Genomic DNA, 1,123,371 nt, shown 5'->3' on the forward strand with positions numbered 1-1,123,371 from the left:
TCACCTTCTGTACACACCACATAGTCGTGTAAGAGGGCATCCAACAGAGCAGCATAATTTATCACCTAATTTTATGCACAGGTTGAGTGTGTGAAGAATAACTAATACCATGCACACAAGAGAGCCCAAATTTCTCTCCTTTAGTATTATGTTCTTACATGGGCTGCATAGCTGCTCATCTCTGCCTTCACACTTACCCGTAAGTACATCATCACATATCGCTCACTTGAAGCCACGAGATGGAGTACTGCAGAAATCAGTGAGCCTATGAATTCCCCCTGCGCTCAAACCACTTTTAGACTCATGGACAATAAAGTGCCTTTTTCACTCTTAAGACTCTGCTATAATGATGAAGGAGAATATTCTATGAATTTTGACAGACAGAAGGTATATTCTACTTATCAGCCCCAAAATACGCCAGATAGTTCCATCTGGGATAGTTACCAGGTACTAGCTTTTACATTTTTAGGAATCTGGGTCATTTCATGTTAGATGATCAAGGTGCCTAAGCAGTCCTAATCAGATTTTCCTGAAATTGTCCTTGTTCTTGTTGTGGTCTTCAGTCCTGAGACTGGTTTGATGCATCTCTCCATGCTACTCTATCCTGTACAAGCTTCTTCATCTCCCAGTACCTACTGCAACCTACATCCTTCTGAATCTGCTTAGTGTATTCATCTCTTGGTCTCCTTCTATGATTTTTATCCTCCACATTGCCCTCCAATACTAAACTGGTGATCCCTTGATGCCTCAGAACATGTCCTATCAACCGAAAAAAATTAAAAAAAAAAAAACAAATAAAAAAGTTGTTATATTAACTTAATTATGTTGTTAAATTAACTTAATTATGTCATGTATTGGAAAATTTGCTAGTATTAATCTAATCTGTCCTACCAACCAATCCCTTCTTCTAATCAAGGTGTGCCACAAATTTCTCTTCTCCCTAATTCTATTCAATACCTCATCATTAGTTATGTGATCTACCCATTTAATCTTCAGCATTCTTCTGTAGCACCACATTTTGAAAGCTTCTATTCTCTTCTTGTCCAAACTATTTATCATCCACGTTTCACTTCCATACACAGCCACACTCCATACAAATACTTTCAGAAACGACTTCCTGACACTTAAATCTACACTCGATGTTAACAAATTTCTCTTCTTCAGAAACACTTTCCTTGCCATTGCCAGTCTACATTTTATATCCTCTCTACTTCAACCATCATCAGTTATTTTGCTCCCCAAATAGCAAAACTCATTTACTACTTTAAGCGTCTCATTTCCTAATCTAATACCCTCAGCATCACCCGATTTAATTCACCTACATTACATTATCCTTGTTTTGCTTTTGTTGATATTCATCTTGTATCCTCCTTTCAAGTCACTGTCCATTCTGTTCAACTGCTCTTCCAGGTCCTTTGCTGTCTCTGACAGAATTACTATGTCATCGGCGAACCTCAAAATTTTTATTTATTCTCCATGGATTTTAATTCCTACTCCGAAATTTTCTTTTGTTTCCTTTACTGCTTCCTCAATATACAGATTGAATAACATCGGGAATAGGCTACAACCCTGTCTCACTCCCTTCCTAACCACTGCTTCCCTTTCACGTCCCTCAACTCATAACTGCCATCTGGTTTTTGTACAAATTGTAAATAGCCTTTTGCTCCCTGTATTTTACTCCTGCCACTTTCAGAATTTGAAAGAGGGTATTCCAGTCAACATTGTCAAAAGCTTTCTCCAAGTCTACAAATGCTAGAAACATAGGTTTGCCTTTCCTTAATCTATTTTCTAATATAAGTCATAGGGTCAGTATTGCCTCATGTGTACCAACTTTTCTATGGAATCCAAACTGATCTTCCCCGAGGTGGCTTCTACCAGTTTTTCCATTCATCTGTACAGAATTCATGTCAGTATTTTGCAGCATAATTGCCCTTATTTACTCTTATAATCCACTGAAATGAGAGTGTTCATGTTTATTTTCATACTTCTTTTAATGTTTGAACAATGGTAATAAAAATGAATGCATTTTTTCAGTCCTTATCTTATTTAAGGTAAGCTATCTTGTTTACACACATAGAAAGACGAAATTTGATTCTATTGCAGACAAAGGTTTTGAAATATATTAGTTGTCTTGGAATTAAAAAATAAAAAAATCAAATAAAACAAAATAAACAAAATCCAAAAAACCTCAAACAGCAATTGGAATGTACCATAAATTTTGAGATCAGGTTTGGAAAAAGCATAACTTAAATTCAATGATAATTTTCCTTGCATACCAGAGGAACTACCCATCACATTGCATCTCAGGGCCATTATGGGAATACTCAACATAACATTTCCTGGTCCGCAGCTCATGGTCGTGCGGTAGCGTTCTCGCTTCCCACGCCCGGGTTCCTGGGTTCAATTCCCGGCGGGGTCAGGGATTTTCTCTGCCTCGTGATGACTGGGTGTTGTGTGATGTCCTTAGGTTATTTAGGTTTAAGTAGTTCTAAGTTCTAGGGGACTGATGACCATAGATGTTAAGTCCCATAGTGCTCAGAGCCATAACATTTCCTCCTAGCCAAACATTAAGAAACTCTTCAACATCACAGATGTCTGCATGCTGTATTTACTGCTTCAACACAGAATTAAGGCACACAGAAGATAAACATTTCTTAGTAAAGTTGTGGCAGTATGGCACATAATGTGAAAAAATAACATTGAAGAATTCTCAAATTAAAAAAAATTGACATCATAATGAAATAAATGTTATCGCAGAAAACCTGAAAAGACTATGTAATCAATTAATATGATCTGTGATTGTTATTGTAAGCTCTGTTCCTTTTGATAAAATGTAGATCATATTCATGTATGTTAATGCTAATTAGTTTAGAAATAAAAATTGAATTTTAAGGAGTCAGATAGCAAAACAAGAGGGGAAGTAAAAATATCCCAACTTGCTTTGTCACAAGCTCATCAGGAACTACATAGCGTAGTTGTGGTAGAAGAGAAAGAACGTCCCTGGCCCACACTTGCCAAGAAGTTTTAGAGCTGTTGTTCATTAACTTCTGAATGTAAATATGAAAAGCAGAGATATTTAATATGGGTAGCCCATGTTATGACTTTGGCAATAATGTTTCATATTTGTGGCATCAGCACTGAGTTTCCTTTTTCTTATGCAGCAAGTAGTCTGTATGTGCGTGTGTGTGCGTGTGTGTGTGTGTGTGTGTGTGTGTGTGTGTGTGTGTGTGTAGTGCTTTTCAAGTTCTATACTAGTGTTTACCACAGCTAGGCTTCCACGTATTTGACCTGTTCTCTAACAGTCCTCTGGCTTGTTTATTTGCTGGATATATCCCAATCTCTGTCTTCCCTCACAGTTTTCACCCTGTACAGCTCTGTCTAGTACCCTAGAAGTTAACACATGTCGTATCATCCCATCCCTTCTTCTTGTCAGTGTTTTCCGTATGTTCCTTTCCTTGCCAATTCTGTGGAGAACCTCCTGATTTCCTGATTTCTGATCTTATCAGTCCACCTAATATTCAACACCCTGCTATAGCATCACATCTCACACACATTGTTTCTCCTCTTTTCTGCTTTTCCCACAGTCCACGATTCACTTCCATACAGTACTGTGCTCCAGTTGTACAGCATCATAAATTTCTTCCTCAAATTGACACCAATGTTTGATGCTAGCAGGTTTCTCTTGGCCAGGAATGCTCTCTTCACCTGTGCTAACCTGTTTTCATGTCCTCCTTGCTTCATCCACCAAGCATTATTTTGCTACCAAGGTAACAGAATTCCTTTATTCTCCGACCTCATGGTCACCTATTTCCTTCCCTACTGCGGTGTTCCAGTCCCCCATGAGTATTAGCTTTTCATCTCCCTTTCACATACTACATTACCTTTCTAATGTCTTGCATCTTCTGCTTGTGGTGTTGACATATGTACCCAAACTATTGTTGTTGGCTTTGGTTTGCTGTCAGTTTTGGTGAGACTCTTATATCTAAAAGCTGCCATTAACATCACTGCCACTTAGCTCAGTCTGAACAAGCAACCAACTATTAAAGCTTTTTTTAAGCACTATTTCTTTCTGTCTTTGAAGAAACTAGGTATGGCTAGGGACTGTGGTCATTGCAAAATCATAAAGAATAAGATGGTTGCTGATTGGTACTGGAGGCTATATTGGTCACTGTAAACCAGCTTCATATGGCCATTTGAATTGCACTGATGATGGTCTTTCATTGTAAAGACAATGCGGAGGTGGCCAACTGCGCTTGTCACCAAAGTGGTCCACAGACAGTCAACGTCTAGTACCACAAGGTCACCTGATGGTGTCTGATGGGTCATGTCCAGATTTTGGGATGATTCACCAGGAAGGGTGTACGCGACTAATGGCAGAAAAGCAAGCACCGTACTTCTCACAAATAGGTTTGACGCAAGGGAGGCTATACCTGGGGGCAAGGGGGGAGCTATGCACCCTCCCCCTACTTCTCAGGGAAAGGAAAAATATGGTTTTCTCAAGATGTTTTTTCTTCATGAAAACGATTTAAAAGTATAAAAGTACAATGCAAAACCAGACCAAAGTTGCAAATTTCACTTTTTTCATTCACTCAATTACAAGTTTGAAATCATTGTAACATAGTCAAAAATGGTATTTCCAAAAATGCAAAAATATACAAGTGAACAGTTACAGCACAGAATTCTGTTTGCACTGTAACTGTTTGTTTGCACATTTTGGACATGCTTTTGCATTTTCAGAAATAGCATTTTTGACTATGTTACAATGATTTGAAAATGGGTCCCAGTCCAAAACTTGTCATTGAGTGAATAAAAAAAGTGAAAAAAAGTGAATTGGGCTGGTGTTTCATTGTACTGATTAACAGGAGTTGCTGCCTCACAGCTATTGTATTCATTGCTGAAAGTCTGTAAATGATTTAAAGGTCAGTATTATGTAGATTTTTAACAAGCTCAGAACTGGAACTTTTTTATGGCTACTTACAATTCACCATTCATCTTCCAAAATATTAAAAATATTTCATACCCCCCTCTCCCACCCCTCATTTGCCTCCCCCTCTCCTACAGCTTACCATATGGACCATATGGTGCCCTTGGTTTGAGGCATGGCCTTCTGCTGATAATGAGATAGCACCAATGGGCCTTGTCTCTCCTAATCATTCAGTGATCTTCACTTGTTCTCAGTAGGGGACATAATTACAACACTGAAGATGATATTAATCACATTGCTAAGAATGCTTCTCAAAGTAATATGAATATTTCATCACTTTTCAAGTGATCTGATAAACCCTGAATGAAGTGTTCTGTAGAATGTGTTTAGGCTTAGTTTGGGAGAGCGATGTTCAGACATGAGAGTGACTGATGCATCACTCCTCACATGACAAGGTTTTCATCTTACTGTTTTCAGTAATAGGCTATTTGCATGAATAATTCCTAGCAGCACCCAGTCTGATGAAACCAGTATGCAACGAAGGCTAGTGATTTCAAATGTGTTCAATGTGTCTTTTGTAGGGGAAATTCATTTGAAAGGCAAGGCTTCAGCATAAATACAGTTAATCTCCAGGTAGGAATATCAACAATTCAAGAAAAGATAGATTGCTACTTACCATAGAGGTTACATGTTAAGTCATGGACAGGACAATTAAAAGACACTTACACAAAGCCTTTGGCTGCAGTCTTCAACAGCAAATGAGAAGCACATACCATTCATTCGCACAAGCAAGCACACCTCATGCACACAGGACTGGCAGCTTGAGGCCTTGTCAACTTTACTGTAAGTAGCAATCTATCTTTTCCTATATAGTTATAGCTGAAACTGCTATTAGCAAAACAAAATATTGCAGCTTTGACAAAAACACAAATATTAAAGAAAATGCATTTAGTGCCCATCGTAAAATCGGAAGCTTCAATAATAAAAAGTATAAACTTCTCATTTATTTATTTCTCAGTTGTTTGCAAGTTCCTTGGATCATAATATTGAACTATAGTTGTGATATGGAATGAGTCAGTTTTACAATTATAGTACATATGCAGCAGAAAAATACAGCAAGACGCCGCCCATTTCATGATTTTTCAACGATTTTTTTCCATACAAGAAAATAAAAACACATACAAAATGTCAGCAGAAGTGTTGTACACATCAGAACATCACACAGTTATTACCAAGATTTAACAGATTCATCCTGATGGATTTAAGTTAAAAACTAACTACTGCAAGATCATTAATGCGAAAGGAGAGTGGAAATATATCCAAAAAATGGAGTCAAGTGAAAGGTCTATCAAGTTTATGAATTTGAGCAGTTCTATAGTTGCTGTGCCATGATAGTGGATCAGAATACACTTAAGCTTGGGGAACTGACAATTTACTACCAAAAGACACTAGTTTTGAAAATATAATACCCAAGAATTTAAGGAATTCTCAGCTCACTAAAAACAGTAATTCTGTTGGCATTATGGCATTTCTAGCTGAATATTAAAATCTTGTACTGACTTAATACAGTTACACTTAAGCCATCTTTGTATTTAATCAGTCACTAACTCAAGGTTGTAATGGAACACCCTCCTCTAACATTACCTTTTTTTTTATAGAAATAACCGATATCATGTACACTATCGATTCTTGTAAAGGTGAACATTTTCAGATGTTTCACTGAAAGAATTTCATTTGATGTTGTACATGATGTATTATATTTCAGGCTAAATTGTATAAAAAGAAATTAATGTGTTACAATAAATTCAGCTTCAACACTTCCATAAATCTGGATTTGTGAAGAACTGCAGCACAACTGATGTGTTCATCCTGCAAGACACTTAGTTGAGAAACATCATGAGAAAGCCAAGTCACTGCATTTAGCATTCCTGGATCTCAAGAAGGCCTTTGATCGGGTGCCACACAGTCTCATCTGACTAGCACTTTGACAGCATGATGTGCCGGAGCAGCTTATTAACTGGGTGCAGTTACTTTATGCGCAGCCAAGAAGGTATGTCCATACAACCTCAGGATTATCCAAGGACTTCCACAGCACAGTCAGCATCCATCAAGGTTCTGCATTATCACCACTTCTATTCAATCTCACAATGGCCACTGTGATAGCTGATCTGCACCGGCCATTACCATGGACCCTACTTTATGCTGACGATGTGATGCTGGCAGCAGAAAACAAGCTTGATCTGCAGAGCCTAACTCAAGAATGGAGTGACCAGTTGGCACAACATGGTTGGCAGGACAAACACTGAAGGGAAAGAAGAAGAAGAATTTGTTACAATCAATACGTACTAATGGTTAAAAATTATTCTTGTTTTAGACATATTTGAAATTAGAAATTCTGGCATACTTAAAATTCATGTTATTAACCCAGTCTAATGCTAGTTAAAAAATTTAATTCTGGTATCATTTATAAAATAATGACGTGGCTTAGTAATGATTCTTCTTTTGTCAAGAAAGTATGTAGCCGCTGTTGCTTTGTAAACTCTTTGGGATATAGTGAGTGCTGCAGAATGTGTTAGTAGTGTGCATGCCTCTAATGGAGACATAATATTTATATGATCTACACTAACAATGTAATTTGGAATATCAAGTGGAATTTGTAAAAATGGTGTGATATTTAATAATGTGACAAAGAATAAAATTCAAGAAATATAGAGGCAAATCTTCATCAGTTATTTAGCCATCAGGAACCAACAATGTTAAATCAAAATTTCAGCTGCAAGAATGTGCCCCTAGATGCAAGGCTTGGAGCCAACAACAAGAGAAAATGAAAATAAGTAAAAAGTTTTTCTTTTCTATATCTTACACCTCTCATAGCTTTTGAAACTAATGAAGACACTAAGATAAATTTTATGGTGATGTGTGGGAGGGTAAGATTACAAGGTATTCCTGACAGATTTAAATGTGCTGTTTTATCACCAGTCTAAAAAAACTGGTGATAATGAAACCACCTGTATAGGGTGTCCAGATATTAAACATAGATTTTGTAGAGAAAGGTAGTGTAGGGGTAAGATGTATATGCTAGTGAATTACAGATGTTGTTGAAAATGATGGATAATCTTCATGGTACCATTAAATATGTGTTCTGCTGTTATAGGTACCTGAACAAGAATGATGTTAACTGTGCAGGAGAAGATAGTCACTGTGATGTGGAGGTTGCCGAGGTTTTCGAGTGGTGAAATTATTTCAACGAAACTGACACTTAATTGCTGGACATCCTATAATTTACAAACCTGTTTCTTTCCTTCCAATTTTTTTTATTTTTATAGAGAAAGTGCCATATTATAGAATACCATCTCATTTAACTAACAAGGACATGTTAACTGTGTCTCATTCATTTATTGTGTTTGTAAAACCCACCAAGAAGGAGAACCTTCAGGGATGCAGAACAAGTCACTGTACACATTAACAAAAGACAAACAAACTGTAGAAACTTAATCCGTATACAGTACTAATGAACCTGGCAACATTTCTCTACTATTAAATATGTCTGGAAAATGGATAAATGGCCTGACCTGGGGGTGTCCCTGGAAATTGTGTCAGGATGAAAATTTCGGCTCCTATTTGTAAATAATATGGAATACTAATGAAAAAGACTCTTTTTGTTTTTGGTTTTTTATTGTTTTTAAGCCTTTTTGTAAGTTATTTTACTGAATACAGTTACGAAACTTCATAACATGTGACATTTTTTGTATATTTATACTATTTGGTAAGATTATTAACTGGCTTTCTGAACTAACAGTTCATTGAAGGAAAACACAATTGACCATGTAAAAACTAGAGCTGCAGGAGGCATAATACTGAGCTGCTTAAACCACAAATTTCAAATACTTTTTTTGTCTTTAAACAGATGTGTGTACAATTATTGCATTTATATATATTCACTTACTCTCCATTTATATGTGTTCACTTACTTTTACCACACAGTATCTAAAAAAGGGAAACTAGGATATATCAAACAGTATATATCCTGGATTTTCCATTGTTTGATATATCTTAGTTTCACTTTTTTAGATACTGTGTGGTAATATATATATAGTGTCTGTGTATGTGCGGTTGGATATGTGTGTGTGTGCGAGTGTATACCTGTCCTTTTTTCCCCCTAAGGTAAGTCTTTCCGCTCCCGGGATTGGAATGACTCCTTACCCTCTCCCTTAAAACCCACATCCTTTCGTCTTTCCCTTTCCTTCCCTCTTTCCTGATGGAGCAACCATTGGTTGCGAAACCTTGAATTTTGTGTGTATGTTTGTGTTTGTTTGTGTGTCTATCGACCTCCTGCCAGTGCTTTCGTTTGGTAAGTCACATCATCTTTATTTTTATATATATATATTTAAAAACAAAGATGATGTGACTTACCATACGAAAGTGCTGGCAGGTCGATAGAAACACAAACAGACACATACATACACACAAAATTCAAGCTTTCGCAACAAACTGTTGCCTCATCAGAAAAGAGGGAAGGAGAGGGAAAGACGAAAGGAAGTGGGTTTTAAGGGAGAGGGTAAGGAGTCATTCCAATCCCGGGAGCGGAAAGACTTACCTTAGGGGGAAAAAAGGATGGGTATACACTCGCACACACACACATATCCATCCACACATATACAGACACAAGCAGACATATTTAAAGACCCGGGAGTGGAGAGACTTACCTTAGGGGGAAAAAAGGACGGGTATACACTTGCACACACACACATATCCATCCACACATATACAGACACAAGCAGACATATTTAAAGACTCCTTACCCTCTCCCTTAAAACCCACATCCTTTTGTCTTTCCCTCTCCTTCCCTCTTTCCTGATGAGGCAACAGTTTGTTGCAAAAGCTTGAATTTTGTGTGTATGTATGTGTCTGTTTGTGTTTCTATCAACCTGCCAGCGCTTTCGTATGGTAAGTCACATCATCTTTGTTTTTAAATATATTTTTCCCACGTGGAATGTTTCCCTCTATTATATATATAAACACAGATGATGTGACTTACCGAACGAAAGTGCTGGCAGGTCAATAGACACACAAAGAAACACAAACATACACATGAAATTCAAGCTTTCGCAACAAACTGTTGCCTCATCAGGAAAGAGGGAAGGAGAGGGAAAGACGAAAGGATGTGGGTTTTAAGGGAGAGGGTAAGGAGTCATTCCAATCCCAGGAGCGGAAAGACCTACCTTAGGGGGAAAGAAGGGGTATACACTCACACACACACACACACACGTCCATCTGCACATACACAGACACAAGCAGACATTTGTAAAGGCAAAGAGTTTGGGCAGAGATGTCAGTCGAGGCGGAAGTACAGAGGCAAAGATGGTGTTGAAAGACAGGTGAGGTATGAGCGGTGGCAACTTGAAATTAGCGGAGGTTGAGGCCTGGCGTATAACGAGAAGAGAGGATATACTGAAGGGCAAGTTCCCATCTCTGGAGTTCTGACAGGTTGGTGTTAGTGGGAAGTATCCAGATAACCCGGACAGTGTAACACTGTGCCAAGATGTGCTGGCCGTGCACCAAGGCATGTTTAGCCACAGGGTGATCGTCATTACCAACAAACACTGTCTGCCTGTGTCCATTCATGCGAATGGACAGTTTGTTGCTGGTCATTCCCACATAGAAAGCTTCACAGTGTAGGCAGGTCAGTTGGTAAATCACGTGGGTACTTTCACACGTGGTTCTGCCTTTGATCGTGTACACCTTCTGGGTTACAGGACTGGAGTAGGTGGTGGTGGGAGGGTGCATTGGACAGGTTTCACACCGTGGGCGGTTACAAGGGTAGGAGCCAGAGGGTAAGGAAGGTGGTTTGGGGATTTCATAGGGATGAACTAAGAGGTTACGAAGGTTAGGTGGACGGTGGAAAGACACTCTTGGTGGAGTGGGGAGGATTTCATGAAGGATGGCTCTCATTTCAGGGCAGGATTTGAGGAAGTCGTATCCCTGCTGGAGAGCCACATTCAATGTCTGATCCAGTCCTGGAAAGTATCCTGTCACAAGTGGGGCACTTTTGTGGTTCTTCTGTGGGAGATTCTGGGTTTGAGAGGATGAGGAAGTGGCTCTGGTTATTTGCTTCTGTACCAGATCGGGAGGGTAGTTGCGGGATGCGAAAGCTGTTGTCAGGTTGTTGGTGTAATGATTCAGGGATTCCGGACTGGAGCAGATTCGTTTGCCATGAAGACCTAGGCTGTAGGGAAGGGACCGTTTGATGCGGAATGGGTGGCAGCTGTCATAATGGAGGTACTGTTGCTTGTTGGTGGGTTTGACGTGGACGGACGTGTGAAGCTGGCCATTGGACAGGTGGAGGTCAACATCAAGGATATTGGCATGGGATTTAGAGTAGGACCAGATGAATCTGATGGAACCAAAGGAGTTGAGGTTGGAGAGGAAATTCTGGAGCTCTTCTTCACTGTGAGTCCAGATCATGAAGATGTCATCAATATATCTGTACCAAACTTTGGGTTGGCAGGCCTGGGTAACCAAGAAGGCTTCCTCTAAGCAACCCATGAATAGGTTGGCGTACGAGGGGGCCATCCTGGTACCCATGGCTGTTCCCTTTAATTGTTGGTATGTCTGGCATTCGAAAGTGAAGAAGTTGTGGGTCAGGATGAAGTTGGCTAAGGTAATGAGGAAAGAGGTTTTAGGTAGGGTGGCAGGTGATCGGCGTGAAAGGAAGTGCTCCATTGCAGCGAAGTCCTGGACATGCAGAATATTTGTGTATAAGGAAGTGGCATCAATGGCTACAAGGATGGTTTCTGGGGGTAACAGATTGGGTAAGGATTCAAGGCATTCGAGAAAGTGGTTGGTGTCTTTGATGAAGGATGGGAGACTGCATGTAATGGGTTGTAGGTGTTGATCTACGTAAGCAGAGATACGTTCTGTGGGGGCTTGGTAACCAGCTACAATGGGGCAGCCGGGATGATTGGGTTTGTGAATTTTAGGAAGAAGGTAGAAGGTAGGGGTGCGGGGTGTCGGTGGGGTCAGGAGGTTGATGGAGTCAGGTGAAAGGTTTTGTAGGGGGCCTAAGGTTCTGAAGATTCCTTGAAGCTCTACCTGGACATCAGTAATGGGATTACCTTGGCAGACTTTGTATGTGGTGTTGTCCGAAAACCGACGCAGAGATATGTGAACAGACAGAATACAGAGCTGCGACAGCAATGCCTACATAAGACAAGAGTCAGGCACAGTTGTTAAATTGGTTACTGCTGCCACAATGGCAGGTTATCAAGATTTAAGTCAGTTTGAACATGGTCTTATAGTCAGCGCATGAGTGACAGGACACAGCATCTAAGAGGTAGCGATGAAGTGAGGATTTTCCTTTATGACCATTTCACCTGTGAATATCAGGAATCTGGTAAAACATCAAATCTCTGACACCACTGCGGCCAGAAAAATATACTGCAAGAAAGGGGCCAGAGATGACTGAAGAGAATTGTTCAATGTGACAGACATGCAGCCCTTCTTCAAATTGCTGCATATTTCAATGCTGGGCCATCAACAAGTGTCATCGTATTAAGCATTCAATGAAACATCACTGATATGGGGTTTTGGAGCCAAAGGCCCACTCATATACCTTTGATAATTGCATGAAACAAAGCTTTATGCCTCACCTGTGTTTGTCAACTCTGACATTTGACTGTTGATGACTGGAGACATGTTGCCTGGTCAAATGAGTCTCATTTTAAATTGTATCGAGTAGATAGACATGTACAGCTGTGGAGGCAAACTCATGTATCCATGGACAGTGCATGTCAGCACGAACTGTCCTAGCTGGTGGAAGGTGTGTAATGGTGTGGGGAATGTGCAGTTGAAGTCATATGGGACCCATGTGATATGTTTAGATCTGAGTCTGATAAGCATCCTATCTGATCACCTACATCCATTCCTGTCCATTGTGCATTCTGACGGACTTGGGCAATTCCAGCAGGACAATGCAACATTCCACACATCCAGAATTGCTACAGAGTGGCTCCAGGAACACTCTTCTGAGTTTGAACACTTCTGCTGGCCATCAAACTCCCCAGACATGAACATTATTGAGCATATTTGGGATGGCTTGCTTACAACGTACAGGAGCAGAGACCATAAAAGTCAGTTAGACTACTTGTTGTCCAAAAGGAAACACAAAAAGGAAATAAAGAATACCAAGGTTATATACAGTGAAAGTGTGGTGGCGCAACACAAACTCGTAGTGGCCGATTATGAAATGATAGTGAGGAAAAGACATAAATGTATCAAGCGAAGAGAACAAAGAATAAAGTGATGGAAACTGAAAGAAGAGGTGTTGTGAGAATAATTCAAGGAAACAGTATTAAGAGAAGTGAAATTATGAGAGGATGTACAGGAGTGGTGGAGTTATAATAGCTATGTAATTATAAAAGCTGGAAAAGATGTGCTGGGTGTAACAACAGAAGATAAGAAGGCATGGTGGTGGAATGAGAAGGTTCAGAAAGCAATAAAAGAGAAGAAATATGCAAAAAACAATGGGACTTAACAGGAAGACAGGAGGATAGGGAAGCCTACAAGACTGCAAAAAAGATGGCAAAAAGAGCAGTGGCAAAAGCAAAGGCTGAGGCAATAGAAGATGCATATGAAGAGTTGAAAAGAAGACAGGATGGCAGGCAACTCCTATGGATTGCTAAAGCAAGAAATAAGGTGACCAAGGACATGACATCAATGAGGCTGATAAAGGAAGAATCAGGTGTAGTATTACATGACCTTGAGAAAATCCTGAATAGGTGGTGGGAGTACTTTGAAAGGCTGTTGAATAAGGAAAATGTGTGAGAGAAGTATGAGGATGGAGATATAAATGAAGGAATGATCCGAAGTGTAAGTATGGAAGAAGTTGAACACACGATGAAGAAAATGAAAAATGAGAAGGCCCTAGGGGCAGACCAAATCCCTATAGAAGCATGAAAAAGTCTGGGAGAACAGGGAACTGATATTCTCTGGGATGTAATGCACAAAATCTAGAAAGGAGAGAGAATGCCGCATGCATGAAGAAGCAGTACACTGGTACCCATATATAAAGGGAAAGGAGATATCCAAAACTGCAGCAATTATAGAGGGATAAAACTGATGTCCCACACAATGAAGATCTGGGGAAGGATAACTGAGAAGAGGCTCTCTCTCTCGAAACTGAAGTATGTTGTAACGGTACGCCTACTTTGTTCCTTCGTTTGTTGCCCTTGGTGTCAATGTACTGGCTGAAAAAATAGGGGGTGGGCATGCAGTACTGTCTACTGTAAATGATGTATCCAACCGATGCACATTAGCATTTCACAGTCTTTTACATTCACTTTTCACAAACCCCAATAATACATATTTATAAATGGCCAGTGCACTATTGTTATAACTTCCCATAAGCCTCATTAATAGTTTGCAGGCGAAAATCCACATACTGTCACAATAGTTTACCGTTGAACACCTACAAGCAGTAAAAGCCTAACCACAAAGTCCACAGTTCTTGTAGAATAGAAAGGTATGTATGGTGCAGATACTGTCACTGTTTCAACACATGGCCTAATTGTGTACCACTTATTACACTGTTACGTTGATGCATTGTTGTCATTCTAACCAACACAGGTTCCTTGTCTGAAACTTGGCCATGGACTGACTGTCTCACAACCAAAAACTGAGCCCTTATATATCCTTACAATAATAGGTACCAAAACTACACATTGTTCAAAGTTAAATTTACAGAAACTACAATTAAAACTTAACTCATTAAATTAACTGAATGCATCAAAACATTGGTTCTTTTTAACAGTTTCTTCTACTGCAAGAGTTAGGCTGAATTATTTGTTTAAATCATGAAATTAACAAATATCATTACGCAAACAATACTTTTGATGAAACTGTTAATTACTTTGAAATTAATTAAGTGCTGGCTTTACTAACATGTTTTCAAATAGAGCCAAATAGTTACTTTAAGAATGCTATTGTTTCTTCTCTAAAATGTTTATAGTTAGTACAGAATTTACATTTGTTTATTCATCAACAATAGAATTTAAGTTACGAAACAATTACTGATTTCACCCTATAACAAAAGATACTAACTAGTAATAGTCAAAATAAGTTAGAAAAGCAATTACATACATAAAGCTAAGCATAAAATTAGATCTGGTGTTATATTCTTTAAAACTGAGGGTCAGCATTTCTCCTTAATGAAAATGCAGATTGTATTCACATATGTTAATGGTAATTAGTTAAAATTTGAAAAAACAAATTTAAGTAGGCAGATGGCAAAACAAGAGGGGAAGTAAAATTATCCCAGCCTGCTTGGTCACAATGTGAAGAACAGTTTGTATTTATGCCAGGAAGAGGAACAACCAATGCAATATTTGCACTAAGGTAAATAATGGAGAGGCACAGAGAAGTACAAGCCAAACTGCATATCACCTTTATCAATCTTGAGAAGGCATATGACAGGATGCCAAGGCAAGAGATATGGAGATATCTAAGAAGTAAATGCATGCCAGAAAACTATATCAGGGTGGTAGAAGACATGTATGACACAAGTCTGGAGCAGTGCAGGTGCAACAAAGGCATTTCCAGTGAGAGTAGGACTACATCAGGGATCTGCTCTCAGCCCATGTCTCTTTGACCTTGTCATGGATATACTAGTCAAAGATGTGAAAAAAGAAGCACCTTGGAGCATGATGTTTGCCGATGATGTTGTAACTTGTGAACCCACCCAGGAGGCACTTCAAGACAAGCTTGAACAGTGAAGAAAAGCTCTAGAGGAAAGGGGGACAAGAATTAGCAGGGTGAAAACAGTGTATATGTGTACAAAGGATGCCAAAGATCTATGTATTAACCTGCAAGCAGAACAACTGACACTGGTCAAGAAATTTTAATACCCAGGCTCTTACATGTGTGCCAACACTGATGTGGCATAACATCTCTGGTGCGCAAAAACTCTTCGGGCCAAGGTGGCCATTATGTTCTGTCTATGTGATACTTTTGATGTGTAGTGACGTATATCTGAAGTGTGACAATAAATGTGCTCATTGTTTTAACAAGTGGATCAACGTGTTTTTATTTATAACGATAAGGATCCAAACTCCCACATTGGTGACCCCGACGACAGTTTGAGACGCTCTTCCTGTGTTCTACGTGAGTTCAATAGCAATAACAATTGTGTGTGTACGAGTGAACTGCCTGTATCGTCATGTGGCTTGCGCAGTAAGGTGTACCACCATATGATTTCTACAGTCAGAACCGGACCAGGCTACCCACCTGCACTACGCATGGACTCTATACATCGAACATTTTGAGGCCCTCCGACCTTCGAGTGGATTGCAGTACCACAACACCCCCCGGCAGATGCCATATTGACTGCTCCCACACCTGTGGCTTTGACACACCCAGTGGTCAAGGAGTCCAAACCAACTAAGTTACCTAAACTGCCAACTTTTGCAAAAATACAGCCCAACACATGGTTCGCGTTAGTCGACTCTATTTTCACTGCCACAGGCATTGACTCAGAAGAATCATGCATCGTGTGTTTGGTGGGACATTTGCATGACCATTTGGATTTGATTACCGACACTGTGATCAGCCTGCCGTCTTCACCAAAATATACGAGCGTGAAAAGACTCATTTGTGAAAGACTTTCTTGACCTCCGAACGAGATTATTCATCATATCATTCATGACAAACACCTGCACAACCTCACCCCATCAGGACTATGGCGACGACTCCGCACCCTCGCACCTGTGGGTTTGCTACCCGATACAGCATTATGGTTGATGTGGCTCGTCAAAATGCTGGAAGCATTACAACTACAGCTCCTGCTGCTCACCAACAGCACCTTGGAAGAGAAGCTTTCTGTCATGGATCGAGCTTTCAGGATTATTATCAGGCGAGTGCACAGCATGAAGAGTGGGGGTAGCGATCTCAACAGCATGCCACCCCGCCGCCCTTCCCCCCCCCCCCCCCCCTCCCCCGGAATCGGGCGAGCTTGCTTGTTCAGGGCTCATGTGATGACAGTGGTGACATCTGCCCGCCATTGCCGGGAACCAGATACAGCCTCCACAACATCCGCCATGACAACCGACACTGCACTGCAGCGCTCCACAACGGACACAGCTGACACCAGGAGCTCTACATCACCTCCGCCTAACGCCGCCTGGCCGCTGTGATGGTTCCACGCCAACTTCAGCAACATGGCCAGAAAATGTCGCAGCCATTGCGCGGTGGGAAATGCAGTTCGCGAGGCGCCATAGGCGCAGCGTCTTGCGCACAGGAAAAAAGACGCCTTACGGTAGCAACAGCATCTTACACGGTAAGCGCCGACAGTTGTCTATTCGCTCTTGACCTCATCTCAGGAACTAAATTCCTCATTGACAGTGGTGCCGATATGAGTGTAATACCCCCAGCTCTCGCACCTACTGTGTTAACTTCCTCGCCCAGACTGTTACGCATGGCTAATGACTCTCATATCAAAGTGGTAGGTACGGCGCCTTTAACACTCAAACTGTCAAAAGCCTTGACGTTTTCGTGGACTTTTCATGTGGCACAGGTGACTTGTCCGGTCTTAGGCATTGACTTTCTGCGACACCACAAATTTTCACTAGACACTCCGCGAAATACATTAGTCCATCAACCTTCACAAAAGACTATCGCCCTTACGGCCACTGCATCTGTATCACCCATTCGGTCAACAAACATTGACATTTCACTATTGCAGACCAAACGTGCTCTTCTTGTGGCCAAGTTAACTAGTAAAAGTTGTGACGTGCTACAACAATGACAAGAAATCAGTGAACTCAAGCAAATGCAGGCCAAGCTTACCTCCCTTATCGAGCGTACCTTACAGACATTACAGAGCATGAAATCTGAACTTGCCTCACTTTGAGGTATTCGCTCTTCATACAAACCGATGTACACTCAAATCATTGACTCATTGCATGAGTGTTTTAATGTTAACGATGCACCCCGCATGCGTAGCATGTTATCAATCACGAGCGGCACTTGTCACAAACTCAATACGACTGAGGGCCCTCTGGTCAGACACCAACCATGGCGCCTGAATCCACACAAACTCAAAGCGGCGAAAGCAATCATCTCGGGCCTATTAAAAGCAGGCATTGTACGCCCATCCTCCAGTGACTGGTCGTCACTGATTCATCTCACACCGAAGAAGGATGGTTCCTACAGACTCTGTGGCAACTATAGACATCTCAATGACCGCACAATCATGGACAATTATCCAGCACCGAACATTCAGGACTTCACTTCTCAGTTGGCAGGCGCTAAAATTTTCAGTGTGGTAGACTGCGAGAAAGTGTATCACCAAATACCAATGTACGAACAAGATATCCCTAAAATCGCCATCACCACACCCTTTGGCCTCTTTGAATACATTTACATGCCTTACGGATTGAAAAACCCCGCCCGAACCTGACAGAGGTTCTTAGATACAGTGTTATGACCCCTATCTTTCTGCTACGTGTACCTGGACGACATTTTGATCTTTTCTTCCTCTCAGGAGGAACACGAGCTTCACATCCGGGCGCTGTTTGACACATTACAATCCCACGGTGTGATCATCAACAAAGACAAATGCAAACTGAGACAGGATTCTATTGTTTTTCTGGGACATGTACATTCAGCTGATGGTACCCAGCCCACACAAGAGAAAATAGACATTACCAAACAGCTGCCGATACCAGATACATACCATGAACTACGCTTGTTCTTAGGAATGATCAATTTTTTCCGCTGCAACATTCCAAGAGCCGCCAAACTACAGGTCCCCCTCACAGACGCACTGCGTGGGCCACAAACATCAGGCGACAGGCGCGTGCTGTGGACAGAGGTCATGCATGCGTCTTTCAAAAAACTCAAAACCACACTCGCGGGAGCCATCATGCTTGCCCATCCACACCTGGATGCAACACTTTCGCTCACCAAGGACTCTAGCGAAATATCTATTGGTGCAGTACTTCAACAACACAGAGGAGAGGTGGTGCAACCTCTTAAGTTCTTTTCAAAAAAACTTGCTCCCTCTCAGTGCAAATGGTCCGCTTTTGACAGAGAGCTCTTAGCTGTTTACGAAGCCATTAGATATTTCCGTGAAGACGTTGAGGGATGCCCCCTCATGATCTTTACAAACCACAAACCTCTCGCCCAAGCACTCACAAACCCTCCAGCCGAGCCACCTCCCAGGAGGTTCCGTTATTTTAACCTCATTTCACAATTCACAACTAATGTACAATACATTCAAGGATCCAACAACATAGCCGCTGATTATTTTTCCCGGATCTCGGGCATATGCTCTTGCTCGAGTGCAAACAAATGATGACTCCTTGGCGAGCCTTTTATCTGACAATAATCACTCTCTGCACCTGGCGCGCAAGATGATCCCCGGCACATGCTCGGAGTGATAGTGTGACACTTCCACTGGCACCACGCCCCCTCGTCCCCTCCTCTTTGCATCGCTTGGTGTTTGACGCACTGCACAGTCTCGCCCACCCAAGCATCATTGCAGAGCGTTTTGTATGGCCTTCACTTCGCAAAGACTGTCGCGACTGGTGTTGCACTTGTTTTTTGTGCCAGCGGTCCAAAGTCAGATGTCACTGCACGCCCCCTCAGGCATCTTCCGCTCTCCTTCTGGCAGACTCCGCCACATCCACATCGACATCATCGGCCCCCTTCTCCAGGTGGATGGTTACCGATACTTGCTTACTTTTATCGACAGAACAACTAGATGGGTCGAGGCAACCCCTCTAGCTGATATTTCGGCCAAAACAGTCACCCACGCTGTCCTCTCCACATGGGTCACATGTTTCGGCTGCCCCGAAACCATTACTACACACCAAGGCCATCAATTCAAGGCTGTCCTCTTCACAAAAATGTGTGAGCTCTTTGGCGTCGGCCGCATTCACACAACAGCCTACCACCCCCAATCAAACGGCTTAGTGGAACGATAGCACCACATGTTAAAGACAGCGCTAATCTGCCATGAGGAATGGTGGTTACACGTCCTCCCATGGGTACTGCTAGGCCTCCATTCTGTATATAAAGATGACCTGCAGTGCTCGGTGGCCAAACTGCTCTATGGCAAGCTGTTGACCCTACCAACCGAGTTTGTCGAGCCTTCATCACTCCAAGATACCATCGAATACCCCGTGCTAATCGAGAACATACGACAGACGATATGAGCGCAGAGAGCACCTGCTCCAAAAGCACACACTCCACCTAAAACATTCGTGCACCAGTGGTTAGACAAGTGTGAAGCTGTGATGCTTAAGGACGATACACTGCATGCCGCCCTGCAACCCCCATACACAGGCCCTTACAGGGTACTTAGGTGCTCGTTGAATACATTCAACATCTGTATCAAAGGCAAACCCTCAACAGTGTCAGTGTCTCGACTCAAGCGGGCATGGGTCACGGCAGACGACAACACCTTCAGCGACCCGACGCCACCGTCCATGATGTACGACGACCTCCACACTGCCGCCTCCTCAAGGGATGACACGCCGACCACGCCTCCTTCCCCAATGCTGGGAACCCTCACTGGGCAGAGTCCGGGGTCCACGCCCTTCACCCCACCCTCTCCTGCTACACCCGTCACACACTTCTCACCCGACATTCAACAACCCACTGCCGTCTCCATTGACATCTCACACTTTTTACCATCTGACATCTGTGCAACTACCACAAATGATTCTCCCTTAGTCATCCATGCTCCCCCCTGCTCTGCCGACGATGACACCTTCCAACTTTTTGTTCTCCACTCCTCACCGATCCCCAATTCCTTAGATCCTTCCCTCATTCAATCTTTCATTGACGCCACGGGGACACTGTATGTGCTGTACCCCATGTCTCCATTTATTCCCCTCATGAACTGGTCGCCGCATACTCCCACTGGTGTGGCACCGTGATTACATTTTTCCATCCAGAAGGGCTCGAACCCCGGCCCCACCCCACCTGGACGAAGACAGCATGACACCTACACCCTCCCCCAACAACAGCCAGCCTTGTGTTCCGCACTGCAGGAAGGGGGGGGGGGGGGGTCTCTGTGGCAACACTGACATGCTGTAACATCTCTGGTACGCAAAAACTCTTTGGGCCAAGGTGGCCATTATGTTCTGTCTATGTGATACTTTCGATGTGTAATGACATATAACTGAAGTGTGACAATAAATATGCTCATTGTTTTAAGAAGTGAATCAATGGGTTGTTATTTATAACAATAAGGACCCAAACTCCCACACATGCATAATGATGGAGGACTGGAGGCCAAAATACAGTACAGGATAAATAGTGTATGGGTGAACTGGAGCAAACTGAGTGGAGTACTATGTAATAAGAAGGTTAGCTGCAGAATGAAAGGAAAGCTTTACAAGTCAGTGGTGAGGCATGTGATGCTGTATAGTGCAGAAACTTGGCCAATTACAGAACTCCAAGAGAAAAAGATGGAAGTCGCAGAAATGAGAATGTTAAGGTGGATGAGAGGGGTGACACAAAAGGACAGACTAAGGAATGAGTACAGCAGGGGACAGTGAAAGTGAGGCCCACAGGGAAGAAGATCTGAGAAAGTAGGCTAAGATGGTATGGACATGTGCAGAGAAGAGGGGAGTACTATGTGGGGAGAAGAGTTGAAGACCTAGAAATCGAAGGATCAAGGAGAAGAGGAAGACCAAAATTTAGATGGAAATACAAGGCACCAGGGGACCTATGGAAGAAAGGATGGTTCAGAAAAGAAGCACTGGATAAAAGCATTTACGGAAGAGAAGGATCCAGCAAAGCAATGCCAACCCCACATGACATGGGAAAAGGCTGAGATGATGATGATGATGATCTGGGATGGCTTATAACATGCTGTTCGGAAGAGATCTCCACCCCCTCGCGCTCTCATGGATTTATGGAGAGCACTGCAGGATTCACAGTGTCAGTTCCCTCCAGCACCACTTTAGACATTAGTTGAGTCCACGTCACATCATGTCGCAGCACTTCTGCTTGCTTGCGAGAGCCATACACAATATTAGTCAGGTGTACTAGTTTCTTTGGCTCTCTAGTATATATATCCTAGTTTCAGTTTCTTAGATACTGTGTGACAAGAGTAAGTGAAAGGGTACATGGTATCAACATTCTGATGGTAAATGAATTACAATGCATTTGAATGTTCAACCCTGAGCTTTCTTTATTGTTGCTACAAATGAAACAATGATTTGCTTAAATTGAATGGGTAAGTTGGTTGGCATCATTGGTATATAGGGTATCCTAGAGACTAGTCCAGTGGCTGCACCTGTGAGTATAGCAGCTGCAATGACATTATTTTGCATTGCTGCAGATGAGTAGCAATACAAAGTTTCAGATGATTCAGACTGAAAATAATATTTAGTCTCTAATATATAGTCTCTGTCTGTCTGCATTTCTATTAGAGTATTTTTACACAATTGTAGAGTAAATCAGTCAAGAACTTTTCAATATTTTTGATCATAATGTTTTCCATTTATAGAGGGTGGTCCATTGATAGTGACCAGGCCAAATATCTCACGAAATAAGCATCAAATGAAAAAACTACAAAGAAAGAAACTCATCTAGCTTGAAGGGGGAAACCAGATGGCGCTATGGTTGGCCCGCTAGATGGCGCTACCATAGGTCAAATGGATATCAACTGCATTTTTTAAAATAGGAACCCCATTTTTATTACATATTCATGTAGTACGTAAAGAAATATGAATGTTTTAGCTGGACCACTTTTTTCGCTTTGTGATAGATGGCGCTGTAATAGTCACAAAAGTATAAGTACATGGTATCACGTAATATTCCACCAGTGCGGATGGTATTTACTTTGTGATACATTACCCGTGTTAAAATGGACTGTTTACCAATTGCAGAAAAGGTCGATAATATGTTTATGTATGGCTATTGCAATCAAAATGCCCAAGGAGCATGTGCTATGTATGCCGCTTGGTATCCTCGATGACATCATCCAAGTGTCCAGACCGTTCGCCAGATAGTTACATTATTTAAGGAAACAGGAAGTGTTCAGCCACATGTGAAACATCAACCATGACCTGCAACAAATCAATATGCCCAAGTAGGTGTTTTAGCTACTGTTGCGGCTAATCCGCACATCAGTAGGAGACAAATTGCGGAAGAATCAGGAATCTCAAAAACGTCGGTGTTGAGAATGCTACATCAACATTGATTGCACCCGTACCATATTTCTATGCACCAGGAATTGCATGGTGATGACTTTGAATGTCATGTACAGTTCTGCCACTGGGCACAAGAGAAATTATGGGACAATGACAGATTTTTTTGCATGCATTCTATTTAGCGACGAAGCATCATTGACCAACAGTGGTAACATAAACCAGCATAATATGCACTATTGGGTAATGGAAAATCCACAATGGTTGCAACAAATGGAACATCAGTGACCTCGGTGGGTTAATGTATGGTGCGGCATTATGGGAGGAAGCATAATTGGCCCTCATTTTATCGATGGCAATCTAAATGGTGCAATGTATGCTGATTTCCTATGTATCTATCGATGTTACTACAAGATGTTTCACTGCATGACATAATGGCCATGTACTTCCAACATGATGGACGTCCGGCACATAGCTCACATGCAGTTGAAGCGGTATTGAATAGCATATTTCATGACGGGTGATTAGTCATCGAAGCACCATACCATGGCCCACACATTCACCGGATCTGATGTCCCCGGATTTCTTTCTGTGGGGAAAGTTGAAGGATATTTGCTATTGTGATCCACCGACAATGCCTGACAACATGCGTCAGCGCATTGTCAATACATGTGCGAACATTACAGAAGGCGAAATACTTGCTGTTGAGAGGAATGTCGTTACACATATTGCCAAATACATTGAGGTTGATGGACATCATTTTGAGCATTTATTGCAATAATGTGGTATTCACAGATAATCACGCTGTAACAGCATGCATTCTCAGAAATGATAAGTTCACAAAGGCACATGTATCACATTGGAACAACTGAAATAAAATGTTCAAATGTACCTATGTTCTGTATTTTAATTTAAAAAACCTACCTGTTACCATCTGTTCATCTAAAATTGTGAGCCATATGTTTGTGACTACTACAGTGCCATCTATCACAAAGCGAAAAAAGTGGTCCAACTAAAACATTCATATTTCTTTACGTACTACTCAAATATGTAGTAAAAAAAAAGGGGGTTCCTATTTTTTTTAAATGCAGTTGAGATCTGTTTGACGTATGGCATCACCATCTAGGGGCCAACCATAGCGCCATCTGGTTTCCTCCTTCAAGCTAGACAAGTTTCATTCTTTGTAGTTTTTCATGAGATATCTGGCCTGGTCATGATTGATGGACCACCCTGTACGTTAATGTAGATTAGGTACAGAATACAACTATACTGTTTAACACTATTCATGTACATTGCATTACAATTTAATAATCTAAATCATAAAGAAATTTAATGACTCCCAATATGTAGATGCTGTTTTATCTCCAGTTGGTAGCTTAACTTTACCAGGTTACACTGGTATTTAACAGAGATATCAGTTACCTACACCTGTAAATACTGAAATCTGTTTACAGTACATTACTATTTGTCATACAGCTGCAGCAGAATGAACACTGCTACTTGCCGTGTAGCTAACAGAACATTTACAATCCCTGAATATAGATATTCATATAATTTGTACAAATAGTGGCTGATGAGGTACTTTTTCAATTTTCTGCTGAACTGGTTTGGATTCCTAATTTCTTGCTTTATGTTTTATTGGGCTTGTTGTATATCTTCATACCTGAGTAGATAACTCCACTCTGAACTCTCAGTGCCACAAAAGATTTATTCATTTATATATTACATGGTTTTAAGCATGGATGATCTATATAAATAAAAATGTAAATGTTTATTTGTACAAAATCATATACCTCCAAAAGTTCTTGACCAGCTGCTTTGATTTTACCACATCTCTGTCCATACTCTGCAAACCTCTGTGAGGTGCATGGCACAGGGTACTTCCCATTGTACCACTTATTAGTGTTTCTTCCCTTTCATTCACATGTGGAGTGGAGAAGCCTCTGTGCATGCAGTAATTATTCTAATCTTGTCTTCACAATCCATATGTGAGCTGCATATGTTCAATATTGTCTGTCAGTCCTATCTGGCATGGTTCCCACACATTTGAGCAAGATTCTAGAACCAGTCACACAAATGATGTTTAAGGAATTGACTTTGTAGATTGATTGAACTTCCCCAATTTCTATTGATAAATCCAAGTCTACCAACTGCTTTACCTACAACTGATCTTTGGGATCATTCCATTTCATATCTCCATAAAGTGTTACACCCAGTTTTTTTTAGTTGGCTGATTGATATTATAGTCATAGGATACTACATTTTTTCATTTTTTTTGAAACGCAAATTTGTACACTTTTGAACATTTAGAGCAAGTTGTCAATCTCTACACCATGTTGAAACTTTATCGAGTTCTGATTGATTATTTATGCAGATTCTTTCAGAAAGTAGTTCTTTATAGATAACTGCATCGTCTGCAAAAAGCCTGGTTTTACTATTAATGTTGTGTGCGAGGTCAATAATATATAACATGAACAACAAGGGTCCAAACACACTTCCCAGGAGCATACGCGAAGCTACTTCTACATCTGACAATGACACTCCATCCAAGATAACCCAAAATTACTGGGTAAATATCTATCCAGTGCATGGTCATCTATTCTTTTAGACTTGAGCCAGAGTTCTTCTATGTACTCCTGTCCTGTGCTAAAAGTTTCAAGTGCCTCATTGAGATATGACACTACTTATTTTTTGTCTAGTTTACTGACTATACATATCTTTCTGTTTGTTTTAGCTGTCCTTTGTACATTGGTAATCATTGTTGCCATAACCAAACATGGTTGCTACTTATTGCCTTTAGACACAACATATTTTCATCATGAGTGGAGTTCCTAACTATCTGTTCCAGGTAGTTTTCAAAGAAGGCATTTAGTAAAGTTTCACAGGATGTCTTATCATGCCCACCACTAACAAAATCATAATTTTCCCAATATGATTGTTGGATGATTAAAGTCTCCATTGATGAGTACAGTATGGCTGTGGAACTTGCATACAAGAGAACTGAGGTTTTCTCTAAAGTTTTTGGTTACATCAGGAGAGAGTCTGATGGGTGATAGAAGCATCCAACTATCACTTTATGCCTACTCCAGATACCAAGTCTTGCCCAAACAGTCTCACATGCAGCTTCAGTTTCTATCTCAGTCGATCTAAGTTTCTTGTCTACTGTGACAAATACACAACCTCCATTTCACATTTGCCTATCCTTTTGATATGGACTTAAATTTTCCCTGAAAATCTCACTGCTGCAATCAATTTCAGTTTTTACCAGCTCTCTGTACATAGTATTATGTGATAATCACTGCTTTTCATGAGCGCTTCAATCTCTGGCTCTCTTGTGAATACTTCATCAGTTTACCATTAGGATTTTAATACTCTCACTTGTGGGAGGCATTTCTTTTGAACTTACACTGATACTTCTGGGTCTCCTATAGCCATCATTATCTGAACTGGATGGAGAGTTGTGATGTGTAGTGCACACCTGACCAATTTAGGGGGACCCTACAGTTCTCAGCCCTATGACGCAAGTACAGTACTTACAGCCTAACTTGTCACAGAACTTCTGAAATCTCTGGTTCAGTCCTCCCACTCAACTCAGAAGCAAAGAAGAGCCACGATCAGTTCTGCAGACAATGTTGCAAATTGTGAGTTTCATCGAAACTCCATGCACAAGGCTGGTCTTCTCGACCTTCTCCACCATTCACTAGAATGACACCTGTAATCTACTCCTTTCTTCTTAGTTGTTGCTACTGTCTACAAAGGTGAAGTCTTTTCAAAAGATTCAAGAGGACTAAAATTTACAATAAACTTTTTACTTATGTTTTCTCACACAGTTGGTTCCAGTTCTTCATGTCTAGGAGTCTGATTCTTGAAGCTGAAATTCTCACACTTCAGGTTTTATCATTCAATTAATCTAAATAATTATGAAGAATGTCTTGGCAGAATTTTTACAATGTTGATTTTCTGTATCACATTAACAAAGCTGAAATTACATTGTTCATTCAAAATACAAAAATATGTCCAATCACATCAGAGGCATGCTTACTACTACTTCATTCTGTGGTAATAACAATATTCCAAAGGGTACACAGTTTTTCTTGACAAGTAAATTTCTATTAGTTTAGATTATTAGTTTATAAATGACTCCAGAAGTAAACATAATAAACAGTACTAGATTGTGTAATTAATAATAGAAGTTTTAAGTTTGTGAAATATTTTGTAATTTCAAATATTTTTAAAAAAATTTAATTGTACATTTAGAGCTAGTACATACTGATTGTAACAATGAAAATAAAGTAATCCCTTTTCATAAATTTTAGCTTGAAATATAACATATTGAGTACAAAATCATATGAAACTTTTCAGGAAAACATCTGAGATAATACTGACCTGTCCAAAATTCGAAAAATATTTCTGCTATCGACTACTTCTGTTGAGGAAAAGTACTGCTAGAGAAGGATGTCCCTTTACAATCCCCCTGACAAAATTTGGAAACAAGGTGTTTACAATATTTTGTGACCTACTATAAGGTTTGCCAAGTGGTGTACAAAATGATGCCAAAAGACAGAACACAGATGTATAGAAGTATCTGATACATAACTTACTATGGAAAACATAAGAAAAATATCTACTCTATAAGTCGTAATTTATACATATATGAGGACATGGCATTCAGATTTTCAGATCTGTGGAACACTCTGTCACAAGGCAAATGATACAAAATTAACACTACAACATGACAACAATAAACTATAGTTTTAGTGCAGAGACAATGTAAATTACTAGAATTACAAATTGCAGGTTTACATCTATAAAGTCACACCTTCAAAATCTTCAAAAGAGAAGAGAAAAAAAATTTGGAGCCTAACATGGAAGTCACCTGACCAAGAGACTCAGAACCAAATAGACCACATACTTGTGGATGCCAAACACAGAAGTGCTATCCGGAATGTAAAATCTCAAAGAGGTGCAGAAATAGGATCAGACCATTACCTTGTGGTGACAACCATACAGGAGAGGATAGAAAGCCATAACAGTAGGTGTAGAGAAGCAGATGAGAAATTAATGCAGACCTACTGAAAGAGGACCACATTAAGGAAATATATTCACTTGAAACTGGAAACAGGTTTGCTTCCATAGAAGAAGAAGACAAAGATGATATTGAAAAGCTTTGGTCGAAAATCAAGACACGTTTAAAATATGTAGCAAGAGAGGTGCTGAAACCAATGGAGAAAAGGAGGAAGAGCAGAGGATGGTTTAATGATAGGTGTGGAGATGCAGTGACCAAGAGAAAAGCAGCGAAACTGTTTTGGCTGACAAATGAACAGGATGAAAGAACAATGTTGGGCTACATGGAAGCAGCTAGAGAAGCAAGACAAGTCCTTTGAACAGAAAAGCAAGAGTTCATAAACAGTAAAATAAAACTGGCAGAAGAAGACTGGACTGTAGGAAATACAAGAGACTTTTACAGGACAGTGAGGTTCTTCAAGAATGGATACAATCCAAGGACTGACGTGATCAGAGGTCAAGAAGGACAGATAATCACAGATGAAATGAAAGCTATGGAGGAATGGAAAAACTACTTCAGAAACCTCCTGAATGTGCATATAAACACCATGAGTGCTACAACAGAAAATGAAGAAGAAGAAACATACAGGGAAGACAGAGATACTGTACCATTGGGAGAGTATGAACTACCAAGCATGGAAGAAGTAAGAGCAACCATAAAACTGCTGAAGTGGGGGAAGGCACCAGGAACAGATGGCATAGATGCAGAGATGCTGAAGGAAGGAAGAGCTACTCTCCAAGCGAGACTATACTACCTAATCTGCTTAATCTGGAAGAAGGAAAGGATCCCAGAAGAATGGAAGGAGTCTGTCATCTGCCCTATACTAAAGAAAGGAGACCCAATCAGATGTAGCAAGTATAGAGGAATCACATTACTATGTACAGCTTATAAGATCTTGAGCATGTTGTTACTGAAGTGACTAACACCACATGTCGAGAAAGTACTGGGATTCCAACAAGCAGGTTTCAGAAAGGGAAAGGCAACTGTAGACCATAGCAAAGAGCTGGAAATTCTGCAAAAATGTTCACTGCCTTTTTGTGGACTTCCAAAAAGCATATGATAGTGTCAGTAGACAAGCAATATGGCAAGAACTTGAAAGGGCTCAAGTTCCCAGCAAACTCATAAAACTAACACAGATATGCACCCAGGAGACAACTTGCATGGTGAAAGTAAATGCAAACATATCAAAGAAGTTCAAGATGAGGACTGGAGTGCAACAAGAAGACTGCCTCTCCTCTCTTCTGTTTAACCTGGTACTGGAGAGAGCCCTGAGAAAGGTAGCAAGCCTAGAGACAGGAATACAGCTGGGAAGAAGGATCAACACCCTAGCCTATGTGGATAATGTAGTTTTAATAGCAGAGAAAGAGCAAGACCTGGTTGAGTTGACAAGAACATTTATGGAAGAGGCAATGGTAGAAGGCCTGAAGTTGTGAATATGGATAAGACAAAATACCTCTTAGTTAGCAGAGAAAATAGTGACAGACCCCTTAAGGTGGAGGACAAAGACTTTGAAAGGGTATCTTGGGGCTATACTCAATGAAAGGAACGAGACAGATCAGGAAATTACCACACGAATACAAGCAGGAAACAGGTCAAGGTTTGCTCTGGGAAAGCTGTTAAAGTCCCAGCTTCTATCAAGATCCTCAAAGACCAAGATCTACAAACAAAAATAATACAACCTGTAGTCTTATATGGAGCAGAGACCCGGACCATCACCCAAAAGATGGAAAGAAAACTTCTGACATTCAAAAATGCCACCCTCAGACAGATTTTTATGCCAGTAAAGGATGGAGATGCATGGAAGGAAAGAAAGAACTGTGAATTGCAGGAGCTATACAAGTCGATAGACATCATGACAGTGATCGAAGAAAGAAGACTGAAGTGGTATGGACACATAATGCATCAAGAAGGCCATATCATCAGGGAGGTGGTGGAGGAAGATATTAGAGGCAAAAGACCAAGGGAAAGACCACAACTCTGATGGATTGATTAGGTCAGAGAGGATATGAGCACGCTGGGGCTGTCTGAAGAAGAATACAAGGACTAAGGACGCTGGAGGAGGCTGATTGGTGAGGCCAAAGACTGACTGTGATTTGTGTGGCCAACGCAGTAAGTGTATGACAAGTGAGCCAACTCCGAAAACTCACAACAACGGGTGCAGACCAGAAGAATATATTCAATCATGAATAGAGATATAACACAAAATCAATCATTCATATAAACCAGAGAATGTAAGGATATGTTGAATCATGAGAAGAGAAAATAATGAAAAGATGTTAGGGCCTATGCTCATGATGTGGGGACCAACCCATGAATCCAAACCACACCGGGTGCACAGCAGCAAAAAATGTTTCGACACAACAAAATGAATAAAGTTCATAATCATATTTTAATAAGTTCAGTCATATGTAAAGAGTAATTGTAGCAAGCATCTAGCCTCAATCAATAATTGCACACTCTCCTTGAGCACAAACATACAGTCGTGATGATCAGGGGTACCAAAAACAGAGTTAAGCATGCGTTTGCCCAAAACTCAAGCTCCAATGAGATACAATAATGCAATACCCAGGATAAATGCAGGTAATCAGAGTCATAAATAACTTTGAATGATGACATAATTTAATAGCTTGAGGACCAAAATCAGTGTGCGAAATCAGAAATGTATACATCTTGTTATACTGTCTATACCCGTAAATGTCTTCCACGCTATTTGCTAATTGTTCATACAAACTAACCTACACACATGGAAGCCTAGAAGATTCATTTACAATTGATAAAAAAGTAAGCACATAATGGATTGGGAAGTTAATCCCCCTACTTGAAAAAACATACATTTATGTGGAATAACACTGTCCATGACAGTGACAACTTTTCTAAATAAATAGTTCCATGAACTCTTCATATAGTATAATTTCTTGGCTAAAAATTTACAAATTTCAGTCACAACATTGATACAGTTGACAGGTGCTTGAGTACATTACCCGGCACCTATGATCTCCTGTAAGCCAAGTGGACCAACAAGGGTGCAGCGGTTTGTGTTCAGTAAGAATGAAGAAAGGACAGCCCTCGATGTCAGTGTGGAAATGTTTGACAGCCTCGTACACCACCAGAAGCTCTCTATCAAAAGCGGAATATTTCTTCTGTGCTGTAGACAGTTTTTTGCGGAAGAAATGAAATGGTGAAACTGTGTCGCATTTGCTCTGTTGTAATACTGCCCCAACCACGATGTCGCTGGTGTCCATAGTGATGAACAAATTGGAAGACGGATCAGGCTGGGCTAGTACGACGGCATGAGCTAAAGCTGTTTTAAGAGCCCTGATAGCCTCTAGCATGGGTTCAGTCCAACAGACTGGTTTAAGGCCCGAAGATTGTTTACCAGAGAGTGAGTCCATCAGCGGGGCCTGCACGGCAGCAGCAGAAGGTAGATGATGGCGGTAGTAATTTACAGTACCTAGGAAATGTCCGAGTTCTTTCTATGAACCTGGGGGTGGCAATGATGTGATAGCCTGCACGCGGGATTTGGGAGGCTGTATTCCGTCTGCAGAGACAGTGCAACCCAAAAATGTCACAGAAGACTGATGCAATTGAATTATTATTATTATTATTATTAATTTTTTTTTTTTTTTTTTTTTTTTTTTTTTTTTTTTTTTTTTTTTTTGGGGGGGGGGGGGGGTGGGGGGGCTGGGGGGGCGCCTCGACCCCATTGTATGACAAAGCCTGGAGGACCTAGGATAAATTATCTTCATGGTCTTCAGTCGATTTGCTGAAAATGAGTATGTCATCCAGGTATGCGAAGCAGAACTCGAATCGTCATAAGATTGAGTCAATAAAACGTTGCCATGTTTGTGCTGCATTCTTTAAACCAAATGGCATGAAGTTGTACAGGAACAAACCAAGCAGCATGATGATCACAGTCTTTGGAATGTCTTCCGGTGCCACGGGAATCTGGTGATAAGCATGTTTGCAGTCAATCACACTGAAGATTGTGGTGCCCGATAACATATGAATGAAATTGTTTATGTTTGGCATGGGGTAATTTTCCATGAAAGTGCGAGCATTTAAACATCTGTAATCACCACACATTTGAAAAGAACCATCGTGTTTGGTGATGAGGTGAATTGGTGAACACCAATTGCTGTCTGATGGCTGTAGGACGCCTGTCTCCAGAAGTTCGTTAATTTGCTGCCGGGGCACGCGCAGCTTAATGGGGTTGAGGCGTCTAGTCTTGTGTCTAATAGGAGGGCCAGCAGTGGTAATTATCTTGTGTGTCATTCTGTCAGTGACAGAAGAGACTGAGAACTGAACATGATGCTGAGTAGCATTCTGACGTGGAGTTTTGGGACGAGTGGGGCACGATGAGGCATAGCCGTTAGTGTGAGTGGGAAAAGGCAGTACGAAAGTCACATGCCTATTACACGAGCACTATGTGCACTTCTTTGTAGAGGTCAGTTGCATGCGCAGCATGGAGTGGAGTGGGGCACGCAGCGACTGTCTGTTGTTATTTTGCCTTGGGCAACTGGTGCGGGTGAGAGAGGCATTGGCGTCACGTGAGGGACAGCGATGGCCAACGAGTTGCTCGGCTGGCATGCGGGAGAGGGGGAATGTTTATCAACAAGTGGAGTGGCTGCTGTGTAGTGGGTGTGGTCATGCAGCACAAGCGACTGTTATTAGAGACACTGTTTGAAACATGAGGCACTGCGCGTAGTGGGCGCTTGGGCGGTGCAGAGGTCACTGAACACAAATTGTCACACGCAATGAATGTTTTTGAACTAACATGATGAGTGTTTGAACTGATGCTTGGCGATGAAGTTTGATCTGATGAGGGAACTGCAGATTGCAGTTTCAACAGTGAGGTGTGGGCCGCAGTGAGCTCATTGTAAGTGTGAGCAATGCGTTTTTTCAGCTTGTCATTCTCCCAGTGGATGTGCACTGCTGAGCCATATTCTGGAAGTAGGTTAGTGACACATGTCACAATCTCGCCTGTGAGGGTGGAACACTCGCGAACTAAATCCCTTGTTGAGGCAGAAACGGAACGAGGAGAATGGGTGCCATAGCATGGTATCTGAGTGTTAGACAGGTGGTGTAACACTGAACACTGGACTACATTTGGGGTCAGCTTGTAATGGGACAAAAAATCCATACCGAGAATAGGTTCATCGATGTCAGTGACGTAGAAGGTCCACGGGAAATGAAGAGAAGGGGATAGGTGCACCATCACTTTCACAGAGCCAACAGTTTGTAACGTTGATGCGTTGACTGCTCATAGGAGAGACTTCGTCAGTGAAAAGTTGGTAGGAGCCAACAATTGAGGTATGACAGAACCGTCAGCACCATTGTCAATTAGGTAGACAAACTGCGATGAAATGTCTGTCACGTATAAACGACTACTCAGCTGAGGGGATGAGTGGACAGAGTGCAATGTTAGGGGACGCCTGTGAAGTTCCCTGCAGGACTCAGTGTCACTTGGTTCCTGAGGTCGGCATTTGGGTGTTGGCAAGGTAACCTGCACTTCTTGGCCTCAGCCCCAAAAATCTTGCGGTACCAACAGTACGGATGAGCCAGATGTGGTGGTGGCGGTGACTGTGATAGCGGGGGAGGCTTGTTCTTGTTGATCTGTTCTGGGATGTAAACTGGGACGTATGGAGCATGGGCAATTCTTGAGTGCTCAGAAAGACAAGAGAGAAAACAAGTACTGCCTGGCAGCGTAGAAGGTGTGGAAGCAGAACAGGCCCTGCCCCTGTCTGCAGACGGCTGGTAAACAGGAGGTGTAATGTCACACAGCGATGACGGATGAGCTGGGTGTTTCTAGCACAGGAGCGCATACAGCTGATCTGCGATGCTTAGGCAAGAACCAATAGACTGAAAGAGTGTGGCAATAGGTGTATCTGTAGGTCGGTAGGTAACTTGGCAGACCATACCACCCATAGGGTGACGTCTGGCATCGTGTGTTCACTCACGAGTAACCTGAGGTGGCGCCAAAGTTGTGATGGAGTGTGATAGCCCAGGTGCTCCTCGTACAGAATCTTGATTATCAATTCCTGTGGCGAGCTGGCAAATCGGTCCAAAATCGTTTTCTTGGTGAACTTGTACTTTGGTGGTGGTGGAGGTGAAAGTAGGAGATCACAAATTAAATCTGAGTGGTCATGAAGGTGTGTGACCAAACATAGGAACTTGGAGTTGTCATCAGTCACTTGATGCAGCTCAAAGAGATGCTCCACCAGTGTGAACCATGAAACTGGATTGTCCTCATATAGGGGAGGTAGTTTGGGTAGGCGGCCTGGAGGTGGAGACGAAGGTGGCTTTGGCGTGTCTTGGAAGGCCTGCGGTCCTGCTGTACAAGAGTCCATGCTGGGATCTGGTGTCACCGGAGCGGAAATGTTACTAGCACACACGTTCAGAACAACGGATGGTGTTCATGTCTCTGAAGATGCCCAAAAACACGATGCAGCAGGCACGGTCAGTACCGTGGGAGCGAACAGGCGAGCAGCATGTAATGAGGGCCCGTAAACTGGACTGGAAATTGCAGGAATAGCACTGACATTGTCCAACTCGGAAATGACGTGGAAGGCCGGTGCGGCAGATGCAGATGGTACTGCGGAAGGAGCGAGTGGTTGTATGGTTGGAATCAAGGGCCCCCGTGGGTAATAGAGTTAGGGAGTGAGGGGGGGGGGGGGGGGGCTGGAGCTTAAAGTGGCAACAACAAGAGTTTTCTGTGCACACTGGCCATGCACCCTTCATGGTAGGACCATTAAACACTGTTGAAACCTGTTGGTGGTCGCACTGTCGTAGTACAACGTTGCTGGGTGAAGAGGCTATGTTGAGTGCACTTGTACCCATGTGGTCATAAAACTGGGCTGCTGATCTGGTGGTTGGTTCTGGCGAACTGGAGGCATAAAAATGTCCCTTACTGATTTGTGAGGAAGGCGAGGCTAGCGTAGCTTGGTAATAGTTGACTGCATGTGTGTTTTGCACAAATGGCAGCATTGCACATGGCACTACTGTAACCAACATTGTGGCATGCAGAGGATCAAAGCACATGTGCAAATTTCAGTCCCTTTGAACTTTGTACAAGCGAACGATCATCACACTATTAATTAGATCATCCACTTCACTTTTCACTTGTTGTTGTGCATAATCTGGTAAAACAAAACCTGAGTCCATTGTTTGAGGTAACTGTGTAACACTCGGTCATTGTGGAGTTGCTAAAGTAGAGGTTATCCTCATCGAAGATCGTAGATCATTTTCCATTAGCTGCAAAATAACTGACGGTGGAAGGTTGTGTTGGCCTGGTTGTAAGAGCTGGGCCTCCAAATCTTCATAAAGAATGTTCAGTTATGTAGCCATGGCATCATATGCAAAACCTATTGATTCTATACAACCGGCGCAGAAGTCGCGGAAGACGTAGAACTTTTTTTCTGTGTTCATCAATATGGGATTCTGGATACAGATCATAATATACGTAATAAACAGTTCCCAAGTTTTCTGTATACACATGTATTTTACCATAAAGACTGATACACATGAACACTGCATGAAGTACAAAGGCAGACTGAAATAAACATGGTGGCTCATCAGAGCAGTTAATGTTCCATAGATTGTAATTTGTGTGGTCGATATAACCTATCGATGCCACAAGTTCTTATTTCAGTTAAGTGATCCTTAAATGCACTAAATTTGCTATTGTTATCTGTCTTCATTTCCTCTAGTTTTTCCAAAATTAACATCAGTTTTTACTGTTTCTTTGTTGACTACGATTTCACTCGGCTCAGACATATCCTGACTGGATCCTACAGCTTTCATTTCTATTTCACTCCTACCCTTGACCTTGCTCATTTTATTAACAAGAAAACAAGTCCACAAACAAATGTAGCTTCAAAAATAGTTTGTACTTATCTTTCCTTTTTCATGCCCTTGGTTGTAGTTGTGAAGTCCTCTTTCATTTGATCCAGTCCGTCACTATTGGTAGTACATCATTACTGTTGGTACAATTTGCTTTGTTGGGCAGCTTTTGGGCAGCTTTTGGGTTTATGTAAATTGTAAATAAAATAAATCACTTTCTTTTCTACAACAGACAAAACTTCATTATTAGTCAATTAATCCAGGACAACACCCACACTTGTAATCTACCCCTCCCTTCTTAGTTGTCACCCTGAACTCACAGCATTATTTCTGCCAGTACCTCACCTCCTACCGTCCAAACTTTACAGAAGCTCTCCTGCGAACCTTGTAGAACTAGCACTCCTGAAAGAAAGGATATTGCGAAGACATGGCTTAGCCACAGCCTGGGGAATGTTTCCAGAATGAGATTTTCATTCTGCAGCAGAGTGTGCACTGATATGAAACTTCCTGGCAGGTTAAAACTGTGTGCCAGACCGAGACTCAAACTTGTGACATTTGCCTTTCGTGGGCAAGTGCTCTACCATCTGAGCTACCCAAGCACGACTCACACCCCATCCTCACTGCTTGTGTGGAAGGTAGGAGACAAGGTACTGGCAGAAGTAAAGCTGTGAGGATGGGGCATGAGTCGTGCTTGGGTAGCTCAGATGGTAGAGCACTTGCCCACAAAAGGCAAAGGTCCCGAGTTTGAGTCTCAGTCCAGCACACAGTTTTAATCTGCCAGGAAGTTTCTATCCTCTTCTTGTCTAAACTATTTATCATCCATGTTTCACTTCCATACATGACTACACTCCATACAAATATTTTCAGAAATGACTTCCTGGCACTTAAATCTATACTTTATGTTAACAAATTTCTCTTCTTCAGAAACGCTTTCCTTGTCATTGCCGGTATACATTTTATATCCTCTCTACTTTGACCATCATCAGTTATTTTGCTCCCCAAATAGCACAACTCCTTTACTACTTTAAGTGTCCTTTCCTGTCCCTTGCTGCCACTTTGCTACCGGGTACCATCATGCGCCATACATTTGAACTGCAGATGATTAATAACTAATGAGGAAGTATTAAATAGGATTGGGGAGAAGAGAAGTTTGTGGCACAACTTGACCAGAAGAAGGGATCGGTTGGTAGGACATGTTCTGAGGCATCAAGGGATCACCAATTTAGTATTGGAGGGCAGCGTGGAGGGTAAAAATCGTAGAGGGAGACCAAGAGATGAATACACTAAGCAGATTCAGAAGGATGTAGGTTGCAGTAGGTACTGGGAGATGAAAAAGCTTGCACAGGATAGAGTAGCATGGAGAGCTGCATCAAACCAGTCTCAGGACTGAAGACCACAACAACAACAACAACATGATTAATAGTCCCCTATTCTTTTGCATTCTCTCCTCCTGATATCGGACAAAACAGGTTTCCCCAAAACAGATTAACTGAGTCCCACTGGCTCAGTTTCTGTTTCTGTAGTGTCTAGGAAGCTTGCATACTCAGTTCACTAGACAAACAATCAAACAATTCATATTAATGAGTTTTATTACAATAAGAAAAGATACAATACTTAACTTTGGCAATGACACAGATGTGTCGCAAGTGAATGGCAACATACAAAATAATCACTAATCAATCTTCTTCAGTATAGCAAATACACAAAACAAGACTTCTATTAAGACAACACAAAAACCTGTACTAAAAACTACTAGTTTTCTAAAACATTTTGAGGTTAATTATAGTTGCATCCCAATATGGACATGTTTGTGTGTACCTATCTCTCTCTCTCTCTCTCTCTCTCTCTCTCTCTCTCTCTCTCTCTGTCTCTCTCTCTCTTTCTCTTTCTCTCTCTCTAGGGTATTTGGCTTGAGACTGCCCTTGAAATAACCAATCTGTAACAGTTCGTTTTGTCACTATGATGCCGACTGCTGCTTATATTGCTGCTGCAGCTGCTGTATGGTGTGCCAAAGCCATACGCTGAATATGATGGTTTTCTTTCTCAGTATCACCACTTGGCCATCTGAAGTTGGGTCTTCCAGCAACCGTACACTCTTGTGACCATTGCTGCCAGCAGTCATGTACAGTGGCTACATTTCTGCCAAGACTTTCTGCAATATCACAGAAGGGAGTTCCAGATTCAGTGAAACATTGTTGGCAAACAAGAAATCTGTCTTTATTTATGGCTTACTGGTTTATGATTAGACTACTACTACAAAATCTGAATTTGCAATTATTTATTTATTTATTTATTTTATCCATCTTTGAGCATTAACATGCAATCGATGTCATCAGAGGAATTACAGCTATTTATACATTATGTTTTACATAAAAAAATATTACATGGTAAAAATATAGCAGTGTTGTACCCTATTAGCTTATAACTGCCTCTACACACGTATCTATACATAAAATTAAACCTTAATTTTATCAGCAATAACATGCATTCGATGGTGTCAAAAGAACTATAGCTATTTGTACATTGTGTTTCAAATTAAAAAAATATTACATGGTAAAAAAATATAGCAGTGTTGTACCCTATTAGCTTATAGCTGCCTCTACACCCATTATCTACCTATAACAGTAAGCCTTAATTTATCAATAAATTAGGTCATCTTTACAACTATTCTGAAATTCTTCTCTTCTATAGAAAGTATTTTCCTTCATCCAAATTTTGGTTTTAGTTTTGAAAATTTCCAGTGAAACCAACTGAGCCTGTACAGGTAAAGTGTTGAATAATTTTATGCCTATGTATTCATAGCTAGATTGGGTTTTCTTAAGCCTGGTTGTGCGTATATCAATCATATTTGTTTGTCGAGTATTGTGTTGATGAACAGATTTCCTTATAGTGTTTAAGTTTACTTTTATGTTTAATAGACAACAGTAAATGTAAAGAGATTGGACTGTGAGAATTTTTAAGTCTTTAAAATAAGGTCTACATGAGGTCTTGTTGTCAGTGATTCCATAAAGAAGTCTAATTGCTTTTTTCTGCCAAGTGAATTTTTTTTCTCCTGGGGAGGTACCCCATAAAAGAATGCCATACTGTACATGGCAGTGAAAGAAGGTGTAGTATGAATGAAGTAATAAATCTTGTGTAACACATGTGTGTAGTTTGGCTAGTAGGTAGATAACTTGTGATAACTTTCAACATACGTAATCTGTATGTGTGTCAGACATTAATGTTGAGTCAACATGTATTCCTAGTAGTTTAACAGATGATAAGTCAGTCTTACTGCTTGATAGACTGATTATCTTGATAGTCTTTTCATGGTTCATAGTTAATTCATTAGCTTTAAACCAGATATTAGATATTTTGAGACATTCTTCACTTTCCTCCTTCAATATGTTTATATCCTTTCTGGAATTAGCTAATGTTGTGTCATCAGCATATAGGATAGATTTACAGGGTAAGTTCTCAGAAAGTCATTTACAAATAATATAAATAGTAAAGGACCAAGCACTCAGCCCTGAGGAACACCTCGTTTTATACTTAGAGTCTGTGACTTTTAGCCATTATGCTTTACAATTTGTTTTCTATTGCTGAGGTATGATTCAATTAGTGAGAGTTCCAAGTGTTTGATTCCATAGCAACACAGTTCATCTAATAATAATTTGTGGTTAACTGAGTCAAAACCATTACTCAAGTCAATTAGAATCACTTCAGCATATAATTCTGACTCACATGATATTAGTACAAAAGAAATAAGGTTTTCAACTGCTTTGCTTGTTGATAAGTTTGACCTAAATCCATACTGAGAATCATTTAATATATTATTGTCTGATAAGTGTATGCATATTTGCTGCAGTATGCAATATTCTATTATTTTTACATTACATTACATTTTTATTGGTCCTTATGATCATTTGTTGTACAAGGTATACAATATGATATTGGACAAGTCATTGTGATTTACAGTACATGTTTTTAAATCATACTAGAATATTTACATTGATTTAGGCCTAATATTATCACAACTGAAGGTTCAGCTTCCATACACTATATTTAACCTTGGCAATACATTTTTATATTTCGAGATATTCATCTATACTATAATAACATTTTTGCAATAAATATTTATGGACAGCAGTTTTAAATTTTGAAGTGTCTTTTACTGTTTTAATGTTTGTAGGTAGCTTATTGTATAGTCTGTTTCCTGTTTGCAGTGGTCCATTCTGTTTTAGTGTTGTGTGTGCATGTTGAACATTTATGTCCTGCTTTCTCCTTGTGTTATATGAATGGATACTCTGGTTGGTTGACACAAGATTGTTGCTATTTTCTAAGATTTTCCTTACAAATACGATTACTTGTAAAATGTACAGACATGGTAGTGGAAGGATATGTAGTTTCGGAACAAGGGCTTGCATGAGCTTCTTGATGCAGCATTTTCTATTGCTCTTATAATTCTCTTTTGGCATATAAAACAACTTTTGCTAGCAGATGTGTTTCCCCAAAAGATTATGCCGTATCACAGCAAGGATTCAGCCTGGGCGAAGTATACATCTTTTAGTGTCTCTTTCAATGTGCAATCAGAAAGAATTTTGATAGTATAGCAAATGGTATTTAATTTATTTGTAATGTATTTTGTATGTTGGACCCATCTTAGATTTTCTTGTATCCATATCCCAAGAAATTTTGTAGAGCTTACATATCTGAGGGTTCTAGTAAACAGCTATATGTCTGGTGCTAGTGGACATTTATTTTGCACTGTGTGTATATGCATAGTAACTGTTTTTTCTGTGTTTATTACTAACTTGTTACCAGAAAACCAGTCAGTAATGTGGGTGGTACAATTTTTAATCTCATGTAGTAATTCTTCTTTGGTCCTTCCCTTTATTATCGCATTTGTGTCATCCCCAAATTTTATGTAATTATGGCCTGGGCTAGTTGGTTCCAAGTCATTTACAAAGAGTAGAAACAGAACTGGTCCTAGAATGGAGCCTTGTGGTACACCATACTTGATGCTCTGCTTTTCTGAGCAGTAGGACTTTATTTTGTTCCCTTCTTGGATAGTAAGCTCAACTAATTGCTCTCTGTTTTGGAGATATGATTTTATCCATTCATAGGCTGGGCCCCTAATACCTACAGATCAAGTTTCTGAGGCAAGATGTTGTGATTGATGACATTGAATGCTTTAGAGAGATCTAGAAATATGGCTGAGATATGTTCTCTATTGTCTATTGCATTTAAGGCTTCATTTAGGAATGCAAAGGTAGCTGTCTCAGTAGATTTAGATTTTCGGAATCTGTGTTGAGTATTTGAGAAATAATTATTTTTTCTATGAAATTGATTAGTCTTTTATAATAGATTTTTTCAATTATTTTGGAAAAACCAGATAATAGTGAGATTGGCCTGTAGTTTGATACTTCTGTTTTTATCCCTTTCTTGTACAGGGGTTTTACTTTTGCTATCTTCAATTTTTCTGGGAACACCCCTTCTGACAGAAATCAGTTACAGATGTTGACAAGTGGCCTGGCTATGAAGGGAGCACATTTCTTCAAAATATAGTCAGGGATATTGTCAGTACCAAAAGAGAATTTGGGCTTCAGTTCTTTGATTATATTAAGTATTTCCTTTTCATTGGTGGGGTATAGAAAAATAGATTTGTTATTTATAGTACACTTGGATTGATTTATAGAAGTACACTGTAAATTTTGATTTATGAGATGTTGAGCTATCTGTGTAAAGTTGGAATTAAATTTATTTGCAATTTTTGTAGGTTCAGTTATCACAGTTGAGTTCTCCATTAGGCAGTTAATGTTATGGAAGTCTATCTGTTCTGCTGCGGTTTCTTTCCTGACAATATTCCATATGGCTTTCATCTTATTGGTGGAATTTTTTATGTATGTGTCATTTGAATTATTTTTGCTTGTTTGACAACATTTTAGAATATCTTTTTATAGGTTTTGTAATAAGAGTCAAATTCAGGTGAAGTGAGTTGTTTGGCCAATCTGTGCAGTAATCTTTTTTTGTTTGAAAATACTGGAGAGAGAATAGGCACAAGTGAAATTGGTCTATAATTATTGATACAGGACTTTTCACCCTTTTTGTAAAATGGTATGACAACCGTTTTTAAATACAACAGTAAACAAGGCTCAAGATCAGAGAGAAAGGGAAGAGGAGATGGACAGAGGGGTGGGAGGAAATGGACATTGATAATGGGAAGGAGGAGATGGATAGAGAGAGGATGCAGGACAAGTTGGAAAGAGATTTTTTGGGAAGAGGGGGGGGGGGGAGGGAGATGGAGAAGATGGATAGAGAATGAGGAGAGGAGTTGATGGACTCAGAGAGAGGGAGAGAAAATGGGACAGAGGAAGATGGAGAGAGAGGGGGGGGGGGGGGGAGGCGAAGATGGACAGAGAGAGGAGAGGAGGTGATGGACAGAGAGAGGTGAAAGGACAAGGAGGTGGACAAAGAATGGGGAGGGGGAGATGAATAGAGACAGTGGAGAGAAGGAGATTAGGACATATATCTGCTTCCCATACATATTAGAAACCTATGCTTTCTCTTTTCTTTCTTTTCAATTTAAGCAAACTGAACCACAGCGAAGTAAGGCCTGGCACAGCTGGTACTAAACGAAAACACCAACAGTAGTACATGTAAGCAGACATTTAAAATTTTAGTATAATCAATTGTGTCATTCACTGCCATCAGGAAATCATTGCAAGCTTGATAATACACGCTGATGGGATGTTCCATAACAGTGTAGTGAACTATTTATCTACATGCTCTGCATTTGCATTTTCAAGATGAAGCCTTACCCCATCTGTAGAGAGATTTCACACTTCTGCCTTAATTGGTGCATATTATGTTAATTGTTCACCATATTTTGCATGATTAGAGTGAAAAGTACAATTGACTATAAATAAAGAAAAGTATGAGCTCATCCACATGAGTGCTAAAAGAAATCCACAAAAATTTTGGTTACATGATGAATCACACAAATGTGAAGGCCATAAATTCTACTAAACACTTAGGGATTATAATTATGAATAACTTAAACTGGAATTGTCACGTCGATAATGTTGTGGGGAAAGCAAACCAAAGACTGCAGTTTATTGGCCGAACACTTACAAAGTACAACAGGTACAACAGCTTGTCCTCCCTCTTATGAAGTATTGCTATGTGGTGTAGAATGCACACCATATGGGATTGATGGAGGACATCAAAAAAGTTCAAAGAAGGACAGTTTGTTTTGTATTATTGCAAAATAGAGGACAGAGTGTCATGGATGTGAAGTGTGAATTGGGGTGGTGATCATTAAAACAGGGGTGTTTTTTGTTGTGGCAAGATCTTCTCATGAATTTCCTTCACCAACTTTCTCCTCTGCTTCTGAACATATCTTGTTGCACCCACCTGCATAGGGAGAAATGATCATCATAATAAAATAACAGTAGAGAAATAACTTGAAAGTGGTTCATTGAACCCTCTGTCAGGCACTCAGTTGTGAATTGCAGAGTAATCATGTAGATATAGACACAGAAGGAGGCAGGGGGTTTCTTTCTTATGCAGTTAGGGCAAGCTTCTGTTCAGTCTCATTTCCATGAGTCACTTAAGTTGAACTGAGATGTGTTTGGTTCCATGGTTGTTTTCATGGGTGGTTTTGTTGACTTAAGCCGTTTTTTTTTTTTTTTTTTTTCTAGGATCGCCGCATCTTGAGGGATAATGAAATGCAGACTGCCTTGTATGCATTTTCGTAGAGAAGAGCTGCTTTTCTTTGGAGGCCAGGGGGTAGAATGTAGCTCATTATGGGCAGCCATTTGATGGAAGTTGATCATAATGTACCACTGATAATTCTCATTGTTTTTTCAGTTGTGCATCAAGCATTTGTGTGTATGTGCTATTGAGCTATACAGGAGGACTGTATTACGCAGTGCAGTAGACTAGTCCAAGTGCTAAAGGGTACAGAGTTTTACCAGTGGAGCCCCTTATTGTTATGTACAGTTCATGTAGGATGTTGTTCATAGTTTATGTCTTTGCTACAGTGCTCTCCAGATGCTTCTTGTAGGGCAGCATCAGGTCCAATGTAACCCCTAGATAATTCAGGTGCTGATTATGATGAAGTAGTCTGCCACCAAAATAGACTTGGAGCTGTCTGTTCACTGCTCTATTGCACAAATGAAAGCAAACCATCTCTATCTTGGTGGTGTTTAGTTTCAGTCTCCATCTCTGAAAGTATGTTACCATTATTGCCAGGTCAGATGTTGAGATAGCTTCTGCTTCTTCAAAATGTTGGTGTTCCACTGCCAGCATACATTCATCAGTATATTCAGGCTTAAGAGATCCAGTTTCAGGCATATCAGAGATGTACAAATTAAACAACAGTGGGGTGAGCAGATCCCTGAGGTAGTCTGTCATTTGGTGTCTTTGAAGATCTTATCCCACTGCCCAATATGGCCCAAATGACCTGCTGGCAAGCATGTTAGTAATAGGTTGGACTGTTGTCCTGCATGGTATTATTGAAATGAGTTTGTAGAGAAGATCATCTTCCCAGATTATGTTGTAAGCCACTAAGAGTTAATGCAGTTGATGTTTTTATATTTTTATGAAAGCCTGCTTCTGTGAAGGTCATGACTCATCCTGGATAACACTAAAGAGCTGACAACACTGGTTGCCAGACAATCTTTGATTCTCCTGGCTAAGGCACATGAAACCTCCAAAAGATAATTCCATAAGAGACCAAGGACTGAAAATATGCTAAATCTGCTAATACTCTTCTCTTTAGGTTAACACAATGAGAGATGCTTCTGAGGGCAGAAAATGTTGGGCTGAGCTCCTTGATTAGTTTATCCATGTGGTGACTTTATTTTAACTTGTTAGCAAACTGTACTCAAGGGAATTTTAAATAGGGTGTTTCATTTATAGTATGATCATTAATATCTACTTCTGCAGCCAACAGATCAATTTTGTTTATCTGAAATTGCATAATATGAGGTTTCTGGGACTAAGACTTAAACTGTTAGCTGCTTGTACATCTCTTCACCTGTCATCTGAGCTGCATCTGAGAAGGTTGATTTTGGACACTCCATTAGTATGCTTTTCATCAACAAACACTGCAGTGTTTTAACTGCACTTTAAATCTGTGGGGAGACCATTTATATAGATGCTTTCTGATATGGATGTAAATCTCCACCCATGCAAAAAAGATGTGACTGATTCCATAACACTTTAATTGGGTGGGGTCACAAACATGATTGTTGTTATTGCTGCAGAGAAGTTAACAGAAGTACACAAACCTATAATGATGGTTAAGAAAAGACACTTTATTGTTAATAACACTACATCAGCTAAAAGCACATGTTTACAATTCAATAGTCAGAGCCAGACTGCTGGAGGCAAAGAATTTCTATGTTAACCCATCACAGGTGGATGTCAGAGAGGTTAAATTTGTCACAGTTTGTACATTTGTAATGTTTTTGACTGCGTTGTAGTCTGCAGTCCCCGTAGAGTGTGGCCTGGGCTCCCAGTTGGTGCAATCGACAGTGCAGAAAGATACGTATATAGCTTCTTTTCTGTGTTTACTTCATAGATTCTTACTTAAATTGCATGTGAGTTTCGTATAGGTAGTTACTGTAATCATAAATTCAGGCAGGTTGTAGTGCAGTCGTTAGGCATTTGTTTTGTTTTGGTATGTTAGTGGCACTTGTCTGTCTAGTAGGCTCTCAGAGACCAGTGTGGCCTGAGCTCCCAGTTGGTGCACATCGACAGTGCATAAAGATACGTATATAGCTTCTTTTCTGTGTTTACTTTGTAGATTCTTACTTAAATTGCATGTGAGTTTCGTATAGGAGGTGTAATTTCGAGTTTTAGTTACTGTAATCGTAAATTCAGGCAGATTGTAGCGCAGTCGTTAGGCATTTGTACAGGTTAGTTCATACATTCTTTGAGTGTTTCCCTTTCGTTATCTAGGCACGGACTCGTGTTTCAGTAACTGTTGTTCAACATTGATTAGAATGGACAGGGACTGTGATTGCTGTGTTCCGATGAGGGCTGAGTTGGCATCCCTTCGCTCACATCTGCAGGTCGAACTGACTTTTGTCGCGCAGCTTGAGGCTGTTGCCAATGGGCACCACTGTGGGGAGCCGGACTTGGGTATCACGGGTATGTCAACCTCGTCCCATCTGTCCCCAGATCGGTCTGCCACTGTTGTTGCCCCGGTTGCTGCCCGCAGTGGGGCTGAGCCCTTACCTGTGGTTGATTGGGAGGTCGTTCCAAGGTGTGGCAGGCAATGAAAGACGTCCCCGGAGGCTGATCAGAAAGCCTCCCTAGTGCGTCTGACAAACAGCTTTCAGGTACTATCTCTGGCTGAGCCAGATGCAGCTGCCTGCCCTATTTCAGAGGATGATTCTCAGCCTTCAAGGTCCGGGCAATCGCAGAGGGTGGGCTTATTGGTAATTGTGAGCTCCAATGTTAGGCATGTAATGGGGCCCCTTAGGGATATGGTGGCTAAGGAGGGGAAGAAATCCAGTGTGCACTCTGTGTGCATTCTGGGTGGAGTCATTTTTTATGTGGAAAGGGTCCTTCTGGATGCCATGAAGAGCACAGGGTGCAGCCAGCTGCAGGTGGTGGCGCATGTCGGCACTAATGACGTGTGTCACTTTGGATCTGCAGCATCGTTGACAGAACCGACTGTGGACCTTTGGTGCAGAGCCAGGTGGAATCAGAGGCTCAGATGGTTTTGTGACCGTGTTGGCTGCAGATTCCTTGACTTGCGCCATTGGGTGGTGGGGTTTCGGGTTCCGCTGAATAGGTCAGGAGTTCACTACACTCAGCTGGTGGCTATACGGGTAGCAGAGGCTGTGTGGCATGGACTGGGCAGTTTTTTATGTTAGAAGGCCTCAGGAAAGTACGGGGTGGGCTGCAATCTCAAAGGGTGCATGGCAAATACAGGACGTGCTTGGATCAAGGAACAGTCGGAATTGTAGTTTTAAATTGTTGTAGTTGTGCTGGGAAAGTCCCTGAGCTTCAAGCACTGATAGAAAGCACAGAAGCTGAAATCTTTATAGGTACAGAAAGCTGGCTAAAGCCTGAAATAAGTTCTGCAGAAATTTTTACGAAGTCTCAGACGGTGTTCAGGAAAGATAGATAGGCAGAATTGGTGGTGGAGTGTTTGCGTCTGTCAGTAGTGGTTTATCTTGTAGTGAAGTCGAAGTAGATACTCCGTGTGAATTGGTATGGGTGGAGATTATACTTAACAGCTGAACTAAGTTAATAATTGGCTCCTTCTACTGACCCCCAGACTCCGATGATATAGTTGCTGAACAGTTCAGAGAATATTTGAGTCTCGTAACAAATAAATACCGCACTCATATAGTTATAGTTGGTGGGGACTTCAACCTTCCCTTGATATGGCAAAAATGCTTGTTCAAAACTGGTGGTAGGCAGAAAGCATCTTCCGAGATTGTCCTAGATGCTTTCTCTGAAAATTATTTCGAGCAGTTAGTCCACAAACCCACGCGAATTGTTGACCTCTTAGCCACAAACAATCCAGAGCTAATAGGGAGCATCATGACAGATACAGGGGTTAGTGATCACAAGGTCATTGTAGCTAGGCTCAATACCGTTTCTTCCAAATCCACCAGAAACAAACGCAAAGTAATTTTATTTAAAAAAGCGGATAAAGTGTCACTAGAAGCCTTCCTAAGAGACAATCTCCATTCCTTCTGAACTGACTATGCAAATGTAGATGAGATGTTGCTCAAATTCAAAGATATAGTAGCAACAGCAATTGAGAGATTCATACCTCATAAATTGGTAAGAGATGGAACTGATCCCCCATGGTACACAAAACAGGTCCGAACGCTGTTGCAGAGGCAACGGAAAAAGCATGCGAAGTTCAGAAGAACGCGAAATCCCGAAGATTGGCTAAAATTTACTTACGCACAAAATTTGGCATGGACTTCAATGTGAGATGCCTTTAATAGGTTCCACAACAAAACATTGTCTTGAAATTTGGTATAAAATCCAAAGAAATTCTGGTTGTATGTAAAGTACACAAGCGGCAAGACCCAGTCAATACCTTCGCTGCACAGTGCCGATGGTACTGTTACCGACGACTGTGCCGCTAAAGCGGAGTTCTTGAACGCAGTTTTCTGAAATTCCTTCACCAGGGAAGATGAATGGAATATTCCAGAATTTGAAACACGAACAGCTGCTAGCATGAGTTTCTTAGAAGTAGATACCTTATGGGCTGCGAAGCAACTCAAATCGCTTGATACGGGCAAGTCTCCAGGTCCAGATTGTATACCGATTAGGTTCCTTTCAGATTACACTGATACAATAGCTCCCTACTTAGCAATCATATACAACTGCTCGCTCACCAATAGATCTGTACCTACAGATTGGAAAATTGCGCAGGTCGCACCAGTGTTTAAGAAGGATAGTAGGAGTAATCCATCGGTTTGTAGTAGGGTTTTGGAACATATACTGTATTCAAACATTATGAATCACCTCGAAGGGAATGATCTATTGATACATAATCAGCATGGTTTCAGAAAACATCGTTCTTGTGCAACGCAGCTAGCTCTTTATTCGCACGAAGTAATGGCCGCTATCAACAGGAGATCTCAAGTTGATTCCGTATTTCTAGATTTCCGGAAAGCTTTTGACACCGTTCCTCACAAGTGACTTCTAATCAAGCTGCAGGCCTATGGGGTATCCTCTCAGTTGTGCGACTGGATTCGTGATTTCCTGTCAGGAAGGTCGCAGTTCATAGTAATAGACGGCAAATCATCGAATAAAACTGAAGTGATATCAGGTGTTCCCCAGGGAAGCGTCCTGGGGCCTCTGCTGTTCCTGATCTATATAAATGACCTGGGTGACAATCTGAGCAGTTTTCTTAGGTTGTTTACAGATGAAGCTGTAATTTACCGTCTAGTAAGGTCATCCGAAGACTAGTATCAGTTGCAAAGCGATTTAGAAAAGATTGCTGTATGGTGTGGCAGGTGGCAGTTGACGCTAAATAACGAAAAGTGTGAGGTGATCCACATGAGTTCCAAAAGAAATCTGTTGGAATTCGATTACTCGATAAACAGTACAATTCTCAAGGCTGTCAATTCAACTAAGTACCTGGGTGTTAAAATTACAAACAACTTCAGTTGGAAACACCACATAGATAATATTGTGGGGAAGATGAGCCAAAGGTTGCATTTCATTCGCAGGACACTTAGAAGATGCAACAAGTCCACTAAAGAGACAGCTTACACTACACTCCTTCGTCCTCTGTTAGAATATTGCTGCGCGGTGTGGGATCCTTACCAGGTGGGATTGGCGGAGGACATCGAAAGGGTGCAAAAAAAGGGCAGCTCGTTTTGTATTATCACATAATAAGGGAGAGAGTGTGGCAGATATGATACGCGAGTTGGGATGGAAGTCATTAAGGCAAAGACGTTTTTCGGCGCGGTGAGATCTATTTACAAAATTTCAGTCACCAACTTTCTCTTCCGAATGCGAAAATATTTTGTTGAGCCCAACCTACATAGGTAGGAATGATCATCAAAATAAAATAAGAGAAATCAGAGCTCGAACAGAAAGGTTTAGGTGTTCATTTTTCCCGCGTGCTGTTCAGGAGTGGAATGGTAGAGAGATAGTATGAATGGGGTTCGATGAACCCTCTGCCAAGCACTTAAATGTGAATTGCATAGTAATCATGTAGATGTAGATGTAGAGGGGGAAAGCATGTTGCCTTCACTCAGTGTCAAATGTAAACACATAAATCCCATGGTGGACTGCAGGGGCAGCCGAAACAGGAGAGCTGTTTGTTGTCTGGACACATGGGCGTGGGTGGAGCTGGAGGCAATTATTGTTATTTGATGTGGTGTGGTGAGTGGTGCTGGAGCTCCTCCAGCATGTACACTGGAGTGTCTGGCCAGTGTGTGAGTGGCCTTGGGGATTGAAGCTAACTTCAAATGATGAATGGAAACTGTTGTGGGTTTGTCATGTAGTAAAATGATAAATGTGTTATTGCCCTTTTGAAGAACTTTTCATCGCTCCAAATAAGGGGGCTGTAGTGCCGGTCACACTGTGTCATCCCTTAACATTGCATAGTCACAATAAGTGAAGGCCTTATGCATGAAAACTTTTGCTGTGTTGTGTGGTTTTGGCAGTGGTGTGTGGATCTTTGAGATGTGTTTTCATACTTTGCTAATCAGTTCCAGTAACTCCAACACATTCAATGATTCGGCAGGTTCAACAAATTCTGCCAGGAAATGTAAAGGTTCACCATACAAGACATCCACTAGTGATGCCTGCAAGTCCTCTTTCAAGGAAGTGTGCATGCCCAACATTGCCTAAGGAAGGGTGTCGGATCATTGTCCCCCATGGCACACTGAAGCTGCCTTAAGAGTGCAATGCCACAATTCTACCAATTCATTGCAGTGGAGGTGGTAGACAGTGGTGTGAAGGAACCTCATGCCACATAGGCTGCATAGTTCTGTGGACAGGCCGTGATCAATGATGATCACACCCTGGCAACCAGACTAGAAATCCACAACTATTTGAATGCTTTAGCTGTTGATTCTGTGGCACTGTCTGCCACTGGTGCTGCATCCATCCAGTGTGTCACACAATCAATCACTAAGAGAATATATTTATAACCATATATATTTATATATATTTATAACCAAGGAGCCTGACCAAGTCTAAGTGAGCATGTTGTAGTCCCCCTGTAGGGATGTCGAATTGGCGTAAGACCAGGATGGCATCATATCCTGTTCTGCTCCACTGACATGCTTCGCATATTTGTTTCCAATGTTTACAGTTCTTTTTTATGTTTTTCTGGCCACACAAAATGGTCTGTTACCAATTTCATCAAGGGTCATACCCCAATGCAAGACAATCAGTACAAACAGTGAAAGACATATTTTCACATAGTCAAAGGAACCAATGGGCAAGGCATGACCAGCAAAATGTTGCACTAAATCTACTCCTCTGAACCAGGGAGCAAATGACATTTGGACTTGAGGCTTTTCTTGAGCTCTTGAATTTGTGAGTCTTGTTCCTATGGTACTGTGAGCTCCTCATAATCTCTGCTCATGGACAAGTCATTCATTTGCAACAGATAGCCACAACATTTTTGGCTTCTCTGGTGTGCTGTACATAAATTGTGATCTGATTGACATAGTCAAGATGTCAAAATCTGCCTGGTGAACAAATCATTGCCTGTGTTTCTTATTACTTCTGTTAGTGGGCAGTGGTTTGTAAAGATAGTACACTAAATGCATTCCACTTCAGCCTTAAAGTGTTGTACTGCTTCACATACTGTTAAGAACTGATGCTCAAATGGTGACTATTGTCATTGTGAATGTATAAGCTCCTGTGCACCTATGAACTGCTGCAAAACTGCACTGTTGGCTGTATCACTCACTTCAACTGCGATGGAGAAATGAAGGTGAAGTAAGGGGTGTGCTAATGTGAATACCCGTTTAAGCACAGCTTGATGACATCACATGCATGTTGCATTGCTTGGGTCCACTTTAGTGGTTGTTTGCCCTATTTGTTTTTTCCTGTGAGGGCATCAGTGAATGCTACTAATAGTGCTGCTGTTGAGGTAAATGAGGACTTTAGTAATTCACGGCCCCTAAAAATTTCCTCAGTTCCTGGTAATTTGAAAAGATCTGTATGTTCCTGCATGGGGCTGACACCTGCCTAATTTACTAGACGGTCTAGGAAAACAACTTCAGGTTGTTTGAACCAGGCATTTACCTGATTTATTACCATGACATGGTGTTCATCCAGGAAAGCCAAGAAAACTGGGATGTAATTCTAGATAAGAAAACCAAAATGGAAACTGGAGTAATAACTTGTCAATAAAATACTGCCAGGTTTTTGCAGCATCTTTCAATTGTGAAGGTGTTTGTGGGCTAATTTTATTTTCATACAAAACTTTGGGTAGTCATTGTTCCACTGGTTTAGCAAAACACTTTAGCATTTTAGCTGCCTCAAATCCACTGGCAATGTGCAGTGCACTTATGATGTCACAGATCAAATACACGTGCTTGGAGATGCTGCTCAGTAATGTGGAAAATACTGGTGTGTCATTTGTAATTCTGCAGCTCTGTAGCATCACTTTGGCAACTGGAAGCCATATGGTATAAACAAAACTCATAGAGTCAGAATGGGGTGATGACAGCCATTTTGGGAATTTATTCACTTGCCACAGGAATCTGCAAATATGCTTTCTTGCAGTCTAATAAGCTGAAAATGGTGGGACATGCCAACATGTTGGAAAATTCTTGGGTATTCAGCATTGGATACTTGTCAGGTACTGTCCTTGCATTCAGAGCCTGATAGTCTCCACAAAGTCTGTCCTTTTTTGATACTAAATGTATAGGTGAAGCTCCTGAACTGTTGAATGACTGCATTATTTCCACACCATGGCTCATCTACCACAGTTTTTGCTGCATACAATTTATCTGGTGCTAGGTGCCATGCTCTAATATGCACCGGTGGCCAACATGTGGTGTGTGTAGAATGCACAGCACCATATCTGACTCCTCGCTGTAGACTCTTTCTGCATAGCAATTGTTTGATATACGTGCCATATGATGAGGGCACTTGCACACTTTGAATACTGCACTGAGTGACTTAACCATTATGTGAGGTCTGTGGCTGTCATGCTCAGTATGGTATTTTGTAATTTGACAACTGAAGTGGCTGCAGTGATGTATGATGTTGCTGCTGATGCTGAAGTGTGTGCTGCTGTTGCTATTCACAATGTAGTTTTGTGAGCTCTGCTTTTATCTTGTTTAATTCTTCTTCTGCTACCTGTACAAAAGTTTTAAGCACTGCATGCTTCTCTGATAGTTTAATTCTTTCTTGCCTGAATGCTTCATAGCTCATGATCACATCCAACAGTACACAGTTCTGTTTGCCTGTGGAAGGAGACTGGTTCAACACGTCTGCTATTATGAACTGCCACATGCACTTTGATTGCAGCTGCCATTAATGTGACAATTCCTAACTGTTGCACCCATATGTCATTAGTTGCTTCCAGCTGTGTGTGTGAAGATTGTGCTGTCAATGATGGTGCTCTGCCTGGGATGGCAGTCACTGCTGATGCTATATCCACCAAGAACTGCTTCTTTGACATGCAGTGAATGACATGGAGTCAGTTGTCTGGTGTAGCAATAGCCCAACTGGTTTGGCATTTAATCTCATTGTGTAGGGGTCTTGATTTCATTGGGTAGTCCAGTGTGCCTATCATGGGCTACCAGTGGAATTCGACAACATTCAAGGAGCATGTGTGGAACCAGCAAAGATGAGGCCATGTCCAGGCATCAGCTGTCACACTGCTGTTGCTTACAGTGGGAGGGAGGTTGCGTGTGTCTGTGAGTTGGTGTCCTGCAGTCAGTCATTGTCGGTGGTGCTCATGCTGGTTTGGTGCCCTGTGTCAAAGTGCAGTCACGACTGTCACAGCAGGGCGGCTGGTTAGAAATCCATGACTTGTTGTGCTTGAAATTTCTTAGTGTTCTCTCTGCTGGATTGCAAAAAGTTTGTTTGTGAAATTTAGCTTAATATCAATGATGTCCATATGACCACAAGGTCAGGTTGGAAAAGTGAAAGTTTGGGGATTGGTCCATATCTGAACTAACCTGCCCAGTTATTACATCAATGTTGAATGGGCACAAGTCCAGGCTAACAAAAGCTCATGAAGTGTCACAGTATGGTAGGAGTCACAGTTCACATTTTGTGCCCAACCTGTTGCTCTCCATAATTAACAGCAAATGGCTTAGCATATCCAGTGACCAGTAATGCATACAAGTGTATGTCATAAGAAACCATGTTCACTGCAGGAATAAAGCCTTGTTGCTCTTACATAGCGTGCTGCCAAAGCACTTGCAGAAAAGTGCCAGAGTTGGAGGCACTCATAAAAAGCAGTGAAGCTCACATAATACTAGATACAGAAAGCTGGTTGAAACCTGAAACTGATAACAGTGAGATTTTTGGGGAAAATTTAACTGTATATCAAGTGAATAGGAAAATGGAAAATGGAGGTGGTGTGTTGCAGTAGTCAAGAAACTCAAATGTGCTCAGATAGAAACTGAAGCTGCATGTGAGATTGTTTGGGGAAGATTCAGTATCAGGGATGGGTATAAAGTAATAATTGGATCCTTCTGTTGCCCACCAGACACATCTCCTGGTGTAGCCAAAAACTTTAGAGAAAACCTCAGTCATTTGTACGTAAGTTCACCAATCATACTGTAATCATAGGTGGAGACTTAAATCATCCAACAATCAATTGGGAAAATTACAGTTTTGTTGTGGTGGGCCTGATAAGACATCATCTGAAACTTTACTAAATGGCTTCTCTGAAAACTACTTAGAACAGTTAGTTAGAAACCCCACTCATGATGAAAATGTATTGGATATAATGGCAACAAATAGACCTGACCTCTTTGAGGATGTCCATATTGAAACTGGTATCAGTGACCATGACATGGCTGTGGCAACAAGGACAACTAAAAGAAGCAGAAAGATATGAATGTTCAGTAAACTGTATAAAACTAGCAGAATGTTGTCAAATTATCTTTCACAAAACCAAAAGAAATTCTGGTCATATGTAAAGGCTGTTAGTAGCACCAAAATTAGCATCCAGTTTAATGACCTCCTTTGTTATGCACAACTGGATGACTGTTAATTGTAATAAATGTTCATGGAGTAAGAAATATTGGTCGGGTCTAGTGGTAGTTTTAAAGAAAAAGTATTCATCTTGGTTTTTGAGGGTCTCCTTCCAATAACTGAGCACAACAGAAAAACTTTACATCCCTCCTTCCTTCCTTCCTCCCTTCCTTCCTTCCTTCCCACCACAGTCATACTAAAATTGAAACATAGAACATTAAATCAAAAATAATTTTCAGAAAATGAAATTCACTCAACAGCACAATAGAACAATTACAATAATATATATTCACATAAACAAAAAATTTTTTTGTAGTACAGTAATTTTATGAAATTTGTTTTTTATATCACAGTGGTTAATTGTGTTAGCTCAACACATACTATGATACAGTTGGAGTTTAAAACATTTCAAATAAGATAAAAAAGGATAATATCATAAATTTGAGAATATACATGGTCTAGACAGCTTGTTGCATGTTACACCAGTCTCTAGTGAATGAGACAGGAACTGAAATTGATGGTAGCGAAGCAAAAGCTGAAATTCTTAACTCTGTTTCCAAATGTTCCTTTACAAAGGAAAACTCAGGAGAATCAACCAATTTAATCCCCACACCACTGAAAAGATGAATGAAATAAGTATTTGTGTCAGTGGTGTTGAGAAACAGCTGAAGTCTTTAAAACTGAACAAAGCTCCAGGTCACAATGGAATCACTGTCGGACTCTCTAACTATAATCTATCACAGATTGCTTGAATAAAAAACTGTGCCTACTTCTTGGAAAAAGGCACCCGTTTACAAGAAGAGTATAGAAGTGATCCACAGAACTACCCTCCGATATCCTTGACTGATTTGTTATAGAATCTTAGAACATATCCTGAGCTCAAATATAATGAGGTATCTTGAACAGAATGACCTCTTCAATGCCAACCAACATGGATTTCAAAAACACCAATCATGTGAAATCCAGCTTCCACTTTTCTCACAGAACATACTGAAAGCCTTGGATCAAAGCAACCAGGTAGATGCAGTTTTTTCTTGATTCCCAAAAAGAATTTGACTCAGTACCACAGCTATGCTCAAAATAGTGATTATGTGGGGTATTCAGTGAAATTTGTGACTTAATTGTGGACTTTTTGATAGGGAGGACACAGAGTGTTATCTTGGATGGAGAGTCATCATCAGATGTAGAAGTAACTTCGCGTGTGCCCCAGGCAAATGTGTTGGGACCCTTGTAGTTCATGTTGTGTATTTATGACATTGCAGACAATACTAATAGTATAATCAGGCTTTTTGCAGATGATCCATCCATCAACAATGAATTACTACTTGAAAGAAGCTGCATAAATATTCAGTCAGATCTTGATAAAGTTTCAACATGGTGCAGAAATTGGTAACTTGCTCTAAATGTTTAGAAATGTAAAATTTTGCTCTTCAAAAAACAAAAAAATGTAGTATCTTATGACTATAATATCAATGAGTCACTGTTGCAATCAGCCAACTCATACAAATACCTGGGTGTAACACTTTTTAGGGATATGAACTGGAATAATCACATAGGTTCAGTTGTGGGTAAAGCAGATGGTAGACTTCAGTTTATTGGTAACTGGGGAAGTGCAATTAGTCTACAAAGGAGATTGCTTACAAATCACTCATGTGACTGGTTCTAGAACATTGCTTAAGAGTGTGGGACCTGTACCATATAGGGCTAACAGTGAATATTGAACATATACAGAGAAGGATAGCATGAATGCAAAGGTTTATTTAACACATGGGAGAGTGTCACAGAGATACTTAGGGAACTGAACTGAAAGACTCTTGAAGATAGACATAAACTATCCCATGAAAGTCTTTTAATAAAGTTCCAAGAATTGGCTCTAAAGGATTACTCTAGGCATATACTACAATCCCCTATGTATTGCTTACATAGGGATTGTGAGGATAAGATTAGAACAATTACTGCATGCACAGATGCATTCAGACAATCATTCTTCCCAAGCTCCAGAGATGAATGGAACATAAAGAAACCCTAATAACTGGTACAATGGGACATACCCTCTACCATGCACCTCATAGTGGTTTGCAGAGTGTAGATGTAGATGTAGATATAGATTTTATGGCATAAAAATCACTGAGTAACTCTTGTTGTTGTGGGTGTTGTTCCCATCCACTAACATCATTGACATTGTTGGTCACATGCCACATTGGAGTTGTACTTTCACTTTTTAGTCTTGGATCTGAGTCCATGAAAATGTTTTGCAGATTGCACAGAAGATCGCTATTTTACATTATTTGTACAATGTTCTGTTGTCCTTGTGGTTGCTGCATTTAGGGCATAGTGAAGCATTCTTGTATGCACTTCATAGAAGTAAAACTTAACAAACTTTTTTGTACTCCAGGATCACCACTGCAGTTAGTGCCATAGGAAAGTTAATAGAAGTATGTGAATACATAATGATGGTTGACAAAAGATTCGTTTTATCTAATAACACTGCACCAACTAAAAGCACATATTTACAATTCAACAGTAAGAACTAGCCTGCTGGAAGCAAAGAATGTCTGTGGTAACCCACCTCAGGTGGATGTCAGAGATGGTAAATTTGTCACAGCATGTACATTTGTAATGTTTTGACTACTCTGCAGTCTGCAGTCCCCACATGACAAGTTTTCTTGTTTAGCTCCATCGGGACTTCATTTTCAAGGTTTGCTTTTTGTGTGGGGAATGGGGAATTCTTTACAAAATCCAAACAGAGGGGCAGTTAACAAGTCTTCCTCAGTTACTACATTAGTATTCTACAATAGTCCCCTTTCTCAAATACTTTTTAAATGACTGGAAGGAGTGAAATAGGTCTTTAATTACACATTGTCAGGAAATATGCCCTGAATTGTCAACTGATTAGAAAGATAGCTTAAGGGTAATCATATAAAGACAAAACAAGATTTTAATATTCTGCTAGAAATGCCATCATAGTCAATAGACTTACTATTTGTTAATTGATGTTAGCATTTGTAATCTCCTTAGGTGTTGTATTTTTGGAACTAGTATCTGCATAAATAAATCCAACGCATCTGAATTTGGTTACTTATTAGCAGGTTCAGTGTTTTCTGCCACTGTCAAATTTAGCAACCAATGATTTGAAAGTAGAAAATTTCAGGCGGAGCTATTTTCTGGGTACTTACTTTCATTTTCTTTATTTTTTTGGCTGACTCTTGGAACATTTGATGTGTTCTATATCTTGGGAATTGTGCATAAGAGTCCTTTTTTTTATATATAACAGACTAAAGGATTTTATAATAATGATGGTAATGGAGTTTGAACTCTTGACTACATCTTGTCCCCTGAATTAGATAGAGGTTTCTCTTCCTGGCACAAAATACTTTAACCTTGTGAGTTATCCATTCCTCATCCTGTTTGTTTTAAACTGAAAATGCTGTAGTTAAAATTTCCATCTTTAATGCATTATAAATTTCTTTCTAAACAATGTGATCAGGTGATTGTTCATTATCGTCTGACACAATACTTTTCTTCTATGATCTGTACCTAACTAGTCAATATTGTTTATTTTTGACATTTGACCAGCATGGACATATAAACCATTAATTATTGGTTTCACAGCTAAATCACAGGAGGCTGTTGTGTCTAAAAACAGTCAGTGGCTCTTACACTATGTCCTTCAGCCTTCATATGGAATTTTGCTGTTTCAAATTATCTAAAGCTGGATGTTAACAACTCCAGATGTTCTCGATCTGTACAGTATGAAAAAAGTAGACATTACAACTTCCAGAAACAATTATTTTTCATTTAATTCTGCGTAACTTCATGAAAACTGTCCCTGGCTTCTCATGAAGCTTAAGATACTTTTTGCTGGTGGCCTATAAAATGTCAACACTGAAAACTTATGTTTCCTGATCCAAAATTGTGGCACAGCATTCATAAAACTGCTCAACATGATACTCATCATCCTGAAGGGCCTGCTACTTAACCATGTTTTTGTGTGTGTTCCATTACTCTTTCCTCTTAATGGTAACAGAATACTGTCTATAATGCAACTAAACTGAAAAATATTTATTCCACATTAGGAAGGAATAAGAATGTTGTGTAATGTCTACAACTCATTAGCTTGCAAAGTACTTTCACGAGCCTGAGAATTCTTAGACTCATGTACCAATGCATATGTCCTGAATAGTATCTGTGGTTAATAACAACTCTCAACTACAACACAAAGACTAATTTCCATATAGATTATCCATCTCTTCCTAATGTTCAGAATAGAGTTTTATAATCTGTTGCAAATGCTAGCAGGAGTTATATATGGAACTAAAACCCCTGAAATATTAAAAAAGTAAAAAAATATGTTAGCCATTCCTCCTACAATTTATGTGACTCTTTGTGCTGTGGGCTGTAAATTCCACACAGTTATAATGTTTGTGTTAAATAGACCTTTCTATGTCAGTATTTAGACAGCTGATAAGTAGCCTTTGTAAAGTAAATATTTTATTTTAAATATTACATAAAAACAGCAGCTAAAAAGTATAAAAGAAAGAGCAGTGGCTTTTTCTGAAGTTGCCGTTTTCTCCAATTACACATAAATAAAGTAATATGTAAGTGTCTCCCTTATATTTAGTGCGAGTAGATTTACTATACTTGGAATTTGTTGGTAGTATAATTTACAGACACAACCTACAGTTGCTGCTTCTGCGTGTTAATGTGTAATTGACTTGTTCCACATCCATGAATCCTTGTCCTTCATGATGAGATTGACAGAACATGACAGATGAGTGAGTGAGAGAGTGATCCCTGTATGATGTTCTCACATGCACACTACATCTGCTGATATTCTATACCTGCCCCTTCATTTTCTTGTATGACTATTAGAAGTTCTTTCTTAGTGCTGATGAGGCTTCTGATGTTTTGATGGAAGATACTAAACGAATGTTCTTCAGTATCTGTGGCCTTGTCCAAGCAGTAGTATTTTCTATTGCTAGTAGTTGTTTCAAATGCAACTAAATTTAATCTGCAGTTCTATCTTTCTGGTGAATTCCTCTTAAAAAAAGGTCTTGGGGAGACATTAGAAGTCATTGGAATATGATGGATACTGTTTTAGGGAGACTGGAAATCTGTGGTAATTAACAAGTAGCCTGATTTTTCAGAGATGCAAACTGTGTAATTTTTGGTGTGGTTAAGTGAAGGCAATGAGTCAGTCACATCTGTGTGTGAAGCCCCTCTCTTTTCAACTATTTTTGAAGCTCTGAATTACTACTACATACTACTTTCTTTAGGGCTTAGCTTAATACTTAAAGATTAACATGATCTTCAAACACATGCCTAATGTAATTCTCAATGAAATAAATGAGTCTGCAGTCCAAGCTTTACGCTGCACCCAATGCTATTTTCACACGACCTTCTTTTACAAGACCCTTCCTCAATGAGCCTAAATCACCATTCACATCAATGAGGCCTGCATTTAGCTTAAAGATACTTGTTACCTGGTGATCATTACCCAAACAGTTCTGTACCAGTTGAGCTTCTCCTTGTGTGACTACTATCCAGCAATAAGACCTTTACATCTTCTGTACACTTTCCTCTCTGGCCTCAGCTTGCACATTATGCCCTTACAGGCAGACTGCTTCTGAACTTAGTGGGTTGTATATGCTTTTGTCAATAGTACCCAAATTAATGAAGCTATTGGAGGTATCTAGACTGCAGATATAAGACTTGTAGCATTTCCTGGATTGTTAAACTGACTTGGAAACTTGCCTGTAATCCAGTCTTTTGGCATAGCCATAACATAAGCACTGCAAACTGGAGCTCATAACTGTGCTAATTCTTCATCAAAGTTTCAAGATTAACTGCTCTTTTTGTAACACCATGTACCAACAGTAGCAACCACAACATCTTCAGAAATGGTCACTATCATTCCTTCCATTAGTTGTTTTACAAATGAAAATAAAATTGATATTCCTTACACTGATTTCCACTCCTCATGATTCTCTGTCTAAAAACATTTGCTGGAACATTGACCTACAATGATTTTAAGTACTAAGTTTTTCAATTAAATATGTGGGTTTCATTTTACCCGATATACAATAACTTGTAAGTTATTTTAATTTAAACTTTTCTTTTTTGTGTAAAATCTTAATAATAAACTGAGCTGTGGGGCTCAGCTTCCTTCAAATTCCCAGGGTCTGTCTGTTATTTGTTTATTCATTTCTGAGATGTTCTTGTTCTGGTGGAGGTGCTCGCCTCATGGCAGCAGCTCAATTTCAGTGATGGTGGCCATGAGTGGGTGCAATTGGTAGTACAGCTGATGGAGCGATTGATGCAGGGCAGTCAGGTGGAGCGGCTCTGACCAGACGGAAGTGGCAGCAGCAGTTAGGATGTGACCACCAGAACAGACAGGAGACGGCACCATCGATTTTCAGAATGAGAGGTCTATTGGTGTTTGCATCCAGTTGAAGGGGATCATTTCCTGCCCTGGTCATTTTTCCGCTACTTAGTGATCTTCTGGTGGACTGACTGTAGTGTTGTAGCCTGGACACCTAGTTGATCCTAGCTGCAAGCTCTGACTTATGGCTTAGCTGTTTTCTTACCTGAATTCCTGAAAGAATGAGCCTGAATAGTGTCGCCTTGCTGTCAGTTGTATTATATTAATCCAATTAATGTGAAGGCCTACCCAGTGTTATATTCTGGGTTCTTCCAACATCTTTAGGCCAGTGGGTGTGTATCATTAATTCATCCTATGAAAGGTGCAAGTTTGTGCCCCCTCCGAGCTGACCGTAGCTGGGCAACTGTTAGCTTTAATCTTTCCATCTGTCAGCCACCTCTTGTGTTGTTCTGGGTCTCTGTAACATCTCTCTGGTGTTTTGGTTTGGCACAGCAATGTGGTCTTGCAGGCCTTGGTTTCTGCCTGTTGCATTTCGAGTCCCTGTTAGCTCAGCATTTCCATTCTGACTGTGGTTTTACATAGGCACTATGTTATTTCACACTGGACTTACATTTCTCTCCCGTGTGTTTATTGAAACTACTTCTCGACCAGGAGTTAACACACACCTTAGTGTGTTCTGGTGTTGTAGTTTTGCCAGGACGAGGGCCACATCTTGTAGGAGATGATGCCAGTCTGACGAGGTAGAAGGACACTTGGACCTGTGATGACCAAGGGACAGTGGCTCAGCAGATGGCTCACTGAATCAAGAGTTACATACAGCAACTATGCATAACTGAAATCTTGCCTTGAAGGTGTACCTTGGGAACATATTCTCAAATGTTTTTCTTCTCTTTTCTTGAATCACTTTAAGAGTTCTCTTTTTGTTCCCTAACTGAAAGAAATTTTAAGATTTTATTAAGTATGGTGGAATCATGTAGAATTTAGTATTTTAAAGCAACCATACATAATATGTAGCTTGCCTTGAAAGTATGTTGGCAGTGTCTCTTAAATGTTTGTTTTCTTGAATGGTTAAAAGCTTTTTTTAAAAGAAAAGATTGTTGCTTTTAACTGTCAGAAATGTGTAAATTTGGATGGTTAATATTTTTCTTGAGAAATGGGTAATTTTGTACCTTCCTCAAGTGCTTGAGTTCAGCTGTGGGTTATGCTACGTGTTTTTATTTGAATTATATTTCTTAAAGCACTGCTAATTTTTTAGTTGAAGAATCTTGGTTCTTGTTTAAATTACATGTGAAAACTAAAGGGTGAAAGATGTTTCCCCTGAACCTTTCCTAGCCACTCCATATTCCCTTGACCTTCTTTCTAAAACTATTATTATGTTTTGTTTGGCCAACTGGGGGGGGGGGGGGGGGGGGGAGGAGGAGACATGTAGTAGCATCTTTCACCTTGACTGTTTATTTAATGATGTAATAGTGAAGGTAAATTATTGCTCCTTATACATTTGTGATTTTCAGGCCATAGTTCACCATGGAGGTGTAGTGTTACCCAGGGCTCAACTTATTAAAGAAACAGCAGATCACCTACAAAGCTAAGATTCACTCTCAAGTTGGTGAGGAAAGCATTGCTGACCTTATTGCGCAAATGAGGGTGGTGTTGGATAAGCCCCTTGTCATCATCACAGAAACTGTTGGTGAGATATGTGACACACTGCCACATTATACTGCTGTGGAGGCCAGTTTAGGGCAGAACATTGTGATTTTGTTGATGGCACTCCTCCCACTCATAATCAACTTCCTCACCTTCATGCAGAACTATTGCATTGGGGAAATCAGGCTAGTGATCTTGACCATCTTAAGCCTGATGCTGAACAAGTGCAAGTTATTCAACAACTGCAGGGCCATTTTGCTAAATTCCAGGAAATCATATATGAAAGGTAGTATCTGTTCCCGAAAGAACAGATACCATTAATGACCATGCAGCTTTTCAAGAATGAAATGATAATTAAATCAACACCCTAGCTGCAAAAAGGCATTGATATACATCATTGGGGACATGTTGAAAATGTGTGCCCCGACCGTGACTCAAACCCAGGATCTCCTGCTTACATGGCAGATGCTCTATCCATTTGAGCCACCGAGAGCACAGAGGATAGTGCACCCGCAGGGACTTATCCCTTGCACACTCCCTGTGAGACCCACATTCCAAACATGTCCACACCACTACATTCATAGAGTGCCTAATAGATGTTTGCCCATCACACTCATTACTCGTGACAGATTAATCTACCAAGTCCCGTACAAGTTGGGGCATAGCATGTGCATTCGCAGAAGAAGGTCAATGGCCAGGTAGCCATATTTTAACTACATATGAAATGTAGTATCAGTTCCCAAAAGAACAGATACCACTGATGACCATGCAGCTTCTACAGAATGAAACGATAATTAAATTGATTCCTGGTTGGGGCACACATTTTCAGCATGTCCGCAATGATGTATATCAAAGCCTGTTTGCAGCTACAGTGTCGATTTAATTATCATTTCATTCTAGAGAAGCTGCACGGTCATCAATGGTATCTGTTCTTTCAGGAACAGACACTACCTTTCATATATAGTTAACTCGTACGAGACTTGGCAGATTAATCTGCCATGAGTAATGAGTGTGATGGGCAAACATCTATTAGGCGCACTACGAATGTAGTCGTGTGGACATGTTGGGAATGTGGGGCTCATGACGAGCAGGCAAGGGATAAGTCCCTGCAGACGCACTATCCTCTGTGCCCTCAGTGGCTCAAATGGATATAGTCTCTGCCATGTAAGCAGGGGATCCCTGGTTCGAGTCCCGGCCAGGGCACACATTTTCAACAAGTCCCCAGTGATGTATATCAATGCCTGTTTACAGCTAGGGTATCAATTTTATTATCATTCCAGGAAATAAGTTTGCTTTAGAGGCTGTACCAAGTTCAAGTGGGGTCAAGGTTTCTATACTCAAACTGGTTTGAATAATCCTGATCAGGTGCTAACTTTGCCTCAGTGTTTTGCTATGAGTAAGTTCAGCAAACTAGCACATTTTATCAGAATTTTATTGAGGGAAATTGTATAAGTTGTCCATTGAGTCCATGAGCAGGGCAAGGTGGTTTTATGGCTTTCGGTTAAATTTGAGCACCATGCTGATTCATTGAATTTGCCTCATGATCAGGTTCTCCAGTTATTGTATGCATCAACTAGTGGGACATTGAGTCAAATATCTGCTGATATTTTGGCGAGGGAAAGGTGTTGAAGGAGTTACGTCAATGGGTGATCAGTTTCAAACTGTCACCAAATTTGAACAGTGAGTTGTGGTGTAAGCATTACTAACAGGCAGAATCAAGTAATAAGACACTGAGTAAATATATTGAGCATATCCAAAGCACAGTTTTGGCCTTAGAATTGCAAGTTTCTGAGGGTAAAATTGTCGATAACATATTGGAAGGGAGGATCGATCTCACATCACCTTTGCTAGTAAAACTTCCACCTTTGATCAACCCACTTTGGTTTCCAACATTGAGGGGCTTAGTTACACTGAAAATCAGCAGGTTTTTTAAATGTTTGGGAGCTAATGGCTATTTGGTACACCCTGAATTTGATAGTGTCCTGCGCCAATGATCCGAAGACTTGTTTTTGTTGCCAACAGGTGGGTCATATTGTCAGTGTCCAGTTCCAAAAAGGGGAGATAGATAGCTGCTAGCATTGGAAGTCAGGAAAAGAGTTCATGCCTTCCTTTCCTAGGTGTTGTCATTGAATTGGGTGTGTAGTGTATGAGCCTTTACCCTTTATATGTGTTCAGTTGAATTATGAGCCAGTCTGCGCCCTTCTCGATTCTAGGAGCTCAGTATCACTGCTGGACTATCATTGGTACTTGGAGTATCAATCTTAATGTAAGTTTGCTCCCTTGCTAACTTCTTCTCAGAAGAATTGATTTGTCAGTGGCCATCAGCTGCTTTCAGTCGATGAGTTTGTGGTTACATTTAGTATTGCATAGTTTTCCTGACCATTTAAGTTGTTAGTGGTTAAGAATTTGTCTGTTAACTTGATCCCAGGCTGTGATTTTATATACTGTGTGAGATTAATGTTGGATGGCCAGCAATGCACTATTTCTTTTAAATTTTATCTTGGGGAATGAATCAATTTATGTTTGTGTAATATCTCATTTCCAGTGTGTTTCTTTTTTGCCTGCTACTGGGTGTTATGGTTCAAATGGCTCTCAGCACTATGGAACTTAACTGCTGAGGTCATCAGTCCCCTAGAACTTAGAACTACTTAAACCTAACTAAACTAAGGACATCACACACATACATGCCCGAGGCAGGATTCGAACCTGCGACCGTAGCGGTCGCGCGGTCCCAGACTGTAGTGCATAGAACCGCTCGGCCACACTGGCTGGCCCTGGGTGTTATGAACGGAGTCATTTGAGCCACAGTGACTGGATTAATTGACACAAGTGCTCAATAAGTTTCTGGAAGTCCTCGCCAACAGGCTTGGCATGACTAACAAAAAAATCAGGTTGACTGATGATGTTCAGATCACCAATCACCCTACAGGTTATCCAACCCCCCACCCAAGACAAAGAGCCTGCATGCCTTGATGATGGTATGTTGCGTGAAGTGGTCATAAGACCTTCTACTTCCCCCTGCATGTCACCTATGTTCTTGGTTCTTAACGGTAATAACAGGGAGTTCCAACGAGTAGTTCATTACAGGTTGGTGAATGAAAAGGTACCTTGGAGTCTGTGCCTTTACTTGATATTTGTCATCGTTTCACAAGGTTCTCTGGAGTAAAGTATTTCACCATTTTGAATCTGAACCCAGCCTATTCGCAAATTCCACTGTCAGATGATTCCAAGCACATTACCACATTCTGTACTGATTGCGATCTCTTCAAATTTAACAGAGTTCCATTTGGTTTGTTGACAGAAGTGGCTGTTTTATCTAGGTTACTGGATTAGGTGCTCGGCGACTTACAATTTATGTATGTATACAACTATTGGGACAATGTTGTTATCCATATTCCCATCTTTGAGGAATATTTGTGGCATTTGGTAGCAGTGTTAGCAAGGTTTAGGGAGGCAGGATTGACTGTGAACCCTTCTAAGATCACCTAAGCACACCAGCAGATTTCCATTCTAGGTCATTTAATCCTTGTTGAGGTGGTTAGGATAGATAAGGAGCATATGAAAGATCTCCAAAAATTTCTCCCTTATGTAAATAAAAAGGGGATTGCCAGATTCATCGGACGGCCAACTGTTTCCGCAAATATGTGCCTAACTTCAGACAAAATGGCTGCCCCTCTTAATGAATTATCCAGGGAAGAAGTTAATTTCCACTGAGAACAAAAGCACCAGGCATCCTTTGAAGTTGTTAAGCATACTCTTAGTAACCCCTCTGTCTTGACTATACCAAACTTCGAGTTGCCCTTTGTGGCCCAAACCGAAGCCTCTACTTGTGGGGTAGTGGCAGTCCTCCTCCAAGAGCAGGGAGGAGTATGTACACCAGTGGCCTATGCATCTAGAAGGTTACCTTGACGGAGCTTAAGTATTCTGTCTACAAATGAGAGGTTCTAGTGGTGCTTTTTACTTTAGAACAGTGTATGTTTTATCTTGAGCACTGTGAATTCTTGCTTGAAACTCATAATCAAGCCCTCAGTTGAGTGTTGTCGCGCCCACATAAGATGGGTCTATAGCAGCTGGGACGTCCGAACTTCAGCTTTCCAATCCAAGGTGAAGCATGTCTGTGGCACTGACAATCAGGTGGCCAATGCCTTGAGTCGGATGTTTGAGGTTGGAGTTCAGCAGTCAGAGAAGTATTCCGGTCTGGAGGATTGTGTAGGCAGGATACTATCTGAAGTCTCAGAACTTTTTTGGGATCTCAAAGACAGGAGAGTGAACCAGGATTAAGGCCATTAAGTATAAGGTGGTTGGAGGGCATCTAGGTGCCCACAAAACTATACTAACATTAGGCACCATGTGTCTTGGTCTTCCTTATACAAAGATGTTTGGCAGATGGTAAGTAAGTGTGAAGTCTGTGAAAGAGCAAAACCTAATTCTACCCCCAGTAAACATCTTCTGCAATCCACTAGGGAAACTTATCCCATGGATAAGTAGTACATTGATTATATTGATCCTTTGCCATGCACTTGCAATGGTAACTGGTGTGTGTTTGTGGTAATGGTTGCCTTCTCACACTCCTGTTGCTTAATCCCTAGTCACAGAGTTATAGCCCCTACTACTATTTGACATCTCTTAGGGATAATTTCCACCTTTGGACAACTGAGGTGTTTGGTCAGCAATAATGCTCCAGCTTTTAAATATATGGACTTTACGAGATTTTGTTTCGAGCAGGCTATCCACCACATTGCAATTACCCCCTATTATCCTCAACCATCTTTTATGGAACGTGTTAACTGCAACTTGAAAGGGGCTCTTATGGCCTTCCATAGTAATTGCAGACCAAATGGGACCACTCCATTGGGTGACTTAATTTTGCCTTTAATACGGCCCAAAACGAGTCATTGAAGGCTGCCCCTGATTTTCTTGTGTTGGGCTATGAAGTTAACTCACCTCTGGCCAACTTGTGGTCAGTTAATGATTTGCTCCCTGAGCATAGAGCCACTAAGGTAATGCAGCAGAATTGGAGGAAGGTGTGTCAAAATATTCAGCAGGCCCATCAGAGGTTGGCCGATCATTATACTAAGGGGTGTAGAGCATTAAGGGACAACGCAGTTGATGAGTTTTTGTCTACAACCCCAATGTTAACCAGAGAGGGAAAAGGGTTGTTATAGTAAACTAGTAATCCAGTTTTTGGGTCCCTTTGAGATTGTCCGAGTATTGGTTCTGGTCAACTTGCTTCTATGCAATCCTGAATCAGGTAAGCTGTCCAGGGTTCATGTCTCTCAGGTTGAGGAGGACTAGTCTCCTCTCTCAACACTCAACACATCAAAAAAGGGGAGGGCATTTCTGTGGGTTTGGCAGTGGAGGTTAACCCGTGCAGCTTGCTTCCTTAAAATTCCTGGGTTCCACCCGTTCTATGTTTGTTCATTTCTGAGATGTTCTTGTTCTGGCGGAGTCTCTCACCATGCAGCACCAGTTTGGTTTCAGCGACAGTGGCCGTGAGAAGGTGCGATTGGCAGTATGGCAGTTGGAGTGATCGTTGCAGGGAAGTTGAATGGAGACGCACCGGGCAGATGGAAGTGGAAGTAGCAGTTAGGATGCAATTGCCTGAACAGACAGGAGATGGCCCCGTTGTTTTTCAGAATGAGTGATCTGGTGGACGGGTGTAGTGCTGTGAGCCTAAATACGAACTTTGATCCTAGTTATGAACTCTGATTTATGGCTTAGCTGTTTGCTTAGGTGAATTCTGAAAGAATGAGCATGGATAGTGTTGCCTTGCTGGTGGTTGTGTTATATTTATCCAGTTAATCTGGAGGCCTACCCAGTGCTCTATTTGCGATTCTTCCAACATCTTTGGGGTAATGGCTATGTATCATTAACTCAGCCCATGAACTGAGCAAATTGCTGCCACCTCTGAGCTGACCTAAGTTGGGCAGCTGTTTGCTTTAACATTTGCACCTGAAGGCCATCTCTTGACTTGTTCCGGGTATCATAACATCTCTCTGTGGAGTTATGGGCCTTGGTTTCTGCCCATTGGACTTTGAATCCCTGGTAGCTCAGCATTTCCACTTTGACTGTGCTCTTATAAAGGCACTGTGTTATTTCATACCAGACTTACATTTCTCTCCCTTGTCTGTTTACTGAAACTACGTCTCAACTAGTGGAATGGAACTGACCATTAACACATGCCTTAGTGTGTTTTAGTTTTGCCACCTGGTCTGATGAGGTGAAAGGACACCCAGATCTGCGATAACCAAGATACAGCGGCTCACTGAATCAAGAGTTACATAAAGCAACTATACATAATTTACATAATTGAAACCTTGCCGTGAAGGTGTGCCTTGTGTGAGGGGGGGGGGGGGGGGGTCTCAAATGTTTCTCTCTCTTTTCTCAAATCATTGATACTTTAAAGAGTTTTCTTGTTATTTCTTAAATTAAAGAAATTGTAAGATTTTATTAAGTATTGTGGAATCATGTAGAATTTAGTAATTTAAAGCAATCACACATAATTCGGAGCTTGCCTTAAAAGTATGTTGGTTGTGTCCTTTAAATGATTGTTTTCTTAAATGGTCAAAATTTTTTAACCTCACAGAAAAGTGTAAATTTTGATGGTTAACATTTTTCTTAAGGTTTGGTTAACTGAGAACCTTCCTCCAACACTTGAGTTGGGCTGTGGGTTATGCTACGTGTTTTTATTTACATTATATTTCTTAAAACACTGGGAATTTTTTTAATTGAAAAATCTTGGGTCTTGTTTAAATAAAGTGCGTATACAAAAGGGTAAAAGATGTTTTCTCTGAACCTTGCCTAGCCATTCCATGTACCCTTAGGCTTGTTTCTAAAACCGTTGTTACGTTTTGTTTGACCATGTCATAAACAAGGCTTAACTGCACATAGGATCTGATAAATTTTTGTGTAGAAAGAGACATGAATAATAGTGATCCTTGGGTGCTGTAGATACTTTTCATTTCCATGCTTGTTAGGAAAAACTGGAAAGAAATTCCATCTTAGGCAAGGCATTGTTTGGTCAGATGTGTTTTATGCAAATGTGTTTCAGCACTTTCTGTGCTATCTTCATCTTTTGTGATGAAGAAAATAAATAAAAACCACTGAAGACACAGAAAGTGCTAAGACACATTTTGGTAAAACAAACCTAATCAAACAGCATCTTGCATAAGGCACAATGAATTACTCAGAGATCAAGGAAATAAGTGTTAATTATACTATATTAGTTACCATAATTATGTAAATATAAATTGCATGAATTCAGTAAATTGTGACATGTTAGCATAAACACAATTCACTTCAGATTTTATATAGAACCAAGGAACAAGGCAAAGGAGAGTCAAAGATTAGTCATTTGTCGAGTGTAGAAGAAGAAATACAGTATGTAATGCATGTGTTGTGTCTTCAAGAGTTAATAGTATTTGCCACTTAGTGAACTGTAATTTTTGTGGCTTGTGATGTTTCCAGGAAGAACTCTGTAAAAACCACATAGCTGCAGATTAATATTTTTGTGTTAACTATAATTGTTTCACTGTGTTAAGTTTTGGACAATCATCCAGCTAAGTGCATGTCACAATTAATAAATGTTAGCTGTCAATAAAAGGCAAAATTCCTTTGACTGTGGCTTTATTATTCATGAAATCCTTTGTCATGAACAGTACATATGAACAATATTCATATGCCCAGACCATTAAATAAGAAATAGTTTTAGACGTTTACAACTGTTTGAGTGGTGACATCATTGTCTTGGGATGTTCAGTCCCTTGCTGGGAACAATTTTTGCATCACTGAATGAAAACAGCTTCCTCAAATCATTTCATATATGATAACACCTAATTTTATATTAGATGTAATCAAAGACTGCAATCAACCACCACAATATTAGCATCACGACTAATGCACAATTGACACCTTACTTCACTGAACACTGCCTCAGGTCTTCTCCTTATTTAAACTCTCTATCCAGTGTTAGGAAATAGGATGACAGTTTTTGTATCAGACCAAATTACTAGCTTCCATTCATCAGTCATCCAGAGCTGTGCAGACCACTGAACCTCTCCTCTGTACTCCACTCTACATGAAGTTTGGTGACACCTATTCTATACCAAATGTTTTGTTCATTATCTGTTTTCCTTATAATGAGTTCTCAGTACATGAATTGAAATCAGATTTCACTTTCATGGCAGTGGTCTTCTTACAAGAAATAACAATCTTCTTTACTGCATCTCTGACTATCATTGAATTTAGATGTTCCTCCACAACTGAGTTTCGTTCACACAGTTCTCTCATGTACTCTGCTTGCTGTCACTGCATTGGCTGCAGCAACTTTAGGCATCCTAAGTACATTTCCAGCTGTTATCCTAGACAAGCCAAACATAATGACATTCACAGTTTCCCCTTGCTGAAAGCTTATCAGGCCCAACATGACAGCAGTTCAACGCCACATAAGAATAATATGAGCAGTTAAAGAGATCACAACGAATGTTTCAATCTGCAATGGAGGGGATGCTGTTGGAAAACTTCCAGAGTGATATATAGATTGTGCTGGACTGAGATTCAAATTCAGATAATCATCTTTTGCACACAATGTTCTTACTTAAGAAGCTGCCCAGGAATGAGCCAACACTCACCTTAATTTTTGCCAGTACTTCCCTCCTACTCTCCAAATTTCACAGAAACTCTCTTGCATACTTTGTTGGACAAGCAACCCTGGAAGAAAAGATATTGTGGAAGAAAGGCTGTGCTGCATCCTAGGGTGTTGTTTTCAGAATGAATATTTCACTTTCAAGTAGCGTGTGAGCTGTTGTGAAACTTCCTGGCAGATTTAAACTGTTTCCCAGAATGAGACCTCTATGTGGAGCCTTGTCTGAACAGTGGAGTCAGGTTGTGAGTCGTGCTTAGATAACTCAGTAGGTACGCGCATTGTTTATGAAATACAAGGGTCCAGATTTGAGACACAGTCCAACACAAGGGTTTAGTTTGTAAAGATATTACACTTCCAAGTTGTTATAACATGAGGGAGCTCACAAGGAAATGTCTCTCTGATGTTGTTAGCACAGAAGCGTGTTGTTTACACACAACATTCATATTATTTTGTCACAGCCCTCTGATGTTACAGTTGTTTACAGGTCTAGGCTCATATACGGCAGCAAATTCTCTGTCATCTGTTACAACAAAATACATTTAATCCATTCAAAGTAGTGGAATGAACTTGGTAGTGTGTAAATCTTAAGAATAACATGACACAGAGGGACAAAAGACTTTTATTATAACTATATAAATAATTTACATATATACAAATGTGGCAGGTCACATAAAACTGCTCAGTTTGGAACTTTCAGTGATGCTTAATTTAATGGCAACAGTCATAATTGCACTTCTTGTACTGTCAAAAGCATGTCACAAAGAGTATTGCTTGCTGCTCTTATTTATGAAACTATTCTAGTTCCCTCAAAGCAACTGAAAGAGGCTCAATATTTATTTTTTCTATGGACCCATCTGCTGACTGCTTATCATCCACACATATAAAAAGTTTTTGTTTCTTGGGCTTTTGAAAACTGATGCTGACCAAAAAAAAAAGCCACACACACATCACTACGGTGTGTACAGTCCTGGTGTAGAAAGAATGGAGGATTAGATACAAAGTACAAGGTGTGGAAATCACCTGGGACTTCTACAACACTGTAGTACAACTGAAGAAACCACTTGTCTTGCCTTACTTCTCTGGGCATCTTCTTCATGGAAAATGTGTCTTATTGTAAAAATTTTGAAGAATTCTAAAAGATAATTTCAGTTGCTTGAAATGAAATACAAAATATCTCCGGGACCGATGACCTCTGCAGTTTGGTCCCTTTCATCCCTAAACCAACCAACCAACCAACCAACCAAAATATCTCCACATTCCCTTATCATCGTGTCTGTCCTGTATAATTGCGGAAATAAAAGTGCATAGTGTTAAGAGATATTATGGAACCTTAGCAAGCAGCTGTTTAATGGTAGTGAAACGTCATCAGTGTACTCATGCATTAATACTAGACAAACTTGATCACTCGAAAGAAACTAACGCCAGAACATTTTTTTTCTGGCTCATATTCTGTGGACATATACTGCAATTTCAAATGTCCTCTGTGTAGACTGATGATCTAATCAAGGAGGACAGCCAAACAATATTTACTGAAGCATGACATTTTCTTAGATTGTTTTCCATGTAAACTGTTAAAGATATGTGTGATTAAAGCAGATATTAACAATAATAACAAAAAATGCATTTTCATGTGTAGATCGCATTATAAAGCAAGTTCTCAACATGACTTTGAACATTACGGAAGAGTGATAAAATCAGAATGATGTTTTAGTTATACTTTAACGATACATCCATACTCAAGTAGACAGCATTGTAGGAAAATATCCCACCTCTCTCTGCGGTAAAACTCAGGGTCTCAAAGGTCTCAGTGAAAAGGAGCTATATACATGCATAATACATTAACCTTATTACCAACTCCAACACCCAATCCGTTTTGATTCACCCTTGCCTTCCGCCCTCCTCACCAGCGATCTGAGCAACCTGATGATTATCTTCCTGCTCACCACCACCATCACCACCACCACCAATCAACTCATCTTTCCTCCAGGAGGAACAAACTTGTGATTCTGAATGATGGAGGAGGGGGAGGGGGGGGGGGGGGGGGAGCTGTCATTTATTTTTGGGGTTTTTACTGGCTATTGTGGGAGGTGTGCTTGGTGAAGCAAAGTATTTACGAGCATATTTTTATATTTATACACTTAATTAGTAATACATCAGGAAGATGAATTTTTATTGTTATTATTATTATTATTGTTGTTGTTATTGTTGTTGCTGTTGTTGTTGTTGAATAAAACATTCAGTAACCATAAAGCATTACTTGAAAAATTGAACTGTTTCTCTGAATGCAATATGAAACATAACTTGAGTACATAAACAAGAGAAAATATACAATAATCTAGCCAACTGCACATTTCCACACACTAGGTGTACAAAATAATTTTGCTTGGAGCAAGTAAATATGAGTGTAAAATTTGGTATGCATGAAATTAGTTTACATTAAATAATTTTTTTGTTCCTTGACATATCACTTTGGAATTCATATTTACACAACAATTATTTATTTTTGCTAATCATCTAACACATCTGTAATGATAGAACTCCCCCTTTTAACAGCAATATCCAAATTTCAAGGATGTTTGTGTAGAGGTCCCCACAAGAGGGTACCGACCTCTTGTTTGGATAAGATGAGGTCTGCTTCCTTGCTTGAATCTCTGTAGGTTCTCTCTCTTAGCCAAAGGTTCTAGAGATGCAGGGCATTCATCTTTCACCAATTGCACTAATTGCTTGACACAGCGTTGGAGCAAATATCACATTTCCACTATTTTATGTGATTTAAGTTAAAGTGATAACAAACACATAAGTAGCAAACCTAATGTCTAACAAAAGAAATGCGACATGATAGCAAGAACTACCAGGGAGTAATAGTAAAGAATAAGGCTCAACTGAAATACTATAAGGCAGTGCCAATGTTTACACAGTTATCTAGACTACACTCTTGGACACCAAGATAAAAAAAACTGATGAGAATGGGATGGCAGGGAGGAAGGGGGAGGGGGTGGGGGACAGAGTAGAAGAAGAAAATGCTTAGTATAAGAAGAAGTTGCAGTGAAACAAATAAAATTGATAATAAAAACACAACAGACAAAATCAAATGAGAATGCATGTTGCAAATTCCGTAGACAACAGCCACATAGTGCATTCTTCATTACCATTCTTCTGTAAGATCTGTGGGGAGAAAAACAACGGTGTAATGTAACTGCCATACTTAGGCTGTTCCAACTTAAGGCTGGCAAGTCAGAAGTATCGGCAGAAGTAGTAACAGTGACAGTAGTAGAAGTAGTAGTAGATGAACAAGAAAAGCAAGCAGTAAGAGCAAATAAAGTGTCTAGCATAGAAAACTGAGAAAGAACCTTTGTTTCGGTCTGTATGCTTCTGCCTATTTTGGAGTGTTGGTGGTGATCATGAAATCATCTCTCTTTTGTTGAGTGGACATATAGAGAGTAATGTGAAAGAAAGTCAACAAGAAATGGATAAGAATGAAAAATCCTGATAAAACATAACCAAAAATTACTAACAAAGGGCTTTGTTAATCACAAATACAGTAGAAAAATAGAGTTCTGGGCCACTTTTCTGAACACTATCCATTTTTCCTACACCTCACCTGTCCTTTTCCTTCAGTCTCCTTTGTTTCCCTTCATCAGCTCTGCCAGAAGAATGAGCCACTGGCTCAGAAAGCTTGCAAACTCTAATACCTTCGTAAGTGTGTTCTGCTGCCACTGCCTGGCGAGTAGATTTTTTTTTAAATCTATGTAATTACATTACAGTTTCAAAAACTGATGAGTTTCATTGATATATTAGTCCTAGTAATATGATACTGAATATAAATTATATAACATTCTATTGAAATTGTCTTGTGGTGAAATTTCATTGAGGACTACGGCAAATGAAACAAAATGTGTAAACACACGTCGAGAATGTAAGCTCATTTTAAACATTTAGAAAAATGTAGAATGTGAATTTCATAAACAACTGTCATTTGTAAGAATTCATATTGATAATACTTAGATACCACAGAGTTGCACATTGCCTCTTATACCCTACAATGCACAGTATACAATCAGTTGCAATGTAAATGCCGTGTGGCTAGGGCCTCCTGTCGGGCAGACCATTCGCCTGGTGTGAATCTTTCGAGTTGACGCCACGTCGGCGACTTGCATGTTGATGGGGATGAAATAATGATAAGGACAACACAACACCCAGTCCCTGAGCTGAGAAAATCTCCACCCCAACCAGGAGTCGAACCTGGGCCATTTGGTATGACATTCCGTCGTGCTGACCACTCAGCTATCAGGGGCAGACAGTTGTAATTATAAACGCATATGTTGCACAATTTCTGCCTCTAGCAGTTAATAACAGGGTTTTTAATTACCCTTACAAATTTGAATACTAAACAGGAACTACAAAAAATTAACATTTCTAAGGGGATAAAAACAACTGTTTGATTCTGAAGACAGCCTTCAGTGTATATTGCATCCTGTTTCAGTTGCCATGTGACATCTCACTGGACTGTCCCAAGTCAACAGGCAATAAATAGTGAAGACCGCCTTCAGAAACCAACAGTTTCATTGTCCTGAAGTGGACAGTTGGAAACTGGTTACAATGTTGGCTTTCATTTTATAAGTACCATTGTTTTGCATACCATATGGCCTAATGTCCAAATAAGTTTTATTCAGACTGGGCTTAGCTACAGAAGACTTTGCATTTAGGATACTGATATAGTAAATCATTCAAAGTGCAACAAGACAGGCAATGATAAAGGAAGTAAACCTGCTTTCTTTTTGGTATCGCAGGGTAGCAAGAAAAAAGTCTTACACTGATCCCAAGGTAACAGAAAACAAAGTGTCTTACACTGCTGTCATTCCTCACTGATGATGTCAGTTTCTGCTAAGCCTGTATTATATAACAAATAAACCAATGTACAATCAGCTAGGGTTTATCCAGACACTATCCCTCGTGTGCAAATTGTTGAGTAAGTACACATTTTCCAGAGGATCTATCAGCCAATTGGCATGCTAGGTATGGTATTAAGCTGTAGACTAGTCACTCATTACACTTTTTGTAGCTGGGATTCACAGTCAAAAATTTTTTTAAAGGACATCATAAAAAAAGGTCACTCATTCTTCACCATGTAATACATACTTCATACTTATGTAACTCTATGATAAAGCCCTTTCATTTAGAAAGTGTAATTCATTCATTTTCATGGCTGAACCCACCATTTATCACTTAAATAATAATGCACTTGCTTTGTAAATACTACTGACCTCATCAAGATTACACTTCACAAAGGAAAAAATAAGTGTGTTCAAAAAAAAAAAAAAAAAAAAAAAAAAAAAAAAAAAAAAAAAAAAAAAAAAAAAAAAAAAAACTGTATAGGGACATGAAATGGAAATTACAACTAACATCAGATTTTTCTGCAAGTTAGGTGTTCAGATCATAGCTGTGCTGTCTTTGTTACATAATTTAAAGACAACATTAATAAATAACTAACAAAAACGTGAAACACAATAGTGTTCAATACCTAAAGGAAATATCACACATGATTTACTGAATAACACTACCCCTTATGGTGCATTTTGTGTATGACACATTGTTCAGTTACTACAGATATCCAACACATGGCAGATAAAATACTTTAAACTTATGTCCTTTCACCTAACTGAAGTACCTATTTCAGATTTGATCACTTAATGTCTTCCTCTATTATATAATGCAGATTGTGAACAATGGACTTCCTCCCTTCTCTCAAATCGCATCTACACGCACTTTTCTACCTGCCAAAATGGGAGGCATGGAATGAGCCAATGATCTATCTTAGAGTAGACAAGACATCTGAGAGTACTTGGATAATTTTCGAGACATGTGTAGCATGAAACTTTATCTCTAAACAGAAGTATTCATTGAGGTCAAAATTCCTCTTAGACTAAGCTGTGTGTTAAAATGAAACTCAAATCCAGATCTTTTGATTTTGCAGTTAATTTTCAATATCCTGATATGTCTCATGGATAAACTATAAGCTTCAACTGGCAGTAGCTTCAAATTCAACAGCAACCTTCCTCCACATTTTGTGAAGTAGCAGAAAAGATACAAAATTGAGATTTTTATATCCTAATGCTTCTCTACAAAATCAGACTTTCACTCTGTGGTAGGAGGTGCACCAAATGAATGTTGCTCGCACATTGAAATTGTTTGCTCAATTTGCCCAACTCCTATTCTCCAGTTGTGTTATTAATGGTTTAAAGCCCCAAAATTGACCAGTAATAGGTAACCAAATGCACATTTGTCAATAAATACAGCCCAGTTAGATGATGAATATATTTTTCACAAAATTTTTGGTTATGTAACCAAAGATGCAAAAACTTATTCTAAACTACATACTTTCTTCCATGAATGCCATTCCTTCTATACTACGCACTTTCTTCCATGAATACCATTCCGTCAATGTATGCAGGAGAGCATCTCAAGTGTTTGATAACATAGTAGAAGGGTACTGATGGTTCAAATCTGAGTCAGTTAATGATGAAGCAATACTCATCAAAGGAAAATATCTGGGTTTAATATGTCTTTGACACAGCTCAAATATTTCTCAAGGGTTCAAAAATACATTAACAGAAAGGGCTATTTTGTAAAATTTTCAAGATACTGATAATAGAAAACAAAAGGACACATACTTGTTATAACTCAACAAGAACTGACACATAGTATGCAGGCCTAACTAAGCAAATCTCAATAGTTCAGAAATTAAAACAGTAATCTCTTTTGTAACTGTAAGAGACTATACCATACTGTTAGCCACTATTTCTTTTTATCTACTTGTTTCTGCCCTGTTCCCTATCAGTATGTTTTTGTCACGTGATTTCCATCTTAAAAAAGGAAGAAAACTGAAAAGCTTACTTTTCAATCATCAGTTTTAAACAACATATCGATTTATTGGTTTGTACTTTTTGGGTGCTTTCTGGTGACAATATCAGCTGGTTAAAAATGTGTGGAAATCCTGGAATTGGACAGCAGACAGCAGCATGACAGCACCAAGAATGTACCGCACATAGAACTGAACCAACCAACATGGCCCGAGCAATGTATCAAGTAGTTCTACTGACCAAAATCTAGTAAAAATTGATGCACATGTTTGGAAATAAGAGCATTAAAATGCTGTAGTACAAATGACAGTACAAGTTTCTGTGTATTATATCTTTCATTCCAACACCAACACAAAATTGCTCTCACACATTATGTGCACTTACAACAATTCAAAAACAAAAATATTTCAGTCACGCAACCTCTCATTCAACTTACACTTTACACACTTTCTGTCCATTCAGTACATATGTAAATTGCATAAATTATATATATATGGAACAGTTAATAATGTTTTAGGTGGACATCACTCATGAATAATCTAAAATCTTTTACTATAGAACAATTGGTTCCACTTTTGAAATAATGGAATTCATGACTTGGAATTGTTTTCCTGCTTACTATTATGCAAATGATACACAGTTCAAAAACAGTTAAGAACGTATGGTCTGCAATAAAAAATGATATCTTGTAGTATTTGGTCACTCATTTTTTTCCCGACAAACTGTAGCAGGATCCTGTCCTTAAATTCTAAAAGGGGCAGTCTAAAAGATTCCATTTCTTATTAAATTTAAAAACACACACACCTTATTACAACAGTTATGCTGTCCTTTATATTACATCCTAAAGTTCATCTTCAAACAAACAGAAAATTCATATTTGGAATCCAGTTACATAAACATTCACTCCTCACATTTCAGTTGAAGTCAACGACATTACATTCAATGCTGTGCAATGTTTTTCTTCACAGGTGCATTTATAGGATACCAAAAGATAATATAAATGTCACTTTGTACTTTTTACGTTAAAAAGTACCTCTAAGTACCCACAGCATGATATGAGTTCAATGCTTCATTCAGTTTGTATTATGTTGAAAGTGTCACAATACAGGTGGCCAACACATTTCACAATTAAGTACTTTGATCTTCAAGTTTGTGGCAGCAGGTACAGTTTTGCTATTCTTAATCATTTAATATCTGTTTTTTATAACTAACTGCATTTAAATCAAATACAAAATTTTGAAGATGTTCACAAAAGCAACCAAACAATAACTGCAATTTAAAAAAAAGTAGGAATATGATAACAATGCCAACAGCATTTTGTGGAACTTCACAATGTTAAATTACAGCAGGCATATAACGGTCATGCAAATACTCAAGACAGCAATATACTTCAAATTCAAGAATTTACTGTTGCAATCAAAGAAATTAACTTTTTCCACTTTTACACAAAGAGAGAGAGAGAGAGAGAGAGAGAGAGAGAGAGACAACAACAGCTCTTGGGCTAAAATTTTTAAAATGCTTAGTTGGCTTTAGAAAATTTTCACAGCCATGTTTGCTCTTACAAAATTATCTATGACAATAATATTGTACTTGACTACTACCACTATCCTATCAAATTCATATGACTCAAAATGTATGTGTCGCCCTCATCTCTTCCTATCACATCTTTTGTTATATTTAACAATAAATACATTTTTTGTATGCTTCCAAGGAAGAAAATGTTCTGGTAGAACTTATTATTTGCAAAATTAAGCTGCCTGTCAGTATTTAAGTAGTATTTATGAAGTTGCAGTGATGAAATAATTTTTGGGACATCTCACAGCTATTACAGAATCTTTCTGGTGCATTGTACTGAAAGATATTGCACACTATACAATTTTGTGCACAGAAAGAAAACAAAAATAACAAAATTCACAAAAAGCTCACATAAATCTTGCTTAACATTGCTATTTAATACTCCAATCCAGCGAATGCTTGTGAAATATGTAAACATGCCAGGAATCCAGGCAAATTCTAATATTCATTCTAATAAAATATCAAGGGAAACTGCAGTTTACAATATGAAACTGATGGACTGTCCATTTGATTTAAAGACATTAAAAATTCTTTGTCACAGTAAATCAAATGCCAGTTCACTACATTGTTTTGGGAAGAATTTATGTGGCAAACACCAAGACAACTGTAAAATCCATTTTTAAAAATATATACTCAACACAAACCAATTCAAAAAGTTTTTTGAAGAATAATTTTCACAAGTAACAATAAAAATTTGTAACAACTTTTATTGCCCTCCTACCGATATACTACTTGGCCCCTGTAGTTGTATTATATCACAACATTACAGAAAAAACCCAAGCACCAACATCAGTGACAGAAGAGTCCTTCACACTCATATGTAACTGCAGTTAGCTGCATATACGAAATTCATACATGATGGTACTGCCATTTCTAGAAGTAAGAGGGGGAAAAATGAGGTCACAACATGAACAGCAAACACAAAACAAAATTATTCACTTCAGTAAATAGTGTCACTGAAAAATGAATGTATGTCAAAATGCACCCAGATTTACACAGTATGACCAAACTTCATTGACAAAAAATCAATAAATAAAAATTACAAAAACTATGTCTGTCATAAAATGAATAATAAGGAGTGCAAGAGGCATAAAACATGTATAGAGGCAGAAGAGGCAGAAAATATGTATAGAAGAGGCAGAAAACATGCATAGAAACTTCAAAAATAACAGGTAGGCTAAGATCAAAATGAAGGAAAGAAAGACATCGACATGACAACTTTAATAATTGGAAGATTCCTTTACAATGGAGCTTCTTTTGAGATAAATTAAATAAGGGAACTAAATTCACTACCACATTAGGGCAGAAACAATAATGATACACTGTTTTGACAGCTGAATGTGTAGCCACTATTCTCATCACAACAGGACTTCAGAAATGGGAATATTTGTTGAATATACCACAAGCACCAGAAAACTATGTCAGGCATTTCCTACTTGCCACATAGCTGTAAATTACAGATATATGCATCATTCACATAAACTTTCTGAAGTTTTAAAGGACATAAATGCCTGGTCATCAGTAGCAAAATAAAAAATTAGAAGGATGAATCACTGAGTATACAGAACAGAGTATATTGGTGCAGTTCACCATCTCATACACAGTCTCCAGCATTTAAAGTTAAAGACAAACATAAATAGTGAAATTAAAGATTTTTCTCCAGGTCCACTGACTGCTCAACCTGTCATGGAAATGTCATGTGTCTACAAAGAAAAGTAATAATTTGTAATAGTACTGGTAGATTAACATAAGGGCCATCAAGAATTAAATATTCCTTAAGTCAGTTGGGGAGAGGCAACATTTATGAGTAAAACAGAAAGTGAGGAATACTTTGTCAGACAATAAATAATTTCATTACTTATACTCCAAAATACACTGTATCAGAACAAAGTGATAAACTGTCTAGTCTTGTAACAATATTTTTTTTTTTATAAATTGTATTAACTCCCCCCTCCCCTTATCAGCATTGTTTTATGGAATATATTGTTTTAAATAATTTCAATTTAATGCTGCTCACCATGACACTTCTTAGACAAGGCATATAAATTCACATGTTTATTTCTGGATGCCATGCATTACATTTCAGTGCAAAATACCAAGCACAACTGTTTCCGGCATGACGTTTATAAAGCAAAATGTATATAGCCAGTGGCAACCCAAAGAGTGACTTACTTTTAAACTGCAAACTGTTATGCAACGAGACTGTTGCTATGAACAAAAAATGCCAAATTACTCAAGCAAAAAAGTTATATGTAAAATCATTTCCTACTCCCATGAGCACACTTACTCACCTGGTGAGCTGATTCTAATACAAAGTAATATGCAATGAACAGAGGTAATGTCACAATATGTGTAGGTGACAATACATAAATACTAATTTTAGTCAGCAAAGAAAATGTGCAAACACTGCAAACAATTTACTTAAAGCCAAAGCACATACACAGGAAATAACACAGACAGGAACACAATAATACAAGGTTTCATGACTCCTTAAGGAACACACTCCCACATTTCACTTAAAGATTCTTTGAATGCTGTAGGTGAAAAGGAAAGGAAAAAGGGAAATGTCAGCAACTGGATAAAATGTCAAAATATTGACTAAACCTTCTCATCTCATCATAGCTCCTCCCCATGTAATTTATAAAGACTTTCAGAACTCAGTGTAAGTTACCAAGAAAGATATTCAGAGATATTACTTAGAACTTTTTATAAATTATTATTAAATATTTAATAAAGATCATAGCATATGTCCACCAGTGGATGTAATGGATTGGTTTTCATGTAGAACGATGTGTGATAAAATGTTACATAATCAGCATCTGCTAAATTCTGAATATATAGGATTACATATAATGGCAACAGTTTATACAACATTCATAATCTCTGCAAAAAATTGCATTACTCACTTTATATTTACCAAAGCCACTGTGCCTTTCCAAAAGATGGAAGTAGAATCAAAAGAGTAATGATAATACTTTATAATTTAGATGTTACATGCTTTATACCGACAGAAGATGTCAAAAATCTATCACATCTCATCACCCCAACTCCCTTATTTTGCCTTAATTTACAAGAAATACAGTGCTCACCATTTGCAATACTGCATAAAATCAGAAGATGCAACCATACCACCATCACCCAATATTTTATGAAGTTGACAGACACAAAAGTAAATAATAATATCTACTTCTGTGTGGTTGTGTATCCATTCATCTACAACAATTGACACAGGATCTTTTTTATGCCACTGCAACTGAAACACTGACCCAAATTTAAAGGAAATAATCATTATCACGATTACAGAAACAGCACATGGGAGAAAGTAGCCACAATAAAAAGGTATCAAAATTTCTTTTTCTTAGTTTGTGACATACAGTAGGCCTGCAACCATGATGTTAATTGAGTGCACTTGTATACTACTTCTAAATAGCTCACTAGAAATAAAAAGGTCACTTGCTGCCCAAAAAAAATACACTGATGCATTTTGAGCACAGTCCATCTTCAGAATGTCTGCTAAACAAAATACAAAATAATCAGCACAAGCACAGCATACAAAAGCCATTAAGAATAACAATACTGAAGGTTTCACAAAACTAAAGTAATCATTCCAAACAAACTGCCTCCACACAAAGTATGGTATCACACGCATATGTCCTCACCATCAGTGCTTAACTGATGAGGATCACTCTTACAAAATATGCCACCACATGGCATGGTTTTAAGGCTACAATGGCATTACTAGCATACACAGACATAAATGAGCAACATGATAACAAAACATTGGAAAGTTTAACAAGCACTGAAAGAACCAAAATCCATAAATCACAAAATCATCTTAACTACTCGATCAAATATATACCCATCCCAAGCAAGTAGTGGGATAAAGGGAGGTCTTTGCTCAAACTGTGGAAGTTTTGAATAATGTTATGATGGATATAAGTAGTATGTTAAATGCTGGTGATATGGGACCCAAGTGTATGAAATTATTATTATTATTATTTAAGAACCATGGAAAGCATCTTTACCACATTGACTGGCACAAGCCCACCGGTGGTGCAGCAGAGTTGCCTGTAGTGCCGCCAGTGGCCACATGGCAGTCAATGTGTTAAAGCAATCTGCAGGAATATTGATGATGGAGTGATGCAATACTGCTACGGAAAACTTATGGGAAGAAATCCAGCTGTCACCTCCAAACTACATAGCTGTTTTATAAACTAAGTGAAAACAGAATTTAAACAAAAAATTGATGAACTTATAATCGAAGAAACTAAAAATAAAACATTTCTACAACTTTGGATGCTGGAGGAAGGAGTCTCTTCATAAAGGAAAAGTTGAATGGCAGCCATGCAGTAATTGCTTTAGTGACATAACTTACGATGACTGTTTGATACAATCAGCTGAAACAGGAACTAGAGACTCTCAGACAGAAGGAAGAAACAGAGTCACAAAAATGAAGATAAAAGTGGAAGACACATGGAAGCAAAGGGCAACCACATGAAAGTTTCAGGCTTCACTGACAATTCTTACAGCTGGGGCATCAAATATACTAACAGAAAACATAATTTCTGACTTGTGTCACCATATTTATAACTGGCTTCCTGTGTATACCTGTCTGCATCCCAATAACATCATGTTTAATGATTCACATAATCATCCCATAGTTCAGTTTCTATCAAGTATTTAACAGTGGTTAATAATTGTGTGCTTTATTTTTCTTATATATTTATTTTATTTTGTGTTGTAAACTGATAGTTTCACTCTTATTTCTGTAAAATTTTCATATAATATTTTGTTATCAAATTGTTTGTTTATCTCTGTGGATGCAATTAACATCACTGAACCCATACACCCACAATACCTGGTGGCATGTTTTGTAATAGCAACACTCCATCATCACTGATGGTGAGGATGTATGCCTGTGATTCCAAATTTCTATGAAGGCAACTTGTTTGGTATGATTACTTTATTTTGAATTTTTTTAAAACCTTAGCTATCATTACTGTTAATGACTTTTGTACATTATGCTTGTGCTTATGACTTTATATTTGATTTGGCAGACATTCTCAAAATGTGCTGTACCCAAAATGTGTCACTATAGTTTTCTGAACTGCAAGTGACCTATTCACTTCAAGTGATGCATTTAACAGTAGTACAGAAGTGCTCTTAATTCTTGTTCTTAAACTTGGGCACTAGCTATTTTAATGCAAAGAAGGGAGTGAGATGGTAACTGGTATTCTCCTTAGAAATACTCCCAGCATTTGTGCAATCTGGGTCTTGTATCAAGAGCATTGATACGTAATTAATTCTGCTCCTAAATTTCTTTTGTAGGACTTCCAAAAAAATTCCACCATAATATTTCACAACTCCTCTTGAAGTGACAATTTAAAACTGCCAGGGCCTTGAAAAGCCAACAGTTAAGTAGGAAATGAAACTGTTTTACGTGTTGTCATTTAACCTGCACCTAAACAAAAAACAGGATTAGTAATGCCATACTTATCAGGACTGTAGACTATAGGTATACATCTTCAATCAATCTCAAAGATGAAACAAAAAGAAAGGAGTAACTGGGTTCATCAGGTATTTTTTAAGACTGGCACTGATTGCACAATCCAATATTTAGCAAAACAATGTAGCAATCAAAGTACTAATATAAGGAGAAATACTATTCAGAAGACACCAAAACACAATATTTAGAGAATAACTGCTTCAATAAAATTATTCCTCCATACCTACCTTGTTTCAGATAATGGTGTACTTGAAAAGGTCACTCAAAGAGTCACACAGTTTAATGTATTTATACTGTTTCATGGATAGCAATTAAAAGAGAGAGAAGGCTTTCATGGGTTGGATGTGGGAAGCATGTCAAGACATTCAGTTTTCCTCATAGTGGGCTTTAGTGTTAGACCAGTAGTAATAGTGACGCACTGTTTACTTCAGCACTATTTATGCCACCTTCCTATTTTAGTTTCCTCAAGGTTCAAAAACTGTTAATACTTGAATACAGAGTGTGCTGACAAATGCTGGAAAGTGGAAAAGTGAGTCATTCTTGAACCGAAGTTAAATTTATTTTCAGAAATTGTTAATATCTTATAAGATATGAGCTTGTATTAGAGTATTGGTCTGAAACAAGTAGCTACTTCAAATTTCCATGAATATCTATTTTAGAACTACTCACCTGATGATCAGAAATTAGAAGCCTAGTGCAAGTGGCTAATAATAAAAGATCAAAGTAAATTAGATGTGAATACAAGAAATGCCTGACAGACTTTCTGCATCTCCAGCTCACTTAACAGCTGAAGGTTAACCAGGGACAAATGTTTGTAAAACGTAACACATACTTTTGAGTCCAAATCTGGACTACAGTACATTTTGAAGTATGATAAATGTTCATCATATACCTTTACATTTAATCCAAAGATTATCATAATGAACCAGTAATAGAATAAGGCATTTACATGTGTCCCAGTGAAACTATACCAATGTTAATGAAATTAAAGAAACATGTTGAAGTAAAGGAAGACTATGCTAATGTAATAAGATCAGTTGACACACAAATTTCATCAGATTCATGGGGATTATCTGTTGAGTGACATGTATATGTCATTAAGAAAGAAAGAACGAATTACTTGGAAGACTGTGTAGAGTCACGGATTTGCCAGTCAAATTACTTCTAATTGTTCCTTAAATGTCTGTTTTGTTTTTGCTTTTTTGTTTTGTTTTTCAAATTAAGAAGATTCTTGTTACAGTGCAGCTACTTCATCAAATAGTATTTAAAAATTGTAGGCTGTTTCTCAAGATCAAACAAAAAGATATTGAGATCAACTGCATTACTGGTTATGTACTTTGCAAGCAACACACCATTTTTACCTGCATAAATGAGACATCAAAATCAAGTTGTATAAAACGCTATGTGTATAAAATAAGAAATAACACTGTGCTACTTGTATCATTAAGTTGCTGTCTTTATATTTTTTTGCTATCAAAAATTGTACTTCAAAGGCTGTTCTTCTTGTAATGTTGCAGAGTTATCTGCAAGTGGTTGAAGATTTTATAAATACACATTTATAGCACTTCACAAAACAGTCAAGTTTCATTCCATGAATACATTTTTGTACAACACACAAAAATATTAAATTAGGAACTGCAATTATTCCTGAAGTGTCCAATACATAGGTAAACAATATGTATTATTCCAGACAAAAGAAAGTTTCATACTTCATGTGTACAATACAATAAGACAGACAGCTTTGTAAGCATTCTTCTGGCAGAAACCAATGTAGAAGTACTTGCCTCCAAAATATTCAGTGAAGGTAATATCTAATGTCTTACGTTTGTAATTTAAAATACATCAAAAAACATAGAAATTAGATAAGACTATTGTTTCCATTGAATGCACAGCATACATCAAAAAGACATCACGTATTTCTCTTTCACTTTTCCACTTTAGAGCACCAGGAAACAAACAACAACCAACATTGGACAAAAAGAAAAAATTAAAATTGGTTACTGCTGGAACAACAATATCACAGCAGCTGATGCCTCATCCTCAATAATTTTATTTTGGGAAACGGAAATGTATGAACTGTCTGAATCACCCAAGACAGGATCAAACAAATATTTTTTTTTAATTCAGTGATTACAAGCAGCTCAGCAGTCACACTATAACAACATTGCCACTCTCTTATTTGTTACACAAAATAATTGTGATAAGATCAGACACACTAATGTAGTTTTGACTTCCCATTTACAAACAGTTAAGGCTGCTACTACCATCATCAAATCAATGCTTGGGAACACTTTTCTGTATCACTGAATGTGTATACAATAATGTGCTGTACCATGCACTGACAACATGTGGGAAGTAAACCTCACGTTACACAGAAATGAGATGCTACTGAAAAATATCCAACAAATAAGTTTCCTAAATGCTTTTAAATTATGTTTCCAACAGACTGTATAATACTGAAGTTGTTATTAAAAGTATTTTTCATATGCAGCATGGCATTCCACTGACTGCAGCTCCTCAGAAACAAAAGATTGTTAGAACAAACGGCTCAAAATTAAATATACAATTTGAAGCTTGGAGACAATTCTTTCTTACCAGTACAATGAACAACTTCAAAACGATATTATGATTTTGTAAAAGTGAGGTGCACTAACAGATGATAAAATCCATTCCCTGTAGAGATGCAAAACTTTACTTCTTCACAAATATGCTGGTCAAATAATGAATAGATAATCAAAAAGATAAAAAAAAATAGTTTCAGGAAGAGATATCACAAATTCTTTATGCATCTTGCGGATAATAATGGAGAGAACAAAAGCAGTAATTTAAACTAGTGCTGACTGTGAAAGCAATGCAAGATGTGACTGTAACGAAACTAAATTTATGGATTTCAAAAGAGTTTCATCTAACTTTATTCACACACCTTGGCTTTTAGCACAAAACTGAAATATTTGTAACTATCTTTACATTTCATAAAATATTGAGCAAGCACTAATTTAAACTACATAAATAATGTACAATAATTTAAAATAAATTACAATTTTATGTAACAGGTATGAGAAAGCCTACTCTGTTGAGTATTCGTCCTGTGTAATTAAAACACAATTCATTTATAAATGAATAGCATGAAGAGCTTTTTTTTTTACTGAATAAGACAACTACAACTATGTTATTTATTACATATGAAAATCTGAATATCTAAAATCAATGATTTTCAGATTATTCCAATGGTGTTGGAGATCGTGTTCAGAAAACCCTTATCCAATAATGAACACTACCAGAACTGAACACCAACATACCTCTTTCCTTGGAGGAGTCTATTTGCATTGCACAATTTCTCCAAACTAATCTATAATAAAGTAGTGTCAATATTACAATTTCTACATAGTCATGCACAGACTATGAACACCTTGAAATAGAAATTTATCTGAATACTTTATTTTTATGTCCACATTAAAATTTATTTTAAATAATGTGTTGGCCACCTGTCAGAAAGAAACGACACTTCAACAAGAATGGCACACACAGCTTTAGGAGTGCCTCAGTGTCACACGAACACTCTTACTTCGGCTTCGCCTTGCCTCACCTCACAGTGCGCACTATCACTGACTCACAGCTGGAGATTTCTTGTCCGAGTCCTGGCTGGACGGCGTGTTGCCCTGAGGTGGGACACCGGGTCCCCTATCGGCCACAGGTCCGCCCACTCCAGGCCCACCTACTGGCCCTCCTCCCCCCCACGAATTAGGGCCCCCCGTCATAGGCGAGTCCGAGAAGCCATGGTTGTCGTGGTCCAGGGAGTTGGCCGCATCATACTGTGTGTTCTCCAACCGTGTTATGAGCCTCTCGTCCTCATCCCCGAACTCGCCACCCATCAGTGATGGTTCGCCAACAACCATTACATCCTGAAATGAAATACAAAAGCATCTCAGTTGTGAGAAAAGGTAGTAACTGCAGAACAAAGTCATTCCTATTCTCTGTGTTTGTGACAGGTAACCCCTTATCTTTCTTATGCACAACAATTTTTCCATGAACAAGATTCAGGCACAAGCAGAGTTCAACACTAGCAAAGGTGGAATGAGATCCAGACTATGGTACATACACAATACATTATATGCAAAAATGTGTGACACACCCTCCTACCATTCTTGACTCTAGCCTTACTATTAACAAAACCTACTTCATCAGAAAAAAAAGCCACTTGTGAGATGCCCAACATCACAGTTGATATGCATGTTTGCACAATAACCACTACATTGGCATTTAAAACAAATAATTACAAGATGGATTGTGTATGGTGGTCCCACAATATAACACCCACTATCTTGTGATGTGATTCAGTATGGATACTATCTGGATCATTGCCCCAACTTCAGCACCTTGGGCCTTTGTTAGTGAAAACCAGTTATTCACCTGGCATGAATCTATGTTACTTCATCTGATACTGCCTAATACATTTTCTTCCACCAACTCCCTCCTCCACTAGATCCTGCCATTACCTTCCAGTTCTATTATGGTTAGTTAAAAGTTTCCATTTTTGCCTCTTTTGCTACAGTTTCTATCTTCCTTGTATTTTTGTTCCTTTTTTATGCTTTCTGCCCTATTTGCTTCTACTTTCTTTTTTTCTGTCACTGATCCACTCTATCTCGTTTATATTTCTACTCCTATATTATATAGCTTGCTTTCAGCTTCTTCATTTTAGTATAATTTATTTAGTTATTGTTACGAGCTAGGTTCAACCAGTTAGTAGTATGTTTAATTTTTATTCAGAGAAATTGCTGTCACTGGCTTCCTTAAATGATAAAAATTTGAATGGGGCACTTCTTTATCTCATATTGAGTGAAGCAGACATATTTATAACCACAGAGAATATTTTGCAAATAATAATCATAAACAAACATTTATAAAACGAAAATAACTATAAAAACTGCAGAGTTCAAAAAAGTCATCTCGGCTAAATTATTCACTATTCATTCATATCCTTTTGTGTTCATAAGAGAGGGGTAGCAATCACCTAGTATTAGCCACACTACATATTTTTAGAAGAAAGTCAAGTTCCAATAAAAGTATGTTATAGCTTTTAGGATCATAACAAGTCAGTACAGGGCAAATTACATAATAATGGAGGTACTCACGGAACTTAAATGGGAGTCTTTGGGGGAAAGCCAATGTTGTTCTTATGAAACGTTGTTGGTTAAACTTATAGAACTGGCTTTTGATGAACAACTGAAAAATTCTGCTGTATCCATCTCATTTACAAACCACAAGAATAAGATGAGAAAGATTAGAACATACATGGAGAGACACAGTCTGCTATTTTTTACAGAAGTTCGAAATATGGCACGTACTTCAATGTGCGATGCTTTTAAAAATTTCCACAACAAAATTCTGTCTCGAAATCTGGCAGAAATTCCAAAGAGATTCTGGTCATACATAAAGCACACCAGTGCCAAGACGCAATCAATACCTTCACTGGGCAATAACAACAGTGAAGTCACTGATGACAGTGCCACAAAGGCAGAGTTATTAAACATGGTTTTCCGAAACTCCTTCATCAAAGGAGATGAAGTATATATTCCTGAATTTCAGTCAAGAACAACTGCCAAGATGAGAAACATAGAAGTAAATGTCCTCGGAGTAACGAAACAGCTTCAATCACTTAATAAAGGCAAGGCCTCCGGTCCAGATTGTATACCAGTCAGGTTCCTCTCAGAGTATGCTGATAAAATAGCTCCATATTTAGCAATTACATACAACCATTCATTGACAGAAAGATCCATACCTCCATACATGTTGCTGTTGTTGTTGTTGTTGTTGTTGTTGCGGTCTTCAGTCCTGAGACTGTGCAAGCTTCTTCATCTCCCAGTACTTACTGCAACCTACATCCTACTGAATCTGCTTAGAGTATTCATCTCTTGGTCTCCCTCTATGATTTTTAGCCTCCACGCTGCCCTCCAATGCTAAATTTGTGATCCCTTGATGCTTCAAAACATGTCCTACCAACTGGTCCCTTCTTTTTGTCAAGTTGTGCCACAAACTCCTCTTCTCCCCAATTCTATTCAATACCTCCTCATTAGTTATGTGATCTACCCATCTAATCTTCAGCATTCTTCTGTAGCACCACATTTCGAAAGCTTCTATTCTCTTCTTGTCCAAACTATTTATCGTACATCTTTCACTTCCATACATGGCTACACTCCATACAAATACTTTCAGAAACGACTTCCTGACACTTAAATCTATACTCGATGTTAACAAATTTCTCTTCTTCAGAAACGATTTCCTTGCCATTGCCAGTCTACATTTTATATGCTCTCTACTTCGACCATCATCAGTTATTTTACTCCCTAAATAGCAAAACTCCTTTACTACTTTAAGTGTATCATTTCCTAATCTAATTCCCTCAGCATCACCCAATTTAATTTGACTACATTCCGTTGTCCTCGTTTTGCTTTTGTTGATGTTCATCTTATATCCTCCCTTCAAGACACTGTCCATTCCGTTCAACTGCTCTTCCAAGTCCTTTGCTGTCTCTGACAGAATTACAATGTCATCGGTGAACCTCAAAGTTTTTATTTCTTCTCCATGGATTTTAATACCTACTCTGAACTTTTCTTTCATTTCCTTTGCTGCTTGCTCAATATACAGATTGAATAGCATCGGGGAGAGGCTACAACCCTGTCTCACTCCCTTCCCAACCACTGCCTCCCTTTCATGCCCCTCGACTCTTATAACTGCCATCTGGTTTCTGTACAAATTGTAAATAGCCTTTCGCTCCCTGTATTTTACCCCTGCTACCTTTAGAATTTGAAAGAGAGTATTCCAGTCAACATTGTCAAAAGCTTTCTCTAAGTCTACAAATGCTAGAAACGTAGGTTTGCCTTTCCTTAATCTTTCTTCTAAGATAAGTCGTAGGGTCAGTATTGCGTCACGTGTGCCAACATTTCTACGGAATATAAACCGATCTTCCCCGAGGTCGGCTTCTACCAGTTTTTCCATTCGTCTGTAAAGAATCAGAGATAGTATTTTGCAGCTGTGACATATTAATCTAATAGTTCGGTAATTTTCACATCTGTCAACACCTGCTTTCTTTGGGATTGGAATTATTATATTCTTCTTGAAGACACAGGGTATTTTGCCTGTCTCATACATCTTGTTCACCAGATGGTAGAGTTTTGTCAGGAATGGCTCTCCCAAGGTTGTCAGTAGTTCTAATGGAATGTTATCTACTCCCGGGGCCTTGTTTCGACTCAGGTCTTTCAGTGCTCTGTCAAACTCTTTACCCAGTATCGTATCTCCCATTTCGTCTTCATCTACATCCTCTTCCATTTCCATAATAATGTCCTCAAGTACATCGCCCTTGTATAAACCCTCTATATATTCCTTCCACCTTTCTGCCTTCCCTTATTTGCTTAGAACTGGGTTTCCATCTGAGCTCTTGATATTCATACAAGTGGTTCTCTTCTCTCCAAAGGTCTCTTTAATTTTCCTGTAGGCAGTATCTATCTTACCCCTCGTGAGATAAGCCTCTACATCCTTACATTTGTCCTCTAGCCATCCCTGCTTAGCCATTTTGCACTTCCTGTCGATCTCATTTTTGAGACGTTTGTATTCCTTTTTGTCTGCTTCATTTACTGCATTTTTATATTTTCTCCTTTCATAAATTAAATTCAATATTTCTTCTGTTACCCAAGGATTTCTATTAGCCCTCGTCTTTTTACCTACTTGATCGTCTACTGCCTTCACTACTTCATCCCTCAGAGCTACCCATTCTTCTTCTACAGTATTTCTTTCCCCCATTCCTGTCATTGTTCCCTTATGCTCTCCCTGAAACTCTCTATAACCTCTGGTTTAGTTAGTTTATCCAGGTCCCATCTCCTTAAATTAGCACCTTTTTGTAGTTTCTTCAGTTTTAATCTACAGTTCATAACCAATAGATTGTGGTCAGAGTCCACATCTGCCCCTGGAAATGTCTTACAATTTAAGACCTGGTTCCTAAATCTCTGTCTTACCATTATATAATCTATCTGATTCCTTTTAGTATCTCCAGGATTCTTCCATGTATACAACCTTCTTTTATGATTCTTGAACCAAGTGTTAGCTATGATTAAGTTATGCTCTGTGCAAAATTCTACCTGTCGGCTTCCTCTTTCATTTCTTCCCCCCAATCCATATTCACCTACTATGTTTCCTTCTCTCCCTTTTCTTACTGACGAATTCCAGTCACCCATGACTATTAAATTTTCGTCTCCCTTCACTACCTGAATAATTTCCTTTATCTCATCATACATTTCATCAATTTCTTCATCATCTGCAGAGCTAGTTGGCATATAAACTTGTACTACTGTAGTAGGTGTGGGCTTTCCGTCTATCTTGGCCACAATAATGCGTTCACTATGCTGTTTGTAGTAGCTTACCCACACTCCTATTTTTTTTATTCATTATTAAACCTACTCCTGCATTACCCCTATTTGATTTTGTATTTATAACCCTGTATTCACCTGACCAAAAGTCTTGTTCCTCCTGCCACCGAACTTCACTAATTCCCACTATATCTAACTTTAACCTACCCATTTCCCTTTTTAAATTTTCAAACCTACAGGCCCGATTAAGGGATCTGACATTCCACGCTCCGATCCATAGAATGCCAGTTTTCTTTCTCCTGATAACGACGTCCTTTTGAGTAGTCCCCACCCGGAGATCCGAATGGGGGACTACTTTACCTCCGGAATATTTTACCCAAGAGGACGCCATCATCATTTGATCATACAGTATAGCTGCATGCCCTCGGAGAAAATTACGGCTGTAGTTTCCCCTTGCTTTCAGCCGTTCGCAGTACCAGCACAGCAAGGCCGTTTTCGTTAATGTTACAAGGTCAGATCAGTCAATCATCCAGATTGTTTCCCCTGCAACTACTGAAAAGGCTGCTGCCCCTCTTCAGGAACCACACGTTTGTCTGGCCTCTCAACAGATACCCCTCCGTTGTGGTTGCACCTACGGTACGGCCATCTGTATCGCTGAGGCATGCAAGCCTCCTCACCAACGGCAAGGTCCATGGTTAATACCTAAAAACTGGAAAATTGCCCAAGTCACACCAATACCCAAAAAGGGAAGTAGGAGTAATCCACTGAATTACGGGCCTGTATCACTAACTTCGATTTTAAGTAGGGTTTTGGAACATTATGAAGTACCTCAAAGAAAACGATTTATTGACACATAGTCAGCACGGTTTCAGAAAATATCATTCGTGTGAAACACAATTAGCTCTTTACACTCATGAAGTAATATGTGCTATCGACAGGGGATGTCAAATTGATTCCATATTTTGAGATTTCCAGAAGGCTTTCAACACCGTTCCTCACAAGCGTCTTCTGACCAAACTGCATGCCTACGGAGTATCGCCTCAGTTGTGCGACTGGATTCATGATTTCCTGTCAGAAAGGTCACAGTTCATAGTAATAGACAGAAAGTCATCGAGTAAAACAGAAGTAATATCCGGCGATCCCCAAGGAAGTGTTATAGGCCCTCTATTGTTCCTGATCTATGTTAACGACAAAGGTGACAATCTGAGTAGCCGTCTTAGATTGTTTGTTTGCAGATGATGCTGTCATTTACCGTCTTGTAAAGTCATCAGATGATCAAAACTACTTGCAAAATGATTTAGATAAGATACCTGTATGGTGCGAAAAGTGGCAATTGATCCTGAATAAGGAAAAGTGTGAAGTTATTCACATGAGTACTAAAAGAAATCAGCTATCTTTCGATTACGCAAAAGTCACATAAATTTGAAGGCTGTAAATTCAACTAAATACTTAGGGATTACAATTACAAATAACCTAAATTGGAACGATCACATAGATAATATTGTGGGTAGAGCAAATCAAAGACTGCGATTCATTGGAAGAACACTTAGAAAGTGGAACAGGTCTACTAAAGAGATTGCTTACACCATGTTGTCCGCCCTATTCTGGAGTATTGGTGTGCTGTATGGGATCTGCATCAGGTGGGACTGACAGATGTCATCGAGAAAGTACAAAGAAGGGCAGCTCATTTTGTATTATCGCGAAATAGGGAAGACAGTGTCACAGACATGATACGTGAATTGGAGTGGCAATCATTAAAACAAAGGCATTTTTAGTTGCGACGGGATCATCTTCTCATGAAATTTCAATCACCAGTTTTCTCCTCTGATTGCGAAAACATTCTGTTGGCACCCACCTACATAGGTAGATATGGTCATCACGACAAAATAAGAGAAATCAGGGCTCACACAGAAAAATTGAAGTGCTCGTTTTTCCCGCATGCCTTTTGAGAGTGGAACGGTAGAGAGACAGCTTGAAGGTGGTTCACTGAACCCTCTGCCAGGCACTTTATTGTGAATAGCAGAGTAATCACGTAGATGTAGATGTAGATGTAGAGAAATGAAATAAATTATTGCTTGAGCTTCAATACAAATTTCCTTAATACAGCACAGAGACATCATGTGATCTTAAGAATTTGAAAACATATTTTAATGGAGAGTTTTTCAGTCTTTACAAATGACGACTGAATTATGTAACATTGGACACAGTGCAAAAACAGTCAAGAGATGTGGCAGCGAGTAGAAATGAAAAATATTACTTACATTAACATTATTGTTCAGTCTCTAGAAATATAAAAAGTATTTCATCTTCTATTTTATATTTTGCATTTTTGTACCACATTTCCATTTATTGTGAATATTCTCATTTTCTTATAATCAGCAATTAAAAACAAAAGTATGGTATTTTATTAAAATATTATGTAAATAAGTTACACAGAACTGCAACCAGTCACGTTTTTGAATAATTATATTTTATTCCATGAATCGGTTTTCGAACCTTTTCAGGTTCATCTTCAGATGGTTTCAGGAAGTTACATCATTACTGCTAGCATAATGCCGGGTGCTGGCCTGTGACAGCATTACGCTAGCAGTAATGATGTAACTTCCTGAAACCACCTGAAGGTGGACCTGAAAAGGTTCGAAAGCCAGTTCATGGAATAAAACATAATTATTCAAAAAAGTGACTGGTTGCAACTCTGTATAATTTATTTACATTCAATATACAGTCACAGTTCTAAAATTTCCGTAATGGAAAGCATAAAATATTATGATTCATTATATGTTAATTCACATCTGTATTTGTTAACGAATATGGAATACAAATAAAAACGTAACTGTTATTCATAGTGACATTCAAACCATCAACATTACAATTACGCAATTACGAGACTTATTTTATGTAATGAGGTACCAGCAATTATGGTAATCAGTTAGAAATGTTTGTACTTAACAATGCTCAGAAATATTTATCTGCAATGGGGTTTCTCACCTTTTTTTGAGGGGGGGGGGGGGGGGGGGGCTGCATCATACTGCTTTAAGAAACTGATGCCTGAACATTAACCTTCAAATCCCATATGTATGAAGGAAATTGAAGAGGGCAGAGAAGTCCTTAAGATCCCCTTTAAACTAGTTTATGTCTCTATGTCTCTCTCTTGTTCCCATATAATTCCACCAATCTACCTGCATGCAGACTTCACAGTTCCCCTGTTCTACATCTACATACATACTCCGCAATCCACCATACGGTGCATGGCACAGGGTACCTCGTACCACAACTAGCATCTTCTCTCCCTGTTCCACTCCCAAACAGAATGAGGGAAAAATGACTGCCTATACGCCTCTGATGAGCCCTAATCTCTTTATCTTATCTTTGTGGTCTTTCCGTGAAATATAAGTTGGTGGCAGTAAAATTGTACTGCAGTCAGCCTCAAATGCTGGTTCTCTAAATTTTCTCAGTAGCGATTCATGAAAAGAACACATCCTTTCCTCCAGAGACTCCCACCCAAGTTCCTGAAGCATTTCCGTAACACTCGCGTGATGATCAAACCTACCAGTAACAAAAATTGCAGCCCACCTCTGAATTGATTCTATGTCCTTCCTCAATCCAACCTGATAGGGATCCCAAATGCTCAAGCAGTACTCAAGAATAGGTCATATTAGTGTTTTATAAGCGGTCTCCTTTACAGATGAACCACATCGTCCCAAAATTGTACCAATGAACCGAAGATGACTATCCGCCTTCCACACAACTGCCATTACATGCTTGTCCCACTTCATATCGCTCTGCAACGTTATGCCCAAATATTTAATCGACGTGACTGCGTCAAGCGCAACACTACTAATGGAGTATTCAAACATTACGGGATTCTTTTTCCTATTCATCTGCATTAATTTACATTTATCTATATTTAGAGTTAGCTGCCATTCTTTAGACCAATCACAAATCCTGTCCAAGTCATCTTGCATCCTCCTACAGTCACTCAACGACGACACCTTCCCGTACACCACAGCATCATCAGCAAACAGCAGCACATTGCTATCCACTCTATCAAAAAAATAATTTGTTGTTGTTGTTGTTGTGGTCTTCAGTCCTAAGACTGGTTTGATGCAGCTCTCCATGCTACTCTATCCTGTGCAAGCTTCTTCATCTCCCAGTACCTACTGCAACCTACATCCTTCTGAATCTGCTTAGTGTATTCATCTCTTGGTCTCCCTCTACGATTTTTACCCTCCACGCTGCCCTCCAGTACTAAATTGGCGATCCCTCGATGTCTCAGAACATGTCCTACCAACCGATCCCTTCTTCTAGTCAAGTTGTGCCACAAGCTCCTCTTCTCCCCAATTCTATTCAATACCTCCTCATTAGTTATGTGATCTACCCATCTAATCTTCAGCATTCTTCTGTAGCACCACATTTCAAAAGCTTCTATTGTCTTCTTGTCTAAGCTATTTATTGTCCATGTTTCACTTCCATACATGGCTACACTCCATACAAATACTTTGAGAAACGACTCCCTGACACTTAAATAAATACTCGATGTTAACAATTTTCTCTTCTTAAGAAACGCTTCCCTTGCCATTGCCAGTCTACATTTTATATCCTCTCTACTTTGACCATCATTAGTTATTTTGCTCCCCAAATAGCAAAACTCCTTTACTACTTCAAGTGTGTCATTTCCTAATCTAATTCCCTCAGCATCACCCGACTTAATTCGACTACATTCCATTATCCTCGTTTTGCTTTTGTTGATGTTCATCTTATACCATCCTTTCAAGACACTGTCCATTCCGTTCAACTGCTCTTCCAAGTCCTTTACTGTCTCTGACAGAATTACAATGTCATCGGCGAACCTCAAAGTTTTTATTTCTTCTCCATGGATTTTAATACCTACTCCGAACTTTTCTTTTGTTTCCTTTATTGCTTGCTCAATATACAGATTGAATAACATCGGGGATAGACTACAACCCTGTCTCACTCCCTTCCTAACCACTGCTTCCCTTTCATACCCCTCGACTCTTATAACTGCCATCTGGTTTCTGTACAAATTGTAAGTAGCCTTTCAATCTCTGTATTTTACCCCTGCCACCTTCAGAATTTTAAAGAGAGTATTCCAATCAACATTGTCAAAAGCTTTCTCTAAGTATGCAAATGCTAGAAACGTAGGTTTGCCTTTCCTTAATCTTTCTTCTAAGATAAGTCGTAGAAGAAAGAAAAAATCATTTATGTAGATAGAAAACAATAGCGGACCTACCAGCCTTCCCTGGGGCACTCCAGATGATAACCTCACCTCCGATGAACACTCACCGTCGAGGGCAATGTACTGGGTTCTATTACTTAAGAAGTCTTCGACTCACTCACATATTTGGGAACCAATCTCATATGCTCGTACCTTAGTTAGGAGTCTGCAGTGGGGCACCAAGTCAAACGCTTTCCGGAAGTCAAGGAATATGGCATCCGTCTGATACCCCTCATCCATGGTTCACAAAATATCATGTGAAAAAAGGGCGAGTTGCATTTCGCAGGAGCGATGCTTTCTAAAGCAATGCTGATGCATGGACAGCAACTTCTCTGTCTCAAGGAAATTCATTACATTCGAACTGAGAATATGTTCGAGAATCCTGCAACAAACCGATGTTAAGGATATTGGTCTGTAATTTGGAGGATCCATCCTTCTACCCTTCTTATATACAGGCATCCCAGTCACTCGGGACTTTACGTTGGGCAAGAGATTCGCGATAAATGCAAGCTAAGTAAGGAGTCAATGCAGTAGAGTACTCTCTGTAAAACCGAATTGGAATCCCATCAGGACCTGGTGATTTATTTATTTTCAGCCCATTCAGCTGCTTCACAACCCCATGGATGTCTATCACTATGTCCCCCATATGGAAATCTGAACGAGATTCAAACGGCGTTATGTTTGTACGATCCTCCTGCGTGACAGATTTCTCAAATGCTAAATTTAAAATTTCAGCTTTCGTTTTGCTGTCTTCCATTGCCAGGCCAGACTGATCAGTGAGTGACTGGATGGAAGCCTTCGTCCCGCTTACCAATTTTACGTAAGACCAGAATAAACTCACATTTCAACATCAAACCTATGCAACAAAATACAGATAGTTTCAAAAAGAACATACACATTACAGAGTATTATGTTGACAAAACTATCAAACACTGCCCCACGGCTGAGTTATTGGATGAATGAATACACTGCCAAGTTTATATTCATCAACCCTAGATGACAGTTTCTTGACTGTTGTCACATGTTGCAAAATGGCTACTACTCAGCACAAATCATTCTGTGTTCTCAAGTTTTCTCAGGTTGACATACTTGTGGTACCAAACTGATCCTCCAAATGGATGGAACATTCACACATGGTATCAATAGTTTATAGACACAGGATGTGAATGTAAACGAAAGAACCCTTGCTACCCATGTTTACAACAAAAAATTGCACAAATTCAAATGGAGAGTTCTACAAAAACAATTTGGTGCATTTTAAGATGTCAGTTAGTTATAAAGTTGTAAAAATTATAGCTTTTACTCACTCTACATCAAACAACAAACACAAACATATGGCCGACAAGCTTCAGAATGCTACTGACGGTAATAAAACTTTTACTCAATGCATAGTTTTCAGTGATCAAGCACCTTCCCACATTAGAGAGAAAAAAACAAATATAGTGTACAAATCTGGGGCCCACAGAACCCATGTGCACACACTGAACACGTACAAGGTTCACCCGAAGTCAATGTGGTTTGTCCAGTACCCCATTCGCCTGTTTACAGCCCATTCTCCTTTAATGGAAACATGGTTACCATTCACCAGTGTCTTAGTATGTTACAAAATTGGTTGTTAGCAAGGCTGAATGAGGACAATTTCATTTTTCAACAAGATGGGGCACCCCCTCACTGGAGTCACCAACTGTGTGAATATCTGAACGATACTCTACCTAGCAGCTGGATTAGTTGTCAGACAGGCAGTGACTTAGCACTTCTCAGCTGGCCTCCAAGTTCACCAGATTTAATGCCCTCTGACTTCCTTCTTGTGGCACTTCAGTAAGAACAATATTGATGCACCAATACTACCACAAAATCTAGAAAAGCTGAAGAACTGGATCCATACTGCCATAACATCAGTGATAATGGACATTCTTGCCCAAGTATGGGAAGAATTCGAGTATCAATGCTATATTGATCAAGTCACTGTTGGAGGACATATTAACATCACTAATCCAACTTTAGGGACCTGTAAATATGTGTCCCAAGTTTCACAATTGTACGTCTTACAATTTATTAAATATATGCATTCAAAAAATGTATATTCCTTTTGAAACACCCTGTAATATACCATTTTCACATCATCCTAATCTTTTGCTTTTCTAGAATGCTCACCTGTGATGCTAAAGAGAAATTTGGTCCAGGCGAGCGTTTCTTGTTGGGCGCAGGAGGAGCATTGTTGGCAGCACCGCCAGATTGGGAACCTTTCCGTTTCCGCCTCTTGTTTGCTGGTCGCTGTGACTCTGCGTGCAAGGAAAATGTTAATAAGTATTCAAATTTGAAAATACATATGATAATCATGTATTATATTTTACTTGGCAATATGAATGAGGATTGCAATCAGACAGTTCTCATGTAATGGCTGAAGATGGGTTAAACACTGAAAAAACAAATTAACTCAGAACCATGTTCCCTCAAAAATAACAAGAAACTAGTTGGTGTTGAATATGAACTGAAATTTAAATCAAAAGTATTACGAGAATCTCCATTTGTGAACTAAAGGTTGACACAGTTCAGATCAGATTGTTTTGAGGGAAGACTATTTGTAGATGGTGCTACATGCACGGTTGCAGTTCAATGGCTGAAAGACTTCTTTTACTGCTGTGCTTTGATATACTGGAAATGATAAGGTTGCAGTTTAACATAATATTGACAGAGAGCTAGTTGGAGATGGAGCTGGACAAACAGCAATGCAACAATTTCCTCAGCCACTCACTCATTACCTTAGATAATCTACAGACATCACAGGAAAGTTGTTTAGATAACCCTTTTTTTATTAACAGGGGTCACAGATCAGACAAGGAAACAACATTTGTCTTCAGTTCTGTAAAGCCAACTGAACCATTTGAGCACAATGTGACTTAATCTTTGGGGAAACATATCATAACTACAGCATAAACTCTAGGATTATACATCCATGGAGACAGCAGAGTGAAAATATCACAAAATGAAAGAGAAGGTGGAAAGCTTAAGAGGAGCGCAGAGGAAACAGATTGCATAAAGAGGGCGAGAAATAAAGTAAGGTGAAATTTCCCACTGAACTTTTCTGAGAAGTTTTAACCATTAAGTGATGTATTGATAGACCACTGATATCTGGCATTCATAGGTTAGTGGACCATCAACTGAGATACCTGCCTCAAGAATCGAGATTTGACCTACAAGTGCCTCTATACCCATTTCTCAAAACTCCAGTAAGGCTATCATCCTGAATACGAAGAACTAGCACACCTGTGAGCAGCAATATGGCAGTTTCTTACTTTGTAAGTGTGTGCAAGAAAACAAAATACTCTGGCAAATGTAAAATATCTTGCCGGAGTTTGAAAGCCCCAATTTCAGTCTTTCGTAAGTAGTGGTGTAACAAATAACAACAATGATGGAAATTCCTGGAGGGTGCATCATGTTAAATAAGGAAAGGCAATAATTCACCTGTAGCAGACTGACGTGTGGAACACAGAAACACGTAACAGAAAACAGCTTTCACACTAGCTTTCAAGTAACAGCTATCTTTCTAGCCCAAGTACAAACATTCACACTCACAAACATTCACACACACAACCACACAGACACCCAAATCCACATGACTTGAGTCTTGCCGTGCCTAAAGGAATGTTCGTTTGGGTGACTGTGTGGCTGCGTGCGTGAATGAGTGTACTAGGGCTAGAAAAGTAGCTAATGCTAGTGTGAATAGCATAATTACAAAGATACATCATTGTGAAGTAACAGCCTTAGCTCCACTATTGGAAATCAATGAACTGTGCAGATGACAAGTGTGTAAACTAAGTGCAGTGCTGACACATTGATTGGTAATCACTATTTCTTCATGATGCTCCTTATTTATAGCTACTTAGAAATATCACAGTGACAGCAGCATATGTTAATGAGCACAGGCCAAGGAAACGATTACTGATAGTTACAGATTGCTGTTCCCTCCTTCCTCACAAGCAGCTTCTAATCAAATTGCATGCCTAAGGAGTACTGTCTCTGTTCAACAACTCAATTCGTGAATTCCTGCCAGAAAGGTAATAGCTTACAGTAACTGACAAAAAGCCGCTGATTAAGAGAAAACTGACAGAATCTAAAACCACCAAAGAAAGGTGCCACTTTCCCACAAAAGTAGAGAAATGACTGAAAGCCACAAAAATTTTGAAATACATTTTTAAAAAGGACTTGGGACATAAAATGCAACAAACACAAATATGGACAACAAGCAACAACAACTGGAGTTTAACAGATGAGTCTGGACTGGTTGATTTGCTCTTTACTGTCTTTTAGATCTACATTATCTTCTTTTTCAGATCTGGAAAATGAACTGCTGATGCAGAGTGCTCAGTATCATTTTTTTCTACTCCTTACATTATTTTCTAAAGAGAGCTTTGAAGCTAATTTAATGAGGTACGTATATCTTTAAATTTTCTAATTCTTAATACAAGTTGATATAGTAACTACATACTGTCCATTGCAAATCAATTAAAAAGGAAAAAAACAAATGAGAATCTCAGCAGATGAATGTTATCAGATTTGTATCTTCCCACAAATAAAATTCTTTGTGTTTGTTTGTTTGTTTGTTTGTGTGTGTGTGTGTGTGTGTGTGTGTGTGTGTGTGTGTGTGTTAGTTCACAGTCCAGAAACCTGGGTGGTTGATTATAACAGAACCTTTCATTTAACCTTATGAGACTTGTTTACTTTTATGCACGACATTGCTGATGAGACAGTTAGAATACATAACAGGTACAGATGAAAATCACAAGGAAAAACTTACTTTTGACGAAAGTAAGTAATGACAACTAAGTTCAGATTTTACACACAGAGTACCCACTTGAAGAGAAAACTGTGAAATAATCACATAAAACTTTATGCTTACATGTGTCAAGTGCATACAGCACACTTTGAGAAAGTCACAGAGTATGTTGTGAGAGCACAGGCAAGCACTGGAAGTAGGAAATATGAAATATAAAATAATTTTCATTTTTCCCCATATTTCTTTGCTCTGTCTTCATAATATACCATAAACATATCAAGAAATGAAGTACCAATACTTCACTCTACATAATTTGTATCACAACAACTATGGAAAGGATGACACGTTCAGTTGCAGACAGGAAAAAAAAAGAAGAAGAAGATACACACTAAGCTTTTAGCCAAAGCCTTCTTCAGAAAAGAAAACAAACACACACTTTCACACAAGCCTGCATACCTCACCCACACATAACTGCTATCTCTACCCACTATGGCCAGAATGCAGAATGTGTCTGCTTGTGTGAATGTGTTTGTGCTTCCTTTCCTGAGGAAGGCTTTGGCCTACAGTTTAGTGTGTAACAGACTTCTTGTTGTGCCTATCTGCAACTCAACATGAGTAGCAATCTATCCTTTTCATATTCCAGACTGGACTTTCCATTGTTTAATCTGTATCAGAGGTTTATGTTACACACGACTTAAAATAAGTGCCTTGTGACATCCATTGACCAGACACCTCTGTGTTGTTAACTGCACAACACAGCTGATGTTGCACACCCTCAGAGAAACCAGCCAAGATGAATCTACCTCTCTTACCCGGCGGGGCAACCATCCTCTGCCACTTCTGGAAGAGTGTGGTCTTGAGACAGTCTCGCGGACTGAGCGCATAAGCTTTGTGCCGCGACATCAGCTCCTGCATGGGCTCCAAGATCACACATAGCTGCAACACATACAAATTACTGTGTACATGTGCCTATGGGGCTTTAATCCTTGCACAATTCTATCATTATGTGTTACGATACATAAAATATATTACACAGCTGATATCTAACAAAAAAAATGAAGTTCATCATAACAACTGGCCGAGGAACACGTCTTGGGCATACTTTGACATTTCCACAATTAACATACTTTTGCTTGCTGAGCAAAACAAATCAGAAATGAAGCAGTGTGGCAAAATTCTCTTACAAATTAATTATTTTTCACACAGTGTTAAACTAATATGAAAACAAGAAAAAGTAATATTTTTGCCCTTAAGATGCACACAGAGACAGTCTATCCAAAATCTTTTCAACATCTAAGGTTTCAGCAAACTAAACACAGAACAGTACTACAACTACACAGTTATTATCTTTCTGCTCTTGGTTCTTGTTTTCCTTCTTATCCTTCATCTTCTAGAACTTTAAGTAAATGAATTGCAAAACTGTAAGGCAATGTTACCTTCGTTAAATTTTTTGAATTATATTCACTCTTCACAAACCTCAGAAACATGCCTTGTGCTTTGTCCACCTAGTTTTTTCTTCTTTTGAATGAGAATGATGCATTATATTTGGCTATTTCCATGATACCTGCATGTCTCATCTGGCAACATTACTTCAACAGATACATTATCTCCAAGAATGTAAAGCATCTGTTGTTCACTTTAACAGTGCTAAGAGATTATTATTATTATTATTACTACTGCTGTTAAGTAGAGTAAATATTAATCCACAATTTACTTTATTTATAATGCAGCAGTGGAACAAATACAATATGTTATCAGTGTGCCAATGATTACATCAGACTTGCGGATCAGAATAGATCACTGCAGTGTACGTTCATTCTGAATAAAATCACTGTAATTCTGGAGAATAATATGAAGAGGTTACAAATCTTAAGTAGTTACAGTCACACAGAGACAGAAAACCATTTAAATCTATGCAACCAATAGTATTTATATACTTACCCTGAGGTAGTTGAGTGTTGAATTTGTGATGCCCTGCCGTGTGATGTTCTTCGATAGCTGGTCCAGCATTCCCGGGTCCTGCTGGGAGTGCATTCCAACTACAGTTCGAGGCACCAATTCACGATGTGTCCGCACAGCGAAATGCCACGACTTGATGCGCATCAAGTCGTCAAACGTGAACTCCAGGATGAGTCTGCCTTCCGTGCACACCTGTACAGCAACCGGTGCCTACTCAACAATAAATTACCTGCCATCAATGGAATGCTCCACATCATATTGGCAGCAGAAAGCCTTCAACCAATGTGATTCAACCTGGTACAATTATAGAATTCACCTAGATGTAGTGAATGGCTAGTGGTGAAAGGCCAATATGCCCGAGAATCAACTGTCAGGTGAATTCTACAAACAATAACCATGAAAGCCTGCATGATTTAATATGGTGCAGTTTATTTGAATTTAAAAATCCTCATGTACTGTCAATAGTTGTTATGCCCTTGTCTGTAACAAAATACTGTGTGAACTTTAAGATTATCTACAGATATTAGCTCACAGCTTGTTGCAAATGAAGATGTCACATCAAAAAGGTATGTTTCAAGTAAAAAAAAAGTCTGAAGTGCATAAGTGAATACAGATGCTGTTCATTATGGACTGTCTGTTACTGTGACTACAACTGTCTGGTGGCCAACAAAAAAAGCTTAATAGTCAGAAACTAAATGAACTGGACAGAATCTTAGTTACAACACTCACCTATTACTCAGTGTTTAGCACACATTACACCAATGTACTTCTACAACATGAAAAATTGAAATCTACTCCATTTATTTCCTAGAAGCAATATTTATGTGGAGGTGAGAGGGAGGTGTGATGCAGTAAGGCCTTCAGGTTTCTATTTCAGTGTCTACATCATCTAGCATGTAGCATCAACTGAAGAGACTAATCATCTGTCTTTACCATTACAACACTACCATCATTATCACTAATTCTACAACATAATTTGTTCATTTATCTTCCATTCTATGCCTTCACACCATATCCATCGGGTTAGAAATTATGTCTTACAGTATATCAGAGCACATGTGCATGCTTTCTGTTTTCTCTTTATTGATTACCTGCCATGAAGTCTGTAAAACTGAGTGGTCACAGACAGTAAAAACATTCTGGGCAACAAGCAGTTTTCAGCTGGAGACCTTGCTGCACAGAAACTTGCTTCACTGCTGTCCAATAACTGGGAGTTCACAATTCTAAAGGTGGAACTCACCCTTCAATGATTCTCCCCCCCCCCCCCCTGCATACTAAGCCTCTGCCACATCTTCCAATACCTCCCCCCCCCCCCCCTACTTCCTCATACTCTTCACATCTTACAGCTCTTTTTTCCTTGTTTATTTTCATATTTTGGCATGTCTTTTTTTCTATATCTTCTTTTTTAAAATCAATATTCTGCTCTTTTGAATGCATGTAATGATCCCCTGATTCACCGACTATTTTTTCTCCAATGCCACCTCATGCCCTTCACAAAAAATGTCAGTATCGCCTGGTACATTTCAGGGAACAATTGTTAAATGCTTCGCCCGCATCTCATGGTCGTGCGGTAGCGTTCTCGCTTCCCACGCCCGGGTTCCCGGGTTCGATTCCCGGTGGGGTCAGGGATTTTCTCTGCCTCGTGATAGCTGGGTGTTGTGTGCTGTCCTTAGGTTAGTTAGGTTTAAGTAGTTCTAAGTTCTAGGGGACTGATGACCATAGATGTTAAGTCCCATAGTGCTCAGAGCCATTTTTTTTTTTTGTTAAATGCTTCATTTTCCCAAGTTAATTAAGAAAAAAGATTGTGAAACTTCACAAATTATGTGAAAATACTAGCAGTAATTACGGAATTTTTTACCCATCACAGCATATTCATTAACGCTGATGTAGAGGTTGTAGAGTGATGAACTGATACTAAAAGATTATTTTGCAAGTGCAAATAAGGAAGAGCTTCACGATGAGATTACATTTCTTTTGGAGACTGTAGATATGGTGCTGCAATACATAGGGTATGTAGGAGTAGAAATTAAGTGTTAACAAATATTTTTGACACTTCTTAAACCTTCGAGCTCAAAGCAGAAACTGTTGATGGTATACGCAATCAACAAGCAACAATCATCATCATCTTTTAACCATACCCATATGCCTGAGTGTGAACAGTCCCTTCCATCTTTGCTTGTCTAGGGCTCTTATATGGTGCTTGTCTTGGGAGACTAATAAAGGCTAAGGGTACGAAGCCTTACAGAAATGCCTCCGCAGCATTAAGGCTTAGCAAGCCAACAGGAGGGTAATTGCACCTGCTTTTGAAAGTAAAAAGACCCTCACAAATCTTAAATGCTATCAACAAATAATTTCATTAAAATATCAGAGACTGTCTGTCATTACCTAAACCTGAATAACATTTCCATATTTAAAAACAGTTTTCAAAAATTTTCTCATATCATATACTGCTACACTTGAGTTTCAGCAAATGATTCTCTCTAATATTACAGAAAAAACAACATAAAATCTTTATTAGCCAGGCATCAAAATCAGTATATATGTATCACATATCTAATAATGTACCTTTGTGAACATTGGTTTCCCATGGTGCGTCACCATTGTGCACTGATCGCAGTCCAGAGTAATACTTGTATTGTGGAAGGACTCCTTAGGATGTTTCAAATTATAATACAGCTCTGTCACACCACCTTCAAAGATACTCCGAAAGTATCTTGGTATAAGTGTCCTACCTATAGCTGAAACACAAAGTTTACTTTCAGTTAGCTGTAAGTAACTCATAGGCACCCGTGAAAAAAACCTTCAACTCACAGTGTGTAATCTTACTGGCAATGAATAAATACAATGACATCAACAACAATATCTATCAACTTCTTCCTGCATATGAAATCATTAAGAGTCTAACGTAACATGCAGTATTTTTCATAGTCATGAAATGATATATGAGAACATGAACAAGTTCTATGTGCTAGTATATTTTTGTACTTTTTTTTGACATCCCACAAATCCTACTGTAGATATACTTACTGTATCTCTTGGGCCCATCCTCTAAACAAAATGTTAGCGTGAGCGTGGCATCGTCTTCAAAAAACTCAGTGGCAAAGGCATCCCACCAGAGATTATCACTCTCCTGTTGAGAAGAAGAAAAGAAACTACATTAATACCCATAACTTACATCAAACAATGTAAATGTGGCAGTACTGTGCAAATTCCTCTATCAGTTAGATAATAACTACAAATCTACATTTAAGTGTGCCAGCCACAAAGGAAATTATTAGAATGGCCGTGGAGGAAGCAAGATACAAGTCAGGAAAGTTTCATAAATGTTAATATTTCATATACAAAATATATTAGCATTTTACACCTTTGTAAAGATTTCTTATACATTCTTCAGTCTAGTTGTTTTCCAGTCAACAACTGAAAATTTGACTAACATAAAATGTACATGGGACTGGACATCCAACCACATTTAGCACAGTTCCCTCTTGAAGGAACCGTTCTTATATTTGCCGGGAATGATACAAGTGAAAGTAATGTCATTGAGCTTATAACTGATGTTTTGCACTCCACTGGTGCATCATCTTTCACACTGTGGTAAAAACAGTATTTTTTACATCCATGTGAACAGTAATGACATGATCTTTCTGTCTTTTGTTGAAGGAAGAAGATTACAATTGTAAGAGTCAGGTAACAAAGAAACCTCAACAGGAAAATCAGAGTCATCACACTGCAACTGGTATATGTCAAATTTCTGTTGCACTGCATCACACTTATGACGCGTAAATGATGATACATATTATCCTACTGGTACTTGACAAACCTCCCGGCAGCAGGTTTACATGAAATTGTAGTAGCTTCATAATTATATTTTTACATAAAATTAAACAACATGATATATGCAGCATCTGTTGACAGCACTCTTGGGAATAACAGTATCTTAAAAAATATCCACAAATAGGTAAAAATCAATATACTCTTCATGTTGACAGGATGCTAAATCTTAATTTTTCTTCATTTCAAAAATTTTGCATGCTGGTTCTTACGTACACAATGTAACAGCAAGGACAGATTAATAATTTCCTAGGTCCCAATCAATTCTGCAAGGAAGCCACTGTTTCCAATTGAAGAACTTGTGGGTATATATCAAAAATATTCAAACCAGCTACATAACAAGTTAAGAACTGGAAGTACCTTTAACACTGTGCAGTCAGTCGGTGTCAGATATATTTTTGTATGTACAAAAGGCAAAACGATGAGATAGTTATGTAGTTTGCATCCTGCAGAACTGTGTCACTTAGGATCTATTGAAGAAATATTAGCATATCAATTCTTGTGTAAAATTATTACATATTTTAGTTTATCTAATGTGTTTCACATCCCAGTCTCTGGGGAAAAAAACCAGTATAACTTACCTCACTGAACTGAGTGAATAGTCATCATCTCAGTACTACTGTTTCAGTTAGGTCACATATAGGCAATCCTAACACTATGTGAAGGCCTTGCTTTGTTCCAACTTCTATGTAGAAACTAATAGTCTTTAGTCAAACTACGATCTTTTGTCAACTGGTGATCCATCAGTTTGTTAGTTGTCAAGTCTGGTATTACATATCGCCAGCTCCCCAACAACAAAATTCGCCCTGTTGGAAAGGTGAACCTACTAATAGTCTGTAGTCAAACTACGCTCTTCTGTCAATTGGTGATCCATCAGTTTTTTAGTCATCAAGTCCGATGATACATATCTCCAGCTCCCTAACAACAAAATTCACCTTGCTGGAAGGGTGAACCTTATAAAGATGATCACTTTCAGCCAGCAGTGAAAACCACAGGAAACAAGGTGCACAGAGTGCACACAAAGTCGGCACATAACGAATGCAGACCCAGGTTCTGAGATGACCCCATCTGCACTATGTTGAGGCTCTTGGCTTGCGCTACACTCATACTGGAATACTTATGTCAGCAACACAGATTTATCTCCCTGCATCTTGTGAGACACTGTGGGAGATGGTTGGGCATTACCTCTACTGCAAACCTCCAGTCAGTGTGTCACCAACAGTCTTGTGGCACTGTGTAGCTCACAGGCATCACTGTGAATGAATGCTGTGCAGTCTGCCAGAATGATCTGGTCACAGGCCAGAAGGGGTGTCACTGTGTTACAGCATGCATATGTAGGTGTAACTAATATATGCCGAAGTATTGCCTGGCACAGTCTTTAGTCAGCATTGTCACCTCAGCCTCTGTGGCCACTGGGCACTGTTATTTAAAATATATCACATTCTCTTTTGTGATAAAACTATGGTTTACACTTAAAGAACAGCAGTCTCTGTCACCTGAGAAAACAAAAACACTATCACCACTACCTCATGTTCTTCGAACAACAGCTGCAGAACGTTGCCTTTGTGTTGACAATCAGGCACAGTCTTACATCAACAGCATGGGGATCTTTGCTCCTTCATAAAAACAAAATAATAAGGCCATTCTCCTGCTCACAATGCAGCAAAACAAGTCACGAATTTCAACGTTTTGGAAATACAGTCCCCCCCCCCCCCCCCAACCTTTTCCCGAAAGTTGATCTCCTTCTCTACCTTGCAACTCTGATAACTCACTTGTTTTACTTGACAGAGTAGTGAATGAAAGGTATATAGGCAACTCTTCAGTCCTGTCATGGAACAACTTCACCAATATGTGTCACACTGCATCAAGAACATAGTTATAGCAACGTGACTCTACCATTAACTTAATTTTTCGTGCAGCTTGCTCGAATCTATGAGACAGGATACTCCCAGCATTTCATGACAAACAAGAGTAATTCTTGTCTCAGAACAAAATGCCAAGGTGTCAGTTCCAAACATTCATGACAGCTAGTTCTGAAAATGGAACTTGAAAATACTGTTCTTCAAACATGGGTAATAATTGTGAAGAAGTAATTCTGCATGCAGCAAATTCTCTAGTTATTTCCAGAAACATTTGATGGAGTTATGGTCGTGGCTTAAGAGTAAGAGTAATCTTCTCGCACAAGGGCATTCCGACTGCAGCCTCCATCCACCTGACCCTGCCTGCTGTATTCAAGCACTTGTCGCCCACGAGAAAGTTTATACTCACGCATCCCTTTACCGCCAACTTTCATATTCATTGTGTGACGCCTTCCCACTTTATTCGTCACCATTCTCCAGCAGAGCCCGAGCAGAATTCGATCAAACCATGGTTCACATGGCTCTGAGCACTATGGGACTTAAATACTGAGGTCATCAGTCCCCTAGAACTTAGAACTACTTAAACCTAACTAACCTAAGGACATCACACACATCCATGCCCGAGGCAGGATTCAAACCTGCGACCGTAGCGGTCACGCGGTTCCAAACTGAAGCGCTTAGAACCGCACGGCCACACCGGCCGGCCGATCAAACCATGGTCGGCAGGGTTACTCTCTTTGTGAACTCTAACTTTTCAGTTTATAACGTCATTTTCAGCTTCGTGGGATGCACTAAAATATGCACTGAGTTGATGAAACTCAGACGTCCTCTTGCCTGGAGTAGCATAGAAACTCTACATGGCATGGACTCAGCAAATCGCTGGATGTCCCCTATAGACATAGTGAGCCATGCTGCCTCTACAGTCGTCCAGTCCATAATTGCGGCAGTGTTGGCGGTGCAGGATGTCGTGCATCAACTGACCTCTCAATTATGACCAATAAATGTTCGATGGGATTCATGTCAGGCGATACGGTGGCCAAATCATTCGCGCGAAATGTAAAAAATATTCCTGAAACAAATCGTGGACAATTGTAGCCTGGCGACATGGCGCATTGTCATCCATAACATTACGTCCATGAATGACTGCAAATGATCTCCAAATAGCCGAACATAACAACTTCCAGTCAATGGTCGGCTTAGTTGGACCAGAGGACCCTTTCTATTCCAATGTAGACACAGCCCACACAATTAGAGCCACCACCAGCTTGCATAGTATCTTCATGACTAGCTTCAATGGCTTCGTGGAGTCGCGCTACACTCGAACCCTACCATCAGCTTTTTCCAACTGAAATCGAGACTCATCTGCCCAGGCTAAGGTTTTCCAGTCGTCTAGGGTCCAACCGATATGGCCACGCACCCAAGAGTGGCGCTACAGGCGATGTCGTGCAGTTAGCAAAGGCACTCGCGTCGGTCGTTTGTTACCATAGCCCATTAACGCCAAATTTCGCCGCATTGTCTTAATGGATACATTACTCGTATGTCCACACTGACTTCTACGGTTATTTCACGCAGTGCTTCTAGTCTGTTAGCACTGACAATCTACGCAGACGCCCCTGCTCTCGGTCGTTAAGGGAAGGCCGTCAGTGCACTACCCTTTTACACCTTGTCTGCAGGACACTACCGTAATCTGTATACGTTCATATCGCTATCCTATGACTTGTCACCTCATTGTACGCGGCACGATGTGTAAACCTTTGTTGTTACATTAATCATTATTAGACTTTGCAGTGAATTTCAAATTTACCTTCTTTTTCAGCAACGGCACTTCATAAATTTCGCTGTCTGACGATGAATCCACGTGTAAGACTGCTTCTGGCGGCCCCTACAAGGCCAATAGTATTGCACAATAATATTGAGCAGTATTATTAACGTTCTCCCTGGACTGCTGAATAATATTATGCAATAAGCGGAATGTTGGACAATAAACGTGCTGCTGCCGTAATAATTGCTCTACGTTATCGCAAGCACAAAGAAAGGCCGATGAAAAACTGTTTCAAGGAGTGTCCAAGACGGAAACATGTTAGGAGATTTGAGTTTGAAAAAAAAAAACACCAAACTGTCATGACTTCTTATGGGTTGGGGTTGGTAGTCCAACATTTGGTACGTTACTGGAAACAGTTCTCCCATGACGGTGGCGTCCTCATAAACAGGTACTTACCACCACCCCCCCTCCCTCCTCCACGGATAGATATCTGCAGACACCATATGCCAGTCAGCAAAAAACACAATAATACGATAAGAGACGCATCAAGTCAGCGCTTATGTATTGGCTATATCTTGCTACTGGCAATTCTTTCAAAGACTTGAAATTTATAAGCGCAGTTTCACCTAGCAGTATTTGAGATATAGCTGTCGAAATGTGTCATGCAATAATACGTGCACTAAAGGATTATGATCGGTTAAATAATGTACACATAAGGATAAATATCTATGTATCCTTATGTTTGTAACTTTGCATTCATCAATTTTTTAAATTGGTTCTAATGGCTCTGAGCACTATGGGACTCAACTGCTGTGGTCATCAGTCCCCTAGAACTTAGAACTACTTAAACCTAAGGACATCATGCACATCCACGCCCGAGGCAGGATTCGAACCTGCGACCGTAGCAGTCGCGCGGTTCCGGACTGCGCGCCTAGAACCGCGAGACCACCGCGGCCGGCAATTTTTAAAAAAAATATATCTTCCTCCGTGGCCATTCCCTATATTTTCCGAGCAACAAATCATAGGATTCATTATTCTTAACACTTCTGTTTTTGTAATCATCTACCGTAACATCCCACAGTGCTGGCAATGATTTATACATTTCGATGCTTTCTACTCATAATGCTCTATCGTCCTGTTTTGAACTAGTTTTCCGGTAATTTCCAAGAAGCATTGCATGTAGAGGTCGCGGCCTCACTCCGGTCGACTCTCATAGGTGCAAATACGGATATCGTTTTCGGCGTTGACAACGGAACGTCGTATTAACGCTGTTTACGTGTTTATAGCAACCGATGTAGTATCAAGTTCGAATTTTCTTAACGCGGCAAAAGTTAATTCCCTCTACTGCGTAGCGCAGACAATTGTTTGCAGTTTCGTTGGGAGTATGGGTTGATGGCAAACCAGGATCTGAGGAGATGCGTCGACTGTCAATGGAGTGCGACTCTCTAAGAAGACCGCCGATGTGGAGTTCCTCTTTCAGTTGCACCGTACAAAATGCAAGAAAAGAACTTCCATCAAGGAAAACACATAGTTTCGTAGTTCACCAACGAGAGGAGTATCGTTAAAGTGTTGTGCTGGGTAAAAGAACCACTGCGTCAGAAACTGAAGAGTCAGTTTTTCTCGTGAGGTATGCAACGATATTGTCACGAATGGCACGGTCCCTATCGGTAAGAAAATTTTAGTGACCCTTAAAAAACACTTCATTCTGCCGGAAAGTTATAAATTACGGCTGGAAGCCTTAGAAAACTTTGAAAAAGGAAGGCATAGATCAAGAATTTACGAATTATTCCATTGAATATCTCTCTTGCGACAATTCGATGGTCCAAATCAAGAATAGTGAGCCGTTGTAGAACTCTCTGAAATGCTCAGTTAAGAGAGAGGGCCAACCGGGAGACAACACGAACAATGTATCCTCCAGTACCTAAACTTTCACAATTTACGGATGTCTGGCAAAACTGTTCCTTGTGACACTCTGCCGAAATTTCTGAGAGGCATATCAAGAGTGCATCCTGGCCATGGAAATGAAAAGAGGACTGCTCCCAGCTGCCTATACCATCCACGAAATTATCCACACCGAAAATGTGGCTGACGAGTAAAGTAAGTGAAATTAGTAGTTCCTTTCGTAAATAACTTTGTTACGAAACGCTCATCATTTGTAGTTGCTCATGTCAACGCTGTAAACAGAATTCAGATTTGCCGCCTCTAGAGTCGTAGAGTCGCACTTGCGATATATAATACTCGGATGCAGACCGCTACTTCGATATGCAACTCTTCTTGAAATTACCAATTTTCCACATAACAACCACCGCAGTATAATGAGTACAGTCACGACACTCTGGCGTGAAAGTTGTTACCGTTTGACAGCTTGAGCGATACTAGCGCTCCGAGCGGCGAGAAAGCAGTCATATGCACCGTAAGGATAATGTTTGTTTTTAATTAGTTTCTATTTAATTACGGGAATAGATGTTATCTTTGCGTTGCATGCGTTAGTAAATTACCAAGAGACACAGATTACTGTGTAACACATGTAAAAACAACCGATCACACTGATTCAATGAAGTAAGCTACAACTCATTCACGAAGAAATACTTTCGAATATGCCCGCCCGGCTAACCGCGCGGTCTAACGTGCTGCTTCCCGAGCGGGAAGGCGATCGGGTCCTCGGCACGAATCCGTCAGGCGGCCCACTGGGGGCCGAACTGCACAATAACCCTGGGATCGGTGTTGGGCGGCGAAGAAGCCGTTTCTAGGTTCCCGGTTCAATACACACTTTCAAATATGCCTATATTTGCAGCTTATTCCACTGAAAGGAAGAGATTATAAACACATTTCATGCATGAGAAGCATATATTTCTGTTGTTTGTGTCGCTGTCACCAGAGTCACTTTCCTTGACATACATTTTTTTTATGGAGTTCAATGATTCGCCCTTTCTTACACTTTCTAATACACGAATGATTCTTTGAATATAAGTACTTTTGCTTCAAAAGCGAATGTGTTGAAGGTTCTTGCCGGGTGTCTCTCAGATATAGCAACAATTGTGAAACTGGTTTCCGCTGTGTTGGAAAAGTTTTATTGCTTTTGCCGATTTATTATCATCTCTGTGTGGTTTTCTCTTAAGCTACAATTGTGGTCGCTTATTTCATACGTTAAATAATGCATGTCTTACACTCCATGTGGATTTCCTATGTTCCACAGTCACTGGTTTGGCTGAAAGTGTAGCGAACAAAACCCTGTTTTGTTGGATAGCTTTATGACGTCTTTGTGTAAAAGGTCAGGTATTCTGCCGTTTACTAGCAACTTATTGTTAAAAGATAACGACATAATACATGAAATCCTGCACGTTAACCCTAGTTTACACAACGACACTAGGTTGCAGGCAACTGCGCTACCAGCCACAGCGCATGCGCGCCGCGCGTTTGCGCAACTCAACGGTGAAACTAAACACTTTCGGCATGTTCCAACTTTGGCATGAGTTTTGAGGTTATGTGTGTTCGTAGAGTGTAGACAAACTGAAATATGCAGCGAGGAACGGTGAATAATGTTCCCTTTTTGGATATCTATGCTTTGCATAGGTGTTTGTGGGATTTCAGTGATGCTGATTACAAAAATAAGCAATATATTGTTGCTCTGAGACCTTTACGTGCGATCAGAACACAGAAAGTTTGACAATATCTGAGCTCCGGGCAAAATTGATTGAATTAGAAGCACATATACAACTGAATTGAGAAAAATACAAACAAATGTAATTCTAGCTTTGCATATTCACTCGACTACAAGACTAAAATCCCATCGTTCGAGTTGGTACTTTTTTTTTTTAAGGAATATTGTTGACAGGAGGGAAAGTTACGCAAATCAAGCATCTGCATTCTTTATTTAGTATTCATCTATTTAAAACGTTGCAGTAGTGCTCTCCATTCACATGTGTTTGAATTTTGAAGTATTGCCACCGTACAGATCTATCTTCAAGAGAGGAGTTCGCAAACCAGTCTCTTCTTAATGCGACCTTTTCGAATAATTACTGCTGTTAATGTTAATAATTATTGGTGTTAATGAAAAAGTGTCATCACCAACTAAATCCTCATCTTATAGCATGCCGAGTGTTCTCGATTGTAATGCACGCAATGTGATGTGTAATTTCATTTCTGGCGAAGTACTTCATGCATTACAGTATCTTTATCCCTTATCGCAAAATTAGCTCTAAAAGAAACGTGAACAGTTCTGGTGACAATCTAAGATAATTAAAAGAACTTCTTGGGTCTTCCATCACAAATTATTTCAGCAAGAATGCTGAGCAACCGAGCTGACGTCTTTCCTTCATCCAGTCACGAATCGAAACACGTTTCTTATATTTTTCTTATGCAGAGATTCCACGCAAAAAGCTTTAACTCCATCACAACTCGTGTGACGTGCAGCTGCCAAAACTTTCATTTCAGACACGACTCAGGAACCCACAAAACGACGAAACTGAAACTGAAGTGTATACTGGTTTTGCCGTGTCGACAGTCAAATATTAAACCATTTGCGTACAACTCATTCCACGCAACGAGTGGCGCAACCCAATGTCGTGTAAACGAGGCTTTACAAGGGAATCGTATATTAACTGTCCTGTAATGCACCGTTGCATATCTCCCAGGATCTAAAGGAAACTAAATAATCACAAATATAGTGATTGTTATTGTCGATTTTTAAGGCACTTCATACACTCCCCAGTAAAAAAAAAAAAAAATTTGGTTAAAAATCAGAATAAACGTTAGCATTCGCACTCATCCGATATCTTATTCAGAAGTGTCGCTTGCTGTCCGCTTGGGACGCTGCTATCGCTGGGAGTAACAAAAATGAGACGGTGTGACGCGACTGTAACGTTTGACACTGACAACAACAAACCTAACTGAATCTAACATCCTTAGTGCGCGAAACATGCCAGAGACTGCCAAGGATATTCTCAATACTGTCCACAGACGGCACAATATTTACACACAGTGCAATATATTTCCAAAGTTTTTGATGGTCTCAACATTACTGCGCAACCACTCAATCTCACTCCCAGATGCCCAACATTAATGGGCATATGGGGAAACGTTTTCAGTATTATTGACCGTCTAGCCGGCCGAAGTGGCCGTGCGGTTAAAGGCGCTGCAGTCTGGAACCGCAAGACCGCTACGGTCGCAGGTTCGAATCCTGCCTCGGGCATGGATGTTTGTGATGTCCTTAGGTTAGTTAGGTTTAACTAGTTCTAAGTTCTAGGGGACTAATGACCTCAGCAGTTGAGTCCCATCGTGCTCAGAGCCATTTGAACCATTTTTGACCGTTTAGGGCCTGCTTCACAAACTGTAAAATCAACTTATGACTCGCAACTGAATAAGAGTTCGACGTAACGGCTCTTGACTGTGGTTTGTCAACTTAGCTCTCTTCAATCTGAATTTTCAATTTCAGGTATGTTTACAACAGTGTATCTTAATTTAGGCACTAGCACAATGAATAGATTATGAGGAAAATTGACTGTTTTCCACAAGTTTAGTCGGGTGTTGCCTTTTTCACACTAAAAACAAGATAATCCCGTCTAAGTCCGGAAACGTGGCAACCCTGATTGTCGTTGGTACCTTACAATCACAGCGTTGGTGAAGAAACGCTAAACGCCCAGAATGTTCTATAAGCTGAAAAGGCTCTACGATCCCTTAATTATCGTAATTGATTGTTTATTCGCACGAGTACGTGCAGGTTGCGCGTGCAGACTTAGCGGTCAGTACCTAAACAATCGCGTATTCGCAACGATTAGCGAGAAAATATTTTTTATTGTGAGTAGTTTCAAAAGGAGAGTTTTTAGGGTTTTGTGGATATTATGAGTGAACATTACGGCAGTGTTAGGCCCTACCACATTGGGTAACCTCGGACTGCTGTGTATTTTGGACTGCATTGTTCGATATATATGTCATCAGTTATACTATACTGCCCCATTATGTTAAAAAAAGAATACATTTGTCTATGTTAAAATTCAATAGCGACTATGACTAAAACGCAGCCTTAACTCACCTTAACATTGGTGTGCAGCCCTGGAATACCGTTGTCAAGATCTCCCTTTCAGAACCGATCTCCTTCGTCTATTAGCCACGGTCACTAATTGAACTTAGGCCTTTTTTTTTTTTTTTTTTTAATTCGCTAGCGAAGTCGGAAGCCAGTAGGAAGTGTTACACAGACCAGCATTAACGAGCTCTGGAAGTGTGCTGTTGTGCTACCGATGGTAAAGGTTCTCGATGATGCAAGAACGTTTTTAGCGTTCCTTTAATGTGAGGTAAAGCACAGCTCGGAATGGATCGTTATGAGGAATGAAATTAGCGGTGTCATTTTGAAAAGAACCATGCTGCCGCTCGCCTTAACAGCTATAGGTAAACCACGGAAAACTCAAATCTGGATGACTGGTTGGGGCATTCAGCCTCTGTTCGCGAACGAGAGCCCATTGCCTTAACCAATGCACTACTTCTCTCAGTAAATTGACATTATACTCCATGCAACAGAAAGCATAGGCGGCTACACCACTGCCGGCATGTCAGTAATACACTTTCATCAATGTCAGTTGTCTGATAACTCTGGTGAAAAAAAAGCAAGGAGACGTGTTTGTTTCGTAAAAATCTCACCTTACTTCTCGAAATAGTGTTTTCTGAAAGTTAAACACTTAGTCTAGTGATCCTCCAGCATTTTCATCCACTCAGAAAAATACCTCTTGTCAAACTCTGCAAAATATTCGTTGACTTTAACTATTAACTCTCAATATTGCAAGCTGTGAATAGCCAACAAACACTGGCGTTCTGTCTAAGGGGCCCCTTCGAACACAAAAAAATGTTGACGAGCGAGAATGGTATCATCATCACTTGGTTTGTACTCTGCCTGGCTACATAGCAGCGACCTTCTGGAACACTCGTCGCGCGTGACGAAATCTTCTGTCAACAGTTACGACAAGAGCGGCACGAATCAACACTCAGCTACCTGTTTCATCAAGTTCGTACTGTGTTGTGAAGACTGTGACTGCTGATTAAAATGAAAAATATACGTCAGGTTACCTCCCATTAGGAAAGTGGGTGCACTCATCGACTGTGATATGATTTATAAATTATAGAGCGCAGCAATCAGCCGTCCTTTTTTTTTTTTTTTTTTTTTTTTTTGCAGGTTTTACTTGGCAACTCCAGATTTCGGCTAGTGCCTCTTCTAAGCAGAAGTGAACAGTAGCTGATTACTTAGCTGTTTTTAGTAATGTAGCTATGTATGGAAGTGAAACATGGACGCTGGCCGAAGTGGCCGCGCGGTTCTGGCGCTGCAGTCTGGAACCGCGAGACCGCTACGGTCGCAGGTTCGAATACTGCCTCGGGCATGGATGTGTGTGATGTCCTTACGTTAGTTAGGTTTAACTAGTTCTAAGTTCTAGGGGACTAATGACCTCAGCAGTTGAGTCCCATAGTGCTCAGAGCCATTTGAACCATTTTTTTTTGAAACATGGACGATAAATAGTTTGGACAAGAAGAGAATAGAAGCTTTCGAAATGTGGTGCTACAGGACAAGAAGAGAATAGAAGCTTTCGAAATGTGGTGCTACAGAAGACTTCTGAAGATTAAATGGGTAGATCACATAACTAATGGTTGGTTGGTTGGTTGGTTTTGGGGAAGGAGACCAGACAGCGAGGTCATCGGTCTCCTCGGATTAGGGAAGGAAGTCGGCCGTGCCCTTTCAAAGGAACCATCCCGGCATTTGCCTGGAGCGATTTAGGAAAATCACGGAAAACCTAAATCAGTATGGCCGAACGCCATAACTAATGAGGAGGTATTGAATAGAATTGGGGAGAAGAGGAGTTTATGGTACAACTTGACTAGAAGAAGGGATCGGTTGGTAGGACATGTCCTGAGGCATCAAGGGATCACCAATTTAGTATTGGAGGGCAGCGTGGAGGGTAAAAATCGCAGAGGGAGACCAAGAGATGAATACACTAAGCAGATTCAGAAGGATGTAGGTTGCAGTAGGTACTGGGAGAAGAAGAAGATTGCACAGGATAGAGTAGCATGGAGAGCTGCATCTAACGAGTCTCAGGACTTAAGACCACAACAACAACATTTATTCTTGTCGTAAGAACTAGCAAATTTTTCGATCGTTTGTGTTGAGTGAGTTTACTTCATAGTGTAGTTCAGTTTAGTGGTACTTTAGCTTACTTCTGAGTAGACTAGTGTTTATAACTTACTCTAAGTTTGTTGCATGAATGTTAGTGCATATCTTTATATCAGGCGACATTCTCGGGTACCTTCCTGTCACCGGAAGCGCCACGTCACGTGACTCCATTTAAATCTCGTATTAGTACACAGCGTATAGTTTAGATCAGTGCTTTAGAGTTCACGTATTTATTTCCTGCACTAGATTTGGTGTTAACAAAGTGTCTAGTAACTAGTAACTGTTGACACATCCAGTGTCAGTAGGGAAATTTATTTCTGATTTAAGAGCTTGCGGATCTTCCCATCTTAAGCTATAGCGAAAATGCTAAAGAGCAGATTTTAGTAGTTGTTTATTCAGCTGTAATCTTGCGTACATTGCTGCCTCAGTAGCGCCACAGATAGGTTATTTTCTCCTTTGAGGATGTCTATACCTACTTTCTCAATTACTCCTAACAGCTTTGATTGTATTTTTTGAAACTTTATTCACTCTTTTTCCACAGTACGACATAGCTTGGGACTGTGCTTGTTGTAAGCGGACAAGGAGAATTGGTTGCAGTCTGTAAACAGCTGGAAGTTGCGTAGTCAATAGCTGGCAGGCTTCTGCCTACTGCTCAAAGCTGAGTCGAGATCGGGGCGTTCGTGACAAGATCTGTGACGCCTTTGGTGCCACTGGGATCCCCTGGTTACCTGGTCGTTGCTTCGTCTTCAGATACGCAACATCTGGCTGGGCCGTCTCCAATCAAGAGTGAATGGCAGATAGTGGTGGGTTCGCCCATCAATGAAAGGAAACCAGAAGAGGGAATGGGCGACATGCCTGGCGCCTTACGCCCTAGCAACAGGTACAAAGTGTTTATAATACTGAGCCAGCGGTCGATTTTCCCGCCCAGTCTTGACAAGTGCAGAGGTCGGGTATGCTAGTCACTGGGAGCTCCAACGATATTCCGGTAACGGAGCTCCTCCGGGGAACAGCAGGCAGGGCAGGAAACAACACCACTGTACACTTGACATCTTTGCCGGGGAGGGGGATGATGTGGGGGGTGGGGGGGGGGGGGTCTTGTCCGAAACGTCGAGGCGGTCCCTATCGAACGCACTTGGTACAACCGGATGCAAATAGTGGCACATGTTGGAACGAACGAAGCCTCCAGCTTGGGTTCTGTGCTCATCCTCAGTTTCTAACGATGGATGGCTGATTTGGTGAAGGCAACTACCATCGCACGCAGGGTCACTATTTGTAGGATCGATCGCCGTCCTCTGGTTTGGAGCAGAGTGGAGGTTCTAAACGAGAGGCTCAGACGATTCTGCGACGGTGTCGAGTAGGCAGGAAGCGGTAACTAAGGTTGTGGGGTACGAGTAGCACAGACACTTTTTCACATATTTTTTAAATGTTAGAGGCGCCCACGCCCTCTGGATCAGAGACTAATAGACTGCCAAAACCGAATATACATCTACCACAAGATAAGACACAGAAGAGATTAATATGATACTAGTAAACGGCAGGAGCATCCAAATAAACGTCCCAGAATTAGTATCGCTTATTGAAAGTTATAATGCCCAGATAGTATTAAGAAGAGAAAGTTGGTTGAAACCCCAAGTGAACAGCAATGAAATCCTAAGTTCAGATTGGAATATTTATCATAAGGATAGGCTAGTTGCCAATGGTGGTGGCGTATTTATTGCAGTAAAGAATTCGACAATGTCTCGCGAGGTTATCGCGGAATCGGAAGGGAAGTTAATCTGGGTGAAGTTAAGCACCAGAGGTCGATCAAAACAATGGTAATCGGGTGCTTTTATAGACCACTTGGGTCAGGAGCTGTGGTAGTGGAGAGCTTCAACGAGGGCTTGCAGAATATCGTTAATAACTTTTCTGATTATGCCGTTGTAATAGGGCGTGACTTCAACTTGCCCGGCATGGATTGGGAAAGTCATCCCATCAAAAACAACCTCGGAAAGATAAAGTCTTGGACCCCCTAGCAACAAACAGACCTGAACTTATCGAATCAGTTAACATAGAGGAAGGTATCAGTGATCATAATGCTGTGTAGCAGCTATGGCTAACGGTATTACTTGTAATGTTAAGAAAGAAGGGAAATATTTTTGCTTAGCAAAAGTGACAGGATACAAATTACCGAGTACCTCAGTAGTCAACATCAAATATTCAGTACTGGAGACGAAGATGTGAAGCACAGTTTTTAAAAAAATTCAAAAGCAGTTTCAATATGCCTTAGACATGTATGTTCCGAGCAAGGTCTTAAGGGACAGGAAAGACCCACCGTAGTCTAATAGCCGTGTTAGAAAACTGCTATGTAAACAACTAGAGATTCATCACGGATTCGTGAGAAGTCACAACCTAGTAGACAAACAAAAGCTAAACGAAGCGCAAAGGCGGGTAAGGAGAACACTGAGAGAAGCGTTCAATGACTTTGAAAGCAAAATTTTGTAAACCGATCTGACAAAAAACCCTAAGAGGTTCTAGTATTACGTAAAATCATTAAGCGTTTCGAAATCATCGCCTCAGTTACGCAGTGATCATATAGGCACCGAAACGGGAGATAACAGAGAGAAGGCCGAAATACTGAATTCGGTCTTTCGAAATTGTTTCACCGTGGAAGATTGTAACACGGACTCTCCTTTCAATCATCATACGAACGTCGAAATGACAGTTACTGAGATAACCGATTGCGGAATAGGAAAGCAACTAAGTCGCTTAATAGTGGAATGGCATCAGGAAAGATTATGCCAAAGAACTTTTTCCCCTTATAGCAGAAGTTTATCGTAGGTCGGTGAACCAACGAAGGGTACTTAACGACTGGAAAAAAGCGCAAGTCTTTCCTGTTTTCAAGAAGGGTCGTAGGACAGATGCACATAATATCGTTGACGTCAATTTGTTGTAGAATAATAGAACACGTTTCATGTTCAAGAATTATGATGTCTTCGACAACTTAAATCTACTCTGCAAAAATCAACATGATTCCGCAAACAGAGATCTTGCGAACTCAGCTCGCTCTGTACCTCCATGAGATCCATAGCACTGTAGACGACGGCGCTTAGGTTGATGCCGTGTTCCTTGCCTTCAGGAAGCATCGGACACCGTCCCGCACTACCATTTAGCGAAAAAAAAAACACAAAAAAACAATACGAGCTTTGCTAGTATCGGACCAGATTTGCGACTGGATTCAAGTTTTCCTTGCAGACAGAATTCAACTCGTCGCTCTTAACGGAACAAAATCGACACATGTAAATGCAAGTACCATAAGTACCCGAATGAAGTGTTATAGGACCGTTACTGTTTACATTGTATGTAGATTATCTAGTAGATGGCGTCGGAAGCTCTTTAAGGCTGTTCGCAGATGCGGCGGTTGGCTATAAGAAAGTAGCAACGCCAGAAGACAGTATCGATTTTCAGAATGACCTGCAGAGAATTGATGAATGGTGCAGACTCTAGCAGTTGACCCTGAACGTAAATAAATGTAACATATTGCGCATACATAGGAAAAGAATTCCACTACCGTACAACTGCACTGTTGATGACAAATTGCTGGAAACATTATCTATCGCAAAACATCTAGGAGTAACAATCCAGAGCGACCTTAAGTGGTATGAACATATGGAACAAACAGTGGGAAAAGCAGATTTCAGACTGACAAGGGGAAGGCCTCAGACACGGCCAACCGATTCGGCTAAAATTTGGCAGGCCGCTTTTGTACAGCCTAAAACGAAGGAATCTAAGATATTTTGTGTCAACTTCTCCGCAATTTTGAGAAAATCACCCTAAAGTTTATGACGAGCAATCGACTCAAAATTGGCGGGATCTATAGGTAATTGTAAATAGAGCATTTTTCATCATCAGGTATGGGGTCCGAAAACGCATACTTTACTTTTACTTCAAGGGGTATAGCGCCATAGTTCAATCGTTTAGTAACCGCTTTATAATACGCATCGGGAACAGATGAAGCACATATTCCCAGTGACGTGGAGATTTCCAAAGTGTTATGATCATTTTGCGATTCACCAGTCGGGATATCTTCCACTGAATCACCTGCTTCGTCTTCATGGTATAGTACTTCAGTATCTACAAAAGTCATTTCGTTCGTCAGCTCCAAAAATCGCTCGACGATAGCCGCCCCTATAAATCTGTAACGTCAATGCATGTGTCTTGCAACACTTTTACAAACCAAAACACAGCGTTGGTAACTTCCCGCTTGCCATCGTCTGTGACAGTCTCCCAACTATATAATACAGTGCTAGTCGAAGGGTGTACATCCTCCATTATTCAGATTATGCACCTGAAAGATACGACACAACAAACGAAAACTAGTTACTACGGCATAAACAGACAAGTTAATTACTACAAACAACATACAGTACTCGTCATATGTTACTTATGGAAGAACACTGTATTCATTCACAAAACGTATTTCATTCGGCCCATTAACGATGGAAAAGTCACTACATGTATCCGCGAGGTTCGCGGCAGCCTAATGACGGAAAACTACTACTTCCGTTTGACTTCTATAAGGTTCGTCCTGGACACCTTCACTCTTCCAGGTTCACAACTATGATATGACGAAGAGGCAACCGGGACAACTCCCCGCGTGCATTCTGTCCCGTGCCTCGCTGTAAACAAGCGTCGCACGGATGGCTATCTGTGATCCCTCGTGAGGAATTCGCAATACTCTTACTCGGAGTTGTTTTCATGTGACAGGGCTTAAAAGTTTAACACTTTACTAACTCACGGCGTTTAGGAAACTAGTTTGCCTACCTTATTATTATCATTCGTTATTGATTTACTTACTTTATTAACCCTCCTATCCCTATCATTTGAGATATCGAAAAATGCAAACGAAAAGAATAACATCCGCTAGGTTTCTTCGAAACCGCGTTTTCCGGTTCCCAGCCGGTTACCTTGCCCGTTGCGCTATCGGCGCTGTCGGTGAAAAACGTTTACCATGTAGGTACAGAAGCGGCAGTTGTAAACGTTTCTTCCCTCGATTTCTGGAAAAGTTTGCGTTTGCGGACCCCATAATGATGATGAAAAATGCTGCATTTACAATTATCTATCGATCCCTCCAATTTTGAGTCGATTGCTCGTCATAAACTTTAGGGGTGATTCTCTCAAAATTGCGGGGGTGTTGACCCAAAATATCTTAGAGTCCTTCGTTTTAGGTTGTACACAAGCTACCTGCCAAATTTGAGCCGAATCGGTTGGCCGTGTCTGAGGCCTTCCCCTTGCGAGATTCGTAGGAAGAATCTTCATGTAACGTAAGTCATCCACGAAGGAAGTGGCTTACAAGGCGCTTGTTCGAGTATTGTACGTCAATATGGGATCTTTACCAGGTAGGACGAACAGAAGAGATAGATAAGATCCAACGAGGAGCGGCGCGTTTCGTCACAAGATCGTTTAGTTGGCGCTAGAGCGTTACAGAGGTGCCCAACAAACTTCAGAGGCAGACGCTACAATAGAGAGGCGTTGTGTACCACGGAGAGGTTTACTATTGAAATTTTGACAGAGTAGTTTCCGGAAAGTGTCAGACAACATATTACTTCCTTACACATCTCGCGAAATGACGGCGACTAGAAAATCGCAGAAATACAGGCGCTTGCGACGATCACTCTTTCCACGCGCCATTCGCGAGTGGAACAGGGAAGAGGGGATCAGTTCGTGATATCACAAATACCCTTCGACACACACCGTCAGGTGGCTTACGGAGTAATGATATATATGTAGAAAGTGGATTAAGATGTAAGATCGTCATGCCTGTAATTTCCTGAACAGACGACGATGCAGTGGGGACGACGAAGAAAAGTAAGGAATGAGACAAAAGAAGCCGGGGGAAGATGTACTAATGAAATCACCCTAGTTACTAAAAGACAAATATAAGACTTTTGAAAGACAATAATCGTCAAAATTTTTGTAATGAATGAACAAACATAGCTACTGATAACCAACAGACATGACACAAACACTGAGATGAAGGCGCAGGTCGACAGGAAGCGAGTTACGATACGAGATAATAACTTCCACGGCCAAGAGGAAACTGCTGAGGGTACATATTGTAAGAGATGACTGAGACTGGAATGTACACGATACGATATTGACAACGTTGGGTGCAAGTGCTACTGTGTTACGAATATGTTCGCATAGGGCGAGCAGCATTAGACCTGACGGAAGGCTGATGACTCAAAATTACTTTTGGCTTCCTCGAAGACGTTTTGCCGACCGAATTACATGTATCAATCGCTGGCACTACACTTAGCCGACCTAATCTCGCAATTTTCCTGCATTTTGAATGTAGGAAACGGCAGCGCATGTGAGCGCCCTGCAGGACCTGCGCATACTATCATACAGGAGCCTTCAGGGCGTCGCCGAAATTGGACTTTCCAACATCGAATGTGTCCCAATGTAGGGAGCCGAGACTGTCCCTATTGCCTATGAAGGTCCATCACGGCATGACGGCTATTGTCCATCATTATGTCGAGCCTGCGTCGTTAACATATCATCAGACACTCCAAATTTGAGGTCGGGAAAGGTATTGACAAGAGAAGGGCACGGGTGACGGGACAACAGAACTAATCGATAGACTGAAACAGAACCCAGAGGCGTTGCCGGGGTGGCGGACCGTGGGACGGGAAGGGAAGACCAGCGGGCGTAGGCGGAAGCGGACGTGAAGGAGGGCCGAATAACGGAGCCGGCAGAGAGAGAGAGAGAGAGAGAGAGAGAGAGAGAGAGAGAGAGACGAGCGAAGAGCAGGGCGCAGAGGACGCCGCGCCGCGCAAGGAAGAGGATGCGAGGCGCACCAGCCGAGAGCCGGGCGCGCGCCGCGTGCAAAGGGTGTATTGATTACACCTGGCTTACCTCTTTATTCCAAAATGGAAATATACCGCGTATTACACGCGCACTTACCAACCCACACGCCGTCACTTTGGCGCGAGTAATATCTTGCCCGCTCGTTGCGGCTTCAGGAAGCTGAGTTGGGATTCGACGCGCAGAGATCCTCACGGCGACACAGTTCGGACTCGAGAACACCAAAACGTGCGCAGTGGTGAGACACTGAACTTGCATCCGAAAACACTGGTTCTGATCTCCATCCAGATTTAGGTTTCTTGAGGCTTCACAAAACAGCTTCGGGCCAATGCGCAACTGGTTCCCTTCACAAAGACATGGTCTTATCCCTTTGTCCATTTTTCCTCAATCCGAAATTGAGTGATATCTATAATGACCTGCCGAGTAGTGAGCTACTCCACGGAAGTGTTGCACGACCGTTTGCTGTTCGTCGTATATGTCAATGGTCTAGTACATAACGTTGGAGACTCCGTGAGGCTACGCGCGGACGAAGTTGTTGTCTATAATAAGTTTGTGACGCCAGAAGACTGCGGCGAAATGCAGGAAGACGATTGGTGCAGGGATTGCCAGTTGATTCTGAACGTAAATAGTTGAAGAGATCCACCGCTGTTCGGTCACAATGTTGGCGATAAATCAGTGCACGCTAACAAACGTAATACATCTCTCAGTAGCCATATAGAGCGACTTAAAGTGGAATGAACACACAAAACAATAGTAAGAAAGCAGAGGCCATGTTCAGATTTGTTGTTGTTGTGGTCTTCAGTCCAGAGACTGGTTTGATGCAGCTCTTGAGTTTTGTTCATCAGCCTGAGAGCCCATTCAATGAACAGTGAATAGCCGTTTGCAGATACAAATGTAGACAGCGCCAACGGAGTATATAGACACACTGTATTTCTTTTTTTTTTTCCGAGACAAAAACACGATGGCACGCAAACACTTCCTGATTCGGCGACATGCATAAATCGCAATATCCAGTATTATGGTTCAAATGGCTCTGAGCACTATGGGACTTAACTTCTGAGGTCATCAGTTCCCTAGAACTTAGAACTACTTAAACCTAACTAACCTAAGGCCATCACACACATCCATGCGCGAGGCAGGATTCGAACCTGCGACCGCAGCGGTCACGCAGTTCCAGACTGTAGCGCCTAGAACCGCTCGGCCACTCCGGCCGGCCCAGTATTATGCAAGAAGCAATAAGACTAACTGAGAGAGCCCATCGTTCAGATTTATTGGGAGAATTTTGCGGAAATGTAATCAACCAAGAAAAATATGGCTTACAAAACACTTGTTCGACCGATTCTTGAGTTTTGTTCATCAGCCTGAGAGCCTATTCAATGAACAGCGAATAGCCGTTTGCAGATACAAATGTAGACAGCGGCAACGGAGTATATAGACACACTATATTTTTCATTTATTTATTTCGAGACACAAACACGATGGCACGCAAACTCTTTCTGATTCCGCGACATGTATAAATCGCAATATCCCAGTATTATGCAAGAAGCAATAAAACTGAGAGAGCTCAATCGTTTTGATAACGAAAACAAGATGCTCTGGTTCCAATGGTCAAAAAACAGTAATATACTACTTGATATGTTGACATCGCCTGACCTTTTCAACATGCATTTCCAGAAACTGTGTGTACGAGACAAGAGTTATCTGTTTCAACGAGATCTGTTGTGTCAATCATTATCTGTACTCAAAGCCGTATTATAACATGCAATATCTTCTTTCTATTCACAAAGTCAAATATAAATAAAAATCTCTGCAATCGAGTCGACAGGGCTGTCTCCTGTCGTCGCGTTGCTTCGCTTGACAGGTATGGCGTGATCTTTAAACTGGCCGTGGCCGTGAAGGTCGGCTGCAGGTTGAGCGACACGCGCCACTCCAGACACGTGATTGCGCGTGGATCGCGGGAGTCTAGCATACGGGGCACTCCATCTTTTAAAGTCGCGCCAGCACTGGGCATGCTGTGTCGTTTGATGCTGTGTCGTGAGGTCACAGATTCGGAAAAAACCGGAGCTCCTGGAGTACAGCAACAACATGATAACGAAAGGTATCGCAGTCGACCATCGCAGATAAACAGGTAACACTTAAGGAAATAATAGGGCAATTCAATGCTGACAACAAGCAGTCAGCAGCTATAGAAGCACCTTGCTACGGGACTTAACAAGCGCAACATATGTTTCTCTGCTTACCACGCGCCACATGGCACAAAGTCCGCCTGCTTAGCTGATTTGTAACGTGTTTGCCTACCACGCAGCGGGACCGCGTACGATTCCCTGGCGGGTTGGATATTTTCTCCGCTCGTGGGGTCCTCATCATCCTTTCATCATCAGCACCGACGCACAAGTCGACCAATGTGGCGTCGACTGAAATAAGACTCGCAACCCGGCAGCCTACCTTCCCCGGTTGGGACCTTCCGGCCAACAATTCCACCCGATCATTTCATGGCAAAAAGAGTAGCAAGCGCGTGTCAATAACGCCACTGGCCGCTCGAAAGCATAGACAAATTTTCCCAGGCCTGGTGAATCACGGCACACTTATGGCAGGGCGCGAGTACGACGAAACTCACATTAAGCAATGCATATCCTTTGTCAATATGGTACCACCCAGTGACGCATGTGGTGGAGGCATTCTCGCACGGAGGATACGAATAGGACATTATACCATCGTTTCTCACCGGCTAACGATGTCCAATAATGTGCATCCGTTTAATCTCCTAAGGCACAGTGCAGGTGAATCTTTACCTTCATCAAGACAATGCATCATCCTACTGCTTCCGAACTGTCAGAGTGGTCTAAAGCACGTCTTCGAATATGCCGGAAAGGCAATCCAGGCTACCTGTCCTCAGTGCTGTTGACCACATATGGAACGCCATCATTCGCCTTGAATTCAGCTCTGAGAAATGGGAGCTCCGATTAAGCGCTGTGGCTTCTGAACGTTTCCAGTGTCTCGGGCAGTCCGTGACACGACGCGACGCTGAAGTCATCAGGGCAAAACAACTGTCGCGGATTTGGATTTAGCTCCCTCAGAATAAGATACAAATGGCTCTGAGCACTAATGGACTTAACTTCTTAGGTCATCAGTCCTCTAGAACTTAGAACTACTTAAACCTAACTAACCTAAGGACATCACACACATCCATGCCCAAGGCAGGATTCGAACCTGCGAGCGTAGCGGTCGCGCGGCTCCAGACTGAAGCGCATAGAGGCACTGAAGATAATTTGGTTATTTGTGGTAAGGACTATGGGACCAAACAACTGAGGCCATCGGTTCCTAGGCTTACACACTACTTAATCTAACTTAAAATAACTTACGCTAAGGACAACACACACACACCTATGCCCGAGGGAGGACTCGAACCTCCGACTGGGGGAGGCGCCCTAGACCGCGTGGCTACACCGCGTGGCACTGAAGACCACTGTACAACTGTGTGTTACACAGATCAAAACTTCAGAATTACCTCTTCCGCAACGAAGAGCACTGATATTGCGGAACTAAAAACAAGTCTTTGTTGCAGTCTTCGGACAGAAAATTTGGTTGAAGCAGCACTCCACGCTAGTCTACCATGTATAACCCTCAAGTTAAAAATAAACGTTCGCGTGCTATACATTGTACAAAGGACGACACGAATATTGGAGAAATAATTTGAACATTTTAAAAGACAACAAAGACTCAAAGCTAAGGACTCTTTGTCAACAAAATGATTTTTATCACTCGCTTCTGAAAAGACGAAATGTATTACGCTGTTGGTGACCTGATATGAGACTCATTTTCGTCCGCGCGTGAACGGTCAACATGCAAATATTCCAATACTGAGCGTAAAGAAAACCTTCCGAACTTCTTAAGCGCCCGTGCCGTGCTCCCAGGGTAACTGCCATGTATGATACAACTGAATTTGGTGTGCCTAGTCCAAACTTTATCATATAAGTATACGTGGCCGCGGATCGCACTGTTACGTCCCACATAACAACGCCCGCCCAGACCGTATGAAAATGAAAAATTCAAATGGCTCTGACCACTATGGGACTTAACTGCTGTGGTCATCAGTCCCCTAGAACTTAGAACTACTTGAACCTAATTAACCTAAGGACATCACACACATCCATGCCCTAGGCAGGATTCGAACCTGCGACCGCAGTGGTCGCGCGGTTCCAGACTGAAGCGCCTAGAACCGCTCGGCCATAGCGGCCGGCTATGAAAGTGAAGACGATGTCTATGTATACAGTGAGAAGGTGCTACGACGCACACTGTTAAACTTCATTCTCGATACAGGGACAATTGTCTGCATCTATACATAGCGATATCCCACCCAATCACCTCTTCTAACTTCTTGTTTGTGAACACGGCGTCGTCCTGAAGTTAGTATACAGTTAAAGAAAGTAATACGGAAGGGGACGACATCATTCTGCCCGCTTTTACCCATAAAGCTCCAGGAAATTTCCGTGAAATACTCGATCAGTTTGACGTCAGCAATGGTCACCACAAGAGCGAGTCGTTATTTAAAATGACAGAGTACAGCGTTATTTAAAATGGGGGAGTGCCGTGTTTCACGACTAATATCGATCGGGCCACGAAGTCTGATGCCGCATGTCTGAATTTTTTAAAATGCGTTCGGAACCCTCTCCGTTCGTCATCTAGCACACAAAACACACTCTTGGGAAGCACCTTTCTAGATCTGCAATTATTAAAGACTGCGTGACAAGTACAACTGTAAGCTTCCATCCCACTGCGTCTTGTGTTTCATGGTCGCTAGCGGTCGCAAATTTAATAAAGGCAGTCGGAAAATGCTTTAGCTTAGGGTAAGGGAGAGGGGGTTGTCTAGAACTCATATACAAATTAACACGGAAAGGTTAAAATCCGGTATTACTAAGGGTCTCAGTTCGCACCCGCACGCGCCACTACTGTTACAATGTCATTTTCATTACAGTCATTGTCTTTCTTGAATTTTCACCATGACAACCACGAACATTGTGACAATTACTGCTAGTCATTTTAAACTCGAACGATACTTCCTTAGTGACCCCTCATTCCCATGTTTTCCTCTGTATTCGAAGATAATATTTCCCTTTATCACGTTTCCCTAGTTACTTATCCTGTACGTTTGTCTCACAATTTATATTCATTAATATTCTACGTAAAACCGTTGTTTAAAATTCTGACAATCTCCACTACACTCCAGGGACACTCACAATACATGAAAACGCACATGCCCTCGAATGAAAAGCTTAGTCCTGAATAACGACCAATCCTCAGGAGGTGGACAAAAATATTGAAACAGCAAAAACACGACACATTCTCATACCTAATACGGTGTAGGAAAACATTTGGCACTCAAAACATCTACCATTCGTCTCGGAATCAATAAACGCGGGTGCTGTATGGTTTTCAAGATAAACTTTGATCACTGTTCTTGTAAAATAGTGGCAAGCTGAAGTAACGGTGATGCAGTTGGACAGTGATCCTGCACCCTTCTCTCAGGAGCAGAACATAAAGGCTCAATAATTCTGATATCTGGTGACTGTGGTGGCAACGGAGACGCGACAGTTCATCCTGCGCTCTCGATACCAGTGCTAGACGATGCGAGCTGTGTGGACAGCGGCTCTATCGTCTTGGAACGCAGCATCATCACCGAACACTAAGGGACGGATCTGATCAGCCAAAAAGGCCACATAATCCTTGGCAGTAATTCGTTCTTGATCTCCCAGCTAAACCATGTGCTCACAGAAAACCACGATATGGTTCACAAAAGTATCATTCAACCCCCGTCACATTTCACATTTGGCGAAAAGTTGGAAATGGTGTGAAGCAAGACCCATCCGAGAAAATGATTGTCTTCCAATGTTCCACAGTCCATATTTCATGCCTTCGGTATCACGTTTTCCTATTACGGACATTTGCAGTAACGATGAGTGGTTTTGAATTCCAGCTCGCCCAGAAATTCCCCCCTTATGGAGCTCCCTTCGTGTCTTTTTTGGTGCTCACACTGAACACATGCTTTCGTCCAAATCAAATGGTTCAAATGGCTCTGAGCACTATGGGACTTTACATCTGAATTCATCAGTCCCCTAGAACGTAGAACTACTTAAACCCAACTAACCTAAGGACATCACACTCAACCATGCCCGAGACAGGATTCGAACCTGCTACCGTAGCAGTCGCGCAGTTCCGGACTGAAGCGCCTACAACCGCTTGGCCACCGCGGCCGGCTGTTTTCGTCCGTGTTGTGACTTAGCGGATTATGTTTTCCCCCGTTCCTTGTATGCAGTGCAAATCTTGTACATTGTACCTCCTGAAACACCAAAATCTTCGGCTACCTTGGTTACGGTCTCACCCGCCATAGAAGCTACAACAATTTACCCATGTTCAAATTCACTTAGCTCTGACGTAACTACACAGGACACTGTTCTGACCATGGCCGACACTTGCTACGTATTGATGACACTGCATAGGAGCCATTCGTGGCCAAATACAACAGCGCATCCTTTAGGTTCCGCAAGCATACGCATTTATATTCGAGCATATACTTCTCGTTGTGTTTCTATATTTTTGGTCAACCTCTGTATGTCCGTCTGATAAAGAGTTTGGCGCCGGCAGATACGGTACGTTTACACGTTCCACCCCACAGCCGAAGTAGACAGTCCTCAAGAAACACAGAGTGAGTGCTAAGTGCGCAACTGGGGAATTACGAAATCATGCGGCTGTTATCGCGCGCGTTGTATAACTGATAGATGGCGGAAACTCTTGCAACTAAAGCACGCGTACTTTCCCACGGCAGATGTGTTGTTCACTGCGGACAACATGGCAACGTGGCTGCTACAGTTCACGGTCAAAATTAATCACTTGTCAGACCACGTAAACAGCACCCCTCGTTTGTTGCCACATGGCGGGAGGATTATCTGCCTCAAAGGCTTATGTTGTTTGGATTGTGGCTCGAGAGAAAAGAAATTTATGGAACAACTTGAATAAAAGAATTCGCTGGTTGATAGGATACATCGTGAGAGATCAAGGAACAGTCACTCTGGTAGTAGTGTAGTGAGGTTGGTTTGATTGTTTGTGTGTGTATGAGAGAGAGAGAGAGAGAGAGAGAGAGAGAGAGAGAGAGGGGGGGGGGGGGTGAGGGGGAGACAAATTGTAGAAGGAGGCCGAAACGTAACTACCGCTGCAACTGGATAGAGGCCAACAACAACAACACTGACCATTAAGGACTATATTGTTCTCACTGAACCTCAACTGATCGTGAACTATCCTTAAACTTAACACGAAGTCCCTATACCTGCAACAGTAATAAGCTGAATTTACTGACCGGCTGCGCCAGCATATTAATGATCGAGGCGACGGGGAGATGTACAGGCGAGAGACGCAAACATCGCAGCTTTCTCCTCTACCTCCCACCGGGAACCACAGCTGATCTGCTCGAAGAGGCCGGGATAAGAATTTGTACTACCAAAACTAGGTGAAATCCTCGCCAGACGGCGTGTCGATATACTCGTACATAAGCAATATGACAGCAGGATGACAGCTAGCGGCCACGCGGTGGCTTGCTTATTTACGAGAGCAGAGTAGACGCACATCCGACAGCGAGCGGTTTGCAAACAGGTACATTTCTTGGAGAAAGGGTGACTTGCTTCACCCTAAAAGATGGGCTGTCACTGGTTGCGGTGGGAAAAACATTGCCGTTGAAAATGATGCTAACTGTGGCGACCCTCCGACAGACGGTAAGCATGGCGTAGTGGCATTCTGTTACACTGTTCGCATTAGTCGTGGTGTTCCATAAAGGAATAAAGATACTCAGCAGGAGTCACTGGTTATCAGGACTCTCTAATACGACCAGCGTTTCCACAGCTACAGCTAATCTAAAAACTTATTTCGCTACTATACTTAGAAATTACTGGTTATAACATTCATACGTTACTCAGCGAGTCGTCAACAGAAAAAACGCGTTTCAAGAAAAATATTCACTTACGTTACTCACAAGTTTGCTTCGCAGGTGGAGGCCCGTCACCAATTATCATAGAGTACTGGCCATTAAAATTGCTACGCCAAGAAGAAATGCAGATGATAAACGGGTATTCATTGGACAAGTATATTATACTAGAACTGACAAGTGATTACATTTTCAGGCAATTTGGGTGCATAGATCCTGACAAATCAGTACCCAGAACAACCACCTCTTACCGTAATAATGGCCTTTATACGCCTGGGCATTGAGTCAAACAGAGCTTGGATGGCGTGTACAGGTACAGCTGCCCATGCAGCTTCAACACGATACCACAGTTCGCCAGAAATCATACTGCAATCGGTGGTCATACCACTGCTTGGGCATTACAATAATTCAGTGCTATAGGATGAAAATTGAGGTCGTAGAACTCTTTTATGTGTTAATTTGTCCCTTTCCAAGGACTACAAGCAGGTAAGGGCAGCAGATCAGTGACTTTCTATTTTTATTATATACTATGAATAAATTTTTGTTAAGTTTTTATTACTGTTACCATAATTTTCTTACCCTTTTATTATTTCATCCGAATGACAGACAACTATTTAATCTTTTAAAGCAAATGAAGCATTGTACTTTCTTGCTAAGTCACTTGGCACTTTCCAGACTAGGCTTGGTGCTGTTCTGCTATGAAACCGATGTCCGGCGACGACAGCGAGAAACTACCGTGTAGACCAGGTGGGGGCAAATCTCGCATAGTGCACATTCACGTGTACCTTAAACCACGACAAATGGCACCAGGCACATTATTGTCTCAGCAATGCTGTACAGATTATTATGCTACGTGCCTCTTGCTCGTTTCCCTCGGCATTGTTATTACAATAACACTGATCGCTTTCTCATTTTCTACAATAACTCAGTATTTCACACCAATGCAAATTCCACGAATAAAACTACTCTTTTCTTTTTAAAAAAGGTTTGTTTACAAAAAGAAATATTTCAGCACTGTTGCTATGGCTAATATTTCAGTTTCTTTACTCGGTCGTTAGTAGAAATTAAAGAAACACCTCTATAACTGAAAAATGTCGGTTATTTAGAGCTAAAATACCGGTGTCTGTTTTAACCGATCGGTTCTTTCCACCCCCATGCACTCCTCAAATATTGCTCCATCTGAGACGCGCGGGTGCGTGCCTAATAGTGATACTATATGCACGTAGTATGTCGGAAAACAAGTCAGTGGGCTTAAAATTCATATGCCACATTAATAAAATTAACTGTCGCTAGACGAGCTTTTAGCCACAAAACGTTTTCTTCCTGAAAATATTAAAGGAATCACTGGGTCCCTCACCTCATTCAGCTGAAAACCGCCATCAACATTAATAAGATCTTCGGCCAAATGTACTTTTGCAGACTCCTTAACAATTGAATTCCACAGAGATCTCGCATTTCCGGGGCAGAATAATCCATAGAATGTCCTGTGGAGCTACAATGCTCGGCTATAGCTAACTTATAGACAAGCCTGCGAAAGGAGAGAATGATGACCACATTCACCGAAACTTTCACATATTGTGTGCGTAATCCTACAAACGTAGGCTTTACCACAGTGGCAGAAGAGCTCGGGTCTTTGCAGGTGGCAGGAAGATTACTTTCCTCAGGATTCTCCCTACTTTCTAAGAAACATGGCATATGGTATGAATGCTCTGGACTTTAACAGCTCTTGATCTTGTAAGTGGTCACGTTTCTCCCACCTCAAAGGTCTGCTGATCTGATGTGGAGAAATATCCACTACCTTTGAACACAGACTATAGGTGTTCCGACTCCTTTGCACGGCTGTCTATCGGACACAACATGTGCCCGGTACACCAACGTTCGAAGGATGCCTATAGTTCGTGAAGGTTGGTGGCAGCTAGATGCCTGTAAGTGCAGGTCCATATGCGTGGGCTTTCGAAAACGGAAGGTCCCAAAGACCAATCCACCTTTCAACTGATCAAGGCGTCCTGAAACGACAGACAGTCGCCCTTCTCTACTTCCATAGTAAACTGGATATCCTCGTGGACCTAATTCAGATGCTGCAAACATCCTGATAGCTTTTCTTCACTATGGGGTCACAGTGCCAAAGTATCAACAACATACCGCCACAAGACTTCTGGTGTAAGTTCCGCTGAATCGAATCTCTTCTGAGTCTTCCTCAAGAAAGTTTGCTGCCAGAAGGGAGAGAGGACTGCCTCGCGAAGAAGTGGTACACCGACGACCCTTGTTCAAAGATAATGAATACTCTCCACATCAGATCAGTACAGCTTTAAGGAGGAAAAAGTGTGACAACTCAGAAGATCTTCTGGCCGGCTGTTACTGATGAAAATATTGTCGCTGTTTGAACAATACTTCAAGAAAATCTACGCATATCTTACGAAGTTATTCGGGCGACACTGAGCACTGTTAAAATACCGGGAGATAAAAAAGTCAGTATAAATTTGAAAACTGAATAAATCACGGAATAATGTAGATAGAGAGGTACAAATGGACACACATGCTTGGGATGACATAGGGCTTTATTAGAAACAAAAAAATACAAAGTTCAAAAAATGTCCGACAGATGGCGCTTCACCTGATCAGAATAGCAATAATTAGCATAACACTGTAAAGCATGTCCGGAGATATGATGAGGCATTGGCGTCGGATGTTGTCTTTCAGCATCCGTAGAGATGTCGGTCGATGACGATACACTTGCGACTTCAGGTAACCTCAAAGCCAATAATCGCACGGACTGAGGTCTGGAGACCTGGGAGGCCAAGCATGACGAAAGTGGCGGCTGAGCACACGATCATCACCAAACGACGCGCGCAAGAGATCTTTCACGCGTCTAGCAATACTTTTTTTTTGTTTTTTGTTTTTTTTTGTTCTAATAAAATAATAAAATCCAAAGTCATTCCAAGCATGTGTGTCAATTTTTACCTCTCTATCAACATTAATCCGTGGTTTATTAAGTTTTCAAATTTATACCGACTTTTTGATCACCCGGTATTTTACATCAACTGTCACACATGAGAAAACTCTGTTGTTCATTGAGTCCACGTAACGTGACTTCTTATAAAAAACAACAACGTACTGACTACCCCAGAAATACTCTGAACAATTTTCAAGGTGGCACTTCAAATTTGTTTTGGGCTAACGTTACTGGTGATGGACGAATCTTGAATTTATTGTTATGGTCCCCAAAAGAAAGGTCAGTCGGCTCAATAGATCTTTCGGAACGAACCTAGGCATACAAAAGTCCGTCGAATTCACAGTGCTGGTACGAAGATGGTTTTTCCTTAAAAGTGGGTCATCTTACTACTGTAGCATTAGAAGATACACGTACCGTTAAGGCCAGCTGGTACACAAACGACCGTTTGCCGCAAATATCTGAAAAAAATCGTGGAAAACACCGAAAAGGAAAAATGATTTTACACCCGCACGAATCATCGTCGTAGATAAAAAAAATTAACTATCTGGATGCGCAAAAGGTCAGAACCACAACAGATCCCTGGCCTAGCACCTTGCTATTGGAATCACCTTTTTTGTCATCAGCTGAAGTGCCTCAGCAAGAGTGGCGTCGTTGCTGTAAGAGCAGGTTTCAACGCATGCAAAAATGTATTGAATTTAAAGGGGACTATCCTGAAAAGCAATAAAATCATTTGAACTACAAGACACAGAAAGTACATATTAACGTTCCACAAAGAGAGCAACTGCGCTTGATATGTCCATTGTGATATAGCGGGCAAGTTATGGCGCCCTGGAAATATTATAAGTTCGGAATTGGCGTGGTCGCGCTGGGGCCTCTCGGCGGGGCGCGGTTCGTCGGCTGACACGTGGTGCCGAACGGTTGCCGGGGTCCAGGGACCGCGTGGCTGGGAATCCCATGGTGACGCTGTGTCGATGAAGGAGACTTGCCGGGAGCGCCAAAGATGGCGGACTTCGTGAAACCTTAATGGCAGGCATTTCACAGTTCGTATAGATATTAATAGTAGCCAGATGAATCATGATACTCCAAAAAGAAACATGTACGTTACCATTATTTGCACGACGAATCTGATGGTGTAATCAGTTTTTCAATATCTTTATTAGTTTAAAGTTTAGTATCTGACTGTAAATTATGCAAGTAACACCCAGCAACGAATTTCCAAAATCTAAATGGTTCATCTGATTTTGTCAATCGAAGTGTCTTTAGTAAGCTATTAGTGTAAACCTAAATTGGTATAAATTACAGGCACTTAACTTCAATAGTACATGAGTTATTGGAGGTCAAAGTGGCTAATTACTACCGATCGCGTCAGGCCATAAGTACTCCACAGTCACACGAATAAACGGTAGCAGCATGCTTATAAAATTATTTATTCGCCTATGTCTTTATATCTGATATATACTATATAAAAATATAAAAATACATATGTAAAATGTAGGTTGGCAATGGCAAGGAAAGCGTTTCTGAAGAAGAGAAATTTGTTAACATCGAGTATAGATTTAAGTATCAGGAAGTTGTTTCTGAAAGTATTTGCATGCAGTGTAGCCATGTATGGAAGTGAAAGATGGACGATAACTAGTTTGGACAAGAAGAGAATAGAAGCTTTCGAAATGTGGTGCTACAGAAGAATGCTGAAGATTAGATGGGTAGATCACATAACTAATGAGGAGGTACTGAATAGGATTGGGGAAAAGAGAGGTTTGTGGCACAACTTGACTAGAAGAAGGGATCGGTTGGTAGGACATGTCCTCAGGCATCAAGGGATCACCAATTTAGTACTGGACGACAGCGTGGAGGCTAAAAATCGTAGAGGGAGACCAAGAGATGAATACACTAAGCAGATTCAGAAGGATGTAGGCTGCAGTAGGTACTGGGAGAGGAAGAGGCTTGCACAGGATAGAGTAGCATGGAGAGCTGCATCAAACCAGTCTCAGGACTGAAGACCACAACAACAACAACATATACTATTCATGAAGAAATTGGTCAAATATTTACTGTGTTTTAGAAAGCACAGAAACATTAGGCTACTGGCCTACTTTTACTTCCTATTCCTTGATTTGTTTATGTATTTAATAATGAGTGTTAGAGCGTGTTTATGGTCCGGCTGTGGGAATATTTTTTTTTTAATTTCAAGTCATTTAAATGTAAGTCCAGTATTACGAATGTGTTTCAAAATGTTTGTGAGTGTGCGTTGGTTTGGAGAGATGACGGGAGCGCTATCGCCAATCACAGCGCTCGTTACTAAGGGAGGCGACTACGGAAGTGAATGAAGGGGAAGTTGTGAACAGTACGGCACAGGGCACGGAGAGGTGCTCGACGCGACGGCGGGACGGACGCACGGTCGCGAGAGAGACTTGGACAGTGTGGAGCGGTTTGCGCGTGGTCGCGGCAGATAAAAAAAATGGTTCAAATGGCTCTAAGCACTATGGGAATTAACTTCTGAGGTCATCAGTCCACTAGAACGTAGAACTGCTTAAACCTAACTAAACTAAGGACATCACTCACATCCATGCCCGAGGCAGGATTCGAACCTGCGACCGTAGCGGTCGCCCGGTTCCAGACTGTAGCGCCTAGAACCGCTCGACCACCCCGGCCGGCCGCGGCTGATAGAAATACTTCGGAGTGCCGGCTTGTGCACCTGTGAGATTTCCGTGGCTTCTACAGTGAAGACGTAGTGTGCTTTTACAAGTGAATATCTCGCGAGCTATTTTGTTGGTCATAGCTAATTACGTACAGTAGGAATCTATTGTTTCCCTGTTATTCAACTTATATTTTATTTAATTCCTGGACCATCGACGCCAATAAGTGTTTTGCAGAAATATATCGCAGTCTCAAAAGTACTTCCACTATCGTATTCATCATTTAAAGTCGTTAAGATAGTACCTGCAGATCTTATTTAATTGTAGTCTTTCATTTGTGAACTACTATGTTGCATTCAAAATTCGCAATTGCCGAATGATAGGAACCTTCGACCATTCGATTCATGTGTATAGTCATATTGTATACTCAGCAGTATTTGGCTTGTAATGCAGCAACAACGTACCCAGCCCCTAGACCACGAAACCAGCCAAAACTTTTAATACTTCAACTCTGAGTCTGAGGGTACGTAGGTGAGGGCCAACACATTCACTACAATTACATTTTTTAATTTGAAAGCCCACACCATTCTCCACATTTCACGATAATCAACAAGCAAGCAAAATCATTTTCCGGTGGGTATATGCGTGACCTTCCTACAACGCGCATAGAGTTACACGCCAGCTACCAGCTGATTAACAAAAATGAAAATTTTAAATTTTGTCAGATATTCCCTTTCTGCATCTTGCAGTTCGTTTATTTTTTTAACTAATCCTTATTTGGTTTTCTCAAAAATTTCATTCTCAGCCAATGATTACGTGAAAGTGTGTCCTCTTTCTGTGATTCCTGTATCTCAGCCCTCCGTTTTCACTACTAACTCAAATTGTGAGTGCAACAGAGGTTTAAACGAGTCCTAGAAGTTCAGCAAAATTTGTCAAACATCGCAAAGGGATATGACCAACAGATAGAAAATAGTAAAAAGTTGCTAAAGTAAGAGTATGTGCCAGCTTTCCGTCTCACTGCATACACAGGTGTAACTGGGTTACTGAATGCTTTCTCAGCATATATCGACTAACCACAAGAAAACCGTCTTGTACCAGATGCTCAACCTCTGGGTGTATGAGCGTATCGCTTACGCGTGTGTGAACGTCTGTTGAGACACAGTGGAGATACATCGTCCAGTCACATTAATGGGACCACCGCCTATATTCGACGACAACGTCTAATAACGACTCACTGATGGTATGTGGCAGCACTAGCAGAGCAGGGTATAATAAGCGTGTCGGGGGGCGGGGGACACACACACACGCCCATCAGCCAACAGTGCAGTCGTTATGCAGAAACAGAGCGAGCTACGTGACGTAGAAAATGGTATGATCATCGGTTTTCAGGCCAAGGCTAGAAGCACCTCCGAAACGGCTAGGTTTGTGATGAGTTCGCGCGCCGTCGTGGTTAAAGTAAACCACGTATGGCAAAATGTCGCTATCCAAAAGCGACGGCGAGGCAACTGTGGTACACCACGGGCCATATATGACAGGGGTGAACGACGGGTGTGGAGGTGTATACGGGCTAACAGACGTGCAACTGTTGAGCAACTAACTGCTCAGATGAACAGAGGGGTTACGAACAGCGTCTCCTCAATGGCCGTTCAGCGAACGTTAACTCGCAAGGCCCTTTGCAGCAGGTGGCTGATTCATATACCCATGCTGACTGCTGTTCGTCGGCGACCATCACTGGAATTATATACGAAGACAGTAACTTGTTCTCGAAAGAACAGTAACTGTTGATGACCGTGCAGCTTTTCCCTGGAATAAATGATGACTAACTGACAACCTCAGCTGCCGACAGGTGTTGTTGATATACCTCGATCCCGGGTTCGAGTCCCGGTCGGGGCACACATTTTCAGCTGTCCACATCGAGGTATATCAACAACACCTGTCGGCAGCTGAGGTTGTCAGTTAGTCATCATTTATTCCAGGGAAAAGCTGCACGGCCATCAACACTTACTGTTCTTTCGAGAACAAGTTACTGTCTTCGTATATATAGTTACAGGCTACCCAGCCATTGACCTTCGTCTGTGCGAATGCGCACAGGTTGCCTAAACTCTTACGGGAATCGCCAAAGCGTGCGCGAGTAATGAGTGGGTGGGCAAATGTCTATAAGGTACAATACATATGTAGAATTGTGGACAGTTGGGAATGTGAGTCTCACGGGAAGCGTGCAAGGGATAAGTCCCTGCAGTCGCGCTATTCATCTGTGTCCTCGGTGGCTCAGATGGATAGACCGTCTGCCATGTAAGCAGGAGATCCCGGGTTCGAGTCCCGGTCGGGGCACACATTTTCAGCTGTCCACATCGAGGTATATCAACAACACCTGTCGGCAGCTGAGGTTGTCAGTTAGTCATCATTTATCACTGGAATTGCACGCCAATAGACCTGAGTCGAAACAAGGCCCCGGGAGTAGACAACATTCCATTGGAACTACTGACGGCCTTGGGAGAGCCAGTCCTGACAAAACTGTACCATCTGGTGAGCAAGATGTATGAGACAGGCGAAATACCCTCAGACTTCAAGAAGAATATAATAATTCCAATCTCAAAGAAAGCAGGTGTTGACAGATGTGAAAATTACCGAACTATCAGTTTAATAAGTCACAGCTGCAAAATACTAACTCGAATTCTTTACTGACGAATGGAAAAACTGGTAGAAGCTGACCTAGGGGAAGATCAGTTTGGATTTCGTAGAAATATTGGAACATGTGAGGCAATACTGACCCTACGACTTATCTTAGAAGCTAGATTAAGGAAAGGCAAACCTACGTTTCTAGCATTTGTAGACTTAGAGAAAGCTTTTGACAATGCTGACTGGAATACTCTCTTTCAAATTCTGAAGGTGGCAGGGGTAAAATACAGGGAGCGAAAGACTATTTACAATTTGTACAGAAACCAGATGGCAGTTATAAGAGTCGAGGGACATGAAAGGGAAGCAGTGGTTGGGAAGGGAGTGAGACAGAGTTGTAGCCTCTCACCAATGGTATTCAGTCTGTATATTGAGCAAGCAGTAAAGGAAACAAAAGAAAAATTCGGAGTAGGTATTAAAATCCATGGAGAAGAAATAAAAACTTTGAGGTTCGCCGATGACATTGTAATTCTGTCAGAGACAGCAAAGGACTTGGAAGAGCAATTGAACGGAATGGACAGTGTCTTGAAAGGAGGATATAAGATGAACATCAACAAAAGCAAAGCGGCGATAATGGAATGTAGTCGAACTAAGTCGGGTGATGCTGAGGGAATTAGATTAGGAAATGAGACACTTAAAGTAGTAAAGGAGTTTTGCTATTTGGGGAGCAAAATAACTGATGATGGTCGAAGTAGAGAAGATATAAAATGTAGACTGGCAATGGCAAGGAAAGCGTTTCTGAAGAAGAGAAATTTGTTAACATCGAGTATAGATTTAAGTGTCAGGAAGTCGTTTCTGAAAGTATTTGTATGGAGTGTAGCCATGTATGGAAGTGAAACGTGGACGATAAATAGTTTAGACAAGAAGAGAATAGAAGCTTTCGAAATGTGGTGCTACAGAAGAATGCTGAAGATTAGATCACATAACTAATGAGGAGGTACTGAATAGGATTGGGGAAAAGAGAGGTTTGTGGCACAACTTGACTAGAAGAAGGGATCGGTTGGTAGGACATGTCCTGAGGCATCAAGGGATCACCAATTTAGTACCGGAGGGCAGCGTGGAGGGTAAAAATCGTAGAGGGAGACCAAGAGATGAATACACTAAACAGATTCAGAAGGATGTAGGTTGCAAAGAAGCTTGCTCAGGATAGAGTAGCATGGAGAGCTGCATCAAACCAGTCTCAGGACTGAAGACCACAACAACAACACCGCAACCGGATGTCCACTCAGTGTGCGACAGGTGGCCTTTCCAGATGATTCACGTTTCATGCTGCATCGGACAGCTGGTCTCTGGCGCGCACGCCCTGCAGCAATCGTTTGAAGGGCCGAGGCCGAAGGAGGGAACGTTATGGACCCGTTAATGTCTTTGTGGCATCGGGCTGTTCGCGTCGTAGATTCTCAACCGAGAAACCTAGCACAGCTGGACAAGGCACTGGAGTCGGCATGGCTCCCACAACCCTGCCAGTGCCTTCCAGGACCTCACTGACACGTCTGCGCTGCAAAACGTGGTTATTCAGCCCTTTGACGTGGCCACATAAATGGGAATGGGTCGTGCAGAACACAAAGATATTAGGCGCTACAATCTCCCGATTAAGGCTCTTGAGGCCAAATGACACCCTATTTGAACTAACGAGCAATGAAATGGACACGCAAGCCGCAACTGAAATCGGGAGACTTGTTGTACGTTCATATACCCACGATATTCATTTAGATCCTGGCACAGAGCTCGGGAACCGGGTCAGTCCTGATGTGAACGCAACAGCGGCTTGTAAGGGCGGGAGCTATATCACGCTTGGAATTACCGTGTATCCAGCATACACCTACAATGCGTATTGCTGTTCGTAGTACTTTCTGGAATTGGAGAAATGCACTGAATCTCCCGCGTCGGAAGTTCGATTCCTCCCTCGGGCATGGGTGTGTGTGTTGTCCGTGGCGTAAGTTAGTTGAAGTTAGATTAAGTAGTGTGTAAGCTTACGGACCGATGACCTAAGCAGTTTGATCCCATAAGATCTTACCACAAATTTTTTTGCACTGAATCGAATGTCATCAACTACCTTGTGTAGTCCAGATATAGTTATATCTTCTCTTTTCCATCGTTGTTAGAATCACACCATGGACAAAGAACAAGAAACATTCTCATAAATGACATCATTTCAGAAAGGTTGTGCAGATTGTAACGTGGCCGAGCTGTCTTGAGTGGGTACCAAATGTTCTTGTTTGCCTACGTGTCATCTGATTTTAGATTTTAAGCAAATCAGTAAAGAGGTGACACCGCTGGACTATTACATTGCGCTGTGGCGCAGTAAAGGTGCTGGGTTATCAACTGTGAAGCATGCGGCTCGAAACACCGTCCAGCCATCTTGATTAAGGGTTTCTTTGGTTTCCACAAATTACTTGAGGTAAAGGACGGGATAGTTCCACTGATAAGGGCACGGCCAACATACAGAGCTATCCTTGTGCAATCAAGATAAGTGCTGTGTCTAATTTTATCCGGGTTTCTTATGATTTTGAGAACCACCCACCATGTGATATCCAGCTCGCTGTATTTATTCATGAGGCCGTAGATAGTGAAGGTGATGCCGTGTTTCTTGACTGCCGCAAAACCTAGCAAATAAAATACGGAATATCCGGACAGGTATGCGATTCGTTTGAAGACTTTCTAGCGAGCAAAACTCAGCATGTTGTGCTTTAGAGAGAGGCATCGTCAGAAGCGAAGAATTTCTAGTTAGTCTGAGAGAGCCTATCGGCAATCAAATACTTAACTCGGTCACAAACTTCAAGTATTTAGAGTGAATTAAGGGGAACGATCATATAATACAACAAGCCACAGTGACGGCACGTGCCGGATTCGTGTTTATTGGGAGGAGAGAGAGGACGTGTAATTTTCGCACAAAAGAGGTCGCTTCACAAACCATTTCCTGAGTGTTGTTCTTCGGTCTGGGACTCCTATGGAACTCGAAATGGAAAATATTCAAAGAAGGGTTGCACGATTCGTCAGCGATTTGTTTAGTCAGTGTGAGAGTATCACACCTACTTTCCAGAAGGAGTCTTCCTCCCACAAGTACCTCGCGTAGTGACCACGATGCTACAATTAGAGAAATTCAGACTCTAACAGAAGCGTACTGACAATCTTTTTGAAGGACATCATCTTTACGCCAGTGACTGTTATAGGTTTTTTATTACACTATTGCAATTTCGACCTTAGGGCATTATCAAGTCCTGATAGTATGGCTTTAAGCCATGTCAACGTAATGTAATTGAGTAGCCTGCAAACAGTAGTCTGTAGCTGTGGTCTAATGCATGTATAACTAGTGATGTGTTAAGATTATGTGTATTTACAGATTATGTTATGGCTCTGAGCACTGTGGGACTTAACTTCTGAGGTCATCAATCACAGATTATGTTATTTTACGATGTCTGAATACTTGTGCTCGCACTATGTAACAGCGACAAGAATGTATTTAACAGGATTGACGACGACATACAAATGTGTCAGCTTACATTACGTTGACATGGCTTAAAGCCATACTATCAGCAAGCACTTGATAATGGCCTAAGGCCGAAATTGCAATAGTGTAATAAAAAACCTACAACAGTCACTGGGATAAAGATGATGTCCTTCAAAAAGTTTTATATGACTGTGAATCCCAGCTAAAACTTGTACTGGCAATCGTTCTTCCCGAATACCATCAACGAATGTAATAGTAAGGTGTGTGTGTGTGTGGGGGGGGGGGGGGGGGGGCATATGTAGTTCAACTTCAGCTTGACGCAGTCGACCTTTTTCTATCGTCGAAATACGTACCATTTAGTCTTTACATCTATCATTGACAAAAAACTGTAATGGTGATGCAATAATGCAATTTTTATAGAAATTTGAAAGTCTGTGGTCACGCCACTTATCAACGCGTATTTGAGTTTCAGTTTTGTTCTGAATAATGATGTTGATAATATTAATAATAATAATAATAACAATAGTAATAATAACTTTTCGGCAGACTTTTGGACGAAGAATTGTTAAGTGGGAACTTCAGAACATAACTTACACATGTGGTCCCACACTAATACCATTACGCAACACGTATCCCGCAATATCAGAAGAGAGCCTTGCACATACAGAACTGCTACGGTACGGATAACAGGTGTATCATAGTGTGAGAGGTACAAGGCGCGGCAGCTGGAAATGTGCTCCATAGCTAAAGTACGCGAAATAGTACGATTCTTGTGAGCCAAACGTCTAAATTTCATATAGGTTTATTGTGAAAATGTGGTGCTAAATGTCGAGTTCAGCAGTAGTGAAATGGTGCCAACAATTCGACCAAGGCCGCACAGACGTGGGCGATGCTGATTCGCAGTACAGACCAGATCTTGCACCAAGCCAGTTCCACATTTTCGGAAAGCTGAAAGAGCATTTGGGACGAAAGATATTGTCCGACCATGACGACGTTGAGACAATGGTTGTCGAATGGCTCCGTGGCCAAGGAACGGATTTCTACCGTCGAGGAACTGAACGACTGTAGAACAAACAAACTCCTAACTGTTAAGCGTCACGAATTACAGACTGTAGCACACGAAATGTCACTGGTGTTGATTCTGCTATTGTCTGTCGACCGCACGATTCACTTTCAAGTTTCACACCGCTGGATACCACTTTGTTTATTGATACACACACTGTTAGTCCCATGCATGCATCTAATGATGATCGTTACCTCTCCAAAGCTTAAGTCGATGAAGATATCCTCGAGATCCTGTGAGTGAAGAAGGTGTCAACTACGCATGATGGGGCAATGTAGCAGCACAGCTTCGCTTCCTTACTCAAATTCGTGCGGTTTTACAGTGAGTCAATCATGTGGAAATACTCAGCTTTACGCAACATCTGATAAAAGACTGCACAGAAATTACACAATACGAACATTCTCGATAAAGCACGGAAACTCTGCATTCACGTATAAGGGGCGATCAAAAGTTTCCGCGCAAAGACCGTACAGTTCACAACCGTATGCCAATCAGGCAGAATCGTCGTGAGCATTGAGGCAATTATCCCACCGAGGCAGCAGGTTGCAGATATCCAGCTGCGACAGAAGTCCGTAACTGCTTGCTATACATCCTTGCCCGAAAGGAATCGTCGACCTTTTCTTAAGGCACCGAAGGCGTGATAATCGGGTGAGGAGAGGTCAAGAACTATAAGGTGGGTGTTCAAGTGTTTCCCACTCCAGTTGGCGTAACTTCTGCGTTACGACATTTGCGATACGATGCAGTACGTTATCATTAATCACCGGCACCCCCTGTTGCATTCCACAAAGGTGGTTTCGACAGACATGCTGCCCCGCACACATTCTTCATTCTCCGATGGATGTCTATCGGTGCTTCTCCGCCGGCAAGCCAAGGAATGCGCAATGCTCTTTGAATGTATTTGGTAGTACCTCGCCATAGTCCACGATTCCACATTTACCGCACGCACTTCGAAAAGACACGAATGCAACACTAATCCCTTGCCTGCACGTCGGAGCTTAGACGAATCATAGTCGCTCTGCGTTGGATACACGTCACACAGTCAAACTGAGACTTTCTAATCGCCTCTTACATTCTTCTTGTGGCTAATGCTTCTAAACGACACCAATCTGGTCTCCAAAAAAGACTTATCGTTTTTAAAAGGCAACGCTCTGTAATTAGTCATGCGCAAGAAACGGTTTGTTGCGCCCTTATGAGCGCCCATTAACCTTCGGATGAAGTTGGTCCTTTGATAACTTTAGTTGTAATTTCTCTGAACTGTTCGAGAGAACAGTATTGACAATACAATTGTTCGTAACATTGTGCATCGAAAATAAAATGGCCGTGAAACGCAACCACGGTGCTCTCACACCGCGAAGAATCTTTTTCGTTTTTATTTTATTTTTTAAAATTATTTCATGGTCGGTTTCCGACTATGCAATGCCGTGCATTTGGTAACTGCGCTAGAAAAGGCGAGATCAGATTCTGTTACTACAGAATTAAGACTGCAATATTGGATAAGCAGATAACGACCAATCGCGTAGGACTATGGACAGCAATGTCTACTATTTATGAAATGCTCTGTTTCTAAAGTCAGTTTCTCTGTGACGAAAGGAGTCGAAGGCTTTGGAATTTGGAGATATCGTTTTGAGTGAAAGGCTGTGCAATGTTAAAATAATGCCTCGTTTTTAGCATCTGGGAATATTTTCTTCAGGGTCTCAATGCAGTAACCGCAAAGTATCTCATCTCTCTGAAATCCTCCTGAATAGGTCGTCTTCCTGATTATACTCTTTGCAAAATTATACAAACATTCGTTTCATTTATGACGTACCCAGTCAGTCCTAATTGTCTATATCTACATCAACACTCCTCAAGCCACCTGACGGTGTGTGGAGGAAGGTACTTCGAGTATCACTAACTGATTCTCCCCCCTCCCCCCCCCCCCCCTTTTCCCTGCTCCCTTCGTGAACGATGCTTGGGAAAAATGACTGTCGGTAAGCCCCTTCATTAGTTCTAATTTCTTGAATCTTCTCGTTGCGGTCGTTTCGCGTGACGTATGCAGGAGAAAGTAATATGTTGTCCTATCCTTTCCAGAAAGTACTCACTCGAAATTTCAACAGCAAATCTTTCTGTGATTCAAAACGCCTCTCTTGTAGTGTCTGCCGCTGGAGTTTGGTGAGCATCTGGGTAACGCTTTCACTTTGACTGAACGATCTCGTGAAGAAACGCGCCGCTCTTCGTTGGATCTTCTCTATCTCTTCTATCAGTCCTATCTCGTAAGGGTCCCAGTTTGGTGAACGACACTCAAGAATCGGTCGAACATGCGTCTTGTAAGCCACTTCTTGCGTGGATGAAGCTTTCCCCTAACATTCTTCCTATAAATGTCAGTTCCGTATCTACTTTTCGTATTAATTGTTTTATGTAGTCATTCCAGTTAAGGTCGCTAAAGATAAATACTCCTACATATTTTACAGTAGTTACACTTTTCCAGCAATTTTCATCTATTGTGCAGTTGTAAGCCAGTGGATTTCGTTTCCCATGCATGCGGAGGACTTTACATTAATTTACGTTCAGGACTAACTGTCTGTCCCTGAATAAAACGTTCTCGGTTTTCAGGCCGCGTCAATTCAAATAAAATACTCGAGCTTTCGATGACGATGTCTGTCCCTGGCCCAACATCAGTCCCCTGCAGGTCATTCTGGAAATCGTTAATGTCTTCTGGCGTTGCTACCTTCTTACAGACAATTCCATCATCTGCGAACAGCATGAAAGTGCTTCTCACGCTCTCTACTACATTATCTACATGCACTGTAAACAGTAACAGTACTGAAACTTCCTGGCAGATTAAAACTGTGTGCCCGACCGAGACTCCTTTCTTTCAGGAGTGCTAGTTCTGCAAGGTTCGCAGGAGAGCTTCTGTAAAGTTTGGAAGGTAGGAGACGAGGTACTGGCAGAAGTAAAGCTGTGAGTACCGGCCGTGAGTCGTGCTTCGGTAGCTCAGTTGGTAGAGCACTTGCCCGCGAAAGGCAAAGGTCCCGAGTTCGAGTCTCGGTCGGGCACACAGTTTTAATCTGCCAGGAAGTTTCATATCAGCGAACACTCCGCTGCAGAGCAAAAATCTCATTCTAGTAACAGTACTATCACATTTACGTGGGGTTCTCCCGATATTACCTTTACTTCTGTCGATTTTGTTCCGTTAAGAGCGACGAACTGAGAGCTGAGTTTCGCAAGATACCTGTTTGCCAAACCCACGGTCATTTTAATAGACGAGATTTTCGAGCTTCAAAAATGCCATGATATATGAGAACAAAACCTTTCAAATAATTCTACAACAGACTGACGTCACCATATTGGCCGATAATTATGTGCATATGCCCTACGACCCTTCTTGAATGGCCTGCGCTTTTTTCCAGTCGCTTGGAGACTAGTATAATAAAAAAATAAGAGGAAAGTTAAGATGCTAGTTTTAATGCTTACGGTGTTCCACATAGTCTCTCCCCACTTGAGCACAACGCACAGAAAGTCCCTCTTAGACATGCTATTCAACTTGAGCAGCACATTCGTACCTTCTTCGGGCTTGATGAAACATCAGACACCCGTTCTGCATTTTGTCGTTTTGTTGTAGGTTCATACTGAAAGCACCACGTCTCGTCACCCGTGACGATTTTTTTCAGAAAAGAATTGTCTGGGCTTCTCATTTCAAGCACGTTGCGGCAGGCGTTCACGAGGCGTTTCTTTTGAAGTCAAGATGTGCGGGAAAAAGTTTGCACACACTTTTCTCTTCTTCTTCAAAACGTTTTTGAGAGTGCGTTAAACACTTGATTTAGCGATTTTGCTGAACTGCGATTTGTGGCACAACAACGTTGATACACTGTAGGGCCGCACGCCCACTACTTAATACTGCCTGCTCCCACCTGACTGGTCGAATGCACACCTGTTATTTACAGTCGTAACTCAAGCTGCCACCGTAGTTCCTGCGCTGACGTCGCTCATACGCCAGGAATAAAATCAGTCTCGGAACTTTTTGACAGAATACATACGTATATGATAAATCTTTGCCTCTGTGAGGGTGTTGGAAGACTACGCATTTTTACACAGGGATGTGATCAGTAACTACAATATCATCATATCCTTTAAGTATCTATGTTCAGCGCTTTTTTAAGCTAAAACGACGAAATAAATCTAGCTGTGTGGAAGGTTTACCTTATAGAGCTAGATTTATTCGAAGAATTCTAATGAGGTCTAATTCACGAACGAAGTACACTACTTACAGGACCCTCGTACGACTAATTCCTAGAGTTTTGTTCGTCATTCTGGGAGCAGCCTGGAGTAACGAAATAGACTGAAAAAATTGAAAGAAGGCTGCAAAATTAGAAACTGGTTTGTTACGGAAATGCTCAACAAAATGCAGTGGGGAGACCTGATATGAGAGGTGACGTGCGTCGCGGGAAGCCTTAGTGTATTCCTAATATTCTGGGAGTTCACATTCCGAAATGGTTGAAGATACGTGCTACCTCCGTGATGGCAACGATGCTACAATTAGAGGAATTTGGGCCCATACAGAATACCGGCAGTCTATTCTTCGGCTACCATTCTTGAACGGCATCATTTCCATATAACTTCTTACAGCAAAGATGTAAGGCAGCTAACTGATACACAAGTTAAACAATACGAAATTCCTTATTATTCCTCGACTTAGACAGCCGCCTATGAATGAAGCTTTTATTCACCATACGAGGTTAATGACACTGGTAATTGCCCCGTAACCGAATCATTCTAATACATCAACGAAGCCTGAAAAGGAAGCGTGTATCATACCTATTACTTCACAACTATTTCTTTCACTGACAAAACAATGACACTGTTCGACAAGGGTTCTATTTCTGATATTAAAGTGTATGCTTCTACACCAGTTTACCATGGGACATTAAAATACGTAAACAAAATATTGTTGTCAGGGATATATAACACCTATTTGTCTGGTTTTTCTATTGGTGTTTGTGAATGTGATCTGAGAGCGTTTCTTGTTTTTCATGCTATGTTTAATTCTTGTCTCTTCTTATATTTGCTATTCTGTGCGTCGATTTGTGTTTGTAAAGCATACCATTTCTTTTTGTTAGTCATGTCATTAGTGTTTCTGTTCTTTCCCTTATTTTGTCTATGAGATGTATTGTTTTTAATTCTTAGTCTGTAATACTCAGTTTTTTCTGCTACGCACGACTTTATTCAGTTTGTATATCATGTGTTAGTGAGCTGCTGGTTTCTGGGTTTGTGCGTAGTTTGCTGTGACATGTATAATACAGTTTGTTACTGTTGGCTTTCTGTAGAAGTCAAATTTGTCCTTATTGCTGTCTCTCTTTATTGTTATACCCAAGAAGTGTATTTGATTTTATGCTTCCTTTTCTATGGTGACTGGATATTTTTATGTGTACTATTAACGTTCTGCATGAAGTTTATTTATTTTCTCTGTTGGTTCACCTATTACACAAAGGTCCACAAATCTGTACCAGTAAACAATTCGATGTCCTTCTTCATGATTATTGTATCAAAGATTGCACTTCCTGTGTGGTCGATGAGTATCGTGGGATCCCATAGGAAGGCGGTAACATACAATAACACTAGTACACACATAATAAACACACAAACATCAAACTACATACAGACATAATACACACACACGAAATACCAACGAAGAACACACAGCGACAGTTGGCAACACTGTATAAAATAAGCACACAGAACCAACACACAGTGAAAGTGAAGTGTTCAACTGAAATGTCTTCGAAAACGCCGAAAGAGGGACATCTTGCTGTACGCAGGTCAACTAAGTACAACTGCAGGGCGACACATATGGAACAATAAGATCACAAAATCGTAAGGAGAACCGAATAGTAGTTTAATCTTACGAAACTCACGCTGCACAGAGTTGTTCCTTCTATAACAACAAAAGAACAACACAAACCTGCAACTACCTGTAATCTTTATACAGGGCGATTCAAAAGTAACTGTACACACTTAGTGGGTGCAAAGTATTCATCAAAATAAGAATAAAATGTTAAATAAGTTTCGTCTGAAATTGCTTATTTCCGAGTTCCGATGCGTGTCGTTTGTGACAGGCATCACATCAAGGGCCAGTACAGGCTTTTGGTCTCTCGCGTTCGCCTGCATATCGACTGATGTTGCTTTGTGCATCCCTCTACACTGCTCAGTTGACAAGAAATGTCTGTTTACTTGACTTCGGTGTGGTCCGCTGTACTCTATGACGCTGTTGTAGTGTAGAAGCACCAGATGTACTAACGTACGTTCATTTTATTGGTAGTTCATAGACTGCAGTCGTTGTGTACGGCACGATGGCGTGCTCAACCGGTAAATACGCGGATATATACCTATATGGCGCAGTAGAAGGCAATGCACGAGCAGCAAGACGACGATATATGGAAATGTTTCCAAACAGAAGAGTACCAAACCATGTAGATGTAGATGTAAATATCCTCGGATTAGTGAAGCAACTTAAATCACTTAATAAAAGCAAGTCTTCTGGTCCAGACTGTATACCAATTAGGTTCTTTTCGGAGTATGCTGATGCATTAGCTCCATATTTAACAATCATATACAACCGTTCGCTCGACGAAAGATCCGTACCCAAAGACTGGAAAGTTGCACAGGTCATACCAAGAAAGGTAGTAGGAGTAATCCACTGAACTACAGGCCCGTATCGTTAACGTCGATATGCAGCAGAATCTTGGAACATATATTGTGTTCGAACATCATGAATTACCTCGAAGAAAACGGTCTATTGCCGGCCGCGGTGGTCTAGCGGTTCTAGGCACGCAGTCCGGAACCGCGCGACTGCTACGGTCGCAGGTTCGAATCCTGCCTCGGGCATGGATGTGTGTGATGTCCTTAGGTTAGTTAGCTTTAAGTAGTTCTAAGTTCTAGGGGACTGATGACCACAGATGTTAAGTCCCATAGCCGGCCGAAGTGGCCGTGCGGTTAAAGGCGCTGCAGTCTGGCACCGCAAGACCGTTACGGTCGCAGGTTCGAATCCTGCGTCGGGCATGGATGTTTGTGATGTCCTTAGGTTAGTTAGGTTTAACTAGTTCTAAGTTCTAGGGGACTAATGACCTCAGCAGTTGAGTCCCATAGTGCTCAGAGCCATTTGAACCATTTTGTTAAGTCCCATAGTGCTCAGAGCCATTTTTTTGAAAACGGTCTATTGACACACAGTCAACATGGGTTTAGAAAACATCGTTCCTGTGAAACACAACTAGCTCTTTATTCACATGAAGTGTGCTATTGACAAGGGCTTTCAGATCTATTCCGTATTTCTGGATTTCCGGAAGGCTTTTGACACTGTACCACACAAGCGGCTCGTAGTGAAGTAGCGTGCTTACGGAATATCGTCTCAGTTATGTGACTGGATTTGTGATTTCCTGTCAGAGAGATCACAGTTCGTAGTAATTGACGGAAAGTCATCGAGCAAAACAGAAGTGATTTCTGGCCTTCCCCAAGGTAGTGTTATAGGCCCTTTGCTGTTCCTTATCTATATAAACGATTTGGGAGACAATCTGAGCAGTCGACTTAGGTTGCTTACAGATAACGCTGTCGTTTATCGACTAATAAAGTCACCAGAAGATCAAAACAAACTGCAAAACGATTTAGAAAAGATATCTGAATGGCGCGAAAAGTGACAGTTGACCCTAAATAACGAAAAGTGTGAGGTCATCCACATGAGTGCTATAAGGAAGTTAGGAACCCGTTAAACTTCGGTTACACGATAAATCAGTCAAATCTAAAACCCATAAATTCAACTAAATACCTAGGGATTACAATTACGAACAACTTAAATTGGAAGGAACTCATAGAAAATGCTGTGGGGAAGGCTAACCAAAGACTGCGTTTTATTGGCAGGACACTTAGAAAATGTAACAGACCTACTAAGGAGACTGCCTACACTATGCTTATCTGTCCTCTTTTAGAATACTGTTGCGCGGTGTGGGATCCTTATCAGATAGGACTGAGTGAGTACATCGAAAAACTTCAAAGAAGGTCAGCACTTTTGTATTATCGCGAAATATGGGACAGAGTGACACAGAAATGATACAGGATTTGGGCTGGACATCATTAAAAGAAAGGCGTTTTTCGTTGCGACGGAATCATCTCACGAAATTCCAATCACCAACTTTCTCCTCAGAATGCGAAAATATTTTGTTGACACCGACCTACATAAGGAGGAACGACCACCACGAGAAAATATCGGAAATCAGTGCTCGTACGAAAAGATATAGGTGTTCATGGTTTCCGCGCGCTATACGAGATTGGAATAATAGAGAATTGTGAAGGTGGTTCGATGAACCCTCTGCCAGGCACTTAAAAGTGATTTGCAGAGTATCCATGTAGATGTAGATCAGACTTCCACATCTGTGGGCAGACGTTTAAGAGAATATGACATTCCTGGTGCGTCACGGTTAGGTCGGCCTCAACTGGATGGTGTGGGTGTTGAGAACATCCTGGAAATGGTAAATGAGGATTCGAGTGTAAGTACCACCGTAGGGGTACCTTAATCAAGTCTACGGCTCATACTTCAGAGACAGCAGTTCCACACATTTCCCTGGCAGATGGTACAGGGGCTGACACCTGTACACCACCCTAGATGTCAGTGGTTACTCGAGCGCCACGCTGCTGATGCATCTCCGGCACTGGGAGATACCATGGAAATGCCAGTGCCAGTCCCAAATCTGGATAAAGGATAAGGGTTGCGAGAGGGGCAAGCAACCCTACCCCAGAAAAAAAGAGGTTGTTACGGAACCAAAGGACAAAGGAAGCTGGACGGATCTAACGGATAAACGGCCTTGGCAACGGAAACGGCCTATGAATTGGTATTTAGCGAAATGGAATGTGAGAACATTGAACAAGACTGGAGGACTATAGCATCTCAAAAAAGGAAATAAAGAAATATAATGTGATGGTGGCGGCAATACAAGAGGTGAAATAGAAGGGAAGTGGAATATTAGCATCTGAGAAACACACATTGTTCTACAGGTGTGGGGGCAGAGGATACGGAGACACGGATTTTTCTGTTCGCGAATGCTCGTAATGCTGCCATATTGAGTTTTAAGCCTGCTGGCGAAAGAATCTGTGCATTACGAATGAAAGCCCTCTTCTTCAACGTATCCTTCATGTGTACGCATGCTCCAACAGAAGATGGAAAAAGATATATTCTTTGAGCAACTGGAACAGGAAATAGCAAGAGTAGTAAAGCATGATGTTAACGTTGTTATGGAGGAGTTCAATGCTAAAGTAGGAAGAGAAATTGCATACAGGAAAGCAGCTGTCAAGGAAGAGTCTGCATCAATTTTCTAATGATAATGGTCGACTAATTGATTTTGCCATGGGCAATAACATTAGCATTAAAAGCACATGGATGCAAAGGAAGGACATTATGAAAGTTACATGGTGCTCCCCAGATGGGATCACGAAAAATCAGATTGATCACTTACTCACAGATAGATGACATGCTTCAGATATGTTAGAAGCCAATTACAGACAGACCAAGAAAACTACTCTACCAAGGTTTGATGATGCCAAGTCAAGAAATGATGAAAACACAGTACAACAGTATAAAATTATTTTGACAAACAGACTTCATTAAGCTGAAGATCGTGCAGGAGATGGTATTGAAGAAAGATGGGAAACGGTATAAGGTATAATATAGGAGACAGCTGAAACTGTACTGGGTAGAAATAAGCAATCGAGAACGCAGGTCTCGTTTGATGGAGATTGTCGGATGAAGATAGAAGTAACGAATGCGGCAAGAAAAAGAATGTTGCACAGCAGAACAAGAGTTACTATAGAAGAATACCAGGAGAAGAAGAAGGAAGCAGATAAGGAATGTAGGAGGAAAAAGCGAGAATTTAAAAAACGGTGGACTGATGAATCAGAAGAGACAGAGATTGCTCAGGAAACAAGGAAATTCTATATGAGCGTGAAATATATAAAGAAAGGAGTCCAACCCACAGCAGTTTTCTGTAAAGGTAAGGAGAGAAATCTGATTGGAGGAAAGGATCAGATTTTAGACAAAAGGGATGGAATATTTTAGTGAACTATTGAATACACAATCGGAAAACTAAGGTGAAGTTGATGCTCCTATGGTAGAAGAGGTGGAGGAGGAAGTAAACAGAGAAGAAGAGTGCCCCTATCCGTTGAGGAACCTACACCGGAAAACGTTAAATCTACTATCAAGACTTTTAAAGACTATAGTACAACAGGAATGATAAAATATGGCGGAGAAAAACTAATAAGGGGTTTGCATGAGATTATAGTGGAAATATGCCGAAACAGTGCAACACAGCAATACTCTACCCTATACATAAGAAACATGACAAACCTGATTGTGCGAATTATAGAGGAATGCACTACTCTATATAGTATGTAAAGTATTAGGAAAAAATCATGACTGGGCGACTAAGAACATACGTAGAAGAGTATCTAGGAGACTACCAATGTGCTTTCAGGACTAACAATACACTACAGATCCTTGAAAAATGTCATGAGTATTACATCGATGTCAACCTGCTGTTCATTGATTTCAAACAAGCTTATGATAGCATCAAAAGGGATCAACTCTAGAGGGCAACACAAGAGGCAGGAGTACCCAACAAACTGATAAGACTGGTTCAAATGACTTCGAGAAGAACAGTATGCAAAGTAAAGTTTGAGGGCGCTTTATCAAAGGCATTTGAAGTTACCCAAGGATTGCGCCAGCATGATGTGCTCTCCACTATTCTGTTTAATGTCGCCTTGGAGAGAGTAAAGCGAAAGACATAAAGTGACAACGATGGGGGAACACTGTTTAATAGAGTGCCTCAGGACCTTGCATATACAGATGATACTGATATGTTATCCAGTTGGAAAATTGACCAGGAGGAAAAGCTCGAAACATTAGAAAGACATGGAGCGGAGATGGGGCTGACAACTAACCAGTCAAAGACCAAGTAAATGTTAATATCTAGGAAAAGGTATAGTGAAGAAGAAAAAAGCATGACTTTGAATGGGAAACAATATGAACGCAGTGAGAGCTTTGAATGTCTTGGTTCGAATCCTGCCCCGGGCATGGATGTGTGTGATGTCTACATCTACATCTACATCTACATTTATACCCCGCAAGCCACCCAACGGTCTGTGGCGGAGGGCACTTTACGTGCCACTGTCATTACCTCCCTTTCCTGTTCCAGTCGCGTATGGTTCGCGGGAAGAACGACTGTCTGAAAGCCTCCGTGCGCGCTCTAATCTCTCTAATTTTACATTCGTGATCTCCTCGGGAGGTATAAGTAGGGGGAAGCAATATATTCGATACCTCATCCAGAAACGCACCCTCTCGAAACCTGGCGAGCAAGCGACACCGCGATGCAGAGCGCCTCTCTTGCAGAGTCTGCCACTTGAGTTTATTAAACATCTCCGTAACGCTATCACGGTTACCAAATAACCCTGTGACGAAACGCGCCGCTCTTCTTTGGATCTTCTCTATCTCCTCCGTCAAACCGATCTGGTACGGATCCCACACTGATGAACAATACTCAAGTATAGGTCGAACGAGTGTTTTGTAAGCCACCTCCTTTGTTGATGGACTACATTTTCTAAGCACTCTCCCAATGAATCTCAACCTGGTACCCGCCCTACCAACAATTAATTTTATATGATCATTCCACTTCAAATCGTTCCGCACGCATATTCCCAGATATTTTACAGAAGTAACTGCTACCAGTGTTTGTTCCGCTATCATATAATCATACAATAAAGGATCCTTCTTTCTATGTATTCGCAATACATTACATTTGTCTATGTTAAGGGTCAGTTGCCACTCCCTGCACCAAGTGCCTATCCGCTGCAGATCTTCCTGCATTTCGCTACAATTTTCTAATGCTGCAACTTCTCTGTATACTACAGCATCATCCGCGAAAAGCCGCATGAAACTTCCGACACTATCTACTAGATCATTTATATATATTGTGAAAAGCAATGGTCCCATAACACTCCCCTGTGGCACGCCAGAGGTTACTTTAACGTCTGTAGACGTCTCTCCATTGATAACAACATGCTGTGTTCTGTTTGCTAAAAACTCTTCAATCCAGCCACACAGCTGGTCTGATATTCCGTAGGCTCTTACTTTGTTTATCAGGCGACAGTGCGGAACTGTATCGAACGCCTTCCGGAAGTCAAGAAAAATAGCATCTACCTGGGAGCCTGTATATAATATTTTCTGGGTCTCATGAACAAATAAAGCTAGTAGGGTCTCACACTATCGCTGTTTCCGGAATCCATGTTGATTCTGGGTTTCCAAAAACGACATGATACTCGAGCAAAAAACATGTTCTAAAATTCTACAACAGATCGACGTCAGAGATATAGGTCTATAGTTTTGCGCATCTGCTCGACGACCCTTCTTGAAGACTGGGACTATCTGTGCTCTTTTCCAATCATTTGGAACCCTCCGTTCCTCTAGAGACTTGCGGTACACGGCTGTTAGAAGGGGGGCAAGTTCTTTCGCGTACTCTGTGTAGAATCGAATTGGTATCCCGTCAGGTCCAGTGGACTTTCCTCTATTGAGTGATTCCAGTTGCTTTTCTATTCCTTGGACACTTATTTCGATGTCAGCCATTTTTTCGTTTGTGCGAGGATTTAGAGAAGGAACTGCAGTGCGGTCTTCCTCTGTGAAACAGCTTTGGAAAAAGGTGTTTAGTATTTCAGCTTTACGCGTGTCATCCTCTGCTTCAATGCCATCATCATCCCGTAGTGTCTGGATATGCTGTTTCGAGCCACTTACTGATTTAACGTAAGACCAGAACTTCCTAGGATTTCCTGTCAAGTCGGTACATAGAATTTTACTTTCTAATTCACTGAACGCTTCACGCATAGTCCTCCTTACGCTAACTTTGACATCGTTTAGCTTCTGTTTGTCTGAGAGGTTTTGGCTGCGTTTAAACTTGGAGTGAAGCTCTCTTTGCTTTCGCAGTAGTTTCCTAACTTTGTTGTTGTACCACGGTGGGTTTTTCCCGTCCCTCACAGTTTTACTCGGCACGTACCTGTCTAAAACGCATTTTACGATTGCCTTGAACTTTTTCCATAAACACTCAACATTCTCAGTGTCAGAACAGAAATTTTCGTTTGGATCTGTTAGGTAGTCTGAAATCTGCCTTCTATTACTCTTGCTAAACAGATAAACCTTCCTCCCTTTTTTTATATTCCTATTAACTTCCATATTCAGGGATGCTGCAACGGCCTTATGATCACTGATTCCCTGTTCTGTACATACAGAGTCGAAAAGTTCGGGTCTGTTTGTTATCAGTAGGTCCAAGATGTTATCTCCACGAGTCGGTTCTCTGTTTAATTGCTCGAGGTAATTTTCGGATAGTGCACTCAGTATAATGTCCTTAGGTTAGTTAGGTTTAAGTAGTTCTAAGTTCTAGGGGACTGATGACCATAGATGTTAAGTCCCATAGTGCTCAGAGGCATTTGAGCCATTTGAATGTCTTGGGTCACTGGTAACTTAGAATAATGATATGAGTGAAGAAATAAATGCAAGGATTACAGCTGGTAACAGGACTTACTTTGCACTGATTAACGTATTTAAAGCAAGAAGCCTTATAAGTACATGAAGCTGACTGTGAACGTACAGTAGTGAGACCTGTAGTGATGTATAATTCGGAGACTTGGACAGACGCAAAATGATGAGGAGTTGTTGCAGAGAAGGGAAAGGAGGATACCTAGCAAAATCTTCGGGCCAGTGGGTTTTGGCGAATTAGAAAAAATAAGGAGATAAGAGAGTTGTATAACAAACCAGTTAGTATGCCAGGAATAAAAGAGTAATAAATACGTTGGTTGGGACACGTAGAAAGAATATACCAATATAAAGTTGGTATCTGTTCTTTCGGGCATGCATCTCTCGAAGAATGAAATTACAATGAAATCCAGACCTTAAGCTGCTTACAGGCGTTGATAAATATCAACGGGGACAGTTGAAAATGTGTGCCCTGACCGGGACTCGAACCCGGGATGTCCTGCATACATGGCAGACGCTCTATCCGTCTGAGCCGACCGGATTGTGTTAAGTAGTGAATAGCGTCGTTGCAACATTTCTTTTAACCTTAAGACGGCAACGCCCATAGACCACGCCGCCGATAAGAAGCTGTGTGGTGTTGCCACGGTGGTTGATCTGGCTAAGACAGTTACGTTGGTTCCTTAGCTTATTGGTGGTGTTTTCTATCGTGTTAAAGTGCCGGCCACGATCGCGGATTGTTAGCGTTAGTCTACAACTGTGTGCGACGTGTTGATTTCATTGTTTCGTGCTGCGGCCGTTGTCAGTCATTGCACGGTTCAATGGCTCTGAGCACTATGGGACTTAACATCCGAGGTCATCAGTCCCCTAGACCTAGAACTACTTAATCCTAACTAACTTAAGGACATCACACACATCCATGCCCGAGGCTGGATTCGAACCTGCGACCGTAGCAGCCGCGTGGTTCCGGACTGAAGCGCCCAGAACCGCTCGGTCACAGCGGCCGGCTGTCATTGCAAGAACTCGCTCCGACAACAGCTGTGCTTATTGCCAGGAAGAACTACAAAAGCATGTCCACTGAAGTAAAGTGATGGAAAAGAGTAGCTGCTACCATTCTGCAGGTGCTCCATTGGATTCTCCTTGTCTTGTTGTGGTGTGGTGAGGCCGTTGTGAAATGTTGTACGGATTGCCTCGGGCGACAAAGTTGGTGGCAAAAGTTTCATTAGTTGCAACGGAGCGTTAGTACATGGACCCGTCGTAGTAGGCTTACGGAAGGGCTTGTCATTCAGCAATGATACCATTCTTGGCCGTGGCGATTCTGAATCGCCTGTGCCTGGTTGTTGTTATTGATGTAATACAAAGGAGGGAGGTACTCGTGTTCTGTCGCGTGGGTTCTTCGTGTTTTAAAAAACTGAAGCTTCGACTGTGAACAGTTGAAACGTCCCTGTGCTGTGTTGTCACAATGTCCTGGCAGCGCACGGCGTTGTACGGTCAGGCTTTTGTATCGTACTGTTCTTTTGAACTGGCTCAGAAGTTTTTATTATAAAGTATATGTATGGTGCCCTTTGGGGCGGTTGTATTGCGGAGTGTCTTCTTTGACGTAGCACGCTTCGCTTCTGGAGAATAGTGAAGTAGTGCATCACCGCAGTTAGTAAATTTTAAGTAAGTGTGCTTGGCCGCAACTGATAGGCTGGGTACGGTCACACGGGCTTATTTAACATTGCTTTGCGCAGCGCCTTAGTGTCCGCACGGTTACACTCCGTCCAGTGTTCGGCCTCGCTTGCGTGCCTACACCCCGTTTAGTTAGGCTTTGGCATTGCGGTTGTGGCCCTTAGTGATTGTATAGCGCGTCTGGGTGACAGTAGGTTATTGTTCGAATGTAGTGGTCCGTTGAGCCTGGCCACTACGAAGTTTAGTGTTGTAAGTTTTAAACGCCTTGTTGGTAAATCTGGGCCCTGTTAGCTTAATTTAGTAATCATGCTCTTCGCCACTATTATGTTTAAGTTGTAAGAATATTGTTGCTAAAGTTTGAATATGTTTTGCCTGGCATTTATATGTTTGATGGTTAAAACTTTACCCTAGTACTGAAATTACCTACCGCCCTTTCTTGTTTAGTGATATTCATACTTTTTGTGGAGCTAAGTAGCTGAGCTTCGATCACGGGCCATGCCCCTTAGAGCCAAAAGGGTCAATAAACAAAATTTAAATTTTCATTGGAAGTTTAAGCTGTTAATCCCGCTGCTACGTTACTTCTAGGACGAAGGCAGTGATTGTGATTCCACGGACCCTGCCGCAGCATGTTGCACATTTGGCCTGGGTTCAAGTTTCACCACCCGATCTTGCGGCTGGTCTCACTGGGGGGTCGGCCAAAATCCAGTGCCCCTGTCATCATACAGCGGGCGACGGGAGAGCTTGATTTTTAATTGTTGAAACCCATTTAAAGAAATTAAAAATGTTGATTCCATTCCATCCCTCCAGTCCCAGGATATCGGGAGCGGCTGGATGTCTGCACATCCTGTGATCCGGACAGTCAGATATCCGGTGGGCGGATTTTTGGCCGAACATTGCCACGGAGAATATCGGTGTAAAGCGAGCCCGCGGCCAGTCGCGGACTATCGTGTGGATTCGGGTAAATTCGGGCATAGTCGTCCATCAGTGAAGCGAGCGAACAACAGTGACTGATTTACTTCCTTGACCATTTTATTTGTGGTGAATAGCTATTATTTCACTCGTTACTGAGGTTACTACTGTAAATAATTTGTTACTTCCAACATAATTGCGAAAAACATGATTTGGAAATATTTTGATACAAGCAGGGACAAAATAAGTTTGGAAATTGGCTGTTCGGCCGAGTTAAAATTTCGCATGGCGGAGAAAGAAAAAAAGCATTATGTACCAAAAACTTTAATTTTTTGTTTTGAATTGTTTTATTACACTGTGGAACAAGGTGTTTGCCGATAGATATAGTGATTAATGTCATTCAGTAGGTACATAATTGTCGATTACTCCTTTAATTAAACTTGTTTGGTACGCGTGGATGTTTTTGTGAAAAATTTATTTTTCAGTGTCTGTATTATGTACATCTCAAAAACAGTTTTGCACCCCCCCCACCCAGAACTCATAATATAGACGTTGACTGTCGATATTTTATCTTCCTGGGTTCGATTCCCGGCGGGGTCAGGGATTTTCTCTGCCTCGTGATGACTGGGTGTTATGTGATGTCCTTAGGTTAGTTAGGTTTAAGTAGTTCTAAGTTCTAGGGGACTGATGACCTCAGATGTTAAGTCCCATAGTGCTCAGAGCCATTTGAACCATTTGATATTGTATCACAGACATGGTCCCTTTGACTGTTCACAGACGTCACTAAACCCGCCCAAAGCTGTAAACAACCATGCATGAGCAACGCCTATTAGACGGAGGGGGTCCGACAGCCGATCAGTTCCAGTCATTCCACCAGGAAGGAGGTACACGGCTCGTGTTGTCTGTAGTTCAACTACGCCCAGACGGTTCAAACGCGTCCACACTGTCACTTTGTGCTACGGAGGGCTCTCAACAAGGGAAGTGTCCAAGCGTCTCGGAGTGAACCAAAGCGATGTAGTTCAGACATGGAGGAAATACAGATACAGATACACAGGAACTGTAGATGACATGCCTCGCTCAGGCCGCCCAAGGGCTACTACTGCAGAGGATGACCGCTACCTAAGGATTATGGCTCTGAGGAACCCCGACAGCAATGCCACCACGTTGAATAATGCTTTTATCGTACAGCCACAGGACGTCGTGTTACGACTCAAACTGCGCAATAGGCTGCATGACGCGCAACTTCACTCCAGACGTCCATGGCGAAATCCATCTTTGCAACCACGTCACCACGCAGCGCGGTACAGATGGGCCCACCAACATGCCGAATGGAGCGCTCAGGATTGGCATCACGTTCTCTTCACCGCTGAGTGTCGCATATGCCTTCCTCCAGACAATAGTCGGAGACGTGTTTGGAGGCAACCTGCTTAGGCTGGACGCCTTAGACATGCTGTTCAGCGAGTGCAGCAAGGTGGAGGTTCCCTGCTGTTTTGGGGTGGCATTATATGGGGCCGACGTACGCCGCTGGTGGTCGTGGAAGGCGTCATAACGGCTGTACGATACGTGAATGCCATCCTCCGACGGACAGTGCAACCATATCGGCAGCATACTGAGGAGGCATTCGTCTTCATGGACGACAATTCGCGCGCCCGTCGTGGACATCTTGTGAATGACTTCCTTCAGGATAACGACATCACTCGACTAGAGTGGACAGCATGTTCTCCAGACATGAACCCTATCGAACATGCCTGGGATAGATTGAAAAGGGCTGTTTATGGACGACGCGACCCAACAACCACTCAGAGGGATCTACGCCGAATCGCCGTTGACGAGTGGGACAATCTGGACCAACAGTGCCTTGATGAACTTGTGGACGGTACGCCACGAAGCATACAGGCATGCACCCGTGCAAGAGGACGTGCTACTGGGTCTTAGAGGTACCGATGTGTGCAGCAACCTGGACCGCCGCCTCTGAAGGTCTCGCTGTATGGTGGTACAACATGCAATATGTGGTTTTCATGAGCAATAAAAAGGGCGGAAATGATGCTTATGTTGATCTCTACTCCAATTTTCTTTACAGGTTCCGGAACTCTCGGAACCGAAATGATGCAAAACTTTTTTTGATGTGTGTATAATGTCTTTACCTTCAAATACGGGTAAATGTCGAAATGAACAGACACTGCTGACGATTCACAGATGTATTAAATACACTACTGGCCATTAAAATTGCTACACCACGAAGATTACGTGCTACAGATGCGAAATTTAACCGACAGGAAGAAGATGCTGTGATATGCAAATGATCAGTTTTTCAGAGCATTCACACAAGGTTGGCGCTGGTGGCGACACCTAAAACGTGCTGTCATGAGGAAAGTTTCCAACCGATTTCTCATACACAAACAGCAGTTGACCGGCGTTACCTGGTGAAACGTTGTTGTGATGCCTCGTGTAAGGAGGAGAAATGCGTACCATCACGTTTCCGACTTTGATAAAGGTCGGATCGTAGCCTATCGCGATTGCGGTTTATCGTATGGCGACATTGCTGCTCGCGTTGGTCGAGATCCAATGACTGTTAGCAGAATATGGAATCGGTGGGTTCAGGAGGGTAATACGGAACGCCGTGCTGGATCCCAACGGCCTCGTATCACTACCAGTCGAGATGACAGGCATGTTATCCGCATGGCTGTAACGGATCGTGCAGCCACGTCTCGATCCCTGTGTCAACAGATGGGGACGTTTGCAAGACAACAAGCACCTGCACGAACAGTTCGACGACGTTTGTAGCAGCATGGACTATCAGCTCGGAGACCATGGCTGCTGTTATCCTTGACGCTGCATCACAGACAGGAGCGCCTGCGATGGTGTACTCAACGACGAACCTGGGTGCACGGATGGCAAAACGTCATTTCTTCGGATGAATCCAGGTTCTGTTTACAGCATCATGATGGTCACATCCCTGTTTTGTGACATCGCAGTGAATGCACATTGAAGCGTGTATTCGTCATCGCCATACTGGTGTATCACCCGGCGTGGTGGTATGGGGTGCCACTGGTTACACGTTTCGGTAGCCTCTTGTTCGCACTGACGGCACTTTGAACAGTAGACGTTACATTTCAGATGTGTTACGACCCGTGGCTCTACCCTTCATTCGATCCCTGCGAAACCCTACATTTCAGCAGGATAATGCACGACCGTATGTTGCAGGTCCTGTACGGGCCTTTCTGGATACAGAAAATGTTCGACTGCTGCTCTGGCCAGCACATTCTCCAGATCTCTCACCTAATGAAAACGTATGGTCAATGGTGGCCGAGCAACTGACTCGTCCCAATACGCCAGTCACTACTCTTGATGAACTGTGGTATCGTGTTGAAGCTGCATGGGCAGCTGTACCTGTACACGCCATCCAAGCTGTGTTTGACTCAATGCCCAGGCGTATCAAGGCCGCTATTACGGCCAGAGGTGGATGTTCTGGGTACTGCTTTCTCAGGATCTATGCACCCAAATTGCGTGAAAATATAATCACATGTCAGTTCTAGTATAATATATTTGTCCAATGAATACCCGTTTATCATCTGCATTTCTTCTTGGTGTAGCAATTTTAATGGCCAGTAGTGTAATACTAGTATGGAAGTATGGATGAAACACATTGGCGATTGTTTAAGCATTGTATTCAATACGCTGAATCATATTACGCAGACATATCAATGCATAAAAGTGTTTTCTTGAGTACGACGAAGTTCAAAAGTTAAATAGTAAATAGGTGTTTGGGAGAGTAAATATTCTTCCTAATTTAAGTAACTTTCTTCAAATCAGTAAATATTTCTTACTACACATTTTCTAAAGTAGCCAGCGGTTTAGTAGTGAAAGCTTTGCAGACAGAGTTACTTTCGGATTTTCAATTTCACTATGTATTATGAATCACCTCAGTCCTGAGCTTAGATTTTATGAATGAGAACATGTTCAAAGGGAATATTTTATATGCTAGACAATAACTGAATAACGTGCAACATTAAAAAACTCAAGGTCAAATACCTAAAAATTATGAAAAACTAAGCCTGCGTAATGTGAAAGTATAGGTCGTTGCCGATTGTAGACCCACTGCTACACCGAAAATATTAAATCGCTGTGTTGCTGTGGAAAAAAAAAGAAATTATTTGTTCGATAGTTCAGCGTATATTAGCATAATGCAGTATATTCTATACACATTTTAGTCTAAAATTACTAAAAGAAAACTACATTTCTCGAAGACGTGCTGATACAGAGTCAAACAGCTTTCTTGAAGCAAATGCTGTCATATACTGGGAAGGTACAGGAACGGAAACAAGTGATGCACAGAAACCAGATAGTGTAAGTATATGGTACAGGCGGCCACGAGTTTAACTTAATTCTCCGAGGAAAAAAATAAAAGTGGGTGCAGAATATATGCTAAGTAAGGGCTGAGGATGGCAAAGAGCTTCTTATAATTCGATCATTTGGGTGGAGTTCGCATACTAGGAGGGCATACTGAAAGAGAGAAACTTTTCTGCACCTCATACGCAGTGCCAGAATTTATAATTCGGTAAGGGCATTGCTCGGGTTCTAACCCTGGTACGGCACACTACATCGGCATCAATATTTCGTAAAGCACCTTACGATGGGTTGTTGGGGCCCTGCTGGTACGACTATCATTCGGCCATAAGTGGAAGAAAGTAATATATTAACCGAATCTTCTTACAATGTACGCTCTCGAATTTTTAAAAGAAAATTTCACCGTGTTGTACGACAACTATGTTGTAGTTTCCGCCACTGGTGTTTATTGACCATCTCCGTAACACTTCCGAGCTTACTACGAGGTTAGTCCCAAAAGTAAGGTCTCCTATTATTTTTTATAAGTACATAGACCTGTTTATTTCTACAATGGTTTACATCAGTTTCATCAGTTTACAGTTTGAACATTTAGCTATTTTTCGACATAATCACCATTTCTGTAGATGCATTTTTGTAGACGCTGTGGCAGTTTTTGTAAGCCCATGTCATGCCAGCTCGCCGCCATGCTGTTCAGAAGTTTATGAACCTCTTCTTTCACCTCGTCATCGGAGATGAATCGCTTTCCGGCCAAATGTTCCTTTAATCTAGGGAACAGGTGATAATCACTGGGCACCAGGTCAGGACTATAGGGTGGGTGGGTGATTATGTTCCACTGAAACTGTTGCAGGAGAGCAAAGGTTTGCCGAGCGATGTGTAGGCGAGCGTTGTCGTGGAGAATGTGTGCGCCTTTGCTCAACTTTCCTCTTCTCCGTTTCTGAATCGCCCGTTTGAGTTTTTTCAGAGTCTCACAGTACCTGTCAGCGTTAATTGTGGTCCCAATGGGCATAAAGTCGACCCCTTACCGAACCCAAAAAACGGTTGTCATGATTTTACCGGCCGACTGGGTTTGTTTGAATTTCCGAGGCTTTGGCGAAGGAGGATACCGCTACTGGCGTGATTGTTGCTTGGTCTCAGGTGTAAAGTGGTATGCCCAGGTTTCGTCACCCGTGACAATTGAGTCGCCGGCCGCGGTGGTCTAGCGGTTCTAGGCGCGCAGTCCGGAACCGCACGACTGCTACGGTCGCAGGTTCGAATCCTGCCTCGGGCATGGATGTGTGTGATGTCCTTAGGTTAGTTAGGTTTAAGTAGTTCTAAGTTCTAGGGGACTGATGACCACAGTAGTTAAGTCCCATAGTGCTCAGAGCCATTTGAACAATTGAGTCCAGAAAGTTTTCCTGTTCGGCTGCAAGGCGATGAAGAAATGCGCGGGAAGCATCAACTCGTTGCCGCATGTGGTCCTCAGTCAGCATGCGTGGCAGCCATCTTGCGCACACCTTCCGGTAGTTCAATGTTTCCGTTAAATTTATGTAAGTGGTGCTTCGGGAAACCTCGGGAACCAACGTGCAGGGATCATCCAGGGTTATACGCCGATCTTCACGCATGCTTTGCTCAACCTTCAACACTGCCTCCTCAGAAATTGATGATCTTCCGCTCCTTTGTTCATCGTGAATTTCGGTCCGACGAGTTGAAAACTCTGTACACCACTTACGAACATTTTCGACATCCATGCACGACTCTCCACACACTTCAGTAAATTGGCGATAGATCTTAATCGCTGTGCTGTGCTGTGCTGTGCTGTAAGACTGCCGCGGATGACAACCAAAGAGTGCTGGTATGAAATAAAATGACGCCGTAGTCCATCACTCCTGGTTGTCGATCTGTGTGGCATTCAGGCTGGTATCCCACCACCGTCTTCCGCCTTCTGTCTCAATGACTGGATTAGAACTGTCTCCAGGTATGAATCTCGCTTGGAATAGAGGCCAGTGTCTGGACACGCCCAGATGGCAGTGGGATACCAACCTGATTGTCGTTCGCCACAACGCCCGACGACCAGCAGCAATGGCTTGAAATTTTTAGTCTTTATCGGAATGATTTTGATCGTTATTTTTTTTTATTTATATACCCTCGTTACGTCATTTTAATCAGCATATTAACTGTTCCAGTTGTTCTAATGTTTTCTCCCTATCGTTCTTTTTGCACTTGGAATCTTTGTGTATGATAATTACTGTTATTTATTGATACAGATTTAATTTCTTCCCTTTCATCACCTTATATTTTCGTCCATGTTGTTGCATTCGTTGTTTTTATTCCTAATTTTGATGGAATTGCGTTTTACTTATAATCCTTTATTTCGTTCAGATCTTCCTTATTTCGTGCATACTGTAATAAGAATGTATGTTTTAAATGTTTCTAGGACGATTACCACTCAAAAAACTGTACGTCTTGTATCGAATAATACAGTTGTGACACCGCTACACAGTTCATATCAAGAGATTATTTCGTCATTTGTTTTTAACCGATAAACAGGCATTTTCCAATGTTTGAATATTGCGATAGATAAATAAAAATAATGAAATTCACACGCACAAAGGATCCAAATGGAAAGAGAATGATAGGAAGAAAAAAATGAGAGCAACTGGAACAGCTAACACGCTGATGAATATGACATAAGAAAGAAAGAATTACAAATTTAAAAAATTACATTTAAACCAGTTACTCGAATAAATATAAACAAAGACATTGTGATAAAAAATTTTAAAGTAGTTGACGAGATTCAAATCCGCATCCTTTAGAGTGCGACGGCTGCACGATAACCGATACGCAGCGGGAAAAATTACAATGTTTTAAAGTTGTAGAGCATCAGGCGAAATTCCAAATTGTTTTTCGTCAATTACTCGCAAACGAGGGCCCAGCAGGCTGAATGGCTGTAAGGTGCGATACCTTGGACCTTAACCTACGTCACCGTATAAATGGTTTCAAAAAGTCAATCCCACCGCCGGGAACATCTCCTTGTTAAGAGTGTATTTTGTTCAATACAGCCGGCTGGGTGGCCGAGCGGTTCTAGGCGCTACAGTCTAGAACCGCGCGACCGCTACGGTCGCAGGTTCGAATCCTGCCTCGGGCATGGATGTGTGTGATGTCCTTAGGTTAGTTAGGTTTAAGTAGTTCTAAGTTCTAGGGGACTGATGACCTCAGCAGTTAAGTCCCATAGTGCTCAGAGCCATTTGAACCATTTTGTTCAATACATGACAGTGCGGAACTGTATCGCATGTTTAATCTGTCGGAAGTTCGTCAACTAAACCTATACGGTTTCCGGTGAAGGTTCGTAATTTCTGCTTCGGAGACTGGTTCGAGCGCCGCCACGAAGAAAGCACAGTGCGGGTGCGTGCTGCGGCCCTGGCGTGGCTTTCTGGCAGCGCTGGCCGCGCTCTCTGGCAAGGCACTGCGGCCGCGGCAGCGCAGTGCTCGCGGAGGGGGCAGACCACGTCGCCTGGACTGGAGTCGCGCAAGTCCGGCCTACGCCGTCTTCAGCTACACTAGAATCCTCATATAATAGGCTGAATCGTCCGCTACGTTTTCCCAAACTCCGGGGATTCGGCAGTCTTTACCTACGGGGTGGTTAACCTATTCACGCAGCTTTTTGCAATGTTGTTCTTGTTGTGGTCTTCAGTCCTGAGACTGGTTTGATGCAGCTCTCCATGCTACTCTATCCTGTGCAAGCTTCTTCACCTCCCAGTACCTACTGCAACCTACATACTTCTGAATCTGGTTAGTATATTCATCTCTTGGTCTCCCTCTACGATTTTTACCCTCCATGCTGGCCTCCAATGCTAAATTGGTGATCCCTCGATGCCTCAGAACATGTCCTACCAACCGATCCCTTCTTCTAGTCAAGTTGTGCCACAAGCTCCTCTTCTCCCCAATTCTATTCAATACCTCCTCATTAGTTATGTGATCTACCCATCTAATCTTCAGCATTCTTCTGTAGCACCACATTTCAAAAGCTTCTATTGTCTTCTTGTCTAAGCTATTTATTGTCCATGTTTCACTTCCATACATGGCTACACTCCATACAAATACTTTGAGAAACGACTCCCTGACACTTAAATAAATACTCGATGTTAACAATTTTCTCTTCTTAAGAAACGCTTTCCTTGCCATTGCCAGTCTACATTTTATATCTTCTCTACTTCGACCATCATCAGTTATTTTGCTCCCCAAATAGCAAAACTCCTTTACTACTTTAAGTGTCTCATTTCCTAATCAAATTCCCTCAGCATCACCCGACTTAGTTCGACTACATTCCATTATCGCCGTTTTGCTTTTGTTGATGTTCATCTTATATCCTCCTTTCAAGACACTGTCCATTCCATTCAATTGCTCTTCCAAGTCCTTTGCTGTCTCTGACAGAATTACAATGTCATCGGCGAACCTCAAAGTTTTTATTTCTTCTCCATGGATTTTAATACCTACTCCGAATTTTTCATTTGTTTCCTTTACTGCTTGCTCAATATACAGACCGAATACCATTGGTGAGAGGCTACAACTCTGTCTCACTCCCTTCCCAACCACTGCTTCCCTTTCATGTCCCTCGACTCTTATAACTGCCATCTGGTTTCTGTACAAATTGTAAATAGTCTTTCTCTCCCTGTATTTTACCCCTGCCACCTTCAGAATCTGAAAGAGAGTATTCCAGTCAACATTGTCAAAAGCTTTCTCTAAGTCTACAAATGCTAGAAACGTAGATTTGCCTTTCGTTAATCTAGCTTCCAAGATAAGTCATAGGGTCAGCATTGCCTCACGTGTTCCAATATTTCTACGGAATCCAAACTGATCTTCCCCCAGGTCGGCTTCTACTAGTTTTTCCATTCGTCTGTAAAGAATTCGCGTTAGTATTTTGCAGCCGTGACTTATTAAACTGATAGTTCGGTAATGTTCACATCTGTCAACACCTGCTTTCTTTGGGATTGGAATTATTACATTCTTCTTGAAGTCTGAGGGTATTTCGCCTTCTCATACATCTTGCTCACCAGATGGTAGAGTTTTGTCAGCACTGGCTCTTCCAAGGCTGTCAGTAGTTCTAATGGAATGTTATCTACTCCCGGGGCCTTGTTTCGACTCAGGTCTTTCAGTGCTCTGTCAAACTTTTTGCAATCTCTCTTATAAAATATTTGGTATTGCTGTTTATGCAGGGTGAAAAGTATTTAAACCGACAAACTCTGGGAGGTTGTAGGGGACATCAAGACAAATACTTTTCCCTAATGTCATTTTTTCCTATGAGGATTATTAAAACCGGTAGAGGCCGTATTACGCTCTTCAATTGTAGGCAACTGCTGTCCACCAGTATAGTAGTGCATTGTCTCTGTTTACTAATGTAGCGATACACCTGGAGTGACTCCACTGATACGGTTGGTGCGTACTACGTAGCGCACCACAACGGACGAACTGCACAGCGGGTTTATCAACAACAATATCCTAATCGGCGTATGCCGCATGATACGACCTTTGCCGCTGTGTACCAAAGTCTGCGTGAGACCGGGTCATTTTGCAGATTGCCTGGAAAGGGACACCGTCGCACCGTAAGAACGCTGCAATTTGAGGAAGCTGTCTTGCAGCATGTGGAGCGGGATCCTTCAATCAGCACTTGTCCAATCGCACGTATCATGGGGACGAATCAGACGAATGTTAGAACAGTCCTTCGAGAGAAATTGTTCCGTCCATTTCACTTACAGCGCGTCCACAACCTGGAACCACTTCATTATCCACCCAGAGCACAGTTTCCGCAGTGGTACCTGGAAGAGTGTGAAATGCATCCTACATTTCCATCCTCTGTGTTGTTTACCGATGAAGCAACGTTCGGGCGTGATGGAGTCTTCAACATGCACAATTCGCATGTTTGGAGTGACGATAACCCATTTGACACAGCGACTAGCGCTCATCAACTGCGGTTCTTCGTTAATGTGTGGGTCGGTGTTGTTGGGGAGTGTTTAATTGGGCCGTATCTGCTACCTAGACCATTAAATGGCAGGCACTATCACAATTTTCTCGCGAGAGCATTGCCAGAATTGCGGGAAGACGTGCCGCTCCCTACAAGACAACGCATGTGGTTCGAACATGACGGGGTGCCGGCACATTTCAGTCGTCATGTGCGTCGATTCCTGGACCGACGGTTCCCAGAAACGTGGATTGGCAGAGGTGGTTCTGTACCATGGCCTGCTCGATCCCCAGATATGTCCCCTCTGGACTTTTATGTGTGGGGAGAGATGTGCAGCCTTGTTTACGCAACTCCGGTTGCATCAGAAGAGGATCTGGTTGCTCGGATAGTAGTAGCAGCATGAACAATTCAGGATACTCGTGGTGTTTTTTCCTGTGTCAGACAGTACATTATCCGACGGTGTAACCTTTGTTTACGTGTCAATGGAGGAATTTTTGAAAATCTACTGTAATTTAAATTGAGTTGTGTTAATGTGTTGTCTCTTGGCCATAAAAAAAAATGGAAAAGTGTTTGTTGGTTTAATTAATTTGCCGCCAGAGAAATCTTCCTCTAACGTTTTAAATACTCCTCATATGAAAAAATGACATTAGGGAAAAATACTTGTTTTGATGTCCCCTACAACCTCCCAGAGTTTGTCGGTTTAAATATTTTTCACCGTTTAGATATATTTACAATCCCTTTTTATATACACTGCAGCGCCAAAGAAACGGCTACAGGCATGCGTATTCAAATACAGAGCTACGTAAACAGGCAGACTACGGCGCTGCGGTCGGCAACGCCTATATAAGACAGGTGTCTGGCGCAGTTGTTAGATCGGTTACTGCTGCTACATTGCCGGGTTATTCGGATTTAAGTGAGTTTGAACGTGGTGTTATTGTCGGTGCACGTGCTATGGGACACAGCATCTCCGAGGTAGCAACGAAGTAGGAATTTTCCGGTACGACCATTTCACGAGTGGACCGTGAATATCAGGAATCCGGTAGAACAGTAAATCTACAACATCGCTGAGGCCAGAAAAAGATCCTGCAAGAACGGGACCAACGACAACTGAAGAGAATGGTTCAACGTGACAGAAGTGCAACCCTTCCACAAATTACTGCAGAATTCAATGCTGGGCCATCAACAAGTGTCAGCGCGCGAACCATTCGTCGAATCATCATCGGTAAGGGCTTTCGCAACCGAAGGCCCTCTCGTATGGCTCTGAGCACTATGGGACTTAACATCTGAGGTCTTCAGTCCCCTTGAACTTAGAACTACTTAGACCTAACTAACCTAAGGATTCGAACCTGCGACCGTAACGGTCGAGCGGTTCCAGAGTGGCCGGCCGCGGTGGAAGAGCGGTTCTAGGAGCTTCAGTCCGGAACCGCGCGACTGCTACGGTCGCAGGTCCGAATCCTGCCTCTGGCATGGATGTGTGTGATGTCCTCAGGTTAGTTAGGTTTAAGTAGTTCTAAGTTCTAGGGGACTGATGATCTCAGATGTTAAGTCCCATAGTGCTCAGAGCCATTTGAACCATTCTTGTTCCAGACTGAAGCGCCCAGAACCGCTCGGCCACTGCGGCCGGCGGCCCTCTCGTATACCCTTGATGACTGCACGACACAAAGCTTTACCCCTCGCCCCGGGTTCGTCAACACCGACACTGGACTGTTGACGACTGCAAACATGTTGTCTGGTCGGACGAGTCTCGTTTCAAATTGTATCAAGCGGATGGACGTGTACGGGTAAGGAGAAAACCTCGTGAATCCGTGGACCCTGCATGACAACAGACGACTGTTCAAGCTGGTGGAGGCTCTGTAATGGTATGGAGCGTGTGCAGTTGGAGTGATATGGGACCGCCCGCATCTCGTGGTCGTGCGGTAGCGTTCTCGCTTCCCACGCCCGGGTTCCCGGGTTCGATTCCCGGCGGGGTCAGGGATTTTCTCTGCCTCGTGATGGCTGGGTGTTGTGTGCTGTCCTTAGGTTAGTTAGGTTTAAGTAGTTCTAAGTTCTAGGGGACTTATGACCACAGCAGTTGAGTCCCATAGTGCTCAGAGCCATTTGAACCATTTGATATGGGACCCCTGATACGTCTAGATACGAGTCTGACAGGTGGCACGTACGTAAGCATCCTGTCTGATCACCTGCATTCATTCATGTTCGTTGTGCATTCCGACGGACTAGGGCCATTCCAGCAGGACAATGCAACACTTCACTCGTCCAGAATTGCGACAGAGTGGCTCCAGGTCCACTCTTCTGAGTTTAAACACTTCTGCTGCCCACCGAACTCCCCAGATATGAATACTATTAAGCATATCTGAGAAGCCTTGCAACGTACTGTTCAGAAGAGATCTCCACCCCGTCGTACTCTCACGGATTTATGGACAGCCTTGCAGGATTCATGGTGTCAGTTCCCTCCAGCACCACTTAGACATTAGTAGAGTCCATGCCACGTCGTGTTGCGGTACTTGTGCATGCTCGCGGCGGCCCTAGAAGATATTAGGCAGGTGTACCAGTTTCTTTGGCTCTTCACTGTAATAGAAAAACTGAAATGTAATATTAGACGGGCCATAGAAACTTGCGTGGTAATTCGTATGTAATGAGTTAAGAACTCGGGATCAATGTCTTCAAATACAGGTATTAGGCACTAACCTGTCTGTGTCTATCTGTTAGTTTTTGCCTGTATATCGGCAATTGTAAAAGTGGTCTTTTTGTAATCATCAGTAATTACTTTAAGGATTTGGCATTTTTATTGTGCAGAGGAAGGAAACGAACAGTTCAATGTTACAGTGAACCGAATTTTTATTAATGGTTTCATCTATCACTTAACCAGTATTCATTCTGTAGGCCGGCCGGTGTGGCAGTACGGTTCTAGGCACTTCAGTGTGGAACCGCGTGACCGCTACGGTCGCAGGTTCGAATCCTGCCTCGGGCATGGATATGTGTGATGTCCTTAGGTTAGTTAGGTTTAAGTAGTTCTAAGTTCTAGGGGACTGATGACCTCAGCAGTTATTGTCCCATAGTGCTCAGAGCCATTTGAACCATTTTTTGCAACTGGTTTCATGTTTATAACTTCATTTATTAACGTATAGTTACAGTACACAATTCAGCGGCCGGCCGAAGTGGCCGTGCGGTTAGAGGCGCTGCAGTCTAGAACCGCAAGACCGCTACGGTCGCAGGTTCGAATCCTGCCTCGGGCATGGCTGTTTGTGATGTCCTTAGGTTAGTTAGGTTTAACTAGTTCTAAGTTCTAGGGGACTAATGACCTCAGCAGTTGAGTCCCATAGTGCTCAGAGCCATTTATTTTTTACAATTCAGCGCCAATTCCTGCTTCCTAGTTGTGTCTCCGGCACTCTGTGGCCTATCTCTTTCGTCGTTAGGGTCACTCGGAAGCCTAAACAGGCGAAAACCATTTTTGCAATATTTAGAGCAGTTCAAAGCTGAGCGGCCACCCGTATTTAGGACGAATTCTTCAATACATTTAATTAGAAATTTACCCTCGCTTCGTGACTCGCATGTAAACAAGTATGAATATCCTACACCTTGGGGGAAACAAGGCGGACAGCTCAGTTCAGGTTGTAGGAGTCTTAAGCTACACGCTTCTGTCATTTACTGTGTCTCAATGCGTGTTCTGAAATCTAATTTCCAGACAACATTCGAAGCACTTCCTCGGCAAACAAAAATAGACCACATGAAATTTTGTTCGGTACATATTTTCGGCAGAAAACGGGCAAAGAAGAAAGGCAATTTGTCAACAGTGTAATCACATGCGCGGAAAGTGTCTTTATTCAATATAGTTGTGCTACTCCCTGCGCACTTAATGTGTGCTACTCCCTGCGCACTTAATGTAAATAGGTAGACCCTTGTGATAGAATACAAGGGTTAGAAAGTATTTGTTACTTCTTTTATTTATAACTTTGATTTGTCCACTGTTTCTTAAACGACACATACCGTACAACTACAGTTTTTTAACACTGAACATAACAACTATTCAGTTATTGGCCAGGCAGGCCACAAACGTTCGTGAATAGTAATAACCATTTAAAAATAAATTAGCTGTCACAGGACAGAAACAAGTACAAAACTCGTCAATGTGGGGACGTTAAACATACGAGTACATTCTGCATTAAGTAACAGCGGCCAGCTGTAACATTTTGAATACACTTTCAGTGAAAGAATGTCTTTCATGAAACTTACCCAGTCCTCAGATAAGCTGCTCAAAAGCGACCACCCCGCATCTCAAAACATTTAGCAATTCGCTGGATCATATTTTTCTGAACTCTTCGGGGCATAGTTGCACCCATAGTTACAAGAACGACATGGAAGTGCGCAACCAGTTCTTCCTCATTCATCGGCAGGGTACAATACACGCATCAAAGTCCGGTAGTTACCTGTGAAGCGGGTTGGTAGACCTCTGGTGACGTGAGGTCCTAAAAGAATCTAACGAACATAAAACATGACAGTTGGCACTAATCGACTACGTCATGGCACGAGTGTACACCGAGAAATGAATTCGAACGAACTTGATAAAATAGTGTGAAACAGTACAGACGATGTCGCTATGTGACTTGCATGGTTGCAGGGGAACTATCTAGGATAAAAGATCCAGAAACAGACCAAGACGGAGAGGACTGAAGCAGCCTGCTTGATTTTGGGGCAAGGGCTACAACTAAAGAAAAGAGAAGCAATGTTCACAATGGAGTGGAAAGCATGGAGGGGTGTAGTACATGGAACAGAGTAAAGATTTTAAAGGTAAAATACACGTTTAAAAGTGGAATAATGTAGACGACTATACTCTGATTTGTACGTTAGCATTAATTAATTGCGCGTGTTTTACATAACACCTACTGCAATAGTTGTATACGATTAAAAGGCCAGATTAAACGTCACGCAATCTACAATTAGAACATAACCACACAACTTGGTACGGTATCGAACTCTCCGACTCGAGTATTCCAAACTCTCTCAGTTGCACTAATTAGGCAGCAAAGCTGTACAATAGTAAGATACTTCTCGTACATGTTATTAGAGCGTTTCCAAATTGCCTTTCTTTGACATTCATTTTCTGTCCAATACTGGAATGTTAGCATGCAAGGAAACGCATTGTGACGTCTTAGTGCGCGGACTTTTTTCACCCTGTACGTAAATGACCTGCAGGATTAAGTCTGTAGCCCCATGAGGCTATTCGCGGAAGACAAAGTTTTAGCTTTAGCAACTTGTATACGATATGCGGAGAGACTTGCAGATAATCAATGAATGGTACAAAGATTGGAAAAAAAGACCCTAAACATATACAAAGATAACGTAATGCATGCAAATACGCGAAAATATCCGATATCGTTTCAAAACACGACCGGCGATCAATGACTAGAATCGATAACTACATTCACATACAACGTAAAAGTTTCTACCCGGACTGATTTAAGGTGAAACGACCACATAATTTTAGCCAAGGCGAAGGTAGGTGTCAGATTTATTGGTAGAGTCTCTAACAAAATTAATTCGCGCACGAAAGAGATCGCTTACAAAACACATATTCGGACAGTTCCGGAGTATTGTTCATCGGTCTGGGAACCTTACCAAGTTGGATTAGCGGAAGAAACAGAAAAGATTCTAAGAAGGGCTAAGGTCGCGTCATAAAGTTTTTAGGCAGCTTGAGCGTTCTACAGCATCTCTCAACGAACTGGAGTAGGAGACGTCACAAGGGAGAGTATGTCCATCGTCCAGCGCCTTACTTACAAAATTACGTGAGCCATTTCAGGAGATAAGGAATGTATGGCCGTGTTTTAAATATACAGTGCCTGGCAAAATGGCGCTATCCAAAACCACCGCCGAAACAACTGCGGTGCACAACGGGGCACAGATGAAAGGCTGCAGCCGCGGAGGTGTGTACGGGTAAATAGACGTGCAACTGTTGAGCAACTGACCACCCACCCAGATGTACCAAACAGTGTCCCCTCAACGACCGTTCAGCGAACGTTGCGCCGTATGATCCCTCGCAGCAGTCGCCTGTTCATGCACCCATTATGTCTGCAGTACATCGGCTACGAAGGGTGGAATTTGCATGCCAGTACCGCAACTGGACGTCCACTGAGTATCGACAGGTGGCCTTTACAGATGAATCACGTTTTATGGTGCATCGGACAGAAAGCAAACACCCTGCAATAATCGTCGGAAGGGTCTAGGCAGCAGGAGGGAGCGTTACGCTCTGGGGAACGTTTTGGTGGCATTCCCTGAGTGATATCATCGTTCTGGAAGGCCCAATGGACCCAATGGACCAACACAAGTATGAATCAATTCTTGGGGACAATGTCCACTTCTACATGCAGTTCTGATTTCACTCGGTGTGATAGCATCTACCAAGAGGACAATGCAACGTGCCACACAGCTCGCAAAGTACCTGCGTGGTTGGCAGAGCACGCGGATGAGTGTAACGTAATCGCCTAGTCTCCAAACTCCCCGGATTTATAGAAAAGTATTTTTATTTGCCATCAGCAGTGTATATTAAATTTATTCGTGAGCGATAAGACCGAAACCGGTCAACAATAAATTTAATGTATATAGCTGACAGCAAGAAAAATGCTTTTCCATAAATATCTCAGAGCTATAGCTAGTTACCTATACAAATTTCTAACACCCGCATTTGAACCTAAAAGATAATTGTGGGACCAGCTCGAGCGGGGCCACGGCACTGCAGCGGCATGGCTGCGCAGGCCTGCCGGTACCTTCCAGAACATCTCTTCCTGCACGTCTAGCAGCGGGCTTCGTTGTAAAATGTGGTTATTCACGCTTTTTGCAGATGGTCACGTTAATGTGACTGTACAGTGTTCTCGGTATGGATGTCATCAATACTTCTTATATTTAGCTCTGAAAAACTTTTCAGAAACACTAAGCCACTGGCTGACTCATGACTTGCTCTTCTATTCAGATGTGTGGCAAGTTTTCTATAGTGATTTCTTCCAAGATCACTTACACTGAAAAAGCATTTGGAAAGAACTGTTGCACGACATGCAGTTTACAGACGTAAAATGCTCGCAATTTACCTCAGCATCAATACGCGTCGGAATTTGTGTACTACAGTGCTTTCATATCCATTCATTTGCATCTGTGACGGTTCACTTCCGCCATGTCACCGAGCCATCTGAACACTCTCCGAACGCCTCTGGCATGCCCTGCACGTGCCAATGGAGAAGCTACTGAGGGGGAGCTCCGAGCACGATCTTCTCTGTCGAGCGATCGTCTGTCATCACACAGGTGGCCCATGAGCTGAGCGTGCGCCGTGCCTCGACCTGCCGATTACCTGCACTTACCAACAAGATCTGCCGCCTGCACATTACCTTGGGTCGGTATAAACTCAGTTTACCTTACGTGAACTGGAGCTCATATGTATTGTACTTTTGGCTCGCTGGCGACTTAGGTATGGAAGTTCTATAAACTTCCCTACTGACAAGCTTAAAGGTGATTGTGTTCTTTAATTGTACAACTGTTTTCTATTCATTACTCATATTATGACAGTTGCATGTTAACTTACATTGCCATTTGAATGACAGTAGTTGAGATTTTTTTCTAAGCCCATCTGTTATAATTGGTAGCCATCCTTATTCCTAAAGTATTGCATTTAGTATTTTGGGTGGCCTTAGTTTGATTATACTGTACTTCTTAAAATCTCTGCTGATAACTGTTCGAGAAAGATTTTTTTTGGGGGGGGGGGAGGAGAGGAGGGAGGGGAAGACCTAACTGTTTTTGAAATAATAACACTCCTTATGTACATGGCACCATGGCTCTGGGACTTTCTATAGATTTTAATTGTGGCATTGGCAACTGGCTAGTGTGAAAATTCAATCAGTTAGGTTTCCGTATAACTAATTCTGTTCTGTACTTCCTTTTAATGTCCGTGTTTTGAGGTCACTACAACAAGTGTTTTGTATTGTATGGTTAACTGTGAGGGGAGGGGTGGGGGCGAGTCTCTTGATTTTGATTTATCATTTAAGACTTTTTTGATTGATAAAAATGACTCCTGAATATTGTTGCACGCCTCTCAGTTCAGCACCACCACTCCTATCTACCACCATAGTATCAGAATTTTCAATAGATGCAACATGTGTTCCAATTCTAAATGTTGAAACAGTTTATGAAAATTCAGCTGCTGATGTTCTGCGATACCAGTACTGATATTAATGAACCTCTTGTAACTGAACAGAACTGAACCCCCGCTCTCCCCCCCCCCCCCCCCCAGAAAAAAAATATCTAAGCCCCTGACAGGCATCGTCGAGCAGTGCGGAAGGGGTGGTTCTAAAAGATCGCATGACATCAGCGGAAGGAATCACTCGTGAGCTTCAAAGTGCTATCTCAATTCAGCTAGCAGAACGACCGTGCGCAGGGAGTTAAAACGAATGAGGTGCAACAGTCGAACAGCTCCTAATACGCCAATATTTCTGTAGTCGGTGCTAAGCGACGCTTGAGGTGGTGCAAGCAGCGGCGCCACCGGACAGTCTACTACTGGAAACAGGTGATCTGGATCGATCACTCACGCTACACCCTGTGGCAGTCCGGTGGAAGGGTTTGAGTTTGACCAATTCTTGGAAAACAGTACCTGCAGTCATGTGTAATGCCGACAGTAACACACAAAGGAAGTGGTGTTACGGTATGGGGTGTTTTTCGTGGTTATGGTGTGGTCCCCTTATTCCGCTTAAAAAAAAGTTATATGAGGGAAGAAATGATTAAACTTTGTGAACTGCGTACCATAGGGTAACAGTCTGGTGACGGTTATTGCATATGTCAGCATCACAACGCACTCTTTTCAGAAAGCAGAATCTTTAAGGCAATAGTATGTGCCCAGTAACATTACTGAAATGAACTGGTCTGCCTGGAGTCCCGATCTGAATCCAACGGAGCATCTTTGGGATGAGTTAGAACGTATACTACACTCCAGGTCGCTAGGTCCAAAATCTTCTCTGGTTTCAAGTTCTGAGGAACAATGGACTGCCATTCCTCCACAGGCATTCAGACAAATCGTTGAAATTGTCCCCACCAGACACCAAGCCGTCATAAAGGCGAAGACTAGATACACACCACCTTAATGTCCAGTAATACTTGTCTAGATACAGTTCATAAAATGGTGTATTAACAGAAAAACATTGTGCAACCTCTTTTAGACAGTTAAACACGCACCTCTGAAACAAAGTGATTGAGAAATTAATTCAGTTTAGTTCCAGTAGCCTGTCAGACCAGTTACAACTGTTCTCTCTCTCTCTCTCTCTCTCTCTCTCTCTCTGTGTGTGTGTGTGTGTGTGTGTGTGTGTGTGTGTGTGTGTGTGTGTGTGTGTGTGTGTTTTAAAAGTAGTCTTCGAATATGTTTCTTTTAAATGTAAAAAATAGGCAGAAAACCTGTATCTATAATGTCAGTAAGTACTTAAGCGAACAACACTAATACTTTTCAATTTCCAACGTTTTATGTACTTATATGGTGGACGCTCATGTGCGGCGTTGGGCTTTACCCGACAAGATTAAAGCCTTCATGTCCTCTCCTACGTATCACCAGGAGTCCTTCGAGAGAGTGTTTACACTTAACATTGCAATGTGCCTATTACAAGGCTTGGACGAACAACAACAACAATAATAATAATAATAATAATAACAAATGTTACAGTAATGAGTACAGGTTATGGTAATTTCAGTCTTATTAAGTTTTGCTGTCCGCCCTGTAAGCTGAGTGGTCAGCTCGACGGAATGTCATGCTAAGGGAGCCGGTTCGATTCCCGGCTGGGTATGAGATTTTCTCCGCTCAGGGACTGGGTGTTGTATTATCATCTCATCTCCATCGACATGCAAGTCGCCGAAGTGGCATCAGCTCAAAAGACTTGCACCAGGCGAACGGTCTACCCGTCTGCCATTCGCCTGCTGTCATTCGTAAGGACTACAGAAAATCTAAATCAGGATGGTCTAAAGGCAACTTGAACCAGGCTCCTCTCGAATAAAAGTTCACATTCTTAATCACTGCGGAAGCTCTTCTTGTGACTGCAAAGCAACAGAATATTGTTTTGAATTCGTTTGTAGGTTGCAAGTACTGAACATTCAAAGGCTAGTGAAACTTTGTGTCGGCTGAAACCCGATTTTCAGCTTTTCGCGGGTAGTCGCCTTAACCACTATGCTATCTGAGTTCGCTTCCAGGCTTGACTCAGATTTTCATTTTCAGTTATTTTTCCTTCAATTACTTCTGAACTTCACGAAGAGAGATTCTCCCACAGCGTGCGTGGCAAACAACAGGGGCATCGCAGATTCAGAATTTCTGACTTGTTATCTGTGGTATCATTTCATGTTATTGCATCTTCACTGTTTTCTTCTCAACGATCCGTTCATTTCATTTCAGTGAATCTAAAACACGTTACAACATGTAAACATGTACTCACACAACTAATTCCTGTTCTGTTTTCATCTTTCCCCGCGGAAGTAAGTATATATAATACATAGGGGTACCTCGGCGTGAGAACGAACTGGCCACACAACCTTCTTCCCAAACAATACTTCCCATTAATCTGAGGCCTCGGAACTAGAGAATCCCAGCGCATGGGTCAACAGTGCAATGTTGAAAATGTGCTTAGTACTGGCTGCACCTACAAAGACGCCTAATGCCATGACGATGCGTCTAAAGAAAAAAATTCTTAGAGGAAACTTGTCCAAAATACTTTTTTTGGTGTGCCCACAGTGTCAAGGTCAGTCAGGCCCTGGAGCAAAAAATGGTGAATATTCTTAAAGCTCGAGTTTCAGACAGGACACGACGAGAAAATTTTTATAAATTGATGCAGCTGCGAGAATCTCACGTCATGTCAGCCGTTCCCGTTAGTCTATATGAGATGTCCTGTTTACACAAATAAAGCAACAAATAAGGTGGAGGTAGAACTTCAGTGGCACACCTTTACTAATTATACGTTTATAGACAACATTGCATCAATACAGCGGATGCCCGCACACGAACGCCTGGGCAGTCACACACTTTGGCGCAGCGTAAAAAAGCCTTTGTGTACTCACCTCTGTCCTCTGCTGAAGCCTCTTGTTAAGCTCGTAAATACGATAGTCAGGCTGGCCGAAGTACGGCGTATGACGCCTGGGAACAGGAAGAGATCTACCAAATAAGTTGAAAAACACGGAATTAACACAGAGGACGGCACAGGACAACATATATGGCGCTTGCACCAGGGTGCGATCCGTCCGTCACCACGGTACGTAGTTCTCACGTCAATCACCATCGAGCAAAGATAAGACGCACTGAACAGTACGACTCTGTTTATATCTCGAAAAACAATTCCAGAGTGGCGACGTCAGCTACGCACACTGGTGCAAGGCGACATACAAACATATAAATGATATCATAATTTATAAATGCTCAAACTATATTACTCCTTCAGTCGTAAATTATTTGACATAGAGATTACATTTATGATTCTCTGCATCCATCATATACTGCACTATTTTCATATTTGCTGTAGCTAAACTGTTGAGTCAAGCTAACTTTCTGAATGCCTCATGCCAACATATCAAGTATAAGGTGACTGAATTTCTAAGTTCGCATTGCCCTAAGAAAATAATTTGCCTCTGCGGATCCATTAGAGAAACAAGTCTTAATAACTTTAATTATCGATCATTTCCCATTTAGTTTATTGATGATTTTAATGTTTCACAGAACAATAATAATCCCATCAACAGCTCTGAATTAGTACCAGTTTCCTTCTCTTAAAAAGAGGGACAAATGGGGGCGTGAGCAGGCATTCATATTAAAAAAGAAAATAGAAAAACCACAAGCAGAATCGTTCTTTAGAAAACATGCAAAATATAGAGACAATTCGAAAGCAAATACTGCATGTTAAAATGAAGACCAGTATATGATGAGAGCGACAGAGAAAGCACACTTGCATCACACAGAAAATTATGAAGAATATTACACTGAAGGCTTCAATTATTTTCATAAAAAAAGATAACAAAAAAATTAAGTTAACGTACAATAAATATAACTAAACGTTTCTCTACTTACAGAATCCAAAATTTCGTTATGAATTACGTACTAATGAAGATTCGCAACGATGTTTTATCATTCGATCACGGTGTAAGAAACGTAAGAGGTACTTCTAATTGCAGAGATTCTTGGGATATCTGTTTCGTTTAATTCACATGTATGCGAATATCTGCTGGTGACAGTCAGTATTCCGAATACTTGTGCAGAACATACGAGGATTTTTTTTTTGTTTTCATTTTTGATAAGTTTAGCATCACATCCACGCGAGACTCCAGCGTTTTACTCGATACAGTCATCCAAAAATTGAGTCAACATGAAAACCTTCAACATCTAAATAATTCAACGATCAACTATGCTCTGTTTCTGTGGAAATGTGTTTGTACACAAACAACGAGTCAGAAACACTCAGGAAACAAAAACAAACCAACTTTCTCAGTTACTCAAGAATAGAGCACGAACTTTGGTCGCCCCGATTGGGGCTGTCGGTGATGTCACTTGCAATATTTTTGAAATTACGTCGTCCATTTCTTGCAAAGTGACAATACTGCACTGTATTTCTTTTCTATATCTTCATTAGCATCAAATTTATACAGAAATTACGGATTCGTTTGGTAATGACACATCCCGCCACCTAGTGAAAAGATAATTTACAATAGTCACAGTAAACTGAATCACAAGTATGAAGACAAAACAAATTTGCTGTATGAAACCACTGCTTCAAACCAAACATTGCAGCTTGCTTTACCCCAAACATTCATAACAATAAGGCTGAATGTCAGACACAGTCTAATTACAATTCCTGGATTTTTTTATTCAGTAGCTGACACTCGCTAACGTCTCCAAGTCCAAAGTAAACTTTTCGCTTCGAGCTCTTTAATTGCACATGTTCAGCTGTGATTATAACAACACTTAGGAGAGTTAAGATCGTGATTTAACAGTTGTTTTGTCAGTACTTAAATTTGACACCACTGTCTTAATACTACGTTTCAGGATCACGCACTTCTTCACGTGGCAAGCTCTTAGATGCAATAGATCAGGAGCACAACTGTATCCAGGGAGCATAAAACGCCAGGAGGAACGGAGTAGACAAACTTTATGCATCCATGCATCAGACACTATACAGAATCTCATTACATTATCTGTGCTGTCTTTTGATAGTCCCCCGTTCTGAAGTCACCGTGCCCCAATGACGTAGTCAGCAGCACGAAATGTGTGCACATCGAGAAATACAATAGTGTCAAAGTTGTAGGCCTCGGCGTTGACGTGAAGCTACATTGTCCAGCCACATTCATGTGACCACCTCTCAGAAATGTGAACAGCCACCTTTTGCAGCGCCGACTGCTGTGGGAGGTGCAGGAAGCCAGTCAGTGAGGTTCTGGAAGATACCGAGAGGGCTGTGGAGCGTGGCTAGAGCTGCGCTAGGTTTCTCGGTTGAGGACCCGAACCGCGTGAACGGATGGACATGGCCCCCAAAGATACCCGCATACTTGTGTTTTTGATTCTATTAGGGACGGATTTCTAACTTAGATAGATAATGGTATGCAAGAAAATAATGGGACAAAGATATGGCCCCGGCAAGCGTAGTTACTTATACTAACTATGGAGAACTTGAATCTGGATGTGGTAATGGACTTTTGAATTGTCGTTCCTTCTGGACACAAGTTTAGTATTAGCCATTACCAACATGTCGCATATTTTATGTCATGTTAACAATAAAAAACAACTTTCTGACAAACTACCACCCAATCAGAGAATGTGTACGCTACAATTAGAAGAATTGTGTAGTTCGTGCACAATGGAACTCTTCAAATCACTTTGTTCGGGAGCCACAGACTGATATCAATATGACGCATGATTAGATGGGAAATAATTTCTGTGATCTTCACGTTCGCCTAATCTCAGTATTTTAGAGCGTCATCTAAAAGAACGCTATAATGACAACGAATATTCGTAATGTACAGAAGGCTTCACGGACGCATCACGCAAACCCGTGAAGGACAAAATGGCTCTGAGCACTATGGGACTTAACTACTGTGGTCATCAGTCCCCTAGAACTTAGAACTACTTAAACCTAACTAACCTAAAAACATCACACACATCCATGCCCGCGGCAGGATTCGAACCTGCAGCCGTAGCAGTCGCGCGGTTCCGGACTGCGCGCCTAGAACCGCTAGACCACCGCGGCCGGCCGTGAAGGACAGAGAGGCCATTTAGCGGTCTATAAAATGGTGCAAGAGTCCACGATTAAACACGAACATACGTGTAGCTAGGTGCATGTTGCTAATTTTTTTATGAGATTGTATGTGTTGAAGGTATTATTCATAACTTGTTAATAAATGTGTGTGAAATCTTACGGGACTTAACTGCTAAGGTCATCAGTCCCTAAGCTTACACACTACATAACCTAAAGTATCCTAAGGACAAACACACACACCCATGCCCGATGGAGGACTCGAACCTCCGCCGGGACCAGCCGCACAGTCCATGACTGCAGCGCCTCAGACCACTCGGCTAACACGCGCGGCTAACTTGTTACGACATAATATTTGGAGATAGGTAATGTCCCGTACAACAACATGCTTACATTATGGATTCAGAAACTGAATGCTTTCGGACATTTTTACATAACTTTTTTCTCGTTTTGAGATGATAATCAGCTCCCATTGGTACACCAAGCACTTCTGATACGCTTTACGTCAAAAGCGCAGTGTCTCCGTGAATTACATTAACTTCCAGACAAAAGAGACGTGATTAATAATTAAAACTTCAATTGATAATATTTTTCAAATTAAGTAAATGATATAGAAATAAAATTATGTAAATTAAGTAGAAATAACACAGTGCATCAATGACCTGAAACTGGATCACGACTTTAAATAAGCAAAAACCATGAACATGACATCAAGAGTAATTAGATATCAGGCCATAGTACTACTACAAAGTGTTTTACTATTTCGTGAAGAATTTTGAAACCCGTCTACTGCAAAATACGATGTCCCAGCTTACCCGTATCCAAACCGCTTCTTATGGTAAATACTTAGACACACTCCTCGCGCACCTTGTACGGTGGCAACTGATTCGAATATAACCACCGATTACAATCCTCTCGGTGAAAAAAAAAATTTCGTCGCCAGCAAGGGGAGCGTAACGTTCCTAATCCCACATATAACTGGCTGGATAGTCATTTCATACGGGAGGATAAAAGAAAACGCATACCACCTCCAACAGCTCTGTGACTAGTAAAGCACTGCGGTTTTCAAGCCCAGATGAGAACAGTTTTGCTTCAACTACACTCAGCCACGTCACACATATACTTAGGAATAACAGTTTGTACAGTTACGAAGTGCAACGATAATATAAGCAGTTTTGTGTAATCAAATGGCAGGAAGGAAGACTGCTTACAAAACACTTGTAGGGGACATATTTTAATACTTTTTACGTGCCTGGGACCATACTAAATCGGACTAAAGGGAGATAGAAAGTATACAAAATAAATGTGGTGCGAATAGTTAAAGGCTTGTTTGACTGAGGAGAAAATATAACAGATGTTTAAGGATATCTAGTGCCTGTCACTGGCTGTACATTTCGTGAGATCCTTCTTAGAGAACTTTAAGTGCCATCCTTCATTATTCAACTTCCTATGCATCTGTCCCATAGAGATTGTCCGATAAAATTGCCCAGTAACAACTGCGATTTCATATAGGTGATTTCATATTCGTAACAAATTAACGCGTCAATTTTGACGCCGTGTAAGCCTGCCTCAAAATCATTTTAATGTTGAGGGTACCGTACTTGGCGACGAGATTGACACGATATATTGTTATTAATCTGAAACGATGTGAAGACTGGACATCACCTATATGAAATCGCAACTGTGACCGAAACGAATAGTCAGCTACACCTGCGTCAACGCACAGGTATTACGTTTGCCTATACAATAAAATTACACAAATAACAACTGCCGGGCTATCACTTTCTTCCTTGCACTATGCGTGAGTGCTTACGTGGCAAACTCTAATTCAATAAAAAGTGCCTTCCACCACGCACTTACTAGTTATAGCAAACGTTAGATGTGAAATATAGGTTTATTACAGGCCTAAAAGCGCATTGCAATTAATGGGATACATTCGCTACGTTGAGATCGCTGTTTAAAGACGCCTAATGAGGCAGATCGACGACGTGCGATATGTTAGCGAAGTCCCCGGCTACTTCCTGCGGAGTGTGCTACAGAAACAATCTTATGCTCCTTCGCAGTGTGCCGCCACAGTTAGCTGTTAATACTTTAACGTAAATGTGAAACAGCACTTCAGCTGATGTTAAGGAAAGGTTTAATTTCTGCTACGTGTTAAGTTCATTGAACGGTCTCAGGTGACCTAATGTAACAGAGACGTACATTAATAAAAGCTGCTCTCGTAGTAAGATAAGAACGTTTACGAAATCCTTACATTAAAATATTCACAGGTGTAAGCGTCCAGCACCTCGTCGAGTGTTTTGTTGCACATGGCAAGAATTTCTGTAGCATGTGATTTTATGACACGCTTATGTTTGTATCGGCTGATTTCAAATCAAATGTCTCTGAGCACTATGGGACTTAACATCTGACGTCATCAGTCCCCTAGAACTTAGAACTACTTAAACCTAACTAACCTAAGGACATCACGCACAACCATGCCCGAGGCAGGATTCGAACCTGCGACCGTAGCAGCAGCGCGGTTCCGCCTAGAACCGATCGGCCACAACGGCCGGCTCGGCTGATTTGTTTTCATATATTCTGGCACGTATAACGTAGTCCCTTTCAAGCTTGCCAGTAACTTGCTTCATCAACTCTACTTAGTTACCATTAGTATGAAACATCTCGATGTTTCTTAATGCCAACGGCCCTGTCTTTATTCGATTCATTAATTTATTTTTGAATTATCTCCTTACATACTGTTCATAATTTCAGCTGAATCAGGCACATTAGAAGAGCTGGCATATCGATAGGTTGCATTTGACAGTGAAAGATGAGACGAATAATAGACATTTATACTGTTTGTTTTCTTGCTGAATAACACAGAGTGCAATTCAGTCTTCTGCTACGTACACGTCACTTGCCGGTGGAACTACGATGTGTAACTTCCTGGTAGATTAAAACTGTGTGCCGGACCGAGACTCGAACTCGGGACCTTTGCCTTTCTCGGGCGAGTGCTCTACCAACTGAGCTACCCAAGCACGACTCACGCCCCTTCCTCACGGCTCTACTTCCGCCAATACCTCGTCTCCTACTTTCCAAACTTCACAGAAGCTCTCCCAGGCTGTGGCTAAGCCATGTGTCCGCAATATCCTTTCTTCCAGGAGTGCTAGTTCTGCAAGATTCGCAGGAGAGCTCCCGCGAAAGTCAAAGGTCCCGAGTTTGAGTCTCGGTCGGGCACACAGTTTTAATCTGCCAGGAAGTTTCGTATCAGCGCACACTCCGCTGCAGAGTGAAAATCTCATTCTGGCTACGATGTGTAGTTGTAGCTCACTTCGGCTTTTCTCTGCCTCATTACATTACAATGGCATTTGTACCCTTTGGTATGAGGCTTGGTGGCAAAACCGTATGCTACTAAAATTATTGCAGTCGTGTGTACCAAAGCAGTAGGCAAGGTCCTTGACAACTGAGTGTCGTTACGTAAGGAATTTTTTAATGTTCTTATGTTATAGCGATAGCTGCTTACGTACGTCTTTGTTAAGCTACAACGCTATTCATTCCAAAGTGTTCAGCGAAAGTAGCTGGCAAAGGAAATTAAAATTTGTTAACAGCAGCTGAGGTGGTGTTTTGCAGATACGTTAAAGTAACGTGCTACAGAAATGAACTTCCGCTGGGCACAGGAGGCCGCGATACAGCCGAACAGCGTGGCCAGCACGCGTCACCTGCATCGCTGGTGACAGTGAAAGCGCCCAGCCGAGCCGTGTCAGTAGAGCGTCGGCGATAATTCGGGCTGTGCTTACGCACGCCGGGCGCGTATCGGCGAGAGGCGGCTCGGGGCCACGCCGGAGCGCACCTGGCCGGCAGTCTGCAGGAGCCTCGCCTCGGCCGCAAGTTCAAGGCCGCTAGTCAACAACCCGGACGCTACGGCGTGGACACGGCCGCAGGCGCAGCCGCCAGGGCGAACCGCTCCCAGCTGGACACGTACATAAATAACCAGTGGAGTTCTCCGCACCACGACGTAAATGAAATTACAGCTATCATCAGCCCGAACACCTCAGAGCTTTGCTAAGCACGGTCCTATTGGAGGCGCTACACCGTCGCCTTCCTTCGACGCCTTATTTTCGCCACACTGCGCCACATATCTGGTTTCCACGAGTGTGTTTGTCAATGTTAAATTGTATAGAATGGAATGGCAAGAGGCTTGCATCAATATGGCGAGATAAACCACACTTACACATTCAAACGATATACCCGGTAATCGGTAGCTGAAGCTTTAACACAATCTACAGCATTACAGCACGCAAAACGCTATGACTTCTTAAGTAATAAAACCCAGTACGTTGTCCTCGATGGTGAGTGTTCATCGGAGGTGAGGGTATCATCTGGAGTGGACCAGGGAAGTGTGGTAGGTCCGCTGTTGTTTTCTGTCTACATAAATGATCTTTTGGATAGGGTGGATAGCAATGTGCGGCTGTTTGCTGATGGTGCTGTGGTGTACGGGAAGGTGTCGTCGTTGAGTGACCGTAGGAAGATACAAGATGACTTGGACACGATTTGTGATTGGTGTAAAGAATGGCAGCTAACTCTAAATATAGATAAATGTAAATTAATGCAGATGAATAGGAAAAAGAATCCTGTAATGTTTGAATACTCCATTAGTAGTGTAGCGCTTGACACAGTCACGTCGATTAAATATTTGGGAGTAACATTGCAGAGCGATATGAAGTGGGACAAGCATGTAATGGCAGTCGTGGGGAAGGCGGATAGTGGTCTTCCGTTCATTGGTAGAATTTTGGGAAGATGTGGTTCATCTGTAAAGGAGACCGCTTATAAAACACTAGTACGACCTATTCTTGAGTACTGCTCGAGCGTTTGGGATCCCTATCAGGTCGGATTGAGGGAGGACACGTAAGTAATTCAGAGGCGGGCTGCTAGATTTGTTACTGGTAGGTTTGATCATCACGCGAGTGTTACGGAAATGCTTCAGGAACTCGGGTGGGAGTCTCTAGAGGAAAGGAGGCGTTCTTTTCGTGAATCGCTATTGACGAAATTTAGAGAACCAGCATTTGAGGCTGACTGCAGTATAATTTTATTGCCGCCAACTTACATTTCGCGGAAAGATCACAAAGATAAGATAAGAGAGATTAGGGCTCGTACAGAGGCATATAGGCAGTCATTTTTCCTTCATTCTGTTTCGGAGTGGAACGGGGAGAGAAGATGCTAGTTGTGGTACGAGGTACCCCCCGCGACGCACCGTATGGTGGATTGCGGAGTATGTATGTAGATGTAGATGTATTTGACAAAAGACCAAGGCAACTTTCCTAATAAATTATTTAACAACAGATTTAAGGAAACGCAATTTCTGTAAGGCTATGTATTACATATGAGAGCAAATGAAACAGTTTGCCGTGAGGAAGAGTGCGTGTCCGATTAGCTGCAGGCTTGCCGTGAGGAAGAGTGCGTGTCCGATTAGCTGCAGGCTAACTGAATAATTGCTCACACAATTCGATTATAAGGCAACAACGAGGACAGCATAGAAAAAAGTTTTATTTGTTTTGTTTCAGGGAGAGAAAGACGATTTAAGTTTTTCCTGCTTGGATATTCATCACTGGAGGTAGTAGTTCCAAAGACTTGAAAATCTCCGTATAATGTATGGTCTATGTACCACTGTGGTTCTAACATCATCTTCTTGCAGTGAAGTGCTCCCGAGTAGCTAAAAATCTTGACGAAATTCTGTGTTACGTGCATGCATCGCCAAAAACAATACAACCAACGGAAATATATGAGTAACAAATTTAACAAAATTCGTTGTTACATCAGTAACAGATTTAACAAAATTCGTTATTACGTCAAACGAGAGATCTAAGAAACTGCGAAGAGAGATCTGATGAACCATCATTCTGCAACGTAGCATTAATTTTCTACGTGCTGCAGTGGGTTCTGTAGCAAACAAGAAAGGATGTTAGCAATCTGTATGTTACTAATATTTCAGTATCACGAATGTTTGGAAAATTTATTACTTATGTTATTGTTCTGTTACAATTATAAAAATTATACAATGCAACACTAAAAAGTTTAATAACAATACATATTACGAAATATTATTATTTCGGACTGATCAAGAATACTCAATACCCGGTAGAACAAGCGTCATATAAGCCACTTCTTGTGTGGATGAATTGCACTTACTTAAGATTATTCCTATGAATGCCCGTCTGGAATCTCGTTTTCAAAAATAGTTCTGAGCACTATGGGACTTAACATCTGAGGTCATCAGTCCCCTAGAACTTAGAAATACTTAAACCTAACTAACCTAAGGACATCACACACATGCATGCCCGAGGCAGGATTCGAACCTGCGACCGTAGCGGTCACGCGTTTCAAGACTTCATCGCCGGCGCATCTCGTTTTCCTACTATTTATTTTATATGGACATGTCACTTAAGGTCGCTCTGGATAGTTACTCCTAGATATTTTACGGTAGATACTGTTCCCAGCAATTAAAATAGTGTAGTTGTACAACAGTCGGTTTCTTTTCCTATATACATGCAATATGTTACATTTATTTAATTTCGGGGTCAACTGACAGAGCCTGCACCATTCATCACCCCTCTGCATGTCAATCTGCAAGTCGATACTGTCTTCTAGCGTTGCTACTTTCTGATAGACAACCATATCACCTGCGAACAGTCTTGAAGAGCTTCCGACGCACTGTACTAGATCATTGATATACACGGTATACAGCAGCGATCCTATCACTCTTCCCAAGGCACTCCGGAAATTACATCTGTCGTTTTTGTTCCGTTGAGTGCTACACGTAAGAAAGTCTTGTATCCAGTCGGAAATCCGGTCCGATACTCGGTAAGCTTGTATTTTTATAACTTTCCGCGAATCATTGTCTCAATATCTCTCATTTCAACGTTCGTACGATGGTTGAAAGGAGAGGCCGTATCACGATCTTCCACGGTGAAACAATTTCGGAAGACCGAATTTAGTATTTCGGCCTTCTTCCTGTTATCTTCCGTTTCGGTGCCTGAATTATCATTGAGTGACTGAACTGATGATTTAGAACCACTAACTAGTTTTTCTTAAGACCAAAACTTCTTACAGTTTTTGTCAGATCGGCTGACAAAATTTTATTTTCAGTCATTGAACGCTGTTCTTATTGCTCTCCTTAAGCTCACTTTCGCTTCGGTCAGTTTCCGTTTGTCAGCTAGGTTTTGACTTCTCTTGAATCTCTGATGAAGCTCTCTTTGTTTATGTAGCAGTTCTGTAACACGGCTATTAAACTGGGGTGGGTCTTTCCCATTCTTTAAGACATGGCTCGGGACATACTTGTCTAAAGCATATAGAACGATGCTCCCCGTTCGTGCAGGACATCTCCAACCTCAGCGTTATGTATTTGATGCAGACTACTCAGATATCTGCAATTTGTACACTGTCAATCCTGCGAAGCAAAAATATTTTCCTACCTTTCTTAACATTCCTTGTAAAATCCATGGTCGTAATTGGTATCTACCATTGTCCAATGTTTCATACTGTATTTGCTAGAAACACTAGCCTCTTACGGACATTTTCACTTATGTTTTTACAGTTAAAAATGGAAGAACCTTGCATTGTTCACAATTATGTAAGTCTTACCAGTTAATATCACAAAAAACACCTGAAGTCAAAGGTTAACCTACAAGAAAACCTAATCAGCAAATTACCGCCACAGGCACATCTTACTACACGAGTATTTAGCGAGCAAAACATACGATATGCCCATACGGAAACAATATACCACAATAAAGCACGCGCACCACTAGCAGGAGAAATCACAAGACAAGTAAAAGCATGGCGTCCCGAGCTCTCAGCCAATTATTGACGATATCAACATTGGCAACACACTGTCTATACGGTGTCGACGAGAACTCTATCGACAAACTTCCACGGATGGCCCAAAATAAGAAAAAATGTCCAGAAAACATGGGCTCTAAAACGCATACCTTAAGAGATATAAGCATTTTTTCGGTAGAAGGGATGTTTCTTACAGTAGCTAAGATGTAAAAGTGTTCATAAGGCATAATACCTAAGCCCATGTTTATTAGACTTCTTTGTTTTCGAACTTGCCACCACCTCTGATAGCTTGTCGGTGGAGTTCTGGTTCACCTTGTATAGTATCTCTTACAGCACGATGTCAGTCACGGATAGCATCAATGCTTCGCGAGAGCACGGGACACCAGTAATCGTTCTATTCTTCCTAAAGATTAGTATCCAGAGACTGTAAAGTAAAAGCCATAGTAGCATCGCAGCACACACTATACGTCAGCAAGTCGTATTATTATGTCAGTCCAATAAATGTGAGCCGAAAACCGCAAATCTCTGAATGTAATGTGGCGTACACTGACGAGAATGATGTACAGTGTATCTCAAACATTTTGTGTTCGATTTATACAGACACCAGGGGATCCTCAGTTAGGTTGTATGAGGTAAGTAAACAATGGTCCGTAAATAATATAATTTTTCATTCATTTGAACAATACTCTAGAACTTTCCACACTAGCACTATTTCCCTTATAAAAGCACTGAATTTTCCCGGCATTCTTCCAACAAATCTAAATTTTCTTTCGCCTTCTCTAATAATGATTTTACGTTGTCGTCCCACTTGATATAGCTTCTAATAACGCGACCCGGGAGGGTAGTTCAGAGTATTAGAGGATTCATTAGTTTCGAGCATTACGAACTACGCCGAGGATACGAAACGTTACAGCGTAGATATAGTGTGTGGTCTCTTAAGAGTGGTTGAAGGTGAGCAGGCGAGTCGGCCTCGCTTCGCATCGCATCGCATCTAGCGGCGCTGGCGGCAGCCATGCGGCAATTTGCACCGTCTGCTGCGCGTTACGCTCCGACTGCACACCGTCAATGTCTGCGTCTCCGTCTGGCGCACGTGGCTGGCTGTCGTGCTCATATAGGGCACACACAAAACAGAGTACGGCGATACAATCGCCTCAGTTCCGGAGCTAGTTCCGCTCTTACCCATTGCACAGCTACAACACTTGAAAAACATTACGATCTGCTAGTGCCTCTGTGCCACTACTTAAGTCCCTGGAATCGACAGGAAATATGCGAAATCTTCGTTTGGCAGGGAATTCCCGCACCCAACAGTTCTTTTACGTACGGGGAGAACGACAGCTGTCGTATCATACTTCTTTGAGGCTCAAGTGACAAAAGCAGTGCTGGATGGTGTGGCGTTACCTGTCGCTGGATGTCAAATATTAATAACACTCTGAGCCCCCATAAATTAAATAACGCCACGAATTCCATATGAAACGGATTTCATCGATTACAATGATGAATAATGTTAACTGAAGACCATTCCAGGAGATTGGTCCCTGGGTTCACTTGTGCTAAAGGTGCTATGTTCCAAATATTAATAAATAAGTAGAACATTAATTCAGAGTACGTGGTTTAATGGTAAACACTGTTTACAGGAAGTATCATTCACAAAATTCCCAATAATAAAACGTCGGCCATGTATTTTCAAAGTTATCAACTTAATTTTAACAGACAATCTCACAAATACACAAACTGAAACTCACACGAGTTACCGCAGTGACATCTCACTATGAACTGCCTTTGGCGCCTTTCAAAAAGGTACATATAGTCATGCCTCTCCTTACCATATTAGGGGATGTGAGGTCATGAAGACAAAGTATACATATGTACTTCATGGTAGAAGTAAGCTGTCTGGTGACAAGCTATATTTTAATTTATGATACAGGATGGTTACAATTAAACTTTCGTTACTTCAGCCAGTGTAGCCTGAAAACTACGTTCTGTATGGGTACCCAGCTTCAAAGGAATGATGTTCAGTCTGCGCGCTGCATGATCTGGGGTGTTAGTAGTGTCAGTTTCATGACTCGCCGTTGAACGTCATTACCGGTACAGCGAAGCAGGGTTAAAACACAGGCCTCACTGTTCAGACAGGCGACATGGCTCTAGAAAAGGTGAGCATGGCTTTACTCGTAATGCTCTTGCTCTTCGCGGGTATCGATGCATTAAAGGAATTTGGAGAAGTCCTCTTTCCGCACCAGAGTTGAAGAACATGGTTCGGAAGAGCGAATTAACTGGCGATTTGGGAAGTGGTCCTTGGAGAGGCGGACGGCCAATTACGCCACAAACTGTTAGAAGTAGTCATGACTAAGAATACTGGACGCGACGTGCGACCTTTAAGAAGTGCACGGGCTGTGTCACGACAGCTGAACATTCCACGGTCCACCGTTCGAAAAGTGCTGCGAGCACTTGTGAAATGGTCTGTCTGGTGTGATTTCAGACTGTTGTTGATGCAGATGGTCGTCACACTGAGCAACGTTTGTAACCTGGAACGTGAACATGGTACGTAGTAAACAAATGGTACCCTCTCATGTGGAATGTTTCCCCTGCAATGGTTTATTCGTTATTTCTCTTCCGCAAGTCCTTACAAAGGTTTCCGCAAAGTTTAGTTGTCCTACCATCACTTGTTTTTGTGGCGGCCTTCTTATGCGTCAACACAAAAAAAACACTGGCACTTGCAAATTAAATCAGTTAGAAAGTATACAACAATATATGATTCATCTATCCCACACACAAATTGTTCTGTCATCTTAGAGAGATAAAAAACTATAATTCTTACGAAATTTAAAATGACTAAAATACTGTGTAAAATGTTTCATCTTAAAGCATTCGTTGAGATGGTCCCAAAACTGATCTTACATTCGCGTGACAGCAATAATTCCCAAGTTACGGATACCAAAATATTGAGATCAACATGTTAAATATTTTGTAAATATTGATTCGTTTGATATGTCTGAGATCCAGTTGTACGTGTAAACCATTATCTTTTGTCCTCTAACATTAGCTGAATGACCTATACATTTGAAAACATCCTCTGATTTGATTTTGACATTGTACAGTGGAATCCTTTGTCCATACGTGATACAGTTTTGTAATTAACCAAAAAAGTATATCCCCTATGAAACTATTATCTTATCACAATGTTTAGTTGTTGTAGAGCCTCGGTTCATGTTGTAAAATGCTGTGGTTTCAAGACTCAAAATATAGTTTCTCACAAGGCCATGAAAATTTATTTCAGAAGCTTTGTATGGTATCTGTGGAATCAGCAAGCAGTCTGAATTGTTGTGTTGATGCTACAAACGTATCATGTGCATAACAAAAATATAATTTACTTAATATCACGTTAGACTAGAGTCAAAGATTCTGTTGCAAGATATTGCGATCAATTTTGCTCCCATAATCGATAATCGATTACGAAATTATATCACAGTGGCTGATGTCCACCAGAGAATGCTGCAGAAAAGTGTGACTGGATCGGTCCTGCCCCTCCCCCCTCCCATGCACGTAAACGATATTTCAGATATACTAGACAGCAAACTGAGACATTTCGGAGATGACGCTGTTGTGTACCAGGAAATGTCCTCGCTTAGTGACTGATGGGGGCAATCAGAATGACTTGTGCCAATATGGATAAGTGTATGTTAATGCGGATAGGTAGTGGAAACAATCCTGTAATGTTTGAACACAGTATTAATGATACGCTACTTGACCCAGATACGCCGATTAAGTAATTTTGCGAAAGTACATGAAATGGAAAAAGCACTTGTAGGGAAGGGATCGTCTGATTGCAGTTTATTGGGAGAATTCTGGCAGAGTGGGCGCACTTATAAAGAAGGCGACGAACAGAACGGTTGTGCGATTCATTCTTGAGCATTGCTACAGGAGGTGGCGCAGTGGTTAGACACTGGACTCGCATTCGGGAGGACGACGGTTCAATCCCGCGTCCGGCCATCCTGATTTAGGTTTTCCGTGATTTCCCTAAATCACTCCAGGCAAATGCTGGGATGGTTCCTCTGAAAGGACACGGCCGACTTCCTTCCCTGTCCTTCCCTAATCCGATGAGACCGATGACCACGCTGTCTGGTCTCCTTCCCCAAACCAACCAACCAACCATTGCTACAGAGTTTGGAATCCCCATAAGGTCGGTTTAAACTAAGACAACGAAGCAATTCAGTGGCATGTTACTAGACGTTTTGAATCGTAAGTGACTACTAAGAGAAAAGTTGTGTGACGAAGGATAGGAACTCTTGGAGACAAAAATGTGAATTTTTCGCGAAATTCTGTTGAGGAACCAAAGAGAACCAGCATTCGTAGCAAACGAGGCAACAAATTCAATGTCTTTCACGTTCATTTCGCTTAAGGACAAAATGAGGGAGGCTTACAAATAACAATTTTTCCTCGCTTCGAGAGGAAGAAAAGAGATTTTGGCAATATCACAAAGGAACTTTGACAACGGATTCCACAGCAGCGTGTGGAATATGTACGGCCAGTGGACAAAAAAATAGTTACCCTACTAAGAGACATAACGCCAATACCGAGTAAAACTATCCATCTACTTTTGAAAATTTCCTCAGGCCAGCGACTCCAGAAGTTTCTTCGGGTGGCTCAAGATGCGCACTGACGTTTAAATACAGCACAGCTACCAATCTGCGGGGATACTGAGTGATACGTTTCACGCACCGTTGCAAATAGTCCCAGACATTTCCTATGCGACTACGATCGGATGCCGTGGGCCAGTCAAGGTGCGATACGGTGCCCAAGTGTTTGCGTAAAAAAAAATGTTCAAAGGTGCGTGAGTTCTTAAGGGACCAAACTGCAGAGGTCATCGGTCCCTAGACTTACACACTACTTAAACTAACCTATGCTGAGAACAACACACACACCCATGCCCGAGTAGGACTCGAACCTCCGGCGGGAGGGGCCGCGCAGTCAGTGACATGTGTTTGCGTCATAACCAGGAACGTTTACATGCAGCCGTACGAACAAGGTTGTCGTCATCTTGGAAGACGAAATATCCACATCAACCTCACCCTAAAGATGTAGATCACTGGGCAACACAGGGTCACCCAGAATGTCGAAATAAATATCATTTCCCTTCGTCAAATTAGCTGCGAAATTGATTGAGATAGATCGTTCACTGACAGCAGCAATTCCCACCAAGTGTGAAACCGATTGTCATCGAAATGACACGAGACTTGCGTCCGGTTTCTGTCGGTCAGAATCTTTTTAGACCACTGTTCTTACCCAGTGTTCCGTTGCTGAGAGTGGTACACCACACCTTGCAGGCACGTCGGACAGCCCGAGTTGATACATCAACATACTGGCCAACTTCATTCACGGCGTGCCATTCCGTCACATCTGCACATCGACCTACCTTACTGCGCTGGCTCCTTGTAACGGACTGGCGCAGATACACCGCTTCACAACCACGACTTACGTCAGCAGCAGTCACATGACGATCTAGTATTAATATTATACCATCTACAGCGCTGCAAACCGTCCAGTGCGATTTCGGTTGAAAAAATACCGATTTTGTTGTGGGACATCGTGGAGTAGTCCCGCTTCAGCCACTACAGGTTCGCCGGCCGTTGTGGCCGAGCAGCTCTAGGCGCTTCAGTCCGGAACCGCGCTGCTGCTACGGTCGCAGGTTCGAATCCTGCCTCGGGCACGAATGTGTGTGTTGTCCTTAGGTTAGTTAGGTTTAAGTAGTTCTAAATTCTAGGGGACTGATGACCTCAGATGTTAAGTCCCATAGTGCTCAGAGCCATTTGAACCCTACAGGTTCATGAAGTTCTGATACGTGGCGGCGCTACATGCATCCTTCAAAACGGCATCTGCAACAGAGGTGCGTTCCAAGCAGACAGCTGTCACTGAGTTTCTTTTGGCGGAAAACCGGAGCATCACCCAGATACTCGCAGGCCTTCCAGAATGTCTTCGGAGACCTGGCAGCGAACAAAAGCATGGCGAGTTGTTGGGCGACGCGCCTGTGTTCACTGGACTATTCTTCATGATCCACCATACAGGCCGGATCTCCCACCTTCCGACTTCCATCTGTTTTGCCAAATGAAGGGTACACTCCGCGGGAAGCAGTGCGTGGATGATAGGGAAGTTATTGCTGCCCCGAGGTCGACCAGTAGAGTTGTACAACGCGGACATACAGATCCTCTCAACAAGGTGGCGTAAGACGGTCGCAATGAACGCAGATTATGCTGAAAAAATAGGGTTTAGCAGCCAAAAGAGTGGGGAATAATACGGTGTATTGGAATCCCAAATAATAACAACCTGCTTTTAGCAAAAAAGTGTTGCATTACTTATTGAACGCCATTCGTAGCTACGGAAACTCGATAGTTTCCAACGGCTGTAGCTTCCGCGGCACGGCGAACTGCGCGTATCGTGGGGTCGGAACGTTATTGGATGGAGAGGCCATGCCGCGACTGATCAGTTTAGAGGGCCGGCTAGTGGACAGCTGCAGCAGTTGGCAAACAAAAAGCGCTCGCGGCCGCGCTGTGTGTGGCGCTAATCTTATCAGCTGCCGCGGCTCTTCCCAGAAGGCGAGGCTCCAGCAGTACCAGCGACCAACGCCCCTTCGCTGAGGCTCTCAAGTGGGAGTCGAGACAACGGCAGACCATCTCCATCACTACTCCATATTCCGCCGACAGCGACTCCCGAATTACGCTTGCACTATAATTGCCAAGAGGTGTCGTGTAATTCCATACAACTAAACAATTTCGTTTGTTATCGTACTTGTTGTTGGTCAGAGAAAGCAAATGTGTCGATGCTTGAGTAAACGAGAGTATTATGGTCTTTGCTACTAAAATTTAATATACAAAAACGAATATCTGTTTGTTCGTCTTCTATGCGCTCCTACAATGATCAGCCACAACATTGTGACCACTTACCTAATCACCGGTATGCCCACCTTTGGCAGGGATAACAGCGGCGACGCGTCGTGGCATGGAAGCAGTGAGGCCTTGATAGGTCGCTGGAAGGAGCTGGAACCACATCTGCACACACAAGTCACCTAATTCCCGTAAAGTCCGGCCATGGAAGGAATGAGCTCTGACGCCACGTTCAATCACATCCCAGATGTGTTCGATTGGGTTCAGATCTGGCGAATTCGGGGGGAGGGGGGGAACTCGCCAATGTGTTGCTCGAACCATTCCATTACTCTCCTGGCCTTGTGACAAGGAGCATTATCTTGCTCAAAAATGCCACTTCCATCGGGAAACATGATTGTCATGAAGGGGTTTACGTGGTCTGCAACCAGTAAAATTACGATACTATTACGAACGATAATTAACATTATAAAGAAGCAATAATGTTGGCTATGAGGTCTTATTCTAAAAACATACTTTCACAATTGTGCAGCACAGTTAGATTTTATTCTGAAAATTACGTTTTTTAAGCCAGTAAAAATTAACTTTCTTCATCTCCAAAATGAAATTTCGGGAAAAATGCAAAATTAAAATAGTTAATTAGATTTCGCAATATTTCCGAGGCGCTATTACATTTTGTGACAAATAACCTGATATTCAGATGTAACTGAACTAAATACCTCCTAGCAGACAGAACTCAGCACGTCGTCCTTTATGTAAAGGCAAAGTTAGAAGCGATATTAGCATCTGGCGTACCTCAAGTTAGTACCACAGGGCCTGGGGAATAAAATCTGTAGCCCTTGCAGTTATTCGCAAGACGACGCTGTGGGGTGCAGCGAGATAACGTTGTTAGAAAATTGATACGAAATGCAGAGAAACTTGCAGATTATCAGCGTTGTAGTAGAGGTCGCTAACGCACGCCTGTGCGGTAAAGGTCTACTCGGAGGAGAGCTGGTTGGAATCCTGGTCGTGGATCAAATTTTCACTGTCAGTATTTGGCCGGTAATGGGGGGTTCCAGATCACCAATCTCTTGCACCAGTATCATGGATTAAATCCTCTTGAACTGAAGGCAATCTGAGACCGTTGATGGTGATCCATCTGTCAGATGGGGACATTAAGGTCAGCGACTCCGCAAGTTCTCCCCCCGGCGGAAATGACCAGCGAGGGCATTGTGGGTCTGTTTTCCGGTCTACACAGCCCATCGTTTGCTGCTAAAGATGGAGACGAGATAAGGAATCGCCACAGTGCTCTTCGATAGGAGCAGGCTATGAGCTGGCGCCAGGTTTCACGCTTTGCCTTCCCTTCATCCCTCACAATACAAACACGAGGCTACACTGTGCAGGCACTCATCAGAGTCAGTCACAGCCACAGATACACACTTGATATTTCATAACAGGTCGGAGGAAGGCAACGGCAGACCACATCCACTAGGACCTTGCCTAGAATGCAGGATTCCTGCCTCTGCCCCCTTATCGTCATTTCCTGAATATGGGAATACTTTTTGACACGAAAAGATCCGATAGTATTTCACTACACGATCGTTGGTCACTCACAGGACAATCTAGCCAAAGTAAGTTACAGAGGAACGATCACATACATACATACATACATACATACATCTAGTCATGGATCACGCAGATGTTATACTAAAATTTATACGAAGATTGTCCGGCCAGGGTGGTCGAGCGGTTCTAGGCGTTACAGTCTGGAACCGCGCGACCGCTACGGTCGCAGGTTCCAATCCTGACTCGAGCATGGATGTGTGTGATGTCCTTAGGTTAGTTAGGTTTAATTAGTTCTACGTCCTAGGGGACTGATGACCTTAGAAGTTAAGTCCCATAGTGCTCAGAGCCATTTTTTTATACGAAAACTACTGAGGAAGTATATAATTCATGCACAAGAGAAATCGCTTTCATGCCTCTCGGTCGTCTAATTCTTGAGTATTGTTCGTCCGTATGTGACCCGTAGCAAGTTAATCAATAGAAGATATACGAACGTTCAAAGAACTCCTGCCGCGCGGGATTAGCCGAGCGGTCTGGGGCGCTGCAGTAATGTACTGTGCGGCTGGTCCCGGCGGAGGTTCGAGTCCTCCGTCGGGAATGGGTGTGTATGTTTGTCCTTAGGATAATTTAGGTTAAGTAGTGTGTAAGCTTAGAGACTGATGACCTTAGCAGTTAAGTCACATAAGATTTCACACACATTTGAACATTTTGAACAAAGAACTGCTGTAGCATTCAAGACAGATAAAAATGTCGTGGTATGTTCCAAAAACTGTCGTGAGAGATGGAACAAAAGAGACGATGTGCACAAAAATAAGTAGAGAAACACATTACGTCCTCCACCATACATAGCGCACAGTGACCAACGACGCTAAAAATAGAGAAATACGGACGGCAGCACACCTGGCTTCTCGCGTACAATCCGTAGAGGACAGGAAGGGGGAAAACATTGTGCACTCCCGTGCAGAAGTACGTGTAGAGTTACGTTCCTTTCTAACCTATTCTTGTTGCCTCTGTCGCTCGTATCTTGTCGAAGACGTCAAATTTACCAGCCTTATTAAGCACAAAGGACAGCACTACACAACGCGGCTTAGTATAACGACTGGAGTGAGGGAAGCGGCCGGCGATAGGTGGTGTTGGTGGGGCCTAGCCGTGGCCAGTAAACAGACGCCTACTGTTAGGCCGGGGACCCTCGGCGTTAACATAAAACTAAGAATAGAGACGCAAGCGCAGCGCGGCGTGGCTCGGCGCGGCGCCCGGCGCACACCCAACCCGGCGCCGGACATCCAGCCATTCACAGGCGCGACAGTCGCCAGCATCCAGACAGGGCCGTTCTTCCTGGTTCTGCCGCCAGCTAGCTGAGGGGGCGGTAAGACTCACAACGTAATGCAGTAGCAAACCTTATTCCATTTCAAGAAACTGAAAACTTACAATCAATTCTACATTAACAAGGATTCTGAATTTGGTAGATTTCTAACAAGCTAGCTCAACAAGGCCAAAAAACGTGATTACGAGACACTAATACATAGTTTCAAGAGACACATTTTGAATCGACAGAAGCTATTCTTACTATAGTTGTCAGAAAAATCGTAGAACGATACAAAACGCGTTATGTGCATACACCTGGCGTCTCGAGACAATAATTACACTACAGGCCATTAAAATTGCTACACCAACAAGATGACGTGCTACAGACGCAAAAATTTAACCGAAAGGAAGAAGATGCTGTGATATGCAAATGATTAGTTTTTCAGAGCATTCACATAAGCTTGGCGCCGGTGGTGACACCTACAACGTCCTGACATGAGGAACGATTCCAACCGATTTCTCATACACAAACAGCAGTTGACCGCCGTTGCCTGTTTTTGCCACATTGGGGGACTGTACTATATATAAAATGGTGATATTACAGATGTAACAAAGCCGCAGAATTTCTCTCTCAGAGATGTTCGAAAAGTACAATGACGTGACAGCTCGGGAAAGTTTAAAGACATTTCTCAAAAGAGAGGCGACGTCGTTCTTGCAAACACGTTGGATAAATTTAGAGAACAGACTGTTGCCTCCATTGTACCTATATCGCTCGGCGGGAACCAGCTACGCACATCCCTGCTAGCCACTGTACAGTGCTTGCCAGGGAGTATTTTGTACCACTACTGTTCTTTTTTTTTTTTTTTGCCTTTATGCCTCTCACTACCACTAATCTCCCTTATATTTACCCTTACGTGAACCGAACTTTGGAGTTCGGGTAATAGGTCTGCACTCTGTCGCAAATGGTGGTTTCCCAAACTCCCTCAATAGTTTCGTAAAAATACCTCTTTCCAAGTACAATGTTTCCTATCCAACAAGTGAGCTTGCGAAACGTTTCCGTAACTGATCCTACTGATCGGTAACAAATCTAGCAGCAGTTCTCGATGTCTTCGACCTGCTGTAGACAGCAGCATATACTCGTGCAGTGCTCGAGATCGATCTGTGTACGGTCTCCTTTATAAGTGCGCTAGATTTACCCAGAACTCTACAAATAAACCTATGTCGGCCATTCGCTTTCCACAACTCGCCTTATCTGCTCAGTCCATTATAATTTAGTTTCGCAAAGTTACGACTAGATTTTTATTCGACTTGACTCATCAAACATAAAAAATGGCTCTAAGCACTATGGGACTTAACATCTGAGGTCATCAGTCCCCGAGACTTAGAACTACTTAAACCTAACTAACCTAAGAACATCACACACATCCATGCCCGAGGCAGGATTCGAACCTGCGACCGTAGCAGCAGCGCGGTTCCGGACTGAAGCGCCTAGAATCGCTCGTTCACAGCGGCAGGCTCATCAAGAATCGTACCACAAATTTTTGGAATATTACAGCAACATTTCTCCTACCAGTAATCCGTACGTAACAACGTCATAAATGAAGTCTCAGATTGCTACCCATCCAATCCGAAAGATCGTTTGTTTTCATGGAGAACAGAAGCGATCTCATCACACTACTCCTGCTGCGTTCTCCTGGCGTTACCTTGATCTCTGAACGGCGGAACGGAGACAAGCTGGCGGTGGCTCCATTTTGCTCTGGGGAACATTTACATGGTACTTGGCACCATGACTGTCAACGAGTCTCGTACACTGATTGCAGACCACGTACACCCATTCATGACGATCATGTTTCCCGACGGCAGTGGTATTGTTTAACAAGATCATGCGCCATGTCACAAGGTCAGGAGTGCGATGGAGTGGTTCGAGGAACACAGTGGCGAGTTCCAATTGATGTGCTGGCTCCCCAACTCGTGAAATCTAAACCCGATCGAACATACGGGATTTGATTGAACATGGCGTCAAATAGGTGACTTGCGTGTTGCAGTTGCAAGGTCTCATTGCTTCCATGCCAGGAACGTAGCCGCTGTTATACGTGCCAAAGGTGGACGTATCGGCTATTAGGTAGGTGGTCACGATGTTCTGGCTGATCAGTGTATGTCTAATGAATGAGACTGGATGTACCGGGTGATCAAAAAGTTAGTCTAAATTTGAAAACTGAATAAATCACGGAATAATGTAGATAGAGAGGTACAAATTGACACACATGCTTGGAATGATTTGGTGTTTTATTAGAACCAAAAAAAGACAAAAGTTCAAAAAATGTCCGACAGATGGCGCTTCATCTGACCAGAATACCAATAATTAGAATTACAAAGTAAGACAAAGCAAGGATGATGTTCTTTACAGGAAATGCTCAATATGTCCATCATCATTCCTCAACAATAGCTGTATTCGAGGAATAATGTTGTAAACAGCACTGTAAAGCATGTCCGGAGTTATGGTGACGCATTGGCGTCGGATGTTGTCTTTCAGCATCCGTAGAGATGTCGGTCGATCACGATACACTTGCGATTTCAGGTAACCCCAAAGCCAATAATCGCACGGACCGAGGTCTGGAGACCTGGGAGGCCAAGCATGACGAAAGTGGCGGCTGAGCACACGATCATCACCAAACGACGCGCGCAAGAGATCTTTCACGTGTCTAGCAATATGGGGTGGAGTGCCATCCTGCATAAACATCGTACGTTCCAGCAGGTGTTTATCAGCCAGGCTGGGGTTGATGCGATTCTGTAACATATCGGCGTACCTCTCACCCGTAACGGTAGCAGTTACAAAACCAGAATAAGCGTCATCTGTCGGACATTTTGTGAACTTTGTTTTTTTTTTCTAATAAAACCCCATGTCATCCCAAGCATGTGTGTCAATTTTTACCTCTCTATCTATATTATTCCGTGGTTTATTAAGTTTTCAAATTTATGCTGACTTTTTGATCACCTGGTACCTTTTAGATTCTAACATACCACGTATAGGAGGCTCGCTGAGTGGAAAGTGTCCAACGGGGACAATAAAAAAAGTATTAGACCCCATCACATGTATGAGAAACTATTCCGTACATACGGACCTTTGTTAAGTCCACAGTGTGGTACAGTGCATATCGCTTTCCCGAAATGTGCCCGTTGGCCTACATCCGCAGTTCACAAGAAGTCGTGTGAGACAGGAGGGAGCTGTGTGTGGCGCGCACTCTCCGACGCCCATTGTGCAGAGGGCTGTAGACGGCTTCGCGCAACCAGCGCCCGGTTGTCAAGACTGCGACCGCGGCGTGAAAATCGCGCCCGCCAGCCAGCGCTGAGCGGCGCGCATCGATTCCGCGAGACGCCGCGCACTGCAGGCAGGGAGAGAGAGAGACAGAGAGAGAGAGAGAGAGAGAGAGAGAGAGAGAGAGAGAGAGCCGTGCATTATTTGGGCGCCACACCGCGGCGCTGACCTAGGTCGCGCGACGCCCCGCCACGCGCCTGCGGTTTGCCGTCCGTCTGGAAGCGCTCTGTCCGCCGCTGTGCGCGTTCTTAATGGAGTCTGTTGCGTCTGGCGCGGAAGAGCTGCTGCCGCTCGCGATATAAACAACGATAGTGCGGATGAAGCCTACAATCTAATAAGACTCTTCACTGATGCCATTGTGTGCAGAAAGTGACACTATCAGAAACTACACTACTGGCCATTAAAATTGCTACACCACGAAGGTGACGTGCTACAGGCGAGAAATTTAACCGAAAGGAAGAGGATGCTGTGACATGCAAATGATTAGCTTTTCAAAGCATTCACACAAGGTTGGCGCCGGTGGCGACACCTACAACGTGCTGACACGAGGAAAGTTTCCAACCGATTTCTCATACACAAACAGCAGGTGACCGGCGTTGCCTGGTGAAACGTTGTTGTGATGCCTCGTGTAAGGAGGAGAAATGCGTACCATCACGTTTCCAACTTTGATAAAGGTCGGATTGTAGCCTATCGCGATTGCGGTTTATCGTATCGTGAGATTGCTGCTCGCGTAGGTCGAGATCCAATGACTGTAAGCAGGATATGGAATCGGTGGGTTAAGGAGGGTAATACGGATCGTTGTGCTGCATCCCAACGGCCTCGTATCACTAGCAGTCGAGATGACAGGCATCTTATCCGCATGGCTATAACGGATCGTGCAGCCACGTCTCGATCCCTGAGTCAACAGATGGGGACGTTTCAAAGACAACAACCATCTGCACGAACAGTTCGACGACGTTTGCAGCAGCATGGACTATAAGCTCGGAGACCGTGGCTGCGGTTACCCTTGACGCTGCATCACAGACAGCAGCGCCTGCGATGGTGAACTCAACGACGAACCTGGGTGCACGAATGGCAAAACGTCATTTTTTCGAATGAATCCAGGTTCTGTTTACAGCACCATGATGGTCGCATCCGTGTTTGACGAGATCACGGTGAACCCACATTGGAAGTGTGTATTCGTCATCGCCATACTGGCGTATCACCCGGCGTGATGGTATGGGGTGCCATTGGTTACACGTCTTGGTCACCTCTTGTTCGCATTGAAGGCACTTTCAACAGTGGACGTTACATTTCAGATGTATTACGACCCGTGGCTCTACCCTTCACCCGATCCCTGCGAAACCCTACATTTCAGCAGGATAATGCACGACAGCATGTTGCAGGTCCTGTACGGGCCTTTCTGGATACAGAAAATGTTCGACTGCTGCCCTGGACAGCACATTCTCCAGATCTCTCACCAATCGAAAACGTCTGGTCAATGGTGGCCGAGCAACTGGCTCGTCACAATACGCCAGTCACTACTCTTGATGAACTGTGGTATCGTGTTGAAGCTGCACGGGCAGATGTACCTGTACACGCCATCCAAGCTCTGTTTGACTCAATGCCCAGGTGTATCAAGGTCGTTATTACGGCCAGAGGTGGTTGTCCTGGGTACTGACTTCTCAGGATCTATGCACCCAAATTGCCTGAAAATGTAATCACATGTCAGTTCTAGTATAATATATTTGTCCAATGAATACCCGTTTATCATCTGCATTTCTTCTTGGTGTAGAAATTTTAATGGCCAGTAGTGTAGTTACAGGACACAGACATGCAGCGGCCGTGTGCGTTCATAGTGTACAGAATAGGAGGAAGGCGGCAGTATGGCAGACGGCTTGGGAGGCCGTCGCACCGGCGCAGGAAGCGTGCCTGGCTGGTCAGCCGGCGTCTGCGTCACGCGTGCTGGACACGGCGGGCCCCGGATAACGGAGGCGAGCCACGCAGCTCACTGCAAGGTGGAAGCGAACGCCGTCCAATCACGGCTGCTTCCAGCAACGTTCGGATTTGCGATTGGCTAGGACAATGTTGGAATCTTTCATTTAGTCGTCGTTTACTTTTTTAGACCTGTGGACCTGTCACAACATATAAACAAAACGAACATCCAGCGTATGGACACGTAAAATTCCGCTTTAAAAAAGATTTGCCTTGTAACGGAAAACAAACCGACGTTTTCCGTTCCCGGGTTCGATTACCGGCGGGGTCAGGGATTTTCTCTGCCTCGTGATGACAGGGTGTTGTGTGATGTCCTTATGTTCGTTAGGTTTAAGTAGTTTTAAGTTCTAGGGGACTGATGACCAGAGATGTTAAGTCCCATAGTGCTCAGAGCCATTTGAACCACTTTGACGTTTTCCGTGCACGCTGGGAGTCGTATGAAAAACGTGATGAGCAATAATTGCTTCGGTTAACTCCAGCTACACACTGGAAAAACGAAATTGCAGTTATGTACCGAAACACCTGGACAACTCTCAGGAGGGATAAAAAATGGCTCTGAGCTCTATGGGACTTAACATCTGAGGTCATCAGTCCGCTAGAACTACTTAAACCTAACTAACCTAAGGACATCACACACATTCATGCCCAAGGCAGGATTCGAACCTGCGACCGTAGCGGTCGCGCGGTTCCAGACTGAAGTGCCTAGAACTGCTCGGGGAAAGAATAAAATCGGAGTATTTCAAATTTTGTGCTACAGAACGATACTGAAAATTGGATAGACTGATAACATAAGGCATGAGAAAGTTGTGCGAAGAACGACGAGAAAAGGAACATACGGAAAACACTGACAAGAAAAGGTGGCAAGATTATACGACATGTATTAAGACGTCAGCAAATAATGGTACTGGAGGGAGCTGTGGAGGGTAAAAACTGTAGGGCTAGACAGCGATTGGAACACGTCCAACAAATAACTGAGTACATATCAGTCACAAGACCGACGACTAAATAAAAAATTCGTACATACTGATCAGCCAGAACATTTTGACCACCGAACTTCTATCGATATACTCGTAAACCAGTCCAGGAATTGCAGCGTGCCATGGTGAAGAACTGCTAGTCAGACTCACGTACGGTGCATGTAATAACACAGAGCGTGCTGTCCATGTGTAATATGTGGAACCCGCGCGATCTATCTGAGTTCGACCACGGGCATTTCGGAGAGCTGTGGTGAGTGTTTTCAACATGTGGCGAAACCAAGGTGAAACCACGTCCACCAGTCGGAGTTGGGAGGAAAGCCCTCATTACAAATGTCGCAAGTCGTAGGCTCGACACACTGGGAAAACAGGACAGGAGGCGAATTGTGGCGGAATTAACAGCAAACTTTAAGCTGGACAGGGTACAAGTACACGTAACACTCCTAACGATGGGCCTCCGCAGACGACGACACACGCATGTGCCAATGTTAACACTACGAGGTCGGTAACTACGAGTGAAATGGGCACGTGACCATCGGCACTGGACGTTGGAGCAGTGTGAATCCCGAGACCATCTTTATCATGCCTATGGGAGGGTGCGAATCAGCCGTCTTCCAGGGGAACAGCTTCTCGACACCTGTATTGCGGGACGAAGACAAGCTGGCGGCGGCTTCATTACGCTCTGGGGAGATTCTCGTGGGCATCAATGAGTCCAGTGGAGCTCCTGAAGGCACCATGACGGCCAAGGAGTATCTTTCGCTGGTTGCAGACCACGTACACCCCTTCATGACGACCATGTTCCCGATGGCAGTGGCTACTTTCAACACGAGCATGCGCATGTCACAAGCCCCTCGCCGCAATTTACGGAAATTAGGTGACTTGTGTGTGCAGCGACCTACCAAAGCATCACTGCAATTCGTTCCAAAGATGGACGTAGTGGCTGTTAAGAAGGTGGTCATAATGTTCTGCCTGAACAGTGTACCGAATGAGTCAGGAGGAAAGGTACAGGCTTTTAGGGAGTGATAGTAATTCTGAACAAATAGCATCATACGGACATATGCCCTATTTCGATGATTTCCGTGACAGAACACATTTCATGTACATTGTCATTTATTTCCTGTACGATTCAAACATTTTCAGTGTTTACAACGCACACAGTAATGCAGAGGAATTGGAAACGAGCAATTTGGTACAGGACACTTTTAGTCTATGAAGTTGCTAAACTACCTCAAATTGGCCTACAAAAACAACCCAATTCACAGCGCATGCGCATCGAGCGAGATTTTCAATGTTCTCGCGTTATATTCGCGCAAACTATTAGTGCTAGAGAAAAAATGAATAGGACCTTTTTTGTAGGAAATTTAATGTTTGATTTTGTACTGTGATACGTTTACGATGGAGGGTGCGGTTTTATGAGGTTTTCACGAAAAACGTACAAACAATACATTAAATTTTTTCTATGTCGGAAACCATTCAGAATAGGGCATACGTCCATATGACTCACTCTGTTTTCACTAGTCGACAATGTTTAACTGTATGAAGTACCTTGCCGCGCGGGATTAGCCGAGCGGTCTGAGGCGCTGCAGTCATGGACTGTGCGGCTCGTCCCGGTGGAGGTTCGAGTCCTCTCTCGGGCACGGGTGAGTGTGTTTGTCCTTAGGATAATTCAGGTTAAGTAGTGTGTAAGCTTAGGGACTGATGACCTTAGCAGTTAAGTCCCATAAGATTTCACACACATTTGAACATTTTTTATGAAGTACCTTCCAGGAGTCAACTATCTCTATAGTGCATCATGTCTTAAGGACAGACTCTAAGGGTTCGATTCTTCATAAATGGGGTTGGGTGGACACCCCATACTGTGACTGCGCTGACGTTCCACAAACAATGAAGCATATAGCAGTGGACTGCCCCCTCCGTGCCTTCCCTGGAAATCTAGTAGATTCGAACCTGGTTACATCCTAAGTGGTGGACTGGATCCAATGGCTTAGATATAAAGATCTAAACTGTATTTTAATGTGTCTGTGGTGCTGTATTTTATGTGTTATTGTGATTGTTATGTATCATTCGCTAAATAAATAAAATAAAGGGTAGGTATTTTCGAAATTGTTTCGCTTCATTATTTCACCACTAAAAAGGGAACCTTCCCATCACACCCCCCTCAGAATTAGTTATAAGTTGGCACAGTGGATAGGCCTTGAAAAACTGAACACAGATCAATCGAGAAAACAGGAAGAAGTTGTGTGGAACTATGAAAAAAACAAGCAAAATATACAAACTGAGCAGTCCATGCGCAAGATAGGCAACATCAAGGACAGTGTGAACTCAGGAGCACCGTGGTCCCTAGTTTGGCGTGAGCAGCTGCGGAACGAGAGGTCCGTGGTTCAAGTCTTCCCTCGAGTGTAAACATCAATTTTTTATTTTCAGAAAATTACCAAAGTTCAGGCACTCACACATAATCAACTTCCCTCTCCAAAATTCCAGGACATGTTCAGATTTGCTTGGACATATGCAGGATTTGACGGTCTACACACGGAAAAATTTGAAAACGTTAAAAACATATGTTTTGACAGAGCACAGGGAAAACTGAGCGACTGTGAAACTGTTGCATTCATTTGTTGCAGTTTATGTGACAAACACTTATGTTTTCATCACTTTTTTGGGAGTAATTATCACATCGACAAGAAAACCTACATCGGGCAAGGTAGAAGAATCTTTTTACCCATTCGCCAAGTGTACAAGTTAGGTGGGTCGACAACATATTCCTGTCATGTGACGCACATGCCGTCACCAGTGTGTTTTCCTGTGGAGGAATCGGTTGACGTATGACCTTGCGATCAAATGTTTTCGGTTTCCATTGGAGAGGTACGTCCTTTCGTCTACTAATCGCACGGTTTTGCGGTGTGGTCGCAAAACACAAGACACCAAACTTATTACAGTGAACAGAGACGTCAATGAACGATCGGACAGATCATAACTTTGCGAAAATAAACTCTTCACTCGGGGGTAGACTTGAACCTAGGACCTCTCGTTCCGCAGCTGCTCACGCTAACCACGGGACCACGGCGCTCCTTAGAACACATTATCCTTAATGTTGCCTATCTTGCGCATGAACTGCTCAGTTTGTATATTTTGCTTGTTTTTTTCATAGTTCCACACAACTTCTTCCTGTTTTCTCGATTGATCTGTGTTCAATTTTTCAAGGCCTATCCACTGTGCCAACTTATAACTAAATCTGAGGGGGGTGCGATGGGGAGGTTCCCTTGTAAGAAAGTTGTAATGACTATTGTGGGATTAGTTTATTCTAAGAAACGATTCCTCAGCGGAACCACGGGAGGACAAAGGTAGTGCCTGTGAACAAAGACAGGCACTCGACGTTCTAGCATCTACTACAGGCAGGCTGTTGCAGTGCAGTCAGCAGGTAACGTGTGGAACCGTGGGCGTCCCTCCGTGCGTCCGCGATAGCCAGAAAACGAACGACAACGATGAGGAGCGGCGCGGAGGAAAGCGAGGGAGCGAACGAACTGCAGCGCGCCGCGCCGTGCCGTGTGGTGCCGCGTTGTGACGTGACCTTATTTTGAGCGGCAGTAGGCGGGGGCGGAGGGCGCAGCGCGAGCGCTCTGGCGCAGCGAACAGCGGGAGCAAGGCGGACGGCGATAAACGGAGCGAAAGGGGGCGGCGGAGAGCGGCTCTAGCCCCGCTGCCCGGCGCACGCACGGCGCGGGGGCGGCTCCTGTTTTAGCTTAGCGGGGTGGCGGCGTGGGCGGCGGCGGCAGCAGCGGCGGCGGTCGTTTAATAAAGGCGCCGCGACGCCGGTGACGACCGGCGTCTCTGGTCCGGTCCGGCCGCCCACGTTACGCTGCGCGGAGCGACGGGACACGGATCCACACGCAAGGTCGCAGCATCCAACTGGAAGCTGCCGCCGGCATACACGTATGTAGCACGTACAGCTACGACCTGCTACATGAGGCACAGGAACGAAAAGAACACGAAACATATACTGCCTGAACAGTACACCGATGCCAATCATACCAAATATTACACCCCCTTACGATACTAGACAAACAGGATGAGTACAGGTGGGTGTTAAGTCATTCTGAACACTCGGTTCCATTAGTTATATTTTATTGCAGTCAACTTCCACTGTAATATTATCTACATCCTATCTGCTTATCGCGTGGCTTTTTGGTTTCTGATACTTTGTAGCTGATGTTCTAGTCGACCTCTGCTAAAGACTCTACACTGTGGCGCTTAATGATGGTTACGAGTATGCGCCGGAATCGCAGAGAGGCCATGCAAATTTATGTTGTAAGTGATTTTCCTAAACCGCTTGACGCAAATGGTGGGAAGGTCCTTTTGAGAAGTACAGGGCCGAATTCAGTCCCCATCCTTCCTCAATCCGAACAGGCGTCCCGTCTGTAATAACCTCCTTCTCGTCAAATCTTCTTTTCCTCCTTCCTTCTTTCCTCCCATCCTTTTTACAAAAGGCTTATCCCTCCTATCCCCACCTTCCTTAAGGCAGTTTGGATCTTAGCAACCCCAAACTTTACCATTCCTTACTAGTCCTACAACGATATGCAATCCTCCTACAATGTCTACCAGTTGATTGTACTTCTCCCTCACAACAAATTTCTCTAACACGTCCGCAAATCGTACGCATCCAGTAAACTTGAAAAACAGATCTCTGTTGTCCCTACAACCCTCTTCATGCCTGGTCTGCCGCCCCGCTGATATCTACATGTACTACCCCTTTTTCTCCTCCCTCCCTCCCACCACTAGTCATACCTATCTCCAAGGGAACTTCAGCAGGCTCCCTCTTTGCTAACACAGAACTTTGCGCCAAATTTACTCATCCCACCACTTATAGCCCTAGTCTCATATCTTCTTAGATTAAGGCTGCAATGGCCTTTCACTTTCCTGATTACTATAACCTATCTTCGCTCTTCACTTACCACGTCAATAGCTCTTAGACAAAGTGATCCATCCGTATTTAGCACCACACACACCATTATCATCTGTGCGTTTATAATAATACGATCAAGATCAATCGCAGCTTATGATACTTTACCAACTGAGGCATAGTCGCGAATACAAACAGTGATCCAGGTACTGTCATTTATTTTTAAATTCCAGTCTTTGATCACAATATAAAGTCCTTCGACGATAATCGGTTTCAGTCAGTAATGACCATCTTCAAATCTGTTCTACACCATTACGGTTTTATTACATTAGGACATGGTGTAGAACAAATCTGAAGATGGTCATTACTGACTGAAACCGGTAATCGTCGAAGGACTTTATATTGTGGTCAAAGACTGGAATAAAAAAAATTATGGTACTTTAATACTATCGTTTTACCTATTTTTATTGTACAAAATTGCGCACCTATTTTCGTAAGGATCATTTAGACGAAGACCAATAATATCGCTGCACATGAAATATGTGCCTGGATCCTACATCGACATCAACATCAATATCAATATGAACAGGCACTTCCGTATGGTACTATTCTGTATAAAACATGGCAATATATTCAGTACTGATGATTACTTTCTTCTTGAAACTGATGATGGCAGTCTGCGAATCGCGAATTGGAAAAAAAAGTCCTACCTAGACAAGTGGTTCTCATCCTAGGGTAATTAACCCCTGGGGGGTAAAACATAATTTTCTGAGAGATAACAATAAGACGATTCAATAGTGTCTCGATCACGAGACTAAATTTTTAAAAGATTGATACTATTATCACTATTTTGTAAGACAAATTGATTGCATAAGTCACCAATAATTACATTTTTTTCGACGCGTTGTGTTCGAAGTTACTGCGCATGTAACATATGTGCGAACAGCTTCCGCAAATAGTACGCCCACTTTACACAGTGCACCACATCCATCTATAGCAGTGAAAGATGAGACGTACACATCTCATATGCTTAAACATCTCATTAAAATGCTTTCTTCGAGCTGTAGGTAGTTTCCACAATACAGTAAAAATTGCTTCATTATTCACTTTGCAACACTAAACGAACTAATTAAGAGCAGAATACAAAAGTAACGATGTGTTTGTTACTTTAGGGCCTACACAATACTATTATTATTATTATTATTATTATTATTATTGGTAGTGGTCATTTATTTCAGTTTAGAAGTAAGGAGTCCAACGGTAAAGTGATTTTACACGTAGCAGGCCGCTAGGGAGATGAGTCTTGCAGAAAAAGCATGTTTTGTAGCAAGTGTCTTTTAGCCTTCTTTTCTGAGAAGGAGTTGTAGGCAGCACTCGCGATGCACTGAAAATTGCTTCAACTTCCTATAAACAAAAAAAATTTTAGACCCAAGGACTACCACTTATCTCATTAACTCATTATGTCTTGGTTTAATAAAGCACCTGGTGACTCCTCATATCACTGAGAGGCGAAGGCCAGGTTAAAACGCAGACTGAAAAATACACGGTCCGACTGGGTTTCGATCCCGCGATCTCGAGGTTTCGAGTCACGCACTTTACTGCTAGACCACCAGGCCCGACTAGTTATTCCAGAAATGAAACTCTTCGAAGAAAATTATTTTTCATTCTAAAGCTCAGTTTGGCGATAACACTCATGATAGTGGGAGAGGATGGGGTGATATCTAATATCTGACTCTACTCAAGGGGCTTATGGTTCCAGAATGGTCAGGAATCACTGATCACGACCAGCGGGTTCCCAAACTTTACCTCTGACAGGACACTTTGAGAATCCTTATGCTCTGATGGAAAACCTTTTTCTTTATTTTGAAAATTAGTAAAATTTCAAAATATGAAAACATTTCAGTTTAATTAAAAAGTAATTAGTATATCCAGAATATCTAAAAAAAGTCGGCATGTTATTAATAGTTTATTCACACCAGTGTCCGCGAGACACAGTTTGGGAAAGTGTGATCTAGACAGATCACTGATCTTTTTTTCTAGACTTTCTACCTTACGTAATCATATAGAGTGTACTTAGACCTTAGTGAAAGGACGCGAGTAGCGGGTTCTCGGTGGCTGGCAGCCACGGAGGAGAGAGCGATCGATGTGGTCGCTGGCGACCGCCCAGTGGAGAACACGTGCGCCGAAACCTCGTGCGCTAGCCACGTGCCCGTCTGCCTATCCGGGGTTTCCCGTGTAGCTCACAGTCGCTTCAATAGCTGTGCGCTCCGCTCAGAGAACTGGTGTGCCTAAATGAGAAGTCGTGACAAAATGAGTAGTTACGCAATATACGACGAGTTACGCACTTTTTGGCGAAACAAAACATGGTACATCGAGCTCAAAGAGATGGCGACGTCAGATGCGAAATTAGCATTTTCATATCTACACTTGCGTTCCGCAAATCACAATCATTTCCCATCGCCCTTTTTCAGTCAGTCAGCGGGGTTCGTGGAAAAGTAGACTCTCGATACCACATGTATGACACCGAATTTCTCATTTTGATGTTACAATCGTCAAGTGAGATACAGCTAGAAGGAGACAGTGTTGTTCTTTACTCATTTTGGTACGTCGGCTTTCGAAAAGTTGTGACAGATATGCAAATACTTTGACACCTCCGACTCCAGTTCGTTGTACATCTCTGCGACACCCCACATTGATTCAACGAAATATTGACAAATCATGCAGCTCTTGTGAAAATTAAAATTTTACCGGCGAATTAAACGTTCGAAGAGATTTCGGGATTGCAGCCTGTCGTCGTAAACTTCACTCCAAGTTATTTGGACTGGACATCTGCCAGTCATCTTCAGGTGAGCCATCGAAGACTGACGGAGACGTTCTCCGCTCCGCCTTATAAAGCACTTTGAGAGTATTGCCGCGCTTGCGTCAGAGTTATCGCCCGGCGGCAGCGCTCTCGCTGGTGGAACTGCAGAGATCCGCTGTCTTCGGTGTTGCTGCTCTCCGCAGTCATCGGAGTATTCTGACGTCTTCGTCTGGGGCAAATCTCGGAGATGATGGGTTTCCACGCATTATCCAGTTGGTCACGTTCCATTAGATTTTCCGCGATGCGTTTTTCAACGGATTCTTTTATAATGGAGTCCCAAAACGATGTTTTTGTGGCCGAAATCAGTGTTTTGTCACACTCCATTGAAAGTTCGTTGTAGATACGATGTTCCGCAATTCCAGACTTGCTGGGTTGTAGAAGGCGACTGCAACGTTAATGTTCCGTGCCATGTTCTTCCACTGTGGGTGTTGTTTGTCCTGTATAGGTCATATCACACTGGCATGGTATTTTGTTAATTCCCGCCTTCCTCAATAGCATATTATTCTTCACCGATCCTGGAAAGTCCAAATCTTAGATGGTGGGGGAAAATTATAAGAATTCTCGCTATTTTGAACGAAATATTTCCAATAAAGTGAACAAAAGCTAGGGACTTTTCTGGCATGTTCTCCTCTTTATCCACTTCCCGGTTCTTGGTCTTAGCTGAGAATGCCCTGTTTTTCAGGTGAATGTGATTCCCTGTTTGACCCCTCCCTCAAATTAACCAACCAACCAACCACCTAACTTAAGAAATACAAGGCTTCCAGTCTAGTTTTTTGTAGCACTCAGGTTCCTTTCAGAGTACGCTGATACAATAGCTCCATACTTAATATACAACAGCTCGCTCGTGGGAAAATCCGTAACCAAAGACTGGAAAGTTGCACAAGTCACGGCAATACGCAGGAAATGAAATAGAAGTAACCCACTTAATTACACATCCATATCACTAACGTCGATTTGCAATAGGATTTTGGAACATACACTGTGCTCGAACGTAATGAATCACCTCGAAGAAAACAATTTATTGACAAATACTAACACGGCTACAGAAAACATCGTTCTCGTGAAACACAACTAGCTTTTCATTCTCACGAAGTAATGAGTGCTATCGACAGGGTCGTGAAACTGGTTTTTAGATTTCGAGAAGGCTTTTGATACCGTTTTTCACAAGCGAATTTTAATTAAATTGCGTGCCTATGGAGTATCGTCTCAGATGTGTGACTGGATTCGTGATTGTTGTCAGACAAGTCTCAGCATAGACTGAGAACCATTTACTATGATAAAGAGGAGCATTCGAGACGGTGCACAATAATTCTTACTGCTTCTACTCATATGAATTTATGAGAATCACAACCCGATGCCCAAACCATCACACGGAAGCATTATCGAATGACTAGGCTGAATGATATATACGTGTGTGTGTGTGTTTACTTGAGAAAGATCTAAGGATATGAGCGTTGTCTGTCTCTCTGATTCACTGTGTAAGTTAGCAATGATCGACTTTTTTACATGACACTGTTGATGTATACTTCTACGATTTCTGCACTGTTTTTGCTTTTATTTTGTATTCGTGTGTGATATCTAATGATATCAAACGTATATATACAACTTTCAATGTGCTTTTTGCTGAAACACCTTGCAGTTTTAACGTGTCTTTTGCGACAGCAGAAAGACGACGCATTTAGGACATAACGCGTAAAACGAAAAATGCCGATTCACAGCCGATCACTGAATGCAAAACTTGAAGAAACAAAAGGAACTGGAAGAAATACGACGTATTTGCTACTAAACATTTTGCAATGGACGGGACTATAATATACTGATACATGGCATAAGAAACAACGAAGCAAACATAGATTTGTGAATAAGCATTAGATAAATGTTGAATGTTGTACGGCAGAAGTGCTCGAAACGTGCATGTAGTCGCCATAGCAATGGTGTGCATTCTTGGGCGAGCTTTAGCGCCCGAAATTGGATTGTCAGCAGAGCTTAAACGCCGCGAAGAGCAGAGTAAGTAGCGAGACGAGGATGTAACAGGTGCGGCAATAACCACTCTGCGGCGGCGTCCACGCACCGGGATGCTTTGTAATCGCGCCTAATTGACGGGAATAAAGAATTGAAGCCCGCGGGGTTCAATTTCAAATAAACGGCCCGTTTAGGCGGGCACAAAGCGGCGTCGGCCCTCATTGTGACGAGCGCTTAATCACTTCCAACTGCTTCGCTCGCCGCTTCTTTCTCTTTTTTCCGCCGCACGCCTACCTGTTGATCAAAGAACGCAGCTAACACAAACAGAATGCCTGGAAACAGCGCAGCACGCATTCCCGCGGCCCGCGCTAAACGACCGCCTGCGTCCTGGTGTAGTGGCGCCAGTCACTCGCGGAGGCGACCAGGCCGAAAAGACCCATCCGCAGCCACACATCGAAGCGTAACACTTTTCTCAAATTCTGGAACCACTGACTGTGGGCTAACTAAGTCACAACTGGCCCGTACAGAAGGATTCGAAACGAGGCAGTAGTTAAGAAAATAATGTAACGATGTTGTAGCCTATCCCACGGTCGGCCGGAGTGGCCGAGCGGTTCTAGGCTTTACAGTCTGGAACCGCGCGACCGCTACGGTCGCAGGTTCGAATCCTGCCTCGGGCATGGGTGTATGTGATGTGCTTAGGTTAGTTAGGTTTAAGTAGTTCTAATTTCTAGGAGACTGATGACCTCAGAAGTTAAGTCCCATAGTGCTCAGAGCCATTTGAACCTATCCCACGTGTTATTCAACCCGTACACTGAACAAGCAGTAAAGGAAACTAAGGGGAATGTTCGAAAGTGAATTAAATTTCAGAGAGAATAAGTAAAAAATTGGTGGATTACCGATGTCATCATAATTCTATCGGTTATTTCAAAGATCTTGGACGATCAGTTGAACGGAACGGACTGTGTATTGGAAAAAAGTTGTAACATCAGTAAAGATAAAACATGTTATGACGAAGGGATTAAATTAGGAAATGAGACGGTAATAGTAGCTGACAACTTTTGCCATTTTCACAGAAAAATAAGCGACGATGGCAGAAGTAAGAGGAATGTTAGATGTAGACTGGCAATAGAAAAAAGAAGCTTTCGTGGAAAAGAGAATCACGGAAGTCTTCTGTGAAAGTATGTGAATGGAGTGTAGCCTTATATGGACGTGAAACGCGTACGATAAGCAGTACAGACAAGAGCGAAACATGCTTTTTAAATGCGACGTGTGTGTGTGTGTGTGTGTGTGTGTGTGTGTGTGTGTTTTTGGAACTTATGGGCGGTCAACGGCGAGCTCATCAGCGCCCTTACACTCACAAAGACAAACGAAATAAATGTTACATGAAAAAGTCGAAAATTACACGTAGAGATCGGATAACTAATAAACAGGATCGTCTTCAGTGAGGGTACCGCAGCAATACACTTACCTGAATGAAAGCGACACTTTTATCCACTCAGGTTGTGAATATAATTATACTTTTCTTTCGTTTCCCCACTAGTTTCGGCTTTTCAAGTCACTGTCTAGTGATTAACCTAGAAAAGCTGCCAAATGTATGGCAGCATCTTTACATTTTGTGTTTCCATTCGTTTTGGTTTACAAAAATGTAACAGCAGATTGCCAACAAAACATATGTACGGCCTGTATTGCAATACTAACGAACGAAGTGGCGTGGTGGTTACCACAATGGACTCGAATTACGGAGGACAGCAATTCAAGTCCCTGTCCAGGAATCACTAATTACATTTTCCTCGCTTTTCCTAAATCACTTGAGCCGAATGTCTGGATGCTTCCTTTGAAAAGGGCACGGCCAATATGTTAATCCTAGCATGTCCTCTGTCTCTAATGAGAAAGTTAAACCCTAATCTTCCTTCCGCTATCTTGTATAATGGATTACTGCTGAGGTGTACATTGATCAGCCAGAACATTCTCACCACGGACATACTATCAATACAAACCCGTCCTGGCGACAGCAGCGTTCCATGGCTAGGTTGACTGCTAATCATACTCACGGTGAATGTAGTATCAGAGAGCGTGCTGCCCGTGTGTAGAACGGGAAAGGAGCGCGATCTGATCGTGGGCAGATTGTGCTGGTCCGGAGGCTCGGTACGAGCATTTAGGAAACTGCATGACTTGTCGAGTGTCAACAGGAGCTGTGGTGAGTGTCTTCATCGCGTGGCGAAACCAAGGTGAAACCATGTCACACGTCGTGGGACTGGACAGCCACCCCTCATTACAGATGTCGGACGTTATAGGCTGAGCAGACTGGGAAAACAGGACAGGCGGCGAATTGTTGCGGAACTAACATCAAAAATTTATGGTGGGCAGAATACAGGTGTGTCTGAACACGCAGTGCACAGAACACCCCTAACGATGGGCCTTCGCAGACGACGACACATGCATATACCAATGTTAACACCACAACATCGGCAACTACGACTTAAATGGGCACGTGACCATCGGCACTGGATGCTGGCGCAGCGTCTGAGCGTTGCACGGTTTGGTGAATCCCGATACATTCTTCATTATGCCGATGGAAGGATGCGAACCTGTAGCCTTCCACGGGAACAGCTCCTTGACACGTGTACTGCGGGACGGAGACAAGCTGGCAGCTGCTCCATTATGCTCTGGGAAACATTTACGTGGGCATCGATTGGTCCAGTGGAGGTAGTGCAAGGGACCATGACGGCCAACGAGTATCGTACAGCGGTTGCAGACCACGTGCACCCCTTCCTGACTATCATGTTTCCCGACAGCAGTGCCATTTTTCAGCAAGAACATCCGCCATGTCACAAGGCCAGGGGTGCGATGGAGTGGTTTGAGGAACATAGTGGCGGGTTCCAATTGATGTACTGCCCCCCAACTCGACAGATCTGAGCCCGATCGAACACATCTGGGGTGTGAGTGAACGTGGCGTCTCCTCCGCGGAATTTACGGGAATTAGGTGCCTCGTGCGTGTGCAGATGTGGTGCCAATTTTCTCCAGCGACCTACCACTGCTTCCATACCACGACCAAGGCCCCATTGCTTACATGCCACGACGCGTCACCGCTGTTATCCGTGACGAAGGTGAACATACCGACTGTTAGGTAGGTGGTCATAACGTTGTGGCTGATCAGCGTATGCGACGGACACCAGATCTGAGTAGCAAAGGCGAGCATACGCAGTGGGGGGCGGTGAGACGCCCGCAGGTAGTTCCTTTTCAGCGAGAGTTATCACAAACATAACGTAAATTTCGGATGGCAAATACTTGACGAAAGACACCTAATATTCAGTGAGACCTATTTACATAATGCCCCTCACCGCTTTCCGCGAGAGAACCTGCGTATATTTTGTCCCCTAAATATCTTTCCCCAGGAGCAGTATTTTCTCGTCTTGATTTCTCCATCGGTAGGCGTATTTCTAGTCCCACCAACAAAGAACTGCAAGCAAAGATCCCTCTCGTTCCTTCTTATATGGTGTTACTTCTATGGCGTTGGCCTCACAGTGAAAAATGTTTGCCGGAATATGGGTACAAAAGATTATTGAAGATCATTCAGTGCGAAATCCCTGGCATAATAATACTTAACATTCCAACTTCTAACAAGTGTGCTCATGTACGCTGGTCAACATCAGCAACGTAGAGGACAAAACAAATCAGCATTCTGTTGTGAAATGATAAACAAGGTACGAAAAATAACTATTTCTGTCTGTGAAACTCTAACATTTCCTCTTCCGAGTTTTGGGACGAATTTCATTGTGTAAGAGAATTCCGCTAACACACAACTGCTGTTACCGTGGTTTTCTGTGACACTGGCAGTTCCCTAGGGCTCCTTTAGATAATACCGATGATTTCCGCCATACTCTCCGGCGACACGGGGCACGGATAAATAGCGCCTGCACTCCTCAGCGAGATGCTCCGTTTGTAGAGTAGAGCTGCTGCTTTATCTCTAAAATTCCGCATCAAAATTTTATTTCATTCAATTATTCAGCTTATGAAGGTATACAAAATTCAGTTTGTTTAACAAACCAAACACAAAACAACGTCTGAGGTGTCAAATCCAATGCAATCATAACTGGCCGTACCTTATGTCGCTGTTTTCTCATTAAACGGTCATCGTGTTTTTCTCTGAATTACTAAGCGAGCAGTTACAAAGTAGAACGTCAGCTAAATACAATTGTAGTCATTTTCATCATCATCATATTTATCACTATCAGCCAATTGACATCGACTGTTAGATAAGTATATCCTTCGCATTACAGTCTCCAGTTACAGGCATGTATTTCGACGAACACTGTTATGCGTCGGGCTTCATGCAAGGACAGAAGTGTTTTCTGCACCTGCCTCCGCACCTGATAATGCTAACTTGCCCGCCCGGTTGGCCGTGCGGTCTAACGCATGGCTTTCACTGCGGGAAGGAGCGCCTGGTCCCCGGCACGAATCCTCCCGGCGGATTAGTTTCGAGGTCCGGTGAACCGGCCAGTCTGTGGATGGTTTTTAGGCGGTTTCCCATCTGCCTCGGCAAATGCGGGCTGGTTCCCCTTATTCTAGCTACACTATGTCGGCGATTGCTGCGCAAACAAGTTCTCCACGTACGCGTACACCACCATTACTCTACCACGCAAACATAGGGGTTACACTTGTCTGGTGTGAGACGTTCCCTGGGGGACACAACGGAGGCCGAACCGCACAATAACCCTGGCTTCGGTGTGGGGCGGCGGAGGGGTGAAGTGGCCTGCGGTAGTCGTCGTGGGGTTGCGGACCATTGCGGCTGCGCCGGGGACGGAGCCCCTCCGTCGTTTCTAGATCCCCGGTTAACATACAATACAATACAATACAATACAATACTAACTTGCGCTTGTAAGATGACATCTGGCTGTGAAAACGCTTCCATCCCCAGATCCCCAGCAGTTCGCCTGCAAGAGGACGTGAGGTAGCAGTGTGCAGTTCGTTACCAGTAGACTCTGTGCCAACGTCCTGGATATACAGAAACTGCAAGCGATCCTACCGTATTTCACGGAATGAAGACATTGTTATGTGGCCCGCGCCTCACACGCACACGCACGCAGTGCTACTACTACTACTACTACTACTACTACTTCGAAAAGAAAAATGACGCGTTCTGGTTTTTCCATATACAGCCATACACACCAATATAAATAACATTAACAAGCGCTCGATATAGTACAGCTCAGGATGCCCATGATTTGAGTTACACGAATGGCACCATAGAAACAAAAGGAAGGATAGAGAGAGAGAGAGAGAGAGAGAGAGAGAGAGAGAGAGAGAGAGAGGGGGGGGAGGGAGGGAGGGAGAGAGAGAGAGGGGGGGCGAGAGAGACAGAGAGAGGGGGGGGGGGAGAGAGAGAGAGAGAGAGAGATGAGCTACGAGCTGACGCTTGGCACAGACGCGCTGGAACTTCCTAAGGCTGGCAGGTTCGGCCAAGCAACTTCTCGTTGGCGGCGTCCACAGCTCGGCTGCCGCCAAGTAGGCCGCGCCGCACATGCCGACGCCCGTGGCATTGCCCTCTGGCGTAGCCACATCTCCCATTTTACTTTGAATAGGAAAAGATTCAGTAATAGCTACGCATAGCGATGGATCCGGTTCCCACGTTACGACATACCTCCCTGGTGGGTACGGAAGTTGCTGTGTTACTTCAAGCATTTTCTAACGTCATAAGAAGGTTTTCGTATTTGAAAAAGTGCTGTTAATACCGCACACAATTAATCTGGTGGATAACACCTGCGCCGGCCGGAGTCGCCGTGCGGTTATAGACGCTACAGTCTGGAACCGCAAGACCGCTACGGTCGCAGGTTCGAACCCTGCCTCTGGCATGGATGTGTGTGATGTCCTTAGGTTAGTTAGGTTTAAGTAGTTCTAAGTTGTAGGAGACTGATGACCTCAGAAGTTGAGTCCCATAGTGTTCAGAACCATTTGATAACACCTGCAGCCCTATGAGGCTGTTCGTAGACGATGCAGTTATGAAGTGACGTCGTTAGAATCTTAAGAGAGACTTGTAGATGACTTTCCATCAAGATAAATAATGCCCGTAAACAGACGAAAGTGTCCAAATTCGTTTGACTACGCAATCGGCGATCAGTCACAATCTTCTAGTTTCCGTTCGATGATATTTAAGGTGAACGGTCACATAAATGCCGTCGAGAAGAAAGACGCAAGACTCAGATTTATTGGAAAAATCCTACGCAAATGGAATTCACGCGCAATAATTCTTCTTCGACCAGTTTGTTCCTCGGTCTCCGACTCTTGCTACTTTGAATTAAAAGAAACAGATGCAAAAGATTCAAAGACAGCCTTGTCAGCTAACAATCACAGCGGAACAGAAGTCGTGCACCATAGAGAGCCTTGCTCGCAAAATCCAGAGCGGCTGCGTCCCAAATGACTCAGGAAAGGTGCTACTTTACGCGCAGTTTCAACGACTCTTAACGTAGACAGATCGGTCCGTACCAAGAGGCGCCGACTGTTTTTCTTCCTGCGTACCACAGAATGGAATAGAAGAGGAAAAAATTACTACTACTATTTATACCCAAAGCCGCACATCCTTACTTGCGGAGTACAGATGTAGACGCTTTGACAACCGCCGGCAGCGGTGGTCTAGCGGTTCTAGGCGCGCAGTCCGGAACCGCGAGACTGCTACGGTCGCAGGTTCGAATCCTGCCTCGGGCATGGATGTGTGTGATGTCCTTAGGTTAGTTAGGTTTAAGTACTTCTAAGTTCTAGGGGACTGATGACCACAGATGTTAAGTGCCATAGTGCTCAGAGCCATTTTTTTTTTTTTTTTTGACAACCACGGATTAACAGATAATTTCCTTTTTGTCGAGTCAGCTGCCTCTCTCCCACACTTCACTCCGGTTCGCAAAGAATGGATGTAGATTACACATCTTAACGTTCACCGAGCCTTGTTGGCAACGTTTCAATTACAAAATGTGGAGTATACAAGCGGTTCTGAAGTGAGAATAATTTTTATCAGACATAAGCACCCCCGAGTTGTCTTCCGCGATCATTTCATAACGAGCTGAAACTCTCTGACGCCTTTTATGCGCGAGTTAAACCGCGAATAAGACGAAGGATATCGATGAAAGCAGACTGCGATGCCTTTTGTTGCTACTCAGGCTATAACATACAGATAAACTTCAGGCCTCTATTACTACAGTAATAATTATCTTGACTTTCATACAACACTTCCGTGCGTTTGAACACGCTGAAAACTACCCCAGTGAATGTTTCACTCTTAGAACTACCGTATGTAAATGCACGCAGCTTGCGACTGAGAAACAACAAATATATATACCTAAATCTAAATCTGTACTAAGCGTGCCACAGTACGATGCGTCGCGGGATATGTAATTTTCCCCTTTTCCCCTTCCATTTGCGGATGATATGAGGGAATGTGGGTATCTTTGTGTACCAACCTAGGTTTAAAATCTTTGCATCGAAATCTTTACATGTTGATTAGCGACGGCAAGAGTGAAGCGACACAGCAAGAACCTTACACACGCTTGTGAGACATCTAGAAGCACGCACCGTAAGATTACAGGAGCTTGTTACCAACCCAGTCCGTAATGCAATTATTACGATACTATTGTTTCTTTCGAGCTCCACATTGTTGATTTTACTTATATGTGACTTACTCGGTATCAATAAATTTTAATGTACCAAATACAATGGCAAACATTACGAAGTACTGTCGTACCGAACTGTCACAAACAATGTGTAAGACATGCGGGCTTCTGCACATATTTTAAGTGCTGATTTGTCACGTAAGATTTTCCAGAGATTACGACTAACAAGACATTCTAGTGGCCACATGTTGAAGTGCTTCGCGAAAGTAGCCGCAAGACTCAACTCGGTGTGACGTCCCGGCAAGTTACAGCTTCCTGTTTGACGACCACGCTAACAAATAGTTCTAAGCCTGATGCTGCTGAACTATGTACAGATCACACAGCTGCTTGTAATAAGTAAGGCATGTCGCCGGCATCGAGAGCAAATGCGAAACGCAACGCAGTTATGGGTCTATGTAAGATCCACACAGAACCCTCAGAAACTTGTCTCAAAAGTCTGCCTATCAAAAGAGAGCACTTTAGTTCAGTTTGATGCTGTGCATGTTATTGTTAATGTTAGTAAAAAGACAGAACAGGAGACTCCGAAAGGTAAAGAAATAATTAATGAACAGAAAATGCCTCACAGAAAAATATATTAATGGTTCTCCAGTTGGACAGGGAAGGGGTGTGCAACAGACACGTCCTTACCGCAAAAGGAATGAGAAGAACATCCACGGCGCCTATTAGTTCATTGTTATTCAGGAAAGGGGTTGCCAGTTTCGTATTTACGCGAACAGAGGCCATGGAGCAACCAGCGACAGCGACAATGGCAGACAAACTGGGTTAGTATGCGGTAGCCGAACAAGTCGGCTTGTTTACATTCCCAGTGTCCCAGTCGTCCCGGGGGAAATTCTGATCGAGCCACAGTGCGCTACTGGTGACGCCTTAGCGAAGTGGTTGTAACGCTGTAAGAGATCTACGCTACTGCGCAGCTTCTCCTGTCTTTGTTAAGTCAAAAGTTTATAGTTCATGGTTTTACGTTTACACTCTCCTTATTCGTCAACCTTGTACATTGAAACTATGTGTACTGCCACTGATGAATGGCGATGTTTCTTACATAGGCTATGCTTTAAGAGCGAAAAATTCAGTCACATCGCGGTCTTCCTCAAAACTTCACTCTCCAAGAAAGTCTCTCCGTGGAGTGTGGAATAACAGGACCTGTGGTAGCAGACAGAGACCCTGACGCGTGATCCTTAGAGCTTTGTCCGTTTCGGGCGAAGGTGCGGGTTCGAATCCCAACCCCATACAGTTGTGATTGGCCCCAATTGTCATCACTATCGACACTCACTGCGAGACTAGAAATTTCCTTTTTTGTTACTTGGTACACGTTACCTGCGCCGTGGTTGTTTCTTATTCATCTTCTATAAAAGGTTTGATAAGAAACTACGAGATGCAGGCGCTAGCCTAGAACGACGTGGCAACACAAAGTATCACAAAACTGACCAGCCAACTACTCTCCTATTTTCGACGAGCAGTACGTAGCTACAGTGGTTTACGCTGTCACATTGCGGGAATATTCGGTTACCAATCTCCGCCACCTGACGTATGCAAGGCAATGTTCTCCGAGAAAAAACTGTATATACATGCACAATCTTTGAGTCGTTATTAACATGGTATTCCAGTATTCATTTAAAAAAAGCAAGACAGTATGAAATATGGAGGAAACGCGTTAAATACGAGGGTTGGAACTTAAATAGTGGCAACTATTTATTCACAACCGGTACAAAAGAGTTACATGTTTGCACCTGTTGCTGTCCAAATTAGTCGCCAGCAGTGGGTAGAGCCCGTTGCCAGAGATGTGGAAGGCGTAGTATACCGTTAGCAGAGCCCGTTCTGTTGATGGTGCGAATGGAGCGGTCGACTGCCTGTCGAATCTCTGGAACAATTCTGAAGCGAATGCCACGAAGCTGCAGCTTCATCTTTGGTATAAAATCAAAGCCACAAGGACTTAAATCCGGGGAGTATGGTGGATGGTACAGTACTTCCCAGTCCCATCGACCGAACAGAGCAGCCACGTGTGGCGCTGTATGCGCCCGCGCATTGTCGTGCAAACTGATGGGTGGGTTGCGCATAAAGTGTCGCCGCTTCTCTCGCAAAGCTGGTCGCAGGTGATGCTCCAAAAACGAACAGTAATACTGTGCACTGACGGTCTGCCGTGGAGGAACGTAATGCGTTAGGATAACACCGTCACAGTCGTACACGATATTCATCACAACTTTCACCATACTGGGGCCCTGAGGCACTTTCGAGTTTGGCAGCGACCCCGTTTCAGTTTTGGCTTCATGGCATTCGCTTCAGAACTGTTCCAGAGATTCGACACGCAGTAGATCGCTCCATTCGCACCATAAACAGAACAGGCTCTGCAAACGGTATACTACGCCTTCCACATCGCTGGCAACGGGTTCTACACAACGCTGGTGACTACTCTGAAGGACAGTAACAGGTGCAAACATGTAACTCTCTTGTATCGATTGTGAATAAGTAATTGCCACTATTTAAGTTCCAATCCTCGTATAAATTTTAACTACAAATATTTCTACACCGTTCTGTTACAGATTAACACCCACTCTACGACGAATAGTTTAGAGATGCCATGCCGACTCGAATCTAGAGAGAGTTAATGAAGTGGTGTTGGCGTTTGCGCAAACCATCGAAAATCATATGAGAAGCTCCTAAGTAGGTGGTGCAATGATGAAGACAACAGACTGCCATTCGTGAAGAGCAGAAGCAAACTCCTCGACCGCTCACCCAGATTCAGAGTTTCCATGGTTTTGCTAAATCCCTTAAGGCCGGGATGGTTCCTTCGTAAACAATGCTGCTGAGGACAGCCCCATCCTCGACTACTCCGAGCTTGAGCTACGTCCCTGGTCTCGTCCGATGGAAAGCTAACCTCTATAAACTTTCGTTACTACACGAGCGTAGCTGGACGGATAATATAAGCCGCGAGTCCACGGCGGTAACTGAAACTGATAATAGTATCTTTGTTGTGTCCAGCTGACCTGAGCGTCGAAAGGAAGCGCGTTCTCTTGTTTACTGGCACTGAATAGTGGCGTAGCTATAACTCAAGTTGCGAATATGGGCAGTGCTACTGGACCAAACGCAGGTGACCGATATGTATGATAAGGAAACACATTTGCTTTTACATTTTGTAAAGGTGAAGTATTTGATGGAGCATCCTCTTGTTGCCAAGACTGATAAAATAAACGGGCGTGGGACTGGCCAACAGACAACAACGACCAGGTAGAAATGCTGCAGCATTTGTGTATTCAGCAGCTAGCAACTGAGTACTGCGGTACATGCATAATTGAAGGTTCGGCCCCTTTTGATGCCTATGTTAAGCACAAAAGCACAGAAGAGGATAATTTCGAAAATTGGTTCAGATATTTGTCCTTACGACACACGATCTGCGGACCCTTTACACCATACATAAATAGCTTCATCTTGATGCACTTTACGACGAGTACGATTCCTCATATTGCAGTAGAAACGGGAAGTACCAATATCTTGAAACTTCCTGGCAGATTAAAACTGTGTGCAAAGGTCCCGAGTTCGAGTCTCGGTCCGGCACACAGTTTTAATCTGCCAGGAAGTTTCATATCAGCGCACAGTCCACTGCAGAGTGAAAATCTCATTCTAGTACCAACATCTTTATTAAAAACCTCACCAACATTAAAAGTACGTTTGTTGAACCTTTCAATCTGCCCCTGTTGCAACTTGTTAGCTACCAACAATCGATGTGCTCTTATCCAGAGCCGTGCCACTGTTCATGTGTAGGATACCTATCAGATTTACTCCCCTGTTTAAGATGTTCTTTGACATTTGCCGCCGTTTAGGTTCTATACCTTTCAAAACTCTTGTGGAGATTTCGGTTTTCGAAATACCGCATGTATAATCGAAAGTCGTAATCATCGCATCTGTTGTAATCTAATGTTATTAATATCTCGCTTTATGTGATTTGAAACTAGGGATAGTAAAAATTTAACGCCCCACTGATATCAAGGCCACTAGAGACGGAGTGCAATTGGACAATGATGGGGAAGAAATTCGGTCGGGGCATTTTTATTCGTCTTAAATGATTTAGAGGGAAACCATGGAAGACAGATCCCCTGCCTTAAACACGAGTACAATGGTTAAGGCAGGGCTCGAGCCCGCTGGGGTTCTACTGTGCAGCGTCCCGTGCATTGAGTACTGCAGCTACGCACGGCGTAAGCCGCCCGCGGAAGTTGGTAGCCAGTCGAGAACGTCTACCAACCCCACCGAGTCCCGTCTGCTACTGTCCTAGACCAACCCTACTTCCGACGTGAAATCGTGGGCACGGAGTTGGTGAAAGCGGGGGCATCATGTTCGGTGCTTGAGCGGCCAGACACCTCGCAGCATTTCCGCTGGCCTGGGGAAGCCGGCACGGTGTTGGGCGTCCCGTCCGGCGGGCGATCGATGTGGCTGCAGTCCCGCGAGCGCTAATCAATGCTCGAGGTCCGCCTTACTGGATCACAGTTTGTTCCACGGCAAGCACAAGCAGCGGCCTCGCCGCCAATAAATTCTACAACACGCCCACTTTATGAGGAGTCGCGCCGAAGTGACTCGTGGTGGTAGCTGAATCGATTAATACGCTGGCTGGCACTGAATGTTTTCCAGTCGCTAACGTGAGTAAAACATATTTAAAAAATAAAATCATTTCAAACAAAATTTCACTCAACATCTCAGCGATCGTTAACTCCACGTTTCGCTTCTACCACTGCAATCGCAGACGCACCAATCACAATGTTGCCCGCTAACTAATGTTAGCAGTGACCAGAAAGTTATGAGTATCGATCGATGTTGATTTCTGCAGCTGCATCTACAGCGCTGAATACCTTCTAAGAGTGCGTGTACAGCAATTTACGTTGCGGCCAAACACAGGTCGTGCGTGTTGCGCGTGTTGCCTTATTCAGGGAGTTTGCCCTTTCTCTTCTCAAATGGTTCAGATGGCTCTGAGCACTATGCGACTTAACTTGTGCGGTCATCAGTCGCCTAGAACTTAGAACTACTTAAACCTAACTAACCTAAGGACATCACACACATCCATGCCCGAGGCAGGATTCGAATCTGCGACCGTAGCGGTGGCGCGGTCCCAGACTGAAACGCCTAGAACCGCATGTCCACTGCGGCCGGCTCCAACTAAAACCCCCGATATGTCTCTAATGACGTCAACATTAGTGGGACGAAAATTCTTAAAATACCTGCTTCAGTGCAACATAATGTGAGATATTGGTAACAACAGATTAGAAATGATACATTAATGACGACCTTCGCTTATACACCAATAAAGAAGATTCGATAACTTAGGTCTAGAGAGGTTTAGATTGAATTTCCATATGACGTGTGGAAGATAAAGCAGTCTAAATAGAGGTTAACGTAGAAAAAGCCTTAAAGAGGAGAATGAATCCGACAGTCCTCGCTCACATTACCAAATAATATCTCTGCCGGCCGGAGTGGCCGTGCGGTTCTAAGCGCTACAGTCTGGAGCCGAGCGACCGTTACGGTCGCAGGTTCGAATCCTGCCTCGGGCATGAATGTGTGTGATGTCCTTAGGTTAGTTAGGTTTAATTAGTTCTAAGTTCTAGGGGACTGATGACCTCAGAAGTTAAGTCCCATAGTGCTCAGGGCCATTTGAACCAATAACATCTCTTGATTAAAAAAAAAGAAGGAATGTTTGTGTTTTACGTTCAGTCGAGGATGAGAACATTAGAATCTGCATAAACCTGGCTCAGCTATCAAGGGACGATGACCGCCGGCTCGCAAAAAAGGACGCAGGAGGGTAACACCCGGCAGCCGGGCTGCTTCTCTCGTACCCAGCGAAGAGGCAAGGCTTCGCAGAGCGGTAGTGTGCTTTTATCACGGTCCAAAGCACCGATGTCAGCAACGACATGTCTCCGATCCATTAAGATACTCGTAACCTGCACGTCTGCAAGGAAGTATCCAAATGGTCGGCGCGCCGTGGAAAGCAATTACGAGTACGGCTCTGTCATCGCGAGAGAAGCGGCTGCTTGAGCAGCGTGGCGACCTTCATTCGGGGGCAGAGCAGAGCAGAGCAGAGTGTGGGGAAGCCGAATTCCAGCGGGAGGAAGGGGTGGGGTGGAATGGGGTGGAGTAGAGTGGAGTGGGGTGGGTTGGGGTGGGGTGGGAGGAGGAGGGGAGAAGGAGGGAAGAGTGGGGGGAGCAATCGATTGCGAGCGGGCGCGCGATTCCCCGCGGGGCCGGCGTTTATTTATGCGTGCCGCCACGCACTCGCCGAATCTAAGGCTGGCTGGCTCCCTCTTCTACCGCTGAGGAAGCTCACCAATCTATTCTAAATACCCTACATAGGACGCTCATATCTCGACGAGAGTACATTTCCAAATACAAACACTCCCCAACGAGTTTCCCGTGTATTTCACGCAAACGGCAGGGCTGGAGGAGGGACCTGCAAAAAGTTGCAGCAATAAAATCAGCAACATCTTAAGGAAGGTCGTAATTTAATGCCATGTTCAAATCAAAGCCACTGAAGCCAGAGGGTTACGTCAGTTACTTATATTTCTGGTTCCTTATGAGTTAAATAAAAAGATGGCGAATTTAAAAATGTGCAACATGCAAGAGATTTTTACGGTCATTTGTATCTCCACTGAGGTTTGTGAAGATTTCGACACTAAAAACCAAAAACAATATATTCTTATATGATCTCCGAAAATTCGATGTATTATGAAGCCGCCGCAGCCCCCCCCCCCCCCCCCCCCACCACCAAGCCGTGATCAACGCATTTAAACCCCAAAAGACAGACTGGATTAGATACTTGTTTGGGGAATTACACGAGTATACGAAAGTACTGCTTGCTGTGCAAGCCTATCAGGAAAGGCTGCCCACCAGCCGTATCCCAAACATGTAGGATGGGCGGCAAGTAAGGATAAGGAAACAGCGGTACCTGTTCTTCCTATCGTCGGTTTTGCGGATTGGTTTTATGTAGACCGCTCCTATTTCCTCTCATGTGCTACTCTCGAGCTCTGAGCATCACGTGCATCGAACGGCCCAAGCCCTTACTTATTTGTCGTATATATTCTACGCTATGTCTTCTCTACAATTTTGCCATGTAATACTCCCTCTTGTGCCTTAACATAATCATCATCCTGTTCCGTCTTCTCATTACCGATTTCCAAATGGTTCAAATGGCTCTGAGCACTATGCGACTTAACTTCTGAGGTCATCAGTCGCCTAGAACTTAGAACTAATTAAACCTAACTAACCAAAGGACATCACACACATCCATGCCCGAGGCAGGTTTGGAACCTGCGACCGTAGTGGTCGCTCGGCTCCAGACTATAGCGCCTAGAACCGCACGCCCACTCCGGCCGGCACCGATTTCCATTTGCAGAGTATCTTGTTTTGTCAGTAAACTTAATTTTCAACATCTTTGTGTAACACCGCATTTCTAGGGCTTCGAGACCCGTCTTCCCGCATTCCGTGACTCAATTCCATAGAGTGTTTGGAAACTTCTTTCTTAGTCAATACCTACGTTTGATATTAGTAGACTTCTTTTCGCTATACCTACGAAAGAGAGAACATGCGATTTACTGGGAAAAGAGGAACTTAACATTATTGAGTATATCATATACTGGATTAAGTGAATGTACAGGGTGTATCATAATCAATGGCGTAAAAGCATACAACTGAAAGTACGCGACACTAGTACCGGAAGAGTCTAGTAAACATGGGCCCCAAAATGCATACCTCGTGAAATATGAGCACTTTTTTTATTAGAAGAGATGTGTTTCACAGTAGCTAAGACAAACAAGTGCTCATAGCTCTTACGATATGCACTTCACAACCCATGTTTACTACACACTTTTGCTTCTAGTATCACGTACTTTCAGCCTGATACGTTTACACCATTAATGATGATACACCCTGTATGCTGGGATAGCACTGTTACAATTCCTGGTTTATTGAACAGTACCCTACACGGAATGATACCGCAAACAGGCCTGACATTCCTTTCCTACAATAAAAATATCATATGATATCGCCTTTACTCCAGAATGTGATGCCATACGCGTGTCAGGGGCAGTAGATACACACAAAATGTGTCTTGAGCAGAATTCAGTTTCTGCATAAAATGCTGAGCGTCACAGGTTTAAAAAAAATTTAAAAACTTATATATTCTACCTAGAAATTTAAAACGTTCGAAATCACTGATTATGAATAAGTCCTGCCACTGTTGAAGAAAACATCGAGTGAGATGGAGCAGTACTAAGACAATGGACGAACTCGCATTTCGGAAGATTGGGGCACCATTAGCAGTGGAAGTTAAAGTCTTTTGTGGTAAACCTAAATTCCTCGCATCAAATTACCGGATGGTCCCTTTGAAAACAATACGGTCGCTTTCATTCTCTATCGTTCACAACTCGAGTTTGTGCTCCACCTGTAATCAACGTCAACGGAGCGTTAAACCCTCATCCTCCTTTTTTTCTTTTTGTTGAGGATACCATACTGGTATTCGCAAGAGTCAATTAGGGAAAATAAGGGCGACGTAATTTAGATAGCCATACGGAGTTTTGAAACGGCCTTTTTACACTATGAGTCCCGTGTCTGAAGTGCGTCGACAACTTCCTCGGAAAGAAGTATAAAACGCTGCAGAACATGAATTTAGAATCCGACTGCAAATAGACGCGCACGCACGAATAATTTGAGTAGTCCATCAGGACTATCGGCAACCACTAACATTATTTGTCTGTCAGTCTTCATGTACTGTCCTACTGTCGTAATCTCTGGGTTTTTCCACTTCGTCTACCCTTGCTAGGAGGAAAGATAGGACGACATCCGATGTACACAGGATGATTCAGTTGCTCGTACCGTTGTCGCTTTATGCAGCGTCATATTTTCATTTTCTCTCGCTCGCTATGCGCAAACTATAACTCCCACAGAAAAAATGAGAGGAATCGTTTTGTTGGAAATTTAATGTCGTTAAATTTATAACTGCATACGTTTTCGATAGAGGCCACGGTTTTCGAGATATACAAGAAAAACGTAAAAAAGTACCCTTCAAATGGACCTCAACCCCCACAAATCCCTCACGAGTCAGGATTTACAGTATGTTATTTGTGACACTCCCTCGTATCACAACACAAAAATTTCAGACTATACGAACTAATCCCGACATTCGACCTTTTCTGATCTCTACCGAATGGGGTGTTACCCCACCAGCATAGTCGCATACCTCTTTCGTGAAGGTAATGAATGTAAAACGACTTTTCTAAACGTTATGCTAAAAGTAATTACGTTGAAAATTCGATCCAAACTTAACCCACAGTAGTTTCGTAATCAGAAGGCCTAACGAATACAATGACATAATTGCCAATTTTATGTTGCTAAAATTCACGCAATTGTTAGGCAAAATTTACACAAACATCGGTTTTACATTTTTAAGCACTCGACTAACCCTGTGTCGAGAAAGAGTTGTCAACGAAGATAAAAAAGATCTAATGTGCGAAATAATTTGTGCAGTCGCATATGTCTGTACAGTGCTAGGAGGCAGTGCCATGAACGTACTAGAAGTCTGACAGTTGCGGCCTGAATGTGGAGGTGGGGATGCATTTGAAGGTGACTTTTGTACATTTTTCTTGAGTATCTCGACGACAGCGGCCTCTAGCGAAAACGTATCCCAGTATAAATTTAACTAAAATTGATATCCTATAACGTCCCGCTTATTTTTTTTCTGCAGGGTCAATAGTTTGCACGTACCGAGCGAGAGAATATGAAAATATTGCGTTCCGTTTATGAAGGCCAGCTTTAACACATCGCAGACTGAATAAAACGACAATGGTTGGGGCAGTTGCATCACCTTGTATATAATCAGCAAGAAATAAACCAACGGCTGTATTTTCATCTTCGATTTATTCCAGAGGCAACCAGTCTCGAAATTCCATTATGCCATCATCAGGACCTGTTCCCTAACATAGCGGCTGAGCTTAAATAGCCAGACGAAGTATCATGCAAAAACTAACCAGCATCCGAACCAGGGTATGTAACACGGCTATACACTGGTAAACAGTGTGAGCGCTCAGATTGTTTTTTAATGTATAGCCGTGTTACATACGCTGGTGTGGATACTGGTTAGTTTTTGCATATATTGTCTGGCAATATAAGCTCAGCCACTACGTTGTGATGCAAGACCCAAAGATGGCATAATGGAATTCGAAACCAGTTGCCTCTGAAATAAATCACATATGCTGTTGGTTTATTTACTCCTGGTAATGGCTCAAATGGCTCTGAGCGCTATGGAACTTAACTTCTGAGGTCATCAGTCCCCTAGAACTTCGAACTACATAAACCTAACTAGCCTAAGAACATCACACACATCCATCCCCGAGGCAGGATTCGAACCTGCAACCGTAGCGGTCGCGCGGTTCCAGACTGAAGCGCCCGAACCGCCCGGCCACCCCAGCCAGCCCTGCTGGTAATGTCTGCATTTTGGTGGAGTCTGGGAAAGAATAACCAATAGCAAACATGATGCGACCTCACATCGAAAAGTAACACGAGAAGATTTCTTCGACGACATCCCGACTGCGGTAACAAAATGACTCACTTACTACACTACCGGTCATTAAAATTGCTACACCAAGAAGAAATGCAGATGATAAACGGGTATTCATTGGACAAATATATTATACTAGAGCTGACATGTGATTACATTTTCACGCAGTTTGGGTGCATAGATCCTAGGAAATCAGTACCCAGAACAACCACCTCTGGCCCTAATAACGGCCTTGCTACGCCTGGGCATTGAGTCAAACAGAGCTAGGATGGCGTGTACAGGTACAGCTGCCGATGCAGCTGAACACGATACCACAGTTCATCAAGAGTAGTGACTGGCGTATTGTGACGAGCCAGTTGCTCGGCCACCATTCATCAGACGTTTTCAATTGGTGAGCGATCTGGAGGATGTGCTGGCCAGGGCAGCAGTCGAACATTTCCTGTATCCATAAAGGCCCGTACAGGACCTTCAACACGCGGTCGAGCATTATCCTGCTGAAATGTAGGGTATCGCAGGGATCGAATGAAGGGTAGAGCCACGGGTCGTAACACATCTGAAATGTAGCGTCCACTGTTCGAAGTGCCGTCAATGCGAACAAGAGGTGACCGAGACGTGTAACCAATGGCACCCAATACCATCATGCCGGGTGATACGCCAGTATGGCGATGACGAATACACGCTTCCAATGTGCGTTCGCCGCGATGTTGCCAAACACGGATGCGACTGTCATTATGCTGCAGACAGAACCTGGATTCATCCGAAAAAATGACGTTTTGCCATTCGTGCACCCAGGTTCGTCGCTGAGTACACCATCGCAGGCGCTCCTGGCTGTGACGCAGCCATGGTCTCCGAGCTGACCGTTCATGCTACTGCAAACGTCGTCGAACTGTTCGTGCAGGCCGGCCGGAGTGGCCGCGCGGTTAAAGGCGCTACAGTCTGGAACCGCACGACCGCTACGGTCGCAGGTTCGAATCCTGCCTCGGGCATGGATGTGTGTGATGTCCTTAGGTTAGTTAGGTTTAAGTAGTTCTAAGTTCTAGGGGACTTATGACCACAGCAGTTGAGTCCCATAGTTCTCAGAGCCATTTGAACCATTTTTTTTGTTCGTGCAGATGGTTGTCGTCTTGTAAACGTCCCCATCTGTTGACTCAGGGATCGAGACGTGGCTGCACGATCCGTTACAGCCATGCGGATAAGATGCCTGTCATCTCGACTGCTAGTGATACGAGGCCGTTGGGATCCAGCACGGAGTTCCGTATTACCCTCCTGAACCCAACGATTCCATATTCTGCTAACAGTCGTTGGATCTCGACCAACGCGATCATCAATGTCGCGATACGATAAACCGCAATCGCGATAGGCTTCAATCCGATCTTTATCAAAGTCGGAAACGTGATGGCACGCATTTCTCCTCCTTACACGAGGCATCACAACAACGTTTCACCAGGCAACGCCGGTCAACTGCTGTTTGTGTATAAGAAATCGGTTGGAATCTTTCCCCGTGTCAGCACGTTGTATGTGTCGCCACCGGCGCCAACCTTGTGTGAATGCTCTGACAGCATATCACTGAATCCTCTTCCTGTCGGTTAAATTTCGCGTCTGTAGAACGTCATCTTCGTGGTGTAGCAATTTTAATGGCCAGTAGTGTAATTGGCGCTCATTAGTGCATCGTCTGTGGGAGTGGAGTCAGCCAAGCCGCTGGTGTGCAAGACTGCAATGCAGGCGACACCTGCCGGCAGCCGGCAGCTGGACGGGTCTGTCACTGCAGCGCCAAACAGAGAGGGCCACAAGAAGTGGAAGGCCGCACGCGCGGCCGCGACCTTTTTGCCGCCGACATCGTGATGCGGGGCACGGGCAGGCCGACACCCCGTTCTTCTCTGCTCACGCTGCTCCGTAGGTGACAGCTTGCTCGGCGCCTTCATTCTGCGTTGCAGAATGAATACCAACAAAGCCGAGTCGCAGCTGCGTGTATTGGGGACAGCACACGTCTAATGAATTGATTGTTGCGTGGTATTTAGTCCCAGCTTTACACGCTTTTCCAGTCTCTTCATGACTACTGCAACCTACATCCTTCTGCACCTACCTACTGTAGTGAAGTCTTCGTCTCCCACAGTTATTTTGATATCACCTTCTCGCCCCCCCCCCCCCCTCTCCCCACAGACACATATACACAATCACCAGCTGCGACATGGTCGTGGATTAAAACAGTGGTCCAGGAAGTGTACAGTAAATTTCTTTTATTTCTGTTAATGATCGCAGTTTTTTTGTCTCTGGGCTACACTTTTCGATCAGCAGTGGCAATCTTCAGACCAATTTTTTAAATATGTCTTAAAATAATAACCCATAGTGGCATCGTCACCAAATATACACAAAATCAGCTCAGCGCCGTCGCACATAAGTTTGTGTACGTTTTGTACCGATGCCACTGTAGCTTTATTATTTTACGACACTTTATAGAAATAGGTCTGAAACCGGTACTCTAAGGTTCAAATGGCTCTGAGCACTATGGGACTTAACTTCTAAGGTCATCAGTCCCCTAGAACTTAGAACTACTTAAACATAACTAACCTAAGGACATCACACACAACCATGCCCGAGGCAGGATTCGAACCTGCGACCGTAGCGGTTGCGCGGTTCCAGACTGTAGCGGTAGTCTAAGAACCAAAAGTTTTGTCATTATTGACAGAAATACGTAAAAAGAATTATTATCTGTATAATTATGTGTCGTTACAGCCCATCCCTTCTTTTTGTCATTTTCTGCCACAAATTCCTTTCTTCCCCAATGGGATCCAGTAAGTGTTCTGGATAAAATAATTCTGGGTACTGGGCCATGTCTTCGTAACTACTAAACTAGCTAAATTGCCGACGATTCGACCGACTTGCTGTGGTCCTCTTCAGGGTGGTTCACTAAGGTAGACTGGTGAATGTCTTCTTTTGTATACTGTCATTTTCGGTTATCTGGTGGCTACCGATGTCACGTATCTGAGATGTCATTGGACAATTTGAAGAGATTGTTATAGAGAAGTGACTGTACGGTACGCTATTGCCTTTACTACCCTGGTCGCTGATTGGAAGGCAACTCTAGTAGATGATTGTTAGCTGTGTGCTGCCTGTGTCACTCTGGTAAGCGATTGGCAGGCAATAGACAAACTCTCGTTGGTCATTCGAAGGCCATAGCGAATTAGCAGCTTGTATCCAACAACCTCTTTTAACTGTCAAATGGCAGGTATGTCAGTCTATGATCACAAAAAGTTATCGTTGGAGAATGTCGATTTCGGTCCGTAACGATCATCTTCAGTCTTGATTGAAGCGGACGAAGGCTTCTATTATCCAAATATGATCAGTGGCAGACATATTTATGACCTTCATTGTTTTTTGATGAGTAAATGCGCACAACCTCATATCCCACACAACACACACTGCGTTCAAAATTCCACAGTGAAATGGATATTCTCGTAAATGGATTTGAAGCGTTGGAAAAATTGTTTCCTTTGCATTGGACACAGAAGAAAATTATCCTCCCCGTACTTTCAAGAAAATTGTTGTTCTCAACACAACACAATCTAATATGCTCTCCTCGAAGTCTGCCATACACATATCATCAAATCATCAAATAGGTGCAAAAGGAAGCGGACTTAGAATATATCTGGATTGTATTCATCCGATACACCAATATAGAACAAGTAACTACAACGGAAATCGTATCAGTTCATAAACACCCTTGGAAACCTGAAAGTTAACAGCAGAATTTTCGTCGGCTTTAATTGATCAACTGTGTAACATGCAATTTAAAATCTGCAATTTTGACTACGACAGTTGCATTTATGAATGAAATAAAGGAAGGAGAATTAGGGTTTAACGTTAATTCGACAGTGAGACCTTTAGGAAAGGAGCACAACTTCGGACGGACGATGACAGGATAGGTACTAAAATTAATAGTAAGCGGCAATTTGGAATCAATGTTCCGCACCACAGAATGCAAGGAAGAAGCTATGTTTCAGAAACATAGTAATATGGTAATTACGTACATGTAAATTCCATCTTCCTAGAATTCCGAAAGACGTTCGACATTGTTACCATATTACCAACTACTAAACCAACATACGATCATATGGAGCACATTCACAACTGTACGTCTGGCTCGAGGAATATTTGTCCGACAGAACCAAGAACGTTATATTGGACGGCGGATGATTCAGAGAAACGAAAGTAACATTCTGAACCAAGAAAGAGCAGTGCGATATACATAAACGATCTATCAGATAGGACAAACCTCAGTGTAAGATTTTTCCCTTACGATGTTGTCTACCAGAAACTATCGTCGTTTCATCAAAAGGAAATGCAGAAAGACTTGGGAAAAAATTCCACATGGTGTAACGAATAGCAGCTCTCTTTAAATGTGGATATACGTAAGAATACCTATAAACAAGGAAAAGAATCCAATAGTAACTGATTACCGGAAGAGTAGTGAACTCTTCACGACAAATCGTGTAAGTATTGGGTGCAATACTGAGAAGCGATGTGAATGTAAAATTAGTATGAAGAAAGGCGTATGGAAGACTTGAAATTTGTGGAGGGTTTCTAGAAAAATGCGATGGAGCTGTACAGGAATTCTCATAAAAGACGCTAGTGCGGCTTCTAGAGTATACTTCCAGTGATTCAGCCCTTACCAAACAGACGTGATAACAAAGGTTGAACGAATTACAAGATATGTTTGGCATATGTGAAAGCGCAACAGGAATGCTCGGGGAGCTTAATGGGAATTCTTGGTAGAAAGGCGATGATGATGATGGTGATGACGATGTTTGGTTTGGGGGGGGGGGGGGGGGGGGGGGCTCAACTGCGCCGTCATCAGCGCCCGTAAAAAGTCTCAATTTTTACACAATCCAATCTAGCCACAGTCACAAATGATGATGATGAAACGATGAAGACACCACAAACACCCAGTCCCCGCGCAGAGAAAATCATCAACCCGACCGGGAATCGAACCCGGGATCCCGAGATCCAGAGGTAGCGACGCTAGCCACATTTCTTCTTTTTTTTTCTTTCTGCATTCTTGTTCGTTGGTGATCGTTGTGTTTGGTCGTTGCGGACGTCACATAACATCCGTTCAAGTTCGTTGTTGATCCTTTCACTCAGCTTTTCTATTACAGAGACCAACCAGCTCTCTGACCGAACACGCTGAGCTACCGTGCCGCCAGCCACTAGACCACGAGCTGCGAGCAGAAATGCGACGTGGTTCTGGCGAAAACATGTCGGATATATATATGGAGGACCTGGATTCGAAGATGAATGTGCGACCATGTATCTCACGTAGTGGTTTTAAAAATAAGATGAGGGCAACATAGACGGTCATTACCCTTTCAATATAGGAATGGAATAGGAAAAGAAAGTGATAATACTGGTACGAATTATCCTCCGCCATGCATTGGAGTATATATGGGATAGTACAGTGGTAAAAAGCCTACGAAGTTCGTCGGATGGAGGTGGCCGGGTTGTAGAAAAAGGAACACTCGGAAGCTGGACAAGTAAGGAAGAGGCCCCGAGGACGGCTGCGGAGCGGCGACCTACTTGGTATTTCTGGTGTCATTATTTCAACAATCGCAATTAAACGGGGCTGGGGCGCGGCTGGTGTTGACAATGGCGGCAGATCTCCGCCGCTCCACGCCGGCGGCCAAGTTGGCCAGTTAGGAAGTTTGCGCGCGGCGCGGCGCGGCGCAACTTGCGGGCAACTTGGCGCCGCCTCCCACCCCGGCCACCGGCGCACGCACATACAGCGGCGATAGAGATGCAGACGAGCCCCTGCACACTTACAGGCACGCCGAATCAGAGACATGCGCCCCACAGCCGGCTCACGTCCAAAGTAAAGTCACAGTACTCGTGGTAAGCGACGGAACTACAGATTCTGATCTCTAACCCTTCGTGGAAATACGATTGTCAATTAGAAACATCCTCAGCATAAGACTTCTTATATCGTACATTAAACAAAAAAATAAGAATATTAAAGGTTTTATGTAATATTATCTGAGCTGAAAGATTTCTCGAGTTTGACCCGCCGATTAACACGCTGCTCTCTCGTTTCGGACACGCACGCTGACCCCGGATCGAATCCACCCGTCGGGTTGGCGAAGAGCGCCAATATGCCGGCCAGCCTGGGTTTGGTTTCCCACATCCGACTAGGTGAATGCCGGACTGGCACCCATGTCCGTCCTCAGTTACACGAATTGATAACGTTTACAAAACGTTCGCACGCTTTCCCACATATAATACTATACGCAGACAGTTGGGGCACACACATTTCTTCCCAGGTGGTAAAGAGGTGGCGTCAGGAAGAGCACCCGGCCACCCCTTAAATTAACCATACCAAATACAATCGTTACCATGCTGACCCTGCGCAGATGTCGGACAAAGGAAAAGGAGAAGAAAAAGAAGAAGAAGACAGATTTCACATGTTTAACATCGCTAGCCCATATGCTCTTCAATACTCTGTTGCAAGTAATTTGACGATGACAGTTTTTCAGATGTGTGACAGCATACAACTCACCTGACCATTTGTAAAGTAACTATCCTTTATTTTGTACTTGATAATAACCAAGAAGGCCATAGCCGGTTGTGCTTCAGTGAAATGAAGCCCATGGTGTTCTCCTAAAATGTTTTTCACTAAATTCATTAGTCTAAGTCTAGTCCCTAGCGAAGCCATTAATATTTTTCCGTTTACCTTCCCCCCACCAATTCCGATAAAATTTCGCATCGGTTTCATCAAACCTACTGCAAACGTAGCACAGCACCCCTCAGTTCGCTATGCCCGCTTGGCCGGCCGGTGTGGCCGTGTGGTTCTAGGCGCTTCAGTTTGGAACCGCGTGACCGCTACGGTCGCAGGTTCGAATCCTGCCTCGGGCATGGATGTGTGTGATGTCTTCAGGTCAGTTAGGTTTAAGTAGTCCTAAGTCTAGGGGACTGATGACCTCTGATGTTAAGTCCCATAGTGCTCGCAGCCATTTGAACCATTTGAACAGGCCTGGCAATACATAATAAAAATAAAAAGTATTTACATGATTAACAGCCATGCGTACCAGGCACACACCGTAATATATTCTGATCTAGGATTCAACCTGAAATTATACATGTAAGTACATAGTAAGTGCTGGTGATGATCTGAATGTGTCTGGTATCTTTACGAATAAGTGAGGCCAGCAGAGGACACTATAGCTAGGGTATATGAGAAAGCAGTATCGCAAATTTAACAGTTAAAATGCAGCACGCGTAGTCACTAATTAAAATGACTTCACATGGCAAAATAAACGTCTGACAATAAAACATGTACTGACATACAATGCGTGGAATTACATCCCTAATTAAAATCCACTTAAAAGGTGCAGATAGTAATAATGGGAAACTCTTAACCTGGCAAAGTAAAACACACAATTGTGTAAAAGCTAGTATAAAAAGTTTAAAAGTAAAATCACGTCTATAAATCGAAACTTTCCAGCATGATATAACAACTAAACCATAACCGTAAGTGTAAGGTAATAAATGAAACAGCAAATATCAATCACAAAGTCAACAGTCGTCAACACATCCGGAGTGGGATCTTATTTTCGCCGCCTCGTGTCTTCTCAGTATGAAATTGTTGTTTTCCTGTGGAAGAACTTGAGGGAAAAGGCCCGGTCTCCACGCCGGCGCACACTACCGCACTCCAGGCTGATGCGGCGCTCGGCGCTCCTCACACAAGTAGGTCACATCAGTATAAGCATCCAGGTTAAACTCATTCTGTTCATTCAGCAGTAATTCCGGTTGCCGTTTTCTGAGTACATAAATCTCCATTTCCTCGAGCAGGTTCAGAAAATGCCCCTTTGGACCCTATACAACTGTTTCATATTATCTTGTACGTTTCCTGCTGCACGTTCATCTTTATCCAAACGTGTACCGAAAGCGCTCTTGTTTTGGCTATATGTATGTCTCTAAAATTACTCTTAAAATTCCTTCGCGTCTGACAGGCATAAAAGTTGTCACAGTCTTGGCAGCTCATCTTATAGACACCAGATTCTAAATATTTGTTGCCGTTGTTGGAACTTTGAGGCGTAGCCTGGCACCACTTGTACTTTTCGTTTGAAATGCAATCTTCACTTTCGTTTTTCTGAAAGCTTTTGCAATTCTGTTGGACAATGCACCACTGCATGACATAGCAACAAACTTCTTGCACGCTGGATCTATTGTCCCCTTCTTGTGTCACATGGCTGCTTTTCTAATAACATTTAATTGTTCTACATCGTCGTTAACTATTTGAGGAAATGGAGATTCGTGTACACAGAAAATGGCAATCGGAATTACTGCCGAACGAACAGAATCAGCTTGACCTGAATCCTTATTTTGATGTATTAGGAAACCTACTTGTCTAAGGAGCGCCGCAGCAGCTTGGAGTGCGGTCGTGTGCGCCGGACACCAGCGGCATGGAGACTGGGCCTCTTTCCGCAAGTTCTGCCACAGCAAAACAACAACTTCATACTGAGTAGACAAGAGGCGGCGAAAATGAGATCCCAGTCTGGATGTACTGACGACTGTTGAGTTTTTAATTAGCAGTCACTGTTTCAAGTATTATCTTACACTTAAGGTTATGGTTTAATTGTTTTGTCACGCTGGAAGGTTTCGATTTATAGACGTGATTTTATTTTTCATCTTTTTATACCGGCTTTTACACAACAGCGTGTTCTACTTTGTAAGGTTAAGAGCTTCCCATTATTACTATTTGCAGCTTTTAAGTGGATTTTAGCTATGGATCTAATTCCACACATTGTCTGTCGGTACATGTTTTATTGTCAGACGCTTATTTTGTTATGCGAAGTAATTTAATTACTGGCTTTGGATACTGCATTTTAATTAATAAATTTGCGATATTGGTTATTCAGGTACCATAGCTGTAGTGCCCTCTGCTGGTCTGTTATTTATATAAATACCAGACGCATCCAGCACTTACCTTATACCTGCATGTATAATTTGACGTTGATACCCAGATCAGAATAGTTTATGGTATGTACAGCTGGTATGCATGGCTCTTAATCATGTAAATCCTTTTTATTTTTCTTATGTATCGCCAGGCCTGTTATAGATTTAGCTTAAACTAACTGAACTTAATTGGTTACACAACTCTTTTTATTTGCAACAGATGTGAAGGTGGCGGTACCCGGAGCCTATAATACTGAAGTTTGTCTGATCAAGACGGGCGTTCAGAATGAAGTGCCACAGTATGATCACAGACTCTTTTTCACACTTTACGTCTTCAATCGATATGATATATTATAGTTGGAAAAAAAGGCAGGTACGTTCAACTTTTACGAAAGAATGAAGATCAGATTAACGCGGGTAGTGGTTTATTTAGATGAAACTTGGATTCGTACATACAACACTGTGAATTAATGTACTCAACGCTTGCGAGGAGGACTGTCAAACGACAAACGAAAGTGCTACTTACAAGGGCACCTCCTCCCCATTGCAACCCCCCCCCCCTCCTAAGCCACCCCACAGATTTCGTGGTAGGATGGCCAGTGGAACTAACTCACCAGTCGTACAAATTAGGTGCGTCGATAAGAGGTTCGTATCATACGACACGACACAGGTACTGTCGCTAGTGCCGTGTGTCATAACAGACGTGTTTTCCGGTGGAGGTCGGTTGACCAGTCGCCTTCTCAATCAAACGTTTGCGGTTCCTATTCGAGAGGCGCTTCCTTTCGGCTGCTAATAGAGTAGTTGGGCAGAATCAACTGTCATTATAGACTACTGCCCATTACAATTGCTAGCCGCGCGGGATTAGCCGAACGGTCTTAGGCGCTGCAGTCATGGACTGTGCGGCTGGTCCCGGCGGAGATTCGAGTCCTCCCTCGGGCATGGGTGTGTGAGTGTGTGTGTGTGTTTGTCCTTAGGATAATTTAGGTTAAGTAGTGTGTAAGTTTAGGGGCTGATGACCCTAGTATTTAAGTCCCATAAGACTTTAAAAAAATTTTAAAAATTAAAATTGCTACACCAAGAAGAAATGCAGATGATAAACGGGTATTCATTGGACAAATATATTATACTAGAACTGACATGTGATTACATTTTCACGCAATTAGAGTGCATAGATCCTGAGAAATCTGTACCCAGAACAACCACCTCTGGCCGTAATAACGGCCTTCATACGCCTGGACATTGAGTCAAACAGAGATTGGATGGCGTGTACAGGTACAGCTGCCCATGCAGCTTCAACACAGCTTCAAGAGTAGTGACTGGCGTATTGTGACGAGCCAGTTGCTCGGCCACCATTGACCATACGTTTTCAGTTGGTGAGAGATCTGCAGAATGTGCTGGCCAGGGTAGCAGTCGAACATTTTCTGTATCCAGAAAGGCCCGTACAGGACCTGCAACATGCGGTCGTGCATTATCCTGCTGAAATGTAGGGTTTCGCAGGGATCGAATGAAGGGTAGAGCCACTGGTCGTAACACATCTGAAATGTAACATCCACTGTTCGAAGTGCCGTCAATGCGAACAAGTGGTGACCGGGACGTGTAACCAATGGCACCCCTACCATCACGCCGAGTGATACGCCAGTATGGCGATGACGAATACACGCTTCCAATGTGCGTTCACCGCGATGTCGCCAAACACGGATGCGACCATCATGATGCTGTAAACAAAACCTGGATTCATCCGAAAAAATGACGTTTTGCCATTTGTGGACCCAGGTTCGTCGTTGAGTACACCATCGCAGGCGCTCCTGTCTGTGATGCAGCGTCAAGGGTAACCGCAGCCATGGTCTCCGAGCTGATAGTCCACACTGCTGCAGACGTCGTCGAGCTGTTCGTGCAGATGGTTGTTGTCGATGCAGACGTCCCCATCTGTTGACTCAGGAATCGAGACGTGGCTGCACAATCCGTTACCGCCATGCGGATAAGATGCCTGTCATCTCGACTGCTAGTGATACGAGGCCGTTGGGATCCAGCACGGCGTTCCGTATTACCCTCCCGAACCCATCGATTTCATATTCTGCTAACAGTCATTGGATCTCGACCAAAGCGAGCAGCAATGTCGCGATACGATAAACCACAATCGCGATAGGCTACATTCCGACCTTTATCAAAGTCGGAAATGTGATGGTACGGATTTCTCCTCCTTACACGAGGCATCACAACAACGTTTCACCAGGCAACGCCGGTCACCTGCTGTTTGTGTATGAGAAATCGGTTGGAAACTTTCCTCGTGTCAGCATGTTGTAGGTGTCGCCACCGGCGCCAACCTTGTGTGAATGCTCTGAAAAGCTAATCATTTGCATATCACAGCACTTTCTTCCTGTCGGTTAAATTCGCGTCTGTAGCACGTCATCTTCGTGGTGTAGCAATTTTAATGGCCAGTAGTGTAGGTCCCTACCTTACAAGTCACTGTTGCAAAGGTCGTTACTCCACGACACCGACAGAAATTTGAATAAACCGAACAGAGAAAAAAAAAAAGACATAAGTGAGTTTTGCACACTACTCGACCGCTTGGCAGTCCAGCAGCATATCAGTTAACGATGACCCCATTTTTCTTCCCGCCTGCTGTACATTGTACTTCTTGTTCTTGGATCGTTCACAGTTTCTATTTTTTCTTTTTTTTTTCTTTTACACAGTCCAGTACACGTTCTACCTGCTTGATCTGCGTTCAATTTATGACGGGCTGTCCACTGGACCCTCTTACCACAAAATCTGAGGGGGGCGCGATGGGGAGTTTTCCTAATCAGTGGTTTAACTGTTGTGCTCTGCAGTGCATCGGCGAGTAGACGCGTAGGGTGGGACAGCGCCGATCTCCTGATTGCTTTGGCTGGTAATACAGCTCGAATTATTAGACAACCAACCAGGGGCGGATCCAGGATCTCGGTCAGGAGGGGGCAAATTTTTTGGTACCTGCCTTCCAAAAAATTAATTCCAAATAAAAGCATTAATACTCTATATACGCACGCACGCGCACACACACACACACACACACACACACACACACATATATATATATATATGTATGTATATATATATATATATATATATATATATATATATATATGTATATATATTATTCTGCTTTTAGTTTAATTGTGTATCGCTATGTGTTAAGTGTGTTTAATGAAATAACTTACTGCATTACCTAAAAAATATTCTTGAAATACGACACGTGCACTTGAAAAACTCCGTGTTTGTCTGTTAATGTAAAATAATCTATAAAAATGCAAATGTTCGTTTCCATTCTTAAATCTTCGAAATTAGTTCACCAATTGCTTTCATATGACAGAATGTTGCCATCGAATTCGCGCATATGTTTATACGCAGCAATGACGATACGACTGCGAAAAGTTATAATAGGGTATTTGACTGTGTTCAGGAAATCATCTTATATTGTTAATTACGTCAGTATCTGTTTGAATCTGCTGACCGTAACATTTATATTCTTGCTGTGTGAGAGAATGGATTGTGAATGAATCCACAGACGTTACTTTCGTGTACATTATTACATTTGGCTAATTAATGTTTGTTCGCATTCCGCATCAAAAGTGAGAAGAAAGCCAAAATGGGGGAGAAGCGTTCATCCAGATCGAAAACGTGTAATTGCAGAATAAAAGGGACTTCTCACTATTTGCAACTAATGAGAATATTTTCTTGTATTCCTTCGGTGTTCATCGCTTCATTATCAACACTATCTCTTTGCAAATTTCCACTAGAAACAAAATCTTACATACGCACTGCAGGGAAAGTGCTAAAAAAGGGACACAGATCGCTCATGCCTCAGCGAATATTGTCATTTTATTCGTAAAGTATAGTTGTTTCTTCTATAGTTTATTCACTAAATGGAAGAGGCTTCAAGGTCTCTTTTCGAATTGTTACATCAAACTGCGTGCCATTGTTTACATCTTCGACTTCAAGTAAAACATACTAGATAGGCCGACGTAATCAGCCCCTAAAGCAGTCGGAAAAAAAGATCGGTCACGCACCAGGGGGGGGGGGGAGGGCAATTGCCCCCATTGCCCCCCCCCCACCCCTGGATCCACCACTGCAACCAACGCACTGCGGTTACGACCGATACAGACGTCCTCGACCACGGGATTAGCTAGTGCGCTGCTGAGATCCCCGTCTGCTCAGGCTGTGGCGCGGCGCGACGCCGGACAACAGGTGGCGTGGCAGCGGCAGCGCGATGCGCGGCGTGGGCCGGCGCGTCACTCAAACCTGTTCCCGCCGCCAGCGATGCCCGGCGTTACGTAAGCCGACGCCAACACTAGCTGCTCGCTACCGCCGAGGAAACACTTTGCAGCCTACGGCCACAAGGGACGTTACCTGGACAACACCCGAAGCTACTCGCTGTTGCGCCAACAAATGTCACAGCTGTTTTTAAGTCTCCCAAGCGTATGACCACGAATGTCACCGAATAAAAGTTGTTTCACGTCAAAACATTCCACAATGCAATTCAAATGGCGCCGTCCACACGGACCGCGAACCGAACGGAACGAAACGTCAATGTCGAGGATTCTCGGCAACCAAGTTTTGATGTTAGCGTCGGCGGAGGGAGAGGGGCGTTGCCTGCCACCGAACATTAACCTATTATCGCCGCGCTCATTCATGTTACAGCAGTTCATTCTGTGATTTTATGTCTTATTAATCTTTATTTCAGCTGGTCCCGGGGGATGTTCGAGTCCTCCCTCGGGCATGGGTGTGTGTGTGTGTGTGTGTTTGTCCTTAGGATAATTTAGGTTAAGTAGGGTGTAAGCTTAGGGACTGATGACCTTAGCAGTTAAGTCCCATAAGATTTCACACACACAATCTTTATTTCATTGTCTGCTTTGTTTTCGTTACAATCTACGAAGGTTCCCCGAGGACTTGGATATTTTTCCTCTAAATGTTCTTCCACAAAAAAAAAAAAAAAAAAAAAAAAAAAATATTCGAACATATCAAAGTTAAAAAGCCCTATACTATGCGTAAATAAGACTGTAACACTGAGAAAGTGAGCCCAATTGAAGGGGACAATAAGGAACGTTTTGAAGTTGTTTCGTACTTAGAAAACTATTAAAATACATTGGACTAGTCAAAAAGTCTCTTTTTATTGCCTTCTAAATCTCCTTTGATGTCAGTATGTCTAAATTTTGTAGTGTATATGAAGGGATTATTTCAATAGTGGTACAAGTCAATTTTTGTTCATATTGAGATACACAGTCCTAAAGTTAAATGTGTGGTGTCACCGCCAGACACCACACTTGCTAGGTGGTAGTTTTAAATCGGCCGCGGTCCATTAGTACATGTCGGACCCGCGTGTCGCCACTGTGTGATCGCAGACCGAGCGCCACCACAAGGCAGGTCTCGAGATACGGAGTAGCACTCGCCCCAGTTGTACGGACGACGTAGCTAGCGACTTCATGGACGAAGCATTGCTCATTAGCCGAGCCAATAGTTAGCATAGCCTTCAGCTAAGTCAATGGCTACGACCTAGCAAGGCGCCATTAGTAACATTGCATGTATCTACAGAGTCTCACTTGTATCGTCAAGAGCGATGTACCACAAGTATGGATTAAAGTTAAGTATTCCAGAAGCTACGTACTTTTCTTTATAGCATTCATTACGTATCCTGTTTCAGACCTCACGCCCATCTGCGTGAGCTTAGCGCGTGCCTTTCGGCTACTTCCGTGGCGTGGCTGTCTTGCTACGCCACAACAAAATGAGCGCTGAAAAATCTGCAGTTGAGATACCAGAACTATTCAAGCATATGGCTTCTTGCTAGACACGAGCCTTTCTTTCTGTTTGTTTGGCTCATTAATTTCAGAAGCATTATAGACAGAAAAGTGGAGCTAATGGACTTGTACCACTATTGAAATAAGCCCTTCATGTAAATGTCGATCTTTTGTTTGAACGTCATTTCTCCTATTATTTTATTTCTCAGTAATGTTGAAACTTTATCATAGAACATTTGTCAAGAATATACCTCCTGAATTTTGCTCTGCCCATTAAAAAACTCAGTCGTTTCTTAATTGCGATTCTATATTCCAATTTCATTGTAAGACGGACGGTCCTTACTTTCACCGTTCAGTACGTGAGCGACGTGATGTTATTTTTACATTCCGTCCAGTGTCAGCACACATGCATTTGGCGTTGAAGTTGCCGTCAGTTCCGTTCCGCTGATGTTCAGTGTGAATCGTCTTTAGATGCGTTCCTACTAGGAAGTTGTATACACTTTTGGTGAGACGGCCACAAAGTTGCAAGCTTCCTTTTCATTAGGTATTTGGAGTGGTGGGTAGCCACATTGATTTACATGTTTCCCACACCTCATGGAAAATGGTTCGAACACCAGCCAATGAGCACGCGCTCACTGTGCTCAGTACGACTGACGGCGAGGCCCAAAAAGCGTCCCTATTTACAGCGGCAGTCTGACGTAATTCCTTTGCGACTAGGTTGCGAACTGTAATGCTATAAATTTCATTCCATACACACAGTCCGAGATGGACGATACTGACTGCTCTATGGAATATTTACATACGCCAAAGGTTGCTTACATTTTTTCAAAATGGTTCAAATGGCTCTGAGCACTATGGGACTTAACATCTGTGGTCATCAGTCCCCTAGAACTTAGAACTACTTAAACCTAAACTACCCTAAGGACATCACACACATCCATGCCCGAGGCAGGATTCGAACCTGTGACCGTAGCGGTCCCGCGGTTCCGGACTGAGCGCCTAGAACCGCTAGACCACCGCGACCGGCGCTTACATTTTTTGACTCGTGTTTAGCCACGAAATTTTTCACTTGAAAATGGCCCTACACGTTAAACAGCAGTCTCCGCGACTGTCAATCAAGGTGACAGCTGAAAAAGTTACACGACAGCAGAACATGTTTAAGAGTAAAACCAAATAAACAGTTTAGTCAAGAAATTAATACCGCATTAATTACCAAAGTGTTCTAGAGGACACGGTCCCACTTGTGACCTTTGTTGGCTTCCTGCAAATCTGACAGTTACAGGTGACCCCTAACTTTGTCACATCCGAACGATGGTGAGAGACAAATTTTTTACGCTCATGAAAGGTAACAGACAATTAAGACCCAAAGCAAAATCCCAGGGTTCAGCATAAATTAAAAGCCGGTAATTACCCTTAACAACTCGCACAATCAACCTAGCAAAATAAACACAGACGTACTGTGCCGATCAGCACGAAGGGACGATGAAATCTGGGACAGTAATTAACTACTTGTTACGAAAACTTTCTGGTAGTTGTACGAGAGAAACTCACGCTCGCTGGCCAGAGTGGCCGAGCGGTTCTAGGCGCTACAGTCCGGAACCGCGCGACCGCTACCGTCGCAGGTTCGAATCCTGCCTTGGGCATGGATGTGTGTGATGTCCTTAGGTTAGTTAGGTTTAAGTAGTTCTACGTTCTAGGGGACTGATGACCTCAGAAGTTAAGTCCCATAGTGCTCAGAGCCATTTGAACCAAACTTACCATCGTGTCGTACGCGAAGCTCACAGTTGATTAGGCTGCTTTTTTCCCCTCTCTCACGCTTCTCCACCGTCGCAATATACACAAAACACTGGCAAAGGTGCTTCGAAGTTCAGGCTGAAAAAGGAACACTACGAAGGAACGACGGAGATGACAGGCTGGTGACAAATTAGTAAACATTTCTTAGGGTACCGCACACAGAACAACGAATCACAGCGACTGGAAATGATGGAGCGCAAATGCAGATAAGTACCACAAGTGATTCCGTTTTACAGCTGAAAGCGGATAAGTTAGATTTACTTCTAGCAACATCCTGCCCGGCCTTAAATTCATTCAAGGGCACTTCCCTTCCTTGCTCTCCATTTCCTTGCAAAACAAATTAGCGAGCATAAGTTTCCTCGATAGCCGAACTCTTTGCTCTTTCGGAAAGGGACACCAATTAGATTTTCCGCGTAAGACCCCAGACGGTCGAATTCACAACTGCAAACTGAACTCAATCGCCCAATTATAACCGTACACAACGGCTTGTAGCTAGCAAGATTTAAAGCACCATTTACGTGTTTCCGAATTCTCAGCCTTTTCGGTGACGCAAAATACCGTTATCGTTGCCGAATGATGTGGGCATTTAAATACTTAGCTGCTAATAATCGTAAAGATTGTGTGTCTGAAACGTGTGCTAACCAAGCCCTACTACAGATCTGTCTCAGAGCTCCAGTCCTGCCAGTACCTTTCTCCTGTTTAGCGAACTTCACAGAAGTTCCCCTGCATACCTCGTCGGTCAGCACTCCTGTAGTAACGGTTACGGGTTCGAGTTCCGGTCCGGCATACAATTTTAAGTTGTCACTTGGTTTCAAAACAGCACAATAACCGCTGAGAAGTGAAAGTTTTTTTCTGTAATGTGTGTGTTTCCAGCAAACCAAAGCTAAATAAACCACAAAATTAGAATTTATGTCTTCCATATGATGGGTTTCACAGGGAAATTCTTATAAATTCAAAATGGTTCAAATGGCTCTAAGCACTATGGGATTTAACTTCTGAGGTCATCAATCGCCTAGAACTTAGAACTACTTAAACCTAACTAACCTAAGGACATCACACACATCCATGCCCGAGGCAGGATTCGAACCTGCGGCCGTAGCGATCGCGCGGTTCCAGACTGTAGCGCCGAGAACCGCTCAGCCACCCCGGCCGGCTCTTAATAGTTGTTTTACAGAAAAAGTCAAATAAGCGCCTTTCTTATAACATGGTTACATCAACATATTCTATAAGATACGATTTTGCCTTGTGTGTGTTTCTTGCCTTCTATTGCTCACACTTTCCATTTATGGATTTCTTTCCTATCATCATCAAACGCAGAAATTTTGATCTAAAGGTGGCGAATACCGTAACTTGAACGCAAAATAATCGGCAAACTCACAGGATTTTGATTCCTCTTGATCTAAGAACTGCACAACAAATACTTACATTCATGACCGATATAAAACAAAAGTACAAAATCTTGCGCTTCTTAACAACTGTTACTCACATATTTTCAGTTTTCGAAAGTAAAACTTGCGAGGAATAATTTGACGCGAAGATATCCTAAAAAAGAAATATTTTCATTTCACATCCAATCTGAAGATAAACATTTTTTAAAGCTTGGCTGATCCCTACCACGTAATTTTTAACCCGTACGTGACTTTTACATTTCAGCGGTAAAGGATCACTGGCATGGCACTTAATGAAGGCAGTGGAGGACCTGAAGAGCAACGAATCCTTGTTTCCCGCATAGTTGTCGCTAATTGTTACTATAGTGTTTATCAGTATATTTAAAACAGAAACGACTTGAGCATGGAAAGAACGTTAACGTTCGATAAACCTCGCTCATCGGGCAACTGCAGCTGCTAGGTTTGACTTAAGCAAAACAGTTATGCTACAGTTGCAATCTTTGTACTCACTAATGATAACACATGAAGTACAGACACAAGGTTTCTGCTGAAGAGTACTGTAAACACCGTGAACGTTTTCTTGCGTATAGTTCCTTGTAAAGTACATTTTAGAAATACTTCCCTGTCGGACAGTAGGGCCTCACGACACACTGGTACCGCAGATACGGCGGAGGCCTCTACAGTGCGCCTTGCCGGGCAGACTCCAGCCGGCCACGGGCAGAGTCGCCTCCTACTCCGCCAAACCTGTTCCCTCACACACGCCGTACATGCGCAAAAAGAGAACAGCGGCAGCAGGAATTTTTCTTTCCCTCCTTTATTTCGCAAAGAGAAGAAAAGGGCGCCACACTGAGATACAGGTATTAATGAGCCTCCCGTCCCCGCTGTCTGGGCAGACGCCACAAACTCCCCCAAGCACTCCGTTGCTGATTTTTCACTGGAAAGCTCCTTATTCCAACAATAAAAGAATAGGAACATTATTTTTTCTTAAGCATTTATGGTAAGAAAGATACCAGACGCTTTTCGCTTTTATTGACCAAGTATTATCACTGGTGGTTCTGTAAAAATATTGCATTTGTAATATGTTCCTTGAATTTGATTCAAACACATTAAGAACAGTACAATTTATTTACGGCTTTTACTGCTCCATCCTACATATTATGAAGTCAACGCGATTCTCCCTCATTGCTAGAAGAGATTGCAGTAGAAAAAGTTTGTGTTCACTTTCAACATCCGTGTTTTTACAGCTTTAGGAAACTGCTTTTCCTGTTGCTCCTTCTGCTTTCTCTGCACTTCACTTTAAAAAAATCGCACTAGTTGCCTTAAGAGAATTTTGCTGTGCTTCGCTTATTTTGCACTCAGCAAAATCAATGTGTATTCATTTGTCATTCACGTCTGTTTCGAAAACTGCTATTTACACGGACAATTTTTGCTGAATACTTACACAAAAACACAACCACAAAATTACTACAAGAGCACAGACACGGAAACTATAATGATACGTTACAAGAAACATCTTCTCAAGTTATACAAGAAAACAACCCATACACAAAACACTACATGAGACAACGAACAGCTCATAAATGGTAAGATCAACCTGTAAACCAATGGCCCCACGATCCCATAAGTAGCCTACTATGAGCTAAGTAGCCTACTACTTGAAAGCCGCCTCGGCGGCCTTTGTGGGGGTAAACTAACGCGCCTTTGGTTACAACAAATCTTTCTTTGAATTATGTCACCAACATAATGTCCCATTTAAGTTTATGAGCAAACGGCCAGTCACTGTTCACCTTTTTTTTTACGTACTACAAGAAATTTGCCAGAACTGTTTACTGACAACTAAATGCAGCTTATTGCGCTAGTATGAGCGCGAATTGTAGCATTTTGTTGGTTGAAGCTCAAATTTTTGGAAATCAAACGAAATTAGTATTTAGCATCTCGTGGTTTTTCCATTATCTGGTACACTTCATTATTATCGTTTAGGGCCATATGCAGGTGAACCCGGATACCTGGCTGTGTGGTTCTCATTAACATCTGAGCTATTATACAGCGCCAGAAAATGAAAATTTGAAACCCTCACGGCCACCAGTACTGTCAAAAGTAGCAGATGTCTTCAAAAGAAGAATGTAAAGTCAGTGATGAATTCCTTCTGAAATTGTCACTGCTATTACTGAAAGTCTTAATACAAAACAGCTGAACATGTTCCCGTACCTATGAAAGATATTATTGGTTCCTTTTTCCGAATTTATTCGTGCAATTAAACACAGTGCAACTCTTCGCCAGTTTTCTTTATGTACACTGGAACATGTACAGAGTGCAGTCTGTATATACCAGGTGTACCAAAAAACCACCAACAAACTTTGGGGGCTGGTTTATTACGTCAAAACGAGGCAAAAATGTCCAGTAATCATGGGTTCTAAAATGTATTCCTTAAGAGCGATGAACACTTGTTCATATTCGATACAACGAAGCTGGTCTGTTCTACTGCATGGACTTTGCTTTCCACGTTTCGGGAGGAGGTAGTATGGACCAAAGCAAGAAAAAAAATGCCCAGCAAACATGGGATCTAAAGTGTATACTTTAGGAGCTTTGAGCACTTGTCCATCTTCGCTGGTCTACTGAAAAAGTGTTCATACCTCTTAAGGTAACGCGTTTTAGAACCCATGTTTACTGGATTTTTTTTCGTGTTTTGGTCCATAATATCTACCTCCAAAACATGGAAAGCAAAGAGTTTGAATTACGATAGATGTGTTTCAAAGTATCGAAGATGAACCAATTGCTATCCGTTTTAGGGCGCATGTTTACTACACTTTTTTTTTCTTGTTTTAGCGTAAGGATCGTCGGTATTTTTTTGGGACACACTGTATATCAACAATCCATGTCCTTACACGCCACAATACGATTCGACATACAAGACACTTACCCCCTCAACGGCGCCCCGCCAAGGGTTCTAAATAACCGCGCATGCAGCGCCCTACGGAAGTCTAGTTATTTTTGCAATTAATAGAACACACAGTATAACATCAAATATGGACATGTTCCCAAGTATTCCCTCTCACATCCCACCACCCAGGACACGGTTCCCGCTATACAGTTACCCTACAATCATTACTCCGCCTCTTCCAAAATAACAACAAACAAAAAGAACAACAATCTCTACCACTGTAGTGCCCCCCCCCCCCCCCCCGGTCCAATTTTCGAGTTATCCTCGTGTTTATATAGTTAATGGAAAAAAGGACAAAGAGTGTAACATTTTTCTAATACCTTTACTGTTGGGGTTTCTCGCAATTATTCCCGGATAACCACCGTATGTATAAATATTTCTGTTTATGGACTGACGCTTGACTGCAATTATAGTACAATAAATGAACTGACAGCGCCCTTCTATATTACAGAAAATTAGATTTGCGGTTTTAAATTCTTCAGAGATATACGAGTACTTTTCTTTTATTGCAAAATTAAGCAAATCTGACATCTTATCAAGATTAATAATTATAATTATTAATACATAATACTTTGCCGAAAAAGAAGCTGCAGTATAACTTATAAGTTGCCAGATCTCTTCACTCAGGACTCGAGAGAGATTTGTGAAACAAGTGTGACGACGGATATACGGACACGCATTCACACGCCACACGAACCTGTGGTCAACTTCTGAGAGCTATGATTTATTTTCACATAATACATTACAATAATAATCGCATGTACAGGTGCGTCAGCTTCGCTAATACATGAAGCATGGTATCACCACACCACGACGACAGGGACAGTGGCAGGATACACAAATAATCCGTGACGTGTAGAAACCGGGCAGGAACAGGATGGCGATGGATATGCAACTTTCGCCCGTCATTTAATCGGAGATAGTGAACAGTGTGTGTAAGTGGCAGTTAATCTGTATTCCTTTGCCGCGCGAGAGAAAAAGGAAGGAAGGAAGACTGTGTTTAACGCCCCGCGATAGAGGTCATTAGAGACGGAGCACAAGCTCGGATTGTTTCACGGATGGGAAAGGGAGTCGGCCGTGCCCTTTGGAAGCAACCATCCAGGCACCGCGCGATATGTTACGCACACGGTTAACCTCGGAAAGTTAACGTTTGCCACCAGTCCCGGCGTGAAGTGGACAGGCGCACCCTACACCTCGCCAGACAGCCCACTTTCGGTGTACGCGCCTTGCTAATTTACAGTCACCTAATTGAGTTAGCTCTGCCAAACAGCGTGCCATCTCCTTTAAGGCGGAATTAACATATTCTTAATTAAAGCAGTTAGGGAAGAGATTGCCGGTTCCCAGAAGCTATTACCTAACGATCCCGAATTAACTCGCGAATAGCGGCTAATTTTAAAGCTTTCGCTCTCCTCTTTTTAATTGAGCGCTCCTCGCGCCGATCGCCACTGCCCCAGCCACGATGCAATCAATCAGGCGCTGCGCGCGCGCCATGCCACGCGATGCGATGCGACGGGGGAACAAGCCCCGACAAACAGCGCCGGCACTCAATAATTACCCGCCGTCCGCGCTGCCACAAAAAATTGAAATCCAATGATTCACTTCCGCTGGCGCTATTGATACCCAACAGAAAACGAACAGGCAAATCAGAAATTACATGCACTGCAATTCCGACCGGCTCTTCGAACTTTGTGTTTGGTGCCCACGTGGACCAACTTGTGGGCTCTGCCGTCCGACTACACCGTAAGAAAAGAAACACTGTCGGTATACCTCAGTCCCTATTTACCCAAGCGTCAAATTCGATACTATGTCATCAAGAAAAATAATAAGAAAAGGCTCAACGTTATTTCCTCCTAAGCAGTTTCGCAAACAGAAATAAATTATGTATAAGACACTAAGCAAATTGGAACAACTAAATGGTTCAAATGGCTCTGAGCACTATGGGACTTAACATCTGAGGTCATCAGTCCCCTAGAACTTAGAACTGCTTAAACGTAACTAACCTAAGGACATCACACACATCCATGCCCGAGAAAGGATTCGAACCTGCGACCTTAGCCGTCACGCGGTTCCAGACTGAAGCGCCTAGAATAACTGCTGCTGAAGTTAGTCTTTGTAAACGTTTTAGCTTCTGCACAAAGATACTGAAAAAAAGTCAGATTCACGATCTTAATCACCCGATAATATACCAACTATTTGGTTAAAAACTTCGATTCTTTCTCATCTTATAACATTGCATCACAAATAGTTTGTTTCAGCTAAAGGCATGCACAACTGCAATCTGTGAATAGTTCTGTAGCTCTTGTTGATATTAAAGAGCCATCAAAAACTTGAGCAAATCATGGTCTTATGGAGAACGCCTCGTATGTTCAACTGTCCTTGATAAGGCGCCTACAATAACTTCTGGAAAGCAAGACAATATAGACTGGCTACTAAAAAAAATTCTCACACCAGACGATGATATAAGGAGTGAATTACCGTATCTCGGGGCGCAGGATAAACCAACTTTACCTCTATATGTTGTAGATGAACTGGCGCAAAAAAGACGAAAAACTCCTCAGATTGGCATCATATCACTCATATTGTCTCAAGTTACGGCTTAAGTGGCAAGGAACAACAAAAAATGTACGCTGGCAGAAGTGGAAAGACTGGCTGGTTGGCTGATTCGGGAGAGGGGATCAAACAGCGAGGTCATCAGTCCCATCAGATTAGGGAAGGATGGGGAAGGAAGTCCGGGATGCCCTTTCACAGGAACCATCCCGGCAATTACGTGAAGCGGTTTGGAGAAATCACGGAAAACCTAAATCAGGATGATCGGACGCGGATTTAAACGGTCGTCCCCCGAAAGCGAGTCCAGTGTGCTAACTACTGCGCCACCTCATTCGATAACTAAACGATATCACACGAAGGAAGTAATAATGAAAGCACTGGAGGATAAATGTCTAGTGGAAAGTAACATTTCTTTAAATTTTTTCGGAAGTTCTAATGACTAGACAGGTGATATTAAAAGTGACTCAGATACAACTGGCGTGCACCCGTTCGTGGCATAGCGTGTTACCAAAAATTCAGTTTGTGTTCACCCATTACAAATTTCTCCGCTTATTTAGATTATTTATTACCTTGCGGCATGTCTGTGGCTGAATCATCGTCTTACCGCTGTTATTCGCCAATAACGTGTGATTACAGTATCTTACGCATGGCCACACACAGCAACAGCAGCGGCCGCCATCATTGCCCTCCAACTACCTACAAAGACATTAAAAAATGGCTCAAACTGCTCTGAGCACTATGGGACTTAACATCTGAGGTCCTCAGTCCCCTAGAACTTAGAACTACTTAAACCTAACTAACCTAATGACATAACACACATCCACGCCCGAGGCCGGATTCGAACCTGCGACCGTAGCAGTCTCGCGGTTCCGGACTGAAGCGTCTAGAACCGCACGACCACCGCGGCCGGCTACAAAGACATTATAACGGTCCGTAAGAAAATGGCTTGTTTCCTGTTTGTTGCGAGCGAAACTATCGATCGCAAGGGTGGAATGATGTGTACGAGCCGGCAGCTCTGCTCTCCACCATTTCCATCTGTCAATCACGAAACAATTTTAATCGGAGTATAAATTGGACTCCCATTCTGAAGTAGTCAGCGACTACTCCGCCTGAGACTTCTACGTCAGCAGCGCTAATCAAATAGTTCAAATGGCTCTGAGCACAATGGGACTTAACATCTGTGGTCATCAGTCCCCTAGAACTTAGAACTACTTAAATCTAACTAACCTATGGGCATCACACACATCCATGCCAGAGGCAGGATTCGAACCTGCGACCGCAGCGGTCGCGTGGTTCCAGGCTGAAGCGCCTAGAACCGGTCGGCCACTCCGGCCGGCGCAGCGCTAATCGCTAGTCCCTAATAGGCTGACAATGAAGAGAAGCACCAGCTACGTTGCCCGTGGAGTGTGGAGTGTCCAAACAAGCGATTTTCGTCTCCGGAATAACATTAAGTGACGCAGCTTCGAAAACAGTATCGCTGTACAAAAACAACACCCAAATCCTAGCCGGCCGGAGTGGCCGTGCGGTTCTAGGCGTTGCCAGTCTGGAGCCGAGCGACTGCTACGGTCGCAGGTTCGAATCCTGCCTCGGGCATGGATGTGTGTGATGTCCTTAGGTTAGTTAGGTTTAATTAGTTCTAAGTTATAGGCGACTGATGACCCCAGAAGTTAAGTCGCATAGTGCTCAGAGCCAGCCCAAATCCTATTACGAGCCACCTGCTTGAAGGAAGGTTTTAGAATTAGGGCATATCTGAGACGAGACTCCCTGCTCCAAATCTGTCTATAAGTGGCAACTTCGGCGCACGTTGCTGCGATTTAAGTGTTTTCAATAGGCAGAGCGTAGAGTGGGAACAAAATGGGCGCGAGCGCAATGACCCGGTGCTGAGGTAAGGATGGGAGAGGATAGCGAGGCGCTGGACACGTGGGTGGCGGCGCGGAACTAGCCGGCGGCGGCGGCGGCTATCGGCGTGGGAGAAGAAGGGAAGAGGGCACGGGCCGCTGTGGGACAAAGAACATTCCTGGGCCCCGCGGCCCAGCTGCGGCGCTCGCCGGACAAGGCCCGCTCTGTCCCACACCCACACCTCCACCTCCACACGGCGTGGCGCGGGACCACAGTCCACCTCACCTACTATACCAACTCCGTGACTGTTCTTCTTCTCCTTCTTCTTCTGCTTCAAGTACCCTATCCTCCAAGAACACTAGCGAACAGTAGCATAATCCGTTGTGTGTCCAAGACTTTTGTCAACAGCGATTCTGTGCTCAATCCGAACCACTGGCTATGTTCTTTAGCCAGAGTTATCTTCTACGTCCTGCATCACGTCCGCCAACAAACTTCCGTCGCAGTATAACTAGCAGCAGGTTGTATTTGTCGCTGCCATTATATGGCAAATGTATTCGTGTTTTCTTATCTTGATAGTACTGAAAACTTCTAAATGTTTGTTCATACGCAGCAGTACTGCTACATTTGCGACTATGACTCCGACACGGTCGAATTTCGAACGCCTGCAATTTCTTAACGAAAACAACCGTAATTGGCCATGATTCAACACCATAGAGTAGGATAATGAACGCGTAGCATCGAAGTACTCGAGTAGGAAGTGTAATACCTATACCAAGCCTAGTCTGAACTTCCCTCATTTTCTGGAAATAACTTTTGGGATGTTCAATTTTGCAGCGAATATTTTGAGAGAAGTCCCAGTTATCGTTGATTTGACACCCCAAATATTTATATGATGGAACCCTTTCGATCCCATCATTACCGACTACAAGCGTGCTCTGAATTTTATCTCGGTTTCTGCTGACAACCATTCATTTCGTCTTTTTGATGTTTAAGGTAACCCCGTGGCATAGCTCTAGTTTAGAAGTTCTCGCAGATCTTTCACCCTGGTAGCAAGTAATACAGTGATATCAGAATGTCTAATGTTATTGATAATAACTCCATTAACCACCACTCCTTGATACTTTCCATGAAGAGCATCTCGAAAAATCTTTTTAGAACAGGCGTTAAAAAGGAATGAGGACAGAACGTAGAACTGGCGAACACCGTTCAGCCGGCCGGAGTGGCCGAGCGGTTCTAGGCAGGTTCGAATCCTGCCTCGGGCATGGATGTGAGTGATGTCCTTACGTTAGTTAGGTTTAAGTAGTTCTAAGTTCTAGGGGACTGATGACCTCAGAAGTTAAGTCCCATAGTGCTCACAGCCATTTGACCCATTTTTTGAGCCATAACTGTTCACACGTCTATCCCACTGCCCTCACGATTGTAGCCAGGCAGCCAGGCGTGCACGTCTCCGACGGAAGCAAATCGACGGCCACGAATGCCTTTCTTCAGGGCTCCAAAAATACGAAAATCGCAGAGATCGGGACTGTATGGGGGACGCGTAACGGGCTTCCCAGCAGCAACCCTGGTAACACAATGTGCAACAGAATGATGCCATCCTCCAACACCGCTGGCCGTTTTCACTCATGGTATGCTTAATTTTGGCGAGGGTCCATGTAGTGGTGTGCGTCAACTGTGGCGTCGTGTTCCACACAAGCAATGAGCAGCTGCCCTTGAAGTCAAAGAAAAAGGTCGTCATGACATTGCCAGAACCGATGCGCCTTTTCTTGAACTACGCTGCACAAGTTCCACTAGGAAGCCCTCACACATCCTCCATACAGTCCCCATTCGATTTCCATATTGTTGGAGACCTGAAGAAAGGACACTGGTGACTGTCGGTTTGCTTCTGACGTCTGTGTACAATCAATGCTCCGTAGGCATCCGCAAACATTTTCCATGAAGGCACTGACTCTCTTGTCTCACACGTAGATGATGTATTAACAATTATGGCAATTACTTCTCGACTAATAAATGGATTACTTATTTTTCCATTTGTCTCGTTTTCATTCGATTGCACAGAATACTTAATTGGCGTCTATGCTTCCCTTAAGACAACAGTACAAATCCCCCCTCCCCAGGACTGACTACTCCAAACGTGTTTCAGTCCTTACTGTGCAATATGAAGACGTCATATGAGACTTCACTATTTGATTAGACCATCCTTTGTCGTGTCAACCGGGACACAGAGAATATTACGACAGCGTACTCAAACAAACGAGCAATTGAAATTATAGGCTATTACAGTGAAATAGAATTCAGAATGATTCAGCTGCGCTTACCTATTCCCTTCTGCGCAACCCGTAATTTTATATATAGCCTTCAAAAACCACTGGCGAGATTATCATATACTCTCGCTCGTTGCGCTCAAACTATTTGTCCTGCAAAAAAAAAAAATGTGTAGGACCTTTTTTGTAGGAAATTGAATGTAATCGTATTTTATATTGGGACGTGTTTCGCTAGAGACCGTAGTTTTCGAAGTATTCAAGAAAAACGGACAAAAGTTACCTCGAAATGCACCACTACCCCCACACCCAACGTCCACTAGTCAGGATTTCTCATAGTATGTTGTTCAAGGCACTCCTTCCTACCACTCTACAAAAGTTTGCTACTGCGTAAATTATTTTCCACATTCAAATGGTTCAAATGGCTCTGAGCACTATGGGACTTAACATCTGTGGTCATCAGTCCCCTAGAACTTAGAAATACTTAAACGTAACTAACCTAAGGGCATCACACACATCCATGCCCGTGGCAGGATTCGAACCTGCGACCGTAGCGGTCACGCAGTTCCAGACTGAAGCGCCTAGAACCGCAAGGGCCACATCGGCCGGCCCACATTCAAATGCTTATGGTCTTCATTGATCGACTTGCCTTATTATGTCACAGACTCAGTCGAGCACTTACAAACTGTACAACTGACGTTTGTGTAAATTACTAAACAATTTCGTGAATTTTAACAGACTAAAATACACAATGACATCATTGCATTCGTCAGACATTCTGTCTACGAAATTACTGTGGGTTAAGTTTGGATCGAGATGTCAACGTAATTACTTTGAGCGTAATGTTTAGAAAAGTCAGTTTTCTTTCATTAATCTCACGGGTACGTTTAAATGAATATAATGTACACGAAAAAGCCAACTATGGTGGCGGCGTAACAACCCCATCAACAGAGACAAAAAAGAAGGCCGAATATCGGGAATATTCGTCTAACCGACAATTTTCGTACATTGGTAGGAGGGAGCAGGAGTGCCACGAACGACATATTAGAAATTTTGGCTGGTCAGGGACGAGTGTGGGAGTGTAGGTGCATTTGAAGATCGCTTCTGTACGTTTTTCTTCAATAACTCGAAAATCGTGGCCTCCAGCAAAAGCGTAGCCCAGTACAAAATTTAACTACATTAAATTTCCCGCAAAAAGGTTCCGCTCATTTTTTCTGTAGCACTAATAGTTTGTGCGTAGCGATCGAGATAATATGAAAATCTCGCGCTATGGTTTTTGAAATCATGCTATAATACTAGGGGTTGCATAAAACGACATCGGTAGGGGCGGATGAATCCTCCTGTATACGAGAAATCTTCAAAGGAACGTGTACTACACGTATACGATATATAAGTTCGAAATTTACATTTCTTTTGTGTAGTTAAGAGGTGAGTGGCATGTTCCAATAGCCAAGATATTAGCTTTACAGTTCAAAACTATGAAACAACTTACCCAGACTATCGCAGGAACAACATTCCAGCACAGGTTAAGGGTCTTCTACAAACACAATTACAAGTAAAACATTCAGCAGCAGAAACCACAACGAAATTACGGGCAAGTGGCACTGAGAGGAATACCTGGTACAGCACGTACTTACTACTTGCATGCTGCCAGTAACAGTGAACATATCATATCTTCTGTATCACAATAACTGCTACCGATCGCTTGATGTTACTATGCTATAAATATAAAACGTCGCAGGAGTCACCGGCCCAAAATGGTCGACCTCCCTTCCCTGCGTAGCATCGAACGGACCAACCTTTCATTCGGCGCACACCCTGTCCGCGTCAAGGCTACAGGAGAAAAGTAACAAAAATAGCGCCGCTGCAAAACTGACTTAAGCAGTTCTCCTTGCAGCGTCTCGTTAAGACGTGGAAGTGGAAATATAAAATCAGCGCGAGTGAGTCGGTATACAGCCCGCGTCTGAGGCCGGGCGAGCAGTTATTAACGACCGCTTGGGAAAGGCATCAGCAATGGAAGCAGAAAACCAATTCGTTTTACCGTTTGCTAGCCTAAGGTAAGTTCGAACGGTTGACAAGAAAGACAAATAAGCGCTGCGCATGTTGTGACTGGTATGAAAATTTTCAGAAGGAGATTTCGGAAGCAGTGGATTTGTCAACAACCATATGCTCTTATATTCTCACAGACGGCGTCGTACTCAGTGCTGTCTTTCATATTAAGAGCGTGGCATTAACCGAATACAGACTTTAATTTCACAAAAAGTAATAACTTTTTAAGTCTTTATGTAACTGAGTACCACATTGCTCGGACGAAGGCAGACAGTTTCAGTGAATTAATATAAAATGTCACGTCGATCTGCTGCAGGCGTCAGTCAACATTCTCTGAAATTTATCTCGCCCATCAATGCAACGTCGAATCCTAATGAAAGCGCTGCTGCTTTCTTCACAACTGTGCTTCGTGTTGACCACAGAATGGTTCAAATGGCTCTAAGCACTATGGGACCGGCCGGAGTGACCGTGCGGTTCTAGGCGCTGCAGTATGGAACCGAGCGACCGCTACGGTCGCAGGTTCGAATCCTGCCTCGGGCATGGATGTGTGTGATGTCCTTAGGTTAGGTAGGTTTAATTAGTTCTAAGTTCTAGGCTACTGATGACCTCAGAAGTTAAGTCGCATAGTGCTCAGAGCCATTTTTGTGGCGCCTAGAACCTCTCGGCCACACCGGTCTGCGAGACCACACAATGCCGTGGGCGTGCGCTAGGACAGAAGCGTGTACTGTGTGAAGGTACAAAAGCCAACGATGAAAAAAGGAAGAAAATAGTATGTCGATCACAAGTTACGTTTGTTTAAGGTTTAGCTGACATCGAGTGCTAATGCAGGGTGGGAAATTGGGCTGACTTAGCGTAGGAGCAGTCCAGGCATTCTTAAGGGGGAGCGTCGGAAAGGTAGAAACGGGTGACCGCACCAGCATCTTTAAACTAGTTCCTACCGCAAGAAAAAAAGGAAACAGGACGTGATACAACACAGAATTGTTTAGAACAGTCTCCTTCGAGAACAACGTGTACAAATAAGCTTTTTTCTGCGATAGCAGGCTTTCTCGGCGTATTTCAGCTATGAAATCATCACGGGTTATCAGCCGAATGGCGTTGTCTAGTCGGAACGTTTCAATGGATTGCGTATCCATTATCTTCAGGCGAAGTCTTTTTTTTTTTTAATCCCTCACAAAATGTGAGGCAAAAACTTTTTACGCGAGTGAAAATCGTATCTTCTTAAACATAAATTTTTCGTGGCTATCGTCGGGCTTCCAGACAAGCCGAGCGCGAGGTCCATCACCGCGGCCAGGAAGCAGTCTCCAGTTTGGTGTTCCTGCGCTAGAAGCAGTCAGCCGTGACCTTTAGCGAGTAACTGTTTCGCACCGGGGCAGAGAAACATCGCGGAATCTAGACTGCGCTGGCTCCCACGCGTCCTGGCGCTAACACAGCTGACCAAGGCCGGTGAGCGTTCAGCGATCGTAACAAACAGCCCGCGAGACGGCAGAGGCCGGACAAGCTGCCACGTAAACACACTGTGCTATGGGTGCAGTAAACGGCAGCTTGCTGCAAACAGCGCTGTGGCGGGAGGTGACGTGCACGTCAGCTACGATGTGATGGAGACGGCGGCCGGCTTGCCCTCACGGACGAGTCCCTTCACTAGAACGTGTTGCTTGTCCAATAATCAGACGGGTCGCGGAACATTTGTACCAATTAATTTAGTGAACAGGGCTGACGGCTTGTTAATCACGAATAGGTCTGTCTCTTGCAGGCCAAAGGATACTGTGAAAGGCAAAGTTTTGCGCGTACGTTTCATTCTTAAAAAAAGAGTGCGTGCATTATTTCGCACAGGTTACTCCATGTGTCGAAAAATCATGGAAACTCTGTTTGCGCAGGCAGAAGAAACATTAGGATTTTAACGTACCGTCGACGACGAGGTCATTAGGAAACAACTGAACGAGAGTACATATACATACTGGCCATTACAATTGTTACACCAACAGGAAATGCAGATGATAAACGGGTATTCATTGGACAAACATATTATACTAGAACTGACTTGTCATTACATTTTCACGCAATTTGGGTGCATAGATCCTGAGAAATCAGTACCCAGAACAACCACCTCTGGCCCTAATAACGGCCTTGATACGCCTGGGCACTGAGTCAAACAGAGCTTGGATGGCGTGTACAGGTACAGCTGCCCATGTAGCTTCAACACGATACCACAGTTTATCAAGAGTAGTGACTTGGCGTATTGTGATGAGCCAGTTGCTCGGCCACCACTGACCAGACGTTTTCAATTGGTGAGAGATCTGGAGAATGTGCTGGCCAGGGTAGCAGTCGAACATTTTCTGTATCCAGAAAGGCCCGTAAAGGACCTGCAACATGCGGTCGTGCATTATCCTGCTGAAATGTAGGGTTTCGCAGGGATCGAATGAAGGGTAGAGCCACGGGTCGTAACACATCTGAAATGTTACGTCCACTCTTCAAAGTGCCGTCAATGCGAACAAGAGGTGACCGAGACGTGTAAGCAATGGCACCCGACACCATCACGCCGGGTGATACGCCAATGTGCGTTCACCGCGATGTCGCCAAACACGGATGCGACCATCATGATGCTATAAACAGAACCCGGATTTATCCTGTAAAAATGAAATTTCGCCATTCGTGCACCTAGCTTTGTCGTTGAGTACACCATCGCAGGCGCTCCTGTCTGTGATGCAGCGTCAAGGGTAACCGCAGCCATGGTCTCCGAGCTGATAGTCCATGCTGCTGCAAACGTCGTCGAACTGTTCGTGCAGATGGTTGTTGTCTTGCGAACGTCCCCATATGTTGACTCAAGGGTCGAAACGTGACTGCACGATCCGTTACAGCCATGCGGATAAGATGCCTGTCATCTCGACTGTTAGTGATACGAGGCTGTTGCGATCCAGCACGGCGTTCCGTATTACCCTCCTGAACCAACCGATTCCATATTCTGGTAACAGTCATTGGATCTCGACCAACACGAGCAGCAATGTCGCGATAAGATAAACCGCAATCCCGATAGGCTACATTCCGAACTTTATCAAAGTCGGAAACGTGATGGTACGCATTTCTCCTCCATACACGAGGCATTACAACAACGTGTCACCAGGCAACGCCGGTCAACTGCTGTTTGTGTATGAGAAATCGGTTGGAAACTTTCCTCATGTCAGCACGTTGTAGTTGTCGCCACCGGCGCCAACCTTGTGTGAATGCTCTGAAAAGCTAATCATTTGCATATGACAGCATCTTCTTCCTGTCGGTTAAATTTCACGTCTGTAGCCCGTCATCTTCGTGGTGTAGCAATTTTAATGGCCAGTAGGGTAGGTCGGGTCAGGTTAGTATGCTTGGCAACCGTACTTGAATTTAGGTTTGCTGCTTCTTATAAGGGTCTGCCCGCCTAGTGGTCATTTTACACGTCAAGTTAACTATCCTGATGGGGTTCAAATCTTTGATTAGTAGGCCCAGGCACAATTGGACGGTGCTATTAAGGGAACGATCTCTATTTCATAAAAAAAGCCACGCCGGCCGAAGTGGCCGTGAGGTTAAAGGCGCTGCAGTCTGGAACCGCAAGACCGCTACGGTCGCAGGTTCGAATCCTGCCTCGGGCATGGGTGTTTGTGATGTCCTTAGGTTAGTTAGGTTTAACTAGTTCTAAGTTCTAGGGGACTAATGACCTCAGCAGTTGAGTCCCATAGTGCTCAGAGCCATAAAAAAAGCCACGATTTCTCCATGTAGATCTTTATTAATCTTAAGAAGGGAGAAGTTGACGCCGATTCCTAACTAGCAACAAGAAAAAGTGTCTGGCTTGTACTCGCGATGGAGCCAGTGTCACAGAGTCACAAAGACTGTTCCTTATGATACTAAGTTACTACCGGGTGAGGAGGCACTGTGGTTAGCACACTGGACTCGCATTTGGGAGGATGACGGTTCAAATCCCCGTCCGGCTATCCAGTTTTAGCTTTTCCGTAACTTCCCTAAGTCGCTCCAGAGAAATGCAGGGATTGTTCCTTTGGAAAGGGCACCGGCGATTTCCTTCCCCACCCTTTCGTTATCCGATCTTGCGTTCCGTATCTCAAGAGCGCGCTATCTCGTGTTCTTTCCTTTCTACTAAGTTAGTAAGCTATACAATATTAATATAGCTTTTTATAAATGTGTCTAATACGAAAATCCCGAATACCGACGGACTGTGTATTCTTCAAAGTATTCCCGTTGGGGAAAAGGAAATACTTAACAAAAGTTATGAAAATACTTTTGTCGCTAAGTTTCGAGTAGACTTATGGGGTCATATCTCCAGTCCAAGAAGACCACTTGTTTCAACTGGTACTGCGAGCGCAGCAGCAGAATTACAACACTACAACAGCATTCTCTGCAGTAACCCAAAGAGGAGATCAACCTGAGCGGCAGATATCATTTAGGATAAGGACACATCTGACAATTTCAAAATGGCAAATTGACGAAATAGCAAACTGAAGTAACCAGCCCCCCCCCCCCCCCCTCGCTCCCCGCCAAGAAAGCATTGTGTAGTACTGCCTAAAGATGCCTGTGCTAGCCTGAAAAACCTTTCCAAACGACGACTTCTTCTGCAACGTCTCTCGATATGCTCTGACCGTCAGATACAGCAAAGGTGGCAACACGAATCTGGGCTGGTAGATGTGAAGCGCCTGCGGAACCAGGCAGTTTGACTTGTCCAGACGGACAAATTTGCCACTGTACAAGAAATGGCCGGCTGCAGCCAATATTCCGCAATTGCCAGCGGTAGCTTCCGCAGAGAGCGGCATTTCGACGCGGCCGGCGTTAATATTAGCCGACCTCGGCAGTTCGCACGCAAGGTCAGCCCTGGCGACGCCGCGGCGACTGCACCCGCCACTTGCTCAGCTGACCTCGCGTCGCGAGCGCGGTTGTTGCGAGCCTTCAGCAACAAATGTGGCTATAAGACAGTCACCAGCGTAAAAACGTGTACTTTCGGCGCGTCTACCCTGCGAAGACCACAAATGCGACGGATAGCGCTCTCTGCTTGATGCCTGACGTCCAGACGAGTAAGATTTCATTGGGAAGAGTATACGTTCATACCAGACAAGAAAATTTAAAGAAATCGGTCGTGGTTATTTCAAATTAACCGTCCCGGCATTCGCTTTGACCGAGCTCAAAAAATCTGGATGGCCAAACAGCATCTGACACGCGCTCCACGTGAATGAAAGAGTTGTGTTGCGCTAACCACTGTCCGCGCTTCGTGTTTTCTATTTCGGAAGTACACGTTGCAGTACAGCAAAAAATAAATCATGACAATCACTTGTGATTTCTTGTGCAGCCTCTTGGATTCTACAGCCACTGTCCAGGTAAAATGCAAATGTGTTGGAGATATTTGTGCGACTACACGGACCTAGCTTAACGTAAGTTTTACGAATGGTGGGGATACGGATAGGGAAGAGGGGAGAGATCAGGGACAATTCTTCATCTACATACATACTCCACAAACCACAGTACGGCGCGTAGCGGAGGGTACGTTGTCCTCTTCCATTCGCAATCAGATGGAGGGAAAAACGACTATCTATATGCTCTGTATGAGCGCTAAATTCTCTTAGCTTATGTTCGTGCTCCGTACGCAAAATATACCTGGCAGCAGTAGGATCGTTCTGCACTCGACTCCAAATGCCGGTTCTTCATTTGATCAACAGCGTTCATCGAAAAGAACGTCTCCGTCCCTCGCAGGGATTCCCGTTTGAATTCCCGAAGCATCTCCGTAATACTTGCGCGTGGACTGAACATACCTATGAGCAACCTAGCACCCCGCATCTGAACTGAGTTCATGTTTCCCTCTTTAGACCGAGCAGTACTCAAGAATGGGTCGCACTAGTGTTCTACATGCGGTCTCCTTTAAAGATGAACCACACTCTCCTAAAATTCTCCCAGTAAACCGAAGTCGACAATTTGTCTTCCCGTCTACAGCCCTGATACGGTATTTCCATGTCATATTGTTTCCTACTTCACATCAGTTAAAAAAATAGCTCTAAACTACGTTCAGATATATGGGAACAATTACTGTGTTAACATTTTTAACAGTTTCTGTCATCAGCTGATAACACGAGAAAAAAAACCCACCAAGAAGTGAAGGTACAACATTATTGGAAGCTTTAAGTGCTGGAATTATCACATTATCAGTTGCCAGAACAGCGGCGAACGGTGTAGTAGTCTTGAGATTTCACGACTAACAGCTGTGGCTGCTTGAAAAAAAAAAATCACATTTCAGCACCAGCAGAGCTACTGATAAATAAATCTTTATTATCCACCTGATTCGATCATCTTGTGGCATTATAAAATACCGGGTGACCAAAAAGTCTGTATAAATTTGAAAACTTAATAAACCACGGAATAATGTAGATGGAGAGGTAAAAATTCACACACATGCTTGGAATGACATGGGGTTTTACTAGCACTAAAAAAATATTGGTAGACGCGTGAAAGATCTCTTGCGCGCGTCGTTTTGTGAAGATCGTGTGCTCAGTCGCCACTTTCGTCATGCTTGGCCTCCCAGGTCCCCAGACCTCAGTGCGTGCGATTATTGGCTTTGGGGTTACCTGAAGTCGCAAGTGTATCGTGACCGACCGACATCTCTAGGGGTGCTGAAAGACAACATCCGACACCAATGCCTCACCATAACCTCGGACATACTTTACAGTGCTGTTCACAACATTATTCCTCGACTACAGCTATTGTTGAGGAATGATGGTGAACATATTGAGCATTTCCTGCAAAGAACATCATCTTTGCTTTGTCTTACTTTGTTATGCTAATTATTGCTATTCTGATCAGATGAAAAGCCATCTGTCGGACATTCTTTGAACTTTTGTGTATTTTTTTGGTTCTAATAAAACCCCATGTCATTCAAAGCGTGTGTGTCAAATTGTACCTCTCTATCTACATTATTCCGTGATTTATTCAGTTTTCAAATTTATACTGACTTTTTGGTCACCCGGTAGTTTAGAAGAACCGTTGTTACAGTGGAGTCATCAGAGCGTGCAAAGAGTATTCAATACAGAATGATTAAATCTGATGATGACTGTGTTAAGAAGATGAATTATCTGTTACCGTACATTTTCTGTTGACTATATAAGCATTTTATGACTAACGGCAGTGAAGCAGGATCGTTTTTATTTTATTTAATGCCACAGCAAGAATGTAGCCATGTAGGCTGTCGTGAGTAATTTTATAATACTTGAAGATGCGCAGACGATCGAAAGCGGTAGTTCATAAATACTTATTTATCAGTAATCCTTTACGTTTGCCCGCATCTCGTGGTCATGCGGTAGCGTTCTCGCTTCCCACGCCCGGGTTCCCGGGTTCGATTCCCGGCGGGGTCAGGGATTTTCTCTGCCTCGTGATGGCTGGGTGTTGTGTGCTGTCCTTAGGTTAGTTAGGTTTAAGTAGTTCTAAGTTCTAGGGGACTGATGACCATAGATGTTAAGTCCCATAGTGCTCAGAGCCATTTGAATCCTTTACGTTTCTGATACGCAGTTTTTTTTTCTTTCAAAGACTTACGAGCTGCCCAAGATATACTGGCTATGGGTACACTTGCTACTGGTCAATGACCATAACGCGTTCTGGCTTCCTTCAAGCAAATACTGTTTTGAAACGTGAGTACGCACCGCGGGCAGGATTATTGTTCGTTTTCCCCTGCCCCTCGCCGGGTAAACCCTGGCACACAAGCCACCGAGTGGAGCAGCTGTCAACTTCCTGACCACGCGTCATCAGACTGGTTCCTCTGGCCGTAGGTAATTTACATATTATTACGACAAAGTAACTAGGGGGAATGAAGAGTCGCCGTTTTCAGGAACCGCCAGTGGTAGCACAGTGTGAGTACGGCGAACTTCCCGCGTGCTGCTCGTGACGTGTCGGGATCACGCCGCGTCCCAGAGGCCACGCCGTCCGTGTTTATTGATCGCCCTCTTGTTACGTAATAGCTCTCATTAGCATCAAATTCGCGTGCCTGCTCGCTTTTCCAGCTACACTCTCAATATTTAGCGCTCTGACAGCCCCGTAATTTCTTGTTTCAGGAACGACTTCTACCTGTTTTTATTTATGTGCCGTTACTGGGCTCCTGACTGTATTACTCGTAATAACCACGCATATTCCTCGTATCTGACGCACGTCACACCAGGTCTTCACTCAATACATGTTCCGGAGGAGACACGAATAAAGCAACCGCGGCATTAGCGAACTCGTTTTGAGTATTATATTCCGAATGAGTTGTAGGTTTCTCGTGAGTTCCGTATCTACACTTATGTTCGCTACGGTACGGTGTGTGGCAGAGGGTTCATGGTGTTCCAGTAACAAATCTTTCCTAACTTGCACACGATAAGATTCAAAATGGCTCTGAGAACTATGGGACTTAACATCTTAGGTCATCAGTCTCCTAGAACTTAGAACTACTTAAACCTAACTAACCTAAGGACATCACACACACCCATGCCCGAGGCAAGATTCGAACCTGTGACCGTAGCAGTCCCGCGGTTCCGGACTGCAGCGCCAGAACCGCTAGACCACCGCGGCCGGCAGTTTCGTACTAATCCTCCACTCATCTGTGTTTGTTGTTTACTTTATTTCAATGAACCGGATAATCTTACGTTTACAGCACTAGAGAACGCTGTGGTACGGCAGCAAAATATACCTGTGAGTGTATTTCATTTCGGTAAGTACCTAAGATGAAGCCGTGAAGGCCCTGAATTCGACTGCAAATCACTAGAACTGTTCTCAGATTACAGCTGCACACCTCACATGGTATCATCCACAAGATAAAGATAAACAACTGCAAACCAACTTCGTTGGCCGGCCGAAGTGGCCGTGCGGTTCTAGGCGCTGCAGCCTACGATCGCAGGTTCGAATCCTGCCTCGGGCGTGGATGTGTGTGATGTCCTTAGGTTAGTTAGGTTTAAGTAGTTCTAAGTTCTAGGGGACTGATGACCTCATATCTTAAGTTCCACAGTGCTCAGAGCCATTTGAGCCAATCAGAGTGTGCCACTTTTCAGTCCCTCTGTGTTTTCTCCAAGCCACAACAACAGAGAGTGCCGAGTTCGGTCGAGCAAGATATCCATTCGCAGGCGACGGAATGGTATAAACAATGGAAGGCGGCTGTGTCCGTTTACTTCCGTACTGCGAATACCACCACCAACGCGGAACGGCCGCTATCAGCCTTCCTCCAGAGGTTAGTCCGCCAAGCACCGCGTTGGCGGCTTGTGGCGGCACTGTCGCTGTCTTGGTGGCGGATATCCGCTTCATTATTGCGGCGACTGCCCGCATCCGGCGCCGCGTGCGTCCTCTGAGGTCACAGTATTTCGCACAGCCCGGAACTGGCTGGTCTGCAGCGTACCATCAGGAATACACTAGCTGACCACCACTGTCGGGGCGCAACCTGAGAGTATTAACTGTCTGTAGTGGGGTTTTGAAGCATATACTGTATTCAAACATTATGAATCACCTCGAAGGGAACGATCTATTGATACATAATCAGCATGGTTTCAGAAAACATCGTTCTTGTGCAACGCAGCTAACTCTTTATTCGCACGAAGTAATGGCCGCTAACGACAGGGGATCTCAAGTTGATTCCGTATTTCTAGATTTCCGGAAAGCTTTAGACACCGTTCCTCATAATCAAGCTGCGGGCCTATGGGGTATCGTCTCAGTCGTGCGACTGGATTCGTGATTTCCTGTCAGGAAGGTCGCAGTTCGTAGTAATAGACGGCAAATCATCCAGTAAAACTGAAGTGATATCAGGTGTTCCCCAGGGAAGCGTCCTGGGACCTCTGCTGTTCCTGATCTATATAAATGACCTGGGTGACAATCTGAGCAGTTCTCTTAGGTTGTTCGCAGATGATGCTGTAATTTACCGTCTAGTAAGGTCATACGAAGACCAGTATCAGTTGCAAAGCGATTTAGAAAAGATTGCTATATGGTTTGGCAGGTGGCGGTTGACGCTAAATAGCGAAAAGTGTGAGGTGATCCACATGAGTTCCAAAAGAAATCTGTTGGAATTCGATTACTCGATAAATAGTACAATTCTCAAGGCTGTCAATTCAAGTACCTGGGTGTTAAAATTACGAACAACTTCAGTTGGAAAGACCACATAGATAATACTGTGGGGAAGGCGAGCCAAAGGTTGCGTTTCATTGGCAGGACACTTAGAAGATGCAACAAGTCCACCAAAGAGACAGCTTACACTACACTCGTTCGTCCTCTGTTAGAATATTGCTGCGCGGTGTGGGATCCTTACCAGGTGGGATTGACGGAGGACATCGAAAGGGTGCAAAAAAGGGCAGCTCGTCTTGTATTATCACGTAATAGGGGAGAGAGTGTGGCAGATATGATACGCGAGTTGGGATGGAAGTCATTAAAGCAAAGACGTTTTTCGTCGCGGCGAGATCGATTTACGAAATTTCAGTCACCAACTTTCTCTTCCGAATGCGAGAACATTTTGTTGAGCCCAACCTACATAGGTAGGAATGATCATCAAAATAAAATAAGAGAAATCAGAGTTAGAACAGAAAGATTTAGGTGTTCGTTTTTCCCCCGCGCTGTTCGGGAGTGGAATGGTAGAGAGAAAGTATGATTGTGGTTCGGTGAACCCTCTGCCAAGCACTTAAATGTGAATTGCAGAGTAATCATGTAGATGTAGATGTAGAAAGGCGGGGAACGCACCCGCACTAACAGCGACGTCCTCAGGACTTTAAAGATGATTATGTTACCATTTATAACATGTCAGGGCGAAAGCTGTCAGCTCCTGCAAATACATGCTGGTTAAAATTTGTCTACAGCTAACTGAAAATGTAATGTAAAGTCCAGAACAAAAATGTCAATGTCAATATCTGGTCGCTAAAGGCGTTCTAAACGGAAGAAGAGATTCTGAGAAGACAGTATCACCCATCGCCGTTTCACTTCCGTAGCAGAGTTACGTCTACAGGCCTGACTTAACGACAGTAAATATTCCTCAGCACCGTACATAGCCGAAGAGGGATCCTACTGCCCCATGGTGCTTTTGGAAGATACTTTCTCGTAATACGGAATAGCGCATGATGTTTCAGTGGAAGAGGTAAAGGTTGGTAAATGCCTAACGAGCATCATTCGCCAGTGTAATAGGATGCTATCGCAGGGTATCTTCCGTCAACTCAATCATTGTACCTTGTCGTTTCTTTAAGTTGCCGGTCGACAGTAACGCAGCAGATACCCCTACATCCCTGTTGTTCTTCCAACTTTCTCTCTCAGTCTTGTTGCTAAACCGACTGGAAAATGACTGTCCAAGGCCAGTCAACTTGATACGTCTGCAGAGATTCAGTCATAACCACTACTGAGTATGCTGAAGAATGACTACCTCTTAGCCCCAAGAGTTCGTCTTCCATACGGGCATTCAAATCACCATCGTTATACTTTACAACACGCCGACATTATTTTCTTATGAGCTAAATTTTTTCTTGAGCGATTTCAGTGGCTTTCTGTTTCGTTTAGAAGTGATGAAATCATATATAATGATCGGTGATAACACTACAGTCGTTGTGTAGAAATCAGGAACAACTGCAAGCGTAATGAGAAATTCGTTCAAACATTGTAAAATTTTGCTTTCATAAAATGAATAGCGGACTGAATTTAATTATTAAATTATGGAAAGTGCGTCTAATGGCTACCTAATTAAACGATATACGATTCCGGAAGTCTCATCTAACTGTTTTTCTCATCTGGATTTACCATCCAGCAATTAATCACAAAGTTAGTCCATAAATGAGTAGACAGAGTATGAACCAGGCTGTTCTCAGATCAGAGTCAGCTTACAGTCGTCGGAAGCCCCACATTCCTCTAGAGCCCCTACTATCATGAGTCACAGAAGCCGCACTCCGTACACTTGCGACTACAGCCTCTCCATTGTGTATCCTAAATTGTAATCTCAAGTTGTAGCGATAGTTTTCCAAAAAAATTTTACTGTGTACAGCGTCTTTGTAAAACACTCAATTTCCAAGCATTTTATAACAGAACGACACGTCCAACAAGTTTCAGTACGGACTACGCAAACACAACAAGCATATAAGATGTTCTGCCCACGAGTGAAGCCTTTTTCCATACAAATCATAATGTCTTTACTAACATACCTCTCCCGTATTACTCTAAAACTCTGTTCTTTATCACTGTCCTGTGTTGTTAATCGTCTTCAGTGTGACCCATTCAGTAAGTATCACAAACGGAAATTGTGTCACGAAAAGTGTTCAGATCCTGTTTCACTTATTATTTGAGAGGCATCAAGACGTGACTACGACAGAGCAACAAATATTCCTATTATTTGACGAGACAATACAGAGCAAAATGGTCAGTACGAACAAGGATAGATAGTGGATCATGCGGTCTGAACACAATTTTTATCGCAGCAAGTATAGAGTAGCTACAAAGCTCAGATCCCGTCTGTGACACAACGTCAATATATGACAGAACACAAAAAGCAATTTCGTAACCATTAAGTTTTGTGTGAGAACTCTGACACCTCAGCTTTCAAGTGAACAACCTTTAGACTGTCTGTACAGTAGAAATATTTCAACGGTAACATCATAGTCAGAGGGAGGGTAAACAGTATGAAACAGCATTTGAGATGATACACCGTCGACCATAGTCTTTGGCACTTAGGGTCAAATTAGGATTAGTTCTCTGATCTCCTCCTACACTGGACTATGCTAATGCATATAAAAAATATCAAAATAGTGTGGATGTAAACGGTGGCGACGACTAAATAATAATACCCAAATGGATACTTTACTCACTAACATTCAGCTGTAAAACCAACCATCATACCCTTCACCTGATCGATATTCATTTGGGTATTATGTTTGTTACTGCCTATCAGAATTTTATTTATACTGACTATTATGTAGTCAAGAAGCAGATAACATTTGTCTTAGACATTTAAACTAAATAATTCCTCAACGCTGAAGACGATTTTTTCATGTGCTGAACTTACTGTCTAATGCTTCCGCCGTTACACGAGTTTCCGTGGAGGAAAATATTGAGCTGTTCAAGACGGCACACGATTGTTTTTCCTCTATGGTTCTATTTTATTACTTTTCCTGTTATTATAATTCCATTTTGTAATTTGCTTTCTGGTTTACGCATACAGTTGGTTAGAATAATTTTACTTGAGTTCACTAAATGAAGAGTTAGCAGCTCTGAAACTGACTATAAAACAGGCAACTCGCAGGAAATTCCAGTCTCATTGACATAAGAGTGCGTACTTTTGAGATGTTAATACGTTTCCTCGGGGCCGTAAGAGTATGTACTGCAACTATTATTTCAAATGAACGTCCAGTTTAAATTTGCAAGTACAGAACTGAATCGATATCGTTTCTATAATGATGTGGAAGTTCAGCTGATGACTGCGAGGATTCCTGTCTGCGCTAAATTTCGTGGGATTCTTAACATTTATAAGGAGTGAAAATTTTGCGTTTCTCGGTGGCTCAGCAGGTAGTTGTCTGATTACACATTTAGAAGACCAGGGATTCGATGCCCAGAGATCAGAGTTCACATTTAACTGAGAGTTAGACTATCAAATGCTGGATAAATCAGTTCAGTGTCGGAGGAGGGCACTGGCATATTACCTGGAACAGGATCGGGCCCGTAGAATTCAGAGCTACCTCAGGGTTACTTTTCTTCTTCTTTACGGCTTTGCCAACTTTATCAGTTCAGTGCAAAACAGAATAGCGAAACAATGTGATACTGTTTCCGCCACATGTTACATTTTATTATTATTATTTTTTAAGATATGTCGTTCTTAGCTGCTACATTTTCTACATTGGAGTGTAAATCTTAGTCTGAAAGTCTATAAGTTGCTTAAGGTGTTCACGCACATATCACATCTCTGTCATAACCAAGATACGGACGAGAAAGCCCCACCATTGGTAGTGTTTTAACTGAACAAACAGAACGTATATCGTGATGAAAAAGGCATTTCAGTTGTAGCACAACGGTATTAGTATTAATGAACAATTTATATGGCTGCTACTAGTACCATGTAGACACGAACGAAAAATGTTACCGATATTATTCTGGAAGTAGCGGTACTCCGAAGACGTGAGACGATTTAAGAGACAAGGTTTCTCACAACTCCCGTTACAGCCTTCTAGAGACTGTAAAGTAACCTTAGTAGATAAAGTTTTCATAACGAACCAATGTCCAGAAGCGTACCGTTTTAATGTAAAGTTAGTTTCCAGATAGTATCAAGGCACGCACAATGCGGAGACAATAGGCAAGTGTCCATGGCATGGACAGTGTTTCGATTAGTCGTTGAGCTCGATTCTACGCGACAAATGGCGTCCCTTCAAAGCTGAGAGAGCGGCGCGTCCGTGGAACACCGTAGTGAACCCTCCCAGTTTTTTCTCGTAGCCGTTGTTGTAGTCGGATAAATCAACACCGACTCAAAGGAAGGCCTCGGTGCTTGTTGGTGACGTCACGTCAGCTAGGCACGGCGAACGCCAGTTCTGTTGCAGGCGGAAACGCCTGGGCGTGCTTATCACTATAAATCTCTTATTTTTGGACAAAATGTTTGGTATTGTTTTGTATTCTGCAGTTTTATTTAGATGAAAGATTTTCTTACTATCGTAAAGCTACAAATGAAGATCATAGTTCTATATTACTGAATCCTGTCGAAACAAACGTAGATCAATATGAGAAGACGCTTTGCCCCATTGCAAGCTTCGGAAATTTTACGTTCAATTAACCATATTTACTATATCCATGTTGTTATCGAAACTTACCCCAACCCCCTTACAATGAACTCGTTTCTTTTATTTATTTATTTATTTTCGTTTGACATCGTCACTGGAAGTGTGAACTAACTTACATGTGTAAATGTGCAACTGTTGCACATTTAGATTACAGTCGTTTTTCACGAAAGGAATTCTAAACAGGAAACAAAATAGCTTCTTACATCGAAAATACTACTGAGCTTAAACTTTTTGAAACATGCACATTAGAAAAGATAAATATTCCCCTCTTGCAACTGAAAGGAGAAACTTTATAAGATAAAAAAATTTTATTTGGTAAAACAAGTATCTCTCTTTTGCCTCTTCTTCTGTCTCCCACCCCCTCCCCCAACGTGTACAATCACAAGATATTTCATTAAGATTCAGTGCTCCTCGCCCCATAGTCAACCAAGATACCCAGAGAAGAGCACCAGTATGATGACAGTTTCTTGTAAAAGCAACCCAGTACAAAAGTAACTTCCTCAGATTTACAAATAAGGTAAAGAAGGACGAATTCTGTTGTTGCTGGACCATGAAGTTGTTTTTGTATGTCAATCCTTAAAACAGGTGGAAATTTAAAAACGGTTCAAATGGCTCTGAGCACTATGGGACTTAACTTCTGAGGTGATCAGTCGCCTAGAACTTAGAACTACTTAAACCTAACTAACCTAAGGACATCACACACATCCATGCCCGAGGCAGGATTCGAACCTGCGACCGTAGCGGTCGCGCGGTTCCAGACTGTAGCGCCTAGAACCGCTCGGCCACCCGGCCGGCGTGGAAATTTAAGTTCAGGAGTACACTATTTGTTAAGAAGTGTAATGAGTTGCACAATTAATCGATTGCAGAAATCTCTCAGAACAATGTGTGTTGGGTCAACTACCGCCAATAGTTTCACATTTTCCTGTGTCAGGGAGGGAGACACCACCATTATGAGTATGCCTGCAACAGACCTGGCGTTCGCCGTGCCTACCTGACGTGACGTCACCAACAAGCGCCGAGGCCTTCCTTTGAGTCGGTGTTGGATAAATGGCACGTGGCGTCGTAATCACAACAGCGACTGTCTGCGGCGTCCTCTATTAAGTTCGTTCCCGTATTGTCAAGCGGGAGATAAGAGAGTGATACGATCTTCTAATTTATTTTATACCCAAACGGTAAATATCTGTAAATGACTTCCTTGTAAAAAGTTCGTCCGCCCTTGAATCCTGCAATAGGAAGTGTGAGACATCCTTTATTTACGTCTCTTGAACCTCATCAAGTCAGTCACCGGTACAGTGCGGCATTGACGATGTTTTTCGAACGGCACGTCCTGTTGCAGGTAGGGAAGCACACCGGACATGCTGCCGCATTCTTGTCGCTCGCATTCCTCTCAGCGCACTGACGTTGCCCTGAGCCGCAGGGAGGTGCAGTTATCCGGGGCCCGGCAGCGCTGCGAGCAGCAAACAGAGCGTGGACGATGCGGCCGCAGTCGCAGCGCGGGTGATCGCCCTCCGCGGACACTCTCTTCCGGGAGCGCCGCTGCTTCCGGCACTGTCTACATTTACATACATACTCCCCACGCCACCTCATGGTGTATGGCTTAGCATCCCACGTGCAACTACAAGTCCTTTCTTATACGTAAATGGAGCGATGGAAAAACGACTACATGACTCTGTACGAGCGCAGGAGTTCTCTCGTCTTGTCCTCGCGGTCGCGAAATGTACGTCGGCGGCAGTCGAGTCGTTCTGCAGTCAACTGCAAATGCTTCTTCTCTAAACTTTCTCAACAATGTTCGCGAAACGAACGTCGCCTTCGCTCCAGGAATTCTCATTTGAGTTCAGGATGCATCTCTGTAACACTTATGCGTTGTTCGAAACTACCGGGAACAAATCTACCAGCACACTATGAAACGTCCCCTTTCAACAATTATACATGACTGTGCTTAACCTGACACACAATATTTTTAGCGCAACGCAATCTGACTTTCAAAAATCTCTACAAAAGAATGGCCCTGACTAACATTAAACTATACCTTTCACAAATCACTTACCTCACAAAAATCTTCGCTGCTCAAGCTACTGCAATACAGCGAGCGCCACTACTGCCAGCTAAATAAAAGATTCAAACTATGGAAGGCACTAACTACTGATAGGGATAGTTAGCAAATGAAAGATATTAATAGAGAACAAACAATGTATTTACCTTAATATCATCACAAGTCATAATATATATATCAGTTCATGACAAATTGCAAACCTCCGCCATCTCTCTCCCCACATCCACCACTGCTGGCGGCTCACCTCCAACTGCGCAACGCTACGCGCTGTTCACAGCCAGCTGCCTAACACTACAATGGCGAGTATTACAACAATGCAAAGCAGACACAGACTGCCCACAGCACAGCCAGTGATTGTCATACAGAGGTGGCGTTACCAATAAAAAAAACCTAAACAGCCTACTTACATAGCTGTTCACAGCCAGCTGCCTAACACTACAATGGCGAGTATTACAACAATGCAAAGCAGACACAGACTGCCCACAGCACAGCCAGTGATTGTCATACAGAGGTGGCGTTACCAATAAAAAAACCTAAACAGCCTACTTACATAGCCCCCATGCTCCCCACAAAAATTTTTACAAGTTGGATTGGGCAGTGGCCAATACAGATTTGAAAAAAATTTTTCATAATTACAATAACAAAGAAATCAAATGCACACACTTATTGATACAATGTTGGTCAAAAGCTAAAAATTTCTCACAGTCCATAAAGACAGTCCACATTGTTCATCACAGTAAAAATGCAGAGTTTTTCTCAAAGTCCGAGCAGTAAAAGAAAATGCACATAGAAGTAGTGGATTTCCATGCAGTCTTGAAGAAGTAGTGTTGTCCTTCCAACGGAAAGACAGTGCTGACTCTCGACATGCAGACAAGTATTGGTCCACAACAGAGCAAACCCACAGCAGAGTCGGTCGAAGTTTTGATGAATATTGGTAGGTAGGTCATCACAGAGCAGACCCACTGTAGTCCTGGTAGAGATTACGGTATTGGTGGGCCACCAGAGGTGCAGACCCACTGCAGTCCCTGTAGAAATAATGGCGTTGGTGGGTCATCATAGATGCAGACCCACTGTAGTCCTTGCAGAGATAATGGTATTGGTGGGCCACCAGAGGTGCAGACCCACTGTAGTCCTTGTAGAGATGGCCAGCAGCCATCTGTTGCGATTGTGCAGGTGCACATTCACCATCAAAGAGTCTTGCAGAGAATATAGCAAGTCCATAAACCACCACTTGTGCACTCACAACGTTTTTGGAATTGTCCTTAGAACCAGCAATGCTGTTATCCAGTCCCTTGCAGAATTATTAACACACGTGCAATCACTAACAGTCCCTACTTCTCACATATTGTCCATATACTATGACCAACAGAAACGTGTGCAGTGAAATGTAACTTAATTGGAAGAACTGGTAACAATTACAATTTGATAACATAAAAATACAATAACAAAGGTACAAAATACATCATTAAAAACATAATAATACAGATAACATCTGTAGTACAGGCTTTACAAAAGAATCGAACTAACATATACATCAGTGGAATTATGACATGAGTACATACATAAAAGATCACAATAATTTTTGAAACATCAACTTCACACATGAGCATTAAACAGAATAAATAATGTCTAACATCTTTACAGAGTAAATAACATATTATTAATGCCAATTATATTCGAGGATAACAGTATTCCTCATCATAGTGAATGTAGCTTAATATTAAAAGAGAAAAAAATTCTATGAAACTACACAGAGACAGGAAGAAAACAAATACTCAAGGGTACACAAACACATAGTTGGATAACACCAATAGGAAAGGACAGGGTTCGTTTTCAGTGTAACATTTGGTACTGCAGTCCAACCCAAAACTTCATATATCTTTCCTCTTATTTCATCCTTTGTTTCCACCAAAAAAAATTCTAACTAAGCATGCTTTCTGTGTTTATATGTTCACACATCTCTTACCTCATTTTTATTTTCCATTATCTTACCTCATCATTTATTTCCAAGAAAATCCTACCTAAAATACCTTTTTTTTTTTTTTTTTTTTTTTGGCCAAACCATTTTCTTATAGCGTCTAAATGCATTTCTTCCAATTCATCATAGTTAGTTTCTTATATAGTCTACCCCTCTTAAGCTAACTTAAATCTACTGAGCTCAGATGCTAAACTAAGGGACGAGGCAATGCAGCAGCACATAAAACAATTAATATAAACAGCAATGAAAAAAAATGCCAATTTGCAAAGCTAGCAGCATAAATGAGCAAAAGTCAAATTCAATAACACTATGCCTGGCAAACAGCAGCAACTTATACCTAAACATGACATAGCACAAGCAGAAAAAATATTACACTAAACAACAATGCAGATAAGGGAAATGTATATTCACATCTTAATGTCTATGTAATTAAAGTGGTGCACCACAACAACTGATTGTAAAAAGAAATATTACCATGTACTTGAAAAGAAAATTATGTGTTACTGTTACTAGATCCTTCTTATTGTTCTTTCCTTTCCAAGTGCTCTTTTTTTAAAGAATGTGGATCATAAAATAATTATTTAATAGATCTGTTGACAGAAAGTGTTCACATTAGCAAATGCATTTTATTTTATAAAAGCAATGCTGCAACACAGCTGGAAAACAGATGTCAAATGAAATAAGCAACTATGAAAAGCAAAGCATAAAAATATCATTCAGTAGTCATGTGACATTTCATAAGTTAGTAGCTCTCAACTCTCGTAGAAAGACGCTTGTCGTAATCAGGTGTGCAGATGTACGAATATTTCCCATCAATTCATAAGCATTTCAGTAATTAGCACAAAGTGCGAGTAATCATATGTTTTCAAGTAACGAGGGTGTCGCATTAGCGATGAAAGGCACACCCTAATGGCTTGTTCTCCAGGTGTTTGACACGTCCCACGTCCCTTTTTTTTTTCTACCTGTGCCGCTGAAAAGGGCTCGCAATAATGGCTTTTTCTCCAGGCGTCTGACACAGCTGGGTGCCCGCGACGCATTACGTGCAGGTGGTCACTTAACTTTCGTACGGAAATATTTACGACAGCAGTTTCCGCTACAGAGACAGTCGCATATAAAAACATTTCACAGGTCAAGAATTTGCGTTACAAATCTGTAGAAACAAAATGCTATTGATATAACAGTGTCCAAAAAATTTTCGTCTGCATTGTAATACATTCATGCATATACACACGCATTTCATAACTCTTAAAGTACGATTCTTGGTTTCCAACAACCTTTTCATAAATCAGAGTCCCTAACCCCTACTCCTTATTCCTTACCTTATTACACATATACATATTCATATTCATCAACACGTCTTCAATATTTCATCATAATAGCTACATAGCATAATCAGATTCCTCATATAGCATCAGCTTATTTATCATAAACATACCTCAACAGCATAGTACACATCGTCGTTGTAATAATAACATCATAACACTTCAGTCAAATCTCAAAATCGTCGTAACTTCCTCCAATAATTTCAAAACCTAAAAAATTCTCTGCTCATGTTAATAGTGTCATCTGCCTCAAACGTACTTTAAAAATCATGATCCCTTTACCAAATACATCATTCAAAGCTCTCATAGTATCACAATGGTTCCGAAAAAATATGAACAGTTTCACAAAGTACAGACAAAATACAATTTCATAAGTGTGAAGTTAGCCAACTGTGTAATTGCGTAAACATGTGTCACTGATGCAGTAAAATAAATGTTTGTCTCTCTCAGTGAAATAATCAGATAGCTGTGTAATTTGTGTGTTAGAGAAATAAGGTACCGATGTGTAAAGTTGTATAAGCAAATACCATATTAGCTAGGGTTCCTTGTGGTTGCCACACACATGGTACACAAAGTAAGCGTGTACCCCCCTGAGGATTAATGTAATTATACCCTCAGGTGTTACAGATTACACCAATGGAATGAAATATATCACGGAAAACTTTCTTTGTAATTCAAAAATCTTTAAAAATAAATGTTTTAAGTATAAAATTGATCACTGAAATGCGTGTCCTGTAGCGCTAAATGTGCATCTTGTTGTAAGATAATCTCTGTGAACGTGTCGTAGTTATTTTCCTCCAAAAGCTAAGTTCTGCAGAAGCCAATGTACTTACCTCATGATAAACAAAAGTGAAATGCTTTGCGTAGAGATATCTTAGTTATTACGCTTATTGCCGTGATGAAGAAAGTACTGTGCTGTAACGTATTGTTGTGCTACATAAAAGGCTGTCTCCTTGTAGCTATACCATAAAAGTTACTACTAAAACATGTTTTACTTTCCAGAATAATACAGAAAAACTGTGCAGATATAAAACAGAAACACTGCAAAAGCAACATTGTAAATTGTCACTCATTAGTAGCGTCGTGATAAAAATCGTGTAGCTGTCACATAAACTAACCTCTGTGTCATCTGGTATCTCTCAGAAAGCACTTTAAATTCAGAATGTATTTTCAAATAAACCAAAATGTTGCATTAAAATCTCATTAGCAGTACTGGTAAATGTTCTAAGTATGTGAGCCTCATAGTCGTTACGTAATCGTGCAACAAACAAGCAAGAATGTACACACACAATAACACTGTGACGTCTGTTCACTATAACAATGCATTCGTCATTTCTGTTTAAATAAGTTCTCTTGGTTCTTGACTGGATATTTCACTTCAAACATTGTTACATGTTAACAGATTCTAAATCTGACAAAGCATATTAGTAATGTGAAGCGAAAAATTTTATGTCAAAGACTAAGTCTTTCAATAAACGGTTTTACATGTGAAATGTGGTGTAAACCTTTACTCTTCCTAGTACGCAGAGTTGGAACTTGAATGCAATTGTCATGCGGTATACGTCGGTAAGGAATGCTAAATCTTTTCTCAAGGTTCGCGTCTTTGTTATTTTTCTCTGAGCCAGCCGGCGCACGCGGCTGCCTGCGGTGTGAGTCATTGTCTGTTTCTTTGTTGGCGCGCGCCGTTATTGGGATTAGGAGACCGAACTTCTACAAATTCGCCTTGCCGAGAGGGCCCAGCTCTGTTTAAAGCTCGCCAGTTCTGATGGAATTCAGGTCTGTCGTTACGATCACATCGTCTGTCGTCATGTCGGTAGTTCCTGTAGAGTCTTTCTTGTCGGTTAAGTGGTGGAGAATTTCTCCCTGAATCGTAACTGCGCGCTGGTCCATTGCGTCTAAAGTTATTCTGTCTCCCATGATAATAATAGTTCTGATTACCATATTGTCTGTTTCTATGGTTATCTCTGTCATATTCATTACTACGGAAATGCGATCTTTCTCTGTAACTATTACTCTGCCAATGGTTGTCATATGGGTGGTGTCTGTTTTGGTCACGATTTGCGTTGTGAGAATAGCCTTGTCGCGTCCAGTTATTATTTCTTTCATCGCGGAATTGCGACTGATGTGATCTGTAGTGATTGTTTTCCTGTTTTCGCATCCGGCGACTGTCAGTGTCAATTTCTAGTTCTTGTAACAGTCCCTGAAAGGCTTCAATGTCGTCTTTGCAACGTCCTGCTAAAATAATATGCCGTAAATGTTCAGGCAATTTGAGTAAGCAAATGCGGATGAGTTCTGAGGGGCTGTAGGGGTTTGACAGGTACTGATTCTTGTGCAACATGTCTTCAAAATATTTCACAAGACTGGAGAATTCAGATTGTTCGAAATGTTTCATCATTATGATACCATGTTTTACCCGGTCTTGTGTGGCTTGAGACCAATATGCTGAGAGGAAGGCATGGTAAAATTCTCCTTCACTGTGGCAATCGTCAATGACCGATCGCATTCTTACAGCTGGTTCATTCTCTAAGTAGCCACACATAAATTCTAACCTGTGCTCCAATGACCAGTTGGGAGGGAAACAATGAGAGAATTGATGGAGCCACGCTTGTGGATGAATGTCGTTGGCAGAATACTTAAACGTTTTGAATTTACGTGTAGTAATGAACAGCTTATAGTCAAAATCGTCATGTCGGCGAGTCGCATGTCGGTCATTGTTACTTCGTTTCGGCGGTTCCATCTCAAAATTCGGTGCACATTCCCAATTTCTTTCATTACTTCCGAAATGCCCTGTGTTATTTTGTGTCTGTTCCGTATTTGTATGTCCCTCTTCCCGTATTGGGGCGCGAGTGTCCTCTGAAATACGTAATTCTTGTATTACCTGTGTCAGCTGATCTTGTACTTCCCGGATTTCTCTTTTGTACTGTGTATTGATTTGATTTTGATTCTGTTTGAATTTTCTTATTTGTTCATACTCTTCTGTGCCAGTGAAGGCTACGGGTGTTGTGTCATTCAGATCATCATTTACCTTTGTAGATAAGTTAGTGAACTGATCTGAAAGTTCGGCTACTTTATCCGCTAGTGAAATCATTTCCTCTGTATGTTTTTCTGAACCAAGTTTCAGAGTGTCCATTTGTGTTGCAATCGTGTCTACTGTGACCTTTAAGTTTTCCTGAGTTTTTGCAAGTTGCGTAACCGAATCGGTAGATGCAACTGAGTCAATTTTAGCTTGCAAGGTCTCATGATTTTCATGAACAATAGTTTGCAGTTCTTTTATGGCTGCTTCGTGCTTCTGTAATACATTTTCATGACGCGAAAAAATAGGTTGGAAATGCTCACAAATTTGTGTTTTTACGTCATTACAGACTTTTTGACATTTCGATTCAATGTGATGTAACTCAGTAGTTAAATCTTCACGCGTTTGTTCAAGAGTTTGTTCCAATGAGTCTAACTTTTGAAGCTGTTGCTGTGTTTGTCTCTGATTTTGTTCCATTGTGTCTAACTGTTGCTGTGTTTGTCTCTGGTGTTGTTCCATTGTGTCTAACTTTTCAAGCTTTTGCTGTGTTTGTCTCTGATTTTGTTCCATTTGTTGCATTAATTGCAATAATAATGTATTAGTGTCTGGAATCTGTTTCTCTACGCTTTTCGGCAGTGCATTTGCACCGGCAACATTCACATTTTGACAAGCAGAAAATGTGTCTTGACTTATTTGAGAAAACGGTGATGACCCAAAACCTGAATCTACAGTATTTGCGAAATTGTGTCCTGTCATTTCGGATTCCTGAGGCGAGCTGTTGCCGACCGATCGATCGATAATGCTTCCCTGTTCACTACCTGTTTCACTGTCTACACCATTGTTTGCAGCCCGCTCCATTTCCCTATTCACAATTACCAAATTACTACTTTGAACATCAGTTAATTCACTACTCGGTGGCGCTAACACACTGCTTTCGTCTTCACTGTCATTTCTCAGTTTACTTTGGAGCCTAGTATTACGTTTTTCACACGCCATAATTGTCACAATATTTCACACGATAACACAGAAAAACACAATTTGAAGAGCAAAAATAAGAGAACACATTAACATAGCACTGAAAATAATATCTAGTTAATTGCAGCTGCGAAATACTTGGTGCAAATCTACATGCATGCCACAACTGTTTTACTGTACAACAATGAAAAACTACAACTACAAAGGAAATTCTCTCTATAATTACGCGCTAGCAATAAACAAAAGCTACACCAATTACACAAACTACAAGAAAAAAATCAGAAGATTCCAGTGAGGTATCCTCGGCTAAGGGTCGACATATGAAACGTCCCCTTTCAACAATTATACATGACTGTGCTTAACCTGACACACAATATTTTTAGCGCAACGCAATCTGACTTTCAAAAATCTCTACAAAAGAATGGCCCTGACTAACATTAAACTATACCTTTCACAAATCACTTACCTCACAAAAATCTTCGCTGCTCAAGCTACTGCAATACAGCGAGCGCCACTACTGCCAGCTAAATAAAAGATTCAAACTATGGAAGGCACTAACTACTGATAGGGATAGTTAGCAAATGAAAGATATTAATAGAGAACAAACAATGTATTTACCTTAATATCATCACAAGTCATAATATATATATCAGTTCATGACAAATTGCAAACCTCCGCCATCTCTCTCCCCACATCCACCACTGCTGGCGGCTCACCTCCAACTGCGCAACGCTACGCGCTGTTCACAGCCAGCTGCCTAACACTACAATGGCGAGTATTACAACAATGCAAAGCAGACACAGACTGCCCACAGCACAGCCAGTGATTGTCATACAGAGGTGGCGTTACCAATAAAAAAACCTAAACAGCCTACTTACATAGCTGTTCACAGCCAGCTGCCTAACACTACAATGGCGAGTATTACAACAATGCAAAGCAGACACAGACTGCCCACAGCACAGCCAGTGATTGTCATACAGAGGTGGCGTTACCAATAAAAAAACCTAAACAGCCTACTTACAACACCTCTGAATTGCTTGGATGTGTTCCTTTATTCTGACTTGGTGGCGATCCCAAACACTCGAGCGGAACTCAAAAATGGGTCGCACACTCGTTTTCTACGCCGTCTCCTTCGTAGATGAGCTACACTTTCCTAGAATTCTCCCTACAAACCAGAGTCGAACATTAGCCTTCCCTACTACCGATCTTACGTCCTCGACCCATTTCATATCGATCTGAAACGTTACGCTTAGATATTTAATCGACGTGACTGTGCCAAGCACCTGTCCGTTAATACGGTGTTCAAACATTACAGGATTCTTCTTCCTACTCCTCTGCATTAACTAACATTTTTCTACATTTAGAGCAAGCTGTCGTTCATCACATAACTATAAACATTGTCCTCCCGCAGTCACTAAACGACGACACTTTCCAGTACACTACAGCGTCATCAGCTAACAGTTGCAGGTTGCTGTTCACGCTATCCGTCAGGATATTCAAGTATACAAGGAAGAAGAGCAGTCCTATCATACTTCCTTGGGGTTCTACTGACGATGAGCATTCGCCGTCGAGGATAAGGTATTGGTTTCTACCACATACGAAGTCTTAGAGCCACTCTGGGAATCAAAAAATGGTTCAAATGGCTCTGAGCACTATGGGACTCAACTGCTGTGGTCATCAGTCCCCTAGAACTTAGAACTAATTAAACCTAACTAACCAAAGGACACCACACACATCCATGCCCGAGGCAGGATACGAACCTGCGACCGTAGCGGTCGCTCGGTTCCAGACTACAGCGCCTAGAGACGCACGGCCACTCCGGCCGGCTCGCCGCTATCTTCTGGCGTTGCAGCGTTCCTACGTACAACACCATGAACGGCTAACAATTTCACAGAACTTCAAATTTGTCTACCAGATTATTTAATAGTGATCGTATGATACTCCTCTGCGGAACGTCTTAAATTACTTCCTCATCTGACGATATCAAAAATGTTCAAAAATGCGTGAATTCCTAATGGACCAAACTGCTGAGGGCAAAGGTCCCTATTACACACGATACCCATGTCCGAGGGAGGACTCGAACCTCCAGCGGGAGGGGCCGCGCAGTCCGTGACATAGCGCCTCTAACCACGCGGCCACTGCGCGCGGCTGACGACATCGCCCCTCTATCAACGACAGGAGGAAATCCTGAATCTAGTCACAAAACTGAGTATATTTTACGAACCTCTTCCTGTGTTCGCTATGCGCCCGTGCGAAATTGTGTCGACTGCCTGCCGGAACTTACAGAAGACTGCACCGACCTGGGCGTCGCTATCTCCTGCCATATGGATCTCATGGGCAATAGCAGACTGAACAGACTTTCAAAGGGTCGCTGTTCACCGAATCCACGTTGCTTCCTACAACCGACTGAAATTGGCGAACACGTGGAGAGCGTGGTAGCTGCAAGGTGACATTCGGCAGGCGAGCGAGACGGGAGCGTGGCGTGCAGCCCACGTGGGGGTCGCGGCAGGATGCACAAGCTGGGCTGCGGGTGCGCCGTGAAGCACGAGGCGGCCGCAAGGGGAGGGGGGAGACGCGGTTCTGCGCCGCGAGCCGCAACCAACGGAGGAGATGGGCTCGTACTATCCAGCCGCGGATCAAAGCTGGGAACTGATAAGGCCACGTAGCTGACCCTTTGCCACAGAAACATGAATGTACCGGCGACCGTTCACTCGTTATCTGGCTTACACTAACTGCGTTCGCGCTAGAAAGATAGGGTGGGAGGAGACACACAACTGATCTTACAATTAATATAGATGTCACTACAAAGTAAGTCCAAGATGTGAACTAGCAAAGAAGGAGCATGAAGTTGTCCATGACCCGTTCAGGAGAACCATACCAGCATTCGTCTCTAGTCATTCAGGGAAAGGCGGAATGCCAAATCTGGATGGCTAACACACGATTTGAACTCTTTTTCACCCACAACACGAACTGACCATCTTAAACATTAGTCGTTTTACTTGGGCAAGGTTACTAGAAGGAAAGAAGCGATGCCGATTAGAGTTTAATGTCTCATCGACGACGTCATTAAAGACGGAGCACAGGCTCGACGTCAGGAAGGATTGGGAAGGAAATTTCCCTTGTCCTATTCTAGGGAACCATCCCAGCATTTGTCTTAGGTGATTTACTGAAATGATGGACCACCAAAATATGGATTTTCGGACGAGAATTCCAAGCGCCATTCTTCCGAACACGGGTTAACTGTCTTAAACACTGAGTCATCTCGCTCAGTCGGCCTCTGTGACCGAGCTGTTCTAGGCGCTACAGTGTGGAACCGCGCTGCTGCTACGGTCGGAGGTTCGAATCCTGCCTCGGGCATAGATGTGTGTGATGTCCTTAATTTAGTTAGGTTTAAGTTCTAAGTTTAGGGGACTGATGAGCTCAGATGTTGTCCCATATAGCTCAGAGCCATTTGACCGATTTTTGAACCATCTCGCTCAGTACAGATCTTATAGAGTGAGCGAAAGCTCGGATGCAACAGTAGGAGGCTGGCAATTGGTGCTGGTCTTCTCAAGGACCATTCCGACATCCCTAAGAAGTTTTCAATGGCAGGCCGTATGACATCTAAATAGCATCATAAATCGATCAATCTTATTACCTCACGCTCGGACTATGTCATACTTCTCCTTTTGTGTAACACGACCACTTCAGAATGCACACAGAGGTCGAAATCTGCTGATTCTGATACACTGATAAACACGGCCTATTTAAGGAAAAATAACGTCATTTAATAAATCGATCACAATTTTCCGTGTTTCAGGCTGCTTACTGACCAAATTAGCACGACACGACTGGTTCAAATGGCTCTGAGCGCTATGGCACGTAACTTCTGAGGTCATCAGTCCCCTAGAAGTTAGAACTACTTAAACCTAACCAGCCTAAGGACATCACACACATCCATGCCCGAGGCAGGAGTCGAACCTGCGACCGTAGCGATCGCGCGGCTCCAGACTGTAGCGCCTAGAACCGCTCGGCCACATCGGCCGGCAGCACGACACGTTTTAATAGCAGCTTGCCTGTTCTTGGAGCACGCCGATGCTTCACACATTTCGATTATGTTAATGAATCTTTAACTTTTCGCGCCCATCGGAGAGGTGCACAACTGCAGGAAAAGTATTTGTTTACAATCGCTTTCAAAGTACTAAAATTCGAGTTGATGACTACTATCAGCGACATAGTACGTAATTACGCTTAAATCATTGACTCTCACAAGTCGATGTGCATACTACTGAATATCAACAATATTTCATTATATTCGTGATAAATTCAGGAGGAACTCCTGATGGTGAGTGTTCATCGGAGGTGAGCGTATCATCTGGAGTGCCTCAGGGAAGTATGGTAGATCCGCTGTTGTTTTCTATCTACATAAATGATCTTTTGGATATGGCGGATAGCAATGTGCGGCTGTTTGCTGATGGTGCCGTGGTATACGGGAAGGTGTCGTCGTTGAGTGACCGTAGGAGGATACAAGATGACTCGGACACGCTTTGTGATTGGTGTAAAGAATGGCAGCTAACTCTAAATATAGATAAATGTAAATTAATGCAGATGAATAGGAAAAAGAATCCCGTAATGTTTGAATACTCCATCAGTAGTGTAGCGCTTGACACAGTCACGTCGATTAAATATTTGGGCGTAACATTGCAGAGCGATATGAAGTGGGACAAGCATGTAATGGCAGTTGTGGGGAAGGCGGATAGTCGTCTACGGTTCATTGGTAGAATTTTGGGAAGATGTGGTTCATCTGTAAAGGAGACCGCTTATAAAACACTAGTACGACCTATTCCTGAGTACTGCTCGAGCGTTTGGGATCCCTATCAGGTCAGATTGAGGGAGAAGCAATTCAGAGACGGGCTGCTAGATTTGTTACTGGTAGGTTTGATCATCACGCGAGAGTTACGGAAATGCTTCAGGAACTCGGGTGGGAGTCTCTAGAGGAAAGGAGTAGTTCTTTTCGTGAATCGCTACTGAGGAAATTTAGAGAACCAGCATTTGAGGCTGACTGTTGTACAATTTTACTGCCGCCAACTTACATTTCGCGGAAAGACCACAAAGATAAGAGAGATTAGGGCTCGTACAGAGGCATATAGGCAGTCATTTTTCCCTCGTTCTGTTTGGGAGTGGAACAGGGAGAGAAGATGCCAGTTGTGGTACGAGGTACCCTCTGCCACGCACCGTATGGTGGATTGCGGAGTATGTATGTAGATGTAGATGAACTCAAAAGGCTTGGATGCACCTGTTGTCCGGTTATTTTATGGACGCCCTGGAAAATGGATTATAGAAACGTGGTAGCACGGTCCCTAGTCGTTTATTTTCGCGATGCTATGTTTACGGTGGTTGGTGCGCGCCGGCAGCCATGCGGCAGAGTCCGGCCCCGGCCACCTAGGCTGCGGAGTGGCTGGAAATGCAGCGGGCGGACACAAAGGGACGCCGCCGGCTGCCCCGAGCGTGGGCGGGGTGGAGAGCGCGCGCATCGATCGACACGCCGGCTCTGGCCGGGGTTCGAACCGAGTCCCACTTTGTCAGACTGTTCCACACCGCGCACAGCGTGCTGTCTGTCCATCGCGTTAGTGACGGTGCATCTACTTCGTGCAAATCTTCGTTCCGAGATTTCGCCGTCCGCACGGAGGTGACCAGGTTTACGGCGAGGCTGCTCACTACAAAAGTAGCCAATATTCACAACATTATTGTCACGGAGCATTCTGTCTTGTGGAAAGCCACATAGTCACCGAATATAGAGGACGTTTTCAAAAGTTAAACTGTCGATTGTTCGCTTGTCGTTTATTTTGCTACCAGCGCCGAACATATTCAGTGTGGTGTATCACACAGCTTATTGCGCGGTACTAAAGAGAAGAGACGTGAGACCATCTTCTATATCTTAACGCACAGACGCGTTAGCTTTCGAGACAGGGAGGTGAAGCAGGGTTATCAACGTGGCACACAGTGGGCCGACTCCCTTCAAAACGTGGACATAATAGAAAAATGGATATAAAATCCAACTGTGTTGTATTTAGATTTTTCAGACCGTTGATTAGGAATACGATGTCGGAATTACAAAATTCAAAATAGCGGATACAATTTAGCGTATCAAAAATTATAAATTCAGCAAAAAATGGTTCATTGGCTCTGAGCACTATGGGACTTAACTTCTGAGGCCATCAGTCCCCTAGAACTTAGAACTACTTAAACCTAACTAACCTAAGGACATCACACACATCCATGCCCAGGCAGGATTCAAACCGGCGACCGTAGCGGTCGCGCGGTTTCAGACTGGAGCGCCTAGAACCGCATGGCCACTCCGGCCGGCTATAAATTTAGAAGATTCCAGTAAAACTTCGGGCATAGTGTGCTGTGAGGTCGCTAATAACGAATCAAAGTCGAATATCCGTACTGAAATGATTTATTTTGTACTTAAATCGATCGAAATTTCTTCGCTTCTGTCGTTATTGTTGCTTTCAGAAGGATCGCTGTCATGTTGTTCACTGAGAGATGGCTCGAGAAGCGTATCTTTTACCTCACGTAGCATCTGTTTACCTTCTTCAGTTCTCGTTCTATGGACTCTCGACACGGACCGACTCGAAGATGACAGAATTCGATGGAATGCGACGTGCATCGTTATCTCAAAGCAATATTTGCTGTAAAATGTTCTCGGTAACGGCGGGTCTCATTATACTAAGCTCCGAGCGTCCTGCGCATCTTCAGATACCCGACCAATCGGCAACGGGGCAGCTTTGACTATCGGATGTCCGTGCATCAAAACTATTTGGACTTATGTCGGCATCGGGCATTATTGCAGACTACTGAGAGTCCGGCGAAGTTGGCGCCTGACTATCGAGGAATACACATTTTTTTCTAGAGTTTTTGTTAGATATGTTTTAGTCTAGGATTCTCTACATAAAATTTGAATACTTTTGTAGTATTCCACGAAAAGAAATATTCGGGGAAATTTTAATTTTGAAAAAAAAAGAAAACATTATTTGCCAATTAGCGACAAATATTATGGTCACAATTCCAAGTAGCTCCCCAAGAATTCCACAGGAAACACCAATGACATTTTTTGCGCAGACAATAGTTTACAAGCCGGCCGCGGTGGCCGTGCGGTTCTGGCGCTGCAGTCCGGAACCGCGGGACTGCTACGGTCGCAGGTTCGAATCCTGCCTCGGGCATGGGTGTGTGTGATGTCCTTAGGTTAGTTAGGTTTAAGTAGTTCTAAGTTCTAGGGGACTTATGACCTAAGATGTTGAGTCCCATAGTGCTCAGAGCCATTTGAACCATTTGAATAATTTACGAGATGAGTGCAATAATGAGGGACGCATTTTTACCTTGCGGTATTGCCGCACATTGTTAACATGAAAGGGGTGAAAATATGCGCTCGCAAATGCATTTGAACTCGTTAATTGTATTATTACGGTAATAGGAGAGCCATTTAAAAAGGCCAAAGATTTCGGACAATAAATGTAGTAGTTTAAAGTCGACATAGGTCATTACACTGTGAAAATGTCATGAACATACGTTCTGGAGTGCTACCCATGTTATTTTATCCTGAGAACTAGGCAGGATCGCTGTCACATATTAAAGAGGCCACACAAAAAATACAGTACCTAAAACATTCACTGTTCACCGCCAACTGTCACGGCACGTATCAAGACCTGGTGTACGGCACAGGCGATACAAGTCGGCGCTTGGGGCGCGTAGCTAAGAGGGCGCCAAAGACACCAAGACTACAAGATTTCTATACAGGCCGTATGTCACAAGCTGAGCGGGGCGCCGGGAAAGCCCGTGCAATATCTAAATACAGTGCATGTCACAATTAGTATCGAAAACTGACAGGGTGAACGAGTACTAGGGAAAAGGGGTGAAGGTGGGACGCCAAATGATAAGTTGCTTGTGTGGAAAAATATGCTCGAACCGCCCCTGGACCAATCAAATCGACTTGATACTAGAATGAAACAGCAGCATTGGTCAGTATGCACCAATGCGATCTACACAAGATTTCGCGGGACTTACGTCAGAACTCGTAACTTTTTTTCCCAGTTATGTCCGTCTTTTGAAGCGAGTTGACGCACTATGCGACGGATTAATGAACATACACCGGCCAGACAGTGAATTCTATGCGATTTTTCACGCTTGTTTAGGCTGGTCCGTAGCGCCCGCCTTAAAGACTATACATCAACAGTTAAAATACGATAGAACAAGCGACTAAGTTTACTCGACTTACAGACAGACAGCGCGCTCGACTTTCCTCCCTTAGTTTACGAGACAGGCCACGAAGTTAAGAATAAAATAAATATTCCAAATATCATGAAACAGCGGACTCCGTACGGAAGGTTAAACAGAGAGGCAGAGGAGAATAAAGTAACGTAAAATGGGACGAATAAGCAAAATCACTGGTAGAGAACGTGAATAGAATACTCAGATATTTTGGAAGGGTCCTGGTAACGTGCGGTGCATGTGAAAGGTATTCGCGTAAAAGCCGCTAATGTGATCAATTCATTATAACTGTTCCTGCGCTTGGTCCTTACCAAGTAGTTATGCCACCTTACATCGTACGCATTCAGACACACTACAGTGTAACAGAGATGCTCGGGAGGCTTAAAATTGGAATATCTGGGAAAAAACGACGCTCTTCTCGCGAAACCCTAACGGGAAGATTCAGAGGACGAGTGCTATAATTCTGCTGACATCGTCGTATTCCTCACAGATGGGTCATGGGAATGACATAAGAGATATTAGAGCGAATATGAAGGCATATAGGCAGTAGTTTCTCCCTGCGCAATACTCTGATGGAATACGAAAGACAGTCGCTGACAGTGGGTTCAAATGGCTCTGAGCACTATGGGAGTTAACTTCTGAGGTCAACAGTTACCTAGAACTTAGAACTATTTAAACTTAACTAACCTAAGGACATCAGACACATCCATGCCCGAGGCAGGATTGGAACCTGCGACCGTAGCGGTCGCATGGTTACAGACTGAAGCCCCTAGAACCGCTCGGCCACAACGATCGGCCTTACAGTGGGACAAAGTACCCTGCACCATGCACTGCACAGCGGCTTGCAGAGCAGATATGTATATTAATTATTCCTTCTCTCGAGTAGAATGTATGTAATTAACGCTTCTTACATTCTCTTATCAGTTCGTCAAATTTTAACAAACTCGGCTGGCCGTTGTAGTCGAGCGTTTCTAGGCGCTTCAGTCTGGAACCGCGCGACCGCTACGGTAGCAGGTTCGAATCCTGCCTCGGGCATGGATGTGTGTGATGTCCGTAGGTTAGTCAGGTTTAAGTACTTCTAAGTTCTAGGGGACTGATGACCTCAGATGTTAAGTCCCATAGTGCTCAGAGCCATTTGAACCGTTTTAACAAACTAGACTCTTACAAAGGCACCGACTTTTATATTATGATTTATAGTCCCTAATAACTAAAAGAGACGCGATAAATGTGTCCCTTTTCCTGTTTCATAATCTCAGACGCATCATCCGTGACGTCAAAGTAACCGACAATGCATTAGCTCCATACTGGTGGAAAGGAAACATTCGGTTGGCAACTGTATCCAATTAAGACGGTTGTTTTGGTCATTAATCCCAAGGTTGGTTTGACCCAGTAATAAATTTGGGTCACCAACTAACCTCTTTATTCCTGCGTAATCGTAGCATCCTTCATCATCTGCAATCTGGTTTCCTGGGCTCAGTTAGAAGCACCACTGCCTTGCGGGATTAGCCGAACGGTCTAGGGCGCTGTAGTCATGGACTGTGCGGCTGGTTCCGGCGGAGGTTCGAGACCTCCCTCGGGCATGGGTGTGTGTGTGTGTGTGTGTGTGTGTGTGTGTGTGTGTGTTTGTTTGTTTGTCCTTAGGATAATTTAGGTTAAGTAGTGTGTAAGCTTAGGGACTGATGACCTTAGCAGTTAAGTCCCATAAGATTTCACACAGAAGCACCACTCATCAGTGAAGACAACTCTACTCCAGTCAGTCAGATTCTAGGCCAAAGTCCTTGCCTAGAGACGTCCAGGAGGCAGTGGATTACCAACTTGTCGCCTGCCAAAGGGCACGACAACCAGGAGTTTGGGGTGCCATTTCTTCTTATAGCAAGACCCCTTTGGTTGTTATCCACGAGACCCTTAAAACACGGCGATACTTTGACCATATTCTACGGCACGTTTTGCTGTCCTTCACGACAAGCCATCCTGGACTTGTACTGCAGCAAGATAATGCTCGCCCGCACACAGCGAGAGTTTCTACTGCTCGTCTTCGTGCTTGCCAAACCCTGCGTTGGCCAGCAAGGTTGCCGGATTTCTCCCTAGTTGAGAACGTTCGGAGCATTGCGGGCAGGACCCTCCAACCAGTTCCAATTAAACAGAATTCGGCACGATATCCCTCAGGAGGACATCCACCAACTCTTGTCAGTCAGCGCCTAGCCGAGTGCTTGAATAAGGGCCAGAGGTGGACCAACGCTTCATTGACCTGCTCAATTTCTGAAGCTCTTTCTCTTGAATAAATCATCAATTTTTTCTGCAATCGCAATCACTGTACATACATGTTGTTGTTGTTGTTGTTGTTGTGGTCTTCAGTCCTGAGACTGGTTTGATGCAGCTCCCCATGCTACTCTATCCTGTGCAAGCTTCTTCATCTCCCAGTACCTACTGCAACCTACATCCTTCTGAATCTGCTTAGTGTATTCATCTCTTGGTCTCCCTCTACGATTTTTACCCTCCACGCTGCCCTCCAATGCTAAATTTGTGATCCCTTGATGCCTCAACACATGTCCTACCAACCGATCCCTTCTTCTTGTCAAGTTGCGCCACAAACTTATCTTCTCCCCAATCCTGTTCAATACTTCCTCATTAGTTATGTGATATACACATCTAATCTGCAGCATTCTTCTGTAGCACCACATTTCGAAAGCTTCTATTCTCTTCTTGTCCAAACTATTTATCGTCCATGTTTCACTTCCATACATGACTACATACAAATACTTTCAGAAATGACTTCCTGACACTTAAATCTATACTCGATGTTAACAAATTTCTCTTCTTCAGAAACGCTTTCCTTGCCATTGCCAGTCTGCATTTTATATCCTCTCTACTTCGACCATCATCAATTATTTTGCTCCTCAAATAGCAAAATTCATTTACTACTTTAAGTGTCTCATTTCCTAATCTAGTTCCCTCAGCATCACCCGACTTAATTCGACTATATTCCATTATCCTCGTTTTGCTTCTGTTGATGTTCATCTTATAGCCTCCTTTCAAGACACTATCCATTCCATTCAACTGCTCTTTCAAGTCCTTTGCTGTCTCTGACAGAATTACAATGTCATCGCCGAATCTCAAAGTTTTTATTTCTTCTCCATGGATTTTAATACCTACTCCGAATTTTTCTTTTGTTTCCTTCACTGCTTGCTCAATATACAGATTGAATAACATCGGGGAGAGACTACAGCCCTGTCTCACTCCCTTCCCAACCACTGCTTCCCTTTCGTGTCCCTCGACTCTTATAACTGCCATCTGGTTTCTGTACAAATTGTAAATAGCCTTTCGCTCCCTGAATTTTACCCCTGCCACCTTCAGAATTTGTACATACATATCATTTGTACATACATATCATTACTGATTTTCGTTCCATTCAGATACTTTCTACGTGATCCGTCCTTTTTTTGTCTTAAGAGCGAAGGCTCCTTAAGTTTGATGAGTATTTAAATGCGGGTGGTACATGCCACCTCTTTCGCAGACAAGCTACAGTTTCCCAGTATGCTAGCGACTAACTGTAACATGATAGTTGGTTTACTTACAACCGTGGCTAGTCACGACATTGTGCACAAACCAGGTAGGGGTTCGGGTGAGATCTCTGACGCCGTACCCACTCCCGGGCAGGTGGGCGGCTCGGCCGCAGCGCTGGACCGCGGCAGAGCGGAGCCACAACTACTGGTAGCTAGGGCTGGCTGGCTGGCGGCGCCGCTCCGGTCGATCCGCGGCTCGGCACCGTTCCAAGCCGCGCCGCTCCCAGACGCCACCCGCAAACCGACGCCTCGCCTCGCCTGCTCTAACAACGCATGTCCCGTTTACGCACCACTGCGTCGGCCCCACCACTGCCCCACCTACACGGCAATATTGCCAGCTTCCGGAACCGTCTCGCTGGGAGTGTCCTGGAGTAATCTTCACTCACAGTAGCAGGAATCGCCCGTCGATGAAAAATACCACTGCAGGAGGGAGTGCGGCAACTAATCTGACAGATGGCCGCTGCATCCCATTCCAAGTGTCATCACATAATCTGATTTGTCTCGCTGTCTCGGATCGACTTAACGTATTTTATCACAATTTACAGCCTCCGCGCTCTCCACTGTTTCGTTTCTTCATTTTCATGCTCTTTCCGTATAATGCAATTTTGTCATATGATGACATAATGGATCCCGTGGCTGTTGTTTGAAGACAAATGTTGATGGTGTTAGGACAGCAACCAGCCACAAATTTACTTTCAGTTCCTTTATTCAAATGGTACCGTTACCGGTTTCGAATCGTTGTGATTCATCCTCAGACGGTTTACACGCTTTCTTTATGACATGTGGTGTGTTTTTTACAGATTAATTGTCCTAAAATATAAATAATACATAATTATAAACACGCCACACACAGATGGTTGCGTTACAGATTTTCGTTGCATGTGACTTACGTGAAAAGTGGTTTGGAGTGTTTGTTTTCATAACATTCGTCCAACAGATGTAAATACATTCCCACTGCATTCTTATTGCTGCACACGTAAATTTTTCTCACTGAACACTTTAGATTTGTCACAGAAGATTTCTACAACGCACCACATGTTTTGATACATACAAAGAGCTTACAAACATATGAGTATCACAGATGCTATGATATACCATAACATTTGACGATGATGTCCTATGTTTGGAAAAGATCATATATTCATTTACGCAACTGTAATGCCTTTTACACTAGTTCAGAGACACTGAATTTTTGAGTTGATATTGTTAAATTAATTATAAAAAAGGTAAAATAGTATATTATTTAATTACATTTAGCATCATGAGAATTATAGTAACATACAAATTTGCAACTTCATCTGCAGACAGGTGTACTAATATTATTTAATTTGGAGGTTGGAAAGTAATTTTTGGAAATTTTTCAGGAAAGGGGTGTTAGCTAACTCTGTTTGTTCGTTAAGGACATAGTCTGGGGTGCTGTTTTGTGTGTGTGTGTGTGTGTGTGTGTGTGTGTGTGTGTGTGTGTATTTCTAATTCTTCTAATATATTCATAGTGGCTCCTTTTTCCGCTCGATGCAAAGTTTTTAAGTTGTCCTCAATGTTTCCCACTGAATAGTTTTCTTTTTAGTTTCATGTAGCCTATTTCTACGCAGCTGTCCGGAGTACGTTTTGTTCACGAAGTACTGCTGGGCATGATAATGGTAGCACTCTCCTCGTTTTCTTCCGCGGCAGTTAAATTTTAATATTTGTGTCAGGTACGAAGATTCCACAATTTTGCAACGCCAATATGTGACGTAAATTTCTTGCAAGCTTCGACAGAGTTATAACTCTTGACATCACGAACTTCGACAAATGTAACAACTTGTTACTGCTCGGTTTTCTTACGCCGTACAGAAAGTATTCTTTTCGTTTCCACAGTTACAATCTCTTTTGGGAAAATCAGCACCATTTGGGCCACCGTATACCGCTCAACTTATTGACGACAGGTTGTCCTTTTACTTCATATTAATTTTGCATTACTAGCCTGTTTCGGCCAACAGCCACTTTCAGATTCTAATACAGATCGATCCTGTTAGTAGACGAAGTCTGCGTTATCACACTTATACACAAGGAAATTCAATATCTGTGTGAGAAGGAGTTTCCGTTCCCACACAATACTAGTTATTTTTAACATCCGTAAATCGCTGACCGATTGCACTTATCTTGCTGCCAACGCTAGTTAAGGCTTGCGTCTTCACCCCTGGGCTTGAGCGACTAGCCTGCTGGAAAACAAATCACGACTGCACATCTGCATTTGAAAGTATCCTGCACATCTGCATCTGAAAGTATCCACAGGCCGAAAGCGGCTTGTAAAGCAGCCATTATGGCTGAAAATAATATATTGAGGAACTACATTAACCTGTACTAATAGAATAAGCAGCGCATACGGTGGACATAATGGTTCTGACTTTGAGAAAACCCTGCAGGAAACGGTAAATCCCAGCTCCATTGGAAGGCTTGGAATCTTTTAAATGCGGATCTACCGAAATATGCTTCTGAGATGGTGAACCTGAATGGGCCAGAATGTCTTTATGTCTTCAATTGATAAGAATTGAAGTTTCGGAGAAAGAGAATCAGGGCCGCGAAATTTCATCTTTAACTGAATAACAAACAATCGCGTACTCTGTGCTGTGCTTCGTTTAAATTACAAGTAGGCAAATAGCTTAGCAACAACATGAAACAGTGGTGTCTCTCCGACACGTTCAATTTCCCCCACAACCGCTTGACTTTGGTGGCGGAAATCTACGATTCACCTCTAATTTTTCCTACAATCTTTAAACATTCTTCATATTCAATAAATTATTTGTAAGTTTCAAATTTCCAGTAAATATAATTTATATTTTATAGCTGGTTTCAACAGCAAGAGAAAAAGCAGCGTATCTTTCTTTTCATATCCTATTATTCTATTATTTTGTTATAAAATACTAACATTTTTTTATTTAACGTCCTCCGTTTCATTTATGCAATTTAATTTTCTTCCTAACTCATTATTACTGATTTGATTTTTTATTGCTGAAAATAATATTTGTAACAACATGGAACAAATTGTTATTACATGAAAAATAGTAAAATGTAAAACAGTTTTTAAAATGTTAGGCCTTAAATATGCAATATATGAAATCGCAAAAAATGTCCGTTCCTTCTCACAAAGTGTCAGGCTGCAGCTAATACTGAGGGGAATAAACGGTGTCGTACGCAGCAGAAGATAATATAAAATCGTTACATCGCCGACCGAAAATAACTGTTCTTGTACATCTACGTCTACATGATTACTCTGCAATTCACACTTAAGTTCCTGGCAGAGTGTTCATTGAACCATTTTCGTACTACTTCTCTGCCATTCCAATCTTGAATGGTACGAGGGAAAAAGGAACACTTAAATCTTTTCGTTCGAGCTCTCATTTCTCTTATTTTATTATAATGATCATTTCTCCCTACGTAGGTGCGTGTCAACAAAATATTTTCGCATTCGGAAGAGAAAGTTGGTGATTGAAATTTCGTAAATAGATCTCGCCGCAAAGAAAACCGTCTTTGTTTGAGTGACTGCCACCCCAACTCGCGTATCATATCAGTGACACTCTCACCCTTATTACGCGATAACACGAAACGAGCTGCCCTTCTTTGCACTTTTTCGATGTCCTCCGTCAATCTTACCTGGTAAGGATCCCACAAAGCGCAGCAATATTACAGCAGAGGAAGGACAAGTGTACTGTCGGCTGCCTCTTTAGTGGGTCTGTCGCATCTTCTAAGTGTTCTGCCAACAAAGCGCTGTCTTTGTTTCGCCTTGCCCACAATATTGTCTATGCCGTCTTTCCAATATAAGTTGCTCGTAATTGTAATTCCTTGGTATTTAGTCGAATTGACAGCCCTTAAATTTGTGCGATTTATCGTATACCCAAAATTTATTGGATTTCTTTTAGTGCCCGTGTGGATGACCTCGCACATTTCTTTGTTTAGTGCCAATTGCCACTTTTCGCACCATACAAAAAATCTCTCTAGATCATTTTGTAATTGGAATTGATCGTCTGATGATCTTACTAGACGGTAAATCACAGCGTCGTGCGCAATATGGCCACTACCTTGTGGAACGCCAGATATCACTTCTGTTCTACTCGATGATTTACCATCTATCACTACGAACTGTGACCTCTCTGAGAGGAAATCACGAATCCAGCCACACAGCTGAAACGATACTCCATATGCACGCAATTTGATTAATAGTAGCTTGTGAGGAACGGTATCAAAAGCCTTATGGAAATCTAGGAATATGGAATCGATCTGAGATCCCTTGTCGACAGCACTCATTACTTCATGGGAATAAAGAGGTAGCAGTGTTGCACAAGAACGATATTTTCTGAATCCGTGTTGGTTAAGTATCAATAAGTCATTTTCTTCAAGGTCATTCATAATGTTCGAGTACAGTATATGCTCCAAAATCCTACTGCAAATTGAGGTCAGTGATATGGGTTACTCCTATTTGCTTTCTTGAATACTGGTGTGACCTGTGCTATTTTCCAGTCCTTAGGAACAGACCTTTCGTCAAGTAAGCGGTTGTGTATGATTGCTAAGGAAGGCGCTATTGTGTCTGCATACTCTGAAAGGAACCTGACTGGTATACGATCTGGACCGGAAAACTTGCCTTTCTTAAGTGATTTGAGTTGTTTCGCAACACCTAAGATATCTACTTTAATGCCACTCATGCTAACAGCTGTTCTGGTTTCGAATTCTGGAATATTTACTTCGTCTTCTTTCGCGAAGGAATTACGGAAAACTATATTTAGTAACTCCGCTTTAGTGGCACCAAGGATCGCCAATGTTCGGGACGGACTTTTCATGGCACACGGAGAAAAGTACTGCCCAGGTTTCAGATTACCACATAACATATTTTTTAATACGACGTTTTTCGCAAACCTTGCAATCGTGCAGGACAGCGAGACTTCCCTACACAGATACATCGATAGAATGAAAAAGATTTCTAAAGAATATGAAAACACCCATTCCAGAAACAAATCTGATTGCTTTCAAAAGCACAAAGACACTGAGAACTAAGATCACGATAGGAAACAAAAGGACTGAACAAGTTGGTCCAGTTCCCTTGGAAATATTACAAGGTACCAGAATGAACTCGACATTGACAACAAACTGCAGAAACATCAAATTATATGCAAAAAAATCAACGGAACACAAAAAAATGAGGTGCGAAATGACACAAAAATCAAGTTTTATAGGTAAATGTCCACCTCCACATCGCTATTTGGGAGTGAAATTTTGACAACTACTAAAAACCAAGAAAGTAGAATCCAAACGGCAGATACGAAATTTGAAGGAAAAGTTAAGGGGTTGTTCAAGATTAGATAGACGTAGAAACGAAGACATAAGATCAGAGATTAGGATATATGCTATAAATAAGATGATCAAGACTAATCGACAAGAGTGGCTACAACATCTACAAAGAATACCAGATTCAAGACTACCAAAACAAACCTTCGGGTACAAGATTCGTAAGAAGACCAAGATAAAGATGGCTGGATACTTTAAAATGGAACAGGTCTATGATCTAGACCATGATGGAAGAAGAAGAAGAAGTACAAATAGTAGTTAGTATTGGATCGGAGCATCTGCTCAACACTCAACTCTAGAATGATTTTAATGAGTAGTCGTCTACAGTCACTCCACGCTGAACACTGATTGCTAGATGGCAGTACTCAAGAATCGATCACAAAATATTCTTGTACGCAGCTTGTCTGTTATACTTCGTAGACTTCTCCTCCACGTGAAGGTATCTTTAGGACTAACAACATTACCAAATTTGATGGTCAAGATTTTTTTCGAGGCACATTTTTTTTTCAGATGATGTTGTTGTTCTTGTGGTCTTCAGTCCTGAGACTGGTTTGATGCAGCTCTCCATGCTACTCTATCCTGAGCAAGCTTCTTCATCTCCCAGTGCCTACTGCAGCCTACATGCTTCTGAATCTGCTTAGTGTATTCATCTCTTGGTCTACCTCTACGATTTTTACCCTCCACGCTGCCCTCCAATGCTAAATCTGTGATCCCTTGATGCCTCAGAACATGTCCTACCAACCGATCCCTTCTTCTGGTCAAGTTGTGCCACAAACTACTCTTCTCCCCAATTCTATTTAATACCTCCTCATTAGTTATGTGATCTACCCATCTAATCTACAGCATTCTCCTATAGCACCGCTTTTCGAAAGCTTCTATTCTCTTCTTGTCCAAACTATTCATCGTCCATGTTTCACTTCTATACATGGCTACACTCCATACAAATACTTTCAGATACGACTTCCTGACACTTAAATCTATACTCGATGTTAACAAATTTCTCTCCTTCGGAAACGCTTTCCTTGCTATTGCCAGTCTACATTTTATATCCTGTCTACTTCGACCATCATCAGTTATTTTGCTCCCCAAATAGCAAAACTCCTTTAGTACTTTAAGCGTCTCATTTCCTAATCTAATTCCCACAGCATCACCCGACTACATTCCATTATCCTCGTTTTGCTTTTGTTGATGTTCATCTTATACCCTCCTTTCAAGACACTGTCCATTCCGTTCAACTGCTCTTCCAAGTCCTTTGCTGTCTCTGACAGAATTACAATATCATCGGCGAACCTCAAAGTTTTTATTTCTTCTCCACGGATTTTAATACCTACTCTGAATTTTTCTTTTGTTTCCTTTACTGCTTGCTCAATATACAGATTGGATAATTTTAGGCGATAGTCAAAACTTAATAACTATTCCCCGCAGATATCAAGGCCTCGACCGTTTTGCTTTTCTTGCGCGGCATGACCCTTTGAATATCGTGCGCTGAGATGGAGCCTTGCGCAGGATTCCTTCCGAACGCCGGCCGCTAGGACGCGCGCGCGTGTGTGTGTGTGGATGCGGCCAGGTGATGGCGAAGCCGCGCGAGCTGCGTGGCCGTGCGTGGTGCGTGCGGCCGCGGCAGCGCCGGTTTATTTATACGGGAAAGCCGGCCGGCGGAGGGCGGGGGCGGGCCACTTATACGTATTCATAAATGCAAATGGCGGCGCCGGGGTGCATATTTCAGGGGCGGGGGGTGAGAGCGGCGAAGCAGTAATAGCGGCGGCTGGTCTGCCGGCGTAATACCCGGGCTGCAGGCTGGCCCGCGACGCCACCGCGCGGACCGCGCAACCCGGATTTAAATAACTTACACGCGCGCCGCTTCCTGCCAAATTAGTGTCTTCCGTCGTGACAACACCCTCCGAATCGTATCGCATCCGGAAAAACTGATGCGAGAGGGTCCGTACTTCAAGTCTTGTCGAACGGTAACTTTGAGCGTCTCTTAGTCACAAGCAGAAACTGGATGACAACTAGACTTTACAGCTATGAATCTTTGGTTCCTGTACTGTCTTCGACGTGGGTCAGTTGATGGTTGCAAGACGCAGACGTGTGGGATTTCATCCCCAGCGTATCTTGCCATTTTGTTTTTGTCACATTGTTTCCTTCAGCACCGAAAATTATTTGCGCACTTGAATATGCTATTTCCCCAGTAACAGGCACGTACGTCGGTGCGAAGGTCGGAGGAAGGCAATGGCCTACCAACATCAATAGGACCATGCCTATTGAAGCAATGTGACATTCAAACCAAACCACGGATTCCGGACACTTACCTTAGCCGCGCGGGATTAGCCGAGCGATCAGGGGCGCTGCAGTCATGGATTGTGCGGCTGGTCCTGGCGGAGGTCCGAGTCCTCCCTCGGGCGTGGGTGTGTGTGTTTGTCCTTAGGATAATTTAGGTTAAGTAGTGCGTGGAATGTCAGATCACTTAATCGGACAGGTAGGTTAGAAAATTTAAAAAGGGAAATGGATAGGTTAAAGTTAGATATAGTGGGAATTAGTGAAGCTCGGTGGCAGGAGGAACAAGACTTCTGGTCAGGTGACTACAGGGTTATAAACACAAAATAAAATAGGGGTAATGTAGGAGTAGGTTTAACAATGAATAGGAAAATAGGGATGCGGGTAAGCTACTTCAAACAGCTTAGTGAACGCATTATTGTGGCCAAGATAGATACGAAGCCCACACCTACTAGAGTAGTACAAGTTTATATGCCAACTAGCTCGGCAGATGACGAAGAAATTAAAGAAATGTATGATGAAATAAAAGAAATTATTCAGATAGTGAAGGGTGACGAAAATTTAATAGTCATGGGTGACTGGAATTCGGTAGTAGGAAAAGGGAGAGAAGGAAACGTAGTAGGTGAATATGGATTGGGGCTAAGAAATGAAAGCCGCCTGGTAGAATTTTGCACAGAGCACAACTTAATCATAGCTAACACTTGGTTTAAGAATCATGAAAGAAGGTTGTATACATGGAAGAACCCTGGAGATACTAAAAGGAATTAGATAGATTATATAATGGTAAGACAGAGATTTAGGAACCAGGTCTTAAATTGTAAGACATTTCCAGGGGCAGATGTGGACTCTGACCACAATCTATTAGTTATGACCTGTAGATTAAAACTGAAGAAACTGCAAAAAGGTGGGAATTTAAGGAGATGGAACCTGGATAAACTGACTAAACCAGAGGTTGTACAGAGCTTCAGAGAGAGCATAAGGGAACAACTGACAGGAATGGGGGAAAGAAATACAGTAGAAGAAGAATGGGTAGCTTTGAGGGATGAAGTAGTGAAGGCAGCAGAAGATCAAGTAGGTAAAAAGACGAGGGATAGTAGAAATCCTTCGGTAACAGAAGAAATATTGAACTTAATTGATGAAAGGAGAAAATATAAAAATGCAGTAAACGAAGCAGGCAAAAAGGAATACAAACGTCTCAAAAATGAGATCGACAGGAAGTGTAAAATGGCTAAGCAGGGATGGCTAGAGGACAAATGTAAGGATGTAGAGGCTTATCTCACTAGGGGTAAGATAGATACTGCCTACAGGAAAATTAAAGAGACCTAGAAGATAAGAGAACCACTTGTATGAACATCAAGAGCTCAGATGGAAACCCAGTTCTAAGCAAAGAAGGGAAAGCAGAAAGGTGGAGGGAGTATATAGAGGGTCTATACAAGGGCGATGTGCTTGAGGACAATATTATGGAAATGGAAGAGGATGTAGATGAAGATGAAATGGGAGATACGATACTGCGTGAAGAGTTTGACAGAGCACTGAAAGACCTGAGTCGAAACAAGGCCCCCGGAGTAGACAACATTTCATTGGAACTACTGACGGCCTTGGGAGAGCCAGTCCTGACAAAACTCTACCATCTGGTGAGCAAGATGTATGAAACAGGCGAAATACCCTCGGACTTCAAGAAGAATATAATAATTCCAATCCCAAAGAAAGCAGGTGTTGACAGATGTGAAAATTACCGAGCAATCGGTTTAATAAGCCACAGCTGCAAAATACTAACGCGAATTCTTTACAGACGAATGGAAAAACTAATAGAAGCCGACCTCGGGGAAGATCAGTTTGGATTCCGTAGAAATACTGGAACACCTGAGGCAATACTGACCTTACGACTTATCTTAGAAGAAAGATTAAGGAAAGGCAAACCTACGTGTCTAGCATTTGTAGACTTAGAGAAAGCTTTTGACAATGTTGACTGGAATACTCTCTTTCAAATTCTAAAGATGGCAGGGGTAAAATACAGGGAGCGAAAGATTATTTACAATTTGTACAGAAACCAGATGGCAGTTATAAGAGTCGAGGGACATGAAAGGGAAGCAGTGGTTGGGAAGGGAGTAAGACAGGGTTGTAGCCTATCCCCGATGTTATTCAATCTGTATATTGAGCAAACAGTAAAGGAAACAAAAGAAAAATTCGGAGTAGGTATTAAAATCCATGGAGAAGAAATAAAAATTTTGAGGTTCGCCGATGACATTGTAATTCTGTCAGAGACAGCAAAGGACTTGGAAGAGCAGTTGAATGGAATGGACAGTGTCTTGAAAGGAGGATATAAGATGAACATCAACAAAGGCAAAACGAGGATAGTGGAATGTAGTCGGATTAAGTCGGGTGATGCAGAGGGAAATAGATTATGAAATGAGACACTTAAAGTAGTGAATCAGTTTTGCTATTTGGGGAGCAAAATAACTGATGATGGTCGAAGTAGAGAGGATATAAAATGTAGACTGGCAATAGCAAGGAAAGCGTTTCTGAAGAATAGAAATTTGTTAACATCGAGTATACGTTTAAGTGTTAGGAAGTCATTTCTAAAAATATTTGTATGGAGTGTAGCCATGTATGGAAGTGAAACATGGACGATAAATAGTTTGGACAAGAAGAGAATAGAAGCTTTCGAAATGTGGTGCTACAGAAGAATGCTGAAGATTAGATGGGTATATCACATAACTAATGAGGAACTATTGAATAGGATTGGGGAGAAGTGAAGTTTGTGGCACAACTTGACCAGAAGAAGGGATCGGTTGGTAGGACATGTTCTGAGGCATCATGGGATCACCAATTTAGTATTGGAGGGCAGCGTGGAGGGTAAAAATCGTAGAGGGAGACCAAGAGATGAATACACTAAGCAGATTCAGGAGGATGTAGGTTGCAGTAGGTACTGGGAGATGAAGAAGCTTGCACAGGATAGAGCAGCACGGAGAGCTGCATTAAACCAGTCTCAGGACTGAAGACCACAACAGCAACAACAACATAGTGCGTAAGCTTAGGGACTGATGACCTTAGCAGTTAAGTCCCATAAGATTTCACACACATTTGTTTTTGAACTTTTACCTTACACTAACTATCTTAACAATGGGCTGATACCGAAGGCATCATTTACCCCTTTATTGATTCACGTTTAAAGGTTCGAACTTACACCGAAAATCTATGACATGTTTAATATATACAGCTAATATGACTAACGTTCACTTAGGGTGCCTCCTACGAGTTCACCCCAAATCCCATGAAGTACCTTCGAGTAACACATATCTCTGGGTTACCGCTGTCTTTCTCGTCGTCATAAATCCATGCGTACTTCACGACGACTCTCGTAATTTATAGTTATATGATGTTTAGATCAGTGCCTCTACAAACAACAGCTGGACACTGTAGACTACTGGCAAATACTTAAGTAAATAAGCAAGACAAGCAACTGGCGAGACTCGTTCACAGACAGGCAACAGACCTTGAACGAGAATAATGGAAAGTAGAAAGTAAAAGTTTTTACTCTGTATTTTGTTCGTGTCAGATACCCGCCCTTTTTATTTCATTTAATGTGTCTATTATTGTAAATAAAATTAAGTAACGACAGCTAAAATATAACAACTATTCGAATCGAGATGGTTTATAAGGGGGAAAGCAAAATCTCAGATGGACAAAGAAGAAGCGAAAGTGGCATATTCACGGAAACCACGTCGTCATTTTCTGAAGTGATACGACGATATCCTCAAATCGGGAAGCCTGAACCGTTACTTTAATACCACACTGATCAAATGCGGGAACACTGCCACAAACACTGCGTCACCTAGCAGTGTTTAAACAACATTAAAGCTGTAAATGAATCCAAAGCAGCCAACCAATTGCAACAAATGTAATGTATACAATGACGTGCGCTGTTTTTGTTAGTTCTCGGCAAAACGATTTGTGAGCACCGGAAGTTGCCCGTCGAACTGAACATCCAACTGCTACCACATACGGATGTCGGACGCCTCCAACAGCTTTCGAAGTTAATCTGAAGGCTGTACAGTATCGGGAGACAGGATTCTCCAGCTTACTGCCAACACTACGGCCAACATTTCGGCCGTGCGTCCCTCTTTCAATACTGCACGGGCACACCGCATCCTTCTCACACACATAGCCCTTCAAGAGGCAGAAATCAACCGAATGGAATGGGCTGCCGTACCTGCTCGCAACCAGTCGCAATTTGTGGTGTGTCGTCGTAGGAGCCCTTCTCTCACAGTGGATAACATCAGAAGGGTCGCCAGCTTTGAGCACCAACGTCTCGACCAGCTTGTGCACAACAGGCGTGTAACATTGCACGCCGTGGTGCAACACTGGCTTCCTACCGGGCAGCAGGTTCTGCACTCTCTAACACACTACTTTTAATTAGGTCATTGTTTTGTTTTTATTGGACAACTGGCGAACTCGGCAATGTTTCACAACTGCTAAATATGTATGGGAATTGGATATACTTCCTAATCTGGGGTATCACTCAGAACTGTGTCAGTACAAGAATTTCGGTTTCTCGCAGCGACGTCGACCACGTTGAAGGCGAAAAAGTAAAGAAGCGATCCATACGATGACTGTTTTGAACACCACAGAGCTGTACTAGGCATGGTCCTGTTGGAGGTGGTATGCTGTTGTCTTCCATCTATCTTTGGGGACCTACAGCTTAACGTGGGTTCCGAACCATGGCGCAACTCTACATTTTTCATATCAGTAAACATTGCCCAAGGTGAAAGAAGATATAAATAGCAGATAAAAATCTTATCATTGACCAGGGATCGAACCCGAGACCTTTCTGGCACTTTAGCACCAAGCCACATTCTCCAGGTATGGAAATCGAGATTATAGTAAATCTTATACTATATGAATGAAAACGTCTCCTTATCTTTCGTTTTTAGTTTTCATTGTTTCTTTAAAATTTTCTGTAGACATTTACAAAACTTCAGAATATAAAGTTTTCGCTTTTTGGATACTGAGTTGTAGAGTATGAACTCGTTTTCTGAACCAATACACAGTGAAAGAGGAACATGGTAAACACACATTGATCGTAATCAGTTCCATCGTATCTGAATGTCCGACCTTAAGCCTTCCTTATTCTTACTGCAAGCGAAACCTTGATACGCTTGAAATGATCGGATAAACCGGTTGCCGTCACTGGTATACGGGCTATGAGAGAGAGAGAAAGAGAGACCCTTCTAGCTGCTTGCTGTGGAGGCTGTAGCTTTGATGATATTATTACGCGTTGTTTTAATTTACAAATGGGTCTTGTTACAAAGCTTCGGATGAGTAGTAGTAGTAGTAGTAGTAGTAGTCTAATTATAAGCTAATAAGCCATCGGCTTATAAAGATTTTCGGTTAAAACCGACTGCGTGGATGAAAACAAAATAGAACCTTGTTGTGAAAATTAAGTTTTGTTTAAAATTATATACACAGAGAAACAATATAATCATATGGGAAAAACACTCTAGATAGAGGTTTAAATGCTCTACTATCGTAGTTAAAAGTGACTGAGAAAAAGGAGAACGAACGAAATCTCACTTTTCACATCACAGCAAAGCGTGACTTTTTCTTTCTCGCATTCAGTTTTGACAATAAACCTTTACATTGTTGTTTAAAAAAGGTTATTTTTTGTTTCGAGAAACGATTACAAATCTGAAATAAATCGATCATGAACTTTTCGACATTTTGGCTAATAATATTATTACCCCTCTGCTTCTTAGTGTACATGATGGTTTTTGTTTGTTTCATATAGCTTATTTTTTCGTTCCCTGCTCTCCTCGAATGCAAACCCACACACGTCCGCTGATTCGCTAGCGGCACAAAACTTTTTCTGGGCACTGTAGTTATAAAACTTTTTCTGGGCACTGTAGTTATATCGACAAGAAATAGAGCAGCGAGGCAAACAACACGTCGAGCACGGATCGATTCGGCGCGTGGCTGATTCGATTCCGCCGGCCGGCCGCTGGCTCCCGCAGCGGGGGCGGCGGCGGCGATGGCGGCCAGTTAAACAATTGAGGCGTGTCGCGCCGTAATAGGCTCATCAAGCATTGATGAAATAATGGCGCCTTATTATGCCGTCTTCGGCGGAATTAGATTCGTCGGTGAAGACGTCGCAGGGCCGCTAAGTGGCCACGAACTACGCATCCGAAACTTGCTTTTGTCGACTATCCGGACTGAGTACATGCGTAGGATCAGAAGAGGTCGCGAAAATATGAAATATATATTTTGGATAGAATTCTTCAACACTCTTGGCAGCCGGAAACATTCTTGTGCAGTCGGAAACAGTACTGCTCTTCTAAATATCTGTCATTTTATATAACAATTAAGATCACCCAGAGATAGAGAGAATCAACAGACTACCAACAGTTAACAAGGTACAAAATCTGGGTCTGAAATTATCATGATGATTACGATTACGATTATGATGATGATGATGATGATGTTTGGTTTGTGGGGCGTTCAACTGCGCAGTCATCAGCACCCGTACAAAATACCGATATTTTCGCAGTCCAATTTTTTTCAGACTCCAGTCTAGCCACAGTCACGAATGATGATGATGAAATGATGAGGACAACACAAACACCCAGTCCCCGGGCAGAGAAAATCCCTAACCCTGCCGGGAATCGAACCCGGAACCCCATGATCCAGAGGCAGCAACGCTAGCCGCTATACCACGAGCTGCGGACTGAAATTATCGTAATTTGTGAAACGGCAATATGATCCTGGTAAAGGGGAGGGGATACTTAACTGGCTGAAATCACACTTCGATTACATTGACTTTGGGTCTTCCAGACGAATACATGAGTGCAAGATGGTTTCCTTCTCAGGTCTGTACAAAACGCAAGGGCTCGTTCCGGATTTGAACACGGGACTTCCTGCACTCTAAACAGGAATCAGGAATCATAACCCCTAGACCAACGAGCTCGCTGCCAACAGCAAGGCTACAAATTCCAACGCACTCCACCTTTCAAAAACGCCAATTTCACGTACATCAGCAACAAATGCGCTTTCCGCAGGCAGTACTGACCATTGACGGGACGTGTAACGACACGGAAATATTGCCGGCAAACGTCGATGTGAGAATGCGCTGTGGCGTGCGACCGGCGACCTGTCGAGGCTACTGGTATCTCCACGTAGATTTGCCGCTAAGGGGTGAAGGTATTTAACTGGCTGAAAGCACCCTTAGATCACCTTGCCTTCCCGAGGTATACACATTTTCTCTCCTCAGAGCCGTGTTTGTTCGGAGAACTCACACGGCGTAGTACTGAAGACGGAATCGGTCATGATATTCTGCATCAAACCATTTAGGGGCAGAAGAGCCACATAAAGACTAAAAAGATGTGCGCATGGCATTTTAGGCTGGAAGGCCCCTTCTGGAGAGTTTGGACGCCTGTTGAAAATCTTTTCATTTAAAACCATTTCGGTGACTTGCACGTCGATGATGATGGTAACAAAGACAACACACACCGAGCAGAGAAAATTCCCGGCCCGGAAGTGATCGAGAGTCAGCAAATGCTAAAAACAAGACTACGAGTTAAGTAAATCGTGAATCACTATGGTTGGAGGTACACTTCTCCCTAATTCACGTCCAATGCCTAACCCACTGCGCCCTCTCGCTCAATGTAAACTATGATGGGATAGCACATGCAGATCGGTTGCGAACAAGAAATTACAAGGAATTACTCATCTGAATGCCAGCATTAAGACACATACTGGCAGCACGAAAAATCAGATCGCTTAGTGTGACTCAGTGGCTCGTTACTGGCCTCAAAATCAGACCCACATACGGACTACTAGATTGAGGTTTTTCAGTAAACGAACGCTATGATGATCGCTCCAACAAGGTCAAAGAGAGTTAGTTCCGGCCGAGCGGTTCTAAGCGCTTCAGTCCGGAACCGCGCGACTGCTACGGTCGCAGGTTCGAATCCTACCTCGGGCATGGATGTGTGTGATGTCCTTAGGTTAGTTAGGTTTAAGTAGTTCTAAGTTCTAGGGGACTGATGACCTCAGACGTTAAGTCCCATAGTGCTCAGAGCCATTGGAACCTTTTTTTTTTTTTTAGTTAGTTCCCCTCTTTGTTGTCTAACTAAACTAGTGCCCTTTCTGATGACCTCGATGCCGACAGGATAGTTAACAGGAATTTCTTCGTGCCCGATCAGCGTTCGTTCACTTGAGTGAACGTCCGTGAAAAGGTGACGACATGAAGAGTATCCAGATACCCTCTATCACCAAAAGTGCCAAAGTCAGATTAATATGCCGACCCCGTGAAGATACGGGATAAGGCCAAGAGAAAAAATAAGAAGAATGGTGCTGTTGAGGGAAAAAAATAGAGTTGACTAGTCTCGTAGTTAACTTCAAACTGCCACATAAAAAAATTGGTATTATCTTGATTATTTACGCTTATCGTAGCACATCGAGATTGCTTAACCGGATATTGTTATTTACTGGATGAATAATCTGACTACAAAAGGCCTGCCTAAAGTGCTCGGGCGTCAGTCTCAGATCTTTCTTGACGATGGCCTGACTATTCCCGACCACTTAATGACGACGATCCAACTTCAGTCCCGAAAATTGGTCGAATACTCGTTATCTCGTCACACAAGAGCTCGTCAGTCACGTCTCTGAAAAGATCATCATCTTTTTGCCAGAGCATTCAATACTGGCAGTCAGGACACGGGAGAACTAGAATATTTTCTGCACTTTTAGTTGAGGGTATGACCACAGTGTTGTTGGGGCGACGATTGATTCAGACGGGGCACAGAAAATATACAGGGTGTTACAAAAAGGTGCGGCCAAACTTTCAGGAAACATTCCTCACACACAAATAAAGAAAAGATGTTATGTAGACATGTGTCCGGAAACGCTTAATTTCCATGTTAGAGCTCATTTTAGTTTCGTCAGTATGTACTGTACTTCCTCGATTCACAATCAACATGTGTGGGCTGACGAGAATCCGCACGCAATTGTGCAATCACGTCATCAACACAGATTTTCTGTGAACGTTTGGGCAGGCATTGTTGGTGATGTCTTGATTGGGCCCCATGTTCTTCCACCTACGCTCAATGGAGCACGTTATCATGATTTCATATGGGATACTCTACCTGTGCTGCTATAACATGTGCCTTTACAAGTACGACACAACATGTGGTTCATGCACGATGGAGCTCCTGCACATTTCAGTCGAACTGATCCTACGCTTCTCAACAACAGATTCGGTGACCGATGGATTGGAAGAGGCGGACCAATTCCATGGCCTCCACGCTCTCCTTACCTCAACCCTCTTGACTTCTATTTATGGAGGCATTTGAAAGCTCTTGTCTACGCAACCCCGGTACCAAATGTAGAGACTCTTCGTGCTCGTATTGTGGACGGCTGTGATACAATACGCCATTCTCCAGGGCTGCATGAGCGCATCAGGGATTCCATGCGACGGAGGGTGGATGCATATATCCTCGCTAACGGAGCACATTTTGAACATTTCCTGTAACAAAGTGTTTGAAGCCACGCTGGTACGTTCTGTTGCTGTGTGTCTCCATTCCATGATTAATGTGATTTGAAGAGAAGTAATAAAATGAGCTCTAACATGGAAGGTAAGCGTCTTCGGACACATGTCCACATAACATATTTTCTTTCTTTGTGTGTGAGGAATGTTTCCTGAAAGTTTGGCCGTACCTTTTTGTAACACCCTGTATAGCAGGATGGTCAGAGAGGGACGTGAGACCGGCTCTTCCCAGCTTGCTAACAGGTGTGTCGTGTTGCTCAGTAACGGGGACTACAGATGAACTGCTAGCGCGAGCCGTTGCTCTCGATACGGTTTACTAGCGCTCCCTGTTCGCTGGCAGCTGCTCCCTGTTCGCCGCGGCGTCTTCCAGCGTAACTAGGAGAGCACGGTGCCTGTATTTCTTGCGTGGGACGAACCTGACGTCGGGCAGACTGTCGTTGATGCTGCGACCGCCTACGCAGTGCCGCTGCACCGGCAGCGCATGAAGAGGCGCGTGGGAGGGAGGGAGGCCGTGAGAAAGCGGCCTCACGCCGCCCTGGCCACGCTAGCAGCCGCTACTCCCGAGACACGCACTTCCCGTGTAGTACACGTTAGACTACTAATCTCGTACACAGAGGTTAGTTCGATAGCGGTGTCATCCTGTTGGAGGACATGATACGCGAGTTTGAGTGGCAAACATTCAAGCAAAGGCGTTTCTTGTTGCGGCACGATCTATTCGCGAAATTTCAGTCGCCAACTTCCTCCCCCGGATGCACGCCATGCAGTAACAACAATGGGCTTCCTCAAAAGGAAATGGAGAGGAACGCAGTAAACTGGCTAAAAGGTCACACCGTCTATTACGGTTTGCAAATGAAGAAAAGAGTGAACAGGACTTTTGGGCGTAGCTCGCCACAGAGCACCTCATATTTCAACGGATGAGGAGCTCTAAAGAATTTGTCAAATCTTTACTCCATGTCTCAAGGAAAAGTATTAATTGATAAAATGTTAAAGACAAAGATCATTTACATTAAATAATAATTATTTAAGTTATACTCAATAGTAAATAAAACTGTGTAACCTTGGGTATTAATAAACCGCTTCAGCTGTATTTAGTTCTTTATTTATAGATCACTACCGTTTTCATGGCACTAGGAGCCACATCTTCAGGTGAACATATAACTGAAGCATTATAGCTGAGTTCTGAACTTCGTACCCAACGTTCGTCGTCCGTCAAAGCCAAACACCGCTAAAACGCTTAGCTTTAATGTTTTAGTTATATGATGACCTGAAGCTGTGGCTCCTTGAGCCATGAAATAGGTAGTGTACTATAAACAGAGGACTAAATACAGCTGAAGCAGTTTATTAACACCCAAGATGTTTACTAATAGCTGTAGTTATCGTATCTAGCGTTGCTGCCTCTGGATCACGGGTACGGGTTCGATTCCCGACCGGGTTGCGGATTTTCTCTGCCCGGGGTCTGGGTGTTTGTGTTGCCTCATCATTTCATCATCATCTTCGCGACAGTGGCTCGATTGGATTGTGGAAAAAAAATTGGACTATGAAAAAAATGGGACTGTGTACGAGCGCTGATGACCGCGCAGTTGTGCGCCGCACAAACCAATCATCATCATCATCTACAAGGTACTCTGCAAAAACTGTGTTAAAAATGGCGAAAATATTTTGTTGGCTCCCACCTACAGAGAGAGAAATGATCATCGCTACATCTGCAGAGAGAGAAATGATCATCGCTATAAAATAACAGAAATCACAGCTCGCACGGAAACATGTGAGTGCTCGTTTTGCCTGGCACTATTCGAGAGTGGAACGAGAGAGAAAGAGTCTGATGGTGTTTCAAAGAACTTTCTCCCAGCCCTAATTGTGAAATGCAAAGTAATCATGTAGATGTAGACGTTGTGTACTTTAGCCTTCCTTCGATCGGTGAATTCACCTAATGATGTACTTTTATGACTACCTACAGTTTAACGAGAAACTAGAAGACAGTGCTACGCGGCTTTCTCTTCACGCAAAGTGCAAGAAACTATAAACCCTGCAACCGGTTATGAATCGAACCCGAACCTTTGGATGTGCAGTCAGATACTTAGCCACTGAGTAACACTGTAATATACAGTACAATGCCCTTAATGCCATTCCTCGCTGAAGACTATGCAGCGAAAGTCCCTGTAATCCTCATAGCGCACGCTGTGTGCGGCAGTTGGATATTAGGCGATGTAAATGAAGAGAGACACAAAATATCAACGGAGGGAATTGAGGATGTACGAAGTTGGGGTTGTCTAGCATTTGGGTATTGGTGAGAGTTACAACTGATCAGTCACACTGGTCCATGTCATAATAATGTAGAAACACTGCAGGTGAACTAAACATGAGAGGTTTAGAAATGGGCGAACACGGACCGGCGATTGCTACAGCATAATATTGGAACTAACTGTATTTTTGCTCCAAGGCATATTAAACGCATGTGACTGCGGAAACATTACCGGCAATGACATTCTTCTCACACTATGGAAGCGGTTTGGATCTGGCCCTTTTTGTAGAAGCGTGCTTCTGCTCACTAAACAATAACCATTGCGTCGCACTTGGCCCCTCTCCCCCATCCCAGTTAGCCACACTCTAGGAATATCTTGTGGATGCCCTGAAACATCTTTCGTAGAACAGTGGCTAAGAAAAAAGTGACTGATCGTGCTCAAGTGTATCAGAACATTGAACGAGCGGCAATCTTTCTCCTGACACATTTGGCCACAAATTGTGGAGCTCACTTTTGTTCACTTATGACACTTCCAACTCACTTGATATACTACAATTTGTAAACAGGTGAACGGTTTATTTGATAAATTCATTCTTATCGAGCACAATACTGTAAAGTCAATTAGAGCATTAGATCACGCAATTCGTTAAATTAAAAAAAACTATGAGAAACAGACGGTCGTATAATACTTCTGTTCGTTGACTTGCGGTAGCCGTCCGGAGTGGACGTGCGGTTCTAGGCGCTACAGTCTGACCGCTACGGTCGCAGGTTCGAATCCTGCCTCGGGCATGGATGTGTGTGACGTCCTTAGATCAGTTAGGTTTAAGTAGTTTTAAGTTCTAGGGGACTGATGACCTGAGATGTCAAGTCCCATAGTGCTCAGAGCCATTTGAACCATTTTTTTGACTTGCGGTCCTCTTCGCGGAGAAGCAGTGATTCTGTCGTCGTGAAGAGTATTGCTACTAGCAGGTTCAAACGTCACCTTTGGTTATGCATGCTACATAGAATAACACGCCCTGATACGCAAGAGGATTTTATACATGTTGATACTAGACCGCGAAAACCAATGGATTTACTTCACCGTGACTTCGTTCAGCGAATCGCTGCAGCAGAAACGTAACATTATTGTAAAATTTCCGATTTGCTACTTCCCTACAGGATATTTTTGAAGAGAGAAAAAGAAGAAGAAGAAATATTTCTTGATGTGCAAATAATCCATCGGACACCATTTCTACGACTTGTGTGTTAACAAAAACTGTGATGTCAATCATTACATAAATAATTACTCAATCAGAAAATATGACTGTCATTAAATTGTTGTCTGTCCTCATAATATTGCTTACGTATTACAAGAGTCACGTATACATGAACAGGTACAGTATTTAGTACGGAACGGAGATTGTACATTTCTTTCACTCTGAAAGTACGATGTTTGCACGTAACGTCATCATCAGAAGCCAGGCTAAGCACCCTCTTACACACTATTTGGCCTAGCAAATACTGGCAGAGCTTCAATGGAGCTGGCAGTTACGCGCCAATCCAGCAGGCGTTCTGACGATCATGATGTGCGGCCGGCATCATTAAACTGCGTACAAGCACAGTCCTCGCAGCGACGCGATCATCCAGCTCGCATAAACACGCTAACCAGCTGTGACGCGAATGCCGGGATTAGCTGCCGTGTACTCGAGGCACAATGACTGTCAAATCACACGAACGGGTAACGACACTGCACCCAATCTCTTAACTGAACGGCAGAAATTGTCGCAAACGTTTCTCGATTATTAACTGTAATTACTCCCTACTTCAGTTGTAAGGCAATGGATAGCAACGCAATAGGAAATAATCGAAGTCACAACCATACTGGAAACAGAAGGTACAATTGCTCGCTAATAATGAGTAACTGAGGTAGAATCGCAAACGTGCAGAAAATACTAAAACTTCAATTGCATCCCCACTAGAAACGCACTCACAGTTTATCTCCGTCTTACTTTGCATACGAGTATCAAGCTTAAGACAAGAGCCTCATATTCAGGAGGCGCAGGGATCAGAAGCAGTTCCGTATTTGAGTTTCCCTTGATTTTTCTACATAAATTCAGGGGTGTGTTGGTATGCTCTCTTCGACGACGCCGTGGCACATTTCCTCTTTGGCGCTTGTCCGAATGTCCTGGAGATCTCTCTAATGACGCCACTATTGTGAAGAGTCTCAAGGACTAAACTACTTCTCACAAAAAATGTTACAGATTCATTTGGTCGTCATATCCACATATTTTTAGCTTGGAAATATTTTTCCCATACCAAATCGTGTTTTCTTTCTACATTTTCAATAGAAGTTTGAATCAGTGGTTTAAAAATTCAGAATGTAGTGTTTCTGGCGTTTGAAATTCAAAGACTGGTGTAAACCGCAGCGTGCCGCTTGTGAAACCGGGCAGAAATGCATTCCGTCCCTAACGACTTGGGCGTCTGACGCCGTAAAAGCCATAAATCCGCCCCAACCGGTCGGCTCCCACTCCGACCGAAAAACGACAAAAACACACGCGGCCTGTTGCCTGTTGCATGTGTCATGTTCCTCCACGCAGTATAAACAAAAGACGACGCGCCGTCTCCTTCCTGAGTGTTACAGAAAAATCGTTTGTGGTTCGACTGCTTTCCCTCTGCCTGTACGGTTTAGAGGAGAAGAACCACGAACGAACGCTGTATATTTGCTCATTTCGAGTATCTTTTACCGGTAGAGGGGGAACCGAATTTATACGAACATCATACACACGCGACCATTTGCTACCGTTCTCAAGTTTGACATGTCTGCTGTGTAATGGCGTGTTTTACGATAGTAGGCTAATTGGTAAGAAATGCTTCTGTAAGAATAAACATATTTCTTGAAAATATGTTTTGGATGTCCTATAACATCAGTTTGGTTAAAACCAGAATTGACAAACTATTTAAAAGGACTTCTTGTCGCTATATGAAAACAAATCGAAGTATTGGATCCTAAATAGCATAGCGTATGATTTAAATAAAGTCATTTTCTGATTGAAGGCTGTTATACATGCATTGATCTGAACTACTTATTATCCGAAAACGCCCTTGAAAAGACAAAGTCTATACGAAACACACATAAACAAAAACGCAACATTCTGTGTTCTATTTCCCCATTTTCACTTCAGCAATAACTCATGAAAAAAATGGTGCAAATGGCTTTGAGCACTATGATACTTAACTTCTAAGGTCATCAGTCCCCTAGAACTTTGAACTACTTAAACGTAACTAACCTAAGGACTTCACACACATCCATGCCCAAGGCAGGATTCGAACCTGCGACCGTAGCGGCCGCGCGGTTCCAGACTGTAGCACCTAGAACCGCTCGGCCACCTCGGCCGGAAATAAATCATGAAAAACGAATTTTTTAAGACCCATTCACCAAAATGTGGTAACGACGAAAAACAACAGATTTTCACTCATAGTAGCCCTCATTCTTCTAGCAGAAGTTTTGTTACAGAGATGGCAGACATTCGACTGTCAAGCAAGAGCAACGCCCACCGCCACGTTATAATGCCACGACGAATGTGAAACCAATAACTGTCTTTTCTATACAAAGGAGCTGATTAGTCTAACGTTCTGCAACAATATCCAATACATTCATCCTTTCCCATTTTATATTCTGTTGCCAACTATACTTTGTAACACTAAATTTCAAATCATTATTCACGCTACTTAACATTTTACGTTGATTATTGCTATGTGTAAATTTTATGACAAGTTAAAACCGTGTAGGCCAAAAGGGACTCTAATGCCATATCGTTTATTCGTGAGCAGTGTTCTACTAGTATACAGGGTGAACTAGAACACTGACAAACTTTCAGACATTGTTCAGCGTTTCTGAGTATTTTGGTATAAGCGGCCCACGGTCTCCGGCGGCTTCTTACAGGCTTATCGGATTTCGTTTGGTTTCTTGCCCCATTAGCTTTTTATGTGTACTGCACTGAAAATAGTGCGAATTAATGCATATGTCAACGATATACGCTGTGCGTCTTGTTTCCATTCGCTCACGGTATCTGTTCTATATCTACATGGATACTCTGCAAATCACATTTAAGTGCCTGGCAGAAGGTTCATCGAACCACCTTCACAATTCTCTATTATTCCAATGTCGTATAGCGCGCAGAGAGGACGAACAACTATAAATTTCAGTATGAGCTCTGATTTCCCTTATTTTATCACGGTGATCGTTTCTCCCTATGTAGGTCGGTGTCAACAAAATGTTTTCGCAATCTGAGGAGAAAGTTGGTGATTCAAATTTCGTGAGAAGATTCCGTCGCAACGAAAGACGCCTTTATTTTAATGATGCCCAGCCCAAATCCTGTATCATTTCAGTGACACTCCCATATTTCGTGATAATACAAAACGTACTGCCCTTCTTTGAACTTTTTCGATATACTCCGTCAGTCCTATCTGGTAAGGATCCCACTTCGGGCAGCAGTATTATAAAACAGGACGGACAAGCGTAGTGTAGGCAGTCTCCTTAGTAGGTCTGTTACATTTTCTAAGTGTCCTGCCAATAAAACGCAGTCTTTGGATAGCCTTCCCCACAACATTTTCTATGTGTTCCTTCCAATTTAAGTTGTTCGTAATTGTAATTCCTAGGTATTTAGTTGAATTTACGGCCTCTAGATTTGACTGATTTCTCGTGTAACCGAACTTTAACGAATTCCTTTTAGCACTCATGTAGATGACCTCATACTTTTCGTTATTCAGGGTCAACTGCCAATTTTCGCACCATTAAGATGTCTTTTCTAAAGCGTTTTGCAATTGGTTATTATCTTCTGATGACTTTATTAGTCGATAAACGTCAGCGTCATCTGCAAACAACGTAAGACGGCTGTTCATATTGTCTCGCACATCGTTTATATAGATACAGAACAGCAAAGTGCCTATAACACTACCTTGAGGAAGGCCAGATCACTTCTGTTGTTGACAACATTAACGCCCTCTTCAACTAATTGCCCACAAGTTTACATTTAGTATCGCTCGGTTCTGTCTAGCGTCTTTTTTCCCGGTAGTGTTAGTTGTGCGTTAACAACAGTAGTGTATCAGGGTAGGTATGCTGACGTGGATTTGGCCGGTAAGCTCCTCTCCTGTGGTTCACTGAATGCAGTGGAAGGGCGCGACGACGCTATGCTGACTTCTTCCCCCACCGACGCGACGGTAACCACGCATCACTGTATTTTTGCATCTGTCTGAGGGTTGCTGCAGTGCACTGTGTTTTGTGATTTACGTTTTCGTGACTGCATAGTAACAGGGTTCTTTACCGCTGTGAAGGTATTTTCACGCACACAAGGGTGACTGTGGTAACAAACCACATAATCACAATTACAGAATTATTCTGCTACGAGCAGCCAGATCCCTTACACCTAAATACTCAGAAGGTATCCCCGAGCGACCTCTGAAAGTTTATCGGTCAAGTTCTGGTTCACTTTGTATAAGATCAACGTCAATCCGAAATAGATAGTTGCACTTGGAACTTGTGATGAAGTTCATACTATGACGAACCATCGAATAAAATATTTTGTCTGGGCAAAATATAATCACACTGTCAAGTTCATTCAAGGTAGAACTTTCTAGTTATGCCCCCCCAGAGAGTTATTCGATGATATATCCCACAAATGTTTCACCTCACCCGGAATAATCTCATACAGTTCATACTAAGAATTCGTAAGAATAAAAACAAAATTTGTAAGAAACAATTTCAGTGCAGCTAGTTAACATGTAAAAATGTACAAATTTAAATACCGCCAGATACAATTACAGAAAATATTAAGTGAGATGACGTATCGAGTCGTGTAACTTCATTGTTCGAACCTTCGTGGTAGTTAGGAACTGGGTTGAAATTCCCGTCCAGTCATTCATAGTTAGGTTTTCCATTGTTTTTCTGAGTTGCTTATGGTAAATGCCAGGTTGGTTCACTCAAGACATTGCCGATTTCTTTTCCTATCCTTGTCGAGTCAAAGTTTCTGTCCTCAGTCTCCAGTGAGAATGCCGTTCACGGGACGTTAAAGCCTATCTTTCACCGCTCCCTCCTTTCTTCCTTCCTCCCTTCGTGCCGTCTTGTGATTACATGGCCGGGCTCTGTAGCTGGAAGTTATCGTGTCCAACTTCCGGAACTGCTAACGAATATTAATTTTGCTAGAGGAGTGGACCGTGATCCACACTCAAGCTCGTGACTGAGCTGAACTGTCCAACATGTTTCCCCCTAAATAGCAGTATTCGAACCTGCGACCGTAGCGGTCGCGCGGTTCCGGACTGAAGCGCCTACAACCGCTCGGCCACACCGGCCGGCCCCCTAAATACAGGATATTAATACTTATTTATATATGAGTCTATATATAGGTCTCGATTTCTAATCACCTGTATTGAAGAATTCGTCGTAAATATGGATGGCCGCTCAGCTGTGAACTGCAGTAAATATTGCAAAAATGGTTTTCTCATGTTTAGATTTCCAAGTGACTGCAAACGAAGGAAAAGATGGGCCATAAGCTGCCGGAGAGACAACTAGGAAGCAGGACCTGTCGCTGAATTGTGTACTGTAAATATACGCTAACAAAAGTAGTTATAAACGTGAAACCAATTGTATGCAATTGCGTTGCTTCCCCCAGTCGAAAACTGTGCTGAAGCAATTCGTCTCAAAATTGTTCGATTCTCGAGATATTTTCGCAATTGGCGAAGTGGAGAGGAATACTTGTGATGAATTTAAACGTCGTTTTCATAAACACATGTTCACAAATTCTATATAACCCTGTTTCTTATAACAGTACGATAGGATGAATGGTAATTGAGTTATTTTTTAAACTGATTGGTCATTGTGAGAAAAATTGCACAAGTAAGACAACCTTCAAAGAACAAAATTTTTACCGCAACTCAACACGCAAGAAACCTATCATGAAGTACACAGAGTGAGCTCCGGTTAAATGATAGATAAAACTGTAAATAAAAATTCGTTCTGTTGTAGCTTGAGACTCTACCTGCCTCCCCCCCCCCCCCCCCCCCTCCATAAACAATGAAAATACAGAATTTCTTAAAGTACCAACTTATGTTTATAAAATAAACACCACTTTGACAAGTTCTTAACTCATTACATTTAATATTTACGAAGTACCACACAAGTTCTGAGCCTTGATTTCTGTAGCAGTGTTATATTACATTTCAATTTTTCTGTTTCATGAAAGGGGCATTCGAAATCTCTCTTTACACAGTAATCAATGTTCTGTAGACTTTATACACCCAATATCAAATATTTTATAAGAAATACTTAGGTAAGTAGCGTGAATAGGTTAACCACCCACAAGGCAGACATTGCTGAGTCCTCAGAGCCGCGGAAAACATGACGGACGATTCAGCTTATTATATAGGTCTACTTGTGACAACAGAGAAGCGGCATGGCGGGGCACAAACGGGCCTGGTATAAATCTGGTAAAACGACAGGGAGAGCCGAGTGTTGATAACGTGCACTTCCATCCTGAGGGACAACGAGGCCGCATCCGGGAAAATGTTGCAGATCTTCACTCCCGCGGGCTGCGGCTGACTGCGACCGCACGCAGGAATACCTAGAGTGCCGTCTTGCGAGTGACTTCAAAGTCCCGCGTACCTGTAACAGCATCTGACAATGGTGTCCGGGAGCACCAATACTATCTGTCTTAATATCAAATTGAAAAAAACGCAGCAACAGTTAGCATTTTTCTTTATGCCGAAAAAGTGGAGAATGTTAAAAATCTTTTTTTTCTGTACACAACTACACAGCAATTAAGTATGCATGTATGGAGCTCAAGTTGAAGCAGTTACACACTCTGACTAGTTGAGGATTCCATGTGACGAACCCCATTCCACACGAGATGGGAGTAGGAGGAAAATAAGTAACCATCTTATATAAGGTCAGGTCCCGGATGGCAACATTCGTTAAGGGCACTTGCTTAGCGTGAAATCCGACGAACGGTCTCAAAGGCAGAAGAGGAGGATGTCCTGAAACGGGAGATGAAGCGAAGGATGTACGTCTCCCAATGTCACCCGGGGAAAGGCCAGAGACTCAAAAATTAGTAGCACTACGACTCGTCCAATCTACAGTACAAAGCGCAGTTCTTAGAAGAAACCACGTTACTCGTGAATCACAAATGAAGAACAGGTACAGGCGAATTACCTGCTCTGTGGACGAAGAATAGCGCCACTATCCGAAAAACGAATGACGAATGGCTCCAGGTCAGGGCACTACACTGGCATTCCCCTAGTGTTCGATGGGATAACTACGGTAAAGCTACAGGAAGTGGGCAAAAACACGGTAATACCACAATACGATACATTACCATACTCAATAGAATGTAGCAAAGCCGTTGGCATTCAAAACAGTTTCAGGTCGTCTCGAAATGGATAAATACAGGTCTCTGATGGGTTTATCGTATCGCGACATTGCAGCTCGCGTTGGTCGAGATCCAATGACTGTTAGCAGAATATGGAATCGGTGGGTTCAGGAGGGTTATACGGAACGCCGTGCTGGATCCCAACGGCCTCGTATCACTAGCAGTCGGGATGACAGGCATCTTATCCGCATGGCTGTAACGGATCGTGCATCCACATCTCGATCCCTGAGTCAACAGATGGGGACGTTTGCACGACAACAACCATCTGCACGAACAGTTCGACGACGTCTGCAGCAGCATGGACTAACAGCTCGGAGACAGTGACTGCGGTTACTCTTGACGCTGCATCACAGACAGGAGCGCCTGCGATGGTGTACTCAACGACGAACCTGGGTGCACGAATGGCAAAAATTCATTTTTTCGGATGAATCCAGGTTCTGTTTACAGCATCATGATGGTCGCATCCGACTGCTGCCTGGCCAGCACATTCTCCAGATCTCTCACCAATTGAAAACGTCTGGTCAATGGTGTCCGAGCAACTGGCTCGTCACAATACGGCAGTCACTACTCTTGATTAACTGTGGTATCGTGTTGAAGCTGCATAGGCAGCTGTACCTGTACACGCCACCCAAGCTCTCAAATGGTTCAAATGGCTCTGAGCACTATGGGACTCAACTGCTGAGGTCATTAGTCCCCTAGAACTTAGAACTAGTTAAACCTAACTAACCTAAGGACATCACAAACATCCATGCCCGAGGCAGGATTCGAACCTGCGACCGTAGCGGTCTTGCGGTTCCAGACTGCAGCGCCTTTAACCGCACGGCCACTTCAGCCGGCACCCAAGCTCTGTTTGACTCAATGCCCAGGCGTATCCGCGGGTTCCCGGGTTCCATTCCCGGCGGGGTCAGGGATTTTCTCTGCCTCGTGATGACTGGGTGTTGTGTGCTGTCCTTAGGTTAGTTAGGTTTAAGTAGTTCTAAGTTCTAGGGGACTGATGACTATAGATGTTAAGTCCCATAGTGCTCAGAGCCATTTGAACCAGGCGTATCAAGGCCATTATTACGGCCAGAGGTGGTTGTTCTGGGTACTGATTTCTCAGGATCTATGCACCCAAATTGCGTGAAAATGTAATCACATGTCAGTTCTACTATAATAAATTTGTCCAATGAATACCCGTTTATCGTCTGCGTCTCTTCTTGGTGTAGCAATTTTAATGATCAGTAGTATATTTTACCAAAAATACGACGAAATTATTATTACTTAAGGACCTACGTTACAAACAAAGATCAGATCAGTAGCACGAAATATGCAAGGTTACCAAAACAAAAACATTCTGAAAAGTGTGTGCAGTATTTCGTGTCAACTTAATACGAACAGCAATGAGATCATTTTGGCACGAGTACAATGACAAGAAAAGATTGCACAAGTGAAAGATAGCCTGACTGAAATCTCGACAAATCAGCAACATTGGTTAACAGATCAAGTGAGAATTATAGATCGTCGTCTTGGAATATTACCAAAAATGTCTTGTATCTTTACTCACAGTAAAAAATTCTGTTATGAATGAGTTAAAGGCTACCTCTGCAAGTTCGGTTTCGACGTTTTCGTTTTTCTTTTTTTCTTCTTGGATATAGAAGAGATGTGTTATGGGAGCATTCGGAACCTTGGCTTTTCATTTCCTCAGATACGGCTTAATCCCGTACGTGAACTCATATGAACACTCATCATCAGTACGTGAAACAGCCTTTGCATGATGTTAATATTGGTGTCCGTTCGTAATTTCCGTGCCACTTTCATTTTGTGCACGGTATTCTAACCACTGATTGCATTGCTCCGTTTTCAGTTTTATAGTGATGTTTAGCGGTATATAAAGAAAGAATATAGATCTTGGTTACATTTGGCGTTACTTTCTTGCTGTCTGCGTAGTATCGCAACATTTCTTGCCTGGCACAGTTGTCACCAGAAAAGACTACACACGCCACCGAACGCTCTGTGCTCGGTGGCGATGCAACAGAGGTATAGAACGCCGAGAGTGAGGAGGGTATAGGAGAGAGAGAGCACAAGAAAGAGGAGGAGGAGACTAGAGAGAAGAGGAGAGGACGATGAGCAGGGGGGAGGGCAATAACGCCGGCGGCGGGCACAGGGCCGCGCCGGGTAGAGGCGTGGGTAAGAAAACGAAATTAAAGGAGAACTGCCGAGGGCGCGCCTTTTTGTCTCTTCTTTGCTCTCCTCGCCCCGCGACAGCAGAGCCGCTAAATTCCGCGTGCCACACACTCTCCAGTGACTCGTCACGGGCGCAATCACGCGCGCACAGTACAGGTGTGTCTCGAGACGTGGACTCGCTGAAAATCGTTGTCAACGGCGGCCACGCAGCACTGGACGCGTCTCCATGGAAGAATATCGTATGCATCAGTCATTCCATTTGGTTACAAGAAAAATTTTCTGATCCCTTTGTCTGACGGGATGATGGTCCTCCACATCGCAAACTATGTGTGATTGGATTGAAGAGTTCCTAGATAACAGAACGCAGCATGTCATTCTCAATGGAGAGAAGTCTTCCGAAGTAAGAGTGATTTCAGGTGTGCCACAGGGGAGTGTCGTAGGACCGTTGCTATTCACAATACACATAAATGACCTTGTGGACGTTCACTGAGGCTTTTTGCGGATGATGCTGTGGTATATCGAGAGGTTGCAACAATGGAAAATTGTACTGAAATGCAGGAGGATCTGCAGCGAATTGACGCATGGTGCAGAGAATGGCGATTGAATCTCAATGTAGACAAGTGTAATGTGCTGCGAATACACAGAAAGAAAGATCCCTTATCATTTAGCTACAATATAGCAGGTTAGCAACTGGAAGCAGTTAATTCCATAAATTATCTGGGAGTACGCATAAGGAGTGATTTAAAATGGAATGATCATATAAAGTTGATCGTCGGTAAAGCAGATGCCAGACTGAGATTCATTGGAAGAATCCTAAGGAAATGCAATCCGAAAACAAAGGAAGTAGGTTACAGTACCCTTGTTCGCCCACTGCTTGAATACTCTCAGCAGTGTGGGATCCGTACCAGATAGGGTTGATAGAAGAGAGAGAGAAGATCCAACGGAGAGCAGCGCGCTTCGTTACAGGATCATTTAGTAATCGCGAAAGCGTTACGGAGATGATAGATAAACTCCAGTGGAAGACTCTGCAGGAGAGACACTCAGTAGCTCGGTACGGGCTTTTGTCAAAGTTTCGAGAACATACCTTCACCGAAGAGTCAAGCAGTATATTGCTCCCTCCTACGTATATCTCGCAAAGAGACCATGAGGATAAAATCAGAGAGATTAGAGCCCACACAGAGGCATACCGACAATCCTTCTTTCCACGAACAATACGAGAATGGAATAGAAGGGAGAACCGATAGAGGTACTCAAGGTACCCTCCGCCACACACCGTCAGGTGGCTTGCGGAGTATGGATGTAGATGTAGATATATCCTACAAGGTGTGTCAGCCAGTAAATCTCATTCGCTTCTGTTGTCTTTATGAAGTGCAGAGCCGGAGTCTGAAACGTTGATGTTATTTTAGGAAATGAATACCCCGCCAGGATCACACCCCGCGATCTAGTTTGATGTGCTGTTCGCCAATAGATTCTTGTCATTTGGTGCCCCGATCACACATCATTAGTGCATCACGGCCTCTTCATCCAAAACTCATCGTAGGCAGCACATTACGCCTCGCCCGTTGTTAATGTCACTACGCGAGTGATATTGAATCCAATAGTAAATACATGAAACGTGTTACGGCAGTCATTCTTAGCTATCCGCCACAGTTTTCAAAGATCAGCCTGAATGGATGTCAAAAGCTGCGTTGACCAGATGTTGAAAAATGTTTTGCGCATCTATTAAACCACCGACACTGTTTTCGCTAAGAATATGCATTGGTATTTAATTGTCAGCTGTCGATTTTAGCAAAATAGGTAAATCACGGAATACGTAAATACTTATGATCTGAGGGTGATGGTTAGCTGCTGCATCCCTTTCGAATACGGGTCTAGAACCTTGCCACTTACACCCAAACCTCCAGATGTCAATCAGTCAGATCGGTACCAAATGTTGTATATCGGCAGAATATCAACCGGAACTCCGATACAGTTTGTGCTATGAGCCGTCGTCCAGGAGAACGTGCGTAAACGGTAAGTAATAAGTAACACACGACCTACGGAGCACAGGAAAAGCGTAACTGTGAGTGTTTGTCGTGTAGAGTTCCCGTGGGGAAGAGCATGTTGTCCCAAATAACAGTTTAACACGTACTACAGTACGCGAACTAGCACGGCAAGGGGTGGAAATGGGCACCCGTGGTATGACGAACTACCGCTGTAACGACTTCTGCCGGGAGCTCCACACGACAGACGTTCAACAGTTATGCTTTTCATGCCCTCCGTAGGCCACGTGTTACTTATTACTGAACAGTTTACGCACTTTCTTGTGGATGACAGGGCATAGAACAAACTGTATCGGGTTTTGGTTCATATTCTGTCCATATACAACGTTTAGTACATATCTGATGGTCTGACATCTGGAAGTCTGGGTGTTAGCCAACTCGCTCGTCCAAAATGGATTATCACGATAAATACCTTCGCACACTTTCACATCGGATGACACTAGACGCTGGCAGTTGTGATGCACAAATTCCGTCTGGGTGGAAAGGGGAGGAGACATGATGGGCATCCTCTCCTAGTAACATTGCCAAACACAGATTAACATGCCGACAACGTGAAGATACGGGATAAAGGCAATCCAAATGAAAGATATTGACAAAATATTAGCGTGAGGTACAGACTTACACCTCAGACATACGTTATAAAAAGGGCCAGTTTTGGATTTCTGGCTACGTTAAAGCCTAGTATCCTCTTACTACAAGAGTGAAGAATCACAACTAGACTTAGTCACGTCCAACAAATATTTGGGTGTCACAATGCATAGAAACATGAAGTGGGAGTAGCAGAAAGCGAATCACATGTTTCTACTCATCGGTATGATACTGGGAAACTGCAATTGGTGTATAAAAGATACTGCACACAAAACACTAGTGTGCTCCCCGTGTGAACGCTTCTCTAGTGAATGGGACCAGTGTCAGGCATCACTAAGAAAGGATATCGAATGTATACAAAGAGGGGCGGCGCGAATGGTCGCAGGCTTGCTTGACTGGCGGGACACGCTGACAGAATCGTTCAGATATCTTGAAGGTTGCTTCAACAAAGACCCTGTACAAGTCGCGTGAATCTGCTCAGAAAACTTTCCAAATCATTTCCATAGCAGAAACAACGAAAATCCTTCAGCTACCGATGATAAATATATCACGTACAGATCGCACTGATAAAACTAGAAAAAATAACAGCTTGCACAGAGGCGTAGTAGCAGTCATTTTTCCCCCGCCTCGCCACTGGATGGAACCCGAAATAATCTTAATAATAATGCATAAGGCAATAAAAATTACAGGCTTGACAGCGATTGGTAGACACCAGGTACAGACCTAAAAAGTACCGGCGTTGACTTTAATTCAGAAACTTGCTCTACATGGTTACGAAGTTATATACACTGCCGAAAAAAAATTAGTCCGCCCTTTCAAAGGTTTCCAATTCAAACAAGATCTATTGTTGCAACAGTGCATATGGGGTACATGGAATGATTACATTTGCAGATCAATAGCACAAGCGATTCTGAGGTGGTAGGTATCGACATATGCTGAAACACCCATGTTAGTATGCGGTGTAGCCTCCACGGTTGGCAATACAGGCGCTGACATTGGCATCCAGTGGATAGTAAAGATGGCGAATACTGTCCTGGGATGCGTTATACCACGCCTGCTCGACCTGTTCACGTAGAGAGCTGTTGGTTGACGAGTTGGTTCTCGTCAGATCATATCCCACACGTGCTCGATTCGAGACAAGTCGGAGATAATGTTGGCCAGGGAAGTTGCTGCACTTCTTGAAGACCACGTTGAGTTTCACGGGCAGCGCGCGGGCGAGCGTTACTCTGCTGAAACAACACATGACTTTCCTGTCGCAAGTACTGTAAGAGAAAGGGTCTAACGACATTCTGCACATACCGAGCGCTGGTAAGCGTCGTCTCTAGAAACACCAAAGGTAAACGAGAACTGTAGCTTGTCAAACATTAGGTCTGAGGTGGGGCCAAGTGTGTCTTGGACGGATGCACTTTACGAGACAGTGCTCACCTGGTCAATTCGTATGCGCAAAAGACCATCACTTCCTTGCAGACAGAATCTGCTTTCATCGCTGAAGACCAGGGCGTGCCATTCCAATTTTGCAAGTAATACTCTGCTGCCATCAGTCAAGCAGTGCACGTCAATGCCGCAGCGTGAGTAGGAGGAGGACAAGAGGTCAGCGTGCCCGTAGTACCACTACTAATAACCGGTTCGCAACGGTTCGTGTTGACAAGTCTGGCTCACGACCCCTCTTATCTGTGCTGTGTTAGCTTAACGATCTGTCACTGGTGCCCTTACAATACGACGATCTTGGCGAGCGTTTGTGCTGCGTAGACGTCGACAACCTCGTCTACAGGTGTATGTTCACGTGACCACTGATAGCAGCATCGTTGCCAAGCTGACCCAGCATGTCCAACTTGCGTCGCAGTTCTCTGAAAGGCCCGTCCCGCCACTCGGAAAGTCACAATTTGCCCCGTTTTAAACTTGCTCAGCTGACTAGAAAGCACGAGGGCGTCTCCGTGGCATGGTTTCCTGCTTGCTTCACACGTTTGCACCACACTAAACCTTCTGGCTGTGAGTATTCCCCATTAAAGGATAGACACAAATGGCAATCTGGTAGCTATGCCACTATGCTATCTCTTAGCGGACGACTCTGAAACCATCATCTGTAGATCTACTATCCCCCAGGTGGCGTATGCCGTCATCGTATCAAATCGACGTCGTTTTTTTCCTCGGCACTGTATTTGCGGAGGTTTTCGCATATTCTCTCGTCCAATGGAACATGTCACAAGTGCTCCATCATTAGCACGACCACGTGTCTTTACATGACATTATGACAGGACAGTGGGTGCTTCCTGATGACCGTCATAAAGGGATAACACACACACACCCCGAGTAACTGGAAGGCCCAGAACAACTAACTGCCTCGCAGCTATTACCTCTAAATATACGCTCCGCAAGTCACTGTACAGTGCGTGGCGGAGGATACTTCGTACCAAAATTAGCAATTTCCTGTTGTAGTCCAGTCGCGTATCAAGCGTAAAAAACGACTGCTTATATGTCTCCGTACGCACGATAATCGTTATCTTAATCCATGATCTCTACGCGAGACATACGATGGTGCCAGCAGAATTTTCGCACAGTAATCCTAGTGTGTCCGCAGCTCGTGGTCTCGCGGTAGCGTTCTCACTACACGAACGCGGGGTCCCGGGTTCGATTCCCGCTGGGGTCAGGGATTTTCACCTCCAAGTCGAGATGACTAGGTGTTGTTGTGTCGTCTTCATCATCATCATTCATCCCCATTACGGTCGGAGGAAGGCAACGGCAAACCACCTCCACTAGGACTTTGCCTAGTACGGCGGTGCGGGTCTCCCGCATCGTTCCCCTACGCTCTGTCAAGATGCATGGGATGTCATTTCCATTCCAGTCCTAGAGTAACGGTTCTCTAAATTTACTTAAAAGGGTTTCCAGGTTGCGGGAATCCAGGAAAACGATACCATGTTCCGAGAAACAGCAGAATGAATTTCAGTCACGTTTTCCTTGCCAGATTCGTTGCGCTTGCAGGAGTGTTCAGGCTTGCTGTATAAGCAGCGACCCCTCGCGAAGATGTGCTGGAGAGGAAGAACACAGGAAGCCTTCATCAAGCCCGCCCCACGAATGACAGGCGCGGCTGCTGCCCTATGCTGACACACCCAGAGCAAGAGTGTCGAGGCTTTTCTGCTCGAGTACTCTGCACCACACCACTGAACCGCCTATCCCCATTTCGGCACACAATTTACGACACATGTTATCTTATATCGTTCTACTTATTTACAATTACAGTATTGTTACTATTATTAGACTGTCACTAAGAAAACCACCACTGATGACAGTGTACATTTCGCAATGATAAAAGTAGTCACTCCAGATACAGGAGTCGCCAGTTCGCATCTGTCTATTTTTTGTCAGATTTGCGATTCGTATGTATGAGGAAAAATTAAATTCATTAACAAAACCGAAAATTACGTCCTGCATCTGGCTCCAGGAGTTATCAAGACCGTAATGAAACAAATGTAATTTGATATACTAGTTAAACAACTTAACAAATAGCTTTACGGAAGTATTACAATAAAACAGACATCTTAATAAAACAGACGACACTGAACGTAACCTATGCATCGAATGCAGAATTAAATTCCGGTAACTGATTCTAACTCTAATGCTTACGCATCCAAATAAATTCGCATTTCAGACTTTGGTACAACAGTTTTATGCTGTTTCACGTAGGTACAACACAGATTCAAGTTATCATTCTGGGGCGCAGCGACCGAAGTGTTGAAACCAGAGCCCTCCTGTATTGCGAGTTTGTAACATGGACCTCGTAAACAACATCACTTTACCCACAAGGTGATGTTTCAAATACAACCTGCTAAAAGGACAGCCGAGTCCTGGGAGGAAATAAAAATGGCGATTTCGTGATGATGTTACAACCTTTCAGAGATGATGGAGAAGGATAAAAGCATGAATTTCAGGCAAGGGACCCTACTGCGGCAACGAACGAGTCGAAAGTTATAAGAGAAAATCCTGGTATCTGTCGTAGGAATACATGTACCCGTATTGTTGTCGCTAAGATTGCAGAGTAAGCAACGTTCAGAGATGGTAGTATGCACCAAAGCAAGGAAAATTGTCTACGAAACATGGGCTCTAAAACGCATACCTTAAGAACTATGAGCACTTGCTCACCTTCGATACTGTTAAACACGCCTCTTCTGTTGCAAGCTCTTTGGTTTTCATGTTTTTCCAACAGTAGTACGAACATGTATTCCATTGTCAGAGATATCAGAACAATTTTTTCTTACAGCTTTCGCGGCTCGGTCGTTTTCGGACCAGGATCCTTTACTTGAAATTGATAAATTTAGCCTCTCCATCATCCCTGCAAGTTTGTAACATCATCACGGAATCGCGCTGTATAGCGCCTAAGAATTCGAAAATATGCCAACTCGAGTATCAACCGACAGGATTCAATGTGATCTCCTGCAAATAACGCAGCCACATACAAAAACGAAACAGGTCTCCACTTTCGTCTATAGCTCGATCAAGACGATGTATTACCTGGCGATGTTCTGTTTCAGTGGAAACTAGGTGGAACGATTTGTGTCTTGTAGGCATATAAACCAGGAAGCATAATGTATAGCTTTCTTTTCTTCAAGAGTAAGTGTCTAGATCACTAAAAAACAACAACAACCTGGGCATACGGATCCATTGTTCCAAAATGAATCCTTGCCCTTCAGAAAATACTTCGATTGCCTTCCTTACACTTTTGTGGTGCGCGGATATGTGGTATACTGAGTAATGTTAAGGTGTGTCTCGATCCATTTTAACGGAAATCAGTAAATGTTGGTCGTATGATAACAATTCTCACCGGGATCCCTCGAGTATGAAGTTGGAGAGTCACAAACTGGGGAGAAACATACTGAGTCAAAGGCACGTAATGAAGCTTGAATGGTATGATAGTGGCAAAAATTCACAATCTATCGTCTTGATGACAATGTTTCCTTATTTTCATTAAGCTAAGCGAGATATACGATGGTGAGAGCGGAAGTGTCGTACAGCTTTCCTCGAATACCGGTTCTCTTAATTTACCCAAACGTTCTATGCAGGAACAATGTCGCCATTCTTCCAAAGATTGCCATTAAGTTCCCCAAGCACCTCCGTTACACTTCCGTATAGGTTACAGCGATATGTTATCAAACGAATTCAGATACGCGCTGTTAGGACGATGTCTGCTGTGACGTCTACTTGATACAGAGTCCTTCCTTCTCTACGACTCGAACGACAGTCATACCTTCTTATTACCCGCCTCATATTCGGGTCTTACTCATGTTGCCGATCCCTCCAGCCTCGAATTACTCTACAGCATAGTTTCCCTGTTACTCTGAAACTTCGGAAATATTTACACTGAACTCGTATCCCCTGCCACTCGAATCCGTATATATTCTGTGTGTGTCTAACACTCGTCTAGTTAACAACTTTGATTTAGAGAATACACATAAATGGAAAAATTTAGCGATAATGATCATAAGTCAGTTCCCTGCCCTCCCCTCCCCTCCTCCCCCCCCCCCTCTCTCTCTCTCTCTCTCTCTGTGTGTGTGTGTGTGTGTGTGTGTGTGTGTGTGTTTGAACGAACGACAATGCTTATTTTGTGACATCGGCATCAGTATAACAGAAATCTTTGTTTGTGAAAACTTGAGATAATGTCAAGTGGAGACAAAAGGGCGAAAACTAAGTTGTTATTATAATACTTTTTTACTACAGCCTATTGTCACACTTGTCTTTACAATGATAACAGGAGTCGTTCAAATTCTGCACATCTTCAAGTACACTGTAGTTGCAGAGCAGTTCGCCAGTGTTATGGTTCAAATCGCTCTGAGCACTATGGGACTAAACTGTTGAGGTCATCAGTCCCCTAGAACTTAGAACTACTTAAACCTAACTACCTAAGGACATCACAAACATCCATGCCTGAAGCAGGATTCGAACCTGCGACCGTAGCGGTCGCGCGGTTCCAGACTGTAGCGCCTAGAACCGCTCGGCCACTCCGGCCGGCGCCAGTGTTATGTGCTGTGTACAGCCTACGTAAGCCTCTCACAACACATATTGCTGTTATAGAAAGGTGTTGAAATTATGTGATGAGATGAAGAGATGTTAGGGACAACAGACAGAGAAAGAAGTTTATGAACGGTAAATTCGGAACAGAAGGACTGACAAGTCTTTGCAAATATGAAAAACCGTACTAGAATATTTAATCTGACAATGCAGTAAATAAAAAAATGGAGTACGTAAATAGAGATCAAAGGGGCAGTAATTTTAAACTTGTCTAAAGAAAATTCGACCCAAAAATAGCACTGAAAAAAGTTATATAATAAGAAGGAAGCTGAGCCAGTACTGCATTTCTGAGAACTTCCTCTGTTCATAATTTCAACGTCTACCGCAATATTTTGGGCCGGTATCTAGAAAATCGGAAAGCCTAAGCTAATTTCTGGCATCTGGCGACTCACGCCAGCAATCTCAAATCGTTTAGATGGTCAAGGCAGGAACGAGCGTAACATAGAGCGCCTTGACTCGTGAAAGAAGATTACGGTTTTTATGAACCGTCGACGACGCGAAAAAATCTAAACCTGGAGTGCTGATCGGGTATATGAACCGACTGCCCTCGGATTCGAGTCCAGTGTGTTTACCACTGTGGCTCGCTCGTTCCCTGACCTGTGATCTTCAGGCTCCGCCACTAAATAGCGGCGTGATAGCGCGCACGTTCCCAGCGGTCCGCTTTATGAGGCCATTGTTCCCCCTTTACGTCCACCACATTATGTAGCTTCACATGTACAGCATCGCCCATATCGCATCCAGACTACCGGCTCCGACTCAAACATCCAACAACAAACAGTCATTGCTAGCAGTCACCAACAGCGCTAGATCACCAGGCTAAACACGGAACTTCCACAGCATGATGTCAATGTCGTAGTGCCTGTCGGATAAGTATATATGGGTACAAACAACACAGAAAGCATCAATTTACGCAGAAGTAAGATACGCGCGTTCTCGACCTTAACAAATGGTTCAAATGGCTCTGAGCAATATGGGACTTGACATCTGAGCTCATCAGTCCCCTAAACTTAGGACTAATTAAACCTAACTAACCTAAGGACATCACACACATCCATGCCCGAGGCAGGATTGGAACCTGCGACCGTAGTCGCAGCGCGGTTCCCGACTGAAGCGCATAGAAACGCTCGGCCACAACGGCCGACCCGACCTTAACACTCGGTATCGCTAAAACGCAAAAACAATTCAAGTACCTTTTTTAATCGACATAGCCATCCGTAGTGACTGACAAAAATATTAGTACAGTACGGAATGCGTATAGAATTTGTAACTGCATCAAGCGCGCAGAATTTTGACCAGGGTTTCTGCTGGAGAGATTGTTTGATGGAAGATGCAGACTTCGCGAGGTTTAATTAATGTTAATAAGCTGCACTTGTTTCTGTGGAAACAATAAATGTTTTAATTTTGGTGTAACGCAAGAACTATATACAATTATTGAACTAAATTAAATAAAGTCACCATAACTTCTAAACGGTTTGCATTAGGTCGGCTGGCCGCAGGGCATGATAGGAATTAGTATGGGCATTTTTGTTTGGTTTAGCGCCCATTTTCATTTGGATGGGCTCGTCTATAAGCAACTGACACATTTGGGGAACTGAGAATCCGCACTTTGCGATCGAGAAGTCTCTTCACCCTCAACGGGTGACCATGTGGTGTACAATGTCCAGTCACAGAATAATCGCTGCGATATCCCCCTGATGGCACGGTGACTACCGAACGCTACGTTATCCAAAGTGACCCTGTTTTCGACAAGATGTGGTTCATGCAAGATGGAGATCGACCTCATCGAAGCAGGATAGCGTTTGGTGTCCTGAAGGAGCACTTTTGGGGACCGCATTCTGGCCCTGGGGTACCCAGAGGCCACTGGGATGAATCACGACTGGCAGCTATTTTCTCCGGATCTGAATACATGCGACTCCTTTTTGTGGAGCTATATTAAAGACAAGGTATACAGCAATAACCCCAAAACCATTGCTGAGCTGAAAACAGTCACTCAGGAAGTAATCGACAGCATCAATGTTCCGACACTTCAGCGGGTCATGCAGGATTGCGCCACATCATCACCAATCATGGCAGCATATCGCACATGTCATAACCTGAACCCGAATATCTACAGTGACATGTTGAGCAAAGTGTGTGCACGCCGTAGTTTGTAACTAATTTGCTTTTTTCATATACTTCAAAAATTGTCAACCTGTATCACTGAACTGTTGACCTGTTTTGTCACCATGGTGGATCAGTGAAAGCTCCAAGAAACCAGCTGGAAGCGCTTTACATATTGTTAGCGAAGTACGTTCTCTGGTCCAATGGTCGAATGTTGGAACCTTTCTGAATGCATTTATATTGCTACAGGGCATTTATCTTTGGTATTGGATTTGTGACAGTTTAGACACTGTCTCGCCGGTCAAGGCGAGGCTGTCGGCCCATGCTAGGATTGTTTTACAAGCGTAACAGTGCGAGACTAGGTGCGGGTCTGCCGATAGACATTTTCTTCCTAATCGGTGGTGCAGTACGTTCCCTGATTTAGCTCGCGCGAGGCGCTCAGCTACAGGCAGTTGGATTCTGCCGCGGATGTGTGGAAGACTTCCTGGACGCCACATCATCTGCCGGCCGGTGTGGCCATGCGGTTCTAGGCGCTTCAGTCTGGAACCGCGTGACCGCTACGGTCGCAGGTTCGAATCCTGCCTCGGGCATGGATGTGTGTGATGTCCTTAGGTTAGTTAGGTTTAAGTAGTTCTAATTTCTAGGGGACTGATGACCTCAGATGTTAAGTCCCATAGGGCTCAGAGCCATTTGAACCATTTTTTTTTAACCACATCATCTCGGAGGACGAAGCGAAGAAAAGCTTCGTATGTTTACATAATTGCCACATGTTCGTGTTTCACTGATACGACGAGGGCAACAATTCGATGTAGAGCAGAGAAATGTGCATGTTGAGGAAAGATATGTACGGTAGTTTATTATGTCACACGAAAAGTCAACGCTGTGAAATAGATGAATGGAAGAACCAATGATTAAGTGGAATCTTCAAATTTTCTACAGTATTCTGACTCGCTGCTGAACAGAGTGAATTTCCGCAAAATAAACACCCGCTGGATCCGAAGTTCGCTAAACGACCACATAAAGCAGCGAATGTGGGGCTGCATTAACGTTTCTAACACAGCGTATGTGAGAAGAGTGGTGACAATCTGTTTGGGGGCGACACATAGGTTTTGCAAGAGACTTTGGAAACATGTCTGTCGAAGGGATGCAGACGCACGTCTTTGCCTTGTACTACCCAAGCCATACCGATTATTAGCACTCAGTAACTCCTGAATACATTCCGTCACATGAAGTGTATAACTGATTGACCTGATGTCTATCTCCTATAGCAGTGGTCGACAAACCGCGTCTCGCGATTCACATGCGACTCTTCGGCTCTTCCAGAAACTACGACGTTCGTGCGCAATAGTGTGCGATTTAAACTTCGTGCTCCATATGCAGAATCGGTTTTCGGCCTGGCTGAGTCTAATTTGAAGAAGTGGCATTGGACGGGGGTGTAGGTATGATTGCATTCTCTCTCGGAACTCAGACCACGTGCATCCGGTGTTACCCGCACCATTTTTGCTGCTTGACAATGCCTTCGAAAGTAGGGAGCGGATAATGCTTCGAACTCACGCATGTGAGCTAATTTTTAACGTTTCGCTTCTTTATTAACAGAAATTAAAGTTTTTATCCTTGAGAAGGGGTTCGTACACACAGAAATGGTGAACGAAAGGAGATGACGAAACAAGTACCCAAGATGAGTGTAGATGGAAGCGTTGGAAGAGGTATTTACCAAAGGCCAGCTTAGGAGTACCCTAAATGAGTGAACAACTATGTACCTACCTACATCGTTTACGTTTAAAAAATTTGGCTCCCAAAAGAATTTTCAATCGTTGTACTGTTGATATTCTGCTCTGTTGACTGATGAGTTTGTCGAACACTCTCCTACAGTATCCAAAAGATCAAAGAGTGTCGACTCTGCTAAATAGCTGTTACCACTAGGCGTTCATTATAACCGAAATGTACTTCGGAGAAGCAAAATAATGCGTATCATTATGACGACGCCAAAATGCGGTGTGTGTATTTAAATAGGAAGTTGTGTAGCAGTATCAGAAAGGAGAGCAAGAAGAGAGCTCGGCGTGCGGCAGAACTAGCCTACGAATGTAGAGCAGGAGAGAAAGTGCGCGCCTAGGCTGGCTACGGACTACTTGGCCGGTACCGGTTCTCCCAGAAAACGACAGCTGTCCGGCCGGCCTGCGGGTAGCTGCCTACACGCACAGCTGCGGATCACGTCAATCAGTGGCGCTGGCGTCTTACATCGCGAAGACATCGAGGTTACTGTCTCGCATGGAACAACTCGGAAAAGAAACCAGCCGTAGCTGTTAAATCAACCGTTCTGCATCTCACACCTAGTACGGCAGAGGTTACTGCGTAACGAAATTGGTCATTCCCTACGTATACGGCGAGGGACAATTACTGTACTACGAATGTCTCCAAAACCCTGAATTTAACCAACACATTTTCGCGAAAAGAATATGGCTTATACTTAATACTAATAGGCCAATTTAAGTTCTTTTACAGGTACGTTTCCCTTTCATACGGGTTGTGCTGACATGTTACGATTCTAGCAAAGCATCTCTCAATTTCGTCGACATCTGTTGTCTTATCTACCCGATAAGACTAAAATAAAACATTGTCAACACGCGCTTCGTATGCTATTTCCTTTCGACCCACACATTATCAGCCATTCCACAGAAATCTCCTAACAAGTCGAAGTCTTCCAGCCCCTTTCCCTACAACATGATTTCATACGTTCATCACACATCACATCTTTTTGAATGATTAGCCACGATATGACAGACATCAGAAGTTTATCACTAATCTCTATTTATTGAAATTAATTATCTCGATTTCATCCACCATTAAAGCGAACTGTAGCTGTTTAGAACGAGCCGAGATGCTGTTCCGAGTGTTCTGAATTTGTTACAATCATTCAGTGGTAACATTTTCCTACAGACAACATTATCGTCTAACTTTTCCGCATACGTCACTGCGTCTCTCGTGGATCTGATTAATGTGTCTCTCGTCAATCTCATGTGTATGAAGGCCGCCAGCAATAATTGCAGAAACGTTTGTTTTATAAGCAACATGACGACTCGCTCACGTACCCGGAAATGTTTTATTGAAGATCACAGCAGCAGCGAAAGCCTACCCTTGCACAACATTACCATCAGTGGCAAATCTCATTGTGGTGCTGCATACGTCTGTTAATTCGTTAATGTATGTTGTCAGCATTAGCTGCCCTATCACACAGTTATGCTGACACATTGCATATCTACATTTGAGATTCGCCTTCGTAATCGAGGTAGCTAACGCACACCTGTGCGGTGGGGCTCGACTCGGAAGTAAGCTGGTTCGAATCCTGCTGGTGGAAAATATTCACTGTCGGTTTTTGGCCGGGAAAGGTAGGAAACATGGTGGTGTAAGGCTCCTCACCACCAATCGTCGTGCTACTGTCCTGGATTAAATTCCAAACGTCTACGCACTAAATCATGAAATTACAGTGTGACTCTGTTGAAGATGATCCGTCTGGTGGATGTGGACGTTAACCCCCGCGGTTCCCTTGGTTCTGTTAGAGAGGAATGGGCTATGTTCCGGCACCGGGTTTTAATCTCTCCGTTCTCTCGTCATCATCTTCATCATCATCATCGTCGTCGTCGTCGTCATCATCATCATCAACAACAACAACAACAACAAGAATAACAACAACGACATATAACATAATCATAACAGTACAACTGTACATGCAGCCATTACACTCATCTACATTCCACACAAACGCATACGATACATATGAATATGTTATTCACAAGGAAAGGGACTATTCAGCGAATAGGAAGAACACCATTTCCGGGCTGAATCTGCCCAGTGGGATATCCATACCACATTTACCTCAATTTTAATCTGCATTTGAAAGTTGGCAAATAATGCAACCAGCGGATCCGTGCGAAATTTTCGCGCTCTTATAGTTTTAAATAATAACAGTATTTGGAATAAGTTAGTCGTTGGAATAAGTGTACTCGTTAGGATAAGCATTGTTGTGGGAATGAAGACAAAATATCTTTAAAAATGAACTGAACGACGTGAAATAATAATCTCGAATTTATGATACATCATTGTATACACATTTCCACACTCATAATTTTGAACAAAATTCTTCACACAGCATTACAATGGGTCGGTGTAAGAGATATTTGACACAAGAATGTAGTCTTCGTGTACTTTTTCATTTTCTTTAAGGGATACAAAAACGTTAGTTAATTTAGTAACCCTTGAAAAGGCTACATGTAATTGTCCGTGAGTAAAGACGGGATTTGGTAAACATAATCCTGCTCTCCGAAGTGTTTGTCCCTGCGACTGGTTTACTGTGAAAGCACAAAGCAAATACAATTTTAATAGGCAACTGTCTTCTTGTTAACTGAAAGGGCTTGCTCCCGTCAGATGGTATTACAACAGTTTTCCCGGTGTCAGTCAGCTAAGCATCGTATAAGAATCGTAAATTCATTTAGTTTTGGTACAGCCATGCGTGATCCACTTACTAAGGCCTTTTTAGTGTTCCGGTTTCTTGTCAACATGACAATAGTGTTTATATTTAGGTGAAGTTTATGTAGGGTAATCTTGACGGATCTAATCGTTTAAGAAGTACGACAAGCAGAGATAATAGACTACCGCAATGATCCTGACAATGTTGTACACAAACTATCCCTTTAATAAAAGTACTTCAAAACAAATAAAATGGTATTTGTAACAATATGAAAAGGGAGCGATACGTCATTCATCCCTGTACGATTAATGCATGTTGAGGAAAATTGATGTTGACTTGAGAAATAATTAATGATAAATGTTGAAGTAACAGCCCAACTCACTCCTATAAACGGCTTTGAACTTCTGAAAACACATCAAGCGATCATATTATTGTCTGGAACTTATTGTCCCGGGAGTAAATTAAATACAAATGCTGGTATTGCAAACCCTAGCCGGCCGAAGTGGCCGAGCTGTTCTAGGCGCTACAGTGTGGAACCGCGCGACCGCTACGGTCGCAGGTACGAATCCTGCCTCGGGCATGGATGTGTGTGATGTCCTTAGGTTAGTTAGGTTCAAGTAGTTCTAAGTTCTAGGGGACTGATGACCTCAGATGTTAAGTCCCATAGTGCTCAGAGCCATTTGAACCATTTCAAATCCCTTGCTAAATATTTCGTCCTGTGAATCCGTCAGCTGCACTCCCAGCTGGTGGGGATTTTGTCAAGTAGTACCGAGCTCTACGGTGAGGCAGATGTCGCACTTTCAGGAGGAGTGAAAAGAAAAAATTGACGAGAGCGTACCCATAATACATTGTTTGGCGGGGGCCTCATATTGCTCACATTAGTTTCGTAGATGATTGGCAAAACAGTTTTAGATATTTCACGACAGATGGCTCTGGCGTCACTTGATATTAGTCTATGTCCACTACATGTTACGACTCCCTTTAAAGTGATACTGAACTGAAACGTCTGTCTGTGTGTTGGGGCACGATGCGACTTCTGTTTGCGAAGACGTTTTTCCTGCCGTCCGCTGCACCTAGCTGGGCACGCACTCGGAAAGTGACTCGTGGGGTTGCCGAGCTGTAGCGCCGGTTGGTGTCAGTTGTCTCGCCAACAGTCCGTCTCACTTGAGGTCCAGCAACAGCGCTCGCGGCAGGGAAGGCCGGTCTAGTAGCTAGAAAGGCTTTCGCGCTGGCGTCGGCGTCTGCGGCGGGCCGGTCTAAAATTACCGGTCGCAGCTCGGCGCGGCGCGGGGCAGCGTGGCGTCTGGAATGCAGGCAGGTTTTTGTTTACCTGGCAGCGCCCGTGCCGTCCCGGTAAGTTTGGCAACGGAGCCCCGCCTGGGGGACGGGGACGAGGACGATCGCTGCCGCCGCCGCAGCCGTCCGCCTTCCTTTCAACAAACTCTCTCCCCAATTGGCACCGAGCCGCGCCGCCACGCCGCGGACCAGCACGATGCTCTTTCCCCGTCGCCACTAACACGCGCTCGCACTCCGGCAGTTCGTAATATTTCGTTTTTCGGCAATAGCAACAAGTGGACGGTTGCAGATCCTCTATATTCCTCAAATTTTATGAAGGTATCCCGAACCTCTTGGATCAAAATTATACAGATGGGACATGATCTTCAACTAATGGACATCTGAAGCTACGATCGTAAGCAAACATTCAGTCTATCACTGAGGTAAACAACTTACACATTACTGCGCCAACTGAAACTCGTAACAACTGTTCAAGGCGAGTACCTCGAGTCCGAACGCTGCAATATAATACACACTGGCAAAAGTTAATTTTGCGGTGAACACCACTTAGTCTTGAAACTTCCGGGCAGATTAAAACTGTGAGCCGGGCCGAGACTCGAACTCGGGACCTTTGCCTTTCGCGGGCAAAGGTCCCGAGTTCGACTCTCGGTCCGACACACAGGTTTAATCTGCCAGGAAGTTTCGTATCAGCGCACACTCCGCTGCAGAGTGGAAATCTCATTCTGGACCACTTAGCTTTACCGCATGGCGAATTGGTTATCAGAGAGGTGCAGCTGCTACTCTTCACTGTATTACTCTAGGTCAGCATTTCACGAGCAAGTTGACAAGTGATGCATTTCTTACCTACACGATCCAAAACCGGTACCTTAAATTCTGCTGTGCGCACAATTCGTTGTGAAAAAACTTTGTCCAACTTTCTGTGGCTTAAACGATTCCGTTTTTCGTACGTTTCTACTGACGAAGAAAACTGACAACCAGTCATGATGATGCCTGCTGCGAAATTTTTCTCTTTACACTCATTCGACTTTTCGTGCACATCTTGCTTCACAATAAATTAAAAGCACGTTTGCAACATCCTGTAACAGGTCACAGTAGCAAGTTCCACTGTGGTTAAATCACTGAAGGTTGTGTAATGCTTTTCAAGGCAGCATCACCGACGTAGATGCTGCAATACAAACACGTACATGCATCACCCACTTAAAACCTCAGCCGGCCGCGGTGGTCTCGCGGTTCTAGGCGCGCAGTCCGGAACCGTGCGACTGCTACGGTCGCAGGTTCGAATCCCGCCTCGGGCATGGATGTGTGTGCTGTCCTTAGGTTAGTTAGGTTTAAGTAGTTCTAAGTTCTGGGGGACTGATGACCACAGCAGTAGAGTCCCATAGTGCTCAGAGCCATTTGAACCATTTGAACTTAAAACCTCGTATTGCTTGAAATATTAATTTCCAGCGACTATTTTCTTCTCATAATATACAGTTCAGGGTCCTCTGTAAGCTTCCACCATTTTTATCCTACAGCTTTTGGAGACCATGTTTACAAATAAATCTTAATTCGGTGCTTGTTAATCTGATGACTTTCTTGAATAGCCTGACTTAAAATCCGGTTCATCATATAGGCCTGAATAACAAAATACACATAATGGAAACCTAACACTTAATCAAATTTCTATAGCTTGTGTCCGCGCTTATACTTTAGGAACAGTGTAACCAGTCACTAACACTTATGTTTCTTATGACCGTTTCGGAGATTTATCTCGAATTTCAAGTAAAATCCTCGAACTTATTGTCAAATTAGGATCATACTTGGAAACTAAATCTTTTACTGAATTATTATGGTGACAACATTTTATGCTCCACAAGAAAAATTAAATCAACTGAAGTAGCAATGCTTTTACGGAACTACTTTTAATTCATGTAGTTATGTGCTATATGTAGTCAGTTCATAAAACCAAACTTCCAGTTCTTAAATAAGAAAATTTCAGATAGATTTCCGAGCAAAACTTCCTCTCAAACAAATACGCAGAAAAAATAAGACTGCCGTTGGGTAATCAAAGTAGTTATCCGAAATAAATCGTGCTTGTAGAGTAACTAGTTATAGTGAGTTTTGGTTAATATGAAGTTACTGGCACCGCGCACTATATTAACAGTTAAAATCTTGTCGTAAACAACAGTCTCATTATCGGTCTGCAGACAGTTACAACAGTGCCTCCTGTCACAAATGTTACTGGCAGCGCGTTACTAGATTATACACAGTGACGAGAAGAAACAGTATCTGGAATTTTTCGGGTCTCAGCCAACCAGTGAGCAGAGCGGAGCGCATATAATTTCAGTAATGTACACTGTTTACGTCACTTGTCATCGTATTATGTACCAAAGCTGGCGCAAAACACACGCGTCTTGGATTCTTCGAGGGATTTAAGAGTGTCTTCGTTCTCTATCACGGGAAATTTTTGCCATGCCTTGTAACTGCAGTATAATGTGGAACTTCCTTGCAGATAAATGTGTGTGCCGGACCGGGACTCGAACACGGAATCTTGGCCTTTCACTGGCAAACACTCTACCGAATATGGTATCGAGGCGTGAGTTACAGCCCGTCCCCACAGCTTTACTGCTGCCAATATCTCTCCGGGTTCGAGTCTCGGCTCGGCACTGAATTTAATCTGCCAAACTGACACATTCCGCTGCAGAGAGTAGCTTCACTCTGGTTAGTAGTGTTTGTTCAGAACTTGGGAGATGGCCAGTCTCCCATGCCTGTTAATAAGTGGTCTTTTACGATAACCACGTGGGAATTTTTCCGACTGTCGTCGTATAATTGGTGTTAAGTCCTAAAGCCCTACTGAGCCTCATGGCTGCGACTGGCGAAACATATTCCGAGACGAGCTCGCGTGTTTACGTTCGCCCGCCTTGCGCCTAGTTGGTTTGGCTCTGAGCACTATGGGACTTAACAGCTATGGTCATCAGTCCCCTAGAACTTAGAACTACTTAAACCTAACTAACCTAAGGACAGCACACAACACCCAGCCATCACGAGGCAGAGAAAAGCCCTGACCCCGCCGGGAATCGAACCCGGGAACCCGGGCGTGGGAAGCGAGAACGCTACCGCACGACCACGAGATGCGGGCGCGCCTAGTTGACGAGTCAGCGAGTTGTGCTGAGCGAGCTCCTTTCGGGAGCGCCTGCGTTTTTTGCCGGCGTGGCCGCCAAGGTCCCAGGTCGGCGGGGCTCGCTAGGTTTGAGCCTCGGCGCTGCAGCAGAACAGGTCGCCACCCCCCCCCCCCCCCCACCCACACACTACCAATCCCCAGCCAAGCCGACACAAAAAGAACGCCACACCGCACACCATGCTCTGTTCCCACACACGCCTACGCATTCACTCCGCGACGTGCACGGAAGAAAACTCACGCTTCCACCTATACTCACCTGTCTCTCTTAGTTGCAATCTATTTGGAGGTCTTGTTCCGCGGAAAATCTATTTTGCCATATTCTTTGAAACAGTTCTCGAACTGAATTTGTAGATTTAAATGAAAGTGTACTATAACAGAAGTTGTTGGTTGTTGGTTGTTTCGGGGAAGGAAACCAGACAGCGAGGTCATCGGTCTCATCGGATTAGGGAAGGACGAGGAAGGAAGTCGGCCGTGCCCTTTGAAAGGAACCATCCCGGCATTTGCCTGGAGCGATTTAGGGAAATCACGGAAAACCTAAATCAGGATGGCCGGACGCGGGATGGAACCGTCGTCCTCCCGATTGCGAGTCCAGTGTCTAACCACTGCGCCACCTCGCTCGGTATATAACAGAAGTATTACAGGGCAAAAATGTTTACACTTCAAGTTCTGCTGTTATCTTAAATCCGAAAACTGACTTTACGCAGCTCACCACGCTAGTCTTTCCTGAGCAAGTCTCTTCATCTCTGCGCAACTACTGGCACTTACATCCATGTGCACCTGTTTAATGCAGTCACGCCATACTCGCCTATCTCAGTTACAGAATTAACAGTTCCTGTGGGCCTCGGGGTGTTTTATCAATAGATTTCATCTATTAGTCAAGTTGTGCCACTACATTCTCTTCTACTTTGCAACACCAAATTTCGTAAGTTTATATTCTCTTCTTGTCTGTGATAAAGCTGACAGAAGTAACGCCCCTTTTACTTTGTGCTTAGCTCAACTTAGCCAAACCAGATTTCCTACTATTGATAGTATGCGAGGGGGGGAAGGGGAATTAATTCAATTTATTGTTAATATTCGTAGCTCTTGCGTAAACCAAAATACTGAAATAAATTTGGATTTTATTAAATGGAACGGTTTCTTTTCTAACGGCATTCTAGAGGTCTTGGAGAAACGAATACAGCGATACGAAGCTTGTAATGTTGGCTTTTAAACATCTTTGTCACTGCATCTGAGAAATGTGCTAAAACTGAGAAACAAGGTTCAAAAAATGGTTCAAATGGCTCTGAGCACACGGGACTTAACATCTTAGGTCATCAGTCCCTTAGAACTTAGAACTACTTAAACCTAACTAACCTAAGGACATCACACACATCCATGACCGAGGGAGGATTCGAACCTGCGACCGTAGCGGTCGCGCGGTTCCAGACTGTAGCGCCTAGAACCGCTCGGCCACCACGGCCAGCACAGTGGAATCGTTTGACCGAAAATATAGTGAAACGATCTTAAGAAGGTTGCAAAATGAATGCAGGACGAGGAACATCATTCATCTGCGTGTTTCGTGGTCCGGTCTATAGACGGTAGAGGAAATCTATGGAAGGCAGCGCTTATTAATTTGTTGGACGTCATCGACAAAACAGATACACATCCGACTTTGGTGTGACATGTCAGTCCAATTTTCCTGTAGTGTATTCTCACCCGTTGAGTTCACTCGCGTGCCGCGACGAGTTTACGCGAATTTCAGAGATGGTCTTACTTGCACGACGGCTCTGTAAGACGCAGCAAGCTTCGGTCCGCCAAAAAACGCTGACTTGCAACACTTTAGAGATACAACAATTGCCTTTTACTACAGTAAAGCATAAACCCTGGTTACTAAAATTTTGCTACTCTAGTACAATTTGCTATTCCTCCCACTCCTACCTCGCCTTTTTTAAATAGCAGCGACCTAAGATCTTTCTCAGCCTTTAGCATTAACCTGACTGACACCGTTACACGAAGAAAATGTAAGCCGACGTAACGCTCCCTGAGCGGCGCGTAAACAAGGTCACACCTTGCAGGCGTGGGCATTTCTTGGGACTCATCGCCACTCCCTTGCCCGTACTCTATCCTGGGTTAGCGTCAGCGTCAACTGGAGCTTCGTATGAAACACTAGAACAAGCTACTGTAAATTCCAGTTATGTGCGTGCCACTGGCAAAAAAATATGCTCGGTCAGGATTTTTAATGGGGAGCAACGAAGAAAAATGCTGTAGATATCAGTTCATTAGGAAAGCTTAAATCAGCTAGCGGACACCAAAAGCACAAACACATCAGTAATATTTATTTATAAAGACAGTAGGTGTCACACAAAAAAACTGAAGAAAATTCCCAGAAATCGATCGAAATTGTATCATGTGTCCTGCTGTAAACCGCATCAACGCATCCAGTCTTCATGACAAACATTTACATATAAGCGTTTACAGGCTATAAAACAGCAAGCGACGTCGCCATCAATCTACACGAAGCAGGGAATCAAGGAAGGGTGGATAAAGTTCCGCAGAAACCAAGGAATGAAGATTAATGTTTAACGAACCATCGACAATGAGGTCATTAGAGACGTAGCGCAAACTCGGATAAGGTAGGGTTAGCAAAGGAAATCGGCCGTGCCTTTTCAGACGAACCATTCTGGCATTTGCATTAACTGATTTTGGGAAACCACGGAAAATCTAAATCTGGATGGCAGGAGAGGAATTGGAACTGTCGGCCTCCCGGATGAGAGTCCATTGCGACACCTCACTCGATACTTCCCGTCGAAAAGTAGAAGACGGAGTAGAGACTTGAAATAGGCTGGGGTGGGGATAGGAACAGGCTGCTTGCTTACTGGGCCAACAGTCCCGGAATTCGTTCACAGTAATTTAGGGAAATCGCGAAAAATCCAGATCAGGATGGTTGAATAAGATTGGCAGCCCGCGCCTCCATCATCGAAGCCTATCCCTCAGTGCTAAAGTTCTTGAAGAAAGCATGACAGTAGTGTACCTGCTCTACAAGCTTTTGTTTCTACAGAAAACATCCATTATCTTGACCGAGGATTGGCCATAACTCTGATAGAAGGCTATGTATAAAGACAAATGAATAACAATCAGTTTCAAAATACTGTTAAAAAAAATGGTTCAAATGGCTCTGAGCACTATGGGACTTAACATCTATGGTCATCAGTCCCCTAGAACTTAGAACTACTTAAACCTAACTAACCTAAGGACAGCACACAACACCCAGCCATCACGAGGCAGAGAAAATCCCTGACCCCGCCGGGAATCGAACCCGGGAACCCGGGCGTGGGAAGCGAGAACGCTACCGCACGACCACGAGATGCGGGCAATACTGTTAAAATAAGGTTACAAATGTAACCAGCACATGTAGAAGAGCATGTAAATCACGAAACAGGTAGGAAACACATTTTTTAAACGTCAGAATCTTAACTGATCATACTGTCACGAATATTTCTACTAGTGCAAATAATGTCTTACGAAATAATAATGATATGGGACATTTGTGTCATGGCAAAACGCTGGGCACTTACGAAGGCCTCATCTGCGTCGGTAAAGAAATCATTCAGTAATTATGAAGTATTGCATAACTTCAAATTTCTCGTCAAAACTATTACCACGGGCCCAACCGCTATGAGATGAATCTGGTAGCGCTGATGAGGTACGATTGCCGTCGCAGCTTCTTTCGTGATGACGCCCTGTGGAAAATTGGCAGTTGAACCTGTAATACACGACGAGAGTCGTTTGGTACGCCAAAGCACAATGTGATATGTGGGAACTGAGAGATACCTCTGTGGTAAGACATACCTGATTTCCTCTCCGGCAGTGAGGTTCACAACATTCAGCTACCAACACACAAAAGGAAGACTTTGGTTTAACGTCCATTCGAAGTCGAGGTTGGTGAAGGAAGGAAGTGGCCCGTATATTACTCAAAGGAAATATCCTGTTATTTAGCTTAAGTGATTTAGGGAAACAATGGGCAACCTAGATCTGGATGGGTAGACGGTGATTTGAGCCACGATCTTCGCGAATGTGGGCCCAGTATGAGTCAACCAGTTCAGTAACACCGCTTGTTTGCAGTACGATGTGAAAGCTGCGATTAAGTTGGTTGTGTTCAAAGGCGAAGGGGAAGTACCCTCACTGAAATGATCAAGTGGCTTGATATGACTTATGTAAATGAGACGACCTACAGAAGGAAGCTAGGATGTGGATTTAAGAGCACATTTCAGGAGAGGATCAGTGACATGCAGGGCAGCAGTTCAAATGGCGAGGATGCCCTGAGAACATAGGTTATATTTGGTACAACAGACCGGCATTAGCAGGTGTAAGTACGTCTGGTAAGACACAGGGTGGAGCCCCATTTGCGAGAGCGATAAGCGCGGCTTATCTCTCAGGTGACTCGGTTGCGCAACGGTCTGACGATTTCCACTCAGCCACGCACACATGCCACAACTAGAACAACAGATTGCCTCCGAACTGCCAGCAGAACGTAACCCAGCGTATTTTCCAACACCGTCACAGAGGCTGCTAGGAACTTTACAGAAATTTCTCCACGTCTAAACGGCAACCGCTTTTTGTTCTTCCACGTGCCGGCAAAACCGACAGTTGGTGTTACACAGAAGCGCGAAACACGCCGTCCATAACGTAAGAGTACGATGGGTTTGAGAGCTCTTCTGAACAGCATGTTGCAAGGCATCCCAGGTATGCTCAATAATGTTCATATCTTGGGAGTTAGGTGGCCAAGGGAAGTGTTTGAACTCAAGAGGAGTGTTCCTGTAGCCACTCTGCAGCAATTCTGGATGGACGTGTGGGGTGTTGCATTGTCCTGCTGCAATTGACCAAGTATGTCGGAATGGTTCAAATGGCTCTGAGCACTATGGGACTTAACAGCTGAGGTCATCAGTCCCCTAGAACTTAGAACTAATTAAACCCAACTAACCTAAGGACATCACACACATCCATGCCCGAGGCAGGATTCGAACCTAGGACCGTAGCGGCCGCGCGGTTCCAGACTGAAGCGCCTAGAACCGCTCGACCACTCCGGCCGGCCCGTCGGAATGCACAATGGACATGAATGGATGCAGGTGATCAGACAGGATGCTTACGTGCGTGTCACCTGTCAGAGTGTTATCTGGACGTATCAGGGGTCCCGCATCACTCCAACTGCACACGCCCCATACCATTACAGAGCCTCCACCAGCTTGAACAGTCCCCTGCTGACATGCAAGGTTCATGGATTCATGAGGTTGTCTCCATACCCGTACACGTCCATCCGCTCGATACAATTTGAAACGAGACTCGTGCGACCAGAGAACGTGTTTCCAGTCATCAACCGTCCAATTTCGGTGTTGACGGGCCCAGGCGAAACATAAAGCTTTATGTCGCACAGTCATCAAGGGTACACGAGTGCACAGTCATCAAGGGTACACGAGTGGGCCTTCTGCTCCGAAAGCGCATATCGATGACGTTTCGTTGAACCGTTCCCACGCTGACACTTGTTGATGGCCCAGCATTGAAATCTGCTGCAATTTGCGGAAGGATTGCGCTTCGTCACGTTGAACAATTCTCTTCAGTCGTCGTTGGTCCCATTCTTGCAGGATCTTTTTCCAGCCGCCACGATGTCGGAGATTGAATGTTTCACCAGATTCCTGATATTCACGGTACACTCGTGAAACGGTCGTACGGGAAAATCCCAACTTCATCGCTACCTCGGAGATGCTGTGTTCCATCGCTCGTGCGCCGACTATAACACCACTTTCAAACTCACTTAAATCTTTATAACCTGCCATTGTAGCAGCAGTAACCGATCTAACAACTGCGAGAGATACTCGTTGTCTTATGCAGGCGTTGCCGACCGCAGCACCGTATTCTGACTGCTTACGTATCCCTTTACTTGAATACGAATGCCTATACCAGTTTCTTTGGCGCTTCAGGGTATGATCACCTACATCAGCGAACTAACTGGTGGGTAACGAAAATGACTTGGAGTAATCAAAGGGCGACACTACTGCAGTCTGAGAGGAAGAACACTACGAAAGGAAAGGTGTACACTTGAAGTGCGAGAAGGGAAATGTGTGACGTCACTGCTCGCTCACTGAGCCCCATCAGACGCTGCCAAATCTGCACCCACAAAGCACACAGGGTAAGCTGCCTTAAGCGTGTGGTCGTACTTCCACTTGCGGTAGTGACTATCTCGTTCCACGCACTTCATCTGTGTTACATACTTCCTGCTTAACCCCGTTGCAGTGGTCATATCTAGAGTACCTGAATAGCGACTCTTCATTTGTGTTCACAGTGGCTGACTGTCTTCAAGGAAGTAAGCGGGGATTCTTATTCCATACTACTATGTACTGATAAAGCACCTCAACCATCAAATATCAACTTCATTCATTACGTGCAATGTGTCGGTGGACCTAGCGAAGTTAACAGACGAGCGTATAGGCTACCGCTGAACAATAGGTGACTGTCGACTGATCTCATTTCCACAATGTGATATCTTTACGCGCCGCATCACAAATGCGGCCTGCGAAACAGAAAAGCATTTTGAAAAAAAAAAAAAAAAAAGTGGTCGGCGCGACAGAATGTCAATCCTAAGGGCTCGGGGTCTGAGTTTAATTTGTACAGCACTGAAGATGATCACTATGTGATCGAAAATCGATTCTGCTCTCAATAAAACATCAATATTACGGCCAACGCTCACCTTCCTTTTAATTTAACATATATGGTCGTTGTGCACACAGCACTCCATGGAGTCGCTAATCGACAATATTTTCTACTGGACATTGCATAATCGCATTACGCGTACTGTGTACTTCAGGGTCGTAATTTTTACCCATAGAAACAAAGTCAGTCCTTATCTTTTGTAAAAGTGCGATCTTCACAGGGCCGCAGAAATTCTTTGCACTGCGAGTTGCTGGTCCGAGCCTGTATCCGGAAGTTTCAGCAACATAGCCATCTAACCAGGAAATCCTGTCAGCGTATCTATTTTCGGAACGCACATGGAGTGAAAAAACATTCTTCCAGTGTGGCAAGAGGGGGAGGGTGGAGTACACGTAATGATGTCATAACGAATCACAAATAACGACTAGCAAGACGAACGGGCAAAGGTCGAGTGCGCGCTCGATCTACAACTGATATGCAAAACGCGCCGCTCTATGAGTCGCGTTGAGTGACATCACCCCACTGGTTAACAGGTGCTACGCGTTGATAAGACTGAATCGGCTGCCAGTCACTGCAACAGGAATACACTTGAGTAGCATTCGGTTTATATGGCAGATAAGCAACGCGCGCAAGGCGTCAGGCACGTAGGAAGAAACAATCACGTTCCATTAACTGAAACAAAGTCAGTTGAAGCCGTGCCGAATTCACATACACTGAGATGACAAGAGTGATGTGACACCTCCTAATATCGTGTCGGAGCTCCTTTTGACCGGCGTCGTGCAGAAACTCTACGTGGCATGGACATAATAATTCGTTGGAAGTGCACTGTAGTAATACTGAGCCATGCTGCTTTTATAGCTGTCTGTAATTGCGAAATCGTTGCCGGTGCATGATTCCGTGCAAGAACTGACTTCTCGATTATGTCCGATAAATGTTCGGTGGGATTCATGTCAGGCGATCTGGGTGGCCAAAACATTCACTCGCACTGTCTAGAACGTTATTCGAACCAATCGCGAACAATCGTGGCCCACTGACGTGGCGTGTTGTCATTCATAAATATTCCATCGTTGTTTGGGAACATCAAGTTCAAGAACGGCCGTAAATGGTCTCCAAGCAGCAGAAAATAACCGTTTTCGGTCAAGATCGTTTAAGATGGATCGGAGGATACAGTCCATTCCATGTGAACATAGCCCACACCATTACGGAGTAACCAACACTTTGCCCAATGCCTTGTTGACAACTTGGGTCCATGGTTTCGTGCGGTCTGCGCCACAATCGAACCCTAATATCAGGTATATTACCAACTCAAATCGGTAATCATCTGACCAGGTCATGGTCAAGAGTCCAGGAGAGGCGCTGCAGGCGACCTCGTGCCGTTAGCAAAGGCACTCGAGTCGCCTGTCTGCTGCCACAGCCCATTAACGCCAAATTTCGCCGCACTGTCCTAACGGATATGTTCGTCGTTCGTCCTACACTGATTTATTTCAAGCAGTGTCGCTCGTATGTTAGCACTGACAACTTTACGCAAACGTCGCTGCTCTCAGTCGTTACGTGGAAGCCTTCGGCCACTGCGTTGTCAGTGCTGCGAGATAATGGCTGAAATTTGCTATTCTCGGCGCACTCTTTAACACTGTCGATCTCGGAATATTGAATCTCCTCACAATTTCCTAGTGTACCATGCTTCTAGCTCCGCGTTCAGAGCCTGTTAATTGCTGTCGTGCGACCGTAATCACATCGGAAATCTTTTGGCACGAATGTCCGCCATGCCTTTTTATACAATGTGCACGCGATGCTACTGCCACCTGTATATGTGCATATCGCTATCCCATGACTTTTGTCAGTACAGAGGACATCTCATTCTACATCACATTACTCACAAATCTGCTTTCGCCTCTGGGTTTCGTTACGTATTTTGTGAAATTCGGTCCTCTGAATGCTGTCACTGAAAACGTTAATGCTACTGCAGGTGTTCATATATCACATAACAGTAGTAGCCACAAAGAAGCTGTACTAAGTGGAGTAAAATTCTAAGTTTCGCCGATTACATACACACACGTTCGAATGAGAAATACAAGGAATTGTCTTTGTATCCCACATTCATAGCGCCAGCTTGAAATCGTGGTCGACAGCATGTATCAGAGCGCACTGTGGCTTGGGGAGTACGGATAATGAGGTTTACGGAGTTCAGAGGACCGCCCGCCCCTGCTGTTCTGCCCCCAGCGGCAGTTATTTTCCGTCGCGCGCGGTGACACAGCCCCCAGTCAAATCTTCCGCTGTCTCAACAAATACACCTCTCCCGCTATCAAATTTCCTAACCGGCTAGTGACGTCTGCCGTGCTACGTCGTTATCTCTCGTTTTACTATCCAACTAGCACCGTCATGGTCCACAGTTTGATGTCTATTGTAGTACACACCGGAAATTTTTATGCCAACTCCTATGAATAAGAAAACTAAAGACCACTCTGACGTATAAACAGTTATTACTGCGACGTCTTTTATTTATGAATTCCTCTCAAGTTTAAACCTTCTTATCCCCAGCTTAACATCTACAGGCAGTAGCGAATGTGTGACAACAAATGAAACTGAGTTTGCCATCTGACATTGGAAGTGACCTATACGTCGACTACTTGTCACTCTACACTTTTACGGAGCAAGTCTACGGAGAATACGTCTTCTTGGTTCAGTAGAGAAGTATGGGAAGTAACCCCGAATTTGTCACGATATAAAGAACCCTTCAATATTGGAAATTTCCCTGTACGTCGAACGGAACGTACAGAACACAAAATCGCAGAAGTATCGAGTAAAGCAAACTTCACTGTACGGCCGATGCCGCGGCTGTGCCGTCCACACTAAGAATACGAGCGCGCGAAAGATTCACGTCGCCCGGTGCGCCATTCATATTCTTAATTGTCGCGTATGCAAATCGCTCGGAGTGTACTATTTTTGTCTGGTGATATCCACTAAATACTAAAGTTCGGTTAATTTTTTATGACGATAGAAACGATCTTGGCGGTTAATAGTAGAATACCTCCCAACAGACCAAAGAATTGCGACGCAAATTTCTAGTGTGTCATGCTTCTAGTGTATACCTAGTTTGTATACGGTATTATTCGCCGTAGTTTGCACCTGCAAAGGAACGTTATACAGATCCAGTTATTGGTAAAGCGAATGGCATACTTTGTCTCGTTGGTAAGATAATGGTTAACTGATTTTGCTACGAAATAAATTAATTGTAAAAAAAGCAAGAAATACGCCTCTATTGCTGAATACTGTTCAAACATGTGGGGTCTACAATACATAAGGAAGATGTAATCAGGTATTTATAAAAAATAAAGCGTGACTGGCAGTTCTCCTCAGGCACCGTTAGGAGAGAGAGAAGGAATGACAGTGGTACCACAAAGGCCTCCACATCACACCGTAATGCAGCTGCAGAGTATAGGTGCAGATAAATTCGGTAGTCGAAGGCTATCATGGTTTTTCTTTTCATACCGAACAGAACTTTCTTTTTGCACCCGGCCGATATTTTCACGAGACCCAATTGGATCGTACAGAAATTATTAAATTTCCTCCATTATACTTACACTGATGCGCCGAAGAAACTCGTATAGGCATGCGTATTAAAAAACAGAGATACTCAGTTAACAGTCAGAATACGGCGCTGCGGTCGGCAAAGCCTGTATATAACAAGTGTCTGGCGCAGTTGTTAGATCGGTTACGGCTGCTACAATGGCAGGTTGTCAAGATTTGAGTGAGTTTGAACGTGGTGTTATAGTCGGTGCAAATGGGACACAGCATCTCCGAGGTAGCGATGAAGTGTACCGTGACTATCAGGAATCCAGTGAAACATCAAATCTCCGACATCGCTGCGGTCGGAAAAAGATCCCGCAAGAACGGGACCAACGATGACTGAAGAGAATCGTTCAACGTGGCAGAAATGCAACCCTTCCGCAAATTGCGGCAGATTTCAATGCTGAGCCATTAACAAGTGTCAGCGTGCGAACCATTCGACGAAACATCATCGATATGCGCTTTTGGAGCTGAAGGCCCATTCGTGTACCCTTGATGACTGCAGAACTCAAAGCTTTACGCCTTGCCTAGGCCCGTCAACACTGATATTGGTCTGTTCATGGCTAGAAACATGTTGTCTGGTTGGACGAGTCTTGTTTCAAATTGTGTCGAGCGGATGGACGTGTATGGGTATGGAGACAACCTCATAATCCACGGACCCTGCATATAGGGAAGGGGACTGTCAAGCTGGTGGAGCTCAGGTAAGGTGTGGAGCGTGTGCAGTTGGGAGTGATATGGAATCCCTGATAGTCTAAATACGACTCTGACAGGCGACACGTACGTAAGCATCCTGTCTCATCACCTGCATCCATTCGTGTCTAACGTGCATTCAGACGGACTTGGGCAATTCCAGCAGGACAATGCGACACATCAAACGTACGGAATTGCTACAGAGTGGTTCCAGGAATACTCTTCTGAGTTTAAACACCTCTGCTGGCCATCAAACTCCCAATCAGGAACATTATTGAGATATCTGGGATGCCATGCAACGCGCTGTTCAAAAGAGATCGCCACCGCCTCGCACTCTTACGGATTTATGGACAGCCCTCCAGGACTCATGGGGTCAGTTCCCTTCAGCACTACTTCAGACACTAGTCGAGTTCAAGACACGTCGTGTTGCGGCACTTCTGCGTACTCGCGGGGGCCTACACGATATTAGTCAGGCGTACCTTTTTTTTCCTTTTTTTTTCTTCAGTTTACATTTTTACATTTTCTCCGAACAGAGGTATATAGGAAACTATTACTTCCGCTAAGTCACTAATGAACAACTTGAAATGCAACGCCCCTTTGATACTTCCTTGGGGCACACCAGATTTTACTTTTGTGCCTGTAGGTGACTCTCCATCCAGAAGCAAGCAGTACTCAACACTCTGTCTTCACGTGCCTTCCGTATCAGTGATGACGACAACTTAGAATCGGAGTTGAATTTTTTAAAGAGGACATTGAAGGCAAATGGGTATGATAGTTATTCAATCTACAGGCCTTTTTGGCGGAATGTTTATACCGCTATTAAGAATGACGAGAACTGCCTTCTCACTCCGACAGGTTACCGTTCGTTTCTGGGGTCACTGACCGCATAAGCAGAATTTTAAGGAAAAATGGTATTCAGACATCTTTCTTTAGTCAAAACAAAATAAAAGACTTTTTCCGACGGAAAACGGATGCACTTCATTACCTCCACAATGCGGAAAGAACTGTTAAAGAACGCATTAAGGAACACGAACGGCACACGCGGCTAAATCAAAGTGCAAAATCGGCAGTAGCGGAAAATCACGAGAATTGTGGATCTGATATCGATTTTAATAATGTACGTGTACTAGCTAAAGAAACAAACATTTATAGAAGAAAGGTCCGAGAAGAGGTTGAAATTTCTAAGAATTCGTCTAATTTCAATAGAGAGGACGGCTATAGGCTTCCGGCATCGTGGCTCCCCGCCATCAAGTAAGTAAATATGCGGCCGTGGTATGTGAGCGGCATAAACAACGCGCTGCAAGTCACCTCGGCGGACAATAATATTTTGGGTAAACATTCCCCCTCTCTTGCTCTGACCGTTTCGAATCTAGCCACTGATGACGACCAACCAATAGCCGTAGCAGGCATTTGAACCAATAACCCTTCTCCAGCATAAGTGTGGAACAGTGCCTTTCTATCCAATGACGATGACCATCAATAGTATCCACAGGAGATGAGCTACCAACGCCCCTTCTTCTGTATTAGCCTATGACTATGGCCCACCAATGGTAGCCACATGTATTTTAACCAATACTATCACTTCTCCAGCACGAACGCTAGAAAATTCCCCTTTTATAAGTGGACGCGACACTAGTCTCTGACAGTGTTCTAGCAGTAGTGGACACCAAAAGATCCTGAGGAAGATCCCAGCAGAGGGGTTGAAACGTCGAACATTTTAGAAGAAACATGAGGCGGCCTAATAACCCAGAAGATTTTAACTTCAGTTTCCTCCGATATTCAGACTTGCCTTCAGTAGGGGGCAATCAGCTGGTAACGAGCACAGCTTGGCTGGTGTCGGTTTGTGCTGGCTTTGGAGGTGGAGGAGTCGGGCAGGCCGCCGAGTCGTGAGCGATTGCGAGGCTGGTAAACAAAAGGCACGCCGAGGCTAGAGGGGCGGTCCGACCCGTAACGGTGCGCCAAGAGACACCGCTAGTCGGGCGGGCAACGGGAACGCCGACAAGCCGCCAGGCTCCACGGCTCAGTCCCTCATCTCGCCTAGCAGCAGCCGCCCACCACCACCCCAAGTCGTGTCTTTCGAGCAGCAGTATCTTACGGCAGGCTCCTTCTAGCCACGCAGCAAGGTTCATCATAAGTTTGCTCCATGGCGTCCGTAACAGTTCACCAGCAGGCTGCCTGCCGAAGCTGTCACGTAATGGAACCTCGCCGGCAGGATACTTACTGATAAAATATGCAGATTTCTGTTGCAATAACCGCGATTTTACTCAGCAAATAAGCACGAATCTCCTTACGCGCTCCTATTAAAACAATAATACTCTCTTTAATCCTCTGTGAAGGTATCCGCGGTAGTTGCAAGCGTGGCTGCGCTGGAAGCGGAGGTTGTAACGTCACTCGTCCAAAGGACTCTTGATCGGCCAGCACAGGTAGTGTTCAGAGGATCTTACAAGGAAAACAACACCGGAGCTGTCACCCCAAAACATGCCCAGCTCCCTCAAGACAGGCAATCTTAACAGTCAACTGGAGACCCGAAAGAGCTATCGACTAAAGCCAACGGCAAATTTCTCTCCGTGTAACACGGGAGTATGGCTGAGCTAACAGGGTCCCTGCTGCCAGAAGTCTAACGATAAATTCGGCCACTTGCTTCGTCACAAAAATGGTTCAAATGGCTCTGAGCACTATGGGACTTAACATCTATGGTCATCCGTCCCCTAGAACTTAAAACTACTTAAACCTAACTAACCTAAGGACATCACACAACACCCAGCCATCACGAGGCAGAGAAAATCCCTGACCCCGCCGGGAATCGAACCCGGGAACCCGGGCGTGGGAAGCGAGAACGCTACCGCACTACCACGAGATGCGGGCATGCTTCGTCACAGCGCGTCCGATCTCCTTAGTTGGTGGCGAAATGGCTGCCTCAACAGTTCTGTCCCGCACTGCGGATTTCTCTTCCTTTAGTCATTCGAGCAACCGGACAAAATTTACAAATAAGCGAGACGAATGAGAGAACAGATCCACTACTGTTGAACGTAAAACTTAACTGTACCCTTTTTTTAAAGCGTACTTTTATTTTCAGTCGAATAATAAAAGCGACGTGGGAAAAATGCGTTAGAGAAGAAAAAGAGACATTCCATTTCTCATGTCTAACGTAAAGCATTTATAAACTCCAGAAACAAATCTAGCGTACAGTTAAGAATAAAAACAAATTTACACCTAGTGGTTTTTCATATCCCTCCCCCCCCCCCCCCCCCGCCCCCAACCCATAGTAGAATATCGTCCAAACGGGTCGAAGACAAGAAACAGATCTGAATGCCGTTACCATCACTTTACATCGGTTAAGTCGGTCGGTAAAATCGGTCGCACCCGAACTGCAGGAGTGTTACTGAACATGTCTGAAAACATCGGTCCTCTTTGACCGACTTCGGTCGTCGGCTGAATTGTCAGTCAATATTGCAATATGAAAGACGTTTCCTGACATAGTTTGCTAAAGGTGCTCTTGGTACGACTGTCCTTGCCCATGCAACTTTCCAGACAGGTATCAAACAGCTACTTGTGTAGGCAGGTCCTGCGAGGGGAGAAAAGGGAAAAAAGAAGCTACGTGAACAATAGCACAGATTTGTACCGAAATAAACTGTCTGCGGTAACACTACGTATCTTTCTTGTGCACATATTACAATGTCGCGGCGTTCACAGAAAAAGTTAAAGACTAAATGGCAGGTGCCTCAAATTCCGCGAGAGGTTTAACAAGGCGACGCAGCTTGTCCACAGACTGTCCTGTTGTGCAACTGGTTGGCTACCAGTAATAAAAGTTGTAAAGATAAACAAAGCAGACACAAAGGACAATGTAAGGTAACACCAAATGAGCAATAACTGAAAGATTGGAGGCATGACTTCCCAGACTGAAGTTCGTTGATAATCAGGGTGTCAGGATACCCCATCACTCTACAGTAGCAACATAAACAGTCTCTTGAGTGAGACCGCTGGCGTTGCAGATTTCCCGATATAAAGTGCACCCACTCCTTATGGATCTTAATCACACAGACGGCACAGAATGATAAACTTAGTGCTTTAACCTTCTCCCGCAAGATAGGCTTCCAAATTTTACTGGGCTAACTATTTTTTTCCCTCTGTATATTCATTCTGCTTTTCGGACACTACAGTTTGCTACTCTATACAGTGAAGCTGCGTCGGCACTTTCCAGTAATGTGGAATGGTCTTGGTAAACAATCACTTCTGTACCGTGCACACTGGTTAACTGAGCGTGGTCACATCGAACACGACTATGTATTTGTTTTTAAAACATAACCGTCAATATCGATGCGGTAGGCAGTGGTTTGTTAGTAAACATAACTAACAAATACATGCCTCACACACACTGTTCACTCGGTATGTCGTGCCACGTGAAATACTGATCTACGACCATTCTTTCTTCATCTCAACATTCGGTGTAAGATTCTCTCCGTCTGTAGAATTTTCACAGTAAATATTTTTGACTACTTATATAGAAAATCTAGTCGAGGTCGCGATAATTTTTAAACGTGCCCTTGTTCAGTAGAAGAATGATGTGCACGCTTAAAGAAATGATTCGGTATGCGTATCAAATGATTTCGTGAAATCTTCAATCAAGATGAGCAGAAGGGGCGGCGAGGGGGGGGGGGGGGGGGGAGGGGAGGGGAGAGAGAAAGGGGTGCAAATGCGGTTCTGCCGAATAATCGCCCAGTGCATCATTCTGCTCGGTCATACGCTGCATCAGTACTTAAAAGTATAGCACAGTTGTTCGTGAGAACGCTGATAAAAACTCAGTGTGGCATTTCGGCTTCGCTACCTCAAGGCAGGGGCGTCGACCGATTTAACATACGGACGCTGGACTAGTACATGCGGGAGGGGGGGGGGGGGAAGGAGGAGGAGGAAGAGTGGTTCAAATCTTTGGCGGGAGATTCAAGTACTGAAATTCTACACAAATACTGCGTTAGATCCTTTCAGAATATCAAAGCCGTCTCCGTCCGTTTGTCCACGATCTAGTGCTCCGTCTCCAGCTACATCTCTGTCGATAGTCATGAACAACACAGACGGGGCAAACAATAGGTACAACTCTGGTAGAAGTGAACACGCTATGTGGGGAAGCTTTATTTCTCGCGGAATACAACGCGGCCACAGTGACTGCACACTTGGTACGAAGATAAGGAGGTCACGGGGTGAGGTACCCGCTCCGCGAATTATCGCTCCTTTGTCTTCTTACGTCATACGACTGAGCCGGAACGTCTGAGTGTGGACTGTTCCAAGCTCACATTTTTCTGCCCATAAAATCGTTAGCGAAAAAAAAAAGTAGTGTGCTGTCAGCTGCATAAACGTGAACATTGCTTCTGTGGAACGTTAGAAAGGGCCGCAGATGCAATGCTGCGAAGCGCCTCACTAGTGTTGTGAAAGCACCTACGTTGGCGGCTGAGCGGTGGTCTCGCACCGCGCAGGATTTGCATCACCTTACACGGCGGAGAAAGTACGCCCAAGCGCTACGGGTTTAGTTTCACGTCCCTGCATTCCTTACGGCAAATTTAGTTTCTCGTCAAATCACTACCCGTAACACAGCTGTTAACCCACTATTCATTCTATTCTCTCGATAATGAATGACAGACACATATTTATAACCAGATCTCTGCTTCAGTTGAATAAAAATATCGTTGCACAATCACTGCCCATTGTTTGACATCGGGGAGCAACTTGGCGTAATGTTAAGATAATGGACTCGTATTCGCAAGGGCGCCGGTTCAGAGCCCCATCCGGTTATCCAGACTTAAAATTTTCCATGATTAACCTAAACTGCTTGAGGCAGACGCCAGAATGGTTCCTTTTCATTTCCTTCCCCATCCTTCTTTCCTTCGCAGAAGCGCCATGTTTTTCTTCCTCGTTTCTAGCGATCCCGTAGCCAATACAGCGTTGAACCTTGATCTTCCTTTTTACGAATCCAGTCACGACAAGAGGAAGAAAACGTATCATGATTGTGGGGGCTGTCTACAATCCTTAAAAGTCTTTTAGTTTGTTGGCCTGTTTCGGGAAACATCAATGGCTGCTCAACTAACATTCATGTAAGTGAAGATAGATGCATGAATATAGTGTTCAGCAGATTTAGAGACGATTACGGCTGAAACAATACAATAGTCGTCATTTATTTTATTGGAATAATGTATTCTCTCAAGAGCAATCTTTTGAGCCATTGCAGGTGCCACCAGACAGTAGTTGTCCTGAGGAACTATGTTTTGTAAGCCGCGAGCAGTTCGAGGCAGGAGTTGTGGCGCCGACGAAAACAACTGATTTGGCACAGCATTACCAAAAACATCTGCAGATGCGCCGCCTGGAAATTAGCTTACAGTGCCTCGAAGGATAACTCACTGGAGATAAATTTACTAATGAACCAAATAAATTTCTTAAATTAGTCATTCTAACTTTTTCGAAAATATTGTTCAGATAGCTTAATGTATTTTTATAAAATTTATTTATAAATTATTTATACGTTTCAGCCGCTGTCATCATCAGATCTTGTAATCAACGTCAAAAGTAACATCATAATGAGAAGTCTGACATATACATTTCCAGTACACAGCTGTAAAATATCATCCATCATACTCTGAACTTACGGAAGAAAATTTAATGCCTGTTGGAATAAAATTCACGCAGACGCAGCCGCCATATCGACTCGAAAGTTTAGTAGCTCAAGTGCTAGCCGGGAGGTGGCGCCAGTGGGGAAAACGTTGCTTTCAATATTCTCCTCCTGCAAATTATATTTCCCACTTCTCTTCAAACGTTCTCAGTTTGGAGGTTGAAATTTTACTAGTGATCAATCATTTTTATATTACTGTGATATTAATTACAGGATCTGACGATGGAGGCCGAAATATGTCAAAATGCATTAAATAAAAAGTTATTCTGTGATCTAGGCCGTATTAGTCACAAAAGGAGAACAAAATACTCCGACGAATTCTGTTCTGTCCGATTCATCGTCTTTTTAGACATTAACAATTTTTCACCTTCATTCACTTTTATGTTGCAGTATTTATTAGCACGAGGAGTTTCGGCCGCATGCTGCCATCATCAGGTCTCTAAACGTTATTTATTCACCAAGTATTAATTACCAATGCATAGGAGCTGATGGGAAGATTTTTTTACTGGATGTGTCAATTAGGTAACGCTGTGAACGTCTTAGCTTTGCCGGCCGCTGTGACCGAGCGGTTCTAGGCGCTTCAGTCTGGCAACGCACGACCGCTACGGTCGCAGGTTCGAATCCTGCCTCGGGCATGGATGTGTGTGATGTCCTTAGGTTAGTTCGGTTTAAGTAGTTCTAAGTTCTAGGGGACTGATGACCTCGGATGTTGAATTCTATAGTGCTCAGAGCCATTTGAACCATATAATCATACAGTAAAGGATCCTTCTTTCTATGTATTCGAAATACATTACATTTGTCTATGTTAAGGGTGAGTTGCCACTCCCTGCACCAAGTGCCTATCCGCTGCAGATCTTCCTGCATTTCGCTGCAGTTTTCTAATGTTGCAACTTCTCTGTATACTACAGCATCATCCGCGAAAAGCCGCATGTAACTTCCGACACTATCTACTAGGTCATTTATATATATCGTGAAAAGCAATGGTCCCATAACACTCCCCTGTGGCACGCCAGAGGTTACTTTAACGTCTGTAGACGTCTCTACATTTACGCGAGCTGTCGCCTTAACCATTTCGCCTATTCGAGCGCGCCTCCTAAACCGACTTACGCCGCGTTATATCTGAATGGAAAAATATACAGTTCTGCGTAGTCGTGAAAAATTTGTGCTAGGTAGGAAGAGGAGTGGCTTGTTTAGAACACAGACTACAGTATCGCCTCGCGGTGCTTCTCCGCCATCTTGCACCTACTGTGTATTGTCGATGTGGTACAAGAGGGAGCCTTCCGCAGAGCCGGCCGCTGCGTCGGTAAACAGCGGAGAGCAGTCGCGGTGCTCGTAAAGGTCGTGCCTTGTGGGCCGCACAGAGCGCGCACACAGCTCGCTTATCGGCGCCGTGCGTGGGAAGGCGGAGGAAAATATGGAACAGGCCGGGCCCGGCTAGTGATAAAGACGCGCGGCTGCGGCGACCGGCGCTCGCCGCTTTAAAGCGCCCCGATAGCCAGCGTAAACACGCGGCGGCGATCGGCCGTGACAGATAAGCATCTCCCCAACAGCGCCGTGCAGAACACAGCACCGGAATAACGGTAGGAGGGGGGCCAAGATTTGAAGAGGATTTTGAGGCGCCCTGGGATCACTGCGCGCAGAAGTCATGGCAATTCGGTGACGTAGGGTAAACAGGACAACGCAGGAACACAATGACACAAGACACCATACACAACGTAATGTGCAACAGATGCACGGAGCATGCTGAATGCACTAGGTGATACTACCTCTGAAGCACTATGCATTGAATACTTGGGCAGAATACCTTACCGTGGACAACAAAATATGCACCACGAAGACAGGTTTCACAGAGCGGATGAGTACAACGACTGACGATCGAGTAAGAGCAGAAGATGCATTTAACATAAGAGATTTGTTGATTAGCAAGCAACAACTAACAAAATAAGTATATATAAAGTGGGTATACATAGTGACCAGTTATTTTACCTCAAGCGCCAACAAAGGAAATGAAGTTTTTGTATGAGTCCGCTTCACGTCTATCTATGCAATGATCGGTCATGAGAAGTCTAGGGTACGCAACGCTCAGAAGTGGTAGTACAGACCAAAACAAGGAAAACACTTCCAGTAAACATGGGCGCTAAAATGCATGTCTGAGGAACTACGAGCACTACTTCATCTTCCCGCTACTGCGACAGGCATCTCCTCTAGTGAACCAGTGCTCATAGCTCTTAAGGTATGGATTTCAGAGACCATGTTTACTAAACGTTATTTCTTGTATTGATCCTTACTACCACCTCTGAAAGTTGTATATGCTACATTCTTAGCAACAACAATAGCCGTATACGTATTCCACTGTCAGAGATATCAGAAAGATTTTCGATTGTAACTTTACACTCGTTCCTTTCCGAACCAGGACCCTTACCTCAAATAGATACATTTATCCGTCTCCATTATCGTAGACAGTTTCTAACATCATCACGGAACCACACTGTATACATCACATGTACAAGCGCCGGTGCCCGTAACTCGGGCGCTTTGTAGAAGCGTTGGGTCACGTTTCCGGACATGGGTTCTTATTCAAAATATTATTTACTCAGTCCCCTCTACAAGTCCTACAAGCTTGTAATGAAAATTTTACGAACACCCTGTGTAACAGGTATAGTGACCTGTTATTGTAGCAGAGTGTCACCATAAACCTGCATATAGATGTATATATTAGACTCAGATATTGATAATTTAACGTAGTTCACTCAACAGTGTAAATACTAAAACAAAACACACCGCCGGCCGAAGTGGCCGTGCGGTTAAAGGCGCTGCAGTCTGGAACCGCAAGACCGCTACGGTCGCAGGTTCGAATCCTGCCTCGGGCATGGATGTTTGTGATGTCCTTAGGTTAGTTAGGTTTAACTAGTTCTAAGTTCTAGGGGACTAATGACCTCAGCAGTTGAGTCCCATAGTGCTCAGAGCCATTTGAACCATTTTTGAACAAAACACACCAACACATTTAAGTTACAGTCCTTAGAATAGGCAAATTAACGTTTGAAAATGAAAGACTATCGGACGTCAATGGTTCGACCAAACACTCTGAGTGTATCAGCTACGGACGCTGAAGTGGAAGGACAAACTTCTATTATATACTTTGTCCAGTCCTAGCCTCTATTTTTTTTCCTCTTCATAGAAACAATTATTACAATTTCACAAATTACATAATTTTTTTGTCAATCAAAGTATAAATGTTGCAAAGAGAGAACGAGAACGAGAGAGATGATAAAATGTAAAAAAAGTACAAGAAGCGGTAGTAAACAGAAGGATCTTCCGCAGAACGAGATAAAAGATATCAGTAGCCTCCTAACATGAACTTTCGTAAACAAACTTAAAAAATGGAAATCGAGTGCCAGAAACAAGTGTGATAGCAGCAGAGTGCGATCGGTTTTAAGACAGTGGCGGTATTAGTGATGCTCAAGTACGAATGTAAATACGAAACGACATCGCAACACCAGAGCAATTGCACAATTAGTTACCATAAATCTCACCCGATAATAATATTTTACTCCTGTACTTTGCCAAGCTACCTATAATGTGGAAAGTAATACCACAACAAAAATGTATATAGTAAGTTACCCGAAGTTTTAGCGAAATGATTATTATTATTATTATTATTATTTAGTTTCATATGCAAGGCAGTAATTATAAAATTACACATGGCAGTTATAAATATAAAGCAGAGAATTTGAGCAGTCCAAATTCTGCATTGTGCTTTTATTGGCTTTCAGGGATCTGTGTAGCTTCCTCCACACGAACTGCTGTACGTCTGGTACTTCACCACAGACAGACAGTACCTCTACGACTGCGAAAATATGGGTCAGCATGGACGTGCCCCTCCATACAAACGCAAGCGCGAACAGTGCAGCAGGCTTACGACAGGATCGAGCACTCACTTTTTGCCCTTCTCGGACTGGTATGAGTCGCTGCGGCATTTTGCTGGTGATGTTGGAATACCTTAGTGTTAACAGAAACTCAGTATCCCGTTTTTCTTTCCGTTTCTGTCTGCATGCACTGGGACGGTCAGATGACGTACGTCTATCTCGTCCGCTAAATATGGTAAACATATGTGCCCTGATAGAATAGTCTAATCAACAAAATGAGATTACATCGTTCGTACAAAATCCTACACCAATGTGGATCACGGAAGACAATGTTACCTCGTTATGAGCAACTCTTAATTTCATTTATCATCCTCTGCACTTCACGAATGATTCGCAACAGATCACATAAAATGTCCGAAGTGCTCGCCTTCTGTAGAGTTCGGAAAGCGATCAAATACGTCTGGAATGGCGCTTACCGTCTCTCAAACTAACGTGGGCTCGTCCAACACGTAACGCTGTATCATTAACAGTGATTAATAAACCATCGCCTTCCACAACCACATATAAAGACGACCACATATTCAAAAGAGGTGCGTGCGGAGGATAAGGAACCGGCTCCACGTGTATCTATGCAATGATAGGTGTCGTGAGAAGTAAGCTGCGCTCGAGCACCCCAATAAAGAATGTGATGCATGACGACGTAATCCGAAAAAGAAGTCCATAAATTTTATAGAAGAACACGAACTCTCATGAAGTAAATTAAACACACTCGCCAATAAAATAGTACCCGCAGCGAGCGTTTTTCTATATCTATGCAGATGTGACCACGTTTTTTTTTTTTTTTTTTTTTTTTTTCGGAGAGCGGTAGCGAGGAAGATTACGGTTAGCGTCCTGTCGACAACATCGTTAGATACGGAGTACATGCTCGGAATGAGGAAGGATAACAGTCGTGTCCATATCAAAGGAACCATCCCGGAGTTTAGCTTAAGCTATTCAAGGTAGTCGTGGAAAACCCAAATGTCGATGGCTGGATGGGGTTTTCAACTGTCATTCACCCAAAGACATGGACACAAAACTACCACGGCGCTTGCCCGCTCTTTTTTCTGTGAGGAATTCTATACATAAGTACTATTATAAGCTATTTCAGATAAATCCTGTGCAGACTGACTACTCACTGGAGCGACGTATGCGCTGACACCGCATGCCTATTAGACGAGAGACAGGAGGAGGGGTTGAGCGGTCCGAAGTAGATCCCAGTGTTGCACAGTGCCTTCAGTCCCGCCATTGTCCGTCTTGGCAGACACTTGTAGCAGACGCTTCTCACGGGGCAAAGCCGGTTAGTATAGACACACGCCGCAGGAACAGGAACGTCGTTGAAACGAACGCTACTCGCATGTGCGACAAAGTTACACCCACGGTGGCCACAACTGCATGCTTGCATGTTAGGGATAATGAAATCGCAGACCTGCGCAGAAAGGATGGGCACGGGCCGACAGCGAGGTTGAAACAGTCCTACGTGCAGAATCGTACCGTTCTCCGTTCTACATTATAGGAAAAGACCCGCGGTGGAACCAACAGGGAAATGAAGGTAATGAAGCGAATCTACCAGTCCACAAAAAACGTAGTGACAGAAATGGAGGGACGATATCAAAGATACAAAGTAATAGGTTATACTAGAAGATACTCGCATTTGTAACGTATGACGGATCGTCACTGAGAAAAGGAACGCTAGAAATAAAGAAGGTAAATGAGAGACGACCAACAATATGCACGACAATGCAAATGAGCTTCGCGAGGATAGGACTTCAGATGTTAGCAGATACTACCAACGAAACTTCCTTGCACAGAATCCTTGCAAGCACACCCCCCTTAGCCCGCTGGGCACAGCAAATGCGCCTCCTGCCAGTGGAGAGGACGGACGTCACGTGACGCCCAAGGGCCGATAGCGGCCTCGTATCGGTAGCGAGCACTCCACGCCACGTCCGATACAGTGGCTGCTTACTTGTTAGTCGTACTACTTCCGCCAACTGTTGTCCTATGGCCACGAAATCTTTAACGCACTTTTAAATTCTGCACAACACTCTCCACCTGCGTCTGCGAACTTTCCTGGAGTTATCTACCAAGACTTCTGATACTACACAACTGGCCGTTAAAATTGCTATACCACGAAGCTGACGTGCTACAGACACGAAATTTAACCGACAGGAAGAAGATGCTGTGATATGCAAATGATTAGCTTTTCAGAGCACTCACACAAGGTTGGCGCCGGTGGCGACACCTACGACGTGCTGACATGAGGAAAGTTTGCAACCGATTTCTCATACACAAACAGCAGTTGACCGGCGTTGCCTGGTGAAACGTTGTTGTGATGCCTCTTGTAAGGAGGAGAAATGCGTACCATCACGTTTCCGACTTTGATAAAGGTCCGATTGTAGCCTATCGCGATTGCGGTTTAATGTATCGCGACATTGCTGCTCGCGTTGGTCGAGATCCAATGACTTTCAGCAGAATATGGAATCGGTGGGTTCAGGAGGGTAATACGGAACGCCGTGCTGGATCCCAACGGCCTCGTATCACAAGGAAACGAGATGACAGGCATCTTATCCGCATAGCTGTAACGCATCGTGCAGCCACATCTCGATCCCTGAGTCAACAGATGGGGACGTTTGCAAGACAACAACCATCTGCACGAACAGCTCGACGACGTTTGCAGCAGCATTGACCATCAGCTCGGACACCATGACTGCGATTACCCTTGACGCTGCATCACAGACAGGATCGCCTGCGATGGTGTACTCAATGACGAACCTGGGTGCACGAATGGCAAAACGTCATTTTTTCGGATGAATCCAGGTTCTGTTTACAGCATCATGCTGGTCGCATCCGTGTTTGGCGACATCGCGGTGAACGCACATTGGAAGCGTGTTCTGGTCATTGCCATACTAGCGAATCACCCGGCATGATAGTATGGGGTCCCATTGGTTACATGTCTCGGTCACCTCTTGTTGGCATTGACGGCACTTTGAACAGTGGACGTTACATTTCAAATGTGTTACGACCCGTGGCTCTACCCTTCATTCAATCCTTGCGAAACCCCACATTTCAGCAGGATAATGCACGACCGCATGTTGCAGGTCCTGTACGGGCCTTTCTGGATACAGAAAATGTCCGACTGCTGCCCTGGCCAGCACATTCTCCAGATCTCTGACCAACTGAAAACGTCTGCTCAATAGTGACCGAGCAACTGGCTCGTCACAATACGCCAGTCACTACTCTTGATGAATTGTGGTATCGTGTTGAAGCTGCATAGGCAGCTGTACCTGCACACGCATCCAAGCTCTGTTTGACTCAATGTCCAGGCGTAACAAGGACGTTATTACGGCCAGAGGTGGTTGTTCTGGGTACTGATTTCTTAGAATCTATGCACCCAAATTGCGTGAAAATGTAATCACATGTCAGTTCTAGTACAATGTATTTCTCCAATGAATACCCGTTTATCATCTGCATTTCTTCTTGGTGTAGCAATTTTAATGGCCAGTAGTGAACAAATTTTCTACGTCACTTCACTCGTCTAAGACTCCCTCACACCAGCATGCTTACTTGAAAACCTTTGTATACAGGTAATTAATCTGAAATCAAATGCAGCGATAAGTTCCAAAAAATAAATACTTTCACTTTTCTGCAGATAAAAACTACGACAAAAGTATCGGTCCCTGTGGCCTAATGGCAGAGCACGTGCCTGGAAACAGTAAGGTCGCGAGATCGAATCCCTCATTCGGACCACGGAATATTTCAGCGTGCTTTTAATCTACCTTTACCTCTAAACTATGTGAAAATTTGCTAGGAACGACATGGTCTTCGGATTCCACGTTAAACCGTAATTACCCTCTTTCCACAGTAGGTTCTGGAAAGGTAAGTCGCCGAAGTGGTGTCCAGTAGAAAGATTTGCGTCAAGCTGTTGATCAACACGGAAATATTAAGAGAAAAGTAAAGGTAAAGTATACAAGGATTTATAGGCGGTTGTCGAGATTTTATTAAAATCTACGAACTTTGAAATCAAGATTAACACGTTCCGCCTGATACTGGTGTGATGTGAAGCCAAACTGCAGCAACAGTCACTTATATCCGTAGTTTTGTTGATGGCGTTGTAACTCTTCGTACTATTTAATTCCTCAAAGAATGAAATAGTACGAACAGTTACAAGCTTACTATTCAATCACTACTACTAGTATTAAGTTTCTCTGGATTTACCCGGCGGCTTGTTTCAGGAGTATCTCATCCCGCCAAGGCAATGCTGTGTCGCGAAGCGTAGCGGCGTGTACCGCACTCGGCTGGTTAGCACTCGCTAAGGCGCCATCACGATTTCTAATCACGCGGACGAATCAGCGCTACGTGGAATGCTACACATTATGTAACGTCCACGCCCGCAAGAGGTCTCTCGCATGAGCTTCGTCCCGTCCTTATACTTGACGCTGAGAACTTGACCCTTTGAAAATCGGGAAATTACAAACACTTTTTACTATTCTTCGCAAGTCGGTAATTGTCTTCAAGAGACATTATACGTCACTTTAAATCACGCGATGATGAGGGAAATCAGATTCTGTGTATATTCTGCTATTTGCTCTGCAAGACAACTGACTATGGCCGAAGTAGAAAGCATAAAAAAGCACACTGGACACACCAAGAAAAGGGCTTCCGAGACAGAAAGTTTACTGACAATGAATATGAATGTAAGTATCAGGAAGTCTTTTCTGTAAATACTTGTCTGGAGTGTAGCCTTATGAGGAGTGAAACGTAGATGATTAAACATTTGAAATAAGAAAATCTTTAGAAAGGTGGTGCTTCGAAGAATGCAGAAGATTAGATGGGTAGATTGCATAACTAATTAAGAGGTATTAAATGCAATTAGGGAAAAAAGAGCAGCATGACACAACTTGACTAACAGAGGGGATCTGCTGATAGCACACATCTTGAGGTATCGAGGATTTTGTCGATTTAATAATGTAGAGAAAGATGGGTGGAAGGGGAAACAACAACATACAAAATAAACGAAGTTCATAGGTAATATGGGCAACGTAAATAATCTGGGTGAACATTGTCCACGCCAACATTTTCACTCTTTGAAATTAAGCATTTTAAACGCTTAATACGAGAGCGAAATTAAAATGGAATTGGCAGTTTATCATTTCACCTTAACAGTGATTTATCATTAATATTCTAAACCTCGGAAACCCTAGAATTTTTCGAACCGTGGCTAGACAGTATGATTCCACACTGGAAAGATCCAACATCTGTCACATATCTTTGGTATGGAGGAAACACAGACGCGTTCGCAAGCACTGCCACGACCCCTCAACATGCTTAATGTATGCGGTAGCGGTGAAGAAAGAAGGCTGTTGGAATATGTACAAAGGCAGCTTTGACTCGTTGCAAGTGGCTGATGGATTTAAGGGCTGACACGCCCACCTGTCTCTCGTCTTCGCCGACGCTCGATTTACAGCCTCACAGCCGATGCGCCTGCCAGAGAACGCTTATATGGAGTTTCTTGGTGCTTGCAGTGAAATCAGTTACGCAGAGGACAGCACAGAAATGGCACTTTGCAGAAAATAACCAATGCACGTATTTAATGTCACAATGGTGTTGAAACATAAACCTTGCCTTGCTCTATCCGGAGATTTGCGCTCCACTGGCAATGCAGACGCTTCAGGACATTAAAAGTAGATAGGTATTTCATGTTCTTGTTCGGAAGGTTCAATTGCAGCCTCTGAGAATTTCGAGTTGTCTTAGCAAAAGCATCCGTTCGCCATAACAATACCTGCAATGATCTAAGTTGAGTAGTGTTGGGAAATAGCTGGTTGATAACAGTGTATCTGATGGAATAAACGTCGAAACGATAAAGCGAGAATCTTGGCATGTCAGCTCTTTTATTATTATTAAAAAAAACGACTGTGATGGAAAGACACGAAGCGACAGCTGTGCGAACTCGTGCGAATCATGCAAATAAGAAACCTCAATAGTGTGAAACCAAGGAAAGAATAACTACTAACGAAGGGGTCTTCAAAACGCATGCTTCAGCACAAGGCACAGTAAATTGCTACGAGGCAAAAGGGAAAAAAAGAACCAGCATAAGCTGTAGACAGGAGGTGAAGCATCAGTATTTTCACAAGAATGCACGTTCATCAGTTTATGACACATGGCATGGAGTAAGGAAGAAGGCGGTTTCAAACACAGTCTTGTTTTTTCCAGGTCCGCTGGTACATCTACATGTAGACAACAGTTAAGAATTTGCAGCTACGTTCATTTGGCGCAGAATGTTCGACAATCAAGATTAAATGTAGAAATAAATGAGTACTTCATACTCCCCCCCCCCTTCCCCCGGCTACCAGCGTACTAGCTACTTGTTGTGACAATGGGGCAGCGAAGGTGAATTTGCGCGGGTCATTGCGCCCTGCAGTTCTTGTTCGGAATAGGCGCTATCTAAACAGGTCAGAGCGTGTTACAATCGTATCAGCGCAGATAAGAGCCATAGCTTTCCAGCAAGAGGTACTGCTTTCGCATTCTCAGACACACACTGAATAACGGCTTATGTTCTTTCGTTATAAGCCTAATTCCAAGTCCTAAGTACGCACACCGGGACGAAGGAACTGTTATACCCAGAAGAACGCAAGGTAAATTAATTATTGGTTCGTATTCGAGGCGGAACAGTGCGGTGTTAGATTAGTGAATTACGCGTGTGGTTTCGCCAGAGTCACTGTTTAACCTGTGCTGATCCGAATTTTTTCTGCATTTTCTCTGCAATGTGTAAGACTCCTCCACAATAGCTACAGGCAGGTAACACGTAAGTGAAGTAACAGAAGTTGCATAGTCTTGCGATGTAAGTTAAATTAATTGCTTGAAAATTGAATCTGTATGTATTTTTGACTGCATAATAACGACCGCTTATAACGTGCAATGTTAATTTTCAAGGACTAGACACCGAGAATCCTTTCAAATATTTGTCTTGAACGTCATATACATCTACCACGTTTAACTTATTACGCAATTACATTAGCTTCGCAGGTTTTCTCCCGGGAATGTGTAATATTTAACACACACACACACACACACACACACACACACACACATATATATATATATATATATATATATATATATATATATATATATATATATATCTGTCGTTGTTCAGGAATATAAAAAAGGGGAAAAATTGTAACCACGAATTGGGATGAATGAGCAAGAAGATTTTCTATCAATAGTTCGAACTCGATTTTCAGTGTATTTCTTGCGTAAAATTTGGATTTTTTTGGCACATAATGTTTTCTAAACGAAATAGCAAAGAAAAAACGATAAGTGTGACCGACTCTACGGGATGTCACGAGGAAGAAAGCAGACGCCCGCATCACTCAAGCCCCGTCAACACTCTTCTGCTCGCTGACTGCCAGTGAGGAGACCGGTTTTAATCCAAATTGTTACTCCTCGCGATGGGATATATCTCTTTTATTTGTGCCGTGCAATACGTGGAGGCTCAACTGAAGCGATACAACGAATAGGTACTCATAAGTCTAAAGAAAAAGATTATTTACATCGTAGATCGAGAAGGAAGCTACGACACAAAATTCGTAAAGGTACAATAGTTGAACATGTGACTCAGCAAGATGACTCCCGAATGATTACACTCGAGGAGCTGTCAGTGCTACGTAAATTATGCAATTGCTCTTGAGGCTTTCCCGGCGTATCTGTCCAATACGTGGCTCCGCAGCCGTACCTGGTTGTGGAAATTCCGCAACATTTCTTCGAGGCCTCTGCTTTGGGATCTACAAGATTCTCCGTTCTTGACCACCGCTTGCCACTGACAATGTACTGTTGTGTACAACGGTGCCGTATGTGATCAAGACATGCGAAATAAACCATTCAGCGCTGACCTCGTCTAAAGTAAAAAAGTTAACAATCATTTGGACACATGACAAGTGCAGTTGTAGATGTTTCTAGCCTCGAAAAATGTATAAACCTTTATACTCATAATCAGAAAAAGATATAAGAGTCTGGGGGCGAAACAAATGGGCTCTTGTGAATTGTAATGCATTAAAATATTAAAAACTGTGTTAATTCTTCCTCAACTATTTCATTGCCACTTTGGAGTACAACCAACCTCTAAACAAACGAATTTATAATAAAAAGAATATTGCTAGCTGTTTCCAACATTCGTAAGAAGACGTACTGTGGCTTTTTCCTCTGACAGACCCATCACAAGATGGACACACAGGGCACGGAATGCATCTTGTTAGTATAATACTATGTGGGAACAATATGTAAGATGCAGCGGAAAACGTTGTTTAATTTACTGTTACGGGCAGTGATGACGTCTTGCTTAGAATGTTCGCCGAATCAGATTCTTAGCATTTCTGTGACCCACATAATCATACTGCTTTTTTTATATGCTAGTTGTCGCTTGTCGATCCATTATGGTAGGGAATCCATATATAAGTAAAGTAATCCAGCATAGTTCGTACTGACATTGGATGTAGATTCTGTTCTGTGCTGAGACACTGGACTCATATTCAGGAGGATGGGGGTTAAAATTCCGGTCCGGCCTCCTATCGGAGTTTGTTCTCCGGGTTCTAATGATATTAAACCCCTTCCTCCTTTCCTTCTTTATTGTTGTAGCTATTTGCGATAACGCATAAAATGACGCTAACCTTGGCGTCCATACACGATCAAATAAAATGAAACTGCAGTAAATTACTTTAAAAAATACCGAAAGAGAATATTAATCTGTGTCTAGTTAAAATTGTACGAACGGATAGTACAGCAAATGTTACAGAAAAAGAAAAAAGAAGTCGTACTTGGCTGGTAAAAATCGTAAGGTAGTGGCTGCTAGTTACTGCTGTTAAGTAGCAAATACTGGTGACCACACCTGACAATGCCGAGCAAATGCTCGACGAAATACTGAAGGAGCCGGACAGCGCGACACGGCGGCGATACAAAATCTTCGTCTCGGAGACCGAGACGGTTCGTGACAAGTGGCAGTATATAACTAACCTGTAGTAGGGGCTGCCGAAGGGCGAGCAGTAGAAGGGGTCGCCGTGCATGTGCGGCAGCATGGGGCAGAGCGCGGGCCCCCCCGGCGCTGGCCCGGGCCCGGGCCCGGCGCCGGCCATGTGCACGTGCGGGGGCGGCGGCGCGGGCCCGCCGTGCTCCGCCCCCGGGCCGGGGCCAGGCCCCTGCGGCCGGCTGCGCACCGGCATGGCGCCCGCCGCCCCCGGGGGCAGCGCCGCGGCGCCCTTCCAGGGGCCGAGCGCCGGCCCGCCGGGCCCCGGCCCCGCGCCCAGCACCGCCGTCGGATCGGCGCCCGCCTCCAGGGCGTCAGGGCCCGCCTCCGCGCCGCCGCCGCACCATGCCCCGCCGACGCCGCCCCCCGCTGCCGCCGCTGCCGCCGCCGCAGCAGCCGCCGCCGCCGCCGCCCCCGCGCCGCGCCGCCCCCGCCGGCACCCCGCGGCCGCCGCGTACTCCGGCGTCAACGCAGCCGCCGCCGCCGCCGGGCGGAACGTCGCCGCAGCTGCCGACGCCGCCGGCCGCCCCCGCCGCCGCCGCAGCGGAGCTCCTCCGCCCACGTGGGTGCCTCCGCCCCCGCGCTAACGACGCCCTCTCGGCGACCGTTCCGGCTAGTCGCTAATGTCGTACTTTGCGTGTCCAGCTTCGCCGACTAATTTCTTCCGTAACAAACTGTCGCGAAATATCGCCTCTTCCAAATAGCGAAAACAAAGTTTCTGTATTCAGAAGTCAAAACAGTTCTTCAGACGCAATATAACATCAACCGGAGACAACAGCAGGGCGAATGAACTATAATGGACTTTCAAACGGAGGTACACGCGCACACACGCACTGCACTATTTCGAAGCGTGGCCTGATACTCACAGGTAACTCAACACAGTAGATGCATTACTTTTGGTCCAGCAATGCACTATTTGAAAATAGAGAACACAGCACTCGAGAGAAAAAAACAAGAGATATACCGCGCCTCCTTCCAGGCACGTGTTTCCTTTTTTTTTCGGGTCGACGCGGGGAGCGACAAAGGATATCACACGCAGCTGAGCTGTTTCAATTAACACAAGATCACCATATCAGTCATGATCGGGTTGCAGATTTAATACAATCAATTTTGAAATACGTTTGTCTTCGTATATCAACCACTGGTCTGTATTAAGTCTTCACACAAACGCCGCAGACAGTCAGTCAACATAAGACGCGCGATCTTCCTGCGTAATTCTGAAGTCGTATCACAACACAGTGACGAGACAATCCCGGAAAGCACAGTGCGAGAAGAAGCAAATGATACTCGACACCACTTTTATTTTAGTTTCACTGTAGTCACTCGCAGTTTTGTGGATGCGTCGCGTCGCGGCAGCAGGATCACTGCACGGTAGGGGACGGAACTGAATGCGAGGCGACGACCGGGCGCACGCCGGCTAGAGAAACGCTTCGAGCTGCGCTGTCACGTGGTGAGCGACAACAAAGACGCGGGCTGCTGCTTGCTTCTCGACCGCTCGCGATGCGGCCGCGTCACCGACTGAGTGCCGAGTAGCGGGCAGCCGGCCGCGGCGCGGCGTGGCAGGGGAACGCCGGGCTGGCCTACGCTACGCTGCGTGCCACGTGAGCCTGCGACGCGACGCGCCAAGCACGGGCCGGCAAGCAGCAGAGTACAGCGCGGAACACGGCCAGCGGAGCCAACAGCCGAGCACAACACGGCAGCGAGCGTACCGCTCAGCGGGGAGGGCCGCGGCCCGGGAGGGGGCGATCCGGAGGGGAGGCAACTGCATGCTGTGGCCGCGCGCAGGGCTGCCAACGGCTGCGCCGCTCGGCTGCGGCCCGCGCGCGCGCGCTTTCCTAGCGCCGCTGCTCTCGACTACGTTTCTTACAGAACGTATTGGTAAAATCCGTCTACAACAGGGTTTTTACTTCGCCATTATGGATTTCGAAGCGTAGCTTCATCATCGGGGCTCCTATTGCCATCAAAATACTCCAACTGCGACTGCGACATCAACACGCCTGAAATCCTCATCTGTGATTTTTCTGATTTCTGTCACGTATGGCATCGCAATATAGCCATTTCCACATAATAAATTAACAAAACACAGTGTCTGGATTACTTTTTCTGTTTTTACAGTTACCAGTTCCTATCTGTCCAGCAGATCTTCAGATCTGACGTCGCAAGTTGCAGTTTGTCGACCGTAGCAAAATGACGTAACACTTGAAACAAAATCAATCAATGGAAACTCCAGGTAGGAGTGTCAACAACGCAGGAAAAGATTGATTACCGTAGCTGCCGGAATTGGTAGTCATCTGTGTATGAGGTGTGCTTGGTTGTGTGAATGAATGGTGTATGTGTTTCCCTTCTCCTGACGAAGGCTGTGGCGAAAGCCTACGTGTAAATATTTTGAATTGCGCCTGGCTGCAACTTAACGTTTCATCTTTACGATAACTAGTAACTATCTTTTCCTACATTTATTGATTGGCGACACCATGGAGTGTTCTGTACACCATGACCAAATAGTGGATAGAATTGGAAGGAGAATCAGCATTGGCCGTATTTTTTTTGTTTTATTATCCGCAAAATCGATTTTCGGTCACTTAGTGACCATCCTCAGTGCTGTAATATACAATTAAAATTGGTAGGCACTGGTACCAACAAGCTTAGAGCGACCACATAAACTCAATGCGATCGCTCTAAGCTTGTTGATACCAGTGCCTACTAATTTTAATTGTATATTACAGCACTGAGGATGGTCACTAAGTGACCGAAAATCGATTTTACGGATAATAAAACAAAAAAATACGGCTAATGCTGATTCTCCTTCCAATTTTCCTACAATGTTCACAAAACTCAAGATCTGAAGATGAACTGGGCACACTGAAATTGCTAACTATTTTTTTCTTACAAGAGTGATCCAGGCGGTGTTTTGTTACTTCATTATAGCAGCTTAGATCACGGTTCCTGAGACATAGTGTATTTATGTTCCACATATTGTTTAAGCTATTATCTGAAAATACTCATCGCGTATACCACCTGAAGCCCTCCCTCGAAATGTGCGTGGGCGAAGTAAAAACGCTATTCGAAGAGACAGTTTCACCTTGATATACCTCTTTCGAGTTTTCCAAGAATAGTTTACTACAGCTACCGTGAAAATTGTTGCACAACATATTCATGAATTTGATCTTCCTAGTTATTTGTCTATTTCAAACAGAAAAAGCGTACTAGGGACTTTCTAAAACGCTTTAAAGACATATTAAACTTGATTCTTCAAGTGTCTGCCAACTGCGATTTTTGTTCGCTGGCAATGGTGTTGTCTTCAGAAACCTATCATTGGACGACTCTACAAATATTTGGAAATATTTGCACCAAATTTTCACATGGTGTAATGAATGACAACTCACTTCAGATGTGGATAAACGCAAGATAATTTCCATGACAAAGAGAAAACCCCAACAGTATCCGATTACAACATTACTGGTCTCAATGTCTCGAGCATAGCACATTATTAGAATATTTAACGCTAAAAAGGAGCGATATGAAAGGGAACGAACACGTCATATCAGTACTAGTGAAATTAATTAAAGACTCAGATCTCTTGGAAAGGTTGTGGGAAATGGGTAGAAAACAAGAAACTAGTGCAATCAATTCTAGAAAGTACAGAGACGCGTTGCTAGGAGCGAAAATGGTCGATACAATTCAAAGGACAGATAACAAATATCTACGTGGGATCGAATTTAAGTAAAGTCCTTGGAAACAAGGCGGCGTTGTTTCAATGAAACCTTGTAGGATAACTTTAGAATAATGTCGAACAGTTACGGTGCCATCACATATCACTAATGGGCATAATGACAATAAGGTACGAGATATCAAGGCGCACGCACGCACGCACGCACGCACGCACGTAGACACACACACACACACACACACACACACACACACACACACACACACACACATAGTCGTTTTACGTCGCCCAGTACGAGAAGCGAACATTACAGAAAAGCGCTAATAGTGGTAACGCCCTGCAATGTGTACTTGTTTCTGGAGCACACATGTTAAGTGTAAATGCTACTAGCCAGAATCTCATACATACGAATAGCATTTTGATTACTTCGCTTGCCTTTCGTAAGCAACCTCTTTCCGGACAAAATGCAGTTTCCGTATTCAGGACAAGATTTGAGAAAAACAATGTCCGAATTCATGAAGGTTGCCGTGGAGATCGCCGTTCTCTTGGAGACATATCATAGAGTTACATCTCAAAAGTGCGTTTTACAATGCCAGAATGGTACAGAACCGCACACTATTTGGAATACGGCGGAAGTCCTGTTGGGCCGTGCGACATAACTGAGTGTCTGTGATTTCAAATGAATTTCAACATCACACTCCGAACACCAACCAATAGCCTTTTACGAGACCCCGCAATTATAAACAAGCGTTGTTTTCGGTAAGACATATTGATCGGTTAATATAGAATTAAATTTGTCCTGGATGACAACTGTTCTGCTTTGTCTGTGCACTTTATAATATTACATGTGTTAGTGTGTATTCTTTCGCAAAAAGGTTTGTTTGTATGCAAATGGAATGTATTTGCCGTAGCATAAAACGAAAGGCTTTGGGATCTACAAGATTCTCCGTTCTTGACCAACGCTTGCCACTGACAACGTACTGTTGTGTACAACGGTGCCGTATGTGATCAAGACATGCGAAATAAACCATTCAGCGCTGACCTTGTCTGAAGTACAAAAGTTAATAATCATTTGGACACATGACAAGTGCAGTTGTAGATGTTTCTAGCCTCGAAAAATGTATAAACCTTTATACTCATAATCAGAAAAAGATATAAGAGTCTGGGGGCGAAACAAATGGGCTCTTGTGAATTGTAATGCATTAAAATATTAAAAACTGTGTTAATTCTTCCTCAACTATTTCATTGCCACTTTGGAGTACAACCAACCTCTAAACAAACGAATTTATAATAAAAAGAATATTGCTAGCTGTTTCCAACACCCGTAAGAAGACGTACTGTGGCTATTTCCTCTGACAGATCCATCACAAGATGGACACACAGCGCACGGAATGCGTCTTGTTAGTATAATACTATGTATGTGGGAACAATATGTAAGACGCAGCGGAAAACGTTATTTAATTTACTGTTACGGGCAGTGATGACGTCTTGCTTAGAATGTACGCCGAATCAGATTCGTAGCATCTCTGTGACCCACATAATCATACTCCTTTTTTTTATATGCTAGATGTCGCTTGTCGATCCATTATGGTAGGGAATCCATATATAAGTAAAGTAATCCAGCATAGTTCGTACTGACATTGGATGTAGATTCTGTTCTGTGCTGAGACACTGGACTCATATTCAGGGGGATGGGGGTTAAAATTCACGTCCGGCCTCCTATCCGAGTTTGTGCACCGTTTCTAATGACGTTGTCTGCGACAAGATATCAAACCCCTTCCTCCTTTCCTTCTTTTTTGCTATAGCTATTTGCGATAACGCATAATAAAATGACACTAGCATTGGCACCTATGCACGATCAATAAAATGAAACTGCAGTAAATTACTTTAAAAAATACCGAAAAAGAATATCAATCTGTGTCTCATTCAAATTGTACGAACAAATAGTACAGCTTATGTTACAGAAAAAGAAAAAAGAAATCGTGCAGCCAAGCGTGGAGTGCTATTTCTAAGAAACCTGCACCTTCCTTTTCCCAAAGCCGAACCAGCCCTGTCTTCTGAGAATCCATCAAAGCTGTTTGTCCAGCAGCATACAGTAGTTGGGCATCGGTCGGCTTTGTTCCCGTGAGCAGGTATGCAGAAAGGAGCAGCCAAATCCGACTTTCACTGGGAACTAGGCTCGAAGCACAATGCTCGTGGAAGGATGGGTGGGGGGGGGGGGGGGGGGGGGGGGGAGGAGAGAGCCTGCGCCTTGTCTAACGGCGTGTCACCACACTCCGCCTTTCCCTGGGATGTGCACTTCTCGCTGCAACGTTCGCCTGCAGTCGCCATAACAATGACGACTGAAGACACCCAACAGAAGCGTATTTTAAATGCATTATCTCGATACATCTACCAATTCATTATGCACATTATGCAAAATATTAGTAATTATTACTCCATTCATGACTGTGGAACAAGAGCCAGATTTAATTTCTACGCCTAGAGAAAAATTAAGAGAAAACTTAAAACAGTGTTTCCTACTAGGCAATCAAACTATAATAAACTGCTCAAGGAAATGAAAGGATAACAAAAACCAATTTGTTTAAGAACGCAGTGTAACCATTCCTTCTACATAAATTCGGTGTCCCTAACACTTATTTCTAATTAATGTAGAAGGTAGAGAACATCAAAACAAATGTATTTTATTACAGTGCATATGGTCTGTTAGATAAGGAAATGAGACACTTAAAGTAGTAAATGAATTTTGTTATTTTGGGAACAAAATAACTGATGATGGTCGAAGCAGAGGGGATATAAAATGTAGACTGGCTATGGCAAGGGAAGCGTTTCTGAAGAAGAGAATTTGTTAACATTGAGTACAGATTTAAGCGTCAGGAAGTCTTTTCTGGAAGTGTTTGTATGGAGTGCAGCCGCGTATGGACGTGAAACATGGACGATAAACAGTGTAGACAAGAAGAGAATAGAAGCTTTCGAAATGTGTTACAGAAGAATACTGAGGTTCAGATTGGTATATCACGTAACTAATGAGGAAGTACTGAACAGAATTGAGGAGAAGAGGAATTTGTGGCACAACTTGACTAGAAGAAGGGATCGGTTGGTAGGACACGTTCTGAGGCATCAATGGATCACCAATTTAGTATTGGAGGGAAGCTTAGTAAGTAAAAATCATACAGGGAGACCAAGAGATGAATAAACTAAGCAGATTCAGAAGGATGTAGGTTGCAGTAGTTATTCGGAGATGAAGAGGCTTGCCGAGGATAGAGTAGCATGGAGAACTACATCAAATCAGTCTCTGGACTGAAGACCACAACAACAACATGGTCTACGACGGCAGTCTCTGATGCTAAGGACGATTTACACAGAAAGTGATTTAGCATGCTAGTTACTGCAATGGCCGTCACTAGAACTGCTTTATGCGTGACCATTATCCTACACACAAGAACTACATCTTCGGAGATTGACTGTCGTATCCGTCCGAAGATTTCTGGCATGTCCGCAATGACACCAGCAGCAACGGCAATCCTAGCGATGACGTCTTCTTCTGTTTCCACAACGGTCTCATAGACCAGCTGCTTCATATGTGCCCTCAGAGGAAGAAATCCAGACGCGTGAGGTCAGTTGACATGGGTGCCAGGACAAGGGCCACCCCGCCATCTTTTCCTGAAGGTGGCTATCAGACGATTCCTCACAGCAGAAATGGACTGGCGCCCCATCGCGCTGGAAGCACAATATTTGTCCAGCATTCACAGGTACATCCTCCAGCAGTTCTGGCAACACACGTTCCACGAAGATGTGACATCTACGTCCGTTGATACGGAACGGAAGAATGTATGGTCCAATCAACGGATCACCAAGGATACAGTTTGCACATTAACACCGAATCGCTGTTTATGAGCACGAGGTCGAGTACCTTGTGGATTCTTCAAATATGCCCAAACATGCGAATTGTGGATACTGAAACAGTATTCACGACTAAACAAAGCCTCGTCGGTACACAGGTCTCGCGCGGAAATAAGGGGTGTAGGGTATTATGTTGCAAAAAAACATTGTGCGAAATGCATGCACTGGGGAACATGTTAAGGTGCTACTGCTGCCACTCGCTGAAAATGTAAAGAATGAATCTGCTGGTAATGTAACACATTCCATGCAAGGTTAAGTCTGATGCCAAGGATGTTGGTTGGTTGGTTGATTCTGGGAATGGGAACGAACAGCAATATCATCGGTTCCATCGCAGTACGTAGTGTATTTGTAGATGGAGTGTCTTCCACATGTCGCAGTATTTCGTCTTCCATTTCGGGAGTTCGCACTGTTCGATGCAGACCTGTATCATGCACATTCATAGGGGAAGTTCCTGTTTCACGTAACAGGCCATGCACACGTTCGGCTGTTTGGTGTTGCGGAACCTGTCGGTTGGGAAAACGCTGTCGATACCCTCTCACTGCAGCACGTCCATTTCTTTTCACAGACCCGTATACTAAATGCATGTCAGCCACTTCAGTATACGTAAACCGCTCCATGTTCACTTTGTTGTTACGACGCGGTAGTGACTGAGAATGAAACGGTGTGTTTCCAAGCAGGAAGCAGAGTCTTCCATCCGTACACAAAGCAGTTTTGAACGTCAGTATACATTCCCAGTCAGCGAAATTGAGACAACAGTTTACGTCAGCACTACAAACAAATTGTTCCCTAACGTTACAAGTTGATTTCAGAGACCATATGATCCTTATCGAAATATAGTTGTTTTGATGTTCTCTGTCTAATGTATTAATTTGAAAGAATAGGTTTGAAACACTATGTATACACCACACAGAAAAGGTTTACTTAAACAACACAAGTTACAGCTGCGTAAAAATGATAAGAGTTTGGTAAAAATTACATAATTAAACACTTGTATTGTTGCACAATGCACTTCCACAGTATGAGACATGTTACCAGTAAGTTGTATGCTCTAGATCTGTGATGAAAACTGGTAACGTAATCTTCCCGAGCTAAACGTCTCCTTCATTTGTGGGACACTAATTCAGTTTTTCAGGCACACACATGTAAGTGCGCACAGAATGGAATGGAAGAGGGAAGAATCTCATCATGGTCCGGATGTTCACCAAAAGGACGTGTGTGTTGTCAGAGTAAAATGTGCAAATGACTCATGATGTGATGTGAATGAATAATAATCTAACGTTAACTGAGCTGCTGAAACACTACTGAGAAACGATCAGATAAAGGAATGAACACATGGAAAAAAACGAAGAAGCTTGCTGGATGCAGGGTAATTCAGCTGCCCCTACGAGTCAGCTTCGTGCAACCCGCAACGCCTTCAAATACCAAGCGTATGAATTTCGTGTACTTCGCTCGCTGCGCGCAAACTATTTTATAGAAAAATGAACAGGACCATTTTGTAGAAAATTTAATGTAGTTAAATTTTGTAGTGGGATACGTTTTCGCTAGAGACCGTAGTTCACGAATTATTGAAGACATTTTACTTGAAGCGTTTTTCTTGAGTAACTCGAAAACCGTGACCTCCAGCGAAAACGTAATGGCGCTCTCTCTCTCTCTCTCTCTCTCTCTCTCTCTCTTTGAATGCTTGAATGTCTTCTAACTACTGCTAGAGTCACAGATATACTTCATTGGGATTTTCGACACCTTACACTGTAGTAATTATCCGAACTTGGAAGCTATCAAAGATGTGCGACGGGATGCATTCAAAAATAACAATGCCCATAACTTCTCAAACTATTTTCGCATATAATTTGAGAATGAGAACACGGGTTTTGCTGGGGCCTTCAGCAGTGTAAAACATAGCTGCTGCTGAAATGTTTTAAGCTATATTTCTTATAACCGGATCAACAGCAATCGAGGTATAGAGTTGCGACAGCATGCGTTTAAAGTATCTCTCACAGCTATTTGAGCATATTTCTGCAAGTTCGATAAGAAATTGCGTGCCTCTACAGCAGTTGTGGCGTTATGTGGAAAAAGACGACTTCCCCCACAACACGAGAATTGTTTACGCGGATACGAACTGGACCGCTGTCGGGGCCAATTCGGAAGGCCGCCGAGACAGGCGCCGGTGCTCGCGGCCGCAGTGTTGGCAGCCCTGGAGGGGCGCCCATTGGCCCGTACTGCGCAGGCGCGGTCACGTGGCGGCCGTCTCGTCAGCGGCGGCCGGCGCGAAAAGTTTTTCGGGCCGGGACGGCGTGGCGCGGCGGCCGTGAAGAAAGGATTCCACGCGTTGTTTACACTTGTCAGCGCGCCGTTCCGCTATTTTAAACTAGACTATTTAAGGGCGCGCCTCCGCCCGCCGCCTCATTCCAACTCAACTCACCTCAACACACCACTTGCCGCGCTCCCACGCCTGTCGCTTGAAAGCTATCGGCTCCGTGTATGGAGCACCGACATCTTACACTACTGGCCATTAAAATTGCTACACCACGAAGATGACGTGCTACAGACGTGAAATTTAACCGACAGGAAGAAGATGCTGTGATATGCAAGTGATTAGCTTTTCAGAGCATTCACACAAATTCGGCGCCGGTGGCGACACCTACGACGTGCTGACATGAGGAAAGTTTCCAAACGATTTCTCATACACAAACAGCAGTTGACCGGCGTTCCCTGGTGAAACGTTGTTGTGATGCCTCTTGTAAGGAGGAGAAATGCGTACCATCACGTTTCCGACTTTGATAAAGGTCCGATTGTAGCCTATCGCGATTGCGGTTTAATGTATCGCGACATTGCCGCTCGCGTTGGTCGAGATCCAATGACTGTTAGCAGAATATGGAATCGGTGGGTTCAGGAGGGTAATACGGAACGCCGTGCTGGATCCCAACGGCCTCGTATCACTAGCAGTTGAGATGACAGGCATCTTACCCGCATGTCTGTAACGGATCGTGCAGCCACATCTCGAACCCTGAGTCAACAGATGGGGACGTTCCAAAGACAACAACCATCTGCACGAACAGTTCGACGACGTTTGCAGCAGCGTGGACTATAAGCTCGGAGACCGTGGCTGCGGTTACCCTTGACGCTGCATCACAGACAGCAGCGCCTGCGATGGTGTACTCAACGACGAACCTGGGTGCACGAATGGCAAAAAGTCATTTTTTCGGATGAATCCAGATTCCGTTTACAGCATCATGGTGGGCGCATCCGTGTTTGGCGACAATGCAGTGAACACACATTGGAAGCGAGTACTCGTCATCGCCATATTGCCGTATCACCCGGTGTGATGGTATGGGGTGCCATTGGTTACATGTCTCGGTCACCTCTTGTTCGCATTGACGGCACTTTGAACAGTGGGCGTTACATTTCAGATGTGTTACGACCCGTGGCTCTACCCTTCATTCGATCCCTGCGAAACCCTACATTTCAGCAGGATAATGCACGACCGCATGTTGCAGGTCCTGTACGGGCCATTCTGGATACAGAAAATGTTCGACTGCTGCCCTGGCCAGCACATTCTCCAGATCTCTCACGAATTGAAAACGTCTGGTCAATGGTGGCCGAGCAACTGGCTCGTCACAATACGCCAGTCACTACTCTTGATGAACTGTGGTATCGTGTTGAAGCTGCATGGGCAGCTGTACCTGTACACGTCATCCAAGCTTTGTTTGACTCAATGCCCAGGCGTATCAAGGCCGTTATTACGGCCAGAGGTGGTTGTTCTAGGTACTGATTTCTCAGGATCTATGCATCCAAATTGCGTGAAAAAGTAATCACATGTCAGTTCTAGTATAATATATTTGTCCAATGAATACCCGCTTATCATCTGCATTTCTTCTTGGTGTAGCAATTCTAATGGCCAGTAGTGTAGTAACACATGTCTCAGATCGGAGTTAACCCGTGGACGTATGTCACTACCAATCGCAGAGGCGCATTCACCAGGTCGATATCTATTATCAAAACATCGAAAGCATAAAGATTTGGAGCACCACGAGCAACGTGAGGAGGTAGATATGCCACAGTCACATTTTTAGTGCGAATAACATTTGAAAAAGCAATCTCGTTAACGGTGCTAAATACCTCGCGATAATTCCGCGGCAAACCAGGCATATCGAAGCATTTGCTCGAAAGCTGGTGCCTGTAACTGACGAAGCATCAAGGCATCGTTTCTACTTGTGATTTCCTTTTGCTGTAATATGAGAATAGGATAATTCTGTATTCACCGAACGCAATTGCTCATCTGTCGGTAACAGTATACAGAGCTGACAAAACAGCGTAAACTTCGGCGGAATTACTTTTAATGAACACGTCGGTATTCCAATTTCTCTGCAAAGAGCCCATCGCATAAGAAGGGATTTCTTTGCCCATCCCATTAGTCAATAACACAGAGAAACGGCTTAGTTTCTACGTTACCTTCACGGTATATGATAACAGCCAGACAGTTGCAGGATAAAGATTTATTGAAATCCCTGGCCACGGTTTAGGTATATGTAAATATACCTTCATCAGATGCAGAAATACACCGAAACAGGAAGACGCCTTCATTAGCAAAAAAACTTAGCAACATAACTGAGATAGAAGAAAAAACAAACACTATAAGCAAATTTGCTTTAGTAGACGGAACCTTGTTGCACTGTTTCACACTGATATATGCCTTCACGTAATTCGGTGTCAAATGGCATCTATCACACTGTTTAGTGAAGTCAATAGTCATACCTATTTTCGGGATTTTAAATGAGATGTCCATGTATTTCTAAACAGCCTTTGAAACCTGGGCACGTACATATTTCAAAATTTTAAACATGGCTGAAGAAGCAACTGTTGAAAATCTTCACGGTAAATGATATCAGCCAAACAGTTGTAGGATAAACATTTATTGAAATCCTTGACCACGGTTTCGCTATATCTAAATATACCTTCATCAAAAGCAAAAATACACCTGAACAGGAAGACACCTTTATTAGCAGAAAACTACGTAACGTTTAAAAACTTTGTCCGAAAGCTGATGATAGGTTCTTTTGTAAGCTTTCCAGGTTTTGTGACTGTTGTGTACATATTCTGAAGCCGTTCCATTAATAGGTTTATATCTTGCTGACTCGAGGACTAAATTTGCCACTGACGTCTGGAAGACAACCACTGACTTCTGGAAGACAAGCAGAAACTGTTGGTAACCATTTATCAGAAAGTGTCAGTCCGTAATGAACCTGACGTAAGTTATTTGGTGACATGAGGCTGCCCATTTCTGTGTTACTCCTTGACAGATTCGCACCAGATTTTTGAGATTTTGAAGACAAAAGATTCGACTGAAATGAGGCTGCTGCTGCCATTGTCCGCTGCCGCAGCGGTCGTGCAATAACAAGGTCTTCATTGTTTCTGGCTCTGTAAAAGAATAGATCCACGAATCGATCATTTTAGATTTATCTCGAGTTTATCCGCCGCTTATCACTTGGTGTGATAGCGGTTTTGCACATGTGAGCTAGCGCGTACTCTCCTTTGCCAACGATTTCAATGACAACTTTGGATGCAGTTCATACAGTCATACTTCTTTTAACAGCAGTCAAGAATAAAACTCTTATTATAACTCACACGGGGCACGAGGAACATAGGTACGTAAAAAGAAATCATAATTTTGATAATTTCTTGTAAAGGATTTGATGATTTTATTGCTTTTAAACTTATAAATATATTGTTTCAAATTTATCTTCAACTCTTACGGAGCGGAATGTATTTCGGGTTCATCTTCGCTTATTCTGAAGAGTCGGAACACACTGTTCCGTTTCGAGGCGTTCAACGTTTGCCGGTATGTATGTAGTATCAGCATCGCATGTTTTAGTTGTAGTCTGCTGTTCTGTATTTTAACAAATAGTCTTCCGTTTATAAACTTAATGATTTTCTTGGTCATTTCTCAAGTCAAATTTTGGACAGGTTAGATGTCAAAGTAGTTCTCATTTTGTTTATTATGTTAATTTTTTCAAACGTTCAATACAATGCTACACTTAATCGGTTCTCTCCCTTTCGTTTCCGGGCTCGAACTTTCACGCATTACCAGATCACCATCGTCGTCGTCGTCGTCGTCGTCGTCGTCGTCGTCGTCGCCGCCAAGGGGCAAAAACAGCTCGTTCCTTCTAGCTGTAGACCTACTTGAATATACACAGCGCGAGCAGGCAGAGACAGCGGCGCCGAAACACCGACCGTCATTTTCTCGGACACTAGTGCGGATTTTTTTATTTTATTTGTAGGGTTCCGACCAGGACTGTTGATATTTTTAAAAATAACTAGGACCCGATATATCGATATTTAGAAAGCTATTATTATTAGCCTACGATATATCGACAAAACGTATCGATATAATTATGGAAAAGATATCGACATATCGCCCGATAAAAATGTCAGCTGCACGTTGTAAATATACTGCCGGTTTTAGAGTTGTATATTTAAGTATTGATTTATTATTAGACATTCCGTACATCAACAAGCTAGCAGCCTGCCTATCCTCCTTAGAGCAAGAACTGAAAGAAAAACAATTAATTTGAAACTTAGTACGTTAACAATGAGACTTTGTGCAGATGAAAATTTGTATTACAATTGGTCAATTGTGGCGTTGTTAATTAACAACTTTGTACATGGTGCATTATCATGAAATATTTCATACCAGTTAACCTCTCATACCCTATTTTCTTAAGTTGTCATTTGTTACATGTCAAATTAAACCTTTTTTCACGCTAATGTAGGCAGATTGGGGGGTGAAGCTAAACGTAGTCGTTTCTGTTTGTAGCGCCAAACGCCGATTACGTCACCATTTCCTATGTCACATCTCTAACCGCCGCAGAGACCAATCTTGTGATTTGGATTTTTGCTAATCATTTTCAGCAACTGTTTTTGAAGAATGCCGAAGTGAAGAAGTAGCATACCAGATGCGTTAAAATTTTATTTTTTAACGCAACTGGTGTGTAATTTCTTCACATCGAAAATATTGTTATTCAGTCACACCGCCATCCCCCCAGTGCAATCTGACTACCACTTTTGTGTCCCTTATATTTGACTCACACAGTCAAAGAGAAAGACTGAACGTGATGCAAGCTCACAAAGTAGTAAGACTCCTTCACAAAGTGAAAGTAAAACTATGTTCTACTACAATTTCAAATGAACAATTTCAAATATTTACCGTAAATTTCGAAAAAATAAACTGCAAAATAAAAATACTGGCACTCGATACTGCCATTTTGATATCGACGTATACATACATCGGGGAATATACTACCGTTGATAAATATCGATGTTTTCTGGAGGATATATCGATATTTCATCAACAGTCCTAGTTCTGACCCAGAAGTCCTTACACCCGATTACATAAACATTTTGTTCAAATGGTTCAAATGGCTCTGAGCACTATGGGACTTAACTTCTGAGGTCATCAGTCATCTAGAGCTTAGAACTACTTAAACCTAATTAACCTAAGGACATCACACACATCCATGCCCGAGACAGGATTCGAACCTGCGACCGTAGCGGTCGCGCGGTTCCAGACTGTAGCGCCTAGAAGCGCTCGGCCACTCTGGCCGGCTAAACATTTTGTATAAATAACATAACATCAAGATAACGGAGCAAAACATTTACCATAGAGATAACAAAATGTTCCACAACATGTCAAGGTACAGTTGAATAGATAAACTTGGATTTGACGATAACTAGTTCATAATTAAACTGTAAGTAATGGTAAGTTTACAAGGATACTTGTACATAATTACTGGGCATTACACATCATTGTCATAAAAATGAACAAACCATTATTACAATGTACAATATTACAATCTTAGCTTCCAATAATACAAAACATTATTTACAATCAAATTTTATCAGACACATAAATTAAAGTGTGAGCACGATGAGTATGGCGTTGCACGTTGTATATCAGTCTTAGGGTGCATCAAAAGTCTGACAGATAGCCATATAGCATTTAAAAGGAAATTAAAAGAATTTCTTAATGGCAACTCCTACTCATTAGATGAATTTTTGGATATAGTAAGTGGGTAATTTCCCTCTTTTATTAACCTGACACGTTACACATCATTACGAAGTGTCGTATTCATGATCTATGGAACAAGTGCTAATCTAATATAATGTATTCTAATCTGTGTGATATCACACGTGGACGACTGGCGAGGAAGTGGGTGTAAACTATTGTGTGTGGGCACCTAAGCCAAAACAGGTGTCCTCTCATTTTCACCCTCCTTTCACACTGCGAAGTTTCGACTTTTCAGAGAGGCTCTGTTTCCTCTCTTAAGCGCTGCTAGGTTATGTTCAATTCTTTTATCTTGGCGGCTCGCGCATGCCCGCCCAGACGCGGGAGATTGCTGCGTTGCCAGTTGCACACGACGCACGCGCCAATAGAAGCAGCGCCATATTATAGCATAGTTCGCAAGCTTACGTTTAGGGGGGAGCGCGCAGTTTATGAAGTAGAGCCACCACGGCCGCATTGACCCTTTCGCTGCTACAAAGACGTGCTCCCTGCATTCCGCGCTGTGCACGATTTTGTCACTGCACTGCTCGCCTGTGCAGACACATCATGTTCCGACTGCTTTGACACTCTTATCAATCGATTCCACAAAAACTATTTTGCCCAAAAATTAGATTTTTACACATGTTCTTGACTGATACCTTCCTCCCATAAATGACTTAATTTTGTTTCGATGTTCAACGCAGTTATTATGCAGCATTAAATATAGTAAGCCATTGCACGAAATTTTCATTGAAGAGTTTGCAGGGGTAAAAGTCCATAGAGCATACTTTCCGTATGGTCGATTTTAGTTGCCACAATGTTGAGAATGAAATGTGGACAAGATACCTAAATTTCATATAAAATTTACCGTATAACAATAGCTCATTTAAGTACCACATAGGTGTCGTATGTAATATTGAGAAATATTCCGTCGCCGGCCGTGGTGGCCACGCGGTTAAAGGCGCTACAGTCTGGAACCGCGCGACCGATACGGACGCAGGTTCGAATCCTGCCTCGGGCATGGATGTGTGTGATGTCCTTAGGTTCGTTAGGTTTAAGTTCAAATGGTTCAAATGGCTCTGAGCACTACGGGACTTAACATCTACGGTCATCAGTCCCCTAGAACTTAAGAACTACTTAAACCTAACTAACCTAAGGACATCACACACATCCATGCCTGAGGCAGGATTCGAACCTGCGACCGTAGCAGTCGCGCGGCTCCGGACTGAGCGCCTAGAACCGCTAGACCACTGCGGCCGGCTAGGTTTAAGTAGTTCTAAGTTTCTAGGGGACTGATGACCTTAGAAGTTAAGTCCCATAGTGCTCAGAGCCATTTGGATATTCCGTCTTTCGCGACTGTAACAAAAGTTTTATTTACACTGAGCACGTTTGGCTTTATTTTAAAGCACTTCAATCAATCAAAAGGAAATAGACAAAATACATTAAACAAAACTGTGGACTTACAAAAACATTAGGACTTGAATATACCGTCTATCAGTGAAGTGCTCTGAGCTATGTCAAATATAATTTTTGTGTGTAGCACACACAAACATCATTTATTTGCCAAATCACTGATCTGCCAACACAAAGGTTGAATATTGTCTTACCGCAGCATAAAACTACGAAAGGTGACTTGGCAATGGAGGAGACAAAATACTGTCCACTGAAGATGCTTCAAAAGAGAGAAACGCGTCTGGTCTAAATAAGCCCCTTATTACAGCTGCAGAAGAGGAATATATTTCAGTACCATTGGTAAAACTGCGACTGTGGAACAAAAACAAGAAAGAGAACATGAGTACCATTGTGTATGTGCCATACCTTTCCTTGATTGCAGTGCTTTAAAATAAAGCCAAACGCGTCCGGCGTAAATAATACTTCTATTACAGTCGCGAAAGACGGAATATTTCTCAATATTACATACGACACCTATGTCGTACTTAAATTAAATGAGATATTGTTATACAGTAAATTTTATATGAAATTTAGGTATCTTGTCCACGTTTCATTCTCAACATTGTGGCAACTAAAATCGACCATACGGAAAGTATACGCTATGGACTTCTACCTCTGCAAACTCTTCAAAATTTCGTGCAATGGTTTACTACATTTAATGCTGCATAATAACTGCGTTGAGCATCGAAACAAAATTAAGTCATTTATGGGGGGAAGGTATCAGTCAAGAAGACGTGTAAAAATCTAATTTTTGGGCCAAATAGTTTTTGTGAAATCGAATGATAAGTGTGTCAAAGCAGTGGGAACACAATGTGTCTGCACAGGCGAGCAGTGCAATGATGACAAAATCGCGCACAGAGCGGAATGCGGCGAGCACGTGTCTGCAGCAGCGAACGGGTTAATGAAGAGACAAAGCACTAGAAATTTCAAAAAATTGCATTCAAACGAATATAATTCGTAAAGTAAGGCGATTCGATATTGTTTTTAAATAATGAAAATATTAAGCATTGCACAAGGTTTGAACTCATAACCTTTCACGTAGCAGCCTAACACCTTAACCATTACGCTAACACACCTCGTCTGATTACATTATGCCATGAGGACTATAACACGTCACGCAAAATACTGACAAACACTGTTGGTATGACTACGAATTACTCATGCTTCGTCGAAGTACAATAGGAAATAAACAATTACCGCTGTTCTTTATTGCGAAAAAGCGGTTCGTGAGAGTGATACAAACACCTTTCCTTACTATCGCCTGAGTTACGAGTCTTATTGCTTGTTTGGTTTAATTAATTAATAGAATATGAAGCAATTGGTATAAAGAATGCTTTTTCCAAACTTTCTATAAAATAATGTCTGCTATCAAGACATTGCTTTTGTTCTATTACTTTATTTATGACTAAAAGTTTCTAAAACTGAAGACACTCGTCCATGCTCTGCACTGCAGTCGAGATGTGGCAACGTCGTTCTCTGTTCATTGGCTGACTGTGTTTTGTGACGTCAGATGCGCAGAACGAACCTAAACTCGGCCGCCAACATAAATGACGCGCACTTTAGTGGTCGCTGTGTTAAAGCTCCTTTTGCACGGTCAACTTTCTTATCGCAACTGGCTAATCGAAACAAGTGAGTCTACTACAGCGCCCCTGGCGTTTTATTCCTGTACTAAGTCCCGTCTATTTCCAACGGTCATTTCCATTTACACGTTAACACGAAGACTGTGTGTGTTGTGAGAGATATCTGCTGTGTAGTTCGGCATCTGAACGGTGAAATTGACGTTATGAGGGTGTACCCTTTCTTTCACGAAAATATTGAAATGTAGTAACAAAATGTAGGAACAAGCCATGAGAATATAGTTTATTAATAGCCAAAGAACAATTCACAGTTGAAATTCTTGTCAATAGTCGCGTGCTGAATTCTTTACACTTATAAGAAATGAAATAATAGGACAAGTGTCGCTGAGACATTTCAGAACATACACACTTATTTGCTCGAGAAAACATATACTTACAAACTGCTCAAACAATATCTAGAACGTAGCACCTCTTTACGTTATCCTTTGTATCTTTTTATCCTGGTAAGCGCCAAATAACTTCGAAAATTATGTTTTCGCCATATAATTTTGACTTTTTCACTGTTAAAATAGTTGCCATTAAAACACATTTATCTATTTACGTTCTTATTTACGCACAGTGCAGGCATTTTCTCTGTAAAACGTAAATACCTTTTTGATTTGAGGTATTTCGTCTCTCTTGTAGTAGGACACCAGTAGGAAAAAATACGAAGGCCTTACATAACTTTTCAATGTCTCACGAAAAGAAAACAAACAACATAACAAAGACTAAGAAGACACGAAAGCAGAAAATCCATTTCTATAACAGGAGTAAGCTTTGCCAGAGTAGGTTAACTCCCATTGTTAACAAACGCCATTATAGACCAGCGTTTCTCCACACTCGGCACAATCTATGGATGACTGACGTCATAGACAGACTTGCGTCGCGGTTGGTTGCTGAAGTACACGCAGCGACGAAAGGTGCACGCAGTTCGAGTACTACGTTTTGACTAAAAAGTCGCTCGTGTAAAACGGGATTTAGGCTTAGAACCAAACTTCCACATGTCAGACACTCAGATCGGTACCAAACGTTGTATGTCGATAAAGTATCAACCAAAACTCCGATTTAGTTCGTGATGTGTGCTGTCGTTCAGTGGAACATGCATAAACTGTAATTAAAAGTATCACCAGAGTTGCGGAGCATGGGAAAAGCGTATCTGTGAGTGACTGTTGTATAGCCCGCGTTCAAACACCACTGGTGACAATTTACTCTTTACGCGTGAAACTATCATATGGGAGAACATTTTTCTGACATGCACAAAGACTTTTCGGAGTTTGTAGTAATGTTCTTTTGGCGGTCTGCTTTTGCTTCGTTAATTGTACATCATGTACTTGTTATTGATTTTATTATTTTGTTTATTATTAATTACTGCTATTACTTCCGCACGTGTGATGTAATTATTTCTTTGTTTTTCTGCTCTGATTCTATATTCTGTGGAACTACAAATGTGCTCTATAGGTTTACTAATTCGTAAAAAGCGAAAGCACACTGCCACGAGAATATTGCTGTAAACTCCAAACAGCCCTTTTATATGTCAAAAACATGTTGTCCCATACAACACTTTCACGCGTAATACAGTAAAAAATATTGTTGTCCTTGGGGTTTGAACCCGGGGCCCTTGGTATGAGGATTTAACGGTCTCTACCAACTTCCTCACGGAAGCAATATGTGTAACACCCTCACAGTTACGCTCCAGATATGCTCCGTAGTTCTGGTGTTGCTTTTGATTAACGTTTCCACCCGTTCTGCTGGACAACAGCACATAGTACGAACTACATCGGAGTTTTGGATGACACTCTATTGACGTATAATGTTTGGTGGTCACCTGAAAGTTTGAAAGCTGGAGTTTTAGGTGTGAGAAATTCTCTCGTAAGAGCCTCGCGTAAATGCCGACACCTCGCATGCCCCGAATCAGCCACCGATAAGGATAATTCACGGGCCACTGAAAGTGAGTAAACAGTCGAAACAGTTTAATCGTAAAGGAAATTATGTGAGAACTTGAGGGAAATAAACTTGATTTTTAAATGTAATGTGCTCGTTGATGCTCTCTGCCAATAACGTGGCAAATGTGGACGAGTCTGGCGGAAGCGAAGAGTGAACGCCGTGGAGAGGCGACGGCGGCAGCGGCGGGCGCAGGCGGCATGGGTACCTTTCTCCGCGGAAGACAATATCAACAGGCGAGCCCAGGAAAGAGAGCTTTCTCCACGGCCCCCACGGACACCAATTTCTTTTCTTCTCCTGACCTGCTCAGCTGTTCTCGCACTTACGTTTCACAAAGTGAGCTGCGGCGAAGGTAAGAAGTCTGATGCGTACAGTGTTTCAGACTGGCTAGCGCCGAACTGCTATCTGATATTTACATCAGTTATCGTCAGTCTTCAGTGTGATCTAAAGCGGCTCGACATGATTTACGCTCCTCTGTCAAACTCTTCATCTTATAGTAAAATATAAAATTTCTCTTCTTATTTGCTGGTACAATAGTCTTCTGCTACAATTTTCGTTCTCTACGGCTAGCTCTAATACGCTGAAACTTATTTTCTGATATCACATGTCCAGTCATCCTGTCTCTTCTTCAAGTCACATACTCCTTTTCTGTTCAATTCTGCAGAGAATCTCCTCATTTATTACGGTTCCGTAACTCTACCGGTAAAAACAGAAAGGCTAAGATCACTTTGTCTGTCCGACTGTTCAAAACCCTTTTTCTCAGGAAAGAGTAGATGTGTCAAGTTGAAATTATGTCACATATTAAGGTCTACAGTCCCTTGGCGATGTAAAAAAAAAAAAAAAGCTTCTATGTCAATGCGATCATAAAATAGACCAGACCATTTATGTCACAAATTTCGATAATGGCAAACTCCATCATCAAATCCTATAGAGTACATCCGGTTGACCTAGAATTATGAAATTTGTCAAGAAGTACGGCTTCACACTCAAACCAACGGAAAAAATCCGGAATTTGTTAATTTGTAATTACATCACACGAAAAAAATTTTTGGCATCTGTTAAGATCTCTTTTTCTCAGGAACGTGTAGAAGTATCAAGTTGAAATTTAGTTGAAATTTATTCACTTACTAATATCTACAGTCCTCTGGTGGTGTAAAAATGTTATGCAATCAAAAGATACGGTCCTCTACGTCACATATTTTGGCTCTCGCAAACTCACTTATTAAAAACTTTAGTCTATAGGGTACTTCCTCCTGACGTAGCATGCAATTTGGCAAGAAGAAAGGTTTCACAGTACAAGTAAAGGAAAACAAAATTAGAAAATTGTTACTTTGTAATTATTTCGATGAAACGCTATTTTTTTGTCATCTGTTATCCGACTTCAAACTTGAAATAACATTCTCGGAAGTCTTGGAATTCCTGGGACCGATATTCTTTTTCAGCTTCAATGTCGATAACAGGCAAAAATCGTCGAGATCCTTGATTTCTTGAATGTATGTACTGTCTATATACATAATTCTGTGCGGAACCCTGAGTGAGTGAGTCCTGTTCGCAACTGGCCAATTTTTATCTTATCACTTCAATTAGCAGTCAGCATCCTTCTATAACACCACATCTCAAACGCTACGATTCGGTTCTTTACCTGTTGTCAAAGACAATACCCAGCTTTAGCACAGCATCGTCCAATGAGACAGCTAAGGATAGAAAGTCTTTCCTAGGACCTGAATAAATTTACAAAAAACGTCAAATTTACCGCTGGAAACGAAACAGAAACGTCCCGTAATATCTAACATATCATTTTCTCCGTGGACAGAATGTTTCCGTCCGTGACTATGAATGACACTGTGGTGTTGCATAGAATGTGCCTTCGCTCAGAAAATGTTTATACTGAACAATGCATTTCAAACCATACGGATTCATCTTAAGTTGCCTTTTGCAATTCTTTCATTAGTTTTCCCATAATTTACGTAACAGATAGATAAAAGAAGAAAACGCACTGACAGTTGACGCACACGGTATGAAATGCACTGGCTAGTAATAAACATTCAAAATCATAGTTGCAATAATCTGAAACACCATTTTAATTTAATTGGAAATGTACCAAACATGCTGCAATTTTTTGAAATCTTTTATTATCATTAATTTTGATGTGACTAGAAAATAGTGCAGACAAAGGTTGTTTGACTTCAATAGTCCTATCTGCTTACGCTACCGAAAATCACTTGAATGACACTGCAATACTGTATTTATCCCCCGACACCGGGCAAGCTACTTTCACTTAAAATGTATCCCCGTACCGTATATACTCGATATACGAGTACAGGATGTAAACACATTGTTGACGACATATGGAAGTTAGGTCTGGTCGTGTGTTGTGCTCGGATAGCGTCGTGGTAAGGCGACCGCTCGCGATAAGTGGGAAATCCGGGTTCGAGTCCCGGTCCGAATAAATTTTCACTGTCGTCATTCCGTTATACAGTTGATGGTTGTCCATATTCCCAACTGAGACTGCATTTCGTAATGACATATTCTATTTTTTTTAAGTAGTAACACAACAGTCACTAAAATTAAAAAAAATTGGACTACAATATTTTTTGCTCCAGAATAGCAGATCTGTTGGAGGCAAATTTAGAAGTACAATTCTTTTGAAGATCTGAAAGGAAATTACAGAGTAAAAACATGCCGTATACTGGGACTTGGCGCCGCCGAAGCAAGTGACACGCGATGTTTACGCCGATCTCGGTGGAGAAAAGTTGGAAGTCCAATGATTAATTTGTGGCGACGCTTGTGGCCTTCTATTTAATATTCATATGATCTGTCTCACTTAAATGAAAGGAAGGCTATATATATCCATATGAACCTGAAAGAAGTAGCGATAGGCTGCAAAAAGCGAAGACTACAAGGACCCTTCACAGAGTAGAAAACTGATCATGAACACATTCGTCCACAATAATGGTGATTGACTCCGTGGTGATCGATTAATTTACTAGAAGAAATATCGCAACCATTAACTATTTCGCAAGGACGGTTTTCAGGTTTGCACTCAACTTCTGTTGGCCTTATAAAGTCTCCTTCTGATACAATACTACCTTCTGAAACGAAATGGTAATCGACAATCCAATTATCGAGAGGAAAGCTTTAATCCTTTTTCATCACACACAACAATATTATATCAAAGAAATTTCGCGCTTACTAACGAACACGAAAATTTTAGCATCTTGTGTTACACAGACCTTACTTGCACTATGTTACTCCTTGCTAAGAGTAAAACACCACATCGCTAGTGTCATACCTCGTTTCCCGTGGTCACACGAGCTCGAAAACCTAAGAAGACAAACTAAAAGATACTATCAACGAGCAAACAACGCCCTAAAAGACAACCAAGACTGGATATATACAGAGAAATGAGGAATATATAAAGAACAGTCATTATCCTGACAAAGAAACGACAATGGAACAACTTCAAACAAATACAATTACTGGAAAACATTTGCGAATCACCTTACAAAACTGCAACGGAAAAAATCAAAACCTAACTGGTCTTGTCAACCCTGCGGCAAGATGACGGTACGGGAACACGCGAGGCATAGCAGAATACTTACTACAGAAAGTCCTGCACGAAAACGATCAAAATACAGAGGTACAGATACACGCCAACCTACAGGGTGACGGTTATTGAACTAAATAATTATGAAACAAAATCGTCATAACTTCTGAACGGTTTCCGTTAGGTCGTTCAAACTGCACGGTTGGCCGCGGGGCATGACGGGAATTAGTATGCGCATGCGCACATGCCTTGTTGTTGTCTGCCACTTTCATTTGGATGGGTTTGTCAATAAGCAAAATTGACGCTTTTAGGGGACTTAGAATCCGCATTTCGCGATCGAGAAGTCTCTTCACCCTCAACGGCTGACTATGTGGTGTGCGTTGTCCAGTCACGGAATAATCGGTGCAATATTCCATGATGACACGGTGACTACCGAAAGGTACGTGAAGGTTTTGGAAGATGATTTCATACCCATCATACAAAGTGACCCTGATTTCGACAAGACGTGGTTCATGCAAGACGGATCTCGACCCCATCGATGCAAGAGTGTGTTTGATGTCCTGTAGAAGCACTTTGGGGACCGCATTCTGGCTCTGGGGTATCCAGAGCCCACTGGCATGGGCCTCGATTGGCCGCCATATTCTCCAGATCTTAACACATGCGACTCCTTTTCGTGCTGCTATATTAAAGACACGGTGTACAGCAATAACCCCAAAATCACTGCTGAGCTGAAAACAGGCATTCGGGAAGTCATCGACAGCATCGATGTACCGACACTTTAGCGGTTGTTGTTGTTGTGGTCTTCAGTCCTGAGACTGGTTTGATGCAGCTCTCCATGCTACTCTATCCTGTGCAAGCTTTTTCATCTCACAGTACCTACTGCAACCTACATCCTTCTGAATCTGCTTAGTGTATTCATCTCTTGGTCTCCCTCTACGATTTTTACCCTCCACGCTGCCCTCCAATACTAAATTGGTGATCCCTTGGTGCCTCAGAACATGTCCTACCAACCGATCCCTTCTTCTGGTCAAGTTGTGCCACAAACTTCTCTTCTCCCCAATCCTATTCAATACTTCCTCATTAGTTATGTGATCTACCCATCTAATCTTCAGCATTCTTCTGTAGCACCACATTTCGAAAGCTTCTATTCTCTTCTTGTCCAAACTATTTATCGTCCATGTTTCACTTCCATACATGGCTACACTCCATACGAATACTTTCAGAAATGACTTCCTGACACTTAAATCAATACTGGATGTTAACAAATTTCTCTTCTTCAGAAACGCTTTCCTTGCCATTGCCAGCCTACATTTTATATCCTCTCTACTTCGACCATCATCAGTTATTTTGCTCCCCAAATAGCAAAACTCCTTTACTACTTTAAGTGCTTCATTTCCTAATCTAATTCCCTCAGCATCACCCGACTTAATTAGACTACATTCCATTATCCTTGTTTTGCTTTTGTTGATGTTCATCTTATATCCTCCTTTCAAGACACTGTCCATTCCATTCAACTGCTCTTCCAAGTCCTTTGCTGTCTCTGACAGAATTACAATGTCGTCGGCGAACCTCAAAGTTTTTATTTCTTCTCCATGAATTTTAATACCTACTCCGAATTTTTCTTTTGTTTCCTTTACTGCTTGCTCAATATACAGATTGAACAACATCGGGGAGAGGCTACAACCCTGTCTTACTCCCTTCCCAACCACTGCTTCCCTTTCATGTCCCTCGACTCTTATAACTGCCATCTGGTTTCTGTACAAATTGTAAATAGCCTTTCGCTCCCTGTATTTTACCCCTGCCACCTTTAGAATTTGAAAGAGAGTATTCCAGTCAACATTGTCAAAAGCTTTCTCTAAGTCTACAAATGCTAGAAACGTACGTTTGCCTTTCCTTAATCTTTCTTCTAAGATAAGTCGTAAGGTCAGTATTGCCTCACGTGTTCCAGTGTTTCTACGGAATCCAAACTGATCTTCCCCGAGGTTGGCTTCTACTAGTTTGTCCATTCGTCTGTAAAGAATTCGTGTTAGTATTTTGCAGCTGTGACTTATTAAGCTGATAGTTCGGTAATTTTCACATCTGTCAACACCTGCTTTCTTTGGGATTGGAATTATTATATTCTTCTTGAAGTCTGAGGGTATTGCGCCTGTTTCATACATCTTGCTCACCAGATGGTAGAGTTTTGTCAGGACTGGCTCTCCCACGGCCGTCAGTAGTTCCAATGGAATATTGTCTACTCCGGGGGCCTTGTTTCGACTCAGGTCTTTCAGTGCTCTGTCAAACTCTTCACGCAGTATCGTATCTCCCATTTCATCTTCATCTACATCCTCTTCCATTTCCATAATATTGTCCTCAAGTACATCGCCCTTGTATAGACCCTCTATATACTCCTTCCACCTTTCTGCTTTCCCTTCTTTGCTTAGAACTGGTTTTCCATCTGAGCTCTTGATATTCATACAAGTCGTTCTCTTATCTCCAAAGGTCTCTTTAATTTTCCTGTAGGCGGTATCTATCTTACCCCTAGTGAGACAGGCCTCTACATCCTTACATTTGTCCTCTAGCCATCCCTGCTTAGCCATTTTGCACTTCCTGTCGATCTCATTTTTGAGACGTTTGTATTCCTTTTTGCCTGTTTCACTTATTGCATTTTTATATTTTCTCCTTTCATCAATTAAATTCAATATTTCTTCTGTTACCCAAGGATTTCTACTAGCCCTCGTCTTTTTACCTACTTGATCCTCTGCTGCCTTCACTACTTCATCCCTCAAAGCTACCCATTCTTCTTCTACTGTATTTATTTCCCCTATTCCTGTCAATTGCTCCCTTATGCTCTCCCTGAATCTCTGTACAACCTCTGGTTCTTTTAGTTTATCCAGGTCCCATCTCCTTAAATTCCCACCTTTTTGCAGTTTCTTCAGTTTTAATCTACAGGTCATAACCAATAGATTGTGGTCAGAGTCCACATCTGCCCCTGGAAATGTCTTACAATTTAAAACCTGGTTCCTAAATCTCTGTCTTACCATTATATAAACTATCTGATACCTTTTAGTATCTCCAGGGTTCTTCCATGTATACAACCTTCTTTCATGATTCTTAAACCAAGTGTTAGTTATGATTATGTTGTGCTCTGTGCAAAATTCGACCAGGCGGCTTCCTCTTTCATTTCTGTCCCCCAATCCATATTCACCTACTATGTTTCCTTCTCTCCCATTTCCTACACTCGAATTCCAGTCACCCATAACTATTAAATTTTCGTCTCCCTTCACAATCTGAATAATTTCTTTTATTTCATCATACATTTCTTCAATTTCTTCGTCATCTGCAGAGCTAGTTGGCATATAAACTTGTACTACTGTAGTAGGTGTGGGCTTCGTATCTATCTTGGCCACAATAATGCGTTCACTATGCTGTTTGTAGTAGCTTACCCGCATTCCTATTTTCCTATTCATTATTAAACCTACTCCTGCATTATCCCTATTTGATTTTGTGTTTATAACCCTGTAGTCACCTGACCAGAAGTCTTGTTCCTCCTGCCACCGAACTTCACTAATTCCCACTATATCTAACTTCAACCTATCCATTTCCCTTTTTAAATTTTCTAACCTACCTGCCCGATTAAGGGATCTGACATTCCACGCTCCGATCCGTAGGACGCCAGTTTTCTTTCTCCTGATAACGACATCCTCTTGAGTAGTCCCCGCCCGGAGATCCGAATGGGGGACTATTTTACCTCCGGAATATTTTACCCAAGAGGACGCCATCATCATGTAATCATACAGTAAAGCTGCATGCCCTCGGGAAAAATTACGGCTGTAGTTTCCCCTTGCTTTCAGCCGTTCGCAGTACCAGCACAGCAAGGCCGTTTTGGTTATTGTTACAAGGCCAGATCAGTCAATCATCCAGACTGTTGCCCTTGCAACTACTGAAAAGGCTGCTGCCCCTCTTCAGGAACCACACGTTTGTCTGGCCTCTCAACAGATACCCCTCCGTTGTGGTTGCACCTACGGTACGGCTACCTGTATCGCTGAGGCACGCAAGCCTCCCCACCAACGGCAAGGTCCATGGTTCATGGGGGGGGGGGGGGGGGGGGGCTTTAGCGGGTCATGCAGAATTTCGCAATTCGTCTGCTCCACATCATCGCCAATGATGGCAGGCATATGGAACATGTCATAACCTAAATCCGAATATCTGTAGTAACGTTTACGTGTTGAATAAAGTGTGTGCACGCCGTAGTTTGTAACTAATTTATATATATTTTTTATTATAGTTCAATAACTGTCACCCTGTACGAACAGAACTACAACCTGACTACAGAACTGAAACTGTCCTTGTCTTTTTACGCGAGTGTAATTCGCGCGAGTGTTAATAGATTGAAGAGGAAAAATAAGCCCTGCACCGAATGGCATCCACACGGAACTCCTACAACAGATCGCACCTTTTTAACCGAGACCATGTGGCTGGGAAGAATATCCGCAGCGTGGCAAATAGCAAACACTGAATCCTCAAGAAAGCCGAGGATACAAACCCAACAGATCTAAAATCATAAGAACCAATATGCTTACGGAACACACTTGCTGAGGTTCAGAAACGCCTTCTGTGTGACTGAGTACAGTCACAAAGGGATCTAACAGGACTTGCCAGCATTAATATGAATTTCGAAAAAACAAATCAGTTGACAACGCGATAAACCAGGCCTTCAGCGTGGCAGAAAACACAGATACGGTATATGTAGTAGTGATAATGACAGAGCCCCGTTTGACAACCTCGGGTGGCATGCGGCTGCGTGTCTTGGCGACCTCGAGACAAGCCACTCTGTACTGGCCCAAAGACTCACTATTAAGGGATGTCCACAGGATTGTCGCGTATACTGGTGAGCTCCTGGTAGTATTGTAGCCACAGTCCCAGCTTGAAAAGCCAGTGGCAGACTACAACAAACGAACAACTGATGTACACAACGTAAACTGACGACTGGTTCGAACAGAACATTTTACCTGATACTTAAAGGAAAATTCATTAAAAACCCATCGCTGACACTTTGAAACAGAATCATAGTGCGAAAACAGACGACGAGATATATGGGAATTAGACTGAGGAGGACTCTACTTCAAAACAAACATACAAACAAGGCCGAAAACCTGCTACAAAAATTGACAAGAATAAACGTTACAAATTACAGACTTCCACTAACACACATGAGCATATACCAGAGTGTAATATTTGAATCCATTATATATTTTGCGACAAGCACATGGACACTCAACTCCGTCGGGCGACAAACATAACTACAGTTCAATGCAGAGAGGTGTATTTCTACGGGTATTAGGCGCCTTTAAAAGTACATCTCTGGAAGCCCCTTGTGTAGTCTTAGGTGTCTTTCCAACCGACATAACCATTAGATACCGCGCTGCTAAGTACTAGATGAAGATGGGCTTCAGGGACAAAATAAGTCAAATCACAGAAGAAGACATCACCGATATATGCCACAAAAAAGGTGGCAGGAAAATACATGGCAACAAGAGTGAAACATCTACATCTACATGTACATACTTGGCAGAGGGTACCACGTACCACTACTATTAATTTCCTTTCCTGTTCCATCAGCAAATAGAGCGAGGGAAAAACGACTGTCTGATCCTCCGTACGAGGCTAATTTCTCTCGGCTTATTTTCGTGGTTCTTGCGCGGAATTGGCGGCAGTAGAATCGTTCCGCAATCGGCCTCAGAAACCGGTTCTCTAAATTTCCGGAATAGTGCCTCACGAAAAGAGCGTCGTCTTCTCTCCAAGGGTTCCCTCTTCAGTTCATCGAAGCACACCCGCAAATTCAAACGGAAAAAGGGCCAGAGAGTCCATGAGCTGTTCCCGCGCACAAGGGAAAGATTAGGAACAAAACTCACTGCTCCAAGCCGTGGAATACATTTCCTAACCGGATGCGGTCATTATACAACACACAACGGACGAAAATCCGTCGGAGCCAAGAATCTGCATGTGGAGAAACAGGCTCCCCCAACAAGTGATACTACACTGCACCGCGTGTGCACAGGCGAGACGACAAAGGATCCACACAACAACATACACCACTTCCTCAGGAATCCAACCAACAGGCAGACATAGAACAGCGGACACTATTTCAAGAGTAGTACAAGAAAAATGGTAAAAGAAGAATACGCAAGATAGAGGCCGTACAGAGACGCACCCAGAACAAACATAACCACCACACTTAATAACAGCAGTGACGATAGCGAAAATGAAACATCATACCGTCATACAGGAACAGAAAATGAAGTACGCACACACTAAGCAAGGTAATATATAGCATAAACGTAGCTACAAAACCTTATAAATAAGTAGGATAAAATTAGAGAGAGAAATACGTGCGAACACTGATACAAAGAAACATACAAATAAACAAAATGTAGGTCAGAAATGCATAGCTTGATGACCCCATTCCATGATCTGTCTTTCTGAAAAGCCCCATAAAGTACTGACAGTAATAACTAGAGTAATAATTGTCTTTCAAGTACCGGGTGATCAAAAAGTCAGTATAAATTTGAAAACTTAGTAAACCACGGAATAATGTAGATAGAGAGGTAAAAAATTGACACACATGCTTGGAATGACATGGGGTTTTATTAGAACAAAAAAAAGTAGTGCTAGACGCGTGGAAGATCTCTTGCGCGCGTCGTTTGGTGATGATCGTGTGCTCAGCCGCCACTTTCGTCAAGCTTGGCCTCCCAGGTCTCCAGACCTCAGTCCGTGCGATTATTGGCTTTGGGGTTACCTGAAGTCGCAAGTATATCGTGATCGACCGACATCTCTAGGGATGCTGAAAGACAACATCCGACGCCAATGCCTCACCATAACCCTGGACATGCTTTACAGTGCTGTTCACAACATTATTCCTCGACTACAGCTATTGTTGAGCATTTCCTGTAAAGATCATCATCTTTGCTTTGTCTTACTTTGTTATGCTAATTATTGCTATTCTGATCAGGTGAAGCGCTATCTGTCGGACATTTTTGAATGTTTGTATTTTTTTGGTTCTAATAAAACCCCATGTCATTCCAAGCATGTGTGTCAAATTTTACCTCTCTATCTACATTATTCCGTGGTTTATTCAGTTTTCAAATTTATACTGGCTTTTTGATCACCCGGTATATTTTATAACAGTCTGTGAACAATGACCGGCTGATGTCGCCTAAGGGCCATTTAAAAGAGTAATAATTCAGGAAAGTAGCCCTTAATGTGCAGTCAAGTTATACATGAAACTTGGCATGTCAGAGTGGAACAAAAAGACTCGATGTAATTCCGAGGATTTCTCTTCCGACCATTGACAGTGGTGGGCAACCATCTTATCTTTGGTTCTCTATCTTTCTTCATTCTCTCCTAAATTACTAACATTTTTACTTTCCTTTGCCAGCGGCCTTGCCGCAGTGGTAACACCGGTGCCGTCACATCACCGAAGATAGGCGCTGTCGGGCGGGCTAGCACTTGGATGGTTGAACAGAGGGGCTAGTCGATTGAGAAGTAGCGGCTCCGGTCTCGTAAACTGACATACGGCTGGAAGAGCAGTGTGCTGACCACACGCCCCACCATATCCACATCCAGTGACGCTTGTGGGCTGAGGATGACACGGCGGCCGGTCAGTACCGTTTGGGCCTTCATGGCCTGTTCTTTACTTTCCTTTAACGAATCTACGGTTTCCATGTTGTTTAATGTTCTTTTTAACTCATTATTATTACTTTGATTTTTCTTTGCTGCAAACAGAATATGCTTTTACAGGGAGGGGCAAATACAAGTGGCCCGGATGCGTGGATACGACTGGACGTGAATATATGCGTGTAACCACACCCTGTGAGGCACACACCACGTGACCTACACCGGTTCGGAGCGTAGTGTGGGCTGTGCCAGTGGGAGCGCAGAGGGGAAAAAAAAAAGAGTTCTAAGCACTATGGGATCTGAGGTCATCAGTCTTCTAGTCTTAGAACTACTTAAATCTAACTACCCTAAGGACATCGCACACATCCATGTCCGAGGCACGATTCGAACCTGCGACCGTAGCAGCAGCGCGGTTCCGGACTGAAGCGCCTAGAACCGCTCGACCACCACGGCCGGCTCCAGAGGTCAGTGTGGTCGCGGCCCTAGCTGGCCAACCAGGTCATATGATGTGTCAGTGTGCGATTACTTTAGTTGGAGAGCCCTCAAGTTTAAGATGTATCGAAAGAACCCTCAGAGACTTCAAGAACTGGAGCGTAACATTTCGGATGAGCTTGCAGCAATTCCAGTAGTCCAACTTCGATCCGCCTTCAGCAACTTGCTGACCAGCGCTCAAAAGAGCCAAGAGACGAATGGTGGTCACTTCCAGCATCTGCTACAGTCAGCTGTACTGTATTTCCTTTACTCTGCTGCGTTTCTTTGTAACCTGTAACTCTGTCCTCTAGGCCACTTTTATTTGCCCCACCCCGTATAATGGAAAGAATCATGTTATTACACGAAGAAAACTGTAAAATTTGCGAGCTGTTTTAAAATACTAGACTAGTTCTTTACATAAGCCATAAACGCAACTAAACAGGATATGAAACCTTCTTTCAATTACAATGTCAACGCCAAGTGTCGCTTTCTCTTTGGATGGTTTTGGAGAGCTGACCATCAAGATATAATCTTGCATTCCATAAACTGCTTGCATTTATGTCATGTAGTCTTTGGTAAACTGTCGCACAGGAGGCCTATAAGTGTTCGAGGAAAGGAAGTAAACGTCGCCTCTGCAGGGCCATACGGAGCGATCGACGACCAGCTGCAGCCAGATGGTGTGAGGCAGGGATCTCCACCGTGACTGTACGGTAGGCCTCAGCAGCAGCCGACCATCGGCTCGTGCCACACAACCCTCCCTATGCCCTCTCCTAAGGGAGCCATCAGATCTGTTAACCAGGGATTTTGTTGAGCCTTACGTATGTTGCAGAGGGACCAGTCCTGAGTACTTGGCTAGCAGCTTATCCTGCGACGGCTGCTGTTTCCGAGAAAATTGACGATGAACTTTTACGTCTACCTCCCATACCCGCAATGTTAACTCATATTTGTACCAAACAAGCGTAGCACAGCGGCAGAGGTTCACGGCTAACACGATGACGGAACAGGCTCAAAACTCTAGTTTTATTTACTTATTTTTTTAATTTCATCGTACTACAGAATATCATTACATAGTGTATCAGTTGCAAAATTATTCGAAAACACTCAGTTTCGCAGTAGTAATTTCGTTAATAAATCAATCATTACAGCAAACTTTCTTCTTATTTGTATACCGTTTGTTACACAACGGATTACAGATTCGTCTTAGTCGCTGTCACTAGCATTGCTTGCTATACTACGTCAAATTTCCGGATTATATTTGTCGTAGAACCAACCGAAACAGAAATTCATGAAGCAGCACGCGTATTTAATGGAAGCTACTGCCTCGCAGGCACACAGATTTTTCAGAATAGACATCAGAAGAAGTCGAAATCCCTGTTATCTCTTCGATCAACATGTATTCTATCATTCCTGCGAAAGTAGCGGCACCAAATTGATGCCGCATTAAAGAAAGCATTTTTATCGAATCTTCCCTCAAAGCGATTTCTCTACTAGTGTTTAGCAAATCAGGAGCATTTATAACTTTTTTCGTGAAAATTTCAACCTGCCTGTAAAAATAAAGCTCACGTGGTTGGCAAAGTGGAGTAAATTTGCATGGGATAATTTTCACGCTGAAGGTGCATGGTTTTCTTTCGTCCACAAAGATTTGAGTGTGATGCGCCTTACCAGTCTGCCCCCCCTCCCCCCCCCCCCCCCCCCCACTCCAAGTATAGCGGAATCGCAGACTTTAAAACTCTTCGAACAACACTTTCATGAACTTTCCTGATTTAGTGCAGGTCACAATTACATTTATTACATTTATTAATTTATAAGTCAACTCGTCCAATTCCTTTTTTTGAACAATCCGATCAATTTTCCGGTGGTTCGTGACTATATAAGGAAACGTAAGAGATTATCTTTCCTGCCCTGTGATGGAAATACCATTGTTGTTCAAATCGGTTTTCGCTTCTTGTTCCTCAAGAGAAACATTGTACGTCGATTAGTACTGGTTTGATCGGTATTAAGTGCATATCGAGGTCAAAATCAGTGACCAGTGCCGTCGTCTGTATCTGGAATCCTTCCGTAGCTGTTAAAATTCCGTAATAGATAAGCAAAACAGCTGCATGTAAGTAAAAGATAATATTAAAGAGCAGACAAGTAACTCCACATCGCCCAACATCAACATGGTGCTGCATGGGCAACATTGGCTGCGCCGTGAGAGCGGAGTGTACTGGCTAAGAGGTCTGTGTGGAGCATTATGGCCAGCACGAAGTAACAAGGTGGCGTGTCCTGGTAGTCATAATGCAGCTAATTACTACGGCGAAAATGGCTGTTTTTGAATAGCTTTGGGTGACATAAGCAGTTTTATGGTATTATGTACTACGATTTTGAAAAAGAAAGAAAGCAAGTACAGGAGAAGCATCTGAATCAGTACCGTCAACCTGGTAGCCATGAACCTTTACCTTCAGCTAGGCTCGCTTTGTCGAAAACTGAGTAATGTTACGGATGGATATGGAGTACGCACGTAACTTCAACTTCGATTTCCACGTAAACTAGGAGCCGCCCCATGGAAAGCTGCTAGCTGCTAGTTACATCTACATCTACATCCACATCCATACTCCGCAAGCCACCTGACGGTGTGTGGCGGAGTGTACCTTGAGTACCTCTATCGGTTCTCCCTTCTATTCCAGTCTCGTATTGTTCGTGGAAAGAAGGATTGTCGGTATGCCTCTGTGTGGGCTCTAATCTCTTTTATTTTATCCTCATGGTCTCTTCGCGAGATAAACGTAGGAGGGAGCAATACACTACTCGACTCCTCGGTGAAGGTATGTTCTCGAAACTTCAACAAAAGCCCGTACCGACCTACTGAGGGTCTCTCCTGCAGAGTCTTCCACTGGAGTTTATTTATCATCTCCGTAACACTTTCGCGATTACTACATGATCCTGTAACGAAGCGCGCTGCTCTCCGTTGGATCTTCTCTATCTCTTCTATCAACCCTATCTGGTACGGATCCCACACTGCTGAACAGTATTCAAGCAGTGGGCGAACAAGCGTACTGTAACCTACTTCCTTTGTTTTCGGATTGCATTTCCTTAGGATTCTTCCAATGAATCTCAGTCTGACATCTGCTTTACCGACGATCAACTTTATATGATCATTCCATTTTAAATCACTCCTAATGTGTACTCCCAGATAATTTATGGAATTAACTGCTTCCAGTTGCTGACCTGCTATATTGTAGCTAAATGATATGGGATCTTTCTTTCTATGTATTCGCAGCACATTACACTTGTCTACATTGAGATTCAATTGCCATTCCCTGCACCATGCGTCAATTCGCTGCATATCCTTCTGCATTTCAGTACAATTTTCCATTGTTACAACCTGTCGATACACCACATCATCATCCGCAAAAAGCCTCAGTGAACGTCCGATGTCATCCACAAGGTCATTTATGTATACTGTGAATAGCAACGGTCTTACGACACTCCCCTGCGGCACGCCTGAAATCACGCTTACTTCGGAAGACTTCTCTCCATTGAGAATGACATGCTAGAACACTAAAGTGGGAAAAATATTACACTGTTACTAAGCCATTATAAATTTTACTACACCGTATTGTATTCAAAGGACATCATAATTTGTAATTTACGCACTAGTTAGGTACAATTACAAGGTCACCAATGGTACGTCACAGACAAAATAAGTACAAAATGGCCTGTTTTACAGCCTATACTGACGATATGAGGTTGGCCGCAACCGATAATTGGTACCAACTGCAATCGCGAATTTACTGGGGGTTTAGTAACCTTGGTTAACATATCTGGTAGTCACCTTGTCAGTGTGTATACCTGTGCATGAAGCTGAACTGTATACGTACTGAAATTCGTTTGGAGGAAGGGGGACTGTGATTTTTAATCTTCTGACGATGAAGAATTCATGGAATATCTCCTAATATCGTACCGGACCTTGTTTTGCCAGCGCAGCGCAGCAACGCGACGTGCCAGGGATTCAACAAATCGTTGGAAGTCCCTGTAGAAATATTGAGCCATGCTGCCTCAATAGCCGTCCATAACTGCGTACGTGCTGCCACTGCAGGATTTTGCGCACGAACTGACCTCTCGATTATGTCTCATAAATGTTCGGTGGATTCATGTCGGGCGATCTGGATGGCCAAATCATTGCTCGAATTGTCCAGAATGTTCTTCAAACCAACAACGAACAGTTATGGTCCAGTGACATGGCGCACTCTTATTCACAGAAGTTCCATCGTTGCTTGGGAACATTAAAATTGTCCCCGAGTAGGCGAACATAATCATTTCCAATCAATGATCGGTTCAATTGTACCAGAGGATCAGTTCATTCCACGTAAATAAAGCGCACATCCTTATTGTCACCACACATTGCAGAGTGCCTTGTTGACTACTTGGGTCCTTGGCTTTGTCGGGTGTGTGCCATATACGAACCCTCCCATCAGCTCTTACCAACTGAAATTTGGACCCATCTGGCCAGGCCACAGTTTTCCAGTAGTCTAGGGTCCAACCGATATGGTCACGAGCCCAGAAGAGGCACTGCCAGCGATGTCGTTATGTTAGCAAAGGTACTCGCGTCGGTCGTCTGCAGCCAAAGCCCATTAACACCGAATTTCGACGCTCTGTCCTAACGGTACGTTCGTCGTACGACTCACATTGCTTTCTGCGGTTATTTCACGCAGCGCTGCTTGTCTGTCAGCACTGACAACTCTACGCAAACGCCGCAGCTCTCGGTCGTTAAGTGAAGGCCGTCGGCCACTGCGTTGTCGTGATGAGAGATAATGCTCCAAATTCCGTATTCTCAACACATTCTTGACACTGCCTATCTCGGAATACTGAATTCCCTACCGTTTTCTGAAATGTAATGACCCATGCGTCCAGCTCCAACTACCACTCCGCGTTCAAAGTCTATTAATTCCTGTCGTGCTTTCATAATCACGTCGGAAATCTTTTCGGACGAATCAACTGAGTACAAATGAGAGCTCCGCCAGTGCACTGCTCTTTTATACATCCTGTATGGGATAATATCACCATCTGTACACGTGAGTATCGCAGTCCCATGACTTCTTTCACCTTAGTGTATACCAAGTTTCGTTGCCATACGATAATTACAGCCGACAATCGACCTCCATGAGTAGCTCCACTTGAATTAAAAGCCACACGTTATTACATACTGGACAACCATATGCAAAAGATAGACAGTCTCCACAGTTATGACAAGTAACACAAAATAGTAACCGCACTTTGCTCCAGATCCGTAAGGAAGAAAAAAGTGACATCCGTGGATGTCTAAAATAAATTGCCCTTAATGTTTGCTGGGCAAATCGGTTAGTTGAAGTCTGTGAGGAGGAAGGATGAAATCCGTCCAGGCTTCGTAGGAACATGCCTGTGTTTGCCCGAAATGATTTCATTTAATCACGGGATACCTATCACAGCTGTGTGTGTGTGTGTGTCGCCTAACGGTAGAATCGTTACCGCTCTCACTAAAATATTCTACGACGAAACTCAACACGCTCCGTTCATCCATGAAATAAAGAGCGCCGCAGACAACGGTGTCCATGTTGATTCCGTGATAATTCAGGGAGGCATCCAAAACAGTTCAGCAGTGTCGTTTAGTGAACAGAACAGAGATTGCAGTGGACCGAACCAGATCTATCACTGGAGTCAGGGCTTCACTGCAGACAGAATTTAACATGATGTTCTTAACGGAACAATATTAATAGAGACAAAGGTAATTTCAGGTGTACTCCACGGAAGTATGATGTGGACGTTATTGTTTACAGTACGTATAAATGACCTCGTGGATAACTACGGAAACTCCACGACGTATTTCGCAGGCTATGCTGTTGTATATACGAAGCTAGCAACACCAAAATACTGTAGCGAACTGCAGGAAGGCCAGCAGAGGATCGATGATCGGTGCAGCGACTCGCAGTTGATTCTCAACATAATTACACATAATGTATCGCATATAAACGGATAAAGATATGCACTAATGGTCGATTACCGGAACATCGATTAGGAAATGGAATGATCACATAAAACGAATTGTAGGGACAGCTGATTTCAGGTCAGTTTTATTACAAGAATATTAAAGAAATGTATTTCATCCACGAAAGAAGTGGCTCACAGAACACCCGAGACTCACGAAAAGGATTATTGTTGAAATCCCTAAAGCGTACACTCTAGGGAGAATTGGGCAACACACGCTATGTGATCAAAAGTATCCGCACACCTAGCTGAAAATGACATACAAGTTCGTGGCGCCCTCCATCGGTAATGCTGGAGTTCAATATCGTATTGGCCCACCCTTAAGTTGTCGGCACACGGACCGTGCTGTCGAACGTTAACGTTGAGCGTGCCAAGTTCAACGTGCTGCTGAAAGCTCAGGAACGATGCGACTCGTGCATATGGTACGTGGGCCCCAATGTGGTATACGCGATCGCAACGCACTCCAGCGGCAGTTGAGGGGTGTTTTCTAGTTCGTAAATCACACTGTTTACTCAACGGGCGCGCGTAAAATTACCACGTTAGCTCTATTAAAACGCACATTTCCTCCATCGTCCTCGAAAAGGAAAGTACCATGTCCAATCAATATGGACACAAGTTTATAAAAGTTCCATTACAAACAGTGCGGTACAAATTTGGACTACTTCTCCGCATAAGAATAATAAGTAATGTTTATTATTTCATCATTCCCACTTTTAAGTAAAACCCCAAGGTCAGTCTTGCTTGGTCGTTGTTCCTACCCAGTAGCAGAATCTTTGTAACATGTGAATTACAAAGCGTAAAAGAAAAGGGAGCAAAATAATTTTATACAAGTAGCTAGCGCAAGCAAAAAAAGGTGAACTTATATTTACATAACATCAAATATTATAGTATATACTTATATTAAACCAATAATAAAGTATCAGAACCTAATAAAAACGCGAATGTTAGGAAGAAAAATTTTAAAGTGTCAAGACGCGAACTACCGTCCCGAGAAAGCAGCCACTACAAAATAGTGATTTTACTCATTACGCTACACCAACAACACACATCCGGCATCTAAGTACAGTATGTTACACGTTGCTGAAAACCTTAATCGTAGATATGTTACTAATCGAAATTTAATTATAACAAATTGTGCCAAGAACAATGCGTTTTGGGTGGATCTTTAGAGTGTTGCTGCCTTCAAATATCCTACTCTCATAATACGCAGGTTACAATAATTATTTTGCCACGAATATGGTGTTTCTCATTATTTTATTGGAACGAATCACACAGTTAACAACGGGTTTTCCAGTGATTCTCAATTTGCTGGTGCCCAGAAACGGCATATACACTCCTGGAAATGGAAAAAAGAACACATTGACACCGGTGTGTCAGACCCACCATACTTGCTCCGGACACTGCGAGAGGGCTGTACAAGCAATGATCACACGCACGGCACAGCGGACACACCAGGAACCGCGGTGTTGGCCGTCGAATGGCGCTAGCTGCGCAGCATTTGTGCACCGCCGCCGTCAGTGTCAGCCAGTTTGCCGTGGCATACGGAGCTCCATCGCAGTCTTTAACACTGGTAGCATGCCGCGACAGCGTGGACGTGAACCGTATGTGCAGTTGACGGACTTTGAGCGAGGGCGTATAGTGGGCATGCGGGAGGCCGGGTGGACGTACCGCCGAATTGCTCAACACGTGGGGCGTGAGGTCTCCACAGTACATCGATGTTGTCGCCAGTGGTCGGCGGAAGGTGCACGTGCCCGTCGACCTGGGACCGGACCGCAGCGACGCACGGATGCACGCCAAGACCGTAGGATCCTACGCAGTGCCGTAGGGGACCGCACCGCCACTTCCCAGCAAATTAGGGACACTGTTGCTCCTGGGGTATCGGCGAGGACCATTCGCAACCGTCTCCATGAAGCTGGGCTACGGTCCCGCACACCGTTAGGCCGTCTTCCGCTCACGCCCCAACATCGTGCAGCCCGCCTCCAGTGGTGTCGCGACAGGCGTGAATGGAGGGACGAATGGAGACGTGTCGTCTTCAGCAATGAGAGTCGCTTCTGCCTTGGTGCCAATGATGGTCGTATGCGTGTTTGGCGCCGCGCAGGTGAGCGCCACAATCAGGACTGCATACGACCGAGGCACACAGGGCCAACACCCGGCATCATGGTGTGGGGAGCGATCTCCTACACTGGCCGTACACCACTGGTGATCGTCGAGGGGACACTGAATAGTGCACGGTACATCCAAACCGTCATCGAACCCATCGTTCTACCATTCCCAGACCGGCAAGGGAACTTGCTGTTCCAACAGGACAATGCACTTCCGCATGTATCCCGTGCCACCCAACATGCTCTAGAAGGTGTAAGTCAACTACCCTGGCCAGCAAGATCTCCGGATCTGTCCCCCATTGAGCATGTTTGGGACTGGATGAAGCGTCGTCTCACGCGGTCTGCACGTCCAGCACGAACGCTGGTCCAACTGAGGCGCCAGGTGGAAATGGCATGGCAAGCCGTTCCACAGGACTACATCCAGCATCTCTACGATCGTCTCCATGGGAGAATAGCAGCCTGCATTGCTGCGAAAGGTGGATATACACTGTACTAGTGCCGACATTGTGCATGCTCTGTTGCCTGTGTCTATGTGCCTGTGGTTCTGTCAGTGTGATCATGTGATGTATCTGACCCCAGGAATGTGTCAATAAAGTTTCCCCTTCCTGGGACAATGAATTCACGGTGTTCTTATTTCAATTTCCAGGAGTGTATATGTATAGGCTTGAAATGAATGCCAATATGGCGCGTCACACATCTGTACTGAAGAGAGACGGCGTGCGTGTGACGTTGGTGGCGTTGTGCCATCTCATTGGTCAACGCTCAGACGCAAGCTCAGAATATCTGACTTGCTAGATATTGCTCTGCACGTTCGGGAAGACTCCCGAACGTGCTATTCCACGCTATGACGTCAGAAACTCGGCACGCTCAACGCTCAACGTTCGGATGCACGGTCCGTGTGCCGACGGCTTTAGCCTGGATGACAGTTTCCACTCTCGCAGGCGTACGTTCAATCAGGTGCTGGGAGGTTTCTTGGGAAATGGCAGCCCATTCTTCATGGATTGCTGCACTGAGAAAAGGTATCGATGTCGGTCGGCGAGGCCTGGCACGAAGTCGGCTTTCCAAAACATCCCAAAGGTGTTCTATACAATTCAGGTCAGAACTTCGTGTAGGCCAATCCATTACAGGGATGTTATTGTCGTGTACCATCTCCGCTCTTGAACAGTGGGAAGCAAGAAGGCGCTTAAAACATCGATGTAGGCTGTGCTGTGATAGTGCCACGCAAAAGAACAAGGGGTGCAAGCTCCCTCCATGAAAAACACGACTGCACCGTAACACCACCGCTTCTGAATTTTACTGTTGGCACTACACACGCCGGCAGATGACGTTCACCGGGTATTCGCCATACCCACACACTGCCATCGGATCGCCACATCGTGAACCGTGATTCGTCACTCCACACAACGTTTTTCCACTGTTCAATCGTCCAATGTTTATGCTCCTTACACTAAGACAGGCGTCGTTCGGCATTTACCGGCGTGATGTGTGTCGTATCAGCAGCCGCTCGACCATGAAATCCAAGTGTTCTCACCTCCCGCCTAACTGTCATAGCACTTCCAGTGGATCCTGATGCAGTTTGGAATTCCTGTGTGACGGTCTGAATAGATGTCTGCGTATTACGCATTACGACCCTCTTCAACTGTCGGCGGTCTCTGTCAGTCAACAGACGAGGTCGGTCTGTACGCTTTTTTGCTGTTCCTGTCACTTCACGTTTCTTCTTCGCTACCACATCGGACACAGTGGACCTAGGGATTTTTAAGACTGTGGAAATCTTGCGTACTGACATATGACACACGTGACACCCAATTACCTGACGACGTTCGACGTCCGTGATTTCCGCGGAGTTCCCCATTTTTTTTTTTTTTTTTCATCTTTCATTCCTACTCCTTATGGGAGTGAACGGGCTGGTGCTAGAGATTTGCTCTTTTCAGCCTTGGGAAGTTTGTGCTGTTGGAACTCCATTTATTTGTATTTGGGGAGAGGAAGATGATTCATTTTTATTTTCTATCTATTTTCTTATTCTAATCTTGTCTTATTATCGATTCATTTGGTTCATACTTTCTTATTTTGTGGTTTGGTTGCTATTCATTTGCTTCTTTTGTATCTGCTGTTTGTTTCTGTTTCTGAGGGGGTGGTTTTACAATCCCGGCATTTGCCTTACCCCTCTAAAACCTCACCTGGGATTATTGGTTTCAGTTTATTTTGTCTTCTTAATCTATTCTTTAATTTAGTCTTCTTATTTTATCTTCTTTAGTTCAGTCTTCTTCTAGCAAGTGTCTAATGTTATTTTGTGGTCCTGTCTGCAAGTTGATTTCGTCAAAGTCTTCTTGTGTGTTTCTCATGCATTGTATTACGGTGTGTGCCGGATATTTATATTGGTATTTGGGGAAGTCAAAAGTGATGATATTTTCTAATAGCAGCCCAGTTGTCAATGTGCTGGAGTGCAGTCTATTCAGGCCAATCTTACTTGTCAGTTTGATCAGTCGACTTTTTAGTGGTGTGATCTTAGCAGAGTCATAGACTTCACTGTTTTTTGTGAAGGTGCCAGATCTTGTGGCTAGTCTTAGGATGCGCCTCTCTGTGCTTAGTATCCTACCGGTTTGATAAGCGTTTGCTATCCATGCTGGTGCTGCGTATTCTAGCACTGGTCGGATGAAGGACTGATATGTATATACTAATGTGTCGTTTGGGGCTCCGTTGAATCTACCTTTGATTAACCCTCTCACGCTATCTAATGACTACTGAGGTCGCTGATGTGGAGTACCTAGCGGTAGGTGACAGCACAATGCATCTAATATGAAAAACGTATGTTTTTGGGGGTGTCCGGATACTTTTGATCACACAGTGTATTACTTCCTCCTACATACGTCTCGCAAAATGGCCACACGGCAGAGATAAGAGAACTTAGGGCTCCGAAAGATGTTTACCGACAATCATTCTTCCCGCGCGCCTTTCGTGAATGCAACGAACAGGAAAGAGGGGAACAGATACTGATACCAGAAGCACCCCGCGCCACACACCGAAAGGTGGTAACGGAGTACGGTTGTAGATGAAGGCGTAGAATCGAAATCCATGTTCAGAGCCCCGATTGCAGGATAGTTGGTGAGACACGGTGTTTACAAAAGCGTGGATTAAAGTCGCTGGGTGCGAGCTATATTTGTCGGTTCCGCAATTATTTTTCCTTTGTGGCAGCGGAGGCCCGCAGCAAACGCTACGGAGGTTCAAGTGCGGAGCGCACTGCTGGCGCGGAGCGGCGTCGCAGGAGCAGAGGAAGGAAGCAGGCAGCTGACTGAGGCGGTGGCGCGAGCCAATGAGGGGCGGGCCGCCCCTCCCCTCCCCGCCCCACGCCCCTTCGCCGGAGCTTCCCCACCCACGCCCACCTGCCGAGCAGCAGAGTTCGTCGAACGGCCGCCGCCTACCTGCGCGACTGAGCGCGGCGCGGCCGGAAGAATGCGTGACGGACAGCCAGCCGGAGCGCCTTGGGTCACTGGCTGAGCGCGCGCCGCGGTTCACGCCGCACTCACCGGCGACGCGCTCACCCGGAAGAACGAGTCGTCCTCCGCGCAAAATGTAACGGACGTAGTTTGCAACTTCTTTTTAATAATGGGTCAGATACTTTCAATACGCCTTGGCCAGCTCGTAGATAAAATGTTGTAGTAAGAACTGAAACTTTCCGAAGTATCAAGCAGCAATAATGTTACGTGTTTGGGAAACATGCAGCGATCTTCAGAGCACAGTTGCTACCAAGTCTAACAAGAAAAAGTCGATCATTGTTGACCTATGGCTCAGAGACGTGAATACTGAATTACTTAACGAAACGAAAACTCACAATTACGGAAATGCTAGGCTTACAAAATTAAAAACAATTAAAAAAGACCGGAATGAGGGAAGTGTTACTGAGGACACTGACATCCTCGAATGGGCACATGACCAAAAGACAGGAGAAGCCTTGGTCCTACAGGGAAGTCCAAGGAACAGAGGAAAACTTAGGGCGGCCAGAACGATCGGACGAAGACATCCGGAAAAGTCGCTGGAAATATTTTGCAAAGGACAGCTCCAGATCGCACTACCCTGGAGACAACTGCTAAAGCGTCATACCTTAGTTCTCATGAACTGCCTGATGAAGGCTGAAACACATTAACAAGAACACATTTTAGAAGAAACGGACAACGTTACGGTTGGAATGGGTTGTTTGGGGGAAGAGACCAAACTGCGAGGTCATCGGTCTCATCGGATTAGGGAAGGACGGGGAAGGAAGCCGGCCGTGCCCTTTCAAATAAACCATCCCAGCATTTGCCTGGAGCGATTTAGGGAAATCACGGAAAACCTAAATCAGGATGGCCGGACGCGGGATTGAACCGTCGTCCTCACGAATGGGACAACGTTACGATGAGCAAGAGCGGGTCATTCTAAAGGGGACGAAATAGCAAACACAAATGTTATAATCTATTTTCTCTAACAAATACAGCTGTTCTAAACTGACTGTATTTACTTTGTTGGTCACTTGATACCCCCATCACCTGTGCAGAGAGGAATGCTGCAGCATTGGGGTTTCAATTAAGAAATCAGACTGAAGATTAACTGAAACCCAGGAACAGTTTTCGACATTTCACAACACGACTTTAAGGAGTTCGACAGCAAACCACCAGGAACTATGGATTCGACAACTTCCCAAGCACCCGAAATGTGTAGACCACGAAGTGAGGAAGTTTTCTTGTTATGAAGACTCCCCAGCTACTATGGGGATTCTTTATCATGTACTAACAGTCACTGGATGATCAAATGATCCAATCGTAATTAAAGTACACGATGACCAAAATACGGAAGGAAGGTTAAGGATTAAAAATACGGAAGGAAGATTGGAGATCTACGACAAAGTCATTAGAAACAGAGCTCTAGCTCGGATGTGTTAAGGATGAAGAAACATGTCGGCTATGAAAAATCTAAATGTGAATTGCTGATCAGAGGTTTAAGCCGCCGTCCTTCCGAATGTGGGTTCAGTGCCGAAATTACGTCACAATGCCCAGTGGAAAAGAACCTGTTACTTCGTGACAACGTAACCCAAATAGCAATAGGATGCTGTACATGCTAGTATGCATAGTACAGAATAATGTGCACACCAGTTCTGATTGATGACATTCGAGGTGCAAAATGCACTGAAGTTTACAGATGCAGTTTTGAACTAGATTTGAAGAGAAAAACTGAGAACAACACACAACAAGATTACATCTTTTGCCGCCAATAATTTTCTGACTGTGCGCATATTTCAAGTGCTTTATGATTGTCATTTGTACAACAATGGATTGTGGTACAGTACCACTTTGTTACTTAAGCGATTGGCAATAATGGCTAGTGCCGCGATTTCTTGAAAAGCAAATAAAAGTATAGATCCTTTAATTATCACCTCAGACGTTCTCGTACTGAAAGTGTCACACACTGCTGTAACTATTATGCATTAGATGCGTATTATTCTTCCAACTAATATTGTTACTACTACATTATAAATACACCGCCCGACAAAAAAAAAGTGAAGCTGTCACAAGACATGGTCTCAGTTTAAGATCGTACCGGTTTCACCGTCGGATATGTAAATGATTAGAGTCGCAGTTCATTGTGACAGGTGGAACGGCCGCCAAACGCATTAGCCTTCTCCGTGTTTAGGGTTGTCACCAGTCCTGGTATAAGTGATGTCCACAGTGTTACGTGTGGCACAGTGTTACGGAGCCTCACTGTTGGTCTCCATTTGGCCAGCTGGTCGAATAGTGCAGTATCCAGATTTGTGGACCATTCGGATGTGACGGTGGTCCGATGTTGGACTAGATGGGAATGTGAGGACAGGCCTACTAGTCGTAAAGGCTCTGGTAGACAGCGTCTGACAGCCATAACGGAACACTGCTGCATTTATTTTTTTAAATTTATTTATTTATGTATTGTTCCGCGGGACCACATTAAGGAGAAGTCTCCATGGTCATGGAACGAGTCAATACATGAAATTATAACACGATTGTAGAAACAGATAAAATGAAATATAAGAAACATATTCAGGCTATAGGACGTAAGTTTAAATAAAGCAAATCAACAATGTAACACTGGAATTTGCTTAATTTTTTAGCTCTTCCAGGAGCTCCTCGACAGAATAGAAGGAGTGAGCCATGAGGAAACTCTTCAGTTTAGACCTAAAAGTGTTTGGGCTACTGCTAAGATTTTTGAGTTCTTGTGGTAGCTTATTGAAAATTGATGCAGCAGAATACTGCACTCCTTTCTGCACAAGAGTCAAGGAAGTGCATTCCACATGCAGATTTGATTTCTGCCTAGTATTAATTGAGTGAAAGCTGCTAACTCTTGGGAATAAGCTAATATTGCTAACAACAAACGACATTAAAGAAAATATATACTGTGAGGGCAATGTCAAAATTCCCAGACTATTGAATAGGGGTCGACAAGAGGTTCTCGAAATTACACCACACATAGCTCGAACAGCCCGTTTTTGAGCCAAAAATACCCTTTTTGAATCAGAAGAATTATCCCAAAAAATAATACCATATGACATAAGCGTATGAAAATATGCTAAGTAGACTACTTTTCGTGTTGAAATGTCACTTATTTCAGATACTATTCTAATGGTAAATAAACCGGCATTTAGTTTCTGAACAAGATCCTGAACATGGGCTTTCCACAACAGCTTATTATCTATCCGAACGCCTAGGAACTTGAACTGTTCCGTCTCGCTTATAATATGCCCATTCTGTCTGATGAAAATATCAGTTCTTGTTGAACTGTGAGTTAGAAACTGTAAAAACTGAGTCTTACTGGGATTTAGCATCAAATTATTTTCCACAAGCCACGAACTTATTTCATGAACTACATTAGATCCTTCACTACCAAGCTGGTGTCATCAGCAAACAGAAGTATTTTTGAATCACCTGTAATACTAGAAGGCATATCATTTATGTAAATAAGAAACAGCAGTGGCCCCAGCACCGACCCTTGGGGAACGCCCCACTTAACAGTGCCCCATTGAGACTGAAAACTACCACTCTCAATATTGCGGAGAATTACCTTCTGCTTTCTGTTCTTAAAGAAAGAGGCGAACCAATTGTAAGCTACTCCCCTTACTCCATAACGGTGCAACTTCTGCAGTAATATTTTGTGGTCAACACAGTCAAAAGCCTTCGTTAAATCAAAGAAAACACCTAACGTTCGCAACCTTTTATTTAATCCGTCCAAAACCTCACAGAGAAGAGAATATAGCATTTTCAGTTGTTAAGCCATTTCTAAAACCAAACTGTACATTGTACACCAAGCACACCGTAATCCCTTCACATCTGCGCCTCGCATCCGAGAACAAGTAATGGACTCTTAAATGATGACTTGCAACATTCTGCGTCATTCCCCACCATTGCTCGGAGACTAGCAGCAACTGCACAAGAGAATTACCGTTCCACATGATGGCTGCCGTTACATCACGACAAAATCGTCTGTGGTTGGAGTGGTGGTGTGAGTAGGAAGTATGCACTACTGATGAATAACGTCACATTATGTTCAGCCATGAATCGCGGTACGGCACTACTCCGGTTTACCATCGTCGGTGAGTATGGCGGCGACGTCGGAAGAGCTCCCATTCTTCCAATATTTCTGAAGGTGTGGTAAGCCGTTGGGTATAATTTTAGGGTTCCCACGGGTTATCTCTCATGCGACACTATCAAGGTGTCATTTTTCAACAGGACAATGCTCATACATACTGGGCACGTGTCTCTATGAAATGTCTGCGTGAAGTTGCACAGATCTGCCCCTGATACGTGTGGGGGGACAAGTTCGAATCTTGACAGTGTCTCTCGGTGCCGGTATCCGGGGTTACAACAGTCGTCGGTCAGTTTGCCACATAAGAGGATACAACGGCTGTATGACACACCTAATCAGCACCTGCGTCCAGGCCAGAGGGTCAGAGGGGGTGGGCAGTCCAACGTCATACTGATAAATGGACTATCACTGTCAAGTTCTTCGTCAATGTGACTCGATTATGTGATCATTGAAATAACGTCACGAACACACTCAACCTATGAAATTTCATTTCGTTTACTACTTCCCTTCTGAGTGATTCACCTTATTTGTCACGAAAAATATATTACCACTACTTAATCATTACTACTACTACTACTACTACTACTACTACTACTACTACTAGTAGTAGTAGTAGTAGTAGATGTCATGACTATTACTACTAGTATTAGTCGTAGTAGTCATGACATCGTCATCACTAATCCCCTTAGATCCCAATCCTCTTTAGATCCATCTCTGTATCTGAGTAATAGGTATGCTGAGAGACAATCTTATCAGAAATTAAAACTTGTAAGAATTTCAGAGTATGTTAAAAACACGACCTATTACACAAAAGAGAGAGTAGGTCCAAAGAGGATTGGCGTCTAAGAAGATCAGTGATCATGATATCATAGCGACTATGGTTACAAAGGTTAATAAATCGGTTAAGAAGCTTAGAATAGTCCTTCTGCTAGAAACAGCACATAATTAGTTGTTAGCATCTCACTTCGACATTTGGATTGGCTCAAATGGCTCTGAGCACTATGCGACTTAACTTCTGAGGTCATCAGTCGCCTAGAACGTAGAACTACTTAAACCTAACTAACCTAAGGACATCACACACATCCATGCCCGAGGCAGGATTCGAACCTGCGACCGTAGCGGTCGCTCGGCTCCAGACTGTAGCACCTAGAACCGCTCGGCCACTCCGGCCGGCCGACATGTGGACTGATATCATTTAGTTCCGGTGTGATAGACGTAGAGGAGTTATGGGCAACGTTTAAACAGTGTGTAAATCGTGCCCTACAGAAATGTGTCTAGTAAGTGGATTAACGACGGAAAATACCCACCGTGGTTTAACAATGATGTACGTAAAATACTGAGGGAGCAAAGGCTTTTGCACTCTCGGTTCCAAAGAGCACGCGCAAAAGAAGACGCGGAAAGATTAGTAGAGATTCGCGTGCCTGTGAAAAGATCTAAGTGCAAAGCATACAACCACCTCCACCGTCATACCTTAGCAAAAGATCTAGCCAAGAACCGATGAAAATTCTGGTCCTACGCAGAGTCGCTAAGCAGGTCTCAGACGACTCGTTGACCGGTCTGGTGTGGCAGTAGAAAAGAGAAAAAAACAGAGCCGAAGTTTTAAATTTCGAATTTCAGGAATCGGTCTCCCAGGTGGAACGTACAAACATACTGTCGTTTAACAACCGCACAGAGTTACTATGGACGACATAGTGATAAGCATCCCTGGCGTAGAGAAACAACTGAAAGAGTTGAAAACAAATAAGTCGCCAAATCCAGATGGAATCCCAATCCGGTTTTACAAAGAGTACTCTAAGGCACTGACAACTTACTTACATAGCATTTATCGCCAATCTCTAGCACAGCGCGAAGTCCCAAGCGACTGCAAAAGAGCGCTTCGTATAAGAATAGTAAAGGAACGGACACGCAGAATTACAGACTAATATCGTTAACATCGGTTTGCTGCAGAATTCGTGAACAAATTCTGAGTTCGAATCTCAAAAGTTTCCTTGAGATGGAAAAGCTTGTGTCCACAAATTATCACGGTTTTAGGAAGCATCACTAGTGCAAAACTCAGCTTGCCCTTTTCACACTTGATATACTGCGAACTATGGACGACAGGCAGATCCCAAATTTCTACATTTCCGAGAATTCATTTGACACTGTGTTCCATGCAGCCTGTTAACGAAGGTACGAGCATACGGAACAAATTCTATAAGATACGTAAGTTGCTTGAAGACTTTCAACTAATAGAACGCAGTACGTTGCCTAGACGGGGTGTGTTCATCATCAGAGACAAAGGTATCGTCAGAAGTGCCGAAGTGAAGTGTGATAGGACCGCTATTATTCTCCATAAACATAAGTGATTTGGCGGACAGGGTGTGCAGCAATCAGTGGTTGCTTGCTGATGATGCTGTGGTGTACGAGAAGATGTCGAAGCCGGCCGCGATGGTCTAGCGGTTCTGGCGCTGCAGTCCGGAACCGCGGAACTGCTACGGTCGCAGGTTCGAATCCTGCCTCGGGCATGGGTGTGTGTGATGTCCTTAGGTTAGTTAGGTTTAAGTAGTTCTAAGTTCTAGGGGACTTATGACCTGAGATGTTGAGTCCCATAGTGCTCAGAGCCATTTGAACCATTTTGAACCAAGATGTCGAAGCTGAGTGGTTGTATGAGAATAAAATATGACTTAGACAAAATTTCTAATAATACGTGAAATGTATTCGTAATTGCAAATACGGATAACAATCAGGTGTATAAGGAAGTGACGATTATGAACTTTTGTGCTGGACCGTGACTTGAACCTAAATTTCCTGCCTCGTTTTACGGGGGCGGTCGCCTCAACCGCCGTTTTTTTCTGATCTCATTTTGTTCATTATTGTTTGTTGCATTTGTTCGGGGCGTACGTCCCACGACATCTGTTCAAGTTCTTCGCTGATCAGTTCACTCAGTCTTTTTATTACAGAGGGCAGCTAACTCTCTGATCGAACACGCTGAGCTACCGTGCCGGCTATCCGCTTTGGCTATGCTATACGTGAAAGACACTCGTCCAGACCCAAAGTTCAATATGTCGTCGTACACATATTACGTAATTCCCCTGCAGAGGGCTGCGCGGGGTAGCCACGTGGTCTAAGACGTCTTGTCACGGTCCGCTAGGGTCCCCCCCCCCCCCTCCCCCCGTCGAAGGTTCGACGAGTCCTTCCTCGGGCATGGGTGTGCCTGTGTCGTCCTTAGCGTAAGTTAGTTTTTAGATTAAATAATGTGTAAGCTTAGGGACCGGTGACCTCAGCTGTTTAGTACCATAAGACCTTACCACAAATTTCCAATTTCCTCTACTGAGGAGGGCCTTTTAATTCAAAGTCGCTGACCGGTATCGGCGGATAAATACTATATTGCAGTGCCTGTATTGTTAAGAAGAACGATGCAATGTTCATTCGAATTTGCATGCATTCATGCAGAATATGACCAGTAGTTGTAGTCAGAAAAATGGTACTTCATTACGACTGTGAATAAAGTTACTGTACAACAACCGACAATCACTATCGCCCTGATAGCCTATCGCGAAGAAAAACGATATATTGTATGTAAGAACCTTCAACATCGCAGCGCGTCAGCAATCGTTGGTTAATATGTTAAAAACAAGAAACCAGCCTCGATTGCGAAAAAAGCACCTAGTGTTAACCTAGGTTTCGGCATAGATAACTACACCTTCTTCAGAACAATAAAACCCACAAGTGCCTAAGAAGACCTTTGTCAATGATTAAATGAACACCATAGCTATACATTTATAAACGAAAAAAGGAAAACACAAACAGTACATATGTACAAAGTCAAGACCACTACTTAACTTAATGGTGTACGCTTCACCTCACACCGGCCTATGTTCGATGGGCAATGACCTGCCATAAACTGCAGCTACAAATGGTCGCTCACTAGGTTAACACTAGGTGCTTTTTTCGCAGTCGAGGCGGGTTTCTAGTTTTGTATGGTTATTATAGAAAAAAGGGGGAATTTGTTCTGTGGGAAGTGCTGTTAGAGAGTAAACGTGTGGAGAATGAGTACTTCAAATGAACCGTGAGAGAGTTCTGTCACTTCCGAAGCCTACGAGCGGTACATCCAAGCCAAGAAATATAATACATATACGACAGCGCACGGTCGAAACTTATCTACAGATCCATACATGAGGTGCCAAGTAATGAAGTTCAGAAGCACTATCGCCAGCACTAAACAGGCGCAATGACGAATTCTTTGTTGCTCTGCTTGCCTGGGCTGCAGCAAGGCGTCGTCATTTCGTTACGCCAGATGACAAAATATATGGAGTGTTTAATAAGAGACTGCAAAGAGAGTACTACTAGAGCACTTTTTCTTTGCCTCTTGGTCAGTAGCCCTTAAGCATAAAAATTTAATACTGTAGCCCAGTAACAGACATATTGCGCTTTCATATCGTTCTTCGCTCTCCACGGTGTTCTTCGAGGACTATGTGACGGTACCCAGTGACGCCGTTCCTGGCGTATCGCTCGAGCCCCCACGACTGCTCTTGGAAGAAACAGTTTCGGCTTCGATGGGATGGAGCGTTTAAATGCTCGTTAGCTCCGCACGTCAGGTTTAGCCTTGTCGGTTGCTCAGACCTAAGCACAAATTATGGGTCCCATTTCTCTTGGTGACAGCACTACACAGGGGACTGAACGCGTCTGTACCGCGCATCTCTATCCTGCGTGGTGGAGCTTGTTTTCTGTCTTCCTTGTGCTACACCCTTCAGAAAACGGCGAGGAATAAGAGTGTGGATAACAATGAATGAAAAAGAGACCATGTACAAGACGCCTAGCTGCAAGGTTTCGTGGCCTTGCTACTTGCGACACTACTTTCTTAAGTACTAAATTTTCTTCGGATATCAAGAAAAGGGTTCGAATTAAACTCAAAAAAGTCAGTGCACAATCCGGAGTACCCAAGGCGGCATGGACACCGGTTTCGTCTTGGCACTCAAATTCTGCCAATGCAAACACTTATCTTATTCGAATCAGCTACGTTTGGGTCTAAAGCCACGTCATATCGCGTGTAGCGACTCTGATAGGAATACCTGTACAGAAGCAAAGCCATTCTTCATTAATAAAGCGTTAGTGTAAATTGTTTACAATTGCACTCGAAGTTCGTTTGGTTCAAATGGCTCTGAGCACTACGGGACTTAGCTGCTGAGCTCATCAGTCCCCTATAACTTAGAACTACTTAAATCTAACTAACCTAAGGACATCACACACATCCATGTCCGTGGCAGGATTCGAACCTGCGACCGTAGCGGTCGCGCGGTTCCAGACTGTAGCGCCTAGAACCGCTAGGCCACTCCGGCCGCATTCGTTTGGAAGATACGTGAAGAGAATAACTGTACAATGCAGAAAAATGGTTCAAATGGCTCTGAGCACTATGGGACTCAACTTCTGAGGTCATTAGTCCCCTAGAACTTAGAACTAGTTAAACCTAACTAACCTAAGGACATCACAAACATCCATGCCCGAGGCAGGATTCGAACCTGCGACCGTAGCGGTCTTGCGGTTCCAGACTGCAGCGCCTTTAACCGCACGGCCACTTCGGCCGCAGTCGTTTGGAAGATACGTGAAGAGAATAACTGTACAATGCAGAAAAATGTAATTGGGCTGGGAAGTGTAACGCCAAGATGCTGTTCTTATGGATGAGTGTGACATGACAGAAGAGAACTAGTTAAACCTAACTAACCTAAGGACATCACAAACATCCATGCCCGAGGCAGGATTCGAACCTGCGACCGTAGCGGTCTTGCGGTTCCAGACTGCAGCGCCTTTAACCGCACGGCCACTTCGGCCGCAGTCGTTTGGAAGATACGTGAAGAGAATAACTGTACAATGCAGAAAAATGTAATTGGGCTGGGAAGTGTAACGCCAAGATGCTGTTCTTATGGATGAGTGTGACATGACAGAAGAGGACTAGGGGTTCAGCGCTACGTCGACAACAATGTCATTCACGAAAACTTCTTGCTAGAAGGATCACGTTTCGAGTACAGGGTTTAAACACACAGACGGAACAAAAATCACGACACCAAGAAGGAGCTGTGCAACATAAACCTAAGCTGGCTGGCGTGTTGCTACATCTGAAAGATGATGTCTATTAGAATTCCGTGCCAGTGGCATAAGACGAAATGATGTTAGTCAAGAATGCCTTTAAGGCGACAAAGACGCCATTATCAGCACCTCAATGAGTCTGAACGAGGCCGCGTAATAGGACTATGAGAATCTGGATGTCCCGCCTCCGATATTGCAGAAAGACTTGGCAGGAATGCAGCCACTTTACATGATTGCTGGCAGTGGTGGTCACAGGAACGTAGGTCTCAAGGAGACTAGGCTATGGACGGCCACATTACACTATCAAGAGGGAGACGATGGTGTTCGGTGTATAACTTTGTCGCATCCTACTGCGTCTGCAGTTGGCACGACAACGACACAACGAACTGTTAGAAATCGGTTAATTCAAGGGCAACTGAGAGCCAGACGCCATGTGGAGTGCATTCCACTGCCCCAAACCACCGCCATTTGCGAATTGACTTATGTCAAGCAGAGCAGTTTTCTGATGGAAGGTGGTTCTGCCTCTGTGCCAGTGATGACCGCTGAGCGCCTGCAACCAAACCGTCTGCCTGCTAGACACGCTGGACCTACAGCTGCAGTTATGATCTGAGGTGTGATTTCGTATGATGGGATGAGCACTTTCGTGGTTATTCCACTCACCCTCACAGCTAATTTGTACGTCAGTTTGGTGATTTCACCTGTTGTGCTGCCGTTCATGAACAGCACACCAGGGGGTGTTTTCCATCAGGATAACGCTGTCGTAACCCAACATGCTCTACAGTGTGTCGACGGTCACCATATCCGTCTCCAATCGAGCACATATGGGACATCACCGGACGACAACTCCACTGTCATCCACAAGTGCAACAGGCATGCAACTCCATCCCACACACTGACATCCGGCATCTGTACAAACAATGCAAGCACGTTTGCATGCTCATATTCAACGTTCTGGCTGTTACAACGGTTATTAATGTACCACGATTTTACATTTGCAATAGCTTATATCGCGCTTACATTAACCCTTGATCTTGCGAAGATAATCTCTTATACATGTTACCTAAACAAATGTACTCCCGAAATTTTATTACTGTAAATTAATTATTTTTTGTGTTGCAATTTTTTCCGTCAGTGTATATCTGTCAAAAAACCAGTGATTATTTGGGTATGTGAATAATGACTAAAAAGAACAGAACGCTGAGCATGTCTATTTATTAATATACATTAAGTATGCTACTGGGATGGAGGAGATGATTACCGATCCATCAGAAGGTGCGAATTTAAGTAGTGCGGACCGCGCTGTGAGATGCGCTCTTCCCGAGTATCCGAGCGGCTCGGAGTGGCACAGAGTACGGGGTCAGCGCACCGCACCGGCAATTTGCGGTCAGGGACCTCGTGCTGGGGAGTAAAACTACAGTTCGCCCTCCGCGGTCGCTTCCGCTGGAGACGCGTCGGCGGCATGCGCTTCTTCCATTCTGGCGTGCCTAACCGCTGTAGCAGGCTAGTATAGATAAACAGACAGGACTGCTGACGGCTACAAGCGTAGCTGCTTAGCGCGAGTATATTATCAAGCGCAAAACTGAGCAGGACAGAAAAGTGCAATACTGCCTCCGCAGCTGTAATGCAGTTTGCACAAGGCCGTAAGAGACAAACAATATGTTAATACACGGTACAACGCACCAAAGTTGCTACGAAAGAAATCACCTCAAATACAGTGAACGACATCAACTGCACTCAAGGTAGACAGTGAGATGCACCTGCAAACATGTACAGGGTGTCCGGGCTACAGGTATTCACACACAGATCCTTATAATGAAAGAAGAAGTCGACATTTTATGCGTTTGGGTAAATACGCAATCGACAGAGACACTCTCCAAGATGTTATCCTCGCCACTTCCTTAACAGCGATGAGTCGCATGACGCATGAGCTCCAGTGACAGGGCACACCTATCTCGACATGTTGGCGAACTATGCAGTTCCACAGATGCCTCCCAAAGTCATTTTTCTGAGCAGGATTGTGCCGCTTTCCCCCTGTCCCCCCCCCCTCTCGAATCATGGGTATGTTACCACATTGCCGGCCGGTGCGGCCGAGCAGTTCTAGGCGCTTCAGTCTGGAACCGCGTGACCGGTACGGTCGCGGGTTCTAATCCTGCCTGTGTCATGTCCTTAGGTTAGTTAGGTTTAAGTAGTTCTCATTTCTAGGGGACTGATGACCTCAGATGTTAAGTCCCATAGTGCTCAGAGCCATCTGAACCATTTTTGTTACCACATTCCAGGCGAGCGGGAAAGGGGGGAGGGTGTGTCCTATTGCCTGGCACCCTCGGTGCCCGATATGATTCCGCTGGATTTAAGTGCCTAAGAGTTTTGTTAAGGAGTTTATTTACAGCAGAATAAGGGTTCGAAATCTGGCAGATTTGAGACAACGTATGTACGCCGCAGAAGAGGTCGTAACACCTATCATGCTTATGAACATGTGACGAGAAGTGTATTGTTTCGATATCTGTCGAGCTACAGACGGTGCCCACACTGAACTGTACCACCGTGCATAAAAATGTTTGAGCTCCTGTGTAAAACGTTGGACAAATAAAGTTATAAACATTAATAGGTACTGATATACAAACAAATGTTGTCGTCTATCTCAAGCACGCACACACCGCATTTTTTTAGGAACAGAAATTCCAGTGCTATACCTTATTCTTTGTATTTTATGTATTTATATTTAATTTCTTGGTCACTCGCCTCGGAATCGCAACCACATTCTCGAGCGCTCGCGTACGCTGCCTCCCAAACTGTCAACGTGCTACTTGGTGTCAGGTGCTGACTAGTATTCAGACAGAGGTTGCACAGATCGTGCCATATTGGGAATCATGAGAGATTGAGACCCCTCAACCATTCGCAATATATATATATAATTATATACAGGGCGAGTCAGGAGGAAGTGGCTCTGAGCACTATGGGACTTAACTTCTGAAGTCATCAGTCCCCTAGAACTTAGAACTACTTAAACCTAACTAACCCAAGGACATCACACACATCCACGCCCGAGGAAGGATTCGAACCTGCGACCGTAGCGGTCGCACGGTTCCAGACTGAAGCGCCTAGAACCGCTCGGCCACTTCGGCCGGCCAGGAGGAAAGGTATATGCTTTGAGGGGTGATAGTATTAGTGATTCTCAACAAAAAACTTCATATGGACGTATGCCCTATTTCGAATGGTTTCCGAGATAGAACACATTTAATATCACTTTTGTACGTATTTTCTTGAATAACTCGAAAACCGCACCCTCCAGCAAAAACGTGTCGCAGTACAAAATTACACTATATTAAATTTCGTACAAAAAAGTTCCTATTCATTTTTTTCTTTAGAAATAATGGTTTGTGCGAAGAGAGCGCGAGAATGTTGAAAAAGTCCCTCGATGCGCATGCGCTCTAGTTTACGTAGTTCTTGTAGGTCAATTTGAGGTAGCAAGTTTAGACGAACAGTTTGATATTGGACACGTGTGGTCTATCAATTCGGGAAACTACCTCAAATTGGCCTAAAAAGAAACTGCATAAGCTACAGTGCATGCGCGTCGAACGGGTTTTTCAACATTCTCGCGCTATTTTCGCACAAACTATTAGTTCTAGAGAAAAAAATGAATTGGACCTTTATCGTTCGAAATTTTATGTAGTTTAATTTTGTACTGCGACACGTTTTCGCTGGAGGGTGCGGTTTTCGAGTTATTCGAGAAAAACGTATAAAAGTGATATTAAATGTGTTGTATATCGGAAACCATTCGGAATAGGGCATACATCGATATGAAATTTTTTGTTCAGAATCGCTAATACCATCACGCCTCAAAGCATGTACCTTTCCTCCAGACTATAAAAACAATAATTTTATCTGAGAATTTTCGTTTCAGTCAAGTGTATCGCTATCGAATACAATACTACTCCACTTCCGGCGGAAATAAGAACAGCAATCGTAACTTATAACGAAAGCGGAAACGTACCACTATTTTTAAGCTTTATTACATTGTTACATAGTAAACAGTCGTGTACAAGCACAGCTTTGTAAGCCAGGCATTTACTAACAGCACAATGCTATCGCTAATGGCAACAAGTTAACGATATGTAGTCCATATAAGATCAATACTGATGCAAAGAAAAGATTACGACAATATTACATGAACAAGGAACAGGAACCTAGCTCGCTCTGTTCGTTCACGAGTTCCTCAAACCCGTAGGTTTCGGCGTCCAGGTTGGTGCCGTATTCCTTGAGTTTCGGATGGAGTTCGGTACAGTTCCGCATTGCGGTCTAATGCACAAAATACGAGCGTACGAAATATCAGACCAGCTTTGTGATTGGACTGAAGAGTTTCTAACAATCAGAGCACAGCATGTCATTCTCAACGGAGAGAAATCTTCCGACGTAAAAGTAACTTCGGGTGAATACCCAAGGGAGTGTTACAGGATCATTCTGTTTCACAATATGTATGTAAATGACCTACTGAATAACGTCGGATGATGCCGTCGTACACAGAGAATCAGAGATATGCAGGAGGAACTGCAGAGAATCGACGTTTGGTACAAGGATTTGCAGATGATCCTGAATATAAAACATGTAACGCTTTGCGCATAAACAGACACAAATATCGATTATTGTATGATTACACGACTGCAGAACAGTCACTAGATGCAATCATATCTATAAAATATCTAGGAGTAAGCGTGAAGAGCGTTTCAAAGTAAAACGACCAAATAAAATTAATCGCAGGTAAGGCAAATACCAGACTGAGATTCACTGGAAGAATCGTCGGAAAATATAGTAAACCCACAAATGAGCTCGCTTACAAAATACTAGTTCGATCAATACATGAGTACTGCTCGGCAGTCCAGGACCTGTGCCAAATCGGATTGATAGAGGAAATAGAGAAGATGCAAAGAAGAGCAGTGTGGCTCGTTACAGTTTCATTTAGTAAGCATGAAAGTGTCACGAAGATGCCCGGTCAACTACAGTGGCAGGCGCTGCAATGACGTTCCGCATCACGATATGGTATGGTTTACTATTAAAAGTCCCGACGGCGTATAGTCCTAGAAGAATCAGTCAATATTTCACCCCCTCCCACTTGTATCTCGCGGAAAGACCTTGAAGATAAAATAAGACAGCTTCGAGCTCACACGGACGCTTATCAGCTATCGTTCTTTCCGCGAGCCACTCGCGTGTGGAACAGGAAATCGGGGAAGTGACATCGGTACACAAGGTACCCTCCGCCACACACCGTAAGGAGGCTTGCAGGGTATAAATGTAGACAGGGAGTGAACTGAATTGATTTTATTTGAATAGGGACACAAAAGCAGCAGCTGCCCTAGCCGACTATTGCCCTCACCGAAACACGGTTTTATTGTGCAGTTTCACTCCTTGTGATTCTAGTAGTGCCAACCAGTACCCTTAAAAAGTAGTGGGAGCCCCTTTACTAGTACTTTATTGGACACAATTTCTTCAGGAGTTCATACTCAAATATTCTGTGTCTTTTGATCTCCAACGCTTCGAGCCCTCACCACACAGCCTACACCTACGGGCTTCTTTCTCTATACTGATTGGATGTAGGTGTTTCTTTAAGTTCGCATGGCCTGTCATTAGTTCTACGATGACTCCAGTCTGCCTTCTGTTCAAGCTCGGGATTACAGAACTTGTCTTAAAACTTGGCTTTGGCACCATTGGCTCGCCAATCTCGGTGAAACAAAACGAAGAGAAATTGGTACGAACCACTCGAAAACTGGAGCACTAAAAACAATAACAACAGAAAAGCGTAAGATGGCCAACCAAGAACGACCAGCCAGCGTCCCAATAAAATAAGCAGGTGAAAACACGGAAGTGGGCAATTCAGTCCGCTAGTTCCTGAACATTACCGGCGTCTGTTAAATAGTGTTTTTCTCTTTCAGACCTACGTTTTTCGTTTCATAGGAAGAGGCGAAGCGCTAAGTTTAGTGTCTGTCGACGACAATATCATTACACACGGAGCACAAGCTGAGTAACGAAGGGAGGAGAAAATAGCTCGTTTCGTTTTCACAGGAACCACCCGGCAGAATAATACACGTTTAGTTATCGCACTGGCTTGCCTTACAGCGGTCTAAGGCGCTGCAGTCATGGACTGTGCGGCTGGTCCCGGCGGCGGTTCGAGTCCTCCCTCGGGCATGGGTGTGTGTGTTTGTCCTTAGGATAATTTAGGTTAAGTAGTGTGTAAGCTTAGGGACTGATGACCTTAGCAGTTAAGTCCCATAAGATTTGACACACACTGCCTTACAACATATGCGAGATCACTTTTTTTGTGGAAACAGGCTTGGAAGGATTCCTTGAGGGGAAGGACTCTCTGACTTCCCGATGCAGATGTCACCAGTGAGAGTATCCCAATCCTGATCGAACTTAGTACTTGTGACCTAAACCATCAGCCTATTTGGCATAAATCTGGGTATTGTACTGTGGGAGAGGGCGATAAATCCATACCGTCTTATGGTACAAGGTGCCGTAGTGATAGCACAATGGACTCGTTTTAAGGCTGTTGTTGTTCCACACACTACATCTGGATTTAGATTTTCCACTGTTTTCCTAATGCCGGAATAGTTACTTTGGAAAGTATGGTGCCCGTTTCCTTTCCCTGCGTCTCTAAATGACCTCGTCGTCGACAGACTCAAATCATGATCTCCCTTCCCTCCTACATTACTCTCGTTCAAATGGCATCTAGAATCTGCGAACTGATATATCTAGTTTCGGTGCATGAAGATACAACGCAACGGAACAAATGGACACATCCCACAGTAGCAGCCTTTGGTAAACTGTGAGGGAACACAATCTCTTCAGCAACCTACCTCCTACATACACACACACACACACACACACACACACACACACACGCACGCACACACACACACGCACGCACACACACACACACACACGCACGCACACACACACACGCACGCACACACAAGCGCGCTCGCGTGCTTCACTTCAATATGGTAACCCTGTGCCCTGTTTGGTCTGCAATTTCATCACTTGACATATCATTCACGAAACCCTGCCATCTGTCCCGTTAAAATTCGTCAACGAGGAACATTAACCTTTGGCGTCAACGAGGCATATAGACTATTTACCGCTGGCTAACAACGATGCAAAACGTCCAACGGTCCTCTACAACCGCGTGTAAACACAACTGACATGGACGTTCACAGGGCGTTACTCAGTCCATGCAAGCTCTCTCCCTCTCTCCCTCTCTCTCTCTCTCTCTCTCTCTCTCTCTCTCTCTCTCTCTCTCTCTAGCTCCAATAATTTTTATGCCAATATGCCATATCTTCCACAGAATGCTCTTTACTTTTCATCTAATTTTTGATCTATATCGTTTTCAATAACAGCAGTGTATAAAAGACGGAAATTTCTGGGTACCTGATGTTTTTGCTGAGACTCAGTTTACGAACCGAGGAAACGAATGACACGATAACAGAATACTCCGAAAATGGTGAACTATAGCATATGTGGAGAAGAGAGACAAATGTGTGGCCGTTGTTTATTTATTGAAAAAAATAACAAATACCGCACGTTCCTCATCCAGTATCACTGATGACAGAACCAATCGTTTGCAGCGCTTGCCATTGATGCTTCTTTATGTTTGCTTTGTAAGGAAACTAGCTCTTTTCAGTTAGAAATATTTTCGAAGGTATTAACAGTCTGGAGACGTAGGCAGGTATCGTCGCTTTAAAATTTACAAGCCAGAATATTTTGGCGGGTTAAGGTTGCTGTGAAAACTGCTGAGTAGAGGTACACACAGTTTTAAGGTCTCGTTTGTGTCGCTCTTTGTCCATTATACAGATGTTTCGAGATGCTTCTTTGCGAATGTCGAGAGGCTTGTCTCTACGACGTCAAAGCCACGTAGTGATGGTGTGGTGTTGATGTCGCGCTCTGGCGAGCACGCCCGGTGTTCCGTAGCCAATATCAACTGTTTGCTCTAGGTGGAATAGTGTCTCCAGCAATTAAAAGAATTAAATTGTAAGTACTTTCCGAACTGTGTGGTGATACTGCTTGCTCACATCTTTGGGACGAGACGAGCTACAATAAAGATTGCAGCAATTATGGTCACTTAGAAGAAGAAGCTGACAAGTGTAAAGGCTTCTGATGATCCAAGTGGGCACGTTTTCTGAACCGTTGAATAATTTCCTTTGCCCAAGGACTCTTAAAAAGTTTCATTTTACTCTGCATTTACCCCAGGACACTGCTGACGCAGAACACATATGCCATCTACATCTTGGGATATCAGACAAAGGCATGCATCAGTAATACGTCACATTCACATCTGACCAGTAACAGATACGATGGAACAAATTACATTTACTTTTATACTGCGCAAAGTTTATATCATCACCAGCGCGGAGGTAAGCATATTCTTCGAATCGAATTACGGCTCGGTGGTCTGGTACACGAGCAAGACTGCGTGTGGTTTTTAGGCAGTCTTCCAGCCCATTTAGGCAGATTCCTCCGCACACACGGAACGTACAAGCACAAAAGATACAGCCATGTACGGCAAAATATTGGATCTATCTGCCTCCCATTTGAATGAAAGACGACTGTGTGATACACCAGTGCCCCGCATGGATGATCGCTTCAAGTAACGTTCACCAGACTTCAAAGCTCCGTCGAGATCAGGTTGTTGAGAAAGAAGTATAAAGCTGGATCGGACAGATGGGGAAGGAAGTCACGTCTTGTCTCATTCTAAGGATGTATCTCGGCATACGGCTGAAATAATTTAGGTGAAACACAACAAAACGTAAATATCGATCGTCGAACGGCGGTGCTGTACTCGCTTCTCCCGAATAAGAAGTTTATGTCTTGCCTAGTCCTCCTGTACTATTGGTCACTTCCTGCAACAACGCAATTACTGCAGTACAAATGGAAGTTTCTACCGGGTTCAAATGGTTCAAATGGCTCTGAGCACTATGGGACTTAACATCTATGGTCATCAGTCCCCTAGAACTTAGAACTACTTAAACCTAACTAACCTAAGGACATCACACAACATCCAGTCATCACGAGGCGGAGAAAATCCCTGACCCCACCGGGAATCGAACCCGGGATTCGTACCGGGTTCCCGGGTTCGACTCCCGGCGGGGTCAGGGATTTTCTCCGCCTCGTGATGACTGGATGTTGTGTGATGTCCTTAGGTTAGTTAGGTTTAAGTAGTTCTAAGTTCTAGGGGACTGATGACCATACATGTTAAGTCCCATAGTGCTCAGAGCCATTTGAACAATTTTTTTGTTTTGTTTTGAAGTTTTGTAAGACATTGTACACAGTTCTAGTATCTGAATCGCAAACAATGTTAATCGCGAATGCACGCTGTCAGTTTTTTCCGACTAAGTTCCACAGTGTTACGAACATACTCGTACAGTAGTAAGTTCCAACTAAGCTGTAAATGTGATTTCTCCTGAACGATGAAATTGTCAGTACAAGATTTTCGCGAAGCCAACACTCGTAACTGTTCCATTCATCGTGACACTGCAGTAAGATGGATTAAAAAAAGTTACCTATTACACAAAGGGACTAGATGGTATTTGAAAAGACAAAATCATTCACCGTTAGACTACCTGTTTAACGAGCTAAATTTGACTCCAAAGTCTCGATTACGTCAGTCCATTAAACGATGACAACCCTAGGGAGGAGAGTTTTAGCCTATTTCTGGAGCTATTGAATCATTTGAATAAATAATAACTTTCCGCATCAAAAATTACTACCTAATTTTTGTAGCCGCATAAAATATTTAAATTGTTATCCACAGTACACAATAGCTGCATTTGTGCGTACTACCACACTTTTCAAAAGCTTCATTATGGTGTCTTAGAAGAGAATATTTTGCTTAAAACTCAGGTGACTCGTCCCGTATGCTTCTGACAGTCATGAAAGCGTAAATTCCACAGTTCAGCTTGCAGTTCTCCGACATGGGGCCACAATTTTTTCCTGTAGTCTACCTTGAACCACAATTTTCAGGTCCTCGCGATCGAAACAAACGCTTCAAAATAGTAATGCAGTTTCTGTCCCACGAGAATGTTTTACATGAAAACTCATTACTGAAATTAGAAAGCAACCAGCCAATATACAGCAGTACATATTTTACGATTTCTACATTCTGTTGTCGATTGTTCTGTGTGTGTGTGTGTGTGTGTGTGTGTGTGTGTGTGTGTGTGTGTGTTTGTGTGTAAGTAGGCTGTTTAGGTTTTTATATTGGTAACGCCACGTAGCGCTCTGTATGAAAATCACTGGCTGTGCTGTGTGCAGTCTGTGGCTGGTTTGCAATGTTTGTTGCTATTGTACTGTTGGGCAGCTGGATGTTAACAGCGCGTAGCGTTGCGCAGTTGGAGGTGAGCCGCCAGCAGTGGTGGACGTGGGGAGAGAGATGGCGGAGTTTTGAGAGCGGATGATCTGGACGTGTGTCCATCAGAGACAGTAAATTTGTAAGGCTGGATGTCATGAACTGATATATATATTATGACTTTTGAAGACTATTAAGGTAAATACATTGTTTGTTCTCTATCAAAATCTTTCATTTGCTAAGTATGCCTATCAGTAGTTAGTGCCTTCAGTAGTTTCAATCTTTTATTTAGCTGGCAGTATTGGCGCTCGCTGTATTGCAGTAGTTCTAATAACGAAGATTTTTGTGAGGTAAGTGATTCATGAAAGTTTAGGTTATTGTTAGTCAGGGCCATTCTTTTGTAGGGATTATTGAAAGTCAGATTGCGTTGCGCTAAAAATATTGTGTTTCAGTTTAAGCACAATCATCAATAATTTTTCTAAGGGGACGTTTCAAATGTTCATATCCTAAGGTAGGGGAAGGAGTTTCCAACGTCTTTACTTTGTGCAGAGTACTAACGTTCTGCACAATTTTGACTATTGTTACAAGGAAATGCAATTATATAGCCTCATTTCACAATCGACAATTAACTGTAGAAGTATTAGGCGTGTAGTGCAGTCAGAATTTAATACTTCACGGCGTTTATTTCAATTATAACTTCCGAGCTGAGAGGCCGTGGTCGATGTATAAAACACATTTTACTAATAAAATTATAACCAGCCGACCAGTTGCAATGGATAAAGAAATTCTTTACCTAGGTTTCGACAAATATAAATTTGTCTTCTTCAGAAGGTAGCAATTTTACATTAGTAAGGACTAATGTACCATCGCCGTTTTTACAATTGTCGGCTTAGATCCATTTGTCAAAAATGAAAGATAGCCCTAGAAATAGGGTTTGTCACGTAAATACAAAATAGTTCATGGATCTTGCAGAGCTCACAACCGACTAAACATTTCACTAATGTTTCGTTGCAGTTGAGTTTATCTCTGGGGATGTCTCTCGCAGTTGGCAACGAAACGTTAGTGAATAGTTTTATACGTCGGATACGGATTCTGAGTCCATGGGTTTTCACTGAAGACGACGACGGATTTGTTTTGTTACAAGGAACTAGAGTGACTGAGTGGTGGTGTGATTTCAGTAAGAAATTACCTGTCCTGGCACACAGCCACAGCCACGATCTCAGAGTGTCAGTGTTAGACGTGATAGTGAGTGTGACACGGTTTCCAGCTCGCCGTGCGCCTAGCGGGGCTTGGGAGAGAGGAGTGGCGGCCGCCGTGCGCACGCCGGGACAGCCGGCGCGCGACTGGCTCCGCGCTACGGGAGAGGAGACTGCTCGGCTCGGCGCTCAGCGGCCACGGCAGATATTGATCAGGGCGCGCCGCGCCGGGGCCCGCCACGAGGCTAGCGTGACCCGTCCGGCCGGCGGCGCGCTCAGCACAGCGCGGCGCGGCGCAGAGCTCTCTGCCGCGGTCAGCCACAGCGCGCAGCTGACGCGCCGGCGCGGGGCTCGAACCTCGGACTGCCGCCAGTCGGCCCTGCGGCGCGACCGCCGTCTGGCCCTCCGGAGTAGTCAGTCAGGGCTGACAGAACAGAGTCAATGTGCAGCGGAAACGAAAGTAACATCGGGTATTCCCCAAGAAGAACCACTAATAGTCTCATTATAAGCACACCGGACCAAAAAATTAGTTACTCCCAAGAGATACCAAACTATTACAGTGTAACACCGTCTCTCGCCTCGATAATGGCCTCAGATCGGTGAGAGTCCACAAGTTTCTTCAGGTATTCCACATCGAGCTGAAGTCAGTCACTGATGATTGTATCTCGTAGAAACTTCGTGGATGCAACCGCGCGACCGCTCCGGTCGCAGGTTCGAATCCTGCCTCGGGACGGATGTGTGTGATGTCCTTAGGTTAGTTAGGTTTAAGTAGCTCTAAGTTCTAGGGGACTGATGACCTCAGAAGTTAAGTCCCATAGCGCTCAGATCCATTTGAACCATTTTTGATATGGATTGTAATGTTTTTCCCTCCGTTACAAATAGTCTCAGTCATTTTCTGTGCGATAAAGATCGGGTGAGTTAGTGGTCCAGTCGAAGTACGACAAAGTGCCTAACTGTTCGTCAACCCGGGAGTGTATGCATGCAGCCCTGCATCTTCACCAGCATGTTGTTGTTGTTGTCTTCAGTCCTGAGACTGGTTTGATGCAGCTCTCCATGCTACTCTATCCTGTGCAAGCTTCTTCATCTTCCAGTACTTACTGCAACCTACATCCTTCTGAATCTGCTTAGTGTGTTCATCTCTTGGTCTCCCTCTACGATTTTTACCCTCCACGCTGCCCTCCAATGCTAAACTTGTGCTCCCTTGATGCCTCAGAACATGTCCTACCAACCGATCCCTTCTTCTTGTCAAGTTGTGCCACAAACTGCTCTTCTCCCCAACTCTATTCAATACCTCCTCATTAGTTACGTGATCTACCCATTACATCGCGAAGTTCAGAAGAAACGGTTGTATTTGGTTGAAAAACATCATGGCCCGTATACACGGTAAGAGTGGATCCGAGGCGTGATACGAAAACCACGCCCAAAACATCACAGAATCACCTTCGACCTAAACTACGCCCTCTAACGTTATAGGTTTAGCGCCTAATTGGGCCTTTGAGGATTCGAAGCTTTGTTTTTCTTGAAAAGAGAAAACATCATCACGCGTCGGAACGCTAGAAGCCTCCAGTTACTTATTGTCCAGTTTCTGTGTTGTCTGGCCTTTTGCGAGATTCAAAATTCAAATGGTTCTGAGCACTATGGGACTTAACATCTGAGGTCATCAGTCCCCTAGAACTTAGAACTGCTTAAACCTAACTAACCTAAGGACATCACACACATCCAAACCCGAGGCAGGATTTGAACCTGCGACCGTAGCAGCCGCGCGGTTCCGGACTGAAGTGCCTAGAACCGCTTTGCCACCGCGGCCGGCTTTTGCGAGGTACCCGACTCCAAATGTCCATTATATGCAGTTCTCTTCGTGATGTGCGTTCAGAAATTGGTTGGGATGGATCTCCATCGCTGATAACAAAATTCCTGCCGCGCTTGAAACTGCATGTCATCGACAAGGCTATGGGTTAGCATATTTTTGCGACCACCGCTCTTACGCCGTGTTAGATATCCGCGAGTGTACAGTATTCCTTATAGACGCGTTAAATACACCAATAAATAAGCCAATTTGATTCACGGTGTGGACATGGGCACGTCCAAACGTAATAGCTCTTTGGGGAAGTTCATTAACCAGGGTGTCCATTAACTATGAGAGGGTTTCTCGTTTTACATTTGGACACCTTTTAATGGTTCTTTATTTACGTGACCATTACGGCACTCCAACCCCAGTTCTCGATACCAGTAATATCGTACTACTTTTCTACGAAGTAACAGACATATTTTTGTGACAATATTCACATTTGGTTTTATTACTGTATAGGTACTCCGATGTATCGATATATTACAGTGATAAGCTTCTTGTGTGTATTCATTTCTGTGAGACTGTCATAATCTTTGACTTACTTGTAACCGTTTTGGCGCGAATGCGCACAGTGCAGTCTTTGTTTCACTTTGCAGAAGTTGAGTTCTTATTTCGCTTTGTAAAAGAACAGTCAAATCTTGTGTTTGGTTAAAGTGGAAATTAAATACCTGAAGATTGATACAAAACTGTTTCCTTGATGATAAGACAATTAAGAAGTATATGTGAATTTACAAGAAGTTTAATAAAATGTGGATCGTGAACACCAAGTCAAAAATTAATTCTACCATACCATTGTTCTGATCTGGGATTGTTTGATCATTAAGAATTTCCTGAAAAACGCATTTGTTAGGTCTTCAAGTATTGTTAAAATACAAATCTGGACCTTCTAGCAGTCAAAGTGAAATCATCCTAGAATCAACAAGATGAGCCATAACAACTTCGACGAAGTCTACGTGGGAATTCATTCAAGATAAGTGCCAAAATTAATGACATTTTTACAGTGACTTCATTATTTCCGTTCTGACGATACCATCCACAGTCAATAACTTCGTTGTTGCCCTATAAAGCGAACATATGGTGCATGAGCAACAATATTAATCTGAAACTTCCTGGCAGATTAAAACTGTGTGCCCGACCGAGACTCGAACTCGGGACCTTTGCCTTTCGCGGGCAAGTGCTCTACCGACTGAGCTACCGAAGCACGACTCACGCCCGGTACCCACAGCTTTACTTCTGCCAGTATCTCGTCTCCTACCTTCCAAACTTTACAGAAGCTCTCCTGCGAACCTTGCAGAACTAGCACTCCTGAAAGAAAGGATATAGAGGAGACATGGCTTAGCCACAGCCTGGGGGATGTTTCCAGAATGAGATTTTCACTCTGCAGCGGAGTGTGCGCTGATATGAAACTCCGCTATATACTTTCTTTCAGGAGTGCTAGTTCTGCAAGGTTCGCAGGAGAGCTTCTGTAAAGTTTGGAAGGTAGGAGACGAGATACTGGCAGAAGTAAAGCTGTGGGTACCGGGCGTGAGTCGTGCTTCGGTAGCTCAGTCGGTAGAGCACTTGCCCGCTAAAGGCAAAGGTCCCGAGTTCGAGTCTCGGTCGGGCACACAGTTTTAATCTGCCAGGAAGTTTCATATCATCAGCGCACACTCCGCTGCAGAGTGAAAATCTCATTCTGGAATGTTAATCTGATTTCTAACCTACTTTGCAAGTGGTGGTATTGTTAGAACCTCTCCCCCTCCCCCAGACGTGCCGTTTACCCCGCAATCGCGTAAAAATTCAATTCATTTTGTTTTAAATATTGATTAAAACACTTCACCAGAGTCATGTTTTATTTAGGAAGTGTATTAAACTGTATTTTTAACATGTGATTGAAAATATTTTACTTTATTCACGCCAACCCTGCCTAATATTCGGACGGGCAAACAGACAGACAGACAGACAGACAGACGGACGGACAACAAGGCTCCTCGAAAATGGTATTAACCGTTTGGGAAGATGCCTGAAAAACTGATCTTTTATTGATATATTACACGCGTCAAATGTCGTTGAATCTTTACTTACTTTGCAGATGAAAGACAGATGTACCTCTCTTTGAACCATATGATTTAAGTAGCTTTGCACTCTCTTGATTTACATGCTCACTAACGGAATTCCTGTCGATGAATTTTAGTTTAGCTTCCTTCCACAAAAGATTGACTTCTTGCTGGCATGTTTATTTCGTCTTGTCGGCGTCCCGCTTAAGATTTGCACTGTAAACGTTTTGATACAAATTTATGTTGAACAGTCATATCGACTTTATATGTGTTCCAGAATATCACGACTGACTCACTGACTGACACCCAGTAATTTCGACTGGTACGGCAGAGAACTCCCTGAACGAAATCTGACACTTGCGTGGCTGTTGTTTCAAATCAGTGAATCTCGGGAATGCGCTCGTGGAAAACTTTCAGTTCAGAGAGGTCAGATTTACACCATCCACAACTCCACAGAGACCACTGCGCTCTTTTAAGGAGTAAGTAATATTTTGTCTGTTGAGTTTAGGACTTATATAAACAATTTATGAGATAGGATCAGGAACACATCAGATTACTCGCTACCGCGCGACCGCTACGGTCGCAAGTTCGAATCCTGCCGCGGGCATGGATGTGTGTGATGTCCTTAGGTTAGTTAGGTTTAAGTAGTTCTAAGTTCTAGGGGACTGATGACCTTAGAAGTTAAGTCCCATAGTGCTCAGAGCCATTTGAACCATTTGAATTTAGATTACTCGCTGCCGATGTTGTTACGTACAGTAAGGCACCGGCGTAGGACACTATCATAAAACCTACACTTGAAATCATATTCAAGACGATACTGCAACAAATTTAAGAAAGTTGCTACAGCATTTGGAGTCCCTACGAAGCAGACGTAACAGCGGAAATAGGTAGAAGTCACAGGTGTTGCTTAGGATCGAACAAGTGGGTGTAGTCGACATGAAAGTGGAACAATTTTCCACGCTAATTGAAGCACATTGAACAACTACTGTATAACTTTTCAACAACAGACAGTTCTATACGAAGATACCACAATACTCATAAAAAGGCTGGAACCCATTACCGTATATTTCACTTACAAAAAATGCGCGGTACTTTTAAAGTGCCGGCCGGAGTGGCCAAGCGGTTCTAGGCGCTACAGTCTGAAACCGAGCGACCGCCGGACATGGATGTGTGTGATGTCCTTAGGATAGTTAGGTTTAAATAGTTCTAGGTTCTACGGGGCTGATGACCTCAGAAGTTAAGTCCCATAGTTCTCAGAGCCATTTGAACTTGTAAAGAAGTGAAGAGTTCTCGTGTGTGTCGTTCAGTCTGATGTAGTCAAATATGGCACTTACCTGTTCTGAAAAAGTAGGCCACAGCATTTTATTTCAGATATGCATAATTCGCTCCTGACATCTTAACGTTAGAAGAACACATCAATATTACTTTGTTCGTGAATAATAAATTGTTACACAGTGTAGGAACGACAGCATAACAACTTTATCATTTTCGAGCTTCGTGGATTTCAATGCGATGTCGTATTGAACACAATCATTTCAGCTGCGCGAAGCAGCGATGAAAAGTACCTAATGAACTTACTCTGGATTCCATAATTAGGAGCAATGAGCTGCTGGAACCATGCCCGCAAAACAACCACTTCTGGGCTCGACACGACGATTTAATCTGCCGGTGAGATATAGTTACATTATTTTTTGTCAGCTGCTGTGCGCTATTTAATTCGTTAACAGTATTTACTAGTAATCTTCACATACCAGCTGTAGGCCGTGACACGCTAGAGAGCTGTACGTAGTCTTTTGCGAATGATTTTATCTTCTTATTACTGGCGTGTAAATTAACAGGTTGTCTTCACAAATGCTTGAATAATAGTTAGCTACGGTCTTCTGTATCAGTGTACAAAGTAAGGCACGACGGACTGGTATGCCACCCAGCGTCAGAGACGGCAGTAAAATAGCGTTGTGATAAGATTTGTAAAAAGTGAGTAATCTTTGAAAATGTGCTCTTTCCAGCGTGTCGATGAAAGCGAGTTTTCTGTATTATTGTTTCTCTGCCTGACGAAGCCGTTCCTAAGGAAGTCCAACCGAGCATTCCTAACGATCTCTCATGACATCTCTATTCTTTCATGTTTCTGTGAAGTTTAGAAAGTGCGAGAGAGGTACAGCAGGACCGAAACTATGAGGGTGGGTGGGTGGGTTGGAGTGAGTGAGTGTGGGATGAGTCGTGCCTGTCATGGTCAGCCGGTAAGAATATTGCCAGCGAAAGGTAAAGCACTGGGTTTGACTACCGGCGTAACACACAATTTTAAACTATCACGAAGTTCCAAACCAGTGCACACTTCGCAAGATCTCATTCTGAACTGCAGTTCTTTCCCTTTTGTTACCACGGTCTCCGTCAACGGGAAAGATGCCGTAAACGCAATGGCAGCAATGCAACACACGAGGAAAATCGCAAAAGGCAACAGATGTATGATAACAACAACCGACGGTAACTAATATTCTAGACGTACAGCACTCTATATCCTAGTAGGTCGTTACCGGCGACAATGTAACACAACGAGCAAATACTGGCAGAGTGGCATAAATTGATAAGACGGATTACAATGTAGCTTACCGTTTGCAACAGTGCTACGTGCCACATGCGCAATTAACAAAGAAACACACTGAAGCAAGCCTCCTAATCAGAACGCTTTTTCTGTGTAATCTTTAAGTTCAGATAGCACAAAGGACCACAGACAGAAAGCCAGCTAATTTAAACTTATGCTTTGTCGTGAAAGAAGTCTGAACTATTGATGACCTACACACTTGTCGAGAAGAAACAATAACAAATTCCAAAAATTCACGCTACTACGTGCGAACGTTCGCAGATTCGAATCGAACCGCAACATTGTACTGCGATCTGACGACCCCTGCACTGAATGTGGGAACGTTCCAATACAAACTGCGCTACGGCATTTGATATTGGTACAAATGTGTGATATTATATCATTCACAATTTTGGAGCGAAGGTATCGGTGGTGGCAGAACAGCAAGGAACTGACTGCTCATTTTCAAACTTTTCTTTAACACAAAAGGACTTTTTTACAAGACGAAATATAGAAGTTATACAATATTTTCGTGAACCAACGTAGAAAATCAAATACAATTACAAGCAGTAAAGAACAAATATTGTAGCCGCAAACAAAATGCAGCCTCCTTAAAAAACAAGTGCCACGTATTCCTACTAAGTATCATTGGTCAAAACTAGAAGAAAGGTTCCTATACTGATACGTTCGGAAACCAGTAGCTATTGAGACACGGTCAAGTCTGTCCTTCCATTCCTATCTGTCTGTTTCGTTGAAGCAGACACTATAGGCAGTGTGGTATGTGGTTACCAGCATCCAGGCACATCTTTTAGCCCTTCTTCGCAGTGGATCAAGCACTCTCAAATACACCTGCGTCACACGTCTGCACACTGTCGATGACTTTAAATGTCCTCATAGCCAGAATTCAAACGGACTGAGGTCTGGTGGTCTGGGAGGCCATAATACCGGGCCTCCTCGTGCAATCCATTGCAGCGAGGTGCCGTCGCACGATCCGTACAAAATGGGGTGAAAAACACTATTCATCTTCCCGCAAGGGTAACTTTCTCAATAGCGCTGCTAATTCATCGCGCAGAAATCAGTTATACACGGCACCTGTTAATCTGTTTGTCAAAGTGTATGTCGCCATGAGTCTGTCACCGCCAATCCCTCGATACTAATGCCTCGACTCCTTGATTACTCGAGGAGTTACATCTGCCCATACATGCGTATTGTGGTAATTTACTATGCTATCACTTGCGAATCCTGCCTAATCTGGAAATAAAATGCACATTACTCATGACTAATAGGATGGCCCATACCTCAACAGGCACTGATCTTTGAACTTATAAAATATTTTTTCGGTTTTGACCAATATATTTTAGTGGTAATATGTGAAACTTTAACAACTTATATTGTTCTTGACATGGATTTTATGCTACCCATATCCGCCGTTATTAAATACATTTAGCTTTTTTAAATAGGAAATAACTGTTTACAATAAGCTTTAAACAAAAACGATCGTTAGAATACATGCCAAAATACGGGAATTACGCTACGTTTGCATGACTTGCGCACAAAATCAGTACTCGATCCAGTTTTCCAATGGTGACTGTTGCTGAAATTCTATTCTATCTATCGCTTGAGCCTTGTCCCGCAATTACGCAGGGTCAGCCATCGCTAATCGGATCAGGCATGTTAACGTTTAAGGGGTGGCCGGATGCCCTTCCTGCCGCCACCCCGTACCCCCCAGGAGGAATAAGTGTACCCCAACTGTCTGCATCGAGTGTAATCCATGGAATAGTGCGAATGCGTTCAGACGTCTGCGAGCCGTGTAACGGAGGCGGAACATGGGGACCAGCCCGGTATTCACCTAGCGGGATGTGGAAAACCGGCTATAAACTACATCCAGACTCGCCAGCACACCGGCCCTCGTCGTTAATCCGCCGGGCATATTCGATCCGTTGCCGGCTCGCTTACCCGAATCCAGGAAGCAAAGCGTTAGCGTTCTCGGATACCTTGGCGGGTTGGTGACTGTTGCTGAAATACGATATGTTTATCACATAAAGTGTCTCTCCTAAGAGTCCGCAGTCGCATTTTCTCTCGTGTTTCGGCAGATTTCTGCAATTTCGTGTCTGCAACGTGTAGGAGTCAGCCCAAACACATATTACTTACCACGTCTCTCATACGACGCACAGTGTCGATGGAAAGCGTCGATTTGTTTCCCATCACACACAAAATGATATTTAAATTAGATCTTTACGTGTCTGTCTGAGAGAGCAGTTCTGAATTAGTCTAGAGCGATATTTGTTTTATCGATATACACGAACAGGGACGGTAAAGCACGAAGACTGCCCAGTCCTCCGTCAGCGACTGAGCGTCGCTCCTGCGTGGTGGTAGCAGTGAGCACGGACCACGACGGTGCTATCGATGCTGAAACACTGGTTATTCTTCGTGATTTACTGTCCCTCTTCGTACATATCGATACAACAAATATCGCATTAGGCCAGTTTGGGACCGCTCTATCGAATGGGCACGTGAAATCTCACTTTAAAAATCATTTTGTTTGTAACGGGAAACAAATCGAAGCTTTCCGTGGACACTGGGAGTCACATTTGTTTGGGCCGAATCTAACTACACAATGCTAAAGCGAAATTACAAATATCTCTCGAATCACCAGAGAAAAAGCGTCCGACGACTCAAAAATGGTTCAAATGGCTCTGAGCACTATGGGACTAAACAGCTGTGGTCATCAGTCCCCTAGAACTTAGAACTACTTAAACCTAACCAACCTAAGGACATCACACACACATCCATGCCCGAGGCAGGATTCGAACCTGCGACCGTAGCAGTCGCGCGGTTCCGGACTGCGCGCCTAGAACCGCGAGACCACCGCGGCCGGCTCCGACGACTCTTAGAAGAGACAAGATACAGGGAAGGACCTGTATAAAAACAGTGAGTATTATTTTTTTTATCTACCCACTTCATTTGCCGTTTACTAGCATTTATATAGGTATGTAGAAGCATGATATATGATCAAATTATTTTCGTAAATACAAAAATATATAATATCTTTATTTATGTTTACTGGTAGATAGTATTCAAATTCAAATACATAAGTTCAACGAAGATCAATTGCGATTATTTATAGCATTACGAATACGGTAGTCAACAACATTAGTAACCCCCAGTCTATCACAGAGAAGCTGGCGGCGTATCATGGCAAGATAATGCTACAAATAATCGTAATTGATCTTCGTTGAACTTATGTAGTTGATTTGAACACTATATATAAATATGAATAAGATACATATACAAGGTGGTCCATTGATCTTGACCGGGCCAAATATCTCACGAAATAAGCGTCAAACGAAAAAACTACAAAGAACGAAACTTGTCCAGCTTGAAGGGGAAAACCAGATGGCGCTATGGTTGGCTCGCCAGATGGCGCTGCCATAGGTCAAACGGATATCAACTGCGTTTTTTAAAAATAGGAACCTCCATTTTTTATTACATGTTCGTGTAGTACGTAAAGAAATATGAATGTTTTAGTTGGACCACTTTTGTCGCTTTCTGATACATGGCGCTGTAATAGTCACAAACATATGGCTCACAATTTTAGACGAACAGTTAGTAACAGGTAGGCTTTTTAAATTAAAATACAGAGAGTAGGTACGTTTGAACATTTTATTTCGGTTGTTCCAATGTGATAAATGTACCTTTCTGAACTCATCATTTCTGAGAACGCATGATGTTACAGCGTGATTACCTGTAAATACCACATTAATGCAATACATGCTCAAGACGATGTCCGTCAACCTCAATGCATTTGGCAATACGTGTAATGACATTCCTCTCAACAGCGAGTAGTTAGCCTTCCGTAATGTTCGCACATGCATTGACAATGCGCTGACGCATGTTGTCAGGCGTTGTCGGTGGATCACGATAGCAAATGTCCTTCAACTTTCCTCACAGAAAGAAATCCGAGGACGTCAGATCCTGTGAACGTGCGGACCATAGTATGGTGCTTCGACGACCAATCCACCTGTCATGAAATATGCTATTCAATACCGCTTCAACCGCACGCGAGCTATGTGCCGGACATGCATGATGTTGGAAGTACATCGCCATTCTGTCATGCAGTGAAACATCTTGTAGTAACATCGGTAGAACATTACGTAGGAAATCAGCATACATTGCACCATTTAGATTGCCATCAATAAAATGGGGGCCAATTATCCTTCCTCCCACAATGCCGCACCATACATTAACCCGCCGAGGTCGCTGATGTTCCACTTGTCGCAGCCATCGTGGATTTTCCGTTGTCCAATAGTGCATATTATGCCGATTTACGTTACCGCCGTTAGTGAATGACGCTTCGTCGCTAAATAGAACGCGTGCAAAAAGTCTGTCGTCGTCCCGTAATTTCTCTTGTGCACAGTGGCAGAACTGTACACGACGTTCAAAGTCGTCGCCATGCAATTCCTGGTGCATAGAAATATGGTACGGGTGCAATGGATGTTGATGTAGCATTCTCTACACCGACGTTTTTGAGATTCCCGATTCTCGCGCAATTTGTCTGCTACTGATGTGCGGATTAGCCGCGACGGCAGCTAAAACACCTACTTGGGCATCATCATTTGTCGCAGGTCGTGGTTGACGTTTCACATGTGGCTGAACACTTCCTGTTTCCTTAAATAACGTAACTATCCGGCGAACGGTCCGGACACTTGGATGATGTCGTCCAGGATACCGAGCAGCATACATAGCAGACGCCGGTCGGGCATTTTGATCACAATAGCCATACATCAACGCGATATAGACCTTTTCCGCAACTGGTAAACGGTCCATTTTAACACAGTCAATGTATCACGAAGCAAATACCGCCCGCACTGGCGGAATGTTACGTGACAGCACGTACTTATACGTTTGTGACTATTACAGCGCCATCTATCACAAAGCGAAAAAAGCGGTCCAACAAAATCGTTCATATTCCTTTACGTACTACACGAATATGTAATAAAAATGAGGGTCCCTGTTTAAAAAACGCACTTGATATCCGTTTGACCTATGGCTGCGCCATCTAGCGAGCCAAGCATAGCGCCATCTGGTTTCTCCCTTCAAGCTAGACGAGTTTCAAATGGCTCTGAGCACTATGGGACTTAACTACTGTGGTCATCAGTCCCCTAGAACTTAGAACTACTTAAACCTAACTAACCTAAGGACATCACACACATCCATGCCCGAGGCAGGATTCGAACCTGCGACCGTAGCAGTCGCGCGGTTCCGGACTGCGCGCCTAGAACCGCTAGACCACCGCGGCCGGCAGACGAGTTTCGTTCTTCGTAGTTTTTTTGTTTGAAGCTTATTTCGTGAGATATTTGGCCAGGTCACTATCAATGGACCACCCTGTATAAATATAAATAAGATATGTATATATTTTTGCATTTACGAAAATAATCTGATTGTATATCGTGCTTCTACTTACCTATATAAATGTGAGTAAACGGCAAGTAAAGTGGGTAGGTAAAAACATATTTTTTAGAGCTCCTTCCCTATATCTTTCCATATACTGTCCTTTGCAAGGGTATTTTTTTATGCAATTTGACGCCATGTAGCTGGGGGTGACACAGACCAAATTGATCAATTTCTCTTCTTCTACAAGCGTAAAATCCATATTTACGCTCGACGACACGCGACACTACTGGTTTGGGAGCAGCAGGTACAGACATGACACGCAGCGCGCCGCTTGTCGTGCCCTGCGTACGATCTCGCGTACAAAATAATACAAACATGTAGTGTCGCTGTCGCCGAGAGACATCTGTCTCTGTCACCCGTCGCTGCCGCTGCGTTCGGAATGCTACCTTTAACAGGTACCGTGCAACACGTTTAACCAACTACACTACCTCGATTGAACAGTTACGTGAAAAAATAGTCGCAGCCTACCCAACTAAACCTTCCCGCAAACAGAGCCAGGAGAGGTTTACGAAAATCAGACATTGGGTGGAGGTTAGGACCCCTGACCTCTAACCCACAGTTTAACGTGCAGTCTAATGGAAGATTGCACTTCGCATTTTTGACATTGACAATGTCACAGAAGGAAATCATTGTAAGTCCTAGATATACCGCTTAATAAATCGTACAACAATTCAGGCACTGGATTCGGAATCATTTAATTACTAATTGGTTATTTGATTGATTTTGGGGGAGGGGACCAAGCAGCGAGGCATCGGTCCCGTCGGATTACGGAAGGATGGCGAAGGAAGTCGGCCGTGCCCTTTCAATGGAAACATCCCAGCATTTGTCTGAAGCGTTTTAGGGAAAACACGGAAAACCTAAATCAGGATCGCCGGACGTGGGTTTGAATCGTCGTCCTCCCGAACGCGAGTTCAGTGTGATAACCAGTGCGCCACTCGCTCGGATTACTAATATTCCAACTGAAAAGTCTCATCTCTTAGAAATGTCGACTTGCGTACAAATCATTCGATTTTTTTGCTGTCTTGTGACAAGAATTACTAGATTTGTCAGCAATTTGCAACAGATACGTATATGGACACTCGTGTGTCAGTGAAAGAGAGCGAAGGAAAAAAATTTAAGTTCAAGTCATTACAAACCGAGCATAACTTGGAATTGACAAGGTAGTGGGCAAAATCAGCAGTGGTATTTTCAAAGGACTATCCCGGAATTTTTCAGGCGATACTCTGGTAAACCACGGAAAATGTAAATCTAAATGGGGTTCTGTACTTCGCTCCTTGCGGGTAAGAGTACAGAGTCTTAACAACAAAGCAGACGAATTGGAAGATACCCAAAAAAAATGGTTCAAATGGCTCTGAGAACTATGGGACTTAACTGCTGTGGTCATCAGTCCCCTAGAACTTAGAACTACTTAAACCTAACTAACCTAAGGACATCACACACATCCATGCCCGAGGCAGGATTCGAACCTGCGACCGTAGCTGTCACGCGGTTCCAAACTGTAGCGCCTAGAACCACACGGCCACTCCGACCGGCGAAGATACCCAGATAAGGAGTAGATCACCTAAGCGTTACGTTAAGCACGACATGCTACTTCAACAGCAGTATCTGTAACACGCAGTGTATGAACCTCCATTACGACTACGCTGCATGATATTGAATCGGTTTCAGTAAATATTTACTTTTTAATACCCGTCACCAGTTCCAAGATTTATGACTCGTGTCAGACAATTTAGCGAACGACCGTGTGCCTTCTGTGCGGCTGCCTTACAAAACAAATGCTTGCTTCTCGGTTTATATACATAGGTCGGAACTTAAATAGTGGCAACACTGCTGTGGAGACACTATGCAATGGAATCTACTATTGTCGCTGATACCATACGTTGTTTACATACCTGCCTTACCTCCGAGCAAGTGGACTCGCCTGTCCCACGTCACTGGCGTGCGCACAATCGAGGGAAACAGTCACTTTTGAGCGAGCGGTCTAACGTAACGGTGTCACTGTGTTCTCAAAACAGAAGCAACGCAGTTGGATCAAGATTGAATGTTCCAGAGGTCGTACAGCACGACAGTGCCATCAAGGTCTTCAACAGGCGTGCAGGGAATCGTCATTCCCGTACAGAACAGTGGCACGTTGGGTAAAAGCCTTCAACGAAGGTCGGCAAACTGTGGCATACATGCATCGGGCACGTCGTCCTAGCGTCTTTGAAGAAGAAGTGCATGCTATTACCGCGTTAGGGGACATTGATCGACGTCATACGATTCGTGAGCTCGCTCACGAAAGGATTAGCGCATACGACTGTGCTTCGCATCCTGAAGGAACCCCTGGGCATGCGAAAAAATGCATCACGATGGGTTCCACAAAACTTGACGGAAATGCAGAAAGGATGCGTTACGACGCTGTTCAGACGCACTTGGAGCGCTATGAGCGCGAAGGAGAGGCTTTTCAAATGGTTCAAGTGGCTCTGAGCACTATGGGACTTAACTTCTGAGGCCATCAGTCCCCTAGAACTTAGAATTACTTACACCTAACTAACCTAAGGACATCACACACATCCATGCCCGAGGCAGGATTCGAACCTGCGACCGTAGCAGCAGCGCGGTTCCGGACTGAAGCGCTTGGCCACAGCGGCCGGCGGTGTTATCCTAACGCATTACGTTCCTCCACGGCAGACTGTCAATGCACAGTATTACCGTTCGTTTTTGGAGCATCACCTGCGGCACGCTTTGCGAAAGAATCGGCGACACTTTCTGCGCAACTCACCCATCATTTTGCACGACAATGCGCGGGCGCATACAGCGCAAGCTGTGGCTGCCCTGTTAGGTCGATGGGATTGGGAAGTACTGTTCCCTCCACCAAACTCTAGGACATTGATTTGATTCCGAAGATGAAGGAATCACTTCGTGGCATTCGCTTCAGAACTGTTCCAGAGATTCCACAGGCAGTAGACCGCTTCATTCGCACCATCAACAGAAAAGGCTCTGCTAACGGTATACTGCGCCTTCCACATCGCTGGCGACGGGTTCTACACAACGCTGGTGACTACTCTGAAAGACAGTAACAGGTGCAAACAGGTAACTCTTTTGTATCGGTTGTGAATAAATAGTTGCCACCATTTAAGTTCCAACCCTAGTATAATAGTGTCACGTTTCAAAAATTCGTAATTACCTTTTTGTTATTTTCTGCTTACGATATGATGGCGTGTGAAACTACAACACGTTATCTAAGCCAGCAAAACAATATAAAATAAAAGTGACAAAAACAGCGAACTCTACTGTTTACTGAAATATCAAGGTCACTTGTCTCCTCCATGGAAGAAAGCGACCTCATTCATGAAAACGGTCAGTGCGGATCCTCTGCCGACTGTGTAATTTCGACATGCAGAGTATAATTACAACAGATGAAGCCCGCGGAGCAAGATTTGTATGTAATAAAAACGAACGCCATCAGTGACCGGTGGCACCCATTTGACTGTTGGAGCCAATGGTTTATACATCAGCGCTGTAGTTCACTCGCTAACCTCGCCCGTCCCTAACGACAAGCCGTGTGAGATGCAGCGACCAGGAATGAAAGAAATCGTAACTGGCGAGCGCCCCATCAGAAGAGGGCCTCGCGGGCTCGAGCACGCTCGCGCGCGACCTGCAGTAATTAAGAAGCGGAGCAGCACGCGGGCGGCGTGGCGTGGCGAGGAGCGCGCGGGTCCGGAATCGATACCCGGCTGCGCTGGGTGGGACGCGGACGCCGCCGGCCGCCACCGCCGGTTGCGCTGTTAAAGGCGAACGCCGACGCCGGCGGCGCCAGGGGCTGAGTGGGGTAGCGGCGGCACGCGCCGACGTACCGGCGCTCTGCCAGCCCTCTCACGGGACGGGCAGCGCGCACCCGTCACGGCCCACAATCTAGGACAACACTTTCCGTAAAAAAATAAAAAAAATCTTTGTCCACATTCACTCATACTGGTGTAGTGCGGCTACATCTACGTCACAATTAATTCCGCGAGCCAACGAACAGGGCCAAAAATAACTGTCTATATACCTCTGAAAGCGCCCTCATCTCTTTTGCCTTATTCTCGAGGTCCCTACGCGAAACGTACGACGGCGGATACAGAGCTGTAGCACACTTTTCCTCTAACACCGAGTCTCTGAATTTACCGAACTAAATCGGTTTCGCGAAAAAAAGGCCGCCTTTCTTCCAAATATTCCCTCTAACTATTCCAGTACATGCGTTACCCTTTGGTGATCTCGAAATCCACCTACAATTTCGAAAGTTGCTCAGTGACATTTTCTGAATATATCAGTTCAAGGGCCGCTGAACAAAGTCCGAAAATTCGCCAGTAGAGTTCAGGTTCACTCTGTATATCGAACCTCGAAGCGCGTCTTTTGAGTTCGTTCGATGTCTGCTGCAAAGCTTACTTGGTAATGACAATAAATACTAGCACGGAAGTCTGGAGTTAGTCCTAATGGCGTCTTGTTTGCGATTGCTTTTGAGATGACTTTCCCAGAAACTTTTCAACAAATCCAGCATTCCCTTCGCTTTCTGAAGCACTAATTTTACGAGGTCGTTCTATTACACGCCGCTTCTTAGAATTTCCCACGTTCGTGCTCTAGATGTTCGCCACTATTCTTGTAACTGTATACTACTACATTGCTTCTCTTTGTAACAGACATCACCTTGGCGTTCATTCATATTTAATCGCGCTGCCACTGACTATACCAAACGCTACTCATCAGGTCTTCTGGCATTGCCTAATCATTTGCAAACGAAGACATTATGGTTTTGATAACTGTTACTCGTTTCTCCTCAACGTAGTCACTGTGCTTGAACAGGTACTTGCTTTCACACTATACAATTGTATCAGTGTCTCCGTCATAGCTTGGCTTTATTTATGGGAACCAGCAACAATCACTTGGCTTCCCGACAATACGGATGATTACCGCAAACGAACGTTTCGATAGTTGGCTGATTTGAAGGATGAAATCGCTTCCACGAGGCTCTTATTTTATGAATACTTTTACGAACTAGCAGCTAGTTTCGAGCGTGTGCTCATTCTTAAGTGCACGATGGATGCGGATACATCATCCTTGCAAGTAGCGTAAAACAGAAAGAACATGTCATGTATGGCGTGGTTGTCATTGTGTAAGTCTTCGGTAAAGATATATACAACCAAACATAGCGAGGTGATTATATATACGCACATGTGATGAAACTGCAAACAGCTCTGTATGTATGGTTTTTGGATACCTAATCCTGCAAGCCTTTACGTCTCTGTACAAGTACCACAACAAACATTCACTTGAACCTGATCACTGTTTCAAGCCTTGGTCTCCCTCTACAATTTTTCACCCGTTCTTTTAGCCAAGTTGTGCCATAAATCGACTTTCTTCTGCATTTAGATTCAATACTTCCTCAATAGTTATTCGATCTGTCCATCTAATATTCAACATTCTCATTTACCTCCACGTTTCAAAAGTTTCTATTCTTCACTTCATTGCAAGGCTCACTCTAGACAAATATCTTCAGAAAAAGACTTCCTAACACTTAAATTGATATTCAGTTCCACAAATTTCTTTTTTTTCTGTTGCCATACGGCATTTTCTTCGGCCATCATCAGTTACTTTACTGTCAAAATAGCAAAACTCAAGTACCATTTTTACTGTCCCACTTCCTGATCACATTTCCTCAGCATCACCTGATTTAATTCGACTACATTCCATTACCCTTGTTTTACTTTTGTTTTCATCTTATAACCTCTTTGCAAGACGCTATCCAGTCCGTTCAATTGTTCTTCGTAGTCCTTTATCCGTCTCTAACGAAATTACAGTACCCGCGGCAAAAGTTCGAAGTTTTTGTTTCTCCTCCCTGAACTTGTGTAATTCCCTTTACAAATTTTTCCTTGGTTTGCTTCAATGCTTGCTCAGAATACTGGTGTAACACCTAGGGTAGATTGCAATGTCTCATATTGTTCTTCGACTCTCATAACTGCACTCTGTTTTTGTGCAATCTGTAGATATCCTTTTGCTCCCGGTATTTTATCCTTGCTAACTACAGAATTTCAAAAAAGTTTATTCCAGATAACATTGTGATAAGATTGGTCTAAATGTGTGTGTGTGTGTGTGTGTGTGTGTGTGTGTGTGTGTGTGTGTTAAGTCCTAAGGGACCAAACTGCTGAGGTCATCGGTCCCAAGACTTACACACTACTTAAACTAACTTATGCTAACAACAACACACACACCCATGCCCGAGAGAGGACTCGAACCTCCGGCGGGAGGGACCGCGCAGTCCGTGACACGGCGCCTCTAACCGCTCGGTCACTCCGCGCTGCGGTCTACATCTAAAAATGCTATAAAAGTAGGTTTGGCTTTCTTCAGTGTCTCTTCTGAGGTAAGTCGTAGCGTCACGATTGCCTCTCGTGTTTCTGCTTTTCACCGGAACCCAAACTGATCTTTCTCTAGCTTGCATTCTGCCAGTTTCTCTTCTTCTGTACATAATTCGTGTTAATATTTTTCAACCATGACTTATTAAACTGATAGTTCGATATTATTGACACCAGTCAGCACATGCCTTCTTTGAATTTGGAATTATTACATTTTAATACCTAGTTGTGATGCATAAAGTACTCATTTAAAACAGCAACGATGTCGTTCTTTATATTTATCGAGGCTGTGGTACCTACGCAGAAGCAGTCAGTTGAGCTGGATAGGTGGCTAAGCGGTCGGGGTAAAACGGATTGCTGGCTTCCGACAACCTGAGTCAAGTATTCACACTGCCCGACCCTACTTAGTCTGGAGGTGGACAGTGCCCGAGGTCCTACTTTCGGACTGCAGCGTTCGCACGGTACGCTCCGTAACTATCGTGTCATTGGTAACTTGTTATCATGTAGACGAATGTTAACTGCGCAAACACCGCAAAAATGAGGCGTTCCTGTGCACATTTGGAAGGGGCAGTAGGCGTCACGTGGATTTCCATCGTTACTACTTGTGTCTCTTATGGACCTCTAGGTGGTGCTGCTTCGTTTCCGATGCTTTTAATTCACAGTTCTGTACTTGGAACTACGCTGGCGATGTCCAAGAAGAAAACAGTTAAGCGTAGTACCTATTCCATCGCGGAAAATATGGAAACTAGTGATTATCTGACTAGGCAATACACATGTAGGCGAGTGAAGAACGACGTATGGAAATTTATGGCCCTTGTATACGAGTGTACGTGTATGGTTCGTGTGGTGTTTCAGATGCTTGCAAATATATTCCTTCACTAGAATGAGATTTTAACTCTGCAGCGAAGTGCGCGTTGATGTGAAACTTCCTGGCAGATTAAAACTGTGTGCCGGACCGAGACTCGAACTAGAGCACTTGCCCGCGAAAGGCAAAGGTCCCGAGTTCGAGTCTCGGTCCGGCACACAGTTTTAATCTGCCAGGAAGTTTCAAATTCCTCTACTGCTTCATGCGGTATAAACATTTGGTCTGGAACAGACAACGAAGTCGTGGCAGGTTCAGTAGTAGCAATAGTACAATGCAAGACAATATCTCTTTGCGTCTTCAAGAAATACATCCGTCTGCTGAGTTAAAAATTTTACAATTTTTGCGGTAGCTGCCTTTTTTTCTGACTTATACAGGATGTCTCTCCTAAGATTCATCAGACGCATTTCCTCTGAGGTTTCAGTAGATATTTGTAATTGTTTTTTCGCGTTGTGCAGTTGGAGTAAGCCCAAAAAAATAGCGCTTACCAAGTCTTGCATCCGGCGCCCAGTACCGACGGAAAGGGTCGGTTTGTTTCCCGTCGCAGACAAAATAATTTTTAAAGCGGAATTGTATCTACCCATTCGATAGAGCGGTCCCAGATTAATGCAATATCTGTTTTATGGATATGTATTAACAGGGACAGTAAAACTCGAATAAAAGCTAATACTCCAGCTGTGACAGCAATGTCCTGGCCCGCGCTCACTGCCACCGTCAGGCATGAAGCGCTAAGAGGTCGCCACTGGATCGCTGTATATTCTTCGTGTTTTTCCGTACCAGTTAATACACATCGATAAAACGAATAAAGGACGGCTTTTGGCAAGATCACTGTGTACTTTTTTTTAACTGATAAGGATTAAGGATAAGGAAGGGAACTTTGTTTAATGTAAAATCACGATTTAAAAATAATTCTGTTTGTAATGGGCTGACTCCTGCTATACAATGCAAAAACGAAACTGCAAATATCTTTTGAACCACTAAAGATAATGCGCCTGACGGCTCTGAGGAGAGAGACCCGGTAATCTTCTATAATACTACCCGAAGTGAAACTAGCCAACAGACTTCCAATCATTAGAAGAACGTAAGGGAAAAAGGACAGATAAATGTGGTGCACATTGCAGTACATGTTGGCGCTTCTTCCGCAACTGTCTACGAAACAAAGAGCTACCCCTTCTACAACAGTGTTTGAATAGTACTAAGGTGCCCCGCAAACAGCTGGAACCGTTGGGTGCCTGAGCACTGAAGCCTGAACACTAGGAAGCGCCGAGAAGACTGCGTCGTGCAGGCACCGTGCAGCGCCCTGTTGTCCGGGCTCGCACTATGGAATATCTGAAGCATTGCGGTTCAGGGCGACAGAAGAGTGATGGTTGGGGTTGTTTGGGGGAAGAGACCAAACAGCGAGGTCATCGGTCTCATCGGATTAGGGAAGGTAGTCGGCCGTGCCATTTCAAAGGAACCATCCCGGCATTTGCCTGGAGCGATTTAGGGAAATCACGGAAAACCTAAATCAGGATGGCCGGACGCGGGATTGAACCGTCGTCCTCCCGAATGCGGAGGAGTTATGGTAGTATGGGTGCTACTGTAATGCGTTTTTGGAATAAATCTGTAAACAAAACTTGCACGGTACTTGCGTATTTTTGCGCTGTACTACGATATAACGCCAGCCCTCGGATAATTACCAAGGAAAAAGTTTCCTTCAGCTATGCCACGGAAATGCAGGCGCTTTGTATCGGTCGTGAGCCGCACACTACCCAAATGCTTGCAGCGGTCCGAGGACAAATCCCCGTGTATCAGGTTGCGGCTATAGGAAGCACGATGCCTCTCCCCATCCCCGTGTGGAGAAAAGGCATCTGCGCTGTGGGTGATCCACAAAAGACACGGATGGCGTGCCACCCGTCCTGGATTGGCTGACAGGGCTTTACGGAAGGAAGAACCGTTAGGCTTTAACGGCCTGTCACCGACGAGGTCGTTAGAGACGGTAAGGCATTTACGCAGGCAGTAGCAAATCACTCCCGAGCCTGTAGAAACGAGTGTTTGGAGAAGTAATTGTCCAATTTGCATTCTAAGTTAGGCAGTGTTTTATTTCATTTGAGTGACCCCACATAAGACTCTGCCATCTGGTTGCAGCCGTCAGCGACACAAGAGCTGGAGCCTGGCCCAATTTTCGCGATATATTTAAACCTCCAAAAGATACGAAGCGGATGGGTTGGTTCCCTAAAACATGTGAATTGGGTTGTAGGAGAGATCCACAATCATTGTACCCTTCGGAGCGTGTCCTAATTGAACCTTGTCTACAGACTTCCTCCCCAAACTAGCTTCACCAAAACTTTGTCATCAGCACTGGAATTTTACTCCAAGACACGTGAAATACAGAACTTTGCAAAGCAGGGCGATCAATACCAAGGTTTTTGGATTTCTTATTTCACAATTTATGGCTGTGGAGCTCAAAGCCGTACGGCCGCCTCTCAGTGTTTTGGAATTCTACGGAGTAAGGTTATATTTATTTAAAATTTTATAATTAACTTTAAAATTAATATATTATTTTGATGATGGAGTGTTGCTACAGCAGTTGGCAATGGGTGATGAGATCTGGTTAACTGTTGTACGAAATCAGCTTACTGGATTGCAAACAGTTTACGTTCGAAAAAAATGTGATTTATCTCTTCTGCTATCATTATATTACATTCACAATAAGGATTATCTCTAACTGGTATTCGGTGAACATGGCTACGAACTGATCTATGACTAAATCTCATGTGATTTGTGGAACTTACAAGCTTTTCATTCGCCTTCATTGTGTGGAATCAGGACTTCCAGGGAATGTTCGCTATATTTGTTCATAATATTTCCATTTAAAGCGGATGGATGAGTGGTATTTGTCTTCCCAATGGCGCCTTGTTCTTCTATATACTGCAATCTTCAGCTCTGATCGTGGTGATAAGACTTTTGCTTTAACACTGTACGTTTTACTTTCCATACTCCTTACATGCCACTACTCGATAAACTGCTGTGCTTTTCTCACACAGCCCGTCATCCGCAACGTGAGAAACTATTGTTAATAAAATTTTCTTTTGACTTAGCATACCATCTGCATTCTGAAACTGTTTCATATAAAATTTTGTTATTGGAGGCAATCTGCAAACATTTGAGGGATAGCAAACTGGTGACGTGTAGAGAGAAAAAAAGAGAATCGAAGCGTTTGAGATGTCATGCTACAAAAGTATGCTGAACATTGAGTAATGATATAATGTCGCAGAAGAAGCCGAGTAGCGCAGTCGCAACTAGATTGTTGCATGCAGGGTCGTGATTTCATAACTCACCTGAACTGAAACATTTTAATTTCTATATTCGGTTCGAGTACACTCTAGGAGTATCCACAAATGGCAAGAATCATTGTACTGGAATGTTCGGTAGCTATGTATATACCGATGTGTTCTGGCCGAAGGCAGTTCGCTCCGCGCTCTTGTATGTGCAAGTGCTGAATCAACCTTCGTTAAGTGGAGTTAGTGTTCGTCATTCATCTACTTACACCTTCCTCTACGTGACAATAATAATAAATCAGGAGTACCTCTGCGGGATTCGAAAGGAAATGAATACACCAAGGAAGACAGGACTAGTCCTAATATATCAAGGAATAATTTCCATCGTACCAGAGGGATCCGTAGAATGCAGAATTTGAAGAGAAGTCACAACGTGGTTTATATCGTAAAAAACAATTTAGGCCGTGGGGCATGTGCAAGGAGGTGGACAAAAATATCGAAACACCAAAAACACAACACACTGCCGCGCCTAATACGATGTAGGAAAACAGTGGGAATACCAAACAGTTTCCTGTTGTCTCGTAATGGATAAATACAGGTCCTGTATTGTTTTCAGATGAAACTTATACCGTTTTTCCTTCAAAATAGTGGCAAGATCAGGTAACTGTGATGGAGATGGATAACGATCACGAACCCTTGTTTACAAAGCAGACCACAAGAGCTCAATAATACTGAGATCTGGTAATAGTCCAGTCAAATTGCAATATTAGAAAACCGAGTTTTGCCAACAAAATTTCGCTTGGGAAAACTTTCTGCTGTCAAAAAACTTGGAAAATTTCGGCCTTTTTTCCGTTTTTTCAAAATATCTCAGTTTCATTTGCTCCTATCGCTTTAACGTCTATTTTCTTTTTTAAAGAGCACAAAATTCTCTACAAATTTGATTCTTGCCATTTTTTTCTACTACCAATATCTAAGGCGCTACAGCGCGTCAAAAAGTACCAATTTTTCGAATTTTGAACATAGTGGCAAGATACCTTATTTTTGAACACTATTTTTTCAGTTTCTGTTTGTGTAGTATAAATACATTATACATCATGTTATATGTTGGAATTTACCACCTCACTTTCAAGTATTCAATTTCTCTGTATGCAACATGAGGATTGCTGGGCACCCAACTATTGTGATTCTTACATCACTACCTGAAGTTCACTATGGGCCACCTCAGCCTTGGTATTTGTAAAACTACAAATATAAAAAAACATCATTAAGAGACATAGACACACACACACACACACACACACACACACACACACACACACACATACACATACACATACACACGCACACAAAATAAATTGTCTCGGGAAACTGAACTATTATTAGCTGCAATAGGCAACCTAATTAGGTAGGCAATTATTCTTGTGTATAAAAAGCCACACAGTTGACATTAAAAATAAGTAGCTTTATTACAATTAAAATGCATTGTCAGTTACTAAAAAATGTTACAGTTCTGGGTGTGTAATACTTGTAATATCGCAAATTAGCGCACTTTAAACAGATATGAGCATCACTTCCAGGTTCCTCAGTGTCACCAGAAATACCTGGAGTTACGGATTCAGGGTCTGTACCTAGAGTTTATCCCAGATTGACCTCTTCTTTAAACAGCGAGTCAGCCTCAGCAAGTTCGTTGATTTCGTCAGCGGTTTCCTCAACATCCTCCATAATACCTTCTTGACTGTCGTCATATAAAAATTTTGGCACGTTTTCACAGTTGACCCCAATACATTTCTTGTAAATCGAAGAACATTTCAAACCCGCTTTTCTGCAGGAGCACGCTCCGCCACAGTTCAGCTTGCATGAGCATGAAACTATGTGAAGAAGTGCTTGAGGTGCTGGATCTTGGCTCATTATAACGGTCACTGTGGTGGTCACTGGGATTCCAGCCCCATTTCTCAGGAGGTTTCCAGTTTCCCATCCAACTTTGAACTTGTTGGTAAGTCCGCAACGAATGATGTTGTGCAGCATCTAGTGTAGGTGGCAACCGTGCAAGATTCAGTTTGCTTTTTGTGGCAGGACTTGGCGAATAGCTGGTACCCCAAATGGTCTAGTGTGTGGGAACTGCTGACACCTCCACTACACAATGCGTTCCTTGACCAAAAAAAGCGGATGTTGTATCACATCCGCTAAAGTCGTGAGTGAACAGAATATATTCACTGTCAAACTTGTAAGATGCAGTGGAAAACCACTTGTCTTCTGCATTTCCTCTTCCTGGATTTAAGAAAAACCGGTCATGAGCACAAGCAGGTCAACATTTTCTCCTACAATTAAAACACTTCCAAAATCTTTGGTTCTTGAAATGACAGATGTTACAATCATAACGTCAGCATCTTCTTGTACCTGGTGCACTTCAACGCTACACTCCAGAAATTCCTTTTTAAGAAGTGTGATCAAACGCATCTTGTTTCGTTCGTTGTACAAGAACTTGTCCTGAGGGACTTGGTTCACCATCTCTGATTCAATCACAACGTCAACCGAAGAATGTTTTTTGGACCTACGAATCCTCTCAGCACTCTTTGTGCTACATTTGTCTCCCTCACATGGATACCCATCAAATAGAATAGCAAATTGAGATCCAAATTGACGTCGCAGGTAAGAAACATAGCTTTGGGCTATTGACTTGAAGCAAACATTTCGAGTCCAAGTCACTTTGTGGATAAGGTACCCTCCATCAAAATTTCGTTCCGCATATGGCAGTCTTAACTGCTTGGTTAAAAAGTCATCAGAATTCCCTTTTGCACATAAGAAGCATTTCTCTTTGAACTTGAACTGACCTTTTTCCTGCGACCGACGTAGCACGCCTGTTGGTTCCTGAGGATGTCGAAGGCTAGCTGCTATCATTCTCTCATTAATGTACTTGTAGCACGCTTCATGCACCATCACTTCACTGAGCGTTTTAAAAAAACGGGTGTGAGCAGACTCCCTGCGTTTAGCACTGCAATCGATAAGTGTGCTCAGTCCTTTCTATTTTACATTGCATCCACCACTTACCACAGTTTTTTCGCAAATGAAACACAAATTCATGTCAGACATACTCACTTTCAGCACTACATCACATACTGAATGGAAGCGACTCCAAACTGTAGGACCCTTATTGTTGTGTGCTAATAGCTGTCAGCGCACTGTGAACAATCACTAGAGATAATTGCCTTCCGCCCACCAAAGAATAAATACACTTTTGTCCGCTAAAGAACAATTCCTACATACTTTTTCTTATAACTGATCATTAACTCCGTTGCAGAGTGAAAATCTCATCTGGAAACGTACTCCAGGCTGTGGCTAAGCCATGTCTCCGCAATATCCATCCTTTCAGGAGTGCTAGTTCTGCAAGGTTCGCAGGAGAGCTTCTGTAAAGTTTGGAAGGTAGGAGACGAGATACTGGCAGAAGTAAAGCTGCGAGGGCCGGGCGTGAGTCGTGCTTCGGTAGCTCAGATGGTAGAGCACTTGCCCGCGAAAGGCAAAGGTCCCGAGTTCGAGTCTCGGTCGGGCACACAGTTTTAATCTGCCAGGAAGTTTCATGTCAGTGCACACTCCACTGCAGAGTGAAAATCTCATTCTGGGAACTGTAGAAAATGTACGGCACCTGCATGCAATCGTATTACATATTGTAACACAAATAAATTTCACGCAATCCGACGTGAATGTGTTCGTAGTCACTGAATATGATGCTGTTTGTCCTCGCCCTGCAGCAGAGTGAGATGGTAAATTCCAACGAATAACATGATGAGTAATATGTTTATACCACACAAATGGAAACTGAAAAAATAGTGTTCAAAAATTAGGTAATTTGCCACTTTGCTCGAAATTTGAAAAATTGGTATTTTTTGACGCGCTGTAGCGCCTTAGATATTGGGAGTAGAAAAAATGGTAAAAATAAAATTTGTAGAGAATTTTGTGCTCTTTAAAAAAGAAACTAGACGTCAAAGCGATAGGAGCAAATGAAACTGAGATATTTTGAAAAAACTGAAAAAAGTCCGAAATTTTCGAAGTTTTTTGACTGCAGAAAGTTTTCCCAAGAGAAATTTTTTGGTTTTCTAACCTTACCAACAATATGAACGAGTTAAAAAAATAAAATCTTCTACCCCACCTTTTGCACGGTACAGGCTTTTTTTTTTGACAGTTTCACTGGACTATAACTGTTGTGGCCAGGAGAGATGCGACAGTTGATTGTCGAGCTCAAAAAACCAGTCCTGGACGATGCGAGCTGTGTCAACAGAGGCTCTGTATTCTTGGAACACAGGGTCACCATTTGAGAACAAACAAAAATGGTTCAAATGGCTCTGAGCACTATGGGACTTAACATCTGAGGTCATCAGTCCTCTAGAACTTAGAACTACTTAAACCTAAATAACCTAAGGACATCACACACATCCATGCCCGAGGCAGGATTCGAACCTGCGACCGTAGCGATCGCGCGGTTCCAGACTGAAGCGCCTAGAACTGCTCGGCTAGTCCGGCCGGCGAGAACAAACACTGCACAATGGGATGGACCTGATCGGCCAGAAGGTTCACGTAATCCTTGGCAGTAATGCTACCTTGCAGAGTAACCACGGGGCTCAAGGAATACCACAATATGACTTCCCAAATCATCGCGGAACTCCCGCCACGTTTCATTCTAGGGACGTAAAGTAGGCCAGACGTTGGAAGCAGTATAATACAAGGATCATCCGACCAAATGGCATTCTTCCATTGCTCCATAGTACGTAATCCAGGTTTTATGAGCGGTTTTGGGATTCCAGCTTGCACTGGTAGTCCCTGCTAATGGAATCCCCTTCATGTTGTTTTGGTGCTGACAGTACTCGTACGTGCGTGATGTTTCTCCGTTTTCCCTGTATGCAGAATAAATCTTCGATACGGTGCCTCTCGAAACGTCAAACACTCTGGCTATCTCGGTTACGGCACCACCCACCACACGACCAGCAACTATTTGCCCATGTTCGAATTCACCTATTTCCCACATAATGGACTCACAACTAGAGAGAACCCTGTTGACCACGACTCAAGAAGCATATTAAGGACATTGCACAGGGGCCGTTCGTGGTCAAATACAGCATCGCCATCTCCAGCCCTGACTAGTACTGCATTTATAATCAAGCATGCTTTTCTCGTGGTGCTTATATGCAGAAACTGGCACAGGTAATGAAATTGTGGTGGTTGCCACCAGTCAAAACACTAATGAAAACATTCTCATCGTATTCGTACCAAACTTCTTTCGGCAAGTAATCCCCAAATGTACACTGCACCTGCAAATTAGGTTTTGGAAATTGCTGTTGTTTAGGAAATAGTCGAGGAATTATAACTCACAAATGAACTCAAGCAACCATGAAAGCGTGGCATTGCCAGTCGCCACGAAACGCTTTCCCGTGGAGACGGCAAATACAAGCTGCTCAGATGCTTACGACACGGTGAGGCAGCAAAGAACAGAGCGCAGTGTGTCGGCTAATTACAGGTGTGAGCGATAACGTAACGGCGCGGTGTGTTTGCGCGTGGCCGCTGCCCGCTGGCTGCCGGCTCGCTTTGTTTACAGCACGCGTCGTGCGGCAACCATATTGACCCCGAGGCGCGCCGAGCGCACCTGCCCCGAGCACGCGACGGCATACGTACGGTGGCCTGCAACCTGCATGTGCTACGGCTGCTCTCATCCGAATCGTTACACATCAATGTCATCGTTCCTTATGGAGGGAAAGCGAAATAAAAAAAAAAATTTCACCATCTAGCACTCCGATACTACAGTACCCTAACGAGACCTTCAGGCTATGCACCTCAGAATACGTGAGCACGATCAGAAGGGGGCAACTCAGGAAACTATAAAGAACACAACGATACTGAAAAAACTTGTGGGTCTCATCATGGGTAGCGTATACAGGGTCAAACACAACTTGGAACATCTACACTATATTACAACAACAATGGGAAGGAGGGGGCTAATTTCTGCTACCACGTAATCACTATCAGCAACTAGAGACTCAATTTAAGAATCTTCAGCGCTGTCGCTAGATAGTCGCCAAGTGAAAAAGACTAGTAGTTAGCAAAGACCTTCAGCAAGCACCTTAGAAATTGACACAACGACATTCACGATAGAAATCAGTAGAGAATGATATCAGAACATGAGATTCTCTCCTCCCACACACAGCTGTAAAAATGCGACCAGAAACTGGAGTGAAATAAATCCAGGGCCCGTAAAACACACACAGCGCCAGGCTGAGAGTGTACTGAGCTACGAGGAAACCTCGCCACAAATAAGAACTACGTAGTCCAGAGCAAGTCTACAAGGAATATAGTTATCTTATGTCCATGATCTCTGTATCCCAAAAACAGAACGATGACGGTAGAGACCGTTAGGGCGCTCCTAATCTGAATCTTTAGTATTGTATTAGAACAAATAATCCCTAGATCACAAATATTAAGTCAAAAATTGACCAGGTCAAGTCTTGTTGCAACCCTTGTTCACTCAAGTACGAACAGCCCTTAGCGGCTCGCCATCGTATTATAACTATTCATGACGTCGCCTTTCCGGCTTAGATTTTTTGAAATGTGACTTGTAAGTACTGCATCTCTTTCCAATCAGTACAAACTTTAATTTTATTGATGTATTATATACCTAACATGTTTTAGAACAGTTAGTTTAATTCTGAAGACGACGCTCATAGTAGCGTCGAAACCTGGTCAATTTTTAACTTAATATTTCTGACCGAGGGCTTATTTGCTCTAATATAATTCTGACACGGTCACTGAACCTTAGCAGCTATATTCAAAGTTTTGAGTCTTTAGTGTCCACATTAAAATATTAGGAGAAGAGTGTTGCGAAAATCCTATAAAGCGTTCGGTCCTATGCAGAGTGTCTCACATAGGGGTACTTAGGTTCAAAATCATGGAGATGGTAAGGGATCCTAAACTGAGTGTTATGATGTGAGGAACTAATGGTCTCTATTCAATACCTTTTTAGCAGCTTAAATTTGCAGCAACAATTTACGTTGCATATGATGGCCGCCAATCTTTCTGCACGCGTTACAGTGACATCTAAAATATTGCCCGTCTCTAAAATATGTACGCTTGCTGTCCAGTGCTTAATGATAACAACAGTTACACCAATCGCTTCCTATTGTCTACTGGTATATGTACACCAGTGAATTCATTTAAAACCCTACGAAAAGTCCACTGCGATTACATCATGGACGAGTGTTATTATTTTAGGCAGCACCACATATGCTGATACAGAAATATAAGCAATTGTAAAAACATGTACCTCACACGTATTGTCCGTTCCAAACCTTGAACCGCCTGATATAGTCATTTGCGACCAATGGTTCCTTATCCTAAAACAGTTTCGTATCTTCAACATTCTGGGGGCCGAATCGCACAATAACCCTGGGTTCGGTGTGGGGCGGCGGTGGGGAGTGGACTGCTGTAGCCTGTTGTGGGCCGTAGTGTATCACTGAAGGTTACGGCGGGGACGAACGAGGCCTCTCCGTCGTTTCTAGGTCCCAAGTTCAATACATACATACATATAGAAACATTATATTTCGGACCATGTGCATTTAGACGCTAGAGTCGAGATAAATACACTGGTTTGTGGTAACCATGACAAATTCATTCCAGTAATGTACATGTATATTCTGAAAGGCATCTGAAGGTATGTGGTGAAGCGTACATCTCGTACTATCCCAGTTCCCTGTTCCATTCACAAAGATATACTGTCGGTAAACCCCCATATTAGCTCTAATTTCTCGGGTTTCCTCGATGTGGTCATTTCGTGAGACGTGTGTGAGAGGAAATAATGTTTCCCAAGTCTCTCCAAAACGTAATTTCCAAAGAAAACCCCTCCTTGATCCACAACGTCTCTCTCGTAGCATCTGCCACTATAGTTTGTTGAGCATTTCCGTATAGCTCTCGGGTCAAATAAACACGCCTGTGACGAAACGAGTCGTTCTTCGCTACTCTTCTGTTAATCCAACCTCGTAAAGGCGGCCCTAGACTGATGAGCAATAATCAAGAATCGGACGAAGAAGTGTTTCGTAACCATATTCCTTCGTGGATGAATTAAATCACCTTAAAATTTATTCCTACGAATCTCAGCCTCAAATCTGCTTTTACTGTATTTATTTTATGTGGTCATTCCACTTTAGGTCGTTCTGGTTGGTTACTTTTCGGTGTTTTACAATAGTGTAATTGCTCAGTAGTGGATACCTACACTGTGCACGAGTAATATGTTATTTACGTTCGTGGTCAACTACCACTCCCTGTACCATGCATCAATACTCTGCATGTGTTACTGTAATGTGCTACAGTCTTCTGGCGTTGCAGCCTTCTTATAGACAAACGGCTTCATGGAGGTTTCGTCGCCGGCCACAGTGGCCGAGCGGTTCTAGCCGCTACAGTTTGACACCGCGCGACCGCTAAGGTCGCAAGTTCGAATCCTGCCTCGGGCATGGATGTGTGTGATGTCCTTAGGTTAGTTAGGTTTAAACTAGTTCTAAGTTCTAGGGGACTGATGACCTCAGAAGTTAAGTACCATAGTGCTCAGAGCCATTTGGACCATTTGAGCTATCGTCGCTATACACTACATCATTTATACGGTTCTATCATACTTTCCTGGGACATTCCAGAAATTACTTTTACATCTGTCGATTTTGTTCCGCGTTGAGTTTTATCTGCAAGGAAGTCTTGAATCCAGTCACAAATCTGGTCCGACACTTGCTAATATATATTCTCGTAACAACATCTGATGATGAATCTGCAGTGGCTCGAAAACTAGTTAAAGGTAGAATAATTCGAATGAAATTCAAAAATCAACTGGCTGTATTCTATATCTAAATTTACTGCCAATTTAAATCACAGCTGGAGTTCGTCACCCATAACGAATGTAAAGAGTCCTTGTAGCTGTCAATCGACTGACTATAGGCGTACATCACTATATACATTAAGTCTAACAACGGAAACTCTCAATTGCACCCTCTCAGATTTAGTGGTAAAATGGCTCAGTGGATAGCCTGTCAAAAACTGACCACAGCCCAAGCATGAAACCAGGAAGAATCTGTACTGAACTGCGAAAAACAGAAGCGACATAGAAAGAGTAGACAGTCCAAGCTCAAGATATGCAACACCGAGCAACTTCGTGGCTGAGTGCTCACGGCGCTGGACTACAAAGTGAGAGATCTGTGTTCAAATCTCTCTTGTGCCCTACTTTTTTTCACCAGTTTGGGTGCATAGATCCTGAGAAATCAGTGCCCAGAACAACCACCTCTGGCCGTAATAACGGGCTTGATACGCCTGGGCATTGAGTCAAATAGAGCTTGGATGGCGTTTACAGGTACAGCTGCCCATGCAGCTTCAACACGATACCATAGTTCATCGAGAGTAGTGACTGGCGTATTGTGACGAGCCAGTTGGTCGGCCACCATTGACTAGACGTTTTCAATTGGCGAGAGATCTGGAGAATGTGTTGGCCAGGGCAGCAGTCGAACATTTTCTGTATCCAGAAAGGCCCGTACAGGACCTGCAACATGCGGGCGTGCATTATCCTGCTGAAATGTAGTGTTTCGCAGGGATCGAATGAATGGTAGAGCCACGGGTCGTAACACATCTGAAATGTAACGTCCACTGTTCGAAGTGCTGCCAATGCGAGTAACAGGTCACCGAGACGTGTAATCAATGGCACCCCATACCATCACGCGGGGTGACACGCCAGTATGGCGATGACGAATACACGCTTCCAATGTGCGTTCACCGCGATGTCGTCAAACACGGATGCGACCACCATGATGCTGTAAACGGAACCTGGATTCATCCGAAAAAATGATGTTTTGCCATTCCTGCACCCAGGTTCGTCGTTGAGTACACCATCGCAGGCGCTCCTGTCTGTGACGCAGCGTCAAGGGTAGCCGCAGCCATGGTCTCCGAGCTCATAGTCCATGCTGCTGCAAACGTCGTCGAACTGTTCGTGCAGATGGTTGTTGTCTTGCAAACGTCCCCATCTGTTGACTCAGGGATCGAGACGTGGCTGCACGATCCGTTACAGCCATGCGGATAAGATGCCTGTCATCCCGAGTGCTAGTGATACGAGGCCGTTTTGATCCAGCACGGCGTCCCTTATTACCCTCTTGAACCCACCGATTCCATATTCTGCTAACAGTCATTGGATCTCGACCAACGCGAGCAGCAATGTCGCGATACGATGAACCGCAATCGCGACAGGCTACAATCCGACCCTTATCAAAGTCGGAAACGTGATGGTACGTATTTCTCCTCCTTACACGAGGCATCACAACAACGTTTCAGCAGGCAACGCCGGTCAACTGCTGTTTGTGTATGAGAAATCGGTTGGAAACTTTCCTCATGTCAGCACGTTGTAGGTGTCGCCACCGGCGCCAACCGTGTGTGAATGCTATGAAAAGCTAATCATTTGCATATCACAGCATCTTCTTCCTGTCGGTTAAATTTCGCGTCTGTAGCACGTCATCTTCGTGGTGTAGCAATTTTAATGGCCAGTAGTGTATGTCTGAGGGTCTCTTCCTTAGACATCGCTGTCGCAAACAGACGTTACACCACGACACATACGCAAATTTGAATACAGTGAACAGACACTTCAATCACCAGACGGACGGTCCATAATTGTGTGAAAAACACAAAAAAATACTATGGGTCACGAGGGAGACTTGAACACGGATCTCCCCCCTACGCAGTCCAACACCGTGACCACACAGCCACGACGCCGTTGCGATTCTGTCAGTCACTCGATGTTGCACATCTTCAGCTTGGACAGTTCACTCTTTCATTTTGCTTCTTTTTTTCATAGTTTAGTACACCTTCTCCATTTTTTATGATTGATCTGCGTTCAGTTTTTCTTACCACTACATTTGACGGGGATGCGATGGGGAGTTTCCTTTGTAAGAGTGGCACATGAGCCTTTTAAATTCTCCATCATACAGCACACTGTTTCAGAACGCTTGACTCCCGTCTAAATACTAGAAAGATGTATCTGACTGATATTTTCTATACAAAAACCAGATCTATCAACTGGATAGTACAACTGGAAGCAGTTAATTCCATAAATCATCTGGGAATAGGCATTAGCAGTGATTTAAAATGGAATAACCACATAAAATTAATCGTCAATAAAGCAGATGCAAGACTGAGCTTCATTGGAAGAATCCTAAGGAAATGCAGTCCGAAAACAAAGGAAGTAGGTTACAGTACACTTGTTCGCCCACTACTTGAATACTGCTCAGCGGTGTGGGATCTGTACCAGATAGGGTTGATAGAAGAGATAGAGAAGATCCATCGGAGAGCAGCGCGCTTCGTTACAGGATCATTTAGTAATCGCGAAAGCGTTACGGAAATCATAGATAAACTCCAGTGGAAGACTCTGCAAGAGAGACCCTCAGTAGGTCGGTACGGGCTTTTGTTGAAGTTTCGAGAACATATCTTCACCGAGGAGTCAAGGAGTATATTGCTCCCTCCTACGTCCCTCCCACGTATATTTCGCGAAGAGACTATGCGGATAAAATCAGAGAGATTAGAGCCGACACAGACGCATACCAACTATCTTTCTTTCGATGAACAATACGAGACTGGAATAGAAGGGAGAACCGATAGAGGTACTCAAGGTACCCTCCGCCACACACCGTCAGGTGGCTCGCGGAGTGTGGATGTAGACGTAGATGTAGGCGTAGATATCCAGTATCTTTGTACTTAACTACAGATATGGGAACAAGAAACGCCATCTTCGATGAGCATTCAAAACGAAGAAATCTCTTGTAATTAAAGACGGATGAAAAATAGCCACAGCTAATTACCTTAGCCGGCCGCTGTGGCCGAGCAGTGCTAGGCACTTCAGTCCGGAACCGCGCTGCTGCTACGGTCGCAGGTTTGAATCCTGCCTCGGTCATGGATGTGTGTGATGTCCTTAGGTTAGTTAGGTTTAAGTAGTTCTATGTCCAGGGGATTGATGACCTAAGATGTTAAGTCCCATAGTGCTCAGAGCCATTAATTAGCTTTCACTCCGCACTGAATAGTCTGCTTCAGCATTCATTGTCGGATACTGTTCAATGACTGCCCGGAAAAAATTAGCACATCGTAAAAAAACCATCTAATATTTATCCGTCTTTTATCAGTTTCTCGACTGAAGTGATAAGAGTTAAGCTTTAAAAAATGACAAGCAGCCTCCACAGACTTCTTCCTAGCAAATAACGCGTCTCCGCTGCAAACATATGCAGCTCTGACGCGCTACAAGGCACCGAAAGAGCCGAAATTGTAAATAAATCTGATATACAAACGCAACTTCGTACGTTCCCTTGAAGTCTCAACACGTTAAATAATTTTTCCTCTGAGTTCTTAGTCAACTGTCGCTAATCTTACGTCTGCCGTTTAGGCTGCAAGAGTTTACGGGATGCACAGCGCACTGCCAGATATTTCCCAAGGGCGAGACGTCTGTAGACACACTGTCACACCAGAAACGCCAGGCAAGATATTTTTGGACAGAAATTGGGATCTGTCCAGAACGAATCATGCCTCAGTCATTCGGATGCAACGTGTAACAACGGAGCGGCTGTGCTTTTGAGCGAAATTCCATAGGATCTATTTCGAAAGATTTCCGTCATTATGTACGACCGCACTTCGTGCGGATTCGTATGTGTTGAATTAGCTGAGATGCGAACTTGAAAATTATTTTCCGCTGCTAACATGGTCTTCTCGTCAGTTTAGAGCTGTTAATAAGTCTGTAGGTTTAAGCAGCTCTTGAGCTAACTATGCTGATCATACAAGTGGAAACTATTCAACTATACCTATGCAGAATCTTCCCAAGTACTAAGGATGTGTAAACGACAATCAAGAAAATGGCTGCACAGCTTGTCGTATACCGTCTTGCACACACTTAACAAAATACGCGTACACCCGCCTGTCGTCTGAAATGTTGTGGTTCTCGCACATACACTTTCCACCGGAACATGGTACTCAAAATAGTACTTGTTACTGTTCTCAAGGGCCAGCGTCGAGCCTTCTTAATTTTCATTTTTGATTGACGTCTTATGAATTAGTGTAATCTACACAAAAAGTGATTGCTGCTACTCATAATAATCCCATGATGAATATCTGGGAATATGTTACGTTGACTTAAAAGGACAACATTACTAAGAGGTTTGCAATAACTCCCATCTAATAGAAGTCCTAAACAGATGTATTCAACTTCAATATGGTTGAAACCACAGTAAGAGCAGCAGTAGCTTTTTTTCTCTTTAAAAACTTTTCACCTATTGTGAAAAAGAGTACACTAAACAAAAACAACACACCAGCTAATCACAAGCATGTGCGGACAGCACACAAGGAAACGTAAAAAAACGAAAAACTATTACCGACCCGAAGATTAGTCTGAACACCACCGTTTTTACTAGACATGGCCCTATTGGAGGTAGCGCGCCATTGCCTTCCCCCGGACTTCGAACTGGCTTACCACGTCAGCTCAGTTTATCGGTAGCGGGATGGTGGTGGTGGCTGTGTGTGTGTGTGTGTGTGTGTGGTGGTGGGGGGGGGGGGGGGGGAGACTTACAAGTTAACGTGAACTATGAAACAAGTTGCAAGCATGTTAAAAAAGACTCCCAGCAGTTGAATAAGTGAAAATATACAGAGAAAGTTCGTAGGACCAGTTTAGGGATCGAATCGAGACCTTTAGAACGGTATTCTGGCACTGGACCAATGAACCACACGGGATATTCACGAAAACCGCGCTTATATAAGCAAACTATAATTTCTTGTTATTTTTCTTTTTATATTCCAAGATATTCACTGGAACACAGCAATGCCAATTTGCCACTTCTGGCAAATTGGATTAAAAACTTAGTGGACATAAACGCCTCTGAATATGTGTTTAAAGTTATACACAGCGCAACAGTAGAGTTTCATGATACTAATGAATAAAAACTGGCAAATTGGATTAAAAACTTAGTGGAGATAAACGCCTCTGAATATGTGTTTAAAGTTATACACAGTGCAACAGTAGAGTTTCATGATACTAATGAATAAAACAGTGTAAGTTCTGAAGAAATACGCTGAAGAAAAAAAATCGCTACATCACGGAGCAGTTGTGTGATATAAATAAAAGTTGGTACGCCTGTTTCTACATCTGAAAGATGATGTCTACTGAAATTTCGTGCTAGTCGCGTAAGAGTGCAAATCAGGTTTGCTTTAAATACACGGTGACGGTCGTGAGCGTTAGTTCATCTACATCCACATTTACATTTATACTCCGCAAGCCACCAAACGGTGTGTGTTGGAGGGCACTTTACGTGCCACTGTCATTACCTGCCTTTCCTGTTCCAGTCGCGTATGGTTCGCGGGATAAACGACTGTCTGAAAGCCTCCGTGCACGCTCGAATCTCTCTAATTTTACATTCGTGATCTCCTCGGGAGGTATAAGTAGGGGGAAGCAATATATTCGATACCTCATCCAGAAACGCACCCTCTCGAAACCTGGCGAGCAAGCTACACCGCGATGCAGAGCGCCTCTCTTGCAGAGTCTGCCAGTTGAGTTTATTAAACATCTCCGTAACGCTATCACGGTTACCAAATAACCCTGTGACGAAACGCGCCGCTCTTCTTTGGATCTTCTCTATCTCCTCCGTCAGACCGATCTGGTACGGATCCCACACTGATGAGCAATACTCAAGTATAGGTCGAACAAGTGTTTTGTAAGCCACCTCCTTTGTTGATGGACTACATTTTCTGAGCACTCTCCCAATGAATCTCAACCTGGTACCCGCCTTACCAACAATTAATTTTATATGATCATTCCACTTCAAATCGTTCCGCACGCATACTCCCAGATATTTTATAATAAGTGGCCATCACTTATTTTTATAATAAGTCGAACGAGTGGATGATTGGATGTGGTGCGTTGATATTAGTCAAGAATGTCTTTAAGATGATAAAGATGTCATTATGAACACCTCACTAAAAAGAGTTTGAACGAGGTCATGTAAAAGGGCTACTCCACGATGCTGCAGAAATACTTGTCAGGAATGTAGCCACTGTACGTGAAGGCTGGCAGCGGTGGTCACTAGAATGTACGGTCGCAAGAAGACCGGGCTCCAGACGGCTACGCGGAAGTGTCGAGAAGGAAAACCATGGTATTCGGCGTATGCTCTGGCGCATCGTACTGCAGCTGCAGCAGCAATATGAGCAGCAGTTGGAACCATAGTGACACAACGAACTGTTACAAATCAGTTACTTCAAGGACAGCTCCGAGTCAGACGCCCTGGAGCTGCATTTCACTGACTCCAAACCATCGCCATTAGCGACTTCAGTGGTGTCAAGCGAGAATCATTGGAGGACAGAGTAGAGGTGTGTTCTGTTTTCTGATGAAAGCTGATCCTGGTTTGGTGCCAGTGATGGCCAGTTGAAGGCCTGCAGCCAATCTATTTGCGTGCTAGATACAATGGACCTAGACCTAGAGTTATGGTCTGGGGTCTATTTCGTAGGACATCATGAGCATTCTCGTGGTTATTCCGCGCATCATCACTGCAAATTTGCACTGGACATTCAGAACCTGATGATCCGACCTGCTGTGCTGCCATTCATGATCAGCATTGGTTCAAATGGTTCTGAGCACTATGGGACTCAACTGCTGAGGTTATTAGTCCCCTAGAACTTAGAACTAGTTAAACCTAACTAACCTAAGGACATCACAAACATCCATGCCCGAGGCAGGATTCGAACCTGCGACCGTAGCGGTCTCGCGGTTCCAGACTGCAGCGCCTTTAACCGCACGGCCACTTCGGCCGGCCATGATCAGCATTCCAGGGGGTGTTTTCCAACAGGATAACGCTTGCCCACAAACCGCTGTTGTAATCCAACATGCTGTAAAGAGTGTCGACATGTTGCCTTGGCCACCAGATCTGCCTCCAATCTAACACATGTGGGACATCATCTGACGACAACTCTACGGTCATCCACAAGCAGCATTAACCGCCCATGTATTGACCGACCAAGTGCAACATGCTTGGAACTACACCCCACAAACTAACATCTGGCAACTGTACAACACAATGCACGCACATTTGCATTAAACATTTTGGCGGTTACCTACCAGTAACAAATCTAGCAGCCCGCCTCTGAATCGCTTCTAAGTCCTCCCTCAATCCGACCTGATAAGGATCCCACAAGCTCGATCAGAACTCAAGAATAGGTCGTATTAGTGTTTTATAAGCGGTATCCTTTACAGATGAACCACATCTTCCCAAAATTCAATATGACATGACGTCGTGAAAGTCAGTGAGATATTGATAATGGCGTCTTTAACGCCTTAAAGATATTCTTGAATAACATCAATTCACCATGTCGTATCTCAAAGGTAACTACCGCCCACGACAGTTAGTTACATCGTGTATTAAACAAAAGATTTACACCCTCACAGTGGTGCTACTAGTTTCACTCCCTTGTGACTGGCGCGAAATTTAAATAAACATCATCTTTCAAATGTAGACACATGTCTACAAAGTTTCCCTTATGTCCCACAACTACACTAGTGGCCATTAAAATTGCTACACCACGAAGATGACGTGCTACAGACGCGAAATTTAACCGACAGGAAGAAGATGCTGTGATATGCTAATGATTAGCTTTTCAGAGCATTCACACAAGGTTGGCGCCGGTGGCGACACCTACAACGCGCTGACATGAGGAAAGTTTCCAACCGATTTTTCACACACAAACAGCAGTTGATCGGAGTTGCCTGATGAAACGTTGTTGTGATGCCTCGTGTAAGGAGGAGAAATGCGTACCATCACGTTTCCGACTTTGATAAAGGTCGGATTGTAGCCTATTGCGATTGCGGTTTATCGTATCGTGACACTGCTGCTCGCGTTGGTCGAGATCCAACGACTGTTAGCAGAATATGGAATCGGTGGGTTCAGGAGGGTAATACGGAACGCCGTGCTGGATCCAAACGGCCTCGTATCACTAGCAGTCGAGATGACAGGCATCTTATCCGCATGGCTGTAAAGGATCGTGCAGCCACGTCTCGATCCCTGAGTCAACAGATGGGGAGTTTGCAAGACAACAACCATCTGCACGAACAGTTCGACGACGTTTGCAGCAGCATGGATTATCAGTTCGGAGAACATGGCTGCGGTTACCCGTGACGCTGCATCACAGACAGAAGCGCCTGCGGTGGTTTACTCAACGACGAACCTGGGTGCAGGAATGGCAAAACGTCATTTTTTGGATGAATCCAGGTTCTGTTCACAGCATCATGATGGTCGGATCCGTGTTTGGCGACATCGCGGTGAACGCACACTGGAAGCGTGTATTCGTCATCGCCATACTGGTGTATCACTTGGCGTGATGGTATGGGTGCCATTGGTTACACGTCTCGGTCAGCTCTTGTTCGCACAGACTGCACTTTGAACAGTGGACAGTACATTTCAGATGTGTTACGACCCGTGGCTCTACCCTTCATTCGATCCCTGCGAAACCCTACATTTCAGCAGGATAATGCACGACCGCATGTTGCAGGTTCTGTACGGGCCTTTCTGGATACAGGAAATGTTTGACTGCTGCCCTGGCCAGCACATTCTCCAGATCTCTCACCTGTTGAAAACGTCTGGTTAATGGTGGCCGACCAACTGGCTCGTCACAATACGCCAGTCACTACACTTGATGAAATGTGTTATCGTGTTGAAGCTGCATGGGCAGCTGTACCTGTACACGCCATCCAAGCTCTGTTTGACTCAATGCCCAGGCGTATCAAGGCTGTTATTACGGCCAGAGGTGGTTGTTCTGAGTGCTGATTTCTCAGGATCTATGTACCCAAATTGCATTAAAATGTAATCACATGTCAGTTCCAGTACAATATATTTGTCCAATGAATACCCGTTTATCATCTGCATTTCTTCTTGGTGTAGCTATTTTAATGGCCAGTATAGTACTTTCAGTTCTAGTACAATATATTTGTCCAATGAATACCCGTTTATCATCTGCATTTCTTCTTGGTGTAGCTATTTTAATGGCCAGTATAGTACTTTTGGCGTTGTGGTTTTCTTCCGCCTGTGTAGATGATCTCAAGTAGAAAATGTATACAGTCATATTAGCTGAATGAACAGGTCTGCATTGTAAATCAAGCAGAGATGAGAAGCTTGACGAAAGTTTTTTAACAGCACGGACGCCTTCAGACGGAAGTGGCCAGTAGGAGGTTGCAGTTCCGGCCAACAGATTTGGGGTTTCGGCGCGGCAGCCGCCGCTAGGTCGCCCCAGAATAGCCGCGGCCTAATTTATGGCCCCGAGGTGGGTCCGGCGCCGCGGGGCAGCCGTGTGATCGCCGTGCCCGCGGGCTCAGCAGTTTCCGCAATAGTCAGGCATCTCGCCTCGACCGGTGACAAGCTCACGGCTGCAGGATTTGTGCGCTCTGCCTATTACCACAACAAGGAGCTGCGTCAACAATGCTACTCTCAACGACTGTCGTCACCTCGCACCCAACATCTACGTAAATTCATACTCTGCAATCCAATATAAAGTGCATGGCAGAGAGTACTTCATACTACAGGATGACGGCATTACCATCAAAGCCAATGGAAACAAGCCGGAAGTCGAAAACATTTTGAATAATCATTTTTCAAATGTTGTAGAGAAAATAGGATCTAAATGTTCATTAGAAGAAGCAAGGCAGTTAATGGAAGAGGCCTTGGTACGCTAAACCGCATCAGAGAGTTCCCCGTCCAAGGATTCACGTCTCCAAAAGTGCCTGAAACTACAACAGTCATATAGTCTAACGTGCGTTATCTATGTCCATCTCTAGCTTTGCAAACGTGCACTGGATCATGGTGCCCTCGTATATTTCACAAATGGTTATCTACGATTAAACTTACAGTCTCCGAAAACCCATGTACAGTACATGGAGGAGAGAACTTTGTGCCCTTGCTAGTCATTCCCTTCCCTGTTCACTCGCAAATGGAGTGAAGGGAAAATTGTTGTCTTTATACATCTATACAAGGCGTCTCCTCTATTACCATGACCTCAGGGCAGGCAGAGCTAACCTGAAGCCTGTCGCAAATGCCAAGTCGGAATTTCTAAATTGTGTTCCGCGAAACGACTATCTTATCATTTCAGGTCTCCCTTTAAATCGACCAGGTAGGGTTCCCAAACACTACAGCAATATTCGAGAATGGGTATCACAATAGTTCTGAGCGCAGTCTCCTTCATAGGTACGTTAGGCTCCTAAAATTCTACTGAAGAAAAACTATGCTTCCCCTAAATCTTAACATATCTGCTTGCTACATTTCATGTCGTTAAGCAATGTTAATGTGCGTGACTGAGTCAACCAGTATAAACTATTAATACTGTATTCGCATGTTTTTCCTATCCCATCTGAAACATGATCTATGTATGCACAGAACAGGAGCGGTCGTATCAAATTTCCCTGGGACACACTGAATGTTACCTTTGTCTCTTATGAACATTCACCGTCACGGGCAACGTACGCGGATTTACCACGGTACAAGTCATCGCGCCACCTCTGATTAACACACTACTTCACACATAAAAGCTGCAAAATAGTATGCAAAGCGAATGCGGAGTTAATATCATAGGTCTACGAGTTCTAGTTCCCAGCCGGCAGAACCATCTTACTATACGCCACAAGTGATTAGGATGAATCAGGAATGCTCTGTTCTCGATTCGGACTTTCACATCGCTTCTCAGAAACACAGGTTTAGTACCGAGAACTTCGCTAGCCCCGTTGTGGGAGAGGCAAACAGATAAAATATTCTGGAATTACTCACGGTGTACAACTAGAAGCGAGCCAGTAGGGCTATACGTAATACTGCACCGTGTTTTCTGTCTGTCCTTCGGTTTTATAACTGCTATGCTTTCCTCCGGAATGTTACCACGAACAACAAGCTATTGTTATCATCTTACCTAATTAATCAATGAACAGTCTTCATTGTAGTTGTTGTTATTGTCTTCAGTCCTGAGACTGGTTTGATGCAGCTCTCCATGCTACTCTATCCTGTGCAAGCTTCTTCATCTTCCAGTACTTACTGCAACCTACATCCTTCTCAATCTGCTTAGTGTATTCATCTCTTGGTCTCCCTCTACGATTTTTACTCTCCACGCTGCCCTTCAATGCTAAATTTGCGATCCCATGATGCCTCAGGGCATGTCCTACCAACCGGTCCCTTCTTCTTGTCAAGTTGTGCCACAAACTCCTCTTCTCCCCAATTCTATTCAATACCTCCTCATTAGTTACGTAATTTACCCATCAAATCTTCAGCATTCTTCTGTAGCACCACATTTCTAAAGCTTCTATTCTCTTCTTGTCCAAACTATTTATCGTCCATGTTTCACTTCCATACATGGCTACGCTCCCTATACTTTCAGAAACGACATCCTGACACTTAAATCTATACTCGATGTTAACAAATTTCTCCTCTTCAGAAATGCTTTCCTTGCCATTGCCAGTCTACATATTATATCCTCTCTACTTCGACCATCATCAGTCATTTTACTCCCCAAATAGCAAAACTCCTTTACTACTTTAAGTGTCTCATTTCCTAAGCTAATTCCCTCAGCATCACTTTCTTCCTTACTCTCTTTATTTTCGGTTCACTTGCATTTCGAGAAAAGATATTACAGCCACGAAGGAGGACACTTTTGTGAAAGCTCCACGGGGACTTCACTGTTACTTGCTGCTAATTTTCTATGCGGTCTCGGGCACTGCAGTACTCAGAACCCTCAGGTGACGCTCTATGCATCAGTTTTCCCCCTAGCGGCTCATGAGAATATAATTCTGAAGTGTAGGTACCTGAGCTGGGACACGCGTATTAAGACTTATCATTTTCAGACTTGGACATCTCCAGCGAATGCACCACGACCTCGTGGACCTTCCGGTCAATGCAGTACACGTCGTCAGTTTCCAGTTTACATACCTTCTGCCGTATCAATTTAACAGTATTGTTGGAACAGAGTCCACAGTATCCACAAACTGTCTGGATGATAGCTTTCTGCCGCAATGAAAGCTATACGAATGTCCAAGCTGATTTTGATAACATGGGCAACACGCTTTAAACGTTCACGGCAGTAAAATATTGCACTTCATAAAATGAAAAAAATGTAGTACCTGATGACTACTGTTTCCATGAATCACATCTGTAATCAGTTACCTCCAACAAAAAACTGAATTATCACGTGACCGTAGATGAAGCAGGCGACAGATTTCAATTTACTGGTAGGACACTGGCAAAATGTGATTAGTCTACGAACGTCGCATAACGGGAGGCACTCTCATGGTGGTTTTTAGAGTATGACTGTAGATTTGGACACTGGCTGCTATTGGACGGGTTAAAGTTTGTTTTTATTACTATGTTGTTATGGCGGAGAAGACATTCTCAAATGATTGCTTCGTACTATCCATGGCAACTGAGACTTCTGGGTTAGAGTTCAGGCACTTATCAAATGATACAATGGTAAAAACCAAGGGGTTGCCAGAATTTTGCAGTTAAAGACATGACAGCACATGTATCAAGCACATACTACATAGAGGTCAGCTCCTATAAGTACCGTAAAGGATAAGTTGCCTGTTGTGTCGTATAAGCAGTATAGAGTAAACTAAGACTTTCACAGTGTTTCAGATTTTAGTTTCTTAACCTACGCAGACGTCCACAGTCATCACTCATTACAAGCCAAACTCGAGTGCACAGTGACAGGCGCTCTCTGCAATGGCTTTGTTAACAGATTCACCTCTATAGTAACCTCGAATGATTTACGGACGATATGGAAAATCCAAGTCAAGAAAGCAGACAGCGAATTTGAGGTCTACTCTTCCCGAATGCGAAATAATGCCCTCAGTCACCACAGTCCATCGCTCTGTCGCTCTGCCTTGGATCCTACCGTAGTCATGCGTCACAACTAAAGTAACTCCAGTCGAGGACGAACCAATCACCGGAAAATTAATTAACTACCTACGCATATCATGAACTATGGATTGTAACTCGCGGAAGTTCTAAGATCACTGTATGGATTTCTAATCCAACAGAAATTTGGATGGCGACTAGATTACAGAGAATAAAAAGTGATTAGAATCGTATGAATATCTAGTTAAGTCTGCTTTATTTGCATATGTACGTCAAGAGAAATTTGAGCATTAAACAAAGTCTATATATTAACGAGTCGCAACATGAATCAGTCAATTCGTACAAGTACCATGATGTAACAATCTGCAGACATATGAAATGGAATCATCATGTAGACTCAACCGAATGTATATCAGGTGATAGACTTCGGTTCACTAGTTAGGACACTGGGGAGATGCAGCCAGTCAATGAAGGAGATTGTTCACAAATTTTTAGTGCGACCCATACTAAATAGTGCTCAAGTGAGGCCCATACCACACCTGACGGATAACGAGATATTGAGCGTATATAAAGAACGGCAGCACGTATGGTCAAAAGTTTGTTTGGCCCCCGGGATAGTGTTATGGGTATGTTGAGAAACCGAACTGATACATGCTTGGGGATACAAGTCAATAATCTCGTCGAAAGCCTTATGACAGACATTCTAGAATCAGTATTAAGTGAAGAACATACCTATATACTTTAGCTTCCCATGTATATTGCTCTCGTAGGGACCATGAAGACTAGACTAGAGTGATTACCACGCGCACAGAGGTGCTTAGACAGTCGTTCGTCTTGCACTCCGTACGGGGATGCAAAGGGAAGGAAGCCTTATAAATGGTACAATGGAAAGTAGGCTACGTCTTGCAATTATCAGCGGTTTTCAGATAATGGATGCAGACATATTTGTACATTTTTGACAGAGGGCCAGTTTTTCGGGTTCCCTCATAATCGATTGAGCCAAGCGCCAAGCGCTAACCGCAGGCCAACTCGTACATTGTGAGTACTGAAAACTTAAATGACGAACAGGTTCCTGTTAAAATTGCGACCCTTCTGGTAATGAGCGTGCATCAATACGTTCGTGTATAGGTAACGGGGCACCACGAAAGTAACTACGAGCGCTTTGAGGGAGACCACAACATACAAAGGCTGATCTAATTTGTCTCGTCCATAAACAATCGTAAAAAGTTAATTTATTAGTTACTATTCATGAGGTATAGACAAGCTAATAGCGTATGAATATCTTTCTGTGAAAAGCAGTGGACTCCGCGGTAAGAACGAAGCAGTGCCGGATGTTTACTATGCTACAGGGCAACTCATTCTCCCTGCTGGTGTGACATCTCAGACTGTTTATGCCGACTGCTGCGATTGAAATGTACATTATGGAGAAAACTAGTAGGAACTTGCCGGTCTCGTTAATAAGTAGTCCGAAACGACGCTGAAAAGAGAACGGATCAAGCGGCGGCGCAGAGCGGAGCGCGTCCCGCGGCAAAGCAAAGTGTGGGGAGGCGAGGGTGGCCGGCCAAGTTCTGGGAAGACGCTCGGCAAACTTCGGCCGCAGTCGCGCCGGCGCTTCCCCCACCCCACCCCACACCGCCCACCCTGGGCGCCGAAGTTTCGGTCAACAGATTACAAGCCGCGCGGCGCGGTGCGGTGCGGTGCGGCGCGGCGCACAAAAGTACTGCGCGGGCCGCGGGCCTAACACAGTTTAGTGGCCGTAATCCCTCGTCTGGACATCCACACCTCTCCTCTACCGTCACCTACAACTGCCGCTACTGTGCAACAGCCCTGCTCTCGCAACACTGCCGATACACACCTGTAGCTACTTGACGAGCCAACTGTCTGTGGGGGGGGTGGGGGGGGGGGGTAGGAGATGGAAGGAAGAGGGAGAAAGGGTCCGTATTTCCACCGAATCACATGTCTGGCCCAACGAACTTCTACTTTTCTGGGCAGCTACTTTTCTGGGCAGCCTAAGTAAGACTGGGAGGTTAAAGGCTGTGTTGGACAATCCGAGATAGGAGAAGTTCTCTATTTCAAGTCTGGAACAGACGTCGAGTGTCAGAACACAGCACCCGAGAACAAGACCTCTCATTTCACGATGCGGATTGGCTCAGGCTGGCAGCACTCAATATCGGAACGAGAATAATTGCTGGTTGTTCTCTAACGTAAGTCATCGGTTCTCGGAGGTATATTCCTTTCCGTTAATTTCGAATTCCTTCTTACTAAGGAAATACAGGCAACGCATACAAAAAAGAATGTTTCTATGAAAGATGTATTAAAAAGTATTATATCATAAATATTTTACATTTACATTAACGTAACCCCCAAGAATTCCGCTAAGCACCGTTCCATTAATTCCATTACGACACGTATGACCATAATGATTAGATATCTAGTGCACTATCAAGCAGTGGTGAGGTAAACCCAAAATAATAATTTTTTTGTCCTACGGTTTCCTTAAATCCGCACGTTGAATACTGCATATTAATGAGAATCACTAGACTTACTTCGTTTACAATGGTTCAAATGGCTCTGAGCACTAAGGTCTTCAGTCCCTTAGCACTTAGAACTACTTAAACCTAACTAACCTAAGGACATCAAACACATCCATGCCCGAGGCAGGATTCGAACCTGCGACCGTAGCGGTCGCGCGGCTGCAGACTGTAGCGCCTAGAACCGCTCGGCCACCGCGGCCGGCTAGAAAATGTTTTATACTGTTTATACGTCCTGTACTCGCTCGCTCGCTCAGCTCAGCAGACAAACTACGTTTCTAAACCTGCTAACACGCAGCTGGGCGTGTAAGTACTAAAGAGATTTGCATCTTCCACTGGAATCTGCTGTTATGAAGACTTACTAATTAACAGCAAAATTTAATATCAATACTCGATATAAATGGTATAACGGCATGTTATGCCATTTAGTCTCTTCTGCTTAACAGTACTCGTTACATGCTGGAAGTGGTGCCCTATGCAACTGATAATCATTTTAGCATGATCTTATTTTATTGTACGCCAGTACAGCGGTAACAAATTATAAGTAGGCCCATGGACTTCCCATCATTATAGGACTAATAACAGTAAGATTCCATAATAGCGGATTCCAGTTGAAGATTCAGTTTTCGTTTGTACGGACACGCCCAGTTACGAGTTAACAGGTGTAGAAACATAGTTTGTCTGCTGATTTGAGCGAGCGAGCGCAGGACTACCTTCGTGACGTACGCGCCGTGGCCTGTCTTCCTCGTAGGCCTCGTCGCAGTGGAGCGGCATCTCTAACTCAGATGTTCAACACATTCTGCAGAATGTTTTCAAGAAGAGAAAAGTGTGTGCATTGTTTGTCCAGTGCACCTTGACTCGCAAAAAAAAAAACAACGACCGTTTACGCCTGTCGACACTTGACTGTAATGATAAACGCGGACTTTGTCTGGAAAAAATCATCACAGGTGACAAGACTTGGTGTTATCAACATTAACCTATCACAAAACGACATATTACAGGAATTAAAATTAACACAACCGACATTCAAGGCAATGTGACCCTCGAGTTCAACAACATGCTAAACGAGGCCTCTTCTGACAGTTTCACATGTACGTATCAACGTTTCGTGCGTTGTACTCTCTGTAGAACATCCGAAGCATTAAAATCAGCAACTTAAACTTCTCGGACTAACGAGGTACTTCCGATTCTTCGCGAAATAGTTCACGCATCGCCTTACAGCGGACGTACGAGCTCGTAGCAGCAGTTATACGCGAGATAGTAAGTGACAGGCGCATTGGTTCAAATGGCTCGAAGCACTATGGGACTTAACATCTGAGGTCATCATTCCCCTAAACTTAGAACTACTTAAACCTAACTAACCTAAGGACATCACACACATCCATGCCCGAGGCAGGATTCGAACCTGCGACCGTAGCAGCAGCGCGGTTCCGAACTGAAGCGCCTAGAACCGCTCGGATACAGAGGCTGGCTGGCGCACAGGGATCGTGACGTTTGGTGTGTGTCGCTGCAGTGCCATAGGCTGCAGGTACGGCTGTACCGGTGCTGCGTTGCGAGTGCAGCGCCTGCTGGCCACAGATCAGCGCGGCCACGCCGGGAAGAATATATATATTAATATTCGGGCGGGCAGACTCTGCGCAGAAAGTCTGCCATTAATAAAGCAGCTCCCAGCAGCCATGTAATTATGCCGGCTTCGCGTTTCGCAGAATTTCCACATCGCGCACGCACGTACCCTTCCCTATCCCCCTCTCTCTCTTTTCCGCACAAAAGGTTACAGCGAAATTAAAAATTTAGCTTCGATAATGCGGAACGGCAGCGCCGCGGTTAGGAGACCAAGACCAATAAATATATTTATTTTTTCGGCCACAAATAAAAATACAGTACCACGTATAATTAAATACATGTGGTTTTATTATTGTAGTGCAAAAAAATAATAATAATGAGGGTTCCGGTCCGGTGGTCGGTAAGGCGAGCTCTGCCGCGCGCGCTCGCTGCCAACACACGCGGCCGAATGAACGAGCGAGCGAGCGAGTGGTGGTGGTGGTGGTGGTGGTGGTGGTGGGCGAACCGGGGGAGATGGCAAGAGCAGCAGCGGCAGCAGCAGCAGCGGGCCGCTAGGGAGTCTGAGGGGGTGGGGGAGCAGAGCGCGTAGCGTGGTGTGAGGAGAGGAGAGAGCAACGCGGGGCAGTGGCAGGGGGAGAGAGCCCCGGGCTGTGCCAGAGAGAGGCAGAAGCGGGAGGAGGAGAGGAGAGGCGGCTCAACATTTATCAATAACACGGCATAGCGCTGTGCGGTGCGGCGCGGCGCGGCGCGGGGAGCCGGGAGGGGCCGCTTTAAAACCTGCGACGGCCGGGCCAGCGTCGGTCCGGCGCCGCCCAACACGGCAGGGCGACGATTGTCTCCAGGGGTCACCGACGCCAGCTTTACTGCCGCTGCTGCTGCCGCCCGCTGTATTACTTTGACCCGGTTCTCGCAGGCGCGCACGCCGGGAAGTCGCGCGTGGACACCGGCCAACGGCGGAAAAGTACCCGCTTCCCCGCTTGCGCCTTCTGCTGCAAAGGTAATTAACCATTCTCCCCCACGTACTCAAAACAGAAAAGGTGAGACGCTGCACGAATCCTTCTGAGATACGTCTTACCTCACTTCCGTGGTAATGACAAGATCTCTAAACCCGAACTAGTTGCATTCTTAAAACTAATATATGATATGTATACATCGCTCTTAACGGAACGAAATCGACAGATGTAAAGGTAATTTCGAATGTACCCAAAGTAAGCGTGATAGGCCCGTTATTGTTTACAACATACATAAATGATCTAGTAGAAAGCGTCGAATCTGAGGGTGTAGAGATAAGGCTGTTCGCAGACGATGTGATGTCTATAACAAAGCAGTAACGCCAGAAGACAGGAAAGATTTGCAGAATAACCTGCGGAAAAAATGCAACACTCATCAAGAACAACGTCATTTTACTCAAAAGTTAGGTAACAGGTAGTTCATCATAATGAGCACAATGATAAATTCAGACCATATGAAACAAACAAGTCACGTTAAACGGAGCCCAAACACTGTCATCAGTACACAGAGCTCTGACGGTGAGGCAGGTGTCTATTCCGCATCCTGCGATAGATTATCCCAAGCATCTTGCGCCTTTTGCTGTCTTACGGCCCTGGAGAACGACTAAGTTCCCATTTCATTATGTGTCCTATACGTGTTCATCTTGCGACAGATCTGGTGATATTGCGAAGAACACGTAGCGTCGCAGTAGCCATATGTGGACGTGCACTGTCCTACTGGAATAGCTCATCGTCTTCCCCTCGAAGAAAGTAACCAGAGGATACCAGTCAGTGCAATGTAGTGGGCACTGATTACTACACCCTGCAGAAATATCAAACGTGATCGCGAGTTGTAACTGATTATCCCCTGCACCATTTAGCCAGCGATGGGATCATTGCGCCGTGAGCGAATGACCTCTGGAATAGGCAGCTCACCGAGTAAATGTCACACACGTGTAGTCCATCACTCGCATACAGACAGAACCTACTGACATCACTGAAAACAACACAGTGCCAATCCACTCTGCTGTCCACTCTTTAACGACACCACAGTAAACATGCATGGCGGTGTCGTGGTGTCACTGGTAGCCTGGACAAAGGCACACGTGATCGTAATTCTCCCGCAAGCAGGCGGCTCGCAGTGGCCCCTCATGACACAGTAGATACAATATGTGGCCGGATTTCGGCCCTGGATGGTCATCAGTCAGCCACCACTGCCCCCACAATGCATCGATGCTGACGCGCGTCTGTATTACGCGGACGTCCAGAACCTATCATACATCTGTGGGAGACCACTGCTGAAAGCAGCTACAAATCACCGATGCACTGTGCTCAACATGTGCAGCAATCCGTCGTTACGTCCATCCACCTTCCCGTAGGTCAACAATGCGACGCGGTTCAAACGTCTATAGTTGCTCAAGAGGAGTACATACTCTCCTTAGAGGCATGGTTTTACCCCAGAATGAATACTGCGGGCACTGATCACTTCTGAACTCAGCACAGTACTGTCTGCAGAATCAAAACAAAGGCCTCACAGGCAGGCCTCCAGAGCGCCATCTGATCGCCGATGACTGCCAGAAATCAATCACTAAAACTACAACCCGTCGGTATATACAGATTATAGCTTTGTACCATTGAACAAATTCCTTGAGGGGGCTCTGTGGTGTCACCGCCAGACACCACACTTGCTAGGTGGTAGCCTTTAAATCGGCCGCGGTCCGTTAGTATACGTCGGACCCGCGTGTCGCCACTGTCAGTGATAGCAGACCGAGCGCCACCACACGGCAGGTCTAGAGAGACGTACTGGCACTCGCCCCAGTTGTACAGCCGACTTTGCTAGGAAAGGTTCACTGACAACTACGCTCTCATTTGCCGAGACGATAGTTAGCATAGCCTTCAGCTACGTCATTTGCTACGACCTAGCAAGGCGCCGTATTCAATTGATATTTATTATGTGAAGCATGTATCATCAAGAGAGATGTTCTACAATTGTGGATTAAAGTTAAGTATTACATCATCTACGTACTTTATTTGCAATTCTCAAGATATTGTCCTGTTCCAGACCTCACGCCAGTCAGCGTGTAATTAAACGCGTGCATTTCGGCCTCCTCTAGAAAAACAGTGTTGGCTCTTCTGCCAACACTACAGGCTTCTTTTTTCCGGCAGTGCAGAAACAAAAATATTCCAGTAAACATGGTTCCGCAAACAAGCCTTTTGCGATATACGCCGAACAGCCAAAGAAACTGATACACCTATCTAATATCGTGAAGGCCACCGCAAGCACGCGGACGTGCTGCAGTACGACGTGGCATGGAATCGACTATTGTCTGAGGTAGTGCTGGACACCATGAATCCTGCTGGGCTGTCCATAAGCCCGTAAGCGTACGAGGGGGCGGAAATCTCTCCTGAACAGCACGTTGCTAGGCATCCCAGATATGCTCAATAATGTTCATGTCTGGGGAGTTTGGTGGCCATCGGAAATGCTTAAACTCAGAAGACTGTACTTGGAGCCACTCTGTAGCAATTCTGGACGTGTGAGTTGTCGCATTGTCCTGCTGGAACTGCCCAAGTCCGTCGAAATGCACAATGGACATGAATGGATGCAGGTGATCAGGCACGATCATCACGTACGTGTCACCTGTCGGAGTCGTATCTAGACGTATCACGTGACCCACATCACTTCAACTGCACAGCCCACCAGCTTGAACAGTCCCCTGCCGAATGCAGGGTCCGTGGATTCATGAGGTTGTCACATCCATCCGCTCGATACAATTTTAAACGAGACTCGTTCGACCAGAAAACATGTTTTCAATCATCAATAGTCCAATGAAGGGTCCAGGCGAGGCGTAAAGCTTTGTCTCGTGCAGTCATCAAGGGTACACGAGTGGGCCTTCGGCTCCGAAAGCCCATATCGATCATGTTTCATTGAATGGTTCGCACACTGACACTTGCTGATGGCCCAACACTGAAATCTGCAGCAATTTGCGGAAGGGTTGCACTTCTGTCTCGTTGAACGATTCTTTTCAGTCGCCGTTGATCCCGTTCTTGCAGGATCTTTTTCCAGCCGCAGCGATGTCGGAGATATGATGTTTTCCTGCTATTCAAGGCACACTCGTAAAATGATCGCACGGGAAAATCACCACTTCATCGCTACCTCGGTGATGCTCAGTCGCATCGCTCGTGCGCCGACTATAACACCATGTTCAAACTCATTTAAATCTCGATAACTTGTCATTGTAGCAGCAGTAACCGTTCTAACATCTGTGCCAGACACTTGTTGTCTTTTATACGGGTTGCCGACCGCGGCGCCGTATTCTGCTTGATCCATATCTCTGTATCTGAATACGCATGCCTATACCAGTTTCGTTGGCACTTCAGTGTAATCTCTTATGTGTGATTACGAGCTACCACTGAATTCAGTATAAAATACTGTCCTAGACAGTAAAGTTATCGTTCAAACACCCAACTAATTATGTTGAAATTTAATCTACAGCCTACGGCTGAGGAATGTCGTACATGCGTAACGTGGCACCGTCACATTTTGCTGTTGACTAAAAGCTAGAGTCCGCAGCTCGTGGTCGTGCGGTAGCGTTCTCGCTTCCCGCGCCCGGGTTCCCGGGTTCGATTCACGGGGGGGTCAGGGATTTTCTCTGCCTCGTGATGACTGGGTGTTGTGTGATGTCCTTAGGTTAGTTAGGTTTAAGTAGTTCTAAGTTCTAGGGGACTGATGACCACAGATGTTAAGTCCCATAGTGCTCAGAGCCAATTTGAACCATTTTTTTGAAAGCTAGATGTAGCCCATGTTTACTGTAACGTAACGTTTTGCTTCCATCGTCAATTTTCCAAACCAATTGTGATACAACCTGTATACCGGGTGTCTATCCTAAGAGCCGTCAGGTAAATTTCCTCCGGTGTCTTGGAAGGTATCTGCAGTTTCGTTTTTTCATTGTGCACCTGGAGTGTGTCCTAACAGTTACGGTTCGTAACGCCTTTGATACGACGCCCAACAGAAAACGTTGGTTTGTTTCCCATTAACAAACAGAAATATTTTTAAATCAGAATTTCACGCGCCCAGTCGACAGAGTGACCTTGAAGTAGTCTAGATCGATATTTGATTTATCGATAAATATTAACTGGGACAGGAAAACACGAAGGATAACCAGTGCTCCAGACGCGTCTCAGTAGCACCGCATGGTTGGAGGCAGCAGCCAGCGCAGGCCAGGGCACTGCTGGAGTACGGGCTTTTATTCGAGTTTTATTGTCTCTGATAATATATATCGATAAAACAAACATCGAATAAGGCTAATTTGGAAGCGCTCTATCGAATGGGCACGTGAGATTCCGCATTAAAAATAATTTTGTTTGTAATTGGAAACAAACCGACGCTTTCTGTTGACACTGGGCGTCGAATGAAAGACTTGATGAGCACTATTTTTCTGGGCTGACTCCAGCTACACAATGCAAAAACAAAAATGCAGATATCTGCTGAAACATGAGAGAAAATGCGCCAGACAACTCTTAGGAGGGATACGCTGTATGTATTTATGCGGCCGGAGTGGCCGTGCGGTTCTAGGCGCTACTGTCTGGAGCCCAGCGACCGCTACGGTCGCAGGTTCGAATCCTGCCTCGGGCATGGATGTGTGTGATGTCCTTAGGTTAGTTAGGTTTAATTAGTTCTAAGTTCTAGGCGACTGATGACCTCAGAAGTTAAGTCGCATAGTGCTCAGAGCCATTTGAACTATTTTGTATTTATGTATACATGTACGTATTAAACCGGTGACCTAGAAACGACGGAGAGGCTTCGTCCCCGCCGTAGCCCTCAGTGGTTCACAACCCTACAACAGGCCACAGCAGTCCAGCTACCCCACCGAACCCAGGGTCATAGTGCGGTTCGGGCCCCAGTGGACCCCCACCCCCTGGGAACGTCTCATACCATACGAGTGTAACCCCAAATGTTTGCGTGATGGGGTAATTGTTGTGTACGCGTACGTGGAAACGGTGTTTGCGCAGCAATAGCCGACATAGTTTAAGTGTGGCGGAATATGGGGAACCAGCCCGCATTCGCCGATGTAGATGGAAAACCGCCTTAAAAACCATCCATAGGCTGGCCGGCACACCGGACCTCGACACTAATCCGCCCGAGCGGATTCGTGCCAGGGACCGGCACACCTTCCCGCTCGGGAAGCAGCCCGTTTGACCGCGCGGCTAGCCGGGCGGGCAGACGCTGTATACCGTGGATAACGTGAAAGCTTCGTGAAGCTGTTCACAGACGTTTCTGTTGACAACAAGAAGCTTGCAACATCGGAAGACGCCATACGATCAACGACTGGCGCAATGACTGGCAACTGACTTTCAATGTAAATAAATGAACAACACCGCGGATAAATAGACGGGTGATTCCGTACTGTACACTTACACTCTTGGCAACAAATAACTGGAAAGTGTCTTGCTTGTTGTCGCTCGTTACGGGATCATCGACCGATAGCCGTCCGACGATGCTGAAACGAGTGCCAAAAGACTACACGCCAAGTTGTGGCCCCGAATGTATCAACAATTTTATCATCTTTGTGTAATTGTCCGGAGTGATATAAAGCGGAATGATGAACTGAAACGAACTGTAAGAAAAACACATAAAGGGCCAACAGTCATTAGAAAAATCCTACAGAGGTGTTATTGAGGCACGAAACAAGTGGCCCAAAAAACTATCCCCAATTTGAGGCCCGTAGTAGCTATGATAAACAATAGAGACAGAAGAAGATCTGCGCGTTTCGTCACGGGTTCGTTTGGTAATATCAAGAACGTTACGAAGATACTCGCCGACCGGAGTGGCAGAGCGGTTCTAGGCGCTACAGTCTAGAACCGAGCGACCGCTACGGTCGCAGGTTCGAATCCTGCCTCGGGCATGGATGTGTGTCATGTCCTTAGGTTAGTTAGGTTTAAGTAGTTCTAAGTTCTAGGGGACTGATGACCCGAGAAGTTAAGTCCCATAGTGCTCAGAGCCATTTGAACCATTTTTTTGAAGATACTCGTCAAACTCTAGCAGAAGACGGTAAAAAAGAGGCGTCACTTACCACAGAGATGTTAACTGTTTCAAAATTATGAAAGCGTACATTCTAAGCAGAGTCGGACAAGATGCTGCTTTCTCCCACATACAATGACGAAGAAGTCAAAGCAATTACGGCTGTTACGAAGGCTTACCAACAGTTGTTATTTCCAAGCACCGTTCGAGAATGGGTCAGGAGAGAGGGTAAATGATTGTGTTACCAGAAGTGTTCATCATCTACTGCTGTTACATGTAGTTCAAATTCAAATGGTTCAAATGGCTCTGAGCACTATGGGACTTAACATCTGTGGTCATCAGTCCCCTAGAACTTAGAACTACTTGAACCTAACTAACCTAAGGACATCACACACATCCATGCCCGAGGCAGGATTCGAACCTGCGACCGTAGCGGTAGCGCGGTTCCAAACTGAAGCGCCTAGAACCGCTCGGCCACCACGGCCGGCTACATGTACTTCGATACAGCAATGGTGCGGTGGCGTAGCATGAGTCTTACTTTTACATGGTTTTCGGAATAGCTTTATAGAATGTTTATACTTGCGGTTCGCGTATAACGACAAATTTCTTACTTTCGGCTAGTTACAAGCGTGCGGTGTCGACAGAAGACGATCCCATTAGACCAAATACAACAGTTCAGTTTGGCCAACACAAAACTAATATATTTAATTATACCATATATTAGAGCTTATACGGAGGCTAATCAACTATTATTCTTCCCACACACTATTCGCGAATGGAACAGGTACTGGGGAACAGGGAAGGTGTACCAGAAGTACCCTTCGCCACACACTGTTATCGTGACTTGATGTAAACATATCAATAAGGACTTACTGAGTTTTGGCCAGCCTGCACCGCGCGCGCTGTCGTGAGGTCGTGTGTATGAACAGACACGACCCCTGGACAGGGACGCACAATACGTTAAGCAACCAGAATGCGGGCTGCGCTCGCGATTAATAACGGAGCGGAGCGGCCGTGGAACGGAGCCAGCAAAGCAGGGAGGCGGTGCGGGCGCGCTATTACACTGAGTGGTCAGCCCGTGTCAACAGGCGTGCGCCGGCGAGGGGCGCACCCGCACGTGGCCTACACTCGCCAACGCTCTCCGCACCGACACTGTCATCAGTTTCCTTTATGTGCTGACTGTGACGTGAAATAAATGAACGGTCAGCTCAAATTAAAATTTTCCGCGAGCTGTTTCATACGATGGGACTTATCACTAACACAATACGTTCAAACTGTAGTTTTACCTGCGTATTTGATAGCGAGGCCTCAGGTTCGCCTGGCACCTTACTCAGCGCGCGACTGAGACAGTGAAAGAAGCACGGCGTGGCACAAGCCGAACTCAGTGGATACAGAGAATGAGGATTAGATTGTTCCTGGTGTTTCCCGTCATCCTTACATCAAATTGCGTCACGTAAACTGGGATCCATCTGCGGGTTTTTTTATATATTATATTCAAACGTAGCTTTGTTTGTAACTGCTTATAACAATCAGCGTGCTAGCTTGATAGACAAATCCGGATCGAGTCTGTGAGTGGAATTCACAATCGTTGGCCTTAGTTTTTTCATATGTGGGTCCACAGTCTTGCCGTAATTTCTGATTGCTACAACCATTTTAAATGGCCATCGTAGGTTGTCAACCTTTATTTTATACTGGTCTACTGAGTTTTTAAATGTGAAGCACATTTCAACAATGCAGTTGCATTTCAAAATGGCCACGTGCCGAAAGTTGGAAGTAATGTAGAACATGATGCAATAAAGTTCATTTGTATTTAGAAAATTGACAGCATACTGTGGACGTTTAAAACGGTTTGACCATTCAGAAATCGTTGACCTGGTACACCGGACATCAGCCTGAGTGTGGTTTTGGGCTGTTTTCCACGCTTCTTTAGGCAAATGCCAGGGTCCGCCTCGGAAAATAAGATCACATACAGTTAAGATACGATAACATACACAACAAAGTTTACATGATTTAACAGACAGATGGCGCACACGACTTCCTCCCTAAGGTTAACTGACGATTGTGGCGTCACGAAAGGACAGCCGGCCAGAAACTTAAAATAAACATAAATTTGCCAAATGATGAAAACAGTGGAGCCTCTACGATGCGATAGAGTAGGAAAGAGAGACAGTTTTTTTATAAAACGATAAATGAAACAAATAAAACCTCGTATGGCGTTGACACTGTACGTCGTATGAAACACCCCATCAGTCTTTGTATTGACTCACACCACAGAGAAGCTATCTCCCAGTTCCTAACAGAGACATGTTGCAAATGCAAGAGATATAAACGTTGCCCTACCTGTTCGCTCACGCAGCCAGTTGTGCGGCAGTAAACCATCACCGACTAAAAAAATATGAACCCTTTCTAACACTTCGAAGCTGTTTCAGAGCTAAAATGGGCTCAAAGTGACAAAACAAGACAGTAGTGCATACCTAAGATCGACAAGCTCTCATGTCGTCCACTAATAACCACGATATGATCGTATTTAAGTATCTTCACAGATATGCAGTCGCCCCGACAAATTTTTGACTACCATAACTGAGTGCGTTACCTTCGGCGGCGATTGTTCAACAGAAAAGAAAGTAACATGGTGTGCGTCCTAAGGTAGCGTGATAGGAACGCTAATGAAATAAAATCTTAGAGAGTTTCTTGCAGCATCAGTTGGCGACACTTTGGAGGACGTGTACTCTTGTTCCATTTTCTGACGGTGATGGAAGGAAAATCAATGATTTCCGAAACGTCGCGAAAGCACTGTTCCACAGGAACGCTAAAAATTTCAACGTACATAAATTATTTTTCAGATAGAGTCAGCAGACAATCAGACAGTTTGATGTGGTTGATTCCAATAATCGTCGTCGGACGATTGTAAGGAAATATTGCAAGACTATGACAAAACTTCTACATGGTTTAACAAATGGTAGCAGTCTCTGTATGTGGACAAATGGAAGACTAAACCTGATGCAAGCTGCCTGCAACAGCACCCCAAATATCAATAGTTCTATTACACCATAACTTCGATATAAATCCAGAAGAATCTTACTGAAATACCATAGCTATGAAAGCCAACGTTCATAAGCAGGAAACGAAGTTGCCACATGACACGTTATGAAAGTACACGAATGTATACAGAAGCGAAGCTACTAGTAGTTTTGTGTAGATGAGTATATCTACATCTACATCCACACAGCAAACCACTGTGAGGCGCATGGCAAACGGTACTCCCCAGGGAACCATTTATAAGGGCTTCTTTCTGATCGACTCACATATGTGACGTGTCAATAATGATTACTTGTAAGCCTCTGTGGCCACTCTAATGTGTCTTGTCTTCGTTATCCCTACGGGAGCGATACGAAAGGGGTTGTAGTATACTCCTGACTTTAAACTGGTTTTTGAAACATCGTAAGTAGGCTTTCATGAGATGTTTTATCTTCAAGTGTTTGTCAGTTCCGTTTTATCAGCACCTCCGTGACACTCTCTGCTGCGATTGTAAGTACTGCACAACTTCGTACGTCCGCAGCTCGTGGTCTCGCGGTCGCGTTCTCGCTTCCCGAGTACGGGGTCCCGGGTTCGATTCCCGGCGGGATAAGGGATTTTCACCTGCCTCGAGCTCACTGGGTGTTTGTGTTGTCCTCAACATTTCATCATCATTCATACAAGTGGCGAGATTGGACTGAGCGAAGGTTGGGAATTTGTACGGGCACTGATAACCGCGCAGATATGCGCCCCACAAACCGAAAATATCATCATCATCTTCCTTTGTATACGTTATATATACCCTGTTAGACCTGTCTGGTAAGGGCCCCACACACTTGAGCATTTTTCCACGATGAGTCGGTAAGTATCTGCTAAGCTGTCTCGTTCGAAGAATGATCGCATTTTCCTAGTAAGACTGAGTCTACGTGATCGCTCTACATAATATCCTAACAATTAGTTACACTGAGGTATTTGTTGATAGATTCCAGCAGTCACTCGTTGATAATGCACTCATAGGGTGCTAAGTTTTTCGTATTGTGGAATGCAGAACTTTACAGTTCTGAACATTTAAAGATGTTGCCAAGCTTTGTATCACTTCAAAATCTTATCAAGACGTGACTGAATATTTGTGCAATTTCATTCAGGCAGTACGTCATTATATGTAACAGCATTATCTGGGAAAAGTCTGAGGTTGGATGGCTCTGAGCACTATGGGACTTAACTTCTGAGGTCATCAGTCCCCTAGAACTTAGAACTACTTAAACCTAACTAACCTAAGGACACCACACACATCCACGCACGAGGCAGGATTCGAACCTGCAATCGTAGCGGTCGCGCGGTTCCAGACTGTAGCGCCTAGAACCGCTCGGCCACCCCGGCCGGCTAAAGTCTGAGGTTACTGTTAGTTTTATCTACATGGTCAATAAAATACAGCTTGCATATCAAGGGTACCAATGCACTCCCCCGGGGCACGCCTGATGTTACTCCTACATTTGTCAATGATTCTCCACAGAAGATAACATGCTGCGTCGGCCGTACCAAGAAATCGACAATATAGTCACAAACTTCGTTTGATACCCTATATGATCGTCCTTCAGTAACACATGGTCCAGTCACACTCATGAGACCACTGCCTACGTTCGACATCAACGTGCGATTATATAAAGCGTGTCAGGGACATCCGAAAAACATACCAGTCCTTGTCGTCATGCAATTTATCTGACGTCCAAATGTGCCAAGGGTGGAAGCATTTCCGAAACAGCTACGTTTATAAACTGTTCGCATGCCGCCACTGTTAAAGTACACCGTGCATGGTAAGATGGCGCTATCAAAAACGGGCGCCGATGCAAATGTAGTATACCCCGCGCCATAGGTGACGCGGATAAACGACGGCTGCAAAGATGTGTATGGGCGAACAGACAAGCAGCTATTGAGCATTTGACCCCCCAGATGAACGAAGAGGTTACCAACAGTGTCTGCTCAACGACCGTTCAGCGAAAGTTGCAGCGTATGGGGCTCCGCATCAGGCACCTGGTTCATGCACCCATGCTGAACTGCAGTTCAGCGGCGATGAGGGATGGAGTTGGCACGCCAGTACAGCAACTGGACATATGGCCTTTCCAGATGAATCGGGTTTTATGCTCCATCGGATAGATGGTCGTTGACGCGTACGGCGTGAAACGTCTGGAAGCAAACATTCTGCAAAAATGGTCGGAAGGGTCAAGGCGGAGGAGGAAGCGTTGTGGTCTCGGGAATGCTGCCTGAGGGATCTCGTCATTCTGGATGGCACAATGGATCAACGTAAGTATGTATCTTTCCTTGGGGACCATGCGCACCCCTACATGCAGTTTGTTTCTTCTCGGCACGATGGCATCGACCAGCAGGACAATGCAACGCGTCGCACAGCTGACAGTGTAATAGCGTGGTTCGATGAACAGCAGGATGAGTTTACCGTAATTCCCTGGCCATTAAACTTCCCATTTAAACATTTAAACCCAACCGAGAGTCTGTGGGACCAGCTCGACCGGGCTGTTCGCTCTGTGGAACCTCAGTCGATAAATCCAGCGCAGCCGGCCGCGACACAGGAGGCGGTATGAATTCACATCCCCGTAGGTGTCTTCCAGAGCCAAACTGACTCTCGCCCTGCACGTCTCGTGGCGGTCCGTGCTGCACAAGAGTGGTCACATTAATGAGACTAGATAGTGAAAGTACTGGTGTGCCACTGAGTCCAATGCTTTTCGAAACTCAAGAAATACTTCATCTGCGTGAAAGCTTTGTCTATGGCTTTCAACATGTCACGGAGAAAAACGTGTGTCTTGCTTCGCATAACTTATGTTTGGCATCGCTGTTTCGCGTGGAAGATCTCTTCGAGACGGCTCATTAAGTATGAGCTCATAATTTGTTCTACGAGTCTACAAGAAATGGATATCAGGAATGTTGGACGGTAGTTTTGCGGATGATTTCAGCTATCTTTCTTGTACGGCGGTGTGGGCTGTCCTTCTTTCCATCCTGTTCGCACAGTCTTTTGTTCTAGGTATCTATGGTGTATTATGACTGAAAAAGGAGACTAACTCAGCTGCATATTCACAAGGGAACCTCCCCATCGCACGCCCCTCAGATTTAGTTATAAGTTGGCAAAGTGAATAGGCCTTGAAAAACTGAACACAGATCAATCGAGCAAACAGGAAGAAGTTGTGTGGAACTATGAAAAAAATAAGCAAAATATACAAACTGAGTAGTCCATGCGCAAGATAGACAACATCAAGGATAGTGTCAGCTCAGGAGCGCCGTGGTCCCGTGGTTAGCGTGAGCAGCTGCGGAACGAGAGGTCCTTGGTTCAAGTCTTCCCTCAAGTGAAAAGTTTAATTTTTTTATTTTCAGACAATTATCAAAGTTCAGGCACTCACACATAATCAACTTCGCTCTCCAAAATTCCAGGACATGTTCAGATTTGCTTGGACATATGCAGGATTTGACGGTCTACACACGGAAAAATTTGAAAATGTTAAAAACATCTGTTTTGATAGAGCACAGGGAAAACTGTGCGACTGTGAAACTGTTGCATTCATTTGTTGCAGTTTATGTGACAAACTCTTATGTTTTCATCTCTTTTTTGGACGTGACTATCACATCCACAAGAAAACCTAAAATGGGCAAGGTAGAAGAATCTTTTTACCCATTCGCCAAGTGTACAAGTTAGGTGGGTGGACAACATATTCCTGTCATGTGACGCACATGCCGTCACCAGTGTCGTATAGAACATATCAGATGCGATCAAATGTTTTCGGTTAACATTGGAGAGGCACGTCCTTTCGTCTACTAATCGCAGGGTTTTGCCGTGCGCCGCGGTGGTCTAGCGGTTCTAGACGCACAGTCCGGAACCGCGACACTGCTACGGTCGCAGGTTCGAATCCTGCCTCGGGCATGGATGTGTGTGATGTCCTTAGGTTAGTTAGGTTTAATTAATTCTAAGTTCTAGGCGACTGATGACTTCAGAACTTAAGTCGCATAGTGCTCAGAGCCATTTGAACCATTTTTATACTTAGCATATTTTTATCATAGTTCCACACAACTTCTTCCTGTTTTCTCGATTGATCTGTGTTCAGTTTTTCAAGGCCTATCGACAGTGCCAACTTATAACTAAATCTGAGGGGGTTGCGATGGGGAGGTTCCCATCGAGCCCTGGAGCTCAATTAAATTTTAGCGATTTCTGATATTTTCGAACACCATTAACTCTAATATCTATTTTACTCATCTTTGCAGTGATGTGAGAATTAAGTTGGGACAATATCCTTAGATTTTATTGTGTAAAGCAGTATCTGAAATTTAAAAAATTCCGAATACTACTCCGATCGTAATGTGGTCGTGATGGTGTAGTGGGTAAAGCATTTGACTCGGGGCCTGGAGGTCTGGGTTCTATCCGTGATAGGGACGCGGATTTTTCCTCGTTCCACACCGTACAGGACGTCCGGATCTTTTCCGGGGCGAGGGACCCGCCACTCCTCGCCCTCCTAGTGCCACGGCGAACAAAAAGATTGCGCGGTAGCTGTAGTCAGGTCGACAGTCTGCTCGCGGGCTTGCACCAAAGGCTTCACATTTTAATCTTTTTTTATTTTCCTTTTTTTAACTGCAGTCGTGACATGAAGTGCTACTTTTTTCCCTAGTTAATAGCACTGTTCAGCTGTATGTTTTTCTGTAGTTGTGGAGGGGGAGGTGTTGGGGGGGAGGGGGTTGTCAGAACGTACAATACGCACTGCAAACAAAGGTCATTTGAAAAGCGGTCAGTTACCGGCACGCACCCTGTCCGAGCGACCCAGGTCGGTGAACGCGGCCGCCAGTTGCTCAACAGCGGAGAGAGGGAAAGAAAGCATCAAGCGGCCAGCCAGCAAATGCTAAGGCCGGATCCAGCGGGGCAGGCGCCGCCGGCGTTGGCCAACCGCAGGTCGCGCGGGTCACTGCGGCAGCGAGGCGCGCGCCTACCGCCACGGCCTCGCCGCACTGCACGGCCCAGGTCGAAGGCTGACAGCAGTGTTGTTATTCTCTCTCTCTCTCTCTCTCTCTCTCACACACACACACACACACACACACACACACACACACACACACAACGCGCGCGCGCGCCTGCGGGCGGTGGGCAAGATAACAGCTGACTAGCTGACTAAACGCCTGTTAATGGACATCGGTATTTCGTTCTACCCTTCTAATCATTACGCGATACGGCTAGGAATAATATTTTCCGTGGTTTTTCTCGAAATGTAGGCCCTCATAGTCAGAACTTACTAAGAGCAATCTTTTTCCTGATAACATCATCTTCGTTTCCGTGTGTCGCACTGGAGTTACTATTATGACATTCTCATTTAACTCGCACGTGGTTATTTGGTCATAGAGTGGAAACCCAAAGTCTACCGACAAAATTTCGGTGATTTTTCGGCCATATTTCCTGATTTTTTTGCTGTAAGGGGCAGGTGAACTCTGCTGGCTCGTTGCAGAATAGTAACTTAATGATGGTTCATTCGGTTTCTTACCCAAATCGCCGCTGGTTCTGTGAAAACTACTTCAGAACAATGAAAAAGTCTGTAATAGGCAGTGGACTTTGGGTTCACAGTGTATACTACATGAGCACTCCATCAACACTCTCGGCGAGGTCGTTTATCGGAGAGTAGTTCAATAAAAAGAAAACGAATGCCGTTAACCGGTATGCCGGCCGGGGTGGCCGAGCGGTTCTAGGCGCTACAGTCTGGAACCGCGCGACCGCTACAGTACCAGGTTCGAATCCTGCCTCGGGCATGGATGTGTGTGATGTCCTTAGGTTAGTTAGGTTTAAGTAGTTCTAAGTTCTAGGGGACTGATGACCTCAGAAGTTAAGTCCCATAGTGCTCAGAGCCATTTGAACCATTTTTGAACCGTTGATCGGTATGCATTCCTTAACGGTAGCCCAACGTTAGCCAGCAACACCACTGTCTAACTGTTCTGGTAGTCAACAAATAAGATTACACGTAACATCGCCACGCTCGCTGACTCCAGTTTCCACCTCTGATTTCGTAGCCGTAAACCTACTAAACACAATGTTTTCTTCTAGCTCAAGTGGGTAGTGACCACAAATCAGCCAACACTAGTCATCAACACTTCATTTCTTTCAAAGTTTCTCCCGTCAGCCACCCTGATGAGAGTCTTTTTACAGAGCGCGTCTAGGAGGCAAAACAGAAGTGATATTTTGAGTTCCCCAAGAAGTGTTATAGACCTTCTGCTGTTTCTAGTGTTCTCCTAAACACACGATTAAGGAGACAATCTGTGCAGCACTCTTATAAGAGACCCGTCGAGTGCGAAACAGCAAAAGGATAATCATGTTTACGGCATTCGACGCCCCACATATTGTCTACCACGCAACCAGAATATTCGATGCTAGTGGCAACAGGTGGGGGGGGATTGGAGGTATCCAAAGATGAGCACACCTTGAGGCTACGTAGAGTAGTTGAATTGCTTAGTCGACGAGGACGAGTAACTCGCTACAGTGCTAGTGATGTTGTTACAAAGCAAAGCAATGGCAATGATAAACAAAGCAAACATTGCATTATATCTACAACAACAGTTGCCGAAGTTGATATTTCCTCATAAAAGAAACCCAAGGAATGTCGCAGGGTGAGAAAGAAGTGGCCAATGAAACATTAACATTCCTGCAAGATGAGTCAGTGGAATGTGTGGCGCCGTATACGCTCGTCTGTGCGGACAGTGTACATGTCGAGTGCAATGACCACGATACGTGCTTAACAAGTGAAGATGATATTGAAACAGGCGTCGAGCCATGTAGTTCACCATCCTTGGCGGAGGGCGTCTAACACATCCAGAGCCACAAATCTCCTCTCCAGCGGAACGTAGTCAAGGACAAACGTCTAACGAGCGTGTACGAACCATAATTACGCACATGGAAGCTCATCTGCAGCATAGTAAAATAAAGATTTCGAGTAAGTCCGCAGCAATATGACCCAGTAATGCATATGAAGAACTACAGATATTCAAGGAAGGACAATGCGCATTTGTTACAAAATCTGGTGTCTGCGCATTTGAAGGACGCTCGATACAACTTACAGGATACGCACGATAGTGACATACTGCGTTATGCATATCAAAAGGCGCGCGACATAGGTTACAGTGATCTCAAGAGAGCAGTGGACGGTTGCATAACTTCAAAGAGTGCTACAGAATTGGAAGACCCAAGATAACGAAATTTCAAACAAAGCGTCAACTTGAAGATGCACAGCAAGCTGCGGAATCGGCTAGAAAATTTGTAGATGAGATAAACAAACTTATCCCATCGTTCAGTAAGGAATTTGTTTTCAGCTCCGACAAATCAGGATTTGAAGAGGAAATGCATATGAAAGTAACCCTGGAAATCAGAGGTACCAAGACAGTTGTATCAAGATCAAGTAACATCAAAACCTCAACGCATTCGTATGCAATTACGTCGACTGTTAATCTGGATGATGCATTCGCTGAAAAGTTATTTATTCTGTTGTGAGAAGTTGGGGGAGCCCTGCCCCCTAAAATTCTTTCTCGTGTGCGTCATCTTGCAAGGGCAGCAGGGAATATTTACTTCACAGCAGGCAAGAGTGAGGAAATGGGATTAAGAGAACTACAGCAGGCAAGAGTGAGGAAATAGGATTAAGAGAACTACAACTATGGTATGAGCACTGCTTTTGGCCAATAACTTGCTTTCGCTTGATTCCTGTCTGCGTATAAAAATCAAGCTCCTTTAGAGTAAATTATCCTTTCCAAAAAGTGTGTGATCGTTGCGGTTCATACCATCTGGAACTATTGGACAAATTCAGCCTTTGAATGGCTTTTTTTTTCCTTCGTGCCTATTAAACATATTATCGCACCGTCTGCAGCTACGCCTTAAAGGTTAGCCAGTTTCACGATAAGTTTCATGACACACCGTTTCGCATTCAGTTGCTTAGTATCACATTCCATCAGTCCTCATCATCCCTTCACACCAATATTATTCCATATGCATTCTTTAAGAGACGATACCCAGCTGAACGTCCTGCCTTCGCTCTTGATGGTGCGAATTTTTTTGATCCCTGTGGCGCGCCAGTTTTCAATCGGTTTTGATGGTGCAAGTTAATGGTTTGTTTTGAACTTTTCTTAAATGTCGACGATGTCCATTTTGTGAATTGTAATAACTAATCCAGTAGAAGATTGATCTCTGCACCTCCCGGACACTCACTTTCTGTCGCACTCCAGATATGCACATGGTCAGTCGTTAGCACCTAATATTTTTTCTGTCATAACTTTAACGCAACACTTAGAAATGAGCCTCCTAAGGATTACATTTGCGACATAACACTCACGGGGTTCTTGTCAGACTGTTTGCAAATGACGCTATCATTTACCATCTCTAAAATCATAAGAAGATCAAAATCAATTACTAAATGACTTACACAATATCTGTATGTTGCGAAAAGTGGCAATTGGCTCTAAATGAGGGAAAGTGTGTTGCCAACCACAAGAGTACGAAAAGGAATCTGTTAAATTTCAGTTACAAGATAAATCACACAAATCTAAAGGCTATATTCAATTAAATACATAAACGAATTACAATTACAAAAAACTTAAATTGAAATAATCGCACAGATAATATTCTGGGGAGGGCAAACCAAAGACTGTGTTTTACTGCCAGAACACACAGAAGATCCAACAGATCTACTAAAGAGACAGCCAGCACTATGCTTGTTCGTCCTCTGCTAGAGTACTGCTGAGCGGTATGGACTGACGGCAGATATCGAAAAAGTCCAAAGAGCGGTAGCTCGTTTTGTATTATCGCGAAATAGGAGAGAGAGTGTTCCGGACATGATCCACGAGTTGGGGTGGCAAAAATAATTAAAACAAATGCGTTTTTCGTTGCGGTGAGATCTTTTCACGAAATTTTTCTGAATGCGAAAAATATTTTATTGACGCCAACTACAAAGGAAGAAATGTTATTCATAAAAAAATAAGGGAACTCAGAGCTCCTGCGAAAGGATGTAAATTCTCATTTTTCCCACTTGCAATTCGATAGTGAAAACATACAGAAATAGTCGGAAGATGGTCCATCGGACCACTTCCAGACTATTTCTCAACTTTTCCACTGTGAAGCACTTAAGTATGAACTGCAGAGTAGCTATGTAGATGGAGATGTAACTGGTAAATTATTCTCGGCGCGCGCATCTTGTATGCGTTGATTTCAGAGGTTTGTGTACAATTACAGCTATGATTTTTTATCACAAGTTCATAAGTGGTTCCTTTACCACTGTTTCCTGCCATTTGCGGCATTCACTAAGTAAGGCCACTTTCAAAAACCACAGCCACGTATGAAGACTTACTCGAACCGGCGCACTTCGCATACGAGGCGGCTAGCTAGACTAAAGCCTCGGACGCAGTTGCTGACTGCAGTTTGGAGAGCCTTTCATCTACCATCCCCAATTCCCGCAACGTGGCGAACAGCGAAACTCTTCTTTGAATACTTTTTACCCCTTTTTTGCTAAGGGCGCCGAACACAGTAGCAGTACAACAGAATGAGTCAGACAGCACTTTCCTCAACAATTTCCTCCTTGGTTCAGTCACACCGGCTAATAATTCTTGGAGTGAGTCATATGCTTTTTCGTTTCATCGAATTCCGTCCTGACGATAGATACTATAAATCTGTCACTAGCCCGAATCACTTACTGCATAATATGCACTCAATGAACACAGGCTCATACATCCATTTCCGAACATGACATTAGATTTTCCTACATGCAGATTCGGCAGGCAGTGTTTGGCCAAGGACAAATTATCTGCAATTCCTCGTGTATTTTGCAATAATAATATACCAATTACTTCTCTTTTTATAATTATAAGGGCGTGCAAAAAGTTTCCGTTTTCAGGCGTTGCTGCAGCGTATATAAAACGTAGCACGACTCCGATGCGAGTTTATAGGCACCGACATACAGACATGGGATTAGCGTGGCAACATTGTCTTTCCGACGTGCGTGCGATAAATGCGGAAACATAAGCTATGGCGATTTTCTTACCGAATGCGCCCAACGTCGTGTTATTCTTTTAATAGCTGCCGAAGGAGACACACCGGTAGACACCACCCAAGAATGACGAATGTGTCTGGGGCAGCACGTCTGTCGAAAACAACGTCCGTGAAAACTACGACAAGAGTTGTGCTGCTCAATACACGTCCCCACATCTCACACGTCGTACCGCAGAAGTTACGACAATTCAAGTGCGAGGCAGACGAGCTTCCGCCCTATATCCTGATTTCTCGCCATGCAATTATCACGACCTCCGCCCCTTAAAAAAGGCCTTGAAGTCTTGACGATTCCTGTCGGACGAAGAGAAGCACCAGGCAATTGCGGACTTCTTCCCGCAGCAGCACACGGAGTTTTACCAAACATGTATCTGCATCCTGGTGTCGGTGGGTTGATTGTCTCAATGCTCACGGCGATATTGCCTGAAAGACATACAGATTTTGGACTGTACAGCCTTCGAACGAAAATTTTCCATCGCCCCCAATATGTCGTCGGCAAACAGTCATAGGCAGTACATCATTATTTACACGGAATTTTTCGGAAATACTTTAACCGAAGTTTTGAGACTGAGTGAATAGATGGTAAAATGTCCACAAAAACCTATGTCCGTAAACCCATCAGAGTTAATTAGTGACGAAATATTTTACAAAGATCTCAGGGAATCACATCCTCAGCTTGCTTCGTCAGAAGCACGTAGTCCGGATAATGGACATTCCCTACTGGTTAGCTGAATGGTAACGTGCTTGCCTACCATGCACAGCGGGCCCCGTTCGATTCCCTGCCGGGTTGGAGATTTTCACCGCCGTGGACTGGGTGTTGTGTTGTCCTCATCATCGCCAAAGCGCGAGTCGCCCAATGTGACGTCATCTAAATTAGGACTGGCACTCGGCGGCCGGAATTCCCCGGACGGGGCCTCCCGGCCAACAATGCCACACGATCATTTCATTTTTCATGGACAGTCGCATCCTTCAAAACGCTTCCGGATTGTACAATACGCTTTCCTCACACGTTGATTAAGTGTCACTGCCTTAGCAATGCCTACTTCAGTAACCATTCGTTTTAGTCGGTCCCGCAGATAATAATTTTTTGCGTCATTGATTTCATCCCCAGCTATATAAACATGACCCTTGTGACAGGGTAATCCACGGCTTTGTGAGCTTGTTTCCTCAGGGGTGCTATTCTCTTACGACGTTCCCGTGAGAGAAACTGCTGCAATAGTGTTCGGAAACTGCAAGCGAAAATTTGCTATTCTGCATCTTCCAAATACTGTTTCACTTGTACACAAAAGTACTAACTGAGCAGGAGGTTGTACACCAGACCATGGCCTGTGACGTTTTGGCGAAGGACGTGTTGAAGATGATACGGCTACATGAAATGTCCATTCACCTCCATGTGGTACGATGAGATGCTTCACACGCTGCCGCGACCTGTCGTGTGTTGATAGCTTGAAGTTTGTTGATTGCACGAGTGAAACGCAGATTCACTTGTGTCGAAAACAACACTGGATCACCTAACTAAATGAATTTTAATTATTAGTTACAAACTTCTATTGTTGGATTTTACACTGAAATGCGTTCAAAGATTACTTCCAGCACCAGCTCAAAAACGAAGTTCAATTTTCGGACGTACGTTTGCATGGTTTGTTTTGTTGTTTGGTTCGACAAGTCCGCTTCGAAATTTTGCAAAAGTATTTCAGATACTTGCTGAATATAGGGCATCCCACCACCATTATTAAATAGAGCGAAAGCTTCATTGGTGAGTAAGAGACAGTAAAGACCTAAACTCTTCCACTTACCGAGTCGTTGAAAGACTCTTCATTTTTATTTTTATTTAGGGTACACTTTTCTCAAAGGCATTCAGGTGCTCTTAAAATTATGTATCTAATGTTACAGAGTCTCTCAATGCTTTCAATTAAAGTAGTCGATTAAGTGCCGAAGATGAAAGCAAAGACCGTCTGGAAAAGGTCGTTTCCGTGTTAGTTGACGTTTTTCCGACTAGGCAGGGAGGAGTGCTTTGCCATGGCAGCTTTCAGCGTGTCATTCACCTCAGTTCCCATCTGCTTTTGCGAAATAATCAACTTCAAACATTAACAAACGTAACATCACTACATTTATTTTTTCGAAGCTATCGAACTGTGCCGTGAAACTTGTTTTGGTTACTTAAAAGACTGTTGCTTCCCTATCTCGGAGGTACAATCATCAAAAGATGTAGGTTGCAGTAGGTACTGGGAGATGAAGAAGTTTGCACAGGATAGAGTAGCATGGACAGCTGCATCAAACCAGTCTTTGGACTGAAGACCACAACAACAACAACAACAACAACAACAACCCACACAGCAGTACAATAGTCCCTCTCACTACGATCATATTGTCGAAAACTTAGTTACAACATTGTGGATCGATTATGGAACATTTGGGATTCCACGTTCCGTGAGACTTATCATGAATTAGTTTCATGGCATCTTCTTGGGGTATGAGGAACCTAACGTAAGCCCAGAAACGCTAGAGGTGTAAAAATTGGTTTCTGTGTAGATTCAGAGTAACTCCAATGAAGAACAGGAGTTATTTTCAAATTGGCAGGACTCAAATCAAATGCACATCTCTTATTTTCTTTCTTTGACAGGACATCCTTCGTATTTACCTTAACCTGTGGTTAATACAAGAGATATGAAAGAAAAAAATATACCCTTTAAGGTGCTTTGGTAAATATAGGCTATATACCCCTGGGTAAACTACTGGGATTACCATGTATAACTGTCTCCTAATTCATTGGTAATAATATTTACTTACTATCCCATACATCATGATAGACCTAAAAATGCATATTAACCTAAGCAGATTTATTCACTGCTATTCCCAAAGAGTACATACTGACATGTATTTCACTGTTATGCTGGAAAAAGGTTCTGCCACTAAAGGAACTTGGTGGAAATTGTAGAACTTTGAAACAGGTTACTATTTCGTGTCGCATAACGTCAAACGTTTACGGGATGCTGTGTTAGTTGTTCTGCCTTCTAGAATGATCATTATCCTATCCTGCACCACAGACATTCCTTACCTTATAACAAATACAGAGCCTTGAATTTGCTTTGTTAGAAAACTAAAAATATTTTGACGAAGACATCAAACAATCTGTTGTCAATTTCAAATTCCAAAGAATCATGATGTGAAATTATCTGAAACTAAATGCAACTTTGTTCTTTGCCAGATGGGAAAGAGTCTACCCTTTGCCAGATGGGAAAGAGTCTACCACATGGCGCAATGCACTGTGGGGTAATTTATTAAAACGGAACTCTTACTCAACACATGGTTAACTTGATGTTACAATAGTTCGTAGTTCATTTAAAGTTTTTTAGCTTACTGTATAAACTACTTTATGTTATCTTATGAACACCGGCTTAGCTCAGGAATCGCTCCTCACTAAAACAGATATTTTCAGTAACAAAACTGATTGGCTGCATTTTTGCTGACATCATTCTGGATATGTAGGCTGTGTATTCTTTGTATCTGGAAGACAGCATCGTGGCTTTTATTCAGACATTTTCCGTGAAAGCAATTAGCAGTCTGCGACATTTGACCACGCAGTAAGTGGAGACGAACATAATTTCATTAATATGCCCGAACTCAACATCCCACTGGAAAATACGATCCTTTTTCATTTTTTATTATTTTGAAGACTGGCTTCCGAGTACCCAGCCAATCAACCAGATCATCTTGCCCTATCGACTTGTTACTATCAATAATCAAGCTCGTTATTCATCTGTTCCCTTCAAATACATGTAGCTTAACGGTATTGTTATATGGTGTTAATTATTACTTCAGGACTGATTTTTCTAAGTCGCAAAACTGAAATAAAGCTATTTCCACATATTTAGAGTCAAGAAATATATTAGCCGCTTTGTTACCAGTACACCTGTTGATGGATAATGCATACAGTTGGCAAATTCGTATGGAGTAAATTATGCATGTAGATTCTGCTAAGCATTTATTTGACGGGACTGCAACAGTTATTAGAATGTTCATCCGGTTTCATAAGCCGTTCGATCGAAAATTAGGCGATAAATGCGCAAATGCGAAAAGGGGTCCACTGTATTCCCGTTACGAGTTTACGTTACATTTCGGCGTAACTGTCCGGAAACGAAATCACTTGTAAACATATGGCATAACGTATAATCTGTCGATATGGAATTTTGATAAAAAAAAAGTGAAATGTGAAAACTGATACTCGTTGTGCAGTAACAGAGAGAAGTGACACTGAAATGGCATAATTCGAAAAATTATCGATCCACTGCGCAAAACAAAAAACGAGTTAATTGGCAGCAGCGAGCCCCTTCGTGAACGTTTTGCGGACGAACAGCGCTCCGGTGTAACGACTAAGTCGCTTTCTGCCCTCCTTTCAAATAGACGAGCAGAGTTCGTATATGCTTGTGCACTGTCCTTCGACGACGGGTGGGCACAGACCGCCTCACAGAACGATTATCCCAGTTTGATTGGGGAGATGCAGCTGAGTTCAGACTTGCTGCTTCCTTTGTCTTTTCTGCGTAAAGGGTGAAGCGCCGACACGATACTCGAGGTTCGCATGAGGCTATCAACATGTACGTCTCAAATCTGACGCAAATTAATTTGTAGGAGTAATGTGATATAAAAGTGCTGAGCTATTAGTTCATACTGTCAAGGAAACAACGATACTCATTTCTTGTTTAAGCGGGGAAGAGAAGTTGTTAATATTACAAAAGTATTGATTTCCGTGTAACCAACGTCTTTGCCGCAGTGGCAACACGGGTTCCCGTCAGATCACAAAAGTTAAGCGCTGCCGGGCTGGGCTAGCACCTGGATGGGTGACCATCCGGTCTGCCGAACGCTGTTGGCAAGCTGGGTGCACTCAGCACTTGTGAGCCGGCCACTGTGGACAAGCGGTTCTAGGTGCTTCAGTCTGGAACCGCGCTGCTGCTACGGTCGCAGGTTCGAATCCTGCCTCGGGCATGGATGTGTGTGATGTCCTTAGGTTAGTTATGTTTAAGTAGTTCTAAGTTCTAGGGGACTGATGACCTCAGATGTTAAGTCCCACAGTGCTCAGAGCCATTTGAACCATTCAGCACTTGTGAGGCCAACTGAGGAGCTACCTGATTGAGAAGTAGCGGCTCCGGTCTCGTAAACTGACATACGGCCTGGAGAGCGATGTGCCGACCACATGCCCTTCCTTATCCGCATCCGGTGACGCCTATGGGCTGAGGGTGACATGGCGGTCGGTCGGCACCGTTGGGCCTTCATGGCCTGCTGTGGCGGAGTTTACTTTTTTTTTACGTGTAACCAGATTGTCATAAACGAAGATGGTCCGAAATCAGTTCCACATAAACAGAGCAGAATATCAAAATCTTGTGGTTTCTTTCTTAAATAAAACTGTTCAAGCATAGAATGGTGGATGAACAAGTTCAGAGATTTCTCATTTTGAGGCAAACTAGTGAAATGTGTGATTTCTTATTTCCTGTTATTCAAAATCCTTTATGATTTCACACGGTTAGCTTCGGAGTTACCCTACATAGGGTGAGGTTGCTACAGATGCAGAATTACGATTCACATGTGGCGAATAATGTGGCATGTTTACAGTTGTGTTCCATCTGTTATGTCTTTGAATATGATGGACGTAAGGGGACATAAAACAGTGCTTGGGTGGCCGTAATATTCACAAAGACGTGAAAGACTCGTCCGATTTATGTATGCATCCATAGTCTGCAAAACTTCTGTAAGGTGTGTCGTAGATGAAATATGATATGCTAGTATCACTTTTCCTCCCTCCACACGGGCATTGTGAACGGGGACGATTAGTGCATCCCCGCCGTCTCCCCCATGTAAGGCGGAATTGATATAATTTTACCACTGTGGCCACTACAGGAGAAAGGTACGGAAGGCACTGATACGTTTTTCGCGCGTCTTGGAACTTTAAACAGTAAGCTTTTCCCCGTTTTTCTGTAGCATCTCACGCTCGATATTCATGTAAGCTTCTTAGTCTTACTCTTTTGTTGTTACACACATCGCAAAGTGTTTTGCATCACCTCGGTTACGAGAGTTCCGGAACCTGTACAGAAAATTGGAATAGAGATCAACATGAACATCATTTCCGCTCTTTTTATTGCTCATGAAAACCACACATCGCATGTTGTACCACCATACAGCCAGACCTTCAGAGGTGGTGCTCCAGACTACTGTACACAACGGCTTATAAATCCGGATGAACATTCTAATACCCAGTAGCACGTCTTCTTGCATTGATGCATGCCTGTATTCGTCGTGGCATACTATCCCCAAGTTCATCAAGTTGGTCCTGATTTTCCCACTTCTCAACGGCGATTCGGCGTAGACCCCTCAGAGTGGTTGGTGGGTAACGTCGTCCATAAACAGCCCTTTTCAATCTATCCCAGGCATGAAACTTCCTGGCAGATTAAAACTGTGTGCCAGGAAGTTTCATATCAGTGCACACTCCGCTGCAGAGTGAAAATCTCATTCTATCCCAGGCATGTTCGATAGGCTTCATGTCTGGAGAACATGCTGTCCACGTTAGTCGAGCGATGTCGTTTTCCTGAAGGAAGTCATTCACAAGATGTGCACGATGGGGGCCCAATATGCTGCCGATATGGTTGCACTATCGGTCGGAGGAGGGCATTCACGTATCGTACAGCCGTTACGGCGCCTTCCGTGAGCACCAGCGGCTTACATCGGCCCCACATAATGCCACCCCAAAAGATCAGGGAACCTCCTCGCTGGACAGTGTGTCTAAGGTGGTCAGCCTGACCGAGTTGCCTCCAAACCAGTCTTCGACGATTGTCTGGTTGAAGGCAAAAGCGATACTCATCGGTGAAGAAGAACGTGATGCCAACCCTGCGCGGTCCATTCGGCATGGTGTTGGGCCCTTCTGTACCGCGCTCCATGGTGTCGTGTTTGCAAAGATGGACCTCGCCATGGACATCGGGAGTGAATGTGTGTATCATGCAGCCTGTTGCGCACAGTTTGAGTCATAACACGACGTCCTGTGGCTGGACGAAAAGCATTCTCCAATATGGTGACGTTGCTGTCAGGGTTCCTCCGAGTCATAATCCGTAGGTAGCGGTCATCCACTGCAATAGTAGCCCTTGGGCGGCCAGAGCGAGGCATGTCATCGACAGTTCCTATCTCTCTGTATCTCCTCCATGTCCAGACAACATCGCTTTGGTTCACTCCGAGACGCCTGGACACTTCCCTTGTTGAGAGTCCTTCCTGGCACAAAGTAACGATGCGGACGCGATCGAAACGCGGTACTGACCGTCTAGGCATGGTTGAACTACAGACAACCTCCATCCTGTATCTCCTCCATGTCCAGACAACATCGCTTTGGTTCACTCCGAGACGCCTGGACACTTCCCTTGTTGAGAGTCCTTCCTGGCACAAAGTAACGATGCGGACGCGATCGAAACGCGGTACTGACCGTCTAGGCATGGTTGAACTACAGACAATCTCCATCCTGGCGGAATGACTGGAACTGATCGGCTGTTGGACCCTCTCCGTCTAATAGGCTCTCCTCATGCATGGTTGTTTACATCTTTGGACGGGTTTAGTGACATCTCTGAACAGTCAAAGGGACTGTGTCTGTGATACAATATCTACAGTCAACGTCTATTTTCATGAGTTCTGGGAATCGGTGTGATGCAAAACTTTTTTTGATGTGTGTATAATCCATCAGTTTGCCTCTGACTCCTGACATCACGATGAACGACGTCCCTCCACGCACTCCTCGACGTTACTCTCATTATAATCTTATTTAAATAATTTGGCATTTTACAGCGAGCGGGTTGGATTGCTGCCGCAAAAAACATACGAACGGGAGCTACAATTACTTTGACACCCTCGTTTACAAGTTTCGTTAAGCTAAGGTATAAATAAAGAGCCAAAAACCATTTTATTCTCAATACCAGCACTGTACAGATGTAGCTTGTCTGTTACTGTACGCTTTTGTAATTTATATACGAGTTGATATTCATGTGAAAGCCGTCAATAAGTCTCACGACTTGGGGAAGTAAACAGATTTGTTGGGTCATGCACAATATACACGGTCCAGTGAGATTAATGCGATCATCGCCTACGTTAGACGACAACGTCGACAATCTCTCACAGAAGGCATGTGGCAGACTAACAGTGGAAGGGGTATAAAGCGCGTCTGGAGGCAAGACAAAAAGTGCAATCGTTGTCGTAATACTGAAACGAGCGAATTATCTGACGTCCAATAGGGCATGATCATTGGCTTTCGAGGCAAAGGTGGAGGCATTTACGAAACGGCTAATTTGTACCAGTTCATGTGACGACGTGGTTAAAGTACACCGTGCATGGCAAAATGGCGCCACCCAAAACCGGTGTCGAGGCAGCTATGATACAGCACGAACCATAGATAACAACGGTGAACGACGGCTGCGGAGATGAGTACGGGCGAATAGGTGAGAAACAGTTGAGCGACGGGCCGTCCAGATGAACCAATGGGCTGCGAACGGCGTCTCCTCACAGAAAGTTCCCCGCAGCAGGCGACGAAGGCTAGAATTTGCACGCCAGTGCCGCAGCTGTAACCACTGTGTGACGAAAGGTGGCCTTTTCAGATGTCAGACGCCTATTGGTGTGTACGGTGTAAACGTCTGAAAGCAAACACCCTGCAGCAATGATCGGAAGGGTCCAAGCCGGAGGAAGGAGCATTGTGGTCTGGGGAATATTTTCATAGCATTTCCCATACGACATCGTCAGTCTGGAAGCCACAATGGATCAACACAAGTATGCATCTATCCTTGGGGCTATGTCCACCGCTACATACAGTCTGTTTTTTCTCGGCACGACGGCGTTTTCCAGCAGGACAATGCAACGTGTCACATAGCTCCCAGTGCACGTGCGTGGTTCGAAGAGCGCCGGGATGAATTTACCGTATTCTCATGGCTACCAAACTCTCCGGATTTAAATCCAATCGAGAATCAGTGGGACCACCTCGATTGGGCTGTTCGCGCCATGGATCCGCAACCGAGAAATCTAGCGCAGCTGGACACGGCACTGGAGTACGAATGGATCCACGTTCGCCTCTGTACTTCATAGAACCGGTCCGCGCTGCGAAAGGTGGTTATTCAGGTTTCTGACAGGTGGTCACATTAATGTGAATGGAGGAGTATTACAGGCGTTTTCACTTGTGAGCAGGTAGTTTCACGGAAACAAAACTAACTGGCACAAAGAAACGAACAAATCGTAAGTACATTCTCTGTAGTGAACCACCGGACACCAACAGTCTCTGCTGCTGAGATACTCATAAAATATCATTGAACAGCGTCCGAAATGTCGTCAATACAATTCGGGGTCAACCCGTTTAATAAGGTTGCTTTTCGTTATATTGACGAGTATATATCTTACTGCGAACAGGTGAAGATGAGGTTAGAAGCATTGAAATCGATCTTCGTATAAAAAATGAAGATCATTTCACTGCAGTTTGAGGCAATTTGCCTTTTTCTAAATAACTCCGATTCTAAAAGAAATTATAATGATTTTTGATGTGCTTAGAGACACTACAGAGATCTATACCGCAGGTGAATTTCTGATTTTATACATGATCTCTGTTGGAGGCATGGGATTTAAAGCGAGGAGAGCAGCGATAGTGCTTGATATGACAACGTCGCAGCTTCGGGCCTTAAACGTCAGGTGCGAACTAATTCAAATTAAGACTATATATACGAAACCCATTCCCTCCGCTCTGGGGCGATGCAGCAAATCGCCTTGCTCTTCTCTATTCTGCTTGATTCTAAATGGCACGGATTCCAGAGCAACGAACGACACTCGAGAATTGGACGAACGAGACCTCAGCATTCCACCTCCTTCGTAGAAAAATTACACTTTCTTACGAGAGTTGCAAGGTATCAGTCGACTACATTTATGTGGTCGTTCTATCAGCTGATCCACTCGCCGGGCGGCAGAAACGAACAACGCAGGAGGGGAGCCGGCTAATTGCACGGTGGGCTGCGGCCGTATTCCGCGCGCGTGCCGGCTATTGGCGGGGATTCGTTGCGGCCGTGGGGATGTGGAGGTGACACGACGCCGCTGTATGCCCGGCCCGCACGCGCGCCGCTGCCTCCAGACGTCACGCGCTGTCGCAAGCTGGGCTGCCGTTTTGTAACAGGTGGTCGCGAGGGGACGGAACTCTGCCGTGACGGCCAGCTGCCGACACCTCCTCACGTCTTGCCCATTTCGCTCTTCTTATGTGGCGCGCAAACATTCTCAGGGCTACCTCTACATCCTTAATTCACAGTCACACTAAATAGGCAAAGCGAAATACAAAGAAACAATGAAATTTCTCGGAAGAGTATCCGACTCACAGCAACACCGAGGGAGAAATGTCACTATTTCAGTATTTCTCAGCTCATCATAGTTCCGTCTCCACGACTAAATACCAAGCTAGCCACTGTACAGACGTGGCGAGGCCATTTCGTAACAGTATTAGCGCATTCCTGACCTTATTAAGCGAGGGAAAATAAGCGTATGTACTCGCCGTAATCTCCCTCATCTCGTTTTCGTGGTCCATAAACGAGACGTGCGGTCATGCCAGCAAAAATGTCACAGTCTTCCTGTGATGTTTTCTCTAAACAGGGTTTCTCGAGAACAACGTCACCTCTCTTCATACAGGGTGCATACGGTAAAACTTTGTTAAGGTCTGAAATTTTCAAAACAGTGTGAAATTCTGACACAAGGAGACTATTATTTTATAGTTTTAATTCTAGTCACTTTTTTATCCGTCGATTTATGGAAGTACATTTAAAAAAATGGAATGTAGTACTTTCATAACGGATTTCGATCATTCTTGAAGAGAACAGTACAGTTATACGATACATGTTTGTGCCTGACTACCCCTACGTTCTTAATATATAGTCACACCAAACAGGCGAAATAAAAAAACTAAATAAGTTTCTCGTAAGAAAACGGCGGACAGAGGATGCTTCTAAAAAAACAGTCTGGCAGCACGCATTTAGTGATTTCTAACCCCGCTGATATTGAGGCGCTAAGGTTCACTGTACTACGTTTATCTGGTTTGGGAGATGAAGCCGCGGTTTGCCCCGTAGTCTCAGTCTTATCTCTTCCCACTCAGTCGGGCTATTTTTGACGAAAGTTCGGTTGTGAAGTGTATTTATCTGAAGTCGTTGAAATATCTCGAAAACAACACACTGGACCCAAAAAAATTACAATTAAAATTTGCTCCTCTCGGAGGGGGACATTCAATGATACCGATCTCAACAACCCCTTCCCACGCCGTGTGTGTATGGGCGGGGACCCAACTTTGAAATATTAAATGGAAACTTCCATATTTTATTGGAGATTCGGAATCTATGGAAAAAATACATAACTTTTGTCTGGAACATTTTTATCGTTACGCGACAGACGGCTCTGTAATCGTAAAAATCAAAATGGGTAGAAAATGGTATGTTTCAAAATGCTATCCAATGACACTTGAATTAACCCCCCCCATCTCCAAGGCGCGAGGATAGGACATGCAACTATTTGATAACTTTTAATGGGACTGCACTGCCTGTTATAATACTGTAAGTCGTAGTTCGCTACACGGCGACAATGGCGCATCAAGCAGTCCACTTTTCGTTTTGTCGGAAGAATACAACGCTCAGAATGTGGTTTCCCATCAAACGTTACGAAATAATTGCCTTTCCTGCCCTTGCAGCGTGGAGGTGGGCGTTTAGTTCAAGTGTCATTCGACAGCATTTTGAAACATAGGTTTTCTAACCATTTTGATGTTTCCGATTACAGCGCCATCTCTTGCAAAATGAAAATAACGTTTCAGAAAAAACTTTTGTATTTTCAGCTTATCCGAATCTGCAATAAAAAATATCATTTATGTTTAAAATTGTCCCCTCCCCCCTCCCCGTCGCCTCACACTGGTTAGGGTGTGCGGTCGAGTTTGGTATCACTGGACGTCCCCCAACGTGACGAACAAATTTTAACTATAAACTGTTTGGATCAAATGCGTAATTTTCGGGCTATTTCAGTGCCTTCACATAAACTCAACATCTTGTAAATTATAGTCCGCCGGCCGCTGTGGCCGAGCGGTTCTAGGCGCTTCAGTCCGGAACCGCGCTGCTGCTACGGTCGCAGGTTCGAATACTGCCTCGGGCGTGGGTGTGTGTGATGTCGTTAGGTTAGTTAGGTTTAAGCAGTTCCAAGTCTAGGGGACTGATGTTAAGTCCCATAGTGCTTGGAGCCATTTGATTTGAAATTATAGTCCTCTTTGCAAGAGTTGATGAATGCCGCAAAAACAAATACATCATGCCATTTAAAAAGCTGCTCCATCTGTATAATCCCGGGTCTATGGGTAGAGGTCTGCGGGGAAAAGCGGAATTACAATTTTGTAAACTGTTCTAAAACGTTCAGTAGAGCTCTGAATGGTCAGACTGCTCCCGGCGCTAAATTTTCGTCTGCTTGATTGGATCACCATAATTTAAGTCCAGTAAACTAAGAATCGGGGGCCATTACCACGTACTAATACAAAATAGCCTGTCACATTCTTAACATGTGCGACAAGTCACAAACTTCTGTGACAGTCAATGAAATTTTCTGTGGAGTATTTCTGCAACATTGGTAAACCATATCATGTCCCGTTACAAGCTGTCAAATACTTATTATGTTAGAAGTTATTTAGTACATCACTTAATCACAAAGTCAAGTCATGTTAAAGCGTTGACTCGGACATAAATCTGGTTTAACGTAAAGAGAATATAAGTGAAACTATTTGAGAGCTAAAAAGATGAGGTGTTTTTTTTCATATTCAGTACTTGCAGAAGTCAACAACGCATATAACCGTCCACAACACTGCACTCAAAGCAATACTGTGGCACTCTGTCACCAGTAATTTAAAACAATTATATGGCAGATTAAAAGTGTGTACTGGGCCGGAAATCAAACGTGGTACTTTTTCCTTTCGCGGGCAAGTGCTCAATAGAGTGAGCTATCGAAGCACGACTCACGACCCACCCTCACAGCTTTACTCCCGCCAGTGTCCCTTCTATCACTTTCCAAACTTCGCGCAACCTCATACGTTGCAGGACTTGCATTCCCAGAAGGAAGGATACTGCGGAGAAATGGCTTAGCCGTAGCCAGGGGGAATGTTTTCAGAATCAATTTTCACTCTGCTGCGGGGTGTGCGCTGATCTGAAACTTCCTGGCAGATTCAAAGCGTGTGCCAGACAGGTACTCGAACTTGGGACTCTTGTCCTTTCGCGGAAGTGCTCTACTGCAGAGTCAGAACTCGTCTGGGAAAAATTTTAGCTAAGTTGTGGGTAAGGTATTTCTCCGCAATAACTTTTCTACCTGGAGTGCTAGTCCCGAAAAATATGCAGAAGAACTTATGTGGGTTTTGGGAGGTAGCAGCTGGAACACTGCCGGAAGTCAAGCTGTGAGGGTGCGTTGTGCTTGGATAGCTGACTTGGTAGAGCCCTGCGAAAGGCGAAGGTAGCTAGTTGTATTACCGGCACGGCAGATAGTTTTAATCTGCCAGAAGTTTTCAAATAATCGCACCCTCAGTAACAGAATAAAAATTCATTCCGAGTTATAATAATAATTATTATTATTATCACTTATCAGTGTTATACGATAATTTACAGCCGGCCGGTGTGGTTCTAGGCACTTCAGTTTGAAACCGCGCGACCACTACGGTCGCAGGTTCGAATCCTGCCTTGGGCATGGATGAGTGTGATGTCCTGAGGTTAGTTAGGTTTAAGTAGTTCTGATTTGTAGGAGACTGATGACCTCAGAAGTTAAGTCCGATAGTGCTTAGAGCCATTTGAACCATTTTTTTTTTTTGTTCTTTAAATTTTAAACAAATGGATCAAACAGTTCTACGCAGTATGGGACTTAATATCTGAGGTCATCAGTCCCCTAGACTTAGAACTACTTAAACCTAATTAACCTCAGGACATCAGACACATACATGCCCGAGGCAGAATTCGAACTCCGACTGCAGCAGCACCGCGGTTCCGGACTGTCACGCCTAGAACCGCTCTGCCACCGCAGCCGGCAACTTTTAAACACGAAGTAATTATTACTACGGATATCCGCAGATATACCTGCGAATAACCGTATCGGCACAAGCTTTTTTCTTCATAGTAGTTATTGCTGCCGATTTCCGCATTGTTCAAAATGTTCAAGTGGCTCTGAGCACTATGGGACTTAACTGCTGAGGTCATCAGTCCCCTAGAACTTAGAACTACTTAAACCTAACTAACCTAAGGAAGTCACACACATCCATGCCCGAGGCAGGATTCGAACCTCCGACCGTAGCGGTCGCGCGGTTCCTGACTGTAGCCCCTAGAACCGCTCGGCCACCCCGGCCAGCTTTCCGCATTCGCACAGTGTATGGAGTAGTATGACTTCTGTGAAACCTCGTTTTCTTGAAGCCTATGTAAAAGAAGAGAAGCTTCAACGTTACAAAGGACGCATTTTTCTAGCTTCTAGCAAAACCATTTCCTTGTTTCAAATCGGGTACATGTGACTGACTTCTCATTTTAAATCATTTCAAGTCTTCGGTAGTGAAAAGTTGCTCAAAACGACACAGAGTTTGTTAACTCGAGCCGCACTGTTGCGCAGCAGATGTCAATGCGCCGCGGCGCCTTTGCTTGTCGGAACCGCACGGATTTCCCGTTTTGAATGGGAGACTGCGACCGGTGAAAGCCCAGTGGAGTGGTCTGCAGGGCGAGAGGGTAGCAAGGGAGTGAGAGGAAGCGAGCAGCCAGCAGCCCTCGTGGTGACGTGGGCCGGAGTGGAGGGGGGAAGGGAGGGAATGAAGAAAGCAGAAAGAAAAAGAGAAATCCTTGCTGCCGCGCTGCCGGGCTAATAATTCTAATTACAATGGCAGGGCCCGGGCGGTCGGTCAGCCGGGCTGCGCTGTGCTGGCGACCGACCGGCCGTTCTCTCGCCGCTGCCGGCTGTGCTGTGCTGCGCCGCGGCAGCGCAAGAGCCGGCCGAGCCGAGGCCCGGTACAGTCGCGGCCGCTGCCGCCGGCCACCTCGCCTCATACCGCGCGCACCACCACCCACCCATCTCGCCGCCTCCGCAGTACGCAGACGTATAGTTGACAGGTACTGCCACCATCACCTCTACATCGACATATACGGGTGAACATTAATAAAACAGACGAACTAAGGGATGGATTCCTGACTGTAAATGGAGGGAAAAAGGTCCTACGAATACGTGACCGGAAATACATCGCTGCCACGGTAGACAGCGCTGACGAAGGGAAGTTCCTCTAACCACGTGCCGTGTGTTCCTTGCGTGTTGCTGGTGTGTGGTTCATGCCAGGGGAGTTGGGTGGCCAGCGGAGGTGTTTAAACTGAGAAGAGTGTTCCTGGAGCCACTCTGTAGCAACTCTGGGCGTTTGGGGTGACGCATTGTCCTGCTGGAATTGCCCATGTCCGTCGGAATGCACAACGAACATGAATAGATGCACGTGATCAGACAGGAGGCTTACGTACTTGTCACCTGTCGGAATCATACCTCGACATATCAGGGGTCCCATATCACTCAAACTTCACACACCCCACACCATTAAAGACCCTCCATCAGCTTGAACAGCCCCTGCTGACATGTAGGGTCCATAGATTCATGAGGTTGTCTCTATATTAGTACACGTCCATCCGCTCGATACAATTTGAAACGAGACTCGTCCGACCAGCCGGTCGCTGTGGCCGAGCGGTTCTGTGCGCTTCAGTCCGGAACCGCGCTGCTGCTACGGCCGCAGGTTCAAATCCTCCCTCGGGCATGGATGTGTGTGATGTCCTTACATTAGTTAGGTTTAAGTAGTTCTAAGTCTAGGGGACTGATGACTTCAGATGTTAAGTCCCATAGTGCTCAGAGCCATTTAAACCATTTTTATCGTCCGACCAGGCAACATGGTTCCAGTCATAGACAGTCCAATGTCGGTGTCGATGGACCCAGGCGAGGCGTAAAGCTTTGTGTCGTGCAGTCTTCAAGGGTACATCAATGGGCCTTCGGCTCCGAAAGCCCATATCGATGATGTTTCGTTGAATGGTTCGCACGCTGCCATTTTTTGATATCCCAGCATTCAAATCTGCAGCAATTTGCGGAAGGGTTGCACTTAAGTCACGTTGAACGATTCCCGTAAGTCATCGTTGGTCCCGTTCTTGCAGGATCTTTTTCCGGTCGAAATGGTGCCTGAGATTTAATGTTTTACCAAAGTCCTGATCTTCACGGTGCACTCATGAAATGGGCGTAGGGGAATATACACGCTTCATGGCTACCTCGGAGATGCCGTGTCCTATCGCTCGTACGCCGACTGTAACACCACGTTCAGACTCACTTAAATCTTGATAATCTCCCATTGTAGCAGTCGTAACCGTTTTAACACCTGCGCAAAACACTTGTATTATATAGGCGCAGCGCCGTATTCTGCCTGTTTACATAGTTCTGTCTTTGAATATGCATTCCTAACCATTTTTTGGCGCTTCAGTGTGTTTTGGTACAACATATGCCAGAACACACGTTGCACATTACCCTCACACACGCCATTCTGACATTTTCCCTGCACTCCTCAACTTTGACCACATGTGCAATATACAACAGACCAGCAGAAAAATGCTGCTGTTGAAGCACAAAAAACCCGAGTATGCCCCTGTTTTGACTCTTGACTGGAAAGTGGGGTACCAGCTGCCTTGTTCAACCTTCCTCAGCACCGAAAAAATTGTTTCCAAAAATTTTGGTATGCGAAAATATTCGCGGTTTTCACGCGATTCACCTCTGACTCCCAAAAGCTGCTCTATATATGGTATGGGATGCCACTGGTTACACGTCTCGGTCACCTCTTGTTCGCACTGACGGCACTTTGAACAGTGGACGTTACATTTCAGATGTGTTACGACCCGTGGCTCTACCCTTCATTCGATCCCTGCGAAACCCTACATTTCAGCAGGACAATGCACGACCGCATGTTGCAGGTCCTGTGCGGGCCTTTCTGGATACAGAAAAAGTTCGACGCTGCCCTGGCCAGCACATTCTCCAGATCTCTCACCAATTGAAAACGTCTGGTCAATGGTGGCCGACCAACTGGCTCGTCACAATACGCCAGTCACTACTCTCGATGAACCGTGGTATCGCGTTGAAGCTGCATGGGCAGCTGTACCTGTACACGCCATCCAACCTCTGTTTAATTCAATGCCCAGGCGTATCAAGGCCGTTATTACGGTCAGAGGTGGTTGTTCTGGGTACTGATTTCTCAGGATCTACGCACCCAAATTGCGTGATAATGTAATCACATGTCAGTTGTAGTATAATATATTTGTCCAATGAATACCCGTTTATCATCTGCATTTCTTCTTGGTGTCGCAATTTTAATGGCCGTAGTGTAGTAAGATAGAATGAGGCAGCTGGTACCTCAGTTTTCAGATAGGGTCTTTTAAACAGGACCATATTCGCCCTTTTTGTGCTCCGATAGGAATATTTTTTCGCTGGTTCCCTTCTTTTTCCTGCTAGAGTAGGGCCTGTCATTCACATGAAAAAAAGTTGATATTTTACTTATGTGAAATTGAAATAACGCAAAATTTATCTTACACTTCAGACGGGATTTTACGCGCCCAAAAATTTTTTCATGTGCTTCAGTACTAGAACCTGGAGTTCGGAGAGCCCTCTGACGATAACAGAGACATTTAACAGCATGTTTCTCCGTGCAACATCACTTCCTAAACTACGTTTCCGACTGACGTCGGATTTTCCCCGTGTGTTTTCGTGTACAACTATGGTACTTTTGGATCATTGTATCTACGAAACGTATAAATATATCAATAAAATTTTCAAGGTTATTCGAGATCAGGATCTCAGGAACATACTGTAAGTCACAGCCATTTGCCGTCATGGAATCTGCGGTTCGGTTCTCGTACTCAACCATGTTTGTGGGTATTTCTTCATAATGGATAAAGATTTTTGAAAATGGTTACGCGGAACTTCTAGATCAATTCATAGAGAATATACCATTAAAATTTGAACTATTAGCTGCGGTTAGTTATTTAAATATCAGCTACGGACGAAGAAAAAATGGTGAGAAACGCTGTTTTCGGGTTTTCTCAGGTACCACCCGTGGCTCCATAAACCTCTCAAGGCGCACCCGTGGACCACTTCTAATGCAAAAAGAACGAATCGATTTACTAAATTTGCCTACGCTGGAGGAAGTGCGTAATATTAAAAAATTGATCCTGTACTGTAGTAAGACGTCCCTTCTGTTGGGTATAAAAATAGCCCCTAGCCCACGGGCCATCCAAAACGTTTGACTCTACCATTCAATCACCAACAGTATCCGAGGTATGAGCCCCGGAGAAATCCTGGTTCTGTGTGCGGCGGTTTGGAGCATACTGATCGCCAGCGTACCGATACTAAGATCAACCAACGTACCGATACTAAGATCAACCAAAACACACTAGAGCAATGAACTGAGATTGGATTAGGATGGGAAGGCAAGCAGCTGCGTTCTTTCCAAAAGAACTGTGACAGCATTCAGGTTAAACGTCCTTTTTCGTATGTGTGGGGAGGTGTCTCATAACGCCGCATCTCCCCAACGTGAACCCGAGCCTTTAGGTCGTATCACGAAATTGCTGAGTCTATTAAAACCAGATAGTGGCATCACAGCAGACTGCCTTAAGCAATTAGGCAAACCACAAAGACGTGTATCTGAATGACAGGACTGCAATTTTAACTCCGCGCTTACAGAATCAGGATTCAGTATCTTAAGCAGCGCCTCGCTTCGTTCGGTAGAACAGAAAAGGGCGGCCGAGTTATGGTACAAACCTATGCCGTCCATCCAAAAAGTTCGGAGACTGATTTTATTGCTCGCGTATACGCAGTAACTAGGTGTCAGCTTCAACTAACAACTTGTAAGCAGACGTGCATTCGCCTTGGAATTGACGTGCGGCTGTAGTGTCTCAACGTTGACAAATCGCAGTGAAGCAACATTTCTAAATCAAGTGTTCCAGACATTCTCCAGAATGTTTTGAAGAAGTGGAAAGTGTGTACAAAGTTTGCCTCGCACACCCTGACTCCCAAACAAAAAGAACGACGAGCCGACACCTGCCGAAAGTTTATTAAAATGCAAGACGCGGACAATTCTTTTCTGGAAAGAATCATCACAGTTGACAAGCATTGGTGTTCCCAATACGAACCTACCACAAAAAGTCAAAGAGAAAAAAATTCCAATTAACGTAGCCGACATTCAAGCCAATAGGGCGCGCGAGCTGAACATCCTAAACAACCACTTTTGTGGCACTTTCTCATCGTTGTACCAACGCTCTGTGCGTTGTACTGTAGTGAGGAGAGACCCTGTAGAACAAGTGTAGCATTGAAACCATCTCCACTTTTCTCTATACAGGGTGTTACAAAAAGGTACGGCCAAACTTTCAGGAAACATTCCTCACACACAAAGAAATAAAATATGTTATGTGGACATGTGTCCGGAAACGCTTAATTTCCATGTTAGAGCTCATTTTAGTTTCGTCAGTACGTACTGCACTTCCTCGATTCAGCGCCATGATTCCATACGGGATACTCTACCTGTGCTGCTAGAACATGTGCCTTTACAAGTACGACACAACATGTGGTTCATGCACGATGGAGCTCCTGCACATTTCAGTCGAAGTCTTCGTACGCTTCTCAACAACAGATACGGTGACCGATGGATTGGTAGAGGCGGACCAATTCCATGGCCTCCACGCTCTCCTGACCTCAACCCTCTTGACTTTCATTTATTGGGGCATTTGAAAGCTCTTGTCTACGCAACCCCGGTACCAAATGTAGAGACTCTTCGTGCTCGTATTGTGGACGGCTGTGATACAATACACCATTCTCCAGGGCTGCATCACAACATCAGGGATTCCATGCGACGGAGGGTGGATGCATGTACCCTCGCTAACGGAGGACATTTTGAACATTTCCTGTAACAAAGTGTTTGAAGTCACGCTGGTACGTTCTGTTGCTGTGTGTTTCCATTCCATGATTAATGTGATTTGAAGAGCAGTAATACAATGAGCTCTAACATGGGAAGAAAGCGTTTCCGGACACATGTCCACATAACATTTTTTCTTTATTTGTGTGTGAGGAATGTTTCCTGAAAGTTTGGCAGTACCTTTTTTTTAACACCCTGTATATTATCAATCCAGCCTCGAAACTTTTTGGATTAATAGGATATGCGCTGTACAGTGAATTGTGGAGAATTTCTGCAGGAGTAAGTGCTAACTGTGTACCCTCAGACTACACAGATCAACGTCTAGATAAGAGGTGTCCATTATAACTGAATTCTTCAGGAGCGGACGATCCGCAGAAAATGCTACACAACCGAGTTCAAGATTACATCGAAAGCCATCGACTAATTCAAGATATGCATAGTAAGTACTAGACAGCTTTTATCTGTATATTAATCCGAATAAATCTCAGGTTACACAGTCAGCACCTGCACATACAGAAATTCTCGACGGTATCTTTTCTGCTCTCCCTTTCGAGGTAACGCACTACTTGAGGTAAGATACTGAACTTTGATTACGTACGTGTGGCGTTCAAATCGCAGGCCGGTCATCTCGATTTATGTTTTGGTTGGTTTTCCTCACTGCTTAAGGCAGACCTTTGTGGTGCCACTGTCTGGTTCAAAAGACTCAACAATTTCAACGAGGCAAAGCGTTTAGAATCTGTCGTCACATTAGCGTGGAGCGGCGTTAAGAGACGCCCAATCACAGCCCACCCTACAACTTCCTTTTTCTTCGTTTTTAAAAAAGTCCTTTGGAAAGCACACAGTCTCTTCCTTTCCAATCTAATCTAATCCCAGCTTATTGCTCATGCTTATTGTTGACAAATTGATTCACATTGATCTTCCTCTCTTCTTTCCTACTCAACTTGGTTATTCTGCCAGTTTTAGTTATTTGTATGTTCCGCGGATCATAAATGCCATCTATCGTTATGATGTGGAAAAATTCAGTTTACAATTACAATACACTTCCGCAGTAAAGAAAATATGGCAACATGCTAACCGTTTACATGATTATCTTTTATATTCGTCTTATCTATATTTTTGGGAACTATGTTTTATATCTAATCTGTATTCTACTACTACTAATACTACTACAACACACACACACACACACACACATCCGCATCCGCATCTCTCTCACCGAAAGCTTACGATTTTATTTGAATTTGTTGCATTATGTTACCTGAGAACTTTTTGCACAGGTATGATATGATTTCAGTTTATGTTTTTAATTATTCTTAGTATCTATTACATGCTGGATGACAGGTGGGTGCTTACTAGTCACCTATTCAATTAATCAACGACTACTGTTGTAGTATAGAAGTTGGTATCTGATATTAAAAGTTAACGAAAAAACACGTGCGCCTCGGATATTTAATCTCATAGGTGTAAATACAGGGTTATTACAAATGATTGAAGCGATTTCACAGCTCTACAATAACTTTATTATTTGAGATATTTATACAATGCTTTGCACACACATACAAAAACTCAAAAAGCTTTTTTAGGCATTCACAAATGTTCGATATGTGCCCCTTTAGTGATTCGGCAGACATCAAGCCGATAATCAAGTTCCTCCCACACTCGGCGCAGCATGTCCCCATCAATGAGTTCGAAAGCATCGTTGATGCGAGCTCGCAGTTCTAGCACGTTTCTTGGTAGAGGAGGTTTAAACACTGAATCTTTCACATAACCCCACAGAAAGAAATCGCATGGGGTTAAGTCGGGAGAGCGTGGAGGCCATGACATGAATTGCTGATCATGATCTCCACCACGACCGATCCATCGGTTTTCCAATCTCCTGTTTAAGAAATGCTGAACATCATGATGGAAGTGCGGTGGAGCACCATCCTGTTGAAAGATGAAGTCGGCGCTGTCGGTCTCCAGTTGTGGCATGAGCCAATTTTCCATCATGTCCAGATACACGTATCCCGTAACGTTTTTTTCGCAGAAGAAAAAGGGGCCGTAAACTTTAAACCGTGAGATTGCACAAAACACGTTAACTTTTGGTGAATTGCGAATTTGCTGCACGAATGCGTGAGGATTCTCTACCGCCCAGATTCGCACATTGTGTCTGTTCACTTCACCATTAAGAAAAAAATGTTGCTTCATCACTGAAAACAAGTTTCGCACTGAACGCATCCTCTTCCATGAGCTGTTGAAACCGCGCCGAAAATTCAAAGCGTTTGACTTTGTCATCGGGTGTCAAGGCTTGTAGCAACTGTAAACGGTAAGGCTTCTGCTTCAGCCTTTTCCGTAAGATTTTCCAAACCGTCGGCTGCAGTACGTTTAGCTCCCTGCTAGCTTTATTCGTCGACTTCCGCGGGCTACGCGTGAAACTTGCCCACACGCGTTCAACCGTTTCTTCGCTCACTGCAGGCCGACCCGTTGATTTCCCCTTACAGAGGCATCCAGAAGCTTTCTGCGCGTACCATCGCCGAATGGAGTTAACAGTTGGTGGATCTTTGTTGAACTTCGTCCTGAAGTGTCGTTGCACTGTTATGACTGACTGATGTGAGTGCATTTCAAGCACGACATACGCTTTCTCGGCTCCTGTCGCTATTTTGTCTCACTGCGCTCTCGAGCGCTCTGGCGGCAGAAACCTGAAGAGCGGCTTCAGCCGAACAAAACTCTATGAGTTTTTCTACGTATCTGTAGTGTGACGTGACCATATGTCAATGAATGGAGCTACAGTGAATTTATGAAATCGCTTCAATCATTTGTAATAGCCCTGTATTGTGTGCCTAAGGTGATGCTAGTGCGGCATTCTTACGAACGTAGTGAAGCCTTTAATCTAAATACTTCTTAATTTCGTGTTGTTACCAAGAATCATGTCATCAAACGGTACAGCTTTGAGTGCTGTAAAAGACGGACTTTGCTTCCAAACAAAATTATTAATTTTTACGCAGTTCATAATGAAGATAGATAAATCAGCGTATAAACCAGATGTTTTGTTTTCAGTTATGAGCTTTCTACTGCATTCGACATTTTGAACTTCTCTGTTGCGACCGACAAGCAGTAAACTTTTGACATCTTATGTTCCGGCTATAGTATTCAGAATGTCCCTCTAAATAAGGATAAGACGGAAAAGTAAATATAATAAATTAGTACAAAAAAGTAAAAATAGCATCGAAACGCTGTTCATAAAGCAATTTGTTAAAATCAAAACGACAGGTCTATCCTAAGATGGCTGTTCACGTTTACAGCTGAAAGTATGTAAACATCCGTAAAGTCGAAATGTTCAAAGGTGTGTATAGTGCTTTTCATTGCCGCATCTTCAAAGTTCGAAGAAGAGTTTAATTTGGTTACTGTTCAACGAAGTATGAACTTCAGAATCAGTAAACAGTGCTCTAAAATGACGCAGGATTATCAGTTACCACTACGATAAACAGCAAATATCCCATGTACAGCATAACCTAATGTAATTTTAACGTGAACCCGCTGTCTCAGACGCTGTCTTTGTTTTCAGTAAATAGCTTCATTGACCGTGGCTGTTGCTGAGTTCAGTTTTCCTCTCAAAATTAATCCGTACTTTTACAAAGGCACGGTCCCACCATGTCAAGGCCGGCCACTGTGGCCGAGCGGTTATGGGCGCTTCAGTCTAGAACCGCGCTTCTACTACGGTCGCAGGTTCGAATCCTGCCTTGGACATGGATGTGTGTGATGTTCTTAGGTTAGTTAGGATTAAGTAGTTCTAAGTCTAGGGGACTGATAACCTCAGCTGTTAAGTCCCATAGTGCTTAGAGCCATTTGAACCACCACGTCAAGTTTAGACGAAACAGCCTCATGACGGAAAAGCGAATCGGCTCCTTGGCCTACCAAGTCTCGATCTTCACACACAACGAACAAGTCTCATATTTTGCAATTCTACTGGTTAAAACGCCTGAAAACTGTTAAGATGTTAATAAATCGAGGTCACAGCGCAATAGTAAATAATATTTCCAACGCTTCTAATCGAAGTGAAAATAAGGCAAAACTCCTCACGAAAGAATAAAACTTTTTGATAGCAAAAATGATTAAAAAGTAACGGAAATGATCGCATCCTGGAGAGTAGAGAGCTGATGCCTGGCGCTGTTTACAGGTGTGTTTTAGAGCTCGCAGAACCTGACATTGCCCACCGAACCTGGGGGCACCGCGGAATCCGCCGCGCAATGGCAGTTCTGCTTTAAGCGAACGGCCGCGCAAATATCGCGGCCGGCCTGCAAACGCTGACAGCGGATTCGGAGAATCGTTAGCGTGTCTCCTCAGTTAAAACACGAGAACAAGCGTTTCGTCTCGCTCACTCAACTCTTATCTGGCACTGTCGAAGGAAAACAATATTTCGTATTTCTCTAGGCGACCTTCTCACACACGCACAAGATACCTGCAAATACACTTCTACATCAACAGTACATTTATCAGGACAAAGCAGAGGTCTAACAAGAGATAACTTTAAGAAATCTACATTAGATACGTATATTCCGTCACAAGTATTAAACCAAACTGTTGAACATTCACAGTAAAACGGAAACAACCTAACAATTATAACACACATCCTAGTAATGAACACTCAGATCTGAAAAAATACTGCTATATGTGAGCCTTTCGGCTGGCAAAGAAACGAAAAGATAACACTGAGAGACAAAGGCGAAGGTTGGCTGCATTTTACGGTTGTTGACCTGCCCCATAGTGTTGCTCTTTGGTTCTGTCAATGTTTTTCAACGCTGTCGAAATTGTTTCTACACGTAAGAAAGACAGTGACTATTCCACAGTTTATCACTACCTCGTGAACACTGTGGAACTGCGGCAAACTGTGCATTGAGAATTTCTGTTAGATGAACCCTCCGACTTTTGGCTCTCTATCACGAATTACAGCCAACGGCCTTGTCAAGTTGGCTACACCAGTTCTTGGCCGATCGCCGAAGTTCAGCAACGTCGGGGTTGGGTTAGCATTTGGATGGTTGACCGTCTAGGAACACCGGGTGCCGTTGGCTCAGGGCCGTCCTAGTCGCCGAGGTGGCGTCCAACTCGGAAGGTTTGCACCAGACCACTGAGCCATGCGACATTATTACTATCAAGCAAGTTCCTTGTTTTTAGAAGCACCTACCATTTCATAAGTTTACCAGTCGTACAAAGTTTCAGATAATATTATTCAACATCAGAGGTTCTACATGTGATGGGTTATCAACAGTTCCCGCCAGTTGTTAAAGAACTGAAATCGACATATTAACAATGCATATACTGTAAAACGGCGTATATCGCGCATATTTGTTGTGACTAACCACGGACAATCATTTCAGAAATGTAAGTATGGTATTTATTTTGTCCGAAAGTCTAGAATTCTTACTCACCGCCTCTGCTATTTACAATTTCTCTATTTAGATTTGCAGCTAACAGCTAATAATCACTTCCAAACACCGTAACTGGTATCGAAACAAAATACGTAAATCCGTAACAGCAGCTGTAGTGTGTTTTTGAAAAATTACTTTTCGTGCTTTAGGAGTAATCAGAATGAAATGCTATCCATTGTTCACATAGCATTTGTTCACAAATAATACAAAGTTCAGCAAGCTCCGAAAAGCCGAAGTTATTGCGTAATTTAAGGTGTCCCATCCAACACCGACACCTATTATATTCAATAAAGAACATCGAAACAAAGTTTTCTGGAAGCGATAGACTACAAAAGGGCAAGGCATTTTCTGCACTTGCGTGACTCGTTTGCCTACTGTATTATTGTTGTAAAGAAACTTTTTTAAAATTGAACCAAATACTACCATAACAACAGCTTTTAAATTGAACCAGAGACTACCATAGCAACAGCCCACAACTAGTGTAATGGGAAGTACAATCACATAAAAAACATCAATGGTCAAACGACAATTTAGCAAAGAAAGCTACTTGCCTGCTACAGCTTTACCTTTCTTACTTCTATTGTCATGTAACACAACACAAGTGGGGTGTATAGTGATCGCTGAGTCGGGATTCGCCGAGCTCGTGTTTACCGCATATCTTCATAAACGTTCCGAATAGTTTATGGAAAAACATCTGTGCACACCGAGATGTGTTTTAAGCTCGCAACGTAAAACACGCCACAGTATACTGATTAGTATCGTAATTATAATCTGTGCGGCCATCTTGCAATCTTTGTGCTTCGCGTTCGCACGTGAATCCCTAAAAGTAGTGCCCCTCCGTAGAACAAGTTTCCGTTCCTCCTATAAGAGACAATAATGTTCAATTCCCAACAATCGACAGGAAACATTACATACTGTTATCAGAAATCCGAACACCCGTAGTGCCGTGGTCAGCGAGAACGGAGGCAGACTTTAAAATATCTGTGGATCGATAGGATTTGTTCGGCAAAAGAACGAGAGGGCTTGGTACACGTATTCCGATAGATGGAGTGCACCAAGGCCCTGAGATACAGAATTAAGTTCTCCCGAGAGTTAGCCTCTCACTTATCTATAATCTTTATAAGAACAGATGTACACAGCAATAGAATGCAGTCATCATATTTATATGTGGACAAATGCAACTAATGTTCATAACAAAGACGAAGAACTCCATAACACTATAGAACAAGACTGGTGAACACTCGGAACACATGACATCCTTTAAATTACGGGTATTACTAACAGGTTATATAAAGTGGCACTAACATGTTTGAAATCTGTAGGAGAGAAGGAGAATGGAAGACATATTAGTTGGAAGCGTTCTGAAAAAATGCCTCTACGTGTAACGGACTTCGTATACGGGACGAGCGCGACCAGTTCTGCTCTAGCATTTGGAAGTCCTAATCAAGCAGGCACGACAGCAAAGACCAAACGAATTCAGACAAGTGCTGTTTAGATCGTAACAGGTCAGTATATCCCATACGCAAGTTAACAGAAACGCTCGGCGAACATAAAAAGGGGTTCCTAGGAGGAAATGTTCTCGCGAAACCCTGTTGGCTAAATTTAGGGAACAAGTATTCGACGAAGACTGCAACGATTCTACTGCCATCATAGTAAATCTCGCGTAAGCAGAATGAGAGTAAAATACAGAAAGGTTAAGGCGCCTAATGAGACATAAACAGTCATTCGTACTTCGCTGAATAGAAGAGAAAAACGGTAAGAATGGTGCTAAAGTACCCTCCATCACTCAGTGCGTGGTGGCTTACTGGGTGTATGTATAAACATAACAAAACCACACCTACGTATCTCGAAGAAACAGTTAAAATATACGCGAAAAGAGGAAGCTTACCCAACTAGACGACTAAACCTAAACGTCGGAGACTAGCTGCATCACGTGCCACCTAACTTCATATTTTACTTCGGGGAAATTCCGCTTGTGGTAGCGGCGCTAACAGTCGACGCGGAACCGGGTTCGATTCCCTGTGACTACATTGGATTTGGAATGATATTCTTTTAAGCCTCGTGAGACCAAATGAGAAGCTTTTGTGTAAACAATCAGGGAAAAAGAAGCGTCGCCCAGTGGGATCAAAGCAAAAGCTTCCATCCTCGGAAAAGCAGAAAACACATATGTTCTGAAAATACTAGTCGAATCTGAATCACATTATAATTTGGCGAAATAATTGCTGCATTAACCATTATGCTGCCTGATGCAGCGTCTTTGCTATAGACCAACGTACAATTTAGCACTAATCAACAGCATAATGCAGTACATTTACCATTTCTTATAATCATTCTTGCTTAGCGAATCAAACAAAAAATATTACTACGTCAGAGGAACCCTTACTAGACACTGACGACCGGGTAACACAACGCAGTACGCAAGGCGATTCACCCCGCAAGGAGAACGACATAATTGTAGCGCTGTGTTTCCAACCCGTCCTGCATCACAGCAACAACATTTCAACTCTATGGTTGGATAAAACCCTGTAAATGAAATAATTTATGTTTCCAAATTCAAGTATTCCCTTTCATTTGATCTCAATCACGTTAAAACTGAACGGATCGGATAGAACACTTCGACGTCTGTACTACGATTAAGAGGAAACACATGCGGTTCTGCTCCCTATTTGACGATTGTAACAGATTTTCAGATTTCTTTCCTACATCTGTGGCTAATCTCTTAAGATCACTGTAAAATACTTCGAAGATGACCTTTTCAATATGATTTAAGCACGCATCCAAATGGAATGTAGCGAGAAAAAATGCTTACAGCATCCGTATCACGGCATGCTGATACCACTCTACCGGCAAACCCTCAATTCTTTGAAGAATCGAACTTCCATACGCGAAAAAGTTTCAAATGTCTGATTTACAAATGAGTTTATCTTTTAAATATCTGACGTCAAGCATTTAAACCAGGAGATTTAGAAAATATTTAAAATAGGCTTCAAGTTTGTTGGAAATCGTTATGTGCTGTCATTATGAAACACTGGATGGATGTACAATAGTATGGGTAACTGCGCTCCGTTTTAAGCAAAATCTAGTTTTTCATGTATCTCAGTGTTAATGACTTCGTATCTCCTGAGTTGTTTGCACTCATACAGGACTAATTTTGGTACATGTGGATATTGTCTGCGGACTGTGTTGCGCATAAAGTTAGGAGTAAAGAAGTAATAAACTACAATGTCGAGTTTGATGCTGAAGTTTGACTGCATGAACAGTGAAGATGCAGTAGGCGATGCACGTTTTATCTTTTATCATTTTGTGGGGGTATCAACAAGAAAAAGTTTCTGCTTTTACCATTTTGTGGGTGCGACAAAAAGTTTCGTAGAAGTTTGAAATTATCTGTAAAGTTTGCTGGAATTCGCTAAGTGGTCTCATTCTCCAATACTGGATGAATTAAGTCAGGGTACTTGCGCGCCGTCAATTACGCTGCCTCAAGACAAAGATATAGTTTATAACTGTGACACTAGTCATTATTACGATAAACTTTTAAGATAAAATTATACCTCTTAATGAGTAGACGATGCCACCATCATAATTTTTTTAAATTCGGTCTGTAATTTACGCGAAATACTGAACATCAACATTTTTGTTGTCCTTGGAACCCGTGAAACAGGAAACCTGCGACTAGTACCGTGTTAGTCGCTTCGTTATACTGAACTTTTATCTGCGCTTTCTCGGGGCGATATTAGGAACAGTATTTGCAAATTTTTCACTGAGCAATAATTCCTGGAATTTCACGAATGCTTTCTCGAGACAGGCTGGCTGCGGATGAGCTTGTCACGTCTGTCAAACGGGTATCTGCGCGTCGATCCTTATCTTCTTTCAATTTTTTTATACTGAGAGCAGAGATTATTCACTTACTAGTTTTCCACTCAGCTGGTTTCTTGCTTTTTTCTGTGGACTTTGAAGGAACTACAGCTTACCTTCAGGTAATTTAGAACATTGATCAAGTGGTATACCAGCTCAAGTGTATCCTGTTAATGTACCCCAGCACCCATTAGTATTGTGACTGTAAGACAGTCCAATAGTTATCACAGCAGAGAATAACATTCGTTCTCCATACCCAAAGTATCTCGTAGATGACGTCCCCAAATTCCATTACCGCGAAATCCCCATTTTTCAAAAATAATAATAATAATAATAATAATAATGGTTCAAATGGCTCTGTGCCCTATGGGACTTAACATTTGAGGTCATCAGTCCCCTAGAACTTAGAACTAGTTAAATCTAACTAACCTAAGGACATCACACACATCCATGCCAGAGGCAGGATTCGAACCTGCGACCGCAGCGATCGCGCGGTTCCAGACTGAAGCGCCTATAACCGCTCGGCCACCACCGCCGGCCCCATTTTTCAATGTAGGTGTGAATGGGCGTTGATGACTGCGGTTTTCAGCGTCCTAAACAACCAAATGACCTTTCAAAATAACTATCGTAATGGAGCAAATCACTTGTAATAATCTTTGGAGCGAGCTCGACGGGGAAGTATGGAGGAATCTCAAGGACAATACCGCGACGCACAGCAGGGACAGACTGTTATTCACATACAGTCAGTCGCAAAAGTATGCAGACAGCACGTAACGGCGCACAATTTTGCAGTTTGCCGCATGAACAAATACAGAAATTGCACTTTGTAATGTATCTGGGACTCTGGGTACGATGTCGCAACGTGAAACACGCGTCAAATACGAAGAATTGATGTTGGACATGTGTCTGTTACGTAATATTTCCTAAAAACAGCATGGGAAGGTGCTACAAAAGTATTCGGACAAAGGCGGACAACGTGAGAGAATAGTTCATTCCGAGACGCACAGAGGGTGAAGCGACTGCAGTGTGTCCGACATTTCCGCGAGACCATAGCGATGGTTAGTAAACACGTATCGTGAAACTGTGCTGGTCGACGATGGGACGCAGAGGGAAGTGTTCTACGTTCGAGCAAAGGCAACTTGTCGTTTATCATCACGCGAAGGGGAAAACCTGCAGGGAAATTGCCGCAATAGTGAACATGAAGAAAAGTACGGTTCACGATATTATTAAACGGTTCGAGAAAGAAGACCGACTGGAATTCCGTTGCAGTACAGGACGGCCACGAACATTTTCACAGAGAGATGAACGTGTGATTGTGCGAAAGGTACAACAGAATCCGAAAATATCTGCCACACGAATTGCAAGTGAGTTGGAGGGAGACCTTGGTATAAAAGTTCATCCCGACACCGTGCGGCGAGTTCTACGACGATCGCAGTACCATGGTCGAGTGGCACGGCGAAAGCCATTCATAAATGCAGTGAACCAGAAGAAACATATGCAGTTTGCGAGGGAATACGCCGAATACGATCAGGCTTGGTGGAATCGGGTGATATTTTGCGACGAATGTAAATTTACATTATGGCAAAGCGACGGAAAGGCAAACGTGTGGCGAAAGACCAATGAAGAGCTGAACCCCAGGAACCTCAAACCAACAGTAAAGTTTGGAGGTGGGAGCATCATGGTGTGGGGATGCACGTCCGGCAGTGGTGTGGGTGATTTAGTGTTCATTGATGATACGATGAACAAGGAAGCGCATTTGAATATACTGTGAGGACATTTGAAGCAGAGTGCACGACATCTAGGTATTGCGAACAACTTTCATTTTTATCAGGATAATGATCCCAAGCATACCGCGCATATTGTACAAATGTGGTTGCTCTTCAATTGCCCGAAAGTATTGCACCCCCCTCCCCAATCACCAGACCTTACCCCAATCGAACATTTGTGGGATAAATTGAAACGGACCCTCCGCGCGGACAACATCTATATGAAGGAGACCTTGAAAGAGAAACTGCGCCAAGAATGGGCAAATGTAGGCCCAGATTTCACGAAAAAACTCGTGGAAAGTATGCCTAGTAGATTGGAGGAGGTATTGAAAATGAAAGGTGGACCCACAAGGTATTGACATTTTCGTCGTACAACTTCTGAACATTTATTGGACAGTGTCCGAATACTTTTGTAACAGCAGGGTGTGCACGCTGTTTCATTTTTGTTGTTAATTTTTCTGTTATTTATGTTTTGAAAATGAAATAATACAATAATTCTTTTGTAATTAATGTTGTTACGCATATATATTGCTAATAAATATGTTTGGGTTTCATAGTGTTTCTCGAGTACTCATTGTGAAACTTCCCACTGTCCGAATACTCTTGCGAATGAGTGTATATTTGTCAGTATCGCCTAGTGCAGTTAGTGCGGCGTGGCACATTCGCAATGGGCTGTCGTTCGGCACGTGCCGACAGCCGCCAGGAGGCGACCTCGCGCAGAGGCGAGCGAAGCCCGGCACGGCGCGGGTTATTTTGACCCGCCGCGAGCGTACTTGCGTTGCCATGGCGACCACGAGCACAGCAGATCCCCCTCCTCCGTGCCGCATCCGACCGCCCTGCCCCATCCCACGACCGCTACCCACTCACCCCGGTCCCTTTCCCCACCCCCGTCGCCGGCGCTGGCTCCGCTGCTCTCAAACCGGCCGCGCGGCGGCGAGCGTTCGCCAACGCTGGCGAGCGCGCGTTGCCGACGCCACCGCCGACGCCGCTGCTGCAGCAGCCCGGGAAACAACGGGCGGACGGAAGAGGGACAGAGAGAGAGAGGAGAACGGCGAGGCGCAGAGGGAGCGCCGAGAACTGAACTAGGCTGCGGTGCGCTGTGCCGGCGAACGGCGTGCGCAGAGGAGCACACAAATATAGGCGGCCGCACTCGCTCCAGCGCCGGCTCCGGCGTCATAACGCGAGTACGGCGGCGGCGGCGGCCACAGCGACGCGCACGTGTGCGAGCGGCGAGCGTGTGCACGCGCGCGCGAGCTCGTGGGCGTGCCCGCCACCGTGTATATAAATTACTGCGGCTGCTCACCACTACATATCGAAGCAAAATCATTCGCGACATCGCACCTGACTTTTTTATTTTTGGTACAAGCCCTGTCGATCTCCCATCAGTCAAGCCTACGACAAATTACCGCTAGCTTCCCTCACTAATAGATCGAATTGGTAACAAGAGAAATGTGTGCGCATAATCTTGCATAATATGACCGTCTAACTCGGCGATGGATTGAAAGCTCGGAGAAATGCTCTCTCCTCTGCGTTAAAAAGTGGAATTCCTTTTACACTCTTCGTATTATCGGCTTTGTTTGTAAAATTACCCCAAAGTTATTTTCGCTGTCCTGTAGGCTGAATCATCCCGAAGACATATTAAAAAACTAAAAACCCGCCTCGATTGCGAAAAAAGCACCTAGTGTTACGTGTTAAACCCAGGTTTCGGCGTAGATAACAACACCTTCTTCAGAAAAACAATAAAACCCACAAGTGCCTAAGAAGACCTTTGTCAATGATTAAAAGAACACCATAGCTATACATTAATAAATGAAAAAGCCGGCCGGAGTGACCAACCGGTTCTAGGCGCTACAGTCTGGAACCGCGCGACCGCTACGGTCGCAGGTTCGAATCCAGCCTCGGGCATGGATGTGTGTGATGTCCTTAGGTTAGTTAGGTTTAAGTAGTCCTAAGCTCTAGGGGACTGATGACCTCAGCAATGGCAAAATGGTTCAAATGGCTCTGAGCACTATGCGACTTAACTTCTGAGGTCATTAGTCGCCTAGAACTTAGAACTAATTAAACCTAACTCACCTAAGGACACCACCCACATCCATGCCCGAGGCAGGATTCGAACCTGCGACCGGATCGGTCGCTCGGCTCCAGACTGTAGCGCCTAGAGCCGCACGGCCACTCCGGCCGGCTGACCTCAGCAGTTAAGTCCTATACTGCTCAGAGCCATTTTTTGAATAAACGAAAAAGAAAAGGAAACACAAACAGTACATATGTACAAAGTCAAAACCACTACTTAATGATGTACGCTCCACGTCACCCCGGTCCATGTTCGATGGGCCATGACCCGCCATAAACTCTGCGATGTTGAAGGTTCTTCCATTCCGAAGACTGTTTTTTTCGATTTCTCCGCCTTTTTCCTGTTACCACTTTTCTATAACTTCCCTCTATTTTGTGCTACAAATAGCAAAACTTGCGAGACGAGTCTCGCTAGTAAGGATCACAATAAATGCAGACTGAAAAATTTAAGGAATTTCTACACACTGTCCCTGCACTGTTGAGTCACCGTTTCCCCACTAGTACAGGCTTATTACAAATGATTGAAGCGATTTCACAGCTCTACAATAACTTTATTATTTGAGATATTTTCACAATGCTTTGCACACACATACAAAAACTCAAAAAGTTTTTTTAGGCATTCACAAATGTTCGATATGTGCCCCTTTAGTGATTCGGCAGACATCAAGCCGATAATCAAGTTCCTCCCACACTCGGCGCAGCATGTCCCCATCAATGAGTTCGAAAGCATCGTTGATGTGAGCTCGCAGTTCTGGCACGTTTCTTGGTAAAGGAAGTTTAAACACTGAATCTTTCACATAACCCCACAGAAAGAAATCGCATGGGGTTAAGTCGGGAGAGCGTGGAGGCCATGACATGAATTGCTAATCATGATCTCCACCACGACCGATCCATCGGTTTTCCAATCTCCTGTTTAAGAAATGCCGAACATCATGATGGAAGTGCGGTGGAGCACCATCCTGTTGAAAGATGAAGTCGGCGCTGTCGGTCTCCAGTTGTGGCATGAGCCAATTTTCCATCATGTCCAGATACACGTATCCCGTAACGTTTTTTTCGCAGAAGAAAAAGGGGCCGTAAACTTTAAACCGTGAGATTGCACAAAACACGTTAACTTTTGGTGAATTGCGAATTTGCTGCACGAATGCGTGAGGATTCTCTACCGCCCAGATTCGCACATTGTGTCTGTTCACTTCACCATTAAGAAAAAATGTTGCTTCATCACTGAAAACAAGTTTCGCACTGAACGCATCCTCTTCCACGAGCTGTTGCAACCACGCCGAAAATTCAAAGCGTTTGACTTTGTCATCGGGTGTCAGGGCTTGTAGCAATTGTAAACGGTAAGGCTTCTGCTTTAGTCTTTTCCGTAAGATTTTCCAAACCGTCGGCTGTGGTACGTTTAGCTCCCTGCTTGCTTTATTCGTCGACTTCCGCGGGCTACGCGTGAAACTTGCCCACACGCGTTCAACCGTTTCTTCGCTCACTGCAGGCCGACCCGTTGATTTCCCCTTACAGAGGCATCCAGAAGCTTTAAACTGCGCATACCATCGCCGAATGGAGTTAGCAGTTAGTGGATCTTTGTTGAACTTCGTCCTAAAGTGTCGTTGCACTGTTATGACTGACTGATGTGAGTGCATTTCAAGCACGACATACGCTTTCTCGGCTCCTGTCGCCATTTTGTCTCACTGCGCTCTCGAGCGCTCTGGCGGCAAAAACCTGAAGTGCGGCTTTAGCCGAACAAAACTTTATGAGTTTTTCTACGTATCTGTAGTGTGTCGTGACCGTACGTCAATGAATGGAGCTACAGTGAATTTATGAAATCGCTTCAATCATTTGTAATAGCCCTGTACATTTTGCACCTTGGAACTACACCATATGTATGGAATATTTCCGGCCTGGGTTTCGGCCGTAACTAAACTCAAATTTCAGTGCTCTACTATCTGCCGAACGTAGGATGTACGCAGAGAGGTTAGTCACTGAGCGCTAGTAACAGGTGAACTCCAAAGGTTCTCACTTACAGTCCTTAACTGTCTTGAAAGCGTGGGCGGTAGTGTGTAGGCATATTGTGAATGAATGTCTCGGCGGCGCTACTTTTCGTGGAGAATGGCGTTAACGCTTGGACGTCGCGTCATTTAAATGGCCTCGACAACTGCGTACAAATGCTCATACTTGATGTATTTTTACTCCCTAATTTCTTGTAATACCTACAAAAAAACTATATGCCTACATTCGTCTCATACAGATCTACTACCCAAGCGCAAAAAATACCGTAGTTTCTCTTAATAAAGGAAGTCCATCACCGTACTTCGTTGATAGAGTAAACTATGTGCCAAACCGGGACCCGGACCAGGAACATTTCCACACGCGAGCAGAGCTCTTACTGACTGAAACAACTAGGTACGACGCCCGACCCACCGTCACAGCTACATTTCTGCAGGCCCCTCCCCTTCTTTCGCAAGTGCTAGTCCCTCAATATATACATGACACCTCTGTCATGTCTGGAAAGTAAGGGAGAGGTACTGGCGGAAGTAAAGCTGAGAGGACAGGTCATGAATCGCACCTAGATAACTCAATGGCAAGGTTCCAGGTTGAAGTCCTGGTCCGACATACAATTTGAATCAGGCAAGACGTTTCAACGAAACGTACACTCCATTGCAGAGCGAAAGATTCAGTTGCAATGCTCTTTGTTTCATGAAGGCCGAGTTACCATTTGTGTACGTGAAAAACGATTACACACATATTTAACGAGTCAAAAGTATTCTATGATGAAAAAGTTAAACGTCTCACTCTCAATATTTTTACGTGAGCCTTATCTATCACTTCTCGTGAAATTCGGTTAATTTATTCAATAAAGACACCGCAGTCGCTCTAGTCATCTCCCCGAAATTCTCATTAAACGAAAGCGATCCTTAACCCTGAGTTTGAGCACCACAATGATTTACTAGGCACAGCGCTGAAGAAGGCAGACTATCTGGTCACTAAAATATGGTGGCCCGTATGTAATGCGGAACTGACCACTACATACCACGAGAGACGGGCCAGCCGGACACTGCGGGCACGTGACGCGGTAACGAAAGTATATAAGCAGAGCAGACACGGATGGGGGATCACGCTAGCGAAGATACGGGCTGCAAATGCGGAAATCCACTGAAATAAGCGATGTTGACACAAGGCAGATCATTATTACGCAGGGCTTGCGAACGAGTATCTCGAAAACGGCGAAGTTGGTCGAATGATCATGTGCTACAGTCGTGAGCATCTACTGAAAGAGGTAGGGCAGTGAAACAATCATTAGGTGCTGAATGGTTGGACGTCCACGATTCTTTACAAAACGCGGGGTTTGGGGGCTTGTATGGTCTGTAAAGTAGGCATCTCTGCCGAAAGAGCACAATGCTGGCGTCAGCTCAAGTGTTCGCAGCACTCCGTTCATCGTAGAGTAGATCGTTGAAGATGGAGCTCCGCAGCAGACCACCCTTACGTGTTCACATGTTGACCCAACGACATCGTCAATTACGATTGCAGTGGGCACGGGACCATAGGGATTCAACAGTCGATCAATAGAAATGTGTCGGCTCTTCGAGTGAATCACATTTTTGCTAGACTAGGTCGAGGGTCGTCTCCACAAACGCCGTCATCGATGTGAAACGGCGGCTCGAAACGTGCAGCGCGTCACGGTCGCAGGCTGGTGGGAACAGTATGCTATGGGGACATTCTCCTGCGACTGCATGGGACCTTTGGTAGTAATCGAAGGCACGCTGACAGCTGCGAACCAACTGTATCCCTTCAGGCTTGATGTTTTCCCCGACGGCGATGTCAATCTTTCAGCTATATATTTATCCATGTCTCGGAGCCAGAACCATGCTGCAGTGGTTTGAGAAGCATTACAGTGAACTCAATTTGAGCGTTATAGTAAACTCACGTTGATGTCTCGGCGGCCAAATTCGCCTGATGTAAGACCTATGGAACCCATCTGACTCGTTATCGGATGGCATCACCGCATACGCATATCAGCGGCTCGTTATTTATGCGAATTACATGACCTGTGCGTAGACATCGCATGCCACATGCTTTCACAAACCTACCAACAAACTGTCGGATCCCCGACACGCAGACTCAATTATGTATTTCGTTGGAAATATGGGAAAACAAGCTATTAAGTTGGTGGTCATAATGTTTTGTCTCATCAGTTCAAATGGCTCTGAGCGCTATGGCTCTTAACATCTGAACTACTCAAACCTAACTAACCTAAGGACATCACACATATACATGCCGGAGGCAGGATTCGAACCTGCGACGGTAGCAGCAGCGCGGTTCCAGACTGAAGTCCCTAGAACCGCTCGGTCACAGCGGCTGGCGGCTCATCAGTGACTATAGGTAAGGACTTTGCATGATTCAATTGCCTGGTCAAGTATTTCTACTGGATGTCACTTCGGTGACTTGCGTGTCCCTGACCTACCCCAGTCATCCAACCGGGAAAAGGCAACTTAGTGTTCCATGTGGAATCCGAACCACGGGTTTTTGGTGGATCCTCGCATCGTTAAGAGACTAGGTTAAAACGAAGATTGAAAAACCCGTAGTGCGACAGGCATTCGATCCCGCGACCTCTCGGTTTCTGGAGGCGTACTTTACCAGTAGACCACCAGACCCGACAGTATATAGATGGTTCATCTATACGTTTCGGTGAGTGAGTTCGCAAGTATGAAAATACGTGACATATGTGTCCGTATCTTTTGACTTTATTTATTTACACCGCCAATGGACCGAAGACCTTAATATTTGTCATAAATTTCAAATCGATATCTCGACCCGTCCCTCACGGTCTTAACAGTCGGACAATAAAGTGAACCTACAAAGGTTCCGTTTTTACCTACTGAAATACGGAAGCTATGATGACGAAATCTGCGAAATATGCATTTACACGCCAAATGGCAAAAGCATGCTCGCATCATGAATTTGCATGGAAATCCGGGCTTTAATGATGATTTATGAGGAGGCTTCAAGAGGATTATAAAAGAAGAGTACTGTTTCGCCCGATCACGCGTTAAGAAATATTTGCAACAGGAAAATGAGATATCTTTATTCTAATTGTTGTCGCCACGTTAACACGTCGCGCCAGCGCTTCGTAGACAGTAAGATAGAACATTTCAGACATCCAGTTATGTGGAAGATTTATTAGTGTCTTAGAGTATAAAACTCGTGTATACTTTAAGCAGAATTTTTTAGTCGTCATTAACCCAAGACATGGTCGACATAAACAGGGTCCATATCATATTATCCTTTTTTCCGAGAGTCACATCATAAATGAAGGAATAAAGAAAAAGAAGATGTTTTTCAAGGCGTGTAGTGACATTTCCGCTTGAATTTAAAGTTCACTTTCTGTTAACTAATCAAAGGCATTACTTGTGAACTACAATTATCGTAAGTAATTTTTTGAATCTACTGAAAAAAAACTGAATCTGGCAAATCATACCGAATTTTACCTTTTTCTCAACTACACTGATTACTTTATGTGTTGTGATAAATTTATATATCGATGTCTTGTCTGCAGTATTTAATGGTTACCGTGGTACTTCGTTGCTATTTCGACGTCAAACATTTCATTGTTTCATTCTAAAGAGCGAGATATGAGTATTTGGAAGACTTGTTAATAAAAATCAGTAAGAGTAGAGATCACCGCGAGTTTACGCTGCGTAATTATTATCGTTTCGCGTAATGCGATAACTCAGTCAGATTTAATTTTTCTGTAGGTTCTTCAAGTAACTCAAAAGTTTTGAATTTATGCTTGGATTTGACTGACTAATTTTGTGATCACTTGCCTATACAAATTAGCACCCGCGTGAATAATGACCATTGTCGGCCATAAGCGTATTACTAACCTTCAGGGTAAGCTTAAATTCAATCGTCTCCAACTGATTCCAGAAAGACATTTCCCATTTAGGAATGGCGACCGTCTTACTCCTTTATAAAATGGTTCAAATGGCTCTGAGTACTATGGGACTTAACATCTGTGGTCATCAGTCCCCTAGAACTTAGAACTAGTTAAACTTAACTAACCTAAGGACATCACACACATCCATGCCCGATGCAGGATTCGAACCTGCGACCGTAGCAGTCGCGCGGTTCCGGACTGAGCGCCTAGAACCGCTAGACCACCGCGGCCGGCTTACTCCTTTATATAAGTAAAATTGTACTAAACTTCAGCTCCTTTCATTAGCGACAAAGTTGACTAACTATGCAAAAGTCATCTTAATAATTACGTATGTGTGCACTAATTCGTTATTAGGGCAGTACATTCACTACTCTTATTAACGATTAGCGATTAGTTGCACACTTTTACGATAACTTATGTACACGTTATCACGGACAATAACATCGTATAACGGAGGTTGTGGGTGGTGATACCATGACTTCTCGAAACAAAATTAACAACGTTGGGTGGATCTTGACCTTAACGAAGATTTGAAATGATACTATATGACGTGAAAATAGTAACAAAACAATAAACTTAAGCAGACTAGGCATACACCCTTAGGGAAACACAGCGATCATCTTTGAAACGTTTTATTATTAATTTTTATTACGTATTCCAGCCTCGGATTACTCAAATTATTTCATTCATGATATCACGTTTTAGCATCTTAAGATGAAATGAACAGACTCTGGGAGACGTTCATAACGCAAACGTATCTGTGCTGTGACTGTTGCAGTATCGCCTAACGTCTTTTGTTTAGCTGACGAGTTACCATGCAACGTGTTCAGCTCATTTGCAAATAAGTCGAAACCGGTAATTGTAACATTTGAGTGACCTGAGGTTAAATACATAATACAACAACAATAAACGCCAAATACAGATTAAGATTTGTATATCGGCTTTCCAACAAATCGCGTAACGCCCTGATTGTACTTGCTGAGTTTCTCTACTGACTGTCAACGACAGCCAACCTAATGTCATCGTGAGGGTATAGCTCGGAGAAAACTGAAAGTATCCCGGCATTGGCGTTCTATCAGCTCAGCTGCACCTTCACTCACAGTCTTAAGGTATGTACGTCAGGTCACGTCACTAGGCGATTGCGTAAACAAGTGATATGGAATTTTACGGCCCACGTGATGCGCACGTGTTACGAGCAGTACGAAAAAAAAAAAAAAAAAAAAACACCGTGTCCCAGAATAGTAGATGTTTGCACTGCACCGAACGCAGAATAGCTTCGAAAAATACAAACAGTTATACCGAGCGAGGTGGCGCAGTGGTTAGACTCGCATTCGGGAGGACGACGGCCATCCTGATTTAGGTTTTCCGTGATTTCCCTAAATCACTCCAGGCAAATGCCGGGATGGTTCCTCTGAAAGGGCACGGCCGACTTTCCTCCCCATCCTTCCCTAATCCGATGAGACCGATGACCATGCTGTCTGGTCTCCTTCCTCAAAAAACAACAACAACAAACAGTTATGCCACTGTAGTGCTGACATTATGTCATTAAAGGAAAGTGCCCCCTATCAAGTCGAGAGTGAGTTCACTCTACTGCCTTGTTCAGCGCATCATTCAATACCTGTCACAGGGTTCCTTTAGGTCAGTTATTACTGTTATCCCTATTGACATCATATACTGGTAATCTGTCCCTCCCCCTCCCAGACACACGCATACACCAATGTTTAGCACCTAATTAAATAATTTTCTGAAAAATTAGCATTCCTACTTTTAAAGTGATCAAAATTATTGTTAACATTCAAACAAAGAACTTCACGACATTGCACACATTCTATTGCTAAACCAAGTGATAATGAGTCAATGATACGGCTTATTTACAACGTAGCATTTTTATGTTCAGATTCGCGTCGACCAACGGATACTGGAAATCATGTTCCGACTTCATACGGTTCCTCGTTTTTTGTAAATGAATAAGCACTGAACACCTGCAAGTTTCGTTGAAAGGAATTGGTATTATTCAGGCTTCTTCCGACAAAAATCGGTAGTCGTCACCAACATTTCGCCAAAATTTTTGCCGGTTCTGTTTTATGAGAGCCATTCAAAAACGGAGACATGGTTGATGGAAATTATCGACAGAAAAACAAACAAATAGATTACGAAACAAACTAAGAGTGGAAGATGTAATTAACACTTTAATCAAAATTAAATGGAAGTGGGCGTGAAATGTACTCAGGCGAATGGACAGTAGATGGACCAAGGAATCCCTTTGTTGGATTCAGAAAGAGCAGAGCGAGATAACGGCCTAAAGGAAAGTGGGTAGGTGACATTAGAAAAAGTTTACTAGCAACGTGGATTTCGCTGGGCACTCCTGAAGTTACTTTTACATATGCTGATGGCTCTTATTCCAAGATAATCTGCGTCCTCCTCACAAAGATTCATTCAATCCAGTGATAAATTTCGTTTGTTAACGCACGCGATCGTACTTTCATTAATAAACGTTGGTGTGGTGTTCAGTCAAATGCTTTTCGGAAATCAAGAAATACTCTTTCTACTCGAATACCTTGATCTAAGGCTTTCAGGATGTCACGTGGGAAGAGGGCGAGTCGAGTTTCGCATGACCTATATTTTCAGATTCCATGTTGTTAGGGATCCTTTTTGTCATGACTTGGCAGACAATATTAATTGTAACCTCAGTATTTTTGCAAATTATGCAGTTATTTATAATGAAATACTGTCTGAAGAAAGCTGGACAAATATTCAGTCAGATCTTGCAACGATTTCAAAGTGTGGCAAAGATTGGCAACTCGCTTTAACTCTACACATGAAAAAAAAAGAAAAAAAAACATAGTATCACATGACGACAATGGGAATCAGTCAACTCACACAAACATCTGAGTATGATATGTGTAGGAATATGAAAGGAATGATCACGTAGTTACGCTGTAGATAGTACAGGTAACAGACTTGCATTCATTGGTAGGAAACTGGGAAAATTCAGTCAATCTTCAAAGGAGATTACTGACTAAACACTAATGCCACCTACCCCTAGTGCATTGTTCAAGTATGGTACACATGCCAAATTGGACTAGCAGGGGATACTGAGGTACTCGTATATAGTACATAAGAGTAGTAGGTATAGCGAGGTGTTGGTTCGACACAAGGGAGAGCGCTACGAATATGCTGAAAAACCTAAACTAAGAGATAACTGAGTATCGAAAGCAACTACCCCGAGAAAATCTACTTTCAAAGTTTCAGAAATCACATGAGGAATCTACGAGGGCGTGCTTAAAAGTAATGCCTCTGAATTTTTATTGTGTTCTCAATGTCGGTTGAGGTGTTACACGTCATGCGCATTACTCGGTCGATTACCCGGCTTCGCTAAGGCAAGTTGCAACTCGCGCCCACCAGAGGCCTCCCAATTTTACCGAGTAACATGACAGTCTGTGAAGTAACTACGTCGGTGCGTGAGAAACAGAGTTCTACAATCGCGTTTCCAATCGCAGAAAACGTGTCTCCAATCGAGTCGGTGAGTTAGAAAGGGAGTCATGTCCCTGACAGTAAATCTTTCAGGAGGCACAAAAAATGTTTTACTACACAAGCGGGTTTAAGCAAGGTGTTGACATGTAGCAATTGGCCACAGGGTGAAACACTGTACACAAATATACTGTACCCATCGACTATGGTCAGTAATCGAGTTTGAATGTACTGGAGAGACCATTTTCAAACCTGATAATACTGATGAGGCAACTAGCGTTCTGTTTGCAACGGAAGGATTGTGTTAGGCAGGTTTATATTATTTATTTCATTACAGCAATGAAAGAGTGTGTGTGGCGAGTATACAGGTTTATCCATAATGTACCCGAAATACAACAAGCGAAGTACAACAAAGCAGAGAATGGTGGGAATGCTTCATCTTTATCTTGTCCATCCCGCGTTGGCCACTGGCAGATACTGTTATAAACTTATTTCTGATCATCAGGTATTATTATAGAATTTTCTTTAGATCGCCTAATTTCTTCTGACGACCACTTCTGTCGGTGGGACATCGACCGCTTATAAGCAACGATCCGTACAGATATAAAGATCAATTATCTCCGGTAAACATAATTTGGAAAAAGAGCACACGTGATCCCTTTTTCAAAGCATCGATTCAATTGAAATCCATAGAAGAATGAAAACTGTGTACTGTCGTGGGTTTATAATGTGCGACGTTGGGTCGTTGGGCTCGAAATGAAGGAAACGGTGGTTTGATAATGTTTGGTTTTGTGGGGTGCTCAACTGCGCGACAATCAGCTCCCGTACAAAGTTCCAATTTTTTCACAGTGCAGTTTTTTTTTACATAGTCCAATCGAGCCACTGTCACGAATGATGATGATGAGGAGGATGAAATGATGAGGACAACACAAACATCCAGTCGCCGGGTAGGGAAAAATCCCCAACCCGGCCTGGAATCGAACCCGGGACCCCCTGATCCAGAGGCAGCAACGTTAGTCACTAGACCACGAGCTGCGAACGGAAACGGTGGTGCTAACCTCAACGTCTGTGACAGGGCTTGGAATGCGTCTAGAAGTTAAAGAAAACCTTCGAGATTTCAATTTGATAGCGATGGAGCGGTACAAGCACAGGTGAGGCTCCGTCAACAAAGTCAAACATTCTACAGTGTCGGTATTAACAAACTGATGTCTTGTTGGGAGAAACTTGTTCGTTGTCAGGATGACGATGTTAAGAAATAAATATGCAGACATGAAGAATTAAGATGTAGAATATTAACAGAGTTTGTTTTATTTAGAAATCCGTAAGAGTTCTTGCATTAAAAAATTCGGAGGGTTCGTTCTTGCCCTCATAGGAATATACAACAACCGCACATCAATCGATCAAGTACGGAGAAGACAAACTATTTACAGCACAGAGGCGTTGTTCTCGCGCCCAATACAGGAAAGGGTGTGAAAAGGACCTTGTAAATGATACAACGAAGTACGGTCCGCCGTGCCTCACACACTTATCTTGCAGAAGTAGATGTCGCTGCGTATGGCTGAAAACCACAACGATGGAAAGTCGCGCCAAGGCCTTTATCACCCCTGATGATGTTGATCTAACAAACGTTAGTCTACCGAAATAGTGATAATATTAACGATTACTATTGATCAAGAATACTCACAACTCATATCAAACCCCCTTTGCTTCTATCCTCAGAAAATTTTGTTTTAACCCCTCCAGTTTGGGAACCAATGTTTTAAGGCCACCACAGCCCACGAAAGAGCTTGTTATGGCTAGAAAAAAGATCCTAGTTCAAAGGGAACGCCACAGGAGTAATGATTTTTGTTGTTAGCACCCTTCCGCATAATAGCCACTATCAGCATCGAATATAGCAGAATGTTGAAGCCGGAGACACGGCGTGGTGTGGTTATTTGGCAAAAGGTCAGACGTCGCGGGCGCTGAGGCAGAGCCAGAGGCTGGCGCGGCTGCACTCGCATCGATCCCCACCCCCGCCGCCGCCACCGCCGCTGCCGCCGCCGCCGCCTCCACCCCCGCCTCCGACCACTGCGCTTTAAATGCTGCCGCCCTGCCGGCGGTGATCCACGCTCAGCCGTGGAGGATGGGATAGGGCGCGCGAGCTCTCCAGCCAAGTCCTACCGGCTGAGCAGTGCCGTATCCACACTGAATCTGCCAGTCTGTCTTGGCGGTATCGCAGTTTCAACTACGAAGTGGGAACTTCGATTCACGTGTGTAATGGTTACTTCAATGTAGACTCGAATGCTTCAGAAAACCGATGAGATTCTGTTAGTTCCAAGCATAGAAAAATAAGCTCAAGACACAGATATTTACACAAGGAGAGTTTCGAGCAATACAGGAACCAGTGCTTAAAGAGAGCGGCAACAGATACCATACGTGGAGACGACACGAGCAAGGGACGTGGTGACAGGTGTACGTATTTTAGAACTACAGTCGCTGTTGCTCCCTTTAATCTCGGGATTAAATTTAGTGTGTCACCGCATAAATTCCACTTCTCTTCCAATATTTCAGTGGTCACCGTTCGGCCATCTTCAGAGTGTACCGAAAGACTGACGTTTCTCGCTCGCTCTCTCTCCCTTCGACAAAAGAATGGCTCTGAGCACTATGGGACTTAACTTCTGAGGCCATCAGTCCCCTAGAACTACTTAAACGTAACCAACCTAAGGACATCACACACATCCATGCCCGAGGCATGATTCGAACCTGCGACCGTAGCGGTCGCGCGGTCCCAGACTGTAGCGCCTAGAACCGCTCGGCCACCCGGCCGGCTCCCTTCGACAGATTGATCTTAGCACCGTTGTTGGATAGTCTTAGCACGTGGGCTCTTCTCCTGGCATCGGCTAGGTTCGTTCTTGTTGTTCCTGGCCTTTGGTGGTTGTCGTGACGGTTCGGGCTACAGCACTCGCCCCGTGCTTTTAAACTCGCCAATGCGCATGCGGCCAGAGATACACAGACGCAAGAGGCGTCGATCGGCAGCAAAGTACTACAGACACGCACGAATTAAATCTGTGGCTAATCGGTCCATCCACGCTTGGAACTCTATGTATCGCCGTCAGCTGCAGTGTGGCGACGTCTTTCCAAGTTTGTTAAAGAAAGAGCTGTCCATCCACGCTTGGAACTCTATGTATCGCCGTCAGCTGCAGTGTGGCGACGTCTTTCCAAGTTTGTTAAAGAAAGAGCTGTATTCCACGATTTATTCACGCTGAAACTGCAGTCTGTATTAATTAAATTCGTCGCCAAACGAATTACTACCGGCTTCTTTCGCTACCGAGTCCCAAAAAGATGAAGTCGAGGTTCGAATTTCGATGTTTTCGCACAGCAAAAATTAACCAGTATCAACACAGTGCTCTGCCACAGCCGATTTATTACGCTGTAAGAGCCGAGTGTACCTACGGTGTTTCGTGAATCATCATTGGTTGTACGTGCCGTCTGTCCAATTTATAAAGGTACCGTATAAACCACAGTCTTCCCGAGTATCAAGTCATCTTTAACGGAACTCAACGGGGCAGTTGTCTCCGGTGAAGGGCGAAAAATCACCTTTAGTTTGTGCCTGCTCACGATCCGTCCTATTTAAAAGGTCAGATCGAGTGCTGTAGCGTCAGTCACTCGGCTCACTCTGAAGATGGCTGAATGGTATACGGCCAAAATATTAGAAGAAGTGGCATTTATGCGGCTGCACGCCCGTAATTTAATGGAGTAGTCACTGCGCCGAGAAGATATGAAGATGCACACAGCAGCTGTTGTCTGCTTAACATAAAAGTGTCTGCTGTCGTGTTACATGTCTGAGTGACGAGCAAGGATTCGCCTGGTGAGAACTCAGGATTAATATGTTATTTCGACACCATCACACAGCGCCTTTATTAGTTACGTGAAATAGTATTTATGTCATGACACCTGTTGATAATATCATCGGGCGATACCTAAGTACTGAGCGACGTCAGTGATCTCATCTACATGAATACGTTAAGACAGTTCCCACTGGTGTGACGTGTTACAAGCTACATTACGAAGGAGTCACAGTCGTTAACAAATCGATCACAATTACCATGGATTTTCAATGCGATGTGTGAGAGAATGCAGTAAATTTTATATAAACACCAGCTGAGTACCCGGCATTTCCCGCATATCCATTTATTCCACTAGTGGATTAGTCCACCTTGTTCTCCCTCTCTCTGGCCATCTCCTCCACTCCCCATTCCCTCTCTCTCTCTCTCTCTCTCTCTCTCTCTCTCTCTCTCTATCTCTATGTGTGTGTGTGTGTGTGTGTTTGTTTCCCCTCTCTCTGACCACTTCCTACTCCCTCTCCCCTCTCTCTCCACCTCCATCCCCTCTCTGTCTCTCCATCACTTCCTCCCACTTCTCTCTCCACATTATCAACCCCACCCCAATAGGAGGTTGCTGGTTCTTACTACCACCGTATTGATTTCCAGACAGTGAGTAATATCAAGTTTGGTTGAAATCGATAAATCGAAAAAATGGTTCAAATGGCTCTGAGCACTATGGGACTTGACTGCTGAGGTCATCAGTCCCCTAGAACTTAGAACTACTTAAGCCTAAGGGCATCACACACATCCATGCCTGAGGCAGGATTCGAACCTGCGACCGTAGCGGTCGCGCGGTTCCAGACTGTAGCGCCTAGAACCGCTCGGCCACACCGACCGGCTGGATAAATCGATCCAATGGTTTACGAAGAGATGTGGAATATACATACATGCAAACATACACTTTTATAATATGAATGGATTAACTACATAATGTTGCAAGAACCTCCAAAGTTGGGTAACATAGAAATAATTATTTTCAGATGCAAAGTCTTCAATATTGCGGAAGTTGTGCTGCGTAACCCACAGAATGTCAAAAAGTGACGAACGTTAACAGGGGAGAATCCTCAGCTTTTTTTCAGACGATACGCGTTTTATATCAGTCCAAATACACTTAAGATAACGGTGTAAGTTGCAGACAATGTCGTTAAAAGTCTCACTGAGTTATTTTCTATGAACGATGTAGTAATTTAAGAAAAAAATGAACGGTATATGACCAATAATACACGTAGTGCACGATACTGAGTGATCTTCAAAGTCTAACAAACTGAGGCAAATTTAAACAGACAGAAAAGAAAATATTCTTATACTTGATGGTCAGCAAAGTAACATAATTTGAGCAGTAGATTTCATTCTGTAATGTATTACGATATTCTTATATTCTGGGGTAATTCATATTATCCAAGTTTTAACTATAAAAAAGTGCGCAGGGAGAATAATACGCGGTGGTCGTACATGATGGTCGTGCAGGCAACAGTTTGCAAACAGAAGCTTACCGAGAAAAAAGAAAATTGCATACCACGCGTAAAGCGGAGGTCTTGGAAGAAGTACACTATGTGATCAAAAGTAACCGGACACCTATTAGTGAACATTAACATACGGGGTGTCCACTCTTCGCCTTGTAACAGCCTGAACTCTGCTGGGGGCGCTTTCAATGACGTTTCCGAACGTCTGTGGAGGAATGGTAGGCAGTTCATTCTTCCTCAAGAGTCGACACCAGAGAAGATAGTGAAGTTTGACGCTGGAATCTGCAGCGAAGTTGACGTTTCAACTCATCGAATGGTGTTACGCTGGATTCGGGTCAGGACTCTGGGCATGCCAGTCCATTTCAGGAATGTTATTGCCCACAGATCATGGCACCGCAGATGCTCCTTTATGACAGGGTGCACTGTCATGCTGATATGAACACAATCAATGCACAGTAATCAATGCTGTACATAAGTGCAATACGGGAGTCTCACTCCAACCTCGAAAACCACCTGCATACTATTACACCACCTCCTCTGCATTTCCATCGGATTGCCACAGGGTACAATATGATACATCACTTCAAATCATTCGTTTCCAGTCATCCACTGTCCAGTGGCATTGCTCTTTACACCACCTCAAGCATCGCTTAGCACTCACTTAAGAAGTTTGCAGCTTATGAGGACCTCCTCGATCACTGTGCCCCATTTCGCGCCCCAAATCAACAAACGGCTGCTTTGCATAAGTTCAAAAAATGTCCGACATTGACCTGCACTTAAGGCAGCGTTTTGTGGCTGAATTTCTTACAGCAGAAGTTCAAACCCTTGAACACATTCTTGAAAGGCTGAAGAACATGAACGTCAACATCGTTAGATGATGGGCTCGTCGCTGTGGAGAAGCCGAAAGTTAAATGATGCAATGCGGAGCGACCGGCAGCGATTGCAGTGATCTCATACGACATCCAGCGTGTCGATGAAATCATCCGCGACGATCGCCGGGTAGTAACCGAAGAATTGTGTCTCCTGTTATCCATCTGCAAAGGCAGTGTGATGGCCACTATCGAAAAACTAGGCTACTCCAAGGTTTGTGCACACTGGGTACCGAAAATGTCGACCGGCCAGAAAAAAAGAGGCAAGAAAACAATTGCATCCACTTAGACTTACATCTGTTCAGCCCACTCAAAGAAGATGATCCCGGGAATCACTCTGAAGATGCGCAGAATATGAAAAATTCTTTGCGCCAGTGGCCGAGGAAGCGAGACCATGATATATGATGAGACTGGTATAGAAGCACTTGTCTCAAGATGGAAAAAAACTGGGGGCAAAGATGATTAAATCGAAAAGTGACAAATTAATCGTGAATGTTTTAGCTATTATCGTATGTATATAGCATTAACTTTTCTTGCGAAATAAAAATAAAAACCAATAGAGAACACTGCTTTCCGAATGATCCTCGTACAATTCAAAGCACGAAACAACGAGGTCGCTTTTTTGGAGTAAGATAGCGATTCGTGTTTCATTGTCGATAAATGCAAAACGGTCCCAAACAAAACAAGGAACGCAAAATACAGGGTGTTACAAAAAGGTACGGCCAAACTTTCACGAAACATTCCTCACACACAAATAAAGAAAAGATGTTATGTGGACATGTGTCGGGAAACGCTTAATTTCCATGTTAGAGCGCATTTTAGTTTCGTCAGTATGTACTGTACTTCCTCGATTCACCGCCAGTTAGCCCAATTGAAGGAAGGTAATGTTGACTTCGGTGCTTGTGTTGACATGCGACTCATTGCCCTACAGTACTAGCATCAAGCACATTAATACGTAGCATCAACAAGTTAGTGTTCATCACGAACGTGGTTTTGCAGTAAGTGCAATGTTTACAAATGCGGAGTTGGCAGATGCCCATTTGATGTTTGGATTAGCACGGGGCAATAGCCGTGGCGCGGTACATTTGTATCGAGACAGATTTCCAGAACGAAGGTGTCCCGACAGGAAGACGTTCGAAGCAATTGATCGGCGTCTTAGGGAGCACGGAACATTCCAGCCTATGACTCGCGACTGGGGAAGACCTAGAACGACGAGGACACCTGCAATGGACGAGGCAATTCTTCGTGCAGTTGACGATAACCCTAATGTCAGCGTCAGAGATGTTGCTGCTGTACAAGGTAACGTTGACCACGTCACTGCATGAAGAGTGCTACGGGAGAACCGGTTGTTTCCGTACCATGTACAGCGTGTGCAGGCACTATCAGCAGCTGATCGGCCTCCACGGGTACACTTCTGCGAATGGTTCATCCAACAATCCTCATTTCAGTGCAAATGTTATCTTTACGGATGAGACTTCATTCCAACGTGATCAAATTGTAAATTTTGACAATCAACATGCGTGGGCTGACGAGAATCCGCACGCAATTGTGCAATCACATCAGCACAGATTTTCTGTGAACGTTTGGGCAGGCATTGTTGGTGATGTCTTGATTGGGCCCCATGTTCTTCCACCTACGCTCAATGGAGCACGTTATCATGATTTCATATGGGATGCTCTACCTGTGCTGCTAGAACATGTGCCTTTACAAGTACGACACAACATGTGGTTCATGCACGATGGAGCTCCTGGACATTTCAGTCAAACTGATCTTAAGCCTCTCAACAACAGATTCGGTGACCGATGGATTGGTAGAGGCGGACCAATTCCATGGCCTCCACGCTCTCCTGACCTCAACCCTCTTGAGTTTCATTTATGGGGGCATTTGAAACCTCTTGTGTACGCAATCCCGGTACCAAATGTAGAGACTCTTCGTGCTCGTATTGTGGACGGCTGTGATACAATACGCCATTCTCCAGGGCTGCATCAGCGCATCAGGGATTCCATGCGACGGAGGGTGGATGCATGTATCCTCGCTAACGTAGGACATTTTGAACATTTCCTGTAACAAAGTGTTTGAAGTCACGCTGGTACGTTCTGTTGCTGTGTGTTTCCATTCCATGATTAATGTGATTTGAAGAGAAGTAATAAAATGAGCTCTAACATGGAAAGTAAGCGTTTCCGGACACATGTCCACATAACATATTTTCTTTTTTTGTGTGTGAGGAATGTTTCCTGAAACTTTGGCCGTACGTTTTTGTAACACTCTGTATACTCTTCACGCTTTCGTTGCGTTGAGTCACTGAGCGTAATCAGTGTTCCCACCTAGTAGCCGAGAACAAGAAGTAAGGGATCTCTATACCACGAGAGGTACATTCACACATCTCTGCCACCTTCGCAATTTAGTCCTCTCCTATCCATTCACATCATCTTTTTCTTCCCATCCACTTCGCCTTCATTCTTTGCCCTTCTCCTCCTTTTTTTTTTTTTGCCCTTTCCATATTTTTCGCTAGTGAGAAATGTGCTCCCAGGGTTCGCGCCCTGGCTGCCATACCCTAGCTATGCCCCTGAGCACCACAATCAAAGAAGCAGATAAGCAGTTGCTTACGCAAAACTGGTGGAAAAATGAAAGTAACATGTCTGTAAGTCTACTACTGCCAATCTCTTTTCTTCGGTAAATGGTAAATAATGAAGTTGAAAGTTTCTCGTGTGTACCGTAAAGTCTGCGTGAGCCACACCTGTTTGAGTTAATCTGAACAGTCACTTCTAACAATAAGATGCAATCCGAAAGACGTGCGGGATCCTTCAACAATTCTCCGCAATATTCTTATACTTCAAGGACTGCTAGTCCAACAAGATATGAGAGAGAGTAAAAAAGGTAAGGGTCTGTTGCTGGCAGACGGAAGCTGTGGGACTGGCCGTGTAACGCATATGTATAAATTAATGGGCAACGACGGCAACGTTCAGACTCAGTCATGGACCAACACACAAATTTAATCAAAATAGTGGTTCGGAATCAAATATTCCTTCTGAATAGAAACTACGTTTTAAGTATCACAGGGCAGAGAGAGAGAGAAAGGAGCACCAACAGCTTTAATCAACTAAGACGGCAAGTCTGTCACCGCCGACCTCTGTTGGAGGTACTCGGTTTCTCCGAACATTAGAATAGCGTCGCAGCATTTCGCACCTTAACCTCAATATATCGTCTCTCCAAACGATACGTAAGAACGCCGAGTATCGTAATGTTTCACGGCTACTGTTCGCTGACGCTGTTGTTGAATACGGGAAAGTATCGTCGTTGGAAGACCGTAACGAAACGCAGAAAGACTTGGCGACAAAAATTTCACTTGGTGTAACGAATGACAATTCTCTCTAAACTTAAATGAAAGCATGATAATGTGTATAATATGGCACCCGCCAGGTTAGCCGAGAGCGCTAACGCGCTGCTTCTTGGACTCGGGTAGGCGCGCCGGCCCCAGATCGAATCCGCCCATCCGCATAGGATGGTCCCCATGTCCCGCCTCAGTTACGCGACTCGCAGACGTTCGCACTGTTTCATGTCTTACACTAGACGCAAGCAACTGGGGTCACTAATTCTGACCCGGGGTAGGAGGTGGCGACAGGAACGGCATCCGGCCACCCTCCGACACTAACATTGCCAAATCCATAGTAACAAGGCCGACCCCGCCTTGAAGTGGGACAAAGGCCAACGGAAATGATGAATGTGTATAATATGGATTAAGAACTCGACAGAACCCGATATGATATTAGTGGTGAGGCTGATTAACATGTCACATCGTTTAAGCATTTAAACGGTTGTACTAAGAAGCGAGATGAATTGGGAAAAACATGTAAAATAATGTCGAAAACCAAAGTTGAAATCCAACTGTTTCGGCAGTCCAGACCGAAATAAAATCATCAGATTTTTCTCGTGCACGATTACAGTTCTACACAACAGTAGTTTCGGGTAAACAGGTGTTTTCCGTCTTTCTATTCTTACGTAGGACGTTTCTGCTGTACATTATCGCTGACTGTTGACCGAGATACAATGATAAGGTATATATTCAAAAATATATTACTAGTTCGACTATTTTGTTGGCTAGTAGAACCCAGTGCCTTATATCGGGCGGTGTTTTCATAACATGACTGTGGAGACACCAAGTGACATGTAATACGCAGGAAAACGAATTGTAACCATTTACTTGGCAAACCTATATGACAGAAACAAGATCAGGCTTAAAATCGGTTCCCCAAAGCTAAAAAAAGGATCATGATTTATGTGGATTTCACTGAGGCTGCTTTTTAAGGGAACCGCGCTACTCTTCATCACAGATGTTGTCCAAATTGATGGCACATTGAGAGCTTGGCCAGAAAGGAAAGTGACTGATGTGGGAGCTCCATGTGGCCAGCGTTTAGAGAAAACCGCTTTTTGGCGCGGGTCGGACGAGGCATCAGCCATTTTTGTTAACAAAGGTTCCAGGCAGCGATTGGTGCAGTGGAAAGAGTGTAGAACGGTAATCCGAGGACCATAGGTTAGAGTCCATACGCGAAAACATACTGTTACTGTCAATTTTTACATTACTTTTTACGCAAGTAATCCGAAATAATGTTCAGTACACAGCATTTATTAATACTGTCATAAAAGACACGAAAAGAAAAGGCAAAGGACAATTTGGGATTGGAAATTTAGACGGAGTACACGAAAACTTTGTATATAAAATTAGATGCTTATTAATTATTTTACAGTTGATAATTTACACTTGCTGGGGTGATATTCATCGTAAAAACATTAGAAGCAGTAATGTTCTCGGCATCTTGACACGTCATAAGCGCCGCATTTTTACAATTACTTGGGTGTTTTAAGGTTTCTATGGAAAAATAAACTTTGTTCATTCTTATAAAGGGTTCACTCTCATCGCACAGAAGAAGAACAGTGGATGTTTAATAAACAAGGATGATTTTACCGAAAAAACTAAAGGAGCTTCAAACAATCAAGACTAGCTAAGCCACTGGCACGAGAGGGCGAGAGGATGCGCAAAATGTCGCGGGAGCGCTGGCGTCGTAGCTTAGGTGGCTTTAGGTGGCCAGTATGAAGTTTGTTTCCCGGGGTGTGTCCTGTATAAAATTATTCGCCCCGACGTCCCCGCAGCACTGTGGTACATTGTAAACAATTATTGTTTACACTCTGTACAGTGGATGGTTCAAATGGCTCTGAGCACTATGGGACTTAACTTCCCAGGTCATCAGTCCCCTAGAACTTAGCACTACTTAAACCTAACTAACCTAAAGACACCACACACATCCATGCCCGAGGCAGGATTCGAACCTGCGACCACAGCTGTCGCGGGGTTCCAGACTGAAGCGCCTAGAACCGCTCGGCCACTCCAGCCGGCTGTACAGTGGATGTCAGAAATATTGCACTCTGGACAGAAAGTGTAACTATTAGCAATAATGGAGATCAAAAGAGACTATGACAATCAGTCTGAACAGCTGCTGAATGAGCAGACAGGCTTAAATTTCTCTCCACTTATTCATACTGCCAAACCTGACTGAGTAGGCATTACTGTACTGTTCCACGATTACCCGTTATTTATATTAAAAGGCAGCGTTATATGATTGTAAATGTATTCTTTTGAATAATTAGTAATAGTATTTAATTTGTCTGACAGTCGTAAATTTTTTGCAGTTTATTTTTGTACTATTTGCACATCATCAGTGTTAAGTTTGCTTGACAAATGACTATTAACCCATAACCTAGGTCGCAAAAACGAACATTTACCGAAATATTTGGCAAAAGAGCACGTTTTCCCCATATAAAAATTATAGAGCGACTGGTGCGGATTTATTCTCGTATTGCACACACGGAAAGTAACAGTCGCGGAGACGCACCCTGGAAAATATAAATACAGGGCGAGTCAAAAGTCCTTGGACACCTTCATAAGTTGGAAGATTAAAGGGAAATTGAAATATGATGGTGGGAACATAGGTTCGACGTGGGGCCGCAACTTTTGGAGTGAATGTCATTCACGTATCAGGTAACACTCGCTTGAGCTCTGGAATTGAGTGGTGTAATTTGTTTTTGTCTATCTTGTACCGTTTAGGGGCTATTAATGTTCAAATTTGAGAAATTACCTTCATACCGACCGCTACAACACATGTTCTACGTGTTGTCCATCCCCAGACATGAGTCGGTATCAAGGTAACTTGGAACATTAATAACTTCTAAACTGTACAAGATAGACAAAAACAAATTACACCACTTATTTCCAGAGCTCAAGCGGGTGTTATTTGATGTGTCATACACCCCCCTTCCCATTTTAAAAAAATGACTTGAATCAAAAATGGCGGATTTCAAGATAGCGGCCACAAATGACATTCACTCCAAAAGTTGCGGCCCCACGTCAAACCTATTTTCCCACCATCATATTTCAATTTTCCCATTAATCTTCCAACTTATGAAGGTGTCCAAGGAGTTTTGACTCACCCTGTATAAGCTTCGTAGCGAATGTGGTAAATTTCTGAGAACAGACAAACGATTTGCCTTCCAGAGGAGGCCCAAGTGGTCCAGGTGGCACGTGCTCACTGCACGGCAGGTGCTGCGCGAAGCCCGCTGACCCGTGAGCGCTGGACGCGGGGTGTCGCGTGCGTGAGCGCGTGCGTGTGTGCGTGCCGGCGTCCTGGCCGCGGGCCGGCGCTGGCCGCGTCGCGTCGCGTCGATACCAGCCGCAGCCACAGCCGCCGCCGCCGCGGCAAATGTCAGCCGTGACGTGACGCGACGAGCGGCCACCAACACTGACACGGCGCGACGCAAAAACGCGACGGCTGCTGCCTCGGGCGATGCGGCCACATAACCTCCGTTACCTCTGTCCCTTATCGTATACCTCAGTCCACAGGGTTTAGCGATCGACGCTAAGGTAAGCTGTACATCTGCAGCTGCACTCTGCAAACCAATGTCAAGTGCACGGCAGAGGGGACTTCCCAATATACTGCTTAATAGGTTTCTTCCTGTTCAATTCGCACACAGAGCGCGGGAAGAATGGTTGCTTAAATGCCTCTGTGCCTACTGTAATTAGTCTGTTCCCGTCTTCGCGGCCACTAAGCGAGTGATACGACCTGAAATATTTTATAATTATAAATCCTGAGAATTATAACTCTAAAAAGATTCTCTGATAACGGAAGGAGGGCCTGCCTGGATGGCCGAGCGGTTCTAGGCGCTGCAGTCTGGAACCGTGCGACCGCTACGATCGCAGGTTCGAATCCTGCCTCGGGCATGGGTGTGTGTGATGTTCTTAGGTTACTTAGGTTTAAGTAGTTTTAAGTTCTAGGGCACTGATGACCTTAGAAGTTCAGTCCCATAGTGCTCAGAGCCATTTTACCGGAAGGAGGCTGAAGCATACATGCTAACACACACACAAAAAAAAAATATCGCACCACGAAATTATCCGAATGGGACAGAAATCGGTACGTGCGCTGTACATGTCCAGACAAACAAACGGCTACAAAATGGTTCAAATGGCTCTGAGCACTATGGGACTCAACTGTTGAGGTCATTAGTCCCCTAGAACTTAGAACTAGTTAAACCTAACTAACCTAAGGACATCACAAACATCCATGCCCGAGGCAGGATACGAACCTGCGACCGTAGCAGTCTCGCGGTTCCGGACTGAAGCGCCTAGAACCGCACGGCCACCGCGGCCGGCAACTGCAGAAAAATTGGATGATTTATTGAACAGAAAGAGCTTCACAAAATGAGCAAGTAAATGACGTGTTGGTCCACCTTTGCCCCCTACGCAAGAAATTATTCGGCTTGGCATTGTTGACAGAGTTGTTGGATCTCCTCCTGAGGGTTATCGCGCCAAATTCAGTCCAACTGACGGGTTAGATTGTCAAAATCCCGACCTCGTTGGAGTGCCCTGCCTGTAATGCTCCAAACGTTCTCCACTGGGGAGATCCGGCGACCTTGCTGACCAAGGTAGTCTCTCGCAAGCATGAAGACAAACCGTAGAAACACTCCCCGTGTACGGGCGCGGATTTTCTTGCTAAAATGTAAGCCATGAAGGGAACAAAACGGGGCGCATACAGTCGTCGACGTACCGCTGTGTTGTAAGGATGTCGTGGATGACAACCAAAGGGGTCCTGCTACGGAAAGAAATGGCACCCCGGGACATCACTCCTGGTTGTCGGGCCGCAAAGCGGGCGAGAGTCAGATTGCTATTCCACCACAGTCGGGGACGTCTCCAACACGTCTTCGCTGGTCATAGGGGCTCAGTTCGAAACGGGACTTATCACTGAAGACAACCGCCAGGGTAGCCGAGAGCGCTAACGCGCTGCTTCCTGGATTCGGGTAGCCGCCCCTCTCGGGGCGGTTCGGCCGCCGCTCCACAAGTTCTTTAACGGCACTACGGCGACTTGCGAGTGAATGAGGGTGAAGTGATGATGAAAGACACACAACACCCATTTGAACCTGTTTACCATCCTTGCCAGCTGCGCGGTGAAACTGCGCTACAGCGTCACACATTCATCCATAGGCTGCCATTGTTTACAATTTTATATTTTACGTCGATATCTGTATGAATATCAGCCTGTTACCATATTGAAAAACTCCTTCCGTCTTTTTTCTATTGTCTTGTCTTAGAGTGTACTACTCACTTAATCCTGGTTCATGTAACTTTTTGTGACTGCCGAAGTGCACCCTTCGAAAAATTCAATGTGTACACACTGGTGACGGAGTAATTACGCGCCAACCATAAACAGACAAGCAAAGGTTCGAAAGATTCTGAACTCCGCCTTCAGTTCTGTCAATTGATTATTTAATAATACATGCACTGACACTGCCATTTGTCACAAAGAACAGTTGCTACGAGTTTTTGTTCACAGAACTGCTGGCAAGACTGGGAAACGCATGTAGCTGTATCCCTCCCCCCCCCCCCCCCCCCCCCCCCGCGCCGCCGACTACGATTAATTATGGACTCCTTTATCTTACGTAAGTCTCAAGTGACCTTGGCACAAAGCATGTGTAGTACAGCTTAATACAAAAGAATCTTATAAAAATATCCCATCCTCCGCCACTGTTTCCGGCAGAGTGGTTCTTTAATACTCCTTAGTTTTAATTTAAAATTAAGCAGGCTATTCTGACGTCCCATATGGATGTCTTCCAGTACTTTTAGAATCAGGTCCTATGATTACATTTTGACCACAGTATATATAAAACGAATATGGCAACAACATCTCTCCTTTCCGCACATTTGTGACAAACAGTATCGTACTAACAGATAGATAAAAATGCTGCCCAACTCGTGGTGTGGACTAAGTTTTCTATGTTTCCCCAGGTTGCCTCAGCATCAGTTTGTTTCGATTTTAGTGAGCAAATCGCTATTTTACTACAGCTTGGAATGTCCATTTCTGTAGGAAAGAAAACAGAAAGAAAGCAAAAAGTAGGAAGATTAAGCTGTACGCTCCCGCCTGACATCATCAGAGACGGAATACAATACCGGAATGGTCAATGATTGGAAAAAAATAGTCCACTGGTCTTCTTTAACTAACCATTCTGTTGTTTGAATCAAATAATTTAAAGAGATTTTGCAAAACGTAAAGTTTGGAGAGGTATAGTAAATGTCGCTCGTCTAGAATGCGAGACGCTTCTCTTAACCACTGCTCCACCTCGATCGGTAAGCCGCGTCTGTAATACATCTGACATCTGAGGTGGTGAAATTCATGACAACGTAACTCAACTGGCACTTTTCATAGATATAATAATTGTAGTAGAGATGTGATACACAGCAGAGTTTACATCAGTACGACAAGCTGCGAGAAACATTTGTCAGGGCGTTAAGTGTGGTGACACGACATTATTTTACCGCAGTGTGATGTAAAAAGCTATTATCAACTTACTCCGCCGTATCAAACAATTTGTACACATGTATTTTAAACACTATGAAACAACAGCAGCAGGCCTCAGAAAGAACAACTGAACTAATGTTCAAATGTTCAGGGACCAAACTGCTTAGGTCATCGGTCCCTACACTGACACACTATTTAAACTAACTTATGCTACGAGCAACACACACACACCCATGCCCCAGAGAGGACTCGAACCTTCTGCGGGAGGGGCCGTGCAATCCGTGACATGGCGCCTTGAACCGCGCGGCCACTCCGCGCGGCAACTGAATTGTTAACGTACCTATAAACAGAGGAGTAGGAAGTCAGCTTTGGCATCTGACACGTAACGCAAATTATACGGAAATAGTATGATTGTGACTGTACGAACTGGCCTAGAGAATCTAGTTTTTTGAGAACACCCGCTTAACACCGAGCTGGCGAACATCTCTGGATAAATTTAAACGACAGCAGTATTTATGCGATGTTCGGCAGTTTCATGCGCGGCTCGACGCGAGGCAATGAATTACAGGTCAGCTGAGACGTAAAGTGATTCGGAGGGTTGGCGGTGTTACCGACGCTGCTACGGCTTTATGGATCCCGCCAACATCAAAGTACTACGGGCAGCAATTTATTCACTTTGATCAAAGGAGCGCTAACAATTATTCGACACGGCCTTTATTAAGTGCCCTCCGCTGGCTGCCCCCAAAAACTACGACAATATAAAGACACACGTCACACGACCTGAGGAAACTTCTGACGCTCGAACACGTTGCACGTACAATAAAGTGTAACAGTCAATTTAATGAGCCCACGTGAAGCTGGCGAGACGAAAACAACCGGCGAGGTACACAACAACAACAGTAACAATGATCATGTTAATGTTCATTCACACTGACCTCGCGTCCTGTAAAAATTTGCAGACCGAAAGTAATTCTTGTGTGTATCACTATGAGGAAGAGCCATTGGACATTACCTTACGTGATTCTTAGTTTTTCTGTAATTCATACGTGTGACTTTGCGAAAGAAACTGGCAACCACGTTGTTAGCAATTACTAATCACTTACACGTTTCTTACGAATTCTTTCGATCTTCAATTCATCTCACTAAAAAATGAAAATGTACAAGGAAAACTTTCTTTTTCTGCACACTGTTTCTATTTCTTTGCTGGGAATTAGTTGCCTTTACCGACAAGTTAAAAAATAAAACAAACAGACCTGCAATTTTCTGGGCGATACGACCATTAACCGCTCATAAAACAACACTGAAATTCCAGTGTAACAATTTTCTCCATTTGCAAAAGTAAGCAACTCGTAAACCAGCGGAAGCTACATCATTCTCAAAGAGCCCTTACAATGTTTCGCACATTTGACCTATATCTCCAAGCATTTTGTTTCATTTCATTTTTACCGCCTCTTTCACGAACTCCTTTTTTTTCATTATTTCTGCACCTTCATTACTCAAAATATCAAAACGATGCTGAACTTTCATTTATTGCCATCTGTTATGTCCTAATTATGTTGGCTTCTCATGAAAAATGAAAGACTGTAGATGTTATACGTGCGACCATAATTTAGCCTGTGCAAATAATCAGACAAATGTATTAATAAATAATTAACACAGTCGTCTTATCGTACGAATCGCTTTAGACGCGAGATCTGTAATACGTTTAGTGAAACATGAGCAGTTATCCCTGTAAAAGCTTCTTTACGACACTTAAGATAATCGCCAAGTACCCAGTAATAATTTTTATTGCTTACTAATTTCTGATATAACACTGTGGTCCTCAAATATGTAAATGGTTTGCGACATTAAAATGAATCTGCAGTTTACATTATTACTACTTGTCACTTTTACTACTAGGCCTCGTCAGCTTCTCACGACAATGTAAAATGCCCCATCTATCCCTCTTACCGCAGCACGGTTAGTTACTTAATGCGGTGAAATTTTCAAAATTCAGTCGCACCAACAATTACTATTAACTATATATCACATGGCTAGACAGTGAGCGAAACTACAGTACAACAGCCCAGTGGTTTACATCCGTATTAAATTACTTATGAAATGAAAATTTCCAATAGCGTGATGCATAGCACCATGTGTGTCGGTCTGGCGACTGCGAGCCCACTTCTCCTTGTGTCTGTGGTTGATGCTCATATCTGAGCAAGACGTATGGGACCGCAAATTTCGAATTTGACATATGGTTAGAGAGTGCCAGACATTTAATACTGAAGAATTATGACCATATCGGTTGGACCCTTGACGACTGGAAAACCGTGACCTGGTCAGATGAGACCCGATTTCAGTTGGTAAGAAATGATGGCAGGGTTCAAGTGTGGCGCAGACCCCCGAAGCCATGGACTAAAGTTGCCAACAAGGCAGTATGTAAGCTAGTGGTGGTTCCATAATGGTGTGGGCTGTGTTTGCAAGGAATGGACTGGGTTCTCGGCTATGTTCGGCTACTTGGAGACCATCTGTATGCGTTCATGGACTTCATGCCCCCAAACAAAGATGGAATTTTTATGGATGACTGTGCCATGTTACTGGGCCACAGATATTCGCTACTGGTCTGAAGAACATTCTGGACAGATCGAGCAAATGATTTGCCCACCCAGATCGCCCGACATTAATCCCATCTAACCTTTTTTGGGACATACTCGAGTAGACAGTTCGTGCTCGAAATCCTGCACCTGCAACACTTTCACAATTATGAACGGCTGCACATGCAAAATGGCACAATATTTCTACGGGGGGCCTTCCAACGACTTGTTGAGTCGAGTTGCTGCACTATGTAGGCCAAAAGAAGGTCTAGCACGATTATTAGGAGGCAGTGTTGTACATTACATTTATTTGCATTTAGGGTTAGCTGCCAATGCTTGCGACAGTCGTAGATCCCCTGCAGGTCTTCCTACATTTTGTTAGTCACCCGGCGTTGCAACCTTTCTATAGACAACAACGCTGTCTGCACCAGCGTCAAAAAGCTTCTGACGTAATACGCTAGATCTTGTGAACATACTGAACATGGCAGCGGTCCTACTATACTCCCTTGGGTACTTTCCGATGCAACTTTCACACATGTCTATTTCTTCCCTTGAAGAATGACGAGTTCTATCTACAAGGAAGTTCTGAATCTAATCGCTAAGTAATGCCTCACTCTTCAACTGCGGCTGTGACAGTTCGCCACAAACTGGCACATCACGACGCGGCGACTGGCTACCAGCACCGCGTCCACATCTAAGGAAGTAAGCGATCTTGGCGACGGATTTCCAAACTGGGTCAATGTTCCGTCGTGCTGAGCCGCGCGTTGCTTCCCATGTCAAACCAATTTATCTTCATTAGATAATAATTAGCCGCGCGCCGGCGGTGGCTCCATCCGTTTCTATTTATTATCGCAAATTAATAGCGCTATCGGAAAACGATGAAATAATTTGGAAACCGAGGGCAGAGGGCGGAGGCCGGGATTCGGCTTTGATTAAATGGCGCCTAATAACAGGGTCACACACTGGCGCCACAGCCCGCAGTGGCCTAGGTCCGACAGGCGAGCACACGCGACGTTGCTAGACGCCAGGCAGCGCGTGGCAGCTGCCAACGGCAGAGACAATTCGCTAAGTGCTCTGCTTCGGCTTTCTAGCCGACTCCTGTTCCCTTATCTTTAACAGCTCCTCTGTATAACATCATAATTTTCCAGCTGTATATATTCTATATTACATCACTTATGCTTAAAACGGACTTTATGAAAAACACTGCTGTAGTAGGACTTGTAAATGGAAATCTACCAGAAGGACGGTACAAAAGTTCATTTATATCTAACAATTGAAGCCCTCGTCTGATTGCTTTTTTCAAGCTTTCACGCTTTAGCGTCGCATGACTTATTCGTGCGGCGGTGTATGCTCCTGGACGCATTCGTCAAATTATTTTATGGAACCTTGCACAATTCAGCTGAGATGCGCGTGCACTATATATGTACTCTATGTGACACTTATCATCGATTTAACAAGCATTATTCGAAGTTTTAGGGTATGTGACACTTATCATCGGTTTAACAAGCATATTTGAAGTTTTAGGGCACCACACGCTATGAACAAAATTCACAAAGCAAGACTCAGCTTTAAATTATTCTTTCTATCCATGTGAAGATAGGCGACATTCCTTGAATGTTGATCATAGTGTGCAATGTCCTAAATTAATGGTGCTTATTGGCTCTGAGTACTATGGGACTCAACTGCTGAGGTCATTAGTCCCCTAGAACTTAGAACTAGTTAAACCGAACTAACCTAAGGACATCACAAACATCCATGCCCGAGGCAGGATTCGAACCTGCGACCGTAGCGGTCTTGCGGTTCCAGACTGCAGCGCCTTTAACCGCACGGCCACCTCGGCCGGCAATGGTGCTTATTATATCGATGATTAGCGCATCGTGTAGTACATACATAATACATGCGCAACACAACATAATTCGGAAAGGCACAGTAAAAATAATCGACTAATGTGTCGCTGAGGAACATACACCACAACGCCAAACAATTAACGACCACAAAGCGAAGCCTCAGCAACAAATCTTGTGACAGCCATTAAAAAAAAAATCCGAAACAGGTAACAGCTAAATGTAAATAAACTTTTCAAACCATACTTGTGTACGGTTGCTGAATTCAAGTTGTAGTCCTTATAATGACTTACATCTATTTGTAGCAGAATGAACTAGCCCAAACGTTATTACCCATCAGGAGAAATGTAATCCTCTTCAAGGAAATGAACACTGCTTCAAAAAACAAAGATCATGCGGAACTTGCGCTGGTTGCACATCATATCCTAACTGCTATGGGCGAACGAAACCATGATAACACGGTGTTTCATAACTACAGAAAAGTTTTGGATTCAGTAGTTCGACGCTTGCTGAAGAAAATACGTTCCAGTGGCGTAACTGACAAGATTTTCGACTGGATCAAAAACCTCCCAACATTATCCAGGATGGAGAGTCGTCTGCAGACACTGAAGTGGAATTTGGTGTGCATCAGGAGAGTGTAATGCGACAGTGTTGTTATTGTTATAAATGAATGGCTTATCATCTCACGTTTTTCGCGGACGTCACAGTTAACTATGAAGAGTTTCTATTCAGTAAAAACTGCAGTAAGTCAGACCTTAACGAAATATTAGACTGGCTACTTGTTGTTAATGTGGAGAAATGTAATGCTGCGCGCTTCACATACCGTAAAAGCGTAGTAAATTTTTCTGTTGGATAAGTAAGTCGAAGTACATGGCACGGAGTAATGCACTGCCTCACCATTCTTGAAACATGTTCTTGAAAGATTAACGTTAAACCTTCTCGCGATGCACAACGCCTCTAATCGGAACGTCTGCTACTGCAGCTTGATCAGCGATTCCATTACTATCTCGTGCTTACTGAATAGACCGTGACGAAATGAGGCCCTCCCTTTCTTTTAATTTTCTCTGCGTCTTCTATTAAAAATAAGAATTGGCAGTAGCAAAGGCTATCACTGATACACGGACATACGGTTCCGGGAAAGAAAGAAAGCAATTGGTTATTTTCAACAAGTTGATGTGTTCAGTGTATTTGTATTTTTCGGATTCGTTACGCGTAAAGATCGATACTGAAATGCAATTTACACAACGATCTTTGCTGCCGCGCAACATTTAAATGTAACACATTTCTAAACTTTCCTCCCCCGTCATTTGCTGTTTGCCGACGATCTCGCGGCAGTTAGGTCAGAACGCTCAGATCAACCGACAAGTTGATAGAACACACAAAGGCTTCATTACAGATGGTCTTACCGGGGGTGGAATGCATTTGCTCTTATCCGAAGTGAGAAACAACTCCTACAGCCAGTTATTCGGATGAACGGTTTCTCCGAGAAGCTAATGTACTGTGCACTATGTAGGAAACAGGTTAGTGGAACATCGACACGTGTCTTACTGAAAACGGACTATCGTATGCCATCGAAACACAACACATACAAAACGAATCATGCACTCTTCTGCGGAGTGTGGGCAGTTGTGAAAGCTGCTGACAGATATTAAAATGTGTATGCCGGCTTGGGGCGCAGTTGGACCTCGCCTTCTGCAGGCAACGCTCAGCAGCCAGCGAAAGGCAAGCAAACATCCGCGTTCGATTCCAGGCACGGCATACACGCACACATTTGTCAGCAAGTTTTGCATCGCCGCATACTCCACTGAAGAGTGATAAACTCAATCTGGAAACGATACCTAGGGTTCGTCTACGCCTATTCTCTGTGCGCCCATAGTCCCTAAAGTTCGAGTCCAGCGAGGTGCGCAGGAGAACTGTGAAATTCGGAAACTTGCGGACTGGTGCTAAAAGGTCTCAAACCATTAGTATGAGTCGTGAGTCGTGCCTGGATACGTCAACTGGATAGAGCATCGAACGCGAAAGGTAAGGTTTCCAGGTTCCAGTCCCTGTCTGGAACACAGTGTTAATCCGTCAGTAAATTTCATAGTACGAGGGTTGACTGAAAAGTAATGCCTCCACCTTCGTAACTCTTCAACAGTTGCTAGTATTGGTATGCGGCAGGTACTGGCTTGTTCCGTAGCCTCTTCTCTACAGTTCCAGTTGGCGGGAAGCCTTAGAAATTGAATGGTTGTGTTGCTACAGTGTAAAATATATAACCCTGCGCAGACGGTCGGTCAATGCGATTTAAGCAACGTGCAGTCATTGAATTCTTGACAGGAGAAGGTGTCACCCCAAAGGGGATTCATCAGAGAATGAAAGCAGTTTATGGTGATTGTGTTGATGTGTGTACTGTGCGTCGTCGGGGAGTAAGTTTAAAGATGTTGAGGCGGGAACATCTGACCTGCGTGACAAACAAGGAGTTGGACGTCCTGTGGCGGCAACCACCGAGTTTCACAAGTAAAATGTTGATAGATTGATTCAGGACGATCGTCGTATCACTCAGAGAGAAACTGCAAGCACAATCAGCATTTCACAAGAACGTGTGGGTCACATTATTGCTTTGCTTGGCTGTTGGAAGATCTGTGCACGATGGGTACCCCGGATGCTGACTCCTGAATGAAAGCACACAGACTCGAAATTTGCCAGGAACTCCTCTCGCGTTACGAGAATGAATGTGACGCCTTTCTCCATTCAATTGTGACAGCAGACGAAACGTGGGTACACCATCACGACCCGGAGACGAAACGTCAGTCTATGGAATATCGACACAAAGACTCGCCCCAGAAAAAGAAATTCAAGACACAGCCCTCAGCTGGAAAAATCATGGCCACTGTGTTCTAGGACGCAGATGGTGTTATCCATGTTGATTTCCTTGATCGTAGAAAAACAATAAATGCAGGACGTTACATCACAACGCTGCGAACTCTGAAACGACGGCTAACAAGGGTGCGAAAGGAAAAGGGAAATGTTTTCCTGCAGCATGACCATGCCAAACCACAAACTTCACGTGCTACCACAGCAGAACTTCAGAGACTTAATCTCACCATCGTACGGCACCCTCCATACAGTCCAGATTTAGCACCGTCTGACTTCCATTTGTTCCCGACAATGAAGACGATCTGCGGGGATATCTTTAAGCTTCTGATGAAGACGTTGAGAGAATTGTGACACTGTGGTTGCGGAAACAGTGTGTTGACTTCTTCCGTGACGGGGGGTTGGGTTGGGTTGTTTGGGGAAGGAGACCAGACAGCGAGGTCATCGGTCTCATCGGATTACGGAAGGAAGTCGGCCGTGCCCTTTCAAAGGAACCATCCCGGCATTTTCCTGGAGCGACTTCGGAAAATCACGAAAACCTAAATTAGGATGGCCGGACGCGGGATTGAACCGCCGTCCTCCCGAATGCGAGTCCAGTGTCTAACCACTGCGCCACCTCGCTCGGTCTTCCGTGACGGCTTCAGAAAATTTGTTCATCGTTTGCAGAAATGTATCCAATTGGCTGGAGATTATGTGGAAAAGTGAATACTGGCAATTAAAGATCACAGTCTAAGGATTATTTCTGCGTTTGATTTATTAAAATAATCCCTTCCAAATCCAATTAACGAAGATGGAGGCATTACTTTTCATTCAACCCTCGTACATACAGTTGCTGACACATTAGCCATGTACAAGAGTAAATTGTTATCACACGATAATGAAATCATTACTGATGTCGAACTTTCTAAATTTTTAGGACCGGATATACGAACAGTAACCAAAGGATACCAAAAAAATTTGAAGGATTTTAAGGAGTGCCTTTAGAAACCAATTGAGGATAGGGATCCATGTGACCGGAGACCTTATCCATCGCCGCTACTTTTCCCTGTGATTAGCGTGTCTGTCTTGCATGCGGAGGACGCGGGTTCTGTTCCCGATACTGTCAAAGAATTTTCCTTGGTAGGGGGACTGGAACAGGGTGAACTCGGCCTCGTGAAGCCAACTGAGCAGCTACTGAGTGAGAAGTAGGGGCTCCAAGGTCTAGCAAGCCCACAACGGCCAGGTGAGGGGTGTGCTGAATCCACGCTCCTCCTTACCGCAGCCAAATTCGCAACTGGCCGATGATGAGACGACGGTTGCTCGGTCCCGATTAACCAGTCTGGGTCAGAACGCGGAACTTTGCCTTGCTTTTTACTACAGAAAGTTGAAGTTACAGGAAACTACGCCTGCCGCTAGGCCGCACCTTTCGCAGCAAACCTTTGTAGTAATATGGTGCAAGTGGAACTTTTCCCATTGGGCCTGAGAGCATTCAGGACACGAGATCGCGTCGAGCACGTCCACACCTGTCACTACACTGCAGAGTAGAGCGTAAAAATAGATTTGCTGCCGAAAGGACGTTACAACTGCAGGCGCCAATACAAGACCTTTCCGCTGCTATCCCTCGAGGTTTGTCGGTTCTGCTTTGTTACACCCCGTACACTGAGCTCCTTCGCCCGAATATCTTTCTGAGAACTTTATGCAGAAACTTTGAGCTGCTATCTCCACTATCAGAATAATTTCCATTGCCACTGTTTGCGATGTGAAGCGATAATATTTAATGTCCTTTCATATTATATTTTTGGGTACGCACGCATTCACAAAGGAAATTCTTAGTTCTGGAAAGCTCTTATCGCCGTGTCAGTTGTGAAAGTCATGTAGGCACTGTCGACGTCCCTAGGAACTTCTACACTACACCCCATTTCATTATGGAACTTGTTAACAATATCGTCGCGTTTAAACACGATTGGCAGCATTAGTTCAGGGAACGGTAATGGGACTCTGTCACTGGATGGCTACTTGGACAGTTAATTAATTTAGCTATTTTGCAACCTCCCGGCGCCCTCATGATAGCTGCTTAGAGGGATTAATCGACCTGTGATACAGTACCGTTAATGCAAGACAACACAAACTCTTAAAACCTTAATAGTCTGCCGACGTAACTTTTAAATGTGTTTGCTACATTAATAGTGTGTGCCACACTCCTTCACTTCTTAAAAAGTACGATTACTAAACAGAAAAATAATTATATAAAAATCTAGTGACCCTTATAATTTTTATTTAGGATTGTGCTCCATATCGTTTCACGAACTGTAAGAATTTCAATTCTTTTCAGTCAGCTTTTAGCAACGGCTCACATTTTGCAATCTGTTTAAGACAGCAGAGCGAGCAGTGAATTCTGGCATTTGTCCTTATGTTTCATGCTGGAGATCACGCACACTTTCACGAGCTGAATTAAGTTTGTTAATTATTATCGAGGCAGGTATCAGTACTTTATCTAATAACACACCCAAAGTAGATGAAAAGTTTATACCTCTGTTTTTTATATATCTCGTACGGACTTTCACTGTGTATTCCTTTAAAATAAATTGGACAGTCCTCTTTGTATAGGTCGTCACCTCGTTATGAGCAAAAATCGTGACTCGAGGAAAGCAATATGCGCCGTTATTTGCTCTCCATCAAACAGATATCTATCTGCATACAACCCAACATTTCAAACCCCTTTATTAATTAACTGAATTTCAGAAGTTACACCTGCTTCCAGCTAAAAGATCGAGCTTAATGCTAAGGATGGATAGGCAGTATGAGAAAGAAATATTCCATAAGAACACATGGCAGCTTTTCACCTACCTTTAGGGAAAAAAAGCGATTATAAAATATTTTATTCTAAGTTGAATAAGCTACGGTCGGCTGATGTATTCTGTGCTTCACGTTTAAACTTTGACTAATGTACATGTTATGTATGGAATGCAAGCTTTATCAAAATGCCCTTGTGAATGATTGTTGTACGAACTCATTAAGGCAGCACTTACAGTTTTACATATTCTGCAATACAACGGTGTCTACTGCTTATGAAATTCTATGTATTCATTAACATATTGTATACCACGTCGATTTGATAATCGTCTCTATAAGCTTATGGTGACCCGACGTGAAATTACTTGAAAAATTTATGGATTACATCTTTAAACGCTGAGATTGTACTGTTCTTTATGAACAGAGCTTGTACCTTTGAAACGGGCAATTGCAGTCGCACGAAAGACTATCGCACAGTGTAACGAAGAGCAGCTAAATGGTACTGCTACTGTGCCCACGTAGGAAACAAACAAATCGGTGGTATCTCGATCACGACCCGTTACAACAAACGTGGCAAAGTCATTACAAAATCAAGGTAGTTCTGATTATGGATAAATTCAGGGAAAGAATCTGTAAGCCACTAAGCACTAACGGGAGAACTGCAGCGAGTGGTGGAAGAAGGAGACAGAGGCATGGAAAGAGAGAAGGAAGAATTGAAGAGGTGAGACTATTTTTATGGCCAGATTCGAAATGATTACGTCGAAGCCACAAACGTGATCTGCCCACACGAATCTGCAAGTCCACGTGCGTTTAACAGTATCCAGCCACAGTCCTTTACTATCAATAGCGAATCTTCAGCATTTTCTTCCATATCCAAGCGACTTTAGCATGCTTCCCTATCACCAAATAAAAACAAGCCCCGTTCCAAGGCAAACAGAGTGATCTGACTTGTCCTCCGACGAGCATACGAGTGTCAGTAACATGTAAACCACCACCAAAGTCTTCCCTCTGTTGACAGTCTGCAGATCCAGTGCTCCACTATTAGCATACGTGGCACCAGGTCAGGGACCTCGTAAACCACGCTGTCTACATTAAGTGCGACTGTCGTCAGTCTTTTAAAAACTAAAGAGTATAAAGCTAAGGGCAGTGAGAGGTAAGACTAAGTGATTAATTATACTGCTCTACGGTATGATTAATGGTTAAGTGTGTTCGCGCTCCCTAGCACACTGAAGAGTAATGAGAGCATACTTGCTGCGATACCAGTATGTTTGCGTCAGCGAGTCGCAGTGCAGACAAGGCGAAACCCCGGCCTGGGCGATAGCTCCGGGCACAGCCGCAGAAACCTCGCCCACATTTACACGAGACGCCAGGCTGAAAAGAAATCCGTATTGGACTAATTGGCAAAGCATTCAGTCTCGGCGTAGCAGCGTGGTGGACTGCTCTCCAGCTTTCTGGCTGTCAACAAATGGAAATGCTCCCGTCGCTCTGTGCGTATCAGCTTCCCCTTGTTAAGTATCACACTTCACATGGAACAAGGTTCAATCTGCAACTCATCCGGCATTCGTTGTCTTTAAAACGAGGATATCGGTCCCTACCGCAGATCATAGTCTGAACTTATCTGGGTTAGGCACAAAAAGTAACTTTACAGCAATGCTGAGGCAGCAGAACTAAGCGGCTGTTGACAGCCTCTCTCATAGGCGTGCATTCGATTCCCGGTCAAGTATACTGTTTTCACTAACCTGTAGTAATTCATCGGAATTTAGCTGAGTTTAACGATTTGACGAAGAACGTCTACAAGCCGAACCATGCTGAAAATAAAGAGTAAAATGATCTTCTGCTGCCGGTTCTTTCTCCCCAGGGCGAAGCAATTTATGTATTCAACAACGACAAATGATGTGTCCGGCTGCGAAAATCAGTCTCAAGTTACTTAAAAAACGTAGTAGAGCCTCCAACAAAACATTCAGCATCAGAAACTGGACATCTGTCATGTCGAATATAAGTTCAGGTATGACGTGTGCACGTTTCGATCGATGGAAAGATAATGCATTCGAAGAAGTTACGCGTTTTGGAAGGAGTAGGGACAGCCATCAAAAGGCCGCAGGAGAAAGGCAGTCTGTACTCTAAGAAGTAGCGATGCTTGTTATGAGCAACTGGAAAAAATTCAGTTAAATTTAACGTCGGTTTCATTCCATGTAGCATTTACTACCATCTGTCACAGTAAGTGTTACTAAGGTAAACTGTCAACCAAAAATTATTGATGAGGAGAAGAATAACTATTTAAGTCAGACCCAGCATATACAAAAGGAGGATCTCGATGTTCATTTGTATAAGAAACAAAAAATCTTGAGCTTCTAGGAGGTGTTTTCTATGAGCTATATAAATCGAAAACAGTATGGCTGGACCGGGAATCGAGTCACAGCCCTCCTGCGATTACCAACTAGTGACATCTCGATTGGCAAACATAAACAACAGAATAAATTAATCGCAAAAAAATTGAATAATACAAAATAAATTAACAACAAAACATATGCGTACAAATTAAATACACAGTGTAACATCAAAAATATATGCTTTGCACACATCGCACGTGTGGGAAACATCAACAAGAGTAGTTTAGGATTCTTGTATCTTTCTCGACAGTGGTTAAGTTCAGCGAATGTGATTCACTCGGCCGGCTTGTAACATTAAATGCAACATGTGGTCAAAAGCGTACTTCGATAGGTCACTTCTGAGTACTAACCGTTTCGCAACGTTTTCACAACACTACACCAACAACAGTTGACTTCGTAAGGTTTCAAGAAATGGCTCTGAGCACTATGGGACTTGACTTCTGAGGTCATCAGTCCCCTAGAACTTAGAACTACTTAAACCTAACTAACCTAAGGACATCACATACACCCATGCCCGAGGCAGGATTCGAACCTACAACCGTAGCGGTCGCGCGGTTCCAGACTGTAGCGCCTAGAACCGTTCGACCACCCCGGCAGACTCGTAAGGTTTATGACGAACGAAGCTTGCTGTCACTAATTACAGCAGTGATAATCAATCACTTCATCATTCCAGAGATCGATAATTTTGATCCATTGCGCAAGCTGCGGCTGCGGGCTATTGACTTCTACACAACAGGGAAGATTGGGGTTTAGCTACCTGCCGACGACGAAGACATTAGCGACGCAGGATGCAGAACAAGCTCCGCAAGGGCAAATATAGGGAAGGAAATTAGCAGTGTCCTTTTACAAACGAGCCATCTCGGCATTTGCCTTTAGTAATCAACCGTAAACCGAAAAAATTCTAAACTGGGTCGCCGTTTGGGGGTTTGAACCCAGGTCCTTCTGAATGGGAGTCTAGAGTCAGTTTCTAATCCACTTTGCTCGGAGCTATCTGTACAACATATCTCTGTACTACGTCCACTACTTTAGTTCATATACTTCGATAATGTACGATGGGAGCCGGCCGGAGTGGCCGAGCGGTTCTAGGCGCTACAGTCTGGAACCGCGCGACCGCTACGGTCGCAGGTTCGAATCTTGCCTCGGGCATGAATGTGTGTAATGTCCTTAAGTTAGTTAGGTTTAAGTAGTTCTAAGTTCTAGGGGACTGATGACCTTAGAAGTTAAGTCCCATAGTGCTTAGAGCCATTTGTACCATGGGAACCCACATCTACAGGACTGCACTTATATACAGTAGCTGCAGAGCAGTAGCGTAATTACCTAGATTGTTGTTTTCGATATCTGGAATAGATCTGACTTAAGAAATTCGGCGAAATATCACAAGACCTTTGCAATTGTGAATTACGCAATCTTTATTGCAGTCTGCGACCCACTCAAAGGCGTCGTGCGTAATACTAACGCGATATAAATACTCTTTAGCACATATGTTAAAGATGAACTACATTCTACATACCAGTTGTGTCTGTACGCCGCGAAAAAAGGCATTATACAAGTGTAGTTCAAATATGAACAATTCACATCAATGGAGCCATAAAGTCAGATTCAACAGCGAATCTATTGCGAGAAGAACTCAGCTATTAACCGAATCCCACAAATCAGTGCCATTACACACATTTATTTAATTATTTCGCTGTGCTAAGCCAATTTTAAGGATACAGATGTACCATTACGCACAATGCACGAATGTGTACTTCTTCGTGCTCATAATTACCTATTTTAAAAAAATTATTTTCTAGCATGGACTTCGGAAACACAGGTGTAGCAAAACCAAACTGACGCGCATCAAACATGATAGTCTACACCAGTGGACTGATTTGATGAGATAATTCGATAAATAATAATTCTGGAAGCTTAATATTCAAAATTACTTCGTTATTTATCAAACAGAATACATTCGCACGGGGATTCTTCGCAGACGAAAATCAGTTCATTATCCCACCTCGTCACCCATAAATATTAAAGTCGTTTCAGGTGGCTGCATATACTGTGTTGGGACCATCACTATTCATAATGTACATTAATAAATTTCAATCTCAGATTTTTTTGGAGATGACATGGCTATCTATGAGTAAGTGCTACCAACTGAAACTGTAGAGCATCCATTCGGCCCTGGACAAAATATCAACCTAGTGCAAAGACTACCAACTAACCTTAATTTAGAGATATTTTAAGTAATACACGTCACGCACATAAAAAAAACACTGAAATGCTGCTGAAGTAGGGTTAAAATAAATATGCACTACCAGAGGATATCGAGCGAACAGGAGAAAAAGTAATTGAAAACGATCACAAGACTGAACGCATGCCGGAGACTAACAAGACCTCAGCAGAATCTCAGAAAATAGAACTACTAAGAAGCACGGCAGATATCTCGCAAAATCCTAATTAGAAATTCCATGAATAGATTTTAGAGTGAATCCACGAATATTTCTCAGCCTCCTATATATCGTTGTCACAGTAGGCATAAAGACAAAATTTGGCAAATCACAGCTCGCATATTAACAGAGAACATTTTTGTCACATAATCCGTCCACAAAAAGAAATTTTAATGTGTGGTCCAGTAGAAAGTTCAGTCTGCCACGCTCTTTATACATGGCAGACGCAGAGAAACAGGTACTGTGTCTTAAAAGCCCCCCTGCTCACACAGGACGGCCCGTGGCACTACCAGGAGATGCTGCCGTGTGGCGGCTGCCTCCAAGATAACAAGTGAGTGCATTCCGCGGGCATCTACCTGCCGACAGCCCCACGCTGCCCTAACGGGACCTCTTCCTTCTTCTCAACCCAGTTTTGCTGTTATTTCAGAGGCTGCGGAAGACCAACTATTCTATACTGAGCTCTCTATCTACTACGGTGCTGTTACGCAGAAACAGTACAGTACGTACACTTAGATAAAAAAAGTCCATGAAGCTGATGACTGGGCAGTCATTCCTCGGTTTTATACACGAAAATTCGTTAAAATCAATCACAATATTAAACAACGAATGGGGTACGATCTACTGGTGATCATGACAGATGCGGCTAGAACAAGTCTGCAAGCTCTGTTGGCTGTTCACACTCTTCCAGTACATTCATTCATTCATTAGCTACAGTGTGCTGCAAGTACTTTTTTTCTGATGGGGTGAAAGATATATCACCTTTAAACTCATGTTATGTTGTTTGGTCCTGAGTTCAAAGACTGGTTTGATAAAATTATCCAAGCTAGTATCTCCTGTGCAAGCCTCTTCGTCTCTGCATAATTACTGCAGCCTACATCCACTTGAACCTTGGTCTCATCTACAAATCCTTCCACCCCCTTCCCCCGCCATCACTTCCTTTCACTACCAAAATGACTATGCCTTCAAGTCTCATAACGCGTCCTGTCAGAATTCCTAAAGATAGACATTGACTGTGGAAATTGTATCACAGACACAGTCCCTCTGACTGCTCAGAGATGTCACTAAACCCGCCCAAAGATGTAAACAACCATGCATGAGCAGCGCCTATTAGATGGAGGAGGTCAGACAGCCGATCGGTTCCAGTCATTCCACCAGGAAGGAGGTACACGGCTCGTGTTGTCTGTAGTTCAACCATGCCTAGACGGTCAATACAGCGGTTCGATAGCGTCCGCATTGTTACTTTGTGCCAGGAAGGGCTCCCAACAAGGGAAGTGACCAGGCGCCTAGGAGTGAACCAAAGTGATGATGTTCGAACATGGAAGAGATACAGAGAGACAGGAACTGTCGATGACATGTCTCTCTCAGGCCGGCCAAAGGCTACTACTGCAGAGGATGACCGCTACCTACGGATTATGACTCGGAGGAATCCTGACAGCAACGCCCACCACGTTGAATAATGCTTTTCGTGCAGCCACAGGACATCGTGTTAAGACTCAAACTGTGCGCAATAGGCTGCATGATGCGCAACTTCAGTCCCGACGTCCATGGCGAGGTCCATCTTTGCATCCACGACACCATGCGGCGCGGTACAGATGGCCCCAACAACATGCCGAATGGATGGCTCAAGATTGGTATCACGCTCTCTTCACCGATCAGTGCCTTCAACCAGACAATTGTCGGAGACGTGTTTGGAGGCAACCCGATCGAGCTGAACGCCTTAGAGACACTGTCGAGCGAGTGCAGCAACGTGGAGAGTCCCTGCTGTTTTGGGGTGGCATTATGTGGGACCGACGTATGCCGCTGGTGGTCATGGAAGGCGCCGCAACGGCTGTACGATATGTGAATGTCCTCGTCTCACCGATAGTGCAACCTTAACGGAAGCATATTGGCAAGGCATTCGTCTTCGTGGACGACAATTCGCGCCCCCATTGTGCACATCTTGTGAATGACTTCCTTCAGGATAACGACATCGCTCAACTACAGTGGCCAGCATGTTCTCCAGACATGAACCCTAGCGAGCACGCCTGGGATCGATTGGAAAGGGTTGTTTATGGTCGACGTGAGCCACCAACCACTCCGAGGGATCTACGCCGAATCGCCGTTGAGAAGTGGGAAAATCAGGACCAACTTGATGAACTTGGGGATAGTATGCCACGACGAATACAGGCATGCATCAATGCAAGAGGACTTGCTACTGGGTATTAGAGCTACCGTTGTGTACAGCAATCAGCATCTTCTGCATAATCACATTTCAAAACCATCTACTTTATTGGCCACATTTCGCTTCCGTTCAAAGCTACACTCAAGACGAATACTATCAGAAAATTTGCTTAACATTAAAATCAATATTATATGTTAAGATATTTTTATTTTCTATCGAAAGCCTGAATTTAATGTCTTTAATACTTCTTCCACCATCATCAGTTATTTTCTACCTGAACAGCAAAAGTAGTCTGGTAGTTTCAGTGTCTCATATCCCAAGCTACCCCTCCCCCTCCCCTTCGCCATCACCTGATGTAATTCGCCTACATTCATTTCGTATCGTCGAAATAACGGCGGTAAAATTTCACGCGATGCCTTGTCAACAGCAGTGATTTGCCGTACCATGATCCAGAGTTCCTGCAGGTGATCCATGACATTTGGTGCGTTTTTCCAGCCGGTTGCGCAGGATTCCCATTTGTTTTAATTGCAGGGACTGGGTTCCCTGAACGTCCCGGGTCTCAGTCACAGCTTTAGCCACCACACTGTAAGACAGAGTTGGCATTGCATCTCTCATGGTTCAAATGTCAGGTAAGTGGCAAAACCCTGTTGGCCAGTGCACTATGCAGCTGTTCTCAGATGCCACGTACATGTCAATTCGACCAAAGTACAAAGGAATACCGTCACAAGCCGTATGAGCCTCCTCCAATTTGTGCACAGTCGGTAGATTTCCTGGGGTTTACCACGATAACGATACATTACTTCATTTACATACAGGCAGAAACGTGTATCGTTTTCAGTCCTCCATAGTTTACTGCTGTCGCATATGGGCCCACAGTGTAATATGGTAGTAATGCCAATTACATCTACACATACAAACCGAAAGCTACTTTAAAATGCTTGGCGGAGGGTACTCTGTACCAATATCAGCAAATTTTCTATCATAGTCGATTTTGGTATTGAGAGAGGATAGAAATTACTGTCTATGAGAATTGACGTGCGCCTAATTGCCCTAATACGCATGTGAGACGTACTCCGGTGGTAGAAGAATTGTCGCACGGTAGTCAACGAACATCAGATGTAAAACGAGTGTGTCGAGGTCAATGTCAATTTCCTTCCTCAGGCTCTTACTCAACACCCCAGAATCTATACTATATTCTATATGTGCTGTAACGACCTGATGCGGTTAACTGATAAGGACTTCATGCTCTGGAGCAACAATCTAGAACTGGTCGCACTAGAGTCTTGTAAGCGATTTTCTTTGCAGATGTATTGCGTTTTAATAGAACTCATACAAAATATCTGTATTCCATTTCTTTTATCCACAAAAGATTTTGTGTGTTCGACACATTGCATGTAGCTACTTAATGTTAACTCTCAATACGAGTGTTGAAGCGATGTGAAGGGCTCCAAAATTTGACCGTTAATCTTAAAATCCGATACCATCGAGTTCTCCTTCTCGTTTTGGCCAATATCTCACACTTACTTACATTTAGACGGAGCTGCCATTCATTAAACTAAGCTGAAATTTTGTCACACATTTCCTGCATCTACTTACAATAGTCTAAACCGTGAACTGCTTCGTTAGCGAACAATCTGATAGCGCTGCTACGAGTACGGATCTCTTGCGTGGAATGCTGACTCAAATTTCCAAGCTACGAAAGTTCCTCCGGAGTGTAACTGATTGAGAATGACCGGTGTTGATGTCTGCATCGTTCTTGAATCGTTGCACAGTGATTTTTAGCCACGAGTCCAGATGCACTCTCGAGAGGCGACGACCATCGTCGTCTGACAGAGTTCTGACGTAAATTCCTCGTACACAGGATCACTGTAGCTTTCAGTACAGCAACTCATCTGTGTAATCTGTGTCACCTGCTTACAGCTAAGCCTTTGATACACCTAATGTCACTTCGACAGTGTCTTCTTGGACACTTGTGTGTACATTCCCCACGGAGGAAAGTAGCACTGTGGTTAGTGCAATGGACTTTTATCCCACAGTAGTGAGCGGCAATCTCCGTTCGGCCATCCCGATTACTTTTCTGTGGTTTTTCTTTATCAATTAAAGCAAATTTAGCGCTGGTTCCTTTCAAAAGTACAGTACTGATTCCCTTCCACACTCTCGCCACCTTAATGGCATTCAGTCGACTGCACATTAAACCCTAATTTCCCGTCCATACTTTTTTATGTGCCTATTTTTTGCTTTATTAGTATGAGTTGGAATGTCATTTACAGTAAGAAGAAAAGGAGCGGTCCCATTGTTGAATCTCCTGAAACACCCTTCGCTCTCTATGAGTTAAATAAGAAGTGAACCGAATGTGGCTGTGAAACCTGCTGCTTCAAAATACGAGACTTGTGCCTTAATTCTAACTTTGGTGTCTTCTGCTAGGACTGCGAACACATTATGTTCCTAATATCTCAGCATTAGATTTGAATTACGTGAGGCAATACTGACCTTATGACTTAACTTAGAAGAAAGATTAAGGAAAGGCAAACCTACGTTTCTAGCATCTGTAGACTTAGAGAAAGCTTGTGACAATGTTGACTGGAATACTCTCTTTCCAATTCTAAAGGTGGCAGGGGAAAAGTACAGGGAGCGAAAGGCTATTTACAATTTGTTCAGAAACCAGATGGCAGTTATCAGAGTCGAGGGCACGAAACGGAAGCAGTGGTTGGGAACGGAGTGAGACAGGGTTGTAGCATCTCCCCGATGTTATTCAATCTGTATATTGAGCAAGCAGTAAAGGAAACAAAAGAAAAGTTCGGAGTAGGCATTAAAATCCATGGAGAAGAAATAAAAACTCTGAGATTCGCCGATGATACTGTAATTCTGTCAGAGACAGCAAAGTACTTGGAAGAGCAGTGGAACGGAATGGACAGTGTCTTGAAAGGCAAATATAAAATGAACATCAACAAAAGCAAAACGAGGATAATGGAATGTAGTCGAATTAAGTCTGGTGATGCTGAGGGAATTAGATTAGGAAATGAGACACTTAAAGTAGTAATGGAGTTTTGCTATTTGGGGAGCAAAATAACTGATGATGGTCGAAGTAGAGAGGATATCAAATGTAGACTAGCAATGGCAAGGAAAGCGTTTCTGAAGAAATTTGGTAACATCGAGTATAGATTTAAGTGCCAGGAAGTCATTTCTGAAAGTATTTGTATGGAGTGTAGCCATGTATGGAAGTGAAACATGGACGATAAATAGTTTGGACAAGAAGAGAATAGAAGCTTTCGAAATGTGGTGCTACAGAAGAATGCTGAAGATTAGATGGGTAGATCACGTAACTAATGAGGAGGTATTGAATAGAATTGGGGAGAAGAGAAATTGTGGCACAACTTGAGTAGAGGAGGGGATCGGTTGGTAGGACATGTTCTGAGGCATCAAGGGATCACCAATTTAGTATTGGAGGGCAGTGCGGAGGGTAAAAATCGAAGAGGGAGACCAAGAGATGAATACACTAAGCAGATTCAGAGGGATGTAGGCTGCAGTACGTACTGGGAGATGAAGAAGCTTGCACAGGATAGAGTAGCATGGAGAGCTGCACCCAACCAGTCTCAGGACTTAAGACAACAACAACAACAACAGATTTGAATTTGTGCACTCGACCAAGGAGCCACTGTTGAATTCAGTTTCACATACAAAAAACTTAAAAAGCTCTGAAAATCCAACCACCATCGACAGTTTTATAGCCGTCACAAAGTGCGTATCACCGCACGTATTTCCTTATGCGCTCCCCGGCGCCTCTGCCTGGAGCTGGACCTCGGCAGCGGTGTATTAGGGCGGGGGAGGCGGCGCAGCTCGCATTCCGCGTGGTTTCTTCACCGCAGCGGCGGCTGCAGCCTCGTCTGCATTCCTCCAGATATGACGTCAGGCTCGTATCTTCAGCGAGGCCCATCGCGCGCCACAAACCAGTTTCCCTAGCGTGAGCTCCCGCGCCTGGCCGCTGCTCTATGCCTCCCATCCTTCCACTCATGTACACAGTACGCCAGGGCCTCTTACGAAAACTATGGAGGGAAGTGACAAATGCATTTTTACGGAAAACAGCTCGCCTAAAGTCAGACTCAAAACTAGGAAGGGCCTCGCTGTCGGTAAAAGAAAATGATTTATATATTAACAGCGATATAAACCCTGGAATACTGACAAAAATAAATATAATATTTACTTTTTCCACAGCTATCTGCCGACTCCAATACTGACATTACCAAGGTTTAAAACTGAGCACTCAGTACTAGCTTTTGTGAGAGCATGCCACCACCCAACATGTGAACGACTGGAAACAACTGAAGAGTTGAAGTGGAAGGCGTTCTAAGTGCCAAATCTGAAATTTGTGAGAAGAACGAAAAAAGAAGTATCTCTTACACATATTGGTAACAAAATAAATTAAGAAGCTACCACAGAACTATACTGCTCATTGCATCACAGCAAGAAATAAGTCAAATTAGAAAACAAGTGCTTTATTAAGAACGATCTAAGTGCCATAGTCCGCAGCTCGTGGTCGTGCGGTAGCGTTCTCGCTTCCCACGCCCGGGTTCCCGGGTTCGATTCCCGGCGGGGTTAGGGATTTTCTCTGCCTCGTGATGACTGGGTGTTGTGTGATGTCCTTAGGTTAGTTAGGTTTAAGTTGTTCTAAGTTCTAGGGGACTGATGACCATAGATGTTAGGTCCCATAGTACTCAGAGCCAAGCGCCATACAAGAAAATCGACCGGTCTCAAGCGCCAATAAGCAAGGTTTTGCAAGCTGATTCTTGCAACGAGGAAAAAAAAGCATCAACCAGGCATTCTTAACGAAGCTATTTATTTAGGCACACAGCGCTGTTGCTTGTTTCGAACAGACGACTTCATCTCCTGACGGCAGTTCACATACGTATGATGTTGTTTACATTAGCAGTGGCTGTTTTTTTTTCAACTGTTAATGTAACTAACAACATATGTTATATACAAGTGAACAGCCGTCGGAAGATTAACCTGTCCGTTCGAGTGTGGCCGAGCGGTTCTAGGCGCTTCAGTCTGGAACTGCGCGACCGCTACGGTCGCAGGTTCGAATCCTGTCTCGGGCATGGATGTGTGTGATGTCCTTTGGTTAGTTAGGTTTAAGTAGTTCTAAGTTCTAGGGGACTGATGACCTCAGATGTTGACTTCCATAGTGCTCAGAGTCTTTATTTATTTATTTTTTTTTTTTTTGTCGTTCGAAACCGGTAACAGCAATATTTCTCTATATAAATAGCATTAATTACTAACAATAGCTAGTTGCTATTTTCTTCTTCGCAATAATCGACTCGTTTTTGTACACAATCTTGATCTCGAAAATGTCAGTTTTCGACAAAATAGCAAGAAGAAAGGTTCTGTTCCATGTGCCACTGATACTGAGGCATTACGTTTTATTTATGATAAAATACGGAATTAAGTTTTTAACTAGTAGAACTGTATTCAAACAACTTACGGGAATTCAGCCAGGTAATATTTACAGCAGTCGCTACTAACGCGTGTCTGATCTTAAAGACTTCCTCCACGGTTTGGCATCTGGATCACGTCTAGGGACATGCAGCAGGGCACCGAGAACACGATAAAATTGCACTCATAATATTTTCTTTTCATTTCCTATCTTCAGCTGGTTGCAACACAGGAGGACAGCTACTATACACCGAATAGTTCTTCAGCAGAGTACAGCATGAGTGTCGAAATTTTCTACCGTTATATGTAATGCCAAAAGAAAACCAAGTATCGCTTATTGATTCAAGTAACACATTATTAAATCCATAATCAAATCCTTCAGCATTTATATTCAGGATCGCCTTTAATGCACTCTTATTCGAAGAAAAACAAATTTCTCTGCACCAGCTGATGCTGGCTCATTTGCATGCTATGGAAGATAAACAAGAAACTTAAAAATGATTGTCTGTCCCGCTCTCGATAATATCTTTACTAATTGGACAATCCTTCTGTATCTCGATCGCAAAACTATAACTTTGTTCGTCTCTAGAGGACTGCCTCTCCCAAAGGCCTACCTTAGGTAGGAGTGAAATAGCTTCACAAACTCAGTCACTTTGTTCTCTACAAGAATTACATACACTCTTGAACTCCAAAGTCGTCCGAAGATCAACTACATCTGTATGGAAATTAAGATGCAATCTGAGGCAATTACTCCGCGATCTGTCTTTCGAAAATAAAAATTAAGCAGTTATGCCTTCTGCCGGAAGACAACCTAATAATCGGCTATTTCTTCCTGACGATACAGATGCCTCAGTGCTACTTGGGAGAAATACCTCGGCTCCAAATGAGACAGACTTATGCGGAAATGCCACATTAGAGAAGCATGCAACCGGATTTCCACCAGCCTACTACAGCTGTTTTTTCTCACAGAGGGAGAAGGCCAACAACATGAAGCGTTTAAGCTGGAAATGGTTGTCTTTCCTGAGCTAATATGGTTGCTGAGTTTGAAATGCGGAGGCTGACATTCGCATGGGGAGATTGAAAGACTAACAGGATGGACCATATGTCATAGATGGCACTGGTTTCTGTACATTGAAGGAATTTAGAAATTACTATAACACTTCATCCGACGGCACAGCCAGTAATGGTATGACAGCGATGTGACGTTCCACAGCCACAAAATATCCTCACAATGTTTGGATGCCAACGACACAGATTATGAACACCCTGCCATTGCAAGGATGAACATTCCGGCTTGCAAAGCGTGTTTGGTTTCGGACTACTGTCAGAATACAAAATTTTTGAGGCTTTCACTACATCAGAATCTTTATAGCCTCTAATGATGTCTTCAGCATTAGGAGATGAAACTTCAGGCACAGAAAAATGCTCACGAATGCAGCCTAATGCCCATGTGGAAAATTAACCCCAAATATGCAGATACCGGCCTTGAAACCATCAAGTTACCTTCCATTTGGAATGGGAGTGCACTCAACAACTCTGATATGACTTTCAAATGATAGAGCATAGCAATCAGTTGTCCTTTTCTTTCAGATTTTATTAGTCAAATCTAAATTTCGTCTAGTGCCTAGCCATTATCATAGTGCTATTTAATAGTATCAATGCACGTCCTAGTACGTCAATCTCCTGTTGTTCGGGCTTCTGTCACAGTTCGTTCAACACTATTAAGGAGACGAGTAGCCTTGAACGAACTGTGACAGAAGCCCGAACAACAGGAGACTGACTTACTAGGACATGCATTGATGAAATAGCGCAATGATAATGGCTAGGCACTAGCCGAAATCTAGATTTGCCTAATAAAACCTGAAAGAAAAGGACGACTGATTGCTTTGCTCTATCATTTGCAACCGGCCTTGAAAGCCTGCCTGGGTGTCAAATGTATATAAATTTGAATTTTTCTTGATTCATATCGGCACATCTGACGTGCGAAGACTGGCTTGATGCAGCTCTCCATTCTAGTCTACCCTGTGCAAGCCCCTTGCTCTGTGGCTGACTACGACAACCTACATTCACTTGACCCTGCTTACGATAGTCAAGCCTTAATCCACCTCAACGATTTTTACGCCCCCGCCCAAGTACTTCCTTCCACTGCCAAACGGACTATTCCTTGATGCCTCAGGATGTGTGTTAGCAACCGATCTCTTCTCAAATCAAATTGTGCCACAATTTTTTTTCTGCTTACAATTTCTGCGTTAATTATCTGATCTACTTATCTAATACTCGAGGTTCTTTGAATGCTGTTATGGGTGAGAAATGTTAAACTGCTACGAAATATGATTGTAAGGCCATATTTTATATGTGGGCAATCCGAATCCCACCGTCAAAATTTCGGAGTTTCTTCTGAGATATTTTCTAAATATTTCGGTATAAGGATGTCTGGTGGCTCATCACAGAGTAATAAAGTAATTATGAAAGAATTTTTACTCTGCAGCGAAGTGTGTGTTCCTCTGGACCTTTCTGGATGATCAAAATTATTTGTCGGTCCTGGACTCAAACGTGGAACCTTTGCATTTCGAGGGCAAATATTCTACAGAGTGAACAATCCTGGGCGACTTTTACGCACCGCCCTCTTGGGTGTTTCCGGCAGGGCGTCACAGAATTTCTCCTGTATACCTTCCACGACTCCATTCGTGGAAGAACGGATACTAAGGAGAAATGGCTTAGCCATAGTCTACGGGATTGTCCCAGAAGGTACACTACTGGCCATTAAAATTGCTACACCAAGAAGAAACGCAGATGAAAACGGGTATTCATTGCACAAATATATTATACTAGAACTGACATGTGATTACATTTTCACGCAGTTTGGGTGCATAGATCCTGAGAAATCAGTACCCAGGACAAACCATCTCTCGCCGTAATAACGGTCTTGATACGCCTGGGCATTGAGTCAAACAAAGCTTGGATGACGTGTACAGGTACAGCTGCAAATGCAGCTTCAACACGATACCGCAATTCATCAAGAGTAGTGACTGGCGCATTGTGACGAGCCAGTTGCTCGGCCACCATTGACCAGACGTTTTCAATTGGTGAGGGCTCTGCAGAATGTGCTGGCCAGGGCAGCAGTCGAACATTTTCTGTATCCAGAAAGGCCCGTAGAGGACCTGCCACATGCGGTCGTGCATTATCCTGCTGAAATGTAGGGTTTCGCAGGGATCGAATGAAGGGTAGAGCCACGGGTCGTAACACATCTGAAATGTAACGTCTACTGTTCAAAGTGCCGTAAGTGCGAACAAGAGGCTACCGACACGTGTAACCAGTGGCACCCCATACCGTCACGCCGGGTGACACGCCAGTATGGCGATGACGAATGCACGCTTCCAATGTGCGTTCACTGCGATGTCGCCAAACACGGATGCGACCATCATGATGCTGTAAACAGAACCTGGATTCATCCGAAAAAATGAATTTTTGCCATTCGTGCACCCAGGCTCCTCGTTGAGTACACCATCACAGGCGCTCCTTTCTGTGATGCAGCGTCAAGGGTAACCGCAGCCATGGTCTCGGAGGTGATAGTCCATGCTGCTGCAAACGTCGTCGAACTGTTCGTGCAGATGGTTGTTGTCTTGCAAACGTCCCCGTCTGTTGACTCAGGGATTGAGACGTGGCTGCACGATCTGTTACAGCCATGCTGATAAGATGCCTGCTAGTGATACGAGGTCGTTGGTATCCAGCACGGCGTTCCGTATTACCCTCCTGAACCCACCGATTCCATATTCTGCTAACAGTCATTGGATCTCGACCAACGGGAGCAGCAACGTCGCGATACGATAAACCGCAATCACGACAGGCTAGAATCCGACCTTTATAAAAGTCGGAAACGTGATGGTACGCATTTCTCCTCCTTACACGAGGCATCACGACAAAGTTTCACCAGGCAACGCCGGTCAACTGCTGTTTGTGTATGAGAAGACGGTTGGAAACTTTCCTCATGTCAGCACGTTGTAGGTGTCGCCACCGGCGCCAACCTTGTGTGAATGCTCTGAAAAGCTAATCATTTGCATATCACAGCAATTTCTTCCTGTCGGTTAAATTTCGCGTCTGTAGCGCGTCATCTTCGTGGTGTAGCAATTTTGATGGCCAGTAGTGTATTTTCACTGTGCAGTTGAGTGTGCGCAGAACCGCGCGACTGCTACGGTCGCAGGTTCGAATCCTGCCTCGGGCATGGATGTGTGTGATGTCCTTAGGTTAGTTAGGTTTAAGTAGTTCTATGTTCTAGGGGACTGATGACCACAGTAGTTGAGTCCCATAGTACTCAGAGCCATTTGAAGTGTGCGCTGATCTGAAATACCCTAGGTTATCAACCACCACCAAAATGTTGTCGGCGGAGTTCGGGTTAGGGCGCTGTCTCCCGGCGAGACGGCTTCTTGCAGAGCGGCAGCCGCTGCCTCACTCGTGCCTGCCGTCGGACACTCGAGCCTCTCCCCCACAGCAGTATAACCCCGGCAGGCGCTGACCGAGCCTCGGCCAGCTACGGCAACCCGGGGTGCACGTGCCAGTCTCAATTAGGCCGCCGGCGCCTGAAGCCGCAAATGGAGCGGCGCTGTTTATTTGATAACCGCGGGCCGCGCTGCGCGCCTCTCTGCCCTGCACGTGCCGGCTGTCACGTGGACTCAAAAATACCTTCGCAGGGAAAGGGGTCGCCCCTTGTCACGAGGGCTGCACGGGCGGCTGTCACAAATGCAGTGCCCACACACATTACCAACCACATAAATCCATTTTCACAGATGTGCGAGTATATTGCATTCAAGCTATTAAAAGTGGCGAGCCCATGCAAAAAATGGCTCTGAGCACTATGGGACTTAACTGCTGAGGTCATCAGTCCCCTAGAACTTAGAACTACTTAAACCTAACACACATCCATGCCCGAGGCAGGAGCCCATACATTGAACAAGTCTTTACTGCAGGGAGCACAAGTGAAGGAATAAGCTCCTGGATATCTTTTCGTGGGAAATGGACTAACAGGTTGATACACAAATCCTTATGGAAACATTATCTTCCACCGATCTACTGTTGGAGACATACTGCAAGAAAGTGGGCCGGCTGGAGTGGCCGAGCGATTCTAGGCGCTACAGTCTGGAACCGCGCGACCGCTACGGTCGCAGGCTCGAATCCTACCTCGGGCATGGATCTGTGTGATGTCCTTAGGTTAGTTAGGCTTAAGTAGTTGTAAGTTCTAGGGGACTGATGACCTCAGCAGTTAAGTCCCATAGTGCTCAGAGCCATTTGTAAGAAAGTGGGGACCGATGAAATCGTCTCAAGGCATATTTCATTAACAGAACACAATACACTGTATTGGACGGACAATGTTCAACACAAGCACAATTAATGCCTGGTGTGCCCTGAGGAAGCGAAACAGGATCTCTAATGTTCTCAGTATACACAAACGGTTTAGCTTATCTGATAGGATGTGGAACCCAATAAGATTGTTCGCTGACGGCGCTGTTGTGTACGGGAAAGTATCGCCGCTGGACGATCGTAATGAATTGCAGAAGACTTGCACCAATATTTCACTCGCTGCGCTGAATAACAGATCTGTTGAAATGTGGAAAAATGTAAGCTAATGCCTACAGCGAAAAGAAGGATTCCGACAGCATGTGATTACAAGATTTGAGACCATCAGAAGCGCCATGAAATTAGACGAGCACGTAAAATAAGTATTAAGGCAAGCCAACAGAACATTCCGATAACTGCCCTGTATCTGAAAAGGAAATCGCAAACAAGGAATAGAGCGACCAATTCCAAAGCACTGTTCCAGTGTTTGTAATCGTTATCGAATAGGCATGACAACAGACATCGAAACAATTCAGAAATTCGCCGCTAGGATCTTAACAGGTCGGTTTATTGGGTCTAGCCCATGCGAAAGTGTAAAGAGAAATTCTTGCGGAAATGAAATGGAAATTTGTGGCAAGTTCTATGGAACCAAACTGCTGAGGTCATCGGTCCCTTGGCTTACACACTACTTACTCTAACTTTAACTTACGCTAAGGACAACACACACACCCATGCCCGAGGGAGGACTCGAACCTCCGACGAGGGAAGCCGCGCGAACCGTGGAAAAGACGCCCTAGACCGCGCAGCTACCCCGCGCGGCAAATGAAATCATATCCTCAGAAGAAAAGTGACAGCGTTCTGTCGAAATCTTATTGCGTCAATTTAGATAACCCGTATTTGAGAAAAACAGTGCGACCAGTCTGTCACCGACATCATATATCTGCCGTGGCTACCGTGAAAAGCGCTTATAGGGGCACGTAGATAGTATTTTTTCCCTCGCTCAGTACGCCATTGGAATAGGAAATAAAAATCGATAACACTTGTAAGATTTGTCCGACTTCTACAGTGGCTTATAGAGAATACAGGTAGATGTAGAACCAGTTACCATTAAACTGCACCCAGTCGTACCCCCACCCTCGAGATCCATTACGATCTTCGATCTCTTCTCAGCACAGTGCACAAGTGCATTTACCTCTGTCGAATCAATAACTGCGGTATGCGGTAGTGCAGCAGTGTTTGATCTGAGTTGGTGGATGAGTAAAAGTAGGTCAAATCATTCGAAAATTGTAACAAAATGATAATTACCTGAAAGACTGGTAGATGACTTTCAACTTGAACCAATGTAATTTAACAATTTCATCCAGTCTTAGGTTCACTACTAATTTAAGTTACGCCCATCCAAGCTTTAGTTTATTAAGAAAGCGTTGTAGGTAGTGTCTGGCGTTTACTCAGTGCCGCTACTAGGGTGTGGAACGCAGCTGAAGCGCTTATCCTGGGCGCCGTTTCCGGTGGCAATGTAGGAACAGGAATAGGGAGTGGGGGTCGGGAAGAAGAAGAAGAAGAAGAAGAAGAAGGAAATAGATTGGAGGGCATTAAAATGAGCAGGATACAGGCATGCACGAAAGGGAAATTTGAGGTGATTCGGAAAGGACTGCCTTGAGAAACAGTTCCATAAAACCTAACACTATCATTATGCCATGAGAGCTAACCCAGCGAAAGTTTAGAGTACAATAATTTACGCTTGCTGTTTATTTTACTACAGCTTTGCATTGAATTGTATCATATTAAAAGAATTATTGAAATGTGCACCCTTTACTTCACTGTAAGTCGTACTGATCACAAAAAACAAATGAAAAGGCTAAGTAGCGACAAAGATTCGACAACAAACGGGAAAATGTTGGCAAAGTGGAGGAATGATTTGGTGCGCAAAGTCGAAGTTTGCCCTGGGCGCCAGTTACCCCGGTTACCCGTTTTTTGCCAATTTTTACAGGCGTTGAGGACAACAGGTTTTTCCTCTCGTTGCTAACAGAAGTTTTTCGGCTTTTTGTTGTCCACTGTTCCTTAAACTGTATTTGGGTTTTCTGCACTTCACTTTAATTACGTGAAACCACGTACGTCGACTTCATGTAAATTCTGCTATAGCTGCTGCGTTCATTTCGTCCTCGATATTGTGTGGTAGGCTGAAAAATACTTCGATCGGCCGCAGCCTATCACTGATTTGGTCGTGTTACAAAGAACAGATTTAACAATGTTTTTTCGTACAAGAAAATAAGTCTCAAAACAAGCAATTAAGAACGGGAGCTGGTAGTTCAAACGCGGTCTGCAAGTTTCAGAGTTAAGCCGCGTTTATACTGTCAGCCACCGGACAATGTGGGAATATCAGTATTGCCGTTATCTAAACAGTAACACCACTCCAAAGTTACCACGGATTTTTATTCCGCGTTAGTCACGAAGCACAAGCGATTCGACACGTAGGAACCTTAAAAAAGCGTCTATTCTTCGGGTAGCAGTGCCCTTCCACCAACAGCTCTTTAGCAATCGGAAACACTCTGAGAGTTTTAATCATTATTGTTATTATTAAGTTCCTCAAATAAATCAAATGAACTAATTCAGGTAATTTCAACGGATCCATCAATCGAGCATGTACTACATATGAATACTAGACAGAAATACCATTTGACATATCATCAGAAGTATGACACCACCATTCGCCGAAATCATCAAGTGATTCACAGTAAACAATGTGAAACTTGTACCTGACTGACGATATTGTTTATATGCTGCGTTGATAATAATACGAGCAGTTAATGATCCACGGTTTGGGCCTACATGAAAGCTACTTTTGAAGAGACGACTGATCCTTAAAATACTTACGAAATTAATATACCACTAGGGATAAAGGCATCGCGTTTCGTTTGCGTAAGGTAGCACAGTTTTGGCGAAAAATAACACCAACTGCAAAATTTTCAAACGAAAGCATAAAAATAAATCAAGCAGACTGTGGGGTAGCCGTGCGGTTTGAGGCGTCTTGTCACGGTCCGCGCGGCTGCCCCCGTCGGAGGTTCGAGTCCTCCCTCGGGCATGGGCGTGTGTGTTGTCCGTATCGTAAGTTAGATTAAGTAGTGTGTAAGCTTAGGGACCGATGACCTAAGCGGTTTGTTCCCATAAGATCTTACCACAAATTTACAATTTTCTTTTTTTTTTCTTTTTTCCAAGCAGACTGTTGCAGAGTTACGATACGTACACCTGTGTCAGCCTTGGTAGTATAATGTAAAGCGTTAAGGTTGGTACAGACGGTGAATAATTTAACGTTACGATGTTGGTTGTTGGCTTCCACGTAACCGCAAGTCATATTAGCTCCGTTAGACCACAAGTCCTAAACGTAATGAGCATGCGCCGGGAAACCGTACGTGCAGTGTATCAAACAAGGCACTGGCTGTTGGTAACATTCAGAACGAGTCCAAGTTAAGTCAGCGCATACGCAGAGCAGATTATAGTATACAGTTACACAGTTCTCCCGTCAAATGAAGACAGAACAGACTCGGGTGGATGGAAACTTTCAAACGAATTAAAATACATATATCAGCAAGATAGATGTAACCAACATAGCATTTATTACGCAGAATTTCGTCTCGCTTTCTGATTTTATTACCTCATTACCAAAAGGTCAATCGATTTTTTTAAGGATTAAGGTGATATTTGTGTTGGTTTGCAAGATAAATTTGGCTTCTGTATAACACCTACGATCGTGCTTCCGTCTATAAGTACCATAACTCTGTTACTGAAATTATTCTTTTCCGTTGAAGCTATCAGTTTATTTGCAACAAAATGTTTTATTCTATACTGTCGAAAAAATTGGAATACTTTAAAGGACTGTATTCAGTGGCACCAGTGAATAATGTGTGCACATTGTTGGACTGCAATGGTAGTGATTCATTTGTCACGGTCATCGACAGTCAGATGGCGCTTAGGAGGCTTCCCTGTGCACCCTCTGTTTTGAGTCTGTAGGCAGCGTCTGTACTGAGTTTAGAGACTAAATGTGTTTGCAACAATCATTCTAAGATATAACTATGCTCCACCGACGAGCACGTGCTCCTGTCGAACTGTTTCAACCATTTGAGCAGGGTCGCATTGTAGACCTGCGGCAGGCTGGATGGACGTGTCGATGGACTGCTGGACACGCTGGGCACAGAACATCGGTGATGCGTCGCTGCTTCCACCCACGGTCTGTGGTACATTCCCACAGCCGTCGACCAGGTTCTGGATGTCCGCGCAGTACAGACTCACGTCAAGATCGATGCATTGTGCGAGCAATGGTGGCCGACCGATCATCATCCGGGGACGAAACCCGGACACATATTGCACCTTCTGGGCCATCAGGAACCATTGGGAACCATCTGCTTGCCTGCCCAGGATACCACCAACATCAGGACACCGTCAAGTATGGCCACTCTGGTATCGTGAATGAGTTGGCTGCATAGCGGAATAGCGCTCTATTGTCTTCAGCGATAGCAGTAGATTCTGCCTGTATGCGACTGGATTGCCTTACGTGTGTACGGTTTTATCCTGGTGACCTGCCTATTTAGGCCATCAGTGTCAACTCGCGGTCACATCTGGAGTTTCTGCAGGTTAAAGTAACCATCGTTCGCTACATTGCACAGGCTCTTATCTCCATAGTACTGCCATTCCTTCGGTAGGAAAGTGATACGCTTTTTCAGCAGTTTGCACAGGCTCTTATCTCCATAGTATTGCCATTCCTTCGGTAGGAAAGTGATACGCTTTTTCAGCAGGACACTCGGCCGCTGCTCTTCGCAGTGTACAGCAGACGCCTGGCCAACAAGATCGCCAGATCCCTCTCCAGTTTAACACGTGTGGGACATGGTGACGTGGGAGCGTACTCATTCTCCACGGCCTACAAGAACCACTGCCGAACTGCAACAAAAGGCGCAAGATTCTTGGGACAATCTATTGAAAAATGCTATTCGGCACTTTGACGATCATTTTCACGAAAACAGTGTTACCGTCGGAGTTGGGAACACTGTGTTGATGCGACTGTTCGGCCATCCTTTGCAGTCACACGTGTGTTTCATTTGGTCTGAAACACAAGTGAAGTGTCACTTCACTTGTCGATAAAAGCCGGCCGCTGTGGCCAAGCGGTTCTAGCCGCTTCAGTCCTGAACCGCGCGACTGCTACGGTCGCAGGTTCGAATCCTGCATCGGGCATGGATGTGTATGATGTCCTTAGGTTAGTTCTAAGTTCTAGGGGACTGATGACCTAAGATGTTAAGTCCTATAGTTCTGACAGCCATTTTTTTGTCAATAAAATGAACTTGTGCTTGTTGGGACAGCTTTTTTTTCCGGCAGTGTACACTAGTGGTCCACTTCGGATGTTCGAATACTTTCAAGTATACAAGAACTGTTCATACTTATAACAGAAGCAGACCGTGCATTATGTAATAAAAAGAATCGGACTAGAGCGATTGCTCCAGGAACATACAGGATGTGTTAGGAGGAAAGGTACTGCTTTAAGGAGTGTTAGTTACTGGTGATTCTGAACAAAGAACCTCAAGTGAACATAAGTCTTTTTTTTTTTTTAGTGCATCCGACATACAGCTGTCTGAAAATTACAGGCGTCAGTCGCATGTCCTCTTCCACCAACACACACACAATACAGCCAAAGCGATCATTTAGCTACATAATGTTGTCTCTACTGATCGTTTCAAAGCGCACTTCACTTGCGCATCGTGGACCGACGAATCGTGCAGTTGTTTTAGATAGCCGTCTTAATAGAGTTCGGTATCTTGATTCACTTCAAAATTTATCACCAGAATACTTGGAAGGCATTCTTTTGGCAATAAAACATTGTATGTACTTTCAGAACGACGGAGCTCCTGCACATTTTGTGGCACAGAACCTCAGTGAGACGAATTCGCGGCGTTGGATAGGTCCCGTGGAGTCATTTCTTGATCACCGTGGTACCCGATCTTTCTCCATTAGATTACTGTCTGTGGGTTGGCTTAAATGCGAAGGCTACACGCGCATAATGGAGACAATGGAGGAACTTCTCGCTTATATTGTACAAGCGTGCGCTCAAGTAAAGGACCGGTACGAATGAGCTATGATTAGCAACACGGCAGCTGTCTGCTATAGTTGCAAACTGTATTGCAGCTGACTGCAGACTTAAACATATTTCTCTGCTTGGACACCTTTTTAGAAATGGTTGCGGGACTCGGCTGTTCAATAGAGGATGTCAAATTAAACACCTTTCAGCCGTCTAATTTCCAACCTTATTTTATTTGGCAAACAGTTTCGGCGTTTTACTGCGCCATGTTCAGACCCCTGATCGACGTGTAAGAAAAATCCACCTCCTGTCGGCAGGTGATAGCTGAAGCGATCACTGTAGTAAGTATCTACTAATACCAGTATTCCTGGCCCCTGTTTCGATCACAAACGAGGTAGATTCTGCCTACAAGTCGGTCAGGGGCCTGAAGATAGCGTTGTAAAACACTGAAACTGGTTGCCAAATAAAATAAGGTTGGAAATTTGCCAGCTGAAAGGCGTTTAATTTGATATCCTTTAACATATTTTGTGAAAAAATGTACAAATTAAACAACACATTACATCACAATGTTTTATTTACTATCATCCGCGTTTGTCCTGTTCCCTATTGTTTACATTAGTTTCCTCGGAAGCTGTTAATAACAGGACATATGTTCATATGACTGTTTTGTTCAGAATCACTATCATCCCTAAAAGCACGTACCTTTCCTCCTGACGCAGCCTATATATGTAATTAGTCAAATACTGATTAATACATATCTGAGAATGTGAGTGAAATCTTATGGGACTTAACTGCTAAGGTCATCAGTCCCTAAGCTTACACTACTTAACCTAAATTATCCTAAGGACAAACACACACACACACCCATGACCGAGGGAGGACTCGAACCTCCGCAGGTATCAGCCGCACAGTCCATGACTGCAGCGCCTTAGACAGCTCGGCTAATCCAGCGCGGCGATACGTATCTGAGTTTACCTAACACATGTCATGTCATATATCATAAAGTACCTATAGCGTACAAGACGATGGACATATATTTTAGAAAAAGTTATTTGAAGAATAATTACAGAAATAATAATAAAGAGATCACCTATGTTAATGCTACTCTGGTTTCTAAAGCTGTGTTCTTTTCATATGTTCTTTCTTTAAGCCCGCATCTCGTGGTCGTGCGGTAGCGTTCTCGCTTCCCACGCCCGGGTTCCCGGGTTCGATTCCCGGCGGGGTCAGGGATTTTCTCTGCCTCGTGATGGCTGGGTGTTGTGTGATGTCCTTATGTTAGTTAGGTTTAAGTAGTTCTAAGTTCTAGGGGACTGATGACCATAGATGTTAAGTCCCATAGTGCTCAGAGCCACTTGAACCGTTTTTTCTTTCTTTAAGCATTACATAACTTAGTGTTGTATGTGTGCAAGCGTAGTGAGAGCGTCGTACTGCAGTAAAAAACAACTTAATCTGAAATTTTCTATAATGAAAGTTGCTCATACATCTACGCAGCGTTTCTCGGCATTATGTTACAAGTTTAAACAAAACGACGCGCTTTTAATCGTCCTTCTAACCGTAACAGTTTCTTAGCTCGCAACGTGTTATACGAAAAACACCAAATGTGGCACTTCGGGTTCAGAGTAGCGGAACCCAACATGGCATCGACAACCAGTGTTATAAGCTTACTGTTATGCATACGGTTATAATCTAAGCAAAATTCTGCACGTATATGCCGCGGTTATAATCAGCAAAATTCTGCACGTATATGCCGATACAGTCCAGTTAAATTTGCTGGAAGTGGATCGCAATATGCGCGATACAAACGTGATGTAACTAAAGTACTTAGCTTTCACATGGCGGAGATTAGCTTCACAATATGTGTAAACAACAGAAAAACAATAAAAATGCACAGCGCGCTAAAGAAACAGAGGCACACTTGTGGTATGGCAATATGACTATATGAGCGACCAAAGATACGATGAGATCCCATGTTAAATTTCGATTTCATTCATATCGATTGCTGCATTTAAGAAAAATTATATTTCGATTTCATTCATATCGATTGCTGCATTTAAGCAAAATTATAATATGGTAATGTATAACTGTTTGTCATATTTATTGATGAGACTCGTGAAAGCAGTGCCGCCAGTCTGCTCCGGTGGAAACAGCTGTGAGGTAAAACAGGTCGAAGACTGACGCGTCACCTGAACGCTGATAATGACGGTGCTCCGCTCGCAGGAATAGCATATTTTCCCGATGGGCAGAGGGAGGGAGACCGGTGCCGCGCTCCTCTCCTGTCCGGTCTGTACGGTCGTCTTTTTTTCTCCTCTCCTTTTCCCGTCTCTCTCTCTCTCCTCTTTTTTGTTTTTGCTTTTACGCGGCGCGGGCGCGGACACGGCCTTGGGGTTAGCGCCGCGCCGCCAGAGCAGCCAGCCCGTCTGCCGGCAGGTAGAGCGCGCGCTGCAGCGAGCGGGGGCGGTGGGGCCGGCAGGGGGATGCTTACGTCACCGCGTAGTCATGGCAACCGGAGGGAATGCAGAGTTGCCAAATCCACCCCTTGTCAACAGCGGCGGCCAGCACGGCCCGGATCCCTGGCGCGCGGCGCTATAATCCCGGCGGCCGCACCGAGCGGAGTCGAGCGCAGCGGACACGCGCGTGATCGCGGCAGCGCGCGAGCGCACGCAGGAGCGCACGCGCGCGCACGCACGGGCCGGATGGCGTGCGCGACCGAGCCGAGCCGCACATCGGCGCGCGGCGCCGAGTCGCCCGCCGGAGGCTGCCGTCGCAGAACATCTCGCGTGTCGCGCCAGTTTCACGAAAGGCTTCCGCGTCATCTCCGCGTATAGAGGTCAAGTCAGCCTCGGTCCCGAGCACCCGTAAACTAGCTCCACGACCTCCAATATACAAATAACGGAAGTCCAAATGATAAAGTAGACCATTAGAATTTATGTTACGCTGTTAACCTAAAAGACAACTTCGAAAACGCTTTTGCGGAGGGTTTTTGGGAGTACAAAAGTAATTTTGCTAATCCTGTCCTTTTTAAGGTAGGCCGAGAATTAACGTCTTGTCAACGCTGATGAGATTATTAGGGAATTGGTGGAGGGAGGGGGGAGGGGCAGGGAGGCAAGGAGTGGTAGAGGCAGGGGTCTTACATATGAAAAACAAAAAAACAAAAAAAGCGCTACTACCTCTGGGTTCACCCACTGTAGATGTTTTTGATCCCTGTACGAATGTAATCGAAGCTAAATCTCGAACCACATACATTTTCTCACCCGAAATGTTAGACGAGATTTCTGAGGAAACAACTAAATACTGTCGCTGTCTTGGATTGGTGCTTTAAAACGAAAACTAATGTGTGTTTAAATAAGTTAAATATCGTATTATTTGAAGTCACTGAAAAGGGTCTACATAAGCAATCTTTGCAAAACAATGCGTGACTTGCTTACAGTATAGAATACAGTACACGTTTTGTTGAACTCGGTAGATCTTATCAGTGGTTTTTTACACGTAAGCGAATCATATATTGTTACTCTCGGGAAGTTAATACAAATCAAATACATATAGAGCAAGAAAAGCATCCTGCTTCCAACTACTCTAAAAATTAAGTACAGAACAGCAGGCTATCAAAAGATGGTTCGATGGTTTTGCAGAATTCAAAGTGAAGCCCACAGAGGATGTCACATAGGTTTCTAAACATATATGTACGAATAAACCATAAAATAAAAAGCAAATTATTGTACTCTGCGGAAGGCGTAGTACTTTAATAACCACAATCGTAGTATGAAGTTTAACACCATTTCGCGATGATCAAGCCCTTGTTTACGCTGTAACGTATCGTACTACATATGTCATCATTTGAGGCAACGAACCTACCGAAGCTTCAAACATAGTCATAATTACCTGAAGATAAATTTAACGATAGAAAAGCTATTACAGGTCCTTCTAGAACTACGCTAAAAAAAGAGCTTATAAAAATACACTACCTCACATACATCGCACACACATTTTAGATTTCACCCTTACGAAACCTTTCTGATACACGGTCCAATGCATCAATGTGACCACCGCCTACGTTCGACTCTAAGTGCAATAAGCACTCACAGAAGTTGACTGATGTCCAAACGGACAGGATCAATGGCTTTCGGGCCAAGGATGAGCATTTCTGAAACGGCCAAGGCTGTAAACTGTTCGCCTGCCGCCGTGGTTAAAGTATACCACACATAGCTCAATGGCACCATCCACAACCGGCGCCGATGCAACTGTGGTGCAAAACGGGCCATAGATGACAGCGGCGACGACGGTTGCAGAGGTGCCTATGGGCGAATAGACGTGCAACTGTTGAGTAATTAAATTCCTACTTAATTTCCCCGAGCACCTGTGTTACAGTTTTGTATGGGCGGTTACGATCCTAGCAGCGCGTCTCTGAATTCGTTCGGTGTTTGTTCACATGCCTACTTCATAAGGCATTAAAACGCTGGAACAATAATGAAGTATAGGTTGCACCAGCGTCTTGCACGCGTTTTCCTATACAGATGCAGTGCCCTTTCACAGAAAACTTCCAACAAGTCTAAATCTTGCACTCACCTTCCTTATTAGGCTAATGGCTTTACGTGTTCGTCCCAATTCGATCCGTTGTAGACTGCAAGCTGAACGAAGGATTTATACCACGTGGCCGTAGCCCATGTTAGCGAGATCTTTCCTCCTCAAGCATATCTGCAACAGATCGAAATCACTAATTCTGCAACTTCTGGGCATCTATTAAGCTGCGGTCGTGATATGTATATGTACTAGCAAAATTTCCTTATTTTCGGTGTTGTATAATAATAACACTTAGTCCGAAACGGATTCTGGCGTCTGACCTTAAAAAAGGTATGATTCAACGAAGGGAGATGAGCTGTGATAGTGTCATTGCTCACGTCATTTCTGTTGCACCAGGTACACATAAATTTCATTTTTTATATACAAATTTACTCTCCACTGATTTTCTGAGCTGAATTTGGCTCGAAACTACCTTCGCACCCGCATCCGACGTCCCTCATGACTGAAGTTTGCAATCATTTAATTCAAGAGCGCTGTGAAAATTTTTCCCCAGAATTGAATTGTCGGGAACGACATATTTGTGAAAGCTGTATAGAAGAATAGTACAGATTAACGTGACGTAATTGCATTACCTCTACGTCAGTGGTCAAGACTGGGAATAAACTGTGAATTTTAAGAAGTCAAAAGCAGGCATACTGTAGTAGCGGCGCTGAAGACGAGGGTTAAAATTGAAGCACAATCGACACGCGCGTTCACGACTGTACTTCTCTGAAGTGGGCTGGAATTTAGGATGATGTATTTCATTTATTTGCGTATTCCGTATTTACGAAGATCACACATGGAGGAGCAAGACACTGCAGAATTCAACGGATAGGAAATTTATGTACCAGAATGAGATTGTTGTCTATTTGGTGTAACAGAAATGACATGAAGACTAAAATTATCGCAGCTCTTAATCCTCCGCTGAAAATACTTCGTTTATAATGCAGCGTAAATCCATTCTCCCGTTATCACAGGTTCAATGGATTACTTGATGCAGAATTCCGTAAACGTTTCATCCCTGAAGATAGCTAAGTTGTGTAGCTACTAGAAAACTTTTAAGTGCGTACTCTTAATGATAGGCGAATAACTGCCCTTGCCCGGAGTAGCCTCTGCAGCGCCCCCTGTCCGAGTTTGGTGACTACTACAATCTCTGACAAAAAAAGTGAAGCACCCAGAAGCGGAGGAGGAAACTAAATGAAACTACGTGAGTTGAGAGGATATGTGATATTATTTCAATGAATACAAAATCGAGTCACACTTGCAAAGAACTTCGCTGTACAAGCTCACTTATTTGTATGACTTTGGACTCCTCATGGTCTGAATCGGGGACTGATTCGCTTGGGAAGGTTTTCATAAAGCCGGTGTATCCTTTCCTGTGGCAAGCTGGTCCATAAACGTTATAAATGGTCCTTGATATCTTTGATACTGGCTCTGGGACGGAGCTGAGTTCTGATGTTTTATCGGCGACAGATCTGGAGACCTTGCTGGCCAAGGGAGTACCTCAACACAACGAGGACTGGCCTTTGAGACATGTGCCATTTGTGGACGAGCACTGTCCTACTGAGAAATGGCACCACGAGAGTGCCGCATGACACGCAGTACACGGAACGCAGGACAAAGCGCTTGCTACACAACATGGCGATCTTCTTTTGTGATGGTCCAACTTGGTCGACCAGAAACTTGACGAATATGCCAGCCCTCATGTTCCCATGCAGTCCAACATCGGGCCACAGTCACATCCAAATGCCCCACAAATATTGCATGATTCGACCATCGGGCTAAGTAGAGACAAAAATGGGACACCCTTTCAAGCTCTGTCAAGAGCTGATAACGCTATCTCACACCTGTACGCGACATCTGCGTATCCTTCACAGTGATCATTCATGATCCAATACCGCTCACACTCTTGCATATTGCAATTCTTATCATTTACATTCCCGCCAGTCGTGCGTATGTGTCGAAGTTACAATAACACTCGGCCATGTCTTCCGGGTGCTTCACTTTTTTTGGTCATGCACTTAGTTATTCACTGCGGGTTCCACGAAACAGAAAGTTCTAAAAAGTTTCTTTAAACCAGCAAATAATATATTTCCTTAAAAATTACAAATTTTCACAAACTTGGCGTGTTACGATGCTCCCAATGATATACTCTCATCATCATCATCATAAGAATAAACCTCACGTAACCATTGCACTATGTATTCTTCCGCGTTTGTGCTGGAACCTCTTCGATTACGTCTGACGTGGAGCTGAAGCCAAGCTGTGTCGACTATAGTCAAATATGATAATAAGGAAACGTTTTATGGTTCAGATGGCTCTGAGCACCATAGGACTTAACATCTGAGATCATCAGTCCCCTAGAACTTGGAACTACTTAAACCTAAGGACATCACACACATCCATGCCCGAAGAAGAATTCGAACCTGTGGCCGTAGCAGTCGCGCGGTTCCAGACTGAAGCGCCTAGAATCTCTCGGCCACAGCGGCCGGCGGAAAGGTTTCATCCTGTGCGTTACACGTACATCAGCTCAGGGATGATACGGCGCAACAGCTTTACCGGCGCTTTAAATTTGGACAGCACTGGCCAGGCAAGTGATCCAACTAACCTGCAGTGATGTTTACAGTTGCAGTAAAGACGAAGAAAGAGTCGAGCAGAGAGCAATATAGCTTTGAATGCCACCTAATTTTTAAACAGAAGGAAATAATTTGTGGCAAAACACAAGCGATACGTTTCTTAGGTGAACGGACGAAAACTTAACATGCTCTCGATCTTAGCAAACATAGCACTGTAATGAGAAACAAAAGTGACGAAAATTTTTGACTTTAACAAGGGTAATTTTTCTGTAAGACCTATGTGTGGTGTACAAGCTGATTTCCCATGTAGTTAAATATTTAAGCAACTGAAGCTATTACAGTCAGTCGTCTGGTAATCTCTGAACCCCTTCCATATGGCACACCCAGTAATATATTTTAGTACTGCTGCGTTGATAACGAGGCGATCAGCAACAGAATCCCAAGAGACCAAAAAATCCTCATGTCCTCCTCCTTTATGACAGGCTGTTCTGCATTTCGCCTTCGTTCGGTAGTGACGTGTCACAAAGCTTCGTGCGTTAATTCCAGTACCTTTCGCAGCTTAAATGTCTTATTATTTCTCGCCCCAAATCCCTTAACTTGACTTTAGTTCAATTCTACTAGGTTCACATTGTAGTGGTAAGGTGACGACTGTAAAAATGCAGCATTTGTACAGTGTGCTCGATGTCGTAAAAATTATTGTTTTCCATGTTTCTACGACGCTTATTACTCTAGCTCGTGTGAGACTACATCTATCCTACAACACAATGGGAAATACTCAAATAAAGAGTGTGTGATTTATCATTTTCTCCAAAAAATTTAATTGTGTAATGTTTTCTTAACTTCAACAATCTTAAAACACTCTTTTATAAAATATTGATAACTAAGAACTTATATTTTCAATGAAAACCAGAATTTTGAGGTGCGATATGTAATTAGAAACTAGAAGACGTGCATTTTTCTTGAAAAATCATTGATAAGCATTTGATGATATTTAAATGATTTACGTATTCAAACCGAACAAAAAATTAGAGAGTAGAACGATATTCGAACCGCCGCCCCAGAATTTACGCTGTTGCGTACCGTTCTACGACGCTGCCAATTATGTTACACAAGATGATTTTTCTCTCTAATCTTGTGAAAAACATTAAGAACAACTTGTTTATCGCCATTAACGGTGTTCCATTCGCGTTTTCCACTATGAAGCAATGTCATCCATTTTCACATGCGTTAACAGCGAGAGAACCAAAGCCCAAGTGGCGTTTACAGAGACAGTGACTGTACGCGATTTTTGGAATAAAAATTACGTAATTAAAGTACGATATGAGAAACGGTGATGGCTGCTAATACATCAGAATGTCTTAAAGTTTCATTTACAGTGACATAGTAATAAGATATCTGATACACTAGTTGGACCTACTTACAAGAATGGAACCGTTCGCCAGTGCTTCAAATGGCTCTGAACACTATGGGACTTAACACTGAGGTCATCAGTCCCCTAGAACTTAGAACTACTTAAACCTAACTAACCTAAGGACATCACACACGTCGCGCGGGTCCAGACTGAAGCGCCTAGAACCGCTCGGTCACTCCGGCCAGCAGTTCACCAGTGTACGGGGGCTATGGATGCTGACCAATCATCGCCTTTGTGTTTGTTTACATCAGATTTATTCTTATGATGGACGAAGTGTAGGCGCCATTAGTTTCACTGTGCTCGGTGGAAGGCTATAAGCAGGTGGGTTGCCCCTGCACGAAGCGGGATAGACAACTGTCTAAGCATGCATCGCATGACCGCGTCGTTCTAGCACTCAGCGCTCCTTCAGTGTCTTCCGTCACCGATGCAGCAGACATCTGGTAAGTGTTTACGTTTATTGAAGTTACAGTAACATCAGCCTACCCAGGATCTGAGCTAGGGCAGTAAATAGCATTACTGTTTATTAATTACCGAACATACTTAGTGTATGAGGGTGGTATATACTATTCTGCTGTCACGCCGTTTGCGTACAGATACACGCGAATACTTTCTACTTCGACATTTTTAATAGTTGTTCAAGCTGGTGACACGATAAAATACAAAGCTTTTTAAACCCTTTAGAATCCAGAGCACTGCAAAGAGAACAGAGGCGAACGGTGAAACAGTACTGAAATTTCACGACAAATGGCTCTGGGTACTCTTATTACTACTCACGCTCCATTACACATCATTTCTTCAAACTGACATTTCTTCAAACTGACACTGAACTTCTGGCACGCTGACTGTGTGGCGGGGAACGATGTAAATTCGGTTTGCGAACATCCCTCTCTATTTTTTACTACGAGGGAGCCGCCACTGTAGACTAAAATAACTTAGTTGTAATATTAGATGGTGCTGTGTCTATACATTCTCTCTCTACGTCTCTCCCACTTTTCAAATGTACGGGGCGAGTCGTGTGACACGTAACAACCCTTTCATTTCGTGAATGGTTCAAGACACAGAAACGAGGTTTCCGACAAATGATAGTACATACATAAATTTGTTACACGGTTAACTCTCGTAATTCTATCAACCGATATAATGAAAAAAGTACATTTTTTTAACAGAACGGTACATACAGTATTTTAACGCCTAATTTCGGAACATGTTCGATCACCACAGATTTTGACGAAATTTTATCTGAACATTCTCACGCGTCCCCGACGATCATTGGCAAAGTTTAACATTCGTCGACGCAATACTGGCCGAGATATAGTCACTTGTTTGACTCCATGGGCTACCTTATATCTAGGGCAATATTTTGTTGGAAGAAATGAAATTTGGTCACCTTGTATAACTATACGCGTTCTCTTAATAATAATAATAATAATAATAATAATAATAATAATAATAATAATAATAATGAAAAGAATTTTACGAGCCGTATTCAGACAGAAAATTTTAGACAAAGTCGACAGAAAAAAATCGCCTCCTGAAAAAATTTCTAAGTTTGTCTTCTTATATATCAAGAACTAAATGTATGACGAACGTGAAATGTGGCACGTTGTAATACAACAACACAAGGTTCTGAAATATGTATAACGTTTCATTAATGTACCACTTTCCAATACTGAATAAATTAAGTGCGAAGTTGAAGATTTTATGAAAAGGTCGAATATGCGGTATTTTCAACCAGATTTTGCAAAAAACTACGTTCTTTAAAACTTTTCAAACTGGTATGATAAACATAAAACTTTGGTCACGACACCTTAGCGACATAGTATAAAATATAACAATCACTCACGTACTTGCTTTATAAATTTCCACAAAATCAGATCAAGCCTGATTTTCGTAAAAATTACAAAAATATATGACATTCAGTTTACTTTTGGTAAATCTGTTTTCCGTACTTGATTTCAAAATAATCATAGTTGGAAAGAGCACGTTTCCAATCTTTCAGAAGATCACTTTCGATTTTCAACGTGCGCTAACAGTACCTGAAAATGACGGACAAATTTGTGGGAATGTAACATAGGAACAGGATACAGTGCAGCGACCTGTTGTCCGTGTCTCGCTGCATATGATTTTTATTTTTAAATTGGCAAATAATATCTCACTATATAGCGTTGGTGCATGGTGACATTGTCATCACCGGTTCAATGACGTGAACCGGCAACCCTATCGCCTTAAGGGTCACGTCCGAAAGCTGTATAATACCAGTCACGGGTGGGTTTCTTCATTCAGGTCCGCAAGCCTGTAATTTGGTTTCTTAATTTCCAAAGTCTTGTGGTGGTTCCTGTCTGCTTACAAAGCCATTTGCTAAGTGCGTCATCTCCGATCCTCAAATCTGTAGTAGTAGTCTACCTCTCATAGGCGGAAAGAAATATCAATTTTGATTTTAGACTTCTCAACATATCAACATGATTGGCATATCAACGGAACAAAGTGATGAACTAATAAAATTTATGGATCCTCACGGCCTGGCTCATTTATTTTATTGCCTCGAAAGACAGCGCGCATTTTGGGCACCAGAACATCTCCTCGTTTCCAAGCTCTCTGTTCCTTCAATACCATCAACTAGCTGACAGTACCAACTTCCAAAAAAATGGGCAACATAAGCTGCTCAGAAATTTCAAAAAAACGTGTGCTACAATGTTCAGAAGTTTAGAATCAAAACTGACGCTACCTTTTGCTCGTCGCCTATGAGAGTTACTCCGTCACATTTGAGAATCGGAGATACGGTACATAGCAAATGGTTTTGTAAGCAGACAGGCACCACACCAAGACTTTAGAACTTACATTACAAAATCAAATTACAAGCCTGGGGACCTGAATGAAGAAACCCACCCGTTTTACACAGCTATCGGGCTTGACTCCTATAGCAATGGGGTTGCCGGCTCGTGTTCTTGAATCGGTAGTGACAGTGTTACCATGCACCAAAGCAATATAGTAAGATTTTATTTGTCAATTCAAAAGTAAAAACCACATGCAGCGAGACACGGACAACAGGTTACTGCAACGTGAATTTTTGAATGCCTGAAAACATGCTCTTTCCAATAGTGATTAGTTTGAAATCAATTATGGAAAAACATATTTACTAAAAGCAAACTGAATGTGATAATTTTTTGTAATTTTTACGGAAATCATGTTTCAAATTATTTTGTAGAAATTTAGAAATCAGTACGAGAATCATAATTTATATTGGAAAACATTATGTTGCTAACGTGTCGTGACCAAAGTTTCATGTTTACCATGCCTATAGTCGACGAGATACAAGAAGCTAAATATTTAAGCTTTATTCCCAGTACGATATGTCCAGTTAGTTTTTATTCATTTATGTAGCGTTGTTAGCCCATGTTGGAAATTTTACCCACTGTTCTTGGGGGGCTTAAAACACATTGTTTTGGATAAGACTGGCTTTGAAACTTTAACAGAAAACGGTATCTGCAAAAGAAGAGTTGAATATACACTATTTTCACCTTTTCACAAAAATCTTCATCTTTTCGACGAATTTCCAGATTATTGAAAAATAGTACGTCAATGAAATTTTGTATCTATCAGGGTCTGTCAACTTCAACTAAAATTTTCTGGCTGAATACGGCTCGTAAAATTCTTTTCATTGTTATTCTTAAGAGAACGCGTAAAGCTGTACAACTTGGCAAAATTTCATTTCTCTCAACAGTATATTGTACGGGACACAACAGGTCGAAATCGCCAGAAACTCAAGCTAGCTCTGTGCAACGTAGCGCATGGAATCAAATAAGTGACTATTCTCGGCCAGTATTGCTTCGACGAATGTTAAACTTTAGCAATGTTCGTCGGGGGCATGTGAGAATGTCACATGAAATTTTATCAAATTGCGTTAGAAACACGAGTACAGTGATATAACGCTTATTAATGTTGGCGTTGAAACATTTTACAAATATCAACTGGAAAAGCGGCCGAAATCTGCTACGGCGGTCTGAACACTACTAATTTTCTAGCTGAATTTAACGAAGGGGCCCGCCACGTGGGCCTTAGATCGCGACCTTTACAACACAACACCTGCCTTGACACTCAATTTTTGCACATTTCTCTTATTATTTTGCGGAAAGTCTTAGAAACGACAATAACAAGCGTTGTAGCACTGTATTCTTCTTTTTAAGGCCTTTCGAACGTCGATATAAATTTGTACCGTTCTATGAAAAAACTTACTTCAACATCTCGGTTGATATATGTTATCCATGTATCATAATCTTGTGGCTCTTTGTGTACTATCATTTGCCGAAATGCATGTTTCAATACCTTCAACCGTTCACGAAATAAAATGGTTGTTAAGTCTTGCGTTAATTCTCCTTAAACGTTTTTGGAGTTTGCAGTTAAAGAATATAGCTGTAAATATACATTTACAGATATGTTCACAAAACCAAAGGAAGCTACATGATAGCACCACTCTGAGACAATAAAGTGTGGAATTCGACTTATATTAGTACGGGACGTTAATCTCTAACATTTCATACACAGGTACATATAACACGATATTTCTCGTATATTTCAATCGTAAGTTAAAACTAAAGAACTTTTTTTTTTCAAAAACCGGCTATCCAATAGGCCACTCGATTCAGCAATTGTGATTCGAGACAAAACAGGCCAATTAATCCGACACTGCGCCGTATGTATCCTACTAAGATACGATGGGGCAGGCTATGCGTGATCTGGATTTGTGAGGTCACTGCATGTCCGTGACACCTGTTGCGTATTTTAGAACTGCAACAGTCAGACGGAAACCGGCAATGGCTGTGAAGATGATCTTCAGATATGCAGATCTGTCAGTACTTATTACACAATGTTGACTCAGAAATTCTACCTGTCTTCTTTATTGACGTGTGAGGTAGATAGTAGATGAGCACAAATTGATCACTGAAACATGGTGAGTACTAGAGAGCTGTAGAATTGTCTTGACTAAGTGTCCAAGCTTCAGTTTTTCTGTTTTGCAGTCAAACTATGGCGTCGGTTGGAAGGAAATATTCCAGTGCGACAAGTATACCTCGACAGAAACAAATTATGCGTCTCATGGTACAATTAAACCGTTAAACGAGAAATGCGATCACACAGACAACCAAGAACGCGAAATCAAAATCCGCAATAAGCAGGGTACCAGCACACTTACCACGACACAGACGACTTAGAAGACACTGCAAACGGTAACTGATTTTCTAATGGTTCAAATGGCTCTGAGCACTATGGGACTTAACTTCTGAAGTCATCAGTCCCCTAGAACTTAGAACTACTTAAACCTAACTAACCTAAGGACATCACACACATCCATGCCCGAGGCAGGATTCGAACCTGCGACCGTAGCAGCAGCGCGGTTCCGGGCTGAAGCGCCTAGAACCGCTCGGCCACAGCGGCCGGCAACTGGTAACGATGATCCCACAATTAGTGAAGAACGAAGTAATACAAGCCTGCCGAATAGTACTTTCTAACGAACGCCGTAAGCTAAGCAACCACTAGAAAAGCTCAGAATAAACTATGTCATGCTATTGTCCCAAATAAAGCATCCAATATTTACGAGCAACAGAATGTAGACTGTTCATCAAGTATCTTTTTGGTTAACAGTCTTCCGGTTGCTTGGTGCGACCAGTCATAGTTTCCTCTACAGTGGTGCCTCTTAATCTCACAGTAGCACTTGAACCCTACGATCTTAGTTATTTGTTGATAATATATACAACAAGTAGAAAGGAAAATAAAGAGGGGTTAGGAAAGGGAATTAACTTTCAAAGAAACGAAATAAAAACTTTGAGGTTTGCCGATTACACTGTAATTCTGTCAGACACGGTAAATGACGTGAACTATCAGCTGTGCTGTGTTGATAATGTCGTGGACAGAAGTTATAAGACGAACATCAACAAAAGTTAAACAAGATAATCACTACAATCAGCCGATGCTGACGGCATCAGAGTACGAAATAGGACGCTAAAAACAGCTGATGAGTTCTGCTACTTGAGCTGCAAAATAACTGACGATGATATAAATAAAAAGGACATGAGATGTACAATGGCAACACCAAAAGCATTCTTGGAAAAGAGAAATATTTTAACGTCGAAAATTAATTTAAACTTAATGAAGTCTTGTGTCTGGAGTGTAGTCTGGTACGGAAGAGAAACATTGACGATAAACAGTTCAGACAAAGAGGGGATGGATTTTAAAACGCGGTACTAGAGAACGATAATGATTACTAATAAAGTCGAATTGGGAGAAAAGACATTTATGGCAAAACTGTACTAAAAGAAAGGATCGATTTCCAGAATGAATTTTCACAGTGCAGCGGAGTGTGCGCTGATTTGAAACTTCCTAGTAGATTAAAAGCATGTGCTAGGCACGGACTTGAACTTCGGACTCTGGCCTTTCTCGAGAACACTCCCAACCGAAGTACTACCCAGCCATGACACACGATCTGCACTCACAGCACTACTCCCGACAGTACCTTTTCTCCTGGATTCCACATTTGACAGAATTTTTACGTATCAACGGGACTAGCACTCGTGGAAAACATGAGACTACGGGGAAATATCTTAGCTACAGCCTAGGTGACTGTTTTCAGAATGAATTTTCACTGTGCCATGGAGTGTGCTGTTCCCCGATATCTATCATGTCTCTTCTTTTAAGTAGTCTTTTCCATATATACCTTTACTCGGCAATTCTCTGGAGAATTTCCCAATTTCTTATCAAATATCTAGATAATGCTACATGTAGACCATGTCCGTCAGCTGTAATACTTGGGCGGGTAATAGTTATACATAAAACACAGCAAGAAATACATTTTATAGTTTGCATCAGCGTTATATATATTTTTTTCAACCTCCGGTTATTCGTGAAATTAAACTCACAGTGAAAATCCGATGAATCTTTGCGCAAATGCGTTGTGCAGTGTCTCTGGTATATCCGTCAATCGCGTCACGTACCACTTTTCAGTTCTGAGCGCACAGTGAGCACGTAAAGATACTTAAAACAACAGGAGTCTTCTGCCAAGTGTGAACTGTCATGCATTTCTTTCTTCATGACAATGGTCGGCCGCACACTGCAGGTGCAACAGTTACGCTCGTGCAGCGTTTTGGATCGGAAGTGTTTGATCACCCATCATACAGTCTTGGTCCCCTCTAATTTTTATCTCTTCGCCCACATCAGCCACTGACTGTAAGGACAGAAGTTTGACACAGACAGCGAGCTGCAGACCAGCGTGCAGAATGTGCCGAAAGCGCAGCGGTCTCTTTTTGTCTCGAGGATCATAGCAAAGGTGGTACCAAGCAACGACAGATGTCAAAGTCGGAGGTTAAGTATTACTTACATCAAGCGAAGTGACTTTCCGAGATACTCACTACAAGAGCTACGTTCGTGGCGCCGTCTATTCCCTTCTTCACTCATCTTACCATTTCCCACAGAAGCTAATACCCACATTTTCCATTTTCTTCTTCTCATTCTTCTTCACTTGAAGCACTAGGAATTTCGCTCGTTTCACTCTCTCAGTTATTCTTGTAATTTATAATTATTAAGCAGGCCGGAGAGGCCGAGGGGTTCTAGGCGCTACAGTACGGAACCACGCGACCGCTACGGTCGCAGGTTCGAATCCTGCCTCGGGCATGGATGTGTGTGATGTCCTTAGTTTAGTTAGGTTTAAGTAGTTCTAAGTTTAGGGAACTGTGACCTCAGAAGTTTAGTCGCATAGTGTTTAGGGCCATTTGAACCATAATTATTACTTTAATTTTTTTAATATCTCTGCTATAAGAGCATATGTAACCGCTCTTAAAATTGTGACAATAAATGAAATGGAAAAAAGATTAAAACTAGAATCAAAGAAGGAAAGTTAGGATTTAGCGTCCTACTACAGATGATGTAGTTTGATGCTGAACAAAGTCTGTTGAAGCTGGAAATCGATTGTAGCCCTGTGAAATGAAAAATCCTGACATTTCGCTTTCCAGGGTTCGGTGCTTCAACCGCTGAACTTCAACCTCGGCGGCGTTTACGAATTGGTATAATTGGTCTGGGGCATACAAGCGATATTTACGAGTTCTTGAATTGCTAACTCTGGTCGTTGAGTGCGGAAGGCAGGCCCGGACGCCGCGGGGCGGGCAGGGGCAGGGGCAGGGCAGCAGGTGGGTGCCGGCTAAGCTAGGCGCACGCCACTTCTGGGAAGCCCGTCTGGTTTTAGCGTTCGCGGAACGGCCCTGCCCAACAGGCACACTGGGTGACCGCTCGTTTCGCGCCCCGACGCATCCTCCCACACCAGACCTTCCACCAGCAGGTCTTCTCACAGGCTGCTGGACACACCTGTACGTTCAAACCGGCACGCCATTCCACACCACCAACAAACTAATAACTTTCATTTTATCCATGATGCTCTGAGAGCACCGCGACTGTTTTCGTACATCTTGTAGCAGAAAGTGACCGGATGCTCTTTCTGCCCCCCCCCCCCCCCCCCCCCCGCGAACCTTTCCGCACCGGGGCAGAATTTATACATCCAATCTATCTGCGTCCAGGGTATCCTACGTAAAAGTGTGAGAACGTTTCTCAAATGTAACTTAGGCGGGACAAGGATACCAGCCCTTTATTCACCTAATATCGGATGTGGGTAGACGCCTGAAAACCACATCGCGAATTGCCAGCACACCGGCTCTTGTCGTTAATCAACTGGCCGGATGCGATCCGAGACCAGTGAACCTCACCGAGACCGCAAACGACGTGCTAATGCGCGCGGCTATCCAGTCGAGTACTGTTTTCCTAAACATCACTAAAGAAATAACAAGAACCAGCTACACTTTTTTAAATAAATTATTTGTTTCACCATGACTACTTTTGCATCTAGGCCCATCGTCATTTGTCTACTGTCTCGTCTTTACACTAGGTATATACATATAAGTGTGACGAGGGCCTCCAGTCGGGTAGACCGCTCACCTGGTGCAAGTCTTTCGATTTGACGCCACGTCGGCGACTTGCGCGTCGATGGGGATGAAATGACGATGATTAGGACAACACAACACCCAGTCCCTGAGCGGAGAAAATCTCCGACCCAGCCGGGAATCGAACCCAGGCCCTTAGGATTGACGGTCTGTCGCGCTGACCACTCAGCTACCGTGGGCGGACATTACACTAGGTTATGATTTAGCATACATCAATGAAAGCAGACCTATATATTGTAATGTATAAAACAAAAATTTTCAAGTAAAAGTTATTTACGTTGCAAAGGTAAATCTGCCATCACCCCGAAGCTTGCTTTGAACAACAGAATGCTTTACTGAGCACGGTCCTGCTGGCGGTGGTATGTCCTTGCCTTTCTCCGACCTCTGAAATGACTTACCCATTCAGGTTCAGTTTCACATCAAAAAATACTGCCAGAGATAAAAGAAGTGTTAAGTGACGTATAGAAATCATACAACCAACTGTGGATCGAACTTGAGATCTCTAGATCCGCATTCTGACACTATATCACTGAGCCACAAAGATATACATATAATGTAAAAGCGCCTGTAAAGCACAAAATTATAGTTATTCTATTATAGGACCAAATTCTCGTTGTCGTCCAATGACGGGCATAGACTCTAAACTAGTTGCGCTGAAATAAATCATTCATTCAAAAAGTGTGGCTTTTTCCTCATTGACGAACATACGAGAGCCCGTCACCGTTGTCAAACTCGTCTTTTCATCGTCTACATCAACATGACTGCTCTGCAATTCACACTTATGTAAAAATTACAAGCGGATTAAAACGGCGTCCCGAACCGAAGTTCGATTTCCAACCTAACCATTCGCGGGCAATGCCCTTCCCAGCTGAGCTATCCAGGCACAGACGACGATCAGCCCTCGCAGCTTCACTTCAAGGAAGGGTAGATATCCTCGGAATAGTGAAGCAACTTAAATCACTTAACAAAAGCAAGTCTTCCGGTCCAGACTGTATACCAGTCAGTTTCCTCTCAAAGTACGCTCATACAATACCTCTGCTGATACTTAATAGTCATATACGACCGTTCGCTCGACGAAAGGTCCGTACGCAAAGACTGGAAACCTCTACAGGTCACACCAATATTCAAGAAAGGTATTAGAAATAATCCACTAAATTACAAGCCCTTTTCATTAATGACGATATGCAGCAGCATTTTGGAACTTAATTGTGTTCGAACATTATGAATTACCTCGAAGAGAACGGTCTACTGACACATATGCAACACGAATTTAGAACACATAGTTCTTGTGAAACACAACTAGCGCTTTGCACACACGAAGTGTTGAGTACTACGGACAAGGGATTTCAAATTGGATCTGTATTTCCAGATTTCCAGAAGAGTTTTGACACTGTACCAGACAAGCGGCTTGTAGTGAAATTGCATGCTTATGGAATATTGTCTCAGTTATGTGAGTGGATCCGTGATTTCCTGCCCGAGAGGTCACAATTCGTAGTAATTGACGGAATGTTATCGAGTAAAACAGAAGTGATTTCTTGCGTTCCCCAAGGTCGTTTTACAGGCCCTTTGCTGTTCCTTATCTATATAAACGATTTAGGATACAATCTGAGCAGCCATTTTAGGTTGTTTGCAGATGATACTGCTGTTCATCGACTAGTAAAGTCATCAGAAGATCAAAACAAATTGCAAAACGATTTACGAAAGATATCTGTATGGTGCAAAATAACAAAAAGTTTGAGGTCATCCGTTAAACTTCGGTTACACGATAAATCAGTCAAATCTAAAGGCCATAAATTCAACTAAATACCTAGGGATTACAATTACAAACAACTTAAATTGGAAGGAACACACAGAAAATGTTGTGGGGAAGGCAAACCAAAGACTGCGTTTGACTGGCAGGACACTCAGGAAATGCAACAGGTCTACTAAGGAAACTGCCTACACTACGCCTGTCGGTCCTCTTTTAGAATAATGCTGCGCGGTGTGGGATCCTTACCAGATATTTCAGTCACCAACTTTCTCCTCCTAATGCCGATCTACATAGGGAGAAACGATCATCATAGTAAAATAAACGAAATCTGAGCTCGCACGGAAAGATATAGGTGTTCTTTTTTTCCGCGCGCTGTACGAGACTGGAATAATAGAGAATTATTGTGAAGTTGGTTCGATGAACCCTCTGCCAGCACTGAAATGTGATTGGCATAGTATTACTGTAGATGTAGATTTACAGAAATTCTCCGGGCTACCTTGCGGGACTATCACTTATCAAAGATAGGATATTCTGTAGAACCGATTTAGCCGTACAGACTGTGAAGTTTGGAAGAAAGGAGAGAGCTACTAGGAGCAGTAAAGCTATCAGCGTGTGTCTTGAGAATCACCCCTGGAAGATTCATTCGGTAAGACCATTGGCTGCGAAAGGCAAAGGTACTAGGTTCAAGTCTCGATCCGGCACACAGGTATAATTTCCTAGGAAGTTTCAAAGCAGCACACACTCCGCTTCAGACAGGAAGTTTCATTCTAGCACACGTAGTTGCTTCGCTGAGGTTGTAAAAAATCACTTCCAAACTATATATCTCTCCTTCCACTCTCGAACAGTGTGAGTCAAAAATGGACACCTACATCTTTCTGTGAGAGCTCTAATTTCTGTCACTTTATCGCGAAGGTCATTCACTCCTCCCCATATAACTGGCAAGCAACAAATTTTTTTGGTATTCCGGTGAGAAAGTTTTTAATTGAAATTTCGTGGCGAGAAAAGCTTTTGTTTTCAATTAATACTATTCCAACACGTTCATTGCATCCGCGACACTGTCTCCACTACTTCGCAATCACAAAAACAAGCAGCTTCGAACGTTGTCTAAATATTTTGTCAAATCTATCTGTTACGGATCAAACACTGCAGAGAAATACTTTCTAAGAGAACAGACAACCGTAGCGTTAACCGTTTCTTAGCGGATTTCCCGCGTTTTCTAAGCATTGTATCAATAAAACACAGTCTTTGCTTCGCATTCGCTACAGCAGTTTCAATAGGATCGTTTCAATTCATGTCCATCTTAACAAAAAACCCCACATATTACGTTGAAGAACAACCTCTAAATGTGAAGTGTCATTTATCATACTACAGAAATTTAATACATACTTTTTATTGTTCAGGGTCGTTTCCCACTTATCTAACCGTTCACATACCTCCTGTAAAATTACATAAATAATATCGTTTTAAATCCACTGTTGACTTCGCTAGACGGTAAACGACGGCATCACCACAAAAAATCTAACAGGAACATCAGACATTACTTGGACTTCACACGACGACTTCCGTCAATTTCTACATTACGTGCCACCTTTTCGACGTGGAACAGCGAACCCAGTAGCGTAGGCTGAGACGATATTCCAAAGGCTCGCAATTCGATCATAAACGTGCTATTTATTTGTCAACAGATACACTGTATGATCAGAAGTATCCGAACACCCACAAAGACATACATTTTTCATATTAGGTGCATTGTGCTGCCACCTACTGCCAGGTACTCCGTATCAGCGACCTCATTAGTCATTAGACATCGTGACAGAGCAGATTGGGGCGCTCCGCGGAACGCAAGGACTTCGAACGTGGTCGGGTGATTGGGTGTCACTTGTGTCATATGCCTGTAGGCGCCATTTCCACGCTCCTAAACATCCCTAGGTCCACTGTTTCTGATGTGATAGTGAAGTGGAAACGTGAAGGGAGATGTACAGCACAAAAGCGTACATGTCATCCTCGCTTGTTGACTGGCAGAGGCCGCCGACATTTGAAGAGGGTTGTAATGTGTAATAGGCAGACATCTATCCAGACCATCACACAGGAATTCCAAACTGCATCAGGATCCACTGCAAGTACTATGACAGTTAGGCGGGAGGTGAGAAAACTTGGATTTCATGGTCGAGTGGCTGCTCATAAGCCACACATCAAGCCGGTAAATGCCAAACAACGCCTCACTTGGTGTAAGGAGCGTAGTCTTGGACGACTGAACAGTGGAAAAACGTTGCGTGGAGTGACGAACCACGGTACACAACGTGGCGATCCGATGGCAGGGTGTGGGTATGGCGCATGCCCGGTGAACGTCATCTGCCAGCGTGTGTAGTGCCAACAGTAAAAATTCGGAGGCGGTGGTGTTATGGTGTGCTCGTGTTTTTGATGGAGGGGGCTTGCACCCCTTGTTTTTTTGCGAGGCATTATCACAGGACAGGCCTACATTGATGTTTTAAGCACCTTCTTGCTTCCCACTTTCGAAGAGCAATTCGGGGATGGCGAATGCATGTTTCAACACGAGCGAGCATCTGTTCATAATGCTCGGCCTATGGCGGAGTGGTTACACGACAATAACATCCCTGTAATGGACTGGCCTGCACAGAGTGACCTGAATCCTATAGAACACCTTTGGCATGTTTTGGAACGCCGACTTCGTACCAGGCCTCACCGACCAACGTCGATACCTCTCCTCAGTGCATCACTCCGTGAAGAATGGGCTGCCATTCCCCAAGAAACCTTCCAGGACCTGATTGAATGTATGCCTTCGAGAGCTGAAGCTGTCATCAAGGCTAAGGGTAGGCCAACACAGTATTTAATTCCAGCATTACCGATGGAGGGCGCCACGAACTTTTAAGTCATTTTCAGTCAGGTGCCCGGATACTTTGGAACACACAGTGTATCTCATAAAGTATGAACACGCGTGCTTTTTGACCATCATAATGTAAAAGTCGGCACTCGGATCAGCTCGAGTGCTCAATTACTGTTGTTGTTGTTGTTGTGGTCTCCAGTCCTGAGACGGGTTTGATGCAGCTCTCCATGCTACTCTATCCTGTGCAAGCTTCTTCATCTGCCAGTACTTACTGCAGCCTACATTCTTCTGAATCTGCCTATGCCCGCATCTCGTGGTCGTGCGGTAGCGTTCTCGCTTCCCACGCCCGGGTTCGATTCCCGGCGGGGTCAGGGATTTTCTCTGCCTCGTGATGGCTGGGTGTTGTGTGATGTCCTTAGGTTAGTTAGGTTTAAGTAGTTCTAAGTTCTAGGGGACTGATGACCATAGATGTTAAGTCCCATAGTGCTCAGAGCCATTTGATCCATTTTTGAATCTGCTTAGTGTATTTATCTCTTGGTCTCCCTCTACGATTTTTACCCTCCACGCTGCCCTCCAGTACTAAATTGGTGATCCCTTGATGCCTCAGAACATGTCCTACCAACCGATCCCTTCTTCTAGTCAAGTTGTGCCACAAGCTCCACTTCTCCCCAATTCTATTCAATACCTCCTCATTAGTTATGTGATCTACCCATCTAATCTTCAGCATTCTTCTGTAGCACCACATTTCGAAAGCTTCTGTTCTGTTCTTGTCTAAACTATTTATCGTCCACGTTTCACTTCCATACATGGCTACACTCCATACAAATACTTTCAGAAACGACTTCCTGACATTTAAATCTATACTCGATGTCAACAAATTTCTCTTCTTCAGAAACGCTTTCCTTGCCATTGCCATTCTACATTTTATATCCTCTCTACTTCGACCATCATCAGTTATTTTGCTTCCCAAATAGCAAACCTCCTTTACTACTTTAAGTATCTCATTTCCTAATCTAATTCCCTCCACCCGACTTAATTCGACTACATTCCACTATCCTCGTTTTGCTTTTGTTGATGTTCATCTTATACTCTCCTTTCAAGACACTGTCCATTCCGTTCAGCTGCTCTTCCAAGTCCTTTGCTGTCTCTGACAGAATTACAATGTCATCGGCGAACCTCAAAGTTTTTATTTCTTCTCCATGGATTTTAATACCTACACAGAACTTTTCTTTTGTTTCCTTTATTGCATGCTCAATATACAGATTGAATTACATCGGGGATAGGCTACAACCCTGTCTCACTCCCTTCCCAACCACTGCTTCCCTTTCATGTCCCTCGACTCTTATAATTGCCATCTGCTTTCTGTACAAATTGTAAATAGCTTTTCGCTCTCTGTATTTTACCCCTGTCACCGTCAGAACTTGAAAGAGAGTATTCCAGTCAACATTATCGAAAGCTTTCTCTAAGTCTACAAATGCTAGAAACGTAGGTTTGCCTTTCCTTAATCTTTCTTCTAAGATAAGTCGTAGGATCAGTATTGCCTCACGTGTTCCAACATTTCTACGGAATCCAAACTTATCTTCCCCGAGGTCGGCTTCTATCAGTTTTTCCATTCGTCTGTAAAGAATTCGCGTTAGTATTTTGCAGCTGTGACTTATTAGACTGATAGTTCGGTAATTTTCACTTCTGTCAACACCTGCTTTCTTTGGGATTGGAATTATTATATTCTTCTTGAAGTCTGGCTCAATTACTACGATCAGGATAATAAGCAATGTGGAGTGGAATGACGACGGGAAAACGGTTCATGAACTCAAATTCACCAGCAAATCCGCCACATACAAAATCTAACCCTATTAATTTCGTGCTTTATACTACTTCTCCGTTCAGTAGTTACAATCATTACAGTTACAGTAATTGCAACATAATTCCCAAGAAATAACTGGCACATGCGAACGACGGTAACAAACAGAGAAGTTTCGTATCAGCGCACACTACGCTGCAGAGTGAAAATCTCATTCTGGAAACAAACAGAGAACCAAAACTAAAAGAAAGCTACACAACCTTTTTCTTTCTTTTTTTCCGCGAGAAATCGGTTCCAGCTATGAACAAGCTAATGAGAAAGAAACTAGGTGACAAACTTCGTGGGAAGATTACCGTTTGTTTCTCCTACACTGAAACCATTAGATACATGAGAGTCGTCACTTTATTCCAGACGACAACCATTTAAATGGCTACAAAAGTAAACAAATAACACGAATCTTTTGAAAATTAAATATAAATCTACACTTTCCTTTTTACAAGTTATCATCCCAGCGTCATCAAGAGATTCACCATTAACTTGACGGACAACTAGGAGGGCAAAGAATCTGACGTCATTCTGTCAAGGGATTAACGTGACGACGTTCAGCTGAAGTAATTCAGTGAGATCTCGAATAATCTAAACCTGGACATGAAAACGAGAATTCGAACAACGCTCTTTACAGGTGTTCCAGAACAACTATAAACTGTTAATAAAATATTTATTTACAATCTCTAAATACGTGGGTAAATTTGTCGCTTAAAGAAAAAAAACTGTTTTGGATTAATATATTTCAAGAAAAGTTAACTTCTCGTTTAGTTAGCCAAGTAACTGTACTAAAATTGATAAAAACAGATAAAAAGTTAAACTACCACATAAATGTGAACTGCCACGTTTTCGCCATAAGAAAAACGATAAAGGGCAATTACTCAGTAGGTAATAGTACCAGTGTGAGGTGGCGCACTGTCCTGCTGGGATTGCCCAAGTCCGTCAGAATGCACAATGGACATCAATGGTTGCAGGTGATCAGTTAGGATGCTTAAGTACGTGTCAACTGTCAGAGTTCTATCTAGAAGTATCAAGGGTCCCGTATCACTTCAGCTGCACACGCTACACATCATTACAGAGCCACCAGCAGCTTGGACAGTCCCCTGCTAACATGCACGGCCCATGGATTAATGAGGTTGTCTCCATGGCCGCATACATCCATCCACTCGATAAAATAGGAAACGAGACTCATCTGACAAGGCAACATGTTTCCAGTCGGTGTTGACGGGCCCAGCCAAAGCGTAAAGCTTTGTGTCGTGCAATCATCGAAGGTACACGAATGGGCCTTCGACTCCGAAAGCCCTTATCGATGATGTTTAATTGAATGGTTATCACGCTGACACGTGTTGGTGGTCCAGCATTGAAATCTGCAGCAATTTGCGGTAGGGTTGCACTTCTGTCACGTTCAACGATTCACTTCAGTAGTCCTTGGTCCAGTTCTTTCAGGTTCTTTTTTCGGCCGCAGCGATGGCGGAGATTTGATGTTTTGCCGAAATCCTGATATTCACCGTACACACATGAAGTAGTCGTATGGGAAGATCCGTACTTTATCGCTACCTCGGTGATACAGTGTCCCATCGCTCGTGCGCCGACTACCCGCCAGGGTAGCCGCGAGCGCTAACGCGCCGCTTCCTGGACTCGGGTTGGCTCGCAGGCCCCGGATCGAATCCGCTCGGCGGATTACCGACGAGGGCCGATGTGCCGGCCAGCTTGGATGTGGTTTTTAGGCGGTTTTCCACATCCCGCAAGGTGAATACCAGGCTGGTCCCCATGTTCCGCCTCAGTTACACGGCTCACAGCCATCTGAACACATTAGCACTATTCCATGGATTACACTCGACGCAGGCAGTTGGGGTACACTAATTCCGTCCCAGGGGGTACGGTGTGGCGGCAGGAAGGGCATCAGTGTCCCCCCCCCCCCCCCCCTCCTTAAACATTAACATGCCAAATCCGATTAACGATGGCTGACCCTGCGTAACTGCGGGACAAGGCTCAAGCGACAGATAGATCGCTCGTGCGCCGACTGTAACACCACGTGCAAATCTTGCTAACCTATCACTGTAGCAGCAGTAAGCAATATAACAACTACGCCACACACTTGTTGTCTTTAACAGGCTTTGCCGACTGCAGAGTCGTATTCTGCTAGTTTACTTACCTCTGTATATCACTACGCATGTCTATACCGATTCTTCGGCGCTTCAGTGTAGTAACCAGAGGGAGGGAGAGAGAGAATGTATCGAGAAAAATTGTGTAATAAATTAAAAACTCGCCACATTGTTTGGGTTCGGCTCGCTAACAGCAATTCTGCACGGATCTACTTCAGATTTTAATAAAAACAAACAATGAGATGATGATGAAGAGATACAAGAAAATAAATTCATAATTAGGCTGGAAAGCAGTGTTCGCAAGTGAGTGCACTTTGATACTATTATCGACGGGTAGCGCTGCCGCACAGGTTGTGGACGCAACGCAGCGAAGCTCGCAATGCCGGTCAGCGGCGCGGTCTCAATCGCGTGTCTCGCCAGACAGGCGTATCGGCGTGGGCGACTTGAAGCGTTGCTCAATGTTTGACGAGATAATTAGCGCAGCAACGGCCCGCGCCACCGGCAGGGTGGGAGGGAGGCAGCAGTCAATGGCAGTCGCAGTCGCAGTCGCAGCAATTAGCGCGCCGCTGAATAATGCCGCCTCACCCCACCCCAGGCGGGCTCGCAGCTCCCTCCCCTTGGCCGTGACAGTAATCCGGCCTCCTTAACAATTGACAAAAATCGGCTGCGAGCGCGCGCGTGCTGCGCCGCCCGTCCTAATGACCCGGAAACGAGCAGCCTGGCAGCATGCAGCGCACTAGCGCCGCCGCCGAGCATTTAACGGCTGCGGTTGTTGATCGTTAACACTGCTAATGGAAGCGTTACTCAACAAAGCAGTCCGCTGTTATCAGCCTCGCTGGCATCTTCCGTGACGGCTTTAACATTGCACCTAGGCGACAGACGCTATGTCTGCTCTCGCATCGTGCCTGCTCCCTGTAAGCACATCTATAAAAAAAAAAAAACCTCCTACTGCTGCAGCGGCTGCAGGTTTAACAGCGCACGACGTGATTCGTAAACAAACCATTCCGCGGCAGCTGGTATTTTTCGTTGTCAGTGTGACCGTATCGTCGCGTCGTATTATACGAGGGTAAGTCAATTATTATCCGCAAAGTAGGTACAAAATTTTATTGCAATCAAATAGGAAACTTACAAGAACATTTTTTCGACATAGTCTCCCTGCGCTTCAACGCACTTGATCCATCGTTGTACAAGCTTCCTGATGCCCTCATAAAAGGTTCTCGGTAGAGCTACGAGCGAGGAATGCACCGCTTCTTTCACTGCTTCGTCCAACGCAAATCGATGGCCCCTTAATGTCTGTTTCAGTGGACCAAACCAGAAGTGGCAAGATCGGCAATACGAGTATGGAGAATGATCCAGAATTTCAAATTTGAGTTTCTGGAGCATTTCAGCAACGTGGGCAGCAGTATGCGGACGGGCATTGTCGTGCAACAATACAACACCTTTTGACAGCAATCCTCGGCGTTTGCTGGTCGTAGATTGTGGTCCAAAAATGAACATCGTAGGGACAGAAGTGATGACACTTTCTGCAGGACCTACCAACATTTTGAAGGCAATGCTCCAGCACGTACAGTACAAGCTTTTACTGATTTGTTTGACTGATGGGGTTGCTAAGTGCTATACCATCTACTGCACTCCCCTGACTTAAGCCCTCGTAAGTTCAACTCGATTTCTAAACTGGAGGAAACACTTCACAGCGTTCGCTTCAGAACTGCTACAAATTCGTCGGGCAATAGATTGCGCCGCTATAACTTTCAACACAACTGGCACTGCTAAGAGTATCATACGACTTCCACATCGCTGGCAACGGATTATACACAATGCTGGTCAGTAAAACTTTGAAACACGTATCTTTTTTGTACGAGCTGTAAATAAATAGTTGCCACTATTAAATGTCCAACCCTCGTAAATAGCTTTCTGCTGCCTATATTTTACTCCCGCTACCTTCAGAATTTCAAAGAAAGCGTTCCCGTCAACATTATGAAAAGCTTTCTCTGAGTCTACAAATGCTATAAACATAGAGATAAATTTTTTTCTGGGTGCTAAAAATCATAGAGGGAGACTAAAAAATAAATACAGCACCCAATTTCAGAAGGATGTATGTTGCAGCAGATATTCGAGATGAAGAGACTTTCACAGGATGCAGTAGCGTGGAGAGCTACATCAAACCAGTCTCGGGACTGAACACCACCGCAACAACAACAGTCTATGTACCAAAACAAACAGTATTCGACTGCTCCTGAAGAGAGGAATGCACTGATGTTACTGGTTTCAACGATATCGTTGGCCCATTTCACGAAATTACACAGGTGAAATGCCGAAAGTGAAGTCGACCGTATTCCGCGTGTGCAGAACTTACGTCTCTCCTACCTCATCAACATATCTTAACGAGGCTTGGATGGATACATTAGTTCCTATATTTACCACATTTCCCAACCATTTAAGCAACACGCTTCTGTGCACCCATTAACGAGCGTTGCATCAGTTAGACGTCTTTTCGACTGTTCATACACGATTGCATTTCAAAAAAAGTGCCACAGTTGCACTTCGATAGATATAAATCTCTACTAAGAAACATTAAACTATTTGTCTCTTCTCGAATACCTTGTTTCGATATCTTACACCGTTTATGAAACATGATGGGTATTCACCTTACGACATAAAATCTCCTATACGTAATAACCTGCTTCAAGCAGTAAAATTCCCTTGTACTTAACATCGTACCTCGAATTTATTACACAAAACGATTATCCTATGAAGCTAGTTCAGCAACACCTATTTATTCTATTGTGACGATAATCAGCTTGGTACGGGAATATAAAACAACAGCAAACTAAAGTGATTTTTCTCACGGTGAGTGGGCCGTTCCACAACGGTAGAACATAATCTGAAATGACGCGCTGGTCCAGGGAGGGTCTAAAAGCTTAGCTATTAACACTATCTCACATCAATAAGAATAATTTTTGTATAAGGATAATTCCTTTCGTGCTAAATAATTCAAATTGAGTACAGGAAATTGTTTCATATCTCTAGAACGTATTCGTGGAGTACGTGGAATTCAGGTGAAGAGCATTTGACAAATTTAATTCGCAATTAGTGTCCAGTGCATCACATTCATAAGACAATCCCATGTTGCATTCAAATCTGTATTACGAAAGCGACTAACCCGGAACAAGATCTCGTAACTCACAGTTTTGAGGGCAACAAAAATTTCATTTTCAATATTTCCTATAAGTACTGACAGAATTTATTAAATTAAAATTCTATGATAATGTGTAATTAACAAGTACAGCCCTAGATTACAGATTTAATACTGTATGGCAAGTACATGTCTTGAGGCAGCATAACTCACGGTGCGCAAATACCCGGACTATATTCAAGTCTTACGACTCTAGTCTGAGGATGCCGGACGATACGCGGCCGAAATATCAGTGGAAGAAATTTTATTTGCGTGGCTGCATGCTCAAAATTTAAGGACATTATTCAACCAGTATTTGAAAATGAGAGCATTTAGTGACTGAAAAGTTCATAATTTACACAGGTTCAAACCTTTACAAAGCTTTTTCTCGATGATACTCCCCAGAAAATGATTAAAGGAAAAAAAGTTTACCGCTTGACTATTACATTTTCGCTGTTCATGCAGTCTAGTTTCGGCTTCAGGCATGACGCTTTAATTTTTTGCTTCTTTATTACCCACTCTATTCGCAACGCTTTTTACCGACAGTTCATAAACACTGAGACGCATGAAAAACTGTTTTTTTTTAGCTCAAATTACCCAGACTGCACACATCCACTGTCTGATAATGGGAGCACTAAGTGACTTCCAACAAACTTTAAACATAATCCGAAACCTTTTCTATGCTTAGCTCATTTGTGAAGTAATTAAAAAGTCTGAAGGTGTTTTGTACATCGGAGGACGATTCCTTAAAAAAAAAAATGGCTCTGAGCACTATGGGACTTCTGAGGTCATCAGTCCCCTAGAACTTAGAACTACTTAAAAATAACTAACGTAAGGACATCACACACACCCATGGCCGAGGCAGGATTCGAACCTGCGACCGTAGCGGTCGCGCGGTTCCAGACTGTAGCGCCTAGACCCGCTCGGCCACTCTGGCCGGCGATTCCTTAAAGAATCGGGCATTTATTGCTATATACTAACCGAATAACTAGCATTTCCTAGTGATCGACAGTGTCTCACTCCAGGCGATCAATGGGCAAATTACTTGCCTATGTCTCTAAATCTAGCGTCGGTTGTCATGCTCCCGGAGAGTAAAGGTAAACAGAAAATTACAATTATATCAATGTCCAATCTGCCACAGAGCGTTACAACTAACACTGACAATCCTATACCAATATTTTGCCTTTGTGAAAGACGCGTGTTGCCAAAATCCAACATTAGACGAAGCATGGCATCAACAATGTAGTAACTAAAGTCAACAGATACTGTACAGAGCCATCTGCGTATAAGAACGGAAAATTTTGTCACTCTCTGCCCATGTTTAAAATTACATTGATGTCCGGGTAACAACCGCTAATTAATTTATTCTGAAACTCCTTCAACATACAGGTACACAAATATTACAGGAATGTGTTATTATTTCTGTCGGAACTAGTTGTACATGATGTCTTTTGACAAAATTAATTGTTTTTATCTTGGCACCGTAGATGTGAATAAGTTCATACTGGAAGGCTTCGGGCAAACCGCTTGTTTGCCACCTTCTACGACACTAGCGCCGTAGCAGTAAAACGTCTTGGCTGAACCTCGTCTGTCGTTTGTTCTGTCGCATCGCGAATATTTGGGAAGAAACGAAAGATGAAACAGTTCCTTGAGAGCCCGAATTCCCAACTAGGATAAGTTAATGCAACACTGTTTATGCAGTATGTTTGAAGGAGTATTTGTTTGACGTAAAAAACAGCTATTTCTATCTATAATCAAAACAAAATAAAATCCAAGTTCGGGAGGTAAGAAACATTCAACTGGCTGAGATTTAGTGGTTTCACTTACGTTATCGGGTAACAGTGTCTTGGAAGTAACGCGGATCACCCTCTACACATCAGTCACACTATACTTTTACCACTGTCCCGTAAGTCTGGCCAAAGTCCCGGTAATAAAAATAGTTGCGTGCACAATACATCGTTCTTATATTGTTTGTTCCAGAGATCTTACATTTTGTCTAAGATTACATTCAACGCTGATCTCATGTCTCGCAAAAAGCAAAAGCTAATTTCTACTCCTTTGTCATTTCTGTTATAAAACGTTTGATAAAATTCTGAAAAATAGTATAGATTTGATTTTACAATTAGAAATCTAAGGCTGCTTCCCTGGAAAAGCAGATCAAATTCAAATTATCCATATATATTCTTCATTGTCCTTTAAATTTGCGCGCAACCCTAAATTCTGTATTTATGACTATGAATTGATTTGCTGTTGCTACTGTATGTTTTGCGCAGAACATGTGGCATTGTGTGATCTACATGACAGGAAGCTGTTAGTTTCCTCGTGTCTCAACCTTAGTAGAACCCAAATTTTACATAGAGCAATTTCATTTGGTGTGAAACACTTCCTATGTAAAGATGCGAGCTACTGACGTAGAAAGATTTTTATTTGCTTTGTAGTTTATCATCAGATGACACAAAACAAAACGTCAATTACATTTTAAGAGGAAATCCAATTGACTTCAATGTTCAGAAAATAAATCAATAAATTTGTTATAGCTGCATCTAACTGTTGTGACTGTCATGAATTATCAAAATTTGGAGATTCGAGGACCACTGCCTTAACTGTCCCGGCAACATTGTGTCAATCAAATGCTAGCAACAAGTAACTTAATTATTGTTGTTAATAATGGTGCGTCACACATGACACACACAAAAAGTAGTGACTGAACTTAATCGTGAGATAAAAAGCCTCATTATTAAAACAATACCTTCCGAAAATAATTACGAAATTGAAACAGGCAAGACACAGAAAGGAATACAATCAACCATTAATCCAGGCAGTAAAAACAGCACCCCAGATCTAAAAACCTTTTAATCCACTACCTTCCACATCGTACTAACAGAACAGTACGTAGACAGTAGCAAGTGTGTTCAGACAACACGGTACAAAACTAAAATGCTCAACCTCGACGTAAAAAAAAAAAGGAACTGACACACATTACACACGGAAAGAGAAACTGCTTCACACAATTTAGGGTACATAAGAAAACACAAACTGCATCATAAGAAGGGAAAACTGTGAGGGAATACTACATAATTTATGTTTAATAATCAAAGAAAAGTAAATTTCATACCGTCCCACCCAAACTATCCACAACAAAAGGTACATTTCTGAACATACACGAAGCTGAAACATTACAATTCCATTATTAATACAGCGTGTCTAAGTGTGAGAAACACTAATTTTTAACTGGACAATATAAACCGAAAATAATGAAAACCGATATTATTGAAAGTCGTCCATCTAGTCATATAATTGAGGACTACAAGTCGACCAATCATAGCTGTGTAGCTGCCGATGGAACACTTACTATAATCTTTCACTCTCTGTACTAAGCTTCTCTTCGGAGGGCAAATACAAAACAAGGAGCAGCAGAGAGACACTCTGCATACTGCAACTCAACAGCTCCAAAACCGGGAGCAGACCTAGACGAAAAAATATGTGAGAAATCTTATGGGACTTAACTGCTAAGGTCATCAGTCCCTAAGCTTACACACTACTTAACCTAAATTATCCTAAGGACAAACACACACACACACACACACACACACACACACACACACACACACACATGCCCGAGGGAGGACTCGAACCTCCGCCGGGATCAGCCGCACAGTCCTTGAATGCAGCGCCTTAGACCTAGCTGAACACAGAACTTCATCTACCTACAGGTTGCGGACAACAACTGCTTCATTATGTAGTTTGCTTATTGAGACCCATTACGACACAAAGATACTGATGTTCTCAACACACTCAGATCACAGACTGAAACAGCATAAATGACACCATATAAAATAAGTTCAGCCCAACTGCAGTGGAAGAAGGCAAAAATGCAGATTATGGTTAAAAGTCGATAACGACAACATTAGCGACAGAGCAGAAGCTCTGATTCGGGAAGAGTGGAGAGGAAATCGCTCGACTGTTTTCCAAAGGAACCATCCACACACTTAAAATCGATTTAGGGAAGCCACCGAAAACCTAAATCTGAATGGCCGGAGGGGAATTTGAACCACCGTTCTCCCAAATGCGAATCCTATGCTTTAACCGCTGCTCCACCTCACTACATTAAATAAAATAAACACCTGCAGTGAACCTTTGAGAAGACAGCAATTTCAAGTTTTGCTTTTAAAACATGGTTTGTAATGACCATTTCTTCTTACAACATGGAAGCCAATTTCATAACTTTCGAAATCTAATGTACTATTGTAGACAGCTTTTATTTTTTTCCTCAAACGACTGTCAGGTTCCATACCAAGTTTAGCATTGTTGAAAGATGTCATATTAAACAGCACAGCGGTATACAATGGCTCTTTAAAACTACAAAAGACTATTTAACATCTACTGCAGTGAAACTTCCTGGCAGATTAAAACTGTGTGCCGGATCGAAACTCGAACTCGGGACCTTTGCTTTCGCGGGCACATGCTCTACGAATTTTTTTTTTTTTTTTGCGGACGTCACCTGACATCAGTTCAAGTTCCTTTGTTGATCCTTCCACTCGGTTTTTTTATTACAGGAGCCAACCAGCTCTCTGACCGAACACGTTGAGCTACCGTGCCGACAGCAAATGAGCTACCTAAGCATGACTCATGCCCGGTCCTCACAGCGTTAATTCCGCCAGTACCTCGACTCCTACCTTCCAAACTTCACAGAAGCTCTCCTGCGAAACTTGCAGAACTAGCACTCCTGGAAGAAAGGATATTGCGGAGACATGGCTTTGCCATAGCCAAATGTTGTAAGGACGGGGCATGAGTCGTGCTTGGGTGGCTCAGTTGGTTGAGCACTTGCCCGCGAAAGGCAAAGGTCCCGAGTTCGAGTCTCGGTCCGGCACACAGTTTTAATCTGCCTGGAAGTTTCATATCAGCGCACACTCCGCTGCAGAGTGAAAATTTGATTCTGCATCTACTTCAGTCATGGGCACTCTGGTCACTTGCGGGGCCGGGGTCCGGTTCGTCACGTGACCCGACAGCAGCGCTTCTAACGCATGAAGCCAGAACTATAGCGTCCGCGACGTTTATGTTTATCGGGTACCGTACCGATACGAGCGGCACCCACTTCTCGAAACTCCACGCCAACATATTACGTCTCAAAACAAGCGTTTTTGAGCGTCCATTCAACTGATGTTCACCTCATCTCCAGATATTTACATTTACTTACGCGTGGTGAACATCGTTTCTTTACTAAAGACGTTTTACAATAGCTGTCTTAAAAACTTTCGTTGTCGGTAGCCCACCCGTGATCTACAGTTTGGCAACAGCAATAAATATCGAAGTATCCATAAACATCGCTTCCTGGTGTTGAAAAATTAGAAATACGACACATAAGGTTTCTCGTGCTGTATTGAGAACACGGATTCTCAAGGTGAGATAGCAATTGTCGCCTCGACAGAAGTGCGATTAAAAGGCGTCACGCGTGTTGTCTTAAGTAATGCGGTGCCTCTACTGCGCTATGCAGAAACCACATTCACCTCAGACGACCGCACCGCGACGTTGCGGCACAACCGATAAACAGAGAGACGGGTGTCCGCTGTGACTCAAAGAAGCCACGGGTTCCAACGCTGCTGGCACCGTATTTTTTTTCTAAAAGCAGTCTCGTACTCTACAAAACTGTAAGTTAACGCAGGAATCTTTCGTCGTCGTCCTACATAGTCAACTGGTGATAAGTTTCCCACAATCTTTATCCCCTCTGTCTATTTTAAGGCGTACTGCGCGTTGCATATTACGGAATTTGATGGGTCTCTGTGGACGCTGGGGTGTGGATTGGGAGGGGGAGGGGGAGGGGGAGGAGGAGGTGGAGGTGGCATCAGCTCTGGACACGAGTACACACAGACGACAAACTGTCTGTGAGTTACTTTTAGCAGCACGATGTGTACAGTACTCAATAACACAACTCGCGTCATCTAAAAGGGGCGGAAGGACTACTTGCACCACCATTATTTCCCTCCTTTCTAGTTCCTATCCGCAATGGTGAGCCAATGGAACAATGGTCGGTATGCTATAGAGAACAAAGGCTTCTCTTTTTCTACTTTTCTTCCACTCACCGTGTTTATTCTTCCATTGAGTCTGTTTTTTCTTCTAATTTATTTGCACTCGATTTCGGAGCAACTACGGCTTAGTCTTCAGCCACTACACACAGTGATTGACGTGGTATACCCCCGGAAGTATATCCTGTCAATGTACCCCACCATTTTCGGTAATTGTAAGAAACTCTCACAGTTACGTCACAAGAGGATAAAGGAGCATTTCAGCTGGTCTACTTTGTGACGTCACAGGATTTGCTGCCAACAATACCAAGTAGTTCACAGTGATCAAAACCATCCACTCAGTGAAACTGTCGTGTATTCACAGCCAGTATTCTAATTATAGGTTACCTCGCGCTGTAAAGAAAGAGACATGTTATGCTATAGCTTCTACATTTTGAAATGAAATTAAAAATGTGAACGACTAAACGTGAAAAGCGAAATCTAATTCTGAAACAGTCTTCACAGCAGTTGGGTTCGTTTCATTACGATGCATGTCCGAACAATACCGCCTTCATTAAAACTGAAGTTCTTACTTCGTAATTTTTAAGAACTGACAAGTACGGGGCACGTGAAGATCTGTTTGCTAGTCCGTAGTTGTGTACCTGATGCTAATGTCTGTCTGACTAGCACGCAGTCTCGTAGTATGCATGCTCATATCAGAGATTGTACGCCCTCGCCTTCCCGTGACGTGGGACGTTCTAGTTTTGCGTAAAATGTAAACCTTGCTACTCCCTGTTTTTTTTTTTTTTCACATGCACAGGAACTGTAAGCTTCAGATTTAATCATTCTACAACCATCTATCCCGAAGAAAGAAAATACTATAGACTCTCAATTTTTGTTACTTGATTTTGACGCCTTGAAAATAAGACAGTGTTCGCCAACACCGCTCATTTGCCGATTTACATGCTAAAGGTAGAAACTCCTGGCATCCGCTTTATAAATTAGTTAGGCCAGGTGTAATCCCGTATTCCGCAATTCATAATATTACGGCCAGGTGTAATCTTGTATTCCGCAAGTCATAATATTATAGGTAAACTTGTGGTTTTCGGTGGTCTCTCCGCAGCTATGCGGCGCGACAGCATATCGCCCGACAGAAGCAAACAGCAACAGCCGGCGAGCTGTGAGGACGCTGTCCGCCAACCAAGAGGGGGAGGGGGGAACAAGAGAGGGGGGGGGGACCCTCACAGGGTGGCCATTTAGTGGGTAACGTCTTAATAAGGCGGTGAGTGATGTCATCAACTACCGTTAACGTTGAATCTTTCATTGTCGGTTAGTAAAGTTGGTAGCTGATTATGAGACCACATCTGTACAGAGTATACATTACATGTTAATAGTTGAATTAAACGAAATCTGATGTATTCATGATCATTATAGAATGATGAAACATTTGTTCTGTGTTGACGTCAGTTCCCATCGTCTAAAATGGAATGATGCAATATGAAAATAGAGCACTAGGCCCGTTACTCAATACATGGTTAAAGAGTAACCTCGATAGAAACGCAAACATCACATGGAAATTAAGGTTGCAAAGCACGTAGCTTCAGCATGGGATGTCTGTGGGGGAAGTTGGTACCTCCGCTGTGTAGGGAGAAGCCAGTGGAAGGAACGAGCGTTCCCAACAATCAGTAGCTCGTCGATTGGCGTCGTGGTGACTGTTAGAAATTAGCGTTCTCATTCCGGCTACCACCAAGTGCGATCTGCGCGCTGTACTTCGCTACCCAAACGCTAAGAGCACGAACGCCGGCTGCGATTCATCGCGAAATTGTTACAGTTTATGGCGAGGACGTAATGTCAAGGCAGCATGTGACGAAACAGGTACGGAATTTCAATTTTGGAAGGACGGAAAAAAGACAGAAGCAGAAGGCCGTCTGTTGTGACTGATGATGTGGTGCAAAAAACTGAAGATCATCTCCTCTCTGATCACCGTTCGGCAATTGACGACATGCATGCTGTTTGTCCAAACATTTCACCAACTGTCGTTCACGAAATCGTAACTGATCGACTAAATTCTCGCAAGTTGTGCGCGCGATGGGTGCCCAAGATGCTTACCGAAGCAAACAAAACGCACATAGTCCGTGCCGCTAGCGAATTTCTTGACCGTTTTGAGACTGAAGGCGAGGCTTTTCTCAACTCTATAGTGAGAGGAGATGAAATTTGGGCTTATCACCACACTCCACAGAGCAAACGACAATCAATGCAGTAACGCCATACTCATTCTCCTTCAGCCAAAAAATTCAAAACTCAGCGAACAGCGAGGAAAAACGCGGTGTCAGTGTTTTTGGAAAGAAAAGGGGTTCTGCTCGTTGATTTTATCGGAAAGAGATGAAAGAATAAATGCTGCAACATATTGTGGGACAATGAAGAAACTTCGCAGAGCGATACAAAACAAACGTCGCGGGATGCTGACAACGGGAGTCAATCTCCATGACAACGCGCGCCCGCACACAGCTCAAGCAACACAAAAGTTGTTGACTTCGTTTGGTTGGGATATTTTAAGCCACTGCTCTCACAGCCCCGATCACGCACCTAGTGACTATCTTCTGTTCACTAAATTGAAGAATCACCTTCGTAGAAAACACTTTTCCGACGACAACAAGGTGAAAATCGAAGTGGAGAGGTGGTTGAAATTAGCGGCGGGAAACGTCTATGATATAAGAATAAAAAACTCGCCCCACTGATGACAAAAAGTATTGAGGTAAATGGCGATTATGTGGAACAATAATGCAAGACCTATACCTGAATACATATAAACTTTATTAAAATAAATTAATTTTTGTACTTCAAAAAATTCTTGTAACCTTATTTATATAACAATAACTTCCGGGTTGGCCTCGTATTTAATGAGGTCAACGGGGAGGAGAAGCGCTGATCGCTCCCAACATTTAAGTCGTTTATATCCTGGGCACAAAACAAGTCGAATTACCGTATTATTTACTTAATCCCAACGCGTCGGCACATGTGTAACTAATCATTTTCGGCCGTGCGTTAACTCCTACGCCAAACAAAGAAAACTGAGCGACTTAGAAGTCGCAAGGAGAAGATTACAAATATTACACGTAAAATGATTTGTCTGCACTATATGTCGCTCATTTAAGTAATGTGAACAGATGGCGCAGACGAGCTGGAAGGCTACGGGCACACGCGCCACTGTAGAACGGAAACTGGACTTGCGTGCGTTCGATACTCAGTTTTTAAACGAAGACGGGTAACTATTGTACATGTTTACGACAGTAGGTCGATTATTGAGCCGAGTCGACGAATTGCGCACGTTGCCGCGGAAACGGTATCGGGAGAAATGTCCAAACGTGACTTACGGGACGGCAGCCGTAGCAACAGCTTGGCAACGTGACGTAAAACAGGAAGCCGGCAACAGCTGGGCAACTCAGAGAACCGAAGAATACGGTCGCCAGAGGTCTTCAATGGCAAGTCGACAGGGTTATGGAAGGCCACTGGTTTATGATCCAGTTCGTCTGGTATTTTATCCATCTCTTCTCGTGATAATGATCACGGAACGTTGTAAGAGGTCCATGATTAAAGAATTTGTTCCTAGCGCACTCGAGCACATGTAATTTTGATGGATTGCTCACGCGCTGCCTGCGATATGTAAGCTATAAGAGAATCTCAGACCAGAGAGCAGTGTTGTCAGCAGTAGGAACTGTGTAGCAGATGCAGTAGTAGTAGCTAGCAGTCTGGTGTATGGAGTTGGCTGGGGCGGTCGTGGGGGAGCGATGGCGGTGCCTGAGCGTTGTAGTATAAGGTAAAAGCAGCCTCGCGCATATGTAGTATTGTTATATCAAGTCCCATGTAAATGCTTTTAAAAAGAAATCTCTTAATAATAATCTTTCTTATAAAAATTAACCTTTGACAATTATTCAACTCAATTTAAAGATTTTACTAATTTCTCCAATCCATGGTCATCCTGATTATTGTAAAGAAAAATCAGTTGTTTCTTTTTATAAATGACAAATCTATCGTCCAGCATTGCACTGGGCTGTGCCAGAAAAATTTCTTATAGGAGCAGATATATGCGTTATCCGGCGACCTTATTGAGGTAAGGATTTTCAACTTATTCAGAATGATCTTTCAGGGCCATGACGCAGCGCTGCTGACGTCCAAAATTCACCAGTTTAAAAAAATTATAAGTGAGTGACAATTTTATTGAGAAGTTAGTCACATTGTATTATTGGGAGGTTACGAAATTTTACTGTTGGGAGGTATTGGAGTGTATCTGTTGGAAGATTACGCTGAATGTGAATTATATACTTATATGTTTTACCGTTGGGAGGTTATTAGACATATTATTTATCTGTGGGGAGGTTACGACGTATCTTTCTTCATCACATTAACGAAGGATAAAGTTTTCTGTACGCTGCAGCATCCTTGCACACTCGCCGTGCTAGTTTTCACCCTTACGTACAAAACTGCCAGCTTTTACAAGTTAGTTGGGAAACCGTTCTGGCGGGCCGGTGTGGCAGAGCGGTTCTAAGCGCCTCAGTCTGGAACCGCGCGACCGCTACGGTCGCAGGTTCGAATCTTGCCTCGGGCATGGATGTGTGTGATGTTCCTAGGTTAGTTAGGTTTAAGTAGTTCTAAGTTCTAGGGGACTGATGACCTCAGATGTTAAGTCCCATAGTGCTCAGAGCCATTTGAACCATTTTGAGACCGTTCTGCATCCAAACATATCTGGTTTTCTCATTTTAGTTGCCGGATTTAGTGACTGAGTTTGTCAATGTAACGAATGAGAAACCTTGAAGTGTCGTATTTCCAGACATGAATATAATTCGAAATTGTAAAATATCCGCGTATAAAATTCGTAAGCCAGCAAATTGGTGCGATTTAAAAACCAGTTGGAATCGTTTCTTTTGTATCACGCAGCTACACACAGGTGGAAGATCCAGAAAAGACGTTTCTTGAAGAGTGCTCGAAAAAGCTATAGCGCAAGGTCAGGTGAGTAGGGTCGTTGCAGTACGACTTCCCAGCTCAGCTACTGTACAGTGTTTTTCGTCAGTCAAGCAGAATGCGGGCGGGCTTTATGATGGGGTAGCATCACTTCATGCAGTCAGCAGTGATGGTTAGACCCCGGCGAAGCAGTTAGTAGTACACCACACCGTCGCTGTTCCACCAGCTGCATCTTTTGTGGATGCGCGCACGTCTATGTACGGGGAGGTGCTGCTATTGTTCGGGGTCAACCATTCCTTTCTTTTCCTTATGTTAGCATAAAGACACCACTTCTCGCCACCAGTAGCGATACGGTATAGGAACGGTCAGTGTTCACGAGTCATGTAATTTTTGTGATTGATCCCAAAGAAAGCAGGTGCTGACAGATGTGAAAACTACTGAACTATCAGTTTAATAAGTAACAGCTGCAAAATACTAACGCGAATTCTTTACAGACGAATGGAAAAACTGGTAGAAGCCGACCTCGAGGAAGATCAGTTTGGATTCCGTAGAAATGTTGGAACACGTGAGGCAATACTGCCCCTACGGCTTATCTTAGAAGCCAGATTAAGAAAAGGCAAACCTACGTTTCTAGCATTTGTAGACTTAGAGAAAGCTTTTGACAATGTTGACTGGAATACTCTCTCTCAAATTCTGAAGGTGGCAGGGGTAACATACAGGGAGCGAAAGGCTATTTACAATTTGTACAGAAACCAGGTGGCAGTTATAAGAGCCGAGGGACATGAAAGGGAAGCAGTGGTTGGGAAGGGAGTGACACAGGGTTGTAGCCTATCCCCGATGTAATTCAATCTGTATATTGAGCAAGCAGTAAAGGAAACAAAAGAAAAATTCGGAGTAGGTATTAAAATCCATGGAGAAGAAATAAAAACTTTGAGGTTCGCCGATGACATTGTAATTCTGTCAGAGACAGCAAAGGACTTGGAAGAGCAGCTGAACGGAATGGACAGTGTCTTGAAAGGAGAGTATAAGATGAACATCAACAAAAGCAAAACGAGGATAGTGGAATGTAGTCGAATTAAGTCGGGTGGAGGGAATTAGATTAGGAAATGAGATACTTAAAGTAGTAAAGGAGGTTTGCTATTTGGGGAGCAAAATAACTGATGATGGTCGAAGCAGAGAGGATATAAAATGTAGACCGGCAATGGCAAGGAAAGAGTTTCTGAAGAAGAGAAATTTGTTGACATCGAGTATAGATTTAAGTGTTAGGAAGTCTTTTGTGAAAGTATTTGTATGGAGTGTGGCCATGTATGGAAGTGAAACGTGGATGATAAATAGTTTGGACAAGAAGAGAATAGAAGCTTTTGAAATGTGGTGCTACAGAAGAATGCTGAAGATCAGATGGGTAGATCACATAACTAATGAGGAGGTATTGTATAAAATTAGGGAAAAGAGTAATTTGTGGCACACCTTGACTAGAAGAAGGGATCGGTTGGTAGGACATGTTCTGAGGCATCAAGGGATCACCAATTTAGTATTGGAGGGCAGCGCGGAGGGTAAAAAGCGTAGAGGGAGACCAAGAGATGAATACACTGAGCAGATTCAGAAGGATGTAGGTTGCAGTAGGTACTGGGAGATTAAGAAGCTTGCACAGGATAGAGTAGCATGGAGAGCTGCATCAAACCAGTCTCTGGACTGAAGACCACAACAACAACAACAACAACAACAACAGCGTAGATAATGCGCAACCCATACACCCGCTTTTTGTACCTTCCCCACTGCATGGAAATATCGCACGACGGTGGAGTGAGCACAGTTCATCGCATTTGCCAGTTCTGCAGCACACCGACGCGGTTCATTGTGGATTCATGCGTTTAAACGATCTTCTCCAAACTGTGAAGGTCTTCCTGAACGTGAAGAATGGTTAATGTCAAAACGCGCAGCCATTTTCTTGCGGCGCTCTGTCCAATGGTGTTAACCCACATACAGGGCAAATGTTTCTGGCTGCCCCCGCTTGTGACACCCCTCTACTGAACTCAAGCACAAGAACATGTCGGAAATGTTCCGATTTCTCCTCTTTACATTCAGTTTTCTAGCGTTCACAACCCCATTCACTATCTCCAAATGACAAAATGATAATACGTAAACTCAAATAGCAACAATGAACGACAAAATAAAAAAAAGGTTTTCGGTAAATAAACCCACAGCAACCGGAGTAGCAAGACGCAAGATAAAAACGCTACGGACTTACCCACCAACCTAATATTACTCAACTACCGGAGAATCTAACAATGTGAGAGCAACTGAAAATGTAAATAATTGTATTTTGAAAAAACTACTGGTTATAATGCGAACCCTCTGTTTTCATTTAAACATAAGAGACAGACATTATCCCTTTGTTATACGATAAAACAACACGGAGTGCTTTTCTCAGCTCGAGGCTGGCTCGAACACAGCAGTGTTTTGCATGGCCCTGTTGAAGACTGCATGTGTTTGCCTTCATGCAACGTTTGCATACGTGTAGGGGGACCAACAGTTTAACGTGGACTCGCAACCACCTCGTAGACCATGTACGTGAGTATCAAGCTGTACATCCAAAGGCCTTAGTCAATCGTACGACTTTTATCGCTGTTTGTATCTCTGGCAAATGTTTTGTCTATTTGACCAGTGTTTAGCTGCACCGTTGACGGACTTCAGGTCTCCGTATAACTGACGGGGTTTGTCTTTTCAAATGGTTCAAATGGCTCTGAGCACTACGGGACTTAACTTCTGAGGTCATCAGTCCCCTAGAACTTAGAACTACTTAAACCTAATTAACCTAAGGACATCACACACACCCATGCCCAAGGCAAGATTCGAACCTGCGACCGTAGCGGTCGCGCGGTTCCAGACTGTAGCCCCTAGAACCGCTCGGCCACTTCGGCCGGCGTAGAAAGCATAGACGACGGGGTATTCAAAGTGCACTTTAAATTACGTCAAACTTTTTGTGTTGGATTATAACTCAAGTATTAAACACGTGAATTGTGTCTCTAATCGTGGTCTTCTAAAGCATACTTAATTTCGTCAAAAACTGATATCATCATCCTGTTCTGAATTTTGTGTTACCAGATCACAATATAACACCTGTAAAATCATTTTTAGAGAAAAGTATACACGAAATTCTGAGTCTGGTTTGAGATTAGCAAAGCAACTGCCGATATTAAATAAACCTAACATTCTGCGCATACACAGGAAAAGAAGTCCACTACCATACAACTACACTACTGTTGACAAATTACTGGCAACAGTATCTACCGAAATATCTAGGAATAACTATCCAGAGCGACCTTCAGTGGAATGACTAAATAAACAGTAGGAAAAGGAGATACCAGACAAAGATTCACTGGAAGATTCTTACGGAAATGTAACTCATATACGACGCTTGTTTGACCGATTCTTGATTACTATTCATCCATCTGTGACCCTTAGCAGGTAAGACTGATAGAAGAGATGGAGAAGATCCAACGAAGACAGGCGCGTTTCTTCGCGGGCTCGTTTATTCGGCGCGACAGCCTTACACAGATGCTCAACAAACTCTAGTGCCGGACAGTACAAGACAGGCGTTGTGCATCACGGAGAAGTTTACTATTAAAATTCCGAGAGAATATTTTCCGGGAAGAGTTGAACAACATATTACTTCCTCCCACATACGTCTCGGTAAATGGCGGGAAAATGACAGAAATTAGAGCTAGTACAGAGGTTTATCGACAATCATATTCTTCCCACGTACCATTCGCGAGTGAAACAGCGAAAGGGAGGGGGGGGGGGAGCATTAGGTAGTGGTACCAGAAGTACCCCCCTCCCCCCCCATTACACACCCTAGATGGTTTGCGGAGTGGATCCAATATTGCAAGGCTGCAACGCTGAGATTTCGAGCTCGGAAATGATAACTACACAGTTTCTGCGTCTACAAGATCCTCTATAACAGAGATTACTGGTAATTGCTTACTTGCTTTCTTGACTAATACATGAATTTCTAGCGCTGAACTCAAGTTCAAGCGTGTAGATATTTTAGTCGAGAAATTGAGAAAAGGTCACACGGTGCACAATCGTGTATGTCTACCAAATTTCTCGAGTTTTCCCAAAAACTCTATTATGAGAAATATGTTTCTCTTCTAACGTAAAAATCTCCACTATTGTGAGTTCAAGTGTAAATGTTTGTATGACTCAAGAGACTTTTCTTATTGAACATTGCTGCGACATTCTTGCGGTGCCTTCCCCCCCCCCCCCCCCCCCCCACCACCACCACCCACCCCCAAAAAAGAAAATCTTATGTGTATTCTCTCTGTATATTCTGTTAATCCAAAGTGATAAGATCAAAACGTTGATGAGCCACAACCAAAAATTATTCTGTATGATGGTGTGTGTATTTACAGTTCAACAATTAAAAACATAGTGAATCTGCCAACTGTACACTTAAACAGACAACTAGCATTATTTTACGTTTGTACTGGCCAATAAGACTGCTTATACAAAGAAAAGCAGCAATTTCCTGGAATGCAAATAAATTAAATGTGTTTGTGTGCATAACTGTGAAATAGTGACACGAAACAGCCAATAGTTCCATTATTGATTTTTCGCTTCTGGTAGTTTCCGATCATTCGGCAGAAGCACTGCCTGCCTGAGACAGGAACAGGTGTGCACATCCAACAACGCGGCGGGGGTCAACAACGTAAAACCAGGGGGAGCACATTTCGCATGACTTGGAACACGCATTACATCACTGCATCGCGTGAGAGGCTAGAATACATTTTCTGTCCACGTTGGTAGATGTGACACGGAATGAGGCATGCCGACTATAAACGACATGTTACAGAAGGGCGAATACATGCAGATATAGCGCTTAATGAGGTTACTCTTCGAGTGAGAGATACATGAATCTGAACCGAATTAAAATTACCGTCAGCATCAGAGATAAGTAAATGATGCATGTACAGATCACAGTATTAACTCAGTAGCTACAGCACAGAGGTGCTGCAGTGCCTAACAGAAAACAATGTACTTGAATGCCAGAAGAGAAATGAAAGGTAAGAAAATTAGGCATTTAAGGTCTCGTTACATATGAAAATAAGAGACGGAGCGCTAGCTTGGATTGGAGAAGGTAATCAGTCGTGCTCTTTTACTGGAACTATCAATGCGTTTGCCTCAAGCCATTTAGAGAAAGTCATGGAAAATGTAAAACTGGATAGCCGGACGGAGGTATGAACCGGTGTCTTCCCGAATGTAATCCCGTATCTTCCTCAGAGCTTCATTGCTCGGTCGAATGTTCGAACTTCCTGAAAGATGTAAACAGCTGTCGGATCCGAAAGGCAGGCCCTTCGTTTAATACTAATGTGACATTACGGTCGACATTTGTCAGCAAGAAATTATAGCTTATACAGCGCTTCCCACTCGCCATTTGTGAACGGAACAACAAGCGGTGAAAAGATACTGGTACCACACATACCCTCCACCACATACCGTAACGTGGTCTGCGGAGTATAGATGTATATACAGGAGTGTTGAATAAAAACAATTTCTTGTTCAACAGCGTCGCTTGAAACAGTGCCTCTTACTTTACGCCATAAGTCACCTCCATTTACATGCGAGTTACTCCTCACCTTCTTGGGACCTCACACCTTGACTAGGTGAGAAACTTGACTAGGTAAGAGAGTTGCTCGTGAAAGACATACGCCACCTAAATATAGAACTGTCCAGATGGCTGGCTAAGATTTATTGGGAGAAGCTTATGAAAGTACAAGTAGTGTACAAACAGTGGTCGCTACAAAACCCTCGTTGAACCAATTTTCGAGTACTGTGCGTCATTCTGGGACAATTACCAAGCTGGATTGACAGAAGAGAGAAGATACAAAGAAGAGCAGCACGGTTCGTCAATGGTTTGTTTTGTCAGTACGAGGGTCACATAGATGCTCGACAGAATCCAGTTTAGGATGCTACAAGGATGGTGTCATGCACCACAGAGAGCTTTACTAACAAAATTCGAGAGCCCAAGTTCTGACCTTTTCGTAAACATAGCATCTGATGCAACATAAGCAGTGGCGTAGCGAAGAGGAGGGAGGGGCCAAGAGGGTCCCTCATGTCGAGTGCCACTTGCAGAGGGGCGCCAAATGGTCTCCAAGACAAACAAAATTTTTCTGGAGGGGGCGGGGGGGGGGGGGGGGCGGCGGCAGAGACGACAATGAAGTGTTATGCCCTGGGCGCCACCTATGTTCGCTACGCGACTGAACATTCCTCTCATCTAATGACAACGACGCTAAAACGAGAGAAATTCGGGCCTATTCAGAGAGGTTTTTCGATAAATTTTCTTCCCGCTTACCACCCTCGAATGGAACAGGAAGTTGTGAAAATGATACCGGTACATGATGCACCCCCCGCCCCTCATACAGTCCCAGAAAGATGTATGGGGCACCGCAAACACACCCGGCTACTAAAACCCAGTAAACCGGCTACGGTAGAGCAATACATCGTCGCCAATCACTGCAAGAGATATTAAAATGTCGGACTTCTAATGGCAACTTCATATTTTTGAGATTCTGTGGTGAAAGAAGCAGATGAAAGTCGTCTCCAGAAGAATTTGATTAACAGAGAGGGCAATTTCTGCCGGGACAAATCTCGTAATCCGGAGCTTTCTTTGTTGTGTATATTCTTAACGCTTCTGATACTTGTGTACCTGGGCTTTAAACGACGGAATAAGTACAGTAGCAAGTACTGTAACTTCAGTCTGTCGGCTCACTCTGAAGACGGCCGAAAAGTATACGGTCGAAATATTTATGAGAAGAAATAGAATTTATGCCGCTGCACTCCTGAAATTTAACAGATAAAATATTTCATTCTCTACTGTGTACTTGGATCTGCCTTATATGAACTTGTAGTGAAGCAAAAGAAATCAACAAAAATAAATAAAGTCTGCGGCTATCGGTTTTTAAATACGGGTGGTGCACCTCTCATTCCAGAACTATACTAAGGGCTAACAAATTATTCAAAAACACCGAATCAGTGGGCTAGTCGCCGTCGGCAATTATAGCCTAATTAGTTGGCATCTGACGTTTGAAGTCCCACGTTGCGAGGTTGTAGTAATTACTCTCCGCGGGCTGCCGCTACAGCGCCCCGCTCCCCGCGGCATAGAAAATCATTTACTTAATAAAAATATTTTAATGTAAAAAAAGCTTTTAATGCCCTGACCGCTATTTTCATGATACAATTAAAGCACGATGTTTTCTACAACCATCTTTAGATTGTAGCTTACAAATGAGTGGTCCAACATGGCTTATAAAATAGTCATAAAATGTGCAAAAGTTGAAAATTAAAGCTTTTTGCCTCATGCCCAACAAGCCCTCAAAACATGTCTAAACTACGCGTTTGTCCGATCACTCCTTTCTAAGCAAGGATCTGAAGATGGCTGTAGAAAGCAACCAAAACTGTAATGCCAGGGCTCAAACCAGTCCAACTGGCAGTTGATGGTTGGAGAGCTGACATCATCACAGTTACAGTTCTGTAGATAGTTTGTGTGAACCAGTTACATTGGCCACTGATGCACCGTGTATATGGACCGTGATAACCGCTTCAGGGTCGCAGGTTCGAATCCTGCCTCGGGCATGGACGTATGTGATGTCCTTAGGTTAGTTAGGTTTAAGTAATTCTAATTCTAGGGGATTGATGACCTCAGTCCCATAGTGCTTAGAGCCATTTGAACCGGTTTTTTTTTAATAACCGCTTATGCATCAACTAAGACCTGAAGATGGCGCACTGAAGCGCCGAAACTGGTTGCTACACAATAAATAAGATCATAAAGACAGCTGTAAGTGTTTCATTTTCTTGCACAGATCTCTATAGTGTCTCTAAGATGCTAAAAAATTTTAATTAGGGCCGTAATTACGCTTTTTCTTGAAACAGACAAAATTTTCGTGTCCGTAAACAGTTTATTACTTGAGAACTGACAAGCAAAATGCTTTGCGCAGCGGAAGTGTCGACACGGTGGGAGTCGACAATGGCAGTTTGCCACGGATCTACTGCTAGCGGGACCAGATCGCTGTCAAACTCAAACTGATTTCCATACAACTGTAGCATTCTCAACGTGTGTACCAGGCTGTGAGGGAAGTAGGGGAATATGAGAGTATGCACAGAGCGGCTATTGGTTTCTGTAGGTGTGTGTCGACTGATTCATTCGTACGGAGGCCACGGGCGAGGGATTCGCGCGATACGCTATCAGCGCGCGGCTCGAGATAGCGCGGGCCGATAGCGCGCCGCGCGCTGAGCAAACCAGATACGGCAAGTAAACAGAGTAAACAAGGAACCGTCGCCGCGCAGCAACCTGGCAATGTTTCGTCGAGTGTGCCGACCTGCTGCCCGAGACACCCACGAGCCGCCTCTTTCAAAGCACGCAAAGCGTCTTGGAGCAGTTCACACACATGTACTCTGATTACATCGTAATGCGGAAAGGAATGTAATGTTCCATTTTCGGCGGATTACGCCTACGGGAGAAATTAGGACAACTGAAGTAGGGCCGGCCGGAGTGGCTGTGCGGTTCTAGGCGCTACAGTCTGGAGCCGAGCGACCGCTACGGTCGCAGGTTCGAATCCTGCCTCGGGCATGGATGTGTATGATGTCCTTAGGTTAGTTAGGTTTAATTAGTTCTAAGTTCTAGGCGACTGATGACCACAGATGTTAAGTCGCATAGTGCTCAGAGCCATTTGAACCATTTTTGAACTGAAGTAGGCTTGTATCGAGTTCCGAAAAGGAGGACACACTGAAGGAATGAATGTTTCACCACACAGCAGACTTGCACAGATAACACAATTGGTGAATTATTGTTCCCAAATTGCAATTACCTGTGTTACAGTCATGGGCAGCCTGTGACATGTTTAATTTCACTACCATTATACACAGGAACATAAGATGAATTTTTATAAAAGAAACCATTTTTATTATAGATCAATGTCGCGTCGACAGCAAAGTAATTTGAGAGGAAATGAATCAGTTGCCTCGTTCGTATTTAGCCTACTCGTGTAGCGGGTTATTCTCTGCACGTCTTTGACCATAGTCCGTCAATTTTTTACGTCGTTACTCCACTTCAGTCAACGTCCATTGATTTCTGACTGCCGATATCATATTAACATGTGCATTGTTGAACGTCGCTGACTGAATGTGTTAATCCAATGGATTAAAATACACTGGATAAATCATCGTTCTATGTGACAATGTGGATATTATTTCTCTCAGATATCATCCTACATGAAACACTGTCTCACTACACACATAAGATACTAAAGACCTCAGTTGCACTTATTGTCAGTTTATTTCGAATTTATTAGAGATACAAGAACAGGTTAAGGCACACGTATCTCAAAATGTTACGATGTGAAGCGGTACCCTGGACGTTCTCCAGAAGGAAAGGACATAATTTCACGGTCATTCGTCCACCTGCCTTAAAAAATCCGTACAACCAGTTGACACATTATTCTCTATCAGACAAGGACTTTCTCTGTTAATGATGACACGAAATTCTGGAATCGCAGATTTTTTTAAAAAGAGTTAGACGGATTAACAATCAACTGCTAGTAAACTGTTCAGCCTCTGGTGAGTCATGCAGCGATGGCCAAAGCGGTTAAGGCTAACGCTCGTGTAGAGCGGGAAATTCGGTTTCGAATCCCGGTCCGGCGCAAATTTTCACTCTCGTCATCCCGCTATACAGATGGCGGTTTTCCGCATTCGCAACTGCGAATACATGTCATGAACTGCATCTACATTTGTACTTCGAGAGCCAGTGTATGGTGTGCAGCATAGAACATTTTGTGTGCCGGTATTACTCTCTTACGACCCCCCCCCCCCCCCCTTTCTCTTTCACTACTTCATCTAAGTTTCGTACGCCGGAAGAAATCTAAGATATCTGATTAAAAGTATCCAGACACCTCTACGCCATGTAGAATTGGCCTCTAGATGTTACGAAAGGCAGACCTGTCATTATAAAAGGAGGTGAGGAGTAGTCTACTATTTTGTCAGTGGAGAAACAGCAGAATAGGTCGACCAAGGGAGCTCAGTGACTTCAAACATGGACTACTCGCTGGATGTCACCTGCCACAAAGCCCTCAGGGACATTTCAACAACTCTTAAGTTGGCCAAATCGACTATCGGTGACGTGATTGTGGATTGCAAACGCGAAGGAACCACTAAGAACAGCCAGACCTCATGCACTTGCTGACAGTGAGTATTGCGGAGGATGGTTGTAAAGCAAAATCGCATGAAATCAGCAGAAGGAATCACTCATGAGTTCCAAAGTGCTGCATGCAGTTCAGCTACAAGAGTGAGCGTAAGGAGTTACAAAGAGCTGTGTACAACGGCAGAGCAGCTCCCCATACGCCACTTGTTTCTGAAGTCTACGCTAAGCAATGTTTGAGGTAGAATGAGATTTTCACTCTGCAGCGGAGTGTGCGCTGATATGAAACTTCCTGGCAGATTAAAACTGTGTGGCGGACCGAGACTCGGACTCGGGACCTTTGTCCCGAGTTCGAGTCTCGGTCCGGCACACAGTTTTAATCTGGCAGGAAGTTTCAGTGTTTGAGGTAGTGTAAACAACGACGGCACTGGACACTGGATGACTGGAAACTAGTGATTTGGACCGAGGAATCACGCTATATCCTCGGCAGTCCGATGGTAGGGTTTGTGTTTGACGAATGCCTGGAGAAATTTCCCTGCCATCATCCGTAGTGCCAAGAGTGAAGTGTTGAGGAGGGGGTGGAGCCGTATAGAGGTGTCCGGTGTTTCTCGCTGTGAAGGTGTAGTCCCCTTATTGCGCTTAAGAAAACGTTAAATGCGCAAATATAAGAACACATTATACATTATTGCGTACTGCATACAGTAGAGGGAAATAGGGGGGCAATGACTGTATCAGCACGATAATGTACCCTGCTATAAAGGAACATCTGTGAGGTAATGAGTTTTGTGGACCTACTCTGGTTTCGGCCCTTGAGAAATGATGGAGTGCCATTTCTCACAGACAAACAATTGAAAGTGTCCACGGCAAAGTGCGAGCCGTCATAATGGCGAATGGTGGACATAACGTCCACTAATAAGTGTCCGGATGCTTTTGACCACATAGTGTAGTTGGACACCCCTTTCTACCACCTGGAATGTATCTGGTTATAACATCGTGGTCACTACGGGAGCTGTGAGCACGAGGAAGTATCTTCCCTACCGCGTCCCAGACTTTCAACAATACTCACGGGCCTCTAGCGTACGTAAATTCTTCGAATAAATCCGAGCCTGCCTTCTGACTATTCATTTATGTTGAGAGTTAGCTGCCAAACTTCGCACGAGGTGCAGATTATCTTCAAGACTTGCTACATTTCATAACAATTTCCTGACGATATCACATGTACACACGTATCGTCTGCAAACAGCCTCAAAGATACACACGTTATCTGCCGTATCATTTACCTACCAACAGACTTCACAAAGAAAGTTACACATTATTATAGCTGCCCAGGCAACTTTCACTAAACGCTGCTCTACAGTTCCAAGTGACACAGATGCATTATACAGTTTTGTAACTTGGTCACCAAATACCTGTAAACAACAGCCGGTACGTTCTACCAATGTGTCAGTTCGTCGACGATAGAAACCCGCTCCTTGGTCACGGAGCCATTCGGAAAGTGCTCTGTGAACGTCCTCATCATTCGAACATCTCTTTCCTCTCACATCTTCTTTCTACTTGCCAAAAGTGGCAATATCTGGACTTCCCCATCAGCATCACCAACGTCTATGCGGCCTTGATCAAATCGCTAGCATCATTTCAATATACCTTGACAGCGCAGTTACTGTATCCTTTCATTTCCACACTGTGAAGCACCTGTTGACCGTCGCGCAGCAGTAATATGTCTGAAGGAAATCCGAAAAACGTACACTCTTCGGACACGGCGCAACTCCAGATGTGCAATGGTCTCAGCATGGGACGGCAAGTGTAATTTACTTCCTGAAGTCCCTACGTATAAGGTACTAGTTGTAAAAAATAGTTAATTCGAGATTCTATCGTCAGCAATTGCTGCCTCTACATTTAAAAAAAAAAAAAAGCCCGGTATCGGCTCATCATTAACGAAATAATATTCAGGTGTTGATGACCTTTCGATTGGGTATTGAGCACCACCATTCATTCACTGAATTCATAGAAGAAAAAATATAGTGAAGTTAGTTATTATCGTTCAGGTAGCTACTTCTGCAGCCGTGATTAACAATACAAAGCATATGACGTAACGAGGGGAAAATTTTCACTGATTATGGTAAATCAGACGTCGAAATTTTCTGTGATTTTTATCTATACTAACTTGCGCGTAGCATCAAGGCGGAGGACTCGGTCAAGGAAACAGAACTACGTAGTTTTACTTGGTATAGTTAGAAGCCAAACATGAATGGGCCTTGATACAGAGTGGAGGACACTATGCCGGTACTGGATTAGTGTTAGCCGGCCGAGGTGGCCGAGCGGTTCTAGGCGCTACATCCTGGAACCGCGCGACCGCTACGGTCGCAGGTTTGAATCCTGCCACGGGCATGGATGTGTGTGATGTCATTAGGTTAGTTAGGTTTAATTAGTTCTAAGTTCTAGGGGACTGATGACCTCAGAAGTTAAGTCCCATAGTGCTCAGAGCCATTTGAACCATTTTTTTGGATTAGTGTTACAACACCTCTGCGTGGCCTCTTGTCAATGTGTAACGAACAAGCCGTCGCACGAACCGCGTCGTTTAGCCGTATGATCGGGCACCTTGAACGATACTACGACCACACGAGGCCTAGCAGCTAACTAGGCGGGTCGGGGCCCTAGGCTGCCTGCTCAGAAACAAGCATTTCCGTGGCAATAGGAATCCCTACTGGCGGTTAAGCGCATTCGTTAACCTCGGACGTGAATGCAGTCCCGACCCGACCCGACTCTGGAATGAGATCAGATCGTGACGCAAAATAATTACAGCACCGAGCTCGTACTGCGACCCGTCTTTCTTTTTCCTTTTTTTCTTCCTTTTTTTTGCTTCAGCGGTAAAAAAAAAGAAGAAAGGAAGGTCGCAGCGGCGGCAGGGCAGGAAGAGCCGGGCCGAGTACAGTGCTAGAGGCGACGGACGGTGAGCGCTAGGCGGCGGCAGCGGCGGAGGCGGCGTATGCAAAATGAAGATGTGAACCGGAGGAGAAGAAATTGAGAATCCGCCGGCGCGGGCGGCGAAGAATGGGAGGAGGGGAGGGCGAGGAACGAGGGACTCTACACTCGGGGAAAAACGCTGCGCCCGTGCTGCTGCCGCCGCTGCTGCGTTAGGGGTAGGACGAGAGGCGAGGCGAAGAGAAGAGAGACAAAGGGTAGGGAGAGAGAGACAGGCAGAGAGGCGCCGGCCCGGCTGGCTGGCTGGCTGGCTGTCTGTTCGGTTGCTCTGAAGGGCGGGGGGGGGGGGGGGGGGGGGGCATGGGAGGAACGGGCGTGGCGTGGCGTAGTGGTGGTGTGGTGCGGTGCGGCGTGGTGGTGTGGGGCTGGTGCCTGCTCTGCACGGGCACCGCCGTGCGGGCGGCTGCTGTAGCGCCGGCCTCAGCCGGGGATCGAGCGAGGGGCCTCACACACAGCGCCCTAGCCTCGAGTACTGGCGGGAGCGCAGCTCACAGGGGGAAAAAAAAGAGCGATTACCTACAGACTCCACGCCGCCCTCTGTCGCCACACTTACAAGCTAATTCTCAGACTTTTCTCGGCGATGGCGGCAAAAGCGTTTTGTTGCTTACTGCAATCTAATCATCGCAAATTATACGGTAAAAAAAAAGCAGTAAAAAGGAATCACCAGACAGAAGTGTCAAAAAAGTCACATTAGTATATCTTGAAAAATGAATTCCATTACCGCACACAAGAACATGTTTTCGAACATTTATAAGATTCAAATACTGCAAAAGAAACGACGTTTATCACGAAAGATCTCTAACTCTCGATTCCGAAACAATAACCATTTCGAAACACAAACATCGCCCAAGACGGCACACGACATGCCTCGTACTCTAATTAGGGTTACCGCCCGACTTATCGCTTTCGCGAGCTCCAAACGGCTCCTCAAAAATGTTTAACATTTAGCCCTTCCAGCCCGTCAGTCCCAGGAACAGAAACAGGCATTTCAATTGGCCATTTCCTGGTCCCACTTATCGCACTCTTCCGTACAGTGTTGTTTGTGGCTGGTACATACCATCCTTGGAGAGTCTCAAGCATTTAAACAAGGTTTATAGCCCTTCACCACAACCATTTAGAACATAGGAGGGCGTCCTGAAAAGTAATGCAACCGACGCTGTTGTCACTATTTTTGTATAACAGGGCCTGCAGCATGAAACACTTCGTAATATGAAATTTTGAACTGAATCCTTCACGCTTGCCGGCCGGAGTGGCCGTGCGGTTCTAAGCGCTACAGTCTGGAACCGCGCGACCGCTACGGTCACAGGTTCGAATCCTGCCCCTGGCACGGATGTGTGTGATGTCCTTAGGTTAGTTAGGTTTAATTAGTTCTAAGTTCTAGGCGACTGATGACCTCAGAAGTTAAGTCGCATAGTGCTCAGATTTGAACCATCTTTCACGCTTGCTGCTAAGAGTTTTATTATATATCGCACAGGAGGCCTATTTCGGCGGAAATGAAATTGTAAGTACACATGCTGATGTTGTAGTTTGTAAATTTCACTTACTGCGATATTTTCATATGTATATCGAGGCATATACAAAATAACATGAGACAATTGTAAGAAATTTTGCACTGGACAAACAGGACGACATTTTAACATCATATTTACAGAAAACACCAGAAGTAGTGATAGCAAACAATCGATTCTCTTCATGCATCCAAAAAAAACTCATACACTCAACAAAACCGAAACTGCACTTTAAGTCTTACCCGTAACACCAAAAGAATGCGCCATGAACATACTGGAATAACTGCAGACATATTAAACCAACAGAACGACATAATTATTACTTAGAAAATTTTGTTGACGTTTTGTAACATGACAACACATAAAAAATAAACAACCAAACATCACACAAACAAGTAAGTTATCTGTAACTAAAACATCACCGCTGGCTAAGGTATAACCACTTTGTAAATGTACAGCATCATTGGGAAAGGTCAACTAGCTGTCAAATTACTACATGACTTTCTTCTACCACCATAAGAACAGCGACAACTGCCAACAGGATTCATCAGTACTGCAATGTGAACGTCTCGCCCAGCTAGACGTAAGTGCACTTGTACAATAACTCCACATACAAATATCGGAAAAGTAAACGAAATTTACAAACTTTAATATTGGTAGATGTACTTGACAACGGCAGTACCGCCGGAATACGCCTATTGTACAAAATATAATAAAACTATTGGCATCTAACTTGGAAGACTGAATTCAAAATGTCATATGATGCCTTCAAATTCTTTGGTGTGTTTTCAATATCGGTTGAGGAATTACATATCATACATATGCTGACTCAAGTTGCAACCGTCTGCCGCTAGAGTGCTCCGAGTTGATACGTGTCCAACATGGCGGTGTGAAATGTGTGTAACTATGTCTGTGTGTGAGAAACAGTGCGCTGCAATAAAGTTTCTTACGACAGAAGAATTCGCGTACACAGGGAGCAAGCTTTCCTTCAGCATGACAATGCCAAAACGCACACGAGCCCTGCGACATCTGCAACAATCCGACGCCTTACGTTAACTGTTATCGATCATCCTCCGTACAGTCGCGACTTGGCACCACCCGGTTTTCATCTGCTTCCAAAACTTAAACAACACCTTCGAGGAGATGAAGCGGTGCAAGCAGAGGTGAGGTTGTGGCTCCGTCAACAGTCAAACATTGTACAGTGACGTATCAATAAACTGGTCTCTCGTTGGAAGAAATATGTTCCGTCACCAGGGGGAGTATGTTGAGAAATAATTATGTAGACATGAACAATAAGGATGCAGAGTGTCAATAACGTTTGTTCTAAGCTTTAAGAATTTTCACATAAAAAAATTCGGTGGCACTACTTTTTAGCACGCCCTCGTACAGAGAACACAGGCACAACATCTACTGGTCGAACAGAAGCCTCCGTCCCTCGGATACCAGCTCGACTGCCCACAATACGGAACAGGACGAGCAGGCAGGCGCGGCCAGGAAATACGTTACACGCTGTGCTTGGGTGATATTTTCGGAATTATGCGATCGTAAGGCCATGTAATACACAATGCGAGTAAAATGTCTTTTCAACAAGTTATTTTATGTTCGTGTTTTTCTTTTCTTAAAAGGCCAACATACTAAGTTGTAAATTATCAATAGCTTTAAAAGCCTATGTGCTTTGGTCTTAAAACTACTCTTAAAAACATTTAGTAAGTTTCATTTCAAACGAATTTCTAACAATGTTACTACCAAAACAAAACCGTTGTTGAAATTTAAATTTTTTTTATGTATCACTTTCACAATACTGAGTAGACAACACTGAGGCATATTCAGGTTTTGACAATGCGGCCCGTGAATACTAAAAGGCTGCTAACTCTTTTTACAGACAGTGCAACTGTCAAACGCCATTTTGAAAACATTCGCACTTATAAATAACCACAAACGCAAAGCGGAGTTCTTCCTGTAGTGGTTTATTGCACTTACACTCGATGGCACTGATTTATTTACTTACCACATTGAATACATCACAAAAATGCGAACATTGACGATACAACATTGCAACCATGAATGACATTAAAACACGGTCTAAAACATGAGAAACGTAATTCACAGCGAACAGTAATAGAGAAAATATCAAAAAAATAGTTACTCTGGGTGTCACTCATTTGCATGTCCTCCAATACGATCTCAGGTTGTAGCTCCGCGTGATGCGACGGACCGTTCTGGGCTACAGTCGCACTCGTGAAGCACATGTACACTACGTGATCAAAAGTATCCGGACACTTGGCTGAAAATGACTTACAAGTTCGTGGCGCTGCCCATCGGTAATGCTGGAATTCAATATGGTGTTGGCCCACCCTTAGCCTTGATGACAACTTCCACTCTCGCAGGCATGCGTTCAATCATGTGCTGGAAGGTTTCTTGGGGAACGGCAGCCCATTCTTCACGGAGTGCTGCACTGAGGCGGAGTGTCGATGTCGGTCGGTGAGGTCGGGCACGAAGTTGGCGTTCCAAAACATCCCAAAGGTGTTCCGTAGGATCCAGGTCAGGACTCTGTGTAGGCCTATCCATTACAGGGGTGTTATTGTCGTGTAACCACTTCGGCACAGACCGTGCATTATCAACAGGTGCTCGATCGTGTTGGGAGATGCAGTCGCCATCCCCGAATTGCTCTTCAACAGTGGGAAGCAATAAGGTGTTTAAAACATCAATGTAGGCCTGTGCTGTGATAGTGCCACGCAATTCAACAACGGGTGCAAGTCCCCTCCATGAAAAACACGACCACATCGTAACACCACCGCCTCCGAACTTTACTGTTGGCACTACACACGCTGGCAGATGACGTTCATCGTCCATTCGCCATACCCACACCCTGTCATCGGATCGCCACATTGTGTACCGTGATTCGTCACTCCACACAACGTTGTTCCACTGTTCAATCGTCCCATGTTTAGGCTGCTTACACCACGCGGGGCGTCGTTTGGCATTTACCAGCGTGATGCGTGGCTTATGAGCAGCTGCTCAACCATGAAAACCAAGTTTTCTCACCTCCCGCCTAACTGCCATAGCACTTGCAGTGGATCCTGATGCAGTTTAGAATTTCTGTGTAGTGGCCTGGATAGATGACTGCCTATTACACATTACGACTCTCTTCAATTGTCGGCGGTCTCTATCAGCCAACAGACGAGGTCGGCCGTACGCTTTTGTGCTGTACGTGTCCCTTCACGTTTCCACGTTTCCACGAATCGGAAACTGTGGACCTAGAGACGTATAGGAGTGAGGAAATCGCGCGTACAGTCGTATGACACAAGTGACACCCAGTCACCTGACCACATTCGAAGTCCGTGAGTTCCGCGGTGCGCCCCATCATTCTGCTCTGTCACGACGTGTAATGACTACTGAGGTCGCTGATATGGATTACCCGGCAGTAGGTGGCAGCACATTGCAGCTAATATGAAAAACATATATTTTTGGGGGTGTCCGGATACTTTTGATCAGATAGTGAAGGTACACGTAAGACGGTTGATCAGGTTGATCAGGAACGGGTTAATAGTTGACCACATCTCAAGAAGTATTTCAAAGTCGGCTGGGCTATCGCTAATGCGCGGCGTGTTGCGAAATTCCTTTTGGGTTAGTTTGGTGCATTTCCGCCTTCCGGCTTCAATCATTTAGTGGGTTGAAATCAGTGGTTGTCAGCTTTTCAGCTGCTGTTATGCGGAGCATTACTGAGTTCAGAATATTCGTTTGTATGTCACTGAAATCCGCTTTTATTAGTAGTAGTTCTGGATAGTCAGCAACCTTGTTGAGCTATCTGATAAGTTTAATACATGTCCGAAAAAGGGAGGTCATCGACAGCGCGGTCATTAACAGACTGAGCCAAACTCGGAGTGCAAAAGGATGGAGAAGGGAATCGGCCGTGCATTTGCGTGGAGTGATTTACGGAAACCAATAGAAAACCTAAATATGAATGGCTGGCCTGGTATTTGAGTCATCTTCCTCGCGAATGCGAGTCCAGTGTGACAACCGCTGCGCCACCTCGCTCGGTGTATCGCAGGACGTGGGATACGGATCGGAGCTAGTCCGATAGGGGCTTTGTGTACATCTGATTATGGCGGCAATTAAGGGCATCGTGTGGTTCATTTTATACACCACGCGAGACACAACTCTGTTCTCTAAATTACACCTAACAAATATTGGCACAAAACTGACAATGAGAAACGGCATGATACGACGGTTGGAACTTTAATAGTGGCAACTATTTATTTACAGCTCGTACAAAATAGATACGTGTTTCGAAGTTTTACTGGCCTTCAAAGTAGTTACCAGCATTGTGTATAACCCGTTGCCAGCGATGTGGAAGTCGTAGGATACTCTTAGCAGTGCCACTTGCGTTGACAGTTCGAGCGGCGCGGTCTATTGCCCGACGAATTTGTAGTAGTTCCGAAGCGAATGCCGTGAAATGTTTCCGGGAGTGCATAGGGGGCATAGCACTTAGCAGCCCCATCCTTCAAACAAATCAGTAACAGCTTGCACTGTACGTGCTTGAGCACTGTCCAACAAAATGATGGTTAACCCCATGCTGCCCGTAATCGCGATGCGATTGACATGCTTAATCACACTTCCATACTTATCAAGAGGTCCGAAACGAATAATACGGTCTGCTGCCATCCTGCATTAACGTCGTACATTCCAACAGGTATGGGGTTCACGCCTGAGCCTCAGGACGTGCGCTAGCAGCGCATGTCGGGTGTTTCAAGCGTCAACTTCGCGTCTCAATATCTCGGGATGTAATGGGAATATTGCGATGCAATCAACGCCATTGTGTATGTGCTTTGTCATGCTATGGATTGCTGAAGTAAAAATATAGGAGGTCCATTTAAAAAAACGTAAATTTGTGTTAAAAAACGCATATGCTTTCGTTTTAGAATGTTTCCAAATACGTACATTCATGGGCCCCAGCCCTACATGGATACCGGTGAAAGTCGTTTTCCAATAGCTGTTATTGTTCCAGAGATATTTTGGGTGGACAAGATAGCTGGGACACCCTGTATATATTTTTTTCTTTTTCGTCCATGACTAACAGGGGTAATCAGATTCCTTGTATAGGTCATGTTTTATTATTTAAAAGGTTTTTTTTAGAAGTAGAGAACCAATTTCTTTACAGTCGTCATTATACTGCTCCTGCATCTGGTGTGATGGGATGGAGTGCGATTGGGTACTACACGACACGACCACATCTGCTTCACCTAATTGGTGATCCGCGCAGCGGCCTTTACACTTCTGACGTGATAAGGCCTTGTGTGTCTCTGTCTTCGAGGTCTTCGTGATGATATCTTTCAACAAGACAACACAATACGGCAAGTCGCCCATGCTGTCCCGACCTACATTCGTCTAGAGATTGGTCGAGTGTTAGTCCAGTCACCATTTTCCCAGATCCCTCATCCGTTGCGTTGCCGAGAGATTGGTATGCTATCATTCGTCAGCCATGTAATGACGTATCGCTATACGTCATGCAAGCTCAGCCAACTGATGCTCCACCGGGTTAGAGTCGTTGTGACGCCACAGGTGGTCGCTCGGTATACTAAATTTCGCACCCTTTATAACCCCCAACTGAAAATGGGTACACGAATGGACCTTCGGTTCCAAAAGCCCATATCGATGATGTTTCGTTGAATGGTTCGTATGCTGACACTTGTTGACGGCGCAGCGTTGAAATGTGCAGAAATTTGCGGAAGATAACATAAACCATGCGGCTCTTCATGGAGATCTTCTTCTAGCACACTCCAGTGTTCTGCTTTAGGTGTGGTTCACTTAGGGCAAAATATTGTGCTCTGGTCTGTCAGAATACCTCACACGTAAAATTGGTAGACGTACAACTAGCTGTGATACAGGCAACCCCAGGACGCCTGCTCACCCGGACCGCACAGGCAGCAGTGGGTAACCGACGGCTGCCCTGCGGTGTGTTTGGAGACGGTCGCAGCGGTTCCACTCGCCACGCCAGCAGCCCTGAGGCCACGCACCATAGCCCCGGTCTATTTCCGAACGAGTAAACGGACCGACGGACGCTTCCCTGCAGCGACTCCACATGTGTTCCACAGCCCGCGGCCGGTAACAATAAAACTGACGCGACGTCTTCCTAGCTCAGTACGGAACCAACAAGTGCCCAGCGTTCTCCGGGGCACAGCGCGTCGGTATGACCTGGCTGGCCGTTTCCGTTTCACCTGTAAAAACCGTACATTCCATCTTCTCGGATCACTTCGAAGACGAGAATATGTCAGGAAGCAACACATATTTTTATGCTTTCAAGTTTTCTCGGGCACTACAGTCTGGAACCGCGCGTCCGCTACGGTCGCAGGTTCGAATCCTGCCTCGGGCATGGGTGTGTGTGATGTCCTTAGGTTAGTTAGGTTTAAGTAGTTCTAAGTTCTAGGGGTCTGATGACCTCAGATGTTAAGTCCCATAGTGCTGAGAGCCATTTGAACCATTTTGTTTTCTCGGTGTTACTGATTCGTGTAATGCTTTCTGTTGCTCAGTCTCGTTGTTGATACTATTTTTCCGCACGACATTTCGACAATCGACCCACTCGTCTTCACATTCTGATTGGAGTCCAGGCAGAGTGTACTCATTACACAGTTCGCGGCCACTGCAGAACATGAGTAGGTCGGTAGTGGAAATATCGTGCAGAGAAATGAGATGAACAACTCAGCTGAACACCTGAAAGCACAATATTAAGAAATATTCTGTTGGCGTACGGCACAGCCACATAAAAAGAGATTATCAACGCCCAGCCGATTTTAGCACCCAATCAACCAACTCTACAACTAGGAAGAGTTCGGCCATCTGCTTCATAAATGCACAACCAGTTTCATGCCAGACTCTATGGCCTAGCGGGTGGAGTCGTTCACTACTGGTTTAGAAGACCACTGTTCGGTTAAATGACGAGCTAAGATGGAAATATGCGGAATGGTGTCCGTTCAGCCCCATAAAGCAATGGTGGTAACTAAAGCCGTAAAGTGATATCAAATTTTGTGGCTGGTCTTACATTACAGCACGATAATGCCCGTCCGCAAACGGCGAGAGAGTCTACTGCTTCTCTTGGTGCTTGCCAAAATAAATCTTGGCCAGCGAGATCGCCGGATCTCTCACAAATTGAGGACGTTTGGAACGCTACGGGCATGGTCCTCCAAACAGCTCGGAATGTTGACGACCTAAGCGTCAGCTGGACAGAATTTGGCACGGTATCCCTCAGGGCGACATCCAACAACTCTGTCAACTCACTGACCAGGCGAATAACAGCTTGCATGAGGGCCACAGGTGGACCAACGCGTTATTGATTTGCTCAATTTCTGAAACTCTTTCTCTCGAATGAATCATTATCTTTTTTAAATTGTACTCATTTGTCTGTACATGTACATCGCATCTACTGATTTACATACCATTCGGTTAATTCCTTCGCGGGGAATCGTCTTTCTATTTGTCTTAGAGTGATTTGGCAAATAAGTTACCGTGCCTGTCAGAAGCTGGGATGAAAGTTGGTGCTTTTCGTCAGCTCTGACGTTAGAAAAATAACGCATGACGAAACACTGAAGATACAATGAAAGAAATTTAGATAGCACCTTGGATATTCGTTAAACAAGATGTCAAGAACTTTCTTGGCAACTGCGAAGAACCGCATTACAAGAATAGAGTAAGAAACATGCTGAATAGCTTCGAAGCACTGATTGTCAGAGTGAGCTTGAAGCTGCACTTCCTAGACTTCCGCATCATCTATTTTCTAGGTAATCTAGATGCTGTGAGTGAGGGACAGTGAGAACGGAATTACCATCATCATATCTAACAAATGGAACGGGAGTACCAGGACCGATGGGATGTCAGCATGAATGCTGACTACTACTGATGCTGTACAGGGAGTGTCCTCAGTCAGTGCACAGATGAAAATGCAATGGAGATTTGTGGGGAAAATTAAGAGAGGTTATGATTTATGCCTTTGTTTAGTCCCGAAGAACATGCCACAGTACCTCATTATGATGTCAGGAATGCCATTCATCATTATTTTATGAAAAAAATCTTATGTGATAGAGGGAAACCCTTAGCATTTCGTAACTTAGCATTTCAAAAAACATTGGAACCACCTAAAACGATTGAGGAAAACACTACCAAGTACCAATTCATAGATCTGTGTTGTGTACCACGCTATAGAGTTCCCATACTATGAAGTGGCCCAGCGCTTACATCGCCTGAATCATGGTCCGCAAATTAGATGACTGATCTACACCTGGTACTCCACAAATCACATTTCTGGTACCACTACCACTTTTTCCCTTTCCTGTTCCATTCGCAAACAGCGGATGGAAGGAACGACTGTCAGCAAGCCTCCGTGTGAGCTCGAATTTTTCTAATTTTCCCGTCCCAGTCATTTCTTGAGTCGTGCGTAGAAGGAAGTGATATATTACTCGACTCTTTTCTGAACATCTGCGCTCGAATTTGTAGCACTAAATCTCACCGTATGCAAAACATTTCGGTCGTAGCGTCTGCCGCTGGAGTTCGCTGAGAACTCTTAAAAGAACCTGCGGCGATCCGCGTCGCTAATCCGTTGGATTGTCTCCGATTCCCCTCTTAATCCTGCCTCAATGGGTTCCAGACCTTTCTGTAATTCTGTTCATTCGCAGAAGAGTTACGCTTCCTTAGAATTCTTGCAATGAATCTTAGTCTCGTACTTCATTTTCCTACGGATCATATTACTTGTTCTTAAGAAACCACATGGCAGTTGTATGATTCGAGGGACGTGAAAGGGAAGAGGTGGTTGAGAATGGAATGAGACAGGTTTGTAGCCTATGCCCGATGTCATTCAATTTGTACCCTGAGCAACCAGTACAGGAAACCAAAGAAAAATTTGGAGTGGGAATTTAAGTCCATTGAGAAGAAATAACAATTTTGATGTTTGCCGATGACATTGTAATTCTGTCAGAGGAGGCGAAAGACTTAGATGAGCAGTTCAACGGAATAGACTGTGCCTTTAAAGGAGGATATAATGATCATCAAAAAAATGCAAAACAAGAAGGATAATGGAATGTAGTCGAATTAAATCAGGCGTTGTTGAGGGAATTAGATTAGGGAATGAAAAACTTAAAGCAGTAGATGAGTTCCGTTATTTGGGCATTAAAATAATTGATGATGGCCGAAGTAGAAAGAATATATAATGTAGACTCGCAATGGCAAGAAAAGCGTTTCTGAAGAAGAGAAATTTGTTAGTATCGAATATAGATTTAAGTGTTACGAAATTTCTTCTGAAAGTGTTTGTAGCCAGGTATGGAAGTGAAACACGGACGATAAGCAGTTTAGACAAGAAGAGAATAGAAGCCTTTCAGATGATGTGCTACAGAAGAATCTTGAAAATCAGTTCGGTAGATCACGCAGGTAATGAGGAGATACTGAAAAGAACTGCGGAGAAAAGAAAGTTGTTGCACAACCTGACTCGAAGAAGGGTTCAGTTGATAGGACACATTCTGAGACAGCAACGGATCATCAGTTTAGTATTGGAGGGAATTGTGGACCGCATCAAAGAAGTCTCCGGATTGAAGAAGACGACGACGGCAACAAACACCTCTTAGTTCGTTCCTTGTGGTTACCCCTAGATATTTTACGGCTGTCATCCTTTCCAGTGTCTATCACCAACAATGTAATCGAACAGCACTGGATTTTTCCACCTAGTTACGCGTAAACCGTTACATTTATTTATTAGTAACCCGTTCCAGTACGGATTACGTGCTTATCGCGATCAGACACCTAAACGGTAAGGCTATCTGAACACTCCTTCACACCTGACCCCAGCTTTCTCTGTAAGTAATACTTCACACGTGCCCCAAGGCAAAAACTCTTGTGGCACTACTCGGAAAGCACACATGAAACGTCACTGACAATGAAAGCTTGAGTCAGATTTGGAAGTGTTCTCGGAAAATCCGGGATGGAGTTTGACAAATTTTCATTACTCTCGATAAATTCACAACACAGAAGATTCAGAATTTCTGACCGGCTTTTGTTGATATCATTTCATGTCGTTGTACCTTCACTGGTTTCAATCCCTTCAATTATTCATTTCATTTAGCGAATCTGGATAAATGTATGGAGATCTCAATATCTATTCCTCGAACAACAAAGAAATAGTGGTACATTTCCTGACTGAAGCAAACTAGATCTTTTATACTGGCCTGACAAAATATGTTCTTTGTGCTTACGAGATACGCAGTTGTAGTTTGATCTCATTATAACAAAGCTTAGTTACTATGTAATTATGGAAATATAGCGCCATCTTGAGAAAAAGGCGAAGTTCTTTTTTAACACCCAAACATGTTTCGGCGATGTTTTACGATCGTCATTGGGTTTACTTATTTTCTGTCACATAATACGCACAGAAATTTTGCATGGTGATATATATAGATTTGAGATGATGGTATTCACATTCGTAACATTAGTACCAGTCCAGTATGAGTGTAACATGTTGATGTTTGATTGTCTGACACGAGCAGCGAGACTTCCCATTTTGCTTGTGTTTGTCACCTGCAATTAATCCGGATTTCTAAATGGCTCTGAGCACTATGGGACTTAACTTCTGAGGTCATCAGTCCCCTAGAACTTAGAACTACTTAAACCTAACTAACCTAAGGACAGCACACACATCCATGCCCGAGGCAGGATTCGAACCTGCGACCGTAGCGGTCGCGTAAGTATTATGTTACATATTCTTACCTGTGTGTTAAGCCTAAAATGAAACTGTTTTTTCCGCTTTGTTAATATTAAAGTATTGTCATTATCTTATATTCTACTGCAGATAGTGATTTATTTCTTATTTTATTCTTTAATAGTCGTTTTTTAAGTTAAAGTAATAGTTTTCGATGGATTTGTTATTTGTGAAACGGGCTTTGTAAGTTAGTGAATGGGGGGACGGAGGTGTGCAGGGGGACTGGGTATGGAAATACAGACAAATTATGTACACAGTTCTCCTCCCAATCCCCCCTTGACAGTCACCAGTTTACAAAGTCCATTTCACAAATTGCAAATCCCCAAACATTTCGAAAACTATTGTTGTTGTTGTGGTCTTCAGTCCTGAGACTGGTTTGATGCAGCTCTCCATGCTACTCTATCCTGTGCAAGCTTCTTCATCTCCCAGTACCTACTGAAACCTACATACTTCTGAATCTGCTTAGTGTATTGTTCTCTTGGTCTCCCTCTACGATTTTTACCCTCCACGTTGCCCTCCAATGCTAAATTGGTGATCCCTTGATGCCTCAAAACATGTCCTACCAACCGATCCCTTCTTCTAGTCAAGTTGTGCCACAAACTACTCTTCTCCCCAATCCTATTCAATACCTCCTCATTAGTTACGTGATCTACCCACCTTATCTTCAGCATTCTTCTGTAGCATCACATTTCGAAAGCTTCTATTCTCTTCTTGTCCAAACTGGTTATCGTCCATGTTTCACTTCCATACATGGCTACACTCCATAAAAATACTTTCAGAAACGACTTCCTGACACTTACATCTATACTCGATGTTAACAAATTTCTCTTCTTCAGAAACGATTTCCTTGCCATTGCCAGTCTACATTTTATATCCTCTCTACTTCGACCATCATCAGTTATTTTACTCCCTAAATAGCAAAACTCCTTTACTACTTTAAGTGTCTCATTTCCTAATCTAATCCCCTCAGCATCACCCGATTTAATTTGACTACATTCCATTATCCTCGTTTTGCTTTTGTTGATGTTCATCTTATATCCTCCTTTCAAGACACTGTCCATTCCATTCAACTGCTCTTCCAAGTCCTTTGCTGTCTCTGACAGAATTACAATGTCATCGGCAAACCTCAAAGTTTTTACTTCTTCTCCGTGAATTTTAATACCTACTCCGAATTTTTCTTTTGTTTCCTTTACTGCTTGCTCAATATACAGATTGAATAACATCGGGGAGAGGCTACAGCCCTGTATCACTCCTTTCCCAACCACTGCTTCCCTTTCATGCCCCTCGACTCTGATAACTGCCATCTGGTTTCTGTACAAATTGTAAATAGCCTTTCGCTCCCTGTATTTTACCCCTGCCACCTTCAGAATTTGAAAGAGAGTATTCCAGTTAACGTTGTCAAAAGCTTTCTCTAAGTCTACAAATGCTAGAAACGTAGGTTTGCCTTTTCTTAATCTTTCTTCTAACATAAGTCGTAAGGTTAGTATTGCCTCACGTGCTCCAACATTTTTACGGAATCCAAACTGATCCTCCCCGAGGTCCGCTTCTACCAGTTTTTCCATTCGTCTGTAAAGAATTCGTGTTAGTATTTTGCAGCTGTGACTTATTAAACTGATAGTTCTGTAATTTTCACATCTGTCAACACCTGCTTTCTTTGGGATTGGAATTATTATATTCTTCTTGAAGTCTGTGGGTATTTCACCTGTCTCATACATTTTGCTCACCAGATGGTAGAGTTTTGTTATGACTGGCTCTCCCAAGGCCATCAGTAGTTCTAATGGAATGTTGTCTACTCCCGGGGCCTTGTTTCGACTCAGGTCTTTCAGTGCTCTGTCAAACTCTTCACGCAGTATCTTATCTCCCAGTTCATCTTCATCTACATCCTCTTCCATTTCCATAATATTGTCCTAAAGTACATCGCCCTTGTATAAACCCTCTATATACTCCTTCCACCTTTCTGCCTTCCTTTCTTTGCTTAGAACTGGGTTGCCATCTGAGTTCTTGATATTCATACAAGTGGTTCTCTTCTCTCGAAAGGCCTCTTTAATTTTCCTGTAGGCAGTATCTATCTTACCCCTAGTGAGACAAGCCTCTACATCCTTACATTTGTACTCTAGCCATCCCTGCTTAGCCATTTTGCACTTCCTGTCAATCTCATTTTTGAGACGTTTGTATTCCTTTTTGCCTTCTTCATTTACTGCATTTTTATATTTTCTCCTTTCATCAATTAAATTCAATATTACTTTACTATTACTTTTACTTAAAAGACCGCTATTAAAGAATAAAATAAAAAATCAATGTTGAGAGCAGACTATAAGAAAATGACAGTACTATACTCTAACATTAGCATTGCGGAGAAATAATTGTAGGAATAGTTTTCATTTTTGGCCTAACATTTAGGTCAATATATGTAACATAATGCTGATTAAGAAGTAGTGGCTCCGATCTCGTAAACTTGCGTATGGCCGGGAGAGCGGTGTGCTGACCACATGCCCCTGCATATCTGCAACCTGTGTGGCCTGTGGACTGAGGATGAACGGCGGCCCGTCGGTACTGTTGCGCCTTCATGGCTTGCTCGGGCGGAGTTTAGTTTTTGATACTGAGAAATCATGTTTCATTGCAGGTGACAAATTGGAGCAAGATATCAGGCGTACTGAAAATGTCAGACTATAGGTTTTATGTTAACAATGTTATTACTGTAAATAGCATAATCTTAAAACTATACATATACTCACACAAAATTTCTTTACATATTATTTGACAGAAAATAAAAGAACCGACTGACGATGGTGAAAGCTCCATCGAAACATGTTTGGAACAAGAATAATTTGTATTTTCTAAAGGCAGAATTATACTGTATGGTAGGTAACCAGCGCCGTTGTGATATGAAACCACAAGGTAAATATCTGTGTAGCAACTGTTCCGACAACTTAGCAAGGGCCTAACATACAGCACGCAGTTGGTTTCTCGATCATTTGCTTTCTTCCACAGTACGCGTCGAACGCGCAAAGGCCGCGTCATCGCCAACAACCCGATTCTACGATAGACTAGACTCGTCTAGCCTAGTCGGCGTCCTTGCCGCCCGGTAGTTATCTGCGCCTCCCGATAGCGGCCAGTGTTTGCGCAAGCGTCGCGTTCTGCCGTCAGAGGACGCCGCCTCAATGTCAGCCGCGAGGCGCGTAGCTCCCTGGCGCCATTTACAGCACAGTCCTTATTCGCAATTTACTGCAGGCACTAACAGCCTAGCAAGACAATCTGCCCTCACAATATACCCATAATAATAATAATAATAATAACCTTTATCGAATATTCAGCATACTTCACGGTAGCTGCGAGACGAACGGGCCTTTCATCTTCATAATTTTTGTATTTGACATAATGGCACATGACACCAGCGGAATTACTTGAGTCATAACATGAATGTAACACGTTCTGCGCTCTGAGGTCCACTGTCCCAGGGTACAACTAAAGCACAAAATATCTATTACTGTCTTCTGCCTTTTCGTATTTACTGTGCTGAAGTGCTTTGATTACAGCCCCCAAACAAAAGTTATCATACTCGTAGTAAGTGTCTCCTAGTTGATGCGGTAGATATGGAAAGGGTGATTATAGTGATTAAGTGTCTGGTGGTCGAGCGCAGTGATGAATCTTCTAATTCCTCTGAGTTTTTGGAACCAAGGCTGGCTCTGATTGTCTGATGGTATGAGGGCGTAACTGCTACCGTTTAGAATGTTCGCAAAGTTACAGTATGACTGACAAATTTCTATTGTCTCTTTTATCTAGGTGTGAAAGTCGGGGTAATTTTTTTTTTCATTTTGTTAATTTCTGCTGAAAATGAATCTTTTGCTGGCATTCACGGCTTAGTTGAAGGAGATTCCCATTCCAATGGAGTGAGTCCTTCTGTATAGTTCTCTGATTCGGAGAATGATTCATATAAAAATGGAGGGGTATCACATCCCAGCTTGCATGTCCGCCAAATCGAATGGATTTCGTAATTCTGACGGCTTCTCTTGCGTATAGAATGACAATTATTCAAATATATGAAAGAAAATCATCGTAACTTCTGAACGGTTTCCGTTAGGACGTTCAAACGGCACAGTTGGCCGCGAGGCTTGTTGGGAATTAGTATGCGCACGCATGGTTTGATTTAGCGACGTATCCCACTTTCAGTTTGATGGGTTCGTCAATAAGCAAAATTGGCGCATTGGGGGGGGGGGGGGGTGAGAATCCGCGTTTCGCGATTGAGAAGTCTCTTCACCTTCAACGGATGACTGTGTGGTGTGCATTGTCCAGTCACGGAATAATCGGTGCGATATTCGTTGACGGTACGGTGACTACCTAACGGGTACGTGACCGTTTTGTAAGATGATTTCATCCCCATTATACAAAGTGACGCTGATTTCGACAAGATGAGGTTCATGCAGGACGGAGCTCGACCCCATCGAAGCAGGAGAGTGTTTGCTGTCCTGGAGGAGCACTCTGGGGACCGCTTTCTCGCTCTGGTGTACCCAGAAGCCACTGGCATGGGCCTCGATTGGCCACCACATTCTCCGGATCTGAACACGTGCGACTCCTTTTTGTGGGGCTATATTAAAGACAAGATGTACAGCAATAACCCCAAAACCACTGAGAGGAGCTGAAAACAGCCGTTCAGGAGGTCGTCGACAGCATCGATGTTCCGACATTTCAGCGGGTCATGCAGAATTTCGTTATTCGTCTGCGCCACATCATCGCCAAGGATGGCAGGCATATCGAACATATCATAACCTAAATCCGAATAGTTGTAGTGACGTTTACATGTTGAATCGTCCGGGCCGCCACCCGCTGTTGCCATTTTTCGGTGTGAACTCAGCCTCGTGATGCCAATTGAGGAGCTACTCAACCGAATAGTAGCGGCTCCGGTCACAGAAAACCATCATAACGTACGGGAAAGCGGTGTGCTGACCACACGCCCCTCCTATCCGCATCCTCAGTTGAGGACGATACGGCGGTCGGATGGTCCCGATGGGCCACATGTGACCTGAAGACGGAGTGCTTTACATGTTGAATAAAGTGTGTGCACGCCGTAGTTTGTAACTATTTTACGTTTTTTTATATAGTTCAATAACTGTCACCCTCTATATGGAAATCATTTTTGGCAAAAGGGTACTGTCCCATATTACATGTCTTTTCCAGACTTCCTGGAACCGCCCATGGACATCTGCAATTCCTAGCAGTTCTTAGAAATTCTAAAATCTCGTTGGATTCCCTTTCTCTGCGGTTGGCATCATATAACTATAGTTCATCCAATGTTCGTACGGAGATCTTTTTATTTTAAACGAGAATTCTCAATACATTACGAACACTGTGGTCAAAGCTAGCCTGACCACATGAGGCCTGAGGGAAGAGCAATGCGACCAGATGTGAGATACAAGAGAAACGACAGTAATTTTAGAATCCGAGATGTGTTGAACTGACACAATTGCAAGAATAAATGTGATGACCTGAAAAGGAAGCAACTAATAGAAAATTCAAAACACTTTTAGTTAGTGCAAACAGTAAAAGAAACTATGCAATAAACAATTAAAGTTACAGTGACATGAGCTACAAGACCCTGCTCCGTATTAAGCTACGACGATAAGTTACCTTAATAAGTAGTTTGCTCTGCACCACCTGGAAATCAGGTGTAGGATACGAAAATTGTAAATGTAATCTTATTGCATGACAATACCGATTATCGTTAAAAATATGCGATTTCTGTAGCTTACTGATCGAGATTACAACAGTTTTAAGACATTATTAAGCAACTAAGTTCTTCTCACGTATCAAAGCTTGTCTCATTTTATGCGCAGTATTTTCCTCTTCTGTTACTTCGCTTGTTCTGCTTCCTTAGTTTTCACATTTTAATGTATTTACTGGATGTTATTTTAACATGTAAATTTTAATATTACGAATATTATTTCTCGACACACAATATTTGTTTGACACGTACGACGCCAACGTTCCATCCGTCAGTGACTGGGAAAAACAAACGCGAAATCTAGTGTCTGTTGCACGCACGCAGCTGTCTGCTTCGGCGTCAAGTTCGACCGCGGCTGCAGGGCAAAAAGTTGTCGCTAACGTCACCCGTGGGCACGTGTCGCGGTTAGTCCTGCGCGATTGCCGGCACCGCTGCCGCCCGTCTCTCGCCGACTAAACACAAGCTGAGTGCGGCAATTCTTCGCCACGCTATTTTTCATTTCCAATTGCTATACGAGCAGCTTTCGATGACTGAATGACACTAAAACAATCATAATGGGATCATCACTAAGGCGGCGTGGCTTGAACAAAATGATCTAAAGAAGATCTGCACTTCATTAGCTGAACGAAGAATTGTCGTGCCGTCGCATAGATTGCTGCGTCTATTGTGCACATCTGTATGGCATGGTGTTTAACAGCTTTAGCAACGTCGTTAAATACACGAAAAAGGGACACTAGTCCGCCGGCTGTGGTCGCCACCGCTCGCTCCTGTGACGGCACTCGATTCGGACGTAAAAGCAGTCCTGCACTCCACGCGAAGCTTGGTTTCAGCACCATAGAACTGTATCAGTCTTGGTATTATTGGAGGAAACTTCTTCTGACCTACGAACAGACTTACCCCGTCACTTACAGCGGAACCTACAGTTTAACGTGGACCACGTGAAACTTGGTGTTTTTCACACATTCGAGTATAACTGATTACCACGGGCATTACAATCTCCTGGCCGCCCATGCGTGCTATACCTGTTCGCAACTGAGGCCGCCTAGACCAGTTACCGCTAGGGGGGAGAAAGGGGTTTGTATTCGATCTGAACACGATGGGTCGGTCTTCCCCTAACGCTCCTAATCAGGGTGAGTCACCTAGCATTACCACTGGAAACACCTCCCGAACCACGACAAACACTGAATAACCAATTCCGCAGACCGAAACTGAGGAGAGGGGCTGTTGTAAATGGTTAATCCAGACCACTGAGAAATGCACGGAAGTCTGATTTTCAACACATACTTATCTTTTTTTTAAAAAAATGAAAACCTGTTACTATATTTAGCAAAACTGAAAATAGAAACAAATAGTTAGTCAATGCCGTTCGTTACACGGTAAATTTTAAGTTTGTCGAGAGTAATTTGTAACGCAAAGTTGACGCTTGTAACAAAGATCTGTAAGGGTAGGTTTGCAAAAACTACGATGTTTACGAGTTCGGCTGTCTCCGTATTTGCATGTAGCGCTTGCAGAGTTAGTCCTTGTACTCAGAATAACTGTGGTACACTGTGTCACCGGACGTCTGTGATAGTGTGCTGTACATAAGTAAGAACAGAAGTGCAAAAAAATGGTTGAAATGGCTCTGAGCACTATGGGACTTAACATCTATGGTCATCAGTCCCCTAGAACTTAGAACTACTTAAACCTAACTAACCTAAGGACATCACACAACACCCAGTCATCACGAGACAGAGAAAATCCCTGACCCCGCCGGGAATCGAACCCGGGAACCCGGGCGCAGGAAGCGAGAGCGCTACCGCACGACCACGAGCTGCGGACAACAGAAGTTCGCACAGTAGGAAAGTCGGATGGTCGCAAGTACAATACGGGGGCGTTTGAAAAGTCCGTGCGAAAATAAAAACTACTTCGTGTTTGAGGTAAACCTCTTTTATTTTTCGACATAGTCTCCTTTTAGACTTATACACTTCGTCCAACGCTGTTCTAATTTGTTGATCCCTTCCGATTAATAGAAATTGTCCAAGTCTGCAAAATAGCTACTAGTTGCTGCAATCACCTCCTCGTTTGAATAAAATCTTTGTCCCGCCAACCATTTCTTCAAATTGGGGAACAAACAGTACTCCGAGGGAGCCATGTCTGGAGAACACGGGGGAAGTGGGACGAGCTGGAATCCTATTTCCATTAATTTTGCGACCACAACTGCTGAGGTGTGTGCTGGTGCACTGTCGTGATGGAAAGGACTTTTTTGCGGTCCAATCTCTGGCGTTTTTCTAGCAGCTCTGTTTTCATACGGTCCAATAACGATGAATAATATGGACTTGTAATAGTTTTACCCTCTTCCAGATAGTCGATGAGGATTATCGCTTGCGAATCCCAAAAGACAGTCGCCATAACCTTTCCGGCCGAAGATATGGTCTTCGCCTTTTTTGGTGCAGATTCTCCCTTGGTAACCCATTGTTTAGATTGTTCTCTGATCTCAGGAGTATAGTAATGTATCCATGTTTCATACACAGTGACGAAACGACGCTTAAAGTCCTGTGGATCCTTTCTGAACAGCTGCAAACCATCCTTGCAACACTTCACACGATTCCGTTTTTGGCCAAGCGCTAGCAATCGCGGAACCCATCTTGCGGATAGATTTTTCATGTCCAAATGTTTATGCCAAATATTATGTACCCGTTCATTCGAGACGCCCACAGCACTAGCAATCTCACGCACCTAAACTCTTCTCTCATCCATCACCATATCATGGCTTTTATCAATGATTTATGGAGTCGTAACCTCCAGAGGGCGTCCAGAACGTTCAGCATCACTTGTGCCCATACGGCCACCCCGAAAATTTTGAAATCACTTATAAACTATTCTAATCGAAGGTGCAGAGTCACCGTAATGTTTATCAAGGTTCTCTTTAGTTTCCTGAGGTGTTCTGTCTTTAATAAAGTAATGTTTAATCACCACACGAAATTTTTTTCGTCCATTTTTTGACAAACACTCGACTTCCTTGATTCACACGAATGCCAAACACAAAGAAATAGACTAATATGGCTGAAACTTGGTGTGCGTTCTTTCCAAAGATGCTACTAACTAAACATGACCTCGATACGCGCCGGTGGTGCCATCGCTCGGACTTTGCACGGACTTTTCAAACGCCCCTCGTTATGTGTACAGTGTTGTTCCCGTTGCGAAGATTATCAGCGGAACTTACTAGCTCCCAGTCGAAGGTGAGGTACTGAACCGTTAACAGTGAACGTCTTGCAGCCCAATGGACGTGTCTCACAATCATACTGTAAGGGGTGGGGTCGCTACAGGACTTTTCATTATTGACTTTGGAGCGATGAAAAGTTTAACCCCGTCTCGCCCCGCAAAGTGAAACTGGCGATCGTTGTTTAGAGTCATTTTGCCCATGCAGACTGCAGAAAATTAATCCGGATCCGCCAATAAACGCTTCCGATTAAAACCGTTTCCTTGGAAACCTGAGATGTTTTGATGTGGGCAGCGAGGTTGACCCCGGCTGCTCAGCAGCTAGCTAATCTTCCTCGCAGATTAATACTGTGTGTCGGACCGGGACATAGAATCGGAACCTTCCCCCTTCACGAACAATGCTCTTGCCAACGGAGAGATCCTGGTACGACTCGCGACCCGTCCTCACAGCTTTACTTTTACCAGTAGCTCAAATTCTCATACGCAGAATCTTCACAGGGTGGCGTACTAGCACGCAGTGCTGATCTCCCGCTTCCTTCGTGTTTCTGGTTCACCGCTTGTCGGGTTGTTATGTATTCCATGCTGGCAGTGAGGCTGTCAGCCCTCTAGCGGCCGGAGAGTGGACCGCGTTGGAAGTATCTCTGCTGATCCGGCCGCTGAGCAGTTGCGTCAGCCTAGCTGCCTGTATCAAAACACTTTAGGTTTCCAAAGAAACAAAGCACTCTACTATAGTCATTTAACCCTCACCAATTCCATCTCTTCCACCAAACACTGCCTTCAGCTAGCTAATTGCTCCACAATCTAACAGAAGGTCTTTGTCCACGTGCGCACTCACTGACGCGCAACATTCAGCTACAGAAACCGGAAAAAAAACTGGTACGAACTTCTTGCCCGCAAACGGGATACGCAATTACTGATCGTTTTAGTTTTCCGTGCAATAATAATATCATTATCGACCACTGTGCATCGCTTGCTCAAGAGTTCAAAAATATGGAACTTCTAATTGTACGAGGTCTGTCTAAAAAGTATCCGACCTTTGATCATCCCGCACAAAATAGAGCCGATAGCGCGGCGCCACTGCACACAGTATAGGAAGAGACCTTTATGCCCATGCGCAAATTTTGACCCCGCCTTCCAGCGCGTCAGTCGCTGCCGGTCGGTCGCAGAGTGAGGCGCCGAACACAACGTGTTCGTCAGATTACCGATTCTCTCAAGATGAGTGAACGTGTTCAGCAAAGATACTGCATCAAATTTTGTCAAAAGCTTGGTGATTCTGAAAGCGAAACAGTTCGTAAGATGCAGCAGGTGTTTGGAGAAGTTGCGATGGCTGTAACACAAATTAAGGAGTGGTTCAACCGATTCAAAAGTGGTCGCACATCAGTGGAGGGTGACCAGCGTTGTGGCAGGCCCAAAACTGCTCGGAGTGCAGCTGTTGTTGAATTGTGCATCACAAATACGCACCGGAAGGACAAACAGTGAGAAAGAAGTACTATCAAAATGTTCTCCGGCGACTCCGCGACGCAGTTGGGCGTAAAAAACCAGATATGTGGACGGAGAAAAAAATGACAACTGCAGGACGACAACATCGCTGCACTTGATCCAAAATTTCGTGGCCAAACATGGAATTACAGCCGTTCGCCAACCTCCCTGCTCTCCAGACATGGCTCCTTGGGACTTCTGATTGCTTCCAAAATTGTAGACGCCACTGAAAGGAAAACGTTTTGAGATTAGAGAAGAGATAATGCAGAACACGACGACGGAACTGAACACAATTCCAAAAGAAGACTTCCAGAGGTGTTTCCAGGGGTGGAAGGATCAGTGGGCTAAGTGTGTGCAAGCTCAAGGGGCCTACTTTGAAGAGGATTAGGGTCCCAACCCCGTCACGTATTCGAAATATTTTTTTCTGGCCAAAGGTCGCATACTTTTTAGACAGGCCTCGTATATTCATTATCCGTCACAGTCGAAGGTGGGAACGCAGCCACATATACGTAGTAATAATAATAAATAAATAAAATAGTCTGAGGCCGCAGTTATATGGCTGTACAAGTTTTATTCCTTGATCGATTTCGAGGCTTCGCATGTACCTTACAGATTTAATCGACGTTAGCTATTAATTTTCCAGATCACAGCAGGTCGTCAACCGAAAGACAGGTCAACATATCCTACGTACTCAACAATGCAAGGCGGCACTGCACCGGTGGGCAAAAGTCTGTAGAGCTGTTCACCTGTCTTTCGGTTGACAACCTGCTATGAAATTAATATGTAGTGTCGATTAGACGAACAATAAGGCAGATCCGAAGATGAGAAGTGACGTCTCGAAATCGATCATGGAATATAAGTTGTAATGTACTATTGTTATTTTTAATATCACCTCCGCCCCGGAGGATTCACAACTTCAAGTTACTCCCGTGAGGATTTCCGATCGACTCCCAGACGGGAGCTGCGAGCGATTTCCAAACTTGCTTATACATTCCGGCGTTTCAGCCAATTAGCTTCAGGTGCACAACGCGGACACTCGCACTGGTCGTCCTCTTCTCCCAATAATCCTCCGAAAGTATTGGCTCCTGCCACGTCTCCTCGCTATTTTGTTAATAGTGTTGGGAGAAGACCAATAGCTTGGTAAGTTACGACCACGACTTTCACCCTTCAACACACTTTACGATGATTAGGCAAAGCCATCCCGTCATATTCACGTTTCCAGACGAAAGACAAACCGGAACCTATGCCGAACACCCGCTATTAGAGAAGATACTACATTCTTGGCGTTGCCGTCTATGGCATTAGAATAAAAAGGAAATGAAGTTCCTGTCCAGTTTAAAAATCCGAATCTGGTAATTGTTACTACTAATGCTTGTGTCAACAGGCTTAGGAAGGATATGTTCCAGCTGTGTCCCGAGCGAATGTGGTAGTGGAAAGAATGGCTAAACAGAAACTCCACATGACAGACCGCCATCAGATTTCCAGTACTTGCATAACCCGGTAATCTGACACGGAAATTTCTCTATTACGCTCACGAGCCTTCTCTGTGATACCTCGGGACACCGGGTTGTATCAGACAAACATCACTCGCAGAATAAGACGCGACCACGCCCAAACCGGATCGAGTCCGCTAATCGGATTAGCAGTCTCGGCAGTGGTTTGGCGCTCCAGCCGTCGTGGATGGGGGTGCGTCTCTCTGCTGGTCTTCCGCAGTCGTTTCGCTCATTACAGATTTCGGTTCGTGCGCAAAGGATGTAAGTAGTACACGTGAGTTACTTACAGAATTTCAGGAAAAGTACTACGTCCATTGTGTTACTGTAAAACCAGTTCCGACTACAGTACAAAAAAAAAGTTCCAGGTATCGGTTTTGACCAGTGACTGAGTGTGCTGTGGCGTGTGACGTCATACGTGGGAAATTAGGGAAATGTAAGACTGACGATATTTATTTTTCCTCAAGTTTTGAAAATTAGATTACAGGGAGAGGTTGTTCGGTAATGTCGCTCGAGGACTACGTTAAGTTGAAAGGTGACAGACCGCTTGTTCGTTGGTGAGGCCAACAAATGTGATGTCATAAAAATAATTGTAATTATCGTTATGGCAAGTGTTTTTCGCGTATTAGATTTCGATGAGTGGTTTATATCCTGCGTGCTGATGTCTTCATGGGTCGAAGTAAACGGGCGGTATCGGCTTGTTCAATAGTTCCACAAAAGGAGTGATTGTTGGGAAAAGGTTGCGGAGCTGCTGGCGACACTGTGAAGGAAATTAGAGAAGGAGTACAAGCTCGGGTTACAAGATGGGTAAGGAAATAGGCCGTGCCCTTTCCACAGGAGCCATCCCGGCATTTGTCTTAAGCGATTTAGGGAAATCATGGGAAACCTAAATCTATATGAACGGACAGGTATTTCAACTGTCGTCCTCCCGAACACGAGTCCAGTGGACTGATCACTGCGCCACCTCGACACCGTGAGCGCCGAACACTCCCCTTGACTGTAGCCTGTAGAATTACTATTGCACCAACAATGTGGGCATTTGTATCTTCTGCAAGTACATCCTTAAGATATACATAGTGCTCTTCTGGTGTATGTATTGGAGGCACAGTCTTCGATTTTGCATACACATCCATCAGGAATCGTTGCAATAATTGGTAGTAGTTTCATAGGTGCTTGAACACGTCAGAGCGAACCATAACGTGCAATGCACAGAATTCCACTGCAGTCACCTTCTTCGGCCTGGTCTCACCAGACAACAGGTAAAAAAACAGGAGGCCAGAATGGTAGTCATCATCTCTGGTGTGGAGTGTCATATAATTGGTGCGATTCAGATACAAATGCAACACTGCGCTGCATCAATGTAGAATGAGGTCCTATGACGTCAGTACCATCTGTGCGTCTGACCACTGCAATCCCGGGGACTGGAGCAGATTGAACGGTGTTTGTGTTATCCTGGCGGTCGTTCAAATGGTTCAAATGTTCTGAGCACTATGGGACTCAACTGCTGAGGTCATTAGTCCCCTAGAACTTAGAACTAGTTAAACCTAACTAACCTAAGGACATCAAAACATCCATGCCCGAGGCAGGATTCGAACCTGCGACCGTAGCGGTCTTGTGGCTCCAGACTGCAGCGCCTGTAACCGCACGGCCACTTCGGCCGGCTGGCGGTCGTTTATTGTATCGTATGACTAATTTGTACTCATCAATCTGCATATGTTCTACAGCAGTTTAAATTGGGCAATTAGTTTATAATTTCGCACTGTGTCTGGGGTCGCATTCACATTATCTGTCTGCCTTAAAGATCTTGTTACTTAGGAATCAGAGTCGTAGGTATTTGATTGCATTGCCTTCAGGTGACAACACGGAACCTATCCACTGATACACGTATCTGCCACTGGATCTCGAACATAGTGCCCACTGCGGTGTGTGTACATGGTGCTGTTGTACCGAACGACGTCATATTGAACGCTGTGTTATATTTTCGTACGTGCTGTCAGAAACGTCTTGGCTGCTGCGTTTCCTCTTGTGTCAATGCATGTAATCCAGTTGGTGGTGAACTGGAGTGTGGCACTTCAGTCTGGAACCGCGCGACCGCAACGGTCGATGGTTCGAATCCTGCCTCGGGCATGGATGTGTGTGGTGTCCTTAGGTTAGTTAGGTTTAAATAGTTCTAAGTTATAGGGGACTGATGACCTCAGAAGTTAAGTCCCATAGCGCTCAGAGCCATTTGAACCATTTTTTGAAAACCAAAAGCAGGTAAAGGAAAAAAGAACTTCTAAAAGGCGAAAACGGCGGATACTGATAGTGACATTAACGGTTTTTCGATTGCGAGCTGTGCTAAGAACGAGAGGGAAAACAAGGTGTAGTAGAAACATGTGGAATAGAGCAATAGAAGCCAACAATCATTGATGAGTCTTTAGCAATAGTGTGGAATGCGTCTGGGGATAATTTGTAATAATCTTACGACATGGAAAGCCGAACAAGGCTCTGTAAACTGATTTTCAAACACTGCGGCCAGTTACAGTTCTTTGTTTTCTTCCTTAAACTATTTTAATATTGCAGTATGTTTCAAGATACGAGATTGTCAGGCAGAAATGGGAATACAACATCGTTTAACATGGATTTTGAAATATATTAACGTCTCTTTGATTGTTAACACAATTTATTCACGAAAATCACTATTGCAAAGCTTTAGTTATTTTAATATTGCGCTATGTTTCGTGCTATACTTATACTATGACAATATAAGAACATTTAACATGAATAGACATAGGTCTCAATGCCGTAGGCTCGTTGTGTCTTGTAGACAGCCTGCGGGGAAAGAGAATGAACATTGGAAGCGTGTATTCGTCATCGCAATACTGGCGTATCACCCGGCATGATGGTATGGGGTGCCATTGCTTACACGTCTCGGTCACCTCTTGTTGGCACTGACGGCAATTTGGACACTGGACGTTACATTTCAGATGTGTTACGACCCGTGGCTCTACCCTTCATTCGATCCCTGCGAAACCCTACATTTCAGCAGGATAATGCACGACCGCATGTTGCAAGTCCTGTACGGGCCTTTGTGGATACAGAAAATGTTCGACTGCTGCCCTGGCCAGCACATTCTCCAGATCTCTTTCCAACTGAAAACGTTTGGTCAATGGTGGGCGAGCAACTGGCTCATCACAATACGCCAGTCACTACTCTTGATGAACTGTGGTATCGTGTTGAAGCTGCATGGACAGCTGTACCTGTACACGCCATCCAAGCTCTGTTTGACTCAATGCCCAGGTGTATCAAGGCCCTTATTACGGCCAGAGGTGGTTGTTCTGGGTACTGATTTCTCAGGATCTATGCACCCAAATTGCGTGAAAATGTAATCACATATCAGTCCTAGTATAATATATTTGTCCAATGAATATCCATTTATCATCTGCATTTCTTCTTGATGTAGCAATTTTAATGGCCAGTAGTATAGATTTTAACAAATAGCCACAACAGATAATATGGCTATGGATTGCAAGTAATACTTGTTGCGAAATACTGTTTGCAGGCACTTTATATAATTCGGGTGGAGGTCTGAGGTCTCGAATTCCCGAGGAAACCTGTCATTTTTTGCAGCTGAGGCCGCGGCGTCGCGCGGACAAAGACCTGTGCAGGGCAGGCACGCGTGGGTGGGAGAAAAAGAGAGAGAGAGAGAGAGAGAGAGAGAGAGAGAGAGAGAGAGAGACGCGGAGAAAGAGGCGCACGGAGAAAGGGTGAGAGCCCTGTCGCAGATTACGCAAGAGCTCGCGCCCAGGGCGAATTCCCACGGGAAATGCTGCGGGGCGGGGCGCGGCGCGGCGGGGGCGTATTAAGCCTGGAGGCGGCGGCGGCGGCGGCCTGGCCGGCGGCTGGTTCAGTGGCTGCGGCGGCGGCTGGGAGCAGCGCAGCGAGAGAGCCACGGGCGGCGGCGGCGGCAGCGCGAGGAGTCGGCGACCACCCGGCCTTGGCCGGCCCGCCGCTCACGGCCAGCAGCTGCGGGTCGGCGGCGGCGGCGGAGGAGGAGGAGGCGCGCCGGGAACACACGGAGGCTGGCCGGCACGCCACGGCGCAGCCTACAGTAGCATACCACAGCACGGCAAAGCACAGGTGGCTAGCTCCTCCCATCCGAACACATTCTCACCTACTGACGCCGGGCAGCCACTGCGTCTCTACGGTCGCAGATTCGAATCCTGCCTCGGGCATGGATGCGCGTGATGTCCTTAGGTTAGGTTTAGCTAGTTCTAAGTTCTAGGGGACTAATGACCTCAGAAGTTGAGTCCCATAGTGCTCAGAGCCATTTGAACCATTGCGTCTCTTCTCGCCTGGTCCGTCAGCGCAAAAGCGAAACAGAGACCACTTTAAAACTGACTAGGAGAGGCCACATCCTGCGAACTACCGATTTCAGAGCCGGCATACCAGTCGCGATTAGGAGCGTGCGATATTGGCACATCATCGAGGCTCATTTAGATCTTACACTACTGGCCATTAAAAACGCTACACCACGAAGATATGCTACAGACGCGAAATTTAACCGACATGAAGAAAGTGCTGTGAAATGCAAATGATTACCTTTTCAGAGCATTCACACAAGGTTGGCGCCGGTGGCGACACCTACAACGTGCTGACATCAGGAAAATTTCCAACCGATTTCTCATCCACAAACAGCAGTTGACCGGCGTTGCGTGAAGAAACGTTGTTGTGATGCCTCGTGTAAGGAGGAGAAATGCCTATAATCACGTTTCCGACTTTGATAAAGGTCGGATTGTAGCCTACCGCGATTGCGGTTTATCGTATCGCGACATTGCTGCTCGCGTTGGTCGAGATCCAATGACTGTTAGCAGAATATGGAATCGGTGGGTTCAGGAGGGTAATACGGAGCGCCGTGCTGGATCCCAACGGCCTCGTATCATTAGCAGTCGAGATGACAGGCATCTTATCCGCATGGCTGTAACGGATCGTGCAGCCACGTCTCGATCCCTGAGTCAACAGATGGGGACGTTTGCAAGACAACAACCATCTGCACGAACAGTTCGACGACGTTTGCAGCAGCATCGACTATCAGCTCGGAGACCGTGGCTGCGGTTACCCTTGACGCTGCATCACAGACAGGAGCGCCTGCGATGGTGTACTCAACGAACCTGGCTGCACGAATGACAAAACGTCATTTTTTCGGATGAATCCAGGTTCTGTCTACAGCATCATGATGGTCGCAACCGTGTTTGGCGACATCGCGGTGAACGCACATTGGAAGCGTGTATTCGTCATCGCCATACTGGCGTATCACCCGGCGTGACGGTATGGGGTGCCCGTGGTTACACGTCTCAGTCATCTCTTGTTCGCACTGACGGCACTTTGAACAGTGGACGTTATATTTCAGATGTGACACGACCCGTGGCTCTACCCTTCATTCGATCCCTGCCAAACTCTACATTTCAACAGGATAATGCACGACCGCATGTTGTAAGTCCTGTACGGGGCTTTCTCCATACAGAAAATATTCGACTGCTGCCCTGGCCAGCACATTCTCCAGATCTCTCACCAATTGAAAACGTCTGGTCAATGGTGGCCGAGCAACTGGCTTGTCACAATACGTTAGTCACTACTCTTGATGAACTGTGGTATCGTGTCGAACTTGAATGGGCAGCTGTACCTGTACACGCCATCCAAGCTCTGTTTGACTCAATGCCCAGGCGTATCAAGGCCGTTATTACGGCCAGAGGTGGTTGTTCTGGATACCGATTTCTCAGGATCTATGCACTCAAATTGCGTGAAAATGTAATCACATGTTAGTCCTAGTATAATATATTTGTACAATGAATACCCGTTCATGCCTCTCTATTTGGTGTAGCAATTTTAATGGCCAGTAGTGTATTATCTACATCCAAACATCGATGGCATTAATATTCGATCCCAGAACATCGACGTTTTTAACGACGCTAAATGATAAATTTATAGAAATGCGTAAAAACCAACATACGACGGATTTTCGGAAAGTAACGTCCTATCGAGTGCGAGGTGAAAACTACAATCAAATTCCAACGAAGCACTGCACACACGTGATGGTCAGTGTCTCTAGTATGTCCATCGATCGTGTCACGTCACGTCACTCTTTCCAGTTCTGAGCGCACAGTCACCAGGTAATTACATGAGGAGCTTTTATTAACATTTGGACCCCCTCCCCCGTTGGTGAGAACTGGTAAGATGTGGTGGGGACTCCCACACGTGATTAAAACACTTCAATAAAACCGTGCTTTATTGAAAAACTGTACTAAACGGTGACTACGAAGTCTTTCGCGACGGAGTCCTTGTATAAAAAGTTCTCGGTCAGTTTTACCCCTGGCGAAGATGACGGAGATAGTCATCAAAAGCTCAGGATTTTATCCAAATTTGACGCGGCAAGTAAACCGAGAACTTTTTATACATGTAGTAAACAATGTTTGAACACTATTTTAAACATGCCAACCCTGAGTAGTATGACGACGGCGTACCGGTAGACATAAACAGAGACAGATGAAAAAAAAATTTCCCCAGAAATAGTATTAACTGTTTTGACGGATCCTCGAAAAGCTGACCTTTTATTGTTATATTAAATACATTAAATGCCGTCGAATCTTTACTTACTTTTTAGATGAAAGAAAACACCGTTTGTACCTTCCTTTGGTCCGTATGATTACGTAGCTTTTCAGTCTCTTGATTTATATGATCACGAAGAGGATCCTGTCCTTTACCTTAGCTTCCATGCACTAACGTTTAAGTTCTTGCTGGCACGTTTGTTTCGACGTGTAGCTTAACATAGACATTGTAAAAGTTTCGATATAACTTCATGTTGAACACAATAACATTGGCTTTAAATGCATTGCAGAATATCTCGACTGACTCACTGACTGACACGCAGTGATTTCTACAGCCGCCGGAGACAACTCCCCGAATGAAAGCTGACACTTACGCGGCACTTGTTTCAATTAGGGAATTACAGGTATGGACACGTGTAAAGCGTTCAGTTCAAAGACTGGTGGGCATTTTAATATCTTCAGCTATAAGGACGTATCTTGTAGGAATTAAAACTTTGGCGTGAGATTTTGCTGGACCACTCCCCACATAGTTTGGGCTCACGTAGTTAGAGGACGTTCCTTAAAGATACCAAGAAAATAGTGCCTCCCACCGAGTATGTAGGTACGGTGAGACAGTTCGCCTGATGTCACGCAGCCCGCATAACGTAAGTGTCGTGTTTCCTTCTTCAGGACAATTATTATTCTCCGCCGCACTCTGCACCGGCAATGAGGATCTTCCTGCATCATTTTCGATGGGAAGTGTTTGATCACCCACAATACAGCCCGTAACTGGCTCCCACTGAATTTCATCTCTGCTCATATGAACCGCTGGCCATGAAGACAACTTTTTGGCACAGACAACGAGCTGCAGGGCAGAGCAGAGAATTGGCGGAAAGCACAAGCGGCTCCCTTCTATAACAAGGGTATTGGAAAGTTGATACCAAGCTGCGAAACATAAAGCTTATGTGATCGCTCTAAGCTTGTGGTTATAGCTTGATACCAGTGCCTACCTATTTTAATTGTATATTACAGCACTGAGGATGGTCACGAAGTGACCGAAAATCGATTCTGCTGACAATAAAACAACAAAATACGGCCAATGCTGATTTTCCTTCCAATTCTATCCACTATTTGGTCGTCGTGTACACAACACGCCATGGAGTAGCGAATCAACAAGGCAATGAAATAGTTTTCCCGCCGCCAGCCACTTTGTCCGAAATATCTATAAATTATAATAGCAATCTTTCCTGGCACACTGAAGCGCCAAAGAAACTGGTATAGGCAAGCGTATTCGAATACAGAGATATGTAAACAGGCAGAATACGGCGCTGCCGTCGGCAACGCCCCTATAACACAGCCAGTGTCTGGCGCAGTTGTTACATCGCTTACTGCTGCTGCAATGGTAGGTTATCAAGATTTAATTGAGTTTGAAAGTGATGGTGTAGTCGGTGCACGAGCCGAGGGACACAGCACCTACGATGTAGCGATAAAGTGGTGATTTTCCCGTACGGCCATTTCACGCGTGTACCGTGAATATCAGAAATCCGGTAAAACATCAAATCTCCGACATCGCTGCGGCCAGAAAAAGATCCTGCAAGAACGAGACCAACGACGTCCGAAGAGAATCGTTCAACGTGACAGAAGAGCAACCCTTCCGCAAATTGCTGGAGGTTTCAATGCTGGGCCATGAACAAATGTCAACGTGGGAACTACTCAACGAAACATCATCGATATGGGATTTCGGAATCGAAGGCCCACTCGTGTACCCTTGATGACTGCACGACACAAAGCCTTACACCTCGGCTGGGTCCGTCAACAGCGAAATTGGACTGCTGATGACTGGAAACATATTGCTTGATCGGACGAGTCTCGTTTCAAATTGTATCGAGCAGATGGACATGTACGGGTATGGAGACAACCTCATGAATCCATGGACCCTGCATGTCAGCAGAGGACTCTTCAAGATGTTGGAGGCTCTGTTAATGGTGTGAGGCGTGTGCAGTTGGAGTGATATGGGACCACTGACACGTCTAGATACGACTATTGACAGGTGACACGTTTGTAAGCATCCTGTCTGATCACTTGCATCTATTCATGTCCATAGTGCATTCTGACGGTCTTGGGCAATTCCAGCAGGACAATGCGAAATCCCACGCGTCCAGAACTGTTACAGAGTGGCTCCAGGAACACTCTTCTGAGTTTAAAAGCTTCCACTGGCCACCAAACTCCCCAAACATGCAAATTATTGAGAGTGCCTGGGATGCCTCGCAACGTGCTGTTCAGTAAAGATCTCCACACCCTCGTACTCATACGGATTTTTGGACAGCCCTCATGGTGTAAGTTCCCTCCAGCACTACTTCAGACATTGTACTCGACTAATGCCACGTCGTGTTGCGGCACTTCTGCGTGCTCGGGGGGGGGGGGGGGGGGGGGGGTACACGATATTAGGCAGGTATACCAGTTTCCTTGGCTCTTCAGTGTAAATCATTCTATGTGTTACTGTTCCCACCTCTCGCCATCTGAGTGTGCATAATGCATCCAGGGACATTGCCGAACATGATAGTTTTGGTGGTCCAAGTGTTATGGTGCGGGAAGGCATAACGCTGTATGGTCGTACTGACCTCCAAATCTTTGGACACCATACACTGACCGATCGATGTTATTGTGACACTGTACTCCTTATCCACGTGCATCTTTCCAGGGGTGCATTCGGCCCAGGATTCACTTTTATAGATGACAATGTGCGGCTGCTTCGAACTGCGCAGGTGGAGCGAGAGGATATTCTGCGGATGGACTGTCCTGCCCGTTCTCCCGAATTAAATCCCATCGAGCGGGTGTGGGATGCGTCGGAGAGACGTATCGCGGCTCGTCCACATGCACAGCGACCAGCCAGCACTTGTCCACCGCGATGGTGCACGAATGGAACGCCATGCCACAAGGACTCCTCACCAACCTCTCGGTCAGCATGGGAGCACGTTGCAGAGCATGCACCCTGTCAAGAACAATATCCCGCATTTTCTTAAGTCCAGGGGGCCATCGTAAATCGCGGTGACTTCAGCGAAATTACTGTCTTTGAATAAAAGTGTCATTTCTGTTGGTTTCATACAACATTTGCTTGAGCTGCCTTCTGTATTATACTGCAGCACTTTTTTTCTATGTATGGTCCAGGTTTAATCGAACCAGTGCTTATTTTCTAATAAAAAGTTTGAGGGTACTCCGACATTGGATATAATGCAGCGAAAATTACTTATAACTGAAACATGGGATACCACCCATCTGCTTTTAGCCATGACGTCATCAACATCATCATGGTAGCGGGACCGTAGAGACATCTATCGGTACCTCGGCGTTTGAGCTTACGCATATCCGTTTAGCACTACCATCGCCCACTATTAGCGGGCGAGGGCATTACATGCTTGTCGAACTGGCTGGCAGCGATTCAGTTGCCGCAGCTTCGAAATGCTTGAAACAGTCAATGACATCGCTTTTCCCACCAAAAACTGCACTGGTATCGTTCGTATTGCAATTACCAACACGAAAAAATGAAATAAAAAAATTACGTCCGTGAAATAAATCTTTGGCATTCTTCCAAGTTCTCAACATCGCAAAAAAATTACTTTGTCGACGAAAATGTTTAGGGGTACGCATCCCCCAGCGTTCCCCCAGAAAAACAGCACTGCATCGAACTATGTTGTTTGATAGTGACACGTAATGAGAAAGTTACTCTGGTCCTCGAGTTCCGCCCGCCAGTGTCTAATAAGACGGTGCACGGCATGTGCGCCCACAGACGGGTTGCGAGCGCCTGCGGCCGCGCCAGGCCGCCTGTGGCGAGGGGCAGCCAGCCTCCGTCGAGCCTCAGCCGGCGTCTATCGACCACCGCCGCCGCTGCCGCCACCGCACACCCAAGGTTGACCGCCGGGCAGCACGCCGCAGACTCCGCTCCCACCGTCCCCGCCCCTCAGTGGTGCTGTCTCCGCTCCCACAGGTACCATCTTCCGCGCTTCCCATCCGTCAGTTCACGTTCATCGTAACCACCCGTATAATCACGCCAGCCGGCCGAAGTGGCCGAGCGGTTCTAGGCGCTACAGTCTGGAACCGCGCGACCGCTACGGTCGCAGGTTCGAATCCTTCCTCGGGCATGGATGTGTGTGATGTCCTTAAGTTAGTTAGGTTTACCTAGTTCTAAGTTCTAGGGGACTGATGACCTCAGAAGTTAAGTCCCATAGTGCTCAGAGTCATTTGAACCAATCAAACCATCCACACCTTTCGATCGCCTTCGATTTGGAAAGCAGAGTAACGAGTTTCATTTAATTATTTTTGAATACATTATGGGAGTGACAGTGATCAATGTATTACAAATATTTACTATTAAAAACAGTCTTGATCACGATTTATTTATTAAGGTAACCGGTTTCGACCACTGCTGTGGTCATCTTCAGAGCATTGAGTAGGCATTGAGTAGGAACCTCTTTCTGTTTGAGAGTCACTACTGCCGAAGCAGTGGTCGAAACCGGTCACCTTAATAAATAAATCGTGATCAAGACTGTTTTTAATAGTAAATAAAGAGTTTCATTTAGGTCGGTTCTAACTTTCGCGGAAGTCTCGTTACCTCCTCCTTCTCCAGTACCAAAGGACCAATACGACATAAAGTTTTCTTTGACAGTCACTTGTTTATTGTACTCGTACTACTACGTCATTCTCCATGAGTCACACCATCATCTGCAGATGGAGAATTACGTAGTTACATTCTCGGTCTTTGTGCAGTGCACGGGGGCCTCTTCACAGCAGCAGGTCAAGGCGTCTATGATCGCACTAATACCAAAAAAGTAACAATGTCGTTCTTCATCTGCAAATGAAGGTGTGAACCACGGAAATGCGTTGTGGTAGAGCTAACAATAGACTGATGCAGAACACCGTTTCACACACATATTATTAGCAGCCGCAATAATCACGATGTCGTTCTTTACGGACAAAATAATTACCAATGGACGAAGTTCTAGGTGTCCTCTCTGTTCAGCCGGATGCCGGCCGGGGTGGCCGAGCGGTTCTAGGCGCTACAGTCTGGAACCGCGCGACCGCTACGGTCGCACGTTCGAATCCTGCCTCGGGCATGGATGTGTGTGCTGTCCTTAGGTTAGTTACGTTTAAGTAGTTCTAAGTTCTAGGGGACTGATGACCTCAGAAGTTAAGTCCCATAGTGCTCAGAGCCATTTGAACCATTTCTTCAGCCAGTGAAGACGCTGCCGAACGCAAGCCAACTCGTACTTCTTGTGCCTTCGTCTACGTGTGTAATCCGCTGGTCGCTGTACGATCTGTGGCAGAGTACATAGTTTACCTGTATCACTTTCCGCCCCCCCCCCCTTCCTATCCCATGCGATAATGGTACGTGGGAGGAAAGACCCCGTTATCCTTCTGTAGCGGTCGAACTGCTATAATTCTGTCGTCGAGGTTATTACGCTAAACATTTGTACGAGGAACTAATACGTTTGTAGACTCATTTTGGAACGATGGCATTAAGGTATGGAGAGGTATGGTATTTAATCATAAATCTTTCTTGTTGATTGAAGATACAATTATTGTCGGTTGTTCTTTCGAGATGTTTCAGGTGGATAGTGCCTCTGCTGACGGAGTGGTCAGATTTAGACAAGCCCTCCGAGATATTTCAGTTTTACAGTTCCCTGCAACATTCACTAACCTTACCACTATAGAAAGTGTGTGTGTGTGTGGGGTGTAACAGTAGAAAACTTCAAAGTTCCCATTGGCCGCACTGCTAGAGAACTGCCAACTAGAAGCAGTGACCGCGATTTTCCAAGGAGCTAAACAGGTCCTTCGTAATCGACGCTCCGCAGAATTCACCCCAATACTACAGCAGGGGATGGTTGCTCTTCGTGCCAAGTTTACATACAGAAGTACCTGTAAGTACTATCATCAAATCGCTGCCAAACACATGCCCAGCATGTCCACTTACAGCTCTACAAGCACAATAATTCAAATTAGTTTGAACTGATTTCCTTTATAGTATTTCACAAAGACGTATATAAACACACACCCCGGAAGACACCGTACACTGCATGGCGGAGGGTACGTAGTAGAACTGCTGCTCATTCGGATTCCCTCTGTACTCACAAATGCACCAATGGAAACATGACTGTCTGTATAGTTCTGCACGAGCCGTAATCTGCCTTATTTTGTGGCTACGCAAGATGGGTCATTGGAGGTACTGCAGTCTGTTGCACATACTGGCGGGCAGACGCAGTCGGTATAGGCTACCCCACAGGTACGCCTATTACACGACTTACGCGCATGCACGAACCACATTGCCACCCCTGCTCGCCGGCGTGAGGCGAAGGCAGTAAGATCGCGTATGCTACAGCCTTGCTGCCTCAGTGTCCGCGCCTCCTCAATTGTTTGCCCACCGTTGCGGGCCTGCACTCGACCTGGAACAGCCATTCCCATCTAAGTCCGTGGAGCGTTCGCGTAAAACGCACTAATCTGACAGACCGGCAACGAACCTAACAACACGCCTCTGAATTCCTTCCATGTCTTTCTTCTATTCGATCGGATGAGGAATCCAGTCAAGCACTACTCAAGAAACACTACTCGCACAGACATTCAGTATTTGGCCTCCCGCTACGGTTCACTTTCCCAGAACTCTCCTAAAATCCTCACTCGCCCATTTCGCCTTTACAACTAACCTTGCCCGATCATTCCATTGCATGTTGTTCCGCAACGTTACGCCTACGTAAGTCAAGTACTATACCATTAATACTGTGTTCGAACATCAAATGGACATTTCTTCTCCCACCCTCGTTAACTTTCAATAATAATATTTACAGCAAGGTGCCGATCATCGACCAGCTCGAATTTCTGACCAACTCATTCTGGTACCCCCTAAGGTCATTCGGCGACGTTACTTTCCCGTGCTCAGTATCGTTATCAGCAAAGAGTCTCAGACTAGTAAACTCACTGGAAAAAACAGAGAGTAATTCAAAATGAATACAGCAGTAAAGACAGCTATTATTATTTAATGCACAGTGATACATGGAAAAGAATTCCAAAGAATGTAAACGAAAGTTCAAATTTAAAAAAAAAAATACTTGACATGTGTCCTATATGACTCCCCTCAGTCGTATGAAGAACATCTACATGATTATCTATTTCATGCCATACATTCTGAAGCATATATGAAACAACCGCATTTGAAACGCACATTTTGAGTTGAGGAAATGTTTCTGGCACAGGAAGCACATACACAAGGCGTTCCGCATAATCCCATGACGAAATCCAACGGTGTGAGAAGAAGAGATGTAGGTGGTTAAGAACACAACACGGAGTTGTCATGTCCATTACGACCGATAAAACGGATTGCAAAAATATGATTTAAAAGTGACCGAACCTTCGTAGCCCAATGCGAGGGTGGCCGGTTCCGCTGAAAGATGCAATCCCTGGTATCATTATCAAGCCGTGACATCACCCATTGCTAAAGCATGTCCTGCTTAGTAATTGTTGAAACGATTGTGCTGATATACGCGATCTGACGGTAAATTTTCCATTGCACAACCACCCTGTTGCGTCAAACTCCCAATGGCATCCGGGAATGTTGTTGTCATTTCGAAGTGCTTTACTGTATCATTGATTAAATCATCTTTGCACTGAGATGACAGAGCCGTAGATCTTCAATTATAACGCCAGTATCCGACAGTATCATTTATGTCACGGAACTTCTCACTTCGGCATCACCGTGCATGCACCGGATTTCCGTAGCACTGTGGTTGTGTAACGAAATTTTGTGCTTCTTTAGGATCCTCTGTAATCCTTATCCACGTGTCACTACGGAACACATAATTACCCCGGTACCAGTCAGCTCCTTAATCCTTTGACTACCAACGGGACATGCATGTCGTACGATAGGTTATCAGCGGATCAACTGGAATTTATTGCATGTTATTGCTAAGTGTCCCACTGGTAAAGGGTACGAATGGGTGGCAGAATCCTTATAATTACGGAATGCTACTGTAAGTTGAGCTGTCCCCAAATTCCATTTTTAACCCTCGTCACCGTATTATCATATCGAATTAGGTCGCGCCTGCAGATAGGTAACGGGTAGGCAACACAATTACCAGATTCGCAAAGCGGACTGCCTTGGCGCCTTCCCCGACTCATCGTTTTAACGACCTGCACCCAGCAATTGAAGCTTGCCACATCACAAATGAAGCCCACATTGAGCACCTGTAGCATGAGTTGCAAAGTTTGACAGACGCTTAGTCCACTGATGTGTGTGTGTTTTAAGTACGTCTTGTAGGTTTCGCGCAGTCGACTTCAGAACTCCCCCCCCCCCCCCCAAAAAAAAAAAACTACTTCGAAAACGAAACGGAGGGAAATATTCTTTTCGTATTGTTACTTCTAAGATGTTATTTTAAAACTGACATACGTTAATGTTTTTAAAATAAAATTGGTAGTAAAAGGGTTAATGGACTTACTGGTCGCTTTCGTGCACATAATCCTCCATCGATGACGTAAGTCATGGCAAGGAGGGTACAGAGGACCGGCAGTTGCCCCCTCCCGGAATCTGGAAGTTCAGGTTGGTTGGTTGGTTTTGGGGAAGGAGACCAGACAGCGAGGTCGTCGGTCTCATCGGATTAGGGAAGGACGGGGAAGGAAGTCGGCCGTGCCCTTTGAAAGGAACCATCCCGGCATTTGCCTGGAGCGATTTAGGGAAATCACGGAAAACCTAAATCAGGATGGCCGGACGCGGGATTGAACCGTCGTCCTCCCGAATGCGAGCCCAGTTTCTAACCACTGCGCCACCTCGCTCGGTCTGGAAGTTCATTACCACAGTCTGCCACATGTAAATTCGCACGCATTTACAGCAATGAATGTCTGTGACTCTACTAAACAATACACCCGACATTGCCGAGCGCAACGGGAAATGATTGTGATTTTAGCAATCATCCGTATACGTTTCACGTTCTTCATGGCAATTTCTGCCGATTACATGGTGCAGCTGAGGATTCCGTGTTGTTCTGCAGTCGAGGTGGATGACAGAACATTGTCGAGGCAAGAGTCCACAATCACTGTTATGTCGCTTTCTCGTTCACTCCGTACAGAGTTGCACAAAGAGACCTGCCCAACATCCTCGCGCTCGGACTAACATAGCACCTGTATACGTGACCGTCATCCAACGAAATTTCCAAATGATGCCTCTCGCTTCGCTACACAACACAATGATGACAGTTATTAACCGTTTGTCCGTGGACTCGCGTTGGCTTGCTGTTTAATACATTTTGTTTTACACGGCAGAGCAACTACAGTAGACTCTGAACAAGGTCGTCACGTTATCCTCAATCTGGAAAGCCAAATACATCAGTCGTAAAATGAAAATATCATTTGCTGTGCTATAGGATATTAAAAAAGCGTGAAATTCAAGACAGAAAAGGTGCCCTCTCCACGAGTTTGGGTCTTCTCATACTTTAAGGAGTGCAACAAAGCGGAACATGCAGTCACAGAGCTACGAATCCTGCAGTCCAGACGTGCTGTCATGGCTGCAGGATAATGGGACACAAGGAAGAGACGAGGAGTGCCCTGGTTCAGTCCCAGGGTGTTGAAAGCGAATTGTATTGGCAAATTTTACAGTAGCCTGCCGCGGTTTAGCACCTTCATTTGTCCGTATAATGGCCCTCAGAGACACTTTATGTAGCTTTCAAAAGGCATTTTGTTGAACATTAGTTATGCCAGTCAACACTAAGTAATGCTGCAGATCTATTAGCATTATCAGACGTGAACTTAACCAGGTAAATAAACTGTTCGCATCAAAGCTGAATAACCAGATTTTCATGATTCTTGACTGTTTCCCCACTTCGTGGAGTATTAATGTGACAAATTTCGCTGTTTTCTGTGTTTTTCTTTTGTAAATACTCAACAGGATTTTTCTCAATTGTCTTAGTTTTCTCTATTTCATATTTTTTAATTTTCAATTTCAACCTAGCATTACTGGAATACCAGTAAATTTCTTTTGTGAATATGTTTTGGCTTTCTAGCTTTATTTCACAGTTCGGTAGATGAATTCAATAATATGAGGAAGTAATTTTAAATCGTTTTGTTAAAAATACAGCATCGATACTAATGTTAATAACATAAAAAGCTCTTCTTTGGATATACTATTGATATTTGTTTAAGTTTTTTAAGTATCGGAGTAACACACTTTAAAAATACTTAAGTGATATATATCAATCAACTGGGGTACAATACGTCTGACGTACTTGATGTCGAACTGACTTCGTGCAACACGACACATAGTGCAGACTCGCTGCATCAGTTAAATAAAAAATTGCAATTTATTACCTTGCCGCCGCGCGGGATTAGCCGAGCGGTCTTGGGCGCTGCAGTCATGGACTATTCGGCTGGCCCCGGCGGAGGTTCGAGTCCTCCCTCGAGCATGGGTGTGTGTGTGTTTGTCCTTAGCATAATTTAGGTTAAGTAGTGTGTAAGCTTAGGGACTGATGATCTTAGCAGTTAAGTCCCATAAGATTTCACTCACATTTGACAAATTTATTACCTTGCCCTCTCTTGGATAAATCTCTGCGGAGTTCCACGGCTACAACAAAAACAAAAGGAATTTAATTTGATATACATTCGCTGACTGAGAGTACGTTGGCGCCAGCTGTGTTAGGTATGGATATGCTAGTTATTAGCGACATTTGTAAATTTGTGTTCGACCGGGACTCGAACCTGAATTTTCCTCTTAACGCGAACGGTCGCCTTAATCACGTATGCTATTCGCCACGCCTCCTGGACCGACCTAAGACCATAATATCACGTGTCTCGATTGCTCAGAGTCTCTTTCTCGCTGGTGGTGGTAATACAGAGCAAAAGTGCGAGCATTACGTGATACGCAGGGGCATGTAGACAGTGTGACGTATACAAGTTTGGATCGGTTCCGGAGGCGTGCACGGATATCCGAAGTGTTTAAGGGGGGTAGGACGTCAAACGGGCCGACTTGGAGCAGGAGAGGCCTCATAGAACATTTTAATTTCCAGTGTCTATACTTTTACAAATAAATTCATAAAACTTTGTCAGCATCACCACGAAGGATTCAGGATTCACACCCATTGCAGTGGAAGTTCGAAAACATAACAAAATAATTTTTTTTTACATGTGAAATTTCATCATTTTTTTTACTTACTAATGGCTACATTTGTTGCTATAGGTACACTTTTCTTCATAAGTTAGAGAGATTCTTCAATGAATTTTGCACAGCATACATACCATACTTGCAGGTGTATGAAACTCTGGAATTTATTCACTTTATGAAAAAACGAATGAGCTGTTGTATTTTAAACATCATGTTTAGAAAAAACACAAATTTTGTAGTTAATTACCTCAATTTTTACCACAGTTTTTAATAGATTTGGAAAATTGTAGCGTTTCATACACCTGTACGTATGGTTTGTATGCTGTGCAAAATTCATCGAAGAATCTCTCTTACTTATGAAGAAAAGTGTACCTATAGCAACAAATGCTGCCATTAGTAAGTGAAGAAAATGATGAAATTTCACATGTAAAAAAAAATTATTTCGTTATGTTTTCCAACTTCCACTGCTAAGAGTGTGAATTCTGAATCCTTCCTGGTCATGCTGCCTAAGTTTTATAAATTTATTTGTAAAAGTATAGATAGTGGAAATTGTAATGTCCTGTGGTGCCTCTCCTGCTCCAAGTTGGACCGTTGACGTCCTACCCCTCTTAAGGCGAGAGAGAGAGAGATGATCGTGTGACATTGTTGGCCGGGAGGGTCCCATGCGGGGGAGTTCGATCGCCGTATTCCAAGTCCTCTTTAGTTGACGCCACATGGGCGACTAGCGAGTCAGTGATGATGATAATGAAGGACACACGACATCCAGTCCCCTGCCGGGAATCGAACCCGGGCCCCCTGCGTGGTAGGCGGTAACGCTACCGCTACGCTACGGAGGCGGACTGTTTAAGGCGAGAGCTCGCGATGTGCGGGAAATCTGGATATCAAGTCCTTGTCCGGCACAAATTTTCAGATGTCACTAACAGGTAGTGTGTCTATACCTAACACGACTGAGGCTAAGACATTCGCACTCAGCTGATTCATTTCGAATTAATTTCGGACGTCTGTCAATCGTTATTAATGCCTTCTCAACCAAGCACGCAAGTAAGAAAAAAAAGGGTTCATTATTAATGGATAAATACCCGTCGCGTACGAATGTACCCCTTGAATTGGTATAATAATAATTATAAAAGGTGGCAATTTTATTTACGCACTGTCTTTTAAATAGATACGATGGTATCTGATACTCAAGTACTAATGCAAAGAAACGTAATGATGCTAAAATGCTTTAAATTCTTGCTATAATTTAATCTTTAAAATTTAGTAATTCTCTTCCTGTTAAATATTAATTAATTAACTTACGTTGTCCAGATTTCGTAACGCTGGGACGGCGTTAAAATAAAGTTGTTCAGTCCCTGTTGTGTTTTCTTTCAATTGTTGCGAGCCAGCGATGGTGCAATGCTGTTCGCTTTCGAGTCTACACATGTATAAAAATCAGGTCCAGGAAACACTTTTGTGATCACGGTTGCGATTTAGACGGTATTCGCGTAATTGTACTGATTAAGAGTTATCGTTTCCGAAAGATGCAGGTTCGATTAAAGCTGTGTGCACTTTTGCGCGTATAATGAAAATATTCCTAACACATCGCGTAACAAAAGTAACATGCGAATCACAACCGTGGTCAAACGAAGAAAATATATGATGACAGAATGTTCTTCACTGTTATTCAGGACAGGTTTATATTAAAAACCGCAATTTTCAGTCTTTAGAAATCACAAGACGATACTCTTTAGAGATATTTGTTTTGGATAACTTGTATTTACCTTTTCTTATACAATATGGTGATTGTCCGCAAGGATTCTCTCTCTCTCTCCTTTTTATAGTGTGGTGTGAGTACTGTAAGACCTTCGGTACACACACCATCAGATTATTTGACTTGTCGCTCTAACGAAGTAGGCGAGTGTCAGCAATATGTCTCGTGGTCTTATCGTGGCGTGTTTATCTTCTGCCGTTAGGTGGTGGTGGTGGTGGTGGTGGTGGTGGTGGTTAGTGTTTAACGTCCCGTCGACAACGAAGTCATTAGAGACGGAGCGCAGGCTCGGGTTAGGGAAGGATTGGGAAGGAAATCGGCCGTGCCCTTTCAAAGGAACCATCCCGGCATTTGCCTGAAACGATTTTAGGGAAATCACGGAAAACCTAAATCAGGATGGCCGGAGACGGGATTGAACCGTCGTCCTCCCGAATGCGAGTCCAGTGTGCTAACCACTGCGCCACCTCGCTCGGTGCCGTTAGGTCAGACGATAGAAATGCCACTTGCACGCTTAGAGTAGCAGACTGACGGTGACCAACTTTAAACAGAACTTGATTAATTTTCACACACATTTATTAAAATAATAACAAGCATAAAATTACTCAACTTGATTCTGGATGCTATTTACAATTGACAATCTGAAGTTCCTTTGGTCTCGGTACGTTAATCTTATTATCACATATCTCTGATACTTGACAAAGTGTCTATTCATTTATCTTCATGGCTATGTACAGGAATATGGTAATCTTATAAGGCGCAGACTGAAACTTGACTATAGACTGGTACAGACTAATGCAGACTGGTGCAGACAAATGCAGACTGACTAATCGGAGGTCTGTAGACTCGTTATAACACCTCGCGCGTTCAGGTATCACTGCGCGAGTGTGATCCGCGAGGAGAAAAGGTTCTACGTTAGCAGCAATCTCATTGCCTGCGTTACATATTAATACGCGGATCGGCGGAAGCAGAATTGGGTCCGTCTCTAAGACAGCGCCATCTCGTAGTGCGGAGACGGACGAGCGCTGCGCCTGCGCTGTTGTGCTTAGCGGGGCGCGCGATAGTGGGAAAGTTGGGTACGCGCTGACTACGCGGAACTATGTACACAACATATAGCCTTTACAGATTCACATTACATTCATCGATTAAGAAACTTTTCCTTCTCTACCGACCAGTACGAGAACAAAATCCGCCCAGACAAAATGTCTTACATAGAATTAGTTCTCACTTAACAATCATATACAGGGTGTTACAAAAAGGTACGGCCAAACTTTTAGGACACACAAAGAAAGAAAATATGTTATATGGACATGTGTCAGGAAACGCTTACTTTCCATGATAGAGCTCATTTTATTACTTCTCTTCAAATCACATTAATCATGGAATGGAAAAACACAGCAACAGAACGTACCAGCGTGACTTCAAACACTTTGTTGCAGGAAATGTTCAAAATGTCCTCCGTTAGCGAGGATACATGCATCCACCCTCCGTCGCATGGAATCCCTGATGCGCTGATGCAGCCCTGGAGAATGGCATATTGTATCACAGCCGTCCACAATACGAGCACGAAGAGTCTCTACATTTGGTACCGGGGTTGCGTAGACAAGAGCTTTCAAATGTCCCCATAAATGAAACTCAAGAGGGTTGAGGTCAGGAGAGCGTGGAGGCCATGGAATTGGTCCGCCTCTACCAATCCATCAGTCACCGAATCTGTTGTTGAGAAGCGTACGAACACTTCGACTGAAATGTGCAGGAGCTCCATCGTGCATGAACCGCATGTTGTGTCGTACTTGTAAAGGCACACGTTCTAGTAGCACAGGTAGAGTATCCCGTATGAAATCATGATAACGTGCTCCATTGAGCGTAGGTGGAAGAACGTGGGGCCCAATCAAGACATCACCAACAATGCCTGCCCAAACGTTCACAGAAAATCTGTGTTGATGACGTGATTGCACAATTGCGTGCGGATCCTCGTCAGCCCACACATGTTGATTGTGAAAATTTACAATTTGATCACGTTGGAATGAAGCCTCATCCGTAAAGAGAACATTTGCACTGAAATGAGGATTGACACATTGTTGGATTAACCATTCGCAGAAGTGTACCCGTGGAGGCCAATCAGCTGCTGATAGTGCCTGCACACGCTGTACATGGTACGGAAACAACTGGTTCTGCCGTAGCACTCTCCATACAGTGACGTGGTCAACGTTACCTTGTACAGCAGTAACTTCTCTGACGCTGACATTAGGGTTATCGTCAACTGCACAAAGAATTGCCTCGTCCATTGCAGGTGTCCTCGCCGTTCTAGGTCTTCCCCAGTCGCGTGTCATAGGCTGGAATGTTCCGTGCTCCCTAAGACGCCGATCAATTGCTTCGAACATCTTCCTGTCGGGACACCTTCGTTCTGGAAATCTGTCTCGATACAAACGTACCGCGCCACGGCTATTGCCCCGTGCTAATCCATACATCAAATGGGCATCTGCCAACTCCGCATTTGTAAACATTGCACTGACTGCAAAACCACGTTCGTGATGAACACTAACCTGTTGATGCTACGTACTGATGTGCTTGATGCTAGTACTGTAGAGTAATGAGTCGCATGTCAACACAAGCACCGAAGTCAACATTACCTTCCTTCAATTGGGCCAACTGGCGGTGAATCGAGGAAGTACAGTACATACTGACGGAACTAAAATGAGCTCTAACATGGAAATTAAGCGTTTCCGGACACATGTCCATATAACATCTTTTCTTAATTTGTGTGTGAGGAATGTTTCCTGAAAGTTTGGCCGTACCTTTTTGTAACACCCTGTATAGTTTCGTAGTATAAACAATGCTAGTTTATTCCGTGCACTAGAAAGTCTTTGATTCACTGAGCACAAAAATTAAAATAATAAAATTATAATTACATTTTTAATATCGTCAATTCTTCTTAATATCATGAAGATAAGGTTTGACATCGTCGTAATATTATTTTTCATCGTTGTAGCACTACACCCGGGCCACCACGCACGGGCCGGGGACGCCTCTAGCCCGGTCGCCGCCCGCAGGTGCCGCGCCGCTGCAGCCGCCCGCCACGGAGGCGCACGCTGTCAAGGTCGCCGGGCGGGGCAGTCACTCGCGCGGCCTAACGGCCTTCCGAAGCGGTTACGCGGGGAATTTAATCTGGCTATGCAAATGCGCCGGCATTAATGCGCCGCCGTGCTGCACCGACCGGCGCCAACTCAGCCGCCTCCGACGCCGACGCCGCCCCCGGCGCGGACGCCCGAAGAAATGTCGATACGGTACGGTGCCGTGCTGCCACTCGGCTCACACACCGGGCCCTGACGGCTGCTCCCCCGTTTCCCTGCTCGCGGTGGACTTCCGAGCAGGCGTCCCAGGGCCAAGCTGACGGATAGCAATCTGCCACCCCATGTTTTGTAGGTCAACCCAGGACCCGTTCCAGAACATTTTTCTACACCAGGGCCTCCCAACCTTTTCAGCTGGCGGACCCTTTTTTCAGTCGAAAATCCATGGCGGACCCGTAGTCAGTCAAGAGCACAGTAACTTTAAATTTCAGAGCAAAACCCATGGGAACTGATAGCTTCTTAATGCAAGAAGTTCCCAATGAGCCCCCCCCCCCCCCTCCGGAAGTATCAATACTCTCTGGTTTAGAGATGAATGAAAACAACTTGAAATAAACGATCCAATTTGAATTCCCACTGTATCCAGACATTTACTAATGGATTTAATCTCTTTGTTCAACACACTATAGCCTGATTAATATTACTTGGTAATTGACATTTCATGCATTGGAGCTGCCTTCTCCAAGAGCAATCGACGTCACGTCCAAACTGTTCGCTGTTGACAAGCTGCCGCCTGTGGTCTGTTCACTTCCACTGTCTGGCAACTGTTGTGTAATGAGCATGCGTATTTCGTAACAGTCGTGTGTGTGTGTGTGTGTGTGTGGTTTTTCGTGAAATCCGAAGAAAATTTTCAAATGTATGTAAAGTCTATGGGACTTAACTGCTGAGGTCATTAGTCCCACCTAAGTTTAACTTCCACTAAGGACTACACACACACACACACACACACACACACACACACACACACACACACACACATGCCCGAGGGAGGACTTGAACCTCCGACAGCGGGAGCCGCACCAATGTTTTGGTTTCTGTTGCCGACTGTCAAATATTATTTCCAAAGATCGAATGTTATTTCCAACTTTCGAGTGCTATACACATGATTTTCAAAGAAACAAAAATGAATTTGATTTTCACATTTTTCTTCAATAATTTTACTCATTATTTTACACGATCTGCTGAAAGGTGGCCGCGGACCCCCTAGAAAGAGCCGGCGGACCCCGTAGCGGACCACACGTTGGGAAGCCCTGTTCTACACAACTGACATCACCAGTCGCCACCCATTCACATTTCTCCACATAAACAATGTGTCATTTGGTGCCCCCCTTGATTAGATTAGATTAGTTTTTCGTTCCATAGATCCGTGCTGAGGAGATCCTCGTGGATGTGGAACATGTCATTTTTTTAAGCTGAAATAACAATATTAATAGTATGAAAATATATATCATTTGTTTCTATTAAAAAATTCGTCAGTGGAGTAGAAGGAGTTGGCCACTAGTAAGTCTTTCAGGCTCCTTTTAAACTGATCTTTATTTGTAACTAAATTTTTTATGTTTGTTGGCAAATTACTGAAGGTGAGTGTTCCTGAGTAGTGGACCCCTTTTTGAACTAAAGTAAGTGCTTTTAAGTCCTTGTGCAGATCATTTTTGTTCCTGGTATTGTACGTATGAACTGAGCTGTTTGTTGGAAAAAAGAGATATATTAATTAGGACAAATTTCATTAAGGAGTAAATATACTGAGGGGCAGTAGTTAGTATACCCAGTTCTTTGAAGAGGTTTCTACAGGATGTCCGTGAATTTACTCCACAAATAATACGTATTACACGCTTTTGGACTCTGAAAACTTTTGTTTGACTTGAAGAGTTACTCCTTTTTCTCTTCCTCTCACATACATTCGTTGCCATTTCTTGGGCTCTTGGCAAGACTTTTAAAAATAAATCCGAGTGTAGTGAGCATCCAAACAGATTGTTTTCGCTACTAATCGTGGGACACTTGTGTGCAATTCATATGTGTGGTGACAGTGCTTTCGGAAATTTCCGAAAGAACGGACACCATTTTTGATCCAACGGCCATTATGAATTAAGACAGGAATTACAGACATTGGCTATGAGTGGACACTAACGTAAATCAATGGGAAAAGTTGAAAATTTGTGCAAGACACGGATTCGAACCCGGGCCCACTGCGTCCGGATGGCTTACTGGTCAGAGCATCTGCCTAGTAAGCACGAGACCCACATTCGAATACCAGTCCAGCACAAATTTTCAACTTGCCCCACTGATTTACATCAATGCCCACTCGCAGCCAATGTCTGTTCAAAAAAATGTTCAAATGTGTGTGAAGTCTTATTGGACTTAACTGCTAAGGTCATCAGCCCCAAAGCTTACACACTACTTAACCTAAATTATTCTAAGGATAAACACACACACACACTCATGCCCGAGGGAGAACTCGAACCTCCGCCGGGACCAGCCGCGCGGTCATAACTGCAGCGCCTCAGACCGCTCGGCTAATCCCGCGCGGCCCAATGTCTGTAAATGTTTGTATCATAATTGTGCACAAGTTATGCACTAAGGGCGCACCTGGTAGTGATGGGAACAAGCGAATAAAGAAATCTATTCAGTCAGTTGTACTTTTACGTATCGGATGAACTGCTCATTTATTGTTGAAATGTTCAAATGTGTGTGAATACCTAAGGAACCAAACTGCTGAGGTCATTGGTCCCTAGACTTAAAAGAATGTGGCGCAGAAATGAAAGAAGTCATAACTCGATAAACAGTGTTCGAGATAAATTGAATCCAATATACATTATATGCAAGGATGATTCATATTATCAAACTATATTAATCGAGCAAATTCAAAGACAATTTTGGAATGATGACAAATTTTTCTTACATACAAAACTTCCGAGGAGTGATGTCATATGATTATAAAGCAAATGTGTCACCAACAATTAAAAAAAAATTGTGTTTTATATGCTTTGTGCTCACTTCACTTCAGCATTTACCGAAATAGAATTATTGGTGACAGGTTCAAACCAGCGGGAACAAGGAGACAGAGCTCCAATAAATGTAAATAAAACAGTTGTTTTTACTGTATTTAAAAATAAATTTATAATGTAGCAACAGTTATTTATTTTTTAAAACCAATTATACATACCTATTTAGTGCCAAAAGTAGGCACGAAAAATACCTATTTAAGTAATTAAACACATGAATTTTGAAAATACTTCATATTCAGAAATATACTATTTCATCCGCACTCTAAATGCGAACATTTTTAGGTTAGGCTTTACCGTGACTGTTACTGACATTAAATGAAACAACAATTTCACTGTTACCAGTCACCGTTTTTTATTTCCACGACGCGTTTCGAAGGTTTAAACCTCCATCATCGGGTGGGTTTACATTAGTAAGTATTACATTTGTGTGTGTGTTGTGTTACGATTTTTGGGGAAACTTGTGGCACTGCCTAGTGGAGAAACGAGACACTATTTCAGAATATGGTTTAGGATAACTTTTATGAAAAATTAAACTGATATCTAATGGTAAACATTAAATAAGTAAACTACAGTACCTTCAGTGATCACAGGTTCCTTTTGCTGTCGTAACACATCACATGTATACTGCCACATTTGTAAACAAATATGGCGTCTGGAATCAGCTGGGTGCAAAGTTCGTATAGCAGAAGTTATCCTAAACCATATTCTGAAATAGTGTCTCGTTTCTCCACTAGGCAGTGCCACAAGTTCCCCCAAAAATCGTAACACAACACACACACAAATGTAATACTTACTAATGTAAACCCACCCGATGATGGAGGTTTAAACCTTCGAAACGCGTCGTGGAAATAAAAAACGGTGACTGGTAACAGTGAAATTGTTGTTTCATTTAATGTCAGTAACAGTCACGGTAAAGCCTAACCTAAAAATGTTCGCATTTAAAGTTAATCTGCCCAGTCAGGCAATCAAGGCTATTTTCGAGTACAAAAACAGTGCAGAAAAGGTCGCAATGACGACACAACACATACACTTCAATAGGAATTGTCTCAAGAATAACGTCATCCCAAATTATGTCAAGATTGACATCAAAACAAACACAACAACTGCGAAGAAAACACTGGAAATCGCACGAAAACTCTGGGTGAAAAATGAACTGAAAGAGCTTTATATTAAAAAACAAATGTTCAATACACAGCTTTATAATGCAGAATTACAGTTGGGAAAGTTGCTTCATAGATTAGAATATGATTCCATAACCAAAAAAGTCAAAGAGTACACCGAGTTCATCGTACAGAAAACGAAAACCACACAGAAGAAAAAACTAGCCAGTCTTATAAAGCAACAACTACCTCCCAAACCGAACCAAAACAGCCAAAAGAAACACACATTCTACACACCCTTCCTCAACAACACGAACATAACATTCACTGCAGAAGAAGAGGCACTACTCTGCAAAGGCTTAAAGCACAATGTTCAAGCTCCGCTGGATCAAAAGAACCAAGAAAAGCTCATCGCTTGTGCAACACAGATCTCGACCATCGCCCTTAAGAAGCAAACTGACAGAATATCAGCCTGCCACAAAATTAACGAAATCATTGAAAAGGAGATTGCAAAACCTTTCCCAGCATACAAGAAAAGAGAAGAAGCCCTTACACGTACCATTAAGACTAAATTAAATGTGAATAATGCTATAATTGTAAAAGCTGACAAGGGCAACACAACTGTTGTAATGGACAGAACAACATACATAGAAAAAACTTTAGGCTTCTTCCAAACCAGCAACATAACTGAAATACGTAAAGATCCAACAGCCAGAATACAAAAGGAGATTAAACACATTTCAAACAACATTAACTTTCTACTCACCATCCAAGAAGCAAGAAACATTGTAACAATGAGCCCACAACCACCTTGCCTTAGATCACAACCAAAGATCCACAAAAACGGGACCCCCATCAGGCCCATAGTGAACTGTAGGAACAGCCCAACATTCAAGCTCAATAAAATACTCTTCAGAATTCTCAAACAAGCATACACATTCAATAATGAGAGAACACTTAGAAACACAACAGAATTTACACAATATGTCAAAAACATACAAGTACCTGAGGGAGCCACACTTGCCTCATTTGACATACAAAACCTATATTCCTCTGTGCCAATAGATCCCACACTACAGATAATTAATGCCAACCTACATAAACACAAAAATATCCCTTCAACTCACATTAATGAACTAATGGACCTACTTGAATTCACACTTTCACACAACTATTTTAAATTTAACAATAAAATCTACCAACAAACAGATGGTCTGGCAATGGGCTCAAATCTTTCCGGGTTGCTAGCAGAAATATTTATAAGTAACCTAGAAGACAAAATCCTGAATTCCAATCACCATCTCCTCAAAAATATCATCTACTACTACAGATATGTAGATGATACCATCATTTTAATCAAAGGCACTAAAGATGACATCAGTGAGTTGAATCAGTTTTTCAACAACTCCCATGAAAACATAAAATTCACAGTTGAACACCAAAAAGACGACAGTATAAATTTCCTAGACCTTACCATTAGAATAAAGAATAACAGACATCAATTTGAAATTTATCGGAAGCCTACCACAACACATACCACAATCCACAACTCCTCTTGCCACCCCGCAGCACACAAAATGGCAGCATTCCGGTACATGATTAATAGAGCTATCCAACTACCACTCTCAGAAGATAAATGTGATCAAGAAATTGAAATAATAAAACAAACAGCTATTGAAAATGGTTATAACAGCTCCATAGTAGACACCCTAAAACACTCAATAATGGCAAAGGAATCACAACACAAAAAACAAAAAGAAAATAACGTCTTCCATACAATCCCCTTTCTGGGTAACATTTCATACCAGATTGCCAATGTCTTCAAACGGAAAGGCATAAGCATATCCTTTACAACAGACAACAAGATTGGACAGAAGTTACCCCACAACATCGGCACACGAAACCCACTTCATCACACAGGTGTGTACAAAATTGAATGTTTGGACTGTGACTGCTTCTACATAGGCCAGACAGGCAGATCATTTGAGATTAGGTTCAAGGAACACATGGCAGCACTAAAAAACAAAAAAATATCACACATCAGCAATAGCTACACACTTGCATGAAACAAAACACCATGTTAACAACACAAGCATTAGCATCCTACACACCCAACCAAAAGGCAGAAAACTAGACATCCTTGAAACACTCCAAATATACAAACATCAAATGAAACAACCAGAATCTATCTTAAATGACAAAAATGACAATATTTACAATAGTATCATCTCCGTTTTCAGCAACTGCCTACACTCATAAAAATGCACACACACACTTACACACACACACACACCTAATATTTACCATAAATATTGACAGCTGCCAAGAGTACAAGAGATTGACCTCATTCAAAGATAATTCATCACACCAACAGCTTGTACCCCTTGTCAGCTTAAAACTGTATGTACATCAACTAATGGCACAAATGTATATCTATCTGCATATTTCATAGCATTAACCAATGTATTCCCCAACCTTTAGGCAACTACTATATGCAACATGCAATCATAAGACTCCTTGCCATGTAAATGTTTCCTCTCAATAATCACTCTTTCCTCTCTCTCTCTCTCTCTCTCTCTCTCTCTCTCTCTCTCCCTCTCTCCCCCCCCTCTCCCTCACCCTTTCACACACACACACACACACACACACACACCACACACACACACACACACACACACACACACACACTTTTTCTCTCTCTACCTCTCCTTCTGCCTCCAGCCCCTCACTTCACACCTGTTTATTAACCCCAATCAAAGAGTGTAATGTATGTATGATTTTACTGTTGTAGCCAATATGGTCATTGAAATTATAGTCTGTAACATTTCACCTAATTGTTATCAATAAGTATGATGTTTAAGCCATTTTAACATTTCACCTGTTTGTATAAACAAGTACGAATGTTTGCTGTTTTAACTTGTCAGAATTGGATTTATATACCACCTGAAGTACACACACATATATTTGACACCTGAAAACAAACACCGCCAAATGCTTAAAGCAATCATTCTGTTATTATATTGTTATGATATATATTCTTTGCGCTTTGCGATTATGTCTTCACTTCTGCTATACGAACTTTGCACCCAGCTGATTCCAGACGCCATATTTGTTTACAAATGTGGCAGTATACATGTGATGTGTTACGACAGCAAAAGGAACCTGTGATCACTGAAGGTACTGTAGTTTACTTATTTAATGTTTACCATTAGATATCAGTTTAATTTTTCATAAAAGTTATCCTAAACCATATTCTGAAATAGTGTCTCGTTTCTCCACTAGGCAGTGCCACAAGTTCCCCCAAAAATCGTAACACAACACACACACAAATATAATACTTACTAATGTAAACCCACCCGATGATGGAGGTTTAAACCTTCGAAACGCGTCGTGGAAATAAAAAACGGTGACTGGTAACAGTGAAATTGTTGTTTCATTTAATCATCCGCATTCCTTGAGGTAAAATAAGGTATTAGTCTCTAAAAAAGTTGGCAATCCTACTCAAGGTTCGTGTATAGCCGAAAGGCTGAAAAGAAGTATGTAAGTCAAATCACTCAATCCTGACAGACTGACTGGATAATATTACTATAGCTGACGAGTCCACAAAGGCTAGTTTCATTCGACTGAAAAAACTGACTAACCGAAAAAACAATGGTCTCGCTAATCGGTTACTAAAACCAGTCGGTTGTCGCATCACTAGCGTCTGGCGACCGCATGTTTCACTTCAGTTTTAAACCGGCCCTGGGCCAGCAATGAACATCTAGATTTCGGTTCCTTTTCTTTGCCAACTTTCTCGTAGTGCTATGCTTCAAGTCAACGAAGTGACAAGAGCGTCAGGTTTGAAACATGATGTGTCGTCGTCGTTATCAAAGACAATCCCTATTACTTTTCAACGCCAACAGTTCGAGGAGTTTTTCTGTGAGGATTTCTCTACACGCACTACGCTATCGCTCTATGACAAGGCATGCCACGAAATTGTGACTGTAGACAGTGACGAAGCAATGTCCATGCGCGGCAAGAATTTGAAAGTTACGGATATATTGACAAGGCAGTAAACTGCAGCTGTACTTCGAATAATACTTAATGTAAGATGTTGTGACTCAAAAAATTTTATTTGCGGTTGTAAAAACCAGTAAAACTGTCACAACTTAATCCTGCAAAAATCTGGGAATCTCAGGGAAATCTTATGATGAAACCAAATCGGCATGCAGAAATTGCTATTATTTTAACTTGTTAAAAGGTGGTAGCTAGCAATTAGTAACTCACGTCTATTCAGAGTGATTCTTATTAACGCTTAAGAACCCCGAAACGATGTAGATGACAATGAGACAAGTAATTTAATATAAGGTACGTGGGACTGCATATGTCGGGAAATACCCCAAAAACGAATGGCATGTGTTGAACATGTGACGTCACAAAATGACTTACCTCGATACACGGTCTGTCACACCTGATCATCCCACCATGTTAGGTATTCTCGTCGGTGTGGCTTCGGGCCTACGTGCGTGACTTTATTATTTGTTTTTTTTTTCTTTTTCTTATTTTGCACTCAGTTTCACAATTATGTGTTTACATTGAGGTCAGATTTATTATTTTACTTACTAGTCTCGCAGCCTCCGCGGCGACAGTAATTCACTCTGGTGGCCGTACTAGCAGCATTGCAACCCCAGTCATTTAATTCCGCTGATAATATTCGCGTTTGTGAAACTGCTTCTTCACCGGGCGCCTCCTTTGAAGTGGCTGACTTTCTCGTCCTCAGTGGATGTCTATGTAGGCTGCCCGAAAAGAGCGTCCTCGGCCACACAGCACGGGCAGGTGGAAACCGTGCCACAGCTGTTTTGTATCTCGCAGTCAAAGGGCGACAACGGCGTCGTCACCGAGCTCCGCACGGACGACCGGCACACGTGCACGTCACGTGCTGCCCGTCTTGCGCGCCCGCCTGCCGATCTCTGAGGAGGCAGGGATCCGAGGAGCGTGCCCCGCATTAATTTTACCAGCAATTGGCCTTTTTTCCGGCAGTCCGCTCGTTTCCCACCGTTTCTTTCTTCTCCCATCCCCCGCTCTCTCGTTTTTTTTTTTCCAACTTCTCTCCGCTGCCATCTGTTTCCCAGTGACGTATCGTCCGCCGGCGGTGCGGCTGAATAACTTGATCGAAATTAAAAATCTGCATTCGGTCGCTGCTGGAGCAGAGCGGCCCGGCTCTGCACCCACTCGGCCGGCAGCCAGTTTTGATTTCTCGTCAATTATGCAGTGCTCTCTGAATATTTATTTTTCTGTTTTTGTTTCGCTGCGCACCAGTGGAGAGAGAGAGAGAGAGAAAGTGAGAGAGAGAGAGTAGTCCGAAATTCACTGCGAGCGTTACCCCCCCACCCACCCACCGGCTGCGCGGCACTTCTGTAATCAATACTGTTTCGTTCCGGGTTCCGCGTTGTTTATTAACGCCGATGCGAATAACATGTACTTTCGCGCAAAAAGTTTCCACTCTTCCTTTTTTTGTAAAGTCAAAGCGTGATTGCGCGAGTCCGTACTTTTTTATTGCCCCTGTTTCCACATCAATACGTGTCGAAATAAAGCAGCTGGTACCCACGAAGTGTCATATTCTTAATTAAGCAGGGGATGTGTGCCGTCTTCCCACTTAAAGCAGTAGCGCGCCACCTGCAGCTGAATGCTGTCGTGGGCGTAAATTCAAAGTCTGCCATGTTCCGGCTAATCCTCTCTTCGTAGTTGATGAGCATCACGAGTAAGAAGGGAATTATTTCTCCACTGGATAATACTGTGGCCGGCCCCAAATTCTAAAATTAAACATGCAGTGGGAAAAAGAATTGTACTGTATTGTTCACAGAGAACTAGAGATTACAAGAGGTCGCCGACTGCGTTTGCTTTCTCCGCAGAATGTCGATAGTGATTAATGCGAGGTGACAGATAAACAGCGGAAAGGAGAGGTGCTAAATGAAAACGAGTAATGAGTTTGAGACTAGACCTTCTAACGTAAAAACAAAACTATTCTGAAGTCTAAATGCTTACAGGACCAACTAGTTTAAATATGAGAATCGACAATCGGATGACAGAACAAAGATGGAAATGTAAAGGGTAAATTATTAGTAGCTGGTGACATCAGACAACAAAGGACTAGCAAACGAAGAGATAAGGCAATGAAATGGCACATGACTTTAGAATGATCTAAAAAATACTGATTAAAAGCGAATACTGTATGGAACACTCTTTGGTTGACAATTTGCAGCCGTTGAGATGTTTTTCTTTCAGGTCCGTATCATTTCCAAGGAAGAAATTATATCAAGTCTTAAAGTCTCAAAGTCAAGAAGTGCAAGTCCCTTCTTCTTCAGTAGTGCTACAGCCCTTGGTGAGCCTTGACTTCTTCAACAATCTTCCTCTACACTTCTCGGTTATTTGTTGCTCTTTTCCACCCCCGGACTCTCATACTGGTGATATCCATTATTACCTCGTCGATCCATCTTCTTCTAGGTCTCCCTTTCCGCCTAGCTGAATTGATCACACATTTCATCAAATTCTTTGGAATTCTATCTTCTGCCATTCTCTCCAAGTGTCCTAGGCATCGTATTCGCTGTGATTTCACAAATTTTACTATGTCCCTGCCTTGTATTAACTGTTGTAATTCGGCATTGTAGCGTATTCTCAAGCCTTCTTCCTCCGTTATTGGCCCATAGATTTTCCATAGTATTTTCCGCTCAATGGTTCTTAGTGCATTTTTATCGTGTTCTGTCAACGTCCATACCTCTGACCCGTATGTGATAACTGGGCGGACTACGGAATTATATATTAGCAGTTTCGTTTTTCTTGTAACAAGGCTATTTTTGAAAAGTTGCATATTTGCAAAGTAAGCTCTGTTTTCTGCTTGTATCCTTTCCCTTATAGCCTTTCCAATACTGTTATCATTTGTTATTAGGACTCCCAAGTAGTTAAAAGAGGACACTCCTCTGAAGCATTCCCCATTCATGTTTACGTTTTTAGGGGTTCTTCTGGCCTCAGATTGTGACATTACCAAATATTTTGTTTTGTTTTCATTTACTAAGAGGCCAATTTTTAAGGCTACTGTTTCCATTGCCCGGTATGTTTCTAGCAGTGTATTGGTATTTATTCCTACTATAGCAATGTCATCAGCGTATGTACATATCTGGCTAGTTTTCATAAATATGGTGCCTCTTTTGTTGATTTTATTTACTACACTTTGCAGGGCTACATTGAATAGGACAGTGGAGAGACTATCACCTTGCTTCACACCTTTATTAAAGTCAAATCTTTCACTTGTTCTGCTAAGGACCTTTACTTTTGCCTCTGACACTGTCATTCTAATTAGTCTCATTAGTTTAGCACATAAAGTGCAAGTCCCTGCTTTGTGGAAACTGCGTAAAGAGATACCGCACTAGGTGGCTCAAAATTCCTCCAAAAGCTTTATTTGAGAGTCTGGAAATCAGGCAGAATGTTAAGTAGTTCTTTTTCTCACTCAGTGTAACCCAGACTATGTTACAGTCCAACAGTCCCATCCTCAACAACGTGCACATTTCTCAAAGTGTTGCATATTTCAAACAACGTGTAAACTTCATGTTGGTCCTCATGTGGAATGGAGTGCAGGTGCAGTTCCTCGAGCACTAATTCTGCAAACTGAAGACAGCAAATTTCACTGTACAAGTCAAGTGGTTCTTGCATATTGTGTAGATGTCAGCTCTGTTCGTGGAGGTTGATGTTCAGCGAAAGAAGATTCAGGTCCAATACATCTAAAACTGGTCTGTTGTAATATTGTATATCAGCTGGGAAAGACATGGCTGGGTGCAAGTAGTCTTAAATAAGGCTACCATAGGCCACAACTTTCGTGGTACTTAACTCTTACAACCTCATGTCCCAAGGAGACCCCGAAGAATGTGTCATACGGCATAACAGGCACTGTCGAATTGCTTAACTTAGCTATGTGTGTTTCGAGCAGGTGTTTTTCTGGAACATGGCATATTCGCCCATTATTATCACTCTGACGGGACATTAAATGCGATTCGCTTGAAAGACAGTGCAAATGTACTAGAGGTAAACGTCCTAGTTCGCAGAAGCCTTATGTGGGCTCAGTGAAATAGAAACAGAAACAGAACGGAACCGTCTGCCGGATCGCGGGGTCGCTGAAGTGTCTGGCGGTGTACCGGTTTGGAACACAACGGTCTCCGACTCTGGACATGCTTTCTTTAGTTCTCGTACAGATTCAGTACTAACTCAAACTGTTGGACCACTGTATAATGTGTGCGGAATAGGCTACTATTTCAAGATATACATGTATTATCGCAAAAATGTGGACAAAATCTACAGACAATGCTGTCTTGAAACCAGGAAAATATCCGGATAGAATTAATAGCTATAGGTCAACATTTCTGCAAGGCCATCTATGTAAATTATATGAGACATTAATACTAGAAAACTCACAGACCCCCAAATTACAACTCGCCAAGCAGGTTCCAGACCTGGAAAGAACGGCACAAATCAAGTTCTAAGCCTTAAAAAGCACACTGAGGAGGGATATAAACATAAATTAATCACAGGACTTGCTCTGATAGATACGTCTGTTGCTTACGGCACGATGAATCACAGACTCTTACTCGAAAAGCTGTACATAAATTTCAAAGATTTTCGTTTGTTTAAAGTTACTCAATCAACTCTTGAGAACAGAAGGTTCTCAGTATATTTTGACAAAGAAAAAAATACATGGCGAAGTCAATGTAATGGCCTGTCACAGGGAAGTGCACTGGCGCCAATGTTATTTAATATGTACGCAAATAACCAAGCACTTCTCGGGACATTAATCATTTTCTCTACGTGAATGTTCTTGCCCTTACTGCACTCGGTAAAAATTTTGAAGCCAGTAACAGGACCATATCTACTACGTTAACGTATTACAAACAAAATGTGTTCAGAGCATAGACTTTAAAAACACAAAAAACTCAGAATACATTGGGTGGGCCGGTATCTGGAACACATGGGCACTCATAAATATCTAGGAGTACTCCTTGACAGGTCTTTGAGTTATAAAAACCACTGCATTCAAACTGCTAAGAAGGTAACAGCGAGAAACAACCTTTTGAAGTAACTACTGTCCTCAGAACAACTGGTAAGGCCCTGTGCTTTACCACTGCGGAGTACGCCTGTTCAGTCTGGACTAGATCTGCCCACACGGGAAAAGTTGAGCTCATCCTGAACGAAACATGGTGATTAATAACGGATTGTTTGAACGCTACAACTCTTGAGAAATTGTACTCCGTATATATTCCTTCATGTATTCGACGATCATCAATAAAATACACGAAAAAGTTGAAAGAGAGCTTGATGAAAAATATGTAGGGTACCGTGAGAAGTTCAAGTTTTTCAGTAAGATTAAAATCCACACAAAGGTTCGTGAACAATGTGGACACAGAACTCCCGAATGGTACCCACCACAAGAAACTCAGCCAAGGGGGAACCCAACTCAAGTTGCAACTTGGTGGATCCTCAATAGATTACGGAAAAGTGTTGTACCAGTAAAGACAAACCTATGAAGGTGAGGGCTACGATATGACTGCGGCATGTTCTGCGACTGTGGTGAGGAGCAGAATATGGCACACACATTAGTGTATCCTGACTAGCGCACCCTCGAAGGTCTACGGCCGGAAAACAATCCAGCTACTGACGTCACCCAATATGGAGCCGAAAGTTTTAAGAGAGATGACCAGTACCAAAGATCACATCTAAAACTTGCTCGGATATGAACATTTAAAGCAAATGTATAAGTGAAAAGGCAAGCCTCCAAATTTTTTATGTGAAAACTCTTAAACTGTTTAAATAAAACAAATATTATTAGCATTCTACAGTTTTATTTATCATGTCTACATATTTATTTCTCATATAGTCACCTTGGCGACGAACACACTTTTCCCGTTGATACCTCCACTTCAGAAACTTCGACTTTATTGAGGACGTCACAACCTTACCTCTGCTTACACTGTTTCATCGCTATCAAACTTATTCCTCGTAGGTGATCTTTAAGTTTTGGAAACAGATGAAAATCGGATAGTGTCAAGCCTGACTACACGGAGCATCTGTACATGGGCATCTGTACCAGTACACCTCATCCGAGTTCTGTTTGACTCAATGCCCAGGGCTGATTTCTCAGTATCTATGCACTCAAATTGTGTGAAAATGTAATCACATGTCAGTTCTAGTATAATATATTTGTCCAATGTATACCCGTTTATCATCTGCGTTTCGTCTTGGTGTAGCAATTTTAATGGCCAGTAGTGTAATAAATAGAATATACTGAGCGTTATCTCGATTTATTTTACTTACAATAGTTTCCACAAAGTACTCGATCCCACGATCCTCGTATTGTCGTTCTGCTCTCTTTCCGCTGCGCCATTCGCTGTCTGGAAACTACGCTACGATGAAAGGCTCCTATCTCGCCATATCAGTGCCAAAGGGACGGGTAAATTTGTTAAACGCTTAGAGATCCGGAGCTCCCGGCTCTGTCACTTTCATTTCTGGTCATGCCCTGCATATACTATACATTTGGACGAAAGCGACGAAGGCAAGTAGGCGCAGCCCCCTTGTCAGTGCGTCTAAAAACTCGTAAGGCGAAACTGAAATAACTGAAACACTATGAAGTGTACATGATTATAATCAGAGTGCGTCGTCAACACGGAAACGCTATAGCTGCCACAATGTCAGTGTGGTAGAGCACAATACTGAAAGCTAAGCTTTGTAGCAACCGGAAATTAGTATTTCGTTCCGAAGTCTTCTCTTTTCTGAATTCTTTCGAAACAGCTACTCCCCTCATACCGTACCGTGCCGCGAGTCTCGTTAAAGTGAACAAGTAATGCCGCTGTAAGGTGTCGACACGGCCGGCTCGGGATGTGTGTCACGCACGCCGCGCCTTTCCTCCGTCGACAATTAAACGGCAGCCTCGGAGACGCGCTCGGGTTGACAGGTGCGGACCCAGCGCCGGTGGTACGCTTCCGTCTGACAGCCGGCCTTATTGATGGCCCAAAAACCGCGACGCAGGCTGGCGAGCCGCGCTTCTTGCCGCCCGCCTGTCTCATTCATCTCGCGCTGTAAACACCCGGCCTGCTGCTGCTGCTGCTGCTGCTGTCTCCTCCTCCCTCCCCCTCCCCAACGTCGCGTACACACCTCACCCACACACTTTACGTCTACTTTGCGCTGCCACCTGGCTGATGACTTCTGCTTGTGCAACGATGGGGTACCTAGCGAAAAAGCATCCACTCATTGTCAGTAAGATACCAGACCGGCTGTGCGATGACAGAGAGGCCCTTAACTGCGCCTTTCAGAACATGAATGGTACAGTCTCGGCGGATAAAACAGTAGTCAAACTCTTAAAAGGAGAACACTGGTCGCTTTGGAGCGCTGGAACGGTGTAGAACCGGCACGAGGCTTACATGTGATCCTCCACTGCTGACGTAAAACGAGGCAGTTACGTGGTGTGTACGAGGGAGTCGGCTGAACGTAATCAGCGCAACAGGAAATGTGGAGACGTGATATAACGACTTACCCACGACCACACCGTAAATGGAGTTTCCTGATGCGTTCGTGTATGAACGAGCGCTGTGGAACTTCTCTACAAGCAATGGTGTACCAATCGCAGTAATTTAACACGACGTAAGAACATTGCTGTTTAAACAGTCCAAACCGGCATGGATTCGAAACGTGTGTCACGCCCTGTCAGTCACAATTTGTGCCAAACGGGACAGGAAATGCTGCCACAGTGAATGTAGGTTCCGAAGCACTAGACACGGTGCCTTACTGCAGACTGTTAACGAAGGTACGAACATTTGGAATAGGTTCCCAGATATGCGAGTGGCTCGAATATTTTTTAAGTAACAGAACCCAGAATGAAATGAACAAACTCCACAGGCCACGACACTTTTATTGCTCTAAGACATCTGGTTTCAAGACTCTTATGCTGCCATCATCTAATCTTCAGGAACTTGCTATACAACTGCCATATTACATTACATGATACGGCAATTTTACAGAAACTTCCCGAAGATGAGATGTTTGAAACCAGTCATCTTGGAGCAATAAAAGAGTGATACACTGCGATCCCGGTGTATGAAGAGTGTCCATTTTCAACCACACCAATCGCCCCACAGCACAGCACGTGTACTTTACAGAACCCAGTATGTTCTCCTTGAGGGCGAGTGTTAATCAGAGATAAGTGTACCGTCAGCATTGCCCCAGGGAAGCCTGACAGGATCGCTATTGCTTTCTATATACCTAAATGGTATGGCAGACATGGTGTGGAGCAATCTGCGCTCGTATTGAGTTGATTAAAAACTTTAATAAACAATATTAATGTTACACAATAACATTCATTTTATTGTTCGTTATGAACCAGCTTTCGGCTTTTTAGGCCATCGTCAGATAAACTTAATACTAAATAAATAATCTGCACAACTTCAGCGAGAGTTTGTAGCTGTACAAAAATGGTTGCACACAGGCACGTGACATCTTCCGACTATATCGATACAAAACACAAGCATAATGTAATACCCGAAGAAACTCTGAACAAATAAATCTTATAACTCAGTATACTCAGATATTAAAACAAATATGGCTTAAGCATTCATATCGTTTTAATATTTGAATATACTGTAATATAAAATTTATTCGTTCAGGGTCCGCCTGGTTAGCTGTGCGGTAACGTGCTTGCCTCCCGTGCAAGCGGGCCTGGGTTCAATTCCCGGCCGGGTTGGAGCTTTCCTCCGCTCGGTTGGACTGGGTGTTCTGTTGTTCTCATCATCATTTCATCGTCATCATCGACACGTAGGGCCAATGTGGCGTCGATTGCAGTAACAATTGCACTCGGCGGCTGAATTTCCCTGGATGCGGCCTCCCGGCCAACAATGCCATACGCTCATTTCATTTCATTTTATTTGTTCACAATCTGTCTTGATATTACATTACGCTTGTGTTTTGTATCGATATAGCCATAAAATGTCACATAACTTTGTACAACGATCTCTGTACAGCTATGAACTCTCGCTGAAGTTTGATGGACTAGCTGTTTACACGGGAACCTCCCCATCGCACCCCCCTCAGATTTAGTTGTAAGTTGGCGCAGTGGATAGGCCTTGAAAAACTGAACACAGACCAATCGAGGAAACAGGAAGAAGTTATGTGGAACTATGAAAAAAATAAGAAAATATACAAACTGAGTAGTCCATGCGCAGATAGGCAACATCAATGATAATATGAGCTCAGGAGCGCCGTGGTCTCGTGGTTTGCGTGAGCAACTGTGGAACTGGAGGTCCTTGTTTCAAGTCTTCCCTCGAGTGAAAATTTTAATTTTTTATTTTCAGATGATTATTATCTGAAAAACTCTTATGTTTTCATCGCTTTTTTGGGAGTGATTATTACATCGACAAGAAAACCTAAATCGGGCAAGGTAGAAGAATCTTTTTACCCATTCGCCAAGTGTACAAGTTAGGTGGGTCGACAACATATTCCTGTCATGTGACGCACATGCCGTCACCAGTGTCGTATAGAATATATCAGACGTGTTTTCCTTTGGAGGAATCGGTTGACCTATGACCTTGTGATCAAATCTTTTCGGTTCCCATTGGAGAGGCACGTCCTTTCGTCTAATAATCGCACGGTTTTGCGGTGCGGTCGCAAAACACAGACACTGAACTTATTACAATGAACAGAGACGTCAATGAGCGAACGGACAGATCAAAAACTTTGCGAAAATAAAGAAACTTTTCACTCGAGGGAAGACTTGAACCAAGGACCTCTCGTTCCGCAGCTGCTCACGCTAACCACGGGACCACGGCGCTCCTGAGCTCACACTATCCTTGATGTTGCGTATCTTGCGCAAGGACTAATCAGTTTGTATATTTTGCTTATTTTTTTCATATTTCCACACAACTTCTTCCTGTTTTCTCGATTGATCAGTGTTCAGTTTTTCAAGGCCTATTCACTGTGCCAACTTATAACTAAATCTGAGGGGAGTGCGATGGGGAGGTTCCCTTGTTAGTATTAAGTTATCTGATGATGGCCTAAGGAGCCGAAAGCCGATTCATAAGGAACTATTAAATAAATAGTATTGTGTAACATTAATAGTGTCTATTCAAGTTTTTAATAATGGTAGATACTGTCAAAAGTTCGGATTTTCGTAAAGAGCTGTCGCAACAAGTTTACGGAGAAGATATAATACAATAAATCCGTCGCGGGAGAACTCGTAGTTATATTTCAAATGCTTGAAACGACACTCTCCTGAGGTGCGCACAAAAGTTAAAATTACTTCGTACAAAGACGAAATTTCTTGTCATCAGTCTATATTAAGTTAGTTTCATTGTCGGATACTTTATAAGAAAAAAAGATGCTGACTCTTTCAATAGTGTGCTGTACGAAGGCTAAGGAATCTCGTGACACATTATTAAACCTTTTTTGATAGCTGAGCCGCTACTGTGCGAGACATGGTCAGGACAGGGAACATTGTGTTAAGGAACTGCAACCACTGCTCTAAGGAAAACAGTGGGGCCCTCCACTCCCCGGAGAGGTCAGAAAATTTCTGCAGGTTCCGCTGACGTCGCGCAAGCAGGCCGGTAAAACACAGCCTGGGGAACATAAAGAAATAGTGCGCCCCGCGGGTCGGCATTCACAGCGGACTGGGCCGTGCCGAGGAGAGGCGCATTAGGAGCATTAGCATGTAATTAAAGGCGACGCGGCTAATAAAGGAGGCCAGATTAATGGGCGGCGGGAGCGGAGCGGGGTAAACGCCAGCCGCCGCCCTCCACACAGCGGCAGGTGCCCCGCGTACACAGCATTAATGGCGGACACCGCGTTCCCACCAAAACAACACCCTTCAGGGCAGACCAGGTGCTGAGAAAACGTCAAATGAAAAACAGAATCCTGACGTTCACAGTTTTGTAGCTTAGCTGTAACCAAGCCTTATTCCACGTAGAGCGCCCAGGTTCGATACTCGGCATCTACATCTACATATTACATGGATACTCTGCAAATCACATTTAAGTGTCTGGCAGAGGGTTCATCGAACCACCTTCACAATTCTCTATTATTCCAATCTCGTATAGCGCGCGGAAAAAATGAACACCTATATCTTTCCGTACGAGCTCTGATTTCACTTATTTTATCGTGGTGATGGTTCCGCCCTATGTAGGTCGGTGTCAACAAAATATTTTCGCATTCTGAGGAGAAAGTTGGTGATTGGAATTTCGTGAGAAGATTCCGTCGCAACGAAAAACGCCTTTCTTTTAATGATCTCCAGCCCAAATCCTGTATCATTTCTGTGACACTCACTCCCATATTTCGCGATAATACAAAACGTGCTGCCCTTCTTTGAACTTCTTCGATGTACTCCGTCAGTCCTACCTGGTAAGGATCCCACACCGCGCAGCCGTATTCTAAAAGAGGACGGACAAGCGTAGTGCAGGCAGTCTCCTTAGTAGGTCTGTTACATTTTCTAAGTGTCCTGCCAATAAAAGGCTTCTCCACAACATTTTCTATTTGTCCTTTCCAATTTAAGTTGTTCGTAATTGTAATACCTAGGTATTTAGTTGAATTTACGGCTTTTAGATCAGACTGATTTATCGTGTAACCGAAGTTTAACGAGTTCGTGTTAGTACTCATGTGGATGACCTCACACTTTTCGTTATTTAGGGTCAACTGCCACTTTTCGCACCATCCAGATATTTTTTCTAAATCGTTCTGCAGTTTGTTTTGGTCTTCTGATGACTTTATTAGTCGATAAACGACAGCTTCATCTGCAAACAACCGAAGACGGCTGCTCAGATTGTCTCCCAAATCGTTTATATAGATAAGGAACAGCAAAGTGCCTATAACACTACCTTGGGGAACGCCTGAAATCACTTCTGTTGTTTTACTCGATGACTTTCTGTCAATTACTACGAACTGTGACCTCTCTGGCAGGAAATCACAAATCCAGTCACATAACTGAGACAATATTCCATAAGCACGCAATCTGTACAAATTTTTCCTGTACAGGATTACTGGGACGCGAACTACACTTGTGAGAGGACACCAGAAGACTACTTAATGGAGAAGTAGGGGCTGCAGTTTCCACAGCCGACAGTAACAGCCGCTGATAACACTTCCCACTGTTATCTCGTTTGCGCACGTCGTTGTGTCTCAGTACGGATTTGCGTTGTGTTCGTGGCGTTAGACGTCAGTTCCCACACGTTTTCATGTTGGAAAATACCCGGAAAACGGCTCCAGTACCGCCATGCCCACCTACATATTTAATAAAAATATTAATCTTTTGGCGGCCGCGGTGGCCGAGCGGTTCTAGGCGCTCAGTCCGGAACCGCACGACTGCTACGGTCGCAGGTTCGAATCCTGCCTTGGGCATGGATGTGTGTGATGTCCTTACGTTAGTTAGATTAAGTAGTTCTAAGTTCTAAGGAACTGATGACCACAGATGTTAAGTCCCATAGTGCTCAGAGCCATTTGAACCATTTTGAACTAATCTTTTCTCCGTCACCGTTATTCATGGTTCCAAATCCTCACATTCACTCTTTCTAGAAATACTAGATTACAATAGGTTACAAACACACACACACACACACACATACACACACACAGAGAGAGAGAGAGAGAGAGAGAGAGAGAGAGAGAGAGAGAAGGAGGGGGAGGGCAGTTCGACTGCTTTGGAGTCATAAATTCTATTTATTTGATTGGATTCGGTTTGTACTAAGACAAACTGATTTTTAGTAATGTAAACACCAGGTTTCCTCTGAAACTTAAAACTGAAAAAAATAATTTTCTGAATCATACATATGTTTTTTTTCATGTTTGTAAGCACTGTTCCCAACATTAAAAACTTCTTGTGCTGAATGTGAAGTAATTAATGTTTTGATGTGACAGTACAGCCTTTTACTGGCATACGAGAGCCTGTAAAGAGCAAGGCTGTCACCCTGCGTTGACTGCAATAGGGAACCCATTCTCACACATGATGCAATGGAAATAGTGCAATATGAGGGGTTTTCAAGTCCATTCTTAGCGGCAGTGTATCTGAAATGTTTTTCTCGGCCACTCGCTAGAGAACTACGTTATTTTAACTCAGGGTTTCACAGTTCCGACCTCCATCACAGACGCGTCAAAAGAAGGGGTGGAATATGGGTAAGAGGGGGTGTGACGACCGTATCATAGTGCGACACGTCCCCGATGGCGTTAGGCAGAATTGTGGTGAAATTTGATGCCTATGTGACATCATTAACCCACCTTTCACCTCAAGTGAATTTCTGAGCTTACGCCTTATTTTTTTTTTTTTTTTTTTTTTAAAAAAAGCATGTGTAGACCACATTCGTGTTCGAAGGGTCGAAGAGCCAGAGGGTGACTTGGCAGGGTGCCACACTTTTGCACCATCACTGAGGAAAGTTGTCGGCACCTTTGAGACAAATTTCAAACTTATGGGTCATAATCGGAGATAATTACGGGGTATCGAAAAAGTGATATATTTTTTGCCTGGTGTATAAGTATCGAATGCCCAATAGCGATGTCCGTCCATCCACGCTAATCTTTACGCGTGGCTTCAGTAACCAGTACTCAGGAGGGATTTTCGATACTATAGCTACACACCAGTAGTTGTTTGCCAGCAGTGAAATTACAATTTATTTACCGCCCCTTAGTACTTCTCCTCTGTTTCAATCTATCAAAGTCAACGGTAGTCCCTCCCATTAACATCTTGTTGCTCATGGAAGTTGATTTTGGCGGGGCTGGTTCAAGCCGATTCACGAAACTCACAGCACACGCTTCAGAGGGTCACACGAGAAAAGCGCAACAGCTGTAAGACCTTGGACATGAGGTGTCTTATGGACTGAGCACCCATCATCATGTCGCAATCAAATTTGCTGATATGGCGAGTCTTTCCTATTTTGCACTCAACTGTCACGCCGACGGCCAATGAAGGATCTGATAATATCCCAGTCACATGAGACATAGAACTATTCGGTCCACCGTGATGACACGAGCATTCTCTCTCTTACGCAACAGATAATTCTGATGCCATTACAAAAGAGCGTCCAACAGGTGTACGACATTTTTAGCAGGCTGACAGTCAGGACATGAAACTCATTAGAGACTGATTAGAACTAAGTCGCACAAGGATGGGAGATTTAACAGGTATCGCTCTTAAACAATCTTCTGGCATTTACGTGAAGTCGTTTATGAAAGTATCGGCTTAAAAACGGAATAGTCTCATCATACGAAAATTAGTACATACGTAGGACATGTATATAATTAAATCAGACGATAATGCTCAACAACAAATTTGTTGTGTCCTAAATGTTAAGTGGTAGTATTATTATTCTTCTAATGGTTAGCCGACAGATTTGTATCATTCACGTAAGCAGGAATCCAATGACAGTTGTCACTTCAGACTCAAATCTACGCTTTTCCGAAAATAAGAGCCCAGAGCAACAAGTCCATCAGAGAACTGACGACATTCAAATAAATGAACTTGCACACATTTCGAGAACAACGTTTTGAAAAAAAAAAAAATACACTGCTAGTACCGTATTTCCTCGATTCGTAAAGTAAATACTGAAGCTACTTTTAAAAGCGACAAGAGTCTTCGTTCTGCTGCCAATAACATCTGAGGACGAGAAACCAGTGAATAATAAACACCGAGTCCTAAGAAAGACAGTTGCATGCTTACGTACTGCCCTCGCCCGTTATAGAAACATTGCGCACTTCATGCTTGTATTGTGACTTCTGTGGAGTTTTTGTCGGCTGCTGCAACCCAACGCAAACTTTGCTTTCCGTCAACTGGATCAACAACGCTTTTCACCTTTGCCCTTTCTTATTTACCCGGACTCACAACTTCGCGTCTCTGCAAATACTTCCCTAGACAGTTTACCTTTTAGTTGGCCACTTGCACCCGATATCAACGTCGTTTCGTAAAACCCAGCCTCTCATTCCACACGTGAAACGTATGTTAGTAGAGGGATTATTGACTCGAGCTATGTGGAACAGCATTAACACAAAAGGGTGTAGCAACGTATCTATTTGTTAATGTTGTGAAAAACGAAGTATGCGGGCGACGAAGCGCAAGTTCGGATAGTACAGAAAACGGTTCAGATATTCGGCAGCGTTCTTTCCAGAACAGTCATTCAGGGAGCCTTAATCGACCGCGAGATATCACGGAAATTTTAAACCCGGATGGTCGGATACGGATTTGAACCCGCTCTTCCCGAAGTCTAGATATCAGGCAATGACGGAACCGTAAGAAATCTTACAACTACTGTCAAAAATCGGGATGGAACCGAAATGGTCCCCTAGCGGCATCAGCTTTTGGCCGCTTGTATTGCAATCAAAATGGAGGATATTACTGACTTTCAACACACGCGCTTTGTTGGTAACGGGACAACTGGAGAAACCGAAAGAAAAACTACACGCATTTAAAAGAAACGTTCAGATACGAATGGTGACGTCATAGGCGCGTCGTGACAAGATGTCTTAATTAAGGTTACCAATACTGTGTACGCAAATTAGAGAGATTATGGAGCACCAGTGTGGGTTTGTGAGTAGAAGAACCAGTGCATATTTCCTCCTCCATCATTTGAGACGAAACTCAACAACGCATTCGGCGACCAACGGAATAAAACTCTTCTGGAAAAATTCATGACCTGCCAACTGCATAGAAGGGTAAAGAGAAAAACATTAACCAAAGAGAAGGGTGGTTTTAACACCACACTACTTAAGGGGCTTCGGAAAGGCTCAAAATCATGAAAAGTTCAATTTTTACTTTTTTGCGTTTTCTGAATCTGCAGACTATTACCTATTAATAGATATATAATTTATTCAATTCCGAAGTCTACAACTATTTTTAAATTTTTTTTTGAAATGTGTTCTACATGGGCGTGACCCACTGTGGCGCTGTTAAACTGCTGTCAAATGGTGTTATTATTAACGTCCGTGTTCATCAGGTACATTTTAGTGATGTGAGATAAAGTATGTGTTGTGGCTAACCTGTGATGGTTCAATATATATCGCTGGTGTGATTGTCGATTGTTTCATGTTTATTTACTCTGTCGTTATCTCGAAAATATTCGTAATTAATTCTGTTTCTTGAGTCTCTGTTTTGTTGAAGTATAATAATGAGTAAAAGTAAAGTTATTAGAAATCCTCTGAAGGCTTTTAAGAAAAGGAGAAATGTTGGAAAGCCAAAGGTATGTGTTATTACTGTAAACAATAAAGACGATAACCAAGTGAGTGAACCTAACCTCTCAAGTACACCTGCCCATAGCAGTCAAAGTGGGAAAGAAAATACTTCACAGAAGAAGCTTGGTTCAATGAGTGAAAACTATGAATGTTTTATGGGCGAATGAAATATTTGATATGTCGGTTCTCAAAGGAATTTTTTCAAACTGTGTAAGATGTATTCATTGTAGTGAAGTTGGTCTGGAACTCTCCATCATAAAGCACGTAGGACTTGCTAGTGAAATACAACTGAAATGTGATAAGAGTTCATACATGACCACCATTTGGAACAGTGTTGCAGTAACTGCAACTGAAGAAAATGGTAGCAAAATCTACGAACACATCAACGAGCGATGCTTGCTTTAGACAAGGAACGCCTTCGGGCTGCAGACAGGGCTGTAAAGAGTCTAGAAATACAAGCAAGAGTAAACAGGAGGAGGAACAAGAGGAAGCTGGAGGAGAAGTTTGCAGAGGATGAAGATAATCCATCCTATGGACCTGGAATGCACTAAAAAGTTAATCCAATCTTTGTCGCTCGATTCCCAAAACTTTTATTTTCTCATACTAATTACATGTTTTCTAAGGATCTTCCAAACATATTTGTTTCAAACTTTCAGTAAATGTTACACAGTACCTTCTGCATACTTTAACACAGCCTTTTTCCAAAAAATCGTATATTTTTGAATATATAAATAAAAAATTGCAAAAAATGTTGTGAATTTTCATTACAATTGAAAAAAAAATCATCTTTAATAACTGAACTAAAATTTTGTAAAATCCCTGTGTTAAGTTGTAGCCCATATTCCAATAAATAATCTGTAAAAAGTTCAACTTCCTACCTCAAATACTCTGTGAGGAAAGATGTAATTTATAAGCGTTATTTTAACATTGCAAGTATAGGGCGTTCCGGAGCCCCTTAACCGGGCATTGATCCATTGGAAGTGGATTGTCCTTACTTTCCTCTGACCATGGAAGTGAGTAAGCCAGTTACGGGGCATAGGGGTCCGCATGGAGGGAAGCGGGATACTTGAACCCACACTCTCCCTTGGAAGCGAGAGTCCCGAGTTTTTATTCATGTATCGAGCGCATAACCATCAATTCTCTGGGATATAAAAAGTGTTTTGTGTCACCTATAAAATTGAGATTTTGTGGTATGACATGTCTCGAAACTGACCAACCCATTTATATAAAAAATTCAATTATAGAACCTTGCCCCCCCCCCCCCCCCCCGCCCACCCCTTCACCGTGGGAAAATTTCTGCGAACGCCAGTATATGACGAGTACAGTTTCACGCTGCTAGAAGTAAAAGAAGCGATATTTAGATGCTACTGTGCGGTATTAATATTGTTAGTTTAAGTATTCTCATTATTTTCGCCGCGCGGGGTAGCCGCGTGGTCTAGGGCGCCTTGTCACGGTCCGCGCGGCTCCCACCGTCGAAGGTTCGAGTCCTCCCTCGGGCATGGGTGTGTGTGTTGCCTTTAGCTTAAGTTAGTGTAAATTATCTGAAGTAGTGCGTAAGCTTAGGGATGGATGACCTCAGCAGTTTGGTCCCGTAAGACCTTATCACAAATTTCCAATTTTCATTATTTTCGGAAACTACGACGGCTCTTCGGAAAGTACGGTCCGATCGGTCGCGAAATGAGAACCACAATGAAAATATGATGAAGCTCTGCACAAATGCGTTGGGAAGTGTCTCTAGTATGCCCGTAGACAGCGTTACGTCGCACTTGTTAGTTCAAAATGGTTCAAATGGCTCTGAGCACTATGCGACTTAACTTCTGAGGTCATTAGTCGCCTAGAACTTAGAACTAATTAAACCTAACTAACCTAAGGACATCACACACATCCATGCCCGAGGCAGGATTCGAACCTGCGACCATAGCGGTCGCTCGGTTCCAGATTGTAACGCCCAGAACCGCACGGCCACTCCGGCCGGCGCTTGTTAGTTCTGAGCGCAAGTGAGAACGTAAAGATGCCTACAAAATAGTGTCTCCCGCCAAGTATGGGTGCCTCCAAGAGATTTCGCCTAATTTCATGCAACCCTTGCCCGTCATACAGTTCCTTCTTGCCGACCCGTCTGGCCGTGCGGTTCTAGGCTCTTCAGTCTGGAAGACCGGTCGCAGGTTCGAATCCTGCCTCGGGCATGGATGTGTGTGATGTCAGGTTAGTTAGGTTTAAGTAGTTCTAAGTTATAGGGGTCTGATGACCACAGATGTTAAGTCCCATAGTGCTCAGAGCCACTTTCTGAAGTTCCTTCTTCATGACAATTTTCGGACGCACATTGCAGGTGCAATGACGAGGCTCCCGCAGCGTTTTCGGTGGGAAGTGTTTGGTCACACCTCTCGCAGGCCGGACCTGGCTCCCTCTGTTTTTCACCTCTCTTCAAATGAATGGCTGTGTATGACACATACAACGAGCGGTAGTCCAGCGCAGAAAATTGTCCGAAAGCAGAGAAGGCTGCCTTCTGTGTGGGGAAGTAGCTGGAAGGTGCAGTTAACTGTTGCAAATAAAACAAGTTTTGATTTTCACTGTGTCGTTCCTTACTTTCCGAATAGCCCCCAACCTACATATTGACTACAGAACAGATGTATATTTGGTTTCTTGCCTAGCAAATATCACACTGGATACAAACGTCACACGAGGCCTCCTTGTGCGTTATTTTCTGGAACGATGTACAGTGAGAAACATTTTCAGCAAAACAGACCTGGCGTGTTATCAGCTGGGCAGCTGGCGGATTGCGCTGCTGCCGGCTCTGCTATCTTACCGCCACATGGCGCAAAATGACGTCATGCGCTAAGCTGCCTACCTGCCGACTTGTTAACTCGCAGCGCGCCAAGAAAACACAGTCCGGGGCGAAAGAGGTCGCGTTAGGGATTCGGCTGCACAGTGCGCAGGAGGAAAGGATAGGAAAAGAAGGAAGGGCAAGAAAAACAGCGGAGAGGAACAGCGGGAAAGGACACGCCAGACTGTACAAATACTTATTTATTGTTACAAAATTTGCGCTACCTGTAAGAAGCACGCACTCTGGCTATAAAAATCTCACCAGCGTCTTAGCAGAACCGATGCACTAAAATGGAAAAGAGGCGTGCAGGGAGAGGGAGAGAGAGAGAGAGAGAGAGAGAGAGAGAGAGAGCAGTGTCCTCGAACAAGCTGATGCAACAAGCGATGAGGTATTCGCCATCAAAACATCAACTACGATGCTGACTCATATGGCACTTGGAAGTTTCTGGCAGCAATATAGACAGTCGCAGCTTAAAGAACACCACATAAGGGGAGGGCCGCAAAAACGGTTTCAGGAATAAAAGCTTCAAAACATCTGCTGGGAGGCGAACTGACCAGTGCGGTGACGGCTTATTCGTGCAGCCGCAGCGCACGTCGAATCTCTATACGTGGAACACAGGTAGCAGACGCGAGGCGAGCTGGAAAGGAACGAATGGGACATGAGAATCCCCAGCTTCTTAGTGTACCCATTATGGACGATTATGTGGCACAACACTGACCCGAATACACAAATTCCGTAACCCGCTATACAGTGCATAGTGGATGGTACTTTCTACCGCTGCTAGCGATTTCCTTTCTTATTCGATTCACAGCGGGAATGAGGGCAAAATGGTTGCCTGTATGCCACTGCGCTAGTCCTAATCTCTTTCTGGAAACTGACAGGAGAGTAGCAAGGACTTCGCCGAACGGCAGCTCCTCTTGAACTGCAGACCGTGTTACCGCAATAGCGAGCCCTAACATATACAAAATTCACCTGAAGTTTTCTTTCGTCCCTGTTTGGATGTTTATTGAAAATCTGCAGCTTTTTATAAGACAAGACAAAGTACAACAGTTACCTGCTTCAATTAGCATTCTTATTAACATGTGCGACGCGTTTGCAATACTATTTGACTTACAAGCCACTGCTTGTCTACATTTGTAAAATCTCTAGGCTATTTTACACCCTCGTCCTTAGGTGAATACTGTGGTTTACATGTGTATTACCGCTCCATTAAGCCACAGGACTGTTTTACGTTTTATTTTGATGTACAATAACTACATGTCACTTGCCATTTAGTAAATGCTATTTACTCCTAAGTTCAAAAATGGCTCTGAGCACTATGGGACCTAACATCAGAGGTCATCAGTCCTCTAGAACTTAGAACTACTTAAACCTAACTAACCTAAGGACATCACACACATCCATGCCCGAGGCAGGATTCGAACCTGCGACCGTAGCGGTCACGCGGTTCCAGACTGTAGCGCCTAGAACAGCTCGGCCACCCCGGCCGGCTTACTCCTAAGTCATAAACAACAAAAATACAAGTTGCACAATGTAAGTCATTATCATTGTACTTCTGAAAGCATAAAGAAATTGTTTCATTTATTGAAATGAGAAAAAATAATATTTAGATTTATGTAAAAAACTATGTTTACGCAAGAGTTGTACACACACGTAAACATCTACGTACATATCAACTGTATCTTTAATTTGTTATGTAATGTTGGTAATGCTCCCTGACATATTATTTGTATCTTTGAACAGTTTGCAATACTATGACTTACAATGCACAGTCTATGCATATCAATAAAACCTCTAGATGCTTTTTGTTTTTGTGTACAATGTGTGACAATGTCTTGCAGTAGGCGCTTACTAGAATAACCTTAGTAATTTTCTTATAAACGGTAACATTTTGTGAATGGTAAGTGACATATAATTTTTGTGTTCCGAAATAAAAGGCAAGGTAGGTGAACTGCAGCAACAAGCCGCTATGTGAGCCACCGTATCCACTTGAGGGGGAGTGTGCAAATGGTCTAAACGCATCGTGAATTTTAATTAAAAATGTAACTGACGCAAGCAACTGTTTTAATTTGTCTTGTATCACCTGAAGTTGAAGAGAGCATGTTAGCAAAAAATATGCGGTAAAACGACCAACTGAATGCAGAACAAGGCAAATTTCGCCAACAGATCTCAATCTGTCAAAACATGTTACCATGAGTTTCAACAGCAAGCGGAAAGACATCAGCTCGAGTGAGTATTCGAGTGGAATTCGATACGCAAGGCAAAACCTTTTCTACACGAAAAGCTCTATGGAATTTAAAACAAATATTAATTTAATGCCTTATTTTTATTTTAAACCGTGATCTACCTGCATTCGAGTCTGATAACTTGAAAACTGTACGTCGAGGAGGATGAGTAACAGATTCGGAACAAAGCCAATGTTCTGTTTTAATGGAACTGAATAGAAGGCATCCTTTTGCGATTTTCATTTTACGATTTGTACAGAAACCAGATGGCAGTTATAAGAATCGAGGGACATGAAAGGGAAGCTGTGGTTGGGAAGGGAGTGAGACAGGGTTGTAGTCTCTCCCCGATGTTATTCAATCAGTATATTGAGCAAACAGTGAAGGAAACAAAAGAAAAATTCGAAGTAGGTATTAAAATCCATGAAGAAGAAATAAAAACTTTGAGGTTCGCCGATGACATCGTAATTCTGTCAGAGACAGCAAAGTACTTGGAAGAGCAGTTGAACGGAATGGATGGTGTCTTGAAAGGAGGATATAAGATGAACATCAACAAAAGGAAAACGAAGATAATGGAATATAGTCGAATTAAGTCGACTGATGCTGAGGGAATTAAATTAGGAAATGAGACGCTTAAAGTAGTAAGGGAGTTTTGCTATTTGGGGAGCAAAATAACTGATGATGGTCGAAGTAGAGAGGATATAAAATGTAGACTGGCAATGGCAAGGAAAGCGTTTCTGAAGAAGAGAAATTTGTTAACATCGAGTATAGATTTAAGTGTCAGGAAGTCGTTTCTGAAAGTATTTGTATGGAGTCTAGCCATGTATGGAAGTGAAACATGGACGATAAACCATTTGGACAAGAAGAGAATAGAAGCTTTCGAAATGTGCTGCAGAAGAATGTTGAAGATTAGATGGGTGGATCACATAACTAATGAGGAAGTATTGAATAGGATTGGGGAGAAGAGAAGTTTGTGGCACAACTTGACTAGAAGAAGGGACCGGTTGGTAGAACATGTTCTGAGGCATCAAGGGATAACCAATTTAGTATTGGAGGGCAGCGTGGAGGGTAAAAATCGTAGAGGGAGACCAAGAGATGAATACACTAAGCAGATTCAGAAGGATGTAGGTTGCAGTAGGTACTGGGAGATTAAGAAGCTTGCACAGGATAGAGTAGCATGGAGAGCTGCATCAAACCAGTCTCAGGACTGAAGACCACAACAACAACAACAACAACAACATTTGGGTTTTCAATTAACGCCCTGCATGGGTGTAGTTACACGCTACGATCTTTCACAAGTTATTGCCAACACAATCCCTATTCATACTAACTCTACTCTTTCTTCTTCTTAAAGTAGCACAACATGGATAAGACACTGAACCCGAAATTATCACGGATCGCCTTGGAATTAGTGTCCACTGTTCTGCTAAAATATAGAACCCGTCACTCATACAGAAGACCATTGCTAGAATTATCGAGTTACCTTTACAGTGGACGAAACAGTCATCCACCGGCGTATGACGAAATGATTTTACCGAAGCTCTCAAGAAGGTGGTTGGTAACAACTCACTGCAGCATTGTTGGAAATGAAACAGCAGACAAGATAGCCAAAATAGGCAATTACGACGGAGAGTGGCAAAATATAGGAGTACGAGTTGCTGAGGTTTACACGTCCTGAAACTAGTAATCTAAGAGAAGTGGAACGCACGATGGCAAGAGCCTCCAAACACAAAGGCCAAAATTACGCCACCTCCTACAAGAAACAACTACATCACACTGGCCTGAAGGCATCCCCTTTACGCATCTGCCATAAGATGAAAGTGACAACCACATGTTCTTTTGCTAGCTGTGCAGCTACAGGCGCACTCCAAAAGAAATGCACTTTTTTTAAAAAACTGTAGTTTTGTGCTACATCTCTGCTTTTAACGGAGGTCACAGGAACATTCTACTCGCTTGTATTCAGATTTAATTCAGCATGTTTCCGCAAGTCGCACTTCACAGCACTAGTCAACATGTCTGCTGCGCTTGTTGTTCGTCTGCGGCAACGTGCTGTTATAGAGTTCCCATGCTGAGAAAACCAGACAGTGACAAATATTCACAAGAGATCGAAGAAGTTGTATGAGGACGACACTGTTGATCGCAGTTAGTCGATGGGCAAGCAGATTATCTGGTGAAAGTCGGGACGCCAGTTCTCGCGACTTCCGGCGTTGCGGCACTGCACAAACTCCTGACAATGTGCAGCGTATTCGCAGTCTGATTTTGGCTGACAAACGCATACAGAGAACGAAATGGCAATTCGAGTGGGAGTAGTAGAAGGGAGCGTGTGTAGGATGCTGAGACTGTTGAAGCTGAAAAAGATTTGAGCCTGGTGGGTTCCCAGAATTTTGTTGGATGCCCACAAAGAAACACGGAAGACAGTGTGCAGCGAACTTTCGGAATCGTACGAGAATTCTTGAGATGACTTCCTTACAAGAATTGGAATGGTATCATGCGAGCTTTCAGCGGGTTAAGTGATGGCTACTGTGTTTGTTGATTCAGAAGGACTGTTGCACGTGTATATCATGGTCACACGCAATAACTTTCAGTTCTGACTGGTATGAGGCAACCTTTAAAAGAAGCTCATGCTTGAATGTGTCGCGTTAGACAGTATCGGTAAAAACATGGTGTCTTGCTGTTGCATAATAACGCTAGACCACACGTCAGTGAGAAAACCGTCACCGAGACCACAAAGCTTATGTCGACAACACTGAAATATTCAGCCTACAGTTCCGATCAGACACCGTCTGACAATCACCTCTTCGGTAAACTGGCGGAATCCCTTTGTGGAACGAGATTTGAAGATGACGACTCCCTTGTGAAGGCTGCTAAACAGTGGCTCAATAGTCCTGGTGCTGACTTCTGCTATACAGTTATACGGTTCCACGGTGGCCTAACGCAGCTGAAAGTTGTGGAAAATAAATAGTAGTGTTGGAAAAAACATTGAGCGTATCTTCTGGAGTGACACTCGTACACTAGTACAAATTAATTACAACAGCATCTGATAGACATTGGAGGTTTTTTTCTCAACCCTATTACATTCATTTTTAATTAATGTATGGGAACTTTTTAATGTGATGGTGTGATGTTCTGTATCTTATGTTAAAGCTGATTAATATAATATAAAATGATTCTGTGTGTGTGTGTGTGTGTGTGTGTGTGTGTGTGTGTGTGTGTGCACGCGCGAACATGTTGGCCTCGTACTCCGAACTCTTACGTCAAATAATATAAAGGAAATAAACAATGCCCACCCAGGTTGACGTTTATATTTTACCGCACAATATCTCTAGACGCAGCCCTGTAGTTTTCGATAGTTGCCAATGGTGATGGTTTCAGACGAACTGCGACCGGGATCAAGCATTTGCGCGGCCCGCGGTTCTTAGCCGTATTTCATAACAATATGCGTCCAGCAACAAACAGGCGAATCCCAAAACGTTAACTAACGCTAGGAGCTCGTTAAGGGTGTGGTTTTGTTTCAATGACAAACAAAAATACTATCAGAGACAGTAATATTTTAAGATGTGCTTGCTTTTAATTGCCGTGGTGAATTAGGCGGTAAGCTGAGAAAAGTTTGGCCAGTTCCCTCAGGGACAGAGGGGTAAGTAAAGGGGCCACTTCGGGGTTAGATGGTATGAGAGTGGGAGTGTTTTATTGTTTGTCTTCCAGTGCTGACAACTCATGGACGTGGGTGTTACTTACCGATCAGCTGTTGTAGTGTAAATGTCAGATGAAAGGAAGATGGATTCGTGAATGCGGATTATAGACACAGTCATTTTCATATGCAGTGCATATTCGTAGCAGAGAATTTGAGATAAAATTAAGCCTGTTGTCAAATTAAGCCTGTTGTAATAGAACGCAATGAGTAGCAGAAGACGACAATCAAAACATTTTGTAAACATTTGTGATCGTGTCTCTTATTGCGTAATGCATTTAAGTATGAGTACAGTTATTATTACTAAACAATTAACCATCCTCTCACACAGACAACACACCACTACCTCGTCGGGCAATTACAGTGTTACAAGCTGCGGACAGCAGCAATCTGAAACACAGACAGTCATCATGAAGTTTTCCGAATGATGTCGACTTTTAACAATTAGTAGTTGGGGGGATGGCGAGCAATTTATGCCCTCCATACTACAGCGAGTGTACTGGGAGCTCATAACATACTAATTTTTACAGCTTACCACTTAATAATAAGATCGGCATACATACCTATGCGGCACGAGATGCTCGTCCACGTCAGTATTAGCTCTTGAGCAAAGAAAAAAAAAAATTCACGGCCACTGACCTTGATAGTATCAGACAGTGATGTGTGTAAAGCTACCGTGAGACACAAGGGACTGTCCACCATATGGAGACACACCTCCTGCCAGTAGTGTAGCGAACTTGAGAAATTGCGTAATACATCTGCATGTCAGCGCCAGGTTTAGAACAACGCCCTTGCACTGCAACTGGTACCTCATCGGTCTAATGCTACTGTTTTTTTTTTTCTTTTTCTTGTGCCCTTGTCCCCATCTGCGCAGGTTCAGCAAGGTTATTAACGGATTTGACATGATTACTTTGAGGGGTGGCCGGGTGCCCTTCCTGTCACCGTTCCTTTACCCCCTTTCCCCCCCCCCCCCCCACCTCCCCCTGCCCCCCTGGGACAGAATATGTGTACCACAGCAGCCTGCGCGTCATGTGAACGTGAGCTAATGTGTTCTAAATGTTTGCAAATCGCGTAACTGAGGCGGGATTGGGGTAACAGCCCGGTATTCACCTAGCGGGATGTGGGAAACCGCCTGAAACGTACATCCTGGCTGGCCGGCTTGTCTACCCTCGTCGTTAATTCGCCCTCATCGGAGTCTTTCAGATGAGAAAAGGAACTTCTAGTGGGTAAGAAATTACGCTGAGTTATGTGACTCTATGCCGGCCGCAGTGGTCTAGCGGTTCTGGCGCTGCAGTCCGGAACCGCGGGACTGCTACGGTCGCAGGTTCGAATCCTGCCTCGGGCATGGGTGTGTGTGATGTCCTTAGGTTAGTTAGGTTTAAGTAGTTCTAAGTTCTAGGGGACTTATGACCTAAGATGTTGAGTCCCATAGTGCTCAGAGCCATTTGAACCATTTTTTATGTGACTCTATGGCCGAATTGGTAAATGTCAGACTACAATATTAATGCTCTGGAATGCAATCCCTAGTCAGGCCAAGAATGTTTTCGGTGACTTGCAATTTCGTGTACTTTTGGCAATGTTTTGCACAAGTGAAAAATGCAATGTCGCACTATGCATAGGGGCATGCAGGTCAAAGGTCAGAGGAAGGCACGGGCGAGCACCCTACAACTGGATCGCGCCTAGTACAAAGTACAGGCTGCTTTACCTCCTACAGTGCCATACCTCGCACTCCACACTTCCGTATACGTGGACGCTACGCGAACGGCTGAGAACGAAACGTGTCGCATGTTTGGCAGGTAGCAGAGAAAAGCTAAGGAACCGCGCGCATAAAAACTGGCAGGTGCCAACGAACGGTGCCAGGTACCGTGGAGCAGTTGATAACTCGCTCATCGCGGTCCATGCGGCTGCAGTGAATAAAAGATGGCCGCGACTGCAAACAAAGAAGCGGGCGTCATCAGGAGCGGGCTGGGCCACGCCACGCGGCGCCGCCATGCATTATTCCATGGCTGCGCCAGCGGGCGTGTCCGCGCAGTCCTGGTGCACTCATGGCAGCGACCCCGTCCCTGTGTGTGTGTGTGTGTGTGTGTGTGTGTGTGTGTGTGTGTGTGTGGTGTGTGTGTGTGTGTGTCTGTGTGTGTGTGTGTGTGTGTGTGTGTGAGTGACCCACTGCGCAGAAGCTGCAGTCTCAATGTGGCCTCTGGCGTCCGATAACAGTTTATAGGCCGAGACGAAACAGTGTCACACCACAATGCACGAGGGGCGCGGTTGGGTTATTTCGTATGGAATAGCGTCGTTCTCCGATTCTCTTCATACTTACAGAGCTTGAAAGTCAAGTCTCCTCAAGCTGCAGATGGCCACCACGATCATTAGACTTAACTCCTTCTGATATTTTAAATGAGGTTATGTGAATGACAAAGTGATTGACATCGTCTCGAGGTTTGCTATGTGACACGAAGAGCACATCTCGAGTCCCTAGAATCCGAAGAAAAGGACTAACAGAGATTCTCCACTAACACAGTAAGACTGAAAGGAATAATTTCTACTGTTTCACACGTATGAATTTTTGAAAGTGTAAGGTTCTTCCGCGCCCACCCTGTATCCTACACTGATAGTGCAAAACATTATGACCACTGCCCATCACGACGTGGATGCCGCCTGGTGGCGTTGCAGCCACGTGACGTTGCATCAGATCTATGTAACCGGAGCTGATATTGAAGGAGGATCACCCTAGTGAAGATATGGGCTGCAATTGGGGGAACTCCACTGAGATAAGCGACGTTGACGAAGGTCAGTTTATTACACTACTGGCCATTAAAATTGCTACACAACGAAGATGACGTGCTACAGACGCGAACGGTTCTAGGCGCTCAGTCCGGAGCCGCGCGACTGCTACGGTTGCAGGTTCGAATCCTGCCTCGGGCATGGATGTGTGTGCTGTCCTTAGGTTAGTTAGGTTTAAGTAGTTCTAAGTTCTAGGGGACTGATGACCATAGATGTTAAGTCCCACAGTGCTCAGAGCCATTTTTTGAACAGACGCGAAATTTAACCGACAGGAAGAAGATGCTGTGATATGCAAATGATTAGCTTTTCAGAGCATTCACACAAGGTCGGCGCCGGTGACGACACCTACAACGTGCTGACATGAGGAAAGTTTCCAACCGATTTCTCATACACAAACAGCAGTTGACCGGCGTTGCCTGGTGAAACGTTGTTGTGATGCCTCATGTAAGGAGGAGGAATGCGTACCATCACGTTTCCGACTTTGATAAAGGTCGGATTGTAGCCTATCGCGATTGCGGTTTATCGTATCGCGACATTGCTGCTCGCGTTGGTCGAGATCCAATGACTGTTTGCAGAACATGGAATCGGTGGGTTCAGGAGGGTAATACGGAAGGCCGTGCTGGATCCCAACGGCCTCGTATCACTAGCAGTCGAGATGACAGGCGTCTTATCCGCATGGCTGTAACGGATCGTGCAGGCACGTCTCGATCCCTGAGTCAACAGATGGGGACGTTTGCAAGACAACAACCATCTACTCGAACAGTTCGACGACGTTTGCAGCAGCGTGGACTATCAGCTCCGAGACCATGGCTGCGGTTACCGTTGACGCTGCATCACAGACAGGAGCGCCTGCGATGGCGTACTCAACGACGAACCTGGGTGCACGAATGGCAAAACGTCATTTTTTCGGATGAATCCAGGTTCTGATTACAGCATCATGATGGTCGCATCCGTGTTTGGCGACATCGCGGTGAACGCATATTGGAAGCGTGTATTCGTCATTGCCATAATGGCGTATCACCCGGCGTTATGGTATGGGGTGCCATTGGTTACACGTCTCGGTCATCTCTTGTTCGCATTGACGGCACTTTGAACAGTGGACGTTACATTTGAGATGTGTTACGACCCGTGGCTCTACCCTTCATTCGATCCCTGCGAAACCCTACATTTCAGCAGGATAATGTACGACCGCATGTTGGAGGTCCTGTACGGGCTTTTCTGGATACAGAAAATGTTGGACTGCTGCCCTGGCCAGCACAATCCCCAGATCTCTCACCAATTGAAAACGTCTGGTCAATGGTGGCCGAGCAACTGGCTCGTCACAATACGCCAGTCACTGCTCTTGATGAACTGTGGTATCGTGTTGAAGCTGCATGGGCAGCTGCACCTGTACACGCCATCCAAGCTCTGTTTGACTCAATGCCCTGACGTATCAAGGCCGTTATTACGACCAGAGGTGGTTGTTCTGGGTACTGATTTCTCAGGATCTATGAACCCAAATTCCGTGAAAATGTAATCACATGTCAGTTCTAGTATAATATATTTGTCCATTGCATACCCGTTTACCATCTGCATTTCTTCTTGGTGTAGCAATTTTAATGGCCAGTAGTGTATTATTGCGTAGAGCCTGTGAACGAGTATCTCGAAAACGGTGAAGCTGGTCGAATGTTCACGTGCTACTTTCGTGAGCTTTTACTGAAAGAGGTAGGGCAGTGAGACTAGCACTAGGCGCAAAATGGTTGGTCGTATACGACTCCTCACAGAACGTGAGGTTCGGAGGGTTGTCTGCTCTGTAAAGTAGGACAGATGGTGATCTGTGGCGTCTCTGCCGAAAGAGCACTATGCTGGTGCACGCGCAAATGTTTTGGAGCACACCGTTCATCGTACATTGTTGAACATGGAGCTCCGCAGCAGACTGCCCCTAAATGTTACATGTCGACCCAACGACATCGTCAGTTACGATTGCAGTGTGCACAGGATCATCGGGATTCGAACGTCGATGAATGGCAACGAGTCGGCTGTTCAGGTGAATCACGTTTTTGCTATACTGCGTCGATGGTCATCTCCACAAACGCCGTCATCGAGGTGAACGGCGGCTCGAAACGTGCAGAGTGCCACGGATGCAGGCTGATGGGAACAGTTTTACGCTATGGGAGACATTCTCCTACCCTTCCATGGGAACTGTGGCAGTAATCGAACACACAATGACACCTGCGAACTATCTACATCCTTTCATGCTTACTGTCTTTCCCGACGGCGATGTTATCTTTCATCAGTATAACTGTCCGAGTCTCGGTGCCAGAACAGTGCTAGAGTGGCTTCAGTAGCATTATAGTGAATTCAAATTTCCGTCTCGGCGACCAAATTCGCCTGATGCAAATCCTGTGGAACCCGCCTGGGTCGCTATTGGGTGCCATCACCGCGTACGGAAATCAGCGGCCCATTCATTACGCTAATTACATAACCTGTACATAGACATCTAATGCCATGTACCTTCTCAAACCTACCAACAAACTGTTTGATCCCTGATACGCAGAGTCAGTGATGTACACTATGTGATCAAAAGTATACGGACATCCCCCACAAACATTAGTTTTTCGTATCAGGTGCATTGTGCTGGCACCCACTGCCAGTTCCTCCATATCAGCGACTTCAGTAGTCATTAGATAGCGTGAGAGAGCAGAATGGGGCGGTCCGCGGAACTCACGGACTTCGAACGTGGTCGGGTGATTGGGTGTCACTTGTGTCATACGTCTGTACGCGAGATTTCCACACTCCTAAACATCCCTAGGTTACTGTTTCCGCTGTGATAGTGAAGTAGAAACGTGAAGGGACACGTACAGCGCGAAGTGTACAGGCCGACCTCGTCTGTTGACTGACAGACACCGCCGACAGTTAAAGAGGGTTGTAATGTGTAAAAGGCAGACATTTATCCAGACCATCACACAGGAATTCCAAACTGCATCAGGGTCTACTCCAAGTACTACGACAGTTAGGCGGGAGGGGAGAAAACTTGGCTTTCATGGTCGAGTGGCTGCTCATAAGCCACATATCACGCCGGAAAATGCCAAACGACGCCTCGCATGGTGTAAGGAGCGTAAACATTGGACGATTGAACAGTGGAGAAAGGTTGTGTGGAGTGAAGAACCACGGTGCACGATGTGGAGATCCAATGGCGGGGTATGGGTATGGCGATTGTACGGTGAACGTCATCTGCAGCATGTGTAGTGCCAACAATAAAATTCGGAGGCGGTGGTGTTAAGATGTGATCGTGTTTTTCATGGAGGGGGCTTGCACCCCTTGTTATTTTGCGTGCCACTATCACAGCACAGCCCTATATTGATGCTTTAAGCACTTTCTTGCTTCCTACTGTTGAAGGCAATTCGGGGATGGCGATTGTAACTTTCAACACGATCGAGCACCTGTGGCCGAGTGGTTACACGACAATAACATCCCTGTAATGGACTGGCCTGCACAGAGTCCCAACCTGAATCCTATAGAACCCCTTTAGGATGTTTTGGAACGCCGACTTCGGGCCAGGCCTCACCGACCGACATCGATACCTCTCCTCAGTGTAGCATTCCGTGAAGAATGGGCTGCCATTCCCCAAGAAACCGTCCAGCACCTGACTGAACTATGCCTGTAAGAGTGGAAGCTGTCATCAAGGCTAAAGGTGGGCCTACAGTATATTAAATTCCAGCCTTGCCGATGGAGGGCGGCACGAACTTGCAAGTCATTTTCAGCCAGGTGTCTGGACACTTTTGATCACATAGTGTATTTCGTTCCAAAGACGGATACACAAGATATCGATCAAGTGGTCATAATGTTTTGGCTCATCAGTGTATGTTTATTGTCAAATGAGAATGTTAAATACCGAATACTAAAACATAATTTAAAAAAAAACATCCTTTTATTTGTAATTACTATACACACAAACAAATACATCGATACTATTGTGCAGTCTACAGAGATAAAAAGGTATTCTATTACGTTTTTGATGTTTCGCATTTTTGTACCTAATTTTAATTTACAGAGAACATTCGTACTTTAACGCAATTAGTAATTAAAAATAAATAGATGTTACTTTCACTCTACAAAATATGATTCAATACTTTTTTTATTTTTCCATTTAACAGTAAATGCACCATTGCAATAAATTAAACAAAAACGATACTACCGAGAATCGAACGAAGGACTTCACGTTTACAAAGGCTGATACGCTACACAGTCAGCTACCGGGGAATCATATTGCTGGATTATGTTTCGCGCGGAACTCCACTCGTAAATCTTCTAACCTTTCAAGGTTACTTTTTCGAAGCTTTTTTTGCGGTCGTGTCGTACTGGATTAGTACACTGTAGTCCGGCCACTACCCTTCACAATCTATACGTATGAAGAAAATCGAAGAGTCCCTTAGGGCACCTAGTTAAACATTCAGAACTAGGTTGGTCTGACGTTCATTTGGTTGCTCTCGGCATCCGATTCGAATCCTGGTGGCGGAAGAAACGTTCACCGCCACTGTCACGCGGACAGTGTGGGAAGGCAGTTCCTCATCTCCAGGCCGATCCCGAGTAAATCATAAAAGCCTCCTCGCAATTATCGCACGGGCTGCGAAGTGTGCCACTGGTCGTTGTGGTCCGCCCGATCGGAAAGGCGAGCTCTAGGCGCCAGCAAACAGCTGGACGTCATGTGACGGCTCCGGATGTCACCTTCTCTTTGCTCTGTGTCATCGTTGTCAGCAAGAAGCACAACATTACACACAACTTGTAGTCAGCCGTCACATAGTCTCTTACATTTTATTCATTATTGCTATTTCATCGAGACCTGCCCTCTCCAGTCCCTGTCGCAGGATATTTAACATACAAAATGGCACCACGTCACAATCCGTCATCGTGCAAATGGCTATCGTCATAAAGCTGTTATAGTAAAACAAAGTGTGGAACATAACATAATGTGTGCGATAAAAAATGAAATTGGTATATATGCGTTAACATTTAATGAAAGGGAAATAAATCAGATTAATGTACTACAAATTTACTTTTGTTCTACGGACGTGTTTGACCAGGAAATATTTTGAGAGCCTTGCTATCCACCTGTTGTGCACCCTAACGAGAGAAACCCACACACCGGTGAAGCACGCACAACAATGCGTCGACAATGTGGCGAAATTGTAGAAGGCAGATGGCGTGAACAGAACTACGAGTCGGCAGTAACTACCTAGTTAGTTGCATTTGGAGACATTAATAGAGCTGTAGCAAAACGTCGGAAAGACAGAAACAATGTTCACGGGACTTAAATAAATGTAAACTTCTGAAGCTGGGGTCAACATAAACTGAATGTACTCACAAAAACGAGAATTTTGAGGTATAATTTGTCGGCATCGCGTTCCAGGAAAGGGATGCCATTCATATTTGTGCGTTATCCCATAAACATTAACGTTACGGGCACTATAGTTTTGACTTTATGAGCTAGGAGCGCTGCTGTCGTTTGAAGTTACGACTCGGCCCTCGAGTTTAATTAGTATGTGAATCAGGCCCGTGGGTCAACAATGGTTGCCCATGCCTCTTCTAAACAGAGCTCTTCATTTAACATCCCGTGTATCGTCTGAATTATTCCACATTGAGGTGTTTCCAAAACTCTGCGTTCTCAAGGAAAACCTATTCAACTAGTAACAGTGAGCTTGACCGCAAGTGACGTAAGGATCAGAACGACGTTGAAAGTCGACAACAAAAAAGACGCGTACAAAAACGCGGCCCGCCGAGCTGTCCGTCACGCTGTGGCGCAAACTGGAACGGCGCCGAGCGGCCAGTGAATGCGGTGGCGGAGGTGACGCGACACGTGACGCCGTATTGTTTCGGCGCGTGCTGGCGCGAGCGACGCCTCTGTGGCAGGCAGCAGCTGGCTGGCCCCGCTACTGACAACCACCGATACGGTGCGGCGTCTCACAGGCCGAAAGCACGCCTGCCTGCCGCGAGGCGGGGAAAACACTCACCTCGAAAGTCAGTTGTAAGAACACTCAAATACTGCCTAATGAACACACAGCGGAAACTGACAATGAAACCGTAGAGCATATTGATTTCTTTTTGCATTCACAGCATTCGGCGTCAATGTGTGTGTGTGTGTGTGAAATCGTACGAGACTTAACGGCTAAGGTCATCAGGCCCTAAGCTTACACACTACTTAACCTAAATTATCCTAAGGACAAACACACACACCCATGCCCGAGGGAGGACTCGAACCTCCGCCGGGTCTAGCCGCACAGTCCATGACTGCAGCGCCCTAGACCGCTCGGCTAATCCCACGCGGGTGGCGTCAATGATTGGGCGACCAGCTACAGAAATAAAAATACTGTTCGTCTTGGAAACCTATGCGAGGTGGCGCATGGTAAGACACTGCACTCGTATTTGGGAGGATGATGGGTCAAATTCCCATCTGATCATCCGGATTCAGGTTTTTCATTTTTTCATTAAACTGCTTAAAGCGAATTACGTGACATTTCCTTTCAAAAAGGCGCGGCCTATTTACTTTCCTTTGCGAACTTGAATTTCGAGCCGGACGGAGTGGCCGAGCGGTTCTAGCACTGCCACACTCTGGAGCCGCGCGACCGCTACGGTCGCAGGTTCGAATCCTGCCTCGGGCATGGATGTGCGTGATGTCCTTAGATTAGTTAGGTTTAAGTAGTTCTAAGTTCTAGGCGACTGATGACCACAGATGTTAAGTCCCATACTGCTCAGAGCCATTTGAACCATTTGATACACTACTGATGGTGACCCGTCTGCGGGTTGGACGTCATGTTCAGCGGTCGCCTTTGTGCTCTTCGACTGGTGTAAACTACATGCAAGCAGCGGGTTCCACTCACTCCCTTATTGTCACAAACAACAAACTAAAACTTCACATGCACTCATTACTGTCACCTATACTCAACAAATACTATTAGAACCCGAATTTCGCCCTTCGCGAAGGAAAGGTGCGATTGTGCGCGAAGAAAGAAAAATCTTGTCAATAACGCAGCTGTAAATAGCGCCTCCCTCTGCCCCGGTGTCAGTCAGGTAACAATGCCATACGACCCTACCATTATTTTTGCGTGGGACAATCAGGAAAAACAGTGGTATTCCTGGGGTTTGTTCGGCACTGGTAATGCAAACACAATAAAGAAATAAAAAATTCAGTGCACCAAATGCGCCAACTGTGATTTTCGTTAGCGAAGTCTTACAACCGAATATACATTTTCGGCAGAATTTTTCCTTCAGTACGAGTACTCTACAAAAAAGGAAAAACAACTAGAAACATACAGAAGGTGAAAGGAGATAAAGACTTTTACACAAGTGAAACCCAAATGTTTATCATTACATTTTTCTTCAGTCTTTATCAAGAAGAGTCGTGCTAGTAAATGATGTCTACAACGCTAAAAATGAGTACGCAGCCGTTCGAGTTCTAACAAGTTAGCCCTCCAAATAACAACATTCCGCCACTATTCCGTTACGTCCCTTCGTAGAAGTAAGGTAAAAGTTTACCAATCTAATGCCGATGAAACAGTAAGGAGCAAGAGCTTTATCGGTTGGACAACGATGGAGGACGAAAGAGGAAATGACTTCTGGTCTTACTGGAGAAACGGTTCATAGTCTGAAACTCCTTGGCAGATTAAAACTGTGCAGGGCTGGGACTCGAACGTACGATCTTTGCGTTTCGCAGACACGTGCTCTACCGACAGAGCTATTTAAGTACGACACACTACCAGCTCTCATAGCTTTACTTCCGCCAGTACCTCATCTCCTACCTGCGAACTTGGCAGAGCATTTGCCCTCGAAAGGCAAAGGTTCCAGGTTAGAATCCCAGTCCGCCACACAGTTTTAATCTGTTAGTAAGTTTCAAATCAGCGTACACTCCACTACAAAGTGAAAATTCATTCTGAAATAAAACTTTCACCGGATGTGAATACGGAACGTTCAAAATACCTTCGTCTGAGCAATAGCGTGGGTTTCGAATTGCTTTCTCCCGAAAACGAGTTCTGTATTTTAACCTCTACGCTGGTGCTGCGTCGTACGCCACTAGATCAGCGATCCGGGTCACAGACAGGTCTACTACACTACGTTCATCATACGAAGAAACCCGATGTAAACAAACATAAACGTGATGTTGGTCAGTAGCCATAGCACACGTGCACAGTTGTTGTTACGCTCTTGAAAGCAGGCCCTACTTATGTATTAGATCTCTCATTGCTATGTTACGGTACATGAAACTTTTAAGATATTTTAGTGCTCCGATTGACGTGCTGTTAATATGTACTGCAAAAACGTCTGACGCTGCTTCCTGCTCCGTAGTGAAACGCGCGTGGAACACTTTTAAAAGTGGCGAGAGAGAGAGAGAGAGAGAGAGAGAGAGAGAGAGAGAGAGAGAAATTGTTCTTAATGTTTTGCGCAAGTGTACAGAGAAAATTGGCTGAGAAGTTTTCCACAGAACTGAGTGTACTAGAGTTGGGGCAGTTGTGTAACGAGACGCCAGGTCTAATCGGTGGCGGTGGAGCATGATAGTCGGGTGTTCCATGGGTCGCTGGTTCGAATCACACTTTGACTTATTTTGTTCAGTTCGAATCCCTACATCATTTAAATCTAAAATTCATGAAATATACGCTAATGACTAAATAACTAGTCATGTTTCATGAAAAATGCACGTCTTCTTGTTTCTAATTACATATCGTACGCAAAATTGCAGTTTTCATTGCAAATATAAATTCTTAATCATTGATATTTCATTAAAGACTATTTCAATTAAAGAAATATTACAAATTATATTTTCAGACAAAAATGAAAAAACAAATACTGATTATTTGGGCTATGTCCACTGTCTTAGACCACAGACGTCGCCTCACAGGAGCCAGAGTGCTAAGCATTATAGAAACATGGGAAACAATAATTTTCCCTGCATCGAACACATCATTCAAATACTGCATTTTTAGAGTTGCCGCCGTACCACTGCGATCTCAACGCAGCAATACAGCTGATCCGAAGCCAAGTTAAAAGGGGTTTGCGCGAGAAATAACAATACATTTAAGCTGAGAGATGTACCGGAACTAATAGACGAAGCTCTGTCGCGTGTCACTGCCGAATGCTGGTGCGATGCAGAACTGCATTTCATAAAAGAAGAGAAAATTCAGCGCTTGGGTGAGTTCGTGGATTCTGTTGTTGATTGCTGTGGTGGTAAGTTTCTATGGGACCAAACTGCTGATATCATTGGTTCCTAGGGGTACACACTGCTTAATCCAACTTAAACTAACTTACGCTAAGGACAACAGCACAACACTCTCTCTCTCTCTCTCTCTCTCTCTCTCTCTCTCTCTCTCTCTCTTTCTCTCTCTCTCACACACACACACACACACACACACATATATATATATATATATATATATATATATATATATATATGCCCGATGGAGGACTCGAACCAACGACGGGGGAAGCCGCGCGAACCGTGTGAAATAAAATAACCCCTTGTTTTACATTCCTTTGTCAATAACCTAATGAAATACTCTCCGAAGAGTATAAAACGACTTGGCACCTGGATTACTTCATGGAATTCACGTAACTAGATCCAGTTTCCAGATGAAATGGACCGGGATGATGACTTCAGCAGCAGCGGCAGCAGGAAGCAGATTACTCTGAGTTACACTGAACTAAGATATGTATAAGCAATGAACTAAACTTTATATGTCACTGCAGTACTAATTACTAAAGTGTAATGTTTGGAAACTGTTCTAGCAGTAAACAAATGTATTTGTCCCAAAGTTATCTTTGAGTGGTGCAGGCCAGAGTGATCAGTAACAAAGACACCCCCATGACAACATGTTGTTTGGATGTGTGTGATGTCCTTAGGTTAGTTAGGTTTAAGTAGTTCTAAGTTCTAGGGGACTGATGACCACAGATGTTAAGTCCCATAGTGCTCAGAACCATTTGAACCATTTGAACAACATGTTGTTGATGTCATTGGAACAGAAAAAAATGGCTCTGAGCACTATGGGACTCAGCTGCTGTGGTCATCAGTCCCCTAGAACTTAGAACTACTTAAACCTAACTAACCTAAGGACATCACACACATCCATGCCCGAGGCAGGATTCGAACCTGCGACCGTAGCAGCAGCGCGGCTCCGGACTGGAGCGCCTAGAACCGCACGGCCACCGCGGCCGGCATTGGAACAGAATTATAACAACAAATTTTTCAAATTCGTCGTTTAATCAAATAATCTTTCAATGATTTTTTGTTGTATTTTTGCCACAATTGCAGTCTCCCCTGTAATTAGTTACACGTGGCAAGACGCCTCAGACTGCGCGGCTGTTTTTCATTGCTCATTATCAGTGTAGCAGTGACAGCAGGTTCAGTACTGACATGTATTCCTCGGAGCGGATTTGGAAGGGGTTCAGAGATTACCAAACGACTGATGAAGTATTTCCTTCAGTGGCTTCAGTATTTAACTAGCTGGCAAAATCCCTGCAATACGCTTTGCCTTTATGTCATACACAGCTGACACAAAACGTTACGCAGTGTTTGAGTTAGGAATTTTCATCACTCTTGTTTTAATTACAATACTTTGTTAGTTAAGAATTAGAGCATGTTATGTGATCTATCTCGTTCCCTAAGAAGCGTACTGCCGGAGTTTGGCCGTATGTTACTTAATTCTGTTTAAAAATATAATGTTTCTGTGCTCGTCTCTATTTACGTCTTAATTACAACTGCTAACATAACTGTACGTTAGTTGGACCAGCTGGCTGGCCAGTGCTGTCCAAGTTAAATGCACCGGTAATGCTGTTGTCCCGTACTATCACAGAATCGATGTGCCCGTAATGCACAACATAAAACGTATCCTTATGATCTACTTGTATATAATCGACACAGCTTGGCTTCCACTCCACGTCACACGAAATCCTATGAGGTTCCAACAAACGTGGAAGAATACATTGTCTACTGTTTACATCAGGTTTATTCTCGTGATGAACGTGGTATAATGCCACTGCCCCAAAAACAGTAGCCCTCACAGGCCGTGGCCTGCATGCACTGCACTTAACTGCAGGGGAAAAGATGGGAGTCACTTAACGCCGATTCACGCCGCAGCTGCACAAACGGCGGCAGCGGCGCTAAGCACGGAACACGGGAAATATCGGTTTTCAGTCGGGTCCCCGACGCGGGCATAAATCCCTAAACGAAGTACTTCATTAGCGCTGATTGTGCTAATCCGCGAGCGGGCGCGTAAACAAGTGCGAAACACTTTGCGTAAACGGCCGCCTGCAATAACCGTAACGGCGCCGCTAATTTTATGCCCCTGGCGCGCGGACACCGCCGTTTTAAAACAATCTTTAATGAGAGACCGCGCGCGTTCCCCCGCTCGTCCTCGTCCTCTACTTTGCGCTAGTTCCGCCCGAGGCAGTACATTAGCGGGGCGCATATTTAGAATTACTACCACTTGTTGGCAGGGAAGATTAGTTCTGGCTCCCCTGTGAGATGGCGGCCACGCGTTCAATTAAGGCGGTTGGCCCGCTGCGTTTAGCGCGAGGCGGATTAACAAACGGCGCGCGTCCCTTTGTGGTGCTGAGGCGGCTGCGATGGCAATACGGCAATAACCCGCGCGATACGACAGGTAAGTGGCAATCACTCCGCCCCCTGCGCAGCCTCTTGCCAGACAGAAACTTCCCGCCGGTACTGCACTCGCTAGTTCCTGACGGGCCGACTGGCGTCTAACCCTGTACTCCGCAGGCAATCATATCGTGTATAGCGAAAAAATAAATAAATAAATAAATAAATTATATGGTTCAAATGACTCTGAGGACTATGGGACTTAACATCTCAGGGCATCAGTCCCCTATAACTTAGAACTGCTTAAACCTAACTAGCCTAAAGACATCACACACATCCATGCCCGAGGCAGGATTCGAACCTGCGACCGTAGCGGTCGCGCGGTTCCAGACTGAAGCGCCTAGAACCGCTCGGCCACACCGGCCGGCCAAGTACAGGCAGGGTCACTAACTTCAAATCTACTTCTACACACAAACTCCCCAAGCCATTAAAGAGAGCATGGCGGAGGGTACTTCGTAACATTGCTAGTCGTCGATTCCTGTTCGACTCGCAAAAGGACTAAAGGAAAAATTACACACTCATTTCTCTTATTTAGTCCTCTCACGGCCTTTATGCGAGATGAACGACGGAGGCAGCAGAATCGTTCCAAATTCTGTCGCAGATATTGGTTCTCTCAACGTCCACAATCGCGTTTCTACGTTTATATCTATACTCCGCAAACGACATTACGGTGAGAGGCGGAGGATAATTTGTGTAACACTGTCACTCCCTCCCCTCCCCCAACCCCCGCTTTCCTGTACCGGTCACAAATGGCGCTCGGAAAGAACGAGTGTTGATAGGTCTTCGTCTGACAAGGGGAAGGCCTCAGACACGGCCAACCGATTCGGCTCAAATTTGGCAGTTCGCTTGTGTACAATCTAAAACGAAGGACTCTAAGATATTTTGGGTCAACACCCCCGCAATTTTGAGAAAATCATCCCTAAAGGTTATGACGAGCAATCGACTCAGAACTGGAGGAATCGGTAGATAATTGTAAATAGAGCATTTTTCATCATCAGGTATGGGGTCCGCAAATGCAAAATTTTTGCAGAAATCGAGGAAAGAAACTTTTACAACTGCCGCTTCTGTACCCGCACGGTAAACACCTTTCGCCGACAGCGCCGATGGCGCAATGGCCAAGGTAATTGGCTGGGAATCGGAAAACCCGGGTTCGAATCTCGAAGAAAAGTAGCGGATGTTATTCTTTTCGTTCGTATCTTTCCATATCTCAATTGATAGGGATAGGAGGGTTAATAAGGTAAGTAAATCAATAAGGAATGACAATAATACTCACCTTATTAACCCTCCTATCCCTATTAATTGAGATATGGAAAAATACAAACGAAAAGAACAACATCCCCTAGGTTTCTTCGAAATTCGAACCCGGGTTCTCCAAGTCCCAGCCAGTTACCTTGACCGTTGCGCTATCGGTGCTGTCGGCGAAAAGCGTTTACCATGTGGGTACAGAAGCAGCAGTTGTAAAAGTTTCTTACCTCGATTTCTGGAAAAGTATGCATTTTCGGACCCTATACCCGACGATGAAAAATTCTCTATTTAGAATTATCTATCGATCCCGCCAATTTTGAGTCGATTGCTCGTCATAACCTTTAGGGCGATTTTGTCAAAATTGCAGGGGTGTTGACCCAAAATATCTAAGATTCCTTCGTTTTAGGTTGTACACAAGCGACCTGCCAAATTTGAGCTGAATCGGTTGGCCGTGTCTGAGGTCTTCCCTTGTGAGCTCGAGTATCTATAATTTTATCTTCATGACCTTTACGAGACATATACGTAGGATGAAGCAACATATCAGTTCATTCTTCTAGGAATGTACGCTCTACGAATTTTGACAGTAAACAGCAACGTGATGCAAAACGCCTCTTTTGCAATGTCTGCCACTGGAGTTTCTGAGCACCTCGTGTTATGTTTTGTGCTCACTAAACGTACCTGTGACGAAATGCGCTGCTGTTCTTTGGATCGTCTCTATTTCCTATGTCAATCATGTATGGTAAGGGTTCCTCTCTGCCACCTACCTCACCTGCGGTTAGCTTTAATTCGTCGTTTCACTTTCACTCTCTCCATACGCATACTCCTAGATATTTTATGGATGTTAGTGCTTCCAGTGATTGTTCTGCAATCATCACCATCCGCAAACTGCCTCATGGAACTTCTGACATCAGCCACCTGGTCATTTGTATATACTGTGAACAGTGATAGTTCTACAACATTCCCTTGTGGTATGCCCGGAGTTAATTCACGTCTGGAGACTTCTCTCCATTGAAAATGACATACTGTGTTCTGTTTGCTTGAAATTCTTCAGACGTCACACAGATAGTGTGATATTCCTATGCTAGTTTGTTTGTTTTTTCACTAGGCGGCAGTGTGAAACAGTGTCCAGTGCCTTCCGGAAGTCAAGGAACACAGCATTACTTGCATGCATTGATGTACACGACACCATACACTGACTCAGGTGACGAAAGTCATCGGATAGCGATCTGCACATGTACAGATGGCGGTATAAAAGGGAAGTACATTGGCGAAGCTATCATTTGTACTCAGTTGATTAATGTGACAAGCCTTCCGACGTAATTATGGTCGCACGATGGGAATTAAAAGACTTTGAACCCAGAACGGTAGTAGGAGCTAGGCGCATGGGACATTCCATTTCGGAAATCATTAGGGAATCCAATATTCCGAGGTTCACAGTGTCAAGAATGTGCCCAGAATACCAAATACCAGGCATTACCTCTCACCGGAGACAACGCAGTGGCCGACGGCCTTCACTTGGCGGCCGAGAGGAGCGGCTTTTGCGTAGAGTTGTCAGTGTTAACAAACAAGCAACACACCATCAATAACCACACAAATCAATGTGGGACAGAGCGGCGAAATTTGGCGTTAATGGGCTATGGCAGCAAGCGACCAACGCGGATGTCTTTGCTAGCAACACGACATCGCCTGCAGTGCCTCTCCCCGGCTGGTGACTATATCGGTTGGACTCTTAGACTGAAAAACTGTGGCCTAGTCAGATAAGTCTCGATTTCACTTGCAAGAGCTGATGATAGGGTTCGAGTGGGGCGCAGAACCTGCGAAGACATGGAGCCAAGTTATCAACAAGGCACTGTGCAAGCTGGGGTCGCTCCATAATGGTGTAATCTGTGTTTACGTGGAATGGACTCGGTCCTCTGGTACAACTGAACCGGCCTTGACTGGAAATGGTTGTGTACGGCCGCTTGGAGGCCACTTGCAGCCATTCATGGACTTCATGTTCTCAAACACCGATGGAATTTTTATGGATGACAATGTGCTACATCACTGGTGCACAACCGTTCGCGACTGGTTTGAAAAACATTCTGGGTAATTCGAGCGACTGATATGGCCGCACGTCAAACATTTATGGGCTATAATCGAGAGGTCATTTCGCGCACAAAATCCTGCACCGGCAACGCTTTCGCAATTATGGACGCCTATAGAGACAGCATGGCTCAATATTTCTGCAGGAGACTTCCAACGATTTGTTGAGTCCATGCCACGTCGACTTGCTGTACAATGCCGGGCAAACGGAGGTCCGACACGATATAGCACGTATCCCACGACTTTCGTCATCTCAGTATATATTACCTTTTGAGTCTCATGGATGAACAGAGCATGCTGAGTTTCACATGATCGTTGATTGTTCAATTCAAGTGACTTATACAGGGCAGATTTTCGGTCTCCAGAAAGTTTCTAACACGCAGGAACAAAAATTGTTCCAAAATTCTACAAAAGACTCACGTTAGTGAAGTAGGCCTGGATTTGTGTGCGTCTATTGGACGTTCATTTTCGAAAACAGGAACACAGTTTTCGCGCAAAAATCGTGTTTTTCACTCCACAAAATTTCCATCGAAGCTCACGGACCATTTGCAGAATAATCTTACATTGATCGAACACACAGATAACAAATCTAGTTGCACACCTCTGAACTGATTCCATGTTTTCCTTCAACCCTTCAATCCCAAATACTTGAGCAGCAGTCCACAACTGGTCACACAAGCGTCTGTACGACGTATTCTTTATATGCGTGATACGTATTCGCAGCTGTAGTCAGCCTCCGCTCTCCCCATAATTACCTTACAGGATCGATCCGTTTCGCGTTCTTTCCCAATGCCACACCTTGATATTTAATCGACGTGACTAAGCCATACAGCACACCACTAATATTATATTCGAAAATTACAGGAATGTTTCTCCCACTCATCCGAATTAACTCATATGTAACGCAAGCTGTCATGCATTCTACAAACAGAAATTATGTCCAAGTCATCCTAAATCCCCCTAGAGCCACTCCACGACGGCACTTTACCGCACACAGCTCAATATGAAGCACATCGCAATCTCCGTTCATATGGGTTATGGGACGTGCGCTAGCAGGAGGAAAAGGACTTCTGGTCACGTGACTAAGGAGTTAAAAATACAAAATCAAATACTGGTAATGAAGGAGTGGTCTAACAATGAATAATAAGATAAGAATGTGCGTAAGAGAATATGAACAGTACAGTGAACACATTATCGCAGCCAAGATGGACACAAAGAAAACACCCACCACAATGGCATAAATTTATATTCTAACAAGCTCCGCAGATCATGAAGTGGTTCAAAAAATGTATGATGAGACAAAAGAAAATTTTCTATCATTTAAAGAGGAGAAAATTTTAATTATGACGGAGGACTGGAACTCGACAGCAGAAAAACGAAGAGAAGGGAAAATAGTGGAAGAATATGGACTGGGGGGGGGGGGGGGGGGGGGGGAGAGAGAATCAAAGAGGAACTCACTGGAAGAACTTCGCACAGAGCATAATTTAATCATTGCTAACATTTTATTTATGTAGGAAGTCTGTATACATGGAAGAAGCCAGGGAACAGTGCAAGGTTTTAGGTTGATTATATAATGGTTAGATAGAGATTTCAAAGCCGCATTTTAAACTGTCAAACATTTCCAGCGCGAATGTGGACTCTGACCATAATTTATTAATTATGAGCAACACATTAAAATTGAAAAAATTTAAAAAGTAGGAAATTAAGGGGATTAAAAGAATCAGATGTGGTAGAGGGTTTCAGAAGGAGCATTAGGCACCGTTAGACTGAAACACGGGTTGCAAATACAGTAGAAGACGAATGGGTCTTTGGAGATGAAATAGCAGACGATCAGATAATAAAACAAGGCCTAGCAGAAATCCCTGGTTACCATTGGAGATATTGAATTTTATTGACGAAAAAATATAGCAAATGAATCATGTGAAAAGGAATACAAACTGCTATAAAATGAGAATTAACAGAAAACGCAAAATTGCTAAGCAAGATTGGCTACACTACCAATGCATGTGTGTAGAAGAATGTATAACTAGGATAAAGACAGAAAACGAAAGCGGTCTTTGGAAAAAAGAGACAAGCAACGGTCTGACATAAGGTCTCGGACGGCAAGCTAGTACTGCGATGAGAAATATGACACAGCGAGAAGAATTTGACAGAACAGCGAAAGAGAAGTCGAACAAGGCACCTGAAGTACTATCGTACTATCCACGCAACAACTATCCTGTATTACATAAGGCAGCAAAATATTGCAACACATCCTGAGTTCAAACATTACGATCTGCCTGGAATGGAAATCAGCATGGAAGCCCGGAAACGGATACCAGTTGCAGGTTGCCTCTCTTGAGGCTTCCCAGGGCAACCGGCCGCGTAGGCAGAATCCTTCGCAATAATGGGTTAAGGACTATTTCTTCAGTCAACACAAAATAAAAGACCCCTCTGGAACTACAACGGACGTGCCTGACAGCTTCAAAGCTGTTGGAGTACATGAAGTGACGTGTAGGTACAGTTGCGGCGAAGCCGTGTTGCTGCTGTTGTTATCTTCAGTCAGGAGACTGGCTTGACGCAGCTGTACGTGCGAATCTATCCTCTGCAAGCCGCATCGTCTCCGAATACCTACTGCAACCTACATCCATTTGAATCTGCTTCTGCTTCCATCTCTTAGTGTGCTTCTACAATTTTTACCCCCACCCCCACATTTCCCTCCAATGCTAAACTGGTCATACCTTGATGTCTCAGAATGTGTCCTATCATCCCTTCCTTTAGTAAAATTATAAAATTATGTAACAATTTTCTGTTTACCCCAGTTCTATTCTAGTTTACGCGATCTACCCAACCAAACTTCAGCATTCTTCTGTAGCACCGCATTTCAAAAGCGTCTATTTTCTTCTTGTCTAAACTGCTTATCGTCCACGTTTCACTTCCATACAAGGCTACACTCAAGAAAAATACCTTCAGCGGAGACTTCCTACCACTTAAATCTATATTCAATGTTAACAAATTACTCTACGTCAGAAATGCTTTTCTTGGTGTTGCCGGTCTACATTTTGTATCCTTTCCACTTCGGTGGCCAGCAGGTACTTTACTGTCCAAATAGCAAAACTTATCTGTTGCTTTTACGGTCTCGTTTCTTAACGTAATTCCCTCAGCACTGCCCGATTTATTTCGACTGCATTCCATTAACTTTGTTTTGCTTTTGTTGGCATTCATCTTATATCCCCCTTTCAAGACATCCACTCCGTTCATTTGCTCCTCTATGTCCTTTGCTGTGTGTGACAGAATTACGTCATCGCCAAACCTCAAAGTTTATATTTCTTCTCTCTGAACTTTGATTTTGTTTCCAAATTTGTACTTGGTTTCCTTTGCTATTTGCTCAAAGTACTGACTGAATAATACCACTCCCTTTTCAACAACTGCTTCGACTTATGTAACTGCCGACTTGTTTCTGTACACGTTGTAAATAACCTGTCGCTCCCCGTATTTTACCCCGGCTAACTTGAAAATTTGGACGACGAGTGCAATCCACTCAACATGAAGCATGTATCAGCGAAACTACGACAGTAGAAATATGCGTTAAAGAGCATGAACGCCACGCACATTTAAGAGGAAAGGTAAAATCAGCGGCAGCGGAGCACAAAGAAGACTGTGATCAGATTATAATATTTAAGAACAAAAGCGGGTGTGCTAGCCAGTGTAAGTGATATTTAAGAAATAAGGTCCGTAAAGCATTCGAAATATAGAAGAATGAGTACAGTTTCAAGAGAAGTGACTGCTACATGCTTCCGTTTCTGCTGTCACAGAATTCTACATCTACGTCTGCATGAATACTCGACAAACCACATTTAAGTGCCTGGCACGTGGGTTCATCGAACCACCTTCTCAATTCTCTTTTATTCCAATCTCGTATGGTGCGCGGAAAGAACGAACACCTAAATCTTTCCGTATGAGCTCTGATCTCCCGTATTTTATCGTGGTGATCGTTTCTCCCCATGTAGGTCGGTGCCAACAAAATATTTTCGCATTCGGAGGAGAAATTTGGTGATCGAAATTTCGTGAGAAGATTCCGTCGCAACGAAAAACGCCCTTCTTTTAATGATGTCCAGCCCAAATCGTGTATCATTTCTGTAACACTCTTTCCCATATTTCGCGATAATACTTAAAGTGCTACCCTTCTTTGAACTTTTTTTATGTAAACATATACAAGCGGGCGAGGAACTTTAACACCTACCAAGAAATAACCGAGGCGGCACAACAATAGTACGATTTTGGATTCCCCTCCCCACCCCTTGTCAGTCTCTGCTTTCGGTATTTACCCAATGACGGTGGTGTACAAATACCTCCCGGAAAATATTTATCCATTAACTGCACTTCCACGAAAAAGCTCCGGCAAAAATAGTCTTTTATGTAGTGAAGGTGACACTTTTTTTCGGCAGTGTTCAGCCACCCTGGGACTCCAGTGCTATACTGAAGATCATTTCAGCAAAGTGGTCAAAACGTCGAGCAGTGAAGAAGTTTCAAGAGGAATACGATGCGGCAAAACGACTCAGAAGATTTTATCATCAAAGCCAACGGCTATCAAAGCCTGCAAACTTATGGAGAGTGTTCAGAAACAGTCTGACAAGCTAGTAAGGGCGTTGCGGGGTAAAATTGTGCTGAGAAATAATTGTTAAGAAAGTAATTCGATACGATGCACTGTTTCCAAGTTAATTAGCTTTGGAGTTAGCCAATCAGGCCTTTTCCCGTGCAAATTCAAGCGGCCCGCCAGAGACGGTGTCGCCAAACGCGTTCTTTGTTTTGTTTCCTAAAACAGAACAAGAGAGCGATAGAAAGCTGGACATGGGACGGTAGCTAAGGACCGAACGCGAGCCAAAGATTAAGATGTCTCGTGCGCTACCGTCTACGCTATGAGAACTACTGATACTAATTGTATCTGGCGGGTCGCTTGAATTTGCGTTCGTAACGGTCTGATTGGCTAACTTCAATGTTAGTTAACTCGCAAACGGTACAACGTATCAAACTGTTTTCTTAACAATAATTCCGTAGCACAACCTACCTTGTAACACCCTTACAAGCTTTTCAGACAATTTCTGACCACCCTGTACAGATCAATCTCTGTCATGCACCTCGCAGCGAGTCATGAACGGCAACTGTGGGATCACCCTGACACTCATCTTACACTATTTTGAAACACAACAGTGCACATACAGCAGGGTAGCACGCAGTTGATTTGACCGCTCCTGCCGAAAATGAAGAAAGATTTTGAGAAGAAGGTGTTGGGCCCATCAGTTCTTGGACAATCTGAGTTTATTTCGCGAAAACATCCAGTTTGCTTTGCAGCTGGAAAAGCGCGGATGGCTGACTTTCTTGGATGTTCTAGTACATCGTAAAACTGGCGACATCCTGGGGCCGATTCATACAGATCTGTACCTGTGAGGGGACAGCTGTCGTCATCATCCTGCGAAGACCAGTGGTGTTATGAATACACGTGTACACAAGGCACGTGTAACTGGTAGCGAGAGCCATCTGCAGAAAGAAATCGAACATCTCAAAAAAGTTTTTGAAACTAATTGCTATCCACCAAGGAAGATACGCTAGGCTTTGCAATTCAAACCGAAGGTGAGTGTTCCACCTCAAAAAGCTAAAGAGGAAGGACGGTGGGTGTCCCACCTCAAGAAGCTGAAGAGGAAAGTTTCTGGTGCATGGCCTTCTTACGGTTCGAAGAGAATAATTCTTCTAGAATATAAAGTCACAGTCATTTTTCTGCCAGCACCAAATATAGTTGTGGTCGTCGCTTTTGTGGCGGGTGAACTGATTCCACGAAAAGCAGCCGTGTATTGAGGTTCGCTGTCAGTGTGGTATGTCGCATATCGGACGTTATTTACCCACAGTGCAATAACTTTGCGGAGAACAGCGACGCTATAGCAGTCTACCAGAACCTGATAAATCTGCCGTGGTCGAGCACTATACACAGAGAAGCCACGCTATAGGCTACGAGAACGTTCAGATTTTAACATGTGTTTCATCCTACTGGGGTTCAATTTTCAGGGAACCTACTGATATGTGTTTGACCACTGATTTAACTGATCGTGATGATACGAGCAGTTCTTAACTCCTCCAGTCAACCAGAATTTGTGAAACATCATCCTTCACATATGGGTCTATTGCACGCCTCTCTGCGGCCCGTGCGGTATGGTATTTCTTGCACTACGATTCGCCGTATACTCATACACACTCGGCTGCTTGTCGGACGGGAGCGCTTTGCCACAGTCTTTCCTGTGAGTTCTGAAGGTAGCTAAACGGTTTACAGCCGAAATATTAGCAGGAAACAAAGGTTCGTTACGTCTGAATTCCCGCAATTTTATGGATGACAAAGGAACGAAGAAGTCCCGGTGACGTCATTAAAGATGGAGCATACGCTATGGTATGGCAAGCATAGAGTAGAAAAAAACACGTTCCGACATTTGCGATACGGAAATTCTTAATCTGGATGGCCATATTGGGATTCGAGCCCCCACCCCATTGCGAGCCTAGTGTCTTACCATTGTTCCGGCCCAGTCTACCCCACACGATTCTGTGAGAGAGTAAGTATGACGGTGAAACACGCAAAAGCATTTTCTCTCCAGCCGTCTCCCGAAGTAGCAGCAGTGCACGGGGACCCGCTCGCCCGCTCATACCAGCCTGCAACGCGCGAACGGCCTGATACATGCGTCAATTGTCCGCGCGTAGCTACACCGCACGGGCGATTCCAAACTCTGCCGGGCAGTCTATTGTCAATACTGCGGCGACACACGGCCCCGGACTCAGCTGCGACGGAACCATGTCGCTCGGTACTTGGCACAATACCTGCCTCACTGTGTCTGTCTAGTCAATTTGCGCCATGTGCGCAGCTGCAGACACCTTCAACTCGCGTAACGCAATCGCGGAAGGGTACCACCTGTATTAATCAGTGGAACTGGAAAACCCTTACGAGAGGAGATTGAAGTTTTACATCTTATCATTGAAGATGACATGGGTAGATTACATAACTAATGAGGAGGTATTGAATAGAATTGGGGAGAAGAGGAGTTTGTGGCAAAACTTGACAAGAAGAACGGATCGGGTGGTAGGACAGGTTCTGAAGAATCAAGCGATCACCAATTTAGAATTGGAGGGCAGCATGGAGGGTAAAAAAAAGTTCAAATGTGTGTGAAATCTTATGGGACTTAACTGCTAAGGTCATGAGTCCCTAAGCTTACGCACTACTTAACCTAAATTATCCTAAGGACAAACACACACACCCATGACCGAGGGAGGATTCGAACCTCCGCCAGGACCAGCCGCACAGTCCATGACTGCAGTGCCCTAGACCACTCGGCTAAACCCGCGCGGCGTGGAGGGTAAAAATCATAGAGGGAGACCAAGAGATGAATGCACTAAGCAGATTCAGAAGGATGTAGGCTGCAGTACGTACTGGGAGATGAAGCAGCGTGCACGGGATAGAGTAGCATGGAGAGCTTCATCAAACCAGTCTCAGGACTGAAGACCACAACAACAACAACATCGACACCGAGTCTCCCCCAACCCCCCTCTCTGTTCATATCCCCTTGGTCATCCCACGGTCCAAATTGAGCCACGATTTCTGTCCTACTGTCAACACTGTTCTTGCTTTCTTCAACACCAGCTATTTTTGTTTTCTTTCCTCCATCTTATCTGCTGAATTACCCTATTGATTCTTGGCCTACTCTTCTCTACTCTACTTCTTCTCTAGATTTGATTCCTTCGATGCTAGCAACCTAAGTTTATTAGACGTCGCTACTCTCATTCGGAAAAAAAGAAAAAAATACATAGGTACGCGATAATGTTAATGAGACTTAGATTGTGAAATACTATATACTCATTACTACATCCGTTATTATTATTATTTACTGCTTATGTGCCACACATCTAGCAATGCTGAATTCGCTATGAATATCCACTCGGAGAGCCGTGCGCGTTTCAGCACCGCTTCCGCGACAGGGGGGAGCGCCCGCCGGCTGCGGATCGAATCCGCCCGGCCGATTAACGGGTGTCGGTATGCCGGCCAACGTGTATGTGCTATTTAGGCGGTTTCCCAGCTCTGACTGGGTGAATATTGGACTGGTACTCAAGTCTAGTCTCTGTTACACGACTCGCGGACTGCGGCTTAATGCAATAATACGAGGAAAGAGTGTTGGAGGAGAAAACTTTTTTGAGGTGCAACTTGACGAAATGAGGCACGGACTGTGTAATCGTCCCAGATGTACTTTCGGACAGTTTTAGAGTAGATATTGCGTTACAGAATCCTAAAACCATTACCGTTTAGGAAAATGCAAGTACGAGTGGATCACTGGTCCACGACTTTCGTGTTTCTTGAACCTGTCTCCTTGCGACCATAGTTCTACATCTACATCTACATCTACATTGATACTCCGCAAGCCACCCAACGGTGTGTGGCGGAGGGCACTCTACATGCCACTGTCATTACCTCCCTTTCCTGTTCCAGTCGCGTATGGTTCGCGGGAAGAACGACTGTCTGAAAGCCTCCGTGCGCGCTCTAATCTCTCTAATTTTACATTCGTGATCTCCTCGGGAGGTATAAGTAGGAGGAAGCAATATATTCGATACCTCATCCAGAAACGCACCCTCTCGAAACCTGGCGAGCAAGCTACACCGCGATGCAGAGCGCCTCTCTTGCAGAGTGTGCCACTTGAGTTTATTAAACATCTCCGTAACGCTATCACGGTTACCAAATAACCATGTGACGAAACGCGCCGCTCTTCTTTGGATCTTCTCTATCTCCTCTGTCAACCCGACCTGGTACGGATCCCACACTGATGAGCAATACTCAAGTATAGGTCGAACGAGTGTTTTGTAAGCCACCTCCTTTGTTGATGGACTACATTTTCTAAGCACTCTCCCAATGAATCTCAACCTGGTACCCGCCTTACCAACAATTAATTTTATATGATCATTCCACTTCAAATCGTTCCGCACGCATACTCCCAGATATTTTACAGACGTAACTGCTACCAGTGTTTGTTCCGCTATCATATAATCATACAATAAAGGATCCTTCTTTCTATGTATTCGCAATACATTACATTTGTCTATGTTAAGGGTCAGTTGCCACTCCCTGCACCAAGTGCCTATCCGCTGCAGATCTTCCTGCATTTCGCTACAATTTTCTAATGCTGCAACTTCTCTGTATACTACAGCATCATCCGCGAAAAGCCGCATGGAACTTCCGACACTATCTACTAAGTCATTTACATATATTGTGAAAAGCAATGATCCCATAACACTCCCCTGTGGCACGCCAGAGGTTACTTTAACGTCTGTAGACGTCTCTCCATTGATAACAACATGCTGTGTTCTGTTTGCTAAAAACTCTTCAATCCAGCCACACAGCTGGTCTGATATTTCGTAGGCTCTTACTTTGTTTATCAGGCGACAGTGCGGAACTGTATCAAACGCCTTCCGGAAGTCAAGAAAAATAGCATCTACCTGGGAGCCTGTATCTAATATTTTCTGGGTCTCATGAACAAATAAGGCGAGTTGGGTCTCACACGATCGCTGTTTCCGGAATCCATGTTGATTCCTACATAGTAGATTCTGGGTTTCCAGAAATGACATGATACGCGAGCAAAAAACATGTTCTAAAATTCTACAAGAGATCGACGTAAGAGATATAGGTCTATAGTTTTGCGCATCTGCTCGACGACCCTTCTTGAAGACTGGGACTATCTGTGCTCTTTTCCAATCATTTGGAACCCTCCGTTCCTCTAGAGACTTGCGGTACACGGCTGTTAGAAGGGGGGCAAGTTTTTTCGCGTACTCTGTGTAGAATCGAATTGGTATCCCGTCAGGTCCAGTGGACTTTCCTCTATTGAGTGATTCCAGTTGCTTTTCTATTCCTTGGACACTTATTTCGATGTCAGCTATTTTTTCGTTTGTGCGAGGATTTAGAGAAGGAACTGCAGTGCGGTCTTCCTCTGTGAAACAGCTTTGGAAAAAGGTGTTTAGTATTTCAGCTTTACGCGTGTCATCCTCTGTTTCAATGCCATCATCATCCCGTAGTGTCTGGATATGCTGTTTCGAGCCACTTACTGATTTAACGTAAGACCAGAACTTCCTAGGATTTTCTGTCAAGTCGGTACATAGAATTGTACTTTCGAATTCAATGAACGCTTCACGCATAGCCCTCCTTACGCTGACTTTGACATCGTTTAGCTTCTGTTTGTCTGAGAGGTTTTGGCTGCGTTTAAACTTGGAGTGGAGCTCTCTTTGCTTTCGCAGTAGTTTCCTAACTTTGTTGTTGTACCACGATGGGTTTTTCCCGACCCTCACAGTTTTACTCGGCACGTACCTGTCTAAAACGCATTTTACGATTGCCTTGAACTTTTTCCATAAACACTCAACATTGTCAGTGTCGGAACAGAAATTTTCGTTTTGATCTGTTAGGTAGTCTGAAATCTGCCTTCTATTACTCTTGCTAAACAGATAAACCTTCCTCCCTTTTTTTATATTCCTATTAACTTCCATATTCAGGGATGCTGCAACGGCCTTATGATCACTGATTCCCTGTTCTGTACATACAGAGTCGAAAAGTTCGGGTCTCTTTGTTATCAGTAGGTCCAAGATGTTATCTCCACGAGTCGGTTCTCTGTTTAATTGCTCGAGGTAATTTTCGGATAGTGCACTCAGTATAATGTCACTCGATGCTCTGTCCCTACCACCCGTCCTAAACATCTGAGTGTCCCAGTCTAAATCTGGTAAATTGAAATCTCCACCCAAGACTATAACATGCTGAGAAAATTTATGTGAAATGTATTCCAAATTTTCTCTCAGTTGTTCTGCCACTAATGCTGCTGAGTCGGGAGGTCGGTAAAAGGAGCCAATTATTAACCTAGCTCGGTTGTTTAGTGTAACCTCCACCCATAATAATTCACAGGAACTATCCACTTCTACTTCACTACAGGATAAACTACTACTAACAGCGACGAACACTCCACCACCGGTTGCATGCAATCTATCCTTTCTAAACACCGTCTGTACCTTTGTAAAAATTTCGGCAGAATTTATCTCTGGCTTAAGCCAGCTTTCTGTACCTATAACGATTTCAGCTTCGGTGCTTTCTATCAGCGCTTGAAGTTCTGGTACTTTACCAACGCAGCTTCGACAGTTGACAATTACAATACCGATTGCTGCTTGGTCCCCGCATGTCCTGACTTTGCCCCGCACCCGTTGAGGCTGTTGCCCTTTCTGTACTTGCCCAAGGCCATCTAACCTAAAAAAACCGCCCAGCCCACGCCACACAACCCCTGCTACCCGTGTAGCCGCTTGTTGCGTGTAGTGGAATCCTGACCTATGCAGCGGAACCCGAAACCCCACCACCCTATGGCGCAAGTCGAGGAATCTGCAGCCCACATGGTCGCAGAACCGTCTCAGCCTCTGATTCAGACCCTCCACTCGGCTCTGTACCAAAGGTCCGCAGTCAGTCCTGTCGACGATGCTGCAGATGGTGAGCTCTGCTTTCATCCCGCTAGCGAGACTGGCAGTCTTCACCAAATCAGATAGCCGCCGGAAGCCAGAGAGGATTTCCTCCGATCCATAGCGACACACATCATTGGTGCCGACATGAGCGACCACCCGCAGATGGGTGCACCCTGTACCCTTCATGGCATCCGGAAGGACCCTTTCCACATCTGGAATGACTCCCCCCGGTATGCACACGGAGTGCACATTGGTTTTCTTCCCCTCTCTTGCTGCCATTTCCCTAAGGGGCCCCATTACGCGCCTGACGTTGGAGCTCCCAACTACCAGTAAGCCCACCCTCTGCAACTGCCCGGATCTTCTCTAACAACGAAGTGTTCTTAAATAACTGCTCGAAGAAAATATAGTTTAATGTTAGCGGCCTTGATCCAGACACGCTCCACTATTCTTGCAGCCACTCAGCAGAATTCTTTCACTATCGCGAAAGATGGGATGCGTCTAAACTATCAACAGATAAAAGACTCCGTCTTCAGGCCACGAGTGGCCTACCGGGATCATCCGACCGCCGTGTCATCCTCAATTGAGGATGCGGATAGGAGGGGCGTGGGGTCAGCACACCGCTCTCCCAGTCGTTAGGGTGGTATTCTTGACCGAAGCCGCTACTAATAGTTCGAGTAGCTCCTCAATTGGCATCACGAGGCTGAGTTCACCCCGAAAAATGGGAACAGCGCATGGCGGCCTGGAGGGTCACCCATCCAAGTGCCGACCACGCCCGACAGCGCTTAATTTCTGTGATCTCACGGGAACCGGTGTATCCACTGCGGCAAGGCCGTAAACTATCAACAGATAACGAAGTAAATTATTGTTTTTCCTATTTTTTTTTAAATTTGTGAAACTTTTATGTAGTTACTTTCAACGAATCACTCAAACATGGCTAGATTACAGGAAATAAAACAACTATCTTTTACTCAATCTGGATACCTCAAAGTACGGCAGCTTTAAGTGAACACTAGTTATATGAAATACAATAAGGAAAATGCAAGAACGATTAGTGTTTAGCGTGCAATCGGCTGCGAGGTCATTAGAGATGGAGCAAAAGGTCGGGTTAGGGAAGGGTGAGGAAAGAAACCGACCGCGCCCTTCCAAAGGAACGCCCGGCATGTGCCTTAAGCGACTTAGTGAAATCACGGAAAACACAAATGTTCATGGTCGGATGGAGATGTGAACTAGCGTCCTCCCGAAAGTGAGTCCAGTATGCTAACCACTGCGGCGCATCGCTCGATATGAGACGCAGTTAATATGCATCAGTTATAAGACATTGGCAGATGAATGAAGGGATGAGACTTTTAATTTTCTCGTTCACGTCCTTCTCATTACCCAGATAACTATACAATGAGGAGACAAAACTAATGACACACCTCCTAAAATCTGTTAGGACCTTCTTTTGCCCGGTGTAGTGCAGCAACTCGACGTGGCATGGACTATGTTGTGTTGGCTGAAGAGCCAACACCGTGTTACTAGAGGAGGCCGAAATGCACGCGTTTTAGCTCACGCAGGCTGGCGTGAGGAGGGAAGCACTATACTGACGTGAGGTCTGGAACATGACAAGGAATGACTATTCAGAAAGCGGGCGTAATTAGTTTGATACTTAACTTTAATCCATTAATGATGAACGTCGCTTTTGACGGTACATGATTCAAAATATTATCTGTTCAGGATACATAGTAACTGAATGTGGAGCCTTGCTAGGTCGTAGCAAATGACGTAGCTGAAGGCTATGCTAAGCTGTCGTCTCGGCAAATGAGAGCGTATGTAGACAGTGAACCATCGCTAGCAAAGTCGGCTGTACAACTGGGGCGAGTGCTAGGGAGTCTCTCTAGACCTGCCGTGTGGCGGCGCTCGGTCTGCAATCACTGATAGTGGCGACACGCGGGTCCGACGTATACTAACGGACCGCGGCCGATTTAAACGCTACCACCTAGCAAGTGTGGTGTCTGGCGGTGACACCACAGACTAAACAAGTCGTTGGAAGTCCCTTGCAGAAATACTGAGCCATGCTGCCTCTATAGCCGTCCGTAACTTCGAACCGTGCGGTCTGAGGCGCTGCAGTCATGGACTGTGGGGCTGGTCCCGGTGGAGGTTCGAGTCCTCCCTCGGGCATGGGTGTGTGTGTTTGTCCTTAGGATAATTTAGGTTAAGTAGTGTGTAAGCTTAGGGACTGATGACCTTAGCAGTTAAGTCCCATAAGATTTCACAAACTCGTAACTTTGAAAGTGTTGCCGGCGCAGGATTTTGCGCACGAAAAAAACTTTCGATTATGACCCGTAAATGTTCGATGGGATTCATATCTGGCGATCTGGGTGGCCAAATCATTCGCTTGAACTGTCCAGAAGGTTCTTCAAACAAATCGCGTAGAATTGTGGCCCAGTGACATGGCGCATTGTTCTGCATTAAATGAATGGCTGCAAATGATCTTCCACTTGCCGAAAATCCAGAGTACACACTCCATTCCATGTAAACAGTGTCCATGCTATTATGGAGCCGTCACCAGATTGCACAGTGCCTTCTTGACAACTTGGGTCCATGGCTTCGTGGGGTCTGCGCCACACTCGAACCCTATCATTCGCTCTTACTAACTGACATCGGGGCTCATCTGATGAGGCCACGGTTTTCTAGTCGTAGTATGAGTAGGAGGCCACGAGAGGCGCTGCAGGTGACGTCGTGCTGTGAGCAAAGGCACTAGCGTCGGTCGTCTGTTGCCAGAGCCAATTAACGTCAGATTTCGCCGTGCTGTCCTAACGGATACGTCCGCCGTACTTCCCACATTGATTTCTGAGGTTATTTCACGCACTGTTGCTTCTCTGTTAGCACTGACAACTCTTCGCAAACGCTGCTGCTCTCGATCGTTACGTGAAGGCCGTCGGCTACTGCGTTATCCGTGGTGAGAGCCAATGCCTGACATTGGGTATTCTCGGCACACTCTTGACACTGTGGATCTCGGAATATTGAATGCCCTAACGATTTACGAAATGGACTGTCCCATGCGACTAGCTGCAACCTCCATTCCGCGTTCAAATTCTGTTAATTCCCGATGTGCGACCATAATTACGTCGGAAACCTTCTCACATGAATCAGCTGAGTTCAAACGACAGCTCCGCCAATGCACTGCTCTTTTACACTTTGTGCTCGCGATATTGCCGTGATTTGTATATGTACATATCGCTATCCCATGACTTTCTGTCACCTCACTGTATGAACATGATATATAATTAGAAAAACAGTGTCGGTGAAAAATCTCGCGTCATATCCATGGCTCTTGTTTTCGTGTTCATCTAAAGCAGCTTCGGAAAATTCAGTGCTATCACCAGGCACCAGGAAACAATTGTCTCCCAGCAGTGACGGCTATCTAAATTGTTCCTTGCCTTATAACGGGTGAGGCGCCTACCTGTTTCAACTCGAGTATCTTAAAAGACAGTCTCTTTCAAATGGTTCAAATGGCTCTGAGCACTATGGGACTCAACATCTGAGGTCATCAGTCCCCTAGAACTAAGAACTACTTAAACCTAACTAACCTAAGGACATCACACACATCCATACCCGACGCAGGACTCGAACCTGCGACCGTAGCGGTCGCGCGGTTCCAGACTGAAGCGCCTAGAACCGCTCGGCCACTCCAGCCTGCCAGTCTCTTTCCAACGGGGCAAATAGTGACCATTCAATAAAGAGCAATGCGTTTTCGTAACTTCATTAACAATCGTAATACTGGCATTATTACAAAAAGGCAACAGCAGTATTTTCTGCGCCAGAATGGCAGATCTGTGTGAGGGACATTCAAAACTCTTTCCTGTGGATCTGCCACAAGATGTTACGGAGCAAAAACCCTTCAAATATTGTGATTTTTGTGCTGTTGCTGCGGGAGTCCGGATGGATACCTGGTAATTTACGCAAATTCCCTTGAAAACTTACTCAGCCGAATTGATGGGCAAAATCATGTCTAAGCATTGGACTTTAAAATGATTGAAAACACTTGGAACGAAAGATAATATTATATTGCTGAAAATCATTCAGCTTGATTTACAGCTTGATGAACCATCTCTTCTCGGTGGTTTTCCTCGAGAGTTTCATGAACATCACGTATCGCTCGGCTCGGCGTCGTTAGTTTCCGTAAACAGTGAACTGAAGAATCAGATGACGCGCCATTCAAAGTACCTCAAACACATCACGCGAGTCCGCCAATTAAATGTATTTTTACTCTGTAATTTGCTGTCAGACTTTCGAAAGATAAATATCGATGCATTTGCCTAATACAAATATTGCTCTACAGGAAAACTAGATTAAAAATATAATTAACCGAGTCAAAAGTTATTTGGGTGAAAAGTTAGAGGTCTAACCTCATATATATTATGTGGTTCTTTACCTTCTGCCGGCGTATTTTATGGCAAAATAATATCCATAGGTGTACTGCCGGCTGCTGGAGCCTACATAGAGTGTAACATTTCGACGACTGATTCTATCGCTATCACCATGCACCTGATGATGGCGACACGATCGACTGCCGAAATATTGTGCCCTTCGGACAGCCAACAGTCGTCGTTACGTCCGTGTATTAATTTGTATGCACGTGGGTTACACCTCAGGCACGCGGCTACAACAAGGGCAATATCTACCGGCAACGTGAATTTATAAGCCAAACAGGCCCCTAACGCACGCAGAAACAAGAGGAAACAAGCACCATTCACCATTTACGCGTCTCCAAAGCCATAGTCGAGAGTTACGAGTACACAAACTTACTGCTAAGTGAAATACTGTTAATGTTGAGAGCACACTTCGATTTTACATCGCGTAAATTATGATGACGTCAAAGCTGTGAAGGTTTTTAGGGCTCCCTGCCTCGAGGGGTAAAAATGGAAATATTAAAGCATCGTTTTGCTATCCGTCGCTCTGTGTGTCTGTCCGACTGTTGATACCCTTTTTCTCACGAACTCGCGACCTCACTCATCAAAACTTACAGCGTACTTCCCGTTGGCAGAGAACCACGAAATTTGGCTAAATGACGGTTTCACAGTACAAGGAAAGAAAAAAATCCGAAAGCAGTAAATTCCTATCTATATCAGATGAAAAAAATTGTCATCGCTTATGTGACTTTCTCTCCCTTTGCCTGTCTGTTAAGACCCGTTTTTCTTAGGAGCACATAGAGGTATCAAGCTGAAATTTATGTCACAGACTAAGTCAATGCAACCAACAGCTACGGCCATTTATATCGCATATTTTGATACTAGCAAACTCACTCATCAAAACCTATAGGTTACTTCCCGTTGGCCTACAGTCATGATTTTGGCAAGAAGTTAGGTTTCGCAATACACCCACCGGAAAAAATCTGAAAACTGTAAATTTTTAATTATATCACAAGAAAAATTTAAATACCTGGGTTCGTACATACAGAGGGACGGAGGACTGGAAAGCGAGATACAACAGCGAATAAATTGCGTTTGGAACAACTGGAGGAAAATGAGTGGAGTGCTGTGTGACAAGAAGGTGAGCACTGGGTTGAAGGGAAAAGTGTACAAGTCGGTGATAAGACCTGCAGGAAAGGAAGATGGAAGTGGCGGAAATGAGGATGCTGAGGTGGATGTGTGGGGTAGCAAGGAAGGACAGGATTAGAAATGAATTTGTTAGAGGAGCTGTGAAAGTGGGACCCATGGGGAAAAAGATACAAGAGAGCAGACTAAGGTGGTACGGACACTTACAGAGAAAAGGGGAAGAGTATACCGGAAACAGAGTTGAACATATAAAGATTGAAGGAGCGAGAAGGAGAGGAACACCGAAGATGAGGTGGAAGGATAAGATATCCGGGGACATAAGGCAGAAAGGATGGAAGAAGGAAGAGGCAATGGATAGAGAACTATGGAGGAGAAGGATCCAGAAGAGCAACGCCGACCCTACGTGACGGGGGACAAGGCGACGATAAAGAAGAAGAAGAAGAAGAAGAAGAAGAAGAAGAAGAAGAAAGAAGATCACACGAAAAATATTTCTTTTTTCATTTGTTATTCGACGTCAGAGTTGATATTAAAAGCAAAAGTACTTCTCCATTCAGGCTGACTGGGTCGCAATGGTAAAATTCAAACATCAGGCAAGGAATAACTTTATTGCTCATATGAAGCGTTTCGGAATTCGTCCATCAACAGATATCCAGGAGCCGTTATTTGCTTGTAGACATGGCCTTCCAAGTTGTCTGCGGGTGTTTCACATACAACTTCAAACGCCACAGCTACATTCAATAATCGCTCCTGGATACCTGGTAATGGATACATTCCGAAACGCGTCATACGAGCAATAAAGTTATTCCTTGCCTGATGTTTGAATTTTACCATTGCGACCCAGTCAGCCTGAATGGAGAAGTACTGATTATTATAAGGGTGGTCGCTTGCCCCCTGCATGACTTTATTTCGCATTTATATTACTGAAATTGAAACATCCTCGAAAATCTTGGAATCCCCATGATCGATATCTTGCCAGTAAGAGGGTTGACAACACGTAAAAATGATCGAAAATCTCTGTTTCCGGAATGGGTCAAATGTCTATTTACATAATTAAGTTTGTACGGAACGCTCAGTTCGCGAGTCCTGTTCGCACCTGGCCAATTTTTTGCTATTAAGATTGATAAATTAAGTGTAGGACGCACATATGCAATGACGTATTCCCCTGACTTACAATGTCCTTTAAGTTATGCTATAGCAGTTTAGTAAGCACTGACGAAAACAAATTATTAATTTTTCATTATTATTATTATAACGGTAAAATATGTAATGATTTATTGTTATTAAAATCCTAGGTATCTGTAGCATGTTAAAATTGACGGTGTTGGGTGACAGGGTCAAAGGTCTGCAGTGAAAGTCACCTGCAAGCTGATCAACAACAAAAACGCTCTAGAAGGGGTGGTGTTGGCTCACTATCATTCCCCCTCCTCCTGAACTACGAACACGTTGTGACCTACCGACGGAAAGAACCGCGCGTGACTGGTTCAAATGGCTCTGAGCACTATGGGACTTAACTTCTGAGGTCATCAGTCCCCTAGAACTTAGAACTACTTAAACCTAACTAACCTAAGGACATCACACACATCCATGCCCGAAGCAGGATTCGAACCTGCGACCGTAGTGGTCGCGCGGTTCCAGACTGTAGGGCCTAGAACCGCTCGGGCAACACGGCCGGCCGCGTGTGAATCACACACAGAGTGATCGCTGCTACTGCGTGCGCATTTTGCGTGGAAGGAACCGATAAGATGTCCAGCTGTCGTCGTCAGGGGTGGGCTCCGCAGGACAGAAGGGAACAGGTGTCTGCCAGCCGGCAACCAGATGACCGCACCGCCGCCCGCACGTCCAACATATGCCGCGGGGGCGGTCCTGCGGCGTCTCCTCCACTCAGACCACCCCTACAAAGGATTCCACAAAGCGCCGCAGCAAAGCCCGATTGTCGTATTCCAGTCTCTCTCTTGTTGTTCACTTCGACAGCGTCAGTGTCTAAAGCAGTTTACCAATACAATACAGCGTCTGACGCACTAGCTTCTAAAAAGGTATTTGTCAAACGCTGATTCTTTGTCACGGTCCCCACTAACGATTCGGTGGCGGTTCCAGCGGACTGCGAGCTACAGATGAACACTGAAAAATACACGAATGTTTATTTCGACGCTACAAAACCGTTTTTGCCGGCCGCTGTGGACGAGCGGTTCTAGGCGCTTCAGTCTGGAACCGCACGACCGCCGCGGTCACGGGTTCGAATCCTGCCTCGGGCGTGGATGTGTGTGATGTCCTTAGGTTAGTTAGGTTTAAGTAGTTCTAAGTTCTAGGGGACTGATGACCTCAGATGTTAAGTCCCATAGTGCTCAGAGCCATTTGAACCATTTGAAACCGTGTTTCACTTATCATGACCACCCAAAATCAAGTTTTGTTCAGGACCAAAATAAAAAATGTGTCAAGCAAATGTTGCTGAGATACCAGGGGGACATTAACCGCCATGACAGCCTTTCTTTTTACTTTGATCGTTACGAAGATACGAACAGCAATTTATCTTTATTAAATCGTGCATGTTTTCGGCAGTCCACGTCTTGTCCTCAAGACCTGTTTAAAAACGTATCACAGAATACCATCCACGGAAGTACGACGTTATTAAAAGCGGAACACACGGCTGACTGACTCCCCTGAAACAGCATGAAGTTGCAGCATTAGAAAATTGCACCGAAATGCAGGAAGATCTGCAACGGAATAGGCACTTGGTGCAGGGAGTGGCAACTGACCCTTAACATAGACAAATGTAATGTATTGCGAATACATAGAACGAAGGATCCTTTATTGTATGATTATATGATGGCGGAACAAACAGTGGTAGCAGTTACTTCTGTAAAATATCTGGGAGTATGCGTGCGGAACGATTTCAAGTGGAATAATCATATAAAATTAGCTGTTGGTAAGGCGGGTGCCAGGTTGAGATTCATTGGGAGAGTCCTTAGAAAATGTAGTCCATCAACAAAGGAGGTGGCTTACAAAACACTCGTTCGACCTATACTTGAGTATTGCTCATCAGTGTGGGATCCGTACCAGGTCGGGTTGACAGAGGAGGTAGAGAAGATCCAAAGCATAGCGGCACGTTTCGCCACAGGGTTATTTGGTAAGCGTGATAGCGTTACGGAGATGTTTAGCAAACTCAAGTGGCAGACTCTGCAAGAGAGGCGCTCTGCATCGCGGTGTAGCTTGCTGTCCAATTTTCGAGAGGGTGCGTTTTGGATGAGGTATCGAATATATTGCTTCCTCCTACTTATGCCTCGCGAGGAGATCACGAATGTAAAATCAGAGAGATTCGAGCGCGCACGGAGGCTTTCCGGCAGTCGTTCTTCCCGCGAACCATACGCGGCTTGGACAGGAAAGGGAGGTAATGACAGTGGCACGTAAAGTGCCCTCCGCCACACACCGTTGGGTGGCTTGCGGAGTATAAATGTAGATGTAGTACGGGTAAACATCGTACTTGGTCGGTTTTTTACGGGAGTTGGCAGTGAACTAACGAAAAATCAACCTAAATGCACACATTCAATGAACCGTCTTCAGTTGAAGGTTTGTATGAGTACAATGTATACCGACGAAGAGAAGGTAGAAAAGCTACTAATTTACGGAGAATGTGATAACGTTTCCTTATTAACAATACGTACAGATGTAGTACAGCACAGCAGTATTTTTAAATGATCTAGCATTTCTACCTTCTCTTCGTTGGTGGACATTGTACTCACACAAACCTTTAACTGAAGACAGTTTATTGAATTACCGATATGCAGTTTTCTTGTGTTTCTGTTTGTTGGTCATCATCTTCCGGGAGTGGGCGTGTTACGTACCCCAGGTACCTACATTGTGTGTGAATAGCGGAGAGTCAAAATCAGTTTCGTGTTTAAGTTTTTAATAATATCACTTTCACAAGAATGGTATGCTATGATAGGAATTTAAACACTTCTTGACGAGAGGAAATGGATTAATGAAAAAAAATGTAGAGTGCTACTTAAAAAAGATGTACAGCTCTTCGTATCTTCGTGACGAACATAGTTACAACAGGGGTAAACTTGCTGGTTAATGTCCCTCTGGTAGTTAAAAAACATTCGCGTAATAAGTTTTTATCTTGCCTCTGGACAAAAAGTTATTTGCAGTGCTGAAGATAAATCGAACAGTTTGTGTTTTACATGGTTGCATCAATGTTATGTAGATACACAGATCGGCCAGAACATTATGACGACCGACAAAAAAATAAATAAATAAATAAATAAAAATGGTTCATTGGCTCTGAGCACTATGGGACTTAACTTCTGAGGTCATCAGTCCCCTAGAACTTAGAACTACTTAAACCTAACTAACCTAAGGACATCACACACGTCCATGCCCGAGGCAGGATTCGAACCTGCGACCGTAGCGGTCGTGCGGTTCCAGACTAGCTCCTAGAACCACTCGGCCACTCCGGACGGCATGCGACTACAAAATGTAAGTAACCCAATGTATGAGATAATTATATACCTACATATATACTGTGGAATTCACTTTAAGATGCGTGACGGTGAGTACTTCGTATACCAATGACTTGTCACCCCTGCCTTGTTCAAAGCGCAGCTGGAATAATTGGGTAGGAAATCGTCAATCGTGGTACTAAATACGATTCCCCACGCACTGTACAGCTGCTTGCGGAGTATATACGTCAGCGTCTGCCACACCCTGAGTAACCTCTGGTATCGCCTGCTATAAATTTCGCGCGTTAATACAGTGACAATCGACGGCGTGAACTTGGTCTGGCGGGCGGAAGGACGGAAACTGGTTTACAACAGTCGGGAGTGTTTCGCCAGGGGCTGTACCAGAAAACCTGTTGACGGCCGTCCCCAAGGGGATAAAAAGAAGTACACGAGGCGCGCAAACAATAGCGCGTGGCGTGCAAACGAGCGGCAGGGGACAGGGGACAAGGGACAGACAGATGGTGGAGTACCGTGCCGCAGCGTACTAAAAAGGCGGACGCGGTCAGCCCCGGCGTCGCTGCGCCCCGCCGTATTGGTACATCACAATTAAGCGGCGCCAGGCCGGAGTGGGGGATGCCACACACCGTGGGTGGTTGTGGGGGGGGGGGGAGGGGGGCAGAAGGGTGGGCGAGCAGGCGGTGTGGAGGTGGGCTGCAGTGGGGTGGGGTGGACCGGCAAGCAGCAAGGCACATATCGACCCAGGCGGCGGCGGCGCTCTACACCTCCGCGCTGTCCCTGCCGCAAAAACAACACACACACACACACACACACACACACACACAGGACCCAACTCACTCCCCTCCCCTGGTGCCGTCCACACTGCCGAATATGCGTAATATTTACGTCATCCTAGGCTTGTACAGCAATAGTTAACCGAATCAACAGTTTCGTATTCGCTCAGCGAGCTCAGAGCACTCAATCATTCGAAACTCTTCGGTCGTGTTTCTTGCAAGAAAAACATTGCCCTTCGTCTGAGAGGAGTGAAGTGAAGTCACTGACAAGGGGAGGCCACGACGTGTGGAACGCGGATTTACTGCAAACTTCGCACACTCGTAGTACTACGTGAGGACAACAAAATGTGTAGGCAGAAGCGCGTACCTCTCAAGCGTTATTGAGAAAATCTAAAGATAATTTCGGTCGTCAAATATATACTTGTGCGTGGCCATTTTTACCGTAAAGCGGCGGCAGCCGAGTGGTGCCGGCACGGTAGCTCAGCGTGTACGGTCAGAGGGCTGCTCGCCCTCTGTAATAAAAAACTGAGTAAAGCAATCAACGATCAACTTGAACGGAAGTCTTGGGACGTCCGCCCAGACCAAACGCAACGAACAATACCGAACAAATCCTCTCAAGACCAACGCACAAAGACGTCCGCGTCCGGTAGCTGAGTGGCAGCCGGCACGGTAACTCAGCGTGTCAGGTCAGAGGGTTAGCTGCCCTTTGTAATAAAAAAAAAAACTGAGTTAATCGATCAATAACGAACTGAAACGGGTGTTTTGCGACGTCCGCACGAGCAGATGAAACGAACGAAAACCAACAAAATGAGATTACACAAAAAAAAGTGGCAGCGCGACAGAATGTCAATCATAAGGGCCCGGGTTCGATTCCCGGCTGGGCCGGAGATTTTCTCCGCTCAGGGACTGGGTGTTGTGTTGTCCCAATCATCATCATTTCATCCTCATCGACGCGCAAGTCGTCGAAGTGCTGTCGATTCGAAAGACTTGCACCAGGCGAACGGTCTACCCCACGGGAGGCCCTAGTCTCACGGCATTTATTTATGCCGGAACGGTAACTCAGCGTGTTCGGTCAGCGGGTTAGCTACCCTCTGTAATAAAAATACTGAGTTAATTGATCAACGACGAACTGAAACGGGTGTCTCGCGACGTCCGCCCGGAGCATATACAACGAACGAAAGCGAACAAAATGAGATTTTAAAAAAGTGGTTAGCGTTCGAGCCCCGTAATCACTGGATCGATGGATCGAGTCCCGCTCGTCAGTTTTTTTTTTAATTTCTAACACAGTAATTTTCTTTACTATTAATATTGCAATTGATATAATGGGAAAAATACGTGTAATCGGATGAATTTTTATTAAATTTACAACTTTATTTGGCAGTCTACAAATTTTTATTATCACAGATAATATAATATTCATAACTATCGACTAGTAAACGACCAAACGCATAAAGTGATACTGAAAATGTATGCTTGTCCGTGATTTGAGAAATAAATCCCTTATATCTGCAAGGAGCCCTAAACGACTTGTTACCTCCAAGATTTAACCGGCACAGACTGCTTTCGAAAGATGTACAGGGTGTCCGAAAAGATTTTCCCTGATTACATAAATTGATAACTCAGGCTAGAAGTAAGATACAAATATGTAACTTGTGTCGAATTGTTTGCAACTATCAAAGTTTTTTTTCTGTTTTAGGTTCGCAGTACGTAAGTAGTGGGCGAGGTGCAGTGCCCAAGAAGCCATGTTAACCAGTCAGGAGACGGCGCAGTGTGTCATGTGGTACCATGAGACACGATCTCCAACCACAGTGCAGAGACTCTTCCAGACAACATTTGGGAGGAATCCACCTGATGTAAAGAGCATTAAAGCCTGGTATGAGAAGTTCAAGAACACAGGATCGGTTGCTGACCTTCAGAGGTCTGGTCGACCAAGAACCTCAGCAGACAGGGTGGAAGCTGTAAGGCAATCTTTTCTGCGAAGTCCGAAGAAATCGGTGCGCAGGGCCTCACGTGAATTATAGATGCCAAAAAGCTCTCTCCATGACATTTTACACAAACGTTTATTGTTTCGTGCATTGAAAGTGGAAATCGTTCAAGCCTTGTTGCCCAATGACAGTACACGTCGATATGACTTTGCAGTCGCAATGCAATCACATATTGAGGACGATGATGGTTATCTCAGACGAATTGCCTTTTCCGACGAAGCGACCTTTTTTGTCAGTGGAGTAGTGAATCGCCGTAATGTGCGCATTTGGGGTTCACAACCCCCTGGCGAGGTAATGGACTGCACCAGAGGCAGTCCAAAGGTGAATATTTGGTGCGCGCTATTGCACGATCGAATTATCGGGCCATTCTTCATCGCTGAGGCTACCATCACATCTGCAGTGTATCTGGACATGTTGATAATTGGTCATGCAGTTAAAATGGTTCAAATGGCTCTGAGCACTATGGGACTTGACATCTATGGTCATGAGTTCAAAATGGTTCAAACGGCTCTGAGCACTATGGGACTCAACTGCTGAGGTCATTAGTCCCCTAGAACTTAGAACTAGTTAAACCTAACTAACCTAAGGACATCACAAACATCCATGCCCGAGGCAGGATTCGAACCTGCGACCGTAGCGGTCTTGCGGTTCCAGACTGCAGTGCCTTTAACCGCACGGCCACTTCGGCCGGCTGGTCATCAGTCCACTAGAACTTAGAACTACTTAAACCTAACTAACCTAAGGACATCACGCAACACCCAGTCATCACGAGGCAGAGAAAATCCCTGACCCCGGGTCATGCAGTATCGACTGTATTTTAATAGCGTCTTCACGAGAAGCAATTTCTCGTTCTCTTTTCATTAAATACGAACAATTCTGAAGACACGGACAGGCATACATTTTCAGTATCACTTTATGCGTTTGGTCGTTTACTAGCGGATAGTTATGAATATTATAGTATTTGTGATAATAAAAATTTGTAGACTGCCAAATAACACTGTAAATTTAATAAAAGTTCGTCTGATTATTCATATTTTTCCCATTATACCAATTGTAATATAAATAGTAAAGAAAATTACGGTGATAGAGATAAAAAAAACTGATGAACGAGACTCCTTTCATCGATCCAGCGATTACGGGGCTTGAACGCTAACCACTCGGCTGCCGCCGCTTCATTGTAAAAATGGCCACGCACAGGTATATATTTGACGACCGAAATTATCTTGCGATTTTCTCAATAACGCTTGAGAAGTACGCACTACTGCGTACACATTTTATTGTCCTCATGGAGTACTACGAGTATACGAAGTTTGCAGTAAATCCGCTTTCCAAACGTCGTGGCCTCCCATTGTGAGAGCGATGACTGGCATTTAGAGAGGGTGTCAGTTAAATAACTAATACAGAAGGGCCTGTGTCATGCGGAGTGTCCCAGGAGGAATGGCCAATATTTCCTATGGCAGGAACGATCATTTTAAGCAAGTAAGTCTAGCAAATACGGTCTCTAAACTGCATACCTTTTGTTCAGTAGAAGAGATGTGCTTCACACTTTCGAAGGCAAACGACTACCCACAACTCTTCAGGTATGCATTTAGAGACCCTGTTTACTAGACTTCTTCGCTTCGAATGATCGTCCTGTCATATCCTTGAATATTGAACATTCCTCCTGGAACACCCTGTACAAATGAGCTGGTAGTTACAGTCTGTAGCCGACCTGATCATGTAGCTCAACGCGTAACAAGCTAGCTTACTATTGCCAGGGATGTGACAAGAGATCCGCGCGCCATCTTGGCGACCGTCTGTCTGCTATAACCACCAGCTTCTGGTTTTTAGGCGGTTTTCCACACTTGTTTAGGCGAATGCTGGGTTGGTATCCAATTTCCGGGTCGAAAAATACGATAAAAATGTAGAATACATCTTTTGGATGTTGTAGTTCTTCTTACTTTCCATGTTTCCTAAGAAAAAATGGAGATGAAGTCTGCCAAATGCAAGACATCATCTGATTAGTTTTCTTTTACCCAAACTTGTTTGAGCACTGTAAAGTAAGAAGATGGGACGATACGTAATGAAGGCCATATACTAGTATCCCATACTAACTCTCGATGTATATGTGGGCTTACGTAACTTAATGACCACACATTGCAACGATAATTGTTGACTGAATAAATGAAACTGAGGGATATGCAATTAAATAATAGTGGAATACAGCAAAATTATGATGAAACGTTGTTTCCATCCGAAATGTAATAAATGTTAAACTAACGAGGGTAATCCCAAAAGTAAGGTCTCCTATTTTTTTTATAAGTACACAGACCTGTTTATTTCTGCAATGGTTTACCTCAGCTTACAGCTTGAACATTTAGCTATTTTTCGACATAGTCACCATTTCTGTCCATGCATTTTTGTAGACGCTGTGGCAGTTTTTCTATGAGCATATCATACCAGCTCGCCGCCATGCTGTTCAGAAAGTTATGAACCTCTTCTTTCACCTCGTCGTCGGAGTTGAATTGCTTTCCGGCCAAACGTTCTTTTAACCTAGGGAACAAGTCATAGTCACTGGGCGCCAAATTAGGACTATAGGGTGGGTGGGTGGGTCATTATTTTCCACTGAAATTGTTGCACGAGAGCAACGGTTTGCCGAGCGATGTGTGGACGAGCGTTGTTATGGAGAATGTATACGCCCTTGCTCAACATTCCTCTTCGCCGGTTCTGAATTGCCCGCTTAAGTTTTTTCAGAATTTCACAGTACCTGTCAGCATTAATTGTGGTTCCAGCGATTCAGCTCCGACGACAAGGTGAAAGAAGAGGTTCATAACTTTCCGAACAGCATGGTGGCGAGCTGGTATGACATGGGCATACAAAAACTGCCACAGCGTCTACAAAAATGTACCGACAGAAATGGTGATTATGTCGAAAAATAGCTAAATGTGCAATGATATAAACCACTGTAGAAATAAACAGGTCTATGCAATTATAAAAAAAATAGGAGACCTTACTTTGGGATTACCCTCGTATTTACAAAATTTGTACACAAAAATGACATTTTAATAACAGTTCAGATATATATAAAGATCAATGACTCATGTTACAATCGAAATCAAACCTGTATTTAAAAAGTATTGACTTTTATAAACCATATATTCTTATAAAAATGTATCTGAACGTATTTTGGCAATGACGGCTGTCATATTTCGTTACGTTTATTATTCTGAAATCATTATAACTAGTTATAAATCCAAACTCTGTCACTTTTTTTGAAACACCATTGAACTTTTAACTGTAAACTTCAAAACTAGTGTTCTGAACAGTGTGTGCATTTATATTTGGATTGTTAAAACATATATAAGGACCAGTGGCAGCAGCGCTGGCATGGCTAGTATTGTCTTCAAGTTCTGCTGGGTCAATGTCATTCTATCTTTCTAGTCCGAATAAACACTTTATTAAATATGTTTTCGTATCGAACACATCATTCTGTAGCATTGATAAACAAGACAAGCAGATCTGACACTGCGGAGAGCCAAAGACTTTCTTTTAAATGAAGAAATTGGCAGTGAAGAGATACACACCGGAATTACGACCATTAAGAAACAGCAAGCGAAGTATCCATTTCTAGTGGCCACGAGAGGTGGTTACGTTTTAGCAATTCATTTCCTATCTTCGGTGGGTTTTATTTATTATTCTTCCTGCAAATTATCATGACACGATAACATGTAAAGGAGGTAAACTGACGCAAAATTTAACGCCCGTTATCGCTTCACTCTAAGTGCAAATAGCTTCAATATAATTTCATATGTCGTCCTTAAGATGTTATAAAGTCAAAATAATCTCCAGAAAGAATAGTAAGTACAACATCACAGAAAATGCTACAACATGTTTGGATAAAATGAAACAAACCGAACAGTGTGTTGCATAAGACAGAGTTTCTCTCCAGTTTCCCCAAATTAATATATGGTAACATGAACAGCAAAGTTTACGCGATTCACAGATAGGTGGCGTAGAACGTAGACACTTTCTTAAGTTAACTGAATGAGTATAGCAACAGCAAGTAAATCCGACCAAGAAGCTGTAATAATAATAAAAAATTCCGAAATCAATAGCAGCTGAAACCGCACAATACTACAAACGCTAGGAAAGAGATTAACGTCTGTAGCCTACAAGGATGATCGCAGAAGACGCACTTGTGCACAGCGAGATGACATCGCTATAAAACTGAAATGAAATGCACAGTTGCGTGTGATCAGTGAGTGGTTCAAACATTGGCAGCTGTCTAAATATAAAGAAATGTAATCTAATGCATAATCGAAAAGATACGAAGTCGTTTGTTTACGAGATACGCTATCATTCACTGGAATCAGTCACAACCTTCAAGTATCTACGAGTATGTGGCCGAATCGATTTCTCCATCTATATTCCGCAAGCCACCTTAGATGTGTGGTGGAGGGGTACTTCTGGTACCCCTAGTTTCTTTTCCCTTCCCTGTTCCATTCATGAATTGCGCGAGGGTGAACCTCCGTAATAGCTCAAATTTGTCTGATTTTCTCACTGTGGTCATTTCGCGAAAGGTGTGCGGGAGAAAGTAATACATAAGGCGAGTCTTCCCGGGGAGTGATCTCTCAAAACTTTTTTTTTTTTTTAAAGACCTTCCCACGATGTGCAACGTCTCTCTTATACCAATTACCACTAGAATTTGTTGAGCTACTCCTGGACGTTCTCGCGCTGACAGAGCTGTCCCGTTGGATTGTCTCCCATCTCTTCCATTAATCGAACCTGGTAAAGGCGCCACACGAACTAGCATTACTCAGGAATCGGCCGAATAAGCGTTTTGTAAGCCACTCCTTCCGTAGATGAATTACGTTTCCTCCAGATTTTCCCAATCAATCTCCCTCTGGCATCTACTTTTCTTACATTGTGGTTTTATGTGATCACTCCATTTACGCTCGCTCCTACCTATTTCACGGTAGTTATTGTTACTAGACATTTGTGCTAATAGTGTAATCGAATTAATGTAGTACGACGATGTAAAAGTGGGTTAATTTATTGGAAGAGTCTGAGGAAGTGTAGTTCACTCACGAAAGAAGTAGTTTACAAGACCGTTGTTCTTGAGTACCGTTCGTCAGTCTGGGAACCACACCAAGTTGAATTACTGGAAGAGATAGAAAAGAAACCAAGAAGAGCTGCACGATACGTCCGGGGCTTGTGTGGTCACCGTGATTATGTCACGGAAATGTTCAACAAACTGCAATAGGAGACGCTACAAGAAAGACGTTGTGTATCCCGGCGTGTATTACAAAATTCCGAAAGCTCAAGTTTCAAAATGAGCCAATTATCACGACGCTAAAGCTAGACGAATTTGGGATCATATGGAGTGGTACGCACACCCTTTTTACCCCGAACCATCAGTGACGGAATAGGAAGACAATACACTACGTATTCCCTGAGAAATACAGATGTGGATGTAAGAGTACGCTGTTTAAGCGGATTGCAGCAAAGCAAACGTTGTCGTGTTGGATGAACTCACAGAAGTTGAGCATATCTAAATGGAATAGAGGCTGTTCTGTGGTTATATCGCTGCTACTGAAACTATACCAAGAATTCGGTATGTCTCGGTTGCCGTCAGAGGTGGCGGTGGCAAAGGTAGTGGTGATGGCGGAGATTGTTGTGTTGTTTGATTGTGACACAATTTGTGAAACACTAAAATCGGATATTGTAAACCCATTTTCACTATCGTGTTTACAAGTTGGACGTAAATCATTTTTGCTAGTCCGACGGGATATTGGCTTTTCGAGCTAAGTTGTTTTAACGATGATATCGGTAAATAAAGTGTTGTGATTTCGTCAACACGGTGTAGTGAGTTTACCAATGGCTTTGTACTGTTTGTAAAACGGTTTCCTTGCGACCGACGGTGGAGTTGTAAGGAGGAAGAGCTGTTCTGATTGCTGAAAGTCGCTGGTATGAGATTCGCATCTCGTGGAAGTTTATAGCACCCCTCTAAATGATAAGTGACGAGTCTGTAACATAAGAAATGTCTTAGCGGAGTGAAACTTGTAAAAAGTAACTCGGGATCTATCAGTAGGCATAGTTTATTCTACAAGCACTTATAATTCGGCTCTGGCGTTCGATATCGCCTTGTCTAATCAGAAGTAATTGCGTTGCTTCCGAGGCGCCACAAGACGACTGTTCTGACGTATCAAGCCAGAATCGCAGCGCGAGTTGTAACTGAAGGCTTACTGACGGCAAATTACTCCATCACCACAAGCTACTGGAATGAAGATAAGACCAACGAATCACTACTGAAGTATGTGTGTATAATGGTTAATACCAATTGAAGCTGCCTGGTAGATTGAAACTGTGTAGCATACAGAGATCCAAATCCGCAAAAACGCCTTTCGCGCGTAATGCTCTTATGGACAGAGCTATCCACAAACCGTGCTCACCAGCTCCACTTCTAACAGTACCTGTCTGCCACCCTCCAAACTTCACAGACCCTCTCCTGAATGTCTTACGGAAGCAGCACTCCTGGAAGAATACCGCGGAGAAATGGCTCAGCTACAGACTACAGGTTATTTTGAGAATGAATATTTTACCTTGTTGCGGAGTGTGCACTGTTGTGAAAGTCCCCAGTAGATTAAAAATGTGTGTCGGACTGTCACACTGTTTCAATCCATCAAGAAGTTTCGAAGCAGCATACACTACACTGCCGGGCAAAAGATTCGTTCTTCGAGGTCCTAACTGTTATTCACAATTGAGACGGAAACCTGACTTAGCTTTGTTTATTTTTTTACAGATTAGAAAAGTCTTTCCACAGAACTAATTATAGGATAAAGGGAGTGCGTGAGAATATTTTTCACTGAAATGAATCGCACTGTTTCAGCTGCAGCGACGTGAAGTCGCATTCTGAGTATGTCACTCTCGAATAGTCATACTTCCATTATTCTTGTGCGAGAAGCACTTGCTTCAGTTTAATATTCAACACTGCAGTGTTTAAGGGGACAACACAAATTCAGTTCAACTGTGCAGTAATCCGTCCACGCTAAAATCAGAACTGAAGGTATATAGAGTATACTCAGTTTTTCACTCAATTCAGTACTCACTACTGGCATTCCGCGCAATGCTCGAGACGACGGGTGACAGAAATGGAGAGCCGCAGTTCGTTGTATTGTCGTATCAGTTCCCAAAAATACGAGACGAGCGGAACATTTAAGTCGTCACTGCCTATCTCATCTCAAAAAGCGGATCGAAGGAAGGGTGTTTAATTTCTTTACTAAATTCCTATGAATCGCGTCAGGCCCTAACGTTGTACCTTCTTTTTAAATTTTTTTTTTACACGAAATGTGGATGGAGCACAATCTATATCCGAAACTTCAGGAAGAAAAATGGTTCAAATGGTTCTGAGCACTATGGGACTTAACATCTGACGTCATCAGTCCCCTAGAACTTAGAACTACGTAAACCTAACTAACCTAAGGACAGTACACACATCCATGCCCGACGCAGGATTCGAACCTGCGACCGTAGCGGTCGCGCGGTTCCAGACTGAAGCGCCTAGAACCGCTCGGCCACACTAGCCGGCGTTCACGAAGACTGTGACTGCTTTCAGTATAAGCCATGCCCTTCAATGACGTCATGATGGTATCAGGTTGGTTCTCTGGTAACTGGCAACGATAAGAACACTCAAATTATGCGATTAGCGGGCCGACCGAAGTGGCCGTGCGGTTAAAGGCGCTGCAGTCTGGAACCGCAAGACCGCTACGGTCGCAGGTTCGAATCCTGCCTCGGGCATGGATGTTTGTGATGACCTTAGGTTAGTTAGGTTTAACTAGTTCTAAGTTCTAGGGGACTAATGACCTCAGCAGTTGAGTCCCATAGTGCTCAGAGCCATTTGAACCATTTTTTGCGATTAGCGGAGGAAACTGCACAGTTTATCGTCGCAAAAGACAAGTCCCTCGCAAAGCCCTACGACCTTCCTGATCTGCGGTAATCGTACAGTTCAACGATCAAACAATACGTTACTCAAGATTTAAACTGAAGGTGTGTAGGCCACGTAACGTTTGTACGTGGGACCGATATACACAGTGTGTCTGTAAAGTACGGTAAATGGTCTCATAAAATCGTCAAGGCAACAAACAATATACTTTTACTAGTCTTTAAAGTGACTTCTAACATCGGTTGTAAAGCCGTTGAAAACTGTTGGCAAGCGCTACTTGTGTAGTGGCTCGAAGCACCGCCGTCGTGTTTTGTTGCATATCCGCGACATTATACGAAATGAGAAGTGGTGCTACCAGCACGAAGTGGACACCAAGCGAGAGTTACTGGAATCGTATTCACCGTCTTCCCCGCGTCCCAAAGAACGTCGGCTCATGAAGATGATGATGGCTGCCCTTTTCGACAAGAAGGGCTTGACCCATCATCAACTTGTTCTCGAGGAAGGTAGGAAAGACGATGAAGAACATGCCACTGACTGTCGCTTCGGCTGTGGATCGTATTGGTAGCACCCAGGCCTCATCTCTTGTTGCTCTTGCCTCTTTTATTTTCTGAGACAATTCACTGAATTTTTCAGACGCATCTCGTAAAATGGGCACGTCGGCCTTAAACAGCTGGGATAGAATGCAATGTGAAGTAACGTAATATCTAAAGTGGGTAAACGGGCTCTTCTGTCGGGAACGACGAACCCGTGGACCACGCTCGGCGCAGTATGATGTCACGCACAGAATGCTCTAAGAGCGAGTAAAGTACGAACGCGGAGTCCTTCACCGCCATAAAGATGAAATTTTTATCTTACTTAGAAGCTAAATTACGTTGGGCTTGGCCGTATATTATGGGTAACTCCTTAGAGGACAATGCACGTAGCCTCACCGCGATCCGAGAGCAGTGAAATATATCGATCGCCGGCGTTTAGGAAATCCCACTGACTGTCCTCTTCCGGGAAAATTTTCCTATCAGTCATTAGCAAGTGTTCTTAGAGCATCAACCTTTGCAGTAATTTCGAGAAACCAACCTTTACCGATATGAATGCCTTTATGATAGCTATAGTGCCAACTCTTCGCAAAACTGCGACAATTAAATGAAATGATAATTTAATAATGGGGTGCGTCTACAGTATTTTCAGTATCGTATTTTATTCCGCAATGTACAGTGCGAAGCACTGTTTCAGCTTCATGTCTTGCTTTGCCGTCAGAATGCCGGTGCTCCGGTAGACAACTGGAATCCTGAAGGGTAAGCTACGTTTTGAAACAGAAACTGGCGAATAAACTACGTCACCGAATAAAATACGCCATTGCAACAGAAATTAGATGGACTTTGTTATTATGTTATCTACCAATGTTTTCAACGATATCAATTTGTGTCTGGCTGTTTTATATCCGTAGCTTCAATAAGTCATGAACGTAGGCTCTGAGCACTATGGGACTTAACTTCTGAGATCATCAGTCCCCTAGAACTTAGAACTACTTAAACCTAACTAACCTAAGGGCATCACACACATCCATGCCCGAGGCAGGATTCGAACCTGCGACCGTAGCGGTCGCGCGGTTCCAGACTGTACAGCTTAGAACCGCTCGGCCACCCCGGCCGGCCATGAGCGAAGGAGACGACGCTGTAAACAAAACGGGACTGTTTCTCATTGTGATGCAGAACGTAGTTTGGAGTCCTGGTTTACTCGAAGGTCCATGAAAACTTTGTGGAATTGATGAACATCTATTAATATCTCACTTTACTTGCCGAAGTTGCCGAAAACTTTCAATGCCCGACTGGCTGTCACTCGTACAAGCGCAGAACAAACTGCAGTCGCAACTTTTGAAGTCTTAATGGAGAAAATTACTCGTTTGGCTGGACACGCATTACGCGGCGAGGTCCACATCGTTCATTCTATTACCTATGCTAATCAAACGCAAAAGAAAGAGATTTCCAATTTCGGATTTATCGCCTTACTTCTCCCACAGGAAGTAAACACAGGCCAAAATTCAAGTTTCTCTGCTGGCTTTACGGTTTCAGACGTTTGCGCAAAGAAACGAACAGAGAAAAACTCGCCGGCCGAAGTGGCCGTGCGGTTAAAGGCGCTGCAGTCTGGAACCGCAAGGCCGCTACGGTCGCAGGTTCGAATCCTGCCTCGGGCATGGATGTTTGTGCTGTCCTTAGGTTAGTTAGGTTTAAGTAGTTCTAAGTTCTAGAGGACTTATGACCTCAGCAGTTGAGTCCCATAGTGCTCAGAGCCAACGAACCAACCAGAGAAAAACTGTATAAATGGTACCAGCAATGACTTGTCCGGCAGCGGATGGTGCACTAAGTTACTAAACAACTGCCCTAAAGCTTTAAATGCGAGCTTTTTACGTTAGGTTCTACAGTGACCTTTACACATAGATGTCAAATGAAACTACATGTATACTGTTGAAATGTTCCTTTCGTCCGTGCCTCGGAGCTACCGTGGGGTTGCGCGGAGTCGACTTGCTGCCCGCGAGAGAAATTACGCGACATGCTGCTGCACAGATTTAATCGGAAACGTTTTTTGGAGGTCACATCATAACACTCTGCGCTCCTGCACATGTAGAAATAGTCTAAATAAGGGTCGCCAGCCTCTTTCGAGCCATGAGACACGATTAACACTAGACTGGCCCGAGTTGCACTCGGTTAGTGGTCCACGACCAACAGACGTCACATCTCCAGAACCATGCGTCGTTCAAGGACATAATTTCGCAGGTACATTCAGTGGTATATGTGGATATTGTCTGCAAAATGTGCTCCGAATAGAGATAGTACAAAGATGCAATAAACTGAAAGATTATGCCTTGAGACTCGGGCTTGCTCTCGAAAGTGTGAAACTTCTCACCACGTCAAAGCCAATAATTCAAGCCATGTACGAAACCCACTACCTCATCAAAGATCCAGAAAATGAAAACGAACCTTAATATACGGGGTGAAACTCAACTCCACTGACAACATTTCGGATACTTTTGAGTGATATTTCCTGTGTATTTCTGAGTATGGGACTCTTGGTCTCTGGCTACTAAGAGTGTAATTATGATTTGTTCGGTTACGTATGATTTCTTGCAACTAAATGTCACAGCAGTGAAAAGGCCCGTAACATGCAAGCACCCAAGCTTACGACAGGAAATACTGAATAACACACAAACTCAAGACGAAAGACATACGGGTACACTCCTAACACAGCGTCGTGCTGCTCTTCCACTGTTTTCAGTGAACCCACACACAAGTCGCGTAACAGCCAACTTCACCTCTGTCAACCTGTCCACATTGCTGCATGTTACTGTTAACATATAACTAACGCTGTTTGCATAAAAAAAATCCATGCCAGCTAAAGGACGCATTGCTATTGTCAACAAGTACCAAGCGTGAAAAAAACAACTTTTGTTACGAAGTACGAGGTCTGTTCAAAAACTTCCGAAACATTTCGCGCCAATCGTGCGCTGGAGCGAAATGCGGTTGTCATCCCTGCACACGCCTGTGTTTCATGTGAAATTGCTGAAAGTTTTATTGTTGTATGTCTGTTAGTTACTGTTCAGTGTCGCATAGTTTGCGAATTTCGAGATGGCAGAGTTAGAGGAGCAACGCGTCTGCATTAAATTTTGCGTGAAACTCAAGAAAACCTTTACAGAGACACACCAAATGATGCAGGAAGCCCACGGTGGTGAGTGCTTAAGCCGTACTCGGTGTTACGAATGGTTTACACGGTTTAAAAATGGCCGCACGGAAATTGAAGACGACCCTCGTTCAGGACGCCCTTAGACGTCTACCGACGACGCTCATGTCACGAACGTCAACGGAACTGAGCATGCCAGTCGAAGACTGACTGTCCGAGAATTGGAGAGGAATGTAACATTTTAGTTGGATCAAGTCATGTATCCTAACACAACATCTTGGAACGCCAAGTTCGTCCCACGGCTCATAAGTGAAGACCAGAAACACCGTCACCTCGCAATCTGTGCAGAGCTTTTGGATAGCGCAAATGAAAACGAGATGTTCCTTAAGAGAATTATAACTGGTGATGAGAGGTGGGTCTACGGTTATGATGTTGAGACCAAGGTTTGTTCTTCAAAATGGGTCGAGAAAGGTTCTCTAAGACCAAAAAAAGCTCTTCAGGTCAGGTCACATGTCAAAGCCATGCTGATAGTCTTCTTCGACTTCGAAGTTTAGCTCATCATGAATTCGTGCCACAGGGACAAACAGTTAATCGATGGTACTATCAAATGGTTCAAATGGCTCTGAGCACTATGGGACTTAACATCGGAGGTCATCAGTCCCCTAGAACTTAGAACTACTTAAACCTAACTAACCTAAGGACATCACACACATTCATGCCCGAGGCAGGATTCGAACCTGCGACTGTAGCGTACAGCCTACAACCGCTCGGTCACCCCGGCCGGCGATGATACTAGCGGGGGACGTTTTGCGATGCCCGCATGTGGCGAGACAATTCAGGGCTTCTGTATAATGGTAACGCACACGCACATTCATCTGTGTTGGTGCGTGACTATTGCACAAAGAACGAAATCACTGTGCTGCCTCATCCTCAGTATTCTCCAGACGTGGCCAAGGTGGGCTTCTTTTTAATTTCCAAATTTGAAAACCCCGTAGAAAGGACGGAGATTTGCAACGACAGATGAAATAAAAGAAAATTCGCAGACGGCGCGTCGCGCGATCCAGCAAGAGGCGTACCAAGACAAGACTGCTTGCGGAAAGGGAAACGGCGTTGGGAGCGACGTGTCAATTGTGGAGGAGAGTATTTCGAAGGAGACCACGCACGGTAAGTAAAAGGTAAACGCAGAAAAATTTTCAGGACAAAGTTACGGATTTTTTTTTCAACAGGCCTCGTAGACAGACAGCACATACCGATGACATTGCAATATTATGCAGATAATATCAGCACAATAGAGAGATAAATTGGGGTTTGTGCAGATACTATCACCACAATGGAAAGATAAATTTGGGTAGGAGACTGAAACAAAATGCCATCATCTGTAATGAGCCACCGGAAACCAATGGTCACTTGAACAATTTTCAAAATTTTGCCGGGAGCCGGCCGAAGTGGCCATGCGGTTAAAGGCGCTGCAGTCTGGAACCGCAAGACCGCTACGGTCGCAGGTTCGAATCCTGCCTCGGGCATGGATGTTTGTGATGTCCTTAGGTTAGTTAGGTTTAACTAGTTCTAAGTTCTAGGGGACTAATGACCTCAGCAGTTGAGTCCCATAGTGCTCAGAGCCATTTTGCCGGGAGATGCAAAGAGAAGAGTCCTCTGGTACGCAGCGTTTCAGAGAATATAGATATAAGGAGAACGAGAAATCACATGGCCGAAAAAATGTAACCATACGCATTTCATGGTGAATTTTTGACATCAGAACGGCAAGCATACCGAAATCGCGATAGTAGTAACAGACAAGACAGTCATTTATATGAGATTTGCGTCGTGTGACGCAAAACGGATGGAGTCCAGTCGACAAGAAGGCCATGAGCAGTACCGAGCGAGGTGGCGCAGTGGTTAGCACACTGGACTCGCATTCGGGAGGACGACGGTTCAATCCCGCGTCCGGCCATCCTGATTTGGGTTTCCTTGATTTCCCTAAATCGCTTCAGGCACGTGCCGAGATGGTTCATTTGAAAGGTCACGGCCGACTTCCCTCCCCTTCCTTCCCTAATCCGGAGGGACTGATGACCTCGCTGTTTGGTCCCTTACTCCAAATCAACCATCCAACCAACCATGGGAAGCATAGAGAAGGACCGAGGCTTGGTTTTGAACATATCAGCAAATCGCTCAACGATTTATAGAAATAACAGCGAAATCTAAATTTGAATGGCTAGGAGTGTCTTCGAACCTTGTTCGATCACAACAGCAACAAACTATGCATCGAGAACTGAATTCCAACAACGATATTTTCCCGAGTGTCTCTGCAACGTATACGGAGGAAACAACTTCTCCCTTCACATGCAGGAGTACGCCTTGGTGTGAATTTTAACCTCTGCATCTATGCTCCGAACACCAACAAACGTTTGTGACGAGACGCACTTGTGGTGTCATTAACCATTTCTAAATTTTCCTTTTCCATTCTCGAATGGTTCATGGGAAGAACGAGTGTCAACAAGCTTCCAATTTCCCTAGCTTCGTAGTCGTGGTAATTTCGCGAGACATCTGTGGGGGCATGCAGTTTGTTTTGGCACTCTTAATTCGAGCGTACGCTCTCGATATTTCAACAGCAAACCTATCTGTGACGCATTACGCCTCTCCTGTAGCGCCTGCCATTTCAGTTTCTTCGGCATCTGTGTAACGATCTAGCGCTTATTAATCGAATCCGAGGAGCTTTATTCTTTCTTCTATTAGTCCTAACCGTTAAGAGATACTCAAGAATCGGCCAAACTGGTATTCTTTAAGCCAGTTTTTTGAAGGATCAGTCAAATTTCCTTGGAATTGTTCGAATGAATATTAGCCAGGTATCTGCTTTTCCTAGACCTAGTTTCATGTGGTCGTTACTCTTTAGATCGCTCTGAAGTTTAATCCTACGTATTTTACGCTTTTACACTCTCCAGTGATTTACCGCCTACAGTGTAATCGAAGAGTAATGGACCTCTCCTCCATCTGTGCTCAGTATATAGGATTTACTTGGGATGTGGGCCAACTGCTAGTTCCTGCACCAGCTGCAGGTGCTATGCTGTTCTTCCTGCGGATTTCTACAGTCTTCACAACGATGTCAACCCGCAGGACAAGGCTCGAACTACAGCGATAAACACAGAAATTATCGCCCGCAGAAGCCAGCCGAGGTCACGTGGGACTGCTGCAAAAGTCTCGTTCAGTCTTTTGTTTTTATTCCGCGCCTGACCTTCGTTCTCGCTAAAACGAGAACTATCCTCGCCGAGGCGAGATTATACCCAGCGGCGCAGCGGTGCCCACGGGGCGACTTTACGCGTGTAAACTTGGATATTATACCTGTTTGCTGCGTAAACAACATTAAACTTGATGGCTGCAAAGTAACTGAAACGCAAGTTGAACTCCCTCTCCCTCACCGCGGCGGCAGCAGCAGCAGCGCCCCTGGCGGCCGACCCACGCACCAGAGCGCACAGGGGCCGGTAATTAAGACACAGTGTCCCGCCGGCGAGGTTGGCACGACTGCTCGCGGCGACGGACGTGTTTTTCGTGATTGATTCCCCGGCGCGCCGCTAAACTATGTTGCACCGGATTATTGATTTTGGGAGAGGGACGGAGCGGGAGAGACAGCGAAGGGACGGCCGAGGGAGAGAGAAGAGGACGCAGCGGGCTGGGGAGGGGAGGGGAGGAGGATGTGAGGGACCCTTGATACGCCGGAGGGAGGAGGCCATTACACAGGCAGGGCCTTCCCCCAGCCCAGCGCAGCCCTGGCGAGCGCCGGGCTATGCGTCGCGGCGCGCGGCGTCGCTGCCACCGCTTAGCGGCAATCATCTCGGCCGAAAATTAAAGCGCGACCGATCGCTCTCGACTTCCTGCAGCGGACAGACGGTAGGTGGCGCCGAAACCACATCGGCCGATGCCCGAGTATCCACTGTGTTTACAAACGCGAACTGCGACGTGACTATAGCGCGCCTTCGTGGTAAGGCCGGTATTACACTATCAAATTTCTTTGTCAAAGATTTGATCAAAGATGTGATCCAATATTCCGTCCAATATATTGGACAAAGATCTTTGACGTAGCGCTACGAGGGGTATTACACTGTCATCAAATTTTTCGTCAAAGTTCAAGATGGCTGACAACAACTTGTTATTAACCGCAGCAGTTCTACGTACTCCAATTGCATTGTGTGCACATGCGGAAAAGAAGTGGGGGGAGAAAATGGAACCATACATACGAGGTTGACAGTCTTAAAAGTCCTGGGATTACAACTTGATAATAAATTCAGTTGGGAGGAGCACACCACAGAACTGCAGAACGCCTTAACAAATCTGTATTTGCAATTCGAGTGTTAGCAGACATAGGCAACATAAAAATGAAAAAGCTTGCATACTTTCATTGTCATATGGGATAATATTTTGGGGTAAATCTTGAAGTCAAACAAAAGTTTCCAAGGTCCAAAAGCGTGTAATACGTATTATTTGTGGAGTAAATTCACGGACCTCCTGCAGAAACCTCTTCAAAGAACTGGGTACTTCAGATTCTTGCATTGGTACGGGGGAAAATAAGAAAGAAAATGAAACTTGGCGGGCCAGAAGTACAGTGAGACTGTCATTTGGACGTACGAGATTTGCAGGTTAGCTTTTTTGTTTTGTATTTCATGCCTAGATACTTCCGTAGAGATATTGTTGCATGTGGATCATTATATGTAATGATTATTACAATACATGCAACGATATGTTTGTACAGTTATCTAGGCATGAGAAACAAACAAAAAAAACTATAACTCTCGTAGGCCCAAATGACAGTCTCACTATACTTCCGGCTCGCAGGTTAACTACTGCCTCTCAGTATATTTACTTCTTAATAAAATTTGTCGTAAATAATATATCTCTTTTTCCAACAAACAACTCAGTTCATACATACAATACCAGGAACAAAAATGATCTGCACAAGGACTTAAAAACACTTACTTCAGTTCAAAAAGGGGTCCACTACTCAGGAACACTCATCTTCAATAATTTGCCAGGAAACATAAAAAATTTAGTTAGAAATAAAGATCAGTTTAAAAGGAGCCTGAAAGACTTACTACTGGCAAACTCCTTCTACTCCATTGGCGAAATTTTTAATAGAAACAAATGATGTATTTATTCATACTATTAGTATTTTTATTTCAGCTTAAAAAAAATCGACATGTTCCACATCCACGAGGATCTCCTCAGCACGGATCTATGTAACGAAAAACTAATCTAATCTGGGTGAAGCCGTGGGTTTTACGACGACACGATAAAAGCATTCAACAAAACTTGTTACGTGAGCTTACAGTGGAAGACGTCAAGTCGTACATCAATTACTTAAGAATGGATGAGCATACATTTCTGTATGTGCTCAATGAAGTGTATCCTCATATCACAAAGCACAATTTTCACTTAAGAACTGCTACATCTTCAGAAGACAGGCTCACTATAACACTCCGATTCCTTGCTACAGGAGAGGGTTATGTTATGTTAGGTTACGTTAGGTCAGGTTAGGTCTCCAATCTTCTTAATCTATTTTATTATTCAGGGTGCCTCACGTTGTAAAGCGCCTGATAAGCTTCAGACATCTCTATTAATTCTGTAGTTGTCGGCACACACCAATTGTATTTACCGGCAATGGTTATAAAAACACTACAGACGACAGAACGCTGCAGCGATGCTAGCGCTCCGCGTGGTAACATATCGCATTGCAGTGAACAGAAGACAAGCGATTTCTTTGATTAAATATACGGCCTCGGCCTAGATTTGATCAAATATTGGACGACATTTGTCAAAGATCCCTATTACACTATCAAATATCTTTGACAAAGATATTGGACAAAGATATTGGACAAAGAAATTTGATAGTGTAATACCGGCCTAACCTGCTGAAAGATATACGTGCGCCTCCAGAGACACATGTCGATGTGAACACCTGAAGCATGTTTCTGTACCGTATAACAGCTCACGCTGAATATGCTGTCCCCACGACGTCTGAACATTTGTTATCAGACTCAATCCTAAGGTCATCGACCATCCACTTAGGGCATTTGTTTGCAACGCTGGATGGGCAGTAACCTAGGCTCTTACAAGGAGAGAACACCTACTCGTCGTCGCCGAATTCGTCCAAATTCGTGGTACATGTGGACGTGGTGAGTCATGAAAGTGCCCCAAGTGGGAACTTCAGATGGCCAAGCGTTTAAGAAATAAAAGGAGTTTTGATAAGGATCTATCACCATGTGAACCTTATCAACTGTCCCTGTGGAAACGAGTTTTGGAAGCGGTGTTTGGCTCAGCGGTAAGGAAACAGCTTCGTATTGGAAGGGTGACGGGTTCGACTCCTCCCAGCGGCAAGCATTATTGTGTTCCTCGGCATACTTCAAAGTCTTTTAATTTTTCTCTCTCTGATCTCTCTTTCCGTTTCCAAATTCCTCCTTGATTTCCTTTACTACTTGCTCAAAGTACAGATTAATTAACGCCGGAGAGCTCCGTAATGCCTCTGCGTTTAAGAAATCATTCACGCAGGAGAATCGTACAAACATACTCTCATTTGACCATCGCACAAGAGTACCGTACGGACGACGTAGTAGTAAGCATCCCTGCCGCAGAGGAACAACTGAGAGATTTAAAAAGAAAAAAAATCGACAGGTCCGGATGGAGTCCCAATTCGCTTTTACAAAGAGTACTATACGGCACTGGCCTCTTACTTAGATTGCATTTATCGCGAATGTCTCGCGCAGCGCAAAGTCCCATGCGACTAGCAAGAAGCGCAGGTGAGTCCTGTATATATGAAGGACAAAAAATGGACTCGCAATATTACAAAATGGTTCAAATGGCTCTGAGCACTATGGGACTTAACATCTGTGGTCATCAGTCCCTAGAACTTAGAACTAATTAAACCTAACTAACCTAAGGACATCACACACATCCATGCCCGAGGCAGGATTCGAACGTGCGACCGTAGCGGTCGCGCGATTCCAGACTGAAGCGCCGAGAACCGCATGGCCACTGCGGCCGGCGCAATATTACAGATCAATATCCTTTACACCGGTTTGCTGCAGAATCCTTACGAATATTCTCAGTTCGAATATAATAAATGTTCTTGAGACCGAGAAGCTTGTGTCCACGAATCAGCATTGCTCCTCCGAAACTCAGCTTGCCCTTTTCTCATGTACGATCCTGCCTGAAAGGCAAAAGGCGGATTCAATATTCCTAGGTTTCCGTAAGGCATTTGACACGGTACGCCATTGCAGACTGTTGACAAAGGTACGAGCCATACGGAATAGATTCTCAGGTGAGTGATTGACTCGAAGCCGACCGCTGTGACCGAGTGGTTCTAGGCGCCAGAGCCATTTGAACCATTTTGTAATATTGCGAGTCCATTGTTTAAACTCTGTGGTCATCAGTCCCCTAGAACTTAGAACTACTTAAACCTAACTAAACTAAGGACATCACACACATCCATACCCGAGGCAGGATTCGAACCTGCGACCGTAGCAGTCACGCGGTGCCGGACTGAAGCGCCAAGAACCGCTCGGCCACCCTGGCCGGCAGATTAGTAGTGCCCTACTTGACACAGTCATGTCGTTTAAATACATGCCCGTAATGAAATTGAATGAGTATGTGAGGATTGTAGCAGGAAAGGCGAATGGTCGACTTCGGTTTATTGGGAGAATTCTAGGAAAGTGTGGTTCATGTGCAAAGAAGACCGTATATAGGATGCTTGTGCGACCCACTGTTGAATACTGCTCGAGTGTTTGGGATCCGCACCAGGTCGGATTTTTAAGGAATACACAGAAGGGATTCAGAGGCGGGCAGTTATATTTGTTACCGGTAGGTTCGATCCGGCCGCTGTGGCCGAGCGGTTATAGGCGCTTCAGTCAGGAACCGCGCTGCTGCTACGGTCGCAGGTTCGAATCCTGCCTTGGGCATAAATGTGTGTGATGTCCTTAGGTTAGTTGGGTTTAAGTAGTTCTAAGTTCTAGGGGACTGGTGATCTCAGATATTAAGTCCCATAGTGCTTAGAGGTATCTGAACCGTTTGGTAGGTTTGAACAGCATGTCAGTGTTACGGAGATGCTTCGGGGATTCAAATGGGAATCCCTGGACGGAAGGCGACGTTCTTTTCGAGGAACAGTACAGAGAAAATTTTGAGAACCGGCATCTGAAGCTGACCGCAGAAACGATCCTACTGCCGCTAACATACATTTTGCTTACGGACCATGAAGATAAGATACGAGAAATCAGGGCTCGTGCACATGCATATGGACAGTCGTTTTCCCTCGCTCTGTGTGCGAACGGTAAAGGACACGACTAGTAGTGCTATAGGATACCCTCCGCCATACACTGTACGGTGGTTTTTTGGAATATGTATGTACCAGGTGATCAAAAAGTCAGTATAAATTTGAAAACTGAATAAATCACGGAATAATGTAGATAGAGAGGTACAAATTGACACACATGCTTGGAATGACATGGGGCTTTATTAGAACCAAAAAATACAAAGTTCAAAAAATGTCGCACAGATGGCGCTTCATCTGATCAGAATAGCGATAATTAGCATAGCAAAGTAAGACAAAGCAAAGATGATGTTCTTTAAAGGAAATGCTCAATATGTCCACCACCATTCCTCAACAATAGCTGTAGTCGAGGAATAATGTTGTGAACAGCACTGTAAAGCATGTCCGAAGTTATGGTGAGGCATTGGCGTCGGATGTTGTCTTTCAGCATCCCTAGAGACGTCGGTCGATAACGATGCACTTGCGACTTCAGGTAACCCCAAAGCCAATAATCGCACGGACTGAGGTCTGGGGACCTGGGAGGCCAAGCATGACGAAAGTGGCGGCTGAGCACACGATCATCACCAAACGACGCGCGCGGGAGATCTTTCACGCGTCTGTCAATATGTTTTTTTTTTTTTTTTTTTTTTTTTTTGTTTCTAATAAAACCCTATGCCATTCGAAGCATGTGGGTCAATTTTTACCTCACTATCTACATTATTTCGTGGTTTATTAAGTTTTCAAATTTATACTGACTTTTTGATCACCCGGTATATGCAGAATGTTATGACAGAATGACAGCTAGTTTACGTAGATGGTGGTAATCGTGCGCAGCAGCAGGTTAAGTGGCGTGTAACGTTCGGTTTTGGAAGTCCCGCCGAGCTGGCTGGCAGGGAAAGTGAACAAAGGGCCAGAGCGGTGTGTGGCAGCTGAGAGCCCAGGCGGCCGGCCGCCGCCCGAACAGGTTTTCCGCCGGCTGACCTTCCGCGGCGTCTCAAGGCGACGGCCGGCCGGGCACGGGCGGTGGTGGTAGAGGCAGCGGCAGAGGCAGGGCGCGGCGTGGCGTGGCAGCGCCGTGCCATCCTGACACGTGACCCGGGCAGGGAGGCCGGCAGGCGGCCAGCGCGTGGCGAGCGCGCAGCACGCAGGACGGCCGGCGCGGCGCGGCGGGGGCGACACTCGACAAGGGCTCCAGTGGCACAGGGAAAATGTGACGAGACTTCTACGTCTGCTCACACACTGCTAACATTCTGCGCGCATTGTTGACGGAATCTGGAATGTTGTTCTTACTTACAAGCGGAGGCCACGACGTTTGGAACGCGGATTTACTGCAAACTTTGTACAATCGTAGTGCTCCGTGAGGGCAACAAAATGTGTAAGCAGTAGCGCGTTCTTCTCAAGCGTTATTGGGAAAATCGCAAGATAATTTCGCTCGTCGAATATACCGGGTGATCAAAAAGTCAGTATAAATTTGAAAACTGAATAAATCACGGAATAATGTAGATAGAGAGGTACAAATTGACACATACCCTTCCAATGACGTGGGGTTTTATTAGAACAAAAAAAAAAAAAAAACAAAGTTCACATAATGTCCGACAGATGGCGCTGGACAGCAGTGACTGCGCATGAGAATCGCGTATAAAAGGAGCTGTAATGTTACAGAATCGCATCATCCCCAGCCTGGTTGATAAACACCTGCTGGAACGTACGATCTTTATGCAGGATGGCGCTCCACACCATATTGCTAGACGCGTGAAAGATCTCTTGCGCGCGTCGTTTGGTGATGATCGTGTGCTCAGCCGCCACTTTCGTCATGCTTGGCCTCCCAGGTCCCCAGACCTCAGTCCGTGCGATTATTGGCTTTGGGGTTACCTGAAGTCGCAAGTGTATCGTGATCGAGCGACATCTCTAGGGATGCTGAAAGACAACGTCCGACGCCAATGTCTCACCACAACTCCGGAGATGCTTTACAGTGCTGTTCACATCATTATTCCTCAACTACAGCTATTGTTGAGGAATGATGGTGGACATGTTGAGCATTTCCTGTAAAGAACGTCATCTTTGTTTTGTCTTACTTTGTTATGCTAATTATTGCTATTCTGATCAGATGAAGCGCCATCTGTCGGACATTTTTTGAACTTCTGTATATTTTTGGTTCTAATAAATTCCCATGTCACTCCAAACATGTGCGTAAATTTCTACCTCTCTATCTACATTATTCCGTGGTTTATTAAGTTTTCAGATTTATACTGACTTTTTGATCATCCGGTATATCTGTGCGTGGCCATTTTAACCATGAAGCGGCTGCAGTCGAGTGGTGCCGGCACGGTAGCTCAGCGTGTTCGGTCAGAGCGTTAGTTACCCTTTATAATAAAAAAACTGCGCGAAAATACATTTTGTTCTACATTGTTCGCTGAATTTGTTCAGGGCGGAGTAAGATGACACGCTTTCAGTCTGTTCGTCCATCCGTTCGCTCAGTTTCTTTATTAGAAAGGGAAGCTAACGCGCTGACCCAACACGCTGAGCTACCGTGCTGTCACCACTCGGCTGCAGCCGCTTAATGGTTAAAATGGCCACGCACAGATATATATTCGACGACCGGAATTATCTTGCGATTTTCTCACAAGGGAACCTCGCCATCGCACCCCCCTCACATTTAGTTATAAGATGGCACAGAGGATAGGCCTTGAAAAACTAAACACAGATCGATCGAGAAAACAGGAAGAAGTTGTGTGGAACTATGAAAAAAATAAGCAAAATATACAAACTGAGTAGTCCATGAGCAAGATAGGCAACATCAAGGATAGTTTGAGCTCAGTAGCGCCGTGATTCCGTGGTTAGCGTGAGCAGCTGCGGAATGAGATGTCCTTGGTTCAAGTCTTCCCTCGAGTAAAAAAGTTTAATTTCTTTATTTTCGCAAAGTTATGATCTGTCCGTTCGTTCATTAACGCCTCTGCTCACTGTAATAAGTTTAGTGTCTGTGTTTTGCGACCGCACCGCAAAACCGTGCGACTAGTAGACGAAACGAAGCGCCTCTCCAATGGGAACCGAAAACATTATCCGCAAGATCATAGGTCAACCGACTCCTCCACAGGAAAACACGTCTGATATATTCTATACGACACTGGTGACGGCATGTGCGTCACGTGACAGGAATATGTTGTCGACCCACCTAACTTGTACACGTGGCGAATGGATAGAAAGATTCTTCTACCTTGCCCCATTTTGGTTTTCTCGTGGATGTGATAATCACTCCCAAAAAAGTGATGAAAACATAAGAGTTAGCCACATAAACTGCAAGAAATGAATGCAAAAGTTTTACAGTCGCACAGTTTTCCCTGTGCTCTGTGAGAACATGTTTTATCGTTTTCTAATTTTTCCGTGTGTAGCCCGTCAAATCCTGCATATGTCCAAGCAAATCTGAACATGTCCTGGAATTTTGAAGAGTGAAGTTGATTATGTGCGAGTGCCTGAACTTTGATAATTGTCTGAAAATAAAAAATTAAACTTTTCACTCGAGGGAAGACTTCAACCAAGGACCTCTCGTTCCGCAGCTGCTCACGCTAACCACAGGACCACGGCGATCCTTGATGTTGCCTATCTTGCGCATGGACTACTCAGTTTGCATATTTTGCTTATTTGTTTTCATAGTTCCACACAGCTTCTTCCTGTTTTCTCGATTGATGGTTCAAATGGCTCTGAGCACTATGGGACTCAACTTCTGAGGTCAGTCCCCTAGAACTTAGAACTACTTAAACCTAACTAACCTAAGGACATCACACACATCCATGCCCGAGGCAGGATTCGAACCTGCGACCGTAGCGGTCACGCGGTTCCAGACTGAAGCGCCTAGAACCGCACGGCCACACCGGCCGGCTTTCTCGATTGATCTGTGTTCAGTTTTTCAAGGCCTATCCACTGTGCCAACTTACAACTAAATCTGAGGGGGGTGCGATGGGGAGGTTCCCTTGTTAGTAAGCGATGTCCTTACTGATATATGTAATGGGTCACTGACACACGGTATTTTTTCAGACATTTTAAACCGTGCCGCTGCTAAACCTCTTCATACGAAAGACGACATGAACAGACTTAAACAATTACCCATCAGTTTTCTTACTGACGTCTTTTCCAGAATATTCGTGAAAGTCCTCACGAGTAGTCTCACATTTAACTGGAAATCACGGGCCTTTACTTAGCACATCACAGCTTGTATTCCAGAAGGGTTGAACAACCGATATTGCACGCATTTTCCTGTAGTTGTAACGACGGAGCGAAATACCCTCCGGAACGGTAAAGCAACTATGGACTATGAAACTTCCTGGCAGATTAAAACTGTGTGCCGGGCCGAAACTCGAACTCGGGACCTTTGCCTTTCACGGGAAAGTGCTCTACCAACTGAGCTACCCTAGCACGACTCACGCCCAGTCCTCACAGCTTTACTACTGCCAGTACCTCGTCTCCTACCTTCCAAACTTTACAGAAGCTCTCCTGCGAACCTTGCAGAACTAACACTCCTGAGTCGTGCTTGCATAGCTCAGTTGGTAGAGCACTTGCCCGCGAAAGGCAAAGGTCCCGAGTTCGAGTCTCGGCCCGGCGCGCAGTTTTAATTTGCCAGGAAGTTTCATATCAGCGCACACTCCGCTGCAGAGTGAAAATCTCATTCTGGAACTACGGACTATATAGCCACACAAGTTTCCCAGTTTGCCTTTACTGCCAGTTTAAGAAGATTCATTTTAATCCCTACATTTAATAACTAGTGTAAACGTAACGATCTTAAGCCAAAATACACAGATATAAAGATCAAAAACAGTTCGGAAGCAGCAAAAGTTGCTACATACGCTGCTACCAATACCTAGCTGAAACACGAAGTTACGTCGCTATTGACGAGAAAACACACACAATAAGCCTAGAATTAAAAAACAACCGCCTTCAGCCACAAATCGTGATTTTATTAAAATGCGCCTGAAGATGAGCCCCAGGGCTCGAAATGCATCGTGCATTTTAATACAATCACGATTTGTGGGTGGCCACGCGGTTTGAGGCGCCATGTCACGCGTTGCGCGGCCCCTCCCGCCGGAGTTCGAGTCCTCCGTGGGGCATGGGTGTGTGTGTGCTGTTCTTAGCATGAGTTAGTGTAAGTAGTGTGTAAGTCTAGGCACCGATGACCTCAGCAGTTTGGTCCCTTAGGAATTCACGACGCATTTGAACACTTTTGAACGATGTGTAGCTGAGGGCAACTGTCCTTTATTATTATGATAGTAAAACAGCCACGGAATAAACACTGCAAATAATGGATAAAAATCAAGAATTAAACGCTAACCAATTGCTAACGAACTGTTTTTCGAACTTAAAAATTACAGACCACTGATGATGCTTTACCTCAATAATACGAAAGGCGTCTGATGAGAAAAACACGCATTTCCTTGTAACGACGGATCGAAAATACCCTCAGGAATTGTACAGCAAGTACGGATAATATGGTCACACAAATGAAGAAGATCATAAGAAGTTTCGCACCACCACTTCATTTCGAAATTCATGATACAGAAAATAGAAAGTGGATCTAAGGCATGCGTATATATTCGTTTGCAATGTGCTCGGATCACCAAATTAAAAAAAATAAAAACAAAAACATTTGTGTAACGACAGAACCGTCAGTTTCCCATGGACGCTTTTCCTAGCATCCCCGAGGAGCGTCAGTACGTGGTGAAACATCCCCTTGCTCGGATGCAGGCTTGAATCCGTTGTGGTACACAGTCGACGCGATTATCAACCCTGCCCTGAGCCCAAATGACGCGATTCTACATGATTCGCGCAGAGTACGTGTCGTTGTCGAGGTCCAAAAACAGTTCGTTTCAGTCGATCCCACACAGGTTTGACTGGGTTCAGTCCGGGGAATAGCCAAGCCACTCCATTCTGATGATTCCAACATGTTCCAAGGAACGTGTACACGAGTACAGCACGATGAGTATGCGAGTTATCGTCCGTGAAGGTGAAACTGTCGCAAAACTGCTGCTGATAGGTCCCACTCTCGTTGCGGAACCTCGTTCCTGTACCGTAGAGCACTGAGATCGTCCTCAACAACAGCGAGCACGACCCAAGCTTCCCGTAAGCAGGTAGTCTTGGCAGGTATCAGGACCTAAGCCTCCCGAACAAGTAGTACTAGCAGGTAGTCGACCTGAGTTCTCCGTGCCTCCCCACAGTGCTAGTTTGCGAGCTCAGGTTTCAGTCTACCACTCTTGGCTTCGTAGTGACCATGCCCTCCCGCGTTATTGCAGTTACTGTGACTAGTACGGGAACGAAAATGTTACTGCAGAAAGGTTACGCTTTCGCACTGCAATAGTTGTTAAAAGATGGTGTAGCGCGATGTACGTCCAACACTAAGAATTGCAAAAGTTTTATTAAAACTTGCCTCCACTGAAGACATCTATGTGCTCCAGAGCCAAAACGACCACAACCACGCAGAAATAGATGATGGTAAAATGCATAGGAAGAAAACAGTTTGTGACCTGAAGAGAGGAAGGCTACAGAAAAATGTGGCAGACCATCAAAATTTATATATAATCAACTGAAAGGAGAACAAACGGAAGAGATAACCATCAAAGACGTTGACAGCTTTCGTAAATCCATTTACGAAGCTAGGCGGAAAATTCTGCCGAAATTACCTACCAGTATTCTAGGAGATTCACGTTGTTCTGAACACAATGAGTGTGAAAACTACAGATGGGGCGGGTTTATTGTGACATAATGATACTGATAAGAAGGTTGTACTATTCCGTGACGCTGAAAACCACAAAAATACTTCCGAAGTTCGACACAATATATTACGTTGATGGAACTTTCAAGTATTGCACAAAGTTTATTTGTCGGCAAAAATGAAATGATCGTTTGGTATTTATTGGTCGGGATATGCCCTTCGGGGTTCGGCCGCCGTATTGCAAGTCTTTTAAGTTGACGCCACTTCGGCGACGTGCCTGTCAATGATGATGAAGGACACACAACATCGAGTCCCCTGCCGGTAATCGAATCCGGGCCCCCTTGCGTGGTAAGCGGTAACGCTACCGCTGCACTACGGAGGCGGACTATTTGTCAGCAATTTACGATCCATGGGCTTGTTAATGGACATCTTTTTTCTTTGTTGAATGATAAGGCAACTTTATCGTATCATCATGTCTTTTCAACAGTTGTTGATAAATGGGGCATTATCTCCGTCAACAATGTCTTCAGACTCTGAGAAAAGCATTATGAAAGCTGGAAGTGAAGTGTGGACTGGTGTAATCTACGTAAGGATCTGAAGTTGTAAATTTACAACTCAGAGCTGATGGTAGAAGGACATGAATCAATAAACAAGGTCGGATGCTCCAAATTTTTGGGTGTACATACAGATGAAAACTTTAACTACACGAAATATATTGCTGAGCTGCTCAAACAATAAAGTTCAGCTACTTTTGATCTTCTCATGATTGCTAATACTGGAAACAAAGGAATATCAATCTCTTAACAATATTTTGCACATTTCCACTAAATAATGTATTAGGTAATACTTTTCTAGGTGGGCTCATCACTTAGAAAGGAAGTACTGATTGCACAAAGCGAGCAGCAAGAATAATATGAGGTGTTCACCCACAGTAGTCTTGTAGGTAACTCTTCGAGGAGTTAGACATTTTAACTGCACCTTCACAATACCTGCACTGCTGTGCAAAATTTGAGGGCGACTGTAACGTTCGCATGAGGTGTCAGTGCCAAGTAACGTAGCTCGATGAAACTTGGACAATACACAGAAAGAATTGTTGTAGCATAGAACAGAAGCTAGCAGAAATAAATACGGTACGAGAAGGATAGAGGGGGCACTTCTATTCAAAGACAGTAGTTACAATGAAGTCACCGCGATTCATGATAGTCCTCTGGACGTTACGAAAGTCGGGACATTGTTTTTAATAGGGCGTGTGATCGCCACGGACGGTAATGCATGCTCTGCAACGTGATCCCTCGCAAGATTGGTGAGGAGTTCTCGTAGTAGGGCGTTCCATTCCTCCAGCGGCGCGGTCGGCAACTGGGATTTAAATCGGGGTGACGGGCAGACCAACGCGTTCGCCGGATATCCTCTCACTCCAAAAAATGAAGTCGGCGCCGAATGCGCCCCTGAAAAGGCGCACATGGAGAAACAGTAGCGTCCCAATAACGTTTACGGGTGACTGTACAGCATTCACGGATTTGAAGGTCTCTAAGCCCATGTAACATTATGATTCCCCACATCATTACACATGGACCATCAAACCGATCGACAATGCAGTGCGTACCCTCATTTTACGAGAGGCGGGAACACGTAAGGCACCCAGGAACATCGTCGTACATGATCGCTTTGGTGGTCTAAGGGTTGTTGGTTGTGTGGGGAGGCGTAATGACGCGTGGGCGTAGAGACCTCCAAATCTCTGAACGCGGTACATTCGCCGGTCAACGTTACTTTGACTCTGTACCCCTTCCCCTTGTGCGCCTTTTCGGGGGAGTATTCGGCCCTAACTTCACTTTTAAGGGTGCAATGACAGACCGCACTGTACAGCCCAGGTTGAGGAGCTCTTGGAACGAAAGGATATTTGACGAACTGACTGCCGCCCGTTCCCCCGATCTAAATCCGATCGAGCACGTGTGGGTATAGACGGGAGTTGCAGTACATCCTCATGCACCACCGACCACCCATCGCTTGTCAACCTATTAAGAACGATGTCCTGCCTGTTGTAATGTCCAGGAGACCATCACGAATCGTGGCGACTTCAGTACGATTATGGTCTTTGAATAAATGTGTCTTTTCTGTTCGACTAATTGCGTATTTCTCTGAATTACTTTCTGTACTCTACTTCTGCAGTTGTTTCTACGTACGTTCCAAGTTTCATCGAGCTACGTTACTCGGCAGTGACACATCGTCCCTAAGTTTTGCATACCAGTGTATTCTCGCTAATGAAATTCGTCGCAGGTAATTTGAGAAACGCAGTGACATCCATACTTACAGCACTAGAAGAAAAAAGAAGGACCTTTATTACTCATTACTATAGCTGCCATGGACTCAGGAAGTAGTTCAAGACTCATTAACAGAATCTTTTGGTTATTTGCCCAATTAAAAAAAGTTCTGACAGACGGTAAACGAAGTTTTAAATCTAACCTAACACCATTTCTTCTGGACAACTAATTGCATTCAATAGACGAATTTTTATTCAAAAACTGGTAGCATGCAGAGAAAAGAAGTGGTGTTCAATGTGGATGCATGAAACTGACTCGTTTCACACCTTGTCGATAAAAAATCGTTCAAATGATCAATAGAACATGTAACTAACGAACTAAATAACTTAAGAGAAAGAAGTCGCGCACCCTTCTACCGGCAGAACATCGTAGGTTGCTGAAGCAGATAAGTGTACCAAGCGATTCACAATAAGAGCAAAATCATTCCCGTTTTAACCCTGGCAATGCCAGCGTATTTTCCATAACGCTTACTTCGTTAACTGTTGTTAATTTTTAATAACAAAATCTTTTTAAATAGATACTGATGCGTAAGTATTGTACTGAACCTGAAAATATCTTCTGGCACAATCTTAGCAATACCAACTTATTTTCCGTAATGCGTAGACAGTGGGAAGGGGTACTTCATGACCACAATAAAAAATTTAAAAAAATACAAATTTCGTTAATTATCGTTCAGTTTTATTCACAATACAGTTTTTTAAGATACTCTGACGTCTTTAAAGATAAATAGAGGTGTAAGTAGGTTCTGAACTTGCAAATACGAATATGTTTGTTGCGAGAAGCCACATTCAGTACTAGGACTTACGTTTTGGGATTACGTTCACCGAAAAATTTTTTAAAAAATTATTGCCGAATCTAGTATACGAAAATTTTAAAATATAAACTACATAGCTAGATTACAATATTTTCAAAAGGTGGGCATTAAGTACCGCAACCCTCCCCCTGGTGCTGTGAATGTTAAACAAAGGTCGTCAGGAAGATGGTCACATTTATCGCTGAGTCCACTTGTTGTAGAATTATGAATACATTTTGTTTCTCGCGCAATATGACAATTTTGGAGAACGAATATCTCGCCCGCAAATAACACGTGGACTAAGCAAACTGAATTTTGGCTCGCTCGATTGCTCCATGAGATCTAGTGTACCACGTACAACGGGGCTCAGGTTAATGTCATGTTCCTTGATTTCCAAAGGCATTGCATACAGTCGTTTAGTAACAAAATTCGGAATGCCCAAGTATCGGAACAAATTTGTATTTGAATTTGGGACCTATGTAACACGTCGTCCTTAACGCAATGAAGTCGACTGATGTAGTAAACGTATTTTCGAGAGTATGCAGAGGCAGTGTTATTGGGCTGCTACGGGGTCACAGTGTACACAAATGTTATAGTTGGTACTACGGGGTCACAGTGTACACAAATGTTGTAGTTGGTAACGTCGGAATCTCCGAAAGTCTGTTCGAAGACGATGCTCTTGCCGCTAGGTAAAGCGCAACGACAGAGGAGTGCAGCGAAATGGGTGAAGACCTGCTGCAGACGGTCGATGGCTGGACGTAAATAAAAGTAAAATGATGTATCTAAACAGGCGGTGAGATTCGTTCCTGTTCAACTATGCCGATAAATAACTTGAAACAGCAACAACTATAAATCATCCAGGATTAACAGTCCGGAGCGCCCTAAAGTATAACGACGATATAAAAGAAATCATAGGAAAAGCACATCCCAGACGGAGATACATGGGAAGAATATATGTTCAAATGTGTGTGAATTCCTAAGGGACCAAACTGCTGAGGTCATCGGTCCCTAGACTTACACACTACTTAAACTAACTTATGGTAAGAACAACACACAGACCCATGCTCGAGGGAGGGCTCGAACCTCCGGCGGGAGGGGCCGCGCGGAAGAATATAAAGGAAATTTAATTGATCCAGGATAGAAGTAGCCAACGAAACACTCGTTTGACCGATTATTGAGTAATGTTCGTCAGTTTCGTGCCCTTAACTGATTGTATTAATAGAAAAGGTGGAGAAGATTCAACGATGAGCGGCGCGTTTCGTCACGAGCTCGTTTTATGAAAGTGACATCGTTACGGAGATGCTCAACAAACTCCACTGGCAGACGTTACAAGAGAGGTTTGAGTACCACGGAAATGTTAACTGCTGGCTTACCGAGTGCGTCCGTCCATTGAAGAATCAGTCAACATACTACACCGGCGGAAAAAAAAATATATATCACAGCGACAACAAGTAGTTGTACGATCTAAACGACAGTTGGCTAGCGTGGCTCTACAACTGAAAGATTATACCTACTCAAATTTCGCGCCAGTCGCATAAGAGTGGGTCTAGTAGCGCCACTATGAGGATGAAAATCAGGTTTGCTTTAAATACACGTTGTAATGATCGCGAGCGTTAGTACCTTTGAGACTGGACGTGGTGATTTGATGTTACTCAAGAATGTCTTTAAGGCGACAAAGACACCATTATCAACACCTCACGGAGTTTGAATGAGGTCGTGTAATAGGGCTACGAGAAGCTGTATGTTTCTCCAGCGATATTACAGGAATGTAGCCACTGCACATGGCTGCTGGCAGCGGTGGTCGCTAGAATGTACGGTCGCAGGAAGACCGGGTTCCCCATAGCCACGTGGCATTATCGATAGGGAAGATCATCGTTTTCGGCGTATCGCTCTGGCACATCGTACTGCATCAGCAGCAGCAATTTGAGCAGCAGTTGCTACCACGGTGACACAACGAACTGTTACAAATCGGTAACATGAAGAACAACTCCGAGCCACATGACCTATAGCATGCATTCCGCTGACAGCAAACTTCAGTGGTGTCAAGCGAGAGCTCACTGGAAGGCAGGGTGGAGGTGTGTTGTGTTTTCTGATGAAAGCTGGTTCTGCCTCGGTGCTAATGATGGCCGTGTGTCGGTTAGAAGGTGGTCAGTTGAGGGCAACTACCAACCTGACTGTGTGCTAGGCACGTGGAGCTGTGGTCTGGGGTGCGACTTCGTATGACAGCTGGAGCGCTCTCGTCGTTATCCCACGCACCCTCACTCCAAATCTGTACGTCAATCTGGTGGTTTGACCTGTCGTGCTGCCATTCGTGAACTCCATTCCAGAGGATGTTTTCCAACGGGATAACGCTCGCCCACATACCGCTGTTGTAGCCCAAAATGCTCTACAAAGTGTCGACCTGTTGCCTTGGCCTGCTCGATCACCAGGTCTGTCTCCAATCGAGCACGTATGGGACATAATCGGACGACAACTCCAGCGTCTGCAGTCGTGGACTGTGCGGCTGGTGCCGGCGGAGGTTCGAGTCCTCCCTCGGGCATGGGTGTGTGTGTTTGTCCTTAGGATAATTTACGTTAAGTAGTGTGTAAGCTTAGGGACTGATGACATTACCAGTTAAGTCCCATAAGATTTCAAACACATTTGAACATTCTGAACTCCAGCGTCATTCACAAACAGCATTATCCGTCCCTGTATTGGCCTACCATTGAACTCGAAAACACAAATTGACATCCGGCAACTGTACAAGAGAATGCAAGCTCGTTTGAATGCTTGCATTCAACATTCTGACAGTTACACCGGCTATTAATATACCAGCACTTCACATTTGCAATGGCTTATCTCGCGCATGCATTAACCTGTCATCGTGCAATGTTAATTACTTACGAATGTTACCTAGGTAGATGTGTTCACGAAATTTTATTACTCTATATGAATGAATTCTTGCTGTTGGGATTTTTTTTCCGTCAGTGTATATTCTAGCAAATACACTACTCGCCATTAAAATTGCTACACCACGAAGATGACGTGCTACACACGCGAAATTTAACCGACAAAATGGTTCAAATGGCTCTGAGCACTATGCGACTTAACTTCTGAGGTCATCAGTCGCCTAGAACTTAGAACTAAGTAAACCTAACTAACCTAAGGACATAACACACATCCATGCCCGAGGCAGGTTTCGAACCTGCGACCGTAGCGGTCGCTCGGCTCCAGACCGCAGCGCCCAGAACCGCACGGCCACTCCGGCCGGCTTTTAACCGACAGGAAGAAGATGCTGTGATATGCAAATGATTAGCTTTTCAGAGTATTCACACAAGGTTGGCACCGGTGGCGACACCTACAACGTGCTGACATGAGGAAAGTTTCCAATCGATCACTAATACACAAACAGCAGTTTACCTGCTTTGCCTGGTGAAACGTTGTGACGCCTCGTGTAAGGAGAAGAAATGCGTACCATCACGTTTCCGACTTTGATAAAGGTCGGATTGTAGCCTATCGCCATTGCGGTTTATCGTATCGCGACATTGCTGCTCGCGTTCGTCGAGATCCAATGACTGTTAGCAGAATATGGAAAAGGTGGGTTCAGGAGGATAATACGGAACGCCGTGCTGGATCCCAACGGCCACGCATCACTAGCAGTCGGGATGAGAGGCATCTTATCCACTTGGCTGTAACGGATCGTGCAGCCACGTCTCGATCCCTGAGTCAACAGATGGGGACGTTTGCAGGACAATAACCATCTGCACGACCAGTTCGACGACGATTGCAGCAGCATGGACTATCAGCTCGAAGACCATGCCTGCGGTTACCCTTGACGCTGCATCACAGACAGGGGCGACTGTGATGGTGTACTCAACGACGAACCTGGGTGCACGAATTGCAAAACGTCATTTTTTCGAATGAATCCAGGTTCTGTCTACAGCATCATGATGGTCGCATCAGTGTTTGGCGACATCGCGGTGAACGCACATTGGAAGCGTGTATTCATCATCGCCATACTGGCGTATCACCCGGCCTGATGGTATAGGGTGCCATTAGTTACACGTCTCGGTCACCTCTTGTTTGCATTGACGCCACTTTGAACAGTGGACGTTACATTTCAGATGTGTTACGACCCGTGGCTCTACCCTTCACTCGATCCCTGCGAAACCGTACATTTCAGCAGGATAATGCCGGACCGCATGTTCCAGGTCCTGTACGGGCCTTTCTGGATACAGAAAATGTTCGACTGCTGCCCTGGCCATCACATTCTCCAGATCTCTCACCAACTGAAAACGACTGGTCAATGGTGGCCGAGCAACTGGCTCGTCCCAATACGCCAGTCACTACTCTCGATGAACTGTGGTATCGTGTTGAAGCTGCATGGGCATCTGTACCTGTACACGCCATCCAAGCTCTGTTTGACTCAATGCCCAGGCGTATCAAGGCCGTTATTGCGGCCAGAGGTGGTCGTTCTGGGTACTGATTTCTCAGGATCTATGCACCCAAATTGCGTGAAAATGTAATCACATGTCAGTTCTAGTATAATATATTTGTCCAATGAATACCCGTTTATCATCTGCATTTCTTCTTGGTGTAGCAATTTTAATGGCCAGTAGTGTACGTCTCACGAAATGATGACGACGAGAAATCAGAGTTTATACAACTTTATATTGAAATTCGATCTTCCCAAGCACCATTTGCGAATGGAGTGCAGAAGATGGCAAATAGGGGTACCAGAAGTACGCCTCACCGCACATCGTAGGGCGGGTTGCGGAGTGCAGGCGTAGAGTCAGCCCTGGGTCGAGACGCGGCCCTGTAGCAGCGGTGTGAGGGGACGACCACCTCCCAGGATGCGCACTTTGCGTCGGCGCTGCTCCGTAGTGTGAGCAGCTTTCGCTAAGCAGACGGTGCGCCGTTTAAAAGCCTGCAGCGATCCGTGGTCGCAAAAACAACGGCTGTGGGCCGCATTCCCGTCACCAGAGCGACGCCGCGCCCGAGGCTTCCGTCCACTGCTGGCCTCCGTCGACGATGAGTTCATCAGGGACAGAGCACGGGCTCTGGTAGAGAAAGGGTGCGGTAGGAAAACACGTACAGTGCAAGCTATTACTGATTTGTTTGATTGATGGGGCTGGGAAGTGCTATACCACCTACTGCACTCCCCTGATTTAAGGCCTCGTCAGTGCAACTCGATTTCTAAACTGAAGGAAACACTTCACGGCATTCGTCTCAGAACTGCTACAAATTCGTCGGGCAATAGACCGCGCCACTCGAACTGTCAACACAACTGGCACTGCTAGCAGTATCCTACGACTTCCACATCGCTGGCAACGGGTTACACACAATACTGGTGACTACTGTGAAGGTTAGTAAAACTTTGAAATACGATCTGTAAACAAATAGTTGCCACTATTAAAATCCAAACCCATGTATATACGTGTGTGTGTGTGTGTGTGTGTGTGTGTGTGTGTGTGTGTGTGTGTGTGTGTGTGTGTGGTATTTTCAGGGGTCACAATCTTTTTAAATTATCATATTCTTATATTTCATTCTTGTAACATAATGTCCGAGAATGACTTTCAAATAATTATCCCATCCACTTTCCTTCTTTTAAATTCATTCGCGAGATATAAAATTAGTAGACGAAAACATTGGCGTAGTAATCTTCTGCGTGCATGGGTAACTAAAAGAAAAAAAAAGAAAAATAATAATCGAGTTTCGAACTCTGGGTGCAAAAGTGTGAACGCACGATGCTAGCCATCTGTGACACCCCTTCAACTGAACTATTTACGCGCTAAAAGGCACATAAAGTACCTCGAAAACTTTGACCGTCGTTTTCTCGGAAACGGTCGAGTATCCACGGATAAGTCGAGACACGTACTCGGTTATTTTGAGCGCTCTTCCACTGAGTGAAGTTTCTTGGAAATCATGTTATGGCACTTGCCGTGTTGTCCTCGAAGTCATCGCTTCAAGTGGTATGCAAGTTTTAGTCGGTAGAACGGAATCTGCACATAAAGACGGGTCGACATGCAGACGTGCCGGCAGCAGAAAGAAGCTCTCACGTTCGGAAGTGCCCACGATCACGCCGCGAATGAAGCTGACTGAGATGGTGGAGTGTCAACGGGGACTGTCAATGTGTCTACAACGATTGCTGTACTACTCGCAACAATGTAACACATATAAGAAGAATGGCCTAAAAATATTCTAAACGTCGGGAACTGGATACTAATGTGACGCTTTGTCGGTGACAATGGCAAGTTCGCCGCTTTTCAAATGATGCGAGAGCACCTGCGGCCCAATGACGCATTCAACCGGCAGTGTGCGTGTGTAGGTTCGTGAGGAGAGGGGGATGCGGGATGCATGTCGGGGTATTAGTTCAGGTCGGAGGTGATTCTGTGATGTTTTGGGTTTTTTTCTTACCGTTGCTTCGGTGCACTCATTTACGCTACGATGAATATGTTCTAGCAAGTGTATTTCGACATTCTGGTCACTCCCGTCTTCCGATGAGACAAGAGCCGTGTTCACAGCGCTGCACACATACCTCCTACACTACTGGCCATTAAAATTGCTACGTCAAGAAGAAATGCAGATGATAAACGGGTATTCATTGGACAAATATATTATACTAGAACTGACATGTGATTACATTTTCACGCAATTTGGGTGCATAGATCCTGAGAAATCAGTACCCAGAACGACCACCTTTGGCCGCAATAACGGACTTGATACGCCTGGGCATTGAGCCAAACAGAGCTTGGATGGCGTGTACAGGTACAGCTGCCCATGCAGCTTCAACACGATACCACAGTTCATCAAGAGTACTGTGACGAGCTGGTTGCTCCGCCACCATTGACCAGACGTTTTCAGTTGGTGAGAGATCTGGAGAATGTGCTGACCAGGGCAGCAGTCGAACATTTTCTGTATCCAGAAAGGCCCGTACAGGACCTGCAACATGCGGTCCGGCATTATCCTGTTGAAATGTAGGGTTTCGCAGGGATCGAATGAAGGGTAGAGCCACAGATCGTAACACATCTGAAGTGTAACGTCCGCTGTTCAAAGCGCCGTCAATGCAAACAAGAGGTGACCGAGACGTGTAACCAATGGCACCCTATACCATCAGACCGGGTGATACGCCAGTATGGCGACGACGAATACACGCTTCCAAAGTGCGTTCACCGCGATGTCGCCAAACACGGATGCGACCATCATGATGCTGTAAACAGAACCTGGATTCATCCGAAAAAAATCACATTCTGCCATTCGTGCACCTAGGTTCGTCTTTGAGTATACCATCGTAGGCGCTCCTGTCTGTGATGCAGCGTCAAGGGTAACCGCAGTCACGGTCTCCGAGCTGATAGTCCATGCTGCTGCAAACGTCGTCGAACTGTTTGTGCAGATGGTTGTCGTCTTGCAAACGTCCCCATCTTTTGACTCAGGTATCGAGGCGTGGCGGAACGATCCGTTACAACCATGCGGATAAGATGCCTGTCATCTCGACTGCTAGTGATACGAGGCCGTTGGGATCCAGCACGGCGTTCCGTATTACCCTCCTGTACCCACCTTTTCCGTATTCTGCTAACAGTCATTGGATCTCGACCAACGCAAGCAGTAATGTCGCGATACGATAAACCGCAATGGCGATAGGCTACAATCCGACCTTTATCAAAGTCGGAAACGTGATGGTACGCATTTCTCCTCCTTACACGAGGCATCACAACAACGTTTCACCAGGCAACGCCGGTCAACTGCTGTTTGTGTATGAGAAATCGGTAGGAAACTTTCCTCATGTCAGCACGTTGTAGGTGTCGCCTCCGGCGCCAAACTTGTGCGAATGCTCTGAAAAGCTAGTCATCTGCATATCACAGCATCTTCTTCCTGTCGGTTAAATTTCGCGTCTGTAGCACGTCATCTTCGTGGTGTCGCAATTTTAATGGCCAGTAGTGTAGTTTGAGGAACACTAAGGCGCACTATCGCACCTTGACTGGCTCGCTATATCACCCGATCTTAATCCCGCACAAATTTCTGGAACTGTTCGGAACAGTGGCTGCAACAGTACAATTGACAGCCCCATAGTATGGTGGATCTATGGGATCTAGTCGTTAATTACTGGCTCTAGCTGGATAAGGCAGACCCGAAAAAAAATGGTGGACTTTCATCCTACCGAAAAGAGACCATTAGCGAGGCTAGAAGCTACACGGTATCAGCGTGGTATCACTTGGAGGGGGGTCGAGTTTTTTTTTACCGCGGCGCTCATTTGAATTGCGTTACCGAGGTTTATTGGACGCTGAGGACCCAGAGTCGCCGTACGTGTGTGACGTAAGCTCCGGACGGGATCGCCGCAGCTGCGGTGCAGTACCTGCCCACGCGGCGCCCAAGGAGAACGCCTTCCGGTGGGGCCTCACGCGCGAGTCCGGGCTGGCCGGCAAGGCCTGCCTCCGCGTCTACGGCAGAAAACGACCACGCGGCCGCCTCAAGCCTGCTGGTGATGGGCACAACTGAGAATTTCAAGGAGTCTGAAACCAGCAACAGTACAGAGTCACATTGACACTGACTGGTGAGTGTACCGCTTTCAAATATGTGGATGCCAGTACATCCGAAGAACATTATGCCTCCCCACAACATACACCTGGACCATCAAACTGATCATTTTCGACAGTGTTGGACGTACGAGTGTTGGACGTACCCTAATGTGGCGAGAGGTGGACACACACAGCGTACCGAGGAGCATTGTCGAACGTGATCGGTTTGGCGGTCCAGGTGTTATGTTGCAGGGATGCATAATTTTGCATGGACACACTGACCTCCTACACTTTTAACAAGGTACACTCACTGGTCAACGTCCACGTGAGACTGTATTCCTTCTCCATTTGTGTCTTTTGAGGGTGCTTTCGGCCCTGACTTCATTTTTACGAGCGGCAAAGCGTGACCGCACAGAACACAAAAGGAAGGGCGCAGCTGGAGGAGCTCTCGGAATGGGAGGACATTCGACGAATGGACTGTGCTGCCCGATCCCTCAACTTAAATCCCATCGAGCACCTGTGTGATGCGATGGGGACACGTATTGCAGCACATGCACATGCACGTGTAACAACGACCCTCCAGCATTGCCAACCGCGCTGGCGGACGGATGGAACGCCCTACCACAATAACTCTCTACCACCCTCGCGGCCACCATGGAAGCACGTTGCAGAGTACGCATTACATTTCGTCGTGATCATACGCCTTATTAGGAACTATGTCCCGCATTTTGTAATGCCCGGTAGACCATCATAAATCGCGGTGGCTTCAGTGTAATTACTGTCCTTCAACACAAGTCATTTCTGTTCGTCCCAGTGCACATTTCTTCCAGTTAACTTGAGTAATATACTACACTGCAGTACTTCTTTCTACGTATGGTCTAGGTTTCAACGACCTATGTTGCTTTGCAGTAACACAGCATGAGAAAGTTACTTTCTTAAATTTTGCACACCACTACGCAGGGGGCCCTTAGTTTTTCGAATACGCGCAAATATTTTACTGGATAAAAGCAGAAGCTCTGTGAGGCGGTTTATACATTACGCTGTTGTCTATAGGAATGTGCAACGCAAGAAGACTGTACCGAATTGCAGTAACATTAGCAGATGACAAATGATTGGTGCAGGGAGTGGCACATGACACTCAACGTATACAGGGTGTTACAAAAAGGTACGGCCAAACATTCAGGAAACATTCCTCACACAAAAATAAAGAAAAGATGTTATGTGGACATGTGTCCGGAACCGCTTAATTTCCATGTTAGAGCTCATTTTACTTTCGCCAGTATGTACTGTACTTCATCGATTCACCGCCAGTTGGCCCAATTGAAGGAAGGTAATGTTGACATGCGACTCATTACTCTACAGTACTAGCATCAAGCACATCAGTACGTAGCATCAACAGGTTAGTGTTCATCACGAACGTGGTTTTGCAGTCAGTGCAATGTTTACAAATGCGGAGTTGGCAGATGCCCATTTGATGTATGGATTAGCACGGGGCAATAGCCGTGGCGCGGTACATTTGTATCGAGACAGATTTCCAGAACGAAGGTGTCCCGACAGGAAGACGTTCGAAGCAATTGATCGGCGTCTTAGGGAGCACGGAACATTCCAGCCTATAACTCGCGACTGGGGAAGACCTAGAACGACGAGGACACCTGCAATGGACGAGGCAATTCTTCGTGCAGTTGACGATAATCCTAATGCCAGCGTCAGAGAAGTTGCTGCAGTACAAGGTAACGTTGACCACGTCACTGTATGGAGAGTGCTACGGGAGAAGCAGTCGTTTCCGTACCATGTACAGCGTGTGCAGGTACTATCAGCAGCTGATTGGCCTCCACGGGTACACTTCTGCGAATGGTTCATCCAACAATGTGTCAATCCTCATTTCAGTCCGAATGTTCTCTTTACGGATGAGGCTTCATTCCAACGTGATCAAATTGTAAATTTTCACGATCAACATGTGTGGGCTGACGAGAATCTGCACCCAATTGTGCAATCACGTCATCAACACAGATTTTCTGTGAACGTTTGGGCAGGCATTGTTGGTGATGTCTTGTTTGGGCCCCATGTTCTTCCACCTACGCTCAATGGAGCACGTTATCATGATTTCATACGGGATACTGTACCTGTGCTGCTAGAACATGTGCCTTTACAAGTACGACACAACATGTGGTTCATGCATGATGGAGCTCCTACACATTTCAGTCGAAGTGTTAGTACGCTTCTCAACAACACATTCGGTGACTGATGGATTGGTAGAGGCTGACCAATTCCATGGCCTCCACGCTCTCCTGACCTCAACCCTCTTGACTTTCATTTATGGGGGCATTTGAAAGCTCTTGTCTACGCAACCCCGGTACCAAATGTAGAGACTCTTCGTGCTCGTATTGTGGACGGGTGTGATACAATACGCCATTCTCCAGGGCTGCATCAGCGCATCAGGGATTCCATGCGACGGAGGGTGGATGCATGTATCCTCGCTAACGGAGGACATTTTGAACATTTCCGGTAACAAAGTGTTTGAAGTCACGCTGGTACGTTCTGTTGCTGTGTGTTTCCATTCCATGATTAATGTGATTTGAAGAGAAGTAATAAAATGAGCTCTAACATGGAAAGTAAGCCTTTTCGGACACATGTCCACATAACATATTTTCTTTCTTTGTGAGGAATGTTTCCTGAAAGTTTGGCCGTACCTTTTTGTAACACCCCGTATAAATGTAAGATATTGAGCTTAAATAGGAGAAGAAATTACCCTAATGGCGATAAATCCCTGGGAGCTGTAACAAAAGTTAAATACCTACTCCCGTATTAATAGGCCACGGAAGGCCCAACGACACCCACCGAGCGCCGTGTCATCCTCAGCTGACAGGCGTCACTGGATGCGGATATGGAGGGGCACGTGGTCAACACACTGCTCTCCCAACCGTTATCAGTTTTCGTGACCGGAGCCGCTAATTCTCAGTCAAGTAACTCCTCAGTTGATCTCACAAGGGCCGAGTGTAGCCCGCTGCCAGACTCGGACGGTGACCCATCCAGGTGCTAGCCAAGTCCGACGGCGCTTAACTTCGGCCATCTGACGAGAAACGGCTTTACCACTGCGGCAGTGCCGGTGGCAATAAAATACTTAGGGGTAAGGGAAATGATCACATAAAACTAGTTACAAAACAGTACTTACCAGGCTGAGAATCAATGGAAGAATCTCGAGGAAACGTAATTCATCCACGAAGCTGTCGCTCACAAAGGACTCGGTCGAACGATTCTCGAGTACTAACGAAGAGCGGCCTGCTGCGTATAGTAAGCCAAAGAGATTTATGCAAACGACTGACGAACTGCAGCTGCAGTCGCTCCGTGAGAGGGGTTTTGTGCCACGGGGAGAATCACTGTTTACGTTCTCCGTCATACGTCTTGGGCAACGAACGCGACGAGAAAATCGGAGAAATTAAAGCTCATGCGGAGGCTCCTCGACAGTCGCTCTTCCCATGCATCATTCGTCAACGGAACAGAGTACAGGGGAAAATGATAATACTATCTGATGTACCCTTCGCCATCCACCACGCGGTAGCTTGTACAGCTTACAGACTTCGGTAATGAATTGTTCCTCCCGGAATGCTGTTGCTGATTTCGAACTCAGTCATTATTCATTACCATCTTGTAATCTGCTTCCAGTGACTCGTCGGCAATACGACTTTTTGGGGCAACCTACCAGCTGCTTTTTAGCGGAAATTTGGGGTAAGTTCCTAAGGGACCAAACTGTTGAGGTCATCGGTCCCTAGCCTTGCACACTAGTTACTCTACTTGAACTAACTTACGCTAAGGACAACACACACACCCATGCCGGAGGAAGGGCTCGAACCTCCGAGAGTGGCAGCCGCGCGGACCGTGGCAAGAAGCCTCAGACCGCGGGACTTTTCAGCGCACACTGAAAACCTTTCCCATCACAAATAAGCACCCTACTCAACTCTCTAGTGACCGAAATACAAATTGTTGTGTCTAGACAAGACAGCCTAGACACAATGAGAGGAAGCCGAAAGGCACGCGCTAAGCCAAAGCAGGGTGCGTGAGGTCTGAAACAGGATACGTAATGAATGCTACAAAGAAAAGTACGTAGCTTCTGGAATACTTAACTTTAATCCATCCTTCTGGTACATCTGGAGATTGTGGCGATACAAGTGAGACTCTTTAGATACATGCAATGTTACTAATGGCGCCTTGCTAGGTCGTAGCCATTGACTTAGCTGAAGGCTATTCTAACTATCTGCTCTGCAAATGAGCGAGGCTTCGTCAGTGTGCATCGCTAGCTACGTCGTCCGTACAACTGGGGCGAGTGCTATTCCGTATCTAGAGACCTGCCTTGTGGTGGCGCTCGGTCTGCGATCACACAGTGGCGACACGCGGGTCCGACATGTACTAATGGACCGCGGCCGATTTAAAACTACCACCTAGCAAGTGTGGTGTCTGGCGGTGACACCACATAAACAAAGGTAAGTACTGGATGAGACGTTTTCGAGAAATACTGTATTTTCCACGTTAGACACAGGATTATTCGGTAAAGGTGTACCCGACTTCGAGATTCGCACAGTTATCTGCTACTTCGTATTTATTCCGTACTCCGTTGCGTGCAAGTTGGCCCGATTTTGTAGTGCTAACGTCCGTTAGCAACTGCTCCAGTAACATATTGCCAATAGTTGTTCATCATGTCTGAGTCCAGTAATGCAGGTGGGCAACGAAAGTGACACGCCGGCACCTGTGCGTGGCAGGCGGTGTGTCCATCACATTCGCTAAATCGTCATTCGCTGTCAATAACAGTCACCTGACTGAAACTGGAGTAGTGCAACAATAAGTCATGGACAGAAATTCCGAAATGCGATCTATAAATCTAATAGGACGTTTTAATTATGCTAATTTACAAATAATTACGATCTACTAAAACTTTTCAGTCACCTTAATATAAACGACTCTTGAAAATAAGAGTAAGATTTGAACATATGAGCACATGATATAAAAGTGAAACTGTGGAATGGGAGGGGGGGGGGGGGGGGGGAATCAACGACGGAAGAAACTACCTCAGACGTAAGCTGTAATGCTAACTCATCCTTATAGGAAGCAAAGCAATTTGATTCTGATCACATACCAAACTGTCTGCTTCTGTAAACTACATCTACATCATACTCAGCAAGCCACCTAACGGTGTGAGGCGGAGGGTACTTTCTGTACCACTAACTGAGCCCTCCAACCCTGTTCCACTTATGAATAGCACTTCGGAAGAACGTCTGTCGGCAAACTTTTGTTTGGCTAAATTTCTCGAATTTCCTCCTCATGGTCATTTCGCGAGACGTGGGGAGGCAGGAGGGGAAGTAATATGTTGTCCGGCACTTCACGGCAAGTGCTCCCTCGAAATTTCAGTAGTAGATCTCTCCGTGATGCGAAAAAGCTCTCTTGTAACGACTGCCAATGGAGTTTGTTTAGCATCTCCGTAACACTCTCGTTACGACTAAATGATCCCGTGGCGAAACGTGCCGCTCTTCGTCGGCTCTTCTCTATCTCATCTATAAGTCCTATCCGGTAGGGATCCCAGACAGATTAACAATACTCAAAACTCGGTCGAACAAATGCCTTATAAGCCACTTCCTTCGCAGATGAGTTACAGTTGCTAAAGATTCTTCCTATGAATCTGAGTCTGGCATCTGCTTCACCCACTATGTTTTATGTGGTCATTCCACTTAATGTCGGTCTTGATAGTTACTCCTTGATATTTTATGGCAGATAATGTTTCCAGCAGCTTGTCATCAATAGTATAGCTATACAGTAGTGGATTTCTTTTCCTATGTATGCGCAATATGTTACATTTATTTACGTTCGGGGTCAACCGCCAGAGCCTGCACCATTCATCAATTCTCTGCAGGTCATGCTGCAAACGTTACCATCTTCTGGCGTTGCTACTTTGTTATAGACAACCGCATCATCTGCGGACAGCCTCAGAGAGCATCCGACGCTTTCTACTAGACCATTTATATAAACTGTCAACAGTAACGGTCCTATCACATTCCCTTGGGATAATCCGGAAATGACCTTTACGTCTGACCGTTAAGAGCGATGTGTTGAGTTCTGCCTGCGAGGAAGACTTGAATCCAGTCGCAAATCTACTCCGATACTCGATAAGCTCGTATTTTTTTCACTAAACGGCAGTATGGTGTCAGATGCCTTCCTGAAGTCAAGGAACGCAGCATCAGCCTGAGCGCCATTGTCTACGGCGCTGTGGATCTCACGGAGAATTGCTGATAAAAACGTTTTCACGACGAAATTTTACTAATTTATGAGCGAATTTCGTTCTTAACGCCGCTGGATATATTTCGACGAACTTGTTTTGTCCCGTTTTTACAGAGATCGAGTTCTTGAGCGGAACGTCCGTCGTTGAACCTTTGATACTACGACAGTGCTAAAATAAACGGTCCTAGGCGCATCCAGGCTCACATTCGCCCTATATGCCGTGGGTTACGCATTCGCGATCTTACGTACGCCGAGCCGAGTAGCAACAGTGAGCTGGCGGGAGCCACTATAAAAGAGTCAGTCACTGTCTCCCTACAAAATGTATTTTTTTCCATCGTCATTTAGACTAGTTTATAATAATGAAGGTAACAGTACTTGTCTTACGTCAGAACGTCTTGAGTGACTGCGTCATGTAATCACAGAAATGGTTCAAATGGCTCTGAGCACTAAGCGACTTAACTTCTGAGGTCATCAGTCGCCTAGAACTAGGAACTAATTAAACCTAACTAACCTAAGGACATCACACACATCCATGCCCGAGGCAGGATTCGAACGTGCGACCGTAGTGGTCGCTCGGCATCAGACTGTAGCGCCTAGAACCGCTCGGCCACTCCGGCCGGCCCATGTAATCACAAATGAGAATAGAATTTTGCCTGGTAGTGACCTAACATGTACTTTAGGGAAAGGTGAGTTGAATCTTCTAAATTGTTCTATGTTTTATTTGTTGTTTGCTCTCTTACATAAATTTTACATACAAGTAGAATATTTCGATGCGCTTACGAGAATATAATGATGAACCACCCATGTTTTTCAAACTTTTTTTCGGTTTTGATTTCATTTACATCCCTTTGGTAAGTCTTAAGCACATGGAATTGTAGATAGATCACTCATATTAAATGCTACTGGATTCATAGCAAAAATAACAGCGGCTTTAATATTTTTTTACTGTCCTAAATTTATTTACTACAACAGTAACATACGCCTACAGTAACATACTGCACTCGAGCTCTTTTTACATATCGCATTTTCCTAATTATATAATTGAATTTTCAATAAAACGCGAGTTTCTATAACTTTTCTGCCAACAATGTCTGTCATGCAGACCTCTTACCTTGCAATTCTCGGGAAGCGACCATCCATGGTCCGCGGAGGTTCTGTCTGTGGGGTATTTCTGATATTTAATAGGCAACTAATAAAACAAAACAAAAAATACCAAGAAAATTAAATATGTAAAGTAAAGAAACTGACAAAAAGGAACTGGTACCTCTGCTACCACTGCGCTAATGACCTGCATGTCGCGCATCCTTAAAGAGAACCACACGTTTGCGTTTTCGGCCACAAACCATAAGACCCGCTGTCTCTCCATGGGCAGTCAGGTTTTTTTTTTTTGTTTTGTTTTGATATTCATAAAAACATAACGCGTCGTCGCGAATTTCACAGAACAATTCCAGTGCATGACGGGAATGTCGGTTAAGTGCAACAGTGCGGATAGATTCAAGACTTTTCGACTAACACAAAAAAGGGGAGAAGCTTTTTTCTTTCTTTTTCCTAAAACGGGAGCCAGATGGAATGGCGGGACGCGTCAGTACCGAGTGGCTCAGAAAGCGCGTCGGCGCGGCGGAGCCGAGGGCGACGACGACAAAGGGCGGACGGCGGCGCCGAGCGCGCGACTTGCTGGTGCCCCTGTACCGTACCGATCGCAGCGGCGGCGGCGGCGCTGACTGGCGAGCGCGTCGCCATGGCAACTCGATGTAATTATTAGAAAAACCTTGGCTTTGCGCGAGCGCCCGGCACAGCCCGAGGCGCACCAGCTAGGGCAGAGCCGGGAGCCGGCCGGGTGCAAAGAGGACGAGGACAATGAAGGTGGAAAAGGCAGAATGGCCGATAACTGGGAGAGGAGAGAGGAGGAGAGGAGAGCAGAAGAAGAGGAGAGCGGAGAGAGAGGCTGCTCGCTCGCTAGCGCGCCGAGAGAGGCACGAACGGCTGACCACCGCCGCGGCCGCCGGCGCCCCATTCAACCCGCGGCGCTCACACCGACGCAAAACCTTTGCCGGTGTTTACCGCAGAAGTAACTCGGCTATCAAAAAGTGACACGTCACTCACAACCTGAGCGCACTAACCGCTCACGTCATCAGCCCCCTACTTATATTGCGCACAAGTAAAATCAAACTGAACAGAATAGCTAGGCGCGATAACGAGCATAATTGCAAGTAAACGTCAATTCGTTAATTAAAATAATAAATTTTTGCAACCGACACTTACGAATGTAATTCCCTTCACCGTCAGCTCATCTTCAACTAAGTCACATAACTACCAACAGAAAATCCGAAAGCAACGTTTCGTATCAAAGTTTTAGAATAAACCAGCAGTGAATCACTTTAATATTCGGACACTATGATATTTTAAACTTGTAGCATCACAACTTCATTCATGACAAAACAAACAAAAAAACATAACCAAGTATTATATTCCGTGATGTGTCTTCTAAATAATAGCATAAACTTTATTAAGATAACGTACAGAACTTCTTTTATAATACTATTTAAATACAACTCCGTCCTATATTCACGTTACTATATTCGGACACTTTGCAGAACTAATCATTTCAAGGCAAGATTTTGTGCAACATTAAATGTTTCAATATCTTGTCGGGTAGCCATTCTGTTCTATCACTTCTTTCAAGGGCTGTATATTGCAAACGATCTTTTTTAAGTAGTCCGCATGTAGACTGTCCCATTCTTCTTTTAATTGACGCTTCAGAGTTTCCTTGGACAACACTGGTGTTTTCCTAATAAGTCGCACCAGTTCTCCACACACATTCTCAATGGGGCTGAGATCTGGTGACTGAGGCGGTGGTTGTAAGACTTTGGGGCAACTGTACAACAAATATTCCTGCACAATGCGAGCCATCTGTTTCGGGTCACTGTCCTGGTAAAACTTGAACGTGTTTGACATACCCCATGCTTTCAGCACTTTTCCGTAAATTGCTCTTTAACATGCTCAAACAGACATATTTGTCCATAATACTGTCGATGAACACCAATTCGTCCGGTCCAAATATCGATATACAGCCCCAGACAAGAACGCTGCCACCTCCATGCTTTACAGTCGGTTTAATATTTGTGACTGTGAATTCTTCGTCCTTCTTCCGCCACACCATGTTTCGTCCATCCGATCCAAAAACGCTAAATTTACTTTCGTCGGCAAAAGTGACGTCGTACCATCATGTTTCATCATTCGTAATAAACTCCCTGGCATCGTACACTCTCTGCTTTCAATTCTGTTCATTCACATACGGTTTCTTCCTGGCCACTCTTCCATTGCAGCCACTTTCATTCAATGCTCTGCGAATCGTTTGAGGATGTACCTTCTTGCCACTCTCGTTTAGCATCTCACGTGCTAATCTGGGTGCACTGAGTGTAGGATCCTGCTTTATTTTGCGTATTAGCTGCCTCTTGTCACGTGCGTCCAGCTTCGGTGGCTGGCCCTTTTGCAGTATAGAGTCGATACGGTCCTCACTTTTGAATCGTCTGACTATATCTGCCACAGTACTCTTTATGTTGAGCGTGGCAGCTCTTTGCCTACATGATTTACCTTTCGCGTTGTGAAAAAATCACAAGCTGTCGCATCTCAAAAACTAGTATTACCTTTGCGTGGCATCGTACCGCCTGGACAGTCGACCGCGCTTGTAAACACACACTTGCCTTCTGACTCGAAGTATTTACTCCGGTGTGAACGGTGAAAACAAGTGCGGCACTGCCACCTGTCCGGATATTAAAGTAACGTGACCATCGAAGAGCGCTTTATTTCAATCGTATTATTTAGCAAATGGTATACGTTGTGTAAACATGATTCATACTGTTATTTACTAGGCATCTACCTTCATATAAAACGTGGATACATTATATTCTTCTCTTATTCGGAATACAGTTATGAAGCATGCAAAGTACAAATCTCTTAGTGTCCGAATATTAAGGTTATTCACTGTGTATGGTCTTACTGCGTCCACTAGATGGCTGAAGGTCCGAAAAGCGCAGTTTCTAATCCGAGACAGTGTCAGAGGAGAGAACACTAGTTGCAGTTTTCCAAGTAATTGATATGCGTAGTTTACTTGTCAGGTAGTGAAACTTGTGCGATGATCAACGTCTTTTCGACATCGGCATAAGACGGACACAGCTTACAGCATATACTTATTAAATAGAAAGTACGTGTATAGCGCGTGCTGGGACGGTAGTCAAAGAAAACTATCAAAGAGCACCGACAAGCCGGTGCTTCGCTACTCAAACACTTCCTACGGCGCTGTCAAAGAATAATTTTATGAATTGCCCTTTATCCTCGAGAAAATCCTATGGAAAGATCCTTCGGCGTCACTCTAATAATGTGGATAGTTATTTATGCTAGCAGCTTCGCAACAGCTAAACGCCGCTGAGTCTACACCGTTCCACAGACTCCTGCTACAAGTAACTCTAAAATGACTACTGAGAATCGAACCCGGAATCTCGGCGTCAATAACCTGCGGGACGAACAGCTGGTCCACCAACGCGTGGAGTGTAATCGTTAGACAAGATGCATAAGTGCGGAAATTACTGTGCAGGGCCGGTAACCGAATGAGAAATATTCAGACCTCTGTGTGACACACAAAAGAAATAAAAAAATAGCGTTACATCTAAGGTCCAGCAAAGATCGTTCTCTATGCATTTTCATCTTATTACTGTCCGTGAGCAGACAGTCATTTTAACATTTCCAATATTTCCAAGTGGTCAACTCGACGTGGACGAGTACAATATGAAATATAAATCATGTAGTCTATCTACAAGCGTAATCAAGTGCTTTTTAGTCATGTATGAAGAGTAACGTACTGCTATAAGCATGCACTCTTGCTTGTATACAGTGAAAATCACAACGATTCAGTGTTCACCATTGTTAAGTATTTTATACAGAGCAGTTGTTCCATATATTCCGCTGACAAATGCCTTCTAACAGTGTATGTACCGATGGTAAGACCGTAACTTATTTTCCACTCTGCCCAATACAAGCCATTTAGTTGTAAAAATGCTGTCTGCTGTCGAGCTACTGTCTGACGCCTGATATTGTGTTTGAGAATGTGAGACACAAAAGGAGTTCGTGTGGAAATCATAACAGTGGTTTACGTTTTGGTCTAGTGCGTATTTTCACGAAAAATCGCACAGCAGCAAGAACTCTGCAAGACGAGATCTGGAAGATTGGAAGAAGGTAGGTTTTAGAGTTTAATGCCCCGTCGACGTAATAGATATTAAGAGACGCAGCACGGGGTCGAATAGAAAGGGAAACAACGGGGAGCCTAAATCATAATGGCTGCACGGCGATATGAACCCCGATACTCCAGAACACAAGTCCAATTCGTTAACGAATATGCCACCTCGCTCGGAAAGAGGACACACATACTGACCACATCATTAACTATTCTCACCTTCCCACAGCTCCTCTCACACATTCTAAGCCATTTCAGCCATTCTTAAACATCGATAATGACTACACGATTATCTCCCTTCATGCACAAGAGCAGAAGACGTGTTGCGAAAGCCACGCATCGTGCCCTCTTCTAAACGACACACGAAGACTGCCAGCTGAAGAAGGAAACACGTGCCCGAAACCGGCCATTTCTGAAACCCTATTAAAATTTTATAAAACAGTTATGTTTGGCGCTTCATTTAGTCGGGCGACGAGGCTCTCCATTCCACTCGCCGGCTGAAAAACCAGCAGGAGTAATTCGTTTCGTGAATAATCAGCGTCAGAACAGCGTTGGCACAACCTCGTTACGCGTGACAAATGTCGCTCATCAGCGACGTTGTAATTGGATGCTAATCAGCTATGGTTCGATGATCAGTAGCTGTGTACTACTGTTTGTGTCGAAACTTGAGGGGCCAAGATTATGTTCCCCTGCCGCCCTAAAGGTAAAATACGTTGTCTGAAAGTCATGTTTGAAAACCAACAGATAGCTGCTATGCGATTCTTTTTACTGTGGCATCAGTTTCGATCAATAGCACCGTTATACGGTCACAAAACACCTCCTTAGCATAGTGATACAGAACCTGGAGGTAATTACCCCCCCCCCTGAGGGATAAAATGTACTTTTCTGAGGGGTAAAAACAATAGGGCTGTATCGTGTTTCGTTCATGACACTAAATTATTCTTAAAATCAATATTATCACTATTTTGTTAAACTGGAATACTGAATACGTAAGTTGCCAATAACTGCATTTTTTTTCAAATAATGGCATTAATGTGTGAGACAATCTGGTATACATTACAGTTTGTGAAGCAAAAGTATGATCATCATCTTCCTTATACAGCCCACTCACTACATACATACTTTGTGCCTTGCGTCTATGACAGTAAAATTGAGACGTACAGGTCACATATGCTTCGATATCAAATGAAAATACCTTGTCCGAATTATAGTTAGTTCCCACAATAGACCATAAATTGCTTCTTTATTCCCTTCGTATAAATAAACGAACCAACAGAGAGCACAAAGCAACAGCAACTAGGTAATGGCTAATGAGCTGTTGTAGGACCTGCACTGTAATAATAATATCAGTGGCAATTGTGAAGTAGAAAGCTTGGCAGCTTGATGTCTTCGAATTTCTGCCACTTCGGAAGTAAGGAGTCCAGCAGCAATCAAGTGATGTACAAACAGCACACATTTCGTTTTGGTTGATTTTACATGAGAGTGCAGAGAATGGGTCAAGCAAGTGTCGCTAGGAAGCATGTTTTGTAACAAGTGTCATTCCCCAATGTGGATATTTAGCTTTCTTTTCAGAGAAGCAGATACAGGTAACGCTCGAGATGCAATGAATATCGCTTCATCACTCTTCAAAAAACCATCTTGTAAGTAAACAACAACAACTGTCTCACTGAATCACTAATTCTTTGTATAATGAAGGACCTATAGAAACTAAATATAATTTATTTTCTGTCATTTTAACAATGAAAGTGTTCAAAGAAAATTCTTTTTCATTCTAAAGTTAGGCGGTAATGTTGAGAATGGTGGGAGGAGTGGGGTCGGGTGGGGGGATTACTAGCTAATATCTGGTTGCACTCGGGGTTAAATGGTCTCAGAAAGATTGGAAACCATTGACTTCAGAGTATGTAGGTAGGGAGTCAAACAGTTTATCATCATCACCCCCAAAACACAAAGTTACGTGAAAGTTTTTGTTTCTTTGCAGAGACATGTCTACAGTTTTGTTATACATTGAATTCCTCGCGCCACAGTCCCGTAGCACGCTACTCCATGAGCCAAAGCAAAATGACACAGCCCACTGATAAAGTAGAGAATCGTGCGCCATTTATTTTCTGCATTTGAAGAGGAACAACGCTGCAACACTCCGTGTTGAGTTGGTGGTAGTGATACGGCAACAATTCACCACCAAATGTCACGATAACCAGGTGCCGCAGCCTCTTCTAGCATGGGCAACAAGCCTCAGTGATTAACAACAAAACGGCAGACCATTTCTCCGTGACGGAACGGGAATCACCAGAGAAATGGAGGTCCTAGGAGAGCTCGAAGGCCGGCCTTTGAGAATTAATGAGATAGATGATAAGGTGAAAATCGGTCTTGGGTCACTCCCCCAACAACTTGTACAACAGTTTAAACACCACAAAGGTCGGCGCCAGTAGCGTTCCACGACTGCTAACAACCATTCAAAAAGCTCGCCGAACCGAAGGAGCAGCGAAAGAGTTGGAGGAGTGCTGGCTGTATTATTATGACCCCGAGACGAAGGAAGAAAGCTAGCAGTAGAAACATTGGATTCGCCTTCGTTGAAAAAGGTCAAAACACAACAGCCACTGGGCAAGGAGATGCTGAGTGTTTCTTGGGGCTACCATGGGGTGGTTCTAACGGATCACGCTCGTTAAGGGGTAGTCCGTCTCAGAAGCATACAACCGAGATCTCCTGACGATGTTATTGGAAGCTGTCAAGAAGAAGCGTCTCGAGAAGCTGCCCATTACGAACGACCACATAAAACAAACAGTAGGGAAACCACGTCCCACACTGAGAGCACAGGAAGAATCTCAAGGAAATGTAACTCATCCACGACAGACGTTGCTTACAAAAGACTTGTTCGCTCCATACTTGAGATTGTTCATCAGTCTGAGACCCTTACCAGGTCGAATTAATAAAGATTCAACGAACAGAGTTTTTTCTCGGGATCGTTTAATCGGCGCGAGACCGTTATGGAGAGGAAGACCCTACAAACCAGGCCTTGTGCAGCACGGAGAGGTTTACTTGGTTCAAATGGTTCTGAGCACTATGGGACTTAACTGCTGAGGTCATCAGTCCCCTAGAACTTCGAACTACTTAAACCTAACTAACCTAAGGACATCACACACATCCATGCCCGAGGCAGGATTCGAACCTGCGACCGTAGCGGTCGCGCGGTTCCAGACTGTAGCGCCTAGAACCGCTCGGCCACCCCGGCCGGCGGAGAGATTTACTACTGAAATTCCGAGAGAGTGCGTTCCTCCCAAATACGTCTCGCGAAATGAGCACGGAAATCCGACAAATTGCAGCTAATACGTTTGTTTATCGACAATCATTCTTCCCATACGCCGTTTGGGAATTGAATATAGGAGGCGGAACAGACAGTGGTAGCAGAAGTACCCTCTTCCACACACCGTAATGTGGCCTGCGGAGTATTAATGTAGAAGGGGGTGTTTTTGCTCCACGACGACATTCCTGCTCATTCTGTACAGATCATAGCCACACATGCTACTTCTTAGTTTTTGCCTCACCCTTTCGTCCCGTATTCTTCCTCTTTCCGCGGATGAAGAGACCATTTCGTGGCTAGCCATTTCAAAAAGATGGCGAAGTGATTCTCGGTATGTTACGTTTCCTTAACAGCTAAAATGCAGACTATTACAATCAAGATCTCCGCCATATCACCCATCGTCGAAAAAATGGGTCGCACTGAACCCCTCAGAGGGAACATGCAGAAAGAGTCTAGCACCCAGTTACATGGTTGGAACTTAATTTCTTTCTAGATGATAATTAATCCGTCGCCTGCCTCCGTAGCTGAGTGGACAGTGTAGCTGACTGCCATGTGGAGGACCCGGTTTCGATTCCTTGTATTGTCAGTGATTTTTCTTTGGTGGGAGGACTGCAACCGGCTGCGCTCAGTCTCGCGAGGCCAACTGAGGATCTAACCGATCGAGTAGTAGCGGTTACAAGGTCAAGAAACCCTACATCAACCAGGAGAGCGCTGTGCTGATCCCATGACAGTCCACACCGCATTAATGACGTCACTGGCTGCGGCCAGAATGTGAAAAATTAATACTTTATGAATACCTCTCGTATGAATAATCATCATTTTCCCGATAATGATCGTTCTGTCCAAAGTTTAACAGCACCAAGTCGTGGCGCAGGCCCCTGCTCCGGCGATCAGAACCGGCCAGGTAGTAGCAATAAGGAAACATTAGCTGGGATAGCAACCTGTCAGACGCGCGCGTGGCAGGGACCGCGTAACAACGAACGGGTCTGGTGCATTCTGAACCCGCGTCAGCCGCTCGCGGCCGGACCACATTCTACTGCTAGGCGTCTCCTTGACCGCTGGGTCAGTTAGCAGGGCGGCGAGTCTGCACGACCTCGGAACAATGCCCAGGGCGAGGGAAATACCGTTACAGGTAAGCAAGTTCACAAGGATTAAATGCAACCGGGGCAGAAAACTTATCGCTACTTATAGTTAACGCTATGTTGTTGTTGTTGTCGTGGTCTTCAGCCCGAAAGCTAATTCGATATTGCTTTCCACACTAGTCTATCCTGAGCAACTCTCTTCATCTCCGCGTAACTACTTCAACCTGCATGTACTGAAACCTGTTAACTGTATTCAAGCGTTGCACTCCCTCTACAATTTTTACCCCCACACTTCCTTAGATTACCAAACCGACGATTCTTTGTTGCCTCAGAACGTATCCTACCAACAGAGCCCTTCTTTTTGTTACTTTCTGGCGTAAATTCCTCTTTTCTCCAATTTGAATCAGTACCTCTTCATTAGTTACTCGATCTATCCATATGATATTCAGAATTCTTCTACTAATCCACATTTCACGAATCTCTAATCTCTTCTGTATGATCTGTTTATCGTTCACGTTTCTCTTCTGTACAAGGCTGCATTCCAAATACCTACAGAAAATACTTCTTAACACTTAAATTTATATTACGAGAGCGCGTCGAAAACTAATGCCTCCGAAAAAATTCTTAAATTTTTTTAAAATAAAACAAAAATTATTTACATACTACATCTTTACTGCTCATGTCTACATAATTTTTCTCAATAGAGTCATCCTGGCGACGAACACATTTCTCCCAGCGAGACATCAGTTTGTTGATACCGTCACTGTAGAATCTTCGACTTTGTTGACGGAGCCACAACCTCACCTCTGCTTGTACCGCTTCATCACCAACAAAGTGAAGTCTTCGTAAGTGTGAAGATTTGAAAACAGACGAAAATCTGATGGTGCCAAATCGGGACTGTATGGAGGATGATTGATCACTGTGAACCCAACGCGTCGGATTGTTGGAAATGTCACAACGCTCCTGTGTTGTCCGGCATTGTCATGCTGAAGGTGCTTTGTGTGTGGACCAAATTATTCTATGATTAGAAACTCGATGACAGTACGTTGTTTCCCACGCACCGACATACTTACGTTACACACAGCCATGTTACACGCTACAACCCAGAGCCCTCTAACGGCAGAGGGCCGCAAATAGGTAGACATGAAGAACACAGACGTAGAAAAGTAATAATGGTAATAATGTTTGAAACTTCCTGGCAGATTAAAAATGTTTGCCAGACCGAGACTCCAACTCGGGACCTTTGCCTTTCGCGGGAAAGTGCTCTAATGGCGGAATTGAAGCCGTGAAGACGGGTCGTGAGTCGTGTTTGGGTAGCTCTGTCGGTATAGCACTTGCCCGCGAAAGGCAAAGGTCCCGAGTTCGAGTCGCGGTCCGGCACACAGTTTTAATCTGCCAGCAAGTTTCATATCAGCGCACATTCCGTTGCGGAGTGAAAATTTCATTCTTAATAACGTTTGTTTTATTTTAAAAGCTTTAACAGTTTTCACATAAAAAATTTGCAGGCCTTACTTTTTGGCACGCCTCCGTAATGTTAACAAAGCCCTCTTTTTTGGAAAATTTTTTCTTGCTGTTGTCAATCTGTATTCTGTATACCCTACTTTGGCCACTGCCACTTACTTTTCTGCCCAAATAACAAAACCCATCTACTTCTTTTGGTGCCAAATTTCGTAATGCAATTCCCTCAACATTGTCTGATTTAATTAGACAACATTCCTGACGCTTGCTTTACTTATGTTGGTACTTATTTTAAAATATATTTTCAATACATTATCCAGCTAATCTTCCAAGACCTTTGCCGCCTGTGACAAAATAACAACGTCATCGGAAAACCTTAAAGTTTTTATTTAATCTCCTTGAATTTTAGTTCCTTCTCCAAATTTATTTTTGTTTTCCTTTACCGCTTCCTCTGTTCGCATACAACCCTACCTTACTCCGTTCGCGATAAGTTTTTTCGACTGTCAGAATACTGTCTGATTTCTGTACAAGTTATACAAAAGCTATTTTAAGGTTTAACATGGACGAAATTGCGACAATTACGGACAAACGTGACTTGGCAGAATAATGAAACGGGTCACGTGTTGTACTACACGAACAACTGATCTTGCGAAATGCACTATTTTTAAACGGGGAAATGTCATCTTCTGAGATCATCCGACTACATATCAGTACACAGAACAAAACGTAACGCTGCTCATGTTCATTGCAAACGACTCTACACCTGACAGATAGCGGTGCCCTCTGATGTCCCGTTTATATTGAACGATCGCAGAATTTCAAACTAAGCTGAAAATATTTCATTGCGCCATGATAAACGGTTTTATTTTGTTGGTGTCAAAAACGTGCGCCAGATACTAAAGAAGTTGTGTTCCTTTTCGGATTTTTCCAATTTTATGTTTACAACCACAACACCCAAAACGTAAACGGCTTATCATCCAAAGACAGATGGTAACATGTATGTATACAACTTATTAGATAGCAATAAGGACAAACGTAATGCAGACTAATTAACCTATAACATTTATTTTTAATCAATATATTAGGACCTCATAACGATCAACGTAAGTAACGTGGTCACTATTATGTGTCGTTCTATTTCCAAAACATACAAGAAGAACAAATTATAATTTTTTTAAAAGACGTCATGTACACTTTAATTGTAACTGTGAAATGTCAAAGCTGTATAGTGTGATTTTAAAAATGTATATATACAGAAGTTGTGAACCCACATTACAAGAAATTAATAAATTATAATTGAATAGAAATACTTTTAGTTTTTGTCGAATGATACGCTAGACCTTGAAAGAATTGGGGAACCATGCTGATCCACGTTCGCTCTGCCGCTGCATACCACATTATTGAAGTCAGTCGAAACTGAATCAAGGCAGGTATCTCGCTCAATAGTGTCCTAGATATCACATGCGCTCAACGGTATTGTGGACTGGTGACTGGAGTGAGGGGAAGGTTGGGAGGGGTGGGGAATTGCTATATGAGCACAATTACTTCCTTGTAGTGTTTCCCATACTATTCGCAAACTGATTTAATTCGAAAGTGAATGGAGCCACGTTGTCTCGATGAAGGTAAAAATCACCTGCGGACTGTTCTACGAAAAAAAAGGATGCAGTATGTAGGAGAGTTGTTTTCTGTGTTGTTTGCCGGGGAGAGATGATGGCTGCCGTATCAGAGGCATCGTTTGATACCATATAGACCACGTAACATGTCTACCTCCACCGTCTGTTTGAATGTTACTAGTCAGTCCAGATGACTTTTTTCCGTACTTAGAAGTCCAATGGTGGGCTCCATGGTCACATGCTTATCTTTGTCTTGTGGAGAGGTGAGGAGAGGTAAGTGTGTGGTGCTGATTTCTTATAGCATGACGACTCACTAGCTGTTGTTGTCCAGCAATTAACTGGAGAATTATTACCTGGCTACCAGGTGTTACAATCCGCTATAGTCGACGGCGGCGCCTGTCGTTACCATGTCCAAAGAATATCATTCTAGAGCCGGTGGTAGGCTATTCCGCGAATCAGGGTATCCACGGCACAGCCTGGAACGGTGACACGTCAGAAGCCGGTTGCCTGTGCAACTTCCGAGGTGGAGTGTGCCGTATGGAGGGCATCCTTGATCAAATTGCAGTAGCGTGTACTGATGCGCGTCTTGTCCATCCCGTATGCCGACGGCCAGTGAAAGGCCTGACCACGTCCCTGTCACGCGATACGGCGAACTATTCCATTCGCTGTAGAAACAGTAGCGCGTCCTCTCTCCAACATAGCAGCTATCTCGAATGCAATACCTCACCAGAGCAATAACTGTGAAGTGACAAAGCAAGACTACAAGAATTATCAAGCTTGTGGGATCGCTATGCGAAATCTACGAAAGAGGCTATATGATGCCAATATCTTCAGTGCGAAACTCCTATCACCACCTTACTTCTTGTACGACGCGCTACTTACGGGATCCTAGGCTAAGCTTTGTTAGTAATACTTTTTTTCTGTAAAGGTGATAGTAATTTGAACCCTCTATTTATGACCTTGTTTTAATTTTATTATTATTGTTAGTATTACCACACGATAATGCCGACATAATTAACGTGGCCAATCTATACGTCACACTCCAAGAGAGAACAAGAATCAAGCCATTCGCAGTGCAAGTGCCTTAAACGACTGCACCGAAATCATTCCAAGGCGCGATTTTATTTGCAGGCAGTGATGTCGTCACGTGTTGCAGCTCGTGGCGTTTGCTAGTTGAGTCTTACCTTGACGTTCCGAAATAGTTTTACGACTGTTTGGCTGACGGCGCCTGCGCGCCAGGCTACGCGCAATACACCGCTGTTCTGCGGACTGCTCGCCGAGCGACAGTCAGGCGTTCCGTTGCACCCAATGCTCGGAAAATCAAGTACTATAAATCTATTAAATGGTGTGAATTTGAAAACCTTAGTGTACGTCATGGGTAAACATGATGAAAACTATCAGATGAACAGTTTTCGACATAAGAATGCCACTAAGGGAGAACTAAGTTGTCTGTCATGAACACTGCCGTTGCGAAATGTCATGTGGCTAGGGTCTCCCGTCGGGTAGACCAGTCCGCTTGTGGAATTATTTTTATTTGATGCCACTTCGGCGACTTGCCTGTCAAAGAAGACGATTTGATGATGATGACAACACAACACTTAGTACTAGAGCGGAGAAAATCTTTGAACGCGGGCCCCTCACATGCCATTCCGCCGCGCTGACCACTCAGCTATGGAGGGGAACAACACGCCGTTTATACTCGCATATAGCGACCACTACTGCGGCTGTAGCGGTGTAAACGAAGCCGAGAGAGGCCATCGTAACATTCTCCTTTGTTACACTTAGTAAGGAGGTATGCTTTCAATACTGAGAGAAAACGAATTTCCTCTGTGTGCTACGTTACACGGGACAAGTACACACAGTGTCAACTTCCATTGTTGTTAATTTCTAGTTTTCCTAAGCCCTTTTGATGGAAGTTCGCACACAGTTCCATTCACAATAATTAGAGCTGTGCCTGTGTCTATGTCGTATATAGTAGGGCCAAGAGGACTTAACCTACAGGCCTTCTTTGATTTGCTTCATGTTTACACGATCTGAGGGTTAGTGGCTTGACATTTATTTCCTAAAGCATTATGACGCAATTCTCAAAACAATTTGAAAATGAAAGAATTTACAAGCGTTGTTATGTACAGTACATTTGTAGGTCGTTAATGTAGTCGCTGTCAGCTGAGTGCATAGCGCAGAAATCTTGTAACTGCACAGTCGATAACAAATACAGAATCGTAATTTTTTATAAAAGTTAATCTTTCAGTTTTAGTTTCTAATTGTACAAAAATAAAATTTCACGTACAATTGTGAAATGTCTAATGGTTAACTGAAAAACATATATACATCAGTAATATTGTTCAATCTCTAGATATGAAGAAGTACGTTATTGTCTATTTAATGCTTCGTATTTTTTAACCAAATTTTAAGCTACTGTGAATACCCGCATTTTCACACGATCAATAATTAAAAGTTAAAGATATTATTCTTATTCAATCATTATAATTCTATATTTTCATTTGATAAGAAAAAGATTTTAAATAAATATGACATGCTTACAGCGGGATAAGGAACAGCGACATTACGTTACGCTCTCAGCTACCAGCAACTACATTAATGGGTTACAAATGTTTTAATCTTAACAGCACTTGGAAATCTTGAAATTTTCAAATGTGAGACACTAACGCCCGGGCATTGAGCTACAAAACCGAGGAGTGCGAAGTAAATCGAACAGGGCCAACCAGTGACGGGTTATAACGACGAAGCCTGGCTTGGGACGCCCGCGTGGCCGTGCTTATAGATTCTGGCCGCCTTGTCTTTTAATTTAGTCGACCACACTGTTATTGCATCTGGGAGTGAGAGTGTTTCGGTCGGCTTATCGTTAGTTTCTATAGTGATATTTCACGAGGGCACGCTGAAACACTTGATAGTACATGCACAACGGAGTTGATGTCATTCACAATGTTACCACTGTATTTATTTACTGTACCGCGTATTTCCGATAACGACCACGGTAGGTCAAGTGTAATAATATCGTTCTTGGGTAGTACATTTCTTCCATATATGGTGACGTCAGAACACGTGGCATGTAATTAGCATTTGCGCAAAATTAACGGTGGGACAATGAAGGGGCTCTGAAAAGTATAGTCTAGTACAGGCATGTTACCTTTAAATGTTATTTGAGTGCGGTATTCAACGAAAGGTGACCTATCTTCATGCGTGAAAACAGCCTCATTGAGCACAGAATTCAATGAGAAATCCAGGGTAGTTTGCGTTGCGATGTAACTACCAGCGCGCAAAATCCACTCGTGGCTGCAAATTGGCCGATTGCATGACTTGCAGAAGCCTCAACAAACTTTGGCGATTCGTGTTCATTGTACGAGCGAGTCCACATGTTTTGCACAGTTGTTACGCAGCGAAGCGTTCCCTAAAACCAGTGCTATCCCGCCGTTGAACTACACGCCGGTGGATTAATCCCTCGCTGTGAATGCTCCGATCTCGTGCATCCACAGACGAGAAGATCCGGTGACCTGGACGGACTTCGTTTGAAAACCTCTGTTCATATAGATCTTGCGGTGCCCCTGCCCAACCAAACACGGTACGCATGTCTGCTTTTTCAGAGAAAGTGAAAATTTCCATGTTGCGAACCAACAGTGCATTACCACCCAGTAACTCACGCTGTAACACTGCTTCTTCGTGTGGGTAGGAACGAGTGTTTGTAATAGTAATTATTTGATACACATTTTTATTGGGGTAGAATTATTACGTTAAGTCTGATCTGGAAGGCGGTAGTACCTTGGGGTGGATGGTAGCTGTCAAGGATGCAAGGGCCAACGTTTATTTGATTGTTTCGGTCGCCTATTCCTATATACTTACTGGATGTTTGTTTTCAGTTGTTAACTGCCAATCATGTTATCAAGAACACTAATCGGTCTTAACGCCTATTTATGCGAAATACGTTGTTTTTTGTGTTGAGAGTCGACGGCCAGTCCCTGGACCAAACTTTGATCTTCAGCAAGCTGTCCAGCATTTCGGGACAATTCTGCGGCTTTTCCAGTCCTACATACAATGGCGTCATACATGTTATCCAGGAAGTTATTTGTAGATATTGTAAACAGTAACGGCCCTGCAACACATCCTTGTGGTACGCCCTAAATTACTTGTACATTTGACGATTTCGGCCCATTAATAACCCATCACTTTAGTCAGTACTGTGATCAAGAACAGAGATGTTGCAACAGCAGATACACCGATGCACGTACTTTTCGTTCGGCGTTTAAGGAGAAATGTTATATAAACCGTAATGTAGAAGACCAAGCGAGGGAGGCTGTAGATACATTACGAGGATGTGAGACACGTAATGTAGAACAATTTTGGAGATAGTACATTTGAGAGTGGAAAGCTTCGGACATTTGCCAAAACACAATATGAATGCGCAGCTTAACTGAACATGTTCTAAGGAATGTCTCCAAATAATCCACTGCAGGTTACGGTAATTAATTCTGCTGTGGGCATCGAAGTTAACGTGAACACAAGTATAACACGTTGCTTCACAATTACTGGCCTCTGTTATGATCGTAACTATTTTAGTCGTACTTCTTGACTTCCGGAACGAGCAAGGTAACAAACATAATGCTAAAGTGTTCAACTAATGCTAGCGAACAAATTGGTACGGCAATATATTGCCGGCTCCTTACTTAATGCTCAGTGTCGCAATGGTGAACGGGCAGAAATAAAATTCGAGAGACGCTGTTTCAAATTCTCACCCAATGATACCGATTTAGGTATCCATTAGGTTAGATAAACGGCCTCGGCCGATTTCATGCAACACACTGGTGAAGCCTGTGCTCGCACTTTAACTACGTTAACGCTATGGCAAACCTACGTTGACAATGGATGTCAAGTTGCGGTATTGTCGTCGAAGTTCCAGTCTTCGTCGCCGACGAACAGCAGTCAGTGTGGGTGCTGTGCAGGCACACACGCAGCAGCGTTCGCCGAACGGTCGTTGAGGAGACACTGCTGGTAGCCCCTTGGTTCATCTGAGCGGTCAGTTACTCACCAGTTCCACGTCTATTCGCCCGTACATATCTCCGCAGCCATCATTCACCTCTGTCATCCATGGCCTGTGGTGCACTAGTCTCCTCGGCATCTATTGGGGATAGCACCATTTTGCCACGCTGGGTTTACTTTAACGACACAAACAGTTCGCAAAATTAGCCGTTTCGGAACTGATTCCAACCATGGCCCAAAAGCCAATGACCATGCCCTTTTGGAAAACACACAAATCGCGCCGTTTCCACATCACAAGAACGACTGCAGTATTTCCGCACCCTCCGACACCCTTTATAAAGCTTCCACTGCTTGTGCTGCCACCTACCATCTATGAGTGATTATTGCACGATGACACCGAACGTAGGTGGTGGCCACTTTAATGTAACTGGATCATGTACTTGTGACGTAGCTTCACACTCAGCTGGTAACAATGAATTCTATGGGAGTACTGATTCCCAATTCTAATAAGCAATATACAACAGTACATATAGGGGACGTAAGGTTCGAACGTAATCAGTCACTCAAAGCAGCTATGTGTCACATCCATTAAACATCTGGGAGCAGTTTAAAGCGGAACGACCACATATGAAACATTTTGGAAAGGCAGATGCCACACTGATAGTCTTTCGACTTGGTGGTTCAGTGGTAGAGAACATGGAGCGAAAGTGAAAGGTCATGGGGTCGAATCCCAAACAGACTTTGAAATTTTCCATTCTGTCTTTAACCTAGCATTCATCTCTCAATGATGTGAAGATACTCCACGAAGGGTTCGGATTCCACGTTGAACTGTTCGTCCCCGTTCCCCAGCAGGATTACAGGTTTTGGAAGCACGCAAATCTAGTAATGGGAACAATTGAATGAAAACAATCGATTGCTGGAAAATAGTCGACTCATTCGGTTGTAATTACATGTATCGGTTGAATTATTCATTCCTTCTTTTGAGTGGAACTAGTCTGCTGGAGCAACTGAATGAATGCAATCAATTCAGGCGGTTCGACTACTCATTCATTCTTTTGAATGAAACAAGTCTGTGGGAACAACCAAATGAAAACAGTCGTGTCAGTCGATTGTAGTTTTACCTGCCGGTTGGATTATTATTCATTAATTATTTCGAGTGACAGCAGTCAGTGATAGCAATCGAATGAAAAGATTCGACGCCATTGTAGCTTTGCATATTGACTGAATTATTCATTCTTTCTTTTCAAGTGAAAACAATCAGTAATTTTTCTTTCGGTTGAACCACGTGTTCATTCTTTTAACTGAAACTGACGGAGCTATCCATTCAGCTTACTGAGTGAAACCAGTCTGCAATGATTTGATTAGTTCAACTAAAGCAGTGCTACATTATACTGAGCGGGGATGGTCCTCTCAGTGAAGACTTATCTCAGCGGTATGCCAAAGTTAAAACAAGCAGTATAAGTGTTCATTTAATTATGTAGTGAATGGAGTAATTTTTCTTTTCATCATTTAAAACTGATTGATATATTGTTGTGGATTAAATTGTTCCAGGTGCCATTAACGGGTAACTAATTAACCTAACGTACAGCAGGGATAGGCCTGTCATCATTTTAATTGCTAACCCCAGACAGAAACTTCGGAAATCCCGGACATCTGGGTCAAATCGGATTATTTTCGCGGACACGGACAGTCTGTAGACGATACAAATAAGTTGGTCGATGGCGCGGGGAGCGTTTTCTAGCTAGCGTTTCAGTGACGACAATATCAGCGGACGCAAGCCTCCACCCGACCAGCAGATATAAATTACACATGAGAGTGACAAGGATTTGTGAAACCCCATTGTAGAGACGTTCACGTTCAGACGTAATACTAATTTGCAGTAAGGAATATAAATGTAAATGAAATCAGTTTTATACAGCTCAGTGAGTAGAGGACAAATGACATTTAAGATATTCAGTTCTCTGGCGGGCAGGGCGGCGTTGCGGTGTTTGCGATCGCCCACTGCCGGCGGCATTCATTGTGTCAATTAAGAAGTATGGAAAATACAGGGTGTTCCAAAACTGTCTTTACAAACTTTGATCACATATTTTTCAGAAATGCGAATGGATCGAAAAGAGCAGTTTGCTTCATAATGTTCATACATACCTAAGGTACTAACAGCCGCTTAACAGAGTTCAGTGAGTCAAGGTGCCCACATTTTCTAGAGCCAAATTCGGGACACATTAAAAAAATCTGATATTTCAAAAAAGGTCCTAACTGAATGTAATAAATGTAAACTGCCACTTTAATTTGTTACAAAAAGTACAGTAATTTATATTTTATTAGGACATCTTAAGATGAAGTAGTGCGAGCAGACACACAGTATTTATCAGTGCTTTAAACTTTCTTCAGCATGTTACATTCTTCAACAACATTATGGAAACATTCAACTCAAGTTTCATCATAATTCACTATAATCACTAGCTCTGCTTTCGTAGTTTCCACGACAAATTGTCACTGTTCCATAAATAACTCATTTGTGAAAATATCCTTTCAGTAATAGCAGAACGATACAGGTCAAATTAACATATAATTGGGGTTAAATCGTTTCATAATTGTTAAATCCAGGACAAATATGTGTCCCGAATTACCTTCGAAAAAATTTTTGACAGAGCTAGGGAAATCGTGACTGTCACGCAAAATGGGGGGACGAATGGTCAACACAAATGTGTGCGCCTTCTGTACCACAAAGGTTATCTAAGCGATATTCCACATCCATCTCCGGCCTAGGACGTCCTCATTAAAGTGTGCTATTGCTGCTCTGATGCGAGCTTACAGATCGTGCAAGTCCCACCCAAGAACAAAATGTAATGTGGTTGCGCAGAACCTTGGTATTAGATCTGGTCTGTATCAACCATTCCACACATTATGCTAATTGCTGGAGTGTGGCCAGTCAGTAACTAACATGGGAAAAATCAGTATTTGGTGAGCGTGAACATTATGCCGTAAACCGCGGGTTTCTACCCATTCCCATTTCTAAAATATACATGATCAAAGTTGTAAAGATCATTTAAGAACATACTGTATGCGTATAGAAGAGCGTCTAAGCGTGCTTGCGCTGCATTTCTGAAAGACTAAAACGGAAAAAAAAACTGTCTTCGGTTCGGCCCTACTTTAATGAATTTTAGCTAAGGTTTATTACGATGTATTTCCAATCAACCGATTTTCCAAAACACCAAAAAGGTCCAGGTTCACCCTGGACAGTTGTATAAAAATTCCTTCAGCAGGCCTCTAGACGCCCTCAAAATTTGGACCAATCCGGTGAAATCCGGACGTATTGCAGCCTTAATTGTGGATGCAAAGATGAGCGCAATGGCTTTCTTAATGATATGTGTAGAAGAAAGGACTCTTGCCTCGTTTCGGCGACAGTCTGCATTCCGTTTTGTACGCAATGTGTAATGATGTCGTGATGATGTCCACAAAAGCAAACTTATTTATTTGCAAGGTATATATTTAGTACAGAAAATTACGTCACCAGCTACATACGTGGCACCGATGTTTTCAGTTTTACAGGTAGTGTCATAGCCATTAAAAATTCATAGGTACAAATTTTCAGAACTATCTGTTATGACGTTAGGACTCTGTATGGGGCTGGAAGAGATTATTTAATATTTATTAGTCCGTTTTAAAAGCTTTTTTATATTAAAAAGTTTCTCTATTTAAATAGTTATTTTCTGCGTTTTAGTCTTGTGTGTGTGATATTTTTCAACTGATTTAAAACACTTTCATGTGATTACAGAGGAATGTTGTAAACTTCAGGTTTATTTCAGTTCCTCTTCAACTGAGTCAGCCAATATATCGCTTCCTCATAGGCATATCTGGCGAAAAGACGCCGAATATACAAATAACAGAGAATCGAGTTCACAGGGAAGCTGAGCAGCAATCGTTCATAAGTGCGAAACATTCACGGCTGGAGCAAGAAAACAGGGAAACAGCAGCGGTACACCAAGCAGCTACTCTTCGCCATACACCAGAAGAGAAGGCGAGTTAATATTGCATTGTCATCCAGTTTTAAGCTAAGCTGAAATTTTCAAGTCTATAGCTTATCAGGAAGCTAGTTTAAGATCAATTGCAAAATTTGTACCGAAAAAAGGGCAAGAAACCGACCTAATAAAAACGTGTAAAAAAGTGATTGTTCATTTATATATACATAAATCTACAGAGCAGCACCAGATACTAAACTTGTAAAAGCAACAAAAAATTGATATTTAAAGCAGCAAGTACGAAAATTCGTATTTCAGTAAATAAATACATACGTTTGAATGTCCTTTTGTTTACAAATAGACTTTTCATTCAATTCGCCTTGAAATAGGATACTTGGTCTCAACAAACGTTGTCCACCCTAGTCGCGGTTCATGTATAACCGAAAAGGCTGAAAATCACTCAAACCCGGTGAGTGAGTGAAGACATTAATATAACTGACATGACCGCAGAGATTAGTTTCTTCGGTTGTTTTATTCGGCTGAAAAAAACCGACTGAACGAAAAAACAATCGACTGACCAATCGATTGTTGAAAACAGTCGATTATCCATTCACTTCGCAAGTCGCCGGAGTGGCTACCAATTAAAAAAGACCTGCACCAGATGGCTGAACGTCCGCTTTGACGAACTCCTCGCCAATTACGACATATGACTTTCTTTAAATAGGAAGAATATTTAGTAAATGTAGTCTACCCATGAAGCGGGCAGCATTTTCATTCAGTCTTGGGCTCTTGGCAGATTGGATTGACAGAGGAAGTAGAGAAGATTCATAGACGGGCAGCACTTTTCGTCACAGTTTCGTGTAGTAAACACATAAACGTTACGTAGACATTCACCTAAAACAGCGGCTAAAGCTACAAGAAAAGTCTTGTGCATGACGATGTGGTTTTGATGTTAAAATTGTGCGAGTGTACGTAGCCACAAGAGTCAGTCAACGGGTTGCTTCGTCCTGTACACATGGTGAACCAGAACTTCACCGACAAAATTTCAGAGATTGTTCAGGGATACCTTATGGGTATTTTGGTATAAGGGACCATGGTCTCCGGTCGTTCGTAACGGAGTAATAATGTAATTATTATTTATTCGGTTTGTTACTGCAGTCAACCTTGATTCTGTGGAAATAACTTCAGAACAGAGCCGAGGCCTGTAACATGCAATGACCAAAACGTACAAGACACAACAAAGCGTAATGCAACAGCCCTCAGACGAAACACGCACACTTTTCTCTCGGTGTGTTCACTCTGTTCCTAGCCGGCCGGAGTGGCCGAGCGGTTCTAGGCGCTACAGTCTGGAGCCGCGCGACCGCTACAGTCGCAGGTCCGAATCCTGCCTCTGGCATGGATGTGTGTGATGTCCTTAGGTTAGTTAGGTTTAAGTAGTTCTAAGTTCTAGGGGACTGATGACCTCAGAAGTTAAGTCCCATTGTGCTCAGAACCATTTGAACTCTGTTCCGTTAGCGTTCAGTACAGCGTGAAACACACGCAAAATCGTTCCCTTACAGGTGCTGTTTAAAATGTCGACCATCATGAATACGGCAGTGTACAGTGATGCAATATCAACTGTGTTATACGCTCCAGAATTCCAGGAGTTTGTCGGACTACTTCCGCGGCTGCGATGATCTTTGCAACCACGTTCATGTGAGTATCGGCCGGAGTCTCGTGAACTAGGCTCTTCACATGCCCCCAGGGGAAGAAGTCACGTGGTGTCACGTATGGTGACTGGCCTGGCCACGGAATAGGACCACCGCGACCAATCCATTGTCGTCCAAACTGTACTTCAGCGTGGTTCCTAACATCAAGTGCAATGTGTGCCGGCGCCCCGTCGTGTTGCAAACACATCAAGTGACGAATCCTAGGAACTGTGGGAGGAGACGCTGCAGGAACGTTTCGAACACGACTCCAGTCAGTTATCAGGAAGTAGTTAAGATCCAGTCACAAAATCGTGGTCAGTACGAGTCCATACATTCACAGCAAACTTCTGTTTATAGGATCGACACACCAGTGAGTGCGGATTTTCATCATCTCATACATGGGTATTCCTAATGTTGCCCTCTCTTGTAAACATGGCCCCTATGAAAACAATACGAATGCAGGAAAACTGGAGTTTTCTATGCAGTGCTGTAGGATCCAGTATGCGAAAGCCACTCGAAAAGGGGAAGTCCGCTGGGTGCAATCACTGCGCCTTCAGTGGATTATATGTGGTGCAATTGTTCTTCATGAAAGAGTCTCAAATCTATTTATTGGCTTGTATTTAGAGAATGTGCCCACTACTAGCGGCAGGAAATTCACATATCGCGTGTAACGCATTCTCCTCCATATCGGTCAGCTCGTATTTTCCATTCTAACAAGAGGAATGCAGGTTCTCGTAGGCGTCTATGTACAGAGGCAAAGTACTGTGACGTGGTTACCGTCGGTGAGGGAACCGCTCGGCACAGAGTCCTTGTGCCGCTCTTCCATTGCATGGAAGAGGTGCGTATGACCGCAGTACTGCTGCGTATCACTGTTAACGCACACTGACACTGCCGGAAAACAAAACCCTACTCAGAACCAAGCAGCATTAAATGCAAACTTGAGCACAACTAGGTAAGGAGGACATTACGACACTACTGGACATTAAAATTGCTACACCACGAAGATGACGTGCTACAGACGCGAAATTTAACCGACAGGAAGAAGATACTGTGATATGCAAATGATTAAGTTTTCAGAGCATTCACACAAGGTTGGCGCCGGTGGCGCCACCTACAACGTGCTGACATGAGGAAAGTTTCCAACCGATTTCTCATAAACAAACAGCAGTTGACCGGCGTTGCCTGGTGAAACGTTGTTGTGATGCCTCTTGTAAGGAGGAGAAATGCGTACCATCACGTTTCCGACTTTGATAAAGGTCGGATTGTGGCCTATCGCGATTGCGGCTTATCGTGTCGCGACATTGGTGTTCGCGTTGGTCGAGATCAGATGACTGTTAGCAGAATATGGAATCGGTGGGTCCAGGAGGGTAATACGGAACGCCGTGCTGGATCCTAATGGCCTCGTATCACTAGCAGTCGAGATGACAGGCATCTTATCCGCATGGCTGTAACGGATCGTGCAGCCACGTCTCCATCCGTCAACAGATGGGGACGTTTGCAAGACAACAACCATCTACTCGAACAGTTCGACGTCGTTTGCAGCAGCATGGACTATCAGCTCGGAGACCACGGCTGCGCTTACCCTTGACGCTGCATCACAGACAGGAGCGCATGCGATGGTGTACTCAACGACGAACCTGGGTGCACGAATGACAAAACGTGCCGCTCTTCTTTGGATCTTCTATATCTCCTCCGTCAAACCGCTCTGGTACGGATCCCACACTGATGAGCAATACTCAATTATAGGTCGAACGAGTGTTTTGTTAAGCCACCTCATTTGTTGATGGACTACATTTTTTAAGGATTCTCCCAATGAATCTCAACCTGGTACCTGCCTTACCAACAATTAATTTTATATGATCATTCCATTTCAAATCGTTCCGCACGCTTACTCCCAGATATTTTACAGAAGTAACTCCTACCAGTGTTTGTTCTGCTATCATATAATCATACAATAAAGGATCCTTCTTTCTATGTATTCGCAATACATTACATTTGTCTATGTTAAGGGTCAGTTGCCACTCCCTGCATCAAGTGCCTATTCGCTGCAGATCTTCCTGCATTTCGCTACAATTTTCTAATGCTGCAACATCTCTGTATACTACAGCATCATCCGCGAAAAGCCGCATGCAACTTCCGACACTATCTACTAGGTCATTTATATATATTTCAGCAGGATAATGCACGACCGCATGTTGCAGGTCCTGTACGGGCCTTTCTGGATACAGAAAATGTTCGACTGCTGCCCTTGCCCGCACATTCTCCAGATCTCTCGCCAACTGAAAACGTCTGGTCAATGGTGGCCGAGCAACTGGCTCGTCACAATACGCCAGTAACTACTCTTGATGAACTGCGGTATCGTGTTGAAGTTGCATGGGCAGCTGTACCTGTACACGCCATCCAAGCTCTGTTTGACTCAATGCCCAGGCGTATCAAGACCGTTATTACGGCCGAAGGTGGTTGTTCTGGGTACTGATTTCTCAGGGTCTATGCGCCCAAACTGCGTGAAAATGTAATCACATGTCAGTTCTAGTATAATACATTTGTCCAATGAATACCCGCTTATCATCTGCATTTCTTCTTGGTGTAGCAATTTTAATGGCCAGTAGTGTATTAAGATCAACAGATACCGCGAGCGAACAAAAAGAAGGCACACAGCGTACACCGTCGATATTTGCACTATAGTGCTCTGTTTTCAGTGCAATACAAATACAAAGCTAACTGAGCCATTAAACGGAACGAAATGCAGTAACTCTGAAGAGCCGCCAGGCCCCGTGGGTTTCTCAAACTAAATTACTCAGACCACATCCCTGAACAACCACTAAAAGTTTGTCGGTGGAGTTTTGGTTATCCCTGCCCATTTCTCAGAAAGGCTAGACGGTAAAATTAGATTCAAGCTCAAACCAACGCTTAGCAACAATCGTTCTCTCCGCGTATCATTCGCGACTGGAACGGAAAAGTGGGGAAGTATCAATGGTATACAAAGTACCCTCCGTAGCCTGCCCGCCCGGTTGGCCGTGCGGTCCAACGCAAGGCTTTCCGCACGGGAAGGAGCGCCTGGTCCCCAGCACGAATCCGCCCGGCGGATTTGTGTCGAGGTCCGGTGAACCGCCCAGTCTGTGGATAGTTTTTAGGCGGTTTTCCATCTGCCTCGGCGAATGCGGGCTGGTTCCCCTTATTGCGCCTCAGTTACACCTTGTCGGCGATTGCTGCGCAAACAAGTTCTCCACGTACGTGTACACCACCATTGCTCTACCACGCAAACATTGGGGTTACTCTCGTCTGGTGTGAGACGTTGCCTGGGAGGGGGGGGAGGGATCCACCGGAGGCCGAACCGCACAACCACCCTGGATTCGGTGTGGAGCGGCGGAGGGGTGAAGTGTACTGCGGTAGTCGTCGTGGGGTTGTGGACCACTGCGGTTGCGGCGACGACGGAGCCTCTCCGTCGTTTCAAGGTCCCCGGTTAACATACCATACAATACAATACAATACCCTCCGTAGCCTAGTTCCTTCCTAAAGGATGCGAGATACACTGCGGTGACAAATTTCCTGGGATAGTTCCTAATACCGTGTCAGACCTCATCTTGCCGGGTGTACTAGAGCATCTCGACGTGGCAGGGGCTCAACAGGTCGTTGGAAGTCTGCTGCAGAAATACTGAGCCGTGCTGCATATACAGCCGTTCATAATTGCAACATAAATGTTCGACGGAATTCATGTCGGGAAATCTGGGCGGCCAAATCATTCGTTCGAACTGCCCAGAATGTTTTTCAAACCAATGGGGAACAGCTGTAGCTCCGTGACATAACTTTGTTTGGGAACACGAACTCCATGAATGGTCTCCAAGTAGCCGAACATAACCATTTCCAGTCAATAATCGGTTCAGTTGGGCCAGTCCATTCCATATAAACACAGCCCACACTGTTATGAAGCCACCACCAGCTTGTACAATACCTTATGACAACTCGGGTCCATGGCTTCGTGGGGTATGCGCCATACTCGAACCCTACCATTTGTTCTTACCAACTGAATTACGAAATCATCTGACCCGGCCACGGTTTACCACTCGTCCAGAGCTCAACCGATATGGTCACGAGCCCAGGAGTGGCAATGCAGGCGATGTCGTGCTGTTAGCAAAGGCACTCGCATCGGTCGTCTCCTGTCATAGCCCATTAACGACAGATTTCGGCGCTCTGTCCCAAGGAATACGTTTTTCGTGCGTCCCACATTGATACGTGTGGTTATTTCACGCAGTGTTGCTCGTCTGTTAACACTGACAACTCTGCGCAAAGACTGCTGCTCTCGGCCGTCAAGACCATCGGCCACTGCTTTGTCCATGATGAGAGATAATGACTGAAATTTGGTATTCTTAACACTGTGGATGTCGGGATATTGAATTCCCTAACGATTTCCGAAATGGAACAGCCCATGCGTTTTGTTCCATCTACCATTCCGGGTTCAAAGTGTGTTAATTCCCGTCGTGCGGATATAATCATGTCAGATACCTTTTCACATTAATCACCTGAAAACAAATGACAGCGCCACCGATGCACTCCCCTTTTATACGTTGTGTACGCTATACTACCGCCATCTCTATATGTCCATATCGTTATCCCATGACTTTCGTCACCTCAGTGCACTTCCCAGAAGAAACATGTCAGCTCCAGGCAGAAAACTGCTCCGAGTAGGATTGTAACACCTCGAAGCTGTGATTGCAAATTTATAAACGAAAATGATGTAAATATTCGACAAGATTCAACGGTGTGCCGTGTACTACACAGTGAATGTGAATACTTAATGATTATCATGCCTGCTGGCTCGAGAATGTGACACGAGAGAAGTTTTACGGCGTGGCGCGGCAGACGCTGAAGTGCGAGACATCGACATGCAGAATCGACAGACGAGCGAGAGCAGCGTGCGAGCCGGCGCCGGATGGCGGCCGGCGCGTTTCGAGTATCGATGTGGGGCGCCACACGCCGCTGCCACGCGACAACGGCCTCCTCCCATTGGCCGACTGGCGCCAGGGGGCGGAGCAGAGCGCGCTGCGCGACACGTGCGAGGCGGGCGCAGCCGGCACTTGCTGTGTGCCGCTAGACACTTTCCCAGCACGTGCAAACTCTACACGCCGCTCCTGCAGAATTAGTCTACCACTCACTTGCCCCTTTACTTCCAAAAACACAATTTTTCTTTCTACATCGGCATGCTTACTCCGCACGCCACTACCTGGCGAAGAATGCTTTGCAGAAATGCTTCTCATAATAACCGTATCTTTTCATTCCAAGAACGTTAAGGAAATTTAATTCATTTACGAAAGATGTGTCTTACAAAATTCTTGTTGGACAGATTCTTAAGTATTGCCGTCAGCCTGGTGTCTTTACCAGATAATATTAATAGAAGAGAAGGGGGTGATCTGTCACGGGATCGCTAAGTAAGATCAACAAAATTACAGTTTCGAACGCTACAAGAGATGCGATGCTTATCATTGAGAGGTATATGGTTGAAATATCGAACATGTACATTCGAAGAAGGAAACATATTACTTCCATGCCTTGCGAAATGACCACGACGAGAAAATCAGAAGTTTGAGCTCATACGGCATACGGAGGTTTATGAAGTCTTTCTTCGTATGCCCCACTTGCCGAAAGGAGACGTCGCGCATAGACGTAGATAGACGCCATGCATCCCCTGTGACGTAACGGCAGGCTTGTTATTTTACTTGTGTAATATCCACTGCTTCTGTCTGCAAACGAAGTGGCTTTGTGGACATGAAACTGGTCCCGCCCATCGGGAGGAGGTTTCGAATCCCTGTCCGACTATCGAGACTTAAATTCTCGCTGATTTCCTCCCACTTCCCACTACAATCCGAGCTTGTGTTCTATCTGAAATGTCACTACCGTCGTCGGGAAGTTAGACCCCTCCTTTTCCCCTTTTAAGTACGCTGACCATATTATGCGATCAAAACTGACACAAAATAAGCAAGCCGGACAGTAAAATTAGTCACCCCATCCCCCTCCTCCGGATATATCACGCCGATAGCCTAAATTCAGCGAGGAAAAGAGTCTACTAGTTTCTTCAGGTACGCTATGTCCAACTGAAGCCATTCATTGACGATTAAATCCCGTAGATATGACAACATGAGGGGTTGTTGATTACTACATTTCACACGCTGTTTCAGATTAGTCCCAGGCATTTTCTGTGGGATAAAGAGCAGGCGATTTCGTGCGTCAGTCAAAGGGCGATAAAGTGCCTGAGTGTTCGTCAAACCAGGAACGAAACGTATGCGCACAGGCCTGTAAAAATAGCTGTCATCCTGGAAATCGGAACTTTTTTAGATAGCACATTCACCATGAAAATTAAGAACGAGCAAAACTTGGTCATCGAGAATGCTGAAATAAAACATCTTGGCTCACATTCACAGTACCCTGGAATGAGTGAACCCGGGTTAACACCCCCAAAACATTGTTTGGCCCATTGAAGACGTGCAAGTTTTATGACCCGATGTGAAAATGGTCTTTTGCGAGGTAGTTTACTACAATTAATGTCCGTTGCACGAAGATCCCTTGACATGTTCCGTCGGAAGCTGGTTCAGATACACCGTACTTAGCTGACAACAATGAAACTGATTGTTATTGACAAGGTGAGACAATAGTTTCCGTTCACTGTAGGTTTCGCTATTTTTACGACCACTGTTCTTACGCCGTGTCACAGGGCTGCGCGTGTGCTACCATTTCCTGTAGACGCGTTAGACAATCCAGGTCTATACACCAACAATTTGGCACTTTCATTCGCGGTGCGGTCACAGCCACGTCGAAAGACGATAGCTCCTTTTGCCATTATGTGCCTTCTCCACTTCGGCCCGTCTTGCTGCGCTGATTCCATACAACCGTCTGGCACATACAAATCGCGTCACTGGCATGACTGACTTCAACAGTGAAGGGTCACATGGTCGCCAAGTACCAGTTTTAAACCATCTAGAGTTCCATAGCGACCAGCGTACTCTCTGTAACGGGGTAATATTTTGTCCAGTAAGTTTAGCAATATTATTAATAATACAATTTAATAATTATGTCCAAAAATGTTATTGAACGATTAACAGATGGTTAGTCACATTCGCAACTCTCAACGTCCAGAACTCCCTATTTCCCTGGAAAAGAAGATAAATGAGCTTCTGCGATACATCAAAGCTGTGTGTTGGACGCGGGCCTTTACTCAAGAAAGACTGTTCTTCGGAAAGTAGCAGAGAGGCACTGGCAGAATGAAGATCTCCGATAGATTACGATTTGTGTCTGGATAATTCAGTGGTTACGACCATCGCCCTTAAACACTATGGTAAATTTCAACTCTAACGATTTTTCATCGCAGCGTTGCGGAATGAGAAACTTATTTTTATTCTGAAGAATAAATTAAGTTGCTCGACAAGGCACAGAGAAAATTGAGGAAAAATATTACGAGACAGTGCACAAAGAAGTGATAATCAAAGGCATGTGAGTAGGGTTCATAAAATTACTAACAATAAAGCTTGGATTACCTGTAGTTAATGAAGAAAAAAAACATTGTAAGTTGGTGTCCTTGTATAAAACTTAGTATAGCGTCCATAAGTGTTCCTTCAGTTGCATCTGAATCGGATAGCTGTAACTATTACATGATAATACCACGAAGTTACGTCTACGTATTGTACAGAATAAAAATCAACATTATTAGTTCGAACCGCGAACAGTTACGTCATAAGCGATAACGTAAGGATGGATGATAAAGAGAATTGTTCAGGTACTTAAAATGGAGAAAAGTGGGGAGGGCAGACGAACAAACAAGTCTATGACATCACGCGTGGACATCGGATAAACATCGCAGGCGGATCTTTGCGCCAGGGTAGGATTATATTTCTTGAAATAAATAATTTTCCTGCGTGAGGCTGTTTTTTTTATTCGATATGAATACTCTTACTTTATTTTATGGGTGATTAGTTAATTTCGCCCCCTTGCACATTAACAAGAAGCATCGCACAAAGAATTACGTCATGTGTTTCAATTTGTAAACATAATCCATCCAGCAGCGTGGAATATATCAACATGTAACGTCGTCCGATGTTCCTGGCGAAAGGCGTTATATCGTACCATCACACGAGTAGGATTCTGTAACTAGGACGAAAAAAAAGTCCAACCTTACCAGAACATGCGGTACATTAAATTCAAATAGGTCACCATATAGCTTGAAATGAAAACGTATATGATACGATAAATATCTTCAAATCAAAGACGTTTTTATTTCAAGGCATGCCGACCATTTTAACACACACACACACACACACACACACACACACACACGAGAGAGAGAGAGAGAGAGAGAGAGAGAGAGAGAGAGAGAGAGGGGGGGGGGGGGAGGGGAGGGGCACGCGCTGTTACGGTGACAATCCCGGGATGTGTTACACCTTTTTTTCGTTCTAGATATCAATGATCTCATATCGTATCCACAACGACAAAACTACAGCCGAAATACTGGGCTATAGCAAACCACGACACAGCGAGATTTCGTTTTCTTATGAAGTAACTCAAGAAAGAAGTCCTACGAAGACTGCGTACTCCGTACGAAAACATACCCAGAGAACGTTTTCTCTTCTGTAGCACTGAGCACAGCTTCGATTAGAACGCAGAAGCAGCATGCCTCACACGTCGTGTTAACGGACTATCCCAGACAGTCCACGCTGCAGTCTATCTCGCATGGAATTTTCAGATTCTGAATGTTTAAGGAGGCCAAACAGCTAAGGTCATCCGTCTACAACACACCCCCGAGGGCGGAAGCACTGTACACAATCTATCTGCGTATAGAGTAAATTCTGGTTCAAGTGTGAGCGTGTATCCAAAGCGTAAAATGGGAACCAGCCACGTATTCACTTGTGAGATGTGAGAAACTGCCTAAAAAGCACTTCCAGGCTGGCACACCAGCACACCTTTTCTCCCCGGGAAGGTTGCGTTAACACGCGCGGCTAACGGGGCGGCTCGCATGGGATGTATAATGGGTGTTGAGAAGTAGGAAGTGAACGCAGAGCCATTCGTCGTGTAACTTCAAAATGTTTTCGCTCTTCTTGCAAAAGAAAGAGCGAGATGTCCCTGGATAGAGAGATTGTACCTTCAACTACCCAGATTTCTTTCCTGTTGTTAATCACGTAAAAATCTTCTACAAAGTGAGTACAGACGGTATTCGCATGTATTTGAAAGTTACCCGCATCACAGCAAAATAATATGCACAAATCTGATACGCACTACTATATTTCAGATACGAACATTTCAGGTAAAGATAGAGCTCTCCGCAACCCGAAGATTGGTTTGAACACAACAGTGCTTTGTTAGGTATGGTCCTATTGGAAGTGATGTGATTTCGCCTTCTGTTGGTCTTTAAACTGGCTTAGTTAGCCAGTTACGAGGTCGTTCTGAAAGCTAATATCTCCGATTTTTTTATGTGAAAGCTCTTACAACTCTTTAAATAAAGCAAACCTTATTAACATTCTAGATTTTTATTCTTCATGTCTACATATTATTTCTCAATATAGTCACACACTGACAACGGACACATTCCTCCCAACGAGAGACCAGTTCGTTGATAACGTCACTGTAGAACGTTTCACGATGTAGACGGAGCCACAGCCTCGCCTCTACTTGCACCGCCTCATCACTATCAAAAAGTCCTCGAAGATGTTCCTTACGTTTTGGAACAGATTAAAATCGGATGGTGGCATGTTGGGATTGCACGGAGGATGGTCGATGACATTGAATCCAAGGCGCCGGATTGCTGCAGATGACGCGGCGTTCCTGTGTGGCATGGAATTGCCATGCTGAGGAAGAGGGTGCTCTCCATGTGTGGACGAAGTTTCCTGCTGTTAGAAACTTTATTACAGCAGGCTGTTTCTCACGCACCGACGTACTTACAGTACACACCGCCACGTTACACGCTACAATTCGGGGCCCTCTGGCGGCAGAGGACTGCAAATGTGTAACCATGAAGAATAAAATGTAGAGCGTTAAAAATGTTTATTTAAAAAGTTATGAGAGTTTTCACATAAATATTCGGAGGAATCACTCCTCAGCACGTCCTCATACAAGGAGATCTACAGTTTAATGTGAATTCCGAACCATGAAACTCGGCACTTTTTTCACTAGCAAACATAGTCAGAAGTGACAGACAAAAATCCTAGGTCTCACTTGGGGTTTAACCCGGCACCTTTGGATTCTTAGACGAGCCACTGTAACACCAAGTCACTTATTGTACCTATTATGAAATGGTGGCATTCATTTACCGCGAAGAATTTCAACAGTCGCTGTTTCAGCCGTGTTTAAAATCTTGGCATTCATTTCCTCTTACACCCCTGTTTATTCTTCACAGAAGCCATTGTTTCATTGTCGTTTTACATCTGTCTATCCAAATGGTTTACAATGTTTACTTATTTAACTAAGCTGTCTTCTCCCGTTCCGTTGATATTAATATCTCTCGTGTTTAAAGAATTGTGCCGGCAAACTACCGTAATAAGCACATTCGTACTATGATGTTCAGGACTGTTTATTTCCGTTACGCAATAGTGTTTTTGAGTTTTCATTACTATAAGGGCTTATATGAAGTGAGAGTTTTTGAACACTAAGTATGTAGGCCCAAGAGAAGACACTAGAGCGTGTACGTGGCTCCAGCACTTAACAAAGGCAGCGGGTTTGTAGCAGCTGCTGCAGCTGGGGGATGTTGGGTGCAGCTGGTGCAGCTGCTGCAGCGCCTGCGCAGCAAACACCCTCTCCCACCTCATACCTCACCCCTCCTTACCTACCGACACGTGCCGACCAGTCACCCCGAGGAGACAGGATACTCAACCTTGCTTACACTTCAGCTATTAGGCAGCGCGTGGCTTTACCTCCTGCGTCTTAAGTTTCTTACGGTCGATTCACATTTGAGGGAACGGAATGTCAAAACATTCCTCAATGAATTTCAAATGGGGGCGTTCATACGGCCGGCAAGAAACGAGACGTCAATGTCTACGTTTCTCGGGAATAAAGTTTTGACACTGGCGGCAGTGGTGGTGAGGGAGGGCAGGGTGGCGGCATTGATAATAGTGTGTCGTCTTAGCGTTCATTTTTCGAGACATATTGCAAAGGTTCCACGAGAACCCGGATAGTTTTTCTATGAGCGTTCTTTCCCTAACTCAATGTGAAAACTAATTTGGGTTTTAAAATACCTGAGAAAACAAAAAAGCCTACTATTTGACAAATCAAGAACATAAACTGATGAAAGAATTTTCATTAAACAAGCTTTTTTAAAAGTGAAAAAATAAACTCTATTGCCAGAGCAAAATACAGTAGTTTTTGATGTTATCTGCTAGTTAGGAACTGAACAAAACACAATGGATATACTGAAAATGTTCTATGTATTGCCATCTATTTTTTTGTTAAGTGTTTGTACATAAATATTTTCTCCAGCAAATAAATATCTACAAATTGAAATATTCAGTTGATTTATCAGCAATTTATCACACAAACTTTGTCAAGAAAATTAATCACGAATGTTGCATCAGCTGTTGATATATCGTGTCATTCCCAGTTCTTTAATTCTTACACTATTTTCCAACTTTCTATTTTACTGATGATACCTCATAAAGTCAGTTTTATCATTTGGTACCAGGTTAAGTGAAGTTATACTGTGCTGATATTCAGTCGACAGTGAGTGATCGTTATTGACCTTTTAATATGTAATGTACGTGGATCGTATTCTTCAAAAAACCGTATGTTGAAGACAGACTCACACTGAGCAACAAACCATTTGAGAGCAACTCATCTGCCACAGAACGAATGCAATGTGGTTTGTGTACAATATTCCTCCCCCTGCCCCCTCGACTCAAATCTCGGTGGTGGGGACAGAGAGACATGTAGAGTATCCTGAAATCTAATTTAGGTTGGATGAGGCCAATCTGGTTGTGACCTGGTGAAGCAAATGAATGTGAAAATCAAGTAAATGATGGGTAACGGACTGATCTGTAGTGTAGCCTTTGGTCTACGTTCATCATTAGCAACATTTACTCCATGTATAGGCAAGTCATTGTGGTGACATATGAACACTGATTTGTGATCGATTCAGCCATTTCTAATTTTGCGGTATGAAGCCATTGTAGCTAACTTTCGTTCCATATTTAACACACTTCTCTAATTAAAACTTCAAGCTAAATTAAGAACTCCTTTGTTACATAAAAGTGATATCGCTGATGAGAATCTTGATGCATATTAAGTACACAAACTCTGACCTTTAGTTGTCTCATTAAGAAATAAATAAGTTTCTATAAATTATTTTCTACATAGAAGCATGAAACATTATTTTCTCTCTGAGTCCCCACAATTTTTCTCTTCCTCACACCTAGCCAATACTACTCAGATTCCTGCTACTTCATGTACAGATACAACAATTACTTCTATAAATGTGCCATAAGGAGCTGAAACACTGTAGTGCGTTATATGCAGTATAAATCCTTCATAAATGTATACAGGTACAAAATTGCATACAATTTTTATTTTGTGCCATTACATGTGAACATTTACGACCCCTATTTGGCGACTAAGAGGAAAATTGCCAGACCACAAATCCACATTTGCTCCTAGGATCTTTGTCTGTTGTTCATTGATTCTTTTACCTCTAGTAGTAACTTGTGAATGTAAAAATTCCAAGTTGCATTGTGGTTCGGAGTCAATGTTAAACTGTAGTTCCCCCCTACAACTGGCTGTGTAAGATGGCTCAAAGATTGGAGAATCAAACATCCAATAGGCCACGCCTAATAATGTTCTAAAGCATTCAAACGAATCTTCAGGTTGTGGAGTCCTTTACCTTACCATCAGTCTATGATAAGTACAAAACACCACACACATACTGTTCAGTATTTCTCTCTTCATTTAGACATGATTTGTAATTATTATAAAAATGTTCACATGGTTGATTTCAGCAAATCATTACCATCATCAGGAGCGTTAGGAATATTTGCAAAAAGTTCTGTCCACACCTAAAGAAGACAGAACTGATAATGATGAACACAAGTTTATCAAAATACAGGAACATTTTACAGCACAATATGACAAAATTTAGTTATTGCTTACATATCTGCACCCTACGAAGGTAAATACCTTTCTTGTCCTTTGAGAGTACCAAACACCAAAATTTTGCACCAAAGAAATTACCCCACAAAGACCTACTTCTATAAAAAATGAAAAACATAGAATGGACTCATGTCTAATCATCGATCTCTCATGAATATAAATGTTTCTTTTGAAAATATTGTGAACATGCTGACTGCCCTATGATCGGCAACGGCCACAGCAGAACTGCGTGCCTGACATCGCGTAGCCATCAGCAGTCACAGCAGAGCCTCATGTCTAACATCACATGCCTGGTGTAAAACATCCACCAGTAAGCATGTTACAGTCAACGTGTTACTGCCTATATCCTCCAAATCTCCTGATGAAAAATTATATTCTGAGAATATTATCAAACAGAAACCTACATTAAATTTTTCACTTCAGTGGCTATGGTGAAACCAGGGGATGGATTGAGAGGAGCATCAGACTTCTCAAAACTTTTCATCATGGTTTATTTAGATTAAAGTTCAGTCTTGATCACGTTATGTCTGTTTTAATGGGTAACCGGTTTCGGTTTTTTCTATAAAACCATCATCAGACCCATTGGCTCCCTTGGGTTGGTAGGTGGAGCTCTCCTTGCTGCTGTGCAGTCAACTGACTGCACAGCAGCAAGGAGAGCTCCACCTACCAACCCAAGGGAGCCAATGGGTCTGATGATGGTTTTATAAAAAAACCCGAAACCGGTTACCCATTAAAACAGACATAACGTGATCAAGACTGAACTTTAATCTAAATATAACAATTGATCACTGTATTCCAAAAATGTTTACCAAAATTTTCATCATGGGTCTCTTGAAAGAGATCTTTTGACTACATTACACTTCTGGAAATTACTCCAAATCTACAGCATATCTCATTTAATTGTGTTGTACAGTTGCTGGAGTTCCACGGTATGCTCCTCACCCAATACTGGATACATCACAATGTTTACCTACAATTTAGTTCAATCCAATGATTTTGATTGTACTGAAATTTTGTTAATCTGCCCTTCATTTGTTCCGTATAACATATTTTGAAAGCCAGTAGCCAAGGTACACAATTTATTTCTTTTTAAGTAGACAGCATCTCCCTACGGCTATGTTTAATGATATATTAAAAAATAGTTCACAAAAATGGAAAATTTAACCGAACTTATACAGAAAAATTTCCATTTAGCAAATAGTTGTCAAACAAACAAATTAAATTACTTATGTCAGTTGCCTTTTGCTAGTCTCTCTTACACATCCTTTGTATCAAATTCTGTTTTAGAATGAAGGAATTTACAATCTGCAATACATCCCCTATTTTGCAGCTACGTCTGTATTTCACTGAGATGGTGCTTTGCAAATAATCTTCCTTATGGATCATTAAGCCATTACAACTTTGTCTTGTGTGGTTTCCTTGATGCTAGTATTTTCTATTGTCTATCTGGTCCCACTTCAACAAATCCCCTACTGATCTCTTGACTTTTCCACTGTTCTTTCCTAGCACTTCAAATGTCTCAGTTCTCCATATCCCTTTGGTAGCATTTCACAGTTAATTTCCTACACTTACTGGGAGCCCAGGATGACTCATCTTACGTAATCCCTGTTTATTCTCATTTCCTCTACTCCTTCTTGCTCTATTGGCCGATGAAGACACCTTCGGTTTCCAATTCTTGCATTTTCTTCCAGTTATTTACATTTGCCTTTTGCAGCCTGTCTGCCTGTATTTTTGTTACCTGTGAATAGCACTGATAATGTTTTAACAAAACTAAACTGTAGCTAACCCACTGGAACAGAGTGAAAGAGTAGTTACGGAAAGGATACCTAGGCTATACCTAAACCATTTTTCAACACATCCTCATCCACAGGAGCCCAGTGCAGAAATGTGTGCAGAAGGGCCTCTGTGTAATTTTAAAGTCTGAGAGACGTAACAATAGTCTGAAACATTGGGACTGGCCTGTTAGGAATGCCTTGATTGTCTAGTTAGTATGAGTATTGCCCAGAAACACAATTGTCTGGGCTCAAATTGGTAGAATTTAAATTTTCCACGAAGGTCTACAAAGGTCCTTCCATATAATAATAATAATAATAATAATAATAATAATAATAATAATAAAGTGCTATCATGGAACAGTCTACCTACTACAGATTGTGAAGTAAGAAATTCAGTTATGTTTGCTAAGAAATTCAGTTACGTTTGGACTATCTGAACTGCTTCCTCATACATCAGTCACATGCAAGCTAAATTACTGATGAACACTACAATGAGGATTTGGATTTGACAGTTGTAACTGTAGCAGTTGCTGCACCAGCAGCGTCACCAGTACAACGAACTATAACAAAGATCAAGACTAATTCTCTTCTTCAAAAGCAAGCAAATATCGGCATTCGATCACTTAACATTGTTTCTGCTCTTAAAAACCCATTAAACAATTTCAGCCTCACATATGAATGGTGTCCATTGCCTACAAAGTATCAACCAGAAAGTCAAATTCAATTTTATGTGAGAGAACTGAACACACCGTGTGACATCTGAAACCAGCAAATACAGGCACAGTACTTTCGTGTGCCAGACTAATGTGGTAGAACTGTTGGTACATAGTTACAGCAATTCTTTCTGCATAGTAATGCAGTTCGTAAACGGCACTCTCAGCTCAGGCAGGAGAGATATCACAAAGAATTATATGCCTCATTCTCTAGCAAGATTTTAAACAGTGATACAGTGAGAGAGAGAGAGAGAGAGAGAGAGAGAGAGAGAGAGAGAGAAGTACTGATGATCTCCCTCTTTTTTTAAAAAAATAGTAATAACATAATGCATAGATATTACCATTGTAACTGAGTTATTATATTCCTATGCTTTAAGCATGATTTGCCAAGCAGTTTTTGAACCCCCCCCCCCCCCCCCCTGTTCTCTTACAAAAAATAAACTTGGGCTCAAACTGAGAAAAAGAAGAGAGTTCACAGCTGATTACAAAATTTAAATCCCGTAAGATACTTTAATGGTGTAGATGATAACAAACCAAAGAAATATGTAAATATTCATTTTATACATTGAAATGCCTTGTAAAAACAAAAAAGTTCCTGAATTTATAACACATTTATATACTTGCTGCAGGAATTGGCGGCACCTACAAACATGTAACTGTGTGTCTATTTTCTCTGTAACGCAGATGTTAAGACTAGTAAGTCATGAAAGGTCAAACGATAGACTCTTTAATATTTTCTGTATAACAGTAAGCCACTAAACAAGGGAAAGTGCAGTATCGAACTGAGATAGCTACATTCATCAATGTGTATCACACTTGAAGTGATTTTTGTAACCTTAATGTAGCTTCAGTTTTTTGTAAGAGCTGTCCTTTGACACACTGACTCATAATTTCGGTGAAGAATTTGTGATGCTAAGGTTGTGATAGTGAAATATGGAACACTACTTAGTTGCTGAACTGACAATAAGTGTGTGACCTACATGCACTGAAGAGTTGTTTTGCACATTTCCTGTAAATCAGAACAATATACGGAGGGGGGGAAGGTATTTGTCAGGTTCCATGATGATATACTTACATGACAAGATTCAAACTACTTCTTAACTCTCTGTGTAAACTGAGAGGTAAATGAGAACTGTGTACTTGCATATGATTGCTTTACACAGGACACTGCAACAATTTTTCAAAACATGTTAACATTCTTCAACTCCTCACAATGGAGGAGGAGGAGATTAGTGTTTAACGTCCCGTGAACAGGGTGGTCATTAGAGGTGGAGCACAAGCTCGCATTAGGGAAGTATGGAGAAGGAAATCGGCCGTTTTCTTTCAAAGGAACCATTTTCCTGAAACAATTTAGGGAAATCACGGAAAACCTAAATCAGGACGGCTGGACGAGGGTTTGAACTGTTGTCCTCCCGAATGCGAGCCCAATGTGCTAGCCACTGCATCACCTCACTCAGTACTCGCTATGTAAAGCAGTGCAGTAAATCACAGTGTGTTCATAGGTGTGCAGCAAAGTTCCAGTGTATACATGAAATTCAATAAAAATGGAAAACAAAAAACGAATCCCAAACAATGCTGGGCACAAATGAACCATTTCCTTAGATGTACCAACATTACATGGAGCTTATTTGTTGTTGTGGGGAGCAGCATTGTTTGACGTCCATACCAGACACGCCTGTCATGCCATACATCTTTTCTTGGTTTTGTTGGGCATGGCGCAGCTGAGGTTTAAAGAAACCCAAACAGCTTGTGCTTAACAATATAGAGTCCTTGAACTCCACTACATGGTTGTCAAACTATGTTCTAGTGCTTCTAGCAGTTTCAGTAACAAGAAAACCGGTAAAACTAATGAAGTCTGTAAAGTGAAATTTTGCCTCATAATCAATATTTTTCTGTGACATGTACCGTTGACAACTAACTGATGATTAGGGTATATTTTGAGTGTGAACTGTGGCCAATCACTTTATAGAGCCTTTAAATATTTTATAGACAGCTTCCAAGCCAGCACAGGCCTACATCATCAGAATGTTCATATTTACATCAATTTTGTGCTGTGTACCATATCCAGCTACAGTCAAGACAGCTTAAGGAGAACTCTACCAGTTCATAGTGCTGTTGCCAGCTTTCAATTGCAAAGCGCTAACAGCTGCTGGTGAAAACAGCAGCCGTCTACAGAGCTGTGACAACACTGAGACGTTTCCACAGAAAAGTTTACAAAATTGTGTAAACTTACTGGATGAGATAGACCTGCAAAGCTGCTGCACCCAGCCCACTGCAATTGTCAGGGATCAACTTACAATGACTCACCTATAGTTGCCGAGATTGTGGAGCAGTCATTAAAGTCTAGAAGTTTTGAATATAAGGATATCTTATATTCAGTATGGAAAACTCAACAGTGAAATGCACATGGTTTGACATAGAGATAGCATGGTTTGTATGACCAAAGACAAGAGAGAAAGAGAGAGAGTGAGAGAGAGAGAGAGAGAGAGAGAGAGAGTGTGTGTTTGTTCTATGTCGGATGAAGGACTTGATCAGATAGCTAAATAGTATTAAAAATGTGCCTGTTTGCCACTCAGTGCCACTTCTATATGATGAATAGCAATCTATTCCTTTTCATATGTTTGTATATTAAACAATGTACATCTAAGTGCTGTGTTTTTCACACTAGAGTGTAATACAGCATTTTAAAGAGCAATATTCACAAGTTCCGGGATAACACGATAGCACCATAATCTCACGGCCAGCTACACATGGTACATAACACATAGTTACAAATATGTACCAACCCATGAGAGGTCAGCAATGGGTCTAGAGCTGGTTAACACCACAATAAAAAGTTTAAAAAACACCGAAGAGATATGCACCACAGTCACCACACAAATAATTCATTATTTAAGCACAATCACAGTGTTCAGTGCCTAGAATGGACAACATAAATACATGTATAATTCTTCATGAAGTAGTATCCACTTGACATCTTCGTGAATCGAGTGATGATACTCGGTCACTTGGAAAACAGCTAGTGCTCTTTTTTTGGTAACACTGAAATGCTTGCCGCTGTACGTTAAGTGTCTAAAACAAATATTTTTATGTACTCTCAAATGAATTAGTAGCATTCCTGTGAAAATACATTAGAAACTCTTGCACGACTAGCACCTCACTGCTTGTGATTTACACGTTCAAGCCCGATTTGGCCTTTACACCAAACACTAAATGTTTGGACTTATCAAATGGTGTAGGTCTACACAGCACAAAGCCTAGTTTATCTGTCCAAACTTATATTTTTCAGATCACACAAATCATCCTGGCAAGTATAAGTATGTTCACCCGTGCAGGGGCATGTTGGATTCCCTTACAGACTATAGTCGAGCAGGTACAGGCAACCTATTCTATTTGATATTCTCTATTACTTGTCCCTGAAACAAATATCAGTCTGATTTTGAAACATTTTAAGTATTCCTAAGCACTATTTACTGTTCATCTGCAAGTGGGTGGGTGGGTGCTGCTTGTTTTCAATACTTGTTTGTCATTTCTTTGACAGGATTTCCATCATCGTAAAACACTAATTTTACCAAGAGACAGTCATTTTGCATTTGGCCAAAAGGAAAGAAGCAAGTAAAAATTTAGTTTAATGTCCTGCTGCTGAAGAGGTTATTAGACTTGGAGCACAAGCTCAAATTGGGAAAGAAAATCAGCTGTATCCTTTACAATCAGAACATTCTGACATTCACCTAACACAATTTACAGAATCCATGGAAAATATTACGAAATACATATTTGCTTAGTTATCGGTTTTAGAATACTATGCAAATGGGCACGTGAAATTGTCTTTTAATCAGAATCAGTAAAGTATTGTGTGTTACGATGAGCACTGAGCACTTTGCAGCAGAACACCTTCTTTGTTTCTTCCTCACAATATCATAGCTAAACTGTACATTTATTTTTCTTCAGGTCAGAGTAAGGGCTCATTTCACTTCATATGTTTGAACAATGCCTTCAAGATAAACAAGCTGTGTTTCACTTTCGATTCTAGAATAAATTTTCCACTTTAATACTTTTTCATTATTAGCAGTCTTATTCTACTGAACTTTCTTTGTCAACCTATTTATAGTAAACAACTAAGCAGTTGTCCCAACTCCTCTATACAAAAATTAAACAACGGAAAATCCAGGACGGACTGTAACAATATTATGAAAAGGAAAGTTGTCACTCACCATAGAGCAGAGATGCTGAGTCGCAGATAGGCACAACAAAAAGAATCTCACAAATAAAGCTTTCGGCCAGTAAGGCCTTCGTGAACATGAACACAACACACAACACACACACACACACACACACACACACACACACACACACACACACACACAAACTGACACTGCAGTCGTATGTGTGAGTTGCGTTTGCACACAAAGGCGTGTGCGCGCGCGCGCGCGTGTGTGTGTGTGTGTGTGTGTGTGTGTGTTTTTTTTCTATTGTTGACGAAGGTCCTTACCGGCCGAAAGCTTTATTTGTAACATTCTTTTTGTCGTGCCTATCTGCGACTCACCATCTCTGCTATATGGTTAGTGGCAACTTTCCTTTTCATAATACTGTTACTATACAACAATTATGCATATGATAATAATCAAATTTTGCCATTAAAGTATACTACAACATGAAGGCTGGTTTGAAAATTCAGAATGAATCTTTCAGAATTCAGAATGAATCTTTCACTCTGCAGCAGAGTGTGTGCTGATATGGAACTTCCTGGCAAATTAAAACTGTGTGCCAGACTGAAGGCTCAACCTCGGGAACTTTGCCTTTCACAGGCAACTGTACTACTGACTGAGACACCGGAGCATGTCTCACAACCTGTCCTCATAGAGAAGTTGCCTGCAAAAGGCCTGGCAACAGTTTTAATATGCCATGAAGTTTTTATACCCTTTCATTTCATTAACTTCTGAAACAGCTTACTCTGCTACTCAATAAAAACCTGCTGGTTCTTATCAGAGTCATCATATCAGGAACTTTGATTGACGTCAACATGTGTAGAAAAGAAATTGTGTTAATCAAAATAGACACTTTCCATTTATCCCAGTGGTGAAGTAGTGTTATGAACAGGCATATATATATATATATATAAAAAGAGAATTAAAACCATAACATGTGTATTGATTTGTCTTGTATATAACTATAAACACGCTTTGATAACCGTATTTATGAATTCCTAGTGACCATTAAAGTCTTAAGGCACATCAGAAAATTTCAATGCGTGATTCATAAGCAAACTTAGCAACGTTATATAGTATAGTTTGCCCATGTGGTACTTAGTACTTGTTAGCATTAAACACTGTCGATGCAGATTGAAATTGACTTACTATAGCTTGTAAATGGCATTCCACCAGATTTCTCATACAGTACATACGTTTTTGAGATACTTGGGAAAAACTAATGCTTATTCATTCACTGAGGAAGAGAGAGAGAGAGAGAGAGAGAGAGAGAGAGAGAGAGAGAGAGAGAGCAGTAGGTGTAGGGACCGTGGGGGAGGGGTGGAGGTAGGTGAAGAGCTGGCAGAAGTAATCACTCGTAGTTAAAAATACATATTCCGAACCTACATATGTATGGTTGTTTGACGGAAATATGTGACCCTATATAAAAACTCTTGTAAATATTCGCCAGAGAAAACAAGAAGAAACAAACTTTTACTATCCAGGATGTCAATCGTAGTAATGATAACTTACTGTGTTTTGAAACAATCAAGACAGAAATAAATACTACACAGGACCTACATAAAAAAATGAAAGGCATCAAAAACTTAATAATCTTTTAATTTCAGTAAACCATTTAGATGAAATAACTTTCATGCATTTAATAATGTCAAAAATAACAAAATGTCAACAAAATATTTCTCACAGCAAGAAGTCACACAGAACAACACAAAAGTATAAAGAACATAAAGGTATAAAAAAACATATTATAAACTGAAGAAAAAATCTTACAAAGAGAATGTTGATCAAAGTCCAATACTTCATGCATATTCCCAATCATACAACAATCTTAATGAAAATATATTGAAACTTCCGTCACATCACAAGTGATAAAGAAGTCCGCCCTGAATTGAAAATTTTTTTATTAACAAATTTCATTAAAAGACACGAAATTCCGTAACAAACAGCCCTACTATGTCTCTTGCACATGAACAGAGAAGTACACCAGCAAAGGCTCATCTCATCTTCACAGTAATACGACGGAAACAGCAAAATATGAGGCACCATTCTCTCACAATTTGGAAGAGTTTATATCAAACAGCATATCTGTAAGTATTTTATGTATGCTATGGCACACTGAGTTTTCACATCAAATAAAAAGCTAGGAACAGGACAAGACAAAACAAGTGAAAGGAGTAGCTCTATTGCATATAACAAACTGTATCAGCAGGAGAAATTCAGCAGTAACCAGCAGTTGACTATACTTCCATGAATTCAAGACAGAATTTTTATTGATTAATGGACAATAACATGTCTAACTACAAACATCAAAGTCACATAACAAAATATTTTGTTTATAAACTCAAATGCACAACTATATTATTTCACAGAAGGTAACGCGTGTCAAGACATCACTAAGTGATATGAAAAATCCTTTTGCTTCTTCCGTTGACTGCTTAACAGACAAAACTACAGTGCCCATAAGCATTGGACTGCACAAATCAAGCTGCTATGTTTGATTGAAGTAGTGTAAGAAAATGCTTGTTTACCAAGTTATCCTTCAAAGCAAGTATGCACAGCCTTAAATCACACAGTCAAGTTTATTATCCTCTTATCCGAATATGTAATATCAAACAGCTTTCAATTAAGGAGCCTATTCATGAAAAACAACCAATATCAAGAACAATGAATTTAAATGTATGAAATAAGTTAAAATGGTGCACACCAGCAAACATGTTTACATCACTTTAAACCAAGAAAAAGATTAAGGAAACCATAAATTTTTTTTCAAAATAGTTCGTTGTGAGTGAACATGTTTGAAGGAGTGTTATACACAGATTTAACACTTACCCCTGGTCTATCCTGTCGACGGGATTGGGTCCTGGTATCTGCCCCGGCATCATGCCGTGTGCTGGAATAGGTCCTGGAATTGGGTGTCCGGGGCCGTGTCCAAATGGTGAACCAGGAGGAATACCAAACTGAGGGCCTCCAAATGGCTGTCCCGGTGAGGCAAAGTGAGGGTTCCCTGCACCTGGAGGTCCGCCCACAAACGGTGGTCCTGAGGATCCAGGACGTCCAACAAACTGAGGTCCAGGTCCGGGACCAGGAGCACCGGCAGACGGCGATCCGAATGGCCCGGGGCCGGGACCAGGTCCGTTGTAAGGTGGACCATTATTCGGAGGTGGAGGGAATCCGGCCGACTGAGGTGGTCCCGGTCCTGGCGTTGATGAACCAGATGGAGCAGGTGAAGCAGTGTACTGAGGTGTTCCTGAACCAGGTGGTGGTCCTCCTGAGTAAGGGGGAGCACCCGCAGGTGAGCCGGCACCGGCCGGCGGGCCCTGGAAGGGCGATGGCCCCTGGAAGCCCGCCGGCGGTCCGGAGAAGTTCTGATTAGAGTTCTGAGAAAAGTTCTGGGGCTCCGAACCGGGTGGCGGTCCCTTCCAGGTGGCAGCAGGGTCCTCCAGTGTTGCTGGCAGCGTGATTGGTGGTGCACCACGACCTCTACAGCCTGAAAGATTGCAGTAACCTTTAGCTCTTCAGCACAGGCAGTTTGCTATTATATGGTTTTGGCTCTAAGCTAAACGTTAAGTTTACCCTTTCCTCAATACTCAAGAAAGAAACATGTAACTTTGATAGATTAAGGTTATCTTAGATGATCTGTGTGTACATACAACATTTAATGAAGAGAAAATACTTCTACAAAAAAATGGTTTACTTTCTGTTTATATTTCATTCACTTCACTGTCAGTATACTTGTAGGGGAACGAATAATAATTATAAAAAAAAAGCGTTTCACTGGCTGTAACTACGCACAAATACGCATTTCGTTCCTAATAGAACAATCAATTCCGCGTAGCCATTCCTATAAGGTTTCAGTAACCTTTTCTGTCACACACATACAAAATGAAAACAATAAACAAAATCTAGGTTCACTATAAATATTTTGCCACTTTTATTTTCGATATTAAGTAAAGAATATTTATACGAAGACAAAATAATGTTTATCTGAAGAACTTTCTGAGTTGGCAGCTTTATGTTTACTTCAACTGCTAATATAAATAAAGAATAATTGTGTTAAACCTTGGGCTACAGACCAGTAAAAATTAAATATTAATTTACATTTCTTGTTCCGCTGTCCTCCGCGCCCTTGTCTCATTCTGTCAGTGTCGAAATTAACAAACTTTGTATGTTTTTATGCTCTGCCTTAGTAGACGCATAGCACCAAGACCACTCGAAGTTCATACTTCTGCGAACGCACACCTTCAGAAAATATCGTGTACTACATATCACGAATCGACCAAACTCGACGCACGGGAGCATTTCCATGTTTAGTCTAAATTTCTCCTTCATTTTGCCAAACATCAGTTCTGTCTGTCAGATTTTCGTCTTTTCTAATAACTTCTCAAGAAACGCAGCAAGTAAACACCATCAAGGTCAAGCTTATGTTTATCTTCTTATGCCACTCGTAGAAAATATCACTTATTTATTCACATACGTATACTTCGAAATAACTGTAATATATTTAAGCATTTTATTTCAGTCCTTATTCACAATCTTGTGCGTATTTACGTATAAACTGACCACTGTGAACGCAGATTTTTAATCAACATAGAGTATACATTAATACACGAAATAATGGACAAACGCATGTCAGACGTCACTTCCACGGTACTGCTGCACTATTTCTACCTATAGATTTAAATACAGATCACAGCATATGAAATTACGAAGATTTTCAAGCCGAAAACTGGCGCGAGATAATTACACTCCGCTAAAACGCATGGCAGTACTTCCGATATAATTCACCATTTTTCTTTTCCAAACTCACATAAATAGATAGCGTAACATTTCAAATATAAAGCAAACGCCCACCTTTCTTGCCTCTTCCGAGGGCCGTTTGTGTTGGGGAAGTCGTGGCAGCGGTGTCAACTAATTTTCTTCTTGGGCCGTCTGCAAAAATTATCCTGCGAGAAGCCACTGAATGCTGCCATTTTTACAGCGCGACGCGACCGGCTGAGGGAGGCAGCGGTGGGCATGTTGTCGTGCCACACATCCTCGGAGATAGTCAGCCACTCTGCAGACGATGACCGGCGTCACCAAATGAAACTTAATTTCTGTGACTTGACAGCTGTTACTTTGCGTTTTTGTTGAGCTTTCTTTACATCCACCTGACAAATTTTTTCGTTCGCATGTCTTCCATCGTGAACTCACAGTCACCGGCGGTTGACAGTGTCACCCTAAAAATCAATAAAGTTCTCCCCCCTGGCCCTTCCCGCCTCCCCCTATTCCGCAACACTACACGACTATCATTACTAGGCACAATGCAATTGAAGAGGACGCTTTTGGAAATAGCAGCAAACGACGACTTGTAGCGGGCAGCGAACTTTACTTTTTTTTAATATAATTGACGGTACTTTTCTTGTGTAGCAGACAGAAGATTCTCACATCTTAAAGAGAGGCAGACTGTCTAAGGGCGATAGCCGGCTGCGTTGTTTGTAATCGAATGTTAAGACGAGGAGGTGTTAATGCCATTTAACCTCAGGCTAAACGTACAGCCCACGCATCTTCGGACTGCTAAGAGACGCTACCGGCTTCCTGTATAACACGGATCTTGAAGAAGTAATCTTCTTCCTTTAATGAACATAGCGACATTATTTGTATTAAAGATACCTGAAACATCGTCACAGTTAACTTGCTTAAAATCTGCGTACGCAGGACACAAAACGCTCATCGTACTTAAGGAATGATTCGTTTCACCTATATAAACACCGCATGGATTTTCTGTTTATCATGCCTAATAGTAGCTTGGCACTTACATTAGCAAATAAACTTTTGACAGAGTAATCTTACTCATTAATTTTACCTTAAATAAACAGTATAAGATTTTATGCTCCACGATTCTTCATTAATTCTCAGTGTAGTTCACCTCTTTCAAACTGACAGGTACCATAAGGCAATTTTGTTATAATTTATTATATTAAAATTTCCTGTATATAGTGGATACTATAGCCAGTAGACTCTTTACACACCCCTGTTAGGAGTTTCAGAGCTTAATGACCAAAAATTAAGCAGACGAAAAGAACGGTCGTTTTTAAAGAATTTGCAAATTGCAAACGAAGGTTGCTTGTATGCATTAAATCTATTCATTCATTGTGAAGTGACAAGTTCATCGTCACACCAACAGATATCGTAGAACTACAGAACGCTTGTTTTTCTTGTTTCGGAGCTTTCTAATAGACTGTATTTTACATATGATGCAGCTCCTCTCACGGCCGCGGGAGAGTTGTAAATACCGCAGTCTCCCAGGTTGTCATCTCATCAGCCGAGTAGACAACGTTGCCAAATATGACGGCCCGCTGTTGCTTTTGTATGTGGATTGTGGTTGTAGGGTACGGCGGTGAGAAACGGTGAATGTTAACATAAAGCAGACATTCTTTAAAAAAAATGTATATAATATGCGATGGAAAGTTCCTCGCGGGTATCCAATCTTCACCACCTCTTTTAAGTGAACATCTAACGACAAATGGTCACTCAAATTCACTGAAAGAATAATACAGTTTAAAATAAAGCATCTAACAAACATTAGAAAGCTCTTTGGAAAGGTAGGAAAGCAAGAGTTAGTTCGTAAATAACGCGTCACAGGCTCCCACTTTATAGAAGGAGATCTTGCAAGTGTATGCCAGATTGGTACGGAGCATCGATTGTTTCGTTTGCGTATAAGTGGGGCCATCTACGGCGCTGTACAGTGGCTGTTAAGCTCGGAGGTCATTAGGCGAGATAGTATGTGTATATACAACGTATGGTGCTATAGTTTCTTAAAGTTAGCTTACTAGCGGATCTGTTTAATGCGTGCGAAAGGAAATGATTTTCCGATGCGACACAGTTAAACAAGACAATATAGACATCTGAAACCTAGGCTGTACGTAGTAGTTTTGGGTTAGACCGGCAGAATTTTAGCAACAAATAGACTTGGAGCGTCGTGTGAAGTTGAAATTTGCATGCATTTGGTAAATAGCTATTACTGAAAATGTATACCTTTGAGAGCCGTTTCGGAAGATATTTCACGTAAGAAAATACATAGTGCTGCTGCAGTATTGAATTAGAATAATACCTCGAGTAAATGAAATGTGGATAGTCGTTTTGAAACTTGTGATATCGCCATCGAAATGGAGTGTTTTGGTGATAAAAGAAGTCTCATGTCTATCTAGTACTACAGTTTGCTCGCTTACAGTCGTGTGTAGACAGCAGTTATAGTTTAGTCGTACGACATATTGTTTTCATATGATGTGATGTTTTAACGGTACTTTATGTACTCATTAATAATAGTACATTAAACAGGCAGCAGTTTTCGTAACGGAAATAAAAAAAATGGCTATAGGTTAAGTAAATTTCTCCTTTTTAAAATTCCTCCTTGCATTATTCAGAATTGTCTAGTTTGAAACCAGCATTACAGCGACTGAAAACCGAAATTAAAGTGGGGTTAGAATGCAGTTTATTTAAATTTTTCTTGTACGGTAGACATCAAGCTGATGTCATTTGCAAATATCATACTTTGGTTGATTAATAAGTATAAACTATACTTATGTTAGTGGTGCATGTATTCGTGTTGATAGTTTTAGTGTGTTACAGCAGTAGCATAGAATTCACTGTGTGAACAGAGACACTAATAAAGTTTTGAAATTCTTGTGGAACAGCTTTGGCTCCGAAGTTTTCAAAATATGAGGCAGCTTGTTGAACCGTGTCTGAACACTAATATAAGGACCATTGTCAGTTAGTTTTAATTTTGTGCTGTACCTCACCTTATGCCGTCATATGTATCACTGATTTGCTTACTTTGTTTTGATTATGCATTAAAATACAAGAAGTTTATACAACTAAAAGGAATATATTATCGGTATTTATATTGGATAAAGGATTCACAACATGACGAGTGTTTCTGTTAGCAATGCGTTAATTGCATTGCCCTTTCCTGTTAAATCAGTATTTAATTCAGTTGTAGGTGTGCCTGACAATCCCACAGCTCAATACCATAACAACAAAGTGGATAAATTCTTAGACAGTACACAATTTCTAAGCTTCGGTTTGGAACTACTTTTGTCAGCCGGCGTATCGGATACAGGCCACTGCTGATTTTCTCGCAATCAGAATTAGTTCAGTGGTGCAATATCACATATATACTTCATTATAAACTGATGGGAATGGACTTTATTAAATGTCAATAGCTGGGGTGTATTGCTGTTGGTGTTTAGGCCTTTATGTAAAAAATATGTGGTAAATTTGACTAAAACTTTAGTTGCTACTGACTATAATGCCTCAAATACTAAATGTGAGTCGAAGGGATGTCATGCCATGGGCACAAAATCAAGAATTGACCCCTGTGCCACCCCATAAATTACTGTATCTGTAGAATACCAGAATTCTGTGACCTCATTATTTGCACTGCTTGAGATTTTTGAAGTATGTGGACAGTAGTTGTATGGATGAATCTTTGAGTGTTTATCTTCAGTTTCTTAATAAGTAGTCTGTGTGTGTCAAAAGCATTAGAAAGATCTAAGAATATACCTGTTGTACTTATGGCTACCTCTAGTAGGGTATACATTAATGGAGAAATTTGATAACTGTAGTAGTTGCACTGCAGTCTTTCTTAAAGCCATGCTGTGTTTCTATTGGGTCATTCCATGTCAGTTCAACCAGGGGCTCCAGCTCATACTCTCAGATTTGACAGAAATTCAGTACACTAATTCTACCATGTGTGGAACTCTCGTGTACAAAATATTAGTTTCCCCTGCCAATTAGTTCCAGAATTATGACTTGTGAAAGGACATGGCGTGACCCGGAAATTGCAACCCGCGTCTGGCAATCTAGTTACAGACCCAACTTCAGGTCTTAATAATGTTTGAACTATTCCACAGTCCAGTGAAATTTTTACAACTCAATGACATCCATTTAGAGAACACACTCCATGAATCAAAACACCAACAACATATTTCTGAGGGAAAATGAAAAATTCCAAAATGTGGTTAAAAAAAAATGTAATACATTAAAAGGTACATATTGTAGGTGCCTTTTATGCCAAATATAATTCACTCAAAAAGGGTATAAATTTTTTTGTGGTAAGCTTAATGTGGCCTAAACACACACAGAACTCATCATGCCCATATCAGTCATAAAAACTGAGTTACATGCACACGAAAATAAAAAAAATTGAAAAATTACTTGAAGAACATGGATTTTTGAAGTATGGTAGCACAAAAGGGACAAGTGGTATCCAAGCCAAATTTCACACACTGCATAAGTAGACCATAATGATATATATCTCAAAATTTCAGCAGGTTATTGCAAGACATTTGTGTACAATGTAAGTTGACAGATGTATTTGGTGATGTGGCCATTGTTCCACAACACAGTTTTGTAAAAACATATTGTAAACTGTTCTGCCTCTTCTTATCCTCTCTCACAACTGTTTAATCACCAAGCAACAACATATAGACAGATTAACACAACCTATCATTAATGTTTACTGCACCTTAACTGCTAAAAACCAGTTGATTGTACTTCAAACAGAAGTTCTCCCACAATTTAGCTACTGTACTCTGTACATTGAGTGGCAAATTGTACTGTCTTCCTGACACTGTGGTGGGAACTGGAACTGTCATAAGAATATGTTAAAAAGGAATCCAACACCTATCTGCCAAACGTGGCCAATGCAATTATCTTGCTGATACTGCTGGTGCCATGACGTCTACAAATACATCAGCTTCTGCTTCACTGCACTCTGCAACACATACTAAATACCATTTGTCATCATAAACAGCAATAACATAGCAACCTGGTTGTATGTTACTGCTTTTGCTTCTGAATCCTGAGACACACACACTGTCAGACTCCACTGGAGAGAAGTGGTGATGGCTCCTTGTGCCTGCAACAATTTTAACGTGTTCTAATCTGCTTTTTAGCAACTCTTCGAATAATTGTTTGCCAGAGATATTTTTCTGTACCCTGGTAAATAATTGAAGAGGTGCTAGAATGTGACCTTCTGTAGGATGCTACAGACTAGCTTGTCATGCCATGCGCTTAATGGTAGCACCAATACCATCACATACATTTTTACCATGACTTGTTGCAAAAAAATTCCATTCTGCATGAATCTGAAAATCATGGTAATGCATGCATAATTTTTTTAGGTTTTTACAGTTTTTGTACTGACTAGCTGCCCCATCACTGAAGTATTTCGCAAAATGTATGTGAGGCAGCTTGTTTTTCACATATGCCATGACAGTGCGAATGTGGGCATGAACTGCAATGGCATCATGAATTAAACAGTCAATAAAAACGCACAGGTTCATGACAGACACGTTACCTGATTCACCTCTATAGTAAATCGCAAATGGGTGGAGAGTTGCTTGACTGTTGTCCCAATGATATCCTTGGATAGCATCTTGAAGTAAAAATGCATAATTTTCAGAAAAGTCTAGTATTACTATAATTTCATCTAGTTTCAAATTATCCCTACAAAGCTGTAGATAAGCCGATTGTGCTGTTGCTGTGAAGCTGTGTGTGGTCAGTTTGTCCATTTTTTGACAACACATTTCAACAAAATCTTCCACTGTACTTTGCTTTGTTTCAAGACTTGTGCGATCCATGTGTGTCCATTGTTTATAAGAAACAAGTTCATCGTCATCCATAAGGAGTTTGCCATACAGTTTGTTATTCATGTGTTCTGCAAGATTTGCCTTATCAGGACACTTTTCACACCTGTGTATCATGCACTGGTAGGAACTGATGTCACACACTAGCAGCTTCATTGCACCTTTGTAATCCAGACCAGAATCCTTTATAGCAGCAGACATCAGCCTAGCATTTTGATGGGTCTCACATACACAAACACTGTGTGTGCCCCTTGCACTTACAGGCACAACCTATTTTGGGCGAAGATTGAAAAAAGATGGTAAACCTACTTTGGTATTGGGATACTTCTCCTTGAATTCTACATATAGTTCGGATATGTTGCTTAGCAACAGTCTTTTTTTGCATCTGTACACGTACATTTCCCTTTTTTACCGTTACATAGTCTTTTTTTTCCTTTTTTTCTTCTTTTTTTTTCTTTTTTTTTTCCAGGCATTATTCGGCTGAAGTCATTATTTTCATAAAACTCCGACACCAGCACCTTTATTTCTGAACTCTGTTGCTTACTCTGAGCCTGCTGAAGTTGTGGAAGCACTCCTTGGGTTGCTTTTATTTTCCTAGCTTGGTTTACCATATATGTAGAAACATTGAATTCCTTTGCAGTGTAGTCAGTAGACCAGTTGGAAGGTGCAAGGGTAAAAAAATATACTTTTTTCTGGCGTGTGGACATGACACATTTTTCCTTAAAATCATGCACAATTTTGTCCAAATCAGAGCATTTCTGGCATGATTTCTGTTCCTTTGGAGCAGGTAGTTCTTCCTCTTCCACCATTAGTGTGTCAGCTATTTTGTGTTTTAATTCCATGTGAGCTTCTTGTAGTTTTTCTCCACCATAGCTGGGCCTGTCCTTTCCCCAACTTTGTGTGTCTTCATGGGAGACAAACCAAGAGCAGTCACTGAAGAATTTAATTGCTCATCTGCTGTGGTTGTAGGTGGCTGATACTTTTCATCACTGTCATGTAAATTATCAGAATATTCTTAATTTTTTAGCACTGTAACACACCTGGAACATAACTTTTGTCCTGGTTTCATGTTCAGTCCTGTGCACTGATTCACTTTCAATACTTATTTTATATCAATTTCTCTGAGGCTACACTTCACTGTCTTCTTGTGAATCCGAAATGGATCAAAACAACTTCTTTGTAGGAAAAATACTTATCCAGAAACACTTTCATATGATGATAACAAACACTAAAGTTTCCTGGAACTGTACTTCTTGTGCCCACAGGGTATATCCCTGATCTCCATAGCAACAAATCTTGGTCCGATTCATCCAGATCATACAGTACAAAGCGAATGCCACATTTTGTTCCATATGTTGTTTTATGACATTCAGATGCTTGTGCTCTACCAATACTGCAACTTGTTTGAACAAAAGCACCACTAGTACACTCTTCTGCCTCCATACTGACTTTCCACAACAGTACTAACCAGTCTGAATTAGAATCTTAAAAACATGAGTAACCTGTAATTGTTGCTTGTTTCCTTTGTTGTTCCTGCCTAACAATGACTCATTCTGTCCCTGAAAACTACCATTGTTTAACTTTCTGTTGCCTAATGGTTCCCAACAATTGCTGCAGCTTTATCTGAAACAAGCTGTCTGCGTCATCACTGTTCCTTGCTAAATCGTGTTAAAAGAAATGTAACCAAATACAACTGTCAACTTTTATTGTACACAAATGCCTTGCAATAACAAGTTGAAATTTTGCCACATTATATTATGGTCTACTTGTGCAGTGTTTGAAATTTGGCTTGGATATCACTTGTCCCTTTTGTGCTACCACACTTAGAAAATCCATGTTTTTCAGGTAATTTTTCAAACTTGTGTATTTTCGTGTGCATGTAACTCTGTGTGACTGATATGGGCAAGATGAGTTATGTGTGTGTTTAGGCCACATTAAGCTTACCACAAAAAAGAATTTATACTCTTTTTGAGTGAATTATATTTGGCATAGAGGGCACCTGCAATATGTACCTTTTAACGTATTACATTTTTTTTAATCACATTTTGGATTTTTTTATTTTCCCTCAGAAATATGTTGTTGGTGTTTTGATTCATAGAGTGTGTTCTCTAAGTGGATGTTACTGCGTTGTAAAAATTTCATTGGACTGTGTGGAATAGTTCCAACATTATTAAGACCTGAAGTTGGGTCTGAAGATAGAGTGCCAGATGTGGGTTGCAATTTCCGGGTCACACCACCTTCTTTCACAAGCCATAATTCTGGAACTAATTGGCAGGGAAACTTAAAATTTTGTACATGAGTGTTCCACACTTGGTAGCATTTGTGTGCTAAATTTCAGCCAAATCTGAGACTATCAGCTGGAACATTTTCTCAAATTGGTTGAATTGACATGGAATGACCCTATTAGTTTTTATAAGTGAGCAGAGAACTGAGAAAATGTAACTTTCCAGACACCTTACTAAACATGGGGATCAATGTTTTTGGGCTGTAGTTTGAAACCTCTTTTGTACTTTTCTTCTTATGCACTAGTCTAACAGTGCTTATTTTCTGAGATCCTTGGATAAGTGTTTTCTCTAGCAGTGCAGTTTATGAAGTAAGTTAGTTGTTTAACTATATCTATTAGCCTATGCATTTTTTAATTACAGCATGTCATGTGACATTTCGTACCATCTAGCTGAGTATTCAGTCTTAAATGTGATGATTATCTTGCTTGTTTTATTTTGATTAACCTTTTTAAATTCATCATCTGCTGTTTGAGTGATGTGATTTGATGTAGCTTGGTGCATGCCTCTGTGGCAGGTTTCCTGTTGGTGATATGAAATGTTAATTAAAACAGTTACTGGTTTCAGTTTTTTTAATGATGTTATCATCTTATATAAAGCACAATGTTGTACTATCTATAGTTGTAATTTTTTGATACTTATTAACAAGTTTCCAGGAGGCTTCACTTACATTTTTGGACTGATATTTCAGTACTGTGAACCTGTTTTTCAAGGTTTGAAATACCTGACTTGAAAGATTTTTTAGCTATGTTGCATTTCTGTTTGAAAATATGCAGTCTTGTTTACTTGTACAAGACATTGAGGATTACCTAAAATTAACAGGGTTTCCTGGAATTCAAGTTTGTTATTTCTTCCACTCTGTGTTTTTGTTCTCTCTCTCTCTCTCTCTCTCTCTCTGGTGTCTATCAACATACCAACACTCTAGTTTGGTAAGTTACATCATAAGAAACATTCCACATGGGAAAAATATATTAAAAAAAGATGCTGTGACTTACCAAATGGGAAAGTGCTGGTAAATAGAGACAATAAAACACACACACACACACACACACACACACAAACACACACACACACACACACACACACACACAAATATCAAGCTTTCGCAACCCATGGTTGCTTCATCAGGAACGAGGGAAGGAGAGGGAAAGACGAAAGGATGTGGGTTTTAAGGGAGAGGGTAAGGAGTCATTCGCGCGCCACACACACACACACACACACACACACACACACACACACACACACACCCGCAGACACAAGCAGACATGATGTAAAACTCATCCCATTTATTACCGGACCTTTCCACGTGTTAGATTGTATCTCGTCTCTCCTCAACAAGTTTAGTTTCAAGAGAGTTGATACTACAGTTCTTCAAAACTTTTTTTTATTTTCAAAAGTTTATTTTCCTTTTTGAGGAACTGATTATCTGAATTCTATCTGTTGTTCAAGATGGCATGGGTAATGAAAGTCTGTTAATATACTGTAAATGTCTTTAGTAATTTTGTTAATTATAGAATAATTTATCTTCATAGAAATAGAAGCCAAGACCCTGGTGTCTGAGTAAACTGTATTTCTAAGATTGTATGAACCTAATTTGCAAGATACTAACACGAATTTCATATAGAAGAATGGAAAAACTGGTAGATGACTACCTCGGGGAAGATCAGTTTGGACTCCGGAGGAATGTAGGAACACATGAGGCAATACCGACTCCACGACTTCTCATCGAAGATAGGTTAAGGAAAGGCAAACCTGACATACAGAAAGCTTTTGAGTGTTGAAAGGGAAACTCTCTTTCAAATTTTAAAGGTGGCAGGGGTAAATAAAGGGAGGGAAAGACTATTTACAAGTTGTACAGAAACCATATGGCAGTTGTAAGTCGAGAGGCGTGATAGGGAAGCAGCAGTTGAGAAGGGAGTGAGACAGGGTTGTAGCCTAGCCCAAAATGTTATTCAGTCTGTATATTGAGCAAGCAGTAAAGGAAATAAAAGAAAAATTTGGAGTAGGAGTTAAAGTCCAGGGAGAAGGAATAAAAACTTAGAGGTTTTCCAATGACATTGTAATTCTGTCAGAGACAGCAAAGGACTTGGAAGAACAGTTGAATGGAATGGACAGTGTCTTGAATGGAGGCATCAACAAAAGCAAAATGAGGATAGTGGAATGTGGTCAAATTAAATCACGTGATGCTTAGGGAATTAGATTAGGATATGAGACACTTACAGTTGTAGATGAGTCCTGCTATTTGGGCAGCAAAATTACTGATGATGCTAGAAGTAGAGGAGATACAAAATGTAGAATGGCAATGGCAAGAAAAGTGTTTCTGAACAAGAGAAATTTGTTGACACTGAATATAGATTTAAGTGTCAGAAAGTCTTTCCTGGAAGTACTTGTATGGAGTGTAGCAATGTATGGATAAACATTTTAGACAAAAAGACACTTTCAAAACATGGTGCTATTGAAGAATGTTAAAGACGAGATGGGTAGATCATGTAACAAATGAGGAGGTACTGAATAGAATTAGGGATAAGAGAAATTTGTGGCACAACCTGACTAGAACAAGGGAGTCATTGGTAGGACACATTCTGAAGCATCAAGGGGGTCACCATTTCAGTACCAGAGAGAAGTATGGGAGGTAAAAATAATGAATAAAGTAAGCAGATTCAGAGGGATGTATAAGGGGCATTCAAAAAGAAATGAACCGGAGGCATAGTTACAGAAACCAGTAACTGTATGTTAGAAGTACTGACCCTGGCTGTTAAGACACTTGTCCCACTGTGACATAAGGCAGTGAATGGCTGTCTCATAAAATTCCCAGGGCTGCGATGATAACCAGTTATGCATGTACAGCTGGATGTCGCCGTCCACATGAGTGCAGGAAAGGTTATGCTGATGTTCTTCTTTGGCCAAGATGCCCCTTTCTGATACATTTACTGCAGCACGGGACAACAGTGACAGCACGGGACAACAGTGAAAGCACGAGACAACAGTGAATTCCCAGCGTTAGTCGCAAACCATGACCACCCTTCCCCAAGCGATCAAATCAAAACGACAAGGCAATCTCGCCCATGGGGGTCATTCTGCTCCACGACAATGCGAAGCCTCATATGGCCAACAAAGTCGCAGCACTCCTGCAGAAATTCAAATGAGAGGTTCTCAGCCACCCTCCATACAGTCTGGACCTCTCTCCATATGATTATGCCATTTTTGGTCCCCTTAAAAAGACTCTGAGTGGCAAATGGTTAACCTTGGACGACAATGTCCAGCTGTACGTGCGGAACTGGTTAACATCACAGTCCCTGGAATTTTATGGACAGCCTTTCACTGCCTTGTGTCACAGTGGGACAAGTGTCTCAACAGCCAGGGTCAATACTGCTAATGTATGTACAGGCACTGGTTTCCATAATTATGCCGCCTCCTCATTTCTTTTTGAATGCCCCTTATATATAGCAGTAGTTACTCAGAGAAAAAGAGGCTTGCACAGAATAGAGTAGCATGGAGAGCTGCATCAGTCTTCAGACCAAAGACCACAACAGCAACGAACCTTCATGTTTGCTATGTTTTAGAAATTTGCGTCAATGTTAAGGGCTTATTCTATAGTAAGATCATTGAGACCAGTCTGCCTAATTATGATATGTGAACTGTTGGAAACTGGATTACATCTGCACTGTGTGGTCTATATATTCCTATTACTTTTACTACATTAACTTCATGTTCTTTTAGCTGAATTGAAATACCACTCACTTCTAATGTTCCTTTTTTCAATATATTGCTCAAAAAGTGCAAGTTTCTTAAACTAAATATATTCACTGATAAAGATGGCCACAGCACCACCCTTATGCTGCTTTCTACGGTAACTGTTTACCAATCCATAACCATCTAGTTTATAGTACCAAATTTCATTGCATTTTAGACCAGGTTGAGTTGGTATTAATAAATGTGGCAAGTACTCATTTACAAATGCCTGTAGTATATTGATTTTATTTCTCAAGTGTGTGTGTGTGTGTGTGTGTGTGTGTGTGTCTCTCTCTCTCTCTCTCTCTCTCTCTCTCTCTCTCTCTCTCTCTCTCCTACCTGTAATATGCAAACCATTGTGAAGTACATGGCAGAGGGTACGTCCCATTGTACTAGTTATTATTGTTTCTTCTCATTTCATTCACGTATGGAGCGTGGGAAGAATGATTGTTTGGATGCCTCTACACGTACTGTAATTACTCTCATCTTATCCTCATGATCTCTGTGTGTGCGATATGTAGTAGGTTGTTGTATATTCCTAGAGTCATAAGTTGAAGCTGATTCTTGAAATTTTATTAAAAGACTTTCTTGGTATAGTTTAAGTCTGTCCTTAAGAGTCTGCCAGGTCAGTTCCTTCAGTATCTTGTGACATTCTCCCATGGATGAAACAGACCTGTGACCATTCATGCTGCCCTTTCTGTATAGATTCAGTATCCCCTGTTACTCCTATTTGGTAAGGGTCCCACATACTTGAGTAATAGTCTAGAATCGGTCACATGAGTGCTTTGTAAGCAATCTTATTTGTTGACTGATTGCACTTCCCCAATATTGTGCCTTTAAACCAGAGTCTACCACCTGATCTACCGACAACTGAGCCTATGTGATCATTCTACATCTACATCTACATTGATACTCCGCAAGCCACCCAACGGTGTGTGGCGGAGGGCACTTTACGTGCCACTGTCATTACCTCCCTTTCCTGTTCCAGTCGCGTATGGTTCGCGGGAAGAACGACTGTCTGAAAGCCTCCGTGCGCGCTCTAATCTCTCTAATTTTACATTCGTGATCTCCTCGGGAGGTATAAGTAGGGGGAAGCAATATATTCGATACCTCATCCAGAAACGCACCCTCTCGAAACCTGGCGAGCAAGCTACACCGCGATGCAGAGCGCCTCTCTTGCAGAGTCTGCCACTTGAGTTTATTAAACATATCCGTAACGCTATCACGGTTACCAAATAACCCGGTGACGAAACGCGCCGCTCTTCTTTGGATCTTCTCTATCTCCTCCGTCAACCTGACCTGGTACGGATCCCACACTGATGAGCAATACTCAAGTATAGGTCGAACGAGTGTTTTGTAAGCCACCTCCTTTGTAGATGGACTACATTTTCTAAGCACTCTCCCAATGAATCTCAACCTGGTACCCGCCTTACCAACAATTAATTTTATATGATCATTCCACTTCAAATCGTTCTGTACGCATACTCCCAGATATTTTACAGAAGTAACTGCTACCAGTGTTTGTTCCGCTATCATATAATCATACAATAAAGGATCCTTCTTTCTATGTATTCGCAATACATTACATTTGTCTATGTTAAGGGTCAGTTGCCACTCCCTGCACCAAGTGCCTATCCGCTGCAGATCTTCCTGTATTTTGCTACAATTTTCTAATGCAGCAACTTCTCTGTATACTACAGCATCATCCGCGAAAAGCCGCATGGAACTTCCGACACTATCTACTAAGTCATTTATATATATTGTGAAAAGCAATGGTCCCATAACACTCCCCTGTGGCACACCAGAGGTTACTTTAACGTCTGTAGACGTCTCTCCATTGATAACAACATGCTGTGTTCTGTTTGCTAAAAACTCTTCAATCCAGCCACACAGCTGGTCTGATATTCCGTAGGCTCTTACTTTGTTTATCAGGCGACAGTGCGGAACTGTATCGAACGCCTTCCGGAAGTCAAGAAAAATAGCATCTACCTGGGAGCCTGTATCTAATATTTTCTGGGTCTCATGAACAAATAAGGCGAGTTGGGTCTCACACGATCGCTGTTTCCGGAATCCATGTTGATTCCTACATAGTAGATTCTGGGTTTCCAGAAATGACATGATACTCGAGCAAAAAACATGTTCTAAAATTCTACAACAGATCGACGTAAGAGATATAGGTCTATAGTTTTGCGCATCTGCTCGACGACCCTTCTTGAAGACTGGGACTATCTGTGCTCTTTTCCAATCATTTGGAACCCTCCGTTCCTCTAGAGACTTGCGGTACACGGCTGTTAGAAGGGGGGCAAGTTCTTTCGCGTACTCTGTGTAGAATCGAATTGGTATCCCGTCAGGTCCAGTGGACTTTCCTCTATTGAGTGATTCCAGTTGCTTTTCTATTCCTTGGACACTTATTTCGATGTCAGCCATTTTTTCGTTTGTGCGAGGATTTAGAGAAGGAACTGCAGTGCGGTCTTCCTCTGTGAAACAGCTTTCATATCTCTCCAAAGTGTTACTTCAAGGTATTTGAAGCCGCGCGGAGTAGCCGAGCGGTCTTTTTCATTTTATGAAGTGCACAATTTTACATTTCTGAACATTTAAACCATGTTGCCAATCTCTGCACCACATTGATATCTTATCAAGACCTGACTGAATATATATGTGGCGTCTTTCAGACAGTACTTCATTGTAGATAATTGCTTCATCTGCAAAATGTCTGAGGTTACTATTAATATTGTCTGCAAGGTGATTAATCTACAATATGAACAGTGAGTGTCCCAAAACACTTCCCTGGGGCACACCTGAAGTGACTTCTACATCTGATGATGATTCTCCATCCAAGATAGTATATACGAGGGTGAGTCAAATGAAAACCTTAAATATTTTTTAAATATTATTTATTGTGCAGAAATGGTACAAAGCTGTATCACTTTTCAACATAATTTCCCCCACACTCAATCCAAGTCCTCCATTGCTTACAAAGTGCATACATTCTTTTAGAAAAAAATTCTTTTGGTAGTCCGCGCAACCACTTATGCACCAAGTGGCAGACCTCTTCATCAGAACGGAACTTCTTTCCTCCCATTGCGTCTTTGAGTGAGTGGTCCAAACATATGGAAATCACTTGGGGCAAGGTTTGGTGAGTATGGTGGATGAGGAAGACACTTAAAATGCAGGTCTGTGATTGTTGCAACTGTTGTACAGGCAGTGTGGGTCCTTGCATTGTCATGTTGCAGGAGGACACCTGCTTCAGCAATCCACATCACTTTGATTTGACTTCGGGCCGCAGATGATTTTTTTAGGAGATCTGCGTATGATGCATTGGTGACAGTGGTCCCTCTAGGCATGTAATGCTCCAAAATGATGCCTTTTTCATCCCAAAAGAGTCAGCATAACCTTCCCTGCTGATGGTTGTGTTTGAAACTTCTTTGGTTTTGGTGATGAGGAATGGCGCAATTGCTGCTGTGACAAACGTGCGTCACCGTACTGAACCTTCATTCGTCGATGAATTTCGATAGGTTTCACACCTTCACTATGCAAAAACCGAATAACAGAACGCTGTTCTTCCCTGGTGCAAGTCGCAAGTGGGGCGGCCGTCTTTATGCTGATACTGTGACGGTATGTGTGCATCTGCAGTATGCTGCCACCTACAGGCCATTCTGCACGCTGTTTGTAGCACGCTTACCAACTTACAGGATGATGGCGTGAAATTTTGATTTGTTATTACAAATTTAAGGTTTTCATTTGATTCATCCTCCCTATTAAAAAGTCCTCAAACCAGTTGCAAATTTCACTTGATATCCCATGTGATCGAAATTTTAACAATAAGTGCAGGTGTTGTACTGAGTCAGATGCTTTTCAGAAATCAGGAAATATTGCATCTGCCTGACTGCCTGGGGACAAAGCTTTCAGTACGTCATGTGGGAAAAGTCCAAGTTGGGTTTCACATCGACGATGTTTTCGGAATTCATGCTGGTTGGCACTGAGGTGGTCACTTTGTTCAAGATGCATAATTATGTTCGAGCTCAGAATATGTTCTAAGATTCTATGACAAATCAGTGTTAAGGATATTGATGGTAGTTTTGTGGATTCCATCTACTACCAGGTTGTAACCTGTGTGTGTGTGTGTGTGTGTGTGTGTGTGTGTGTGTGGTTTTTTTTTTGTCCCCCCCCCGGTGAACTGCGTATAGTTTTTTGTTCGAGGGATCTATGGTACATCTACATCTACATTTATACTCCGCAAGCCACCCAAGGCGGAGGGCACTTTACGTGCCACTGTCATTACCTCCCTTTCCTGTTCCAGTTGCGTATGGTTCGCGGGAAGAACGACTGTCTGAAAGCCTCTGTGCGCGCTCTAATCTCTCTAATTTTACATTCGTGATCTCCTCGGGAGGTATAAGTAGGGGGAAGCAATATATTCGATACCTCATCCAGAAACGCACCCTCTCGAAACCTGGCGAGCAAGCTACACCGCGATGCAGAGCGCCTCTCTTGCAGAGTCTGCCACTCGAGTTTGTTAAACATCTCCGTAATGCTATCACGGTTACCAAATAACCCTGTGACGAAACGCGCCGCTCTTCTTTGGATCTTCTCTATCTCCTCCGTCAACCCGATCTGGTACGGATCCCACACTGATGAGCAATACTCAAGTATAGGTCGAACGAGTGTTTTGTAAGCCACCTCCTTTGTTGATGGACTACATTTTCTAAGCACTCTCCCAATGAATCTCAACCTGGCACCCGCCTTACCAACAACTAATTTTATATGATCATTCCACTTCAAATTGTTCCACACGCATACTCCCAGATATTTTACAGAAGTAACTGCTACCAGTGTTTGTTCTGCTATCACATAATCATACAATAAAGGTTCCTTCTTTCTATGTATTCGCAATACATTACATTTGTCTATGTTAAGGGTCAGTTGCCACTCGCTTCACCAAGTGCCTATCTGTTGCAGATCTTCCTGCATTTCGCTACAATTTTCTAATGCTGCAACTTCTCTGTATACTACAGCATCATCCGCGAAAAGCCGCATGGGACTTCCAACACTATCTACTAGGTCGTTTATATATATTGTGAAAAGCTATGGTCCCATAACACTCCCCTGTGGCATGCCAGAGGTTACTTTAACGTCTGTAGATGTCTCTCCATTGATAACAACATGCTGTGTTCTGTTTGCTAAAAACTTCAATCCAGCCACACAGCTGGTCTGATATTCCTTAGGCTCTTACTTTATCAGGCGACAGTGCGGAACTGTATCGAACGCCTTCCGGAAGTCAAGAAAAATAGCATCTACCTGGGAGCCTGTATCTAATATTTTCTGGGTCTCATGAACAAATAAAGCGAGTTGGGTCTCACACGATCGCTGTTTCCGGAATCCATGTTGATTCCTACATAGTAGATTCTGGGTTTCCAAAAATGACATGATACTCGAGCAAAAAACATGTTCTAAAATTCTACAACAGATCGACGTCAGAGATATAGACCTATTAGTTTTGCGCATCTGCTTGACGACCCTTCTTGAAGACTGGGAACCTGTGCTCTTTTCCAATCATTTGGAACCTTCCGTTCCTCTAGAGACTTGCGGTACACGGCTGTTAGAAGGGGGGCTAGCTCAGTTCTAAATTCGGGATAGAACCTTTATGGGGTTCCATTGGTCCCTGGAGCTGTGTTCAGTTGTAATGTTTTCAGTCATTTTTCAACACCACTGATACTAATATGTATCTTTTCAATGGTACAAGGATTAAATTGAGGCAATTCTCCTTGCTTTTCCTTTGTAAAGGTACATTTGAAAATGGAGTTAAAAATTTCAGCTTTCAGTTCCTGTCTCATTCACTAATGGACACTAACTGTGGGGCCACTAACAACCTTTAAATATGACCAGAATTTCTTTGGGTTTTGTGAAAGATCATTTGACAATATTCTACTATGGTAGTCATTGAAGATTTTTTGCATTACTCCCATGACAGCCAAATGCATTTCATTTACCATCTATCTATCTATTGCCCTATGCCGAGTTTTACACATATTACACAGCAATCTCTGTTTCTTTAGAAGTTTCTTTTCAGACTATATACCATGGAGGGTCCCTCCCATTGTGAATTGTGCTACAGGGTACATATCTATCCTGTGCATGGCAGATTATTCTTTTAAACGTGAACCATAATTCCTCTACACGCTCCTGTACTGAGCTAAAAAGTTCTAGTTCCCCACTGAAATATGGCACTACTGTTTCTTTGTCTAGTTTACTGCACACACACACACACACACACACACACACACACACACGTGTGTGTGTGTGTGTGTGTGTGTGTGTGTGTGTGTGTGTGTGTGTGTGTGTGTGTGTGTGTGTGTGTGTGTGTGTGTGTCTATATATACACGTTTTTCTGAATGAATATATATATATATATATATGAATATATATATATAAAAACAAAGATGAGGTGACTTACCGAACAAAAGCGCTGGCAGGTCGATAGACACACAAACAAACACAAACATACACACAAAATTCAAGCTTTCGCAACAAACTGTTGCCTCATCAGGAAAGAGGGAAGGAGAGGGGAAGACGAAAGGAAGTGGGTTTTAAGGGAGAGGGTAAGGAGTCATTCCAATCCCGGGAGCGGAAAGACTTACCTTAGGGGGAAAAAAGGACAGGTATACACTCTCACACACGCACATATCCATCCACACATACAGACACAAGCAGACATATTTAAAGACCACGTCGAATGTTTCCTTCCATTATATTGCTTGTTTCAGTTGTCCTTTGTACTTTGGTAATCACTGTTGCCATTACCATGTCACTAAGCAAGGTGGTGCATTGGTTAGCACACTGGACTTGGATTCAAGAGGACAGGGGCTCCAAACACACATCCGGCTATCCTGATTTAGGTTTTCCGTGAGTTCCCTAAATCACTTCAGAATAATGCTGGGATGGTTCCTTTGAAAGAGCATGGCCGACTTCCTTCCCCATCCATCCCTAATCCAATGGAACTGATGACCTTATGGTATGGTCCCCTCCTCCAAATCAACCAACCAACAACTGTGTTGTGGTAACTGATACCAGTTTCAATGTGGACATCCTCAAAGAGGTCAGGTTTATTTGTTGCCATTAGATCCAATAGATTTCTATCATGAGTGGGATTCCTTACTATCTGTTCTAGGTAGTTTCCACAGAAGACTTTTAGTAAAGTTTCACCAGATGTCTTATCACACACAACACTAACAAAACTGTAATTTTACCAGTTGATTGTTGGATGATTTAAAGTCTTCACTAATTATTATAGTATGATTGGGGAACTTACATACAAGTGAACAGAGGTTTTTCCTATAAAGTTTTCGGGTATATCAAGAGATGAGTCTGGTCGGCGATAGAAGGACCAAATTATCATTTTCTATCTACTCATAATACTTAGTTGTTAGTAAACAGTCTCACATGCACCTGCTTCAATTTCTATCTCAGTGAATCTGAGTGTCTTGTCTGCTGCAATAAATACACCACTTCTATGTCCCATTTGCCTATCCTTTTGATATAAGCATAAATTTTCTCCAAGAATCTCACTGCTATAAATTTCAGGTTTCAACCAGCTTTCTGTACCTAGTATTATTTGAGCTTTGCTGCTTTTCGAGAGTGCTTCAAACTCTGGCACTTCGTTGTGAATGCTTTGGCAGATAAGCATTTGGATTTTAATACCTTCACCTGTAGGAGAAGTTTCTTTCAATCTTACACAAATACTTCTAGGTTTCCTACAGCTATCATTATCTGGATTGGAAGAAGAGTGGCCTAATCTGAAAAACCCTAGTATGCACTCCATACACAGTCTGCTACCTTAGGAACAGCCTCTAATGTGTAGTGCAGACCTAACTCATTTAGGGGGACCATACAGTTCTCCCACAATGGCAAAAGTCCAGGAAATCGCAACCTACCTGTCATGGAGCCTTCAAACTCTCTGGTTCAGATCTTCAATTCAACTCGGAATCAAGGGCCACAATCAGTTCTGGGGACAATGCTGCAAATTGTGAACTTCATTGAAACTCCATGTACAAAACTCCAACCTTCTCATCTGATTGCTAGAATGATCCAAGTATGGGCTCAGAGCACAGACGACAAGCATCATTTACTCCAGCATGTACCACAATGTGCAATTGGTTGTCCCTGTTCCATCAATGGCTGGTGGAATAACCTTTCAAACATGTTGAATGAGGCCCATAGGTATACACACTGAGTGCCACTGCTGTCCAGTCCTGTCCCTTGTTGCTGTTTCCCCAAGGGGTACCATCATTCGTCGTATGTTTGAAATGCCGATGATTAGTAGACCCTACCCTTGTGCATTTGCCTCCTCTTGACAGTGAAGGAAACTGGTTTCCCTAAAACAGGTGAAGTGAGTCCCACTGGTTTAGTTTGAGCGAAAGACAGCACCTCAGACTTGTTGGTTATGGGGATCGTTAAAACACTGTGAGTGCTCCTTGGTTGCAGTCTACCCTTTACAGACACCTAGACCTAGCATTGACATGCCACTTGTAGTCAAGTGGACAAGTAGTGACAGATACTGTACTTTCTGCAGAGGTGACAGGATCCGCAGGAGGGGTTAATCATAGTTGTTAGCAAACTTGAAGACAGAGTTAATTTGTGATAAATGTTCATAATATATAGGGTTGCTAATGTGTAAGGGAAAACCAGATGTAACACAATATGTTTGTCAGAATATCTGCTACAGCAACTAAATCATAAACACTTATTTACTAGAAGTTACTCATATATTATGCAGAGGACAATGGTAACTTCCAAAAATTCTCAAATATCTGTGGTAGTTCCATTGCTCTGAGAGTGTAGCCAAGATCATCTTCACTATTGTACTTATTTTCTATCTGTGGATTCAGTTAATTGCACAGAGTTCACACTCGATTTGTTTGCCTTGTCGATAACTACTGTCATGTTTCTTATCTCTCTACCAGAAAATAGATTTCCACTTTCACTCGTACAACATTAGATCTAATACCATGAATAATGCAGAAATGATGTGGCAAGAAACAAACAAAATTTGATAAATGAGGTTGAGCTTCCAAACAATATTTGTAACAGAAATAATTACACATTGACATCGTAGGTCATGAATTGCAATCCTGGCAGAGATAAACATGAAAAAAATAATCTGTTGGAGTTTTTCTGTAATTCACCGGAGCTTTTGATTTCATGGACCATAATTACGTTATACAACAGTAGTGGCTTTTTTCTTGCATGTATGACATCTTACCATCATAATCAACAGCAGAGTGTCACAGTGAAAAAAAAAGCCTTGGAATAGGGGACATAAAATGTGGTGTTCCACAAGCTTTGGATTTTGTTCAATTCTTGTTCCTTGTCTACAGAAGTGACCTATCAATGAATTTACATGACTGTCCCAAAACTATCATTTTCGTCAATGGCACAACATTGGTCAAGGACGCAAACTTCACTTTGCTAAACAATGTGAACACATCTGAAGAAATGTACAGCTATTTCACGGTTGACAATTTAAATCGGCCAACAGTGTTAAGTCTTGATATCGTGAAGACTCGCATTAAGCAATACCGAACAGCTAAAATTACCTGCTGGTACTTGAAAGACACACACTACTTGAAACAACATGTAAATTCTCGTGATGTCGAGCTAGCTAACAAACTTAACAGTACTGTAGATAAATAAGTGAAGTACAGTTACGATACATTTCTTTGCTTAAAAATCCCTCCTCCCTATCACCTTATCATTACTCTTGTATTGCAATTGCTCTTAAATGGTATGAAAGTAAATTTCAGAGTAACTGTGACGTGTACCAGTGTGGTACCAGATGTTGTTGTTGTGGTCTTCAGCCCTGAGACTGGTTTGATGCAGCTCTCCATGCTACTCTATCCTGTGTAAGCTTCTTCATCTCCCAGTACCTACTGCAACCTACATCCTTCTGAATCTGCTTGGTGTATTCATCTCTTGGTCTCCCTCTACGATTTTTACCCTCCACGCTGCCCTCCAATACTAAATTGGTGATCCCTTGATGCCTCAAAGCATTACCAACCGATCCCTTCTTCTAGTCAAGTTGTGCCACAAACTTCTCCCCAATCCTATTCAATTCTTCCTCATTAGTTATGTGATCTACCCATCTAATCTTCAGCATTCTTCTGTAGCACCACATTTCAAAAGCTTCTATTCTCTTCTTGTCTAAACTATTTATTGTCCATGTTTCACTTCCATACATGGCTACACTCCATACAAATACTTTCAGAAACGACTTCCTGGCACTTAAACCAATACTCGATGTTAACAAATTTCTCTTCTTCAGAAACGCTTTCCTTGCCATTGCCAGTCTACATTTTATATCCTCTCTACTTCGACCATCATCCGTTATTTTGCTCCCCAAATAGCAAAACTCCTTTACTACTTTAAGCTTCTCATTTCCTAATGTAATTCTCTCAGCATCAGTCGACTTAATTCGACTATATTCCATTATCCTCGTTTTCCTTTTGTTGATGTTCATCTTATATCCTCCTTTCAAGACACTATCCATTCCGTTCAACTACTCTTCCTTTGCTGTCTCTGACAGAATTACAATGTCAGTAGATTACATACTAGATAACAAAAACAATTTGCAAGCAGACTTTTCTCGTTTTGTGTAGGATTTAGACCGGAACAGTATATTTCAATGCAAAGGAGGCCTTAACAAGATACAAGCAGACGTAAAATGAGATTATGTAGATTTGAGGATTTAAGGCTCCTGTGTGCAGACTGGGGAATAGCAATGCTCACTATAAGCAGACCTATATCCTTGCAACAACTGACATTCTTTCACAGTTTTTAAGTGGAGTCATGTACATGGTAAGTAAATAGCAATAGATAAACAGCGTAATATAACTCAGACAGCAGAAGATACTTTCAAAGTACCTGAGTCCAAGCTAAATGATGATTCGGAGGCATCAACTGTACATGCTGATACTCAGTGTCAACTCTGTCCCATAATACAAGGTGTACAACTTTGCTTCTGCCGTTTTTTCCCCAACATTTGAGGCTTTAATGAGAAAATGAAACAAATTGGTTACACATGTATCATTTAAAGTATTTTCCACCGCTGGCCACTCCTTTTCCTGCCTTTCGGGCAGTGTACAAATCCCGTCCCCCCCCCCCCCCTCTCCACACACACACACACACACACACACACACACACACACACACACACACACGCACGCACAAAACCATAAAGTGGGGGGAACTATGACAAAATACTTTTAATATGGATAGAAATTATATTGGACAGAGTATTTTGAATTTGAATCTTATGAACAACCTGAGCTGTTGAAAAATTGTTCATCTTTTGAAGCAGTCCATGAATCGATCCAATTTGTGACTTCTTCATGAGATCGGAAGTGTGGTCAGCCAGGCCATGCGTCATTGATCTAAACAGGCGATAGTCAGAGGGAGCAATGTCTGGAGAATATGGTGGGTGGGGTAGGACTTCCTATTTTAACGTTTCCAAGTACATTTAGACCTCTTTTGCAACGTGGGGTCGAGCGTTGTCATGCTGCAAAATCACTTTATCGTGCCTCTCGCTGTATTGTGGACATTTGTCTTTTAATGCTCTTCTCAAATGCATTAATTGCGTTCGATAACGAGCGCCTGTGAGTGTTTCACTTGGTTTTAACACCGCATAGTACACGACGCCGAGCTGGTCCCACCAAATGCAGAGCATGATCTTGGAGCTGTGAATAATCGGTTTCGCCGTCGATGTGGAAGCATGGCTGATATATCCCAATGATTTTTTGCGTTTAGGGTTATTGTAACGAACCCATTTTTCGTCCCCGGTCACAATGCAATGCAGAAATCTCTTCAGTTTTTGCCTCTGAAGCAACTGTTCACAAACACACAAATGCCATTCAACATCTCTTGGTTTCAACTCATACGGGACCAAAGTTCCTTCTTTCTGAATCATGCCCATAGCATTGAGACATTTTGAAATGGCTTGCTGTGTCACTCCCATTAATCGTGCCATTTCTTCTTGAGTTTGATGCGAGTCTTCACTCAGCAATGTCTCCAATTCTGCACCTTCGAAAATATTCTCTCTTCTACCACTAAGCCGGTCTATGAAGTTTAAATCACTGTTCTTGAAGCGTTGAAACCACTCACGACACATTCTTTCACTAATAGTGTCTTGAAAGCATTCACTGAGACTCAGCCGCTGTTTTCTTCATATTGAAACAAAAAGTAACACCTGCCGCAAGTGACTAGAATTAGGCTCGTAAACTGACATTTTCAATCAAGAACAACTTATGATGCAGAGACAAATTGACTAATGTTTGAATGAGGTTATGTTGACTGAGGTCCAAGCTAACTGCCTGACGTCTGCGATCTGTTTCTTTTGACCGCTACTTACCGTTGTCACCACCTATCGGCAAACGGCGGAAGCAAAGTTGTACACCTTGTATGATGATGTGGGGTGTGACGTGGTATTTGTGCAGACAGAGAACAGACTGCTGAAAATATTTCTCATGCGTTTGTATTACTTTTTTTGAATGTGGGTTGTGGTGACAGACCAGGCTGTAGCATAGGCTGAGTTCTAAATTAGATTGGAGGGCGACATTTTGATTGTAAATGGGCAAAGTGGTATTGAAAGGTTATGTTAATCCATTAGAGGGTATAATAATAATAATAATAATAATAATAATAATAGCAGCAGATGACTCCCCAGGTTTAAGTTGGATAGTCTGTTTCATTAACAATCCCTAGTCCTTGACATTATTATAAATTTTCTAGCCTGAAAGATGGTTGTGTGGGGAAACCTTGTCTCCTTCATGTACAGGACATTGAAACTGTTTCAGAAGGCGGAATTTATTATTTCAGTCTTCTCCGTGTTAGTCCTCCATTTCAGTGCGAGGATGGCCAGTGGATGATTGTGAAGATGACTGATCTGTTTATTTACACACATGGGCCAAATCATATTAGAATATTTTCTCAGTTCACTAGTTAGAGCTATTACTTCTGAAATCACTGTAGTTCTTCTTTTATTGTCGCCCCCCCCCCCCCCCCCACACACACACACAAAAAACCATAGAGTGGGGGGAACTATGTCATAATACTTTTATTATGGATAAAGATTATATTGAACAGAGTATTTTGAATTTGAATCTTATGAACAACCTGAACTGTTGAAATATTTTTTGAAGTGTGATGTTATATGTAATGTAGACTGCATCAACAATGTTTTTGTTTGTATGTTTCAGTCGTAGATGTTCTTTATGTGTCTGTTAACATGTCATTTAATTCTTGTGAGTGGTGGCTTGGATTGTGTTGTTCACTAGGCCTACTCATATACAGGTCTAGAGTAGACGTTAAGTGATTGAAGACTGCTAGTGGAAATCAAATCCTTAGTGTATTGAAGACTGCCCTCTACTTTGACCAGTGGTGTCACCATTGCTGTTTTTTTTTAAATGGAAGTTGTGACAGACTGAACTGCAAACATAGGCCAATGCCTCACCAGAAGCCTATACTATCATCCTCTAATGGACAGTCTGTAACAGCATTTGGAATGTCTACGTCAATAATATGCAGTCCACCTTACGGGGTGTGGTGGAGAATAGTTCTTTAGCTTTATTCCTGTGATTTCTCTTTGTCATTCTACAAGACATATACATGGATTATTATTTTTATATATATATATATATATATATATATATATATATATATATATATATATATATATATATATATTTTTAGCATCTGCCACCGCAGTTTGTTGAGCATCTCAATAATGTTCTAGTCCCAGATAAACAAGTTCTTGACGAAACGTGCTGCTCTTCATTGGATCTTCTCTTTCCCTTCTGTTAATTTGTGTGGTAAGGGACCTGGACTGATGAGCAATACTGAAGAATTGCTCAAACTAGATTCTGTTAGCCACTTCATTTGTGGATGAATCACATTCCTTTAGGTTTTTACTAAAGAATCCCTCAGTGGCGTATATTTACTGGTGAAATTTGTTTTATGTAGTCATTCCATTTTAGGTTGCTCTGGGTGATTACTCCCAGGTATTTTATAGTGGTTATGTTTCCAGTGATTTGTTGCCAACAGCATAATCAACCACAGTGGGTTTATTTGCCTATTTGTGCACACTATGCTACATTTATTTATGTTCAGGGTCAATTGCCAGTCCCCGCACCAACTGTCAATCCTCCGCAGATCTTCTGCAATTCAATAGTCTTCTGGCATTGCTACCTTCTCGTGGATAACTGGATTGTCTACAAACTGTGTCATGGAACTTTGGACATTATCCACTAGATAATTTTGCTGTGTAAGGATCAAAAGAATGTAACTCCATTTTAGCAGTTTTACAGGAGAGGTGAAAGAAGGTATTTTAACACACAAATTTCATGTTTCAGTGATGTAATGCATACTTCATTGAAAAATCTCTAAACCACTAATGAATACACTTAAAAAGCCATCAGATATTAATATATATTTAAAAATAGTCCTTAATGGTTCGCTGTTGTTTATTGTTTGATGAGGTGCTAAGGAGATATGTCATTATGATTCTAAGAGAATTCACTGATCCCAGGGGAAAGTCCAAATGTACAACTTTTCAGGAAACAAAAATTTCTTTAAAATCTTAATTGTTATTTCAAAGGTGTGAGAGGTTAGTTTACTGATCAGTGAATTGAGTAAGGGTGGAATGATCTCAAGGCTAATAGATTTTGTTGTGACAAATGAGGAAAGCTTGTAAACTTGTGGAATTCATAGAGAGCTGAGTTGTGTACATTTTACTATTTGTCATTTGGTGTAGGCTCTACAACGGAATGCTTGATTAAATGTTACTGCTTAGAGTCTTGCGATATTTCATGGGGTAAATACAATGTGTACTTAAAGTCCGGAAACACTTTCAATTATTTATTGCACAACAACTAAGCATTGTACAGTTGTCATATATATTGCATATTGAAGAGAAACTCTGAAAGTTTTTGTAAAAAGATTCGATATACGAACCATGAGTGACCTGGCATACGTAATACGGTAATCGAATTCTTGCCATACCCATCCCAGCATGTCTCTCGTATGTGCTCTGCATTCACTTCACTCACACTGGGATGTCCGCTTCTCTTTGCTGGGCACGAGCAACCTGTCGAAACGAATTTGTTGCGCCAGTGGTAAATGGCTTTCCTTGTTGGTGACTTCTTATCGTACTTATTTCTAAACATCTGTTGAACAGCTGTAGCCCACTTGGTTTTTGTTGAACTCCAACTCAAAGAAAGCTCGCTCCGCAACTGAACTTTCCTTGTTGGCAACTAGTGCTGCTAGTGCTGATTATCAGCAAATTACCGAACTACGCTATGGCGGTATACGTGGGGGGGGGGGGGGGGGGGAGGAATCTTCCATGTTTTCTCTTCAAAATGACATATGTATGATATCTGTACGATGTTTGGTTCTTGTGCAATAAATAATTGAAAGTGTTCGCGGACTTTATGTGCACTCTGTGTTATCAGTTAGCTAAAGTACATTGTAGTCAAAAACTGAAGTTTGCTAAGCAATAATTGCTTCAAAGATTACTTAAGTCAAACCGTTTCTTCACCCTCTTCAGTGGTATTAGGAAGAAAGTCTCTCATATGTTCATCACAATTTAAATGTCTATACTATGAATGGAACACAGATGGTATTAGTGGCAATAAATCCAAGTGATCTTTTGTCTTTTCTCTGCTAATATACAATGGACCTCAGTTTGATAATCCTGGCAGAGGATTATCACATTACCTTGACAATTGCAAGACACTTTCATAAATTCAGGTGTTTCATCCAGCGTATTCTTGTAGAAGATAATGTCTTCTTTTTTTTGTGAAATGGAGCCATTTTATGTCCCTCCAGATGATTTTGCCTCCTACATCAACATTTTTTATCTGCAGAGACTTTATGAGCACAACAGAATATTGAAAGCAGTCGTGTTGGGTCATCTCTCTTACCTTGAAAGGTTTGCATTTTCGTGTTTGTTGTATCAGTTGCCTCCAAAATTTGCTCTCTTTTTCTTTTCTACTAAAGAGTGATCGGTGTCTGACTCCTTGTGAGTATGCCCACTCAAAAGGAATTTGTGATCAATTGTTTCCAAGTTGATGGTTTTTTTCATAACAGATCTGCACATAACAGCCATGTGGCTATTCTTATTCTGCCCACCACATGTATCCAAATACATAGTGACATGTTTCAGTGAGGAGGAAGGCTAATTAGATATTCAGCAACACAAGATGCAACTTGATTTGTTCCCAAGCCTCCAATATCCTAAAACCACATGTCACAGTATGCCTGAGAATCACTGCTGTCATTTATAGTAAAATTGTATATCCATAGAAGCTATTTGTAAATTGCGGCGGAAGTGTCAATTTTTGGAATGGGGAAACTGTGCTGCATGTCGAAAATCTGAGTCACTTTGCTGTTTGTGTTGTCCATTATGAAAGCATTCTTATTGTCAGATTTCATGAAGAAGTAACTCTTGCTCAAGTTTCTCCTTATCTTCCTCTTTTGCGTTAGAGATATTAATTTTCAACCTGTCGCAAGTGCGACAAATGCCCTTTTTTGGTGTGCTTATAGCAAGATTCAGTTTGTGAAAGTAAGACTCATAAGCTGTCTTACTTTCCAGTTGTAACTTAAATCCTTGCAAAAATGTTTATACTCTTCTTACAGCTGTGAAAGAGTGTAGTATGATGGAAGATACTTTTTTGAAGAATTGTGCCTTGCATAGTAGCTCTCGTAGGCTGGGATAGAATTTGTGTGTTGCCTTGCTGTGTCCTAATGCTACAGCTGTATTCTGTTTGTTGGTTCATGCTGACCTCTGTTATCTTCACTTGTTATGCCTGAAATCGAAATTTGAGATTCACAGACGATTAGAGTAATAAACTTATTAGTTTTTCAAAAATGTGCTTTTCAACTGAGACTGATTCATCTGATATTCATAAATGATATTTGTGGGTTAAAGAACCGTATCTTCTGTTTGTTAGGATCAGCAACCGATTTTCTCACACTTGCCATCTCAGTACCTGTAATAAGACTGGTGATGTAGGCAATGCTTCTGTTATAGTCTCCCAGATTCCAATATTCTTTCAAGACATTTTCATGCTGTTTATCAGAATACAGTCCCTGCACTTCATTCTACACACATCTAGTTTCTTACACGATCTTCCTTTGACAAGTTTGCTTCTCTTTGAAACATACTCCTTTGCATGGTTCCTGTTACCTTCTTCTACAACCTTATGGCTCATACTCCACCTTTTAAACTCTTTCTTATGAGTTCAAAAACATATTACATTTCCATTACATTGCTCAGTCTCAGATGTATCCTCTGCTGTCTCTATGATATGAAAGTTTTGCAGATTAGCATTGGACCCTGGAAAACAAAACATTTGAAATAATGATTGTCTACTTTGTCACCGATTTCTAACAGATAAGAAATATTTAATCATATTTCTTTGATTTCTAATACATGCAGCTGTCTTACAATTTGATTACGTAACTGGCTGTCTGAACCAGACGATTGAATTTCGGCTTCTGGAACATGAGCTTTCTCAAAATCAGTCAACAACAGATGAATGCCATCTGAGATTGACGGGACAGGACTTGGACTTGGACCTGGACATGCAGAAAAATACAAAAATAGCATAAGACTTATATTACAACTCTCACCGTATGAAATAAATAAAAAGTCTATATATGAGTTTTGCTCTATTACTATTTATCACTAATCACTGATAGTAGGAGTACTTACTTCATGAATCATCCATTTCTGAATATGTTTTGTACATTGCAACCATTCTTCGAGCTCATTCACTACACATCATAAACATATTGATAGGTAATGTTTCTGTTTCACAAGCAAGTTATAAAATTATGAAAATAAAAGGTGCTAAGGACACTGGTAGTTTCTGAAGGTGCGGCACTCGATGCTTGCAGATAGAGGTCCGTATGAGTGGGTTTACGGAAGATGGAAGGCCCTAATGACCCATTCAATTTCCTACTAACCAAAACATCCAAAACCGATAAGCAACCATCCTTCTCTATTTCCATTGTAGGTTGGATGTTCTTGTGGATTGAATTCAGATGTTCCAAGAAACATGACAGTTCTTCATCACCATGGGACCACAATGCCAAAGTGTCACCTGCATATCACCAGAAGACTTTCAGTGTAAGTTCTGGTGAATCGAGTGCCCTGTTCTCAATGTCTTCCATAAAGAAGTTTGGTACCAGAGGGGAGAGAGGACTGCCCATGGTAACTGTCAGTTTGCTCAAATTATTCACTGTTAAATAAAAAGTAGGCTGAGGAAAGGACATGATGGAAAAAAATGCTGTTGTATCAGCCATGAACTTACTGCTGATGAGTGACAGAGTCCAAAAAAGGAACTGTACTGAAAACGGAGATGTCAAAGGTTTGTATCTATGTACAAAAATGAAGATGATGATTGATTACATAAAACAGTACAATACAATACATGAAGATCATTAAACTTTTACTGTCTAAATGACAAACCCACCAGGCTCAGAGCATTTGTGGGTAATATAATCTGCTCCTTTCAGCTAAATAAAACTGAATTTGCTACTGTAAACCTTGGAATTTCAGAATATGCCGGGCTGTGGCATCAACACCACCTAAACAACAAAACAGTTCTTCAACTAAACTAAGAAAGTTAATCAGATCAATTGATGAACATAAAATGAATAAGTTAAAAACGAATTTAAACTACATAAATTGGGATATAGTACGCATTAGTGACATTTATACCAATGAATCAACATAGAAATTTTTAAAATTATTAATAGAAAACCTTGACTCATCCCAGATATTACAAAAAATATAAAAAGTGGAACTGGTGTAATCAACCTCAAGAGCTGAGGTACGGGTACACTCAAGTCCAGAGAAAATTTAGGGAGGAAGTGAGTGGTGTAATATGAGGGAATGCATCAGAATCAAGTCAGTTACACAGCAATGAAAAGGATGTACATGTCAGATTAAAGCAGCTGTAATCTGACATGTACATCCTTTTCATTGGTGTGTAACTGACTTGACTCAACATGACAAACAAATATGAAGCAATATGGAAAGGTATCAAGACAGAAGTAAGCTCTGAGAATGAGCACAACACCACTCCAGTCCAACAAACACCTTAAATGCACATTTTACCAGTTCTGGCTCAAACAAAAATCTCACTGGAGATGTAAACAAAGCTGAAGTTATGCTTCGAGCTCTAGATGATAAACCACCAGACATCATCTGCTGATCTTCTGTATCTTACAGACAAGTTAGTGAAGCAATTGCAAACTTAGCAACTCAAAAGCAGAAGATTTCTATGGACTCTCAAATTAAGTATAACGAAACATATAAAAGAAATTTTACTGCCACTAATGGAAATCAACTGAATACCACATGAAGAAATGTTTCCAGGTTGCCTAAAAATTTCTTTATTACTTTTATCCATAAGAAAGGTGATAAGGCATCCCTTGATAGCTATCATATGATTTCACTTATACCAAGAATATAAAAAATGAAAGACTATTGTATGAACCGACGGATAAACCAGCATTTCGAGCAAATAACCGACAAAGCTCATCATAATATGATTGCAGGCTTCACCCTTCCACAATCATAGCAGTTGAGTCTTTTGAAAATAAGAAAACAATCTGTGCACATATTCTAAATTTGAAAAAAAGCTTTTGATACTCTCTCCCATAGTAACCTTACCAAAAAAACTGTAATAGTAATACAGAGTTCATAGAGAATGCTTTTCTCCTTATTCAGTCATACATAAGCAAAGAACATAGTATCTATAAACAAAGATCAGACTGTTTACCTGCCACAGAAGGTTAGGTACTTGGTCATTTCCTTTTCACTGTTTATACTCTCCCATCATTCTGGGCATGTGAAGCAGTACTGTAGGCAGTTGATGGAACTTTAATTACACAAGTAGATGATCTTGAGGAGCTGTGACACAATGTAAATACACCAATGGATTGATGTACTATTTTGTTCCAGCCAAACTGTTTACAGATTAATGAAAATGAAACTGGAGGCATTGTTTTCAGTTTGTCACCAGTGATGATTTCAAAATAATTAAGCTATTAGGTTTCTACATAGATAAGAAACTCAGCTGGTCGAGTTATAAAGAAAAATTGTGTTCCACGCTATGTCAAGAAGTTTATTTGCTGCACAAATTGAGGAATAATGTATGCAATGCTCTGTTAGTGTATGCATATTTTGCAGTTTCCACTTGCACCTTATGTACGGAATTCTTCTGTGGGGTAACTGCCCTGGCTCAAAAGCTCTTTTAGAGAGGGAGAAAAAAGTTTCAAATTATAGGAACACTTACTGCCAGAGAATCATCAAAAGATCATCTCAAAGAGCTTAACATCATGATGGTCCCTAGCCTCTATATGCATAGCTGCTTCCTGAATATTAAGGAGAATTTTAATAATTTTAATCTTACATTGTCAGTACAAGAACACAACACAATAATTGGACAGCATTGATTTGTCCTACAGTATGCTAGCTAAGGTTCATAAAATCACAAATAGCTCAGCCTCAGATTTTCCACAGATTTCCAGAAATTGTCCATTCTGTTGTTTTAGGAGTGTGGTTTATGAAGAGAACATACTATTCAGTAAGAGTGTATGAGGAATCAAGTTAAAGTGAAAATTGTCTAATTACTGTCCATTAAGCTGTAACACTAAATAATATTAGTAAATACTATAATGTGTCAGATAGTCTGTTAAAAGGTCTCAGCATATGTAATTCTGAGATTATATGTAACATTACATCATTAATGTATATACCATGAAACTTCTTGTACTCCTTGTCTTAGTTTGATATGTAAGTATTTACAACAGTAACATGTAAAATGTTGGAAGGTGCATAAATAAATAGTTATATTTCAAAGAACGCTACATTACTAGTTGCCCTGTAGCTTCACAAGTGTCACTCCTACTTGTTGGGCAAATAACAGGAATTATCAGTCCTTGAATCTAGATAATCAGATAATTTGTAGAACAACTGGCTAAAAGGGATGTTTTTAATTTTCTTTAGAATTTGCAAATAATCTAAACTTGACAATATATGAATTATGTAGGCTTGTCACAGACATTTGTAGAAGAGTACATAACTTCACTATGAACTCTAGACAAGGGGACAAGGTCATATGAGAACTGCAATTGTTTTTATCATCAGCAACTATCATCTAGGAGTAAATGCTTTTTTATTTCATTTACCATTATAACCAATTTTGCACTACCGTTGACAATATTGCCAAACCATCTGCAATGATTTGAAATTTTTCTCTACAAAATGCCAATTTGGCATTAATAAATCTTTGTGTGTGTTCTCACTTGTGGTCTTGACCAGAAACACAAAGAAGAATTGTTTACAAAAATATACAACAGTTAAAAAAAAATTAAACTGGCTTAAATGCCATCCTCTACTGTAGATATGGGTAAAAGTGCACTTTTGGTGTCCATGGCTTTTCTGTTGTCGGCTGCTATTGGTAACAAGAAGTGACCATGAAGAATCATTTTTCGGATGCGCGTAGTGATTCACATTGTTTGTTCATCATTTCGTATGCTTTGCAAATAAAATGCATGGCATTTTAAGCTGAGCTATTGGGTCTCACCCTAACCACCACCTTGAAAATTGTCACAATTTGCAGAAAACCAGCTAAACATTTGTAAAAACAGCTAATCACTTGGCAAGCTTGTAATTTCTTGCACTTCCCAAATGAAGTTCGTGGGTAATTTGTTTCATCTGCAGCAGTTCCCTCTTGTGTCCCTTCTTAACCACCACCTCGGAAATCGTGATACATTTCCAAATAACAGCCAAATATCTGTGTGCCTGTCATTCGGGGAACATGTAATTTTGGGAAATGGTGACATTCAGTGGCCTCCCAGACTCTCAATCTGTCAGCTTGTGATTTCTTTTTGTGGGGACACCTTAAAAACAGTGTTTCTTTGTCGACCTGTCAAACCATGAACAATGTAATGAAGAGACTGCATGAAAGTTTAAGTAGAGAAGGAGCTCATTGCAAAATGTCAGCTTCAAAAAATAAATTGTACTGTATGTATTGTAAAATGGCATTATGTTTGCTATTAAATGACATAACCAAAGATTTAAAAAATTATTTTCATGAAATTACACTCCTGGAAATGGAAAAAAGAACACATTGACACCGGTGTGTCAGACCCACCATACTTGCTCCGGACACTGCGAGAGGACTGTACAAGCAATGATCACACGCACGGCACAGCGGACACACCAGGAACCGCGGTGTTGGCCGTCGAATGGCGCTAGCTGCGCAGCATTTGTGCACCGCCGCCGTCTGTGTCAGCCAGTTTGCCGTGGCATACGGAGCTCCATCGCAGTCTTTAACACTGGTAGCATGCCGCGACAGCGTGGACGTGAACCGTATGTGCAGTTGACGGACTTTGAGCGAGGGCGTATAGTGGGCATGCGGGAGGCCGGGTGGACGTACCGCCGAATTGCTCAACACGTGGGGCGTGAGGTCTCCACAGTACATCGATGTTGTCGCCAGTGGTCGGCGGAAGGTGCACATGCCCGTCGACCTGGGACCGGACCGCAGCGACGCACGGATGCACGCCAAGACCGTAGGATCCTACGCAGTGCCGTAGGGGACCGCACCGCCACTTCCCAGCAAATTAGGGACACTGTTGCTCCTGGGGTATCGGCGAGGACCATTTGCAACCGTCTCCATGAAGCTGGGCTACGGTCCCGCACACCGTTAGGCCGTCTTTCGCTCACGCCCCAACATCGTGCAGCCCGCCTCCAGTGGTGTCGCGACAGGCGTGAATGGAGGGACGAATGGAGACGTGTCGTCTTCAGCGATGAGAGTGGCTTCTGCCTTGGTGCCAATGATGGTCGTATGCGTGTTTGGCGCCGTGCAGGTGAGCGCCACAATCAGGACTGCATACGACCGAGGCACACAGGGCCAACACCCGGCATCATGGTGTGGGGAGCGATCTCCTACACTGGCCGTACACCACTGGTGATCATCGAGGGGACACTGAATAGTGCACAGTACATCCAAACCGTCATCGAACCCATCGTTCTACCATTCCTAGACCGGCAAGGGAACTTGCTGTTCCAACAGGACAATGCACGTCCGCATGTATCCCGTGCCACCCAACGTGCTCTAGAAGGTGTAAGTCAACTACCCTGGCCAGCAAGATCTCCGGATCTGTCCCCCATTGAGCATGTTTGGGACTGGATGAAGCGTCGTCTCACGCAGTCTGCACGTCCAGCACGAACGCTGGTCCAACTGAGGCGCCAGGTGGAAATGGCATGGCAAGCCGTTCCACAGGACTACATCCAGCATCTCTACGATCGTCTCCATGGGAGAATAGCAGCCTGCATTGCTGCGAAAGGTGGATATACACTGTACTAGTGCCGACATTGTGCATGCTGTGTTGCCTGTGTCTATGTGCCTGTGGTTCTGTCAGTGTGATCATGTGATGTATCTGACCCCAGGAATGTGTCAATAAAGTTTCCCCTTCCTGGGACAATGAATTCACGGTGTTCTTATTTCAATTTCCAGGAGTGTATTTAATTTTCAAAATTCTCCATTTTGTTCAATCATCCTGTAAAAAGTAGCTTCATAATCCTTTTATTTGTTTGCCAATTCAAATGAAATATGTCAATCCAAAGAAAACTAGTCATGGAAAAATGTATTTACACATAATTGTTCATGTATAATAACATTATTATCCACGTTAAGGAGAGAGCTGAAAACAACAAACCATTTTCACAGCTTTTTTTTCTGTCTCTTTCCTTTTTCTTCCCAAAAACCTCCCATATATTTACTGTGTATCTTCTTCTTCACTTCTGACCCCTTCTTTGCTGTCTTCTTTTCTTTGGGTGTTTGCTGAAATTTCTGTTCTGATTTTTTTCTCTGTATTTTTCCCTGCCTGTCATGTCTTCTGTGGAGATGTTCAGTTTCTTAAGGTGTTACATGGTTTCCTGTACCCAGTTGGTTTTCAATGTATTAGTTGACACTGTGTTGAAGACCTTCTTGATCTGTTTATTTATTTATTTATTTTTTTTTCATCACAGTATTTAGTCTGTAGAGCTTTGCTCTTCTTTTCCTGATGTCCTTTGTAATCGTTTCTGTCTGTTTGTACAGTTCTTTTATTGTGTCTTTTTGCTGATTGCCTCTTTCTGAACTGGCCTGTAGGTCTTTCTAAGTTTATCTGTTCTTGTTTTTCCATCTCCTGAATTTCTATTTTTTCTTTGTTTATTGTTGTTTCCAAGGCTTAGAAGGTCTCTGGTAAGGCTATTGTACTGTAGTGTCTTAATTTGGCATTGAGGGAAATATTTCTTTTGTTGTAGTGGTTCCATTCAAGTCTGGATGCTTTTTGTAGTTTTGTGATACTTTCGTCACTGGATGTCAAGTTAAGCCCTGTTTCCTGCATAAACTCTCCAAATTATTTGAAACTTCTACTTGTGCTAACTTTCCATACTACTTTACCATTGGGTATCTATCTGTGGATTTTGTGACCATGTACTGCATTTTCTCATATGAGTTTTGTAGTCCTGTTTTGGCTGAGACTTTGTGTGGTGTTTAGAGCTACTTTGGCTTCTTTTCTGTTACTTGTTATGAGGACTATATCATCAGCAAAGGGCAGACATTTTAAGTTGACTGTTCTATCTTTGTGTGTCCCCACCTTCACCCCATTGACTCCTTTGTCCCATGTCGTGATTATTTTCTCTAAAATGAAGTTAAATAGAGTGGATGACAGGCCATATCCCTATCTCTCTCCTGTCTCGGTTTCAGATTGTTCCAAGATACCTCCCATGAACTTCACTTTGGATGTTGTATTTGTTAATGTTGTCTGGACAGCTTTCTGGTCTTTTCTTCCAGTGTGTTTAAGAGTGTTTATCTATGGAGTCTGCCTGCTGAGCTGGGGGTGATGTGCTCGCCTCCCATGCAAGTGGGCCCGGGTTTGATTCCCGGCTGGGTTGGAGGTTTTGTCTGCTCGGGGACTGGGTGTTGCATTGTCCTCATCATTTCATCCTCATCACCAGTGTGCATAGGCCTTCTTGAAGTTGATGAATGTTATTGTTGTGCTCCTGGACTATCTTGTCAATATTGTATTGAGACACCAGGTCTGTTCACTGCAGGATCTTCCCTTTCTGTACGCTACTTGGTATTCTCCTATTGGTGGCTCTATCTGAGGCTTTGGACAGAATTTTATATGTCACAGGCAGTAGTAAAATTTCTCTGTAGTTATTAGGATCTGTTTTGTCTCCTTTCGTGAGAAGGGATATATTAGTGCTGACTTCCATTCCTCTGGTACCTTTTCTGTTTCCCAGTTGTTTCTGAGGATTCTGTGCATTTTGGATGTAATGTTTCATGGTCTTATTTCCAGATTTCTGCACTCAGTCCATCGTCTCCAGGTGCTCTGACATTTTTTAATGATTTTATTGTGTATTTTCACAAATTCCTCATGTGTTGGAGGTTTGCATTCTACCAACAGACACCCAGATAAATAGAAATGAAAGTCTACAATAAACACAATGGTAGAGATGTACTTAGCATGAAGATAGGTTCGCTGAAGCGGAAAATACATGATCTCCTGGTGGAAAAATGCTACTACTCAGTTGAGGAATTTATGAATGACGAGATGATCATTTGAACAGTGTGACTATTTAACATCAAAATGTTCTGAATAATATTCTATGTATAAAATAATGTCTGGAAAATATAGATACTAAGTACTTGTCCAGCATGAGAAAAAATTTAATGATAATATTGTGTTCAACATAAAGCTGTGCTGGTAAAATTTGGCCTAGAAAATTATATAACTATGTATATTGAGTTTCCTGTACAATATTATCAGTATAAAATGTATGTTATGAGACAAATCAAATACAAAAGGTTCTGGCTTCTAGAATTGTAGACCCTGCATCCGTTTGTCACAGTATAGTAGAGTGTTGAAGTATTGCACTAATATTTCACAGCTCTTTTGGGGCTTTGTCTCAAGTGTTTTGTCTTGTCTTTTGAAGCATATGCTCGTTACTCGGTATCCTGTAGCATTTTCTCTGAATGATCTGTAAAAATTTTGTGTGCTGTTTTTGTTGAAGTCCTCTACTGTCTCTTTCAGTCTGTTGTTTCTGTGACTCCTTTTGTCTCTATAGTTTGTTTTCAAAGCAGTTTTCTCTGTCCTGTTGAATCCTTCTCAGTTTTTGGATGTTGTGTGACTGTTCATCTTTTTTCCAGGCTTGTATTCTGTCTTCTGTGGCTCTGTCACATTTTATGTTCCACCATCTGTGTTTCATTATTCTCAGTGGTTGTCCCAATTTCATCGGTTCCTTAATTTTTTCTGACAGTGTTGTCCAGTTTTTACTGTCGATTTTTTAAATTTTTTCTCTTATTTTTGGTTCTCTGGGTCTGTTCCGAGAGTTCTATTGGTTCTCTTGACTCACCTGTTGGGTATAAACTCTGCTGTGATTTGGAGCTGGCAATGATTGAATTAGAAAAATCTTTTCCTTATTTTTACTTTCATGATGCCTAGTGGTGTTTTTTGTGGATATCACAATGTGGTCTATCTCAAATCCTTCTAGAATAACTTTATTACGACTGCATCCAAGTAACAGTTAATTCTTTGTTGCTATGAAAGCTGGTAATTCAGTCCTTTCAGTAAGATCAACGAACATTACTCCTCCTAGAGTTTTGTATCGTCTTCAGCTATAAACTTGAATAAGGTATCATGTGTATTCGTGTATGGATCTCCAGGAACTGGGGTAGTACAGTGAAGAAGTCCCAGATGGTCCTGTAAAAAGCAAAACAAAGAGTACAAAATGGACAAATGGCCTATCAAACTTTTCTTTAAGGGTTTAATTCTTTGAACGTAATCAGGGTAATGAAATTATTGTCGGAATTTTCTAGTCACATAGATAATATGGTGTATCAAATTGACCAGCATGAGATACAGATTTGGGGGCAAAGTGTTTGGAAGTAATCACGGTGACAATGAGAAACTTAATTGGCAATTTGAGGAAGAACTGAAATACTTCACGAACACCTGCTGCCAGCTGTGGGATGTAGGCCTTTATGAAATTTTAAGAAATTCATCCCTTCAAGGCCCTGTTACACCATTGTAGTAATTGTGGGAGTCTTTCTTTCATGTTGAAAAAATAAAATAAATATAAAGTTACAACATTTACTACTTCTGAACTTTGTAATTATCAGGAACTTAACAAGTTCTATTGTTCTCTGTTTGTTTCTACAAAAGAAAGTGATAACTTGGCTGTTCCTGTGTTGTTCCAGCTAGGACATTTCTGGTCCACATTTCGTTTAAAATTAAATTCAGGTGACAGCCAACATTTAAGTCCCTAACTCTCTTTTTGACACATTATAAATGACAGTTTTTCAAACAATTAGTTCATGAATTAAAGTGACATACCAATATCTTCTCCTTCAATGTACCAAACACTCCAACTGTGAGATAATGAATATTTTGTATTATTAACTCTGCTATATATTTTACAATGGAAAAAATATAGTTTTGTAAATGGTTAGCATGTAGCCATATTTACATATTAATCTCAACAATGTTTGATTACATATTAATATGTAACGGATGAGCTATTCCACATCAGTACAATTAATCATACAAATGATCCATGGAACATGAAACTAACTAACTAACTAACTAATCAATCAATTGCATTGTGGGCTTCCCTTGTTTGTGCTTAATACATATTACATAAATTATAGAATATTCGTTAAAAATTGAAGTAATAAAATTTGTTCCCGTGGTTTACATTCCACTGAAATACTATTGGACTGCTGCTAGGACAATTGTACCCAGTCCTCTCAATTTCCACTGTGAATTCCAATTGTTGCCAACATTAGTGACATCAGAGTCCTTTGCTCCAGAATTTATTTGGCTACAGACAGATTACTTACCAATCATAGAAATAAATTCTACATATATGAGAGTCTAGTCTTCTCACATTCATTTCATATGACAAAAGTCAGTGAATCATAAACCAATAATGTCGTTTTTTTCTTTTTTCTGCAACACTGTAAGGAAATGCAGAAGTGTGAGGAAAAAATACTAGTATCTCATAAGTCTTTGTGGGATTAAGACTTGCTATTTGGCTTAGAAGAATTCAGATATCTCCTGGTCTCAGTTTGGAAAAGTCACGTCTACACTGAGCTTTAAACATATTTTGCAACTTTGTCTGCATCTTGTAATCTATCCCTCCCTCCTTGTTATTGCTACTATCCACGATAGTGAAGTCTTTTCAGAGGATTCGAGAGGAGCAAGATTATTAAAAACTTTTTACTTATTTTTTCTTGTGCAGTTGGCTCCAGTTCTTCATGTCTAGGTGTCTGATTCTTGAAGCTGAAATTCTTACAGTTCTCATGGTTCAATTGATCTAAATAATTTTGAAGAATGTCTTTGCAAATTTTTTGTTTTTGCGATAATTTATTGTCTCACATTTTACTATATCACACTGTCTTTTAATTTTCACATTAACAAAGCCAAAATTACATTATTTGTCCAAAATACAAAAATACATCCGATCACATTAGAAGCATGCTTACTACTACAAGGGTTGGAACTTAAACAGTGGCAACTATTTATTCACAACCAATACAAAAGCGTTACATATTTGCTCCTGTTACTGTACTTCAGAGTAGTCACCAGTGTTGAGTAGAATGTGTTACCAGCGATGTGGAAGGTGTAGTATACCATTAACAGACCCTGTTCTGTTGATGGTGCAAATGGAGTGGTCTACTGCCTGTCGAATCTCTGGAACAGTTCTGAAGTGAATGCCACGAAGTGGTTCCTTCATCTTTGGAATCAAATCAAAGTCACAAGGACATAAGTCTGGGGAGTATGGTGTATCGTACAGTACTTCCCTGTCCCATTGACCGAACAGAGCAGCCACAGCTTGCACTGTATGCGCCTGTGCATTGTCGTGCAAAATGATGGGTGGGTTGCGCAGAAAGTGCCGCTGCTACTTTCGCAAAGCTAGTTGCAGGTGATGCTGCAAAAATGAACAACAATACAACTTAAGTTCTTATGACTTTGATTTTATTCCGAAGATGTTGTCACTTATATTAGCTGCTGTGACTGCAGAGAACATTTCAAATTTGCCTAAAGATAACTGCAAATGCAAACTTAGGGAAAGTTATCTTTACAAAGTTTGATTTCTGTGAGAAGGAAGGATTGTGTATGAGTAAAAGTAAGAGGTATCATCTCTAAATGTGACAATATATAGCTCATTAATTTGTTCAGAAAAGATATGAATGCTTTTTATTCTGCTTGTACTGATAACATTAGCAAATGGATAACGTAGTATGATGAATTAACTTTGTTCAATTGATTAACTCTTAGCAGAGAACTTGAATGGGAAAACATTGGAACTGCTTGGGAAACAGAAATTTTCTTGTTGATGACAGTTAATTATTTGATGAACTAAATAGCTTAAAAATGTTTCCAAGTGAACAGTTCAAATCAGAAACCATATTGTAGGTGTATAATAATTATGTGTTATTTATGGTTGTTCAAAGCAGAGATCTGGCAGAAAAATACGTAAAGACTTATTATAGGTTTAGTGAACATTTTAGAGACTTTTACGTAAGCCCCAATATTCAGAAGAAGCGGCAGTAGCCAAACAATGAGGTCAATGACCAGTGGAGTTTGCACAGAGCAGTCAGCACTTCGACAGATCAATGACCGAGCACAGGGGCAATGCTTCCAAGGAGAACAATGGCCAGCAGAATTTGCACATCAGCGGTCAATGCTCCAGGAATTGTCATCATACTGAACTCGTGTGTGATGTATCTGGCAATGTGGAGGAGGATGACAGGGCAATGCCCAACCATGCCAGAATGGAGGTAAAACAAAGGAAAGTTGGCATGTATGTCAACGTTGGTCACATTTGTGCCCGAAGTGAGAAACATAGACCAATGACCGAAGAGTCAGTCACTGCCCTAGAAACTTTGCAACATTGGCGAAAACACCAAATAAATACCTCCAGCAAATGGGCATATGGTGGTCCTTTGAGGGGAGAAAGAAGAGATGAAGAAACATTGCGTGGATGGACGTCATACTTTGCTACGATGACTTAGCCGCTATCCTGTTCGACAGATGATGATGTCAGTACCGCGCCAATAGTTCAGTGCAGAAGATGCCATCTTGGATGTTACCAAAAAAAAGTTCATTTAGTACTTACCCAGGTGGCTGGTGAGGACGAAGGGACTGTGGCCTTACCAAGTGGGTCACCAGTGAACCTAGAGGTTGATGAACTCTGCCAGAAGCTGCCGAACCTGAGGGTCACTGGTTCATGGAGCACACCACGCCATGTGACAACCTCTTGTTAATAATGCAACAAGTCAATTCATAAGGAGGTACAGTACTGAATGGAAGAATATGCCGCCTGGCATTCCGCTGCAACAAGAGCCGTCCTTGCATCTCCAGTCACTGGAATCTGCACACTATGACTTCGCATCACACCGCTGCCATGAGGACTTGCACAAGTTAAAATGCAATGTGTTACTCTGTTTGTTTAAAGATTGTTGTGTATCAATAAATAACTGGCATTGGAACCATCATTGTGTCACTCACACACTGAGCCAAGAAAAGAACCCACTCCACCACCCACAAAATGTTGCTTTCCCTCCCACCATCCTTGACAAATTAATGACCTTAGCTCGCCTCTGTCACTAACACTCAATATCTAGTGTCACATAACCTTGACCTGCTACATTTGGTGGTCAGATAACCTTGGCTCTGTTTTGATGTGTACATGGTAGGGAATTTGTGCTACAAGGAATTCATGACACCATGGCCAGTGATGGGCCACAGACAGCAGACGACAACCTGCAGCCAATTTCAGAACTTTGATGAGTGCAAATTGGTCCCAGATGTTTTTACTTTTCAAGTAACGCTTTTGTGGAGTAAAAAAACAAACGATGTAAAACTCTCAATCTTTCAAAGAAACCTGACACTAGAAAATTTCTTTTTGGATGATGTTGGATGCTCTTGTTGTTTCGATTGGAATTGTAATCACATTTCTAATGTTACTTGTTATATAGCTGAGTCTATGTTCTTATGGATGTAGGAAGTATATTTGTGGGAATAACCACTTGTTTAACAGGAAAGCATTATAATGACAGACAGTAAGACACAAGGAGTTTCCACTCGTGGCTATTTAGGACCTACTTAATCAGGTAGCCCAATTTAGGTCTGACAATAATGAATTGTTGAATTGATTATCCGAGTATAGGCTGACATCTAGTGCAACCCCTTCCATAATAGATTCATCAGCAGCCACCCTTGTGACTCCATTCTCCGGCAAGCCAAGCTTGGATATAGAAACATTTTTTGCCGATTTGTTAGCAGTCACTAAACTTCCTTCCTGCTCAGATGAATGGATGTTGCAAATGACAAAGTTATGCTTAACCAGGGAAGCTAAGGTGCACATACTATATCACAAGGAGTTACGAAATGCAGTAACTTTCGAAGGATTGAAACAAGGTTTGCTCAAAAGGTTTAAAAAGCAGAACAGTTGCTGTTTTTATAGAGAGCAGTTGAACACCATTTTCCAAAGACGCAACAAAGCAACAGAAAGCTTTGTGGATAGAACATGAAAAGTTAGTAGTGATACTCACCAATTGTCAGCTAGTAATGAAGCCAATAAGTACATTCAACAAGAAGCAAAGAATAGGGCCTTAGATACTTTTTTGCGAGGATTGATACCCATAACATTGCGTCATGTTAGGGTAGAATTTCCAAGGAATTTAACTGATGCAGTCAGCATTGCTACAACATTAGAGGAAATAGATGCGTGACAAGGTACGAGGAAAGAAAAAATGTATTTTCCATAGCGGTTCATTGTTTCAGATGCAATTGGCAGGTACACATCATGAAAAACTGTCGCCAGCCACAGTGCACAAATTGTCAAAGGTAAACTGTACATACCATGAGTGTAGCAGTACAGGGAACTTTGCAAACAGGAGTCCATTAAACAGGAACAGGAATTGCTGCCAGGCATTCCCATTAAAATTCTATGGTATTAGAGTGCATGCGAACTTGTTATCACAGTATAAGGTAATTAAAAGTCTCACGCTAGCCCACAATATTTAAAGACACCCCAACAAAAACCATAAAATATATAATTATAAAAATAAAAATATAGAATTATCCCTTGATAAGCGGACCCACACCAGACACTATTAAGGGTAAAACACACAGACTATTAGTCAACATTGGGGCTTACGCGCCAGTCATAAGTAAACAGTGCACTGAGATCAGGAGATATGACACTACAAGATATAAGTTAAATGGTATAGGAGAAGGTGATGTACGTTCAGTAGGCTGTATGTCACTAACCTTTCACATTGAGGGTGTAAGATTCCAGGAGGTTGTGGAAGTCATATCAAGGGTAAGTGATGAATAAGATGCTAACCTAGGTTTAGATTTGGTGAAGCAGCTGCCAAGGAAGCTCTGCTGCAATATCCCTCTCCCCATAAAGAAGAAACAACTAAACTGCGAGCGGTGTCCTTGAAGATAGATTAGCGTATAAAATACCGTTTGGTACAGGAAAGCTACTTTGGGTGGAAATTAATGCTGCTTTACATGCAGAACACTATACATAGTGGAACATGTGATGGTATGTCACGTAAATGGATATTTGGTGAGAGGGAAAAGAAATTTTTGTTATGAGACATGTGAACCATAAATTATATAAAAACTAAGTACATCTGTGCAGTGTATAACAAATAGTAAAGAACATAAGTTGTTATTACACAAACACAAATATCGATGTAATTAAAGAAGAACAGTTTTTGTATAATCTCTGTGTAACATAGGCCATGAAGATCAGACACAGTGCTTTGATTGAACACTCTCTCCTGTTTTTGTTTCATCTAGAGGTAGGCTGCCATTGTAGTGCTGGATAATAATTAATGTAAGTTTTCTCCGTATTTTTGAAAAATATAATAGAAATTGTTATTAGAAAGTGTGTATATTGATTTAGGTGTCACCTCTCATGGTCGCAACCATTAATTATCATTAACCAAGTTTTTTTTTTTTTTTCTTCAGAAGTTCGAGTTGCAGGGAGCTCTTCTTCCCTAGCAGCATTTGGTCAGCCATTACGCTGACGATTCATGTTATTAAATGTATATGCGAGAGACTTCTTAATTTTTGATTTTTAATTAATTTCAAAGTTAGAAAGAGTAGTGACAGATTTCATGTACCAAAATTCACAGCACTGAATGAGTTCAGTTTGTTTTCTTTTTGACCGCCTAATGGCAGATGAGATTCTCTCCAGTTTTGCCTTGCAAATATTGAACAAGAAATATTCAAAATCATTCCATTCAATAAACTCAGCAATATCTCAGTTAATCTTTATGTAGTTTGGTACATAAATAACCAGTAGCCCCTGAGATCCATATTAATAATTACAGTTTGCATAAGAATACGCACATTTTCTTTTCTAAATAGCATCGCTCTCACAAACTATTTATTAGAAGGTGGTGAGTCATGCATTGTGTTTAAAAAATATTATATCGTACGTACTTCATGGCAGCCGATGTCCGTACAAGTGCTATCGTGATATAAGGTAATTAAGTCTCATGCTAACCCACAATATTTAAAGACACCCCAACCAAAACCATAAAATATATAATTATAAAAATAAAAATATAGAATTTGATAAGTGGACCCACACATACACATATATACTTATACCGTGATAAACCATTAAAGGAAAATGATGAATTAGACACAGAACATTGTTGTGCACAGGAGTATTTTTCGTTCCACAACAATTGATGGAGTACGGAAGGTAACAGTGCATACAGATAATTTTGGGCAGAAGACAAGCAGTTACGAAAGGGAATGTTAATAGCTAACATAAATGCCTTAAAGGAAGATGATTTGGACTGGTCAGATGTAGACAATAATGACAAACCGGCCACCTGCAAAACTGCATTGTGTCAGAAGATACCACACTTAAAAGGAAATGAACTGGATATGATAGAAGCAGTGTTGGACAAATTTCAGGTTCTGTTTAGTTCACAGGGACCGCCACCAGCAATGGACGTTGTGAAACACAAGATTCCAGAACGAACACTCCAATTCATAGGAGACCGTACAGAGTTCCTCACCAATTACAACTGTTACTTTCTGAATTCATAGATCAGCAATTAAAGGATGGAATAATAGGGTATTTGGGTTCATCATGCAGAGCAAATGTCGTAATTGTCCCAAAGAAATCTGCTGTCATTGCAAAAAAATATAGATTCTGTTGCAATTACAGGCATTTAAATAGCAAAACAATTCTGGATGTTATAATCTCCCAGCGTCTTTGAGATTATATGGGTTAATTAATGATTATTATGTTACATTCCTCTTGTTGTAGTTGACCGTGTATATCGAGACTTCGTTCATTGTTAAATACAATGGTGTGGTACTAACTGATGGAGACACCTTAAGAACTGTTAAGATTTAATTTATTTCCTTTATCACACTGCACAAACATAAACACACTATTATTCAAACTGTATGCCACTACTATTAAACATAGAGACAAATGCTTCGCTACACAACCGCCTTTGGCTCATGCAGCCTACACCTTCCACAGCCTCTCAACAACTGCCTCTGCTTGTGACTCTCTGCGCCACTGGGCATTAATAATAATAATAATTTTATTGTCGTTCAGCTGATTACAGCAATAGACAAAGTCAGGAGCATATATTTCTACATAAACTACTATATCGATGTAAATTGGTTTACATAAAAATAGGTACACGTTAGAATACAGTATTTTCTTCTTCAAAGAATTCATCAATGGTGTAAAACCGATTGTTCACTAGTAGCTTGTATAATTTAGCTTTAAAGGTATTTACAGGCAGTTCTTTAAAGTCAGCACTTAGTCTATTAAACATCCTTAGTCCAAGAACTAGGTAAGAGTTATGCGATTTTGATAATCTATGATATGGTACGTTGACAGATGTTCTGTTTCTAGTATTATGGCTATGAATATCACATCTCAACACAAAATTAGACACATTGTTTCTAATGTACTTTAAAACATTGTAGATGAATAAGTTTACTACTGTAAGACACTGCAATTTAATAAACAGAGGTTTACAATGTTCTGTTTTATCAGAATCCGTTATTATTCTTATTACTTTCTTCTGTAAAAGTAAAATGTCATTTACATGACAGCTACTACCCCACAGTAAAATTCCATAAGAGGTGATGCTTTGGCAGAAGGCAAAATATGCTGATCTCACATAGTCATTGGGAACATGTCTTTTTAAATTTCTAATTAGATAAATAACTCTTGAAAGCCTAGCCAATATATTTTTAATGTGTGGTTCCCATGTCAATTTATTGTCAATAGTGACACCTAAAAATTTAACAGTTTCTAATTCCTGGTAATTAGGAATCTCTTTGAGGCTAAAGTAAAGTGTCTGGGTTTTGTTTTCATTTAGCAAGAAGCCATTAGCTTTGAACCATAATGAGGACTGAGCAAGGGTATTTTTGGTCAGTGTTTTCAGTGTACCTAGATCAGAGCTTTTATGTAGAAAATTTGTGTCATCAGCATACAATATTGTATGAGAATTCATGAATAAGGGCAGGTCATTAATCATTAGTATAAACAGTAAAGGTCCAAGCACGGACGCTTGAGGCACCCCGTACCTAACATTAACCAAATTTGATTTCTCCCTACCAATGCAAACAACTTGTTGACGGTTCTCTAGAAAAGACCTGAACATATTTATACTGTTGTCACCAAAACCATACTAAACTAGCTTATTCAGCACAGTGTCATGCTCTACACAGTCAAAGGCTCTGCTCAGGTCACAAAATGTAGCCTGGGCATAGTCCCTAACCTTGAACACGTTGTCGCCTTCCAAAGAACAACCACTTACAGATACTACACACCAGTACCCTCACATCCCCACCAAAACAAAACTAGAGTTAGGTTACCTTTTAAGGAGACTCAGAAGTCCTAGCGAAAGTTATACAATAAAAAATCAAAATTTGAAAATTACACTAATTCGTACTTCATGTCAAAGTAGTTGCAATAAGTATCTGACCCTGAGAACAAATGACTTTCAAAATATAACTAATGTTAATTAACCTTATCTCCACGTACATAAAACATGATCAATGAATATAGCAATTTGAAAATTATTTAATGACAGCAAGAACTTTACACATAATTTACTAACAGTCTGTTAATCAGCAAGAAAAGTGTAAAAAGATAAGATAATGTGACTGACACAGTTTCCCTTTTGTTGGAGATATCAAGCATATTAGTAAAGGTTACTCTTAATTACACACATGAATCACAATAAAGAACATAATTGACACTAAGGAATGGAATCTGAATAAATGAGTCTAATTTTAAATAACCTAAGGCATAAAACATTTTATCAATTAACTATTGAAATTTGTAAATTGGCACACAGCACACAGACTACTTATACAAAAATCAGTACATACCTTTAAAGAAATATTTTCCATTTACAACCAAGTTACATTGAGTGAATCATTTACAAACAAAAGACATTTTGTTGACTTGAGCACTTTTCACACCATAAGGAAATATTAGGTATTCTGCTTTGGGGCCCTACCTATAAGCTGAGCAGAACTTTACACAATTTCACTAGGGGGAGTGACATCATCGCTACTGAGGACTCACCAACACTATGTAACACAGTATTTGTTACTCTCCTTTTATTACACTGTCCTGTGTGTTGAGCTGGTCGTCACACGCAGTTACAACGTTTGATACAAGGGAAGAGTGACATCGACGCCACCGGAGACAGGAAGATCTAAGAGCTGTTGTTACGCCCACGAAGAATCACCGCATTCTGCTGTACGGTTCGTCAGCAGCACGTTCCAGTTATGTTGACAAGTGCCGGATACCAGTCAGCTGTTCGTGACATCAGCCACCTCCTCCTCCCCCAAACTGTAGCGCGCCGGGTGTCGGAGGTCATTGGCAGGCAGGCATGAAAACAATAAAATAACATTATGGCAGCGTGAGGTAACAAAAGTTAACACGCTGCGTGCTTAGCTGTGCACTGTTGCCTGCTTCCTGAAAACCAAAACACATGCTACAAGCATCGCTCCATTGTCCACTGCTGCGTCTGTCACAGGACATAAGAGAAAGTCACACGATATCAAACACAGAGAATAAAATGCACTCACTGCAGCTACCGACTACAGTCTTCAACATCTCAAAATAGCTACCGACTATTGTCCAAAGGTTTGTCCATCAGTAGCGTAGCATATTTATAACTAAACAGGGTTCACTAATTGACACTTCCTTGTGATAGTTCAGGACACTTATACAACTTAATGTTCTCAACATGTTGTAGGCTATGATATTTGCCAGATTTAATCACTATTACCTCCACTGAATTCCGGTGAACCAGCTTTCTAATCTTGAATGGTCCTTTGTAATAATGACTGAACTTTTTTATCTCCTTATTCACACTAGATTACTTCGTGCGTGTCCAAATTAGGATCAGATGTCCAACCTTGTACGTGATAGGTTTCACTATTTTATCGTGGGCTTGCTTCCTTTTTTCTGCTTTCTTTGCCATTGTTTCGAGCGCCAATTTGATCCTATCTTCTGGTGTTAGCTCATCCTGCTGTGGAAATTTGATATATGCATCGAAAATGCTGTTAGGTTTTCTACCCAACAGAACAGTGCATGGTGGTAATCCTGTCGAATCATGACTCAAACTATTAATGACTGTTTCAAAGTCTGCTAATCGTTCGATCCATTTCTTATGCGCTTTCCCACAATGTGCACGGAATAATCGTCCTAATTCACACATGATGCATTCAGAAGGGTTTGACGCAGGTCGGTATGATGATATTGCTATATGACGTATTCCTTCTTTCCGTTGAAAATCTTTCCAAAGGTTTGCACGAAATTGTGTGCCGTTGTCTGACAAAGTGCATTCTGGCTTTACTGTGTTGACAGAGTAATCTTCTTTCAGTTTCTTTATTATAATTTTGCTGTTCGCTTTTTGAAGTGGGAAGAACTGCACGAATTTTGAAAAGACATCCATTACAACCAGAATTTGCATAAAATTTCCTTTTGAAGAGACAGAGATCTGTATAAATCAAGAGCTGTTATTTCTCAGAGTTTCTTGGGTATTATGCTGCACATAAATCCTTTATGATGAACAGTAGGCACTTTCGTCTTCTGGCAAAGATCACAGGATTGCAAAATTGATCGAACTTTGCGAGCCATGTTATCAAAAATTACACTTTCTTACAACTTCAGCACACATTTTCAAGGTCCAAAATGAGCATAACTAACGTGTATATACTTAATAAGTTCATCCACTATGTGTCTAGGAATGCACAACCGCCATTTATGTGAGTTAACATTTGTCCTTCTGTACAACACATTGTTCTGTTTTAAATAATACTGCCATATCTTGCCACCTCCTTCTGCCTTCGGGTCATCGCATTTTTCTTTAATCATTGCGAGGATCTCATCGGTGTCCTGTTCGCTTCTAATATTACGCAGCACTTTTCTGATATAACGTTCACCTTCCACACCTTTCATAAAATGAATTCAAACTTCCTTTTGTTTCGGATGAGCAACATTGACAGATTCATGTCCCTCTGACAATCTTGACAATGTCTGGCACAATATTCTGCTGTCCAGGTACATACTGAATTTCAAAACTATATTCTTGAAGAGCTAATGCCCAACGAGTTAGTCGGTTGTGCATCAGTTTACAATTTAATAAAAATGAAAGAACTGTGTGATCGGTAATGAGACAGTACGTCTTCCGAACACGTAAAAGCGAAACTTTTCAAAACTCTATACAATTGCAAGTGCTTCCTTTTTGGTCACTGTATATTTTCTTTCCCAGCTATTGAGAGCATGACTTGTGAAGGCGACAGTACGATGTTCAATGACTCCGTTGACTTCTACTAACTGATACAATTCTGCACCAAGTGCATAATCACTTGAATCAGTGCCAAGGTAAAATTTCTCACTCAGGTCAGCTGCCGTTTAATTAACTCAAAGGCTTCTTGTTGTGTCTTACCCCATTTCCATGTTGTATCTTTCTTTAGCAGATCTGTAAGTGCAGGTGAAGAAAGACTGCTTCCTGCAAGAAACGGTAGAAGTTGCAAAATCCTATAAAGATTTCGGTTGTTTTCTGCATCTCGGTACTGGAAAATTCCTTATTGCTTCGATTTTTGACAGATCGGGTTCTATTCCATGAGAAGAAATAATATGGCCAAGAAATTTGATTTGTTGTTTGGCAAATTCTGATTTATCTAAATTTATTGTTACACCAGGTCGTTGAAATGCTTCGAGTACTTGCTGTAGAATTTCTAAATGCTCTTCCCAAGATTCGGTGCTAATCAGAATATCATCTACATATAGCGTGACGTGCTTCAACAGTTCTTCTCTGAGTACATCATCCAATGCACGCATAAAAGCTGCCGATGATATCGACAAACTGAAAGGCATTCTTTGAAATTGGTATGATCTTCCATTATGTAGAAAAGCTGTATACTTTTGAGTGTCTTCATTTGACAATAATTGCCAGTAACTACTAGTGAATCAAGACTACTCAAATATTTCACTCCTTTGAACTTCTGCAAAAGATATTCTAAACTTTCAGGTTGATCACGTTGCAGTAGAATAATGCGGTTCATTGCGCGAGCATAAAGATCAATGCATACTGTACCGTCCCTTTTTCCTACAGTGTGTATTGGGTTCAAATATTCACTGTCTGATCTTTCAATTATCTGATTAGCCAACATCCTTTTGATTTCCTTGTTCACTGCTACTCTCTTCGCTAAAGGTATTGCATACGATTTGCTGTGAAATGGTTCATGTTCCTTGACTTTAATTTTGCAAACACATCCTTTAATTAATCCAGGTAATTTTGCAAACAGGTCAACTTCGCATCTCAGTACTTCCATTAATTCCTCTCTTTCTTCTTCCGTCAACTTCACTGACGTCTGAATCTTGATTCGAATACCAGTCAGAGCATCTTCATCATTATTCTTCTCTCGCAGAGCAGGATCTTCGTCAGAATCATCATAAGTCGCCAGTTCCTCTTCTCCTCGGAAACGCATTAGCCTCATCTTCACGCATGCAGCGCCCTTATTTTCTTCATTAATAAATCCTTTAAACATTATCCTCTTCTCAACATTATTTATTCTCGTCTGCAGACAACCCTTTTCAAATTCAATACTGCACCTCATTTCAGTCAACCAATCGATTCCAAGAACTAATACATTAAGAGATACGACAATTAATACGCTCTGCTCATACTCGTCTTCATTGATTCTAAACTTCAATAGAGTTTGACCTTTAATGGGTTTGTTTCTATTACCTACAGCACTGACAATACATATGCCATTCATGGAGAACGTCGGAAATGCCACCAGATTATTTAATTGTGAAAACAGATTTTCTGAAATTGCACTCGCTTCGCTCGCTGAGTCCAGTAATGCGTCCACAATAATTCCACATACCTCCACCTCTACAAAAGGCATTAAGATTTCTTGATCATTATTTTCATCCTCTCGATACAAATCGTCTTTAATATCATCTACTCATTCACACTTGATTGCATTAATCGCTACAGCCAACCCATTTCTTGTAACTTGAGTTTCGGAACAGGTCGTCTTCGAAACTTGACTTAGTTTACTGGTTCACGTTCCTGTGGATTACACTCTGGGCTCCTTTCTTGTTCCGGTGATCGTTGTTGTCTTCTGTTTTCTTCATACTGTGATCGATCTGAGTGCTGATTGTAATTAAATCTGTTTGGTGCGTCATTATCATTTCTTCTTTGTTTTCCGTCCCCTCTTCTATCAAATCTGCTTGGTCTTCCATTAGTCATAAATTCTTGTCGCGGTGGGCCATTACTACGCGAATGACGATCGTCATTATTTCTCTCGCGCTGCTCGCGTTCATGGTTAAGTGCATCAGTTCTGTCGATCATTAGGCAGGTCTGCTCCATGTTCAAGTTTGGAGTGAGTGCGAACTTTTCACGTACTGCAAAAGGTAGCTTCTGTATCAAAATTAACATCAATCCCTCTTCCTTGACCGGATCATCAAGATAGGCATTGTCATTCCAAAATTTCTGCATATATTCATGCATTGTTCCTTGTCATCTTGAGTAGTTTGGTGGTTTAAGAACCTTTGATTTTACATCCCACAGTTTTTCTCGTGACCAAAATTTACTCAAGAATGCAGATTCAAATTCTTTGTACTGTGAATAATTTTCTGAAACATTGATGCCCCAGATATGTGCTTTGACTTTCATGTGGCTAATGCACGTATCAATTTTCGCACATTCCATATAATGTCTTGGAAACGTGTGTTTAAACTGCTTAATAAAGGCAACTGCATGGATACTTTGTTTCGGATTGTAATCTTGAGAGTTGTGTATGCTCAATCCATTATCTACAATAACTTGAGGTACGTTAACCATGTTATCAACTTCGCATAACACTGCATTGATTTCCTGACATATAAGGTCTTTATTGACGTTGTTCATACCATTTTCGGATGACATTACCTTTTGGCGAATTTCACCTACTTCTGTACTCAGTTCAGTACACTGCATCTGTACACCTTGAACTAACTTAACAATTGTTTCTTTGTTGCCTTTACATGTACTCTTAATTTTAAAAATTTCATTGTTTTGAGCCTTAACTGTTTCTTGAACTTTGTTAACTAACGTGCTCGATTGTTTTCCTTGTTCATTAACTTTTGTGTTAAGATCTTGCATTTTATTTTCAAGTTCTTCATGTTTGGTATCACATTCCTTTTGGAGCTCCTTATGTTTCTGATTAAGTGAATTAGTGAGCTCAGTTCGCAAGTTAACCATTGCGTTTGATAAATTCTTTATATCTTCATTGGCATTCCTACTTTCCTGTTTGAGTTCTTTCAACATCTGCACTATCAAATCATTAGTGCTAACACTTGTTCCCGTTTGTTGACTACTCACTGGTGTTGAACTAGGCTCCGTTGGATTGAAACTAACTACACCACTATCTTCCATTACGTTAAGTATGGTATTCTCAAGTCCAAACTCGCATTCTACATTGACTAAAGCATTAACTTGTCCCTCCTCATTAATAACTTCACTGTTGTTTTGCGTTGTGTCCGCCATGTTAACAATGTTCACAAAAATCACTGTCCGTTAATAATTTGTTCCAACACTTAATTTAAAATATCATATTATAAGTATCACAGTCTCTAACATAGGTCAGAGGTCCTTTCCTAATTTCTCCTGTGCAACATGGAAAACAATTAGAAACAAAGTGCCACGGTTGCAATTAGCTGCTTCACTCACCGTTTGTTGTGCCATCTTCTCCGAAGATTGCGAAGGAATCGACATCTGACACATGCATCGCCAAATATAATCTCCCAGCGTCTTTGAGATTATATGGGTTAATTAATGATTATTATGTTACATTCCTCTTGTTGTAGTTGACCGTGTATATCGAGACTTCGTTCATTGTTAAATGCAATGTGTGGTACTAACTAACTGATGGAGACACATTAAGAACTGGTAAGATTTAATTTATTTCCTTTATCACACTGCACAAACATAAACACACTATTATTCAAACTGTGTGCCACTACTATTAAACATAGAAATAAATCCTTCGCTACGCAACCGCCTTTGGCTCACGCAGCCTGCACCTTCCACAGCCTCTCAACTGCCTCTGCTTGTGACTCTCTGCACCACTGGGCATTGTCGCCCTCCAAAGAACAACCACTTACAGATGCTACACACCAGTACCCTCACAATGTGTATCTGTTACCAAATATCATAGATACCAGGGACCATCTTGGCAATGTAAATATTTCTCCACAATTGACTTAAGGAGTGGGTACCATCAAATAGAAGTTGCATCAGAGGACAGACATAAAACTGCTTTTAACACCCCTTCAGGTCATTGACAATTCTTAAGGATGCCTTTCAGATTAAAAAATGCCCCCGCAACATTCCAAAGATTGCTAGATGGTGTGTTATGTGGGTTGAACCTTGACAATACATGATATGCCTCGATGACATAATTGTATTTTCAAAAGACATCAAGGTGCATATGCAATATGCTTACAAGAAGTTTTTCAACATCTCAGGGATGCTAAATTAACAATACATTTGAAAAAGTATCACTTTGCATTAAAGAAAGTAACATATTTAGGACATGCTAACAGCGAACATGGAATCAAAACCAATTGATGGCTAATAACCACAGTTAAAGATTTTCCAACACCACCATCTACCAAAGAAGTACAGCAATTTCTAGGCCTCTCAAATTATTATAAAAAAATTGTAAAAAGACTATGTAGAAATAGCATGACTTCTCGTGTAGTTATTGAAAAAAGATACAAAATTTCACTGGACAACAGAATGCGCCACAGCATTTGACACACTGAAATACAAATTAACACATAGTCCTACATAAATCTATCCAGATTTCAGCAAAGAATTCATCGTATCCTGCAATGCATTTGGACGTGCTATCAGAACAGGTTTGGCTCAATACATTAATGGTGCAGAACATCCAGTAGTTGGCATATAGGCAATTAAATATGGCAGAAAAGAATTACTGAACAACAGAAAAGGAGTTACTGAGTGTCATCTGTGGTATAAAATATTTCAGGTGCTGTCTGTATGGAAATAAACTCAAGATAATCACGGACCATGGTGCTCTCAAGCGGTTACTTGGGTTAAAAGACCCATCATGTCATTTGACACATTGCTCCCTACACCTCTCCGAAATGGACTTTGAAGTCATTTGTAAGCCAGGGAAGAGACATTCCAATGCAGACTTTCTTACCAGAAAGGTAACGGTACTAGAAGCAGTAGATCGTGATGCAGAAGAATGGTAAAATTCACAGACTTCAGATGCAGATTGCTAAAGATAGCGGCACAACAACAGTTCTGTCTATAGGATGGGGACCTGTGTCAAACAACTAGATTCAGACTGAGAATTGTAGTTCCCAAACACTTCTGATAGGAAGTCTTTCAAGAGGTCCATGATCACATTCTTTCAGGTCACAGTAGCCTGAGAACTACTGAAAGACACGTTGCTAAACGTTTATGGTGGGAGACAAGAAAGTGTGATGCAGCACAATGCATGTGCAATTGCATATTGTGTGCCCAGTGAGCAGACTATTACCTTCAATGTATACCATTAAAAAGACTGCCGAAAGCATCACACCCATTTCAGATAGTAAGAATGGATATTTATGGTCCCTTTAATAAACCACCAGCTGGGAATCTGTATATACTAATGATTAGAGATCATTTTGGAAGATGTCTAACTGTGGTAAGTCTCCCTGATCAACAGACAAACACCAATATGGTCAATAACTGGATTTTAAAATTCAGCAAACCAGTAGCACTTATAACCAACCAAAGTAGTAACTTCATGTCCAACCTCAGGAAACAAGTTTGCTGTTTGCTGAAAGTATGTAAATTACACACCACCCCACTACACCCACAGGCAAACTGATGCACAGAAAGTGTCCACCGCACTATAGGGAAGATGCTTAGTTATTTTATCAATGACCAACACAACAATTGGGATATTGTCACTCAATACTGTATAACACCAAAACACATGAAGGAACAAGCATGTTGTCTTATGAAGTTATTTATGGGAGGAAGATGCCATCACCATTTGATGTTGTTAAGCCCAAAGGAGGAAAGAATGGAGAAGCAGTTAAGAAATTTGCTTGAATAATTAAGGATGTGTGAAAAAAAGTACAGAAAGCATATACCACAGCATTAGAATAGCAAGAGAAATTAGGTAATGTACATTCTAAGTATCCAGATTTCAAAATTGGACGGTGGGTTTTTCTATTCCCTACGTTGCTGAAGGAAAGACGAAAAAAAGAAATTGTGACAAATTACCAAAGTCCTTACCAGGTTGTTGAAATCACATCACCAGTTAACATCAAGTTAGAGTTACCCACAAAAACAACTATTGTTCATGTGAATCAGTTGAAATCTTTTAAGGGAGTAACAGATGTAATGCCACCAATGGTAGTAAATACTGTTCTGAAGCGTGCAGGACCTCTGAAATGGAAGACTGCTGATCCACCAACACAGAACATGCAATCAGCCCAATATAACCTTCGGCCATGCACAGTCGATTATGCATCCACAATACAAAATCTAACACTCTAATGAAAAAATAAATAAGCTTTGTATACTACAGTCTAGCGATAATGTACTAACATGGAATCAGGTACAGAAAAGGGAATTAGCAAAATACATGAAGAGGAATTCTGGGTTTTAAATAATAGGAAGTACTGACATATGATTAGACACCATGTGCTTAAATAGGTATATAAGTCATTCAGTGGAATGTATTGATAAGGTTATCTATGTCATACAAAGTGCACAATAATTTTTCTTTTGCCATAAAATCAAAATTCTGTAAGATGCACTTAGTAGTACTGCTTTCCATATTACAGCTATCGCCTTCTACCATAGTGGGGTCCTACATCTTTGCAGCACTACTTTTCATGTTTTCAGTCATGAATAACATGAGATATGGATTACAAGTGCACCAGTTGAGGAGTGGCATCATATTTGTTAGACAGGACATGGTGGTAGTAACTGATCATCAGTGGACAATAGTATTGGAATATAATCTATGGCAGATATGTAATGAACTTAGGAAGTTAGAGCTAGAAACTCGACAGCAAGAAAAGCAGAGATATTTGAGGAGGTAGCAAGTGAATATATATCTCTGCAGTACTCATATGACCAGTTATGAGGCCATTTACATCAAATAGAAGGATTAGTACCACATATAGTCAAACAATTTAAATGAGAGTGGATGAACACAGGAGGTAAATTATTAAAAACCATTTTCAGCATGGCAGAGGACAACAATATCGCACAGTTAAATAATACATTACAGGACATTACAGTTACAGCAGGTGTCAACAAGGCCCCTATTGCCTGGCATGCCTCAAGGTTAAATGACTTAGAGCAGGTTAAATGACTTAGAACAAGCAGTATTCAAGAACACGAAGGCCATTAGGAATGTTCGGCAAAAATTGAACAAGTATCTCCAACCTACCACCATAATGGACTAGATATAGAGGATAAGAAGATTTCAGTAGTGAGGTTACTTACAGATCAGTTAGTGGATGCATGGCTAACAGCAGAGGATCTCAAGGAAGCCATCCACCGTGCAGTACAGGGATATTTATCACCAATTTTACTATCACCAATAAACTTTAAAATCGTATTGAGTCAGATCCGTAAATGGTTACCAGAGTCACTACAATTAATCTTCCCCCCAGACAAGGAACACTTACCGCAATACTACCACTTAGCTAAGGTAACAGTGGACACAGATGACATAAAATCACAAATTCACATTTCACTCCCAGTGACTGGCAAACGACATGTATTGGGGAAGACCACGCACTGTCCAAGGGGTGGACTATACCCAAGCGTAAAAGTTCATAAATACATTCTTTGGCAGCGGTAAGTTTTTTTGCATTGAGGTGTTGGGGGCGAGAACGGACAGGCGGTCCCTCAGTTGTGTTAAGCCTGTGACAGACACCCGTAGTAATGGCCTTGATTTTGTGAATAGGTGTGGCCGAAATACGTGGAGGGACGCAGGAAGGAGTGATGTTATCGTCGGTGCGCGGTAAGTATGAAAGGGAACTAACCTGAAATATGTTATCATTGAACAGTAGTTTAGTGAAAGCTGCAGTGTTGTCCGTGGAACTGCGCTGTGCGACAGCCGGCGGGGTTCCATTGACTATGGTGTTACTGCACGAAGGAATCATTGTGCGCGCATGCGCAGCGTCACCTGTAACAGCTGTCGCCTCTGTGTTTTGATGAAAGGCGGATGGTGAAGCGCAGGGTGGGGGATTACTGGGCAGGTTGCCGTCTTCGCTGTCCGGGTTGTGGCAGGCGCTGCTGTGGCTGCGTATAAACAGCGGTGCGGTATGCAGGTCCCGTGTAGTTTCGTGTGTGTTATTACTTTTAATCTTGATCTCCTCTCTAAACCTGCGCAATTGATCAGTCAGGGCATCACAACGTTGAAGTAGCTTTGCATTGTCTTCGGACAGTTGGTCGATTTCAAGGCGTTGCGTAACTAAGTTCACTATGGCAGCTTTGACTTCCTCAGGTAGAATAGAAACTGTCTCTTTGTCTTGTTGACAGGATGTATTTAAGCTGCATTCTGTCGGCGTGGATGGGGAAAATCTTGCCGAAAATTTTTGTTTAAAATTCACTGAGCAGAGGGCAGGTGTAATTAAGTCGAAAGAAAAGTTATGAGCAGTTAAGAAGTCCAATCCTAATACTGACTCGTCAATTTCTACTACCGAAAATGTCCATTCATAATTATGTGTATCATCGAAGTAAATGCAAAGTTGTGTTACACCATAAACCTTTAATGAGGAATTGTTGGCTGCTCTGATTTGGTGAGGCAAATGCGTGATTGTAGAAGTGACCATTGAACGTGGAATGACGCTCACATCGGCACCAGTGTCCACTAAAAACCATTTCTGAGTAGCTATATGCTGGTTATATAAACGTCTGAGAGAGTAATTCGGAAGTACTAGCCTGTGATCTGTTAGGCGACTTGATGTCACAGCGCGGACCGGTGTGCCTATAGCGGCCCACCGTGCGCGTTTGGGCACATTGCACAGGGTGAGTGGCAATTCCTGGCTGTATTATGGTAAAAAGAGTGATACCAGCAGAGAGGATAAACTTGCTGATCCTGTGTTGTTACGAGGTGAAGGACATCACTTGAAGCTGTGGTATGTGATGGTGAAGGACGGTGTGGAATCTGGTGCTCAGCCAGTGTACTCTGTCTGTTGTTTTGGAAAGGTCGGCCTCTGCCACGCGGGGGAGGTGTAATATCGAGGGGGGCACATGTAGATAACTTTCTTCTGGTGATTATCTTATATGCAGCGTCGGCCAGCAATAATTTCACTTGTAGAGGTTCCTGATCGTGTGATAGGAGCTGCAGTTGGATAGCTTGCAGCAGCTTTGCAACCCAGAAAGAAAGTAAAGTTTCGTCTGGCATAGTTTTGCTATCGAAGACTGCTCTTATACGTCACCACAGTTGTGAGGGAGTCGAGTCTTTTGAGATGTACATCTTGCAGTATGTATAAAACAGACTCATGCGTAGTCTTAGCTAGATGTTCACAGATCTGTTGTTTTGTCAGTGCGTAATGATTTGCGGGAGCCGCCGACAGCACTAAGTCCTGTACCCACTCAGTGTGGTCCTCTAGGGCATTAATAAGTGCAATAAATTTAGCACTGTCTAAGGCAATGTTTAGGGTGGTTAATATAGTCTTTGCCAAAATAAACCACGTATGCGGATTGTCCATCGTGAACCTTGGTAATTTAAGAATTTTCTCACTTTTGTGTTGTGGATGTAACAGATTTGATAGCACAGCGGACGGGAGTGGCAGAGTGTTTATGAAGCTGTCACTCACGGTGTTCATGGTTGGCACGGGAGATGCGGCAGGTGCAGCCGAGGCTGCGGAAACTATCGGGGCGGGACGACTGTCCAACCAGTAATTGTTGTCACTGAAATTTGTACCCATCAGTTTTTGTAGTGAGTCTCGTAGTGGGTGGGGAGAGAATGTGTCCAAAACTGATTTATCAGCAATATATGGGGAGCTCCAAGTGATCTGTGGGCTCGAAAAGTCTGTGAGGTTCATAGTGTTGGGGCACTGTTGCACACTACATGTCACAGGAGGTTGTACATACGACGCACTGTGAATCACAAATTTAGGCACAGCACTCATGATTGGTTTGTTATAGACAAATGTAGAAAAAGATTTCATAGCAGGTGACATCACTGACGATGTTGAAAAAGTCCACAATGGCATTGTTGATGAACGAGAAAACTCCACGGTGTTGTACTTATCTTCCAATTTTATCCCAGTTGTTGGTGGTGTTGTGCGTAGGAAACCATGGAAAGGCAGTGTAGAGGCACCATTAGTATCATGTTGTAGTCCGAAAGGAGCGGAAGGTGAGCGATATGGAGATGTCGAAGTAAACGGCCACATTGTCGAATCGGACGTATGTTGCGCGTCGGAGGTCACCAGTATGGCATGTGTTATACTTATAACACAGAAAACACCATTTACTTTCACTATGTAATATTTTTATTGGCACAAGATAAATCAAAGCACAAAGAAATAGTTTTCGACAATCACGGTGACAGTCATGACGAATGTCTCACACCAACTAGTCAACAACCAAAGTAAGTAAAACGAAGTACAAAAAAGTAAAGCTATTAATATTTTCTGGCAGTTCTGCCACAGTATCTTTGTTGTATCATTATGTAATCAATTTTATATCTTTTGTTATCAATTCGAGATATCCAAGTATGGTGTCATCCTTTGTGGTTATCAAATAGAGTATATCCAACTATGATGAAATTTTTATTGCAGTATTCCAACAATCTGTGACCTCTCTCATTTCTTTCTCCCAGTCGAAATTTTTCCAGAGCTTTTCCTTCTGGTCCTTCGCCAACTACCACATTCCAATCACCCATTATATCAATACATGCATTTCTTTTCTCTCTCTCTCTCTCTCTCTCTCTCTCTCTCTCTCTCTCTGCTAAGTTTTCTATCGTCTCATTCTTCTACCTCTTCATCTGAATGATTACTTGTTGGCATACAGACCTGGATGATAACTAAGTCTTTCTTTTTCCCTTTCAGTCTAATCATCATTATTCTTCCACTAACAATTCAACCTTGATAACCTTGTCCTTCAGTTTTTTACCTATCAAAATTCCAACCCCATACATTCCATTTCATCTTCACTCGAATAGTACAATCAGACATCGTCACTTTCTTGTTCTCCACTACCACCCCATCCCCCTCACACATTCCGAGTACATCCAATTTGTTTCTTGTCATTTCATGTTCGGTGTTTTCTAATTTCTCTTCCTGGAGAAGGGTTAAAACATTCCAAGTCCCAATCCTCAATAAGTCTTCCTTCTTCTTCTTCTCCTTGTATAATAATCATGTATAATAATTATATATTATTTATGGTTGTGTATAATAACTATGTGTTATTCAAGGTTTTCAAAGCAGAGATCTGGCAGAAAAACATCTAAGACTTATTACAGATTAAGTAAGCATTTTAGAGACTTTGACACATTAAGCCACAATATTCAGAAGTGGCAGCAGTTGTACAAGGAGGCTGATGACCAGTGGAGTTTGTGGAGAGCAGTCAGCACTTTGATAGATCAATAACCAAGCAGAGGGGCAATGCTTCCAAGGTGAACAATGTTTGATGAAGAAAGCCAGGATAATTTTAATTCCCCTCTTGTTTTGCCATCTGCCTCCTTAAATTCATTTTTTCATGTTTAATGGCCAGTAACACACGTGAATATAATCAGCATTTTCATAAAAGAGAAAGATTGGCTCTTAGTTTTAAAGAATATAACACCAGATCTAATTTTGTGCTTAGTTTTAGGTATGTAATTGATTTTCTAATTTATTTTGATTATTCCTAGTTAGTATATTTCATTATAGGGTGAAATCAGTAATTGTTTTGTAGCTTAAATTCTGTTGTTGACTTATAAACAAATTTAAATCCTGCACTAATTATAAACATTTCGGAGATGAAACAATAGCATTCTTAAAGTAACTATTTGGCTCTATTTGAAAATAAGTTAGCAAAACCAGCCCTTCATCAATTCCAAAATAATTATCAGTTTTGTCAAAAGTATTGTTTGTGTAACTATATTTGTTAATTTCATGATTTAAACAAATAATTCGGCCTAACCCTAGTAGTGGAAGAAACTGTTAAAAAGACAGATTTTTTGACGTATTCAGTTAATTTAATGAGTTAAGTTTTAATTTTTATTTCTGTAAATTTAACTTTGAACAATGTAAAGTTTCAGTACCTATTATTGTGATGATATATAAGGGCCCGGTTTTTGGTCACGAGACAGTCAGTCCATGGCTGAGTTTCAGACAAGTAGCCTGTGCTGGTTAGAACAACAACAATGCTTTGAGTTAACTGTGGAATAAGTGTTAAACAATTAGGCCATGTGTAAAAACAGTGACAGTGTCTGCTCCATATGTACCTGATTATTCTTCAAGGACTGTGAACTTTGTGGTTAGGTTTTACTGCTCATAGATGTTCAACAGGAAACTATTGTAGCAGTATGTGGAGGTTCGCCTGCAAACTATTAATGAGGCATATGGTATGGAAAGTTTAAACAGTAGTGCACTGCCATACATATATAACTGTGTATTATTGGAGAGTGGTGCAAAGTGAAAGTAAAAGACAGTGAAATGCAACTGAGCATCTGTTGGCTACATTATTTACCGTAGTCAGTGTCCAAGTTACAAACCCCATTTTGCAGCCACTGTAGCAATGCAGTACATTGACACCAAGGACAACAAATGAATAAATAAAGCAGGTGGATCTGCTACAAATGACCAGCACAGTCTGCACATTAGTGGTCAATGCTCCAGGAACTGCATTCACGTGCGTAACATATCTGCCAATGTGGAGGAGAAGGATGACAGGGAAATGCCCGACCATGCCATCATAGAGGTAAAACAAGAAAATCTGGCATGTGTGTCGACATTGGTCACGTTTCTGGCCAAGGTGAGAAGCATTGATCAATGACCAAAGAGTCAGTCACCATCCTAGAATTTTTGTGACAGTGGCGAAAACACCAAATAAATACCTCCGGCAAAAGGGCATCAGGTGGTCCTTTGAAGGGAGAAAGAAGAGACGAAGAAATGTTGCCTGGGTAGACACACTGATGGTTAGTCAGCAGAGGTCATTATTTGGTGCAATGACTTAATCGCTGTGCTGCTCAATAGTAGAAGATGTCGGTACTGCGCCAATATGTCAATTTAGAAGATGCCAACCCAGATGTTACCAGAAAGTAGTTCATGTGGTACTTACCTAAGTAGCTGGTGAGGACGAAGGGACTGTGGCCTCACCAAATGGGTCACTTGTGAATGTTTGGTGAACTCCTCTTTAAGGTGACAAACATGAGGGACACTGATTTGAGTTTGGACAGTGCACTACGTCATCTTGTAACCGCTTGTTAATAATGAAACAAGCAAATTCATAAGAGGAGACAGTGCTGCCATTGCAGTGGGTCATGGGTATAGCACTGAATGGAAGAATATGCTGCCTGGCACTTTGCTGCAACATGAGCTGTCACCGCATCAGTGGTCACTGGAATCTGCGTGCTATGACGCTGCATTGCTGCCATGCTACCACAAGGGATTGAGCAAGTTAAAATTCAATGTATTACTCTGTTTGTTTACAGGGTCTTACGTGTAAATAAATAACTGATATTGGAACCACCAATGTTTCACTCACACCTCACCCACTGAGATGAGGGAAGAACCCATTCCACCGCCCACAAATCGCCGCTTTCTCTCCCACCATCCCTGACAAAATAATGACCTTTGCTCCCCTCTGTCACTGATGCACAACATCTAGTATCACAATACCTCAACCTGCTACAGTATCAACATTCTTAGAGGAAACAGTATATCATAGATTGTGTGATTTCATACAGAATCATTCTGGAAGTGAATATTCAGAATTTTGGAAAATTGTGCAATCACTTTTTGCAGTCCCAGCCCACACTGCAGATGTGGAAAGAATATTTTCCTGTATTAAATTTAAATAGTATTGATGAAGAAATAGATTTCCTATTTAATGTGTAAAGAACATGTTGATCATCAGTTATAACTATATAGATCTCACTTGTTCTCAATACTATGATAACTTCAAATCCAAGAATAAGTTAATTAAGAAAGTTTCAGGAAATGAGAAATATGCTTTTGTACAACAGTAAGACATTGTGATTCACATAAGACTGTTTGTAATGTCTCGCCTCCCCCTTCCTCTGATATTTTCATTTGGAAGTATGATAACCCTGTGTGGTATTTTCCATCCTTCTGTCATGTGATGAAGGAACAGGAATAACCAACATGAGATATGCTGTAGAACACTTTATTCACTGGTTGCAAGAATACAAAAACATGAGAAAACCCCTGCAGTGTGAAGTTGGCAAAGAACGTAGAGCTAAATGCAAAATGTCTGCTAATCAAAACTCTGGTCAATAGTTGACACAGTATCTGCCACCCCCCCCCCCCCCCCCCCCTCCCATGGCCCTTCCCCGAGATAATGCAGAGCACAGGGGAGGAACTCTAGGAACTCTGAATGGGAGATGCTGTCCACGATGAAATTTGGAAGCCACATTGGTGGACGAAGGTGACATCTTAGATGGGAGCAGGGAGGTTCATTGACTGAAGTGAGATCCATGAGCTACAGGAGTAGAGGGATGGCAATAGAGAGGATGCTGTCACTCAAGATTTTGGCCGCTATGTGGTCCTGCTTGGCGTTTGTATTTCAGTTGTTGAGGTGTCATGTTGTGTTGGCAAAAAGACAACAAAGATGAAGACAGTGCCACATTGAATCTCACAGGAGAGGTCATCAGGGTTAATGGCTCATAAACACTGTATTTGGGGAAGGGGGGGGGGGTTGAAAGGAGGGAAGAGATGGTGGTGTTACATGGAGGGACAAAATCATAATACACTTCACACATTAGCTGGGGAGAGATGCCGTTGACAGTGGCTGGTGAAACTGTAGAAGCAGGTGGATGTAGGTTGTTTGCTAATGACCGCACTGGATTTACCCTATTCACTGAGACTGTTTTGCATTTGGTGTTTAATAGTATGTCTAATGTCTTCCGTCCATGGTTAAGGACCTTGTGAGGGTATGAGGATGGGGACTAGCAAGGTGCATCAGAAGAGTCATCACAAAGCAGATCATAACTGCAACTTTGGTGGAGAAGTAATGATGTATGAAATATGTTCACTTATTGATCAACTAGAGTGGGAAGCTTGTCATCATATGGGAAGTGAGAGTGTTTGACGGACTTGACAGGAAGGATGAGCAGTTGACCATAGAGAAGGTAAGCAAGTGATGCTTCTAGGTCCTCTTTATGTGCAACATATATTTGCAGCTGCATATGCATGGTAGCGCTTCCAACCAGGAACCACCACGGCATGTGAGTACTACCTTAAGTGTGCAATGTCAGTGCTCCATGAGGCTGTTGCTATGCAGGTGGTAGGCAGTGCTGTGGACCTTATCAACACCACACAGCTCGCATAGTTTTGCAAATAGAGAGGATTTGAATTAGCAGCCGTGATCCCTGGTTACAGACGAGTGGCAACCAAAAAGAGAAATCTGGGAGATGATATGGGCAACTGAACCAGCCATAATATCAAATAGAGGGATACCTTTGACCCGCCTCATGACTCAATCGATGATTGAGAGCAAATAAGGAAAGTCCTTGGAGGAAGGGAGTGGGCTGGTGATGTCAATATGTACACGACATGGGCATCCTTTGGGGATGCTAAATTGGTCTAGAGGGGGTAAGCGATACAGGCACCCACCCAATCATGGCAATCATTCTTAATTCCCAGCCAGATAAACTGTTCGGTAATCAGTTTTGTAGTGGCCTTGATGGCTGGGTGAGTGAGATATGCAGAGATGTAAATACAACTTGTCAGAGAGGCGATGCACAACTGGTCAGAGATAATGTTCACCCAGGATATGTAGTCAGTGACAACATTGTCAGAACTGTAAATATAGTGTACATCCATAGAATACTGGCTATTATGTCCATCTGCCACAGGAATTGGGGAGGAACACTTTTTCCAGGTTTGTGGAAGGAATCTGCAAGTGGCCATTGGTCAGTAAAGATAGTAAACTCACACCCTTAGAAATCATTGAGGAAGTGTCTGACCAATTCATAGACCACAAGGAGTTCACGGTTGAACATTGACCACTTGTGCTGTGCAGACGAAAGTTTTTTGGAGAAAACTCTCAGAGACGTGGTGGTATTGCCAATGTGTTGTTGTGGAATGGCACCTATTGATGTTTCACTTGCATCAGCAGTGACAGATGCAGGTGTCAAGTACTGCATGTACCAGTGTGATGGCATGGGTGAGGCAGACTTGAGAGCCTTGAATGCTTGGCTCTTATCATCTGTCCATGCAACTTCCCTCATGCCAGAGGTAATTTTTCTGATCAGAGCTGTGGTAAGTGGTAAGTGCTTCATGTTGACTTCTTCTCTGAAAAGGTTGTAATCTTACCCTCCCTCACATCATTGGGTGATTTTCACTCTCCTTACAATTGACTCATTTCATAAGCTTCAAGAGGAGTAAGATTTACAAATAAACTTTTTTACTTATCTTCTTTTCTTGCAGTTGGCTCCAGTTCATCACATCTAGGGGTTGATTCTTGAGGCTAAAATTTTTGACATCGTTGGTTCCAAATGCCATGATAACGATGAAGTAATGCTGCTACGTAATGTCTGTTTTTGTACCATTTTTTATTGTATTACATTCTTCTATATCATATTGTCTGTACAATTTCTGCTTCCATAATACCAAAAATTACATTGTTATTGCCAAAATTAAAAACTTATTTGATTCCATCAGAGGCATGCCCACTACTAATTCATTCCGCGGTACTAACAATATTCCAAAGAGTTTACAAACTTTCTTGACAAAAAAAGAATCTTCATCAAGTCATACCACTATTTTGTAAATGAATCCAAAAATAAATTTAAGAAATATAATTAGATTGTGCAATTAATAGGAATTTTAAGTACGCCAGATATTTCACAATTTCAAATGTTTCTAAAAGAAAAGTAATCTGTACATGCAGAGTTAATACATGTCATTTGTAATAAAGTAATAAAATAATTTCTTTTTCTAGATTTTTGCCTGAAATATAATACATCATATACAAAATGATATGAAATTCTTTTAGTTAAACAGCTGAGATAATATTAGCCTACACAGATTCGAAAATATTTTTGGTATTGATTACTTCTATTGAAAAAAGGTAATGCTAGAGAAGGGTGTCCCTTGACAATATCCCCCTCACAAAATTTGGAAACATTGTGTTTACAATATTTTGTCACAGACTGTAAGATTTACCAAACGGTGTACAAAACGATGCCAAAAGATAGCATACACATGTATAGAAGTATCTGATACATAACATATTACAGAAAACATGAGAAAAATATCTACTATACAAGTCATAATGTATACATACATCAGGACGTGGCATTCAGATTTTCATATCTGTGTAACATTCTGTCACAAGGCAATTGATACAACGTCAAAACTACAAAACTGCAACACTAAACTATAGAAATAATTAAAGAGACAATGTAAATTACTAGAATTACAAATTGTAAGTTTACATCCATAAAATCACACCTTCAAAATCTTCAAAAGAGACTAGAAAAAAAATTTAGTGCCTACGTGTATGACGAGTGAGCCAACTCGAAAAACTCACGACGATGGGTACAGACCAGGAGGATATATTCACTCATGAGTAGGAATATGGTATAAAATCAATCACCCACATAAACCAGAGTATTTGAGGATATGTTGATTCATGAAAGGACAAAACAATGGAAAAATATTAGGGCCTAAGCTTACGATGTGGAGACCGACCCATGAATCAAAACCACACCAGGTGCAAACCACCAAAAAATGTTTCAACACAACAAAATGAATAAAGTTCATTATCACATCAATAAGTTCAATCAAATGCAAAGAGTAATTGTAAGAAGCATCTACCCTCAATCAATACTTGTGTGCTCTCCTTGAGTATACACACACATAATCACGATGGCCTAGGGTACTCAAAACAGAGTTAAGCATGAGTTTGCCCACAACTCAAGTTCCAATCAGATACAATATTGCAGCACTCAGGATAAATACAGGTAAACAGAGTCATAAATACAGGTAAACAGAGCTTCTGTAAGGTTTGGAAGGTAGGAGACGAGATACTGGCAGAAGTAAAGCTGTGAATACCGAGTGTGAGTCGTGCTTTGGTAGCTCAGATGGTAGAGCACTTGCCCGCGAAAGGCAAAGGTCCCGAGTTCGAGTCTTGGTCAGGCACACAGTTTTAATCTGCCAGGAAGTTTCATATCAGCACACACTCCACTGCAGAGTGAAAATCTCATTCTGGAAACATCCCCCAGGCTGTGGCTAAGCCATGTCTCCGCAATATCCTTTCTTTCAGGAGTGCTAGTTCTGCATGGTTCACAGGAGAGCTTCTGTAAGGTTTGGAAGGTAGGAGACGAGATACTGGCAGAAGTAAAGCTGTGAGTACCGGGTGTGAGTTGTGCTTCAGTAGCTCAGATGGTAGAACACTTGCCCGCGAAAGGCAAAGGTCCCGAGTTTGAGTCTCGGTCGGGCACACAGTTTTAATCTGCCAGGAAGTTTCATATCAGCCCACACTCCACTGCAGAGTGAAAATCTCATTCTGGAAACATCCCCCAGGCTGTGGCTAAGCCATGTCTCCACAATATCCTTTCTTTCAGGAGTGCTAGTTCTGCATGGTTCACAGGAGAGCTTCTGTAAGGTTTGGAAGGTAGAAGACGAGATACTGGCAGAAGTAAAGCTGTGAGTACCGGGCGTGAGTCGTGCTTCGGTAGCTCAGATGGTAGAGCACTTGCCCGCGAAAGGCAAAGGTCCCGAGTTCGAGTCTCGGTCGGGCACACAGTTTTAATCTGCCAGGAAGTTTCAAAGTAGATATGATTTTGCCAAAGAGATAGCAGAACAAACATGGGACTCAGTATACTCAGAGGTAGATGCAAATGAAAAATTCAAAAATTTCATGACATTGTTTAAATTAAATTTTGAAGAAACATTTCCTAGAGTGTTATGTCCATTATCAACAGCAGGAAAAAACAAGTGGGCCACAAAAGGCATCAAAAAATCGTCTGAAACACTAAAGTACCTGAGCTCCATTAAACACAGTCAAACTAATCCTGCTTTCTCACTCTTTTATAAAAGATATAGGAAAACATATAGGAAAATATTGCTTGTAGTAAAAAGAGCCCATAACTCCAAACTGGTGCTCTCTGCTGAAAACAAAAATAAGGCGGTATGGAAGATTGTAAAGCAGGAAACTGGTACCAGGAAAATGAATCTATCAAACTTGAAAATCAAAGAGGAAGGGACTCTAATAAAAGACCCAATATGTTTGGCAAATTATATAAATGATTATTGTAGTAGCATAGGTATAAAATTACAGGAAAGTTTTCTAACAGCCCCTCAGGTCAAAAAGCCAAATAATGGTGTATCACACTCAATGGTGTCATTCCCCACAACACAAGAAGAAGTCTACAAAGCAGTCAGCAAACTGAAAAACAAAAACTCAGCTGGTCTGGATGAAGTCCCCATTTTCATAATTAAGGACTGTATCAAGAGCCTACTTCCACTTTTAGTTGATATTATAAATCAATCTTTCAAGCAAGGCTCCTTTCCAGACTATTTAAAATATGCTAAATTACTATACCTATCTTCAAAAAAGGTGATGCAGGAAAAATTGAAAATTATAGGCCAATTTCTCTACTCTCATGCTTCGAAAAAATATTAGAAGCTATTATGGAAGATAGGCTAATGAATTATTTAAATAAATACAACTTACTGTCTGTTCACCAGTTTTTATTTATCTTACAGCTCGAAACATGTATTTAACATGCATGGGCAATGTTATAATGATTACATTTAGATTATTGATACACAATATAAATAGATTACATGCTATTAAGTAAAAGATCACTTAAGTATATTTAACATAGCATTCCTGAGGTCAAACCATGTCAGCACCATACTATATGACCACTTCAATATAAGCCATTTTTTAACTCATTTTTAAAAATTCTACCAGAAAGCTGTTTCAGGTTGTTTGGCAGAGAATTATAAAATATTGCTCACTTAATGAATGGGGTATTTGTTGTTAGATTCAATCGTCTGCTCACCATATGAAAGTCTGATTTGTGTCTTTTATTGTAATCATGGATTTCCATATTCCTGTTTGTCACTTTTTTGTCTTTTTTCACTAATAGTATTGATTGAAACATATATACTGCATAGATAGTCATAATATTAAACTTAATAAACAGGTTTTTACATGAAGTTCTGGGTCTTACTTTTGCCATAGTTCTTATTACTCTTTTCTGCAATACAAATACCCTTTTTATATTGTATTAGCTACACCCACCCCACAATACAATTCCATAAGATAGATGGGGATACACCAACCCAAAATATGCTATTTTTATTGCTTCGATATCTAAATATTGAACTAATCTCCTTAGTAAATAAAGACTAGATGTTATTTTACACAGACATGGTCTATTTGCTGGTTCCACGAAAGTCTATCTATATATATCCCCAGAAATTTACATTCTGAACAGGTATTTTCCTGAATGTCCTCATTTACAACAGTATTTTTATTTGAGCCACTTGTCTTAAAATAAATTAAATTAGTTTTGTTAATATTGACCCTCAGGTTTTCTTTTTCAAAATGTGTTTGGGCTTTTTCAACTAAATTCTGTACCACTGAATTTAGGTCATCATTACTACGTGCCCAGCAAATCTCAGAGGTGTCATCAGCATACATAGTAATATGATGACTGGTGTCTAATACTTTTGGGAAATCATTCACGGGGCAAATAAACAAGAAGGGGCCCAAGATAGAGTTTGGATTTAGATCAGAAAAAGCACAGAATCAGCAACAGCACACCTCACAAAACACATTCTTTAAGCATTAGATAAAGGGAACTACACAACAGGTATATTTCTTGATCTAACTAAAGCGTTTGATACAGTAGACCACAACATATTGTTAAATAAGTTAGATGAACTGGGAATAAGGGGACTTGTGAAAAAGTGGTTCCAGTCATATCTAAAAAAATAGAAGACAGATAACTGAAATCTCACATATTTCAAGTTGCTCAAACTATATTGTAAAGTATACTTCAGACCCAAATTATGTAAATATAGGTGTCCCACAGGGTAGTGTCCTTGGCCCAATACTATTCCTCATTTACATAAATGAGTTCCCACAGAGCATCAAGCATGGACAAACAATATTGTTTGCAGACAACTCAAATGTTCTAATCAGTGACAGATCACCAGATGCACTGAAAGAAAAAGCTGAACAAACACTAAACAGTGTACATGAGTGGGCATCCAATAATAAACTAACACTAAATTTAAAAATGCAAATGCTGTTAACTTCTATGTCTGCAAAAAACCACACTATAAGTTAAACAATGAAACTATAGAATGTGTAGATGACACAAAATTTCTTGGTATGCATGTTGACAGTCAGTTAAAGTGGGAAGAACATTTTAAAATACTTAGTAAGAGAATTGCTAATGCATGTTATGCTCTTAGAATTCTGACTGCAGTGTGTAATACTACATGTGTCAGATATGTATATTTTTTTTTGTTATATCCTCTCTGTTATTACCTATGGAATAATATTTTGGGGAGTCAACTGTAAAAATATTCAAATAGTTTTCAAATTACAGAAAAGAGCAATTCGTATAATAACCAAGAGTGGCAGTAGGGCTCACTGCCTTGAACATTTCCAAAAGCTGGAAATCCTAAATGTCCCATGTGAATACATTTTTCAAAGTATTATGTATGTAAAAAAAAAAAAAAAAAAAAAAAAAATATTGCCTGCTACGTTAAAAATCCCCCCATGAACCATGGACCTTGCCGTTGGTGGGGAGGCATGCGTGCCTCAGCGATACAGATGGCCGTACCGTAGGTGCAACCACAACGGAGGGGTATCTGTTGAGAGGCCAGACAAACATGTGGTTCCTGAAGAGGGGCAGCAGCCTTTTCAGTAGTTGCAGGGGCAACAGTCTGGATGATTGACTGATCTGGTCTTGTAACATTAACCAAAACGGCCTTGCTGTGCTGGTACTGCGAACGGCTGTAAGCAAGGGGAAACTACAGCCGTAATTTTTCACGAGGACATGCAGCTTTACTGTATGATTAAATGATGATGGCGTCCTCTTGGGTAAAATATTCCGGAGGTAAAATAGTCCCCCATTCGGATCTCCGGGCGGGGACTACTCAAGAGGACGTCGTTATCAGGAGAAAGAAAACTGGCGTTCTACGGATCGGAGCGTGGAATGTCAGATCCCTTAATCGGGCAGGTAGGTTAGAAAATTTAAAAAGGGAAATGAATAGGTTAAAGTTAGATATAGTGGGAATTAGTGAAGTTCGGTGGTAGGAGGAACAAGACTTTTGGTCAGGTGATTACAGGGTTATAAATACAAAATCAAATAGGGGTAATGCAGGAGTAGGTATAATAATGAATAAAAAAATAGGAGTGCAGGTTAGCTACTACAAACAGCATAGTGAACGCATTATTGTGGCCAAGATAGACACAAAGCCCATGCCTACTACCTTAGTACAAGTTTATATGCCAACTAGCTCTGCAGATGATGAAGAAATTGATGAAATGTATGACGAGATAAAAGAAATCATTCAGGTAGTGAAGGGAGACGAAAATTTAATAGTCATGGGTGACTGGAATTCGTCAGTAGGAAAAGGGAGAGAAGGAAACATAGTAGGCGAATATGGGTTGGGGGGGAAGAAATGAAAGAGGAAGCCGCCTTGTAGAGTTCTGCACAGAGCATAACTTAATCATAGCTAACACTTGGTTCAAGAATCATAAAAGAAGGTTGTATACCTGGAAGAATCCTGGAGATAGTAAAAGGTATCAGATAGATTATATAATGGTAAGACAGAGATTTAGGAACCAGGTTTTAAACTGTAAGACATTTCCAGGGGCAGATGTGGATTCTGACCACAATATATTGGTTATGGACTGCAGATTGAAACTGAAGAAACTGCAAAAAGGTGGGAATTTAAGGAGATGGGATCTGGATAAACTGAAAGAACCAGAGGTTGTAGAGAGTTTCAGGGAGAGCATAAGGGAACAATTGACAGGAATGGGGAAAGAAACACAGTAGAAGAAGAATGGGTAGGTCTGAGGGATGAAGTAGTGATGGCAGCAGAGGATCAAGTAGGTAAAAAGACGAGGGCTAATAGAAATCCTTGGGTAACAGAAGAAATATTGAATTTAATTGATGAAAGGAGAAAATATAAAAATGCAGTAAATGAAACAGGCAAAAAGGAATACAAACGTCTCAAAAATGAGATCGACAGGAAGTGCAAAATGGCTAAGCAGGGATGGCTAGAGGACAAATGTAAGGATGTAGAGGCTTGTCTCACTAGAGGTAAGATAGATACTGCCTACAGGAAAATTAAAGAGACCTTTGGAGAGAAGAGAACCACTTGTATGAATATCAAGAGCTCAGATGGCAACCCAGTTCTAAGCAAAGAAGGGAAGGCAGAAAGGTGGAAGGAGTATATAGAGGGTTTATACAAGGGCAATGTACTTGAGGACAATATTATGGAAATGGAAGAGGATGTAGATGAAGATGAAATGGGAGATAAGATACTGCGTGAAGAGTTTGACAGAGCACTGAAAGACCTGAGTCGAAACAAGGCCCCGGGAGTAGACAACATTCCATTAGAACTACTAATGGCCTTGGGAGAGCCAGTCATGACAAAACTCTATCATCTGGTGAGCAAGATGTATGAGACAGGCGAAATACCCACAGACTTCAAGAAGGATATAATAATTCCAATCCCAAAGAAAGCAGGCGTTGACAGATGTGAAAATTACCGAACTATCAGTTTAATAAGTCACAGCTGCAAAATACTAACGCGAATTCTTTACAGACAAATGAAAAAACTAGTAGAAGCAGACCTCGGGGAAGATCAGTTTGGATTCCGTAGAAATGTTGGAACACGTGAGGCAATACTAACCTTACGACTTATCTTAGAAGAAAGATTAAGAAAAGGAAAACCTACGTTTCTAGCATTTGTAGACTTAGAGAAAGCTTTTGACAATGTTAACTGGAATACTCTTTTTCAAATTCTGAAGTTGGCAGGGGTAAAATACAGGGAGCGAAAGGCTATTTACAATTTGTACAGAAACCAGATGGCAGTTATAAGAGTCGAGGGGCATGAAAGGGAAGCAGTGGTTGGGAAAGGAGTGAGACAGGGTTGTAGCCTCTCCCCGATGTTATTCAATCTGTATATTGAGCAAGCAGCAAAGGAAACAAAAGAAAAATTCGGAGTAGGTATTAAAATTCATGGAGAAGAAGTAAAAACTTTGAGGTTCGCCGATGACATTGTAATTCTGTCAGAGACAGCAAAGGACTTGGAAGAGCAGTTGAATGGATTGGACAGTGTCTTGAAAGGAGGATATAAGATGAACATCAACAAAAGCAAAACGAGGATAACGGAATGTAGTCAAATTAAATCGGGTGATGCTGAGGGGATTAGATTAGGTAATGAGACACTTAAAGTAGTAAAGGAGTTTTGCTATTTAGGGAGTAAAATAACTGATGATGGTCGATGTAGAGAGGATATAAAATGTAGACTGGCAATGGCAAGGAAATCATTTCTGAAGAAGAGAAATTTGTTAACATCGAGTATAGATTTAATTGTCAGGAAGTCGGTTCTGAAAGTATTTGTATGGAGTGTAGCCATGTATGGAAGTGAAACATGGACGATAACTAGTTTGGACAAGAAGAGAATAGAAGCTTTCGAAATGTGGTGCTACAGAAGAATGCTGAAGATAAGGTGGGTAGATCACATAACTAATGAGGAGGTATTGAATAGGATTGGGGAGAAGAGAAGTTTGTGGCACAACTTGACTAGAAGAAGGGATCGGTTGGTAGGACATGTTTTGAGGCATCAAGGGATCACAAATTTAGCATTGGAGGGCAGCGTGGAGGGTAAAATTCATAGAGGGAGACCAAGAGATGAATACACTAAGCAGATTCAGAAGGATGTAGGTTGCAGTAGGTACTGGGAGATGAAGAAGCTTGCACAGGATAGAGTAGCATGGAGAGCTGCATCAAACCAGTCTCAGGACTGAAGACCACTACCTACCTATGTTAAAAATTCTTTAGTACACAGCTATGAAACTAGAAACCAATACAATCTGCATCTAGAGAGGAAAAATAAAGTTAAAACTCAGCAGAGCTTGTTGTACAATGCCGTTAAATTATATAATAAATCACCCCAAAATATAAAAGATATTGACACAATTGGAAAGTTCAAAACAAAACTAAAAAAATCTTTATTAAATAAAAGTTATTACACAGTAATGGACTATCTGAATTAAAACACATAGTGTAATTAAAGTAGCCTGCATTGTAACATACAGGGAAAAAATTATAATATGAAATCCAGAGTTGTTCAGTACTATAAGAAATTTACATAAGGATATAAAACTAATGTAAGATACCTTAAAAATGTGTGTAAATATTAATTTTATATGTATAAATTGTAGGTATATTGTATTGTATATGATTTTGCTGACGAAATCCACACAATGTAAATTGTTATGTGGATTAATAAAGAAATCAATCAATCAAAAAAAGCTGTCTGAATATGGTTTACTAATCATAAGCATATATCATGTCCCTGAATATTGGGCTACTAGGGCATTTCTAGAGAAATTTGAAACTCTGCTAAGTAGGTTGCAGGTAGGGAAACCATATAAAAAGATTGTAATTTGTTCTGATTTTAATATAGATGTAAGAGACGAAAACAGATCTGTTACCACCCTGACGGACTTGTTGGCTACAAATGGCTTAACACTAAATTTTACTGAGTACACCAGGGAACAGCCACTTCTGCCACAAGCATTGATAATATAGTGAGGAGCAAAAGTTATGGGAATACAGAAAAACATGTATGAGACTTAGGAATATCTGATAACTCAGCACTTTTTATGTCATTGCCATACATAGACAAAACATACAGGCCCACAGTGAAATTGGTCAGAAATTTCAGCCAGCCAAGTATAAACACATTTATCTTGAAATAAAAGGAAACCCACTGGACCTTCAGCAACCAGTGTTCAGTAAACAATAATTACAACACTTTCATATCTGGATTCAAGAACATTTTCAATGAATGCTTTCCCCATGTATCAACACATGATAAATACAATAAAAGTAAGACATGGATTATGGAAGGTATCAGGACGTCTAGTATTAGAAAGAGGGAAATGCATAAGGATGCGAAAGCCAACCGTGATGCTGAATTTAATAGGTACAAAATCAAATACAAAAAATATTTGATCAGGTAGTTAAACAAGCAAAATAATTGGCAAACAGTAAATACATAGCTAATGCCTCAAATAAATCAAAAGCAGTATGGCAGGTTGTCAAAAAAGAAACAGGTACTGAAGAAACAAAACATTTTAATTACAAACTAGAAATTGGTGGGAATACTGTTACTAACACTCGACACATCTGTGAAGAATTTAATAAGTACTTCATAACCACAAACAAAATTCATAACTTCTTACTTCCACAAATAAGACCTGATGCAGTACTGCAGGAATCAAGAGAGTTTATATTTACTGCAGTATCATGTCGTGAAGTAGCTAACATCATACAATCCCTAAAAAAATCTTAAATCTGTGGGCTAGGATGAAATTCCAACCAATATCATAAAGGTAGGAAGTGACAGCCTTGCAGCTCAACTCTGTAAAATAATAAATCAATCATTTGATGAGGGCTGCTTTCCAGAAAGACTGAAATATGCAGAAGTCTGTCCAATCTACAAAAAGGGAAAACAAGGTGATTTAGTAAATTTCCACCTAGTGTCTATACTCCCAGTTTTCTCTAAAATAGTTGGACAAATAGTATGTAATCAATTAGAAAAGTACAATAAGGAAGGTAATATTATGAATAAAATGTTCTCGGGTTTCCAACCGTGTCAATTGGTTGAAACTACACGAGCTTTCGGCCAAGCACTCCTTGGCCATTGTCAAGTGTTATGACTGCCAGTGGGCTGTTGGTGCTCCCTTATATACGCTAGCTGCTGGCTATGATGTCAATGGTGCCCGTGACATTGCCATATATGGGCATGTTTTGAGTCGGCATTCGATGTGCCCTCTTCAACCGCGCGATCGCTGGATCCCTTGCAGCGCTGAGCTGTAAGCCACCGTCTCTATTCAGGGTGTTTGTGGTAATTTTTATATTAATAGCTTCCTGTATTAAACTGTCCCAGAAGCCGTTAGTGCGAACCACGACAGAGATATCGTCAAATTTTATGTGGTGACTGTTTTCTAACGCATGCTCAGCTAACGCAGATTTCTCTGGATAGCGTAGGCGATAATACCTCTCATGTTCTTTCCTGCATTGTTCCACAGTGTGCACTGTTTTTCCGATGTACTTCTGGCCACACTCACAAGGTATTTCATAAACTCCAGGTGTTCTGAGTCCTACAGCGTCTTTAACTGGTCTCAGTAATTGACGGATTTTTGTTGGAGGCCTGAAGATCGATTTGATCTTGTGTCTTTTCAACAGGTGGCGTATCTTGCTTGACACAGAGCCACAGAATGGCAGCAAAGCAAGTTTCTTTTCCTGCTCTTCTTCGCTGGTCTTATTCTGATATTTCCCAGAAATCACTTCTTTCACTTGATGGGTGCTGTAGCCATTATTCCTAAAAACCTTACGTAGGTGGCTCAGTTCGTGGGGCTGGTTGTCATCGTCTGATATTATTTTTGCACGATGCACCAATGTTTGTAATACTGTGCGCTTCTGTGCTGGATGATGCTGGCTGGTAGCATGCAGGTACAGGTCTGTGTGGGTGGGTTTTCTGTAGACGCTGTGGCCAAGGCACCCATTTCGTTTACGGTGGACAAGGACGTCTAGGAAGTTCAATGCATTATCTTTTTCCACCTCCATGGTGAACTGGATATTACTGTTGATGCCATTGAGGTGTTCCAAAAACTCATCGAATTTCTCGCGTCCGTGTGGCCAAATGACGAACGTGTCGTCAACGTATCGAAAGGAACACTTAGGCTTCAATGGCGCAATATCTATGGCAATATCCTCAAAATTCTCCATGAAGAGGTTTGCAACAGCTGGAGCCAATGGGCTACCCATTGCTACGCCGTCTGTCTGATCGTAATACTGGCCGTTGTGCACAAAGTAGGATGACGTAAGAGTGTGCTTAAATAGCTCGACCACGTCACTTATAAAGTACTAGGAAATTAGATCCAGAGAATCTATGATAGGCACATTCGAAAACAGCTCCACTACATCAAAACTGACCATAATATCGTCCTCACTAAGGCGTAGACGGTTGATTCTGCTGATAATTCTGCTGAGTTTTTTATATGATGTTCGCAGTGTCCCACATGTGGAGCGAGGAGCTTGGCCAAGTACTTCGCAAGCTTGTATGTTGGAGAACCTATTGTGGACACAATAAGACGAAATGGCGTCCTGTCCTTGTGTATCTTCAGTAAACCATAAGCAGTAGGTGGTCTAGGCGCCTGTGAGAGAAGATTCTTAACCACACTGTCTTCCACTGAAGATCGCTTAAGAAGTTCTGATGTTTTTCTTACTATTATTCTCAATAACCAATATGGGTTTAGGAAGGGATGAAACACTTTACAAGCTGTAAATGAACTAATCTCTAAAGTAAGTAAATGCCTTGACAACAAACAAAGTGTATCTGGTATTTTCTGTGATCTCTCAAAGGCGTTTGACACAGTAAACCATAAGCTACTGCTCCAAAAATTGGGTACCTATGGCTTCCATGGAAAATCTATAAGATGGTTTTCATCTTATCTCAAAAACAGATACCAAAGTGTGGTGATACATCAAAAGTGAGAGAAAACTTGCTCTAGCTGGAAAGAAATTCAAGCAGGCGTGCCCCAGGGCTCGATATTAGGACCACTCCTGTTCTTATATTACATAAATGACATGCCTAGCAAAGTAAATACAGATACAATACTTTATGCTGGTGACTCAACTGCTGTAGTCTGCTGCAAAAACACTGATGAATTTGTAAGGACCATGAAACAAACTCTAGAAGAACGTAATAAATGGATAAAAGATAATGCTATGAAATTAAATCTTGAAAAACCCAAATCATACACTTCAGGACCAAACAAACTACTGAATGTATATCACAAACAGAATATTCAGGTAAAGAACTGACCACAGTTGATTCTGTAAAATTTCTTGGGATAACTTTAAATAAAAACTTGCAAGGGACCGACCATGTGGACAGTTTACTGAAGAGATTAAATAGTTTAGTTTATGCAATGAGGGTACTACATGAAGTAACAGATTTAATGGTGAAGAAAACTGTATACCACGCATATTTCATAACACCTCCTTCGAATCTTCCAACTAAAAAAAAAAAAATAAAAAAAAAATAAATAAAAAAAAAAAAAAACATATATGAAATACTTCTCTTTGAACAGAAAAACTCACATCTGTTTGAAGGAAATACATTCACACATGCCTATGAAACTAGACATAAACTGAAATACATGCTACCTTGTCACCGACTCACAGTATATGAAAATACTCCATATTACATGACTCTGAAGATAAGAAATAAGATAAGGTCAATATTTGGGGAATCCACATTGGAGACCATTGGCACATACCTAAAAAGCAAATGTTATTATAGTCTAGAAGAATTTCTAAATGAATAAAAAGCAATGTTATAATTTAGAAGAATTTATAAATAGGAATAGGGAGTAACGATGCAAGTACAAATGGTATACTTTCGAAGCCATATAGATACGAAGTATACGAAGTATACACATTCACTGTATATTCATGTTTATATATAGCATTATAGTTTGAATGGCGGTTTGTATCCCGTTCAGTACATCCATACTTCATATAGGTGTGTGAAGGCTATGGTAATGATTCGATGAGTTACGAAAAGATTTAAAATATAATGTTGTATTTTTATTATAATAAGCAATGTATGTATTACGTATTTCCTGTAGTATATAAAATACTGAAACAACTTGGGTTAAAGACTGACAAGTCACTAATGTTCTCAATCGAATAATTGTTTAAAAACATGTTATGTGACAATAAAGTATCTTATCTTATCTTAACCTAACCTACACACATAAAGCCCTAGAAGACTCATTTATAACTGAAAAAAAAAATACTGATTTCAAGTTACATAATGTATTGGGAAGTTAATCCCCCATCTTGAAAAAACATACATTTATGTGAAATAACACTGTCTGTGGCAGTCTTGGCTAACAATTTACAAATCTCAGTCACGACACTGATGAAGGTGACAGATGCTTGAGTACATTACCCAGTATCTATGATCTCTTGCAAGTCAACTGGTATAGCCAGAGAGCAGTTTTGGGAGTGGATCTGCCCACGTCTTCCAGTTTCCTCTCTAGAGTTCTCATAACACACTCTGATTAGGTTATATTAGATTAGATTAGTACTTGTTCTGTAGATCATAAGTATTACACTTCATAATGATGTGGAATGTGTCAGGTTAATAAAAGGTGACTACACAAGATATTACATTACACAAAATGTTACATGACACTTAATTTTTTTGAATAAGTAACTTCCCATCTGGCATTTACATCAAATCCTGAAACATTGTTTTGTGTACTAAATATGCTGTTCAATGCCTTCTTCATATCACACAGCATACACTCTCCCTATATATATTCCAAAAGCAATTATGTAGGATTTTCACTAGATAAGATTAAAAAGTGTTAACATATGAAACATTAATAAACAGAGTAAAATACAATGGAAAAAATGAACTAACAAGGAGATACACCCAGATATACTAAGATACTATTCCTAATTTTACAGTATAAATTATGAACATTGTCCCTTTTCAGAACTGCAAAAGGATCTACTTATTTAGTCTCATGGCATATATGTATCAAATTCTAAAGAACAAATCCATTACAAAACATAATTATAAAGTGTATCATAGATTTTAACACAGTTAACATATAAGACAGAACTTGAGAAATCACATCATCTCTCATACCAAATTCATGAAAAACAAAACACAATTATATAGTCTTGTGAATCTGCAAATAGATTTAAACTCAGTCAATGGATAAGATAGAATTTTAGAAATTACATGATCTTACATACTACATTCATGACAAACAAAGCACAATTATGTAGTCTTATAAATCTACAAACATAGTGAATATTTTCTTCTAGACTAGGGATCATTAAGCATCTGTGTTCATAGGTCTTGCTTGCTATATTAAAAGTTAACATTTCTCGACATTTTAGATACTTGCTTTGCTTACCATTAATTCCTCTTATCTTTACACCTACAACAGGCATTTCCACAAAATTCTTCCTATACTTAATCTTGTCTCTAAATTGTTCAGATATACCACAAATTGGGCTACCTGTATCGATCAAACAGTTTCCCTCCCACTGATCAATCTTAATGTAAGGACACCCAAAATCTGAATCATCGTCTCTGCTATTAGACACTTCATTTAAAAGATCATTTTCTATTCCATGAAATGCCACATTCACACTATCTTTACAGGGTTTTATCAACTTTACTGGTATCATAGCACTACTTTGGTTACTCAAGTTGTCAGGTATAGCTTGAACACAATGAATGGATTCCATAGCACAGCTAACATCACTTATTACAAAAGGAACACAAAATATACTGCTGTCAAAATTACACTTCATACTTAGATCTTCTTTCACTTCATTCCACCAATTTGGATACAAATTTTGGCTAACCATAGCTAACTTATTCCAGAATGCACATTTATCTATGTTATCATCAATCTGGTCCCAAATAAACTTCAAAAAGTTTTCACATTTATTCCCTAGGCTTACATATAATTCACCTTTACTGTTTGGATCATTACTCTGCAAGACTTTAATGAGAAACTGCTTTGACTGGACTGGTATTCCATGACTCACATTTACATCATCACATATGTCCCTTATCTTGCTTGTATTCACAAATAACCCTGAAACTTCATTATTCTTAAACACTGAAAATAACTGATACTCATCATCACTATCATCACCATCATATTCTTCCAAAATTACTTCATCAACAACATCATTAACAACACAAGCCTCATCTCTATAAACAATTCCATTCATTTGCAATGAGCTGCCAGTCTCAGACTTACCAACCTTAGTTATTTCACAGCTCACATTCACATCTACTTCAAAAATAACACCTAGTTCAGATCCAATACAGTCATCATCTGTTTTACATACCTCAATAACACTGTTTTTTGACCAATAGAAGAAATCATTACTACAAACCACATCAAAATTCTCATTACTCTCACATTCTGGTTTGTGATTAGCACCTACATCACTATAATTAAACATAGTATCCCAAAACTTTTGAACAAAACATAAATGAGAAATCTGATATTCCTTCTATTCAACTTCAGATACCTGTGCCATATCATTAACACTGTTACTATTGTCTAATTACAAGTGTAAATTGGGGGTTCTGTGCTTGTTGTATTTCCGTGTCCCAAAACTGTGGACCTTCATTGTGGCAAACTGCCATTTCCCAAGTAGTTACCTCTATGACTGTTTCTTCTATTAAATTGCTCATGGTTATTCCCATTATTCCTATTCTGCTGATGTTCAAAATTTCTGTCTCTACTACCATTTTGACTATGATAGAAGTTACCACTATCTCTGTTCCTGTAGTTATTACTATTGTGATACCTAGCATTTCAGTTATTAAGGTACATACTTCTTTCTGCTGCCCTATCCAGCCTGTCCACATATTGTAAAAACTGCTCAAGGCAACTGTCATGTCCGTGTACTAAATCCCACTGCAACCTTTCTGGTAATCTCCTTTTTAGTGCATCAGTCAATGTCATTTTATCAAATGATTTGTGAAGGTGTGTTAATTTCTTAAGTTGATTCTCACAAAATTCTTTCAGAGGACTGTCCCTATTCCTACAATTAGAACCATATAAAAATTCACTTTTGATTATCTCTTGTGCAGCTTTCGATGAAAATTTATTTAAAAAATTTTTCTTGAAATTCTGATATGTTTCCCACTGACTTGAATTTAAAGTTACCCATGGCAGAGCTTTGTCTTCAAGACATCTTTTAACAAATTTTGATTTTTTGACTGTCACTCATGCCTGACACAGAACTGTCTCTACAGTGGTGCATAAAATCCACTGGATGTAAATTGTCTGATGGAAAACTTTTGATTGGAATGTTGGACCACACAATTTTCCTGAACTGCTGAAATCTTTTGATCTAAAACATTTACATTAGTTGGGATATTATTTTCAACATTTAAAATTTTTTGATCTAAACTACTAAAGTTCTGTTCCATTTTTCCCACTATGGCCTTATGTTCAACTCTGCTGTCATTAAGATTCTTCATCTGTCTAGCAGATTTGTCAATTAACTAATTTTCCAAAACAATAAATTTATTTTCTAAGACATCAGGTTTTTCATTCACACCTTTTAATTCCTCTGACAACAGAGTCTCTGATTCCTCAACTTGCGCCATAGGGTGGTGGGGTTTTGGGTTCCGCTGGATAGGTCAGGTGTCCACTACACACACAGGCGGCTACACGGGTAGCAGGGGTTGTGTGGCGTGGACTGGGCGGTTTTTTAGGTTAGATGGCCTCGGTCAAGTACAGAAAGGGCAAACAGCCTCAAAGGGTACGGGGCAATGTCACAATGTGCGGGGACCAAGCAGCAATCGGTATTGTACACTACTAGCCATTAAAATTGCTACACCAAGAAGAAATTCAGGTGATAAACGGGTATTCATTAATATATTACACTAGAACTGACATGTGATTACATTTTCATGCAATTTGGGGGCATAGATCCTGAGAAATCAGTACCCAGAACAACCACCTCTGGCCGTAATAATGGCCTTGATACGCCTGGGCATGGAGTCAAACAGGGTTTGGATGGCGTGTACAAGTACAGCTGCCCATGCAGCTTCAACATGATACCACAGTTCATCAAGAGTAGTGACTGGCGCATTGTGACGAGCCAGTTGCTCAGCCACCATTGACCAGACGTTTTCAATTGGTGAGAGATCTGGAGAATGTGCTGGCCAGGGCAGCAGTCGAACATTTTCTGTATCCAGAAAGGCCCGTACAGGACCTGCAACATGCGGTCGTGCATTATCCTACTGAAATGTAGGGTTTCACAGGGATTGAATGAAGGGTAGAGCCATGGGTCGTAACATCTGAAATGTAACGTCCACTGTTCAAAGTGCCGTCAGTGCGAACAAGAGGTGACCGAGACGTGTAACCAATGGTACCCCATACCATTGCTCCGGGTGATATGCCAGTATGGCGATGATGAATACATGCTTCCAATGTGCGTTCACCGCAATGTCACCAAACACGGATGCAACCATCATGATGCTGTAAACAGAACCTGGATTCATCCGAAAAAATGACGTTTAGCCATTTGTGCACCCAGGTTCGTCGTTGAGTACACCATCACAGGCGCTCCTGTTTGTGATGCAGCATCAAGGGTAGCCACAGCCATGGTCTCCGAGCTGATAGTCCATGCTGCTGCAAACATCATCGAACTGTTCATGCAAGTGGTTGTTGCCTTGCAAATGTCCCCATCTATTGACTCAGTGATTGAGACGTGGCTGCACGATCCGTTACAGCCATGCGGATAAGGTGCCTGTCATCTTGACTGCTAGTGATACAAAGCCGTTGGGATCCAGCACGGTGTTCCGTATTACCCTGCTGAACCCACCGATACCATATTCTGCTAACAGTCACTAACAGTCATTGGATCTTGACCAACGCAAGCGGCAATATTGCAATACGATAAACCGCTATCGCGATAGGCTACAATCCAACCTTTATCAAAGTTGGAAACGTGATGGTATGCATTTCTCCTCCTTACATGAGGCATCACTACAATGTTTCACCAGGCAACGCTGGTCAACTGCTGTTTGTGTATAAGAAATCGGTTGGAAACTTTCCTCATGTCAGCACGTTGTAGTTGTCGCCACTGGTGCCAACCTTGTGTGAATGCTCTGAAAAGCTGATCATTTGCCTATCACAGCAACTTCTTCCTGTCGGTTAAATTTCACGTCTGTATCATGTCATCTTCATGGTGTTGCAATTTTAATGTCCAGTAGTGTAACTGTAAACTGTCGAAGCATTGGTAAAGAACTGGAATTTCAAGCACTGATGGAAAGCACTGAAGCTGAAATCATTATAGGTACGGAAAGCTGGCTGAAGCCAGAGATGAATTCTGCTGAAATTTTTACAAAGGCACAGATGGTGTTTAGAAAGAATAGATGGCATGCAACTGGTGGTGGCGTGTTTGTCACTGTTAGTAGTAGTTTATCCTGTAGTGAAGTAGAAGTGGATAGTTCCTGCGAATTATTATGGGTGGAGATTGTACACAACAACCGAGCTAGCTTAATAATTGGCTCCTTTTACCGACCTCCTGACTCAGCAGCATTAGTGGCAGAACTACTGAGAGAAAATCTGGAATACATTTCACATAAATTTCCTCAGCATGTTATAGTTCTAGGTGGAGATTTCAATTTACCAGATGTAGACTGGGACACTCAGATGTTTAGGACGGGTGGTAGGGATAGAGCATCGAGTGACATTATACTGAGTGCACTATCCGAAAATTACCTCGAGCAATTAAATAGAGAACCGACTCATGGAGATAACATCTTGGACCTACTGATAACAAATAGACCTGAACTTTTCGACTCTGTAAGTGCAGAACAGGGAATCAGTGATCATAAGGCCATTGCGTCATCCCTGAATATGGAAGTAAATAGGAATATAAAAAAGGGAGGAAGGTTTATCTGTTTAGCAAGAGTAATAGGAGGCAGATTTCAGACTACCTAACAGATCAAAACGAAAATTTCTGTTCCGACACTGACAATGTTGAGTGTTTATGGAAAAAGTTCAAGGCAATCATAAAATGTGTTTTGGACAGGTACGTGCTGAGTAAAATTGTGAGGGACTGGAAAAACCCACCATGGTTCAACAACAAAGTTAGGAAACTACTGCAAAAGCAAAGAGAGCTTCACTGCAAATTTAAACACAGCCATAACCTCTCAGACAAGCAGAAGCTAAACAATGTCAAAGTTAGTGTAAGGAGGGGTATGCATGAAGCGTTCAGTGAATTTGAAAGTAAAATTCTATGTACTGACTTGACAGAAAATCCTAGGAAGTTCTGGCCTTATGTTAAATCAATAAGTGGATCGAAACAGCATATCCACACACTCCGAGATGATAATGACATTGAAACAGAGAATGACACGCATAAAGCTGAAATACTAAACACCTTTTTCCAAAGCTGTTTCACAGAGGAAGACCGCACTGCAGTTCCTTCTCTAATGAAAAAATGGCTGACATCGAAATAAGTGTCCAAGGAATAGAAAAGCAACTGAAATCACTCAACAGAGGAAAGTCCACTGGACCTGATGGGATACCAATTCGATTCTACACAGAGTATGCAAAATAGCTTGCCCCCCTTCTAACAGCTGCGTACCGCAAGTCTCTAGAGGAACAGAAGGTTCCAAACAATTGGAAAAGAGCACAGGTAGTTCCAGTTTTCAAGAAGGGTCATTGAGCAGATGCGCAAAACTATAGGCCTATATCTGTGACATCGATCTGTTGTAGAATTTTAGAACATGTTTTTTGCTCGCGTATCGTGCCATTTCTAGAAACCCAGAATCTACTCTGTAGGAACCAATATGGATACCGGAAACAGCGATCATGTGAGACCCAAGTCACTTTATTTGTTCATGAGATACAGAAAATACTAGGTACAGGCTCCCAGGTATATGCCATTTTCCTTGACTTCCAGAAGGTGTTCGATACAGTTCCACACTATTGCCTGATAAACAAAGTAAGAGCCTATGGAATAACAGACCAGCTGTGTGGCTGTATTGAAGAGTTTTTAGCAAACAGAACACAGCATGTTGTTCTCAATGGAGAGACGTCTACAGACGTTAAAGTAACCTCTGGCGTGCCACATGGGAGTATTATGGGAGCATTGCTTTTCACAATATATATAAATGACCTAGTAGATAGTGTCGGAAGTTCCATGTGGCTTTTTGTGGATGATGCTGTAGTATACAGAGAAGTTCCAGCATTAGGAAATTGCAGCAAAATGCAGGAAGATCTGCAGCAGATAGGCACTTGGTGCAGAGAGTGGCAACTGATCCTTAACATAGACAAATGTAATTTATTGCAAATACATAGAAAGAAGGATCCTTTATTGTATGCTTATATGATAGTGGAACAAACACTGGTAGCAGTTACTTTTGTAAAATATCTGAGAGTATGCGTACGGAACAATTTGAAATGGAATGATCATATAAAATTAATTGTTGGTAAGGCAGGTGTCAGGTTGAGGTTCATTGGGAGAGTCCTTAGAAAATGTAGTCAATCAACAAAGGAGGTGGCTTACAAAACACTCGTTCGACCTATGCTTCAATATTGCTTATCAGTGTGGGATCTGTACCAGGTCGGGTTGACAGAGGGGATGGAGAAGATCCAAAGAAGAGTGGCGTGTTTCATCACAGGGTTATTTGGCAAGCATGATAGCATTACGGAGATGTTTAGCAAACTCAAGTGGCAGACTCTGCAAGAGAGGCGCTCTGCATCGCAATGTAGCTTGCTGTCCAGGTTTTGAGAGGGTGCATTTCTGAATGAGGTATCAAACGTATTGCTTCCCCCTACTTATACCTCCTGAGGAGATCACAAATGTAAAATTAGAGACATTTGAGCGTGCACGGAGGCTTTCCGGCAGTCGTTCTTCCCGCGAACCATACGCGACTGGAACAGGAAAGGGAGGTAATGACAGTGGCACGTAAAGTGCCCTCCACGACACGCTGTTGGGTGACTTGCAGAGTATAAATGTAGATGTAGATGTAGATGTAGATGTAGATTTGTTAGCTCTGAAGCCTGATTACTAATTTGGTCTATTTGGTGTTATATCCTGTCCATTTTACATTTGCTTTCAGTTCTTATTTCTGTTAACTGATCATTGACTGCACTAAATTTGCTATTGTTATCTGTCTTTATTTCGTCTAGTTTTTCCAAAATGAACTGAAAAATATCAGTTTTTACTGTTTCTTTGCTGACTGTGGTTCCACTCAGTTCAAACATGTCCTGCCTGGGTCCTACAGCTTTCACTTCTACGCCACTATTACCCTTGTCTCTATTCGTTTTGTTAACAATCACATGAGTCAATAAATAAATTAATTTCACAAATAGTTTGTCCTTATCTTTCTTTTTCTGATGTCCCTCATCATAGTCATAAAGTCCTTTCGATTAATCCGGTCCATCATTATTGGTAGTATCTCGACTTTGTTGGGCGGTCATCAGTCTTCTTTCTTCGAGTTGTCAGAAAACTGTTTGTATATAAACTGCAACTGACACAAATCACTGTCCCATCTTCTGCAATAGATGAAACTTTATCAATCATTAGTTGGATATTGTTGACACTAGGCTTTGGTTTTCTGCTGATTCTCTCATTTACACAGTTCCGTACTGATTTGCTTATGTTATTTGAGGTAGCAATTTTTTGCTGTATAATTTCCTTTGTGTATAATTCAGTGCTTGTTTATAGGCTTTTTGACATGTTTGGTAGTTGTCTCTAGTTGATGTGTCCAGGAACTCTATATATATTTTCCACATAATAAACATTTTCTCCTTCAGCTGTTTTACTTCTGAAGGAAGTCTTATATGGTTTTGAGTATATTTCTTTTTGAAAGTAACTGGATATGTTACATTGAAATGGGCGAAGAAAGTGTTATAAAAGTTATTCCATTTGTCTGCAACATTTTCTGCACAATATATGTCATTCCATGTCTCAGACTGCAGTGCAGACTCCAACTTCTCTAAACATTTTTCATTTGTACACCTTATTTCCATCATCTCATATGTACTTTGTGAATCGTACATATTCAGTATTTCCATTGTCTGGAAAAGATGGTCAGAGAGGTGAAGGTTTAGTATGTCAACTCTGCAGTTATCTAAGTTGGTGTCTCTGAACACCACTAAAGTCTCCAACCATAGACACAGCATTATCATATCCTTGTCCATAGCAGTATTCCAGTTGCAGACCATCTCCTTAGAACTGGTCACAATTTTTTTCTGTAATTTCATTGCTGATTTCCCGTGTAATGTAATGACATCAATAAAGGATTCTTCTGCTATGATTTCTGAACCTTCAGTATATACATAAGGAATTACTTGAGATGTTGTCAGCATGCAATATATCTGGTGTAGTATCAAATATGATGGAAAAATAATTAGCCTTAGAAATTTTCTTAAATATCTATATTCTGACATGATCACCAAGTAGTTTGATGAATTCATTTTTGCTTTGTGGAGAAAGATAAGACCCAACATAGCTGTCTGTTTGCTGTACTTTTGATTGTGATTTGTAACTATATCATATTTGGCAAATAGATCGAAAGTGCCAAGGAAATTTCCACAGTTAACAATTCTATAAATATCTTCTGAGTGATCAAACAGCAGTTAGGATTGTCTACCAAATTCAATATATAATCAATAATTCTTGTTAACTCTGTGAGCACTAAAATACAAAAAAAACCTTGTTTTAAAATTGTTCACAAAATTAATTTTTATTATCATAGTAAACAACGAATACAAGAATAAATTGGCAAAAGTAACAATAATTTGTTTTAAGGAGGTGATTTCTCTTTGGAACCACTGGGACATTCAGTTTTCAACCACCCATCATTTCATGTGACATATTTAAAAGCAATATGTGTTTTACTAGACACAGTCACACATCTCAAAACTCCCATGAGCTCATAATGCCTAAAACAAATTATTATCCAAAATATCAAGCAAAAATGGTGCTAAAAGTTAATAAATTTATATCGATAATGGAGGAAAAGGTAGATTGCTACTTACCATCATAGACTTTACTGATGAAGGCTGTGCCCGAAATCTACATGTGAGTGTCTTTTAATCATACCTAGCTGCAACTTGATGTGTCTTCTTTACGGTAAATAGCAATCTATCTTTTTCTACATTGTTGATATTCCTACCTGGAGTTTCCATTGTTTGAGAAATTTATATCAAAAGTACATACAGCTCCAGTGGTTTCATTTCGAAACCACTTGTTGGATTTGGATAATGAACATGATGTTCATGATGTTTAATGACTGCCAATGTTACCAATTCACATACAAAATATTTATTCATACACATTATATGGACAAATACAACTTAAACACTTAGTGTCTCAGAACACACTGCCCCAGGTCCATAGATACTGCTTTTTCAGTGATGTTCTTGGGGACAGAAGTCCATAGAGCTTGTGTCCCCACAGGGCTCCCTCCACCCCACATCCCCCAAAGGCATGGAGTGTTGAAGTTGTGTTGTGGTGTGTGTAGGTCATCTCTGGAGATGCTGTCTAGCTTGTACTCGTCTAGATATCTTGCTCATCGCAGCAGTCTGCCTGTTCGTGACATCGGTACTGCCCTAGTAGATGCCATTGTTAGGTCATCTGCCATTGTTAGGTCATCTGCCAGTGGTTGTACATGATCCTGTGGTGGGGGTGTAGGCTGATCCTGTGTCCGGTTTTTTGTGTTGTGGTCTGTGGCTGACACATGTCGGATGCTGTCCCTGGATAGCATAGATAACAGAGCAGCTGTATCGAGTAATATGGTATTGGTGTGGAGTGGTACAATGACTGTGACACTGTGCTGTTGCTGACCTGTCAGTTTTCATATGTGGCAGATACCATTATTGTCTTGTCATGTAGAGACACTGTGATATCTTCCAGCAGGTAGTGCTTGACTTCGACTGCGACGGAAAAGGGGGTTGTGTTGTGGCACGAGGTAAAAGGGGCAGTATTGTTCCCTGGTGTCTCTGCCAAAGTCCACGCAGGCTTCAGTCTCTTGACAGACACAGTAGTGGGTTTGCTGGCTAGCATGATTTTGAATGTGGCAGGTCCTCATCTTAGTTTTTTATATGGTCCACTGAACACTGGGTGCAGCGCTGCTTTAATGGCATCAGTGTGTAGCATTACATGAGTACAAGTCTGTAGGTTTTTGTGCACAAATCCAGTGGGTGTTGTGCGGTGTGACAGCGGTCAGGCTCTAATACTGCGTATCCATTCTCTGACTCGTCATACAAGGTCTGGGAGGTCCCTGTTGCCTTCATTTATTGTCTGTGTGACAAAATTCTGTCGCGATGTTATATGCTCCACTAGCGACACATCGAGGTAATCTTTCTGGGCTGTTCTGATACCCAGCAGCACCCAGGGTAGGGCCTCTGACTGTTCATTATCACAGCACACCAGTGCTGTTTTCAGCATGTGGTGCCACCATTCCATTAGGCCATTTGACTGTGGCCAGTAGGCTGTGGTATAGAATTGGCAGCATCCACAAAGGCAGCACAATTCCATAATCAGGGTCGATTTGAATTGTCTGCCCTGATCAGTTGCTAGTGACTCAGGACAGCCAAATCTTGCTATTCATAGGTCAATGAATGATCTCACCACTGTCTCCTCTGATATGTCACTGAGCGGAGAAATGTGCACCCACCGAGTTGTTCAGTCGATGAACGATAGGATATAATGAAATCCATTAGATTCAGGTAGTGGCCCCAATGAATCTACATGTGCATGGCAAAAATGGCCCTTTATGACAGGTAAACTTCCTGATGGCCACTGATTGTGCCGTCCTGTCTTTGTCCTCTGGCATGGAATGCAAACTCATGTCCAAGTGGCACAATACCTCTTCATATTTGGTCACACATAATGCTCCAAAACTAGTTTCATCATGGGGTGCAGTCTGGGCTGAGCTAAGTTATGGAGCAAGTCGAATATTGTTCAGCAATAGTTGACAGGAACAAAAGTCATTGCCTCCCTGTTGAAATGTTGCACCAAACTAGTTTGTCAGTTTCAGGCACTGGGCATTGTCGTAGTTGTAGTCCCATGTTGCCACCTGACAAGAATCATTCCAGGTCCATATCTGTTGCCTGTGCATCTGCGAGATTATTGAAATCCAGTTGAGTGGTCATGACTGCTATGCAGGACAGGTAGTCTGCAACCATAATGTCTGCTCCACGCATGTGGCGAACATCTGTTGTGAACTGTGAGATGTGGTCCAAGTGCCTAAACCTCCATGGTGTGGCCTTTTGAGACAGATTCTTTACTGCCTAAGCTAATTGTCAATGGTCTATATAGATAGTAAGTGGTTGACCTTCAATATTGCCACGGAAGTAGTGCACCACTTCATACATGACCAGTAGTTTGCAGCCAAAGGTCAACCACTTCCTTCGAGAGTCTGTCAGCTTCCTTGAGAAAAAACAAAGAGGTTGTGTCAGCCCTGGCACTTCCTACTGTAATACAGCACCTATCGCTCAATTGCTCACATCTTATGTAATGATAAGATGAGCATCTCGTCTAGCTAGTGCGAGTGTGATGATGTGGGCTGGTTGAGCTTTAGTGTTGTCAAATGCAGTTTGGATCTCAGCTGTCCATGTTAGCTTCCTCTTCCCTGATGTATTTTTCCTCCATAGAGCTTCTGTGATGGGAAGTAGAGATTCAGCTGCATGGGGTTGGTGTTGGTAGTAACTGACAATGCCAAGAAATTTACATAGTTCTTGGTAATTTATGGGAGGGAACCATTTAGTAATGTGCTCAATTTTGTCCCATGTGGGTGTATACCTGTTGTGTTGACTAGGTGTCCGACAAACGTGACTCAAGGCTGTCACAGTTGGCATTTGTCCGTATTAATTTCCAACCCGAGTTGTGACTGCTCGTTGTATACTCCATGCAGTTGCCATTCGTGTTCCTCTGTGGATTCTGAGAATATAATTAAATCATCTAAATAGTAGTCACAGTGTGGCACATTGAAAAACAACCCATCAATGTATCTTTGCCACGTCTGTGTGGCGTTTTTCAACCCAAACGGCATAAATAAGAATTCACATAAACCCAGTGGAGTGATAACGGCCATTTGGTGAACATTCTCCAGGGCCTTAGGTATTTGGGAGCACGTGATTTTACAGTCCAGTACACTAAAGATGGTCACCCCTGCCAACTCGTGTATGAAATCTTGTATATTCGGGACCGGGTAATCGTTCTGGCATTGAGGTACAGGTAGTAGCCACAGAGGCACCATGTATCATCTTTCTTTGGCCACATAGTGATAGGTGATGCCAATGAACTGGCCATAGGTCTGATTATATCATCCTGGAGAAATTCTTCAATGGGTGCCTTGGCCGCCTTGAGTTTGTGGGCGGCTAGGTGGTGGTGGCAGTGGCATACAGGCAGTCTCAGAATCATATTTATACTGTGGATGGCACCATCCATAACTATACTGTTCTGTTTGGTAGGGGTGGTCCAGGGGGCAGAATCCTGTTGTCTGGTCTGTCTGCAGGGGTGGTAGCCTATTCAGTGGGTAACCCACCAGTGAGAGCAGAAACATTGTCGCTATTCAACCTGCTCGCGAGAGCGCAAACACTGTCCCTGTTCATCCTACTTGTGAGAGCTGCATCACCAAGTACAATAGGCACTGTACTAACCTACGTGTCTGTTCTAGTGGTTCTAAAGTTATCCTGTGGCTCTTGGGTGCACCAGGCCATCTGTAGTTGCTAACAGATTCATTGCAGTTGGCTGCCCAGTTTGTGATGGAGGCTGCATAGCTGCTCATTCTCTGTACATTTTTTGTCATTCTTTTTGCAGATGTTCTTGTAGGCCACAATCTTTTTGTGAAGTTTGTCACACAGTGTTGAATATTGTAATGCAAGATCCGCTGTGGTCTCCATGTCTATCGGTGGTGGGGGAGAGTCTGTGGTGGATGGCAGACTGTCAGTGCAGACGTCCCCTATAGGGTGTAGTCTGTTGCCTGTAACAACAGAGCGTTGCTGAGATCTGGGATGAGGTGGTAATGATGGAGGAAGTCTGCTCTGAGTACTGATTCCACTGTTCTGGCCACAGAAAAAGTCCATGGATGTGGTGTATGGTCATCTAGCCAGAGCATCATGGAGGTTTCCCCATTACTGGTATTACTGAATCATTTGCCATTCGGAGTTGTATGGTTGAGGGCTTGTAACATCCTGTGGTGATATGTGGGGATAGCACGCACCCATATTGACCAGCAGGTGCTGGTGTAGCTGGCAGTCATAAACAAACAGTTGCATGCCGTCTGCCCATCCCTTGTGTATGGCATGTTATGTGCTTTGGTATCTCCAGTAGAAAGGCGGCTTGTTGTAGGGAAATGGGCTGGTGTGCATAAGCCAGTCCACTGGTGTAGTTTGAGTAGCTACATGGCTGTCAGCAGTGGCATGCATCAACACTGGATCACTTGTGAAACCAGCACTAGCCACTTGTCGTTTTGTTTTGGCTGGGCTGTGTTGTGGCGGCCTGGGTGTCGGCCATCTCCCTTGTTTGTTTATTTCCTGCAGGAGCTGAGTCCATGCACCATGATTGTTGTGGTGCATCAGCGGTCACAGCCTACAAGGTGGCTGGAATCTAGGTGTGGGGGCAGGAGGTTGCCCGGGGTCTGCGTGCAGTGTTTAGTGCTGTGTCTGCCACTGCTGTTGTTCTTGTCCGTTGTGCACCGTATCCGTTGATGGCATGGCGGTCTTAGATAGGTGTCCTGGCACTGATCATTGTCTAGTGACAGCAGAGTGCCAGCATCCTATTGACCAGTTGTAGGCACATTTCCAGTGGTGTGTCCGCATGTACTTATAGTGGTGTATGTATTTTCTCTGGAAGCTTGAGTGACCATGGTGACCATAGGGCCTGGTCTGGTAGTTGGCTGTTATCAATTTTCAGGCGCAGTTTGTGCCATAACGCCAATGGTGTGTCATTGCCCAGTGTCATTTCATTTATGGTGAGGTGTAGTTGCTGCTCCAGCGTGCAATATTAGTGACTTCACCATCTCATACTTGTGCGCAGTTGGAGGATTTAGCAGTAGATCGCTGACGAGATCCATTTGTTCATTGAGATGGTTGAGAGGTATTAACAGCTTGCTCTGGTCATCCTTGATCCCTGCTGTCCTCATCATACATTCACATAAAGCACACTCCTAGTGAGTCTGTGTGAATGGGTGGCAGGTGGAGTTTGATAGATGGTGGGTGGTTCCCGTAGTGGTTGTTTTTTGTTTACCCCACTGGGTTGTCACTGTGCAATAGTTGCCTGGCATTGCTTGGATCGACTGTAATGGACTGATGAAGTATGACCACTGTTTGTTGTACCTGTCAGCATGGTGCAGTGTGATATTCCGGTTGGAGCTGTGGTCTGGTGTGCAGTGTGGCTGGCTAGGTGGTGATGTCATACCCATGGGGTGGTGAGTGTTGCAGCGCAGCTAATATCTCTGTGCCATCGCCCGTGTGAGTATAGAGGCATTGGCAGACTGAGGAGAAATATAGTTCTGTTGAATACCACAGTTTTTTTGGGGTATTTGTACATGTGTCCACTGTGCACACAGTTCTGTTAGTAGCATTGTGGCCATCGCAGGCGCTGTGTTGGTATCGGTGTAATGAAACATAGCATGCGGCACAGGTTGTGTAGCAAGTAAGTCCGTGTTAATGGTGTTGCACCCCTCAGTTGTAACACTCATTGTGGTAGGTGGGCCAAAGTTACGGTTGGTCTGAGGCCATCACAGTGTGGGAGGTCCATGCAATGAGCCCATACAATTGGCGGCATGTTGTGTAATCATTGTCGGCTGGATAAATTTGTGGCAGATTGTCGGCCCACATGGTATGGGGTTCACTGTAGGCATGATGGTGATGTCTGGCTTGAACGTGATGTCTTTTGTCATCAGTGCAATTGGTGTAGCAGTCAGGTTGTAATTCTTATATCCATCTTGTGGTTGTAGTGCTGTTGATGTGTCTGTTGTGGCATCCTGGTAGCTGTTGATGTGTGGTCACAGTAAAACGGTCATGTCATGTGTCCATACCAGCATGCAATGGACATCAGCACATCTCGGTGTGAGATGAGGTGTGGCAAGGGGTGGTGTGACTGGCAGAGTCATGATGTCACACTGGAATGTACCATGGTACGTGGCACGGCTGCCGTGACATCACCTTTGTGACGTGTGAGAGTGAAAAAGGTTTGCGGAAATATGCCATTCTGTTCAAGGACTGGCACTATCTGTCCCTGAGACCACCAAATACAATGACCTGCATTTTTGTTTGTTGTCACTGATTTTTCGTCGTTTGTTACGACACTGTGGCTGGTGTCCATAATCAGGCTGTCAGTGCCTGTCATCTCAATAATGGTAGAGTCACTCAGTTGATAGGGAGACTTGTGAGTAGCATTAGTTCTAGCTGAATGTATATAAATTGGAATATTGCACTCAAGAATGCTGGGGGCGGCAGGGTAGTGCCATTGTTCATTACCGTCAATTGTTGTTGTCATTTCGTTATGTAGTCTGACAAGGTTAGTGCCCACATAAGCACTCGTAGCACTATTTTTAGTGTTCCTTAAAGGCACTGTGGTTGATAGACGTTCAATATTGTAGTCCTGATGTGTGCACTGATGTGACAATGGTTGCATTGTTTTGTGGGTATTAAACACAGAAGTATTGCAATTTCCATCTTGTAGTGGTGAAACGTCATTAGATAAACACTCACAATGCTTGCTATCATTGACTGTGACTGACTGACTGTTGGTGTGTGTAGGATCCACGTTGGCAAGGTGTTGGATTCTCTTGTCAGGTAGAGGTGGAGCAACGTGGCGCGGTTGTCAAAAAACTCAGGGTCACCAATGTAGGATATGGGTAATGAACACAATGTTCATGATGTATAATGACTGTCAACATTACTGATTGACATACTGTTGTGACTTGGCAAGACAGCCAAGCCACTATGAGATAGCCGAAAGGCACGCGTTAAGCTCACGCAGGCTGGCGTGAGGTCTGGAACAGGACAATATCTTGAGACTAGCAAAAAAGGTACGTAGCTTCTGGAATACTTAACTTTAATCCATAATTGGTGAACATCGCTCTTGACGGTACATGCATCACAAGATAAATAGCAAATGATAAAGGCGCCTTGCTAGGTCGTGGCAAATGATGTAGCTGAAGACTATGCTAACTATCGTCTCGGCAAATGAGAGCGTAATTTGTCAGTGAACCATCGCTAGCAAAGTTGGCTGTACAACTGGGGCGAGTGCTAGGACATCTCTCTAGACCTGCCATGTGGCGGTGCTCGGTCTGCAATCACTGACAGTGGCGACACGCGGGTCCGACGCTTACTACCAGACCGCGGCCGATTTAAAGGCTACCACCTAGCAAGTGTGGTGTCTGGCGGTGACACCACACATACACAATATTTATTTATATGCATTATACAGACAGATACAACTTAAACTCTCTGTGCCTCAGAACACACTGCCCCAGGTCCAGAGATACTGTTTCTGCAGCAATATTCTTGGGGACAGAAGTCAATAGCGCTTGTGTCCCCACAAACTCTTAAAAGTGCACACAAACTCGAATTTATGTTACAATAATTCATACTGCCAGTATACATGTCACAATCTCCAACAATCATGTACCACTATCTCTGCTCTGACTACTATGCTGACAGTTGCTTTTAACACTATAAATGACTGCTACACATTCGTAAAAGCACCTCAGTGTACCACAAGATGTTTGTTGTTGTTGTGGTCTTCAGTCCTGAGACTGGTTTGATGCAGCTCTCCATGCTACTCTATCCTGTGCAAGCTTTTTCATCTCCCAGTACCTACTGCAACCTACATCCTTCTGAATCTGCTTAGTGTATTCATCTCTTGGTCTCCCTCTACGATTTTTACCCTCCACGCTCCCCTCCAATACTAAATTGGTGATCCCTTGATGCCTCAGAACATGTCCTACCAACCGATCCCTTCTTCTGGTCAAGTTGTGCCACAAACTTCTCTTCTCCCCAATCCTATTCAATACCTCCTCATTAGTTATGTGATCTACCCATCTAATCTTCAGCATTCTTCTGTAGCACCACATTTCGAAAGCTTCTATTCTCTTCTTGTCCAAACTATTTATCGTCCATGTTTCACTTCCATACATGGCTACACTCCATACGAATACTTTCAGAAATGACTTCCTGACACTTAAATCAATACTGGATGTTAACAAATTTCTCTTCTTCAGAAACGCTTTCCTTGCCATTGCCAGCCTACATTTTATATCCTCTCTACTTCGACCATCATCAGTTATTTTGCTCCCCAAATAGCAGAACTCCTTTACTACTTTAAGTGCCTCATTTCCTAATCTAATTCCCTCAGCATCACCTGACTTAATTAGACTACATTCCATTATCCTTGTTTTGCTTTTGTTGATGTTCATCTTATATCCTCCTTTCAAGACACTGTCCATTCCATTCAACTCAACTCCTTTGCTGTCTCTGACAGAATTACAATGTCATCGGCGAACCTCAAAGTTTTTATTTCTACTCCATGAATTTTAATACCTACTCCGAATTTTTCTTTTGTTTCCTTTACTGCTTGTTCAATATACAGATTGAACAACATCGGGGAGAGGCTACAACCCTGTCTTACTCCCTTCCCAACCACTGCTTCCCTTTCATGTCCCTCGACTCTTATAACTGCCATCTGGTTTCTGTACAAATTGTAAATAGCCTTTCGCTCCCTGTATTTTACCCCTGCCACCTTTAGAATTTGAAAGAGAGTATTCCAGTCAACATTGTCAAAAGCTTTCTCTAAGTCTACAAATGCTAGAAACGTAGGTTTGCCTTTCCTTAATCTTTCTTCTAAGATAAGTCGTAAGGTCAGTATTGCCTCACGTGTTCCCATGTTTCTACGGAATCCAAACTGATCTTCCCCGAGGTTGGCTTCTACTAGTTTTTCCATTCGTCTGTAAAGAATTCGTGTTAGTATTTTGCAGCTGTGACTTATTAAGCTGATAGTTCGGTAATTTTCACATCTGTCAACACCTGCTTTCTTTGGGATTGGAATTATTATATTCTTCTTGAAGTCTTGAAGATATCTGTCTTGAAATAGTATTGGTGGTTTAATGCAAAAGGCATTGGTACTTTTAAAAAATTAATATAGTGGTGGTCTGAGGCAGAAACAACAGTATTGAAAGGGTTAATACAGCTGAAATGAATCATGTTCTAATTGAACTGCATCATCTCTTGTTTCAAATTTCTACAGTCATAGTTCAAGCTCTTATCAATTATCAAAAGCTCCAACATATTAGCTTTTTCATGATCTATACTCTGGCATTAAGATTTTCCCATGTTTTAAAACTATGTGACTGTACAAAAGAAATTCTCCCTTTGTTTTTTTAAATTAGATATAGTGGGAATTAGTGAAGTTCGGTGGCAGGAGGAACAAGACTTATGGTCAGGTGAATACAGGGTTATAAATACAAAATCAAATAAGAGTAATGCAGGCATAGGTATAATAATGAATAAAAAATAGGAGCGTGGGTAAGCTACTACAAACAGCATAGTGAACACATTATTGTGGCCAAGATAGGCACGAAGCCCAGGCATACCACAGTAGTACAAGTTTATATGCCAACTAGCTCCACAGATGACAAAGAGATTGATGAAATGTATGATGAGATAATAGAAATTATTCAGATAGTGAAGGGAGACAAAAATTTAATAGTCATTGGTGTCTGGAATTCGGTAATAGGTAAAGGAAGAATAGGAAATGTAGTAGGTGAATATGGAATGGGGGTAAGAAATGAAAGAGGAAGCCGTCTGGTAGAATTTTGCACATAGTATAACTTAATTACAGCTAACACTTGGTTCAAGAATCATAAAAGAAGGTTATATACTTGGAAGAAGCCTGGAGATACTCGAAGGTTTCAGATGGATTATATAATGGTAAGACAGAGATTTAGGAACCAGGTTTTAAATTGTAAGACATTTCCAGGGGCAGACATGGACTCTGACCACAATCTATTGGTTATGAACTGTAGATTAAAACTGAAGAAACTGCAAAAAGGTGGGATCTGGATAAACTTGATAAACTGACAGGATCAGAGATTGTAGAGTGATTCAGGGAGAGCATTAGGAAATGATTGAGAGGAATGGGGGAAAGAAATACAGTACAAGAAGAATGGGTAGCTTTGAGGCATGAAATAGTGAAGGGAGCAGAGGATCAAGTAGGTAAAAAGATGAGGGCTAGTAGAAATCCTTGGGTAACAGAAGAAATATTGAATTTAATTGATGAAAGGAGAAAATATAAAAATGCAGTAAATGAAGCAGGCAAAAAGGAATACAAATGTCTCAAAAATGAGATCGACAGGAAGTGCAAATGGCTAAGCAGGAATGGCTAGAGGGAAAATGTAAGGATGTAGAGGCATATCTCACTAAGGGTAATATAGATGCTGCCAATGGGAAAATTAAAGAGACCTTTGAAGAAAAGAGAACCACTTGTATGAATATCAAGAGCTCAGATGGAAACCCAGTTCTAAGCAAAGAAGGAAAAGCAGATAGGTGGAAGGATTATATAGAGGGTTTATACAGGGGTGATGTGCTTGAGGACAATATTATGGAAATGGAAGAGGATGTAGATGAAGATGAAATGGGAGATATGATACTGCGTGAAGAGTTTGACAGAGTACTGAAAGACCTAAGCCAAAACAAGGCCCCGGGAGTAGACAACATTCTATTAGAACTAATGACAGCCTTGGGAGAGCCAGTCTTGACAAAACTCTACCATCTGGTGAGCAAGATGTATGAAAGAGCCGAAATACCCTCAGACTTCAAGAAGAATATAATAGTTCCAATCCCAAAGAAAGTAGGTGTTGACAGATGTGAAAATTACCAAACTATCAGTTTAAAAAGTCACAGCTGCAAAATGCTAACGCGAATTCTTTACAGACGAATGGAAAAACTAGTAGAAGCTGACCTCAGAGAAGATCAGTCTGGATTCCGTAGAAATGTTGGAACACATGAGGCAATACTGACCCCACAACTTATCTTAGAAAATAGATTAAGGAAAGGCAAACCTACATTTCTAGCATTTGTAGACTTACAGAAATCTTTTGACAATGTTGACTGGAATACTCTCTTTCAAATTCTGAAGGTGGCAGGGGTAAAATACAGGGAGCGAAAGACTATTTACAATTTGTGCAGAAACCAGATGGCAGTTATAAGAATTGAGGGGCATGAAAGGGAAGCAGTGGTTGGGAAGGGAGTGAGACTGGGTTATAGCCTGTCCCCAATGTTATTCAGTCTGTATATTGAGCAAGCAATAAAGAAAACAAAAGAAAAATTTGGAATAGGAATTAAAATCCATGGAGAAGAAATACAAACTTTGAGGTTCGCCGATGACATTGTAATTCTGTCAGAGACAGCAAAGGACCTGGAAGAGCAGCCGAATGGAACATGCTACGGTCGCAGGTTCGAATCCTGCCTCGGGCAAGGATGTGTGTGATGTCCTTAGGTTAGTTAGGTTTAAGTAGTTCTAAGTTCTAGGGGATTGATGACCACAGATGTTAAGTCCCATAGTGCTCAGAGTCATTCGAACCACTTGAACCGAATGGAACATGTGTCTTGAAAGGAGGATGAACATCAACAAAAGCAAAACGAGGATAATGGAATGTAGTTGAAATAAATTGGGTGATGCTGAGGGCATTACATCAGGAAATGAAATGCTTAAAGTAGTAAATGAGTTTTCCTATTTGGGGAGCAAAATAACTGATGATGGTCAAAGTAGAGAGGATATAAAATGTAGACTGGCAATGGCAAGGAAAGCGTTTCTGAAGAAGAGAAATTTGTTAACATTGAGTATAGATTTAAGTGTCAGGAAGTCGTTTCTAAAAGCATTTGTATGAAGTGTGGCTATGTATGGAAGTGAAACACAGATGATAAGTAGTTTGGACAAGAAGAGAATAGAAGCTTTTGAAATGTGATGCTACAGAAGAATGCTGAAGATTAAATGGGTAGATCACATAACTAATGAGGAGTTATTCAATAGAATTAGGGAGAAGAGGAATTTGAGGCACACCTTGACTAGAAGAAGGGATCGGTTGGTAGGACATGTTCTGAGGCACCAAGGGGTCACCAATTTAGTATTGGAGGGCAGTGTGGAGACTAAACAGCATAGAGGGAGACCAAGAGATGAATACACTAAGTAGATTCAGAAGGATGTAGGTTGCAGTAGGTACTGGGAGATGAAGAAGCTTGCATGGGGTAGAGTAGCATGGAGAGCTGCATCAAACGTCTCTGGACTGAAGACCACAACAACAACAACATTTGTTAAAAAAATCTTGCAAAGAAAGCAGTACATAGCACCAGGCGTGACTCATGGTTTCCATACTGGGGAAGGCTGCAACATTTATCAATTGGAACTAACCTAGGTCTCGGGCTACACTACAGTTCGGTGTGTCACCACAAATAAGATTTCAGGAGGGCGTGTGGCGGAGGAGGGGGGGGGGGGGGGAGGAGTGATGTCACACTCTAGGCAAAAGTTTACATGCTGTACCTTCTTTCTGTCTCATAATCGACTACTAAATAACATTAAAAGCTAACTCCAACGTAAAATCTAAAATAATTTATCCCCAGTGTCACAGTTCCTGACAGTTTACCACAACAAATTGTACTAAAAGGCGCATTTTGGTGAGCTCATTAATGCAGTGTATGTTATTTTCACTGTGTGCTTAATGTTTTTGGTATTTTCATTTTTAAACTTCAAAATTTTAGTGTTTTTTGTGCTAAGACTGTGGCACTTATGAGTTTGTGGATGAAATAGTGATGTATCCATGACATCACAGATCTTACACTGTGATTGGCTGAAATGAACAACCCAAGCAACATCCGTGGTAATTACACACCGTATTTGTCATAATTATACTTGTGTATTACAAAAACATGAATTTCAAGCGATAAGGCACACACAACACTCAGCTGTATTGTACACTGCTCTGTTAAAGTTGCGTTTATATCTTTGCCTGGATTTACACTGTTTTGTTCTTGATTCATGTTTACATCGGGTCTGGCTGCTTGTTCCAAAATTTTACATGATAAATTGCACACTGAATTTGTATTGTGTTGCTTTTGAACTCATTGGTATGCTGCTGTTATTTGCAACAAAGTAAAACTCACAAAAAGAAACTTGTTAATAACTCATGTTACCTGCTGTCAGTAAACAAACAAACTAAAGTAATGGGACATATTTCACGTATGGGAGGTATTTTGCACACTTTTTTCTCCTTGTGTTTGTGAAACTCTCACTAGGTGGTGATAGTTACATTATCATACTATAGTGCACTCTGGTGAGACATTCAAAAACTTATTGCAATGCTGGGGAAAATAGGCAATGTGTGATGAAGCAAGCTAGGATCTTTTTACTTCCTCTCTTATTTTGCCATCTGTCTCCTTAAATTCATTTTATTTTCATTTTTGCCTAATTACCACTAACATGCATGAGTATAATCAGCATTTCCATAAAAGATAAAGGTTGGCCCTCCGTCTTAAGGAATATAGCACCAGGTCTGATTTTGTGCTTAGTGTGTATGTAATTAATTTGCTAATTTATTTTGACCATTCCTAGTTAATACCTTTGTTATAAGGTGAAATCAGTAATTGTTTCATGACTTAGATTCTATTGTTGACTTATGAACAAATATAAATTGTGTACTAATTATCAACATTTGGAAGAGGAACTGCTAGGATTCTTAAATTATTTATTTGGCTCTATTCGAAAAACATATTAGTAAAGCCAGTCCTTAATTAATCCCAAAATAGTTACTAGGTTTGTCAAAAGTATTGTTTATATAGCTGTTAATTTCATTATTTAAACAAATAATTTGGCCTAACCTTTGTGGTAGAAGAAATTGTTAAAAAGACAGAATTTTTTAATGTATTCAGTTAATTGAATGCATTATGTTTTAATTGTAATTTCTGTAACTTAAACATCAAACAATGTATGAGGGTCATCCACAAAGTAAGTTCCGTTTCTATTTCCATCCACAGCAGCACTACAGTCGGAGTTCCGAGCATGTGCGGCAGTTACTCTGACTCAAGGAGAAGACATGTACACCATTTTCAGATCGCTGCTGCCAACATGTGCTTTTTAGTGCTTCTTTACAACGTCAACCACAATTGAAAATGCTGCCACATGTGAAATCAGATCTGTGATTCATTTTCTAAATGTAAAGAAAGATAAGCCAAAGGAAATTCACTGTCAAATTTGTGAGGCTTACGGACAAAATGCTATGAGTGATTCGATGGTTAGAAGATGGGTCAGACTGTTCAATGAAGAATGAAGCAGATGCCCATCTGTGGTTACTGATGAACTGGTTCATACAATTGAAGAGAAGATTAAGCACAACCGTAAGTTTACTCTTTGTGGCCTTGCTATGGAAGTTCTGAAAATCTCACGACCACTAATTCATGAAATTGTTACTGAAAAACTGAAATTTCGAAAACTTTGTTCACATTCTGCGCCCAAAATTCTTACTGAACAACACAAGAAACAATGTATGGGCAGTGCACTTCAGTTTTTGACACGCTACAATGAAGTAGGCGATGGTTTTCATTCTCAGATAGTCATGGGGGATGAAACTTGGGTATCGTACGACACCCCTAAAACAAAACGGCAATCAGTGGAATGGAGGCACACATCATTCCCAACAAAGGTTAAGCCTAAGCAAATGCTGACACATCAAAAAGTCATGTGCACCGTTTTTTGGGATAGGAAAGGCATTTTGCTGATGGACTTCGTACCATGAGGCCAAACAATCAATGCACATGGTTACTGCAAGACCATTAAGAAACTGTGCTGCGCAATACAGAACAAGCACCGAGGATTACTGTCAAGGTGAATGTGACCAAACAACTCTTACAGGAATTTCACTGGGACGCGTTTGATCATTCTCCGTACAGCCCAGACCTCACTCCTAGCGACTTTCATCTCTTCTTACACCTAAAATCTGTTCTTGGTGGTCAACACTTCAACAATGATGATGAGCTGAAAGAACATGTAACCACATGGTTGAATACACAGGTGGCAACCTTCTATGAAGAAGGCATACAAAAACTTGAGCCACACTATGACAAGTGCCTACAAAATTTCGGAAGCTTTGTAGAAAAGTAGTTTAACAGTTGTAGATTTTTGTACAATAAATATTTTTTATGTATCAGTACATGTTTGTTTTATATAACCAAATGGAACTTACTTTGTGGATATACCTCGTATAATTGCAGTGTGTATTACTGTGAGGATATATAAAATATTGTAGTTTCAATGTTACAATCAATAAGTACTAGTACTGAATGTACAGCTAAAATTATTTTTTTAGAAGCATTTGAAATTACAAATTATTTGCACACTTAAAATTTCTGTGATTAATTGAGCAATCCTGTGCTGTTTACTATTTTTATTTCTGGATTCATTTATGAAATATTAATTGAAATTAGCAATGTAATGAAAACTTGTAGGAATTCACTTGTTAAGAAAAAATGTAAACCCTTTGGAATATTGTTATTTCTGCAGAGTGTGAGAGTGGTAAGCTTGCCTCTGATGTGATGGGGCATATTTTTGTATAAGAAGTGTGAACAATGTAATTTTGGCTTTGTTAATGTGAAAAATCAAAATACTATATGATATAATAAAATGTGAGAAAATCAATGGAAAATATATTTATGTAAAAAATTCTGCAACAACAATCTTACAGTTTATTAAGTTCAAACCAACCATGAGAACCTGATGTTAGATTTTCAGCTTCAAGAATCAGACCCCTAGACAAGAAGAACTGGAGCAATTTCAGCATGACAAGCTAACTAAACTTGAAAGTTTATTTTAATCTTTGCTCCTCTCAAATCTTCATAAAAGACTTTGCATATTAATTACTTGGAGTGGGTGTTGTTTAATGTGGACAATAGATGGGAGATTGAATTACAAACTTTGATCTTAAACCTCTCTCACAATTTCCTAGCTTCATATAAAACTAACCCTTAGAAAATGAACCACCAGTATTAACTGTGTCTTTAATCTATGGTTCACATGTTCATATCTTAAAAACATCATTTTTCAAAGTCTCCATTACATTTTCTGACCAGTAACTAATATCAGTGAAAACCTCCAAATCAATCTGCTGTGAGAAAGTGACATTCTGTGTGGACATTGTAGCATCTTTGGGCAATTGTCTCTGTTTCCTCTGTGGAGAGTGAACAGCTTACGTACCTTGGATTATATAATTGCGGAGCTGGTGCTATGGGCAATTTTCACAAATGAGTCAAGACTTCCAGCTAGTTTAGCAAGATGTTCCTGTTTTGTTTCTCATCTTTTCCTGCATCAGGCACCAGATTCATTTCTTTAAAACATTGTAGAGTAGATAAATTATGAAAAAAATATTAAATATTTATAAATATATTTAAAAACAAAGATGATGTGACTTACCATACGAAAGTGCTGGCAGGTCGATAGAAACACAAACAGACACATACATACACACAAAATTCAAGCTTTCGCAACAAACTGTTGCCTCATCAGGAAAGAGGGAAGGAGAAGGAAAGACGAAAGAAAGTGGGTTTTAAGGGAGAGGGTAAGGAGTCATTCCAGTCCCGGGAGCGGAAAGACTTACCTTAGGGGGAAAAAAGGACAGGTATACACTCGCACCCACACACATATCCATCCACACACATGCAAACACAAGCAGACATATTTAAAGACAAAGAGTTTAGGCAGAGATGTCAGTCGAGGCAGAAGTGCAGAGGCAAAGATGATGTTGAATGACAGGTGAGGTGTGAGTGGTGGCAACTTGAAATTAGCGGAGATTGAGGCCTGGTGGGTAACGGGGAGAGAGGATATATAGAAGAGCAAGTTCCCATCTCCGGAGTTCGGATAGGTTGGTGTTGGTGGGAAGTATCCAGATAACCCGGGCGGTGTAACACTGTGCCAACATGTGCTGGCCATGCACCAAGGCATGTTTAGCCACAGGGTGATCCTCATTACCAAAAAACACTGTCTGCCTGTGTCCATTCATGCGAATGGACAGTTTGTTGCTGGTCATTCCCACATAGAATGCATCACAGTGTAGGCAGGTCAGTTGGTAAATCACGTGGGTGCTTTCACATGTGGCTCTGCCTTTGATCGTGTACACCTTCCGGGTTACAGGACTGGAGTAAGTGGTGGTAGGAGGGTGCATGGGACAGGTTTTACACCGGGGGCGGTTACTGTTGTACAGTATCGTAAATCATGGGCAAATTGTTGGTGCTCGTATGGTGGGTGCTTACATAACCAAGGGAGCTGAAGTGTTCAATGTGTCAAGGGACACCCTATTGAAGATCATCCACTAAGTCATCACACTTACAAAAGTGTGTGTTGTGTGATCATGACAGATGTTCACTGAAGAGGATAGTGACACAAAATAAGAAGATGACAGCTGAAACTCATTGTAGAACTGAATGTTGCACTGAAAAATCCCGTCAGCACCAAAACAACAGGAAGAGAGTTCCATAAGCAGAGAATTGCAGGGTGAGCTGGAATTTCAAAACTGCTCATCAGTAATGCCAGTGCCTTTAACAGGAAAACATGATGCCAAAGCCATAAAACCTTGACTATGAAGCAATGGAAGAAAGTCACTAGGTTGGATGAGTCCTGTTTCACGCTGTTTCTAACTTATGGTGTTCAGTGATTTAGGGCAGCCATATCATGATATTCCCTGGGTCCCATGGTTACCCTGCAGGAGTGCATTACTGCCAAGAATTATGTGCCCATTTAACTGATCAAGTCCATCCCATGGTAAATGTTTGTTCCCCAGTGCTGATGCTGCGTTACAAGATGACAGGGCCACTATCAACACAGCTCATATCATCCAGGACTGGTTTTGTGAGCATGAGAATGAATTGTCACATTTGCCTTGACTACCACAGTCAATAGATCTTAATATTTTTTAGCCTTTGTGATTTACTTTGGAGAGAAGCTTCATGATCTCTCTCTGCCTCTATCACTGTTACATGAACTTGACACTACTTTACAGGAATAATGTTATAAGATTCCTCTCCAAACCACACATGACCGGTGTTTATCCATTCTGAGAATACTGAAAGCAGTTTTGAATAAGAGTTGGTTTCCATCACATTAGACATATAAAGTCTTGTGTTTTTTTATGTTTCCATATTTTGCAAGAGAATTTGCTAGAGAATTGTTCAATAAATCATTGCTAGAGGGGCAATGATTTATGCGAATAATATCTTCGTAAGTTCCTGAATGGCATGCTTTGATGCAGAAACCACAACTGAGTAGCTGTCACTGCCAATTTCAGCACACATCTTCAGATCAATATTAAATTTCTTACAAAAATGGTTAACTGTGTGAGAAAGAGTGAGTCCAGTTAGATCATGCTCTTCATTTGAATCTTCTGTATGGATTTTCTCATAAGCATTACAAGGTGTAATAAAATCTCCTCTACATATTCCTTTGTGAAGGGAACTTAGAGATTAACTGAGCTGTCCAATGTGAGAAATATTGGTAGTTTCATCAAACATACTGAAAAAAACTTGGCTTTCTGACTACAGATAGAATCTTGTTTCGAATTTCTTCTTTGCGTATGTCAATGAGTTGATTTTGATGGTTTTGGTTATAGATCTGGCATTCAAAGAGTCATTTTCTAAATGGTAATGTAGATTTTAATCACCCAAGTAAACTCTGAAACAAAAGCAGCTTTGAAATTCTCCTCATTTCTGGTCACTTTTTTTTCCACATGAGGTGGAGCCTCTCCATGCCCATACCAGCATGATGGCCAACTCAAAAGGTCTACTGCTGTCTCTGCTTAATGGATAGTTTTCACTAAAGTGAGGTGTTGCAGGATGTGGGTACTGTGATGTTTGTGTATGTCTGGTTAAGGTTAACCATTAATACGGGCTCATCTGGAGACAGATTGGGCCGAAAGTCGAACAAAGGGTAGCGGTTTGAAGGGCAGAGGGAAAAAAAGTACCAAGGCAAGAGCCAAGGGAATAAAACCCCTGCAATAGTTAGGTCAGGTGGTAAGAGCAGTAGCAGATGTCTTGCTGCCTGCGACAGGTCATGCAAGGGTAGGCTTTGTTAGTAGTGGGTATCATGCATGTCAGTACCTTTGACATTGTGTGGTGCTGTTACTCATATATCAGATACACAGTGTAGGGTGATGTTGGTGATTTGTTTGGGCGAGCTCGTTGGTTTCCCTGCTGTAGCCTGTTGGTTGGCTTTAGTAGCAGCTGGTATTTCCAGTCAACGTTGCTGATATGCAGGGGCTTGATAACTTTTTTGCTTGTTGGTGTGTGTTATCTTGCCCTAGCTAGCAGTGTCTTCAGCAGCTTATGCTTCTACCTATGGTTGTGATCACAGTTTCCCAGAGTAAGGATGAAAGGATTGTTTGAGTGTCTCAAGTTCCTGTGTAGTTGTGTGGCGTGTTTTTTGAATACTTCATTAAGAGTTGCAAGGCGGTATTCATTCTGAAGATCCACAGTGCATGTGTAGCATGGAGTGTTGCTAACGATTCGCAGCACTTTGTTTTGTACGTTCTGCAGGCGGCGAAGTTGTCTAGGAGCTGCATATCCCCAGTGGTCCCCCATTTAAGTTTCCAGTCCAGCCAGACACCGAGATATCTGACTTTCTCTCGGAAATGAATTGATCATGTATGTAGTGTTATCTGTCTGCTATGTTGATGTTTGTGCAGTAGTTTCAGTCTGCACGTAAACAGAACTGCTTCACACTTGTAGACGTTTTCTTTAATATACCATCACTCCAACCAAGTCTCAGCAGTTCTGAGTGCCATCTGTATTAATGAATTACTGTTCGACAGTTTCCAGTCTTGTGCAAGGATGGCTGCATCATCAAAGGAAAAGGCTAACATCATGTTTTGTGTTGCTGGGAAGTCATTAATGTACCGGTTGAACAAGATGGGCCCTAGAATGCTTCCGTGGGGTACTCCAGCTTGGATACCATGTTGTGTTGATTGTTTACCCTGCATATCAGTGTTGAGACATCTGTTCATGAGATATGATGGTATGAGATGTACGAGTCAGTCCAGGAAACCAGCTTCACTTAGTTTGCGTATAAGGCTGTTGTGCCAAAGACGGTCAAAAGCTTTTTTGATGTCCAGGAACACAGCCCCTGTGGCTTTGTTCACGTTGTACCCATGAGTTATATGTTTGACTACGAAGAGGAGTTGTTGTGTTGTTGAGTGGTGATTCCTAAAGCCAAATTGCTCTGGTCTTAGGGTGTCATTGGCGATGCAGTGCCTAGTGATGCATTTTAATATTACCTTCTCAACAATCTTGCTGAGTGAGCACAGCAGACTTACGGGGTGATAATTTTGTGGGAGGGAGTGGTCTTTCCCTGGCTTCCTGAATATCAGCACCCTGGCTGCACCCTGGCTGCCTTCCAAAAGTCAGGGAAGTGTTGGTGTTTTAGGATGGCATTCATTATGTGTGTAAGGTATTCAATGGCTCTATCCGTGACATGGTTTTGAATGCCACCAGGCCCAGGGACTTTCCTATCGTTGCTATGCTTGATAGCCCATGTAATTTCATTTGTGCTAGTGCATCTAATTTCATTGCGTGTGGACTGGGCTACAAGTCATGTAACCTCCTGGTCCATTACTGGATCTGAAGGAGCCAGATTTGACATGAAATACGCTGCAAGTGTTGTGGCCATAAGCTCTGCCTTCTCCATCACAGAGTAAGCTGGGCTGTCTGGTCCTTATAGAGTGGGATTGTAATGTTTCTCCCTGGTGAAGTGTCTGGCTAGCTCCACACGCCAGGATGTGTGGTATCTAGCCCAGTGGGTTTCTGTCCCCATTGTTCATTTCTAAATGTTTGTATTTTGTCCCATATTATACCCTGGAGTCTGCTGATGTGCAGTTTATAGAATAGGTGCCTGGTATGCTGCCAGTATCTCCTGAGGCAGTTCCTCATTGAGATAAGGCCCAGGATCTCCTGGGTCAGGGCGGTCGAGTGTTGTTTTGGTGTTGTACATGGAATGGCGTCAGTCATTGCATCTTGGATGGCAGTAGTAAGAGCCCCCACAGCCTCACCAATTTGTTGCATGTTGTTAATTTCATGGATGTCAGGAATATGACTATCAAGTGTTTCTTTGAACAGTGTCCAATTCGTGCACTTGTAGTTCAGTATCCTGTGTGGTTCTGTGTCATGCAGTGTTTCTTTCATGTGCAGTATTACAGGCATGTGGTCTGAGTCCAGATTGTTTTCAACCATAAGGTTGAGTGTGCATGTGATGCCCTTGATGAGGACTATGTCTAGCACATCTGGCCTGTGTTGGGCCTGTGTTGGGCCTGTGTAGGCACAAACGTGGGGACGTCTGGCCCAAGTATAATGTAGTTTCAGCCTAGTGCATGTTCGCGTGGCTTCTTGCCATTGGATGTACGTATTTGTGAGTTCCAGTTGGGGTGTTTTGCATTTAGATCTCCATTCTAATCACAAAATTTTCTCTCTCATTATCAGGAGCATCAGTTTTTGTGTTAGTGCTTCTTTGGTACAAGTACCCATCATCTCTGTGGCCATGCAAAGAAATATTTTGACAGTCACAGAAGATTATGCTGCTGATAACTGGGTGCAATCTTTATTGGTTCTCTTTAACTTTAGCACCCTTTGTGAACAAACCTCTTTAGTCACATCAAGCTGAGAATGACAATAATCAAGGGCAAAGATCTTCCCAGTCTCACCAGTCCTTTTGTAATATTTGTGTTCTGCTGATGAGTCAAAAGAGTTACTTTTTCTCAGGCAAATTATCAAAGGTCTTCAAATGTTCTCTGACCAGTGGCTTTAGAGGAGAATTTGTCTGAAAGCCTAGAGGAGTATTCATCTGAAAGCCACCACCAGAGCCTATGGTGAAAAGAGCACAAGCCCTTGATCTTCGTCTAACAGTATGAGCTAGTGGAATTTTTCCAAATGTGATATTGGAGCATATGTTTTGACTTTCCATTTTTTTGGTAACAAAACATTACTGGAACTCATAATCAGAAGGTCTTCAGTGTCCCTCTAGCAGCACAGTGTTAGTGAAATCATCTATATCAGATAGATGCATGTAATGTCCAACATCTGGCCTTGGAAGGTAAAACTGATGTGGCACATTTTCCATCATTATGCATAGAAACAATGCTAGGTGAGGCATCCTCAGGTTTGGTAACTGTAGCATCAGAACAATAAATATCATAGTCATGGAGATAGAGCTTGTAATGTAAATGACAAATCTCTCGTGTCCTCTTTTTCTGACTTGATCTAACTGTTAAAAAATTGTCAATTACGCTGACAGATGTATAGCACCTCAACTCTTTCACTTTCACCAAGGAATCATCTGGTGAAAGTAATAATTAATGTACGAAGAAAATGATATAATAAGTTGATTCATTAATGCGGTGACCAAGTATTGGTAGGTTCAGAGAATATGTATCAGAGCTATGATTTGTTGGTATTTCCAAGTGCAGTTGGAATATTTTCATAGAACTTATTATATATTTTGTAATTGCTTCTTTATTCAGTGACTGTCTTTCAGCATAAATTTCAAGAACCAATATAAATTTTAGAATGAGCTACTATTAATACCCAAGGCACTGAAAAGTGAAAATCACCAACCTGCTGGCACAAAAATGCAAGTAAGCAGTACTAATTATTTGTAGACAGCTAATCCCCACTGCAATGTAACAGAAATTGGTGGCAGCTACATCAGTTATCCAGTGTGTGCACATGAGTAGATATGATAGCTATTAAGTTATTGGATTCTGAATTTATTCTCTTGTTTAGATACATTGTTCTGATAATTTTTGTACATAAATGTTTATTTCATGTCAGGCAGAAGTGGGTGCTGCAACTTTCCGATGGCATCATCTTTGTCATTGCTGCCAAAGATAAAAAGCCAACCACTGCCACACACCAACCGACAGCCAGTGCAGAAAAGAACCCACTGACAACTCTTGCAGTTCTCTACTGTCACAGGAATGATTTATGAGAAATGTTGTAATTGAAAAATAAAGAAATATGACAGTGTTCATTCACTAACATGTAATCAGACTATATATCAATATGCTGTTTGATGTCTATCAGAACTTGTCAGCAAGAAGTGAAGATTATTTTGTTGGACTTCGCATTTGAGAAGCATACAATACCTATTTGTTTTGCAAGAACTTACTGAAAATCATTTTCCTGTCCTAATTAATGTCTGGATACCTAAAAATTGTTTGAGATTGATGATTCAAGAAAATCTGACAGTTCAGCTATAGATTATTTATGGCATTGCATTTTCCAGGCATAGGCTTTATCATTGACAATTTTCAATGAAGTTAACATTTTTATCAGGACAATTGAAAGTGATCTCACTTAAGATAGTCTCTAAATGTTTGAATTTGCTAATTGCTTATTGGAAAACTTCAAAGATTTAGTTGTGGCTTAACACTGGATGACAGAAATCTGAACACAGTCAAGAATGATTAAATCAAATATTTAGCTTAGTGGAAGGCTGATAAATTGAACTTCTGCTGTGCTTATACTTCAGAACCTGGGGATGTAACACTGAATCATCTACCACAAACCAAAAAAGATCCACTACAGTAACTTTAAGTGAAGGATACACTACCTTTCTCACTTGTACAAATTGTTTTTTGAGGGTGTACTTTATGCCTAAAATTTCCAATAAAGATTTGTGCTTATTTGTGCTTTCCAATAAAGCTATGATTTCAGTCCATAGATTGTGAGTTATATACTGATTATCATTTTTTTCATCCTCAGGATTTCACAAACTTCTTCTTTCTCAAACTAAACTTATCGGTCTCTCACAGTCTGTGTTTTGTGTATGAGAATGTCAGCCAGTTCTACTGAAGAAGACAAACTGATATGAATTTCAGGTTGTCATCTGAAGTCGGTATGTTCAGATGATGAGATTGGCTGCATTGTGACCTCCACGTAATGGCATACTGGTTTGAAATGTTCTGCCACCTTTGACTGATGTCTGTTGTTGTCGAAATTCAATGAAGTGAGTGCCACACTGACTGCAACTTCAGTACAAAAGTAAAGGACTGCAGAACCTCATATGGCAGATCTAGTAAGTGCTTGATCCAGACCCAACTGTTCAGTGCATCTTTGTGTTGAGAGCTACTGTGACGGTGAAACTTCATCGGCTCCAGTAGGAGGCAACTATTGCAGAATAAAATTTAAGTGAAAAAATGGCACAGCAACTCAAATATTTCTGAAAAATTGGCCTATTTTCTGGCATAGATCATTCTATGGCATGGTTTCTAAATCCAGGAACAAGGGAATGCTGTGCATTAAGGTGTGAAGTACCAAGAAGTAGGAAACTTACCAGTAATTTGAGATCACAGTGAGATTGAGGCATAGCGCCATACAACGATCCTGCCTTGGAGAGAGGGAGATGTGTCTCAGAGCTGGATAGTGACACATGGTGACGCGAGACTGGACGCACACGTAGTTTATGTATCAGCCGATAGAGGACAATATTGGATAGGGGGACTGTGATTTTAGTTTTGATTGTGCCCACTAGAGTGCACTAAAGTAATAGAATGTTTTTCATAAACTGTTCTAGTACTTTCATAAAGTTTTATTATTTCTTTTTGTGTATGTAAAATGTTATCAATGTGTTTAAGCAGTATGAATGATGCGTGAGTGTGGATTAATGTTAATATGAAGATAATTGTTTAACAAGTTGTGTAGTAGGATTTAGTGTGGGAATATTTCGAAGAAGTATGGATATGAACAAAGGGGATTTTTGTAGAATACATTTGTAAAGTAAGTTTATGGTAAAGGGAAAGTTAATTCAGGTATAAATAACAATAGTAAATAACTTTAGCATAAGCAAAACTTCAGAATATTAGAAAATTACATCGGTAAAAAGTGCAGTCATTAGGTTTACTATTTTGTGATTGGTTATTGATGAAAAGCGCGGATTGATGTGGGAGAATGTTGTTTTGCTATTGGCTGTTGAGTAAACTGACCAATGGTAAAGCAATATTCTTCGCACGCCTTTCTCTGCTGGTAAAGAAGACTTAGAGTATTCTAGGGAAGAAGAGTGTGAGACTAGCCATGAAACAGTTTGGACATGTGTAGTAGTAGTTCCGATGGAAATGACAAGTTGCTGGATCTAGCAGTGTTTCATACATCAAAAGTGTGGTAAAGTGACGACATAATTATTCCAATTGGTGTGTAGGAATTTTGGAATTTTTAAGTGAATTTTATGACAAGAAAAGACATATATTCTGCGTGGCATATTGAGTAGGTCAGCGGCTAAAAACTATGACTGCATTTGGTACCGACAGACTTAATAGTTGGCGAGTATTATCAATCAAAAACAATCAGTATTTTTGTAGCTATTACGTTTTTGGGAAATGCAACACCATAAACTTGCTAACATGAGCAAAAGGGATTGTGAATGACTGTGTTAAGGCTAGCACGGGCTTGGCAGTGATATTTGTTCACCTAAGTTTCAGAATATATTAATTGAGGACAAAATTTCCAAATTTTCATTTCGTGTTTTTCCCGAAACATAGAATAGTGACTTAAATTGCAGCCTGGTTCACGTCGAAGTACAGTAGGTTTCACTCGGCTTTCCTACTTATCATCTGCTGAGACAATGTTCACAGGTAGGTGCAGGTCCGTCGTAAAGGGACGGAAAGAACCGCGCCGCCACACGCGTTGCATCGGTGCCAGGAAACACTAAAGTCATAACATTTTGCATCTGCGGTCGAGAGAAAGAGTTTGATGGACTGAACAGTGAACATTAGTGAAAGAATTTAGCGAACCGGTACTAGCACAAGTTTGAACGGAATCCGTTTCGAGTTGCTGGAGTTGCAAGAAAGAAGATGATACACAACGGCTGCAGTAGCCACGGGAGCACAGCGAAGCAGCAGATGGCATGTTAGTGGTGGCATCGAGCAGTACAACAGGGCAGTGCGGCCAGCCTACACGATGAATGGGGGCCCGGAAACTGTTATGGCAACCGTAGGGGGTTGGACTCACAGTTTCAACACGCCAAGGCTGCAGCATTCGAAGAAAGATAAGTCAACTTTGTTACATCTGTTGTGCATGTGTGCTGACAGACTGAGAAACATGGCAAGTGATAAAAATTTGGTGAATAGGGTGAAGGAGGAAGAACGTTCATTCAGTGTGAGTGCTTCACACACTAGCACATCTGAACAGAGGGAAGGAGTAGATGTTAAAATAAAAGGGGATGTTTTTGATGATATTTCTATGTTATTTATGGACAGTGGAATTGAGTCTGCTTCAAGTATGTCTGTTAAAGTAACTAGTGGGGATAATATTAACTCAAAAAGTGACATTAAGCTTGAACTCAGTAATGATCAGGTGTGTGGTGATAGTGTTGGGAATATTACTGAATCAAATGTATCAAATGTGGATACCAAATTTGGTATAGTGCCAATGGAACAAGGTAAACAAGAAACAGGGATGCCAAAAATGGAACTAGGAAGTATGCAGAAATGTTTGCTGTTGTGTCGGTAGCTGGGCCGACACCGTGAAGTTGAGATTGCTGAAAATGAACTCTAGACTAACGCTGTAGCCGATAGTGCACGCACGGCTAAAGCAGACGGGCGTGAAGTCTGGAACATGAGAACTTATAAATGAATAAGAAGAAAAGTATGTAGATGCTTATTACTTATCTTTTTATTAGTCCTTGGAATACATCTCTCTTGAATACTCGTAAGCTATAGGCACTGATACCAATGGCGCCTTGCTAGTTAGTAGCCATTAACTTAGCTGATGGCTATTCTGTCTCTCGGCTAAAGAGAGAGAAAGGCTTCGTACATCTGGTCGGTAGCTAGGTTCTCGTACAACTGGGCGGTAGCTAGGTTCTCGTACAACTGGGCGGTAGCTAGGTTCTCGTACAACTGGGCGGTAGCTAGGTTCTCGTACAACTGGGCGGTAGCTAGGTTCTCGTACAACTGGGCGGTAGCTAGGTTCTCGTACAACTGGGCGGTAGCTAGGTTCTCGTACAACTGGGCCGAGTCCTCTCTCGTATCACGAGACCTGCCTTCGTGGTGGCGCTAGGTCTGCGATCACAGTGGCGACACGCGGGTCCGACATGTACTAAATGGACCGCGGCCGATTTAAGCTACCACCTAGCAAGTGTGGTGTCTGGCGGTGACACCACATTCCTCCCCCGCAAATCGGCAAACGGTCGTGTGATAAGGCTTCCGCCCGCCGTGGGGAGGACCACATGTTGACGTATGCGATGAGGTGGGGAGCCTAACAACAGGCGAGGCTGTGCCACCCGCACCCGGCCATTCGGTCCGAGGGGAGCTAGGAAACGCCTGAAAAACTAGTCCAGGGTGCACGTCAACATGCGGTGTATGCGCCCGTAAAGAGACAGGAGGGACCGAAGGGTCAACCTCCATAGCGTCGGGGTAGCCGACGCGCGATGACGTCATGTGGTCCGGAGCGGGCGGGAGTTCCATGGCGGAGGACAGCTGGTCACGGGAAGCGATCGGCGGCGCGTGACCTTGGGAGGCGCTTGGCGGCTGCAACGAAGCGTCGAATGCGGGCGGCGCCGGCGGGAGAACAACCGGCGGCGGCGGCGGCTGCGGTGGCGCGTCGCCATGGGGCAAAATGGAAGGCATCGTCGGTAACACCTGGGGATGAGGCGAGCCAGTAGATGGGTCCCCAGGGCGCTGACCGGACGGCACCGTCGCTGAAAGCAGACGGGGAGCGGCAGAACCCGAGCGACGACAGAGGCGCAGCTGATTGAGATGCTGACGCACCTCACCAGAGGCCCCCAAAACCAAATACATCGCGCGGCCGAGGCAGCGAAGAATGCGCCCTGCGAGCCAACGCCGTGAACCTCGATAGTTGCGATAAAATACAACGTCGCCTGGAGCAAAAGCAGGAGTCTGCCGCTGCACAGGAACCTGATGCGGCGGATGCAGCAAAGACATCAAGGTGCGATGAGGACGACCGTGGAGCAACTCAGCCGGCGAGCGACCATCGCGGGGCTGAGAGCGATACGAAGACAAAAAGAGCAACAATGCGTCCTCCCGAGAATGCGACTCTTTCAATTTCAACATCTGTGACTTGAAAGTCCGGACCAATCGTTCAGCGGCACCGTTGGACTGAGGCGAAAACGGCGCGGATGTCAGATGTTGAATACCATTGGCCTGGCAGAATGACTGAAATTCTGCGGACATGAATTGTGGGCCATTGTCGGAAACAATAGTCTGCGGAAGACCTGCAATGCAAAAGATAGCAGACAACGCTTGGATGGTGGCGGAGGACGTCGTGGAAGACATCCGGACAACAAAAGGAAAATTACTGAAGGCGTCGACCAGAACCAACCATCGAGCATTCCAGAATGGACCAGCAAAATCAATGTGCAAGCGTTGCCAAGGGGAAGTGGCTTTTGGCCACGCAAAGACTTTCCGCGGCGGTGCGGACTGTTGTTCGGCACACGCCGGGCACGAAGAACACATATTCGTAATCGCAGCATCGATTCCGAACCAAGTACAGTGCTGACGAGCAAGGTGTTTCGTTCGCACTATACCCCAATGTCCTTGGTGAAGAAGCCGTAAAACAGAGGACTGTAACGAACGTGGGACCACGACTCTGGACTGATCATTATCAGAACGCAACAACAAAACACCACGTCGAACAAAAAGTCTCTCCTTGTGAGCAAAAAATCGGCGAACCAACGGATCCTCGATCCGAGACTTTGACAAAGGCCATTGCGTAGCAACAAAACGTAAAACAGTAGCAAGGACAGGGTCAGCAGCTGTGGCTGTAGCGACACGACGAAAATCAATCGGAAACGATTCGACCACTTCATCGGTTTCCGAATCAATGAACATGCAAGCAAGTTCGGAAGAATCGAATGCTTTATCCTCAGCAACAGGCAAACGGGACAACGCATCGGCGTTTCCGTGCTTAGCAGTGGACCGATACAAGATATCGTAGCGGTACTGCGAGAGGAAAATAGACCAGCGAATGAATTTCTGCGCTGTACGTGGAGGTACAGGCTTGGTCGGATGAAAAAGCGATGTCAAAGGTTTGTGGTCTGTGATGATGGTAAAGTGACGACCATACAAGAAATCAGGGAACTTAGTAACACCAAACACGAGAGCCAAAGCTTCTTTCTCTATCTGTGAATAATTTCTTTGCGCAGACGAGAGCAATTTGGACGCAAAGGCAATAGGGCGATCATGGGAGCCAACTTTGTGCGCAAGCACAGCACCGATCCCGAAATCCGATGCATCTACCATCAACAAAAGGGGTTTCTGGGGATCGAATGGCGTAAGGCAAGTATTAGAAAGCAACGCCGATTTCAACTGGCGAAAGGCGCGTTCACATTCCGTCGTCCAGACGAATGGAACACCTTTACGGCGTAAGCGATGAAGCGGAGCTGAAGTAGAAGAGGCATTGCGCACATTCACTCACACCTTGTGATTCTACATTGTTCAATGTTCTTGCGACCTCCTGACGCAATGCGTGGGGAACATTGCGCGCTCTGAAAAATTTCGGTTGCGCGTTTCCTTCCAGTTCCAAATGTGCGTCATAGTTTTTAGCGCAACCTAAGCCCGGTGCAAAAATGTCTGCAAATTCGTCACACAGCCGAGAAACACTGTCTGTAGGCACAGTCTGATTCACTGATAGGACCTGATTTACAATAGACATGTTAAACAACTGAAACAAGTCTAGACCAAACAAGTTCACTGCAGAAGAAGAACGAAGAACGTAAAATGACACAAGTTTTGTTTGGCCCTTGTATGTTGCAAGAAGGCTGCACTGTCCCAACACAGGAATTTTCTGTCCGGAATATGTAGTTAGCTTAACATTTGCGGAACGCAACGGAGGTTTGCCCAGTTGTTTGTACGTGTCATGATTGAGCAATGAAACTGCAGCTCCGGTATCGAGCTGGAATGGTATCACTTTGCCTTCAAAGTCTAAGTCCACAAAAAGTTTATTGTCCTGCTGACGACAAAAGCGACTGTTTTGTGCAATTGGAATAGACACTGGTACAGAATCACTTGCTAATTGACGTGATTTCCGGCGACGTCGACGCACAGTTTTTGTGGGACGAACACAGTTACTGTTAGAGAAAGTGTCACTGGACGAAGCGGAATTAACGACATGAATGTCCATAGGCGAAGGTCCACGAGCCTGAGTGTCCTGGGTTCGATTCCGGCGCGAAGCAAAGGGCCTGGAATGATTGTGATTGTCTGATCTGAGCTTTTTCTGGCAAACACTTTGAACATGTCCTTTCTTATTGCAGAAAAAGCAAATAGCTTGGCGTGACGGGCAATGTTCACGCGAATGTCTAGTAGCACACCGCGGGCATGATTTCACTGCATTTGTGGGCTGGCGCGGCACACCTGGCTTAGCACGCGGCGGTCGCTGTGTCGACGTGCGCAAGGCCCGGTTACCGGGCCGCGCAGCGCGTCCAGCGGGCCGGTTAATGTTACACACGGCTGGCGAAGTTTCAAAAGATTCCTGAGCACAGTCAAGTGTGTCCTGTCTATCCAATATGTCTATCACTTGTTGAAGGGAGGGATTAACTAGTTTCAAAATTTGCTCCCGTATGCGAACATCAGAAACGTTCTGTGCAATTGCATCACGCACCATTGTATCTGAATAAGAAAGACCACAGTCACATTCAAAGGCACAGTCCCTAGTAAGTCCTTGCAATGTTGCTACCCACTCCCTATTAGTTTGACCGGCCGTACGTTTTGTACGAAAGAACGTATACCGTTTTGCAACCACATTAATTGTTTCTTTGAAATAGGCATCTAATGCAGACAAAATTTCCTCGTAGGACAGAGTTGCTACGTCGCGTCGGGGAAACAATTTCACTATCACACGGTATGTGGACACACCGACACAAGAAAGCAAAAACGGCTGCCGCTCATTACCTTGAATTCTGTAGGCAGCAAGGTGGAAGTTGAACTGGCGAGACCACTCTTGCCACGTCTCGTCGGCTGCCACGTATGGTCGAAAGGGAGGTGCAACAGCGTTTAGTGGCAGCGGTAGCGAAGAAGCGGCGGCGGCCGCATCGGTTTGAATGGTACGTTGACCCTGGACGAGCTGTCCAAGGGCATCCAGTAACGCCTGCGTCTGCTGATTCTGCAAGCGATAAAATTCGGACAGTACATCTGGAGAATGTGGCGAAGCCATGACACAATTAAATGTAAGCAATCAGAAAACACTTTAAATCGTCGCCAATGTTGTAAACGAATTAATACAAACTCTTTTGCTCGTCGCCAATAAATGTTGTGTCGGTAGCTGGGCCGACACCGTGAAGTTGAGATTGCTGAAAATGAACTCTAGACTAACGCTGTAGCCGATAGTGCACGCACGGCTAAAGCAGACGGGCGTGAAGTCTGGAACATGAGAACTTATAAATGAATAAGAAGAAAAGTATGTAGATGCTTATTACTTATCTTTTTATTAGTCCTTGGAATACATCTCTCTTGAATACTCGTAAGCTATAGGCACTGATACCAATGGCGCCTTGCTAGTTAGTAGCCATTAACTTAGCTGATGGCTATTCTGTCTCTCGGCTAAAGAGAGAGAAAGGCTTCGTACATCTGGTCGGTAGCTAGGTTCTCGTACAACTGGGCGGTAGCTAGGTTCTCGTACAACTGGGCGGTAGCTAGGTTCTCGTACAACTGGGCGGTAGCTAGGTTCTCGTACAACTGGGCGGTAGCTAGGTTCTCGTACAACTGGGCGGTAGCTAGGTTCTCGTACAACTGGGCGGTAGCTAGGTTCTCGTACAACTGGGCCGAGTCCTCTCTCGTATCACGAGACCTGCCTTCGTGGTGGCGCTAGGTCTGCGATCACAGTGGCGACACGCGGGTCCGACATGTACTAAATGGACCGCGGCCGATTTAAGCTACCACCTAGCAAGTGTGGTGTCTGGCGGTGACACCACATTTGCTGCTTTAATGGGCTCTATACAAGGACAAACTAATTTGGCTGAAAAAATTAATAGTTAACTCAAAAAACTTGACAGTGGTTTTAATGAAAAAATTAGTAAACTTGACAGTGATTTTAATGAAAAAATTAGTAAACTTAATAGCGGGTTTAATGAAAAACTTGAAAAGCAGACTACTGTTTTAAAAGAAATGTGGGAAAATGAATTGAAGTCATTAGAAAATAAAGTAGATGACAAAATTTCTCGAGTTGAGAATAATTGCAAAAGATCTGTTAGCATTGTAAAAGGTGAATTAACAGAGCTTTGAACAGAGTTGCTATTGGAAACAAACAAAGAGTAGATGAAATTAAAGAAGGTATACAAAAAGTACAGGTTAAAATAGCAGCTGTAGAATCTGTATGTGAAACTGATCACAGAGTGTTAGCCAGCAAAATCAGTTCTTAATCTGATAAATGTATGAATGAAGTAAAAACTGTGTCAGAACGAGTGGATGAGTCTGAAAAAAAAAAATGTTCTTCAGCTAACTAACCAAGTAGAAGAGGTGGAAAGTAGGTTGGATGAGCATGACAGTAGACTATGTCAAGTTGAAACTAACCTCAAACATGGAATTAACAGTAGTGGGTGTAATTTTGTGGTAGAATCTTCTGAAATTTCATATGTCACTAACAGACAGTTTTTACATTTTGATCCAACAGGAAATGTGCATCCAAAAGAATTTTGGAATGATTTTGAAGGCGTGTTACCTAGTTTCTGGCCAGACAAACAAAAAATAGGTTTTATTACATCAGAATTCTTAGGAGAGGCCAGAACTTGGGGGGTTATTGCTACTGAACAGTACGATACTTTGGATAAATTTAAAGAGGCATTTTTGAAAGAATATTGGGGTAAGCAAAAACAGATGGAGTTATTAAATAGCTTCTGGGTGGGTGAAAAGTTTAATCCTAGAAGGGAAAGTGTAAAAAAGTTTGCGTTAAAGTGGATGACAAATTTGTCATACTTAAACAACAAAATCGAGCCAGAGCAAATTGTTATGGGTTTGGAAGGTAAACTGCCTATCCCCAGACCAAACAGAATCATTCCCCTTGCCACCCAATATTATCCTGGCCTCGAAAAAATCAACAAATTACTCCGCCAGGGATATGACTTTCTCAAGTCAACCCCTGAAATGAGATCATCCCTTGACAAAATTCTCCCCACACCACCCAGAGTTGCCTTTCGTCGCCCCCTAACCTCCGCAACATCCTTGTTAAATCCTACAATATTCCCAGACTACCTTCTCTACCCAGCGGTTCCTACCCCTGTAACTGACCCCGCTGCAAAACCTGCCCCATGCATCCCCCCACAACCACCTACTCCAGCCCCGCTACTGGTAAAACATACACAATTCATGGCAGGGCCATGTGTGAAACTACACATGTCATTTATCAACTGACATGCCTGCACTGCCCAGCCTTTTACATCGGTATGACAACAACTAAACTGGCTGAGCGCATGAACGGACACAGACGAACTGTCTGCCTCGGAGATGTCCAATACCCAGTAGCGGAGCATGCCCTCCAGCATAATTCTAGAGACCTAGGAACCTGCTACACTGTATGTACCATTTGGCTTCTCCCACCCCACACCAGTCCCTCTGAACTGCGGAGATGGGAACGTGCACTCCAATACGTCCTTTCATCCTGCCATCCCCCTGGACTGAACCTACGTTAAACAACCCCACTCCCATTTACTCTTCAGTCTTCTCCTCTTTTCCTTTCCTCTTTAGCCATTCATGCACCTTTTCATCCTACATAGTTGTGTTTATCTTTATACTATATACCTCTTTACTTCTGTATGCATCCTCTTTGGTTTGAAGCTGGCACAGCACTTACAGTAGAATATCTTTGGCTTCCCTCTGACAACCATGCCTCCATCCTTGCTACCCTCCCTGTTTTCCTTTCCCTGTTGCTTCATAACCTGGGTTGTGAGTAACTGAATCTACTTTCCCTTTCTTTCCCCTCTCTCCTCCCTGATGAAGGAACATTTGTTCCGAAAGCTAGGAACGTAAATTTTCGGTTCTGTTTTTTGTGTATCTATCGGCTGTACTGAGCTGAGGTAAGTACTGGCCAGCCCCTCTATCTCTTTGTTAGTATTTGTTTCACATCTTTATATGAGATTTTCCATTTATCATTTAAATTTTAGACTAGGTAAGTTATAGACAGCCAAGTCTGAAGCAAGGGATTTGTGATTCTAGTTTATAAGAATGAGAATATTTTTGTGATATATTTTGTAATTTTAAGTCAGGATCGATATTAGTATAATTTAAAAAATTTTTTGAGGTGTAGCGCCGTACAACGATCCTGCCTTGGAGTTGGTTAAGTGGGAGATGTGTCTCAGAGCTGGATAGTGACAGATGGTGACGCGAGACTTGACGCGCACGTAGTTTATGTAGCAGCCAATAGAGGACAATATTGGATAGGGGGACTGTGATTTTAGATTTGATTGTGCCCACTAGAGTGCACTAAAGTAATAGAATGTTTTTTATAAACTGTTCTAGTATTTTCATAAAATGTTATTATTTCTTTTTGTGTATGTAAAATGTTATAAATGTATTTTAGCAGTACGAATGATGCGTGAGTTTGGATTAACATTAATATGAAGATAATTGTTTAACAAGTTGTGTAGTAGGATTTAGTGTGGGAACATTTCGAAGAAGTATGGATATGAACAAAGGGGATTTTTGTAGAATACATTTGTAAAGTAAGTTTATGGTAAAGGGAAAGTTAATTCAGGTATAAATAACAATAGTAAATAACTTTAGCATAAGCAAAACTTCAAAATATTAGAAAATTACGTCAGTAAAATGTGCAGTCATTTGGTTTACTATATTGTGATTGGTTTTTGATGAAAAGTAGGGATTGATGCGGGAGAATGTTGTTTTGCTATTGGCTGTTGAGTAAACTGACCAATGGTAAAGCAATATTCTTCGCGCGCCTTTCTCTGCTGGTAAAGAAGACTTAGAGTATTCTAGGGAAGAAGAGTGTGAGCCTAGCCATGAAACAGTTTGGACATGTGTAGTAGTAGTACCGATGGAAATGATAAGCTGCCGGATCTAGCAGTGTTTCATACATCAAAAGTGTGGTAAAGTGGTGGCTTAATTATTCCGATTGGCATGTAGGAATTTCGGAATTTTCAAGTGAATTTTATGTTGAGAAAACACACATATTCCAAGTGGCGTATTGAGCAGGTCGGTGGCTAAAAACTGTTACTGCATTTGGTACTGACAGACTTAATATTTGGCGAGCATTATCAATAAAAAACAATCAGTATTTTTGTAGCTATTACGTTTTTTGGAAATGCAACACCATAAACTTGCTAACGTGAGTGAAAGGGATTGTGAGTGACTGTGTTAAGACTAGCACAGGGTTGGCAGTGATACTTGTTCACCTAAGTTTCAGAATATATTAATTGAGGACAAAATTTCCAAACTTTCATTTCGTGTTTCTCCTGAAACGTAGAACAGTGACTTAAATTGCAGCCTGGTTCACGTTGAAGTACAGTAGGTTTCACTCGGTTTTCCTACTGATGATCTGCTGAGACAATGTACACAGGTAGCTGCAGGTCCGTCATAAAGGGACTGAAAGAACCGCGCCGCCACTAGATGTCCTGTTGCATGTGAAAATAAATCCACTCAGAAATGTCATAAGTGACCTTAGTTATTGCATTTTTCCTGAAACAGTGAATAGGAAATGGAGGAATTAACCCCGAGGACCAAGACCATTAGGGGTAATATGACAGTCTTGTAAATATTATATAAATGCTCATAGAATTCAGTCTTTGCCACATTCTACGCAAATAAATAACCAGTATCAGGTTTACGCCCTGTAGTGCTTCGAGAATTTCTGTGTACATTTAGAACCACTTGGCCTTCCTCCATCTTGAATCCACAATATTTTTAATAGAAGGGTGAGAGAGATGAATCCAACCTACTGTGCATTGCATGTTTGTGTGTGCAGGTCTAAAGACAGTCATGAGCAAAATGTGTATGCAGTGGCCAAATGGTGGCTGACAAGTACCTGCTGTATGAACCATAGAGTTTTCGTGTATGTGTAGAGAAGAGCCTGTGCTATTCCTTGCTGGTTTAGTGACTGTGATGATTGTTAAGGGCAAATGAAGAAATGAGATTAGACTTTTAAGAAAGACATGTTCATAAATTATGAGTGGTTCTTAAACCAACTCGCTTATGAATGTTAATTTAATGCATTTCTAAAGCTCGAAATATGAGGGAAATACGAGAAGATGGAGATATTTATATGCGAAATGCGGGAATGTTATTCTGCATAATCCAATAAATAGTTAATTGATGAAAACATAAAGTTTGTATACTTACTCCACATGTTCTATCATTTAAAGCATTAGAATGTGGTGATCGGTGAAGAAGGACCCAAAAAAGGGAATTAGAGACAAAAACAAGAAAAGTGGATGTTGCATGTTGCCATAGCAACTGAGTATAACAAGACAAGAAAACCGTTGTGAGAAACTTGATTTAGCCCAGAAAATTTGTCAATACAGCAAAGGGAAAGATGCAAGGAAGTAATAACATTAAAAGAAAAGAAAGAAGACCTCAACATATTAGACTAAGAAGAGATACGATGAGAATAACTCAACTAAGATGATCCAGTGTGGGGAGTATACAGCTCCCACACACATCGTAGCGAAGCTGACGTGGAAACCAACAACCGATGACACCCGCACCAGTTTCTGTTCACCAGTGCTGATTCTACATCACGCCGACGCCAATGCGGGAACCAGCGACCGACGACACCGGCACCAGTTGCTGTTCACCGGTGCTGATTTCACTCTCGATCACTGATGCAGCCTAAAACTCTACGCTGGGTGAGTGTAAAACAATACTTGTTTGAGTATAAAGTTGAAGAAACTGTTCAATAGACTGTATTTGTGTATTTATTATACTTAGAATGATTTTTTAAAAATGCTTACTAGATCTAAAAATGGTAAAACCATGGAAAACATACAGTTAGTTGGAGATACTTCAGAACCAGCCATGGCTATGAGAATCAGTAGAGAAATGTCAGACTGGACTGAGCTAGAAAATTTAATTAAAGCACAAAGTCCAGCTTCAAATGCTCAAATTGCGACTTTAAGTGAAGAACTAGATGCCCAGAGGGCAGATTCAGCGGTTTTAAGAAGGAAATTAAATGAAACTTTAAATTCTAGATTAAATGCTCAGAATGAAACTCTAAGGAAAGAAATAGGTTTGGTACATTCTAGTTTAAATGCTCAAAGTGAAGTTCTAAATGACCAGAGTGAAACCTTGAATAGTGAAGCAACAAATATAGGTTTACTAAAGACTGAATTTGACACTCTAAATAGTAAAGTTGAAAATTTGAAATTAGATTTAAAGAAAGAATTAATGAGTTCTTTAAACCTTCATGTAAATCAACTATTCACTGATTTTAGTCTGAAACAGAATGATCAAATCCAAGATTTAGCAACAAGGTTAGACTTTAATATTAAGGAATATGTAGTAAGGTAGAAACTGAAATCGATGAAAAATTAGGATCATTTGAAAATGTATGTAATGTTAAGTTTGATGCTGTAAAGCAGGGGTTACATACTATTAGAGAGAGCATTGATAAGCAAGAGAGGTTAATACCAATTATCCAATCACAAAATACAGGCATTAATACATGAGTAGATTCCGTGGAAAGAAATTTCAGAGAGAAACTAGCAAACTTCGATATTATAAATATAAATAGTTTGGAGGAATAGGTGGGAGAACTTAAAGATCGAAAAGTTTCTGAGAAAGTAACATCTGGGAATGTATCTCCAATTTTATCTTCTGAACTTAGTGATACCAAGAGAGGTATGGATGACCTATGGAGAGAATTCAAACTTATCCAGGATAAAGTAGACAAGAAGATGACTTCTCTTATTGTGGTATTGACTAGTGAAGTGATGACTGATCTACAATGGGGGGCCAATGCAGGATTATTCAGGCAATTCCCTAAGTTTAAGACAGACAGGGATGTATATCCAACTCATTTTTTGAAAAGATTTAATCAAACTTTGCCAAGGAACTGGGAAGATTCTAAGAAAATTGAATATGCTGTGGGGTACCTTTTAAGGGAAGCCTCAGAATGGGGTACTGTAAATACTGGGAATTTTTCTTCTTTGGAAGACTTCTAGAGGAAATTTAATAAGTACTGCTCTGCACTTGCTCAAGTGAAGTTAATATCAGATCCATGGGATCCAGGTGGAGTCACATATCTTCCAGGGACATTAACGTTCATGTTAACGGGTGGAGAGACGACCATCAGATCCCGAGTTGTTTTCGGTGTTTCTTCTGTAATAATTTTCCTGCACCAAATTCCCCCAAACTCTTAAACTATTCTATCATCCCACACTTAGAGGTACTGGTAAAAACCATACCAGCGAGAATTCATTATTACATCGCCCAAAATTGCTCCTGGTATGTGACTGCATCGTCCTCGGTTGTTTTAGGGTTGTGCCCACTAGGAATTTTGACTGCGTCATCCTCAGTTGTTAGAGGGTTGTGCCCACTATGAATTTTGTTCATCCTCAGTTGTTAGATGGTTGTGACAACTATGAATCTTGATTGCATCTTCCTTGGTTGTTCCAGGGGTGCCCGTACCTGTCATCATGACTCGTCCTGGCTTATCCCAACTTATCCTGACTTTACTAGACGGCTACATGAGGTGGGAATTGGTTCGCATATTATCCCTGAAATAAGATAGATTAAATCTGCCTAGCCAGCCATTCTCTCCCATTATATTTGTGGACTAATTTGTGTGACTAATTAAATGACTGTGATAATGGAATATATAATTTTATACTTGGTACAGAATATTTTATACCTTTTACGAGATGTGACGTAGATGGGAGGGTTTGTATCGATGTCAAAAGGGGTGGATAGTGTAGGTAAAATCATGATTTACACTAACAGATAAATCATGACTGACACAAAACACACATTACATGTTTCAAACAACCCTTACAAACAAGCGTGCCTGATTTTTCATCATTTGCCGTTTCCATAGGGTTGCTAAGATTTTCTTTGGTGGACCTCAAGGGTGAAGGTGGGAATGTCCGTTCTGTAGGAGATGATTCTCACTCAAGTACTGGCGAGGTAGGGATCCTGGGGAAGGGGGTTGGGAAGGGTTTCCTGTCTTTGGGGCTGTCTTCTTTCTCTTCTTTGATCTTAGCAACCACATCTACCTTTTTTCCTTTCTTACTTCTCATTTGAGGACCTATCTATTTTTCTCTTCTTTCCATATTCATCTACTTCTATAGCAGAAGTCCTTCCTAGTTTCTGTGGTTTCCAATAACCTACAACTTATCTTCAGATAAGAAGACCCAAGAATCAGACTACATGAAAACACGTCTGCATATGCACAAAGAAATACAAATACACAAACATTGAAGTTACAGATTAAAAGGATGTAAGAACATGATTCGTTCTGCAAGAAATATGTATGCAGGATTTCAGCTGATACTTAGTGGAATCATAAACAGGTCAGTGAGTGAAAAATGTATTGCTCTTAAAGGACAATGTGATCATCTTGGGGCAGTTTTTATAGACCCAAACAAATTCCTATGTGAAAACTCACTAGTGAAGGATGGCTTGCATTTAAATAGACTGAGGTCTGTAACATTCAGCAGAATGTTTGCAGATGTCTGCAAAATCATTAGAAGCAAGGGAAACTAATGTGGCCTGAAGGGGGTGAAAAATCATACACTCTAGCTGGAAAAGAAAAATATAAGTGCCACACATAAAAAGATGATGCTAAGGAATTTGCCTCAGAATACAGCTCATGACATTTAAACTAACAGAAGAATAATTACATAAAAGCACTTCATCAAAATATTCAATACTTTGGTAACAAAAGATTAGAAGCAGAAGTACTCCTGAGGAAGTGAACATGGACTAACTGAAAGCAAAATAGGTAATGTTGCAATAAAGGACTACAAACTAGCTAGTTACTTCTGCAAATCTAAATATAAGGGTAGTGGTGTTTGTATATATATTAAAACAGGTACTCTCCTAAAGAATGTAAACAGTGAAGCTGCTACTTTGCCCATAGCTAGAGAAAGAGATCTTGAAGTTGCTGGTATAGTGACAGAGGATTTTAGAGTGTTTTGTGTATACAGATCACCATGTGGCAATATTAACATCGTTTCTGATAAAAATTTATAGCTTATTGAGAATGAATATGAAGAGAAACTGTATTATATGTGGAGACTTCAACATTGACGTGGGAAAAGACACAAAAATAAGATAGGATTTTGAAGAATTGTTAATACAGCATAACATGAAAGTAACAATAACTGCACCAACAAGAGTGACTTCACAAAGTGAGACAGTTATTGACAACATAATTACTAATATGTGTAACTATGAGTCACATGTAGTTCAGACAGAAATATCTGATCATCAGGGACAACTAATCAGCTTTTGCAGAAGTAATGACACAGTATCAGAACCAAAACGAACAACCAAAGAAATTAGGATCATCAGTGAACAAAATATCAGTATCTTTATAACAATGTCAAGTAAGGAAACCTGGATTGAAACCCTACAGGCCCAGAGTGTAAATGAAAAATATGATGCATTTATTTCAACAATTAAATGCGTTTTTAATGTAGCATTTCCCAAAGTAAAGAGACAAGAAAGGCTGCAAGATCAAACACAGTGGATTACCAATGAAATACTAGAACAGCGAAGGAAGCTGCAGGATCTGAGATGGATGGGCGAAGCTGAAAACTATAAAATGTTAAAAAGAAGTATAGAAAAACAATAAGAGAATCAAAAGCAAGAGCAGTTGACACCACCATAACGAACTCAAAAAACAAGGCGAAGGCAGTTTGGAATGCAATTAATGCTGAAAGAAAGGAAAAAGATGGGTCAAACAAAGAAGAAGGTATTAGGTCAATTGAAATAGATACCACAGTGGTCACAGATGGCACGGAAATAATAACTATATCAGTGTAGTAGAAAACTTAAAATTGGAAAGAAATAGTCAAAAACAGAAGAGCATTAAGGTACCAAAAAGATCATGCAGTACTATGTTTTAAGACCAGTCACGGAAGATGAACTACGGAAAACTATACAGAAACTGAAGTCCAAGAAATTAGCTGGTGATGATGAAATATCAAATCATGTAATAAAGCTGGTAAGTGAGCAAATAATAACACCACTGCTGAACATAGCAAACTGTTCTTTCAGAGATGGACTTTTTCCAGAAAAACTGAAGGTAATGAAGGTGGTGCCAGTGTATAAGAAAGGGGATAATGACCCCAACAACTACAGACCAGTTTAATTTATATCAGGTTTTTCAAAAATCCTAGAAATACTTATGTATACCAGATCAGTTAATTAATGATATGGTTATAATAAAGGGAAACATTCTATGTAGGAAAAATATATCTAAAAACAAAGATGATGTGACTTACCAAATGAAAGTGCTGGCAGGTCGACAGACACACAAACAAACACAAAGATACACACAAAATTCAAGCTTTCGCAACAAACTGTTGCCTCATCAGGAAAGAGGGAAGAAGAGGGAAAGACGAAAGGATCCAACAGTTTGTTGCGAAAGCTTGAATTTTGTGTGTATGTTTGTGTGTCTGTCGACCTGCCAGCACTTTCATTTGGTAAGTCACATCATCTTTGTTTTTAGATATATAGATCAGTTAATTATTTGGACAAACATAATATTCTCATACCCTCACAACAGGGTTTCAGAAAGGGTAAATCTACAGAATCAGCAATTGCCAGTCTAACAGAATACATTTTACTGTCCTTTGATGAAAAAAGGTTGTCTCTGCAATGTTTCTGGATCTTTCAAAAGCATTTGACACCATTGACCATGAAATGCTGATACAAAAATTAGGCAACTGTGGCATTCGAGAGCAACCAGGTGAAAGGATAAAATCATACTTGTGCAAACGCAAGCAGTATGTATAATTAGGAAACTCATACCAATCAGAAACCAAACACATTAAATATAGAGTGCCGCAGGGTTTGGTAATGGGGCCATTGCTATTTAATGTTTTTGTTAATGATATAGGTGTTGAGGAGGAAGAAAAGAAAATATTTTATGCTGATGACATGACAATACTAAATAGGGACCAAAATATGGAACAACTTGAGAGAAGAGCATACATTTCTGCAAATGTCACAGTTCAATGGCTGTTGGAAAATGAATTGGTTATAAATCTAAAAAAGACTATGTATGCAGTGTTTAAAAACAAGGAGAAGGCTGTAGACATGGATTTAGAGGTTGATGGAACAAGGCTGGAAGAAGTAGAATCTGCTAGATTTTTAGGTATTCTTGTGGATAATGAACTGAAATGGAAAAAACGTATTAATGATGTCTGTAAGAAACTCAGCTCTATCATATTCTTAATGATGGAGCTTTCACAGTATTCAGACAAGAACATTCTGTGTACAGTGTATCACAGACTTTTCAAACCATACTTACTGTATGGAGTGACTGTGTGGGGAAACTCGAACAAACAAGAGACAAAATGAGTGTTCACATTACAAAAAAAAAAAAAAAAAAAAAAAAAAAAAAAAAAAAAAAAAAAAAAAAAAAAAAAAAAAAGCAATTAGGACCATTATAAGAAGAAGGAATCCGAAATGTGCAGAAACTGTTTCATGAAGTTAGGTATCTTAACTTTTTCATTGTTGTATATATACAAAACAATAATGTACATCACGAAAGGTAGTGAGGACTGGATTACAAATGCTAGTGTACACACCCACAGTACAAGAAGGAAGAATGAAGTCCGGAGCATACCCCACCAACTGGCAATGCTAGAAAAAGGACCCCAGTACTCTGGTATCAGACTACTAAGAAGTCTGCCTAAACACCTGCAAGATAGTGTACTTGACAATGACTTTCCGAAGAAACTTAAAGACTATCTCATGGAAAAAGAGTTTTACAGTGTTGCAGAATACTTATGCTATTAAATTTGTATATATTGTTATTCATTATCAATGATGTAAAAATGTGAGCTAAAGGGGTAGAAAAATAAGTGATAATGAATGTTACTGCTTTGACATGTCCTATATTACATGTACATTTACTGTACACAATGTAATCTTACAGGACCAAATCAAATTCAATTCAATTCAAACTGCCGAGGGTTGCAGGGGAAAAAGGTATGTGTACATCTGGAAAGATGCACACACTGTTTTTTAAATGACGGTTCTATGGTGTTCCTTTTTTTGTCTTATCCTGCATATACATACATGTATATAGAGGTTTATATATATAAAGAAAGAATGGTAGCAATTTTGTCTTATTATAAAACAGTGATAAGCAAGGTTGGAGTTAATCATGATAATCATTTAAGAAAAGTCGGGGTAGCAAACACTCTGATGAAGCGACGACTCATAGAGTGATGGGACTTGATCATTATGTGTAGACATAGTATCTAATAACAGTTGATTAATGCAGGTAGACATAGTATCTACCATGAGTTGAATAATATGTATAGACATAGTATCTACTAAGATTATAGAAGTTGAGGAGTGGAAGAGGGCTCTAGGGTATTGAGGAGGTACTAAGAAGTGAGAGTGAAGTGTAAAATAGATTTTAATTTTATCAGGAAATATTTAAGTATAGTGGACATAAAGATGTGTGATGTATACTAGGGCAATGAACCATGAGGCCTACTCATAAAGGATAAGGGGGACATACCCGGCATTTGCTAAGGATACAGGGAAGGTGTACCTACATAGAGATAGGATGACCTGTGGCCTGACGAATAGGCATGTTTTATAAAGGGGCATACCTGACAGAATGGAAGGAGGAAGTGCACTCATAGGGTCAACTCACATATAAGGTATAGGTACTGATCCTAGGGGAAAAGGACAGTATCATGACAGAAGTCACACATTTAATAGGAATTATTCTGGCAAGTTTGAATTGTATATACCACTAGCTTTATTATGTTTTAGGTAGGTTTACGAGTGTCAAAAGGGAACATTTTTATTTTTCCCAGAGTTCTCCCAGACTACAAACTTCTAAAAATAATGATACTAGTATGTACTAAGGAAAAAATAGTACAAGGGATTAGAACAAAGGATAAAGTACTAAAGTGTCCTGAACACCTGGAATTTACAATTGGATAAAGAGCAGAAAAGAAGAGAAAAAATTGCTCCTCACGATTTTTAGATATTGAAAGAGCTAACTCCAACATTGATTGAAATATTCACTTCCATAATTAAAGTAAAATGAAAAAATAAGGAATATCTAAATAATAAGACAAATGGTATTCATGGTTATTAAAAGAACAAAGTATACTGATGAAAGATGAATTGTTATTCCATGTGATATAAATTTTCATAACATTGTTGTTGTGGTCTTCAGTCCTGAGACTGGTTTGATGCAGCTCTCCATGCTACCCTATCCTGTGCAAGCTTCATCATCTTCCAGTACTTACTGCAACATACATCCTTCTGAATCTGCTTAGTGTATTCATCTCTTGGTCTCCCTCTACGATTTTTACCCTCTGCGCTGCCCTCCAGTGCTAAATTGGTGATCCCTTGATGCCTCAGAACATGTCCTACCAACTGGTCCCTTCTTCTTGTCAAGTTGTGCCACAAACTCCTCTTCTCCCCAATTCTGTTCAATACCTCCTCATTAGTTATGTGATCTACCCATCTAATCTTCAGCATTCTTCTGTAGCACCACATTTTGAAAGCTTCTATACTCTTCTTGTCCAAACTATTTATCGTCCATGTTTCACTTTCATACATGGCTACACTCCATACAAATACTTTCAGAAAACGACTTCCTGACACTTAAATCTATACTGAATGTTAACAAATTTCTCTTCTTCAGAAACGCTTTCCTTGCCAATGCCAGTCTATATTTTATATACTCTCTACTTCAACCATCATCAGTTATTTTGCTCCCCAAATAGGAAAACTCATTTACTACTTTAAGTGTCTCATTTCCTAATCTAATGCCCTCAGCATCACCCGATTTAGTTTGACTACATTCCATTATTCTCGTTTTGCTTTTGTTGATGTTCATCTTATATCCTCCTTTCAAGACACTGTCCATTCCGTTCAACTGCTCTTCCAAGTTCTTTGCTGTCTCTGACAGAATTACAATGTCATTGGCGAACCTCAAAGTTTTGATTCCTTCTCCATGGATTTTAATACCTACTCTGAATTTTTCTTTTTTTTTCCTTTACTGCTTGCTCAATATACAGATTGAATAACATTGGGGAGAGGCTACAACCCTGTCTCACTCCCTTCCCAACCACTGCTTCCCTTTCATGGCCCTCGACTCTTATAACTGCCATCTGGTTTCTGTACAAATTGTAAATAGCCTTACGCTCCCTGTATTTTACCCCTGCCACCTTTAGAATTTGAAAGAGAGTATTCCAGTCAACATTGACAAAAGCTTTCTCTAAGCCTACAGATGATAGTAACATAGGTTTGCCTTTCCTTAATCTATTTTCTAAGATAAGTTGTGGGGTCAGTATTGCCTCATGTGTTCCAATATTTCTATGGAATCCAAACTGATATTCCCCGAGGTCAGCTTCTACCAGTTTTTCGATCCCTCTGTAAAGAATTCGTGTTAGTATTTTGCAGCTGGGACTTATTAAACTGATAGTTTGGTAAATTTCACATCTCTCAACACCTGCTTTCTTTGCGATTGGAATTATTATATTCTTCTTGAAGTCTGAGGGTATTTCGCCTGTCTCATACATCTTGCTGACCAGATGGTAGAGTTTTGTCTTGACTGGCTCTCCCAAGGCCGTCAGTAGGTCTAATGGAATGTTGTCTACTCCCGGGGCCTTGTTTCGACTCAGGTCTTTCAGTTCTCTGTAAAACTCTTCACGCAGTATCGTATATCCCATTTCATCTTCATCTACATCCTCTTCCATTTCCATAATATTGTCCTCAAGCACATCGCCCTTATATAGACCCTCTATATACTCCTTCCACCTTTCTGCTTTCCCTTCTTTGCTTAGAACTGGGTTTCCATCTGAGCTCTTGATATTTATGCAAGTGGTTCTCTTTTCTTCAAAGGTCTCTTTAATTTTCCTGTAGGCAGTATCTATCTTACCCCTAGTGATATAAGTGTCTACATCCTTACATTTGTCCTCTAGCCACCCCTGCTTAGCCATTTTGCACTTCCTGTTGATCTCATTTTTGAGACATTTGTATTCCTTTTTTCCTGCTTCATTTACTGCATTTTTATATTTTCTTCTTTCATCAATTAAATTCAACATTTATTCTGTTACCCAAGGATTTCTACCAGCCTTCGTCTTTTTACCTACTTGATCCTCTGCTGCTTTCACTACTTCATTCCTGAAAGCTACCCATTCTTCTTCTACTGTACTTCTTTCCCCCATTCCTGTCGATTGTTCCCTTATGCTCTCCCTGAAACTCTCTACAACCTCTGGTTTAGTCAGTTTATCCAGGTCCCATCTCCTTAAATTCCCACCTTTTTGCAGTTTCTTCAGTTTTAATCTACAGTTCATAACCAACAGATAGTGGTTAGAGTCCATATCCGCCCCTGGAAATGTCTTACCATTTAAAACCTGGTTCCTAAATCTCTGTCTTACCATTATATAATCTATCTGATACCTTCTAATATCTCCAGGCTTCTTCCGTGTATACAACCTTCTTTCATGATTCTTAAACCAAGTGTTAGCTATGATTAAGTTATGCTCTGTGCAAAATTCTACCAGGTGGCTTCCTCTTTCATTTCTTACCCCCAATGCATATTCACGTACTATGTTTCCTTCTCTCCCTTTTCCTACTTTCGAATTCCAGTCACCCATGACTATTTAATTTTCATCTACCTTCACTACCTGAGTAATTTCTTTTATCTCATCATACCTTTCGTCAATCTCTTCATCATCTGTGGAGCTAGTTGGCATATAAAGTTGTACTACTGTGGTATGTCTGGGCTTCGTGTCTATCTTGGCCACAATAATGCATTCACTATGCTGTTTGTAGTAGCTTACCCACACTCCTATTTTTTTATTCATTATTATACTTACTCCTGCACAGGCGCGGCTCGTGGTTTCTATACTGGGGAAGGCTGCGGCATTTATCAATCGGAGCCAATATAGACCTCTGGTTACGTTACAGATTAGTCTGACATAAACAACTAAGAATTCAGGGGAGGGGGGTGGGCAGATCACTCTCTACCCATAATTTTACGTACTGTGTCTTCTATAATCAGGTATTTATTAAATATCATTAGAGGCTAACTTCAAGTTAAAATCTTTGGTTAGTGTTTTTATACATCATCATTACATTTTCTGACACTTTGCAGCAAATCATATGAAAAGACGCGTTTCGGAGAGATCTTTAATGCGATGAATGTTAACTTTGCGGCTGCTTAATATTTTTGGTGTTTTCAGTTCTAAATTTAAGGCGTTTATTGTAGTTTACCTCCAAAGCTCGAAGTTAAATGTTTCTCGCTGGAATTATGTTTTTTCACCTTTGCGTGAAAATTCTTTAAGTCAGTGATACCAGTTTCAGTCCAGGCACTGTCAGTACTATTTGTACGAAGACAGGTGAAACAGAAAAATGCATTTTTCACTTCACAACCACACAACCACTTGGCTGCATCGTACATTGCTCTATTAAAACTGCGGTTGTATCCTTGCCTAGATTTGCACTGTTTCTGTTCTTGATTGATCGTTAGATCGGGTCTGGGTGCACAAAGTTCTTTCACTTGCATCCTATGGCCGTGTTCCAAGTTTTTACCTATTGAATTGCACACTGAATTCATATTGCGCTGGTTTCACAAGCAAGTAAAACTCACTAAAATCTTGCAAAATACACTCCAAAAAAGAAACTTGCTAATATCACACGATATCAACAAAAGCAGTCAGCATCAGCAAGCAAGGAAACTAAAGTCACGGGACAAATTTCGCGCGCTTTGTCCTCTAATCACTTATGAAACTCTCGCTAGATGGCAGTACTGTTGTTACGGTTAGAGAGCCTGTAGTTACGGTAGTCTAGTGCACTCTGGCGGGGTATTTGCAAACTTATTCTAAATGTGGATAAAATAGCCAATGGTAGAAACAAAACAACAATGTAAAACATTATCAAAACAATAATACTAAACGTCGATTAATGACGCATCGAAGCGTAGTAGAGATGTGCAGAGACAGAGATTGGATAGCGAAGTTTCGGCCACTCTGCATTCCTTTATTACATAGATAGTGGAACGTGAAAAACGTGTGGTGGTTGGTATGACACCCTTAGGCTGCAAGCTCTGAGCCTTCGGGTCGCCCATAAAGAGCGGTACTATGTAGAAGCCACGCCCCCAAACCGCTACTACATGCAGCTTACGGACGTTCCAAGGTGCAGCCTAAACACTACTAACCGTTCCGAAAACATCTATCGATACAAACAGTTCCAAAAACGTTGACCGTCGTTATTTTAATCGGAATGGGAAATGTGCGAAATTCTTCCTGATAATTTAAATTTTGTAATATGTTCTTGCGAAATTTACTTTAACATATATTTTGGGGCGGCTCCGCCTCAGAGCCTTTAATTACGAGCCGCGCCTGCTCCTGCATTACCCCTATTTGATTTTGTATTTATAACCCTGTATTCACCTGACCAAAAGTCTTGTTCCTCCTGCCACAGAACTTCACTAATTCCCACTATATTTAACTTTAACCTATCCATTTCCCTTCTTAAATTTTCTAACCTACCTGCCCAATTAAGGGATCTGACATTCCACTCTCCGATCCGTAGAACGCCAGTTTTCTTTCTACTGATAATGACGTCCTCCTGAGTAGTCCCCGCCCAGAGATCCGAATGGGGGACTATTTTACCTCTGGAATGTTTTACCCAAGAGAACGCCATCATCATTTATCCATACAGTAAAGCTGCATGCCCTTGGGAAAAATTACAGCCATAGTTTCCCCTTGCTTTCAGCCATGCACAGTACCAGCACAGTAAGGCCGTTTTGGTTAGTGTTACAAGGCCAGATCAGTCAATCATCCAGACCATTGCCCCTGCAACTACTGAAAAGACTGGTGCCCCTCTTCAGGAACCACACATTTGTCTGGCCTCTCAACAGATACCCCTCCTTTGTGGTTGCACCTACGATACGGCTATCTGTATCGCTGAGGCCCACAAGCCTACCCACCAATGGCAAGGTCCATGGTTTGTGGTTCATAATGATGGTATATAAAATATCATGCATTCGATCTGAGGGAGGGGTGGGGTGGGGGACGAATATGCAGTGCTTCGAGAATTTCCATGTAAATTATAGAACCACTTGGCGTTCCTCCATCTTGAACACACGATATTTGAAATAGAAGTGTGAGAGAGACTAATCCAACCTACTGTGCATTGCATGTTTGTGTGTGCAGGTCTAAAAACAGTCACGAACAAAATGTGGATGCGGGGGCCAAACAGCGGCCAACAAGTACCTGCTGACAATCCATAGAGTTTCAGTGTATGTGTGGAGAAGAGCCTGTGCTATTCTTTGCTGGTTTAGTGACTGTGATGATTGTTAAGGACAAATTAAGAAATGAGATTAGACCTTTAAGTAATTCGTTCACTGGACTTGGTAAAAGCAGGACGTTTTCATATTTTCTGGTGATTATTAATCCTACCCTGTTGTAAATGTATCCTAATAGAGTCTAATGTTTGATGACTTGGTTGACTCGCCCGAGTTTGAATATTTATACAAGAAGTGGTGAATTTGTTTTTTGTGGAAGTTGAAATATACCATGACTGAACTAAAAGTATTCTTTGTGTACCAAATTATTTCAAGAGTAGAGAGAGAGTCCGATAAATTCCCTTAACCAGCATTATTCTTCAGAGAAGAAGTTTTTGGAGATCAACATGGCTGGCTATTCAGAGAAGAAGATCAGCTGTATATACCAAGTAAGTCAACATATGGCAGAGAGGGGGAAAGTTTGCAAACCAGCTCCTCATCTTTTCTTGCCTTATAAAGCATAACCTGGTCTTTAATAGGAAAAGAAATAAAGATATTTCAGAATTTGTGAAACATGAATATACTACATACAAACAGAATAATTAGTAAGTGACACAGGACATGTAGTAATTAAATGAATTGACTAACAATGCACATGATCCTTAAATAATAAATTTATAAATCTTGTAACTGGTGGAGGGGATGGTGACAGATCTTAAAAAGCAAATATTTACTGAGTGTAATAAAATGTCAGAACATAGACATATATATGACAATTACATTTGTGAGGTACGTCACCATCAATAAAGAAAGTGCAAGATAACTCTCTTTGGTCACTAGTTGAAGTGCTATGAGAGGAATATCTTCGACACTTGTAGTCTGCTTTATGCAATTATATTGTGTACATGTGTATTGTTGTACCTCATTTAAAGCAATAAAGTGTGTGTTAATTCTATTAACCTGCTCTCTGCATTTCACTGTGAGCATTCTGACCAGGAATTCCCACTGCAGTGACCCCACATGCAACAGCAGCAGCAGCTGTATAACTTAGTGTACTTTGCGTGACTTCCTTCACTACGACAATGGAGCTATCACACAATTGCCATTCTCGTGAACAAATACTAGAATGTGACTCTCAAGGTGCTTTGTAAAATATTTTTCATTACCCATATTAGCCTACAATACATGTGAAAGTGATATTCTGTCATGTTGTATCATGGACTACAACAATGATGTGCATGTAGACCAACGATGCGTGAAGACTGCCAATCACCTCACTGATTTTGGTTATCAGTTCAATGCTCCCTCATGCCAGCAAGTTAATATTTCACCATCTGGCCCAGGTCTACACAGCAGCAATTCTTGTGATTTCACCAGCCCATCCACATTGGGCACAACCTAACTGAATGTGTTCATAACCTCATTCAGGGCCCAACTGGCTGAGTCATGTGAGAAGATAATTAAATTGTCATCTGCACTATGTGTGGACCAAGTTTTGTCCATCATCTACCTCAGTCCACACAATCCAGCACATAAAGAACAAAATTTCTGTGGAGTGTGTGTACAACACTTTTCATCCTAAACTTCTGCCATCCCAACCTGAACAATTGAAAACATAGTTCTCTACTGTCAACTTAGATCCTAGAGAGCTATTGCATCTCAAAAATGGAAAGTTCATCACCTTATTGAACAACATAGGAGACCATGCCCACTTCATTGGTGATGTCGTACTAGCACTTCCAGTTGATGGCAAATTTGATGCTGCAAAAGAGGTGTTGCTTCACTGACTGGCCAAGACACTGGAAAAAGAGTTACAACAAGTAGTATACAATGAAAGATTCAACAACTGGACACCATTTCAGATTCAGAGATGACTCCATATGTTAATCAACTAGACTCTTGTGCTGAACAATGTGCTATATACGCCATGGCTCATCGAACTACTGCCACTGGTACAGTTAGCAACAATTTCACATGAAAACAAAACAACAGTTTGCAAACTAGACAGACCTTTTGTTGTTCTACAGAACCAACAATACATGGCTCTACCAAGCAATGTCCCAAATGTATGGAGCATGATGCCACCTGCAGCCACAGGGTACCGAGGGGACCTGAGCAGTTCTGTACCCTCATGAGTGACACTGCTAACCACCACCATGAGGACACTGACCTTCACTCAGCCAATATGCTTACAGCAAACATCAACATTTCTGACACAGGTGGGCCACCATTACCACAGCTGTACTGCTTCCACACTAGCTTCACCAACTGACCACACAATTGCTCCATGCTGTGCAACCACCCAAACACAGGACACAATCTAGATGCAGCACATGACAGTTCTCATAGTTTAGACATGTGGGCCAAACTAGTTTTGCCCCAGTTGTAAGTGACAATGGTAGACTTTGCATGCTACATCACCCAACAAAACAATACTTTCTGACTGACAATGGCTCAAAAGTGAGCACCATCCCCAGGGAGAACCCACCATTGGAATTTATTACATTGGCTGTCCAGTTATGTACCACAAATGATTTTCCTGTCATACTTTACAGAACTGTCACACACATCATAGACCTTGGCCTACATGAAAAATTTCTGTAGCAGTTTTTGGTTTTTGATGTTAAGAGAACCGATCTTAGGCACAGATTTCCTCCATTGCATTCATCTCTTCCCAGATTTGACATCAGGAATCAGGACATATATCAGTGGTAGTGCTGCACCTGGTGTCACATGTAGTTTGCCACTTTATGCAGTTAACTTCAGAGGACACACTGGCATCTTCCTCTTGTTCCACATGTGACAACTGGTTGTAACTACTCAATGACTGTCAAACCTTAGAATTGAATAAACAGAAGGCTACCCTAAATTATGAAAAAATGAGGAAGGAGACATTCAGATAATGCAATGAGACTCTTGAATAGCATGCCATAACTCTTTCATTAGAAAGTGAATGAAATGTCATCTCTCTCTCTCTCTCTCTCTCTCTCTCTCTCTCTCTCTCTCTCTCTGTGTGTGTGTGTGTGTGTGTGTGTGTGTGTGTGTGTGTGTGTGTGTGTGTGTGTGATGCCCTGCTACGTGAAATTTCCATGATGAGGTATGTGACACAAAAGTATAAAAGCTATCCCAGTGGCATGGAACCAGCCACGATTACATAAAAATCATTGGTTGATGTTCCTAACCACCACAGTGCCTCAAGCATCACACTTGCCTCTAAGTGTGCAAGCAAATCCTGATATTATTGCATTCCATACACCATCACCTGCAGAACCCAGCATTGTGTTGCCACAACTTAGTGATCCCAATGCAGACAAAAGATCCCGCTAAAGCCGCCCCTACCTTACCTCGGCCAACATCATCTGTATTGAGACAGGATGATTATCACATCATGTTCTTTTCTCTCTCATGAAGAAACAGCTCAGCCATGCCCAGCATAGCATCCAGTCACAACATTGTTGGCTATGCTCACCTAGGCAAAGATGTCAGCAGCTGCGACCTCCTACACATGTTAAATATAAACTTCATGAATGTGAAATAGGTACACAGATGTCAACAAGGTAATAGTGAACCACAACATTTTTTATACAGACAACAAAAGTGCAAAGTTGAACCATGAACGCAAAAACTGATGTTTACAAAACCCAGACTAGCTACAGTTTCTCTAGATTCCAAATAGGTGTTTCACAATTGCTAGCTGGTCCCAGACTGAAAATTTTGTATGATATCTGACTATTTAACCTGTTAAGCAGGTAGTTCACTCACACCTCTCCCTCAGTAGGTAATAAGCACCAGTATGCTATGTTGTGGTGGTGCTCAGTACCTTTCTCACACATAAAAGTTTTCCTTCATGTTTTTGCTTTTATATTTATTGATATTGGGTGGGAATGAATAAAATATATTGCAGAAGTTAACAAAAATTTATTTTCATGATATGACAAGTCATTTTCAGTGTGAATTATTTTAAAGTGAGGTTCTGTGTACAATGAGACGTCACATTCTGTGTACCAGTATGAAGTCTGAATCATTTTAAAGTGAGGTTCTGTGTACAAGGAGACTTCGCGTTCTGTGCACCAGTATGAAGCCTCTTTGCAAAGGTATTTTCTTGATCACACCACACACCTCCTTGATCTTTTCTTCATTGTGGGCGGCAGAAGGTCTGTAAAATGCCTTCCTGTAAGGGGCGTTGCTTTTGGTGTCTGAGGTAGGCATCCTTGTTGTGGGGAAGATATGGCCAACTTTTCACCAAGACTAATCGTGAAGCTCATTCTGCTTTGATCACTATCATGCTTTGCATACAGAACATTTGCATTGAAGCATGTAATGTCCAAAAAGGGGTAGAAAAGCTTCTGATGATATTTTTTTCAGCCTGCTTCTGGCCATCTGGTAGCTTCACAACTGAGAATCACACCTATCTATGCCTCCATATTCTTGTTATAATCAGTGACGTGTGGTTTTTGAACAATTCCCTTCTGCATCACTGTGGAAGGAGCTGACCAAAACAATGTCTCTTTTGTCCTTCCATTTCATTACCATACACTTGTCTCTGCACCCTATTACTTACACTCCTTTCTTAATTTTTTCCTTTTTTACAAAGTCAGGGGATCCCATCCTGTCTTGATGCATTGTGCTGAGAATGTCATTGTTATTGCTGGCTAGTTTGTTCACCAAATCTGGACTGCTGTTTCAGTTGTCAGGACAAATGCAGTGGCTTTTCCTGAATAGCTCATGCGCAAGCTCCAAAACATTCCAATAGGTTATTGTTTCTACTAGATAGTGGCTACCATAATTAGTATGCTTTTCAGTGTAAACAGTAAAGTCCCACACATAGTGGGAGCTGCTTTTATAAAGTTCTCAAATTAGATTCTGGACCTGCTACATTTTTATGCAATAAATTGCCTCCATTCAAGCCGTCTTTTACAGTGCAACAATAATTTGTAAGTGACAATGTTCTTTTTGGCATGTTTAGTGATCTGAATTTATGCTGCAGGTGCTCCATAATCAGGTGGATGTTGATAGTGCCTGATAGTGCCTAGTGGATGATATGAGATATTGTCAGTGAAGTGGAGGGATTTCAGTAAAAGAGGAAACTGATTTTCACTCATGAATTTCCTGAAGAAAGGTGTATCAACTGATTCTCTCTTTGAAAATTACATCTTTTTCTCTGGTTTGCAAAGAATTTCTTGAAGTATGAGCATTCCAATAAGTATTTTTACCTGATTACTTATAGTATCCTGCCAACTGAAAACCCTGGAGTGTGCTGCTGAATTTCATATAAGTTCATCTGTGATGCTTTTACCTTGCTCACAGCTTCATCTGCAAAACATATAAAACAACTAATTTCATCATACTGTTTTATAGGTACAGCTGTACCACTACTACTAGTGAACATAAACTGATCACAAACTGAATTAGCACACACAAATGCAGTAGATACCATCTGCTGCAGTGGCATCTCGTCATCAGGTGTTTCTGAATTGAAGTCACTTTCACAAGCCTCAACATCTATAGTTTAAAAACTTTCAGAACTGTCACTGAAGGTATTGTCACTTTCTAAAAGCATCTGCTCTATCTACAAATCTGATAATAGACATCTTTTTGCCATTGCAAAATGTCACTGACTAATGTGATGTTAAATACAGATAAAAATGGCGTGCTTTTGTAGCTGCTTCACTGGATAGATAGTGTCGACGTGTGCTCAAGTGGAAAATGTTATAACTAGCCTGAAGAGAGCTGCCATCTAGTGGATGAAGCTCAACTAATACCACAGTTTCAATGGCAGGCCAATAACTTATCCTTCCCACTGGCCACAAAATGCAGTGGACAGATATATATGTGTCCAACCCACTGGACAAGTATGTCCATCATAACTACTTAAAGGTTTAGTGACTCACTTATGAACATAATGTGATCTTGGAAACTACATAATTACTGAAAAATGGCTAGGTTAGATTTTTCTAGCCAGTATGGACTTAAAGTATTAATAGTTACTTGGTTTATGAAATACGTAAGTCATCTCGAGCGTTGGATCCCCTCACTTTGAAGTCGCCAGATTACAGAGCCTGGGCTACCCTCAGGGTACAATCTATGATTTTGAAGCGCCTGTTGCTGTTGCTGTCCATGTGTCTGTCCATCTGTCTGTCTGTTGGCCTGCCTTCCTACCTGCTGGCCGGTCATTGTCATCCGTCCGCCATTGCCACCGTCCGGTGCTTGCCGCCGTCCATCCGCCATCACCAGTGCTCACTGCCATCCACTGCCTGCTGATTTTGTCGCCCATCCATCTGCCTGCCTGCCTGCCTGTTAGCTGCTGCCCAGAGCTCGCCACCGCTGTCTGGGGCTCACTGCTGCCCGGTACTTGCTACTGCCTGCTGTCTGTCCATTGCAGTCCATCGTCGCCACTGCCTGCACTGCCTGCTGAACATCTGCCGCTGTCCATCATCACCACCGCCTGCTGTCCACCTGCTGTCGTCCACTGTCGATGCCATCTGCTGTCTATCTGCCGCCACCCATTGTTGCCGCTGCCTGTTGTCCGTCCGTTGCCGTCCGTCCACCACCGTCCATCGTCGCCACTGCCTGCTGTCCATCTGCCACTGTCCAACATCGCCGCTGCCTGCTGTCCATCTGCCACTCATCCATTGCTGTCCATCTGTCATGAGCCTTCCCACCTCCATTGTCATCTACACCTCCCCCTCCCCCACTTCCACTGTCACTTCCTGGAGTGCTGCCACTGGCCTCCCTCCTTATACCTTGCCTCAACTCCTCCCCCCCCCCCCCACTCACCCATTCCCCCATCTCCTCTCCTGCTGTTTACCCCCACATCTACACCCTTCCCCCAGCCTCCACACCTGCAACTGCTCCCTCTCCTGCCCCAGCCCACACCTACACGTCTGCTGCCGCCTCTGCTGCCACCCCACAGGTGGTCACCTTCCCCTCTATCACCCCCCTCCCCCCCCGACCCCCATCGCTTCATCATCTGCATCCCCCACCTGCATCATGTCACCGCGGGCCACCATCGCCACCACTGAATCAACCACATCTCCCAGCACCTCTACCATGCCTATGGGATCTGCCACCCGCCACCTCCCTCTCCGCATCATCCCTCTCCCCTCCTCGCAGCCTCCACTCTCCAGAAAAACCCAGAAGTACATCACTGCCAATTCTGCTCCTGTCACTTCTTATAAAAAGCCACCGCCTCCTCCCCCGCCTCCTGCCCCTCCTGCCATTGTCTCCATGGACACCACTCCGCCTCCTGACACGCATTCCCCAGCCCCCACCTTCCACACCTTTGTGCTGTCCATCCCCGCCCCCAAGTTCCTTGATGTTCATACCCTCACCATGGAGATACGTAAGTATCTACCTGGTGCTCCCATCTCCCAACTGATTCCCCGCAGGGACTCAGTCCTCATCAAGTCCCACTCCCCCTCCTTTCATACGGACCTCCTCTGTAAACTCCCACGTGTTATGTTTGGCCCCCATGCATCCCTGACACCCTTCCTCTCCTCATCAGCCCCAGCCTCCCTGTCATCCCTCCACCTGGACCACCATGATCATCAAGCTCAGCCTGGTGATCACGGAGGATGAGGTGTTGGCAGAACTGAACTCACACCCGGACCTGGAAATCCGCTCTACTTGCCATATCTACAATGCCTCCAGTCCCATCTATCTCATGCAGGTCTTTTCAGAGTCCGTCCCCTCCATCGACCACCTCCTCAGCAAGGGTGCCCTGATTTTCCACTGTCTCCACCCTGCTGAATCCTGCAAATCACCTTCCCAATCCTACCACTGTCGGTGCTGCCTCAGGTATTATCACCTGACCCCCAACTGCAAAAACCCCCCACCTGCCCCATTACAAGGCCTCCCACATTCTCAAAAACTACCCCAACCTTGTCACCCCTCCTTTCTGTTATACGTGCAATGGCCCCTGTCCCACCTATTCCCACAAGTGTAAAGCTAAGTCCCCTCCTGCCCTGTCTGTCCCATTGATCCCCCCCTCCACCCAAACAATTCCCTCCATCCACCCCCCATGGCTGAAGACGTCATCCGGTTCCTCACCATAGTCCTCCAAAACATTCACCCTTTTCAATGTCCCCACACCCTCCAACAGATCTCCCTTGCTTCCCACTCTGTCTTTCTCCTGAACACCTTTGCCACTTCCTCCCACAACTGAGCCCACTTCACCTTCACCCACCTTGACACCCTAGTTTAAGCCTCTTCCCTCCCCTCTCTTCACCCCTCTCTCTTCCCATCATGGTGTTGCACGAGTGTCACATCCTATTCCAGAACATCCACTCCTTATGCACCAACAAATACCTACTCATGAACACCCTCTTTCACCACTGGGTCGACACCTTCCTCCTGAACAAAACCTTTCTCCAGCCCCACCATACTTTCCACACCTCTCCCTATATCCCCCACCACACTGATGCTCCTGGTCGTTGAGCGCAGGGTGGAGTCACCATCGGCCACCTTAAGCATATCCCCGTCCCTCCTCAATGAACCCACCAAACGCCTTATCCTCAGCATCTCCTTCCTCTCCCTCATCATTACCTGCGCCACCATCTATGTCCACTCCACTGCTCCTCTTCCTGGTGACTTCATCTCCCACATTGACCACATCTTCTCCACCTACGTGATTGCCGCCGACATTGACATCCATAGCCGCTCCCCTGCTGCCCTTCAGCGGTGGAATCAGTTCCTCCCCACAATCCAAGGTGACCGACTTCCCGCCCTGCACTGCCTCCCAAGGTAGTCCATGACTAACATCACACCAACTGGGATCCCTACTGGGAATCCATCACCGCCTAGGTCAAAAGCCACCCTCTTACCTATCACCATCCTGACAACATCATCCATGCCTTGTTGTTCCTCCAGAAGGCCATTAATGATGCCATGGAGGCCCATGTTCCTACTAAAACCATCCACCACCACCATCCCACTCTCCCTCCATGGGCTGTCCTCCTCCTCCATGAATCCTGCCGCCTCTATTGCTCCTTCCTGCACACTGTAAACACTCCAATGCCAGTGGCCACCGGCAAATACAGCAACACGTATGGAACCTTATCACAGCAAATAAATGCCGGGACTGGTGCCAGACCTGTACACGACTCTACACCACCCTCCCTCCCTATCAGCTCCTCCAAGTGCTGGTCTGCCTTCCATCGCCTTACTGGTTCCCATTCCGCAACCCATTACCCCCTTTTCCATAATGATTGTCCCCTTCCCGACAACCTCAGTAAGGCCAACCACTTCGCTTCCCACCTTTCCAAGGTCTTCTCCATCCCTAATGATCCCCACTTTGATTGTTCTCTTTTCCCCACCATCATGGAATGCACTGATACCTTGGTCGCTCTGCTTGCTCCTAGTCTCCAGTACTTTGGGTAGTTGCCCCCCCTCTGACATCAATACTCCAATCACAGCACATGGCATTAAACTTATCCTCCAGTCAAAATGCAACACGACCCCTGGTCGCGACTGTGTCACCTCCTGCCACCTTAGAGAAAGCCCTTTCTCCTTCCTGACTGTCCTTGCCAATCTCTACAACGTTATTCTCTCTATCGGCTTCTACCCTGACCTGTGGAAGACTTTCCGTATGCTCATATTCCTCAAACCCAATAAACCTCCTTCCATCACCTCTTCCTATCGTCCCATCTGCCTCATCTCCATCTTCAGTAAAGTCTTCGAATCCATCCTCTCCTGTCGTATCCATCAGCACCACCTCTTCCCTCTTACTCAGTGTGGCTTCTGACCCTCCTTCTCCACCAAAGACCAACCCCTTAACCTTGTTCACTCCCTCCAGTTTAACTCCTATTGCTCCACCATTTTTGTTTCCCTTGACCTCCAAAATGCTTATGACTGCATATGGCATCCTGGTCTCCTCTTTAATCTCCAAACCTATGCCCTACCTATCAGTTTTGTCCATTTGGTCTCCTCCTTCCTCTCACGCCATCCTTCCTATGTCACCCTCCACAACACCAACTCCCGTACCTTCTATCCCACTGCTGGCGTCCCTCAGGGCTCTGTCCTCTTCCCTCTCCTCTACCTTCTGAACACTGCCGATATGCCCAAGCCACATCCTCCTATCTACCTCCTCCAATATGCTGATGACACCACCTTCCTGACTCTCTATCCTACCTTTCAATGGTCCCAATGCACCCTCCAAACTCACCGTGACCAGTTCACCACTTGGTGTAACCAGTGGTTCCTTCATATCAATCCCTCCAAAACCCAGGCAATCATCATATGCCGCACCATCTGCTCCTTCCGTCTCCACGATTTCTACCTCACCATTTATGGTCATCCCATCCAGCTCACCCCGACCCTGAGATACCTTGTCCTCACCCTCGAGCATCACCTCACCTGGACCCCTCATCTCCTGACCATCCAGCAGAAAGCCCATTCCTGCCTCCGCCTCCTGAAACTCCTGTCTGGCCGGACATGGGGATTGCAGCCTTCCACCATCCACACACCTACAAATCCATCCATCCTTTCCTCTCTGTTATGCCAGCATTGCCTGAATCTCTCTCCCCCCCCCCCCCCCCGCTTTTATTAGGCCCTCCAAATCCTCGAACACCATGAGCTCCGCCTAGCTTTCCATATCTGCCTTCCTTCCCCCACACGACTCCTGTATGACCTCATCCCCTTCCCCCAACTCCTCCTTTTCCTCCAACATCTCCACATCCTTTACACTGTTCGCAGGCTTGATCCCCCCCACCCCTTGGTTTCCTCCTTCCTCTCCACCCCCTGTCAGTTGCCGTGTCTCTATCGCTGTATCCCTCCCTCTCTCCACCTCCACACACTCCACCTCCTTTATCAGGGCAATTTCCAGCACCTCCCCCTCCCGGATGTTGAACTTCATCATGACATCTAGGATTCCTTCCAACTGTAACCTGGCCTTGTTCCCCCCCCCCCCCCCCCCCAGGGCCCCCTTTTTCCTCTACTTCTCTCCTCCTCCCAGAGCAGATTTTCCTCCTTCCCTCCCTGAGTCCCTGAACCCTCTGCTCTCCTGTCCCTTCCCTGCCCAGCCCTCCTTCGGCACGCCCACCACCTCATCTCCCTTTCTCTCCTCCCCTTCTTGCCTCCTTTTCTCTTCTCCCTGCCCCCCCCCCCCCCCCCCCCCACGGCTGATCCTACCAGGTTTTTATTCATTCTCAAGTGTGCTGCATTAGTGTAGTGTTTGGCACTGTTCTCCCGTGCATCAAGAGTTGTGATTTTAATTGTGTGCTGGACTTGTACATAGTGTTACTATCAGTGATTGTTATCACAAGCTGTGATGTTGTCACGAATAAAACAGTGACCCATATATAGAGTAAATTTCCTTTACTTCACGTCTATGGTCACAAACTTTTCGCCAACAGATTACTGGTTTCTGTCTATAATGACCATCTTCAGATCCACAGCAAAATATGGGAAAACATAAATATAGTAGCAGATAGTCTACAGCTTAAAACAATAAAATAGACTGTAATGAAAAGTACTACTGACATACATATACATTTGTATGTTTTAAATATGAAGAGGCAGACAGTAAGATCAGATGAGAATTTCCAGCTAGCTCTATTTCAGGGTATTTCTCTGTCCATCTTGCTTTACTCCCTGTGGTCAGCACATTCTACCTGTGGGCTTACAAACTGTGTCGAATTTGTTGACAGCAGTTTGATCTATCCTCAGCCCTCAAATGATTGTTGTTGCCTGGCGGGAATGTTTCCTGTAGCCAGTCAGGCCAAAAGCCCATCTGTGTCAGCTAGCCCTTGGCAATGAACAGAACAGGTATTCTCTGATAAACATAACTCAAAATCCCCTAATACTCCTTGTCTTCAAGGCCCACAGCTTTCATACTCCTTTGTTCTCCAAAAGGAAATTCATGTGTGTAAAAATAAAAATACTTTGAGTTACTTGTTAAGAGGGTTGGATCATGACCACTTATGGTACCCTCCTTCCTCACTCCCCTCCCGTCCCTCCTCCATCTCCCTGTCTCTGTGCCTGGCAGTAATTCTTTCACTGGTGAAGTGTTACATTTGTCAAAGCCAAGGAAGACAGATGCCTTAATGCTGAAAACATGAAACCACTGACTTATGCACTCCGCTGTATCGAAGAGAGCAAACCATTAAGAGCAGCATGTGTGTGTTGTGGCGTTATTCATCAAAATACAAAAGTAAATTTGTGTAAAAAGGTTACTCACATTACCTATGAGTGCACAAATAGAAGCAAAAAGTCTGCTGCTGCTTTCCTCGGGTAAATCCTTTAGCTAAGATAATACTTTTGATTTAAACTTGGACTATTCATTGTGATGTTTTCACGCAGTGGCTTCAAATATAGCACAATAAGAATCATCAAAGCCAAATAGCACAATAAGTTCACATTTGTTTTCATCAGGCTCAATCTGAAGTAACTCAATCTTATTCAGCACATCACATTCACATTAGTGATTTGTATTTTTCATTATTTCTTTCCTATATTCAGAATGTAAGTAATGCTGGATTTTTCATAAAAAATTGTAATATTTCAGTGTATGATACCTATTTATTTGACAGAATTTGATGTTAAACTTGTTTTCCTTTGATGTTTGCAGCTGATGACACAGCATCAGCCCACGTATATTCTACTTCAATGTTTACATTTGAGATAATCCAGTGAGTGAATGTTACAACTAGACAACAAATTATTCATTTAAAATTTTCAAAATAGGTGTTATTTTTGTGCATATATAATTATTCTTCTAGAAAGTAATAAAGTGTCTGTCCTGTTCTAATGTTGTCAAAAGAAGTTCCCTCAGTTCAGATGAAGTAAACATGCAATGACACAATGCAGCAAGAGAATCAAGCTTCTTCATCAGCCAAACTGTTGCATCAAGTAGTGAAATAGTCACTTGAATCATGTGAAAAAGGTCTCACACAAGAACTATGTGTGTGAAGAGAGTATATCAGTGCTTTATAGTTTATCAGTTGTAAATAAAAATTTGTCACACCACTTTAACAGTACAACATATTCTGTCTTTCTTACAAAATATGGCTGAGCTTGGAGGTCTTTGGCATCAATGATTAACCTTTATTCTCCAAGAGCATATGATTAAGTCATGTTTATATTTGATACTTGCTTGCCACATCCTGGCTATGACACATAGTTTCACAATATGTATATCCACAGAATTTCATTGATTAATGATTAGTGAAGCTATGAGTAAGCATCTAAACAAAACTTTGTTACTGAACTAGAGTATCCATGCAAGACATTAATAGTTGCTTGATAATGACATGGTGTTACGGCCTAGTATAGCTCACACAATGAGAATCCTGAGACTTTTCTCACAGAAACAAGAGTAAACGCAAATGTGGTAACCTGGTTGTCTTTGAAGGACAGTGAACTAGATTTGTTATAAACTTCACTGATAACTAATTACTAAATTTGTTTTGTTTGTAAAAGTGAAATAAAGATTTAACTTCACAAAGTACTAGTGTATTGTTTTGCTGCATATAAAATGATCATTTAAGTATGTAACCCATTTGTTGTTGAAATTCCTTTTCTCCAGAAATAGTAACTGAATAGATGTACATTAGTGATTTAATGGCAAGCAATAATCATGACTGAAATAGGTTTCCTGATGTCATGATTTATAGGAAGAGAAAGAAATTTTATTGTGTAGTAATGTTAAAACAATGCACAGGTGTGGTATTGGGAAGACACGATGCTTGTGATGCAGGGCAAACAGAAAGTGGAGCAAGCATAACAGTGTTTACATGCAGAGGTGAAAGTGGTGCATTCACAACCACCGTCACTGCATGTCTGTATGCAAAAGTGGTAATAGTTGTCAGTTAGTTGAGGAAAATGTGGAAATAGTAGCAAGGCTACCTGTGTTTGAGATTCATTCCAACCAAGGTTGGATGTTTCCAGAAATTTAGGAAGACTCAGGGGAAAGTGACATTGAGAGAAACTCATCCAACAGCCCTAAAAAATCTGTGTAGAAGCAACTAGCACTGTCAGCCAAGGCACTCGTTACCAGGAAGCAGTCAAAGGAGTTGGGTGCAGTATCACAGTGAAGCCTCAACGTCACTATTGAGTGACACTTTGATGCTGCTGTAGTAAGACAGCCAGAAGTCTGTACACAGTCAAGAGGACAGCTGAGTTTCCATTATTTGTCCAGAAACAGTTATTACCTTGAAATTTCTGCCTATTAATGAAGAACAAGCACTGTATTGTCTGTCTATAGTAACAACAAGTAGTATTTGATATTTTCTGCTGGCAGAATATAAAGATGTGGAAATGTAGGAAGGAAAAAACACAGTCTCACACTTGTATGGCTTGCGGTTAAGGCATTTGATTTTGTATTGTTGGAAATGCTTGTGACCAAAGTATGCATCTCTGATAGTAAAGGGTTGAACTCAGGAACTTGGAGATGCTGGAAGGGCTTGATATACAGACCGATAGGGTTTCCTCACTGATTTGACATGCAGCTACCATAAGACACATCTCCAAGTAAGATTAAACTACTAGAAGATAAATTCATTTTGAATTGAATCCTAAAGTGTCCCACTCTTATTCTCTCCCTTAAAATCACAACTTCTACTCTCAGAATCAACTGTGCTAAGCAATCTAGAAGATTCTTCCTTCTCTCTCTGTTAAAGGTGACTTAGTAGACCTCAGCCCATGATGAAAATATTGCTGTCAATGACCTCATCTTCACCCAGGCTGGTGATTAGGACCTGTGCCAGGATGCAGTATAAAAATGTAGTATCTGATATGTGAAATGGGTTATGTAGAGGCATTCCAAAGCAGGGAATTGGGCCACAGAATACTGGAGAAGTGGTAGGAAGACTGTCAGAATTAGTCCCTCTAATTGTGTACAGCAAGAAGATGGAGAATAAGGCTTGTGAACAGGTCAAAGTAAGCAGAAGCTATCCCAAGAGCAAAAGAGAAACTTGGTTAACTAGTCCAAGTCAGACAAGTTGCAGAGAGCCCAGCAGAGGGAGAAATACTTGCAGAAGAAACTACAAGGGGAACCAGCAGAACTCAAAGCACAAAGAGTTCAGGCAAGTGACAACAGCAATAGTTGTGAGACTCTGTGTATAACTTTGTATTAACATAAGATGACTTCAACCAGTATCTCAGACATTAGCGGCATCAGTGTAAAGGATGTCCTTCTTCTGGTAAATAGGCCATTTAGTGGGGCTAAGTCCAGGCTTAGTGAGTTTATTGAGAATATGAATGTGGCATTCAAAGTATTCCAAATGGATAATAAACCACTGCTGTGTCAGTACATCATGTCTAAAATTATGGGAGAAACTAAAGTGAAATTAGCTGTCTGACACATAGCTAAAAATTGGGAACAAGTGAGGATAACATTAGTAGAAAATAATTCAGATAAGTATACCATTGACCTTTACACCTATCAAATGTTCCAGAGCAGACAACACCCATGGGAAGCAATTGCATCATGGGGAAATAGAATAGATGCCACATGCCCAGCTGCAACCACAAAAGTTAACCAAACTAAAAATATAAACTAAAGTATCTGGATAAATAATGATGTCATGGAAGTAAGGGAAAAATTAAAATTATTTCATAGTGCAATGTTGAATAATAGACAAAATCTCAAGTTAAAGGAGGCCTTCAAAATTTATCAGGAATACTATAAAGATTTATTAATAGAGACTAGGAGCTACTATGTTGCAAACAAGCTTCAGGCTTCATGCAATGTTACTACTGGCGTCTTTGGAGTGATAAACAGTTTTTGAACATGCAGAGACAAATCCTATATAGACTTTATTATTGACCACAATGGATGGTAGTAAAAGAACAACCTGAAATTACTGATATATTCAACAAACATTTTTCTTCAGTAGGGAACCTATCAACAACAAACATAACAACCTGCAATATAATTTTAAAGGCAGTCCACCTGAACATAGCATATATATAGCCTCCACAAATTGCAAAGAAATAATTAACATCATTAGCTCTCTAAAATTTTCCAGTTCTGCAGGGCATGATGGCCTCAGTATTAATGTATTAAAAGTGTGCAGACAAAATGTCTCAGTACCTCTGTCTGAAGTAGACAGAGTAAAAATGGCACTGGTAACACCAATCTCTAAAAAAGGTGACAAACTCAAAATTCAAAACAGATCAACCTCAATACTTTTTTGCTTTTCCAAAATATTTGAAAAAGTCATATACAACAGAATTATAAAATTTGTGCAGGTGCACAACCTAATGTTTGAAAATCAAAATGGATTCTTAAAATACAGATCAACTAGCACAGCAGCTGCTCAATTAACTGAAGAGATAATAAGTGTCATTGAGAACAAGCACATGTTGTAGGTATATACCTCTATCTTGAGAAATATTTTGACTGTGTGAACACCACCATGCTATTGGATAACCTATGGGACATTGGCATCAGAGGTACTGCTCATGACCTAATAAAATCTTACATGAGCAACCAAAAACAGTTTGTATTGCTTAAAACTGAAAGTGGTGTTCACAAATCCAAAATCACTAATTTGAGATATGGAGTGCCTCAGTGCTCAGTACTGTGTCCTCTTCTGTTTTTGATTTATGTAAATGACATAAAATATTGCACTCAAAGTTCCAAAATGGTTCTGTATGTGGATGATAGATCCATTGTGTGTGAAAAGGAATCATTTAACAAACTAGAGATCCACTATAATAATGTGATAAATGAAATTGTTCAGTACTTTAACAAAAACCACTTAAATGAAAGCAGTAGCAAAGTGTGTCTCATGGAGTTTAACAACAGTAGTTTTAATAATGCAATTAAACTATGCATTAAAAAAAGAGTTCAGTGTAAAATTTCCCAGTTTAAAAATCAAAGCAATCTAAAACGAGACACACACGTTGGCATTCTAGCATGTAAGTTGTCTAAGAGTATATTTGTAAGAGTATATTTGCAATTCATATGATTAGCAAGTCCTGCAAAGACACTGTTGTCCTGAAGACTGCATACCATGCTGTCTTTTCCTCTCACCTGAATTACAGAATAGAAATTTGAGGAGCAACTACCAAAGCAAATCTAAACAAGCTATTGCTACTTCAAAAAGAGCTATATGAATCATCTGTGGAGCAAACTATAAGAAATCATGCTGTGCCTTGTTTCCAAAAACAGTTGTGCCAACCGTAGTAAACACATACACTCTAAAAGCCATATTACTTGTTACAAGACTGCAGCCCAACATTTTTTCTGATTTGTATCAGAACAATACCAGAAATAAAGAAAAATTGAACATCAGCAGCCAGAGAACAGCACTCCATGAAAAGGTCCCACATTATACAGTTTTAAAGTTAGCCAATGCACTGCCCAGGAAATATCCTAACCACAATGAAGCTTAAATTTCAGCTAACAAAATTCCTGTTACAACATCCCATTCACATATCAGAAAAATACAGTACTTACATGCAGAATAAGAAGTGCTTCAAAAGTTATGTAAATAGTGTTAAGCAGACCATTTTATTTGTAATTTAATCAATTTTGTTAATCAATGATGTATTCAGAAGAATGCATTATTGTGCTATGTAGCAAGAATTGTAACCTGTTTTATACATATGCAATGAATAATCCAATGTTGAATAAAGTTGTTGTTGTTGTTGTTGTGGTCTTCAGTTCTGAGACTGGTTTGATGCAGCTCTCCATGCTACTCTATCCTGTGCAAGCTTCTTCATCTCCCAGTACTTACTGCAACCTACAGCCTTCTGAATCTGCTTAGTGTATTCATCTCTTGATCTCCCTCTACAATTTTTACTCTCCACACTGCCCTTCAATTCTATTTTTGTGATCCCTTGATGCCTCAGAACATGTCCTACCAACTGGTCCCTTCTTCTAGTCAAGTTGTGCCACAAACTCCTCTTCTCCCCAATTCTATTCAACACCTCCTCATTAGTTATGAGATCTACCCATCTAATCTTCAGCATTCTTCTGTAGCACCACCTTTCAAAAGCTTCTATTCTCTTCTTGTCCAAACTGTTTATCGTCCATGTTTCACTTCCATACAAGGCTACACTCCATACAAATACGTTCATAAACGACTTCCTGACACTTAATCTGTACTTGATGTTAACAAATTTGTCTTCTTCAGAAATGCTTTCCTTGCCATTGCCAGTTAACATTTTATATCCTCTCTACTTCAACCATCATCAGTTATTTTGCTCCTGAAATAGCAAAACTCCTTTACTACTTTAAGTATCTCATTTCCTAATCTAATTCCCTCAGCATCACCCGACTTAATTCGACTACATTCCATTATCCTCGTTTTGCTTTTGTTGATGTTCATCTTATATCCTCCTTTCAAGACACTGTCCATTCTGTTCAACTGCTCTTCCAAGTCCTTTGCTGTCTCTGACAGAATTACAATGTCATCGGCGAACCTCAAAGTTTTTATTTCTTCTCCATGGATTTTAATACCTACTCTGAATTATTCTTTTGTTTCCTTTACTGCTTGCTCAATATACAGATTGAATAACATCGGGGACAGGCTACAACCCTGTCTTACTGCCTTCCCAACCACTGCTTCCCTTTCATGGCCCTCGACTCTTATAACTGCCATCTGGTTTCTGTAGAAATTGTAAATAGTTTTTCGCTCCCTGTATTTTACCCCTGCCACCTTTAGAATTTGAAAGAGAGTATTCCAGTCAACATTGTCAAAAGCTTTCTCTAAGTCTACAAATGCTAGAAACGTAGGTTTGCCTTTCCTTAATCTTTCTTCTAAGATAAGTCATAGAGTCAGTATTGCCTCACGTGTTCCAATATTTCTACGGAATCCAAACTGATCTTCTCTTAGGTCAGCTTCTACCAATTTTTCCATTCATCTGTAAAGAATTCATGTTAGTATTTTGCAGCTGTGACTTATTAAATAGACAGTTTGGTAATTTTCACATCTGTCAACACCTGCTTTCTTTGGGATTGGAATTATTATATTCTTCTTGAAGTATGAAGGTATTTTGCCTGTCTTATACATCTTGCTCACTAGATGGTAGAGTTTTGTCATGACTGCCTCTCCCAAGACCGTCAGTAGTTCTAATGGAATGTTGTCTACTCCCGGAACCTTGATTCGACTTAGGTCTTTCAGTGCTCTGTCAAACTCTTCACACAGTATCATATCTCCCATTTCATCTTCATCTACATCCTCTTCCATTTCCATAATATTGTCCTCAAGTACAACATGCTTGTAAAGACCCCCTATATACTCCTTCGACCTTTCTGTTTTCCCTTCTTTGCTTAGAACTGGGTTTCCATCTGAGCTCTTGATATTCATACAAGTGGTTCTCTTTTCTCCAAAGGTCTCTTTAATTTTCCTGTAGGCAGTATCTATCTTACCCCTAGTGAGATAAGCCTCTACATCCTTACATTTGTCCTCTAGCTATCCCTGCTTAGTCCTTTTGCACTTCCTGTCAATCTCATTTTTGAGATGTTTGTATTCCTTTTTGCCTGCTTCATTTACTGCATTTTTATATTTCTTCCTTTCATCAATTAAATTCAATATTTTTTCTGTTACCCAAGGATTTCTACTAGCCCTCATCTTTTTACCTACTTGATCCTCTGCTGCCTTCACTACTTCATCCCTCAGAGCTACCCATTCTTCTTCTACTGTACTTCTTTCCCCCATTCTTGTCAATTGTTCCCTTATTCTCTCCCTGAAACTCTGTACAACCTCTGGTTTAGTCAGTTTATCCAGGTCCCATCTCCTTAAATTCCCACCTTTTTGCAGTTTCTTCAGTTTTAATCTACAGTTCATAACCAATAGATTGTGGTCAGAGTCCACATCTGCCCCTGGAAATGTCTTACCATTTAAAACCTGGTTCCTAAATCTCTGTCTTACCATTATATAATCTATCTGATACCATCTAGTATCTCCAGGATTCTTCCATGTATACAACCTTCTTTCATGGTTCTTGAACCAAGTGTTAGCTATGATTAAGTTATCCTCTGTGCAAAACTCTACCAGGTGGCTTCCTCTTTCATTTCTTACCCCCAAATCCATATTCACCTACTATGTTTCCTTCTCTCCCTTTCCCTACTCTCAAATTCCAGTCACCCATGACTATTAAATTTTCATCTCCCTTCACTACCTGAATTTCATCAATTTCTTCATCATCTGCAGGGCTAGTTGGCATATAAACTTGTACTACTGTAGTAGGCATGGGCTTCGTATCTATCTTGGCCACAATAATGCGTTCACTATGCTGTTTGTAGTAGCTTACCTGCACCCCTATTTTTTTAATCATTATTAAACCTACTCCTGCATTACCCCTATTTGATTTTGTATTTTTAACCCTGTATTCACCTGACCAGAAGTCTTGTTCCTCCTGCCACCAAACTTTACTAATTCCCACTATATCTAACTTTAACCTATCCATTTCCCTTTTTAAATTTTCTAACCTACCTGCCCGATTAAGGGATCTGACATTCCACTCTCCGATCCGTAGAACGCCAGTTTTCTTTCTTCTGATAACTATGTCCTCCTGAGTAGTCCCCGCCCGGAGATCTGAATGGGGGACTATTTTATCTCCGGAATATTTTACCCAAGAGGACACCATCATCATTTAACAATACAGTAACGCTGCATACCCTTGGGAAAAATTATGGTTTTGGTTTCCCCTTGCTTTCAGACATTCGCAGTACCAGCACAGCAAAGCCATTTTGGTTAGTGTTACAAGGCCAGATCAATCAATCATCCAGACTGTTGCCCCTGCAACTACTGAAAAGGCTGCTGCCCCTCTTCAGGAACCACATGTTTGTCTGGCCTCTCAACAGATAACCCTCTGTTGTGGTTGCACCTATGGTACGGCCATCTGTATCGCTGAGGCATGCATGCCTTCCCACCAACGGCAAGGTCCATGGTTCGGGGGGGGGGGGGGGGGGGGGGGGGGGCGGGGGTGAACTAAGCGTGAATAAAATATTATTATTATAATTATTAGATGAATTATCAGAATCAGTCAGAGAGGCATTCATCAGAGTGAGAGGGGCAGCACAAGGTACTTTACAAATGGTACACACATTAGGATGGTGTTGTTTCAAAATGGGGCCTAGCAAGTAGTATGACAATTGTACGAAGCTGGGTTGAACTAATCAGCTTAGGCAATAAAGCAAGAGTAGCATTGCAACAGGAAAACATGCTGTTGTCTGTGAAAGAAAAGGACCAGGCCCAAGAGTGGCTCATAAGGAATTTGAATATCAAAGTAACGTTGGACAATATTATGCAAAGGATAGTTGCTGTTCACCATATAATGGATATGCTGAGTCTGGCCTGCCAGAGACTGTGGTTGTGCGTGTATGAGTTGCATTTGTGTGTGTGTGTGTGTGTGTGTGTTGTATAGTTCTGATTAAGGCCTGTTTGACTGAAAGCTTTGTTTGACAGACTTTTTGTCGTTCCTGTCTGTGACTCAGCATCTCCACAATATGGTGAGTAGCAACAACCCTTTTCATAATATTCTCATTATTCCATACTGGATTTTCCATTGTTTGAAGTAACATAGGAAAAAGATGGTATAACTGAGGCAGAGGGATCATATACATTAAGACTGTAGGAAACCAAAGAGAAGCACTAAGTTAAAATGGATAGTGACACTCATGAAGATAGAAGAAGCCAAGAGATTCCAGAATTGTTGTTGTCACTGTGATAAACTAGGTCACATGGATGGTGAAAGTAAAAAAAATAACCATTTGTGAAAAGTGCAAAAGACCTGGGCATCATGTATTGGATTGTAAAACATCTGTCTTAAATATTCAGCTGACGTTGGCATATTAGACCACAATGCAGTGAGAAAATAGGGAACATATCCACAAGTAAAAAGGGAAAGTAAGAGTGTAGAACTTGAAGCAGTCACATGTTACCTAAACAGAATGGCCAAAATTTACTCAGACACTGTGAAGCAAGAAACAAAATTGACAGCATATTGATATGGATTGGGAAGGCTGTTACAGTTTATTGACAGATGCCAGGGTACATATAAGCCTTATAAATGAAGAGAGACTCACAAAAGAAGCCATAATAAGCAGGCAAGATATCCATGGACTGTAAGTTGTGACAAAGGTACGCATTGAGAACCATGGATCAGCACTTGCTAGTAGTGTGGAAAATGTCACTGAAGCATGAGTTCCATGTCATAGGAAGAGGCTCAGATATTACTTATGACAGAATAGTAGGGAGTGTCATCAGGAGGAAGCAAAAGACTGTGGTTAACTGTGGTGAAAAGGCAACTGGAATACAGGGTGAAAACATTCCCTGTTGACAATGCCCAAGACAGCAGTAATGCAATGAATTATTAAACAACCCAAAAGAACTACACATACTGAAACAAGGCATATTTTTAGATGGTCTCTGGGTCAGACTGCAAAAAAGCAGAAATAAATTGGAACAGTCGATCGAAAAAAAAAAATATATATATAGAGGGAAACATTCCACGCGGGAAAAATATATTTAAAAACAAAGATGATGTGACTTACCGAACGAAAGCGCTGGCAGGTCGATAGACACACAAACAAACACAAACATACACACAAAATTCTGGCTTTCGCAACAAACGGTTGCTTCATCCGGAAAGAGGGAAGGAGAGGGAAAGACAAAAGGAAGTGGGTTTTAAGGGAGAGGGTAAGGAGTCATTCCAATCCCGGGAGCGGAGGACTTACCTTAGGGGGAAAAAAGGACGGGTATACACTCGCACACACACACATATCCATCCACACATATACAGACACAAGCAGACATATTTAAAGACCAATATAAATATGTCCCGGGAGCGGAAAGACTTAAAGTCTCCCGGGATTGGAATGACTCCTTACCCTCTCCCTTAAAACCCACATCCTTTCGTCTTTCCCTCTCCTTCTCTCTTTCCTGATGAGGCAACAGTTTGTTGCGAAAGCTTGAATTTTGTGTGTATGTTTGTGTCTGTTTGTGTGTCTATCGACGTGCCAGCGCTTTCGTTTGGTAAGTCACATCATCTTTGTTTTTAGGTATATATATATATGTGTGTGCATCACCAAATTGTGAAGGAAAAAATAATATATGCAAATCAAAGTCAAGTCATGGGACAAAAAGTGCTGAGATATCTTTAAGCTAAAATAGCATGGCTTTAGAAAGCAACATAAAAATAGGGCACAGTAAAGGACAAAAAATTAAGGATATGTGTAGAAACAGGGTCAAAACCTAGTAACAAAAAGGATGTGATTATTCAAAGACAGGAAGTGATGACAGGCATAAATATATCTGAATCTATGGTACAAGCAGAGCAAAGGAAATGTATTTTCACTATACTGAATATGAATGAGACCGAGTGTGATCACAGTGCAATACAAGTATTTGGTGAACCTATATATATATATATACAGGGTGTTTCAAAAATGACCGGTATATTTGAAACGGCAATAAAAACTAAACAAGCAGCGATAAAAATACACCGTTTGTTGCAATATGCTTGGGACAACAGTACATTTTCAGGCGGACAAACTTTCGAAATTACAGTAGTTACAATTTTCAACAACAGATGGCGCTGCAAGTGATGTGAAAGATATAGAAGACAAAGCAGTCTGTGGGTGCGCCATTCTGTACATCGTCTTTCTGCTGTAAGCGTGTGCTGTTCACAACGTGCAAGTGTGCTGTAGACAACATGGTTTATTCCTTAGAACAGAGAATTTTTCTGGTGTTGGAATTCCACCACCTAGAACACAGTGTTGTTGCAACAAGACGAAGTTTTCAACGGAGGTTTAATGTAACCAAAGGACCGAAAAGCGGTACAATAAAGGATCTGTTTGAAAAATTTCAACGGACTGGGAACGTGACGTATGAACGTGCTGGAAAGGTAGGGCGACCGCGTACGGCAACCACAGAGGGCAACGCGCAGCTAGTGCAGCAGGTGATCCAACAGCGGCCTCGGGTTTCCGTTCGCCGTGTTGCAGCTGCGGTCCAAATGACGCCAACGTCCACGTATCGTCTCATGCGCCAGAGTTTACACTTCTATCCATACAAAATTCAAACGCGGCAACCCCTCAGCGCCGCTACCATTGCTGCACGAGAGACATTCGCTAACGATATAGTGCACAGGATTGATGACGGCGATATGTATGTGGGCAGCATTTGGTTTACTGACGAAGCTTATTTTTACCTGGACGGCTTCGTCAATAAGCAGAACTGGCGCATATGGGGAACCGAAAAGCCCCATGTTGCAGTCCCATCGTCCCTGCATCCTCAAAAAGTACTGGTCTGGGCCGCTATTTCTTCCAAAGGAATCATTGGCCCATTTTTCAGATCCGAAACGATTGCTGCATCACGCTATCTGGACATTCTTCGTGAATTTGTGGCGGTACAAACTGCCTTAGACGACACTGTGAACACCTCGTGGTTTATTCAAGATGGTGCCCGGCCACATCGCACGGCCGACGTCTTTAATTTCCTGAATGAATATTTCGATGATCGTGCGATTGCTTTGGGCTATCCGAAACATACAGGAGGTGGCGTGGATTGGCCTCCCTATTCGCCAGACATGAACCCCTGTGACTTCTTTCTGTGGGGACACTTGAAAGACCAGGTGTACCGCCAGAATCCAGAAACAATTGAACAGCTGAAGCAGTACATTTCATCTGCATGTGAAGCCATTCCGCCAGACACGTTGTCAAAGGTTTCGGGTAATTTCATTCAGAGACTACGCCATATTATTGCTACGCATGGTGGATATGTGGGAAATATCGTACTATAGAGTTTCCCAGACCGCAGCGCCATCTGTTGTTGAAAATTGTAACTACTGTAATTTTGAAAGTTTGTCAGCCTGAAAATGTACTGTTGTCCCAAGCATATTGCAACAAACGGTGTATTTCTATCGCTGCTCGTTTAGTTTTTATTGCCATTTCAAATATACCGGTCATTTTTGAAACACCCTGTATATATATATCTGAACAGTACAGGAAGCAGCAAAGGGCATTAGCATGTACAGAAAGCACATTGCCTGGGTTCGAGAAATAATCTGAATTGATTATTGAAATATAGATAAGTGATACAAACTGGAAAACTTTGTTGCATCTGTTTTGATTTATTTTCTTGAAAAGGTGATATACTGATATAAGCAGAAATGGTAAAGCATGCATTTCTTATGTAGCCAGAATACCAAGGAAAGGTCGTGAATGTACATCTCTATACAGAGTGTTCTAAAAACATATAGCAGGGCAAGGTTCAGCACATGCAGAAGTTAAAAAGAAAAGTCATATGAACATGGGTACAGAAATGGATATTTATTGACACATTGCACATGAAAGTCAGTAACTGCATGCACTACTAACACTCCATGCAAGCTTACCCTCGTGGTCTGCAATCCTATTTTAAGATACTGTGGTGTGACAGTGGTCTCTACAGACTGTGGATGGACTGGAATTACTGTACTTATGGGAGGCCATACAGATTGCTCTGATGGACAATATGGTACAACCCTGTTAGCATGTACATGGCTGCTGTTGTCATAAGGTGGTTTTCTCCAGGTACAGTTATGCAGCTGTAATGTAGTACTGTGACCACTGCTTCTCCTGTACATAATGTTTTACACAATGGTGCATTCAAATTGCTGAGAAAACAGGATTACATGTTAATGAAGAAAAGACAGAATATCTTCCCATAAGTAAGAAAACCAGAAAAGATGCACCTCTGACTGTAGGTGGATTCAATTTCAAGACTTTTGTCCACTTCAAGTACCTAGGAAGTATTTTTAGTAATAACAGCAGAAGAGATATAGAAATATATGCCCTTTTATCAACAGCAAACAAGATACTTTTTAGTTTCATAAAAGTTCTAAGAAAAAGATCACTTACCAGTAACTTCAAAATCCGCTTATATCAATTGACCATTACACCTGTGATGTTATATGAATGTGAAACATTAATATTTAGAAAGAAAGATGAAGAAAAACTTAATATTCGAAATAAAAGTACTAAGGAAAATTTTTGGACCTGTATACGATGAAAATAACATGGAATGGAGAATAAGAAGAAATGAAGAATTAAGAGGGCTGTACAAACACCATAACATCGTCAAAGTGCTCAAGAGGAAAAGGCTGAATGCCATATAGCAATAATGACAGAGAATAGACTACCTAGAATAGCATTGAGCAGAACAATAGAAGGAACGAGAAGAAGAGGGAGACCCAGAATCAGATGGCGGGATAACATTCGGGAGGACACAACTAGGATGAACAGCAACAGCAACTGGACAAACAGTGCATTGGACAGGCAGAAGTGGAAGAGGCTCATAGAGCAGGCGTATTGTCGATAAGGCCCATGCCACATGTAAAGTAAAGTAAAGTAAGCATTCAAATACCGTGCGTGCATTCATGCATTTCATGTATGGGTTGGCAAACTGAAATGATCTAGAAGCTCATCAGTTGAGCTACAAACAATATCAAGACCACTGGTGTGATGACAGGAAGACATTCCAAGAAGTCTGCCACCACTTAAGAGAGCGTGGTAGTTTCACAGCTTTACTTGGAATAAGAGAATGGCCATGCTGCACCATGGTTGCAGTGGAGGACACTATTGTTGATGCTTCAGAACAGAATTTGCACATCAGCACTGGGTGCCTAGATCACCAGCTGGATGTCTCTCACAACACTATTTGATGATGTCTGTGTGAACAACAGCTGTATCTGTACAACCTACAGTGGATGTAGGCATTGGTCCCTGCAGATTTTCCTGCAAGACTTATGTTTTGTCAATTGTCCCTCCAACAGTGCAGCAAGATGCCTGCTTTCCCAGCAGTGCTGTTGTGGATGGATGAGGCAACAGTTGCATGTGATGGAATCCACAATTTCCATAATCAACATGAGTGGGCATTTATCAGCCCACATGCAATTGTTGAAATGGCCCATCAACAAAGATTTGTCATTAACATCTGGGAGGGATTATGGAGGACCTTATGTACTTCCCTACTGCCTAAATGGACTGAGGTAATGACAGCTCTTGCACAGAAGGTTAGCTCATTTGTTCGAAAACCTGTCACTTCAACTCCAACAACAAATGTACTTCAAGCAAAAGGTGCCCCTGTCCATTTTAATGTTCTTGTCTGCCAACACCTGATTCACCAATATGTTAATCACTGAATAGATAGAGGTGGACCAATAGCTTTCACGCCACACTCACCTGAATTTAATCCATTGGACTTTACCTGCAGGGCCATTCAAAGGCACTGATATGTACCACACCTTTGGAGGATGAAGCATCTATTGTTTTAAGAATTTAGTTGGATAGCCAAAGAATATGTAAAACCACAGGAATTTTTGAATGTGTTCATGGCTCACAGCAACAATGAACAAAAGCCGTCCATACTGACAGTGGTTGGGTATTTTGACACATCTTATAAGGCAGTGAACTGGATGCATCATTGTGAAAAATAAATGGAGTTTCTCATGTATGAGGTTGTGGTGGTTATTGACTGCAAGAGTCAACTGCCTCATCTTTAAGAAAGAACTTCTTTGAAAACTGTTGATCTCAGTGTGTTCTGAACTCTGTATTTGAGCGGATGTGTTTGTACCGACATGACCAAAATAAAGTTAATTCATTATAAATGAGCAAATACTTAATGTTGGGTTGGATATTACCATACATAACATCACAATCCCCACACTGGTGACCCCGACGCTCACTAACGCTGCTTATGACACCAGAAAAGTGTACTGGAACATCACCATGGACAAACAATGCAACAACGCTTTGTCGGATTTCTACATCCATCAACTTCGCATCGCGCCACATCTGGATGCAGTGTACAGGAAGTGTAATTAGTGTGTAAATTCTCAACTCTTGTCTGAATTGTGCTTTTTGGTAACTTTTGTCACCTTCTCACACATCGACAATGCAACTGAGGTGCAAACGTCGTCCATCGAAACCCACTCAATGCGTTGGTAATTTCACTTCCGGACAGTGCAGTGCTCCTTCGCCGATTAATTTGGACTATTTTGACTTGCTTTTGTGTAATGAAATAATTTTGATCAGTGTTTCGACATTGGACAATCATGCCAAACAATGGACTACAACAAACGGGGACTATGTTGCAAATCCCAGTTCGCACGAACTCCGAACTACCGCTAAATCGCATGCCTGGCCAAATTCACAGGCACAATTTCGTCAAGGACATCCTACCGATCAATGACAATGCACCAATTACACCAACGACAATGCCGGCTGTTTCTCAGTGCAACACTGCATGTGCCACGCCTCCCTCTATACAGCAGCCGAGCCGCACCGACTCTGCCCGACCGCTACCGACAGCGACGTCACGGCCACTGACTGCTGGCTCATTGACCTTGACCCAGTCAAAACAAACAGCTGCGTGACATACGATCCTGCCACGGCTACCGCAACCGCATCTTGTCAACAACTCGCTGACATTATGCACGCTTACCGCCTGGCCGTTCACTACTCGATCGCGTCCGTAACTTGTTCACCCGCCCCAGAAGACGATTTCAGCCATATCAATGTTTCCTACAGCAGTGAACGTGTTCTCACTCCGCTGCTGCCAAGTACTGAGTTTCACATTCGCGATCGCACATACGATCTCTTCTACTTGAACTGTTCTGTCAATACTATACCGCCGACCTTGTCTTGTACACCAGGTTACCCTTTGATAGAGACAGATTCTGATTTTGACCCATCTTACTTAGTGATACACAGCAGACTGCTTCACAACATACATTTTCGCCTGAACAACTGCGTCAGCTACGTGAGAAAATTGCGACATACAACTTGTTGGTACAAGATCAGTTACACATGCTGCAGCTGACACCGACACCGACTGAGCACGACATGCAATGAGATGCATTTTCGCCTGAACAACTGCGACAGCTACGTGAGCAAATTGTGACATACAACTTGTTGGTACAAGATCAGTTACACATGCTCTCGCTGACACCGACCGAGCGCGACATGCAACGAGATGCTCCTTTCATTGTTCCGCCTCCGACTGCTGAGGATCCTTTGCTATTACTACCAGCTACAACTAATACCCTGACGATAAAGCTACATGGATCTATGTCCCAGATGTCACAACTGTCATCATCACACCACCTCAAGTGGAAATTCTACGTTACTGATGTGATACAAGCAACTTATTTACAGCGCTGCCACCTTTGCTTGGTAGTTCCAGGCACTTTGTTTCTGTACCACGACATAACCAGCCACATTCCAGTGCCACTTGCTTTGCTGCCCTCTTCACCACCTCTGCAATGTATGACCAACACATCTGCTGTTTCTGCTTCAATGAGTGAGCATCTTTCCGCTCCGACACACGACAGTGCAGCAGTTACGCGCGAGCAGCTTGCAGCCTTACGACTCGACTGCAGCGCTGACAGGGACAGCACACACGCAGCTCCAGTTCCTTTGAACTGTGTCGCCTCTCTGCCATGGACCAGTAGTTCATCCACCGATTCGACGTCTTCACGTTCACATTACGTCTCATCACCTTCCTGCTCTGGCCATGGTTTCGCTGACCACATCCACCTTCCACCACCTCTCGCCGCTGCCATGCCTCATGCACAGGGCTGACGCCACGCCCCCCAACCTTCGATCACGGCTGTTTCGCGCATGAAAACACCGACACTGTCAACTCTGCTTGGAACATCCTGCCATCTACTGCTGTAGCACACCCACTGTCCACGGACTCTGAGATGACGCTTCCGTCTACACTGAAGTCATCTGTCGCCAAGGTCAGTCATGTGGAGCTTGCTGTTTTCTCCCCTGCAGCAACATCAAGCGCCTCTATAACTCCGTCATTATCACCAGTGCTGCTCATCCGCCATCTCTTACGCAACCCGTTAAGCCACAGCATGCTTGCTCCTTTATGTCATACAGCCAATAATGAACTGTTACCGGACACGTTGCACTTACCGCGGCGCCCGCCGGCAAATACTTTGGCAATACATCGTATCGCATCTTCGATGCATTCCACGCCTTTGATCGGATCAAAACCCTGCTGCGCCGCATGGCATTGGCACGATGATGTTCTCCCCACCGACCCGCCGCCGCCTTCTGCTTCCACCGTGCCATCAGCAGCATGGCACGGTCAACCTGTGGACGCCTTCTGCACCTCCTTCCCTCTACTGGGCACGCCTACCAAGACATCAAGAAACGGTCCGATCGCGCCTCGCACTAGCGCCTGCCACGACACGATCGGTCACGCGCACTTGCGCCATCAGCCGGCTGGGTGCACACATGCCTCTCATCATCCTTACTGTGCTCCGCACTACCGACTGCAAGAGTTGTCTGCCTCATCTTTGAGAACGAACTTCTTTGAAAACTGTTGATCTCAGTGTGTTCCGAACTCTGTATTCGAGCGGATGTGTTTGTACCAACATGATCAAAATAAAGTTAATTCATTATAAACGAGTGAATACTTAATGTTGGGTATGATATTATCATACATATCATCACGATCCCCACAAGGTAACCAACTTCCATGTATGGTATCTCAATAAATATTCATTTCCAGTCCTATACTCCTGTGTGTGCTGTATCTCACCCTGAAATAATGCTGTAGAATATCAGAAGCACAAAAGGCAATATTTCAGGGCCAAACAGAGAAAATAGTTAATGATGATGTAATCATTGCACGTCAAGATCCATGGAATATTCTTGTATTGCTAATACTGCAAAAATAAAATGTCAGTAGACTAGTGAAATACAGATTCACAACAGGCTATAGAAAATTGAACAAAATAAATGGGGAGATCGATAACAAGTAGCATTTGAAGAATGAGAGATAGAGAGAGAAAGATAAGTAAATCCTCCATATTGAGCTACCCAGATTTTGAGAAAGCATGTATAGTAATTTCAGACATCAGAGGAGAGGCACTGGGAGCAGTTCCATAATAAGGGAAGATAGGTGCAGATTTATCAATCACCTATGCTTCAAGGTTATTGAATCAGGCTAAAAGCAACTATTCTGCAATTGAGACAGAATACTTAGCTGTCTTATGGGCCACAAAGCTGATCAAGCTGTATATCCGTCAAAGACATTTCACTGTAATAACAGATCACAAGCCACTGACAAGGGTTTTCAATATCAAACATCTATCCCCAAGGTTACTAAAATGGAAGCAGAAACTATTCATATGACATTGTGTATAAACCCAGAAAGCTTAGTGCAAATGCAGATACATCAAGCTGAATGCAGGTTGATGATGTAGAGGATATAAGTGAAAGTATAGGATGCATAAAAGTGGTTAGGGAAACTAATAACAGGAGGAAGAAAACAAGGAAGTTAAATTATGAATGAAATTCATGATGAACAAATAGCATGAACAGAACCTTAGCTCAAATAAAGTATTATAAACAGTGGAAAGGCATGAAAAGAGATGTTGCAAATACTTTTCTCAAGTTTGCTCTCAGGTCATATTGTGCAAATCCCACAATATTTCATCCATACAACTACGCACCATCTTCAGGAGGTTGTAGCTGCTTTTGTCACTGCTACAAGGCACAACTGATGATAAGCATATGGTGGCACCTGGCAGCACAGTCACTGCCGACAGCACATGCATGAAAGACTTTTCTATGACTCCCAGTAGGGGGTACCATGAGCACCACTTTCCTCCAACTGCAAGCACTTGTACTGCCTGCTCCTGGCCTATCGTCAATTGCTCCTTGCAACATGATGACAACAGCTACTGCCATCTGACAAAATATTGTGGGTTTGCAATGATCCAGACAGGTGTTGAACCTTTTAAGAAATATTCAAGAGAGTATGTATATCACCAAGGATCCAGAAGATCCAGACCACAGTGTTTTACCCGCAGACAAATGGAGTACGCTAGAGAGTTCACAGGACACTGGTGCAATTTTTGCAAAATTTTATAAGAGAGGACCATAGTAATTGGGCTCTGTGGATACCATGTAACAGCAGCTCTGTCTTTCTGCTGTGTCATTGTTATTACAGTACTGGTCCCTTGCCTGGTCTGGGGATGTGGTAATTGCCTGACGTTGTAGTGACAGTTCTTGTAGTATCAGCAGGCTGTACCAGCTGTAGCAGCATCTGGTTGGCTTTAGTCCAAACTGCATTATTTTATTCATTAGTACCAAAGAATAATGTGATACTAAAGTATGATGAGACCATAAGGAGTGGTTGTTGTAAGAAGCTAAATGCACAATGCTGAGGACCATTGCAGTAGATCTGCCCAATGAGATAATCAAGATGCCTATAAATAAGCAGGGCAAGTACTTGCTGACTGGTTGAAGCTTTATTATTAAATGACAAGATAAGTCAAAACTAATCTCATAGACATCAATCCTGCTGAGTGGGTGGTTGACTGCTGAATCACATGAGAACCCGGGTGAGATTCAAAAAACAGTAAACTAACCAGGGATGTACTAAAGGGCAAGGTAGAAATCATGAGTATCATATGGAATATTGTAACATATATGAACCTTAGAAACTCTGATGAGAAATTCTGTAGAGTAGCTTGAGTAGGAAACAAGACTATCCAGCAGTGCAAAGACAGACTAAGTAAATTGAATGCCAGTAGAATAGACTGTAACCTTTTAAGTGTTGAAGTTGATAGTAATATAGACAGCTTAGAATGATATACAGATTTAAATAAATAATTAACCATACATGGTTCCAGATCCAGGAGGGAACTTTTCAGTTATTGGGTAAAGTCAATAAAATACTAATTGGAATTCTGGATGAAGCAGATGCTTCATATTACAGGGCATACATTGACACAATGGAAGTATGATCACAAAGTTTGCTGAGACTCTCAAAGGAACATTTGTCAGATGACCAATACTTTCTGGGATGAATCACATGGTAGATGTTATAGCAACTAATGATCAAATATTGAAGAACAGTATGAGCAGGATAGAACAATTCATTATATATTCACTAAAGGTGATGCATGCAGGACTAAAGAGACTCTACACAATTCAGCCTCAGCAGCCAGAGAGAGTGGACATGTGTGTGCAAGTTGTGCTACGGTGACTGTATTGTGTTTTCTACTTTAGAAGGAGGCCTTTTGGTTGAAAGATCAAATGTATGACTGTCTTGTTGTTGTGCTGATTATAATGTCTTCAAATCTGGACATTAAAGACTCTGTGATTTTTGTAACTTATTACTAAAATGTCTGAAGTGTACAGTAATTATTTTTTATCAGAGACATATTCTGAACAATATAGTTACCATCCCTGACAATTACAATTATAAATAATAATATTTTTTCTTGTTCTATAAAAAAGTGGTTGTAATAGCCACTACATCTTCTGTCTGTCTTACTTTTGGTGATCTTGGAAAGTCATTTACGTTGAGGAGATGTCAATGTTGTAATTGTTAATATTTGTATGAAATGTTAGCCTTGTTATTATCAAAAGTAGCCTTCCAATCCCTCATGTCAATGTTTTGAACATGTAAACATTTTCTAGCAATATATAGCTTCCGTGCCACCAGGAAATGGAACATTGCTGCTGTGCAACAATCAGCCGCCATTATGCAGCAGTTTCAAACATTGCCAAATGTTTCCTGTCTTCTTCCACAGCAGCAGCCACAAAGCAGTTTAACCCTGTGGCAGGCGCACTTAAGATTGTTACGTCACTGGGTGCGTGCGGCACTCAGTGCCGCCTACATTTAAATACATAAAAAAAGCAGGATTTTTTAAAAATTTTTTGGTGGAATTAATTATTTATTGTTTATAATATCATTCTTAACAGCAACATTTAATATGATCTGTATACATATATCCAAGTTGCATGGGAAAATTAAAATTGTTACAGAATATCTGACATATGTTTCCAGAATATTTCCTAAGCACTACTTTAATAACAAATTCTAAATAAATTATAACCACAGATATGATTTGATTGTTTACCATTGTTAAAGCACGTTTTACAAAAATGTGTAATATATATAAAAACTTTGTAGTAATAATAAAGAATAAGGCAGTCAGTAAATACATATCAAGAATCACACACTTTCTTCCTCTGGAGAAGCTCTGCAATCATTATATGTGGCAACACTGTGGCAATGTTGCTTGCAAATGAATCTTTTGCAGCTATTGCAAGTGACAGTAGTTTTATTACTTTTTTACCACCGCAAAGATGGCACCTCCCACACCTTCTTACAGTCTCATCGTGATTGGTGGGAATTTATTGATGAGGTGACAGAAATCCTTGAATATCTCGTGGTAGAGTAGAGAGCTGAGCCCTTTCTTTCAAATGGCAGTCCATCAGAGCCAAGGCCAGGTTTGTTAGGTAGGTTCTTCTTCTCAATCTTTTCTCTGGATTGTTTGCAAAAAACAAGACCTGGGAATTTATCCCAGCAATATCCAGATAAGGAAAAAAAGATGCTAAGGCCATCTTCTTGTGGTCCTTTGTGTAGAGTAGAACATACACATATCATTCACAGTATCGACTCCACCTTATGTTGCACTGTAGTCCAAATTTACAACAGACTTGCCTGTAGTGGCGTCGATTTCAGTAGTTTCATGCATTGACGACAGGTAAAGCACAGTCTTGTTCCTTTTTGTTTGGCACGAAACAAGACAGAAGTCACCTTGAAATCCGAAACGACAATTTCCAATTTCTTGCGATCTGTTGGGCAAAAATTCTGGAGGAATTTCCTTCTTGTTCTTTTTCAATGTTCCAATGAACGTTAGCCCATTTTCTAAAAGATGCTGGGCTACAGAGTAACTACTGTAGTAGTTGTCCGTAGTTACATTCCTGTGAGTTCCCTTGATTGGCTCAACCAATCTCTTCACAATATCCATTGGCTGGTTAGATGCAACATATGGCAACATATGAAACATATGCCCCCCCCCCCCCCCCCCCCCCCGCACAGACCTTGCCGTTGGTGGGCAGGCTTGCGTGCCTCAGCGATACGGATAGCCATACCATAGGTGCAACCACAACGGAGGGGTATCTGTTGAGAGGGCAGACAAACATATTCCTGAAGAGGGGCAGCAACCTTTTCAGTAGTTGCAGGGGCAACAGTCTGGATGATTGACTAATCTGGCCTTGTAACTCTAACCAAAACGGCCTTGCTGTGCTGGTACTGCAAACGGTTGAAAGCAAGGGGAAACTACAGCCATAATTTTTCCCGAGGGCATGCAGCTTTACTGTATGGATAAATGATGATGGCGCCCTCTTGGGTAAAATATTCTGGAGGTAAAATAGTCCCCCATTCGCATCTCCGGGTGGGGACTACTCAGGAGGATGTCGTTACCAGGAGAAAGAAAACTGGCGTTCTACGAGTCGGGGAGTGGAATGTCAGATCCCTTAATCGGGCAGGTAGGTTAGAAAATTTAAAAAGGGAAATGGATAGGTTAAAGTTGGATGTAGTGGGAATTAGTGAAGTTCGGTGGCAGGAGGAACAAGACTTTTGGTCAGGTGAATACAGGGTTAAAATACAAAATCAAATAGGGGTAATGCAGGAGTACGTTTAATAATGAATAGGAAAATAGGAATGCAGGTTGGGTTGGGTTGTTTAGGGGGAAGAGACCAAACAGCGAGGTCATCGGTCTCATTGGATTAGGGAAGGAAGTCGGCCGTGCCCTTTGAAAGGAACCATCCCAGCATTTGCCTGGTGCGATTTAGGGAAATCACGGAAAACCTAAATCAGGATGGCCGGACGCAGGATTGAACCGTCGTCCTTCCGAATGCGAGTGCAGTGTGCTAACCACTGCGCCACCTCGCTCGGTGGGAATGCAGGTAAGCTACTACAAACAGCACAGTGAATGCATTGTTGTGGCCAAGATAGATACAAAGCCCACACCTACGACAGCGGTACAAGTCTATATGCCAACTAGCTCTGCAGACGACGAAGAAATTGAAGAAATGTATGATGAGATAAAAGAAATTATTCAGATAGTGAAGGGAGATGAAAATTTAATAGTCATGGGTGAATGGAATTCAATAGCAGGAAAAGGAAGAGAAGGAAACCAGAGGTTGTACAGAGTTTCAGGGAGAGCATAAGGGAACAATTGACAAGAGTGGGGGAAAGAAATACAGTAGAAGAAGAATGGGTAGCTCTGAGGGATGAAGTAGTGAAGGCAGCAGAGGATCAAGTAGGTAAAAAGATGAGGGCTAGTAGAATTCCTTGGGTGACAGAAGAAATATTGAATATAATTGACGAAAGGAGAAAATTTAAAAATGCAGTAAATGAAGCAGGCAAAAAGGAATACAAACGTCTCAAAAATGAGATCGACAGGAAGCGCAAAATGGCTAAGCAGGGATGGCTAGAGGACAAATGTAAGGATGTAGAGGCTTATCTCACGAGGGGTAAGATAGATACTGCCTACAGGAAAATTAGAGAGACCTTTGGAGAAAAGAGAACCACTTGTATGAATATCAAGAGCTCAGATGGAAACCCAGTTCTAAGCAAAGAAGGGAAAGCAGAAAGGTGGAAGGAGTATATAGAGGGTCTATACAAGGGCGATGTACTTGAGGGCAATGTTATAGAAATGGAAGAGGATGTAGATGAAGATGAAATGGGAGAGATGATACTGCGTGAAGCGTTTGATAGAGCACTGAAAGACCTGAGTCGAAACAAGGCCCCGGGAGTAGACAACATTCCATTAGAACTACTGACGGTCTTGGGAGAGGCAGTCATGACAAAACTCTACCATCTGGTGAGCAAAATATATGAGACAGGTGAAATACCCTCAGACTTCAAGAAGAATATAATAATTCCAATCCCAAAGAAAGCAGGCGTTGACAGATGTGAAAATTACCGAACTATCAGTTTAAGAAGTCACGGCTGCAAAATACTAATGCAAATTCTTTAGAGATGAATGGAAAAACTGGTAGAAGCCGACCTCGGGGAAGATCAGTTTGGATTCCATAGAAATATGGGAACACATGAGGCAATACTGACCCTACAACTTATTTTAGAAGCTAGATTAAGAAAAGGCAAACCTACGTTTCTAGCATATGTAGACTTAGAGAAAGCTTTTGACAATGTTGACTGGAACACTCTCTTTCAAATTCTGAAAGTGGCAGGGGTAAAATACAGGGAGCGAAACGCTATTTACAATTTGTACAGAAACAAGATGGCAGTTATAAGAGATGAGGGGCATGAAAGGGAAGCAGTGGTTGGGAAGGGAGTGTGACAGAGTTGTAGCCTCTCCCCAATGTTGTTCACTCTGTATATTGAGCAAGCAGTAAAGGAAACAAAAGAAAAATTTGGAGTAGGTATTAAAATCCATGGAGAAGAAATAAAAACTTTAAGGTTCGCTGATGACATTGTGATTCTGTCAGAGACATCAAAGGACTTGGAAGAGCAGTTGAACAGAATGGATAGTGTCTTGAAAGGAGGATATAATATGAACATGAACAAGAGCAAAACGAGGATAATGGAATGTAGTCGAATTAAGTCGGGTGATGCTGAGGGAATTAGATTAGGAAATGAGACACTTAAAGTAGTAAAGGAGTTTTGCTATTTCAGGAGCAAAATAACTGATGATGGTCGAAGTAGAGAGGATATAAAATGTAGACTGGCAATGGCAAGGAAAGCATTTCTGAAGAAGACAAATTTGTTAACATCAAGTACAGATTAAGTGTCAGGAAGTCGTTTATGAACGTATTTGTATGGAGTGTAGCCTTGTATGGAAGTGAAACATGGACGATAAACAGTTTGGACAAGAAGAGAATAGAAGCTTTTGAAATGTGGTGCTACAGAAGAATGCTGAAGATTAGATGGGTAGATCTCATAACTAATGAGGAGGTGTTGAATAGAATTGGGGAGAAGAGGAGTTTGTGGCACAACTTGACTAGAAGAAGGGATTGGTTGGCAGGACATATTCTGAGGCATCAAGGGATCACCAATTTAGTATTGGAGGGCAGCGTGGAGAGCAAAAATGGTAGAGGGAGACCAAGAGATGAATACACTAAGCAGATTTAGAAGGATGTAGGCTGCAGTACGTACTGGGAGATGAAGAAGCTTGCACAGGATAGAGTAGCATGGAGAGCTGCATCAAACCAGTCTCAGGACTGAAGACCACAACAACAAGAACAATGGTCCAGGATACTGCCTGCCACAGTATATTTCAAAACGAAAATATAAAATGTCTCGCTATCGCACAATGCATACAACTTCTATCAATACTTAGCGGGCTTATTAGGCATGTACTGAACAAAACCACAACGTCCGCAAAATGGGACAAGTATTTCGTCTATGGCTGTGAACTCCCCTGGACTGTAGTTATTTCTGCAGTTGTTCAAAAATGCTGATTGGAGATTGCAGATGACAGCAAGTTTATCAGTTGCTCGTTGTTTTTTTCTTGTAGAAGTATTATCAAACCTGAGTGACCGGAGCAAGAACAGAAAGCGCTTGTAGCTAAATGCTGCACTTAGAATAATCATTCCTGTTCCATTTGATGCCCACAGTTCTAATACATTTGTGTGTCCTCCTTTCTGTACAGCAATGAGAAACAGTGCTCCTAAAAGAGTCGTTATTTCAGAAGCAGCAGTAGTTTTGCAATCTCTAGCCCTTGAGTAATTCACAGATGATCTCTTGTTATTTATGTACTTGTTTGTGTTTGCAACGGCATAATCAATTATCTCATGATCAAACAATTTGAGAAAACTTTCAGTTTCAATTTTAGCTTCTCTACCATTGAGTTTCGGGCCAGGTAGGACTTTGATTATATTCTTACATTTTGGTTTCCCTGGTAGTGCTAATGGATTATTTATCCACAAAGTTTCTTGGTCCTTACCAATATAAAAATGGCAGTCATCATGTGGCATTCCTTTCACTTCATTCCCATCAACGCATGACTGCTCAGATTCGCTGGAATGATCTGCAATTTCAATTATTTCTGCATCCTCATTGCTGAGAAATCTGCATAATCTTCTTTGTCAGATAATTGCAGAAGAAGATGCTCAATTTCTTCTGGTGTTAGTCCATTACTTTGTGCGGACCTGGGAGACAATTACATAATTCTAATACCAAAGCAATGTTAATAACTAAATCATCATTCACCCACAGAGTTGTAAAACAAAGCTTCTAATCATCAAAACATTTGACAGTGGTACAGCTACATGTACTTACATTACCGGGCGCATGCGGTACACAGTGACGTCTCGGTGCAGTCGTCCACTTCACAGGTGAGTCACAGCTGTTATGGTGGGTATAATGATGGCACAGTAATGCATTTTGACACATGACTAAACAATTGAAGCATATCTAGCACCATTGTTGTGTGCTCGGCGCACTGACATAATTATTGAATGAAAACAAAATTGGCGGGACTATATGCTGCCAAGTGCCCACCGCAGGGTTAAAGCATTTCATTTAATAACTGCTTGCATAGCAAAAAGTTTATTTTATTACAGTGTCAGTATTTACAATATTTTATATCCAAGTTAGATGCAGCAACTTTGTGCTTGACTACGAATGAAAGATTTGTAAAATATCTAAATTGTTTAGGCAACTCATATGATGAAAGTCAACCCACCAATAAAAAGTAAATACAGATCCAGTATTTTGTTATCTTTATATATTCTTACTTCATTGGCTTGCCTACAGAAGTGTCTGACCTCTATCATACGCAAGATTACATAATTTATGGGCTGGCTTGGCAACGGAATATCAATTAGCAGACCTGTAAGCAAGAATGAAATGAAATACTGTCTGCAACTCAATGTCTTCTCTAGGTTGTGAATAGCAATTTATCCTTGTCATAATATTGTCATTAAAAGGAAAAGTACAGCAATCAATCTGGTGGATATGTTAAACCAAAAAAGTGTGCAACATTTGCAATGTGTTTCATGTCCTGTCACTTATTACTCAATAAGTCAGTGACAACTTTTGATAATTAGTTTTAATGTGAACTTATACGTGGAAGGAATGCCAGAAAGTGAAGCTACAACTAAAACAGCTCACAACAGGCCTAGCAGTAGATGGGTAACTGTAAAATTGAAGGGGAGCTCTTACCACAAACATATTAACAATAAACATAAGCAGGACTTTGTGTTACCATTCAATAACAAATATAATTCACTTCAAAACACAGATGACATAGAAACTGTATCAGCATACTCATCTGACAAGGTGGTGCAGGACACTCAAAACTCAGCGAACAGCCAAGTAAGGTATAAGAAAAAATGTAAAATCAAGATTTATTCAGACAGTTACGCCAGAGGATTAGCAGCTATGTTAATGGAAAGCGGACCTCGTGTGACTAACAAGTTTGAAATAGAAGGTACTGTTAAATCAGGAGCTGGTTTATAAGACGTTTCAACATCAATCAAGAAAGAAAGCACAGCCCTCATGGACAGAGACTTTGTAGTGGTAATGGCTGGAGCAAACGACGTCTGCAGAAATGAAAGGAAGATAGCTACTTCGACACTGAAGAAGACTCTCAGAGTGTTAACCCACAGCAATGTGATTGTTGTTAACGTGCCTCATCGACATGATTTGCCCCAGTGGTCATGTGTTAATAAGGTAGTGGAGCACACCAACAAGGAGTACAAAGTTATCTGTAAGCACTTTAAGAGTGTTTCCTTAATTAACACCAGTAGTTGTAGCAGCGAATGGCAAACCAAGCATGGTCGACATTTCAATAATCTAGGTAAACATGTTTTAAGTGATACAATTCTCGGAATAGTATTGGATAAGCTATAGAAGGAAAAAAGATCGGTAATGTGTTTGGATTATGTTTCATCTGAGATGACAAAACACTTGTATGCATAGACCAGGCTGGGTGTTCTAGAAACATAAGGACACAACCTGGTAAACTTTCATGTGGCAACATTAGGTCATGTCAGCTAAGAGAATATGCAAAAAAAGAAATGCAGCATAGATCTCAATACCCTCTGTGATTATATGCATTTTGAAATATCAGGTCTAGTAATTGAGAGCCTTAAGCTGATGGTAGTAGTAGTGTACAGGCCACCCAGTGGTGACCCCCATATCTTTCTGGAGAAACTTGAGGAACTCTTAATGTACATATGTATACCGAAATGGAAAAAATACAATATTGTCATTGGAGGGGATATCAATTCAAGTTTTGATGTCCTGCAGGACAGAAAAACTGTGACAGAGCTCAAAAATGTGCTTCGACAATTTAACCTGTACTATGTTAACTGAAAACCTACTAGAGCCTCATCCTGTCTAGACAATATATTTACAAATATTAAGAGAACTTGTATGTCCACTGATGTAATTAGTTTCCCTTTCTCAGACCATGATGCAGTATATCTTAGTCTTAATAATGTAACTTCAGACTGCACCAAACCAGAATCTAAAATTGTGATTACTAGACCAGTGAGCAGAGAGAGGATGGATAGGTTTAGACATGTCCTCACTTATTTCAGTTGGGGCACATGTTTTATCAGGCTTCAACACTGTTCAGCTGATATTGTTTTCATCAAGTTTTTCTCCGTATTTTTAAATATATTTGAAAATAACATCCCTCTGAAAAAATGTACAGTGAATATTAGCAGTAATTACAAGAAAAGGAAAATGAAGGAATGGTATACTTCACAGTTAGGGCAACTGAAAAATACTGTTATGCTGTATTCTAGTCTGCAAAAAAACAGTAAATCAAAACTGTATAAAGAACTGTGTGCTAAAGCTAAATACAAGTATAGGAAGGCAATAAATGAAGCAAGTTTCTTTGCATGACATAGTAAACATTGAAAAATCTAAAAATAAATGCGAAAAGGCCTGGACTGTAATAAACTCCATTGCACACACTAAACACAAAGAGGAAATCACCAATACCCCAATAGAATTTAATAAATATTGCATACAGTCCACTGAAGAAATTAGTAGTTCACTAAACAAACCCCCTGAAAATGCACTTAGTATTATGGACCACTGCTTTGAAAAGCTTCCCCCAAGCACCTTCACTTTCACAGAAGTGAGCCCAAATAATATCCCAAAAATAGTGAAAAATTTCAAACCTTCAGTTAGCATTGATTACTATGATATGTCATGTAATTTGTTGAAAGATGTTATTGATTGTGTCATTTCTCCCTTAACTTTTTGAGTTAACAAATACCTAGTTGCAAGTAAGTTCCCTGACATACTAAAAATTTCTAGAGTTTTGCCCATATATAAAGAAGGGGAAACGAACTGTCCCACTAGTTACAGACCTATATCCATAACCCCAGTTTTTTCAAAAATTTTAGAAACAATAATGTAAGAGCAAGTTAGTGTCTACTTGGGTAAACTAAATATAATTAGTGATAAACAGTTTGGATTTAGGAAAGGTAAATGCACAGCAGATGCAATGGACTCCATCGTAAAATTAGTCCTAGATATGTTAGAGGCTAGGGACTATGTCCAGGCTACATTTTGTGACCTGAGCAGAGCCTTTGACTGTGTAGAACATCACTGTGCTGAATAAGTTGGTTTACTATGTTTTTGATGACAACAGTATAAATATGTTCAGGTCTTTTCTAGAGAACCATCAACAAGTTGTGTGCATTTGCAGGGAGAAATCAAATTTGGTTAATGTTAGGTACGGAGTGCCTCAAGGGTCAGTGCTTGGACCTTTACCATTTATACTAATGATTAATGACCTGCCCTTATTCATGAATTCTCACACAATATTGTTTGCTGATGACACAACTTTTCTACATAAAAGCCCTGATCTAGGTACACTGAAAACACTGGCCAAAAATCCCCATGTTCAGTCCTTATTATGGTTCAAAGCTAATGGCTTCTTACTAAATGAAAACAAAACCCAGACACTTCACTTTAGCCTCAAAGAGATTCCTAACTACCAAAAATTATAAAGTGTTAAATTTTTAGATGTTACTATTGACAATAAATTGATATGGTAACCACACATTAAAAATATATTGGCTAGGCTTTCAAGAGTTATTTATCTAATTAGAAATTTAAAAAGACATGGTCCCAATAACTATGTGCTTCTTCCAAAGCATCATCTCTTATAGAATCTTACTGTGGGATAGTAGCTCTCATGTAAATGACATTTTACTTTTACAGAAGAAAGTAATAAAAATAATAACAGATTCTGATACAGCAGAACACTGTAAACCTCTGTTTATTTAATTGCAGTGTCTTACAGTGGTAAACTTACTCATCTAAAATGTTTTATTGTGCATGAGAAACAATGTCTCTAATTTTGTGTTGAAAAGTGATATTCATAGCCGTAATACTAGAAACAGAACATCTGTAGATGTGCCATATCATAGATTATCAAAATCACTGAACTCCTATCTAGTTCCTGGACTAAGGGTGTTTAACACTTACAGCATGGTGCCCGTACGCCACACGGGTGCGGCCGCCCTGACGTTGGCGACGGCGCCCGTATACCGTACGGGCGAGCCTTTATTTGGCTCCGTAAGCGCGTCTCCGAAGCAGTTTCGTCAACTAATTACATCACTTGAATTTAGTACCTCTTAGTACGAATCTTAGCATTATTTTTTTCTATGCACACAGTGGTACAGACCATCAGTCACCATTTGAGGTACGTGTTCATACGTGCCTCACTGAGCACAAAGAGCATGATTGGTCGGAACTAGACGATCAGCCAGCACTGCCGGATTTCCAGGAAGTAGTAGGCGTAGCATCGCATTTTTCAGATGCCACTGCGGAGCTTCAATATTTTAGTTATTTCTTTGATGACGACATTATTCAGCTCATCAAAAGTGAAACGAATCGGTACGCTGGTAACGTTATTACGGCAATGTAACGCAAAGGTAGCCTGAAAATAAACTCTATTTGGCGTAAGTGGTCTGCACGAGATTTACTGGTTTTTCAGTAGCATTTGCATATATGCGTCATCATATTCCAAAAATCTGTGATTATTGGTCAACAGACCCATTTTTGCAGACAGGATTTGTGAGTAAATTGTTGAGTCGCGATCGATTTTGCGTTATGTTGTCGATGTTACACTTGAATGACATAGCTACGTTCAGAGCCAAAGAAAAGCATGACCCACTTCACAAAGTGAGGCCATTTTTTTATTTCTTTGTGAATAAAAGCAAAAGTAGTTTTCATCCAGGCATGAACCTGACAATAGATGATGCAATATGTCCTTTTCGTGCAAGAATAGGCTTCAGAGTATACATGAAAAACAAGCCCAATAAATATGGGATAAAGTTGTATGCTCTCTGCAATTCATAAACTGGTTATATGCTGAACTGTGATGTATATATAGGTTCTGCAGGGAATGTTGACAATAGTATCCAGGGCCTTCTAAAAAGGTTGTGTTCACATTACTTTGGAAAGGACATTGCAGTTATATGGATAGGTACTACACCAGTCCATCTCTTTTGGACATGTTGTAGGAAAATAAAGCTCTTGGAGTGGGAACTGTAATGAAAAACAGGAAAGGTTTTCCACAAATATTCAAAACACTAAAACTAAAAAAAGGTCAGATAGTTTCCAAAGGAAACACCATCTCTTGCCAGTGAAGTGGAAGTCAAAACGAGATGTTTTTTGTCTTACCACAAAGCATAAGTCTACCAGCACTAATATTCAAGTGAGGGCCAAAGGTGGAATAGCAGAAATTATACAGCCAGACGTTATTATTGATTACAATAAGAATAAAGCTGGGGTTGACAGAGCAGATCAGTTCTCCAGCTATTATCCGTTTGCCCGAAAAACTTTGAAGTGGTGGAAAAAGCTGTTTTTCCATTTGTTTATCGTGTTAACCGTCAACAGTTTTATTTCATATAAAGAGAAGACTAGGAAGAATGTATCCCTAGTAGACTTTATTCACAAAGTTGGGAAGAAATTGGCTGAGAAGGGCGGAAATATTTTTCAGTAACAAGCCACTTCATCCTCTCAAATTAAGAGGACATTTGTAAGGCGCTTTCCAGAGAAGGTCCCACCCACTGCAAACAAGATGAATACTACTAGGTATTGCAAAGTATGTTCAGACAGGGGGAAGAAAGAGACGGGTAATCGCATCAGGAAGGAAAGTAGATGGTGGTGCACGGACTGTGGCGTTGGCCTTTGCGTCCCAGTGTTTACAGGATTTTCACACAAAGTCTAACTACAATCTGAGCTATTAAAATACTCTAGTTTACAGGTACCTGCAGTTAGACATACAAGTGATATTTTTAAAAAAAATTATATACAGTATAATGGCATTACTCAAGAGAGAAATCGTGTAAAACTTTTTTGTCAACGACATTTTTGTGTTTTCTTTTTTTAATTATAGCACCCACTTGTATTTTATATTGTAAAATAAACTCACATTCATGTAAAGCTCTTGCGGTTTCCTTTTAAATAATGCAAGGACCATATTCCTGTCATTTTTCTGTTCTTTGCAATCTAATTTCAAACATCCATTAAATAAGTCAGTTCACAGCCAAGTGCCGGGTGTAAAGAGGGCAGTGTTGAAAGTGTTAATAGACTAAGTGTTGACTTTAAAGAACTGCCTGTAAATATTTTTAAAGCTAAATAATACAGGCTACTAGTGAACAATGCATTTTACACCAATGATGAATTTTTTGGAGATGAAAATACTGTATTCTAACGTGTACCTATTTTATGTAAACCAATTTACATCGATATAGTAGTTTATGTAGAAATATATGCTCCTGACTTTGTCTATTGCTGTAATCATCTGAATGACAATAAAATTTTTATTATTATTATTATTAATGGCTGTGTCAGTCTCCAGCAATAACCTAAAATCACAGTGTTGTTTAATCAGAATAGAATCTAGCTTTGCACTTGGGGTTAGTTTTAGTGATGAACATTGTGATATCTATTCTAATTTTTGTGGTCTTCATACAGCTGACTGCTTATTAGTCACATTTGAACCATTATAAGCCATTGCAATTATGTTGGGTTACTCCACTTGGACTTCAACTACAGAACTATTGCTGGATGTACATCAGTTGATGTATAATCCCATGTTTTTTTCAGCACACTGTCAAAACTCATGCAACAGAATTCGGTCTCTTGGTTTTGATTCATCATTCTTGCTGATTTTCTGCCATTTTTTGAAAGTCTTGAAATTTTTCACAAGTCTCATCCTTTGTCTTTTGGAAGAATTTATACATAAATCCGATTTGGCTGTAATCATATTCCAAAATGAGAAAATACTTTGCAACACCTAATCACATAACTTCCATAGGTCAACATAGATCTGCATTTATAAATTCAAATGGTTCAGGAGCTCTAATGCCTTTATGTGTGAAAGGCTGTCTTATTTGCATATCTTCATCTCTAACTACACAATCTTGTTTACTACATTTTTCACACATCTTCAACAGCATCATTTTTCATTTTTATAAGATCCTCTGCATCTAAAACGCCCAATTCTTCAGTGCCAATTAGATGTGATAACCATCCCTAAAAAATTACCTCTTCTGAAGTCACTACAGGTAAGCCATTTGTGTTCCTTATACTCTATACTTGTTTAGAGTATCTTCATATTCTCATACTTCTTTTTCATTTGAACTGAACTGGTCACAGGAATGGATCCCTACCAATTCTCATTATGCAGTAACATGCCTTTCAGGCTCCTTGTTGATCAGTCTAGAAAAATTATCCACTGAACAGGATCATGTTCCATGCCACAGAATTGCATGAACTCATTTATGTTATTGCGGTAAAACAAAAACTTGTTCAGTGAGAATAAAGGAACTAGTTCTTTCTCTCAATATCTGTACCATGAGTAATGTGTTCCTGATTCCAGAAGATTCCTAATTTGTAATTGGGAGCCAAGTAGTTTCACAGATTCCATAGGTAAATTCAAATCTCATACGAGATTATTGAGTTCACTCGGGAAGAACTGTTGTGGAACAAAGTTGCAGTCAGGCTGCTAGACATCACTATCATCTTTGGTAATTGCATCAACTTTGTTTTCATCATCATCTTCTGCCACATTCTCTAAAACAGCTGGAGGAAGAGGAGCAATAAGATCTTCTCCATGTGCAACTGACCTAATGGCTGAATGAATGCTTACAAACACAATTTGATTCTTATTTTTTAAATTGCACCACTGAACATTAACTAAACAGAAGTAACAGTCATTAGGTGATTTTTAGGCTCCCTCCACACCACTGGAATGACATGCACACAATAGTGGCAAAACGCCTTTGGTGCCCATCCCTTGCCTGGGTCACCAAGTTTCATTTTAAAATAAGCATGGTAAGATTTCTTCACAAAGTCTTTTATAGACATTCTCTGCTTGCATACTGTGTAATATCTAGGAATGTAACAGAAAAAATTGAGGTGTTCACACACTTGCGTGTTGACACCGTAGTAACTACAGACAATAGGTGAATTGTTTTATTAATACTGTCTTAAAAGTATGGAATAAACGAGCCCACTAGAATAACATCCACATCCAAGACAGCTCTAGATCAAATTTTTACAAATAGAAATAAACTTAACCCAACTCTAGAAGTATACAATGCAGGATTCAGTGACCACCAAGCTGTCATTCTAAAGGTCAATGTTAGCAAAGATACCTCAAACCCAGTCCCACCTAAAACTTTACGAAGGTTTTTCACCCAAGAGAACTTGAACAAGCTAAATGCCCTCCTTAGTAAAGAAAAGTGGACAGAGATGTACACAGCCAATGATGTCAACATGAAATTCAACATATTTCTTGACAAAATGATCCACCACTTTGAAGAGGCCTTTCCACAAAAACCAGTAAGAATAAATAATAATAGAAACAAGAGTTGGATTACACCAGCTATAAAAATCTCTTGCAGACATAAAAGAATACTCCACATGTTATGTAAACAAAGTAGTGACTCCCCCCAACTAACAGAATACTATAAAAACTACACATGTATCCTAAGAAGAGTGATAAGACAAGCCAAAAGGATGCAGAATGATGAGTACATTGACAAATCCAGCAATAAAGTAAAAGCAATGTGGAATATCATAAAAAGGGAAAGAGGGGAAATGAAAGCTTCACATTCGAACATAGAAATCAAACTCCACAATGAATCTACATCTAATCCCGAAGTTGTGGTGAACTCATTCAACAATTTCTTTTCAAGCATAGCTGAAAAACTGGTCCAAAATAATCCTAACACAAATTACCAACCAGCAAACCAAAAATATCACACATGTGCAGAGTCAATTTTCATTACCAAAGTCACTGAAAATGATGTTGCAAAAGCTCTCAGAGAGTTAAAAACTTCATATTCAGCTGGAATTGATGGTATCCCAGCAGCTGTAATCAAAAATTGTGAACACACAATTGCTGAACTATTAACTCACCTCTGTGACTGTTCTCTCCAGGCAGGTATCTTCCCTGAAGCTCTGAAACTTTCTAAAGTAATTCCTGTCTTCAAAAAAGGTGATAATAAAGATATGAATAACTACAGGCCTATCTCAATCTCATCCTGCTTTTCTAAAGTTTTTGAAAAAATAATGTCCAAAAAAATGATGGACTTCATTGAAAAAAAAAAGATTTACTAAGTTTAGCTCAACATGGATTCAGAAGCAACAAATCTACTGAAACTGCAGTATATGATTGCATAAATATGCTTTTAGAACTGTTAGATAGAAAACAACCCATAACAGGCATATTTCTGGATCTGTCAAAGGCTTTTGACACTGTTGACCACAAAATATTACTGGAAAAATTAGAACACTACGGTATCAGAGGAATTGCAAACAACTGGATTGCTACATTCCTAACCAATCGGATGCAGAGAGTCAGTATGAAATATACTAATAGACAAAGCAACTCAATAATTGAAATACAATCAAGTAATAAAACTGTATAGCAAGGTGTTCCACAGGGCTCAATATTGGGACCCCTACTTTTCCTCCTGTATATTAATGACTTGAGCCTGAATGTTGATGCACACAAAACAATAATATTTGCTGATGACACAACTGTACTCCTCAAAGGGGAGAATACAGAGGCTGTGCAAAAAGCTGTGAACTTGGCTACTGATCAACTCAGCAACTGGGCAAAAATCAACAGATTAACTATCAACACCAAAAAGACAGCTTCCATGAACTTCCACACAACACAAAATGCAAATTCCTCTCAGCCATCTGTCACTATAAATAACCAGTCAATAGATACCAACACTGTTTTCAAATTCCTAGGTCTGTGGGTTCAAGATAACCTGAAATGGAATACACATACAGGAAATGTAAATGCCAGGATTTGTACTGGCTGTTATGCATTGAGTGTACTGAAAACATGTGCTAGCCTGAAAACATTAACCAGTGCATACAATGCTTATATACAAGCCCACCTAAAATATGGTGTAATATTCTGGGGAAATGCTCCAACTGCTCTGAGCACATTCAGAATCCAGAAGAGAGCAATGAGAATTATTACTGGGAGCAAACCCAGAGACTCCTGCAAACCCATCTTCAGAAAGTTGGAAATCCTTACACTGCCTTGCCTCTACATTCTTGAGACTCTAAAATTCTTCAGAAAACACATAGTGCCAACTGACCCCAGAGGCGTAAAAAATAGTGAAATACATGAACACAACACCAGGACAAACGCAAACCTGCATGTTATACATACAAACACTCAACTGTGTAAAAAGGGAGTTTTCCACATGGGCCTCCAACTGTTCAACAATCTTCCCACTAGTATTAAGTCCATCGAAGACAACATAAAATTTAGAAAAGCCGTGAAGTCATATTTGTTGCGTCACTGTTTTTACTCTGTAAATGAATACTTAGAACAATAATCTTGCTGTTTGTGTTAAACTGAAAACATTGAGCAATATAATAGATTAGGATACTTTAGGCTTATGTTAATACATGTTAACAATGTTAAATGATATTTTCCAACATCTGCAACACACTGTGTACCATCAGATCACATGGAATAAATAAATAAATAGAATAATCACAACATAGCACTGGTAGTACAAGTATGAGAGGTAAACACCTCTTTCAAGGTAATGCAGTAACAACTAGCATCATCAGGTGTAACAACCTAAAGGTGTACAGGGCTGTATTCAGAAATTTCACCCCCAACAATAAAAATACTGGCAACCTATTGGTACAGCTACATATCTTTGAAGTCAAATTGCAAAAGAACTATTTATGATAAGAAAAAACTGAAAACAGATTTGGAATCAGCATAAAAAGTTGAGATAGCATCATAAATTACTTTTAGTCATCTGATACCATGCAGACTAGTGAAATCTTTCCAACTACTGTTGTTAAATGAATTTCTCCAGAACTCAACACTGGGATTTATGTCTGATTTGCTTTCACAATTCTTTGCATGTTAATTTTGTCCACTATATTTGTCATGCACTTTTTATTTTCTGTGATATCCACACCAGTGCCCAAATCAACATACCAGTCACTCCTATTAAAAGAATCACTTAAAAACACTGCACTGAAGGCATTTGAGGTTTTGTTTTGTCTGATGTCATTATTCTCACTGTTAAGTTAACGGACAGTCCGTTTGCAACCTGCACCATGCAAGTAAGGAGCAGCCCTTAGTGGCTCACCATCACAGTTTTTTTATCTTAAATATCTTTGTGACTAATGCCCTTCTGGCATATTTATTATTTTATAAATGACATATAAGTACTGCCAGTTTTTCACGATGATTCCATACTTATACTCTGTATAATACGTTTTTAGTCATAATTCTGTGACCATGTTATAGACCATTCTTTGATTTAAATTCCCAGCAGTGTTGAAACCCGGTTAATTCATTAAAAATTAGTGACTGAGGGCTGTTTTCTTTCAATTGTAACTATTCACGGTGTCTGAATGTACAGCCATGTACAAAATTTTGCTATACATAACTTTTTGAATTTAACAATTTGAGATTCATAGTGTTTCTACTAAATGGCAAATATACAAAAGTGTGGGAGGTATAATGAGAAAGTATTTTCAGATGGGTATGAACAATATTATAAATGTAGGATGCTATTCACTGTAAAGATGACCCATTGTGTTGTAGGCAGTCACAATGAAAAGACTGTTATACATTATAGCTTTTGGCCATAGCCTTTTCAGTAAAGAAAACACACACACATTCACACAGGCAACCACACATGAGTGCTACCACCAGCAGCTTCAACCAGAAATTCTGGTCAGAGCTGCCAGTGGTAGAAGTCATGTATGCATGAGATGTGCTTGCTCATGTGAATGTGTTTGAGGGTTTTCTTTGCTGAAGAAGGCTTTGGCCATAAGCTAAAATGTGTAACATTCTTTTTGTTGTGCCTGCCTGCAACTCAATAGGTCATCTTTACAGCGAGTAGCAATCTATCCTTTTCCTAATGTTGTTGATGATCCAGCCTGGAGTTTTCACTGACTGATAAATGTAAGATTCATATAAATATTTCCTTTCTCTAGTAAATAGAATTTTAAAATCAGTCTCACATTTTAAGGAACTTGTATCAAAAATGTCAGAGAAGTTAAATTATTGAAAACCTTTAACAATATAATGTAATTGGATAGATAAATAATCTTGAAGCCAGTGGCTACTTCTTCTGGCAGAAGGGTGAAGGGAAAGGAAGAGAGATGAGGGAAAAGAACAGGAGAGATTTAGGCAAAGGGTTAGTGTCTGGAGGAGAAGGAAAGATTCAACTTTTAACAAAACAATGAAATTATGAAAGTAAACACTGGAGTGATATAAAGATAAAGAGATATATGCTAAGTCAGTGAGAGTACATATCTGTATCCATGTAAATGGTGCAAAGTACAAATAAAAGAAGTACAGGCTTTTCTAGCAAATATAGAACAAAATTATATGTATTCAATAAGACAAAGTATGAAAGAGTTGTTATATTTATTTATTGGTTATTATTTGGTGTGAAGTATGACAACTGCAGATTGAAAACTTCATACATTAAATAAATTGCCAAGTGGCTTTGAGAAAACATTAATGAAAATGCCAAACTTTTCTAAGTAAGCTCATAACAAAGTAGTAACAGTAAACTCACTGAATACACATTTTATTTTATTATGAAAAGTTCTGTTCTGCCTATTCGTATAAGGTCTATTTACACAATACTAAACAATTTTTTTTACTCATGTTTCACTCCATGTCTCTTCATCATTCAAGTAAATAATCTTCGTCAGTCATACCCATGGTCTTGCGTGGTTCTTGTTCCCTTCGTGTCACCATCTAGCTTGCACTACATTACCTTCCTTATATCTGCAATGCACACATCTGAAATATTTTCACTGATGTGACTTACTATATCTACACATAGCGAGATTAATATAGCTTCCATTGCAAGAATATTAAAACATGTCATAACAAAACTAATCTACACAAAATACATACCTGAAAATACAACTGCAAAATTGACAGTCAACAAAATTTCAAATAATAAACTAAGGATATATTTCTTGCTGTTAATGAAACAAAGGAACTTCATTCACAAATTCATAAAACTGATGTTCTTACTTTTAGTACATGGTTTATGTTCTAAAGTAAAGAAATGATTATGCACTCTACTTTCCATACACAACACTTGAAGATGTTTCACTTTCAAAGATGGGAAAAATAGTACAGCCCACTCTAGAAATGTGTTTGTACCTGTAGAGACATTTCACTCTGAGGTACTTCACCCTAGATCGTGTTAAGCTAATAATGATGTGTTGAAACTAACATTCATTTCACTCTGCTAGGAAAGGAAAAGAAAAATTTTACAATAAATTTCCTATACACAACTTCCAGATGAATTTTGAACTTTGAAGTAAAGAGAATTTATCCAACCTTGTACTCTATAGAGCTATCTAAGGTGTATAGGAACTTGAGTATGGATGGGTGTGATAAGATAAAGCACAAATCCATAGAGTTCACTAACTTATTTACATAATGTATGTACACTGTTGTGGAGTGAATGTCCTAACATAACACACATCGAGTTCAGACTAAACTAGCAGAGAGTACCTACTCAGCACCACTCGATAGTCAGAGATGTTCTGTGGGGAGGCTCACTGATCAAGTCTTCCCCCCCCCCCTCCCCGCCCATCCTCCCACCTGTGTGGAATATGGGATGAGGAAAGAAGAGGGATGGAATGTGGGGGTGGACATCTTCGTGCAACTGCATGTGACTGCCCGAATTATGGCTGGGTGTGAGATGGTGTGGGTGGACCATTTCTCACAGGATGAAGGTGCAGATGCATGTGACTGCCCATGCCACAAGTATTGTTGGTGTGAGGCATGGCTAGCATAGTTCTCACAGAGATTGTAGGGTATGAGTCGTCAGGTTCAGAAGTCATAACTGTGACAGGGGCAACAGATCACATGACCTGTGCTGCAGCTGTCATCTGTTCTGAGAGAGAGTTGTTTGAAACCAGCAAATTGTATGCCATGACTTGGTCATGCAGCTGTTGTAGTCATTCAGGAGAGAACAGCTGTTGTGGAGGTGGCTTCTTGTGTGTAACAAGTTGTCCACTAGATGTCGATGAAACTGTGACATACTGCTGGAATGTCATGTTCACTACAGTGACATTATTCTCCATATGGTGCAAACACTGCACAATGACATCATTGAGGGTGTTGTCATATCTGGTACATGGTGCCTTGGATAGCATCTGTCATTCAGTGTGCAAGACACAGGTCATGCAACACGATGGTAAAGTATGCATGGCCAGTGGCACTTGTGTGCAGGAGAGCCATAATGTCAGTGAAACTAGCATAGACAGAGGGCACATGGCAGGACGTCAGCATGCACCAAGCAACAAGTTGTTGTGTCATCTGACAGCTGCTGTAGAAAAGGGTTGTCTCCCAGGGAGGCGGTATTGTGCCAAGTCGCATCATCTCAGTGTTGTTCGGACGGAGGTGTGGCGTTACGTCCAACTTTCATGGTGGGGAGGAGATGCTGGCTTGCTTGGTGGCAATTGGGCAAAGCCATGGTGTATTGGCCAGTTGGAATGGCATGGAAGCAAGAGTATCCAGATCAGTAGTGATTGGCTGAACCTGTGCATGTTCAGGTGCTTGCCATCATGGAGAAAGCCGAAGTTGGAGTGAGGAAGATGGCGGCCACTGTTGACAATGCTGGTTGTACATTGTATGATGCCTATTTCCTTATTTTTATCAATCATGGCTCTCTATAACCAGCCATGGTAATATAACCATGGTGATTTGACCATTGTTGATGCTGCACATCGTTGAGTGGGCATCTTACTCCCAAGGAACGTGTACCTCAACACTAAAAATGGGACCATGTGCTTAGCAGTACACGCCCTGTCAAAATCACCACACTTGCCAATAAAAATCTGCACATGCAGTTAGTTCCAACAGATGTGAAAAGGACTCAAAAGGAGACAGTGACTTCACAGAACTGAAGGGTCTATCATCTCTAGATCAAAGCATGGTACACATTTCTAACATTTCTATGCACACATACTGACATTCACTCTTACTTTGGCTTGCTATTACTTTTCTGAGGTAACCATTGCTTCTATCGATATTTGCTAATGTCTTGCTTCTAATATTGATGATTTCTAAAACCTGTCCATGAACACTGCAACATTTAACAGATTTATTGAGCTTCTTACAGCACATAGCCATGTATTGTCCAACCTCGTGACATCCAGTCATGATTTGATTCCCCACTACTCCTTGCCTTCCATGCTGCCCATAATGGTTGGTCTGAACTGAGCTTCTCAATCACTGGGGGTTCCCCTGGTGCAGTGCTGCTGTGCTAGGTTACTGTATGTAAGGTACAGATATTGATACTGAACTATATCTGTGACCTCACATCCACCAACTTAAATGTTTTCAAAATTTATTTTGAAAAATAGAAAACCTAACTTCCTGGGGGGATAGAATGGAAGGAAACCCCACCTCCCCAAATTTTGAAGAATTTATTGTAATGGTATCCTCAGGATGAATAGCCCTGCAAACATGAACAAGAATGCACCATTAATACCGCCACTCATACCTTCTAACTCTTGAAGAACATTTTACATTTACACACATAATGTACCTGAAGAAAAATACAAAATATTCAGTTTTTAATTTCAAGAAATTTGAAAATATAGTTCATTTCACATAAATCAGTACCTGGGGGGATAAAAGCACATCACAATAGTCCAAAAAGTACACAGTAAAATACATGCACAATTATTAAAAACAATGTCCAATACATATGATAATACATTAATTCAATAGTGAATAAGGTAAAATTATTCAAATATATGGAGATTGTTTACATAAACAAGTGGAAGGAGTAATATGCAAATTGGAATTGTATGCACTAGAAACATAATTTTTTTCAGAATAGTAAAATAATTGCCTTACTTTATAATCATTGCTGCTTATTATGTCAAAGTTAATGAGACTATTAAATGCTAATTTAATAAAAATCAGAAATGAATTATTCATAAAAATTAGAAACAGTTTATTTCTCAAAAATTTAAGTTTGCCAAAAATTTGATTTAGTTTAATATGGCAGTTATTTTTATTTTATTTTATTTATTTTCAATAAATTGAAAATTATTACTTTTTGTTGTAAACAATTGCATTAAAACAACTAAGCTAATAAATGCATTGTTTTCCACATCACTATCCATTTTTTTCACTTATCACCACCCACTGGAGTTTAAATGACTCAAGAATGTCCTGTACACACTTCACAACATGGTATCCCCTGCACTGACATCGTGCCTCATGCAGGTGACTAATGGTGGTGGCTAGGCAATTACCAACTGCACTCCACTCAGCTGTCTGCGACATTGGCCACATTACCCCCTCCAGTCTCTGCTGAACACTGACACTGATCTCTGCCAAAACTCACAGAACAACGGTCACTGGGTAGCTGTGTGCCAGCTCTGCTTGGTGCTATTAAGGTTGTTGCACTGCCAGGCCCCCTGGTGGTGACTCTGCAACTAGCTACACTCATGCCCTTCCGAGCACTGCTGGAAGACCTACGAACTTGCCGCTGCTGCGCTGACTCCAACTTGCTATCTTTGACTATAGATCTTTCTAATGGCAAATCATGGTACTATGGCCTTGGACCTCTCCGAGCACCTTAGAGTCATGCCAAATCGTCCACTTTGCTGCCTCTCATAGTTTGGTTGTAACGGGTCACTGCCATTACAGTGCTTGCCACACTGCTGCTCACTGTGGTGATTGGTTGGTCTGCTGGCTGTCACTGATAATGAATGTCCAGTAGCAAATGAGAAGTTCCATGCACCGCATCAGTGTTCAGTTGCTTTCTTGCTGTCACAAACGTCATGCTGAAATACGTGTCTGTGAAACACTACACCACAATTGTAACCAGTATACCACAGTGCTGTTGGACACATTTCACATTTAATTGCCCTAATTGTGCTGCCTATGGATGTTCAACCTAAACTGTATAAACCTCACATCTTTGTTGACACATAGTTTTGTTGTCAAAATATTGCACAACGTTCTCCACATGTGCACTTCTGTGGAACTTCCTAATGTTGTATTCTTCCAATTCCACTGACCACTTTATATGGACCCTTATATACACGGTGAAATTTCTTTATTTTGTTGTCATTCTTCTTAGATTGAACGTGGATTCATATTAACACAATTCCCCCAACTCAATACACCAACAGATGCACCAGTTTATAATGATGTTGCTTCCTTTGTTGAGCTTTGTTGAGGAGGGTCTGTTCTACTCCCTCCAATTTTAACTGCCATGTTGCATTTTCAGCTGGCGTGTTCTTCAGTACTTCTCTGATCAAACTGTCTGGCATCATGTCCATTAAAATTTCCACTGGAGCATATCCAGTAGAATTTTATTACATCTTCAAAACTGCTTGTCCACCATGTCCACTTCTATGTTGGTTATGACAGTATGCTCTACATAGACTGTTAACATCTTTCATAATTCTTACAGCTGGATTTGAAGCTGCTCTGTATTTGGATATAAATACAGATTCTTCAGCCATACTTTACTTGTAAATTGGTTCCCATTGTCACACACTATTTCTGGGCAGACATACATTTTTAAAGTAACGTTTCACCATCTTTTCAACTATTTTGGGTCCCTTTGCTTTGCTAAGTGGATATAGCTTCACGTAGTGGGAAAATAACCCAGTCATTACTAATAAATAAGTTAGACTCCCTACCAACTTCAGCAAAGGACCTAGCAAATCCATGGTCATGGATTCTATAATTTCTTTTGATAATACTGCATACGTGCAACCCTTATGCTGCACTATTGTTTTCTGGCATATGTCACACATCTGCAATGCCCTCCTCACTCGTCTGGTCATACTGAAGAACTAACACACTCTTTTTAATTTATCGAGACATTTCTTGGGATCAAAATGTCAGCAGCTTACGTACGTGCATTTAATAAGCTCATCAGTTCTTTCCTCAGGAATGCACACTCTCTATTCTTCCTTATTTCCCCTTGATATGTGGTACCATACACTATCATACATAAAGAATAATTTCTTCATATGGTCTTCCTCAGCACAATGGCATTTTTCTTAAATTAACTTCAATTTGGGGTATCCATTTTGCTCTCTTCAAATATCCTGTAGCCATGAGTTTACACTTTTTTCATGTGATACTCTCTTTATTAAGCACCCAGCCTTATCTTCTGTGCTCACTTCAGGCACCTCTTTGTACAATTCTATTGGCAATCTTGAAAGTTGTAATCTACCCTTCCCTCACAGCATTTGTTGATCGTCATTGTCTTTATGGCTAACTCTTTTAGTAAGTTCCGAGAGGACTAAGATTTATAATGAACTTCTTACTTATCTTCTTTTCTCATTGTTGGCTCCAGTTCTTCGTGTCTAGGAGCTGATTCTTGAAGCTGAAATTTTCATATTTTAGGATCTCGTGGTTGCAATTGACATAATTAATTCTGAAGAATTTCCTGCGCTGTATTTTTTGTTGTCATGAATGTTTTATCCTCTCTCCAATTTTCACATTAACAAAGCCGAAATTACAATGTTATTTCAAATTATAAAAACCTATCCGATCACATCAGAGGCATACCCACTACTACTTCACTCTGCAGTACTAACAATATCCCAAAGGGTTTGCAAATTCTCTTGACAAATGAATTTCTATTAATTTATATTATTACTTTATAAAATATTATAAATAAATCCAGAAATAAACATAATAAACAGTACTAAATTGCATAATTACTAACAAAAAATTTAAATGTGGCAAATATTCTGTAATTTCAAATGTTTCTAAAAGAAAATAATTTCAACTGTACATTCAGAGCTAGTACATGTCGATTGTAAAGAATAAAATAAAGTAATTTCTTTTTACAGATTTTAGCCTGAAATATAATACATCGTGTACAAACCCATCATGTTGTTTGTTGTTGTTGCGGTCTTCAGTCCTGAGACTGGTTTGATGCAGCTCTCCATGGTACTCTATCCTGTGCAAGCTTTTTCATCTCCCAGTACCTACTGCAACCTACATCCTTCTGAATCTGCTTAGTGTATTCATCTCTTGGTCTCCCTCTACGATTTTTACCCTCCACGCTGCCCTCCAATACTAAATTGGTGATCCCTTGATGCCTCAGAACATGTCCTACCAACCGATCCCTTCTTCTGGTCAAGTTGCGCCACAAACTTCTCTTCTCCCCAATCCTATTCAATACTTCCTCATTAGTTATGTGATCTACCCATCTAATCTTCAGCATTCTTCTGTAGCACCACATTTCGAAAGCTTCTATTCTCTTCTTGTCCAAACTATTTATCGTCCATGTTTCACTTCCATACATGGCTACACTCCATACAAATACTTTCAGAAATGACTTCCTGACACTTAAATCAATACTGGATGTTAACAAATTTCTCTTCTTCAGAAACGCTTTCCTTGCCATTGCCAGCCTACATTTTATATCCTCTCTACTTCGACCATCATCAGTTATTTTGCTCCCCAAATAGCAAAACTCCTTTACTACTTTAAGTGCCTCATTTCCTAATCTAATTCCCTCAGCATCACCCGATTCAATTAGACTACATTCCATTATCCTTGTTTTGCTTTTGTTGATGTTCATCTTATATCCTCCTTTCAAGACACTGTCCATTCCATTCAACTGCTTTTCCAAGTCCTTTGCTGTCTCTGACAGAATTACAATGTCATCGGCAAACCTCAAAGTTTTTATTTCTTCTCCATGAATTTTAATACCTACTCCGAATTTTTCTTTTGTTTCCTTTACTGCTTGCTCAATATACAGATTGAACAACTTCGGGGAGAGGCTACAACCCTGTCTTACTCCCTTCCCAACCACTGCTTCCCTTTCATGTCCCTCGACTCTTATAACTGCCATCTGGTTTCTGTACAAATTGTAAATAGCCTTTCGCTCCCTGTATTTTACCCCTGCCACCTTTAGAATTAGAAAGAGAGTATTCCAGTCAACATTGTCAAAAGCTTTCTCTAAGTCTACAAATGCTAGAAACGTAGGTTTGCCTTTCCTTAATCTTTCTTCTAAGCTAAGTCGTAAGGTCAGTATTGCCTCACGTGTTCCAGTGTTTCTACGGACTAGTTTTTCCATTCGTCTGTAAAGAATTCGTGTTAGTATTTTGCAGCTGTGACTTATTAAGCTGATAGTTCGGTAATTTTCACATCTGTTAACACCTGCTTTCTTTGGGATTGGAATTATTATATTCTTCTTGAAGTCTGAGGGTATTTCGCCTGTCTCATACATCTTCCTCACCAGATGGTAGAGTTTTGTCAGGACTGGCTCTCCCACTGCCATCAGTAGTTCCAATGGAATATTGTCTACTCCGGGGGCCTTATTTCGACTCAGGTCTTTCAGTGCTCTGTCAAACTCTTCACGCAGTATCATATCTCCCATTTCATCTTCATCTACATCCTCTTCCATTTCCATAATATTGTCCTCAAGTACATCGCCCTTGTATATACCCTCTATATACTCCTTCCACCTTTCTGCTTTCCCTTCTTTGCTTAGAACTGGGTTTCCATCTGAGCTCTTGATATTCATACAAGTCGTTCTCTTCTCTCCAAAGGCCTCTTTAATTTTCCTGTAGGCAGTATCTATCTTACCCCTAGTGAGATAGGCCTCTACATCCTTACATTTGTCCTCTAGCCATCCCTGCTTAGCCATTTTGCACTTCCTGTCGATCTCATTTTTGAGACGTTTGTATTCCTTTTTGCCTGTTTCACTTACTGCATTTTTATATTTTCTCCTTTCATCAATTAAATTCAATATTTCTTCAGTTACCCAAGGATTTCTACTAGCCCTCATCTTTTTACCTACTTGATCCTCTGCTGCCTTCAATACTTCATCCCTCAAAGCTACCCATTCTTCTTCTACTGTATTTATTTCCCCCATTCCTGTCAACTGCTCCCTTATGCTCTCCCTGAATCTCTGTACAACCTCTGGTTCTTTCAGTTTATCCAGGTCCCATCTCCTTAAATTCCCACCTTTTTGCAGTTTCTTCAGTTTTAATCTACAGGTCATAACCAATAGATTGTGGTCAGAGTCCACATCTGCCCCTGGAAATGTCTTACAATTTAAAACCTGGTTCCTAAATCTCTGTCTTACCATTATATAATCTATCTGATACCTTTTAGTATCTCCAGGGTTCTTCCATGTATACAACCTTCTTTCATGATTCTTAAACCAAGTGTTAGTTATGATTATGTTGTGCTCTGTGCAAAATTCTACCAGGCGGTTTCCTCTTTCATTTCTATCCCCCAATCCATATTCACCTACTATGTTTCCTTCTCTCCCTTTTCCTACACTCGAATTCCAGTCACCCATGACTATTAAATTTTCGTCTCCCTTCACAATCTGAATAATTTCTTTTATTTCATCATACATTTCTTCAATTTCTTCGTCATCTGCAGAGCTAGTTGGCATATAAACTTGTACTACTGTAGTAGGTGTGGGCTTCGTATCTATCTTGGCCACAATAACGCGTTCACTATGCTGTTTGTAGTAGCTTACCCGCATTCCTATTTTCCTATTCATTATTAAACCTACTCCTGCATTACCCCTATTTGATTTTGTGTTTATAACCCTGTAGTCACCTGACCAGAAGTCTTGTTCCTCCTGCCACCGAACTTCACTAATTCCCACTATATCTAACTTCAACCTATCCATTTCCCTTTTTAAATTTTCTAACCTACCTGCCCGATTAAGGGATCTGACATTCCCTTTTTAAATTTTCTAACCTACCTGCCCGATTAAGGGATCTGACATTCCACGCTCCGATCCGTAGAACGCCAGTTTTCTTTCTCCTGATAACGACATCCTCTTGAGTAGTCCCCGCCCGGAGATCCGAATGGGGGACTATTTTACCTCCGGAATATTTTACCCAAGAGGACGCCATCATCATGTAATCATACAGTAAAGCTGCATGCCCTCGGGAAAAATTACGGCTGTAGTTTCCCCTTGCTTTCAGCCGTTCGCAGTACCGGCACGGCAATGCTGTTTTGGTTATTGTTACAAGGCCAGATCAGTCAATCATCCAGACTGTTGCCCTTGCAACTACTGAAAAGGCTGCTGCCCCTCTTCAGGAACCACACGTTTGTCTGGCCTCTCAACAGATACCCCTCCGTTGTGGTTGCACCTACGGTACGGCTATCTGTATCGCTGAGGCACGCAAGCCTCCCCACCAACGGCAAGGTCCATGGTTCATGGGGGGGGGAAACCCATCATATGAAATTCTTTTAGAAAAACAGCTGAGAAGAAGGGTTGAATGAAAAGTAATGCCTCCACCTCCATTAATTGGGTTTGGATGGGAATATTTTAATAAATCAAGTCCAGAAATAATCCCTAGAATGTGATCTTTAATTACCAATGTTCACTTTTCCACATAATCACAAGCCAATGAGATACATTTCTGCCAACGATGAACAAGTTCTCTGAAGCCGTCATGGAAGAAGTCGATACTCTGTTTCCACAACCACAGTCTCACAGTTCTCTCAATGCCTTCATCAGAGAAGCATAATGATGTCACCACAGATTGTCTTTCATTATTGGGAACAGAAGGTAGTTAGACGGTGCTAAATCTGGACTGTATGGAGGATACCGTACAGTTGTGAGATTCAGTCTCTGAAGTTCTGCTGTGCTGGCACATGAAGTGAGTGCTTCGGCATTGTCATGCAGCAGGGAAACATTTCCCTTTTCCTTTTGGACCCGAGTTAGCCATCATTTCAGAGTTCACAACATTGTGATGTAACACTTTGAATTTATTGTTGTTCCATGATCAAGGAAATCAACATGGATAACACCATCTGTGTCCTAGAACACAGTGGCCATGATTTTTCCAGGCGAGGGCTGCATCTTTAATTTCTTTTTCTGTGGTGAGTCTTTGTGCTGATATTCCACAGACTGATGTTTTGTCTCCGGGTCGTAATGGTGTACCCACATTTCGACTCCTGTCACAGTTGAGTGGAGAAAGGTGTCACCTTCATTCTCGTAACATGAGAGTAGCTCCTGGCAGTTTTCAAGTCTGTGCGCTTTCATTTCAGGAGTCAGCATCCGGGGTACCCATCATGCACAGAATTTCTGATAACCAAGCAAAGCAATAATGTGACCCACACATTCTTGTGAAATGCTGATTGTGCTTGTAGTTTCTCTCTGAGTAATAAGACTATTGCCCTGGATCAATTTGTCAACATTTTGCTTGTGAAACTCGATGGTTGCTGTCACCGAATGTCCAACTCTTTGTGTGGCCTGCAGGTCAGATGTTCCTGGCTCAACATCTTTAAACATACTCGCACAACAATGTACAGTACTCACAGTCACCATAAACTGCTTTCATTCTCTGATGAATCTTCTTTGGGGTGACACCTTCTGCTGTCAAGAATTCAATGCTGCACATTTCTTAAATCGCACTGACTGACCATCTGTGCAGGGTTCCATACTTTACACTGTAACAACACAACCATTCAATTCTAAGGCTTCTCGCCAACTGGAGCCGTAGAGAAGAGGCTACTGAACAAGCCAGTACCTGCCACATACCAATGCTGCCGACCGTTGAAGAGTTATGAAGGCGGAGGCATTACTTTTCAGTCAACCCTCATAATATTTACCTTTTCAAACTTTGAAGATATTTTTGGTATCAACTACTTCTGTTGAGAAAAAGTAATGTTAGAGAAGGGTGTCCCTTTTACAATATCCCCCTCACAAAATTTGGAAACAAGGTGGTTCCAATATTTTGTGACAGACTATAAGGTTTGCCAAAAGGTATACAAAATGATGCCAAAAGACAGAATACAGATGCATAGAAATATCTGATACAAATCATATTACAGAAAATACACAATATACAAGTCATAATTTATGCAGATATCAGGACATGGCGTTCAGATTTTCAGATCTGTGGAACATTCTGTCACAACAGAAATGATACAAAATCAAAACTACAACATTACAACACTAAACTATGGAAATAAAGGCAGAGACAAGGTAAATTACTAGAATTACAAATTGCAAGTTTACATCAATAAAATCACACCTTCAAAAGAGAAGAGAAAAAAATTCAGAGCCTAAGTGTACGACAAATGACCCGACTCGAAAAACTCACAATGACAGGTACAGACCAGAAGAATATCCTCAACCATGAGTAGGAATATAACACAAAATCAATCAGCCACATAAATCAGAATTGACTCATGAAAATACAAAATAATGAAAAAATATTAGGGCCTCAGCTTACTGACCCATGAATCTAAACCACACAGGGTACACATCAGCAAAAATGGTTCAACACAACAAAATTAATAAAGCTCATAATCATTTCAATAAGTTCAATCGTATGTCAATAGTAATTATAGGAAGCATCTAGCCTCAATCGATAGTTGCACACTCTCCTTGAGTACGACACAGTCGTGATGACCAGGGGTACCCAAAACAGAGTTTGCCCACAACTAAAGTGCCAATGAGATACAACATTGCAGTACTCAGGTTAAATACAGGTAATCAGAGTTGTAAATAGCTTTGACTGATGACATAATTGAGAAGCTTGAGGACTAAAAGCAGTGTATGAAATCACACCTGTATACATCTTGTTATACTGTCTATACTAGTAAATGTCTTCCACACTATGTGCAAACTGTTCGTACTCACTAACCAACGTACATAGCAGCCTAGAAGATTCATTTACAATTGATAAAAAATACATACTGATTTAAAACTACATAATGTATTGGGAAGTCAATCCCCCTACTTGAAAAAACATACATTTTTGTAGATTAAAACTGTCCATAGCAATGATTGTTTTTCTAAGCAAACAGTTCCACGAATTCTTCATATAGGATAATTTATTGGCTAATAATTTACAAACTGCAGTCACAACAGTGACGTAGTTGACAGATGCTTGAGTACATTAGCCAGCACCTATGATTTCTAGTAAATTCGCTGGTCCAGCAGGGTACAGCCATACAGGAGTGTGGGTGTGGATCCACCCACATCTTTCGGTTTCCTCCCTAGATTTCTCATCACATGCTCAAATGGACAGGTTATTCCTGTCTAGCATTCACATCAAATCCAGAAACATTGTTTTGTGTACTAAATATGTTGTTCAATACCATACCCACATCACAAGGCATATGCTCTCCCTACTTATATTGCAAAACCAAGTATATAGGATTTAAGTCAGACAGAATTAAAAAGTGTTTACATAAGAAACTTTAATAAACAGAGCTAAGTGCAATGAAAAAATGAACTAGTAAGGTGATAAAGCACAAATCTATTACAGAACATATCTATTTAGTTATAAGAACCTCCAAACACAGTGTGTAAGCACAAATCTATTACAGAACATATCTATTTAGTTGTAAGAACCTCCAAACATAGTGTGTCATAGTTTTAAGGTCAGTCATAAGATAAGATCAGAGGAAGGCAACGGCAAACCACGTCCCTTAGGACCTTGCCTAGTATGGCAGCATGGGTCTCCCACATTGTTCCCCTATGCTCTGTCAAGAAGCATGGGACTTCATTTCCATTAGATAAGACAGAACTTGAGAAATTACATCATCTTACATTCCTGACAAACAAAACACGATTATAGTCATATAAATCTGCAAACATAGTGTGTATTTTCTTCCAGACTAGGTATCATTATGCATCCCTGTTCAAAAGTCTTATCTTTTATACTAAAAGTTAACAGTACTGGACATTTCACCAATTTGTTTTACTTACTAGTAGCTCCTCTCACATGGGCATTTCCACAAAATTCTTACTATACCTCATCTTGTCTCTAAATTGTTCAGACATACCTCAAAGTGGGCTTTCTGCATCAATCAAACAATTCCCTTCTCACATTAAATGTGGTATCCCAAAACTTTTGATCAAAAGATAAATGAGAAATTTGATATTCCTTCTGTTCAGTTTCAGAAACATGTGCCATGTCATTAACACTGTTATTATTGTCTAATTGCAAGTGTAACTTGGGGGTCCTGTGCTTGTTGTGTTTCCTTGCCATAAAACTGTGTTCCTTCATTGAGGCGAACTGCTGTTTCCCAAGTAGTTACTTCTGTGATCATTTCTCCAATTAAAATTCCCCATTATTCCTACTGACACTTTTATCCTGATAGAAGTTTCTGTAATTATTCCTATTTTGATTTCTATCATTCTGATTATTATGGTACATAATTCTTTCTACTGCCTATCCAACTGTCAACACATCAAAAAAATTGTTCAAGACAATTGTCAGGTCTGTGTACTAGATCCCACTGCAACCTTTCTGGTAATCTCCTTTTAAGTAAATCAATCAAGGTCATTTTGTCAAATGGTTTGTCAAGGAGTGTTAATTTTTTGGTCTGAACTGGTGATGTTTTTTTTCCATTCTTTCTGCTACACCCTTCTGTTTGACTCTGACGTCATTAACATTCTTTGATTGTCTTGCCGATTCAACAATCAACTCATTTTTCAAAACAATAAATTTATTTTCTACAACATCATCTTTTTAACCGGTCTGAAACCCATTTTTTAGCTCTGAAACTTGATTACTAAGTTGGTCCATCTGATCTTTTAACCCATTCATTATACTATGTTTCCAGTTCTTATCTCAGTTAACTGATAAATAAGTGCACTAAATTTGCTATTGTTATCTGTCTTCATTTCCTCTAGTTTTGCCAAAATTAACTGTAAAATATTAGTTTTTACTGTTTCTATGCTGACTATGATTTCACTCGGCTCAGACATGTCCTGACTAGATCCTACAGCTTTCACTTCTACCCTCATCTCTACTCATTTTGTTAACAGGCACACAAGTCCACAAACAAATTAGTTTCATAAATAGGTTGTTCTTATCCTTCTTTCTTGATGTCTCTGGTTGAAGTTCTAAAGTCCTCTTTCATTCAATCTGGTCTGTCAATGTTGGTAGTACATCATCACTGTTGATACGACTTTGCTGGGCAGCTCTCGGTCTTCTTTCTTCGCGTGATCGGAAATCCACTCATACATAAACTGCAAATGACACATATCAATCTCCCCTCCTCTGGAACAGACGAAACTTCATTATTAGTCAATTGATCCCAGACAATGCCACCACTTGTAATCTACCCCTCCCTCACAGCTTTTGTTGATTGTTACTATCTTTATGCTTAACTCTTTTAGTAAGTTTTGAGAGGAGTTAGATTTACAATGAACTTTTTACTTATCTTCTTTTCTCATAGTTAGTTCCATTTCTTCACATCTAGGGGCTGATTCTTGAAGCTGAAATTTTCATATTTTAGGATCTCATTGTTGTGAAGAATTTCCTGCGCTGTATTTTTTGTTTTCATGAATATTTTATTCTCTTTCAAATTTTCACATTAACAAAGCCGAAATTACAATATTATTTCAAATTATAAAAACATGTTCGATCACATCAGAGGCTTGCCCACTACTACTTCATTCTGCGGTATTTCAGAGGGTTTACAAATTCTTTTGACAAATGAATTTGTATTATTATTTTATAAATAAACCCGGAAATAAACATAATAAGCAGTACTAAAATAATAATAGAAATTTTAAATGTGCCAAATATTCTGTAATTTCAAATGTTTTTAAAAGAAAATAATTTAAACTGTACAATCAGAGCTAGTACACATCGATTGTAACATAGAAAATAAAGTAATTTCTTTTTACAGATTTTAGGCTTAAATATAATACATCATGTACAAAATCATATGAAGTTCTTTTAGAAAAACAGCTGAGATAATACTAACCTATTCAAGCTATGATAATATTTGGTATTGACTACTTCTGTCGAGGAAAAGTAACGCTAGAGAAAGGTATCCCTTTACAAAGTGCATCTAGAACTACTTGTTCATTTCCTGCAACATATACCACCTCAAAATCAAATTCTTGCAGTGCTAACATCCATCTGATTAATTTACCTGTCAGTAAAAATGGTAGAGCTTTGAGGTCATTCACGGCAGTTAATTTTTGACCAGCCAAATAGTATCTAAATTTTTCAAATTCATGGCTGTTTAACATCCTACTACCTTCCATTTTCTTCTTTCTTCTGATACAGCTGTATTCCCTGACCATAAACTGATGCATCACATGATAAAGAAAAGATTTTACTCAGGTACTGATGAACCAGTACTGGAGCACTACATAGTCACTTCTTGATTTTTCTGGAATTCTTCAGTGCACAAATTAGACCACAACCAGGCATTTTTCTCCTTCACCTGCTTGTGCAGTACTGCATTGTTCAGTATTTGGTTATCTAGAAACTACCTGTAACATTTGAACAGTCCAAGGAAATTCTGCAATTGTTTTCTATTGCTTGGTAATAGAAATTCCTTAATTGCTTTTATATTGTCCAGATTACACTTTATCCCATTAGGTTCAATCACATCTGCTGAAAACTGTGTTTCTTGTCTTCCGTATTCTGATTTTTTGAAACATTAATCAAGCTTCCGCTGCTGCACACCCTCAAATATTACCCTTAATGAAACTTCCTGGCAGATTAAAACTGTGTGCCCGAGTTCGAGTCTCGGTCGGGCACACAGTTTTAATCTGCCAGGAAGTTTCATATCAGCGCACACTCCGCTGCAGAGTGAAAATCTCATTCTGGATTACCCTTAATGTTTCTAATGTTTCTTCCAGTCTTTGCTGGCTATTAGCAGATTGTCAACATACACAGTTCTTTCTTCAATAACTCTTCACCCAATACCTCATCTGATGTCCATATAAATACCAAAACAGATATGTTCAACCCAAAAGGTAGTAAAAATTTTTCTCCTTTTAAATATTTGAAGTATTTCTTCCATAGTTATGGGTCGGTCTCTTTCACATTCAAATATCTTATTCACTTGTCTCGTATCTAAAACCATGTGAACCGTCCCGTTCTTTTTAACAACTAATCAAAGGCCTGTTAAACTGACTCCAGGCTCATTAAATTACTTTCTTGCTTGAGGTATTTTATATGGTCCTGGTTTTTGATTGAATACCTCTTTATGTTCTCGAGTAAACTTGAACAGTTCTTCTGCATTTCTGTGTACCAATGTCATAATTGAATTAATTTTCTAATGCATTTCATCTGAATTAGGTTCACGTTCTTCCAATTTCTCTAAATTTTTAGTTGTTTTGACCTCATAAGTCTCCGACACATCATTTGCACATCCTTCCATTTCAGCTACCTAGTAAATTCACAAAAATTCCCTATCAACTACCATCTTTCTTGTAAACTGAATCTCCTCGTACTGTCATCCCATTCTTTCCATAATCTGTTTCCTGTCCCTACTAGGTGAGCCAGTCTGATCCAATAATAAATTCTTCCTGTGACCCTGGTACCACCATGGCATACATTTCTCCATCTATTGTAACTTCTAACATGGATTGACAGCTAATTGGTTATCCAGCTTCTGGCACAGGTCCTTTAATCTTAAAACCTGTCTCAGGAAAACTTGGTATTTCTGCATTCTCTGCTGTTGTTGTTGTGGTCTTCAGTCCTGAGACTGGTTTGATGCAGCTCTCCATGCTACTCTATCCTGTGCAAGCTTCTTCATCTCCAAGTACTTACAGCAACCTACATCCTTCTGAATATGCTTAGTGTATTCATCTCTTGGTCTCCCTCTACGATTTTTACCCTCCACGCTGCCCTCCAATGCTAAATTAGTGATCCCTTGATGTCTCATAACATGTCCTACTAACTGGTCCCTTCTTTTTGTCAAGCTGTGCCACAAACTCCTCCTCTCCCCAATTCTAATAAATACTTCATCATTAGTTATGTGACCTACCCATCTAATCTTCAGCATTCTTCTGTAGCACCACATTTCGAAAGTTTCTATTCTCTTCTGGTCCAAACTATTTATCGTCCATGTTTCACTTCCATACATGGCTACACTCCATACAAATACTTTCAGAAACGACTTCCTGACACTTAAATCTATACTCAATGTTAACAAATTTCTCTCTTCTTCAGAAACGCTTTCCTTGCCATTGCCAGTCTATATTTTATATCTTCTCTACTTCGACCATCATCAGTTATTTTGCTCCTCAAATAGCAAAACTCCTTTACTACTTTAAGTGTCTCATTTGACTACATTCCATTATCCTCATTTTGCTTTTGTTGATGTTCATCTTATATCCTCCTTTCAAGACACTGTCCATTCCGTTCAACTGCTCTTCCAAGTCCAATGCTGTCTCTGATAGAATTACAATGTCGTCGGCGAACCTCAAAGTTTTTATTTCTTCTCCGTGGATTTTAATACCTACTCCGATTTTTCTTTTGTTTCCTTTACTGCTCGCTCAATATACAGATTGAATAACGTCGGGGAGAGGCTACAACCCTGTCTCACTCCCTTCCCAACCACTGCTTCCCTTTCATGCCCCTCGACTCTTATAACTGCTATATGGTTTCTGTACAAATTGTAAATAGCCTTTTGCTCCCTGTATTTTACCCCTGCCACCTGTAGAATTTGAAAGAGAGTGTTCCAGTGAATATTGTCAAAAGCTTTCTCTAAGTCTACAAATGCTAGAAATGTAGGTTTGCCTTTCCTTAATCTTTCTTCTAAGATAAGTCATAAGATCAGTATTGCCTCACATGTTCCAATATTTCTACGGAATCCAAACTGATCTTCCCCGAGGTCAGCTTCTACCAGTTTTTCCATTCATCTGTAAAGAATTCGTGTTACTATTTTGCAGCTGTGACTTATTAAACTGATAGTTTGGTAATTTTGACATCTGTCAACACCTGCTTTCTTTGGGATTGGAATTATTATATTCTTCTTGAAGTCTGAGGGTATTTCGCCTGTCTCATACATCTTGCTCACTAGATGGTAGAGTTTTGTCATGACTGGCTCTCCCAAAGCCGTCAGTAGTTCTAACGGAATATTGTCTACTCCCGGGGCCTTGTTTTGACTCAGGTCTTTCAGTGCTCTGTCAAACTCTTCACGCAGTATCGTATCTCCCATTTCATCTTCATCTACATCCTCTTCCATTTCCATAACATTGTCCTCAAGTACATCGCCCTTGTATAGACCGTCTATATACTCCTTCCACCTTTCTGCTTTCCCTCCTATGCTTAGAACTGGGTTTCCATCTGAGCTCTTGATATTCATACAAGTGGCTCTCTTTTCTCCAAAGGTCTCTTTAATTTTCCTGTAGGCAGTATCTATCTTACCCCTAGTGAGATAAGCCTCTACATCCTTACATTTGTCCTCTAGCTATCCCTGCTTAGTCCTTTTGCACTTCCTGTCGATCTCATTTTTGAGATGTTTGTATTCCTTTTTGCCTGCTTCATTTACTGCATTTTTATATTTCTTCCTTTCATCAATTAACTTCAATATTTTTTCTGTTACCCAAGGATTTCTACTAGCCCTCATCTTTTTACCTACTTGATCCTCTGCTGCCTTCACTACTTCATCCCTCAGAGCTACCCATTCTTCTTCTACTGTACTTCTTTCCCCCATTCTTGTCAATTGTTCCCTTATTCTCTCCCTGAAACTCTGTACAACCTCTGGTTTAGTCAGTTTATCCAGGTCCCATCTCCTTAAATTCCCACCTTTTTGCAGTTTCTTCAGTTTTAATCTACAGTTCATAACCAATAGATTGTGGTCAGAGTCCACATCTGCCCCTGGAAATGTCTTACCATTTAAAACCTGGTTCCTAAATCTCTGTCTTACCATTATATAATCTATCTGATACCATCTAGGATCTCCAGGATTCTTCCATGTATACAACCTTCTTTCATGGTTCTTGAACCAAGTGTTAGCTATGTTTAAGTTATCCTCTGTGCAAAACTCTACCAGGCGGCTTCCTCTTTCATTTCTTACCCCCAATCCATATTCACCTACTATGTTTCCTTCTCTCCCTTTTCCTACTCTCAAATTCCAGTCACCCATGACTATTAAATTTTCATCTCCCTTCACTACCTGAATAATTTCTTCATCATACATTTCATCAATTTCTTCATCATCTGCAGAGCTAGTTGGCATATAAACTTGTACTACTGCAGTAGGAGTGGGCTTTGTGTCTATCTTGGCCACAATAATGTGTTCACTATGCTGTTTGTAGTAGCTTACCCACACTCCTATTTTTTTATTTATTATTAAACCTACTCCTGCATTACCCCTATTTGATTTTGTATTTATAACCCTGTATTCACCTGACCAAAAGCCTTGTTCCTCCTGCCACCGAACTTCACTAATTCCCACTATATCTAACTTTAACGTATCCATTTCCCTTTTTAAATTTTCTAACCTACCTGCCCGATTAAGGGATCTGACATTCCACGCTCCGATCCATAGAATGCCAGTTTTCTTTTTCCTGAAACGTTGGTAACTGTGCACAGCTGACTCCCACAGTCAATCAGCATTGCCGTTTTTCTTCCAAAGACTTCTATTTCTATAACCGGTACCATTACTGCCTTATCACTGCCAATAATATCTCTTCTGTCAGTTCTTCTTGGTCACCTCTTAATTGGTCTTTTGTTATTACAAAAACTTGGACAGAACCATTCATATTGTAACGCTGCTGCCTGCTTTGTCTGTTTCAGGTTGAGCCACACCTGAAACTACAGCCTATTTTCTGTCTGATTACCTGCAAAAGGTTCTATTCTGCTCACTCTCTCCCAAGTATTGCATTTGTTAGCATGTGTACTATGCTCATCTTCCTCCCTTCTGGGTATCACCACTCACTATAGCCTCTGTATCCCTAGCCGCCTCATTCTCTTCATTCTGTTTTGCGCCATCCTTTCGGCTGTCACCCAGCATTGTCGAAATTTTCTCTAAACGCTTCCCCTTATGTTTCTTCTCTCTCCAGGGGGATGAATATCATTGTGGCAGAATAACATCTCTGACTGGAGAAAAGGAAGATCGCTGCCTCATGAGGCAAGGACAGTTAGTACGCTCTGTATGCTTGTATCGATTAAATGAGTTATGTTTATTATGCTAAGTAATAAATAGTATGGAAATCATATCTCAATGGTGTGTCACTATTCTGCAGTGACACTTCTGGTACCCCATCTCCCACAGTGGTGATGCCAAATTTCTGCATCATGCCATGATTTTACTGTTAAGTGGAAAATCTACCGTGTCAGTTATGCCCTGTCACTACAAATAGTACAATCTCACTGCTTCTTCCAGAAATGTCGACAACATCTGTCAATGAGTGCTCCTGTATTCCACAAACATTCAGTGTACAAAATTGCTAAATATCCACCAAGGCCAAGCGACAAGTGACAATGCCTACATCATTCACACCATCTTAATAATTGCCGCCCATCTCTGTAACCAAAGTTAATCTGAGTGCCTTCAACCTTTGCACAAGACAAAACATCACATCCTCCAGTACTAGTGATTATGAGCATTATGACAATTGCTTTAATGATCTGAACCATACGGACCTCTCCCACAGTGCTGTTATGGTTGAACGACAATAGCCCATGCCATACCACTCCAACACTCTCTTTTGTTACTCATCTGCCAGCAGACTGCAGGATCAAGGATTACATCATCTTTCAGTACAGGTGCATTCCAATTTTCCAAACCCAGTTTCAACTGTTGAGACTAAACGTGAGTTCTGTAAGACAGATTATGACATCGCTCATATACCAGTTGTGCCAACTGTGCTAGGCATCACAACCAACACGCTTCTGGTCCAGCACCATGATTCACCTGTGTATTACCCACACTGAGCACTGACTCTGAGAACGCATTTTTTGCCTTGACGAGGTCATACACTACTGCCTCCTGGTTCGATTGACCTCACACGCACATCAGCCACGTCTCAAATGACTGCACATCTGCATGAACTCCATGAGACACTGCCCATTTCGCTGTATAATAAATGGTGCACAGCTTCCTTCTTTACGGTGCCACGACCTCTAGTGCTCTCTCGCATACATTTTCCATTGTCTCAGTTATCTGACATTGGGAAAGTTGTACCTACAGCATCAGCCCAGGAACTTCACTCACACGCATGGCCGTTCTTCAAACAGCCACCTGAATTCTACATATATCGCCGTGTGGCACCGACACCACTACATGTATTGCCTCATCACGTGCCTCCCTACATGGACCCGCATTTCCTGCTCGTCTAGCACACCGACACTCCTGCCTTGCAATCAAACCACTGACGGCCATCATACCATCCACCACTGTCCGAAACTACCACTGTTCTGCGTGGATTCTCCCGGAAGTGTTTGTTGTCAGCCAGTGGCATCATTGGGGATGACCAGAAGTTCACCACTTTTCTTAACCACTTCGGAAACAGTGTGGTCCTTATAAGTGACTAACTTTGGACATTCCTGTTTCTCACAAATACCATACTGCCAAGACACTACTGCTACATGACTAACTTTCACTCCTGAACAGCAGCAACACCTCGTCATCAGCAAGACTACTTTGGTGCAACAGTATGCTGACTTCACTCTGGTGTTGCCTCCGAGTTCTAATTGATCCAACATTACTGTCTGATCATGTGCTAAGGGCACTTTGGCTCCTAAAAGTGCTAGAGAATATTCAGCGCATGAGGAGGCACGTCTGGAGTTTAAACTTCACCTCAATGACAGAATGCATGCACTATCACAATACCACATTCTAATCAACAATCAACAGCACTACGTTGCAGTCGATGCCCAGTACGCCTGTACTGAAACCGATTTTGCATGATCCTGGTCGAGCTGCCCCAATGTTCTGCATATCCACCGACTGTCCGACGACAGCTGGACTGTGCCCCCGACCTCTACCGCCACGAGCGTCCTTAGCGGCTCCAGCATACAACAGTTGCTTACCTCTACAGCTGAAGTCGCTGCCACCAAAGCTGGCCACCACCCCAAGTCTGTGTATAAACAAAAGCCACGCTGGCCAAGTGCACTGCCTGCTTCCACACACAGCAATGCTACTGCTGGTTTCATACCGGATTTGGGCAGGATGTACAGCGCTGCAAACAACCCTGCACCTTCCCAAAGTAGTACAGTGACCGGCGTAGGCACACTACACTGTTCTTCATTAACAACACACCTCTGCACACCACGGCAAAATATTTCTGACACAATGTTTCAACAGAAAGATGGTTGCAACTATTTGCCTGTGACAGGCACCTGCACAAGTATTTCCTCATTAATACCGGAGCTGTTGTGAGCATGCTACTGCCCAAGGCCAAGAGATATACGGACGCTGCAATGAACTTGTGATGTCACACTAGTTGGCTTGGTTGCCACATTTCGCGAACGTTCGGCTCCATGCAGGGCTCATGAGAAATCAATATCTAGTTGAAAAGGTACCCACTAAATGTCTTAATTCTGTCATGTACTTTTGAGAACTTGCATGCATTTGAACACTCAGTCAAGAATTATTAAACTTGTCTGAAACAGTTATTCACTCCACACTGGAGATGGCTGCTGGCACTTGTGAGACCTGCAGTACCACCCATTGTGATGTATGTGCCATAGTCTGCCTTTCTCGCATACCTCAGCTACTATCTGCTCCCACACTTGCTACACTGTCACTATCGCAGCTGCAACTGCACACAGCCAATGACACTGTAATCGCAGTTGCTGGAACTGCACACATCATGTTCAATCTCGGAACAAATATTCAAAACTTCTGTGACATTCCTAGTGGCAGAGACAGTTGCACGAGTCCTGCAAGCAGATTTCCTCTGGCACTACCAACTACTGCCAGAATCAAATTATGCCCTCTTTCTACAATAGAATGGCCAGCGGCTGATCCATGATGTGGTCAGTGATACACTACCTGCCAGCACAGTAATGCCTTCGGTCACACTGCCGTAGCTCGACACACCATTCGAACCAAAGCTACAAACTGAAGCACCTTTCAGTCAGCTATGCTTAAAGACAACTAAGTTCTCATCATTACATCATGACAACTAGGTCACACACCCCAACAATGAACAACTACAGAGATGAATCAAAGATGCCACTGCATCACTACATGGAGCTCAAAACCATTTCAATGACATTTTTCATCTAGATGACAATCACTACCATGGCGCCACCACCAGGGGCACTTCTCAGGTTAGTGAAGTGTCACTATCCCCATTCAAGTGCACAACCAGGACAATGCCGTGTGACATTAACAGTGATGGTGAAGAATGTCGCACCCTTCCTCCTGGACTCACTCCACATTCCTCCATTAAACCACATGCAATCGCACCCTTCCTCCTGCACTCACTCCACATTCCTCCATTAAACCACATGCAATATGTGCCATGTGGGACGGTACAGCCCATCAAGTTACAACCACACCAGGTCCCGCTCCCCATTGCCATCTCGCCACAAGCTTGAAGTAACTGCTATAGCTGTGGTGGATGAACTTTTTCAAGCTAGTATAGTCAGGCCATCAGACAGTATTTGGGCCTCCCCAATTAAACTAGTTCCTAAAAAGAACTATGCAGTGACTACCACTCCCTCAATGCCCTTACAGTCACTGACAGCGACCCCAGTCCAAAATTGCGCAATTTTTCCCATGTCTTGGCTGTGGCAAAAATTTCCGGTGTTGTTGATTGCAAAACAGCATAACTTCAAATTCCAATGGCAGCAGAAGGCCATTCTACTTCTTTGAGTTCCTCTACATGCCATTTGGACTAAAAAACGCTGCACAGACATGGCAAAGTTTATTGACAGCGTAATTTTCAGTTTGCCTTTTTGTTATTCCCATCTAGATGACATCATAATCTTTTCGCAAAAAGAGCAAGACCATGACAACCACCTGTGTATTGTCCTTGATAAGCTGGCCTCTCTCAGTCTACTGAGAAACAATGATAAGTACCAACTTCAGCAACCCCATGTGACCTTCATTGGACAACCTGACAACTACCAAGAGCTGCGTAGGTTCTTGGGGGTCATAAATTTCTACAGGAACTAGTTGCCATACACCACTGAGACTTTACTACCACTCACACAAGCATTACTCAGCAAGAATACATCTGGTAAATGATGCCTCAATTGAACACCAGAAATGCAGATAGCCTGTGACAAAATAAAAGAACAACTGTTACTTGCCACAACCGCCGCCCATCCATCGCCTGAAGCACATTAAATTATCACATCAAATGCTAGTGATCACATGATCAGGACTGCTTTACAGCAAGAGATTGGTGGAATCACTTAACTGCTCAGCTTTCTCGTGCACAAACTTACTGACACCTTGAAAAAAATGGTCCACATTTGATTGCAATCTTTAGCCATATATGAAGCAGTTCGTCACTTTCAAAATAATGTTGAGGGGAGATCCCTTACAATATATACTGACCATCGTCCGTTAAAAGACGCATTCCACAACCTGACGGCGGATTCTGCACCCAGGAGATTCCACCACCTAGATTTCGTAGCACAGTCCAGATGGACTGTGATGGGATTGCATATGAACAAGCGACAACGCTGATCTCCACAGTTTGTTTAAAAAACCAGACACCAGATCCCAATTGCAACAATACACACTTCTTGGTGCTACCAAACAAGTTTGGCATGATGTTTTGAGTGGACAGGCCCAACCAATTGTCCCAGAGCTGTATGACACGGCAATTTTTGACCTACGCAACCTTGAACATCCAGGCATGTGCCCCACCATACACCTCATCACAGAACAGTTTGTCTGGCCTAACATTAAAAAGGATTGTTCCACATGGGTCAGGACTTGCATTCCATACCAGCAGACAAAAACTGGCTGCCATGAACAGCCCCCCCCCCTTTGGTAAATTCCCTATTCCAAAGGGGCAGTTTCAGCATGTTCGAACTGACATGATAGGGCCACTCTCTGAATCGCAAGGTTACCATTACATTCTGTCAATAATACATCGCTTCACATGGTGGGTGCACGCCATACTCATTTTCCACGTATCAGCAGAGACAGTAACAAGAACTTCAGTCAACAGTTGGATTGCTAGATTTGGCTGCCTGGGCTCTGTAACATTGAACCAGGGTTAGCAGTTTGAATCCTAGCTCTTCAATGACTTCTGCCAGCTATGCGGATGCCACCGGTTCCACATAACTGCTTACCACCTCCAACACAATGGCCTCATGGAATGGTGGCATCCAACTATGAAAGCTGCTCTCATTTGCCACTCAGAATCGTGTTTTCTCCTGGGCATTCGCACAGCACATTAAGATGATCTTGACTTCTCACGTGATGAAACACTATACAGTGAGCCCTTCACCCTGCCTGCTGAATTTGTAATGCATGAAACAGTCCCAACACACCAGAACTTATGAGAGTTGATCGTGCACGTGCGAACACATACACAAAACAGCCTTCTGTCACCCCCCCTTCCATCACATGATGCAACGAATTTTTATTCATTAAGACCTGACCACATATTCTGATGTGCTGCTACATAAAGACACAGTGAAACCCACCATAAAACCGCTATTTACAGGATCATAAGAGTGCTGAAACGAGATACAAAAACTTTTGATATCGAAATTGTTGGAAAACAAGCCACAGTGGCGTTGAACTGTCTTAAAACGACGTAGACTTTATCCGACCTGTCACAACATTTCCCACTCCATTGCCTCCTAAGCACCCATTAATCAATTTCCAAGTGCGTGCGAATCTCAACGATCTTCTGCCTGATGACATTGTCACATTATACGATACCAATTTCGTGATTACCACTACCTACGCGGACAGACGGTTGAGTGCAAGCACCATCACACAGTTTCGTAAACAACACTCCCGTCCCACCAAAAGTTGACACGGCCGGACTCACCTCCCACACTTACACCGCCCCACAGCACTTCCTGTGGACGCAAAAATGCAAGGCAACGCCGCCAACATGCCTTCCTCTTCAAATACCGCCGCTGATCCAGCAACAATTAAGGACGCCGCCGAGACTATGTTCTATCTGCTAACGCTGCAGGCGGCAACCAGTTACCGCACACAACCAAGGTCACTCTTTGAGCGTGACTTGCATCCCCTGGCGCACCTTGCTTACTATAATGTGTCTTCCATCACATCCACCGTTATACACCCACGTACTTCCCTTCTGATAGACGACGCCCCACTCAAGGTTACTACATAATGGCCCGACTGCAGCCGCTCTTGACCTGCTCGGCACTATTGGGTGAGGGGGCTCTATGGCAGCGTAACATCTCTGACTGGAGGAAAGGAAGATCGCTGCCCTGGGATGCAAGGAGCACTAGTATTCTCTGTATGCTTCTAATGATTACACATTTTATGTATATTGTGTTCATTAATAAATAGTGTGGAAATCATATGGCTATGGTGTGTAACTATTCTGCTATCATACCTCTGGTACCTCATCCCACACATTATCTTTGTTTGATAAATGTTTTGCTTTGTTAGCTCCAACTGGCAGAAGGATGTGCTTTGTTGGGGCTGCACATTTTAGCGATTTCGGCTGAGATAAACCCGCGCTGCAGTGTTCTTCTTTGGCACGCCAGTGTAGAAATGTACACAGAATCAGCTAAGTGAAAAATCCAAGCAATATGCACATTTATTTATATATAAAACTAACTTCAGGAGTTTGCTTTCTGTGAGATTGCATGTACACGATTTGTGTGCCGATTTGAGGTTTTAGATTCGCATACTTTACTGTTCATATCGCTTCTACATACTCTTTCACTGATTGTATCAATACTCATTTGTATTATAATGTATTGAGGAATTTCGAACATTTACGAGTGCCGTGCTAAACTCCTACTGTTATCGTCAATTACAGGCTTAAATTTAATCGCGCCCTTTTAAAATTTTGAGAACAATAGGTCTATGCTCGTTCAAAACAATAGATATGTAATTTCATTGTTCACTTACGCGAGAAATAGGTTGTTTTCGAGAATTTTCGGACTATTACAGAACTATATTTTCGTAAGTTTTCGGTACAAGTGTTCTGGATACGTAATTTATTTCATAGCAAATCAATGTTTGTGGTTCATTGTTTTGCCAAAGAATGCATCACCCCTGACTTTCATTGCAGCCTACCGTACTTGTATTACAACGCAAATAAACATGCATGCATTTTTGGAAGCTACCAAAGATCTTTGCATAATCTTAGAGCAATTTGTAGTGAACTGGCTCTTTTGATGTAGTTACTGTAGCAGATATTCTAACAAACATATTGTGTTAATTCTGGTTTTCTCATAAAGAGATGTAGCCCTGTATATTACCTGCATTTACCGTAAAGAAACTCTTTTTTCGAGATTGATAACAATTATTGTTAACCCCAAAACGTATTACGAAACTATTCATTTTTAACACAGTTTTTTTGTTGCCTTAACAGAAATCTTGTCTTGTGTATTTGCTTCAATTCTTATAGAGAATTAACAAATTTTTAGGTCAACAGATTAAAAGATAGTCGGCAGACTTAATTTAAAGTTATCTGTGCTCTGCCTCTTAATACACTGTACCAGCCAAAATGCAGGCACACTTTGAATGCTGTTCTCGAACAAGGAAATTGCTACTGTCAAACAGTTGGCAGCTGGTGCAACTAGGTGTGTCGGAAGAGCTCCCGAGAGTCATGTACCTATAATACTGGTACCACAGCCATTTCAAGTATTGTCCTCTCCTGTGGATCCTGTCTCCTCTGCAGAAAATACAGTATTTGCCACTACTTGTTCACTTGACAGCTAGTGACATGTCAGTGGTGGATCTAGCACTGTGTACAGGAAGACAGAGACCAGGGAGGACACAGGGTGTTGTACTGATCCCCCTAACCAACAAAGTTGTGGTGCTGTCTTTCTCTGAAACTGAACAAGTGTTTTGGGGGAATCTGTTTTGTACTATGACAATAGAAGGCAAATGAAAAAGAGTAGGGGGTTTATTAATCGTCAGCAGTTCAAATGTATGGCAAATGATAGTACCTTACGGAAATGGCAGGAAGGTACAGGAAAGGACACCAAGTGCACTCACTGTGTATGTCCAGGGGCCTCATTCAACATGTTGAAGAGGCTATTCTGGCTACCATTAAGGGAACAGGGTGCAACCAACTGGAGATTGTGACACATGTTGGAGCAAATGATGCTTGTTGTCTGTGATCTGAGTCATATGTGGGTTATTCCAGCAACTGGCTGGGAGTTTCAATGAAGTTTGCAGTATGCAGCATTGTTGCCATACCTGATCATGGCCCTTTGGTTCCAAGTCAAGTGGAAGGACTGAACCAGAGACTTTAAAGGTTCTGTGACACACTAGGCTATGACTTCCTGGACTTGCACTATAGGGCTGAGAACTGTAAGGTTGCCAACTACATGTCAGAGGCTGCTGCTCAGGTATCTGGCTGTGTGCGGAAACTCAATTCCACCAAGATTGAAGCTGCATGTGAGATTGTTTGGGCAAGACTCAGTATCAGGGGCATGCATAAAATGATAATTGGATCCTTCTATTACTCAACAGACTCATCTCCTGATTGGGACCATTGACCTCACTGTTTGGTCTCCTCCCCCAAACAACTCAACCCAACCCAACCTCATCTTCTGATCTAAGTCAAAACATTAGAGAAAACCTCAGTTCGCTTGTATGTAAGTCCCCCAATCATGCTTTAATCATTGGTGGAGACTTTAATCAAACAACAATTAATTAGGAAAATTACAGTTCTGTACTGGTGGGTATGATAAGACATCCTATGAAACTTTAGTAAATGCCTTCTCTTACAAGTACCTAGAACAGATAGCTAGGAATCCTACCCATGGTGGAAATACATATATTGTATCTAACGGCAACCAAAAGACTTTACTTGTTTGAGAGTGTCCATATTTAAACTGGTATCAGTGACCACGAGATTGTTGTGGCAGTAATGGTTACCAAAGTACAAAGGACAATTAAAACAAGCAGAAAGATGTATATGTTCAGTATACTAGATAAAAAATCAGTAGTGTCACATCTCAATGAGGAACTTGAAACTTTTAGCATAGGGCAAGAGCATGTAGAGGAACCATGGTTCAAGTTTAAAAGAATAGTTGTCCATGGCCTGGATAGATATGTATCTAGTAGAGTACTTCATAATGGAAGGGAGCCTCCGTAGCTTACAGTCACTGTAAAGATACCTCTAAAGAAACACAGATTACTACATAAAAGGGGTAAAACAAAGTGTAGGACTATAGCTTGAGAGATGCTGAATGAAACGGATTTGGCCGTCAAGAGCATCTGTAATGTTTCAATGACTGCAGTCGCAGTGTACTGTCAAATGATCTTTCACAAACCCAGAGAAATCCTGGTCGTATGTAAATACTATTAGTGGCACAAAAGTTAGTGTCTGGTCCCTAGCAAATGAGACAGGAGTTGAAAGTGAGGGTAGGAAAAATAAGCTGAAATGCTTAACTCCATCTTCAAATGTTTCTTTACAAAGGAAAACACATAATTGCCCCAATTTAATCCTGTACCACTGAAAAGATGGATGAAATAAGTATTACTGTCAGTGCTATTGAGAAACATCTGAAATTCTCCAGAACCTGATGGAATTCCTGTCAGATTCTGCACTGAATTTACGGCTGAATAAACAACTGTGCCCAGTTCTTGGAAAAAAGCACGAGTCGCACATGTCCACAAGAAGATTAGTAGAAGTGATCCACAAAACTACAGTCCAATGTCCTTGACATCTATTTGCTGTAGATTCTTAGAACACATTCCGAGCTCAAATATAATGCAGTATCTTGAACAGAATGATCTCCTCCATGCCAACCAGCCTGTATTCCAGAAACATTGATCATGTGAAACCTGACTCGCACTTTTCTCTTATGACATACCGAAAACTTTGGATCAATGTGTCAATTAGATACAGTGTTTCTTGATCTCCGAAAAGCGTTTAACTCAGAACCACACCTAAGTTTATTGTCAAAAGTATGATCATATGGGATATGAAGTGGAATTTCTGACTGGATTGAGGACCTTTTGGTAGGGAGGATGCTGCATGTTATCTTGGGTGGACAGTCATCGTCTGACATAGAAGTAACTCCAGGTGTGCCCCAGGGAAGTTTTTTGGGATCCTTACTGTTCATTTTTTATATTAATGACCTAGTAGACAGCACTTCAAAAAACGAAAAATCGTAGTAAATATCCTATGACTACAATATCAGTGAGTCAATGTTCAAATCTGCCAACAGATGCAAATACCTGGTTGTAACACTTTGTAGGGATGTTGAAATGGAATGATCAGATAGACTCAGTCGCAGGTAAAGCTGGTGGTAGACTTTGGTTTATTGGTACAATACTGTTGAACTGCAATTGATCTACAAAGTAAATCACTTACAAATCACTCGTGTGACTGGTTCTAGAATACTGTTCAAGTGTGTGGGATCCATATAAAACAGGTCTAATGGGGGACATTGAATGAACACAGAAAAGGGCAACATGAATGGTCATAGGTTTATTTAATCCATGTGAGAGTATCACAGAGATACTGAAGGAACTGAATTGGAATACTCTTGAAGATAGATGTAAAGTACCCTGAGAAAGTCTGTTAACAAAGTTTCAAGAACCAGCTTTAAATGATGACTCTTGGAATATACTACAATCCCCCACATATCGTCCACATAGTGATCTTGAGAATCAGATTAGAATTTACTGCATGAACAAAGGCATTCAAACAATCATTGTTCGTATGCTCCATACATGAATGGTATGGGCAGGAACCTCAAACCCTAATAACTGTTACCCTAATAACTATTGCACATCACAGTGGTTTGCAGAGCATAGATGTAGATTTAGATGTAGAATGGACTCAATGATTGTTCCTACTAAATGGCTGCGCGTGTTTCTCGGTAATCTTTGCACCACCCACCTTACAACTGCTCTTTCATAGTATGTAGTATGGAATTACTGGTTCCTTTCAAGTTTTTTTCTAAAAATTCGGGCTCTGTCCCGTCAGATCTCCTATTATACGGTTGGTTGCAAATGGTAGTATATCATTCTACTTGCTTTGCGACCAATGTTTATCCAGTAGCATTTTCTCATATTTCGGGTGTGTCATTCCTTTCTTGTATAGCCCTGTAACTGAATTACAGGCTCTGTCTTCCATCTGATTCACCACGTATGCGATTTTTTTTGTCATCCCAACTTCTAGGTAATATGCTTCGAGAATTTCTAATGAAAGCTATGGGGTGCAATTGTCCCTTTAGATGAAATTTGCCGAATTTACAACTGTTAATGAAGTCAACCTGTAGGAAATTTTTACCAATCATTAGAGACCAGATTACATGTATTTGCATATTTGCCTTCTTTTAACGGTTATTGCATAGTTTAACTAAAAACTAGTGATGATGCATATTTTTGCTCTATGTTTAAAATATTTTAAAATTTTAGGTGGACGGTCTCTAGCTGGATGTAGTTTTGATGTCTCACAGATTGACCGCGACCGAGAACTGCTGCAATCTCTAACCCAGAGGCAGCTGCCTAGGGAAATCATTACATAAGAGGAACAGGAACAGACAAGAGTCAATGCTCCTGCGCCCATGCCCCCAGTTAATCTCCTCCGTTGACATACCGCAAGCACTGGCAACAATTAAATTAAACTACGCAAGCTTTTAGTCATATGTTCATTGTTTCTGTTTAGCTTTCTATTTACTTGTTCACATTTGAATGTGTTTATGATGTGTAGTGTGTAACGTGTTGTCCGCTATGCCGTCCAAAAAAAGGAACGTCGTTTCGTGGATAGCTGACGACCTGGAATATTTACATATGATGGAATTGTTTTATATTGTCGAGTTTCGTGCAAAAAAAGTTTCAAATAGACCAGTATGTCAAGACAATTCTTCATATCGCAGGAATGCAGAAAAAAGGACCACGACAACAACTTCTGACAACAGCAAGTTGCCTTAGCAGGGATTTGTCCAAAGATAACCAAAAAAATCGGTTTAACATGGATCTATTTGAAGCATTCATTGCAAGCAATATTCCTCTTCACAAACTTACAAACCCTATCCTCAAAGGCTTCCTGCGCAAATATTGCTCACCAACAATTTACGTAAATGTTCTGGAAGAAAAACGCAATGTATTCAAGAACAGCATTATCTGGATTTCAGCTGACCAAACTACAGACGCTTGTGGGCATTACATTGCAAATTTGATTGTTGGTGTTTCAAAAGAAGAGCCTTCTTCTTCCTATTTAGCGGCCTGCCAAGAACTTGAAAAAGTAAATCATTCTACGATCGCCAGATTTGTGAATGCGGGTATTAGAAAAATATTTCCAGAATCTTCTGCAGATGAAAGGTTGTTTGTGTTTATTTCAGATGCTGCTCCCTATATGATCAAAGCAGGAAAAGCCCTCCGAGTATTTCATCCCAGTTTGATTTATGTGACATGTTTTGCTCATGGAGTACTTCACCTTACTAAAGAAGTATGTTCCATGTATGTGAATGAAAATAAACTGATTTCATCCACAAAGAAAGTGTTACTAAAGGCTCCTGCTCGCATCAAGACCTACAAAGAAAAGTTGCCAAATGTGCCTTTACCTCCCAAACCAGTGATGACTCGTTAGGGTAATTGGGTCGAAGCTGTGTTGTTTTCCAATGAACATTTCGAGGCCATTAGAGAGGTAGAAAACGACTTAGATAGTGCAGAGGCTTTGTCAGTTTGCCAGTGCAAGGAAGCTTTTAATGGTTGTATGATTAGCACTCATTTTTCCCATATACCTGCAAGTATTAAAAAGCTTGAAACTCGAGGTTTGGCGTTGAATGAATCTATTCATTTAATGAATAAAATTATTCTAGTGAACTCCTCATTGCCAGAGGTATTCCCAAGAAAACTTAAAGAAAAGTTTGAAAAAATTTTAAGCAATAACCCAGGCTTTGAACCCTTGAGCCAAATTGATAGTTTTATTAATGGGATGGGTAGAACTCTTTTCAGAAACACTAAGTGCCAAAGCAGTACCCAAATTCAAATACTGCCTAGTTACCTCCGTTGATGTAGAATGCTCCTTTTCTGCTTATAAAAAAGTTTTGGGTGACCAAAGACACAATCTTACTACCAAACATTTATAAAAGTGCTTAGTCGTTTATGTTTAGAATAGGAGAAAAATATAAAAGAAATTATAAATTAATTAATTGAAAGTTAATGTTGTTCAAAAAATTTATGATTCTATGTTGTTTTTTAAATAAAATATTACGGAGACTTTAAGCGTGCCCCTCTGTGTGCGATATATATCGAAGTTGATCCTGTACCTATCGATTGTTTCGTTCGGCTCTTATCGCATCCGTTTGTTACCGACAACAGTAGCAAAGAAGGAACAATTCTTGAAACACGGTATGCATCCCGATTTTGCAAATTTTTAGAAAATAATTCCAGGACGGCTTCCTTTCTAACCTCTACCAGGAAGTATTCAGAAAACGATATCAGCGTTCTAAATGTACTGATTTTCCTCATGGCCGGCGTTCTTCCTCGTAACTGATATACACAAGTTCGACTTTGAGATATAATGCATGCAGTAACTACCATGTTAGTAGCTATTGATTTTAATAAAGATATTTCATTTTCAAAGCAATTCTGTGCTAAAGGTGTGCTCACAGCGCGATGAACTGCAGAATGAAAAAAGGCGATCTTGTGAGTTTGAGGATGACAGGAATCTGCTGGAATGGATACGACCCTAAATTAATTGACCAAATTGCTAAGAAAAAAACAGCTGTAAAATTTTCTACTTTAGGAGATAACAGGGCAAAAAACTATGAGAGTAATAACTTTATTTCTATTCCATTTTTAGGGAACGTTTCATATAAGATTAAAAGACTTTTACAGAAACAATACGGTCATAGAGTTGCTTTTTCCGTAAATAATAGCCTCAAACGTAGAGTAATTCATAATATTGGAGCACGATAAGAACTCAGCACTAAGTCCGGTGTATACAAAATTACTTGTAACGACTGCCCAAACTATTACATAGGGCAGACAGGTAGACCCATTAAAGTTAGGTATAAAGAACACAGGTTAGGTAAAAATGGGGAAAACGTATATAATTCCACCTTTGCTGAACATCTATGGCTCTTACAGCACACGCCAAGTGAACTGGACGACGTAGAGCTGCTTCATGAAGCTGATAAAGGTGACAAACTAGACTTGCTCGAAGAATTAGAGATTTTCAAGCATCTGTCTCTAAAGGATGGGTTTGTTCTTAATGAACAGGTGCAGCTTCGAAACAAAATTTTTTTAGACAGTTTCAAACCCCTCATTGCCTTAATGTAATATAGTCTGGCTGACTAGGAGCTATTTTCTTGATTGTTGATGCCGGTGAAATGCGCTTTTCCTGTCTTGTTGGGATCTACATATTGTGATGTTTGTTAGTTATGAATTTCAATGTGTATGTGTGGTTAAATGACTACTATGTTTTATTCATAATGACAGATGGTTTCGTTTTATTATAACATTTTGGTTGTTTCGCTAGTATGTATTTCACTGCCTATGTTACGCGAGACTCTCGCGCATTACACTAGTGCCCTCTCTTGTTAGATGTTCCAAGCGCAAGCTTTATCCGTTTGACACTAGGACACAGGTAAATTTGGTTCTATATTTCTAGTTTACATAAATGTCTTTAATTGGCGTGATACGCTTTATTTATTAAGACAAAGTTTGAATTAACACAACCTTTAATAATTTTTGATGCGCTTATGTATGTATTTATGGATTGTAATATGCGCGAGTCTGGCACATGCAAGTGCCCTCTCTCGGCGAAACAATCTGCCTTAGTGCCTTCACACTCGTGTCTCAATAGTTCATAGGCGAAGTAACATTGTTAAACTGTTCGCTTTGATCCTGTGCCCATTACACATGTTGTACAAATGGAGATGATATTTTAATTACTGACGACGCCTTTTGGCATAATTGTTTTATTATTCTCCAGTGCATGATGTAATTTTTAGTAAGTACTAAAGATTGTGTGCCTGTATTACTTTAGCAATTTCACCGTTATTTAAGCTTCTGTTTCTCACTTTCGTTGATATGGCTTTTCTAATGAATGTGTCTTTCTGTTCAGGAAGTTTTACTTCTGATGAAGGTATATTTATATGTACCGAAACCTTGGTCAAGAATTTTAATAAAAAAAATTCTATCCTGCAACTGTTTTTGGCTCCCATCCTTTATTGTGAATTCATACCAACCTTTTGCTGCTTGCTTCAGTCCATACAAGCTTCGAAGCAATCTGAAAACATGGCCTGTGCCATCTTCATAACCTTGTGGTTGTTGGATGTAAACTGCTTCCTCCAGTTTACCATTCAAGAATGCTGTTTTTATGTCAAATTGTTTGATTTTCCAATTTCTTTGACACACAAGAGGTCTCTCAGAGTTTCAAACCCAACCACAGGACTGAAAATTTCAGAAAAATCAAGCCCTGGCCTTTGGCTTAACTCTTTTGCAACTAGCCTTGCTTTGTACCGTACAGTGTCATTGTTATTATCCAATTTAATTGCAAACACCCATCGATTTCCAATAGCCTTCCTTCCAGCTGGTAAATCAACTAATTTACAAGTACCAACCTTTTGATGTGAGTCTGTTTCTTCATCCATTGCAGCTTTCCAATTTTCTACAACTGAGGATTTCACTGCTTCATCATAGTTCATTGGAACTTTCCTCAGCATCATCATCTTGGGTCGCTCAGGTACATCTAGGTAATCGGCCTTCTAATTGGTTGTCTGTCCCTTAAAACTCGATGACCATCTCCATTTTCAGTCGCTTCTACATGATCTTGATGATCCAGTCTTGTAATATTTTCTTTTGATATTTCGTCATCATTAGAATCAGATGATTCTGTATCATTCACAGTCGATATGTCAACTAATTTGGTAACATTACTCTTTAATGATTGCTTCAATATTTCATCCTTGAATTTTACGTCTGGCATAATTTATTTCAAACATCTTTCGCAGTTTTACATGTAGCTACTCGAAGTAGCGGTTTTGCTTTTACACTCCTGGAAATTGAAATAAGAACACCGTGAATTCATTGTCCCAGGAAGGGGAAACTTTATTGACACATTCCTGGGGTCAGATACATCACATGATCACACTGACAGAACCACAGGCACATAGACACAGGCAACAGAGCATGCACAATGTCGGCACTAGTACAGTGTATATCCACCTTTCGCAGCAATGCAGGCTGCTATTCTCCCATGGAGACGATCGTAGAGATGCTGGATGTAGTCCTGTGGAACGGCTTGCCATGCCATTTCCACCTGGCGCCTCAGTTGGACCAGCGTTCGTGCTGGACGTGCAGACCGCGTGAGACGACGCTTCATCCAGTCCCAAACACGCTCAATGGGGGACAGATCCGGAGATCATACTGGCCAGGGTAGTTGACTTACACCTTCTAGAGCACGTTGGGTGGCACGGGATACATGCGGACGTGCATTGTCCTGTTGGAACAGCAAGTTCCCTTGCCGGTCTAGGAATGGTAGAACGATGGGTTCGATGACGGTTTGGATGTACCGTGCACTATTCAGTGTCCCCTCGACGATCACCAGTGGTGTACGGCCAGTGTAGGAGATCGCTCCCCACACCATGATGCCGGGTGTTGGCCCTGTGTGCCTCGGTCGTATGCAGTCCTGATTGTGGCGCTCACCTGCACGGCGCCAAACACGCATACGACCATCATTGGCACCAAGGCAGAAGCGACTCTCATCGCTGAAGACGACACGTCTCCATTCGTCCCTCCATTCACGCCTGTCGCGACACCACTGGAGGCGGGCTGCACGATGTTGGGGCGTGAGCGGAAGACGGCCTAATGGTGTGCGGGACCGTAGCCCAGCTTCATGGAGACGGTTGCGAATGGTCCTCGCCGATACCCCAGGAGCAACAGTGTCCCTAATTTGCTGGGAAGTGGCGGTGCAGTCCCCTACGGCACTGCGTAGGGTCCTACGGTCTTGACGTGCATCCGTGCGTCGCTGCGGTCCGGTCCCAGGTCGACGGGCACGTGCACCTTCCGCCGACCACTGGCGACAACATCGATGTACTGTGGAGACCTCACGCCCCACGTGTTGAGCAATTCGGCGGTATGTCCACCCGGCCTACCGCATGCCCACTATACGCCATCGCTCAAAGTCCGTCAACTGCACATACGGTTCACGTCCACGCTGTCGCGGCATGCTACCAGTGTTAAAGACTGCGATGGAGCTCCGTATGCCACGGCAAACTGGCTGACACTGACGGCGGCGGTGCACAAATGCTGCGCAGCTAGCGCCATTTGACGGCCAACACCGCGGTTCCTGGTGTGTCCGCTGTGCCGTGCGTGTGATCATTGCTTGTCCAGCCCTCTCGCAGTGTCCGGAGCAAGTATGGTGGGTCTGACACACCGGTGTCAATGTGTTCTTTTTTCCATTTCCAGGAGTGTAGTTACAAAACAAGACGTTTCTTCGCTTTTGAAATCGCGTCCAAGCACTTAATTTCGTTACATAATCTTCAACATTTGCTTCCGGTTTCACAAAAGATCCGCATACAACATCATAGAGTGTCACCTTCCAAGACAGCTTTCATTAGAATACGCGAGGTAGCCCATTTTCTTCGCCATTTGATTTTTCAACCTGTTGTTTTTCTTCAGTCATGATGTTTTGCCCTTATTTTCTGTTTACACTTACAAACACGTCGAACAACTTCGTAAACTGTCTGCAAAAATGGTGATCACGACACAAGCCATTGCTTGATTTAGTCGATTCTAACACTGTTAAACACGTTTCAATTATATATCAAATCAATGCTATTGGAGCCAAGCTCCTCTACTACCATGTTAGGAATATATATATATATATATATATATATATATATATATATATATATATACATACATACATACAACTTCTAAATGATTCCACGAAGATTTATTAAAGTAGCAGAACTTAACATAAGATCAACAACAGAACAACCATATATAAAACTTCACAGATTTCTAATACAAAGAACAAATACATCTAAGATACTTGCACACACGCAACAGAAACAAATATGAACTAGTAACATTATTTACGATCCTTTAACAACGTTCTTATATATATACAGTATGAGTGTGTCAGATGTGTTCTGTTATTGTTAAACATAAACAGTTTTTTCCTTTACGATATCTGGCCAGACTTGTAGAAGAACATCAATAGAAAAACAGTCGAAGTCGCGATGGAATATTAACAATTTACCACGAAAATAAAATCACAACAATAGTAACAAAAGTACCAAGTCCACTTTTGTAAAATGAGTGAGCGTAGAGAAAATAGGTTCACTTCCAATGTTAGAAGATGACAAGACCTTCAAGGCTTCCTCCTCAAGAAACCTTAAAGTGACATGATGGTCTGTTAGTGGCATGTGTGAATGCCACCTTTTAAAATGCATTGTAGAATTTTCTGATGTGATGTGACATGGTAGCCTATGTGAATTCACTTCATTGTATTGCTGGTCACTTTACTAAGAAATGATGAATTGTTGGATTATGGTGTGAAGAACTGATCTAATTGTGCAAATTGAAACATGATAATTTCTGGAAGATTTTTAATATCTCACATGTACAAATAAATTATGTCAATACAAAGTTGCTTTCAGTATCTATATTATTTCGTCATACATAATTTAAAATTGAATGTAGAATTCTTCTTGCAATAAGATAGAACATACTACTGGACAGATAGCCAACTATTAATTTCATCAATCTGCATATGAGTACTGCAAGTTAAGCACAAGACCGTTAACTTTGTTTTCTATGCACACTTGCTCATTCTAATATGCATCAATAAACAAATATAAGCAAAGTACAATTTTGTAAGATTTTAACACTACAAAATCTGTAGTCAAAAGAGCAAAGTGGCATGTTATAAATGTGGGTGGAGTCCAGTATATAAAGAACTATAATTATATACTGAAACTATATGCATGTTGTAGGAACAAAATTAAAATTATTTTGGAAACTTGAAAGATGTCATTCCAGACCAAGCATGGATACTGAACAATAAGAGGGAGTGACATTGTTGTGGCAGCAGACAGATAAAGAGTTAAGTACAAAGTGGTTATTTTTTGAAACGTTCCTGGCAGATTAAAACTTCAGGAAGTATAAAACATAAACAGTGATACAAAAACCAATTAAAGGACGAATTATAAACGCAACTATAGAATATATGAAGAAATTAAGCAAAAAGACAAACAGAAATGAATAAATGCAGGAAAATGGAGGACTGTGAGGGGACATACAGTAGATGCCATCTTTGAGTGTGTGGTGATACTACAGTTTAAAAAGAGTAAAGTCGAACAATATACAAATATAAGAGGAGAAGCAAACTGGGAAAACATTATCATTCAACTTCCTCCTTTAATTTGTTTGTATATCACTGTCCTTTTCAAGGACTATTTTTTTTTATTTTAGTGCTTTTGTATGTTAAAATAAACTTTTATGTGAGTTTGCTGTTCTAGTTTTGTGTTAAAGTTTTTTCCTGTTCACTTCCTTTAAATTTATTTACTGTTCAGCTGTATACTTTTTACGTTGGTGTATCACCACAGTGTCAAAGATGTTTTTATTTTTTGCATTGCATTACCCCAAATTGTCAAAGATGTTATTTACTGTACGGTTCTGCTTCAATCTAGATGTGTAAGTTCTTTCTCAACGTCATTCACAATGATTTTAACGTCTTTGCCCACAATGTCAATAAATGTAGATGGCCTCCTAAGCTGAAAACAGGTTAACACAATACAAATAATATTGTTGAAAAAAAGCAAACTAGCACATTTCATTTATTGGTAGGAAATATATGAACACTCAAAAGCAACACCTTCAGTTTTGGAACAATCGATTATGATTAAAAGTGAAGAAATATAGAAACTGACAAAGAACTTCTCAATACAAAAGAAAGTAAGAGAGATAGACTCAATATTGAGTAATACTATCAGGCAAATAAAAAAGAGGTAAATTCCGATAGGAAGATAAATAAAAAGCCTTTGAAAATATTTTTTATGAAATTGAAAATGTTGGTAGAAATTTAGACTCTGGCATCTCAAATGTAGAAACCAATGTTGACAAAAATTTGTTGAAGCAGAGTAGATGAAAACATTGAAACTATTAGTGAAATTGTAAAATGAAATGGCTTGATAAACAAAAAAAAGCAATGTGACAAATTCAAAAAATACCATGTGCTCAAAAAGAAGTTGAAGTTTTAAATAATGAGCTAGCTACCAAACATATGTTTAGTAGTTAATCTACTCGAGGTTTTAGATGCCACTTCATTGTAATGTTATTTTTATTTTTCTCTACCACACTTTATGGACTGCAAGACACTATGGACTATAAGATGTCCCTTAATTTTTTGCAGTTTTTTAAAAAAATAATTTCTTTACCATTTTAATTATTAAATTGAAAATCCAAACTAAAAAAATTCTTAGTTTATATAACCGAACGGACCTTTAGAATCCGTGAAAGTCATCATCTGAACTTTCTTCTTCTTCCTCCACTTTGTCATAATCGTTGTCCTCTTCATACATAAGATGGTCTTCACTGCCATCAAGAGTGTTACTTATACCACATGTCTTGAAAGATTTAATAATAATGTCTTCTCTCACTCTAGACGATATCCCCTGACACATTTGGCTGTAGGTCATTTTAAATATCCTTTCAGCTTGAATTCATGTTGGGTTTCATCCATCATCCATTTATTTCATTCTTCTCTCATACACACTTTAAATTGTTTATTTATTGAGAGATCAAGAAGTTGCAATTGTGAAGTAAGGCCTCCCAGAATAAAAGCAAGATCCGTATTTCCCTGTCTCAGTTTCTCTTTCACAAAATTTTTGAAATGGCTGCTGAACTGATCTAGCACAAGAAGAGAACTTTTCTTGAATAAAAGCATCTTTCCTCCTCTTCTACACACTGTTGATCCATAATTTCATACCAGTCTCGTCCATCCAGCCCTTGTAATGTAGATGTACAACAAAACCTATCGGCATTTCAGAAGGTTCTGGCATTGTTTTGTGCTTGAAAATGATCATTGGATTAAGTTTAATACCGTCAGCACAACGTGAAAATACAACAGTGTAGTGCATTATTTTCATGTCTACTTGCTTTTTTGTTACAGTTTTAGTACCTTTCACAATAACAGTTCTGTTAGCCAGCAAATCAAATGTCAGAGGCGTTTCGTTTATATTCTCTATTTGGCTTAGTTCCACACTGGTTTTCCTTCGATGTTGAATAATAAAGCACTGGAAGATAATATTTTCTCTTCATATTCTGATGGCATTTTCTGAAATATTTCGATTTTGTTTGTATGATAAGTCCATGATGCTTCATAAACCTGTTGCATCAATCAACTCCACCCTTAATGTCTGTTAAGTTCCACTGTAGTGCTAGCTTGTGAATGTGTATTTGAATCATTTTTGTATTATTCCAATGCCATTTTGATGGTGTCCTTCAATCCATTTCAATATGTCATCTTCTAGATTTGGCAAATTTGCATCCCATCCTCTGTCTGAATGTTTAGGTTTCCTCATATTTTACAGTTCTTCTTTATTGGGGTACCAATCGTGAATGGTTTCTTTCTGTTGGTGGAGGGCATATGTTATTACTTTCAATTTATAGCCCACATCATATGATTACCTTTTATTTTTTCCATTACGAAACTAGCCACTGAAAAAGTATTGTACTGTTGCCAATAACACAAACCACTTTCAGTTCACATTCACTGTCAACATAGACTGCAATGGCGCATCTTAGGATAGGCAGTGTATGGGTTTGTGATGGTGGGGTGGGGAGACAGTGTTAACAAGCTTGTGAATCCCTGCAACTCATATTTGCTGCATCGGTGCACTGCTGCTGCCACTTGAATCCAGTGTTAATTAATAGAGATAGGTTCCCCATAGGTTCCCCGTGGCATCGAATATATGGCATTTTTTAAGAATGGCGGGAATTTTAAATCAAACACTGGACATTTTTATTTTAATATCGAGTGTAAGACACATCTCAATTTTGGAGGCAATTTTACGAAGAAAAAAGTGCGTCTAATAGTCTGTGAAATGTGATACTTAAAGCATTGTTGGTTTTGGGGTCTTACATGCCCATCATCAGGTGTAATACTGAAAATACGTAAGAGACTGAACCTAATGATAATTTTCACATGCTGTAGGACATATGAGGAAACGAAAAAGATTCTATATAACGTTTTGGGAAACAATGGTCGCACTAGATGCTGTAAAACCTAGCAATAGTAGACAATATTAAGGATGACTGCCTGGGTAAAGAAATGTGCAGTGAACGCCAGGACACTTACACTTTGTGCTGTGAGCCTGAGTGCCACAATGGACGAGTATAGGATGTAGTGTACCACCAGAGTATGAGGTTATGTACATGATGGAGGAAGCAAGCTGCTAAACCAGAGTGGCAGAAGTACTGCCATCTGTTGACTGGAAGAACAATGTGGGACCAATCAGCCCAGCTATATTCAAACAGAAAAAAAAGAACATTACAAGAAAGTAGCATGAAAAACGTTGAGAGTATGTTATTGGTGGTAAGGGAACATACTGAACAGGGGCAGCACAGAACTAAAGTAAAACTAATAGGATGCTAGCGATTTATAGTTTATGTATAAACATAAAACACAAGGAAAATGTTTTCATTGCCATGAGTCGCATGCAAGTTTTTAGTTCAGTAGGGGAACATATAGCGATGTGGAATAATGTGGCACAGTCATGTCTTAAAAGAACACTCCTGTGAAAAAACATCTCACTACTAAGCAAAATGGAGGGTGGCAAAAACTTGAAGTCCACACTATCAGCAACTTCTACACCAATTAATAGCTAGTAGCAGTAGCACTAAACGGACACATTAAAAGTAGGAGCAATTCAAAAACTGCTTACTAAAAGCCAGTGACTCAATACGGGTTACATAAGATAAGACATGAAACAAATTCCAAATCATGAATGACAGGCAAATTTTAATTTAGCGAGGACACAGATAATGATTCACAATAATGCGCTGTAGTCATAGTTAAAAATATGCATACTTCTATTAAAAGAACAAACTTTACAGCTGTATAAAATGAAAACTCTGTGGATGATACAGTCCTCACTATAGGAAATAGGCGTATACTGTACAGTACTTAGGTTTCATTAAGGGCTACCAAAGCAATGGCGAAAACACTTACCCAGCTACATGCATAATGTACAATAATCAGAAAGCAGATGGAGAAGTCAATAAGGCTGAACACAACTACAAAAAAGAAAAGTTATTCAAAAGAGCTGCATGCTCGTTCAAAATGCCCAAAAGAACACAGTTAATGCTGTAGATAATATCTGTTTATTCTAAACTATTAAAAACTGGGCCATTAGATTGCATATGTAAAATGCTGCAACCCAAGTTTATATCTGAAATGAAATTCTTATGCTCGTTCATATTGTTAGCGAGGGCAGATTTTGAATCGTTAATGTCCTGATGCTCTCTAAACCATATGCTAAAGTAACAGCCAGTTTGGCCTATGTAGGCAGAAGAATGCTCACTACACTGAATGTGATAGACAACTGATTGTGTGTAGTGACTGTCTTCTCTTATTTCATTGTGCTTCAGTAGGTGCCAGACCTTATTGGGGGTAAAGAGAGTGGGTATAATCCCTTCTTTTCAAAGCTATTTGTCGACCCTATCGGATATAACACCCATGTATTGGATCCTGTAAGTTTTTTTGTAATTATCATTACTAGTAGATGATAGCGTAATCTGACACCGATTGTTAGAAGCAATTTTCGATTTAATTTGCTGCAGAAGAACTTCAAAAACATTGACTGGTAACCATTGGCATGTTCTATAAATTTAATGATATCCAACTCATGCTGGTAGTTTTGTTTCAGCAGAGGAACTCTAATCGTGCAGTAAAAAAAATTTGGGCATCGGCCCCTTTACAGAAAAGTATGATGTCACTGACATATCATGCAGATGGAACATGAAGAAGTAATAAACTTAGCAGAATTTTATGTTTAAGTGGAAACTTGTCACTTACAGGAACGATGACTTCGGAATTACAGAATTGATTAAGGAACCAGGTAAGCAAGATGTGAAGACTGTGTTAATTGAAAATGATTCAAATGTAATTGGGCGTATAAGCAATGTTGAAAGTGTGGGGAAAGAAGATTTTGATGATGTTTGTGACATTAGGGAGAATGATCTACTGTGGCTGAGTGATATACGATGTAGAGAAGAAATATTTTGCTTAATGAAAGAACATTGTAGACACACCCAAAGACATTGTTAAAAATTAATAAGTAGTTATGAAAATGAGAGCCAGTGAGTTCTATAACTTAATTTACAGTGAAAAAATCATATGTAGATAATCAGAAAATTTTTGTTACAGAAAACATGATAGTGAAGGTACCGCACCTGTTGAAATGAAAGAGGATGATTTTTTATCTATCATTAAACACTTAAGTTATTACAGAACATGAGAACTTCAGTAAAATGATTGTCAATGTGTCTAAAACTTTTTATCCACATAAGATTAAATACGTTATTGTTGAACAACTGAAAGTGCCATAGCTGTGGGCATTGTCAAACAAATGAGAATAGTTAGATTAAGGAAATTACTGGTAAGGGTGACAACGATGGCGATACTTGCATTAATGTAGTGAAAGAGTGTCATATGGATGAGGACTGTAGAAATAAGAACAAATCTGGACGTCGCAGTATCAAAGAAATTGACGATAATTTATTACATTAAGAAATTAATTATAAAACAAAAAATGAAATTTGTAATCCATTCACTAAAGTGCAGATTGGTTTTTGGGAAAGTAGTGCATTATGGACATAGGTAATCCAGTTTCTGGTATGTCAGAAGCATTCTGTAAAAACCGAGACATGAAAAGAATTATACTGAGTTGCTTGTAATTGGTGTAAAAATAAAAGTGCAATAGTGAGACAATAAATTAGTTAAAATCAAAGTTAGCTAACTTTCATTATTGAAGGGATGCCTTTTATAAATTAATGTTTAATCATATCTGTACATGGTGAAGACTTTATTCTGGGTATGTCTTGGTTAAAAAGTGTGCATGTGGTGTCGGCTGGGGAGAGCAAAAGCTTTACATAATAGCACCAAAAGGAGAACATATTTCTACCAGTTTTATTCGATCAGATGTAAAATGTCATCACAACAAAATTAATATCATAATTTTTTTAAAAGAGGGGAAACTTCCTGTCAGAGATATACCAGGATTGACATAGAATTCAAAACTCTTGTTGACACAAAAAATTTCTGTAACAAGAGGAATTCCTGACAAACAAAAACAAGAGATGAAATCCTTATTGTGGGAATATAGTCGTGTTTCAGTAACGTTTCATGAAGAATTAAAGGATGTCACTGTACTTTACAACTGAAACTGTGTCAGTCATTTTGCATAAAACCGTGTGGGGTACCTACGGTAACAGTTGAGAAAGATCAAAACTTTTTTCAGGCGACTGTCAACAGTATCGATATGCTTAGAGAAATGTACAGTGCACACTGTGCTGTTTTACCAATATACTTATTAACAACCACTTTCGATCATTTATCATCTTCTGACGTTTGCAGGTCAGCTATGACGTGTTTTCTGGTTCAGTAGTGTGTGAGACATGTGAAGTTGCCACAACAGTTTTTACTCTGTGAAGATATCCATGTTCGAAACCGGTTGTGAATAAATATATTTGTAATATATGACAGGTCTAGCTCTAATGTCAGGTTTCCATCAGGTTCCATCGACTCCAGAGACGAAAAGATGTACAGTTTTTCGTTAGGGTGAATGATGTTAGCGGTATTGTGTGTTAGCTTTCAGACTGAACTCATATGTAGCAGATTACATTAAAGCACTAGATCATGTGCTTGGACAGGACCTTGTTCATAAATTAACAGTTGGTTGGAATGGATACACTGAACTTTTGAGAGAAGCATACAAAAAGCTTAAATGAGGTGGGATTGCACTAAAATTAAAAAATTATGAATTTGCAGTACCTGAATTAGAAGTTTAGGACCTGTGATAAGTGAAAAGATTACTCTGGCAAAACCAGAGAAATTAAAAGCTGTTTGAGACTTTTCAGCTCCACATAACAGAAATCAATTGAAAACTTATATATAAGAAACTATCAGACTCAATTGCGGTAATGATAGTTTCTTATATATTAGATTATCACGATTGCTAACCATGCTGCACTGTTGAAAGTACAACAATTGAAAGCTTTTTAAGATGTTGCACAGTTGCAAAAAAAGTATTGTTAGTAATAGACTGGGTATTCACAAAGTTTAGAACTTATTTGCCTTGGAAAGTGTTTCTATACATCACAAAGCCTCAACCTGTCTTCAGAATTGCAGACTTTACCATAGAAGACTCACTAGATGGACACTGTACTTACAACAGTTTGACTATGGGAGAAAATACTTTATAGGGACTGACAAAATTGTTGCAGGTGCTTTGTTCATTATGCCACTGCACGGAGTCAATGAAACTTTAGATCATGGGGAAGAAAAAGAACTTAAAATGAGTTCTATGAATGGTGTGCATGATCAAAAAATTATGAGGTCCGTGTGCAACAAAATTAGGAGTAGTCAGAATCTTATTCCCAACCAGAGAATTTAAGAAATTATTAAAGGTATTAGAAAGTATTCCAGTGAACACTTTTTAGAAGAAAAGATGAAGATTCTGATAAGTGATTATGTTGACCAAAGGATAAAGCAGAAAGTGTAACTAGATATGTATTTGAGAGCTATGGCCATTGTGGTACTAAAAGTGTATGCAAAATTACAGGAAAATATCTGTTTATCTAAAGTGGCTGAAAACGTAAGAGAAGAGTTGTGAACTTGCGCTATGTGTCAGTGAATCAAGGTAAGTAATAGAACATGACAAGGTGCAATACAGAATGTTATTCCTGAAAAATTTACAGATTTAGTCACTGTCGATTGTTATGGAGTTTTGCAAAAAAAAAGTAAAGATGGGCAGTGTTACATCTTTCTCTAAATTTTTTAAGTTTACCCAGTCGGGAAAGTTGCCAGCATTGACATTATTTCGAAAATTTAAGAAGACAATTTCAGATGTTTATGCAAACCACAAAGTTGGATGGATGGATGATGGATCACTGTTTTTGGTTAAGAATTGGAAATCATTTGTGGAAAAATCTGGAATCAAACAAATTTTAATTTCTGTGTATAATCCATCAAGTCATGCTAAGAGATACAGGTGCGAAACTGGTCATGTTAGCTATACATATTGCAACCATAAGAACCCATATGATGAGAATCGAATATGCAAGAATATTCAATCTGCCACTGATTTTATAATTAAAAATTTGTCTTAAACAGACATTACCATCTCTAATTCCCTACGAAAAAAAGTGGCAAATGAAAGTGGCTAGAATGGCACCTTTCTGATAATATAAATAGAAAATATAACATTTTACTCCATATTTACCTAAACATTACAGAAGACTGCCTACCGAGTAAAATGTGGACAGTTAAGAAAAAGGCAATGAATGTGTCATGGTTGACAAAACGTTTACCTGTACCCTGTGAAAATTAAAAAAAATCTTCATATTTTCAGCAAATATCCACACGGACCTGAACATTTTCATAAATATTATGAAGCTTACAAAGACACTTACAATAAGATACTAAGAAAAAAAATTGAGGCAAATTTGGTTGCTCAAGCACTGAACGAAGTGAGTATTACATAGAATATAATTAACAAAGAAAGAGAAAAATCATCAGACAATAATAGCAAATGCCTAAAGGTCAAAGTAAACAATTAATTGATAGACGATCCTGCAGTTGCTAGTAGTACTACCAAGAAATAATTTACCAGTGTATGCCAGGCCCTTATAGAGAATAACAAAACTGATCCTTTGCAACTCCTACGGCTGCTTAAAAATAAGTTCAATATCACCAGAGCAATAGATAGTAAACGTGATAAAGAAATTCGACAACAAAACCTCCACTGGCTAAACTGACATTCCTTTTAAGGGTAACAACAAATAAAATATCCAAAGCACTTTGCCATCTAGTTATTATGGTTGTGTATAACTTCATAGCGTTTTTGTTTTGCATCTGGTATTCAGGCTGCTATAGGTTTATTTGTCTATTGTCATTTTTATTTGTTGTTCACTGTTGCTGTTTTAGTTTACATATTGTCATTTTGTCATTTGGACACTATAAAATGTGGTGCCAACTGTAGAAATCGGAACATTTGCGATATATTTTCTGTTTGAGTTCGATAGAGCGGCGACAGCAGCGGAGGCAGCCAGAAACAGTTGTGCCGCATATGGGATAATGCCACGGGACAGAGTACAGCAAGAAAAGGGTTTTCCAATTTCGAGGAGGATCGTTTTGACATTACTGGCTCTCGTCATTCAGGAAGACATTCAGGGTTGGTAAAGGTTGTTTAAACGCATTAATCCACAATGATCCACATCAGTGTACTCAAGAACTGGCAAATGTCATGAAATGTTATCATTCCACCATTGAGCAACATTTGCATGCAATGGGGATGATTCAAAAATCTGGTGTATTGTTGATGCAGGTTCTGTAGCAAAATCACAAAAATCATTGGGTGACCATATACTGAATGCATCTCTGTTGCTTGTCATCAATTGGCTTGTGAACAACACCGACCATTCCTATCCTGTATCGTTACTGGTGACGAGAAATGGTGTATTTATGCCAAAATAAGGAAAAGAAAGGCATGGTTGATCCAACCACAGCAGCAGCTCCCTATACAAATATCTGCACACATCCACAAAAGACACTGTTGTGCATGTAGTGGAAATGCAACACATAGTGTACTAAGAATTGCTTCCCCAAGCTGTAACCATCACTGTTGACATTTATTGTCAACAACTGGGACGTACTGCAGACACAATTCAAGAATAACGACCACGAAGACCATACAAACTGCTGCTATTCCATGATAACATCCACCTGCATTCTGCTAGACTGTGAAAAACTGTACACGAGTTGGGTTGTGAAGTCGTTCCTCAACCACCTTATTCCCCTGTCTTTCGGCCTCAGATTTCACCTTTTCCGCTCTCTGTCTAGCACACTTCAAAGAACTTCCTCTTCAGATGAAGGTGTACTCTGAAAATGGTTCGACGAGTTCTTCACGTGAAAACACGTCGTTTCTACAATTGTGGAATCCGAAAAGTTACCCTGGCTTTGGCAAACTGTTGTAAACAGCGAAGGGGAATATATTATTGACAACTAATGATGGAAGGTAGTTTTCCAGACAGAATGAAAACAGCCAGAGTGTTTGGCGCAACAAAAATGTGGAAATATAGTGGAGTATGACATTTTAATAAGGTAACTTTATCACTATGAGAGAACTGCTCTTAGTATGAGTAAATCACACCTGCAAAATAGAGAAAAAATCATTATGGGAATAGAGGGACTGTTCTTAATATAAGTAAATCACACTTGCAAAATAGAGAACAAACATTATAAATGCGATTAAAACAAAATAAATATTTACCAGAATTTCAACAAATAAGTAACAGTGTACCACAGGGTAGCGTTGTAGGACCCCTGTTTTTCATGATAAAAGATTCAAATGATTTACCTCCTAACAGTGAAGGTGAAATCATAATTTTCGCAGATAATATCACCAGCATAATGATTAGCACAAATTTACATGAGGTCATAAAGTGATAAAGAGAAAACTACAACAATACTATTCAGGAACAACAACAGTAGAAGAAGAGAGTAATTGTCACAATTATTAGAAGTAAATATGAATGTAGTTCCAAATACAAAGTTCTTAGGGCTCTCTATAGAAAACTGTGTGCTATAGAAAAACCACTTTGCTACTATAAGAAGGAAACTAAGTTCAGCCATATCTGTTCTCTGAAACATTAAACCACTAGTAACAGATGGTGCAATGTGAATGGCGTATTTATGATATTTTAATGTTGACATGATCTATGGAATATAAATACTGTATAAGTTGGGGGGTGAAATAAAAAATGTTGAAACTGCAATTAGTAATCACCAGAATAATGGCTAAAGCAATAATGACAGACAATTGTAGGCCATCAATCAACACTACAAATTGTAACATTCTACAGCATGTGTATTTATAGAATACTGCTTTTTGTATGGGAATATAAAAACCAGTTCAACAAAAATGAAGATATACAAAATCATACTACCATAAACTGTATAAACTTTTGAGTTCCACAATACTACATAGCTGAACTTGAAAGTAAAAATATCTGCTTGAAAGAGAAATTTTAGCAGACAATGAAACTATTGCATGCGGGAAGTCCTTCCTATTCCGTCAGTGAATACATACGAAATGCAAAAAATTAGAAATAGTGGTACAGTGTAACAAAATTAAAATTTACATAAGCAGATGGGTAGTAAATTCAAGATATGTTGTTATATATCGTACAACAGAAAAAAATGTGTATAGGTAGAGTTTGCAGTAGATACATTATTTAAAATGTTCAATTGTGTACGATGCTACCATATTTAAATGTGGTATGGTATACTTCAGATAATTAAATACTTTATGTGATTATTACTTTGTACAACTGCAATGAAAATATGTACTTCGATGTGGTCCATATATGTACATCCAAAACTGCTAAAAGAAGAAGTATATTTAGTTATTTACATGTTCTATAGATCACATGCTTTTCTTGTCAGTTACTTCAAGAAACTTACATCACAGTCACCACAAATCTACTTGACAGACAGCACAAGTGATCGAATGTTTCATGAAAATTTCACACATACTCACAGGGCATTGTACAACATAACAATTGACACATTGATATAGAATAGTCTCAAATCGGTTTACTGTTAATCTAAAT

The 1,123,371-nt window shown here is 42.7% G+C and overlaps 1 protein-coding gene across 6 annotated transcripts; it reads right to left on the bottom strand.

The window, feature by feature from the left end:
- Nucleotides 1–86,877: 86,877 nt before the first annotated feature.
- LOC126416761 (LIM domain-binding protein 2) lies at nucleotides 86,878–880,324 on the bottom strand. 6 transcript variants are annotated; one of them, XM_050084605.1, is made up of 10 exons: nucleotides 879,832–880,324; nucleotides 878,563–879,220; nucleotides 590,547–590,657; nucleotides 186,236–186,311; nucleotides 108,614–108,716; nucleotides 108,152–108,324; nucleotides 105,569–105,796; nucleotides 104,431–104,563; nucleotides 101,005–101,132; nucleotides 86,878–89,156 (listed from the first exon to the last, which is right to left on the bottom strand). In XM_050084605.1, exons 1-10 carry the CDS (start codon nucleotides 879,866–879,868, stop codon nucleotides 88,857–88,859), a joined length of 1,947 nt encoding a protein of 648 aa, XP_049940562.1. In that variant the 5' UTR covers nucleotides 879,869–880,324; the 3' UTR covers nucleotides 86,878–88,856. The 6 variants fall into 6 exon arrangements, with proteins under 6 accessions (XP_049940562.1, XP_049940560.1, XP_049940557.1 ...); XM_050084603.1 differs by having other exon boundaries at nucleotides 590,535–590,657; XM_050084600.1 differs by having other exon boundaries at nucleotides 186,236–186,329; nucleotides 590,535–590,657.
- Between the last annotated feature and the right edge of the window lie 243,047 nt (nucleotides 880,325–1,123,371).

This window comes from Schistocerca serialis, chromosome 8, assembly GCF_023864345.2.
Source record: "Schistocerca serialis cubense isolate TAMUIC-IGC-003099 chromosome 8, iqSchSeri2.2, whole genome shotgun sequence".
In the NCBI taxonomy this organism is placed as follows: domain Eukaryota; kingdom Metazoa; phylum Arthropoda; class Insecta; order Orthoptera; family Acrididae; genus Schistocerca; species Schistocerca serialis.

Coding starts and splice junctions, on each gene's coding strand:
- LOC126416761 (XM_050084600.1), bottom strand. CDS start 879,868: ATGAGACAAGGGCGCGGAGGACAGCGGAACAAGAAAT. Junction 186,330..590,534: donor ACATACTGGTATCGCAGCAA/GTATGCTCTCAT, acceptor CTTATTTGGTAG/ATCTCTTCCTGTTCCCAGGC. Junction 105,797..108,151: donor GGAAACCAATGTTCACAAAG/GTACATTATTAG, acceptor ATTGTTGAGTAG/GCACCGGTTGCTGTACAGGT.